The 1,153,433-nt window shown below is 37.1% G+C and overlaps 4 protein-coding genes and 2 pseudogenes across 10 annotated transcripts; 3 read left to right on the top strand and 3 right to left on the bottom strand.

Moving 5' to 3' along the window:
- Positions 1 to 30,979: 30,979 nt before the first annotated feature.
- Positions 30,980 to 40,064, top strand: SMAD5 (SMAD family member 5). Of its 6 annotated transcripts, none has more exons than XM_026686947.2 (8): positions 30,980 to 31,084; positions 31,893 to 32,007; positions 33,268 to 33,790; positions 34,752 to 35,003; positions 35,592 to 35,711; positions 36,701 to 36,922; positions 37,994 to 38,250; positions 38,936 to 40,064. In XM_026686947.2, exons 3-8 carry the CDS (start codon positions 33,388 to 33,390, stop codon positions 39,077 to 39,079), a joined length of 1,398 nt encoding a protein of 465 aa, XP_026542732.1. In that variant the 5' UTR covers positions 30,980 to 31,084; positions 31,893 to 32,007; positions 33,268 to 33,387; the 3' UTR covers positions 39,080 to 40,064. The 6 variants fall into 6 exon arrangements, with proteins under 6 accessions (XP_026542732.1, XP_087811402.1, XP_087811404.1 ...); XM_087955276.1 differs by having other exon boundaries at positions 30,986 to 31,084; positions 31,893 to 32,077; XM_087955278.1 differs by having other exon boundaries at positions 30,992 to 31,088; positions 31,893 to 32,077.
- A 20,838-nt stretch (positions 40,065 to 60,902) lies between these two features.
- SMIM32 (small integral membrane protein 32) lies at positions 60,903 to 62,710 on the bottom strand. Its single transcript, XM_087954080.1, has one exon. It carries the CDS (start codon positions 61,660 to 61,662, stop codon positions 61,270 to 61,272), a length of 393 nt encoding a protein of 130 aa, XP_087810206.1. The 5' UTR covers positions 61,663 to 62,710; the 3' UTR covers positions 60,903 to 61,269.
- Positions 62,711 to 153,018: 90,308 nt separating this feature from the next.
- On the bottom strand, positions 153,019 to 284,136 carry TRPC7 (transient receptor potential cation channel subfamily C member 7). The gene is given in 13 exon segments (XM_087955275.1): positions 153,019 to 153,635; positions 154,395 to 154,470; positions 157,241 to 157,297; positions 162,820 to 162,897; positions 168,446 to 168,667; positions 169,550 to 169,745; positions 182,693 to 182,957; positions 195,621 to 195,809; positions 195,812 to 195,853; positions 199,339 to 199,555; positions 207,879 to 208,043; positions 228,537 to 228,719; positions 283,370 to 284,136. Coding segments are annotated over 13 exon segments (2,586 nt in total). The 5' UTR covers positions 284,123 to 284,136; the 3' UTR covers positions 153,019 to 153,492.
- A 334,840-nt stretch (positions 284,137 to 618,976) lies between these two features.
- On the bottom strand, positions 618,977 to 621,951 carry LOC148132099 (uncharacterized; annotated as a pseudogene).
- Positions 621,464 to 1,149,511, top strand: SPOCK1 (SPARC (osteonectin), cwcv and kazal like domains proteoglycan 1). Of its 2 annotated transcripts, XM_087955273.1 has the most exons (11): positions 621,464 to 621,693; positions 622,203 to 622,379; positions 776,522 to 776,567; positions 894,963 to 895,077; positions 945,513 to 945,645; positions 1,028,727 to 1,028,841; positions 1,109,606 to 1,109,722; positions 1,128,108 to 1,128,329; positions 1,133,448 to 1,133,510; positions 1,143,086 to 1,143,223; positions 1,145,849 to 1,149,511. In XM_087955273.1, exons 2-11 carry the CDS (start codon positions 622,203 to 622,205, stop codon positions 1,146,028 to 1,146,030), a joined length of 1,308 nt encoding a protein of 435 aa, XP_087811399.1. In that variant the 5' UTR covers positions 621,464 to 621,693; the 3' UTR covers positions 1,146,031 to 1,149,511. The 2 variants fall into 2 exon arrangements, with proteins under 2 accessions (XP_087811399.1, XP_087811400.1); XM_087955274.1 differs by lacking the exon at positions 1,109,606 to 1,109,722 and having other exon boundaries at positions 621,590 to 621,693.
- On the top strand, positions 650,902 to 652,275 carry LOC113424967 (keratin, type I cytoskeletal 18 pseudogene; annotated as a pseudogene).
- Positions 1,149,512 to 1,153,433: the final 3,922 nt, after the last annotated feature.

Raw genomic sequence — 1,153,433 nt, 5'->3', positions numbered from 1 at the left:
TCTTCAGGTTCTATAGCTGGTTAATTTAGAATGGAACTATAAAGATTTTTTTTTGTTTGTTTACAAATTACAAGCAGTTCAAAACTGCCTGGAAAGAAAATTTGGAAGAAGTCATTCTTTGTCAAGTCTCTGTGAAGATTAACCTTCTGCCCAGAATATAACATTTCTCTGAGACCAAAATGATGAAGAACCATCAGAAACCAAGAGCCATTCACTGCAATAATATTGCAGTACAATAGAGGTAATCTGTTGATGGAAAAACTATTCAAATTCTTGATTTAAAGGCAACTTTCTTGCCATCATTCAGGCAAGAAATATGCATGGAGGCCAACTGAAAAGAAGGGTCAAATATAATTTACCTTACAATAAACTTGAACACTCGTTTGTTCCATGGCTGGAAGTTTCCATGGCTGCTTCACAAGCAGAATCAATGGCATGAGTACAGCTGAGTCACACTCTTTCCATTGTTGAACAACACCTCAACAGCTCTTTTCCTGAAGGAAGGTCCCTGGAATAAGCATTCGCACAAGATTCTTAACTTGTTGAACAGAATCCCCTGTTGAGATGGCCCAAAGTTACCCTGCTGTTTTTTTATGGCTAAGGCAGGACTAGAATTCACGGTCTCCCAGTTTTTAGCCAGGTGCCTACCTTCGGAAGATATTTATATCTTCAGAAATTTCATTTAAAACTGTTTTAAATAATAGAAGGCAGGTTTTGGTTGAATGCTAGGAAAAATGTCTAACAGTAAGAGATATTCTGCAGTGAAATGAGTTACCCCATAAAAGTTGGTAGGTTCTGCTTGGTTGTATGTTATCAAGCAGAGACTAGACAGACATCTGTCTGAGATGCTGTGATTTCGATTCCTGCACCAAGCAGGGTGCTGGACATGATAGCCTAAATGGTTTCTTCTAACTCTGGTTTTATCAGTGCAATGTGTATAACTACAGGCTGCACTGCAGGCTGTATTTTTTAAAAATACAGTATATAAACAAAAACATTATACAAGGTCTAGAAACTTATTTACCTAAAAAAACATCTGCGGTAATCACAGGGCTAAAAATCCATGCTCCTGCAAAAACAATCAAGCAAAATCAAGTTCATATAAATTGAATGTCTAAATGCAATTACAAGATGTTTCCCACAAGAAACAACAAAAGCAATTGTATCACAAACACAATCTGATTTTAGATATAGTAGCATTTGTTTTAATGAGAAAAATAAGTCCCAATTATAATTTTTAAAATATCAACATTTTAGTCTCTAACTCCTCCAATATATCTTTGTATTAATTACTCTCAATTCTTTTTAATATTCATCTGGAAATACGTTGGGAGCTGGAGCAGTGCTAAGACTCAGTTCTGAATCTAAGCCTGCCATTTGAATAGAATAAATGTCAAAGTTTTAAATCAGAAAGCCACAAGGCTACAGTATTTTTGTGTGGTTTTTGCTGGGCAAAACTTTCACTTACCCTCTTACAACTCATGAAGTTGCCTGGATTGGTTTGAGAAAGCTGCTCTCTCAAACCCCAGAAGTAGCATGCAGACAACACTGAAGTATCCTTTCTGTTTTGCTTCAAGCTTCATAAGGAAAATGTTTAAAAATATGTTAAATATATAGTTTGAACAAATAAACCTCTAAGCATCAACATTATAACTCTGATGCTTTGCCCACAATTAAGACCTATATGGCTAGCATATGCACATGTTCCTTCTTTCTTCATTGACCCAACAACTCTGTCAAATTACGCAGTTAATTGATTCAATCAAAAAATAAAATACAAATTAATAATCAGACAGGCTGAATATAAAAATAAAAACATTTAGGAGTCAATAATCAAATGTAATATTTGATTATATGCCATCAAGACATTCTGCCGCGTGAATCAGCTGAACTAAATAACAAGGAAATATAGGAGAGGTAATGGCAGGGGTGGGCGGGTGGGGCCAGTCAGAGGTGGTATTTGCTGGTTCTCTGAACTGGTCAAAATTTCTGCTACCGGTACGCCAGTACAGGTCCAAACCAGCTGAATACCACCTCTGGTCTTCACACAATGTGTCCGAAGTACGATAATTTGAATCTTGTTATTCGTGTCTCACATGAGAGCTCTGGGTTGATTTATTCAATGATAAATGTGGACACTTAAAAAAAACCTAAATTATAAAATAGCCTGGAATGATAGCCACCCTGAGTAGCCTAAAGGCAAGATAGTGGCAAATAAATTTAACAAATAAGAGAAGAAATTTAGTCCTGTACCTAAAAGACATTAAAGGATGCCATCCTTTTCTCATTAGGCTTCTGCAATTGGGTTAGCCATCTGCATCCCTTTTTTGATTAGTTAAGGGCATAGTGGAGCAGGATTAGTAGAGATGTCATCAGGTTTTACAGATGTTTATTGGGCCAGAAATGAGCTACATATATATCCACATATAAAGGATTTAAGTTCTTCTTTTTAAAAAATGGAGGTTTTTTAAATTATGGAGCATGTTAAACAAACATCAGTTTAAGCTCTGTGAGCAAGATCTCCAACAATTAAATAGTTTTTCTTACCATCTTCAGTGATCAGCCTCTAAGAGTAGCACTTCAATATCAGCTTTACAAGTAGTTCTTGACTTATGAATACCCACTTAGCAACCAGTTGAAGTTATGACCTGCCTGAAAAAGGGGACATGACCCAGATCTGAAGTTCTGATAATCACCCACTCTATGGTCATGTGACTGCCCTTTGGATACTCAGCAATCCAGTGGCCATTTTGAGTGTCCGTCAGTCATGTGACTGCATTTTACATTGGTTTACCAAAAACTGGCACTTACTTCCATATTCAGCTACACTGTACCATAGCGAATGATGAGTTTTCTTAATGACCACAGCTTTCAATTAATATCCACTGCAAAAAAAGGTCATAAAACTGAATTGATCATGTGACCGATAGAGTTTACAACCATTGCAACTTCCGACTATAACTGGCGGTTTCCATTACAGTTGTAACTCGAGATCTACCTATATTCTAATGACATGAATAAGAATAGGACTTAAGAGGGATATCATTTCTATGATACCACTGAAAGCTACTGAAATGGAACATCCTTGACTGCATAAACATCCACATTGAATGTCTAGACTCCGAACATGCAGATGCTAACCATGTGGGTAGTTGGAGTAGGGGATGGAAACTTAAAGGTGTAAATCAGCACTGCTCCCACTGAAGCAAAATGCAATAGGGGCTGAATATCATGAAAGGGCAAAGAAAAGTTATAACATTTCATTTGTTGCTGTTTTTGTGCAAATTTCTACCTTGTGTGCCAAACCTGTTTTTGAGTTCTATACAACTGAATTGGAAAGTGAGGAATCATCTCTGCTTGCTCTCAGGCAGCCAATTTGCGGGGTCCAAACCAGAATCAGAATGCATTTGTTCTTTTTGTTTCAAATGTCTGAAATGAACAGGAAGTTTATCCAAACACAAAGCAAAGGGAACCATCTCTTTCCTTTCTTTTATCGTGAAAACACAGCTATTATGAATATAAATTCAAACTCACAGTGATGTTATTTTCCAAGTTAATATATCCTTTAAGTTTTTCCTGAAGTGTCTCACTACAGAAGCTGAGAAAATGAGAGATGTTTATATCTGCCAAATCATCTATGTTTATAGGTTAATTTTGAGGGTGGGCAGGCTCTTCTCAAGACTATTCCCTTAAATAGATAATTGTTTCCTTCTTTTAAACTAGTAGCTGCATCTTTTCACTTTGGTTTCTACCCTCTCCTTTTGACAGAGTAGCCCCAGGAGGAGATACAAAGGAAGACAAGACTTTAATAATGCCAATAGATGGGTATAAAAAGGGATGCCAACTAGTGTAGCTGATCATGAGAAGATGAAAAGAAATGTAAATTTGGACAGCCATTGCTCTTTTTTTCACGTAACCTTCTGGAACAGGAGGACTTCAGAGATAATACATTACAGGTATTAACCGTAATCAACTTATAGTATGTTCGTAGTTAGGATTGGAGCTTCACTTCTAAGCAATGAAGTCATTAAGTGAATTACTCCCAATTTCACAATCTTTTTGCTGCAGTTCTAAGTGAATCACATGGTCGCTAAGCAAATTAAACTCTTCCCGTTAACTTTGCTTGGATGGGAAAATCATAAATGGTGATCATATAATCCCCAGGATGCTGCAACAATAAATAATAAGTTGGTGGTAAGTCACTTTTTATAACATCATTGTAACGTCAAACAGTCACTAAACGAATGGTTATAAGTTGAGGAAGTTTTTAAGATGGAAGTTTTTAAGGGGAGATTGGATAACCATTTGTCTGAAATGGTAAATGTCGTGTCCGGCGCAGGAAGGAAGCTCGGAGTCAGTGACAAGTTCAGCTCTTTATTGTGCTCCAGCTACAACTTAAAGTGGAAGGGAAAACTGCGGCTATTTATTCCCAAGCCGCGGCGGCTGCGACCAATGGCATCGCTTCGAATCTCCCGCTCTTGGCTTGTCCAATCGCGGGAGGTTCTTAACGGGCCAATCAGTGCGGCTCGCTCGGCCAATCCGGTCGCCGCGCGCTTTAGCCAATCACGGCGCGGGGTTTACGAGTATGTTAATTACTGTACAGAACACCAAACCCCCTGCCTGATCAAGGGGTTTGGACTAAAAGTCCTCTGGGTTCCCTTCCAACTCTGCTATTTGTTCCATTCCATTCCATTCCGTTCCATTCCACTCCACTCCATTCCATTCCATTCCACTCCATTCCATTCCATTCCACTCCATTCCACTATTATCTGTATAAAAAACCCAATTCCTCCAGTGTTGATACACAATCAACAAGGATAAATATAAAGATAACATTAAGGTACAGTTACCTATTTAGTTTAAAAATCTAAATCAGTCTGAACCAGTGGTGGGATTCATTTTTTTTTACTACCGGTTCTGTGGGCGTGACTTGGTGGGTGTGGCAGGGGAAGGATACTGTCAAATCTCCAGTCAGAGGTGGTATTTGCCGGTTCTCCAAACTACTCAAAATTTCCACTACCGGTTCTCCAGAACTGGTCAGAACCTGCTGAATACCACCTCTGGTCTGAACAGTAGATGACTAATAGTCCTGGAGGAACCACACAGTGAAGCAAACAAAAAAATATCTCCATTCCTATCAGTTGTGAAGCCATCTCCACATTCTCTGGCTGCATCTTACTTAGAATACAGAAAGATTGATCTACGCCACCCAGTCTTCATGCAGGCATGCAACTACAGCAAGTACATAATCACATAGAGAAGATTGGAATGGAGAACCGGCCTTGCTTCATGGAGCAGTACTGAAAGAAAGGAATACAATATTTACAGTTGAGCCTCACAGTGGGTAGAGAGCTGTGCTCTTTTGACATGGAAGATCATATTTTTGAATTTAGAACAAAACTAAAAACAACACATCATCTGAATTTGAACTACATTTACATAGTATACATGTTAAGGTGTTACAGTGTTAAAATTCCTAAGCATAGATTTCCTGTTCTTTATGAATGTGGCTAGAAGTTTAGGTTATATTCCACTCTCTTAGATCAAAAGAATAACTTACAGAGTGGGATATGTAACAGCCTACACCAATAATACGAACAACAAAACAAAGAAACATCAAATTCTACTGAGCTACAATGGCTAAAACCATCTTTCAGGATCATGAGTTAGGAAAAAAGAAATTACCATACCTACTACAAGATTAAAATTCGGGTGTAAATTAAAACTATTGTTACATATGCCACTCTGTAAATTTTTCTTATACATTGAACCCAAGTGTGAGGTTTTACTAATATTTGGGCTATTCCCTTGCAAAAACAATATGATGTAAGCACTGAAACTATTTTTTGATCTATAAAAATTGCTTCTTCCATTTCACAGACTCTCCTTTGAATACAATTTCTCACTCTCACACATTACTTTCCACTGTGGCTCATTTGCAACAGCACCTACAATGATTAGATAATTGGTTGAAAAGGTACATAATATATTATGATTCTATTTGGGTCTCATGAAAGCCAAATGACTGAGCATTGTTTTTAAATATGATTCTTAAAACATCTTAGAACAAACATGTTAACCCATTCTTTTTATAATTGGTGAGCACTTTTCAGACCCTTCCCAGCAAAAAAGAAGTGTGCCATTAAAACAGCAGATACAGATACAGATGCTCCCAGATAAAATGAAATTCTTACTACCTTATTTGTATATTGTCTACAGCAAAAACCAAGGAATCCATCTAGTGGCCACTGAAGGAATCACCATTACCTATAGATTAGATTATCAATAGAATAGATTAACCAATGTGAGCTATATCAGAGTGAGAAGTCAGATAAAAGGGGCAAGGTTTTCTTTTGGGGTATTCATATAGCCTGAAGGAAATGTGGGATATACAGGTGAAACTCGAAAAATTAGAATATCGTGCAAAAGTTCATTTATTTCAGTAATGCAAGTTGCATTGAAATAAATGAACTTTTGCATGATATTCTAATTTTTCGAGTTTCACCTGTATATGCACTGTCAGACTTCAAGATTTCTTTCCTTTGCTTTGCATCTTTCTCCTGTCATAAATAACGGTGGGGGGGGAGTGGAGGAGGAGTGAAATATTGTGGGAAGTGAGCTGGAGGTTTTTGAGAATATACTGTATAAATAGGGGGGGGGGGGGTTTCTTGTTTATGCTTCTTTCCTATGCTACATGCAAACGCACCTCTTTATTAAAATAGGCCAAGGCCAACGGACAGAGGCCTACATCACCACCTGAAGATGCCCACATGACATTACATACAACATAATTGGATGGATGTTTGAACTATTGTGGGTGGGAACGTTGCCATCACTTTGTATATGTGATTTCCGCGCTCAGTTCCTCAGATTCAGAATTCCTTTGATGCTTCCACTTGATTTCCAGTAAAAGTATCTTTTCTCTAATTAATGGAGTCTAAGTGTTTCTTTCTTGGATTTTGAATGGAGCACCAGCTGACATGCACAGCTATGACACTACTCTTATATAAAATTATAAATTATTTTAAATTATCCCATTTTTAATATTTTACTATATTAATTAAATTATCCACCAGATGGGCAGTTAAGAAGTTTGATACATAAATGACTTAAATAGACGAGAAAAAAAGAAAAGAAAATATAGCTAAATCTAATTTATATAAATAGCAGTGAGAGAAAAGTATTATAAGTTACTCTTTCATAATAGGATTTGATTGTGAGATATAAGACCTCCAATAAATTTATACTAACAGCAGCCCAGTGGTGGAATTCAATTTTTTTTACTACTGGTTCTGTGGGCGTGGCTTATTTTGTAGGTGTGGCTTAGGGTCCCATGACTGAGTAGGTGTGGCTTGATGGCCATGTGACTAGGATGGCCATGTGACTGGGTGGTCATGTGACTGGGTGGGTGTGGCCAACTCAATGTCACTCATGTCAAGGGGTGCCTCGCCTGGCCCCTCCCCTCCCCTCCCAGCCATTCCTTGTCACACCCAGCCTCAATGTATCTATAGTTCTGTAAAAATATTGTTCACCTTTTTTTGACTTTATTATCTATCTATAGATGTACTTTCATGGACCACTGAAAGGAGGAAATGGCTCACATGCTTTGCCCAAGAGGATGATAGGCAACAGGCTTTTAGGGGGCTGCCAGAAAGAGGGGGGCCAATGTATTTTCCAAAGCACCAGAAGGATGGAAACTGAACAGAGAGAGAAGCAACCTAAAAGTAAGGAGAAACTTCCTGACAGTGAGAACAATTAGCCAGTGGAACTGCTTGTCACCAGAAGTTCTGGGTGCTCCAACACTGGAAGTTTTTAAGAAAAGACTGGACAGCCATTTCTCTGAAATGGTATAGGTCCCTTTCTAAGTGTTATTCTGTTATTCTGACACCTTTCCCAGGACCTCTATTCAGATTTTGGCATCCTCAGAGTTTTCCTGCCTGAGCAGGGGGTTGGACTAGAAGATCTCCATAGTTCCTTTCAATTCTGTTAAACACACCTGTATTTATGCTCTGGACTATTGACATGTAAACCCTAAAAAATACCTGGGCAAAAGAAAGGCAGTAAAATCTCTTTAGCTGTAGGGACAGTGCAAAATATTAATATATGATAAATAATGGAACAATTAAAAATAATACCACAGAGTATTCTCTCTCCCCCCCTTCCTTCTTTTCTTTCTCTCTCTCTTTCTTTCTCCCCCTTCCTTTTTTTCTTGCTTTCTTTCTTTTTCTTTCTTTCTTTCTTTCTTTCTTTCTTTCTTTCTTTCTTTCTTTCTTTCTTTCTTTCTTTCTTTCTTTCTTTCTTTCTTTCTTTCTTTCTTTCTTTCCCTTCCTCCCTTCCTCTTTTTTCTTTCTTTCTTCCTATTTTTCTTTTTTTCTCTTTCTTTTTTCCTCTTTATTTCTTTCTTGCCCTTCCTCTTTCTTTCTTGCTCTTTCTTCCTTTCTTGCTCTTTCCTTCTTGCCCTTCCTCCCTTTCTTCCTTCCCTTCCTTGTCTCTATCTCACACACACACCTCTTTTCTGGGAAGAACTTATGAGCAGCAAGCTGGTGGGGGGGACAATAAAGAAAGCAGCAGCCCCGGAACATCCATCCGCCCTCCCTTTCAAAGCACATGGGCGGTGGCCGGTGGCGGCAGCAGGTGGGCATGCCCCGAAAGGGAGGGGGAAAGCAAAGGCTTTCCCTTTGCTTTTCCTCCACTTTCCCTGCTCTGCTGGGCTGGGAGGGAGGCAGATGCGCCCCAAAAGGGAGGCCAGGAACTCCTGGGGCTGCTTCCCATAGCCGCGCTGCCGCCACCGCTGCCCCTCTGCCCTCTGGACTGGCCCGGTACCCCACTTTGGCCTCCTCCCACCCAGAAAGGTCCCATGCAGTGGGTGAGGGCCTAGCACAACTCGCAGGCTTACCTGTGAGCAGGGCAGGCAGATCACGGCTGCTCAGTTGGAAGCGGGCGGGTGAGCGGCGTGAGCAAGCATCAGGTGGGGTAGGGCAACTGAGCGATCAGCGACCAGAGAACCGGTTCGGGGGCGTGGCCAGCCAGAAGCTACTAACGGTTCTGCGACCCATGCCTAATCACCGCTACAGGTTCTCCAGAACCAGTTGAGTACCACCTCTGCAGCAGCCATACCTTTCTGTCCTTTTTCAACACTTTCATTTACCAATTCAAATACATTGTCTTTTGTTCCTTAAACTTTTCATCTCTTTCGTTTTTAGGATTTCATCTAGTTAACACCTACCCCTCTCCTAGAAAAATGAAATATTTTGAGAAATATTAAAAAGGCAGCATATTATATTTCGCTGGATGAAAAATGGAGAAACATGCTCTTTCAAAGCAGCCCCCACCTTACTTAATAGCCCACAGCAGATGTCAGCACTTAAGAGATAAAGAGATAGATCGCTCTATCCATAAGATCCAACAAAGGTAATATTAGCCCTCAGTGACAATAGGAATTGCCCAACAGCCTTTCAGAACACAAGCCCCTTCATTGCAGCATCCTCAGAAAGCCCAAGAGAAGGTATAAAAAACCCCTCACTCTCAACTCCATGTAGTCAGCTACTCAGAACCACCTATGTGCTTCTGCTTCATCAATAAATTGACCCTCTTTCCAATCAGCCTCCATTTTGTCTCCAGTGTCTTTCTCCCAGATTGGAACTGAACCAGATGGATATTTCTTCCAACATAGTCCTTTCAATCACAATTTTGCACCAAGACAAATTCCATGTGTGTCCAATCACACTTGGCCAATAAAGAATCATAATTCTAACTAATTCTAATTTGTTTTTCAATCTTTCCCTTCCTCTGGATCCTATTCACTTTTCCTTCATATATTATTTTGTTTCCGGATTCAATTCTTTCTATTCTCTCTAAAAGACCAAATCATTTCAACATGCTCCTTTCCTAACTGCAAATCATTCAGATTTTTGGCCAACAGCACAGCATCATCAGGACATGAAAAGACATGGAAATCAGCCTCCCCAAACCAACATTTCTAATTTACCACGTGCATTCCTTATGCATTTAAGAATATATGTAGAAATATGCCCGTACATGTCTGTGCGTGATGTGTGCAACAAATAAACAAGTCTAATGTAACTAGAAGCTGCGACAAACAAATTTTGCATAATTTTTCCTCTGCTTTTTTGAGAGCTAAAGTATGTGTGGATGGGTGTGGATATGTGCATGCACACACAAGGGAAAGAGGAGAAAGCAGTGCTAATACCTTTATGATTTGTTGCACATGTGGTGGTAGTAGCTTTAAACTGAAAGTAGCAAAACAAAATGCAGAAACAAAAAACAGACTAGGTCAAAAGTAGAAACCATGCATTTATTACTTTAAATAGCAACAAAGAGCCCAACACTAACAATTAAGGATCTGAAAAAGAGCAGTGGCCAATATTTTTACACTCTAGGGAGAAGGCAAATAAAATGTTTCCTGAACTCACTACAGAAAACACGAGCTCCTTGCCTTAACCTCCTTGTATGGTTTGTGCTTTCTTCTTGTGCCTCCACCCACAGGCAGCATCTTGGCAACCACAAGTGGGAAAGCCAGCCCTAGGCAGTTGGGTGGGAACATGATACTCCAAGGCAGCGAGAATGCTAGGCTGTCCAAGCATTTGAAGCTGCCAAGGTCAGCTATTGTTCAAGAGGTTATAAATAGTCTTCTGCTGGTAATCACCAGCCCCTATTTTTTTTTCCTCCTTTTTAATGAGCAACAGTTGTCACTCTCCTGAGATAAGGAAAGTGAAACAAAACAAAAAAACAAAACAAAACAAAATGCAAAGGAGAACTTTGCATATATGGCAGCCTACAGTAATCTCTTGTATCCCAAGCAGAACTCCGAGCACACTTCCACTTGGTATCATAACTGACACCGAGTACAAGGTGACAGGGGGAGTTCCTGCAAATGGGGAGAAAATACAAAAATGCCATCCGGCTTGCATCTCATCCTAAGTTTTTTCTCTCTCTCAGGGACCAAGGGACAGCAAATTAAGGTACTCATTGTTCTTGTCTTTTTTTCCAAAGCCTTATTTATCAGGATACTGCTTGGAAAATATTGTTAGGCTTTATAGGACAAAAAGCAAAATATTCATAAATATTGTTGGATTTGTGTCTCTGTTGACCCTGCAACTTCAAATCCTATTTGCAAGCATCTTCTTTGTTGCATATATGCCAAAAGTTGCCAAAAGATAAATCATGAATATTCCTCAGTAAATTTAATACTAATGATTAAATGCAGGGAGATGTCTTTCAACTTATATCTAGCCACTGGCCTATGGCTGTAATAAAATTGGCTTGGTTTATACCTAGGTCTCATATTTAAATGTGAGAGTGATTTCTTATGACTTTTTATGATGCGCTTGATATTGCACATCATAAAATATTGGCAAGCTGATGGGCTGTGGATGCCGAAGAATCAGCATGCAAACTTTAAAATGCTAATGCCCATTAAATGATCACCCAGATTGAAACCTGAAATCTATCATGTGTTGCAAACAGATAGTGAAAACTGGGTGGCATTCTTCCATTGCAGATTCCAAACCTAAGTAAATTGAGATTGGGCAAAGCTGGAATCAGGCACATGGACATTCCATGTTGGTGCTTCCAATTTAAATCTGACATAACCTATATTACAATTCCAGTATGGTGCTGATTAAGCTGTCCCTACCAGGTGTTACCCCCATATTCTCTTATACCACTCCATCAACCACCACCTGGCCTGCCACCTCAACTTCACTGTAGTTCTTGTAGAGAAAAGGAACTCTTTTGAAAGAAGTCCAAAAGCAATACTTTGGTGCCTGCTATGTGTTAGTTTATCTGAAATTCAATCCTTGACAGTGTTGTCAGTCTCTGCATTGATGGAAACTAAAATGGAGAACAGTAGGCATGCTGCCATGCCAAATGCAGTTTGAAAAGCCCCCCCTGCTCATCATCCTGTGGCTGCTATGGATGAATTGTGCAGGAAGATGGATGAAGCCATGTAGCCACCAGTGGTGCCTGGTGAGGCTGATCTGGTTCAAACATTGGAAACTTTACTAATTTTCTACATTTAATTCCAGTATTAAGTAAATAATTTTGCCACCAAATTGCTATGATAAATCAATATTACTGTAAAAAAAATGAAGGAATTTTTGAAAACATTTATATACTTATGCCTTAGTTTAAAAAAGCTGAATCAGAAATATTGCTGAATCTAGACCTCCAAAGTATAAGTTTTTTGTTAAAAAGATAATATTTCTAGTAAGGAAACAAACCATGAAATTCTGAAAAAAACACCTTTTTACCCAAATCTTAATTTATGACAAGGAGGAAAAGAAAATTCAAATAGTTCAAGCAATTCATTTTTCTTAAGGTTGATGGTGATATTAATTCACTTTACACATAGAACTGTATTGCATTCTTAATTTTCTCTATATTTGAAAGAGAATTTTTTTTTATCCACATCACTATAATATCAGTGAACATCAAGAAAATTGGAGCTGAAATGGGCTACTAAGATGAGAGAGCAGCACCATACCTGCAGAAATCGTATTACTAATCCATCCTTTCCCAAAAAGTTCCATAATGATTGAGCAACCTCAATTTAAAAAATGTTGAATTGTAGGGGGAAAAGTGGGTATATTAGGAAAAAAACAGCATTTTGGAGAAAATCAAGCCTGGAACTACAAAAAGGAGGCACAAGTGGAAAGATAATTTGTAAGTCTCCCTTTCCCTTCTTATTGATAGTCACAGTATACACTGCTTTGCTTTTATGTTTTAATAAAAAAAGTAAAATGTATTCTTTAAACATTTTCTTTCTAGACTGTAAAATTTTGCTAGCATATGCCATGCTTCATAAACCTAAGCTTAGTGGAATTCAACTTAAACATTTAATTGCCTAATTCCATTGCTGAGAGCACTGGGGTGAACAGGGCATTTAATGGCTGCTCCCCTCACAAACGCTATAGAAACATCTTTGGGTCCCAGACTCCTAATTGCAATGAAAATGTTTTAAAACCCGTAACTGCATCAATTAGAGCATTAGCTGTTATTACAACTTCAGTATGCCTTTTAGATGGTGGCGTGCCTCTCACCAGCTTGCCAGCTCACTAGGGAGATAATTACAATGCTTCCTTACCTTTTAAGCTTCCTGATGAGATGAGATTCTGCCTGGAATCAATGCCTGCCAAGATGCCTGTTGAAATTTCCTCAGGAAGTAGTTAAAGAGCACTATAAAATGGAACTAATTTAGAAGGCAAAAGAAATCTTGCTCTAATTTCCAGGAACAAATGGCATCAAAGAAGAACAAACAGCTGAATTCCCCCAAATATTCTGCCATCACAACCCTCATGGGAGCAAGCAGGGTGTGGCCCGCTCATATAATCAGAGGCCTGTGCTGTACTCCTAGACACCAGTTTCAAGTAGGGAAAGAGAAAAGGATAAGAAAAACAGGGATCAGAACTAGGGCAGTATGCATTAAATCCTTCCATTGGAGAATTTTATTTAATCACCTTTACATCTCCCAGTGTTTCAGGGCACCGTGCCATAGCAGGGAATATTAAAAACTAAAGATAATGAACCAGCTTGAAATTAAGTAACTCAGCATTCGAAGTGCGTTCACCTTTTAAATGTACTCCATGAGTCCACATGGAATGTGACATATAACTAATTTTTATTTTATTTATTTATGAAGAAAATGTATATGGCCATCCAACTCAGTCATGGTGATTCCAGGCAGCTTACAGAAATAAAAACCCCAAAACATAAATCCCTATAAACCTCTAGCCCTCTGGTGACATCAATCCAACCGAACCCCTTGATGGGTTCCTTGTCACCATGAGGGTCTCCAAGCCTCTTGGCTATTTGAAAGAGGGTCAAACTGGGAAGGTAATCTTATTTTTGCAGGGCTGTTGTTGCAGAGGCCAGGAGCCATCATGGAGAAAGATCTCCTTGAGAGAGGGGACCCTTAACCTACCCTGCCCCACTGCTTTGGTGGGTTGGGTAGATGTAATGGGAAAAGATGGTCCTTCAAATAGCCTGGCATGTGCTTCTCTGGGAAGTCTTCTCTACCAAGCACTCCAAAGCTATGGAATCACTGCAGAGAATGTGGTAAGGTAGATGAATTTCAAAAGTTCACACAATAAATTAATTTTTAGACTAATAACAATAAGATGTGGAGCAAATGCTACTATTGTCACATGGATTAAGAGTAGGTTAAGAATTGTACCCGTGAATTCTGCATCAAACTAACAAGACTTGTTGAGTAGAAATTTATATTCCTGGATCCTATTTTTATATATGTGTAAATGGGTTACTTTTTTATCTGCAGGGGTTAGAAAATAGCACATAGAAGAAAGATGCAAGATTCAAAAAGATCCTCAACAATATGAAACCTGGTCATCTCTGTTATTCAGTTCCAAAAACCAAAGACCTAAGAAGACAACAAAAGAAACTAGGTTTGGGAACAGATTTTTTTTTTTAATTCATTTATTATATTTCTACACTGCCCAGTCTGGAGAGGCTGTAGGTGCTAAATAATCTCATAAAACACCAATAAAAAGGAAAAACAAACAAACAAACACAAGAATATATAACAATTAGTCAAAAGTTAAAAACCTAAAATTAAAAATGTGACAAAAATGTAATGTCTTCATATATTACAAGATGAAGATGAACAGAAAGCAGTCAATAGTTACTTACAGTATGAATGCATTTAGGCTGCATTCACTGACATAAGTAAGTAAAGCAGTCACAGGACACCTGTCTATTTACACTCAACCAGTGGTGGAATTCAATTTTTTTTACTACTGGTTCTGTGGGCGTGGCTTATTTGGTGGGCGTAGCTTGTTGTCATGTGACTGGGTGGGTGTGGCTTAGTGGTCATGTGACTGGGTGGGCGTGGCCAACTCAATGCCACTCACATCAAGGGGTGCTTCACTTGGCCCCTCCCCTCCCAGCCATTCTTTGTCACCCAGCCTCAACTTATCTATAGTTCTGTAAAAATGTTGTTCACCTTTTTTGACTTTATTATCTGCATACTATAGATGTACTTTTATGGACCACTGAAAGGAGGAAATGGCTCACATGCTTTATTCAAGAGTGTGATAGGCAACGGGCTTTTAAGGGGCTGCCACAAAGAAAGGGGGACAATGTATTTTCCAAAGAAGCAGAATGCAAACAAGAAGCAATGGATGGAAACTGAACAGAGAGAAGCAACCTAAAACTAAGGAGAAACTCCCTGACAGTGAGAACAATTAACCAGTGGACCTGCTTGTCTACAGAAGTTCTGGGTGCTCAAACTCACAAGGGGAAAGCAATACTTGCAGCGTCCATGGGGAATCCTTGGAGAAGTTTTTAAAAGACCTGCTTCCAAAATGCATTTCTTTTACGTTGCAAAAGTGCTCCAAGGCTCGATTCACCCCCACCCCCTCTGTCAGACCGCACTCTTTCTCACTCCTGACACTTTAACTCACATGGGGAATGTAGTGTATTTAAATAGAGACTTCTAGGGCGATGTTCCTATTGGTTAACAGAAACAACGATACGATTGGTTAGTAACGTTAGTACCTGATCGGCCACCAATAGCGGCGGGAAGTTTAACTAAATGTCATTGGTTGCGAGCCATGGAGCAGCCGCTATAAAAAGGGCTGCTGCGGTTCGACTAGAGTTGAAGTTACTGTTATTATTAAAGAGCTGAATTCAACCCCGGTCTGCGAGTCTCTTTACTGGCGACAGAACAGGGAAAGTGATACTTGCAGCGTCCATGCCTTTCTTCCTTTTCCCCGGGGAGAAAGAGGATGTGGGGAACGGAAAGCTAGGAGAGCGATCGTAAGTGAGCGACCAGGCGACTGGGTTGGGGGCGTGGCCAGCCAGGGATTGCCACCGGTTCGGCGACCCATGCCAAATAACTGCTACCGGTTCGCCCGAATAGGTGCGAACTGGTTCAATAGCACCTCTGCACTCAACACTAGTGGTCTGTACTAAAGTATTGTTTTCAGTTGTGGGCAGCACATTTTAAGAGAGACACTGCAAAACTGAAACATGATTAAAGAGCAATTTGCAGAATAGAACAGAAATTAAGGACTCTTTTCCACAGTAACTATGAGAGGAATTTACAGTAGGTGTCCTAGTGGACCACTATTTAAGTATGAGCCAGCCGTGTGCTGCAGTTGCCAAAAAAGCCAATGCAATCCTAGGCTGCAACAACAGAAGGATCATCAAGATCATGTGAAGTGGGAGATTGGGAAAGAAAGCTACTTTTAGATTTGCAAAATTCTGTTAATGTAACTTTACAATAAAGTAGAACTCGTACTTCTGGGTGTACTTCTTGTCTGGATTACCTCACAAGACTGACATCAGTCTTGTAAGACTGCAAGTATATTTCTCTGCCATCATCATTACAGCCCAGGAAATGAGGAAGGTCCCTTCTGAGACATTTGCTACACCCCTATTCCTTCTGTGGGCTAAGTTGCCATTTTATCTGACTGTTGCCCTGGCTGTGGCTCTTCCTCCTATCTCCCAAAATCATTCCCACATATTATTACACACACACACACACACACACACACTACAAATATCATACAGATAGTCCTCAATTTACAACAATCCATTTAGTGATCATTCAAAGTTACAAAAGACACTAAAAAAGTAACTTAAGACTATTTTTCACACTTACAATCATTGCAACATCCCCATGGTCGTGTGATCAAAATTCAGATGCTTGGCAACTGACTCATATTTATGACAGTCTCAAGGTCTTGTGATCATATTTTGCGAACTTCTTATAAGCAGTCAAAGGGGAAGCCAGATTTACTTAACAACCGTGTTACTAACTTAACAACTGCAGTGATTCCTTTAACAACTGTGGCAAGAAAGGTCATTAAATGCTGCAAAATTCACTTAAATGTTTCACTTAACAACAGAAATTTTGGACTCAGTTGTGGTCGTAAGTTGAGGACTACTGGAACTGTGCTGATAAGATCACACTTGAAATACTGAGTCCAGTTTTAGTTACCATGATACAACAAAAGATGTTGAGATTCTAGAAAGAGTGCAGAGAAGAGCAATAAAAATGATTAGGGGACTGGAAGCTAAGCCATATGATGAATGTTTGCAGAAACTGGAAATATCTTGTCCAAGGAAAAGAAGTGACATGATAGCAATCTTCCAATATTTGAGGGCTGTCACAGAGAGAAAGAGGTCAACCTATTCTCCAAATCACCTGACAGCAAAACAAGAAGTATTTATTTATTTATTTATTTATTTGATTTGCCAATTGTTTACAAGATAATAAGTATAAGTGTATACATAGTTGTGAATACATGAAATGGGTACATATAAGAAAAATAAAAGAAGAATAAGAGAAACAATAGGACAGGGACGGTAGGCACGTTGGTGCGCTTATGCACGCCCCCTACAGGCCTCTTAGGAAAGGGGTGAGGTCAATAGTAGACAGTCTAAGGTTAAAGTTTTTGGGGTTTGGGGAAGAAACTACAGAAGCTTAACAGATAGAGATCCAATCTAAAATTAAGGAGAAATTTCCTATCAATGTGAACAATTAATCAGTAGACTGGTTTAGGGATGCTACAACACTGGAAGATTTTAAGAAGAGATTGAACAGCCATTTGTCTGGAAAGGTATAGTGTCTCCTGCTTGAGCAGGGCATTAGACTAGAAGACCTCCAAGGTTATTCTGTTACTCTGTATTCCTCCTGTCCCTGAGTTGGCTGAAAAGCACATTGATATAAATTGTTCTTCATTCTAAAGGAAATTCACTGAGGCCTCTGCTTTAACGGGCCTCAGCAATAAGGCTGATAAGTGGTGTTACCTGTACAGATTTAATAGTGTGACGGTTCCAGGCCCGTGATGGCAATGTAAACCAAACCTTGGGAATGGAAAAGGGATGAGTAAATTATTAAGGGGGAGGAGGTTCAGAAAAAAAAAATATTACTCAGGCCTGAGAAAAAAAATTATAGCACTAGAAAGAAACTCAAAGAAACTTGACTTTGTTTGGGTTCAGATGGAAGGGAGAGAAGCTGTCAGCTGCTTCGAAACTGACAGGTTTCCAAGGTTCTATTATTATTGTCATGGCAAGCTCAGACTCAGATGAGGAGATTGACAATGGAGCAGCCTGCTCTAGAGTTACCAGATGAACCGCCGCCTGAGGACCTGGAGGCAGTTGAAGGTGGGGCCAACCAGTAATCAACAGGAGTAGCTACTTTCAGTCTTTCAGATGAGGAGTCTGAGCTGCAGCCTCCACCCAGCAAAAGGGCTCACCAGGCAGAGAAGAGAGAAGATCAAAGGTGCTCTGCAAGGTTCCTCACAAGGAGCCATGCCCTCCTGTAATAAGCAACACCAGCATTGGCTCTAATAGAGCAACAAAAATGTGGAGGAGGAGCTCAGTTGTAGCATCAAAGACATACAGAGCCAGGCACTGCCTGCAGAACAGACCATGAGCTAAAGCTCCAAATTAAGCTAGAGAAGAAAGGGACCCCGTTTCCATGCTATGACTTTGAACATCTACTCCTATTTTCAAGGAGTTCATCGGAAATTGCTTTAAATCCTGACTATCATTGGTAGAGAATCAGTGGAATTATGGAATGAATTTAAAGAAATCATTAAGGATGAATCAATGTGAAAAGAGACTTGTCAAAAAAAAAGAGAAAGAGACTTTTCTATGGGATTTCTCAACGGTCAATATTCTTCCAGCTCCTGTTTAACATTTAGTAACATCAGTGTGCTGATGATACCCAGATACTTTGGTCTGTGCTGACCCAATGAGTCCTCCAAAGGCTATGGAAGTCTGGATGGAGAAGAATAGGCTTCAACCTAACGAGACTGAGTCATTATGTGTGGGTGAGTGGGGCGAACTTCCTAATACTGGGAATTTTCCATCCTTAGTTGTGGATGGGGTTGCACTGCTATGATGAGAAAATCATTGCACAGCCATATTAATTTTATTGATTTCTAGCCTCCCTTTGTTAATTTTACAAGTAACTCAGGGCAGCAGCAGACCTTCTTCCTCCTATTTTCCCCACAACACAAACCCTGTGAGGTGAATTGGACTCAGAGAGAATGGCTGACCCAAAATCACCCAGTTGGCTTTCATGGCTAAGGTGGGACTGTACTCATGATCTCCCTCTTGTCTTATGCTGTTGCCCATTGTACCCCCTCCTGACCAAATGGCACTGGTCATTCATGCTTTGGTCTCATCTTGTCCTGACTAACGCAATTCATTCTACATGGTTTATCTTTGAAGGACATCTGGAAGCTGCACTTGGTTCAGAATGAAGTAGCATAAGCAATCATGTTTATATCTAACTATGCTCATATTATATCCTATCAAATTCTGTACTTGTCAACAGTGGTGTCCCCCAAGGCAGTGCTCTAGGACCAATTCTCTTCATACTCTACATAAATGACCTCTGTGATCATATTAAGAGCAACTGTGTTCTCTTTGCTGATGATGTAAAGCTATTCAACACCACAGAAAATACTGCTAAACTTCAAAAAGACCTCGACTATGTATCAGAATGGTCAAACAAATGGCAACTTCAAATCTCAACAAATAAATGCTCTGTCTTACATATTGGCAAAAATAATAAAAATCAGAAAATAAAATACAACCTGAATAGTCAAGACCTTGTTGATGATCCAAACTCTGTCAAGGACCTTGGAGTACTCATCTCTAATGATCTAAGTGCTAGAGCCCACTGTAACTACACAGCCAAAAAGGCATTAAGAGTTGTTAACCTAATCCTACGTAACTTTTTCTCTGGTAATATCACACTATTAACTAGAGCATACAAAACATTTGCTAGACCAATACTTGAATACAGCTCATCAGTCTGGAACCCGCATTACGTATCTGATATTAATACTGTTGAGAAAGTCCAGAAATATTTCACAAGAAGAGTTCTCCACTCCTCTACTCATTGCAGAATACGTTAAGCCACCAGACTTGAAATTCTAGACCTAGAAAACTTAGAACTACGCCGCCTTCAGTCTGATCTAAGTATAGTATATAAAATCATACAATGCAATATCCTACCTGTCAATGAATACTTCAGCTTCAACCATAACAATACTAGAGCACACAATAGATACAAACTCAAGGTTAACTGCACCAAACTTGATTGCAGGAAATACGACTTCAGCAACAGAGTGGTCAATGTCTGGAATACTCTACTTGACTCTGTGGTTTCTTCCCCAAACCCCAAAAACTTTAACCTTAGACTGTCTACTATTGACCTCACCCCTTTCCTAAGAGGTCTGTAGGGGGCGTGCATAAGCACACTAACATGCCTACCATCCCTGTCCTATTGTTTCTTTTTATTTTTCTTATATGTATCAATTTCATGTATTCATAACTATGTTTATACTTATACCTATTATATTGTAAGCGATTGACAAATCAAATCAAATCAATAAATAAATATTACACCTTTGTTTCACATGCTGCACTGACACCTAGTATACTTTTGGGTACAATTCAAGTAGTTAAGTATCACCCATAAAGCCATTCAGAGCATGGGTCTGGATTATTTGAGGGACCACCTGTTTACAATTGTCTCTGCCCATTCTACTCCCAGATCTGGCAGGAAAAGGTCAGATCCCATTGTTTCAAGTGCCATCTTGTGGGATTATTGTGGCCTTTTCTGCTACAGTGCCTGCTTCCTGATATACCAAGCCATTGATATTAGATTACCTCTATCAGTGTTAGCCTTTAAGAATGGTTATTCAGGCCTGGCTTATTTCCCAGCTATGAAAAGATAGTTCCATTTAGGTGGTTGTTTGCTAATTTCCTTGATTGCTACAGTATGTGGTTGTTTTTCTTTTTATGTCACTGTCCATATAGCTTTTACATTTTGTTAGCTACCCAGAATTGTGTTCGTGAGATGGCCATCTTAGAAATCAATTTAAAACCAGACACCCAGAGTCACCTTGCAAGGGAGATGGGTGGTATTTAATCAATAAAATAAATTGAAATAAATACTTGATTGTATGATGACTGTACCAAATTTTCTCAAGAAACAGGTTCCCAACGATATATGATGGTTATTCTTATTTTTTTAAAATAGGAACTGGATACAAAAACAAATCTAATTGTGAAGTACAAGTAATTTCTCTTGTTATTTTCTGTAAATGGGTATTTTAGTATGGATTGGGGCTACTCTGGGAACCATTTTGCCTAGGCCATAATTGGGCTTCACACTACAGCTTGATAGTAAATCACTGCTCTCCAGACACTTAATCCAGCTGGGCTTGACTTGGCAGAAAATTCAGACATGACCAACCAGACTAGAATCTTTATTGGAAACAAAACTAAAGCCCTACATGCAACAGTTGATTGCCTACTACGAAGTACAAAGACTGAGACAGCATTACATAATGCTTCTTCCTAGCCCTGGAACCTCTGGATGCCAGTTTCAATTTTTAGAGCAATCCCCCACCCGTTCCAATGCTATTGTATCAATTTGTAAGAATTCCCACTACATGTTTCCATAACTTAAAATACAATCACTTGCCCAAACTGCTTGCCGATTCTAGCTTAACTTATGTTCTGTGACATTTGTTTTGATTTTTTTTACCATCTTTCCCTACAATGCACTTCTGGAGGTTGTAATTTTGAAGTGGAAAATGAGTACAAGGATTAGCTTCTTAAATCTTCTCTCTTATAAAGTTTTTCATGAAAAGCTTTCCCCTCTTTTCTGCTTCTTTTTATCATTCCTAGAGGTATTGCATGCAAGCAATAGTTTAACGCTCTTCATCTCCCTTCTCATATGACTCTAAAGAGGCTATCCAGACTAAGCTGGATAACTGTTAATTGTAAATTAAGAGGTGAAGATATAGGGATGTTGTTTATACTTGTTGTGATAAGGGTGGGAAGTTGCTTTCATAGGTTTTTTCCTGTTTTTCTTTTTTGCTTTCTTCAGCTTTTTATTCCATTTTTCTTATTTTTACTTTGCACTTTCTTTTATTTCACTTAAGGCTGTTCATAAACATTTACCGGTATTTTAAAAAGAGCAGAGAATGAAATAAGCTGGGGAATTGGGTTAATAAGCTAGATTCTTCAAGTGAGGCAGACTTGCTTATGAGAGAAATATAAAAAATATGGAGTTTGGCACTAAAACTACAATGTAGTTCATAATGAGATGGTTATTGGCACCCAACCAAAGTTGGGCACATTACATCTGATCATGAAACAAGAGCTATTCAGCTCTTTACCACGCCCTGCACTGATCTCCATGAACATAAACATTAGAAACATTCTTCTGAGGGATATATGCTTTCTGGAAAATGGAATCGTTATTTCTTACTTCCCTTCTTCTGGAAAGAAGGAATACTTACTTCTAGCTCTCTATTCAGAATTTTCAACATCACCCCCACAATTCAGCTATTTGACCACCCTTTGTGTCTGTGTCTTCCATGTGCAATCAATATCTCTGCTGAACTATTGAAGGTTTTTTTGAACCTTGATCAATTTTCTCGGGCTCTGGTTAAGTAATAAACCTTGAAAGTCTGAGGAACTGTTGTTCCAGAGAAAGTTACTTTCTTGAGTGGACACATAGCCAACCTTTGGCAGGTTTGATGGATTTGGCTGCAGGTCTGTGGTTGCAGGTCTATGGCCACCTTAGGGTAGTTGAATACTATCCCGAGATGTCTTCTATGGTTATTCAGCAGCTGCTGATCCTGGAACTGGACCAGCCGATTTTAGAGCGGGTTGGCTGTCATTCCATTAATGCCTGGGTGTGCATGCTGGCAAAGCTTCACCAGGAGGTGTGTATCTGCTTCACTCTAGCTCCATTCCGAAACTGCACGTCTGGAAAACTGCAGCGTGTAGGAAGACGGGTCTGGAGAAGGAAAGAAACGTTTTGGTTTCAAAATGAATGGCAAAATATCTCACAAGAATAATAATTTTAAAAAAAGAAAATGGCAGTTCTAATAATCAAATTGCTCATCTTTTTCAAGTGTGGTCATTCTTCCTGATTCTTTATGCCCCATCTTTGAGCAAAGCACAGGCTAGAGGACACTACTCAAAGGAATTCAGAAAATTTAGCTGTTGTTCAGGTCAAAGCTAATGAGGATTGCATAGCAAGATGTATCAATAAAAAGAATCAAATATCACATTTGTCTGCAAGTATGAACAGCCAAACCCTTACCTGCATTCATTCCAATTTAGAATTGCTGAAGTGGCATGTAGAGTGCTGCTACAATAATTATAGTTTATAACTCTTCTGAATATTAATCTGCTTCCTGGATTTCATCACTTGAAGTTTTGAAAGCTCTATTTTCCACAAGGTGTTTGAAAACAACACAGTTCTCCTAAATGCACTATAGCTTTATCTTTATTCTTTGGGGGAGGAGCTTTGGAAAAGAGATTGGATAGCCACCTTTCATGGATGGTTTAATTACAGGGAGTTAGGCTGGGTGATCCATGTGCCCTCAACTCTCCACTTCTGTGATTTTTATGATTCTTTCTTGGAATGTTGTACTTATCATTTATTAATTTATTATTTATTTATTTTAAGATGTCAGCTTCCCAACTTCTGCATGACATGCCAAATTAGAGGGGAAAAACTCATGAAAACAGCTAAAACATTAAATCAGATGGACAGCTACACTAAAACAATTTAATTTAAAAATATACCCAAAACCAACAGAATAAAGCAGGGACTTTAAAGAGATAATAAACATCACCCCTCAGAGGTCAGGGTTTTCAAAGCTTTCCAGAAAGAGGATGCCATCCTTATCTTGGTGTGTGTGTTTGTGTGTGTGTGTGTGTGCTGTTGTTGTAATTGCTGTAATTGCTGAGGTGTAAATTAGTTGTTTTTCTCATTCAACTGCAATCAGCAAATACAAGGTAGTCCTTGCTTAACAACCATTTGTTCAATGACCATTCAAAGTTACCACAGTATTGAGCAAATAGTATTTATGACTAGTCCTGGAAGTTAGTCATTGCAGTGCCTGCACAGCGACATGATCAAAATGAAATGCTTGGCAGCTTACTCACATTTATGACCTTGGGAAGTGCTTCAACTCCTTCCCCCACTTATTTCCCCTCTATCTCTGTCATTTTGATTGCTTTGTTTTTTGCCATCCCTGCTGCCTGCCCTGTACTGGGCCTGCCACCCTGCTGCTATGTTGCCCCTTGGAGCCCTCAACTGACCTTTGTTATTTTCTTCCTTTTGCGATTTATTTATGTATGACTTGATTGGATTGGATTTCTATAGCTGCCCATCACAGGTGGCTCACAGTTCAAAACGTATGTTCCAAAGGTGTTTTTTCAAACGGCAACTAGACTTTCTTTGTTTTTGCATGAAGACTTTTCGCTTCTCATCCAGGAAGCTTCTCCAGTTCTGAATGAACTGCCTTTTGAAAAAACACCTTTGGGACAACCACGACCTGGATGACTGAGAATCTCCATAGACATTCAAAATATATATTACAATTAAAATAAAAAAAAAACATTTTTAAAACAATAAAAAGCATTAAAACAGTAAAAAAAAACATTAAAATGTCTAATTTGAGTGCATATAAAAGCAAGATAACTGGCCTATTAATGAGAGTGCCAGGAGTCAGAGCCCTTGGTGCATGTAATGCCCCAGGCTTGGGAGCATAGCCATGTTTTTAGAGCTTCACAAAAGGCTAACAGGTTGGGGCCTGGTCAGCTAAGAACGGTGGGAAGTGGCAGGGGCAGCAAAGTGCAGGCCAGCAGGGTTCAAGGCAGAGTGTTGGTTCGAGTAAAGGGTAGTGGGGGATATTTTGAGGAATACTATATTTCATTCCAAAGAGCAAATGTGGCAAATTTAACAAAGTTACCATGTAATAAAACACCCAGAAAGAGAATTAAATTAAAGATGTTACTGAATCATAAAGCTCATTGGATGATTTTGGCCAGCCATTATCTTTCACTTCAAACATTGAACACCATCTGTGTGCCACCTGGAGTTACATTGTGTGAGTTAGGCAACTATATATATTAAATAACAAACACACACACACAAACAAACAAACCATTTTACAGCTTGCTGTTGGGGAGAAATAAAATGACTTCAGAGGAGTCCCTTACACACACTGCCTGAATTTCTGGACAACAGACATAAAGGTGCTGTAAATATATAAGGAGGCCTCTATTTGCAAAACTTATAATGAACAAAAAAATTGTAGGGCCACCGAAACATATAAAATTATACAAATTTGAAGCAGGATCAGCCTAGTACCTCAAAATCCTATTTTTTTTTAAAAAAAAAAATGCAAGTATTTTTGCATTCCAAATTTTCTTGCACAAATTGTAAGTGGACTGAATAATTTTAGACACTCACATTTTTTTCAATTTTTCATTTCATAAGAAAATTTCATCTTTTACATGTATTAAACTCCTGCAATCACACTAAGCAGTATCTTGCTTATTATTTTATTTTGCATGCAAACACATGCACATGGGTCTATACAGAGACACATACAGATATTTTGATTAGAATCAGAGCAACCATTTCTCTTGCCCTGTTTCTAGAGAACTGACTTGCAAAATGTGATCAACATCTAAAAATACTCCAGACTTGTTTCACAAAATGTAGAATTAAATAAATTCTCACTATGAACCAGACTGTTTTTAAAAGTCATGACAAGCTTCCTCTTGGCACAGATTGAGTTGAAGAGAGATGCTTGCTGAAAATTCAAATGCAGAAAGCAGCCTTAAAAAGCCTCTGGACCATAAATCACAAAGCAAATATAAATAAGGCTACTTATTCTCTGGCAAGATAATATAGTACCAGAAGGAAAGGAAGGGAAGGGAAATACTTCTTCAGGAGGGGAATAATTCTTTGAGAAGATAAAGGAGCACCTGGAGTCCTCCCATTAAAATAATACAGGGCTTATGGCTGCCAATACTTGCCTGATTGTAAATCAATACAGAATTAATTAGATTGATTTCTAGCAGAGAAATACTGCAAAGTTAGCCAACATTTTGAATTGTGTTAGGCTAAAACATGTTAACTCTGCGCAATATTCTTTGTTAATATTCTGTTTTTAACTATACAGCAGGAGGGATTTTTATGTATACCTACTTAACTACTTACTTGTTTGTCTGAGTTGTAATTTATCAGTTATAGTAGTCTTTCCCTTGAGGGGTGATTTGATTTTAAAATTTTATTGCAGCTTTGAAATTTTACATACTGCATTTTATTCTTGTTGATCATTCCAGCAAACTATTCTTAGCCTATGCACATTTTATTTATAAATTTGATATTTCAAAATTTTTCATAAGTATTTTTCTTTTTATATTTTTCTTCTTTTTTGTATTTCATTTTTTTAACAATATTTTTAAATTTTTAATTCTAATGTTTTAATCTTTATTTTAAAACTAAAGGCTTTCATGTTACAAGCTATTAAAAAATAAAAGAATTATGATGACAGAGAAAGTTAACTAGTGCCAACAAAGAAAAAATAGGACACAAGAAATCTAAGCCTTTTAATTTCTCACCCAAAAAAGCATCAGGTTCTATTAAGCAATTAACATATTTACCTTTAATGGGGCTGAATATTTCTGATTCAAATAATAACTAGAGCCTAAAATGATGTGTGCCTACAGTCTGGAGGGCAGCCATCAATCCCCATCTTGACTGCAGATGTCCCTGAATGGAACAAAATCGGGCATTTTGCTCTGGAGGATTCCAAACAAAATGCAGATGGAATGAAATTCAACTAGCATCCATTGCTTCCTCGCCAAACATTCTTGGTGGGAATAATAAGGGAGTTGACTCACATTAGCTGTGATCCACAAGCCCTTTTTAAAATACCAGACTCCCCCCTACATTTTCTGGAAACCTATTGGGACAGGTTTGTTACACTAAATCAGGGATGGGAACTATGGCCCTTTTATGACATGGCAACTTAACTTCCAGAATTTCATGCTGGCTCAGGAATTCTGGGAGTTGAAGTCTGCAAGTCATAAAAGGGCCATAGTTCCCCAGCCCTCATTAAATGCAAGTCTGATTTTTCCAGGTTGCTCTGGGACAGTTTATTCAACATATTTATGATTTGCAGTCTTTGGTCCTGATGTCTTTGTTGCCGCTGAAATTTCATATTATTTACTCCAGAAGACATAATGGGGATCCTAAGACAAATTTAATTTTAGAAGGTGAAGAAAATAAATGAAATTGGCACTGCCAATTTCCTTTAGAATGAAGAACTTGAATGCAAATTTCTACAAACCAGTTATTGTTTTAATAAGTATGAACCTAGTCTTTCTCCCCCCTTTTATAATCCACTTAATCCTAAAAAAATAAATCAGGATGTCTTGGAAACATCTGAAGCCCAATTTCTGTTGCAATGGATATTCTCAAAATAGTTTGGGGGAGAAGAAGTATGCAGAAGTTAGTGGGGTGAGGTTTTCCTCATTCTCATGGACAAACCACATCTTGTAGAGAGTTGAGCTGGCTAGGTACCGGTATTATGGGCTGGATTAATGAGTCAAGACTTTAAATCAAAGAATCAGGATGCAACAGGTTCTGACCATGCAACTCAGGAACCAGGAGGCTCTCAGCTAGGTGCTGATAAGAATTAGAAGGAGCAGGATCTATTGGGAAGATGAGCTTACAGTCCTGGAGCAGTCAGGTGATCAGTCACCTGTTACAGAAGCTGATTCAGAGCCAAAGCTGGAAAGATCCTCAGCCCTTGCATCTGTATAAAGATTAAATGAGTAGAACAAAGTGTTCAATGAGGTCCCTCAGAAGAGGCATGGCTTTGGAAAATAGGCATGCCTGAACCAGTGCTATAAAAGATCTTATGAGTCAGACTTCTGTTGGCAAACAACTTTTCAACCTTGCATCTACTTGAATGTATGGGGGGCTTTTTCATACCTGGGTGACCCCTGAATTGGTAAAATTACTCTTAACCACCATTCTTGGATTTGTCTACAAAGAACCTTACCTTTTGAAATAAGCTCGTGTGTTTTCTTTGAACATTTGAACAATGCTTGCATTGTTGTAAGAACCAAGATATTTTATTGAAGTCTAACCTTAACTGTTGGCATTAGATCAAATTGGTTGCTAGCTACCATGAAATAAGTCCCACCTTACATCAGTAGGGAGTACTGTAGTTGCTAGCTGAAATTGAACAAAAAGAACATCTAGTCCAGGGGTGTCAAACTTGATTTCATTGTGGGCCGCATCAGGGTTGTGTTTGACCTCGGGGGGAGGGGGGGCAGCTTGATGTCACTCAAGTCAGGGGCACCTGTGCTGGCCAAATTCCCTCAGACCCGCCCACCCTCCCTCTCTTTATAATCTTCCTTCTGTCCTTCCTTCCCTTTTCATTCTTTTTTCTTCCCCTTTCCTTTTTTCTTCCTTGTTCTCTTCCCAACTTTCCTTCTTTGTCTTTCCTTTCGCCTTTCCTGTCCCTTCTTGGATGCTCAAATGCAAAATGGGAAACATTTCTCCTTTTGTTTTTAAGTTTGTTTTGCTAGCCCTCTGCCAGCGAAAACAGAGCCTGGGAAGGCCGTGCGCGGAGCCCCTTGAACTCTGTTTTCACTGGCAGAGGCATCGCAGGCTAATCCTTCATGGTTTCCAGGGTGGCCCAACGGGACAGATCTAAGCACCCTGTGGGTCGGATTTGGCGCATGGGCCTTGTGTTTGACATGCCTGATCTAGCCAAACTGACAATATAGGCTATGATACCATGTCCTAAATGTCCTGCCTCAATACTGTACTTCAGAAATTTGATTATACTTTTGGCCAGAGTCCTGCTTTTTAAAAAAAAAAAATCAGTGCAATCTATCTATGAGTCTTAACCTTGCAGTCTCCACAGTATGTCCCTGACTTCTCATCAAGAATGGAACTAGCACAGATGGGCTAGTTTCAGGAGGCATGTAGATGGAACTTACTTCTTTCTCTATTTTCCACATTTTTGAACTGCCCATCTCCCTCAAAAGAGGGACTCTGGTTGGTTGTACAATAAAACATTAAAATATAAAAACAGTATATAAAAGTTAAGGTTTTAAAATTAAAATTTTACAAGGAGGCAAGGATATAATTAAATGCTGTTTAAATTAGTTAAAAGTTGAAGGGAGGCCTCTCAGCGCACCAGCCAGCCCCAAGGTTGTGTGTTCCTCTGCGTTCCACAAGCAAGGCCACAGAGCCATGTTTTAATTCTTTTTCAGAAGTCCAGGAGCGTGGGGGCCTGCCTCACCTCACAGGGTGGGGACAATGGCTCTCTTCCTAGACCCCACACCATTGCTAACCAAGATGGTTGTTAAGTGAGTTGCCCCAGATTTTATGTTCTTTTCTGTCATGGTTACTGCAATTATTAAGTGCATCATGCAATCTTTCAGTGAATCTGGCTTCTGCCTTGTCTTTGCTTGTCAGAAGCTGGCTAAGAAAGTCACAAAGGGCTATATAATACATGAAGCTCAACTGGGACATCCGTGTAGTATAGGTTTGAAGCTTCTCCCATCATACAGTCACAATGCTGTTCAGAATCTCGCCCCCTCCCATCTTCTTCTTCTTTCTTGACTGAGGATTGGGGCTTTATGGATGACACTGTTGGATGCAGTGGTCGATCCTTCCTCATCACCATCACTGCTGTACGGTGAGAAGACACTTGAGTCCCTGGACATGCGGTGTTGTGTGGATGAGATGACCTCTGTATTCAATGTTGACTCCAAAGAGTTTTGCTCTACAGGAGCTGGAATGAAGTCCTCAGGCTGCAATGATATAGTTCATGCAAATGATTGTCTGAACAGACATATACATGATTACATACATTATCTTTTAAACACACCAACAAAACTAACATGAAGACCATACAGCACTGTTCACACTAGATTAAGAAAACTTTGGTTTGAGTTTGCCTATGCATGTCTGGGTCAGAACAGAGGTGATTACTGTTGATTCCAAAGCTCCACATGTGGAAGGAGTATGTTGTGGGTCAAACCAACGTGCCCAGTTTTTTACATATATAACAATGGTCTGAAATACAGGTAGTCCTTGACTTTCAAGGGTTCACTTAGTGACTGTTCAAAGTTACAACAGCACTGAAAAAAGTGACTTATGAGTGACCATTTTTCACACTTATGACTGCTGTAGCATCCCCGTGGATACCTGATTGAAATTCGGATGCTTGGCTAGTGACTCACATTTACAATGGGGGCTGTGTCTTGTGATCCCCTTTTGCGACCTTCTGACAAGCAAAAGTCAGTGGGGAAACCTGATTCACTTTACAACCATGCTACTAATTTAACAACTACAGTGATTCACTTAACAAATGTGGCAAGAAAATGTAAATGTAAAATGAGGCAAAACTCACTTAACAAATGTCTCACTTAGCAACATAAATATTGGGTTCAATTGTGGTCGTTGAGGACTACCTGTATAGTTTTCTTACCTCAGGTGAAGCACCGTTGAAGTTGGTTTGGGTTCCCCAATGTTTTATAAATCCTTCCAGCCTGACAGCATTACAGGGCAGGAATTGTCTGTCCTTCTGAACCCAGGGTCCCTGCTCTTTGATTTCATGTTCGTTTTGTTTTGTTTTTAAGCTTGACAAACTTGTCTGGTGGTGGCTTCCACTTTTCTTTACGGCTGTCTGGATCTTCCTCCGAAGCTCTTCTAATTTCTCTCCCCGAATTGGCTTTTACGTCCGAGTTTTCGTAGGTTTTTTAAAGCTCTTACATTGTGAAATTTTGGTATATACCTCCTCACTTCGTTGGCAAGTCTCTTCTCTAGGGAGCAGAAGTATCTGAACCCGAAACATTCCGAGCCGCTAAGCCGCAATGAAATCACGAGGAGGAAGCCGGGTAGCCTCCTCGCCGGGCTAGCAACAAAACGCAAGTTACGCGGCGAACGCAACGCTACATCGGAGCAACCAATACACTCAAGGCCTGCACTCCTCTCCCCCCACCCGCCCCACCATCTCTCAGAAGCCTGGAGAGCACGCTCCCTCCTTCCTTCCTTCTTTCTGCAAATCACAGGCTTCGGACGCTTGATTGACGCATAGGCTCAACCAGCCGCGTTTCGCCCGATGGCCTTGTCACGTGAGCCCTGGGTTCGACTCGGGAGCTCTTGTCGGTTCTCCTGGCCGGGGTTCGCCGCTTCCCTCTTCGGCCGCCAGCCGCGCGTCGGGTGGTAGGTAAACCAGTTGGAAAAGCTGGAGAGGAGGGCGCCCTTTTCGTGGCTTGCTGGGTGAGGAAGTGGCGGCGGGAATCCTTCTCTGCCCGGCCCGCCCGCCTGCCTTTTGCAAGCTGGGGGTGGGTATAGAAGAAGCGTCCGCATCTCGAGCCAGGCGCTTCTTCGCTTTGCAAGCCAGGGTGGAGGCGGCGGGGGGAGGGGACTCTTCGTAGCAACTTCCCCCCGCCTCACCACCAAACTGCGGCGGGGCAGAGTGGCCCGGCGAGACTGGAGCCCGAGGTGCCCCGGTTTGGGCCTGGCCCACGCTTGCGGGCGATCTGATACGGATCGATATTGCATTTAATGCATTTAAAGCATTAGCATTGCCGGGCCGCGCAACTTGCCTGATTGAGGCCGTCCTCAATTAGCAGCTGATGGGATGTGTTTGTGGGATCCTATCCTCCAACTCCGAGCTTGCTCAGCCTCCCGTTCTGCCTGATTTGCCATTAAGCGGAGCGCTTTTAATTCGTTGTTCAGGCATGTTAGGTGTCTGTTTGTATATATACTGTTGTACGTTTTGGACAGAGTATTAACCTGCCTTTTGGAGGAGAACAGCCCTAAATCCTTTATTGCCTCTTGGGCAGAACTAAACTTCTGAATGAGGAAATGCGCTTTGTCAGCTTAACCCTATTATGATAATACAGAGAGTGTACCAAGTCAGCACCTGTGGCATCCTGATAAGTTTCCTAGCAAGAGGACGTAGGAAACATTTGTGATGGCTGTTGTTGGATTGTTCTTTATGTGTTTTTTGTTTTGTTTTGTTTAGTTGTGCAGCCTTTCCTTGCCCCCATCCAGAGAGATGCCGAATGCAGATGGTAAAAAACTGTTGCCTGTCTTTGCTCATGAGGCCTGCCGCTGTCTTCTCTCCATTGAAAAAACAGGTAGCTGGGATTGCTAGGCACATTTTCCTATAAAGTTGTTGAGAAGCAGCGTCTTTTGAGAATTAGCAAGGCGAGCAGGCAGCTTTCTGGCCCTTAATGCCTCATGTTTGATGGGCTGAACATACAACAGGGTGGGCTAGCTGTTTTGACTTGCTGTAGTTTATCAGAAACCCCATAGACAATATTTGGCAGTTTCTGTAGCAGAAACGGAACTGACTTGTTATTGACATCCTTTCTCTTTGTTTAGTGCTGCTTTTTGCCAGCTGCCTATTGTCTATGTCTGTACTTGTTGAGTATTCTTGGGGGATTTTATGAGGTCTTATCAACATGTTGCCACAGCACATTAGTTCCGTTTGTCATCCTTACTCCTTTTTATTTTTTAAAGAGAGTTGCAGATGGACCTTGTTAATAACAAAAAAAGGGGCTGTGTGTAACTCTCAGCATTATATTTTTCTGTTCTTCAGCAAGCCAGATTGACTCTCTTGGGGCCTGAGCAGTGTTCCCCAACAAGGGGCTTCACTGGTTCCTTTGCCAGAGAATGCTCACTTTTGTACTGCTGATTACACCATTGATCATTCACTGCTTCTATTCCTTTAAATGAAATCCACACAGTGGTCTCTTCAAAAGGCATAGATTTTCTTTTTATGACCCTGATCACAACACCAAGTTCAGGATAAGTTAAAAGAAAGGAACAGTAGGAGTAAAACCTCAGAAACTATAGTGGCTTTTCAGAACTGGAACTTTATTACAGAATCTCTTGTGTACAGCGTGCCTAATTGCTGTCAGTTTCTAGTCACCAGAGGATTTGCAGTGCCTAATTGCTATCATTTAAACAGTTCAGAAATCACCAAAGTATTTCCACAGCTGTCTTAATAGATGCCCATCTTCTCGTAAGATATACCATGCATTTCAGTAACAGTTCAAGTTTCAAATTGATTGATGTTTAAAAAAAACATATTTTCATTTATCTTTTTTTTAAAAATCCAAGCTTTTTTCCCTGTTTAACCAAATGATTGGCCCTTGTGAAAGAAAGAAGGAGTTTGGCTCAAAGGACTTCCTTTGTTAATGCCACTGACTGTTTTGTCTTTTAAGTGTTATCCCCATGGCATGAAAATTGGTTCAAATTAAAAGGCTGTTAATAATATGCATCATACGGGATTTAAATATAATGAGGTTTAAAATTATCCAATTATTCTCTGTGTTTGCCTTCATTTCTCTGATAAGCTGGCATCAACTGATGTTCTATAATTTTTCTTATAGGTCTAAGAAAAGTCACTTCCTTGGATTAAAAAGAATTTAACCATTGCTGCAGTTGCGGAGTCATTTTTTTTGTCAGAGAATCAGCAGTTTTGTTCTAAAAATTGCTTTAAAACTTGTCAAATGACCTCAATGGCCAGTCTGTTCTCTTTTACTAGCCCAGCTGTAAAGCGCTTGTTGGGCTGGAAACAAGGCGATGAAGAAGAAAAATGGGCAGAAAAAGCAGTTGATGCTTTGGTAAAAAAACTAAAGAAGAAAAAAGGAGCCATGGAGGAACTGGAAAAGGCACTAAGTACTCCTGGACAACCCAGCAAATGTGTTACAATTCCTCGTTCATTAGATGGGCGACTTCAAGTGTCACACCGCAAAGGCCTTCCCCATGTGATTTACTGCCGTGTGTGGCGTTGGCCTGATTTGCAAAGTCATCATGAGTTGAAGCCATTGGACATTTGTGAATTTCCTTTTGGATCTAAACAGAAAGAAGTTTGTATCAATCCATACCATTACAAAAGGGTGGAGAGCCCAGGTGTGTTTCAATGCCTTTACCCACCCAAAATAGTTGACTTGCTGCAAAACAGCAAATTGAAAATGGGAGGGACAAATTGGTACATGGGAATTGCATCTGGGAACATTGATACTTTGTAGACCAGAATCACACATTATTACATCAACCCTTGGTTTGCTTTTACCATAAATTGTTGAGCATCCTCTTAATAGCCAGGTCCATAGATGATACATAGTCTACAAACCATGCTGATACAGCCATTGCTTTAAACCAAAACAGAACTCCATAGTGGCATAATGAAGTATATGAACCCTGCTTTTGATTGTTTCCTCCCTGAATTTTATGCTATTTGAAACGATTTGTGATAAACAATATCAATTGATTTGATAATTGTATTGTTAAATAAGATAAATTTTCATAGCAATCTTCATCTTTTTTCAATTATAATTGAAAATCTGGAAAATGTTTCCTGAAATATTTTTTTTCACATGTTCTATTATTTAACATCACAGTTGCTCAATCATCTTGTGCAGTTGTCTTAGTTAATGCAGAAAAGCTGTACAATTTTAAATTGCAAATGGATTGGTCACTCATAATCTTCATAGGGTTTGCACATTTTCAAATTCAAGACCTTTAGTGGGGAACTTGGATAGAATTTAAGAAAAATGGGGAGAGCCCAGGGCAAAACCTCTTGATTCAATTTAAATAGTAGTCATAATTCTCATGCTTTTAATGATTTTTACTTTTGTTACATTAAAAGTTATAATTGAGCAACAATTTCAGGAGGAAATTTGGGGGCCTCAAGATTCAGGAGCAACACCTGGCCTTGGCACTCAAGTTGTACATTTCGGTAGTAACTCTTCCAAGTAGAGAATAAGTTTCTGGCATATGCTTCTTTCTTTGTACTTTTACTCCTCAAGAGTTAATTATGACCTGTGTAAATCTTCAACCCTATTTTAATATGTTTTCTTTTCTTTTTCAGTTTTACCTCCAGTCTTGGTGCCAAGGCACAGTGAATTTAACCCACAGCATAGCCTTTTAGTTCAGTTTAGAAACTTAACTCACAATGAACCACATATGCCACACAATGCTACCTTTCCAGATTCATTCCAACAGCCCAATAGCACTCCGTTTCCCATGTCTCCAAATAGTCCATACCCACCATCTCCAGGTGGCAGTACCTATCCAAGTTCTCCAGCTAGTTCTGGACCATCTAGCCCATTTCAACTACCAGGTAAGGACTATTTGTATGACAAATGTTGAAAAGTAGAACTTGTATTATAAAACCAGAGGAAATTAGAATTACATTTAGTTTATGCTATATTTGTACTCAAGTTGATTAAGTAGACATTGATTGAGGGAAAGTAGCAAAGAGAAAGGAGAGGAAGAAAAGGTTGTAGAGGTTCAGAGACTAAATCGAAAGCAGATAATAGTGGCAGCAATAACTAGTAAAATAAGTTTCAAAATGAGAAACCTTTTATAATTAATCCTAAAATCCACTTTGATAAAACTCATTAATATCAAGGAAACAGCTTTTAAGTTAATATATCAGATGGAGAATCTGCTGGTGCAGAAAATGAAATAGATGAAGCAAGATAGATTGTGACATAAATGACTGGCAAAGGAAGCGAATGAGGCCCATAGAAACCTCAACTGAGAATGAAAACGTTTTCATGATAGAAAATTGTTAGATTCCAACAAAAATAGAAAGAGATAGAAAATGACAGAAAATACAAGTTGTGATTATAGTTGAAAAAAACTGGATAGTTCAAGGTAAATGTACTAATACTGCTCAAGTATTCTTTCTTTTTTTCATTTGTAGCCGATACACCACCGCCTGCATATATGCCTCCTGAAGACCAAATGGGTCAAGATACTTCACAGTCTATGGATACAAGCAATAGTATAATTCCTCAGATCATGCCCAATATTTCGAGCCGAGGTGAGTTAAACTTGTGACTTTATAAACTTGTTAACATTTCATAAACATGAAACTTTTTGATAATTTGCCACTTATAATATGAAGAAAGAAGATAAATTATTGTCACGGCTTTTATTTAGTTTGTCTAGTGCAGCATCTCACACTGTCTTGTCTACGTGGGGTGAGATTGTTACATTTAAGAATTTGGTCATTAGAGATACAGAGAATTTGTTGACTAGAAAGAGGAACATAATGTCATCTGATCAGCATTTTATCCTTTCATCTGAATCATGGGTTCAAAAAGAGAGGGAAATACAGACCCGAGAGTTTTTTGTTTTAAAAGCAAGTTGCAGTTAAATAGAATTTAAGGGATAATTTTGAGGGTTTCACACTGTTAATTCCCATATATAAGAAGTTGAAACTGCATTCCAGGCCATTTGTTTCTGTGTTGCAAACTGCTGATAAGAGAAGGTTCAAGGCTATGCCAAGGAGAATAACTACTTGGAATTTGGAAAAGGATAAGATAAAATATTGTTCATTTGCTGTAATAGTAGTAGCATTGGAACTTTCTTTTAGTGGATATCATTTATAGGCCTGTTCTTCAAAAGAGTAGCTAACTTCTGTTGAATGATTCAACATATATTAAGCATGCCAGCTGTGCAAAGTAGCATTAATTCTGTATTATTGTTATTTGTAAGTGAAAATCTTTAGAAAAAATATTTCTTACACAATTTGAATTTTAGCTAAAGAAATAAGTTCTCTTAAAACGTTTCAGAAGATTTGCTGCTGTTCTTTCAATTAATATATTTATACCTCACTAATTAATTCAGAATCCTGGAGTAATATTTACTGTCTATAGTCTGCTGTTAATGGTGCGACCTGTTGGGAAGATTTCTGCAGGAATATAACTGAAGTTCTTTAGCAATAAGAAAAATGCATAAATGCTTAATACTGTAGGCAAGAGACTGTAAATGCTGGAATTATTACAGGTATTTCATGTTTGTTCATAGATGTTCATCCTGTGGCCTATGAAGAACCCAAACACTGGTGTTCCATAGTGTATTACGAACTAAACAATCGTGTTGGGGAGGCTTTTCATGCATCTTCTACCAGTATCTTAGTGGATGGATTTACAGATCCTTCTAACAACAAAAACAGGTTCTGCTTAGGTTTGCTCTCCAATGTTAATCGTAACTCAACAATTGAGAACACTCGGAGACACATTGGAAAAGGTAATCCTGAAGTATGCTTATATAATTGTAAATAGACTGTGTTTGCAGTTTGGATAAATTAAATTTAATTATACAGTTTTGATAATATGCCACATGAAAAAATATTGTAAATCTGAACAATTCAGCTTGAAAACAAAGAAACAAACTTTGTAAATGAAACATTGAATCAAAACATTTCTATTAAGACTTTTATCACTAAAGATTTAGTGGTAAACAAATAGTTAATTATTTTGTAATCTCTTGTACTATTTGTACAGATCTCCTGACTCTCATAACAAGTCATACTGAAAATAAAACAAAAGTTAAGAGCTGAAGGGGACAGTGATAGCTAAACATGACAGGTTATTTTTCTGGTTTGAAAGACATTGCATAGTCCCTAAAATATCCTTGAATATAATTTTGATACAGAGGGTGATTTGGCAGAATGCAGCCCAAATCAAGGTATAGCATCTTCTGAAAAAAATCAGTTTGTAGTCTTTAGATGCTTCTGGATTTAGCTTTGCACGTAGAATTTTAGGAGACAGCATTGTTTAATGTCAGTATCCGTTCCTGATAAGAGCAGATACACAATATGGAGATTAATTTTAGATTGGATTTTATTACTATGTACTTTCCTTGGGACTATCTTGGAAAAGCTTTTCAAAACAGCATTGGGTAGCGGTGAGCAATAATGGATGTTAACTGGCAGTACTCTATAAAGACTTGTTCTACAAGTCATGCAAGTTCTTTCCAGATACAATTCAAAGTGTTGGTGATGACTTAAAATCCTAAAATCCATCTCCCATACCAGCATGCCTGCACACTAAGCCCAATTGATGAGACAAGAAAAAAATACTTTATCATTATTGAATAATTCTATCATATACTGAGTGAAGGGAGATGAGGACATCTAGTGGTTAAGATATTTGGTGTTTGAAATGATATACTTGACATATTTAAACAACTGGAAACAATTGGAATCCTTTCAAATAGAAATTTGGCTAGGGTTCCTAACAGCTGAAAGGAAGAGGCTATAATCATTTTTTTCAAGTTAACTGTGTTAAATATTTGGGATTTTTCTCCTTCCCCTAGGCGTTCATCTGTATTATGTTGGTGGGGAAGTCTATGCAGAATGCCTGAGTGACAGCAGCATATTCGTACAAAGTAGGAATTGTAATTATCATCACGGATTTCACCCTACAACTGTATGCAAGATTCCCAGTGGCTGTAGTCTTAAAATTTTTAACAATCAGGAATTTGCTCAGCTTCTAGCTCAATCAGTCAATCATGGATTTGAGGCAGTATATGAGCTCACCAAAATGTGCACAATTCGAATGAGTTTTGTAAAGGTAAGACATGGTATATTCGTTATTTACAATATTGTATCTGCTTGAAATATATCTGGAATATATTACATATGACTGCAATTTTAACATATAACAGATTTTGGCAATTTTGCTATGTTTAATTAGCAAATCCTCAGAGTTAATTCAGCATTTCAGATTTATTATTCTTTGTTGTTGTGAATAAGTTAGAAGGATGTATAGATAGTAGGATAGATGCCTAAATATATACATAACAATGTATGGATAGTTGGCTAGATGTCTTTCCATTTATTCATTTGCAGGATGAAATAAGGATGAAGATTACCCACTTCTTTCTATTGACCTAATAAATAGCATTATTTCCTCCCTCACAGAAAAATGGGGTGGGAATCTACCTATTTAGGGGATAATTAATCACAATTCCAGTACAATTTATGAGTGGTCAGTGATGATTGCAGTTTCTGCCAAGTTGTAGTTTTTGCATCATATCATGTGCCCATCATAAGTAAAAATATTATAAATTGTGCTCCAACAAAACTAGGAGACATTAGGGATTGGATGGTTTAAATGACATGTTTTGGTTGAATGGGATGGAGATAAGCATTACATTTTTCAAACCAAATCATTTTTTAAAAATGGAAATTGTTGTATTAATCAGTTGTTCCAGTGTCTAATTCTAATCCAGTTAAATTCATATCATTCTTTATAGGGATGGGGAGCAGAATACCACCGACAAGATGTTACAAGCACCCCGTGTTGGATAGAAATCCATCTTCATGGGCCTCTTCAGTGGCTGGATAAAGTACTTACCCAAATGGGCTCCCCACTTAATCCTATTTCTTCTGTTTCATAGTGCCAAAGTATTTCTTCAGCAACCACAATTTTAGTGACCATTTTCTAATTTTCCAGAAGCTTCCAGTGTGGATTCTGTAGGAATACATCATAAGTTAGCTTTCTTCTTCTACAAATGACCAATTCCATTGTTTTAACATCGTTTTCCCTTTCATTTCATATTAAGACTGTTCAATTTGGAGGAAAACTGAAAAATGCAGAAACTGTTTTACCTGAGCTATACATATTTGAACAACTTTTGATTCCACTGGAAGTATTTTAACATGTTTTCTGAGGACACATTCTTGAATGACTTTACACAATGAATAACAAACACTATCTCATTTGCTAAATCTATATAGCTCCAATTTACCATCAGTTTTTAATATTACTATATGGTTGTATGGATGATCTAAACCTACAGAGAGCTAGCTTTATTATACCTAAGATTGCCTTTAGCTTAAATATGACCTCAATGTGTACATATTGACAAGCATCTGTTACAGATAGTGATAACAAAATACACTAGAGCAGGCTCTCCTTTAGTTACTTTCATCACAGTTCAGTGTTGCCTTCATAATTTAGTCCTGTACTCAGATAAAAGTCCAGGGAAATTCAGATGAATGTGTGTAGGATTGGTGCTTAACAGATGTTTTATCCAGGGTATGCACTGTTTGAGGCAGTTAACATTTATTTGAATACAAAATACTAAAGTGCTGTATATTACATTGCAAGAATGTGCATTGTGCTTTATATTTTATTTTGCATTTTGGTAGAAAATAGTCTGGAAGCTTCCTAAAAATTTACATTTGCTAATTTTCAATATTATTTTTTTCTTTAAATATTACTTCTGTTTTGGGGAGATTTAAATTTTATCTAGTAAGTGTTGTAAAACGCTTGCTTTTTTTTTTTGCTGAGGAAGCTCATTTTCATAATGATTTATGAGAATATTGTCATGTGGGTGACTGGAAGTTGTATGATGTACAATAAACTTTTTTTTTATTGGCAAGGGCTACATTCTTTCAGGAGTAATCTCATGGAGGCTATGCACACTGATTGGTGGTTGACATAGCAAATTGTCTCTTGCTATCAACCCCCCCCCTCTTTTAACATCTTTATCTTTCTTGTCTTCTCTACCTTCCCTTTACAAATAGGCTAATGATTCCTGCTAAAGGCATATATTGAAAACATGAAGCACATTTTTAAACTTAGGATGTACAGTATACCTTTGTTATATTGTTCATGAACCTTAATCGTTCATACACAATTTCTTGTATAATGTAATGAGCTGGCAATCTTAACATCTGGATCATATTTAGAATTGTTTTGACTAAGCCAATGGAAAGATGATGAATGGTTTGTCAGAGGGATACAGGTGTATATTAAGCATTATTTGTCTGCATTTAGGAATATTTTGATTCTTTGGACTAAAGAAACAATATATTAGAGTCAACAGCCATTACAAGTTAAAGTAAAGTTTAATTTAAATTGAAATGGAGATGAAATTTCCCTAAATTTGTTTGTCTGATGCTCATCTATGCAATCAGTAATTGGTTGAAACTTTGCCTTTAAATATATAATCTTTCCTTGAAATTTCAGTTTTCAATGGTAAATTGTTTAAGGCTTTCACCCCTCTAAAAATACTTACAGTTTTAATTTCTTTCCTTGGACATGGAAGGCAATATGTGTCAGAAGTAGCTCTTGGATATTTTTTTTAAGTTTTTATTTTGCCCCTTCAATGCTAGGAATTAAAAGGGAACTTCTTACAACAAAGTATGAAATTTTGCATGGATTCCATCCAAGCTATCTGAGCTCAAAAAGAGAATTTTAGTCAGTGTGAGTGTGAGGAGAACCTTCTACACTCTTTATAAGTGGTTGTATCCTTCATTCTTGTGTTAGAATAATCAAGAACATATGCAGATCCATAGTATATGTTGGCACAAGGCAGGTATCTTTTACCCAATTTTGACTTGAGAGTTCTTGCCTTACAACAAGCTTATCTTAATATGATGTTTGGTTAAATTTGGTAATCCTAAAATTCTATATGGAGGAGAATGTCTTACAGAAATAACTTTGTATAAAATTTGGGAGAAGAAGTTAGATTGGGAAGACCCATGCTGGGTCAAATTAAAGGCCTCTTCTGTTTGTGTTTTAAACAACTCAACATTAAAAGGCAAGTTGTCCTTTTGTTTTTACTTAAGATATCTAGTCACCACAATTAGTGCCATTGGTGTCCTTTTAGAATTTGTCTAAACTCTAGCTATTTATAGTTGTGAATCATAATTTTATCTGCCTTCTTTGTTATACTTGATCTTTTCTGATTCAACTTCAGTTCATGACCTCATATTCTACTAAGAAAAGGTTTGGTCCAGTGATCAGAAGTGCTAGACAAAGTGTGGCAATATTAACATGTTGGCAATTTAATTCTGTTCATTTAATAATATACCCAGCATGGAATTTGCTTTTTCAAGGTAGTTGTCTTTTTTTGTTTGACATATCCATTGCAATCCCAAGAAACTAATTATTCCCAACTCACATGATACGCTAATTATTTCAAGGCACTTCTTAAGTTAAATGAGTGTGTGTTTGGAGTCCCTGAATTGAATACAAGTTCTTCAGTTTTTGAGAAATTAATAGTTAATATGGTAAAATAGAAGATATGAGACTAAAGTTGGCTTGTTTGCAACGTAAAAAAAAGTTCAGCCATGTGGCAAGGAGATTAGTGTACTGTTGCCATTTAAATACTTGTAATCTTGGTTGATAATTTTTGCGGTATTTTAAATATCACATCCTTGTATATTCTGTGCCGATGCCCTTGAAGACTAGCTCTAAATTCTAGGAAAATGTTTTAATAATTTTAACGTTACAGTTAACAGTTTTAAACTTGAGATTCCTGAACAGAGAAGGTGCAATTTCTAATGCATGGTGGTATTATCTTAAGAATGTAAGAATAGAGCACTGTAAAGTTTAGGCCTATCTTGACCATCATTCTATAGGAATGAATTAGATGATTGCATTAGTCTGTAAGCAGGATAGAGCAATTGCCCTTTGCCATAATTCTCTATTGTCTTATCATTTAGAGCTGTGCTATATAATTAACATGGTTAGTAACTGTTAATCTTGTATGTGATCATTTTGACTGATCCTTTTTAAAGCCATTTAAATTGCTGGATAAAAGGATGTCAATAGATCATGATAGTGTGTTCTATGATAACTCGGGGTGAAAAAAATGTACCCTTCATATTTGGCCTTTGATTCAGATATGTTGAGAGAGAAGTAGATGGCAAAGTTTCTTCAAGGATAAAGAATAAAATTGTTTACATGTTGTGAGAAAAGATGTTTTGAAAACAAGTTAAAATCTGAAAATTCACCTTATAAAACTCATGATATAACTGTTGCTAGTTTCTGCTGAAGGTCTAAAAAGCAACAGCTTACTCCAGAGTTAGTTACTTTGAACAGGAGAAGTAGAGATACTATTTTGCTGGCTCTTATTTTAAGAAGCTGCTTTTATTAAATATCCAGTTAGTTAAGGTCAGAAATCCCTAGGTGTTCTGAGAAGTTTCTTCCTAGTTAAATGAATGGGGACTATAAAGAGTGCTAGATAGATTATGCCAGTTGCTCAATCTTTCCCAACCTCACAACGAATTTGTAGAAACCCATGCTGGTTGGGAGTTCTGTAATTTAAAAAAAAATAAAAAAAAAATCAGATAGCGGAAGGTTGCAACAGTATATGATTGAGAGACAACAATAGAGACATCCTAAATCAGGGCTGTCAAACTCCTGGCCTGTGGGCTGGATGCGTCGTGTGCTGGCTATGCTCATGCCCGGTTTAGCGAAGGGGGGGGAAGTCCTGATATGTCGTGATGTCGCCGCCACAACGTGAGTTTGACACCCCATCCTAATTTTTTGGGATTGCAATTGATTTTACTGTAAATCTAATCCAGGTAATAATATCTAATAACACCTTCTATAGGGTGATAACTCATTTGCAGTTTTTCTAAAATGTTTAGAATCTGGGTAAGAAGCCAGAATCTGGGTAAGAAGCCCTTTTTTAACTGCTCAAGCCATTTATAAATAGTGTTTATAACACTATAACATTTATAATACTAGGTACCAGGAAAAATGGACTTTTTGATGTATTTTGAATTATGGGCAGCAGAAATTATTATATGGGCAGCAGAAATTATTATATAATTTTGCATGCAATTTCAACAAATTATTGCCATCAGAATATATGTAGTATTCTTGTAGCAAATGTATATTTTTGGACTGTATTACAGCAATAAGTTAATATCTGATTTTTCCTTATTTCTCTGCTGAGACAAATGTATTAAACACTATTTCAGCTCTCTTGTCTTTTCTGTTATATCTTACAGTTCCCTTCTGGCAATTTGGGACATACGATTTTTTTCATTTTTTATTTTTTCGTTGATAGCTTTTGTTTAAACTTTGTGTAGCTATAGTCGGAAGATAATCAGTGCTAAATTTATGCTATAACCAGTAAAAGTAAGTTGCTTTACAATAAATCAGTAATTATTGTCTTTCCATGATTAGAATAGAATAGAATAGAATAGAATAGAATAGAATACTTTGGCTAAGTGTGATTAGATACACAAGGCATTTGTCTCCGGTGCAGAAGCTCTCAGTGTATATGCAAAGCAACAGAGAAATAATAACCATAATAATAATACAAATAAGAAGGTGTAGTAAAGAAGATAAGAGGATAATGTTAATACTGTTAGACACATATAAGGATAAAACTGAATGTATGTTCAGATTTAATCCAAATCACAGTCTTAACTGTTTAAGTTAGTATTTGTTTTGAATAAATGGATATTTTCATTTCTTACTGTGCATTATAGGAATCTCTCTTAGCCATCTTTATAAGAGACTAGCCGATAACCCGGCGTTGCCCGGGTATTAATTTATACCAATCCTGTATTAGACAGGAAAATCCTGTAGTTGGGACTCACGGTGTTGTACTGTCTGTGAAGCTACTGTCTCTCTTAATCTTTAGTCAGGCCTAGTAGCTCTCCCAGCATCGTGTCAGAGGGAACCCCCCTGTGGAGTACTTTGAACCCGTTACCATGGCAATTCCATTGTTTTTAAGGCACCAACACCCACCACCCCACCCCCGAGGGGTGTTAGGGGTGTCTTACCCCCACAGTATTTGTTTCCAAGAGGGTAAGTCATCTGTGTAGCAAATTTTGTTGAAGTTGCTCGAGGCGTTCCAGAATTCTGCTGGAACATTACACGCACACATCCGTTTTTATAGAGAGAGGAAGATGAGGAAATTCTCCATTCGCAATTATTTGTGAATTGCACCTATGCTAAAGAGTTTTTATTTCATGGTTATCAAAAGTGTACTAGGCACTTCCTCTCTAGATATTAGTTTAGTTTCCTGCGAAATTGAATTAACTAAATCGTAGATCAATCTGGTTATTTCAATCGGAGGCAGCAATATTGAATTACAGGCCTGCTTAAAAGATCATAAATAGTTTTATTTCATTTTCCTAACACATTGTAAGTTCCACAATAAGTAAGGCTGAATCAGGAATTGTAATTTAATTACTTTTGTCTCAGAATACTTTTTTTTACTCAATTTACTTTTTTTTAAAGCTCAGTCTAACCATCTGCATAGAATAATGCTGGGCAAAACTATGTAACAAGAATTGTTGCTTGGTTTATTTAACTATGGATGTGTTCCATAGTGTTAGTGATGATTACTTCTTGCCTCTTGTGGGCTTTATAACTGGAAAAATATTTTTTCAAAGTCTTGCTTGCTTAAACTATGTTATGGAATAAGAAAAACTATTTGTTGCCTGAATTGTTGCCTGGTAACAATATATTTAATAAAACATTTCAAACTATTGCATGAATAACTAATGTGACTTATTCCTGTGATTTTTAATACTTTTGAGAAAGTGTAGTCTGGATTCATAAAGTAGTTTATATTCTTTAAATTTCCCTTCCTCTGCTATTTAATACATATATTGTTGCCTGGTAACAATATATTTAATAAAACATTTCAAACTATTGCATGAATAACTAATGTGACTTATTCCTGTGATTTTTGTTAATACTTTTGAGAAAGTGTAGTCTGGATTCATAGAGTAGTTTATATTCTTTAAATTTCTCTTCCTCTGCTATTTAATTCATATTATTCTAATGTATATCAGTGTATATCATGGATGCAACTTCTGTACTGTTTACTTTGTAAGATATGTTATTCCAACAATACATTTTACCTTCATTCTTTGAGCATTTCTGCATTTGATCTTGACTGTGTTAATATGGTTATTATAAATGAAGCAATATCCTTTTAAAAGGTATTTCCAGTTTTGTGTAAATAGAGTTTTGGAGCTGTCTCAGGTATAGACTTAAAAAGTATCTTTCTGAAAGTTATTCTTCATCTTAATGGTTTTTTTTATTTCTGTTTCTTCTACGCTACAAAGAATTCAACTCTTTATCAATATTTGGGTATATTTGAGAGCATATATTAAAGTGCTTGTGCTGAGACTATGAGACAGATAGTAGAAAACAGGCAAAGGTAGGAATTAAGAATCAATTGGTGCTCCAAAGGCTTTAAAGGATTGGTTTTAGTAATAAGCATTAATAGACAGGGAAGAACAAAACGTGATCACTTGCTGGACCTCTTGGCAAACATGTACATAACTTAGGTGTCATATAACCAGATAGAACGAATGCTATTGCCATTATTTCCTGAGCCAAGCTGTTTCAATTGCCCTGGGAAGAATTGTGGGGGAAGAAAAAATTCAAATGTTTGGGAGGAACCTAAACCTTTCTTGCTTTACTCTTAGAAATCCTTTTGGCTGGGAGCCTGGGTTAAATGCTTTACTGAGCGAGTTTCTGGCAGTCTCTACTTGGAGATCCCATTCTGTCATGCTTGTCGAATGTTGCAGCCAGCCTATTTTCCTCTATCCATACCTGTGGGAAGCTTAGTTTGTCATGGAGGTAGTTATGATAATGTTCTGCTCTACTCCCTAAGCTGTTCTAGAAAGAACTGAAAATTTTCTGTCCATCTGTCTCATCAAGGGTGCCTAAAGTAAAAAAGCTTATCACTTAATCCTTTTGAGTTCATTTTAAGAAAAGAATTCTCAATTATTTCAACTAACAGCCATAAAATACTAGGGCCGCTATACCTTGTTGCAAGATTGGTCAGATCACTTCAGTTTGACAGACCAATTCTTTTAAATAAAAGTAGGACAATTGGATACAAAATTGGGTTTCTCTGTACTTAGAACTGAGAATCAGGATACCTGAGACTGTATGGCAATAATATTTTCCCATGTCTGAACTAAATCTACATTCCTTTCACCCTAGGATTCAAAGCTCTTTTTTTCTGTGCAAGAGGGGATGGGGTCAGCATTTTGCAACCACTCAGAAGAGTTTAATGTACTACAAATATACTACAAACCCTGCAATTACTTATCGGCAAATCTGTCATCTACACATAGATTTATGAGTCTTATCGCTTAGGAAGTAAATATCTTGGCATGTCTCAGCCAGTACTCAAGGGGTCAATCTAACTGTAATCTAACTATGTTGACTTCAATGGAGAAATAATGATTACAGCTTTTACCTCTTTTCCTTTAAAATTTGGGGAATCACCTGGAGCTTCTGATAGTGTGTATGATTGGATGGATTGGTTGCTTCCATGTTGATCATACATTTGTGTGTCGTAAATAACTCAATGCCATGTTTTATATGGATATGTAGCTTAAGGTCAACTCTGCATTATACCCAGAATTGTACCTAATGCATGTTATGGGACTACAACAATTTATAGGCTACTGCATTTTGGACCCCATGCAGTCTGTGAGTTGTTTAGCTCTGAAAAGATCTCTAGCCTTCAAAGAGCAACATCTGCCAGAAAGATGTTTTAAAATTTTAACTTCTGTTTTGCAAAGGATGGAGGGTGTTAGGGATCTAAAGCTCTCTATGCCTCTGTAGATTACAGTCTCAAAGAGCAGTACATCAAAATTGACTCTATCTTCTTGCTCTTGTGAGATTCTGAACAAATGATTGGGGGCAATATGTTGACTATGTAAACTGCTTAGAGGGCTGCAAAGCACTGTGAAGTAGTATATAAGTCTAAATGCGATTGCTATTTAAAATCTTATAGGGATACAGGTACAGAGCTAGTGATTTGGCCTGAACATCAATCAGCATTGTGCCCCTTCAGCATACAAAGGGAAAGTAAAATTCAATGCAACTGCTTTCTCCTGTCTCATATATCTTTCAAGTAATATTGTTGGTTCTTCTATCACTTCATTTCTTAACACATTGTGCTACATTTGACAACCAAATCATTTTATAAATGAAGACAGGTCTCTTGAAGGAAATATGTTCATATGATCCTATTTTATGTTAGAACAACTAAAAATTAGTTCAAGAATTTAGAAGAGATTCCAGAAACAAGAGTTCTGTGTTTAAGAAACAAAAAGAAAAAAATTCCTATTTCGATGTGCCAGCTTTAAATAAGACTTAAAACGGGAAGGGAAAGAAAAATAAAAGGTTAGACATTTCACACTTTTACTTGTAAATTAACTCCTACATGTCAGTCATTGTTTCCCATTGCGTTCATCAACATTTTATTTCAAGAAAATATGCTGGTTTCATTTTAGTTCTTGGGAAGCTTCCTTAGCTAATCAGCTTGCTTGAAAATCAGAATATTTTTAGTTTTAAAAATAACATACTTATCTGTAGAACAAAATGTTGGCATATGCTCTTCAGAAACTGCTTGAATGAGTAATGATCAAGCAGTGCTCTACTTATAGCACTGTATTGCTTAAAGAAGAAATAAAAAATAATTCAGTCTCCTATTTTTTTCAATGCTAAATAAGGTGCGATATTTGTTCATTAGCAAAAATAGAATCTTAAAAATCTTCAAACTGTTTAAACTGGAATTCAAGTGCTAATATGAGTGAATGTTATATATTATGTAAGTGCATATTTTGAAATTCACCTACAAAATGAGTAATCAGTCAGATATAAAACAAAAATTTACAATATAATGTGTCATTCCCTTCAGAGCAGATTTTCTTGGGGGTAGAAAAGTTAATTAAATCTTGTCCTTCCCTTTTAAAGAACTCTGGATCCATTGAGGACTGACAGTTGGAGTTCTGAAATGCACATGATTTATGTAATCTAAAGGAGAATTGCCTTGTTTTGAGCAAGTTAGATAAACAGGTGGGACTCAACTTATGACCCTTTGCTTAATGACAGTTCAGGTGCATGCGCCTCTTCTCGGAGGCTTGGATTTTGGCAGGGACAATTTTAAATTCTTTAGCAGGAAGAAACATTCATGCAATCTGCGCTTTGCCGCCCTCACCCTCTGAGGCACCCCTGTGCTCCACTTAACATTGCTTGATAATCACCACTGGGAGTGCTGGGTTTGTGGTCACTGAACAAATCAGTAATGTGGGTATCTTGTTTAATGACCATTTTGCTCAGATTCCAGTCCAATTGTCATAAGTCAAGAACTGCCTGAATTGGTTATGGTATCGTGCTTGAAACTGGGAGACCATGATTTCTAGTCCTGCCTTTGGCACAAAGCCACTTGGGTGATCTTAGGCCAGTCATTTTATCTCAGCTTTAGGAAGGAGCCAACCGCCTACCGTTTCTGAAAAATCTTGCAAGAAAACTGCAGGAACATGTCCAGGCAATCTCCAAAAATTGGACACAATTGAACAAAAGATGAAAAAAGCCTCACTCAATTTTTATTCAGTAATTTCCTTCACAGATTGTGAGTATATTGAAAACATATATTGATTTTGATGAAACACTATGTTGCTCTGATAAGCAATCTGATTAGGTGTGGGTAGAATGGCACGATATAAATGGATGCCTGGCTGGGCTGAAAAATTATACTCAAAGAATGTTCAACAGTGGATCCCCATCAAACCCACAAGATTCAATCTTTTTTTTTTAAGAGGTGGAAAGAATGATTATCACATTTGCAAATCATACAAAATTGGGATGTTTTTTAACCACAAGAGAATTTGACTCTAGAATAAATTACTTATAGAAATGATGATGCTAAGACACTTCCCCCTGGTATTTAAGCAGAAGCTGGATAGAAATTTATTGTTGATTCCTTAATCTGGGTTTCTGCACTGAGTACTGATTGATTATTCACAGGCTCTTTCCAACTCTGATTCCATGCTGAGGAATGTAGGATTGTAATTAAACTAGGGCTACCGTAACTGAATGTCAGGGAAATGATGCATACTGTAAATCTTTTATCTCTTGACGTTTGGAGCCCGAATATGACATCCCTAATTAAAAGTAGAAAATATGTTTTAGTTTGAAGTATTTTAAGGTTTGCATTCAAAGAAATATATTAATGTGGTGTTGAGAAATCAATGAGATAAAGAATGAGGTAATCATGCTTTATCACTAATACTTTTCCTGTGCTGTAACAAGAAAGAGACTATTTTAAGAAAGACTTTTTAAAAAAAAAATTGCATAAAAAATGAATCGAGGGGTGGTCTGGAGTTTTATAGCCTGTATCTGGTAGTCCTATTTAATTAAATCCAAAAAAATTAATTTAAAAGGTTTCTGATAGTGTATTAATGATGAATAGGAGTAAGATAATAAAATGAGATTATTTTAAAAAAAAACCTTTAGTTCTATAGCAGTAAGTGAAAGGCTTGGTCAGCAAATAAATTTAATGATCAAGAAGAATTTAAATAACCGCAAGTTCACAATGAAAATCAGTTTGGTGTAGTGGTTAAAGTATCAGGCTACAAACCAGGAATTCTAGTTCTAGCCCTAGCACAAAGGCAGCTAGGTGATTTGGGCCAGTCAAGTAGGCAATAGCAAGCCACTTCTGAAATCATGCCAAGAAAACTGAAGAGACATGTCCAGGTAGTCAACAGGAATCAACACTGAATTCCTATTATGATAAGAATAATAATATGCCGATACATTATGACATTCTAGCTTCTTGGGAAGAACTTGATGCATGTGAAAACCCACATCAACCAAGGAACTGGGGTCTGTGATTTCACAATGTTGTGAACATAATGATAATTTCATCATGTAACAACAGCAAATGTTACCTTTGTGCAGAGCAAAGGGTGGAAAAAAAATCAACCATTGGATCAATGGCTACAGTAAAATTTCACAAACTGGTTGCAGGAAGTTTTTGACTCAGCAACCATTCAAAATGGCAACATTTTGCTGAATGAAGGGATTTAGGACCCATGCCCAAAATTAGGAGTTGAACATTCTAATTTTACAAGATGGAATTTTATAAAATCCACCTTGCTTTAGAATATTTTGTTTATTTATTTACAGTATTTATTTATTTATGAGCCGTGGTGGTGCAGTGGCTAGAATGCAGTATTGCAGATTGCCAAGGGTTCGATCCTCACCGGCTCAAGGTTGAGTCAGTCTTCTATCCTTCCGAGGTTGGTAAAATGAGGACCCAGATTGTTGGGGTCCATAATATACTGACTCTGTAAACCACTTAGAGAGGGCTGCAAAGCACTGTGAAGAGTGTAAGTCTAAGTGCTACTGTTAAGTGCTGTTCAATTTCTATGGCCGTCCAACTCAACTGAGCTAAGTGACTCTGAATTGCCTGCATACTTTGGCATTATTTTTATAACTCTTAGGTCCTTAGGACTGAATTACGTTTTTACCAGTCTTAGACTGTGAATCTAATTATAAATTATTAATCATAATCATAAATTTGAAATTTACAGAAGTAATTGAGAATTGTAATTGTATTGAAAGTGTAATTTAGCTTATTAAGAATTATTAATTCAGTACATTGTAACTGACCGTATAAATAGCTATTAAATAATACTAAATAGTATTATAGACTCCACTGGAAAGATTGCTTTTTATATTTACATGGATTATACTTGCAGCGGTCCTTAAAAACATAAAGCCCTATGCTGCCTAAGCAGAATTGCTTCTTTTTTTCAGATAACTGTTGTGACAAGACAGCAAAATTATTCCTGTCTGTGAGAGATAAAAATGATACTAAAGAACTGGGTGTAAGTAATCAAAAGGATTTCATTTCTCCTAAATATATTTCCTAACCTTCTGATGATCAGATATGTTGGATCTTCACTTTCTTGATTCCCAACCAATGTAGCTAAAGTCTGACCTGTTCATTCATGGCTTAAAATACCAAGTGAACAGAAAAATAAACATCCAAAATAATAGAGAGCATAAGAAAAATAGGACAGGTATGAACAATAGTTTTAAGTGGGAATGGGAGGAAATTCAAACAGTATGAAGATCACATGCCCCAATCAGATATGGCTGAAGAACACAAAGTTCAGAGAGATAATGAAAAAAGCAATCGGGACTTATTTTCACTCCCCAAACCCTTGAAAATGGTTTGAAGGTGATTTGTGATTGCCTCCACTAATGCCAAGAGCAGGAACCAGAGGTGATTATTTCAAATTTCTGCAGATATTGCAGCAATAAAAGTCCCTCACCCACACACTACTCTGAAGAATAAAGAAAGTATAATGGGATGACATTTTGTACACTGGCAGAATGGACAACCTATTTGTCAATTTACTCCTTTGTGATATATCTAGGCTATTGTAGGATCTAGCATCTGAAGCTCCAGAGCTGGAAACTTATGAGGCAAGTTTTTCTCCACATGAGGACAAGAGGTCCCAGTTGCTTTTCAACTGCGGTATCCTTGTGTGAAAATGCTTCACTCAAGAACCCAGTCTAAAACCATATCCAGATCAGGGTTTATAGGGAACAGGAGACTTGTAACTTCAGTTTCCTTAGTGCTTATAAGCCTTATTTCCAGTCTTGCTATGTTTATTTTAAGCATGCAGAAGCAGTTATCTCTAACAGCAGAAAACTCTTCCTAACCTTGGAGAGGATAATCAAATGGCCCATGGGATGCTGCTTTATAGGCAACAATTAGTTGAGGATAACCAGATAATTATGAGTTCAGTATGTAAAGAAGATAAAGGAGGGTGTTCCTTTTCAATGTTCAGCTCCCATTATTAGCTTTTGACAACCATGCTTCTGAATTAACAGGACACACCTTAGTAAATCATAACTTGCATAGTTTTAACAGATAATCAGAGTTGGAAAGGGCCTTGTAGGTCATCTAGTCCAACCCCCCACCCAGGCAGGAGACCCTACGCTATTTCTGACAAATGGCAGTCCAGTCTCTTCTTGAAAGTCTCAAGTGATGGCGCTTCCACAACTTCCGAGGGCAAAGTGTTCCATTGGTTAATTGTTCTCACTGTTAGAAAGTTTCTCCTTATTTCCAGGTTAAATCTCTCCTTGTTCAGTTTCCTTCCTTGTCTGGCCTACAGGTGCTTTAGAAAATAGCTTGACCCCTTCCTGTCTGTGACAGCTCCTCAAATATTGGAAGACTGCTATCATGTCACCCCTGGTCCTTCTCTTCACTAGACTAGCCATGCCCAGTTCCTGTAACCGGTCTTCGTATGTTTTAGTCTCCAGTCCCCTAATCATCCTGGTTGCTCTTCTCTGCACTTTTTCTAGAGTCTCAACATCTTTTTTTATAGTGTGGATAGTCATGACGATGGTTATAAATTGTCCAATTCAGTGTTTTGGCAATAGTGAAAATGTTTCAGTTGTGTACGATTTTCACATTGATAGAGACTTCAAACTAAAGTTTCTTGTGATATTTTGTGCTTTGGCTTACTGGTAGCTGCTTATCTTTTTATAGTATGGCTTTTGTGTTTTTTAGTTCAGCCCCAATTCAGACCAGAAAAGAGGACTTTTCTGGAGGTTTTCTTTCATTTATAAAAATCAATGATTCACTGTTCTATTGTTATGCTTCTTCCCAAGCATAATGTGAATCAATTGGACTATGAAGTTCTGAAATAGGTATCTGAATCAGTTTTGACTGGATTCTGAATTCAAAACTGAACAGATTTGGAAAGGTTAGAGAAAAGTCCAATTCAAAGTGGGCTTCTTTGAAGTGTACCTCAGTCTAACTTTCTGGCGCTTTGCTATTGGTCTGTTGTTTCAAAGGAGCATATTTATCCACAGAAGTGGATGTATTTTTCCAGAAGTTTCCACAAAAGGAAAATCTCAAGGAAATCAGAGAAAAGGCATTGGGGTGAGTACTTTTCTTTGACTAGTAGGTCCTAGTCTGTTTAAAGCATTGTACTGGACGTTTACTAGTAGTTCTTTCTCTGAGAAGCAAAAATCTTCATAAGAGGTTTTTATAGAGGCTTTGCAGCTTTGAGTATGTAGCCTTGGCTCATTGTTTGTAAAATGTTTATGCAATTACCTGCCTCTGTCGTAGCACACTTCACTGTCCTTACTTGTCCATTTCCTATTGTATTTTCTGTGTCCTTGGTGCCAGTGGATTATCTTTCAGTATTTTTCATTTAATCTTAACTGCCTAATTCTTGCACATAATCTTCTGAATTTTTGAAGGTTTCTTGCCTAAGGACATGTCTATATGTAGTGCAAAATCAATATAATTTGACAAAAAGAAAATATAGAATATGAGAAGTGGGAGAGATCAAGCAAATCCTTCCATCTCTCAAATTTGAATCCTTCCTTCCCCCTTTCATAAGAATAACAGAGTTGGAAGGGACCGTGGAGGGCTTCTAGTCTGACTAGAAAATGATTGAACAAATGATTGTTCAATCTCTCCCTCCCTCTCTTCCTTCCTCCCCTTGCATCAATCCTTCTGCTTATCATTTCTTGCCTTTATGTCAATTTTTCATGTTATCATTTCTTGCCTTTATGTCAATTTTTCACAAAAGCAAAGATAATTTTGATCACTGTTTCTAATTATATATGTGGCTTACATATGCTGCCTTACACAAAAATTCCGACCTTGGCTTCTCAGAGTTGGCCTGCAGATTTCAACCAGCTATATCAAGAAATTTAAAAAGTTATCAGGAAAATCTCTTTTAAAAAGTCAAAATACAATGTCTGTACAGTTACTTGATATTTGGCAAGCTAGTTCTTTTTGAAGGGAACACTAGATTTCTTCCAGTTTTGCCAAATAGAAGAAAAGTAGACCTTTAACTGATTTCCATGAAGATGGCTAGGCCAAACCACAGGTTCTTGAAATCAGTTTCAAACTATCTTCTGAATCCTGAACTTATCAAACTATCTTCTGAATCCTGTGGGCAGAACATGCCCTTATTTGGAATCCTATTTATCTAGGCTTCAGTTATGTCAATCAATCAGAATAGAGCTGGAAGGGACCTTGGAGGCCTACTCTAGCCCACTTCTCAAGCAGGAGACTTTCTGTCTGCTGGACCTTCAGCCTATTTATAGGTATGAGATCTGAAAATAAGCAGGAGTTCATCTTGTCTCTAAGACTGTTCTTTAGAAATACAGTTAGAATTGCCTTGGGATATGTCTTCTACTGGCTGGATACATACATCATAATTAATACTCAAGAATACCAAAGCAACTTATTATTTCTTATGGATTTTCCCCCCTTCTTGCTAAATTTAATGGCAGTTTGTTTAAGGCTGCATGCTGATTTTTGAACATCACTTGTGCTCCTCTTGTCTAAATTATTTATTTATTCTCCAGTGGTCTTTTACATTCATCAGTGCTTCCATCTTGTTCAATTTGCAAGCGTTAACTTCTCAAACTCTCCCTATTTCTTTTCTTTTCTATAACACTATTAGAAATGTGTTAGAAAGATGAACAAACTAACCAAAATATTTTCTCTTTATAAAAATGTTTGGGGATTTTAAAGGATGTAACTTGGACTTTATCCTGATTTTAGAAAAAGCTATTACCCACTCAATTGATGTGCAGTGCCAGTATTTGAATATGCACACTACACTTCTGGAAAACATTCCTTTTGTTTCTCTCTCTGTTCATATATGTGTACAGAGTGAGTGTGTGTGTGTGTGTGCGCGTGCACAAAGTTTATCTTTGTAGGTGAACAGCTTGTGTTGCTGTGAATAATATATCACAAACTTTGAAGAAGCTCACAGTTGGAAGCAAAGTGTGCTTTAGCACTTAGATCATGACATGATACATGGAATTCATCTGAAGTGGAAGATGCAGATTTGGTAGCTTGGAACAGTCAAATTTCAACTTGAATATCACCTGAACAACATGTATTAAGGATTTTGCCTTAGATTTCAATTTCAAAATGACAGAACTTTGCTTCAGCTTCAACAACGAATCTTAAACATGTTACCAATGGGTTTTTTTTTAAATCTCATTAAAGGCTGACGTCTTTGAGATTTCAAAGCACAAATAACTAGGTATCTAAATAGACTCACTTTTAAAAGGATAATTAAAAGGAAGTCCTTCATCAAAAAAATCCCAGCACCCAACTGAGCAATGCTGGGTTCTGTAATGGAGAATATCTAAACTCTCCCCCTACGTTTCACTGGAGCCGCCTACTCCTGTATAAATACCACGTCCCACTGTACAATGTGTCTCTGCAGGAAAGCGGAACTTTGCATCTGGTTCAGTCTCTCCAGCTGTTATTAAGTGAAATTTGCTTCTGAAGAATTTTTGAAGGCTTAGAAATGTCTCCCGTTTGTTTGTGGGTTTTTTGTTTTTTTTTTGACAATTTGTATTTAAACATTCATTGCAATATTTAGAGAATCATTTTTCTAAAACCTTTTTTATCTGGCAGTCGATGAAAAAATAAAATTTATATATCAAAGATATTATGAAGTACCCATGGTTTTCCTTGCATAAGATGGCATTATAGTTCCCAGCATCCAAGAATTCCTGCTTTAGTGACTGAATAAAATGGTTCATTGAATCTGGTGAGAACAACCTTCCCAAATCGATGGCCTCCACATGTGTCCGGATAGCTATTTCTGGACTTCTCAATTAGCATCACCAATGGTGGAGAACTCAATTATAATCCCAAACCAGCTAGAATGCACCAAGTTGGGACATCTAGTATATCTGCTTTAACCAGCACCTCATTCAAAGGAAAGTGTCTTTTCCAGTCTTGCTAGCTGATTAACCGATAAGCCAAAGCAGCAAGGTATGTATCCTGCTATTAGTTTGGAGTCCCAATAATTGCATAGCGGATGACTGAGAAATGAACACATGTGACATACCTACACATCTACAATTGTTTTGTGATTGTATCCCATTCTTTGTGCAATTACAGCATTAAAAAATAAAATAAAATTATATAATTGAATCTAAAAGTAACATAACCACCTCCTGGATTTGAAAAACCTGTAGCTCTGATGGAGACTTGGTGTGGAAGACACATAAATTCTATCTCTTAAATCGGGAAAATTATGTTGCGGGATAATATGCTGCATTCCTGATATTACCATCTACCTTCAACTCCTGTTGTGCCCTGCCCTGCCACACCCTGCCATGTATTACCATGTATTGCCTGCTGGTAATTACTTGGACAAAGCTGCAATTTTGCAGTCTTGGCAAGGTTTCAGAAGTGGTTTGCCATTGCCTGGCAAAATGCAGAACACACAGGCCAACTGTACATTTGAACTTACTCCTTCTGCATTTCTACTGATTCCATCAAACATTACATCTCTGCAGCAACTTGTTCTGATTTATGTTAATTTCAATAGATTCTTGCAATAATTATTTTATAGCATGGTATCTTGATGTAGCTCATCTTCAGTTGGAAAGAGGGCTTTTCAATTCTTTTTTTTTTCTCTCCTTTTGAAGTTTTGTAGAAAAAGAACTATTAAAACAGGTTTTTCACAGATAAATTGGTGATCTCCTTTGGAAAACCAAGGGTTACTATACAGAGGAAAGGATTGATTTATCTCCATTTTTATCTGCAGTCGCTGGCATTTTAAGAGTGTTCTTTTGGATAGCAGGAAATACAGTACTTGCATCAGAAGCAACAGCAAAATTGGTTATGACTTAAGGCTATTGTAAACTTAAGCAAAAGTACGTTTATAAACATAAAAGTATGTTTTCATAAATCAAAGAATCGGGAGGAAAATGAATAAATGATTGGATAATTTAGTCTTAGACTAGTGAATTAACAGTGAGAGAATGTCACCTCCTGATTTACTGTGTGAGTGACATTATACCAGCCGTAGCTGGTGGGGAAAGACATACATATGAAAAGGTTTTGTTAAACAATCATAATTAAGTTACATTAAGATTGCCGAGGGAATTATTCCAGCTTTAGATGGGACTGATTGCAAACTCTGGATTTAGACGTGTAACCAGATGCTGCCAATTTGAGAGAAATTGGATATATATAATTCTATTGTATCTGCAGACCGGTAAAAGGTACTTTTACCATTTCCTTTGCAAGAAACTCTTATTTCTTTTGGATTGTGGAACATTTTGCTGCATTCTCAGCTTGTGTGGATTATTACTATCTTTATTTCATTCAGAGTAGCTTTCCCAGGATGAAAAATGTTAAAACACGTTTTAAAAATAGTAATATTTCTTACACATGATAAGGTGAGAATGTAACAAAAATGGTTTTGGACAATAGCAATGTTGATTTCTACAAATTTTCATCAAGCACATCATCTTTTAAATGGATTTCCATTCCAAAGAGACTTTCTTTTAGGGAGATGGGCAGTTTAGAAATATGAAATAATAAATAAATAATAAATTTCAGCATTAATGTTACGTTGTTTTTTTTTAAACTTCCCACCGTTTTTCTAGCTCAAGGTTGTATATACACAGGAGTTTTCCTAATTTTGTCCCCACAACACTCTGTGAGAGAAACTAGGATAAGAAACTGACTACTGCAAAGTCTCATCACTCAGTGAACTTGAACATTAATTTTCCTAGCTCCAAGTCCAAAATCTCAATCTTTATATTCCATTGGAATGTGATAAACAATTATCAGGATAAGTTCTCAATGAGGGCCATGTGTACATTCTGTTTTGTCTATTTATCACATCCTTCATTTCTTTACACTATATACATTGCATGTGTTTGAATTTGGCTCTCACAAAAATAATACAATATATACAACTTGCCTGTTGAAAAAAAAGGCTATTATTTATGTACTGATTTCCCAGGTTTATTGGAGAGGTCTGTAGGTGAGATATGAAAATGATAATTCTCTCCTTTTACTACCTTCATGGTTTCAAAGGGAAACTTCAAAGATGTTGTCAAAATTCTCTGGAATGGTTCACAGCACAAGAAGGAAGGCGGGGAAGAGCACACAAGGGTAGAGAAAGCTGAACAGGTGGGCAAGGGAACTACGTTCTTTTATAAAGGCATGGTAACAAGCTGTCCAGATCTGAAAATAAAATATTTTTAGCATAGCTGTCTCTAGCAATACAGATTATTAATTTGACTTTAAAACACTACCGAAAAATATTAAACTGAGATTCATAACAGCACCAGTATAAACTAATGTAGAGGTCAGGTGTTATATTGCCTGGTGTGTTTGATCCAGGTTTTAGCAGGATGAGACCGAGGGAACTCTTGATTAATGATTTAATTGACTTTCTCTAGAAACAAATACATTGGGCGGTAAACCTATTTTAATATAGGTTTAATATTGATGAGAATAGTCCTTTCCTCTGTCCCTTTCCAATATTTGGCCAGATTTTGCGACCACCAATATTTATGTAACCCAAACATTAACCTATGCGACTAACATGCATATTTTAATTTTTACCTTTCCTGAATGGAGTCTTCTCCTCACTCCACATATGATTCAGTTGTTGTGTGCAATCAAGTATTTCTTTAATTCATTAATAACAGATCTTCAAGGCTGCTTTCCAGAAAGTTCAACTTATTGATATATCCTAGAGTTTCTGCTTAGGGCAATAGCAGAATGAATCTTTTATAGCTATAAACAGCTCTACAGAACTCTGCCTTCCACTGAACCCTTCCATTTGATCAATACCAAAGCGTGTGACATTTTCAATCAAATGTTACATAGAAATTGAAGTTAATGACCATGGAAGTATGGACTTGGCAAGAAGCTATATTTAACTGATTTCTACCTTATTTTCTAAATTAAGAAACATGGATCATTGTCTATGGGTATCTTAGTATGGCAGTATCAGTTATGCATCTTAATGCACACTTTTGTGGCCTGTTATTTGGGTTAACCCTAGCCTTCACAATTCTGGATGCCACAACATGGGTCAGTTTCCCTCCAATGAATCAACCATGGGTCAGTTTCCCTCCAATGAATCAACCATGCAAAACTATTTTATGTTTGTTATTGCTCAGTGGCACGCATTTCACATTAGTTTTATACACACAGCAATAGCTGAACTGACAACAATGAATACTGTGCTGATGTTCTGAGATAGGCCCCACCATAACTGTGTCTTGCCAAAGAAATGTGACGAGACACTCAAATGCAGAACTGGTCTTAAATTCCTGCAATTGCCATTAGAAACATTGAATATTCAAGCGATTACTTTAAAAGGAAGAATGGACCCTATTAAAGGGAAGGAATAAAAACACATAATTGGCAAGGGCAATTAAACATCATTCTCAGTAATTGCAGGCAAATCACAATTGATTAAAAGTAGAAATAAGATTAATAAACACAGGTTTTAATTTTGAAAGTTTAAAATAGCTGAATAAAACAGCAAGGTTTGTATTTATATATATATATATTTATGGCTCAGCAAGACATTTCTACCTCTCCATATATGCAATGCAATGTATTCTTTAGCTTATTGCAATCTCCCCCAATTAATTCACATTTTGCATTCATTAACCTATGTCCACTTGCTGATGTGTACAACCCACTGAATTCAGGTTATGAATAAATAGATGTGTATACAAGTGCTCAGATTAGAGAGTAGTATATTTTCTTCCAGTGTAAACTCTTTAATACAATTGAGTTACTGGTTTGAGTCATTCTTTATTTCATTTTATAATTAAGTTAGCCTGTTAGCCATCCACTGAAATAGACAATAATTCTGATTAATGGCCTTTCTTCAAGATGCACTTGGACAATACAGTTTTCTGCAGTACTCCATGCATGGTAGCGATAAAAGAGAATATCTGTAGCTCAGGGTTAAATTATGGGGACCTTGGTGCTCTGAGCTTTGTGGCTTTCTTGCAGTCTAGTGCAAGAAACTAATGCACTGGTGATGTTACCCAGTTTAATAATAAAACATCTGCAAGAAAACCGTCAAGTTCAGAGAGCACCAAGGACCCCACAGTCATGCATAATCCCTATTTTGTTTCTATTACTTTGAACTTCTTACTGTATGTAGGTTAGCAGCCTTAAATTATCTTTAGTTATTCTACTATTAAAGTAGAATTTTCCCAATTATTGTGATTACCACCCCAAAGGATGGAAAAAATTAAGAGGCAGGGGAAGGACCCGCAATTAATAGAAACTTTGATGCCAATTAATTTTCTGCTGATTCAAGGAAAGCAGATAGCATTCCAGTTCAGCAGTGGAGAAAGGAATTAAGCTAGAGTATTGTAAAATTGTTTTCAGAGATTAGAGGATGCTTCTGGAGTTTATGAAACTTTATAAGTAGGTTTACAATGCATAAATGTCATTATTTCAGCAGTTCTGGTTCCTGAGCGCAAGCAATCACTTTCAGTATCTTTGGGGATCATAGGCAGACAGCAGTAGTCACAATATAATTTTCTCAAAAGAATCCAATTATAAAACAAGTTTTCATAGTACCTCTTCCAAAGAACTAAAGCAGACACTAAGCCAGACCTTGGATTTTAGAATCTCCCTTTCTTTTTTTTTAGCACCTTCCACTAAATTACAATATGTATATCTTAAGGCAAAAGGCAAAAAATTCAGGAAGGGGGGCAGATCCCAGCTTCATCAGCACAGAGTGCTTCATGGCATTATTTAAATATGTGCAAATAAACCATGCAAAGACTGGCAAGAACGCATCAGAGTTCGACTGCATATATTTTTTTTAATCAACGCAAGCTTTGCTGTATATAGTGAGTTGAACTGCTGAAATGTATACCCGTACTTTTAATACGTAGTCTGAAATCATTTATCATACGCACCCCGATCCACACATGGATGTTGATAATAATTGACTCGTGGAAATCCATACACATTCTTTTTATTTACATCTTTTTGAAATCATCTTGCACATGCAGAAAAAAGTATGCACGTGTATGTGAAATAGGTCTCTTTCAGAGCATGTTTCCTATTGATGTTAGTTGTCGAAGAGAAAATCTTAATTTGTACAGAGCTGGCTTTATATCCCCATGACAAATTGCATAAGAGAGTTCACCAGATCCTCCTGGTCAGAACAGAGCTTAGCTTAGACCTTCCCCCGCACCCTTCTTACTGCCCGAAGATTAGACAGCTTGCGTTTTCCATGGGCTCCTAGCTTCTCGCAGGGATCGATCATAAGGAAGTGTAGCAAAAAAAGAATGTTTCAGCTGGCAGTTAATAAAAAGTACAATGATGGTGACAGCCAAGAGCAGGAGGAAGAACAGGACCACATATGTCACCAAGTCTGGCTTATTGATTTCACCTTCTTTTAACACTCTGGCTGTGGACATGTAAAAACCCGAAGAGCTGATAGGTCTGTGGGTGCTCCCTGGATAGGGAGTGTTGGTCTGAACGATCAGGTGGGGATCGGATGCAGTGGTTGAATTGAGAAGTTCCCCATACATTTTCCTCCTTAAATATTTTCCTTGTGGCTTATCCAGGAACACGGCTTCGGGTTTGTGCATGCATGCATGCATGTAGGTCTGTTATATAGCAAAGGAAAGGTTCTTCTAGGTAAGTGAGAGTTGCATTCAGAATTAAAAAGAAGGTTGGGTCCTTCCCTTAAAAAGTGTTATTCACGAATGGCATCCATGGCATCAGCCATCTAAGGATGTTTTTCAGCCCAGAAGAGCTGAAGAGTTTCTGTCCTGGCCCTTTGCCAATGCCCCTTTGTTTTGATCGGATTTCTGCTTGCATGGAGAAGCAGAGGGGTCCTAAAAGTTGAGAACTTTTGGCCGAGCAATTCGGTTTGCTCTGGAAAAGGAACCCCCGGATCCCCTTCCCCACAAAAAAAAAAAAAAGCAAAGAAAGAGGTTGGCGGCGTGGGGAGGGGGGTGTCACTCACTTGCTTGGAAGAGAAACCACCGCGAGGTGCTTCGAAGGAGAGGCGCCCCTGCCTCCAAGGCTTGGGAAATTCACGTCCACCAAAAGGCACCCCGTCTTCCTGGGCGTTTGGCTGAGTCTCCAGAGGCGAGCCCCAGTTTTCTTCTGAAATGACCGCCTCTGCGTCGCATTAGTGGTCTCCTGCTTTCAAATGGCTCTGCTAGAAGGAAGCCCCGCGCTCAAGAGCTGCTTTCTCCCCCGATGGCTGGAGAAGCCAGAGGAGGTCGAGAGAGAGAGAGAGGAGGAGAGGTTCTTCTCGTGGAAGGAGGGAATCGGGCTCCCCAAGGTTGCAGTGTGACACCCCCTTTTTCTCCCCCTCTCCTCCTCAGCAGAAGCCGAAGCTGCAGCGGCGAGGCTTCACCTTCTTGCGCGGCTCAGCAGAGAAGGGTGGCAGGTGGCAGCGTCGCCTCTTTCTGTCGCTCGTGACATCTTGCAGGACGCGGCGGCGAGAGGCAGCGATGGGCAAGATAAATCCCCGAGGGCTGTGGCTTCCAGAGTGGAGCGGGAAGAAGAAAGCAGCCAGCCCCTGCGTCCCAGACGCAGGCAAACTGCGTCGGAGACTTCGCCTCTCCTCTTGAGACGTGGCTTATGGGCACTGGACCCCCTTGAGGGCAAAGAGGCCAGACCCTCTTTCCCTTCTTTCCCACGGGTCCCAGCGCTCTTTGCAGCCTGGCGGTGAAGGAGCTAAATCTCTCATCAGATCACCTCCCTCTCCCTCGCTCTCTTTCCCTCCCTCCCTCTCATTCTCACCCTCTCAGTGTCGTTAGGTTGTGTTACACACTGCAGCGAAAGTCCAGACAGATGAAAGCAGTGGGTTGGAGGAAGACAGAAGCCTGGGAAAAGATCCCTTTCCTTGGTGGGGTGCGGAGTGGAGAACAAAGCCCTTTACCACCTCTTCTCGTGAGGGTAGCCTTCGGAAAAACCAGATCAAGGAAGTTTCACACTACGGAACTGAGACTCGGTGCTGTGGAGCTGGCTGCACAATTAACTGGTGGACAGTGGGCCAAAAGAAGGAAGTAGTAGCTCCTCTTAGACAGAGGACCATACAAGACTGGTATTGCATCAGATGTGTGTGTTTGGGAAGAGTTTCAAGATTTCAAAGAGAAGAAATGAATCTGTAAACTGGAGAGGATGTTTTTGATTTCCTAAAGCCAGCAACTCCTGTCAAACGCAAATAAAATCGCTCTCTCTCTCCCAACCCACCCCCAATTCTTCTCCCAGCTTCCTCTGAGAGAAGTTGCCTATTTTATATCCCTGTACCAAATAATTTATCTCTAAGAAGAAAAGGGCAGTCAAAGAAAGAGAAGGAAGGAAAAAAAGGAAGGAAGGAAGGAAGGAAGGAAGGAAGGAAGGAAGGAAGGAAGGAAGGAAGGAAGGAAGGAAGGAAGGAAGGAAGGAAGGAAGGATGGGCTTCCTCCCTGACTCACAGCCTGATAAATCTCAAATAACTAATTACTAATTCTTGTGCTTCTTTGTCCACGCTGACCCAGTGATCTTAATGAGAATCCTCCAGGGCAGGACAACATGATTGTTCATGAGAAATTTTCATTGTTCATGAGAACCTTTCTTAAGGCTCTGGAAGGCATCCAGAGCAGAGCTGAGATTTCAGTCATGGTTTTCAGACTCATATTAGAAGAAACATGCATTCAAATAAGGTGGAGAAAATAAAGGAAAGATGAATGGAAAGCTGGCATAGCATAAAGAGGTTAGATAACAATGTAGAAATTCTCAATTTGAATCTTAACTGATTGCTTGACTTGTCAGTGGTGGTAGGGAAGACAGAAGAATCAATGTGCTTTCTTATAGCTTTACATGTGATAGACAAGGTGACCACTGACATCACATTATACACCACATTGCCTTTTTTTCCCTCCTCTGTTCCCCTCTTACTTCTTTGGCACTTTCCTAGCAGAAGTGATGAAGCATAGTTGTATCTTTGCCAAAAACTCACTACGTAGTATCTTTAAACCCATTACAGTCCAAGCTTCAACTCCACTTCATATGATTCAACCACACAGCATCACTTTTAAGAATATAACGTACAAGAGACATACAGTGTTTTGAATATTTCCAAGGGCTTTCTTTGTTGAATAATGCTGGCCTTTATTTATTTAAACTTAATATATCCTGCTCTCCAGCACAAGCTGTTCATGAAGCACAGTTTATAAATGAAGAGGCCCTGTTGTCAGGCTTCCAAATTAAAAGACTTAGCACCAGAGGCATCAAGGTTGAATAGAAGGAAGAAACAAGCAAATTCAGAGCCTTGTGAAGGGGGGAAGCAGGTCAATTTAAGGCAAGTCCAATTTTATTGCTTATAAATTTATATGGCTACCTATCTCACAAGAAGTGATTCAGGGCAGTGTACAACAATCAACTAAAATAACAAATATATAAAAATAATTATAAAAATATACAGATCATTATTAAAAATTAACATTATTAAAATATACAAACCACAAGGTATATGGAGAAAGTGAACTTATCAACTACAATAGCGAAACCATTTAAGAATGTCTGGTTCTCTGTGACTCAGATGTCAGGCGCCAAAAATCAAGAAAGACAGATGCTTCAACACAGTTTTCTTTACTGTTCCTCACTGATAGATAGAAATCTTGCCAAAGATACAGCCTCTCCCTCCTGGGAATCCTGACTATATTCCACCATACCCAAAGCCATTGCCAGATTCAAAAGAATAGGAAATTGCTATGTGTGTTCTGCATGCATACAATGTACAGTATGACCTACTGTACATAGCTTTTAAATTCAATTTATATTTGAGCCTTATTGCCATGAGGGGTGGGTTTTTATTCTTTTTTGCTACTACTGTGCCGGCATCCTCTCCTTAAATGATCTCACAGTACACAATTAGTTTTTACTAGTTGGGATACTATGACCATTTATTTATTAATTTTTCTTTGTTTAATTTGTACCCTGCTTTTTGTACTGGAGGTCATGGTGACATATGTGGTGCTTCCTCCTCCTTCGTTCCCATGCCTCAATGAGCCTGCTGGGTAGATTGGGCTGAGAGAGTGGGATGTCCCAAAATTACCCAGGGACCTTCTGTGGGTGAGACTGGACTAGAACCTGGGTCTTCCTGCTCCTAGTTGACCACAGAACTGCTACATCACTGCCTCCCCATTTACTGATCATTACCTGGGCAGGGGAAATTAATATAAGCTGAATTTCTTCAATGCCTGGAGGGTGAAAGGGAGATAATTTTACAATTGAGGATTTTATTCTCATGATATGAAAAGCAGCCTACAGCAATTCACTTTTAGTTTCCAGGAAGCAGCTGCAGAGAAGTTATTCCAATAAAGATGATTAGATAGATAGATAGATAGATAGATAGATAGATAGATAGATAGATAGATAGATAGGCAGGCAGGCAGGCAGGCAGGCAGGCAGGCAGGCAGGCAGGCATAGGCATATAGATAGATGATAGATAGATAGGTGATAGATAGAAAATAGATTTGAGTAGATATATAAAAATGGATAATACAGGTAAATAGGTAAACAAACAAACATCAACCATACAAACAAGGTAGTTGTGAATTTTTGTACATTTCCCCAAGATTTGCAGATCTCTGACTGAATTAGTATAGGAGGAATGGTTGTACCAGGACCTCCAGTCAGCTGCACTGAATGACAACACCAGGGTTTTAATAGGTGATGAGGTTTTAATGTCTCAACCACCAAAAACTGGATACAGAAAAGGACATAGGACACATTGTTCAAAATGATTTACCATAGTTATTTTAGTTAAAATATTTCATATATCTATATTTATATTTAGATATAGATTATTTCTGTCTCTGTCTGTCTGTCTGTCTCTGTGTGTCTCTCTCTCTCTGTGTCTCTCTGTTTGGATAACTACTACAGATATGGACTTAAAGCAGCATTCGTGGGGGCTATGAGGAGGGGCAGGTGTCAAAAAAATCAAGACAGCAGATGCGAGTATGCAGTTAAAGCCCGTGTGTTGCATATTACAAAGAGGTGAAATGTAGTTGTGTGGCTGGCATTTTCCCTTTTTTGATATCCCTCTATGGATGTCTCTGAACTGTATGATGCCATGCCATGTTGTGGAACTCTTCTGAGTTAAAAGTTTGTGGGTTGTTTCCTAAGAATACGAAGGAGAAAAACCTTGTCCATTGTAGTTCTGTAAGGGAAAAGTTGGTCAGCTGCTTCCCCCTAGCTGTTGGAAGACTTGCTTTCAATGTATCTTCCTCCCCAATAAAATTATGTAATGTTGAAATAATGGTGGGCATGCACAATTCAAGAACGTTTCCTTCCTCATCATAGCAATAAATTGTGTGGATAAAGCATCCATAACCAGCCACTAATTCTGCCATTTGCTGGCCCAGCTTTCTGCTTTTTGTTCCCATGTGCTTCACTTGCCCTGTAGCTATAACAATTTAGACATAATCAGTTTAGAGCAGGAACTGCTAATTGTTGTGCTTTAGCTACTAAATCTTATTTGGGGATAAAAACAGCATTAAATTACAACTATCTTGTCTGTATGCTGCATTATTATAGATGTATTAATCCCTTTCTGGCATATTCTTAGCAGAGACCTATTTGTGCTAATAAAAGAGCTGATAAGAAGTATTCATGTTTGCCAGGCATAATTTGAACCAAAATCAATAAATCCCATCTTAATTTGAGAAATAGTTTTATTTTTGAAAGCCCATCTTTCATTGTCTTTTTATTAATTTAGCAGAAGATTGGATACAAGAGTTAAAAACGTGCTTAAGCTTTCAGAGGCTCATAGGCCCTATTGTTTTAATGGAGTTCATTTCTTAGCTAATATTGGTCCACAGTGTTGTATCTGGTTGTAGACAAAAGACCTATTCTAAAACCTGCAGAATTTTCTTCCATACGATAGAGCATTTCAGGCGGCTTTAGGAGGAGATTCTAACCCTAGCGGCTATTTGAGAAGCAGATTTTGAGTTCTGATGGGAGCACCTCTTCAACCTGAGCCCTTTGGTCTTTTTGTCTGAGTAATTGAAATAGAACAACTTGCATGCACACTTCAGATGAGAAATATATTTTTGAAGTATTCTAGCCTCCAAGCCAGATGTAAGATTCAAGATAAAGCAAAGCAAAAATATATGGTCATCATCTTCTCAGTAGGGACAACCAACTTATATTGGCACTATTATATTTCCAGGAGAACAACAGGCTTCAATTGAACCTTGGCAAGGCTTGGGCTCTGCTGATTGTAGGACTGTGCCATCTTTGGTGCTGGATGGGGTTGCACCGCCTCAAACAAACCCAGCTGTAATCTGACTCACAACTTTTGCTTTAAGAATGGGTGGCAGACATGCCTTGGGAGGGGGCTTCGCATAGCTTCATCTTGTGTGCCAATTATGCCTGCTCCTGATTTGGGAGGCTCTGTTCAGAGTCACTCATGAGATTGGACTTCTGTAATGCACTGTACACAGGGCCACTGTTGACACTTCTGGAAGCTTCAAATGGTACAGAACGCAATGGCATGGACAGTAATGTGTGTTCTCAGAATAGCAGGGGTGGGATTCTACCAGTTTGCACCCATTCTCTAGAACCAGTTCGGAGAACTGGTTGTTAAAAGAAATTACTGGCCTAATCCTGTAAGGAAGGCAGGAAGGAAACATTCTGGTGTTGCTTACAGAAACCGCCTCTTTGTTAACCCTTATTACATTCTTGGCACGACTAGACTTCCTGTCTCAGGAACTTCTCTGGAGTTTTTTTCCCCTCCTTTGCTGGCACTTTGCTTGTGTGGAGTGACCATTCAAAGTTACAATGGCACTGAAAAAAGTGACTTATGACCATTTTCCACACTTACGACTATTGCAGCATCCCCACAGTCATGAGAGGCCAGGGAAGGAGATGTGTGCCTCGATGTGAGTGATATTGAGTTGGCCACACCCAGCCAATAACATGACCACCGAGCCATGTCTACCCAGTCACATGACCACCTAAGCCACGCCCACCACCTAAGCCACGCCCACCACCTAAGCCACACCCACAGAACCAGTTATTAAAAAATTTGAATCCCACCCCTGCAGAATAGCACATATCAACTGTGCTCCATGAGTTGCATTGGCTGCCAGTTTGCTTACCGGTCCATTTCATCATGGTAGTTTTAATCTTCATAGCATGGGTTTCAATTATCTGAGGGACTGCTCTCCCCAATTATATTAGCCTTTCCCATTATAACTGGAAAAGGAAGCAGGTACCATCTGCTAGGGACTTATATTTGATAAGTCTCAGGAGGTGAGCCTCCTGTGCTGTGGTTATTGTAGTCTCCTCCCATGCCTGCAAGTCAGATTAGCTCCACCCCTGCTTAATGTTCTGGTAGTTCCACAAGACCTGGCTAGATCATGAAGTGTCAGCTGGTGCTCCATTCAAAATCCAAGAAAGAAATACTTAGACTCCATTAATTAGAGAAAAGATATCTTTTACTGGAAATCAAGTGGTAGCAACAAAAGAATTCTGAATCTGAGAAAATGGGCGTATAAACCACATATACAAAGTGATGGCAATGTTCCCACCCCCAATAGTTCAATTGGCTCATGCAATTAAAAGTTGTGTATATCATCATGTGGGCATCTCCAGGTGGTGATGAGGCCTCTGTCTGTTGACCTTGACATATTTTGATAAAGAGTTGCAGCTGCTCATAGCATAGGATAGAAGCCTAAGCAAGAACCTTCCCCCCTGCAACTTATACAGTTCTGTTTTGTAACACCTCCAGCTCACTTCCCATAACCATATCCCCCCTCCTCCCCCTGTTACTTATGACAGCTGAAAGATGCAAAGCAAAGGGAGAAAATCTTGAAGGCTGACATGAAGCCTGGGAATCCCAGGGAACCAGTGACATTCTAAGATGGCGCCACTATTGCAGTTAATCGATTCACTGTCTCTATGTGGTTTGTATTTTTTATTTTTAATAACAATTGTTTTATATCATGATTGTTTCTATAGATTTATTGTTTGACTTGATCGTTCTACCTGGCCCAGTGTCACTTCTTGTAAGATGGGCAGCTGTATAAATCTGATAAATAAATAAATCACTTGATACTTTCAAGAAGAGATTGAATTGCCATTTGTCAGAAATGGTGTAGGGTCTCCTGCTTGGGTGGGGGGTTGGACTAGATGACCTACAAGGTCTCTTCCAACTCTGTTAATCTATAATCTAAATAATCTTAAGGATTTACCCAACTGAATGCAGTTTCTGGATCTATCAGATGGAAAAGAATCAAAAATTTCATAAGCACATGGGACCAGCAGAGAATACTCAATTAATCATTTATTCATTTAGACCTCATTCCAACTCACAGCAGTAAATTATGTTGAACACAGTGAGATTCACTTCTGGGCAGAAATGCATAGGCTAGTAGTTAGTAAGTTAGTTAGTTAACCCTGGAAGGCTGCCTGGGTAGAAAGAGGAGCTATAAATAACAGGCTCTTGAAAAGCATTCATGAAATATCTAGTAGATGTTTTCTCTTTATGCTTGCAGCTAAATAACCCAGCCACTCCAGATTTGGAGAGGTATCCAGGGAATTCCAGGTGAAGTGAGGTGTGGTGGTCATTTACTATTGGATGCAGCTTGAACACAATAACATTATAACAGCAATTACCCTGTTGCAGGGATTCCACAAAAGTCTACTGGAATCCAACAAAAAACAAACCAAGATTGAGGCCAATTTTTAATTTAACACCTGGGAACATAGAAACTATGTTTGCACTATTTTAACTCATAAAATAAGAAGGAACGTGCTTACGATGAAACAAAATGCTATATCTCTTCTCTATATAGAGCCCTAGTGCCTTCTTTCCTCATACACATACAAATAATCAGCACAGCTGCTCTAGAATCCCTACTGCTCAGGGAAATAGAAAACACAACATAATATACAGCAGTGGCTGAAAATGTGTTTAATATTTAATTGACTCCAGTTTGCCGAACATTTCACTGTTGTTTTACTGTCCTGATTTTAACCTGGTGCCTGCCTACCTGCCTTTTGCAATTTTAAGACGTTTTGATGTGGGTTTTCGAGCCTTTAATAGTTTTTAATTTTATTTCCTATGCCCCCTTGAGATGGTCAGGATTATAATGGATTTTAATGAAAGGTGGGTAATAGTAAGTGATAATTAATAAAAATGCACTTATTTATCCTTTCCAACATATGCATTCAGTTCAATTGAGATCGCTGGAAAATTGTTTTCAATTCAATGGCACATTATGGTTAAAGGGAGATAAAACCCTTAGTGACACAGCCTTCACCTTAAAACAAAGAAAATTGAGGGTGCTAGTTATCGCTTATTAAAGCCCTTTGTATCATAGGGCCTGGTTATTGGAAGCATTGTGTTCTATAGTTTCTGTCTACCCTATATGAATCAACAAGGTTGCCATATTCCAGGTCCCATCAATTAACAGTGTCACCTGACCCAGGAATGGGCCTTCTTGATCATAGAGAAACCCTAATGGTTTCAAAAAGTTGCTTCCACTCTGACCTTATTAAAAACTCCCTTTTTACAACACTGTAATCCTTTAATTCAGGGTAGAGTCGGGGTGACTGGCTAGAGCTGAACATTTACTGAACAGATGCCCTTCCTGATGCCAACATGGAGTTTGCAGCAGATATTTTTTCTTTGCACCCCTGGAGAGAAACAACTGTCCCTACCTAAGGTTGAACTCTCACCCTTCTGAGTGGGAGGCAAATGTTTTTACCACTAGGCCACCATGCTGCTCATGACCTTGTTCAAATGAGCATTGAAACCTTGCTGTTCATCCAGTCTGGCCAGCGTGGGTGGTGAACTCTTTGTAGGATACTGTATTTGCTCAAGTAGATGCTGCTCTTTTACTCAGGTTGAATTTATGTTTTACCACCACAAAAATAGTTTGTCATGAAAGCGACTGCCTACAAAGGCTTCAGGATTGGGCTGAAAGGGGAAAGCGGAATGCTCCGTCCCATAATTGGACAGACCAGGTTGCCCTGATAAACTGGTCTCACCGGAAAAACACACTCTTTTACTTGTTTATTTTTCTTATTATATATTTTGTATTATTTTATGTTGAGAAGGAATCAGGCAGCCTCTACATTTAACATTCAATCAGTCAGTCAATCAAATAAATTATTGTTTTGTGCTTCACCTTGTAGGGTTAATTTTTGGGTGTAATGTGTATGAAAGTGAGAGAGAAGGCAATGTTGTTGTTAGATATATTTTATTATTTTTTTTGCCTTTGAGAGGAAAATGTGTTTATGCTAAGTTTGGGCAAATTAACAATTTTAACCAGTGAAATAAGCAATGAAAAAGAAATCTTAAATGGATTGCTTTGAGTTTTGATTATTTGAGTTGAAAAAAATTAAAAAGAAAGGGAAACACCCCCCCCCTCTATTTATCACAAGGAATTTGTTATGGTTGTCAATGCAAATAACATCTTTTTTTGGGGGGGGGGGGGGGGGAAGAAGAGGAAGGAGGAAGATTCTGTAAGATTCTTTCCATCTTCTTGCCATTTTATGGACCTATCTCCACCTTGATGATATGGCTAATAAGCTGAGTGGAGGTCTATGTTTTCCTGCAAGTAAAACTGTTGCAAAGACTGGAATGTACCTTTTATTAGAAAACCTTTGCATCTTATTGAATGTGACTGCAAATGGTTTATCCGAAATGGCTTTATCATATACAGCAGGCAGAAGTGGCCATTTGTGTTGCCGCTGTTTCTTAATGGATTGTTATGCCAACCATAAAAAAAAGTTAGAAAACTTATCTATCCATTTATATGTCATCTGCACCCTTCAAGTACAGTCCATTCAGTGTCTTTGGCTGCTAACTTTTGAGAATTGCATTATTAGAGAATTTCTGGATGGATGATAAAAATTGAAACCAAGGTCAAGGAAATTAAGATGAACATTGCTAATATTCTGCACTAGCAGCAGAAGGATATAGATCAGAAATTATCTATTCAGAAGGGAAGAAATGGAGAGAATACTGCTAATCCTTGACTTATCGCCAGTCTGGTCAGCAACTGTTTGAAGTTATGATAGACCTCTTCAGGGTACTTATGACTTAGTTTTGGTTTTTGGCCAAATTGGTTCATAGTAAACATAGTGGCATTTGCTTAACAATTGCAGGAGCAATTTTATGACTGCAATGTTCTCCTAATGACCACTACAGGGAAGATTTAAAAAATGGGTTGGCCTCATGGGTGACCTGATTTATGAATGACATGACTTATGACCATAATGGGCTGACTCCATTATGGTTGTAAGTCATGGACTACATTGAAACTTTTGCCAGATGCTTGTGTTTTTTCAGTTTCAATTCCTTCTAAACTAAGCACATTCTTTTCCTATCCCTATCCATTTCAAGACTAACTGAAGGTGTTGGTGCCAAGGAGTAGTGGAATTCTCAGCAGATCAAGTCTTTTTTAATTTCTGTTTCACTCCAGTCATCTTCTGAAGGATTTAGGACTCTCTCATTCTGCTGATGCTTCAGATGTGTTACATTTAACTGTTATTGTTGCAATAGTATGAGTATGTTGTGATTTTAGGGCTGCTTTAGGAAAGGTAATATGAATGAGAGAAAGGCAGAGAATGATTAGATAACAGCTTGTTTACTTCCATGGTTTTAAAGGACTGCCTTTAAATTGAGGGAGATGTTTTTGATTTGGATCTTTAAATGAGAAGTTGTATAGTTCCCATGAAAAGCAGGATGTACAGCAGGTGTGTCAAACTTGCGGCCCATAGGCAGGATGCGTCACATGCTGGCCCCACCCCTGCCTGGTTTAGTGAAGGGGAAAAAGTCCCAATACGTCATGTGATGCCACCGTGACTATGAGTTTGACACCCCTGATGTACAGCAACAAATAAATAGATTATACAAATAATCCATGTTATGGTTGGAAGTAAAAAAAACAAAACTAAATGTTCTTGATCTTTGATTCCACATGGAGTTTAACCATGTAAAGTATGTGAATTGTTATGAATGATGTTTGTATTCAAATATTTATTTGGATTTATATAGTATTCAGAAAGCTCTGACACAACTTAAGAGATAACCAACACAGTCCTTCTGTGACGTGTTATCTTCTAGACAATTTTCAGTCAATTTTAACCAACGGCATTACTAGCTAGGAATGATTTCAGAATCATCATTCAATGCATCTGGATTTCAAGAGACGATTAAATGTTGATAGCAACATACAAAATGGATGAGTATAACGTGCAGTGTGTTACATGAAAGGAATTTTTTTTTTCTGATTTTAGAGAAAGGCTTCTCCCTTTTGTGACGAGAAAGAGAAAGCCTTTTTTTCTTCTGCAAAGGGAACATTGCCTTGCCAATATTAACATTCTATTGTATATATTATTAAAGAATAAACCAACATTGCTGTGAATTACAACCATGGGGCCTTTTAAATTGAAATTACTGATCAGTGGCTATCTCTTAAACAGTTTGTGCCAATGTTCCTGCTTCATTTTAAATTGCTTTCCCTGGTGGGCTAAATAAAGTGGTCTGCTAACTACGAATGAACATTAATTCTGAAAGATGCAGAAAATGTTTTTAATTGAATGTTCTAGTAATTATTTCTTTGTCCCTTATTTTGGGAAGGATGGGTACAGCAAGATTGAGTAATCTCTTTTCTAAATGGCTATGTGATTGTCTCTGAAGGAAGAATACACAAACACACGCACATATACACACAACCCTACTTAGCCTAGCTTCTTTGAATTGGCAATTCTTGTGTAATAATAATCATATCTGTGAGGTCCTCTGAACATACAAGCCATCCACACAGACAGTATTAGTAGGGCAGTCCAGCATGACACACTGAGAACAAATGATGGCTGAGTAAAACCAAGAAACAGTGGATGGCCTAATATTAGTTAATGATTAGTTAATGATTAGTTAATGATTAGTTAATGATTAGTTAAGATGCAGGTCCAGTTTCCTGGACCTGCATCTTAACTGTAATTAAGAGATCAAGTGACTAAAGCTGTGATAGAGAACTTGCAATTGTTTAGGTATTATTAGACCTCTCCTTACCTCCATGAGCTTTCTTACTTTTAGGATGCTAGGAATTATTTTTGCCCCTTTCCCTGTTCTATCAGGAACTTGATCCAATCTTCCTGATCTTTTCTTCAAAGCACATTGTCCTTTATACTACATTATTTATAGTGGACTAATACAGAAATACACTTGGTCACCCAACCTCCCTTCTGATGTCATGCTTTAAAGGTGTGACTTGAAAAATGCTTAAAGTCTGAATTCAAGAGATAAGAAGAGGCCAAAAGAGAGTCGGGATGCTTCACCAAGAAGAGATCAGAAATAAGAAATTAGTACAACTCACCAAACAGTGTTATATGACCTATTGTGAAATGCTCAAGATTGTCTGAACCACTTAATTCTGTTTTTTAATTTAATGTTTTATTAGAATTTTATAATATAATAAAACATAAAGAATAAATAAAAGGGAAAATAAAGGAAATAAAGAGAAACAAGAGGAGGTAAAAAATATATAATGTTCATTTCCCCCTTTCTTTCTATTGAGTACTGTAATTTCTATCTTGCTCTTTCCCCTCCCTGTTTATCTCTTTATAAATCCAAAATTATCAGTTCAGTTTTTCTTTTGTAAGCAAAAAGTTCAAATAAGGCTTCCAGGCTTTTAAAAAAATATTAATCATTTTTTCCCCTTATACTCACCCTACTTCATTCTGGATAAGCTGAAGTTTCAAGGGAAGACCCATGCAGGACAGTAATCAAATCTAAGAAGGAGTTGACCGAAGCACGAATTACTGTGAATAGGGGCTCCAATAAAAAAAAATGAACACAATGTGACTTGAGATAAACCTTTGCAAAAGCCCACCTAGCCTTGGCTGCTACCTGCTCTTCAAGCATGAGCTGTGAACTCTGAGGCAATTCTGCAGGATTTGTATAGTTAGAATTCAGTTCTAAACAAGCTGAGGGATTGTATCTGACAGATGCATAGAATAGTCTTCATCTTGGGCCTGTAACTATTTCTGTAGTCCCACCTTATTTGGAAGGGGAATGGGAATCTTAGTTCACTGTTCCTTAACTTGGCCCTCTTGAAAATATATGGATTTCAATTCTCAGACTTCTCTCGCTAGTTGTGAGTTGAAGTCCACAAATCTACAAGTTGCCAAAGTTGAGAAACTGTCTAGACAGAGCTGCCATCTGGCTCTCTATAGATAGGAGAAAGGTGGGGAAATAATTATACTTTACTGCCATTATAGCCATGAAGTTATCCCTAAGAAAGGGTGTTCCCCATGCTGAGTTGGGCTCATTTTTTGTTTTACACCTATGGCATGCTAGGGACCACAAATGAAAGGAAGAAGTGAAAGAGATCTATGAGTGTAGTGCAAACTAGAGACCAGAAGAGAGAAAGAGATAAAACTGATTCTGCTCTTAGCAATATTAATATTTCCCCACATAAATTTAATGGGTACTGATATTTAGAGGATGCTAATATTGTGCAGGAGTGCTTAAACTAATGGCCATATCTGCAATCCAGAGGGCCATCAAAATTGTGTTCTTACAAAATGGTTGCCATGGTAGGCATAATGAGTTCTAGAACATTAATTTCCTAGAAGGCAAATTAGAGAGGTTGTCCTTCCAAAGGAATCTCAGCGCATTTCAATATATTTAACGTAAGAGTATAAACAGATAAACAAATACATCAATACAGTCAAGGAATCTAGGTTTATGTTAATGGAGAACAAATGAGTGGAGTTTATAAACATATGGATACCCACAGAAATCAAGTTGATTATTGATGTTCTTGCTTAATATTTCATATCTAGTTTATATAGAGATGTAATTAATAATACATCACAATCACAATATTTTGTGTAGATTGTTTCTTTATTCTGCCCTTATACAGAAAAAACAAGTTACCCATAACAATAAGGAAGGTTCAATCCAAAAAGATATCACTTTGGCGGAAAAACAAATCTGGTCACGTTGCCAACTTCAAAAACAAATACAAAAATTTATGTCACCAGATAAAGACTGAATGCACCAATTATCATATTAAACAAGTGGAAAACCTACGCACCAATTCCACCTGTGCTTTCTACAATTTTGTAAACAACAAAATTAAAGACTCAATGTCCATCCCAACCCTGAAAGGACCTAATGGTAAAGACTGCAATGAAGACACCATTAAAGTCAACCTCTTTAACACATTCTTTGGCTCAGTATTTGTAAACAGCAATGATCATGCCCAGTATTTCCTGTCAAACCACTGACAACTACAATGATCTAATACATATCGATTTTACAGAAGACAATGTTGAAAAAGCACTACACAATCTAAAACCATCTCTATCGATTGGATTGGACGGAATATGTGCCTACTTCTTAAAAAAGCTATCTGCTGCCATAGCCGAACCTCTAAGCATAATCTTTGAAAAATCTTTCAGGACCAGCTCCTTGCAAAAACTATGGACGCTAGCCACAGTCATCCCCATTTTCAAAAAGGGAGACCCCAGCCTATTTGAAAATTACAGACCAATTTCCTTATGCTGCATCACTTAAAGTCATGGAATCAGTTATTAATCAATCCATTATCCTCCACTTAGACACAAACAACCTACTCTCTAACAAAGAATTTGGTTTCAGAAAAAAACTATCATGTAATCTGCAACTCTTACACTGCAAAAACATATGGACTATACAACTCGTTTAGGGCAAAGCAATAAGCTCAATTTACATAGACTTTTGTAAAGGCTTTGATTCAGTGGTACATGACAAACTACTTCTAAAACTAAAATCTTATGGTATCTCTGGACACCTGAATAACTGGATAGAAGCATTCCTGTCAAACAGGCAACAAATGGTGAAAATTGGGAGCGTCCTATCAAATTCTGTACCTGTCAACAGTGGTGTCCCCCAAGGCAGTGTTCTAGGACCAATTCTCTTCATACTCTACATAAATGACCTTAAGAGCAACTGCGTTCTCTTTTCCAATGATGTAAAGCTATTCAACATCACCGACAATACTGCTACCCTTCAAAAAACCCTTGACTATGTATCAGAATGGTCAAACAAATGGCAACTGCAAATCTCAACCAATAAATGCTCTGTCTTACATATTGGCAAAAAAAATCAGAAAATAAAATACAAGCTGAATAGTCAAGACCTTGTTGATGATCCAAACTCTGTCAAGGACCTTGGAATACTCATCTCTAATGATCTAAGTGCTAGAGCCCACTGTAACTCCATAGGCAAAAAGGCATTAAGAGTTGTTAACCTAACCAAATAGCTTTTTCTCTGGAAATATCATACTAGTAACTAGAGCATATAAAACATTTTCTAGACCAATACTTGAATACAGCTCATCAGTCTGGAACCCGCATTACGTATCTGATATTAACACAGTTGAGAAAGTCCAGAAATATTTTACAAGAAGAGTTCTCCACTCCTACTCGTTGCAGAATACCTTTTGCCACCAGACTTGAAATTCTAGACCTAGAAAACCTAGAACTATGCCGCCTTTGGTCCGATCTAAGTATAGTACATAGAATTATATATTGCAATGTCCTACCTGTCAATGAATACTTCAGCTTCAACCATAACAATACAAGAGTACACAATAGATACAAACTCAAGGTAAATTGCACCAAAATTGATTTCAGGAAATACAACTTCAGTAATAGAGTGGTCAATGTCTGGAATACTCTACCTGACTCTGTGGTTTCTTCCCCAAACCCCAAAAACTTTAACCTTAGACTGTCTACTATTGACCACACCCCTTTCCTAAGAGGTCTGTAGGGGGCGTGCATAAGCGCACCAACGTGCCTACGTCCCTGTCCTATTGTTTCTTTTTATTTTTCTTATATATATCCATTTCATGTATTCATAACTATGTTTTTACTTATACCTGTTATCTTATAATTGCTTGACAAAATAAAATAAATAAATAAAAAATAAAAAATGCTGAGTTTTAATCATATTATGGCTATCCTCCATTTAGCTTGCATCTGAAAGTAGGATTTAATCTTACATATGCTTAGAAGCACTTTAAATTTACAATCCTTGTGAAGATTAAATAATAGTTTGATTAAAGTGTGCTTTTTAAAATAAAAAATGCAACTGGTTAATTATTCAAAGGGATAATATTTGAATGAAGTCTGGACATATTCTCAGAGACTGCTTAATGTTTTCTGCAAACAGGCAATAATTTTACAGGCAATTTTTTTTCTTCCTGGGCCATTCTCTATCTCCTGTTCCCATTTGCCTCTAAGCTCTGTTTGCTTTATTGTAGCAATAACTGCCTACCCTGCATTGCCAATTATTTCTGTCAATTAGATTCTGAAGTACATTCTTGCTAAACTCAACTTGCTTCTTGCTTGCGAAGATGATTGCAGCTTTCATTTCTAATAGAAATTGGGAGTTGGATTGTTTCAGACATGTTAATATGCAACTCTTGAAGTGACAGTTGAGCTTTCTCTACCCATGCATGAAGGAAAATCTTGAAAACAACCTATGGGGGGAAATGTATATTAGCCACATCAATGAACTTCCTACATCATCATAAGAGATAAATGGAAAGTGATAGTCCAAGGACATGGATAGCCTAGTGGAGTTCTTGAATTCAGTATTAAGCAACATTTCTTACTTAGAAACTTCTACAAAGCACTTTCACACATCCTTGACTTACGATTACAATTGAGCCTAATTTGCTTCTGTTGCTAAGCAAGATAGTTGTTAAGTGAATTTTTTATCGTCATTTCTTGCCACAGTTATTAAATGAAGAACTGTAGTTGTTAAGTTAGTAATGTGATTGTTAAGTGAATCTGGCTTCCCCATTGACTTTGCTTGCCAAAAAGTCACAAAAGGTGATCACATGATCCCAGGATAGTGCAATAGTCATGAGTCAGTTGCCAAGCTTCTGAATTTTGATCATGTGACCATGGGGATGCTGCAATTATTGTAAAGGTGAAAAATGGTCATACGTCACTTTTTTAAAGTGCCATTGTAAGTTTGAATGGCCACTAAACGAATGGTTATAAGTCAAGAACTATTTCTACGGAATGTTTAATATTTTAGTATCTTTAGTATCTGGTTCAAGACAGATTTTGGTAAAATGCATATCCCCAAATTGTCTTGTCCCATATCTGTACTCTCCTAACAATATCAACAGCAGCAATATTCATATGGATACCAAATTTTCATTTTCATAGTCTAGATCCTAGCTCAGGCTTCCCTAATCTAGACCCATTCCTGATATTTTGATTTCAATTTCTAGGATGTTTAGCTGTTCCTATCATTATTGGGGAATTCTTGGAGTTGAAGCTTACATCACTAGATGGCATTCAAATTGGGAAAATCTTTCTGGATAGCGTCTTGCTGCAGGGCACTATTGGAAATTAAACAGTCATCGGAATCCTTGCCAGTTGGACAAATATTTTCCAGCAGGGGCCAAAACAGCTATTCCAGTGATGATGATAATAGGCTACCCAAAACAGGAATTAGAATATGCATTGCAGGTTGTGCTTTATGGACTAGGAGAGAATCAATAGTGGTTGACCTAAGAAGGAATTCTGCACAAGGTTGCAGCCAATGGGAAGAGAAGCAAAATATGAATTCAGGTGCATCTTGTTGCTGACATAATTTTTAGCAGGCAATGCCTAGAGCAGTGGTGGCTAACCTTTTTGGGCTCCTGTGCCAAAAATTGTGTGCGTGCTTGTGTGCGCTCGCTCACATGCCAGCACCCAGAAGGCAATGTGTGCGCCCCCAGCCCCTGCACATGTGTGCACAATCCCCCCTGCCCCCTTACCCACACTGCACCTACAAGCTGATTTTAGGCCAGTTTGAGACCTATTTCGGCCTCCCAGAGGCTTGAGGACAGCTTCTGCAACTTTTGCAGGCTGAAAAATGGGCCCATTTCATCACTTCTGGTATTTCCAGAAATACAGGAAGTGACAAAATGGGCCTATTTTTTTGGCCTGCAAAGGCTTTCCTCAAGCCTCTGGGAGGCCGAAAAGGGGCTCAAACAGGCCAAAAATCAGCTGTGAGGCATGTGCATGCACAGTGAGGTAAGTTTGCCTGCAGCTCGCGTGCCGGCACAAATGGCTCTGCGTGCCACCTGTGGCACGAGTGCCATAGATTTGCCATCACAGGCTTAGAGTAATCAATCATTTGCTGTCTTACCTTATTCTATTCAGGGAGAAATCTCACAATTCATACCAAAGTACTGCTTTATAATCACACCATCCCACCTGAACAATAAGATGTTTGATCTCTCCTGCCCATTCTAACTCTAAATTGACAGAGCAAATATATCTAACATAAATAACCATACTTCTATTTCAATGAGCTGAATGTTTCAGCTGTTTGCTTTTCTGTTGTTAACTTCTACTGCTTCATCCAACTACTTGCAATGATAACCTTTCTTTAACCTCCACAGATGGGGAGTTTGTGGCCATTCAGATGTTGCTGAACTGAATCTTCCAGCAGCCTCAGTCTTCACAGTGAATGGAGAAAAATGTTAAACATTTTAGTCTAGTTTAACAACTTTTGGAAAACTACAATTGCATCATTGATACAAGTGCATCCATCATTGATTAATCTACACTGATTTTCTTCAACCTGATGCCTTTCATGTATGTCTTTTTACTTGTAACACTAGTGAAGCAATAGATCTTATAGTCTAAAGCATCTGAAAGTTTGGGAAAGATGGTTGACATAGGATTATAGATACCAAAAATATGCTGTCTTGATGTATTTCCATCTTTTAGTGTCTCTTTAGTGTTCTCCCCAAACATAACCCCCCCAGTAATTAAATAATTGCATCTGCTGCCTTTTGTAAGATGTTCTATGGTCCTCTCTTCCCCTCTCATTGATAACTAACTTAAAATAAATTCAGAAGAACTATTCTACGATACCTCTGCAGATGGATTGTTGTTGTTAGTTGCAAAGTCATTTCTGGCCCATCACGACCCCATGAACAATGTTCCTCCAAGCTTTCCTGTCCTCTTCCATCCCCCCTGGAGTCAATTTAAGCTCATGCCAACTGCTTTAGAGACTCTATCCAGCCACCTCCTTCTCTTTCGTCCCCTTCTTCTTTTGCCCTCAATCTTTCCCAGCATTAGGCTCTTCTCCAGTGAGTCCTTGCTTTTCTTTAGGTGCGCAAAGTATTTGAGTTTCATCTTCAGGATCTGGCCTTCTAAAGAACAGTCAGGGTTGATCTCCTCTAGGACTGACCATTTGATTGCCTTGCAGTCCAAGGGACTCACAGGGGTTTTCTCGAGCACCATAGTTCAAAGGCCTCAATTCTTTGGCACTCAGCCTTCCTTATGGTCCAACTTTCACAGCCATACATTGCAACTGGGAAAACCATAGTCTTGACTATATGCACTTTTGTTGGCAGGTGCTGTCTCTGCTTTTTAGTATATTGTCTAGATTTGCCATAGCTTTCCTCTCCAGGAGCAAGCATCTTTTAATTTCCTGGCTGCAGTCCCCATCTGCGGTGATCTTGGAGCCCAGGAAAATAAAAACTGTCACTACCTCCATTTTGTCCCCATCTATTTGCCAGGAATTGAGAGAGCCGGATGCCATGATCTTAGTTCTCTTAAAGTTGAGTTTCAAGCCAACTTTTGCACTGTCTTTCTTCACTCGCATCAAGAGGATGGATAGATAAACACAAAATAAAACAAAACAAAACCCCCAGCACATTATCCCAACATGGGGTTCTTCCTTATGGTTCAGCAAACAGATTTAGCCGGGTGAACCATAGTGTTTGATTTGAATGCTCAAGCTTTTGGAGGATTTATGATGCATGCTCGTGTTACAGTATAAAGGACAAACTACATGTGATTCTAAGTTACATGCAGTCTTTCTTTCTCCCCACCTTTCTTGAGAGCAAAATGTTCACTGCCAATGCTTTCATCTCTGCTGAAATATGTTCCCTAGTGCACATGCTCTTTCCTCATGGGAGAAAAGATAATATGGAAAGATAAATATAAGCAGCTGGAGTTATTTTCACCAGAAAAAAATGTACTGTTGAGGACAAGGTTATTCCTCACTGTATGAGCCTTCAAATTCAGGTCATGTATTCCATGCGTGTGCTTGTGTGCACATCTACATGTATGTGCATGTGTATTCCCCAGAGAATCATAGAAATGGGAGTTCAGAGTTCATTTAGCCCAATCCCCTACTTAGGTACTTATTAGTCAAGTAGGAAATGGATATACACACACATATGCAAATAAAAGATAAATTAAAAAAACAACAAGAAAATGCAAAAAAACAAAAAACAAATTAAAGATAAGAAATATATGTCATTTTTAACCTTCTTTTTAACAGATAATTACATATTGTTCCATTGTCCTCTTAGATGTTATACAAATCTTTCAGCCCATCATTTAAGTCACATCATTCTTAGTCTTCAAATCCATGAATCATTTCATTTCTTCCTTCTTTCAGCAAATGTTTACATAATTTTTCCAATCTTTCAAAAAAAAAAAAAAGTTCTTGTTTTGTCATTTCTGTGAATTCTGATATTTTCACAAGCCATTCCTCCACTGAAGTGATTTCATTATTCTTCCATCATTGTCATTTTCTGCAGTTATATAGCTATAATAGTTTATCCTAGGTCTTTTCTAATTCTTTATTCATAAGTTCCAATAAAAAGAATTCTTGTTTTTTGAAATATTAATCTTTAGAATCCTTTGCATCATTGTGTGAATTTGTATCCAACATTTCTTAGCTTTCTCACAAGTCCACCCTACACACAAACTGTTCCCACATGCTTAACACATTTTCAACACTGGCTTGACATACTTGTAGATTACTGGTGCCATATACCAAAGATACATCATTTTATAAATATTTTCTCTTAAATTATGACCCAGTGTAAATTGAAAACCAATTACCCACATTCTCTCTCAAGGGTCAAACCTCCATGTTATATCCAAAATTAGTAGCCCATTTTGTTATGCAATCTTTCTCTGTCAAATCTTACTACCTTTTATATATTTTTGCTATTGCATGTTCATTCTTTATACATAATTCACATTTGTTTTTATCTATATTAGACTTTTAACTGTACTTATTAGAACCATTGAAAATGATTTCACTTTATCAAACCCTAAAAACCAATGCCAAAAAGAGGAAATGGCTTCTTATTCGGTCTTGCATATAATTGACCCCAAAGACAGCTTTCCCTGACCTGTTGCCCTTGAGTTGTGTGGGTCTGTGACTCTTATAAATCTTGATATTTATTCCAACCAATGAGTGATACTGACTGGACCCAATGAGTGATATAGTCCTACACATCAGGATCAGGATGACAGGCTGGGAAAGATGGCTCTAAGTTTTAAAAACTGCGAAAACTGTCCCAAGGTTATTTATTTGAAACAACTGCCATTTCTTCAGTCTTGTTCTTTTGAAAGATATGGTAGAATTCCTGATAAGTGGTATGGTTTGCATTTCACCTCAGACCACGGTTTATTGGAGGATTTGTAGAACACAGTTCTTATATTTATGCTACAGTGGCTATATTCACACAACAAGCCTATAATATGTTTGTAAGCTCCCTAGAGCTTTAAAAACATTCTAAAGCAGGTGTGTCAAACTCAAGGGATAACATTGTCATCATGTGATGTATCACAACTTTTTCCACATTCGCTATACTGTGGGTGGCGGTGACCAGCGCATGACGCATCTGTCCCGCGGGTCATGAGTTTGACACCCATGTTCTAAAACATAGAGAGAGGTCTGAAATTAATCTCCAAGTGGGCAGAGAGAAGGCCAATATAGAGAGACTGTTTTTATAGGTCATGTTGGCTTCATATGTATGAACAAATAAAAGGCTATATGGATTGACACTATCCAAGACTTCCAGGTTTATTAGGCTAAGTAAAACATTGGGCACTCAAGGTTGCAGTTTGAACTATCTCCATCTAATAACTCCTGTGGAGGCCTGTGGTGTCAGTCTGGGAAGCTTTTGTGGGAGCAGAGTTTAGCCTAGAGATTATTTCAAGTTTATTCACTGATCCCATGCAAACTATTCTAAACTGCAATTCTTTAGAACTCTTTCACAGAAAGACGAGCTTCCTCCATTGATGCAAATGAACTAATTATCAGATTTGTGGCTTGTTACAGTTTTCAGATTGTCACTGGCACTTGAACCACAGGACTAGAAAAACCCTGAATCCCCCAAAAAAAACCTGAAGCTGTGAATCAAAGTGTCTCCTCAAAATCTGTGCAATTGCCACAATTATTTAGAACGCCATTTGGAAATTGCTCGCATTCTTAGAAGTGAGTGTTACCATTGCTGCCTGGGTAAATATTGGAATATATTTATCTGAACAATTTTAGTGCCAAGGAAAACAACACTAGGAAGTTTGCTGCAACAAATTGCCCTTTGATCTGAGCTGCAATCCAGGGATTGGGAGCTTTAGCAGATCATCTCAAGTCTGGTTCTGCAGCTAGTTTGATTTTGTTATTGTTATATTCTGAGCATGGGCGCAAGGAACGGAGATGAGGCAGTGAATGGTGAACTTCAACTCTTTATTAACTATCAGGAACAGAGCCAAAGCCTTGGACAGCAGCAGTTCTTTTATAGAGCTGGCTGCTGTCCCATTAACCAATGGATTGCGTTGGAGCGTTTAAACTGTGCCCAATGGGAGACGACCCGTTATTAGTCAATCAGATTGCCCAGAAAGGACCAATCATGATTCGCTATTTATGGGCCAATCAGAAGTGCAGGATTACGAGCCTGCTTTTCTAGTAAGGTTGTCAAGCTTTATTAAATGCATTTACTTAGTTCATAACAGTTATATGAAGTGTGATTTGGCTGTATCTCATAGAAAGGCTCAAACATCTTGTCATGTGTCTTTATACTAAAAGGCCAGGAGGCTGCATTATAGAAATAGAAATTTCATTCCCCTCCCCCCTCATGCTTTTTTAAATGAACGGTAAAACAGCATACACTTTAAGAAATTTACCTCTTTTATTGCACTTGAAAACCACTTTTGGACTCTGTGTTGAGGTGGGGAAAAAAAATAAACTTTGAATTTGGGTTTTGCTGATTAGATAGGTTTGTTGTTAAAAATGGCTAGTGTGTGTTATGTAAAAGTAAAAGTTGAAGTTGTATGTTATTATCCTATTCTACTGCGCTTCAAAGATTTGCAAGTCAGTCTTTTCTTTCTTGCCCCGCTTTTGCCCTACACATTTTACTTATCCCTTCCCCCCCACTCTACTTTCCCACTATTTTCATTTTTCTTTGTATTTTATATTTTAATAAGCCAATGAAAAGTTTGGGACAAAAAAGAAATTTACCTCTTCCAGAAACTGAGATGCTATGTAAGGCATCACCAGGAAGATAGGTAGTGGCAAGAGAACCTAGAAAGACACTGTACCATAAGAAAGGAGGCCAGAAGTGGAGTGAGAACAGAGCTTTGAGGTCTTTAGCTCTCAAGCCTGTGAGCTCACCTGCTCTTCCTTGTGGAATTGCCTTCTTTATCCTCTCTAATGCTTCACTCTCTTTCTTCTTGATCCTTAGCTGTCACTGGATTTGCAGGTGAGGCCTGTGCAGGGGTGGGATCCAACCGGTGTAACTACCGGTTTGGTGATTTTACTTTTTGCGAGTAGTTAGGCTTTTATGGGTGCTTAGTAAAGGAATCACATGTTGTGATTCCAACTGTTTACTGAGCACCAAGACATTTGAGTAGAACGGCAAGATCTAAACGGGATAGATATTAAACAATTACAAAGCCAACAGTCAAAATGCACATTATATTTTTGAATCCTTGTACCAGATATGCTCAGACTTTTGGCAGTCTGTTTAACATTAATTGCACAACCATGGTGCGTTGGGGGGAGGGGAGAGGGGTAGAAAAAGATGGCAGATGGTGTCCAATGGATTAGCGATTGACAGGGATGGACTCCATAGTCATATCTTCATGTAACTCATCGTCATCTAGAAGGAGCCATTTCTTTTTTAGAATCTACAGTATGGAAAATCAAGACGAGAGAGAATGACACACACACACAGAGAACATTTGATTCATTTGCTTCCTGCAGCTTTTAATTTGAGAATGTTTGCATGTAATGGATCAACTTTATATAGTCTTTATTATAAAACCAGATTTTATAGGGTTTTATTTATGCATTTTTTGTTTTGTTTTTCTCTTAGAGCATGGAACCCCATTTGTGTTTTCTATATAAGAGTGCATTTGTCTATTAAACAAAATGATTCAGTTGAGATCTGCATATGGGAGATTGATTGGGGTAGATTGCAAGGGCGACTCCGAAATATGTTATTATATTTTATCTATATCTTAAATTATTGTACATTATTACAATTTTATTTTGGATTGTATTTTATTACTATTTCATCTTAAATTGTATTTTGTCTAGATCCCATTTTAAATTGTATTTTATCAAGTTCCATTTTAAATAGTATTTTATCAAATTTCATTTTGAATTGCTTTTATTAAATTTTAGTAACAAATTGTTGCTGGAACTTTGCACTTTGATATGGCCCAAGGGCTAATCAATAAAGACTTATTAAATAGATATTAAATAGATTTGTCTATTATTAGCTTTGTCTTTTGTTTTCTTTAAGTTGGATTTGTTGAAATAAGTGCTGCATTAAAAGTAATATGTGCTATCATTAGGAATCAAAGCTCATTATCTTTTGTACTTAGTTTAAGAAAATACTTCGCCTCTCACCAACATGCAGCAACTTTTTGAATACTTAAGAGCACTTTAAAAAAGAAAGAAAATTAACTTGTGGAGATAAACACATCACATTTGCATTTTTCCCATTCCCAACATCCCATTTGAACATCTCCAGGGCACATGGCAGTTTTGTCTGTGCTGGGTGACCCACTCATGCCACGTGTGCTGTCTCACTGTGTGACAGAATGTGCACTGCAAAGCCTTGGGGCCTTTTCTATTAAATTAATAGCTTTTTTCCACTGATTCTCTGGGAGAAAAACAACTGTGCCATGTCATTTATTATTCTTAAAATGGCATTTATACCCTACCTATACTCCAAGGCAATGTTCATGGATCATTTAAACATTTCCTAGCAGTGTGGAAGCAGTTTGTGGATAAACAATTCTGAAATGATGGAGAAATTGATTGAACTAGCTCGGCTGTTACATTCTGTGGCTTGAATAAGAAGGACAATATATATATATATATATATTCATTCTTAAGTTTTCGCGGGTATCTATATGTATGGTATTCAGCTTTGTTTGGGTATTTTCCCACGTCATTATAGTTGTGCTTTTAAAATTGTAGCGACGTTTCGGCAGAATCTCATTGGCCATCATCAGGCTTCTGTATTGTGTTCATCTGTTAGTCAGGCTTTCACAGCCGTTCTGTTTCTGTTAGAAACGGCTGTGAAAGTCTGACTCACAGACAAACACAATACAGAAGCTTGATGATGGCAGATGAGATTCTGCCGAAACGTAGCTGCAACTTTAAAAGCACAACTATAATGATGTGGGAAAATACCCAAACAAAGCTGAATACCATACATACATACATACATACATACATACATACATACATACATATGTTTGTTTTCACAGGTATGCAGGTCTTGGCATGTTCGGGTCTTTTCCCGTGTAAGATTGAGAGTATCTTGGCGACGTTTCGATGAGGTCCCACTTGCCATCTTCAGGCTGGTGCTTTCATCTTCGTGCTTGTGCGAGCAAAGCGTGATCAGAGCTGCCGTCTCTCTGTAAATACTGGTGGGGAGGTGTGGTGTGTTGGCTCTGTTGTAAGCAGGCTGGTTGGCTGTGTTGTTATTTCTTGATTGGTTGATGGTGCTGATGTTTGCAAATTGGTTGGCTTTTTCGTAAGAACCTGTGTGGCTGAGGTGCTGGTTGTATGTCTACCAGCCTCCTGTGTTGTAATGACCTGGGTAATGGGATGTGTGACGACCTTCTGAGTTCTATTGTTGTGACATCCTGGGTCTTGTGCTGTAATCTCCTGTGTTGTAACGACCTGGGTAATGGGATGTGTGACGACCTTCTGAGTTCTATTGTTGTGACTTCCTGGGTCATTGGCTGTGTTGTAACATCCTGAGGTTTTGTGGTGTAACTTCCTGAGTTCTGTGATGTCATATCCTGAGTGGGTGGCTGTGATGTAATGTTCTGGGTTTTGGTTTGGCTCCGAGTTTGAGGCCTGGTTATGTGTTCATGGCGTGTGCCAGTTTGCTTGATTTGGGGGTCGGGGGATGTGGCAGCTGGTGGTGCAGCCATGGTTTGGTTTCTGGACGGTGGTTGCCTTTTGTCTATGGGATGGGTTTGGGTTTGAGTCTGGTGAGGGAGATTGGTGGTGGAGTCATGTGTTGTTTTGGGTGTGGTGTTGGTTTTCATGACTGCGACTCCTTTGTTGATAAGGGCTAGTTTCCAGATGTCTGGTAGGCGGGAGGTATCATCCCGTTTATTCATGTTATGGGGGTGTTTCTCTATTTCGATGGCTTCCCTGATTATTCTCTTGTTGAAGTGTTCAGTATTGGAGATTAATTTGGTACCCTCAAAATTAATTTCATGTCCTGTGGCTTTAAGGTGCTGGAAAAGGGAGGAAGTATTTTCTTCTTTTCTGACTGCATTCTTGTGTTCTGCGATGTGTGCATTTATTCTCCTGTTGGTTTGGAAATTACATTTCTGTTGATGCAGCCAGACATTGATTGCATTGTCTTTATAATAGTCACTTCACACTGCTGGCTCAAATTTAGTTTCCAATCAATTACTACTTCAAATATTTTTCATAAATTCTATTACCAACCTCTATTCTTTAGTTGCGCACCTGTTTTTTTGTTTCCTAGGGAAAGAGTTTTACATTTTATTCACTGATTTGTGCCCCAAAGCAATATCCTGTTGACAAAATTTTGATATTTATATTTTTCATCTTAGGTAATAGATATTTCATTCAATTTTGTGTCATCTGCAAATTTAATAACCATCCCCTCCATTTCTTCTAAATTGTTAATAAAAGCATTAAAGCTAAAAGACTCAGAGTCAAACTTTGTGGATGATACTTCTTTCCATTTATTGAATAACTATTGATGAACATTCTTTAAATGTGAGATGAAGTCAGTAATGCATCCTCTTAATTCTCATGGTATCCTGCTCACATTTTACTAGGTTGCTAGTAAAAAAAGTTATGATGTACTTCAAATGCTATTTTATTTGCTAAAATAAAATTATATTATGTCCATAGCAGCTATGATGTATTAAATTATTTGAAATTTTAAAATAAGATTACATTTATCAGATAAAATTTGTTGTCCATGCTGATTTTTTTAATTATAGGAACTTCTAGATCAAATTTTCATGGTTGACTTGATAATTCCATGAGGCATTCATCTCAAAGGAACTGTCATGCCCCTGTCGGAGTCTGAATCTGAGGAGGAAGTTGAACAGTTGACAGGGAGTGGGAGTGTGGCTTCGTTGGCTGTGGAGGAAACTGTGGAAGGGCAAAGTCCAGCTGGGCAGAGCAGGGAAGAGGTAGAACAAGGGAGAGGGAGTTCAGAGGAAGACCCAGGCCCACCCCCTCTTCTTCCTAGAGCACACAGGGAGGAACAGAGAAGAGAGCAATGTGGGTAGCATGGCTTACGAGGGAGGAAAGGGCCCCTTCATTAGGAACACCTGGGAAGAAAGTTTAAAAGAGATGCAAGCTGAATGCAGCGTCTGCTGAGAACAAACGTGAGTTTATCTTGTGTTGACTGTGCTTATCTGCGTTCCTGGAATCCTCCCAACTGGGTTGATTTACTGTCATTCCTTCACATTTGGAATTCCTTCTCTTGCCCTGCCAGACTAATTACTGCATCTTGCCTTGATTGGACTTATAGTTACAGTTTTTGTTGAAACGTTTTGGACTTGAATCACTGCAGCCAAATGCTGTTCCTGGGAGAGTTTTTCTCCAGCCCAGAAGGTAACCAGGACATTGGGGGCAAAGTTAGAGAAAATAAAGGGACTCCTATTTATTATTTGACTGTTTTGCCTTTGTGCCACACCCCGGATCATCACAGGAACTGGGCATGGCTAGTCTAGTGAAGAGAAGGACCAGGGCAGACATGATACCAGTGTTCTAATATTTGAAGGGCTGTCACAGAAAGGAGGGGGTCAACCTATTTTCCAAAGCACTTGAAGGCCAGACAAGGAATAATGGATGGAAACTGATCAAGGAGAGATTCAATCTAGAAATAAGGAGAAATTCTCTGATAGTAATAATAATCAACCAGTGGAACAGCTTGTCTTCAGAAGTTGTGGGAGATTCATCACTGGAAGCTTTCAAGAAGTGACTGGACTGTCATCTGTCAGAAATGGCATAGAGTCTCCTGCCTGAGCAGAGGGTTGGATTGGATGACCTACAAGTTCCCTTCCAACTCTGTTATTCTATTCTAAATGAACTGACATGAGGGTTTCCTGAAGTTTCCTTGTTCCTCTTTAAAGATATATGCATCATTTGCCCTCCTATAGTCATCTCCCTCTTCCCCACTGATTGCCAAATTCTTTGTGAATTTCTCAATTCTCTTCTCAATATATAGTGTACCTCTCTTGCATTTACCTTTATTTTCCTTCAATCCAATGTAATCCTTTTCAATATCAGCTGAGTTGCAATTTTCTGTACCTTTTCTGGCCCAATAATGCCAATAATTTGAAGCTGGGGTGACTAGAACAACGCACGGTAGTTTTATTCAGGGGTGGGATTCTACCAGTTCGCACCTATTCGCTAGAACCGGTTGTTAACATTCTAAGCAGTTTGGAGAACTGGTTGTTAGAAGAAATTACTGGCCTAATCCTGTAAGGAAGGCAGGAAGGAAACATTCTGGTGTTGCTTACAGAAACTGCCTCTCCGTTAACCCTTATTACATTATTGGCAGGACTAGACTTCCTGTCTCTGGAACTTCTCTGGAGTTTTTTCCCCTCCTTTGCTGGTACTTTGCTTGTGTGGAGTGACCATTCAAAGTTACAGTGGCACTGAAAAAAGTGACTTATGACCATTTTTCACACTTATGACTGTTGCAGCATCCCCACAGTCATGAGAGGCCAGGTGAGGAGATGTGTGCCTTGATGTGAGTGATATTGAATTGGCCACACCCAGCCAATAACATGACCACCAAGCCATGTCCACCCAGTAACATGACCACCAAGCATGACCACTAAGCCACACCCACCACCTAAGCCACGCCCACAGAACTGGTTGTTAAAAATTTTGAATCCCACTCCTGGTTTTATTGTATTGTCAATTTTATTTTCAGTTGCCTTTCTTGTGATTCCAAGCATAAAATTTGCTTTGTTTACAGCAGCTGTGCATGGCATATAGCTGTCATGAACTGGTTTGTGAATAGACCTCAGGCGCTTTATTGCAGAGCTGTTAATGCGTTATCACTGCATCCTTTGTATTTCTGTTCCCTCTTATTTCGCTGGTATTGTCTTACTCTTTCTGCTCCAACGTCTATAGATGTTGGATGCATGAAAAGGATTTATTTACAGTATGTATATATTTCCATGACTTGCCTCCTCTCTCAATCTCACAGTAAGAGTCAGAGGGTGTACAAGTATTAAAACCAAGGCAATGGGAACAATAATCCAAATAAAAAATGTCTGAGATTGCAAAAAAAAACCCAACCCAAACTGTTCCAGTTTACAATAAGAACATTGGACAGCTGAGATTACTTAACTTCCCTGTCCAAATCCCTGGGAAATGGCCAGATTTTTACAAAAAGCTATCAAAAGGTTAATACTTTTGGAGCCATCTGGATCTCCAGAGGGATGCTGTGCCACAAGGCAGGATGAAGCTGTCTGTAATTCACAGAAGTCTAGATTATAACAACTGCATTCACCATTAAGAATTTTTTAAATAGATGCGAGTGAGTAAAGTCTTCGTTTGTTCTCACCTGCTTATTTATTTCATTAATTGCGCCTGTGCAGGCCTGTGTACCCACTTTTATACATTTTATATATGTCAAGTCACTCGGGGAAATTTGTTTACTAATAGCCTTGTTTATGCATGTGATAATTGCAGGGAGATTATTCTGTGCGCAAAGATGGAAAGATTCAGCAACACTTACATTGGTGGAGTGGTTGGTGAAAACGATAGAATTTGCCGAGATGACTAAATTGACAATATCTATGTTTACAGGTGACTGGAAACCCTTTATGGGTTTTTGCGTAAAATAGAAAAAAATGAACTTATGTGGTTTGGATGATTAGGATAGATTATAGAAAGAAGATCATAATATTGTAAACATAGAATAAGAGGTAACTTTATAATTATACTTAACAACAGTGGTTAAGAAGGTTGGAAGTCACTTCTTTATATCTTTTTTCTTTTGCATTTTGCATTTTCCTTTCTTTCTTGCACTTTTAGCTTTTTTTTTATTTCTTTCTCTTTAGTTTTATTACTTTATATTAGCTTGTATTTGTTTTTATGTACCTTTTAATTTTTTTTGAAAAATAAAATTACAGCTGTTAAGGATGCTGATTGACAGCTGGAAAGTTGACAGCCTGAGTTTGAGACCCAAGCACCACACAATGGAGTGAGTTCCTATTACTTGCCTCAGCTCCTGCTAAGCTAGCATTTTGAAAACATGCAAATGTGAATAGATAAATAAATAAAGACACACCCATACATACCGTGCTTCCCCTGAAAATACGACCTACTCAGAAAATAAGTCCTGAGCATGAGTCCTAGTTTGATTTTTACACCTGTGCCCTAAACCCCCAAATAAGTCCTAATTAAGACCCTTCCCACTCCAGGGTGCATGGATAAAAATTAAGCTAGGGTGGACATGGGGGGTGGAACTGCCCTACTACTTACCTTCGGATATTTTCAGCCAGGCCTCACACAACTCAGCCCATTCTTCTGCAGCCAGGAAGGCTTTCCCGCAGGCCTCTGTAGCTGATAACAGAGCTCCTTCAGAGGCCTTCAGGAAAGCCTTGCTGGCTGCAGAAGAAATGGGCCAAGGTGTGCGAGGCCTGACTGCAAATATCTGAAGCCAAAGAAGTTCCTGAAGGCCTCTGACAGTAAAAAAGGAGATTGGGGGTGATGCGCGCAAATAAGGTGAGTCACAACATCCCCCCAAAAATAAAACCTGGAGCCTTTCTTGGTGGAAAAAAAATAAGACAGAGTCTTATTTTGGGGGAAACACACACAGACACACACACACACACAGACACACACCACTTTGGTATGAAGGTAACAGTATTCTGTGCACCTTGGCATATAGTTGTGCTGGCCACATGATCATGAAAGCATCTTTGGACATGCTGGCTCTCTTGGCTAAGAAATGAAGATGAGCACTGCCCCCAAGAGTTGGATATGACTGGAGCGGGGAAAACTTTATTTTTTTTTATTAAAATAAATAAATAAACCCACTTTCTGTTTTATAAAACATATATAGAAACTATTGATGGACAAAAATAAATGTTAGCCTGACAGGAGAACACTCTGGATAATACAATCTCTTCTCTTCTGACTAACAGAATTTAGATGTCCTGCACTTTCTATGCTGACACATTTTAAAAATATTGTAAGAAGAGTTGAAAAGTTTCTCAGTGTTTCACAATTTCCAGATTGGTGAGCCATTTATCATGCAGAGGGATTTATTTCTGTCAATTAAGTCCAGAGCTCTTGTCATCAAGTATGCTTCCAAGTACGTGATCTCATATTTCATCCTCTTGTCATTCAGTATCATTTCAGAGAAGTTCCTCATTTTATTTAAGTCAGCATGTTCTTTTATAAAGTATAATGCCACATTTGTCTCTCTTGGATCATCATAAGCATAGAAACCATAAGAACATCATAGCATCTTATCCAGTGGTGGGATTCAATTTTTTTTACTAGCAGTTCTGTGGGCATGGTTTGGTGGGCATTGTAGGGGAAGGATACTGTAAAATATCCATTCAGAGGTAGTATTTGCCTGTTCTCCGAATTACTCAAAATTTCTATTACTGGTTCTCCAGAACTGGTCAGAATACCACCTCTGATCTTATCCTAAAATGTTGGAATATATGTTAGAATGTAATTTGCATTGCAACAATTACAGAATTATCCAGTCAGTAGATGGCAGCATTTAGTCTGCACCTGTGTTTATAATCTATGGTTCCTTATGTTCTGAGAGTTTCCTGGGACAGTTGAAACCATTAAGCAGCAAGGCTTATGGTGACTGTATACTGTCATGGCCTTGTTTGGTCTGAAGAGAAGGAGGAGATGGGGCTAGGGCTGATGGAGGGGGAAGGCACAGTCTCTATGGCTCATGAGGAATGACCTGGGGATGAGGATGAAGCAGTCTCAGGCCCCTCAGGCTTCAGAAGAATAGGCAGGGAGGAAGAGGGGGAGCAGGCTGACTGAGGAGGGAGAGAGGAAATGGAAAGGGAAGTCAGTGGAGCAGAGGACCGGTGTAGCTCTGGAGATGAGCAAATGTGTCCCCCACCTGATCCCCGAGTGCGGAGAATGGAGACAAGGCAGAATCAGGACAGGGTGACCTGACTATGGAGGAAGGCGCTCCATCCCCTCCTCCTGAAGATCACCTGGAGAGCAGCATTTAAGAAGACACTGTGGGAAGGTTTTTTTTTGTCAGGAACAAGTGTTGTATTTCACGGCAACACGCTCCATGGTTCCAAGAACTTTGCTCCAGAATCCTTGCTGGTGTAGATTGTGGTTTGATCCTTTGCTTTGACATTCATCATGAACTTTGCCAAGTTTCAGAGCCTGTCTTGCCTCTGGAGTGGTGCTGTTTCTGTGGACTGCTGGGAAATTGAACAAAGTGTCTGAAGGCGTGTGTGTTCAAGCCTTGCTCTTGGACCATAGGGGTAACCTGTGAGAAGAGACTTTGGAGAGTTGACCAGGAGTTAACTGCTGGATGGTGGTGGTGGTGGTGGTGGGGTGGTTGAATAAAAGTTGTCATCAAGCTTCCGCCTAGCATGTGTTGCTTGCATGCCAATCCTGATTCATAACAATACACCATTCAATTTATTTTGATCTGTATAACCATATATGTAACCAGCCTCTGCTACCAATCTGTATGACTATATAACAATTCTCTGCTACCATTTCTATATAATAAAACAGAAGTTATAATAGAAAAACATAGAATCATCAGGCTGGAAGGGACCTTAGGGGTCTTTAGTTCAACCTCCTTCCCAAGGCAGGAGTCCTTATGTCATCCTGGACAAGTCATTGACCAATCTTTTCTTGAAAATTTTTTAGTGAAAGAGCTCCCACAACTTCTGGAAGCAAGCTGTTCCATTGACTAATTATCCTCACTGTCAGGAAATCCCTCCTTATTTCCAGGTTGGATATCCCTCTGAGAACTTCTACCCATCACTTCTTGTCCTGCCCTCAGGGGCTTTGGAGAATAAATTGATTTGCTCTTCCCTGTGACAGCCCTTCAAGTGTTGGAAAATGATGATACTATGCTGAGCAGAATCTGGATTTTTGTGGGTGAATGTAAGCTTCTTCATAGCCTTCTGGGATGACACTTGGGTCTCCAATATCCAAGCACATAAGACAAGAACACAAAAGGCAATATTATTATTTTTTTACCAGAGAGAAAGGGGTTGGAGAGGTTCCCTCTTTATTTTAGCAAGCTCAATTTTTCCCTTCCCAGCAAGACCCATGCTCTCTGGAATGTGTCTATTGCTGACTAATATGATATAGAAAATTCATCTGCTCGTCTCCATCTTTCTGTGTGCCAGGGATTAATGAAATATGGCTTGCCATTGCTTAATCTTCTGTCCTATAGGAATGGTGACAGGAATGATTACTTAGCTTTATCTAAAATTGATCTATGCTCAGTAATATTTCCATACTTTTCCTTATTCCTGCTTGGCCAGGATCTGCTCAAAATTTATTGACGTTACCAGAGCGAAGGCAAAAGAAAGGCTCTTTTTGCTAAAGCATGTGCCTTGACTCCAGGATGAAGGGAAGGAAGGATTCCTGACTTGTAAATCTTAGTTGGATTGGCCATATCTTCTCTCCTTTGTCAGGGATGAAGGGCTTCTGAGCCCTTGGATTAGAGATATGGAAAATTGGTTATCACAATGCAATAGGCAATGAAAACCACATGCGTCATGCTACTTTCTTCACTCCTTTGAGGAAAGCAGAAAAAAGAGGAAAAGAGGAGGCCAGCTTTGAAAAGGGGAAAGCAAAAGTTGACTTCTAGACCTAAATACTGAATCAAGGAAGTTGTACCTTAATTGTTAAGCCTATTAAAACTCCTTGCATAATTTTTTGAAAACGTACCAGAAGCTGGCAAAAAAGAGTTTATATTAGGCACATTTTTTTTACTTCCAAACAGCTGACAAGTTGGATTGTATAAAGCAAAAAACATGGCACAGTACTTGAAAATATAAATATTTGCATGTTCATAACTATCCCTTCTCCTTCTGTACTTTTCATAGACCCAGGACACTGAAAATTGAGCATTTTTCATAGTTTTCTATGTTCTTTCTCTTCTCCCTTCTTAAAACATTTCTTTCTTTCTTTCTTTCTTTCTTTCTTTCTTTCTTTCTTTCTTTCTTTCTTTCTTTCTTTCTTTCTTTTTTCCTTCCTTCCTTCCTTCCTTCCTTCCTTCCTTCCTTCCTTCCCTCCCTCCCTCCCTCCCTTCCTTCCTTCCTTTCATCTCCCTTCCCTTCCCTTCCCATCCCATCCCATCCCACCCCATTCTTTCCCTTGATGGTGGCTGGGAAATCTTGAAATTGTATTAATACATTTAAAAGGTACCATTTTGGGACTGCAGATTAAAAAACATCTAATTTTTTACATTAAACATCTCCTTTCTAGTATTTATTATAACTGTATTGTAGGATACATGTTCAGCAATATAAATCTTCAAATCTTTTGATATAATGAAGCTTTGATTGAACCCCTTTCATCAAAGTGGACCTTGAGCTGAACCAGAGGTAATAAAGAGCTTCATAACTTTGGAACAGCTTCATGGATTTGATTACTTTTTTGCTGCTTCTGGGTTGTTACAGACAATATTCTATATTCTTCCATTTAATGGAAAACACTGTGAAACATTGAGAGTTATGGCGAAGTCTAACATGCATACAAGCAGCCAATTAGTTTTAGTATTAATAAAAACTCTCTGCTTTTAGCTTCATTCATCTTCTGAGCTCTTCGCTTCTTTAATGTGGTTAGTTCTAGCCTTAAGTTTGCTCCTGTAATAACAGAATGTAGAGTTCAGACCGGATTCTTCAGGGCAATTGGAAGCTTGACTCAACTCTCTGCATTTGAATATGGACTCGACCAAGGCTAACCACACTGACAGGCTTAATTCTTAACAGCAAATGAATGGATGCCTGCCTAACACAGATGCTGGTGCAAACACCTACTGTTTTGAAGAACAGAAGGGTGGAAAAGTTACAAATTACACTTTCTCTGTGCCAACCTTTTTTTGGGGTGGCATGGGGGATTCTGGCATTGCATGTTATTGCTCTAGTTTACTACTTCTGCCTCTGCTAATTAACTTATATATCTCTACAATATCACAAGCTTAACACAGCTAAGTTCAGTCCAGAAGGAGACTTTCCAATGTGGCCTCAGTCTGGAATTTCAGCGGAGATAGAGCTGAGAAGGGAGTCAGCTTCTCAACCAGCAATGCTATCTTGCTGGCACCCCATGGAATTCAATTATCAGTGTCATCAAAGCTATAGGAACCCATATGAGCAAGTCCACTGTTATTCTTCAGCAACAAGCACATAAGGCTGGAACTTCAGAAAACATGTGTTAAATAAAGTCTTAGCTACTATGGGGTTTTGTTTGTTTTTATTCTTAATTTTGACCTTATACTCTTTGCAAGTTGCTGTGATCTCCTTTCCTTATTCTTACTAATTCAAACTTAAAAGAATTGCAGGGCAAATTTTTCAAAAGGAATTGCAGGATAATATCTGTCTGAAACAGATCCTCCCAACAATCTATTTTCATCTTATGTTGGCTCAAACTGATGCATGTACAGGAACTTCGCTGCTTCTCCATTGTAACATATTGTAACATATATTCCCAAATAGAAACTTGACACCAAATCTCAAATCTCGCTGTACAATCATGATTTGAATCATCCCCATTTTGAACCCCAAATCTCCCATTTCTCCCAGGTGGCTAGTATGTGACCGGATTTATCAAATTGAATTACTTAAGGATATTGTATCTACTGATCATTAAAACTTGCAATATGCAATATAGCTGATATATTCATTTGGGAGGAGGAGGAGGAGGAGGAGGAGGAGGAGGAGGAGGAGGAGGAGGAGGAGGAGGAGGAGGAGGAGGAGGAGGAGGGAGGGGGAGGAGGAGGAGGAGAATATATTTTTATATATTGCCAAAGTTTGAGATATTAGGAATTTTTATAGAATTGTACCACTCCATTCTGGAACCATTTATCTCAATTAGTTGAGATCCCGTCTCCTATTTTGTAACACCAATAAAGCATTTCACATGTTATTTCTTATATTTTGCATCAAGCTTCCCAGTATTAGGATGCTGGAGGGAAGATATAGGAAGCGACATTTAATACAGCCCAAATGTCCTGAGTTAGAAGTATCTGTTTTGGGGGTGAGATGTAGAAAACTACACCCAAAATTTCAGCTATTCTCTTCCCAAAGAGTGGAAGAGTCACTAGATCCTGAATATGCACCTGTGTGTTTGATACAGTGGTTTCTGAGCTAGCTTGCAGGCAAATAAAGACAAAGCCCAGAACAATGTTTTCTTCTCTTTTTCTGAGATACAAATTCCTATCTCCCTTTCCAAAGATCAAATTGCTTTGGTGTCAGTGAAGTGCACCTAGAGGCTCAAAATATGGTCTGACAATTACTGTTCAAATGTTACTGTCATAAATGCTGCCAATTCACTCTTACGGCAAGCATTCTTCCTTTTATTGAGTTCTTTGACATTTGATTTTGCAAAGCCTGTAATTGAAAACTCTACCTTTTTTACTCACTGCCGAAGCCTGAAACTGCACAGATTAATGCTGAATTATTTTTAGTATATATTTAAGTTTATTCATGCTGAAAGGTGGTACTTATCTTTTGTAATTTTAGAGCAGTGCTTTGAATAAAAACCTTAATATTGTTCTACTTCAAACAGCATGTGACAGACCTGTGGGAGAAGCCTTTAGTCTATTTTAGGATGTCCAAATGTATATACATGTGAGAATATGTTGGTTTGAACCATATTTATCAATTTAGATATCCCATTTAGGTTCCAGACCACATTTTCTTCTGCAGATGTAAAGTTCTGCAAACCACAGAGTTCAATTCAGGTTATTTGCCTTTGTATGGTAGCTGTTTGAGCTCTTCAACATTAACCCCACTCAGGTGCAGTACACATCTGTCAGGTTGCTTTCAGAAGACTCAAAGACTTTCTAGCGGTGCAAGAAAATATACAACACTGTTGGGGTTAGCAATCTGTAACTGGTTATTGGAGAAGAGAAGCCTCCTCTGAGTGTTTGTGTACTTGGGTCTATGTGCATGTATGTGAGAGAGACTGGAAAAATTAGGTAAACTATAAATCTCAGTATGGTTCCTATCTGTGCATGGGCAAGAGAGAAAGATGCTGATTATATGAAAAGATATAAGTAATTTTCATTTATACGAATTGGATTATTGCATAATGATAAGTTTCTGTGGAGTTTCTGAGTCATCCAGGTCATAGTTGTCTCAAAAGTGCTTTTATCAAAAGGCAGCTGGACTGTTTTTCCCTTGAGGAGGAAGAAGTATTTTCCCTTTTTATCTAAGAAGTTTCATTGGTTCTGGCCAGATGATGGAAGTCAATGGAAGGATTAGTTCTGACAGGATGGGGGGAGGGGTTGGAAGGATCATATTTCTTCTCAGTCATCTGGTCATTAGCACTCTCCTTGAGAGCTCTTGAAACCACTTGGGGTTTATCTGTGCTCTCAGGGTGCTAATGACCAGAGACTAAAAAGAAATATGATCCTTCCAACACTCCCATCCTGTCAGAACTAGTCCTTTCATCACCCCCAGCATCCTGCCTGAACTGATAAAGCTTCTTGGTTGAGAAGCAAAACTTCTTCCTCCTCAAGCAAAAAACAGTCCAGTTGCCTTTTGAAAAAGCAGCTTTGAGATAATGATAAGTTGTTTTCTTGTTCAAGGATCAGAACTAGAATCAACTTGGGTGTGACTTTTTTTTATTAGTGAGGGTTTCTGATTCCCAGTTAAAAACAAACAAACAAACAAACAGAAATTCTTCCAAACATAGCTGTCATTCAGTAATACCACCAAAAGGTACAGTAATAGAGACTGCATATTGAGTCTTCCAGTAGTTTTCATCAGAAGTGAGATACAGAAAGCAGGAGCGAAAAAAAGCAGGAAATTCCAGAGACCAAAGCAAAGATGAGAAGCTTAGGGCCGGGAGGCTTGCAGACTGAATACATTAGCTGACAGAGCTTACCTTTTCTTAAAAAAATTATTATTATTGCAGTGTAGTTACCTTTTGACAATAGCCTAGAATATAAAAAAAATTAAAAAAGTAGAATGTTTATAGAAGAATAGGAAAATAACCTTGAGGAACATTAAATGCAAGGGTGGCCATGGCAGCCTAGCCCGGAAAGAAAGGAGGGGGTGAGAAAGAATCTCAGGATTGGCCTGCCTTGATTCACTTTGGTGAAGTGGAGGCACAGGGAAGGGAAGTCAGTCTTTCAAGATTCCCTCATTATATGCTGCAGTAATGATAGAACTATGCAGTAGTCTCAAAAGTGTGAAAATGTTCATCTATAAAACATAAAAACTATCTTTTATGTCTGAATTTTGGATCTGGCATAAAATTTGACATTTTCCTTGTCATCAACCACCAAGAATTACTAATAACAGCATGGATGAACAGGTTTCTGTATCAAATAAACAGTCATCTGGAAACAGACACATTAATAGTGATAAGGTTACAGAACAGACAATATGAGCCAGATAGAATTTTAGCTGGCTGTGTTTTCTTTTCTTTGTCCCAAATCAATTTATGCTAGCCTGTTATTGTTTTTTTTTTCACATTTCAACTGTATTTGCTTAAATGACAGAGTTGCTTTGATTCTTATCCTTTACAACTGGCAAAAATTCATCCTGTGTTTTTCTACTGGTTCAATAGCCTTTCAATTTGCTCCACAAAGATAATGAAATGTCTAAATGATAAAAAAAACTCATTTATTCTAGGGCACAGACTGGTGGGAGACGGCATTTCTTGTCTGGCAGAGAAGTCCAGGTAGGAAGGAAAGCAGTGAATTTGCTTTCTCCTGAATTACAAATGAAGATAAGAAAAAGTACATTTTATAAGTCATTTCAGTTCCGGAAAAAAAGTGTTGTGGTTAGTATCAGCAGCATGATACCTCTCTGTCCTTTTCTTTAATGTGCAAAATGATTTGTTTTGAATTGAGACAGAACAACAAAGTGTACCAGCTTCAATAGAATTTAAAGAGGTAGGAAAATAGCACTGGGAATATTCTACCAACCCATGGTATATGCTAGAGTATGTGATATGTACTATAAAGCCAATGTCAAACTCTGTATCCTGGGCAGAAATATATAGAGAAAAGGGATAAAAACATTTGGAGTACAATTCTATGCACGTCTAGTTAATAATGAGGTTTCTTCAAGGAAAGCAGATATTGGATTGCTGCTTTAATTACGGCAGTTCTATTTCTTAAATCACAGCTTTCCCTTTAACTTCTGTCTCCAATTTTTCTTCTGTGCTTTGGGGAGGAATGTAAATTCTGCTGAAGATAAACCATTTCTCCTACACCATGGGGAACAATAAACAAGAAAAAAAAATATTAAACTAGTTACTTGCTATGTTTGCTTCTGGAAGGAACAAAGTTGTAATTCCATTAATTATCTTTAGCCAAGCACGCCAGCCTTAGATGTGCATGAATAACTGGGCTCCCTATTCAAAAGCTCAGCATTGCTCATTGCACATAGCGATTTAAAGACTGTACCCAATGGAAACAGCAGGGGAATGATACTGGGATACTTGGAACCCTGCCAATATGGAAAACCTCTTCTGCACAGTTTCAGCTCCTAAGCTATATTTATAATATAGGTAAGTTGAAAATACACCATATTAGCTGAAGGGCTTTTGCTGAAGGATAATCTTGGTATGAAAAATATCCATGAGATTTGGAGGAACTGAAGGATGTTGATCATCCCTAGAGTGCCAACATGTTGAAGGCTGAAACGTGCAAGTGTGAAAATTCCTAACAGTGAGGATCTGACCTGAGTAAGGATCATGAAACAGGTGTTATAATTATACAAGATAGGAGAGCTATTTATGGAAGATAAGCGATAAAGGCAGGCAACATTCAATGGCTACCTTACTGTAGCTCTATCCTGTCAAGAGAAGAGTCCAAAGAGCATCTGCTTTGTGTCTGGGAAGAAAAGACAAAAGGAAGTAACCTCATATTATTAGCAATGTCTTAGACCTGAGTGGTACCAAGACCTTCTCAGGGGTCCACAAAATGAAAATTATTTGCCAACCTATGTTGAAAAAATAATACAACATTCAAATCCTATCAAACAATCTTGAGAAATAATAGTATAGCAAAAGTCTCAGTGTTAATTTTTTGATATGGTAAATATAACCCACACAAACAAAAGCTCTTTGGAGGTCCTGCATAATTTTTAAAAGTGGGAAGAAATCCTGAGAGGGGGAAAAACATTTACAAACACTGTGTTAGACAAAGAGCAGAATTCTTAATTCTCTACAGTATATACATTCTACTGCCCTTTTCTAGTCAATAGGTGCAGAAGAGTTAGATTTGAACCTCCAACACAAAAGACAAAGGGGGATGCTGCTGCAAATATAATATTTTATTTATTTAATTTATATACTGCCTGACTAATTGTCCTCCCCAGCAACTTTTGTTTATTTATTCGTTTATTTAAAACCAGCTTGTATAATTCTGTATACTCAGCATTTGAGAATGAAAATATTCATAATGATGATTTTAAAAAACAAGAACAGCAAAACAACAATGAAACTGCACAGCAATAAAGAATTATTTCAGAATTGCTGTCTATGAGGTTTCCCAGAAGGCTAATCAAACTTCCAAAGAAAGGCAATTCCATTATAATGGGTCCATCAGACTCTCTTTAATTTATAACAGTTGGAAACCATGACGTTACCTGATTATGGAGAATTCCAGTTGGAGAAGAAAGTTCCAAAGTTCCCTGGAAACCCAGCTATACTGAGGTTTATGGCACTTTGAATTAGCCCTGGAAACAATTGGAAGCTAATGTAACTTCTGTAATATGGTTATCTGATGGCTGTCAACACCAACAAATGGACCAGCAATTTTTGTGCTTAGTACACTTTTCAATGGTTTTCAAAGGCAATTCAGTAGAGGGTAGATTGTAATAATCCAGGTATGTAGGAACAACAGTGTGAGTTACCACTGCCAGGTTCTCCTGCTCCAAACTTAGACTACAACTGGTGCACTAGCTAAAAGTTGATAAAGAGCCCTGGGCATGGACTCTTTTTGTCTATCTAGCAGTGAGTATGAGTCCAACATGACCCTGCAGTCAGGGGTGTGATTTCCAGGGCAGTGCTTTCCATTCCATAATTAGTACTAGTAAGGTGACCAACCATCCTCCTTTTGTAAGTTCTGTCCTCCCTCGAAAAGTGTCCTCCTACATGTCCTCCTTTTTGATATTTGAAGACTAAACTGTAAATATCCGTATTTGATCGATGCTGAGCCAATCCGTTGTGTGTGATGTGACGTATTTGTATTTTGGCATGCCAATTTGTCAAGGCTTGGTCCAGTGTGGCGAGACGTGATTATGAGACGCATACGCTCCACACAGGATAATTGTTTTGAGAGAATATGCCACGTGCAAGAATGCACCATGCGCAAGAGTGCACCTTGCGCAAGTGGCTTTGGTTTTTTTCTTCAATTTATTTGTGTCCCCCTTTTTCATTGTAAAAAAGTTGGTCACTTTAGTACTAGTGTTGACAGACCACCTCTAAGTATTAAGTCTTGCTAGGATTCAGCTTCAACCCATTTTGTCCTATTCAGACCCTCTTTACTGATTTATACATTCAAACAAGTCTCTACTCCATATGCATTCTAGGTCTAAGCAGATTATTTAAAACAAAAACAAAAAGTAAAACTTCTCCCTTATGACAGAAGCACCTCTTTTGATCTACACAGGTGTCAAAAGCCAGCTGTAGCTTACAGACCTCCTGAGTCTATGCCCATTTCCTTGCTTCACCAGCCATCTAGCAGAAGTGTCTTCTGTGCACCAATGAGGACATCCAGAACACTTTGTGAAGGCAAAGCATTGAGACATATGATTCTTGATTTCTCTCTGTGGAAAAACTTCCAGTCTTTCCTGTTGCTCAGAGCTTTAGCTAAATGGGCATGCTTCATCTGAACAAACAAGCTGCCTTGAAAAATCAGCAAAGGTAAAGGCTGAGCAGTAAAAGAAAACTGACGTCCAATTTTTAAATTTATGTAGAGAGGCAGGTGGAGATTGTTTATGTTTTTTAAAAAACAATGTATGTTGGGCAATATATTTTTTTTCTTGGACAAAAATGAACTTTGCAGTACATACTAATGCAACTGCCTTTCTAGACGAAGAAGGATATTCATCTAGGGCCTTTTAAAGATGCTGGAGGTCTGAAGGAAGAATATTCATTGGAACAATTACTGCACTGATTTGCTTTTGTCATATGCTAGAAACCCCACAGATGAATCATATCAAATATTTGCAGCAGCCAAGTTAAAATAACAGTTTCTACATTCAAAACAATGTAAATACTCTAAAATGCGTTAAGCAAAAATATTGAGAATCAGAAGCAAACGTTTTGGAAGCTTTAGGTATGATGATGACGTTAACCTTTCAATCATGTCTGATTCTTGGCAATTCTATGGACCCGCTCTCTCCAAATATTTAGACCTTGCACACCTTTTTTTCAGTACTTTTATGTTCCAGTTGGTGTCAGCTTTGATGGTGTCTAGCCACCTGTCTTTTTTTGTCAGACTTGTTTCCTCTTACTGCTGACCATTCCAAACACGACTGCTTTTTCAGCCATGCTGGATTGCATGGTTGAAATAAGTAAGGTGGAATTTTGTGCTTTTTACCTTCCAGCAATATGTCTGGTTTTATACGCTCCGGTACTTCCTTGTTTGTCACTTTTGCTGTCTAAGGAATACCCAGGAGCCTTCTCCAACACCACAGCCTGAACAAGTCAAGTTTCCTTCTGTCTAGTTTTTTTCATGGTCCAACTTTCACCAGCATAGAAAGCTATGGGAAACACAATAGTGCAGAATTATATGCATTTGATTGCCAGGCTGATGTCCTTACTTTTCCGTACGCCATTCATGCTCATCAAAGTTGTGCAACCACACTTTATTTTGGGACTGTGTTCACAATTTTGATCAATCTGCAATCTGAATTCTTGCATACCTTCAAATTCTTCATCATCAACTGTTATTTTGACATTACCATTCCTTGCAGTGATAACAAACTTGGTCTTTTGATGTTCAGGAAGGGTCAAATTTCCCATTTTCTTCTTTCATCTTTTTGGACAGATATTTCAGGTTTTCTTTGGTTTCTGAAAAGAGAGTTGTGTTGTCAGCATATTGAAGATTGTTAATGTGTCTTCCTCTTACCTTCACTCTGTCTTTTTAATCTACTAAAGTTCCAGCCTCCCCATGATCATTTCAACGTATACATTGAATAAGAAAAGTGAAAGAATGCACCTTGCCACACTCCCTTCTCTGTCTTGAACCAATCAGGGGCTCCATATAGTGTTTATGCAGTAGCTTCCTGATTTGTGTACAGTGACTGTACCAATGTGTTGGCACACCCAGGCCTTCTAGGGGTCTCCATAGCTTGTCATGATCAACACAATCAAGGGCTTTCTTGTAGTCAATAAAGCAGATGTAGATGTTTTTTCAATATTCTTGAGATTTTTCCATGATCGAGCATAAATTTTCAATATGGTGATGAGTCCCACAATCCGTTCTGAAGTCAGCTTGAAAATCTGGCCATCTCCTTTTGATGGTTGGCTTGAGATATTGTTCTATGATCTTTGGGCATATCATTAAAAAAACCTAAACTAAACAATATCTGAAATCCAGACTAATCACTTCATTATTTGTATACTCAGTTTTATGAAAGACTTTTGCAACTGAACAGCAAATTATTAATTTTCAGGATCATATTGACATGGAAGAAATTTTCCAAGAATTATTTTGGGAAAACAAGCAATCAAAAATATTTCTATGGAGATTGATATTATTAATAAATTGAAACACTCTACTTTCTTTAGATACTACAAAAGCAGTTTGATTTGATCCAGTTTGAATTTACAAAATGAGTTTTAAGAAGATAGGATTTCCATTATCTTTTGTTCACTGGATTACAAGTTGACTAGAATTATCATCAATAACTTTACTTCTCAACCCCTGAAATTGTATCATAGCATTAATAAAATCATCTCGGGTCCCCTTTAATTTTTTAATTCGGTTTTCAAACTATTGACTATTGTCTATTACAAACTCAAGTTATTAAAGAGGTAGTTGCAGTTGACTTTAAATATACATTATTCTTATATGATGATGGTATTATGGCTCTCCTTGGCAAGAAATAAGATTGGCTCCAACAGTTTTAGGAGACTGCATAGTTTTGTTTACCCAGAACATTCCAAAGGCAGTAATCAATACTATATTAGCTCCAAATGTTCTTTTTGCTAAACACTAAATCCAGGCATACTGGATGGCTGGATGCTCCCAGGAGGATGCAGGAAGGCCTCCTAGGCCCGAAACAGGACCTAGCAAGCCTCCCTGGAGCCTCTTGGGAACAAAAACGGGGTGGGGGGCAGTGCCCAACCCCCCCACACCCTGTTTTCAGCCTAGCAAGCCTCCCTGGAGCCTCTTGGGAGCAGAAAAGGGGTGGGGAGTGGTGCCAGTCCTCCCCCAACTCTCCATTTTTGCTCCCAGGAGGCTACCCTATACTTACCTGGCAGCCAGATGGGCCTCGTGGGAACTCCTGGCAGGGTTTCTAATGGGAGCCTCTCATTTGGAACATCAATTTGGAAGCTTTCTGCTGTGCAGCAGCAGGTGAGAGAAGCACTGACCTGGCCAGATCCTATACAAGCCTCTCCACGTGTTCCTCGGTGGAAGGCAAGTGGTGGGGGGAAGGCAACCAGTGGCTGCAGCAAAAGGCAAGTGGGGGGAAGGTGACCGGTGGAAGCAGAAAAAGGCATGGGGGAAAAGGTGACCAGGGCTTGCAGAGCCTTACTCACCCAGGAAGATCAGTAAAGGCAGGGCCACAGTGGAAGGCAGGCAGCAATGGCTGGCCTGGTGGGTGCACAAGAGCAGGCAGCAGTGTCACGCATGCATGCAATGTCATGCATGCGTGATAAGGACTGATGGGCAGGCAGCGGAGAAGTGGGTGGAGAGGGGCATGGCCAGCCAATTTACTGGTTCTCCAAACTACCAGGAACGGTAACAACCGGTTCTATAGAACTGGACCAAACCATAAGAATCCCGCCCCTGCTGGAAACCCTTTATGTACTTTTTGTTGAAAATGTGAAAAAATGAACTTGTGATTTATGAGTTTGATGATTAGAAAAGATAGAATATGGAAAGAAGGGATGCAATATCAGACAGAGATAATAAAATATAAATGCATTTATAATTGCTATAAGAAGTCACTTCTTGACTTCCGGTTTGCCAGGCTTCGGCGGCGGCGGGGTTTCGCGATCCTGCGCGATCCCTGTTGTGCTAGCCATCTTGGTGCCTCCGATCCCGATGGGTCTGGAGGATAAGGCTGCCCCGTAGAGGCAGCCGAAGACAGGGGGGATCCAGACAGGGGTTTGGAGGTTTCGCATACCCTCTCCCCACCCGGCATAACCCCCTTTTCTCAAGGCGGTGGAGCGGCGGTCAGCAATGGCCGCCACAAGAAGCCGGCAGCTGGACAAGATCGTGCTGGAGGAAGAAGGAGAAAGTTTTGAAGTGAAAGGTTTTTTGGCTGAACCGGGACCATAAGACGTATTTAACATCCTGAAAACCTTGACTTTTTTGAATGATACTTTGTTTCCAGAAGAGATTTACAAGCGGCGAGTGAAAGTGTTGAAAGAGAAAGTTTACTCTCCTTTCCTATGGAACTAACAAATGGATATTGAAAAGCCTGCTTTTTTATAGAAGGTAAAAATTTAAAGCTCTTTGTTATAAGTGGGAAGGGAGAGGACAAAAGACAAATTTATATTAAGACTTTGTTGGAGGAGAAGCCTGGAAGACTTTGAGACTGGAAGTTAATTGCAATAAGACTTTAAAATACAGATTGGGCTTTTTTTTCTTTTTTCTCCTTTCTAATTGATATTACCCCAGGAAGAAAAAGTGTGAAGGAAAGAACTTTGTGCTCTGTTTGGACTGCTTGATGACTTTGGGATTTTGGGGAATTGTTCTAAGCTTTGAAATATTTTGGTTGTCTTAAGAAGAAGGGGAAAGAAGAAGAGGGGGAAAAATGGCTTTATTTGTTGATGAACTAAGAGAGGAATATGGAAAAATGAAGAAAGAAGGCAAGGACGATTGGAGAGAAAATACAACAATTGAGGGAGGGAGAAGAAGAAGAAGAAGAAGAAGAAGAAGAAGAAGAAGAAGAAGAAGAAGAAGAAGAAGAAGAAGAAGAAGAAGAAGAAGAAGAAGAAGAAGAAGAAGAAGAAGAAGAAGAAGAAGAAGAAGAAGAAGAAGAAGAAGAAGAAGAAGCCATCTTTAACGAATCCAAAAAGCTGATTAAGAAAGGAAGGAGAAAGAGAAGAAGGAAAAAGGACTTAAGACCTAAAAAAACATCTAAGAAAGAGAAAAATAAGATGCAAAATCAATACAATGTTAGAAAACAAAAGAAAAGAGAAATGCAACAGAGAGGGGAAGCTAAAAAGGAGGAGGCTAGGAGAAGGGGGGGTAAAAAGACTGGGTGGGATAAGAAAGGAGGGGGAAAGGGGGGGAAAAGCCACAAAGGTATAAAACAAGATGGGAAAAAGAAATTTTTTTTTAGGGATGAAGGGTAATGTATAACTTTTTTAAAAAAAAGGATTCTGCAAGGTACATAAGATAGTATTGTAGTATTTGTATTAGAAATAGAAAATTAGAATTTTATAAGATTTAAGTAAAGAGTAAAATATTAAAGGTTTAATAATGATAGATTTTAAGATGTAATAAAAGATTAAAAGGAATGTTTAAGTATAGAGTTGAATTGACTATTGTGTGGATGTTAGTATAAACTTATTATTGCAGCATTTGTCTCTGAAATAGATAATTGGAATGTTATAGGATTTAATGATTAATTATGTATTTAACTATTTTATAGATTTACTATTTTCTTTTCTTTTTAAAATTAGTAGGTAGAATATACTAAGCAGAATCAGATGGGGAACTGGGTGTTACCATAAATGTTAATTTAGGGGTGCGATGGAAAGGCATCATACTTCGATTAGTGATTTCAGGATAAATATTTTTTTTTCTTTTACTATAGGGAATGAGATAAATGGATAATTGGAAATGAATGGACAAAAGATACAAGTATAATGATTTAAATTAAGATGAAATAAATAAAATAGAATTAAGAAGAGTGGAAAGCGGGCAGAAGTTATAATGAAGATATAGAATGGTAAATAAGATAGGTAAGGCTATATAAGATGAGCATAAATTTAATTGAAGTCCATATAAAGAGAGGCAACCCGGGGCCAAGCTACTTTCTAAAAAGAAGTTTTATGTTTTTGTGTTTTGTGCGTCTATATTTGTTTGAGATTTAATAAAACTCTGGAGGAAAGCTAGAGGAGAATAACTGTAAATAAGACAGAGGGAAATATGAATATGATGATGATAAAATGGATAAATATAGTAAAGAAATGTAATTCAATAAGAGTAAAGAGAAACAATGAGAAATTTGCTAAAAGATATTTAAGTGGAAATGGGATATACTAGAATTATGTTGTATAAAACAATGTTTTATCTGCCTTGTAAAAATTTACAATGGAAAGAGATTTCATGTGTTTAATGTTTAATGATGTTTTGTTTGTCTTTAAAATTAATAAAATTTGTTTCAAAAAAAAAAAAGTCACTTCTTTACATTTTTCTTTTTCTTTCTGTTTTCTCATTTCTATTTAATTATTACTCTATTTTCTTTTTTTAAAATTTGTATTATTTTTACTTGCAAAAAACTTGTTTTATAAAAAATTAATTAAAGAAAAGAGACTCGGAATCTTTGAAAGTCCGATGACCAGGAAATGGGATTTAAGGCAGGGGGTTGGAATGTTGCAGTTAAAAAACACATTCCATGAAAAATTTCCCACCTCTTGCTCTGCATGACTGTTGCCTACCTAGAAATTCCATTAGTTCATATATAGAACTGAAGTTGGAACACTTTATATCATGACACATGCAACTTTTTCCTTCATGACTCAAAACCACTGCTTTGAATGTCCCCATTTAAACATTCCTGTAGTGTTTAGGTAATGGGTTTGTGTGTCATGAGCCAAAGAAAAGCCATTTTTACCTAATTTTGGATAATTTATCCAGATTTGGGGAGCTCTGCTGTATATTGTCTTGAATCCAAGAAGTGCTTTGAAGTCATCTGATTCAATTCACTGCTCTGAAGCAGGTTGCCCCTTCAGCTTGTAGTCTGCCTAAAAGGCTTGGCTCACATGAAGCTTTGCTGAATCAAAGCATCCCTTTATAGTTTTGCACATTTCTGCATTCTAGGTCAAGTCTAATTATTAACCTGGCTTTTAAAAAAATGACATCTCATAAGAAAGAGCTCTTATAATGTATAATGGTAGGTACAAAACGGTGAGTTGAGCTCTTAAAAAAAAAAAAACTTCTAGGACATTATATGACCTAACCACTTCCACCTACAGTTTTTTTTTCCTGTTGAAGGGCATATTTATCCCCAGATTGTTTCAGACTCTGACAATTAGATCTTCCTGGTCAAGTTAATGGCTGCAAGGAGATCTCAGCTTAGGAGAGAGAGAGAGAGAGAGAGAGAGAGAGGGAGGGAGGGAGGGAGGGAGACAGAGACAGAGACAGAGACAGAGAGATTCATTTCTATCATTTCCTACATTAATGAAATGAATTGTAGAAGGACGTCTAGATCAAGAGTACATTTCCACTCCCAGATCACTATTCAGAGTAGGTGCCAAGAATCACATTAAAATTCCTCCTTTCTTTAAGCAAAACATTGGCGGTGGTAAAGTTCTTTTAATCAGTCTTTGCATTTTCTGTTATAAATGTTCCCTTTCCATAAATCACATGAGAAATGTTGATCTCAAAAGCTTAGTCTTGTCTTAGTCGCATAGTCTTGGACTGGAAAGGTCTTTTTTAAAAAAATAAAAATAAAAATCTTATATCGTTAGAAAATTCCGAATCAGACTACATTGAGATAAATACACAGGAAGTATTCTGGAGAAGCTGCAGTTTTCTTTGTAGGTATTATGACATGGATGCCGTCTTCTCTTATTTATGGAGTAGAGCCAGGTTTCCAATTATTTCAGTTTGACACATTGTTTGTGGAAGGAAGTAACTATAGATCAATGTTATAAACTGAAGATGAAATTTCAGAAATAAAAGAGTCATGTTGCATGAATGGGAACTGAAGTCTTGAAAAAAATTGAACGATATACTGCCAAAAATACAAATGTTGAGTAATTTTAGAAGTCTGGTGGGTCAATGCTACTGCAGATAGCTTTTCTGGCTGAAAATCATGTGAAAGGCACAAGTCTTGTGGCTGGCTGGAGGATTATAAAACATGTAGCTGAATGTCTGATAAACTCTCAACATTCTTCATAGGGATTCTCCAATGTTTGTGGAAAATGTTCAGTTGAATATTCAACTAAACCACAGAAAGATGGCTATTTAAAACTAAGACAAAGAAAGGGTAGAAATAAGTACAAGATTTAGATGAAAAGAACAGTTATTGAATTGGCAAAAACATGTCTTGAAAGTTTGTAGACTTTTGTAACTGCAATATTTCTATGGTGGAAATACATGTAATGCTAAGGATCTCTCTGCACAGAAATGAAATACCACAATATATTTTGCTGGGTTTTTCTTTTATTTGTTACTAGTATTCGATGAAGATACATAAAGACATCCTATGCATTTCATTAATAATACTTTGTAGAAGTGAGCTTTGTGGAGTTTTATGGAATTTTGGTTTCAATACATTTTAGAACTGGAAAAGACCTAATAAGCAGGGGTGGGATTTAAAAATCCCAGCAACTGGTTCACTGCCCAGTTACTGGGTGGGCATGCCCATGGTGGGCGTGGCTTACTGGAACTTCTGAGAGGGCTGTTTTTTGCCTTCCCCAGGGTCCAGAGGCTTCCCTCAGGCCTCTGGGAAGGCAAAAGTGGCCTCCCCCATGGTCCGGATGCCGGAAACAGGCTCATTTCCAGACTCCCAGAACTTCTGGGAGGGCCGATTTTTGCCTTCCCCAGGGTCTGGAGGCTTCCCTCGGGCCTCTGGGAGGGTGAAAATGGCCTCCCTCAGGGCCCAGAGGCCCTCAGGAAGCTGGAAACGAGCCTGTTTCCAGACTTCTAGAAGGCCCATTTTTCACCCTCCCAGAGCTTCCATGCAGATCCTGCACTTACCTGCATCCAAAATGGGCCATGTGGAGACTCCTGAGAGGGGCGGGACAGGCAGGGCCAGCCGGTCAGTTCAACTACCAGTTTGGTGAATCAGATGTACATTTAACATCCAGTTCACCTGAACCAGTCAGAACCGACTGAATCCCACCCCTGCTAATAAGTCTTTTATTCCAATCTGTGTTCAGTACAGTATCTGTTAAAGCATCTGTAACAGATGACCATCCAGGCTCTATTTGAAGACCTCTACTGAAGAAGAACTCACAACTTCTTGCCACAGCTTATTCCATACTTAGAGCTCATTCAGTCAGATAGGTTTTCATGATATCTAGCCTGAACCTTCTTCCTTGTAAATTTAATCCATTGGTTCTAGTTCTGATGTTCAAGTCAACACACCCACTCTGTGTGGCACGTGTGACAATCCTTCATCCATTTTAAGATTGCTGACATATCACTCCTCAGTCATCTTTTCTATAAAGATAAACATACCCAAATTCTTTAATCATAAAAATCTTTCTCATAATATTTGTTTCCAGGCCCCTTAGTAATGTCCAGAAATTGCTCCACTTTATCAGTCTTTTTTTTTTTTTAATTGTGGTACCTGGCAAAATGTGATGACAAACCCAAACTAGCTCCTGTTAATTGTAGCATGTCTCTTCATTTGCTCATAAACATCAAGGACTTTGCCTAGTAGAGATGCCACACTGACAGGCCTGTAATTTCTTGGGTCTTCCTTCTTCCCCTTTTTGGAAGATGCAGATTTACTCCAATCTTCTGAAACCTCACCATTTCTCCATAAGAACTCAGAAATCACTGAGACTGACACAGAGATCACATTCAGTAGTTCCTTCAGTACCCAGAACCCATCTATTGCTTGATTCATTTTGGTTACAGAAGTTCTGTTCTCAGGTTGTCACTTTTTCATTCAGCAAGAGAGCAAAATTGCACTTGCAGTAGGTGTAGTTTGGGTTCTTTTCAGGGACGAAAACAAAGTTCACCCACCCCTCCCAGCTGGTCTCTGATATTTCCCTTACTGTTAGTATTGTTTGGAGCCATCCCTCTCACTTTGCCTTATAAAGCATTCATGTAAATCTTTTCTGATATGGCTTGCTGGAGCCGAGAGTGGGAGAAGAGTGTGTGATCTAAAAAAAAATATGAGGAGAAAAAAAAAAGTAGAAATTAAAAAAGAGAGAAAAAGAATATCACCTCCCCTTGATTGTCTCCCCTTGATGTTTCCTCTCAATGTCTCCTAAAATATGCTACAAACTCCCAGAGATTTGAGAAAACCACTGGCTAGCAATTACCAGGTTTTCCAAAGCTTGATCTCAGTAGGCAAGGGCCTGGCTTGTTCAAGATGAACCAGTAGGTGGCGCTTAAGGCTTCTTTTAAAATAAGGAGAGTTCAGGTCTGCTAAAACTATGAGATAAAAAAAAAGCAGGTTTGTAGCTTTGTAATCAATAGATCAGGGATTATGTTTTTACGAACACCACAAAATGCAAAAGTAATGCCTAGCCATGGAAGTAATATATGGTTTGTATCTCCATGGGTATTCATTTCTATTAGGAAGTTTAGAAACTGTGTGTTAGAAAAGGCTGATTGTATCCGCTATTGAGGATGATTTTTTAAACATGAAATTTAGCATGAAAGGGGAAGCACTTTTCCTAGTAGGTATGTGATATGGGATCATATGAAATATTTGTTTCCTAATCGTATCACTGAGGCTAGAATTCTTCGTACAAAAATAAGACTCAAGGATACTTCATGCATGAAGTTTTAAAACGTTCCTCATAAAAAGATAAAGTTACCTCTCTCTGGACCATCATTCCCTCAGAGATTAGAATGGCCCCTTCTCTGATACACTTCTGGAAGGCACTGAAAACCCGATTCTGCCAGTGGGCCTGAGGAACCCAGAGCGGGATGGAGCCCATTAAATGGCTCGTGTGATCTGCTGTCTCCGGTGGGGGGGGTGTGATTTTATTTTATTATATTAATTTATTTGATTCTTTTTAAATTAGTTTGATTGTTTTAAATGAAGTTTTACATTCTGTAAGTCACCTTGAGTTTCCATGTGCAAATAGGTGGCTAAATAATCTGATGGCTTGGTTCTTCAAACTGATTGGGGACCCTTGTGATACATACAATTTCAACAAGTCTGCAAAGTCCAAAAAGTTGCCCTTCCTGGGGTGCCAAGAGGAGGAGGCAATATTCTGATGGAAGAAATCATTCTGTTTACTCATAGAATATTAAAAGACATCCACATGAAGCCTTTTCACATTGTTTCCTCTGAAATTTTTTTTGTCTTTTTAATAAAAGCTTCAGTTGGCCCAGAATATAATAACTCTACTATTGGAGGGCACATGCTAACACAAGAATGTTACACCGGTGCTCTGGGATCAATACATAAGCTTCTGAGTGGTGTCTTTAGTTCATTTTATTAAATATTTAAAAAGTGCAACTAAAAAATAGAGGGGGAAAAAGAAACCAAAAAGGAATAGAAATGGAGAAGAGATATTGAAACTATGCAAAATTGAATAAGAATGTTCAAAGTAACATTAGATTAGTACTGTCCATAAAGGTGATATCAATAGAACCATTAAAAACCCTTATTAAAATCAAATCAGTGATCAATAATTAGCAGTGGCAGCCAACATGATAGGTATCATCAATCAGAATAAGCAGTTAATGGGAGTGTCTATTTAATCTGAGAAACCCTGTCCTTACAATCAATCAGGCAAGGAGTAAAGTAAAGAGAAGTTTCAACTTTGGATGTGATATGCAGTCCACCTGAATGGTTTTTAAAGTGCAGCTAGGCTTGGTTCCAGAATACTTTTCAACCTGATCCACCTGATCTCTGTGTGTATATCAGTAGAACCTCTTTTTCTGTTACTACATCTACATTTTGGAATAGTGTCCTCCAGGAATTTGGGAACAGTTTTACTATTTCTTCTCTCTTCTCTTCTTTCAACAACATTATTCTATTACATGCACACCATTTTATGTTTTATTAATTTAAAAATAACCAAATATTTTATCGGGTTTATATTTTTTGTTATTTTATTTAATAACAAAATATTTTTATTAAAATATTTTATCAAAACCAGATAGTTTTGATGTTCCAGTTTTTGAAGAAAGTAGCACAAGGGAGTTAAATCTTCCTATCTAGATGGAATCCTTCTTTCCTTCTTATCATCTTCCCATTGACTTTGTGGGAAGCTGGCAGGGAGCATCACAAACCATAATCACATGACTGAAGCTGACCAAAGTTGTGTTGCAGTGGTCACAACTTTGCAAATTCAACTGGTCTGAAAATCTGAGTCTGCACTGAATAATAGAACCTTCAGTCCTAAGGGAGGTTCAGCTCTGTTTTTAATCCAATATTTCCTGCTTTCTAGCTAATCTAAATCTCCCAGAACAGCTGATGGTTGGGGGAAAAAAAAAAAAAGGAAAAATAGCAACTTAGCAGGCAAGTTTGCTGGGTAAGGAATGAGTAGGCGGGGAGGGTTCCCGTGGGCCATGTGGGTGGCGCAGCCTTGTGTTCCTGCACAGCCTGGATTAATTGCTTTGGGTGTGTGTGATGTGGGGGTGACATTTCTCTGCGGACCACCAAAATTTTCTCGCAGACCACCAGTGGGCTGTGGCCCACCAGTTGGCAACCACTGCTCTAAAGAGCCCTTATAAAGACAGAGCTATCATTTTGTGGTTATTTGGATTTACTTCTCCCTACCTGCCAAGCTGACAAAAAAAGTGTTTTTTTAAACATGATCAAACCAGTCCATCAAACCATCAAACCATTCCTGATCACACTACTATGGAATTGTGGCAAAAAGATTATCACTAGAAGCAAAACCTCTCCATACATTGTGAGAGTCTCCTGGAATCCTCCAAGATTGCTAAAACCATGTCCGCTAGTTACTAATCAAGTCATCTGAGATGATGCCCTACTAGGACATGAAGGAATTATATGCATGATGAAACAGGACCTTAGAATCTCTGATATTTATTTGAGGGGGTACTTAATCCAGCAAGAGAAGCAACTCCTTTTTGCATTTGCGTGGCCTTCTTTTTTGAGGGAAGACAAAAACTCTGGAATTTTCTATTCTGGAAATGCTCTAAGAAATCTGCATGAAGAATCCAGGATAGTCGTAATTTTCCCTTCCCTTGTTCTTAAATAATTTGAATTGGCTTTCAGAGATGTTTGTACAAATACATGCATTTTTAACCAGAATAACTCGAAGACAGTTCCTTTTCTTTTCATGCATTCTTCTGTACTTACTGGGTGAAAGTCCCTGAGGGAAAGTCAAAGAAAGATTATAGCTGTCAGATGCAGTGGCCTGTTCAGCCGCAATACTTATTACTTTCCAGATGAGCTGTCATCGGTATTCTTTTTGTGGCAATAATTTGTGTGGATTTTTATTAAGTAGGTAGCCTTTACTGAGGTGATGGCTGTGCCTTGCAGATGTCTGATGTGAACTGTTACATTTGGTTATTGGGAAAGGGGAAAGATTTACAAGTATTTTCCTCATAAATTCTGTCATGTTAAAGCATGGTGCAATGATGTTCTCTTATTTTTCTTTCCTTTTTTAGGGAGGAATTGTGGCAGTCTTGCACCAACTGATTTCAAAAGCACTGACTGGATGCTTGATGACACTGATGAGGTGCAATTGCCATTATGTTAATTATTTTTAATTACTCAGGACTGTGATTGATTAGACACTGGACCACAGTACATTCCAAGCAAGACTTTGTGATGTCTTAAAAGCTATACCCTGATTGTTATCTCTCTTTGTTTTAGTAATATTTGTAAAGCCATTCCTCCCCTCCATGGACTAGGGATGATTTTTTGAAAAAAGACATAGAGTACTACAGTTTTTTTTCTCCCAAACAGCAACTGATATTCAGTGTTTGAATTTAAAAGAATGTAACAGGAAATATCCCATTTCTTAAGACATGACAATCACAACAAACAATGTGCATTTAAAATTCAAAACTTATCTTTGACACAGAAAAAGTACAAGCCAGGAAGAATTGTATCACTTAATAAAAAATTATCAAAGAAGACAGCTAGCATCTACCAGTATGAGATACTGTGTACTGTGGTGATGGTAAATTTGTAGTTTAGAGGTAGAGGCATGATTATCCTAGGGTCAGAATGGAAACAGAAGGAAAGGCCATAGATCTATAACTATAGTTTAAAAACTATAGAAAATAGAATAAACAAGGAAACAACAGACGAAGGAATGTGAATAACCACCAAACTACCTTACAAGTTCATTCATCCCATGGGGTCCCCAACCTTGCTGGCATAACCAGGCCTTAAGAGGAGCTCAGAAGTAAAGATGATGTTAGGTTGAATGAAAGAAACCATTCCATAATGCCTATGATCCAGGAAAGGGCATGTACACCAGATAACTTTTTAAAGTAACGACTGCTTATCCCCTCTACTGAAAAACCCACACATTTAAATTTCTCTTAGTTTAAACACAGGGATAAATGTGACTCAGTACTCATTTACTCAGAAATTGGCCTGCTGAGTTTAATGAATCTTACTGTCATCCACACATCCTTTAGATGACAGCAAAATTGCCATGTAGCTAGATCACAATTCCAGAGTCTTCAGCTTCTCTCTTCAGAATTCATCACTGGGAACAGTAATATGAGAAATTGCTCCTAAAATGCTCCAAAGAAAACTGAGAAAGCTTTAGTGACATTGTAATTCAATTACTGTATTTCACATATGTTTGATGATCTAATGTCTTCTTTAGAGGATAAGAAAGCAGATCTTGATTAGGCAAATTATTATTTAGCTGAAAGCAATTCAATTATTTTAATGCTGACTCCACCCGTTAAAAGAAACTTTTACCTCTAGCTTTTAGGACATCTTCCAAGAAAGAAAAGAATAATATATCAAGAAAACCTGAAAGCAATATAACGATGATGGAGTTAACTGAAGCATTCAAGAAGCAAAATAATGGAAAGGCACCAGCCCAGATGGACTTCCGGCAGAATTTTATAAAACACTACAAGAATCATTGAACCTTCCATTGCTAGAAGTTATGAATGAAGTTATGTTAAAGAAGAGGATACCTAAATCATGGTCAGAAGCTTATATTACACTTGTCCCAAAAGAGGAGGCTGATCCATTACAAATCAAGAACTATAGACCTATTTCCTTACTAAATGCAGATTATAAAATTTTTGCTTCAATATTGGCAGAAAGACTTTAAAAATACTTAAATAATTTTATCCATCCTGATCAAAATGGATTTCTGCCAAAGAGACAAATTAAAGATAATATGAGAGTAATCTTGGACACTTTGGAATACTACGAGGCACACCCTGAAAAACAAATGGCTTTGATATTTCTAGATGCACAGAAAGCATTTGATAATGGGAATTGGCAATTCATGTTATTACAGCTGGAACAGATGGGCTTTGCTAAAAAATTTATTCAAGCAATAGAAGCTATATACTATAAGCAAATGGCAAAGGTAATGATAGAGGGAGAACTGACAGACTCTATTAATATAAGAAAAGGAACAAGACAAGGATGCCCACTATCACCTCTGTTGTTTGTGTTAACCTTGGAAGTGCTAAACAGAAATATTAGAGAAGAAAAGGATATAAAAGGGATGAAAATTAAAAAGGAAGAATTTAAGTTGCAAGCATTCGCAGATGATCTGGTTTTCATTTTAGAAGACCCACTAGAAACAGCATCAAAATTGATAGAAAAGATAGAGGCATATGGAAAGGTGGCTGGTTTGAAAATAAATAAAGGTAAAACAAAGATTTTGACAAAGAATATGCTATCAAGACAAAAGGAAGAACTGACAGATCTATTGAAAATTCAGGTCACGAATAAGATCAAGGGATACATTTGACAGCAAGATGAAGTACATTAAAAGAGAATAATTATATCAAACTTAAGCAGCAGATAGCGCTAGATTTGGCGAAATGGGAAAATTTACAACTGTCATTAATAGGGAGAATATCCACAATCAAGATGACTATATTACTCAGAATTTTATATTTGTTCCAAACAATTCCAGTTAGGCTTGGAAAAGATTACTTTGAAGATTTAAATAAAATTGTGTTGAAATATATATGGCAAGGTAAGAAAGCGAGAATAAAGTTAAAACTTTTGCAAGATGCCAGAATAAGAGGAGGATTTGGTTTGCCTAATTGGGAGTTGTATTACCAAGCTACAAATTTGATGTGGGTTAAGGAATGGATAACATTAAGAAATACTAGATTGTTGACATTAGAAGGACATGATCTGTTGTTGGGGTGGCATGCTTTTCTATGGTATAAAGGAACTAAAACACAGGGGTATTTTAGAAGACATTATATACGGGAGTCTCTGTGGTTAAACTGGGAGAAGACTAAAAGACAATGTTATTTGAAAATTCCAGTCTGGCTATCGACTATTGAAGCATTATTTTATCCTATAATATATAAAAAGGAACAAACAGTTAGATATGGTGAAATTGAATGAAAAGGGTGAACTTAAATCTATGCAAAAATTAGAGGAACATGGTATAAAGATGAATTGGTTTTCATATGTGCAAATACATTCAAGGAATGATAAAGATTCTAAAACTGAAGGTTTCTATGATAAACTGACTGATTTAGGTAAGATTTTGACAGGTACTGATAAAAAGGTGATTAAAAAATTGTATGGACACTTATTAGAAATTAAACTAGAAGAAGAACAAGTTAAAGAAACAATGATTGCTTGGGGGAAGAATTTTGGATATGGGATTGATTTAGAGAAATGGCAAAAATTGTGGTCTCAAAATTATAAAATGACAATGTCAACAGCATATAAAGAAAATTTGTATAAGATGTTTTACAGGTGGCATTTCCCCCCCGACAAGAATAGCAAGAATGTTCAAGAACAAATCTGAAAAATGTTGGAAATGTCATCAGACACCTGGCTCATATTACCATATGTGGTGGACTTGGGCGGATGATAAAAAATATTGGACTAAAATCCACACGTGGTTGGAAAAAATGACAAAAAAAGCATACAGATTTGAAACCAGAGATATTTTTATTGGGAATTCTACCTGAAATATATAGTAAAGAATTGAAATACCTGATTGTAAATGTATTAACAGCGGCTAGGATTGTATTTGCTAAAAACTGGAAAAATGAGAAAATACCATTACTGGAGGAAATTATTAAGAAAATATTGGAATGTGCTGAAATGAGTAGATTGACATTTGAAATTAGAGAACAAGATGATAAACAATTTTATAAAATTTGGGATCTATTCTATCAATGGTTAGACAATAAAACATGGTAATGAAATATGTAGATTCTTAGAAAATAATAAATATATAAAGATGTGTTTTTTTCTTATTATATCTACAAAATGATTGTAGGATAGATTTGAGATGATAATATGAACTGTTATAAAACAAATTAAGTAAAATACGATTATTTCGTGAAACACGAATGAATAAAATTATAGTCAAATGATTGATTAACAATGATATTAATGTATTTAATACTTTATTGAAAATATGAGAATATATACAATGTAATTATAATTGAAGACTACGAAATGGAAGCACAAAACAATTTGTAAACCAACCGGCACACTGTATGTATATATATGGAAGATGGCTTGATGTTTTTATGTTTTGTTTGTCTATATTTGTCTTAAAAACCAATTAAAAAGCAACAACACCTGGCTTTCCCCAAGTCAGCTTATGTGCCATGGCTCAGAGGGTGATGGAGGAAAAGAGAGAAGGAAGGAGCAGGGTTTTAAAACATAAAAAAAATATTACAGATGCAGGAGTAATTATTAGGGCTGTGAAGATCTTTGAAGGAATACTCAAAGGCCTGACTAAAATTTGCATTCAGAGTAAATTCCCAAAGTCACTCTGTCTTGCTAGGATTTGATATTAGCTTGTTTTTCCTTATAAATTGGAAATAAATGTTATAAATATTTGGGTCCAGGAAAAAATGGATAAGAGGAAGCAAGACATTCTGTGAAAAAATGGGAAGCTATAAATATAGAGAGATTGAAGAGATGTTAAAAAATGGAAGGGATTTTCTTCTAATGTGTTTGTATGACTTACTTAAGATGGATGTGAAGATTTAATCTTGTCTTGATGACTAGATAAGGATCAGCACCTCTATATTCTTCTTAGTCTGTGAAACCAATGGCTTACTGTCGTCGTGCTTGACAAGGCAAAGGTGCGAATGATTACAATGTATACAGAAATGGCAAAAAACGAACAAACAAGCCTAGATTCAAAGGTTGAATTAGTATACCCTGAAAGAATGTTTGCTAAAGGTGATAAAGTGGATGGAGAAAATTTAAGATCTACTCATACAAGCAGAAAATATCACAGACATACATGCAACGTGGATGCCAAAATAGTTTAGAGTCTCAAAATATATGGGAGTCTCATATACTTATATGCTATTCTGTTGTATTCTTTCTCTTTAATTTTGTTCTGTCTATATTATCTATTAGCTACTCAGAGGCATTCAGCTGAGATTGGCTAAAAAAAAAAACGATCGAAGGTGTGCTTTCTTTTTGTATCTGGATTGAGATGCTATGTGCAAATACTGCACATAAAGAGCGGAGCTTGTATTGCCACACATGTTTCATCATCTGCATCATCTGGCTCAGAGCCCCGGTGATGCAATATTGCAGGCAAAGTCTGCCCACAGCTTAGAATTAGATTCTGACTGGACTAAGTTAACTCATCCTTCCATCCTTCCAAGGTCACTAAAATGAGGACCCAGATTGTTGGGTCCAATGCTTCCACATTGTAAACCATCCTGAAAGTGTTGTGAAGCACTATGGGGCTAAATGCTATTGCTATTGATTTATTTTGGAGCATTTAAGAGCAATGCTTCTGCCCACTTTGTTACGTGGAAGTGAGAATTGGGTATATAAAGGAAGAGATGAAAGTCAGTTATATACAGCAGCGTTTCTCAACTTTGGCAACTTTAAGAGATGTGGACTTCATCTCCCAGAATTCTGATATACAGTATAAATAATTTGTTTGAAAAGCAAATGTAGTAAAACAAGAAGAGACAGAGTCAAGAATGAATGAGTGCTAAGTGATGGTGGACTGAATATAACTAGTGGTGGGATTCAAATAATTTAACAACTGGTTCACCCAGGGTCAGGTTGGCTGTCATGGGAGACGTGGCCCATTCTCAACCTTCAGCTCCGCTGCACATGTAGGACAAGCCTCTCGCGACAGCCAACCTGGCCCTGGGTGAACCGGTTGTTCAATTTCCACCCTTTGCCAAAAGGCTGTTTCCAAGGGTGCTTTTGCTATGTAATCCGACTGGATTTATTTACTGTATGTACCTGCCAGTCTTGTTATTCAAGGCGGAAACAATGATTTTATTTTTCAAGAAAATAGAACAGGACTTTTTAAAAACTGTTTAGTATGATAGCACTATCACAATAAATACACATCAGAGAAAAGTATGTGTATGCATATGTGCATAGAATGCCAATGCACACAATCATACTGGTATACCTACAAGGACACTACTTCAGACTCATTCAGTCAGAAATGAAAACTCACTCAGAATAAGTCAAGGCAGACATAAATAACAGATAGGTTTTTTTAAAAAAAACAATATTGTCGGAGGCCGAGAAGAATGAAAAGGGGGTTGAAATAGTAACAAACTGATTGCTGGATGCAGAGACTGACAAGGGAAGGGAAGGGAAGGGAAGGAAGGATGGAACACATAGAAAGGATGGAAGGAGAGAGGAAGGAAGGAAGGAAGGAGAAAAGAAAAAAGAAAAGAAAGTAAAGTAAAAGAAAAGAAAAGGTCATGCATCCCTCCCAAAGACACAGTTTTTATCTTTCATGTCCTTGAAGAAACTTCTCATTTAAGTATGCATTTGACATCATGAGTGAATCCTTAACTACACAAAGCTTACCTTTTTGGTCTATTCACTGGACATCTTGACTTTTTCAAGCAATAAGCAAGTAACAGCATGACATAGATATTCCAGTAATGATTTAAGGAGGATGTACTTTTCCATCATTTTATTTTTGCTCCTTACAAGATGTACCTACTTGCATGACAGTGCCTCTTTGTTTTGTTTTTTTAAATCAGTGTCTCTTTTTTTGCCCTTGTAGTTAAATGGAAGGTTGCAGTGTCTTCTTGATGATAGTGACTAGCTTCTGAAAATTTGGGGAAAATTGTTTCTTTTGTGAGAGTCACCCAGCCTCTATTGTGTGTATTTTTCCATTACCACCTTTCTTTGGGATGAAAGACGTTTCTTCAGCTTCACTCAGTTCTGCTGTCTCTTCAAACCACAATTCTGTATCTTGAAAGCATTTTTTTCTTCTCAAAGAATCCACTATAAAACATTTCAATTTGATAGAGGCCTTGTATCTATGTCCATCACTTGCAAGTTAATTTGCTAAGATTCTGCCTTATTTTTTTCAATTTGGTCATACAACAAAATAAAATACTAAGCCCACTTTTCTGACATAGAAAACAATTCTGGGGTCTGTTCTATAATCTTAAAAGCTAAAAATGTTTTGGGAACTTCAGGTTCCACAGATTTAAATGTGTTACATTTTGGTGAAGTTATGCATGATTCCAATCATTTCTTCAATCTTGCTATCCATTCTTCCTTTAGAATATTTTTAGAGGAAAAATCCACCTCACAATTACTACAAACAACTCATGAAAGTTGAACAGCTCAGTTTTTCGATCTCCAATGGTTGTCATTCAAAATATCAGAAAGCAGATAATATGAAAGGTCGTTGTTTGAAACCACAGAGTATTGCTGCCTAGAAGCATAAGAAACAGGAGAGTGACTTTGCTAAATTACAGCAAGACACTTCATTTTTGACGATGACATCAACATTTATGATTCCAAATGTACAAATTAAAAATAAGAAACCGTACAGAGGGACCATCACTATTACCATTTTTGGAATATGTTCTTTTCCTTTTCATTTGCATGCCAAAATATTGGATCAGAACAGATTGAGACTTCAATAGTGTTTTCTTTAGTTTGTCTGTAGAAGAAGGCAGCCAAATGTTAATTAGCTCAAGCTCAAAGTAAAAGCATCATATGTGCATTGTTAAACAGTTTAACAATATCATCTGATTCTCAAAGAAATGCTAAACAGCTCTTCCAGAGGAGAAAGTATAAACCTGAGAACAATTTGCACATTTTATTAACTATTTTAGGGTTGAGATAGTCTTAGGCAGATACCAGGATGAAATTAGCTTCTTGCTGTTTCCATCCTTCATTGTGTAATTCTGTCAAATTGGCACTCCGGGTTGACAAAGAAATCCAGGGAAACCTCAAGGTGATGTATGTTCTTTCTATTTACTTTCATGTTTACATGATACTCAGACCTCAGATACCCTTGGAGAAAATACCAATATTCTTTGTCTTGTGTATTTTTGGAGGAGATGTTGAGAAGACATTAGTTTATCATCATACAGACTTCTATTTCATTGGACTTCTATTAGAACTTAGAACTTCTTGATTGTCCAGACTACTTTTCTTTGTTTTTCTTGAAGAAATCATAATAGCAATAGCACTTAGACTTGGTAAGACTTGGAATATTGCATCCAGTTTTGATTGCCATGACGTAAAAAAGATGTTGAGATTCTAGAAATAGTGCAGAGAAGAGCAACAAAAATGATTAGGGGATTGAAAGAATTGGGAAGAACAGTTGCAAAAACTGGATATGTCTAGTTTAATGAAAAGAAGGACTAGGGGAGACATGATAGCAGTGTTCCAATATTTGAGGGGCTTCCACAAAGAAGAACAGGTCAGCCTATTCCTCAAAGCACCTGAAGGCAGGACAAGTAGCAATGAATGGAAACTAATCAAGGGGAGAACTAATCTAGAATTCAGAAGAAATTTCTTGACATTAGAACAATCAATCAGTGGAATGACTTACCTCCAAAAGTTGTGGGTGCTCCAACACTGGAAGTTTTAAAGAAGATATTGGACAGCCATTTGTATGAAATAGTGTAGGGTTTCTTGTTTGAGCAGGAGTTTGGACTGGAAGACCTGCAAGATCCCTTTCAGCTCTGTTATTCTATCATATGCTGCTCCATAGTGCTTTACAATACTCTCTAAGTCAGGGGTGTCCAATCTTGGCAACTTTAAGACTTGTGGACTTCAACTCCCAGAATTCCTCAGCCAGCAAAGCTCCACAAGTCTTAAAGTTGCCAAGATTGAACACCCCTGCTCTAAGTGGTTTACAATGTCAGCATATTGCCCGCAGCATCCTCATTTTATTGAACTTGGAAGGATGGAAGGCTGAGTCAGCTTCAAGCCCTGTCAGGATCGAACTCCAGGCTTTGGCAGAGTTAGCGTGCAATACGGCATACTAACCAGAGGTCATATTCAGCAGGTTCTGACCAGTTCTGGAGAACCGGTAGTGGAAATTTTGAGTAGTTTGGAGAAACGGCAAATACCACCTCTGACTGGAGATTTTACAGTAACCTTCCCCTGCCACACCCACCAAGCCACGCCCACAGAACTGGTAGTAAAAAATTTTGAATCTCACCACTGATACTAACCACTGTGAGGCCAGGGCTCAGAGGCTCTTACTGCCCAACTTGAAATAGAATAAACATCCTGCAACCTTGAAGGAAAAATCCCATCTTTGCTAATAAAATCCATTGACTGTGGCTGTTGCCTTAACTCTCCTCTTGCCTGGATACCACATCTTCTGTAGTCTTTTATGGAATAGAAGCTAGGAACAGACTCTTTAAAAGCTACTTTTTTTCTTTTTGTATTTCACATTATTTATTTCTTCATTCCATTTGAACACACACACACACATCTTCTAGAAGCAACACAAAGTTTCTGCAACTCTTTCTTTTAAAATGTAACATATCAGAATTATGTAGTGTTTGGATCATTTTTAGAGCAGCTATAGTAGATGGATTTCCACTTCCTAAATTAAAAATATTTCCTTTTTAGCAACTTGATGGAAGCAAAACATCAGTTTTGTTTCCAAAATGAGTTCTGATGGTGGGTGTTTGAGCAATTAATGTATAAGTTTATATTTACTGTGTTTTTTAGATTGCAATTACTATTTCAAATACATATATACAGTTTTATACAAATGGAAATACATTACATTTTTGAGAATTAATTGTCCCAGAATCCATTTGTATTATTGATACCTTCATGGAAATGATAATATTAATGCTGCTAGTAGTCCATCCAAAAATTAAATAATGGTTTTAAAGTGAACACAGAAGGGATTTATTAGTCATTGATTAAACAGTTAAAATCTCAAGTATCTATGGGGTGCAAATTCTACAGAAGTATGGACTTGAAATTAAAATTGGTTTAAAATTATATTTTCAGTCTAGTGGTCTCCTTACAGAATGCATTTAACAGGAAGGATAGCTTATTTTCTTTATTGGAAATGTAAACAATTTGAGAGATCATTAACTCATATAATCTGGTCCTGATGATATTCTATTGAACAAATATGTCAATGCAGATAAGTAGCACTTTACTGATTGAATAGTCTTATGATCTTAGCAATAAAAATACAGTACAGAGGATAATTTTGGATTGAAATAGATAGGAGTAAATAAAATACAGATATGTTAATAGAAAGAGGTAACTGTATAAAATTCACTTTCTATCATTTTTGTCAATATGGAGTAATTGAAACTAACCTTTACACCAACCCAATCTCAGTTCAGACAGTGGCTTTTAGAAGTTTTAACAGCGATGTTTCTATTCTATTATTTTTCTACATCTACATCACACTATAAGGCAATTTCCTTGTTCAACCATCCCAAAGAAACCTAGGATTGTTTTTTCAGCCAGCTCCATCCCAATTTTGACCTATTTGGAACATCAACAAACTCTTTTCAGCCTAAAGACTTGGGAAGCTCTGTGCATTGGCATAGTCACCTTTTCTAAACCAAAAATCTAGCACAAACAGACCATGGTTCTATATCAGACCAAGTTTTGTTACAATTCCACTTTTACAAAAGTGGAATTGTAATAATTCCACTTCAGTCTAAGCAAACTACACCACCCCCTCTCAATATCACATAGCAATAATTTCTGCAAAATGTGGAACAATAATCCTTTGTCCAAATGTTAAAACTTTGCTTGATAAGTGAATTACTCTTAGCCACTTAACTATTCTCAACTCTGCAATTTCCTTGGGAAATATAATTGGATGGTAAAAGAGATCTGGGTTACTTTGAAGGAAAAAGAAAACATCAGGGAGCAGCAAATAATGGTTGTAGCTAAGAAGGCCATTTAGTTCAGTTTGTAGTTAAGTCTTCCCTAGGTTCCTGTATAAGGCTCAGGGGATTCACTGTGTGGAAGAGTGAAGCTAATTTCTGCATCTTCAGCATGGATTATAGATTTATGTGCTGACAGTTGGAATGTGCAATTTAACAGAGTGTGTTTTCTTTCTTTTAGCTGTACTATGGAGAAAAAACAATTTGGACAGATGAGAGAGTCAGCAAATACTTAAACTACCATTAACACTTCTTACAGATTTGTTATTCAGGGTGTGGGTCTCATGATGACAGACGGAGACAGGAAGATAATTTAATTAACCCTTTATTCAGAACATTCTGATAAAGGGGATTCCTCTCATTCAAAGAGAGAACCGTGAGACCCATCTTATATTCCCTTTTATAGATAAGACATCAAAGAAAAGATGATTAGACAAAAGTATATTTCCACTTTGCATGGAAATAAGTTATATGTAGTCATGTTACATATTTGTGTCCCATAATACCACACATTCATTAAAATGAAGCCTGATGACAGGAGGGGCATAAATGTTAAGATGTTGATGAGGAAAAAGGTTGTTTGGAGTTCACAAAGGGACAGACCAGACACCAATTATCTTTCTTTTATCAGAAGATATTGTCCAATATCCAGACATCCCCTCCTATAACTTATCTTTTCAGTTGAGAAATGTTAGAAGCTATCATTCATTCATTCATTCATTCATTCATTCATCAATCAATACAGCAATAAGATAAAAGTTTCCCTACATTCCAACCTATAATGGTTGGATAAGCTTTAATCACCATTTTAAAACAGAGAAAAATAAGTCAAATTAAAATACAAAGTAACTATGTTAGTTAACAAGTATAACAATGTTACAAAGTCCATGTTATGTAGCCCTCAGTATGAAAGTTATAGACAGCCAGTCTTTATTGACTAATGATTTATGTTACATATGTCTACATAAGACACCAATATAATCACATACAAGCTCATATGGCCACTATAATGCCATAATAACTACAGAAGCATAACTGGAAATGGTTTTGGCCAGAAGAAAAGGCAAAAGCTGTGTGTGTGTGTGTGTGTGTGTGTGTGTGTGTGTAATACATGAATACATACATACATAGATATATCTGAAGAATCTCCGTTGCAGTTCATTTATGCTACAATTCACACTGACTTGCCTGAATACATAGTATGTAATAGTCAATAGTAGTAATGCAGAAAGTAATTTGTAGGCATGATCTTGTGTCTACCCAAAAGGGATGTTCACTATATCTTGTAAACGCCAGTGAGCTATACAATTAAAAAAAGTTTTATGATAGGCCAAACAGTAATTATGCTGGTTTCTCTCTTAAGCTGTATTTTTATTAGTGATCATAAAAATATTTAGGAATTAAATGAAATCCCTTATCGCCTTGTACATTAAATGCAAAAATCTAGATTTAGATGAGTCATGGGTTTCAAGATACAGTAATATAAAGGGTCTCTAGGGCTGTGTAAAAGGCAGTCTGTTTACTCTGTCTCTGCTGCTGCTACAGCTTTCTGATATTTCTGTCTGTAATAATGAACACAGGTTTTAAATGCTATGGCAACAGAATAAGACCACCAAGAAAGAAGAATAAATAGATACACTTAGAGGAACACCAGAAAGGATGAAAAGTCTCTAGAGGTAAGAAATAAAGAATCAGGCATATTCAGAACACCTCAGTTAGAAATTAATATAGAGTCTGTGGTCATAAAATACTGATATTTTTTTTCTTGTGGGCTGAGAGAAAAAGTAGGAAAGAAAGAGAGAGAGAAGAGAAAGAAAAGGAAAAAAGAAAGAAAAATAAAGAGTACGTAAGAAAGAAATCAAGAAATAAATCAAGAAAGAAAGAAAGAAAGAAGGAAGGAAGTGAAGGAAATGAAAGGAAGTGGAATACCCTGGAAATGAATGGTTTGCTAGCAAATAAAGCAGGAACAGCACCTGCTGCAGTGTTTTACTGCAGTGCTCCCAATATTATTAAATATAATCAGCATTACCTTATTGTCAATAATATTCCTTGAGAATTAGAATTCTTGCTGATGCTTTCTACATAGCAAGCAGACTGAGGACAGACCATAATTTTATTTTTTATTTTTATTTTTAAATTTATTACTTTATAAAATTTTTAATTTTAATTTTTAATTTTATTTTCGATTTGATTTGATTTGTCAATTGCTTACAAGATAATAGGTATAAGTATAAATATAGTTATGAATACATGGATACATATACAAAAAAGAAAAGAAACAATAGGACAGGGACGGTAGGCACATTGGTGCGCTTATGCACGCCCCCTACAGACCTCTTAGGAAAGGGGTGAGGACAATAGTAGATAGTCTAAGGTTAAAGTTTTTGGGGTTTGGGGAAGAAACCACAGAGTCAGGTAGAGTATTCCAGACATTGACCACTCTGTTGCTGAAGTTGTATTTCCTGCAATCAAGTTTGGTGTGGTTAACCATGAGTTTGTATCTATTGTGTGCTCTTGTGTTGTCATTGACAAGTAGGACATTGCAATGTATGATTTTATATACTATACTTAGATCAGACTGAAGGCGGCATAGATCTAGGTTTTCTAGGTTTAGAATTTCAAGTCTGGTGGCATAAGGTATTCTGCAATGAGAAGAGGAGTGGAGAACTCTTCTTGTGAAATATTTCTGGACTTTCTCAACAGTATTAATATCAGATATGTAATGTGGGTTCCAGACTGATGAGCTGTATTTAAGTATTTGTCTAGCCAATGTTTTATATGTTTTAGTTAGTCGTGTGATATTACCAGAGAAAAAGCTACACAGGATTAGGTTAACAACTCTTAATGCCTTTTTGGCTATGGAGTTACAGTGGGCTCTAGCACTTAGATCATTAGAGATGAGTACTCCAAGATCCTTGACAGAGTTTGAATCATCAACAAGGTCTTGACTATTCAGCTTGTATTTTATGTTCTGATTTTTTTTGCCAATATGTAAGACAGAACATTTATTTGTTGAGATTTGAAGTTGCATTTGATACATAGTCAAGGTCTTTTTGAAGGGTAGCAGAATTATCTGTGGTGTTGAATAGCTTTACATCAGCAGCGAAGAGAACACAATTGCTCTTAATATGATCACAGAGGTCATTTATGTCGAGTATGAAGAGAGTTGGTCCTAGAACACTGCCTTGGGGGACACCACTATTGACAAGTAGAGAATTTGATACGACGTTTCCAATTTTGACCATTTGTTGTCTGTTTGACAGGAATGTTTCTATCCAGTTATGCAGGTGTCCAGAGATACCATAAGACTTTAGTTTTAATAGTATGTTAAATAGTATGTGTACCACTGAATCAAAGGCTTTACAGAAGTCTATGTAGATTACGTCTATTGCTTTGCCCTGATCGAGTTGTGTAGTCCATATGTTTTTGCAGTGTAAGAGTTGCAGATTACATGATAGTTTTTTTCTGAAACCAAATTCTTTGTTAGAGAGTAGGTTGTTTGTGTCTAAGTGGAGGATAATGGATTGGTTAATAACTGATTCCATGACTTTACAGGTGATGCAGCATAAGGAGATTGGTCTGTAATTTTCAACTAGGCTGGGGTCTCCCTTTTTGAAAATGGGGATGACTGTGGCTAGTGTCCATAGGTTAGGCAAGGAGCTGGTCCTGAAAGATTTTTCAAAGATTATGCTTAGAGGTTCGGCTATGGCAGCGGATAGCTTTTTTAAGAAGTAGGCACATATTCCGTCCAGTCTAATCGATAGAGATGGTTTTAGATTGCGTAGTGCTTTTTCAACATTGTCTTCTGTAAAATCGAGTAGTTGTCTGTGGTTTGACTAGGAAATACTGGGCATGATCCATTGCATTGAGCCAAAGAATGTGTTAAAGAGGTTTGCTTTAATGGTGTTGTTGTTACAGTCTTTGCCATTAGGTCCTTTCAGGGGTAGGATGGACCTTGAGTCTTTTAGTTTGTTGTTTACAAAATTGTAGAAAGTGCGGGTGGAATTGGTGTATAGAAGGTTTTTCTCTTGTTTAATGTGATAATTGGTACATTCAGTCTTTGTCTGGTGGCATACATTTTTGTATCGGCTTTTGAAGTTGGCAATGTGACCAGATTTGTTTTTCTACCAAAGTGATCTTTTTTGGGGATTGAAGCTTCCTTATTGTTATGGGTAATCTGTTTTTTCTGGTTTTGGGAGTCGTTATTGGTACATATACCGTATTTGCCGGCGTATAAGGCGACTTTTTGCCCGAAAAACACGCCTCCAAGTGGGGGGTCGTCTTATACGCCGGTATATCCACTGCCGGCTTTCGGATGCTTGTTGGACGCAGCGAAGGCGCCTCTGGCTTCCTGGATCCCCTGCGTCGCTTCCGCTTCATCTTGCTCGCCTCGCTCCGTCCGAGGCTGCAGCCTTCCTGCTCTTCCCACGGCCCCTGGCATTCTGCCCTGCCGCTGCAGCCCCGGGGATTTCTGGAGGGGGGGTCGTCTTATACGCCGGGTCGTCTTATACGCCGGCAAATACGGTAGTTTGATGATTCTTTTGACTTCAAGTAAAAATATGTTGTAATGGTCTTCAACCGTATTGCATCCAGTGAATAGAAATTGCCAGTTAAGGGATGAGTGATCGTTGTGTATAAGATCGTAGTTACCTTTTTTGAAGTTATAATTGGGGATTACGTCACAATAATTTCACAATAATTTCCTATCATTTTTTAAGCTCTTTCCCTGCAGTGAGATGGTCATACAGGAAGCATTTCCCAATAGGAAATCCTGACAGTAAATATAGGTGAAACACATTGCTGAATGGAACTAGGCTGAGGTCTATGGAGAAATGCTCTTCCCATCATTTAGTTGCCAGTTAGTTGCTTTTAGCTTGGCTTCACTTTTTGTTTTAGTTTAAAATCCCAGGATGGATGACTCCTCCTAATAACACAGATTTCCTAACTGAATTATCAATTACTCTAAGGAATGTTACTATATAACAGTTAGTCAAGCAGATTAATCATATTGTTATTCATCGTGCTATTAATTAAAGTAATATTTATTAAATTATTTTCATAAAATAAATGTTTGTGGGGCTAGTGAACAATCCAAAATGTCATGAAGGGGTGGATGAGCAGAAGAGCTTAGGGACCCTTGGTATATGTCTTCTTCCACATATGTGCTTTGAGGTAATACTCAAATTATAAAGGATCAAAATGTTTTTTCTTCACTTTTGTAATGAACTCCTGAGCTATTACTTAGGATCAGCCCAAGGTATGGAAACTAATCAAGGAGAGAAGCAACCTAGAACTAAGGAGAAATATCCATACAATTAGAACAATTAATCAGTGAAAAGGCTTGCCTCCTGAAATTGCCTCCTGAAATGCTCCAACACTGAAGGTTTTTAAGTGGAGATTGGGCAGCCATTTGTCTGAAATGGTAAAGATTTCCTGGCTGAGCAAGGGGTTGGACTAGAAGACCTCTGAAGTCCCTTCCAACTCTGTTACTCTAAAGTGGTGTTCCTATCAAAGTTCAGCATCTACCTCTGATCTTGAAACTGGCAAATAGCCACTAGGATTAAAATTTCCTTCTAAAGCCACCTGAAATGCTGTATCATGCGGGAAAAAATCTGCATGCTTTAGAACGGATCTTTTGTGTACAGCCAAGAGCAACATTGTGGACCAATATTAGCTAAGAAATGAACTCCATTAAAACAATAGGACCTCTGAAAACTTAAGCATTGACTCTTATATCCAACTTTCTGCTAAATTAATAAAAGGCAAAGAAAAATGGGCTTTCAAAAATAAGACTATTTATGATCAAGTAAACTTTCTTAAATTAAAATGGGATTTATTGGTTTTGGTCCAAATTATGCCTTGCAAACATGAACACTTCTTATCAGCTCTTATATTATTCTGTTGTGTTGTGTATTTTGTAAAGAGATGTGATATGGGAAGAAAAGATCCTTTGTTGCTTTTTAAGAGGTGATAGAAAGTTTCTAGAATTGTTTACACTTCTGATAAAGATGGGATAAAACTTTTATATATTTATTTCCTTTTCCTTTACTGTAGTCTTATTTGTTATCTTTTCGCTTTCTTCTTTCCTTGCTGCACTTTTTATTCTTTCCTTTTATTCTATCCTTTTGAGTTTTTATTAGTTTTTTTATTGTATTTATAGTCTTTAATAAAATCACTATATAAAAGGTGTTTCATTTTGACAGAATTATTTGGGGTGAAGAGGAAAAAAAACTCCAGACTGTTGTCTGGCAGGCAACAGATTTGCCAGCTAAAGCAATTGTCTCATTTTGTCACTCGCATGTAGATGTACATGCTTGACTCTCTATAAAAGTCCCTCTGGGTGTGCTTTGTAGAGTTTAAATTTGTTCATCTTTCTTGTGTGATTCATGTATTGCTTTGATGTTTCTTAAGTTCTTAAGTTCTTAACAGCAACTGTCTTCTATCACAGAAAATATCATCTTCAGTGCTTTTATAAATTGCAATTACTGTAAGACTGAAATTCCTTTGATGCAAAGGTGACTAACAAACAAAGTAAAGATTAAGGTAAAGGTTCCCTTCGCACATACGTGCTAGTTTTTTCTGGCTCTAGGGGCAGTGCTCATCACTGTTACAAAGCTGAAGAGCCAGCGCTGTCTGAAGATGTCTCCATGGTCATGTGGCTGGCATAACTAAATGCTGAAAGTGCACAGAACGCTGTTACCTTCCCATCAAAGATGGTCCCTATTTTTCTACTTGCATTTTTACATGCTTTAAAACTGCTAGTTGGCAGAAGCTGGGACAAGTAACGGGAGCTCACTCCGTTACACGGTGCTATGGATTTGAACTGCCAAACTGCCGACCTTTCTGATCGACAAGCTCAGTGTCTTAGCCACTGAGCCACCACATCCCATAATAAACAAAGTACTGGAATGTATAACATCAGACATGTCGCTAGAAGGCAAAATCACAAAACTGCGCCTCACTTTGGCTGTGTCATGAGGGGGAATTCAGAAAACAACCATGTTTGGAAGAGTTAGCAGTAAAAGGAAACCAGGCTGTCAAAGAACAGAATGATTGGACGCCATCAAAGCTGACCCCAGCCAGAGCACAGAAAAACTCAAAGAATCAGTGCAAGACTGGATGATATAAAGAGATCATTATCATGAAGTCTTAAATATTATCCCCTTCCCAACTCTAATAATTTCAGGGGACTTGTCCTATTTTACAAGTGTTAACTGATCAGAAAAAATAGTAGCATCTATAGTGGAATCATTCTTTTGATCCCTTGCTATACTCTATTCTGGTTTGCAGTAGTTTTCCAGGTTTCACACAGAATTTTATCCAAATTTACCAGCGATGCCAAGCATCATACTTGTTATTTTTTGCATGTAAAACATGTTCCTCTGCCACGGAGCTCCAACCTTTCCCATTTCTTTTTCCACCTCAGTGACAAAATACAGCTGAGAGCAAACAAAGGCCACAATGTTTTCTTCTTCACATTCAGGTAAAATAACTATAAATGCAAAAGACCACAATCATACATTCAGTTCAGTGGAGCTTGAAAAGGGCAACTTTCTGATGGATTGTGCTGCAATATCTTAGTCTATTAGGTCATTTATTATGGAGTTGGTACATCATTATTTCTCTCCACTGCAAAAGGAAACAATATAAGAAGCACAGGATCAGAGTTTTGAAAACACAGTGCCAGTAAAAATGTAAAAAGCAAAAGATATATACAGTTCCAGCAATTGCTGATGTCATTAACATCTTTCCTATTTCAAAAATAATCTCATTTACTATGTTGCTGAACAAGAAGTTTTGCCATATTGAAATCGTGTAACATTTCTCTAAAGCTCCTTTTTCAAGAGGTAACTGGACTTTCTGTGTTTTTTTTTAAAAGACGTTTTGCTTCTCATCCAAGAAGCTTCTTCAGCTCTGGCTGGATGGTGGGAAATGGATTGTTCCATTCCCCACCATCTAGCCAGAGCTGAAGAAGCTTCTTAGATGAGAAGCAAAATAGCTTCAAAGAAAAACCAGAAAGTCCAGTTGCCTCTTGAAAAAGCACCTTTGGGACAACCATGACCTGGATTACTGAGCATCTCCATAGACATTTTCTCCAAAGCATTAAGTAACATCAGGGGTAGGCTGCAACTGGTTTCTGTGAGTGTGCACTTTGTAAGGTGAGCAATGCCTACACCTCCTCAAAATGAATACCCAATAATCTGGGTAAAGCTGTTTGCAGTGTCCCAAATTCACACTTATAAACTAGCAAGATGTTAATTAAAAAATAGACTTTAAATTTTTTTATAATGTGATGATGTGATGATTATACTATCATAGAGAATCACCTTTGGTTGATTCAGCCTTCCGAGGTCGGTATAAACTCAGATTGTTGGGAGCAATATGCTGACTCTGTAAACCATTTAGAGTTTAGGGTTGTAAAGCACTGTGAAGTGGCATATAAGTTTAAGTGCTATTGCTACATTATGGTATCCTTTTGTTAGGATAAGTAATTTTGTGCAAAGTTTATGCAAAAGGCAGAAAAAGAAAAATGGGAAGGGAGGAAGTGAAAGGAGGAAGCAAAAGTTCAGAAAACTCATCTGAAATATTATCATTTCATCCACAATACCTTTCCACAGCTTTCTGTCTTTGAAAAACATTTTTACTTTTACTTAATCCATGCATCAAATCCATGCCTTTTATTCTTTCAGCTTCTCAGTTCCCTTCTTTTGAGGATCTCAGCAACATCCAACCATAACTTTCTCAGCTTCCCAGCCTCTCCCCTCTAGTAATTCTTTCAACATTTGTTTCCAATTTTACCTTCATTCTCTCTGTATTTCTAAGACACCAACATCAATATGTTCAGGTTTTCTCTGCACTCATTCATTCTTCTTTGAGTATCCAGCACCTCTTATTGTCCTTGTATCTTTTACTAATTCTTATTATTTCATTGTAATGAATATGTTTTTCTTCATTCTTTTGCTCCTACATTCTTTTGCTCCACTCCTACCCCCTGTGCATATTCCCGATTAAGAGTGCCCAGGTGTTACCCCCCATGCTACGTGCAATGCCCAGTCCACAAAAGCCGAAAACCCCATATCAACATGTGCGTAAGTCTAATCAGCTGACAAGCCACTCCGAAATGCCATTTGAGAGCTGGGAAGCGCTGCGCTGATATGCCGGCCCAACAGTTCATCCAGCTGGCTGTGTCGGGAGGAGGAGGGGTGTGTGAAACATTTTGCCTGGCACCAACTAAGCTTGCTCTCATCCAGAATGGATTCCCTGCCCCAGGTATGTGTTGGGCTTCGCTCTGTCCATTAGTATGGCGTCACCGAGGAAGCCTGACACCTGAGTAGATTTATGTTTAAATCAGCTATTTAAAAAAGACATCTTCTTAGCAGATACTCAAGTATTATTAATTATTTTCATTCATTCCTGTGATTCCACCTATTTATTCATGTCACATAATAAAATAATATTTTAGTAAGACAAAGAAAGAATAGACTTAGTAGGCCACATGCAGCATATTTCTGTATTATAATACTAAAGACCTTTAGTTTTGACAGATTTTGGCCAGAGTGCTACACATACAGCCCAATCTTAGTTTTATTATGAATGTGCTTACGATATTCTACATGACACTAGGCTATCTAACTTAACATACCACTGTCTGCATCCTTTCTGGTAAGAGATACCTACAGGGTACTCAAAGAAACTTAACTTCATTTCTATAAATGGTAAACAATTTAGAGTGTGCATTAGATTTGCAGATAGTGCATTAGCACAGGTTCCTTTTCCATAGTTCTTTAAGCAATTACTATTCAGTTTGTAAAACCGTGTCGAAGGAACTTACCTTATTCAAGTCTCCTTGGGATATTTTGGAGGTCGTGGCATGTCATGTTTAACACTCTTCCACTGCATCCTTGTAAGAATGGTAAACTTTGCATTCATTGTGAATGAAGGCAAATATACGTGTCCGAGAATAATGCTGTAGGATCCAATTTGAGTTGGTCATGGATCAAAGATTTATTCTCCCAAACTTTCAGGCTTATGTTGGAGCCCGTCCTCAGAGAACTTATCTCTCACCACAATGTGTATGGAGATTCTCAGTCATCCAGGTCATGGCTGTCCCAAAGGTGCTTTTTCAAGAGGCAACTGGACTTTCTGGTTTTTCTTTGAAGATGTTTCACTTCTCATCCAATAAACTTCTTCAGCTCTGGCTGGATGGTGGGGAATGGGATCTATTCCCCACCATTGTTGTGGTTAGCCGGCACCAGGTGCGGACGGCTGAGGAGAGCGAGGACTCAGATGAGGAGCCAGGACCATTAGGGAGTGGACTGTTGCCTTCAGAGATTGTGGGGGCTGGCAGCAGCAATGAGGAGGTTCCCGAGCAGCCTGTGCCAAGTGCGTGTGTGTGCAGGGCTGCTCGTAGGAAAGAGCAGCTGCAGCAGCATGGGTGACTCGGGAGTAAGGCTGCAAGGTAATGGCCCCTCCTTCAAGAAGATAAAAGCCAGCTGTGAATCGGTCATTCTTTGTAGGAAGCAAAAACGTTTTGAAACTCCAGCCTCATGGACATTGCAGTATCTTAAGTTGGTGTTAGAAGACTCTTGTGTTGTAAAATATTTCTTATCTGTTATTTTTGGCAGCCTCACACAGTTTTGGTGAGGCTTGTGCTTATCAAAGTTAATTAGTTTTCAGCAGCCTTTTAACTTGGGATTCCTAAGAATCATGAAAAGGTTTCTGTTCCCTTTGGTTCATGTTTGTTTTGTTGGAAAAGGGTTTGGGTCAGAACAACCATCCAGCTAGAGCTGAAGAAGCTTCTTGGATGAGAAGTGAAATGTTTTCAAAGGAAAACTGGCAAGTTCAGTTGCCTCTTGAAAAAGCACCTTTGGTATTCTCACCACAATGTGTGTGCTGGGCTGTTCTATGCATTGTACCTGGTGGTGCCTGGTTGTATGTAGCTTTTAGTTGTTAATTATGGCTGGTTATTAAGTCATTGACTGTTGTTTCCTTGTACTACTGCACCCTTTCTTAGAACAAGCCATGAATATCTCCAAGTTTAATAATTCAGCTGGAGCGAAAAGTTGATGTCTCTTGCTTTATTACTGTCAGTATTCTTCTTAAGGAAGTATCTTATACTTGGTACAAGTTCTTATTTCCCTGTGGCTGAAAGCAAGATTTTGAATGTCAGCTGTTCTGAAGAAGTGTTGCACAGAAAGGATTGTACCACCCACATGCATTTTGCATTCAGGGAAATTGGCTTTTAGCCCAAACAATTTCATGTTGAAGTGTCATTTCTCAAGGATGCACCTTGACTGCTCTGAGAACATTGACATATGCCCATGGCAATACTCTGTGATACATTAATAATAGAAAACTCTGCCAGCTGGAAGGTGCTAGAAGTGGATTCAGGCAGTGGTATTTGAGCAAATATTTGAGATATTCAGCAGAGCTGCCTACTACAAGACATTAGTGTAATGCAGTTTTATTCATAACATTTCCTTTTCTTATTCCTACAAGGTCTTCTGCCATTTGGGAGGACAGGATTAAGATCTAGGTGATAAAAAGCAAACAGTCTTTCTCTTGAAGGTATATATAAGTTAAAAAAAATAAAGTACAGGATATACATGACATTTCCACCGGTATTTAATCAACATGTTGGTTTTTCAAGAGGCGATTTTACACAAATTCAAATGTGATGACATTTTTGTACCGTTTATTTTTCTATCTTCCCTGGGAGAAGTACAAACTCTTAAAATGATTTTTTAATATGATTCTGTAACTTCAGGAGCCAAAATTGTATTACTTTTGGATTATTTGGGATCTTTTGAAAGAGAATGAAGATCACAAACAAAAAAGGCTTGGAATGGAGAGTCAAAGGAGGGGGAAAAGGCATGTTGACTTTCAAAAATAGCTAAACATGCTGGAGTAGGAAACTACAATTTAAAAGTATATTTATTATGATCTTGGGAACATGTTTATAGATTTGGCATGACTAAAGTATATAACATTATGGACATTATGTCAAGAATAGAAAGAGATTTTATTGTGACACATATTGAATTAGAGTTACTAGTCTCTCTCTATGGTGAATGGACAGGTAGTCCTTGACTTACAACAGTTCATTTAGTGACCAATCAAAGTTAAAACAGCACTGAAAAAAGTGAATTATGATAATTTTTCACATGACCATTGCAGTATCCCCTTAGTCGTGTGATCAAAATTCAGATGTTTGGCAACTGGTTCATATTTATGACAGTTGCAGTGTCCCAGGGTCATGTGTAAACATGAAGCAAAGTCTTTTGTGACCTTCTTATGAGCAAAGTCAATGGAGAAGCCAAATTCACACAACAGGCATTATTAACTTAACAACTGCAGTGATTCACTTAATAACTGTGGCACAAAAAGTCATAAAATGGGGCAAAATTCACTTAAAAATGTTTCACTTAGCAACAAAAATATTGGGCTCAATTGTGGTCATGTCAAAGACTACCCATATCTCATAAGGTTCAATATATGTGAACAAAGCTTGAAAATGAGTATAATCATATGGTTTCTTTGATTTATATTATTTGCAAGTGCTTCCTTCCTTCCTTAGGGGACCTTTAAAGAGTATAAATCATAAAAGCACCTTTGAGGGAGGGGGGATCCCTAAAGATTATGGTGATTTGGAAATGACCAATATCTATCCCAAAGCAAGTCAATGACATAAAATATTTTGGAAAACAGGAACATGTTAAATTCTTCCTTAGCCAAGTAATGAATTATAAAAACAAATGCTAATAAAGAGTCACTCAAAAAATGTAGGAGTATCAAAATTTTAAAAAAAAAAATGCAGTTATGGACTGATTGAAACTAACTCTTCTTGCCTTTTAACATCCTTTACGTTATTGCATGAATAGCTTACATCCTGCAACAATATCTTTAACACCACCCAGCAGCATCTCCCTATTCCAGGTCCTTGGGATGGACTCAATAGGTGAATAAAAATGCCAAATCCAGTTCAAACATCTGGCTTACTGTGAGACCAATTACTGTATAATAAACAACATCTGTCTATCCCAAATACTCAATTCAGAAATGCCCTTAGAGATCAGTCTCAAAGGGGTCCCTCTGCCAAGGATCAGTCAAAATTCAAAGACCCATTGATCAGTAGAAGAATTCAAACTTTGAATTCAATTATTATAGAGCACTATACAATTCACTCTAAATAGGGTGGTGTTTTTTTTTTTGGCTAAGTTGGGAGAATTATGTGATGTGATAGCAAGAATCTATATGGCTTTACAAAAGAAATTACCTGCATAAAATTAGACCTGTTTAGGAACCTTTGGATAAAACTTCTTTTACAGATAAATAGGAAGTTGAACATCCCAGATAGCAAAAATAATTTTACTCCTGGACTAAGAATCAGGATGACTATTCTGTGTGTTAGGGTTTGAGGATTAACCCCTAGCAGAGTATTGCAGCAGTAGTCAAGCCAGGCAACCAAAGGAGAGCGGAAGGGCCCCAGAGTGTACACACACTGAACACAAACACTGTTTGTAGTTTAAATAGTTTTTAATCCAGTTAGAGTTTAAGCATTGTCATTCAGTCCATTAAGTCATTCACAGTATTTCCATCCAGTAAGACTCACTAGTATAGTCCAAGTTAAGAGTCCTTGCAATATCTTTATCAGCCGATAAAGATATCTTCTCCTCCTCCGGTTTCACTCTCCAGAGAAACAAAGCGCTGGATATTCAGCAAACAGTAGCAAACAATAACAGTTCAGTCACAGGCACTCACAGTCAGTAATCTCAGTTAGTCGCAGCAGCACACACAGTAAGTCACGCAGCAGCACACAGTTACAGTAACAGACAGTTACAGACAGACAGTCAGCTCACAGTAAGCTTTCCAGCTTCTAATGCTTCCTTATATTGTAACTTCTAACCGCACCCTTAATCGGCTAATTGCCTGCTGCATTGTGCTTAAAGTGATAAGCACTTAAACCATGATATCTAAGTTTTATATATTTATTCACCCAAACCATATTTGGTATCAATGTTATACCTAACATACTCCCCTTTTGGGTGAAATAAATATATAATACCTTTACAATCTTATCCCATATTTTCACAACTCTCCTGGTGCTTACTGGCACCTTGGGCTTTAGTAAAATTATCAGCTAAATTGTCCTCCGACATACAGTACTCTAGCTGAATCATCTTACTTCTTACAGATTGTCTCACGTTTAGGTATCTTAGATCTGTATGCTTGCTCCTTGTTTTTACTCCAATATTTGTGGCCATTTGAATTGCTGCCTGATTATCTTCATGTATAATTATAGGATAATCTACTGTTATACCTATATCAATTAACATTTGTTTATACATTATTAATTCTGTACATAACAATGATAAACAGGAGAATTCTGCCTCCATAGTAGACAAACTTATATGCTGTTGTCTTATTGACTTCCAGCCTATTAATGTATTACCCAGCATTATGGCTGTTCCTGAAGTCGACTTTCTAGTGTCTCTTTCTGATGCAAAGCTAGCATCTGCATAAGCACTCAAAATTAAATCACCCTTTGGTTCTAAATACAATGAATAATTCATTGTCTTTTTAAGATATCTTAATATCCTCTTAGCTGCAATCCAGTGTCTTTCACATGGTGCAGAATTGAATCTAGCCAACTGATTCACGCAGTACGATATATCTGGTCTAGACCAATTACTAATATAACTCAAACTACCAATTAAAGATTGATAAATCACCTTATCAAACTCAGGGCTTTGTACATCAGTGTTGCTAAACTCCTGACTCATTGGAGTCTTAGCTGGCTTACAAAGCTCCATCTTGTAATCTTTTAGCAATTTGCTTATCTTATCTTCCTGAGATATCTTAAAACCTTTCCTTGTTTTCTTTATATTCAAACCGAGATACTTCTTTATCTCCCCTAATTGCTTGATCTTTATTCTCTTTCCTAATGATGCTATTATTTTATTTGCTTCATCATTAGTTTCAGTTATCAAAGCAATATCATCTGTGAATAGTAATAATAATGATACTTTCCCATTTATCTCCCTCTTAAACAGACATGGATCGGCTAAACCAGCTTTAAATCCTATATTGTCTAGTTCCTTTACAATATACTGGTTCCATTCATAGCCTGATTGTTTAAGACCATAGATACTTTTCTTTAACAACCAACAATCATTATTATCCTTATTTTCACTTTTAATACCAACAGGTTTTTCATATAAATAATATGTTTTAATGGGGCGTGCAAGTAAGCAGTTTCCACATCTAAATGGTTAACTATATAGTTTTTACTAGCTGCCCACACTAAAGCTGCCCTCAAGGTTGCTGCCTTAAGACTAGGTGCAAACACCTCATCATAGTCATTAGCATTCTGCCTAAAACCTTGGGCTACTAACCTTGCCTTATGGATTAAATTACCATCCTTATCTGTTTTTACCTTAAATATCCATTTGCAGCTAATGGATTTCTTTCCTACAGGTAATTTGGCATTTTCATACACCTTCATATCTCTTAATGAATTCAGTTCCTTATTCATTGCTGCATACCATTTTTCTTTTTCCTTATTAGGATACTTTTTAATTTCTTCTACAGAATTAGGAACTTGATTAATCTGGCACACTGTGTTAGCCTGGTACCTATCAGGCGGTCTAGATACACGATGTAGTTCTTCTGGGAATTACAGGGCTTACAGGAGGACTTTGTTGAACTACTACCTGTTCATCTTCCTCATCCTGTTCAGCTATTGAATCTGTTTCTTCCTTTATGGGCACTATTTCATCCTGTATTTGTCTCTTTACTTTATTTTTAAAGTTACAGGGATAACTAATGGGATTTCTATAGGATTCAATAATTACATCTTTATTGGCATCCTGTTCTAATTTCTCCCATCCTTCATGTTCTAGAAATTGGGCACTAGCACTACATAACACTTTAGATGTGCCTTTCTCCCAAAATCTATATGCCCTATGGTTTGCCTGATAACCAACGAAGAAAAATCTTTTAGCTCTATGTTGCCCTTTTTTTCTGATTTGTGCAGGAATATGCACCCATGCTGGTGCACCAAATGTGTGCAGGTAACTTAGATCAGGTTTCCTGCCATGCCACCTGGTAAATGGAATTTCACCTGTTGTTGTATTAACAACGTTGTTCAATATGTTATTAGCACACATTGTAGCCTCCCCCCACAAAGAATCAGGTAACTCAGAATCATTTAACATTGTTCTAACCATTGCCTGTAGTGTTTGGCCTCTTCTTTCAATAAAAGCGTTATGTTCTGGCCTGTATGGAGCAGACTTCTTATGCTCTATTCCAGCTACCTTAAGTCTGTTCTGGAATTTGTTATTAATAAATTCCGTGCCATTATCTGTCACCAGGGTTATCAGTTGTCGTTTAGACTTTCTTTCAGCAAACCTAAGCCAATTGAAAAAATGTTGATATGTTTCAGTTTTGCTTTTCATTAAATAGCAAAACCCATATCTAGAAATAATGATCCATAATGCTCAGTATATATCTAGCACCCCCATACTGGGTTTCTTTGGACCTATTATGTCTGCAAATACTACTTCTAAAGGTTCTTTTGTTTTGAAACCATTTAGCCTATTTGCAGGCAATACCTTGCTCTTATCTTCACAGCAAACATTACAACGCAAATATTTATCACAAGATTTTAACCTTATTCCTTCAGATAACTCAACTGTACGTTTTAGCATTTTAAAATTCACATGCCCCAAACGCCTATGCAATAAATGGATACATTCATCATGAGGCTTTATATTATTAAATACAGTTTGAGCCTCCCTTTCTTACTATTATCTAAGACATATAATGTTCCATTTAAAGCTGCAGTTACCCTTTTGTTATCTTTTTCAATTATGCAATTATTATCTTTAAAAGTAATTACATAACCTAATTTATCTAATACCCTTACTGAAAGCAAATTAAACTTTAGTTGCGGTACATACAACATTTTTATATCCTGGTTTATGTACGGACAACGTGCAAAACCTTCACCTTTTGCTTTCAGGTTCCAGCCATTTGCTAGTGATATATGTTGAGAACTTGTAGACATTTTTATAAATTTTGTCTTATCTCTTGTGATGCAGTGGGATGCGCCACTGTCAACCACCCATAAATTATTCTTCACATCAGAGTTGCTAAACGTGGCTAGTTCAAATGCTTTCTTTGGCTTTTTTACATTCTGGCTTTTTCTCTTTTGCAGAATCTTGCCAAATGTCCTCTGCCTCCACAATTAAAACACTTTTTAATTGTGTATGCCGTTGAAGATAAATTCTTTTCTTCCAGGTGCTTTACTTTGCTTTGCTGGTTTCTTTCAAGCTTTGAAGATAATTTCTCTTCTTTCTTATCTTCTCTCAGCTCGTTACGCTCACGCCTTCTTCTGGCTTCTTCTAGTAGCCTGCCTGTAATCTCGGTTAATGAGAGGCTTTCTTTTGGCAATACCTCTAACGAAGTCACATAGTCATCATAGCTTTGATCTAATGAAGATAATATTATGTAGACTTGTTGCAGTTCATTAAATATAAGCTCTTTTTCTTGCAAATCTTGAAAAATGCTCTTCATACAGTTTAAATGAACTAACATATCTCCATTCCTCTGAAGATGCGTTCGAAAAAGCTTCCGTGTAAGATTTATATGTGCTCCTACACTGTCCCGAACATAAATCTTCCTGAGGTTCTCCCAGCAGTTTGCAGCATTTTCTTCTCCACGAATATGGACAAGCTGCTGATCACAGAGAGTCAGTCCTATGATGCATAAAGCCTGCTCATTCTTCAGTTTAAAGTCTTGTAACTTTTCTTTATCATCATCATTAGCAGGATCCCAGCTACTCACATCTGGTGGGTTTGCTATAATGTCCCACAATCCTTCTCTGCGTAGAAGTAAGCTACATTTCATTGACCATGAAACATAGTTTGTTCCATCCAGCCTGGATATCATGGACAGTTGTGACAAATTTACTTGTGCCATTACTCTTCAGATATTTTGACTATTTTAAACTAATTAAAACAGTTTGTATTTACAGTAATGTGCAACTCACACCAACTCTCTCTGCTATATCCTGGTTAGTTAGACTATGCTGCTGGGCCCATAACCAATGTTAGGGTTTGAGGATTAACCCCTAGCAGAGTATTGCAGCAGTAGTCAAGCCAGGCAACCAAAGGAGAGCGGAAGGGCCCCAGAGTGTACACACACTGAACACAAACACTGTTTGTAGTTTAAATAGTTTTTAATCCAGTTAGAGTTTAAGCATTGTCATTCAGTCCATTAAGTCATTCACAGTATTTCCATCCAGTAAGACTCACTAGTATAGTCCAAGTTAAGAGTCCTTGCAATATCTTTATCAGCCGATAAAGATATCTTCTCCTCCTCCGGTTTCACTCTCCAGAGAAACAAACGCTGGATATTCAGCAAACAGTAGCAAACAATAACAGTTCAGTCACAGGCACTCACAGTCAGTAATCTCAGTTAGTCGCAGCAGCACACAGTAAGTCGCAGCAGCACACAGTTACAGTAACAGACAGTTACAGACAGACAGTCAGCTCACAGTAAGCTTTCCAGCTTCTAATGCTTCCTTATATTGTAACTTCTAACCGCACCCTTAATCGGCTAATTGCCTGCTGCATTGTGCTTAAAGTGATAAGCACTTAAACCATGATATCTAAGTTTTATATATTTATTCACCCAAACCATATTTGGTATCAATGTTATACCTAACACTGTGTACAGAATTTTTTGGGACTGGAATTGGACCATGGCTTAAAGCAATTTTCTACTGCAATGTAGTAATTTGAGAAGTAGTAGCAAGACTGTAAAGTGCTGAGTATTGGCCAATCATCAAAAGTGTTGAGCACCCTTTAACATGTCATGGAGATGTACATGCTCTTTGGGTCATTAGGTGTTTCCCTCCTTGTCCTCATCAGCAACAAAAGACCAGCAGCAATGTGTTTTGCATCAATAAGAGAGAATGCAGGAAAAATGCCTACAGAGATATGGCCATATTCTACAAGGAGAATTCCTCATCCAACCACTGCAATGACAAATACCTGTGCAGAGGACCAAAGCAAAGGTTTTAGGATATAATTAACATAGACATAAAAATTATCTAGTTGAACTTGGTTGGTGGTTTGATCATCTGATATGGCATTTGTTGATCTGAAAAGCGAAACCTGTACCTATGGGAAAATGCTAGAAATAAGAAGAAGAAAGATTAATTTCAGGTAATGTTATCTTAGGATATCTGGGGTTCTGTCACTTTGAGAATCTGCTGCCTTAGGCAACTGTAAGTTGCCTTATGGTTGTCCCAATCCTAAGCAACATTTGTTTTGTTTACTAGTTACTATTGTATGTTTTTTGAAATATCAACTTTTCTTACAAATCTGTCAGCTATTTTAAATTCCAATTGCAAATCCTTAAATCTTTACATGATGCCTGCTACTCTCTCTCTCTTCTGGATGATTTTAATAAAGTGGAATTTATTCTTCCAGTAGCAAAGCATGAGGCCCTTTCTTTGTTTTTTAATCAGGACAGCATATCTGGCATACTAAAGGACGTTCATCATGTACACAAATGAAAAACACAGCTACTGTCTTTGAAGTCTAAGTGATGGCCAGCTTTAATCAAGGTATGGTGCATTATTTTTAGATACCATGTTATTCTAGGGTTTCTTTATTTTCACTATGATGCTTTTTACACTACAATGTAATAAAATGTGATTTTATTAAAACTTTAAACCAGCATGTTTAAGGGGCTGATCTACTTCCTTGGCTACTTCTTCCTATAACTGCTTCATAATATGCCTGATTTGAGTTTTCCTTTCTGTGCAATTGGAAAGGGAGGGCCACTTGCCTTCTTCATATTATTGAACATCTAGGGAAACTCCATCAGTGCAGAACCTTGGTGATGTGGAATCCTGCATGATCAGATATGTGTTTCATCCCTAATGCCAATGATAAGCAATCTACATATCTCAGCCTTCTGTTTCTTTCTCTCCAGCCCTGCGAGCTTGACCATTGACATTTTACAGCAAAATGGCAGAATTTTGGAAACATGATTTAGGACCATTTTTTTCACGTTTTGACAATTTGAAGGATGAAAGTGATAGGCTGAAGAAGATTCCCTCTCGTTTTCCCAACATTAATACTCCTGCCATGTAAAATTGTCAAAAGTAACCCCAACATTTCACCCCTGCTCCTTCATGTTTTACCTGATGGTCTCCTACAATCTTCTAGAAGACCTGAAGGCTGAGTTGCTGATTGCTAACACAATTGACCCTTATGAATATAAAAAATAAAATAAAAGAGTTAAGATAGATTTATTCAGTTTGGATTCTTAAAATGCTTGCAGGAATATCATGTGGCTTTTTTATTGATTCCATATTAGTACTGGCTTTATTTAATTTGTTATACACAGTACCACTTAGAACAACAATTCATTAAAATATTGCTGGTCAAGACTGTATTAAAGTTTATGTAAAGTAATTACAATAGTAAAAACAAATTAAGATTGATATGTAATAAAACAAGTCAGATTTCTATCCCTCCAAAGGCTGCAGGCATGGAGCTCAGATCTTTGGGATCTGACTTCCATTTCTGCAGCCTGTCCAGGACATTCCCCTCCCCAGACCAGACAAGCCCTTTCACTCTTGAAGGGCTCCCTTTGTGACTGTCTGTCTGCCTGCGATGGGGGACTCAGATCTACTCAGAGCTCATATTTCCTCCCATTTTAGATTTCCTCCCATTTTAGATTTCCTCCTGGCAGGCATTCAATTCACTCTCAAATTGCTGGCAGTTGGAGGGAATCTCAATCCTAGGTCATAACAGCTTGCATCTTTCCCAGCTGGCTTCCCCATTGACTTTCTGGGAAACCAGCAAAGAAGATTGCAAATGGTAATCCTACGATCAAGGGACACTTGACAACCAGTGGTAAAGATGAACAGGTTGCCAAATACCTAGATTGCAAACATGTGACCACAGGTGTAATGTTTTGCAATGACTGCACACCCATTCTGTGACCATCATAGTTCTGGACCATCGTTACATGAATGTTTGAGGACTACCTTTATACCATCTCATCTTTCTTTCATTCTTTTAAGCTTCATATTGGAAAGCAGGACAGATGGCCAGTACTTCAATTTTTTTTCCACAGTTGTCAATTCCCAACGGGTGTTTTTCCATCTGTTTGCTAAACAAAGTCAGGAAGCAATCTGATCCAGATTGTATTTTTATAAGTCTGATTTTAAGAAGTACTTCTGAGATTGAAAAAGTGTGAATTTTAAGACAGCTTTGCCTTTAGCTTTCGGTCTTCAATACAGACATTATTTATAAACAGGTTACATTCTGAGAGAAAGTTATGTTCAGTGTTCTTGTCTTTGTTCTTAATGATTGTTCTGATTCTAGAAGAATTTATGCTGAAGGACCAGGCCACGTTTGCCATCTTCTTGCCCTCCACTCTCTTCAATATGTCCCCCTTCAACGGTGTTGTGATGGATGGTACTTCATTGCAGATATTTGCAATCGTCAAACACCATACAAAGCTAAGCAGCTTACTATATAGTTTTGTAGCCAAATGGTTCTGAGAGAAGTATGCAAGCCATGAGAAGGTGGGAAGGGAAGTCAGGAGAAAGGGGGATAGTTTCCAGTGCACTGCATATGTATGCTTGGTTCAGACTGGCAAGCGTTCCTGATTCAAAAATTTCCAAGTGGAATGCCACTGATATATCTTTTCCTTTCCATTCCTCATGAAATGGAATGCTGAGGAATTCCATTTCATGAGGAATGAAAAGGAAAAGATATTTGAGAGTTAAGTGACCTCACAGTAGAAAAACTAGAAGTCTCTATTTAGTCTCTGGAGAAAAGGAAAGGGGAAAAAAAAGCATATCTTATCTGTTGCTATGACTCTTTTTGCAATTTAATACAGGGACTGAACTTTGAAATCTGGGAATATCCTCTTTCTCTCTCTCTCTCTGGTAGGTATGAATTATTTTCTTTGTTTCACAAAGTCATTAGAACTCAATAGGGATGTGCCCCAAAGTATGTCTCGTTTGACAAAACTAAGGAATTTCATTCAAAAACAAATATTCTGAGGTAATTTTATTTTTTGTTGTTATTGTTTTAGATAAAAATATTACAATATTCAAGATAAAATTATTAAAGGTAAAAATACATTGTTTGATTTCCCTTCTAAACAATTATACATACAGCACACCATTTTTTTTTAATTTTTCATTTTTTTTAAACAAATATAACTATTAATCTATTAGGCTATCTGTGTTCTCATCTGGCACTTAAGAACAGGTCACGGGGTCATCTTCTTGTTCTGCTGATTATTAAATATTGTTAATAACTGATATATAATGCTGTTGTATAGGTGCATCTTGTAAACAAACAGTACAGCTTTGTGGTATCACAACAGCAGAGTGTGCTTTGATCCACTAAAACCATATTTCTGCCAATTAAAAAAATGCTTTTGACTTTTCAGTTCAATAACATGGTTTGATCCACCTGGAAGAGAGCAGTATGAAGGTGCCATACAACCGAGATCTGTAAACACTTGAGTCAGGACAACAGCAACAAAAATTTCTTAGGTGTGGACAAATTGCAACAAACATTTTGTTACAGAGTTTCACATTTTGTTGGGATGTCCTAAACCAGAGGTCTCCAAACTTGGCAACTTTAAGACTTGTGGACTTCAACTCCCAGAATTCTCTAGCCAGCTATGCTATGCTGGAGAATTCTGGGAGTTGAAGTCCACAAGTCTGCCAAGTTTGGGGACCGCTGTCCTAAATGGTTCAAGATTATAACTGTTCCTGATTCACAATTCTTTCATCAGCATGAATTGATTCTATGGCTTTCTATCTGATAGTGACAATTCAGACTTAAATTGCCTTTTTTTCTGTAAATCATAAGTTTCCAGTTATTTATTCCATATTGTTGGGTCCACCCGAGACCGGTTCCATTTGGAATAGATCCCACAGACTTTACTATCGCTTATCCCCATATCAGTGTTATTTACAGTTACAGCCATTTTTTCCTTTGATTAATGGAGCATTTTAAAGCCATATTTGACACTGTTGGATGAAGTACACAATTTCTTCCGACAGTGATTAAAATTTATATTAATGTTATTGATAAAATAAATTTCAGAATGCTTCTTATGAAAATGGAAGAGAATTCTTGAAAGCCAATGTTGTTTTCTGAAAATATTGATCTGGAATGATTCATAGTTCAACTAATGGGAGTCAGTTTCCACAGCTATTAACAGTACAATCCAGCTGCTCTCACAGAATTCCTACATATATCAGTTTGTCCAATATATTAACTGTGTGCCCAAGATTACCAATCTATGTAGTGGGGATACATTATCTGGAAGGGCTCTGAACTCTTACATATTAGTTATTCACTTTGAAACTGGAATTGTGTAACTTCCAGTTTCACAGTGACAACTAAAAGCCATGACAAGATAGCAAACACTAAAGATACTGCAGAATGCTTTAAGGTTCAAAGGAGTCCTTCTATTGCTAGACATTTTCCTTAAGACAATCAAAGAACTATAGCTTGATTATCAAGTTTGCATCTGACCCAGACCCCTTACATATCAGACCATCTTAATGTTGAGGGTGGTGGACAAAATTAGTAATGGGAACAGGAAGCTTTTGTTTAGTTTCCTGCCCAAAGCAGTGAGGCCAGGAAGGATGAAAGGCAGCTGGGGAGCCCTCTTGCTTCCTTCATTTTGCTACTTGATTTCAGCAGATTCCACTAAACTAACCTGTCAGCTATCAGTAGAAAGGGATTATCTTTTCATTTTGTGATGGCTTCCAGTATTCACAATAAGATGGTGCTGAAAAGAGGAAGAAGTGTGGAGAAAAAAAATAACAAAAAGAAAAAGCTGCAATGTGTCAGCTTAGTTTCCCTATATTGCAAATATATAAGAAAACATTAGTCAGGTAGGATAAGGAGCCTGCCAAGGGAGATATTGAAAGCATAGTGATGCCCACAGCCACTGTGTTAGGGACCCTACTTCTATCACCCTGAGTACACATCAGTTTGTTTTTATTTGCTATATAAAACTTCTTCAGCTAGAAATTAACTCCACAAAACCATAACATTTCATTTGCCAAACATTTGACTCTCTGGCAGGGTATCTCTTTATCTTTTACTTTGTTTTAGAGGAGTAAATGATAATAATCTTTCTACAGATGATGTCCTTTCATTGGAACCTTTGCATTTTGTTCACATGTTTTGAAGGGGATCTCTGTAGGACATTGGTTATTCAAATGTTATTTTTCTGTGTTTCTATGCACTTTTTGTGCTGCTTTTTAGGTTAAAAAGTCTTAAGTTTTTGTAAATGCAGTTGAATTTCATAGGGAAACTTTTGACGTGCAGTGATATAGCACTATCAAATATGTGTAGGCATTTCAAAACCAGTTTTGAAGCTGATTTTTTTTAAATATGCCTTTCTAATCAGGATGACTCAACCCTTTCATAAATAAATACATATTCATTTATTTATATTTTTCATTTTAAATACTTATTCCTCTCAAATTAGCTCTAAATACTTGCTATTATTGCTAAAAAAAAGATTCTGTGCGTGAAACAGTGCCTTTTAATTTTTTTTAAATGATAGGAAACTTGTTTTTCTAACTTCTATAGAGTGACATTACCATATATGGGACTATACAACCATTAGTGTTATGCTTCCAAATAATGCTATTATAACTCTAAAACCTTTAATCAAAATGTAAATTTAACTGAAACTCAACATCATTTTAAAGCAGAAGAGTAATAAGTGGGTAATGTAAAACGCCACAAAATTGGAAGCACCCAGTGTTATGGGACAATGATGCTTAACCTATTTTTTCTCCCTCATCTGCAAATTCAGTTTACAGCTTTAATTCTCATAGACTCAAATTTAATTTGAACTTGCTTTAGACATTTTAAACTAAATCTCACTAACCAGAGAGAATTAGTGGTCAAAAATTGAAGCACCAACTAACCTTTCCAGTCTGTAATCATCTAATCTGAGGAAACAGGATGCCGAGAGAAGACATTTGCCAAGACAAAATATAATTCTGTTTGAAATGGAGACCTTCCATCTCCCTCTGCAGTATCAGTGGTGTATGCATGTATGCATGTAAACAGAATAAAGAAACTGCACGGTTTGAATTAAAGCTTGTGAAATATGTTTCTGCATATATTTTCTTTTTCTCTTTACAACCTCACTTCTTTTTCATAAGTTTTATGCTTCTGATCCTCCCTAACTATACCCTATAGCAGTGCTGGTTCAGTCTTATCTTCAGTTTTCAAAAGTCGTTCTGAGCATAAGAATGGCCAAGGTTACCTTTCTTGAGGTTATGCATCTATTTGTGATATCAAAGAAAGCTTGATTTTAATATGAAAATGTCACCTTACCTTTACATCATAAAGGAATTATTTGATCATTGGCTTCACTCAATATAGCAAACTAATGCACAGTCCCCATAAAAGAATGGCTAATCAGCAAAATGCAGCTTTCAACTATTCTCCTTCCTAAAAATTTTCGCTCTTAAAGAATGCTGGTTAAAAGAATAGCATATTTCTTCTTCTTTGTCCATTCTCAAATGTCCTTATTTAAATTCTTTCCAAACTTATCACTTAGTTGCTGAATTAATCCTGACAATTCTCCTGTTGCTTGGGATTTCTCTTCAAGAAGCTCATAACGGAGACTCGAAATGTCTTGCTTAATCTCCTTAAGTTCTCCTATTGGGGAAAAAATTAAATAAAGTGAGATTTAATTACCTTGAATGTAAATCAGCTCATTTCAGTTACACTTCCAAACTTTATTTCACCTAGTTATGCCTTAGATTTAGTCAGAGGATGGGCTTATGGGATCAATGAACACCATGGTATGAGGGTAGAAATGAATAAAGATCTCAGAGGATAGCCATGCCTTAATGGCTGCTTCAAAAGGGACACATGATCATTTGGCTACATTAAACTATTCTCCAGCTTGTTTAAGCATTTACTAAAATGTTACTTATTGCAATCTATTGCTGTCTCAATGCTTCTGAACTCTGAAACCCAGAAACAATCCTAAATATCATTGACTGACCTTCCTTCTAACTTAAAGCTTATATGTTGGGTTCAAAAAGCATATCTATTAAATTCCTGTATTGTTATTTGCTATCCTATGATGCTGTAGCAAACAATTGATCATGAAACTTACAGCTTCCACTGTAAGTTATAATTTTCACTGAGTGGTTGAGTGGGGAGGGGAGGGAGAAAGATACACTTGAGATACTTACACTTATGATAATTCAGTGATATGTAAATTTTTAAATATTAGCACATTGTACCCCTAAACTTACTACCCTTGTGAATATGTGGCAGTCCTCCCCAACAAAAAGTACCTCATGCTACATTGACCATTTGACTGACAACCAAGTAGAAAAGATTCATTTAAAAATCCATGACTGTAACAAGATTCATTACAGTGGTGTTACATTTAAAAGCACTTGCCTTCATTGACTTCATCATTCTCCCGATCTACTTGAGCTTTCAGAACATATCGCTTAATTAGCCTCTTCATTATTTTCTGAAAATGGAATTATAATGGGTTTATTGGAATTATGTTGCCTGATTACTTCTACAGCATGTTAGAGTCACATTGCAAGACAATTAATTTCTTTGATGTGTTGTAGATTTCAGTGGTCTTACACAAGTTCACTTGTACTGAACTGTGGCCCAATTATGCAATTGCATATTTATTTGATAAAATGTGTCCACATTATTTTATGTAAACTATGAAAAGCATTACATGCAAGTCCTCCCACCCCATGCATAAGTGTCAGTTTCTCCCCAGTTGCTATCATACAATTACTCAAGTAATGTTTGTATTTTTTGTCTGTAGAGCAGGTACTTCCTAGGCAAAAATTACCATGTTCACTCCCTAAAATCTCTAGGAGCTGTTGTTTTAGAAATTTTAAAATTGATTCAGATAATATAATGTAATGAACAACAATAATAGTTTAGCCAGCTCTATGAAATCTTGGAGCATTGTTTAACACTCTTACTAATCACAGTACCGAACTACATATAAAGTAGCTTCTTATTTTGCTATATTTGGAAGCTCCTGGCTACGGATTATTTCAGCATTGCCACCAAGTAGTTTCTCTGTCATTAACTATTAACCACAGGGTTAGAAACATTTGGGAATAATTGGGAATTTCTCTACAGATGTCAGAAAACTATGTATTTCCATGTAACATATATTCAGGATTTTGCTATTGTGCACATGTTTGCTAAACAAATGAACAAATAATCTCATAGCACAATCACTGTACAGAGAAACCTCACAACCACAATTGAGCCCAAAATCTCCATTGCTAAGCTATTAAATGAGTTTTGCCCCATTTTACCACCTTTCTTGCCATAGTTGTTATGTGAATCACTGCAGTTAGTAACAGGCTTGTTCAATGAATCTGGGTTTCCCACTGACTTTTCTTTCAGTAACCACATGACCCTGGGTCACTGCAATCTTGATAAATACATGCCAGTGGCCAAGCATCTGAATTTTGATCATGTGACCATGGTGATGCTACAATGGTTGTGTGAAAAACAGTCATGTCACTTTATTTTAGTGCCATTGTAACTTTGAATAAATGAATCGTTGTTAAGTACGAGAACTACATGTAAATTCATCAGGATAACTGATAGAAAATGATCATGATCTAGAAAATCTGTGATGTTTTCTTGAAGACTTATGTTCATGACTTAAATTTTTTATCACTAATCTGACCTCTCTGACTTGAATAAGACCATGGAGTCTTGGTTCATGCTTTCACTGAGTGGCCTTGGATATGGGTTAAGTGATACAAAGAAGGGGGTGAGATCCTGTATTGGAAATCACAGAAAGTTTATCCTTGGGCTATAGATTTTCAGTATGAGTTTATCAAAACAGGAAGAACGAGAATGTTGGTGTCTCCCAAATGATGACATCCTCTTGAACAATTTAATTCTGACTTTTTAGAGGATTAAAAGTATGAAAAATTGCAAAGGGAAAAAGTAGGAAACAAGTGAAAAGTCTCACATAGATAAAAATGACAGAATAAATTGCAGAGATCTATTTATTTATCCTTTATGTTGTTCTATATATCACTTCAAGAGATTTTGCTTTATATTCAAAGAATAAAAGTTCTGTCTACTATTTTTGGATATAATAGGGTCACTATTCATACATGCTGAATCTTTAAATGGCCAAAGAAAGGGCTATTCTGCACAAGATTCCTGGCTGCTTGTGATACATTTAACATTGTAAAGAGTGACAAAATTAATGCAATTGTAAAAACCGAACACATGATTTAAGAATCTAGTAGACTAAAGCTACCACACAAGGTGAGGAGAAGGAAAGGCCCCTTTTTTTTCCACAGAGAAGGAATCTCCAGTCTATAGGATGCAATTGGTTCCCCAAGTTGTTTCATCCTGGCCTGTAGAAGCTTGAGTAAGAGCCCAAACATTCAACAATTTGCAAACAATTGCCATTGGGTAGAAATAAATGCTAGATTATTGGGAAATGGGTGAAAGTGCCAGATTGCTGTTCCTCCCTCAAGATAGCCATTTGCCAAAAGTGGCCTGGTTGAGAAAATTCCAGAGCAGGAAAAGAGATTGGATTGCTGTCCCCTCCCAAACTCCATAATCTACCATTCTACTAAGTGCTTCAAAGGAAGCATATGAAGATGGTACCTGACACCTCTACTCCAGATGAACACTGTTCTATGGGAACTTAATATTTTTGAGTGGCCCAAACAGTGTCAGGTTAAGCTATTTATTTCCTTTCTAACTAATATTATCAAAGCCTGCTTGTGCACATCAAGATTCTGACATCAGTGAAGGGACATCCATGAAGAAAAGGTTGGGGAAAAATAGTGAATGTAATTTTGGCACAGCTTTCTTCTTTTACCCTCCCACTCCTGCCCAAAGATCAATGGCAGAAATTAAGCAAGGTTTTTCCCATTCCTGCTCATGGACCTTTTCTGCAATATTGTTTTTGCATTATAATATATTACTTTTAATCAGTATTTCCCCCCAGAGGAAGTTAGAATAACAAGGGAATCCATTCTATAAAGAAAACAATCCTAGTTTAGGCAAAGATACATAGATATAACTAACAGCTATGATACCGATAGGAATTAGTAAGAGAAACAAGACTTGGATATATAGTGCAATATACACATTAGCGGTTTCACTATGAGTGTGTGTCTGTGTCTGGGTGTGTATGTATGCATGTGTGTATGTATGCATGTGATTATTTACAAGACATATTTGCATTTAATTCTAGAAGCATTCATGAGGTATAGTGCACATACTATATGCTGAAGATGGCTATGGTGGTGGTATAATCCATTGGGAAGTAGTGTTGCCACCTGAGAAAACATAAGTGGAGGAACATATTTTAGGAAAGCAGGGAAATATAGGATACTAATTATGAAGTGGAAGAAAAAGAAAAGCAAGGAATGAGCATGCCAAAAAGCCAAAATGCCACTACTTAGTGTGCCATATCTGTCAGTCTATCATCTGTCTGTCTGTCTGAATCTATGCAAAACTCTCTGTGCTGTTTTATTTATGTCCGTGTGCATATGTGTGTGTGATAATTATAATTTACACCAATATTTTTCACTATTTACCTCTTCAACTACTTCTACCTTATCCCCAATCCATATTATCTATTGCTTTTTGTGATTTAGGCTTTCACCTCTGTATGCATGTCTTCAATACCCTCCACACAGGATTGTCTGGATCTCCCCTTTCTGCTCCATTCACTTGCATAGTTTTGTTCACATTTTGTGATTTGATCTTCACTTATTTTTTTGTAGATGACTGAATAATTTTAATGTACTTCTTTCAAGGTGGTCATTCTTTTTTATATTCAAACCACATTCATTCAATGATTGTGCCCTTGTCTTGTCTTGTTTAATCTTACATGTTTCTTGAAAACCCCATTCCAACTGCTTTAGAGTAAAAGAAAAATAATGTAGGTATAAAGAAAAAAGTGGTTTGACAGAATGAAGCCAAAGAGAACAAGGAAGAGTTAAGGTTATAAAAGGCAGAGAAAATGCAGATTAATTTTAATAAGAATTAAATTTTGGAAATGAATGCGGAGAGCAGAACAAGAACCTTCCAACGGAGTTAATGGGATAAAAAATAAATGTGACGAGATAAATTTGGGATGAAATGGATAAAATTCTGAAAGGAATTTTCTTAGGAATCCATATGGGGATGCAGTTTGATATAATCCCTGATTATATCAAACAGAAGAACTGAATTGAGCAGTAGAACTGAAAAGAATACTATAAATGTTTCTGTCCAAGAAAAAAAATGATGAAAAGGAAGTCTGAAAATTTGAGAAATAGTAAGGCTCAAATTACAGCTGATGCAGTTTAAGAAATATTAAAATATATGTCAGATGTTTGCTTATGGCATGGCTGTCTGACTTGTTTAATGTTTGTGTAAAGACTGCATATGAAGCTGATGTTTGTTAGAATGCTTTTATTATTCCTTTTAGCAAAGGTGAGGTACCAAGAGGGAGATAAATATAAGGAGATTAATTTAAGTGTTCCAGGAAAAAATATTTGATAGAATTATGATAAAAAGGCATAAGTAGTGACTATGAACAAAATTATCAACTGCAGTTTTCTGAGGGGTAGTAAATGAGAATGCCACATTTTTGCTCTTGACAGTAGGGTTACTGAGAAATGTATAACTATAAGAAAGTGTGTATTATATGCTTGTTTATTTGGAGAAAGATTTGAATTATGAATAATTTGTGAAATATCTTGAGTTGAAGGTTGGTTGTAAATGGAAACCTTAGCTGATGGTTCTACATGAACAAGGAGTGAGACAAATATGTGTGGTGTTCCCCCTTGGCCTACTAATGTATGAAAAGGCAAGGTAGCTGCATTTTACAGGGATGAATGATTGCAAGTTAAATGCCGTTACAATGGAGTATTTAAGTGAATGAATTAAAAAGAAGGGGAAGATTGAGAAAATTAGGGTTGTTGGAGAGGAGATTCTGAAAAAGGGGTTAGAAATTAACAAAGGCAATGTGTGAAATAGTATACAGGGAAAGTGGGAGTTTACAAGGATAGAAGGATATAGAGAGTTCTAACTAACATTGCAGTGTAAATTAAATATTTCCCTCCCCTTATCTTATGCATTTCATTCTTTTTTTCTTATTATGTATTATTTTTTTGAACTTTGTAAAATGTTGTCTAATTGAAAGGGAATAGTAAGATAATGAATGTGAAAGGAATGATTCTGTTATCCATTTGTGGGTGTCATATCTGGGCTGAAAAAAGAAATCCAATGACTATTAATTTGCAAAAAAAGAAAGGCAGAAAACTCTCTTTGCAGTTGACTATTGATTCTGTGGGACCTTGAGCACAAATACGGTGCCTCTAACTTATTTCCTCTTTGGGTTGTTGAGTTATGATGCTGCCCCTAAGTAAAAAATAATATTGGTGTCTCCCACTGTTTTCTGTCATGTGTACTCGGGAGAAGTGCATGGTGGACGAGTGCTTCTGTTATTAACCCTAATAATCCAGAACAGGGCAGAGTTTTTAATTTATCCCTGGATGTAATGAAATCCACTCTATTCTGCGATAGGCTGATGATTCCTGGGAAGGATATTCAACATCCCTTGTGCTAAACAGGAGTCACTTACTGACAAAGAAAAATAGAGAATTTAATATCTGGAGAAAACACACTGAATGCACTTGTCTCTCATGTCTACTTATGTTTTTTTCATATTTCATCTAAAACCAACTATACATCCATGGGAAAAAGAAAGATTACTTTACTATTCACATGAAGCCACTTGAAATATTAAAATAAGAAATACTGAAGTCCCTTTTTGTTTCTTTTATGGCCATATGATTGCTTGCAGATTGTTATTACCTGGAGGTAATTATAGTGCAGCAAAATTGTGGTGTCTTCTTATTGTTCTCACCTGGATTTCAGAGTGCTTATTTTTCAGAATTTTCATTTTCATTAACCCTCACATGGCACAGATGCATCTCTTTGAAATGCTAACTAGATACAGACCTGAATACAGTCCTAATAGTTGGTTTATGCTTTCTCTTTCTGGCTGAAAATAATTATTGGGCAGACCAAAACATCTGTTATATGCTACTTGCTCCCTCTTTTGTCTAATTGTGCCTTCTGTTATTACCACTTTATTATTTTTTTCCTGATGGGAAAAATTTAACAGTTTTAATAATATATGGTTTTGGAACAGAGCTTGGTAAGAACAACAATAAGAAACAGAAAAAAAGGCCTACTCAAATGTTTCTTTGCAAAGTTATTGATTTTTTAAATTATAATTTCTAGCTCTAGCATTGCTTAGGTGGGTTATAATAAATTAAGTAGTATAATTATTCTTATTCACAAAGAATAATTTCTGCATTTTAATGTAGTTTAATATGAATTTATACTGAGGTAATTAGAGGTATTGGTGGGTTTCAGATAGATGTTATTTTAAACTTGGGGGAGTATTTGAAATCTCTCCATGATGGCATTAACATAAGTATATTTTTTTAAATAAGCCACTGAATTCCATGCATGTTTACACACACACAGTGTAGTGTTCAAAATATGTGATGGTTCACATATAGGCTTGCCAAACTGATAGCAGATTCAGTAAAATGAAAGGGACTTAAATTTTATCATATTTCTAGTATTTAAATCCATAGGACATGAAAAGCAACTTTATTTTATCATTAGTATGGATTCTAATATGGGTTATTGGAAATTACTTGATAATTAAAAATTATTTTAAATCAATGAGGGACTCAACAAAGGAACCTTTTGCTGTGATGGATGACAAATTATTGTTGCTGGTTGGGAATTTTAAGAACTGAACACATTTGGAATTACTGGCTGAGACAAGCTTCCTGCAATGTGTCTTTCACTTAGTTGCAAATTACTTCCTTTATTGCAACCAGGTATCCTTTGGACACTTTGATATCCAATCAATTTGATTCCTATCAAATCCAGCAGTTATGGCAGTGGGAGTTGCACGAAACGTCTAGCAGGAGGTGGCTGATGGATTGATGGCAAACTCTACTCCCTCTCCCCATCTTATTCTGCCATCCTTCCATCTTTTTTGGCCTGTATTTTCATTGAGTTCTTTTTCATTATTTAGTTTATTGTTCTATTATCTTATGTCTGTATACACTCTTTTTATTTTTTTCCTTTTTATTGTTGGAAGCCACCTAGGGTAGCCCCATGGCAAGAAAGGCAGAAAAAAAAAAGAACAAATAAACATCTGTGGGAAGTGCAAGATGCTCTTCTACTACATCATGGTGCAACATGTTTGGAGGAATTGAGGTCTCCTAAGTGGCTGCTGATTATTTTTGGAGTTCTTTTTTTCACTGTGATACACAATATATATTGTGTCTAAGAAATATTTCTATAGTTTGAACAAAATCCCACAATCAGGTTTACTGGTAGAGAACCTGAAAGTAACCAATGAATCATTTTTGACAAGGACCCAGGGAAAACTGTGAAAGTAGAAGGTACTGAATTTAAATGTGTTTTCATTAAATGGAAATGTTAATGAAAGAAGGGGGGGAAAAGTATATGGAGACAAGCTTTGATGAGGAAAATAATGAAGGATTCTGTTAAGATAAATCTCATCAACATTTCTTGAGAATGTCAACAGGCACTTGGAAGAAAGTGGCTTTGTTGATATTCCAGCATCCATAGTTCCTCATCAAAGCTTGAATAAGCTTAGTAATAATGAGATAGTATAATTCATATGGATTAAATAAGTGTAAACTGATGCACACCGGGATGGGAGGGAATTCACATATAATTGAATGGATCAGAGACATTTATAACTTAACCAGAAAAAAGAAAATGGAGTCAAAGTGGGTAGCTCAGTGAAAATGCCAACTCAAAATAAAACTGCCACTATTGTAATGTCCACATGTATGTTCACAAAATAAGATCACCTTTATTGTCACTTTTCTGTGTACACAATGGCACACATTAAAATGAATTTCTGATGCCCGCTCTCAAAATATATATACACATATAAGCACATGCACACACATATATATACCTACTATATATGTGTACATACACACACACAATATAAATATATAAACATATATGCATATGTTAATCACAATTAAAATATGTTGTGTATTTCTTGCTATCAAATATTTAAAAAATACAATTGGGAAAAAACCATAGAAGACAGCAAACAAAATGAGTGAAGTTGTACAACAGCTTTTGTAAAAAGGGAGGATGTTTGGAACTGTTTAACATAGAAAAAAAAGATCACTTGAGGGAAAATATGATCAAACTTCATAAAGTCAAATATGGCATGGACAAAAGACACAAGGAGAATTTGTTCTGTTTTTCAAAACACTATGGTTCTGTTGAAACTGTTTGAAAGGAGATTTAGAATAAGCAAAATAAATTATTTAAACATAGGAATGTATAACTGAGGAGTAAATGGACTCTATCTTGAATTTCACTAAAGAGGAATAGCATCAGTTCATAAAGAATGGGTCTATCAAGGGCTAATAATATCGGGGCCTTAGCATATGCTCTATGAGCAGCATGCCTCCAAATCCCAGTTGCAACAGAACAAAGATGGGAGAAGTCGGTGTCACTCTCCTCTGCTTGTGAGCATACCTGAGACATGAAATGAAATGCTGGACTTGGATGTACCTTGGCCTGATCTAGTAGAACTTCATTATATTCTTGTAAACAACTACCTCTCTACTTTTAAAATAATTAGAAAGCAATTCCTCCTACAGTATGATTTTAAACTACATAAACATACACGAACAAATTGTAAATCAAAGGTATGAAGATGGCTACTAATTGATTTCCTCACAATGATTTTTCTGATATCTTTCTCTTCAGTTGCCATTACCTGATATCTGGTGGGGTTGTTGTAGGCATTCTTCAGGATAAAGTCTGACTTTGGAGTACTTGATTCAAAATGAACATTCTGAAATGTACAAATATAGGGCATTTCATCATAATGAAGAATGAAGCATTAGCGATTTAATTCAAAGAAAATATCCACAAATATCAGTTGCCCAATGCCCATGGCAAACCGCACGGTACAGGAAAGAAAATTCGTATATGAATTTGATTAAAACTTTCTGTAATTCCGTTTTGTATTTAAATGGCTAATATTCTCTTCCTAGCTGTCTGGTAATTCACCCTGTGTAAAAGAGAAATTGTGAAGTCCTCTGCAGCCTGGAAAAAAGGACATAAATCCTTTCAATTATTCTGAACATCAAGACAAATAGTGGAAGGATACCTTCATTTTAGGATTTACGATTTATATAACCATTTGATATTTATAATTATGTTCATACTCTTATCTATTTCACTTGTGAATTCCAGTCAAGAATATTGTGCAGATAAAGACATCTTGTTAACCCTGTCTCAGCCTACTTTGGTCCACCATCAATACACCCATTTTGGACATCTGCAATGCTTATGGAAGTAAGTTTTCCGTACAAGCCATAATGGTGATAGTAAAAGTTCAATGCACACGACTCTCAGCAAATGTAGATCAATATCATATGTAACCCACAGCAGGAGCTGAAAAACCATGTGATCAATGGCTGCAAGTTTCTATGCATGCTTCTCTGGATATTTGAAAATCTGTTATGTTGTATCTATATGATAGATATCCATAACTAAGAACTCACCCACGTGACAAAAATGTCTTTCCTAAACAGATAACTGATCAGTTCATTACTTGTATCATATGTATTAAAACAGATAGAGTTGGTAGCTGACCATTAAAAAAAATCGAGTCAAATGAAAACTGTTTTGGTGCCTTTAATAGAATCTTTATCTTTCCAAATCAGTGGGCAAAACTTTTTCTCTTTGCAGATATACATGATCTCTGGTAAGAACTCCTAGTTGAACCACTGCAGAACAAAGGTAAGGTCCTATTCAGAAACTAAGAATTCAATCATGACATACTGGGGTGCTGATAAGGGAAATGACTGTGTCACAGTGTGTGTGATCTAATGCAACTCTCTATATTGTGTTTATTATTTTGCTTTCAAGAACTTGACCATTAGATGGGAAATTGGAAACTGATGGGCACAATGAGGCTAATAGATTTTTTCTTTTGAAGAGAGAAAAAGGCATTAGATAGCTTTATGGATGTACTTTTTGAGATAGTTACTGTATTTAGGCTTTATTTCTTTAGACTTCAAAAACTACCAAGCTTTGTTTTTAACATGCCTAGACAATTTCCTCTGGAAACAACAATACAAGTGTTATTGTGAGTATATATCATAAGGTTTTAATGGGTTTTTCTTCTATTAAAAATGAATGATTGTCCATGATATACAGACTGGAATAGCTGACCTCTTACATAGTATATTTCTAATTACTTTTTGTGCCCTTCTGTCACAAATAATAGGATGAAATGGAAATGGAAAAGAGCAAAACAATGTCTTTGTGACTTTATGGCTTTGTATCTTGTATGTATGTATGTATGTATGTATGTATGTATGTATGTATGTATGTTGAATGATCTGTGCTTTAGAATAAGCTTTTCTGTTTTTAACCATTTTGGAAATAGTCATATACCTGTTATTTATACCACAATTTCTGCTGAATGATGCAAATTATTTTTAGAATTGGGCAATGGAAGTTTGATTATCTCCTCTCATCAATGTATCTCAGAATTATGCAGTGATGCTTCTGGCCACAAGAAATACACACTGAGAACAAATTACGTATTACAATCCAATCATGCTCCCTCCAAAACCTATTGGGTAGCTCTTTAGACAGCTTTTTCTCACATCAAAATTGTCCTGTTAATTAATTTCATGAAGTCTAGGCTTATATGATTATTGAATGAATTGTTTCTACTGGTTTTCACATAAATACAAGGAGATAGTGAAAAGTCAGTAAATATTATTGGAGAAAATATGAATATAATATATATATATATATATATATATATATATATATATATATATATATATATATATATATATATATATATTCAGTATTTTTATATATATATATATATAGTATTCAGCTTTGTTCAAGCTTCTTTGTACAGAAGCTTGATGATGGCAAATGAGATTCTGCAGAAACGTTGCTACAACTTTAAAAGCACAACTACAATGACGTGGAAAAATACCCGAACAAAGCTGAATGCCATACATGTAAGTATGTAAGTACCCACGAAACACATAATATATATGTGTGTGTGTATATATATATGTGTGTGTGTGTGTATATATATTTTCTGATATATATTTATATATGGATCACACGGGTTTTCTCACGCGTAAGATTGGACACACACACACACACACATATATATACATATATACATATATATAGTAATCCATGGTTTTGGTCTTAATCAAGCATTTTCAACTTTTTAAAGATCTATTCAGCTGCTATTGCACCTTCTGGACAGGATAAAATCAGAAGCAAATCTTGTGTACCTTCCCTACTTCAACTGCCCATAAATAGACAAACCTAGTAAACATTGTATGATATTTGCTTATGTTGAATTAATAACAAAGAGCAGCAAAAAGCCTTGAGTTGACATACATTTCCATTTTCAATACAGAATAAAAGAGTTGGAAGGGACCTCAGAGGTATTCTAATCCAACTCCCAGCAAGCATTCCATTCCAGACAAATGGCTATCCAATCTCTTCTTAAAAATTTCCAGTATTGGAGAACCCACAAATTCTGAAGGCAAGTCATTTTACTGATTAATTGCTCTGTCCATAACTGTGTTCACTGTTGTAGTTAACAATAGACCTGTTCCATTACATGTCTGCTGAGCACAGATTTCCAGTTCCTCAAACTTCTTAACTATTTATTTTAGCTACTTTTTTTTAAATCACCAGATTGAATTTAAGGACAAACACAGATTGTATTTGCTCTATAAAACAAGTAAGGTGGCAGAGAGTTGACATTCATTTACATGTCTTTACTTAGAAAGAGAAAAAGCCAACATATATATAGTACTGCCTTTGGCTCTCAGAAAAAAATGTATGTATCCACCATCAGGACTTTCTAGATTGTGATGTCACTCAACAACATTGCATCTCCTAGAAAGTTTAGACAGCATCAAGAGTGAGTCCTTCAAAAGAGCTTGTCATGGCTGCTAATTTGTCATTTTTTTAAAAAGGTTGAAAAAAGAAAAATGGAATTGCTTGGATATGCTTCATATTTAATAAATATACAAAGCCAACCTCTGTTCCATTCATCCAGAAAAAGATTAAAAATAGCCACATTTAATCCCACCATAAAATCTGTTAGGGAAACACCTAGATTTACTTTCAACAAGATCCATAGTTTCTTTTTAAATCTCTGCTGTAGTTCTCTGTTAGAATACACCTTTCCATCACCTCCATTATTAAACTGGGACTGGAAACTATAGCAGCTTCCAGCCTTCTTTGATTTATTTACATATCTTTCTTGCAGTGGTGGAGTTTTGTTGTTGCCTGAAGCAGAATGAATGCAGGCAAATATTTGTAACATTTTAAGCACAGCTGTTTCCTCACAGGTTATAATTTGCTGGTTTTAGTAAAACAATTTCCATAAAAAGCTCTAGGCAGTTTTTCAAAGTCCAGGAATGCAAAAATGAAATGCTGTGTGGGACAAACCTTACTATATGTTGATAGCCAGACAGATAGAAGTTACCTACCAGGGCTGTACAGTTTTTTAAGTCAACCTTTTTCTTTGATAAATTCTCAAGCGATATACCACTTTGAAGCTGACTTGCAAAACAACCCAGCCCCCACACTCCTATGAATGGAATATAATGAACCATGCATTGGTATATCAAAACCAGTATATTGTCACAAGCATATAATGCCAATTAAAGTTTTAGCAGAAACTTTATGTCATGTAATTGTGTAAATGGATTTGTCTGCTGGTCTGCAGGATTTGTAACTGAAGATTCTGGATGGAAGACTCTAGGGATAAATACAAAGCAACATAAAACAATCACCCAGGCCGAATACAACCCCAACAGATGCGTGTCTGAAACTATCATCCATGATTAAAAGCACAGTGGAATAAATGTGGTTTAGTAGTTTTCCAAAATGCCATGAGGGAGGGTGCTGTACAGTCCACAAGGGAGAGGGAGTTCCACAAATGTGTATGAATTGTGGTATGTGAAAGCTCCACTCAGAGCAGACAAAAAAGGAAAAACACAGAAAGGGTTGTTCAGAAAGATTTCAGCTTATGCAGCTTGTGAAGGATAATAACTTCTCATTCAAAAATGTGGATTTATGCACTTGTGCACCTGAAGAAGGAAAGGGCATTTTTCCTTGTGGTAATGTAACAGAAGCCAAGACGGGTCTAGTCAAATTTTGCTGGACTGATCAAGCCTTGTTGGAAGGCATAAAGATGTGTCACATGCTACAAGGTAGCATACAAAGTCAGTGTCCCATATCATTGCTTCAAGAACTCAAACCAAACTTGCTAAATAGACTTTGTGTCAAATAGTGTACACATGGCTTTGTGATTTTGTGAATGGGCAGGTCCTGTATGATAAATGTTGTAAAACTTGTACTTGTTGCTAGGCATCTGACTTTCTGATTGAAAATAGCACTTGAGGAGTTTCAAGTATATAAAGACTGGTTCACTCAGGGGTACTACAGATGCACTCTAAAACCTACACTGTAAAAGAGATTGGATCAACTGACCTCCATGATTCCTTCTGTTTCTGATGCACTGTTTCCTTGATAAAACATTCCTAAGTAATGAATATATTGAAATAATGTGAAAGTTATCATATATGTGCTTCCCCTGAATTTTAGAAGAACACAGACAAAGCATCTTGTGATATTGCACATAGATTCTATAACATCTGTCAGGTAATAGTATGTAAATGCTATTAACTCTCTTGGATTGTTGCACACTTGTCATGATGTTAACTCTAACCCTAACCCTAGCCCTAATTGAAACTCTTTAGGGTTCATTTTTGTCATACTAATTTGGACAACGTGAAGTTTTCAACATCTTTTGCGGGTCTCCAGGCCATGTTTGGAGTAGAAGGATTCAAACATTTTGGTTTTTTGGGAGGAGCTAGGTAACGGTTTAAGGATGAAATGAAAACATTGAGACCTGCATGCATTTCAGGTCTTAAACTTTCAGTGTGGATGCACAAAATTGAACTGATTTTTCTACTTGAGATGTACTTGAGATGTGTGTGTGTGTGTGTGTGTGTGTGTGTGTGTGTGTGTGTGTGTGTGTTGAGGTTTAAGGAGGAAACAGCAGTCCTTAAACATATTAAGTATTCTCTCAACAAAAACCAAAAATATTGTTTTTGCCACACATTCATGTTACCAATCTTGTTTCCTGCAGCTTCTGAGGCCAAAATGTTCTTTTTTACAGTGGAGATCTTAATTGTAAGAACATTTCCCATCCCAGTAACTAGCAACCTGAACTACTACACAGGGTTGAAACTGAAACTGTGCCTTCAACATGGCATTTCAAGAAATAAATACTTATGTTAAAAAATAAATAAAAATGACCGACTTACTCGTAGCTTGGAATTCAGCATTCCCATCTCAAGATCATTTTCACAGTTTTTGGCCTTAGATTTGCAGAGTTTTATGAGGCACATTTTTATTCTCATTATGAGATAATAAAATGACTTAGGGCTTGGCACTAGATTAAAAGGAGCAGGTAGAGTCCTTCCCTCTTCAAAATAAGAAAGCCAGAGTTTAGCACGTGCAAATTTCCACTCCACATCTGCATCTTCCTGCAAAAGGAACAGAACTGATTTAACGTAAAAGGTTGGTTTTTGAGAAGGTTGCAAGCCTCATTGTCTTTGTTACAGATTTCAAGAGCTGCATTTGGTTTTTCAAGCTATTAAAATATTTTGCCCCAAAGTCATCCTTTGTAAAAACATTGATTCTAATTTTCCTTTGAAATAAACCACATAGAAAAACTCAATACTTTTCCTTTTCCTTTATCATGACCTGATCCTGTATAGAAGCATTACTTGTAGTTGCCCTACTTAACTAAGGTCACTGGAAAAAAGATCTAAATTCTCAAAATTTCCTTTATGATTACAATATAACTTTAACAGCTTTGGATCTAACAGTGTACAAACAAATTATTTTCTCAATTAAATATTATTGAAGGAGTCAAAGACTATGCAGTACACTGAATAAGAATATACAAAAATGATTCCTATATTAATTTAAATGTCATGTTTCTTCTGTTTCCCTATTTTCAAATTACTTTTTCCACTAAGTATCCCTGAAATGAGTTGAAGCCAAGTTAATTAACTTCCTAGGTTTCTGATATAAAAAGACCATGAACTGTCCAGAAAAGCTCCATTGTCTGCTGGACTTGGAAAAAATCAGAACTAAAAATTAAGTCTCTGCAAGAGATTCCTAATTGGTGTTCTGTTTTTGAATTAAATTTTTAATTAAATTTTCAGGATGGCAATCATTATTTACATAATAGGTAACCCACCCTTAAACAACTGCATATTCACATTCAAAAGTTAATTGGCATTACTATCAAGCTTTTCAAAACTGGAAGAAGGTTTCAAAGTGTTTCTATCCCTTAATTAATGCTCTTTGTTTTCTTTTACACAATTTATCGATATATTAAAGTGATAGATAATTCTTACCTCAATTTCCTGATAAGAATTGTTGATCATGGCTATTAACATGTTGAGGAGAACAACCACCATGGTGACATTATAAACCCCATAGAGCACATATCCAATATTCTCAATAAATTTGTGATCATATTTCAGCACAACTGATATTACCTCAGACAAGCCAAATATGGACCAGAATAAAGTTTTAAAACTTTCTTCTACCCTAAAGATAAAATGAAATCTTAATTAGCTATTTGGGTCTGAGCTGGGAATACATCAAAACCCAATCGTTTCTAGCTGAGGAGGTCTAATAAACCAACATTAAAAAATATTTAATCTTGAGAATTTAAACAAAAGACACCCCTGAACTTGACATTGCCAGCAAATTTTGATAAAGCCATTTTGTGAGTTTTTTGAACCTGAATAAAGTGCTTTAGTCTTATATAGAAATCCAGTAATCATGTCTTATTTCAGCATCCAGAAAGCAACATTTAGTATAATATGTGAACTCAGGAAAGCTACCATCTTTCATTGAATGGAATGCTGAAGTGAATTTAATCCAAAAAAGATGTAGACCATCCAGAAATGCACTGTGAGGTACAATAGAGAGCTTGCCTTTGTCCTATTTTATGAAGAGCCAAATCATTCCCTAATCTAAGGTGCTGGTTATCATATTGTTATCCCACAGCACTCGGACATATTGGACAACTTCTTCCCAGAATTGAATCTGTCTGCTCAGTGTGGTCATCTAGACAAGAATACTGCTCTCCCATGAAAAAAATACTCAGTGGGGGTAGACTAAGTGCCAGACGGTCTCTGTGGTAATCCTCACTTTTTGGAACATTATTTGTTCAGAAGCAGGTGCAGCCTCATCTCTCTCTCAGCTTTCTATAAACACTAAAATCTGCTTCCAGAGAGCCTTTGCCTCAGCTGAATGAGATATAGGGATGGTTATTAGTGTTATAAACAAGCATAGAAGAAAACAAATACATACTGCTTTCATGCTATTCCATTTTTGAGATTTTGAGTAGCTTACAAATAACAATATAAAGTTAAAGTATAAGCAATCAATAACATAACAAGGTCTTGGAGGTTCATCAATCAGGCAACACAGACTTTAAAGGTCTGTCTTGAAAATTTTGCATGGGGGCAGGGAGGGTTGTATAATCAAGGGAAAGGCTGCTTCAGACATGGAGGGGCATGGCTCAGAAGTCCCTACCATGGAGCCTCTGTAGAGAGCATTGCCTCACATTTGGGACTATCAGCAAAAGCCCTCTCTGCTACATAGCACCAAATAGACAGATTTAATTTAGGAAAGGCAGAGTAACCGAGACTGTAAATCTGGATAAAAAATGTGAATTGTCCATTAGTAAGTATACCTATCTTACTATGTGACTTATACATGAAAACATGCATTGATCAGCCCAATTTGAATATGGGCCTTAAATCCTTCTTAAGATAAATCTTCTTTATCAACACAGGGATTATTTTATTGCAATCTCACCTTTATTATTTTTTAAATAAATAACTCAGGGTGGCAAACATACCTAAAACCCCTTCAACTTTCTCTTACTTTCCCCACAATCACCATCTTATGAGGTGGGTTTTGCTAAGAGACAGTGGTTGGCACAAAATCACCCCAAAATCTATTTAGTGTAACTGATAAGATAACAAGACTTGATTATTTAATACAATTAATTATCTGCAATAATTTTGGAGAGAGGTATATTTTGAACTAGAACTTCCAGCATTTTATGTTACCTAGATGCTTTTTTCAAAGGGGATGTGTTCCCCGATTTATTTTTCAATGTATTTTTTTCTTTCAAAAGGACCTGAAAAACAATAGGGAACCAGCTAGTAATGACTGCAAACAAAGTGATCTCAGATTAGCCACTACATGCCATCTCTTTCCGTTGGCTAAAGGGAAGTAACTGGCAGAAGTAAAGGATGGGCCTTCCAATCTACAGATGCAAAACTGCTACCTGACTAACTGAACCCTATATGACCATGGAAACAATAACTCCCACAGCTGGCATGGGTAAGGCTCAACAATAACCTCTCTCTCGCTTTGGTAATAAGCACATTCCATATTCCCCTCACTAGATTTTAAGAGATGAAATTTAATTTGAAGTATGGGTTGTTTCAGATGCATTGGACTCCATTGTATTTTTCTTGCTTGCCTGATACCTGCCATTCAATCACTTGGCGCACAGTTTTATTTCACTTTTCAGATATAAAATGTACTCTTTTTCATATTGCCTCAGATAAGAAGATGTTAAATACCCCATAGCACTGATTGATCATGAATTTTTAATATCCACTCTTTACATGGCGAAGGTCAAAGAGCTGTGGCATGGATTTTCTCTTTTGTTCTTCATTACACCATCAAGACAAGTAAATATCTTCATAAAAACAAGTGCTTAAATAAAAGAACAAGATCACTTTTTTTCCTATGAAATATTACATTTAACTTTGATTCCAATAGCATGATATTATCTTACTTTGTTTTAATTTGGAAATTTTATTTTATTTTATTATTTTCCTACTTGCAATTTTAACAATTGCATCAATTTGACTACATTTCCTGAATTAGCAGATCTACATTGATGTTGCCTAGCAACCAGGTTGAGCTAAAAGTATTTGAACCTCTTGCTGGCAGCAGTTAGCCCTATTTAGCTAGACCTGCCAGAACTTGGCTGCCAAAATACAGATGGCCTCTGAATGGGACCAGAGATACAGAAAAACCTTTGCTGCCCTCTAGTGGCTCCATTGATTTTCCTAGGCTAAACTTGGTAGCAATAAGTTTAGTATTTGGACAGAGAACCATGTAAGTGTAGCCTAGGCTACACTTGGCGCATAGTAGTTTTTTATATTACTGGAATGGTTCAGCTACACTGCTCTACTGCTGTGGAACAGAGAAGGGCTCCTGGCTTCACAATATTCTTGAACAGGATGTTTCATTCAAAGGTGCATCAACATTGTTGCATATCCTCAGTCCATGTATCAAATATGGCTTTTCTAAAAGCATTTTGTTTGTGTGCAAAGGTTTTATGCACCTAAGGACTTATTAATGTATATATGGAACTCAGAGATTAGGGACAATAATCCTTCTCCCTAATATTTTTCATTCACATCTGTTTTACTATGTGGACATGTCCTCTCCCTGGCCAAGCCCAAATTAACTACTTCTTCCCTGAGAAGTGGCCCTGGAGTGGCTGTTCCTTGATAGTTACTTCTACTTGTTCATCATTCATCTTCAGTCATGCCCACAGGCAAGGATTTTGTTCTTTCTAACTCTGTTCAGGCATGATATTTCTAGAATGAATTAAAAATGGCTGTTTGTAGGAGTTTTGTAGGGAGTGCTGAATCTGGCCACTTCAGTCTCTGACTTTTCCACAGGAAGGAAGCCTCTGTTGACTTTTCAGATCAAAGGATTGCATTAGCTTTCTTTTCAGAAAGTACTGTGTCCAAATATTCATACTTTGAATTTGGAAAGCAATTTTTGAGATGGGCAAAGTAGCTGCTTGTTGATGTATATCAATAAGGATTAGCCTTATTCCCAGCTGGGCAGATCTAAATCTCTCCTGCTTAATGCCCATTTAAAAAAAGAAAATCTTGAGCCAAATTGTTAGGGGAAAAAAGTATTTTAGGCCTGATTCACACACTAAAATATTAAGCAAGGCTTTGGTAGAATATGGAAATTTTAGAATGCTGAATGGACCTAAATGTACAACAAAACATGTCCTTGAGTTAAAATAAACATCTTTTAGTTTAACCCAGCTTCCAACTTCCTCTACGACACGTTCCATTTTTACCAGCTTTTAACCAATATTCAATCCTTATCTCAATTCTTCTGAAAAGGTATATTGCCCAATTTATCAGACATTAAAAGCCATGCATATTTTGGCAAAAGTAATGATGGGTAACAATAAAATAAGATTCCTTCTTTCAGTTATAGAGACTTCTCTTTTTAAGCAAGAAATTAATGCAATCAATTCATCTAGCTGCAAGGAATTCAGTAAAATATTAATTGGGAGTCCCAAGAGCTGCCTTTTGAATTTAATAAAGCTGAACTCACTCCAAAGACAATCAAAATTATAATAACCCAAACTTGCTGGTTAAAAGAGGTCTTCTGTCTTTTAAATTTGCAAACTTATTAACATATGAGTCATTAACATATAACCTTTGCAGGTTCTGTTGGCTAAAACCAAGGTTTTTAAATATTACCAAATTAAACAGAGATAAAGGAAGAAGAATGATTCTTAGGTATCTTTAATGAGATTTTGTACCTTATAGGACTGGGTTGATTACTGCTATTGTAGAGAATGAAAGACCTATGTAACAAGCATTTGACTTGAAAAGCATGACTGTAAAAAGGGTTCAGGGCATCCTTTTCCTAATCTGAGGGTCTCTTGATATGTTTGGATTGAAGCCAAGGTTTTGAAAATGCCTCTTTAAAACCTCCAAAGAATATTATACTAGGCAAGGTTAATTTAGACCAGTGGTTCCCAAACTTTTTCAGTCCACCGCCCCCTTGGTGCTACAAACTCATCCTTGGTGCCCCCCACCCAGGGGTGGGATTCAAATTTCTGTGGGAATAGCCTAATTTGAGGGTGTGACTTGCTGGTCATGTGACTGGATGGGCGTGGCTTGCTGGCTGGGCGTAGCTTGGTGGTCACATGATCGGGTAGGTGTGGTTTAGTGGTCATGTGACTGGGTGGGCATGACCAGGTGACTGGCAAACCAAATACAAGTGGTCCTCACTTAATGGTCAGTTATTTAGCAAGTGTTCTAATTTATGACTGGCCTCCCCAGAGCTACTTGACCTATTTTTGGAGTTTTGACAGCCATGCACTCACATACACACACACACTCCCTTCTAACCCTGCTGGAGCAGGTCATTAGACTAGAATCAGCAAAACATCTCTGATTAGATTCTAGAAGTGAATAGAATCTAATCAGAGATGCTTTGCCGATTCTTGTTGATTTGTTTTATTTGTATTTCTTTATTTGATGTTGCTGAATTGCATTGACATATGTGTCCCTTCTTGCGCACAGCCCAGAAGCTTTTGTGATTCTTTGCAGCAAAAATTACCAACCTCTGGCTTTGCTCTACTTTTCAAATATGCCGCCACTGCCGCGTTCTAGGTGCTGCCCCCGCAGGTCCACCCCATTGAGCCCGCTGCACTGGAGGGACCTGCCCAAGCAAGTCCGAGTGGAACGGTGCACCAAGTCAATTGGGTGAGCCTGAGAGAGGGAAAGAGAGAGGAAAAAAAAGAGAGAGAAAGAGAGAAGGAAGAAAAGGAAGAGAAAAGGGAAAGAAAGAAAAGGGACAAAGAAAGAGAGGGGATGGAAGGAAGGGACAGAAAGAAAAAGAAATAAAGAAGGAGGGAGCGAAGGAAGAGAAAGATAATGAGATATCTATTCTAGTCCAATCATCTGCTCCAGCAGGGTTAGAAGGGAGTGCGTGTGTGTGTGTTCTCCTTGTAATTTACCGATACATTTTGGTTTTGCCTTCTTCAGAATTGGCACTGTAATACATTGGGGAAAAGTAATTTTTAGGGTGGAGGTCTGGTCCAATGGATCCTGTTTAAAGCCTCAGCAAAATGTGAGAGCTTCCTGACAGTCTTGACCATGTTTCATCCACAAAACCTTTAATAGAAGCCAAAGAAGTTTCAATGTACTGGCAAAGATGTTTCAATGTGGAAAAGAGCCTCAGTCTAAACTAGGCCTCATTTCAATCTGATGCATCAGGTCTCTCTCTCTCCCCCTCTCTCTCCCTCCCTCCCTCCCTCCCTCCCAGACTGGCTTTGCTCTACTTTCCCAATGTGCCTGTGGGGCCGGCGCTTCGAACATGGATGGATGGATGGATAGAGAGAGAGACAGGTAGTTAGGTAGTTAGGTAGGTAGGCATGCAGGCAGGAAGACAGACAGACAGACCTTTTGTATGGATGTAAGGATAGGTAGGTAGGTAGGTAGGTAGATAGGTAGATAAGTAGGTAGGTAGGTAGATCTATATTGGTAGATAGGTAGGTAGGTAGGTAGACAGAAAGACAGGCAGGCAGGCAGGCCGGTAGGTAGGAAGGCAGACAGACAGACCTTTTGTATGGATGGATAGAGAGAGAGAGAGAGAAAGACAGACAGACAGAATGTGACAGCAGCGGCACTTTGGGAAAGTAAAGCAAAGCCGCTGACACTGCATTCGAGGCGCCGGCTTTGGAGCAGTGCAACAGTCAATGGGGTGAGCCTGCAGTGCTGGTGCCTCAAATGCCCCCCTGCTGCCTTTTAGCCCCCCCCACTGCCGGCACCCTTGGGGGCGCTAAGAGGCAGCAGGGGGCATTTGAGGTGCCGGCACCGCAGGCTCACTCCATTGATTTTTGCACCAGAATGGTGCAAGGGCTCAATGGGGTGAGCCGGTGCATCGAATTCAGCGGTAGCACATTGCAAAAGTAGAGCCCTGGGCTACCTCAAGCTTGCTCTGCTCCAGGAAGGAGGGAACAGCACTGGCCTCTACGACATGAGTGCCCCAGGAGGGGGGGCAGCTTAGGAGGCTGATCCCTGGCAGGAGGGGCAGCCTATGAACTTGCTGTCAGGCATGGCAACTACAAAGAGTGGAGGGCTTGGCTGAGCAGGATACTGGATATTGGGCATGTGGTCAAACCCCCCCTTCCTCTGCCTCCCCTTAGGTGATCCATGGATGCTATTGACTGTTGCAACGGAGCAGTCCATCTGAGCTGCCGCATTCAAGGCGCCGGCTCCGGAGTGGTGCAATAGTCAGTGGGGTGACCCTGTGGGGCCGGTGCCTCGAACGCCCCCTGCCACCTCTTAGCACCCCCTGCCAGCCCCCTTGCTTCTTAGCGCCCCCAAGGCATCCCACCACCCCCAGGGGTGGTACCGCCCACTTTGGGAACCACTGATTTAGACATTTGGTCTCTAGATGATAGTGGATGGACCTTCAAGTTCTGGAAATGTGGAATTTGATTCTGCAAGTCTTCCCTCCTTTAATATAGGGATATTCAGGAATATCACTGAGACATATTTCTGGGATTAGAAATGTGAATCTGGGGAGCTTTCATTTGTACCTTGAAGACAAGGTCTATTTACAACTTTTGAAATCTTCTGCTGAAACACAAAAAGAGAATGGAAGGGAATTTGGAAAATGGTGTTTTCTAGCTAGGGATAGGAAACAATCTCTATGACTTTGCATGGAAAATAGCTCAGCTCATGTTTTTTTTTTTTTATCTCAGTCCAACCACAGAGATAAACCACAGCCTTACCACAAATCTCTAAGGCTTTTTTCCCTCATTCAGTACAAAACGCCAAATGCCCACAAGTTTCCATTATATCCAGAAAGTGGAAATTGTGCAAAAGACTCTTAACTTAACTACTGTATCATTTGAAAAGCCTTCCATTAAAGATCAACAGCAGTTAGTACATTAGTTGTAGCCTACCTGGTACTTTATTCCCAGATGTCACCGTGGTTGAGTAGTCAATGGCAGTAGCTACCTCAGCTAATTCAATAATATATTTATTATGGGCTGAAGTGGCCTGTGTTTCACAAAAGCATCTGAATTTAGCATGTTGTACTAATATTCAAGCCACTGTCTGTTTTAAATGTTTAATAACTAGTATCTGTCTTTCATCTTTAGACTATTGCAAAATATAGCCTACCCCAACCACAAGGAGACACCTGCAATGGCATCTTCTTTGTGATGGGCAAACTGTTTCTGAACAATGGATCAATCCATTTAGTACTATTTTATTTATATTTCCTTTCAAGCGCATGTCTTTTCATCTTCAAATAGTAAGCAAGATACATTTGATCTTAGCCAAAATGAGAAGGTTAAATATCTCTTAAGAAAGGAGAGAAAGGAAGAATAAGATGAACAAGATAGAGGAATAGAAGAAGAAGAAAAAAGTTTAATTTGGTCAGTTAAATTTTTTTCCAGGAGTAGGAGAAAATGAAACCCATCACAGAGCAGAGACACTAAAATGTACTTTAATAATAGCCATCTCTGGAACAGAATTACTTAAAAGAGATCGCATCAATTAACAATAAGCATTCCAAAGTTATATCAAAGAGGTCAATTAACAATATAATAAAATATCGTGAGAACAAAGCTCAGGGTGCCAGCTAATAAAAAAAAAGATGTAATAATAATGAAATTAAAATGAGCCATTCTGCCATAGCTCAGAGAATAGAGAAGATGAGAAAAGCCCAGAACTTTACAGAGAGGGAACATTAAGTAGGGCTTATTGATTTATCAACACAGTTAAATGACATTTTTAAGAGTCTTCAAATTAATAGATCTGATTTGTCTGACTATTCAAACTGGTTTTTTTTGGGGGGGGCAGGGGGGGCAGGAGGAGAATACGAGGAACAGAGATGCAGAATGATACAATAGAAGACACCTCTCCCCCCTGGGATTTTTTTTAGGTAATTTGGCTTGACAATTATCAAACACAGGGCATGACACGGTAACAGAAAGCTGTAGTAATGAAAACAGGGCTCTGAGGCCCCAACAGAAACAGTAAACAGGACAGAGCCAAAGGACAAGCCTGATGGGAGAGTTATGGCAAGTCTCCAAACAAAAAAGAAGATGCAGAAGAGATCATTCCCTTACATTGCAGAAGAGACTGTAACAAGGAGCCTTACCAGTTGTCCATTACATGAGACAATGGTTTCTCTTGGATAGGGCAAATTCCTATAAATCCACCAATCTCCAAAAAGGTAGAAGAAACCCACTGAACCTCAGTGACTCAATCACTTCTTTGAAATGATTTCCTGGAATATAGCAGGATGCAATTTATAGCACAAAGACCTCAACTTTAGATATAATATAACAAATTTTAGTGTTGTATTCCTACAAGGAGATCTGGTGCAGGAAGAATTAAATTGAGATGCATATTATTCAGTCTCCATGCTAGCATCTCTGAATGTAGAGTAGTTGGGACTTATTTCTACCAAGCTTTGTGTACGTATGTTAAGCTGTACTATCACCAGTCAGAAAGTATGCACTTGCTGTATTAATTAAATTTAATTGATGCAGTTTATTGATAGCTAATGTATATATCTGCTCTCTTTAGTACTAAACTTTAAATTAGCTGCCTACGAGGCACATATCATTCTATTAATGATCCCCCAACTCCCAATTAAGGGCAAGTATTTTCCTTGCTATAGGGTTATTTTGAAGACTTCAGAAGTAATTATAAGGGTCTGAATGTTGCCAAGGCATTCAGTAGCTTAGATCTACTGAATGTGGCTGTAAAAGAATACTATCCAAGGGAATATATAGTACATATTAGGCAGATAGGATTATGAATACTTTAGATTATGTGGCTAGCTTCCGCAACCTATTCTGACTCATCAATAGATTTAAGATGGATAGTTGTTTAGATAATGACAATTTATCGTTGCTTTTTGAGTTAACCCTAATGTGAAAGAATTCCTTGCTTTGATATTTCCCATCAGCAATACTGGAGGGCTCATTTAAGATTATCCTATGTAAGGAAAGATTCTCCCCATGTGGGTACAGGTCTTTAGAAATTGTGATTGCCTGTTTTCTTCTATACTGTTAGCTGCACATATTCATATAAGTTTGCTAACCTCTATGGTGCCAATCCTTCTGAATGCTCCAAATGATCTATATGTGTACTGTCTACTTGAAGATAAGGATACAGAAATGGCCTGGCAAGAAACAAAATTCTGTTCAAACAGCATGCTGAATATGGAGATCTGGATGCTTAAGGAGCTTCAAATTTCACTGAACAGTGTATAATTTTTAATCTGTAAGATTACTAAATTTACGGGGCTGATCTGTAGCCTGAGTAAAGAATTTAATAAAATGCCTTATCAATCAATGGGCTTTAATTTTAAATATATAGGTGTTTCAAGATTTAAAAATGTAGTAGTGTTTTAAAAGTGTATATTGAAATTATACTTTAGTGTTTAGGGATTCTATTAATTAAGGTGATTTATAGGCATATCGAGAGCCGGTTTGGTGTAATGGTTAAGCCATCAGGCTAGAAACTGGAAAACAGTGTGTTCCAGTCTTGTTTTGGGCACAGAGCCAGCTGGGTGACCTTGGGCCAGTCATTTTTTCTCAGTCCTAGGAAGGAGGCAATGGCAAACCACTTCTGAAAAACTTTGCCAAGAAAACTGCTGGTCTGTGGAAATCAGATATAATTGAACAGAAGAAAAAAAAGGTACTTTATTGTATTTGATGACAATCGTATTTTAGCTTCTGTTTTTTTTAGCTATATTCTTTTTTTCTTATAGTATACATTATAATAGTATTTACTGTACTATACTCATTACATATTAGTATATAGTATAGTAGATATAATAGTAATACTATTACCACTTATCTTTATTTATTGTCACTATATAGAAAATATACTTTTATTTGAAGTCTATTATGTAAGTTGTAAAACTATACACAGGTCAATAACCTCAATAAAGGCTATTCAAGCAAGAATGATGTTACTCATACTCCATTATTATTTGGGATAAGCCTCTGCTGGCTAATCTTTATGGTCATTTGGGGGTCGTAAGATAGACCTCTGGATGCCGAGAAGGCACTACAAGGAAATTCCTTTTTCAGAAATATCTCTGAGGTGTGCTATCTTATCCTAAATGCTTGCTGATCATGTTTATTCTTGCTATTCTTTCTTAGCTTAGCATATACTACATTTATATCCATTTCATACAAAATAAGATACACATAAGCCTATTAATTTCCACAGATTTCAGACAGCTTAATCCTGTGTCAGAGATATTTAACATCTTTTTTTTGCCTAACAAGTAATTCCCAAATTTGAATATATAATCATTGGTTCTGTTTTTATTTAGGATTAAATCCTTGTAGACTGTATTAAAATCATGGACTTTTCTGATCCATAATGATGCAACTGTTGTTCATTTGGTCCAAATTTTCTGATGTAATGAAATGGGACACTGGATCACTTCAAATATCAGAAATAGATCGAAATACATTGTTGGAAGGAAAATCCATCTGGTTCAGTTCCAAGTTGGGTGAAAGACACTGAAAATAAAATGGAGGCTGGAGGATGATTGGAAAGAAGGTCCATTTATTGATGAACAGAACCACCAGGGCTTGTGGTTCTGGGACAGCTGACAAAATGGAGTAATAGAGTGGGTGGCTTTTTATGCCTTCTGGATTCCTGGAGAAGATATGAGAGTGACAAACAAACCAAGTGATGAAAAATGAAGTTTTAAAAAGTTCTAGTAAATGGAGCAAAATCTAATCTGATGCCTATCCATCTTCCTCTTTGGAGATTATGTAGTTTATATACAGACCTTTATGTTTCAGAAAACATGTCTCTATGTTATTTATCATCCAGAATATAAAGCTCTGTATGCAAATTCCAGGAACAAAGTTGTTGATACGATACTTCTTGACCATAAAAGAAAGCAAAGAAGTCCTCACATACGGACTACATTTGTTGTTTTATACTTAATTACTTAATGACCAGAAATAAGCTTGCCATACATATAAACTGGAATTCCTCTAACCATTTTCAAAATGATGAACTGCAGCAATAAGAAGCCCCCCCCCCCCATTGACAGTTGTAGCTGCAAATCTGCTCTCGTTTGCATCTTTTTGAGGGAGCAGTCTTTAATTACAGGATTAGATACTATGTTTCCACTTGCAACAGCTGTCAGAAAGAATACGAGAATAAATTAAGGGCTTATTGGCTGCTGACAGTCTGATGCTGCTTTTTGAATGCATGGCACTGTAGTGGAAACCCTTGCTTTATATTTAGGCATACACTGGCAGTTGCATTACTACAATACAAAACATGAGGTGACCTAGTCAAGACATAAATCTTGAGGTCAATTCCAAACAGCTCTCTTCCCTCCCTCTTCCTTTCTTCCCTCCTTCCCTTCAAATGAAATTTTAAGGTTTTTCATGTGCTTATCATCTAGTAAATTCATCACAGCAAAGTCATATACACCTGTGCTGGAGTAGAGGTCATCACATTCCTCAGAGCCAGCTAAGAATTTGTGACTTTTAAAATTTTATAAACGATTTCACCCCCCAAAATATTCCATAATCAGTGCTGAACAATCTAAAGCATAATGCATGCTCACCCTGCGTTTTTGCAAAAACAAAGAGATTTTTGTAAGGTTTCATGGCTTAGTGAGCATTTTCTATTTTTAATCCTTTTAATGACGGGGTTGGGTCTAAGTTCCCACTAAGGGCCATGTTGCTGAAAAAAACACAGCCTGTTAGGAAACTGACCTGTCATATAGATGGACGCTGCAAATTATTCTAGAACAGGTAGAATAATGGTTTGGAGAAAGATATACCCATATCAGTAATGGCATGCAGCTTTTGTTAAGCACCTTCACTGAAACATGACTTAGCTGTGCTATAACTATTACTGTTATGTTATGTTTTATGTTATACATTTGTTTATTATATATTATGTTATGTGATATTATATTATTATTTATAGTATTTTATATTATATTATGTTGTTATGTTATTACATTGCATTGCATTATATATTATTTCTCAAGCCCTGAGGTAAATAATTCTCTTATTCTCAAAATGTTATAGATTTCCTTTAAATGCTTTATAGAATATCTGGTTACAGTAAAACAGTATAATATTTGATATCATAAAATGATATGAATATTAAATATATCATCTCCATCCACCAAATTGTTTCTTTAAAGGTGTAGGAGATATCATCTGGTGCCCTATTTTACATTTCTATGCTATTGTTGCTATCTTCCTTTAGGATTGGCCATTATAATTTCCTATAACAGTGTTTTCTTTGTCTTTTGAGATACACTGTAGATGATAGATAGACAGACAGACAGACAGACAGACAGACAGAATTGTTGGTACTATTTATGTCTCTTTGTTTTTGTGTTCCTTTGATCTCATTTTATCAATTAAACTGTTTTTATGTTTGTTGATGTTTAATATATAAACATTGAGCTATATTTGCTAACTGAATCTCATGTATTGGTCTGATCCGGATAGAGGGATTGACTGAGAATGTGTTGAGTACAAAATAAACTGGATATTTCCCACAATAATTTTTCAACAATGCAGGAATACCTATAGTTCGTAATTCTATAGAATACACATAACAGCAGTCTGGGGAGTCAAAACCCATGCTGTAGATACTCACGTTGTAAACGCTGGGTTATATTTTGCACCTAGGTAGTATGAATAAAGGTTGAACATTCCAATCATGAAGGCGAGAAATACCATGATAAAGATGACCATGAACTTGAAGATGTCTTTCACAGTTCTTCCCAAAGAAATCTGGAGAGGACCAAAGCTTTCATTGGCTGGGAGAATGTAAGCAATCCTTGAGAAACTGAGTACCACCGCTATTGCATATAGTCCTTCTGATATGATCTGAGGATCTGAGGGAAGCCATTTGCTCCTGGCTAAAAGAAAACACAATAGGCAATATATAAAAGTAATAATGAAAATCCAAATCAAAAGTGGGAGGAGGGAGATTCTGAGAGGAAGACTGAAGAAAGAAAGATTCTATGTCTTCTTACTGAGGGAATTCTTAGATGTTATTGGTGAGTCTTGATTTCATCCTTGCCCCTGTTTCTGGATATTTGGGGTTAACACTTTCTCTTCTTTCTTCCCCTCTTACAAAGTCAGAACTGCAAGATTTCCAAGGAACATAAAGGGTTCCATCCAATGTAGATTAAAGAGCAGAAAGCTCTGATCTATCTGCTGTGAAATATCTTGCTGAATTCTTTCCTTATTTATTTAGTGATTGTTACTAATGGCTAGATTCGTTTTAGCCTCATGTTAAAGTTGCATGTGCTGCTTGAAATAAAGTTGCCTGAAACTTTTTATATTTTAAACCAGGGGTCCCCAAACTTGGCAACTTTAAGACTTGTGGACTTCAGCTCCCAGAATTCTCCAGCCAGCTATGCTGAGTTGAAGTCCACAAGTCTTAAAGTTGCCAAGTTTGGAGACCTCTGTTTTAAACAAACAAGCAAACAAAACAAACAAAAACAAGTTAATGCATCTCTATGAATTCAGAATTCTGGCTTATAGGTCACCAATCCATTTGAGGAATAATATCAAACGGGTTTCCAAGATTTTGAATTATAGTCCTTCCTATAATATATTTTCCAAAATGACTGAATAGTTTAAATTAAGTCATTGTTTATTTTATTGTTTTACTCTGTTATTTTATTTCATGGATTGCAACCTATTCCAAGAACCTCTGGAAAGCATGTGAAACTAGAATTATTATTTTAAGTAAATTAATAAGTAATATGATTTGATCATCATTCTGATTGTTTGATTAAAGCACTATTGTCTTCCTAGTTTCAGAAATAACCATCATCTTCCTTTGAGTTCCTAAATACTCAAAGGGTAGTTGGGGTAGTTGTGCTGAATCATCTTAGTCTTGACATTAATCACATCAGACACTTCGTCCTAAGGGTTCTTAATGGTACTGTGTGAAGTTCAGCAAACAAAAACCTGCTCAGGCAAACAGGGCATTTAGAAAATGCTTGGTTCTTGTTCATATGAAACATCTCCATATTCAGCTGTGTAGACAAAGATTCTTTTTTGCAAAATAGATTTCTCTAAATGAATGCCCATGAAAAAAGACCATTGAACCATATCTCAAAGATCGTGGGACATCAGACAACTACAGGGTGACTAGAAAAGGGCTGATGTAAATACTCATCTTCAAAAAAAGGGGGAAAATGGAACCATGAAACTACAGACCCATCAGCCTGGCATCAATACCAGATTTTGGAAAGATAATCAAGTGATGTATCTGTGAACACCTAGGGGCTAATGAAGTCATAACCAGAAGCCAACATTTGTCAAAAACAGATCATATGAGACAAATCTTATTGCATTTTTTGACAACGTGACAAAATTAGCAGACCAGAAAAATGCCGTGGATATAATTTACTTGGATTTCAGCAATTTGATAAAGTAGACCACAACCTACTACTTGATTAGATTAAAAAATGTAGGTTAGATAGCATCACCACCAGATGGATTCATAACTGGTCAACTAACCATACTCAGTGTGTAGTCCTTAATGGAACTGCATCTAAATGGAGGGAAATATGCAACAGAGTACCACAAGCTCTGTCTTTGGCCCACCATTCTTCAATATATTCATAAATGATTTAGATGAGGAGATAGAAGATGAACTCATCAAATTTGCAGATGACACCAAGCTGGCAAGAATAGCCAACACTTTAGAAGAAAGGTTTAAGACATAGAAGGATCTTCACAGGCTTGAACATTAGACCCTATCTAACAAAATGAAATTCAATGGTGAGAAAAGTAAGGTTCTGCATTTAGGCAAGTAAAACCAAATGTACAGGTATAGAATAGATGATACTTGGCTTAATAGTAGTAACTGCGAGAGGAATCTTGAAATTCTAGTGGACAATCATGTAAGCAGTCACTTATCTGAAATAGTATAGGTTCTCCTGCTTGAGTAGAGGGCTAGACTAGAAGACCGCCAAGGTCCCTCACAGCTCATTCATCCATTCTAAAAACATGAGCCAGCTATGTGCTGCAGCTGCCAAAAAGGCAACATAGTCCTAGATTGCATTAACAGAAGGATAGAATCAAGATTACATGAAATGTTAATACCACTCTATAATGCCCTTTTTAGACTACACTTGGAATATTGTATACAGTTTTGGTTGCTACAATATAAAAAAGGTGTTGAGATTCTAGAAAAAGTGCAGAAAAGAGCAACAAAGATAATTAGGGGGCTGAAGAATGGTTGCAGGAATTGGGTTTGTCTAGTTTAATGAAAAGAAGGACTAGGAGTGATATGATAGCAATGTCCAATGTCTAAGGGGATGCCACAAAGAAGGGGGGTGGGGTCAACCTATTCTCCAAAGCACCTGAGGGCAGGACAAGAAGCAATGGATGGAAACTCATCAAGGAGAGAAGCAACCTAGAACTAAGGAGAATTTTCCTGACAGAACAGTTAATTAGTGGAATGACCTGCCTCCAGTGCTCCAATACTGAATATTTTTAAAAAGAGATTGGACAATCATTTATCTAAAATGGTATAGGGCAGTGGTTCTCAGCCTGTGGTACGTAGATCCCTGGGGGAGCTGCAATATCATTACAGGCGGTCAGTGAAAGCTTGAAGAATTGTTATGATTTAAATCTTGAGTTAAGTCTTAGTGGTCTGTGGCCACAAAAGGGGGGTCTGTGGTGAAGAAAAGGTTGAGAACCCCTGGTATAGGATTTCTTGCTTGAGCAGAGGATTGGACTAGAAGACCACCAAGGTCTCTTCCAACTCTGTTATTCTGTAAGGCTAGAAGATGTTGTGAAGACATGTATCCAGAATCCTGTGCAAGCTCTACTAGTATACTCAAAAGTCTTTGGGGACAATTTAATCAACATTTAGGATATGTTGCTAAATCATTGACCATGTGTATGTTCTTCTCTCATGAAATCACCACTCTTTATCAACAAATATATCTGTGCAATTACATGCCAGTCCCCTGAAAAATTGTACAATATTCTTGCATGTCTACGTTCACAAGAAAATTCAATTTCCTCAGCTCTGACCTCTGACCTTTTAATATATGTATGTATAGAATCAGAAGTTAGTATAATTGGCTGGCAGGCACAACGTGCGCTTGCATGAATATTGGTCCGAAAATCCAACATTTTGAGACTCGGGTCATAAAATGGTTGGGGTGGTATTCACAGCAGTTCTATCTAGTGCAAACAGATGGAAGAAAGTGACTTAAGAAATTTAAATTGCTAAAAGCCTGATCGGCTTTCTAATCTGTGTTTGAAGGGCAATTTTCCTACTGAGTTTTCTACTTTCTATTTTTTTTTTTACATAAATGCTACAGAAATGGTGTAACTGCTTATATTTACAACATTTCATAATGTTTGTAAGTCATAGCAGAAATTGCCTGATAACATTTTTTAATCAATGCAAATTACCTATTTCTATTTTTTTTAAAAAATCCTGAAGATTTCTTGGCTGCAAGATTTTCAATACAAATTCTCTGGATACAAGGTTTTAAAAACGCAGCTAGTGCATTTTAGACAGTTTGCAATACTTTGCCATTTTCTTTCCTGTGTTTGAAAAATACATATTCCGAATCAAGGATTTTGAGGCTAATTTTCATGCTGCTATGTTTTCTTTTCTGTGTTTGAAAAATACATATTTTTGAATCAAGGATTTTGAGGCTAATTTTCATGCTGCTATGAAAGCCCATTTTCATTTCGAGAAAATGAAAATTAGTTTTATGGCATGGTGATGGCAATAGTTTCATGCCACAGAGACCAGTCACCATAATGAAGCTTTTAGAATCCTGCCTGATCTAATTGTTTTCCAAATTAGAATTTGGCAGTAGCCATATCCGTGCCTAAAATGCTTAGCATCAAAGGGCTGAAAATAATAGTCTCTGCAATACTACCCACTAAGAGCAGCTGGGGTTCTGCTTGTAAATTCACTAATAGGTTTAGCTCACCTTTGGATGGCTAGGAGTAGGGGCCTCTTGATGGCATCTGTCCTCCCATTCTGCCTATTTCATTATAGACAACTCAAGACCTGCCTATTTACCCAAGCATTTGTAAGATAAAAACTATTCCAGTACCAAACTGCTAAATTTTTTTTAAATGAAGGGTGCTTGGTAGTCTCTGAGCTTGGTTGCTTTCTTGCAAACATTTTATACCCAGATGAAGGTAGCATCATCTGTGCTATTAAAATGAAGTTTGTTTCAATTATTGCAATGTTATTGTCATATTACAGGATTTGTAATTTTAGTGTTGATTGAGCTATTTACTGTTTCTTTAAATATACTTTTAACTGGAAGAGGATTGTTTTATACACAGTCTCTGGCCTTCTTTGGCACTAAGAGTAGCATTAAAATAAAAGGTAAATGCCATTACCTTCATACCTGAAATAACAGGAGCATGAAGGCACAAGGGCCACAGCTTTAAAAATGGACTTGAGGGTACATTATTTAAAAGGAAAGTGTAGCGATAGAGCATCTGTTTTATGAGCAGAACCTCAGGGGTGATTACACATGGCTGATCTTGTCTAGGCTGTGAGCAGAGTCAGCCTGATTAGTACTTGGATAAGAGATACCAGAGATTCTAAGGGCTGTAGGCTAGCTTGAGAAGTTGAGGAAAACATCACAAAGAAAGTGATGGCAAATCACCACATTAAAACTGTCTTGATGGGTCCATCTTATCCACAGGGCTCAAAGTTGACTGAAAATTACCACCTTTTTTTCTTGGGGCAAAGCAGAAATTATAAGTTCTCTACTATCTAGCAACTTAGAAAACAAAGCAGAATAAGGGTCTGACTGAACAGAAAGCAGCCTGCTGTGTTCCCATGAATACTGGTTTTACAGGAAAGCATTGTTTGCCAGAAACTTAGATCTTAGATGAGTCCTTGTTACATAAATAGGAGCCAGTGAATGCAAAATGGACTTTATGTCTAGGTAAAAATAATAATAGCAATAGCACTTAGACTTATATACTATTCCATAGTGATTTACAGGACTTCCCGGGCAGTTTACAAATGTCAGCATATTGCCCACAACAAGCTGGGTCCTCATTTTATCAACTTTAGAAGGATGGAAAGCTGAGTCAACCTTGAGTGGGTCAGGATCAAACCCCTGGAAGTGGTGGAGTCACCTGCTATGCTTCATTTTAACCACTGCGCCACCACAGCTCTTAAAGATGTCACTGACAGTAATTCTTTCCCATATTTTATCCCTTCAAAACCAGCAGTATCTTTTTCTCTAATAAGTGAATTCTTTATTTTGCATGCAACAAGGGGATAGGATCACTGAAGCAAGTTCTTTGTGGGCAGTAAATAATGTTGCTGAACTAAGACTGATCACAGTGCCCAGGACATCTTAATATATCCAAATATATGTGATGGCCATTATGCTGATATCAGAGCATGCTCACATCCATGAAAGTAAATTGAAACTATTTGTCAGGCTTATCGAAAAAACGCTGATACAGGAGATAGCAGTAAGAGATTAATAAGCCAGAAGTAATATAGATGCCATATAGTTTTAGGAAAGATAAATCTAGTTCCTAAATATATGAAAAAGGCAGTGACTGAGGAACATGATAAACAATGGTTTAATACATAGAGCTGTATGGAACATGGCAAAACAAATTGGCAGAAGAGGAAGACAAGATTTTACACTCAATTTTTTTTGCTCAATTTATATGCTAAATACAGGCATACATTGAAGGAGACTGGTTTGAAAGAAAATGAGTGTAAGAGAAGAAAACATCAAAAACCTGCTCCATGTTGATGACACTACCTTGATAGCTGAAAAGGCAAATCATCTGCAAATCTTAGTGACAATAGTTGAGGGCTACATTGAAAAAACAAGAGTAAGACTAAATAAATAAAAAATTAAATAAACGATGAACATTAAGTAATCAGCCTTAGAACTGACAATGAAAAAAATGGAAATGGTGGATATTAAAGAGTTTGCTCCCTAGGACTGACTATCGAGATTTGCTGCAGACTGGCACTTGGTGAAGTAACAATAATACACATATATTCAAATGCGTTATAAGTATTTATACCTATAAAATCAGAATTATATAAGCAATATATTTTGAAGAAGCAAAAAGAACATAAACGTTTTGAATGGTGGTGTCGAAGAAGACTCTTGAGAATTCCATGGATAGATAGAACCATAAAATAAATCAATCTAGAGGTCTCATTGAGACACTTGAAATAAATAGGTCCAAAGTATCCTATTCTGGACACATAATGCAAAAACACAGCTTTCTTCAGAAGTCTATAAAACTAGGGAAATTAAAAGGAAAGAGAACAGCAAGGTGGACGAACACAATTACACTGATGGGTAAACCACTGAAAGTTATAAAGAGCCAGGTTGCAGCCAGAAAATCCTTGAGAAATTCTGTCTGTGTGGTTGCTATGTATCAAGACTGACTTGATAGCACAAAAGCAATCAACTCAATGCCAAATATACAGAGAAATATCCAAGTAATAATTTCATCCCTAAGCATAAATATCTCCAAACAAGACATTATCACTTGAATTTTATATAGTTTGGTTATTCTTTAGGTAAACCATAAACCACACACTGTTGGCCAGTTGAGATATTATTTGATATTAATTGATAGTAAAAAGCAATATAATTGAATAAAATTGCTGGTCTTGAACATGCACATTCCAAACAAGAGGTTTTGTTGAAGAAAGTACAGTAAGTCAACAAGGGATATTATTTAGATTAAAGTTTCAAGAAAATAAACACCTGCTTCTTATTCATCTAACCTTTTTGCTATTTTACAAAAAAATGTGGCTGTTCTGAAGAAAGAAAAATGATGGTTATTGAGATGGATACCATGCTGCTGGCTTTCAGCTTGCTTCCACTTATTAAACTCTATTCTAGTCTTACATTTTCCTGTTCAACACTTTGCCCTATGTCCTTGGTTCCCATGCATAGCAGGTATCTTGTGCTACCTCTTTCTTCCTTTGAAGTCTCTCTCAGCATTCATCTTTTGTGGAAACTTTTTGCCTTAGTCTTCCTTTTCAAGAAAAAGAAAGAAAGAAAGAAAGAAAGAAAGAAAGAAAGAAAGAAAGAAAGAAAGAAAGAAAGAAAGAAAGAAAGAAAGAAAGAAAGAAAGAAAGTGCCAAGGATGCATATTTGAGATTGTAAGTGTGAATACAGAATATTGACTATTATGTGCCTGAAGCTCTTTGCATCTGTCACCTGTATGTTTGTATTTCCCTTTTCTCACTCTCCTTGATTGCCCTAACACAGAGATAATTTTATCGCTGCTGATTCTGACAGGTGAGCAGCCGGAATGATCTCTATAAACAAGCAGCATTTGAAAATGCATTAAGTATTCGTGATAGAGAAGCAGTTCAGATTCAGATTTTCCTGAAAAAGCTTCAAAAATCTTGAAGCTGCTTAACGGAATTGATGACATAATGAAGTTCAATGGAAGCAAAAATGGGAAGGATGCCCAAATTTCAGAGACAGAATCAGAGTGGTGGTATAGTACCCTTGGATTAGAAATGGAAAGGAAATATAAAAAATAATAATGGAAAAAGTAAAAGAAAACATGGAATACCTGTCATATTGGAAGAATATTAACTAAATGTATAGTTTCATGATAAAATATTGTTTAATTTCTTAAATCTTGGAACAAAGTATAAATTCAGTCTTATATTTCTAGCACTCACGAGCTGTAATTACACAATTGTGTCACAAGAGGGAGATGAGTACCACAATACAATTTGGATAAAAAAAATAGTTTCAATCAGTTTTTTTTTTAAAGGAGGCAGGTGTAATGGACTAGCATGTCCTATTTGTTTGATAACTGTTTTCCTAATTACGTTCTTGAAATTTTGCTGAAAAGTCTTATTTAAAAATGCCCACTTCTGAGTAGTATTCTGAGTGACATAAATCAATACTGCTCCAATTGCATTGGATTTTAACAATTATGCTCTCTCCCTGATCTGTATTTTTGCAGCTCACTGTAACAATATTGTCCTAGTTAAGCATTATGCAAAACAGGAAGAGATTTATGTTAACAATCTTTTTTATTATCTTCTCCCAGAGACAGAGAGAAAGGGAGAGGGAGAGGGAGGGAGGAAGAAAGAGAGAGAGAGAGAGAGAGAGAGAGGAAGGGAGAGAGAGAGGGAGGGAGGGAGGAAGAGAGAGAGAGAGAGAGGAAGGGAGAGAGAGAAAGGGAGGGAGGGAGGTACCAGAACATTTTCAGGACAGCTGAGCATTAAATAAATAAATAAAACAAACTGGTGATTTAAATTGTGTATGTGTCTGTCTATGATCAACATCCTATTAACACAGCTTTATTTCAAGCCTTATGTATTTGTAATCACCAGATCATTCATACAGTAATTCTTGACTTATGATCATTCATTAAGGGCCAAAGTTATGACAGTGCTGAACAGAGAATCTTATGATCAGTCGCCCCACTTATAATCATTACAGTGTCCCTGCAGTCACATGATCAAAATCTGGATGCTTGGCAACCATCATGTCTTTACAATAGTTGCAGATCCCATTTACAACTTTCCTAGGGAGTTTCTGACAAGCAAAGTCTATGGAGGAAGCCGGATTTGCTTAAAAAACCATATGATTAGCTGAACAACCACTGCAAAAAATGTCATAAAATCAGGCACGGTTCATTTAACAATCTCGTTACTTAGGGACAGAAGTTCTGTTCTGTTCTGACAGAAGTTGTGGTTTTAAGTTGAGAACCATCTGTATTAGAAAAGAGAAAGTAAAGAAATAAAATATGCAGAGCTGCCAAGAACTTAAAGCATGGCTTCGCTTTCTTTCCTGAAGAAACACAAATCCTTCTCAAATAGGAATTAAGATTTAGTATAAACCAGATACATCCATGCTTGATTTTCAATCCACAGCGAGGGAACCATAACTGCCTTCTCTCATTCCAGCATCCAATTTGCAAAGCCTAAAACGAGGAACGTATTATAAATCTCCCTCAATTTATTTTTTTCCTTCTTCTTTTCTTCCCAGTTCCTATTCTTTGCAGTGGTAATTCTGCATATAAATGTTATGCATTAAGTGGAATAGACTGCTGGGAGGACAAAGCCACACTTACATGCCACATATCCAAATAACCAGCATCCCAAAGTACTGTGTTCCCCTGTATGGTTGAGCCTGCATCATGGTTATGTCAATTGTTGTGGTTGTATAGTTTTTCCTTCCTTAGATGCTATTTATGATTTTATTTTACTGTTTTTAAATCTTGCTTTAAGTATTGTTAGTTGCCCAGAGTTGGTTATTTGAGATGGATGTCCGCATAAATTACCCAAACTAATAAAGTGAGCTAGCTTTGGCTTTAATGTGAGGAATTTATTTATTCAGCTTTCATGGTTTCCTATAGTATAAACCACAAGTTTGGGCAGTCACAAAACATCATGCTTTCTAAGTTCTGCTAGATGACAACATCTGAGGGAAGGAATATGGAGCCTATTCATCCTATCTGATCTAGTGGAACAAGCAGAAATCTTCAGGAAGCAGCAATCCTGACAATAACCTGCCCCTGTGACATTTAGAGCTTTAAAAGTGATAACCAGCATCTTTAATTGCACTCAGATAAAAAGTGGAAGCCAGAAAAGTTTGCACAGCAGTGGTACATGAGGGGAAAACCATGTTTTGTCCAAAAGTTTGTCACCATGTTCTGGATCAACTGTATTTTTATATTGTTTTCATACATACTTATCCTATGTATTGTAAGTAAGCTCCTAACATGAACTTGGGGCTTCATTTGGGATTTGAACATTCACAATCTTATGTTCTTTGTGAAATGTACATAACACCCAACTAGGAATATCCCCAGGTCTTTTTTTATTTTATTTTGAGAAAGCAAGTTAAATACCGTCATCTTTAAGTTACAAATCTCAACACTACACAAGATTAAGAATTTTTTCCCCTCAACTCTCTATTGAGGATCTTCTACTTTAATGCAACTGGATGGAATCTGCATTTGGATTCTTAATATTCCAGAGATGAATAAAACCTGTCCAAAAATGGAATGATACATTCTAATTTGCAAAAGATAATTTGAATTTTTTCTCTATTTGAACAGCCAATTTAAAGATAATGAATCTGAAGCAGAGAAAACTTCAAAGGAACTTTGAAGTTATTCAGGCTTTCCCATAGTGGTGAAACATCTAACTGGTCTTCATCCCTCATTGCCAAGCAGTTTAACAACATATTGGAATTGAAGTGAAATTGAAGATTGGCTAACAAACCTATCTGATAATAAAAGAGCCAGCAAAAGGGGCAGCATCAGACAACTATCTTGCAAAGATCAATGGCACAATGTTAAAGTATACAGCTACTGGCCAGTGGTAATAAATTGGGAGAAGTTAATATCCAAAGAGGAATCTTTCATTGAGATTCATTATCACCCTGACTGTTTACATTACATTGATTTCTCTGTCAATAATACCAAACAAACCAGGCCATAGCTCTCAAACATCAAAAACATCTTCCTGGCTATCTCACCTCCTTTACATGGTCAATCTGGAGCTGTATGGAAAAACACCATCTGAAATAGTATCACTACTCAACATGGCCCATACATAAAGCCAAAATGTTGCAATGAAGTTTGGACTGGACAAATGTGCCACTTGTCAGTGTTCCAGAAAACAAACTCCAACTCCAAAACCCTTGAGACAGGCATTTTCTCAAAGTTCCATTTTATTAGAATTGTATACTGGCACATCTGGGAAACCCCAAATCTGAGAGTTCTGGGTTTTTCCTCAGTAATTGAAAATCAAAGACCCATCTCCTGCATCCCTCAGTCCATCACATGGCCCAATCACCATCTGTCCCAACTTAAGACATTCCTCTAACCACTCCTTGACCAGGTGCAGGATGACATGACCTTGACTGAAAAGAAGAATGCTATGATGTCTAACTACATACACTCTATGAAATCCCCCTCCCAGTTTCCCAGGCACAGGAATGTGGCAGCGTGGAAGCTTCTGATGCTAATATGGCTTCCAACACTGACACCATTCTTACAATCATTAGAGGAAAAAAAACAGTGAAAACTGAAGGAATCCAGATGTCCTATAGAAATAACATCAAGAGTCAGGATGAAGACAATCACTATAAATACCCAGGCATCTTTCAAGCTGACAACATCAAGCACGCTGAAGTCCAGGAGAAGGTTCAAAGTGAATACATCATGAGAGTGAAGAAGATCTTAAATCCAAACTCAGTGGAGGAAATACCATAAAACTGGGCAATTGTAGTCATTGGATACACACTTGGAACGGTGGATTGGATTCGAGCAGATTAGAAGTCCTAGATAGGAAGACTAAAAAAATAATGATAATGAATCATGCCCTTCCTCTATATAACAATGCTGACAACTTATTAAGGAGCATTGTTGGGTGTGGAATGTTGCAAGTACATCACATGGCTGAAAAATGAAAAAGGGCATTAGAAAAATATCTGAAGGACAATGAAGAAGGTACACTGAAGCTGGTACACCCTGAAGGCTTACTGAATACTGATGAGACCAACTAGCCTACAAGAAAGACCAAATGAGGAATAAAAATATGACATGGCAAGGCAAAGTATTATATGGCAAGGACACATACACTCACACACGCACACACGCACACACAAACACACAATGCCTAGCAGGCAAAGCAGATAACAAGAAGACCTGGCAATGGCTCACAGAAGTTGAGTTGAAGAAACAGAGAGAAGGACTAATTCTGGCTGCACAAGAACAAATTTCACAAGAACAAATTTGTCTTAAGAACAAATGCATACAAAGACAGAGTTGAGAAGACGGCATAAGACTGACAATGTACCTGTGCAAAGAAACAGTGAACCATCTTGTTAGCCGCTTGCAAATAGATTGCACAGACAACAGGATGAGAAAGTAGCAACAATGGTGCATTTGAACATCTGCAAAAACTACTGTCTACTTGGAAGCAAGAATTGCTGGAACTACAAAACAGACAAAGTAATAGGAATTGAAAAAGCGAAAGGGCTCTGGGACTTCAGAATTCAAAAAGACAAGCACCTGCCACATAACATTTTGGATTTAACAATTCTCCATAAGAAAGACAAAAAAGTTTGAATATTGAATATGGCACTACCTGGAGACAGCAGAAGAGAAGAGAAAGAACTGGAAGACAAAGAACTGGAGAAAATTGCACAACCTAAAGACCTGCAAATAGAAGTAAAGTGACTATGGCCAAAGAAAGCAAAGATAGTATCAATAGTAGTAAACATCTTGGGTACAATCACAAAGCATCTGGAGCATCATTTGAACATCATTGCCATTGGCAAAATCATCTTCAATCAAATGCAACAGGCAGTTCTAGTTGGAACAGCTTGCCTCTACCTTTAGCACCATCAGACCCACCAGCACCATCAGGCAACATGTGCCTATCTCAGATTCCTTGGGATGAAGGACTCCATAGGTGGATAAAAATACTAAATTCAGTCTAAAGATCTGGCTGGCTGCATGACCAATCATCACCATAATTTTGCCAACCACAGTTTGAAAATAATTAAGAAAGAATGCTTTCTTACCATATGTGAAGTAGGCAACCTGAGGAGGAAGGGTGACATTACTGAGGTCATTGTCTTGGACAAAGAGATCCACATATTGTTGTGCTTCTGTGGCTTTGAGAAAAGCCATGAATCTGGCAGTAAAGGAAGCTACAAAAATAGACAGCATCCCAAAATCCAACAAGTTCCAAAGATGCATGACATATTCACGGGGCCTTCTTCCCAGATTTCTTTGCATTCAGACCATATCATTCCTATAGTGACATACAAACACAATCAGTACACAATCAGTAATAGCTCACATGATTTTATTCTTCAGCTTTTTTACCATACATTATATGCATCAATATTAAATATACACACAAATTTTATTCCATTTGTATTCTCAGTCTTTTTTCCAACAGCAGTTCTTTTTATTTTGACCTAACAAACTTATGCAAAAGTAAGAATTATAGATACTTTAAATCACCAATAAGCTTCAGGCTCGAGTTGGGATTTGAATACCTCTTTGTTCTTCTAATCACTCTATTACACTACAATGTCTTTCTCCTTGCCTTTTTCCCCAGATAACCCAGTATTAAAATAATATTCCTTGGACCCCTCACTTCAACATGGATCTTCTTAGAATGCAAAATATAGCAAAAAGAGAAACTGATGAGTGTCCCAGAACCATACAAAACTCCAGACCATGATTAGTCAGTATAACGAATGGTAATATACTGATATATTGGAGTTGCATTCAAGACTGACAATTTTCATAAGGACCAGGAATATGTATGTTTACCAATAGTTACTATGTAAATAAAGCAGATAATGTTTATTCTCATTGAAGAATAGTATTGCCATCATATTTGGCTACATTACCAACCTCATTATCCTGCCATTATTTGTGATCATCATTTTTTTGTAGTTATATTATCATACATAATCAGTAGTTTCATGTTTAAATAATAGCCATTGTTACTGTTTCTGTATATATCTCCAGCTGCTCCCATGTTATTTATTTCCAAACTCTTGGTCTATTATCTTTTATTACAATGGAGACAAGAAGCCACAGTATCTCCAGTTGAATGCTCTAGGCTCTACTGTGTTTCACAGTTGAAAGAAACTGTAATTTAGAAAGAGAGATATCATTCCAACTTTGGAGGACTTTATTTAATTTATTTTGAAAGTTTTCTCCAAAAATGTATCTATCCTCTCCTGTCAAATTAAGGTCATTGCAGGCAGGCTTTAATTCTTTAGGAAGGGCCGTCACATACACTGTAAAAGAAGTCTGCATTATCAATAAATGAAAATATTAGTAACTCAAGATTGAAATGAGGGATCCTTGGTGCTCTCTCATCTTGGCTGTTTCCTTGCAGATGTTTCATTACCCAAACTAGGCCACATTATCAATGCTAGTAATGTTCAACTAGAACTGATGATGTTACCTAGTTTGGGTAGTGACACACTTGCAAGGAATCAACCAAGCTCACAGAGCATGAAGGACCTTTCAAGTCATCATTATTTCTCATACTGTAGTACATCCTGAGGACTGAGGTTGAGAATCATATTTACTTGATGCAGCCAAGGCAGGGATGAGATGCCACCCAGGGTCTTTTTGATTTGTAGCTCAGTCTCTCTCCACTATGCTACCTTCAAATCATTCCTTGATACTTCCTAGCAGTAGAATTATCTGGAACATACAAGAGGTCCTTTGAAGCTCAGCTGAAGAGCTGCAGTAGATAATTCAGAACATATATTTTGTTCAAGTCTGAATCTTCCCCCATCTGGTACTAATAAGCTTTTTTGTCCCAGAGCCCTGCCAACCATGCCCAAAGAAAAAATAAGAACGGTCATTTTGAAAAAGCCATCACTTCCACCATTTGAAGGATTATGGTAGAGCAACTGTCTGGAGAGTTGTCTGAGAAAGATCTTTGAATTTACTTGAACTCATTATTGACCAGTGTCTTATTCCGAGTAACTGTTTGATATTTTGGGAGGAATATTACTTAGCTAACCTAAACTTTATTAGTTTCTTTTATGGAAAAGAACCAAAAAGTTAATATTTTATATTTCTACCTCAACTAATTTCCTCACAGTTGGGAATAGGCATCCACATGCCTCTTCCTTGCGTACACACATTGCTCAATACAATGTCTCAAATTTGGTATTTATAAGGATCACAGCAAAATCAATTAAACCCAGGTCACAGATTAAAGAATGGCTACTTAAAACTCCCGATACACATTTCCATTCATAGCAATTTAGCGTGCCTATAAATTTTACCAAAATTTACAGCCAATTATGTTTTCGCCCATTGCAAGTTATGGGAGAAATTAAATTCTAAATTTTCTAAATCTTGCTCTGATATAATGGGATTGCATTATATCTGGAATTACCTGGAGGAGTTTTTGAGCCATTTCTAAAGCTTTGGATTAAGCCTCTAATTCAGATTGGACACACTTTCTTGTAGTTATTTACTGTTCACTCATTGCAAACTTTACAGTGTGAAATGTTTTATGATCAAAAGAGAAGCTTACAGACCAAAAATGCATTTCTCATTCAAGTTTATTTCATTCTGTTCAGTTCTGAAAAATTGCTTTAGAAAATCATTTTTAATTCACTTCAGAATGTTAAAAAAAATACAGCAAGAATGTACCACTTATATCTTCTGTACAGAGAAGGAAGACAATTTGACTTAGACACACACACACAAAAAGAATATATTCTGTATATTGTGGTTATAGCCAATAAAAGTTTTTTTTTCTAAATAATAAATTCCCTGAAAACATTTTAATTTGATTTGTTAAAAAAATAAATAATCTGCACTGCTATTCATATTTCATTCTCTAAAAATATAATATCTCACTTCTGTTTAACTGGTAGCTGCATGAATGTATTATTTTCTTTACGTTTCAGTTTGTGTATCTAATAGTTGGAGCTAAGGTTAGTGTCAGTCCTTGAAAAATAATTCTCAGTTTAGAACAGCAGAGGGTAGCATGCGGACTTCCAGATGTTGAATTACATCTCTTTGCAATTGGCTATGCTAGGTGGGGCTGCTGGGAATTGTAATTCCCCACATCTGGAAGCTACTTGTTCCTCCTCCCAGCTGAAATGTATGAGATAATTTCTTAATACTACTTCGTGTGAACAGTTCAGATCAGGAGACTATCACAGTGACATAACCAGTTGGAGCTTATTCCAACCTAGCTAATGGCATTCAATAATACATGGCAGTATTTAAAAAGAAATATCTGGTCTGAATGTTCTCATGATTGCTTTATCACAGATGGTTGCAGTAGGCAAACCCATGTAGGGTATTATTTGTCTTGTGACTCTCTTAGTTTGGAATAATAACATAGCAAAAGTAGCAGCAACCAAAAGGGGATTTCTAAGTCAGTCAGTTCAGGTTCATCAACCCTTCAGCTCAGGTTTGTTATCTGATATTACAATACAGATTTTCACATTTTTACCATAAAATTTGGTAGGATTCGTGCACAGAATGAAGCACTATGGAAATATGAGACATATGATAGCCATAGTAATATAAGCCTTTTTCCTCCAGTCAAGGTAGGTGGGTATTTTTGGCTCCTCCAAAGAGTGACTATGAGAGAGGAAGGGAGAAGAGCCCAGCAAATATTTCTAGAAAAGCTGGATCTACAAGTTATTATAGACCAGTAATAATTTGCAGCTCTCTACTAGATCTGTGGGTAGATAGTATACCATAGTAAAAGAAAATGATTTCAATTCAACTTACCTAAAACCCATTTCATGATTAGCATTTCTGTCCAAGAAAATTGTGTTGTTTTCACTCTAAATATTTGTTTGGGGTGATCCATAGCAGTTTCATTGGGAAGCAGCTTTACACCTTCAAATCTGTCAGAAGCATTGACTACTAGCAGTCCAAGAAAAATTGTAAAAGAAACAGCATGTGCCACAAACTTCATAAAGGGGCTCCGGAGTGTACGTCCCAGCTGAAACCAAAAATAATCATAAGTTCTTTCCCCCTCCCCTGTCCTTTTCCCAAGTTTCTAGCTTTTATTTATTTAAAATTCAAAAGTTTTTTTAAATTGGCTTAGGCATTTCACTTATAAGCCATTTTATAAGACATATATCAGAGGGTTTTAATCAATATGGTTAAGAATTTTAAAGCGTTTCTAACATGGAAAACATGTAAATAGGCTAAAGAATAAGATAACTTTAATGTTCCCAAGAACAAAAGCATTTCTATTATTTTCATCCAATTACACTCCAAGTGAGTAGCTGAGAAATGAAATAAAGGCTTCTCTCATAGCTCTCTTGTGACACTTTTTGATAAAACTACATACAACTCAAACTCTCTCTGAGGGCCAACTCTCTGTATATTTTAACCAAGATATGCCAAATTGATTTGGAAAAATGGAATTTTAGATATAAGAATCTTGCAGATTTTCAGTTCTGATAGTTTATATCCCTGGCATTGTTTTTACATTCCCAAACAAACATCGTAGTAGATGGAAATTGCACTCACATTTTAAAAATATGCAAGTTAATTGAGATAGCTCTTCCAACTTTATTTAGTCTTTCAAGAAAAGGAAGGCATGCAGAACATGGCTTCTGAAATGCTTAATCACTTTCTTATAAGCAGAGGGCGTAGGAGGTTTCTGTATTTTCTGCTGGGTAAGAAAGTATTATTTCAGTGTTCATTTAGGTGTTTCTATTCTTCCTTGATGTTGGGCCTGCCTATATTTACACGTGTATAGCTGCCAATATGGCAACCCAATTCTGTGCAGCTCACAACACAATAAAAACAGCAAAACAAAGTAAAAACTAAAATCAAACACACATCTTGCCGATCTCCAGTTTCATTTCACCCCAATGCTTGTGGGGGGAAGGATCAATATATATGTAGATATGTATGCTGGGAAGCCCAGGACAGGCTACATCTGCTTTATTTAGGCCTAGGAGGAAAAAAAAAATCAAAAGGACTTAGGATGGAGCAGTGACATTTGAAGCCTGGCAGCTGCTTCTTCCATTGGGGAATTTGGGGGCTGGGGGGCAGAATTAAAAATTTCTTCATGCTGAGCCATAAAACTTTTTGAATTCAGCTTTTGCTGGCTTCTCTCTCCTTCCCCATAATACCAATACTTAGACTTATATACATATACCAAGTAGCAATATTTAGACTTATACACTGCTTTACAAAGCTTTACAGCCCTCTCTAAACGGTTTACAGAGTCAGCCTATTGCCCCCAACAATCTGGGTCCTCATTTTACCAACCTCAGAAGGATGGAAGGCTGAGTCAACCTTAAGGCGGTGAGAATTGAATTGCCAAACTGCTGGCAGCCAGTGATCAGCTGAAGTAGCCTGCAATACTGCATTCTAACCACTGTGCCACTGATCGGGTTCTGTTTGTAGAAGGTTTTCCTGATGATGGAAAAATCACCAAGAAGTTTTATCATGATTAAATTTTAGACCAGGACTAGTAAGACCCAGATAGGTTAAAGCCCACATAAAGCCATGAAATCACTAGTTACTGGGCTTATTTCCATCTTTCAGTTCAATCCATTTTATGGAAATAAAACTGGAGAAGAGAACACTTTTAAAGTTAACTTGAGCTCCTGAAGGAAAGAAAGAGTAGAAAACTAACAATTTATTGTGGTTAACGGATTTCTGAAACCTGGGGAACTTACAACAGACTTTTTTTCCCCTTTCCCAGACCTTTTTTTTTTGTAATAACTAGGAAATATTCATCATTGCTTTTTCAGATGTTGTCATTGATATGGGAAAATAAAGTTTTTATATCAAGCGCCCAATGATGTTGCAAGGGTACCAGATTTTCTAAAAGCTCAACAAAGCTGGAAAAATATCTTCGATACCCATTACATTTCTGAAAGACAATCTCTAACCATTCTAATTTTTTTAAGACTCAGTGTCAGTTTGGACTTTGCTTGTAGTTAGATTTGTGAAATATGGATTTGGCTGAAATGAAATCAGCCCTTCCACCCCAAAATCCATTCCTGAAATGGATTTATTGTTAACTTACATCCCAAGTGAAAAGCAAAACATTGAGCAGAAAATTAAGAGTTTTTCCTGCCCATAGCTTTTCTCTCTTAAATCCTTTTTCCAAGGCATTTTCTCTTCAGCCCAACTTAAATACTATATCAGAACTGTGACTACTTGAAGGAAAAAGAAAAAAAATGGGAAAAAGACCTGATAGACAACTAATCACAGAGAATAAGATTAGACACTTTCCTCACATGAGGCTCCTTTTCACTGTTAAATCTGATTGTATTCCTGGTGTTATATATAACAGAGCTCTGTATTGTTCTATTTTGGCTTTACGTTCTTGCCCAATGTTTCACGTCAAGAGAAGGAGAATTGGAAAATGTCTATTGGGGAAAAAAACCTTCTGAATGACACAGTAAGGAACTACTATTGTTTACAAAAAGTTCTTTTAAAAAAAAACCTTGTTAGATCTGGGGAGTTTTCAATAACCTGGATGACATTAAAAGTATAGAATGTTCTTACATTTAAATAACATTTTTATCCTAATTATTTTAATGCCTCTGTACTCACTTTAATCATATATACACATAACAACTTTGAAGTCCTCGGTTCTTTTTAAAGCTAAATAGCGAAATACATTTGTTAAGTCTGAAATTCAATTTGTATAATGCTTGTTTAGCAAGTTCACAAAGTGTCAGAATAACACTTTGCATCTTCATACAACAAGAAAATATATGCTTGGATATGCTCAGACTATTTACAGAAAGAGATGTTAAGAAAAGTTTAGAAAACATGAGCATTATACTCAGATTGTGTCTATTTGATAAAGGAACAATTGCCCATTTCCATTCAAAGAAATATATAACATTTTTCAAATATTCTTCACCATCCTACAATGGGTAAAATCTCACACTTGGTCTCCACTTACCCTGCTAGATGTGTTGGTTTAGCAAAGCTTTTTAAAATAAAAATAAAACTGCTATAATAATAAAAAGAAGAAATTGGGATGTTATTCATAATGATGGTAATCTGAAGTCATACTTTTTCATAACATTCAGGCAGTGTGGGTTTTTTAAAATATTTTTTTTAAAAAGCAAGAATTTGAAATGAATATTTCAATTTTTGTGCATTTAGAATCTAACTGAAACTTAATTGATATTTGTAAGTTTTGTAGGAATTTTCCAAGACCGCTTTGTTTCAAGTGGGCAACTACTCTGGAGTATAAAACTAACATCCAGACGCTTCATAGCTTGTCCTGCAAGATCATGAATTAAGTGATTCCGATTTGTTTTACCTATCAGCATTCAGTGGATTAAAGCATATTGGGGGTAAAGCATCTTCCTAGACTTTTTGATCTCTTAACTGAGCTTTAAATGAGACTCAGCTTGGTTAAATTATCCTCCAATCCATAGGCAGGTTCCCTCAGTATATTTGACAAATTATCCAATTAACCATTCAATAAATATCCGTGTGTTTGTGCTACCTGCCAACTCTTACCAAAAGCTTCGTAAGCCAAACAGTAACATATTCACATCTAACTCAGCAAGGAGTGAGATTCTTTTGTTTTTTTTAAGAATCAAAGGACTCCAGAACCAATACTTTGATAACTAAAAAAATCCTATACAGTTCCAATTGGTTTAGGGAGGTAGGGAGGACAGAAGGTAATCCTGAGATAATCCTGATCCTGAGAAGGAGCAGACAGACATTTTATAAGACCAATTGACTCCATCTTCCCACCGGACATTTGTGGCTATGGTACATAAGAATGCAAAAATGCTTCCCCATCAATTAAAAGTAATGACTTTGTAAAAGAAAAAAATAGCATTCTTTGCTGCAAACAGTGTAGGAATAGAATACAATGTGTTTTTAATATTTTTTTCCTAATATTGATAAAAGTTGCCTAAGTGCCTACCTTAGAAATGAAACATCTATGGATTGGGCTATTAAATTAATAGAAATTCAACCTGCCCTTAGCAGTGAGATTAGAAGTACATTCAATATTATCGGGGGATCTTGAGGAACATAGAAGCAAATGAATTCTTTTTAATAAAATTTCCTTTCTCTGCCAATGTCAACATTTCATATTCAATCAACATTGCATCAATATTTTATTTCCAAGCATTCCTTGGAATGATAGCTTTCAAAGTTTCATTTCAAAATGTCATTGATAGCTATAAATAATGCAGATTCTCAGAATTTTTGAATCAAATTGAGAGAAGAAGAGACTGTGAAAGAGGGATTAACTTGAAGATGTTGATGCTTCAGCTGAAATTTTTTCAACATCCTCTCCCAAAATAGGAAGGTTGCTATTTCCAAGGTCCTGTTTTTTAAACTGTGAGTGGGGTTGGAGATGCATATCATCTGTGTATTTGACTAGCATTGTTGTCAGACAGGGACACTGATTACAGAAATAGCATTGCAGAAAGGCAACATAGCTGGAGTAGACCAAGTTGGGAAAATATACTCTAGAAGTTTATAAACCCACCAACGCTGATCTATTCCTATGTAACTGCTCTCTTAAATATAATGCATGAAGCAACCTTAAAAAGTAGTAAAGGGTTTCCCTGTCCAGTCATGTCCAACTCTAGGAGGCAGGGCTCATCTATGTTTCTTAGACAAGGGAGCCAGTGTTGACTGAAAACACACCCATGGCCGTGTGGCCAACATAACTATATGCCAAGATGCATAGAATGCTGTTACCTTCCCACCAAAATGGTACCTATTCATTCAGTGGTATTTGCAGGCTAAATGGGCAGGCACTGGGGCAAGTAACGGAGCTCACTCTGTCATGCAGCCCTTGGGTCTCAAACCTGGGCTGTCAGCTTGTCACCTTATCTTTAACCATTGAGTCATTATGACCCTTAAAAAGTAATAGAATAGAATAGAGTTGGAAGGGACCTTGGAAGTCCAGGCCCCAAGCAGGAGAACTTATACCATTCAGATGAGTGACTGTGTAGTCTCTTCTTAAAAACCTCCAGTGATGAGGACCCACAATTTCTGAAGGCAATTTGTTCCACTGGTCAATTGTCCTCACTGTTAGGAAGCTTTTTCTTAATTCCAGGTTGCTTTTCTCTTTGATTAGTTTCTAAGCATTGTTTCTTGTCCTGCCCTCTGGTGTTTTGGAGAATAATCTGACCCCCTCTTCTTTGTGGCAGCCCTTCAAATACTGAAAAACTGCTATCATGTCAGTATTCTAGCATGCTTCTTCTTTTCTTTAGACTAACCAAACCCAAAACCTTTATTGAATAGTAAAGAAGTAATCCAGATCTCATCTGATAGCGTGGAAATAATGGTAGTGAACTGAATGTGGCAGAAAGTCTTCTAGTGAAAAATGCTTCAGCATCAAGAAAAGCACAGGTAGCTGTGCTGTGCTTGGTTTATGTGTAGGGGCATTTGGCAAAATTATTACCTTTTAAAAGCAGGATTATTAGATTCCAAAGCCCGAGCTTTTGGAAATATCTCTACTGCTTGAATTAAAGCCTGGTTAAAATTAAAATTTTGTATCATATTGCATGTAGTTTGTTTACTGATAGACCCAGTATTCTACCCTTCCAGTTAGGTTTTAGAAGTTAGGCTTTGGGAAGAAAAAATCTTAATGAATGCTACAAAGAAGAAGATGTTTTTCTGGTGGTAGAATTTCCCTATCCAAAAGAAAGAAAATGAGAGAAACCAACTTCTTTAGTTACTTTCAGAAATACCAGCTGCTTAGAAGCAACGTTCAAAAGAGTTAAATGTCATTCAGTGTCAATTCAAAAGCCTGATGATGTCTGTGAGGATGGCTTTTTAATATGTTCAAAGGTTATTACAGCTTCCTGGAACTAGCCCCAGCTTTGAATGAATGCTACAATTTGATGGACCTTTGGTCAAATCACTCCTTTGAAACAGATTTGGGCTTCAAAGTAAGGAAAGCAAATAATTCTGCAGCCTTTCTAAACATTTTGCAAATTCTTGGGTCAAATCTGATATTTAAGATCGGCATGACTTAATATTTTAGGATTAATCTCTAGACATCCAGGAAATGATGCCAGACTGATACGCACAGAACTAAACATTTACTATTTTTAACAAGGCTATGCGAATGTCATTTTCCTGCCAGCTTCTTTGTTTTTAGTGTGCCTATGCTAACTAACTAATACTATCAGCAAGCTGATGATGGATATGTGTTCATCCTAAGCAGAAACTCGGCTACTGATGAATTACCTCAGCTGGAAGTTGATTCCAAGCTTTCACTACTCTTTCTGTAAAGAAATACTTTTATTTTGAATTTCCTCTTACCACTTTTTGTTACCTATTTTGTTACCTTTGTTACAGTTTATTTTTTTAATTTTTAAATCATTGTAAACATTAATGTAAACCAATTAAGATAATTGTGAATTCATTTCAGACAATCTAGGCCAGGTCTGTCAAACTCCGGCCTGCGGGTCGGATGTGTCAAGCTCTGGCCATGCCCACGCCTGGTTTAACGAAGGGGAAAAAAGTCCCAATATGTCAGATGGTGCTGCTATGATGACATGAGTATGCCACCCCTGATCTAGGCTCTTTAGCAGACAATATGAAGGTTGCTATACCACCCAGATCACATTCCTACTACCTCGGTCTTAAAACAGATGCACCAGGAATATTGTTTTAAAAATTACAGTCAAGCCATTGAAGGTAGCCTGTTGAAATTGGGTAATGCTAAGTCCCTCTAAAGCAGGGCGTCAAATTCAAGACCTGAGGGCCGGATCTGGCATGAGTAGTCCCCCAGACTTCGTTTTTTCTGGCAGAGGGCTACAGGAGTCCATTACAATTGAAAATAAAGTGAGTGACATCAAGCTAGCCACACCCATGCTGGCCAAGCCCACCTGCCCCCCCCCAAGGTCAAACACAACCCTGATACAGCCCTCAGTGAAATTATGTTTGTCACCCCTGCTCTAAAGAGTTCACTATCCTGGTTAATTCCATCCAATAACATCCTCAAATAGAGCAATTATAGATATTTTGTTCCTTCTCCAAAATAGCCTATGGAAGAATATTTTAAAATTGAATCTTGAAGCATCTCATGGTTCTCAGATCTTAGTATGCAAGCCTAAATTGTACCTTGTTCCCTTTGACTCTAAAAATCTCCAGGATCATTAGAATCAGGACCAATATTTTTCTAGGCCTAACAATTATTGCCCTATTATTTTGTATTCTCTCCTGGAAGCAAAGGAGGTACTTGCCTATGGCAATGTAGTGCTCATAGGGAGATTTTTATAGCCTAGAAATGGGATAAAAAAGAGGAAAAGAGTGTGTGCACCAATTTGGTATAGTGATTATCGCACTAGGCTAGAAAATATGAGTTCTAGTTCTGCCACAGGTCACTGCTGGGTGACCTTGGGCCAGTAACTCTCTCTAAGTCCTGAAATCAGGTAATGGCAAACCACTTCTGAAGTCTTGAAAATAGAAGGAAATTGCTAGTCCAGTCACGTGGAATCAACAACTGAAACACACACACACATATATACACCAAAATAGCCTTAATAACATTAAGTTGTCACTCATAGTACATTTAAAATAGGGCTGAGGACTGCATTAGAATGAATCAGAAATATGGGGCAATTAGGATATTTTTTAACCTATACAAGATGGAACACAGTTCAAGGGCCTCTACAAAGCTTTGTCTCAGATTTGCAATGTGCAGTCTGACCATGCAAGATCAGAAAAAATTCACTATTTATGTAAAAAGGAGATTTTTAAAAAATGACTTATGACACATTTTTACTTTCTAAAATACTTTGGTAGGCTAGTGTCACAAAAAGAAAATTGGAGTCAGTGGTTTTACTGGAATACTAGTTGTTTCAGTTAGCTCTTCCCTCTTCACAAAAATTGTTCAAGCTATTTGGCACAGTGAGCTCTGACTGTAAGATTTTTTTCTTTACCAAATTCTATTCCCTCTGACAACAACCAGAAATTAAATGAGAAATTCTCAATGTTCAAATCCTGTCCAAAACTCTGAACTGAATTAAACTGAATTAAAGATGTCCCAGTTAATACCTCTCAACCCTGTAAAGACATTTGCTTATACACATGATGCCTAATAAATAATAAAACGGGCCATTGCAACCACTCTTTTGCTTTTTTTATTTTTGTTTTTCTACCTATCTTTTAAAAACTATTTTGTGGTTGCTTAATTGGTGCCTAATCCTGACTCACCCGCTGAAAAGCTTGGTGCACTCTCTAGTAAGATAATGTTCATTCGTGATTAGACTGAAGACCTTGTCATTTGCATCAAGCCAGGGATATAGATAAATAATGATAAACAAACATGCACCTTAACCAGTCTGTACCTTACTGCAGGGAGCTATCCAGTATGCGATGGCGAGGAATGGAAGGCCTATGGAAACTCCGAAGACAGCCAAGAATTTCACAGCAATTGACTGCTGGCGTAAGCCTGAGAGGTTCTCATACCACATGGTGAGCAATTGTTGCTGACAGTTGGGATGGGCAACAAACTGCAAGAGGAAAATAAAGGTAAGGATTGCTTGAAAAGGAGAGGAATTGTAAAAGTAAGCAGTGCCCGCCCCCTCACAGCCTCTGGAGTACAGATAAGACAAATGGTTGATAGTCAAAATGACAGAGTGAAGAAATAGACTTCATGAAAAACATTAAGTGTCTCCAAAATGAGTGCAAAGAAAACTGATACATAAGCCTTAGCAATCTTTGGGGAGAAGGAAGATAGGAAGGAAGGAAGGAAGGAAGGAAGGAAGGAAGGAAGGAAGGAAGGAAGGAAGGAAGGAAGGAAGGACGGACTACCCAAAAGTGTTTTTTCAAGGGGCAACTGGAATTTCTTGACTTTTCTTTGAAGATATTTTGCTTCTCATCCAAGAAGCTTCTTCAGCTCTGACTGGATGGTGGGGATGAGAAATGAAATGTCTTCAGAGAAAAAGCAAGAAAGTCCAGTTGCCTCCTGAAAAACACCTTTGGGACAACCATAACCTTGATGACTGAGAATCTCCATACATAGGCAGGAAGGAATAATTTTAATCTTTCAATTCAGTCGATGGAGACTTACTTCTTCAACTTCTTCTTCAGCTCTACATATCAATAACTTGAGCATTTTAAATTGCCATCTCTTACCATGTTCCCATCTAAGATATTAAATTGAGTAGCATTTTCTGTAGATTCTGTTCCTGGATGCAGCTTTGTTGCCTACTCCTGACTGAAAATTTCCTAATTATCTTCACTTAAAAGGTCCAGTGTGAAATTCTGAAACCAAATTCAAACCAAATAGTCAGCATGGTTCAGGTCACATCTAACAAGCAATGCCATCTGATATTACTTGCTATTAGAACAGCATCCTCCCAGAAATCTGAACAGCCCTGACTCTTTTTTTATTTTAGATGAACCCTAAAAATCTGGCTTTCTCCCTAGTAGTTGGGTTAAGAGAGGGTATAGGTTCAATGTGCATATGATTTTGAATTTGATTGAACTTTTATGTTTTGAATCTGTATACCACCTGGAATTATTCCAAGTGGATGGCCTACAAATGCGATAAATTAATACTTAAAAACAAATAAATGCTGACAAAGAATAGATGGGAGCTACTTGTTGATTGAATTATCCTCAGGAGATAGAGATAGCAGTGTTTTGGATTTCCTGGTTAATTGTCAAGTGTAAATAGATCACAGGATGTACAGAGAAATCTGATAGCCCACAAAAAAATCATCAGACTGTGAGGGTAAAGCACATAGAAGAGACATTTAGTATTTTAAAAGAAGAATACATATCGTTAGACCTCGACTTACAACCATTCACTCAGTGATCATTCAAAGTTACAACAGCATTGAAAAAAGTGATTTACAACCGGTCTTTGCACTTACAACCATTGCAACATCTTTACAGTCATGTGACCAGGATTTGGGCATTTGGTGACTGCCATGGACTTATGATGTTTGCAGGATCCTGGGGTTATGTGATTGCCATTTGTGACATTCCCAGCTGACTTCTGACAAAGTCAATGATTTCTGGTCTGAATGGTTATATATTGTGTGTAATATCTGTCTGCCAAAAGTAATTTTGGAGAATGGGATTGAGAAGGAATCCCTGTGGATTTTACTCTCCTAGTCATTACTGACTATAGTGGGTGGTGTCATCTCCATTTTGAGGACATGAACCAGCACTGTCCAAAAATATTTCCATTGTCATGAGGCCAGCATGACATTGGAGAGTGCTGTTTCCTCCCCACCATAGTGGTACCTATTTAATCTACTCGCATTTGCGTGTTTTCGAACTGCTAGGTGGGCAGGAACTAAGCAAAGACAAGTTCTCACTTTGTTGCATAATGCTCAGTAATATTTGCCTGCCAATAGTAATTTTGGAGAAAGGGATTCAGAAATGCTATTTAATTTATGTCCTGTATTTGAGCTTCCAATGAGATGAGACATCTGGCTGGCCAATTTGAGAATGGAAGAGAAGGGCTTTTGGTTTGATCTGCTTGTGTTCTCACATGCTTAATTGCTTGATATCAACCTATGGCTTCCTAATGATAAAATTACAGCAGCTTCACAAAAGAATTTTATTCCCTAAGATAAAAGCATCTCTCTTTGCATGATTTCCCATGAAATGACTGCTTCCCAATACAGCATATCATGTTCTCCTGATTGTTAATCATCTTTCAACATGATTAAAGATAAAGATAATGAAAAGCAGAGATAAAGGAAGTGTTATTATCATAGTTTATTATATGTGTGGGAAAGGAAAAGAGATTAAGGCTCTTCAAGAGAAAATAGAAAGAATACTGAAAGAAAAATGTTGAGAGACAAAAGCCCCAGAGATGGCATGACACATCACCATATAAATGATATAAAGGATTCTGAATATTTGGGGAAAAAGCAGTTTGATGCTGTGAATTGATTGCAGTGGTGTTTATAGTAAATCCATTGCTAATAAATAAAACAATAATATTTATGTACTTTTTTCACTGCCATCAAGGGAGTTTTGGATATTGATCTCAAACTCACAATGATAAGTTATTGTAGAAGTAGGCACAATTATAATTGCACAGTGAAAGGGCAGATGATGGCTTTCCCCACAGCTGACTTTGCCTATAACACTAGGCTTAAAACATGAAGAGATGCTTCTGGCTGAGAACACTCATCCTCAGGCAAGGAAGATCATCAAACTATGGCACTATAGGAATCCCAAAGAGCCCTCACCCAAGAAACAATGGAGAGGTAATCAAAGACCACCAATCTTGATCTTAGTCATTGTGACTCAGACCTTAAATTGGAGAATGTCCACCCATTCTGCAAGAAGACCACCATTACCCAGATAGAGAGCCAGACAGTCTGGGATAGGAGTGGGAGCAGAAATGTATTTGCTTCACAGATCAGATTAAATTCAGATCAAATTTTATTACAGTCCTAAGGCCAGAAATAAAATATTGACTAAAAGATGTATTACAGAGAGACAGACAGACAGACAGACAGAATGACTGACAGACAGATGTCTATGAAGATTCTCAGTTATCCAGGTCATGGTTCTTCTTCTTCAGCTTCTTGGATGAGAAGTGAAACATCTTCAAAAGAAAAACCAGAAATTCCAGGTGCCTCTTGAAAAAGCACTTTGGGGACAGACAGACAGACAGACAGACAGACAGACAGACAGACACACACACACACACACACATGTTGGTATCGCCACCTCCACACTCATATATGAGAAATGCCTGGCATAACCAGCTCTATTTAAAGAACAACATTGTGCTGGAAAGTTGGACTGATTGGTGACAATAGTATTTGGCTGAGGTTGACAATTTCCAATATTTATGGCCCCAAGAAATGCAGTTTTGGACAAGGTCAACCTTCCAATATTGCAAGCCTTGGTCTTTGACCTAAAATGTAAGCACTTCATATTAAGTCTTTGCTGTGAAGTTTTCCCCCAAACCTGAGCCCTTGCTAAATTGTTATATCAAACACTGTCCTGCTCTATAAATTACCAGTAAAGAATTTTATTTTATCTGAGCTCAGACTTTATTTACAACAGTGTTTTTGCAGGACAGATTTATGACACTGACTTTAGAGTACAAGGCAATACAGTACTTCAAGAAATATCAAGTCGCTGACAGAATTTACTTTCAATCCTTAGTATTTGATTGTTTTGATAATTCTCTCTCTCAATTTACTACTTAAGGTGGACCATAAAGATTAGCATGTTCCTTCCCATGAAGTTTAGTATCAAATATGCTAAGAAGGTATGTGCAGTTGTAATGGTACATATGGCATAGTGGAAGAGACAGTGCCATGAGGATGTTATATCAGGGATGCTTCGTCCTTCTTGTGCCATGGACATATATTATCCTGTGTTTTGAGGATATCCAAGATGGGTGGTTCTGTGTTGCATCTGATTTTGATGATACTTGTGTAGATGTGCCAGCTTTCTTTGCTATAAAAGGATTGTGACTTGAATAATTCTGATCTATAATGCTGTGCTACTGATCATAGCCCTGTGCCAACACTATTCTTCATATTAAATATTTGTATAAAAGCTTACTTTTAATTGAATATCAAAGTGACTGTGTACTCTCTTGTACACATTAACTCTGAAAGAAGTTTACATTAGAAGCCTGCTTGACACTTCTATATTTGCAATGTGATAATGGCACAGAATATGTTTTTAAAATATATAATTTGTGCTTAAAAACAATGGAAAGGAAAAATGAGCTAGATCTAAAATGAGCTCGGGCCAAGCATTCATCCATGTCATGAAGATGAAGATCAACTTTTGGACATGAACCAGTTCTTCAAGGACTAGTCTTTTTTTACTCTATCCCTTTTAGTAGCTGGTGATTTCTTTCCACTTAACAGGAGGCTGTACTAGAAGGATTGTAAAATCTTCTTTTATGCAATTTTTCTATTGTTATTTATTATTATTAAATTTATTTCCCACCCATGTCATGGTTCAAGGCAACTCTACATTCTACAAGGAGAATCAGTGCTGAGATAAAGAGATAGAGCTTCGGACTGAATATGGGTGCTTGGGTTGTTATTTTTTTTACAACATTGCTATTTGTTCTGCTGTAAAAAGAGCAAATGCAAAGGAACATTCTGTATGTGGTACAGAACTCTGATTGCACACCGAATCTCTGTGCTTGAACAAAATAGGTGATGGGACCTCTTTTTCCACAGGCATCTTCTATTCCATTATCATTACTATTTATGTATGTATATAACAAAGACAATATTCTTGAGTTATATATGCACAATACATTGCCTTTTTTTAAAAGCCCATATTATTACCTGGTCAGTGTTATGGTGCTTCTGCATCATAAATGTGCAGAATGGTGAACTGTATTATTTTAGTATGTGTATCATTTCTTTCACTTTTGAGCTCTCTGCTCCTGTCATTTCTTTCATGAAAATGAGGATGAGCAACTCTATTCTAATAAGTGAGGCAATCTTCAGGGGATTAGGAAGTCAAGGGACAAGGGTGAAAGCTTTCTGGTAGTTCTTACAATTATTATGACTCCATGGCCAATGTAGTGAAATTTCTAATTTAATGGGGCAGACAGCAATCTGTTTGGAATCACTTGCCAAGTTTTAAGAATGGAATTGTGAGAATGGAAGAGGGGGGGAGGGAGGTTTTTTTCTTCCAACTAACTGTGTTCTGAAATACATAGGAAAATTATTATTATTATTTATCTCAAACTCAATTTACACCTTTGCTATTAATTAAACTGAAATATGTGACACAGGGAAGTCTTTGTCTTTTATGATGAATTAAGAACTATGTTGCCAGTTGGAGAAAGCTGGAGTCAGACTCTTGAGAGTGCCAATTAGTTAGCATAGAAAAAGATGCACTTGACATCTATAGTGAAGCTGTGGGTGATGAATGGATGCTGCCATTGGGGATCTACTGACTTCAGACTAAAATGGAGAAAGAAAAATCCATTCCATTTCTAACTCAGTTGCAACTTACATGTAGTACATTTCTCAAAAAAAAAATAAAAATCAAGGACACCATCTAAATATAGTTGAGCATGTTTATGTCTTAATAGTTGCTTTTAGACTTGGAGAAGCAGGTTTGACTCGATCAAGGTGACTGCAGTGATATATACCATTCTATCAATTAGCTATTTTCCTCCTGGACCCAAATCTATCCAAACCTCCAACTCAAGATAAAGTATGAATGGGAAGACAGTGACATTTACTTTCCCACTTTTATTCGCTTGCTGGTGAGCTCCCTTTGGGCCATGGAGGTGGAGCAGGTGAGCAATTAGCAGGGCCAAGAAGAGCACTGGTGACATCAAGTTGTGATGTGCATAATGATCACCAGCAATCATGCTCATCCTGGATTTGAATGAGTGAGAGTTGGCAAACTATGCTCTAGGAGACAATGATGCCCTGCAGCTTCAAGTCATTTTGTTCTATGGCTGTCTTGAGGCATGACATACTTTTTGTGAGGGGAGTTGAATTTGTCAGATTCTCCAGAAGTGCTTGCTTTCTTCAGCAACTTTCTAGTTGTTACATTTATGTTCAATATAGTACTCCACCTGCAATTTTATCCCCATCACAAGCCTGTGAGGTAAATTAAGCTGAGACATAGTGATTGGCCCAAAGTTACCAGTGATATATCTTTAAGGATATCCTTAAACTTAGATTTTCAGAGTCAAACATTTTTGTTACTATCTCATTCTGGTTATCAAAATGTCCTCCTCTTCTCCAAAATGGTTTTTATCTTTATGCTTTATGACAATGGAAAATTAACATAGCCAAACAATATGCTCAGTTTCTGAAAGGACTTTTTTAAACTGCTGGATGTTCCTATCATAACTAATGCATCTTACCAGCAGTTTGGCAGTTCAAATCTCACCGGACACAAGGTTGACACAGCCTTCCATCCTTCCAAGGTCAGTAAAATGAGGAGCCAGATTGTTGGAGGCAATATGCTGGCTCTGTGAACTGCTTAGAAAGGGCTTTAAAATACTGTGAAGTGGTATATAAGTCTAAGTGCTATTGCTAGTGCTACCTAACATTCAGATCATTGACAGAAACTTCAAGCTATTTTAGTTGGGTAAATGATGATGACTACCACCCTAAGCTATTTGAGAAAACATTCATCATGGAATATCAATTATACAACAAGATGTAGGTTGCTGCTTTTAAAGGACCTTACTATTAGAGAATCACCCAGGCTTGCCTGAATCCAGAACACAACAGGTGCCTCTACCTCCCAAACTAAGCAGGTGACTTTGAGCTTTGACACACAGCATAAATTATGTACTGGATCTGGTGCTATCCTTCAAGTTCCCATAAACATTTTAAACTTAAAATATATCTCTTATATATAATTTTAGCTTCATGACAAACTCAGTTGACTTTCACTGATTTCACTGTCGCTATACTTTTATTTTACCTGAAATAGACATCTGTATGAATGAGTTCAAGTAGATGGGAAGATACACCTCTATATCTGTCATAATTTAATAGCAGTTTCCCTTCCCAACTCCTGCCTTAATTCATTCTAGAGCATCATGCTGAGTGATAATGCACTGGCATTTTCTCTGCCCAGTGTGCAGCTTTTGAGTGCAAGTGGTTACAGGGGAACCCTTGAAAATGAAACCTAGCTGCTCCAAATTGAACTGAGTCACAAAGAGGAGAAAATTAAAGAGCATCTTATAATTCTCTTATTAATTGAATAATTACTAGCTAACATTCCCCATGTGCTTAAAGGCCTTTCTTGGTAGGGTTTCCTGTTAAAACCAGCCCTTGTTAAAAACACCCCCCTCCCCCACACACAGCTAGAGTCTTTTTCGGACTAAAGCAAAGTGGAAAATCTTTGATCTGGTGAATCTTATGTGACCAAAAATGATTTGGTAATGGTTGCATCAATTCCCCCATTCCCCAGGCTGCTTGGGATTGTTCTCCAACCTTTTGGAATAGATTTGCAGGGAGCCAAGGGAGGTTGCAGAAAGAAGAGGAAACTCCACTCATTGAAGCTTATGCTGAATTGAAGGGGACACTTTTATTCAATAGGTACCTTTTTTTTTTGGTCAGGCTCCTTAAGGGTTACATTCTGACCATAGAAATCATATGACACTAGATTAGGATGAAAAAAACCAAAGTGTGAAAAGTAAGCAACTACCCAATCACCCTTTCCCAGTCAAAAAGGTCATTGAAAGTTTGAACAATAACTATCTGATTCACCAGGTAGGTTTAGAGCCTTAGGTCAAGAAAAGCTGGCACAAAGTTTGAAGGCAACTGTCTTAGTAAATAATTTGAAGTGGGCCTGCCAAATAAATCACACATTCTTGGAGGAAAGGTCATCTCTCAGGCAGTAGTTTTATATGCACAGGTCCTCAGAGAGAGTAATAAAACAAACTCATTATGCATATGAGAAGCATAATAGCAAAAGGAAATTTAGTATGAGCCATTCAAATTAGAATTCCAAATGTCAGCAGTTATTATAGACACAAATTATTTATTCTGATTGGGAAAGCGAGCTGTACTGAAATCTGGGAAAGAAATGGTTAGCTGCTTACTCAGTCTCTATTATTCTTTTCCCTTAATAGTTTCTGGCAGGAAATGAAATTTAATGTCCACTGAATGAGGTCTACTTCATCTATATGTTCATTCACTAATCTTCCTCTGTGTAAATATCATACTCTTTTTCTCTTACCAGAATCATTAATACAAGGCAAAAACATGAAGCACATGCTTTTTTAAAACAAATTAGAAAATATGGTCAATAACCCACAGATAAACAACGACAAGAATAAAATACCACGAAATATAAGTATAATGCAAAAGGAGGAGGACAAGGAGAAAGAGGAGGAGGAGGAGGAGGAGGAGGAGGAGGAGGAGGAGGAGAGGAGGAGGAGGAGGAGGAGGAGAAGAAGAAGAAGAAGAAGAAAGAAGAAGAAGAAGAAGAAGAAGAAGAAGAAGAAGAAGAAGAAGAAGAAGAAGAAGAAGAAGAAGAAGAAGAAGAAGAAGAAGAAGAAGAAGAAGAAGAAGAAGAAGAAGAAGAAGAAGAAGAAGAAGAAGAAGAAGAAGAAGAAGAAGAAACATAAATGGGGAAAAAGAAGTTAAATCTAGAGAATAACAAAGGACTGGTACCAAGATATCAACAGTATCAAGATGAAAACAGTGTTTTCATTCTGGTTGAGATAGCAACCAACATGAACTTAGGCACACTGTTTGTAACAAATTGCTTGTGATTCTGCAAGAGAAAGCATACAGCTTTACCTTACAGTGATATTGACTTCTACTAATGAGAAACTTTAAAAGATAGACCATATGGTGTTTTGGTAGAGACAATAAAGAACATATGGGCAAGGGGTTCAGGCTTACTGAATCCTAAGGACAGACTCTTTGCAAATGTGATTTTCTGGTATCTACCCTCCAATATCACTGTAGGAAAGATGACAAAATGGACCAAGCAAAAAAAAACTTTGCACAGCATAGCAGAGCTGAGACAGAGATTAGCAGGAACAAATGGCTTATTAAAAGCACCCCTGAGATTCACTAACAACCTCCAGATCTATCTGCTATACCACATCATAATACGCTGGTGGAATTCTGCTCTGGTTTCTCTAAGCCTAAAGACCACATGAACTGGGAGGAGTGGTTTCAAAAATGTCAGTCAGCCAAAATTTTTGTCTTCCATCACAAAGAGGAGTTGTCAGAAAGAATTAAGAAGGCTATTGAAGATAAGTCTTAACCAGTGAGAGAAGCAACAAATGTTGCCTCATTCCTTGGGGACAACCATGTCTTATTCCCTACACAGAGGCCCAACACAGAGGCCTGGAAGGGAGTACACAAAAACCTGGCATGGGCCATCTCTAAGAATTTAAAGTGTTCTAGAAAGCATACCTGTGAATTGTAAAGTACCAATAAAACAGACTTTAAGGAGCTTTATAGAGCAGATTTATTTTAAACTAATAATGACAGGGAAGAACTAAAAATGATATTTGCTCTCTGATCCTTAGCTCATCATGCCCTAGAGATAGATGATAAAGAAGTTAGAAACAGACTTGGTGTTCAAATCCCAGATGTATTAATCATTTCCTCAGGCTTATATGTTGCTTCAGTCATAAAAGTGACTCCAGATAAAAATCCAATTTTCAGTCATCCCCACTGTAAAGCTTTCTGAAAAAGCCAGGTTTTCATGGACTTTCTTATTGCTTGATGCGGACTAGGTCTGTGTGGAAGGGAGGCATGAATACCTTTATGGCCTCAGGTGATAACCATCCTTTCCAGATGGGTGTTTTTGGATGGAGAAGATTCAGTAGTGGACATCACCAGGTAGACATGGGAACATGAGACAGGCAACTTACTCTCTCTCTCTCTCTCTCAATACTGAAAATCAACATGGATGGTGCAGTCTATTGTGTATATCCAACATGGAAGATACATGATGCAGGTCCAATCCAGACTCGCATAATGTTAAAGGGTTGGCTTCAGACAGTGAATGATTAATCTATATTGGATTGAGATTAAATCCATCAAAATAGGCAGATTAAAATAGGTTAATATTACACTTTTAGTATTTTTTTAATTCATATTTTTGATAAACTGAAAAGCTTTTGAAGTCCATAAGAACAATTATCAAAGGAAACCATGAAAAGAATGGGGCAGTACAGGATATGAATCAATATAGACTTGGCTAGAATATTAAACAGGTCTGTTTCCATTGAAATTCAGAATGACAGGTTTCTAACAGCTAGAAAAATGGTTAGGTAGCTTTTAGCTACAATCTGTGAGCATAGTTGCATTTTTGAAAGAAATGAAGTTTTCATCTGACCAGAAAATGCTAACAAGTGATTTGTTATTTTAATACAATGAATCTTCCTTTCACTGAATGGGTTCCCGCATTCTATTATAAAATGGTAAAATTATACAGTAGTTGCATAACTTACAAAACCCAAATGAACAATTAAAAAAAAAAAAGGAGAGGGGAGAACCTTGAAGTCAAAACAACAATTCTGTGAGTGTAAATTGCACAATAGTAAAGTTTAAACAATTAGATCAAACAACTTTTTTAAAAAAAAAACAGTAATAAACAGCAAGCTAGATCCAATTTATCAGCACAGTTGGGCCTGGAATTTTAATTATAAATTGGGGTGGTAATTGAACATATCACCACTTGACCTAACTCTATTTTATGACAATTTTATTATTGTTATAAGGTGAGTCACTACAGCCATTATGAAACCATGTGGTCATTAAGCAAATCCAGCATATCCAGTGGGTATTTTTTGCTGTTTTCTGCTGGAAAAAAAATGACAAAAAATGCAGCAAGTCACAGTGATGAGCCCATGGGATGCTATAACTAGTTGTAAATGTATGTCAGTTGCCAAGCACCCCAAGTATGGTCATGTGATCACAGGGGGGCTGGCATGATATTTTACGATGGTCAGAAGTGCCTTATATATCAAGCTCCCTTTTCGAGGCTGTTGTAACTCTGAACAATCATTAAGTAATCAGTCAATAATGAAGGCTACTTGCAAAACTCAGCCAGAAACTCTTATTGGCAACAGTGGTGGGATTCAATTTTTTTTACTACCGGTTCTGTGGGCATGGCTTGGTGGGCATGGCTAGGGAAGGAGACTGTAAAATCTCCAGTCAGAGCTGGTATTTGCTGGTTCTCCAAACTATTCAAAATTTTCGCTACCGGTTCTCCAGAACTGGTCGGAACTTGCTGAATACCACCTCTGATTGGCAAGTTTGTCATTTACACTAAGATCCTAATAAACTACGACATACATGAAATGCCACTCGTTTTAATAAGATTGCAGATTTAATAGCTTGGAAAAAAATCTTGTCATAAAGTAATCTAGAGAAACATGGGTGGGAGGGGGCAGAGAGAGGGGGGAGGGAGGGAGAGAGGGAGGGAGAAGGAGAAGGAAAGAGAGAGAGGAGAGAGAGAGAGAGAGAGAGAAAGAGAGAAATTGCTGGGTATTGAGTTAGAGATCCATATAAAAATAATAGCAATATAAAGATCCAAATAATTTTATTATTCTGTTTACACAATTAGCATGTTTGAATTAAACATTCTTTTTATTATGTACCATGAAGTCATTGTTGGCTCTTCACACCTAGACCACATGAATTAGGGGTGTCAAACTCAAGGCCTGGGATCAGATACAGCACATGGGGTGCTTAGATCTGGCCCACGGTTGTCCTGGAAACAGCAAAGGACCAGCCCAAAGTGCCTCTGCCAGTGAAAATGGAGCCTGTGCATGACCCTCCCAAGCTCCATTTTTACTGGCAGAGGGTTGCAGGAGGCCGTCCCAGCCAAAAATGGAGCTTGGGAGCCCGTTTTCACTGGCAGAGGGCTGGGGCCACCACAGGGGCCCCCAACACAAGTGATGTCATGCTGGCCATGCCCACCTCACCATGACCCCTCAAGGTCAAAACCCTGATGTGGCCCTCAATGAAATTGAGTTTGACACCCCTGAGATAGATAGATCTTCTCCATGATGATCAGCTCCTAACTTTCAGGTCTTAATCGCATAGGGAGTTATATTGACTGTTTCCTAGTATGATTTGATTGTTGATTGTACCCTATGACTATCATTAAGTGTTGTACCTTATGATTCTTGACTCTTAACGAATGTACCTTTTCTTTATGTATACTGAGAGTATTTACACCAAGACAAATTGCTTGTGTGTCCAATCACACTTGGCCAATAAAGCTATTCTATTCTATTCTATTCTATTCTATTCTATTCTATTCTATTCTATTCTATTCTATTCTATTCTATTCTATTCTATTCTATTCTATTCTAGGAAGTTATTACCAGTCACACAGACCCATTCCAATGCAATGATGGTAGATGAGAAGACTCCATGTGAATAGTTTAGCTATTCAACTGGCTTTTCCCACTTCCAAGCAGATAAAATAACATCATTGATAAAAATGAAAGACCTTGGTTACATCTGGGTTAAACCCTTAGATCATGTGAAAGCTAGCCAGAGATAAATGGTATTACAATTTAAAGCCATGGCATATGGCTCTCAGAAGATGAATGTTATCCTCATGAACTCATCAAGTAAAACATCTATTTCTAAGATTCATTGAGTATTAACAGCTCCTGAAACACAAAACAAATCCAGATGGCAAATTTTCTGAAGTATTGCTTTCACTAGCAACCTGTCTTTAATGACAATCCTGATAAACTCCCATTGAGGCCAATAAACTGCAAGAAGATGAATAAAGTCCGATTCACATTTTTCTCTATATTTAGAGATATCCATAAAGTGCTCCATATTCAAGAAACCACTTCACCACTTTTAAGCAGTGGGTGAAAAAAGCAGGTTGGTTAAATCAATAAAAGCGGCTCCTACTGTTGCAAGCAGCTCATCTGCGGCTCTTGTTCCTTAGTCCATTAAAACCTTCTAAGCATTTGTTTTGTTGCTATAATGGTTATTTCAGCATAGACAGAGGCTTTTTGTCATATATTTCCAAAATTGCATGATTAGGACACATGAATGGATTATGGAAAACTAGCTCGTTGGCATATATCAGCGGGAGGTCTGACAGATACAAGGGACCAATATATGTATAAAAGGAACAAAGCACTGATGTGCTGCCATGACCATCATCTTGTGGTGGTCTTTTAAAAACATCCTCCTCACCCTCTCCGGACATTGGTTCTGTCATTTCTGGTTTCCCCTGACTTCTTTATCATCATCTAAAACTTCTGACTTCTTTATCATCATCTAAAATCATCTGACTTCTTTATCATCATCTAAAGACTCAAGGTCCATCCCTCCCTTGATAGGACCTGATGGTAAAGACTGCTGTGATGACACCATTAAAGCCAACATCTTTAACACATTCTTCGGCTCAGTATTTGTAAGCAGCAATGGATCATGCCCAGTATTTCCTAGCTAAGTACCACAGATAACAACAATGATCTAATACATATCGATTTCTGAAGACAATGTCGAAAAATCACTACGCAATCTAAAACCATCTCTATCTATTGGACCGGATGGAATATGTGCCTACTTCTTAAGAAAGCTATCCACTGCCATAGCCAAACCTCTAAGCATAATCTTTGAAAAATCTTTCAGGACCAGCTCCTTGCCTAACCTATGGTCACAAGCCACAGTCATCCCCATCTTCAAAAAGGGAGACCCAAGCCTAGTTGAAAATTACAGACCAATCTCCTTATGCTGTGTCACCTGTAAAGTCATGGAATCAATTATTAACCAATCCATCATCCTCCACTTGAGACTAACAACCTACTCTCCAATAAACAATTTGGTTTCAGAAAAAAAACTATCCTGTAATCTGCAACTCTTACACTGCAAAAACATATGGACGACACAACTCGACCAGGGCAAAGCAATTGACGCAATCTACATAGACTTCTGTAAAGCCTTTGATTCAGTGGTACACGACAAACTACTCCAAAAATAAAATCCTATGGTATCTCTGGACAACTGAATAACTGGATAGAAGCATTCCTGTCAAACAGACAACAAATGGTCAAAATCGGGAGCGTTCTATCAAATCCAGTACCTGTCAATAGTGGTGTCCCCAGGGCAGTGTTCTAGGACCAACTCTCTTCATACTCTACATAAACGACCTCTGTGATCATATTAAGAGCAATTGCGTTCTCTTCGCTGATGATGTAAAGCTATTCAATACCACAGACAATACTGCTACCCTACAAAAAGATCTTGACTATGTATCTGAATGATCAAACAAATGGCAACAAATCTCAAATAAATCTCAACAAATAAATGCTCTGTCTTACATATTGGCAAAAAAAAATCAGAAAATAAAATACAAGCTGAATAGTCAAGATCTTGTTGATGACCCAAGCTCTGTAAAGGACCTTGGAATACTCACCTCTAATGATCTAAGTGCTAGAGCCCACTGCAACTACATAGCCAAAAGGCATTAAGAGTTGTTAACCTAATCCTACATAGTTTTTCTCTGGTAATATCACACTACTAACCAGAGCATACAAAACATTTGCTAGACCAATACTCGAATACAGTTCATCAGTCTGGAACCCTCATTACAGTATCTGATATTAGCACAATTGAGAAAGTCCAGAAATATTTCACAAGAAGAGTTCTCCACTCTTCTACTCGTTGTAGAATACCTTATGCCACCAGACTTGAAATTCTAAAACTAGAAAACCTTGAATTACGCCGTCTTCGGTCTGACTTAAGCATGGTATATAAAATCATACATTGCAATGTCCTACCTGTCAATGAATACTTCAGCTTCAACCATAACAACACAAGAGCACACAATAGATACAAACTCAAAGTTAACCGCACCAAACTTGATTGCAGGAAATACGACTTCAGCAATAGAGTGGTCAATGTCTGGAATACTCTACCCGACTCTATAGTCTCTTCCCCAAACCCCAAAAACTTTAACCTTAGACTGTCTACTATTGACCTCACCCCTTTCCTAAGAGGTCTGTAGGGGCGTGCATAAGCGCACCATCGTGCCTATCGTCCCTGTCCTATTGTTTCTCTTATTCTTTTATTTTTCTTATATGTACCCATTTCATGTATTCACAACTATGTATACACTTATACTTATTATCTTGTAAACAATTGGCAAATCAAATAAATAAAAATAAAATCAGAATGCTGTAGGATACATTTGACACTAAGCTTTTGGACTTCAACCAATCTGCTCTTCTGGGCTGTACTTAAGCCACAAAAATAAGTTACAGAGAAGAGATTCTTCTTTGCTGATCTTTCTCTCCCTAATTTACAGTCCCTCTCTTCTACAAGATAGAACACAGAACATAGAATAACAGAGTTTGAAGAGATCTTGGAGGTCTTCTAGTCCAATCCCCTGCCTGCGCAGGAGACCCTACACCATTTCAGAAAAAAAAATGGTTGTCCATTGGTTGTCTTTTTGAAAGCCTCCACTGATGGAGTCTCCACAACTTCTGAAGACAAGTCATTCCATTCTGATATTATCATCTGATTTACAGCAAAATATAACTTTTGGAAATGTGCTCAGTGTGCCACTCAACCTAGTGTAAGACATGTGGAAACTCAGCAATTGCTGCTTGTAGACCACAAACTTTGGAATAGTGCAATGTGTGAAACCAAACAATGTTTCATGGGATGGCAAGTAATTTAATCATATTTAGGTTTTTTTTTAAAAAAATGACAACATGGGGCAATGGGCAGAATTGCAGCCTATGTTTTGCTGTTGATCTTACTGTTTTTATTTCTGTTGTCATCCAACGAATCCTTGAGATGTATGATCCCATTCTGCCCATAGATTTTTCCCTTCCATTATATTTCTCACAAGTAATTTCTCACCCCCCATTTTCCAAGTCCTATGCATTTTTAGGGGTGTCAAACTGGCAGCCTGTGGACCAGATATGTCACATGCAGGCCACGCCTACCCTGGCTCTGAAAAGGCAAAAAAACGTCATGATACATCACGTGACATCAAATGAGTCGAGTGAACACCCATGCATTAAAAGGAATAAATGAATTAAGCATGTGGACAGGTAGAAAATGGATAGGATGATGTGTTTAGATATATATTTTTTAATCTTAGTCTTTAAATTACACAGAAGCGAACTTTGACCCATCCCCTACCTGAAACAAATTGATAAGAAACATACAGATTGCCAGAGGCTGGAAATCAATATCCTGCTTCGTTTTTCATCTCTTTGATAAGCTTCCCAAGTAATCCAGAAGCCTACTATTTTCATGCACATGAATTTTAGTAGAAAAAGCACACTACTCCAGGGTGCCCTTATTCATATTGCTCACCACAATGAGCAATATCAATCTCAGAATCTTGGCCTGTTGAGTCCCCATCATTTTTAACCTCCTCTTGCATGTGGAAAAGTATTAGGAGGCAGTTCTAATCTTGTTGTAATGCAGAGGATAGCATGGATAATGTGGGTAGAAGATTATACTTAGTTTGTGTTTTTTCTATGAAAGCCTGTCAATGAGCTTTTAAAGAAGCTAGTTTTGATGTCTAATGAGCAGTGGCAATTCCTGGTGCTTTTAAATGGCAATGCTAACTCAGGCAAAAATATTAGAGAGAGAGTTTTAAAAACAGTAACTCACCCTTCAGCGATATGCAAATAAGACCGTATCACCAATTCAACTCAGTATATTGCATTGTTGTGTTCCAGCTATAACAAGTGGCCTGCATAGCTCATGTTTTCTATTTGAATTTATTTTATTCTGTGCCATGGCTGTCTTAACATTCCTTCGTTATTCTGAATGCACTAGCTTTAGCCCAACCAACAAAGTAGTGGTGTATTAACCCCGTTCCAAACTGTGTGAAAGCTCCATATGCTAACCAAACGATCACCAGAAAAAGTGGTATAATTGTACTGCAAATCCTCGATTTACAACTTGATCAGTTAGCAACCATTCAAAGTTATGACCATCCACCGAAAGCTACTTATGACCCATTTTCAAAGTTAGTACTGCTGCGCATATACTCCCCCACAGTCATGTGGTTACATTTTGGAGGCTTGGCTTGTAGCTCAACTGTATGGTTATTTGCAATGTCCCATAGTCACACAATGGCAATTTGCAACATTTTTTGCTGGTTTGCATTCATTCGTTTTTCAAACAAAAAACACCCATTGGGAAAATTAATTCACTTAATGACTGCAGTGTTTGCTTAATGACTTCTGATACTAATGTTGAAAAATCAGGTCTGGTCATGTGATGCCTTGATTTACAACCACACTGATTTATAACTATAATTCCAGGCTCAATTGCAGTCATAAGTCAAAGGCAACCCGTAATTTTGGTGGCAGATTGGAATAGCATATGAGGACTGAATCTGCATTCAGTATTCTGAAAGGAGCCTGGTGGACGCAACATAAGGATTTATGAGCTGCCAGAAGCTCTGAAACTGCAGGCTACCATACTTCCTTTAAAAAGAAGCTGACCCAGGAGGACCACAAATACTTCACTTCGGTTCCCTGCTCCTTTAATTGGAGATGCTAAAGGAAAGTTTGGTATTTAAAGCAGGGGATTGATTACCAAGCTACAATTTTTTTGCAAAAAAAAAAATTACACTGGGATGTTAGTGAAATAAATACAGTTAGAAATCAGGAATATAATTCTCCTGCCTGGCCTATTTTAAAACATTGCCATTGGATCTATCCAGGGTCTCTAAAGGATAATTAAAATGAAGGAGCTTACAGTGCAAGAGTTGGAATGAATTGCTTTGATAATTGGAAGAGAAAGTCTGGGCACAGCTGCTAAGGCAGCAATAAGCAGGTGGAAAGAGTTAGAAGGAAAGGAGGGAACAGCTGTTAACTATAAAATTGGGAGCACTTTCTGAGTTCACTTCCAGTAAACCAATATCCATAATCATAGTATATTGTACAAATAATTAATCAGAAGAAAGAAAACAAGCTCAGGAAAAGAAGTGATCAATTTGCAAATCATGTATCCATGATTAAACTGTTTAAAATGCTCTGACAAGCTTTTCCTACTTCTAAGCAATCAATTTATTATTTTCTTCTGCTTAGTTATTTCAGTTTGCAGCCTCCCCTTTTTGGATTCAGTGAGCACTGTGGGAGCCCACAGGTCTGCCAGCTGTTGCAGACTCTTGTAGGGTACAGAATAAATTGCAACCATCCCCTCAACTCCACAGTCCACTGAAGATACTTGGTGTAGTGAAAAATGCGGGATTCTATTTATACCAATGAACTAACTGGCTCACCATCAAACTTTAAGAAATATGCCCAGCACCACTTATATACCGTTTCACAGTGCTTTTACATCCCTCCCTAAGCGGTTTACAGAGTCAGCATGTTGCCCCCAACAATCTGGGTTCTCATTTCACTGACCTTGGAAGGATGGAAGGCTGAGTCAACCTTGAACCAGTGAGAATGAAAACAGCCAAACTGCTGGCAATTGGCAGTCAGCAGAAATAGCCTTCAGTACTGCATTCTAACCACTGTGCCACCACAACTTTTATGTACTCTCCCCTGAGCTCTATGCCTAATTCTGACTACGGGGCACCTATTTTTGCTTTTAAAATGACCTGTTAATTGGTCATAGTTTTAAATATCATGCTAAGTCACAATTCTTTTAATCATAACCTGTTAAAAATACCAACAGTACTGTAGACATCAGCCTAAGCCCAAACCATGGTTTATAAGCCCACAAGAGAGTTTACACAATAGGTAATTAAAGCCTCATTACAATGGTCTGTGATATGGAAAACCACATTGAGTTCGACCTAATTATTCAATATAATATTACCGTTCTCATCTCCTGCCCCCTTTTCTATCATTGTTTTCCAGCACAGGAAATTATTTGCCAGCCCTTGACTTAAATTAGAAAAGAACTTGCATTTTCAACAGTTTATGGACTAAAGCAAAGGTTTATGGACTAAATGTTAAGAATTTTGTTCTTGGCTTCTAGTCCATCATTTTGTTACATTAAGAAACCACATTAAAGTTAATGATTAGGACCTATAATAGCTGAGGACACCTAGCTTCCATAAGCTCCACCACCCCATTCATAATCTCCAGCAGTTTTTTTTTAACCCCAATTAGAGACCAAAGTGGCTTTTTCAGCCCAAGGTTAAATCTCTGAATTTCTCTTCTATTTAACCATAAAACCATTTAGGATTATTTCTGCATTCATTTGTTTTCCTTTTAAAGATTTCACTATGAAAATCCCCAATTAATTATACATTTTAAAATATTTTTTCCTCTTAAAATCCACAGTTTAAAAATCATTTAATGTTTTTTTTTTTTGGGGTTGAGTGGAGAAGTGCATCAGAATATTCTGGAAATGAAAAGGCAAATTCTGGTTTAGTTAAATTTGCACATTAATCCAGGAGATATGGATTTGGTCAAAATTTATCAGCAATGAGAAAGACAATGATTGCTAGCTTCCTTGGCCACAGTTAATGAAGTGGGAGAAGGCTCTAGGGCTTTCCTGTGCAACAATTCTAATGAATCTTTTCAATGATGATGTTACAGTTTTCTCTTTGAGTCTCTGAAGCGCTATTTTGAGCCTATCTATTTTAATCAAGATCCACCGCTTTTGTGCTGCACTGGGCCCCAGAGACTGATTTATAATACGAGATAGACAAAGATTGCATCCTTCCTTTATACAGAGGTATATTTGTTGATGTGTGACGGCAGAATATAAAAGAAAGACATATTGCAATATAAAAATACCAAAAACAACCTCTCTCTTCCAGATCCTAATATCATCAAAGAAGAAAGTAGAACATAAACTTCTATAATTAACAAAGTTGGTCTGAAAAAAAAATCCCTCTGGGCAATGTCCACCCACCCTGGCAAATTCCAAATGGGTTTGATTGCAACTCCTATTATCCTCAACAATTATTAGACAAACCTATTTGGAGATTGCAGGCTGTAGGCAGCTGATTAGCATTACTTCCAATTTAAGTAGCTTTTGAATATATGTTATTCTCCTTTAGGTCTTTAACATGCAGACAGGGATAATATTTTTCACAACAAATGTAAAGCTATACTGTATTAGAATACTATCAAGATTTTTTTCCACATGGTAAACAACTCTATTTTATAGCTCAGCACTGTTTTCTTTTCATTCTAAATAGAATGGATTACTGTGTCTTAATAGAAACTCCCAAGAATCACCAGGAGTTAGATAAAAATGCTTCATGGATTTATCTACAGGTTCTTTCCTGCCTTATCCAACTACTCAAATAAGCCTTATTTCAAGAAAAGTTGAGAGAGAGTTTGCAAAAAGCATCTATTCCTAAAATGTCATGCTGATTCAGTCCTTTGGGACTTAGAGTCATTGAACTACTTTCAAAGTAGGTTCCACAGTTAAGTGTCACCATCTTTCACCACAACCCACAATCTCCTCCTATCTTGCTATTGCTACTATCCTTCACCTTTAGTCTCTGCCATTACTTTAAGCTCTACGTGTTTTGTCTACATGCAGTCCTTTGAGCAGGTAATCCATGAAGAAATCCAATTTTTAAATTTTTAAGGAAACAAGCAAGAGAATACTCACCTTTTTTACTTCATATTTAATGGCTAGCTTGATTCTGCTCAAACTTGGACGGGGATGTTCAGGCCACGTTTGTACACTCGCATCACCATTCAGAATAGCCTCTACTTCTTCTGTGTCTCTGCAGAGATCCAGGACGCCCACCACAAAATCCTTGCATTGCATAGATAACTTCCTATAATCATTCTAGTGAAACAGAGACAAACAATGTTTTAACCAATACAGCATGGAACTGGCTTCTTTAAACTGGCTACAAACTTGAAGGCTGTGATAGACTTGTGCGTGAACACAAGTTGTATCGAGTACAATGGGCAAATCCCTCCACTGCAGTCCCTAAGCTTCTACTGCAGACAGAAAGACGTTTGGAGGGGTTCCAGAACTACAGGAAACTGCAGACAAATGTAGCGGGCAATGATAAATCTTTCCTGCATAAGCAGAGAGCATTGGATACAACCTTTGGATGTTTGCAAGCTTTGAAAATGAATGATATCTGTGCTTCTCTATGCTTTCTCTACATGTGTTTTCCCCCTAGCAGATAAAAAAAAAACCTTAATGACAAACAGAATTGTGTTATATACAACTTTTTCCACTCCTGAATCTTCAAGCTGAAAAATATTTCATCTGTTGACTTGTTCCTGATCATGTAGCTGTCAAAGGTGCTTTTGCTCTGCCATGGAAAAAAATATGAAAGCATTCAAAGTTCATTAAAACTTAAATAATAACCAATCTGTACCAATATTTTTTAAATATTCTTGTACAATAACATCTTACATTTTAAATAATGGAATTATGTTTTTGAATCAGAAAGCTCAAACTGCCCAAGGAGTTGCTGATATAGTTCTACAGAGGAATTATTGAGTCTGTCATCTGCATCTCTATAACTGTCTGGTTTGATTCTGCAACCCAAAAGGACAGACACAGACTTCAGAGGATAATTAGGACTGCAGAAAAAGCAAATACTACCAACCTGCCTTCCATTGAGGACCTGTATACTGCATGAGTCAAAAAGAGGGCTGTGAAAATATTTATAGACCCCTCACATCCCGGACATAAACTGTTTCAACTCCACCCTCAAAATGACACTACAGAGCACTGCATACCAGAACAACTAAACACAAGGTCAGTTTTGTCCCGAACTCTGCTAAACAAATAATTCCCTCAATACTGTCCAACTATTTACAAAGTCTGCACTACTATTACTATTAATCTTCTCATCACTCCTCCCACTTTTGACTGTATGATGGTAACTTTGTCGCTTGTATCCTTACGATTTATATTGACTGTTTCCTGGTATAATTTGATTGCTTATTGCCTATGACTATAATTAAATGTTGTATCTTATGATTCTTGACTCTTGACGAAGTATCTTTTCTTTTATGTACACTGAGAGCATTTGCACCAAGACAAATTCCTTGTGTGTCAAAGCAATAAAGAATTCTATTCTATTCTATAAAGAATTCTATTCTATTCTGAATGTTTCTTCATGGAGGAAAGACTTCTGTGAATATTAGGGAAAATACCAACTAAGGCATTATCTTCAGAACATAGCAAATTTAACATTTTCAGTGGAGTTTATTCTCTACTGTACAATAGTGAATATGTTAAGGATTGCTATATTATAATCCAATGATGTGAAAGTGCTAAAGCTTGCTAAGGATGCTTGCCATTTTATCTGCATTTTTGTAAACAATGACTGAAGTTTAAAGTCACTATTCAAAGTGATGTTCAGATTGCCTTCATGAACTTTATCTTTCTTTTCTTTAATATCACCAACAGTTGTATTGGGATTATTAAAGAAAAAATTGTATCCAGTAGACAAACAATTGGATGCTTTTAAGTCAGTGCGTTATTGTAAGAGAAGGTGATGGAAGCAAAACAAAACAGCTCTCCCAGTTATGATGGCTATATTCAGAAGAAGAACACATGGTTCTTATGGGGATTATCCTACAAAGAAGAGTAGAGTCTATAATGGAAATCAAAGAATGGATACATAGAGTTTGGGCAATGCAGTGAGCACTTTGAAGGGAAGAAAAGATCTATCAAAAGAAAAGATGAAACAAAACAAAAAACAGAAAAGCATATTTGTGGAATTTTCATTATCCTAGGAGCAAGGCAGTGTGCAATGAATTTTGAAATCCTTCTAAAATTCTAGGACCAAATCAAATGCAATACCTGAATGTGTTTTTAAAACTAATGGCATGATGTTCTGATGTAGGGAACAGTGAGTTTAACCCTTTCTCATATCTGCTATTTGTACTGTAAAAACTTCCTTTATATCAACCTTTTTTTTCCTCCTTTGAACACAAGCAGATTCATATAGCTAGATTTAGATTCAGGTTTGTAGTGGAGACAAAGGGTTAATGCCACCTTATTGTTATCAGCCCAGGATTAGACTACATCTAAAAGATTTGAGGCTCTGCCTAGCCATTTGCCTGCCTCTCTCCAGGATAATTCTCTGTGAAAAAGATCAGAATACAACCAAATTTAATCTGTTAGGAGAAGCTGACAAACAGGGTGTAATCTGGCCAGGTGCTGCATAGAAAGAAATGCAGAAAAAAATTAAATCTCAAAGTTGCAAGATTTTGTTACTGTAACTTCAAGAAAAACCAAGAGACATGAACATCAGCTGGCAGTCAAATGCCACGAACCCAAATCCTTAATCTCTACTTACACTGACACCAAACAGCACCAGATCAACACAAAAATCATTGATCACACTACCACCCACCACACTCATGAGTTCATCAAAGCCTGGCCTTGCACAAGCAATTCCATCAACAGACACATTGATCTACAACCAGCCTACGAACCCCCAGAATCCAAATCAACTGCACAGCCAACAAGAGACAGCACCAACCCTCGACCAACCTATGCAACAACCCCCCCATCAGCAGTTCACCTCCCAATGACCTGATCTGATGTAATCTCCTAATCACAAAACCCATCACAAGACCCATCACAAGACTCACTGATGACTCAGAACTGACCCATCACAAGACCCTCACTTGACACACACCCAAAACTATAGCCCTTAACAGAAGAACATTGACACGACATTCCCTAAAGTCCGCTGAAGATGTTACATAGCCTGGTAATGAAACACTTGGAAACCAACCCACAAATTCGGAGAATGAACATTCACTCTCATCCTACATCCGAGCTACAGATATTAACCACTGTTGCAAAGGTAGTTTTAGTGTTCTCAACTTTGATGTTTGAGTCTGGTCTACACCAGTGGTGGGGTTCATTTTTTTTTACTACCGGTTCTGTGGGCCTGGCTTGGTGGATGTGGCAGGGGAAGGATACTCTAAAATCTCCAATCAGAGGTGGTATTTGCCGGTTCTCCGAACTACTCAAAATCTCTGCTACTGGTTCTACAGAACTGGTCAGAACCTGCTGAATACCACCTCTGGTCTACACCAAAAGACTGACAATAATAGACAAACATGAGGATGTTATGTGACAAACAGAAGAAACAGAAAGTCCTCTTATAGTCAACTTTGCATTGGTTGTTCAAAAAGTAAATAATCTCTGATATAATTATATTTAATGCCATGTTTTAGTTTAGTTTTAATTTCTTTTTCAAATACTTTTTTCTTCTTTGGGCAAATAAATTATTTTACAAAATAAGACACCAAAAGCAGTCAGATGTGTAAGTGGTCCTCGCATAAATTTGTGACTTGTGCCTACTCAAAAAGCAGGATGGGTGTATTCCTGGCTATTAGCAGCTCTCCTAGGTCTGCTTATTCAGGCAGAAATTAACCATCAGTATTCTTCTTCAATTGCCAGCTGCTAAGAATACAGGCTCCTCTCTATGGACTCCATAAGAATATATTACATACACATGTAATATGAAGTTGATTGATAGAACCAAACCAATAAATACAAATTGTAGTTATAGTATAAGCTTTCCCAGACTCAAGATATCTCTGTAAATTAAACTTTAATGAGTTAATTAAATTCAGAGAGATATAATTAAGCAATCAAACATAACCTAAGACATCTCAAACTATATGTTGATGATGTGAGGTGTCATTTTATTTTGCAGCATTATGAATTCTGTGTAGGCCTTCTATGGATCAGCCCTTTTAAAACTGACTACTCTGCTTTATTTTGAATTTCCCTTGTGCTGAATTGAACCCTAATGTCTATTAAAAAGTATAGTATATCAACATTCACAAGTAAATAAATTGCTTTCTTATGCTTGTTGCACTTAATTAGTATGTTATATGTTAAATGAGGAATGGCAGTTAAAAATTGTCCCTAAAGTATATTAGTTTCAGAATCATACTATTGAGGATTTAGATTGAAATCCTTATCCTGCAGGCATAAAACTGACTCCTTAGAATTGTTTACTTACCTCACAGAAGGATATCACCCTAAAATCCTGTGGAGGGTATAATAAATAATCAATAAATTCTGATAAAGGAAGTGTCTGTTAACTATCTCCTATTAATTATGTTATTAATAGGAGATAGTTAACAGGAATTTCTTTTATTAATAGTTGGTTTGAGGAGCAATAATTATTAACATGAGTAGACACGCAAATATTCTAGTATATAAACTGAACATAATCTTAACACTGAAGTTGGTGAAGAGATGATTAATCTACTGCATGTACTGAAAGAAGACGTTATAAAGTTATGCAAATTGAGCCCCCTAATCTAATAACCTTAGTATTATTCTTGAAATTCTGAACCTATTGACCATACCTGTAAAAATTATTAGGTTCCCAGTTTAAAGACGTGCTGTCTTCAATCATGCTACATCATCTCTTCTGCCAGCTCTGGTGGCCTAGAGATGGAGCTCTCGCCTCACAATCAGGAGGCTGTGAGTTGGATCCTAGGTAGAGGGTAATATTTGGAATAGGCTCTCCTGCTGCAGCAAGGGGTTGGACTAGATGACCTCCAAGGTCCCTTCCAACTCTGCTATTCTATGATCTTCTATGATCTCATCCTAAGATAACACTGACTATCATTACTCAAGCCTTAATAAAACATGACATCCTGTATGATCCTATACAACAGGAACATGTGAGCAAATCTTTCCCAATACTCTTTCTTAAAGGGTCAACAATTTAGAAATCTGACTTATACTGAATCAATACATTATTTTATTTAGCCTAGTATTGTCAACAATAACTGGCAGTAACTCTTCAGGACTTTTTGGCAGGGGCTTTTCTAGCCTTGCTTACAAATCACATGGATTGAACATGGAATCTTCTGCAGGTACAAAGGTGCTTATTTTCACCCCTCACAGCATGGGATTGCACTACTGTATGGGCTGATTGTGATAAAATAGGCCCAAGTGACTCCATAGTAAGGCTGTCGCACAATACCTTTGTACCAAAGAAGAGAATTGATGTGACGAGGAGAGTTGTGGAGTTGGATAAGATATTATTAGAAAAAAGTTTTGGATTAATACAAGTTTCCACTTGAGGATAAAAAGATTGTGACTTCATACATGGTGAATTTTGTATCACATCTAAGGAAAGTAGAAAGAGACATGGGACTGTGCAGTCCAGAGCACACTAACTTATAAAACTTACCGAAACCCCAGGCTTCTTGTAATGTCCTCTCATCCTGGACACTTCCATTTGGCAGCAGAAATAAGGCTGGCTAATCTCTAGCATGATTTATGGTTTAGCCAGCCTAAAAGTGTGAATTATGTATGAAATTTTTGGAGTAAAAAATGATTTATTCTATGTGTGGTATCTGCATTTTTCTCAATGGAAAAGATGGCTTTACCCTGTGGAGGCAGCTGTCCTTGCTGTTGGCTAAGCAGAAGCTATTACCCCTGTAATTGGGAGAACAGCTAAATTCTAGTGCAACAAAGACAATGACAATAACTTTTGAAGGGAAAATATTAATTTTAATAAAACTGGTTGCTATCATGGGATCCCTTGTTGATACATAGCATTTCATTACTGATTGGAAACCACTTAAAGACATTTTGCATGAAATGGAAAAAAAATGCACTTATAACCTGTGGTTTTGATGATTAGGAAAAAAGGATAATAAAAAAATAACTTTTTTGTAATAATAGAATTAGCGATAAATTTATCATCATATTTGCATTTGCTGCAAAGGAAATTGGAAGATTCCTCGTTCTATTTATTTTTTCCTTTTTTCCTGCACTTTCATTTTCTCTTCTTTCTCTCTTTCTTTCTTTGTTCTCTTTATTCTGTATAAGATTGAGCTACATAAATATATGGATAGATGGATGGATGGATGGATAGATGGACAGATGGGTAGCATTCCATCAGCACAATATCCTGAATTGAATGGGGCATTGGTATCAGGCTACGGTTTGTATAGCATAGGAATTGTTATTCCCATTTCTGTGCATTAATTTGGGCAATTGTGAAAAGCAGAGTGTGAAAACTTTGATATATATTAAAGATTTTTCTATACTTCTGATCTCAAAATATCATGTTGAATCACACGCTTGTATCAACTGACAAACAGCAATATGCTGCAGCCCCAAAGCCCCTTATTTTACTACATTTCTTAGGACACTGTGCTCAGTAAATATTGGCAAATACAGTTTATTACATCTGAGAGTTTGCTGCAGAGAATTGAGATAAAGATCATGAAAGGACAAGATGTGGCATCTTGGAGATAAAGAAAACTTCCAAGGAATAAAGCGTTATTTTGTGATCCAAGATCAGCCAAAAGAAGAGGCAGTAGGTGTCATTTAGGCCTTTTGTTTTTTGAGTAATACTGGAAATAAAACTTAGGGAACATCAGAAGAAAGTTTACATAGATACCATCTAGGATTAATTTCAATATAACAATCACTGTGAGAAATACAAAATGAAGGAATATGCTTCCCTGGGGTTTTGGGGGGGAAGGGCAACATAAAAAGAAAAATAATCACTACCATGCTACTATTGGAACTATAAATTACAGCAGAATGTTGAGTTTATCAGTAATTCGGGGGGAAAAGACAACGTATAAAATCATTGTCTTTTCAGATGTGTTTTTCAATTCTGAAGTATATGGAGGTACTGGTTTGGCAATCCAGAAAGATCCCACAATATGAACTAAGTTAACATATTCAGTATGCAGAGTATCCAGAAGGGGTGTACAATTGTATAAACAAGAATTGTCTCACTGTATCAGGGCCATGCACATTTTTTGTTCTTTAAGAGCTTTATGTAAAATCTTCTTCAAGACCATTTCTGGAATTTGAAAAGCTTCATAATGGTCAGGTTTCAAACTCTAATTTGTTGTTGTCTAAAAATATAATATAAAACCTACACATATCAGAGGTGGTATTCAGCAGGTTGTGACCAGTTCTGGAGAACAAATAGCGGAAATTTTGAGTAGTTCAGAGAACCTGCAAATACCACATCTGACTGGAGATTTTACAGTATCCTTCCCCTGCCACACCCACCAAGCCACACCCACAGAACCGGTAGTAAAAAAATTGAATCCCACCACTGACACACATCCCAGTAAAACCCAGGTTTCAGCAAAAGCAAAAGCCAAAACAAATGTATTTCATGTTAATATAATAACTGATAACCCCTTGAAACAGTCTAGGAATGTAAAAACATGAATGAAATAAAAAAAATGCATACTGGGAGAATCTTTGGTAGCTCTGTGTAAGTATTCCCATGGCCTACATATACAAGAAGGGAAAATAGATCTGTGTTTTCACCCCAACATTTTCACCTCTTCAATCTATTCCATTCTGATATTGAACTCCTGTAAAGTGCATTTAATTGTCCAACTACAGCATCGGGATTTATGTTAGAGAATTAGATAACAGACTAAGCATCTTGATGGGACTGGTTTCAGATGCTGCAGTTTTTACCCACATTTTCATTCATTAAAAATCTGTTGGGTTTCTAAATGTGGGAAACTGCGGTGTCAGCCTTCTAATTCAGATCCAATAAAGAGAGAGTGAGAAGCAAGCAAGCAAGCAAAGCATTTGACACAGAGCAAGAGAAAACGGGTCTTAATTCCCGTGCCAGTTTTCAAAGAGCTGCACACTTCAAAAACCACGAGTGCTTATAAATATTTACCAAACAACCCTAAGAAAAATGTGCATAATATGCATTTTGCCAAATTGAATTCTCTTCTACTTATTTATTGTTTCTGCAGGCTCCCATATGTTTGGAAAGCAGTCAAATACTGAGTGCGCCTGGTGGAAAACGCATAAGAGAAGAAACACATCAGCCAAGAAAGTCAAATTAGAATAACATTGATCCTTTTTGTAATATTGATGTACACTCTGTCTTACATGTAATACATCATTTCTTACCTAAGGATCTCTAATTATGGTTTGATTTTGCAATACCGATTCATTTGTTTTATATTTAAAAATTATTAGATGGCTTTTCTGAATGATCCAAAACTGTTTTCATGGTGTTTTGTTATGTTATTTAAATATCATCCATTGAAACAGTGAACAAACAGCTTGCAGGGCATCAGGGAGCAATGCATTTAAGCAGCTTTTTAAGCTGATAGAGGTAAATGTCTAAGACTGGTTAAATGTTCAAAAGGCGTTGTGAAAAGTAAATAAAGATCAGCCCCATGGTAGGTAGAGCGTTAGTAAGCTTAAAAATATAAAACAATAGAAAATCTGCTCCGTGTTGCCATTTAAATTGTTAAGTTATTGTCTGTTTGTTTTCATTTCACAACTTTCTATTCTGGTTTTGAATTCTATCAGCTTCCAAAGAGCAACTAGTAGTAAAACATACGATTGTATACCTTTTCCTTTTCCTTTTCTTTGCCCTCTCTGGGATTTGCCTGTCTTCCATCAAAAAGTCAAGGCAGTTGTATACACCTTTCCAAAGGTAGCAATATCATCTCAGTGTCAGTTTGGGAGTTATTGTAAGGACAAAACTTCTCTTTCCCTTGAAAGAATCAGAGAAGACTATGGGAGAGAGCACAAGGATTGCCAAGGATTGGAACTTGCAGCTGAAACGTAATAGTTATATGCATTTTTCACCTATAGAGATAGCTAGCTAAATAAATAGATAGATGATGATAGATAGATAGATAGATAGATAGATAGATAGATAGATAGATAGATAGAGATCTATCATATACCACCTCTCTCTTTCTATCTGAAAGTTAGCTATAACTGGCTAGCATTAGAGATAGTTGATAGATAGATGATAGATAGATGATAGATAGAAATATAGAAATATGGATATAGATAATATAGATAAAGATAAAATCTTCTTTGGAAGTTCCAGATATCTGATGAAGAAAGATGGGAATCTATAAAGGTTTATGTGAATGTTAGTCTCCAAGGTACTACAAAGCTCTTGAGTTTGTGTTTAAGGTGTTCTACAAATTAACACGGCTACTTCCCTTGGCTGACCCAAAATGCTTTGTTCAAAGGCAACTGGACTTTCTTCGTTTGTCCTTGAAGATGTTTAGCTTCTCATCCAAGCTCTGCCTTTGGAAAAAGCACCTCTGGGGCAACCTTGACCTGGATGACTGAGAATCTCCATAGATATTTAAATAAGCACTTTGGAATGAATTCCCTTGAGTGAGATAGCAATTATGATTTTATCTGAGGCAGAAAATGAAAGGCAATTTCATCCATAAGTTTTTATTTATATATGGCAAATGGTCCATAAGTAATCTAATGTTAGATTTATTGTTTCTTCAGGCTATGGTCAGATTCATCTTGGAGATTCAATTAGAAGCTGGTTTGATACATCTCCACATGAAATTTCTGAATAAAAGATTGCATTAAATCATTCAATCAAGTAGGATGTAACAGAATCAATTGCTGAAGATTTGGGGGACTTTTGTGCATGACAACACTATATTTTCGAAATTAACAGAAAATTGACTCAGCTTACTTTTCCAAATTGTTTTGAATCCTGAAATTAGATTATATCAATGTCCTGAACTGATAAACTGAATTGGATTAGTGCTGATTGCATAACCTTAATATTTCTAATAAGAATAATAGGAATACTTCTTGCATTCAGAATTTGTTCTGAATGTTTTTCCTGTTTCTCAAGGTTTTCAATTGGCCAGAAATTTTCTTTTTCACACATAAATGACTAAGCTTCATTTTAAATATTCCAGAATTCAGTAACCTGAATCTTATGGAACTCTCCCACAATGCTTTGTATTTCATTTTTATAATTATATTGCAAGGAAAAAAAATGTCCCCACTTCTGCCTTTAATCTGATAAACATTGATGCCTAAATAAAGCTTGCATCCCCTCCCAAATTACGCAACTGGAGGCCAGGGTCAGGCATAGGTTACATTATTAATTCTGTAATTTAGACATAGAACAAAACCATTCCTTCACTGTTGCATGGACAGGAACATAATTCACATAAACTGCTATCATTTGTCAGTGCAGAAGAACAAAAACAAAATTTATTTGACTAAAATATGCATTTCCTGTTTATAGCATCCAGATGATGGGATCCTCAGGTCAGATGGCATTCAACATGCCACAGATAAATAAATAAACTCAATAAATAAGCTCAATAAATTTCATGATACAGATGACTACTTTGATAGCTAAAAATCCAAATAATGTACAAGTTCTAATAATGAAAGCCAAACAGCACAATGAAAAAAAAAGTTCAACTATATAAAAAGTCCAAGTAAATATTTATAGGTACAGCAATCAGACGTAGCATTTAGGATGCCATTTGCTTTTTAGGATCAAGTAGCAAATGATAAACTAATTGGCAGTCAATAAATTTGACACTGATTAGCTCTTGTTAGAGTATGAAAACTTTTGGAAAAGATATTCATATATTGTGATGTATCTGTACCTACAAAGAATTGTGCAGGTAGTTATTTTACTCATGATGCTCTGTATTAGTGAGAGTTGCACTTTGAAATAGTAACATAGAAAGAGTATTGATGTCAGCCTTGGAAGCCATATTACTTGGAAGCTTCGAAGCTGCCACATTTAATTCTTGGGAATTTGGGAAGGGGGATTTCACAGAGCGATGGAAGATTAGACTCAACAAAATTCTTTCTTAGAAAGTCAAGGACACCCTGCATCTGGAGAGGAGTGTCTGGAGGATTGTCTCCAGTTGGGACGACATTTGATTGGACCATGTGATGGACTGGTGGGTGCAGGGGTTGGATCTTTGAACTTCTATTGGGAAGGGAAAACCTGGAACTCTCAAATTTGGATTTTCCCTTATGTGCCAATATGAAACTCTAATAAAATGGAACCTTGAGAAAATGCTTGTCTTGGAATTTATTAGTTTGGAATTTGTTAGTTGGAACACTGACAATTTTGATCTTTGGTTTTGGAGAAGATCCCTGGGAGTGCCATGCATAGCCAAGAAACCCATTAATGGATATACGTCAAACCAATATTCTAACTTGAAGCACAAGTGACCAGGCTCATATTATCATATTTTGGATAATTATGGAAACTTATTCCTTGGGAAGTCTTTGTTAACAAAGTAGAAAAAAAAAAGAGAAGATCATGGCCTGCAGAAGGTAGATTATAGGAGTAATGAGTGCACTCCTGGGAGACATGAAGGACCAGTTTGGTCTGAGAAAAGTCTACATGGTTATTATGAGTTGACACTAATTTGATGACACATACATGGTCAATTAGTTGAATATGAGAGTCAGTAAGCATAAGATATAGATTGAATGGGAGAAGGAGGTTTGAGTCCTTTTTCAGCCACATTAGGCTGGATGACTATTTCCCAGCATTTCAATGAATTGTTGTTATAAGGATAAAATTATAAGAACATTATATACTATTTTAAAATTCTGAAAGGAAGATGAGGTATCAATAAAACAAATAATATACATAAGAAACAATTAAGCTTAATATGTTTGTGTGTCCATTTGTGTCAAATAGTCACTTGAATTGAGTAACACGCCTTCTTTGCTTTTATTTTTGAGAAGCAGAGATAGGATAAAAATGTTACAAATAAATGAAAAAAAAAAGCTTTACTTTTATTCTTCAGAAAATGCTAAAATATATAAGCAGATCTTCTAGGTTAAAGACCAGTCACTGAAAAACAAATTTAACACTTTCCCTTTTCCTATTTCCATCCTTCATTTGCATTTTAATAATATTCCTCAATATTGCTGGCAATACGTAAGAACATTTGAAATTCAAAATGCATTTCTTCTCTCTTTTTTTCTCTCTCTCTCTTCCCAAAGATGAACAACACAGAAATATAAAAGTTTAAAAGGAGAATGTCTTTGTTTCTGCATTCGTCAGCAGATCACTTCTAACTGAGGTATATGAATGCAGCTATAGTATTTCTGGCAAAGGAGATTTGCCTGAATAGTGGGTAGTCTATGAACCTTGAATCCCAAGTAGCTTCGGTCCAAATTTTGTATGATCCTTATTCTAACTTCAGAAGTCCTTTGAAAGAATGGAGATCTGAGCACTGGGAAAAAAAATCCACTCTGTTTTCACTGATGGTTATATGTGTTAATAGAAAAGAGAACAGAATATCAGAAGGAGGTGTCTGAATGAAAGAAAATGAAGGAAAATGCTAGAAAAAGAAAGAAAATGTGGAGTTTGAAAAAAGTAAAATGCTGTTTACCTGTTCTGGGCTCAGGTTTCATCCTTCTCTTAACAGGTTATTCCTGCTGGGATGTGGATATTAGCAGTTGAAGTTATTTTAGGTATACTTGTTCATTGGAATTTATAGAGAAAATGAAAGGATGCTTCTATAATTAACAGCTCCAAGATTCTGAATTATCAGAATCTTGGAGCTGTTAAGTACAGAAGCATCCTTGCATATAAACAAGTTCTCAGTACCCAGAGAATGTTTCTTGTGCAGATTTCAGGTAAACAATGTGTTAGATAAAATAAAATAAAGAAGTTTATTTTGTTTTGTTTATTTTAGTATATGCTGGGAGTAATCATATATAAAGTAAAAATAAACACTAAAGCTTATTATTTCTGTGAGAGACCTCCATGTATTAAACTTCCCGTTTTTAAAATATACTAAATGGCCTCCACCTCAATTTAAAGTTTTATGAAGTTTTACCGAGAAAATTTAATTCTTGATGGCTCCGGTATTTCACACCACTCTAATCTCAAATGGCTTTCAACTTCACATCACAACTAATCTACAATGCTTTGATTCTCAGCTTAATTAAAATGTTTTCCTTCCTGACTGATATCTCCAAGCATATTTTACAATAAAGCACCTGTTCCTGATAGATAAATGGATATCTCAATAGAAGAATGCAATACTAGAACTAAACGCAAATCTGATCATTCAATGAAAATTGTCTCATGTATTATCCATCCATATATTTATCTATCAATATACATGTATGTGAGAACCACTTTAGTGGGAGAGGGGGGCGGTATTGGACAACCTGAATTGTACTGAATGGTACAGCCTAATAGCTGGCATTGGGTACAGGACAATCTGCACAGTGCATGGGATGGAACTCCCAAGTCCAGATGGAAGATTTTTCGGTGGGCTGTAGAGAATAACAGGGCTAAAATTCTGTAGGATTTCCAGATTAAAATTGTCTGGCAGGTACTGGCCAATCAACCAGGTATCATGGTAATATACAAGGACCAGTAGAAAGCAGTGATGATAGATGTAGTGGTAACAGCAAAATAGGTGTAGTGGCCAAGTGACAGAAACACCAGGAAGAAGGAGTATGAGAAGCTGTAGAAGTACCAGGGCCTGATGGAGGAGCTATAGAGGATGTGGAAAACACAGGCCAAAATGGTCCAATGGTGGTAGGAACACTCGGGGCTATGACTGTTTAATCTGGGAGAATGGCTCTAACAGATCCCATGAACAAACTTAGAGCACTCTGTCCAGAAAAATGCAGTGCTAGGAAGAGCTAAGTTATTGAGCAGAACTGTCAAACATCCAGGCCTCTGGTAGGGGACCTGAGATTAAGGAAGCTGTGCACCACTCCTAGGCAGAGGTGGTATTCAGCAGGTTCTGACCAGTTCTGGAGAACTGGTAGCGGAAATTTTGAGTAATTTAGAGAACCAGCAAATACCACCTCTGACTAGAGATTTTACAGTATCCTTCCCCTGCCATGCCCACCAAGCCACACCCAAAGAACTGGTAGTAAAAATTTTTGAATCCCATCACTGGGACTCCTAGGGGGTGAGAAGAGAATTATTAGACACTAAAAAAAAGTATAAAATTAAATATTAAAAGAAAGAAAACATTCCCTCAAATTCAGGTGAGGTTTTTTTTTTATAACTACTGTAATAATTTGATGAAGTCTCCCTGGCACCAAAAACAAGTGGTTTGCCATTCAGTTTTCAGGGTGTCTTTCTGTCTTTCTAGTATAGCCTATATCTCTCAAACTTCCTGAGGTCTTTTCATCCAAAATACTAACAAGGTCATTTAATTTTTTCAAAAACAACTTTTCAGCAACTTCATCTCCTTCCATATATACCTGTAGCTGGATAAAATGCTAAAGATTATTCCTAATCCAGGTTTAATATGATTTATGGCTGAACTTCCTACAACCTTATTGTAGTCACTTATTATAGGATTTGTCACTTCAACATTTGGATGAATCCCAGCTAGTACTGATAGTCTGATTTACTGTATATATCCACTGAGTTCATTTTTTACACCATAATGATCTAAAACATATCAATTTTACAGAAGACAATGTTGAAAAAGCACTACACAATCTAAAACCATCTCTATCTATTGGACCGGATGGAATATGTGCCTACTTCTTAAAAAAGCTATCCACTGCCATAGCCGAACCTCTAAGCATAATCTTTGAAAAATCTTTCAGGACCAGCTCCTTGCCAAAACTATGGTCACAAGCCACAGTCATCCCCATCTTCAAAAAGGGAGACCCCAGCCTAGTTGAAAATTACAGACCAATCTCTTTATGCTGCGTCACCTGTAAAGTCATGGAATCAATTATTAACCAATCCATCATCCTCCACTTGGAAACAAACAACCTACTCTCCAATAAACGATTTGGTTTCAGGAAAAAACTATCATGTAATCTGCAACTCTTACACTGCAAAAATATATGGACTACACAACTCGATCAGGGCAAAGCAATAGACGCAATCTACATAGATTTCTGTAAAGCCTTTGATTCAGTGGTACACGACAAACTACTCCTAAAACTAAAATCTTACAGTATCTCTGGACACCTGCATAACTGGATAGAAGCATTTCTGTCAAACAGACAACAAATGGTCAAAATTGGGAGTGTCCTATCAAATTCTGTACCTGTCAACAGTGGTGTCCCTCAGGGCAGTGTTCTAGGACCAACTCTTTTCATACGCTACATAAATAACCTCTGGGATCATATTAAGAGCAACCGTGTTCTCTTTGCTGATGATGTAAAGCTATTCAACATCACAGACAATACTGCTACCCTTCAAAAAGACTTTGACTATGTATCAGAATGGTCAAACAAATGGCAACTTCAAATCTCAACAAATAAATGCTTTGTCTTACATATTGGCAAAAAAAATCTGAAAATAAAATACAAGCTGAATAGTCAAGACTTTGTTAACGATCCAAACTCTGTCAAGGATCTTGGAGTACTCATCTCTAATGACCTAAGTTCTAGAGCCCACTGTAACTACATAGCCAAAAAGGCATTAAGAGTTGTTAACCTAATCATACGTAGCTTTTTCTCTGGTAATATTACACTAATAACTAGAGCATACAAAACATTTGCTAGACCAATACTCAAATACAGCTCATCAGTCTGGAACCCACATTACGTATCAGATATTAACACAGTTGAGAAAGTCCAGAAATATTTCACAAAAAGAGTTCTCCACTCCTCTTCTCATTGCACAATACCTTATGCCACCAGACTTGAAATTCTAGTCCTAGAAAACCTAGAGCTACACTGCTTTTAATTCGATCTAAGTATAGTATATAAAATCATACATTGCAATGTCCTACCTGTCAATGAATACTTCAGCTTCAACCATAACAACACAAGAGCAAACAATAGATACAAACTCAAGGTTAACTGCACCAAACTTGATTGCAGGAAATATGACTTCAGCAACAGAGTGGTCAATGTCTGGAATACTCTACCTGACTCTGTGGTTTCTTCCCCAAACCCCAAAAACTTTCACCTTAGACTGTCTGCTATTGACCTCACCCCTTTCCTAAGAGGTCTGTAGGGGGCGTGCATAAGCGCACCAATGTGCCTACCATCCCTGTCCTATTTTTTTTTATTTTTTTTTATTTTTCTTATATGTATCCATATATTTATAACTATGTTTTTACTTATACCTATTATCTTGTAAACAATTGACAAAAATAAATAATAAATAATAAATAAATAATTTATAAATGATGCTGAGCTGTACTGCTTTGGAAAGAATGTACAGCATATAAATTGCCTCTAGTATCTGAGTTATGATATTCATCCATATATGTGAGCCTTCGTTTGCGGGATTCACAACTTATAGGTTTTATAAATGAGGAACATTCAGCCTGAGAGCATTGTGCCATCTTCCACCAATATCATCTGATGGCATCAGTGTTCAGTCTGGCTGTATACAGGGAAAAAATTGCATTGATGGAGCAGCAGTAAGATTTTACTTCTGCAGCCATTTATGCTTTAACAAATAAACCCTAAAGAAAATCTAGTGCCATTTGAGTGACATTGATGGTGGAGGTGGGAAGGGTTTAGCGGAATTGCTCTAAACAAAATATATTGTGCAATGTGAAAATAGACTGTTATAATGAATATACCACTGAGATAAACGAGCAACCCTTAGTCATAATATATTATGGCAGTCAAGTCACCTCAGACCTCAGAATACAACAAATAATTGATTCTCCCTCATCCATTTGACAGTGTGGTAAGAGCTTCAATTTTTGTCTGCCTGTCCATCACAGGAAAAAGGATGTAGCTTAGTTATTTTGCCAAAAATTTCATATCATACTAGTAGTTTCAAAAACTGAAATATTATTCTCAACATTTGAGTTGGACTCAAAGGTTGAATAACAATTTAGTTTAGCACAAATAATATACATTTATTTGATAGGGTTTTGTTCTTCCTGTAAATGTATATTACCTCAACTACATATTTGCCTTCCTATATATAAATCTGCTTAATGCCCAATAGGTGAAAATTAATTTATACTTTTAGGTCTAAAGGGAGGTAATGGCTATATATGATGGGTGGGGATTTGGTTGGAAATTAAGGAAAGACAAGATGCCTATAGAGTCAAATATTCCACATAAGAGTGGAAAAAACTGAAATAAATTGAACAATTATTTTTTAAAATTCCTTAGCCAAAGTATTTCTTCTAAATTAAATAATATTGAGAATGAATTTGAGTTTTTAAAAGGGATTTTAAACAGGCCAACATGTCAACATGGCTGATTAATGTTTATTATTATTATTTTTTGAAAAGGCATTGAAAGAATTATAGCAATCTGAATTTTGGGTCATACAAAACTCCCAAACAAATGCATGAATTTCTCTGCAGAGGAAGTTGTCCTTAAGGCTCTGGTTCTAAATATTTCATGGGCACATGAGAATTAAATTATCTAAAAGACATATTTAAGGTTTTGGATAAACTGAACCACATCCATGTTTTTCCATTCCAAAAATCTTTGTAAATAATACTACCTGCTTGCAAAATACCCTTGTCAACTGACGCAGCAGCCTCAGTTGTGGGGGGAAAAGGATTGAGATCACCATTGGATTTCTAGATTCAGTCCTTCATCTCTTCCAGAAAGTAAGTATTCTGAAATGAACCATGGCTATAATTATATATTTTTTCTAACTTGGAATAAATCCACCTGTATGGCCTTGCAGTTAGAGTAGATAAAAGTGACATCCCTGGCATTTGGAAGCATTTGTAATATTTTCCTAAATCAGATATGTTTCATTTTTTTTCAGCAGTGTTCAAAACTGCCAATTTGTATTGAAGCACCTGGATTTTATAGTTTCATTGAAAAGCAGGTCATTGGATCATCTATATACATAGAAGTGTACAAGAATATTTAAGTCTGTCATTCAATTGTAGAACCTGTAATATCTCTACAAAAATTCATGACTTAGTAATAATAATACAATTTATAGGAATTTATGGAAATTTCAGCAATAGAAATCTGAGGGTAAAAAATGATCAGTGAGAATCCTAGTAATCTCTATTGCCCTTTACTATATTTCGAAGTAAATATTCCGAGTTAAATGCTATGCCAGTCCAAGCCATGAGCTCAAGCAACAGCTCTCTCTCTTTGACTGAGTCAACACTTTAAAATATTTTGCTGAGTCATACAGACATTGATTTCCCCTCTGTCACTGAGTGAAGGGATCATCCAAAGGGGATCATTTTATGCATCAGTGCTCAATTGAAAGTTCTTGAATGACTACAAATCACTGAGAAGGATTAGTGCACATTTGAAAGTAAAGTTGAAAAGCTGAATAACAGCTGATGGAGAGGCTGATTTTCTCTCACATGCATCAAGTATTTCATGGCAGTCTATGACTGAAGTTCAGTATACAAATATCTTTCATATAGTATCAATATAAGAACTGGTTTGGGGTTAAGTTTTCTTTATAAGGGCTTATATATATATATATATTTGTTTTCTTAAGTTTTCGGGTACTTACATGTATGGTGTTCGGCTTGGTTCAGGGTATTTTCCCACGTCATTGTAGTTCTTTTAAAGTTGTAGCAACGTTTCAGCAGAATCTCATCTGCCATCATCAGGCTTCTGTATAGTGTTCATCTGTGAGTCAGACTTTTACAGTGGTTTCAGATTTAAATTTGGGGCAGCCTATTGCTGTGCCAGAATGGTTTTTCTTCATCCTGATTGGTTGGGAGTCTTGGTCTGTGTTTATTGGTCTCGGAGTTTGCTGTGTTCTGCTTGATTGGTGTCTCTAATATCTTCTGTCTGTTTTTTGGCTCTTTTTGTATCTTGATTGGCTGGCAGCATTGTGTTACTTTAATGGAGGTCTTTAGTGCAGCTTGGCCGGGTAAATGGAGCTATCATTAGTTAGGAAGCTGGGTTTCATCTGGGTGCCTGGTTGGGGTGTGTTTGAGCTGGAGGTATCAGGGGGATCTGTTTGTGCCCAGGTGTTTGCCTGGCTTGTGGTGTGGAGATTTTTTTGTTTGTGAGTGCAGGCTTCCAAATGATTGACAGCCTGGTGGAATCATCTCTTCTGTTCATGCTTTCTGGTCTTTTTTCAATCTCTATGGCTTCTCTGATGACTCTGTGGCTAGGGTTTTCCATAGTGGCCAGGGTTTTGGTGCCATTGAAGTTGATGCTATGACCTGTAGCTTCCATGTGTTGGACTAGTGAGGAAGTGTGTTCCAGCTTTTTGACTGCATTTTTGTGTTCATCCAGGCGGGTACTTATTCTTCTATTGGTCTGTCCAATGTATGTGGCCGGGCATGATGCACAGGGGACTTCAGTATACGCCTTGGTTTTCCAGGTCAATTTTATCTTTGGGGTTGCTAAGGATGGCTGCTATTTTTCTGTCTGTTTTGAAGGCAGTCCTGATGTGATGTCTGTGTAGTACCTTACTAATTTTGTCTGTAGTACCTCTTATGTAGGGCAGGACAGCTGTTCCATAGGTCTGTTCATCTTCTGGGTCTCTATTATGTTTCAGTGTGTTTTTGTGGATCAAGCTGGTGATTTTGCTTTTGTGGAAGCCGTTGGCTGTCAGTACTTTAGTCAGGGTGCATAGTTCAGCCTTAATGTGTGTCTTGTCTGCCAGGCGTTTGGTTCTGGTAATTAGTGTTTTAGCCACGGAGTTTATCTGTGCTGGGTGGTGGTGGGATTGGGCGTTGAGGTAGCGGTTGGTGTGTGTTTTCTTCTGGTATATGGTGTGTCCTAGTGTGCCATCTGTTTTTTGTAGATTAGTACATCTAGGAATGGTAGTTGTTTGTTTGTTTCTGTTTCCATGGTGAACTTGATTTTGGGGTGTGCGCTGTTTAGGTGTGTTAGGAAATTGTTTAGGTTTTCTTGTCCATGGGGCCAAATCACGAATGTGTCATCGATGTATCTTAACCATAGTTTGGGTTTGAGGATGGCATTGGCCAAATTTGGCTGCCCCAAATTTAAATCTGAAACCACTGTAAAAGTCTGACTCACAGATGAACACTATACAGAAGCCTGATGATGGCAGATGAGATTCTGCTGAAACGTTGCTACAACTTTAAAAGAACTACAATGACGTGGGAAAATACCCGAACCAAGCCGAACACCATATATATATATATATATATATATATATATATATATATATATATATATATATATATATATATATATATATATATATATATATATTTCTTACATAAAGGGAAATTTGGAGGAGGAAATGTTGCAGGTGAGATTGGATGGAGACATCTTTGACAAAATTTCTTAAAAGCAATAGTGGGAAGCAGCATATCTGACCAGAACAAGAATAGATATCTGAGTTTCGTCCTAGGCATTTATAATATTTTAGCTGCTTGTTGCCTATGAAGGTAATCCAGCCCTATTCCTTAAGAGCTGACAAAAAGAGTAAGCTTTGCTGTCCTCCAAAGCCAAACCTTGGAGAGCTGTTCCAAAAATGCAATACCAATCAATAGTTCTGTATTTAAACCTATTGACATTATTTAGTGAATAGACTGAACAATTTTCCAAGGGTAAAAAGGCAAGACGGCTTGCAAGAGAAGAGATATCCTTCCTTTTTGACAGAGTAATTGTTTACTGTTGTTTGAGTTGAACATCCTTTTCTGAAAGATACTGTCTCTGAGCCAAAATGCAGTATTTAGTCATTCTGTCTGGAAAGTAGTGTAAGCATTAACTATAATGTACTTCATTCATCATTTGGAACTATAGGCTATCGCAAGCATAATAAAGGCAGGCTAATGAATGAATGGATGAATGAACAACAATACATGCTGGAATGTCTCATATATTTTTTGTTATCTGAGAAAGATAATATAGGAAGGGACAGAGGGGTGGAGAAAATTCAGTACGATATCAGATCGAGTTCTAGAGTTTTTTTAAAGATTTAAATCAATGGCTTTTTATTTTACAAAGAGTTTGGGTCTTCCTGTATTACATAATTCATTTCAAAGAAGTTATAAACTACAGTATGTCAAGTCTAGGAATTAAGATAAATGAGCACTGATTTCCAAAAGGGAGAAGCCAATTTGCATACTGTTTCAACCTTCCATTGGATATATTTACAGTGGGCATTTAGAAGGAATTGCTACTTTAACTAATTTAAACTTTTAACTATTTAATTAGAAATGCAATAAATGTCCCCTTAGCAGGAACATTTGTAGCCTATATTCTTATTAGGCCTATTTTTGCTTTCTGAGGCCTACCTAACAATGAAGAATCACACATCTTAGCAAAATACTTTCATCCATTTAGAATTAAAGTACTGTCTCTCATATTTTCTTTCTTTCTTTCTTTCTTTCTTTCTTTCTTTCTTTCTTTCTTTCTTTCTTTCTTTCTTTCTTTCTTTCTTTCTTTCTTTCTTTCTTTCTTTTCTGGTTGTGATGATATTTGGCAAGAATTGAATAATAATCCATATGCTGTTCATGTGCGAATGCTCAGGAGCCCTTGAACTGAACTTCAGTAGCAGCCTTGTGGACATTTTCTTCCATATACTGTATCATGCATGGATAAATTAGCATAGGGAAACTATCAAGGGAATTGCTTTAATCTGAAATGAAAACAATTTATTGAATGACTACAAATCACTGAGAAGGATTAGGCACAGGGAAGGAGTTTGGAATATCACAATTAAACAGAGATTAAACTTCTGAATTTCCTGTCTTTTTAACAGTGCTGGAATAAAAAAATGTATTTCACTCTTGATTGATGATACTTTCCAAGCAGGAAAGTTTCTTTCCATTATTAAAGCTACTCTTCTAAATCTTTTTTCATTAAACTCTGCACACAGTATAATGGCCTTTCACATAGAATGAAGCTCAAAATTAACCCATTAATTTACAGTTCTTCTGATACCACTCTTAATAAGATGTTTCGCTTTTATTGCTTATTAAGAATGCTTCCATCCCCAACAATGGGGGGGGAAACCCTTTACTTTTATATTCTAAACCTTAGATACTAGGAGTTTGCACTATCCTCATTGGAGGAATGGATGAAGATGATGATGAAACTTGCAAAGATAGCTAAATTAACTTATTTGATCAGAGGGAAAAAAAATCTACATTTATGGGTAACTGGAAACTCCTTATAGACTTTTTACATGAAACAGTAATACGTGAACTTGTGATATGTGGTTTTGATTATCAGGGGGGGGAAAACTGGATACTACGAGAAAGTGAGCCTTATTATTTGTAATCACAGAGTAACAGATAATAGATAATCAGAGTTGGAAGGGACCTTGTAGGTCATCTAGTCCAATCCTCCGCCCAAGCGGAGTAATGAATAATGTTGTAATTACATTTGCTACAAAGGAAATTGGGAACTTCTTTCTATTTTCTTTTTTATTCTTTCTTTCAGTACTTTTTTCCCTTCTTTCTTCTTTGCCCTTTTATTCTGTATTAGTTTATGTAACTTTTTATGTTCTTTGTAAAAGTTTTTTGTACAACCCTCCCCTATCCCACATATGTATTGTTTTGTTTAATCGCATAGTATTTTTTTATTGATGAGAGTTTTGCCTAAGATTGGCCAATATTCAGCAAATGTTAATTGAGAATGATTGAGAATGCCATTCAGGGCTAAACTGTTTAATGCTTTGAAAAATGCTTTGATGGTGCTGTCTCCCTATAATTCATTTTAATCTTGATTAATGTTCAAGGTTCCTTTGTGTTCCAGCTTGATCCCTGGGAACTTCATGGACACATCCAACCCATTTTCTTGGGGACAGTATGAAGTGATTTGCCATTCCCTTCTTCCATATTTTCCCCAGCTTCCTAGTCCAACTTACAGCTATAGTGATACCTAATATTTTTCCATTAAAATACTAACCAGGACTGACCCTGCTTAATGTCTGAGCCCAGACAAGTTAAACTAGATGGTGTTCCAGCTTTGTATTACTTTAAAATGGAGTTGGACAACTTGTAACTCAAGAAGCTTTTCACCTAACTGTACACTGCTCACGGCCAAATTTTGCAAGCCCTGTTGAATACATTGGCTGACACCATTTTTAAACTGTCCACAAAATTTAGTATAAAAATACTAAATGAAAAGCAAGTCCCAGGCTGTATTCGGATATTCATGATGTGGTAAGAGTAGTATAGAGACACCACGGAGTTCACAGGAAGGATATTTCACTGTTAAACTGGTTCCTCACATGTTTTAATTGGCAACTTGTTTTGTACATATGATTAATGAACACTCAGTATGATGGTTATAAAGCTTATAAACCAGCCAATATAGATGCATCATAGCAGAACACAGCATACATACCTGTTATTCAGTGTATGCTCCTATAAACATTTTAAAGAAAGCTTGTACTGATCATAAAAGGTAAAGGTGAAGGTTCCCCTCGCACAAACGTGCTAGTCATTTCTGGCTCTAGGAGGTGGTGCTTATCTCCATTACAAAGCCGAAGAACCAGCGCTGTCCAAAGATGTCTCCGTGGTCATGTGACTGGCATGACTAAACGCTGAAGGCACACAGAACACTATTACCTTCCCATCAAAGTGGTCCCTATTTTTCTACTTGCATTTTTGCATGCTTTCAAACTGCTAGGTTGGCAGAAGCTGGGACAAGTAATGGGAAATCACTCTGTTATGTGGTGCTAGGGATTAAAACCGCCAAACTGCTGACCTTTCTGATCGACAAGCTCAGCGTCTTAGCCACTGAGTCACCGCGTCCCTTTTACTGACCATAGGGCTTTCAATTTCCCTTTCTTGAAATCCCTTCTGGATATATTGCAATTGCTTTATACAAAAGCACCTTCTTGAGGGCTGCTGGGAAAAACACCTGTGCAAGTCCTCATGTCTGTAATATGGGACACCTATCCCTACCCCAGAGGTGCTATTTGAAAATGAGCAAAGAGTTATCAAAAATAGGAAGGGAACAAGAGGAGGGAGGCTATGAGTTTTTTTTTTTAAGTAGGCATTTCAAAGAATTACATGCTTCATTCACTCTTGTGTCTTCCTCTATTCATCCTCTTCTTTATTTCTATCCACATTGATTTCCCCAAGAAATTCTTTAAAAAAATATTTTTCCATTTCTGATTCCTGCCAAGCATTTGATATCTTGATCCAAAGTGAAACCATTATACACTGAAACAACCTTCATATTTTCTCTAAACACTTTTTGTTTGTTTGCAAAATTTGCCCTCTGTCAGCAAATGCAGCTTTTGTCTATTTTTAAAAGAAGAACTTTTTTAATGATTGGGCAATGGTAGAAGACCCTAAATCATATTCAGTCAAAGCCAACTAAGACTTTATCACATATCTAAATCCTCATGGAAGCTATTTTTAAACACTGACATATCATTGCAAATTACATTTAGGAGGGAACGATAAATATACAGATACCAGAGGCTTTATAAATCCCATTGGTAAGATTAAGACAGAACTCATTAATTACAGAATCCCAAATTCCCTACATAACATTCAACTCAATATGAGGCCTTGGCTATATTGAAGTGACCATGTTTGGCAACAATGATGTCTCTATAAGTGGCACCCATATTATACTTAGCTCATCATTTCAGTCTTATCTGAAATCATCTACCTCCATACAATCACTGGCCAATTTTTTTTTTAAAAAATAGATGGGTCAGTGCTGAAACATCATGATCAGAATCAGATAAGGAAGAAGGAGAGCATTCCATGCTGAAACTTCATAATAAAGAAAAAGGTTAGGTAGATCAAAGAAGAATTTTCTGTTTATGCTAACAAGAGTTTTCTGAGCAGAACTTTGCACAGAGACATTCTTCCACTGGAATAAAAACTGAACAAACAAACAAAAAATGTTCATAATGAAAAGATAGCCCTTGAGATTTCAGAGATAGATTTAAGGACAAATAATTAATGTAATCTAAGAGATATGAGCAAATAAAATAGCTGTCACTTAAGGCAAAGATGTCTCCGTGGTCATGTGACTGGCATGACTAAACGCTGAAGGCACACAGAACGCTATTCTTCCCATCAAAGTGGGTCCCTATTTTTCTACTTGCATTTTTGCATACAGACTTTCAAACTGCTAGGTTGGCAGAAGCTGGGACAAGTAATGGGAAATCACTCTGTTATGTGGTGCTAGGGATTAAAACCGCCAAACTGCTGACCTTTCTGATCGACAAGCTCAGCGTCTTAGCCACTGACCATAGGGCTTTCAATTTCCCTTTCTTGGAAATCCCTTCTGGATATATTGCAATTGCTTTATACAAAAGCACCTTCTTGAGGGCTGCTGGGAAAAACACCTGTGCAAGTCCTCATGTCTGTAATATGGGACACCTATCCCTACCCCAGAGGTGCTATTTGAAAATGAGCAAAGAGTTATCAAAAATAGGAAGGGAACGAGAGGAGGGAGGCTATGAGTTTTTTTTTTTTTAAGTAGGCATTTCAAAGAATTACATGCTTCATTCACTCTTGTGTCTTCCTCTATTCATCCTCTTCTTTATTTCTATCCACGTTGATTTCCCCAAGAAATTCTTAAAAAAAATATTTTTCCATTTCTGATTCCTGGCAAGCATTTGATATCTTGATCCAAAGTGAAACCATTATACACTGAAACAACCTTCATATTTTCTCTAAACACTTTTTGTTTGTTTGCAAAATTTGCCCTCTGTCAGCAAATGCAGCTTTTGTCTATTTTTAAAAGAAGAACTTTTTTAATGATTGGGCAATGGTAGAAGACCCTAAATCATATTCAGTCAAAGCCAACTAAGACTTTATCACATATCTAAATCCACATGGAAGCTATTTTTAAACACCGACATATCATTGCAAATTACATTTAGGAGGGAACGATAAATATACAGATACCAGAGGCTTTATAAATCCCATTGGTAAGATTAAGACAGAACTCATTAATTACAGAATCCCAAATTCCCTACATAACATTCAACTCAATATGAGGCCTTGGCTATATTGAAGTGACCATGTTTGGCAACAATGATGTCTCTATAAGTGGCACCCATATTATACTTAGCTCATCATTTCAGTCTTATCTGAAATCATCTACCTCCATACAATCACTGGCCAATTTTTTTTTTAAAAAAATAGATGGGTCAGTGCTGAAACATCATGATCAGAATCAGATAAGGAAGAAGGAGAGCATTCCATGCTGAAACTTCATAATAAAGAAAAAGGTTAGGTAGATCAAAGAAGAATTTTCTGTTTATGCTAACAAGAGTTTTCTGAGCAGAACTTTGCACAGAGACATTCTTCCACTGGAATAAAAACTGAACAAACAAACAAAAAATGTTCATAATGAAAAGATAGCCCTTGAGCATTTCAGAGATAGATTTAAGGACAAATAATTAATGTAGTCTAAGAGATATGAGCAAATAAAATAGATCAACTTAAGTATCACTTAAGGCAAAGCCATCTCCACCTCCCTAGCTGTAGCTCCTTGTTAAGCTTTGATGAAATGGAATCCAAATTGTTCAGTCTTGCCTATGGTGTCCAAAGGCTTGTCCAAATCTAAGTTATTAAGTGCAGAATCCGAGTTAGGGAAAATTGTTTGATGTAAACAAATTTGAACTAGCCCTATCTTTTCTATAAAAAGGTAAAGGTTCCCCTTGCAAATACGTGCTAGTCATTTTTGGCTGTAGGGGGCGGTGTTCATTTCCCTGAAGAGCCAGCGCTGTCCGAATATGTCTCCGTGGTCATGTGACTGGCATGACTAAACACTGAAGGCACACGGAATGCTGTTACCTTCCCACCAAAGTGGTCCCTATTTTTCTACTGCATTTTTACAGGCTTTTGAACTGCTAGGTTGGCAGAAGCTGGGACAAGTAATGGGAGCTCACTCTGTTATGCAGTGCTAGGGATTCGAACTGCTGAACTGCGAAACTTTTTGATTGACAAGCTCAGTGTAGACCTCATGAACCTTCTGGCAAATAATTTCTTCTCTTGCCTGAATCAGCTTCTGAGTGACAGTAGAATCAAAGTCAAATAAACCTCCTCCCCATTCATCCATTCTCAGTCTGTATCTACTAGATAAGGCAGCATCCCAAACTAGTTTAGACTTTCATGGCCCTGAAGCCCAAGACTAATTTCAAACTTTCAGTAAAGCTTTATATCGCAAACGATTACTGGATGATAAGAGCTCAACTCAGAGCTGCAAGGATCCAGAATGAAATGAAATTGAGTCCCATTAAGCTTCAGCATTAAGTTTTATTCAAGCGGAAGTGTAGAAAGAGGTGTTCAAACTTGGTGAACAAATTGAGAGCAAATGGACACCCATCAGCTGCCCAGGAACTCAAAAAGGTAAATGGAAAGCTGCCAGCAATCACTTGCTGGGCCCAGCTAAATCATTTGTGCCAATATTCAGCTCTCTAGCATTCTTTTAAGAGTGCACTATTTCTAACATAAAACCTTCCATTAAAGCCAAACGGTTTTCAATGATAGCATTTTATTTGAGAGTGAGTCTTTGGCATTGTACGGTGGGAAAAAAAGCACATTTTCTTCTCTTTTTCATGTGGGAGAACCTTTAAAGATTTAAACACCTTTCCAATGATTAAGATTTTGAATCAATTTGGAACATGTTTCAGAAACATTTTGAATTTATGAAAACCTTGCCAGTTGAATTAGTTACTTTGAAGGCTGTTATGGTTTTGTTGTTGTTGTTTAAAGCATGTCATAACTTTTATAACTCTCATTATAACTTGCTTATTCTATATACTGCAGTATTATTGAAGGAATTCTTATTCATCTTATATTTAGTTCCTTGAATTCTTTTATAATAAACTTGGACTTTAGGAAAAAAAACACAGTGAAGTGGTTTCTAATGAAAACAACAACAACCTGGGAACTGTTTTTAATTTAATTTGATTTATTTTCAAACCCACCCCCCCTTGTCAATTCCCACACTTTACCTTGTCTTCTGTAAGAGCTAAATTACACCTAGGAAGAAATCTGCTGGATCTGACTAAGCATCTCTACACATTCCCTTGTGGCCAATCAGAAATCAGAAGAGATTCACAGGTAGGAAAGCAAAGAAGGTAAATTGCATTAATTTATGCCTAGAGAAAAACAACACTAAGGATCAAATACAGAACCTGTTTCAGAATGAAACATAATTGAACAACTGCAGCTAAAACTAGACAAAAAAGAGAGAAGATACTGTATATAAAGACAAACCAAAGCAACAGGTAAATAAAATTTTCAAAATCCTGGTCCACAATGCAGTGCCCTGGGCCCCGAAGGGCTGTCCCATTTTATTATGTTTAATATCTTTTAATAGAAAATTAATGAAACAAATACATTGTGAAACAAAATATCAGGCTCAAGAATATTTTTGGAATTTGGAAATGAGAGTGATCAGTTGAACCAGAATAACATACTGTAGTCACTAGGTAGCATCCTTGGCATCACGAGATATTTTTGTCTTTATTTATCTTTCCCTATTTTATTTATTTACTTAAACATACAAATTCATACACACACACACACACACACACACACACACACATGAATGTATCTTTTCTGAGAGCATTTGCACCAAGACAAATTCCTTGTATGTCTAATCACACTTGGCCAATAAAGAATTCATTCATTTATGTGTGTGTGCGCATGCGTGTGTGCCTGTGTGTGTGTGTGTGTGTGTGTGTGTGTGTGTGTGTGAATCCATTTGCAAACATAGTGGACCAGTGAAGTGAACAAGATAGCAGGAAGATAATCATATTTTTTAAATTGTGATTTTTAACCACAATTCCATTGTATTGCCTGCATTAAAGACTATAAGACATAATTGGCAGGTGTTGGGATGGAAATGCATAGTGTATTACTATTCATGTAATAATTTTACATTTTGGTATCATTCCAATTAAAAAAATAATGGTGAATTTTATTTTTGTTTAATTGTGGTGAACTAGGTATTAATATTTTGAAAGAGCTTATCAGCAATCAAGTTTTTGAACCATTTGAGATACTGGAGAAGGAATTTGATTGTGTAAAATTGTGAAATGACTGCACATTCAGTGAAAACATCGATTGATTTATCAGTGTGGTCCTCACATATTAGCAGTTCCTAAAACCCCCACGTTGCAATCAGTATTGGAATGCATTTAGGTTATTCTAAGCTTGCAGTCCTTTTTAAAAATATAAATGGTGAAATCGTCATTAAATTCTTTGAAGGAACTTTGGAATGCAGAGTTGCAGTACCTCATAGCAACATGTATTTAAGATCTTAAAGAATATTAAATATGATTTTTATAATTTGAGACTAATTCAATCAGAGACTCTTTTAAAGTTTACTGGGAATGTTTAAAAAGGATTGATTAACAACCCCATCATGTTGGAAGTGTAAAATGAGTGAGGTGACACTCATATAATATAGGTTGACACTTGTCTGGCATAGGACTTGAATGTCTTTAAGTAGATTTATGGGGAACTCTTTCAATGTTAAAGCTGTTAATCTATTGCTCTGCTTTTGAATTATATACCAAAGCTCTGGAATCTAACTGTCTGTGGGGAATTGTGGCTTAATTGTACATGTGGGCTGGTTAAAATAATAAATATTCAGTAATAATTATTCCAGATATTAGGGATTGCTTTTTAGAAGTGTGTGACTTATCTGTTCTTTTCCACATCTAAGGATGAAGAAATATACTCTTTAGCATACATCTTATAATTTACAATGATGTTTTGTATCTGATTATACATTTTTTGCAAACCAATGACTACTTATAAATATAAAAAGTAAGCTAGCTTTTGTGTTTTATTTTTTATTTTTTAATGTTTTTATTTATTTATTTATTTTGTTATTTCTTTATTTATTTATTTATTTATTTATTTATTTATTTATTTATTTATTTATTTATTTATTTATTTATTTTATTTATTTATTTATTTATTTATTAAATATATATTGCTGCCTATTCACCCAATTTCCCTTTTTCTTTTACTCCTATTTTTTCCCTTTTCTTTTTTTATGGATTGTTTCATTTTGTCATTAATGTGTACCTATATATTGTGCTGTTTTTAAAATAAAGAATACATTTAAAAATATTTTTTTTAAAAAGTAATGATATAGATTGCCCAAATTTTGGCTTAATTTATTTTACGGTATTTATTTTATTAAATTTGTTTGTCATCCTTCTCACCAAGAAGTGACTCAGGGCAGTTTTAACATCCACAAGATCATTGCAGTTTAAATATGTGGATGTGCGTATGAATTATATACTCCACACTTGAAATTTAATCCTATTTGAAGAATTATGGACAGCAGGCATGCTATTCTGAATATAAAAATGCATATGAATCTAATATAAATAAGTAAATAAATATTGGGGGAAAAATGCAACCCCCAATTTACTAACCTGGATCATGTATTTTCTTTCTGTTTAACAACATCATCTCCATTAATATATATTTTTAAAAAACTATTGTGTTTAAAAACTAGGCTAATTGGTAATACTATATATCTATATTGCTGCTTTTTTGGCAGATATTTTTCATTTTCTTTCTTCTTGTATTTGTTATTTTTCTCTGAGGGAGCGAGGCTATATTAAAGAAATGATAATAGTAAAGTGCTTTCTACAGCTGTTGTCATGAGATTTCTGGAACTGTCTGTATATTTCAGAGTTTCTAACATCTCACCAAGCTGATGATAAAACCATACACTATGATACACATGTATTCCCAAACTCTTCTGAAATTGCTGTTCCCTTTCCGCAAATTGTAAATCAGGAGTATAACAGTTGTATAATCCTTTCCAAATTAACAAGGTAAATCAAACACAAGGTTGCAACTATATTTTCCTATTTAATTATTTTTTTACAAGTGCTGTTTATTTACCAGCATAATATTAAAAGTCTTGGAAAATGCTTCATACGGTCATGGACATAGCAAACTGCACATCCCCATGTATATGAATCCAGAAGGAAACAACAACTTTTCTCCTAGCAATGAGTAATATCTTCAGAGAAATGAATAAAAGGCTGTGCCAAGAAATCACTCCAGTTTTGAAATATCACGAATCCATTCTTGTGCCACTTAGTAGGCATTGCCAAAAATCATTTCCAAGCAGTATATTTCATTTGTTCTTATTATTAAGCTCAATAAAGAACGCTGTCTAAAATATAATTTCTCAGTCTCAGCTGTTGGACCATGCCTTCCATCATCACCAGTCGACCAAACCAATGGTCATCAAACCTGGAAGGAGACCCAGTTGGTGGAAAATGTTAGATACAAAGAAGCCACTATATTAGTAACTATACTAGAGTGAGAATTCTTCTTTTTGAATTAGAAATTCAGCAGAAAGTTCTGTTTCCAAGAGGAAACAGAAAATTAATTTCTACAGACACATATAAATAAGAGAACAAGCAGTATCGGAGTTTGAATTAACACTCTAAACAATTTAAGCTTAATATCTCATCATCTCAGCTACGATGGTATGAATGGATCTTCTTATCATAACCTATTAGCTAAGCACATGATTGGATGTGTCCCAGATAATTCTTAGATAACTTCAGTTAAAACAACAGGCAAAAGGACTGGGGGGAAAAAGAGCTCCTAACACTGGAAAGCAACATCCAATCAGCATAGACAGCATGAGACTAGACTAACATTCGCCCTAAATTCTTAAACTGCTCCTGTTATTTGACTCTAAACTATTTTAATAAAATCCTCTTGACCCTGATATTTGGCAACAACTTGTAAGACACTCAGTCTAGACAGCTAGCTACCAATCTATCCCACTGGAGAATTTCCTTGCTGTTGTTCCTTTCCATTTTTTTTTTTTAATCCTAGGAAAGCAATCGTTAATTACTGTCCTTTCTGTCCCAAAGGTGTTTTCCCAAAAGGCAACTAGACTTTCTTGGTGTTTTCCTTCTCTCCAAGAAGCTTCTTCAGTTGAGAAGAACTGAAGAACCAAACTCCTTGACCTGGATAATTAAGAAACTCCATAGACATACTGTCCTTTTCTATGACCAGTCTGTCTGGGGGTAGGTATTTTTATATGTGTGCATGCAGGGGTGGGATTCAATTTTTTCAACAACCTGTTCTGTGGGTGTGGCTTAGGTGGTGAGTGTGGCTGGGTGCTAATATGACTGGCTGGGTGTGGCCAACTCAACATCACTCACATTGAGGCACGCATCTCCTCGTCTGCCCTCCGTGACTGTGGGGATGCTGCGAAGTGTGAAAAATGGTTATAAGTCACTTTTTTCAGTGCCATTGTAACTTTGAATGGTTACTCCACACAAGTAAAGTACCAACAAAAGAGGGGAAAAAAACTCCAGAGAAGTTCCAGAGACAGGAAGTCTAGGCCTGCCAAGAATGTAAAAAGGGTTAATGCAGAAGCAGTTTCTGTAAGCAACACCAGAATGTTTCCTTCCTGCCTTCCTTACAGGATTAGGCCAATAATTTCTTATAACAACCGGTTCTCCGAACTGCTTAGAATATTAACAACTGGTTCTAGCGAATAGGTGTGAACCTGTAGAATCCCACCCCTGTGTGCATGTATTTATATATGTGAAGTTGAAGCATTAAATACACAAACAAAGGCACATCAGCTAACTTTAAAATAAAAATTCCTTTACTACTGCTTTTTGGCCTTAATATTTTTGCAGACAGCTATACTGTGCAATGCTACAATAGTTCAGTGGTTTTAACACTTAGCTTGCAAGTAGAAGGTTAATGGTTTGAAACTCATAGAAACATTTTTAATTATTATGTTTTCTTTCCCAGAGCCACCTACTTTAAAAAAAGTCCATAGTTGCACCATTTGATCTTCTTCCTACAATAAGAGGTCATGTCAGAGGAGAGTTTATTAGTGTCTGGTAGCACTTTTTCAGTTTAGCAACATTTACTAAAGTATTAGCTTTAATAATGCTCATCACATCATCTGATGAACATAAAATGTGTCTCTTATAAAATTGTTAGACTGGAAAAAAACTATTAGGCATCTTATAACTTTAATGGGCATGTATCATTGATTCGGTTGAGGGGCAGCTCCTTCCTTCTGCAAAGATGTCAATGAATTTCTAAGGGTTAACCCATAATGTAATTAACTCCCTAACCAAAACAGATAAACAGATAAACAGATAATCAGAGTTGTAGGTCATCTAGTCCAACCCCCTGCCCAAGCAGGAAGACCCTACACCATTTCTGACAAATGGCAGTCCAACCTCATCTTGAAAGTGTCAAGTGATGGCGCTCCCACAACGTCCGAGGGCAAGCTGTTCCATTGGTTGATTGTCCTCACTGTCAGAAAGTTTCTCCTTTTTTCCAGGTTAAATCTCTCCTTGTTCAGTTTCCATCCATTATTCCTTGTCTGGCCTACAGGTGCTTTAGAAAATAGCTTGACCCCTTCCTCTCTGTGGCAGCCACTCAAATATCAGAACACTGCTATCATGCCTCCGCTGGTCCTTCTCTTCACTAGCCATGCCCAGTTCCTGTAACCATTCTTCATATGTTTTAGTCTCCAGTCCCCTAATCATCCTGGTTGCTGTTCTCTGTACTTTTTCTAGAGTCTCAGCTTCTTTTTTATAATGTGGTGAACAAAACTGGATGCAGTACTCTAGGTGTGGTCTTACTAAGGCTTTGTAGAGTGGTATTAGTACCTCCCTTGATCTTGATTGTATCCCTCTGTTAATACAATTTAGGATTGCATTAGCTTTTTTGGTTGCTGATGCACACTGCTGGCTCATATTTAGCTGGTTGTCCACTAAGACTCCAAGATCCCTCTCACAGTTACTGCTATTGAGCCTGGTTTCACCCAGTCTATATGTGTACTTTTGGTTTTTCTTGCCTAAGTGTAGGACTTTACTTTTCTCTACATTGAATTTCATTTTGTTAGGTATGGCCCAGTGTTCTAGTCTGTCAAGAAAGAAACAGAAGTGCCAGATGACATGAGGGGGAACACTTAAACTACAACTTTATCTTCTCTCTAGGTTCACTCAATGGTACAAGAATAAAAAGTTAATAACAGATTCTGTACATAGTTTGAAACTATTTAATAGCCAACTCAAGAAATTCACTCAAAATGTTTTAAATAAGTTTTTTTGTTTGAAATAAAGCTTTAAGGCCAAGACATAATCTCTACTGCCCTGCTCAAATGTTGTGTTTCTTCTTGTCATAACCAGAACCTGAGAATGTAAAAAGCTAAATGAAAGACAAAACTCATATAAATTGACTGTCTGTGCGCTGGGAACTAAGGTCTTTAATGATTTCAACATTAGAGGATAATTCAAGATCAGGTCTTCCATCTGCCCAAATGGCTTTTAAAACAGGGATCAGGCAAACTCTGAGGCTAACAATCTCCTCTTTCAGTGTTCAAAAGGGATAGAAGACTAGTGCTGGCTTCAATTGATCTCTCTCTCTCTCTCTCTCTCTCTCTCTCTCTCTCTCTCTCTCTCTCTCTCTCTCTCTTTCTTCTTCCATTCAATAGTGTCTCATTCTCAGAGACTGCTTGGACAAGTCTCTATAGTTTTCTTGATAAGGTTTTTTAGAAGTGATTTGCCCTTGCCTCCTTCCTAGGGTGGAGACTGGCCCAAGGTCCTGCAGCTGGGTTCATGCCCAAGGCAGGATAAGAACTCACAGTATTCTGTTGCCTAGCCTGATGCTTTAACCACTTCACACATCTCTCTCTCTCTTCCCTCTATCTCTGTTTTATTATAGTACTATGTTAGTCTACATTACATCAATAAAGCAAAAAGAAACACTGCTCTGCTCCTAATTCTGTTTCTTTTTCATGTTATCAGGTAGGGAGTTGGAAAGGGAGATATGCATCCACAGAGCTTGTGTTCAAGCCAATGCAAATACTCCTGATTTATTTATCACATTTACATTGATTAGATGCCTGGAAATTAGAGGCAGGCAACTCCAGGAATGAATGTACCCCCTTTCTCCTCATTTTGAATATTTCAAGCTTTTGGGTGAATGCTATTTCTAACCAGAGTGCATAAAGAGCTTTTCAGAGAGGCTTTCAAAACCATATCAAGTGCAATTTATCACTCTTATTTGGCAGCCTTCTAGCAAAAAAATGTCAGTTAATCCATTCGATGAACAATCCTTTTCATCATTTCAGTTAAGAATCTGGGGTGCTAGGAGAATTGAGTAATGGTATGACATCGCCCAGGCTAACAAGAAAATTAGAACTGAGATATCATAGGGTGACTTTGAAGTGTCCTGGTTTTTGATTCAATCTATTAATTTTTTTGTTGATATAAGGAATGAATCCGAAAAAAAAGTATCTGGAGGGAAGGGAGAGCATAAAGCCAAATCATACAGTGTTAATAATCTATAGTAATGTAAGGCTTGAAGTCAAGAAGTGTTTTCTAGCTACCAATTTTCCCGCTTCCCAGATTCTGCTATCAAAATTGGTCCAAAAAGACCCATGATTTTAAGTATGTGGGGATCTTCCTGCTTGTTTTTCTTACATGCTTCTCTCTGACACCAACACAATCATCACTAGCCCTCTAGCTACACAGGCTGACCTTTAATAATTACTTTCAGGAGGTCCTGGTGTTCTCATATTGTCAAGTAGCCACAGGCTCCTGAATGCTGCCTGGGCTAGGGAATGCCATAAGCTTTTCAAACCTTCATACCTGAAGTAGCCAGTTGGTACAGAACATTGGTCCATAATGCCATATTCTTTGTGTTCTGTGAATTGATTGTTCTGGAGAGAATGGGGGACTCTCAGTCTGCTCCAATTTGTTACTTGAAATAGCTTCCTTTAGCCTAATAGTAGTCCCACTTTGATCTGTTAATGATCTCCAGCCATCATGTAAATATAATTTTTATGTCCAGAAGCAATTACCATTGACCAACCTTGAAGAAGAAGAGGAAGAACACATACGTGCATAGATAAAGTTTTACTATTAATTTATTCAAGGGAGCTGAAAGTCTGGTTGACAACATTGGAGTTTATCATGTCCTCCTATTCATTGCTTTAGATGGTAAGATTCTGTGCATATTTTCAAGGTAACTCAGCGATAACAGTAGTCAGTTTCAGCAGAAACTTCTCAGACACTTGACATAACAAATCTAGATAAGAATTTTATGGCATATTAAAATTAAGCCATCATAAATAGTCAATTATCAAGAGGAAGAGTGCAGTCACCTGGATTTCTTTTACCAACATTCCTCCCTCCCCACTTCCTCCCTTCCCTTTTGCTTTTTTCAGACCCGGAATTATATTACTATTGGATGTAATTGACATCTCTCTACTGAGAAGCAGCTCTGAACATACATACAACTAATGAAAAGAAAGCTTTTAAAAAATGGAACAAAAATAAAAACAAATGAGGACATAAATTAAAATTGACAAATGGTAATGTCCTTCTGACTTTTCAGTCTAAAAATATTTTTTTTTTAAATGGTTGCTAAGTACCCCAAAGAGAAAGTGGATTGGCAATAATGGTAAAAATCAAAAGCCATTCAAAACAGAACTAAGAATATATATGGAAAATTAACTGGATATGCCATCTGACTAATCTGTTTAGAGTGATTATTTTCTGTCCATCTCTTTATAAAGCCTTTTAAATAATATTTTTAGGAATGTGGTTGCAAAATTGATTCCCCCCACACACAAAAATGAAATAAATTTTATCTTTTTGCTTGTTTACTTTTAGACAGTGACAAACAATAGATTTAGACAGATGTCTTTAGTACACATGCCTATTTTACATCCACTAAACCCCACTGACTTCAGGGAACTTACTTGCAGGTAAAAGTGTACTACTTACAGATTTGTTTGAAAATAATTTCCATTAGCCTATATGTAATCATATTGCTTGTCCTTAGTCTCTGAAAATAGAACTGTTTGAAAATATAAGAAAATGATTACATCACTCTGCCATCAGTGCAATTTGCTCAACTGATTTGCCTTTTTAAATCTGCACTCTTTCACTGAGTTTCTCCTCTGCCAAAAAGCATGGTGAAATTCTTGTAGACAAGGACAGTGTATGTTCCACAAAGAAGTTCGAAATTTTCACACTGGATGTTTAGATAGAAATGATATGGCTGGCCAAATCTGTACAAGTTATTTTATAAGATCAGTCTGCTTAGGGAAAAGAATTGCTTACAAGGTCATGTTAGTATAACTTGAACCTATGTTTTTAAGGACATAAAAATGTGCTAAGGATTTGGGTCAGAACAGATTTGTGACATCTGCTGACGTGGACTCCACCACAGGATAGTCATGAGCACTGAATGAGATCCATCTTTTTCCAATTAAAAACCCCACACAAATACACACATCTATTTGGGGGAAGTACAGCTGACAAAGAAATATATGTTTCTGAAAGTTATATGCTGAAATTGGGAATAAAGGAGTCTCCTGTTTACATTTATGCAATGAACCACAGAATCAGGACCATTTGCATCTATTTATTTATTTATAAAATGAATTGGACACCTATCTTACCTCAGGATAAGTCTGGGTGGCTATTTGCATAAGAGTATAGACCAGTTTCACATCTTAAGAAAAATAAGAGTTTTGTTTTCACAGAAATTTAAACCAAAATGTACAGTAAAACAGACTTGTTTTGCATTGATTCCCTCAGCCCTAGAAATACACAATTGTACCCAGGTGGCTGTGAACTAATTTAAAATAAAAGTGAAACTTTAGAACTTTATAAGCATCAAGAAAATTTGGATTTTAACCAGAGTTGCAAGTGTATGCAATCAGTGTGATTTGAAGGCTTATAGATTTTTCTGACTGATGAAAACAAACCTTGTCCTTCTATGCCATGCTGTGATTTAATTTGCTTAGATTACTTCATGAAATGATATGAGTATTGCTCTCTGTCTCAAGGACTAAAAATGATATTGATATGTGGAAAGTGAATTCCATTTAAAGAATGAGAAAGGTCTTTTGCTGTGTATAAAAATAAGTTTAACTAGGTAATAAACAGAATAGTCTACCTGTGAAATGAAAGCAATGAAGGTCTAACTTTGGCTAACCTTTTCATGGTTTATTTCATTTTTATTTAAGTACAACTTTTAGAGAAGGGTGTGAAGAAGGACACTATCAAATTCTTTACTAAAAGGTGATCGTTTGAAGAAATGAACCATGAGCACCTAACCATTTTTATACTGACTGCTCTTCTTTATTTCACTTCCTAATTTAAGAAATTGGACACCTGCTTCCTTGCAGGTGGTACCTGCAAACTGCTGTTCCTTTCAAAGGCAGGTGGGTTTTTTAAACCTCCTGCATGGAGTTAAATAGTACCTTTTAATCCTCATAGGTGTACTTCCAAGCTATTAGAGAAAAGTAATTGACTTATTCATACGAGAAACATCTTTGGTGGCACTGCCTGATAAATATGAAGACAAGGAGGGTTGCAATTGGGAGATACATTTGTGAGTGGTCCATTTAGGTGAACTTTTTCTGTTTTTAATTAAACAGAGCAGGGCACATTGTGACCTGAATTGGAGAACAAATTTCTGTTTTCTTTACAAGTTCCTATGTAATTCAGATTTATTTTTAACAGCAGCTGCTCTATAATAGTCTACCAAATGATTTTGTGACACGCGGGTCAAAGTAATTAACTATTTCCAAGTGTTATGTCAAGGGTGTTCAGCCCACTCAAAATCAGAACTTAATTAATTTCAGTGCAAGAACAGCCTGTCATGGATCATGTGATCTCCATGTCTTTGAAAACATGTTTAGTTGAATCTGTCAAGCTGCAATTGGAACCTCGTGACATCATAATAAAATAATTTTATTTTATCTTGTAGCAGCTTGCCACTGAGTTTGAAAGAAAGTTTAAATGGAGTTTTATTTACATAAAAAGTCCTCCTTCTAATATCAAATAAATATCAAACCATTATTTTACAGCCTAAAAGAGCATTCAGATCAGATGAAAACTTTATCACATTGTAATCGATCAGGTGTTGTTTCCTCATGCTAAGCTTTACATTAGAAGTGGGCAAGATTTTGGATGCCATGGCCCTTCTCCAGGGCATTCTGAGTGATATTATAAATCTGTGCAATTAATATAAACTATTCGTAGCAGTGCTTATCATGGTCAAACAATAGGACATTTACAGTATTTATATCTTTAATGTATTTTGTAACTATTGCTAAATTATGTGAAACAATGCTTTAATACAATGCTTTCACCAGGAAATGTTCTATGTCACAATTTGTAAACCATGAATTATGTCTGCATAGCAAAGAATGTAACTAACTGAAATACTGAATTTTCAAATCAAATTGTACAACTCCAAGATATTGCATAGTGCAATGTAGCTTCTCCCTATTTTAGAAAAACATTGCAAAACTACCATCAGAGCATCAGATTATCCCAAACTATTGTGGTTGTAAATATCTGGGAATATTTTAGGAATGGCAGCGCAGTTGACCAGGAATGTTTTTTTTTTTAACTAACTTAGGGCATTGATACGAAAAATGGATGCTAACTTTTTTGTCAAAGTCTATAGAACTGTTCTCATAGAATTAGACACTCATTTCCCTTAAACAAAATGTACAGTATGTTGGAGACTCTCATTCTACCGATTTGCTTGTCAAATTTATTTATTTTCTTGTTTTTTTATGCATGAAGTGGAGCAATCTCCAAATTCTTTAAACTTAGCCCTTCTGTCAAAAAACCTTGCAGCAAATCACTGACATTGTTTATTTATGCTCATTCCGACTATAGGTTCTATGAAGAAAAGTTGTAATTATGAATATATAAGAAATTTCCTCTGCATTTATAAGGAAGACACTTATACACCAATGGTTTGGCTGAGCAATTTGTATGACTACCAGACTCCATTTGTATTGGTTATCTGTACAATGCAACTCAAGATTTATGAAGTATATGGCATAGAGTGGATGTTTGCAGGACCATTTGTTTCCAATTATCTCTGCCTGTCTGGGAAGATACAACAGGTTTGGCATGCTTTGGGTCCCATCTATTAAGCAACATCATTTTACTGGATCAAGAGGCATTCTTTCTTTGTTGCTGCATCTGCCTTCTTCAATACATTTCCCCCAAAATTCACCTAGCTTCAACTTCAGCCTGTTTATTTTCAAGAAAACTTTGAAGAGTTGGCTGTTGCCAAGGCATTAGACCAGGATATTAGGTGAGCCCTTAGTTGACTTTGAATTGTTTATGGTTAACTAGTTTTCCCCTACTTCCCACATAGTCATTTGTGCTTCTATTTAACTTGTTTATATTTTTAACCCTTGATAAGCCCATAAGTCTGTATGGGTAGGCAGCTATAGAAGTTGAAATAATACACAGTGTCCGGTCTTTCTTTGAGCAAAAATCTACATAAGACCCTCTTCCCCAACACACACACACTTTTTATGGGAGGTGCAACCATGTATGTTTCTAAAATAATGTACAAAAGGAAATAGTTTCATTTACAAAGATAGCTTATATTAGTTGAATATACATTGAAAAGACTGTATCTGGGAAATTTATCTTTAACATCAATATAGGGAAAATCTTTGAGAAACATTTTTAAAAAAGTAAATAAATGGAAACTGATCTAAGTACTGATAGAGGAATAAATACAATCAGATAGGTTGGCTGTATATTAGTCTACCTATTCTTAATAGTACCATTTTTATCCCCCCCCCCCATTCCACTATTTGTTGATTTATCTTTGGTATTCATACTTCAGTGTATGACCTTATCTCACGGATACAGTTTTAAACTTGCCATGATTATTATTTCAATTTTCTGATGGAAAGTTACCAGCTTTCTAACTGAACATATTGACATGCTTTCATTTAGGATCAGATACTTTTTCCTCAGTTAAATATTGACTAGGATTAACATCTATCTTCAGAAGGATAAAAATGGCTGTTAAATCAATATCACTGAATTTGAGTTGGATTGCTATTACATGATATTTTTCAGAATGATATCCAGCCACCAAGTTCACCCTGCAAAAATTGGCTCTCAACATTCATTATAGCCTTTTTATATTAATTTCTTTGGGGGGAATTCTTTTTAAAGCTAGAGCTAAGTAAAAAAGAAATATAGATGGAATTCCATAGAGGCTATTTTAAAAAATAATGATGCTAACCACACATTTTCTGATTGTATTTCATGGGTAATTATCTCTCATTGCGCTTATAAAGACCTTTATCTCAGATGCCCAAATCAAATGAGGTAGTTCTCTATATAGGGGTAAGGGAAACTCCCTCTTATTCTCCTCAGATATTAAAAACAATGACACTTCACCAATGTTCAATTTGTCAATGAACCAAAATCTTTAGAGACTCAGAATCATTAACCATGATTCTTTAATATGTTTGATGGCCACAAAGGCTATTCCAACTTTCATTGAGAAAAAAAAATCAATAGCTGCATTGGAAGGGGCGAAAATATTAATTTAAAACAGGGCTATCAAACTCCCAACCCACAGCCAGATGGATCATGTACTAGCCATGCCCATGCCCGGTTTAGCGAAGGGGAAAATGTCCCAATGTCATGCCACCATGACAATATGAGTTTGACACCTCTGATCTAAGGAGTTGAAAGCTACAATTAGATACAATCAATTCACTGGTAACTCATGTAGTATAGTAGTTATAGTAGAGGCTTAGATGGGGTGAATCAGATGATTTTCTTGAATAGGGTAATCTTGACCCAGCCAAGAAATTAACCTTGAGCCGATCATCATCCTTTTGTTTATTTTTGGGTTGTTATGAGGGTAAGATAGGGGGTGTACTATATATACATTCTGAGCTCTTGGAGGAACGGTAGAACCTGAATGTAACAAATAAATATAGGAATAAAGATGAATTATTTAAAAAGCAACATATATTTTCCCACGACTACCATGAAAAAAATTCTATGATTTACCAAAAGGATTAAAGTAGTATTTGACCACTACTAAGTTGTGCCAAATACAGATGAACAGACAAGTAGATATGATACCAATTGAAAACCTGTTGGTTTCTATCTCTTCTGTTTCTTTCCTATCTTTTGACTTCATATTTTCTCAACATTTATGCAGCAATTCTCTACAGAGGGCATCATTTCCTTTGCTTGCTACTGCTTGATTTCATTTGATCTCAATGAGCATGGCAACTCTACTGATGGGGAAAAAAAAGAACATTTCCCATATGCACAATAAAGATCCTATTAACAGTCCCCGAGTTCTTTCACAATTTATCAGTTGGTTTGTTCTGTAATCTTCCTTTTACATTCTTAGGAACTCAATTCCTACCTGCTTTCTTTTTCCATGCAATTATTTTGATGAAATAATACACATGGCCTCCTTAGACGTAGCAAAAAGAGAGAAAATAATGCAGTGTGCCAAGCTGAAATGCATCACCAACCTGTATTTTTTTTTCAACCCATCTAGGGAGAGGAGTAAGAACAATACAAAGCAGTCTGAACAGACTCCTCGTTCTTGTTATTTTTTTCACTAAAAAAATCTTTTGCTGCTGTGCTCTTTTTTTAAAATATCTGTTATTCTATATCTTTCATCTTTGTACATCCTGGATGTATTTCAGTTAACTGTATATACCCCCTACACAGACAATAGTTATGCTGGCTTGCAGGATGCCTTTAGAGTACAAAGCCTTCTTTACCTTAAATAATGGGCACTTGCTTGAGATAAAACTGGGGTTTTCACTGACTTTTGACATATTGGCCATGATGTCCATAAACTATGGGCTACTATCCTCACTATTATCAGGTCCTGCTGCATGTGGCATGGATACAAAAACAGTTGGATGCCTAATTTAAATGGTCTAAAATGTTACTAAAAGATGTTATGTGAAAGCCTGGATTGACCAAACTCATAATGGATACCAGTAGTCAATATATATGGGGCCATCTAGTGATGATTGCAGTATATGAAAAATTATGAAATTATGGGGAGTAAATGGTAAAGAGAATGAATTAACAAATGGAAAGGAAAAAAAAGTAGGTCTGTGCAACAGAAAAAAGAAAGATGTTATACAAAGATGTTAGATTTTCAGGATTATATTCTAATGATTAAATACAAAAATGTCAACTTATAAGTCTTGTTGAGGTAATTCCCTGTTAGGAGAATGAGCATACATAGGGAGACGTAGTGAGAGGAGTGAAGAAGAACACACACACAGCACACAGCCACACTGTATAGTAAAATGTAGGTTTTTACTTCCAGTAAAACGGTTAAGCAAAGTTCAACAAAACAGTCCAAGTCATTCAGGGTTAAAGCAGTCAGTTTTCAGTCCAGGGATAATCCAATAACAAAGTCCAGTATCAAAAACAGTTCAGTAACAGACTTACATCAAACCCAAGAAGAACTATGATCAGTCAATAGGGAAAAATGTAGGAACTGCAACACTCTCAGCAACAGGAGAACAGGACTAAACAACCCAGGTTTCTGGCTCCATCTTATGGCCATTTGAGGAACCACACCCAATTACAATTTTAGCATTCCCTTAAAGAGACAGTATTAAAATGTCTATCCTGGTTTATATATTTTCCAATCCAACTGTCAGGTGACTTACATTCCGAACAAGTCTAATTTCAAATAAAGAGCTAAAATTTAAAAGTATAAACATCATACCAGGGGTCTTCAAACTTGACAGCTTTATGACTTGTGGACTTCAACTCCTAGAATTCCTCCTCCAGTCATGTTAGCTCAGGAATTCTGGGAGTTGAAGTCCACAAGTCTTAAACTTGCCAAGTTTGAAGACCCTTGTCATATACATTGATATTATATAAGTTGTTGTCAATGCGTATAAAAGTAGCAACTCATAGGTTGATGTTAATTACATGTTATTCTCCAGTACAGCAAAGATGACAAACAAGCAAGTAGTGGAGTGTATAAAACCAGATATATTACTGGAATGCAAAATCACAACAGAAGAGAAGAGAAGAGAAGAGAAGAGAAGAGAAGAGAAGAGAAGAGAAGAGAAGAGAAGAGAAGAGAAAACTTGGAAGAGACCTTGGAGGTCTTCTAGTCCAACCAACTGCTCAGGAAAGAAACCTTATACCATTTCAGACAAATGGTTATCCAATCTCTTCTTTAAAACTTCCAGTGTTTGAGCATTCACAACTTCTGGAGGCAAGTTGTTCCACTGATTAATTGCTCTAACTGTTAGGAAATTTCTCCTTAGTTCTAGGTTGCTTCTCTCCTTTATTAGTTTCCATCCATTTGTCGTCCTGCCCTCAGGTGCTTTGGATAATAGCTTCACGTGATCTTGATTCTATCCTTCTTAATGCAGCCTAGAACTATGTTGGCTTTTTTGGCAGCTGAAGCACACTGCTGACTCGTATTTAAGTGATTGTCCACTAGGGCTCCAATATCAGTCTCACAGTTCCTACTATTAAGTGAGGCACAATCTATACTGTATCTGTGTATTTTGTTTTTCTTGCCTAAATGTAGAACCTTACTTTTTTCACCATTGAATTTCATTTTGCTAGATAGCGCCCAATGTTCAAGTCTGTCAAGATCCTTCTGTATCTTAAGCCTATCTTCTGGAATGTTGGTTATTCCTGCTAGCTTGGTGTCATCTGCAAATGTGATGAGTTCCCCATCTATCCCCTCATCCAAATAATTAATGATTGATTCTACCTTATTTATTTCAACCATGTCATGAAATCAAACCCACTGGAAAAGGTAATTCTGCTTGGAATGATCAGTGGTAAAAGGAAATGAGGCCACCAAATACACAATGGCCAGACACCATCCAACCCGACACCATCCGAAGCATAAAGCAACTGAAAGAAGCTGTGCAAGATTGAAAAATGTGGAGAGAGATACTCCATAGAATCAATCAGACATGATTAAACAGATAGTGTCGTCATCATCAAGCTGCAGTGAATGATGATAATGGCAAAAAGTAGAGATGGGCTTTGAGAAAAATTGTGTAATATTTTAATTGAATGCAATCCAGAATCAGTCTATTCACATGCATATATGGAAAAGGAATTAATATCTATCTAAATGCACCATTGATTGGTGGCTTATGATAAAAGGTTGACAGAATTAATGAAGAAAACTTTTTTTCTAGTGATGAGAGAGGATCATAGAAAAAGGTAGGCAAGAAGAGGAACAAAGGGGAAGAAATGAGAAGAAAAATAGAATATCTGCAGGAAAAGAAAGCATGCTTTGTAAATTAAAAAAAGTATTAGAAGGTAAATTATCTCCCACAGAATGAATAGGAAAGAGGATGTAGAAGCTGCTTGGAACAGAATGAAAATAATTATGTTACAGAGTGCCAGAGAAATATCTGGAGTTATGCTAATGAGAAATACAAAAAAGAATGCTCAGCAGAATGATGGAGTGAATGAGGTTGTGGAATGAATGAAGTCAAAATAATATCAGAATTGAGTACTGCCAAAAATGAGAATGAGAGAAACATATAATGGGTATATAAAAATATATAAAGAAGGGTTGCTGGAACTGGATATGTCTAGACTGATGAAAAAAGGACTAGGGATGATATGATGGCAGTGTTCTAGTATCTCAGGGGCTGCCACAAAGAAGAGGGAATCAAGCTATTCTCCAAAGCAGCCAAGGGCAGGACAAATAGCAATGGGTGGAAACTAATTAAGGAGAGAAGCAACTTAGAACTAAGGAGAAATTTCATGACAGAACAATTAATCAGTGGAACAACTTGCCTCCAGAAGTTGTGAATGCTTCAACACTGGAAGTTTTTAAGAAGAGATTGGATGATAGTTTGTCTGAAATGGTACAGGGTTTCCTGCCTAAGTAGGGGGCTGGACTAGAAGACCTCCAAGGTCCCTTCCACCTCTGTTATTCTATTCTATATAGTGAAAAATGTAGTTGCAAAGAATGCAATCAAAGAGATCACAGAACAATTTAAATTAAGCAAGACAGAAACTGCAGAAGTATTTTGATATTATATATTTAAAAAAATATTTTCAGAATGGGTGAAAAGGGCTAACTAAATAACCATCAGGAGAATGGATGAAATTTAAAGGAAAAAGGATGAAATTGTTTGGGATGGAACTGACATCACAAAATACTGGAAGGTTTTTTTTTTTTTTTACAGATTTATCTCAGTATTATGTTGAAGAGTAACATGGAAATGGATGCTATCAATGCTGGTGCCAGATCCATTGTCTAAGAGCTTTCTTCTGCCCTCTTTGTTACAAAGAAATGAGAGTTGAATAAGTCAAGAGAAACATAAAAGCACATTAAATATAGCGTCAAGGGGTTACTTAAGAGGTAGGTATTGTAAAGCAAGAAGATATGAGTTTGAGAAGTGCTGAATGAACATGAATTAAATACAAATGTGAATAAATGCTTTGGCCATATTAAGACAATGTATGGTGACTGGATGAAAATATAAATTTATAATGGAAAAATGAAAGTCAAGAGAAGAAGGAGAGGCCAATAAAGCAGAGGTGGGCTGCACTTTCATTGACAAGGGGTTCGCTGATCATGAGCGCGCACGAAGCTTTCAAGAAGAGACAGGACTGCCATCTGTCAGAAATGGTGTAAGGTCTCCTGCTTTGCAGGGGTTTGGACTAGATGACCTACTAGGTCCCTTTATTTATTTATTTTATTTATTTGATTTGCCAATTGTTTACAAGATAATAAGTATAAATGTATACATAGTTGTGAATACATGAAATTTCCTGCAATCAAGTTTGGTGCGGTTAACTTTGACCTTTTTTTTTAACCTTCTAACTCTGTTAATCTGTTAAAAATAACATCTAGTTATGGCAAAGCCCAGACATAAAATGTTTGCCAGGACTTGCAAGCCTTTGCTTATATTACCCTGAAAAAGATGAATCCTGATGGTGTAATATAAAGCAGCATCATTACATTTATCAATAACATCATTTACCTTATCTCCTTAAAGTCAGTTCTCTTCTTAATTCTGAATATTTAAAAAGATACTATACAGATAGTCCTTGACCTATGACTACAAGTGAGCCCCAAATTTACTAAATGAGACAGTTGTTAAGTGAGTTTTGCCCCATTTTGTGACATTTCTTGCCATAGTTGTTAAGTGAAGCCCTGCAGTTGTTAAGTTGGTAACATGGTTGTTAAGTGAACCTGGCTTCTCCATTGACTTTGCTCGTCAGTTGGCTGGTGGGGATGCGAGGCATCACAACACTGGCAGCTCTGCAGAAAAAGCAACTGACATTCAGGAGGCGAGAGAGAGCTGACGATGACGCAGGGTTGCATTGTGGCTCCACATCATAATGGGTTCCAGAAGGAATGGACCCCATCTCCCTCATAGTGAAGCAGACTAAATTTCATTGTGTTACGCAAGGCGCTGTGAGAGCAGTGGGCAGGCCATGGAGGCAGCAACAGCAAATGTACTGCGATGAAGGCGAAATACTGTTTCGCGCAAAGGCAAGTGCCTGTGCGCTTCGCCCCTGCACTAAGGTGAGAAACGTGATGGAGAAACATGATTGAGCTGGGCTGGGGTAATGGCGCAAAAGGTGATTAATGACCCCAGGACACTGCTACCATCATAAATATGAACCATTTGCTAAGCATCTGAATTTTGATCATGTGATCATGGGGACATTGCAACGGTCTTAAGTGTGAAAAACAGTCAGCTCACTTTTTTCAGTGACGTAACTTTTTTTTAATATAAATTTTATTTGGGTTTTCACAAAAACATAATACAAATACATCTTTTTTTGAGAATAACATGATCCCGGGTTATCACTTCTTCATACAGACACAAACTCAATTTCATATTCATCTTTGTGTTCTATTCCATATCTTATTACTATTTTAACATTTTCTCCATTTTTTTTAATTTTCCCCCTCCCTTGGTTTTCTCAACTTTATTTTTAATTATCTCGTATCTAAATTCAATTATATATCTTTTTCTAAGTTTCAATGTCTTTCCAATCATCATATTTATACTTTTGTCTGTCCTGTTTCAATTTCATATTATCTTTTCTCATTAAACAAATTTTCCCCTGTAGTTACTAATTGGAGTATGATGCCTTTATATCTTTTAATTTTATCAATTCAACTCTCTCTCTCTCCCTCTCCCTCTCCCTCCCCCCCCCTCTCTCTTTATTTATTTATTTTTTCTTAAGTTTTCATGGGTATCTACATGTATGGTATTCAGCTTTGTTCGGGTATTTTCCCACGTCATTACAGTTGTGCTTTTAAAGTTGTAGCAACGTTTCGGCAGAATCTCATCTACTATCATCAGGCTTGTGTATTGTGTTCGTCTGTGACTCAGGCTTTCACAGCCGTTTCTGTTTTAAATTTGGTGCTAGCCTACTGCTGTGTTAGATGAAGAAAAAAACCATTCTAACACAGCATTTCCCCACATAAAATTACTTGATCATTAAAGATGGCTTCTTCTTTGTACCAACCTTCTTGTTCTACAAGCATTTCTTGTTGTTTCTTATAGTTCCAGATCTCCATTTCTAAAAATTGAAATACGAAGCCAAAAGAACCTCTTCCTTCTTGTGCATCTTCTTTCTGTTTTTTAAGTTCCATTTTCAGTTCTTCTAAAAGTGATGCCATTTTAAACACTTTTAAGCAACCACCCAATTGATTTTAGTCATTTAAATCCAATAGCCAACAATCCAAAAATCACCAAGTAATCCAAATAATCAAAATCTGTTTCTTCTTGCTTCTTTTTTCCACTTTCTCTTCCTGGGGTTCTATTATTTTGTTACCAAGTTTCAGTTAGAATGTATCTTTTAGGAATCTTGTTAAGGTTTCACTATAAGTTCCTTTTAGTTCCAGGCAGTCTCCTCCATTTTTCCAGATCCCGCCCTTTTATTCTTTCCTTTTCTCTCCTTTCCTGCCTTTAAAGTTTTTTGAGTATCCAAAAGTCTTTATTATCCCTTTGACATTTTATTTTCAGCTTAAATGCCTATTGATGTCAAAGTGGATTTTTGTCAATTTCCTATTTAAATCTCTTAGCTGTCAGTATAAGGAAGGGAAGAAAAAAAAGCCAAATCCTTTCCCTTCCCTCTCTCCTTCACTGCTTCAAAGTCTTCTTTGGGAACAATGTTATTTTTTATAGTTCAAATTCCAGGGTACCTTACGTTGTTGCTTTTTCAGTTTAACCTGGCCAACCAAAACTTTCTCTTCTTACCTTCTTCCTGCACATTCTTTTCTGGTTGAGTTCTTCTTTGAGGTGGCCATTTCTGACCACTTCTGCAACCACCTTCGAGAAAGGGAGTAATGGCCAGCTGAGGAGGAGAGATGCGGTTCTCCTCGACCCTGCTGGCAGTCTCCCCCCTCTTCACCACCTCTATGGGATAGCTTAGCCCTGAATCCAGCCATCTCGAGGTGCTCCGGCAGCAAGCACAGATCAAAACTGCGCATGATCGCGGATTTTGGTCTGTCACTGAAGAAGCTCAAACCGGAAGTCAGTGACATTGTAACTTTGAACATTCACTAAAAGAATGGTTGCAAGTCAATGGCCAGCTGTACTTAGTATAATTTGATCAGGTTTGCAAAGTCCACTAACTTGTTCAGAACCAATTTTGCAACTGGAACATTCCAGGCTACTGTTCTTAAATGTGAGGATATGAAACAGAGAGAGCAAGTTTGGTCTAATGACTAAGGTACCAGACTAGTAAGTGGGAGACCATGATTTCAAGTCCTGCCTTAACCTTGAAAGCCAGGGTGAGTTTGGCCTAGTCATTCTCTCTCACCCAATCCACTTCACAAGATTGTTGTTGTGGGAAAAATAGGAGGAAGAAAGCGAGTTGGATATGTTCACCACCTTGAGTTATTTGTAAAAATAATAAAGGCAGGTTTCAAATTAATTAAATAAATACATGTAACTGCAGGTAGTCCTCATTTATTGACTACAGTTGGGACCAGGAACTTGGTTGTAAAGTGAAGCAGTTGCTAAATGAAACTTTTTTTACATTCTTAACACTGTCTTTGCTTTGCTTTATTGCAAAGCGCATCAATGTGAGGATTGGTCACAGAGTTACTTCTTCATCATTACTGTAATGAACAGTCGCTATATGGGCAGTCGGTAAACAAGGACTACCTGCACACCTTGACTTCATGCTTTAATTCCAATATTTGCATGTAATCTTTCAAGTACAATTGGCAATATACTGTTATCAATGTCTTTCTCATAACAGTCCTGCCTGAAGTCATTTCTATTGCACGAAACTGACTTTACTTTCTCTTTAAGCTAACAGAAATCAGACCTCTTGATTACTTTGTGGCCACAGCCATGACTTGCTCATGTCAGTGATTTCTCCATCAAAGGTAAAATAGGCAAAATATTCCAGTATTTGTGTCCTATCACTCAATTCTGAGTCTCCCATTTCATTTTTAATGTGATTTACATCCCTTCTCATTTCTATTTTAGGGTTTTGTCTGAGGTAATTAAACCTTAGGAAAGCATGAGTTTAAGCCCATCTGAACACATTTAAACTATCTGGGTACTGATGAAAGGCATTCATCGTGGACTTCCGGTTTGAAGGGCTTCAGCAACAGACAGAAATCTGTGATCGTGCGCGGTTTCTGTCTGGGCTCGCCGCTTGAGTGCCCCGAGCCGGCTGGTTTCGGGGCTAAGCCACCCTGTAGAGGTGGTGAAGAGGGGGGAGACCACCAGCAGGGCCGAGGAGAGCCACATCTCTCCTCCTCAGCTGGCCATTACTCCCTTTCCCGAAGGCGGTTGCAGTGGTGGTCAGAAATGGCCACCACAAAGAAGAACTCGACCGGAAAAGAATGTGCAGGAGGAAGATAAGAAGTGAAAGTTTTGGCTGACCGGGTTAAATTGTAAAAGCAACAACCAAGGTACCCTGGAATTTAAACTTACAAAGAATAATATCACTCCCAAAGAAGAGTCGGAAGCAGCAAAGGAAAGTGAAAAGGGAAAGGTTTGGCTTTTTCCCCCTTCTCTCTCCTTCCCTATACTGACAACTAAGAGACTTAAATAAGAAATCAGAAAAATTCGCTTTGACATCAACAGGCAATTAAGCTGAAAATAAAACAAAATGCCAAAGGGATAACAAAGATTTCTGGACATTAAAATTTTTCTTTTTCATAAGCAGGAAGGGAGAGAAAAAGAATAAGGGCAGGATCTGGAAGAGGGAGGAGACTGCCTGGAATTAAAAAGAATTTAAAATAAAACTTCAACAAGACTTCTAAAAGATACATTTTAACTGAAACTTTGCAACTAAATAGTAACCCCAGGAAGAGAAAGTGAAAAAAAGAGCAAAAAAGAAACAGCTTGAGTGTATTTGGACTATTTGGTGATCTTTGGATTTTTGGTTATTATATTTGAATGACTAAAATCAATCGGGTGGTTGTTTAAAAATTTATACAATGGCACCACTTCTGGATGAATTGAAAATGGAACTTAAAAAGTACAAAGAAGATGCACAAGAAGGGAAGGGTTCTTTTGGCTTCTTTTTTCAATTCTTAGAAATGGAGATTTGGAACTATGAGAAACAACAAGAAAAGACTGCAAAACAAGAAGACTGGGACAAAGAAGAAGCCATCTTTAATGAACAAGTAATTCTATGTGGGGAAGAAAAGGGAAAGGGGGGAAAAGAAAATGGAGAATTTAAGACTTAAAAAAACAACCAAAGAAAAGAAAAATAATTCGAAAAATAAGTATAATACTGGAAAGCAACAGAAAAGGGGAATATGGAAGAGAGAAATAGAGGTAGAGAGACAAGGGGGTAAAAAGGGGAGAGAGAAGAAGAGAGGGAAGAAGGAAAGGAGAAGAAGTTACAAAGGATCAGGGCAAGATATAATGGGTGAAAATCTAACTGAAAAAGGGATTCTGTAAAGGTACATAAGATTGTATTGTTATATTAGTAATAGAAATAACTTTAGAAAATTGGAAACAACGTATGATTAAAATGAGGGTTAAAATAGTTAGTGTAATTTAGTGAAATGTTTGTGAATAAAATAAGTGAAATAAAATAAATGAGAAAATTGAATTAGGAAGGAACGGGAACATTTTAATTAGTTAATGTTTTATAAAATATAAGTGAAGGGGGGGGGAATTAACTATGGAAAGCTTATAATTGTTCCCATAGAAGTATGATATTTAATTGAAAAGTAATGTTAAAGATGTTAAGACTTTAATGAATATTAATATTAATGATAGAATTGAATTGGAATGGAATGTTGTTTTAATTATATATATTTATATTTTTTTTCTTTTTTTAAGAATACAGTGTGTATTTTAAGAATGTACCAAGCAGAATCCGAATGGAAGTTATGTATTACATTGAATGTTACAACTTTAGGGAAAAGATATAAAGGCGTCATACTCCAATCAGTAACTACAGGAGAAATTTTGTTTAATGAGAAAAGATAATAGATAATTGAAACAGGACAGACAAAAAATATAAATACAATGATTTGAATTGAGATGAGATAATTAAAATAAAATTGAGAAAATTAAAAGAGGGGAGAAGCTATGTAAAAAATGTAAAATAGTAATAAGATATGGAATAGAATATAAAAATGAGCATGAACCTGAATTTGTGTCTGTACGAAGAAATGTAACCCAGGATTACGCTGCTTTCAAAAAAGATGTTTTATTTGTATTTTTTTCTCTTTGTGAAAACTCAAATAAAATTTACAAAAAAAAAAAGGCATTTATCGTTATAAGCTGAGGTTGTAGTCTGAACAAATGCATCTCAAGGCAGCACCAACAAAATCTCCTTGTCTTGCTAAGGTATCCTCTCCATCCAACCACCAAGCTAAAAGCATGTAAGTTGTACTTAGACATTAAGTAAGCCTGACATATCTAGATTCTAGGTTTTATGAATCACATTTCACTAGAATCAGAAAGGTACCTGGCTCCAAATAGCACAAAGATAAACAGAAGCAATGGGCAAGATGCACTTCTCACAGTCCAAAAGCAAAAACCAACAGTATCAAAGAATACCCAGAACTAAGGAAACAGTCATGTAAATAGGAGTGTTCATGCTTTAATTTCAACACTTGCAATCTTTCAAGAAAAATTAGTAATATTCTGTTATCATTGTCTTTCTCCTAACAGTCCTGCCTTAAATCATTTTAAGGCTGAATAATAAACTGATAGTGACTAAACATTAAACTAAGGCTTTAAAAACAGTTTTAAAGAATGAACCTTTCAGTCTCTCTTTCACTCTTTACTTTTTAATAAAATACAGACAGCCACTGTGATTTTTCACAGCAAGTTTTTTTTTAAACAGCCTGTAAAATATGTATCTTTTTACAACTGGAAAATCTCAAAATGTTATGTTCTGTCAACCTGTCAAGTGGAAATTCCTTTCTCAGCAATAAAGTTGTAGAAGAAAACAAGGTTGACATCAGATTTCCTGTTACTGACTTATTTTATACATACATTTTTTCCTTTAAAGGAAGAATATATTGCATATATATTTCAGATGGCTGGCTCAAGTCAAGGTCACAACTAAAGAACGCATGTGTGTGTGTGTGTGTGTGTGTGTGCAGTTAAAATATATATATATATATATATATATATATATATATATATATATATATATATATATATATATATATATATATATATATATATATATATACCGTAGATTTTCACGGTACTGGGTCTTATATAGGTCAAAAATGGTGTGTTCGGGTCTTTTCCCCTGCCTGTAAGATTAGAGTATCTTGGTGATGTCAGGGCAGCACATCCAGGTCCCTCCTAAGCGCCATCCTCAGGCTGGTGCTTAATTTGGGAGGGCATTTGTGCCTTGCACTGGCATTGAAGCGATGTGGAGAAACAAGGTCTAGGTGTGTGGTCTTTTCCAAGATTTATCTTGTGATGTTTGATTCGGCGTCGGGTGTTCTGATTGGGTGGGGGTGTTCTCATTGGGTGGGGGTGTCTCTGGTTGGGGGTTTGGCTGTGCTCTGATTGGCTGCTGGGTTGACTGTGTTCTGATTGGCTGGGGGTGTGTTCTGTTCAGGTGGGGGCTTGGTTGTGCTCAGGTTAGTCTTAGTTGCTGGGGGATTTGAGCTGGTGAGCTGTGATCCTGTTGTTTGGCTTTGCATTCGTGGTCGTGCTGCATCTACATGGTGGGCGTCAGTTTGCTTCATGTATGGATCGGAGGGGTTTGAAGCAGGTAGTGATGCAGCTGCGGTGCGGCTTCTGGTCCGTGGTCGTGTCTCATCTTCTGTGTGGGTGTGAGTCTGCTTTTTATGTGGAAGTGTGGTGGTGGCATCTTGTGTGGCCCTCAAATCCCCCAGCAACTAAGACTAACGTGAGCACAACAAAGCCCCCACCTGAACAGAACACACCCCCAGCCAATCAGAACACAGCCAACCCAGCAGCCAATCAGAGCACAGCCAAACCCCCAACCAATGAGAACACACCCCACCCAATGAGAACACAGCCAAGCCCCCACCCAATCAAGTCACACCCCCACTAGCAGTTAAAAGGAAGAAGCAGCTGCAAGCTCACATTACTCTGAGAAGCACAAAGCTGAAGACACAAGCCTGAAGATGATGAATGAGACTTCATCGAAACGTCGCCTAGATACCTCCAATTTTACGTGGGAGAAAACCCGAATAACCAAAGATCCACATACAAATACCCGCGAGAACCTCAGAATGAATACACACACACACACACACATGCTGCAGGCCAATAGACTTCCCTTCCAAGACTTCTGTTGTTTTCAGGAAAGTGTGAAGTCCATTGTCATGAACAGTAGCTTCCTCCTCTGAAGCTTAATGGAAACTTTGTACATCAATTCCAGAAGAGTTGCAGCATGTCAAAAAATAGGTATATTTTCCTCCCAATCATCCTGGTCTCAGTCCTAATAGTCTTTTCCCCATGGCTGCCATTTGAAAAAATGAAACCTAGATATAACCTTTGCATGCCTATACTAAACATATAGTCTAGTCTAGACCAAGGGTTTTTTGTGAGTGCACAAAAGCAATTAGACAAAATAAAGGTATAAGTATAGAAGTTTTCTACATTACCTTGAATTCTGTCTCAATGTTGGCTAGTCTTGCCAGCTCATTGCTTAACTCTAAAGCAGTAAGGACAGGGTCTTCACTAGATAGAGACAAATAAGCCGCACTTGCTAATCCTTTGTAGGCATTCATTCTTGATCGAGAATGACTGAATGAGTCTTTTCTTTGCTTCTCATTGCATTCATTGCATTTACAGAAGTAGTCATGAGGTCTTTCTATCCGTGCCCCTTTCAGTAACAAGATATGAACAATTTCATATTCTTGGCAATGAGCAGCAAGTATAATAGGGGTAATATCATGGGAAAAGCGTGTTCCATCTTCATCATAAGCATAAAAATCGTCGTCTCGTAATTCTTGCTCAAGTGGGCTTAGAGTGAGACGCTGCCCTTGTGCAAAGGCTGGATGGTTCAATATTGCTTCCACAATCCGTACATATCCTTTACTGATGGCTAACAAGAGGGCATCTCCAACCCTTGCTAAATTGTCTTTCTTTAGAAGAAGTTCGGTGACCTCCAGATGTTCATTGCCAACTGCCAGTTGCAGAGCATTTTGTCCCATGTAATCAACACAATTGAAATTCAATGTTTTGGATTCCTCTAGCATTTTCCGTACCACTGGGATGTTGCCATATTCTGCTGAGTCCAAGAAACGTTCTTCCTCAGATGTCAATTTGGTGCCTTTCTCATTGAACATGTAGGCAGGGCCTCGGATGGCCTGCCTCCTCCCTTTCTCCCGGAGGGTGGTGTGTCGCCGATGCATGTTTGTGGGATGAGGTGTTCAAGCCTGGGTGGAAATAATGGAACATAGTAAGACATAAATTGTTTATAATAATTTGATCTGCTGATCCACAGATTTTTCCATATTAAGTATCAAAGAGTGTTTGAAGGAATTAACTGTTCAATTGAAATGGATAGGTGCATGATTAGCTTAGCCCTCTTACACAGCAACATTCAAATAGAGCATGTTTTACAGAAATCTGCTTGATTCCAGTATACCTGTTATAATTTTCAACTAGAATCAATGCTAGCTAAAGTTGAGAATAAATGGAGTGTTGTCAATTAATATAAGCATAAATAAAACCACTAAATATAAAAATAAAGCTAGTAAGTCATCAAGCCCAGCCACCTGTATTTTTTTATGAGCTCCACATTTGTATGTTTTGTTCCAAACCAAGTAGTTTCAAAGTCAGTAATTATTCTCTGAATGTGTAAAGGTCTCTCATTTCTAAGTCCATGGTTCTATAAGTAACCTTCTTTAAAGGAATAAAATCCAAGGAGATGACACACCTTCAAGCCCTCACATGATCTTCCTCAGGAGAAAATGGTTTAGCATATTTCCAAACTGCAAAAAGCAGGATGACAAGACACAATAACCCAAAATCATACATTAAAGCTGAATGGAATGTAAAAAGTCAAATGTGCCTATATTGTACTGGACTGTACATCTGAGCTTAGGATGAAGGGGCCAATGGAACAATGGTGATAACAGTCATGCCAAAGGCTACAAGTGAATGGTTCTAGCTGATACCATAATTTGAATGATATTTGTTCCACTAGAGTTTGTTTTCATTTTATAACATCCTCAAAAATATATATACTTTATTGTTTATGTTTAGTATTGTATAACTCCTAATACACAGAGTTATCAAATTGGGTTTGAATTTTGAGTGAAGTCTTGAAAACTACACACAATGTTCAGCTCTTACAAGAAATTGAGTGGTTTTAGTAAGCACACTTCTACTACTTTGAATAACCCCAGCAGAAATTAATGCTGATGAAAAAAACACAAGACATACCATTATTTTATACATGACATTATTTTTCAGATCCTTAGCAAGCTTACAAAACATTGCTGGAAACCTGAAAATGTAAAATAATTTATAAGCCACGCTGTCTCTTTGAAGTCATTAATCTGAGTTATGGATTCCTAAATTTGATCATATTTTCCCTGCAGAAATGTCATGCTTCCTTTTAAAAACAAAGATGACAAAATGACATACACACAAACATATATAAAAATGCAAATGTAAATATAAATATTTGATGAACAATTCAGAAGAACTCCAAAATTTCATATCAGTTTACCAATGTACATTCTTTTCCTGTTGCTGCCATTGAATGATCAAATTATTATCTAATCAATAGAAATACTTGTTTAGCAACTGAACACACAAATGCTCATCCACATGCATGACAGTGTGACATTTTCTTCAGTGTGTTTCCAATTCTCAATCTAATGGAAGAAAAATTGCTTTCCATTTCTTGACCAAAGGAAGAATAAGTTACTAAACTATGTTGGACAAAGGGTAGATCAAAGTACAACATCCAGAGTAAATAATTTCTTCAGTGGCCTCTGGTATCTCATGCCTTATTTAAACCCTAAGGGAAGATCTAAGTTAATTCCACGAAAGAACCTTTTAACTTTGAAAAGCACGGACAATCAGAGCAGTACAAAGTGACAGGAAGATGTAAAAATGAAAAAAAAAATCAGCATTAACTAGAGCAGCCAGCAGTATTTTGCAAATATAAAATACTCATTAGGAGTTTGGCAGGATATTAAGTTGAGATGATAGATAGAGAAACAAACAAATAAATAGATGGTGATGGTGATGGTGATGGTGATGGTGATGGTGATGGTGATGGTGATGGTGAAGAAGAAGAAGAAGAAGAAGAAGAAGAAGAAGAAGAAGAAGAAGAAGAAGAAGAAGAAGAAGAAGAAGAAGAAGAAGAAGAAGAAGAAAGACAGACAGACCCCGATGGGTATTTGGTTTTATAGTTACGTGAAGGGTTCTTTTTCTATTATTTCTATATTTTTAATACATCTTTTGGACTTTGTTCTACTCTACCCAGAGTTTATGAAGACTGCAGAGAGCTATTACTGTTGTAAAATGAAAGTAATAAAATCATAAATAATGTAACTTAAAACAAATCCGCAGACAAACAAACGAACAATCAAAAGCTAAATCACCTGAGAATAAAACAGAACAGCGGAAACTCTTTTTCTGTAGATGAAGAAAACCTTTGAAAAATGGAAGCTCAGGTTTTACCACTTTAATGATATTAATAGAGATCTCTGCATGCTTCTTCATGTATGTGAGCAATTAAAATATTTTCAAATATATACTGTATATTTTTTTATTTTGTCTAATGTTATTTTTAAAATACAAATTTCTAGACACACATAACATTAATGAAAAGCATGAAAATGTTGTAGAATACTATAAAATACCATGGATATTTTCCAAAATCGAAGCTTCTCAAAAGCTGATAGAGTCATTTCTTGGCAGTATCAGAATAACAAGCATAATAATTGAATCTGAGAGGTTGCTTCACAAACAATTGTTTTCTTTTGCCAATTCTACATGTCCCTCACTTCTGAGAAACAAACCTATTGTTTCTTTTGATATTCTGGGGTCAAAAAAGGAACAAACAAAAGCATTGGCTAGTTGTCCAATTGTCCAAAATTATCAACAGTTTTGCAATCTCTTATCATGTATGATTTGACAGTATATTTCATAGAATTCAGAATTGATTCCAATCATATCCTTTGATTATATTTAATTCCATCCCCTTATCTTTTAACAATGTTTTAACGAACAAGGTTTACTAAACACACACATGAAAAATCCAAATATGTATTCATGTTATACATATATCATAATAAAGATATACTGCAAGTCAGCAGATGCAGGGAAACGTATTAGTGATCTATTTACATTTGGATGACCTGGAATGGGACAGATATAATGGTACTTTTCAGTTCAGTGAAAAATGAATACAAAAAGAGCTTTGATATAAGTAATCACAGCAAAAGTTTGAAACCTCTTGTAAAAAAAAAAAACCATCATAGGCTTGGAAGAGTGTCTAAAGTAAATTAGCTCAGTTTTCTATTCAGTGCACCATCTACAACACAGGATGCTTCTAATAGATAATGTAGTATAGCAGCTAAGATGGACCAGTTAATATCTTCAATATTAATGTCTTGGATATTGGTTCAAAATTCCTCTCAACCACTGGAACTAACTGTATAACTTTAAATCAATTAATCTTTCAGAGGGACATTCTTAACAATGTAAAATTAACATTAGCTGGTTTTTATGTATGTGTAATATTTAAAAGCGGCAGAGTTTTCAACACTAGGCAGGACACCATTTTGAAATCAGTGACTGTTTCTGTAGACATCCCTTTTCACTCAGTCCAATCTATTTGACTCAGTCCAATCTATTTGAGAGGTGGTTCTGTGAATGAAATTATGAATGAATGGTGCCTTGAGGTTTCAAATAAAATGTGAGATCTGTATTCTCTTAATTAATTAAATCACCAATGCACTTGAATGAGATAGAATTTCAGAAAAAATATATTTTGCACCATGGCACAGAATATAATTCCATAATTATAATTGCTATGCAGATGTTCTTTTGTATTTTTCATGTGATAATTACCATTCCAGGCCACCTTAAAACTTGTGACTGTTCATTTCTAATACACTTTTCTTATGGCAATTTGTAATGGTATAGAGGGGGAAAAAGGTCCAATTCCTATGATAAAACAGCTTAATACTTGTACATGCCCACTTTATGCAGAAGTCTACACGGCAGCTTTATTATGTACCACTTTTTACAGATTAAGTTCTCTACTGTGTTTCTTTAGATTTCTAACATTTAAGCAGATAATCCAAAAAGAAATGATTTTCTCTGAATTTACAAATTTGGGGATGCCAAAGTCCAGGCTTTCCTGGGCATCCATAGCTTTGGGAGATTGAAATTATTAAAAGGGCAAATACTAAGGAAAATTAATTCTTAGAGGTTAACATACCCAAAGTGCTTATACTTCTGTAGTAAAACAACAAACAAAAAAAGTATCATTGAAAATGAAATCACAGGTTTAATTATTAAATTCAATATTTTGATATTGAATTTAATATTTGAATATTAAATTACATCAAAGAGAAAAATGTCCAGAAAATTAAGTGCAAGGGTCATAGAAATGAAATATTTAGACATTAATTTCAGCTAAATGGCCTTACCCTAACTTGACCAAAAATGCTACAATAATAAATCTTCAGTAGAAAATGTTTTTCTCAACTTATTTCCAAGAATAATATTTAGCTATCACTGCAGAGATAGTAAAACTTACTACCAGTCAGTAACACCACATCTTTATGTTGCAATTCTTCTTCTCTTCTGTTTTGGGAATTAATCCCATGTACAGACAGTGAAAATGATGCATTCTTTTTAAAGTCTAATTATGAGCCTTGATTGCACCCATCTTAACATTTTTGTTTAATGATGCTTTGCATTTAAATTATTCTGTATTTGCATATTTTATGAAGACTGCTAGTGATCAATCTCGTTAGGCAAGCATTTAAGTAAGTGCTTTTCTGGGAATAACGTGTTGACATTCGGTGGCATTGGAGAACAATATTTTGATTAAGAATTAGCTTGTCAGTCCTGCTTTTTGTTGTGTTTTCTTGTTAAAGGAACCAGATGATATAGATATATTTGGCAGGATTCCTCCTGAAAATCAACATATGTGTTCATATAGTACATATCAATCACGATTGTCCCTTATTGTGGACATAAAACCATTAATCAAGTTTTGACTTTGGTGTGAACTTTCTTTAAACCAAACCCAAAGAACTTCAATATCTACCAAGAGAATAAGAAGCCTAGAACATTTCCCATTTTGATCTAAGACAGCACCACAAAAGCTGTAAATAAAATGAAAATTTATATTTTATGTGACATAAGGATGTAAAAAAAAATTCCAGTAGAATGTTTTTTGCAGAACTCAAATATCCTTTTAGTACAAATCTAGTTAAAAACCATGAATCTCCTTGGCCTGGACATTTTGTAATTATATGATATTTTTTCTCATTGAATGCATATCACTTTACCCAATTTCATTTCTCTGGTATATCTAAACATGCATGCATGCTTATATTTCCAGAAATTAAATACAAGCATACCATATGTTTATCTGTGTATACACACAATATACTGTATGTGTGTGAGAGAGACAGACTATGTAAGGATGGATGGATGGATGGATGAGATTTTGTATATGTTCCATAAGGATTGGTTAGATGCCATCTTGGTTATTTATACTGTACAACCATTTTAATTGTATTGGTTTAACATTGTGAATTACCCAAAATTGTTTTGGAATCAGTCTGTCTGTCTTTGCTTTCTCTCGGTCTGACTTCTGTCTGTCTGTCTATCATCTATTACCTATCAATCTGTCTGTCTGTCCATCCAGGATGGTTGATGTTAATGTTATTATAATTTTTAACTTTATTAGGTAAAGTAGTATTTATTCAATTATTTTCATATAATAAATATTTGGAGTCAGTGAAAGAGGTAAATGAGCAGGAGAATTTGAGGGCCCATGTTATATTGGAATGAAGAAAAACTGTTTCCAGTTTAGCACTTTTAACATTGAACAGAAAATAAAATAATAAATATATATCCAAAATGAGACCATATATTTCCATTAACAAAAATGGGAGGGGGGGGGGAGATTGGGTTAAAAAAAAGTAAAATGAAAAGGTTGTACCCATAGTCACATTTTTACTTTATTACCTCAGCGATATGATTAAGAAGAAATATCAAAATATGTGTATCAGATTATCTTGTGATAGTTCCATCCCATTCTAGATTTAATATACCATGCTTTAAAATATGATTAAGTTGAATACATTATTTTTTCTAGATTTAATGCTGGCACTTGGCTATACATCACCCAGTATCCCTCTCTTTTTAAAAATGTGAAAAATACATAAATACAAATAAATAATATAAACATTGAACTGAACGCTATTCAGTTCTGCACATGATTTATCCACATGTATTTTTGAGAAATTGAAGCCTTATTTAAAAAACAAAAAGAATTACATTAGAAGGAATCAAATTATGTTTCAATCACAACCATTAGGCAGCATATCAATTTCAGGATTGCAGCTGGCCAAACATTTTTTAAATTTTCTTTCCCCCAAAATTTACAGTAACTATGAAGAGTGCAATTAAGTTCAATGCATACATATGAGGATTAAAGGGAAAGAGAAGTAATTCGTGAAATCACATATTACTAATTCTTTAATAATCCTCCCACACATTAATATATTCATCAGCATGAAACAATTCAGTTTTTTATACTTGCCAATGGCTGGACTGTCTTTTACACAGTACTAAAATATTGTGAAAGACTCATTTCATATTAAAACTACTTTTGATGGGAGCAGTGTAAAATGTTGAATGCTATATTAAAAACAATAATTACAGTAAGAATTTATGAAATACATGTGCCATTTGATTCCCAGTGATTCTGGGGAGCTTACTGTGATGAAAACTGTCATAAACAAAGAACAACATAGGAAAAAAATCATAAAAGGAGCTCAAAAAGACTAAAGAACAGCAATGGCTAAGAAAATAAACCCAGAAAGGAACAGAAGGGAAGAAAGTGTCATCAGTCATTCTCTCCAAAGGCCTGGACAAAGAGCCAGATCTTTAAGGGGCTTCAGAATACTAAGTAGACCATTCAAATTTCATGAGGGAATCTTGTTCCAGAGGCTACTACAGGAAAGGCAAACTTCCAGGAACCAATAGGTTTAATCAATAGAACATGGAACACACCAATTTGCCATTTCAAATTGAGCAGATACTATAAGATGGGTGGGCAGATATTATGGGAAACAGGCAGTCTCTCAAGTAACCAGGCCCTATGCCTGGTTGATTCCAAACATTATTTTAAAAGTATTGATAGTTCAGTATTATTGAGATATTTAGCTTCAAAAACGTACACCATAAATCCTCTATCATTCCTTCCAATGTGCAATTTGCACATTATGTTAAATGTATTCATGGTTTAGACCAAGGTTTTCCAAGGAGTCAGACTAAACATGAAAGTGTCCCTTTACTTCCAAGTATATGCAGAAAAAAAAAGAAAGAAAGAAAGAAAGAAAGAAAGAAAGAAAGAAAGAAAGAAAGAAAGAAAGAAGGAAGGAAGGAAGGAAGGAAGGAAGGAAGGAAGGAAGGAAGGAAGGAAGGAAGGAAGGAAGGAAGGAAGGAAGGAAAGGTTCCTGAATGAGTAGCAGTCTAGACACTTAGGATGAGTCAACTTATAGTTTTATGAACCCTTTGCTTCTTTCTTTCATCCTCTTTTTTCTTTTCCAACTCTAATATTGCATGATGTATGTCTTCCAAAGAAGACATAATGTTCACAAATCATATGAGGATTCATATGAACTTTAAATCTACTGATTAATCTGTCAACTACTATTTAGTCAGTACTTTAATGTTCCACTTCTATCTGATTTATGTCAATATAATTTATAACTTAATCCTTCTAATATTTAAAGCTTATTCAGATATAAGGTCCATTGAATTTGGAGTAACTTGCTCTAGACAAATGAGGATAGGATTGCAATCTGACTGTACTAAGTACTTAATATACTAGTAATAAGTGATTACAGTCATGGTATTACCAGGAATCAATTGTCTTTTCTTAAACTTTTATAATTATGGAGAATCTTCATCAATTTTCAAGAATATCCTTCATATCCTTCTGAAATAAATAGAAGCATCAGGTCTTAATTCCATATTAACACACTCATTCAGAAGCAGTAAGTAAATGATGCTTAAATAATTACTTAAAACTAATCCTATATACATTGTCATAAATCTTTCAAACTGCTATTTGTTTTATTTAAAGTCAACTGGAACCCGTCTCCAATTTTTGTTTTAATAAACAATCACATTTTATTTGAAAAGAAGACTTTATAAAGGATTTTCAGGAAGAATTTATTTTAATTACATTGTCATTCTGAATTTCATTCATTCCACATTTTCTCACTGTTATGTGAAACACAGAATTTTAAAAAAATCTAAATACATAATTTTCTAAACATAGCATAAATAAATATCCTACTTGTTACATTACTACTTGTTGAAAATTTAGAGAGTTGTGCAGTTATTTGTGTTTTAGGTGGGATATAACAGGAAAGTTAATGCAAAAACAAAATCTCCTTTCCTCTTCAAACTAAGTAAGTTTTAAACTATAATGTTAATACAAGTAAAGCTGAAATTGAGATCAACATAAATATTGTCCTTAAAATCAATGTCTTGGATTAATATCTGTTATTTAGATGGTATATTATAGATATTTCACATGCATATACTACACACACGCACACAAAACATATGCACAACATATGCACAACACATACACATACACAGAAATGCTAAGCAACTTCTCCAGTAGATGGCAGCATAATTTTGACATTGCACCATGCTCTCTACATACTCAAAATAAAGATTAGATAGTTCTATAAATCATTTTCTTTCTTTCTTTCTTTTAACCAGGTATGCTAATGTAACTAGTTAACAATGATTTTTCTATATTTGAGAAGAAAAGCCAGTACTGTATAAGAAGAATGCTGGCAAAATATGGCTATGGATATAACTATACTTCCTCTCTTTAGCCAACGTACCTCACATCATTTTATTTTAAAAGTAAAAAGCCATATAGAAGAAACATAGAAACCTCCAGACATAAAAAAAAAAAAGTCAAATTACTTTTGGCTTTTCCCCCCTGCATATAGATCACACACAATTCTGTTTCATCCCATCCACACAAAGTTAGCATGGCTTCTTTCATTTAAGACAAAGAGAGCACCAGTTTCCTAGTGAAATAAAACGTGCTCTTTTGGGAGGCTTCTAGATGAAGGAAAATGTGCCTTTTCCCCTTGGCACAATTATGAACGAGGTTTAAAACAAAAACAGAAGTCCCAACTCAAATACAACAATACATTTAGAGGCAACAAAACACAAAACACTCCCAGCTCTTTATGAAGCATGCCTGGCTATCAAAGAATCGCTTACTTTTATCATAAAAAATGTAGAATCCCTTCCTTTCTAGATGCCTGGAATCCAAGGTTTAACTGCAGGATCTGCGAGCTCCATTCTTGTCACTCAGGTTGGTGAATTGCTGTCCGTGGTGCTGAAAACGTGATTGCATCTGGACAGTTTTCATTTTCAGCGGCAGAAAGGATAAGGTTGAGCGCTTTTATCCCTCATGCTGCAATAGTATACTGAGCTATGGATAAACATCAACATTGTTCTCACCTTCACTGATTAAAGAAAAATTCTTCGGGAATCTAAAGGATTAAATCATGCATGACTCTTGTGTGATTTCCTTCATGCCTTGCTCTTTTGCTTGCTGCTTTGGTAATGAGGTATTTCATCCTCCCTCCCACCCTGGGCTCCTGACTTATATTTCCTCTATGTGTGCTTGGGAATTAGGTGTAATATCCCTCTACTTTTTTCTTGTTTTCAATTATAATATATTAGGAGGAGGAGGAGGAAAGGGAGGAGGAGATCCCTTCATTTCCTTTATCTGATTCAGTAAGATCCTATTCAGTGATTTATTTTTCCTGGCAGGGCTGAAATATACACATGATTTCTGGGAACATATCTATTAAGAGTAAAAAACAAAGGATAACTTCATTGTTTATCTCTCACATAGGTTGCATGGTACAAATATCCCTCATTAATTATCTTTAGTGATATTTCTTCTTTGACCAGAGCGACAATTCATGGTACAGTAATAAAAGTATCAGTGAGACAAAACATTTCATGTCATTCATCGTGAAGTATCTAAATCAAAACAGTCTTAAAAGAGGTGCCCAGAATAAAATGTTTTGTGCAAAGTCCCAGTCTGGAGTCACATTGCTGCTTGCTGGTTATGATGTGCAACAGTTTATGTCCAATTGTCAAAAAGTGTGAAATATATATAATTATAATTGACTGTGTGTCCCTTTCTTTCTTAGTAAACTAGCCAACTAGAAATTCCTAATCTCTCTTTTTAGTTCACTTGCAAAATAAAGCTGCAAGCCTATTATTCATTAAAATTGATTTATTCCCCAATATTGCACACTATGTATTTAGGCATAAAAACTACTTAGAATTTAAAGGGTTCTTGATTCTCTATGCTGGGGTCTCAAACTTGTGGCCCGCAGGCCAATTGAGGCCCGCAGGACGATATCCTGTGGCCCCCACCTTGATATGAAAGTATAATATTAGTGCGGCCCGCAGGGGGAATGGACCTCTGAAGGAAGTCCCACCCGCCGTTCCTCGGTCGTGGCTTCTTCTCCACCCTGAACTTTAACAAGTCCAAGTACAGGTCCAGACTTACTGATGATCATCTTCAAGCCATACTGAGGGTCTCAAGTGCCTCCTCTCTCAAGCCAAATGTGGCTCAGATGTGAGAGGAAGCGTTGTCAAGTCTCTGGCAGCAAGGAGTAAGCTGGAGAAGCCATGATCAGAGGAACTGGTCATGATCTTCATTCAATGTTCCATTCATGTGTTCAGGACAGTTCATGTAATGGAGAAATCATTAACTGTTGATGACATTTGAGGATATTTTTTTAACAACATTTTTTGTGGAATCCCTTATGCGGCCCAGCCTCACCCAGACTCTGCCTCCAGCGGCCCCCAGGTAAATTGAGTTTGAGACCCCTGCTCTATGCTCAAGGCATGGGGTGGCTTTGCATAATGCCTTTTTTTTTTAAAGTATTTGTTCCTTCCAACTGATCAGCTATAATACTAGTCAGTATATATGTAAACATTATAATTTTAACTTTTTATGCTTTTTTGAAGTTAATACTTTTCTTTTTTTAAAAAAATAATGAACTAATTTATAGACAGCAATTAATTATTATTATTAATATTCTTAAAAAGCATTCCTTTACAAACTTACAAGCTATTTTTGCTTACTACATAGAAGAAACCATGTGAGTTTTCTAGCAACAACAATACAGTGGTTTGCCATACTTTCCAGATGTTTTAGGCATTGAGGATAACACACACAGTGATGGTATTATGTGATTGCTTCCTGTCCAAATGTTAACCAAACATGGTCATGTGTAGCTTCCAAATCTAGAGGTTGGCCAGGCACTTTGGCTCATTAGACATAACAATAGGCAAGATAGCTGAAATCCAGCCAAAGATTCTTTCTAATAAAGTCACTTTATTATAATCAAATTGATTCCAAAATTGCCTCAATTTGCTAACATTGATGTTTGCAACTATTACATTTATATGGCACCTCTTACCAAATGTTTTATTATTTATAAGTAATCTTTATTAATTGACTAATTAATAAAAAGGCAAATGAATGAAAATTAACTGGGATATGCTTTTATGCAATGATGTTCATTTTGAGGAAGGAAATCAGTCTCCAAGACTTTCTCCATTCTTTATACAGTACATTTCCAAGATATTTCTGTAAAATTCCTCCAAAGATATCTGGAAGGAAGGGGAGAAATTGGTTCATTTAACATTGAATCTTGTATCTCCCAGTAGTGTTTTTACTGTCTGGAAACTTTGGAGTAATGTAAGATGTAAAATGAGTTTGAAATCTTACTGGAACTATATGTCAAAATATTAAAAGCAAAATCAATAATTCTAACTGCTGGTTTATGATTAATAACTTTTTGGTCTTGCTACAATTCTCCAGAACAACCAGAGTAAATGAAGCAGTACTACATATGAAAAAAATTCTTCCATATTTAATGGCCATTGTAACAGTTTTTTATTCAATGCAGCAGGATTGGATAGAAAGACTTTGGGTAGAAAATAGCATTTTTCAAATGTAAGGAGCCAGTTTTCTTTTCCACAATTTATATTTATTTATTTATTTTAGGTAGTCATTGTATTAGTTCTAAGAAAATCTCCTAATTAAAACACATACAATACAAATGAAAACCAGCACTTTCTCAAATAGCATCTAAGGGGCATAAGAAATTATTTGAAGATTCAACAGACAAACAAAAGTTTGTTAGCAACATTTATATGGCATCCATTCAAAAGTTCTCAGAGCAATTTACACTTAAAATTAACTGATGTTTAACAGACAAAATCAGAAATCCTTAAAATCTAATTGCAGCATTGAAGTAGCTGCAAGAATATAAAACAAATATAATGCAACAATAGAGAGTGGGTGGGAGAAAGAGAGAAAATTAAATCTTCTTAGAAAACAGAAGCATCACAGAGGCTATGAGATAATCTCAAATAAAACCTTTCTGTAACTAAGGAATCAACAGTGAAAGGTTTATTCAGAGAATCAGATTCAAATTCGCTCTGCAAATGGTAAAATATCTCTAAAATTGAGACTTTAAAAATGAAAGCTACACCTACACTTTCACATGTTTCAAGAAACAGACTGGAAGCTAACATAAGACAGGGCTGTCAAACTCCCAGCCTGCAGGCCAGATGCATCATTTGCTGGCCATGCCCATGCCTGGTTTAGCGAAGGGGGGGGAAAGCCTCGATACTTCACGTAATGACACCATGATGACATGAGTTTGACTCCCCTGACATAGAAAGACATCAGTTATTTATTATTCAGCTTGGTATGTCACTGAATTCAAAAGTTATAATATGATCATGCTGTCCTATTCCAGTTACCACTCATCAGACTTTCCTGTGTAGTGTAGTATTTGGTCACTATGTCAAAGACTAGATTGTAGGCTATTACTCTACAAACTCTATATTACCTAAGAGAGATCATATGAATGTAACATGACTCACTCAGCAATTGCATCTGTGTGTCACTTGTGCATTTATGTGACCCAGTATTATAATTAGGACCAAAGTTTGATGTCCTTTTACCATACATTCCCCCTACCCCCTCCTTGTATTGTTATTGTGAACACTGATAATTTAAAATGAGCTCATAGTTTGAACTCATAAAAATGGCAAATCTCTTCCAAATATTTGACTAAGATCAGATTACAGTCTGTTTACTTTTATTTGCTCTCATAGCCATTTGTTGGCTTTTCATTTCTATGTAAATATTCATTCCCTCTTTTTTCTTCATGAACCAAGAATATTTTCCTTGTTCTATTCATGTCCTACCTAGAAGAAAAGAATAGATATATTGCATACATCACCACCTGCCTTCTTGTTCTTATACTTATGTTAATTAAACATTGAATATTTTTTTATTACCTTTCTGAGTCCTTTCCTCCAATGCTTTTTGATCATTAGATTTTATGTAATACAGGTAATCTTCTACTTATAATCATTTATTTAGTGACTGTTCAAAGTTACAAGGGCACTCAAAAAAGTGACTTAAGACCAATTTTCACACTTATAACCGTTGCAACATCCCCATGGTCATGTAATCAAAATTCAGCTTTTTAGCAACTGGCTCATATTTATGACCAGTTTTTGGGATCATGTGATCACCTTTTGCAACTTTCTGACAAGCAAAGTAAATGGGGAAGTCACTTAACAATCCTTAACAACTGTAGTAATTCATTTAACAACCATGGCAAGAAAGGTCATAAAATGGGCCAAAATTCACTTAATAATTATCTCTCTTAGCAACAGAAATTTTGGGCTCACTTGTGGTTATAAGTCCAAGACTACCTATATTTCCAACTTCTAACTACTTCCAAGTATGTTAACTTCACTCCCCCCACATCTTTCCTTTTAAAACAATATATTGCATATTAAGCACAAATTTAGATCATCTTACTTAACTGCAATAGTGGAATTCCGGCTTTACATAAATTTGCATATCATGATGAGTTTTGAAGATATGGTTTGTGTTGACACATTCATCTCTGCTGGGTTAGTAAAACCAGTTGAAAACATTTATTAAAATACTCATTATATGATATGTTTCCATTTGCTTCAGTCATAACACCACACTGCCTGACTTAATGCAGAATTGTTCACTTGGTTGAAACAGTTTGGTTTAGCATCTCTTGCAGTAAGCATTTGCCATCTTGTACACGTATAAAACAAAGAACAATAACTGGGAGATGTTCTTCTTCAAGTAAAGTTCATCTCAAATGTTATGGTAATAACCAGAGGTGGTATTCAGCAGGTTCTGACCAGTTCTGGAGAACTGATAGCGGTTTTGAGTAGTTTGGAGAATCAGCAAATACCACCTCTGACTGGAGATTTTACAGTATCCTTCCCCTACCACGCCCACCAAGCCACATCCACAGAACCAGTAGTAAAAAAAGTTGATTCCCACCATTGGTAATAACCCAGTAAGGCACTCACATCAGAACAAGCAGGTGTTTCATACTTTTATACATGAAAAATTCATCCTCTGAAGTTTTTTCTGCCTGGTTTAGCCAACATCAAGGCCCTCACCCACCTTTGCACAGTCAGAGGATGTTTGCTGAATTAAACCTGATTAATCAATAGAGACAATAACTCTAATGATCCCAGCACAAGACAATAATAATGCTGCCAAGACCTAATGGTAAAGACTGCAATGATGACACCATTAAAGCCAACCTCTTTAACACATTCTTCGGCTCAGTATTTGTAAACAGCAATGGATCATGCCCAGTATTTCCTAGTCGAACCACAGACAACTACAATGAGCTAATACATATTGATTTTACAGAAGACAATGATGAAAAAGCACTATGAAATCTAAAACCATCTCTATCTATTGGACTGGATGGAATATGTGCCTACTTCTTAAAAAAGCTATCCGCTGCCATAGCCGAACTTCTAAGCATAATCTTTGAAAAATCTTTCAGGACCAGCTCCTTGCCAAAACTATGGTCACAAACCACGGTCATCCCCATCTTCAAAAAGGGAGACCCCAGCCAAGTTGAAAATTACAGACCAATCTCTTTATGCTGCATCACCTGTAAAGTCATGGAATCAATTATTAACCTCCATTATCCTCCACTTAGAGACAAACAACCTACTCTCTAATAAACAATTTGGTTTCAGAAAAAAACTATCATGTAATCTGCAACTCTTACACTGCAAAAACATATGGACTACACAACTCGATCAGGGCAAAGCAATAGACGCAATCTACATAGACTTCTGTAAAGCCTTTGATTCAGAGGTACACGACAAACTACTCCTAAAATTAAAATCTTATGGTATCTTTGGACACCTGCATAACTGCATAGAAGCATACCTGTTGAACAGACAACAAATGGTCAAAATTGGGAGTGTCCTATCAAATTCTGTACCCGTCAACAATGGTTTCCCCCAAGGCAGTGTTCTAGGACCAACTCTCTTCATACTCTACATAAATGACCTCTGTGGTCATATTAAGAGCAACTGCATTCTCTTCGCTGACAATGTAAAGCTATTCAACACCACAGATAATACTGCTACCCTTCAAAAAGACCTCGACTATGTATCACAATGGTCAAACAAATGGCAACTTCAAATCTCAACAAATAAATGCTTTGTCTTACATATTGGCAAAAAAAATCAGAAAATAAAATACAGTCTGAATAGTAAAGACCTTGTTGATGATCCAACTCTGTCAAGGATCTTGGAGTACTTATCTCTAATTATCTAAGTGCTAGAGCCCACTGTAACTACATAGCCAAAAAGGCATTAAGAGTTGTTATCCTAATCTTACGTAGCTTTTTCTCTGGTAATATTACACTACTAACTAGAGCATACAAAACATTTGCTAGACCAATACTCAAATACAGCTCATCAGTCTGGAACCCACATTATGTATCTGATATTAGTTGAGAAAGTCCAGAAATATTTCACAAGAAGAGTTCTCCACTCCTCTACTCGTTGCAGAATACCTTATGCCACCAGACTTGAAATTCTAGACCTAGAAAACTTAGAACTACACCGCCTTCGGTCTGATCTTAGTGTATAAAATCATACATTGCAATGTCCTACCTGTCAATGAATACTTCAGCTTCAACTATAACAATACAAGAGCAAACAATAGATACAAGCTTAAGGTTAATCGCACCAAACTTGATTGCAGGAAATACTACTTCAGCAATAGAGTGGTCAATGTCTGGAATACTCTACCTGACTCTGTGGTTTCTTCCCCAAACCCCAAAAACTTTAACCTTAGACTTTCTACTATTGACCTCACCCCTTTCCTAAGAGGTCTGTAGGGGTCGTGCATAAGCGCACCAACGTGCCTACTGTCCCTGTTCTATTGTTTCTTTTATTTTTCTTATATGTATCTATGTATTCATAACTATGTTTTTACTTATACCTATTATCTTGTAAGCAATTGACAAACCAAATTAAAAAAAAATAAAACCTTAGGGTGACCAAAGGTTTAAACTTAGCTTGAAGGCATCTTGACCTTTAAGAAATAGAATTCCTGGTTACCCCCTTGACAGAAGTGCTGTTCTTCTCCACTTTACTCCTTTTACTGATCTCTCTCTGCTGTTTTATCTTTCCTGCATTGACTTGGTCCTTTGTTTAGGTGGCCTGAAGCACATTCACTACAGTTTAAAGGAAGTGAGTCGGTTCCAGTCACTCTTCATTCAGGCCTTCCGAAAAAAAAAAACCTCATACACAGATTTATTTGCTGTTAAGTAGAAGACATAATTACTTAAAAGAAAGATGTTCTCTGACATAGAATACAGGTGAATAGTTGCTCTTGCACTAGAACTGTGAAAAACTGTCCATCCCCCCCATTTTCAATTTGTGCTTACTTTTAAATGTATTCACTGCAGCTGATTTTGAGGGTTAGGGTTAGTTTAGATGTTTAATTAATGCTAATAATAGTAGCAAGGAAACATCTAGGAAGCAAGGAAATGGGCTCAAATTTTAATTGTTATTTCACACATTGGTAGATATATATACAGAATAGTCAAAAGTGATTGATTTGGACATGTGCATGCTTAGAATACACATACTAAATTTAAGGGACAAGTTAACTATGACTACAGAGCAACTGTAAGCCTGAGCAATGCAAGATTCGATTCAGAATTGCTACCAGGTATATACCAAATGCTAGAATGGATCCCATACATATTCTCACATTTTGACTGTTGAATTTAGCCATAAAATTCACTGTGTCTTTTTGGTTTGGTTAGTCACTCTTTGAGACCCATGGACACCATTTGCTTGGAGCGTCTGCCAGCAACTACTTTCTGAGTTACTGTAAGCTCATGCTTGAGTCAGAATGACAGTATTTAGTCATTGTTTGCAGTTCTTTTCCAAGTATTAGAATGCAGCTGACCCTTGTTTTCATGTTACATGTCCAAAGTATTTCAACTTTAGCTGCTTTGCTAGTATTTTCTATGATAAATCTTTTTAATTCCTTAAATATTGAAAGTTCTTTTTGAAGCCCAAACTATTGTCAGCAATTTATTACGAAACCCACAATTCAGAAGAAGCCATTTTTCTTCATTTAGGCTTTCTGATGATTCAGCTTTCACAGCCATATTTTCTGGGGGAAAAAAACATGTTTTCCTCTGAATTGTGGGTTGGTAATAAGTTGCTGACAATAGGTTATATATACCAGTATTCACACAAAAACACATACATACCTTTGTTCTCAATGTGATATCTCTGCACTTTAATATTTTGTCTAGATCTGTCGTATTCTCTTTAGTAACTAGGAAGTGTCCGCTTATTTTATGGCTACAATCATCAACCTTGTGAATTTTCAAGTCCATTTCATCTTTGTATCTACTTACAAAGATGCATAGGACAATGTTTTGCCCTCCTAGTTTATTTATTTATTTGATTTGTCAATTGTTTACAAGATAATAAGTACAAGTGTATACATAGTTGTGAATATATGAAATGGGTACATATAAGAAAAATAAAAGAATAAGAGAAACAATAGGACAGGGACGGTAGGCACGTTGGTGCGCTTTATGCACGCCCCCTACAGACCTCTTAGGAAAGGGGTGAGGTCAATAGTAGACAGTCTAAGGTTAAAGTTTTTGGGGTTTGGGGAAGAGACTACAGAGTCGGGTAGAGTATTCCAGACATTGACCACTCTATTGCTGAAGTCGTATTTCCTGCAATCAAGTTTGGTGCGGTTTACTTTGAGTTTGTATCTGTTGTGTGCTCTTGTGTTGTTATGGTTAAAGCTGAAGTATTCATTGACAGGTAGGACATTGCAATTATCTTTCACTGCAGTTACCTTAGTTTGTAGTATGATCTTTTGCATTAGCTATTCTGCTTTGCTTTTATTTTTATTTGCACCTTTGACTCACTTTTTGACTCCTGACAACTATCTAGACAGGTCCCTGCAGTTTTCTTGGCAAGATTTTGGAAATGGTTTGCCATTGTCTGCTTCCCAAAGCTTAGGGAGATAGACTGGCCCAAGATCACCCAGTGGCTTTGTGTCTAAGGCAAGACTAGAATTCATAGTTTCCCAATTTTTAGCCTGATAACTGGACCATTATACCAAACTTGGCTGCTTGCTTTCTCAACTCGTTATTCTGTGGTTGTCCTAGGGAGTCCCGATTTGCTGAAATAAATGCATCAGATTTCATTGTGAGATTTTGCACTTTGACTAGGATATCTCCCATAGAAATCAAATACAAGTCCACCAGCTTCCAATAAAATTTCCTGTGAGCAGTTAAGAGTCTCTCCATTCTAGCTTTCTTTGCATAACTCTTCTGGATTAGAAATATTCTTAGATCTCCTTGCATGCTTTGCATTAGTGTGATCTCCCCACAGATAATATTCAAGTTAGAATATGAATGTGAATTTCATTGTAGAATTCAATAAAGCGAGAGCCATTCCAAACTCTTTATCTTTCTTTCCTATAAGTACTTTTTTGAATTGGAGATATGTTTCATAACATTTTCTTGCTCAAATAACAACCTCTTCCCAGTTTCAGTCAGAAGATGTTATCTTCTGGATATATTATTTAATTAAATGTAGTTTTCCTGCCATTTATCCAATATTCTAAGACTATTAGCTGTCATACAACCTCAGGTTATAATAGAATCTTTTCTCTGATGAAGATTTGTCAAGATATTCTACTGATCAAATAATTCACCCTTTTTCTTGAAGAGTTTTTTGTGCAGTTGAGATCAATTTGTGTTTCAACAGTCCAAAACACTTTGCTAGTTCAAGGTTAGCAAAGTTTTATTTTGTCTTACTTTAAATACTGATCCCTCTCTCTCTGTCTTTCCCCCCTCCCCCTAGAAACCTACCCATCCCCCCCTCCCTTCTTCCATCTACCCATCATTTATTTATGAATGTGATCAAAGAAATGGTTTCCATTTCTTTGGATACAATTACTTTATAAGCAACTTTAGACCTATTCACAGCCATATTTTTAGAAGATTGTTAGTAGATCTGTGGGTTCTGTTTTGAACATTTGACATTTTTTTAGGGAGTTCTAGCAGAGATTTATCATGGACCTCCAGATTTTGCCTGGCTTTTCCTTCAACTGTTCTACATAACTACAATTTCTTAATAATGTTTCTCACAGCTGAAACCATGAAATTGCTACTTGAAAGTGATTAGAGATCTCTTTATAGCCTTCTCCTGCTTTGTTGGAGTGGATTAGCTTCATTTTCAAATGCTTAGACAACGACTTAGAGGAGGTCAGGGTTGTTGAAAGTAGATTGAACAACAATAAGATCTGAGAGTTGGAATGACCAAAGTATTGGTTGGAACAGTAGAATTTTCATCTCCTGGCTAGTTTTAGACCTGATGAGTCTGTCAACCTTATGGAGTCTTATTAACAAGTTTACTGTATTTAAAAAAAAGTAGCCCTGAGGACAGTGGAAAAGTTCTGAACCTCTGCACTGACTACATTCATTATTTTCTGATCTTCAATTTGTAAATAAGTGTATTAAAAAATTGAATGAATCCACAAGAAACTATAGTAACAAGATGTAAAGACTGCATCACAGTGTCAATGACATCATTGGCTGCCTTGAATGATGATGTCCAGAGGCTCTCTAGAGGTTGCGCTATCTGTATTGATTTTATTCAGCTGGATCATAATTTGTTGTGTACATTGGTAAATCATAATGAAAAGAAAGAAAATAAATTTGACTTTAATCAAACTTGAGCTCCAGAGATAAATGAGAATTCTGAAACTGGAAGCTTCCCATTGATTAGCCTGTCAAATCCTAATCCTGTTTTATTTTATTTTTTAGCAGAATGGCCTGATATTCGGAAAGATTATAGGGCTACAGAAATGATCTCCAATCAGAAACAAGTGATGAAGCTGCTGAAAAGACAAATTCTATATTGGGAGTGTGTTAACAGAAACGTAAGTCCAGGATATTGGAATTAATTTTGGATAATCTCTCCTTTGGTCACATCCCATCTGAAACCCTCTGTCCAGTTCAAAGCATCACAACTCAAAATAACAGGTTTTTTTTTTTAACAATTGGAGCAATTTCAGAGGAAAAGGTGACATGTCTGGTTACAAGCCCTATGAGGAAAGGTAAAAGGATATGGGTAAGATTGGCCTACAGAAAAATAATAATAATTAAGAATTTCCTTAGCCAGCTTGTTCTGTAATTAAGATGCCAGGCTAGAAACCAGGAGCTTGATTTCTTGTCCTGCCTAAAGCATGAAAGGGTAACTTTGGGCCAGTCACTTTCTCTCCACCCAATTAACCTCACAGGTTTGTTGTGAGGAAAGTAGGAGGATGACTATATGTTGGATATGTTTTGCCACCTTGAGTTTTTATAAAAAGAAATACATAGCCTTTAAAGTTTTTTTTTAAAAAAAGTTTTATTGAGTTTTAACAAAACGAATAAAACATCTTATTTGAGTATAGCATCATTCCGGGTTATCATATTTCCATACAGACACAATTTCATATGCATATTCATTTTATGTATTCAACGTCATATCTTATTGCTCTTTTTCCAACTTCTCACTATTTCTCCCTTTACTTCTCTTAATTTTCTTTTATGGTTATCTCATTTTCTTCTTATACAATTGTATTTCTTTTACCTAAATTTCTATATCATTTTATTCATTGTACTTATTCTTTCGTCTGTCTTGTTTACAATTTCATATGTTCTCTTCCAACATTCTTAAGAAGCAAAATTCCCCCTATGATTGCCAATCGAAGTGCAACACCTTTAAATCTTATTGTTATTATCATATGAAATCTCATTAAACATTGAATTTGTGCATTCTAAAATTATAACATTCCAATTTCTAATATCTATTTTATATCATGTAGATCTCATCATTCAGACTCTGCTTGGTGCTTCCCTTTGAAAACATAAAAAGAAAAATTCTAAAAACATAGCAAAAACAATATATATATATATATATAAACATTAGTTAACAAAATAGTTATTCAAAATCATTCTAGTACTGGTATGAACCTTGTAAATCTTTCACGTTTCTTTTCAATATCTATCAATCTTTGAGAACAATTGAAATGTTTCCTCCCTTCTTCATTATTACGTTAATGGTTAATAAGCATACCATTGGATAGTCATACAGTTTTATCTTATAAATTATTCACTATTAATAAGCAAAATAATTATTCAAATTCATTCTAGTAACTGGTATAAATTTCCTTATAAATCTTTCACATTTCTTTTCAATATTTTATCAATCTTTAGAAACAATTACAATGTTTCCCTCCTTCTTTATTATTGCATTAATTATAAATAAACATACCATTACACAACAATACAGTTTTATCTCATGGATTATTTACTTATTTCATTTCTAACTCATTACAGTATTCTACTGTCACAACACTATCTTTTGTACCTTTGCAGAATCCTCACTTTTAACTTAATTTAGCCATTGTCTCTGTGTTTTCTAGCTGAGCAAATACCTTTAATCCTAGTACGTTTTCCCTTTTTCATTATGTCCTGCTTTGTCCCTCATAAGTTCTTTCCTTTTCTATCTTCCCCCTTTTTCTCATCCCTTTTTTTGTACCCTTCTCTCTCTAATTTTCCCTTCTGTAGTTTTCTTTTCTGCTTCTCCTTGCTGTTATACTTCTTTTTCAGACTATTTTTCTTTTTGGCTGTTCCCTTTGATCTCAAACTTTTAACTCCTTTCCCCCTTTTCCTCCTTTTTGCCACACTATGCATTATTTGATCATTGAAAATGGCTTCTTCTTTGTCCCACCCTTCTTCTTGCTCTTGAAGCTTTTCCTTCTGTTTTTCATAGTTCAGGATCTCCATTTCAAAAAATTCAAATACGAAGCCAAAGGATCTTCCTCCCCTTTCTGCATCTTCTTTCTGTTTTTTAAGACTCATCTTCAATTCCTCCAGGAGTGATGGCATTTTAAACACTTTTGAACAACCACCTGATTGACTTTAGTAAAAACAGAAAAAGAAAGAAAAAAACAATGCCAAATGATTTTTTTAAAATCACCAAATGATCCCAGACTGTTCCTTCTTGTTTCTTTCCTTTACTTTTCCTTTCCGTGGGTTATTGTATCTTTTAATAAGATTTCAGTTACAATGTATCCTCGGAGTCTTTTCAAAGTTTCACTGTTAATCCTCTTTATTTTTCCAGGTGGCACTCCATTTTTACATTATTCCAAGTCCCACCCTTTTGCCTCCACTCTTCTCCTTTTTAGGGCTTTAAAATGACCAAGAAAAAAATCTTTATTCTCCCTTTGACACTTAGATTTCAGCTTAAGGTTGCCTATTAGTGTCAAAATAGATTAACATAAATTTCTTTCCATACCATTTGTAATTGTCAATATAAAGGTAAAAAAAGGGTTTTTAACCTCCTTTTCTCTCTCCTTCGCTGCTTAAAGATCTTCTTTCAGAAGTATCCCTCTAGGTACTTTCAGATTCAGGGTACCTTGCTTAGATGTTCTCTGTTGTTTAGCCCAGTCTGTCCTGCTTGTCTTCCTCCTGCACAATCTTATCCAGTCGGGTTCTTCTTTGAGGTGGCCATTTCTGACCACCGCTGCAACTGCCTTCAGGGAAGGGAGTTTAGACCAGCCAAGGAGAAGAGATACGGCTCCCCCTCCACTCAGCTAGCAATCTCCCCCTCTTCACCACCTCTACAGGGTGGCTTCAGCCCTGAATCCAAAGTTGGGGCTCTCCAGTGGCCAGCACAGATCGAAAATGTGCACGATCACAGATTTCGGTCTGTTGCTGAAGAAACCCAAACTGAAAGCCCAACCTTTAAAGTTTTCTTCACAAATCTGAAGGGTTGTCAGCACAAAGATGGAATAGGTTTACTTTCTATTTCTACAGAGGGCAGACTGCTGCCAATGAGGTTCAGACTAGATGCACAGAAGATCTTCCTGACTATACAAGCTGCCAGCAACAGTGGAACAGCAATGGAACACAACAATGTTCTTTGCAGCAATCCTCAAACAGAGGCTGGATGGTCATCTGTCAGGGATGCTGAGTGTGCATTGAGCAGGGTGTTGGCTAGATCAGTGGTCCCCAACCTTTTTTATGCCGCGGCCCGGTACGGCATCAGCTGGAGTGCCGCCATCTTGTTTTGATGAAAAAGTGCTTCCAGTGAGCTCACGGAAGCACTTTTTCATCAAAACAAGATGGCGGTGCCCAGCGCTCGTGAGCTTTCCGGGTAGAAATGGCTTTCTACCCGGAAAAGCTCACCAAGCGCATGGCGCCGCCATCTTGTTTTGATGAAAAGTGCTTCCGGTGAGCTTCTACCCGGAAAAGCTCACCGGAAGCACTTTTTCATCAAAACAAGATGGCGGCGCCCAGCTAACCAGCGGCCCGGTAGGATTTGTACCGGTCCGTGGACCGGTGGTTGGGGACCCCTGGGCTAGATGACCTCCAATGTCTTTTCCAATTGTATAGTTCTAGTGATGCTTTATATTTCATTTTTTAAATTCTCTATTTTTGGAAAGAAAAGATACCATTATAGCTGTTTACATTCTACTTTCTAGTCTGGACACTAGATATGATCTAGGCTAATTCTTGTTCAATTTACCAATTGCTCTCCAGCACTGGTGTCTATATGTACTTGTCAGGGAGGGCTATCATATCTGAGATTGCAAATCTCAGGTTCACAGCTAGATGGCAGCAAAGGATTAGATTTGTCTATTTTGCTTTATTGCCATCTAGTGATCATATAGAATTTTGCAGCCCAGATTATGGTAGCTCTAATCTGAGAAGACAGAGCCGCTATTTAGTCTGAAAGAAACCTTATAGGCAGAATGGCTAGATTCATATAACATGATAATTGCAATTCAAAATAACATGATAATTGCAATTCAAATAAGCATATCCTAGCTTTGTGCAGTGCCTGAACTTCTTCTTTGTTGAGTGTCATTTCTCACCAGTTCATAGCCTGTCTGTTACTGACCAACTAGTTAACACTGCAAGTTTTTTTGCATGATGTAGAAATATCAGCAAAAAATGTTAGGACATAACAGCCTGAACAGAAGAGCAAACAACACAAGAGTCAAGAACCCCCCCAAGGATAGACAGAAAAAAAAGGAAAGGAGCAGCAAAGAAAAGAGAATTCCTTAACATAGCTATACCATCTGGAATACAGCTGACTGTATTAGATATTAAAAATAATATAGGTTGTATAAATACTAAATTAGGTTATAATTAATTAGTTCCAGAATTAATAATACTGATGTTAATATATTCCATATTTCATTAATGAAGAATTTAATTAAACTAATTTAGAGTATAATCTTACACACACATCTGTGAATATCCATTGGCACCTTTGTTTGAGTAGATATAGCTAATAGTAACCTGTTTGGGTCCAAATCCACATTACGTTACATCCATATTATATTTATTATGTGTATTAAAATTATAAAAGTAATTTTAAATATTTTTGCCATTTCTCCTACTTTATGAATTAGTGAATTGACATGTTTTAAAAACCTACCACATTCACTGAGATTTAAGGAGGGATGAAAAGACAGCTCTCCCTCAACCTTCTTTTTGAAAGGCAATTTCTTTTAACCCGCCCCTGCTAAAATGGAGAGATGCAGCTTTAGTTCAATTCTGAAAATATTTTTACAAGGATACACACAGCTTCTAGGGTTGGGAGTTCACTTCTGGCACCACCCGTGTGAAAGCTGCAGGACAGGTAGAAAATGTTTATCATGAAGGGAAATTCTGTTATGGTTATTGTCGTTGTCATTGTTGTCGTTATTATTATTATTATTATTATTATTATTATTATTATTATTATTATTATTATTATTATTATTATTATTCTACAAAAATGACAGTGTATACAACAAACAAGCTGGGTTTCGTATCACAAATCACTAGTCAAACACTTCCCAAGTGTTTAGGACTGTGTGATGTATCGGCGGATTATGCGAACAGATCCCAGTAAGGTGGCCTTCTGCAGCTGACCAATGGTGATCTTGTCAGCACCAATTGTTTTTAAGTGCTTGCCTAGGTCTTTAGGTATGGCACCCGGTGTGCTGAGTACCACTGGAACCACCTGCACTGGTTTATGCCAGAGTCTCTGCAGTTCGATTCTCAAGTCCTGATATCTGGAGATTTTTTCAAATTGTTTCTCATCAATTCTGCTGTCACCAGGTATGGCAATGTCGACGATCCAGTATTGTGGATTTTTTCTTCTCCACAATTGTGATATCTGGGGTGTTGTTGTGTTCCAAAACTTTGTCAGTCTGTATTCGGAAGTCCCACAGTAGTTTTGCATGCTCATTTTAGACCACTTTTTCAGGCTTATGATCCCACCAGTTCTTTGCTACAGGCAGATGGTAGTTGTGACACAAATTCCAGTGGACCATCTGAATGACTGTGTTATGACGTTGTTTGTAGTCAGTCTGAGCGATTGTCTCACAACAGCTCAGTATGTGATCGATGGTTTTATCCACTTCTTTGCAGAGTCTGCATTTGGGGTCATCAGCAGATTTTTCTATTCTGGCTTTGATTGCATTCATTCTGATGGCTTGTTCTTGGGCTGCAAGATTCATGCCTTCTGTGATGGGCTCTAAAGATTTGTTGTGGCCACAGCAGAATTTACTGTAAAAGGCTTCAACAAGAATCAATTTATTAGAAGTATTTTCATGTATGCATTCCCAGGGTGGTGCCAGTATTATCAATTAAATGAGATGGCATGAAAGGTGAACTTCTTTTACATAATGAATAACCCTGCAATGTTAAAAACAGATACATCTACTTTAGATGCTGCAGAAGTAAAACAGCAAACAATCCCAGTGGTTATATTTTATAACCTGCTATGTCACCGAGTCAGCTACAATTCCACCTGTATTGCTCTGACACTAATTTGCTTTCACAGGGAACAAGATCAGGCTGGAAAGAAGCATCTTTCTTCTGTTAATACAATATGTCATAAGCTGATTAGAACCATAGAATTGGATGCAGCTATTGACTTGAATCTCCTGATCCATGCAGGAGCCCTGATTAAAGAATCCATTATTCTCTAGCCTCCTCTTGAAAATTAAGGAAAACCTCTAACTCTCCCTGTAACTGTTCCACTGACAAACTGTGTTCTGGGTGTGGTTCAAGATATTAGTCATCACCTTTAAAGCCATACATGTCAGAAAGTTTGTTTATTTGAGAAGCCTTCTGCATCCCAAAGTATCAGCCTGGCTGGTTCAATCTTGCAGAGTTGGCACACTCTGAGTTCTTTTGATTAAAACTATGAGGAGATTTACCTTCTCTGTAGCAGCACCTGCTGTATGGCATAAGATTCCCAATAAAAACCAGATGTCCCCCACCATCAAGCACAGGAAATCGGGAATCCAGGCAGTTCAATTGAATATAGTTTTATTGTATGCTAATGCTCTCTACAAGAATCTGAACTACTAATGGTCAAAGCAAATTGGCTGTACGTATGGATGAAAGTTCCAAGCCTCTAATAAAAGTTGTGTCGTCACAGTGTCATCACGTGATGTATCGGGACTTTCCCCCTCTTCGCTAAACTGGGTGTAGGCATGATTCATGTGGCTAGTGGGCTGGGAGTTTGACAGCCCTGTTCTAAGACAAACAATTGGAGGGGACAGAACTTCAATGACTATCCACCGTAATAACTAAGACCCAGTTATGCACACCCTTTTGAGTAAATTCCAACATTTAATGTGCCAACGTAGTCTGAGGAAATTTCTTCTTTAAGGAAAGAATATAAACCATTGATTGTAAAATAATGAGTAAAATCTAGTAATTGGAGTTTCCCTTTGTGAAGGGGAGATGGATTTTCTGAACTCTTCTTCTTTCGAATAACACGAGAAGTGCTTCTGGAGGTTGCCACATATTCTGAAAGCTGTTAAAAGCGTGTTTTCTCTCACATTAATGAAGTGAATGACATTGAAATAATATTCATAAGTGTGGGATAATATTTAAACAGTTCTCAGTGGCTGAAAATTATGACTGCTGTAGTCCCATAACAGTTTGGGGAAGGTTCTGGTAAGCATCAGTATTATAAAATCAATTGTATCTCATTTTGTGACTCTTATATATTGTTTGTTCAAATATGTCAGTTATATACTTTGAACCTTCCATTTCTGAGCAGCCAAAACTCACTCACAGAGGGGAAAAAATCCCTTTGATTGTTGAAAGAAAACCACTCTTTTAGATGACCACTAAACTTTATGCTTAAAAGTTTATTTAGCAAGAAAGACAGGGCCCAAATAACATGATAGTTTAACTCACAGTAAAAGCAGTTACTAAGCACAATGAAAGAAGGAAAGAAGGAAAGGAAAGGAAGGGAAAGGAAAGGAGAAAGGAAAGAACTAGATTATTGTCAAAAACAATTTATATTCTCCTATCTTTAATGATAAGGATAGGAAACAAGTCAGAGACATAATGAAGATTATATAAAATGTACAGGCCATTAAGGGGAGAAAAGGATTTTTTTTTCTTCTTTTATGTTTTTGGCACACTGTGACTAGTATTTTTAACCCAATTCTTTGTCGATTCTTTTATCCACATTTGACAGATAACAAAACTGAGCAGAAGTCAATATCTACAGAGTCCAGGGGAAAATAATGTGTTGATGGAAAATAACAATACTTTTTTCTCTTCTAGCTTGCAAAAGCTTGCCATATAACACTTTTTAATAAAATGAACATGACAAAAGGAAGCCTTATTCAAAGATAACAAAGATGGGCAATTCCTTTTCACCCTTGATTTTCATTTTTTCCCCACTATAATTTATCTATTGACACCCTCCATTCATCACAATCTTCCTGGAAAAGGTAAATACATTTATGGCCATCATTGAGAGCTAGGAATACAGTTGGAGATCGGAAAGATAATTATTTACATTATTGATTTATATGTTTGGTTCATGAAATTATCCCAACTCCAAACTATATTTGGGGTTTTTATTTGGTATTTATTTTTCTATTAAAGTATGATTCCTTTTTTCAGGTGACAGCATCTGTTCAATTTTGCTTGGGCTTGTGGATTATGCTAGGTTAGGCTTCATTAGTACTTGGATTGGAATATTAGAAGTAAAGAAAGCATACTGAAGGAATGGTATTAGCATGTGTGAATAAATAAAATAAAACTAAAGGATCTAGAGGGAGATTAGTAAATAGAACATTGTAAAATTTATGGAGCAAAACTGAGTTGTCATTCTTCTACTAGTCACAATGTGCAAAAGTTACTGAAATTGTCCTTATTAGCAGTAGGAATGCAGTACGTAGCATAGATGCAACTAAAATTAACAACTTAGAATATAGGTTATCTATCAGCTGAGATAAACACCATTATGGGTAGTAGAAGTCAGTATCTATGGGTCTTTCTAGTCGTTGTGTATAGAGGATTATGAAGTTGAAAACAAGAAGAGTACATGATAAATATTTTTGAACGACTGAAATAAAAGACAGAAAAATAGACATTGTGTGACTGTGAAGCCCAGAGAAATAGGAGAAGTGTAAAAAACCTGAGTGAAGGTAATCTGATTTTGTGGAGTAGAATACATGCAGAGAAGGCTTGGTGCAGATTTAATAATAGATGAAAAGGCTAAAATTTATGTCAGAAAATATGATGATGAGCCATGGTAGTGCAGTGGTTAAAGTGCAGTAGTGCAGGTTAGTTCTACTGCCTGAGACTGCCTGCAATTTGGCAGTTCAAATCTCACCAGGCTCAAGGTTGACTCAGCCTTCCATCCTTCTGAGGTGGGTAAAATGGGGACCCAGATGAGTCTTGATTAAAAAATGTGCAATATTCTGAATAAATCCAGTCCAAAGGAAAATAATTATTCTACTGTGTAACATGAATGAGTGGATGGAAACAAGATTTTTAAAAAAGGCAGGAAAAGTGACTGGGCCATTTGGAGAATCAAGAAAGAAAGCATGAAGATAGATTAGTACTTGCTTAGAAAAAAGGTTAATTTGTACAAACAAATTGTTTCAATGTATCAAAAATATTCACCACTTATAAGAATCTTAATATTAGAAGAAAAAGTGAGATCATTGCTCGAGTCATTACCAAGTCAGACAACTACAGGAATTGATGAACTATCTACAGAAATATGGCAAGAAACAGAAGTTCACTCCAGAGATTGTAGGAGGTCCAACACAGGAGGATTTTAAGAAGAGATTGGACAGTCTGAAACAATATAGGGTCTCCTGCTTGAGAAGGGGGTTGGACTAGAAGACCTCTAAGATCCCTTCCAACTCTGTTATTTTGTTATTATTTTCTTATTAAGAAGAGGGATAGGTAAAGGTTCCAAGCAACCTATTATAACAAAATAAGACATCAGTCAACAAATTGGAAGAAGTCAGAATACATATTAATATAAAAGGAAGAAAACTTAAGAGGGTATGCAAACCATAACAACTGCAACCTTACATGCTAATAAAATAATACTACCATCCTCCAACGCTACATGGAATGGGGAACATGACACAGGCTAGCACTTGATGAAGTAGCAATAAAAGCCATGGCAAACATATTAATTCACTGCTCACTCCAGGAGTTCCATTCTGAGCAGCTCAAGTTTGACTCAGCCTTCCGTTCTTCTGAGGTTGGTAAAATGAGGACCCAGATTGTTGGGGGCAATAGGCTGACACTGTAAATTGCTTAGAGAGGGCTGTAAAGCACTGTGAAGTGGTATATAAATCTAAGTGCTATTGCTAATGCCTTGACATGACTGTACTTGCAAAAATTAGAATCATGTTTGGAATAGTTTTCTCTGTGATACTCTATGGAATCAAAAGTTCCATAGAAAGAATGCTGATACTTTTGAACTTTCACATTAAAGAAGGCTCCTGAGAATACCATGGATAGCCAAGAAAACACATTTCTTTCATAGAACAAAATCAAACTAAAACTCTCATTAAAAGCAGAAATAATCAGGCTTAGATTATCATTTTTTTTCAATACTTTATGCAAAGACCTAGAGATCTCTGGAGACTATAATACTGGGAAAAGTGAAAGGGAAGAGAAAAAGGGGATGGCCACAGCAAGGTGGATGTATTCAATCATAGTTGTGGTGAGTGCACTGCTGGAAGACCCGAAGGACCAGTTATAGACAGATCATCCTGGAGAACATCTATCTATGTGGTTGCTAAGCAACAACACTGACTTGATGGCACATTATCATCATAATCATCATCTATTCATGCATACACATGGCAGTGGAAGGAATACAAATCTAAAAGCATAATTGATTTGACACAAGATTAAACTCTTAGACTATTGGTGACAGAAACAAAAGCAAGAGGTTTGGAATGTATGTATTTATTTGAACCATTTATATAATCACCTATTTTCCTATTGGATCTTTGGAAGCAGTGGCTAGGAAAGAAAATGTAATGTTATAAGGAAATGACTTTGAAAGACAAGAGAATGAGATTTTGCCAAGGATGATCAGAGAAAGAAAGGCGGATTCCTGATTTATTTATTTAAGGAAATGTATATGGCCACCCAACTCACTCTCAATGACTCTTGGCAGCTTACAAAGATAAAAACCTAATATAAAAAACAATACAAAACAATAATTCCAGGGATGGCCTGCTGAGGGTTCGCAGGGATTCGGGAGAACCTCTAGCTAAGATTCTGTTCAGTTCGGAGAACCCCCAAATTCCACTGGCTGGCCCCACCCCTCCCCTCCCCTCACAGGAGTCCCCACACAGCCTGTTTTGGATGCAGGTAAGTGCAGGGTGCATGGGGAGACTTTAGGCAGGTGAAAAACAGGCCTCCCAGAAGTTCAGGGAAATGGGCCTGTTTCGGGCTTCCAGAGAGCCTCCGGAGCCTGTGGAGGGCAAAAATGCCCCTCTGCCATGGTGCAGAAGGCTGACTAGGCCACATCCACCATGGCCACGCCCACCCAGCAACCGAGCAGGGAACCTTTTGCTAAAATTCCCCTTACTTTCCTGGTGACAAAAATCAGGCTATCAAATAAGCCACATTATGGGCTCCATCACATTCTGGGTTTCACAGCCCCTTTGCCAAAATGTCAGGTCCTTGTATCTCTTTGGAAGAGGGGACCCATAATATTGTCTGCCTCCCTACTCTGGTGGGTCAGAGTGGCTTATATTGGTCAGGGAAAGAAATTTAAGAAGGACCCACCCAAACTGATAAGGTGGTTGAAAGAGACCATGGGAACTTGTACCTTGAGACTTGCAAGATTCTGTTACTATAGCCTTACCATAAAGTAGAATTAGCTCTCTGGTCATGTTTCATGTCTGGTTTAACTGGGAAAGGTGACCAAAAAAAGATAAACTATGATAGGAACTGCAGTCCAAGTAGAATGATTTTAGGAAGTAAAAATGCATGGCCTGTATGAAAAAAGAACTAGAATAAATGGAAAGCAGACATAAACAAAGAGAATACAGAAGCTGCTTGGGACAGAGAACTATGGAAGTATGAGGAGTTATACTAATGGAAAGTGTGGTAGAATGATGAAGTGAATATGGCTGTGGATGAAGAAAATATATACATGAAAATGGCTGCCACAAAAAAATAGAAGAAAAATATTGTGCAGTGTGTGTGTGTGTGTGTGTGTACGTATATATATGCATATAGATATATAGGATCTGATCAGACAGGAAGAAACCATTAAAAGTATCAGTAAGTGCAGAACAATTTTGATGGGCTTTTTAAAGGCTTCCAGAATGATTGAAGAAGGGAAAGTAAGACCTTCTAGCAGAGCTAATTCAATTAAAACTAGAAATTAATAAATGATTTGGGTTGAAATTGAAATGGATGAATGACTGGATGCTGGAAAGGTTATTTAGAATTTTGTATAGGACTATAGATAAATGCCAGTATGGGATTGAAATGAATTCTTTAAAGTTAGTGTCTTCAAAAGTAATAAGATAGAATTCATAAATATGAATGTTAAATGTTGAAAAATGGTAGGACTGCATCTGCAGATGGTGCAATTGCAGAAATGTTGAAATGTGGATGTAGCTTGATTATGCAGAGGCTGGGTCTTATTTGATTTGTGAGTGAAAACTTCATCTGTGCATGACAATTAGAAGAATAATAGAATAATAGAATGCCATTATTCTCTAATACAAAAAGAATAGCAAGAATGAATGCAAAATCTACAGAGGGATTAACATAATCCCAATTGAAAGAGTTTAATGCTATACAAGAGATGCTATTAAATGAGGTATCAGAAAAATGTTAAAAAAGAAATTGTATGGTGTGTTTGACAATTTAGAAGAAGCTTACGATGAAATTAATATTCTTGAATTATGGAATGGTTTGCACAGATATTGAAAAGTTGAAAATTGGTTACTAGATATGATAAGGGTGAAAACAAAATGAATGAATGGAATGATTCAATATTGAGTAGGGAACAACACAATGATAAATTATGTCCCATTGGTTTCTCAACATATTGATGGTTAAATGTATAAAGAATGCTTATGAAGACAGTTGGGAATAGAAAAGTTTCTGTAATTTTGTATGTAGGTTATGTTTGTAGATGGCTAAGGATCTGAATGATTTGCAACAAAAATTTTACTATGCGGCAAGAAAAATAAGTCTCATTATGAAAATATCAAAAACCAACATAATTATTTTGAAAAAGAAAATATAGTGAACAAGTAATGTATAAATGGTTAAAAACTAGAATCTTATAAGAATATTGGAGAGCCACGTTGGTTTAGTAGTTAAAACATCAGGCTAGAAACCAGGTAAACCATGAGTTCTGGTTCTGCCTTAGGCACTAGACCAACTGAGTGATAACAGAATAACAGAGTTGGAAGGGACCTTGTAGGTCATCTAGTTCAACCCCCTGCTCAAGCAGGAGACCCTATATCATTTCTGACAAGGGGCTGTCTAGTTTCTTCTTGAAAGCTTCCAGTGATGAAACACCTACAAAACATCTGAAGGAAGCCGTTCTATTGCTTGATTGTTCTCACAATTTCTCCTTACTTCTAGGCTGAATCTCTCCTTGATCAGTTTCCATCCATTGTTCCTTGTCTGTCCTTTGGGTGCTTTGGAAAATAGGTTGGACCCCACCCTTCAAATATTGGAACACTGCTATCATGTCACTCTTAATACTTCTCTTTAGTAGACTAGCCATGCCCAGTTCCTGCAACCATTCTTTACCCTTTTTAGCCTCCAGGCCCCTAATCATCTTTATTGCTCTTCTCTGCACTCTTTCTACAGTCTCAACGTCTTTTTTATAAGTGTAGTGACCAAAACTGGATGCAGTATTCCAGGTGTGGCCTTACTAAGGCTATATAGCAGTGGTTCCCAAACTTTTTCAGTCCACCGCCCCCTTGGTGCTACAAACTCATCCTCGGTGCCCCCACCTAGGGGTGGGATTCAAATTTCTGTGGACGTGGCCTAATTTGAGCGTGTGGCTTACTGGTCACATGACTGGGTATACGTGGCTTGCTGGGAGGGCGTGACTTGCTGGTCACGTGATTGGCTAGCATGGCTTGCTGGCTGGGCATGGCTTGCTGGTCACATGACCGGGTAGGTGTGGTTTGGTGGTCATGTGACTGGGTGGGCATGGCCAGGTGACTGGCAAACAAGTGGTCCTCACTTAATGGCCAGTTGTTTAGCAAGTCATGACTGGCCTCCCCAGAGATACTTGACCTGTTTTTGGAGTTTTGACAGCCATGCACACACATACACACACTCCCTTCTAACCCTTCCAACCCTGCTGGAGCAGGTCATTGGAGTAGAATCGGCAAAGCATCTCTGATTAGATTCTGAATAAAGAATCTAATCAGTGAATAAAATCTAATCAGAGATGCTTTGCCGATTCTTGTTGATTTGTTTTATTTGTATCTCTTTATTTTATGTTGGTGAATTGCATTGACATCTGTGTCCCTTCTTGTGCACAACCCAGAAGCTTTTGTGATTCTTTGCAGCAAAAATTACCAACCTCTGGCTTTGCTCTGCTTTTCAACATGCTGCCACTGCTGCGTTCTAGGTGCCAGCCCCGCAGATCCACCCCATTGAGCCTGCTGTACTAAAGGGATCTGCCCAAGCAAGTCAAGTCAATGGGGTGAGCCTGAGAGAGGGAAAGAGAGAGAGGAAAAAGAGAGAGAGAGAGAGAGAGAGAAAGAGAGAAGGAAGAAAAGAAAGAGATAAGGGAAAGAAAAAGGGACAAAGAAAGAGGGGGGAAGGAAGGAAGGGACAGAAAGAAAAAGAAATAAAGAAGGAGGGAGGGAGGAGAAAGATAATGAAATATCTATTCTAGTCCAATCACCTGCTCCAGCAGGGTTAGAAGGGTGTGTGTGTGTGTGTGTGTGTGTGTGTGTGTGTTCTCCTTGTAATTTACCAGTACAGTTTGGTTTTGCCTTCTTCAGAATTGGCACTGTAATACATTGGGGAAAAGTAATTTTTTAGGGTGGAGATCTGGTCCAATGGATCCTGTTTAAAGCCTCAACAAAATGTGAGAGCTTCCTGATAGTCTTGGCCATGTTTCGTCCACAAAACCTTTAATAGAAGCCAAAGAGGTTTCAATGTGCTGGCAAAGACGTTTCAATGTGGAAAAAGGCCTCAGTCTAAACTATGCCTCATTTCAATCTGATGCATCAGGTCTCTCTCTCTGTCTCTCTCTCTCTCTCTCTCTCTCCCCCACCTCCCTCCCTCCCTCCCAGATTGGCTTTGCTCTACTTTCCCAATGTGCCTGAGGGGCTGGCACTTTGAACATGGATGGATGGATGGAGAGAGAGAGAGAGAGAGGTAGGTAGGTAGGTAGGTAGACAGAAAGAAAGGTAGGTAGGCAGGAAGGCAGGCAGACAGACAGACCTTTTGGATGGATGGATGGATGGATGGATAGATAGACAGACAGACAGACAGAATGCGACAGCAGCGGCACTTTGGGAAAGTAGAGCAAAGCCAGAGTGGGAATTGAAGTCCACACAAGCTGCCAACATTGAGAAACATGGGCTGAATATATCAACCCAGCCATTCTGGTTAGAGTTTAGCATGCTGTTTGATTCCGGCTTAGTCAATAAACCATAGCTAAGATCTTCTTGCTCCTTAATGCAGCTGTCCTTCTACTCCTTCTCCTTCTCCAGCCCCATGCCCCAGTTCTTTCTTTGGCATCCAATTTTGCAATGCTCCACCCAGGAGGAGGAAGGCATGCGGAAGCAGCCCAGACCGGCGGAGGTGGAGGAAACGATCTCTTGGAAAGTAAGCAAGCAAGCGCAGGGCTCGGTTGGAAGAACCGGGTTGAAGAGGGAGGCTAGGTTCTAGGTCCGGGTCAGCCACATAGAGCCAAACCGAACAGAGCCACACACCTTGGAGAGACGCAGCTACACCCACCCGCATCCTGCGTGCAAGCCCGACTGGCTGGAGAGGTGGAGGCTGGGTGGGCGCTGCACGCTCCCTTGTTCTCCTCTGGGGAAGGGGACCCTAACGCCGGACCACCCGCCCCTTCCACTGTGTGCCTTGGGAGGATTTTATTTCAGGCCTTCTGGCATCCTCCGCCGCTTTCACCAGAGAGGGCAGCCTGCAAGCTAAGATGCCCCCTTTCCAACACCTCCCACCTCTCCCCCCCACCCAGGCTTGGCAAGGCTCGCCCGCACGGATTCCGCATTTGAGGCACTGGCTACGGATAGATGAAACAGTCAATGGGCTGCGTGGCCAGCAGTCAGTGAGCCTGTGGGGCCAGCGCCTCAAATGCCCCCCTGCCACCTCTTAGCACCCCCCTGCTAGCCCCCTTACCTCTTAGCGCCCCCCTAAGGCATCCCACCGCCCCCCAGGGGACGGTACTGCCCACTTTGGGAACCACTGCTCTATAGAGTGTACTACTAGTAACTTATACGACCTTGATTCTATTCCTCTGTTATTGCAACCTCAATTGCATTAGCTTTTTTTGGCTGCTGCCACATATTGCTGACTCATGTTTAATTGATTGTCCACTAGGACTCTGTTGACTCTCTCTCTCAGTCCTAGGAAACAGGCAATGTTTCCTTCTGAAATCATGCCACGAAAACTATGGGAATTTGTTCAGGGGGTCACCAGGAGTCAGATCTGACTTAAAGGTACAAACAAAAAGAGAACAAACCAAATGAGTAAAATAAAATGTCAAGTATATTTGAGAATATAATTGAAGAATTTTAAGATATACAAAAACAAACAGAACAATAACAGGACACATGTTGTTCAATTTGTTATAGCAGGTAATAGCTATAATAGCAATAGCAGGGAAGAATTAATAGCAGGGAAAGTATAAAAGTTGAACTGAATGCATTGGGAATGTGGTTCTTGAGAAGTGTATGAATACTGAGAAAATTGTGGCTGGATGGATCTTTCAAACTGGGAAAGTGTTTTTTTTCATGGCAATGTGTAAAATGGTCTATAGATATGATAGAAGGATAGATGCAGGTGTGGAGATGGATGGAGGGCCTCTGAACTAACTAACCTAAAGATTCTATTCCAAAGACCAATCCAAAGATGAAGCAAATATTCATTTAAACATAAATGTCAATGTGTTCATAAGCAAAGTATGCCAAATTATAACTAAAATATGTATCTCATTATTTCAGTCTTAGCAAATATTTTTCCCAAGTGAATGTAAAGTTGGACTGATTACATTGAGGTGAATGTGAAAGGTGAGTCTGGTAATGCTGTTATGCAAGGATAGGCAGCACACTGAATAAAGGCTGTCTCCCTTGATGTCCGCCAGTCTTTTTCTGATTTGGGTTTTTGTTCTGAAGGAACCTTCTAAATAATAATTCATAGAAAATGGGAAGTTCAATGCTGTAGAGCAGTGGTTGCCAACCAGTGGGCTGGGGACCACTGGTGGTCTGCGAGAAAATTTTGGTGGTCTGCAGAGAAATGTCACCCACAAAGCATCCCCCAAAGCAATTGATCCAGGCTGCACAGGAACACAAGGCTGCATCGTCCACATGACCCATGGGAACACAAGGCTTGCAACGCTTGTATTGCGAACAACATGAGGTAGTGAGGGAAGAGGGTGGGAACTTGCCCCACCCCATGCGCCTGGCCTGGCCACCGGGCTGCTGCTTTCTGCTTCTTTCTTCTTCTGCTTTTGGCTGCACTCAAGGAAATCAGCAAAAGTCTTTCTTTCTCTCCCCCAAACTCTGCCAGAAATGAGTCTTTGGGACCCTGCAAGGCATCCTGCTCCCAGAGGCTGCACCAGCAAAGGCTCATTTCTGGTGGAGTTTGGGGGAGAGAAAGAAAGGCTTCTGCTGCTTTCCTTGCATGAAGCCAAAAGTCTCTCTCTCTCTTTTTCTCTCCCCCCTCCCCGGGAATGGAGCTGGAGACGGTAACCTGTGATCCCAAAGAATGATCAATCTATAGGAAAACGGGTGGGAAATTTTCCTGCAGACTTTTTTGGGGATTTTCCCAGGGTCTCTGCTGCTTTCTGCAGAGACCCTGGGAAAATGTCAGCATGCCACCATCTGTCAAAATTCATATTAGTGGTCTGCGGGATTTAAAATTATGAGTTTGATGGTCCCTGAGATCCAAAAGGTTTAGAGAAATGCCAGCTCCAAGCAGTATTTTTATTTACAACAATATCTCTAGACCCCAATGTTGGATGGCTGCAGTTCAGTGCTTGCAGTAGAAGTGTTCCTGTCTGCTGAGGGGCAGGGGGGAATAGAACAAAGGTAAATTGGAATTTGTAGAGAATATGCAGGGACTCTTGAGCAGATTCATCAGTCAGCCTTTTGAGACAATGATCTTTTATGATTGTGACTGAGTGAAGAAGCTCCCCCATGGCAGCCTTTTGTGAAAGTATCCACAATGTGCTTTCAAAAGTCCGACTGTTTCCAATTGTTCCCAAAACACTGGGGGGAAATCCTTAAAACAACATTTTTATTCTATGCACTAGGGATTTTTTTTTAAAAAAATCACCCTATACTAAAGAACTATTACAGCATATATATTTCTGTTGGAATGATGTCTTACTGAATGCAATGGCTCTTATTGCTCATATTGCCACTGTATTAGCAAGGCCACCAAACTGAAGTCCGTGTGCTAATAGTGCTATTAATCATTCCTCATTGCATTTATTGCTTTTTCCCCCCAATGTTTCTATTTCAAATCATTTTCTGTGAATGCACTAAGAAAAGAATCATTCTGGGGAAGCTGGAGTCCACAGGTCACCAGATCACCATAAACTGCTTAAACATGATTAGTTTATATTCTAATGTTGAAGGTATATGAAGGAGATGAGCCATTGTCATACACGGGGAATGGTTTTATTCAGCTAAAGCAACTTGTAATACTAATGCAGTTTATCAACTGAAGAAAGCAACTGGGTCATATTCTGTCGATTTTCAAATTGTGTCCCAGGGTTTTTGTGAATCGCTATGTCTCTTGATATTATATTGCAGGGCAATGCTTGCAGATATCTCAGCTAAGTAGCACGTTGATCTTAATTGTATCACTTCAGCTGCAAGTGCACAGAGAATTTCCTGCACATAGAAAACTAGCTTGGTCTGGAGAAAAAGAATCTAAATTGGCTCAGACCAAGGTCTACAACCCAGCTTTTTCTTTCTCATAATGGCTAACAAGATATCATACCTCTGAACGTGCACAGCAGTAGATGGATATGTGGCCTTCTCCTAAAGATATTCTCCTCCATTGTGAGAGACCTGTGTCCCCAACAATAAGGCAATATCTGAACCACAAGACCAAAATTTCTTGATACTCTTGTTTTCCATTTAAGTATCTGCCCATTACCGTACCTTATTATAAAGAATTCCACACTTAAAGATGGGCTATGCCTACACTTTTCCTAGATGTTATTTCCTTGGATGGACAAACATTCACTCTTATGAATTTCTGCATATTATTCCAAAGTAGTGCAACAAGTGAAATTTCCAGGTTGTGATGATAATAGATAATATACCGTGAAAATGAGTGCAAACAGAAAGCAACAAATAACACTGATTATTTTACGTTATACAAGGGCCAGGTTTTCTAACAAAAAGAACTGGAAAGGTTTGGAATAAATATTATTCCAAAGTCTATTTGATACTTTACTTGCCAACTATTTTATACATAATGTGCAGGTTATTTTTAAACATATCTTTTAGTACAAGCCATTACTTTGGCTTTTTTTAAAGACCCCCACTAATACAATCCCACTTAACCTTATTTACAACAAACATAGCTTATAAACATATGTAGCACAAATACAATAGTGCCAAAATTTAAGCTCTTGTTTCACAAGTCTATCTGAATACAAATTACTTTGTATGTTGCCATAAAAACTCCAATACAGTTATTAAGGTAAACCTGAGCACTTGCGTCTAATTATTCATTTATTATAGCATTTGTACTTCAGAAAAAAATCCCAAAGTGGCTTACACAATAATAAAAAGTAGTTTTTCCTTACCTTTTGATGTTCAACTTGAGCAAAGGAGAAAAGTAGAGAAAAAGGAAAGGAAGAAACTCAGAATCTCTTCCTTAATGCTACACAGGTTTTATAGCGCCAATCTGTAATGTAGCTTCACCTTGACTGGAAATTACTGCTTTCTTCTCACAATTAGTTGAAATGAGAACTCAAAAGGAGGACAAGTGAAAAACTCCCAATTTTCCAGCTGAGCTCATGTTTCTACTATAGCTTGATGGGATGAGTGTTGGGAGGAATAGAAAAGCTTCTTTACTGTTCAGAAGTAGAGTTGGTCGAAAACCATGTCTCCCCTGGAAGACATACACGTATTGTTTGATGAGTTCCAGAGACTCACTGGAAAATGAAAGGTTCTGGGTAGCTCATCTTGCTATATTCCAGCATACCATGTGATCCAGAAATATGAGGCAGCTGGCATTATTAGAGCAATGAAAGCTTTATGGGTTGTTTGCCACAAGATGAAATAGCTAGGAGGAAATTAGGTGCCCAAAGGCCATATCAGACTTTTATCACAAGACCAAATGATATTGTGTTTACAAAGGGAAATATGATTCTACCTTCTGAGATTTGCTTCATGTTGAGTATAATACACATTTATACAGTAGAAAATGCCTTGTTTACTGACACAAGTTTGGACTATGCTAGATGGAGGAGACCTTGCGTACTATAAACATAGTTGCTCAGATGTATTTAATTACAGTTTCTTATGATTATTATATTGTTTATCCAAATAACACTGAATTCTTGCAGCATTTTCAGGCTTGAGTTGAGACAGCTTTGCTCATATTTCAGTACTACCTTAGGAATATTTCACTGAATATTCTGAATGAATAAGGTCCCTTGTTAATTTGGTTCCTGTCATCAGGCAGTGAAACTGCTTTATTCAAAGCCATGACAAGGATCTTTAGTTCAGCTGCCAACATTTCCAGACAGGAAAGAGAAACTCCTAGAGCACCACTGTAATAGTATTAATAACACTAGATGGATCAAGGGACTAATTCAATATAGGTTGGTTAACTATGTTCCCATGCACATCTGCTAACTTTCTTTCAAATCATCTTTCAAATTATCTAGTTGGATATTAAAACAATATTTCCAGTTCAACTTCTGTGACAACATTAAACAAGAGTTTAAAAGATGCAGCTATCACCTTCAACTGATACTGTTTAATTGTCTTGTGTAAATTAGATTGTCATATGCTACTTGGTGAATTGGAAGTACTCATTCTATAATTTTAAAGTCCATTGTATCCTTTTGCCATTGATATTCTAAGCACAATTGACCAGAGGTTAAACACTGGAAAAAATTGTCGTGGTCCTTAGCACTGTCTTGTAAACTTAAATTAAAACAGTTAGGAAGTCTAGTCGATTTGAATAAAACAGATCAAAAACTGTTGAGTCAGAATCCATAAAGAGTATTGAAAAGAGCAAAATTACATGTAGAATACAAAATCCATGAGCATGATCTTTGAAAGTTAATGTATAAGCTATTGGAATAATCTTCCCCTCACCAAGAATTAAGCACATTACTTTAAGGAACAAGGATTTTATTGCTGAAATTCTCCAATTCCTAATTTGCTTCTTATCCTCTAAAACAAAAAGTACTTAACAGTATTATAGAAATAGGCTTATAAGAAAAAATAATGCATTTGAGTGGTTAATGTTCTGCCTTAGGATTCACACGCACTGGTTGTGTGTTGCATGTTTTATTCAGAAGCAGGCCTAATAGATTTCACATGCAGACATAATCACAAAGTTTCAAAATCGAAATAACATGCACACAATTGGTCCAAATCCAAAGGAGCAGGCAAAAAAAGGATCATCATATCATAATCCAATAGTCCAAATACAGTTTATCAGACAGCTCCTAGCAGCAAAGTTTACTTAGGAAACAGGTTTATAAAGGTGATTTTTCCTAAAGTAGAACCACAGGGCAAGGTACACCTTTTAAATGGAGCCCTTTCTGAGTGCAATCAATCAATTGTTGGAACACCTCTGCTGTATGAGAAACCATCTCCTCTGTACTCTAAGGCTGAGAAAAGGTCCTGGAACCTGCTCTTTATCTTTTGCTCCCTCCAGCTCTTCTAAATATTCATTGGCCATCTCAGTTGACTGATTGCTAGACTCCTTAGAAGCCAGTGTTTGTCAGGGGCACCTTGAGTAATTTGCTCCATCTCAAACTCTCTGAGTCTGAACCTGGTCATCAGAACGAGGAAAAACAAAATTATGAACTAAATCTAATTTCTAGGATCTTAATGGAAATATTACAAATTTCTTATGTTCTTGTGAAATCCATATTTAGAAGCTGATTAGCAAACATCAGGGAACCATGAAATCAAGGGGGAAATGGAGGAAAGATGAAATACTGATGGACTGGGGGAAGACATTCTCCGAGAAGTCTCTTAGTGTAGGAATATTTTACTGAAGGTTTTCTTTTATCAAATTCATCATTTTATTTATTTTTTATTTATTTATTTGATTTGCCAATTGTTTACAAGATAATAAGTATAAGTGTATACATAGTTGTGAATACATGAAATGGGTACATATAAGAAAAATAAAAGAAGAATAAGAGAAACAATAGGACAGGGACGGTAGGCACGTTGGTGCGCTTATGCACGCCCCCTACAGACCTCTTAGGAAAGGGGTGAGGTCAATAGTAGACAGTCTAAGGTTAAAGTTTTTGGGGTTTGGGGAAGAAACTACAGAGTCGGGTAGAGTATTCCAGACATTGACCACTCTATTGCTGAAGTCGTATTTCCTGCAATCAAGTTTGGTGCGGTTAACTTTGAGTTTGTATCTATTGTGTGCTCTTGTGTTGTTATGGTTGAAGCTGAAGTATTCATTGACAGGTAGGACATTGCAATGTATGATTTTATATACCATGCTTAAATCAGACCGAAGACGGCGTAATTCAAGGTTTTCTAGTTCTAGAATTTCAAGTCTGGTGGCATAAGGTATTCTACAACGAGTAGAGGAGTGGAGAACTCTTCTTGTGAAATATTTCTGGACTTTCTCAATTGTGCTAATATCAGATACGTAATGTGGGTTCCAGACTGATGAACTGTATTCGAGTATTGGTCTAGCAAATGTTTTGTATGCTCTGGTTAGTAGTGTGATATTACCAGAGAAAAAGCTATGTAGGATTAGGTTAACAACTCTTAATGCCTTTTTGGCTATGTAGTTGCAGTGGGCTCTAGCACTTAGATCATTAGAGGTGAGTATTCCAAGGTCCTTTACAGAGCTTGGGTCATCAACAAGATCTTGACTATTCAGCTTGTATTTTATTTTCTGATTTTTTTGCCAATATGTAAGACAGAGCATTTATTTGTTGAGATTTGAAGTTGCCATTTGTTTGACCATTCTGATACATAGTCAAGATCTTTTTGTAGGGTAGCAGTATTGTCTGTGGTATTGAACAGCTTTACATCATCAGCTAAAAGAACGCAATTGCTCTTAATATGATCACAGAGGTCATTTATGTAGAGTATGAAGAGAGTTGGTCCTAGAACACTGCCTTGGGGGACACCACTATTGACAGGTACAGAATTTGATAGGACGCTCCCAATTTTGACCATTTGTTGTCTGTTTGCCAGGAATGCTTCTATCCAGTTATTCAGTTGTCCAGAGATACCATAGGATTTTATTTTTAGGAGTAGTTTGTCGTGTACCACTGAATCAAAGGCTTTACAGAAGTCTATGTAGATTGCATCTATTGCTTTGCCCTGGTCGAGTTGTGTCGTCCATATGTTTTTGCAGTGTAAGAGTTGCAGATTACAGGATAGTTTTTTTCTGAAACCAAATTGTTTATTGGAGAGTAGGTTGTTTGTCTCTAAAAGGTTGTTCATCTATAAAATACAGAAACAATTTGAAGTTGAACAACTTGATTGTAAAACACTGGGTACCAGGTGGCTAAAGGAGTGACCTATTGGCTGGTGAAACCATATATCTGATTGTTCTTTGTTTTATTTGTTGCTGGACAGTCAGTTGTGGAATTCTGCCTTTTTATATCGGTATTGACCAAAATAGAAATGTACTATGCCTGGCCTATTATTGAGAACCTTCATTGCTTGTAATAAAGGATATAGCTCCAGCATTTTCCAAAATGCAGCAGCTTTGAAGTGCAGGATACATACAGTAATTTCTGATGTTATCTCAGTATAACAGTGGTAACAAAACTCCCATTGACTTTCATATAGCCAAGTTGAATCCACTGTACTTCCAACAGGGTTGACATGAGAGAAGGAAGGACATTAATTCTTCACTTTTCTTTTTTGCCAAAATATGTATGCCTGTGCTGACACAAATCACAGCTACTGTGACTCAACTCTGTGTTCCACAAGAAAAAAAATGGTGTGAGTTCAAAGTGTGCAGTGAGAAATCTGCACGACCGAAATAAAGTCAAAGGCCTAAAATAGAGGGGTATTTTTTCCCCTGAGCAATGCCTTGTGATGACATTTACTTTGAAATATCAAATTTACAATTAAGAATGGAGTATAACTGCAGTGCACATAGAAAGCTCAAGTTACTTGTCGATTAAAATCTATCTCTAGCAAAGATTTATTTCAACCAAAGTCAAACAACTGAACCTACTTCAAAACCATAGATAAAAATAAGACTGTCCTTGAACTTAGAAAGGGAATCTTCCCTGGCTTGGACTGATGAAGTTGTCATTATACATCTGCATTTACCTGATTCCTGTCAGAATAAATTGTCATCAGAGATTATTTAACAGAGAAGGAACTTCCTCTCTCCATTGTGTTTCTCTTTCATCAAGAAGAAGCTTTGAGACTTTCTAACCCTATGCAGTCTAAGTTTTACTTTAAATGCAGGAAATGTCTAGTAACATAGCAAATAGTTGAATTGCAAATATTGGAACATAACAATGTTCCAATATCTAAGCGGTTGCCATTAAGAATTTTCCAAAGAACCTGAAGCAACCTAGAACTAAGTAGAATTTTCCTGACAGTGAGCAAAATGAATAGTGGAACAGGTTGCCTTCAAAAATTGGAAGTGATCTATCACTGGAGTTTTTTTAAGAAGAAACTGGAGGGCCATTTGTCCAGATTGGTACAGTGGGTTGGAATAGAAGATCTCCCAGGTCCCTTCCAATTCTCTTATTCTGTTATTCATTGATTGGTAGCTGGGCTAAGCTCTTATTCTGCATCAAAGGCAAATATGTTGCCCATATTTTACTTTTATGAAAAAATGAGGTCTGCTACTTAATTACTATGAAGGGCTCCCACTGATTTTGCTAAAGCAACACAACTGCATGGGGCCCTTTAGATGCCTTTTTGCTTTAATAAGCTGGGGGACTTTATGTTGCTTGAAGTTGCTTTATCTATATATTTTTTTAAAGTTTTTTTAAGATATCTGAGAAAGAGACATTTACATGCCTATACTAAATCTTTGATTTCTAACAACAATTCTGGAATTAATGTGCCTGAATCTTGTGTGTGTGTGTGTTTTAATCCCACCAGCTGTGTCTCCTGCTTATGTACAAAGAACTCTGGATGTAGTTCTTGGCCAAATATAGAAGACTCAGCTTCCCAAAAATCTAACATCCAATCTCCCTGGAGAAGAACCTGAACCAATATCCTTCTTTTCAGAATATTGTTAAGACGACACCTGATTAGCTGTAACAAATATCACAGGATCTCAATAACAAGCCCAGAGAACAAAAAGAAATAATAATGTCCCTCATGTACAATTTACAGCTTGAATCGAAGGTCATTTCCACTAACCCCTTTTATTGTCTTCTAGTCAAATCATCACTGTGCTAAAATAAGAGTAACGAGGACAGGTTTTAGGTTGGGGGGATGCTATGATGTTGTTGTAAATCACTAGTATGGAAATGGTTTGGACAAGAGTCTTTTTTTTTTGCACCATAATAAAGGGGTTGCAGTCTAGACTAAAGGGTCCATTGAGCTCCAAATTCAGAAAAGTGTAGTGATTCAGGCTCTATGAATCATTTGCATTTTCATACCAGTCTTCAAAAATTGTTTTTATGTATATACTGTTACGGCATATATAATGGACATGCAGTGTAACTAACAAGGAGATGTTAAAGTGCATAAAACCAGGCACATCATTGGAAGCTAAAATCATAAGAGTACTTCTGATTTATTTTGGCCATGTTATGCATGCAAATTCATCGGATAAGCCAATGGTGCTGGGAATGATTAATGGATCATGAAGAAGGGTAAGCAAAAGAATTTGTTGGCTTGATAACATCAAACATCAAAGTTGAACATACAACAATTAAAAGAAGCTGTGCTTGACAGGATAGCATGGAGAGAGAGCTCTTGCCTTTAAAATCACCAAGAGTTAATTAATAAAAAAATCAATAAAAAAAAAATCACCATTAGTTGGACATGACTAAACGGTTAAAAACAAGCAAACAAGCACATACTGTCAGACAGTGCATGTTAGTACAGTATTTCAGTGCTCAGGGTAAGTTTGGAAAGCTCTCCTTGACAATTTTCCATAGTTTTATCAATTGTACTGAGAAATACTTTCAGAGAATTTCATTTTAATGGGGACTACTGTGTAAATCAGTATAAAGTTACACCTTATTTACTTGATACATAAAAGCAGGATTTGTGCAGAATTTATTTACGCCACAGAATAAATAGAAGATTAAATGTTGTTTCAACTGTCTTAGGTACATTGGCATTATAAACCAACCATAAAAAATCTTATTGGACCGAGTAAATAAATTTGACAATGAAGGTTGGGATCTAGAGACAGACCCGACATAAGGGGAATTTTATTACCATAAAAAAACAATTAACCCACTCCTTCTTCTGCTACCAAAAAGGGACAATACTATGCAAAATAGCAGCTTTGGGAATAACATTTCAGTTTTTAATGGTGGCAGAGTCAATGTATGATGTCCAAGAAGGATAGGGAGACTGAAAATAAACTGAACAAATTCTTTAAATCTGTCTTTATTTGCAGAAGGTTAAAGATAGATACCCGAACCTAGTTTTCATAGGCAGGGAACCAGAAAAACAGAAGCAAATCTGGACAACTGGAGAAAATAATATGGGATGCTTGAGAAACTACATTGTAATAAGTGACCTAGTCCTGATGGTATCTACCCAAACCCTTTAGAGGTCATCCAGAAGTGTGATCAATGTTACCTCAATAATATAGCCCAGCCTGAAGATTTTCTTTTAATCTTATCTGTCCAATGCACTTTTTGATAATGCTCTCTGCAACAAACTTTCCTACCATGCCTATTATACAGTCTTTCATCCTTATTTTTTCAGCAAGCATTCATTATTTTTCATCCAACTTTATCATTCACAAATCCTTCTTTCTCACAGTAAAACAAATAAACTGATGTCCCAGTGTGACCCAGAACTGGGTGTGATAAAGTATCATGTACAGGCAGATCCTCAATCAAGCATACCTACCATACTATTACAAACTTAATCCATGGCTTCCTGTATTATAGGGGGTCCTACAAAGTTATAAGAACTGAAGTAGTAGCTACAGAAAAGCAGAAATTTAGCTTCCTGTCTGTTCAAAGCGAATAGATTCATCAAGTGCTCTCTAATCACAGAGTTTTGGAAAAGTTCTAAAAGTTACATTTTGAAAAAAAATTACTTTTGGTGTTATTGATGGAGAGTTGATATACTATAACTAGGTAGGATTGGCTGATCTAGAAAGCTAATCAGGGTTAGCTCTTGTCAGTAGTTGAATAAAGGACATTCAAGTTTTTAGCCAAGATTGGAAAGCTGAAAAAAAAATTGGCCAGGATTAATCAAGGCATATCGCCATATATTTCACAATTGCAACGCTGAGCAGTGCACGTAGCATTAAAATCATATCAAGAAGACAGAGAAAAAAGTGGTGTAGGATGAAGACCACCTCAATTCCAATAATAAAAGAGACAAAGCCACAGTGGCTGGTTTACCTAAACTCCAGATCCAAATCTTCAAGCAGGATCTAACATGCTAGCAGGATCAGGATTTTATGAATTTCGGAAGCACAACAGCTTCCTGTAAGTCATCAGGACTGAGGTTTGACTCAAAGATGATTTCACATTCATGTAGCTAGTATGCAAATGATCCATCCTGATTTATTTTATTTTTATTTATTTTATTTATTTGATTTGCCAATTGTTTACAAGATAATAAGTATAAGTGTATACATAGTTGTGAATACATGAAATGGGTACATATAAGAAAAATAAAAGAAGAATAAGAGAAACAATAGGACAGGGACGGTAGGCACGTTGGTGCGCTTATGCACGCCCCCTACAGACCTCTTAGGAAAGGGGTGAGGTCAATAGTAGACAGTCTAAGGTTAAAGTTTTTGGGGTTTGGGGAAGAAACTACAGAGTCGGGTAGAGTATTCCAGACATTGACCACTCTATTGCTGAAGTCGTATTTCCTGCAATCAAGTTTGGTGCGGTTAACTTTGAGTTTTTTATCTATTGTGTGCTCTTGTGTTGTTATGGTTGAAGCTGAAGTATTCATTGACAGGTAGGACATTGCAATGTATGATTTTATATACCATGCTTAAATCAGACCGAAGACGGCGTAATTCAAGGTTTTCTAGTTCTAGAATTTCAAGTCTGGTGGCATAAGGTATTCTACAACGAGTAGAGGAGTGGAGAACTCTTCTTGTGAAATATTTATGGACTTTCTCAATTGTGCTAATATCAGATACGTAAAGTGGGTTCCAGACTGATGAACTGTATTCGAGTATTGGTCTAGCAAATGTTTTGTATGCTCTGGTTAGTAGTGTGATATTACCAGAGAAAAAGCTACGTAGGATTAGGTTAACAACTCTTAATGCCTTTTTGGCTATGTAGTTGCAGTGGGCTCTAGCACTTAGATCATTAGAGGTGAGTATTCCAAGGTCCTTTACAGAGCTTGGGTCATCAACAAGATCTTGACTATTCAGCTTGTATTTTATTTTCTGATTTTTTTGCCAATATGTAAGACAGAGCATTTATTTGTTGAGATTTGAAGTTGCCATTTGTTTGACCATTCTGATACATAGTCAAGATCTTTTTGTAGGGTAGCAGTATTGTCTGTGGTATTGAACAGCTTTACATCATCAGCGAAAAGAACGCAATTGCTCTTAATATGATCACAGAGGTCATTTATGTAGAGTATGAAGAGAGTTGGTCCTAGAACACTGCCTTGGGGACACCACTATTGACAGGTACAGAATTTGATAGGAGGCTCCCAATTTTGACCATTTGTTGTCTGTTTGCCAGGAATGCTTCTATCCAGTTATTCAGTTGTCCAGAGATACCATAGGATTTTATTTTTAGGAGTAGTTTGTCATGTACCACTGAATCAAAGGCTTTACAGAAGTCTATGTAGATTGCGTCTATTGCTTTGCCCTGGTCGAGTTGTGTCGTCCATATGTTTTTGCAGTGTAAGAGTTGCAGATTACAGGATAGTTTTTTTCTGAAACCAAATTGTATATTGGAGAGTAGGTTGTTTGTCTCTAAGTGGAGGATGATGGATTGGTTAATAATTGATTCTATGACTTTACAGGTGACGCAGCATAAGGAGATTGGCCTGTAATTTTCAACTAGGCTTGGGTCTCCCTTTTTGAAGATGGGGATGACTGTGGCTTGTGACCATAGGTTAGGCAAGGAGCTGGTCCTGAAAGATTTTTCAAAGATTATGCTTAGAGGTTTGGCTATGGCAGTGGACAAGACATTTCTTGTCTTTCTTCTTACCAATGTTTTAAACCAACATTTTCTACTTATTTTGCCTCCTCAGTAACTCATTCTCACGTTGATCCTCCTTTCAGATCAGTGTTCCTCAACCTCAGCAACTTTAACCTGTGTGGACTTCAGCTGCCTGAATTGTGGGAGCTGAAGTCCACCTATCTTAAAGTTGCCATTATTGGGAAACACTGCTTCAAACGGAGGGTTTATTATTGTTGTTGCTTTTGCTCTTGTACCTTGATAAAACCTATATATCATTTCCTTTTCTCTTTTTCAAATAGTATTTAATGCTGTCTCAAAAAAGAGAATCCTTTTCTTTTAAATGTACCAGGTAACTTACTGCAAAACTTTATAATTTTCTATTACATTGCAACCCTATTAAGATGCACCTCTACAATGTGCTAAGGATTTAGGGATGTTGAACAATTAATGAAACAATGGGCTAACAAAGTCTACTTCATCCCTTAAATCAACTGAACAAATTCCTGGAATCTCCCAGCCTTCTCCTAGAATAGGAAATGGGAATTTCATATAGGAAATTTCATATAATTTTATCCAAAACATAAAGAATTATAACTTCCTACTGTACCTATCTCTCTAGTACCCTTATTATAGTGCTTACACATTTCATTCAATTTCTTCAAAAAGAATGATTAAAATGATATATATTTTCCATTTTTCCCTACTGGTCAGTGGAACACATAAAGCTTCAGGTTTCTGAATCTGTCTTCAGAGATGCATACAGGTTGAACCAGAGAGTTACCAGTTTGGTATAAATTAAACCTGTATGTTTTGTGAACATCTGAACCAATATCCAAACCAAATCTTGTAATTGGTGCATAGTTTATTTCATTCTTTCAAGAGTTTATGTGATGCTATCTTCATCTGATACACAAAGGCACTTGTCAATGAAGACATCTTAGGATGACTTAAGATTTGGCTATTTTGTGACCTATTTTGTGATCTTAGAATATTTTAATATCTTTCATTAGGTCAGTATTTAGCTTTCAGATGAAATGCTGTGATCAACACTTTTCTCTGCTCACAACAAGCTGAGACAATGTAGTACATGATGGTATAATTATCCTTTTGCTAACTTGTTACAAATGTAGTGTTCTGTCTTGCAGGTCTGGTCATGTCTAGCAGAGATTTTTTTTTAAAAAAGTCATCATTAAAAACGCAACATCATAAGGAGCCAACTGTATTAGTAAATCAGAGAAGAAAAGAATCTAAAGCTTTTTTTTTTTTTGAGATATTAACACCAATCTGCAATCTAGAACTATTTCCAAAATAGTGAAAATTAAATCAGCAAGTTTATTCATATCCTCATCTTTGATACAGCAAAGTTTGTCCATATTGCGTTTGAAAGTAGTTGACATACATTGCTCCTGTTCTATTCTCAATAATTCAATTCTGACATGAGGTTTGCATATTCCAAATTAAATTCTGCAAGGACAAAAAGGATGATTTATATTGTTTTTTTTTATTCCAGTTTTCAAGGCAGCCTGCAGCAAAAAAACCAGTAACACATAATATAGCCCATAAGAATAATAAGTGCTGCCCAATATGTAACCAGGAAAGTGGCATCTGCCAATTTACTAGCAGCTGAAGAATTCAATCAGAAAATAAGGCTTCTAAGGAAAAATTAATGGTATCTAAAACCTGGGTGCATTTCCATTACCTTCCTGTAGCATTCCACTAGGTAGCTGATGGGGAGGATCTCAGTAAAAGATCACAGCTGTCATTTACAATGACAGATTTATGTAAATATACCTATTGCTTTATTGTAAGACAGGCTCAAGAAATAAAATTGTTAGGCTTGTATATATAGCAGTGATTATTCAAGAGGCATGGGAAATTATTTACTGTTATCAATCAATGGATTTATTCTTTGATTGGGCTGGCATTCCAATAGAACATCTCCCTGCTATTTTATGTATGGGTTAGTTTTTATATTAGGGTGGTTTTTTGTGTGTGATACTAGTTCAAAAACCAAACTGCTTACCTATTGGCAAGCAAATATTTCTTCTAGCTTTCAAGCTTTAAGATCTATACTTAATATATTTGGGTCCTAAAACTTGTCATGCCTTCAGAGAGGATGCACAGCTGTTTTCCAAAGAGAAGAATATTCAAAAACTCCTTGTTCCAGAAACACATATTTGTTAAAATGATAATTCATATGGTATAGGTTGAACATCAAGCTATTTTCAAAAAATTTAGTATGGACCAGAATATTTAATTTAATTAAATCTTATTTAATTTATATGATCATCCATCTCATCTACACCATTTTAGGAGGTTCACAACATTAAAAACAAATCGAAAAATATATATTACATGAAAAAGAAATAAAATATGCAGCTTTCGGGGAAGCATAAAAAGCCCACCACACAAATAAGAAATGGATTCCCTTCCCAGATACAGGCTCAGATGCAGAATTCGGTTTTCACATCCTTACAAAACTTTAAAGGTCCAACCTAATATCAGGAGGGATAATTTTTCAAAGGGCAGAGAAAGCTCTTTTTCAGCTGTGGCACTCTTTGGCTGACACTGTCTGCACCGGACCTTTCCTGCCGGATCAGATAGAATGGATAGAGACAATCAGGAACAGACGATCCTGTACATATAAGCCAGCTTTAAGCCATGTAGGACTTAAAAATGACAACCGGCACCATGAATTGGACGCAGTGAATTGGACGCGATGGCACCATGAATTGGACGCAGCAGCAAACTGGTAGCCAATGCTCATGTTGAATTGGTTTCATATGCCCAATAATCAGCACCATGAATTGTCTATACTTCTGCACCAGCTGAAGTGAATTCTCTTCAAGGGCAGCTTCATGTGCAGTAAGTTGGAGTAGACCAAATAGGAGGTCACAATGGATTAAGCAAATTAAATACTGGATGGAAAGCATATAGAGTAGTTTGGTCCAGTGATGCCCCCTTGAGGAGAGACTACAGCACCATTTCCTTAAGAAGTACTTCCTTTCTCACAGGAATTGACCCCTACCTGGACCCTAAACATGTTCTTCAAGGTGGCCTAAATCAGCCAAAAAGACATAGATCTAATGCAGAGATATGAACAGCCACAAGACATTAATTTGTCTACACTACTGCACCAGCTCTGGAAAGTGTCTAATGGAAATTTATGTTGGATTCCAACTTAAAATATACAGTAACCTCTGTATAATACAGTATTCATTTTAATTATATGAATCTTGCCCAAAGCTTTAATAGATGTTATTGTCATTGAATTATATCTGTTGAAATTATACATATGCAGACATATTTAATTCAGAATATAGTGATATTTTCAAAAAGACAATATGAAATCTGAAGGCTCTGTAAATCTAATTTCTTATTAAAGTGTATAGGTATTATGCAATCCAAATTAGATTTTTTTTCCAATCAATATTACAGATTATACACTGTGTTGCTATACAATTTTAATAAGCTTTGGTAATGAAATTATGTACTGTAATTATCCAAAATGTCATATCCATATCTTTGGCATATAAAAACCAGGTATTTTAAATATTAAGTGCCACCTTAATATTTTGAGATTATGTATCAGCAACCACAATTCCAAATTAATGATTAGAGAAGACAAGGAGTATCCTTGATATTGCACAGTGTAACTTCATGTATTCAGGATAAAGTCCATTTGTAATTAATTTAGCCACAAGATGAACATAATTGTAATTATAATTGTAATACAAAGAGCAAAGAAGGTGTCTTCTTAGAACACAGTTCATAATTCAGTTTGAACCATATGAAAGGTCTTTCATGGTCTTTTATTGTTGTTCAACTTCAACTTCTAACTGACCTGCCTCAATGTCCAATTTATTAATCACCAAGGATATGTTCTTGGTAATTTTTATGAATACACTCTAAAATGGATGAATTATCAGTGGTGATGTAGGACATGACCATGCTGAGTCTGAGGGAGGGGGTCAAACACATCATCAGTCATGAGTCCCTGCTTGCCCACAAAAGCTCTAAGTCCAGCCCACCTTGAATGCCTTTCTTATCTCCTGATAATTTCCTTTGACCGTTAGTAGTTCAGATTCTTGTAGAGAGTTTAAGCTTGCAATAAATATTTATATCTGAATCACCTAATTCTTCTGGTTTCCCCAGTGCTTGACTGGTACTACTTTCTATAGCCTCCTAGTTAGTATTGGTGTTAATATTTTAGCATCCATGTTAAACAAAAGATGTTGGACACTGAAGGAGATGGGCAGTTTATAAAATATGAGATATAAATTGGTCTACATCTTGAAATCTGATAGAATTTTTCTCAGGCTTTTGTATGTGGGCTTCATAAAATAGAGAGAATATAGAAATATGAAAAGATAAGAATGTAAACAAATCATCTACATAGTTGTCACTTTTACAATATTGGTGCCAATACAGCTATAAAAAAGCTCTATCCCGTTCCAGTGGAAATCCATCAGATGCAGGGGTACACCCCAGTTTCAAACAATAATTGTCTCTTTAGTTTCTTGTCAATGGTTATGCCAGCTTTTCTTTAATCTTTATGAAATATTTCTTCCATTTCAATATGATAGTTTTCAGTCATTGATATCTTCAATTGGAAATTTTAAAACTGGTAATTGGTAGATTATTCTTCAGTACATAACTGGCCCAAATTCTATAAGATATAATATTTAATGGGGGTTTTAGCCTAAGACAAAAGTGCGTCTTTAACCATCTTTTCCAAGATGGTATAAGATTAATATTTCTAAGTATCTTTTTTTTTCTGAGACAATAGTAATAATGAATCCATTAATAAATGTCTTAAACATATTGTCAGCATTCCAACCAAACTCTCCCAATTCAGCACTCAGAGACAAAGTCCATCCAAGTAAGCATTTATTAGAGAAGTCATATATTGGCACATCTGGGAAACCTGAATCTGCAATCCTTCATTTTCCACTGCTATATTAAACTCACATCCAACCCCCTTTCTGATGACCATCTCCAATCCACCTCCATTCTGGACCCCCACCAAATCCAGTCACTCCCCTCCAAATTCCAGCAACTCGGCCTTGAGCTCTGGCTAAGGAATATTGTTGTGGCTATCCTCCCTTCTCACTTTACTTTCATTCCCACGGTTACCCATCCTCCATTGTGGCAGCCCCAAATCTGATTCAAGATAGATCCAGGGCTGACACATATCTGGTTGCCTGTGCTTTTTACACATTTGCTTTTTAAAAAACAAAACAAATATTAGTCTGTTTATATCCCAATTGATTACCATAAGTGCTATGCCTCTATATGGACCAAATATTTCTTCAGGACTATTTCCCAACATTACAAACATCTGACCAGTTCTGGAAAACCAGTAGTGGAAATTTTGAGCAGTTCGGAGAACCGGCAAATACCACCTCGGATGGGAGATTTTACAGAATCCTTCCCCTACCACGCCCACCAAGCCACATCCACAGAACCGGTAGTAAAAATTTTTGAATCCGACCACTGCATCTCACCCTATAAAAAGCTTAACAAGTGGCAGAAATATAAAGAGAAACCATTTAAACAATAAGCCTGAAATAAAAATAATCCAATACAAAGATGTGTGATAAACAGAAAAGAGCCACCTGAGCCTTACTAATATTTTTTTAAAAAAGAAGAAAAAAATTAATTCTACTTTAAATCTTGCTCCTCCACTCCCCACTCCAACCCTGATAATACTACCTACCAAAGTAGGTAACCATACTCATATAATACCAACCCCAGTTAAACAAAAGAGAGGAGGAGGAAGCAAAGGATCAAAGCTCTTACACCTCAGATAAGGATAAAATTGGTAAGCATTCCACAGTAGCGGCTCAGGTCTTAAACCTTTTGATCTCTTCTCTAAGAAAAAAGATAAAAGGTTTCTGCATACAAAAAAAAGTATTTAACTATCTTGTGCCAATGTACATATTGAATCAAAGTCTTTTCTTAACACTTGAAATAGTATATCTGAATAATTCATTTCCAGTTCCACAATATTTCCTTTAATTCAACAGAAACAGAAGTGGCCATCCTTACACACATACCTTCCACCCTGTCAATAGTTGGGATATATTTCTCCAGTTTCCTTCACTTCCTATTATTTGGAATTGAGCCCTTGGCTCTAGGTGACTGAGGGGAAGATGTCTTCTTCATTTTATAAGACGTTTTGTTGAAATAAGGTTATATCCAGATGGTTAAACTGTGAGAGTTGGGCATAAATCATGCAACATTCAGCAATCTATATCAGTCATTATGTCCACAGATTCGAAGCAAGGAGAGGTAACTGTCCAATCAGACTTCAAAAATTGAAGGTAATGTTTTCTGAGCCTTGGTTTGATGAAGAATCTGTTCTAGCCAAGGCTAAGATAGTTGATGTGTTTAGGGCCATCAGGCATCACAGTAAATATCACCTATGCTGAAGTTTAATGCATAAGCCAATGGAGGCCTTTCTCTAAATCAAACATGGGTATATCCTCAGTCATTTTTTTTATTTAACTTTTATATTAATTCCTTAGTTTAGATTCTCTCAAACAGTAATTCCACCTTTTTGTTACTAGATCCTAAATCAATTTCCATTCTTTTTATACTGTCAATGCCATCCCCTTTTTTCCTGAATGTTGGCCTTCTGCAGAGAATCCAGGTCTAACACCATCTACTATTATAAAAATGAGAAATCAACTATTCTAAAATGAAGGTAATAATATTCATCAGGAGATGTACCAAATGAAAACTGGAAAACCAATGGCATCCAAAGCGAGCAAATTAAGGTTTCAGATATTTAGGATTTTCCTTTTCACCTCAGAAACAAGTGACTTGAGAAATTATAGCATGAGTCCAGAAAGGCCTTTAGTGCTATTATCAGATTTACTAATAATAACTTTGACCCTGCAGCAGTTATTATTTAGAGCTAATATGTTAAGCTCTAATCTGTAGAAGGCAGAAAACACGTATAACAATACAATGGTCTTAGAAACGAAGCAATCAATTAAAAAAAAACTTTTTGCAAAGGCTCTTTTTGGTTCTCATATTGGCCAAAACACACACACACACACACACACACACACACACACACACACACACACCCCTCTGCTGGAACTAGATTAAGCCTCTATGGAGACCTGCATAGAAACCTGTTATTTGAAACATTTTTGGGGAGAGCAGGGGGGAGCCAGAATTCTTGCTGCAAATCAACTTTTTTTTAAAGCAGGTTTATTGGACTCTTCAGAGAATAGCCAGTGAAAGTTGGCTGAAATCTCTTTCATGGTAACAGCTTAAGATGGAAGATAGACTATATATCACAACTTCGGCTTGAAGAACAGGTGGCAATGGTGGTTAGAAGGATCTTTAAATAGCTTCTAACTGTGCATTGGTTGTGCACATCTTTCTGGATCAGGAAACTCTGTTCACATCACTCATGCCTTAGTTACTTCCAGATTGGACTACTATAATGTGCTCTACATGAGGCTGCCCTTGAAGAGTATCTGGCAGTTTCAACGAGTGCAGAATGCAATAACATGGGCATTATGTGTTGTTCTCTTATGTGCAAAACATTGAGAACCATAGCATTGAGATGCTTAGCTGAAAATGTGCATGGGCTTGTGGTGTGAGAGAGATCATGTATATTCTGTAAGGATCTTAAAATTCAAAGTGGTCTTGGAGATGCAATCAATGAAAAAGTATCATTTCCAAGCATGCATGGCTGTTCCGTAATTGTATACAGTTTCTAAAGGTATTCACTGAAAGGAGGATCATGGAGATCAGTCTGCCAATGTCAGTGTGGCATATATTAAGGTGGTTATTGTTTTTCTTAGCATTTATAGAGTCTGCTTGCTTTGTCCCGTGCTTGCCTGGTTCTAACAGCAAAGCAATCAATACATGATGTGGCAAGGGATTTAATTTATTGGCTGCTTTGTCCCAAAGCCTGATGTTGATTTGGGCTAAGTGGGAGTGACAGCCTCAAGGTCATTCAGCTGTCTGTTCCTGTTCTTAAGGGAGGGCTAGAACCCAGTTCTCTTTGTTCCTAGTTTAGTAACTTAACTGCTCCATCACCCTGCTCTCTATGGCATGCATTCAGAAATGGAAGCTAGTAGTTAAGGGGCTGGGCTAGAACTAGAAAGACAGCTTCAAGTCTAACCTCAGCGATAAGATTTTACTGGATGGCTTTAGTCCAGTCAGTCTCTCTTGTTGCCTGTCTTGTTGAGATGTTAATAAATGGACAGGCAGACAATTAGAAAAGCCCATTATGTAGATTGCCTGGGGTGACTGAAAGAAAGATATAACTTAAATAAATACATAAAGCCTGCTGCAATTATTAACTGTAGTAATTGTTTATAAATTTCCTAATTATATTTTCTTAATGGATGCATATTTGTAGACAACTTCCCTTAATGATTTTTGTACTTAATTGTCCTTTTCTGAACAGCATCTGTAAATATGCCTTTTAAAAAATTCATCATTCTTCATCTTTTTGGTGTATTTTCAATTTACATAATGCTTAAACCAACAAATATTTCAAGCAGGAGGCATGTGGTCTCTGTGGAATGCCAGCTTTGTCTGGAAAGGAATCTATGATTGAATTCTTTTACATCAGGATTAAAAGACGAGAGAGGGTGCTTTTAAAATGAGAAAAATCACCTAAAGTAAGCTGGATGACAAGTTTTACTAAGCAAGCAAACAAACAAACCCTGATTTGTTTTTGCCTCAGGTCATGTCACCACTTTAAAGTCAGGCTGATTTAGGGAATTCCTGAGATTGACAGTAGAATCGATTGTCAAAGATAGCTTATTTGTGGCATGCAGGACATGAAATCTCAAAGGTGGGCGGAAGGAAGGGAAGAAATCCTTATCTCCAATGAACACATGCAGGTAACTCTGTCAATAAATGCTGATTCATTCTAAGCATTTGTCCTACAAATGGATCAGGAAGGTCAGGAAGGTATCATTTATAAAGATTTATAGAAGACATAATGAGAAAGAACTACTCTAAGCACTTTGAATGCACACTAAACAGCATAGCTTTTCTCCGGGTGTTTACAAGTGTTAAATCGCAAGTGGTAATTATTAAATTTAGTAATTTAATTAGAAGATATAAGGAGCAAGCCCAGACCATTTTTTGTAATCTCAAATTATAGCGGCCATTTCATATATACACAAAAACAAATCCTCCTCCTCTTCCTCTCACCCTTTCGACCACCCTTTATGCCTTTTTGATGATCCTGGTGGGAACAGATTTCTAATAGTTTGTATAATATATGAATATGGAATATCTTAACCAGCTTGGATACCACCTTGCAGTTTATAATATGTAGTTACAATGCACGCATTTTCAATTAATGTCAAAGAGAACATTTACCATATCACCTTTTCTCACTTCCCATCCAGGTAGGACAAGTATTTATCAGAGAGTTACTTCTGTCAATAGAAGTTCTTCACATGATTCAGATGCATGATTTAATTTCCTTTATGCCATCGCGAATGTCCCTGATTATACAAGCTTGTCCCCTTAGGTTTCACACCATATTATTTTATGAATCACCAGTACCTACATGTATATTATACCATAACCTAATCATTTTGATAAATAACAAATGAGTCATTTTTATGCCAGCTATCTTGCAGTGTTTTATTTATTTATTAATCCAAGGCTTATGTAACACAGCCAAAAATGAAATCAGGAAGAAATCTATGCTAATCATCTGTTTTCTTTAGAAGGACACATCTAATGAATTTTGGTTTTCATGTTTATTCAAGGTTTATATTTTATCACAGTTATATCAAAAGCTAATTGCTGCTTTTACATTCACAGCTGAAGAAGCTCCTTGGATGAGAAGAGAAACGTCTTCAAAGAAAAACCAGAAAGTCCAGTTGCCTCTTATGGAAATAATGTACTCTATCTGCTATTGAATGTTTGCAAACTGGAGGGGTTTTTTATATATATATATAAAAAGAAAGAAAAACTGAACAACTTCCTCACACACCTCAACAGCCTACACCCCAAAATACAATTCACCATGGAAACAGAAGCTAACAATCAACTTCCCTTCCTAGATGTCTTGGTATACAAAAACCCAATGGCTCCCTAGGACACACCATCTACCAAAAGAAAACACATACAAACCGCTATCTACACGCACTCTCACACCACCACCCAGCACAGATCAATTCCGTAGCTGAGACACTCATCTCCAGAACAAAATGCTTAGCTGATGAACAACACCTAAAAACCGAACTAAACACTCTCACCAACGTACTAACAGCCAATGGATTTCAAAGAAAGAAGATCACCCACCTAATCCAAAAAGAAACCCCAACCAAAATCCAAGACAGAGAACAAGAGAACGACAAAGCCCTCCTCCCATATATAAAAGGCACTACAGACAAAATCAGCAAGATCCTCCAAAAACACAACATTAAAACAGCATTCTGCACAAACAGAAAAATATCCACCATCCTAAGAAACCCTAAAGACAAAATCGAGTTAGAAAACCAAGGAGTATATGAAATCCCCTGCACTGCCTGCCTCACCACATACATTGGACAAACTAACAGAAGAATAAGTGCACGCGTTGAAGAACATAAGAACTCAATCAAAAAGAAGAACCAACCTCTTCCCTAGTCCAACACCTCAAAGCCACAGGACATGAGATTGACCTTAAAAATACCAGAACTATCGCCAAAACTGAACACCACAGCAGCAGAATAATCAGAGAAGCCATAGAGATAGAAAAACGCCCACACAGCATGAATAAAAGAGATGACACCTCCGCTTACCAGCCATTTGGAAACCCGCCCTCATGAACAGGCAGTACCCAACATGATAAATGACACCAGACCCACACCCATGAGGGCCACACAAGATGCCACCACCACACTTCCACGTAAAAATCAGACTCACACCCACACAGAAGATGAGACACGACCACAGACCAGAAGCCGCACTGCAGCTGCATCACTACCCACTTCAAACTCCTCTGAACCATACATGAAGCGAACTGACCCCCACCATGAAGATGTGGCACGACCACGAACTCGAAGCCAACGAACACAGACCCAGACCCCAAACTCAAAGCCATATTAAAACCCAAAATGCTACATCACAGCCACCCGCTCAGGACATCACATCAGAAAACTCAAGAAATTACACCTCAAGAACTCAAGAAGTCACAACACAGCAAATGACCCAGGATATCACAGCACAAGACCAAGGATACCACAGCAATAAATCTCACAAGGTCATCACACAACCCATTACCCAAGCTGTTACTACACAGGAGGCTAATCGAAAAGAGATCAAAACACAAACGACCCAGGAGATTACAACGCAAGACCCAGGATACCACAACAAAAGAACTCACAAGCCCATCACACAACCCATTACCCAAGCCGTTAAAACACAAGAGGCTAACGACCCAGGAGATGACAGCACAAGATCCAGGATATCTCTACAACAAAAGGCCATTACACAGCCCATTATACCAACATCAACTCCATCAACCAATCAAGAGGCTGCAGCACAGCCAACCAGCCCAGCACACCATCCCCACCACTTGTATATAAGAGAGATGGCAGCTCCGGTCACACACTGCTTGCACTGGCACTAAGCCGAAGCACCAGCCTGAAGATGGCGAGTGGGACCTTGCGAACGTTGCCTAGATACTTTGAATCTTACGCGGAGAGAACCGAATAACCAAAGATCCATATATATATATATATATATATATATATATATATATATATATATATATATATATATATATATGTCAATTGCTTACAAGATAATAGGTATAAAACATAGTTATGAATACATGGATACATATAAGAAAAATAAAAATAAAAAAATAAAAGAAATATATATAAAAAATAAAGTTATTTCCTGTCAGTGGTCACCATACCTCTACAAAGTAGAACTGGAAGTCTGATTTTGTATCTGAACTCAATCTAGTGAGAGGTGCATTAGACTCAGTGTTTGTATTGCCTCAGAGATAGGGCCGATTCAGCCCAGTTCTGGTGAACCAGTAGCTCCGAGGATCAGCTGTGTTCACTCCAAGGATCAGCTATTGGGCCTGCCCACCCACCCAGGCTCTAGTCTGTGCTTTATATCCTGGTTTTCAAGCTCAGCTGATTCATGCAATACAGCAGATTGCCATGTGTCAGCTGTTTAACACACAAAGATTGCCGAGAAGGACAGTAGCAAATGTTCTGTGCACACGCAAAGCACATGTTTGGTGCGCTCACCAAACTGGTTGTTACACCAGTTGAATTGTACCCCTGGCTCAAGCTATTTAAATGTGGGTTGTGCACTGTACTACCCAGGAGCATTATGTTTCCATACTTATTTATTTTGGTGCTCACCAAACTTTCTGGTTCATATGTTTTTATAACTTCCTTTTAAATTTTTTTAGAAGAACAAGTAGGAAGGACTAGTGCTCAGCAATATTTTATTTCTAAGAAATGGACCCCTTAACTAAGATCCTGACCAGTACTTTATTTGAAAGAATTGCCAACCTAAACTAGAACAGAAAATTAAGTTGAAGTTATAGGGACCATCTTATGCAGCAGGCATGAGTGTAGAAAGTAGCTTTTTTGGTTTGTCTTCAGACAAATAAGTTTTTCTGACTGTCCACATGTATTATGGTAGCCCTTTTGTGGGCAAAAGTTGTAAAGCATGTACCATGACATTAGAATGCAAGCTTCACAATTATATACTTGCATCAAAACATAAGTACATAAAGATGAGGTTTACATCATCATATTGCATCACATATGTAATTGTTTTTCCAACACCATGTCCAGCTGCCATATCTAGTACCTTTCCTAGCATGTATTTCTAGAAAAAGTTACTAATCTGCTATCCAATTTCTAAATATGTATTAATTATAACCATGGTGGCGCAGTGGTTAGAATGCAGTACTTCAGGCTACTTCTGCTGACTGCCAGTTGCAAACACTTTGGCAGTTCAAATCTCATCAGGCTCAAGGTTTACTCAACCTTCCATCCTTCTGAGGTCAGTAAAATGAGGACCCAGATTGTTGGGAGCAATATGCTGACTTTGTAAAACTGCTTTAAAAGGGCTGTAAAACATTGTGAAGAGGTATATAAGTGTAAGTGCTATTGCTATATAAGCTTTGGTCTAATACTGCTAATATTTGCCAAGCAGGTAACTTTTGCTAATTCACAAGATTGAGTGCTTTATTGGATAGATGATAGGCAGTGAATCTAAAAGTAACTCTATTATCAAAAACTGAGCAATTAGATCTTTGCCAAAGATGTCAAGGAAAATCAAGAGTAGACAGCAAGTTCTTATGAAGCTTATTCCTTGTGTCACTGTAACTTAAATCTTTTCATAGAACATATCCTGATCAATTATCCCAGATTGCAAGTTACATACAAATTCAGTATAAGTTTGTTTTCTTCAGCATTTCAGGATATGTTTTCTTCAACATTTCAGGATATTTTTTCAAATTTCAAATAGTTATTATTCTTTCTATGATTTTAGTCTTTTGTTGGTCAGGAAAAAACAACCCTTAACTGAGAAATTATTTACAAAAATCTAAAAGCAAGAAATAAGATTCCTAAAATGCTTCTAAAGCATTTTTCCTTCCATCATCAATGGGTATTCCATTCAATGAAATTTAGACCAAATCTGCTGCTGGTGTCTCTCCTTCAAATCCTAGTTTTAAACGATAAACTTAACTAAAACTCAAGTGTTGAGTATCATATAATCAAACTTTTTTATCACTGGGATAGAATCTTTCCCTATTACATATTGGTGTCAATATTATGCACTATTTGAATCAGATTTGTTCAGCTCTACAAATACAACAACACCCAGAATTCAATATGTTTCACTGAATTGCTGGAATATGAATTCACAATCCAGCCTGCACGAAGCATATTCTTACTCTGTAATAAAGAAATTAAATATTGACTTAGCATTGTTGTAGAAAGTACTTCATGTTGTATGGTGCTTCCTTAATTTTTTTTTTCCAATTCAATATTTCAGTCTAAAAGGTTTGCATACTTTCTTTATTTAGCTCTTTACTGATTATTTCATAACTTTTCAGAATATGGTAGGCAATAAATCTTCCATAACTTTGCCAGAATGGGGTAAGTAATAAGTAGCCTTTGGAGTAAGGGGATGTAGCTACCCATCTGCAACTTCCCAGAACATTGAGGCAGCACTGTGATGCTTCACAGTGAAAAGGAAAAATTACTTGATGCTTGAGGACTGATTTTGTTTTTGTTTTTTCCACAACAAAAAATAGAATTAGAACTGGAAGGCCACCAAGAGGCAAACAATTTCAATTTTCATCATTAACTTGTCTCTCTCTCCCCACATAACATATAGAAACTTTCCAAAACTTCTTGAAATTGCTCAATGTAATTTGGGGCTTTTGCCATTGGATTTTATACCAGTTGAAAGCTTTTAAGAATAGAAATGGGATCACAGGTATTTCATATTCCTATTTTTGTTTTAAGACTGTCCAAACAAAAAAGAAAGAAAAGAAAAAAGAAAAAAAGAAAATCTAATCAGGCCTATACTTTCCTATGTCACCACTTCCCTGGTGATATTATCAGCATCCTCCAACTTTATTATAGGGAAATTGGCTATTCCTGAAGTAAGAGATTGACAATGAACTGGAGGTTCATTTAAAATTCATAGCATAAATCCTTTGATGCTGCTTGGCCCAAAGTCATTCAATGAACAACAAAAGCAGGTTGGTTTTCTTAGCTGCAGGGAACATTATTCACTCTAGCACTTACTTTATATGCATATTATGTTAAAGAAAATTGCTTGGAAACACATATTAAGAAAACGTGCCAACTCTACATAGTTTAGTAAAGATGTTTTTTTTAAAATAAAATTAAAAAAATAAATTCTTTGCAACAAATACTAATGCACCCATGCATAGACATGAACCCAGTTCATTGCTAATCACATCCCACAAACTTCAATCCCTTGGTAATACCAGTGGAGCTAAATATTGCAGTCTAAACATATTGGGATATAGCATAATCAACATGTGGCAGAGAGCTGGATGCAAATCTCAAAATAGAAATCTCTTTTGAAACTCAGTCTTATGTTGAAGTTGAAGTTATATTGAAGTTGTGCCATACAAAATCCCCATTCAGGTTGATTTTTCTATATCTATTAAGCATATCACATAGTGAGATAAAAATTCAAAACATATACAATCAATTATTTTTTCTTTTCTTTACAGTTAGTGTCTTTTAATTTCAACATTATGGATCTTGGTAGATTTTGTTACTCCCTTACCAGTCTCCAAAGCCTTAAGTAATAATGTGATCCAGTATTCAGAAAATCATATTTCAATATGGATTAGGGGAAAAGGGAATTTGATATTGGCTCTTTACATAAATGTCTTTATAAAAATCAAGAATGTCCTACAAATGGTCTCCACGCAATGCCTAAGTAATAAGATCCTGATGGACATTAAGGGACTGGAGGCTAAAACATATGAAGAATAGTTGAAGGAACTGAGCATGGCTAGTCTAATGAAGACAAGGACCAGGCAAGACATGATAGCTGTTAAGTTTGGAGAATAATGGAGACCAGACATCTGACCAGTGACTTCAACTCTTTAATAACAGTAGATAGAACAGAACAGAGCAAGGCTATGGGCAGCAGTAACCCTTTTATAGGGTTGGCTGCTACCCTATTAACCAATAATAAGTGCAACAAGTTCAACTAATAACCAATAAGAAGTGTCCTAATATTGGCCAATCCGGGGTTTGTTATGGACCAATCCTTGTTCGTTGTTTAAGGACCAATCAAGTGTGCAGGCTTTCAAAACCTGCTTTGCATTGGGCTTAGTTACTTTTATTGATTCACAACACCCCTCCCCCTTGGGTTCCGTTTGAAGGGAGCTGTAACAAAATCTTCAAGATAGACAGGCCATTTGGTCTGTCTGGATGATTTCCGTGGCTCCACCGGGTTTGGCCTAAAGTCGGGTTCCGGTGGAGCATTTGGATGATCTCTATTAAGTTCCGTTTCACTGCACGGTGATTCCGTGCTACTTTCGTTGTGGTTGTCTTCGCCAATCAGTGTTTCTTCAGGGTTTTGCAGTTCAGTTTCCCCCGTGTTCAAGTCCCATGGAAAAGTCAACTCCCTCCCCGCTTCAATTCCCGGTACTTCGCTGGGCCATAGGGTTTCCGTTGGCCTGCTATCTGTCATATCGAAGTCAATTTCCTCGATATTTCCTCCCCCCTCAGTTGGTGAACCCGGGGAGCCATGGGCGCTGGGTGGTAATCTCGAACGGAGTTGGTCTATGTGGCGTTTCCACACCCTCCCATCGTCTGTTAGCAGGCGGTAAGATCTAGGCCTTGTGAGGTGGGTGACGGTTGCGGGTATCCATAAAGGGTCGCCGGAGAAGTTTTTGGCAAAGATTAAATTGCCTACCTTAAATTCCCGGCATTTGCTGCTGGAGCCGAAAGGCTTTTCGGGTGCGTATGTGGGGTGGAGCCGGTCGAGGTGCGATCGTAGTCTCCGCCCCATAAGAAGTTCGGGGGGCGTTTTGTTGGTAACGCTGTGGGGCGTGATGTGCTGCAACAATAAAATTCGATTGATTTTCTCATCGATGTTTCCGAATTCCATTTTGTGGAGGGTCTTTTTTACAAACTGTACCATGCGCTCTGCACGTCCATTCGCCGCAGGGTGCGCGGGCGAGGTTAGCGCATGGCGGATGCCCCGGTCAGCAAGATATTGTTCAAATGGTAATGCTGTGAACTGTGGGCCGTTATCCGAGACCAGAACGTCCGGAAAACCATGTGTGGCAAATAGCCTGTTTAATTTGTTGATAACTGAGTCCGTTGTAGTTGTGTTCATTCGATGGATCTCGAGCCAATTTGAATAGGCGTCGACTGTAATAAGGAAAGTGTGCCCTTTTGTAGGCCCCGCAAAGTCAATATGAATACGGGACCATGGTCCCCTTGGAGTTTCCCATTCGGTTGGGCTTGCTTTAGGTGGGCGTTGCTGACGTCCTGGCAACGTTGACAAGTAGCGACCCAGGCCTCGATTCTTTTGTCGATTCCCGGCCACCAGGCGTAGCTCCGTGCGAGTGCTTTCATCCACACGATGCCCGGATGTCCGTCGTGCAATACCGTTAAAACAGTTCGTTGCAGATTGCCCGGGATTATGACTCTATCGCCCCACAAGATGCAGCCCTTTTGGGAAAACAGTTCGGTTTGGCGGGCTTTGAAAGGCGCCCATTCAGGTGATAGTTGTTCTGTTGGCCAACCACGTTCAACCCAGCGTAGGATGTGTTGGAGGACCGGATCTCGTTTTGTTTCGAGGGCAATGTCTCTCGCCGTCAATGGCGGTGCGTGTAGAGTCTCAATTTGTAGCGTTGTGATGGTTGGGGCTGGATCTTCAACCGATTCTGGGAGCGGTGTTCTGCTCAATGCATCAGCGTGGAGAATTGATTTCCCCGGGCGGTGTTGCAAGGTGTAGTTGTACGCCGCCAAGAATTCAGACCAGCGGGTCATTCTGGGGGACAATATATACGGGGTTGGCTTATTACCCGCAATAATCCCCAGTAGTGGTTTATGATCAGTAATTATTGTAAACGCACGCCCATACACATATTCATGAAATCGTTTAACTGCAGCCACAATAGCTAAAGCTTCTTTATCCAGCTGACTATAATTTCTTTCAGCTTTAGCTAAAGTTCGTGAAAAAAACGCGACGGGAGCTTCTGCTCCGTTCGGTAATACATGGGCCAGGATTGCTCCAACCCCAAAAGGTGAGGCGTCACAAGTAATAGTTAACGGCAGAGTCTCGTTGTACTGCATGAGTACAGAATCAGAAGTTAGCAATTTCTTTACTTGCTGGAAAGCGTATTGTTCACGTTGTCACCAAACCCACGTTGCTTTTTTGTCTAAGAGTCTATGTAATGGTTCAGCTACTGTTGCTTTATTGGGTAAAAAGACGTTATAAAAATTGATAAGTCCAAGGAACGCCTGTAGATCTGCCTTGTTCCTTGGAGTGGGGGCCTTCTTAATTGCCTTTAATTTGTCCTCAGTGGGATGGATTCCTTGACTGTCCAGGAGGTATCCCAAAAACTCCACCTTTCGGTACATAACTGGCATTTTTTTTTTAACTTTGAGGCCTGCGTCTTGGAACCTTTGTAAGACCACTCGGAGTCGTTTTTCTAGAATGTCTCTGTTAGGGGCGGCGATGAGTACATCGTCGAAATATGGTACGACCCCTCTTATTCCTTGTAACAGCCTTTCCATTAAGCTCTGAAAGATTCCTGGAGCGACGCTCACCCCGAACTGGAGCCGGTTGCATTTAAATGCGCCCCTATGCGTGATGATAGTTTGCGCCTCCGCGGTGGCCGGATCTACAGGCAATTGTTGATACGCCTGCGCTAGGTCTAATTTAGCGAAAACTTTCCCGCCGCCCAGGGAATGAAGCAGGTGTTGCACTACCGGCACTGGATACGCACTTTGCTGAAGTGCGTGGTTTAGGTGCCCGGTAGTCTCCGCAAATTCTTAGTGACCCATCAGGCTTGATAGGCGTCACTATTGGGGTTTCCCACCGGGCGTGGTCGGTGGGTTCCAGCACGCCCTGTTCTATTAGCTTATCGAGTTGTTCGTCGATTTTAGGTTTCAGGGCGAACGGCACCCGACGCGGCTTAAGGCGGATGGGTGCTACCTCAGGGTTCAAGTTAAATGAGATCGGGGTCCCCTTGTACTTGCCTAGTCCGTTCACGAAAACGTCTTGGAATTCTTGCACGAGGGCTTCCTCCCAATCGTTGCTCTCGGCACGGTGGACTCCGGCTACAGTGATTCCAAGCGGCCTGAACCATTGCAGGCCTAAAAGACTAGGCCGGTCACGGTCCACGACAGTCAGTGGCAGTGCGACGGTGTGGTCCTTGAAAGAGACCTGGAATCGGCGGGACCCGACAACGGGAATTCAGTTACCCTGGTAATCTTTGAGTATAACCCTTTGAGGGTTGAGGTCTTGGCGGCGAATCGTCGGAATGAGCTGTTGGAGTGTCTTCCAGGACACCATCGAGAGGGATGATCCTGAGTCCACCTCCATTACACAAGGTTTGTTTTCGATAGCGACTTTCACTCTGATTTTCCCGGCATCAAGGGATGTAGCGTGGCCTATGGTAATTGTCTGGTGGGTCTCTTCCCGCCTGGTTTCTTCCCGCCTGGTGGAAGTGGTGGACAGTTTGTTTCTGTAGGAGTGGCTTCCCCATTGGTGATTCAGTTTGTTTCGGGGTGTGCCGAAGAATTCTGAAGACTGGCATTCGGCCTGTCGGGGTTTGGAGTTGGAGTTTTGTTTGCTTCTGCAAACCTTTGCGATGTGACCTCTTTTCCCGCAAACGCGGCAGAGTGCGTCGAGGAATTTGCAGCTGGATCGTGGGTGATTCGCTCCACATCCTGCACAAGGTCGAGATGAGTGTTGTGTGAACTGGTCTCGTTCCGTTCGGAGTCGGTTGACCTCTTCCTCATCACTTTCCGACGGGGATTCTAGGTCTTCGTGGTGAGTCAATACCGGGTGTCTCTCTGAGCGAGGTGAGGTATCATTGGCGAGTTGACGTAGCGGTGCGCTGGTGCGGCGCATTCGGGCTGCCGACTTTTTGGTTGCCTCCGCTGCAGTGGCTTCTTTAAGGGCATCGGTGAGGCTGATGTCCCCCTTAGCCATGATTTTACTCTGGATCGTGCCGTCTTCTAGGCCCAGAACTAGGCGGTCTCGGAGGGCTTCTTCTAAGTTAGAGAATCCGCAGAGGCCTCCAAGGTTGCGGAGGTCTGCGACGTAGTTGGCAAGGCTTTCGCCTTTCCGCTGGTCCCTCTGGTAATATTCGTGTCTTCTGACTAAGGTTGGCACGGTGGGTGCGTAGTGGGCCCGTAGCAAAGGCTCGAGGACGTCCCAGTCCATCGCTTTTACTTCGGCTGGCTTGGCAAGTGACTTTGCCATTTTAAACATGGTAGGCCCGCAGTGGGTTAGAAATATAGCTCTTTTTTTGCTGGTTGTTGCATCTTTCAAATTGTTGGTCTCCAGAAACATCTGGAACCTATCCATGTACGACTCCCAGTCTTCGGTTTCTGGGTCGAATGGAGCGGGTGGTACGGCACCGCTGGCCATGTTGCCGTTGATAGTGCGTGTTCGACCACGTGCTCTGTTGGTTGCTCTGTAGATCAGTCAGCTCTTCGGTCTCCGCATCCCACCTTCGTCGCCAATGTTAAGTTTGGAGAATAATGGAGACCAGACATCTGACCAGTGACTTCAACTCTTTAATAACAGTAGATAGAACAGAACAGAGCAAGGCTATGGGCAGCAGTAACCCTTTTATAGGGTTGGCTGCTACCCTATTAACCAATAATAAGTGCAACAAGTTCAACTAATAACCAATAAGAAGTGTCCTAATATTGGCCAATCCGGGGTTTGTTATGGACCAATCCTTGTTCGTTGTTTAAGGACCAATCAAGTGTGCAGGCTTTCAAAACCTGCTTTGCATTGGGCTTAGTTACTTTTATTGATTCACAACAATAGCAGTGTTCAAATATCTGAAGAGCTATCACAGAGAGGAAGGGGTCAAGCTATTTTCCAGAGCAGACAAGGCCAGACAAGGAATGATGGATGGAAACTGATCAAGGAGAGATTCAACCTAGAAATAAGGAGATTTTTTTTTTGACAGTGAGAACAATCAACCAATGGAACAGCTTATCTTCAGAAGTTGTGAGAGCTTCATCACTGGAAGTTTTCAAGAAGAGACTGGATGACTATCTGTCAGAAATGGTCTAGGGTCTCCTGCTTGGTTGAATTAGATGACTACAAGGTCCCTTCCAATTCTGTTATTCTGATTGTTGTTTGGGGAAATCATGATGCAGCAGCCTTTACATCAAAAGTTGTGCATATAATTGCCTATATGGACCATTCCTGGGATCTCTCTTACAAGAAGAGGCCCAGCCAGAGGTCATATAGCTTACTGTACACATCCTTTGAAACATAAGACAGAGAAAAGAGATAGCAACCCTCCACTTCTGTTCAATGAGAGAGCATGGTTGAAGAGACATATTACTAAAAATACTGATACTGTTTATATTGAATGAATACTGAAAATTAACCTGACAAGAACCCTGCACTGCATGGACATTTCAGGAATGTTGCCCAGTATTTGGAAAACCAGTGGGTGAGAGCAAGAAACCTTGCCGTGTTACTGAGAAAACATTCTCTCTGGACTCATGACTGAACTCACACACTGAGTCTCTGTAGGACACTGATACTTCCTGTCTGGCACTGCTTTGATGACATTTACGAGCGAGTGTTGCTTTTTAAGACTAAGTAAATATAGCATCCCAGATATATATGAATCAGACTTAATGTTATGTTAGGAAAGACACTCTAAGTGGCTTTGGATGTTGGCTCCCCTGGGTCTGCTAAGAAGAAAATAAAATGGCAAATCTAAAAGTGGTTTCAAAATGATCTTGACAAAAACCAATGCCTTTCTGCACCTTTTTTTTTTTAATATAAATTTTATTTGAGTTTTCACAAAAACATAATACAAACATCTTTTTTTGAGAATAGCATGACCCCGGGTTATCACTTCTCCATACAGACACAAACTCAATTTCATATTCATCTTTGTGTTCTATTCCATATCTTATTACTATTTTAACATTTTCTCAATAATTTTTCCCCTCCCACACAAAGCCCCTCACTTGCCCCCGCGCTTGGCCCTGCACCTCACCCCGCCTCACTGCTTCACTCCCACTAACCATTTCCTTGGTTTCCCAATTGTCTTTCCACACAGACTTCCCCCACATGACCCCACCAGCAAACTCCCTAATTGGCCCACTGCTCAAGCAGTGGTAGTTGTCAATTTCTAGTGTTATCTCTGTTTGGGTGTTTAGTTACAGCCTCTTTGGACAATGAGGAGTATCAAGGATACCTGGAAAGGTGGAAACACTCACCCTTTCCCCTAGCACTCACCCACGCCTGTAAGCTGCTGGGGCTCAACTGTTGGGAGGCGTGGGGGGGAGGGGTGACCAGGAAGCATGAGGCTATGCCACCTGCATCACCCAGGGCAGCCACCCCTCCAGCGCCAGGCCGAGCGTTTTGGCAGAGTGCAGGACGCCACTATGACATTGGTGCGAGCTCCATGGGCTGGAAGGTACAGCTGATGGTGGGGAAGGAAGATCTGCTCTGGTGAGGCTTGACTGCCTTTTGGGCCCTGCCCTGGACTGCCATCTGCTTGACCTCCACCCTTGGGTCCCGCATAAGCCCACAACAAGCGGATATGCTGCTTCCAGGCCAGCCTGGCCGACAGATGGGCGAGTAGATGACCCTCGGGAGAGGCATTTTCTCTCAGGCCTCTCACATGGAAGGTCCCACGGAAGCCGAAGCTGGGCCCGAAAGGCAGCCGAGCCTTGCCATGCCCCCTCCAGGCAGCCCTTTGACTGATCACAGCAAACCTGGTGTGGATCTTCCTTCCCTCCCATCAGCATTAGGGCTCATTCACAGCATTCTCAGTGGCTGACTGCACTCGCCCAAAGCACACAGGTCAGTGGGTGGGAGAGGGAAGGGACAGCAGGCAAAGGGGTGATGTAGGTAGCATAGTGTCATGCTTCCTGGTTGCCCACCTCCCCCACCTGCCCTTATTGATCAAGGCCCAGCAGCTGTGGTGAATCAAGGCAGGGGGCGAGATCCAGGCTGGTGGGGACCCAAATGATGATGGATCAACCCTAGCTCACCTTCCTTTCTGCCACCAGCAAGCCAAGCCAGCTGGAGGCTGGGGGAAGTGGGGCGAAGCTTGCTAGGCTGTGAGTGTCACCTGGGATGGGGCCATGCTGGTGGGGAAGCCATCCAGCTGAGCCTGGGAACAATGAGGGGCCACCAAGATCTGGGAACAGGGGTGCTAGCGCGACTTGCAGGCTAATCTGTGAGCAGCGGGCAGATCAGGGCTGCTCAGTTGAGGCACAGGCACCATATGGGAAGGCTAGAATGGCAAGCCATGAGGACCCAGAATGCCTCATAGGAGGGGAGGAGTGACTGGGCGGGGCAAGCCATGTGAGCGAGCATCAGGTGAGTGAGGCAAGCGAGTGAGCAGTGATCAGGTGACTGGGTTGGGGGCATGGCCAGCCAGAGGTTACTACCGGTTTGGTGACCCAACCCAAATCCTTCCCACGGGTTCGCCCGATCTGGTGCGAACCAGCTGAATACCACCACTGGATCAGTCTTCCAAAGCTTGATGCCCTTCAGAATCAGCTAGTAAAATGCTCAGTATTGCTGGGAGTTAAATATACATAATTTTGTAGAATGTGGAGGTTTAATACACTGGATGAGATTCTGAACTGTTCATTAAAATTCAGGGCTGCTTACACAGACTATTCAAGCATATCTTATTCAAAATTATGTCTCAGTGATCTGTATAGGTTTAGAAAAATACAGTCTCCAATTAGCAAAACCATGTTGGCTATTATATAAAGCCATATTAATTCCAGTTCCAATTTGAGGCCACGACTATGGCTTTTATTGTATTTTAATGTTCACCAAGTCTCTTTTTTGCCATTGCTTTGGATTGTTTCTTCCAAATTATCTCTGCTACAGATCAGATGACATGATGCAATGTTTCACAGCTGCAATAGGTGCTATGAGATTTTTCTATTATACCATTTAGTGTTTTGGCGATGAACCCATCTCCATAAAGCAAGAAGGTTCATTGTTATCAAATAGCCTGCTGATTTTATATTTTATACTAGCTATTTTTATTGTCCTAAGTCACCACTCTATACTTTTACCTAAACGTTATTAATATTTTACTATGCACACTCCTGTGTTTAAAATCTTAAATTTGTAATTTTAATGGCATTGCCATTTTGATTTTAGTTTGTGTTCATGATTTACAAATTATAGTTCATTTTTATAGTATAGAGCTTACACTATTATGTGACTATAGCACCTGTAGTGTTATCTTATTTTTAAACCTATGTTTTGTTGGGTAATGACTAATAGACACTTGACTGGATTGATCAAATAGTGAATTAATGGTGAAACACTGATGGACCATACTTAATGATTTTTCCTGTAAATAATTCCTGTAAATACCACAGAGTGAAAAAGTTGACACTATAAATTAATTTTATATTTTCGGGTAACACAATTAACAGTTGAAATCAAAAGAAGCACTATGATTTTACAGAGAGTTTAACAAGATAATTTGTACAAGATGTGACTAATTATATATTTTTAATTACCGAATTAGTCACTCTTTGTTCTTTATCCATTACTTGTATTTTTATAATTGTCACTTGCCTGATACATATATAAAGTGTCAGGCACAATCTCTGCATTGTTCCACATGAAAATCAGCTCTGGCTTTCAAGAAAAATGCCCCTATGGGAATCAAGTCTTTCAGATATCATAGTGCAAATGAAAAATATGCTAACACAATTCATAAAATAATAGGTTCTCAGAAAAAATACGCACATTAAAATAATTTCTCGAAGGTAAACATGAAAATGCACATTTTTCTACCAAGCGTAGAGAAAAAGATGATCAAGCTGTAATACAACACAAAGTTCCTGAACTTCAGAATTCATAATTATGTAACTCATTATATTAGTGATTATGTGCCATTGATGAATACATGCCATTATTTCATGTATTTCATATTTATTGTAATAGAAAGAATCCTATAATTTCCTTTGAGCTGGTGTTTCTATATTACATCTTAAATTACGAGATGATGGAAGAGATACAGGTTTTCAAAAGTAGTCAAATTTGCTACAAGCCATTATCTAGTGATTGATCATCCAGATTATAGGACAATTTATGAGCAAATAGGAAAGCAAAGCTGAAAATGAGATTCCTTTATACCTGATAGGGAAGAATGTATGATTAAATCTGTCCAGAAATGAACTATATATTGAAAAACAATGATTTAAAACTCAAAGCAAAGAATTAATCAATGCTTTCCATATGGCAGAAGAAAAATGCATTATACAGAAACACTATCAAAGGGAAATGAAAGCAAATAATGTATGAGTTAACTTAAAAAGGGGATTGTTAAATAATATTAAATGCCTTCAAACAAAAACAATTGTAGATAGGCAACTACAATTTAACTTTAACCTTAACTAAACCACTGTGAAATGTATGCTCAAGTGGAATGTAACGTGCAAAAATTCCAACAAAGGGAATTAGCAGCTTTTGAAATTTGTAATTATGATGTCAGTTTAGATTTATTTAAACTTCCACCACGCCAACTAATTAAATGTAACTCCTTAGAGGTTTCAGCCATATATCCTGGAGTTGTGCCATACTTATTTATCTTCAAAGCATCCCCCAAGCAGTTTAAATCCTCTGTTCCTTGGGGTGGTATGTGGCAATATTTTATTCTCACTATTCATGGTTTTCAGATGTGCTTCAAATGGTGTCTATTTTGCAGGATCTTTTCTTCTGCTTTTTCCATGGCAGTTCCTGCCCAATTTCCCCCTGGAGTTTGTCAGGCCTTTACCTTCCTGGTTTTCTGTAAAGCTTTGAAAACCTGGCTTTATCCCAAAGCACTGGGATAAGATGGATGACTGCACATTAGATGTTGGAAAGGGTGCCAGGTTTTTGTTCTTTTCAATGTTTTAATGGGTTTAATTTTATAGTTTTAATATGTTTTTATATATGTTGATTTAACTTTTGTTGGGTACTGCCCCAGAGCTGTTAAAAGCTGGGAAGCTTTATAAATGCTATAAATAAGTAGGTAAATAAATAAATAAATAAACAAAAAATATTAAACAATAAATATTGAAATTGTTTAGCCAATTTGTTAAGCTAATTAATTTTTACACCCTCCCCTCTCCAAAAATCAACCAAACCTGATGAAGAAAAATCGATTTATTCTACCCTGGCAACGATCTTGAAAACCTGATAAATTGGGTTGGTTTGTAGTCCTGGAAAATCTAAAAGATAATGACCCCCATACAGACAAGATGGCTTTTCTGGAGTAGCATCATGAAAGTTATAGGAACAGTTCGGAAAGCAAGATGTCCTCACTTTTATTTATGAACAGAAAGGGAAAAAAGTTGGTTGTATCTGGAAAGTTTCTAAACTTTTGTCAATAGGCATCTCTTGGCAGTTTGTGCTAGGTAAGATTGTGGGCAGCTCCAGAGGAAGATTAAAGTGTTTATGGACAAAGGCTTACTGTGTGTAAATATTATGTAAGCTATAAAAATGGTGTAGTAAGTATATTCAAAAATCTGAAGGGCAGGCTCTTAAAATTATGGAGAAAAGAAGCTTACAACAAGAAGAAACTTTAGAAAACTGAAAAACATCAATCAATTCCAATCTGTTAAGAAATTAAGGATTCCATTTTGAAGACTAATTCCAAAGAGTTTAAGACTAGCTTGAAAACTCAAAATGGATATGATTAAAATAATATTTGCAATTTAAAATAGATGCAACAAATTGTTTCAAACTTTTCCAACATGAATAGTTTATAAATATTGTCCCTCAATAGAATATATTTGTATTCATTATTTTGACCAACATCTTTTTTCTCTCTAAATGTCTCTTTTCAATTGTATTCCTATTACTAAAATTGAAGAATAAGAATGTTCCAGGTTGTAAACAGATTGTAAATAGGAAATACAATAGAAACAAATTTCTGTCATCCCTGATTTCCATTGCTTATGTTTCACAAATGCTATCATGCATATTTGACTGTATACAAATTCTTTGAAAATCTAGCAATATTTATTACCTTTTGGGGATAATGAGTGATATGGATCTGAGCCCATACTTTAAAGCAGGAGCCCCTAATCCCCAGTCCATGGACTGGTACCAGTCCATGGCATGCAAGAAACTGGTCCGCGCAAACAAGCAAAGTCCCATCTGCAAGATGCAGGCAGCACAAAAAATCATACCCCTCCAGTCCATGGAAAAACCTCTCTCTGTGGTTTGGGTCTCTGGTGCCAAAAGGTTGGTGGCCACTGCTTTAAAGTATCTAAAGTCATTAAGGAATTCCAGCAAGGAAAGTAAAAAAGATCATGAAAAACTGTCAATATGAACCATGGTGGCACAGTGGTTAGAGTGCAGTACTGCAGGCTATTTCTGCTGACTGCTGACTGACTGCAATTTGGCAGTTCAAATCTCACCAGGCTCAAGGTTGACTCAGCCTTCCATCCTACTGAGGTGGGTAAAATGAGAACCCAGATTGTTGGAGGCAATATGCTGACTTTGTAAACCACTTAGAGTGGGTTGTAAAGCACTATAAAGTGGTATATAAATCTAAGTGCTATTGCTAAGTACTAATATCAGTATATTGGACAATTAATTATAAGGCTATAACAGGATACAGCATATCTCAAGTGGTTTACTTGTAAGTTTCATCAATCTACACATTTTAAAAAAATCTGCAAGAAATAGTTGATTCTAATTTTAAAACATCTGGGAAGGTTTTTTTCAAAGAAGATAAAGCCAAAGTTCTGTCAATCTTTTGTGGTATAATTTCTTTGTATTAGCTTTTTGTGCCATGCAAGATTGCTCAATGATTGGTAGTTCTTTTTCTTTCTATTAGTTTTTTTACATGCAACTCATTTGCTTTCCAGTTTGATAGAAAGAGAGAGAAAAGGCTGGATAAATTAATTGAGCTGTTTATTAGACAGATGCCTTTGCCATTTGATGGCAAGATTTTTTGAGAAAACGTTAATGATTTTTCCCAAGTAAATGCTTTGTATGTAGAAATGTATTATTCTTCCAGAAATAGTCTTTGCTAATATAATTTTTTTAAAATTCCCTTTTGTATGTAATAGATATTTCAAAATGAGAGTGACAATAAAATTCTTTTTTTTCCATTACAATAAGGAAATTTGGCAATACTACAGGGGAAAAATGGGCTAAAGCTTTTGTCTCCAAATTGTTGGTTGGGAAAAGCAATACTGGAATGAATAAATAATCATGGACACAAATTACTAAGCACAATGTTTACTATTTTAAGTTGTTTTTGAAAACACGAGCCAGATAATCACACCTACATTTTGAATGTCCATGAAATTATTATTGACAAAATTATTATTGACAATGTTAGCTCATATAAAATGAAGTTTGATCCATCTGTTGCATTATCTAGTACAATTCCTTATTATTATCATTTTTTCTGATTTTAAAGATTGGACAGAAGAAACATTTTTTATTTAAAATTAAATGACTTTTTAATTGAAGCTTACTATGATTAAGTTAATATTGGAAAGTTAGAAATTGCAGTCAAAATTGGTTTCATTGGAACTTTAAGTTGGTTCCTGTCAATGAATTCTTTTCAAGATCTTTCCACAGAACCACCAGCTTTGCTCCTTCCTCCTCCTCCCCTGCTCTAAATGACATTTAGACAGCCCAAAAAGAGTTTCCTGACCAACAAGGAACTACTAAACAGCAAGTCACCCAAACTGATCATTCACTCTAGTTCTTGGGGGCAGGGTGTCTTTTTATGCCTTTTATTCTACTATTATTTTGATTTTAATATCTCCCATGCTGAATCTAGGCATTTTCATTTTTACTTGTTAGGAACTCTAAAACAGTTCACATTAAATCTCTTTTTCTCCATTTCAGCCATTTCTGGTGTATCTAAATAAGCTGAAGCAATTTCTGTTGTATTGATCTGAACCAGTTTAAAAGTCAGAAAACTGTGTCCTGGACACAGATCCTTTTTTATTTCTTTTTTTATATATATATAAAAAATTTGTTTGGGTTTTCACAAAACATAATACAAGTAAAATTTCTTTTTTTGAGAATAGCATGGTCCCAGGTTATCACTTCTTCATAAAGACACAAATTTAATTTCATATTCATCTTTGTGTTCTATTCCATGTCTTATTACTATTTTAACATTTTCTCAATAATTTTTCCCTTCCCTTAGTTTTCTCAATCTTACTTTTAATTATCTCATTCCTTTCTAAATTCAATTATATATATCTTTTTCTAAGTTTCAATATCTTTCTAGTCATTATATTTATACTTTTGTCTGTCCTGTTTCAATTTCATATTTTCTTTTCTCATTAAACAAAATTTTTCCCTGTAATTAATAATTGGAGTATGACACCTTTGTATCTTTTAATTTTTATCCATTCAACTCTTCTTTAAACTTCAATTTATGTCTTTACAATTATAACATTCAATATAACACATAACTTCCAGTCGAATTCTGCTTGGTACATTCTTAAAAAACACACTAAGTTCTTAAAGATAAAAAATATATATAACAATAATAAATAAAATACTTATTCTATTCCAATTCAACTCTATCATTAATGTTAGTTATAATCTTTGACATCTTTAACATTTCAATAGGGTATCATACTTCTAGGAACACTTATAATATTTCCATATTTTTTTCATGTTTCTTTTTTTATTCCTCTTCACTTAAATTTTTATAACACATTTATAATAATTAAAATGTTCCCCTCCTTTCCTAATTTCATTCTCTCATTCTCTTTATTTCATTTATTTATTAAACATTCCATTCCATTACAATGAGTATATCTATCATTTTAATCACACCTGTTTCATATTTTCAAAGTTCATTTCTATTTCTAAAATAACAATACTATCTTATGTACCCTTGCAGAATCCCCCTTTCAATTAAGTTTTCACCCATTATCTCTTTTTTTATTTCTTGTTGGATTCCCTGTAAAAGTTTAAAGAGAAGGTTTGCAACTCACAATATACTCATGTGTAGAAGGGGAAATGAATGGATCAAACCCCCTTTTCATTAAAGAAGAAAAAGAAAAGATCAAGCCTCTCTATTGTGGCAATATACTATATGGGCGCACAGTTTTTTCTTCAAAAACTGTTCTGAAGATTCTTGATTCCTGAAGCAGATGAGATAGCATTACACAATTCCAAGAAACTGAGGAAATATTCATGTATTTGATTACATTCTATGTCTCCCTTCAAAACGATACTCAGGGTAGCTAGCATGTCCTTGATCTGCCTTTGACCAATCAAAAGCCGACAAATCCTGCTTAAACTAAACCTTCGGATGTTTGCTCCATTATGCTAGGAGTTTGAATAGCCCTCTCCATATCTAGTTACACTGGAGATGTAAGTGAAGAGAAGATTGCTATGTTTGTGGCATAATATATCCAAAATGATCAAAACTTCACCCAAATTGGAGGTGATCCCATAGCTAATGGTTGAAAACTCCTAGAGCTGCAATCTCAGTTAATATGTAGGTTGCTAGAACAGGGAAAATCATAATATACCAAATTTTAAAGGTTGGCATAAAGACCAAGTGATTCAAAAGTTGTATTTGATTAATTAATGAAAAATAATTGGTAAATTAAAAATGATACCAAGCCAAGTTTATTCATTTTTCTCTTCCCCAGTGTCAAAGTCTATCTATGCTGATTCCATTGTTAATCTCTATGAAGTGTACTCCACGATTTGTAAATGAAGGTAAAATCCAAGTACAGCAGGATATAGAAGGTTATGGGTTCATTCCAGTTTTCTCTATATAGATTCCACTTAAAAAGCTGTCAAAAATCAAAATAAACAATAGTGAGCTAGACATGGTAGTGATCTGATTCTGTGTAAGACCATTTTCCACGTTTCTGTTCTAGAACATAGGGCCCTGTTCTGATGTTTGGAAATTTAGGAAAACAATAGTAGGAGTAAAAATATACCCAATATCTAATACATACTTAAGACATCTCAGTTTAGGTAAACTAAGGTCTAGAGTCTCCAGGTCCACAATCCTTTGATCCCACATTCCTTTGGTCTAGGAAAATATCCCCAACCCCAAATGCTGCTCTCATCAATCATAAAGGAACACCTTTGAGTCAAAAAGAGGGTCTTGGATTATACATTTGACATTTCTGTTTTCAGTAGCAGTCAAAACTTATGTCCTTTTATGAGGAAAGACTCCTTGGAGGCTAGTAGCTTAAATTAGTTCCAGATAAAGTAATATGTCAGAAGATATGAAGTTCTTCTATAGGTATAGGCTTGATTTTATAGATCTTTGCTGAATCCCTGAGCACATTCTTTCAGTGTACAGAATAGTTCATCTGGGAGTTAAGGAGAAGAATATCAGTTCCAGGGACCAAACTCATAACTGGCTTGTGGGAATTTGGTCCATATAGACTTTTATTGATATAACCAATAAAGTGGGAAATATCTAATATTTTTTTCAGCTGAGTAATACAATACTGGTACCTATCAGGACATTCTAAATATTTCAATCATGCCCAAATGTTTCCTGTAGGCAATAAAAACTTACAGCATCCAGTGCTTTTGAGGTTGTTGTATGCTTGAATAGTGAGGCAGGATATAGTGGACTAAAGACAGCAGACTAGAAAGGTAAAAAATTAAAGAAATAGGATGCTGAACAAGTTATAATGGTTGCAGAAGAAATTCATTCATTCATTCATTCAATTTGTATGACTGCCCATTTCAACAAGTGCCTGTGGGTGGCAAACAATCTTAAAACAAATTAGGAACAACTCCAAACACAGATACAAAAATTAAAATATAGAGCAGTTGAAATGGTATGTGGGAAACACCTTGGGAGACAAGGCAAAGAGATGCTGCCTAGGGAATGCTCAGATAAGAAACAGCATAGCCTACAGCTGCAGAGTAGATGGGACAAAAGGCTTAGAAGATACCTTTCCTAGTTTCTCTGATTCTATTCATGTACCTGTACATTAAATATAATTAACCCATCTAGTTGTGTCTTCTGTCTTGTTGTATCAATTTTGCAAGTCTGAAAGTACAATTCCACTTCTGTCTCTTATACAACCCAAGAAACTAGGGAGGAACTCTTCTGAGCCTTTTGGCCCATCCACTATCCAGCTGTAAGCTATGATGTCTTTTATCTGACTGTTTCCTAGGCAGTGTCTCTTGGCCGAATCTCCCAAGGTCTTTCCCATATACCATTACAGCAGCTGAGAAAGATATTACAATTGAGAGTTGTTAGCACAACCAAAGACAGGATCCAAGGCAGAGGTGGTATTCAGCAGGTTCTGACCTGGAGAACTGGTAGTGGAAATTTTGAGTAGTTTGGAGAACCAGTAGTAGAAATGTTGAGTAGTTTGGAGTATCATCTCTGACTGGCCTCACCCCCATCTCTTCTTTACCTCCTCCTGAGTCCCAGCAGATTGGCTGGGTCTTCTTTGGTTGCCCTGCACAGGAGAATGGAGCTGGAAAGCAGGTTAGTGGGGCCCACCAAGCCACACCCACCAAACCATGCCACGCCCACCAAGCCATGCCAACAGAACCGGTAGTAAAAAATTTTGAATCCCACCACTGATCCAAGGCACAAAACCTTATGAAAGGCTAGCAGGTTTGGGGTGATCCAAATCTCCAAGGGAGAATGTTCCATAAAGTGGGAATATGGAAGAAAGAGTACATTTTCTAAGCTTCACCAATCAGCATTCCTTAGCCAATGGGATCTTTTTTTCCAGAATTCTAAATTTCTCATTTTTGGCTTGTATAGCTTTGCTCTTATTTTGTGCATGCTTATGGTACCAGACCAGTTCAGAGAGGTAGAAACAACCAGGGAACGGCAACTCCTAACTTAACCAGTCCTGAGCCATGAAGGGCTTTAAAAGTGAGAAGTGCTCCTTGAATTCTACCCATTAGCCCACCAGCACCCAAAGGAGCTCACAAAGTAGTGGTGCTATATGTGCCAATAAACCAGCACTATTTACTATTCATGTAGCTGCATTTTGAGTCTTTTTAATGCTCATCAAGGATAGCTTCACATGCAGCACATTGCAAGAGTACCTTAATTGTGCCATGAATACATCTACTAGTCCTCATCTGTTAATTACATTATTTCAACTTTTTTTTCCAGAATTCTAAATTTCTCATTTTTGGCTTGTATAGCTTTGCTCTTATTTTGTGCATGTAAGAACTACTGGCATAATCATGCACACCTAGATAACTGTGCTACTGTATTATTATCTTAGATAGCCCTTATGCCCATTGCAATAAGACATATCACATAAACAACAGAATTCTATAATGGTAACACAATTTCCTGGATCAATTTCCAACAGACAGCAATTCTTACTACGATAACATTGACATAATAATATATTCCTTCCAATAGCCTTTTGCCACTGTGAGTGACAGATTATTGTCTTTAAATTGTTTTGTTTTGTTTTTCTTATCCTTCTTCTGGAGATGGATAACTTCAGTCATACAAAAGAGATTCATCAAGGTTGCCCTTAAAGAGATTAAGGATAACATAAAAAAAACTTGGATAAAGATAGGTAAGACATAATGATTAGAAACAATAACTGGAAGGGGAGAATAGGGAAGGAAATAACATCAGTAGTTCAAGATATTAAAGACCACTGAAGTTAGCAATAGGAAATCATTGAAGGCAATCCTGAGATCATACTGTCAGTTCTCACTTTAAAATATTAAAAATTACAATAAGTTCATATTACTTTTCTTTCAGTGTGATAATAAGACAGGAACTTTTATTACTTCAACTATGACATTCTATCACCATTTCCTTATTTTATTTTATTTTTTATTTTATTTTATTTTAACGATGGCATTTCAGTAAAATCTTAAACTTGGCCCATCAGCTCAAAATGGTTGTTGTAGATGCAACTCCAGGGAGCATTGACACTGAATTTTTTATCCCATTGATCACTAGGGGCAGTAAAAATAGAACTCAAAAATAGCAAAAAAAGAGGACTTCATTGATCCTTTCTTTGTTTTGTTATTGCTTTATCCTGATTGCAAGACCAATTCTCTTATGATCTCCCTTTCTGTCTGTTTCATACCGGAAGATTAAAATACTGAACAGAAATATGAACAGTTGGAACCTGAGGTTGAAAGACCTGAATCAATACACACTCAAAATAAATCTTCTGATTTAAAAAACAAAAACAAAGCAGGATTTATTTTTTTAAACAGATAACAAGCACTGTCAAAATATATAAGCAGCAAACTAACATATTTTAAAAAAGGAACCTTGTTAGAAATCTTTGCCTTTAGTCCCTAGCAGAAGAATTTCTCGAGCCTGGATCTTCCATTCATTGGTCCTTACTAATCCCTAACTCCCACAGATTTGTAAACTTCTTCAAAGCCCCTGCTCACCTCCTAAAATTTTGTCATCTTATCTTTCTTTCAGTTCAAAAATATTTAGTATTTCCCATAGGCCCAAGATAGTCCCTTTGCTTAGTCAGAATTCCTATCTTCTCCCTTCCAAAGCAGCTTGGTAAATTAAAATAGAGTAGCTTCAAAGAAATTGTTGAATTGGATCAGTGGTGGGATTCAAATTTTTTTTTTACTACTGGTTCTGTGAGTGTGGCTTGGTGGGTGTGGCAGGGGAAGGATACTGCAAAATCCCATTCCCTCCCCACCCCACTAACCTGCTTTCCAGTTCCGTTTTCCTGTGCAGGGCAACCAAAGAAGACCCAAAATTTCCACTACCAGTTCTCTAGAACTGATCAGCACCTGCTGAATACCACCTCTGAATTAGATGCTTCCAAAGTATATGTAACAAATTCCTTGTGTGTCCAATCATACTTGGCCAATAAAGAATTCTATTCTATCTTATTTCATGCTGTTTTATTCAAAGGTATCTTCTAACAATCAGACAATAGCCACAACCAAATACTTTAATACTGCCATATGAGATACAATATATTGTCCATAACTAGTATTAATTCACTGTAAACAAATCACAAAAACCTGTGTTTCAAGATATAAATAAAAGGGACTTCATTGTTTTTGATCTAAAGATATTATATCTGGTCCTACAGAAAAAGGGCTAAGATTCAATGAAATATAGGGAAAGGCCATAAAAATAAGCAAACAAAAAGTTTATTTCATTAGCTATATATTGCTTAGTAATTCCTTGTCTAGACATGTTTAGGATTCAGTCATCTAATATAGCCAGATACTCTGAAATCTCTAAAGTATTTCAAGACATTATGTTTGACTTTTCTAGATATAAATCAAAATATTAACTATGGATTTGTCTTCTTTCCATGAGTAGGGGATATCATTTGCAATTTCCACTGCACATCTGTTATTTTTCTAAAATGTAAAAATTGTAAAACCAAGAATAATAAAAAAATACAACACCAACAAAACAATTATGAGACTGTATTTTTATAGTAGCATGTTTGTTTAGAGTGTATCTAAGATATACAACATAAGTAAGGCTATGTATCTGTTTCTCCCACAGACAAATTTCCTTAATAAATACCGGTCTGGCTTATTAGCTGCAATAAAAATCAAAGTTAATCATAGATACAGAAAGCTAAACAGATAGGAAAGCACCATATACTCCGATGTAGTGCTTCAGTATATAGTTTGTATTTTGTCTGAAAGGAATACAAGTGGGAAAAATAAGCTGAACTCTGCCCTTCCTGATATTCCTGAAGGAAGAAATGATCTCAGTTAATTTTTAAAATGTTTATTTCCATAAATAGCACCCAGGCCAGAGAACCTTCTGCTATTTCAACAATCAGTTCTGTTGGACTGCCATTTCTTCTCAAAATGGATACATTTTTTTATGGCCATCCTGGGTAGAAACCATGCTCCTGACTATGTAGTTTTAACCAGGGGTGGGATTCGATTTTTTAAACAACTGGTTCTGTGGGTGTGGCTTAGTTGGTGGGTGTAGTTTGATGGACATGTGACTGGGTGGGCGTGGCCAACTCAACATCACTCATGTCAAGGGGCGCTTCTCCTCGCCTGACCTCTCATGACAGTGGGGATGCTGCAATGGTCATAAGTGTGAAAAATGCTCATGTCACTTTTTTCAGGGCCATTGTAACTTTGAATGGTCACTAAATGAATTGTTGTAAGTCAAGGATTACCTGTACAAAAATATAAAAAGCTTCTTTGCTTGCAAAAAGCTGACCTAAATACCAATCATTAGATTAAAAATACCTGCAAGCTGGAGTTACAAACCAGGCAAGGTGCCAGAGCACCTTGAGGAATGAAAATAGTTAAAATGCAATGATAATTATCAGCAGCCAACTCTTGCTTATAAAGTGAAACCCTTTAGCAGACAGGTTATTTAAGCTCTTCAGAAAGAGCACACCCAGGAGAAGTAATCCTTAGATCCATTTGCACCACTTAAAGATACCAGCTGGTCTCACTCACCTCACAAGATATCCTAAGGAAATCATCCAGATTAAAGGAAAGGTCACATGCCCCCCAGAAAGACAGTAAAAAAAATCAGTGCCAAGCTTGCATCCTGCCTCTTGGAAGTACACCACAAAAGTACAGTGCTGGATACCACTAAAGCAGTGAAGGAAGACCCCCTCCCCAGAAAAAAAAAAAGAAACCATGAGGCAGGAAAAAATTCAAACACAATACAAATAATTAAATCACAACAGTAGCTGTTGCTTGTTGAAGCTGAATAGAGAAAATTATCCCATCAATAAACACAGGATTAAACGTCACCATGCACAGAATTAACCTTCACCAAAAACCAGTTTTAGACCAAAATTTGGAAAGGGTATGTAAACTCACATTTGAATGTCAATCTTTCTACTAGCCAAGAAGCCTTGCCGAATGTCACTCATCTTGGTTCCCTGTCATTAAAAGCTTCTTTCTGACAACTCTGCTTCATTATTCAATTATTTCTTCAAAGTGCTGGTTGTCCAGGGAAGTATTTCTTCCCAACAGCAGTGTAAAAATCTTAAAACAAACCTTTAAAACCTTTAAGAAAGTCAAGCTCCAGAAGCTCCGGAGACAGGAAGTCTAGGTGTACTGGCAAGAATGTAATAAGGCTGGAAAAAACAAACAAAAGGAGATTACTTCTAACTACCGGTTCTCCGATCTGCTTAGAAAGTTAACAAGGGGTTCTATAGAATGGGTCAGAACCGGTAGAATCTCACCCCTGGTTTTAATCCTGGGTAAATAAGTCTGGGCAGGGTGATTCAACCACAATATTTGGATTAGTCTTCACCTCAGAAAACAATCCAGTTTACTACATGCAACCTTCTACAATGCTGTAACAAATCTGGGACTGCAACAACTAGTAACCAACAATACTAGACTTAACAATTGCCTCGATCTCATCTTCTGCAATAGTTTGAATTCAATTTACAGAATACAACTTAAAGAACTCTTTTCCAACAGTGACTATAACATGATTGACTTTTGTCTCAACATATGTCCACACAAAAATCATCACGACTAAATCCCCAATTATAACTTCAAAAAAGGCAACTATGATCTTATAAACAATGATCTCTCATATCTTGATTGGCAACTTCTATTCACTGGATGCAATACTGTTGAAGACCATTACAACATATTTTTACTTGAAGTCAAAAGAGTCATCAAACTATATGTACCAATAACAACTCCCAAAACAAACAAACAAAAAACAAATTACCCATAACAATAAGGAAATTTCAATCCAAAAAGAAATCACTTTGGCAGAAAAACAAATCTGGTCACGTTGTCAACTTCAAAAGCCGATGCAAAAATCTATGCCACCAGATAAAGACTGAATGCACCAATTATCACATTAAACAAGAAGAAAACCTTGTACGCACCAATTCCACCAGCGCTTTTTACAATTTTGTAAACAACAAACTAAAAGACTCAAGGTCCATCCCAACCCTGAAAGGACCTAATGGTAAAGACTGCAACGACGACACTATTAAAGCCATCCACTTTAACACATTCTTTGGTTCAGTATTTGCAAACAGCAATGGATCATGCCCAGTATTTCCTAGTCGAACCACAGACAACTACAATGATCTAATACATATCGATTTTACAGAAGACAATGTTGAAAAAGCACTATGCAATCTAAAACCATCTCTATCTATTGGACCGGATGGAATATGTGCCTACTTCTTTAAAAAGCTATCCACTGTCATAGCCGAACCTCTAAGCATAACCTTTGAAAAATCTTTCAGGACCAGCTCCTTGCCAAAACTATAGTCACAAGCCACGGTCATCCCCATCTTTAAAAAGGGAGACCCTAGCCTAGTTGAAAATTACAGACCAATCTCTTTATGCTGCATCACCTGTAAAGTCATGGAATCAATTATAAAGCAATCCATTATCATCCACTTAGAAACAAACAACCTACTCTCTAACAAACAATTTGGTTTCAGAAAAAAACTATCCTGTAATCTGCAACTCTTACACTGCAAAAACATATGGACTACGCAACTCAATCAGGGCAAAGCAATAGATGCAATCTACATAGACTTCTGTAAAGCCTTTGATTCAGTGGTACACAACAAACTACTCCTAAAACTAAAATCTTATGGTATCTCTGGACACCTGCATAACTGGATAGAAGCATTCCTGTCAAACAGACAACAAATGGTCAGAACTGGGAGTGTCCTATCAAATTCTGTACCTGTCAGCAATGGTGTCCCCCAAGGCAGTGTTCTTGGACCAACTTCATATTCTAAATAAATGACCTCTATGATCATATTAAGAGCAATTTCGTTCTCTTCGCTGATGATGTAAAGCTCTTCAACACCACAGACAATACCCTTCAAAAAGACTTCAACTATGTATCAGAATGGTCAAACAAATGGCAACTTCAAATCTCAACAAATAAATGCTCTGTCTTACATATTGGCAAAAAAAATCAGAAAATAAAATATAAACTGAACAGACAAGACCTTGTTGAAGATCCAGATTCTGTCAAGAACCTTGGAGTACTCATCTCTAATGATCTAAGTGCTAGAGCCCACTGTAACTACATAGCCAAAAAGGCGTTAAGAGTTGTTAACCTAATCCTACATAACTTTTTTTCTGGTAATATCACACTACTAACTAGAGCATACAAAACATTTGCTAGACCAATACTTGAATACAGCTCATCAGTCTGGAACCCACGTTACGTATCTGATATTAGTACTGTTGAAAAAGTCAAGAAATATTTCACAAGAAGAGTTCTCCACTCCTCTACTCATTGCAGAATACCTTATGTCACCAGACTTGAAATTCTAGACCTAGAAAACTTAGAACTACCCCACCTTCAGTCCAATGTAAGTATAGTATATAAAATTATACTTTGCAATGTCCTACCTGTCAATCAATACTTCATCTTCAACCATAACAACACAAGAGCACACAATAGATACAAACTCAAGGTTAACTGCACCAAACTTGATTGCAGGAAATACGACTTCAGCAACATAGTGGTCAATGTCTGGAATACTCGACCTGACTCTGTGGTTTCTTCCCCAAACCCCAAAAACTTTAACCTTAGACTGTCTACTATTGACCTCACCCCTTTTCTAAGAGGTCTGTAGGGGGCGTGCATAAGCACACCAATGTGCCTACCATCCCTGTTCTATTGTTTCTTTTTATTTTTCTTATATGTATCCATTTCATGTATTCATAACTATGTTTATACTTATACCTGTTATCTTATAATCGCTTGACAAAATAAATACATAAATAAATAAATTTGTATCAACTGCATTTTTTCTTCATTCCTCCCTCCCTCCCTCTCTCTCTTTGTTTCTCTAATTGTTTAAGAGAATGAGATGAAATTTTCAGGCACTGCTGAACTTTCTGATGCTTTGAAGTAGGATCATGCGCATTTTGGAAATTCTGTCATGCAAATGGACCTTGAATGATGTCTTGTCACCAGGGATTACTTGCTTATGTGGGGAGGCTAAGGGACTGATACTTATGTCCACTTTTGAGCTATGACTCAGTAAGAGGATAAAAATATTATTGATTGTTCAGAAAATTGTCTTCTCAACTTCCCAGCATTATAAAAAGTCTCAGATGACCTGCTTTCTTTCTCACTTCCCTCAAATGACTCAGGATTGATGGCTAATGTCAGTACATTGATTATTATCAGTTGGCAGTGGTGTTGGAAAATTATTTTTTTTCCCTTTCTCTGTTTTACTATGCTATCAGTGTAAATCTGTTTCCTCAGTGAGATTTGAGGTTATAGAGGGAGGGCCAAACTATGCTATTTCAAAGATTTAACGTCTTTTCCTCCTCACTTTTTTTATTATACGCCTTTTAACTTTTTCTCTTATACAAAAGGAATCCGAAAATGGGAGGAAATGAATTGCTGAAAGAAATATCCTGTGTCGATGCCCCTTCATTCAGTTTTAAGACAGCCTTAAGACAGCTGCTATTATAGTTGGTAACAGCTTAAAGGGAACTTTAATCTATCCTTTGCTGAAACAATAGTTTTTTTTTTAAAAAAAAATCATGCTTAGATGCGTAAGAATAAGATAGAGATTCTTTATTGTTCACTCTGTATTATGTTGAAATGGCATAGAAATAATAGAATTGGCAATAATGGTAGACCAACATATTTACAAATGAAACTGAAGCCCGAGTTATGTGAACAACATAGGGGTTGCTCCAGATACTATTTATATGTTATCAGCCTATCAGAACCCTCAGCTCATGCAGTAGCTGTCTGGCTGCTATCTGGCATCTGTTTATGGGCAACATCTCCCAAATACCAGGAAAAATATTTCATATACTGCATGTAGCTATAATAGCTCTGTAACAGTCCATCTATATGGACATGATTTCCACTGAGCAAAATGGAGCTATACAGACCTTGCTTTTTTAACCTGGGAGGCTCATGCCTATTCCAAATATTTCCTTCAAATATAAATTTTAGGAGTTTTAATAAGTTAAGAACATACTGATGATATAAGATCAGTGGTGGGGTTCAATTCTTTTACTACCGGTTCTGTGGGCATGGCTTGGAGGGGTGGCAGGGGAAGCATACTATAAAACTCCAGTCAGAGGTGGTATTTGTTGGTTCTCTGAACTACTCAAAATTTCGCTACCGGTTCTCCAGAACTGGTCAGAACCTGCTGAATACCACCTCTGTATAAGATATATTTTTTCCAGATCAAAGCTACAATTAAAATAAACTTGAAATAAAATTACCAATGCTTATATAATATTATTATTAATAGATACTACTGGATTAAGGGCAACATCAATATATCATGATTATTCATTTCATTGTTAGAAAGATATTGATCCTTATGAAAAAGAAATACTTATCATAATTGGCAGAAATATTTATTGTACAGATGAGATTATTTCCAGGACAAAATGTATTGCTGTATTAGTATCAGATCTATATTTTATTAACAAACATTTCTTTTTCATATAGAAGGATGAACTTTTATTTATGAGGAAGCTAACTTGAAGATAATGGAACATTCCTATTATATTAAGTGACACAAATAAGTGATGTCCGACTAGAATCTATTTTAGAATGACATATCAGACAACTAAGTCAGGAGAAAGACTGTAGAACCCAACTGAAAATTAATGGCTATGTGCTGAAACTTATATTAAAATAATCTTCCAACTGAAGATAATTTTCTGAAAATTGTCCTCCAATTTCTCCAAATGTTCTTTTTATGTGAAACTGTTATCTTTTGCCCACATCAATTTCTCCCCTCACTATATGAACAGTAATCTAAGATTACTTCTCGATCAAGGATAGCAGGTTTTTTTTTTCAAAAACATAACAGGTTTGCCGCTCCTTGCCTTTATATCTCAAATTCTGAGAGGAAAATCATAGAGTTCTGATGTAATGAATTAATATCACTTAATACACCTGTAATCATGAGCACTGTAAAATGGCTGTGGGAGGGCCATAAGATTGATTGGTTGATTGATTGATTTAGCAATAGCAATAGCACTTAGACTTATATAATGCTTCATAGTGCTTTATAGCTCTCTCTGAGTGGTTTACAACGTTAGAATATTGCTCCCAACAATCTGGGTACTCATTTTACCAAGCTTAGAAGGATGGAAGGCTGAGTCAACCTTGAGCCGGTCAGAATCAAATTCCTGCTATGGGCAAAGTTAGCCTGCAATATTGTATTCTAATTGCTGCACCACTATAGCTTCTTTTAAGAAAGATGAGGTTCCTTGCTTAAAAAATGAATGCTTCTTTTAATCAACTGCCTTTTAAAAACAATATAGGATCAACCATCCTTCTATTCCACTGACAGTACAGCTTCAGCCATCAACTGTGGCCACCAAGAATCACCTTTTACTGGGAAATCTCTAGAATTCTGGACCATTGTTACACTTTCAGCATGGAAGGAAATACATTTTTTGTGGTTCTGGGGTTGAAACCTTGTCTAATTGTCTTAAATGTTATGAACAAAATACATATACATTTAACCATGTCATGGCGATTATCTCCTCTAAGGTAGATACATCAATTTATAGAAGTCTATGACAGACTATATCACCTGTGCAAATAAAAATAGATGTGCACAGCCAATACAAATATTCATGTGCTGCTATTTGTATGCAGAATTATTTGTAGGTGTATTGTCTTTCACCTGACCTTGTGGCTTATATTTTCCATCAACAGCTGAGAGGTGATACAAATTGCAAAGGGAGAAAAAGTGTAATAAATAAATAAATGTCCTAAAACCCTGAGAATCCTATTTGTTCCACAATAAATTTGTTCCACAACAAACAGCAAAGCCAGATATTTTGGCTGTAGGAAGGAACAAGAACAATTCTCCAGGAGATGCTGCAATAGATATTATATAAATGTATATATTAATAAATTTAAAGATATTTATGTGTGTTTCCTTTATGGATTAAAGGAAATCTCTCCTAGTCTATGCAGGACAAAACTGTCCCATCTCTGAGGCAAACCAGTTAGTTAAATTATTATCTGGGCAACCTCGTGATGTAGCATGCTTTGAATACCAGTATATAATTGTATCATAGGATATAATTTATTTGAATGTTCTATGAGGAAATTCACTGTTTCTTTCTTTTTCATCATATCATATTGGTAATAATGCCTTGCCTCATTATGACATTAGCCCTTCAAGAGAGATTAGGTCAGGAAACAGACACCAGAAGAACTGGATTTCTCTCTTTGACTCTTACCTCAAGAAAAGTCAAAGCAAGCCAACCTTGAGTTTCTTCATCATCCTCTCCTGTCTTTCTGGATTAAGCCGATGTTTTGCAATGGCTTCCAGGCTAACTCTGTACTCCCCTGTGGATTTATTTATCTTTCTCTCTCTGATATTACTATGACTTATATACTGAACTAACTAACAGAGGATGGATCTAAAGCATTGAGATTATTTTTATATTTCATAGAGAAAAGCTATGTTAAATGTAATGTCTATAGCTTTAGACTTAATGAATTAGTATTAATTATTTCATTTCATTTTCCATACAATCATACCTTGGTACTTAACTGCTTCAAAATTCATTAAATTTGCCATTCAGTGTGTTTTGAAGTAGAAATGGTATCCTGGCCTTCAGCTTTCTCCCGGTACTCAACACGCAAGGAAAAACCTGCTGACATCAGCTGCCTCATGACTCACTATTTCTTCCAGTCAAAATAGCAGGTAAAAGAATTCCTGACACCCAAACCAAATCAAAAGTGCTATTTAAAGAACAAACACAAGAAGTACATCTGTTCAACTGAGTGCCATTCAGTTGGGCCAGATGTATTTCAGAACACAATTTTCTCCCCTATGGAGAGAACAACTCCACATCTTACTATTTACACTAATGACAAATATGTGCCTTGTTTTCACATTGGAAATGTGATTTTGATAGTTCCAAAAATGAACATCATACTAGCGAAAAAATAGTAATTCAGTGAAAGTAAAATTAATTTATCTAGTCTAAATTTAATTAACCATGATGCTGAGAGTCAAATAGCATTTGTAACACTGGTTTGATTTTCTCCTCTATTGGTAGCTCTACTTTGCAAATGTCTAGGTGTAATACCTTATTTCAAAATCAATGTGTTTTAAAAATACTGATATTTTTCTTCTTCTGATTTATGTTGATTCTTATCTTCTAGTTATATTCCATTTTCCTCTAACTGACCAAAGTAATATATAAAGCACTGTTTCTCCAGTGTTATCCCTGCAACTTTGAGTGAGAAATGTGATGAGTCCAAGGGCATTCAAAGAGCTTCTGTCACTGAATTACATATGAGATTCTTCTTGTTCTCTGAGCTTGTTTCTCTTCCTGCAGACATTTCATGACCAGGCTAGGTCACATCATCACTGTCACATATGGACTTATATACAGGGAGTAGCTCACCCACCCTGTGTTTTCCACAACAAAGGAGAATAAGGCAATGGTTCAATCACTTTACAAATAGGACCAAGGCCAGATCAAATTGGACCAGAGAGGAAAAGCGGAACATGACTGTTTGGAGCATCTATATCTACCTGTTTACTTTAACCTACTAATAATCAGAAACCTAATTATTCAAAGAGGCTAAGCTATTACAATGTCAGTAGATAAGCAGGAATTTTTCACCATCTCCTTAGAAAATAGGACCAGGCTGTCTCAAGCCTATACCTTTTGAAAAAAATCAATAAAATCCTTCCTGTTTATAAATGAAGATGGATGAGAAACTTTTTGAATCCTTCTCTCTGGAAAAGGAGCTGATGCTATCACAACTATGCACAGTAGAAAAATAATTAGAACTTTGACCCAGGAAGGATGTTCAACCAAACCCTGCAATATGAAGCCTCCCTTTCTGAGGAATAAATGGGGTTTACTTCCATGTAACTATTAACATAACTAGACTGTAAAAATTACAATGCTATGCATGTTGATAAAGAGCCGAGGGCATAGAAGTCTTCTCAACATGCTGCTTATTACCATACGTACAAAATCTGTGTATACGGAATAAAACATAAACAATTGTCCACAGGCCTCAATGATTAAACAATAAAAAAATTAGCTCACTTGATTGTTACAAACATCATATGAACCTTGATGCACAATCATGACAAGCTGTTATCAGTGGTGGGATTCAAATTTTTTTTACTACCAGTTCTGTGGGCATGGCTTGGTGGGCATGGCAGGGGAAGGATACTGTAAAATCTCCAGTCAGAAGTGGTATTTGCCGGTTCTCCGACATACTCAAAATTTCCACTATCGATTCTCCAGAACTGGTCAGAACCTGCTGAATACCACCTCTGGGTGTTATAGCTTACTGAAATCAAGGCCAAGACCATTCTGAGAAAAGTTTTGCTAGTTCTTTGTCCAGAGTAAAGACCTGAACACACCAAAGGTGGGGTTGGAATAGAATTGCCCCAAAATATGCAATCTCAAACAATGCTACTTAGGGTGGCATATGACAGTTTCATTTTTCAAATGCAAGATCCAAAACTGAACAGAATGAGATGTGGCACTGGAAGAAATGCCTCTGTCTTGTATCAATAGGGCTGGAAGGATCTGCCTTGTTTCAAATGTGCTGCTGGATATGCATACTATTAAGCATATTGTGCAAGACTTGTGTTCTCTGGTTCCTTAGAAGATCTGCATGAAGCAATGCCAGAAGCTATTGCCTGGATAATTGAACTTGACATCCATTTATGAGACTATTGCCATATCCCTGTAGAAGTTTTGTATATAATTACATGGATTGTGTATATACTTAATTCCAGGGGTGGGATTCTACCGGTTCTATCCAGTTCTATAGAACCCCTTGTTAACTTTCTAAGCAGTTTGGAGAACAGGTAGTTAGAAGCAATCTCCTTTTGTTGGTTGTTTTTCTTTGAAGAAATAATTGAATAATGAAGCAAAGCTTTTAGTGACAGGGAACCAAAATGAGTGACACCCAGCAAGGCTTCTTGGCTAGCTAGAAAGATTAACATTCAAACATGACTTTACATACTCTTTCTGAGTTTTCGTCTAAAACTGGTTTTTGGTGAAGGTTAACTCTGTGCTTGGTGACGTTTAATCCTGTGTTTATTGATGGGATAATTTCCCCTACTCAGCTTCAACAAGCAACAGCTACTGTTGTGATTTAATTATTCGTATTGTGTTTGAATTTTTTCCTGCCTCATGGTTTCTTTTTTTTTCTGGGGAGGGGGTTTTCCTTCACTGCTTTAGTGGTATCTGGCACTGTACTTTTGTGGTACTTCCAAGAGGCAGGATGCAAGCTTGGCACTGATTTTTTTACTGTCTTTCTGGGGGGGGGGGGCATGTGACCTTTCCTTTAATCTGGATGATTTCCTTGGGATATCTTGTGAGGTGAGTGAGACCAGCTGGTATCTTTAAGTGGTGCAAATTGATCTAAGGATTGCTTTTCCTGGGTGTGCTCTTTCTGAAGAGCTTAAATGACCTCTCTGCTAAAGGGCTTCACTTTATGAGCAAGAGTTGGCTGCTTGATGGTTATCACTGCATTTTAACTATTTTCATTCCTCAAGGTGCTCTGGCACCCTGCCTGATTTGTAACTCTGGCTTGCAGGTATTTTTAATCTAATGATTGGTATTTAGGTCAGCTTTTTGCAAGCAGAGAAGCTTTTTGTATTTTGTACAGATAATCCTTGACTTACAACAGTTCATTTAGTGACCATTCAAAGTTGCAATGGCCCTGAAAAAAGTGACATGAGCATTTTTCACACTTATGACTATTGCAGCATCCCACTGTCATGAGAAGCCAGGCGAGGAGAAGCACCCCTTGACATGAGTGATGTCGAGTTGGCCATGCCCACCCAGTCACATGACCACCAAGCCACACCCACCAACTAAGCCACGCCCACAAAACCAGTTGTTAAAAAACCTGAATCTCACCCCTGCTTAGTTCTCTTTGTCATGTTCTCATCATATGCTAAATAAATAATACTGCAAGATTACAGGAAATTTACCAGGAGAAACATAGTTTTACGTCATTCACTATTAATTGTTGGAAGTTGAAACTGAAATAAGTGCATCATAGGGTTGTGCCACCCTAACTCATTCCAAAAAGAGGCCTAAGGGCATAGGAGAGTGCAAATATAGAATATGTTATGCAAATCTTAAGCAGAGAAGTTATTTCCCAGCCCACTACTTTAAAGAGATGCAAACAGGTATTTGTACACTCTGAAACTCCTTTTGGAGATGAATCTCAAGAACTGCCCTATTCCTACTACTGTATAATAGGTAGACACCTAAGTCACTACTCATATTTTTATTTTTTTAAAAACAGAAATAAGTTGTACATAAGATTATAACCGACTCTGGTTAAACTATGCAACATCTTATTGCATAGTTACAGAATTAGAGAAATTACAAATATGAAAGTGTCTTATTGCATATGATGGTTTTTAGCAATAGCATTTAGACTTATATATCACCCCAGAGTGCTTTATAGCACTCTCTGAATGGATGACAATGTCAGCATATTGCACCCCATAGTCTAGGTCCTCATTTTATCAACCTCGGAAGAATGGAAGGTTGAGTCAACCTTAAGACTCATCAGGACTGAACTGCAATATTGAACTTTAACCACTTTGCCACTAAGATTTATGCATGGTACATGAATTTTTTATTATTAAATTTATATTCCACCCATCTTGCAGTTAGAAATTATCTAATCGTTTTTAAGAGTGTACTAGTAGAATTCACTTCTATCACTGGGATGTCATTGTAGCAATGAATTCCCATTGCTTTTATATGGATTTTGATTTCTGACAATGATCCATGATCTTACAGTGTTATTCTCATTCATATAATTACCATGAAAAACTTTTTTATATTTAAGTTTTCATGACTTCACTTCTTACTGTGTATATGTAATTGGTCTTTTTATAGCATACAGTCTGAGTCCAGTGGTAGGGTAGATTAGTCCATTTCTGGAACAAGATGATAACTCAGAGAATCACAAGGTTTGCTGTTCAAAAAGTTTATATCACAGTATTGGCCAGTTATGCAGTTATGCCAACTAGCAGCTATGAACTATAGAGCTGTGGTGTGAAACACAAATTCTGGATGATCCAGATAATCTCTCAGGATACTAGGAAAAGTCTGGCCTCTTATTCATTAAGCCCTCATCTGAAATCACATCTAAACTAAGGGAGAGGTGGACATAACTCACAAATTTTTGTGAAATACAATCTTCTATCTTTGCTCACATCTGACTTTCCTACTCCTTTCTTTTCTTATACATATCTACTGATTTCTTTGAAGGACTTAAAGTAGCTCATTAAAAAAACAAAGCAGGTGCAAAATATAATACATACAAAATTCCGTGGGCTGAGTAAGAAATGATTCCATTCTGATGTGAAAACTAATTAAAACGTAAAGGTTCTGGTAACTTCATGGTAATATCCAGGCAATTTTCATGTCTACAGGCAGATGTTATATTTCTGCTGCCTTCAGGGTGATTTTTTTGAACTGCTCTACGGTGGTGCATATGCTATGGTTGGATCAACTTAGCAGTTATACTCCAGCTGATTGGTACTGGCTAGCAACCAAGTTCATCTCCAAGCTATTGCTAAATGTTATAGACTGAAAACTGATGAAGCCATGAAAGCTATAATATTTAGGTTGTCTGTGTTCCAGTCAAAAGGAGAGAAATAATGTATGCAGCAGTGGTTGGTTTGTCACTGAGATGGCCATTGGAAGATTGGCTTTGGTTGGTACCCAAGCAGAGGTGGTATTCAGCAGGCTCTGACCAGTTCTGGAGAACTGGTAGCAGAAATTTTGAGGAGTTTGAAGAACTGGCAGTAACTTTCCCCAAGAGTGGGGAGGGAATGGAGATTTTGCAGTATCCTTCCCCTGCCATGCCCAGAAAGCCACACCCACCAAGCCACACCACGCCCACCAAGCCACGCCCACAGAACCGGTAGTAAAAAATTTTGAATCCCATCACTGTACCCAAGTCTAGGATTTTAGCAGATACATTCCTATCAGTTAAGAAAACTATATAAAGGCAAACTAAATAGCATTTGCACATTGTTCTGGTAATTGTTATTGTCTTTATTAGATGAGAACTAGCTTTTATGAGCAAGGCTCTGTATTTTCCATCTCATGAGATTGCCTATCAGCTTTACAAGGTAGTCTAGACAAGAAGCAGGACTACTAACCTTAGCTTTATTGTAAGGTTACATTAACAGTATCTTGAACATTTGAAAGCAGATCTTTCCTCCCTCACCTATACAGTCCCTTCTCGGATGTCCCCATTCTTTCTATGGAATCAGTAGCATAATTGCTCCATTGCAGTTGTTCTTCCTATCTCCTAAGGGCATTTCCACATACTATTATACTGCACAATATCTTGAATACTGCTTAAGGGGAAGACTAGCATCCAGAATAATGATGTGCACTTTTCAAATTTAGAGCAAAGCTTATTACATTGGAATATATTTTTTTAAAAATCTCTGATATTGGTTGTAGCAGTGGTATGCAGGTACTGAGGTAGATTCACAATGAGGCATGACAGGCAAACTCAGAAACAGAGCGAGTGCCCTTTGACTAGCAAACCAGGGGTCTTCAAACTTGGCAAGTTTAAGACTTGTGGACTTCAACTCCCAGAATTCTTCCTCCAGTCAGGAATTCTGGGAGTTGAAGTCCACAAGTCTTAAACTTGCCAAGTTTGAAGACCCTTGAGCTAAACAATGGACAGAATTATCTTTTACTTTAAAAAACCTACCCTTCCTATAGTGAGTAGTGTAGCATATAAAAATTGAAATGCATACCAAAAGTGAAGTTCCTAAGTGTAATTGGCATGATATCTTAAAATGATGGGTATGATCTTGCTTACTGCAAAATAAGAAAAAGACAGAACAAATCCCCTTTTTTTTCAACAGGAGCATAATGCTATTAAGAAAATAGGTTCACAGGAAGCAACAGTAAGCTCGCTTGCTGTAATACTAATTTCCTTCTGTGATTACATTAACTATGACAGCAGCAGTTGGAGTCACAAATAGGTGATGTGTCTGCAAAGCAAATTAGGGAGCAGAGTGCAGAAGAACAGTTCATTGGGCTCCCAAACACATCATTTTTACTGTCCATAAAACAGAAAAAAAGGCATTAGGGCAAAAGATTTGGAATATGATTTTTCCAAGTGAGCTCCTGGAAATCTTTTAATACAACATTTGGTAACTATTCTCTTCAGTTTTCAAACTAGTAAAATGGTACAGAAAAGGCAATAAGACCTGGCCAATTTCCAGGTTTGGAGAGAGGACTATGTAAATTGACCAAACTTAATATCATTACTATATTACCAATTCTATGCTGAAAAATTATCCATCACTCAACTTGATGACAGAGAATTTGCTTTTGAAATGTTTAGTCATGTTAATTTTGCATATACTTTTACTAAATATATGGCTAAGGGATTTTATTTATTTACAGATGTATAAATGCCCTGTCTTTATTTGCTCAACAAACTCATCAAAGGTCTACAAATGTATTTCCTGGCTTGCCCTGTTGCAATTAAATTCTTAGGGATTTTGTTGAGGAAATTCCTTCGACTGGATTTCTGATTGTGAAAAATGGAAAAATATTTCACAGAAGATTACACCCCCAGCAAAACCATTTCTGCTACTTTCCAGAAGAGATTGCTTTCACAGAGTGAAATAACTGAAGCATTCTAAACAAAGAAAGAAACAAACAAAGAAACAAACATGTAGGAATAGAACAACACAGAGATAAAATATTCTGAGAGGGCTTAGCTGTACTGTGTGTTATAATTTAAATCAGTTCTCGAGTGAGGGTGGACGAAAGAGGAAATTTTTTGCTTGCTGGCTCTACTTTGCTCACTAGAATGCAAAGCACAGCATCTGGGGTTGTAAATTCACCAATTAGGTTGTATGTTCACATGTTCCTATTTGTCAGATCATAATCAGGAAGTGGAGATGATATTTTGCCGTGTTGATTCTGACTTTATAACTTTGCTTTCTAAATTTCTACATTAACTTTAATGAATGGATTATTTAAAATGTTGATCTTTTGCCGAAGCCTTCATAAAGGTTAAGGTGGTTTAATGAATACAGGAGTGATGATGTCTGAAGGAAGGGTGGGATTCTACCAGTTCGGACCGGATCAGGTGATCAGGTGAACCCCTTGTTCCCATGTTCAGCTTGCTCCAAACTGGTTTGCCGCAATGAGGAAGTGGGCCCACCAGTGGTGGGATTCATAGATTTTTATCACTGGTTCGGTGGGCATGGCTTGGTGGGTGTGCTTTGTGGGTGTGCACATACTTTGCGTGTGCGCATGTGCCAAACGCGTACTTTGCGCAGGCGCAGAGGCGTTCCAACTCACCTCCTGCAAGCCTACACTCTCTCTGTCGCTTCAGCGGCTGCTGCGCAGCACTCTGCTGTACTGCACAAAGCAGCTGCGCTTCAAAAGCAGGGAATAAAGGTGAGTATGGGAGCCCGGGCAGATGGGTGGGCCCAACAGCAGAGCGGTGGAGAAAACCGGTTCAGTCTCTGCTGCTCATTGGTGCTACCGGCTTGGCAGAACCAGGCAGAACCAGTAGAATACCACCACTGGGGCCTGCCCACCCACCCCTGCTTTTTTCTGTGCTTTATGACTTTGTTTAGAGCACAGATGATTCATGCAGCAGAGTAGTTTGCCACGCCTCAGCTGTTTTCTTCACAGAGGCTGCAATTGAAAGTAAGTATGGGCTTGCCTTTTTTAACATGCGGAGCATGTGCGCAATCACTGAACCGGTTATTATACAGTGGAATCCTACCCTTGGTCTGAAGCCCTTCTCCCAAATGATCCTTGAAGCAGGCATAACCCCGCTATGCAACGACAGCAAACAACCAACTTTCAGGTACCTTTTTTTTGCATAATGAAGCTGCGTTCTGTATAATTCATGAAAGCAGAACTTTTTTTTCTTTTGCCCTGAAGACTGTGCATAAAGTCCCAATCAATCGATCAAAAACAAGGAAGACAAAAACAAAATAAAAAAAGAACCCCCCAAAGCAGGTAGATCTAATTTTATACACATTGACGCTGAATTAAAATTAGATCAAATTAAACTCTGCCAATATGAGATAAAAATTATTTAATAAGTTTCTTACGTGTTCTAACGGTTTTGAAAGCCCAAGTTAGAATAGACGTGCAAGCATTTTTCAGAAAATATCTTAGAACAAAATCCACTGTCTTGTATTCCATTTTGAATATGTATCATTATTCACTGATTTCAAAACTCCAGGAAGGGAAGATTCGGAAGCAATTTCATCTCTCTGTTTTCTCTTTCATTGCCTCATCTATTAATCAGTACAAATGCAGAGGAAATGTTGTACAACAAATGTTTCAAAGAATTATTATTCTTTCCTTCAGCATAGACTCAAAGAAGGTATTAATTTTAATTAATTTCGAGGGATGATAATGATAGTGCAAAATGCACCCAAGAGAGTCCTATTGGGAAATAAGATGTAACAAAATAACAGGTTAATAAAGAGTTGGCAAAATGTGTAGAGGGATTTATGCAGAATGATAGTATTTTGCACAGTCCAAAATCATGGTGGAATGTTGCAAGTTTTCTTCTAGAATGTAGCACTTTAATGTAATTTTATTCCTTATCTTTTTTGCAACTTTATATATATATAGTTTCATGTACTGCAACTGACAAAGGAGTGCAAACAGTTTGCAATGGGGATTCTAACGGAGGTATGGTTCTGCCCTAGACATGAAAATGTTTTCTTTTATGTTTTCCAATCAACTTTTGTGGATTGGTGGAGGTGGGGGGGTGGAAGATAGGAGATAATTCCATGTGAGTGGTGGGCAAACATCCATGCACAAGCAGCTCCATTTGCATGAGAGGTAGGCATGTGCTCTCCTGCCACTCATATGAGTGGGGATGTGCGTATGCTCACCTGCGACTTCTGCAGCCCCGTTCCAAATGACTCAAGGCCTGATAGTGGGTTGCAGGGAGCCCTGTTTTACAGCAAGAATTGCCAGAGTTCTTTTCCTAGATCTAAGAAACCAATGAACTGGGTACTTTCTAGAATACCCATGGCAGTGCTGATATTGTACCAGTCTGGCCCAGTTCTCTCCACCACTCTGCTGTTGGGCCCACCTGCCTACCTGGGCTCCCATTTATCCTCTGACTTTGAAGCACAGCTGCTTTGCATGGCAGCTGCTGAAGTGACCAGGAGAATGCAGGCTTGCAGGAGGTGAGTTGGAATGCCTCTGAGCCTGTGCAAATGCCTCTGTGCTTGCGCAAAGTGCACGCGTGCACACAAAGAGTGTGCGCATGCATATAAAGTGTACCCACCAAGTCACGCCCACCGAACCGGTGGTAAAACTTTTTGAATCCCACCAGTGATCCATGGTGAATGAAGATAGATGACAAATGAAAACTCTGGTTTTGTATAAATTTTCAGAAGTGTTGCTATGTGAAGCACAAGGGACATGCTGATACAAAATCAAGCAACTCTTATGTGCAGAGGTGTCCATAGATAGTGTGTGTGTGTGTGGGGGGGGAATGATTAAAGCAGCATTGCAGTGTCATGATGCAGGCTCTGCCACTTCTGAACACATATCTTGACCATGGGCATATGAAAAAGGCAATGCTTGCATTACTAGGTGTGTTCCTGCTTTCATCCTGTAGATGGTGACATGATGGCTACCTCTGCTTACATGCTACCCTAATGCAATAAAGTTTTCAATTTTGGAAAGCAGAGGCATCAATCAAATGGTGACGGATGAGGATACTCCCATGGCAGAGTCAAAACAGTGCAGTCAATCAGGATTGTTGCGGGGGAGTAGATAGGAAGTGAAATTGGAGGTCCAAATTCCATGAATAGAGATGTCCAATGTGAGATCTTGGTTATGTACATTTCTGATAACAATATAATGCACATTATATTTAACAAGGTACTAAAAGGCCAAAAAAGAAAGAATAGTACCCAGTATTGATTGCTGGAAATAATGTTCTGAAAAGTTTGTGCAAACCTCTACTCAGCATAGTTGCCTACTACCAGCTATTAAATAGATTAAATGCTGGGTATGATAGAACTACCTACATGGTTACATATGGGATCTGTTATCTAATTAACATAAATGACAACAAATGACCAATTCTACTTCTTAGTACTTTTATATCTTCTTCCTTTGTGTCATTTCCTTTCAATTCCTATGCTCTCCAAATTTGCCATATGCACTGAATGCCTTAGTTATAAGCATTTCCATCACAAAACTGATTGGGTAAATGGGTTATTTGCTTTTGGTACTTACCACAATAGAATAATCTGAAATAGCCAAATGTTTTAGAACAGAGAATGAGGTTAAAGATGCTTATTCAAATAACTTTTTAATTAATGCTAAGTTTCAGCTGATATTAACTGTTGCTAATCATTTATTGATTTGTTTTGTTCTTTGTACTAGGAAAAAAAATCTGCCTGAAGATGATTTTTTAAAAGATAACATTACTTATAGGTCTATGCAGTTTCAACAGTTTCCATTCAACAAACTCTCAACCGAAGCTCCCCACTGAAACAAATTCATAAATCAAACCGGGAATGTTCATGAAAGAAGTCATAGCATAGCCTTTTGGAGAACTTCACAGGTCTGATAGCTTTTCTATTGCTTTTGGAGTTCAGGCAATATCAGCACTGCAACGTCTACATACAGGGAAGGCAGACTTGCATGGTGCAATGGGCTCAGACATAAGAGTAATGCCTCATTTAACTGTCTGCCTACTGGAGTTCCTTCAGGGTGGGAGGTTTGACATTATTTATGTCTTCATTCATTTTTTTTCATCTTCTTTAATTGAATACCAACCTTCATTTTGCTTGCTCTTTTGTTAATGAAATGTTTCACTTCTATAGTAGTTCCTCCAAGGTAGGAACTGAGGTAACTGGTTCTTAACAATCTGCAAGGGTGATCTTTTAAATTCTACAAGTATTTTAAAGCTAACATTTATAATGTTGGCCTAGCTTGTTACCGTTTTAAAAAGGAACATGGGGTGGCTAGAGTTAAGAATGCAATTTTCTCCATGCCATCCTTTTTTTTCTCTGCTTGCTATCTTTGTGACACTAGTTTCTCTACTTTCTGTTGTCCTGTTAACTAACCTAGCCAGTACAGAGTACTGCTGGCAAGCTACAACTCTGTCAGACCCAAATTCTATCCTGTTTCTTTCTAGAAATGTCCAATCTTATCACCATCCCATAATAGCAAGAGAGCGCTCATTATTTTGAGTCATGCCCCAGAGAGGACATGTTTTGCCATAAGCATCTCGTTAAAGCCAGAGATGAAAGTTCCTTATCAACCAGCTGTGTCAATTTTCCTGTTGTGTCAGGGAACCCTTGATGATATCGAGTTGAACCATGGATGGAAGGGTTAATGTGCTCTAAAAAATCTACTATCCCTTTATTTCCCACCCTATTCTGCAAAAAATCAACACAACTTTTAACATTTTGAAATTCTCACATTAAAGTCCCCTCTCCCCCTCATAATCAAATCTTAAAGCAACTTGCATTGAATCAAGATTGCTCTTGAACTGTAAACTTCAATCACATCTTGCTTTCTTTAAGTTTTAAATTTCCAATTCAAATCAAATCAGTGCTGATTTACTCAGATGTATTTTTTTCAAATGACTTGTTTCACCTGAAATTAAGAGCTTCAGGTGTTTGATACCCATCATGCTTTATCCTGTAACCCACAGTTGTAAAAAATGCAGATATTAACACAGATTGTTGTCAAATTATCTTCTGATAATTCCATTATATGTTTCTGAATTAGTATTTTCCTAACAGTAAGCTTCTGTTTCAGTTACTATAATTATCCACCCAAAACCTTCCTCTAAAATATTTATTAATAAGGTGATGCCACATTATCAATATTGTTTCAAATTATTTTTCTATCTGGAATTGCAGTATTGACTCTACCACCATTGGGACTAGGATGTCTGTTGCTAAGTGAGATGATCATTAAGTGAGTTGCACACAATTTTATGATTTATTTATTTTTTGCTTTGAATTGTGTGATCATTAAGTGAATAAGCAAATTCAGCTTTCCTCACTGACTGCTTGCTGGAAGCCAGAGGGGAAGGTAGCAAATGGCAATTATATGATGGAGCCATATGTGACAAGATAGTTGCAAGTGGAAGAATTAGTTGTGTGAGGACTGGTCCGTAACTGCAAGAACTGAACTTTTATCAGCACTGTCAAAATTTTGAACAGTTACTAAATGTATGGATGTATGTTAAAGACTACCTTGCTTTGTATCTCTAATTTCTTCTCCTTTGAACTTCTCATTTCAGCCTCTGTAGGCAGGGGTGAGATGCTACCGGTTCTGCCCGGCTCTATAGAACCGGTAGCTCTGAAGAGCAGCATACACCGAACCGGTTCTGTGTTCACTGCTATTTGCCCCACCTGCCCTCCCGGGCTCTTACCTGACCTTTATTTCCTCCTTTTTCAACCTCAGCTGCTTTGCGTGGCACAGCTGAGGTTGAAAAAGCAGAAAAAAAGAGTCTTCAAACACTACGCACCCGCGTGCAGCACTTATCAGCTGTCCGGGTGGCACAGCTTTAGTTGTATTATGCATGCACGCAGTGCGCAAAACATAACCACCGAACCGGTATAACACCGGTTGAATCCCACCCCTGTCTCTAGAGTTGTCCATACTTCACCAGCATTTGAGGATCTCCTACTCTGTGAGTTTCTAATATTCTCTTACCATTCCCATTACACCTCTTTCTTAGGTGATTGACTTCCCTTTCTCTCTTTCCCTCCCCCCGCTGTTTGGGGTGTTCTAATTTTGTACTAGTGGGATCATTGTAATAAACAAGCTTTCTCTTCTATGGTGTATTTGTTCTAAATGCATAAATAAGAATGTGAAGTAACAAAGTCTTGGGCTTCCAAGTGCCATCTCTCTCTTTACAGATCCAAAGGAAAAATAAATGTTTCTGATATCTAGATAAACTCTTAGCTGTGTCCCAATGCTTGAAAGTATTTTGGGTTATAGAAATAATCCATTTTGCCAAAAGAGGGTTTTTATCTGGGATTAAAATAAAATGGCTTATTGGAAAAGGAAAAAAAAACACTGATAAGCTTTAAATGAACTGTCACTGTGGTAGTGAGCCTCAAAAAGACAGAGAGAATTTCCAGTCCACAATCTGTTTCTAAACTGACAATTTCCCTTTATCATGAGAAAAAAAACAATAATAGTTGGTCCTATCTAATTTGTCTAATCTGTATAAGGAAAGAAACCAAAGCCAAGCAATCAATATAGATTCATTTATTTTTTCAGAGAAATATAGTCCTTTAAAAAGGTTTGCAAAGAAACAAGGAAGAAAAATGAGAGATGGTAATGAACCCCAATCAATTGAAAGTCAGAAATAATTGTACATGCATGGGTAAGCAGAAGTGTCTCCCACAAGAAAGCAAGAAATCAGTTCAACAATACTTAGCTTATATTCTGTTGATGGTTATTGGTTTCATCAGAGGAAATGGCTGGGTTTGGAGCCACAATCATTAACCTCAGGTACTAGCCAGACCATAATGATACATTAGACTATTAAATATAGGCTGAAAGACTTGTTGTTACTGTTGTGGTTTGATTGTTCTTTTTGAATAAAAATATTCAGTCAGTATATCAGTTAAGCCATAATATCAGCAAAGAAAGAGCTAGAAATTCAGATGAAAAGCAAGTATTCACAAAGGAAAACAAAGGTCCACTTATGGATCATATCATTAGCTGATGCCATCTATCATCTATCATCCTTCATTATCATCATCTAATATATATCTATATAATATCTACATCATCTGTTGGCCTATCATCTCCAAAATATCTGGATTATCCACAGAGTTCCCTCACAAGTATTCATGGTGACCCATATTTAAATTGGAAATTAAATTTCCAAATCAGCCAAGACTGGTTATGCTATGATTTATCAGGAAATGCTAAACACATACCATAATAGGCATCTCTTCCTGTATGTTGAAATGTTGAAATGTGTGTTCTGATCTCACAAAGCAAGCTCTGACCATTAGTTCATGCTGATATCATGTGAAGGTATGTAAGGGACAGAGTTTGTGTAACAAAATTGCAACATCTATTTCATCAGTTGTCCTCCTTTCCCCAGTGCAGATGCTTATGATACAAACAAAAGAAAAAACAAGATATATTTTGCCCAACTTTTCAGGATAATGGCAAATGACTGTAAAAGGGAATAAGTTTCATAACTTCCATTATTTTTCCACCTGTTCTCTAATTAATAAAGAATTAAATTAATAAGTTATGCATTTGTGAAATATGAATTGTAATTATAAGCTGTATTTTAACCTTTACTTTTTATTGTGGACAATATTCAGGCAAAGGTTATTTAATATATGAATTAGATTAATTTGTTCCATTAATTTCAGCAGGATTAGTTATGTCAGGAATACAGCTTCAGAGTCACTCTGAATGAGATGGGCAGTCTCTAAATTTGATAAATAAATACAGTAGTCTTAATGATAAGGGTATATGTTTGCAAGAGAGTAAATAAATATATCACACTCTCCTGCAGTAAAATAACTTCATGAAAGTGATTAGCAAATTTCATTAATGGCTATTATTCCAGTACTATTATATCATTTTATTAAAATCCTACAGTATTTATTTTAAATGCTTAAGGTATCAAGTCAGTTGTATCCATAGAAAAGATTTATTCTCGAACTACCAACCTAATATATTTGTGCTTTGCTTCATGTTAAAGCATGAGATGGGCTATAGTTAAATACGTCTCTATCATAAACTTAAAGCAAAGGGGAAAATTAACAGGGTTGGAATTCTGAAGTTATCACAAGTGTAAGAAAGACTTAGAGTAGACAAACATGATACATGTTTTCATTTACTCCACAAAATGATTTCACAGCAGCAAAAATAGCAGAAATAGAAAAGATCAGTTGTAATGTAGCACAGTGAGAGGTTACTGAATCTCTTTGGAGCCTAAGTTTGCATGAAAAAAGTGGTGGCCTTCTAGCCAAGGTTTTTATTTAAGTCTTTGAAGAACCTTTGCAGCTGACAGCACTGACAGTAGCAAATATAAACCTGCTGATTACTTTGGAAATATGAAACCAACAGATACCAACCATTCTAATCAGTGTTGTGACCTATACCTTTTATCTGTGTTTTCCTCCTTACCCTTGGAACACTTTTATTATTGATATCTCGGTGAACATGACATTTCCCCTTTGCTCTCCATAATTCCCACTGCATATTTCATGAACTTAAACTGAAACATGCACATGAGACTCCTCCAAGCTGTTTGAATGACCTTCCACACAGGACTGACTCATCAAACAAACTACAGGCTTTCTTGACATTTGTAGCAATGCATTATCTGGTTGGGAGATACAATAAATAGGATCTATTCTTTTGCAGAGAACTCATCAAAGAGATAGGTGATCATTTGCATTCTTCTGTATATATTTATATCCTCCAGGTATTGTAATTTCTGCCAACAAAGTATGTGGCTTTTTCTGCAGATGTGGGGTCAAGCTAGTGCACACCTGGGGAGACTGAAATCAAAACCTGATTTGGAAACACATATGAAGCAATCTGGGAGGGAGAAAGGAAGGGATGAGAAGCCTTAATGGTGGGGAGCAAGATGTGAAGAAGCAAAAGTTTTTCGAGATAATGGATAAATCTTATTGAAATTGGGATTCTAGAAAGGTACATAAGATTGCATTTTTATGTTTGTATTTAGAAATAACCATAGAAAATTGAAATAATATGTAATTTAAAATGTGATAAAATATTTAATATAAACTAGTGAAATTTTTGTTAAGAAAAAGGAGAACTGTAATGAAATATGATTTAAGATATGTGATGTGGGGGGGGTTAATAATTTTTGGAAAGCATAAGTGTTCCCTCAAAGGCATGATATTTAATTGAAATGGATAAAATGTTTAAGATATAAATGATTGTTAATATTAATGATTAGATTATGGTATATTAGCGAAATTTTTTTGTGAAATGAGAGATTTGAAGTAGAAGAAGAAGGAAGAACATCGTAATGAAAAATAATAGGCTATAATATGTGAGGTGGGGAGGAATAACTATGGAAAATAGGTGCTCCCATAAAAGTATGTGATTTAACTGAAAAGTAATGTGTTAGATGTTTAAGATATATAAATGAATATCAATATTAATGAATAGATTTGTATTATTTTTGATAATATAGTAAAATTTTAGAATGTACCAGACAGAATCCCAATGTAAGTTATGTGTTTTATATTAAGTATTATAAATATAGGGGAAGAGATAAAGGCATCATACTCCATTTAGTGTAATAGGAGAAGTTTTCTTCTTTTTAAAGAAGAAAAATAAATGGATGGTTGGAAATAGAACAGACAAAAGAATAATAAATATTATGATTCGAATTGAGAGTATGAGGTCAATAAAATAAAATTGAGAAAATTTAAAAGTGAGGAGAAGTTATATAGAAAATTGAAAATGTTAATAAGATATGAAATGGTATGTAAAATGAATATGAATTTGAATTTGTGTCTGTACCAATGTCTGCACTTCTTAATTTTTATTCAAACATATCCAATAATTTATAGTATCCCTTTATCTTCTATTTAATTCTTAATCCTGAATAATGGTTCTGCATTATAGAAATCTCTTTTTCTAAAGAAGAATGCCATAGTCACCAAGAAAACCCAGGTAGCTCCATCCTTACCATTGGATAAGATTTTTGTTTGTAAACTTGCCAATAAGTGCATACAACCTTGGGATAGGTTACTACTAATCTCATCCTATTTTAATGCAACATCTTATATTTTTACTAACTAAACTGTATTCATTATCTGATTAGGATTTGACTAGTTGCCAGTGATCTGTTAAGACCTGAAAGAGAAGGATCCCTACTTTTATGGAATGACACCTGGGTGTCCCAAGGGATCCCTTTTCAGTCACTGTCTCCTTCTCTGGAAAAGCTTTTCCCCATAATTCGGCAGGACCTGAATCTCTTTGCATTTGTTTGTTTGTGAATCTGATAAATTATTCTTCTCTTTCTTGCTTGCTTATGTATTGTATGTGAGTTATGGTTCCTGGTCAGCACAGGGAATCTTTACAGTTATATTGCATTCCTTTATATTTTAAATTTATTATATTCTGGAGGTCTGTAAATTGCTCATTGTCAGAAATGACTGGAGCAAAGCATAAAGCATAAATAAATAAATAAATCATGTTGCAGAAGAAGGGAAAAGGAAGACAACAGAATTATTAAAACAAATCTGGAAAGCATTTACTCTAGTATCAATATTAGAATATATGAATGAACATTTTCAATGTTCTTCTTCCTCTTCTGGTCTAAACCAGTGGTTGCCAACCAGTGGGCTGGGGACCACTGGTGGTCCGCGAGAAAATTTTGGTTGTCCGCAGAGAAATTTTACCCCCAAAGCAGCCCCCCCAAAGCAATTAATCCAAGCTGCGCGAGAACACAAGGCTGCACTGCCCACATGTCCCATGGGAACACAAGGCTTGTGTTGCTTGCATTGCGAACAACATGAAGTAGTGAGGGGAGGGGGGAAAGGGCGGAGGGGGAAAACTTGCCCCATTCCCCATGTGCCTGGCCTGGCCACCAGGCTGCTTCTTTCAGCTTCTTCTACTTTTGGCTGCATGCAAGGAAAGCAGCAAAAAAATTCTTTCTTTCTCTCCCCCAAACTCTGCCAGAAAGGAGTCTTTGGGACCCTGCAAGGCATCCTGCTCCAAGAGGCTGCACCGGCATGACAAGTCTCACAAAGACTCAGTTCTGGTGGAGTTTGGGGGAGACAAAGAAAGACTTCTGCTGCTTCTGCTGCTTTCCTTTCATGAAGCCAAAAGTCTCTCTCTCTTTCTCTCTCCCCTGAAAACAGATCTGGAGACAGTATCCTGCGATCCCAAATAAAGAATGATTGATCAGTAGGAAAACTGGGTGGGGATTTTTTTTTTTTATTTTCCCAGGTCTCTGGTCCACAGGATTTAAAATTATGAATTTGGTGGTCCCTGAGGTCCAAAAGGTTGGCGACCACTGGTCTAAACTACTCTTTCTCCCCCACCTCCCCCAGTGAGCTCCTCTGATCTGTGCCATCCACCCATGCACCCTCCCTGAACTATGTGGCAACTCTGGCACACTTGCACATCCTTTGCAACTCTTGTGGCACCTCTTACACACTCCCACTTACATCCCTGACCAGCAAACCCGTGCATCTCCCCCACCTGGTAGCATCTAATTAACTGCATGCTGGCCTTGGACTTCTAACTTCCTGTTGACTTCCCCACTAACTTTCTTTCTGCAAGCTTCCCACAAGCAAAATAAATGGGGAAACCAGCAAGAATTCAAGGGAGGGAGGGAGGGAGGGAGGGAGGGAGGGAGGGAGGGAGGAAGGAAGGAAGGAAGGAAGGAAGGAAGGAAGGAAGGGAAGGAAGGAAGGAAGAGTTCTGATGGTCCTGTCAGTTTCCCTGACAAACTCATTGGGGAAACTGGCAAGAAATTCGAAGTCATTCCTGCTTGCACTGCTTTTTTGCGCATCTGTGGTCATTCTGTTTCTCTGTTTAAGTAAGAAAATATATATGAAATGATGACCCAGCAGGGAACAAGTTGTCTAGTACACCTCTAAAAGCCTTGTATTTCTACCATTTAAGTGGGTGAAACATTACATCACATAGAGTGATAATTTTGAAACCAAGGTACCAGTGCTAACTTACAGAATGCATCCAAAATTCAGCATCTGTGATTTCCATGGCATTAATATGCTCCTGCTTTCACTTCTTTTTTTGCCTTTGGTCAATCTGTCTTTCTGTTTTGGTAAAGAAATATCTCTGAAAAAAATGGCCCACTGGATATGGTTTTTCTTGTGTTGTGACTGTCTGTCTGTCTGCCTGTTTATTAAAAGAATAAGGAAGAAAAAAAGAAAAAAAATCAAAGACAAAGTTAAAAGTGCAAGAAAAAAGAGTATATAAAAATAAATAAAAAAAATAAAAAGTATAAAAAATGTAGTGTAAATTTCAGTCCTTTCAACCCTATATTTTTCCCATTGTTCGATCTGTTTATTATAACCAAAAGTTTTGACCTACTTTATCATACATTGTTTTCTGTTTCACATTTGAATAAAAATGTATGCGTATGTTGTAGCAATCACATGCTCATTATTTGTATGCAATTCTATTATACAGCCTTATAGTGTTCAAAACCATAAACTCTGCACTAACCTAAACAATCTTTTACCGATGAGGATTAGATCTCTGCTCTCAAAGAATATTCTGATACAGTGTCAACATAATGGAGGATTTTCCCAAGGGAGATCTGTTTAATTCCACCTCTTATCAACTTTCAGTGACATAATTATTACAGGGAACTTTCTAATACATTTAAATTAATTGAATTGTCTTTCAATAATGATGCATTGTGGTGACATTTTAATTCTTTTATTTTATACATTTTATGAAGTATGTTTAATGTTTTTAAATGGAAAAGTGGGATTAAAAACAGCTACAAACAGATAAAGGGGGATGTTGTTAAAACTCATACACTCAGGGCTCATATAACACTGTCAGATTTCATTAGCTCAGCTAAGCATGGGATGCTGTAATAAAGAGAAATGTTTTGCTTCAAGGCTGGAATAATATGTTGACAAGGAATATCAACAAAATACATTGTGATCTCTTCCCAAATCCCCTGGGGATATACTGAATATTTCTGAAAACTATTTATTCTGAAGATGTTGAGCTCCAAGAAAACAGTTTAACCCCAAGTCACAGCTAATGACTGTCTAATGCAGACTGTTTTATGTATAGAACTGGCAGAACTTTGAGCAAAATCTTCTCTGATGAGAGTATAGTTTTTAATCTATTAATTTAGGAATAATCTTAATTCTATAGAAAAATTAGCCCCAGAGAAAGAGAAAGTACTATATTCAACTGACATATTCGTATGTTTGATATTTTAACATATAGAAAAAAATATTCTAGTACTGGCCTTCACTGTGCTTTGACTCTTCAAGAAATCCAGAAGTCAGGAAAAATCACTACAAACAGAAACTGAAGAATCAGCCGCTTATAACCAATGCATGTGTATTTTCTATATGTAAATCCTTCATCTTTTCTGTTTCTGAATATTTATTTTGAACAGGTTTTCAAAAAGCAAAATATGCCTTTTAAACACAGCTTTGAAAAGCATATCCCTGCTTATTAGCATAATTATGTCTAAATTTCATTTTACAGTATACTGTTTTTAAAAGTGTTTTTATATGGTTTTGAGTAATTAAATCCAATATAAAGTTAATTCATTACCAAGTTGGGTGATGAGTTGTAGCCTTATTTACATAGGCTTTAGTTGGAATCAGGCCAGCTTGCAGTTAAAATCTCAAATTCTTAGTCTTCAGGTTTTCCTTATCATTAGTTTTCCATTGCTTTGTAAGCCTAGATATCTAAATGCTGTTGCAGAAGATAGAACTGGAACAATTTTTATCTGATTCAGAAGTCATTTTTATGTTCTCTTCTCATTGTTTAGATTCAGCCTAGAATAGCACAATATGTATTATCTAATGAAAGATCATTGTTTACCATTTTACCTTATAAATGCTATTTAATGTTCCAAAAAGTAATGTGTACTGCAGATATTTATAAGAAATGCTTTATCTGTTGTTTTGAACAGCTAAGATTTTATATCATTACTTTTTACTTTTATTTTTGTTTTCTAGAATAATGAAACCCTATGACAGTTGTCACAGTTCATTCCATGAATCTGAAAATTTATACTACAAATTGAAAAACCTAATGTCATAGTTTCTTTAAGAATTTATCCCACTATTTCTTGCTAGTAATATCTGCATTTCTACTTCTGTTTTCTTTGAAAACCTGTTTTAAAAGAAACAGTTCAAAATAGAGATTGCACAACCTCATGGTGAACATTAAAAATTGGCTGACTAAAGGCACTCTACAGCCATAACTAATGCCAGATTCACCACCAAGGTCAAAGGATTAAGATTTCATCAGAAGCCCCTATTACTACCTGAGGTAATTCTGCCATCTTCTGCCTTGAATGTCACATTCTAGCCTGCACTTACAGAGTCACCAGTTTTTGGAGATGGTAAAACCAAAGCTTTTTGCACAGAAAAGGGGAAAGTTCTCAATTTCAGAGATGCTCTATATGTCAATACATTCCAGGAGGAATTGCACAGAGAATTCCTCAAGATACTATCCAGAATTTGAATTTAATTTAATTTGGTTTTGCTTTATTAGAACCAGAAGTTGTTGTTGCCATTTTTAAAATCTTAAGTTTCCTGCAAAGTTGCCTTTTGTCCTTATTGAAAGATGACTTGCTTAGCAAAGAATAAACATAAACCTTACTGTGTTTGTTTCTGGTGCATAGAAAATAGCAAAAATGCCATCAAGTACTAGACATGAAGCATTCATGTGCAAATATATCAGAAGTATATTTTCCTTGGTATTTGATGCTCTTGGCATAAAGATAATTGATAAAGGAACATTTGTAACCCTATTCATAGGGGATTGTTTCTTCAGGTGATAAATTCATGACACAATATTTTTATGTACCATTTACTGTACTATTTACAATCAGACTGTCAACCCTGAAGCCATTTTGGAGCTTCTTCAGGGCTGCCACAACAAGGCTGGTTGGAGCTGTGGGAATGGGAGGAGGCAATAGAGATAGCTGGGAATCTGTAGCCAAAATAAAATTCTTTCTCCTGGGAACCATGGACATTCTCACCAGGTGCTGGGGAAGCATGGACGGAAACCAACTGGAGTTGGGACTGTGACCTGGTTAAACCATGTGATGGACATATGGATGGGGGGAAGAACTTTGATTTTTAATTTGGATGGGGAAAATCTTGGGATCTTCAGAGTTGGGTTTTTACCAGATGTGCCAATATGACATGCCTAATAAATCTGGTTTTTGAGGAGCAAAATGTTTTTTTTAATTTTTATTAAACAAAAAGAAAACACTTAAAAACAATGAACGTGGTATAATCATCCTGACACATCTAATTGTCATACATAACTATTTCGGATGACATATAACACATATTTACATAGTATATACATTTATATCAACAATTCTCTATATTCCTAATCTATTATCTTAACATCCTTATCTCATTTTAGTTTGGATTTTAAGTCCTTCCTTTTCCCCAACCAGTGGTAAAATTTATCCCATACTTTATAACATTCAGTCTTGTCTTTGTTTTTTAATTTCAACATTAGTTTATCCATTTCTGTGCATGTCCATATCTTTTTAATTATCTCCACTTCATCTGGGATTTCCTTAAATTTCCAGTTTTGAGCATAGACTAGTCTTGCAGCTGTAATCACATGTATTATTAGGTACGTCATTTCTCTGTTGTACCTTTCTATGTTAATTCCCAATAGAAAGAGTTCCGGTTTATATTCAAGTTTGATTTCACCCATTTCCTCTAACCAACTCTGAATTTTGTGCCAGAAATCTTGGGCTTTCTTACAAGTCCACCATATATGTTAGTATGGCCTCGGAGTTTTGATTGCATTGGGTCTGTTACTTGGAACCCTGACACTGAAAAAATATTTATGTTCTGAAATGTCATCTGCCTAGGATCACAAATTGAACCAACAAACGGCCAACAAAAATAAAATCCCAGTTTTTATTACATTTTCAATATATATTCTCTGCCAAATATACTATCTGATATACAATTTATGTTTATATATAGAATACCAGAATACCAATGAGCCTATCTGCCAGCCTGATAAACATTTGAATGGGAGTGAAATGATGTGCATAGTACAATCCATGCAAACAGACTCAGGTCAATGGGATAGAGGAACTACACCAAACACCTGTTATTTTCCATTCAAAAGTTTGGATAATGAACATAAATTTGGGAAAGAAATAATTTTAAAATATATCATATAAGCTTCTAGCATTTTTTTTAATCTGCAAAAAGAAAAAGAAAAAACTAAAGTGAAAGAGTAAATACATTATATGCAAAGCTCACACAGGTAAGCATGTATCAACTTTGAATATTAATATTGGTTTGTTTGTCTTTCTAGATTCTGTGCAATCAATTTTCCATCACCATTTTTTAGTAATACTATAACAAATGCTATAATATTTAAAAACAGTCAATTAGTAACTTATTATCTTTAATTAAAAGAAACAAAAAAAATGAAAATGCAAGAGATGGGTGGATGGATAGATGGATGGATAGATGGATACTTTCCCATTAACTTTTTAAATTAAATTATTAATTTTTAAAAGCTTACTTTGTATACTAGAAATAGGAAACCTAAACACCCAAGAATTTTAGATTAATATTATTTCACTGTACTTCAACCATCAGATTTTAAAATTTCTATCATGGTCCTGAATGTATTTCAGAATCACAAGTACATTGAAAACACATAAAAGCCAGCTGCTGCTTGCTTGCCTGAGAGAAATTCAGAATATTGGAAGTCTTTCTTAGTAGTCAAAGTATGTCCTCACTGGATTAAATCGTCAGCCTGGTTAACACAAGGGGAAAACCATTGGAAACAGAAATTGTGATTTGTGCCTTAAGGCTTTTTGGTATTTCCAACCCAGCCAGTGACTGCAGAAGACAGAATAATGACCCTATGTTACCATATAAATGTTAAGATTGAAATTTTCTGTGGCCCTAAGATTTTGTAGAGTTGTATGCAAAAATGAGTCCAGCAAACACATATTCATTCATATAATAAACGCCATTGCAAAAACCAATCCCAACCACAAAAAACTTTGCTCAAGACCAGACTTACCCATACTGCAAAGAATCCGTTCCCGTGAACTCCGCACAGAACTCAAAAACCATCTAGACAATGGTGAAAAGGACCTATACATCAACTACCAAGCTGATTGCATCAAAAGAAAGTCACACAACCCACAACTCTGCATCCAACCCCACCCCATCCAATCCAACATCACTCAAAACTAGGCACGCATGCCCCTAACTACCTCTATTCCAACCACAACTGGCCTTAAACGCAACCTACTCAATGCAAGAAGCCTTGTAAATGAAATAAAATAGAATTTCTCCTCTTACTAAATACGGCTAAATTTGACATTATATTTATCTGTGAAACATGGCTCAATGCATCTCTCCCTGACTCCATTACCACAGTAAGAGACTATCATGTTTACCGATCAGATCATGAAATCCGTAGAGGAGGTGGTGTTGCTATTCTTCTATAAAAAGTCCCTGCATCTAAAAAGCATCCAGGTTACCTAGGAGCTTGCTATTCCTGAGACCATCATCTGTGAACTGTCCTTAAATATCACATTTTGTTCTTACTATGTTACAGAGCTACTGATTATGACATCGAACATGAAAACAAGCTAAATACACTACTAACATGGGCAGCATCCTGCCCACACGCTTTTATCTTTCTTGGTAACTTCAATCTATCTCATATTAACTGGACCCTTAACGAATGTACAACTGTACCCGCACATGCAACCATCTACAATGCAGTAACAAATCTGGGACTAGAACAACTAGTAACCAACAACACTAGACTTAACAACTACCTCAGTCTCATCTTCTGCAATAGTTTGAATTCAATTTACAACACAAATTAAAGAACCCTTTTCCAACAGTGACCACAACATGATTGACTTTTGTCTCAACATACGTCCACACAAAAATCATCACAACGACTAAATCCCCAATTATAACTTCAAAAAAGGCAACTATGATCTTATAAACAACAATCTCTCATCTGTTGATTGGCAATTTCTATTCACTGGATGCAATACTGTAGAAGACAATTACAACGTATTTTTACTTGAAGTCAAAAGAATCATCAAACTATATGTACCATTAACAACTCCCAAAACCAGAAAAAAACAAATTACCCTTAACAATAAGGAAGCTTCAATCCAAAAAGAAATCACTTTGGCAGAAAAACAAATCTGGTCATGTTGCCAACTTCAAAAGCCGATACAAAAATTTATGCCACCAGATAAAGACTGAATGCACCAATTATCACATTAAACAAGGAGAAAACCTTCTACGCACCAATTCCACCTGCGCTTTCTACAATTTTGTAAACAACAAACTAAAAGACTCAAGGTCCATCCCACCCCTGAAAGGACCTAATGGTAAAGACTGCAACGATGACACTATTAAAGCCAACCTCTTTAACACATTCTTTGGCTCAGTATTTGTAAGCAGCAATGGATCATGCCCAGTATTTCCTAGCCGAACCACAGACAACTACAGTGATCTAATACATATCGATTTTACAGAAGACAATGTTGAAAAAGCACTACACAATCTAAAACCATCTCTATCTATTGGACCGGACCGAATATGTGCCTACTTCTTTAAAAACCTATCCACTGTCATAGCTGAACTTAAAGCATAATCTTTGAAAAATCTTTTAGGACCAGCTCCTTGCCAAAACTATGGTCACAAGCCACAGTCATCCCATCTTCAAAAAGGGAGACCCTAGCCTAGTTGAAAATTACAGACCAATTTCTTTATGCTGCATCACCTGTAAAGTCATGGAATCAATTATTAACCAATCCATTATCCTTCACTTAGAAACAAACAACCTACTCGCTAACAAACAACTTGGTTTTAGAAAAAAAACTATCCTGTAATCCGCAACTCCTACACTGCAAAAACATATGGACTACAGAACTCGATCAGGGCAAATCAATAGACACAATCTACATAGACTTCTGTAAAGCCTTTGATTCAGTGGTACACGACAAACTACTCCTACTCGCAGAATGACCTCTGTGATCATATCAAGAGCAACTGCGTTCTCTTTGCTGATGATGTAAAGCTATTCAACACCACAGACAATACTGCTACCCTTCAAAAAGACCTTGACTATGTATCAGAATGGTCAAACAAATGGCAACTTCAAATCTCAATGAATAAATGCTCTGTCCTACATATTGGCAAAAAAAATCTGAAAATAAAATACAGCTGAATAGTCAAGACCTAGTTTATGATCCAAACTCTGCCAAGCATCTTGGAGTACTCATCTCTAATGACCTAAGTGCTAGAGCCCACTGTAACTACATAGCCAAAAAGGGGTTAAGAGTTGTTAACCTAATCTTACGTAGCTTTTTCTCTGGTAATATTACACTACTAATATTACACTAATAACTAGAGCATAGTTATTTGCTAGACCAATACTCGAATATAGCTCATCAGTCTGGAACCCACATTACGTATCTGATATTAACACACTTGAGAAAGTCCAGAAATATTTCACAAGAAGAGTTCTCCACTTCTCTACTCGTTGCAGAATACCTTATGCCACCAGACGCAAAATTCTAGACCTAGAAAACCTAGAACTACTCCGCCTTCATTCCGATCTAAGTATAGCATATAAAATCATACATTACAATGTCCTACCTGTCAACCATAACAACACAAGAGCAAACAGTAGATACAAACTCAAGGTTAATCACAACAAACTTGATTGCAGGAAATATGACTTCAGCAACAGAGTGGTCAATGTCTGCAATACTCTACCTGACTCTGTGGTTTCTTCCCCAAACCCCAAAAACTTTAACCTTTGACTTTCTACTATTGACGTCACCCCTTTCCAAAGAGGTCTGTATGGGGCGTGCATAAGCACACCAATGTGCCTACCATACCTGTCCTATTGTTTCATTTATTTTTTTATTTTTCTTATATGTATCCATGTATTCATAACTATGTTTTTACTTATACCTATTATCTTGTAAGCAATTGACAAAAACAAATAAATAAATAAATAAATAGCTGTAGCACATCTTTAGACATTTTATACAAATCTGATGGTATATATGCATTGAAATGATTTTGCTCCATGCTGAAAATTGACAGGATATCAATTTTTTTCCTGATAAAATTCAGCAACAATCCTGGAGTTTCTGACTAACTTTTAAAAAAAGAATGATGGATTATGTGTCCACAATAGCCAGAAATTTTATGCTGTAGCAATTTTAAGCAATTCCATAACTTGACCCCAAGAGTCCTCTTTAACTTTCCCCTGAAAATTAGCAACCCAACAGCCATTGTGTATCTCTCCCAAACCTTTAGTGCCATATATTCTGCCCAACATAATTCAAAAGTTAGAACAAAAGACAAACCATCCAAAGATATTTTTTTAAAAAAAAGGTGGTGGGGAATCCCATCTTGTTTCGATATCCTAATTATTATGCATTATGCTCACTGAGGTCCCCTCTAAAAACTTGAGCTGCTGACCCACTCACACAAAGGCTGCCTACCACAGGAACAGGCCTCAGCAAGGAAGGGAAAACTCAAATTCAAATATGTAAAAATGCAAAGTTTAGAGAGCTTTTAAGTGTAAAGAATTGGGTAAAATATTCTTCAGAGATTGCATAACTAATTCTGAGCATCTGCTTTGATAGCTGTGTATTTTCAATTATTCAGAATTCAAAATGATTGTTTCATGATCTCTCCATGGTGCCTTGTACTACAAAAGAGATACTAACCACTTTGCTGAATTGCTTTCTGTCGTGCGGGTGGTATCTCTTGTTGAGATATAATGATGATATGAGTCATTTCCTTAATCGCATGTGGCTATTAGTAATGGCAAAGGAGGTGCAAGAAGCAAGAAGACAGGTCTGTACTGTAAAAGAAGGGAGTCACATTACTCTGTAACATCATTTTTAAGAGAAGGTTTGCTTGAAACTTCAAATCAAAACTTTTATTATAAGCCAGAAAACACAACAATAAAAATGCATAAACCTAAGTTATTAATGAAACTAAAAGTGGACATAAATGAAATTAATTTATTAATATAGTAACAACAATACAGATAACAGTGGCAATCACCCAAATCTGTACTAAACTTGAATTATAGATAGGACTAAGAGAACAAATATTGGCACAGAATGAGGAAATATATCAAATCAAATCAAAACTAAGCAAATTCAGTCTTTGCACAGACCTACTAAATAATAGTCTGGGATGTGTAAATTGTGCATTGCACAAAGGTGTCATGTCATGAAGGATGCCAAACAATGGAAGTGAAAGTAGCTCAGTACTACATAGTTTGATGTAAGAAGTCCATTCAGTTACTATTTTGTGTGTCTATGCAAAGATTTTGGAAGAAAAGGGAGAAAGAAGAACTGGTAAACTAAAGCTATCTCAGTTGATACTCTAGTGGCAAAAATATTTTTGTAAAATGGTGCCTCATAGGTCAATAGTAGCCTTCAATAAAGTGTATCACTATGTTTAATTATTATTCATCATCGTTGCTTGTAACAGTGTATCCTGGGAAACCTTTGTAGAGGTGAGCACACTAAAGAAATACATTCAAGGTTACTGAAAAACTGAAAAAAATCATAAAAGTCAAATGCATTTCCAGGAGATTTCATGGACACATCCATCTTGCTTTGCAACAGTAAAAACATTATTTCTCATTTTCTTCTTCCAGGAGGGGGGGAGAGAGGGGGAGGGGAGAGAGAGAGAGAGAGAGAGAAGGAGAGGTGGATGCAAGGAGGCAAGAAAAACCAAAAGTACACATATAGACTGGGTGTAACCAGGCTCAAAAGCAGTAACTGGAGTCTTAGTGGACAACCAGCAGTATGCAGCAGCAGCCAGAAAAGCTAATGCAATCCTAAATTGTATTAACAGAGGGATACAATCAAGATCAAGGGAAGTACTAATACCACTCTATAAAGCCTTAGTAAGACCACACCTAGAGTACTGCATCCAGTTTTGGCCACCACATTATAAAAAAGATGTTGAGATTCTAGAAAAAGTACAGAGAAGAGCAACCAGGATGATTAGGGGACTGGAGGCTAAAACATACAACGAACAGTTGCAGGAACTGGGCTTGGCTAGTCTAGTAAAGAGAAAGACCAGGGGAGACATGATAGCGGTCTTCCAAGAGGGGCTGCCACAGGGAGGAAGGGGTCAAGCTATTTTCTAAAGTACCTATAGGCCAGACAAGGAATAATGGATGGAAACTGAACAAGGAGAGATTTAACCTGGAAATAAGGAGAAACTTTTTGACAGTGAGAACAATCAACCAATGGAACAGCTTGCCCTTGGATGTTGTGGGAGCGCCATCACTTGAGACTTTCAAAAAAGATTGGACTGCCATTTGTCAGAAATGGTGTAGAGAGTCTTCCGGTTTGAGCTTCTTCGGCGACAGACCAAACCTCGTCTCTGCAAGAGTTCGATCCGTGCTCGCCACTGGAGCGCCCCGAGCTGGCTGGTTTCGGGGCTAAGCCACCCTGTAGAGGTGGTGAAGAAGGGGGAGACTGCCTGCAAGGTTGAGGAGAGCCACATCTGTCCTCCCCAGCTGGCCATTGCTCCCTTTCCTGAAGGCAGTTGTAGCGGTGGTCAGAAATGGCCACCACAAAGAAGAACTTGACCAGAAAAGAATGTGCAGGAGGAAGATAAGAAGAGAAAGTTTTGGTTGACCAGGTCAAACAGCAAAAGCAACAAATAAGGTACCGTGGAATTAAAAAAAAAACAATAACATTGTTCCCTAGGAAGATTTTTAAGCTGCGAAGGAGAGAGAAAAGGGAAAAGATTTGTTTTTTTTCCTCCTTTTCTTATACTGACAGGTGAGAGACTTAAGCAAGAAATTGGAAAAAAATCCACTTTGACATTAATAGGCATTTAATGCTGAAAATAAAAAGTCAAAGGGATAATAAAGATTTCTGGATAATCAAAAGCTTTTGAAAACAGGAAAGGAGAGAAAAAGAATAAAAGGGCAGGATCTGGAAGGGAGGAGACTGCCTGGAATTAAAAAGAACTTACAGCAAAATCTTAACAAGACTTCCAAAAGATACATTTTAACTGAAATATCGCAACAAAAACCCCAGGAAGACAAAGTGGAAAAAGAAATAAGAAGAAATAACTTGGGACTATTTGGATTACTTGATGATTTCTGGATTTTTGGTTACTGTATTTGAATGACTAAAATCAATTGGGTGGTTGTTTAAAACTGTTTAAAATGGCTCCACTTTTAGAAGAACTGAAAATGGAACTTAAAAAGTACAAAGAAGATGCACAAGAAGGGAGAGGTTCTTTTGGCTTCGTATTTCAGTTTTTAGAAATGGAGATTTGGAATTATGAGAAACAACAAGAAATGCCTGCAGAACAAGAAGATTGCAACAAAGAAGAAGCCATCTTTAATGAACAAGTAATCTTAGATGGGGAAAAAAAGGAAAGGGGGGAAAGAGAATGGAAAGTTTAAGATTGGGAAAAACAACTCCAAAAAAAAAAAAAATAGAGTGAAAAATAAGTATAAAATCAGAAAGCAACAGAAGAGAGAATGCAAAAGAGAGAATTAGAAGTAGAGAGACAAGGGGGTAAAAAGGGGAGGGAGAAGATGAGAGGGAAGAAAGAAAGGAAAAGAAGTCATAAAGGACAGAAACAAAATATAGAGAAACAGGGCTTATTTAGAGATAATGGGTGAAAAGAAGTCATAAAGGACAGAAACAAAATACAGAGAAACAGGGCTTATTTAGAGATAATGGGTGAAAATTTAATGGAAAAAGGGATTCTGCAAAGGTACATACCATAGTATTGTTATATTAGAAACAGAAATAATTTTATAAAATATGAAACAATGTATGATTAAAATGTTTGATAAAATAGCTATTGTAATTCAGTAGAATGCTTGTAAATAAATAAATGTAATAAAATGAATATTTAATGATTTACAAAACATATGTGAAGAGAAATAAGGGAAAAATTAATTATGGAGATTATATGTGTCTTTAAGGAAGTATGATATTTAATTGAAAAGAAGTGTTAAAGATGTTAAGATTTTAATGATTATTAATGATAGAACTGAATTGGAATGGAATGAGGGTTTATAATTACATATATTTATAATCTTTTTTTTTTTAAAGAATATAGTGTGTATTATAAGAATGTACCAAGCAGAATTTGATTGGAAGTTATGTATTATGTATCATATTGAAGGTCATAACCTTAAGGTATATATTGAAGTTTAAATAAGAGTTGAATGGATGTAATTAAAAGATATAAAGGTGTCATACTCCAATTAGTAACTACAGGAGAAAATTTGTTTAATGAGAAAAGATAATATGAAATTGAAACAGAACAGACAAAAGTATAAATATAATGATTTGAATTGAGATGAGATAATCAAAATAAAATTGAGAAAATTAAAAGAGGGGAAAAACTATATAGAAAATGTAGAATAGTATAATATATGGAAAAAACACAAAAAGGAGCATGAAATTGAGTTTTGTGTCTGTATAAAAAAGTTCAACCTGGGACCATGCTATTTTCAAAAAAGATGTTTTACTTGTATTTTGTATGTGTGAAAACTCAAATAAAACTTTATTAAAAAAGAAAAGAAATGGTGTAGAGTCTCCTGCTTGGGCGGGGGTTAGACTAGATAACCTACAAGGTCCCTTCCAACTCTGACTATCTGTTATCTGTTATGTTGCTTGTCCTTCGCATTTTCATCTAATCATTAACAGGACAACATTCAAAATTAAATTGAAAAAGCAGAATAGAAATCAGCCCTAATCTCAAAACTGATTCTTTTGCAAATATATAAAAATACCTAGATTAATATGCTAAATGAGATCTGTAAAAGGACAATATTATTGAAATGCCCCAGGACCTTCTCCCAGTTTTCCTAAACTTTCAAATGTCTCAGAATCTGTAGTAATCCAGACTCAGTTTTTTTTCCTTAGAACTTTTTCTCTCTCCATTTTTATAGTCAAATGAATCCAAGTATGAATCTTGTCAGGGGTGGGATTCAAATAATTTAACAACTGGTTCTCAGCTCTAATGATCAGCTGGGTAGGTGTGGCTTGGGTAGTCATGTGACTGGATGGGTATGGCCAACTCAATGTCACTCACATCAAGGGGCACTTCTCCTTGCCTGGCCTCTCATGACCTTGAGGATGCTGCAATGGTTGTGTGAAAGTCATTTTTTCAATAACTTTGAATGGCCACTAAGTGAACTATTGTAATTCAAGGATTACTTATACAAAAATACAAAAAGCTTCTTTGCTTGCAAAAATCGGACCTAAATACCAATCATTAGATTAAAAAGACTTGCAAGACAGAGTTACAAATCAGGCAAGGTGCCAGAGCACCTTGAGGAATTAAAATAGTTTAAAATGCAATGATAACAATCAGTAGCCAACTCTTGCTCATAAAGTGCAACCCTTTAGCAGATAGGTCATTTAAGCTCTCCAGAAAGAACACAGCCAGGAGAAGCAATCCTTAGATCCATTTGCACCACTTAGATACCAGCTGGTCTCACTCACCTCACAATATATCCTAAGGAAATCATCCAGATTTAAGGAAAGATCACAGCCCCCCTAAAAAATCAGTGCCAAGCTTGCATCCTGCCTCTTGGAAGCACACCCCAACAGTACCAGGAATCACTAAAGCAGTGAAGGAAGACCCTCTCCCAGATAGAAAAAGAAAAAGAAAAAAATTCAAACATAATACAAATAATTAAATCACATTAGTAGCTGTTGCTTGTTAAACCAATTACCAGAAAAAATAGACCCGGGAACTAACCAGATTGCTCAACCCAGTTTCTTTTCAGGAACAAAGATTAACCTTTGTCCTTTGAAACAAAGCTGAATAGGGAAAATTATCCCATCAATAAACACAGGATTAAACATCACCAGGCACAGAATTAAACTTTACCAAAACTTTACCAAAAACCAGTTTTAGACTAAAGGGTGTGTAAACTCACGTTTGAATGTCAATCTTTCTAGCTACCCAAAAAGACTTGCTGAATGTCACTCATCTTGGTTCTTTGTCACTAAAAGCTTCTTTCTGGCAGCTCTGCTTTGCTATTCAATTATTTCTTCAAAGTGCTGATCGTTGCATCTCAGCTGGAGGAACTCTAACAGGGGAGTATTTCCTCCCAACAGCAGTCTAAAAAGCTTAAAACAACCCTTCCCCTTTAAGAAAGACAAGTGGCAAGCCCCAGCAAAGTACCAGCAAAGGGGAAAAAACTCCATAGAAGCTCAGGTGACAGGAAGTCTAGGTGTACTGTCAATAATGTAATAAGGGTTAACAGAGAAATGGAGAGGCAGTTTCTGTAAGCAGGGCAATAAAGTTTAGGCTAGAAACAACACCAGAATGTTTCCTGCCTTCCTTAGAGGATTAGCCCTGTAAAGTGGGAAAAAAACAAAAGGAGATTTCTTCCAACAACCAATTCTTCCAAACTGCTTAGAAAGTTTACAACCGGTTCTAATGAATAGGTGAAAACTGGTAGAATCCCACCCCTGTATCTTGTCCAAATTGTTATAATAAAATCCTAATTTGTGAAATCTCTACATTTTCCTGTATATTTTATTATTGTATTTTGTTCATGTTATTACTGAGGATCCCAGAAATAATAAAATCATTATTGTGTATTCTTATTGTTTGGCTAAGATAATATAAAGTTGCTTATGTGACCAAGTAGCCTCGGACATTCACGTTTATGCATGTATGTATTATAGGTAAGCTTCAGATTTTACTGATATTCTTGATTCTGAAAAAGCATGAATTCTTGATGTTCATTGTTCTTTTATTTAAAAAAAAATGGTTTATACAAGAGTTAGGCAAACCAGCATTATTGAAAGCTTGAAAGGCATTCATTTGGAATATCCATTTGTGGAGTTCACAGTGTGAATGTGATGATTAAGTACCTCTTTCTTGATGGGAAGTCTATTGAACAGCATTATTACCACAATGCATTTCCTAAGGTGATCATGCTGTGCTGTTTTAATAGACTTGAATAACTATCATTTTGGTCCTTTATGCTAGGTTTGCTTATTTATTGTGCATGCTAAACCCTAAATTTATAGCTTCTCAAGACATACATTATGAGGGAAAACAATTTCCACAAAAGGTTTAAAAATTAAATAAAAGTATGACATATAAATTTTGGTAATTCAAATCAAGCTAAAATATTTCACCCAATGGAAAAAATATCCTGGTATTATCCATTTTTCACGGAGTCATCACAGGATCTGCATATCAGCTTACTGATTTGAAAAATAAACCATTTATTTCCTTCCAATGGTGTGAGTGGATTCCCACAGAAATGGAAGGCAGCTATAGAAGCCTTTAGATTTGGAGATGGATAACTTGAGATCAAGTTATCATTAGGGAGACAGGAAACAGGCATTATGAAAGAGCGACAAGAGGTTATTTACCTAATTGTTAAGGTAATTCAATGTTTTTTATAATGATAGATAAATAATGAAAGCTTATGTGCCTGAGGACTATTCCACTGACAAAGAAAAATTTCAGCCACTGGAAAGGTAAGTTCACAGAAATCCTCTGTAGGTTCTATACTTAGTGGTATACTTAAATTTATATCTCCTTTCAGCAGTGTTTATGAGTGTGTGTGGGGTCAAACTGATGACAGCAGTGTCATGGTAGTGGAGTTCCCACTCATTTTTAGATAGATCACAACATTGTATGCAGAGCTCAAATAAGTGAATCTTAAGATACAATATTGTAGACATTGCTGTCATCCTGTTCCCAATCCAAACCTTAATGACTACAATCTTACTAGTTTTAATAATTTAGTGAACAAATGGGATAAAACCAGTATGAACTTAATATGAAGATACATGGGATTAAGCATATTAGGAAAATAATGACTGTTTATACAACATCAACATTACTTTGCAGAATTCAGTTCGTATTTCATATATTCTATCATAGTCTACCCAGCATCTGTTGCCCACAGACAGTTTTAACCATACTTATTCCCAGCCTGGCTGGGGGTTCATGTCAGAATCCCAGAATTCAGTTACGCTATTCTGGAATGTCTGGAAGGGATCAAATTGTGGATTGCTAATTTAGCAATTGGATCTTGATACACAGATGACTCATTCATTATAGACATTAAACAATAGCCATATAGTTCATAGAGAAGAGTAAGGTTTGGTAAGGTTGTATTATGTTTAAAGGGCAAATGTACCTTGACATAATCTTAAAATATTACACTTAAAAGTCACTATTTAAATATAAATTCAATTGTACGTAAGTCAACACTTCTCACTATTTATGCTGTGACTATAGAGTATTAAAAAGTACATTCTGCTCCTAAGTTCATATTTTCTGAACTTCAAAAAGCAAAGTAATTACAAAAGGCAATACCAAGAACAGTTGCTTTAGACATTAATAATATTTGTAGAGGGTACTTCATAGTACTTTGATTTTATGCTTTTTTTCCCCTTTGGGGATGTTCTTAATTTTCTTTTCACCCATTCCATTTAAATATTGACATGTTTTAGCAGATGTGGAAGCCCTTTATTTATGATTTGTGGAGGAATGTCACCTCGCTGGTGAATACACCGTAGTTCTGAAAGTAGTTGTAATAATAGGGAAAAATAATGTAGAAGTTCTTCAAGTGAATCATTTGAGTGGTTTCAAAAATAAAAGGCCCTGCAAATTAAAAAAACATATATTTTTAATTAAGAATTTTTATTATATTAGTAAAATCTAATACAAGCAAAACTTTAAAAAAGAAAAGTAAAAGAAAGAGTAAAATGCAGGCAAAAGGCAAAGAGAGAAGAAAAAGTAAGTACTTAATAAAAATGGAAATATAAAAAGAAGTGACTTTCAACTTTCAACACAAGTATAAATAAATCTAAAGATTCTTCATTCCATTTAAAGTTGCAAGCAATTATCTCTACATTCCATATTCCATTCCTTATTTATAGTCAGATACACAAAACATCATGTTTTCAGACCTGTATATAAGAGTGGTTAGAATGCAGTACTGAAGGCTACTTCTGCTGACTGCAATTTGGCAGTTCGAAACTCACCAGAGCAAACTTTCAGAAGACTGCTGTCTTGGGGTATCCCAACAAGGAGCAGCCATCTGGAGCTCATTGGTTGATCTTCCATCCCCTCCTTCACTGGAGATGCTCAGAAGATCTTGTTTACTCATCAGTTCATTCTTCACCATAGTCATTGCTTTCATATTCATGGTGACAACATCAGTCTGCCATTCTTTTCTAGCGAATTTTGCCACCATAAACTTTGTAAAAAGCAGTCCTTCTCATGCGTGGATTGGTTTTGATATTTCCCAAAAATATGTTACTGCATCTTATGATAACAATAATCCCATAACAATAAGGAAGCTTCAATCCAAAAAGTAATCGCTTTGGCAGAAAAACAAATCTGGTCACGTTGCCAACTTCAAAAGCCGATACAAAAATTTATGCCACCAGATAAAGACTGAATGCACCAATTATCACATTAAACAAGAAGAAAACCTTCTACGCACCAATTCCACCAGCGCTTTCTACAATTTTGTAAACAAACAAACTAAAAGACTCAAGGTCCATCCCACCCCTGAAAGGACCTAATGGTAAAGACTGCAACGATGACACTATTAAAGCCAACCTCTTTAACACATGCTTTGGCTCAGTATTTGTAAACAGCAATGGATCATGCCCAGTATTTCCTAGTCGAACCACAGACAACTACAATGATCTAATACATATTGATTTTACAGAAGACAAGGTTGAAAAAACACTACGTAATCTAAAACCATCTCTATCTATTGGACCAGACGGAATATGTGCCTCCTTCTTAAAAAACCTATCCACTGCCATAGCTGAACCTCTACGCATAACCTTTGAAAAATCTTTCAGGACCAGCTCCTTGCCAAAACTATGGTCACAAGCCACGGTCATCCCCATCTTCAAAAAGGGAGACTCTAGCCTAGTTGAAAATTACAGACCAATCTCTTTATGCTGCGCCACCTGCAAAGTCATGGAATCAATTATTAACCAATCCATCATCCTCCACTTAGAAACAAACAACCTACTCTCTAATAAACAATTTGGTTTCAGGAAAAAACTATCCTGTAATCTGCAACTCTTACACTGCAAAAACATATGGACTACAGAACTCGATCAGGGCAAAGCAATAGACACAATCTATATAGACTTCTGTAAAGCCTTTGATTCAGTGGTACACGACAAACTACTCCTAAAACTAAAATCTTATGGTATCTCTGGCACCTGCATAACTGGATAGAAGCATTCCTGTCAGACAGACAACAAATGGTCAAAATTGGGAGCATCCTATCAAATTCTGTACCTGTCAACAATGGTGTTCCCTAAGGCAGTGTTCTAGGACCAACTCTTTTCATACTCTACATAAATGACCTCTGTGATCATATCAAGAGCAACTGTGCTCTCTTCACTGATGATGTAAAGCTATTCAACACCACAGACAATACTGCTACCCTTCAAAAAGACCTTGACTATGTATCAGAATGGTCAAACAAATGGCAACTTCAAATCTCAATGAATAAATGCTCTGTCCTACATATTGGCAAAAAAAATCTGAAAATAAAATACAGCTGAATAGTCAAAACCTAGTTTATGATCCAAACTCTGTCAAGGATCTTGGAGTACTCATCTCTAATGACCTAAGTTCTAGAGCCCACTGTAACTACATAGCCAAAAAGGCATTAAGAGTTGTTAACCTAATCTTACGTAGCTTTTTCTCTGGTAATATTACACTAATAACTAGAGCATACAAAACATTTGCTAGACCAATACTCAAATACTTCTCATCAGTCTGGAACCCACATTACGTATCTAATATTAACACACTTGAGAAAGTCCAGAAATATTTCACAAGAAGAGTTCTCCACTCCTCTACTCGTTGCAGAATACCTTATGCCTCCAGACTCAAAATTCTAGACCTAGAAAACCTTGAACTACATCGCCTTTAGTCCGATCTAAGTATAGTATGTAAAATCATACATTGCAATGTCCTACCTGTCAACCATAACAACACAAGAGCAAACAATAGATACAAACTCAAGGTTAATCGCAACAAACTTGATTGCAGGAAATACGACTTTAGCAACAGAGTGGTCAATGTCTGCAATCCTCTACCTGACTCTGTGGTTTCTTCCCCAAACCCCAAGAACTTTAACCTCAGACTGTCTTTAACCTCACCCCTTTTCTAAGAGGTCTGTAGAGGGTGTGCATAATCACACCAACGTGCCTACCATTCCTGTCCTATTATTTCTTTTTTTTCTTTTTTTTCTTATATGTATCCATATATTCATAACTATGTTTTTACTTATACCTATTATCTTGTAAGCAATTGACAAAAATAAATAAAATAAATAAATAAATGAAGTTCTTTTGGTTGAATTATATACTCTATAACATGAAGTCCCTTAGGACTCCACAACTATTGCAGAGACTGCAGAGCTGCTTGTTCCAATACCTGTGTTACTCCAATAAACGGGCTAGGATAGATTGAAAAAATAATTTCTCTGATGTCATATATATTTCAGAGCATAGTGGAATAATACATAAGGGGAATGCACTACAGCTGTTGTTGCTAAGATAAAGAGGTTCTCTTATTACCTCCTTCAATACATATATTTAATGATCTATCTTTTTATAGTCCTGTCAATATATCAGTAAATCAAAGCTCTGTTATCAACAATCTTTCAATACAAATCTTTCAAAACTTCAACTGCATCTGAATTTAAATATGGCCTGGCTTAGCAACAATTTTAATAAGAACTAAATGACCATGAAATCTGACTCTCCACCTCAATCAACCTCTGTGAAATCATTTGAAACAAACTAATCAAATTTCCAAAGTGCAACACATTATAAAACCAATTTTAAGCTATGCATAATTAAAAGTTGTATAGCAATTCTACTTCTGCAACCGAGCTGTGCCGATTTGTCTCTTATAGTTCCCATTGGCCCTTTCTGTTCCCTAGGGGCAGAGATTCACAAGTAGCAGGAGGCAGGGCAAGAAGCAAATCATGCTGCTGACAGAACCCATTGTGTTTCCAGATTATGCTTGGATGCAACCCATGGTCTTAGCTTTGAGTCAATAGTAATAGCAAGAGCAGTTAGATTTATATACCACTTCATAATGCTTTATAGCCTTCTCTAAGTGATTTACAGAGTCAACATATTGCCCCCAACAATCTAGATCCTCATATTTCCAACCTTGGAAGGATGGAAGGCTGAGCCAACCTTGAGCTGCTCAGGGCTGGAGTCCTGGCAGTCAACAGAATTAACTTGAAATACTGTACCTTAACGTCTGTGCCACCACAGCATTGGGTTTTATGTGCACAATAGTACACTGTGGTTTCATACTTTTTCATAATGGAGTACAACATCTAAAGCAAGAGAAAGAGGCCACAAAAACTTCAGTTTTCATACTGTAAAGGAAACCACTGTAATGGTATTGAAATAATTGTCCCTGAGAAAGAATTTCATATATCCAATGTCTAATAGTTTGTTTATTAATATTACTAAATTGTTCATCTTTCCTTCATGGTCTCAGTGTTTTTATTCTTAGTAATATTAATAAACAAACTATTCTTAAATAAAAACATCCTAATAAATCATTTAAGGTTAGACATGTTTTAAGTCCTAACCATTGAGTTTTCAGTGACAGTTTAATAATACAAATGTAATGTTCCATCCCAAAGTTTATTTATAGTTTATTCTTCAGTATAAATATGACCCAAATCTGCTTTTTTGTTGATTTTTTTCTTTGTATTGCTCAATTAAATATTTCTGAATCATTAAATTTTTAGAACCGAAAAAAGATTCTAAATATGAATGAATGTTTCAGATTTAAATATAATGATAAAACATTATTTATGATCATTTCTTTTACTGGCAACCTTTTGAAGAATTCTCCCCAAACTGTAAAATGTACATAAACTTCTCCAAATTTTGTGAATAAATGTTGTCAGGTAGTACTGTAGTCTTCATATTGCATATTAACTTTAAAAGACATCTACTTTAATATTTTAATATTTAATATTTTCTATATTTTTATTATGTCAGCCTCATCTAACAGTTTAGTGCTGAACAGTAAATAGACAAAAGTATATAAAGATTAAATGCTAAAGAAGTTGAGGTTGCAGCTCATCAAGTCACATCAAGGTATGTCAATTCAAATAGCCTGAAAATATCTGTACCTTTGCTATAGATCAGAGGTCTCATTCTCACAGCCCGCAGGCCAATTGCGGCCCGCAGGACGATATCCTGTGGCCCCCACCATGATATGAAAATATAATATTAGTGCGTTCTCCATGCGTTGCTAGTTGGCTAAACACTTCTATGTGCGGCCCAGCCTCACCCAGACTCTGCCTCCAGCGGCCCCAGGTAAATTGTGTTTGAGACCCCTGCTATAGATTGTTTAAAGACTGTCAGATAAAAAAAATGGAAGGTATATGGATCTCAATATTCAACACATTTAGGAAACCATGTCATGTCACAGAATATCTCTTCATATTACTCTTGTGAGACTTGTGACAAGTCAGGTTTCATTCTACAAACCCTAATTAACCCTATGATTTGTCAACAAACTAAGTGCGATCAAAGGCAATTGTGCAAAAAATATGTACCACCAAGCACCAGCACATAAGTCATGATAGTGTATATCAGTAGTAGTTAATTTCATGAAATGTGAGTTTCTTCAGACCATTAGTCAGTTAATTGCTAACAGCAATCGAAGTAAAGCCATGGTGGTGCAATGGTTAGAATGCAGTACTGCAAGCTACTTCTGCTGACTGCTGGCTGCCTGCAATTTGGCAGTTCAAATCTCACCAGGCTCAAGGTTGACGCAGCCTTCCATCCTTGGTGGGTAAAATGAGAACCCAAATTGTTGGGAGCAATAGGCTGACTCTGTAAACTGATTACAGGTGGCTGTAAAGCACTGTAAAATGATATATAAGTCTAAGTGCTATTGCTATCACTAAAAATAATAGCATAAAAAATCCACTTCTATCAGAGAAAAAGTTCATGTGGCTCTCCAGCATCTGTTCCTAAAAGAGGCCAGGAAATCCATGAACATGGCAGATATGTACCAGATCTTTCCCTTTTCTACTCCTAGTAGGTTCTATTAGTAGGTAATAACAGGACTGTTCAGGCAAGTAACTACTGACTTGCCAGCAAGGCTCAATAGGAAATGCTACCAGCTCCAATTTGTTTAGGCTGCTGCAGGTTCAGACCAGTTCTAGCAAACCTTTACGAATGACAATCAGTTGGCCCCAGCCACCCACCCCTGCATTATCCTGTTTTACATTTCCTTCTTCTGCAGTTCAGCTGATTCACGCAGATTACCATGCCTCAGCTGTTTTACTTACAGGGGAAGATTAGAAGGTGAGCTGGAGATGATCAAATTGGTGTTTATTGAAAGCTGTGTGCACTCACCAGTTGTTAAACTGGTTGCAGCCCAGCCCCGAATTAATATCTATATAAACAGCTGTGGATTTACATAGCACTGAATGTGTCAGTCACCTTGTTACTTTGGAAGATTAAATGATGAGTGTCTGGGTTAACTTCTTAATTCATTACTGACCTAGAGATACCTTTAGTATTTTTAGATCACAGCTCCTTGAGGAATATGATAAAAATCCTTCATCTAAATTTGCTAGTTAGTTTTCATTCTTGTTATATTTTAAATTTCCAATAAGCAGAAAGATGTGAAATGTGAAAGTGATATAATAATCTAATCCCTTTCTGGAAAATTATCAAAGTCCATCAGTGACATTGACTGCCTTTTCCTAAATTTCAGTTTTTTTACACTGACTCTCATTTCTCCAATGATTCTGTACAATGTATGGATTTTCATCATCCAGAATCATTAGTGTCAGGTAACTTGACTAGGTCTTTCTTCATCTCAACCCTTTCAGCTCCACAGAAATGTCTGCACTCAAAAACACACTCAACATAAATGAAATTTAAAGGAATGTTTGGTATTCAAGAGTTACCAGTTACATGTCTGAATATCATGTGCACAAGCATTTTCAGCATTTTGTATGCATTACAAATAAAACAAATATTTTATACTGCTCATCTGGGAAGACTTGTCATAACTTTTTTTTTCAAAAAGCACAAAACTTTGAAAAAAAGTGTTACAGTTGTGCTGATGACAAATTCCTGCTTTTTATTTGACAATCATAGTAAAAATAGGAAAAGGCGGTTCTAGTAAATGCAACATTAGAGCATAAAATCAAATGGTCCACAACAACAGGAATTTTTCATAGATCCTCTTCTTCTCTATCCATGAAATTAACTGCCTTAATTTAGAAAAAGATGGGAGTGAAACAAAAGCAAGTCCTGGGCAAAGTGCCATACATTTGACAAATTGTAATGACCTTTCCTCATTTGTCAGCTCAGCTGCTCTTGCACCTGGGAAAACTCATACCAACCTTTGCACAGTTCTACTAAATTGGCTATTTTCAGATAATCAAGTCAAGCTTTCCTAGAAAGGAGGAATGGGATGGGAGAAGGACTTTGCTTCCTAAAAGCAACACACTTGAGCATTGACCAAAGGCTACTGCAAATGCAAAAATCCATGGCATTGTGTATAGTTGTACATAACCAGCTTGCTTGAGATTAACCTTGAGCTATGGGTAAAATTGCTTCTGCCCCTGATATCTTGCCAGCCTGCTGCAAAAGGACATATAGGAGAATTCAGATTTATTTGATTCTGATTGAAGAGAACCTATTAAAATTCTCTTTTCTCCACTATTAGATTGGATGAGACTTGGGAGAAAATCAAATGGCATTCATTTTGCTCTTAAATACTAAAATTTGAATCACTTCCAGTGAAAATTCTTCCTTCCTTCCTTCCTTCCTTCCTTCCTTCCTTCCTTCCTTCCTTCCTTCCTTCTTTCCCTCCTTTCCTCCCTCCCTCCCTCCCTCCCTCCCTCTCTTCCAATTTCTACATGCCAAGCAAGAATATCATTATCCCAGAGGTGGTATTCAGCAGATTCTGACCAGTTCTGGAGAAACAGTAGCGGAAATCTTGAGTAGTTTGGAGAACCGGCAAATACCACCTCCAAAGTTCTACATCCTACTCCTTCATTTTTATCTTGTTACTGTGAACTGTAGTATAAACCAGAAGAGAGCTATTCCCCAGTTTTTAATGCCCACTAAATTACTGTATATCTTTTAACAATCCATACTGCAGCAACCAAAGCTTCCTAATTAATAGCACTATACTAACCGCATGATAGCTGAACCATGAAATACTATTAAATTAGTATAGAAATAGTATTAGAAATTACTATTAAATTAGTCAATTGACTATTAAATTATTAATGCTTCCTAGTTTGATAGTGTGAAATATGAATCAAAAAGCTGTTGTTTTAAATAAACTCCCAATGTTTTACTGAGTCTATACTATATGATTTTACAATCATGCTGGGAGAAGCATTGGAATTAATATATCTCTACCCTTACCTTAATATAAATAAATCGTGTCAAGTGTCTGTCTATAAACTAAAGGGTCTTTAGTTAATTGACTGAAACCCTGAAACTTTTAATATAATTCTTTGGCTTACATTCCTTGTTCTTTTGTAAGAATAGATTCTTATACCAAAAATCAAATTCTGCAGAGAAAAAAATTATTAATGTAGGCAAAACCACATTGATAATGTATGAATAGTTTAATCATGTTCCACAGAGTTCCACAGACAATACTCATATTTAAAAATAAAATAAAAACAAAATTACAAAAGTTTCCCCAAATATGCAATGTATGACTCTTTTAATTTTATTTTTTATTTGAGAAGTCCCTGCAATTTTCTTGTAGAGACTGCACATTTTGCCTTTGACTTCTTCTTAGGTCTGAGAGAGTGATTAACTCAAGGTTATTCAGCATCTTGGTTTTGGCACCTTGAATGGGACTAAAACGCCTGGTTTCTCAGCTGATGCCTTAACCACCACATTAAACTTAACTGTCTTGTTGAATCTATTCTCTTGATGAGGGCCTGTCAGGATATTTCACCCAACAGGAATACTTTCTGAAGAAGAGCTTGGTGTGAAAAATCCTTCATGGACTCCACAGGGCACACAGTACTTTGACACTTCAATTAAATTAACAGCTTGTCTTTCTCTGGATCTCTTTACCGATTATAAAAATGCACTACAGCTGCATATGTTTTTGAAATACACCATTTAAAACTATTAGAATACTGGCACTAATCTAGGGATAAATTTAGAAGTGAAACTGATCAAATTAAACAGTTTTGATTAAACTTGCTATCAATAAGTCAGGACAACATTGCCAAATCATCTGAGTATTTCCAACTTTAGACAAAGCCTAATTTCATTTTCTCTATAATTACATCCCCAGAAAGCCTCTCTCTGCCCTTTCTCTAGTTTGATTATCAATGCTATAAAGCACAGAAACCTTTCAGTATGTTTTTTTTCACGTCAATCAATTATTTTTTCCAGCATCAATAGCAACAAGCACTCCTTGGTTTACCAAAAAATGGTCTCTACATTGAAACACTGAATCATCAAAGAAGATATTTACTTTTTCCTTTTGGCAACCTTCATTCTGAAACAAGCAAAATGGTGGGCAGCTTCTTATCAAAATGCTGGTGTACATCTTTTGCGCTGTGGCATATTGTTTGCATGGACATTTCAGGCTGTGAAGTATGCTTAACACTTATCGATTATGGTTCTTGGATACATCATTTCTTTTTTTTCTTTTTTTTTTAGGAAAAACTTTATTAATTTTACCATTAAAAACAACACATCTACAAATTATATACAGAAAAAAAAAGCAAACAGGCCTTGGCCTACATCATTTCTATCCATCACTTTGTTCCCTTTATGGTTCAAAACAGAACAGGCATCACTTTTCCTATTTTCCATCTCTATTGTGCTGCTATTATGTACATAAAAGAGTTAATGACCAAGAGCTTCTCTCTTTGAGCCTCTAATTTGGGGGTGTCAAACTCGCATCATCATGTGGCGTATCACGGTCCCCCCTGTTCACTAAACCAGGCATGGCCGTGGCCAGCACATGACACATCTGGCCCATGCGCTGTGAGTTTGACAGCCCTGTTCTAATTAGTCACAATATTGTTTCTGGTGCCTCTGGAAAATTCTTCTGATATATAGATATGAGAATGTAGATTTTTATTATTAAGTACCTCATGACTTTTTCCTTGTTTTTATATCTAATAAATAAACAAACATCAAGCTATATTTTTATATGTGAACTCAGTAGTGTGAGTGCATGAATACTGTGTTTGCTTAGTAGAGTGTTTGATCTGGAGATAGGGATTGACAGGGAGTTAGCTGGTTAGAAACTAAATTTCCCAACAGGCAATGTACCTTTTGTTCTTCTTTCACATTACTTGAAAAAGTATATGATGGATTGACAAGCAGATGGGAGAAATCTCAGAGATGAACTCCACTTATCTTAAAGTTGCCAATTGATTTATGTCAAGGAACGTAAGAAACACTTGGCTAATTGGAATGGATTTCGGAGATCTTTCCCAGAGCTGAAATCCTTATGCCATCCCAGTCAAATGGTTAATCTCCCTTTGCTTGAAAATGTCCTGGATGGATCCCTCACAGCTATAGAAGGCAGGCAGTTTCACTGCTTAAGGCAATGTTTCCAAACCATACCAAATTTAAGATATGTAGACTTCAATTTCCAGAATTCTGGGTGTTTAAATCCCCACATCTTAAAGTTGGCAAGGTTGGGAAACGTTGGCTTGATGGCTTGCAGATTCAAGAAATTCCTTATTATAGATAGTCCTCAACTTATGACCATAATTGAGCCCAAAATTTATGTTGCTAAGTGAGAAATTTGCCCCATTTTACAAACTTTTCTTGCCACATTTGTTAAGGGAATCACTGCATCCTTAAATTAGTAACACGATGAATCTTGTGAATCTGGTTTCTCCATTGATTCTGCTGGTCAGAAGGTTGCAAAAGAGGAATCATAAGATACTGAGACATTGCAACCATCAAAAAAAACTGAGTCAGTTGTTAGGCATCCAAATATAAATCACATGACCATGGGGATACTGCAATGGGCATAAGTGTGAAAAATGGTCATAAGTCACTTTTTTCAATGCTGTTGTAACTTTGAATGATCACTAAATGAACTCTTGTAAATTGAGACCTACCTGTATTTTTGACGTTGGTTATAATCAGGAACTTTCTTCTTCTTCTAGGTTTCAAGAATTACTATTCTGGATCACCCAACCAGCAATTCCCATTTTCCTTTGTGCAAACAGGCTTCCTATCATCAGAGCTGGTCAATTCTCTTTGGCCGAATTATATTCTCAGTTCCAGCTAGAGAGTGCATGTTGCATTAGCAGGCTTCTTGCTTGACAAAAGAATCTCTCCCGAAAAACACTTGGATGCTCTACATTAAGTGGGGCGGGGGAAGGATACCAGCCTGCAATTTACACATTTTTGTGTATTATGTAAAATGGTTTGAACATAAAACCTTATCTATAGAAAACCAGCACCATAGTCAAAGTGCAAAGAGCTAAAATATGTAAGATGTGAATTGACAAATGAGTACATATTACACAGACTAGAAGAATCATAACAGAAAAATTTAAGTGCTCCAAAAAGGTGGAACTGATGAAATCTCACTGAATTATCTCCTGGGGAACTGGGAATCAACCCAAGCTTTTCTTTGAACCAGTAATTCATAAAAGCATTTCATTATGATGATTTTCAGAATAAACTGTGAATCATACTATGTTAAGAATGAACACAGAGACAGTTGCCTCTATGATAACCTGAAGTTATCCTTCGTTATTTATTACGTAATGCAAATACCTAACCTAGTGCAAAAAAGGACATATTCTTGATTGTTTACTTTAAGGCTGAATCTTACAAGCATTGAAGCACAATTTACAAATCATTTCAATGTTTCATTTGCCCTTAAGAAGTCATCATCAAGTCTTGTTACAATTGGTCCCTAATAGCTTAACATGAGAGATTAGCAACATATAGTTAATAAGAAACATTATATGTTATTTGAGAAAGGGAAACTCAGATAACTATTATAGTAGGTTTACAAAAAGGACCAACTTAGAAAGTTTTTTTCAAGATGCTCTGGGCATCTTGAAAAACATCTTGTGGCTTTTGGAATAGGCTGAGGATTTACATTGTTAATCCATTCTTACTGTGCCATCTTGTTACTGTGCTTTGTTAAGTGACGTCTTATTATCTCTTTGATTTATGTCAAAGAAAATAATCAAATTTAAGCAATTAAGTAAATGACAAAGTATGATAAATGACAAAGTATGATAAATGGTTCTAAATTAAGAACAATCAAGTTTCGATTAAAGTAGTATTATTCAAGTTTGAAAACTGTAATCCTTAGGCAATTGTGACTTGCCTCCAGTATCACTAACTATGACATCCCTGGTAGGGAAGGGCCAAACATAAATTCAGAAGGACTCCTTTAAAAAAACAGGAAGACAGCAATTCTTACTATGCCAAACTATTCAGAGATAATATTCAAATAAATCTGTCAGCCATCCAAAGCTGTCCCATGCCATACCTTGTTAGCTCTTCCTTCCAGTTCCAATCAGTAAGAGAACATAAACTGAACTGTTTTTAAAACTGAGCTTGACTTTTATTGACTTTATGAAAAATCTCTGTAATTTTCTTGGCAGCGTTGCAGAAATGATTTGTCATTGCCTTCTTAAGGATTCAATTTTCCTTTCACTATCTAGTCTAGCTCACAACCCAGGTATGACTTGAAGGGTAAATCAAGACCTTACAGGTTCTAACAGTTAAATTTGGAGCCCAGACAAGGGTGATGCAATTGCACCTGCCGAGAGAGCATCACACACAAGGTAGATCAGATGCTGAAGCAACCACTCATTTACTTCATTTTTTTTATTCAATTGGTACCTTCCTCTTGGTGCCCAAGGTAGCTAACAGTAAGAGAGAGAAAAAGCACAATGTTGTAATAGAAAATCATGCATATGGGGGACAGGGGGGAACAGATTACACTTTGAATCAGAGAAGCTTTTATTTTGGTCCCTGACCAATGTAACATACAATTTTACAACTAAATTCCAAGTATACAGAACTAATTTGTAGTAAATTAGGGTAAATAAAAGTGTTGCTATGGCTGTGGAACATAAAGTATAAATAGTTTATAATACAGACTGAGAAAGAAATAATATTCAGATTTTCCATCTTCTGAAAAGTTTTAATGAAATAGAAACACGTGGATAGATGACAATTTTCGGTGTGAAGGGCACATTTCATATTCCAGTGGTGGAATCATCATTTTACTTTTATTTAGTATTAGGAACTAGATATAATTTGACCCAAACTAACTTTTATAAATATTACCTGATGACTACAATGTAAACAATTCAAATAATCATAGTTGCAATGTATTTCTTTTCATACATAAGAATGGGCTATTGATCTATTATGTGTATCATTAAATTAAAGATCACTGAAAATCAGAATCACATCATTTCAATTTGTATTAATACAAAGTTTCTTGCCTGTTATAATTAAAATAAATATATGTTATAAAACAGGCACCACAAATTTTTTTATGCAATACTTAATTAGATGAAGTTATGAGACAGTAAAATCCTAAAAAGAAAGAAAAGTCTTTGTTTTCCAGGAACTTGTATTCCAGATTGAAGCAAAATAATTTGTTCAAAAACTGTGCATCATTAATATGGCAAAATGTTTCTTGTTAATTTGTGTAATTTAGAACCTCTATTCAGGCAAAATTCAAATCTTCATCCCTACAGAATGGATCCAGGGTCAAGTACCAATGGTGATGGAAATGAAGAGCTTCTAAAGAACACCTATTCAACATTACAAGTGAAAAACAGCTAAGCAATTTCCTACTGGAATGAGAGAATTTCAGAATATTAATTAGTTTGAGCTGATAAGAAAGGAAGGAACAGGTAGATTTTTTAAAAAGCATTTCAGGTGTCCTCTTCTAAACAGTGTTTGAAAAAAAAAACCAAATATGAATTAAAAGCTCATATTATTTATTTATTTATTTGATTTGCCAATTGTTTGCAAGATAATAAGTATAAGTGTATACATAGTTGTGAATACATGAAATGGGTACATATAAGAAAAATAAAAGAATAAGAGAAACAATAGGACAGGGACGGTAGGCACATTGGTGCGCTTTATGCATGCCCCCTACAGACCTCTTAGGAAGGGGTGAGGTCAATAGTAGACAGTCTAAGGTTAAAGTTTTTGGGGTTTGGGGAAGAGACTACAGAGTCGGGTAGAGTATTCCAGATGTTGACCACTCTGTTGCTGAAGTCGTATTTCCTGCAATCAAGTTTGGTGCGATTTACTTTAGTTTGTATCTATTGTGTGCTCTTGTGTTGTTATGGTTGAAGCTGAAGTATTCATTGACAGGTAGGACATTGCAATGTATGATTTTATATACCATGCTTAAGTCAGACCGAAGACGGCGTAATTCAAGGTTTTCTAGTTCTAGAATTTCAAGTCTGGTGGCATAAGGTATTCTACAACGAGTAGAAGAGTGGAGAATTCTCCTTGTGAAATATTTCTGGACTTTCTCAATTGTGCTAATATCAGATACGTAATGAGGGTTCCAGACTGATGAACTGTATTCGAGTATTGGTCTAGCAAATGTTTTGTATGCTCTGGTTAGTAGTGTGATATTACCAGAGAAAAAGCTACGTAGGATTAGGTTAACAACTCTTAATGCCTTTTTGGCTATGTAGTTGCAGTGGGCTCTAGCACTTAGATCATTAGAGGTGAGTATTCCAAGGTCCTTTACAGAGCTTGGGTCATCAACAAGTTCTTGACTATTCAGCTTGTATTTTATTTTCTGATTTTTTTTGCCAATATGTAAGACAGAGCATATATTCTGTGGTGCTTTTCAAGGAGATAAAAGTTCTCCCCCCCCTTTCCCCCCCTTTTTTGGTCTAGTCACAGTTGGAATGCAACATGTTGATATAAAGTTGTGTTTTTAATCTTGGGAATCCTTTTGTTCCAGATTCAAAGCAGCCCTGAGTAAGAGAGTCTGTTTTCATTGTTCTGGCATGGAATTGCTATGAATAATAAGCAGCCAAAGGAAAATAATTAATGGTTTTAAAGAGAATGAGAGGAAGCTGAATTGTAGGGAAGGCAGATGCATGGACTATTTATTAATGAGGTGTACACAAGGCAGAAAGAGTGAGAAAAAGGATTAAGGTGTAAAAATGAGATGCCATATAAGGAATAGAAAACAGCACCAGACTAAAGGATAAGTGGTAATACAAAAAGAAACAAAGCAAGATGAATGAACAATCCATACAGAAAATAAAATAGGTAGGGAGAGATTATACAGAATGTTAAGGATTTTTGAACATTTTCCTAATTGGGGGGTGGGGGGAAACAGCAAGGATTAAAAAGTGATCAGTGGGGAGGTTTTGTGTTTAAATGATAAAGGTCTATCCAGATTCAGTTATTAATCATTTTAATCATTTTAATTTTTAAAGTCTTGATAATGTTGATTAATTTTTTTTTCTTTTCAAGAAGATAAAAGTCCTCTTTGGAAAACCCTTTCTTTAGTCCAGTCGCAATACTTTGAAATTGTAGAAGATAAACTTCAGCAAACTGACCAGAAGACAAAGCAAATTCATAACATTTTAAGTCTGGAGTAAAAATTCAATTTGTGAGACTATTTTCAGTGAAAAAGAAGGATCAGAATAATTACTACACATTTGTTGAGGCAAGAAAAGTGGTGAGACCAAAGAGAAGATTTCAAAGTAACATATTCAAAATAACTCTTGTTTGTTTGTTATGTAGGTTCCAGGTCTATTATTAGCTTATAAAGTACCAGTGTTAGCATCTGAAGCATGTGCTAAAACCTAGCTCTCTGTGGAACGTGTATTTGAAAGCCAATCTATACATAGTTTTAATGGGTGATTAGATTGATTAATTATGATTCAGCTGTTTCAACCCAAAAGTTCTACAGAAAAGTATGGGTGCAGCTGCTTCTAAGAATGCTTGACTTTGCATGACTTCACAGCCTTGATCTGCCACTTCCATTTGCCCAAAAAATTTTCCATGATAACTTCATGAATATGTCTTATATATCCTTTTTATTAGTTTATAATATAAAATACAAAAGCAAATAATAGGGAAAATAGGGAAGGGAAGGGGAAGAGAAAAGTGTAGAAAAGGGAAAAAGAAAGAAAAGGCATTGACTTCTGACTCCCTTTGCTACAGTAGAACAAGAAAGTAACATCAAACCTCAACTTTTTACTTTTACAAAATAGTGTAAACTAGACATTTCTACAGTATAACAACAGATTTATCTAATCCATGAGTGTCAAACCTGTGGCATCAACGTTGCCATCATGTGATGTTTCATGAGGTTTTCCCCCTTTATGGAGCTGGGCCTGCGCATGACACATCCGGCCAGTTTGATACCTCTGATCAAAACAGTAAAACCCAAAATCAAAGTTTTATAATAAATTCATGAATTTGTTCATGGCTACATTATGAATACATAATGGGGAATATCAAGCCAATCTCATTGTATGCAATTCAAAGCAAATTCAAAATAAGTTCTTCTTGATATGTTCATAACCTTAACAAGCACATTTTCATTTGGATGAAAAGAAAAGTTTTATATGTGATGATTTACTTTTGTTTTTTTCTAGGGTCACCCAGTTATGGGATATTATGAAAATGGAAGAATTCTTATCTCTTTCTTTCACACGTAGTCCAAATTTTATTAAAAGCTTTCACTGTGCTTTTTCTTTTTTCATATTATTTTCTTAAGACAAAAGAGCACTGAACACATTTCACCTTTTGCCAGATTGCAAACATTTTGCTTTTCTCTGATAATGAAAATTAATAGTGATTGAAAGGAGGCAAGTAAATGCCATGTTTCATCCAACAACGAATGAAAGATACAAAACAATTAACTTGAAAGGAGGATAATATTTGTTCCATTCCTCTGCTTGAGTATTCTAAGTAATGGATCCTCACTTCTGGAGATCTTATCTCAGATGTTAGGACCATCCTTACTATATTTTCAAAGACCTATCAAATCATGTTCAGAGAAGCATTTAAGGATGCCTGAAGATTTTGTAGCTGAGGTTCTTTGTATTGTCTACGCTATATTATATTACTAATTTTCTGTTTTAATTTATGTTGTTCGGAGAAACTGCAGAGACTATTAGGGATGGAGTGGCATACAAGACAAAATATGACCATTTTAGCACACTATTTTAAAATATGCACATGCTAAGATCCTGTATTCTGAACAAGTCTTTTTCTCTCTTTTTCTGCTGGCAAAAAGCTTTTGTAGGCCTCATTTCCATAACTAGAACTAAATGTCATAGTGGTCCATTCTGCTTTGAGTTAGGTAGAAAAACAGATTGGTTATAACGAGGTAAAATAAAAATCTACCACACATTCCAGGGACATTGCCTTTGGAAATATTTTATTATGCAACTGCTACCAGCCTGAAATGATGTTTCTCCGTCCTAAACCTTATTTAAGATAAAAGGAGCTTGGGTCACAACATGGTTTGTTTCTGTTCTGCAGCAATGACTGATGATTGAGAATGTGATTTATTTAAACAATGGCAGCCCTCATCATCATATGTATTTGAGTGATCCAGATGGCTCATCTTTTGAATGAGTTAAAATTCACCTCTCTAACAGCTGTTCTAAAGTGGAAGATTTGACTGAGCTGAGAAGCTTTTTTTCTGGAAATTTCATCTGCAGAAGAATGTGAGTTCTACAGGAGCTCATGGTGTGGAGAGCCATTTATAAATCTCTTTGTGTGGAGAGCCATTTATAAATCAAGTGGGAAGTATCAGGTGCTACCTAGGGACAGAGCAAGGGTGAAAGGCAGCATTCAAAACAGGAATTGTTGGGTCCAAAGCAAACCTTTGTAACGATACCATAAACATTTTTGTATGCTTTAAATCTTTCTGATAACTGTAAATAAGAAAATGATTGCCAACTATATCCTTGTTTATGGGCACAACCTGGATTTGTATCTATCCCATATTCTCCATATGGTTGATTTTAAAAATCCACATCAACTTTGACTTTCTTGCACCATAAATATCCATGCCGTCCAAACCTCTGGTAATGTCCTAGCTTCAAAAAATCTATTTCTCAGCAATATCCACATTTTCATCCAAACTAAACAGTAAACTGAAAATACAATTTCAAATCAAGTAAACCCTATCTTCCTCTTTCCTTTGCATCTTGTAACACCTTATATTTAACTCATTATTTTTCCTTGCTACACAAACTTGGAAATAACCTTTTGCCACTGTTTAAATGGTGTATCAGTTATCAAAATGTCTGAAACCAAAATATCATTCACAGCAAAACATTCATTTTTATCACAGAAATTCTTCTCAGCAATGACAATTGTAGTTTTTCTGGTCTTAACATGTCTGTTTTAACTTCATTCCATGTCCTAACATAGTTATTTTGCAATAACTTACAATTCATATTTGTCATGGTAATATCCAGATATTTTACTTTCTTCTCAACCTTAGTTGTATTCATCAATTCTGCTTATTCCTCTGTTTTCGTAGTTTTATATTGACATATTCATCTTCAGTTTCTTAATCTTAAAACCTGCTATTGTACCAAAATCTTTTAGTTTTCTCATTAACTTTTCAATTCAATTTAAAGGATTTTCCAAAATCAACACCAAGTCATCTGCCATAGCCCTTAACTTAGAAGTTTATTTTAAATCTTTACTCCCACAATCTTGTCATTTTGTTTTATATATTTATTCAATATTTCCAGGACTAAAATAAACAGGTGAGGAGATAATGGGCCTCCTTGTCTTGTTCCTTTTTGGATCTCACAAGGCTTTGTTAGATCCCTCTTAACAATTATTTCTGCTGCTTGTGAAGTATAAATTGATCTTGCTCATTTTATGAAGTTATCTCCAAAGAACGTTTTAATAATCTTAAATATTTGGTATAACCATGGATTGTAGTAAATGAGCTTTAGTAATTGCACTCCAAGTTTGCTTAAAAAATCAAATCTCAGATCAAGCAACAAGAGAATTTCATTACTTGAAAGTGAATAGAGACCTATGTGATTAGGAACCTGGATAAATTAAGGCCTGGTTTATGTAAAGGGAACTACTTGTGTTGAAATGAACAGAATTGGAAACTTATGAGGACCTTCCCAAAGGTGCTTTTTCAAGAGGTAACTGGACTTTCTAGTTTTTCTTTGAAGACATTTCACTTCTCATCCAAAAAGCTTCTTCAGCTCTGACTAGATGGTGGGGAATGGAAAGATTTATACTCCTTGTGGACAACCATGACCTGGATGACTTAGAATCTCCATAGACATTTATGAGGACTTTCATGTTCAATCTAGCAAAACTCATAATACGTATGTAAAATGGGCCATACATTTTATATGTATATAAAATTGAGAAAATTGAGAGTAGGAACCAGTTATAGCCCTATTTCTCTTGCATATATACTTATATTCTGATCTTTAGACACACTTCTGGAAATTTAGTTTTGGTGGGCAATTTCAAAGCTGATCTACCTAATCTGTTCATACTTAAAGAATAGCAAAATAATTCATATCTAAATGAAGAACACAATGAAACAAGGTACCTGTTTCCATTTTCTAGTTGTGTGACCACTCCATTCCAAAATTGTAAAAAATTACTTTTCCAATGGGCTATTAATGCATCCAGTTGTCCCAGGTTTTGTGTATAATTTTTAATTGTTTGATATTTATGTCAGCATTCCAAGTAACAATCTCCAAAGAAAAAGATTCCGAGAATATCATCTTCCTAAAGATCCATTTTATTAGAGATGTCATATTGACACATATGGAGAAAATCCAAATCTGAGAGTTCCAGGTTTTCCCTAGCCCAAAGAAAACCCAAATCCAACCTCTGCGCCCAATTGTCCATCACATGGTCCAATTGTTACTTTGTTCCAACTGGAGAGTACCCCCATCACTCCCCTCCAGGTGCAGGGTAACATGTCCTTGAAAGGAATGTTGTGGCTAATCTTACACCACTCCTTGAAATCCCCCTCCCAAAATTTCCAGGCACTGAATGTGGCAGCCCAGAAGCCTTAAAGAAAAATGGTTTCCAAGCTGACAATTTATTTCATGTAAACCACACTGAGTCACAAGAAATCAAGGTTAGAGATATTTAACTTTACCTATTTTCTGGGTAAGCTTGTTTATAACCCCCAAAATACTAAGGGTAATAGGGGACCATGGCTGTGATGGTAATGTCAGAGATGCGTAATTGAAGCATAATTTCTCCATTAGCTGGTTATTCAAATATCAGTTCAGAAACAAAAATTTAATGAATCACAAGTTCAATATAATGAAACACAATTTTATTCTATGGTACCTTATCTAACAATGGCATCTAGTCAGTCTTCTACGGATTCATCTCCAATTACTTGGATGCCACTCAAAATTTGGTTAGGATCATTAACAAAATAATTAACCTGCCAGGACTTCAACTTCCATTTTCCATACTCAGACAACATTTAAAGTAGGTTTCAGTGTATATTTGGAGTTGTTAAGATAAATGTTATATGATTATCTTATGTCATGTCATGCCACCTATTACATGTTTAAATTGTGTGAGCATGGATTTTTTTTTTATATGAAATGTGTTTGAATATTAGTAGCTCGGGTTGGTACTTAGGCTGTTGGTTTGAGCTCAGAGCTTGCAATTTGGTTGCCAATATTTTATCACTATTTGAGGAGACGTTGTCAGTGCATTTTGAATTGAGTTCTTTTTATATACTTATGAGTCCCCATATCTAAAATCTTCCCAAATGCTGAACTGTTAAACATATTATCTGGACTCTTAGTTTATGCAGATGATATTCACCTTAAATATTTATGCTCTGCAACTGCACTAAAACCATCAGAGAGAAGACACAGATAAAAAAGTTAAACATTTAATTTCAAGTTTAAAGTGACATATAACATTATATAACAGTCTAACATATATGCTTTTCTATAAAAATACATTGACTTACAATAATGAAATACATAATAAAAGCAAAATACAGAAAAGCATGAAGGGAGCCCATAATACTAAGTGGTGGTAATACTCAAATCTCTCCCATGGCCAATATTTCCACAAAAGAAGAATAAATGAAGTGCTAATTCATCTTTTCCACATTTATTTCAGTTCCAGTCCCCTTATAATTAGCTCTATTTTCAGGAAGGAAGAAATTATTCTGACCACCACCGATCATTTTGCATCATCCCTCCTCAATCTAGGTCTGAAATGTATTACTAATATTCCTTCCACTGGATTCTTGCTGAAAAAGTCATCACAATAAGTTAAGTCATCTACATCACAATAAGTTAATGGCACATTCTTAGATATTACTTCATTATGTAAAGAATAATCATATTCAAAATGGTTACATGTAATGATAATTTAGTGTAACTTTAAGTAAATTAAATCTTTTAAATTTTTTTCTCAGGCTTATATACTTATTTTTATCTGGGAAACTAGGGGAAAATATGTACATGTTTGGAAATATCAATATTGCAAAAATGCACATGATAGTGCATACAACAATTCACATTAAGCATGCAAACATATCAAGAGAAAATTTCAAGACTGCTACATGACCCTTGCTGAGAATACACCAGCTCTAAGAATTTGAGGAGCCATGCTTTTGTTATCACAATAAGCTTTGCAATGCATCTCTTTCCATTTGTACAGCCACTCCAAACAGTCAGCAGTTGACTTTAGTGGAATGTAGATGCTAAAACAGTTTGCCCCATTATTTAGCTTTCTGATAGGGATATTTATCATAGAAAATTTGAATGAATTTGGATGATTTAGAATGCTCTGAAGCATTTAAATAGATGCATTCTACCAGACAAATGAATCAGGAGGAGCATTTCTATCTCAAATATATGTGTTAAAAAACATTAAAAAATAAATAATATTTTCATTTATCAGAGAAATGGAAATGACTGCACAACAGAATCATAATGTATTTCAATTCTGGAAGCCTGACATAGAAAATGCATTGTATGAAACAGATAAAGTCACATTGTGATTTTAAATATTTAATCAAGGTTGAAATTTACATAAATATGATTGGTTATATATTTCCATGTTGTCATTTCTAAGAGACCAAAGCTTATGGCAAGGGGTAAACATGTTCTGCACAAAATTTATCAGATTAAAATATTTAGATTATGAATATAATAACTAGCCAATTTTTCACCAGAATTTTAGATGTAACAGCTTCTTTCTTAAGTAAACATAGAATCAATTTATATTATTTAATAACCAACAATACTAGACATATAGTTAAACTTTAAATAAACTAAATGATGTACAATTTTCTCTATGATTTGTTGTTTAAAACCAATATTTTAGGTGTGGGTTTTTTAAAAAAATTAATAATGCTTTGTTAGTTTGTATCTCAATATTTTAATATAATATCAACATCAATCAGCTAGTTAGCATGAGATGTTCCTCAAGCAAGTGTTATGAAATCAGCTATGAAAACAACAGGTTTGATTTAAGCCAATATTTTTCAATTGGATTACTCTAATGCCTTCTTGCTATATATTAACAAAAGTATTCCCCATCTGAGGAGACTGTTCTCTATTAAAGTTCCCTGGGAATCATTTAAGCTCAGTGCTATTCTGGAACAAGACCAGGCTGAGAATAGATCACTCTATTCTCTGATTGAGGAGAATGATTCCTGAAGAGAGAGGGAGAAGGGCAGGTGAAGGGCAGCTCAGATGTCTGTTTAACTGAAGCCTCTACATTATGCATTATCACCAGTTGTTCTGCTGGAAATCTTCCTGAAGACAGAGCCCAGAGAACAATTATTATCCTAGAAGTCTTTATGGAGAAGACTCATTCCTCCACAGCCCACATGATCATCAATATCCAGTGCCCTTTTGTGTGATTCTTTTTTAAAATAATGTTGATTTGTTTTATTTATCCATGCATATATTATATTCTACTTAGCGGAATCTTCTCTTTCTACTAGCAGATGAAGTGTGAGCCTAAGACAAACAATTCCCTTGCTCAGTAGAAAAATTTCCTTGACTCTAGCAGAAATAATTCACACTTCATGATAAACATTTGCAGAACAGAAGGATATAAGAATGATAGTGGGAAAGCTTACCGCCCTTGAAAGATGGGATTCTGGGGAAAAATAGATATAGGCAGTGTTTCTTCTGAGACTAAACAATAACCACCAGGCAATGCAAAGAGATTAGAAGAAGAAGCTAGCTGCGAATCAGTATGGTATAAATCTAGCATAACTATTGATATAGTCCAGTTGCTTTTACAAAAGCTGTGAACAGAAACACCCTGCCTTCCTACCTACCTAATTATAGCAATGGGACTTCCTCACCAAGGGAAGGATTGTAATCCTTTGCACCACAACACAAAGGGTGAAACCTGCATTCTTCTCAAAATATCTGATAAGCCTTGTAACAAATCAAGGATTTACCCTACTGCAACCCAGAAGAGGTCAGTTTGCAGTGATTGCAGATAATTTTTGATTGTATTTAAGGGTTAAATACTAATTAAACAACAAAGCTGGAAAATATCAATTAATACCCTGGTTAAATATTACTGATCCTATTACTTCTCCCAAATAAATAAGATGTAATGTTTTGGGGGATGGGTGGGATGAAGGAGAGGAAGAAAACAATGCTTTAAAGTTGACAGGAGCTTATTGACCAGTAGCGATTATAAAAGGAAAATATCTCTTTTTCTTCCCTCTAACCACCCAGTCTATCAAAAATAGTCTTAAGCCAAAACAGAAAAGCAGCAGACTTGAACTTAATTTGCTCAACTTAATGGTGGTAAGTGAGGATTGCTTCAGAGGCACTCAGTGAAACCTTTTCAGATAAGCTTCATTATGATTGTAATTCAAGGGCCAGCAGTTTTAATTTTTAAACCTATTAATCACCAGGTCAACTATTACTCTGTTTTGGGTGTCCAAAAAGTATTAAGTCCTGGCCATTAAACCATGTCTTGCTGCTATATTAGATCTACCCAGAGCAGATGTATTTATTTAATAAAATCAATATTCTGCATTTCATTACTAAAACACAGAAATATGCTTCATTTCATTTTATTTCACAAAGATAAATCATATAACTACAAACTACTCCACCCAGTTAAATTAGAGTCAGATTAACACAAAAGTAGTCTTTTAGATGAGCCTGACAGGCTTTGTAATCAGTTGTATTAATCCTCATAAGAGTTGAGGATGGTGTGGTGGAAACCAGTGGTTCTCAGGCTGGAGAAGGCTGTTATATAAATATGGTTTTTGACTTCAAGGCCACAAGTACAGGTAGTCCTCAAGTTCCAACAATAATTAAACTTTTTTCAAGAGACGACTGAACTTTCTGGATTTTTCTTTGAAGACATTTCGCTTCTCATCCAAAAAACTTCTTCAGCTCTGATTGGATGGTAGGAAATGGAAGGATTTATACCCCTTGCGGCCAGCTGATCATTTGCATTCTTTTAGCAAGTCATCTTAGCAGTACTTTTGAACACTATCCAGGCTCCTGGTTTCTTGCATCTGACAATTTCTTTTCAATACAACAGTAGAGTGTTTCTCTCAACTCACTTGCTGACTGACAAAGCGGAAATATCATGATGGACCTGAGAAGGGACTTAAAAACAGAGAGACAAAATGCCTTTCCTATTATTCTAAGCTTTGAAATAGACTTCATAACTGTGAATACTATATGGATGAGGACTGAAGTCTTTTTGCCATAGTAATCCTGTTTGGCTGCCAATAGATCAAGACTGTTCTGTGTTGTATTGGTAGATCGGTCCCAAGGAGAGACGTGAGGCGAGTGACTTTTAAAAGCTCTTTATTAGTTAGGTAGATCTGCTTGCTTGGCTCGGATCGGCAGCGGCTTATATTGGTCTCGCCCAGGTTGCTGCGGCCAATGGCAGCCATTCGAATCTCCCGCGATCGGCTCGGCCAATCGCGGTTGCTCCATAACGGCCAATCAGTGCCGCACACTCGACCAATCAGGTTGCTGTGCGTCTCAGCCAATCCGAACGCAGGTTTACAAGAATGCAAATACAGAATACCCCTCCCCTCTTGGTTCAGTCCTACGTAACGTAGTCCCGTAAGTAGACGGGGCTCCGTACTTGTCTACTGGACCTGCACAGGTTAGTTGTTCCTTGGTCTCTGGCCGGTTCGGTCGGGTTCTGTGTTGCTCTCCACTTCGTCGATGGAACCGCCTGGAAGGGTGAGTCGGGCCTTTCGCCGCAGCTCCCTCCCGGTCTACCTGGGCTGGTTGAGCTGCTGGCTTCGTTGTTCCCGCCTGGTCTTTCCGGGCTGGTGGAACTGGCTTGGCTGTTCCTTCCAGGTGAGGCTTCGGGCTGGTCGTCTGTCTCTGGTGAGTATTGCTGGTTTCTTTCTTGTTGGGTTTGTTTGTTTTGCATTGCGGGGTTTTCTTCTCTTTCCTGGGTGCTGTTTGGGTTTCCCCTTCCCCCTCTGGTTTCCGTGTTGGTTGTATTTCCCGTGTTGGTTCTCGATCTTAGCTGATCGATGTGTCTTTTCCATGTTCGTCCATCGGTTGTTTGCAGCCGGTACGAGCGGGGACCTGTTACTTGGGTTATGGTTGCTGGTACCCAGAGTGGGTCCCCTGTGAAGTTCTTGGCGTATACTGTGTCGCCCGGTGCGAATGTTCGGTGCTTGCTGGATGAGTCAGGGGGTTTCTCGGGGTTGTATGTGGGGTGCAGCCTGTCTAGTGGGGACCTTAATTTCCTCCCCATTAATAGTTCTGCCGGGCTTTTGTTGGTTGTCGTGTTTGGAGTTATATGTTGTATAAATAGCATTTTATTAATCTTTTCTTGTATTTCCCCGGTTTCGATTTTTTGGATTGTTTTTTTTGGTAAATTGTACCATTCATTCCGCCCTCCCATTTGCCGCCGGATGTGCTGGTGCTGTCAGTGCATGCCATATTCCCCGTTCCGCTAGGAATTTTTCGAACGGTAGCGCAGTAAATTGGGGCCCGTTGTCAGATACAATTACATCTGGGAGGCCGTGGGTTGAGAATAGTTTGTTGAGTTCTCTGATAACGGCCTCTGTGGTAGTCGTTTTCATGTTGCTTACCTCCAACCAATTGGAGTAAGCGTCTACCGTTATCAGGAACGTGTGTCCCTTTGTGGGCCCGGCGAAGTCTATGTGAATCCTGGACCATGGCCCTCTGGGGTTTCCCATTCCAGGATTGGGGCGGCGGGAGGGCTTGACCTGGATTCTTGGCATTGCCTACAAGATGCCACCCAGGCTTCGATTTCCTTGTCCATCCCTGGCCACCAAGCGTAACTTCTGGCCAGGGCTTTTGTTCTAATGATGCCCGGGTGCCCTTCGTGTAACATGTCCAAGACCCTTTTCGGTAGTTTTTCTGGGATAACCACCCTGTCCCCCGAAAGTAAACAACCTTTTTGTGTAAAGAGTTCTGTTTGCCGGCTTCGGAAGGTCCTGACTTGTTCATCGTTGTCTTTTTCCGGCCACCCTTTCTCCACCCAGTTTAAAACCCGCGCCAGACGTTTGTCTTTATTGGTTTCCCGGGAAATGTCTGACGCGGTTAGGGGGAGATTGGGTAATGTCTCTATGCTCAGGGTGGACGTGGCGGGTGCTGGGTCAGCGTCCATGTCAGGCAATGGAGTGCGGCTCAAAGCGTCTGCGTGTGAGATTGTCTTACCGGGCCGATGGGTGAGCCTGTAATTGTAGGCGGCAAGGAATTCGGACCACCTTGTCATTCTTGGGGATAGAATGTTCGGGGTGGCCCTGTCCCCCGCCAGAATCCCGAGCAGCAGCTTGTGATCAGTGATGATGGTGAAGGTTCTGCCGTAAAGGTACTCGTGGAACTTCTTTACGGCGGCGATGATTGCCAGGGCCTCCTTATCCAGCTGGCTGTAATTCCTTTCCGGTTTTGAGAGGGTCCTTGAGAAGAAGGCGATGGGCGCCTCTTTTCCGTCAAGGAGCGTGTGGCTGAGGATGGCCCCGACGCCGAAAGGGGATGCATCGCAAGTGACTGCTAGTGTTAGGGTCTCGCTTTATTAGATGAGAACAGCGGCCAATGTGAGTAGGTCTTTAGTCCAGTTGAATGCGTTTTCCTCTCACCTTCCCCAGTTCCAGGTGGCTGTCTTGTCCAACAGCCTATGCAACGGTTCCGCCGCGGTCTCCTTTTGGGCAGGAAAACATTATAGAAATTAATCAGTCCCAGAAACGCCTGTAGTTCGGTTTTATTTCTCGGTCTGGGGGCTTCCTTGATGGCCCTGATTTTTTTTTTCCGTTGGGTGGATCCCGTGCTGGTCTAGGAGGTACCCTAGGAATTGACTCTCTCGGTGCACAGCTGGCATTTCTCTTTCTTGACTTTTAACCCGAGTCTTTGAATTTTTGAAGCACCTCCCTCAAACGGCTCTCCAATTGTTTTTGGTTGGCCGCTGACATCAGCACGTCGTCAAAATAGGGCACTACCCCCTCGATGCCTTGGAGCAGCCTCTCCATCAGGCTCTGGAAGAGCCCCGGGGCTACGCTGACTCCGAATTGGAGCCTCTTGCAGTGGAAGGCTCCCCGGTGGGTGACTATGGTTTGCGCCTCTGCGGTTTCCGCGTCGACCGGCAATTGTTGGTAGGCTTGCGCCAGGTCGAGTTTTGCGAAAACCTTGCCTCCCCCCAGTGAGTGCAGAAGGTGCTGTACTACTGGGACGGGATAGGTGCTCTGTTGCAGGGCGCGGTTGAGGATGGCCTTGTAGTCACCACAAATTCTCACCAACCCATCTGGCTTTACCGGGGTGACTATGGGGGTCTCCCACCTGGCATGGTCTGTTGGTTCGAGTACCCCTTGTTCGATGAGCTTGTTTAACTGCTCGTCAATCTTAGGTTTGAGTGCGAAGGGTACTCGCCGGGGTTTAAGGCGGATTGGGGCAATGTTAGGGTCTAGGTTGAAGGATATCGGGGCCCCTCGGTACTTGCCTAGGCTGCCGTCGAAGACCTCTTGGAAATCTCTTGCGAGCTGCTCTTCCCAGTCCGCCTCGGCGATGTGGTTGGTGCCCGTCACCTCTATTCCTAATGGTGCAAACCATTGTAGTCCCAAAAGGCTAGGCCGGTCCTTGTCCACAATGGTGAGGGGAAGTATTTCGGTGCGCCCCTTGAATGTAATTTTAAAGTGTCCAATTCTGACTACGAGGATGCGGTTCCCTTGGTAGTCCTTGAGGATGAGCTTCTGGCTTTCCAGTTCATGTCTGTGGATGGTGGGCACCAGGCGCTTGATTTCCCGCCAAGCGACCATGGAGAGGTAGGATCCGGAATCCACCTCCATTTTGCAGGGTCGGTCTTTGATGCCCACCTCCACGTGTACCTTTCGGGCGTCCCAGTTTGAAGAGTGGCCGATAACAACCGTTTGGTGGGTCTCTTCTCATTGTCGAGCCTCATTGAGCCGCCTGTTTCTTCCTTCCTGGCTCCATCAGCTCTCGGCGTGCCAATCTTTGTTTCTGGGGGGCGTGCCGTCTCGTCTCCGGGGGCTGCTGTTTCAATGCTGGGGACTCTGGTTCCGCTTGAACCGGCACACTCTGGCGATGTGACCTCGCTTATCGCAGTGCCGGAAGATTGCATCGAGGAACCGGCATTCCGCCCGTGGATGGTCACCCCCGCACCCGGCGCACTGGAATCCCGACATATGACCTCGTCGCTCGCGCCGGTCCCATTCCGCCTGGAGCCGGTGGATGTCCTCCTCGTCGTCCTCAGTGTCGGTGAGGGAGTCGAGGTCGCCATGATGTGTGGTGGTGGTTGCTTGGCGACTGGCTTCAGCGTGCTTCTCGGGGGCTGGGGCTGCTTCGGTTGTCACGGGCCGGTCCGTTGTGCTTGCTTGCTGCATCCGGGCCACCAATTTCCTGGTCGCCTCCGCTGCCGTTGCCTCGGCGAGGGCATCAGTGAGGGATATGTCACCCCTCGCCATTAGTCGGCTTTGCAGGATAGGGTCTTTGAGTCCTAGGACGACACGGTCTCGCAGGGCTTCATCCATGTCGGTGAACCCGCACATGCCCCCGAGGTCTCGTAGATCAGCCATGAAGTCGCTGATACTCTCACCCTCCTTCTGATCCCTCCGGTAGAAGTTGTGCCGGCGGATGAGGGTGGGCACAGTGGGCGCATAGTGGCTTCGCAACAGTGGCTCGAGGTCGGCCCAGTCCATCGCTTTCACATCGAGGAGCTTGGCGAGGGCTTTCGCCATCTTAAACACTGCGCCCCACAGTGAGTCAGGAACACGGCTCTTTTTTTCTGTCCATTTGCATCCTTTAGGTTGCTGCTTTCTAGGAACATGAGGAATCTATCGATGTAAGATTCCCAGTCCTCTGCAGCCTGGTTGAAAGGTGCGGGTGGCGCGGTGCTGCTGGCCATGGTGCCAGTCGCCGGGCCGCGGTGCCACGTGCAGGGTGGGTCTTTGTTCAGAATCCCACCTTCATCGCCAGTGTTGTGTTGGTAGATCGGTCCCAAGGAGAGACGCGAGGCGAGTGACTTTTAAAAGCTCTTTATTAGTTAGGTAGATCTGCTTGCTTGGCTTGGATCGGCAGCGGCTTATATTGGTCTTGCCCAGGGTGCTGCGGCCAATGGCAGCCGTTCAAATCTCCCGCGATCGGCTCGGCCAATCGCGGTTGCTTCATAATGGCCAATCAGTGCCGCACACTCGACCAATCAGGTTGCTGTGCGTCTCAGCCAATCCGAACGCAGGTTTACAAGAATGCAAATACAGAACATTCTGAATGGCCCCTGCAGAAAGGGCAACTCCACCCTGTTAGGACTGCCAGAAAGGAGAAAGCTAAAGACTTTCTATTGTCTTCTACTACCCAATTGATTGATGGGCAAAAATGAGTATGACTCCTGAGAGTCTAGTGGTCTATCATTCCTGTTTAATGTTCTTTCACTTGCTAAAGTTAAATTGGTTGTGTTAAAATGTGTAAAGAATGATCTGGAGAATTTTCTGCTATATAACTGATTTCCCAGATTCTTTTTCTTTCAGTAAATGGCCCCTACAATGTGTATTTCACAGGGATGCCTTGAACTAATCAGGTATGCAAAGATAATTACATCAGGGTTTTTGAAAAAATGTTCTCTGAAGTCACTTGGAGCAGTTTCAAATGTGAATTGCTCTTTGTATCACATATGCCTGCTTAGCAAGAGAGCATTATAACTAACTGAAGCATAAGTATTTAAGGAAATTGTGATTCAGCTCTAAGCATCCCTGCCTAAAAATATAAAAAAGATACTTGAAGATGAAACAAATAGAGGCTGAAACAGCTTGTTTTCAAAGTTGTTGTAGGGTTTTTAAAAAAATAAAGATAGTGAGAAGAATATAAAATTCAGAGATAAAACTGCAAGTCTGGTTTGTGTAGATAAATAACTTTAATCTATTCAATGAAGCAATGTGTTGATATGTAGTAATACAAAAATGGCACTGAAATGATGTTTCTTTCACTAAGATGAGGTCCAAAAAAACCCAACTAATTGTCTATAAAAGAGATGCATTTTCTTAAGAGATGAATTTTCATTGCATTTTAAACCAATATGATTAATGATATCAGCAGCACAAATAATAATACAAATGCTTTACAAGTAGGTACAAATAAGAGCAAAAGTAATACATTTCCTTTCCTTTCAGCTATTACTATTATATATTTTAAAAATGCAGTACAAATTACAAAGGAAAAAAACAATTAAACAATTAAAAAGAAATGAGAAAGATAAAAAACATTAAAAATCATAAAACAAATCAATTACAAATGTTTGCAAGAAATCCATAACAAAACCATTTTAAGAAATTAAACCTGGACTAGACAATATCATAATGTCCAAATTTTCCTGTCCCTTATTTGTTGTTTGCTGACCAATCGCAATCCCATTGACAATGTTCCTCCAGGCCTTCCTGACCTCTACCATCCTCCAGAGTCCATTTAAGCTCACGCTGACTACTTCAGTGACTCCATCCAGCCACCTCATTCTCTGCCGTCCCCTTCTTTTGCTCTCAATTGTTCCCAGCATTAGGTTCTTCTCCAGTGAGTCCTTCCTTCTCATTAGGTGGCCAAAGTCTTTGAGTGTCATATTCAGGATCTGGCCTTCTAAAGAGCAGTCAGGGTTGATCTTCTCTAGGACTGACCGGTTTGATCGCCTTGCAGTCCAAGAGAGTCGCAGGAGTCTTCTCCAGCATCATAGTTCAAAGGCCTCAATTCTTTGGTGCTCAGCTTTCTTTATGGTCCAACTTTCACAGCCATACATTGCAACTGGGAAAACCATAGTCTTGAGTATACACACTTTTGCTGGCAGGATGATGTCTCTGCTTTTTAGTATGTTGTCTAGATTTGCCATAGATTTCCTACCAATCTTGGTAGTTCAAAACAAATGGCTTTAATGTTAAAAAGTTCTGAGCTAAATTTATTAAATTGATTTGTAATTACTGACTCTTTGTTTTGTACTACACCTTGTAATTATAACAACTATCATTATACATTAGGTTGGCTAAGATGAACTCTGATGAAGTAGAGGTTCAATTTGAATCAAATTCTCAGGACAAATCCAATATTCACTATATTACATCACGTAACTTAATCAGCCATATGCTTTTTGAATTACACTTACTGTGCTCTTAAATCAATGTAGATTAAAATATAAAAAATAAATATGGCCTCTATTTCTCTCTCGTGATTTCTGTTTGAAAGTGTGCTAAAGATTATTAAAGAAGCCCTAGAAAGCCAAATGGAGATGCAGAAGAGTAAGAAAAAGGATAGATGGAACGAGCAGCAATATCAGCAAAAATTTCTAGTATATAATTGTACAATAATGTATAATAAACAACAAATTTATCTTTTTGCATACCTTTTTTAGGAGTCCCACACTCTGACTAATTTGGCTAACATATGTAATGTGAGAAATTCTGTATAATTCATGTAATACTTTTACACAGTTTATTTCCCTTGAAAATAATCTGTTAATTGATATTGTTTTCATAACAAAGGGGAGTGCAAATCAAAATGTTTCCTTTTTATTTAGCATTTTTTCCCCTACAGATCTATTTTTTATACCCTGCTTTCATAACCTTAAACACAGGAGTTTAAATGAATCAAAATAATGAGCAGTTATGATGAAAGAGGAAGTGTTAAAATAACTAAACTGAGAAGAAAGTTGTTTATGTATTTTAATACTCGGAGGCATTTATTTACAATCAATGAAAATTCATTCTAACCCTTGCATTTTTCTGAGAAGTGAAATGGATCTCTTGCTCAAGAATCTGAGAACAACTATCTATGCAAGAATATTGCAACACCAGTTTAGAACATTGCTTCATTTTTAAAAAAACAATTGTCCAGAAACAAATCAACAAGCCCTGTAGCTCTCAATACAGGTAAGACTTGATTAGTGCTGATAATCACTGATCCCACAAAATGACACATTACAGTCATTACACATTACATTAGCCTTATGTGGTAGACCAGATAGGAATAACATTCAAATGAACTAATTCTGTTTTACTGTAAGGTTACATTAATAAAACCTTGTAAGTCTGAAAGTACATTTATTAGGGAGAAAGTAGGCAAAGTCCCTTCTGACAGCCTGCCATGAAACAGTCCTTTTGAGGGCTAATCTGCCTCTTGTGAAATCATACCCCTTGCTGTGTCTCTTCCGCTTGTCTCCCAAGGTCTATCTCACACACCATTGTGTTGGATACATTATTCAAATTCACACTATTTAATGAGATTTTTTAAAATAGGGTAAATTGATGGAAATGGACAATGAAAATGTTAAACAGAAATTTTTGAATGTTTTATTAATGAAGTATAACAGTAAAAGATTAAAAGAATATCTTATAACTTAACAAAATCACAGAATAATTATAGAAAGCAAAACAAACACATTCGAAATATCATTCCTAAAGGTAAGCTTACACTGAGAAAAACATCTTTATTGTCTTTGAAAATATTTGAAAGTGTTTTTATTTATTTCTAATGGATTGTAACCTGCCATGCAATCTTCTAAATAGGGGTGTGTGTATGTGTGTGTAAAATCAAGTGAACAAAGGACAAGCTAGAGGATAAATTCATATCAAAAGCAGATCTGCCATTTCCTATATTCTGTTATAGGTCTTCAAAATGACTCTCTGTTTTTATCTTTTCTCAAATGGAATTTTCTTTTTTCCTTTTTGACCAGCTGCCCCCACACCAGCCTCACCTACAGACATGTTAGCCTTTCATTAACTGAATTTGGGTTTGCATTAAATATGACCTAGTATCAATTTATAATTCTCACTAAACCAAGCATCACACTATTTGAACTTGCATTAATCATGACCAAAGTGTATCAACCAATAGACCTTAGTTATTGGTAAAAAAAAATTCCAATTTAGTTGCTCTACCAATCATCAGCTGGGTATTTCCTGGTCAAAGGTGATCAAAAAGGCAGAGGTTGACTTTGTTTCAGCTTCAGAGTAATATAAATTGCTGGTTCACTAAAAATTTACATGATCCCACCAATTGAAGTCAGATACTAATGGCAAATGCATAAATTGTAGAATATGTTGAACTTATTCGTTTTAGTATAGAATTAGGTTCCTTTTTTTATACAATCCCAAATTTTCTTCATTTCAGCAACATAATTTAAGAGAAGGCTGTTGTTTTCTTAAATTCTTTTATTATTAAATCAGTAAAGAAAGAGAGCCAGTTTGGTCTAGTGGTTAAGGCATCATGCTAGAATCTAGAAGACTATGACTTCCAGTCTTGCTTTATGTTGAAAGCCAGCTGGGTGAGTTTGGACAACTCTTAGCCCAACTCATCTCATAAGGTTGTTAGGAGAAAATAAGGGGAGGAAGGAGTATTAGATACGTTTGCCACCTTGACTTATTTATAAAAAATATAAAAGGCGAGATAAAACTTAAAAAATAATCAGATGAAAACTTTAGAGATGTCTTGAAAATTATTTAAATGTTGAAAAGATATAGGTACACATTGTACCAACATCTTTTTTGAGGAAATAAGAATGGAAGATTGCCCAGCCAAGTCTCTGTAACTTTAGGACAGAGACTTACAGATTAAAAATTTAGGTCTCCAACAAGGAAATTGGACAAAAAGTACTAAGGTAAGGTCTGGGCTTATCTCAGTAATTCATAATTCACAGTAATTCATAATTACTGTGCTATCTTTATGTCTGGTAAATTGTCAGAACTGGCTGCTAACCATTTCTGAAAAACATAAACAGAAGATGTCACCCACGCTCAATCTTCCACTCACGGTCAAGGAAATATCCAAGTGTATTTTTCTCTATCATTTCCAAAGTATACTTTTCTACCCTATGTTGCCTCAAGTTTCTTGTCTCATTTGGCTAGGATGCTTCAGTTTAGTTGCTGCAAACTAACCTTAATACTTTATTGGCTAATGTAAAAAGGATAGTCCCTTCAACTGAACCAAGGTTTCAGATGACTCCACTGGAATAGGTTCTGTATCTTCTCTTATAAGCACTAAAGAAATATTAGAATGGCTAAGATCTTTGCTTAGCATAAAGAAAGGTTACTGGTTTGAAATGCGACAACATATGGATTATGTGGCAACTGGGAGCAAAACTGTTCTAATTCAGGTGACTGAAAAGATGGCAAACTCAATCTATTTATTCAAAAAAGAAAGAAAGAAAGAAAGAAAGAAAGAAAGAAAGAAAGAAAGAAAGAAAGAAAGAAAGAAAGAAAGAAAGAAAGAAAGAAAGAAAGAAAGAAAGAAATTCAGTTAAGGTTTCTGCCGAAAAAGAAATTACAGTTAATAACAGCAGCCTTCCTGTGATGGGAAAAATTCATAATTACTGTGCTATCTTTATGTCTGGTAAAAGGGAGGTATATACAGACATTGAAGTGCATGCTGGAAAAAAGGGGAGAGTCATTCTTTTCTAAAAAGCTACTTGCTTGTGTCTATTTTTAATGCATTAACCTGATAAATTTAACTGTGGAGAGAGAAACATATAGCGCAGACAGGCCCCTTTTTTATATGTACGACAGGCAAACATACACATAGACAGATCTTTTAAACAATTACAAACATAGATAAATGCATAAACAGCAAAGGAAATGGCCACATCTTCAGGGAACAGAAAGATGGAAAAGCACAGCATCAGGGGAACTGTTCAAGGAAAAGCCATGCAAACTATTGCTAAAATGTCTTAGGCCAGACAGGTTTTTGTCAATTCATTTTAGGATCAGGCTGGCAAGTGTGCAGGGCTTGCAGCAGTTTAAATGGAAAAATGGGATATGCCAAATATGTTCTTTTGTGTTTTTTCAACCATTAAAATATTGAAACTGAAACACCTGATACAGGTCCTCCCAAGATTAGACAATTAATTTGCAAGTCTATAATTTATTACATTTTTATACTGGAAGAAAATCACCAGTAAAAAAAAAGAACACCTAGTTTTTAAATAACTGCCTTAAACCTCCTAGCCAAATATGTACCGCTACTATCTTTTTTTTTTTTACAAAGCTGCAATTCTTTATTTTTTTAAACAATAACAACATAAAAGATGCTGCTCATGTACTTAGAACATGAAAAGATTGATGCAATTATTGATGCTTTCTTTGGGACTTAATTAAATTCCAGTTACTGCTATGTTTACAGAGGTTTGACAGATGATGATTTAGCTTGACATCTTTGGCTGTTTAATTTTTTATTTTAGCAAAATCACTGAATTTAATGAAGGAAATAACATTTTCCTTACATGGTTAAGAAACCTATTTTAAATTTTAAGTTGGGTATCAGGCCCAAACTTAGGGACAACACAACAAAATCTAATTGAGTTTTATTCCTTATCTGCTTACACCTAGTAGAAAGAATCTTGCCAAACTAAAGCTATAACTTTCTAACCTACTAGATATATCCTGAGAGATACTAGGGTGTGGTTCCCCTGAACGTCTTCTCCTCTCCCCCATCCAATTCAGTACCCTGCAGTCTCTAAATCCAGGCCTCTCTCTGGGAAAGCTGTGTGTTGCCCAAATTCTCCCTCACTGGCCCTGCAGGTGCAAATTCCATCACAACTGGGAGAAAATAAAATAGATAGCACATAAAATGGCAGAAAAGATTGGAGGCTTACATTGATGATACAGTAAGTAAAGTTTCCCCTTTCTCCTACTGCATAAGATTTCATTACTCGTGCCAGCATTTTTTTTAATTTTGTAAATTAGAAGAGGTAATACAAAACATACAAACACTGACATGCAAACACTGAAAACTGTTTTAAATGATAAAGCTTAAAAACATTTTGAAAGGGAAGAATGGAAAGACAAACAAGAAAGTAATAGATTTATTTCTTCAGGAACAACAATTTTCTTAACATTTTTAAAATAACAAGACTGTCCCCAGACTTTACAATATAATTTCGGATGCTAAATTTAGTCATTAAATTTATACATTCACATGTACAAGAGGAAATGTTTACCATACAGTATTCATTATTAATTCTACATTAAATATCCACCTCCACAATCTGTGAAATATTCTGAAAAGCTGTAACGTATTAACTAGATAATGTCATTCAATTGGAGAAAATAATAATCAGTGGAAATTGTGCCTTGGGGAAAACAGCTAATAGAGCAATACTAAGGGATGGCTGATTAGATTTTGAAAATGGGAGAAACAATCAGGTTCCCTAAATTTTCACACTTATTTAGTAAAAAATGAGACATGAACATCTGCTCAACTCCAGAATGAGTTTAGGATGAATCTGAATTGAACTGTTTCAGTTTTCAGCCTTCCTTCATATAGGCAAACATCTATGGCTATTACATTTGACAACTTTTAAAACCATAATAGGACAGTGAATGAACTTGGAATTCAGATGAGACACTGATAAAGAATACAGAAAGGTGTGCCATTCATTTCAGTTCCTGGTGCTGCCCTTCTGGTCTATGCATTTTGGAACATGTGATTATTTTGCAATTATTTAAATAATCATTTGATTATAATTCACATTTCTATGCACTCAGTTCAATTGTGCGATCAAAGTTGATTAGTTGGTTATTTATACTTGTGTTTAAATAGCCATTTCATAGGTTAAGGCTTTTTCCCATCAGTCCCACTTTCCAGAATCAATTTATTCTCAAATTTAATTTGTAGTCCAGTTCCTAGAAATTTAAGATTTTAAAATACTTCTTTTCAGAGAACCTTTCTGAAGCTGGAACCACCCTCAATGGTTTTTTATTGTGCTAATATTAGGAAATATCCCATATTGATTGGTCTATTGTTCTATTGTTAATATTCAACTAAGTTGATATATTATTTTAATAGTTTTATTTATTTAAAAATATTTATATAGCCATGCATCTTATATCAATCTCTGGACATCTATATATTATATTATTTTTTTTCATTTGCATGTGTTATAAAAATACACCAAATATAATGGCTTCTCCTTCTACTACTACTTTGCAGATATTGAGAGATTATTACTAAAACTTGAGGACTGGGGCTAACATGCACAACAGTATCTAGAGTGCAAGGAGGTTGGGACTGAGCTTTTTTCAACAAATCTGGCTGTTGCTGTGCTAGAATTCTTCCAAAACATCTGGAGGCTGCAGCATATGTTCATAATATGCAGGCTCCTTGTGGCACAGGAATTTCTTCTACCCTTCATCTCTCATTCATCACTATTGTTACCAAAGAAAGCATGATATGTTTGAGGAAAAAGTACAGCAGTCCATAGCTTGAAATACTACAGTGGTTATTTTTGGTAATTAGAGAGGCCAGGGTATAGTTTAGATCAAATCCAGGAATGTAGGTCCAGGGCTTTGCAATCAAAAGGAGACCCAAATGACCATGTAGGGGTTGAGGCAGCAGTAAATAGGGGTCAATAGCTGCATTGAAAGGGTTATCCTGGGCCATTAACACAGCATCCTGTCTGTCTGATTTTCTTTAATAAACTAAATTAGAGAGCAGCCAACTGAACATAACACTGCTAAAAAAAGTCCATAGTGAAAAATTATCTGGTGTGCTGTTATAGCAATGAAAGGTAATTGAATCCTCTAGTGAGGTTGCCTGATCTGTGTTCTGCTTGTATCAGCTGGCAAGTGGCATCGACAATTTCCAATGAGTTTAAATGCTATTAAGCAAATTGATTTAAAAACTGTCCAGTGAACATTTCTCAAATGAGTCCCATGTAAACTACCTTACCTTTGGATTGATCTTGGTTGAAACTGGCTTGATATAGAAAATGATTCCCTATGAGAAAGAAGCAATAAAAAAAAATCTAAAGGACAATCCCAGAAATGCCAAGAAGAATGGATCTTTATTTACTTGCAAATTGTGTTTAAGACAACTGCAGCATACATGAGTAGATTCTAAATGCTAACAATAGTACAAAGACTTCTATGTACATGGTTTAAAGTGAAAAAGATCATTTTGTAAGGAAGTTTCTTATTGGCTGAGTCTTTCTGAAACCATCCAAGCTAGATGACTTATATGAATTTTGGTTTAATTTAACAGTTCTATCCTAACAAATGTTGATTAATATACATAATGTTTTATTGTGTTACTGTGGTTATTTTAGCTAGTTCTGGTTCTAGTTTTATAAGGCATCCACCTAAAGTCTCTAATGTAAAGTGGCTAATAAATTATATAGACTTTTAGAGCATGTAGTAAATTGGGCTATACAAAAGAAGGTGAATGTGAATTATTTCCAGGAAAATACTCATCAGGAGATGCCATAAACATTTTTTAGGTTTGATTGTAGCTTGAAGACTCTACTAATGAGTTTCCTTGATGTTATTCCAACCCCTGCCAATGTAGCTGTTCTCATGGCAGAGGTTTTGTGAACATGGCATTCAAAGATTTAGTGAGAATGCTCATGTTTTGACTATTCCATTTGTAATAAAGCCAGAAGTTTTGTTTCATAGTTTTGTTTAAGACAAAAAAAATGTATCTATTGAAATACATAAAACGATGTGTTCCATCTTCTCCTTATTATATATATTATTATTGTGGCATAGGGCCTGGTTCCTTGAGAAGATGTTTCCTGTCTCCCATAACATCTGCCTGACCAATTTGATCTTATGGGATTGGCATGCTCTGAGTTCCTTCAATTAGACCATGTCATCTATAGAGTTCAGAAAAGGGCATCTTCTCTGTAGCAATACCCGCCCTCTGGAATGAGGTTCTCCGCTACCTCCCAAGAGTTGGATGACTCCCACTCTGTTGTTGTTGTTGTTGTTGTTGTTGTTGTTTAGAAATGTTGTGAAGACTCGGCTCTTCACCCAGGTTTTTGTCGAGGGAGAGTTAGACCTCTCACTTCATTGCACTTGCCCTTTTAATTTTTTTAAAAAATGATTGTTGTGATGAAGAGTTATTAAGAGTGGGTGGCATGCAAGTTTAATAAATTATCATGATCATTGATTCATTTCCAGAATTGAAAATGCTAATAAAGTGAGTGAATAAACAAATAATCCTTCGTTAGATGATAATAATGCCACCCTGTATTTGGAATATCTTGTTTTTTCTTGATTGGGGTTTGGATTTGTTTTTTTAAAATATGTTTTCATAAAAGACTTTTCTGACTTTTTCCTATTCAGTATTTCTGTATTTATTTCTATGGGCTGGTTAAAATCAACACTAAATAGCATTCTCTTTCAAAGTGCTTTGGTGTAATTTGTTCTTTATTGGAGAACATTCCTTGTAAATAGAAATTTTGCAAGAGTGAGAAGATGCTGCTAAGACATTGTATTTAATTGTTGATTTTAATATATTTAAATTGCAAGAAAATTTGAATATAATTTTATTTTATTTTATATATATATATTATTATATATATATTATATATTATATATATATATATATATATATATATATATATATATATATATATATATATATATATATATATATATATATATATATATATATATATATATATATATATATTTTAAAGCAGTGGTCTCCAACCAGTGGGCCGGGGACCACTGGTGGTCCACGAGAAATTTTTGGTGGTTCGCAGAGAAATGTCAAAGCACCCTCCAAAGCAATTAATCCAGGCTATGCGGGAACACAAGGCTGCACCGCCCACATGGCCCGTGGGAACTCAAGGCTTGCGTCACTTGCATTGTGAACAACACGAGGTAGTGAGGGGATGGGGGAAAGGGCAGAGTGGGGAACTTGCCCCACTCGCCCCACATGCCTGGCCTGGCCACCGGGCTCCTTCTTTCCACTTCTTTCTTCTGCTTTTGGTTGCATGCAAGGAAAGCAGCAAAAGTCTTTCTTTCTCTCCCCCCAATTCTGCCAGAAATGAGTCTTTGGGACCTTGCAAGACACCCTGCTCCAAGAAGCTGTGCTGGTGTGACAAGTCTCACAAAAACTCAGTTTTGGTGGAGTTTGTGGGAGAGAGAGAGAAACTTCTGCTGCTTCTGCTACTTTCCTTGCATGAAAGGAAGAGAACGGAGCTGGAGACAGTATCCTGCAATCCCAAATAAAGAATGATCGATCGGTAGGAAAACAGGGTGGGGAATTTTCCTGCATACTTTTTTTTGAGATTTTCCCAGGGTCTCTGCTGATTTCTGCAGAGACCCTGGGAAAATATCAGCAAGCCATCCTCAGTCAAAATTCATATTAGTGGTCCACGGGATTTAAAATTATGAGTTTGGTGGTCCCTGAGGTCCAAAAGTTTGGCGACCCCTTTTTTTAAAGCTTAAATAATAAAATTAAAATTGTAATATTCAGTTAGTATAGGATTGGAAATAGATCTGCTAATAGTCATTTTTCTACTTTCTCTCTTCTTTCTGTTTTCCATTATTTTGGATTGTGCTGTTTTTAACATTGTTTTTAATGCGATTGGTTTTTTTTAAAAAAAATATTTATATTGATTCGTTATCTTTATTTTAATTTATTTTGAGGCACACCATAAATAGTTGATACAGGTGGTAAATCAAATGAATGAATTAATGTGATGTGAACAAGCAGCAGCACTTTATAACATAGATCTCCTGTCCCTGTTCACTACATATTCTTTTGCAACATATCACTACCAGCCTCCTTGAAATGAACAAGGAAAGAAATCTACTATATTTCAGTGATCTCTGGAAAAAGTGGCTTGTTAAATTTGACTGTCACTAGCTTCTTTAATAAGCTGTGTAAGTCACTTTACACTTCAAAGATGAATATTTGAATTTGTCATGCCTGTGTAATATCCATTCTGCTGTTGATATGACAGCATAATGAAATAAGAAAATTTATTTGGAATTCTATCCTTATTGATAAGCTTTTACAAGCAGTGATCACAGAACATTTGTTTGGAAAGAAAGAAAGAAAGAAAGAAAGAAAGAAAGAAAGAAAGAAAGAAAGAAAGAAAGAAAGAAAGAAAGAAAGAAAGAAAGAAAGAAAGAAAGAAAGAAAGAAAGAATCTTTTTTCCCTGAGAAGTTGGAAGGTCTGATTGAATTTTTTTAAAAACTGGTAGTCTCATGGTCTTCTTTTGTTGCCCTGCACACAGGAGAATATGGAAAGAAACATTATTTATCTGCTTATCTATCTATGTAATTTATTTCAGACAATTCTTTTTATAAGTTCAAGCATTCATGCAAACCATGATTTCTTACTTATTGGTATAATATCATTTCTTCTGCTCAAACTTTAAGCACATTTAAAATTAACAGATAAAAAATGGAATTAATAGGAGTTTGAGATGTAGCAGTAAATAATTAGATTAGAAATGGGGGAAACCAATTCAACTTTTGTACAACTTATGAGTCATCCATTCTCAACTCAATTTACTGAGAATGAGTATAGAGAACCAGATGTACTCTCTTGGCCTCCAATTCAGTTTGATAGTCCTGACACAAATTAATCGAAGAAAATTGGGCACAATGATTCATTGCTGTTAATGGATTAGTCTGATGTGGTATGTCTTGCAACTAATGTTTAATACTTAATCAAGTATTATACAGTATACCATTTATATTTAACATGCTCTCTCTCTCTCTCTCTCTCTCTCTGTGTGTGTGTGTGTGTGTGTGTGTTTTTTTTTATATATATATATATATATATATATATATATATATATATAAAACACACACACAAACATAAGTATTATACAGTATACCATTTATTATTTAACATGTTCTCTCTCTCTCTCTCTCTCTCTCTCTCTCTCTGTGTGTGTGTGTGTGTGTGTGTGTGTGTGTGTGTTATATATATATATATATATATATATATATATATATATATATATATATATACACACACACACACACAAACATAAGATAAATGTATGTATGTATGTATGTATGTATGTATATATATATAATAGTTATTAGAAATGAACTTTAATAACAGAATATTTGGGATAATTTATAACACTACTGAGTAATTACAAACAAGAGCCAGCATATTGTTTGTTTAGGAGAAATTCCCATTTTATTTGATTCCATTTTTAAAATCCAAATTCCAAACTGTTCAAGTTTCAAACATTTTATTTGTTTGCTTGGATTTCTATGACCTCATATAAGTGACTTTAGGTTGCAAGCATTATTAAAAATCAATATGATAGTACAAAATAAAAATGTAAAAAATGAGGTGTTTCTTTTTAAATTTCACATTCATTAAAATATTATTTTCTGACAGAGATTTCTTCCACTATAGTTTTGAAGGTCAGTGCTGGTCTTGCATCTCAAAAGGCCAATTTTGTTCCTTTATTTTCAGCCAGATACTGCCAGCCGATTAAACCAATCTCTGGTTGAATAGCATAAAATGATTTTCAACAGCTATGGACGTGAGGCTAACCTACCCTGAGAAGCCTGCTGTGTCTCATTTCCCATTTTCTTGAATTTCACCACCAAAAAAAAATGTGCTGGTTTTCTTAAGTGCCATAATTGCTTCCTAGTTCAGCATGCTCATTTTTTTATCATGTATTTGCGATTGAAAGCTTGATTAAAAGGAATGAATATAAAAGGGAGAGGAGATTAATATGAACAGTTCCATTATTCATGAGAAATATTGAGATTGATGAAACAGCCAAAGTTATTGTGTGCTGACTGTGTTGCCAAAAGCATTGAGAATGCAAATGGATTATATATGGCTGGACTCTATATGGCATTCTAGTCTCTCTATATATTAGAAAATAGCAATAGCACTTAAACTTATATACAGCTTCATAGTGCTTTACCTTTACAGCACTCTCTAAGCAGTTTACTGAGTCAGCATATTGCCCTCAACAATTTTACTGGCCTTGAAAGGATGGAAGGATAAGTTGGTCAGGATCGAACTGCTGGCAGAATTAGCCTACAATATTGCATTGCAGAATTAGCATGCAATACTGCATTCTAACCACTGCGCCACCACACTTCTTTTGCAAAGTATGCAAAAAATGAATGATTCAGTGTGATGTCTCCGTCCTCCCATTCAGTGCCAACTCTTAAGGACCTTCCTACCTTTTAAAGCATTTTTAAAATATCCATTTGATAAAGAGATGGGGAAGTTGGGCCTCACACTTCCATTTGGTTTCTAAATTCCTGTTACGCAAATCGTAACTTGTCCTCCAATTGTTTAAATTTAATTTTTAAATTAAATTTGAATGTATTTATTTTTTGCTGGAAAACAATTAAAACCTGAAATGTGATCACCACGATAAAAAAGAAAGAACCCCACTCACTTTGCCTAAGGAAAATTCACGTTTGCTTTTAACAAAGTACAAAAAGCATGTGACAAGGTAGTTTAGGGTGGGTGTTGATACAATGTACCTTAATTTGTACATGTATTTTTCTGGTCTTGTATATGACTACCATATAAGCCAGTGGTGGGATTCAATTTTTTTTACTACCAGTTCTGTGGGCGTGGCTTAGTGGGCATGGCTTGGTGGGGGTGGCAGGGGAAGGATACTGCAAAATCTCCATTCCCCTCCCCACCCCACTAATCTGCTTCCCAGCTCTGTTCTCCTGTGCAGGGCAACAAAAGAAAACCCAGCCAATTAGCTGGGATCCGGACGGCAGAGAATAGATGGGGGTGGGGGCAGTCACAGGTGGTTTTCCAAACTACTCAAAATTTCCGCTACTGGTTCTCCAGAACTGGTCAGAACCCGCTGAATACCACCTCTGATATAAGCCCAATAAAAGATGCCAGTACAATGTGCTTGCTCATACCCACTCCTGAGCCCCCTTTTCAATTTCAAACCCAAAGCACAGCATAGCAATACTAATAGCATCTAGTTGCACAAATTACAAAGTATGCAAAGACTTTGCAGACATGCAAATGGATAACCTTTTCTCCCCAAGATGGTTAAAATTGTTATTTCTTGACATTACTTATTGTGCCTTAACAGCTTGTTCATATTATTAAGCAGCAGGTTCTCTGAGGAGCCCCAGTTTAAAACATTTTAAAACATTCAAAACTCCACAGTATCCTTGTGGTGCTTTCACAGCAACACTGAATTATCACCACAGCTCCTAGCACTCAATATGCTAGATGACATGCACTCTGCTTATTTTTGCAGTATTCTTAAAAACTGAGAAATGTCAATGAGCATAATCTTGCCATTTATATGATCAAATTCTCCAATAACGAACCTAAACTAAAATGTTGGGTTTTTGTTTTGTTTTTTACTAATGCATGGAGTTGCAGTTTACTAATCCAAAGCTTTTATCAGCTTTTTTTTAAAAAAAAACTTTTCAAAACTGTATGCCTAAAAAAAAATCTTATCATCAAAATCCCATTGGTGAAAAGCATTTTTTGTTGTTGTTGAGCTTTAGGCTGTCTAGTCTTACAATAAAGAAAGTAGTTGAAATATTTCAGCTGAATGCAGTTTGTGGGTCATGAGCTTTGGAGTAAAGCCTTTCCCACGTGAATTGATCACTGCTGTCAAAGCACATGTTGTGCATATAAATGTCAGTAGGATCCATTAGCAGCTGCTGCTGTCTTTCCTGGTACTTTTCCAAGGACATCAGTGGCATGCTGATGGAGTGACAGACAGTAGCAATATGTTTGGAGGGGGGGGAAATGTGAAGTTTCCAATTATTTGAATGAAAGTGCCCAAACTGCTTGGCCAGGTATTAAAAATAACATCATTGTTGAAGTAACCAAAGCACCTAATAGAAAGAGTTAGGCAGAAATTCAACTATCTATTTTGGATTTCACCCACAATCCAGACAAATAAATGCTTAGTCAAAGGGCAGTCAAAAATATGGTCTATTACAAGTTATATGATACTTTAACTTTGTTGCAGCTATATAGCATCAATTCAGGATATTGTATAGCAATTGTGAGTAGTAATTGATTTATGACCAGTCAGTTACTGTTCAAAGTTACAACAGACACCCCCACCATAAAAAAAAACCCTACTTATGAACCGGTTTCAAAGTTACAGCTGCTACATTTGCTCTTATGACCAACTGCAGAGATGCTGCAGTGTCCTCTGGCTATCTCCCTTCCATCTTGTCGTCCCCCGTCCCCCCCAGTTTCCCACAACCCTTGGGCTTGCTTTCCCTTCATTGGTAAAGAATAGTAAAGTTGATAAACAGCATAGTTGTACATAGCTGTAACACATTAGGCCTCTGAAGTCAAAGGCTGATCCAAGCCTGACTAAGGTGATGTACATTTGCATTGTCACAATGCACAGAACATCTTGTGAAGGGACTGACCTTGTGGCCATGGTAGAAAAGGAAAGGCTGGGAAGAGATGTGGAAGCTAATATCTGAAGAGGCATTCAGCTCCTCAGTAAGAAGAAAGTAGATATCATACATTGCAATCATACATTGCAATCATACATTGCAATGTCCTACCTGTCAATGAATACTTCAGCTTCAACCATAACAACACAAGAGCACACAATAGATACAAACTCAAAGTTAACCGCACCAAACTTGATTGCAGGAAATACGACTTCAGCAATAGAGTGGTCAATGTCTGGAATACTCTACCCGACTCTGTAGTTTCTTCCCCAAACCCCAAAAACTTTAACCTTAGACTGTCTACTATTGACCTCACCCCTTTCCTAAGAGGTCTGTAGGGGGCGTGCATAAGCGCACCAACGTGCCTACCGTCCCTGTCCTATTGTTTCTCTTATTCTTCTTTTATTTTTCTTATATGTACCCATTTCATGTATTCACAACTATGTATACACTTATACTTATTATCTTGTAAACAATTGGCAAATCAAATAAATAAAATAAATAAATAAATAGATACAAATTAGCTAGTAGCCCCAGTTCAGACACAGATCATGAAAACATCAATTTCTCTGAAGAGTAAGTTGTGAGAAGGTATAGCTCCTACTGCCTTTGTCCACACTCTATCATTATTCTCAATGAGAAACACAAGAAGGTGGGAGAATCAGAAGTAGTTATAAAACGTTTAGGAAAAGTTAACAATCTCACACAAAGTCGTATAAACTGGGTGAATTTAGTTGACCAGATTAAGTGTATGGGTCAGAGGTAGCCTCCTCTTCTTTCAATAGGTGGATGACAGGTGTTTTTAAATATAAATTTATTTATTTATCAAATTATTGAGCATATTGCATGTGAAAGATTTCTAGATAGTCAGGATTTATTTCATGTGTTGCTTTGGTATTTTGTATGCTGCCTTTCTTGTTTCTTGCATTTCCTTGATGTTATTTCTCTCTTTGAAAAGCATCTTTTCTGTCCTTAATTTATTCATTCCTTGGTTTGGAAAATCATTTATGTTTTTGGCTATGCATAAGTGGTCCTATTAGGTTTGTGAAAAATTGAGGCTCATTCAATTTAACTCAGGGAGACAAGTTTCAAAGAACACACAGTTTAATTCTAGTTTTTATGATTAAGATGTGAGAGTAAAATGACTTGAGCATTTTCAAGACTGAGATTAGATTTGTTAAAAAAGATTTCATCCAAAAGGTATAATGGGGAAGCATCAAAATGAATACAGCAACTTTTTTTCTTTGAAATGAATAAAAATGTAGGAATGGTAGATACTTCAGAGGATTTAACTTGGATTAGTTTCCTTAGGTTGGGTTTCACCATAAAAATGACAGCAGAACAGCCTCCAAATTCTCTAGCAAATGGCCACGCTTGCACTGATCCTATGCAAAAAATATATCCTATCTCAACTGTAATTCATTCAGATACTATTTGAAAGCAGAGGTGCTATTCTGCCGGTTCGCACCTACTTGGGCGAACTGGTTGCAAGAATTTGGCATGGGTCGCTGAACCTGTAACAACATCTAGCTGGCCACACCCCCAACCTGGTCGCCTGGTTTTTGCTCACTCGCTTGCCCCGCCCACCCAATGCGCGCTGCCCCAGTTTAAAGGAGGACTGCTCCCCTGTCCTAGCCATGCATTTTCAAGCAGCCACTTGAAAACACAAGACTGTGGATGGAGCAGCAGTCTGTTAATCTGCAAAACTGTTCCAAGGCTGGATTCTTCATGGACACTAGAAATATCGCTTTCCCTTGTGAGTCAAGTGCTTGGAGTGAGAGGGAAAGAACACTGGGGGATGGGGGGAAATCCAGCCATGGGGAAGTTTGCAGGAGCTGCAAATGCAAGTCCGTTTACCTGCAGAACTTCTCTAATGCTGGATTCACTTCCCCCTGTGAGTAAGGTGCCTGCAGTGAGAGGGAATGAAGGCTGACAGGTGTGTGTGTGTGTGTGAGAGAGAGAGAGAGAAAAAGAGAGAGAGAGAGAAGAAAGAAAGAAAGAAAGAAAGAAAGAAAGAAAGAAAGAAAGAAAGAAAGAAAGAAAGAAAGAAAGAAAGAAAGAGGGAGAGAAAGAAAGAGGAAGAAAGAGAAAGAAAGAAAGAAAGAAAGAAAGAAAGAAAGAAAGAAAGAAAGAAAGAAAGAAAGAAAGAAAGAAAGAAAGAAAGAAAGAAAAAGAAATAGGGAGAGAGAGTGTGTGTGGTGTGTGTGAGAGAGAGAGAGAGAAAGAAAGGAAGGGAGAGAAAGACAGAAAGAGACAAAGAAAGAGAAAGAAAGAAAAAGAAACAGGAAGGAAGGGAGAGAGAGAGAGAAACAAAAACTGTGCTATTATTTTTAATTGTTCCATTATTTATCATGTGTTAATATTTTACACTGTCCCTACACCTAGAGTGATTCTACTGCCTTTCTTTTGCCCAGGGCTATCACATATTTTTCAGGGTTTACATGCATTCAATGTCTATAGTCCAGAGCATAAATACATGCGTGTTTAACAGAGTTGAAAGGGAGTTTGGGGGTCTTCTAGTCCAAGCCCCTGCTCAGGCAGGAAAACTGAGGATGCCAAACTCTGAGTAGAAGTCCTAGGAAAGGTGTCAGAATAACACTTAGAGGGGACCCTATACCATTTCAGAGAAATGGCTGTCCAGTCTTTTAAAAATTTCCAGTGATTGATCACCCAGAACTTCTGGGGGCAAGCAGGTCCACTGGTTAATTGTTCTCACTGTCAGAAAGTTTCTCCTTAGTTTTAGGTTGCTTCTCTCTTTGTTCAGTTTCTATCCATTGCTTCTTGTTTGCCTCCCGGTGCTTTGGAAAATACACTCCCCACCCTTTCTTTGTGGCAGCCTCTTAAAAGCCTGTTGCCTATATCACACTCTTGAGTAAAGCATGTGAGCCATTTCCTCCTTTCAGTGGTCCATGAAAGTACATCTATAGTATGCAGATAATAAAGTCAAAAAAGGTGAACAACATTTTTACAGAACTATAGATAAGTTGAGGCTGGGTGACAAGGAATGGCTGGGAGGGGAGGGGCCAGGTGAGGCACCCCTTGATGTGAGTGACATTGAGTTGACCACGCCCACCCAGTCACATGACCACCAAGCCATGCCCACCCAGTCATATGACCACCAAGCACGCCCACCCAGTCACATGACCACTAAGCCACACCCACCCAGTCACATGACCACCAAGCCATGCCCATCAAATAAGCCACGCCCACAGAACCAGTAGTAAAAAAAATTGAATTCCACCACTGTTTGAAAGTAATCCAATCACTCAGCTTTCTAGTTCAAGCTTTTTCCCCTCATTTTTCTCTGCTTCTTTCAGTTAATACAAACAATATCTTGTTAGAGATATCACAGCAGTATAAATGCAAATTACAGTTTCTGGAACAATTACATGCAGATTTAATGTGCAGGTTTATTGTCATCAGAAGACCATAACTAAATTCATATGGCTTCCAGATGAGATTGAAAATGGCTACAATGAAACATGCCAAATTTTATACCTTTCATGTTGTTGTCATTTTTCCCTGATGCAGACTGGAGAAATGTCATGAGGAAACACTGCTGAATATTGGTAATATAATTTCCCTAATTTTGGTCATGCAAATTCAAGAAATTTACAGTTGTTGGTCCCTAAATGATTCTATTAATAGAATAATTTACCCAAGAAACTCAGGGACAAATTTTGAAAAGTTGAACAACTTGGTTCAAGATCTGATTTGTAAAAAGTTTCAGATAGCATTAATTTTTGTAAAAAAGAAACTTTCGCAGTATCATTAGCAGTGGTTGTATGCTACCAGTTCGGACTGGTTTGGCCAAACTGGTAGAAAAAAAAAGCTAACAATCAGCTGAGAGGAGGAAAAAAATCCTCCCACAATCAGCCAAGAGGAAAAAGAAGAGAAAAGTGCCCTCCCGCCCACCTCTGCACTTTTCTTTATCCTCTCGGCTGATTGGCGCTGCTGGTCTCAGTTGCTATGGGGAAAGCTGTTAGGCCAAGCACGCCCACCAAGCCACGCCCACCAAGCCACGCCCACTGAACTGGTGGTAAAACAATTTGAATCCCACCACTGAGCATATGTATCTTTCAAAGAACAAAGAGATTATATGTTGAAGTATAGTTAAATTGCTATCTGAAGTGACCCCAAAAATAAATGTTCCTAGATCACCCTCTTTTCAGAAGAAGCAACAAAAGACATTTCTATTCGGTTACTTCTGCCATCAGAAGTTTATTGTATGAATTAAAAATAGTGGAAGACAGGAAATAGTGATTTTTTAAAAATAAATTTATATAATAAATAATGAATTTAATAAATAATCAAAAATTTTATAATGAATATTAAAATTAACACAAACTAATAAAAAGAAAAAAAGAAATGAGAAAAAAGAAAATAAAAGATGAGGGTACAGAAAGAAAGAACGATAGAAGAATCATCTGATTTCCTTTGCATTAAATATAAATACAAGTACAAAATTATCTCTTACTTTATGGTTACAAAAGAAAAGCTTTTATTCTATTATCTGGGGTTTTTTCCCCCTATCATCAAAACTAAAAATTGTAAGTGCATTTTTATTCCATTTTATACAAAAAAAAAAAAAATCTATGAAGTGTTTCCAGTCAGCCATAAATGTAGGTGTTGTTTTCTTTCTAAGTAACTTTAATTTAGCCATCTCTTCATGTCCCATTATCTTCACCAAACATTCCTCCATTGTGGGTATTAATTAGACTTTTCTACTCTTGTTGCAGAATATTGTGATTTTAAAAAGCAATGGAAATATTGTTACATGGGAAAGTAGATTTGTAATGGCTTTGTTGGGCAAGAAGTTAGAATATATTAGCTATAAAATCTAATTTTGTATTTAACATAATAGTTTTGTAAGATTTCATATGGGGACAAAGTTTAAAGATAAAAGCATAAAGGGAAATAATAAAAAAATTGCCAATTCTATATACCTTGCTTCTTAAAAGGGGGGGTTATGTTTTACCAACATGCATCATCAGACAAACTTCATAATGCCTGACAGAATGGAAATACATGATCATATTTAACTACAGTATTGTATATCCAGATAAGATGCAGTTCCATATACATTTATTTTAGAATAAGCCTAATTGATCTCCGTAAATTCCTTCCTCCCTTCCTCCCTCTCTCTCTCCCTCCCTCCTTCCCTCCCTCTTTCCTTCCAGAAGGCTAATAGGAAGGGTGCTGGGCATAGATGACTGTCCCTAAGATACCTCGAAACCATGGAGATTTTTTTTTATTTTCCCAAACAGTACTCTGAATAGGACTCAGAAGCCTGAGGAAGATATTATTGAAGTGAATGTTCATTTCCCTTTTGACTGCAAAATTGGGATTGCATCTTCCTTTGCCCCCTGGAAGAGTTGGAAAGTAATTTCAAAATATTTCATATTCCTATATGGAGCATTCTAGGAATCCTCAAATGTTCTCTTCCTTTTCCAAATCACTCTGATTTGGCCATACTTGCAGTGGTCTGATAGTAGTTCACTGTCAAACTATTTTCACATACTACTTTGTTTTCTGAGTTTATTTTCAGAAAAGTGTCAAATTGTTGTGGTCCTGGGGAAGAGAGGAATAATCTGAAGTTGGCTAGAAAGTTCCATCTCTAGAGACAGAATGGTTAACTAGATAGCAATTGTCTCACTGAGGGATTAATAGCATCCTATATAGTAACATAGAGGAAAGATCCTCAAAACAAGTTATCTTCAGCTCCTTCCTTTGGTATAAATTGAGTTCCTTGCTATGAATCAGGATTTATGATATCCAGTGGTGTCACCCTGGAATGCAAAGGATCTAAATCACAGATTATTTCTTAGTAGCAAATGATAGCATTACTAGCCAGACAGCAATGTACTGATAACTCCAGATTTCCAGATAATTGCCCAAGACCATTGTACCCTTTTATAACAGAGAACATTGGATTCAAAGGTGTATAGCTTTCCCTGGACCAAACTATTGCTTCTTGAAATAAAACATTTTTGTTGTTCTCTAGAGAAACGTAAAGAAGAATAAAGTAGCCCAAGTATAGGATAAATCAAGTCATTCCATCCATTTTTTACTTTCTATAAAACAAACAAACAAACAAAAATGCCTAGGGATTCTAATGGTGTTCATCCTTTGCTATAACTGCTACAAAGTAATTTAAGAAATGGAGGTTCTGGGTTATTTTGGAGGGGACAAGTTTCCAACTCAACTTCACACAGTGGAACCCTTAATCTAGACTGATATTTCTCAATCTCAGCAACTTTCAGATGTGTGGATCTCAATTTGTGGACTTCAGCATCCTGGCTGGGGAATTCTAGAAGTTGAAGTCCATGCATCTTAAAGTTTCTGAAGTTGAGAAACATTGATCTAGTAATTTATTGCAGCATTTATTCAAAGATTTATTCAAAGATATGAGCTGTGGTGGAACATTAGTTAGAGTGCAGTACTGCAGGCAGTTCAAATCCCGCCATGTTCAAGGTTGACTCAGACTTCCATCCTTCCGAGGTGGGTAAAATGAGGACCCAAGTTGTTGGGGGAAATATGCTGACTCGTAAACCACTTAGAGAGGGCTGTAAAGCACTATAAAGCAGTATATAAGTCTAAGTGGTATTGCTATTCAAATTTTGATTATTACTAAATAGAATAGAATAACAGAGTTGGAAGGGACCTTGGAGGTCTTCTATTTCAACCCTCTGCTTAGGCAGGAAAGCACATACCTTTTCAGACAAATGGTTGTCTAACCTCTTTTTTAAATCTTCCAGTGTTGGAACATTTACAACTTCTGGAGGTAAATTATTCCATTGATTAATTGTTCTAACTGTCAGGAAATTTCTCTTTAGTTCTAAGTTGCTTCTCTGCTTGATTAGTTTCCATCAATTGCTTCTTGTCCTGCCTTCAGGTGCTTTGGGGAATAGCTTGACTGTTTCTTCTTTGTGGCAACAACTGAGATATCAGAACACTGCTAGTCCTTATATCATGGTCTTTTTTCCTAACAAGAAACTGATCTACTGTAATTTTATACTAATTTTATGTAAACTTATATAATATGCACCTTCCTAAATGTTGGGAATCTTTCTAGCACATTGTTCCTCTGAGAAGTGTTATGGACCAGAACAGCAAAGGCAGCTAGAAACCAGTATAATGATGATACTAAAGTAACATTATCTTTGAGGATTATTTTTCATTTGGAAATGAATCTAAAAGTAATTTTATTTTTTAAAAAACCTACCCCTTAAAAAAACTTTACTCTTAAAATGTATTACAGGTTATAGCTACACTTCTCATTTTCATTTCACAGTTACACACATGATAAGGAATTATTTTTCATCAAGAACTCATTGGATATCACATGCTACTAACCACAAGTGACATACCATTTGATATTTTTCCAGCCTTAGTATTTTGTCAACAGTACTTCCCTAATCACAACTCTGGTCATCTTTTAAATTTAAAACAAATTAAGTTTTTTTTTTTTTAAAAAAAAGAAACAAATCAATCTACAATTTATCCATAGGAGAGAGAGAATTAAACGTTAAATGTTTTTTTCCAATGTATTTTATATGCAACTTTTAAAAAGAATATAGAACTGGACTACAGATCCTGAAACATGTATATAAGGAGGAATCACTGTTTTTCAAGTTTTGTGTTAATTTGGAAAATGAACATGTTATAAGTTCATAGAAAATTATCATTATGTTTAATGTTCAGAAACGGGGTACACATTTTTTTATTTCGTTTGTATTTCAACTCCAATTAATAAGGAAAATAAATAAATGAAATTTGATTAGCTAATATTTCCAAAGCCTTTCTTTGTAAAAAAAACCAATTTAAAATTCCTGCATGTCTACTCAGCTGTGATGTTTTCCCATCTTACACTGATACAGGATTTTTATTATTTATTTAAACATTATTTTAAAACCAACTCAGTTATGACATTCTGAACAGTGTACAACAAGAAAAAAGAACCATAAATAACAAGAATAAGATAAAAATTTAAAAAAATTACATACTAAAATGAACAATGGCAAAGAGATTGGGTTAAAAAAAATGGGATCAAAGTTATCTTAACAGCCTTGCAGAAAGTAACAAGAGATGGGACTCTATAATCTAAAAGAATCCTGAATCCTGAAAGCCTACCAAAATAATTTTCCTATGCAACATATTCTTAGCATAATGAATGTAGACTTACTTTGAGTAAGCATGTTGGCTAAGCTAAATTCAAAAATGCTAGGGAATTCCTGGAAGCTTTCATTGTCAGGCTTAAAGACCAAGAAAGACGCACAGAGCTTCTTCTGAGCAGTTTCCTTTATAGTTCCTCACCTATAAAAAGAAATCTTGCTAAACTAAAGCAAAGCACTTGTGTCATTAAAGATATAGTCTGAGAACTTCTAGAGAACCTCTTGACTCTCTTCCTCCCAACCAAACTATCTAGGTTTTGATGTTTCTTATTGCTCTGGAATGCACTGCCTCCCTTCTGGGAATCTGAACTACATTCCACCACAGGCATACAAAAAAAAAAAACCCAGTTGTCAACAGACATAGAGTGGTACACCATATTTCCACACCACTCAAAAGAGGCAATAAAATTCATGGCAATAGCAATATGGTTAGATGTTTAATTTGAATTAGGTTTCTGAACTGAATTGGCAATTAAAATTATCAGTTTAAGACAGATACCACCCAAAAAAAGCATGTGATTCAGACATCTGTGCTTAAAAGCGAAAAATAAATAAATTCTTTTCAAATCAGACTGCAAATATGAGTCAGAAAGATCCAGGGTGAATAAGACTTGATTTGTACATTTCTGATATCTTTTAATTACCATGAAAGTTTGCATAATTATTGAAGGTAAGATTAGTAAATATGCATATTCTGTGTATTTTTTCCAGTGATACATGCAATTACTTAAGTTTCAGCCAGCCTAATATTATGTAAAGTAGCATAGGTCTAGGCAGCTTATTTGAGCTCTCAAAAAAGGATTGTAAATAACATTTCTAAAAATTTATTATGATTGCATTTTTATGCCTAACAGAGAAAAATACACCTGTGGGTGCATACCTAGCTATTTATTGCTTTGTCTTTGTGTGTTTAGGAACTCTGAATCTTTTATATGTGACCATGCAATATATAATCAGAAAGATTTTACTGCTGGAAACTATGGATTCTTTTTTGCTCTTTTAGTTTTATCTGAAAAATGTCAAATTACATCTATTTTCCATGACCCACTGCTTTCCAATTGTGCCAGAAGTATAGCTCCCCAGAGCCCTCAGCCAATAAGTCCAAAGCTCAGTATATATTCTGGTGCCTGGTTCAAACTCAGAAGAGTCTGAGACAAATGAAGCTGCCCTAGATGAATACCATTCTTAAGGGAACCTTACAACTAGTTACATGCAGTTGACTTGTCCAATCAAATATGAGACAGGTGAAGGCAGCAAAAGATGAGGAACTTCATCTGGGACCTCCTCCCAGCTCTGCACCATAGAGACCTGAACACAGGACAGCTGTATAGTTTCTTGCTTGACAAGGATGTTCCGAACCTTAATTGCTTGTATCTGACCCATTGTTCAATTAAGAGCCATCACTGTCTAGTAGTTCTCAATTAGGAACATCTACTCTGTGTCCATTTCATTTCTGAATCTGTTGTCTGAGAAAAGCCCACTGCTTGGAACACAGATTGTCTGATTAGCCATATTTGGATTATTGGTTTCTTTGGTTCGTGATCAATTAATCTTCTTCTTGTACTGGAACTCATTGCAGGCAAGCTTTCTAGAGACTTTGCTTCTCTGTGTGTATTTGTACACATGTCCTTCCTGCTGCTATTTTATTTAATGCATTTTATTCGTCAGTTCTATTTGGCTGCCCATTTCACATGAAGTTATTCTGGGGAATGTACAGTGGTAGTATTCTACCGGTTTGGCCTGGTTCTGGCATAACGTTAGTGCTAAACATCAGTGGAGACCGAACCGGTTCTCTCTGAGAAGCTGCTGGAGCTGCTGCTGAGCCCGCCCACCTGCCCAGGCTCCCATACTGACCTTTATTCCCTGCTTTTGAAGCATGGTTGCTTTGCGCGGCACAGCAGATTGCTGCACGTCAGCTGCTGAAGTGACAGGGAGAGTTCAGGATTACAGGCAGTGAGTCAGAAAGCCTCTGCGCCTGTGAAAAGTGTGTGTTTGGCATGCGCGTGCGCAAAGTGTGCCCACCAAGCCACACCAACTGAGCTGGTGGTAAACTATTTTGAAATGCACCACTGGGGATGTACAATAAAATCTACTATTAAATGTATGCTGTTATGCTATTAGTACTTCTAAAGCATAATTCTTGTGAATTAGGGGTGGTGCATGTCTGGCCTCAGACAGACCTATTCCTCCACAGGATGGAGAAAGGGTGATATGAAGGAAATTAAATGGCCGTTAACCATCTGTATCTATATTTAGAGTACTAGATACATCAATAGGCACATAGTTGTATATGTGTGTGTTACATATACAAGACATTATTATTTATTAGATTTTTTTTATTCTACCTTTTATCACTTTTATAAGTCATTCAATATGGCAAACATACTTAATATTCCTTTCTCCTCCTATTTTCCTTAGAACAACAACCCTGTGAGAGAGAATTGAGCTGAGAGAGTGTGAGATTAGAACTCCAGCCTCCTTGTTTCTAGCCAAGTACCTTAATTATTAGGCCAATATGGCTCTCTCTCTCTATATAATTAGAATTGTAAGTCAAGGACTACCTGTACTTTACAGGAAGAATTTTAAAATCATACGAATTCTACTTTTTCCCTATTTTACAACCTTTCTTGCCACAGTTATTAAATGAATCACTGCAATTGTTAAGTTAGTAACATGGTTGTTAAGTGAATCTGCCTTCCTCATTGACTTTGCTTGTCAGAAGGTCGCAAAAGGTGACCATATGACCTGGGACACTGCAACCATCATAAATATGAATCTGTTGCCAAGTTTCTGGATTTTAATCATGTGACCATGGGATGCTGCAATGGTCATATGTGTGAAAAACGGTCATGTCACTTTTTTTCAGTGCCATTGTAACTGAACGGCCACTAAATGAACTCTTGTAAATCAAGGATTACTCATATTCTCAATCATTATTGTTAGTGAAGATCCTGAAAATCTCCGACTTCTCCCCAAACTAATCCTCCTTAGCACTTTTTAAATTAAATAGTGAACATAATGTGCACCAGAATTTTAGAGTCTCTTCTGTAATAAGATAATTGGTGAGAGAAGGAAATTGGAAGGAAAATGAATGGCTTAGCCTTTAGGGTATTTCTCCACCTCCCCAGGCAGGTTTAAGTTTAAATAACAAACCAAAACAACAAAGCAACATGTTTGCCAGCTGCCTTTTACACAAGAGAGGAAAATTGGTTGTTTTCTCGTGAGGAAAAATGAAGGTTTTGTTTTTTATGCCTCAAGTTAGAATCAGATTATAATAAAATTATGAAGTGCATATCGTAATCTGCATATTATAACAATCTTCCAAACAATTGCAGGTCATTTTGTGGTATAATTGTATAGACAAAACATAAAACTACTAAAAAGAGGAACAAATTATTTGCAGTAGAATTATGCCAGAATATTACTGAGAATGACATAGGTAATTTAGTTAGATCGTAGATTTATAAGATTATAAAAAAAAAGATATGTGAGAAAAATACTGACAAGGAAAGCCTGCCTCTTAATCTTAATATCGAACTAAAATTTGACAATAGTTGGAATTTCCTTCTTTCTTTTTTATACTCCCAGTACCATAAAGTTGAGAATCATCCCTTTTTTAAAAAATTATTAAACATAACAAACAAATGTAAGTTCAATTAATATTTTAAAATATTAATAATTATAGTATACTTTATATTCTTTAAAAATGAACTTTTAATCTGTTAATGTGAGATATTTCATTATGTTTATTCTGAAGCTCTTCAAAATAACTAATGTTGTTTAACCTATTCTATGTCCTACTTCATGAAAGTCTTATCAAAAGTTTTGTTTTTCAAAAATACAGAAAATAGATTACTCAGAACACATTCCACTATTGATGATAACTCAAACACTTGTGTTTTTGCTATTTGCTGCTAATATATTTTGCCCAAATTGTGGAATTAGGAGAACCCATTTTATGCAGTCCAAATTCTTGCAATAAAGCAGATGATTTAAAAAATTGATGTGAAGTATTAATAACTTACCTGGCTCTGAGTTCTGCAACAACAGGGGTTGTTCTAAAGGTTCACCATGTGCATAAACATTGAATTATATTCCTGCTCCATCTTCCAAATATGTCTTCCAACTTTCAAGGCAGGAAGTACAACAGAACTATTAGTAAAAGTAAAATCCAATCTTCTTTCATAATATCAGAGGAACCGTATAATAACATTCCAAATGTGCTATACTGTTTTCTTTTTTAAAAAAAAACCACAAGTTTTATTAATTCTTCAAAACAAACAATACATACATACACAAAAACACAAAACATAAAAACATAAAAAATCTCTTTTCTGAAAGTTGCTTAGTCCCGGCTTATAACTCTTGGTACAGACACAAATTCAAATTCATATTCCTTTTATATACCATTTCATATCTTATTAACATTTTCAATTTTCTATATAACTTCTCTCTTTTAAATTTTCTCAATTTTATTTTATTTATCTCCTCTCAATTCAGATCATAATATTTATTATTCTTTGTCTGTTCTATTTCCAGCCATCCATTTATTTTTCTTCTTTAAAAAAGAAGAAAAACTTCTCCTGTACACTATATGGAGTATGATGCCTTTATCTCTCTCCCCTATATTTATAATACTTAATATAAAACACATAACTTACATTGGGATTCTGTCTGGTACATTCTAAAATTATACTATATTATCAAAAATGATACAAATCTAATCATTAGTATTGATATTCATTTATATCTTGAACGTTTAATACATTACTTTTCAATTAAATCACATACTTTTATGGGAGCCCTATTTTCCATAATTATTCCCCCCCACATCACATATTATAGCTCATTATTTCATTACAATGTTCCTCCTTCTTCTACTTCAAATCTATCATTTCACGAAAAATTTCGCTAATATACCATAGTCTGATCATTAATATTAACAATCATTTATATCTTAAATACTTTCTCCATTTCAATTAAATATCATGCCTTTGTGGGAACAATTATGCTTTCCAAAAATTATTACCCCCCCCCCAAATCACAATCTTAAATCATATTTCATTGCAGTACTCCTTTTTTCTTAACAAAAATTTCACTAGTTTATGTTAAATATTTTATCACATTTTAAATTACATATTATTTCCAATTTTCTATGGTTATTTCTAAATACAAATATAAAAATACAGCCTTATGTACCTTTCTAGAATCCCTTTATCAATAAAGTTTATCCATTATCTCTAAAAAACTTTTGCTTCTTAACATCTTGCTCCCCACCATTAGGGCTTCTCATCCCTTCCTTTCTCCCTTGCTTCTTTTTCTCCTTGTCCTCTTTAACCCCTTGTTTCTCCACCTCCTTTTTATTCTGTTTTCCCCCTTTCTGTTGTTTCCTAACATAATGTCCCTTTTTCACCTTATTCTTCTCTTTTTGAGTTGTTTTTCCAGATCTTAGAGTCCTCTTTTCCTTTTTCTCTTTCTTTTTCCCTTCTCCAACCAAAGTCATTTGTTCATCAAAGATGGCTTCTTCTTTGTCCCCTTCATCCTGTTGTTCATTCTGCTTCACATAAGTATAAACCGCCATTTCCAAAAATTGAAAAATAGTGCCAAGACCATCTTTCCCTTCTTGCTTTTCTTTTTCATATTTTTGATATACAAGTTTCAATCCATCCACAAGTGATGCCATTGTGCAGAGAAAAAGTTTTTCCAGACAACCACCCAGATGTTTTGATCAGAAATAATTCTCAAAAGTTCCAAAATCACCAAACAATCCAAACAGGCTGTTTCTTTTAAATACCTTCTTCTTCTTCACTTTCTCTTTCTGGAGTTAAAGTTTGATCACAAAGTTCCCTTTCAAATATATTTTTTGGAAGTCTTATTGATGTTTAGTAACTCTTTAAAATTCTAGGCAATCTTCTCCTTATTTTCAAATTTTGCTCCAGTTTTTTCCCTCTCCCTTCCCACTCACAGCCAAAAGGATTTTTTCCCTCCACTGTCACTTTAGGAAGGAGAGTGGAACAAAGAAAAAAACTTTCCCTTGTAAAGTATTCGCAGCTTGTAACTCTCACGAGGGACAATACATACTTAGCAGTCTTCAAGTTTCCAGGTCACTTTCTCTTGTCTTGTCCCAGTTAGAAGCAACTTTCACTATTCTTCCAACTCTCTCCCTCCTGCACCTGCTTGTCCGGCTGCAGATTTCTTAGTGGCGGCCATTGCTGACCGCCGTTCCTCCGCCTCGGGAAAAGGGGGTTTAGCCGGCTGGGGAGGGGGTCTGCAATACCCCCAAACCCCTTTCCGGATCCCCCCTGTCTTCAGCTGCCTTTACGGGGCAGCTATATCCCCCAAATCCAAACGGATCGGAGGAACCTTGGCGGCGAACGCAGCAGGGATCACGCGGTGTCGCGAATCCCTGCTGCCGCCAAAAACTTGAAAACTTACTGTTTTCATTGTCATTTTCATCTGTTGAGAAATTGAAGTCAATATATATTCCGAATGAAAGAAAATTAAAAGTCAAGAAAGTTAATCCCTCTATCATTGTATAATAACCATAATTTAAATAAAGAAAAAATAGGAGGTAAACACTTTCCATAGGATATTTTTAATGACTTATCTATCTGTTAAAAATAAAGTTACTAGCATAGGAATATCTGTCAAATGAATATAGCAAACTTGAAGTAATACTAATTTTAAAGCATTTGTCCTGTCTCATCAACTCAGTGAGATTTTAACGATATTTTTAAATGATATATTTACATCCATAAATAAAGATTTCCTTAGAAGTATTATTCTCTTAAATTTCAAAGAATTCAAGAAATCTTCCAGAAATTCAGCATTTTTTTTTTCTAAATTTCCATGGGAAAGTTAACATATATAGAAAAATATATGGGACATTCAATTTAATTTAAAAAAATCAATAAATTACCAAAATATTGTCTCATGGTTGTCTCAAAGATGTTTTTTAAAAGGCAAGAACTGAAGAAGCTTCTTGGATAAGAAGCGAAACGTCTTCAAGGAAAAAACCAAGAAAGTCCAGTTGCCATTTGAAAAGCACCTTTGAATCCTTCTCTTATGAAAGGATATTGGGGTAATTAAAAGAAAACCAACTAAAAGCTCCTTCAGGTTTCAGATTGACCAATCTGATCAATATATTACTTCTAAACATGGAGATGTCATATTAAATATCACAATGGACTAAAACCTATATTATTCATCCAGAGATATGTTTAGTTGGGTGGCCATAGCAGTTTAAATTCAAAGTAAAAGAAATACATTTCAAAAATTATATGAATCAACACAAATGCACCCACCCACATGCAATAAGTACATTCATAGAACAAAACTTCCATTAAATCAAAAAGAAAGAAAATTTTGATTTTTTTAAAATAAGAAACAACCAAAAGTCATAACATAGTCATAAGACTAAAACCAAAACAAGAAACTTAAAAACAATTGTCTAGGTTTCCAATTGGATGTTCTTAAATCACATTAAAGGAATTTGCTGCTGAACTATCAGCCTATATCCCAGGGAAAAAAGTGAAAGGAAAAAAAAGAATTAAATTTGTAACCATAATGTCTCAATACAAAGCTGAAAAAGTGCTTGAACAAATATCAAGGGATAAGTATTTTTCTACTTCTAAACCACCTGTACAGAAAGGTCTGAGAAAATCATTAACTTCTTTCTTTTTCATGTAGAAGTTTACGATGAAAGTTTTACAGAGAAAATATGAAAAAATGTATTGCTTTGTAGATAGTTATAGTTATTAAACAGAAAAATATGAGTTTTTATCCAATATTATTATATTTGCATGCAAATATTTATTCAGTTTTAAAATAAAGTATCAAAGGACCTTTTGCAATAACAATATGTAAGTTCTGCATAACTCAATTTACAACTGACTTTAGAAAATCCATCCATCTCTAAATTATCTAAAGAAATTTCTAGCCCTGCTTACACCCTAACTGTTCTAACTGTATGAAAGCAGAAATGATAAGTGGCTCCTGTTTATTTCTCTTTGCCTCTACATTTTGTAAGCCTTTTAAAGAATGCTGATGGTCAAAAAAGAAGGCATAGATCTATTCTTGTCTTTATAATGCTGCTGAGCAACAGATATTCTAAAGACCCAAGTAGTGTAAGAAAAATGTATAAAACAACTGCTAATGGGTTGGCACACCTTCCTGTGGTATGGAAAAGATACACCGCACAAATATTTCCAGAGACACTATCTAAGACAGGCATTATTAACAGTATGGAACAAAATTAAACACCTAAATTATATGGAAAATCCTCTTTGGCTCTCCCCACTAAAAGCACTAATCCACCCTAATTTGATAAATATGGAGAAAATTGTCACATATAGAGATATACTGAACAGGCAAGGAGAACTGAAAAGTAGAACAGAACTGACTGCACAGGGGGTAAATTTAGAGTGGTGGTCCTACCTACAAATTCAGATGAGATACACATAGGATAGGAAAATATGGAGCATCAGTACAGGATCAACAATTCTAGACAAATTGCTGATAGGGACCAATGAAAAACTTATTAAGATGTTGTACAGATACTTATTAGAATATAAATTAGAGGAAGCTCATGTCAAGGAGACAATGGTGGCCTGGGCAAAAAACTTTGGTTATAATATCAAACTGGCAAAATGGCAGAAACTCTGGACTAACAAAAGGACTATGGCAACGGCCTATAAGGAACATTTTATTAAGATGTTCTACAGGTGGCAACTTCCTCCAGCAAAGATCGCTAAAATGTGCAAAAACTTATCACCAAAATGCTGGAAGTGCAAGGATCTACCAGGTACATTTTACCACATGTGGTGGACATGTAACCACGCAAGACAATATTGGAGATTGATACAGGCATGGGTAGAGAAAATGGTGGGGTAACAAATTCAATTTAAGCCAGAATTATTCCTGTTGGGAATAATGACAGAAGGCCACAGCAAAGGTACAACATATTTAATAATACACATATTGACCATGGCAGGAATGGTTTACACACAGTATTGGAAAAATCAAAATATACCACTGAAAGGAGAGATAATAAGGAAAATAATGGCATGTGCAGAATCTGATGGACTAATTTTAAAAATGAAAAATAAGGGGATTCAGAATATTACGATACTTGGAACAGTTTTATCTGTGGCTGCAAAAAAAAGGGGAAGGTCAGAACAAAAACAGCTAGGAGGATTGGAAACAAAATGTAAATATTATACCAATAATAGAAATGTTAATGGGTTTGACTACACTTTTGGTATGTATGGCAAAGTAATGCCAAAACAGCTGTGCTGTGTTTTGTTTTTATAGTTGTAAACAATAAAAATATATATTTTTAAAAATGTATTCCCCAGGATCTCTAATTTCTAAGAGACTACTACAGCAACATCTAAAACAGAGAAGGAAGTAAGCAGACATATTTGATTGAGCCAAATTTGAAGTAGATTGTGGGGAGAGAATTTCTAGTTGTTGTTATCTTCTAGGCAAGGAAGTGCCAATCTGCAACTGACATGAGTAATTCTGAGACTTGGGATAGACAAACCATCTTTTTTTAACCTGGTGTAATGGCAACAGTGTGGGTACAGATCTATTGTCTACCTACCACTCAGAAGTTACTGACACCAAGGAGAAGGCATATAAGTATCCCAGGTCCGAGTTTAACATAGTTTAACCGTATGTCTGGACCTGTTCCAAGCAAAAAGTGGTTGTCATGCCCCTGGTGGAGACAGACTCTGAGGGAAAGGAGAAACAGCCGACAGGGAGTGGAAGTGTGGCTCCGGAGGTTGTGGAGAAGGCTGGGGAAGGGCAGAGGCCGGCTGGGCAGTCAGAGGAGGACCCAGGCCCATCCCCTCTCCATCCTAGGGCATACAGGGAAGAGGGGATAAGGGAGAGACGTGGTCTACTGGGGAGGAGAGAGCCTTGATCCTTTTCATGGGCTGCAGCTGTGACAACTGGATAAGAGGACGGACATGCGTACGGGCGAGTGATGGAAACAAAGCATGGAAATATCTCTAGTTTATTGTTCCTCTCTGAGTTTGGAGTCCTTCTCAGTGTGTGTTCTGATATCTGTGGACATCTTCAAGCCCTTATCTTGCCTGGTTTGTGTTGTTTTTTACTTTTTATCATTTAAACAGTATTTCCTCCTTCTTGTAACTGCTTGTGTGGGAGTTTTTTTTGTCTCCATCAAGGATATTTGAAGCTTGGAAGCAAAGTGAAAGAATAAAAGGGGCTTCACCTGTCTTTTGTGACTGTGTTTATTTTGTATCCCACCCTGGGTCATCACAGTGGTTCTTAAACATCAAGATGTCCTTAAACATCCTTAATCGGTGTTTAGTCAGGCCAGCCATATGACCATGGAGACTGTTGTAGAGCGGCGGTTACAGAAGGAGACAAAGCCAGGGCTAGGCTAACAATACTTTATTCAGTGAATAAAGGGTCGCCGCGCTTCAGAGGCAATCTGACAGCCAGCTGGCGGTGACAGCTGATGCCGTTTGACAGCTCCCCTTTATAGCGGCTGTCAAACGGCATCAGCCAATGGGAGCGATCGGCGCTCCCGCTCGGATGGCGGACCAGAAGGGGAACTTCAGGCAGGTTCTTAATACACAACACTCCTTCCCTGGCCGCGCGCATGCGTAGTCCCATAGCCACAATGGCGGTCTTCGTTCGCGGCTTGTCCTCCGTGGTTCTGGAGGCTTGGGGCTGCAACACAGTCTCTGTCTTCTCCGGCGGTGCCAGGCGTCTGCGGAGGGTCGACGGCCGATCCGGACCTGCTCTCTGGAGGTGGCTCTGGTGAGTCTTCCTCGTCGGTCGGCTGGCTGGGAAGTCGGGCCTCTGGTAGACCGGGTAGTTCTGCGGGACGGCTGCGGCAGGCGGCGAGTAGACCGTGTGGCTCGGCGGCGGGTTGTCCAGGCTTCGGCGGCAGGCGAGGTCCAGCGTCTCCTGAGCTGGTCGATATGCCTTCTCCAGGTTCTCCCATCTTCCAGGAGGACTCTGTAAGATCTGGGCCCTGTAATAGAAACTATCCGCCCTGGCAGCCATAACGGGTGCCCTGCATAGTTCCTGGCATAGACCAGGTCTTGCAGGGCAAAGCCCCTGGCATGGCTGTCAGATGCCAGGGGTGTGCTGGGTGAGTAGTGGGGTGCAGCCTGTCCAGGGTGGTTCGGAGTCGCCTGCCCATTAAAAGTTCAGCAGGTGACTTGTTGGTTGTAGGGCATGGTGTGGCGTGTTGCGTGAGTAGGTAAGTGGACAGCTTGGAGTGCCAGTCTGCCTGCCTCAGTTTGGCCAAAACTTCCTTGGCTGACCTAACAGCCCTCTCTGCCATCCCATTACTGGCGGGGTGAAAAGGGGCTGTAAGGGCATGCCTGATGCCCAGGTTGGCAGCGAAGATGGCAAATTGTTTGAGCTGAATTGAGGCCCGTTATCTGACACCAAGGTGTCTGGCAGTCCATGAGTAGCAAACAGTCTGGTCAAAACCCTAGTGATGGCTTGAGTTGTGGTGGAAGACAGCACGGCTACTTCAGTCCATTTTGAAAACGAGTCCACTACCACCAAGAATGTTTTCCCCATCATAGGGCCAGCTAGGTCAATATGTAGCCTGGCCCAGGGTGCCCTGCATCTTCCCACCTGGTGGGTGTAGCTATGGGTGGAGCTGCTCTTGTCGCCTGGCAGGCCTGGCATGCGTTGACCCAACTGGCAATTTGGGCATCTAGTCCAGGCCACCAAACGAGCTGCGGGCCAAGGCCTTCATCCGTACCATGCCCGGATGACCCTCGTGCAGTGTTTTTAGAACTGGCTCTTGCAAGGAGGCAGGAATGACCACCCTTGTCCCCCATAACAGACAGCCCTGTATTGCAGACAACTCCTGCTTGCGAATCTTAAAGGGAATTAAATCAGGGCAAAATGTATATCTGGCCACCCCTCCCCACCCAGTCCAGGACCTGGGAAATCAATGGGTCTTTTTTTGAGTGCGCAGCAACATCCCGGCTGAAAGTGGGAGGTCCAGTCCCGTGCACTCGAAGATTGAGTGGATGGGAGCTGGGTCCTCGACTGGTGTAGGCAGGGGCACCTGCTGAGGGCATCTGCGTGGCTCAGGTTACTTCCAGGACGATGAATCAAGGTGTATGAATAAGCGGCCAAAAAAGTGTCCACCTGGTCATTCTTGGGGACAGTACCTGTGGGGTTTGTTTGTCTCCAGCTAACAGCCCTAACAAAGGTTTGTGGTCAGTTACCAGTTCAAAAAAATGGCCATAGAGAAACTCATGGAACTTTTTACAGCAGCTACAGCTGCCAAAGCCTCCTTATCGATCTGGCTGTAATTTCTCTCAGCAGCAGAGAATGTTCTTGAAAAATAGGCAATGGGTGCCTCAGATCCATTTGAAAGCCTGTGGCTTAAAACTGCTCCTATCCCAAAAGGTGAGGCATCAGCGGCGAGTACTAGGGCAAGTCCTTGTTAAATTGAACTAACACTGCGTTTGAGGTTAACAGCGACTTCACTGCCTGGAAAGCATTGGCTTCTTTATGTCCCCAGTGCCAGGAGACCTCCTTGTCCAGGAGCCTATGTAGGGGCTCAGCTACAGAGGCTTTGTGGGGTAGGAAGGATGCATAGAAATTTAGGAGCCCTAAAAAAGCCTGTAATTCAGTTTTGTTAGAGGGAGTGGGTGCCTCGTGAATGGCCCTGACTTTACGTTCTATGGGGTGAATCCCTGAGGCATCAATTCGATAACCCAGGAAGTCTACTTGGTTGGTAGCTATGGTGCATTTATCTTTTTTAATTTGAGCCCATTTAGTCTAAATCTGTCAAGAACAGACCTTGACAGATGCCTTGGTAGGGGAACAGACCTTGTGCCTTGGTAGGGGCTGAAACTAAAATGTCATCAAAGTATGGAACCACCCGGGTAGGCCCTGGAGGATTCTTTCCATGAGTGATTGAAAAATGCCTGGGGCTACGCTGACCCCAAACTGTAAACGCGTTTACATCTGAAGGCGCCCCTGTGTGTTACTATGGTTTGGAGATCAGCAGTGTGCTGGTCCACAGGGAATTGTTGGTATGCCTGGGACATATCCAATTTTGCAAAAACTACGCCTGGCTCAAATGTGTGAAGCAGGTGCTGAATAACAGGTACTGGGTATGTGCTAACTTGAAGGAAACGGTTGATGGACGTCTTATAGTCCGCGCAAATTCTCACGCTACCATCCTTTTTAAAGGGGTGACTATGGGCGTTTCCCACTTGGCAAAATCTACCTGTTCCAAAACTCCTTGACTAATGAGTTTGTCTAGCTCAGCGTCTAATTTGGGCCTAATGGCGAAGGAACCCTTCGAGGTTTCAACGGATAGGGGTGGCTTGTGGACCCACATTGAAGGATATGGGGGTGCCCGTATAACAGCCCAGGTCATTGCTGAAGACATCAGCGTAGTCATTAAAAGGGCATCAACATCAGAGTTTTTGACAGAGTGAATCCTGTGATGTTTAGACCTAGGGCAGGAACCAATCCATTCCTAGCAAGCTAGGTAGGGTACCATCAACAACTACCAGTGGCAAGTAACCTCTAAAGTTTTGGAATTGAATAAGGAATTTTCCCTTACCCAGGACCGGAATGGTCTTTCCCTGGTAGTCCCGAAGGTTCAGGTGGCAGTCAGTCAGCTTCCTCCTTGGGAGCGAAGGTAGAATCTTCCTCAGCGTGGACCAAGCGATGATGGAGAGGGTTGACCCGGTGTCCACCTCCATGTGGCAGGGCTTATCTTCTAAGAGAAGAGAAAACGCTTATTTTGTTAGGGTTCGTGGAGAAACTGCCCGCATGATGGCAGGTATAGCAGCTTTTACTTGCCTTTGGGATGAGGCAGAGACTCGAGATCTTTGAAAGGGGGCCTGCTCAGCTTGACAAACTCTGGCTATATGCCCTTTTTCTGGCAGTTTAGGCAAATAGCAGTCCTGAATCTGCAATTGGATCTAAGGTGGTTACCTCCACAGCCTGCACAAGGGGCTGTTGTTTGGTGAACTGGTTGTTGTTTCTTCTTGGTGGAGCTAAAGGAGTTCTGGGGTGTGTGGGCGATTTACTTCTAATGATTCCTCTATTTCCTCCTGGGATACCTCATCATAATGGACTGTGGCCTGTCCTTGTTTTGGGGTAGCTCCCTGAATCTCAGCTGCAGATATTTCAGATAGTTCAAGCAGCTTGAGCTTCTTCAATGGCTATGGATAAAGTTAGATCTTTCTTTGCTAACAGTCTTTTCTGGAGTTTTAAATCCCTAATACCACCCACTATCTGGTCCAATAGCATGTCCTCCAGGTAATCCCTGAAACCGCAGTGTATGGCAGCAGATCTTAGGGCTGCCATATATTGGCTCACGGTTTCTCCCTCAGCTTGAACCCTTCTCCTAAAAGCTAGCCTCCTAGCTATCTGAGAGGGTTTGGGGAATAGTGGTTGGCTAAAATCTCTTTAAGCTCTTCCCAGGAATAGACTTAATGGGTGGTGGTGACACTAATGCTGAGGCAGTGTCGAAAACTTAGCCCCACAGAAGCTTAAAAATATGACCTTTTCCTCAGGTCTGTAGCCCTGAGACAAGTCTATAGCGTTTAAAAAACATTCAAATCTGTTAATGTAGGATTCCCAAGTCTCTGTTCCGGGCTGGAAATGTGGGAAGGTCGGCATAGATGCCATTTGAGCGACAACAGTGGGTCTGCTAGGTGAGGAAAAAGTTAAGCGGTCGCTTTTAGAAAAGCATTTCAGTAGCGCCTGTCAGCGGCGTTTGGCTCCTCAGCTGCAGAGCTTTGAAGTTCGCGCTCTTTTGGAGAGTGCCGGCGGCGGTGACTTCACTTGGCACTTAGCGGCTTCAGCTCTTTCTCTGTGTGACTTCAGCTCAATTGTTTCGCCTGGATGTCTTTACTGCGTCCCGCCCTCATTGCCAGTGTTGTAGAGCGGCGGTTACAGAAGGAGACAAAGCCAGGGCTAGGCTAACAATACTTTATTCAGTGAATAAAGGGTCGCCGCGGCTTCAGAGGCAATCTGACAGCCAGCTGGCGGCGACAGCTGATGCCGTTTGACAGCTGCTATAAAGGGAGCTGTCAAACGGCATCAGCTGTCGCCGCCAGCTGGCTGTCAGCAACTCCCTTTATAGCAGCTGTCAAACGGCATCAGCCAATGGGAGCGATCGGCGCTCCCGCTCGGATGGCGGACCAGAAGGGGAACTTCAGGCAGGTTCTTAATACACAACAGAGACGTTTTTGGACAGCGCTGGCTCTTCAGCTTTGTAACAGAGATGAGCACCCACCCCCTAGAGCTGGAAACGGCACATATGTGCAAGGGGAACCTTTATCTTTACCTTAAACATCAAGACATCCTCATTAAATGCTTTCCTCAAATGTTTTCCTCAGATTCTTTGTTTTCAGTCTCCCCACCCAGAGCCGCCAATGGGCAGAACATGACATGATGGCCCTGGATGACTTTCTTCTGATGTAAGAGAAAGGTTCACAACATCCATCAGCATATGATCACACTTCCCTGGAGCACAGGATTTTCCCTTACATGTACCAATAATTATGGCTTTGGTTCTGTGTTAAAGGCAAGACAGAAAAAAATATTTTCCCCTGTTTTTATTAAAAGAAGAAGATAGACAACAACTCGGTGGATTGATCTCAAACTTGATACTCAAGAATAAATAGATCTGAGGAAATCTGTGGTAATTTTGATGTAGAAAGGAGAGGAAAGGCTTACTGATGAAAGCTTAAATTTGACAACTGACTTCAGCATCTTGACATTAATTGTCAGCTCTTTCTCCCCCCACAGACTAGTAGATTGAATTTTGTCAGTTGATTTCTACATTTGTACTACATCAATTTGTGTCTGTATGTCTCTCTCTGTGTGTTAGATCTATACTGTGTTTTCTCTTAATATGAATAGCAAGCAACTTTTTTGAAACATACTTCTTTCAGTGGGCAAAAAATATTAACACCAAATCCAGACTAGTAGATATGAGGGCCCTGATCCAGAACCTTGACACCTAGTAAGATAAATTTGGATTCAACCTGTTGTTTAACATGTGCCTAGAGTCTCCACTTTAAATAACATAGGCTGCTAAAATTATATAAGTTCTTTCAAAAACAGGACTTAAGAAATATATAGTTGTGTTATCTTAGTCCTAAAAATCAAACACTCCCTGTTGTCTCCCAAAATGTTATTGTTGTAAAAAGTTTTCCTGCTTACACCTACACACACATGCTGAATGTGATAGGCAACTTATGCAGCCTTTTAATCAAATACATGGATTGTACCAGCTCACTGAGTGATACTATATTAGTTATTGCCAACCCTCAGAGGGTTGTTTCTGTGGGCTAAGATAGTAACAGGATGTGCTATACATGCTATTTTGAACTTATGAATGCATAGGCAGGATATAAATCTAACCAGCCAATAAATAAATCAACTAATTAAGAGCCATGGTGGCGCAGTGATTAGAATGTGGTACTGCAGGCTAACTCACTGCTCACTTCAGGAGTTCAATTCTGAGCAGCTAAAGGTTGACTCAGCCTTCCATCCTTCTGAGGTCAGTAAAATGAGAGCCCACATTGTTGGGGGCAATATGCTAACATTATAAACTGCTTGGAGAGGGCTGTAAAGCACTATTGAAGCCATATATAAGTCTAAGTGCTATTGCTAATTGATGTGAAAGACACATTCTTAAACCATCATTCATAACATCTATAAACTATCACGTGAGAAAGTGAGGAAGCTGATAAAAAGAAACATTGAGTTTTTTCACTGCAATTGCTTATCAAATTGGACTCTTCTTTCTGATTATCAGCTGCCCTGTAGTAGACATTCTTGCACTGAGTGAATGGATCATCATTTCTACAGCTCATGGTATCATTTGAGCATCATGATCCATCACCTTTATTATAAAAAAAAACTATGCAGTATCTGAGTTCCTTTGCAGTCCTTTTCCCTGCACCAAACCTCTGCTTCTTTTGTTTGGCATGTTTTTAAGACCATAAATATCTTTTTTTTTTTTTAAAGAAAAAGAAAGGAAAGAAAAAGAAAGAGTGTTATTTGAGGGTCTTTTAAGCTAAAGCATGGTAGAATAATATGAAAATCAGTTTTTATTTGCTTTTATTCCAGTATTACCTAAAGGGTAACACTTTATTCATCTTCTCTCCTCTGTCATGAATTGTTAAAGTTACTGGAAGAGTCCCTACTGACAAACTTCACACCAGGAATGTGCAATAAATCACATATTTCCAGACACTCAATACTTAGCTCAGAGTTTGACTAGACTTGTTAGAAGACACTCAGTCGGGTTTAGCTACTTTAGAATTTTTGTTGCAGACATAACAAAGGTGGAACAAAGGTCGAGCATTTGATTGCCCACAACAGTCCATAGAAGTCAGAACTTCCACATATTTATAGTCTAGCATTTCAAATCTTTAAGCACACAAATATTTTTTTTGAATTAATGAATACTTGATGGTTCATGATAGTTTCAGGTAGCAGAGATATGTTTACCTAAGTATTCATTCAAGCAGTTCTATCTACTTATAATCAGGTCAGAACTGGTTTAAGATTAATTGAGATCTAGTGGATCTGAATTATTATTTTTTAATAAAGTTTTATTGAGTTTTAACAAAACAAATAAAACATCTTGTTTGAGTACAGCATGGTTCCGGGTTATCACATTTCCATACAGACACAATTTCATATGCATATTCATCTTATGTATTCAACTTCATAACTTATTACTTTTTTTCCAGCTTCTATTTCTCCCTTTACTTCTCTTAATTTTCTTTTATGGTTATCTCATTTTGTTCTTAGTCAATTGTATTTCTTTTACCTAAATTTCTATATCTTTTTATTCATTATACTTATATTTTCGTCTGTCTTGTTTACAATTTCATATGTTCTCTTCCAACGTTCTTAAAAGCAAAATTCCCCCTCTGATTGCCAATCAGAGTGCAACACCTTTAAGTCTTATTCTTATTATCATATGAAAGCTCATTAAACATTAAATTTGTGCATTCTAAAATTATAACTTTCAAATTTCTAATATCTATTTTATATCATGTAAATCTCATCATTCAGACTGGGTACTTCCCCTTGAAAATGTAAAAGAAAAATTCTAAAAACATAGCAAAAACTACATATATATATATATATATATATATATATATATATATATATATATATATATAGTGATGTTTCGACGAAATCTCATTCGTCATCTTCAGGCTTGTGCCTTCGGCTTTGTGCTTCTTGGAGTAATGTGAGCTTGCAGCTGCTTCTTCCATTTAACTGCTAGTGGGGTTGACAGGTGACTTGACTGGGTGGGGGCTTGGCTGTGTTCTGATTGGGTGGGGGTGTTCTCACCAATAAACACAGACCAAGACTCCCAACCAATCAGGATGAAGAAAAAACCATTCTGGCACAGCAATAGGCTGCCCCAAATTTAAATCTGAAACCACTATAAAAGTCTGACTCACAGATGAACACTATACAGAAGCCTGATGATGGCAGATGAGATTCTGCTGAAACGTTGCTACAACTTTAAAAGAACTACAATGACGTGGGAAAATACCGAACCAAGCCGAACACCATACATGTAAGTACCGCAAAAACTTAAGAAAACATATATATATATATATATATATATATATATATATATATATATATATATATATATATATATATATATATATATGTGTGTGTGTGTGTGTGTGTGTGTGTGTGTGTGTGTGTGTGTGTGTGTGTATACACATTAATAAACAAAGTAGTTATTCAAATTCATTCTAGTCCTGGAATGAGCCTTGTAAATCTTTCACATTTCTTTTCAATATCTATCAATCTTTGAGAACAATTGAAATGTTTCCCTCCCTTCTTCATTTTTACATTAATTGTTAATAAGCATACCATTGGATAGTCATACAGTTTTATCTTATAAATTATTTACTATTAATAAGCAAAATAATTATTCAAATTCATTCTAGTAACTGGTATAAATTTCCTTACAAATCTTTCACATTTTTTTGTAATATTTTATCAATTTTTAGAAACAATTACAATGTTTCCCTCCCTTCTTTACTATTGCATTAATTAATATACCATTACATAACAATACAGTTTTATCTCATAGATTATTTACTTATTTCATTTCTAACTCATTACAGTATTCTACTGTCACAACACTATCTTTTGTACCTTTGCAGAATCCTCACTTTTAACTTAATTTAGCCATTGTCTCTGTGTTTTCTAGCTGAGCAAATATCTTTAATCCTAGTACATTTTCCCTTTTTATTTATGTCCTGCTTTTGTCCCTCATAAGTTCTTTCCTTTTCTATCTTTCCCCCCTTTTTCTCATGCCTTTTTTTATACCCTTCTCTCTCTAATTTTCCCTTCTGTAGTTTTCTTTTCTGCTTCTCCTTGCTGTTATACTTCTTTTCAGACTATTTTTCTTTTTGGCTGTTCCCTTTGATCTCAAACTTTTATCTCCTTTCCCACTTTTTCCCCTTTTTACCACACTCTGCATTATTTGATCATTGAAAATGGCTTCTTCTTTGTCCCGCCCTTCTTCTTGCTCTTGAAGCTTTTCCTTCTGTTTTTCATAGTTCAGGATCTCCATTTCAAAATATTCAAATATGAAGCCAAAGGATCTTCCTCCCCTTTCTCCATCTTCTTTCTGTTTTTTAAGACTCATCTTCAATTCCTCCAGGAGTGATGGCATTTTAAACACTTTTGAACAACCATCCGATTGACTTTAAGTAAAAACAGAAAAAGAAAAAAAAACCAATGCCAAAAACTTTTTTTTAAAATCACCAAATGATCCCAGACTGTTCCTTCTTGTTTCTTTCCTTTACTTTTCCTTTCCGTGGGTTACTGTATCTTTTAAGAAGATTTCAGTTACAATGTATCCTCGGGAGTCTTTTCAATGTTTCACTGTTAATCCTCTTTATTTTTCCAGGTGGCACTCCATTTTTTCATTATTCCAAGTCCCACCCTTTTGCCTCCACTCTTCTCCTTTTTAGGGATTTAAAATGACCAAGAAAAAAATCTTTATTCTCCTTTTGACACTTAGATTTCAGCTTAAAGTTGCCTATTAATGTCAAAATAGATTAACATAAATTTCTTTCCATAACCATTTGCAATTATCAATATAAAGATAAAAAGGGGGGTTTTAACCTCCTTTTCTCTCTTCCTCACCGCTTAAAAATCTTCTTTCAGAAGTATCCCTCTAAGTACTTTTAGATTCAGGGTACCTTGCTTAGATGTTCTCTGTTGTTTAGCCCAGTCTGTCCTGCTTTCCTCTTTGTCTTCCTCCTGCACAATCTTATCCAGTCAGGTTCTTCTTTGAGGTGACCACCGCTGCAACCGCCTTCAGGAAAGGGAGTTTAGATCAGCCAAGGAGGAGAGATGCGACTCCCCTCCACTCGGCTAGCAATCTGGATCTGAATTAATTGATTTCCAGATCAAGAGGAAATTCAAAGCAGACAGATAAGTTAACGTCTGGTTGCCAGAGGTTTCCCCATCAACCTCATCTCTTGCTGAGCTCTACTGTGCTCAGGTATAATCTTGGAGAAATGTTCATTCTTAATATATTCCTTGTGGTAACCAAATAAACTAATCAGGTGCCAACAAGCAGTTTCTTCTCTAAGAAGCAATAAAACATATGAATAATCTTTGGGATAAGAATTTTCTCCAATCCACCCAAATCAGTTTATATTCTAATATAATGAAAAACGTAGAACAATGTTATATATTAGTGAAATTATTAACATAATGCAAGGAAGGATGTTCTAATCAGTTTGGGTATTTTGTTTTTCAGAAAAGCAGTTCAGAAGAAGATATACCATAATAAAAATAAAAATAGATTAACTATACACTTGAACCTGTGAGTTCTCCTTTTAAAATTCAATGAATACAAAAGAGTTTCATAATAGCATATGCATACAATACCCTCCAGTCAGAACAATTTATTTTAAAAGTCATTAATATAAGAATGAAAATGTCAACAAAGTTATAGAGTTGAAAGAGCTTCAGAACCCATTCCAGTCTCAGATACAAACTGAAATTCAAGGGAGCTGTCATTATCATTGTCCTGTGGCAATGATAAAAGTAGAATAGTGTTAGATTAACACCTTCACACATTTTGCGGGGAAGACTTTGACAAGAAGATGGAGTTGAGAATAATTGTCTTTTGGCTATTTTCTCTAGCTTTTCTTTCCTACTGCTACTTATCTGCTGTTTACAATATCTGACCTTATTATCCAGAACAACTGAATTGTATCCATCAAATTTTAAAGGGAGAGCTTCAGTGGTGGGATTCAATTTTTTTTACTACCAGTTCTGTGGGCGTGGCTTGGTGGGCATGGCAGGGGAAGGATATTGTAAAATCTCCAGTCAGAGGTGGTATTTGCTGGTTCTCTGAACTACTCAAAATTTCCACTACCGGTTCTCCAGAACTGGTCAGAATGTCAGCATTCCAGCAAAACTCCATTCCTCCCAATAACTCTGAGACACACATCTCTCAAGGGTTCTTTTTATTTGGATAGTAACTGGCAAAACTGTGGAATCCCGAATCTGAAAGTTCTGGGCTTCCTTACAATAAATAAAAACTACGAATCCATCCCCTGCGCCCATCATCACCTCACATGGCCCAATCGCCATCCATCCCAATTTAAGACTTCCATTCACTATGAGCAACACGACCTGACCTTGAATCAGAAAAAGAATGTTATTATGTCTAACTAGATATATTCCAATAAATTCCCCCCTCCCACTTTTCCAGGCTCAATTGTGGCAGCGTGGAAGCATCGGATCTCAATATGGCTTCCAAAGCTGACACAGAACCTGCTGAATGCCACTTCTGGAGAGCTTACAGATACAAATATATTGTTAATCTATTTATATTTTTATTCATTTTCCTTTATTCAATAAATTTTACAGGATCAGGTATTTTTTTCCGATTCTTAAGAAAAACGCTTTTAAATATAAATTTGACTTTTTAAAAATAAAGAACAAAAAGGTGACTAGAACTTTGAAAAGTTACAAATGACCTAAGGGTGCAGATGGATTTGAAAAAAGATTTGGTAACTAATTATAAGAATTCTTCCTGTGAGGAAATGCTTTTGTTTGGAATTTTGTTTTAAAAAATGATAGGGTGAATCATTGAAAGTTGGACATTAAAAGGAACCAGAAAAAAAAATCTAGGACATTATTGGACAAGATTAATGATAAAGATTTTTTAAGTAAAAGGAAGGAATATAACATTGGTTTATTTGATCAAGATTAAAATAAGTTATGTTATCTGAGGTAACTCTTAATGGACTTTTGCTAATCAGAATGAGGCTTTATTTATAGGTGAGATGGGATATGAGAAAAAGAGATCATTTGTTGCATTTCGAGAGAAAGTAAGTTCCAACAATTATTTATATTTGTTGCAATGAGGGGCAAGCCTTTACTTTCTATATTTCTTCTTTTTCTTTATTATATTTTTTCTTTTTTTCTATTTTTTATTTTTTTATTTTCTGCACATTTTATTTTTTCTTTTCATTATTTTATTTTTTATTAGTTTGCATTATTTTTATTTTGTAATATAATTTTTAATGAAATCACTTTTTTTTAAAGGAATGTTTTTATATGTTATCTAAGTGTGCACGTGTATTTTTAAGTTATCTCTGCTTTAAATACTATTTAAAATAATTCTTTTGAGATTTTAAAATAATTTATTTCAGACAATGAAACTATTTCACTGATTTTGCTTGGATACCAATTTTGATTACTTTAGTGCAGATAGTCTGGAAATGTTAGCCTAAGGTGCTGTGTACATCATTACATTACCTATTGCTCATAAACACATTACTCTTCTTTACTTTTGGCTTGCTATCCAAAGAGACAATTATTGCTTTTGATTGTAAGAGGTTGTATATCTGCTGTAGGAGATATTGGATTAATAACAAGGAGGAATCCCTAAGGCATGACATATGGCAAATATATCCCATAAAAAGAAATTTACTCCAGGAAAAATATAATATATATGAACTAGCTCTTGGCCTAACAAATAGGATTATGATAGTATTTGTGTTAAGAAAAATAAAAATAACTCTATATGAGTAGTTCAACCTAGCAAAAAAGCCATCCAACAACTCTAGGGAAAAAATGAACCCTTTGATTCACTTGAATAGGTATCTAATCAGATTCAGCCCTGGCAAGACATTGCAAGTATAAATCTGAAAGTTAAATTATATCATAAAGAATGAGGACCCACGAGATATGAAAATTTAAATACAAGAATAAGATTTCATGAAAAAAAAAATACTTTAGAATAATCACATCTCCCCAAAAATTGGTGAGATAAATGAAATGCTTTGAAAAAGTGGAAAAATTACCTGGAGTCCTTTTTATATATTGGGACTAGAATTCCAAAATTTTCTATCCATCAAAACATCAGGGAATTGACACTTCAGCATGCACAGGCTGACAATAATTGGCAAATTTTCCCAGTTTTCAAAGCAATATATGCATCTTTGATTGTCTTTTTAATATTAGCCTACTGAAACAAAACACTTTTTATGGCATTTGCAAGCAAAGGGTAACCAACTTCTTCTAAAAATAAAGCTTCTTTCATCTGTGCTTGACACATTGGCTACAAGGATTTGCCTGTGTTGGTCTCTTGGTGACTGTGGAAACGATTTATCGTTGCCTTTTTTGAGAATTTATTTTTTAAACTGGTCTGTACTTTAACCTCAAGGTCCATGGTGATGAGATAGTCGAATACCCGAGTACTAACAAGGTCTGACCTTGCTTAATGTGTGTGTCCTTTAAAAAAAATATTTTCTGAGGTTAGCTTTAGGCTAAGACCTGATATTTTCTGGCAGAAAACTTTTTTTTGGTTCATGATTGTTTTACTATATTGCTTTACACTAGCATTAAATCTATAATAGAAAATTCTCCAAGACCAATTTTATGGGTCTAAACAACACAGTGTTTCTATTAATGTCATGTAGCTTACATGTTAAGGTAGTGATTTAATAGCTGACCAGCTGTTGTAAGGCTGCTGTAAGGCTGATGCAATGAGGATGAATCGGCATGGTTATTGCAGCTTTAAGACTGAGAATGGGTCTTACAGGGTTTAGCACTTTAAGAAGTTGTCTATATAAAGGCGGCTATGAGAGGGCATATCTCTTTCTCCTTGTGTTCTGTCTCCATTGTCATTCTCCATGCAGAGAAATGAAGACTGATTGTTTGCCAGGTATTTGTCTACCAGGTATATTTATGTATATAGCAGTGTTGAATATAAACCACTGTTAAAATACAAATCTTCTATGTGCTGTGTTGTGCTCCTGGGTTGTCTCACAATAGTAGTCATGCTGCAAATGCTCTGACAATACATTTGTTTGGAAGTTTGCACCGGATGCCCATGTTGGCCCCTCACCAAAAGCTTATTTGTTCCAACATTGGAGAATTGAAGAAATAAAACTTAGCTTGTGTCAGCTGTGGAAGATTGAGCAAAAGGAATTAGAATTAGGCAACTAGAGACAGTAGAAATGATCTATTTCTCTCATGTCCTAAGAAATTCAAGAAATGGGGGAAAACGTGGGCAGATAGCCACAGCTCTAAGACTAAGATAGGATGCATTTCCTCTTCCTTGAACAGAAATATATGGGATTGCATGGCACATCATTTCCAACTTTTCCTTTAACAATATGCTATAAGACATATTCCATACTTTGCGAAACTTTTACAGAGTTTTCCTTTGATGCAATAGAGCAATATTGCTTCTAGCAATTCTCTTCCTGATACGTTTATTAAAAAAAAACCACCTTGCTGTCTAAGGCTGGACAGGAAAGCAAATTAGATGCTAGAGGTATTTCATCCTTCCATCGTGGGCAGGCTTGGAGAGTGAAGCTTGATTCCTTTGCCAACACCTTCCTTTCTTCAATAGAGCAGGACATACTGTATGTCTACCTCCATCCAATATACTTCCATCTCATCGGTCCTTTTTCTGATCTTTTCTGACCTTTCAGTGCTCTGGGAGGGAGGAAGGGAGGAAGCAAGGAGGGAAATCGTGCTGAGAGTAGCAGAAGGCTTCCTTTAGTGCATGGTAACATCATCTCTGAGAGTAGGTTTTAGTTGGCTTGCTTGGGAAAAAAAATCAAACTTTAAGCAGAACAATCTTCAGTCAGAAATACAAATATGCAAAACAATAAAATCAAAAACACAAACACACATAGCATACTAATAGTTCCTCTTGGACCATAGCCAAATATGCATTTCTCAAGTGCTTGCAAAAATTGTAGTCAGAGAATCCAGTTCTTCTTTTCATTAAATTTTGAATTACTGTTCTGAAACCCCAACCCCCAAATCAAACTCTAGTTCCAGAAACTAGACAGCAATTGTGACTGCCAGTTATTAGGACAGAGGTTGAAGTCCAGAAGCCTAATAATAGCTGCAAATATAATAACAAGGATGTAGAAATTGGCCCCAGTCCTGCCAATTTCAGCTGTATTTATGTACTAATTCAGATTTTCATACACCAGGTGATAAGAGCACTTAATTGTTACTTGTTCATTGAGCATTCATATTTAGCACTCTGGTGATTTTCTAAAGTTTTCCCTGAATAATGATACTGTATTTTTGGGTCCAACCAAGCAGTTGAAAAAGTTTTGCAGAAGTACCAGGAAGAGCTCCTCTTTATAGGTGGATTACCTTGCACAGGGCAACAAAATGGGATTGGCCACAAGGGCATAATATTGAACCTGCTGCTGGATATAAATATGCAATTTTATCTCTCTGACCTTGCCATATAATTTCTCAAACCTGGAGCTAAGCTTTTAGTTGATTACTTCTGTAATATATTCCAATCTCTATAATGGCAGCACTTCCTTTTTCCTGTGGATACTTTCAAGAGATTAATTGACTCTAATTTATATGATCTTTTAATCTCAATCCAACCAATACAGGCTGTGTGTGTGTGTGTGTATGGGTGTGTATAATACATATATACATACATACACACACACACACACACACACACACACACATTTCTCCTCATTAATGAGATAGACACATGAGGAACTAATTCTGCAGGAGTGTCTTAAAGGACATGTTATTATCATTATTACAATCGCAATACCTTTTAGCACAAGCTTTAAGGAGTTTCAATTAAACAGTTGGGTAAATCAAAGCAGTATTTTCAGTCACTTGGCAGCATGAACACTTGGGGAATTATAGATCCCAGTTGGCATTTGAGGAAGCTGCATTCAGAAATAGCTCCCTCCTTGATATTCAGGGCAGCAGAGATTTTGAGATATTGAACATCAATTCCACTCTGCTGAACTGCAAGCATTCTGCTTCGGTGACCTACAGCTTTACATCTAATTTTCTAGTGTTCCTAGGAATACAGAAAGAGTACTTCTGTATAACACGCAAAAATACAGTTTTATATTTATTATAAATTTATATACCTCCCTATTGATCCACATCTGCTCATGTATTCTTTCTCTGCCTACCATAATTCTAACTTTACACATAACACATTGCATTACAGTGCAAACGGGAAATTATGGTTTTCAAAATGAGAGAAGTTGAGTAGGCTATACAACTGAAGTGATCTCCAGAAATGAGGCAGAGCATACCAATTATGTTTAGAGAAAGACTCCTCCTGAAACAAGGGTGATCCCAAAGTAGGTTAAAAGTAAAAAAAAAAAAATCCAAGATGGCAGTTGATACCTTTGATCAAAGCCCTAGCCCTATTGTAAGCACTTGTGAACCATTGGGAAAACTTTTCCAAATATTCTTGCAAATGGGGAATGATTTGGGGATAGAAACCTTAAGGTCCCCCCAACTTCTATTTAATGGGACTTCCAGTTCTCTGCATCTCAAACCAGTTTGTTATGCAAATTTCCTTTCTCCCTTAGTACTATTTTGTGCAATGAGGTCAACTTGCTGTGCATTGTATATAAGAAAATGTATGTACCCAGCATAGGAAGTAGCTGCAAGTAGTAATGATAATGGTTATATTGTTGACTCCTACTTTTGGCTTTAACCATTTCCTCATGCAGTCCCTTGAAGATGTAGCATTGGATAGACAACCTAGAGCTGAAAGATCGCATGTGGGCTTCAACTCTTGATTGTAATCACCCCATCCCAAGATCATGAAGCCGAAATGCCTCATGAAAATTGCTTAATTGTTATTTTTGGCTTTTGTTGTTGTTGTTGTTCTGGGGGGGGGGGGTTAAAAGGAGTGATGATGCTGAGGGTTTCCTAATCTTCCTATCCACAATAAAAGAGACCAGAAAGTTCAGCCCCACTCCTCAACTGGAGTAAAATTAGTGATAAGCAAACTTTCTGAATTCATACATTACAGCTAAATCTGGCTAAATCTTATTCTGCTTGGGTAGTTGAATGAGCCATGATGGGGCAAAGTGCAGTGCTGCAGGCTACTTCAGTACAGCTACTTCTGCTGGCTGCCTGCAATTTGGCAGTTCAAATCTCACCAGTTAGACCAGTGTGTCAAACTACTCTATTTGCATGGACACAAAAGAAGTTCTCTCCTACATAGTCATCTTTAATTACTTGAAATTCCATGTGTTAATAAAGAGAGGCATGAACTAATTTTGCCAATAATGTTTACTTTTTATGTTTTAAATAAGATTTTGAACTTCTGATGCTACATTGTGCCAACTAATAGCCAATATGGATTAGTTACAAGAAAAGTAGCCAAACTACAAAAAAGCAAAACAACAACAACAAAAAGGAATATAGCAGCAAAATGTGACAAAAGCTTTTAGCTGTGCAATCCCTATAGAAAGTGAAGCAATATCTTCAAAAATTGTAAATAGAAAGAGGGGTTTATTTGTCCTATGAGACAGGTTTCTAAAGCATTTTATCACTGTACAGTAAGTCCTTTGAGAAGCACAGACAAGTCATAAATGTCCTGCAAAATTTAAAACTTAAAAAGTAGGAACTTTGCTTCAAGTTAATACTAGAGAAAAAGATTCTACATTCATTTTTACATCTTGACTCATTGGTCACTACTAATTCTGGGGGGAAAACTATTTTGGAAAATATGTCAAGCTGTAAGAATCAGTATTGAATCAAATGGACAATGGACTAACTCAGTGGCAGCCCAGAAGCCTCAAAGAAAAACGGCTCAGTCCAGAAAGTTCTATGCACAGTATAAAGCCAGAACAGGATGTATTTTCTTAGTTAAGAGCTATGAGAAATGCTAAACCAGGGTTTCTCAACCTTGGCAACTTCAAGATGTGTGGGCTTCCACTCCCAAAATTCCCAGCTGTACAAATCTTAAAGTTGCCAAGGGTGAGAGAGGTTGTAATGTTGGGAAACTGGCCACCTACCATTAATGTCCATATTCCTAACAATCATATCCCAGGCAGCAAACCAGAGTAGCCTAACCTGCTCTGACAGTGTTCAAATGAAGAAATGAAAATGAAAAATTAATAGTCTAAGCAAAAGTTAAAGATAGGTTTTTTTTAACATTAGAAAGAAAATCACCGACATAAAAAAAAAAAAAAAATCACTAGTCTAGAAGTAGACAATGTGATCTTTGCTTTCTAACCATGCCTTAGGAAGACCTTGAGAGTATCAAGTCACTTTTTTACCACTAATCATTTTTTATAAAAATGATATTTTCCAATAATATATAAGATGAGCACGAATTTAATTGAAGTCCATACAAAGAGAGGTAATCTGGGGCCAAACTACTTTCTTAAAAGAAGTTTTATTTTTTTGTGTTTTGTGTGTTTATGTTTTGTTTGAGAATTAATAAAACCTCAGAGGAATGTTGGATGAGAATAATGGTAATCAAGTCAGAGAGAAATGTAGATGATGATTATAAACTGGATAAATATAGAAAATAATAATAATAATAATAATAATGAAATTGAATACGAAAAGAGAAATAATGAGAAATTTGTTAAGAGATATCTATATGTCCATATTGAAATGGTGTAAAACAGAATTATGTTGTATAAAATAATATTTTACTTGACTTGTAAAATTAATAATGGAAAGAGGTTTTATGTATTTAATGGTTAATGTTTGTCTTTAAAATCAATAAAATTTGTTTCAAAAAAAAAATAAAAATCCAGACAATATGTACTTTAGATAGCCAATGAAACAGGTTAGTTGCTTTAAATATTGCAGCTTTTTTTTTTTCAAACCTCTTGAAAGCAGCACAAAGTCAAATCTTTGGAGAGCCCGGCATAGAAACATTGCAACTAAGCTCAGAGAAATAGCAATAGCACTTAGACTTATATACCACTTCATAGAGCTCTTACAGCACTCTCTAAGTTGTTTGCAGAGTCAGCATATTGCCCCCAAAAGTCTGGGTCCTCATTTTACTGACCTCAAAAGGCTGGAAGGCTGGGTCAACCTTCAGCAGCTCAGAACTGAACTCCTGGAATGAGCAGTGAGTTAGACCTGCAGTCCTGGTGTCATGCCCCAGTTGGAGTCTGAATCTGCCGGGGGGAGATGAGCTGGATCAAGAGCTGTCAGAGATCGAGAGGGCTGCTCGGTTGGCCTTGGAGGAAACTGGGGAAGGGCAGAGTCAGTCCAGGCAAGGCTTTTCAGGATTAGAAAGGCTTGCAGAGCAGGAGAGACAGAGCTCAGGCAAAGAGCAAGGACCACCCCCTCCTGATCCAAGAGCACAAAGAGAAGAAAGAAGGCAAGAACAAAGCAGACTGAGCTGGCTACAAAGGAGGAAAGTGCCCCCCCTTCACAAGGTACCACTGGGGACTGAGATGTAAGGACGTGCTGGTGGGAGGGGCATTTGTCATGAACAGGTATTGAATCTGTGGAGCCTTGTGTGCACTTGCTGACTCCTGGAGATTATTGTCATGCCCTTGGTGGAGTCTGACTCTGAGGAAGAGGAGGAACAGCCAACAGGGAGTGGGAGTGTGGCTCCAGAGGTGGTGGAGGAGGCTGGGGAAGGGCAGAGGCCGGCTGAGCAGTCAGAGGAGGATCCAGGCCCATCCCCTATCCATCCTAGGTCACGCAGGGAAGAGAGGATCAGGGAAAAGTGAGGTCTACTCAAGAGGAGATTCCCATGATCCTCCTCGTGGCTTGCAGGTGGGAGCTATGTATATAAGTTTGCAACTGCACAGTTAGAATTTGCAGGAGTCAATTTAGTGTTCACCTTGAAAGAGGTTTATCTTTGCTGGCGTTCTTCCTGTGGACTTTTCTCGGTTATTTTCCTGGAGTTTATGATTAGTTATCTTGGCTTGCTTCGGAACTTTCATCAATGTGGTTTGTTTTGGTTTTCTGTTTGCCTCATTATTTACTTTTGTGACTTTAAACTGTGCCTAATAAAACAGTGAAGTTAAGTTGAAGGCCTTACCGGACTTTAATATATGTTTTGGGTTTTGGGTTATTTTGAGAGACTACGGGTCATCACATTTATTGTGCTCTGCCTTGTGGGGCTTGCCCAGTTTGCCTGCTTCACTGAACTTCTTGTTCTGGTTACTGTTTGGCTAACCTTGCTTACTGGACTGCTTGCAGCCAGAGGCTGCTGAAGGTGCATGTGAGAGCTTTGCTCCAGGACTTATAGGGGGACTTTTGGCGGAAAAGTTGGAACAATAAAGGGGACCTGTTCTCTGGCTGTGTTGCTTTTATGCCATACCCTGGGTCATCATAACAGCATTCTAACTACTGCACCACTACAGCTCAAAATAGGTTGGCCAGTCTATAAATTTTTATAGGCCTAGGGTTGGTGTTATCCAGTATACCTGAAGCTGTTATCTTATTAGTTGCAAAATCAGCAGCACAGCTTCTCTATATGTAATTAATTTCAGCATAAAATTATAACCATATGAAAGAATGCAATCCTACTTTCTGAGAATCATATTCTCTCCACCTAGAAGTGCTTCCAGTGGTATACTGAAAATACAGCCTGAGCTGGTTAGCATTAAAAAAAAAACACTTTGGCAACTAATCACATATTCCAGTCTCTCATCTGGCTTCTGTCTCTCTTAGTATGCAGTAACTTGAAATCTAGATGGGATATAGCAATGGTGGCTAACCTTTTTGGGCTCCCATGCCAAAAATTGCATGCGCACCAGCACTCAGAAGGCAATGCACATGGGGGGCATGCCCCCTGCACATGCGCGTATGACCCTCTGCATGTGTCATGCATCTCTGCACATGTCATGTGATCCCCCCACATGCCCTGCATGTCTCTGTACATGCGCATGCATCTCCTGCACACCCCCACACCCCCGCACATGTGCACTAGGTACCCGACAATCAGCTGTTGGGTGGGCGCCACGTGCACACATGTGCAGTGGGGCTCTTCTGGGTGACCTCTTGCATGCCAGCAGAAGTGGCTCTGCGTGCCACTTCCGGCATGCATGCATAGGTTCACCATCATGGGTATATCATAGCAATAAACAACAAACTGTTTCACCTGAACATGGCCCGACTCTCTTCTAAATAATGGTTCCAATAAAGCTATGGAGTTTATTAAGGAGCTTATTATGGAGCCTGGAAGACATGAACCTCAGCATAACATAGCAATAAATTCTATCACCTCCCCAGGAACTCAAGGAAACCTGTACATTATTTATTTAAATTATTTTACACCCCTCATTGATGGGCTCTTGCCAAAGCACATTTTAACGCCCTCTTTTCTCCAATTGTGGATGGCAGCTATTAGGGAATGAATGCTCTTTTGCCTCCAGTGAACTAGAAATTCTAAAACATGTTTTTAAAGGTGTAAATTCTATGAGAAATTGCACTCTCAACTAATTCACCCTCTAATGGAAAGATTGCATGTCTGCCCTAATCAATGTTATCTAAAAAATTCTTTAAATGACAGGTGTCCTGAAATGGCTTTTTAATTGCTAAGTTTCATGCTTTAGCCATAAGGCTACATCATATCCATACTTGTTAATAGAAGTACATGCTATTATATTTTTGGACTGTACTAGAATTGTATTATATTGTATTGATCTTGCAACATAATAAATTATGAGGATGAAGATGGTGCTTTCTAGCCACAACATACTAATAAAAATATTCTGAACCATTCACAATGGTTCATAGTACAAATGTGACTTCCATGTTCCAACTACATTACATCTTTATTGCTGGATTTCTCATTATTCTCAAACTTAAAACATTATCCTTTTATTTCTCACTTGTTTTTCAGACACTATTTGTCTGATTTCTGAACTGAATTTTGTGCATTCATTTTCTGTCTTTACTGACTTATTATTTGCCCTTGGCTCAGTTTCATGAAGAATATTTGCATGGTAGACAGTTCTTGACAAAAGAAATGGGTTTTCCAGCAAAGAATCTATGAAAGAAACTTAAAAGTGTCCAACTTATTTATCTCTCCCTTCTATCACACAAAGAAAAGGAAATGATAATATAGAGTGATTTGAAAGAGTGATCAGTAGATTGCATTTAAACATGCATTCACAAATGCTACTTCTTAGGCATCAAGGATGAATAATTGTTATTCTACAAACCTGATTTCAATTAGATCCAGTTGTCTATAACAAGTACCCCCAAGCATTTTTTTTAAAGTTTGTTTTGTTAAGCCATGGTTTGTGACTGGTTTAGCATAGTTATCTTATGTGTGCTCTAGCTAGGAAGCATCATTCTCATCCACATTATTCTTTATTATGTTCCAAGATCAGTTCACTATAATTTAATACAATTCTAGTACAGTCCAAAAATATAATGGCACTATAAAAGTTCAGTGTGGGTCTATATATCTAATCTATAGATAGATAGATGATAGGTAAATAGATAGATAGATAGATAGATAGATAGATAGATAGATAGATAGATAGATAGATAGATAGATAGATAGATAGATAGATAGATAGATAGATAGATAGTCAGGCAGGTAGATAGATAGATAGATATAGATTAAATATAGATATAGATATATTATATATGCATCTACATATCTCTCTCTGTGTGTATGTGTTACAAGAGACAGTATGATGTAAAAACATGGCAGCAGAAGCAGAAGTGCTTAAATGCTGCTGCAATACCAATCCAAATGACCAGAAAATACTTTTTCTTAATTTTATTCCCCTTTCTGTTCCAAAGTCTTTCAAGAAATATACCTAATCCCTAATCCCATGTTAACCCCTAGAATTTCATGAAGAACCTTCAACTGCAGCTAGGAAGACAAAAATCAAACCTGCCTCTTAAAGAGTCTGTGTGTATTCATGTTATTCAGGTTATTTCTCTTAAATGGCATCTTAAAATACAATGAACAATTTTCCTATTCTCTATCTTTAGCAATAGGGAAGGCCAGCTGCAATATATTCATGTTCCTAACAAAAGCTGAGTAAAATGCAGGTGTACCAATCATTCCTTTCAGCTTTCTTGCTAGCTTTTTACTTTGGCTGTCTGCCCTACTCTATGCATTTTGTTTCTGATGATAGCCCCTCTGATTTTCAATTGCTGGCTCCTATTTTTCAAATCACTCATAGGTTTAAAAATACCATCAACTTATTGATATGTGTATTGCCCTGTTGGATTCAAGCTCAACAGTCATTGCTTGAATTAACAATAAAGAAGTGTTTTGGTTTGGTTTGTTTAAACCCAAATAGAGAAAATGGTGGGGCATGCTATCAACTGGCAATTTAAAGCCAGTTACCTTCTCTTCTTTCTGTATTTTAAATCCCATTTTCTTTATGGGATGACAGATCCACATTGTAAAAAAGCAAATAAAAGGTTTTTTTTTTAAAAAAAAAAACAATTATTTGAGAATTATGCTAATACATTGTGTTGCAATCAGTGTCAATGAATGCTGAACATTGTTGAGCATTGTAAACATTGTGTAAATTCAATATTTATATCCATGTTCAAAAGTCTTCCATGTTTAAATGGAACTGCAGTTTATGACAGGCGATGTTAAGAATTTAAGTGGAATTCTAGTTTTCTGGTTTCTGTTCTAAATTCTCTCATTTTCATTTTGCAAAATAAGGGGCATTGTTTTAATCATTTTAATTATTGTTAAAAGTAAAAGTAAAAATAAAAAGGGAAGCACTTTCTATTGCTTTCCACTTATTACTTAAATTATATCTAAAAAAGGGACAGCATGTGGTAAGGTATATAAATATTCTTTACTCATTTCTTTTCTCTGATTCTTTGTTATCCAAGGGTACATAAAAGGGACATAATTTTTCATGCTACACTGGATGGCAATTTACATAGGATAGGTGAGTGGGATAGGTTGAATCTCAAAATGCAAGTACAAAAAATGTTAACTGAAAAATGTCAATGACACGTTTGTCCTTTTATTTCACTCTAGCTATTATGTGTTCTTATTAATATAATAATGGTGGTTAATATGAGATTAGACTACAATGTTTTATTACATAAAAAACTAAAGATGAACTCTGGATTATAATTACACATGATGCATAGAGTATTATCACTTTGCCTGGGCTTTCATAAAGTTTACAGAGTGGTACAAGAATGAGAATATGCAATAGATAAAAAAGTGAGGGCAATGGGACTATAAATTTCATTCAAAGGTCTATTGAAATATTATGCAGCATAGCTCTGATCAACATTTTAAATATTTCAAAAAATGTCCCTGATGTTCCAGGTTGGTATTTGCATCATTTTATAGTAAGAATAAGTATTAGTAAAAAGAAAATAGAAGTTCAGGACAGTAGAATGAAGTACTAAAGAGGTGGTAGTCTTTTAAAGAAGTAGAATACTGGTGTCCCCTGAAAATGGTATGCTTAAGTGATGGGGCAACCTTTTCCTCCTGTCAACAAACAGCTGATTTGCCACCAAAGCTGGTTCTTTGGTGGCATGCTCCCTTGATTGAACTAGGGCAACTAGGAATGATCCAAAATGACCCTCAGATGACTGTGTACCTATCTGGAAAGAGGAATCTCAACAGTTGCAATTTTTGGTAGGAGCACCTGAAAGATTGGGTCTCTATCTTTTCCTTTCAACTGTTTGTTTGTTTTAAACATGCCTTGCACATTTAAAGTTTCTTTTACTGCATATTTTGAAGTTTCTTTTTCTTTTTTAATCTTTAATTGTTAATTGAGTGGTTGCATGCTGATTTATTCTAGCCCCCTTGCTGGATTTTAATGTGAATTTTTGGCATCATTTTACTGTTTTATTTTGGAGCTGCAAAATAATCACTTTTGCTTTCTGGGTATGGAAGTTGTCGATACATAATGAAAGGGATCTGATGTGATTTACCTCAGATTTTTTACTATAGTGATTTTATATTTTATTTATTTTTAAAAGTTCCAGTTAAATTTCTTAGGTAAACAGAGTTGTAGAAGCTCACAGATATGGGCCTGTTTTGCATGGGGGAAGGACATTGTTATCCTTGAAATATATTTATCAGTATTCAACTGCCAACTGGTGGACCGTGGCCCACTAGTGGACCAGGGAAAAATTTTGGTGGGCCGCAGAAGAAGTGGTCCCCAAAAGCAATTAATCTGGGCCGTGCAGTTCTTGCGCCTCCTGGCTCTTTGAGGGACCCCGGAGTCAGGTCCCTGAGATGAACATGCCAACCAGCTACCACACAGGGTGGGCAGCGGCAACAACAGTCCCCTCCCCCAGCACCCACTGTTAGCTCTCCCCATTAGTTCTCTAGCTTTGAATTACTCCCACCTCTCTCTCTTTCCTTCCCCCTCTTCCCCGTGCCCACATGCAGGCAGGCAAGGAAAGGGAGACAGAGCCATGCGCAGCTCTCAGTTCCTCCAGTCCTCGCTGCCTCTCCCAGCATTGAAGCCTCAGAGATGCAGGCAAAGCCACCGTAGCAGTAGCGCCCAAAGTTGCTTGCTTCTCCACTACTGCCTCCTCCTCCAGCACCTCCTTTTCTGGGTAGGGCAATTCTGAACTAACCAAGCATACTAAGGCAACTTGGGCACTACTGCTGCGGTGGCTTTGCCTGCATCTCCAAGGCTACAATGTCCCTTGAAGAGCCGGGACATTGAAGCCTCGAAGAGCTGGGAGGTGCTGTGAGTGGAAGCATTTGGTGATCTCAAAGAACTCCTAGAATGCAGTAGGTTGGCATTTTGTAGGTCTCAGTGAAAGAGTGAGCTTTGTTTCACCTCCTTTCCTCCCCTGATAATGCGAGAGATGCTTTCTCTCTCTCTCTCTCTCCCCCCTCCTCCTCCCCCAAATAATCACTGGCTGTGGGTTTGGCAGCAGCACTAAAGCGAGCAAAGTGCCCTCAGGGACACCTTTCCTAGACTGACTCCAGGTGAGGCTGCAGATCTGAGCTCTCTCAATCCTCCACCCGGGATCTGAAAGGAGCTCCCACTTTCTCTCCCTCCCCTCCCTCCAATTAATCATCGAAGGTGGCAGTCCTTCTGTAGGCAGATGCCTGATGAGAAGCCCCTGGAGTGGCAGCCAAGGGGCGCTGCTCCCCAAGGAGAGCAAAGCCCCCTTTCTGCCTCTGCTTCTCCCAGTGGCAGTTGCCCTGAGGCCCCTCAGCTCAGACACACACACACATCCCGCCCGCTCTTCTGTCTCTTTGGAAGGTGCAGGTGGGGGGAGGCTTCCAGCCCGGAACATTTTATTTTGTTATCATTAAGCATTTATGTTTTTGTTATAATTAAATAAGTGTGTGTGTGTGTGTGTGTGTATGTGTGTGTAAATATTAAATTTATATTTAATATAATTTTTTAATATTAAATATATTAGCTTTTTAAAAAATCGTATTAGTGGTCCTCGGAATTTAAAAGTATGAGTTTGGTGGTCCCTGAGGTCCAAAAGGTTGACAAGCCCTGAACTAGGGGACAATCTATTTTTTCTTTATACACATTTTATTTCTATGTCTTGTTTAGTTTTGCTCTGTTCTTGTATTGTTTTTTCCCTTTTTGGAGTTTGTATTTTAATGTGAATAAAATAAAAAATGTACTAGGGAAAAAACGAGGTACCAATAAGGTTTTAGATGACAATTTACTTTTTCTGCTTGAAACATCAATTTTGTAATGATCATTAAAAAATACCCCAATTCTCAAGGTCCCCTTTTGTTTTCTTTTAGAAAACCCACACTCAGATTGGCCTGGCAACATTTTTCTACACATGCTAAGTCTTGTGTCATTTGCAGATAGGTTTTATGATTGCTATTTTCTTATTCTTGTTCAGGATTGTCATCCCACTTCATGCAATTAAAATGATGCATCTCGTTCTCCATAGCAGGAGAACAAACCTCTCTATGACCCCTTAGAGACCTCCTTGACTAAATGTAATGAGACTTATTTCTATGTAAATGAGTACAAGAGAAAGATTAGAGCACCTGTTTCTTCTCCATCTGTAGTAGGAAGAACTGTTATTTCAGGGGTGTTTCAGGACTTCATCCAATATTTCTTCCTATTGTCAGAACCAAAATGAACTTCCTTTTAAAACTTGCATTCATTCTATCTACATGACCAAGCCACCTCTCTCTCTCTGGGATATGCATGCGGTATATAGAGCACTAGATTCTTAGACTCTTGGAAGGTGATTTTCATAGATAGTAGATGGTTCAGATTTTTTTTAACACATGATTTTTAAAAAATGTATCTTAGGTGATGAATTGCATATAGTTCTCTGTAGTGAAAAGGTCCATGAGTTAATTTCTTAGTAGAAATGTCTAAAATTGGTAATCTAATTTATCATTTCAGTTCGGCTGTTCAATTCTCACCGGCTCAAGTTTGAGCCTTCCATTCTTCCAACGCTGGTAAAATGTGGACCCAAACTGACTCTATAAAATGTTTAGAGAGGGCTGTAAAGCACTGTGGTATATAAGTCTAAATGCTATTGCTATTGCTATTTTCCTGAAAACATGATATGAAACTTTAAATTGTCCAATTCCACGATGAGTGATATCAATAGGCCATCTAACAATAACTGCAGCATACAGAAAATTGTGACTTGAAATGTAAGAGGAACAAGTGAGAAAAAGTATGAATTACTGTATATACTCGAGTATAAGCCTAGTTTTTCAGCCCATTTTTGTGCTGAAAAATCCCCCTCGCTTATACTCGAGTCAGATTCCCTCTGAAAAAAAAATGGTGTGGAGTCGCGGCCTCCGGCGGCAGCGACTCCCAACAAGCCCCAGCCGGGAAGGAAGGCAAAAAGCGCTTTGCCTTTCCCTTCCCGAGGCGCGGGACTGGGGCCGCGCCGGCGGTAGTGACTCCTGACTCAGGGGCCTCCGAGGGAGGGGAAAAGAGTGACTCCTGCCTCCCGCTGTCATCATCATCTTCTTCTTTTGGGTTAGTGAATCAATTAAACCTTTCATGATAGTGAGATCGTTTCCCAAATTAATTATTTTTATTTTTGAAATTTACCAGTAGCTGCTGCATTTCCCACCCTCGGCTTATACTCGAGTCAATAAGTTTTCCCAGTTTTTTTTTGTAAAATTAGGTGCCTCGGCTTATATTCGGGTCGACTTATACTCGAGTATATACGGTAATAAATGAAATGGATGTGATAGAGTTAGAGTTAGGCTTTCTTGACATCAGGGCTGGAAACTGACATTAAGGTTAGTTTTTTGTTTGGCTTTACAGCAGGAGCCCCCAATCCCTGTTCCCTGGACTGTCAACAGGCCACAGCATGCCAGAAACTAGGCCACCCAATCCATAGGATGCAGGCAGCGTGAAAAACCACACACCTACTGGTCCACGGAAAAATCTCTCTCCACACACAGAACTGCTCTCTGGTGCCCAAAAGGTTGGGGGCTGCTGCTTTACAGCACAGGGCTGTAAAGAATTATGAAACAGTATATAAATTTTGATTGAGCACAATAAAATTCATGTTAAAATTCCATTGGCAATGAAAATTAAATTAGGGTTAGGTTTTTTGCTAGTGTTAGTCTAAAGTTTGTATTGGGGTTAGCATTAGTATTAGCATCAGGGTTAAGGTTATTTTAGGGTTACACTTCCTTGGTGTAAGTTCAGAAAACTTATTTCAGAGTTATAATTGCGTATGTTCTCTAAGGGCAGTGTGTGTGAGATGCTTTCCTTCGGGAGTATTTTCAAACCAATGTAGCATTCATGGGAAAATCACATTCCCATTGAAATTTAATTAGCTTGGGGTGTATTCTATTTAATAATAACATTTTTTCTTGCCTGGGCATAATGTCTCTTCTAATGATTTGAGAATATACAGAATGATATTCTCCAGTTTGATGCCTACCATATGCTTTGGACTAAGTTTTTATAGTGTATTAATGCATTTGTAGATAGTCCTTAGTTTATGATAGCAATTGGGACTAGAATTTCCATAATTAAAAAAATGCAGTCATAAAATGTGACAACACATGATCACATCACTTAGGAATGGCATTCTCAGAAGTCCCTGTTGCCCTTGTTAAACAAAAAACATGTGGGCTGTTTGAAAGGAACTCATGTGACCTCAATGTGGGAAAAGGCATTGAAACTGTACCCTAGGCAAGCAGGCTAGGCCTATGAAGTAAAATTGGGTGAATAGCTGCCCCAGCAGACACTACAGAGTGCACATGGATGGAGAGATGCTATGGATGGGTATTATGGAATGCAGGTGGATGTATTCCATAGGTGCACATTGCTGAATGCAGACTGGTGGCATTATAGAGATATTTCTATGCTGTCTAGAGGCTCCTTGGGAGGAAAAAAAATGGCAAGAACAGGAATGACTTGCAGGAGCAACTTACAACCTCCTGCTGGCTTCCCCATTGACTTTGCTCCTGGGAAAAGTCACAGATGGCAATTGTGTGACCACAAGATGCTACAGCCCTTGTAACTGCTAACCAGTTGCGAAGCACCCAAATTGCAATCATGGGACTGATGGCTGCAACCTTGAGTGTGGTCATAAATCCCCCTAGTTCAGTGCTGTCATAATTTTGAATGACTGCTAAACAAATAGTCATAACCCGAGTACTTCCTGTGCTACTATAGAAAATGCTTAATTGTGGGTAACGTGAAATATAAACCAAATAGCTTTGGCTTTGGATCCCCAGGACAGAACATTTCCCACTTTAGTTCCGAATGGAGTTGTACTCTCCATAACCCCAATTCTCCCACTCAGACCTAGTAGTCAGTCTGGGAGTCCTCCTGGACTCACAGCTCCTGCTTAAAGAATAAATGGCAGCTGAGGTTAGGAGGGTCTTTGTATATTTTTTTCTTGTCCACCAGCTATGCCCATTAGTGCAGAGGTTCCCAATCCCTGGGATACATCCCAGTACAAGGCCATAGCCTATTCAGAACTGGGCCATTCAAACAGCGGGAAAGCACATGCAGCTCCATTTGTACAAGCAGTGGGCAAAACCTATGCCACTTGTATAAATAGAGCTGCACGCATAAGTGCGTGCCTCTGCTGCTTGCACAAAACAATCCCCTCCCCCACACTGGTCCACAAAGCTGGAAAGGCTGGAGACCCTTGAATTAGCAGATTGTGAAGCTCAATCATATTGTCATCTCTTAGTCACAACCTGACAGGCCTCCTGCAACACACACTCTACATAATTTGCCTTTGAAGACCAACTGGAAGGCACAATTGGTCCAGAATGCTGTACATGTATGGCCACCTCATGGTAACACCATTATTTCATGAACTTCACTGAGTTATTTCAGTTTCTGGATGCAATTAAGGGTGCTGGTTATCACCCATGAAACCCTGATATCCCAGGACCAGATTATCTGTAGTATTATATTTCCCAAACAATAGCTATTCATTCCTCATTCTCCAATAACAGCCCTGAGTAAACTGGGCAAGTCACACAAGCAGATGAACCAATTCTACTTTATTGTAAGAGTACACAAACAGAATGCAAGTCTAAAAGCACAACCTTCCCACTACTTTTAACTGCTTGATTCATTCGGGTGGATAATTCCTAAATCCCCCACCCCTGACTGTTAAACTGCTGGGGACATCTGCCTCTCTTGCCTGATTATTTCCTGGGCAACATCTCTTTTCCTAAGGACATCCACATATGATCCACCAAGGACTTATTCTTTGCTTTCTGTAACTTTTCTATTGTGATGTATGCCCATTGGAATGTTCTCTGTTCCCATCCCCCATGATATGACCCCGAAAAAAAGCAGCAAAATCTTGGCTTTGTCCTAAGGTTTTAAGGCCAGGATAAATAGAGTCTCCAACTAGAGAAGGGTATGACTGAATTCCAGGTCACCTATTAATGCTTTAGATTCTGGATTTTTTAAAAAATAAATAAATTATTTTAAGTTCCGTGTCCATTGTACACCAACCAGAGTCTCAATGTTCAAACTGGCAGACATATTTTGTGTTCATTCTTATTATTTGCTTTCTGTTCTTTAAACTTTCCATACAAAGATCTTGCCTTTTAAACTAAGAATAGGCAGTCTGTTTGCAGTTCAACAGTTGCTGAATTCATGTTGCTGAATCCCAGGTCCTTATTCATTTTGGCAAATAGTAGAGGACTTTGGAAGTTACATCTAAGGAATATCTGGAAGTCCAGAAACTGCTTATGTCTCTATCATGACTGATAACTGCTAAATTTGTTCAGGAGGTATAGGCAAGGACTTAATCTTACTGCATCTGCAATGTTTGATCAGTTTATTATTGCTTTGATCCAATTTCTCTCTATTTATCATTGATGATGTTTTGTACCAGTTTATCTATAAAAGTCATTAAATGATTTAAATGATAATTTCTTGGCTCTCTTTCTCTTTTTTTTAAATAAAATGGGATTATACCAGCTTCTTTCTAATCTCCTATGCAAATTTTATTATAAAAATAAAATAATTTTATTATGTAATTAATAGTTTCATAGCTGAATTCTTCAAAAATTCTTGGTTGGGTAACTATTTGTGCCTAGTGAGTAATTTGCTTTCAATTTGTCAGTAAAGTATCAAATTTTATTTCTTATCCATATAAATTGCCTCAGATTCTAATAGGTATACCTGAAAATATCACTTCACAGATACCTGTAAAGTTAGAAGTTCAGTTCCCTTTGATTTACAAATACTTCTTTTAAAGCAAATAGCCTCTCTTTCTTTGATTTTGCAATTTTGATGTATTTAAATACTTTATTAGCATTATGGATAAGAGTTTTTAAATATTTTATTTTTATTTTAAGTTTGTATATCACGTAAGGTTATTGTTTACTTAACCATAGTTTTTTTACATAAAACCACAAACTTTTCATAGTAATCTAAGCCATAAACAATAAATTTCAAACCATAACAACTGGTTTCACAAAACACAACAAAAATCAACCTCATTATGGCTTAACAAAATATTGGAATCTAGTAGGCAGTTTTAGTCATATGTCAGAACTAGCACATGTCTAGAAATAATGTAATGTGATGTAATGTATTGTATAACACACACATACATAAATAAATACATATATGCTATTGCTCAAGTTGGTATTAAGTTATCTGAAACTAATGCAAAGCAACAGTGCTAGCTAGCTGAACAATTTTAAAAGGAGAAACAAAACAAGGACTTCCAGCACCTCCAAATGGCATATAGCAACATCTGCACAATGAACTAGGTTCCCAACAGCAATTTTATTTGCATCAGCATGTAAGAATTAATTATTCTTTCCTGTAATATATACCCTATGCAAATTGCCTGTATTAGGAAACCAGCATATTTTTAAAAACCTTTTAGAGACAAAGCTTATACATATATCCTCTTTGATTTCCATATATTTTTGTCCTGTTTTTACTCAGTTTTACCCCTATTACTCAGTTTTATCACCTTAGATAAAACCAGTATTTAATATTGCCTGGTGCACAAAAGTGTATGCCTGCTAATTTCAACACTTCAGGATTCAAAGTATACAAGGGGGACCTATGAAAAAATGAAGCAGGATATCTTCAGCCTATTTGAAGGATCATAATGCAAGCTATCCAGGAGTGCTCCAGAAGTCTCGATATGTTCGGAAGGTACATCTGAAATTGCTCAATATAACATCAAGCTGGTTGGTCAATAAAATACAGTAGTAAAATTGACAACATCTGTAATTAAATGAAACCTATCTTTTTTGCATGATTGTCTCTGATTCCAGTGTTAAGGCTAATTCATTGATTATGCAGCCAAAATGGTGTTATTTATTTCCAAGACTTGGGGAGTTCAATGTTCAAAAATGAAGGGAGGAGGGAGGGAAGGATGGAGGGAAGAGAGGGGGGGGAGGAAAGGGAGGAGGGAGGGAGCAGTCATTCACGTGGACAACTGGACATTTTGGGGATAATCCTCTTTTTTTAAAAAAAAAATCACTGTAGCAGTATTTAATTAGCTGTCCTCTGGTCCCTTCTCTTCTCCTCTTATCTTTTTAAGAAATAGTGTGGAAATCACCTATAGTGACAATAAGAAATAAGGTAATAGATATTTACTAGTGGTACTAGACAAGGTATATAAAAATGAATAGGACTAGCCAAAGTATTCTGTTAAGCTGGAGAAAACTCTTGAGGGAAAGAAGGGCAATGCATATTAGTTTTGATTTTCACAAACCTGATTATAATTGAATTGACAGAATCACTATTTTATGAATTTTAAGTGGCCAGTATTTTATGCATTTCAATTTTCAATTTGCAGCATTAAAAGAGTAACTTTGAAAAGCATTTTGATTGGAGTTTGTGACTTTCATTTTCCTGATTGGAGTTTGTGACTTTCATTTTCCTGCAATAAGTGAAAAGATTTTTTTTTCTTATAAGGCTTCCAAAAGGATCACATGTGTATTTGCTGCCCTCTAATGTTAACAACAGTTCTGATGACAATTCAGACTAAATATATTTTTTCTGTAGGCATTTGTTGAAAATACTTGAAGCTCTCCATTTGCCACTGTTCTATGGTACTGCACTATTTGCATATTTACAGCATTCTATTACTTTGGGAAAATAACTTCAAAGAATTAAATGAATTTACGGCTGTGGCAACTGCTTTTCTCTTTCCTTTACCTTCTTTTATGCAGAGGAAATTGCTTGCCAAACTGCAGAAGGAAGAAAGCAGAATCTTGAAAGTCTGATTATGCTTTACTACCTCCATTTCTTATCGTCCTATAAATTATGGAGGTGTATCTCTGAGATGTTTACACACTTCTTCTTCTTCCTTTGGATTCAAGCCATATTTAGTGCCTCGCTGCTTTGTTAATACAGGTAGTCTTTGACTTACAACCACAACTGAGCCCAAAATTTCTGTTGCTAAGTGAGATATCGTTAAATGAGTTTTGTCCCATTTTATAACCTTCCTTGCCACAGTTGTTAAGTGAATCACTGCAGTTGTTAAGTTAGTTGTAAAGTGAATCTGGCATCCCCATTGATTTTGCTTGACAGAAGGTTGCAAAATCTGATCACATGACTCTGGGACCTTGCAACAGTCATAAATAGGGACCAGTTGCCAAGTGTCTGGATTTGAATCACATAACCATGGGGATGCTGCAGTGGTCGTAAGTATGAAAACGGCCATAAATCACTTTTTTTCAATGCAGTTGTAACTTTGAATGGTCACTAAATGAACTGTTGTAGTGACATTTGTTCCAGTTGCACTCTTTTTAGCAATCGGAATAGTTGGAACAAGCATAAGCACCACTTCTGCCTGACTTGTATAGAAACAAGAATTCCTGTAGTTTTAAAACTATTTTGCTTCAGCTGTCAAAATGACTATATATTACTGCAAGAAAGGAAGCTTTCAAGGCTATATTGTGCAAAAAGAACAAACAAGATAGAAAACGAAAAATCAGAAAAATAAACATAGTTTATAAGTTTAAATTGAAGCAGAATACAATTATTCAGTTCAAAGTATTAGTACTGGTAGTGCAGGATGGTTAATATATATATTTTATTAGGCATATTTGGAACATGCAAAGCAGTCTCAAAGACAAAGACCCAAGGGCAATTCCAAAATAATCATCATGATGGAAGAAAAATTATTAGAGGAATGGGAGGAATCCTGTTAGCTATATAATTAAGTTGTTTCTCCTAAAAGAAGTATACAATTGAATTTAAACTATGTCAATAAGCCACTCTAAAAGCCCTTCCCCACACTCTTTCTCTAAATTATATGGACTGAAAATAGGTGGTTTTTTTTAATTGAATCAGATTAGATAGTATTACCACTTATAAAAACTAATAAATTACTAAATTTTAAAAAGTGCTCATAAAATTTAAAGAAAACCATTACACAATTGTATTACTGCTCAATATAGTCCAGAGGTTTGTATGATATGGAAAATGTATTTTCACCTAGACATAGACTAAATACATTATGGCTTGGAATTCAGCCAACACTTAGATCATAGATCAGTAAATCTGAACACTGGATTATTGTAATTATTGGATATTATAGAGGAGTCTTACAGGTTGAATACAGCAAGATTGTTGGTCCTGTCTCCTGTCTTCATCTGTGTGGCTGCCTTAATGAATCCAAGTGCAAAGTACTCACCTGGCTCACCTGGTTCTCCCTCCTTACACCTTTCCAGAGCTTCATCTTTCTTTAGCTACCAGTATTGATGTGTTCTGTCAATGGTGTTCTGTTTCTCCAATCTTGGAACATCTGTATCCAAAAGCATGTGTTTGGGTCTGTGTCCAGATCAAATATATAAGCTTAATCAAAATTAACTAGATGTCATGTATATTGTAACTGTGCTCCTTAAAACATAAGAAGCCACTTACATATGAAGGAGAACACTTAACTATTTCACAATAATGCCAGAGATGCACACATATTTACCTCCCTATATCTGCATGTTTAGCAGATACATATCATAGATATTCTTCAATATATTGGAGAAGAAAATGACTGTGTGATAGACCATTAACTCTCCCCTCCCCATACACATATCATCCAGTTAGACTATTATCTTTGCCTTATCACTGAAATAGAGTAGTGTAACTCTTCTAATTAATCATTCTCAGGTAGTGAAAATGCCAGCCAGTAGAGATATCAGGCCAACAATTAAAATATCTCTTCCTTTAAACAACACAAGGTCACTTACATTAATAGAAGTATTAACACATCCTTGAACCATTCCTGTTGATGTATTCCCGGTTAGGAGAATGAGTGCACTCAAGGAAACATAGTGAGAGTGGTGATGAATAATACACAACCAGCACACAGATACACTGAATAGTAAAATGTAAGTTTTACTTCCTGTAAATGGGTAAACAAAGTCCAACAAACAGTCCAAATCATACGCAGTTAAAGCAGTTAGTATCCAAATTAATTAGTCCAGGGATAATCCAAAAACTTTCTTTTTGGAAACGTCCTTTTCTTTACCAGTATCATAAACAAAGTTCAGTAAATGGAGTTTGCAAATAGTTGCAAGATTCACAACAATTCAAGCAGAATGATGATCAGGCAAAAGGCAAAAGGAAAAGCAAAGGAAATGCAAAAAAAGAACAAACCAGGTTTCTGGCTCCATCTTATGGCCGTTGGAGGAACCTCAGCCAATTACAATTACAACATTCTCTTAAAGATACAACAGTATTAAATGACTATCCTGGTTTATATATTGCCAACCCAACTGTTAGGTGACTATCATTCCTAACATTCTCCCCTTTGGGTAGGACAATATATAAAACCTTACAGTTTAAGTTCATATTCCTCACAGCAAGCCTTATGTTTTACCGTGCCTTGGGCTTTTGTAAAATGATCTGCAATGTTATTCTCTGACATGCCGCACTCTACTTTGAACACATTGTCTCACATTCAGATATCGTAGATCAGATATGCGTTTTGATCTTGTCTTTACGGCGAGATTGGAAGCCATCTGAATTGCTGATTGGTTGTCTTCATATACAACAATAGGTTCCTTTTCATTACTTCCCATGTCTATCATTAGTTGTTTATAACATACTAAGTCCACACATAATAGAGACAAACATGAGAATTCAGCCTCCATTGTTGATAAGCTTAGATGTTTTTGTCAAATAGACCACCATCCAATTAACACCTTTCCTAATAACACTACAGTACCTGATGTTGATTTACGTCTAGATACATCTGTAGCGAAACTTGCATCGGCATATGCAGTTAAACTTAGTTCATCCTTAGGCTCCAAATATAATGCATAATGCATCGTTTGTTTGAGATATCTCAACACACGCTTATGTGGTGGTCTCTCATGAATGAAGACACTGAGGCAGTCGTCTTGAAGCCAAATCGGGATGAGAGCACAGGGCAAGCTCTGACACCTTTTTTATTAGAAGCAATCTTTGTTAACGTTTGCAATTTTTGTTAGTGTGTTGTTACAAACTCATTACATCACACAAAATACCATATGAGAATACAAAGCTGTAAAGTTTAAGTTTGCTACAATCCTGGGTAAGAAGTGGCAACATTTCGACCTTGTCCCTCGCCTCGTGTTACAAACAACTACCAGAAGGCCCATTGTCCTTGCACGCGCGTGAGGAAACAGATAGCAATTCCCACATCTCCTCTGTTTTTCTTTTTTTAAAAGACAGGGAGTGTTTTAGTTCCAACAGCAGCCTTTGTCAGGCACGTAGGCAAGAGTGCTGTGTATGCTGATGTTATCCATGGCGTTCGTGACTTCTTCGACCATCACAAACATCTTGTCCTCGTCTGGGTCATCACAGGTTGGCTCTCCCATTTCGTCTTCTGATGGCAGTGGTTCATATGTGTTAGTTATTTGTTGATTCCAGAGAGCCATTACCTGTGCAGTGGCTTTTTTCTCAGCCAAAAGGGATAAACTGTTAGAAATAGTGCGTACAAAGATAGGTAATACACAAGGCAATATAATACACCCTGCAGCAATCATACCAATAAGCGCTACAATAGCTTGCAAACCAGGTAATTTTGGGAACCAGGATCCAAACATGTCTCTAAAATCAAGACCATTCCATGTTTGTACAGGTACATGTGCAATCTTGATCATTCTATCAGTAATTTGTTGAATAACTTTTCCACTATCATCTATTTCAATATAGCAATTACTAAGGTTAAATTTTCCACACACTCTTCCTTCTTTGGCAAGAAGATAATCTAACGCCAAACGATTTTGCATGATATATGTTCTAGACAATGCACTTTCTTTAGCTAATGTTTTCAAAGCAAGAGCAGTTTCATTAGTTATAATTTCTAATACAGCTTGCAACCTTATAATTCTATTGAGCATATATATGTGGGTATGGTACCCCAAGTCCCGTCCTGGGCCTCTTACTTGAGCAGAGTCAATAGGTGGGGTGTACCAGTAGTTGTAAACAGTGGTGGCCCCCACGTTAGTCCCGGACACCTTTTGAAAGAGATATTTCTTTTCCTGTAGATAAGATCTTTGCCAGCTGTGTGAGCCGCAGGTGACTTCTGCAGCGTCGTTAGGACCTTGGCCTTTGTTGATGGCAAAACAAGCATCAAAACACACAGAAGTGTTGGTATCCCCGAGTGACATTATGGGTAATGTACCCTTTTTTGCTTGACTGGTTGAGAACATTGAGGCAAGGCCAGAGCTGGATCCTCCTTTGTAGGCATAGACATACAGTGAGGCGGTGATGGGCCCCACAGCCTTTGGTTCGTAGCATTGGATACCTTGTTTGGTGTAGCATCGTGCATATTGAGTGTTGTTATGCAGACAAGGGGAGACCGTCGTGGAGTTGCACTCAGGTTTCAAAGTATGATAGATCAGGGTGGACTGGGTCTTCGTTCTGCTGTGAGTAGTTTTGATGCAGGCGTCACAGGAGGATGGGGTGGCTGTCATATCGGCAGGAACGATGTGGAAGCCCAGGAAGCAAATGATGAATGAAGTGGGCAGCTTCATGATGCTAATGTAGGCAAGGCTGGTTTGGGTAGAAAAGGCCTTACTTGTCGTCCAGGGACCCAGATGGCGTTGTTGTTGTCAGCGTACCCTTGTCCCCAGGTTATAAGTTCAGCAGGACCTTTCCACTGAGGATCTGGAAGCTGATACCATTGGTCTGGGTTCAGGATGAGGCGAGGAAGCGAAATGACGTGATGCTGCTGTGCATGGGGGATCCGGACTCATTGAGGAAGTTAAGAGTAAACAAGCAAACATTCAATGCATTCTGGAGTCCTGGCAACCCTGTGACATTTTTAAATTTGAATTTTTCCAAATTATTTTTAAGGGTTTGATGAGCTCGTTCAACAATGGCTTGTCCCTGGGAATTGAATGGAATGAGTAATTTGCCATTGGGAGCAAAATTGTGCAAAAGCAGTACTGGTGTATGCAGGGCCGTTGTCTGTGTTTATTTCTCCTTGGGTTTTCCCATGGAGGCGAATGTTTTAATGCAATGGTTGATAACATCCATTTGCCAAAGTTCTAAGGCGTTTATGCCTCGAGGGTTTACCCCATGGGTAAAGAAACACCTTGGCGAGAGCAAGCGGGGCATTGCTGGATTATTGCTGCTGCTTCACTCTGAGTTATTTTTAAACTGTCTGGCCAAGGCTTTTTTATTTTGATGAAAATAACTATGACTGTCCCAGGGTGTTTGTTGTGAAAGAATCATGCAAGAGATGGCGCTGTCTGCGGTTGCAGCTGCAGCTGCCGCATCAGCCATATCATTGCCTTCCTGGAGAATTCCTGGGAAGGGTTGGTGGCTGCGAATGTGTGCTACAAAGAGCGGGTGCTGGTGCTGTGCAACAAGGTGTTGCAATGTAACAAAAAGAGAGAGAAGATTTTTTAGAGACAGAGACTGAAGTGAAGGATAGGCAGTAGTTGAAAGCATTTTATGCGTATGGAGTTAGTACTTGATGAAATCAATCTGTGTTCTCTGGAAAGGCCAGCCCATCAGGGGTCGCCCTCCCATTTCTTTTTCCTTGCTACTTTCTTGTTTACTTTCAAACATACTTTGCATTCACAGAAACCACCTTTACCCCTTCTCAGTTTCCCAACTCATCTTTCTCTTTTTCCTCAGGTTTCCAATCCTAACAACTCACATTTCTGCGCAGACCATGAAGGAAGGGAGGGAGCTCTTTTATGACCTCCCTGCTCCTATCATGACTGCAAATCCTGATTTCCTCTTTCCTTCCTCAACCCTGCTTGACCCATCCACCTACTTGCAACAAACAATCATGGTCCTCAGTTCCCACGATTCTGCAAGCCTTTAGATAGTCCGAGAGGGAAGCCCCCCCTCGGGCAGATAGAGGCTGCAGAATCCTCTTTCAATCCTCATTTGCATTTTTAACAACCAGTTTTAACAGATTAAGAGATTTTTTAGGAGTGTTGAGGAAGATGTATCCATTCTAAGATAAGGAGGTTGCTAGTGTGCTGAGACTTTTGGGTTAATACAGCAGTAGGTAAGGAGGGGTGTATTGAGCAAGATTAAGGAAATAGGAGCATTGTTGTGACATCGGTTGACCCACCTTTTCTGCATAATGTGCTGTATGTCCTGGGTGATTTTTAATTGATGATCTGTAAGGGTAATTTTATCCCTGGAGTGGTTCCTCCCTTTAACACCTCAAACAGGGGGTTGAGCATGTGTGTAGTGATGCCAAAATAGGGACGGGTCCAATTAATAGCCCCTAAATATTGTTGTAATTGTACGAGGGATGTCTACACAATGGCATCACGTGTGGATGGACTGAAACTTAAAAAAAGAAAAGCAAGAAGGGAAAGGTGTCCTAGGCACTCTTTTCCAATATTTTTACAAGAAGAAGCAAGGGAGAAAGGAAGAGATGAGAGGCCTTAAGCAAAAGTTCTCCAGAGACAATAGACAAATTCCACTGAAAAAGGGATTTCAGAAAGGCACACAAGACCGCACTTCTACACCTGCATCCAGAAATAACCATAGAAAACTGGAAACAACATGCAATTCAAAATGTGACAAAACACTCAGTATAATCTAGTGAAACCTTTGCCAAGAAAAGGAGTACTGTAATGAAACAATGATTTAAGACATGGGATGTGGGGGGGACAATCCCGGAAAGCATAAGTGTTCCCACAAAGGCATGATATCTAACCAAAAGGGGTAAAATGTTCAAGACATAAATGATTGTCAACATCAATGATTAGACTATGTTATTCCAGCGAAACCTTTTGTGAAATGAGAGACCTGAAGTAGGAGAAGGGGGAACACTGCAATGAAATAATGATCAATAATATGTGATGTGGTTTAACTGAAAAGCAATGTACCAAATGTTCAAGACACAAATGAACATCAACACTAATGAATAACAATACTGCACAATTTCAGAATGCACCAGATAGAATCCCAGTGCAAATTATGTGTTCTATATTAAGTATTACAAATATAGGGGAAAGAGTTAAAGGCATCACACTCCATTCAGTGCACAGGAGAAGTTTTTCTTCAAAGAAGAAACTGGAAATAGAACAAAGAATAACAAACTATGATTCGAATTGAGAGGAGATTAACAAAATAAAACCGAGAAAATTCAAAAGAGAGGAGAAGCTATGTAGAAAATTGAAAATGCCAATAAGATGCCAATGGTATGCAAAATGCCAATGGTATGCAAAATGCCAATGGTATGCAAAATGCCAATGGTATGCAAAATGAACACGAATCTGAATCTGTGTCTGTACCAAGAGTTTTGACCTGGGACTAAGCAACTTTCAGAAAAGAGATTTTTTATGCTTTTATGTTTTGTGTTTCTGTGTATCCATGTTCTGCATGTCTTTAAAAATTAACAAAGTTTGTTTAAAAAAGAGAGAGGCTGAGAGTTTTGAGGAAGGATAGAGCAGATCGGGAACCACAGAGATTCCTTTGAGAAGGGCATGAGGGTGAGATTGTAAGAGCAGTTTTATCGGAGAAGAAGGAGGCAGAAGGAGGAAGCTGTGTGCTGACAGAGATGGGGAAAGGATATGAACACATCTTCTGCCATTGATAATTCATACACAGTGGATGGTATATGGGCAGCCTTGGGAGAGGGGCTAGCTGCCGGCCCTCTACTGTCGAGCATCTCTGCTGGCGGAGGGCTTTGCTGCCCCCCTGCCGGAGCTTGACATTGTGATTTAAAATGACCAGGCTTCCCACAATTGTAACAATTACCAGATGGTTTATTACCTCTGGTGATAGCTGCAGCCATCATTTTGGAAGTGTCTAAAGAGGCTTTACTGAGGGGTTTTTCAAGAGAGCCCCCTCTTTTAAAAAGGAAAAAATTTCGTTTGGTTGATTCTCTTAGTTCCTCAATGTGCAATTTCTGGTCCCGAGAGAATCCTCCACCCATACTCACGAGGGATCCACGGCGATCACCTGCAATCGAATCAGGGATGAGGTATACCAAGGTTATGCCAGCCGATGAGTATGGATGGTCCAAAGACGTACCACCTCGCAGATGATCACGTCGGGGTCACCAGTTGTGGTGGTCTCTCATGAATGAAGACACTGAGGCAGTCGTCTTGAAGCCAAATCGGGATGAGAGCACAGGGCAAGCTCTGACACCCTTTTTTATTAGAAGCAATCTTTGTTAACGTTTGCAATTTTTTGTTAGTGTGTTGTTACAAACTCATTACATCACACAAAATACCATATGAGAATACAAAGCTGTAAAGTTTAAGTTTGCTACAATCCTGGGTAAGAAGTGGCAACATTTCGACCTTGTCCTCGCCTCGTGTTACAAACAACTACCAGAAGGCCCGTTGTCCTTGCACGCGCGCTGAGGAAACAGATAGCAATTCCCACACGCTTAGAAGCTTGCCAGTGCCTTTCAGTAGGCTCAACGTTAAACCTGGCTAATTGGTTGACACTATATGCTATGTCTGGCCTAGACCAATTACTAAGATAAGATAAACTATCAATTAATGATTGATAAATGTCTTTATCAAAAACAGGACTTTGCACATCACTGTGGCTAAACTCCTGGTTCATTGGTGTCTTAGCCGGTTTACTAAGTTGCATTTTAAAGTTCTTCAGTAACTGGTTAATTTTATCTGCCTGTGAGATTTTGTAGCCTCCCTTAGTTTTTTCTATTTTCAAACCAAGATACTGTTTAATCTCACCTAAATGTTTGATTTAAAATTCTTCTCTAACAGTGAAATAATCCTGTTGCAGCAGATCGTGCTTTCAAATCAGGACACAAGACCATGAAGGGTAAGAGAATACAGGTTTCTTTGCGCAAAAGGTTCAGAACATTAGCATGGCAAATTCTGAACCCCCGGCTATTCCTGAGGGGTTGCTTTTATGAAGCTCACAATCTAAGCTTTTCCCAGGATGTTTTTTCTTATCAGGCTATACCATAACATATGTACTACAAAAGGGGGAAGTAAGTCTAATTAGTCATTTTACACAATTCAGCATATATGTGCTTATCTTACACCATCTGTTATTTTCCATACCCACCCTTGCCACCCTTGCTATTTAGCTGTTTACAGAAAATATCTAGTTCATAGGTCATAATACTTAGACTTAGATTCAGCAGATTTCTTGATTTTCACAATATCATATTAAGCAACGTCTATAACGTCTGCGATATAAGCTAAGGAACTTCTGCTAATGATAAGAATACTTTTCTGGTAATTTTCCACCCTGATTCATTTCCCCCTTTGAAACTTCACTTAAATCCTTAGATTATTGTGGAGTTTCATAGATGTGAGAGATATCTTCTATTGAGTTCAATTTCTCATATTCCCACAAAAACATGGCCTTATCTGCAGCCTTTTTTTCTACCAGCATAGAAAGACTGTTGGAAATTACTCGCACAAAGATGGGGAAAATACATGGTAGAATAACACATCCTGCTGCTATCATTCCAATGAGTGCGACAATGGCTTGGAGGCTGGGTAATTTAGGGAACCAAGATCCAAATATCTCACCAAATTCAAACCCATTCCATTTGTGTACAGGTACATGCTCAATGTTTTCTATACATCTAGCACTTTGTTCAATGGTTTCACCAATATCATCGAATTCCAGACAGCAATTTGTAAAGTTTAATTTTGTACACACTCCCCCTTCAGTGGCAAATAAGTGTTGACTGCTCTCATGTATAGGTATTGTAAAGAAAGCATCCTTTAAGTCTATGACTGAGAACCACCTGGCAGTCTGGGGGATCAAGCCTAAAATGACATATGGATTTGGGACCACCGGATGGATGGACGGATGGTTACAGTGGCCAAATTAATGACCCTGAAGTCCTGAACTGGCCTAAACCCACCTTCCCCCTTTGGAATGGGCAATATTGGGGTATTCCATTTGGATTCGGTGGGCACCAGAATATGGTATCTCAAGTATAGATCAATAACCTCTTGAATTTCTTGGACAATATGCCTGGGGTATGCCCATTGTTGGATTCTGACATTGGTAGCTCTTCCACTATGATGGGAGGGTGGTGACTGGCAAAGCCTGGGGGGTTATCCTCAGCCCACAAATGTGGAACATTGAATTGCTTCCATTCATCCTCATCTCCCCGTCCCTTGTCCCAGGCCACCATGAGCCACCACTCTTCTTCTCTGGGTATTGTTACATTTATCTTCCCATATCCCAGTGTCATTGTTCCATCCTCTTCAAAGGAGATCTGAGCTTGAAGTTTGCACAACAAATCCCTCCCCAGGAGTGGGATAGGACAGTCTGGCATATACACAAATTGATGTGTTATGGTTTGTCCTTTAGTTGTGCAAATGAGGGGCTCCAAAAAGGGGTGCTATAAAATACTTCCTGTTGCCCCCTAGATGTTAATAGTGTGGGGGGAGGCCTGTGTTAGGGGCTGGGTTAGGACTGACCTTGTGGCTCCAGTATCTACTAGGAAGGTAATAGGTTTGCCTCCTACATTTAGCCGGACCATAGGTTCTGGGGGGCGATCTGAACCCAGTCAGTTTCAGTCCCATTCTTCCACCTCTGCCAAGCCTATGAGAGGGGTTCTTTCAAATCCTTTCCTGTAACCTTGCCCTCCCCGGCTTCCTCTCGGAGGTCCTCAGAGACCTCCTTGGAAATTCCCTCTTCTTCCATCTAGCCTCTCTTCTTTATTCCTTTCTGGACACTCACCCTTCCAGTGTCCCTCCTTCTTACAAATAGCACACTGGTTACGTCCTAACCCAGATCTGTTGCTCCTTGCTCGGCTGCCTCCTCTATCTTTTGGGGTCCACAGCATAGCTGCTGCCATTAATTCAGCTTTTCTTTGCATCTTTTGATCTTTCTTCCACTCTTCCTCTTTTTCCCTGTTTACAAAAACCTTCCGTGCCACCTCCATTAGCTCGCTCATGGGCTTACCTAGTGCTCCCTCAAGCCTTTGTAATTTACGGCATATGTCTGTGGCACTTTGTGAGATAAATGCCATTGTTAACATTGGGCATTCGCCTGATCAGTAGGATCTATGGGAGTGTACATGCGGTAAGCGTCAATAAGGTGGGCATAAAATGCTTCAGGGCTTTCTGTGGGCTCCTGCAACACAAGGGAAGGTTTTGACATATTCACTGAAGGCTTCCCTGCCACTTGGATGGCTCGCACAACCACTGACTGGTAATCTCGTAGATGGTCCATATCCTGGTAAGGACTCCATTTAGGATCTTGGGATGGGAAGTGAGCCTCAACATGTGCTGCTAGATTTCCATCTGCCCTGACATCAGGTTTTAATATCTCAGTTACTGCATTCCTAATCTTTTCCCTTTCTTCTGGATTAAACAGAGTCCCCATAAGTTGTTGGAGATCCATCCAAGTAGGATTGTGTGTGTCCACTATAGTTTTCACTAAATCTGCTACTTCTGTAGGTTTTTCACTAAAGGGACCATAGTGTAGTTTCCAGTTAAGTAGATCTGATGTAGTGAACGGTACATGTTGGAACAATGGTAAGGTGACCGATGCTGTGGGGTCCTCATGATCTGTTACAAGCTGGTCAACCTGCCTAAGCGGTGCAGTCAGGGATGTTTGTTCTGTTTTGGCTCTTGTCCTTGCTGCCACTGGTTCAGCCTCTTGTTTAGGGTCTACCTGGCAGTCTACCTGGGCAGAGGTCCCCGGGGGTGAAAGGTCGGCTTGGGCTGATCGATCTATCGTATCTGGTGGATCCCCAGGGCTTCTCATGAGGGGGGATATCCGGTCTAGTCGGGCTATTAATCCTGATGCCCCAGAGGATTCTCCCTCATCTGACATCCTTCTTAAGCCAAGAGGGGGTACGTATGGGGGTGGGGGTGGTAGTTCTTCTGGGCAGCTAGGCATGACTGGGGTGGACTTCTTTAGTTTGGTCAGTGGTAAAGTTCATGACACTAGGAGCCTGCACCGTTGTATTTTGAATTTTCTTAGCCATGGTGGAGGGTGGTTTAATAGGTCAAGCCAAACATCTATGTAAGGAGCTTGGTCTGGGTGTCCTAACATAGGATGGAATATTAACTGATGAACCTGTACTACTATAGAGGTGTCTAAAGTACCTATGGCTGGTCACCCCACTCCAAATGTTGGCCATTCTCCCTCATAAAACACCCGCAGTTTATGTCTACTCCACTTAAGACCATAGTCCTGAAATTCATATGCTTCCTTAAAATGTTTTAGCATATACTCCAATGGGGTTAGGGGCACACTTTCTCCACCTTCCATGAGCCACCCAGGTCACCAGACAAAACAATTGGGAAGAGGGGTTAGAGAAGAAGGTATAAAGTCTTTCCTCTCTTGGTAACACCAGGGGGTTCCATACACTCACGTCCGACCCAGGGAGCCGACTGCACATGGTCTCTGATGGGAACTGCGGACGCCACTCGCCTCCTACTGGCCCACGTTGCTGGACACTCACAGTCACCAATGGGAACTGCAGTAGCCGCTCACCTCAACCATTCCTGACAAGTCCTCCCACCTTTGCTTAAGAGAGGGTGATCAGTCCTCCCCTCCGTCCCTGCTTACAGGGTTCTTGGAGGTGTCAACCGCCGTTGCCAGAACACAGCAGTATCGGGAAGTCCCTCGGATTCAAAGGACCGATGGCGCCTGGGATGTTCCCTTCAACTCACCGAAGCATTGGCACCCGGGGTGGACCCTCCAGCGGGCCTCAGGGCCCCTGGTGTCCTGCCATAGTCGCCATAATTGTTGCAGCAGATCTTGCTTTCAAATCAGGATACAAGACCACGAAGGGTAAGAGAATACAGGTTTATTTGCGCAAAAGGTTCAGAGCATTAGCATGGCAAATTCTGAACCCCCGTCTATTCCTGAGGGGTTGCTTTTATGAAGCTCACGATCTCAGCTTTTCCCAGGATGTTTTTTCTTATCAGGCTATACCATAACATATGTACTACAAAAGGGGGAAGTAAGTCTAATTAGTCATTTTGCACAATTCAGCATATATGTGCTTATCTTACACCATCTGTTATTTTCCATACCCACCCTTGCCACCCTGTTTACAGAAAATATCTAGTTCATAGGTCATAATACTTAGACTTAGATTCAGCAGATTTCCTGATTTTCACAATATCATATTAAGCAACGTCTATAACATCTGCGATATAAGCTAAGGAACTTCTGCTAATGATAAGAATACTTTTCTGGTAATTTTCCACCCTGCTTCATTCCCAGTAGCTTCTTGCTCCGTTTTAGTGATTAATGCTATGTCATCAGTGAACAATAGCAACAATGAAACTACGCCATCACTTTCCTTTTTGAATAAATATGGATCAGCCATGCCAGCTACAAAACCTATCTTTGTTAATTCCTTCACTATGCACTGGTTCCATTCATATCCTGATTGCTTTAAGCCATAAAAACTCTTTTTTAATCTCCAGCAATCAGTTTTTATCCCCAAAGCCTTCTTTAAATATATAGTGTGTTGCAACGGTGCATGTAGACATGCCGTCTCAACATCTAAATGGTTTATTGTGTATTTCTTCTTAGCTGCCCACACTAATGCTGCTCATAATGTGGTAGCCTTCAGACGAGGTGCAAACACCTCATCATAGTCATTGACTGACTGATTGAACCCTGTGCTACTAACCTGGCTTTATGGGTAACAGTCCCATCCATACCTGTCTTAATTTTATAAATCCACTTACACCCTATGGCATGCTTACCTGGAGGTAACCTGACATTTTCATATACCTCCAACCTTAGTAAGGATTTCAGTTCCTTATCCATTGCTTCCTGCCAAGCAGCCTGAACCTTAGCAGGATACAGTTTCAGTTCATTATAGTTAGTAGGGACTATATTTACTTGGCATGCTATACTAGCCTGATTTCTATCAGGTGGTCATGTTACTCAGGTTGAACGTCTCGGTAATACGGGGCTTACTGGTGGACTCTCCTGTTCCACCTGCTCCTGTTCTTCTACTTCTTCCTGTGCCTGTTCTTCTACCTCCTCCTGTGCCTGTTCTTCCTTTTTAATGGCTATTGATGGTTTAACTATCTCATCGTTAAGGACTACTTGGGTGTTGATAATAACATCATTGTTGGATTCCTGTTCTAGTTTATGCCACCCAACGTGCTCAAGAAATTTAGCACTAGCAGTACAATAAACATTAGTTGTGCCTGGAGCCCAGAATCTAAACGATCTATGGTTGGCCTCGTAACCTACGAAAAATAATTTCCTAGCTCTATGTTGCCCTTTCAGTCTTACTTGTGAGGGAATATGCACCCATGCTGGAGTTCCAAATGTGTGTAGATAACTTTAAATTTGGTTTTCTGCCATGCCAAAGAGTGAATGGCAATTCACCAGTTGTTGTGTTCACCACATTATTTAAAACATGGTTGGTACACATTATGGCTTCACCCCACAGTGTTTCAGGCAAATCTGTATCTGATAACATAGTGCGAACCATGGCTTGTAACGTTTGCCCCCTTTGTTCTATAAACAAGTTATGTTGTGGCCTGTAAGGGGCAGAATGCTTATGCTTGACACCAGCCAATTTCAACATTGTTTGGAATCTAATGTTAATAAATTCAGTCCCATTATCTGTAACTAAGGTAATTACCCTATGTCTCATTTTCCTTTCAGCAAATCTTAGCCAGTTAAAGAAGTGTTGGAACATTTCTGTTTCATTTTTCATTAAATAGCAGAAACCGTACCATGAGTAATGAATGGTCCATTATATTGAAAACATAGCAGGCACCTCCCAAACAGGGTGTCTTAGGACCAATTATGTCAGCAAAAACAACCTCTAAAGGTTCTTTGGTCTTAAACCCATTCAGTCTGTTTGCTGGTGTAATGTTTACATTCATCATGTGGCTTAACATTGTTATAAACCAAGTTAGCCATCTGCAATTGGTAATCATGTGTCACATATAAATCATTCTCTAAAGTAGCAGTAACACTTTTACCCTCTTTCTCTATTATACAGTTATCTCCTCTAAAGGTTACTACATAACCAATATTAACTAAAGACCTTACTGATAACAAATTAAATTTCAGTTTAGGTACATATAACATAGGTAAATGCTCATTTACACATGAACAATACGCAGTACCTTCACCAGATGCTTTCATCTTCCATCCATTTGCCAATGATACATTTTGCTTACTCGTGGACATCTTTACAAACCTCTCTCTATTTCTAGTAATGCACTGCGATGCTCCACTATCAACTACCGACAAATCATGGTTTACAGTTGAATTGCTAGACATAGCTAAATTAACATTCTTCTTAGCCTTCTGGTGATTACCAGTATTCTGTTGTTTTCCCTTCATACAGAATCTAGCTGTATGTCCCCTAGCCCCACAAGAAAAACATTTCCTAACAGTATAGGCAGTTGAAGACAAATCCTTTTCTTGTGGTTGTTCCTTCCTCAGTTGGTCCCTATCTAGCCGTCTTCTCACCTCTTCTAACAACCTTCCAGTTATGTCAGTCAATTATCAGCTCATTTCTGGTCAGGACTTCCAGTGAAGATACGAAATCATCATAACTTTCATCAAATGAGGAATGTATGATGTAAACCTGATGCAGCTCTGAAAAAATCAGTTACTTTTCGTGTAGCTTTTCCTAAAGTTCAAATGAGCTAACATATCTTCACCTTTCAGAAGATGTGCTCCAAACAGTTTACGTGTAAGATGTATGTGTGCACCTACACTGTCATGAACATAAATCCTCTTCAAATTCTCCCAACACCTAGCAGCAGACTCTTCTCCATGAATATGGACTAGCTGCTGGTCACTCAGAGTTAGTCCAATTATACAAAGAGCTAATTCGTTGTTCCGTTTAAAGTCAGCTAACTTTTTGGCATCATCCTCATCATCTGGATCCCAAGCATTTACATCTGGTGGATCTTGAACTGCAGCCCATAACCCTTTCCTATGCAGAAGTAGACTGCACTTCATAGACCAGGAAACATAGTTTGTTCCATCCAACCGGGTTATCATTGATAGACTTGTTGACGGGTCTTGTGCCATCTTTACCAGGACAGTAACTCATGATTAATCAATAGACAGCTGTCTATATATGGTACTGTGTATTCACACTAACTCTCAGCTATCTGAGTCTGGGCCCATTATCAGTGTTGATGTATTCCCCATTAGGAGAATGAGTGCACTTAGGGAAACATAGTGAGAGTGGTGATGAATAACACACAACCGGCACACAGATACACTGAATAGTAAAATGTAAGTTTTACTTCCTGTAAATAGGTAAACAAAGTCCAACAAATGGTCCAAATCATACACGGTTAAAGCAGTTAGTATTCAAAATAATCAGTCCAGGGATAATCCAAAAATGAAGTCCTGTTCTTTACCAGTATCATAAACAAAGTTCAGTAAATGGAGTTTGCGAATAGTTGCAAGACTCACAGTAATTCAAGCAGAATGACGATCAGGTAAAAGGCAAAAGGAAAAGCAAAGGAAATGCAAAAAAAGAACAAACCAAGTTTCTGGCTCCATCTTATGGCCGTTGGAGGAACCTCAGCCAATCACAATTACAATATTCTCTTAAAGATACAACAGTATTAAATGACTATCCTGGTTTATATATTGCCAACCCAACTGTTAGGTGACTATCATTTCTAACAATTCCTTTTTCTCAATCACTGTTAAAGACAATTCTGTCACAACCATTAAATGAGTGAGCTGATCTTCTTGGCTTCCAAGAAGTTAGCACTTAAGATAAATTAAAAGTATTGGTAATTAAATACTTCCACAATGGGCTGGTCAGACAAATTAAACTTTAATATTTTACTGTTTAAGCCGCAGAACAATTGCTGTTCTTCTCTTGCACTCTTCATACAATTTCATTGTCTTCAAATTAAAGTTTAATCCTTCACAGGGATAGAGTAAAATCAAGCATCTTCAATCACTTCAAATGTGAAGAAATTCTTGATTTGAAAATGCCAATCTATTCCAGCATTATTGGGAAAAATAAATCCCTTAGTGAGAAATATGAAGCTGTGATACATATTTGAAAAGCTTGGATTCAAACATGATCCCAATTATACATTCACTATAAAGCCTTGAGACAGTCACATGGTACTATGTGAGATGCAAATTATGCTCATACAAAATTGTGATATGCTTTGCCCATTGACATAATAGCATTATTTATTTAGCTAGAGTTAAAATAAGCTGGAATGAAAGTGAATTTAATGAAAACTAATTCTAACTTTGAACATAGAATTACAAGTGAAACTTCACTTTGGAGGATGTTTCTATGCAGTATATGAAATTCTGCTGCATTTACCTTGGTTTACATAATGGGATAAATGGTACAGAATGATGCAAATGACATGATTTGCATCATTGGTATAACAACATTTCTACAGTTGGCATACATTCCAGTTTAAGGGACATTGGTGATAATAGGGTCCACTCTCAATCCACTTACCCTTTTAGATGGAAGATTTATGTAACTCCCATTGTCATGCACTAACCATTGTCTCTCATGTATACAAGTAACTTTCCCACACAGAAACACACATAGACATGCATGCATGCATGCACTCACACATGTGTGCACGCACATACACACAGAGAGAGTTTTTCTTCTTTCCTCAATAAATAGCAAAAAAGAACTAAAAATAGAATGAAAATAGTGTAAGTGATAAGAGGTAAGGAGAGGGATAGGAAGGAGGGCAGAGGGGGAGGAGAAGAAAAAGGGGATGATAGAGGGAAGAGGAAGAGAAGAGGAAAGGAAAGAGGAACGGAGAGGAGAGGAGAGGAGAGGGAATGAGATGATCAGATAAGAAGGAAAAACCCACTGAGTCATTGCAAAAAGAGTTAAATTTAGAAGTCCCAAAGGCATCTAACCTTCAAAAGCATCCATTAAAAAACATCACTCTTCTCATTAGCTGGTTACATTGAAGGAGAGGCCAGTCACTTTATTTCTTTTAGTTGATCCTCAACTCACTTTAACACAGATGTATTATTAAGTTCACTCATTTGGTAAGTCTACTGCTTCTGTTCCTTTGGAACACATTCTATTTCAGTCATAGGAATCATTATAACAAGTCTCATTTATACTTATTTAATTATATTTTTCTTTCTGTGTTCAAGCTAATTTTGTTTATTTGTCAATGGTCTGAGCATTAGCATGTAAACAATAAATATCATGAACTTTATGAGCCAATGTTCTTTCTAAGTTTTCATTAAATTACATTTTCATCAGTGTACACATCTTGATACATCAGCCACATTTGCCATTTCATCAGGTATCAATTGAATGGCGTCTCTTTGACCTTTGACCTTTGAACACATATAAAGTGCCTCCATACAGTCATTCAAGAAATTGTCTGCTGCTGACACAGGAGTTCCTTGTAGTAGGAATTGATTTACCATAGTATTGAATTGTGGTACTTCTCATTGTCTATAGAGGAGTTACAACATGTTTGTCCTTTAAGGGTCTCATTGACTGTTTTACAGTGTCTCTTTTTCTCCCTCTAAACCAAGGGTCTTCAAACTTGGCAAGTTTAAGACCTGTGGACTTTAACTACCAGAATTCCTGAGCTAACATAACTGGAGGAGGAATTCTGGGAGTTGAAGTTCACAAGTCTTAAAACTGTCAAGTTTGAAGACCCCTGCTCCAAATGCTCATCTGCAGGGCCTTCAAAGCTTAAATTCTAGCAGCAGAGAATAAAATCTTAATAACTTGCTTCTGATTGTTACTCTCATCTATTGGGTTTGCCCTTTTGAATATCTTTTTTGCACAGAATTGTTTCCACTATCACTTTTACTATACAAGCTCATTTCTTTGTGTTGATAACTCATCCTTTCCCATCAGGTGAAATGTGGGTCTTTGTTGTTCCAATCCTTTGCCATTTTCATCTAGGACTACTGCAAATGCATCCCACAACTATTGTTGACTACAACGATTCAGATAGTCAACCCTGCATTTTTTCCTTCAGGAAAGAAAATTGAATACCTGTATTATTTCAGGCAAGGAAACGAATCAAAATGGCATTTTTTTTGTTTTTGTTTTATTTCTCCTTTCCTTTTCCCCTATTTTTATTTACTTATTGTTGTTGTAAACCTGGAATAATGCATATATTAGAACAATGTCTTTAGCTGCACTAGAACCTTAGGGAGTATCCAAGAGTTTTCACTGACTTTGGTGCTTTTGACTATCTGTAGATTTTGTAAATAACAATGATACTATTGCATTATAAGTTAATGTTATGTATGCATACTTTTTATTCTCAATACTCAGTGTATCCTACTAAGTGAATGGATGCAATTCTTGAATACTGCCAAGAGGATCTTCTATGATGAAGTATTTGGAAACTTCAGGAGGGGAGACAAATGGGTCAGATTGATTCTTCCTCTCCTTATCCAACAAAATTGGCCATACAAACCAGACAAGTAATTTAATCAATAGTACCTGAGGGCTAGTTGGAAGCTCAACCAAAAAGATAATGTCAAGGTACAAGAATAGATTTTACATATAATCAAAGTATGACTCACCATTCTATGTAATAAAATGTTCCTTCAGTTGCTTATTATAGGAGTAATAAAGTAATAAATCAGTATCAATGTCAACATGGTACCCCTTGATATGTATTTATTAGGGTTATCAGGTCTGAACTTCAGGAATCCTGATGACCAATAGATGGCAGAAAAGAATTAACATTTTCTATATCGCTTATATATCATCTACTGATCATCCATAATTTTGCAGTTCAGATCTGTTTAGCCTTAAACAGTATTTTTTTTTCCTCTTCCTTTCCACACATTTTCTGTTGTAGGAGACATGTTATTTGGTTTGCTGAAAGATTTTAATGGTGTGACCACAAATTTTTAAATTGTTTCAACCTACTGGTCACATTGTTTCAATTGTTTTTAGAATTTACTATACAGGCAGCCATTATCTCCAATGTGTTATCTGAATTTGAGAAGCACTTTGATGCCTCAAACAAATGTTGGAAAAACAAATAGGAACATGGGAAGGAAGAACTTTTTCTAAGTAATCCATGCCAAGTTATCTTTTTAACAAATGAAGTTGAATATGACAACTTCAATTATGCCTAGGCAAGTTATTGTTTAGTTATGAAAATACCTTGCCTGAAGATGTCATTTCCCTTTCATTTTATTTAAATCGGTCAGGGTTGATTGCAAGAATGTTAATTAACTTAATTCCATGAATAAATACCTGTTCAGTTAAAGGTTTTTTTAGTGCCTATCCTAGAAAACCCTGCAAGTTTAAAGTTTGTTGCGCTTTCATTTCAATTCCCTACATTTAATATTTTTAATTTAACTGTGACAATGTTCACATTCCAATGTTACCCTGTTTTGATTTATAAATATATATGAATTGCGAATTGATACATAATTACCTTATGTGACGTGAAAGGCAACTTAACAATTTCATAGTGACCACCTTTTAAAGAGCAAAATCTAAGGGAGCAAACCAGCAGAGGGCACTCTTCCTGTTTGGCTGGGAATCAGTTCTGTTAAATGATATTTGGGGAGATTTGTCACTAGTATTGGAATCACATTTTTCTCTGTTAAATTCATATTGCTTTTACAGGTAAAACTGAATGATTTTCTTTGTGTGTTCATTGATAGTGAGAAAACAATGGCTGGCTTTCTATGGATTTTCCAGTGGTTTATGTAGGTAAAGCAGACTTCATATAAAAATTCTCATGACCATTTATTGAGAAGACAGGGAAATGACAACAAGCAGCTTTATGTAAATTCTGTCAATTAAGTATTTGAGTGAGATATTCTGATTCAAGTCTGAAATTGTGATGTTGGTGTGATTAGGTCAACGTATGCCTGTCATTCTTTTGACCTTCTCCTGGTTTGCCATGATGGCTATTGAAAAACTCTGCAATGCAGCCATCTGTTTTGACCTTCCAAATCTGTCTGAGAATTCATGATATCACATTCCTAAGGGACACATTAAAGAAGCTGGAGTGACAGCTTAAATGCTGGAATCGTTTGGATTATAAAACAACCTTAAAGAATTTACATTTTTATATCAAAATGTACGTGTCAGATTAAAGTATAATTATGCAGCAGGCAAAAAAATGACTGCAGTCTTCATTAGATTATTTATTTATTTGCATATCACTTCCTTTCAAAAGAAGAAACAAAGTAACTTCATTGCTAAAGCTAATGTGTAAATCAAGAACCTTAGGAAATATTAAGGATTCTGGAAGTGGAAGTACTTTCTGATAAGATATAAGGCAGCAAATAGAAGCCACTGGAGCTTTTCAATTTCTTGATTGGATTTGTATCTGTACTTGATTTAGAGCACTGAAAGAAAGGCTGTTACTGGGCTGGGGGGAAATTGATATGGAAATCTCAAATATTTTTAGTCTTCCTTCCTATTTCAGAAGTATAAGAAAAGGGTGAAAGAGTGTGAGAAGACAACTAAGAAACACCACTACAGATTCTGGAGCATGATGGCTTGATATGAGGCATAATACTATGACAATTTACCAATGGAACTTTGAATTTCAAAAATAATAAGAGGTGAACAAAAGAAATACATTAGGTGTTGCATGTTTGTCTGACATGTATACCTTTGAATATGGAGAATCATTCTGTCTGATGGATAATGGCAGTAGAAGCTAATCACACCTGATTGGCATCGGTTGCAGAGGTGGTATCCAGCAGATTCTGACCAGTTCTAGAGAACTGGTAGCAGAAATTTTGAGTAGTTTGGAGAACCGGCAAATACCACCTCTGACTGGCCCCGCCCCCATCTATTCTCTGCCTCCCGAATCCCAGCTGATAGGCGGGGTCTTCTTTTGTTGCCCTGCACAGGAGAATGGAGCTGGAAAGCAGGTTTGTGGAGTGGGGTGGGGAGGAATGCCCATCAAGCCACACCCACAGAACCAGTAGTAAAAAAAAATTAATCCCACCACTGATCGGTTTGTATAGATACAGTCGCTATTGGGTCACCAATACTGTACTGATGGTGTTGTTAGGGAATGGAAATGGTATGTATGAAGTCATCTCTTGTGCATACTTTTTCCTCCTTATATAACTATCTGATAGACAACTGACAAAAAGTCTTGTGTCATCAAGATTTCCTGCTGATAAGAACAAAATTACAAGTGTTGATTAATGTTGAAATGACATTTGTTTGTCTTTTGATTTGGCGATATTTTGTCCTTGGGAAGTGTAAGTACTACTTCAACATTCCTGTAGTCCAACCTGTTCCAACAACGTTAATAACTCAACTTCTATTTTGTTTAACTATGTACAGTATGCATTACATTAAGTGCATTTTTTCATTTGTCTTTGCTTGCTCTTTTTCAAAGTAACTGGCAATAAATTCTGGGTTTGGTTTTGAGTAATGTTACAGGAGAAGGTAGTTAATCCCTTCTTCACTGTTGCAAGTTGAAAGAAAATCAAATTCACATCCCTGAAGCTACATTTTGTTTTGCAAGAGAAAATTGTTTTAGTGTCAATAATACTTCCTAAAGATTGTACTCTAGGTATAAAGGAACCTCAAATCAAGCATAGGCAAAATTTGGTCCAGGATAGGTTCTTCACAAAACTCTGGTCCTAATTTGTGTTGCTAAAGATTTGGGCATCATAGAAGATTTATTATGAGGGAGAAAAGGGAATGAAGAGAGTATAGGACTTTAGTGTCCATAATGTGTCTCTACAAACAAAAATAAACTGTACTTAGCAATCAGATGGACAGGATCAACTGATCCAGTCAACGGGATCAAGAGGTTGCTTATGGAATTTTATTTGCTCCACAGGATTCTGCTCATTTTCAGTCAGTTTACTTTAAAGATTGTCTACCGCTGTCAAAGGCTGGCTGTTAGTATTTTGACTTGCTACATTAATCAATAGTTCATGCTCAACTGAGTATGTGTAATACCACTTCTACCTACAATTTTTACCCACTTTTTGCCTCTGATATGCTAGGATTCATTTGCACCGTGAAAGAGCTGAAAGTGAAATTTTTCTACCTTAGGTGACTGGTAAAATGGTAAACTTCTGAACTTACTTTTTAAAAAAACAAAAGCCAGAGGGGAATGACATAATAAGGAAAAGAAAAATTGTAATAAAAAGGATAAAAACTATTCTGACCTTTCAGCATAACTCAATACGTGAAATATAAATTAAGTCTATAAGTGGGAAAATGGATTGTTGTAGTTACTAGGCACAAGTGGAAAAAAAATGACTTATGACCACAATTGAGCCCAACATTCTTGTTCAGTGAGTTCTGCCTCATTTTATGACTTTTCTTGCAACAGTTGTTAAGTGAATCTCTACAGTTGTTACGTTGGTAACATGTCTGTTAAGTGAAACTGACTTCACCATTGACTTTGCTTGTCCGAATTTTGCAAAAGGTGATCACATAACACTGCAACCCAGAGGTGGTATTCAGCAGGTTCTGACCAGTTCTGGAGAACTGCTAGCAGAAATTTTGAGTAGTTCGGAGAACCGGCAAATATCATTTCTGACTGGAGATTTTACCCTGCCACGCCCACCAAGCCATGCCCACAGAACCGGTAGTAAAAAAAATTTGAATCCCACCACTACTGCAACCATCATATGTATTAACCAGTTGCCAAGCATCTAAATTTTTATCACATGACCACAGAGATGCTGCAATAGTCATAAGTGCTAAAGGTTATAAGTCACTTTTTCCATTTCCATTGTAACTTAGAACAGTCACTAAATGAATGGCTGTAAATTGAGGACTACCTGCAGCAGCCCCTTCTACAGAAAAGAATGTTATTGTCAACAGCTTTATGAGTAGAGAAAGGTGGAGGGGCGGAATAGTAGAGGAAGCATCCAATGGGAGGAGATGTTAGCTAGCAGTCCATGCAAACTGTTGCTAGTGCTTCATTTTGCCCAGGCTTTTCTTAAATCACCTTGGACCAGTGATGGGATTCAAAGATGTTTACCACCTGTTCGGTGGGAATGGCTTGGTGGGCACATTTTTTGTGTGTGCACCTACATTGTGTGCGCGCACACGCCAAATGCGCACTTTGTGCAGACGCAGAGGTATTCGAACTCTCCTTCTGCAAGCCTGCACTCTCTGGTTGCTTCAACAGCTGCTGTGCAGCACTCTGCTGTGCCGCGCAAAGCAGCTGCGCTTCAAATTCAGAGGATAAAGGTGAGTATGGGGGCCCAGGCGGGCAGGTGAGCCGAATAGCAGAGCAGTGGAGAGAACCGATTTGGTCGCTGCTGCTCATCACTGCTACCAGCTCTGCAGAACCGGGCCGAACCGATAGAATACCACCACTGCCTTAGACTCAGATTGAATGACCAGAGGACAGGAGCATCTTAAAAGATTAGTGTCCTGAGATAAGATAAGGCCCCTGTTTGAGATTTTGTTTCAATGTATAAGGCTTTAGTTTAAAATTATTAAGGAGATTTCTTTTGATCACTAGAGAGCAGCAGAGTTTAAAAGAAGAAGGAGTTAAAAGATTTTAATCTTTTGGGGGTGGGGGGAAACCAGGAGATTGGAGACAGTGCAACAGCAAGCCAATTTCCTACTTTCAGTAACAAAAAGGAACCTAATATGCATGAAACACAGTGGATTTTGAAATTACCATGCTGTCAGAGGATTATATTTTTTTCAGGGACCAGACTGCAAGTGCAATCCTTTAAATAAAGGGTATTTAAATATGCTAGAGTGTATATGGACTTCAAAATTGATATGATATGCTTCAGAGAAAATGGGTGGATTACATATGCTTCAGAGAAAATGGGTGGATTACAGTGAGACACTTATTCATGTGTCAATAGGAAATGGAAATGGAAAGCAACAATCACAGAACTGCATGTATGGAAAAGCATTTAAACAATAGTGAGCTAGTAGAGATAAACAGTCCCTGCAAGCTCATGATGGAATAGCATGTACAGACCAGTATTTTTAAAAGAGAGGAGATCCATTGTATTCTCTAAAAATCCTGGATAAATTAAGGAAGGGCAGTTAACCAACTATTTTACTCTTGAGGAATCAGGAACTTAATGTAAGGGAGAAAGGAAAGGAAAGGGAGATCAAAACTGTATGTTTTCAACAAATAAATGAGGCAGGCAGGGAGGCCAGAAAATATGCACAGGTAATAGGAAGATGGGAAGAGGAAAAAGAATTGAAGAAAAACTGAAGTGCTTTGGTCCTACATTTTGAGGACTGCTAGTAAACAGCCTCATGGAGGGGAAGTAAAAAAACAAAAAAACTTGTGGGAGTTTCTGCTCTATCTTGTTTGACTGTATCAGTTTGACACTGAACTCATCTCAGTTTCTCAAGGTACAGCTCTCCTGGAGTTGGGCATACTGAATACTTCAGAAATCAGTAGTATATAACTTCTTTCTCTGATTTTAACTGGCCTGATCAAGTAAAGCTGGTTAGTTTTTCCAGGCTATGAAATCCAACTCAGCATGGGCTGTTTAAGAGAAAACAGTTTTTCTGAGATTTAATAAGGCAGTAGATTGAAAGGATTAAGTCAAGAAATGTATCAGAATGTCTAATAGCCTCCTAGGGCCCTGTATTGGTATGTCCAATTCAGGAGAGATGTTCAGCAGATTTCTAGCACATTGTGCTCAGTGGTGAGATTAAAATTTTTTTTTACTGCCTGTTCTGTGGACATGGCTTGGTGGGTATGGCGTGGCTTGGTGGGCATGGCAGGGGAAGGATACTGTAAAATCTCCATTCCCACCCCACTCCAGGGGAAGGATACTATAAAATCTCTATTCTCTCCCTACTCCTGGGGAAGGTTACTGAAAATCCCATTCCTTCCCCACCCCACTAACCTGCTTTCCAACTCCGTTTTCCTGTGCAGGGCAATAAAAGAAGACCCAGCCAATCAGCTGGGACTCGGGAGGCAGAGAATAGATGGGGGTGGGGCCAGTCAGAGGTGATATTTGCCAGTTCTACTCAAAATTTCCACTACCAGTTGTCCAAAATTTGTCAGAACCTGCTGAATACCACCTCTGATTGTGTTCAATTACAGTCCAGTAAAGAGATCTGACTTCTGGTGGTCCAAAAGAAATTTCTTTTGAGGATAGGCAATCAATCAAAAGAAAAGGGATAGTTTAGAACTGACTGTCCAGTTCTTCCCTTGAAAGAGCTTCCGCTGAAAATGGAATGAAAACTCAAAATGGTGTCTTTTCTTCTCTCTCTTTCTCTGGTTGGCTAAAATGTCAGAACTTTGATGGCAAATCTAGTCAAAGGGAGGCAATTCACGAAGGGCTTTCCAGTTCTGGTTGTTTTTTCAGATGTGCTATGCCTTTCTTCCTCTAAGGTGGTCAGCACGTATGAGATCTGTCGGTCAATCCACTTTTCAACACTATATCTATCTTTGTTCCATGTCCTAAAATGGAAATTTAACCCCTGCAAACCAGACTGGACTTAAATGTAAGCAGAAGTTAGTTGGATGGGAATCAGTAAATCCATATGGCATAAAATAGATGGAAAGTTGAAGAAGCATCGTAGAAGAAGGGAGTGGCAAGCCACTTCCATGTGTGTTTATAAAAATTATATGTCTATGTTCTACTAACATATGTTAAAAGCATATAAATGATGGCAACATATGAAAAACACATTTTTTATCAGATATGCAACAAGAACCTTGCCATAAGTTTATAGCAAGAGAGTTAGTCAATATAACCAGTTGGACAGTTGGACAGATCCTCCTACATTCACACTGCCTTTAAATTATTTAAGTATTAGGTCTTACCCCAGGTTATTTTAAAGTGTGCAGAAGAAATGGAGAAGCTGCAGGTTGTCTTTCCTTAAAAGAACAGAGAAAAAGTGAAACGTGAATTTCGTCCATCAGCTGTTCTCTATTATTGCAGTGCACAGAAAATAAACTGGAGCTTTCCATATTGTGTTCTTTCACATATCCTCATTTCCCAGTGGAACCATTCAAATTTTGAGTATTATTCAATATTTTTTCTATTTCTATTTTGTATTCATATAAAAACAGTGGATACAGACTGGCATTAGTATTATTCCAGGAACTCTTGAGGCATAAAGCAATTAGCAAGATGCTATTAGGTCTGGATTACCTTCATCACAAGGAAGAATATGGCTTGCATTTTGTAATGCACACTATGATATTTCCTAGGGAGCTTATTTTGCCACACACAAATCATTATCATTACCATCCCTCTTCTTATAAGCCTTTTTGGTTATGCATGTGATTATGTTTCGTGTAGCAGCTGGGCTAGAGCTTGTTATTGAGACTAGCATAAGAAAGAAAACTGGGATCAAAGATGGTTGTAGCTATTGTTCCATTAGCAATACTTGTAAGATCAAAAAATGAAGAACAGTGTTGAAGCAGCTGGTTGCATTACTATAGCCTGCAGCAACAAAAAATTTCCTATTCCATTCTCAGCATCAAGAGAGGTGAGAGTAGTCACGATGCTGAACTGAAAACACAACATACTAATCCATCATATTTATGCCATTATCACTGACATGCAAAAAAAGTCTGGGATAACTTTGATGGGCTTTGATGGAGGATGGGAAAGTGGAAGTCCTAAAGCATCTGTCAAATCTGTTCAAAGTTTGTTCCAGATATTTGATTTAAAATATTTGATTCAGTCAAATTGCTATTTTGAAATGAATCATCAAATCGATTGTTGTATTAATTTTATGCCTCAAATGGGCTGTCCTATGAATCAATTTTGCAATTGTATGAATTTGCATAGGTGCATATATACTTTTATTAACAGGATATAGAATGTGCATATTTCCTTTTCCCCTTTTTATATTTTTTCATTAGTTCAGCTTGCCCCACTTTCTATTCTGTATGACTGCTAATTTTCTGTGATAATTACTTCATTACATTGATATACACAGGGAAAAGAGAACTAATATAGGTTAAATGTAGATTTAATCATGCTTAGAATAATTCTATTAACATCAGCATGAATTAGATTAATCACAATTAACTTGTAATGAAAATGATAGAATCCATAGATATGACACAATCATATAAGTATTATGTACATTATATCGTTTTTATATATGATTACTCAAAACATCCTAGAAAAAAGTGCTTCTAACCAAACCACTTTCTTTTGAAATGAGTCAATCTGAGTTTCTTCCAAACAGGAAATCCTTCCCTTCTCATCAAATGTTATGTATTGCACACTGCTGTCCAAATGTATCATCACAACAATATTTTATAGCTGACTCTAATTCACTCTGCTAGGTAAAGATGAACATGAGAGCTGGAGATACATCCTAGGTATAAATATGGAAATATACTAAATCCTACATTGTAAAGCATTTACATTCAAACTGAAATGTCTGCCAGTTTTTCAAACTCCATTGATAATGTATGTCCTTTAGAACTGATTTTTCATCTCTCTGTGTATGTTTAAAATAAAGATTGATGGCATATTTATTTATTTACTACATGCTTACTTGTTATTCTTTTTTCCTCCAAGGAACTTAAACAGCATATCCACCCCCTTACTGAATTCTCAAAAGAATCCATTAACAGAAGTATGGGAAAAATCTTTGGATCAATACAAGAAGACAGCAACCGTTAAACAATCTATAACCTTGCTTATTGATTCCAACAGAAAAGATATTATACCAAATCTCTGCTACCATTCTAACCTAAGCTGATAATGATTAAAGAAGGCAATCACAACCAAGAGTGTTTTATGGCTAAGTGGGGATTACAACCTAACTCTATTTTTAAATCAGATGCTGTAACTTTGCATCACTGGCAACATTAATTGAGAATCATGACATTTTTCTGAAATTCTTCATCTCATACTATGCTCAAACAGAAATTTACCCATTTTCCTTACTTGATGAATTCATGGCAATTTTAAAACATAAGGACATAATTTTATTCAGGTTACCAATTTTCCCTTGAGGTAACTCATATGCTTACCTCAGTAGTACAAAGGATGGCCTATTGAATATAAAGTTTCAACTATAATCAATGTATTGATCATTATATTGTACAATCAACTCATGATATTTTTTTAAATGCTGAGAGGCATTAAGACCATTCAACTCTGAATTCCTGTGTTGCAGAAGGAGAACTCAGATAATTAAAGAAATCATAACTCTGAATTCTTTAATTTTCAATTCCCATTATTTAAACCACAAGTCCTTTGATTTCAATATATACATGTCTGTGGTTTGTTGAAATCTGCTGAATTGTGTAACTTAAGCACTAGAATGTTTTTTTTCCTCCCCTTTCCCTTTTTTGGGATGTGTGTCACCTCTCATGTCATCAACATTAGATTTATTTCACACGATTTATTTCGGAACCCTTAAATGTTAAATTATAGTGCAAAATAAATAAATAATAGCAATAGCAATAGCACTTAGACTTATATATTGCTTTATAGTGCTTTATAGCCCTCTCTGCATGGTTTATTGAGTCAGTATATTGCCCCCCAACAATCTGGATCTTCATTTTACCCACCTCAGAAGGATGGAAGGCTGAGTCAACCTTGAGCCTGGTGAGATTTGAATTGCCAAAATGCAGTCAGCAGTCAGTCAGCAGAAGTACCCTGCAGTGCTGCATTCTTACCAGTGCACCACCATGACTCATATATAATAATAATATAAAGCATATATAATCACTCCCATATATTTCTTGTGTCATATATGTATGGCAAAAACATGATATAATTACTATTTTACTAATCAAGTAAACAAAGTTGGTTCTACAAAGTACAGAATTCAAATTTATTTTCAATATAAAACCAAATGTTAAGTTTGAAGGTTAAATGACACTTCACAGCTTTCCTTAACATATTTTACTTTTCTCTTAGTGAGAACAATGAAGAATCAGATGATCAATGATTCGGAATGATAAAAGAACACATAATCATCTTATTAAAACCTTTTTAAAAGAAACTAAATCTTAATTAAAGAAAATAGTAGCACAATTATTCATTCTCTTTTTTAAAAATAATAATAATAAGCATGACATTTACTTCTGTCTGTTGCATTTTGGAAGGGTTTCAGGGGGAGCTGGTTATCCATTAATAGCCTTCTGGACCCATAAATAAGCCATCATCTATCAAAATTGTAGAGAAGTGTCACTCTGCTAATAAACTTCTGGCTTGCCCTAGCACAGAAATATCTGTTTCCTTATTGATCATTCAGAAAAATGAAGATCAATTATTTTTGCTTTAATTAGTTAAGGGAACTGAACATAACACTTCTAAATCTATACATACTTTTTCACATGGATGTAAAATGGAATGGCTTGAAACTGACTGAGGGCTGTACTCTCACCATAATTACATCATCGTAATTAAAAGCAAAATCTTATAATACAAATGGGCATATTAACTCGCTTTCCAAAACTCCCAAGAATTGGTAGTGGCCATCTCCTAGCATATATTAATCAAACATTCTGTGTTTCTGCTTTAATTGTCCCTCTAAGGGCAAAAAAGAAAAACATGGCAACAATAGAATAATTTCCTGATACAAATGTCTAAGAGCATTTATATTTTCATTCCAGCTACTACTTTTACTTTGGCTTCAAGAAATTGTGTTTTACTTTGCAAATTAAATACAGAATGGAACCTAACATTGAACCACACAACTTATAAAATCTACTACTAGCATGAAGTTTTATTTACTTTATGAATATGGCAATAGAGCAACCTGAGGCTACACATAATTCTTGAGCCCCAATTTTGTAGGTACCTCTGATTACAGCTATTGAGAGTTGGTAACATCTTTTTATTTTGAGATGGAAAACACTAAACAATTGTAATAAAAACCCTAAGACAGCCTTATGATTTTTTAAAAGATATTCCCCTACCCCATGTTGGGATACACATATATGGGTTCAAGGATCTGATTGAAACCAATAGGGTTAGGGTTCACCATTTCCAAACATTTTCTCCTTCTTTTAATTCAGTTTATAGAGAGAAGAAGAAGCAGTTTGAGCCTTATTAGTGCAGACAAGCACTTTCACTTTCCAGCTTCTGCACTGCTAATGGGGTTTGTATTCCTTTAGGTGAGCAGTTTGTTCTTCCTCTCTAACCAAGTACAGCATAGCAAAATACTTTACACTTTATCCATTTTTTTAACATTTTGTTTCTGACTAACATTTTAAATGCACCTTAATATGTTGTGACAAAACTTAACATACATGCATTCCTAGCACGTAAGCATTGTTTTCTGCTAATTACTTCTCTTTATCCATCTAAGTGTAAGGAAAGGGCTTCTGAAATTAGCATTTTACCATCCATTTTCAAACTGAAGAGTTGACATGTGCTTGATTGATGATCTTCTGGCTGGTAAATAATTGCTTTTATATGTCCGCTTGCTCACTTACCTCTACAACAGTCTCATGGCCCCAAGGTACTTATCCTAAAAGCAACTGGACTTTGCTTTTCCTTGAAGACATTTTGCTTCTCATTCAAGAAACTACTTTAGTTCTTACTGAATGGTGGAGGATGGAAGGATTTCTATTTCTTGTAATCATTTGGTCATTGACACTCCTTCTTGAGAGTCGATCACCTGAATAGTGCAAATGGGTGAGGATCCTTCTTGGAACTGCTGAAAGTACTGTGTTGTAAACAGAAGACTGGTGATGTCAAATCCCTTCCCTTCTGTTGAGAAATGGCTATTCAGTCTTAATGTAGATAGTCTCTTTGACCCCTCTTTAAAACCAGCAATCCTCTCTATCCAGAATGTGGACTTTGTTGTCTTCAAAAGAATGATCTTTGTCTTTCAAATGTGGATGGACTGCTGAAACTTGTCCTGATGGGTTTGTTCTCCTATGTTGTGCCATGCATTTGTAAAGCGGTTGTTTTGTTTCTCCTATGCACAGTTCTGTACTGCATTGTACTACATATATCACACTGCTCTGTTTGTATCTGGATTTTTATCCTTGGGGTGGACAAGCTTCTGACATAGTGTATTTTGGGGTTTAAAGTGTGTATATATAGTGTGTTGGTTGAAAATCTTTCTGAGCTTTTCAAATATTCCTGCAACATATTGAATGCTTTCCAGCACTCTTTTTCTCAAGATCATGCCATCATTCCTTTGGCAAGTCTTCTGCTGGTGTTGTCTAACATCCAAAAATCCTTATTAGTGTAAACTGCTGAGTCCATTTTGGATTTGCAAACTTCACCTTATTCTGGATAGACACAAATAGGCCAGCAGTCTAGCTTCAACAGCTGCTGAAAATGCCTATGTTGGCAATTATATCTGCTAATCCAAATTTTCATTATTCAGCTTTTTATCATCAGAATTGTCTCTGATCTTAATATACCAGCTTGGATGCTTTTTAAAACACACCCTCACCCTTTCCCAATCCTGTATCTGCTGCTCCTTCTACTATGTGAAATGTTTATTGTTTTCTATATCCAGGACATTATTATCAAACAAAAAATGTACAGAATTAGAATAAAGAATTCATTTGGGCTACTCTCCCTTCTGCCCTGTCAAGCGTTTACAGATGTGCAAATAAGTCATGAAAACACCAAGCTTTAGCTACCTCTTAATTTACCAATTGAAAGTACCCAGAGTTTTTTGGAGTGGGCAGTTATAATAGATTGAAATCATCATCATCATTATCATCATCAATGAAAAAAGGAAGAAAAATAAACAAATAAATTAAAGAGCCCTTAAATAAGAAATCCTAACAATACAATGAAGTTGATTTTATTACATTATCAACATAAAATATATTTATATGAGTAGTTACAATGCCATTTTTAAGTAAGTAATCCATAGACTATATGGAGTCATGTTGTCCAATCTTGCCTCTTTATTGGTTCAAAAGCAGTTCAGAAGCAGAGATTTGGTGTATTTCATTGAGCCAAACTTTAGAGCTTTCGTACAGGTAGATCCATCCTAGAATATAAAATCACCTTTTAGGCAGTACTCTGCTCGCCTGTCCAACAAATGTGGTGCTTTGTTTTGATTTTTTAAAAGTAAGAACTAGATCAAACTAGATGCTCAATCATCAAGGGGCTCCAATTCAAAGAGGAATGATTCATTAAGAACTTCACTGTATCAGATCTTATGATTCTGATACATTCACAAAATGACATTGTAGATGTCACTGCAAATTCATCCCATATGAATTCATCCCATATGGCAAGGTTTGCTGCCAAAGGCAGCTACACATTTCACAATTCATCAGATTATAGTTGAATATACTACAGCATGTGATTATGAAAACTCATGGCAACCATCCCTCTTGATGCAATCTTAGAACAGCCTTCCGGCAAAGGATGCAAATATCTTTAGACAGAAAACTAGATTGTTTGACAGTTGATTTGCATATATAGAAATAAAAACTGCAGGACAACACCCATTGCTCAGCTTTGGCAGCTCTGTTTCATGATGTCAAATGCTTTACTGGATTCTAGGACAAGCCCATTAATTTTTTTCTGTTTAATTTAGTTCATCCCTAACTGAGCAGCCAATTTTTCATTATGATACTAGGCTACAAACTGATTTGGTAAAATGTCCCACTGAGCAGGCAATTGAGTGAAGAAATAATTTAAGAAATGGAAAAATATACAGCATGCACTTGAATATGCTGATGCGACTCAGCAGAGAATAGTTCTGATCACTTAAACCCATGTTATGGCTATGTTGATAAATCACGTTTTTCCCTGATATATTGTGGTATCATAGTAAAAAAAATCTACTTAAGTGTAAAAAATACTGGCCTTGCAGAAAATGTATTTCCAGTTTTATGTGCATTGGTCTGAAACTTATGGTCACATTTTACAACGTGGAAATATTCACAAAAATCATTCACATTCATAAAATATTCTAAAATTATTTTGACATGATGTACAGATAATCAATAGCATTCCAGCAGATGCTAAGGTTGGTAATAGGTTTTCTCAACAAAACTTGCATAAAGGGCTTTAATTGAAGTTGTATTTTACTAGGACATATACACTGAACGATTAAAAATTGATATCCTTTTAAGTAAATTTTCAATACTGTGCTCAGAAGCACACCAAGCCTTGCAGAGGATGCAGTAAAATCAATTTCAACTACAGTATGAGATATGTTTAGAATATGAACAGTGAATTAAATGAGTAGTCTAGAGAGTTGGATTTTAAAGTTTAACAGGAAGGAAAATTTGTATCCAGCTTTGCTTCGCAAAATATAATGCAGCAGTTGCCCTAAGAAAGAATCAGTTCCTATACTGCATGTGCAAAAACAAGTGTGTCGTTCAAGAATCTCACTCACCATTATTACATAAAAGCCAAAATAGCAATACAGCAGCATAAAACTGAATTGGTTAGTCATTTCTAGAAGAATCAAACATGGAATTTTACAAGGTAACTATCACTTTTATACCATTAATGGCCCCAATGACAACAATTTTGAACAGTGCAAAAACTATGAATATCAATTGAACTAGTTGCTAGTAAGTTCTTGAATACCAACTAGCAGTCAGAAGACATGATGAAAATTCTTTAATTTCACAACATATAGACAGATTTAATCATAGTTTCAATTGGGAAACAGTGACAATCATAGATCCAGTCAAGCTAAAAAAAAACACCTGGGAATTTCTAGAACACTGGAACACTGACAAATTAGCCATCAATAGACACATGGACATGAATAACACCTATAGATTATGCAAAAGAGACAATCAACCAGCCCAAAAAGGAACAAAATGACCCAAGCACCACTTCGCCAGCAATTAGCACCCTGATCAGCATAGGTTAACTCCAAGGTTAACATTAAACCAACAATCAAGCAAGTCATACGTTGAGGTAATTCCCCATTAGGAGAATGAGTGCACACAGGGAGACGTAGTGACAGCGGTGAGGAATAATATACAACCAGCACACAGATACACTGTATAGTAAAATGTAGGTTTTTACTTCCAGTAAACAGTTAAGCAAAGTCCAACAAGCAGTCCAAGTCATACACGGTTAAAGTAGTCAGTTCTTTAGTCCAGAGATAATCCAAATATCAAAGTCCAGTATCATAAACAGTTCAGTAACAGACTTACAGCAATCCAAGGACGATCAGCAACAATAAATAGGGAAAAATTCAGGAACCAAAAATTCAGGAAATTCAGGAACCAAAAACAGTGAATATCAGAACATCGACCAACTAGCAACTAGCAACAACAGGACAAAACCCATGTTTCTGGCTCCATCTTTTGGCCGTTTGAGGAACTACACCCAATTACAATTTTAACATTCCCTTAAAGAGACAGTATAAAATGTATATCCTGGTCTTATCAATTCCTAACATTCTCCCCTTTGGGTAGGACAATATATAACACCTTACAGTTTAAGTCCATAATCCTCACAGCAAGCCTTATGCTTTATAGAGCCTTGGGCTTTTGTAAAATGATCTGCAATGTTATTCTCTGACATGCAGTATTCCAGTATGATCATTTTACTTTGCACACATTGTCTCACATTTAAATATCTTAAATCTGTGTGTTTTGATCTTGTCTTTACAGCAAGATTGGAAGCCATATGTATTGCTGATTGGTTGTCTTCATAAACAACAATAGAATCTGTTACATCAATTTCCATGTCAATCAATAGTTGCTTATAACAAACTAAATCTGTACATAATAGAGACAAACATGAGAATTCAGCCTCCATTGTTGACAAACTTAGATATTTCTGCCGAATAGACCTCCATCCACTCAACACCTTTCCTAATAATACTACAGTACCTGACGTAGATTTACATGTATTTATGTCTGTAGCAAAACTTGCATCAGCATAAACTTAGTTCATCCTTAGGCTCCAAATATAATGCATAATGCATTGTTTCAGATATATTAACACATGTTTAGCAGCTTGCCAGTGCCTTTCAGTTGGCTCAGCATTATCTCGCTAATTGGTTAACGCAGTATGCTATCTCTGGCCTTGACCAATTACTGAGATAAGATAAACTACCAATCAAGGACTGATAAATATATTTATCAAAAACAGGACTTTGTACATCACTATGGCTAAACTCCTGGCTCATCAGTGTTTTAGCCAGTTTACAAAGTTCCATTTTAAAATTCTTTAGTAATTGGTTAATTTTATCTGCCTGTGAGATTTTGTATCCTCCCCTAGTTTTATCTATCTTTAAATCAAGATATTGTTTAATTTCACCTAACTGTTTTGTTTTAAATTTCTTTTCTAATAGTGAAATTATTTCAGTTATTTCTTGCTCAGTTTTGGTGATTAATGCTATGTTATCAGTAAACAATAGAAACAATGAAATTACACCATCATTTTCCCTTTTGAACAAACATGGATCAGCCATGCCAGCTACAAAACCTATCTTAGCTAATTCCTTAACTATACACTGGCTCCACTCATATCCTGATTGCTTTAAGCCATAAAGACTCTTTTTCAATCTCCAGCAATCAGTTGTATTATCATTTTTGATACCTAAAGGTTTCTTTAAATATATAGTGTGTTGCAACGGTGCATGCAGATATGCTGTCTCTACATCTAAATGATTTATAATGTATTTCTCCTTAGCTGCCCACACTAATGCTGCTCGTAATATAGTAGCTTTCAGACTAGGCGCAAAAACCTCATTGTAGTCGTTTGCTGTCTGACTGAACCCTTGTGCTACTAACCTGGCTTTATAGTTAATAGTTCCATCCACACCTGTTTTAAGTTTATAAATCCATTTACACCCTATGGCATGTTTACCTGGTGGTAACCTAACATTTTTGTATACCACCAGTCTTTGTAAGGATTTCAGTTCCTTATCCATTAATTCCTGCCAAGCAGCCTGATCCTTAGCAGGATACAGTTTCAGTTCATTATAGTTATCAGGAACTGTATTCACTTGGCATACAACACTAGCCTGATTTCTATCAGGTGGTTGTGTTACTCAGGTAATACAGGACTTACTGGTGGACTCTCCTGTTCCACCTGTTTCTGTTCTTCTACTTCTTCCTGTGCCTGTTCTTCCTCTTTAATGGCTATCGATGGTTTAATTATTTCATCTTTAGGGACTTCTTGGGTGTCAATAATAACATCATTGTTGGATTCCTGTTCCAGTTTATGCCACCCAATGTGCTCAAGAAATTTAAAACTAGTGCGGCAGTAAATATTAGCTGTGCCTTGATCCCAAAATCTAAATTATCTATGGTTGGCCTCATAACCTACAAAAAATAACTTTCTAGCTCTATGTTCCCCTTTCAGTCTTACTTGTAAGGGAATATGCACCCATGCTGGAACTCCAAATGTATGTAGATAACTTAAATTTGGTTTTCTGCCATACCAAAGAGTGAATGGCAATTCTCCAGTTGTTGTGTTAACCACATTGTTTAACACATGGTTGCTACTCATTATGGCTTCACCCCACAGTGTTTCAGGCAAACCTGAATCAGATAACATAGTGCGAGCCATGGCTTGTAATGTTTGCCCTCTTTGTTTGATAAACAAGTTATATTGTGGCCTGTAAGGTGCAGGACGTTTATGCTTGACACCAGCCAATTTTAACATCATTTGGAATCCATTGTTAATAAACTCAGTCCTGTTATCAGTAACTAAAGTCATTACCCCTATGTTTCATTTTTTTCTCTGCAAACCTTAGTCAATTAAAGAAATTTTTGAATGTTTCTGTTTTGTTTTTCATTAAATAGCAGAAACCATATCATGAGTGATGGTCCATTATATTCAAAACATAGCAGGCACCTCCCAAACTGGGTTTCTTAGGACCAATTATGTCAGCAAACACAACCTCTAACACAACCTTTGGTCTTAAACCCATTCAGTCTGTTTGCTGGAGTAAACTTGCTTTTCTCCTGGTTACAGGCATTACAGTTTAAATACTTGCTACAGGGTTTTAATTTTACTCCCTCTGACAATTCAACTGTTTGTTTGAGCATTTTGAAATTAATGTGCCCCAGGCGTCTATGCAGTAAATGTATACATTCAATATGTGGCTTATCATTGTTATAAACCGAGTTAGCCATCTGCAACTGGTCATCATGTATCACATATAAATCATTCTCTAAAGTAGCAGTAACACTTTTATCCTCTTTCTCTATTATACAGTTATCTCCTCTAAAGGTTACTACATAACCAATATTAACCAAAGCCTTTGCTGATAACAAATCAAATTTCAGTTTAGGTACATATAACATAGGTAAATGCTCACTTACACATGAACAATATGCAGTACCTTCACCAGATGCTTTCATCTTCCATCCATTTGCCAATGATACATCTTGCTTACTTGTGGACATCTTTACAAACCTCTCTCTATTTCTAGTAACGCACTGCGATGCTCCACTATCAACTACCCACAAATCATGGTTCACAGTTGAATTCCTAGACATAGCTAAATTCACATTCTTTTGGTGATTACCAGTATTCTGTTGTTTTCCCTTCGTACAGAATCTAGCTATATGTCCCTAGCCCAGGGGTCCCCAACCACCGGTCCGCGGACGGTACCGGTCCGCAGAACAAGTCCTACCGGGCCACTGGCTTGCTGGCGCCGCCATCTTTTTGATGAAAAAGTGCTTCCGGTGAGTTTTTCCGGGTAGAAAGCTCACCGGAAGCACATTTTCATCAAAAAAGATGGCGGCGCCAGCGCTTCCAGTGAGCTTTTCCGGGTAGAAAGCTCACCGGAAGCACATTTTCATCAAAAAGATGGTGGCGCCAGCGCTTCCAGTGAGCTTTTCCGGGTAGAAAGCCATTTCTACCCGGAAAACTCACCGAAGCGCTGCCACATCTTTGATGAAAAAGTGCCCCGGTGAGGTCACCGGAAGCACTTTTTCATCAAAAAGATGGCGGTGCCCAGCTGATGCCGGTACCGGGCCGCGGCACCCAGCTGATGCCGGTACCGGGCCGCAGCGTAAAAAAGGTTGGGGATCACTGCCCTAGCCCCACAAGAAAAACATTTCCTAACAGTATAGGCAGTTGAACACAAATCCTCTTCTTGTGGTTGTTTCTTCCTCAGTTGGTCCCTGTCCAGCCATCTTCTCACCTCTTCTAACAACCTTCCGGTTATGTCAGTCAATGTCAGTTTATCTCTGGGCAGGACTTCCAGTGAAGATACATAATCATCATAACTTTCGTCCAATGATGAAAGAATGATGTAAACTTGATGCAGCTCTGAAAATATCAGTTCCTTTTCATGTAGCTCCTGAAAAGTTCTTTTCATGAAGTTTAAATGAGCTAACATATCTCCACCATGCTCTAAACAGTTTACGTGTAAGATGTATGTGTGCACCTACACTGTCATGAACATAAATCCTCTTCAAATTCTCCCAACACTTTGCAGCAGACTCTTCTCCACGAATATGGACTAGCTGCTGGTCACTCAGTGTTAGTCCAATTATACAAAGAGCTTGTTCGTTGTTCTGTTTAAAGTCAGCTAACTTCTTGGCATCATCCTCATTATCTGGATCCCAAGCATTTACATCCAGTGGATCTTGAACTGTATTCCATAACCCTTCACTACGCAGAAGTAGACTGCACTTCATAGACCAGGAAACATACTTTGTTCCATCCAACTGGGTTATCAGTGATAGACTTGTTGACGGGTCTTGTGCCATCTTTACCAGGACAGTATCCCACAATTATAGAGTAAACAGCTGTCTGTATACAGTACTGTGAATTCACACCAACTCTCAGTTATCTGAGCCTGGTATGGCCTGGGCCCATAATCAGTGTTGAAGTAATTCCCCGTTAGGAGAATGAGTGCACACAGGGAGACGTAGTGACAGCAGTGAGGAATAACACATAACCGGCACACAGATACATTATATAGTAAAATGTAGGTTTTTACTTCCAGTAAACAGTTAAGCAAAGTCCAATAAGCAGTCCAAGTCATACACGGTTAAAGCAGTCAGTTTTTCAGTCCAGGGATAATCCAAATATCAAAGTCCAGTATCGTAAACAGTTCAGTAACAGACTTACAGCAATCCAAGAAGAACAACGATCAGCAACAGTAAATAGGGAAAAATTCAGGAACCAAAAATTCAGGAAATTCAGGAACCAAAAACAGTGAACATCAGAACATCGACCAACTAGCAACTAGCAACAACAGGACAAAACCCATGTTTCTGGCTCCATCTTATGGCCGTTTGAGGAACCACACCCAATTACAATTTTAGCATTCTCTTAAAGAGACAGTATTAAATGTCTACCCTGGTTTATATATTTCCAACCCAACTGTGAGGTGACTTTCAATTCCTAACAATACCTTAATCAAGAAACTGTCAAAGAGCCGACAGTAAGCAGCACAACTAAAGAATCTCTAAGACCACCCACACTGGCAGGGCAAACCACAAGAATATAAACTGACAGCAAACTGCACTCCTTATTACCATTGATGATGTTATGTAATTTGGGTAATGAAACATCTGCAAAAAAAACAAGCAAGCTCAAGACCCCTCATTTCAACCCTGAGCTACAAATATTCTCCTTTATTGATAGGTGACTGGACCCAGCTGGAATTCGATAACTTGGAATGGAAAGCAAGAAACTAATGACAACACTGCACCCAAAACATGATATTGATTGGCTGTGTTGGTGAAGGGAATAGAGGTCTGCTACAGGTGAAACAAACTGTAAGGGAAGAAAAGCATGGATTGAATGACTACAATTAAGAAAAGCCAAGAATCCTTGTGAAGGAAGTCAATCAAGGAAAGTTCTTAAAAACAATAAAGACAAAGGCTTGATATAGAAAAGAAAAGAAAAGAAAAGAAAAGAAAAGAAAAGAAAAGAAAAGAAAAGAAAAGAAAAGAAAAGAAACAATTGAAAACCGATTTGTTAATTGGAGGAATAAGCCAGTGCATGGTCTTGAGTTTCTTTCTTCCTATTTTATCTCTTTCAAAGCTTAGCTGACATTTATGCATTTGCGTTTCTTCTTTGAGTTTATCTCCTTATTTTTCAATAATTACAACTTCTAGCATAAATATGGAACAAAAATCTTGTGGGTTTTCTTTCTATATGGATGTCATTCCTTTTTCTGGGATTATTTTAGGGATTATTATTCTACATTCATTTTTTGTCTAAAGTATAGGGCTGGTATTTCCTAATGTTCGTCTATCCAATTGCTAACCAGAGACAAATATGGAAATATGGAAAAGATTAGCTATCCACCTTGATGGGCAGGAAAATTAGAACTTATTAGAGATGCCTTCTTTAGTATTATAATATTTTTTTTCATGAGAGATTTGCATTTATTTTGTTGCCCAAACAGGCAGATTCCTAATGGTGTTAGTTGGTACTAACCATTCCTTAAAATGAGACTTATTATATGGGATTGCTCACAGTTTCATTTTGTCTTTAATGCTCTTCAAAAGCATTATTAAAACACTGGAGTGGGTGGAGGGGGAGAATCATTAGATTTGTTGCTGCTATTATTATATCGATAAAATTCAAGTCTACTTATTTTCAAGTAATGGTGAGCTTCCCTGAAAATATTAACAGTCTAAATAAGATAAAATCACTGCGAAACTACATCTATGCCAATGTTCACTATGAATTATAATTTTGAAAAAAACCTCTTTGTTCTGGATATAGTAACACTCTTCCAGAAGAACAAGCATGCAGCTTGAGAGCTTTATTGGATGTGGATGTCTTCCAGATTTCCAAAAATACACCAAGCTTCAGGTTTCATTCAACTTATGCCAATTATGTCTTCATGGGAAAACTGCATAGAATGGCCTTTGGGCCTAGACCGAACACTTCAATTACTTACAGCCAAGTTGATCTCTTAAAGGATGAAAAGAGATGATCTCATACCTGTGCTGGCTGCCAATTTGCTTCTGAGCAAGATGTAAAATACTTTTTATTAGCCCAATGTGCCACTCAGGTCCAGATTAATTGAGATCGGGCCTTTTTCTACATAATTTCTCCTGCTCATTGAGGTCATTTGAGGAAATTGACCTAATATTGCCACAACTCCATTTGCAGTAGCTCGAGGTCATAGTTTTTTTTTTTCTCCTGGAATCTGTTCTTTTGAATTTGCTCTCTCTTTCAAAGAACTCAAAACTTCTTTGCCAGCTTTTTCAAAGGCCTTAAAAGAGGTCTCCTTGAACAGGCTTTGAATTGTTAATTATTTTAAATTTTAATATGCTGTCAGATTTAACTCTGTGTTTGTCAAAAGAAAAATGTGCAAGTATCTTTGTAAGGCAACGGAAACTGCCATCTCCCCAAAAGAAATCCAACTATGTACCTCAGTAATATAATTAATTTAACTTATCAGATCAGTTTTGTTGGTTATGGAAAATGGTACACAGCTGCTTCTTTTAAAATAAGGTTTCCCTCCCCCCAAATACAACAAGATATCTTGAAAGTTACTGGTATGCAAAAAAGATTGAGATCTGAGTCAATTTATCACTTTGAACTCTCCTTTATATAAATTTCCCTTACTAAAATTTATTGACCATTCTGGGAAACATTCTATTTATAAGACTTTTTTTTTAGTAGAAAGGAAAATGATTTTTTTTTAAATTAGGAATTTGTGATCTTCAAGCATTGAAGTTTAGAGGGATACAGATGCCTTCTAAAGTTTGCAGATCAAATATTTATATATTCCATTAAATTAGGAGAGATCTACATGCTGTGCAACAGATAGAAATATGAAGAGGTTCCCACTTCTAGTGGGGGAAATGATGGTTTAATGATCTCCAAAAAGTGTTGCACTTTGTTTTGGCCCAAGCAATCTAGGGGCACTTGTTTCTTCTTCTGGGTTCAAAGAGAAAGCTTAAAATCAATCCATTTCCTCTCTGTACTGTCATTGATCACAAGTAGGTTGTAGAAACAGAGATTTCCCCAATCAGCTTACAAATTGAGAGATAGGGAGGTGAGATCATCCATGTAGATTGCAGATGTGGTACAGCTAATTTTGTGGACATTATAACCAACTTTCTTCATTTCTAACACACTTTATAGATTACAAATACTTTTTCACGTAAAGAGATATTTTCTTAGGATATAGATACTGTAAGTGCTTCTCTTTGGTAATTATAACATTTAGAAACATCTAAAAACTTTACTGATTTCTACTTACCTCACAAAAAAATAAGTTTAAAGGGCTCAAGATATTTAAATGAAAAAAACATTTTTGTTTTAAAGTAATTTTTGATGAATGAAAATTATTTTTAAACAAATCTGTATTGTAATACCACAGTTTGAAGTTTAGGACTGTAAATTTTTATGGGAATATTTTTCTTTTAATCTAGTGATTGGATGGATTTATAAAATAAAGGATTGCCTTTTGAATCACTGCTTCTAATTATATCTTCTACCAGAAAAGTGTGCTTTAAACCATGGCTGCACATAAAGGTCTAGAGTTGACCTGTCCCTCTAATCATGTTCAAAATAATGTTTGATGACTTGGTTAAAAATTGGCACAATCTTTAGAAGTTAAATTTGCAACTTTGGAGGAATGGTTAGATGAAAAATTGGATGAGATTTCAGATGAAATCAAGCAAGTTGGTAATAGGATGGACTTTTTAATAAAATAAATCAGAAACTACAGATTTGGATTTATATTGCGAGCTGGACAATTTTGCTATGTTGGAGCTTTGGGAGAAATAATTTTGTCTGTGCTTTAAGGCTATTCCTGAAAGTTCTCATGCAGACGTAAGGAAGACACTTGTTGAGGTATTGGCTGGTTTATTGAGATGGGAGAAAGATAAAATGGGTCAGGAATTAGAAAAGGTATACTGGATAGCATTCTATACAGAACAGTGTTCAGTTATAGAACGCTATCACTGAACACTGAACAATGTTCCATGCACCTTCAGTGTTCAGTCATGCCGGCCACATGACCACAGAAATGTCTTTAGACAGCGCTGGCTCTTCGGCTTTGTAATGGAGATAAGCACCGCCCCCTAGAGCTGGAAATGACTAGCACATATGTGGGAGGGGAATCTTTACCTTTATAGTGGATAAACTCATATTATGCTTCAATACAACATTCATTTTTTGAGAAGAGAATGAGGGACCAAGTATTGCAGTGTCACTTCAGATCAAGATTTAAGATAGACAATGTTGGTTTAAAAGAGATTCTGACAAGATTTTGTGTAAAAGAAAAGCTTATATCTTTAACAGAAATTTTGAAGCAGAAATGGATTCCATTTCATTTGGATGAGAAACTGACAGAAATGAATTTTTGATTTGGAGATTTCATGATTAGAATGATATGGGATTACAAATGAATGTAGACTTATTAACTTTACAGTAAGAATTGGATGTGTTTTTTAATCTATACCTGGACCAAATAAAGCTGGAAGACATTCTTTTTTTCCCCTTTCTTTATTTTTCTTTTCTATTTTTCTTCGCATATTTATCTTGCTTTTGTCTGATTCTTTCTTTTTTACTTTCTTTTCTTTTCTTGCTTGTTTTCTTTTTATCCATGTTTTTAAAATTTAAATCATTTTTTTTTTAAAAAAAAGAAGTATGAAGAGAGCCTTCTGGAGGAACCATGTTTTCCTTCTCATTTAATGAACTATTGTATAGTGTTTAAATTACACATTGTTTAATTTGCTACCATCCACAATTAGTTATGAATTAAAGGTCAATAGTTATACATTTTAGATCACCATTTTCTCATCAAAATGTCTCGAATAATTCAGTACATATTCTTCTTCTGCTTGTCCCTGCTTCAGCACTTTTATTTGTTCACAACTTGAATTTTTCCCTTTCACTAAGGACCTCAGAGCAAGTGATCATATAGGAATGTTATTTTTAATACATTAGACTGGGAGTTTATCACTGTGTGAAAAACAAAAATGAAAAACGAGAATGAAAAGGAAAAAGAATGATTAATGTGCCAATATTAGATAGTCAACAGCTAATAAGTGATGTCATATAGGTCATAGGCCAGTGGTGGCTAACCTTTTTGGGTTCCCGTGCCAAAAATTGTGCGTGCGCTTGCACTCTCGCACTCATGTGCCAGCACCCGGAAGGCAATGCACACCACCCCCCATGCCCCCTACCCATGCATGCATAATCCCCACCCATCCGCTGCCCCTTACCTGCACTGCACCTTACAGCTGATTTTTTGGCCTGTTTGAGGCCTTTTTCGGCCTCCCAAAGGCTTGAGGAAGGCTTCTGCAGGCTTCTGCAGGCGAAAACTAGCCCCGTTTTGTCACTTCCAATATTTTTGGAAAAACAGGAAGTGATGAAACGGGGCTAGTTTTTGGCCTGCAAAGCCTTCCTCAAGCCTTTGGGAGGCCGAAAAAGGCCTCAAACCAGCCGAAAATCAGCTGTGAGGCATGCGCATGCCCAGTGAAGTAAGTTTGTCTGCAGCTCATGTGCCAGCACAAATGACTCTGCATGCCACCTGTGGCACGCATGCCATAGGTTTGCCATCACGGTCATAGGCTATACCAGGGGTGTCAAACTTGCATCGTCAAGGTGACGTCACGTGACATATTGCAACTTTTTCCCCCCTTCGCTAAACCGGGCATGGGTGTGGCCAGCGTGTGGCGCATCTGGGCCATGGGTTTGACAGCCCTGGGCTATACACAATACAAAAGATGCATTATTAAAGGAGCCCTTTCTTATAAAAAATAAAATGTTGGAAGATCCAAAAAAACCTGGCTTTTCCTAGAATAAAAATCACTTTAAAACTCCAAAAAGTGAAGATTTAGGAAAATTCCATTATTGTTGTAAACACTATGAGAGTGTGAAAGAGTGAGACCTGGAACACTATGAAAGCTGCCATGTGCAACTTTCATCTGATAGGCAAACAATGCAAAGAATCATAATCAACTTGTCAGAAGATGTATTGTGGCGGGTGACAAGTTGACTATAACAAAGCAGGCTTAACATTTCATGCTATTCATGTCTTAATATTAACCCCTAAAGACTTCATCAATGTGAAGGACTTTTGCTGAATAGAAGCAATGATTTGATAGAAATGTGTCTCATTACTTTATGGGTTTCTCTCTTTGTACTGATCAGAAGGAAAGCAACATATTTTTGCCTCAAATCATGTCCCAAGGTGATGGATTCATCCATGCACCACATGCTCACTATTAATTTGCAAATGACTCTGTTAATTATGTGAAGGGCTAGCAGATACACTGTAACTTACTGAACTTACTGAATTTTCTTATTTATTCTTATTTATTCTTTTTTAACTTCCACATAGCATTAAACTTTTCTGTTGAGGTAGGCCATGAGGTGGCACTTAGTGTTCACTTCACAAATAACGCCAGAATCTAGACTTTTCAATTTCAATTCCACCATTTTAACCACTATGTCATTTTTCAGACACATATTGTATCCCTTCTCTTCTTCTATCCTGCCTCCTTTCTTCCTTCCCTCCCTCCTCTCTTAGCAAAATGTTTACAAAACTTTTAACATTTCTTGATCTTTACAGCTTACCATTGTCATCATTTATTGTGACCTTTTCTTAGTTTAAAACAACAATAAAGTCATTTAAGAGTGCAAACTACTAAACAGAGTTTTGAATTCTTTCAGGAATCTATTCTATAATTGCCTCAAATCAACCTTTTCCAATGACATATGCTCTGATTAACTCTGGTTGGCATGAGAATTGTAGTGAGGTGTATCTGGAAAGCACCAGGTTGTAAAAGATTGGCTTAAATCTTAACTGTCTTCCCATGAATAGAATTATATATAGATCTGAAAGATGTTTGCATGCTTAAAATGTGTGTTTTTAAGAAAATTCTGCCAGCTAGTCCTTTTCTTATGGTGGAAAAAGTCACCAGGGGGAAACTAATTGAGTCTAATCAATAAATCTGCCACTTAAAGCAAATTCTGTATATGGTATACTTTTTTTGTGAAAATAGAAAAAAAACATTAGGTTGAACAATGGTGGTATCAGATCTTCTAGTTTCCTTCCCTTGTAACATTGCCTATGTCCAGGGGCAGGATGCTACCGGTTCAGCCTGGTTCTATAGAATCTGTAGCTGCAAAGAACAGCTAATACCAAACTGGTTCGGTGTTTGGCCCACCCACCTGCCCGGGCTCTAGGCTGTTCTTTATTCTCTGCTTTTCCTTCCTCAGCTGCTTTGCGCAACACAGCTGAGGTTGAAAAAGCAGGAAACAAGAGGATTTTTAAACGCTTGAGCACCAGAGTACAGTACTTGTCAGCTGTCCAGGCAGCACAGCTGATGATTTCTTGCAAACGCTGCACACACTATTGTCCCCAGTTCAGAGAACCAGCAAATCGCTCCACTGGCTGGCCCCTCCCCTCCCCTCCCCACCCACTCACTCCTTACCTGGCATGCCAGCCATCCAACTTGCCTGGTTTGGTAAGTTGCTATTTTTCCTTTTTTCCCCCTGATCATTAGCTGTTCTGCTCTGCCAGGAGATTTAGATTAGCTAGAAAGCAGGAAATCCTTGGATTTCTTGCTTTCTAACTAATCTAAAAGCAGAGCCGAATTTTCCTTAGGACTAAAGCTTTTCAGTGCAGACTCAGATAGCCAATTGCAGATAGATAGATCTCTAACTTAATCTGTGATTCTGTGAGCAATTCAATCTACCTGCCTGCTTTGGGGTAAAAGTTGCTCTTTTTTTAAATAAAAAAATCAATATTTACATAAATATTTATAATATTTACATACAAGCTATACTTGCCACCCAGTCACTTGGTGGTCACCAAGCCATGCCCAATCAGCAAGCCACGCCCACCCAGTCACATGATCATCAAGATACACCCACAAATCAGGCCACACCCACAGAACCGGTTGTTAAGAAATTTGAATCCCACCCCTGCCTATGTCTTCTCCATTTTGTAACCAGTACTACGTATAAAATATAAAGGTGAAATGACCGCAATATGTTGTTAATTTCTTATTATAATGTCCTTATACTTGGTAAAGAAAACTTGTCCTTACATAAACTGATATTTAGACTGACAATGTCATAAAACAGATGTCCATAACAGAAGAGATTTTGTTGCAGACTTCCTATTATGAAAACCATATGAAAAGAAAATTATTCATCTGTGTGATCAGCAGGAGAGGTATCTTATACAATAAATTGCTCTTATGTTTAGGAGATCACACAGTTTGGGGGCCAGTATAATCCAAGAATATATCATAATTGTTCGATTTACGGTTTATTTTAATCATAGCTTAATATTTATTTTGAAATGGTTCATGTTCCTCTAGTGATTTTCTCTATTTAATTATTTCCAAATTGCAGGAAGGTAAATTGCATGCTGTTCTGAAATTAGTACTGTAACTCTTTTAATTGTGATTTTCTATGGATTACAGCAGATAGAAAATAATTAAAGTTTACTGTGCCTAAATAGTACAATTTTCTGTTCCTGTTGGTGTTGATGTTAACAAGTGGGCTTACTGTGTATATTTGGCAGTCTTGTGTGAGCTCTGAAAAACAAAATAAAACAGGCAGAATATCGACTAATGCCTCCTTGGTATCCATATATTTCTGCAGAGCACTGGCATCAGTTCCTTGCACCTGACATGCTCTTTCTACCTCCAAGATATATAATTTTCTGATAAACTTTATAACAATATGGAAACAACACACCAAAACTTTTGAAACTGTAATAGTGCAGTTCATCCATAATGCGATTTGAAAAATATTTTGAGTTTCAAATGTTTCTTTGGTTGTTTCAAACAGCTTTCCATCAAGTTCTGAACCCTGTGACTAGCCTGTTTCATGGTTTATGTCTCTCCCCTACACACACTTTTCCCCCAGTGTAAAAGTAGGAACATTCCAGCTACTATTGGCTTACGCTGGCTGAGTTGAGAAATGGGTACTGGAGAAAGCAGCAGTTATTTAAGGACGTGTCTTAGGTTCTGAATAACCATTTTAGTTTCTGCTACTGGAGAGAAAGGACCAAAACTGAATGAAATTGACTGTGACTGAACTGTTACTTCATCTAGTTGGTAGCTTGCTTCAGGAAATTCCCTCATTCCCTAAGGTCATTTTAGAAGGGTGGTTATATGTGTGTGCTTTAGTTTTAGTGTTAACACAGTGCAATGACTGGTACTCAATTAGAAAGCACACACAAACAGTCCTCCTTCTCTATGTTGTTTCATTTTATCATTTTTAAAACGAACAGAACATTTTTTCCTTTTTACTAAACAAAATCACCCCGAACCCAGAAATAGGCTTTCTTGCTTATCTGGGAAGATTAATTCTTCCCAACATCTGTTTGTACTCCTTCTAAAAGGCTGCACATATACATATTAATTGAACCCGTTTGTTTTAAATCAGAGTTTGTCTTTATGAATCCTTTTCTAGTGAGACAGCAAGCTAGGGAAAGTATGTAGCATGCTGTGATTGAAAGGGTTGTGCAGCAGTTTTAAGATATTGCTGACAGATGTTCTGTTTGTGTTCCTCTGGCCCTGAAGCATCATTGAGAGATCAACTCTGAAGCACCCCACTGACCTATGGATTGTCATTCTTAGTAAGACAGACCTTGGTGCAGGCCAAGTACAAGAAAAAGATGTCATAGTGCTTATCATGGATGCAGGCCAGGAGTCTTCAAACTTGCCAACTTAAGACTTGTGGACTTCAACTCCCAGAATTCCTCTTCCAGTCATGTTAGCTCAGGAATTCTGAGAATTGAAATCCACAAGTCTTAAACTTGCCAAGTTTGAAGACCCTTGGTCCAGGCAGTCCATTTCTTTCTGTTAATAATCTGGAGCTGAAAATCAAGAATGGGGGAGTTATCTCTACCTAAATGTAACTCCATAATTGATGCTTTTAGCTGCCAAACACAGAAGCCCAGAGGCAATGTAATGTGACATCATTTCAACTTTGGAAATTTATGCTATGTTATTCACTCCTATTTTAACAAAGGCAAGGATCATCACAGAAGTCTTTTGACATTAGGAATGTTTAAATATTACATATGCATTTCCAATCATTCTTGCCATAGTAGATAAACAAATTTCTGCAACTTTCTGCAGAAAAATGATATGCCCTCTGTATGATGCAGGGAGCAATTACTAGAAATGCTTTGAAAAATGCAAATGTGCACTTCACCTCAAAATGTGGTTAAGTTCGAGATGGTGTTTGTGCAGCTTTTAGAATTGACAGTGAAAATATCAGGTGGTAAATAGCTTTTGACTTTTAGGATCAACAGTAAAAAAACAAGCGATCAAGAAATAAGCTGCAGACTAGAACTTGGTAGAGCAGCCATGAAGTGTTGGAAAAGATGTATACTGTAATGTGTCTATATAAAGATGGGAAAAATGCAAACAATGTATTATTCTCAACTTCCATATGAGGCTCTATGGAAGTAAAAGGTGTATTGCAAAAAAGCAGGATTGAAAGAGTATTCTGATCCTTCTAGTATTGGAGAAGACTCATGAAAATATCACGGACAGTGAAAAATACAAACAAATTAATCCAGAGCTCTCAGTCAAGGCAGAAATTATCAGACTCAAATTATACGAAGACCAAGCTCTCTGGAAAATATTCTAATCCTGGGATAAATAAAATTAAAGAGAAGAGAACAATCAGCAGCAAGGTGGATGGATTCACAGTGGCAATTGGTGCACCACTGAAAGGAAAGACAAGATCAGAGATAGATTGTCATAGAGAAAATCTCCAAGAACTATACTGTAGTTTACTAAGAGTCAATGCCAATTTGATGGCACATAATCAATCTAATTATGAGGAGTGTTAGATATTTACATATGCACCTCTGATTGTTGGTCCGTGGCGGTGGGAATTTGTAGCCGGGAGCAGCTCTGCTGTAAAAGGAGCTGCCGTGGCTGCCGCGTGTTTTTCTGAACAATGCAATAAAGAAGCTAAGCAGTCAGAGCCTCCCATGTTATCTCTCGTCCACAATTTAACACTGGCAACAAGGATGGGATTCTGAGAGAAGCAGGATCACGAGCACGTGGCTAATAACTGGACAAAGAACTCAACATGGCTGGAAACAATACGCCACCTGCACTGTTTGACCCAACGACCAAGGACTGGGAATCCTATGTCAACCAATTCCATATGTTCCTGGAAAGCAGCGACCTGATGGACATTACGGAACAGAGGAAATGAGCCGTTTTCCTCATGCATTGTGGCCCCGCCATTTTCAAAATGTCTAAAGCTCTCACGGCACCAAGAGATGTAAAAATGATGGCCTGGGCCAATTTAGAAAACATTCTGAGGGCCCATTATACCCCACCGGTATCCAGCCTAATTAAGAAGCACAAATTCTACCAGAGAGACCAGAAGGAAGGAGAGAGCATCAATGACTTTGTTGCGAGTCTGAAGGACATTGCCGGAGCATGCGAGTTCCTGAACATGGACGAGGCAATGAGAGATTGCATGAGAGATTGCATAGTCCTGGGACTCAGGGACCTGACACTACAGAGCCACCTCCTTACAAAGCCTAAAATAACACTAAAGGAGGCCATCAAAGAAGCATCAGACATAGAAGCGTCCCAAAAATCCGCCGCTGCCATGAGGAAGATGAATAAGACACTGCAACTTCATCAAAAAGATGACACCATTCACCACGAGGACCTCGAGTCGGATTTGGAGTCGGGATCGGGTGATGACGAGGAAGTGAACCAACTAAATTTGGAAAGACGCCAAAAAAGATGAAAGGGAAAGTGGAAGGAATTTTGGTTTGCAGGTTGTGAGGGAAATCACCTCCGATCGGAATGCCATTTCCGTGATGCAGTCTGCCAACGATGCGAACGGAGAGGACACATTGTGAGGGCATGCTGAGCATTCAAGCCAAGCAGCAGAACGCCAAGGCAAGGCACACCTCCAAGGAACCAAGGAAATCAACCCAAAAATCACCAGAACAAATTCAGCCAGAACCAACAGAGCAACGGGTTGACCACAGCAAGGAACGAAACACACCAGACTGTGACAGTGGGCCACTCCAGCACGGCAAACGCCAGAAAAGTCCACGTTCAAGTCACAATAGAAGGTAAACAATGTCGGATGGAAGTGGATTCCGGATCTCTTCTGTCGTTGGTGTCACGGGACACTATCAAAACTCTAATTCCCAACCTGACAAAAGGCCAGCTGAGCAAACAAAGACTAATCCTAAAGGACTATCAAGAGAACAAGATTCCTGTCATTGGCATAGGTGAATTTCGAGTGACCTTCTGAAACTACTCTGGAATCCTGCCTTTAACCGTGGTTGACCGGGACGAGCCAAGTCTGCTGGAACTCAAGTGGTTCAAGCCGTTGGGGATCGATTTCACCGGAATCCACAGAATCACAGAAAGCGATTGGAAAGACAACCTGACGGAAGAATTCCAGGACGTGTTCAATGGAAAATTGGGCAAGTACTTGGGGTTCCTTATTTCTTTTAACCTAGACCCAAACATAGCCCCAATCAGATTAAAAGCAAGGCAAGTTCCATTCGCGCTTAAATCAAAAATAGACGAGCAATTAGACAAGCTCATTTCCCAAGGAATCCTAGAACCCATAGATCATGCAAAATGGGAAACCCCCATCGTCACACCTATAAAGCCAGATGGATCTCTGCGCATCTATGCTGACTATCAGGACACCCTTAACCGTGCCCCCATCCCAGTGGTGCAACACCTTTTACACTCCCTGGGGCGGGGGAAGATCTTCACAAAGCTTGATCTCACACAAGCCTACCAGCAATTGCCGGTAGACACTGAGACGGCAGAAGCACGGACAATCATACCACAGAGAGGAGCTGTCAAATGTAACTGCCTACAATTTGGGGTCAGCATTGTCCTGGGGCTATTCCAGAGCCTCATGGAATGATTATTGCATGGAATAAAGGGGATGGTACCTTACTTCGACGATGTCCTCATATCAGCCGAGGACAAAGAACAATTACAAGAACATTTAAGGGAAGTCCTAAGCTGGTTCAAAGAGGTGTGGCTAAAAGTAAAAAAGGAAAAATGCCAGCTAGCAGCTGACAAGGTAGAATTCCTGGGCTATCTAATAGAAAGGGAAGGGATCCACCCCACAGACAACAAAATTAAAGCAATTAAAGAAGCCCCCATGCCAACAAGCAAACAGACTTGCAAGCCTTCCTTGGTCTCATTAACTTTTAGCATACATTCTTACCACAGAAGGCAACAGTGGTGGAGCCACTCCACAGACTGCTTGACAAGAAAGCAGCCTGGGTTTGGGGGCAAAAAGAGGAAGCAGTGTTCCAAGAGATGAAGAGCATAATTACATCAGACCGCATACTAATCCAGTACAACGAAACTTTACCATTAATATTAACTTGTGACACATCACCCTTTGGGGTAGGCGTGATCATCAGCCACATATTACCGAATGGAAAAGAAGCCCCAGTAGCCTTCTATCACAAAGACATTATCCAAGCTGGAATGGAATTATAGCCAAATAGACAAAGAAGTGTTAGCTGCAGTCACCGGAATCAAGCGATTCCATGAATACATATATGGAAGAAAGTTTACACTAGTCACACACCACAAACCACTTTTGGGCATCATTGTAGGGGACAGAGCCACACCGAACATCTTGTCCCGCAGAATAACACGTTGGATAGAATTCCTGGCTGCCTATGACTACAAATTAATTCACAGGCCAGGAAGAGACATTGACCATGCCGACACACTGAGTCGATGCCCCCTACCCATCCAGGACGATGATCCAGCACTAGTGACAACCATACTCCTGATAGAGACATTTCAACAAACACCAGTAATAGCAACTGATATCACAAGAGCAGCAGCTAAAGACAGAACTCTGGCGCATGTTTTGAACTGGGTAGGGAGAGGATGGCCCGAAAAGGAAAAAGCAAACAAAACTAAACCATTCAGGAACAGACAAACGGAACTATCAATACTGAAAGGGTGCATACTGTGGGGGGATCGGGTAATAATTCCCGAAGGTTTAAGGGACGATATAATGGAAATGTTGCATGCAGAGCATCCGGGGATAATTAAAATGAAATCCCTAGCAAGGAGCTATGTGTGGTGGCCAGGGATGGATAAAGAAATAGAGGCAGCAGCCCCTATGGCACCCACCCATGAGTGGGAAACACCAAGGGGACCATGGTCAAGGATTCATATTGATTTCACAGGGCCAGTAAAGGGACACATATTTTTTATCATACTGGACGCATATTCCAAATGGCTGGAAGTCAGCATCATGCAGTCCACAACAACAGAAGCAGTCATAAGGAATCTAAGGAAACTATTTGCCACACAAGGCCTTCCGGACATAATAGTATCCGACAATGGGCCTCAGTTCACTGCCACACAGTTTGAGGAATTCCTAGCACAGAACAGGATAAGGCATGCCCTATCAGCACCCAGACATCCATTGACGAATAGACAAGTAGAACACATGAACCGGTACATGAAAGAAACCCTCCAGAAACTAGGGCCAGAGGATATGCAAGCAAAAATAGATAAGATACAGCACATAACACCCAGCGCAACAACAAATAAAAGCCCTGCCGAATTACTCATAGGAAGAAAGCTGAGATCACCCCTAGATAGATTACACCCTAATTACAATCCAGACAGACCACTAGATTCATCCAGCAAATGCCGGACGTTCCAAACGGGTGACCCAGTTTGTGCAAAAAACCTAAGAGGGGAACCACTACAGGTACTGGCGACAGTGGCCCAGGTAACAGGGCTCCGTTCTTACAGGGTCGACACAACTGATGATAGAAGCTGGAGAAAGAACATTGATCAACTAAGAACCCGTGGGACAAGGAGACACACAGACATAAGCAGAGACAAGCCATGGAAGAAATTGAAAGGGCGGCATCTAGTGGAGGTAAAATGGCTGCCATCACGAGAAGGTTCCAGGAGGTTCCAACGGAGGGAGCAGGAGAAGCGATATGTCCATCCGAACAGCTCAAAGACCAGCCCATGACTGAGCTGCGCAGGTCCGGTCGCACCCATAAGAGCCCCGCCTACCTACGTGATTATGTGCATTAGGCGGGACAGGATTGGGTGAACTGGACCAGGTGGGGAGGGGTGTTAGATATTTACATATGCACCTCTGGTTGGTCTGTGATGGAGGGAATTTAAAGAGTCGTCACTGGTTGTAGCCTGGAGCAGCTCCACTGTAAAAGGAGCTGCTGTGGCTGCGGTTGTTCTGAATAATGCAATAAAGAAGCTAAGCAGGCAGAGTCTCTCACATTATCTCTCTCCCACAATTTAACAAGGCTTACATTGCCTTCATCACACAATGATCAGAATGGGGCAAGACTGAGAAATATGTGCTGCTGTAGCTGCTTGGATACACTGTGCTATACAGCCCAGGACAAGTGATTGTGGCTTCAAATTAAGGTGATGAAAAAATTAAGGTGATTTTTTTACAGTAGCTGAATGGCACGTTAGCATGTCAATTTTGAGCACGGCTGAAAGCTGCTTTTTGGGACATTCAACTTCCATCTTTGGTTATTGGTTGTGGTTTGCCAATATCAGTGCATTGTTTTGAATTTGAGCTAAGAATGCCTGAGGATGGAAAAGAGTGTAAAATTTTATCTCAATATGTACGATAGTCCCACCAGCATTGTTACATACAAAAGTGTCATTAAGCTTACTGGATATTTGCACCGGAATGTGAAGAGGAGATGTCTTAATTGTTTCTATTTTTTTAATTTTATTTTTAAAATAAAATGTTCAGTTTTTCTATATTCTGGGTAGTAGGTAGAAGTCAGCAAAGGCTATAGTGTCACCCCATCTAATTTATCACCATTGGATCAGGGAGTACTAGTGGGAAGAAGATTAGTATAATTTACCTTTCACTAAAAGTTATAATTGAAGTTACAGAGAACCCATCTTATATCCTGAAAGCCACTGATTCAGTCTCTGGCAATTTCAGATAGATCTGAAAAAGAACTTTGCCTAAAAACCTGGAAATCTACTACCATTGTAGATAGTGAAAATGAGTTAGATTGTCCACAGCTTTGACTTGGTATAAATTTCCTCCATTTCTATACGAGGTAAACTACCTTAATTATTGCTGCATATACTCCTCAATTAGTCTCTGACAAGTGTGTGTGTGTGTGTGTGTGTGTACACAATACAATACACGTGCACAAACACACATTTCTAATTGAAATAACTATTTTGCAATAATTGTCAGAACAGTAGCTGCTTATATTGATTCCTTGAAGCCAAAGCCACAAAGAAAGATTTAATGAGGCAAGACAAGAGGCACAGAGTGATTCTGATTTGTATCCCATCATGCAGCCCATGGGAATTCAAAGCAGTTAACAACCATACAGACCATTAAAATCAAAGGAGCACAAATTGAAAATATCTGACCAAAAAGAACGGCCTTTCCTAAAAGCGCAGGGGGGGGGGGAGTGGGAAACAGCAGGACTCCTGAGAAAAATGTATTTCATGGTTTGGTCTGACACCCCCTCCCCATCATGCATTATATAGTTTCTGAGGTACCATGAAATTGTAGGAAAACTTTCATGCAGATCAGAGAAATCATCCTTATTAACAAACGATACAGGGGAGAGAATTCCAAGGATTAATGTATCTGGAGGGTCTTAATTATGAAGCCATGGAGTTCTGTGAAGAATAAAAAAGACTGCTGCCTCCTGGAAACTGGTATTCACATTTAAATGAAAATTGTACATGAAAGATGTTTAACTGGTAAAGGAAGAATCAATTTAATAGATTAGATGTATGTAGCTGTATCATTCTGTCCAAATTTCATAGAGCAGCCACAGAAATCAAGTTTTTTTTTTCAGGTGGTATTATAGCAATAGCAATAGCATTTAGACTTCTATACCATTTTGCAATGCTTTTTCAGCCCTCTCTAAGTGGTTTACAGAATCAGCCTATTGCCCCCAACAATCTGGGTCCTCATTTTATCCACCTCGGAAGGATGGAAGGTTGGGTCAACCTTGAGCCTGGTGAGATTTGAACTGCCAAATTGCAAGCAGCTGGCAGTCAGCAGAAGTAGTCTGTAGCACTGCACTCTTACCACTGTGCCACCATGGCTCTGGGCCACCGTGGTTATTATGGTAATGTGCATATATTATGCGTGACAAAACTTCCTATGAGTAAAACGCACTAGCCAAAGAGCATCTATGTCCATGGCACAATTAGGAAAAGATTTACGCTTCTGTGAAACATGCTTCTTTTGGGATTTCCTGGTTTATTTATTTATTTGCATATTAGTGTATACTTAGCAGAGCTTCAGGGAATTCTAATAATATATAAAGGGACTCAGTGAAGAAACAGTATGTAAATTTGTTGCATGTTTTTTTTATTTCATAAATGAAAACATCTAACCTGTGCTGCACCAATGGCAAAACACAAAACACACACACACACACACACAAACACACACACAAAATTGCCTATTTCAATTCAGGAATCAATTGCACCAACTTTTAGCTGCAGGGGATTTTTGACTCATTCCTCAATAGCAAACCTCTTCAGCCTCTTACATTTAAGGATTTTTCAGCATGGACTGTTGAGTTAGGTTCTAGCACAACATTGCTATGAACTTTGCTATGATCTGGATTTGACTTGACCGTTCAAAAACACCAAATTTGCTCTTTTTCATTACCTTGAGGACTTGCTTCTATACTTGGAAGCACAGTCTTGCTGCATGACACACTTACTCTTCAGCTTCAGAATCACAACAAGGAGCCTAATATTTTTCTGTAAAATTTGATACAAAACAAAATTCACATTTCTTTCAATAATGGCAGATTATCTGGCAGCAAAGCATTCCCAAGTGATGACACTAAGTAGCAAGTTATTAAACAAGAAAATACAGTTGTTTTTCACAAGAGCAACATCCATAAAGCTTGCACATTTCTTTTTTTAACTCATCAGCATATATAATTTTTATTTATTTATTCTTGTATTTAAAAAGAAAGAAAAAGAAGACAAGAAACAAAACAAAGGTCATTATAATGCAAATAACATGAAAATTAAAATGAATAGTTCATAAGCTGCAGGTGGATCATTTATAGCACCAGAGTTTAGAGGTAAGCTAATTGGACTGCACAAGAAATGCTCTATGTTATGAACAAGAATGACAATAAGGCTAGGAGAAGCTCATGCTTCCTCTATTGCACCAATTCTATTGGCGATAGTAACAGATTTAACAGATTAATAAAGTTGGAAGGGACCTTGTAGTTCACCCCCCCCCCAAAGCAGGAGACCCCATACCATTTCTGACAAATGGCACTCTAGTGATGAAGCTCTAACAACTTCTGAAGGCAAAGTAATCTTTGTTACATCCACTTCTTCTGCTATTATCTATTAAGGGAAGTATTGTTTATCATGTATACTGCAGTATTAATGAATGCCAATGAGTTTAGTATAAAACTGTTCACTGATAGGTAGAGATTCTGGAATTTAAATGAGGGTTGGTAGTACAAAAATTTTTCAACTGGGCTACTTTCTACGACATTGAAAGCCATACAAAATCTTATATTATGCCAGTCACACGCCTTAAAATGATGCATGATTTCTTTTTTTGGCAGATGTTCCAACCCTTCAAAGTTATCAGGAATGTTTTACAGCTAAAACATGTTTGCCCACTGTTTTTGGAGCCTACTTTTTAAAATCACCAGCTTAGAACTATCATAGTCTTTTACTGAGAATGACTCACTTTATCTGCTTATATAATGACAAATTGTATAACCTATTTGATTAGATATATATAATTACAAGTAATAAGCCAGCTTTTTCTTTTAATTATCCGTGCCTGTGCCTTAGAATTTTGTTCTTTATTCTGTGATGAATGACCTGGACAGCTGGGTTGCTAGAAAGTTGTAAAAAAACAACAACCCTCCAATGGAATTAACAAGACAAAATTGTCAGGGTAGAACAAAAAGTGCTATTATGGAAATTGTCTGCAGCATGGTTCTACTTACTACAAATCATTAGTACATCTTAGTATGTCCTAATCTTCTAGGAAAGCACTCATTGGATTATTGTGGCTCATCACATAGCCATCAAGATGTTTAGACTGGATTTGACATTTTTGTCCACTTATCAAGTCCTTATCAAGGCCCGGGGTAGGCAGATGTTGATGTTTTATGGTGTTAGAAGTATTGTTGCAGAATGTAAGCTGTTCTGAGTAAAGCTGCCTTTTTGCAATTGACTGATGGTGAATTTGTCAATGTTAATTATATTCAAGTGGTGCTCCAGTTGTTTTGGGATTGCACTCAAGGCATCTATTACTATTGGTACTACCTTTGCTTTCTTTTGCCACATTATTATTCCATTGTGCTTTGGCTTAGTCGTTGTACACAAAGAGAAAAGGATGGTGAAGGAAGAAAGTTGGCATTGGAGCAATTGCATTTTCACTTTCATCTTGGAAGCAGAAAATGAAACTTCCAACATCCTTGGGGCCCTAACATTAAGATATAATTAATCTAGAACTTCCTACCCTTGTAGAATATTTATTAATCATGAGCCATTTTGAAAAATGTTTTATTAAGATCCTACCTAACATTTTATTTAAAACCAGTATGAAGGCATTATACTAGAAAACTATCTGCCTAGTCATAGGCAGCTGCATAATGCATAGGTCACTAATATGTCACCGTTTAGTATGCTCATATATATTAATGGAGTGGCAAATTTCTGTGAATTTATTCATTTTATTTATTTATCATATTTATGTGTTGCTTACATTATGTGACTCATAATTTTATTATGGTACCAAATATAATACCAATTAACCTCGTAAACCTTTATTAAGTATAATTTAATAGTCAGATATACTACAATTTAATAGTCAGATACACTATATTTTTTAAATTAACACCTGACAATGTGATAAAATTTAATAAAATAATTAAAATAGTGATAATGCAGCATTTTACATGTCTTAGCTTGCTTTTCTTTTTCTTTTTTGGCCTTTTCTTGGCTGCTGCATTGCTTTTCTGGTTCTTTCTGCTTGAAATACAATCTATGAAACTTTCTGCCAGGCTGCAGGTATTTGTATGTTCAGTCACGTCTGTGGAGAGCAATTATTCCTAAATATGGTAATAGACTCTGTGTAAAAAGCTTGAAATTGAGGAACTTTTTTTTTTATTTAACTGGTCTCTCACAAAAATGGGTTAGGAAAGGGAAAAAATTACATTTCATACTCTGTAATTTTGGAAATGTTGCTAAAAGCAATAGGTCTTTAGCAGTGTAGAATTAAACCCAAATTAACCTCATTTATGACAGTTGCAAACCAAGGGAATTTATGGACTAAGGTGAAAGTCCATAATTTACAATTTAAACCTTCTTCTTATTCTTTTTTGGAGGGGAATGTTATTGAATCCAATACGATACTCAAGGATGTGAATGAAATATTTATTTAAACACTTCTATATATCGACTAAAATAAAACTTCTTTCTATTCCTCTTTTTCTTCCCCTTCTTAATTACTGCCTTCTTAGCATTCTTTATATTCTAATTACTATATTTTTCTCTTAGAATAGTCAAGTGGATGAGTTGGGACTTGTGAAATAAATGATGATTGCCACACTCTGGTCTATATGGTACATAGTAATAATTTACAAAGCTCTACACTTCATAGCACCTGGTTATAAGAGGTACCACTTGCAAAACTTGTTTGTGCTTGTCAAATCTGAATATGTCAGCTGCACTCACTTCCAGTTTCTTTCCAGGTACAATTCAAGGTGCTGGTCATTATATTTAAAGCCCTGCATGGCACAGGGAAAGGTTATCTGTGGGAGCACCTTTCCCTAAGGACATCTACCCATCCTACCAGGTCAGATAAAGTAGGCACACTACAAATCTCTTCCCTTAAATATTGCTATCTTACAGGACCTAGGAAGCATGTTTTTTCCAGGATGGCACCTGCCCTATGGAATATTTTGCATCCTAAAATTTGACAGACCTCTCTCCTTCTAGCCTTCCATAAAAGCTTTTACCCCAAGCATTGAAATAAGATGAGGTGACTGCACATTGGAAGCTTGACTTGGCACCCAATTTTTGTTTTTAATTTATTTGTTTTTTTATAGTTTTAATATGGTTTTGATCATGTTTTGATTTTTTTAAAAAAAAATTAGACGCCTTCCAAGAGTTTGTTTATAAGATGGTGGCTACATAAATATTTTTAAAAAATAAATAAACCTAAAAAATAAATAAAAGTTTATTTTTAATATTTAAAAATAAATATTAACCATGATTTCTAAAATATCAGTGTTGATAAGCGTAACACCAATAAGCAAGTAGGTATTTATTGTGCTATGTACTGTCCATGTTGTAAGGCTCCAAACTGCTCCTTTTGCTTCTTTTTGCAGTATTGTACATCATCTGCTGTCTCATAACTTGGACAGTCTAGAAATACTGTAAATAAAATAAATAATGTCTCTGAAGAATGTGAAAGGTGATTGTGATGCTTTTTGATCACATCGATAATTCCCACCAGTTTGGATTTACATCACAAGCAAGATCAGTGGTGGGATTCAAAAAAATTTTACTACCAGTTTTGGTGGGTGTGGCAGGGGAAGGTTACTGTAAAATCTCCATTCCCTCTCCACCCCACTAACCTGCTATCCAGCTCCATTCTCCTGTGCAGGGCAACAAAAGAAGACTCAGTCACTCAGCTGGGACTCAGGAGGTAGAGAATAGATGGGGGTGGGGCCAGTCAGAGGGGGGATTTGCTGGTTCTCTGGACTATTCAAAATTTCTGCTACCGATTCTCCAGAACTGGTCAGAACCTGTTAAATACCTCCTCTGAGCAAGATGCTTTATAGCCAGTGTGGCATAATACTTAAGTTAGTAGACTACGTTTACAAATTCCTCCTTTACCATGAAAGCTCATAGACTGACTTGGGGACTGTCACTTTCTTTTGGAATTGTGTGGAAAGAATAAAATAAAAAGATATCCCCACCACCATCAACCATAGCCTGCCATAGGCTTCTGGAAAGGATGTGGTAACCAAAATTGAATAGCCTCTGATCTGATTAAGCTACAGTAATGGTACTACTGATTCTTGTATGTCTTTATTTTTATCATACTGTTCAAGTAACATTTTTCTTCCCATTTTCCATGCCTGCACTCCTGAATTAAATACACCCTTTTAAAATCCCATTGCAGTGCTTCAGTGACACAAGTGAGAATGAAAGTTTTCTATTATATAGGGGGGAAAAGCACCTTGGGTTACTAGGCACAACTGTACATTTACATAACTTGCAGAACCAAATGAGGAAGGAAGTTCTAGCTGCGGTTGGACAAAGCAGCAGTTGAATTCCTTGGTAAATGATCCCTCTGCTTCTCTTGCTACAGTTGATAAATCTGAAGTAGAATTTTAAAAATAGATTTGGCTCAAATCACAGAACAAGCCAATGATAAATCTATAACTAGAACACTTTAATAAGAAAACAACAAAACTCAGAGCAGCTTTCTTGGAAAAATCAAAAGGCAAAAACATACTGTGCATTTGTGTATGTCTAGAGATATCTATATGTATTTATACACACATACACACACTTATATTTTAAAAATAAGGAATGTATGAACATATCTCCAGGAATTGATTTCCAGCTATTATTTTAACCTACTTTTTAATTTCTAAATGTAGTCGCTACCCAAAGAGAAGCTTGATGTTGATATCAGGCAAGAGTCTTGGGAGTAGCATTAAGCATCAGTTTGCAAGCATTTATGAAACAACCCATTTCTTGGGGGGGAAAACCAACATGTGTTTATCAACAAATCATATCAAACCAACTTGATCTTCTTAATAGAATGATCAGTTTAGTTGATCATGGGAATATGGTAGCCATGGTAAATTCTGTGATTTCCCTCCCATTTTCCTAATTCTAACTCATGTATCACATATAACAAAATACAATTCTTTAGAAAATAAGACATAATTATCCTAAAGCTTCTGTTCAATTGTTAATACAGAGTGATCACAGCAGCAAGGATTACTTTAGAAGCAGGTTATCAGAAGAGTTCGAGATCAACCAGCCCCCATCTTCTGAGATAAGAAATGATTAGAGATTGGAAGCAAAAGAAAATATTGTTGGAAAAAGTTGAGGAAAAAGATACATTAGAAGATTCTTCTCTTTGAGCTTTTTATTTTCCCCAAAGTCTTGGCTGCATTCCAGAGATCTCTCCTTCCAATGTCCAGTTGGTTACATACCTGTACTGTGACTTCTTTTGTAGGAATGGACCATCTGAATAGCCTATCGGACTTTTCAACCATTGTAAAAAAAACAAAAACCCTGTTTGCTATCTGATGATGACATTTTGTCAAAGCAGGAACGTTTACCATCCCTTCCTAGTTTAACTTGTTAACAGTCTCCATGCCCTAACATTATCTCTTCCCTCCATCTAACTGAATCAAGATTTCTGTCACAAGCAGTAAAATGTAGAATGAGCATTAAGTCTAACTCTCCTGGCAAATGTATACAAAATTTCAATAGGAAGTTTTAACTAGGAATTTATTCTTAGACTTAGGAATTGGAAAAAAATGATCTTTCTATTTAAACATGTATACTTATATCAGACGTTCAAATGCCTGTATACAGACACCACTTTAGCAACAAATACACAATCCTAAATTTCAATTGGAAAAATAAAAGATGTGAGTATAAAATAGAGTGAATTATAGTGGGCCATAAACACACTGTTTCATTTCTGATCCTCCAAATTACCCAATTCTTTCCACATGTACTAGATCAGGAGTCTGCAACCTTAAACACTCAAAGAGCCATTTTGACTTGTTTCCCACAAGCCTACCCAGGTTTTGTGGGTCCCGGTGTTTTCTGTGGGAAATGGGTCAGGGATAGTACAGAGAAAACACTATTGGTGCTTCAGCTGCACAGCTCTGAGGGGAGACTCATGCCTTCTCGGGGCGGAGAACAGGTTGTCAGGGAGCCACAAGAGAAGGGTCAAAGAGCTGCAAGGGGCTCTGGAGCCACAGGTTGCCGACACCCATACTAGATGTTAAAGATGCTGGAAAAGGAATAAACAGGATCAGTTGTAGGTAGGAGAAATATATTGGCGACTTCTTGTTATATTTTTCTTCCCTACATTTTGTTGAATGAAACGGACCATTTTTATGAATATCTAATTTGGTTTTTGAATGCATGTTTTTAATAGGCCATCCCAGCACTGACACTCTGGGGGCCCATTTGCTATTCAAATGAAATCCCCTTTTCAGTCAAGACACCCCAGAGACTTACGGTCCTTGACTGACTTTGGATATTTATTTGCTTCTGCTGGGATTTCAGCTCTGTAATTTTCTCCTGTCTAGAAGTCATATTAACATCTGTATAATCTTTATTACAAGGACAGGCAGATGTGTCTGAGTACAGTGAGCCTGATTGATTATTCTGAGAATCCAGTTCTACTGTCTACTCCAGCGAAGTAAATATCAATTGTGTTCTCCAGTTTGGTTTGGTGTATATATTGTTTTGTAACATCCACTTCAAAAATTCTCTTTATTTCAAATAATTCCTCTGGAAAATATGTCAGTAAAGACTCAATCATCTGGGCCAAAAGTATCTAAAAAGAGTAATCATGGCAACTGGACCAAAGTTTGTTAATCTAAGATATTTCATTACTCATCCAGTAACTTCATCAGTTAAAATAAAAAAAATTAGTTAGGCAGAGAGTCAGAGAGTCATTGGAATGTACTACAGTAGAACCTCTGGTCATGAATGCTTCTGACCACAACCAAATTGGGTTCTGACCAAAAAAATCATATATTTTTTTTGTGACTGATTTCCCCATCCACAGCATTTTTTTTTTTTTTTTTGTAAGCACCAAATTTCCAAAATTAGGTTTGGGCAATGACCAAATTGGGTTGCGACCAAAGTTATGGAATGAAATATGGTCATGATCAGAGGTTCTACTGTATCTCTTGCCACACCAATTGCAGGGATATCTCCTCAAAATGCATTTCAATATGTCAATGAAGATTCAATTATCCATGCCAAAAGTATCTAAGAAGGTTAAATCATGGCAACTGGGCCAAAGTTTGTTAATCTGGAAATTATTTAAAAACAATAAGTCATTCAAAGTTGACTCAGCCTTCCATCCTTCCAAGGTCAGTAAAATGAGGACCAAGATTGTTGGGGGCAATATGCTGACTTTATAAACTGCTTAGAGAAAGTATTGTGAAGCAGTATATAAGTCTAAATGCTATTGCTATTGTTAAAAATCACAGTGTTGTAATAGTATCCCAGTACTACCTGGGATATACACAGTAGGGAAGTAGTCATAACTGAACAAGTATCTCTGGGATCACAATCCACTGGCTGCAAAATAGGCAGCATTTGATTCTTCCCTCCTTTCTCAGGGACACATATTGGATTTATTGATCAGAGTATAGCAAGTCCATGACATTATTTGCATCATACTTGAATGAAAGGAAATATAGGTAGTCCTCAACTAATTACTTAGAAACTGTTTGGAGTTACAATTAACCAAAAGGATTTGAAGTTCTGATAACTGTCCCTTCCTACACGGTCACACAGTTGCATTTTGGGCAGTCAAAAATTCATCTGAATTTGAAGTGTTTGTTGCATCCTGCTATCAAGTGACTACAATTCACAACTTTTTAGGCAGAAACCAGTGTTCACTTTTATTTTCCTGCAAAAAATAAACACTCATTGTACACTATAGGTTTGCTTAACAATCACATTGTTTGCACTTGCTTAATGATCACCAAAAATGTACTTGCTTAATGATCACCAAAAATTGTGATCACATGAGTGGATCAACATGAAATGCAACAGAAATTCCACCTTCTATTATGGTTGTAAGTTGAGGACTACTAGTAACAAAAATGTTCCTCTTTCTTCTGTCTTCTTCCATTTCAACCTTCCTTTATCCTTGAAAATAACACACAGAACTTCAATGATCTTCATACCAGATTGTGTGCTAATTGTCTTGTTTTATAGATACTTTATTAGAGTTCCAGATTACAAACTATTAGCCTCTCTGTTGTTTCAACCTACTGAGTATTTTACAGCCTTCTATACCCAGCATTGGTTGACTGGCAGCCCCTTCATAAATCTAATATCATTTCCTAAAACAACACTTCTAAAAAACATGATTGTAAATTAAACTTTATATTCTCAAATTGTATTTTTTCCAGGTGTGTAAAACTTAAAATTCAGCCATATTTTATATTCAGAGCCCCCATGTAATGTAAAGCCTTAAACTGCAGTTCCTTTAGCCTGTATACAATTTAACATTTATTGATATATACAGTTTATGATAGCATTGTCTGCTGGGAATTGTAATTTGATTAATGCCTGCCCTACATCAGTCCTTATGGAAGGCTCTTTATATGTACAGTCACATTTATTCTTGCTCCTTCAGCATGCAAGTGTTGGACTGACTCATGAGCTGTGTCATTTGTGCCTCCTATCAGTGGTGGGATTCAAAAATTTTTACTACCTGTTCTGTGGGCATGGCTTATTTGGTGGGTGTGGCTTGGTGGTCATGTGACTGGGTGGCGTGGCTTGGTGGCCATGCGATTGGGTGGACGTGGCCAACTCGACATCAGTCATGTCAAGGGGCATTTCGCCCAGTTCCTCCCCTTCCAGCCACTCCTTGTTACCCTCAGCCTCAATGTATCTATAGTTCTGTAAAAAAGTTCACCTTTTTTTTATTTTATTATCTGCATCCACATACTATAGATGTACTTTTATGGACCACTGAAAGGAGGAAATGGCTCATATGCTTTGCCCAAGAGTGTGATAGGCAGGTCACAAAACAGGGTTTTAAGGGGTTGCCACAAAGAAGTGGGGGGGGCAATGTATTTTCCAAAGCAGCAGAAGGCAAAACAAGAAGCAATGGATCAAAATTGAACAAAGAAGAAGCAAATGAGAAATTTCCTGACAGTGAGAACAATTAACCAGTGGAACTGCTTGTCTTCAGAAATTCTGGATACTCCAACACTGGAGGTTTTCAAGAAGAGACTGGACAGCTATTTCTCTGTAAGGCAACCTTGGCAACTTTAAGACTTGTGGACTTCAACTCCCAAAATTCTGGGAGGAATTCTGTGAGTTGAAGTCCAGAAGTCTTAAAGTTGCTAAGGTTGGAGACCCCTGGTATAGGGTCCCCTCCAAAGATTATTCTGACACCTTTGCCTGGCCCTCCACTCAGACTTGGCATCCTCAGTTTTCCTGCCTGAGCAGAGTATTGGACTAGAAGACGTCCAAAGTCCCTTTCAACTCTGTTATTCCATTATTCCTAAGTTAAATAGCTAAGACCCTCTCTCTTTTGCTCCCTCTGGTCTAATGGGTTAATAAGATTTTTAGAAACCTGCAGTTGAAAGTTCTTTATGTCTCCTTACCCTGAAGACCCAATTTCATTTGGAATTTAATCCCAAACTGATTGCCCTTTTAGCATTTCTCTTGACACTTCTCCAAAATGCACCCCCAAGAAGCCACATCTCTCTCCTCCCCCCTCCCCCCACTGTCTCTCTCTCACACACACCAGAGGTTGGATTGGATATCTCTCCCTCCCTCTCTGCTTTAGGCTTAGAAAGTTTGCCAGTGCTGCTCCTCATTTGGCAATGCTTAAGGAGAATTAGGGGCTAGAGATAGTTGATATTCTCATCTCTGCTACAGGTGAGGCAGTCAGAAAGACTTTTTGGCAGGCACACAATGCCTTCTCCTCGGCCTCTCAGCACTAATGAGAGATGTGCCTCTACTGGCAAAGCCTCTCATTTTGTACAAACCGTCTGCTGCCAACAGATACACACTTATGGGTGGCATGGGCGGGTCCATTCAGGGCACAGAGGTTCTGCTGCTTAGCCCAGCAGTCCGGTTCGAGCCACAGGTTTTGTTTTTGTTTTTTTAAATTATTTTCCCTACGGGAACCTACCAAAATGGGAAGTGTGCCTCTTCCTGCATAACTAGAGGGAGACTCTCCACCCCGCAAAAGCCAATGGCTTGAAAACACCTCCTCTGCTAACCCCCCACCCAATTCCCCCACTGCCTTCCCCATGGGGGGGGGATTGCAAATGCAGCATGCCATTTGGGTAGGAAATGCCTGGAACACAATAAAGCCCACCCACCCACCTCCTGCTGGCAGGCTGGCTAATGGGGTGAGAAAGAGAGGCGGAGAAAGGGAGCCGATCGGAGCCCTCCAAAAGAAGAGGGATGAAAGAAAGTGCAGTTTGCTGCGGATGCCCTCCCTTGCCCCTTTGCCTGGATTCTCTCCTGCGGTCTCCTCAGTGCTCCCCCTCCCCAGTCTATCTTGATTGCAGGCAGAACCACATTGCCTTTTGCAAGCTTGCTGTCAGAGAAGCTGGGTGCCGGTGAGGGCTGGCTTTTTGCATAGCTTTGTCCAGCTATTGGGGTGGGGGAGAGAATGGCTTCCTCCCCAAGCCCCCGTCCATTTCCCTCCCGACTGGGGAGGGAGAGAGTGTGAGCAAGCCAAGGACTTTCCCTCCAGCCTTTGCCCAAAGCCCCTTGCCACACCAGGAAGTTTTAATTTCTTCACCCCCTCCGACCAGCATGTACTTTGGCAATGGGAGTTTCTCTCCATCCCCTTTTCCAGCTACTAGATCAGGGGACGAACCTAGCTTTGCTGCCCATTGCATTGCAAATAGGAATCTAAAAGCTGAGAAAGAAAGGTAAGTTCCTGCACAGTAAGGCCATCGCTACCGCCTGCAGGCTCTGGGGGCCTCGTGTAAGCAGCTGCAGCGGCACTTTGCACAAATGCCCCCCCCGACCTCTTTTTTTTCTTTCTCTTTTCTCTTTCTTTTCTTTCTTGTCCTTCTCCCTTCCTCTCTCATTCCCTCTTTTTCTCTCTTTCCCTCTTTCTCTCTCTCTCTCTCTTTCTCAAAGCCACGGTTGGCCAAGCGTTCTTTGCTACTTTAATTTCTTCTTTTTGGAATCAAGACTGGCTTAACAAGGATCACCAGCCACACTGAAGGCATCTCTTCGGGTGACCCTTCTCTTCCTCCTCCTCCTCCTCCTCCTCCTCAGGTGTGCATGCCATCCTTCCGGCCCTGCCATGGCTGCTGGTTGCGAGAGGAGGGGGAGCAGGAGGGGAAGATGGGTCATTTCCAGCGTGGCTGGCTTGTTCAACCAGTCTGGATTCCAAAAAGAAGAAATGAAAGTAGCAAAAAATACCAAGGAAAGCCTAGCCATGGCTTTGAGGGAGACACACACACACACACGCATACAGAGTGGGTAAGAGAGAGGGGAAGATAGGAACCCGGCCCCTTTGCTATCCCCTGCCATCACCCTTACCTTCTCAGGCAAGCAAGGGAGGGGAGGGTGAGGGGCAGGAGGACCAGCCGCTTCAGGCAAGGTGAAGAGGCGTCGACCAAGCATGGGAGAGTAGAAGCCTGGGAATGGCGGCTCCCAGCTCAGCCGGCCCGAGGGGCTGCTGCAGGCATATCGGGACAAAGGCAGTGAGAAGCCCCGGGACATCCGCCCACCCACCTGCTGGCTGGCTGCTGGGCTGGGCTGGGCTGGAAGAGACACATCAGCCAGGAGAAGGAAGAAAATGTGCTCTGGGAGGATGGGCAGGCAGGCAGTTGTCCTGAGGCTGTTGCACATGCGTACTGCATGTGTAGCAGCTGCACATGCAGTGCGCATGTGCAGCAGCCCTGGGACATCCACCCAAGCTGAGCCATGACCACCACATGGTAGGGAAAGCTAGGAGAACAACCGGGACAAGCGGGCAACCAGGCGACTGGGCGACCCGGTTCAGGGGAGTGGCCAGCCAGGGGTCACCACCAGTTCTACGACCCACACCAAATCACCGCTACCAGTTCTCTCAAATAGGTGCGAACCAGTTGAATACCACCTCTGCCTCCTATGATCCTATAGGACTTTTGGAGGATTTTGCAATCTGAACAAATTAACTTTTGGCTCAAAAGCTTCTCAGAAGAAAATCCAATAGGTTTGCAGCATTTGCTCTAATGCTACAGTGTAATTATTTCTCGTTAGCAGGAATGTACGCATTAAGGAAACAGGGAAGATGCAGGAAGGGAGGGAGCATTGATTTTTCCACTTCTTCACTAGCCAGGTGGATGTGGATGGTCTTTCTATCCTTCCCCTTCTTCATCCTTTGTGGCCTCAGGGAGCAACAGTGAGGAGACTTGTGTGATGGCATCAACATGCTGCAGAGAAGAGAGACAAGATCACTGCATGGGTGGAAATAACCACTTAACCTGGAAATAAAAGGTGGATTTGTAGATATAAATGAGTTTGTGTAATAATTAACCAAGTTAAATAGCTGGCTCAGTTAGAAAAAGAAATTATCATTAAAATGTGTCTTCATCTTATTCACAACAATCCATAAAAAATTAATATGGATATCATCCTGCAATGATGTCAGGAACTGGTAAGATCAAATTTCAATATGTCAGAATTATTCCCTTATCTATGGGCCATTCCCTGACCTATACCAGGCACACAGATATTAAGCAGGAGAGAAAGAGATTACAGGGTGTCCCATGCCCTAATATTCAGTTCACCTTGTTCATTCTAAGGGTTGTTCAGATTTCCCCAAAAGCTATCTGCAAAGGGTACATTTTGGTTGTTAGTGATCTCCTTTATTTTTCAGTGGATCTTGTCCTGGGCTTTCCAAGCTGCTTGTGAAAGTGTTATCCTTTCCTGGAAATAATAATCCTTCCACACTGAATATTTTCTATATCCATTACACTTTCATCTGTCCTCCCTTCTTCCCAGATTTCTTTTTATGTTACATTTCTACCTATCTCCCTGCCAGCTGTACTCCCACCATCCTATGTTGATGGGACAATGTGTCTCTTGCTGTTGGAATTCTTATTTATCAGCTTAAAAAATAATACATCTGCTAGGATGTTTATATCACAGAAGGCGAGAGAGAGTCATGGAGAGCCATGTCACGTTATTTATGTTTTGCATACGTTTTGATGATAAACATTCTCAACAAATCTAGCTGTTTCTAAATTAAATATTTTCAATATATTTAGACTATATTTAGAATATTTAATATTTAAATATTTTCAATATATTGCAATAAATTGCAATACAGTATTAGTATCTTCTCACAACTAGTTCTTATTATAACTAGAAATCTCGAGTTTTTAAACATGCTGATTAGTGGATGATATAATTCTCCTACCATTATGTGGAATGGGAAGGTGTCGTAATGTTAGCAATTTAGTGTAGTTGTAATAGATACAGTTGGAGCAGGCAAAACAGAAGTGGATAGGTACAGGGAAAACAGACATAAATAGATGTCTGCTAGTGTAAAACACTGGTCTCAAGTATTGTATATGCTAAGCCATTTTTATTTCAGATTTACTATTTTCTCCCATTTCAAAGCAAAATGAATGTTTAAGTCTCTGAGAGCACTTTTATTGTTACGGACTAAGCAAACACGCTGTTTTAAAATCCTAATAGTTTTACTTCTACGGCAGGTTCGTAATCCTGCACTTCTGATTGGCCCGCGAGCAGCGGATCCTGATTGGTCAATTCTGGCCGATCTGATTGGCTGTTAACGGGCGCCGCTGATTGGCCGTTCCCAGCGTGGCAAACTCAAAAGCATTGGCTGTTGTGACAGCAGCCAGCCCTATAAAAGGGCTGCTGCTGCCCTAGTATTTTGTTCTGTTATGAAGTCACTATTAAAGAGTTGAGTCACTACCCGATGCCTCGTCTCCGTTCCTTGCGCCCACGCTCCAGACATAACATTTATTGTAGTTATTTATTAAACCAATTTACATAGCTACCCCTCTCCCAAACAAGTGACTCCAGATAGTATACAACAGAACTAAAAACAAAACTAATAAAGGCATTAAAAATTATAAAAACCAATCTAAAACAAATAATAATAGATGGATATGAATGGTTGGGGAGCCACTTCAGTACTTCAACCATCCCCTTCGCTTAATACTTATATCTACTTCTTATATTACATAAAATAGCCAGGCATCCAGTCACTTAAGGATGAAGGATCACAAATAATAGGCAGAATTAAACTATACTGAATTTTGTGGAATATAAATGTAAATCTATTGTCTGTATATTACCTAAACTAACACATGTTACTAAGGTGATATAGATCTGTAATTAAAGTGTTGTAGAAGATTCATAAAAATATAGGCATGGTATTATGAGGAAACAGGTTGGAATTGTTTTCATGCTAATTAAGCTGGTAGGGCAAACCTATAATAGGTTTTTGCAAGATGATCGCCTAAGAGCATAATACAAATATTGGAGCCAGGGCCTTTTTTTTACAAAAAGTACTGAAGCATTCTTATTATGTCCCAATACATCATGTTTACATGAATACAGTTACTGTTCTATATTATCTTAATTGCTTCAGGGTGAATCAAATGTTGCTACTAAGTCACAAGAATGACATATTTTGAGAGTCTCCTATTCACTGAAAAAGAATAATATTATTAATAAAAAATAGTTAAAATGCTATTAAATGAGAAGTTCTTCATTAGTGGAACAGTTCTCTCTGTGTGTAAGCATGTGTCAGTATAGACACAATTCTTTTCTAATAACAGGGGATGTGTTGGTTCATTTTCATATGTTACTGCTTTTAGAATAACAAGCCCGCACAAAGTGTATCAGTCTAATTAATATTTTTCAAGGACAGATTAATAACAATTAAATGTTTGCTCATTCCAAAAACATAAAGCAAATTGTTTGGTGTTGCTTTATATCATAAACATTATGTCTGAAGCCATTATCTTAATGATAAGGTAAAAGAGTGGTAGCCAGCATTTGGCATAAAATTGTCTGAGATGAATAAAATTTTCTTAGTTAAGTGAATTTTCCTACAATAAGATGCAACCAGCAATGCCTTGCCTATTGTTCAGTCAGACATGATTAACTATGAAATCTCATGGTGCTTGGACTAACACACACACACACACACACACCAACAAAAATTAATACAGAATAAAGAAAACTAAGAGAGAGAGAAAGAAATAATTCAGAAAGAAAGGATAGAAATAAATAAAAAGAAGACGCTCTGATCTTCTTTGCAGAAAATACCAGGATGATTACAAAGGGTTTTATTTTTCTATTATTGTTTCTAAACATTAATACCATAAATACATTTATTTCTGTTTCATGCAAAAAGTCTACAAAGAATTTGTAGTCCGCATGTAGTCATGCAGATATTACCTTTAATCAAAGTTAATTTAACCATCTCTGCAATTTCAATAATCTTCACCAACCATTCCCCCATTTTGGGTAGTGTCAAACCTTTCCACCTTTCCTATTGCTGTATTTTTCATATATAAAAATAAACCTCCATGATGTCCATTAGTCCCTCTGCAAAAACCCCAAGTTTGAATTGTATTTTAATATTTAAAATATTCTGAATTAATGTGTGTGTGTGTGTGTGTGTGTGTGTGTGTGTGTGGTATTCAGCTTTGTTCTGGTATTTTCCCACGTCATTATAGTTATATACCTGAACAAAGCTGAATACCATACATATAAATACCCACGAAAACTTAAGAAAACACACACATATATATATGTATGTGTCTCAATTTTCAAAAACTTTTTTACACATCTACCAAACATATTAAAATCACCCTTGAAATTTATTTTTCCAGCAAATATTCAAAGTAGAATATTGTCTACATATTCTAGATAATTTCTCCAGCAACAAATCCAACATCTATATATTTTAACCAAAATTTTAGCCTGTTTTATCATATATCCTTTCGTTTCATTTTCTTCTATGTAATATTTCAACAAAAGTTTATAAATTTTAGCAATAACATATTCAGCAGTAGTACATAGTTCTGGTACAAACACAGTCTTAAATTGTTCAACACCTTACAATGTTTTATCACTTTAAACATTGCTGATAACTATACATAAGAAAACCATTGACAAGAATATCCTTCTGTTGTCAAATCTTTTTATTTTACAAACACCTTAAAAAAATTCTAGTACATCACAGTAAGTTAACTATTTATGTTTATTTATTATTTCTCATCTACAAAATGTTTCTTATTCTGAAAGCCAGAAAGGTGTTTTCAAGCACAACCTAAATTTGTATTTATTACAGAATATATTTATTATTTATTAAGAATGACCCATCTGCTATAATGATTTTTGAAATCTACATTAGCTTTATCATACCATACCTACCACCAAATCTCAGATATGTTCTTCTAATCCAATCACTTTCTATCTCTTAACAACACACCCACTCTTTTATCTTCTAAACTATAGGCAGCCAAACCCAGTTCCAAATCAGGTAGGCTAATCCATTTATTTATTTATTTGTTTAGATGGTTGGTTGGTGGATTAGTTGGTGGGTTGGTTAGCAATAGTGCTTACACTTATATACCGCTTTACAGTGCTTTACAGCCCTCTCTAAGCAGTTGATAGGAACAGCGTATTGTCCTTATTTTATCCACCTCGGAAGGATGAGTCAACCTTGAGCCTGGTGAGATTCAAACTGCCAAATTGCAGGCCGCTAACAGTCTGCAGTACTGCATTCTAACCACTGCGCCACCACATCTCTTGTTAGTTGGTTAGCTTTATTTCCCACCTCACAGTTCATCAAGCTTTTTCCCTTGTATCTTGTAGTAGTTTAAATTTAACTCAAGTTTTTTTTTTACCCTTCCACACAAATTTAGATATATCCTTCTCCCACTGTTGGAATGGTACGTCAGTCGCAAAAACAAAAATAACATGCAGGTGGGACTAATGCTAAAGCATCTTTCTCTGACAGTTGAACATTAAATTACTAAAATAAATAAAAAGTTTAAAAGAGAACTTCATCTACTGATCTTGAGACTGAGAATTTGAAACATGTTTGCTTGCTCGTGATCAGTCACAACCACAGTTGCAAAAGATCATTCTGCTTATACTTGAAATGACATTATGGAAATGCAGCTTAATATTTAAAATTATATTTGGCCTTAAAATATATATTCAATACCCTAAAAGGACTAATTTAATTCCCCTCTGCTAATGTCTCAACAAGAAAAAAAAATCACAGTCTTAATACTGGAATTAGCTAGTCAGGTAGATATAACTTCCATGAAATATTAAAGAGAATTGCTATTGAAATATATATTCTGAGCATGCACTTGTTAATATCAGATTTTTCTGGTTAGGATGCAGAAATTACTAAGTGAATGTGTTAGGCCTCTATTAGAAATGAGGTCAAACAGAATGATGGCTTTTTTCCAGCATTAAGATCCATGAATATATTTATCTAAGGATCCTGGTAATTTATATTCATGATGATTTTTTTCTCAGAGCCCAATCTAGACTCCAAAGGCTATTTTCAGTTACAGCTTGATTTAAAATATAAGAGCTTCTTAGATTTCACACAGGAGGTTATTTCAGGTAAGGAACACCTCATATATACTACAGAATCCTGTATTAGATTATTTGGAAGTATGTTTATTTCTACTGTAGGGAATTGCCACTTTCCAGGAATTAATAGATTTCAACTTTCATAATTCCTAACCATTGTGTACAATGCTTATGTATAATAACACATAGTATTGGTCCTATATGGGGGAAGGGAGAAGGCATATTATGTTGGCTGACTTGATTTTAAATTCTTAGCTCCCCCTTAAAGGCTGCAGCATTTTCAAGAAAGCTTACAATATAAAACATAATGTATATCCATAAAACAGTTGCAAAAAATCACAATGAATTAGAATTTGCTGTCTAGAAAGATACATATTTCCATATTTTGTCAGATAAATAATGTGCTCTATGGGATCTAATGTGCTCTATGGGTTATGCTAATTGAAAATTTATTTATTTATTATCTGATTGGCCATTGTAGCCTACTAAAAATGGTTAACAATAAATAAAGCTCTCAGACTTCTGGAAAAGTAATAGTGAACTAAAGACAATTCCACTGTTGCAAAGCAAAGACTGGTGGACAGGCAAGCTGGTGAAAGAATTAAGCCCCCTGAATTACTTTCTGGAGAAAGAATAGGACTTGGGATCATCCATAGGGCTCTACATAGATTCTCCTCATGATGAGTTCATAAAAATATGGTCCCTGTTGAGTTTCAGAGCTCTGGCAGCCAAGAGAGTCAGCTTTGCTGAAACCATGGTTCAGAATAGTGGTGGGATTCAAATATTTTTACTACCGGTTCTGTGGGCGTGGCTTGGTGGGCATGGCATGGCTTGGTGGGTGTGGCTTGGTAAGTGCAGCAGGGGAAGGATACTATAAAATCACCATTCCCATCCCACTCCTGGGGGAAGGTTACTGCAAGATCCCATTCCCTCCTCACCCCACTAACCTGCTTTCCGGCCCTGTTCTCCCAGGCAGGTCAACAAAAGAAGACCCAGCTGATCAACTGGGACTTGGGAGGCAGAGAATAGATAGTGGTGGGGCCAGTCAGAGGTGGTATTCCAAACTACTCAAAATTTCTGCTACCAGTTCTCCGAACTACTCAACATTTCCGCTATCAGTTCTCCAGAACTGGTCAGAATCTGCTGAATACCACCTCTGGTTCAGAACCTTCAAATGGACCCTAGTCTGTTCCACTTCCTTTCTTGATTACACACCAGAAATGCATTGTAAATTGCTTTTTGGATATTAAGAACCTTCAGAAGAACAAGCTTTATTACACTGGGTGATTTTCCTTCAACTCACAATGAAAGAAGTTAATGTAAGTTTAAAACATAAAGAAAAACTTTTTGTTCCTTTGGAAAAAAGCAGCAAAAAAATAGTTAACAGGTTGATTTTGGAAAGATTTTAAATGGAGTAAAAAGGCAGATTGACTAGGAATATGGTTTTGAAATAATTATAAAAATACATCTGATAGTTTACTTAAAATCTTATTAAACTATATGAAGATTTTGAATGTAAGCATTTTTCCTTTCTTTGGGAAAATGTTGTGGATTAGAGAAACACATGATAAGAGGAGACCTTGAAGGCTGGTTACAGAGGCTACCAGAAAGTATTAAATGTTATAAGTAAAAGAGAACGCATGCTAATAAAGAATGGAGAAAAGTATTTTAACTCTGGAAGAATTAAAGAATATTTAGCAACAATATATTCAGAACTTTCTCTTTAGAATACTATAAAAATGAGTTTAAAAGAAGAGATAGAGGATACCACTGAGAGTCAAGCTGTTTTAGATATGGATTTAAAATTGAAAGGATATAAAAATTATACTGACAAAGATATTATACAGAGCCTACAAGTAAAACTGGCTGAGGACTTAATAGCTAAAAGGGACAAACAAATAATAAAGCAAAGAGTGACTTGGATATGTGGCTTTCGATTCAGAAAAGTTGACTTTGTACAATTTTCTTACTTTGAAATAGAAAAGAGATATGTTATACTTATTCCTGAGAAAAGATAAAGCGAGAGAGAGAGAAATCAACTTTGGGGACTTTTCTTAAAATGTATAAATATAAAAACCATTAAAAGTAAAAAAGTTTACAAAGTTGGCTTATTTGATCAAGGTTAAGATGTGTGGGGGTTTTTTTAGCAGTTTTAAATGGATTTTTCTTGACTTGGACTGGATAATGATACTTTAAAGATTTGTCTATAGGTAAGATAAAAGAAGAAGAGAGTTTACATTGCATTTTTAGAAAAAATTATAAGCTGTGGTATTAAAATTGAGAGGAGATGAAGAGAAAGTAAGAAATAAATTTGTGGGACATTATTTGAAAGAATTAAAGATTAAAAATTTTAATATGTTACTATCTTCATTAGCTTCTAATCAACTTTTTTTGTTAAGTTTATATGAAAAAGTTTTAAAAATTTGTTTATAGATCTGAAACAAGACATGATAATATTTTTTCTTTGTATTTTTGGAGAAAATAAAGTACTGTGTAAAGTAAGAAAAACACAAATTTGATTTCTTAGAAGTTATATATTATGTTCATTGTGATAGCACATAATGGACTTTTGCTAATTCAGATTGAAGAATGATGCTTTAGTATTTGCTAGTAGATAAAATATGAGATCTGGGATAAAGACATTAATAAAATGTTGGAATGTTAGAGGACTTACATTACTGATATTGTACTTGCCTTGATGAAGAGGTAATTATTTTTTTCTATTGTTTTTGTTTTTTATTTTATGTATATATTTCTTCCTTTTTTCACTTCCCCTTTTTTCTCCTTGCATTTTTTATTTTATTTATTTATTTATTTATTTGATTTGCCAATTGTTTACAAGATAATAAGTATAAGTGTATACATAGTTGTGAATACATGAAATGGGTACATATAAGAAAAATAAAAGAAGAATAAGAGAAACAATAGGACAGGGACGGTAGCCACGTTGGTGCGCTTATGCATGCCCCCTACAGACCTCTTAGGAAAGGGGTGAGGTCAATAGTAGACAGTCTAAGGTTAAAGTTTTTGGGGTTTGGGGAAGAAACTACAGAGTCGGGTAGAGTATTCCAGACATTGACCACTCTATTGCTGAAGTCGTATTTCCTGCAATCAAGTTTGGTGCGGTTAACTTTGAGTTTGTATCTATTGTGTGCTCTTGTGTTGTTATGGTTGAAGCTGAAGTATTCATTGACAGGTAGGACATTGCAATGTATGATTTTATATACCATGCTTAAATCAGACCGAAGACGGCGTAATTCAAGGTTCTAGTTCTAGAATTTCAAGTCTAGTGGCATAAGGTATTCTACAACGAGTAGAGGAGTGGAGAACGCTTCTTGTGAAATATTTCTGGACTTTCTCAATTGTGCTAATATCAGATACGTAATGTGGGTTCCAGACTGATGAACTGTATTCGAGTATTGGTCTAGCAAATGTTTTGTATGCTCTGGTTAGTAGTGTGATATTACCAGAGAAAAAGCTACGTAGGATTAGGTTAACAACTCTTAATGCCTTTTTGGCTATGTAGTTGCAGTGGGCTCTAGCACTTAGATCATTAGAGGTGAGTATTCCAAGGTCCTTTACAGAGCTTGGGTCATCAACAAGATCTTGACTATTCAGCTTGTATTTTATTTTCTGATTTTTTTTGCCAATATGTAAGACAGAGCATTTATTTGTTGAGATTTGAAGTTGCCATTTGTTTGACCATTCTGATACATAGTCAAGATCTTTTTGTAGGGTAGCAGTATTGTCTGTGGTATTGAACAGCTTTACATCATCAGCGAAAAGAACGCAATTGCTCTTAATATGATCACAGAGGTCATTTATGTAGAGTATGAAGAGAGTTGGTCCTAGAACACTGCCTTGGGGGACACCACTATTGACAGGTACAGAATTTGATAGGACGCTCCCAATTTTGACCATTTGTTGTCTGTTTGCCAGGAATGCTTCTATCCAGTTATTCAGTTGTCCAGAGATACCATAGGATTTTATTTTTAGGAGTAGTTTGTCGTGTACCACTGAATCAAAGGCTTTACAGAAGTCTATGTAGATTGCGTCTATTGCTTTGCCCTGGTCGAGTTGTGTCGTCCATATGTTTTTTGCAGTGTAAGAGTTGCAGATTACAGGATAGTTTTTTTCTGAAACCAAATTGTTTATTGGAGAGTAGGTTGTTTGTCTCTAAGTGGAGGATGATGGATTGGTTAATAATTGATTCCATGACTTTACAGGTGACACAGCATAAGGAGATTGGTCTGTAATTTTCAACTAGGCTTGGGTCTCCCTTTTTGAAGATGGGGATGACTGTGGCTTGTGACCATAGGTTAGGCAAGGAGCTGGTCCTGAAAGATTTTTTCAAAGATTATGCTTAGAGGTTTGGCTATGGCAGTGGATAGCTTTTTTAAGAAGTAGGCACATATTCTATCCGGTCCAATAGATAGAGATGGTTTTAGATTGCGTAGTGCTTTTTCAACATTGTCTTCTGTAAAATCGATATGTATTAGATCATTGTTGTTATCTGTGGTACGGCTAGGAAATACTGGGCATATCCATTGCTGTTTACAAATACTGAGCTGAAGAATGTGTTAAAGATGTTGGCTTTAGTGGTGTCGTCGTTGCAGTCTTTACCATCAGGTCCTATCAAGGGTGGGATAGACCTTGAGTCTTTTAGTTTGTTGTTTACAAAATTGTAAAAAGCACAGGTGGAATTGGTGTTTAGAAGGTTTTCCTCTTGTTTAATGTGATAATTGATGCATTCGGTCTTTATCTGGTGGCATAAATTTTTGTATCGGCTTTTGAAATTGGCAACGTGACCAGATTTGTTTTTCCGCCAGAGTGATCTCTTTTGGATTGAAGTTTCCTTATTGTTATGGGTAATCTGCTTTTTTGTTTTGTTTTGGGAGTTGTTGTTGGTACATATAGTTTGATGACTCTTTTGACTTCAAGTAAAAATATGTTGTAATGGTCTTCAACAGTATTGCATCCAGTGAATAGAGATTGCCAATCAAGGGATGAGAGATCGTTGTCTATAAGATCATAGTTGCCTTTTTTGAAGTTACAATTGGGGATTACATCATTGTGGTGATTTTTGTGTGGTCGTATGTTGAGACAAAAGTCAATCATATTGTGGTCACTGCTGGAAAAGGGTTCTTTAGTTTGTATTCCGTAAATTAAATTCAAACTATTGCAGAAGATGAGATCGAGGCAGTTGTTTAGTCTAGTGTTGTTGGTTACTAGTTGTTCCAGTCCCAGATTTGTAATAGCATTGTAGAAGGTTGTGTGTATGATTTCAGTTGTACATTCATTTAGGGTCCAGTCAATATGAGGTAGATTGAAATCACCAAGAAAGATAAAAGGGTATGGGCAGGATGCAGCCCATGTTAGTAATGTATTTAGCTTGTTTACATATTCGATGTCATAATCAGGTGCTCTGTAACATAGTAAGAATCGAATTGTGATATTTAAGGATAGTTCACAGATGATGGTCTCAGGAAGAGCAAGCTCCTGGGTAACTTGGATATTTTTTAGATGTAAGGACTTTTTATAGAAGATAGCAACACCACCTCCTCTACGAATTTCACGATCTGATCGGTAAACATGATAGTCCCTTACTGTGGTAATGGAGTCAGGGAGAGATGCATTGAGCCATGTTTCACAGACAAATATAATGTCGAATTTAGCCATATTTAGTAGGAGGAAAAATTCAGGTATTTTATTCATGAGGCTTCTTGCATTGAGTAGTTTGCATTTAAGGCCAGTAGTAGTTGGAATTGAGGTAGTTAGGGGCGTGTATGCCTAGTCTTGGGTGATGGTGGATCGGTTGAGGTAGGGTTGTGGTTGAGGGTTAAAGCTGAGTTGCGAGTTGTGTGGCTTACTTTTGATTACTTTTTCTTTTTTAGTTTGTATTAATTGTGCACTTTTAAACTTCAGTAAAATTATTATAAAAACAACATATAAAGCTCTCAATAAAACTTACCTTTGAGTAAGTTTGTTTATTATCTGGTTATACGTAGAAAAGTCTCAATGGGAAGCTTTAGCTGAGGTGATTGTTGAAGAGCTACAATGTTTTGACAGTATCACTGGGCAAACCAGCTGTTGTCCATACAGCAACTAATAAAGACCACTGCAGAGGATGTGGCAATAATTTTGATGAATACATGCAGGGGCTGTTGGAGGACAAATAACAATATCTTCAACAACAGTAACTTTCAACCACTCCGCGCAAGCGAGTCCTGGAAAAGTAAACAGAAACTCGAAATAATTCTTTCAAGATTCAATTATTGAATTCTACAAAAATAAATAGTGGCATTTAATCTGTTTGGTACCTATTAACCTGATCTGGTCTACTTTCAAAAGCTACTATTTCTTAAATGATAGAAACAATTTATGAACTTTCTGGCTTGCTTGTAGAATCAATAAATGATTAAAAAAAAACTTGTGAAAAAAATAAAGCAAAGCAAACAAAAAAATCTAGAAAAAAATGAAATTCAAAAACTTGCAAGTTGAGATCTTCCAAATTCTGTTGGGTAGTATTTTTCAGATGTGCTAGTAAGTTTGGAGATGTAGATCAATGTCTGGAAGAACATTTTTGTCCATCCTTGTTTCTTTTGCTAATTCCTGTGCAATTTATTATTATTATACTTGTTAGATGAAAGCAAATATTTCTATGGAACTTAATAGCAAATAATTTTATACAATAATTGTTGACTTGTATCGAGTTATAATTAGCAGACATAATGATGTGGTAATAAAACCATTCAATAAACCATTCATGTTTCTTGGTGTTCATAACACCTAAATTGAGTTGGATAAAGAATCTAAATTCAGCTACCTAAAAGAAGAAAGGGAGAAAAATTCCTGTATTTCTATTATTTATTGAGAGTAAAATCATAGGACCTCCTGAAAAGTGCAGAGCATACTGTCCCCAATTTTATTCCAAACTGTCTTCCATTCAGCTTATCCTAAGACACTTTCACCCATGAAATCCTTGTACTGCATCATTTTAGGTTTATATAGAAGGAGCACCTTTCAAAACATGGTGTCAGGATTCCAAGTAACAACCTCAAAGCAATCAAAATTCCGAAGCCTAGAGTTTCCTCAAAGTGTTTGGGATGTCATATTGGCACAGCTGGTGAAAACCTGACTATGAAGGACCCAGGGTGCCCCCACCCAAATCAAACCCCAAAGTTCTTGCTCTCCAGGTCACATGTCCATCACATGATCCAATCAGGTCATAGTCCCAACTCTGGTTGGCTTTGGTCCACGCTCTTCCAATACCTGGTAGAGAGTCCTTGGCTTTCATGAGAAAGAATGTTATTTTGGCTACACATCCTCAGCTATCTCTATCTCCCCCCTTACATTCCCACAGCTCCACCCAGCCTCACTGTGGCAGCCCTGTAGATGCTCCCAAAATGGCTTCAGGGCTGACACATGGCAGATATTGGAAGATTCTAGATTACTAAAAACAATGCTTATGAGGAATCCTTCTTCCCTTACTCTATGACCCATCTTACAAATAGACACTTTACTCAGTTTCAGTGCCGTTTAACTTTATTGTGGGCAAATAGAACAAATAGGTACTGTGTTCTGTTGAAAGATAGATTGGATCAAAGAACCTATCAATCCTGACCACTATGAATTCAACAAGATGATGGCAACATGTTTTAATGATAAATCAGAATAAGATAACTTATAGTGAATTTACCTCTGGCCAAGGAATGACACAGAAGTTCCTCTGAACAATTCATATTAGGCAGACACATTTTAAAACTCCTGAGGTTTTGCACAAATAGAGAAAAAAATATTCCCTTCTGGGTTTATCTCTCCATATCCTCCTGAAGAAACTTAAAGAAATAGCATAGTTGGGAGGCCAAAAAGAGATGGGAGTGCCGAACTCTCCTCTTCCTTGTGAAACTTTAAGTACCCCAGAAGCTTTTGGGAGCCATCTGACACCAGATCTCCTTCGTGGACTATACTCAGGGGTGGGATATGACAGGGTTAACTACCAGTTCGGGATTTACAAGCTTCCCTGCAGGCTGCGAGCCACGCGCCTGTAAATCATCAGCAGCAGCTGCCTGCAGAGAAGCAGCCTTTGAAACAGCACTCTTTTCTTGCTTTTCTAACTGCAGCTGTGCCTTGTTCGGCAGCTGAAGTTGAAAAATCAGGAAATAAAGATCAGGTGGGTAGGTGGGCAGACATAGAACATCAGCACAGACATCAGCAGACATAGAACCAGTTGCTCTTCAGAGCTACCGGTTCTACAGAAGTGGACAGAACCAGTAGAAACCTACCCCTGACTATACTGTATACAAAGTCATTGCAAAGCAAGAAGTCTATTGAAGTCTTCCACTGTATTTGACATGCAAATACAGTCTAGAGAGCTGGTTGAATAGTCCTTAGCTAAGTATTGTCCTTAGCCCTTATAAGCATCTCTTTGTTATAGACATAATGATATGTGCCTTATTCTTTACATTTTTTCTAAAATATTTTAGTTCACTGAGACTAATCTTTGTACCTTTCTTTCCTTCCTTGATAGAATTTCCATATTTCAGGAGTCAGCTGAATAATGGATATATTAGGGATATATGATTGTTATGGGTCAGGAGCATCCAAAGTTGAGGAAAGCATGTGAATAAAAGCTAGGTGCATATATGATTCAATATGAAATGTTAGTCCATATGTGTCATTTTTATTGGATCTCAATTCTACATCTTCATTTTAAAAAGCTGTGGAGAAAGGCTAAATAATATTTAGCTTTAAAGATATTGTTGGTCTACTGTTTGTAACTACTGACAGTGTTAATTTGGTCTAGTTATTTGGAGTCCAACAACATCTGAAGGGTATTTTTTTTCCATTCCACTCTATCAACTAACCTATGCAAGTCTATGATTTCAGTACTCCCAAGGAAGTATAAATAGGAATGTAATTTTACAGGCGGCATCTGGTCATTCTTAAATAAATTCTCCCACTCCTCCCATTGAATGTTCAATAAAAAGCCATTTGAATGTAGTTATTCCAAGGACACCACATCTGAGGTGACCAAAGAGTAATAAGAAAGTATATTGCCTATAACCAGTCTATAACTGAAGATACTTTGAAGTACAATAGCTTTTATAATCAGTGAGCTTTGCTACTGAAGTTGAATTATATAATTTCAAATGAAGTTTAATATCATCTTGAGCATTATCTTGAAGATGAGGCATGTGAAAGTTGAAAAACTTCATTTCCTAATTACAATAGACATGTTTTTCTAAAAAGGGGAGCAGTGGTCAGACTTGATGAAAGATAGCATTGTGCGATATGAAACCATCTTAAAGTATCTGAAGGATTGCAGATAATGTATTGTGACTTGTAGAAACCTAACAAATGTAAGTAAACTTATTCTAATTATAGATATGTGTATAATATATCAAATCAGAATAGAAAGCTTATAAATTTATTGAGAACTAGTTGTACCAGGCCAACAGAAGAGGCTGTCCTGTTTGGATGTAATTTTCTTAAAAATCATTTTTTTCCTCCAATTCTCTCTCTGTCTCTCTGTCTCTCTGTCTCTCTGTCTCTCTCTCTCCCTCCCTCCCTCCCTCCTTCCCTCCCTCCCTCCCTCCCTCCATCCATCCATCTGTCATCTGTCTGTCTGTCTATATAAAATGAAACTAGTATGTTTAATACATCATTAGAAATTTATGAGATAATTCATAATATACTTTCTAGAACAAAATCTAATCATCTTCTATTGAACTTTAAACCAAAAAAATGTGATTAACTTAGTAAAAAGCATTAAGAGAAATTGCAAGCAGCAATGTTACAGAATATTAAAATATGAATTTGAGAAACCAAACTTTGGGTGCAGCACAATTTTATGCATGAGATTATAATCCAAGAAGTGTTTCAGCTTGGATTATAGCCTCTTTCAGATTTCACTTTTAAAATAAAGTTATTTTATTTTAGACAGTGAGCATCCACCCACAGTTTGTTAAACTATTCTTCCAAAGAAGCAATCAACAATCTTTTTGCAGAAAAAGACATACAGATACTGTGTCAATTCAATGTATCTTCAAGGACTGCATAGTTTCATAAAATATAACCTTATTACATTTTATTTTAGTAACATTTTATTATTAGGTAAAATTTATGTCATGGAACAAAATGAAATTCAATGTAGATAAAGGTTTTACACAGGCAAGAACAACTAATTGTATAGGTACAGACTAGATAAAACTTGATTCAATACCAGTTACTGTGAGAGAGATCTTGGAATCCTAGCGGACATTTACTTAAATATGAGCCTATTGCAGTATTTAGGTGACCTTGGATGAGAAGCGAAACATCTTCAAGGAAAAACAAGAAAGTCCAGTTGCCCCTTGAAAAAACACCTTTGGGACAACCATGACCTGGATGATTGAGAATCTCCATAGTCATTTATCTATGCACTTTGGGATGAACACCCTTCAATTGATATGGAAATATGAACGAATTTCAGGAACCATTTGTACTTCAGTTTGAGATGCAAACAACACAGACTCATCCCCACAGTCTGCACCTGCATTCAACAGTGAAGGGATACAGGCAGAAAACATCCTTCAGAAAGCACAGCTCCACAACACAGTCCTTTCAGCGGTTCCAAGAATGCTCCATACCCATTTGCACTATTCAGGTGACCCTGAGGACATAGATAAACCCCCAAGTAGCCTCTAAAACAATGCAAATGGCCAGCTTTCTGCAAGGAGTATAACTCCTTCCATTCCCGACCATCCAGTCAGATCTGAAGAAACTTCTGGGATGAAAGGCAAAACATCTTCAAAGAAAAACAAGAAAGTCCAGTTGCCTCTTGAAAAAGCACCTTTGGGATTTCCAAAGCAATATCACATTTATTTTATTAATTATATATACCATCTTAACTGAAAATTAAACAATTTTTAATTTATCAAACACGCTCCTTTGCATCCTCATTACAGCAATATAATTTAGCACTGGGGACAACATGCAATTATAGGGTAACATATGATCCTCAAGTACTTTATCAGATTATTGTTGTTATATAATTATTTGAAGTTTTGTTTTGAGGACTTATTTTTACTGTTAATATTGTCAAGGGTTTCATATAAGTGCTATTCTACAGAAGAAAGGCAGAAAACAACAAAAATAATAATCACAAGAGCACTTCAGTCTCCATAAAATAAATGAAGACCATCTTCTTAAGCCCTCACCAATGCACTGGCTTTCTGTACATAATGTTACAATTCCTAGCAGCATGTCTATGAGTCCTATTCACTAGAGATTCATTCCTAGAATGGGAATATAGTATACATGTGCATTTCCCCCCATTTTTCTGAAACTGTCATTTTATGGTGAATTTGGATTGGTTTGATTAATTTCATGTTCTTTACAATCTAAGGCCAAAATGTATGAGACACATACAGGGGTGGGATTTAAAAATCCCAGCAACTGGTTCACTGCCCGGTTGCTGGGTGAGCATGGCCATGGTGGGCGTGGCCTACCAGAACTTCCTGTTTCCAGCGACTAGTGAGCCTCCAGAGCCCAGGGGAGGCCATTTTTGCCCTCCCAAGGGTCCATAGACCTCACCTGGGCCTCTGGGATGGCAAAAAACAGCCTCCCCCACCTTCTGGAGGCACACCGGAAACCAGAAATAGGCCCATTTTGTGACTTCCGGTTTTTCCAGGAAGGCCATTTGTCCAGAGGCATCCTCCGGGCCTCTGGGAGGTCAAAAACAGCCTCCCTGGCCACTGGAAGCCCACCAGAAGCCAGAAACAGGCCTGTTTCCAGACTTCCAGAAGGCCAGTTTTCCCCCTCCAAGAGCCTCTGCTGGAAACAGGACCCTACATTTACCTCCATCGAAAATGGGCCACGTGGAGACTCCTGGGAGGAGAGAGATGGGAAGGGAGGGGCCCAGTGGTGGGATTCAAAAACTTTTACTACCAGTTCTGTGGGCATGGCTTAGTGGGCATGGCCATGTGACTGGGTGGGCGTGATTTTTTTTACAGCCCCCACCCGTTTTTGTGAGCTTCCTAGCCTCAGAGAAGCCTCGGGGGGGGGGTGTTTTTGCTCCCCCAAGGCTCCTCTGGGGCTCAGGAAGAAAAGGAACAGAACATGGGAGGGGCATGCAGCACCCCTCCAAGCTCCACTTTGGGAGCTTCCTAGCCTCAGAGAAGCCTCTGGGGGGCGTTTTGCTCCCCCAAGGCTCCTCTGGGGCTCAGAAAGAAAAGGAACAGAGCATGGGAGGGGCATGCAGCACCCCTCCAAGCTTCGTTTTGGGAGCTTCCTAGCTTCAGAAAAGCCTCTGGGGGCGTTTTGCTCCCCCAAGACTCCTCTGGGGCTCAGGAAGAAAAGGAACAGAACATGGGAGGGGCATGCAGCACCCCTCCAAGCTCTGTTTTGGAAACTTCCTAGCTTCAGAGAAGCCTCTGGGGGGCATTTTTGCTCCCCCAAGGGTCCTCTGGGGCTCTGGAAGGCAAAAAATGGAGGGGGGGGGCTGAGCTCCTCCCTCCATTTTTTGCCTGCCTGGGCCTCAGCAAGGGGAATCCAGGCACAACTGATCTTATCTACAGCTGATTATCAGGAGGGGGGGGAAGAAAGAAATACCTTAGGTGAATGTCAGGCAGGCGGGCAGGGTGAGCGAGCATCAGGCGGGAGGGCGACCGGTTGGCCAGCCAGAACGTACTACCGGTTCAGCGACCCATGCCAAATTCTTGCTACCGGTTCGCCCGATCCGTTGCAAACCAGCTGAATACCACCACTGGAGGGGCCATCAATGTCCATAAAATGGTAGGCAAAACAGCATTGCAGTTTAAGCTGCCACACAAAATAAACTGGGTTCTGATGTTGATTTTAATGTTGTATATTTTAGAAGTAGGATTTAATGAAAATAGAACTGATCTGTCATAGTGTATCATTGAACAAAATATTCAGGTTGTATAAGCTAATACAATCTTGGGTTGTATAAACAGAGGCATAGAATCAAGATCACATAAAATATTAGTGCCACTTTACAAAACCCTAGTAAGACCATGCAAGCTTCCTGCTGGTAGATGATGAACTAGGCAGATTTTTAACTACACCTGGAATACTGCAACCAATTTTGGTCATCAGACTACAAAAAAGATGTTGAAACTTTGGAAAAAGTTCAGAGAAGAGCAACTAAGATGATCAAAGGCCTGGAGACTAAAACATATGAAGAACAGCTGCAGGATTTGGGTTTGATTAGTCTAAAGAAAAGAAGAATTAAGGTTGACATGATAGCAGTATTCCAGTATTTGAGGGTCTGCCACAAAGAAGAGGGTTTTTTTAAGAAGAGACTAGACAATCACTTATCTGAAATGTCATAGATTCTCCTGCTTGATGTCCAAACTTGGATAGCAAAATTACAGAAAGAATGGCTATAATGTTTCAGCTCTTTTCCCCCTACCATTCTCCTCTTTCTTTAAAGGAGTTGATGGAAATTGATTTAGTTCTAATTACTTTATAAGATACATTTAAGTGCATTTGTAGATAACTATTTCCCATGATGAATGGAATAATTCATTGTTTTTATTTTGAAATCAAGGATTAATTTTTATTAGCCCATATAGGGAACTGTAGAGACTTTTCCTTTTAGTGGTATACAAAAGCTACATTTTCCTTTGAATGTATATTCAGGATTGAAATAGTCTACTCTTTCAGTCTACTTTTTTAAAAATTATGGGACAGAAATGACTTCAAAAATAGAAATCAGGCCCATGGGCTTGCATTCTTTTTGACTAAGCAAATGAATTAAAAGGTGTCTTTTAAAGAATGCAATTCTGATAATGCATTTCTTCTTTAATACATCTTTTTACAAAAAAAAACCCTTTTCAGTCTTGTGAGTCATGCAGCAAAACAGACGATTCTACTCTTAAAAGCAAATTTGTAACTGTAGGATAAAGGGTACAGTAGGTGTCTTTTTGAGTTATAGCTTTTTTTTTTTAGAGATATTTTTATGAAATCAGATTTAAAGGTGCAAGATGTGAGGTAGAACATCAACCTAGCTAACAAAGATAGATAACAGAAATCATTTACTGCTACCTGAATCAATTATTGTGTATCCATAATTATAACAAATAGCATTCCTATTTATTACTGAACAAACCAAGATCAGATTCATTCATTCAGAATGATGAAAAACATTTTACTAATGTTGCTTTAAGTAGGAGCTAAAAAAATCCTCAGTCATTTTGACATTCATGTAAACCCACCATGTAATTCATATTTATATTTCTCAATGAATGATTTGGTGAAGAACAAAAATCTAACCGTCACATCATCTGCCCAACATGAAAGCACAATTGCTGTACTATCTAAATTTTGCTCATGTACTTTTTCTTGTATTTCCTATACAAATACCTCTTTTTCAATAAAAAAAATTCTACCAAACTTCTTCCCAGGCATATTAATAAACTGATCTTGCTTCACTTTTTGCATTTTACTATTGAAATCTCTGGTTGGTATGCAGAAACAGTAAAGGAATTATTCCAGTTGTCCGGCACTGATCCAGTCTTCACACACAGATGTTTAACAAAATATTGAGCCATATTACAAGCAAAATATTTCCATATTTTAACATTCCTTTGGTTACCTTACTGACCATTCAGGCAATGTTAATTACTTCCTTTCATGCATCTTTTTGGACTTTAATATTTATAGCACATGTGTGAATTCCACTACCATTCCCTGATGGATCTGTAAAATATTTCTTCTCACATCAGTTTCATCTCAATTCATGTACTGCTTTCATTTTGAATTCCATTCACTGTGCTGGATGCTCCCTTTTCACTCACTTCCAAACAATGCATTTTCAGTTCCTTCCAAATTGCTTTGCATTTTCTCTACATCTTTTAACTTTAACCATCTCTTTCTTTCTTTGACTGCATTCTTTTTCCCCTTTGTGTACCCTAGATATTTGTCTGTCCGTCATACTTGGCAGCAATAATGTTCTTGTATATGTCTTTCATTTCATCTTTCCACCAGATAGCACATTAGTTTCAAATGATCCAAAGACATGTTTCTTTTCTTCCTATTCCATTTTAAATTCACCTAAACAATTTACAGTTTACTCTTGAAGTCCATCTTTCATTTTATTTATATATTAAATTTTAATTAATCTCTTCAGGAAATTGTTTCCTTTGCATGCATCTATAAAATCTACTGTCTTGTACATCCAGGTAGTATAATTCCCCTTGTGAAATATTTCCCTTTCCTTCTACTTCTTGAACATAGCTCAAACAGGCAGTGAATTCAAATAATTTGCCTGAGAACACTGGAGAACATCCCAATCTTGACATACAAGTGTTGTTTGGGGGCTCCCGAGTTTCCACAAAGGCCTCTTATAACCTCAGAGAACCCTGCTCTGCAAATCCATTGCCAAATGCCTAAGAGATTAGCATTCATTAGCATGTAGAAACAAATTTTACCCTCAGGAATAGAAAAAGTACCCTTAGTTCTTAGGACAAGTACTGTTTCAGATTAAAAAAGGGATTCGTGAATCTTTAGCAGTTCAAGTTTTTATTTTTCAGTTGTTGTTTCCCCAGCCTTCCATTTATTTAACTTTTTAAATGCCTGCTTGTCTAAATATTACCTGGATTTAGTAAAAATGCCTTCTAATCATGTCTTTCTGCAATGTAACAAATGATATACACTTAATTTACCATGCTGTCAGTAAATTAAGTGCTCTAGCCTTGGTGTTCTTCAGATTTGTTTATGAGATTTTGATTGGCTCATCTGTATTCTTTGGCTTTCTTTCAATTGTCTTTGTTTTTGTGTAGTCCTCCATGGTTAAAGCTTAAGAGGCAAAACTGCAGTTGGAAGTGGCTTTAGTAATCATAATGCTGTTGCTTTCTGATCTTGATTGTGCCTGCAGGGAGGACTTCACGATATCAGCATTGCTGAGTATAAAAATAACAAAAGCTTCAGATGAAAGGAACTTAAACTTGCAATAATTCTTTGTTTTTGCAAATGTGTTTTGAATGCCTACAGTGAAGGTGGCTTGGTGTGGCATCTGTATAGTATTAAGATTTATTTATTTATTCATTCATTCATTCATTCATTCATTCATTCATTCATTCATTCATTCATACATATAGCATTTATTCATCACCTTTCTTAATGTTGATCTCAAAGCAGACCATAGAATAAAAGAGTAAGATTAGACAGACCCAATTTCAAGTCCAACCTCATCCATGGAAGATCACCAGATGACATTTTTAACTCAATCTTTACCATAGGGTTAAAAAAAAAAGTGGAGAGGAGAGGGTGCTATAACTGTTGCCCTGAATTCCATTAAATAATAGAATAGAGTAGGAAGACCCATGGCTATTCAAATGATTTCAAACAGCTCTCTGAAAATGAAAATAAATCACTACAAGATCTTTAAAAAGATCCTTTAAAAAAAAGAGAAGTGGTGGAAGATCTTTAAAGAAAGAAGGGCTTGCTTTGGGAAAATTCTGAAGTCTCACTTTGCCTTAGTTGAGGCAAATTGAGACTTCAGTCTTAGTTTTCTCAAACTTGGCAATCTTAAGATGCGTGGCTTCAATTTCTAAATTATTCAAAGGATGCAGCAGGAGGAGATAAAAGGCAAGGTAGAAGGAACAATTAACCTGTGCAAAAATGCTAGAAAGACATATAGGATTCCAAAAGAGAAACATAAAAGAATCACATTGATAATTGGTTTTATTGGTGTTTATAGAAAATTGAGATATTAAAAATGTGGTGGAATACTGAGTGATACTTATAATATTAAAATATTAGTGATTTAATAGTGGTTAATAAATATACAATATGAAGAAATGTTATTGATGTTTATGTATATTTTTGGAGGAAGCAATACAAAATCATAAAGAGAGAAAAGTATTATCTAAAGATAATGAGGTAAATATAGAAGAACCTCAACAAATGGGAAAAATAAAGAAATAAGTATAAATAGGGAAAATAGTAGAATATATATCCATATATAAAATAATATATATTGTAATTATAATGAGCACATTAAGGCCAGAAGTTGGAAGATAAAAATTTTGTATGTAAATGTATTATGTGAGCACTGTGTGAAAAATATGTTAACCCAATCATTGCACTGTCCACAAAAAATGCTGGTTGTTAAAGATAGATAGTGTTAAGTTTGGAGAATAAGGAGACCAGACATCTGACCAGTGACTTCAACTCTTTAATAATAACAGGAATCAGAATGGAACAGAGCAATGCTATGGGCAGCAGTAACCCTTTTATAGGGTTAGCTGCTGCCTTATTAACCAATGAAAATGCGCAACAGGTTCCAACTACTGACCAATAAGGACAGTCCCAAAAGTGGCCAATCAGGGACTGGTTCTGGCCCAATCCCAAGTTGTTGTATAAGGACCAATCAAGTGTGCAGGTTTTCAACCCCTAATTTGCATTTAGGTTATTCACTTTTATTGATTCACAACACCCCTCCCCCTTGGGTTCCGTTTGAGGGGAGCTGTGATAAAATCCTCAAGATAGGCAGGCCGTTTGGTCTGCCTGGATGATTTCGAGCTCCACGGGTTTTGTCCAATGTCCGGTTCGTGGAGCGTTTGGATGACCATTGTTAAGTTCTATTTCGCTGCACGGCGATTCCGTGCTGCATTCACTGTGGTTGTCTCTGCTGCTGCGTGTTTCTTCGGGGTTTTGCAGTTCGTTTTCCCCCGTATTAAAGTTCCCTGAAGACATCAACTCCCTCCCCGCTTCACGTTCTGGTGCTTCGCTGGGCTGTAGGGCTCCCGTTGACCTGCTATTAGTTGTATCAAAGTCAATTCCCTCGATACTCCCTCCCCCTTGAGTTGTTGAACCGGGGAAGTCATGGCCGCTGGGTGGTAATCTCGATCGGAGTTGGTCTATGTGGCGTTTCCACACCCTCCCATCGTCTGTTAGCAGGCGGTAAGATCTAGGCCCGGTGAGGTGGGTAATGGTTGCGGGTATCCATAACGGGTCGCCGGAAAAGTTTTTGGCAAAGATTAAATCGCCTACCTTAAATTCCCGGCATTTGCTGCTGGAGCCGAAAGGTTTTTCTGGTGCGAAAGCGGGGTGGAGCCGGTCAAGGTGCGATCGTATTTTCCGCCCCATAAGAAGTTCAGCGGGTGTTTTGTTGGTCACGCTGTGGGGCGTGATGTGCTGCAATAAGAGGATTTGATTGATTTTCTCGTCGATGTTGCCAAATTCCATTTTATGCAGGGTCTTTTTCACAAATTGTACCATGCGTTCTGCACGTCCATTCGCCGCAGGGTGCGCGGGCGAGGTCAGCGCATGGCGGATGCCCCGATCAGCCAGATATTGTTCAAAGGGCAATGCAGTGAACTGCGGGCCGTTGTCCGAGACCAACACGTCCGGAAACCCGTGCGTGGCAAATAGTCTGTTTAATTTATTAATAACTGAGTCGGTTGTAGTTGTGTGCATTCGATGAATCTCGAGCCAGTTAGAATAGGCGTCGACAGTAATCAGGAAAGTGTGACCTTTGGTAGGCCCCGCAAAGTCAATATGAATACGGGACCACGGTCCCCTCGGTGTTTCCCATTCGGTTGGGCTTGCTTTCGGTGGGGCGTTGCTGGCGTCCTGGCAAGCGTTGGCACGTAGCGACCCAGGCCTCGATTCTTTTGTCGATTCCCAGCCACCAAGCGTAGCTGCGTGCGAGTGATTTCATCCGCACAATGCCCGGATGTCCCTCATGCAATACCGCCAACACAGTCTGTTGCAATTTGCCAGGGATTACGACTCGATCGCCCCACAAGATACAGCCTTTTTGGGAAAACAGCTCGGTTTGGCGGGCTTTGAAGGGCGCCCATTCAGGTGCAATTTGGTCCGTCGGCCACCCCCGTTCAACCCAGCGTAGTATGTGTTGCAGAACTGGGTCACGTTTCGTTTCAAAAGCAATGTCTCTAGCCGTCAAGGGTGGTGCCTGTAGAGTTTCAATCTGTAGTGTTGAGAGGGTTGGGGCTGGATCCACAACAGCGTCTGGGAGCGGTGTTCTGCTCAATGCATCGGCGTGGAGAATCGATTTCCCCGGGCGGTGCTGCAAGGTGTAGTTGTAGGCCGCCAGGAATTCAGACCAACGGGTCATTCTGGGGGACAATATATACGGGGTTGGTTTATTACCCGCAATGATCCCCAGTAGCGGTTTATGATCAGTGATTATTGTAAGCATGGCCATAAACATATTCGTGAAATCTTTTAACTGCAGCAACAATAGCTAAAGCTTCTTTGTCCAGCTGACTATAATTTCTTTCAGCTTTAGCTAAGGTTCGCGAAAAAAACGCGATGGGGGCTTCCGCTCCGTTTGGTAACACGTGGGCCAGAATTGCCCCAACCCCAAAAGGTGATGCATCACACGTGATAGTGAGCGGCAGAGTCTCGTTGTACTGCATAAGTACTGAATCAGAAGTTAGCAATTTCTTTACTTGTTGGAAAGCATGTTGTTCCCGTTGTCCCCAAACCCACGTTGCTTTTTGTCTAATAGTCTATGCAATGGTTCAGCTACTGTTGCTTTGTGGGGTAAAAACACATTATAGAAATTGATAAGTCCAAGGAACGCCTGTAGGTCTGCCTTGTTCCTAGGAGTGGGTGCCTTTTTAATTGCTCGTAATTTGTCTTCGGTGGGATGAATTCCTTGGCTGTCCAGGAGGTATCCCAAAAATTCTACTTTTTCGGTACATAAGTGGCATTTATCTTTTTTTACTCTGAGGCCTGCATTTTGGAATCTTCGTAAAACCTCTCTGAGTCGTTTTTCTAGGATGTCTTTGTTAGGTGCGGCGATGTAGTACATCGTCGAAATATGGGACAATGCCTTTTATCCCTTGTAACAACCTTTCCATTAAACTCTGGAAGATTCCAGGGCGACGCTTACTCGAATTGGAGCCGGTTGCATTTAAATGCGCCCCTATGTGTTACGATCATCTGCGCCTCGGCTGTGGTTGGGTCTACAGGCAATTGTTGATACGCCTGGGCTAAATCTAGTTTGGCGAAAACTTTCCCGCCGCCCAGAGAATGGAGTAAGTGTTGCACTACCGGTACTGGATAAGCACTTTGCTGCAGTGCGTGGTTTAGTGTGGCCCGGTAGTCTCCGCAAATTCTTAGGGACCCATCAGGCTTGATAGGCATTACTATCGGGGTTTCCCAACGGGCGTGGTTGGTGGGTTCCAGTACGCCCTGCGCTATCAGCTTATCGAGTTGTTCGTCGATTTTAGGCTTTAAGGCGAACGGCACCCGACGCGGCTTAAGGCGGATGGGTGCTATTTCAGGGTTCAAGTTAAACGAGATTGGGGTCCCCTTATACTTGCCTAGTCCGTTCGCGAAAACGTCTTGGAATTCTTGCACGAGTGCTTCCTCCCAATCGACGCTTTCGGCCTTGTGGACTCCGGCTACAGTGATTCCGAGCAGCCTGAACCATTGCAGGCCTAGAAGACTAGGCCTGTCTCGATCCACGACAGTCAGTGGTAGTGCGACGGTGCAGTCCTTGAATGAGACCTGGAATCTGCGGGACCCGACGACGGGAATTCGGTTGCCCTGATAGTCTTTGAGTATAACCCTCTGAGGGTTAAGGTCTTGGCGGCGAATCGTTGGAAGGAGCTGTTGGAGCGTTTTCCACGACACCATCGAGAGGGAAGATCCCGAGTCTACCTCCATCACGCAAGGTTTGTTTTCGATGGCGACCTTTACTCGGATTTTCCCAGCATCAAGGGATGTAGCGTGGCCTATGGTGATTGTTTGGTGGGTCTCTTCCCGCCTGGTTTCTTCACGCCTGGTGGAAGTGGTGGACGGCTTGTTTCTGTAGGAGTGGTTCAATTTTTCTCGGTGAGTGCCGAAGAATCCTGAAGACTGGAATTCGGCCTGTCGGGGTTTGGAGTTCTGTTTGCTCCTGCAAACCTTTGCGATGTGACCGCGTCTCCCGCAATGGCGGCAAAGTGCGTCAAGGAATTTGCAGCCGGATCGTGGGTGATTTGCTCCACAGCCGGCACACGGTCGAAATGAGTGTTGTGAGGACTGGTCTCTCTCCGTTCGAAGTCGGTTGACCTCTTCCTCATCGCTGTCGGACGGGGACTCTAGGTCTTCGTGGTGAGTTGATACCGGGTGTCTCTCTGAGCGAGGCGAGGTATCAGTGGCGAGTTTACGTAGCGGTGCGTTGGTGTGGCGCATTTGGGCTGCTGACTTCTTTGTCGCCTCTGCTGCCGAGGCTTCTTTAAGGGCATCGGTGAGGCTGATGTCCCCCTTAGCCATAATTTTGCTCTGGATAGCGCCGTCTTCTAGGCCCAGAACCAGGCGGTCCCGGAGGGCTTCTTCCAAGTCGGCGAACCCGCAGAGGCCTCCTAGGTTCCGGAGGTCCGTGATGTAATTGGCAAGGCTTTCACCCTTCCGTTGATCCCTCTGGTAATATTCATGTCTTCTTACTAGGGTTGGCACGGAGGGCGCGTAGTGAGCCCGTAGTAACGGCTCGAGGACGTCCCAGTCCATTTCTTTTACCTCTGCTGGCTTGGCAAGCGACTTTGCCATTTTAAACACGGTTGGTCCACAATGCGTTAGAAAGATAGCTCTTTTTTTTGCCGGTTGTTGCATCTTTCAAATTGTTAGTTTCCAGAAACATCTGGAACCGATCCATGTAGGCCTCCCAGTCTTCGGTCTCTGGATTGAATGGAGCGGGTGGTACGGCACCGCTGGCCATGTTGCCATTGATGGTGTGTGTTCGACCACATGCTCTGTTAGTTGCTCTGTAGATTAGTCAGCTCTTCGGTCTCCGAATCCCATCCTCGTCACCAGTGTTAAGTTTGGAGAATAAGGAGACCAGACATCTGACCAGTGACTTCAACTCTTTAATAATAACAGGAATCAGAATGGAACAGAACAATGCTATGGGCAGCAGTAACCCTTTTATAGGGTTAGCTGCTGCCTTATTAACCAATGAAAATGCGCAACAGGTTCCAACTACTGACCAATAAGGACAGTCCCAAAAGTGGCCAATCAGGGACTGGTTCTGGCCCAATCCCAAGTTGTTGTATAAGGACCAATCAAGTGTGCAGGTTTTCAACCCCTAATTTGCATTTAGGTTATTCACTTTTATTGATTCACAACAGATAGATAGATAGATAGATAGATAGATAGATAGATAGATAGACAGACAGATAGGCAGACAGACAGATAGAGACAGATAGATAGATAGATGTAGATGTAAAACACTTATGTATCCAAGCCCTAAGCATAAATAGAATATATTTATGTATAAATCTGTAGCAACTGTGGGAAATTTGGGATTGTATATGCCTCTCCTAAGCATGTATTAATAATCTTCATTTAAAAATGGAAAGCTATTTTGAAATTCAGATTATCTCTGATCATGGCAAGAAAGTGAAGCAATAATTCTAAAACAGTAAAAAAAGAAGAAGAAGAAGTGATTGTGCTGTTGGTTAGGAGACAATGAATAAAAATAGACAGGACCTTAAGAAAGAAATACTGAAAAAATTAAAACATTTTATTTATGTTTTTCATAAGCGTTGCACCTTCTAAGAGAACAATCTTAATTCATTCTCTCTGACATACTGAAAGAACACTGGGAAATAGTAAGTGATAGCTGAAAATAATAGAAATAATTTGATAGGCTATCTCAGATGGAAGTGGAGAAGGAAAAGCAATTCAGGCCACATTTATTGCCTATGTGTCACAAAGTGACTTCTAAAATCAGCTATATTTCTTTTCTAAACATTATATTTTTATATATTCCCTCCAAGGTCCTGTAGTATTTTTAGAACTTTAATTACTTTGGAATGTCTCCATACAGATAAGATCTGCATATTTCTATGTATGCCTCAGGACCACGAAATGGAGAAAAAGGCTCCAAATATAGATTGACTGCTTACACTTTATTTATTTTAATGAGATTAAACTAATTTCAAACTCCACACAGAAATCTCTAATCATGTTTTAGAAGAAATTATGGTATTGGCTTGTTCCAAAATAAAGGAATTTAATTCTAGAAATAGTCAGATATATTTATTCTTATAATCGAAAAATTCAAATCAAATGGAGCTAAGATGGACAGTGAATAACTAAGTAAACAGGACTCAACCTGTAATATTTAATTGTAATAAAGCATGATGATCAGCCTCTAGGATTTACATTTTCCTCAACATCTGATATGTATGAAAGCTCACAGCCCTATAGAACAAATCTACAATTTATTTTTAACTTTTGTATTTATACACTATATCAAATTTAGAAATTGCCCATCTCACTTAGAGTGACTCTGGGAAGCATATAATTAAAAAATACAAACTGTTTATAAATATTGTCTTTGGAGGCAATTATTCTTATTAAGATAAGAATAGAATAATTGAAATTAAAGATTTAAAAAGGCAGGGGTTAGCTTTCACGGCACTAACCACACCTGCATACTTCTCTAGGAGCCCCAAGCAAGTCTGTAGATCGAGATCTTCAAAAGTTTCTGAAAGGACAGGCGATTGGAGGTCTACCTCACCTCTAGGGAGAGAATGTTCCAAAGGGTAGGGCCAACAGCAGAAAAGGCTCTCTTTCTGGACCCTGCCAGCCAAATTTTTTTGACTGATGAGGTTCACAACATACCTCCCTGCTGACTGGGTGGGACAGGCTGATGTAATGGGGTGAAGACTGTTCTGCAGCAAACCTGGCCCCATGCCATGTAGGGCTTTAAAGTTATAACTAATATCTTGAATTGGATGTTGAAGTAAACTGGTCACCAATGCAGCTTGCACATCCAAGACTGTTTACATGGTTGCAGTCTGTATCAGCTGAAGCTTCTGTATACTTTTCAAGGGTAGAACTGTTTAAAGTGCATTGCTACAGTTGAAATGGGAGGTGACCAGGACATGAAGGACCGTGTTAGCCCCGTGTTAGATCCATTTTGAGACAGATTCTGGTCTGCAACAATGGGGGTGGGGGGTGGGGGGCAAGCTGTGGGAATGGGAAAGTAGCGAAGGGAGTATAGCCTCAACAACATTCTTTCACCAGTGATCAAGAATAAGCTGCTGGCACCTGGAGGGCAGTGACTGGAATTTGGCAGCAGTTGAGACAGGAGATTGATTGGCCAATGTGATCTGTGGGTCACTAAATGGGGAAGGGTGTGAGTTTTAGTGGGGAGGGGGAAAACATGAAAATTCAGATTGGGGTTTTCCCCAGATGTGCCAACATGACTACTCTAATAAATTCTTACTTTGATGGACTTTTTCTCGGAGTACTGAATCATTTGGAAAGTTTACTTGGAACTCTGACAGACCGAATGAAGAACCTTCCTATTCAGGAACACAACACAAAGTTGATCAAAGGCCCTCCAAGTAACTAATACCACCTGCTCTTCACACAGGAACCATGAATCCAGGAGGACTCCCAGATTATGCACCAGGTCTGTTTGGGGTAGTGTGACCTTCATCCAAAATGAAAGATAATAAATTCAAAGGATGTAGCTAACATTGCCTGACTGATAAACCAGTATAAAATCAGTCGTCCCCCCCTATAGTCGACAGTGGAACAGAATCTGTGTCTATGCATATTGTTTTAATTATTCATGGTTCTGAATGATTTACAATTGATTCCATTTAGCAATATCCAAAATCTCTGCAAGAGATGTCTTTAAAACAAATGTGGAGAGGATGCTATTGACTTATCTTCTCTTTAATGACTTCATCTGGAGGGGAAGAAATGCATGGATGATCTGGATCATGGGGAACTGTAGTCTGGGCAAAAGTCTTTACATAATAATCCAGTATAATAAGCACTGCAACATAATTATTATCCTTTATCTTGGTATATTAATATCTTCTGGCACTGAGAATAGCTTTAGGACAATTACTTCGATAAACAAGAAATTATGTGTAATATATACACACAGAATGAACAATGAAACTATCATGGTTAACTCCATGCCTTAAATATATTGGATAACAGTTAATGAACATTATTTTGATAAAACTATAGCTAATAACTGTCTTACATATATTTCCCATAATTATAATTGGAAATCAGAAAATGGCAAAAAAAAAAAAAGATTGTCCCTATGTAATGATGATTAAGAAACATCTGTTTGCATATATAACAGACCGAATATTATCCAAATCAAATTTTTACAATAGTGTAAAAATCTGTTTGCATATATAATAGACTGAATATTATCCAAATCACATTTACAATAGTGTAAAATAAAAAAGCAATTTAGTTTATCCGAAGGTAGTTTAAATATTATATTTTACATGAGAAAATTAAAATGTATAGCAATTAAGAATAGGCTTATCAGTTTAGTATGTAAGAAACTAGTTCAAGTATTATAATTTTTAAATCAGAAAATAAAAATCTACATTTTGTGTGTTAGGAACAGGTTAATGAATGTATTATTCAAATAGTTGAATATTTGAAATATGAGATCAGATTTATTAAATATCAACAGACAGCACCAGCCTGAGAGTATGTCAGTATACTGCATATTGCCTTGCAAGGTTGGTGTTTTACAAAGTAGAGATCTTATCTTGAATAAAATAGCATGAGAAAACCAATCTTTCTTTGCATTGGTAGCTACTGATCACAATGAGCCCAAACTGATTAGCAGCAATCTTATACTTAATGTGGGATGCTGCAGATGGGACATATACAATTAAGAGTAGTAACATGGCCTCTTTTTTGGTGTCCCTGAAAGTTTCTTGGCTGTTGTTTTAGAAGTGGTTTGCCGTTGTTTCTTCCTAGACCAGGGGTGTCAAACTCGTGGGATCACACTGTCATCATGTGACATATTGCGACTTTCCCCCTTCGCTAAACCGGAGGGGGGGCATGGTCAGTCCTTGATGCATCTGGGCCACGGACTGCAAGTTTGACATCCCTTTCCTAGACTAAAGGGATATGACTGACCCAAGGTCACTCAGCTGACTTTGTGTCTAAGGAAGTTCTAGAACTCAGGATCTCCCTTTTTCTATCTGTTACCTTAACTAATATATTGAAATGGCTCTCTAACAAAGGCTATACCTTTTTATCTAATCCAAAAAAGGAGTGCACTTGTCAACTGAAGGATTGAAAATTGAAGGATTGAAAACCATGGAAAGCAGTATCTATGAACCATATTTGATAACCATGAAGACTAGGACATATAGGTGCCCTATTGATATGATATGAAAAGGAAAAAAAATAGCTAGCATGTGACTGTGAAACTAAGGGAAAAAGAAAGCCGATAATAGATGTGGGTGAAAGTGAACTGGACTTCTGGAGTGGAATTAATGAATTTTTATTTTATTGATTTATCATATTTTAAAACTACCCATCTCTCTCACAGAAGGACTCTGGGTAGTGTACAAATAAAATATTAAAATACAAAAACAGTATATAAAATTTAAAATTTACAAAGCCGAGGATGAATTAAAAATCAGTGTTAAAAGGCAAGGGGAAAGCTTTCAGGGTACTAACCAGCCCAATGGCTGCATGTTCCTCTAAGAGGCCCGAGCAAGATCACAAAGCTATGTTTTCACACTTTTCCAAAAAGCCAAGAAAGTGGGGCCTGCCTTACCTCTGGGTTCAATAGGGTGGGGGCAGCAGCAACAAAGTTTCTCTTCCTGGACCTTACCATTCAGAATTCTTTAACCAATGGGATCCACAATATAATTTCCCTACCTGAGCTCTGTGGAATGGGCAAATGGGTTGGGGTGAAAATGGTTCCATACTGGCCCCGTGCATATAGGGTTATAAAATCTTATCCAACACTTTGAATTGGACCTGGAATATATGCAGAAAAAAAGGAAAGTTTAGTTTTAATAAAGAGAAAAATATTCAGTGTAGTTTAAAAAGTATGAATTTGTATTTCCTAGAGCTGAAGAAGCTTCTTGGATGAAAAGCGAAACACCTTCAAAGGAAAAAAACAACAGAAAGTTGAGTTGCCTCTTGGAAAAGCACATTTAGATATTATCTAGATCAGGGGTCCCCAAACTTGGCAACTTTAAGACTTGTGGACTTCAACTCACAGAATTCTCCAGCCAGCTATGCTGGAGAATATGCTGGAGCATAGCTGGCTGGAGGATTTTGGGAGTTGAAGTCCACAAGTCTTAAAGTTGCCAAGTTTGGGAACCTCTGACCTAGATTGATGCAGCTATATACAGTATGAAACTAGCTATCCATAGTTTGGTGAAAATCGCATACTAAAATGAGTTTTGGAAAAGAATATTGAATATTTTATTTTATTTATTTATTACATTGTTATGCCGTCTATCTCACCGTCAAGCAACTCTGGATGACAACATTCTGAATGAAAGAGATCAGAGAAACAATATTGCTATGTACTTAAAAGGATAGTTAGGAATGTAGTGAGAGAATACAAACAAAATATTGAATGACAATGCAATGCCTGTTTAAAACAAGGTTCCCAAACTTTTCAACCACTTGACTCCCAAACATTTATTATATGGGAATAATTAAGTACTACTTTAATACTACTATGAATAATAATAGCAGCAACAACAGTATTAGATAGTCCCATTGATCCTTGTGGGTTGAAATTGTCCACTTTTAGGTTTAGACTGAAGTCTCTTTCTTTTGAATATATGATCTAGACTTCAGATTCTGGAATGCAGATCGCAACAATCCCTTCTGTCTCATTACTTGTGCCTGCTGCCATAGACAGATATCTTGTTCTAATGCGCATCAGTGTTGTCTTCAATAAGATATCTATGCCAGCTAAATTGCATCTGAGTAAACTAATTTTAGAATACTGGTTTGAAGTGCTTTCATATAATAATGTCAGACAAAAGCACGACAGTACTTTAGTCATTAGAAAACAATGCCCACTTGAAATTGCTGTCTGTAAAAAAAGTAGAGATGGTTAAATTGATTGCTTTAGTCAAAGAAAAGAACATATCTAATTTTGTTTCTATTTGGAAACCACTTCTGGATTTTATGTTTGTGATGGAAAAAAGATAAAATTTTGATTTTGATTTTGCTGATTAGATAGGTTTGTTGATATAGAAATGACTAGCATATGTTAGTCATAAGTAAAAGTAAAAAAGATTGAAGCTATGATATTATTTTCTACTGTGCTAAAAAGAATCAGGAGTCAATGCCTTTTTTCTCTTTTTCCCCTTCTATCACATACTTTCTCCTTTTCCCTTTTTCTATCCCTAGTTTCCCATTATTTTTATTTTCTTTGTATTTTATATTCTGACAAGCTAATAAACTTTTAAAAATTTTAAAAATGTTTCCTTCCTTCCAGTCACTGATTAGTATTAAAAAAACAGGATAAATACTATTGTAATTCTATAATAACTAGTGGGATTTAGGTCTGCATCACATTTCAACATTTTGGGAACAATATGAATATTGTGAGCATAGCAAAGCAAAAGAATCCTGAGAAGGAGAAGAAATTACATGAATATATAAGACTTTGAATTTGATTTTTCAATTCTAGCACCCCCTCCCAAAGTAATTTATCTACCCTGCACCTGTGTTAACTTTAAGCTTGACAGCTGTAATAAAATCTTAAATTGACTTTTTAAAAACACTCAGATTATAATTCATTAAGACTAATGAACTGCTTGCAGAATCTGCTAATTTTGTTGAGTCCTATTTTGCTGCTCCTTTTAAAGTCAATAGGATTTTTCCCACCTGGCATTGGGATTATGCAATTTCAGTAACTGCTCAGTAAGAAGAAAATCTGAAACATATGAAATACAGTTTGTGCTGCTCTGTTTTACCTGTACATTAATTCCTTGTGGTGAGTACCCATTTTTATTTAATTTTGTTTTGTTTTAGTTATGTAAAATAGAGCAGGTGGGGACAGCGTTCATCAAGACTTTTGGTTGTAAAATATCCTTGCACAGCTCTGTGGAGTTGGAAGAAGGCTGGCCTTAATAACATGGAAACTGTGAATTAAGAGTTCAGGTCATACTCACTGTCTGTTTCTTTGCTTAACATGCTCTTCTTGCCTCAGAGCAAAAGAAAGATAAGGAAAGAATTGCCATTCAGTGAAATGTGGAAGACTGGCTAAAGAATGTTTTTCTAAGCAGAAAATCATTTCCAGTGGATAAATGAAGTGTTCCTCATTATTCTATGGCAGAGCTAAGAATGCCACAGCAACAGCCTTAGAAATCTAAGGAATGCCGAAAAAGAACAGGCTATAGTCAGTTTGTTAAATATGATCTTGTGAGTATTCTGAATGGGAACATACATGTTCCAGTATCCAGCGAGCCAGATCTTCATTTACGTTTATTTCTGAAGCCCTTCTACTAGTGAAGGAAAAAAAACCCTGCTTTTAAATAGAAATCTGTATCCACTTATTCTCTGAAATGGAAAAGATACAAAAGGAGCAGTAGATGAAACTGCAGCTGAGTATTTGAATGCCTTCTCTACAGTACTTTTACAATCTCCTTTCAATTAAATTTGTTCCTTTTTTTCTTTCCTTCAGTAATAGAACCCCTCAAATTAATACAGAATGTCCTACCTGAGACAAATATATACCAGTCCATTCAGTATCCAGAAGAGCTCAACAGAACAGCTTGGTGAATTACACTTGGGGTTTTTGGAGTTCAATTACATCCTCATTTCAAGGATTCTTGCTGAATGAATGGTGATGCTTTAGAAATTCTTTTATTTCCTGTTTTTATTCCTACTATTTTCTTTTACAATAACTGTTCCATGTAAATTGCTTTTAGCTAAAATTTAGATTTCAAGCAGGTTGCTGAAATTGTGGGAGATTAGAGTTTTGTTAAGCAGATTTCTCTTTCCTGGTTCCTTCAAAATGCTGTGCAAAAGTCAATTAGAAATAAACTAAACATTCAGGGAAGACTTTTTGAAAAATGCCTCCTAACCAGCCTTGGGAAATGGCCAACAGAGGAGGTAAAGGAAATGTGTGAGTTGAATTGTCTTTCTGGTAACCATCCTATCCACTTCTTTTATATTTAAAAAAACAACAACACACCAGATATTCTATCTGAAGAAACATAGATAAAAAATGGGCTTATTTGACCTATTGTGTGGCTTTCTTGGTTTGGCTGAGTGACACAACATGCCAGGTCTGTTATCCCAGCTAGTAGTAATCTTTGTTCTTCTTACTAATGAAGAAAAAGTGTTAGGATAATCTCTGAACTAATTGGTTTTTGAAATACTTTGCATTCTGTTTTAATGAAGAAAGAAAGACATAAAAAGAAAGAAAGAAAGAAAGAAAGAAAGAAAGAAAGAAAAAGAAAGAAAGAAAGAAAGAAAGAAAGAAAGAAAGAAAGAAAGAAAGAAAAAGAAAGAAAGAAAGAAAGAAAGAAAGAAAGAAAGAAAGAAAGAAAGAAAGAAAGAAAGAAAGAAAGAAGGAAAGAAATGGAAAGAAAGAAAGACAGCTTCTTGCTTCTTTGCACAAAATTGTTTTTCAGAAATGAGTGCTTTAGGATAGAGGCACCAGTTCTGCTACATAATTTTATATCTTGGGACTTAATTATAGTTTTTTTTTAGCTGGGAGGGAAGATACAGTCTTCAGTTATGTACCTAATAACTTTTCCCTCTCTGTCTGCACCAATCCATGACATATGTATATTTTCATATTATTATTTTTGGAGGGGGGATGGGGAGCAAGCATGCTGTTTGCCAGTTCTGATGCTGTTACAAAGCTTCTAGAAATCTTTTTTTGAGTATCTGAGAACAGACAGCAGAAGTTCCCAAACAAGCCATGAGCACAATCAATCCTTTCATAACCACTTCATTAAAACCTATTCTGCAAGCTTGGACACATCCACATTCCCATATAGAATGCACATGCCCAAAATGTAGAAAAGAAGACAGAAAGAGATAAAGAGAAAATGCCCTCCTTCTCTACTGGTCAAATGGATGAAAGAGAATCGGAAGATTTCAAATAATTCTTTGTGGGAGAAAACTCAAGTTTTTCCAGCACCAGGCTTGCATCTTTTATAGCCTACACAGGTCATGGTATCTATGCTGATTTTCACAATAGGATTTCACATTTGTTTGGGCTTCAGACCTTCCTTTTTTTTATGTGCCCATTTTCTTCTCCAGGAAATAAAGCCCTTGTTTACTCATATCTGTCATTAAATCATGAAATAGAGAGGTTGAGTTTGTTTGCATATATCAGTTCTTAATGGTTCCAGTTGATGCTTTAATCTGTATTCTTCAGCTTTCTTTCCCCTTGTTCACCTTCCCCACTCTTTCCCCCATTTTTTGCTAATCAGCAAGTAATGGGAGAATACACTTAGAGCAGGGTAGGATTCAGATAAAATATAACAGAAGGATACATGTAGAATATGCATTACTCTAGAGACTATTGAACACACACACACATACTCTAGAGACTTTATTGAACACACACACACACACACAGAGAGAGAGAGAGAGAGAGAGAGAGAGAGAGAGAGAGAGAATACAAATCATGCACAGTATTGCATGCCAATGTGGTGTGGTATATTACTCTTGAACCTATACAATTTAACATTTTAAACTCAGTTAAATCACAGCACCATAAAGATCATAAAGCTAAAACAAAATTTTGCTTTTCGCCTGATGCTTTATGCCCATTTACTTGGGGGAAAAAGCCCCCTTTAAAGTAATAATGATTAGATAGGAATATGCAATCACATTTACAAACAAAACATGTATCAAAATAGGAAAATGTGGTATTGAAAAGTCGTGCCAACTTTGTTCAGGGTCAACTCACATGTAAACATCTGACTTGTTCACACTGTCATCACATAATTTAAATCAGGGTTTTCCAAAGTGGTGACCCTCAAGAGACAATGAGCCTATTCAAATAGTCAATTACTATTTGTACTATATCTTTTAAATTATTTGTATATACAAATATTTAGGGCTCATTCTGAAACACCATGAAGAAGCTAATGAATTGAAGAGCATGAAGATCCCTGCTTTAAAACCTTGGGGTTTTATAAATAAGCTTGATTGTGCTTCTTTCTTTAGTAGCCGATCTTTGTTACTATTATTTTATTGGTTTGGCAATAAAAGCAACTTATTTAGGCCAAGCGCTTAACTCTGCTGCTACTACTGAATACAGGTTTCAGTTTCTAGAGGAAGATTTATCACTGGGCCCTGGATGATACTCTGACAATTCTGGGCTCCTGCAAATTGGACTTCAGTCCAAGACTCAACCCCTGGCTACACCATTGTACAAAGGAGACAAGAGAATGTTTTTGATCTTACCAAATTTAAGATTCAGATATCATCTTCAGCAATGCTGGTCAGAAGAAAAAATGGGAACATTTGTAAAAGCCAGGTGCCTAGTGGATAAAGGTGATGGATAAAGTTGCTTTCAACAGGGAAAGATGTTTGGTGTCCATGACTGACAATCTGTGACTTTGTGGTCATATGTAGTATTATAACTGAGTATATTATTTAACTTTTTCATCAATAGATTAACAAATTCAAATCATACTACATAAACTGTTAATACATATAACTAATGAGAAAGCATGAACTTTTGACTCCATAAAATCAGTGATCATTTTTTGTTGTCTTTAATGTATGTAAATTTTGCTGTTCTATTTTTCCTCCCCTTATAAACAGTTATCAGAAAAATGTCAACTGCCTAGGGAAGCTTCACCTGTAAATATGAATGTTGTTAATCTAAAACCAAGCAAGTGAATATCTTGAATCTACCAAGAAGCAACTTTGGTCATTACCATACTGCAGTCTTAAAATTTGCCACTTGTTGAAGCAATCCCATATTTTTTGCCCCTCAAAAAGATTCTCAATAATACCGAGATCTTTGCTGGGCCATTCATTCTGCTGACAATATATTCAACAGAATCCACAGGGACAGAGGAAGCCAAACATTTCTAGGAGCTCTATTGGTTTAATAATGAAACTTTCTTACACAGTACATCAGATGATCTTACTCTGCTCAAATCTTAGCACTGGAGTTAGACACAGTTGTTGGAAATAAATCCATTCTTTTTACAGGCAAAAATGTTTTAGTACTACTGTGAATGATAAATAGCTGTGATGTTCTGCAGCTGCTGAAGTATGTGAATCTCTGTCAAAGATTACATTTAGATCTGAGGCTGAGTAGGATCAAAAGGGATTAGTAGTATTTGAAATATGGAATTATGTCATAATTGGGTAAACAAAAATACGCAAAAAACCTGCCTTCTGCAAACATTATCCCCATTACAATATCTGGAGTAAACAACTGAAAAGTTTTTTTGGACAATACAGATGTAACAGCAGCATAATCTTATAGTTATCACTACACTGAAGATGTACTAGAGTACCTTTTAAAAAGTTTTAATTTTTTTTTTATCTCTGAATGAAATAGACCTTTGGCATTTACACTAAAAGTAAAGAAAGAAATTTTGGACTAATATAGTTCTGTGTGTACAATAACATTAAGTAAAAGGACCAAAATACTAAAGTGAAGCTACCTTTCAATCAATTTTTTATAATTTTTTGACATGCATTCAGCATGGAAAATACTATAAAGTGCACAGAACGCTCAGCACTGCAAATAATCAAATAATGAATCACGCAGGCAACAATCTTGATTCTGAAATTAAAGTTCTTGTAGAGAAGTTGCTACTCAATCTTAGAATTATGCTATACTCATATTATTTAGAACTGGAGGATATTTCAGAGGATACCTTGCGTTGAGTTATTCTCAACATAAGATATAACTACACCAACCTTTAAAACAGTCATCTTCAGTATGAAAAAGGTGTATGGGAGCAGAAACAAAGAACTTTTCTGCAGCTCTTTAAAGCACTAATTTCTTTGAAGTACGTTTTTGAATCAAATCCAAAATGTTACACAATCAATATATTTAAATACTTACAGTTCATGACACAGTGTAAGGTATTACTATTATTATGGTTGGTCATACAGTATTATATCACAGGCATGGCCCAGATATTGATGGTTTTGATGTTTCCACTATTCAAATTTCTCTTCAGCTATTTTCTAATTCTTTGGTTATTACCCAAAGTTGGATTAAACACATTTTAACTTGTTCATGCTTTATTATTATTATTATTATTATTATTATTATTATTATTATTATTATTATTAATTATTCACAAAAAACAACAGAGCGCAAATCATAGTGATAGTCAACACTTCCCAGGTGTTTAGCACTGCGTGATGTATCGGCGGATTATGAGAGCAGATCCCAGTAAGGTGGCCTTCTGCAGCTGACCAATGATGATTTTGTCAGTGGCAATTGTTTTTAAGTGCATGCCTAGGTCTTTAGGCACAGCACCTAGTGTGCCGAGTACCACTGGAACCACCTGTACTGGTTTATGCCAGAGTCTCTGCAGTTCAATTCTCAAGTCCTGATATCTGGTGATTTTTTCAAGTTGTTTCTCGTTGATTCTGCTGTCACCAGGTATGGTAATGTTGACGATCCACACATTTTTCTTCTCCACAATCGTGATATCCAGGGTGTTGTGTTCCAAAACTTTATCAGTCTGTATTCAGAAGTTCCACAGTAATTTTGCATGCTCATTTTCAACCACTTTTTCAGGCTTATGATCCCACAAGTTCTTTGTTACAGGCAGTTGGTAGTTGTGACACAAATTCCAGTGGACTATCTGAGTGACTTGTTGTGACGTTATTTGTAGTCAGTCTGAGCGATTGTCTTACAACAGCTCAGTATGTGATCGATGGTTTCATCCGCTTCTTTGCAGAGTCTGCATTTGGGGTCATCAGCAGATTTTTCTATTCTGGCTTTGATTACATTTGTTCTGATGGCTTGTTCTTGGGCCGCAAGAATCAGGTCTTCTGTCTCTTTCTTCAGTGTTCTGTTAGTCAGCCATAACCACTAAGGTGACCTTCTGCAGCTGACCAATGGTGGTGGTGATGATGATGATGATGATGATGATGATTCACATAATCAGCCAGATATTTAGACTGAATTTTTGCCCACCTTTTCAGGGACCTGGAATAGGCAATTTTCATTCATTCATTCATTCATTCAATTTCTATAGTCATCCAACTCAACCAAGTAACTCTGAGGTACAAATCTAAAATGATAAAACAATTATTTTAAATTAAAACAATTTAAAAAACATTTAAAAGATTCACAAAATAAATAAGTACAAAGAGCAGCTGTCATGATTAATTAGCTAATAATAAAGCCAAGTAACAGGGTCCTTATAATGTCACATTTTTAATGTCAGTCATGGCAGTTGTGACTTATGAAAGTTGAACTCCAACATTTCTGAAGATCATCAAATTGGGGACATCTGCTATAGAGAAATCACATCTGCATATAAGTAACTGCTGAACTCAGTGGACTGGGTGGTAATATAAACACATGTAAACAAATGTAAATACAGCAAGGTGATTCATTATTTTTTTATTAAAGAATTTTGCCAGATGTGTTTTTTATCCCCAGTTTTGACAGTTAACTCTCAGTTAAAGGCTATAGTCACAAAATAAATCACATGGTGCTTTATTGCAATCAGAAGTATTCCAAATAGGACTTTATATTGGCTGAATTCATATACTCTAAGCCAATAAGTTTTATTGTGTTTTGTGGAACAAGCTCTGTGGAGCAAGCTTTGCTTCATTTGCAAGTCCGAGCCATAATAGATTGTAGAGCTCAAACACTGCACAAAATCAAAATTGAATTAGTCACGTTACGGAATATGTGAATCCATCCTGAAACATAATTGTGGTTCAGTGGCCTAGAGGCAGAGCTCTCGCCTCACAATCAGGAGGCTGTGAGTTCGATCCTAGATAGAGGATCTATCTATATATCTGCTATTTAGGGGGCGTGCATAAGCGCACCAACGTGCCTACCGTCCCTGTCCTATTGTTTCTCTTATTCTTTTATTTTTCTTATATGTAACCATTTCATGTATTCACAACTATGTATACATTTATACTTATTATCTTGTAAACAATTGGCAAATCAAATAAAATAAATAAATAAATAAATAAATAAAATAATTGGTAGCATGAGCATCCATGGAGGAGTGGGAAAATAGCCCAGATGCCATAATCAAGCAAATGATGTATACAGTATAGATAGTATATCATCTAAGTAGTTACTACATACTACTTATCCACTTATATAGTAAGTATAGTATCTACTTCTGTTAGATGCTATGAATCATGCAAATGCCTAATTGTATCACTGTATCATTTTATGACATCATAAGGGCTTCTAACAGATACCTAAAATTGATATATAGATTCCATTTAAGCAATACTATAGTATGACCTGAATGTTATACACTTTGCTCAAACATTTATTTTTGTGTACAAAACCAGCTATTGCGCTTTGCAAAGGATGGTTTATAACGCAGCACAGGAACGCAGTGAACTGCAACCTATTCAATAAAGCAACAGTATAATCAAGCCAGGGCTTCGGGAATCCTTGAATCCGACCGGAGGATCCTTGAACCCGACCGGAGGATGAAAAGCACATCATTCCAGGCCAAACGCTCCCAGGAGCTCCAAAAAGGACTGCCCTCCAAAGGGAGAGCCAGCCAGTCCCAGAAAGAGCCGGGCAAAGAGCCAGCTCCAGCACCTGCAGTGCCGTAACTCGGTCACTAAGTGGCGCCAGATTTCGTCGCTTAGTGCCGAGCTCGTCGGAAACTCGCGCTCGCACACACACACACACACACACATAACCCAAGCCCAACACTTCGGCAAGCACGCACAAAGCAGCTGGACGAAGCTTCTGAGCGGGCTTCCCGGTGTTTTATTTTATTTTATTTTTTTTACTCCGAGCCGAGCCGGAGAGGAAAGGGGGAGGAGGGGTAAGGGGTGACTCTGTTATCCCGAAGCGGCCGGAAAGAGCGACGCAGCCCCGGACGGCGAAGCATTTCGACTGAAGGTGAGTAGAACTAGAGCATCCCGGCTGGAAAACTTGCAGGTGGCTTCGGCCGGCGGATGGGGCATGGCGCGCCCGCCCGCTTTGGTCACGTTCTCACACTTGGCGGAGGGGCGACTGCTCCGAGCTTTTGGCCCGGAGGGGGCGGACAGGGCGGGATCGGGAGGAGGAATTCCCACCTGGTCGCCTCAAACTTTGCCGAGAACCCAACCGCCGGTGGCCTCTCGGCGACTGCCGCTTGCTTGTCAGCTTGGTTCCCATCGCTCGGTGGCCCTCGGCGCTCTGCGCAACGGCGTGGGCTGCTGTGAGAGAGACAGCTCCGTTGCCCAACATACTTGAGGAGCCCACGTTGTCCCTCCTATGGTTGCTCTCCCCGCTGCGTGTTTGAACACTTGTTTGTTTGGTTTTGCTTTTTAAGGGGCTGACCGAGCCCGGGGTGGTGGTGGGGTGAGATAGTCGCCTTCCCTTCTCCGCATCCTTCCACTCAGCCTGCTTTCTTCCTCTTTTGCCAGATGTACAGGATATTAGCCGTAGCGCTTTGGTGTTTTCTGCAAGCAGAGGGCAGGCATCCAGAGATCACCCTTCGTAGGAGCAGCAGCAGCAACAATGGCAATTTTTTGGACAATGACAAATGGCTGAGCACCGTTTCCCAATATGACAAAGATAAATACTGGAACAAATTCAGAGATGTAAGTTATATTCCTGTACCTATAGGTACAGTGTGTGCTTTGGCCAAAACGTATCCTGGGATTTATTTTTTTTGCTGCAAGGGACTCTTTGTGGGAGAGGACATGGCTACATCTGTTGTGGCTGTCACTGTAGGGTTGGAAGGAGGCCGACTGTCCTTTAAAAATCCCCTGGGTTTTATTTATTTATTTACTTTGTGTGTGTGTGTGTGTGTGTGTGTGTTTGTGTGTGCATTCACACACAGAGAAGTGTGCACGCTATGGTATGCTTTCGGATAAGTGATTAGTTTTCTTGGTCTTCCATTTTTGTTTAAGACTTCGAGGAACTTTGCTGGTTTGCAAAATTAATCACTGTGAAATCCTGCCAGCCACATACAGAACTATTTACTAACAGAACCCCCATCTTGGTGAAGCTTTCTATTGCTGTAGGTGGTGGTAGGGAGACAGAAGCATGCTGTTCCAGGCAGTTGTGAAAGGGTTCAAATTTTCTCTCTCTCACACACACACACACATTTGAAATATATTTATTTCAAAATAAGTATGATCATAATTCACGAACATTTTAAAATATATCTGTGTCACACATATAGATTATGTGTGACACAGCATATCATTTTGTGGCAGGGCAGCAAAAGATATTCTAAGTGGAACTTTAGGGAAAATGAGAGACCTGTGTTATTCATCAGACTGGGAAGAGAATGAAATAGGACATTTTTTGTTTGTATTGACTATCCGTTAACAACAGTTTGATCTTAACCACTTATAATTCCCTAGAAGAGTCAAGTCTGTATTGCTATGTATCTATTATAGGTGAGATGGTTTGTCAGATGAACCACAGAATAGTAGTTGAACTAACTTGTTCACCACAGAGTGTTCTGATAAGGATTGGGTAGGATTGCAATAGTTAGGTTCTACTTCTCTGTATCATACAAGATTTTATACGGAGGCCCAGTCAAAATATTAAAATGGAGTCAACTTTTCTAGTTCTACTTTTAAATTTCTGTAAATTGCCATATTATTTTCCAATTGAATTCAGCTATAATTCAATTTCCCTTGGTCATATTTTTTCAGTTTGGGTATATATTAAATGTATGATAAATTTCAGAGCGTATTAGGGATAAAAGTATCAAGTGCAGTCCATAAAGTCAGACATGAATATTCTTTTTGTAAAGTACATGAAGTATAAATTGCAGCTTTAATCTTTGGGCAAAATTGAATTTAGAGATACTGTAGAAAGTGATTATATGCTTTGAATAACTGTATTAAGTTGAAACATATAATCAAATGTCTACTATGTGACAAAGTGATGACATTGAAAGAAGTTTTAAAACAATATAGAGATATATTTTTGCCAGAAACATTATTTTTGAAAGTTACAAAGGAGTCATTGATCAAATCTCATATAGAAGTTTTCAATGATACAATTATATTTAGCCCACGATTACTTAGTCATAAATAAATAAAATAACCTGAAAAACAAATATAGACAAAAGATAAATTCAGGGGTTGGTTCAACGTATTTCAATCTTTTTAACCTTTTATCAGGATCTAGACATGTAAAAGTATGTTGAGGTAAATGTGGGGAAGGAGTAAATCAAACTTGCCACTACTATATTATTTTTCAGTAATCAATTCATAATGTATCGGTTCATGAATGCTTATCTGTATCCAGAATAACACTAAGAAACAGTTTCAGTTTTCTTCTAGTTTGCAAATCCTTCTGTATCTTTCCAGTTCCAAACCAAAAAGTAAACCTGCATGAGGTTGTAAAATAAAGATTCTGAGATTGTTTCATAAGCCTGCTTTGCCATCTGTGTAAACCAACCAGACACTATAAATTTGGGAGAGAGGCTTCCAGATTGCAGTGGTATAGATTGCCTGTCTGAAATGGTACCAAGGAAAGATGCTTTTTCAAAGCATATTTAAAAACGGGTGTAGTATAAGCCACTCTATTTCTTTCAGTAAAATGGTGTACACAGTTTATGAGAAATAATCCACTATTATGTATATGAAGAATACGCTAATATTCTGAACAGTGCTTACTGTTAACCATAATCTCAACTGATTCTTCTATAATGGTACAGCACACTGGCAAAGCTGGGTATATTTTTCTTGTGGTTGCAGAAGCAATTTTTCTTTTGGGATTGGAAAGAATAGCAGATACATTATCTCCTGAAAAAAGTAATGACTTCTGGCCAGTTAAAATGAACAATAGTTTGAGCAACCCCATTTCACTGGGGTTTATGTACCAAATATTCTTACAACATTGATCCCATTGTTATAAAGGTCATTTTATCTCAACAATAGAATGACATGGAAAATTTGAGCTTGCACATGTTCTTATGAATACAAGTGTTCTTGACTTACAATGATTCATTTGGTGACTGTTACAATGGCACTACAAAAAGTGACTTACAAGTGGTTATTACACATATGACTGTTCTATCATCCTCACAGTCACATATGTGATCAAAATGTGGCCATTTGGCAAGTGACATACAGCATCTTGGGGTCATGTGATCGTCATTTGCAACCTTCCTAGCTGGCTTCTGACAAGCAAAGTCAGTGGAGGAAGCTGGATTCATTTAATGACCATTTGATTCACTTAACTACAGGGTTTTATTTAACAATCATGGCAAAAATGATGTAAAATTGCACATGACTCACTTAACAATCACTTTGCTTAGTAGCAGAAATTCAGGTCCAATTGTGTGCATAAGTTGAGGACTACCGATATTTTTATTTTAACATGAAATTTATCAAGGATACAAGGCAAACCAAGATGGGAACAGTCCCATTTGTTTTAGGATTAACAGAACTTTTGGCTAAGCTGCAGTCAGCCCTTTGAGGCAAAAGATACAGGACCTGTAAGTGTCTTGGAAAATACTTGAGTATGGTTGGGGTGCTGTAACAGAATCTTGAAAGCTTGTCAAAGCTACTCCCTATTTCAATTTGCACCTAATCCAATAGATAGAATTGTTTAGAGTTTTTTTTCTCATGCTTCCTTCTTTCCCAAGTCTGAGGTATCTTTTTTTATTAGCTCCACATTCTCCTGATATTCCATCACACTTGTGTGTTTTCATTTAATCATGTCAATCATCATTGATATTAAAACTTAAAGTCTCATTAAGTGAAAGTCACTCCTGATGAACAAGTGTAGTTTTTCATTGCTTTCATAATATTTTTTGAGATTAGTTTTTCTTCCTTGGATTTCACAATGTTCTGCTCTCCAATTGTAAAGTAGATCTGATTTTACTTAACTTTTTGAAATAAGGTAGTGCCACATGACAAGGAAACAACCATTCTCCTGGTCTCAGTGGAATATGACTTCCTATTGGAAGTCACCATTACACAGCTATTCCAATACTTGTAAAAAGCTGTAGCCTTTTGCTGTGACTTTCCTGTGTCTTAATGGAAATAGTTTAAGAGTTTAGACCTCTGGAGTGAGTTCCAATAATCCAGCTTTTTTATAAGTTGAAATATGTATAATGTTGAACAAAAAAGAAATACTTTGGCTTTTGGTGAATTTTACAAATAAAATCTGCAAGCTCACCCTTTACATAGAAGAGATAAGCCTTTAAAGATGGATAGAGGTAAATGGAAAATTGCCTCTTGACATTGAAATCCTGATCCAGGGGTCAGACTATTCTTTTTGAAAAATTATAAAGCAAAATGAGACCATGTTGCTAAAAGCATATGTTTCATCCAGAGCCATCCACTATTGAACAAAAAGGGGGCTGCAGTATCCAACCCATATACAAAGGGCTTTGATTCATTGTAGTGTCTTCCATTCACCACTATATCCTATTGCAGATGTTGTTGCTTTTGGTATGTGGAAGTCCATGACCATGGGCCATCCTCAGGGGTGGGATTCTACCAGTTTGGACCAGTTCAGGCGAACCCCTTGCTCTGAAGATCAGCTGGCAGAGAACCAGTTCACTGCAACGAGCATATGGGCCCACCCACCCGCCCGCGCCTGCTTTTTCCTGTGCTTTATTTCCTTTTGTTAGAGCACAGCTCATTTGTGCCACAGAGTGGTTTGTCGTGCCTCAGCTGTTTTATTCATAGGGACTGCAGCAGAAGGTAAGTGTTAGAGCTTTTTAAAATGTGGAACGTGCACACAAAGCGTGCAATCACCGAACTGGTTGTTATACTGGTGGAATCCCACTTCTAGCCATCCTGGATCTCACCTCTCATGTGTGTCAGTTACTTGTATGAAGGAAGTTGGAGCTTTATTTAGTATCTTACTTTAGCAACAGGCTGCCTCAACACAGCCATTGTTTCTATCCCATCAAACCTCAGAAGTACCCTGCCAGGGTCCTTATTGTTGCCATTTTTGCAGTTAACAGTGCTCCCCATGAATTGATCAATGTTCTCTCATAAACAAAAGGAAACTAAAAAGCTAGTTTCCAGCCAATCCTCAACATTGCCTTGCTTTGTGTTCATAGTGCGGGTGGGGGGAATCTCTGATCGATCCATTTTAAACAAACATGGAGAAATAGGGAAATAGTTTGCAAAGGGAAAAGTGTACTGCTCAAAAGAAAAATGACTGGAACATAGTGGCAGAGCCCTCTTTATTTAATAAAGTTATCCCATCTATTTCCCAATTACCTTGACTTTAGCTGAATCTTTAGAATTTCCCAATTACCTTGACTTTAGCTGAATCTTTAGAATTTAGCTGAATCTTTAGAAGAATCGAGTAGAATGAAGACAAAAGTTTTACACTATGAGAATCTGTATCCTACTCAGACCAGCCACAGTCTTTGAGGGAGATGGGTACAGTGGTGGGATTTAAATTTTTTACTACCGCTTCTGTGGGCGTGGCTTGGTGGGCGTGGCAGGGGAAGGATACTGTAAAATCTCCAGTCAGAGGTGGTATTTGCCTGTTCTCTGAACTTCTCAAAATTTCCACTACAGGTTCTCCAGAACTGGTCAGAACCCACTGAATACCACCTTTGGATGGGTGATTTAGAAATACAAAATATAAATAAGTTTTTGTAGGGTTATATTTATGTCCAACTTTCTTCTAAGAGGTCAATATACTGTTCATAGGATTCCCCCCTTTCTTTTCTTTTTCTTAAAAAGAGTGAGTGATTGGGCTGAGAGTAAGTAGCTGACCCAAAGACACTCAGTGAGTTTCATAATCGAGAATTGATTTGAACTGAGTCTTTAATGCCACAAACACCCTTCCACACTCTGTACTTGAAGTCTATTTTCTATGTCACAACAGAGTCAAAAGGTAATCAGTAGAACTGGAAAGCTCCAAGCACTGTAGAAAAATAGCTGCACAAGTGTTTTCCACTAAAAGAAGGAGCTGATGAAACCATCATATCAATCTCTAAAAACAAAGAGAATAGTGCTTTTATTCAACGCATAAGAATTTGATGATATGTTTTGTAAAAACAGAAAGGCTCCTTCCATCTGTGTAGCTTGGGTGATCCAGCAGAGAGCATTTGCACTATGGATCAAAGAGAAGAGGAGCTTTGATCTCCTTCTGCAAGTCCTCTTCCTCCCCCCCTCCTGCTTTAAAAAAAACCTACTCTGGAAAGTTGGTATATCCACAAGAAGATGCGATGTAGTATAGTAAAAGAAGAGAGAATTGGGTAAGATTGTTTTGCATCCCCTATAATCCAAAATATGCCAAGCAGAATTATATTCAGGGAATACTTCAATTAGTAGAAAATTGCTGGAATCAAGCTTGTTACAAATAGAAAAAAATATACATTATTATGCAATGGAATACCATAATTTCAGAAATTTCAGTGAAGATGCTATTTTATACAGAAGATACATTTGGTGACCAGATTCAAATTGTATGTGCTACATCAATACCAATCATTTTTCATGGCTACCCTTCAACTCTCTGTCACTCTTTCAAACTGTCTGCTTCCTTTTTATCCCAATGGACGATTCAACCAGTAATGCAAAAGTGCACCAATCCTTTAATTGTCATTTAGCTGGTCTCCCATAAGGTTATATTGCAGTGAGAAATTTACAAACAATTATCAGTCAAGTTCATAACTTCAGCATATTAATGGTCATCTTCTGATAGTCCGTGAGTTTATTAAACTTGGAGTTCCCACATTTCAGTCCAGTCACATATGCATGTTCAAGAGTGTGAGAAAACATTTTACAGTATTGAAAGTCCTGTAGAATCCAACAGGGTTTATATGCTAGTAGAGAGACTGATAATCTGTATATTTAAAATGTCATTTTCTCTAAGCAAGAAGCTGTTTTATTTATCCCAATAGCTACTATTATCCCCCTTTTCATTTAAAAAAAGTAATAATATCTAGATGTTTTGTAATGTTAGTGACTTCTTAGGTTTTTTTTTTTTTTTGCTGATTTTCCTCATGTCCTTTGTGACAGTACTGAATTTTGTGCAATCCTGCCTTTCCCTTCTGCCTCTGAGTGTGCTCAATATTTAATAAAATAATAATTTATATTTAGATAACTTTAGTAGAATGTTATTTTGCAGATACTTGGGAATTGTATCTATATACACATCTTGATTAGCTTGCTGTCTGAATATAGTGAGCATCGCAGATGAACCATCTTTTATGTTCTGTATAGTATAGAGATTAAGGCTTGGATCAGGGAGAGTCTGGCCATTGAAAATGCAGTGGGGTTTTTAGGCCTGTCACTCTCACAGTCCAGCCTACCTGACAAGATTGCTGTTGGGCAGACATAATGAGAGAAAAAAAAGCCTGTCCTGTATGCTTGCGCACTTGGTGGAAAAGTGAAATAAAAATCTAACAAATAAATACTCTTACAAAAAGAAAACAAGCTGCAGTGGCATTTCCCCCAGTGGTAGCACACAAATAATCCCTGTTCAAATCGGAGTGATAATTTGTCTGTGCATAGTGATAACTCACATTTCTAAGCTTGTTATGCTGTGAACAGCCATGACTTGCAGAAGAATTCTATTATTTTGTAGTGCTGTCATATGCATGGATTATTTGATTTTGATGAAGCTTTGCAAAGCTGATTCACTGTTCTAGGAAACATTTTCATGTGCAACTGGTATTAATCATAAAACCCAGGGGAAAAAATATGTTTTGTACATACAAGGGAAAACAGGGTTCTGATGACATTTAACGTAACATTTTCAGTATAAAATACTGAGTGATCTCTCTCTCTTTCTTTCCCCCTTCTTTTCAGAAATAATTATTTTAGATTTCAATTTTTTTTTATTTTTGCTTCCCTATGCTTAAGCATGGAATGGTGATAAGAGCAAATCAGTGCAGACACAGTTGAGTACTGGGCTTGAAAAGGCAGCAGAGAGTAATAAAGCTAGATGTCAGTGGCATATACACAGTATAAAAGAGATCTTGGAGAAGCGAGTGGAAAAAAGAGTACCTCAAAACATAGTTTAACAATCAGGAGATGAACATTTTCTAGTCATATCTAGAAAAAGGATTGGGTCTTGTCCTTGGTCTTGCATTCTGGGAAAAAGGATCAAACTGCTTTCAAGACTCCATATTAACCAATTCACTTGTCCATAGCTGCCAGAATGTTGGTGTGTTCAGTTTCTAGGATACTGTGAATTAATAGCACTTAGACTTATATACCACTTTACGGTGCTTTATAGAGCTCTCTAAGCGGTTTACAGAGTTAGCATTTTACCCCCAACAATCTGGGTCCTCATTTTACCCACCTCGGAAGGATGGAAGGCTGAGTCAAACCTTGAGCCTAATGAGATTTGAACTGCCAAATTAACTTACTCTGTGGTTCTGTTTGAATGGACAAATGACATTGTACACCAAATTCTGGTTAGCCTTCTAGCAGTTCCATGTAGATGCTAAATGCTGTGGAGGATTAGATGCAGACATGTAGCATATGTGAAAGGATTGTACTTTGTAGTCCTGAAGCATTTTATTATTTTATTCTATGGAGGCAGCAGGCTTCATCTTGATGAGGCAGTTTGCATGATTCCATGGCTTGATATATGTTAATAGTAGCAACCAATAGGAAGAGCTCTGTTTATGTTTATTTATTTATTTATTTATTTATTTATTTATTTTATTTATTTGATTTGTCAATTGTTTCCAAGATAATAAGTATAAGTGTATACATAGTTGTGAATACATGAAATGGGTATATATAAGAAAAAAATAAAAGAATAGAGAAACAATAGGACAGGGACGGTAGGCACGTTGGTGCGCTTATGCACGCCCCCTACAGACCTCTTAGGAAAGGGGTGAGGTCAATGGTAGACAGTCTAAGGTTAAAGTTTTTGGGGTTTGGGGAAGAGACTACAGAGTCGGGTAGAGTATTCCAGACATTGACCACTCTATTGCTGAAGTCGTATTTCCTGCAATCAAGTTTGGTGCGGTTTACTTTGAGTTTGTATCTATTGTGTGCTCTTGTGTTGTTATGGTTGAAGCTGAAGTATTCATTGACAGGTAGGACATTGCAATGTATGATTTTATATACCATGCTTAAGTCAGACCGAAGACGGCGTAATTCAAGGTTTTCTAGTTCTAGAATTTCAAGTCTGGTGGCATAAGGTATTCTACAACGAGTAGAAGAGTGGAGAACTCTTCTTGTGAAATATTTCTGGACTTTCTCAATTGTGCTAATATCAGATACGTAATGAGGGTTCCAGACTGATGAACTGTATTCGAGTATTGGTCTAGCAAATGTTTTGTATGCTCTGGTTAGTAGTGTGATATTACCAGAGAAAAAGCTACGTAGGATTAGGTTAACAACTCTTAATGCCTTTTTGGCTATGTAGTTGCAGTGGGCTCTAGCACTCAGATCATTAGAGGTGAGTATTCCAAGGTCCTTTACAGAGCTTGGGTCATCAACAAGGTCTTGACTATTCAGCTTGTATTTTATTTTCTGATTTTTTTACCAATATGTAAGACAGAGCATTTATTTGTTGAGATTTGAAGTTGCCATTTGTTTGACCATTCGGATACATAGTCAAGATCTTTTTGTAGGGTAACAGTATTGTCTGTGGTATTGAACAGCTTTACATCATCAGCGAAGAGAACGCAATTGCTCTTAATAAGATCACAGAGGTCGTTTATGTAGAGTATGAAGAGAGTTGGTCCTAGAACTGGATTTGATAGGACGCTCCCGATTTTGACCATTTGTTGTCTGTTTGACAGGAATGCTTCTATCCATTTTATTCAGTTGTCCAGATATACCATAGGATTTTATTTTTAGGAGTAGTTTGTCGTGTACCACTGAATCAAAGGCTTTACAGAAGTCTATGTAGATTGCGTCTATTGCTTTGCCCTGGTCGAGTTGTGTCGTCCATATGTTTTTGCAGTGTAAGAGTTGCAGATTACAGGATAGTTTTTTCTGAAACCAAATTGTTTATTGGAGAGTAGGTTGTTTGTCTCTAAGTGGAGGATGATGGATTGGTTAATAATTGATTCCATGACTTTGCAGGTGACGCAGCATAAGGAGATTGGCCTGTAATTTTCGACTAGGCTTGGGTCTCCTTTTTGAAGATGGGGATGACTGTGGCTTGTGACCATAGGTTAGGCAAGGAGCTGGTCCTGAAAGATTTTTCAAAGATTATGCTTAGAGGTTTGGCTATGGCAGTGGATAGCTTTCTTAAGAAGTAGGCACATATTCCATCCGGTCCAATAGATAGAGATGGTTTTAGATTGTGTAGTGATTTTTCAACATTGACTTCTGTGAAATCGATATGTATTAGGTCATTGTTGTTATCTGTGGTACGGCTAGGAAATACTGGGCATGATCCATTGCTCAGACTCCGGGGTCTTCAAACTTGGCAAGTTTAAGACTTGTGGACTTTAACTCCCAGAATTCCTGAGCTAACATGGCTGGAAGAGGAATTCTGGGAGTTGAAGTCCACAAGTCTTAAAGCTGTCAAGTTTGAAGACCCCTGGAGAGGTCTCCAGTTTTGGCCCCTTTAAGACTTCTGGACTTCAATTCCCAGAATCCCCTGGGGAAGCATGAACCCCCCCCCAACTCATTAAAATGCAGCAACCTTAAATCAGGGGTGTCCAACCTTGGCAACTTTTAAAATTTGGGGACCTCAAACTCCCAGAATTCCCCCTGTACCTTTGGAGCAGGGTTTCTCCAACCCTGGGCAACTTTAAGAGCAGTGGACTTCAACTCCCAGAATTCCCTGGCCAGCAGAGCTACTGGGTCATTGTCAGAACAATGATCTAGAATTCAGCATGATGTGGAATTAAACCATTGAACCATGTGGCTACCATATTTGTAAAAGAGCTTCAAATAGTTGTTTTATCTAAGTCTTAAAAAAAAACTTCACCTAACTCTAATCTATGTATATTAATAGTTAGCTAAATGTTATATCATTGCTTAGCTGTGTGGTATTGGTAGATATGAGTCTTTTTTGATTTGGCCAAAGCAAGGATGCCACAGATATTATCGATAAAAAATGTTATAAGAGCCTTGAAAGCTGTGGTTTTTATAGCATACCATAAATAATTGCCAAGATCACTGCAGCATCATTAGTTTCCTTACAACTGTTAGGGATCCCATTGGCTTCTAAAAAAACAAGGATGCAGTTCTGTAGGAATGGAATGTTAAATATGAAATAATTGCAGTTCAGGCCAATTATTAATGATCTGAAACATCTCCTTAAAGTTGTCATGGGGCTTTGTTAACTGAACTGAACTGGAAATCTGTTTGGAAAAAAATCGTATGGATGAGTTCAGAGGCAGCCTTCTTGAATGCAAAGAATATACTCTACCTCAGGGTTGTAGAATTCCCAGAAATGAGCTAGAAAATGAGCCTCCTATTTTCTTATTTTCTTATATTATTTGCAATACATCCACCATCTTCCCATTTTTAATTTTTCTGACTCATTATTGTATGTATTAGTATGTCTTGCTGATTTTTCTCCTTTACTTAAAGGACTGTGTTTTTCTCAGGTAGTTGCTGTAAAAGATGTCAAATGACATATTGCCATTCACAGTTCTTTGCTGCCTTTAAACAAAATTTATAGTTTTGTGCAGGCATTAAAAGAAGGAAAGTTGCTGCTTCTTTCGAATGACCTCTCATGTTCTTTTTCAAAAAGAAAAAGAACTGGGTGTAAGCTGTTTCCATGCATAAGAACTTTCTGTTTGTCATCCCTTAATAAGAGTCCTGGTGGCACAATGGTTAAGTGCAGTATTGCAGGCTAATTCTGCCCACAGCCAGGAGTTTGATTTTGACCAGTTCAATGTTGATTCAGCCTTCCATCCTTCAGAGATTGGTAAAATGGTCCAGATGGCTGAGGGCAATCTTAATGACATTGTAAACTGCCCAGTGAATGCTGTAAAGCACGATGGAGAGGAATATAAGTCTTTGTGCTATTGCTATCTTTTTCAAGCATGAACTGGTGATGATGATGATACAGATTTGCCATTTGACAAATAATGTTGGAATATATTAGAGTGGTCCACTTCCTTCCTCACATGTATAGCTTCATTCTTGGTAAAGACACTTATTGATTCTTCCCAAAATTTCATTTGGATTTTATTTTAACTTATAAAGAGTAAACCAGTGTGCATTTATTATTAGTATTTTCTGGAAATGATTTCCTCTTTTTATCACCAGGGACAATTATGTTAAGATATAATACTTAATTATGTCTAGCGTATTTCCTGGCTTCTACAATCCCATCCCCGTCACTGCAGCTGTAATAAGGAAACGGAAAGCTTTTATTTCTATATTAAATGAACACTTGTTTGCTGTGCTGTCCCTATTTAGACAGATTGTGGTAAATCTTAAACATGATTCAAGAAGAAAGACATTTTCAAATAGTTTTAGATTTTGATCCACATAGCACACTCTAAAATATTCAAAATGTGTCCACAGCTTACAGACTTCAAATAGTTCTTTTCTTGTTACCTTTACATGAATAGCAGCAGAGATACACTGTTGGGAGTAGCTTTAGACATCATTCAACATGTCTACTTCAAGAAGCAGTGCACTAGAGTTTCAGCTATAAGTTTTTCCTAATACTACTGTTGCTCCTTTGACAATTGGTATCCAAAGTATCAGTTAAAACTGATTTCACTTTTAGTACAAAGCACCATTGTCTTGATGTGGAAAATCATATTTCTTAGCTGAGATCAGGTATTCTACCTCACATATTTTATTTCAGGTCAGGTTTCCCTCCCAGTTATTTTGGACACCTAATAATTACAAATGTAATTATCTTACTCTTTCTTATTTTTCTGCACTTTTAATTTAATTGGACACATGGGACTTTGGTTTACCTTTTTTGCCCTTTCACATTTCTCGAGCTCTTATTTAGTGACTTTCCAGGTAGGTCTTGTTTTTTTTCTTCCTATCAATGGAAAACAGTTCATAAAGTGTTTAGTTTGATATCTGCCTGAAAACAACAAAAACAATATGTTTATCAAGCTCTTGGTAGGGCATAATGAGTTAATTTTGGCTGATAAGTCACCAAAGTTTATACATGGAGGGCTATTTCAGCTGAAAAAAATAGATCAATTGGCATTTTACTCTAAAGGAAAAAGATCTGGAAAATCCAACTATGGCATATTAAACAGCTGGAAATGAAGTATGTTAAAAGTCTTAATATTAGTCTTACCGTATTTACTGGACTATAAGCCACTACTTTTTTCCCACGCTTTGAACCCTGCGGCTTGTACAACAATGCGGCTTATCTATAGATTTTTCTTCACTAACTGCCATCAGGGGTGCAAAAACGTGACAGACGCAAGAGGTCAATGCAAAGAAGAAGACGCTACCGGTAGTTTTTGGCACGTTCGACGCAAGCAGCACAACATGCACGAACGCAAAATATTTTTCACACCCTCATCATGGAAAGTACACGAAGAAAAACATATGATGCAGCTCTTAAGTTGAAAGCAATCGATCTGTCTATCCAGGAAGGAAATAGAGTTGCTGCACGTAAGCTTGGCGTTAATGAATCAATGGTGAGACGTTGGAGATGGCAGTGTGAAGAACTGATTCAGTGCCAAAGGACAACAAAGGCTTTCAGAGGTCATAAAAGCAGATGGCCTAAACTTGAAAATGTTCTTAAGGACTGGGTGAACACACAGAGAGCAGACGGCCGAGGTGTATCCACCGTGCAGATCCGACTGAAAGCTAAAACAATCGCCAGGGAAATGGGTATTGAAGATTTTAAAGGTGGACCGTCATGGTGTTGTAGATTTATGAGATGAAAAGATCTGTCCATCAGGGTGCGGGCGACTGTCTGTCAGCAACTCCCTTCCGACTACGAGGAAAAAGTTGCAAACTTCCACAAATTTATTGAAACAAAACTAGCCGAGAATTCCATCAGACCAGACGACATCATAAATATGGATGAAGTACCTTTAACGTTTGACCTGCCTCTAACTAGAACTGTTAAGAAGACAGGAGCGTCATCCATTATGGTGAAAACAACTGGCCATGAGAGAACGCATTTCACGTGTATTTTGAGCTGCACCGCATCCGGACAGAAGCTTCCATTGATGGTGATTTTTAAGCGGATGACTATGCCAAAAGAAAAACTCCCGAAAGGCATAGTGGTTAAAATTAACAAAAAAGGTGGATGATAGAAAGCCTAATGACTGAATGGCTGACGGAGTGCTACAGTAAGTGCCCGGGAGGATTTTTTCACCAGAAAAAATCATTGCTTGTTTTGGACAGTATGAGGACCCATATAACAGATTCTGTGAAAGCAGCCATCAAGAAAACAAACTCAATTCCAGCTGTGATTCCTGGAGGTACAACTAAGTTTTTGCAGCCACTCGACATCAGTGTGAATCATGCATTTAAAGTGGCACTCCGAGGTGAGTGGGAGGCTTGGATGACCAGCAGTAAGAAATCATTCACAAAAACTGGCCGCATGGGAAGACCATTCTTTTCTGAGGTCTGCCAGTGCATCCTAACAGTGTGGGGCAGTGTGAAAGAATCCATGATCACCAAGGGGTTTTGAAAGGCTGGACTGCTGTGTGGAGAGAACAGCGCAACTTTATCAGTAACTGTGCCTCGAGATGAAAGTGACATTGAGAGCGACACCAACAGAGAGACTGAAAAGGTGTGTGACGGAGATGTTCTGAGGCTCTTCAACTCCGACACTGAAGAAGATAACTTCAGTGGTTTCAGTGCACAGGAGGAGGATGAATAAAAACATTAATGAGTTTTCTGTTTTGTTCGATTAGCTGTTTTACTGCTGTGTTACAGGCACCGTTTGGAAACAATTAAGGTATGTAAATAAACATTTACAAAGTATTTCTGTGTAAATATCTCATTTCACAATGTAAGTCACCCTGGACGAAAGTCCAGCCGAAAGTCACCCTGGACGGCTGGTAAAGGCAGAGGAATACTTCGGTGGTTGTGAGGAGAGGAGAGTCTCCTCAACTGACCCGAAGAATACCCCTCCATCCGAACTAAAAAGAGAACTGCCAGCATGGCTAAATCGAAGCCAGGAAGGCAGCTGAAACAGAAGTGAAAAAGAAAGGAAAGATCTTGTAACAGCGTGCTTAGTCTTGGTAAGAATCACTCCAATTTCTGCAATGGAATTTTCCTTGGAAAGTGGAACTCAAAGGAGGAAAATAGCTGCGATTAATGATCTGGAGTGACTGTCAGATTTACTTTTTTAAAAAAGATATTGCAACTAGAAGTAACTTTAAAAGTAAAGGACAGATTGGATTGGTTAACCCAAATTTCTGGACTGTATTTTTACTACTACTCAACTTGAAGAACTTTAGGAAACTATTGGAAAACAATCTTATTCAGAGACATATTGATTGTAGTTAAAGTGTTTTAATTCAGCGAGTTTTGCTCTCTTTCAAAAATTGAGCGTGCTTTGAACATCTTGTTACAGCCTATTGTTTACAGAGTAATAGCAGCAGCAATCAGAGCAATAAATTCCTCCCACCCAGTAAATCACAGCTGCTAGTAAAACAATTAACCCTTTCCTTGCAGACTCTCAATACTACCTCATTACTTTAATCAAACACTGATTAATTCATTACCTCAAAACTTACAACTTTTCTACCTCATCACCTATATCAATGATTAGATAATCAATTTCTATAAAATATTTCATTAATGGTTTAATTGATTTATTGTTTTAATTGATTAGTGTGATTAGAGTGTTTAGTGGAAATAGTGTGATTACTGATTAGTTTAAAAGATCAAGATTCATGTAATTTAATTGATTAGTAAAATCAGTGATTTAGTGAATTTAATTGAACAGTGTGATTAATGATTAGTGTAATTAATTGATTAGCGATTAGTGTAATTAATTGATTAGGCTGATTGTTGCTTAGGAAAAAATTTTGACTAGAGAGATTACTGCAATTGATTGATTGGTGTGATATTGGCTATATCGATTACCCAAAATTGTTCCATTAATTAATTTAATCAACGTACCATCTTAACAAACCTACCATGCCAAAAAAAATCCAATGCCAAACCACAACCTAAAGAGAAAGTAATCCCCACCAATGAACCACAAGACTCCTGCACATGCCTTAAATGCTACAAAACTCTAAAGGATAATGAAAACTCCATCAAATGTTCTCTATATAACAAATACACTCATCATGACTGCTTGGGATTGCCCGAGCAAATGATTCAATACCTAGAATCATCCAATGAGTTTCCATATCTCTACAAATCATGCAGACCCAAACTGGATCTGTTGGAAAGAGTTGATACCATTGAAACACGAATAACATCCCTTGGCACCATAGTAGCATCCCTGGACTCCTTAAAAGAAAGATTATCCAACCTTGAAAAAAAAGACACAACACAAAAACCTGAACATCCAATAGCTACAAACCACATCTCTACCCAACAACCACAACCCAATCCACAAAAAAAAAAATAAGCCAGACAAATAATGATATCCCAATCCTCATCAGAGAAGCTGTTGAGCATGAATGGAAATGTCCAAACGCCATCTTATTTGGTGTAGAGGACATCAATGATAATGATGACATCACAACTGTCCAAAACATCATCAGTGATTATCAAGCATCAACCATCTCCCCTGATGAAATACTTGACATTTCCTGCATTGGCCGAGAGCTCAAAAACAGAGATGGCTCTGTGGCCCCACGCTTCTGCAGGGTCATTTGCAAAAATGAATCAAGCAAACGTAAATTCATTTACACTATAAATTCACTCGCCAAAACCAACACCAACCATAAGAACCTCCGTTGTTGCCCTGACCTAACCATACAGCAACATGCCTGCTCCCGTGTACTCCGCACTGAACTCAAAAAACTAGACAATGGAGAGAAGGACTTCTACATTGACTACCATGCTGACTGTATCAAAAGTAAGTCACACAACCCACAATTCAGCTTTAACCTTCAACCACAACCCTACCTCAACCAATCCACCATCACCCAAGACTAGGCACACATGCCCCTAACTACCTCAGTTCCAACTACTGCTGGCCTTAAACGCAAACTACTCAATGCAAGAAGCCTTGCGAATAAAATACCTGAATTTTTCCTCTTACTAAATATGGCTAAATTCGACATCATATTTGTCTGTGAAACATGGCTCAATGCATCTCTCCCTGACTCCATTACCACAGGAAGAGACTATCATGTTTACCGATCAGATTGTGAAATTCATAGAGGAGGTGGTGTTGCTATCTTCTATAAAAAGTCCTTACATCTAAAAAACATCCAAGTTACCTAGGAGCTTGCTCTTCCTGAGACCATCATCTGTGAACTATCCTTAAATATCACATTTCGATTCTTACTATGTTACAGAGCACCTGATTATGACATCGAACATGTAAACAAGCTAAATACACTACTAACATGGGCAGCATCCTGCCCATACGCTTTTATCTTTCTTGGTGACTTCAATCTACCTCATATTGACTGGACCCTAAATGAATGTACAACTGAACCCATACACGCAACCTCCTACAATGCTGTTACAAATCTGGGACTGGAACAACTAGTAACCAACAACACTAGACTAAACAACTGCCTCGATCTCATCTTCTGCAATTGTTTGAATTTAATTTACGGAATACAAACTAAAGAACCCTTTTCCAGCAGTGACCACAATATGATTGACTTTTGTCTCAACATACGCCCACACAAAAATCATCAAAATGACATAATCCCCAATTATAACTTCAAAAAAGGCAACTATGATCTTATAGACAATGATCTCTCATCCCTTGATTGGCAATCTCTATTCACTGGATGCAATACTGTTGAAGACCATTACAACATATTTTTACTTGAAGTCAAAAGAGTCATCAAACTATATGTACCAACAACAACTCCCAAAACAAAAAAAAACCAGATTACCCATAACAATAAGGAAAGTTCAATCCAAAAAGAGATCACTCTAGTGGAAAAACAAATCTGGTCACGTTGCCAATTTCAAAAGCCGATACAAAAATTTATGCCACCAGATAAAGACTGAATGCACCAATTATCACATTAAACAAGAGGAAAACCTTCTAAGCACCAATTCCACCCGTGCTTTTTACAATTTTGTAAACAACAAACTAAAAGACTCAAGGTCCATCCCACCCCTGACAGGACCTAATGGTAAAAACTGCAACGACGACACCATTAAAGCCAACATCTTTAACACATTCTTCGGTTCAGTATTTATAAACAGCAATGAATCATGCCCAGTATTTCCTAGCCGAACCACAGACAACTACAATGATTTTACAGAAGACAATGTTGAAAAAGCACTACACAATCTAAAACCATCTCTATCTATTGGACCGGATGGAATATGTGCCTACTTCTTAAAAAAGCTATCCACTGCCATAGCTAAACCTCTGAGCATAATCTTTGAAAAATCTTTCAGGACCAGCTCCTTGCCTAACCTATGGTCACAAGCCACGGTCATCCCCATCTTCAAAAAGGGAGACCCCAGCCTAGTTGAAAATTACAGACCAATTTCCTTATGCTGCGTCACCTGTAAAGTCATGGAATCAATTATTAACCAATCCATTATCCTCCACTTAGAGACAAACAACCTACTCTCCAATAAACAATTTGGTTTAAAAAAAACAAACTATCCTGTAATCTGCAACTCTTACACTGCAAAAACATATGGACTACACAACTCGATCAGGGCAAAGCAATAGCAATCTACATAGACTTCTGTAAAGCCTTTGATTCAGTGGTACATGACAAACTACCCCTAAAACTAAAATCTTATGGTATCTCTGGACAACTGCATAACTGGATAGAAGCATTCCTGTCAAACAGAGAACAAATGGTCAAAATTGGAAGTCCTATCAAATTCTGTACCTGTCAATAGTGGTGTCCCCCAAGACAGTGTTCTAGGACCAACTCTCTTCATACTCTACATAAATGACCTCTGGGATCATATTAAGAGCAACTGCGTTCTCTTCACTGATGATGTAAAGCTATTCAATACCACAGACAATACTGCTACCCTTCAAAAAGACCTCGACTATGTGTCAGAATGGTCAAACAAATGGCAACTTCAAATCTCAACAAATAAATGCTCTGTCTTACATATTGGCAAAAAAAATCAGAAAATAAAATACAAGCTGAATAGTCAAGATCTTGTTGATGATCCAAGCTCTGTAAAGGACCTTGGAATACTCATCTCTAATGGAGATAGAGCCCACTGTAACTACATAGCCAAAAAGGCATTAAGAGTTGTTAACCTAATCCTACATAGCTTTTTCTCTGGTAATATCACACTACTAACTAGAGCATACAAAACATTTGCTAGACCAATACTCGAATACAGCTCATCAATCTGGAACCCACATTACGTATCTGATATTAGCACAGTTGAGACAATCCAGAAATATTTCACAAGAAGAGTTCTCCACTCCTCTACTCGTTGTAGAATACCTTATGTCAACAGACTTGAAATTCTAGACCTAGAAAACCTTGAATTATGCTGTCTTCGGTCTGATCTAAGTATGGTATATAAAATCATACATTGCAATGTCCTACCTGTCAATGAATACTTCAGCTTCAACCATAACAACACAAGAGCACACAATAGATACAAACTCAAGGTTAACCGCACCAAACTTGATTGCAGGAAATACAACTTCAGCAACAGAGTGGTCAATGTCTGGAATACTCTACCTGACTCAGTAGTTTCTTCCCCAAACCCCAAAAACTTTCACCTTAGACTGTTTACTTTTGACCTCACCCCTTTCCTAGGGGGCGTGCATAAGTGCACCAATGTGCCTACCCTCCCTGTCCTATTGTTTCTTTTATTTTTCTTATATGTACCCTTTTCATGTATTCATATCTATGTATATACTTATACCTATTATCTTGTAAACAATTGACAAATCAAATAAATAAATAAAATATATATTTGCGGCTTATAGTCTGGTGCGCTAATATATGTAAAAATATTTCTTTCTTTTAAAATTTAGTGGGTGCAGCTTATATTCCGATGCACTCTATAGTCTGGTAAATACAGTAGTTGTAAATGCTCCATTTCTCCAATCTACTGAAGAATGTCTTTATCAGGGTGCAGGAACATCTGAAGATCTGAGTGCTGTTTCTCTACCCCGTCAAAGAAGTTCAGTTCTCCTTAGCAGGTAGCTTTTTCAGCCACTGCCCAGAGATGAGAGGGAATCCTCTCAGCAGTTTGCACTCTTCCTTGCTGTCTCCCCATTGATTCAGTGGGAAAGACAGCAGAGAATATTGCAAATGGTGATTGCATGAACATGTGTGCTTGGCAACTGGTCCTAAGTAAAACAGCATATCAAACACAGAGATAGTCATCTCATGACCATGAAATGGAGGGATGCCATGATGTTTACTATGTGCTTTATGGGCTGTAACACACCCTTTCCAAAGCCATTGCAATTTTGAATGGTCATTAAAAGACTACCTGTATCTATGCAATCTTAACCTGATACCTTTCCATTGAAAAGTTGCTATATATTTTTATGTATGCAGATATCATTATAAATGATAAAGACTTCTGTGCTGACAGTAGTGCTAAAGATCACTAACACTGTTACAAAATTAAAGTTAATAATTTAGGAGAGAGACAAGCATACATTTCTTAAAAGCACTTACTTGAATAGCTTCACTTTTTTAGCAAATTTTGTCTAATAAAGCACAATTTTATTAGACAAAGGACAATTTTAATTTTGATATTTATATTTTTGCATTGTGTCTTGAATATCAATTTCATTTGAAAGCATTATATGTCAGTTTGCTGAAAAAGTATTTGTAACTAATGTAATTTCCAGTTTTGCTGAGCTAATATAAAATGTTTGTTGCATTCATAATCACAGATGGAACATATGGCACAGACCTAATTTTAAAACATTACAAGTAACACTTAACTGTATTTAGTTTCCTTTATTAGGTTTATATTGAATAATTTTTTAAATCTAATTGTCCAGCAAAATACAGTAGAAGAAACTGAAAAATGTTTGGACATTTACTTTTTGAAAAGCACTGTGAGAGATGGGAAGAAATTGAGAATTAAAAGGATATTAGTTTATTTTATTTGCATAGATTTAGGATGGGAAATGAAATATCTTTGGACAAATCGGCCAGTGTTTGGGATTTTTGTGTTTAAACAGTTTCAGAGATACAAATTATTCTGCAGGTGTAGAAGTGTTGGAGAAATTGTATTGATAGAGTATGGCATTATTTCACTTGTTTAGTTAAAAGTAGTTAAAAGGTATGCATGAGTGTCCCATTTAAATTTACTCTAAACACCCATAGCATAATAACATTCAGTGCTGTTTTTAAAAGTGAAAAAATAATGAAGTACCTGAGTATAGAAAAAAGCTTTTGGCTCTACCTCTTTGGTTTTAAAATGGTTTAAAATATTTGTACATTCCTCTTTGACAAAAGAGAAGTATATTCTTTTCTTCTTTTTCCAGTTTCACATTAACTTTTGAAAGAGAGGAAGTGCAAGAAGATTTTGTCTGCATTTCACCATGACACAAATTGTACATAGGAAGCTAGAGGGCAAAACAAAATAGTTTCTTTGGTCTGTGTAATCTACCTAGGAAAGCAGTTTGTTGCCCTGGAGGCACTGTTGCTAAGGTCTGTGTGAGCTCTTCAGCACTCTTAAGATTTTAGATACAAAACCTGACTGGTAATTAGTTATGAAGTGATCTTTTCCACAATTCTAAATGGAAAAAAAAAATGGAACTTTTGTCTTTTTCCTCAAGTGCCTGAAAATACTCTAGAGCACTTTATTCCTTTAATCTAACAGATATATTATTTTTGTATCCCAAAGAGACTGGAATGGATTATTGCATCTAGTCTTATATTGTCTGGATCAGTTGGTTTCAGTTTTCCAATTTCTTCTTGGTTTAGGTTCAGCTGGCTTAAGAAAAGAACATACATAATACATTGGATGCTTCTCTATGTGAGGTGGCTTATATTTAATCTTAATACCACAATGAATACTATGCCATGTTAGATAATTCAACCATTTTTTATATTTTTATATTGTATTTTCATTTCTTGGACTTTTAAAGTACATATAGTGGGGGGAAAGTTCTAATAAAATAGATGACATTTCTAACTGTATACAACTGTATTGTTATAACATCTAAGAGTATTCTTTTTGCTTAGCATGGCATCAGTAACCTCCAATTATTTAATCTTTTATAGCATATCCCTCTTTTCTACATGTCAAACTGTGCACCTCTATGGTATTTGCAAACTGTATCTGCTGCATGCTATCTGGAATGTTATATATTTTCCTAATAAGAGTTGTAGGAAACAGAACAAAAGAACTGCAAAAATGAAGAGTAATAGAATAGTAATAGTAATATTCTGCCATGAGCGGATTCTGTTGTATACCTAATATCATAGAATTAAGAAGTGGGGAGGGACAATTAGGAGGGACAATCTTTGGAAGAATTTAACTTAGAGATGGCTGTCCAGCCTTTTCCTGAACCAACAACTAAGAGGGATTCGGCTATGTTTCCATGTAATAGGTTCCATTTTCCAATTCCTTTGATTGTTAGAAATTTCTCTTTCTCTCTGTATTTTATTTCTTTCTTGCTCTCTATCCCATATACAATGCAGAGGAACACTATTCATATAGTTGTGTCTTTGTATGAATGTTGTAACCATCAGTGGGTGTTCTTTCATCACACTGATACTCTCAAAGAAGGACCACTAGGTTTGCTAATTAGCTGCCAGAGTCATTCTGGAATCATATGGTTAAGAAAATTGATGAATAATAAACAAGCAAACAAGAGTTTCTCAATTGATTTCAGTATGACACCACTATACATTAAAAGATAGCACAGGTAAATATTAAAAGGTAGCAATCAAATAGAGAGGCTGAAATGAGGATGCAACATTTAAGTTAACAGCTATTGAAACATTTATAACAATCTGGTTGAGCTTTGTGTCAATATTAATAACAATAAAAAAGTCAAGGAAACAGTAGGTCCACTAAAGAAAGAAGATGGCAAGAAAGTAACAGACAGTAGGGAGAAAGCAGAGCTGCTTAGCTCATTCTTTGCATCAGTCTTAATACAAAAAGAAATTACAGCCCAACGTCCCAAAAAAACTATTGTAAAAAAACTATAAATAAAAATTAAAATAAGCAAGAAAATGGTAAGATAACGCCTATCTGACCTCGACAAATACGGCAGATTACATCCCAAGGTTCTGAAGGAGCTGGCAGATGTTCTCTCAGAACCATTGTACCACATCTTGCAAAAATCCTGGAGTACTGGGCAAGTACCTGAGGATTGGAAAAGGACTGATGTGATTCCCAAAGAAAAAAAAACAGACCCAGGAAACTACAGACCAATCAATCTAACATCAATACCTGGAAGATCCTGGAAAAGTTAATCAAAAAACAGATCTGTGAATAACTAGAAGCAAATAAAGTTATAACTAGTAGCCAGCACAGGTTTGTTAAAAACAGATCATGCCAAACCAATCTTATTTCATTCTTTGATAAAGTCACTGAATTAGTAGACCAGCAAAATGCTGTGGACATAGTATACTTAGATTTCAGTAAGGCATTTGACAAAGTAGACTATGACTTACTTCTTGGTGAGCTAGAAGAATGTGGAATGTTGTAGCAACTTTAAAAGCACAACTACAATGACGTGGGAAAATACCCGAACAAAGCTGAATGCCATACATGTAAGTACCCGCAAAAAACTTAAGAAAATAACAACACACACACACACACACACACACACATATACATATATATGTATATGTATAGGTATAGGTATAGGTATAGGTATAGGTATAGGTATATGTATATATGTATATATGTATATATGTATATATGTATATATGTATATATGTATATATGTATATATGTATATTCGGCTTGGTTCGGGTATTTTCCCATGTCATTGTAGTTGTTCTTTTAAAGTTGTAGCAACGTTTCAGCAGAATCTCATCTGCCATCATCAGGCTTCTGTATTGTGTCCGTCTGTGGGTCAGACTTTTACAGTGGTTTCAGATTTAAATTTGGGGCAGCCTATTGCTGTGCCAGAATGGTTTGGAAGCCTGCACTCACAAACAAAAAAATCTCCACACCACAAGCCAGGCAAACACCTGGGCACAAACAGATCCCCCCTGATACCTCCAGCTCAAACACACCCCAACCAGGCACCCAGATGAAACCCAGCTTCCTAACTAATGATAGCCATCCATTTACCCGAAGCCAAGCTGCACTAAAGGCCTCCAATAAAGTAACACAATGCTGCCAGCCAATCAAGATACAAAAAGAGCCAAAAAACAGACAGAAGATATTAGAGACACCAATCAAGCAGAACACAGCAAACTCCGAGACCAATAAACACAGACCAAGACTCCCAACCAATCAGGATGAAGATAAAACCATTCTGGCACAGCAATAGGCTGCCCCAAATTTAAATCTGAAACCACTGTAAAAGTCTGACCCACAGACGGACACAATACAGAAGCCTGATGATGGCAGATGAGATTCTGCTGAAACGTTGCTACAACTTTAAAAGAACAACTACAATGACGTGGGAAAATACCCGAACCAAGCCGAATACCACATGTAAGTACCAAACTTAAGAAAACATATATGTTTATATGTATATATATGTAAGTACCACGCAAAACTTAAGAAAACATATATGTATATATGTATATATGTATATATATACACACACATACATACACATATATGTGTGTGTGTGTGTGTGTGTGTGTGTGTGTACCACTTTATAAAACCCTAGTAAGACCACATCTGGAATACAACAACCAATTTTGGTCACCATACCACAAAAAAGATGTTGAAACTTTGGAAAAAGTTCAAAGAAGAGCAACTAAGATGATCAAAGACCTGGAGACTAAAATATATGGAGAATGGCTACAGGATTTGGGTTTGGCTAGTCTAAAGAAAAGAAGAATTAGGGTTGACATGATAGAAGTATTCCAGTATTGGAGGGGCTGCCACAAAGAAGAGGGGGTCAAATTATTCTCCAAAGCACCAGAGAAGAATCCATGGTTGGAAACTAACCAAAGAGAGAAGCAATCTGGAATCAAGGAGAAACTTCTTAACAGTGATATCAGTTAACCAGTGAAACAGCTTGCCTGCAGAAATCAAAGGTGCTCCAACACTCTATGTTTTTAAGAAGAGTCTAGACAGTCACTTGTCTAAAATGGTATCTAAAATGGTATAGGTTCTCCTGATCAAGCAGGGGGGCTGACTAGTAGACCGCCAAGGTCCCTTCTACTTCATTCTATTCTATTCTAATATGAGAATGCAGTTGATAATTGGGCATTAGAATTGTCAATCAGAGGATGCAGGGTATTCTTCCTTCTTTATATTCTGACAGTTGGTAGCATGGGTGGGAGGATGAGCCTGAGGAAAGCCCAGAGGCTTAGCTCTCGGAAAATCTCCATCTATTAGAGATATGAGATCTGGCTGCATATTTCATGTTTAAAAGATGGCAAAAAATTATAGCCTGTAGATTCTCTTGTACTAGATGTCTTGTAATATTAAGGAAATATTTAAAAAATCTATTTGTAGCCCATTTTAAATTATTTACTAAAACTTGATTTGATTCCTGCTAACAGAGTGGGAGTGATGTTCCCTATGTTTCCTACTGTTTATTCCATTTAGTCATCCTACCTTATATGTAGAAATGAAGTAGACAGAGTAAAATAAAAACAAATAACAAATAATGACCATACCAGGAAAATATTTGAGGACGGTAGCAAAACCAATAAATATTTTGGAAATATTCTTGGTTTAATGGAATTTTGGTTTTAATTTTGAAAAAAAGAAAGAGAAATAAGTATGGATAAGTTAGTGACCACTAATGCAGTAACTGTTTAAAGTTATGACAATGCAAAATGAGGAGAGTTAGGGATGGTCCTCAAAATTGTAGCCATTGCATCCCCAAGGTGATATAAACATGGTTTGGGCACTTGGTAACCAGCCCAATTTTATGAGTCACAGCATTCTAAGTCACCTGATTGCCATTGGTGACCTTCATTTCCATCTTCTGATAAACAAAGTCAGTGGGGAAGCAGACAGAAAGTTGCAAGCTGCTGTTGCATGGCATCACACTTAACAACTACAACCAGTATTCCCAGAACTGCTGTTGTAAGGCAGCAGAGTCAGGTTATTATTATTATTTTTGTCTTAGTGACGTACTTACTGGTCCCAGTTACACTTGTAATTATTTGTAAAGGAACCTTAGAATAGAATGGATATGACTAAAAAATACCAGGCTATAGTATGGCATTCCTATAAGCTAAATTTCTCAGTCTAATAATAAATGCCTCATACTATTTGAAAACAAGAACTGTTTTAGAATTCTCAGTCTGGAATACTTAAGCAGTTGAGCCTTTGGTAGTATTGACTACAATATTTTCTTTCCTTACTGCATAAAATAAGCCAAGCACAATATTTTGCTTCTGTAGAAACACATCCAGAATGTAAAAAAATAAATAAATTGGGAAGTAACTTTTACCATATGAATACCTGATCCCAAGTTTCTTGTAAAATATATTATATTTAATATTTAAAATGCCAGGGTTCACATCAAAACTAGCAGTAAACCTTGCTCTCTGCACACTTAACCTCTTATGTGGCACTTGACAGATAAGGTACATCTCAGGTACATCTCAGCCATATTAGGCTCTGTTGCACCTAAGAATGAAGCTTGAGATACATACAAATGATTTGCTCAGTGCAGTGCAAGAAATCAATGCATTTATATCTGTGCAACAGAATTTAAATTCTAGGCTTTTTCCTGCCACCATATTTGGCCAATGTCTTGGTGGCAGTGAGAGACAGCTGGTAAATGTTTACAATAACATCTCTCTTTAGCCTGGGAACCTCTGGTTCCTACTTCACCAACATTATACTTTACAGTCAGCAACAATATGAGGATTTGTCATTGTCATGACCTTTATATTGATCTTAGTGTGCTTATTACTTCAGCATGTTTGTGAACAAAATAACTTTTTGATAAAGGCAACATATCTGACTATTAAGAACATCATTTTTTAGAACATGTCTTTCCTCTTCAATTTTTCTTCTTTCAGTATTCTTTCAATTTAGTTTCTCCCTCCTTAATATGTGTCAAGACAAGCTGAGCTCATGTATGGCTGCAGCAAGTTATAAAACTACCTAGGAGACAAGTTAGGGGACGTGGTGGCTCAGTGGCTAAGACGCTGAGCTTGTCGATCAGAAAGGTCAGCAGTTTGGCGGTTCAAATCTCTAGCGTCGCGTAAAGGAGTAAACTCCCATTACTTGTCCCAGCTTCTGCCAACCTAGCAACTCAAAAGCATGTAAAAATGCAAGTAGGAAAATAGGAACCACTTTGGTGGGAAGGTAACAGTGTTCTGTGCGCCATCAGGATTTAATCTTGCCAGCCACATGACCATGGAGACATCTTTGGACAGCACTGGCTCTTTGGCTTTGAAACGGAAATGAGCACCAGTCCCTAGAGTCAGGAACAACTAGCATGTATCAGAGGTGGTATTCAGCAGGTTCTGACCAGTTCTGGAAAACTGGTAGCAGAAATTTTGGGTACTTTGGAAAACTGGCATATACCACCTCTAACTGGAGATTTTACAGTATCCTTCCCCTGTCACATCCACCAAGCCATGCCCACAGAACCGGTGGTAAAAAAAAACTTTGAATCCCACCACTGGCACGTATGTATGAGGGGAACCTTTACCTTTACCTTAGGAGACAAGTACTTTTAATACAATTGTAGTTTCAACATTTTTTTTGAGACAGTATAGCATTAGTCTTTTTGATTTTTTTTTGTTCTATAGTGGCCTTTAATGTAAAAGAGAAACTTTATTCTAATTATTTCTTTGCAATTTCCTTTTAAACCTCAGGCAGTTAAAAATTTAATGTTTGTATTTAAAAAATTGGTTTCTTATCCTGTTGTGGTGATTCTTTTGAAAATATACTGATATTATTTGAATTTTAAATTTTTAATAGCTATTTTGAAGCACTAGTTTATAAAACTAGTGCTTTTTTAAGCGTTAGTTATTAATAATATAACTCAGTGCAATATAATTCTGATAAAAATATTATTATCAATCCTATTAAATAGTATAATGGAAATCTGGGAATGAAATCAATATATGTGCATTGTGTGTGTGTCTGTGTGTCTGAGCCTGTGTGTCTGTGTAGGCATATAAGGTAAATCAGTTAATGGCAGTAGCAAACCTTTGGATCCTTCTAGAATGAAAGATGCTGGCAATTGAGGCACTGCTCATTTGCCACAAATTTTTTTCCCTTTGTCTAAGACCTCTGATTTAATAAAATACCCAAAGTGGTCTTGAATCAGTTTCGTTCACTTTAATTTCTGCTATACATCTGCTTTGCTATTTTGAAAATGTAGATTATTAGACAATTCCTAAAGATATCTACCCATCCTATCATATTAAATTGGGTAGGCATGCTCCTAATCTCTTCTCTTAAACATTGCTATCCTATGGGAGTTAGGAAGCATGCATTTTCCATGACAGCTACTTTGCTGAAATAATATATTGCTGCAGTTGAAAAGGACAAGCAGAAATATACACCTGCACCATTTATTTGCGTTTACTGTAAATGGAGAAAGGATTTCTAAAATAGGAAAAGCTTTACATAAGATATGTTTCATCTTTGTTGAAATGTTTGAAATTTAGCTCAAAATTCTGTGTAGTATAGTATCAGAATGGGATTTATTTAAAAGGATGGATGGATGGATGGATGGATGGATGGATGGATGGATGGATGGATGGATGGGTGGGTGGGTGGATGGAGATAGCAGCTGATGGTGATTTCTCTCTCTCTTTTTTTAGCACGTTTTTAACCAGTAACAAATTATATGTTGATTATTCCACAGAAAACAGATCTTGTTTTAATTGACAAGGCAGTTAGCAAAGGAATATTTTAAAAATCATGCTTAAAGTATAGGAAGTTTATGAGTGGAATATTTATTATTTAAAGGGATGACTTCCCAGTTGTGTAATCAAATATGAGCTTTGGTTATCCTCTAGGTCCAGCTAAATCAGCAAGATCCAGGGCCTTTTCAGGGAGGACAATAAAATTTGTGGAATACTCAAACTTCTCACTCCCCCCACTTTGTCTTTGCTGCTCCTTGTCTTCGCAGGTATTATGAGTTTCTCCAAGTTCACCATTTACTCCCACCTCCCTTAGGCCGCTCAAGTTTGGCACCGGGAGCAGCACGGCCAGCGTTTACGCTAGAGCCGGTGGCTCCGGCTTGAGAATTTCTGTCTCCAGAGTCTCCAGCCTGAGCTCGAGTTACGGAGGGGGCTACGGAGCAAGCTCAAGCTACGGAGGGGGCTACAGAGGGATGAGCAGCAGCCTCCACCTCTCCAGTTCTGGGGTGATCCAGAATGAGAAAGAAACCATGCAAGACCTGAACGACCATCTGGCCAGTTACCTGGACAAGCCTGGAAACCGATAATCGGAAGCTGGAGATCCAGATCAGAGAATACACTGAAAAGAAAGGGCCCAGTACCCAAAACTGGGGGCATTATTTTGATATCATCGACAATTTGAAGAACCATATCTATGATCAGTCTGTGGAAAAATGCTAGCATTGTCCTGCAGATTGATAATGCTCATTTGGCTGCTGATGACTTCTGTGTCAAGTTTGAGGCTGACCTGGCTATTCTCCAATCAGTGAAGAGTGACATCATTGGCCTCCGCAAAGTCATTGATGACACCAACATGAGCCGCCTGCAGTTGGAGGGTGAGATCGAGGCCCTCAAGAAAGAGCTGATCTTCATGAAGAAGAACTATGAAGATGAAGTCACCAGCTTGCAGACCCAGATTGCCAACTCTGGTCGGACTGTGGAGGTTGATGCTCCCAAAACACAGGATCTGGCCAAGATAATGGTTGAGATTTGTGCACAGTATGATACCTTGGCTCAGAAGAATCTTGAGGATTTGGACAAATACTGGAGGGAGCAGATCACAGAGAGTACCATCATCATCAACCAAAATACCCAGAAACTGAAACGGCTCGTACCACCATTATGGATTTGCGACGCACAGTCCAAACATTGGAAGTTGAACTAGAATCTATGTGCAATGTGAGAGCCAGTCTGGAGGCCAACCTGCACGAAGTGGAGTCTCGCTATGCAATGCAAATAGAACATCTGAATGGAATCCTGCTGCGGACAGAAGCTGAACTGGCACAGCTAAGGAATGACGTCCAGCGCCAGGCAGATGACTATCAGGCTCTGTTGAACATCAAAGACAAGCTGGAAGCAGAGATTGCTATCTACAGGCATCTGCTGGAGGGCGCAGAAGAATTGAACCTGAAAGATGCTTTACTGGAAAGCACCATGCAAGCGTCCCAGAAGATTTACTCCACCAAAATTGTGGACGGCAAAGTGGTGTCGTAGACCAGTGAAACTAAAACATTGAAGTGTTGATGATCTCCTGGTGTGGCAGACCTCCTGGTGCAGCTTTAGTGGCATCATTTTATTTTGAAGTGGGAGGTGGGCTGATTCATTGTACAATTCAATAAAGCAGTGTTGCCTGAAAGCAATATATATACATATTTAAAAAAAATAAATTTGTGGAATTTTCTATCCCTGGTGGAGTTGATGTCCTCACTGGATGATTTTAATACAAATGTAAACACTTACCTATCTATATAAGCAAGCATTACCTAATCTTACAGAGTCTTATTTTTATCTATACAGAGTCTTATTTTTATATATTCTCATACTATTTACATATTTTATTGATGCTGTTTCAACTGAAGTGACTTGCTGTTTAATGCTATTTAGTTTTATGCAAACCTTCATGGGCTAGCTTGCCAGGAATGGATAAACACAAATTTGGCTATCTCTCTTTGCAAGATACCACAAACAGAAACAAGAAAGTCAGAGATTATGTCATGCTATATTTGTAATTAGTTTTGGATTGTTAAGCACTGCAACTTAATACATTTTTTTCCGAGTGCATGGATTTCACAAGGCAATTGAGACAGCAAGGAAAGGGGGAGGGGAGAACTGCTTTGTGGGAGAAATGTACAGCTAGAATTGTGCGAGATGGCTTTGGAGATCAAGCAGAGTCTGGATCAAATGCATGGATTGTGCTGAGTAGCTAGACAGAGAGAGTACAGTAGCTAGTGCCAGTCTCAAAGGAAATTGTAGATCTTAAATCATCAAATATAATGACTTTAGAGCTTTTGAAGCTATATTGTGAATGGACCAGGGCAAAGTTCTTGGTATTTCATCTTTAGAAATCAAAAGAAACTTCAAGGTGGTTTTTAGATATTAGATTCATTTAGAGTTTTTACTGTTTCTGGGTAAGCTAATAAGCTAGAGTTCCACATCCACAGCTGGATTGCTGTCAGAACTTCCTTTCAGAGGTAAGATGCTCTTCTGATGGCCTTAGTGCTTGCCACAATGTTTGCTAATACAGCCTGTTCCTCAAGGGTGGGATTCAAAATTTTTAACAACCGGTCGCATGGTCATGGCTTAGGTGGTGGGCGTGACTTGGTGGTCATGTGATTGGGTGGACATGGCTTGGTGGTCATGTTATTGGCTGGGCGTGGCCAACTCAATATCACTCACATCGAGGCATGCATCTCCTCGCCTGGCCTCTCATGACTGTGGGGATGCTGCAACAGTCATAAGTGTGAAAAATGGTCATAAGTCTCTTTTTTCAGTGCCATTGTAACTTTAAATGGTCACTCCGCACAAGCAAAGTACCAGCAAAGGAGGGGGAAAAAACTCCAGAGAAGTTCCTGAGACAGGAAGTCTAGTCCTGCCAAGAATGTAATAAGGGTTAACGGAGAGGCAGTTTCTGTAAGCAACACCAGAATGTTTCCTTCCTGCCTTCCTTACAGGATTAGGCCAGTAATTTCTTCTAACAACCAGTTCTCCGAACTGCTTAGAATGTTAACAACCGTTTCTGTCGAATTGGTGCGAACTGGTAGAATCCCACCCCTGCTGTTCCTGAGTGCTGTCCAAGATAGTCTGACCTGACTTCCCAGTCACAGCTCCCTCTTCCCAAGTTTCTTCTTAAGGGGACCATATTGCTGCTTCAGGCAGCCCAAGTTCTATGCATCTACTATTTCTTGAAGAGGATATTGAAGCTGTCTTATGGGACACATTGATGCAAATAGAAAGGCTCTGTAAGGACATCTCCAGGTCCTAGATTAATGATGGTGAAACTTTTCAGCACTAAGTGCCAAAAAGGTAGTGCAAAAATGTCATACGTGCATGTGCTTGTTGAGGCCACGCTCTGGAAAAGCCAAACTTCTGGGTTCTAGCACGCATGCACATCTTATGATCAGCTGGCTGGTGCGCATGCGCACACTGGTTTTCGGCACTGGCACACACGCGAAGGACAGCTGATCATCGTGTGCACATGTGCGCCAGAGACCTGAAAGACAAACAGGCAAGGCCATGCGTGCCAGGCAACATGGCTTTGCATGCCACTTTGGGCACGCGTGTCATAGGTTCGCCATCACCGGCCTAGATCTTTACATTGGCACTGCAATAAAGGTCAGCTACATCCAAGCAGAATGGAACCTAGTCTGTTTGCCTTCACATTTGTTCATGAACCCCAGGAAATACCGCTTCATAGTGCTTTACAGCCTTCTCTAAGTGAATCTTTAGTTTATATCCTGAAGCTGCTGATACCTCACTGTAGCAAAATCTGGAAAGAAAAGTTGTGCTTATCTAATTTACACGATGAAAGAAAATCTATTGCTGATTCTATGCTCACAAAATAATGAAGCTGAACGACAGTTTCACCGTTTACCCAGTTACATTACAAATGCACCACAATTTCTGTCTGTATCTCACTACAATAGTAAATTTTCAGAGAATCATTGCGTGGGAAAATTTATATAGTATAATACAAGACCAGCAAAATCCTATTGAAAATAGGGGAGATATTTCATAATTGGCCAAAAAAAAAAAAAAAAAATCTGCCAGCTTTGTGCAATTAAAGGTATATGAACATTCTGAGATACTTTCTGGCACTGCTTCTATTTGATCCAGAAGTTCTATTTGAAGTTCTATTTCATCCGTTGAAAGGTTGCTGGGAAATAACAGGATCACCTGTAAGTGCCAAGATTTGACTCTGAAATTGTACTTCTTTGTTGTAGCTCTGCTCTATTTAATTGCATGATTTTCACATTTAGTTGGAAATAAAAAGATGAGAGACAGAAAAAAGAAAATAAGGATATGGGTTTTTCTAACCATCTCATTCAATATTTTCATTTAGAATCATCTGAATGTTTTGAAAGCTGTATTGTGTGACCTTGTTTTGGTTTGGTTTTTTTTTCCCTCAGTGAAACCCTAAGGATTTTGTTATTATTTTTGTTATTTCTGAAATGTGCAAAGGAGCACATTTAAAATGATGAAAGCCGTGGTTGTAATTTACCCGTTCTTTTTCTTTTGGGGAGTGGGATTGCAAAGTTTGTTTATATGGGTTACCCAAAAACATATTTCAGTTTTTGTTCTTATAGAAAATATGATCAAACAATGAAAGACCTTCCAGCAAGCTTCATTTCTGTGTTTCCAGTTTTTCTCCAAGGAATCTCTATAATTAGTTCCTTTTCTATGTACAGAGAAAGTCTTTCCCTGGAGCTTTAAATGTACTGCATGTTACATTATCCTATGCAACAAGATTAGGCTGCATAACACAAATGTAGCAGCTTATTAAAACAGTAAAATATAATTTTATCTCTTAAGAAGCACAAGTTAATTGATGGTTATCTTGATGGTTATCATTGGCCTAATTGCAGACAAGACAGCGTGGAGCTTTTATGGGCTCCACAGGAGAGCTTAAAAAGTAGAAGGAAAATGCAGTCTGCTCTCAGTTTTACATTTAATTGGTTTGCTTACGTGATAAGTCTACACTGGGTTCAGAGCTGAGACAGTATCGAAGGTTATTTGACCACTAATCATACGAAACTTCCCTGGAGTTTTTTTTCTAAGTGCACCTCTTTACCCTTTCTGTTTCTGCTTGCAAATAGACAATTATGCAGTTATGCAAGTTGTGAATTGACTGTTCCCTGTTATTATACAAAGTAATATTCTTAAAGGCATGATAGTTATACCCTGATCTATACTGATCAAGGGCCTTGATGTTATGTCTAGCTAGCAAAGTAGCCATCATCATCTGAATGACTTCTTGAGCCCCAAACTAGCATGAGATTATTCAACTGAAGCAGAAACAATGCTTCCACTTGCAGAAGTGTTTGTTCTGTCATCATACATAAACAGTTGAAGTTGATGTGCCCTGCAATTGAAAAAACAGATCTGATATATAGAAGGCAGATTCTACTGGTCTCGTATTTGTCTGCTCTCAATCTTATCTTTCAATTCTGAAAAAAGAGGAAGAGATTATGATTAGATTATCTTCCTGCATCCCGTCACAAAATGCAAAGGTATCTGTGATTGCAGAAACATGGGAAGAGAATGTACCACCAAGGCACTAGATGAAGCAAAAACAACCAGTTTGCTACTTTGAACACAATTCAACCTGAATATTATGAGTCTGATAAATAACAATCAGAACTAATGACACACTTCAAAGAGCTGATGCCCTGCTGAATGCAGGCTCCAGACTTCAGAGATAAGGAACAGAAGTAAAGAGACTTGCCTCTATGTATTTATGATTGAATTATAGTACAATAATGAAAAATGGGTGCGACTGTTTTGCCAAGTGTTAGCAGCAAGAGTGGCCTTAACTAAGCACAGTTTTTTCAAGATGTACTTCCATTTCTTGTTTCACATAGCAATGCATTTTTTTTTGTTCTTGTTGGTGGCTGATTTGATATACAGCCATCCTTGGTCATTCAAGTGTGTGGTGAGCTTGTTTCTTGGTGTAAACAGATAACAGCGAAAGATGAGGTGACATGAGTGACATTTTCCATTACACAGTTCTGCAGTATCATTTACAAGAGAACATTTGGCTTCATTTGAAGAACTCCTATGGATTTTTCTTTAGATACGAAGGATACTATGTGGCATTTGCTGATGAATTATCCTTCATGACAGTGAAAATAACTTGCTGTCGGGTGTGATTAATAATGTGCTGTTATACCTTGTACAATTATATGGTGCTTTGTAATGAAAGATGGTTAAAAATGTAAAGCAAAACATCCAAAAGCTTTTCTATAATGTTTGGTTAAGTGCTCTTGGTTAAGTGTTACAGAGAACAATGCTTAAGAAAGCGTTTTGTATTTGCTTTGCCATGTATAATTCATATTTTACTTTTTAAGATACTGTGCTGGCTTTATATCAATGTCTAATTAAAAAAAAGGTACAGTGTGCACTGAGGCTGAGACTCATAATAGTTGTGGCAGCTGGGAGTAGTATTAAGTTTTGAAGAGAAACATTTTCCTAGCCAATGAGCAGCAGAGTGAGTTCATCTAATTTGCCCCTGACCTTGCATACAGGGTTAGCTTTTGTTAAAGGTGAATATTATTTTAGTGCCTTGGGAATAGCTGGTTTTCCCAACTGAAGGGAATAATCCTTTCCCTATTTTCAGTGGTCCCATAGGTACATAGCAATTACAGCGGATGGTCACAATTTAAGGTTTAATTTCCAGTTAAATGGAGAGTATATCATTTGGATGGATGGATTGGATAGATCTCTTCACGTGCAAAATTTTCTTCTTTTATGCAATAATTGTATTCTATGTTACAATTATAAAGATAAAAACTAATACAAAGTAAAAAAAAATGGAAGAAAAAAAGAAAAACAGAAAGTGCAAAAAAGAAGAAAAATAGAAAAACAAAAAAGAAATAGAAATATAGTGAAGAAATGAGATTTCTCTCTTCATCACAAGAAGAATAAACAATTGTAGTAACTTATCACATTCCCTTAAAACACAACAAATTATCCCCTTCCCCTATTCCATCTCTTATCTGCAAACAAATCCTTAAAACCTTGTTATTCAATCCTGCTCAGCATAAGTCTGTTAAGAAAAATTGTTTCAGCAAAGGATAAAATACAAAAAGGCAAAACAAGAGGGGTTAGGGGAAAGAGAGGTTTAAGAGAACAAAATCAGGAGTGTAAAAGGAAAGAAAAAGTTGGAAAAAATGGCAAGGGAAACAATAACTTCTAATTTTCCTCAGTACAGATATAAAATACATTAATCTTTTTACTCTAAAATCAACAATAAGACACAGTATTTCTACAGCAGTTCTAATAGCCAATCCCACAATAAAATCTTTATTTCCTTCAGTTTCTTGCAAGAAGTCCACTTCTTGGTTACAAAGTAAAAACAAATTTAGCCAGTCTTGTCTTTAATCAGAGTCAGTGTTGACATCTTAGTCAATTCCACTTGCTTCACTACCCATTCTTTCATTGTAGAAATTTGTACATCATTCCATCTCTGTGCATACAAGAGTCTCACTATGATGTAGATAAACTAAACTTCATATTTCCTTTCAATCTAACTATCCATCAAACCTAGAGGAAAACCTCTGGTTTCAGTTGTATATTTATCTTAAGAATTATCTGGATCAAGATACATATCTGTCTCAATATTTCTTAGCTTAACTACACATCCACCTAAGATGGTAAAAAAAAATACTTCCATGTTGATTGCATTTCCAACATATATTTGACACTCCTTTAGACATCTTTGACAAGTTTTCAGTTCTTATATACCAATGGTCCCTTATCTTATAGAAATTCTCTTTCAAATTATAATTCAATGTAAATTTCAATCCTTTCCATCAGTGGTGGGATTCAATTTTTTTTACTACCGATTCTGTGGGCGTGGCTTGGTGGGCGTGGCTTGGTGGTCATGACAGGGGAAGGTAACTGCAAAATCCCCATTTGCTGCCCATCCCACTAACCTGCATTCCAGCTCCATTTTTCTGTGCAGGGCAACAAAAGAAGACCCAGCCGATTTACATCTTAGCGATAACATATTCATCTTTAGTACACAAATCTAGTTCAAAGTCACTTTTCTAATAATAGATATGCCAAGGTTAATCTTAATCTTAACAATATACTATTTTAACCTTTATCAAAAAAAGCAACTTCACATTCCTTCTTTTTACTTTACATCTTGTTCTTTAACCTCTTAAAATAATGTATTATAATTTGATTCCTTTTCATGTTTTCTTTGTCCCTTCTCAGAAAATCCTTCAAAAGTTTTAAAAGTTTCTTTTGTAAATCCAATATAGCGAAGTTATCCAGACCACATTTTTGGTTGTTGTTTGTGTAACCCTTTTAATTATTAAGACACCAGCCCATTTCATACATATATGATCAGTGTAGCATCTTTTTTCATATCATTATTGTAGCCTGTAATTGTAAACATATTTTCAAATCAATCTTGTTTTGGTCCAGTATGACTTGTTCCCCTTCCATAGCATCTTTTAAAGATGATCTATAATGGCAGACACTCCCAAAGTTAACTTCTGGGTCTATTGTTCACAAATATCCGACTTGCAGTACAAGTGAGTGATCTCTACTTTTTCTGGAGACGCTTTGATGGCTAGAATCTGCTGTCTAGCTACTAAGCTCCACTACAGTGTCATCTCCACTTTAACAGAAATGGCTGGTTTACTATGAACCCTCACCAGAAGTCCAGGAAAATACTTTTTCTAATTAAATTCCCCTCTTGGGGGCAGGGGGAATTCTTAGCTGTTATGATATATTGAGAATCTCTCTTTCCCTCCCTCCCTCCCTCTCTCTCATTTGTCTATATAATGTATAGATCTGTATGTTTATTATTGCTTTATATACACATAGATCAAAGGGAAAAATATTTTAAGACAAAAACTGCCAGTGCCAATTTTACCATTCCTATTTATTTTGCTTGAAGTGCAAAGGTACATATTAGCCCTTCTTTCCACTTGTGTAAGTTAATAGAGAGCCTTGTCTCTTTGCTTGGTAAGATCTTGAAAAGACATGGTTATCATCTTAAAAGACTTAAGGCTTGACCTTAGGTTTTAACAGTTCTATTGAAAACTGAAGGTAGATTGCCTACTGGCCTCCGCCATTTGATACAAAGCCTACAAAATTGATTTCCAATAGTGCCTCCAATGCTTGGAGTTGCACAGATTTTAAAGCTCTAGACCTTAGCGCATGATTGCAATATTAAACATTTCAGAAAAAATACCTTCTGTGTTTTTTTACCAGTCATCATAGGAGAAAATTGACTCTTAAAACCACATAGATTAACAACAATTATGGCCTGTAATTTTTCCCATCAACATGTAATTTAGCATGCAGACATACTGTATGCAGTCTGTATAGGACTGATTTCACATTTTTATTTTGCTGCCATGTAATAAAATTTCATTTCAATAATTTTTGTAGCAATCAAAATAGTTGGCAGAAAACTAAGTTAAAGAAGGCAGTTTATGAGATGAAACACATTATTGATGCAGTATTGTAGTAGTCAGAAGTGAGCAGAATTCTACCATGGTTTGCAATATCCAGCAAAACTACCAAGTCTTACAGTGAGACAGTGTAATGCTTCCACAGTCCTATAAAGAAATCCAAAAGTCTTGATCAGAGCTCTGGATCATTTTTTTACCAGTGAAATCTTATTTTCTCAAATATCTCTGAACTTGAGAGGATCTTGGTTCAGGATTATAAACATATCTAAAAATAGTGCAGTTTGGTAGTAATAATAATTTAGAATTTTTCTATTTTGGAATCTGTAACTGTAATAAATTCATTATGTTCTTTCACAATAAATTCTTGAAAGCATAACTGCCATGCTTCCAAGAAAAACTGAATAGTGAATTACAACCATAAGAAGACAACCTGATGTTTTGTTTATTTATAATTATCTTTAGTAATTTTTAAAAATGTATTGTAACTTTTAAATCAAATGCAGAGAATAGGCATCTGAAAATCTTAGGAACACACTTAAAGTCAGATTCAAACTTTATTAATTTTACAATTAAAAAAAACAAACAACTCATAAACAAATGTAGAAAAGAAGAAAAGAAATAGAGTTGAGAAGTAAAAGAGGAAAGAGAGAAAAAGAAAAGAGAGGTAAGAGTAGAAAAAAAAATCAAAAAGTCAGATTCATTTTTAATGGAGTTTGGTTAACCTATAGCACCTTTTGTGCTATCAGAACAAGTTAGGGAATGAATATTCATTATAACATTTATTTAGTTATAATTGTATTCAAGTGGAATTTGAAATTAGGCAATTGTACTTTTTTTTATCAACTAATGGCTAAAGCTGTCAGCCTCAGGAATATAGAGGTGATGCCTCTATCCCTGATCATGCTGTGACTGAATATCAACATCTGTAGCAGGGTTCCCATTTTAAAAGGTGTTGATGATTCAAAATGTACAAACTTGTATTGAAATCATGTTCTAAATGAGTATATTTTTAACTAGCTTTTAAGCAGTAATGCATAAAATTTAGGCAGTGGTATATAAAAGCAAATCCTGGATCACCTGAACATAAAAACTAGGATTATGCTGATCATTTGATGAGATGTGAGCAAAATGTCCTTTTGGGTCCATGTCAAAAAAAATCTGCAACGGCACCCTTGGGGAAAAGGCAAAGTAATTCAGAACTGTTTACGTTATGTTAGAAACCAAGCCAAAATTCATAAGGAATTCTGTTATCCAGTCCCAATGTTACAATCTGGTTAAGATTTGACTGGTAAAATAAATGTAATTCACTCAGTATTTTTCAGAACAGAAAAAGAAATGGATTGAAAGACGCTGTGATGCTCATTGAACATCGCAGTAAGAATTAAAAAATCAGTTTAAGCTGCTGTTAATATTTAACTAACTAACAATGAAAGTAGAGGGACACTGATAAGTTTATGGAGAGTACAATATCCAAACAAGTAAAAGGATTTTTATGTTGGGCCTCTTAAATTTGAGACTTCACTTTTTCCCCCCATTCAGACTGGTGATTTTGGATAAAGTGGCTTCTTCTTTGTTTCTGATGTCATCAAAAATTGGTATTTAAGCCAACACATGGATCAGCAAATTTCCCATTTAAAGTCTTCTCTCTGGAAGTACTATCAGATCTATTTAATTAGATTTCAGTAAAGCATCTGTAGCACAAGTAAATTCCAATAATTAAGGTTCATGATTTCTCTATATTAAAAATGTCACTAAAATAGCTGTTGCAGAACAGATAATTTCTTTTTATAATTGGAATTTGTCACAAATTGTTTCCTCACTTACAGCTATTAGAAATTACAAACAATTCTATATAATTACATTGGCTTTTATTTTATTTTACTTTATTTTTTTTTCAGTTTCCATTTGTATTATTCTTTGCTATTTTATCCTGTTTTAAAGCAGTTACTGCTGTATTCCTGTTTCAGGTTCTAGTTATATGGTTGCTCTCACTTCGTGGTTATTCCTGTGCTACTTAACAGAAACTTAACCAACTGCCTTAACAGGAATGTAATTAAGATCTTGGCTTTCAAGTAATTTATGTAATTAAAATGGTCCATTTACTGTTGTGGGGAAAAGAGTTCAGTGTTCGTTTTACTTGCATAACTGGAATTAAAGTCCTATGCATAACTGGAGTTAACAATACCATGTGTTAAGAATAGTCCCCTACATTGTTTGATGAGAAAGTGCTTCCGGGTGAGCTTTTCCGTTTGGAAAGCGGCGTTTGGGTCCTGAAGGAATCCTCGCACCTTAGTTTCATCGAGGGGGGGGGGCTTCAAACAAAACTAAGGCACGGTAGGAAATGTTCCACGGACCGGTACCGGTCCGCGGCCTGGTGGTTGGGGACCCCTGCTTTAAAGTAAACATAGGGCAGATCTGGTTAGTACATGGATGGGAAACCACTATGAAAACTTAAGGACTGTGGTTCTTATTGAGTTGTCCATCCTCCTATCTCAACCTTCCCCCCAAATAGCAAGCCATATCTGTAGTGTTGACAAGGAAACTCAGTATAGTCACTCTAAATTAAGATTTTTGCAAATCAATCTTTACCTTAAAACCATTTATTCATGCTAGTTTGAAAAGTATCAAAAAGTATACTGTTGACCCATAAGAAAATAAAATTGATGTTCTATTTTACAGTGATTGTGCATATTTATAATACAGAATGTGGCATTTATGGTTATTTTTTTTCTCATTTACTATAGATGTCATTTTTGCATACAGGTGCAATACAGATTAGCATTCACCGAGTCAGTCTATCAGAAAATGGATTTTTTTCTTTTTGTAGTCTTACAACTCTGCTAAGGGATTGAGAGACTCTGAAATGGATCAGAGAATTTTGTTGTAGAAGAAAAGGGTTTACTTACATATCTGATACAGCTATAAGTTTTGATTTTTTAAAGAATATTTGTGCTGCTTACCTGTATTAACAGAATAACAAAGTTAGAATGGACCTTGCTCTGGCAGGAAACCTGATACCATTAATTAATTAATAATCATACCATTAATTGGGGGACAGGGTGATTATCACCATCATCATGATATATTTTAGTCATTCTTTGAAAGACATTACAGGAATAGCCTTGCAATTATAGATATAGGAATCAGTGAATCACCAATAACTGATAATACATTGTCATATGTTAATAGATTCCCTGGTCTACTCTTCAGAAATGAAAGTATTCTTCAAACCCTGATCCATGAAATGCATCACACTTTAGTCAAAACACATTACAAAACATCATCATTTTTGATAGAATAATGGTTTTAATAGATAGATTTAAAAGTTTAGTAAAATAGGTATGTGCATGCTAAAATGTTCAGTTCAAGCTAGCACTCTCTTTAAAGAAATTATTTAAATAATATAATATTTTAGAATGATTGTGCCTCTGCTAAGAAAAGTAACTGTGTGATAAACCAATGTATAAGGTTACTTGTATACAAAAATTTAAGAATAATTGCCTGAGATAATTAAAAAACCCACAACTATTGAAAAGTTGGATTTAATGGTTGGATTACTTTTAATTTTAGGGTTGCTGTTCCTGAAAACCACTGATAAAAGCATTTGAGACACTAAGTTATCTAGCAACATAGGGAAAACAAAACCTTTTACCTGAACATATTACTGTTTTATTTAGATTTTTGATATTTAAATATTATATGCAAAGTTTTGGTAATTGCGATTTATTGTCTAGATATTTTTAATAATATAACGATGTGGATCAATATGTGGGATGTATCAACAATAACAAGTGTTAAATGTTATATTAATCCCTGGAATATGTTTATTTCCTGCAAATAACTTTTATGATAAGCAGTATATTACAATGTATCAAGTCATGAAATCATAGTATTGACACACACAGTAAGGCAGTCTGTCTCCAGGTTGGCAATGGAATGTGTTCTGACCCAAACCTGGTTCCAAGAGAGTAAACACAAGACAAAGGTAACAGAACAACCTTTTACTGTTTCATTAACAAATCCTGTTTCTTCACAGATAAAAGGCTGCTTCCAATTAAGTAGCTCTGACAAGAAAGAGCCTTGCCAAGTTTTTGCAAGGCTGCCAAGAACAACAGATAAAGTTCCTAAACAATAAATCAAAGAGTCTCCAAACACCAACTCAGATATTCCAGATATCCACCAGGCTCAAGTATCAAACTTCTTTGCCTTCTGCAAAGAACTGCAGTTTCTCAGCTGGCTTTTATCTTCTCAGGGAGGGGCCATTACCTTCCAGCCTTACTTCCGAGTCACCCATGCTGCTACAGCTGTTCTTTCCTTTGAGCAGCCCTGTGTGCATGTGCACTGAGCATGGGCTCCTTGGCGGCCTCTTCATCACTGCTGCCAGCCTCCACAATCTCCAAAGGCAGCATTCTACTCCCTGATGGTCCGGGCCCCATCCCTGCATCACACACAGGCCCCTCATCTGAGTTCTCGCTCTCAGAGACCTCAGCCATCTATATCTGCTGCTGATGAACCACAACAGAGTGAGCCGAAGTTATATACTATGCCCTTATTCATTGAAACTATATTCTGATTAATGTATATATTTAGGGAAGCTTGATTACAAGTATGCTTTCTAAATTGGAAGATAAAACATCAATAATGTGGTATGATGATGTCACTATTTTAATACCTGAAAATGAAAAGGATCTACCAGTTCTAGATTTTAAAAAATCAAGGAACACAATGAAAAAATTGGACTAAAATTAAATAAACTAGTGTTATAGTCATTGTATTATTGAGAAATTTAAAAATAATGTAATGGGTGGCACAGAAATTTAATAAATAAATAGAAAGTTAACAGGTGGTACAACCAGCTTTAGAATTTGATAGTGAAGATATCAAAGTGGTAGATAGCTTCTGCCTTTTAGAATGAACAGTAAAGAAACAAATCAAACAAATTTACTATGAACAGTAAAGAAACAAATCAAGAAATACATTGCGGACTACCACTGGTCGGGCAACCATGAAGGCCTGGGAAAAGATATTCAGATGCTGTGATATGTCTGTACCTGTGAAGATCAGAGTAGTGCACAGTGGTGTTCCCTGTGACATTCTATGAAAGAGAAAATTGGATTTTGAAGAGGCAAAAAAGAAAGAGTATTGATGTTTTTGAATATTGATGTTGGAGAAGTCTACTGGGAATACCAACCGTAGGCAAGAAAGCCTACAAATGGTTCACTGAACAAATCAACCCAGAGTTGTCATTTGAGAGTCATACTTTGGGTACATGTTTCAAACACCTAACTTTCTGGAGAAAAGTGTAATCCTGGGAAAGGTGAAGGAAAGAGATGGAAGGAAAGAAAAGAAGTAGCAAGGAGGAGAGACTTAGTTATACAGGTGATGGGTACAAAACCTAAAGGACTGTATTAAGGACAAAATGATTGAGAAACTATATCTATGTGACCACTACGAGTCATATTGACTTGATGGCACATAATCAAATAACATGTACAGTGAATTAAAAACTTCCCATGGTAGAAGATTGTTTTTGTTTCATTTCATTTGTATAAGCTAATGAATTTGCATTTGTGGAGATACAAACATTGTACTGTAATCCATCTTATCTCTTATCAGGTAATTATATGTCTGTTTTGACTGAAATGAGCAATAATTGTGATTTTACATATTGTTTTTTTAACTGTTGCATATTTTTGTAAACTAGAATCTAATGCAGGGGTGGGCAATTAATTTCTGTCGGGGGCCACATGGAAAATCAGATCTGCGTTCGAGGGCTGAACCAATTTTATAAAAGGCCATTATAAAGGGCCCATTATAAAATGCAGCAAATTATATATAAGAATATATATATATATATATATATATATATGGATCTTTGTTATTGGTTTTCCTCACGAAGATTCAAAGTATCTAGGCAACGTTGGCGAGTCCACTCGCCATCTTCAGGCTGGTGCTTCGGCTTAGTGCCAGTGCAAGCAGTGCACTGCACTGGCACTAAGCGAAAGCACCAGCCTGAAGATGGCGAGTGGGACCCTCCAAACGCTGCCTAGATACTTTGAATCTTACGCGGGAGAAAACCCGAATAACCAAAGATCCACATACAAATACCATGAGAACCTCAGAAAAACAATATATATATATATATATATATATATATATATATATATATATATATATATATATATATATATATATATATATATATATATATATATATATATATATATATATGTTTTATAATAACCAAAGATCCATATATATATATTATATTTATTATATTATATTATATTATATTATATTATATTATATTATATTATATTATATTATATTATATTATATTATATTATATTATTATATTATATTATATTATATTATATTATATATATTATATATATTATATATATTATATATATTATATATTTATATATTTATATTATATATATATATATATATATATATATATATATATATATATATATATATATATATATATATATATATATATATGTTTTCTGAGGTTCTCATGGGTATTTGTATGTGGATCTTTGGTTATTCGGTTTTCTCCGCGTAAGATTCAAAGTATCTAGGCAACGTTTCGGCGAGGTCCCACTCGCCATCTTCAGGCTGGTGCTTTCGGCTTAGTGCCAGTGCAAGCAGTGTGTGACCGGAGCTGCCATCTCTCTATATACAAGTGGTGGGGGATGGTGTGCTGGGCTGGTTGGCTGTGCTGCAGCCTCTTGATTGGTTGATGGAGTTGATGTTGGTATAATGGGCTGTGTAATGGCCTTTTGTTGTAGAGATATCCTGGATCTTGTGCTGTCATCTCCTGGGTCGTTAGCCTCTTGTGTTTTAACGGCTTGGGTAATGGGTTGTGTGATGGGCTTGTGAGTTCTTTTGTTGTGGTATCCTGGGTCTTGCATTGTAATCTCCTGGGTCGTTTGTGTTTTGATCTCTTTTCGATTAGCCTCCCGTTAAAACACAAGAGGCTAACGACCCAGGAGATGACAGCACAAGATCCAGGATATCTCTACAACAAAAGGCCATTACACAGCCCATTATACCAACATCAACTCCATCAACCAATCAAGAGGCTGCAGCACAGCCAACCAGCCCAGCACACCATCCCCCACCACTTGAATATATAGAGAGATGGCAGCTCCGGTCACACACTGCTTGCACTGGCACTAAGCTGAAAGCACCAGTCTGAAGATGGCGAGTGGGACCTCGCCAAACGCTGCCTAGATACTTTGAATCTTACGCGGGAGAAAACCCGAATAACCAAAGATCCATATATATATATATATATATATATATATATATATATGAAAAAGTAACACCGCGGCTGCTCCTGCTACTACTTTCCACGCTTTCCAAACGTGAGTCCCAGGAGAGAACAAACAGCAAACCGCGCTCAGGGGCATCCAAGCCCACCTAAAGCTAGGCCGCTGCTGGTGGAGCCTTGCCCTACCTTGGTGCCCCGTTTCCCGACTCGGCGGTCCTGCTCGGGCGCTCGCGCCTGGCCCCGAGCCGCGCGATGGAGGGGAAACCCGGAACGCCACCGGGTCGCCTCCTCCAAGCAGCCCGCCCGCCCACTGGGCAGAACCCTTCCCGCTCATCCCTTGGGTGTCTGCCTCGTTCCTCTCTCAGTCACTCTCTCGCTCCTCCACCAGCCCAGGAAGAAACTGCTTCAAAGAAGCCGGCAGGGTGGCTTCCTGTCGGCGCAGCTCCTCCAGCGCCCGTTCACCCCCCACACAGCCGCCCGCGGTTCAATCCACTGCTCCGTTCTGCCTGCCTGCCTTCGTTTCTGGTTGTTTCGGAGCAGCTTCAGCTGAGAAAAAGAGGCGAATAGTTATTATTCTCAGCCAAAGCTGCTCCGAAACAACCAGAAACGAAGGCAGGCAGGCAGGCAGGCAGGCAGAACGGAGCACCGGATTAAACCACGGGTGGCTGGGTGGGGGTGAACGGGCGCTTCGGAGGAGCTGCGCCGACAGGAAGCCACCCTGCCGGCTTCTTTGAAGCAGTTTCTTCCTGGGCTGGTGGAGGAGCGAGAGAGCAACTGAGAGAGGAACGAGGCGGGAGGAAACGGAAGCCGCTGAGCCGGAGAGCAGGACAGGCTTTGGTTGCTTCCTCCCTCCCCTTCTCTCCCTTTGTGTTCTTGATCCCTGATCCCAGCAGCATTCACCGAAGGCGAAGAAAGCCGCCATTTTTATTTTATTTTTTATTTTTATTTCTTTGCGGCCCGGTACAAAGTGATCCACGGACCGGTACCGGTCTGGGGCCCGTGGTTGGGGACCCCTGCTCTATGCACTCGAAGGTGATTTCAAACTGGAAGGGGTTGTAGAAAGGCGAAGGGTTGTCCAGCACCACGACGTTGTTCACCTGAACCTTTGCCATATTGGGCGGGGGGAGGGAGGGGTGGGGAAGGAAGGCGGGGAGAGGACCCGCAAATAATAGTCGGAGCGTGTTCCTCCTGGTGCCCGGGAAAATGCCTCGCGCGGGAGACACGGCGGCCAGGGATGGAGAGGCGAGTTAGGAAACTTTGCCGCTGGCTCTCCCGTCTGCTGCTCCCGCCGGGCGGGCGCTGGCGTTGTGTGCCTCTCTTCTTTTCTTTCCTACCCCGAGAGCACTCTGCGCTGTTTTGCAGCTTTGGGGGCCATGCGGCGCAGGGCAATATGCCACGCCCAGCGATTTTTTTCAGAGGCGGGCCAGATTAGACAGACCAACGGGCCGGATGTGGCCCGTGGGCCGTAGTTTGCCCACCCCTGATCTAATGAGTAGGTGGCATACACAATTTTATAAATAGAATAAATTGTCACTCTGATTCTTTTATTTTGAAGAGCAAACCTTCTATGATGATGTGTTGTTCTAGTTATTAGGAATCAAAAACAGTATATATGCAGCAGCACAGAGTGATCCACAAAAGGCAAAACGGATTGGTATTTAACACCTCTTGCCGATGGAGTGTGTCCCAGGTGGTAGCATGAACATAATATTTTGTAGAAGCCTAGCATGTTTCAGCTACAATAATTGACTTCTAGCATCAACCACCTTCTTGTTCCACTTAGAAAATGTTTCTTGCATGGTCTCCACCATCATAAAATTATTATTAATAAATTATTATTAATTATTATGTTTGTCACTTGAAGATTCCCACAGAGGAAGCTTTCAGATATAAAAGAAGAACGTGTCTGAAAAGGGAAAAAATGATATATTGTAAACTAAAAGAATAAAGGAGTGTCAAATTCAAGGACTGGGGGGCAGATCCAGCCTGCGATGTGGTTAGATCTGGCCCATGAGGCTGCCCTGGAAACAGTGAAGGACCAGCTCCCAGCGCCACAGCCCTTAACCAGGTCGGCCAGGCACTGATCTAAAACTTGGTGGCAGCCATCTGGGCCGGAACATGGCCAAGTGTAGATCTGCAGGGCCACCCTGGAGTCAGCAGGGGGGACATGCCACTCCCTGGGCAAGTGCTGGAGACAATGGATCCCCTAACCCCATCCAGGCCACCAGATGCAAGCAAAGTCGAGCTGGCCATGACCACCCTGGCCATGACCATCCAGTCAGCTGCAGCCACCTGGGCATGACCACCCCAGGCAGGCCCCCCCATGCCTCCCAAGGTCAACCACAATCCTTATGTGACCCTCAATGAAATTGAGTTTGACATCCCTGAGCTAGAATATAGTCTATTTTGTTTCTCTGAATAGGATTGATGTAAAACTTTGAAGTAAGATTGGGACAGACAGAAAGATATGTGCAGAGAAAGGGATGAGCAAAGTAAACACTTTTTCTTAATGATTCTGACATGTGAACACAGGTCAATAAATATTCCAACATATTAATGGACGGTTTATAGGATCTGACTAATTTTATTCCAAACTATATTGGATAAATTATGCTTAACTATGCTTTTAGAGAATTCTTACAGTAATTTCCACTATATCTTATGCCAGTGGAAGTTAGGGGGATCTGACTTCAAATGTGGGGAAAATGAATTGGATTTTTTCACTTGTGAGTAGTATTATTTTGTATATTTGGGTAAAAGGAGAAATTATAAAAACAAGTTTTGATAGGGGTAGAATCATTGAAAATCAATATGAATCTCATGTTCTTCCAATCATAAAACAAGTTTACTTTTAAGAGCAACTATTTATGCAAATTTTGGCATTGGTATTAGTTTAATGTACAGGTAGTCCTTGACTTACAAATGTAATAGAGCCTGCCCATTCCATTCATGATCCGAGGATTCATGGAAGTGAATCTCGAACCTTGAATTGGATTATTCTCTCCTTTTGCCCATGCATTCGCTAATCAAATACGAGGCTCGTTAAGTGCACACAAGATATTTCAGGGTGGGGAAGGCCATGGGAGGCCTAGTGGTGGAACAGGCCACCTGCCTAAAACCACCCAAGGCCTCTCCAACCCACTGAAATACTTCATGCTCCCCACAATTGCTCCCACCCAATCCAACCTGTCACACTGGGTCACCGTGTGAAGATCTAGCAAGCAGTCTCCTCTCCAGCCTCTCAACTGTGTGTGCCCCTCTGCAGTTCCATTTGGGTATGTGCAGGCCTCATCCGGCATGTTGCAGGCCAAAACAGCTTCAGAGGGGTGGATTTGACACTCCATTTAGGCCTGTGCAGCAGAGGTGGTATTCAGCAGGTTCTGACCAGTTCTGGAGAACCGGTAGTGGAAATTTTGAGTAGTTTGGAGAACCGGCAAATACCTCTGACTGGTCCCGCCCCCATCTATTCTCTGCCTCCCGAGTCCCAGCTGATCGGCTGGGTTTTCTTTTGTTGTCCTGCACAGGAGAATGAAGCTGGAAAGCAGGTTAGTGGGGTGGGGAGGGAATGGAGATTTTGCAGTATCCTTCCCCTGCTACGCCCACCAAGCCACGCCCACAGAACCGGTAGTAAAAAAATTTGAATCCCACCTCTGCTGTGCAGGCTTCCCTTCGAACCTCCATTTTGGCTGGTAAAGTGCAGGACGAATGTTGCAGAGCCTCTGCAGTTGTTTGTAAGGGCGAACAACTGCCAAGGTGCTACAAGATTTGTAGTTTTGGGACTTGTTCGTACACTCTAGGGAGTACTTATTGCATACCTATTCACTAAGGGAATGCTGGTAACCCGAGGATTACCTGTATGAGCCTTTTTTCACACAAGCTAAAAACAAATTATTAAAGCGGTTATCGAAAATGAACAAAATATCTGAAACTTAAATTATGCTCTCTTTCTTGGTGATTCATATTAAAAGGCAAAATTGATTTGATCATTTGATAAGATATGCTATGTGAAGGTTTATGTTGGATTTTTCTTCTGGCACATTCATGTTGATCAATTTTGCTATGGTGAGACCTTACATAGGATTGCAACAAATAACAAAATCCAGATCAATAAAAACATTAGTAATAAATGAAAGTCTCCTGGGTGAACAAATCCAGGAGATTTTTGCAGTACACCAAAATGAAATGTTGACTAGAATGTTATCAGTCAGAGAAAAGCAATATAGACCAATCAATACAGAAGTTCTATGGATGCATAAGCTTGACATTAAGCATTAATATTGGGCTTAATAAAATATGATATCCCCCTGTACATAATTTGTAATTTCCAGTGCTTCACTGAGAAGGACTTTAACATCCCTTCACTGGCAGACCACACCACCTCCCCCAAAGGGAAATATTGCAAAATCCCTGTCAAACAACATCTCTGTTTTGAGGTGGTCAAGTGGATGACATAATTCATCATGTCCTCCACCTCCCCATTTACAATGAGATTAGGGCTAAATTATTGATGGTACGGGAACTCAAGGGCTTGGATGTCAAAAAGAACCCAGAACTGTTTTGTAGACACATTCTCATCTGTCAGCAACCAAGTTGCTACTTTTGCTCTCCTGTCACTTAAATATAGAAAAATATACTTAAGTTCATAGTTGTATCTTTGACTTTCTCTTGCTGTCACATTTTTGCATCTAATCCTATTTTTATTACTTTATTTTATAATCTTATTATTTAACAGTTAACTTGTTGCATTTTATAATACATTATATGCTATGACCTGGGTACAGCAATAAACCTATAGCCATAATGTTACACTTCTGTAACATGGTAAAAAATAATAAAACATTAAAATACTTTTATTTTATTTATGTAATTTGTAAGCCTGTTGAACAAATTTATTCTGTGCATTTTATGAGTAGTATTTAAGCGTCAATTCAATGCTTAACTATTTTTTTTTAACAATTGCAGGCTGTTACTTGGAAACAATAATTATTTCCCAGCAAAGAGTTGCTAATGTAACAAATGCAGTACCTTGCAATATCTAATGCCGTACAATCATTTCTTCCCTCTCCTTCATTAATTTTATCTCTCTTCAAAGCTTTGAAAGAATTAAGATAACTGTTTAGGGTATAATGTTTCCAAGCTTCTGTATCATTTAAGATACCAACTATTGCATTCTTCTCAGTGGCATTAATTTCTAAATTGTATCTGAGAAACTTTCTCAGTAGACTCAGGCTATTTTGCTAAGAGATTGTAGTGTTGCTGTGAAGTTTACAACAATAAAGTTGTGCTGATAGGAAGCAGAAATCTGCAGACTAGCATGTGACTGTAATGTTCATGCATAGCACCTGCTACCATAGTTTACTGTTCTGTTTTTCCTTGTTATGAAATGGTTTTCATCAGTATTTTCATAAATTTGAGAGCTTCACTTGATTGGTCAGGGAAAAGCATCATATTCTATAATAGAAATGTGAAAAAGTCTTTTAATTGCTTCTGTTAGTTCTATCATTGTAATTCTTTCATCTAGCATTGTTTTAATTTCTTTTGGTACTTTGGGTAGTTCTGCTTTTTAAACATGTTCTTTGATTTCTCCTCCTCCAATCATAGCTAGCTTTGTAGGTTGTCTGTGTGCTAAGTTTGGTTGATGCAATCTTCCCAGGTGCTATGTGATGAAATGGGTAGAGGGCTAATCCTATCATGTACTGATTCCATCACCCTGGTGTTGAAAGTGGGGCAGGGAGCTGCAGCAAGCTGTTTTGTCTTTAAAAACATGTTTCTCCTTTTCTCACCCAGGGATAATATTATATATTAATATTCTGCCTTTTTAATATTCCCTAAAATATTTCATTCTTCTAGGAGAGGGGTGGGTGCTAACTTTCTACAATACCTTCCACAAAGAACAATACAGGCAAAAGTATGCCAGGAAGAGAGATTTTGACAGTGAGAACACTTTCAACCCCAGCTCTATTTTTCATATTTCATCTGGTTATTCATAATTTGAAAGGCAGTTTGGGCCCTTAGGCAATGGTGATTTCATTAATTGTTCTTGGTAAACAATTGATTAAACAGTGCAGGCTTTTTAATACTGATTAAAATTCCAGTACTTGATACTATTTAGCAGCCTAATTTAGCTATCAGCAATTGAAGTGATAAAATATTTTTCCAAGATTGTCCATAGAGAACATGCTGCAGTAGCCAAGTTAGAACATAACCAAGTCATCTTGGCTATGTGCACCAGGCCTAACTGAAGAAAAGCATTCCTTGCCACAGCTAAGGACCAAGGAAATCTCAGATTATAGTCTGCAGTAGAATACAACGTCAGGAGAATATAGAACAGTACAGAATGAGATGAATCAATCCCTGAGTCCTATTGTTAGTCTACCTACAACAATGATCTTATTTGGATCTAATTTTAGGTTATTCTTCCTCCTCTGGGCCATTTTTTTTAAAAATTTAGGTGCTACTTATCACTTCCCTGAAAGTGAAGGAGCATGGTTTCATGCAAATGTTGAATAGGGAGATCAGATAAAAACACTATAGTGCATCATAGGTCTATCCCTAGGTACTGTCTTCTATGATATGAAGGATAGGGCAAAAATTTTGTTCCCAAGGCTTAATTTTAATAAAGAGTCCTGAAGGGTAACATGATTAATGGTACTGAAACCTATGGAGACTTACAGAATACAGCAAAGCTATGCCCACCACATCTCATTTCTGGTGTAGGTTATCTACAAAGCCGATCAAAGCAAATTCAATACCATAAGCTTAGCTGAAAGCCTGAAAGAAATTACAGTACTACTTCTAAATTCTAGAGCTAGGAAGCTGGTAGTTGGGCTTTCCTCTGTTTCCCATGCTTTTGTAACTTCTAGAATCTTGAAGCATCTCCCTTCAGGCACAGTTATGATTACACTGTGTCCATGCAAGCTGTCTTCAGGTTAGTTGCCCAGGAACTATTTATTTGCATCAATAGGCCTGGTTTTGCATAACATTTCTCTTACATTATTCAGATTACTTTGTCTGCAGAGCTTTCTTTAAATGTATCCCTTTGTTCTTATCACTCGGCACATGTCCTTGCTAAAATGTTCATGTCAACATTTCTGTAGTTCTTTAATACTATGAAAAATCAAATACTGATTAATTTTTAGGTATTATTATAGGCAGTTACAAATTAATAACCCTAGAGCAGTGATCCCCAACCTTTTTGACGCCGCGGCCCGGTACCGGCATCAGCTGGGTGCTGCGGCCCGGTACCGGCATCAACTGGGCGTCGCCATCTTTTTTTGACGAAAAAGTGCTTCCGGTGAGCTTTCTACCCGGAAAAGCTCACCGGAAGCACTTTTTTACCAAAAAAAGATGGCGGCGCCCAGCAACCAGCGGCCCGGTAAGACTTGTTCCGGGGACCGGTACCGGTCCGCGGACCGGCGGTTGGGGACCCCTGCCCTAGAGTACTGTTACATTTTGCCCTGTGTGATGTGACAAATTTGCTTGTGAAGTGATCTGTGTTCTGAAGATCCCTTTTTCCCTTCAGTGAAATAAAGAGGTCACATGATTCAACTCAATGAAACAATATTAAATGTCTCAAGTAATTTTGGCCCAGTACTCTAGGGAAGAGGGATGTGGTGCTCAGTGGATAAGACACTGAGTTTGTTGATCAGAAAGGTCAGCAGTTCAGCGGTTCAAATCCCTAGCACCACGTAACGGAGTGAGCGCCTGTTACTTGTCCCAGCTTCTGCCAGTTCAAAAGCATGTAAAAATGCAAGTAGAAAAATGGAGACCATTTTGGTGGAAAGGTAACAGTGTTCTGTGCACCTTTGGTATTTAGCCATGCTGGCCACATGACCATGGAGATGTCTTCAGACAGTGTTGGCTCTTTGGCTTTGTAACGGAGATGAGCACCGCCCCCCTACAGCTGGAAATAACTAGCATGTATGTGCCAGAGGAACCTATTCTATTCTGTTCTGTTCTGTTCTGTTCTGTTCTACTCTACTCTACTCTACTCTACTTTACTCTACTCTACTCTATTGGAAGGCTATCTCAGCCTTGCCAAGAACACACAAAAATTTCTAGGTTGGGCATTGCCTGTGATGTTTACCAAAGCTGCATCGTTACAAAACTTTCAGAAGATACCAAGACTGTCAGAAGCTGCATGCTTTGAATTGTGGCTAATCTCTTTTCTCACTTCCTCCCATAGTGCTGTGTGGATACATTCTTTTCATTGTTTTGTGCCATTTGCTTTCCAACAGTCAATAGAAGAGCAATTCCAAGGAAAAATGTTTCAATTCCTTCCACAGGATGTCCTGGCCAGTAGTTGCAGGATGCCAATCAGCATGAACGATTTCTATTCCGCTTTTGCCAAAGAAAAAATGAGTGGTGCAAAATGATGCCCTTCACTATCACTGTGTAACTGCTTAATTTGAAGTACCATTCTGTATGTTGGGCTATTCTGCTACATACGCTGGAGAGCTTGAAGCATCTTTATTTCATGGAGGAGCTGGTTAAGATGGAGACCCCTTCAAATTTTAGGCTGAATGAATCTATAAACCAATATCTTTGAAATTATATACTTTCTTCTGTAGGCTTAGTCCCACATGATGACTCTTTAATTACAAAATAGAAAAAAGGGACTTGAGAACTGCATTACTATGACTTTTCCCATCATAGTTTGACCATATTGGGAGAACAAGGAAGAACAAATGTGTTTTGGTACAAAGCAACAAGTTAAAAGCAGCTTAATCTCTACTGATGTCTATTTAGGTGCTCAAATCACCAGACATAAGATCGATATCTTAATCAAATTGCTATGCCAACATTTCAGATAGTTCTAATACCTGCATGCTTAGACATTCTGAAGGGAGATTCCAGAAAATCTCATATAATGAACATGTTTGTCACTCCAGATGAAGAGCAATTGAAACAATGGCCCATGGATTTACTCTATTGTCAATCTTCCACAAATTGTGACACAAAGTTATTAGATCTTTATTACCTCAAATTCTCAGAGTGCATTGACTCCTTTTTACTTTAATTACCAATTAGCTGTGATGCAAATTCTTATAATATCACCAGATTCTGCTTAATAGATTCCAATATCTTGCTGGGAATAATTCAATTTGATAATATTTTATTTAAGTTGTAATTTTGGTTGTATTTGCCTTAATATAAGCAAAATTCAGTAGTTTTGAGAGCTTTGGAAGGTACATGTTTGACAATTTCAAGATGTTGAAATTCTTTAAAACAAAGGCTATATGTGACAAACTAACCAATGTATCAATTTAATAAAGCAACATTTTTCTTTAATTTCTTTCATCAAGGAAGAGTAAACAGATAATGTGGGAAAATATAACTGTTATGAACTAAAATACAGTAGTAAAGGATTAGATTATAAGTTTTTAGTAAATAGATAAAGAATATTTCTAGAAGGTATTCATTGAAACCTAGCAAAAAGATGCTCGTTCCATAATCAGAAATTTTATTTAAAAATGGTCATTGGATAGAACATAAGAGGTTACAACTGTAAATCTTCTTGCAAGGAATACATAATTAGTCCATAAATTGAATTTCTTCTTATTTAAAGCACCATATTCCCCCCCCAAATGCCATCACTCTGCTAAACAAACAATTCTCTCAACATTGCCAAACTATTTACTAAGTCTGCATTACCATACTATTAACCTTCTCATCATTCCTTATCACCCATCCCCTCACACTTGTGACTGTATGACTGTAACTTTGTTGCTTGTATTCTAATGATTTTTATGACTGTTTCCTAGTATGATTTGATTGCTTATTGTAACCTATGACTATTATTAAGTGTTGTACCTGATGATTCTTGATGAATGTATCTTTTCTTTTATATACACTGAGAGCATATGCACCAAGACAAATTCCTTGTGTGTCCAATTACATTTGGCCAATAAAGAATTCTATTCTATTCTATTAGATTTTATACATACATACATACATACATACATACATACATACGTGTGTGTGTGTGTGTGTTTTTCTTAAGTTTTCGCGGGTACTAAGTTTTCGCGGGTACTACAGAAGCCTGATGATGGCAGATGAGATTCTGCGGAAACGTTGCTACAACTTTGAAACACAACTACAATGACGTGGGAAAATACCCGAACAAAGCTGAATGCCATACATACATACTTACATACATACATACATACATACATACATACATATATTCTTAAGTTTTCGCGGGTACTTACATGTATGGTATTCAGCTTTGAGGTATTTTCCCACGTCATTGTAGTTGTGCTTTTAGTTGTAGCAACGCTTCATAGAATCTCATCTGCCATCATCAGGCTTCTGTATTGTGTTCATCTGTAAAAGTCTGACTCACAGATGAACACAATACAGAAGCCTGATGATGGCAGATGAGATTCTGCCGAAACGTTGCTACAACTTTAAAAGCACAACTACAATGACGTGGGAAAATACCCGAGCAAAGCTGAATACTATATATATATAGTCAAATTTCTCAAGTAAATGCATTGTATTGTGATACTGCATGATTAGTAGACCAAAATCCTATTATTTCCAATAATTTATGTTCATGAGATGCTACTATAACATTATCTTAGGTTGTAGCCAGTTAATAAATACATTAAACATAAGATATGTTTGTCAGGTGCCTGATCTGAATGCTGAATGTTTATTGAAATTTTGAAAACATAATATCTTTGATCCAAATGGTATGTTGGGATTATATCTAATTTTATTTCTCTCAGTTAGGGAGAAACCATCTGTCTACAGTGTTTTGTTCACAGTGTGAATAGGTATAGTCTTATGCTGTTTTCAGTGATGTTCTTGCACTAATACAGCAGCATCAGACAGTAAAAGACAACTTTTTTTCTGGGTTTTACACCTCTCAAATGTTTCAGTAAAAAAATCTATTAAGAGTACCACAGCAGATTGGAGAGAAAGGCTAATGTGCACAAGTCCTCTTATGTCAGAAGTTTTGAAATTAGACAATGGAATCCTGGAGACCTGTCTCCAATCAGTGTCCCTAATAATCTGAAATAATGAAAGCTCCCCTCTGTTAACAGTTAGTTTTTTCCCCCTCAGTTGCAAATGTACAGATTTGTTTTAGAAAGATTAAATAGTCTTGTTTCCATTTCTCCACAATAAACATCCAGACTCTCTTCTCTATTTAAAGTCAATGTAATCAATTCCTGTTACTTAATTTGCATAGCAGCCTAGAATAGTTGCATTACATTTATCTGGGTTTTTTTTTGGTCTGATGCATCAAGCTTTCACTAGAATCTGTTCCAGGAACAATTCTATTCCTTATATCCTGTTCCTTATTTTTAGATATCTGATAAATGTATGGCGGTTGTGGTGAAAAGAGCTGCAACATAGGCCCAAGAATCCAAGAATCGAATGGTTCAGCCATTCGATTGATGATATGGAAAGGTTAAACTGACTGGAAAACTGGCTCTTTTCATTATTTCAGTGATTTCTAGGCTTTGAGAAAGCTGCATTAGTTTCAATGGAAGTGTACAACTCAGAAAGCACAAATCTGCTGCCTCTTTTACAACTGGAATAGTTAGGGAGGGTTTCTTTCTAAGCCTCTTTCTCCAACCATTCTGCAGCTGCGGGTTAGGCACTCTCTTATCAAGGCAGCATCTGTTCTCCCCATTTCTCAAGGTGTCTCTCACATACCATCACATTAGATGGATGTTCTCCTACAATCTTGTTTTTATCTTATTTATTATTTTGTTTTTATTTATTTATTTTTATTAGGGTTTTGGATCATGTAGAGCAGCAGTCCCCAACTGTCTAACTTGGTGGCCTAGTGGAAGAGAGAGAGAATAGTTCCCTGCAAGTGGCAGGTGGGTGCCCTGCGAGCAATCCGTATCTCCTTTGTGTGAGTGGTGGGAGGAGAGCTTCATGCACTTGCACATGCTTGCCTGTCACTTGTGCGGCCCAATTCCAAAAAGGCCATTATAAAAAAGATGTTGACATTATAAAAAAGATGTTGAGACTCTAGAAAAAGTACAGAGAAGAGCAACCAGGATGATTAGGGGACTGGAGGCTAAAACATGAAGAACGGTTACAGGAACTGGGCATGACTGGTCTAGTGACGAGAAGGACCAGAGGAGAAATGATAGCAGTCTTCCAATATTTGAGGAGCTGCCACAGGGAGGAAGGGGTCAAGCTATTTTCTAAAGCACCCAAAGGCCAGACAAGGAATAATGGATGGAAATTGAACAAAGAGAGATTTAACCTGGAAATAAGGAGAAACTTTCTGACAGTGAGACCTACAAGGTCCCTTTCAATTCTGATTATCTGTTAACACAGGCCACCTCCTGGTACTGGGCAGGAGCCCCAGGGTTGGGAACCCCGGGTGCTGAACTCATATTAAACAAATTTAATTACATTTTCTTTTAAGTCCTCCAGCTGAATGCAAGATTGTTAGGAAGAATAAGGGGAAATCTGCACATGCACCAAGTCTTCTATCAAATTTGATTTCATGGATTAACTTGAGTAGCAACAGTTGTTTTGTATCCTTTACTCTACATGGAGGCTAACCTCTTGTTTTAATAGTTTTGATGCAGTGGAAAAACAATCATCTATACTGTTGTTTCTGTACCATTTGTATAAAATACCATTCGCCATTTTATGTAAATAAAATATATGTATGCAAAACTCTGTTCAGATTAAGTAGACATTCTGATTTACCTGATGTCTTTTTTAATTAAAGGTTTATTATAAAAATTAAGGTCTGGACATCATGTAGTTAGTTGTAATTACTTTTTAAATTATGGTACCTCTGCTGTATGCATAGTTTGGGATAGTATCAAGATCTGTAAAGCAAAAGCAATCAGAATGCGCCAGTAGAGTAATTAAGTAATTGTAGTGGTTCTGTTATACCTAAAACTCTGGATAAAAAAATACCAAACAATTTTATGCTGTAGTTTTGACAGTCTAATTGTAACTGATATTTTTTCTTCTCTACTCTCATTATTCTAAGCCAGTGTTTTTCAAGTTCAGGATGTATGGATTTCAACTCCCAGAATTTCTGCTGTCAGCTACCTAAATAATAGAAAGATAATAATTTTCAATCATATTACAGATAGCCCATGATATATGACCACAATTGAGCCCAACATTTCTGTTGCTAGCAAGACAGTTGCTAGGTGCATTTTGTCCCATTTTATTACCTTTCTTTCCACAGTTCTTAACTGAGTCACTGCAGTTCTCACTGCAGGTTACTGAGATGGTTGTTAACTGAATTCGGCTTCCTCATTGACTTTGCTTGTCAGAAAGTCACAAATAGCAATAGCACTTAGACTTATATACCACTTCACAGTGCTTTACAGCCCTCTTGAAGTGGTTTACAGAGTCAGCATATTGCCTTCAACAATCTGGCTCCTCATTTTACCGACCTCAACCCTGAGCCGCTGAGATTCAAACTGCCAAACTTCAGCTGGCAGTCATCAGAAGTAGCCTGCAGTACTGCATTGTGACCACTGTGCCACCACGGCTTAGTTGACCCTAGGACATTGAAACCATCATATGAGCCAGTTGCCAAGTGTCCAAATTTTGGTCATGTGGCCCTGCGATGCTACAATGGTCATAAGTGTGAAAAATGATCAAAAGTCACTTTTTTCAGAGTGTTGTAACTTGGTCCACTAAACAAATGGCTTTAAGTTGAAGACTACATGTGTCATGCCCCTGTTGGAATCTGATTCCAAGGAGGAGGTTGACCAGATGACAGGAAGTGGAAGTGTGGCTCTGGTGCCAAAACTATGGTCACAAGCCACGGTCATCCCCATCTTCAAAAAGGGGGACCCCAGACTAGTTGAAAATTACAGACCAATCTCTTTATGCTGAGTCACCTGTAAAGTCATGGAATAAATTATTAACCAATCCATTATCCTCCACTTAGAGACAAACAACCTACTCTCAAATAAACAATTTGGTTTCAGAAAAAAAAACTATCCTGTAATCTGCAACTCGTACACTGCAAAAACATGAACTACACAACTCGATCAGAGCAAAGCAATAGACGCAATCTACACAGACTTCTGTAAAGCCTTTGATTCAGTGGTACACGACAAACTACTCCTAAAACTAAAATCTTATGGTATCTCTGGACACCTGCATAACTGGATAGAAGCATTCCTGTCACACAGACAACAAATGGTCAAAATTTGGAGCATCCTATCAAATTCTGTACCTGTCAACAGTGGTGTCCCCTAAGGCAGTGTTAAATGACCTCTGGGATCATATTAAGAGCAACTGTGTTCTCTTCACTGATGATGTAAAGCTATTCAATACCACAGACAATACTGCTACCCTTCAAAAAGACCTCGACTATGTATCAGAATGGTCAAACAAATGGCAACTTCAAATCTCAACAAATAAATGCTCTGTCTTACATATTGGCAAAAAAATCAGAAAATAAAATACAAGCTGAATAGTCAAGACCTTGTTGATGATCCAAACTCTGTCAAGGACCTTGGAGTACTCATCTCTAATGATCTAAGTGCTAGAGCCCACTGTAACTACATAGCCAAAAAGGCATTTAGAGTTGTTAACCTAATCCTACGTAGCTTTTTCTCTGGTAATATCACACTACTAACTAGAGCATACAAAACATTTGCTAGACCAATACTCGAATACAGCTCATCAGTCTGGAACCCACATTACGTATCTGATATTAACACAGTTGAGAAAGTCCAGAAATATTTCACTAGAAGAGTTCTCCACTCCTCTACGTATTGCAGAATACCTTATGCCACCAAACTTGAAATTCTAGACCTAGAAAACCTAGAACTACACCGCCTTTGGTCCGATCTTAGTATATAAAATCATACATTGCAATGTCCTACCTGTGAATGAATACTTCAGCTTCAACCATAACAACACAAGAGCACACAATAGATACAAACTCAAGGTTAACCGCACCAAACTTGATTGCAGGAAATACGACTTCAGCAACAGAGTGCTCAATGTCTGGAATACTCTACCTGACTCTGGTTTCTTCCCCAAATCCCCAAAACTTCAACCTTAGACTGTCTACTATTGACCTCACCCCTTTCCTAAAAGGTCTGTAGGGGGCGTGCATAAGCGCACCAACATGCCTACCGTCCCTGTCCTATTGATTATTTTTATTTTTCTTATATGTATCCATTTCATGTATTCATAACTATGTTTATACTTATACCTATTATCTTGTAAGCGATTGACAAATCTAATAAATAAACAAATAAAACAGTCCAGCTGGGCATTCAGAGAAAGACCCAGGGCCACCTCCTCTTCATCCTAGGTCACCCAGGGAGGAACGGAGAAGGGAGCAATGTGAGTTATGGGGGTTATGGGGGAGAAGAGAGCCCTGATTCCCTTCATTAGCTGCAGCTGGGAAAACAGGATTTTAAAAAGGGTGTTTGCGCACAGCACGTTGCTGGAAGCAAAGCATGAATTATCTTTGTTTGTCAAGTCTTATCTGGGTTCTGGCATCCTCCCAACTGTGTGTGTTTCATTATCTTTTGAAGTCTGCAATTCCTTATCCTGCAGCATGGTGTGTGTTGGTTTTTATTTATAATCTATATGTGCTTTGGGTTCGGACTGAATTTCTTCCCTTTAAAAACTGTTCTTGTGAGAGTTTTTTCTCCAGCCAATGATAACTGGACATTGGGGGCCAAGTTGGAGGTATTAAAGGGACTTTATCTACTCTTGTTATTTTGTTGCTTTTGTGCAACATGTATATAAACATCAGTGTATCATCACAACATGTATATAAACATCAGTGTATGAAGAATTATAACAGGAAAGGGAAGTAAAATTAAAAAAGAAGGAACCTGTAGTGTAGTCTAGAGTCTTTCATTGCATACTTGATAAGCACTTGGAGAATTACTGAATGAGGTGATTTAGTTTATATAGAGGTCTGGCACAGATACCTTCCTGTGTGAAATATAAAGAAGTGTAAGTGTTTCATAGAGCAGTGGCCAGGGACACAGTGATGGCAATGGGAAAGGTTCAGACAAACAGGTATGTATCTTAAGCTGTGAACTTCTCCAAGCATGGGTAAAGACCCTCAGACTTGTCTTTTTCCAGTGTATCAGCAACGAGAGCAACAATATTTGATTGGGGAATTCAAGTTTGTTTTGTCTGCATTTAAAATCAATCTATTCTTTGAGGACTTCTATGGGGATTGAAATATTTATCCTTCAGATTATGTACTGCTTTGGATTTTATTATTGGGTTTTTTCATTGAAAACCTATGTACAAAATGAAGATATTTGAAAAATGTGGATGTGAGAGTAAAAGGAATTATTGCAATTATATATATTTTTTTAAAAAATGGAGAACAGTAGCAAAGTGAAAGGAATGAAAAACTGAAACCGAACAGATGTAGATTGATATATGTATATCTCATTTATTTATTCAGAAAATTTATATTGTCGCCTACTCTCACATGACAACTCAAGGCGGTTTACGAAGAGGCATCCTTACATATGCACATCTTTGTACTCAATGCAGAGTCTCTCTTAGGATAATCTCTGCCCATTAGAGTGTGAAAATGCCAGGAATCAGTTTAAGCAGCAAATGTGGAACATTAATTTCTAATCCAGTCCAAGCCTAGTACAGGTAGCTTCTCTTAAGAATGGCAGTTGGGAATTGAGTTTCCTTCACTAAGCAACACAGTTGTGTGACTGTGATACTTAAAGATACAAATTCCAGCACTTCTGGTCTGGTTGGTATTGTTAAGTGAATCACCACGAATTCTTAAAGAAGGACATTATGTGACTGCTGTTTGTGATGTCTTGCTGGCTTCCTCCTTGAACTTTGCTCCTAGGAAGTCTGTGAAGAAGATTGTAAACAGCTCTCAGATGACCATGGGATGTTGCATTGTTACAATTGCGAGCCATGACTGTGGATATGCTGCGAGTGACATAAGTACAAAGATGCAAGTGTAACTATCACTTCTTCAATACCATTGCAAGTTTGGTATTATCATTTGTGGCGGACATGTCCAAAGATAAAAAAATATTGGACCAAAATACATACATGGTTAAAAAAAATGATAAAGCAACACATTGATTTTAAATCAGAAATATTTTTGTTGGGTATTTTACCAGAACAATATAATAAAGGGAATACATATCCAATTTTACATGGATTAACAGCAGCAAGAATTGTCTTTGTATAACAGTGGAAAAATCAAGAGACACTGTTAGATGAAAGTGTTATTTTTTAAAAAAAATATTAGAATGCGCTGAGATGTACGGATTAACACTAAAAATAAAGGAGAAGGAAGAAACAGAATACTTTTTAACATGGGGCCAGTTCTACCAATGACTAACAGAGGTTAAAGAGTAAAAAGGTTAAGAGAATGATTAATTATATAATGAAAGCTTTCCAGTATGGATAAGCCAATGATACTATTATTATGTGATTATTATCAATGATGTGTATATTATGATTACCATTATGCTTATTGTCTTTGTGTTGTTTAAAACTAACTGTACTCATACAACATGCTGTTCATATAGATATTGAGTTTTTATGTTTATTAAAGAACAATGTATCAATAAAATATATATTTAAAATACCATTGCAAATTTGGGCAATCACTTAACAAGTGGTTGTTAAATCCACAATTCCACAGTCCGTGGATTTATTTATTTTTTTTACCAAATGGGCATGTGCTTCATTCTGCCTTTCCTCCATTCCATTTCTGAAATTTCACTGGACCCTTGCCTTGGCCAGGTTGGATTCACTGCCCTCCTTGGTGCTGTGGGACCATTACAAAGATATATTTCTACATCAGTGCATATGCCCATGTGGAGATGGCTTTGGGAATTCCTGAACCAAATGCTCCTCCCCAGTTAACTTTTTTCTATATATTTTTGAAGAAAATTGTGTGTGTGTGTGGGGGGGGGAGTTATCCAGTGAGAGGAATTCTGTACTTAAGAGTTCGTCCTTCTTTTCTTTCTCCTCCTCCTCCTCTTTTCATCGAAACTCTATTAATCCCCAGGCTGGGATCAATACGAAACAATGAAATCATAGGAAAAGGATGCTTTTCATAGGAAGGCTCAAGACAATTGAAAAGTTTTAATCTTATTTTGTCCTTCCTAAATAAGCCAGAGCCCTGTCACAGATCAGATGGAATTTTTTTTAAAGGAAAGCAAGCAAAATAGCAAGTAAACGAATTAAAATTTTTTTTTTTCCAAAAATACACAAGCTTTGACCATCTGTAAACATGAATGGTAATTTCAGGACATAAAATAGTTTAATAAAGAACATTTAGGAAGTGATCTTTCCACTTCAAAAGAGAATGGCATAATCAAAAATGGCAATAATAACCTAGCAGAGTTCCATAAATTGTTTAATTCGGTGCCATTTGAGATTCACTTCATTGATCAGTTGTATGCTATATTGTTGGAAGTCATTAGCGGCTAATGGCTGCCAGATGCAGAAACTTTTGCTGTGAAAAATTATTTTTGCCTTAGGGATGTTGCATTGGTGAATGGAAACTTACATGTTTTGAGTTTACTTTGGCTTGTTGATAAGACTTTTCTTTCTCCTGAATACTCTGGTTTACATAACTTCAATCTTCTGAGCATTTTCTTTCCTTGTGGATGGAGAGATACAGATCTGTTTAATTTAAGTGGGAAAGATTTGGTGTTTTCCTCCATGGCCAAATAATTAATATTAAGTAAGGCTGAGAAAAAGGAGACTACTTTCAGACACCGTCTGGCCACTGGAAGGCTAACTAACTTTCAGACCAGTGGAGATTTTACACCAAACTGAACATAACTTTTCCATTATTTATTTTCTTGAAAAAATTTCACAATAGAGAATCACTTTTATTGATAATTGTTTGTTTTATTTCTTTGAAGTTGTTTGAAAGGCTGTTTTAATATAAGGCAGGGGTGTCAAATTCACGTCGTCATGTTGTCATCATGTGATGTATCAGAACTCTCTCCCTTTGCTAAACCGGGGGTGGGCATGGCCAGCACGTGACACATCCGGCCCGCGGGCCGTGAGTTTGACCCCCTGGTATAAAGGAAGAGTGTAACCTATAATTCTCCTGTTTCCAAAATGCACTGGCTAAATGAAAAGCAATGGCTAAATTTATTTTCCAAAACTCTGCTTGTTTTATAAACAATATTATATAACTTACGTATTCTTCATTTATATGCTAATACTTTAAAATTGTGAATATATGGAATTTCTTATTGATTCCTAATGATAAAAAGCACTTCAGTAGATGAAATACTATACAAAAGACTTGGGTTCACAACTATATAAAATGAACTAACATCTAAGGTTTATGTTTACAAACAGACTTTTACTAATATTTCATTTGTTGCATCAGGAGTCAGGAGAACAGTTTCCCCTAAGAATTGGCATAAAGTAGCTACAGAATTCAATGCATCTCTGATAAGAATCCATATTTTCAGTATATTTTCTTATATACTTTTTTTTATAGGAATAGATTATCACTTGAAAATAGAAAGGAAAAACAAAAAAGTTTTGTTTCTTTCCCCAAGATGCATATTTTGATTTAGAGATAGTCCTCAATTTATGACCACAATTGAGACCAGAATTTCCATTGCTAAGCAAGCTAATTAAGTGATTTTTTTTGCCATGGTTGTTAAGTGGATCATTGCTCTGTTAAGTCAATCATGCAGTCATTAAGCAAATCCAGCTTCCCCAATTGACTTTGCTTGTCAGAAGCTCCCTGGGAAGGTCACAAATGATATTGCAACCATCATGAATACATGGCATTTCTGAATTGAGATTGAAGAAGTCAAATGAGGAAGAAATGAGGAAGCGCCCCATCGAACTTCAATAGTTGTATGAACAAAATAAGTTGTCCACTGTATTCAGAAAACTCTTGTGATTAGACATACATAGGATTTAATTGTTAATTTAAGGCATGACATTGCACGAGTATTTTCTGATAGCAATCTCCAAATTTAAATTTGCTTATAGAGGAAAAATATTTGACTTCATGACAAATATTGTAGAAAGAACAATAGAAAGTTTAGAACAGGGGTGTCAAACTGGCCCATCTGGCCCATGGGGTGCTTACAACTGGCCCACAGGGCTGCCCTGGAAACACCAAAGGACTGGCCCATGGTGCCTCTGCCAGCAAATGCACGTGGCCCTCCCAAGCTCTGTTTTCGCTGGCAGAGGATTGCAGGAGGCCGTTGCAGCTGAAAAGAGCGCCTGGGCCACCACAGACGCTGCTGATACAATTGACATTGAGCTGACTACACCTGCCCTGGCCACACCCACTCCATCCCCTAAAGTCAAACTGAACCTTGATGTGGCCCTCAATGAACTCAAGTTTGACACCCCTGGTTTAGAATAACAATAAGATTAAATGTACACATAAATGTACCTGTAGTAAAATATTTCTCCTATCCTTTTGGAAAAAAATAAAATAATAAAAACAAAAAACAATTTATTCTCTACTTAGAGGCATATTGAATTAAAACGGATAAATGTTATTTAAAAGAACAACTTGCTTGTTTTCTGCAAGCATATTCAGCAGTTTTGGAAAGTATGCTTTCCAATGTTTGCACAAATGTTGAATCATACTTTCCTTCTCTAAATTCCATTAGGCACTTAATTAGGTTAGTGTGCTCTCTTACTGTAATTTTATCTAGTTGTCTCTAGATTCTTTATTAGACCAGAAAGGCAGGAAAAGAATAGATGAGGAGGTGAGTTTTGGGTTTTTTTGTTGAATATTTGCCAGCGTTCCTTGAAAAGTTTTAAGTTAATGCAGTTTTCAGGCATTTTCAGACTAAACAAGGGATAGATTTAATTTTGAACTGAAAGAAAATGTAGGAAAAGTAGTATTGAATTTTCTGTCAATGTAGGAAAGTAAAGAAAGTTACAGTTTCTGGATGAGCCTAAAATTCCAAGTAATCATTTTTACAATGATTGCTTAATTCTTAATCTATAAAATTGAACTTAAACAAAATTCTATTTTATAGTTTTAATGTAGAAAGAGTATTTGAGTAATGACATGCAACTTTTAATCCATCCTGTGTATTGTGAATTTCTATTTCAAATACATAATTATGGACCTTAAGAACATCTCAAGCATTTCTTTTAGTTATAACGTATTGACTTCTGCTTGATGTGGTACATAAAGCAATGTCAATTGTACTGATCAATACACAGTTGAAAAGCTGGATGTTATTATATTACAACATTGAATAGGACTGTGTAAATATGAGGACATGTAGTAATACTTAAAATCCTGTACGGTATAGTTTATAAGCAGTTTTTAAAATACTTTTGCTCATTAACTATTTTTTTTTCATATTCTCCTCTGTCAGATGCAAACTGCATTTAGTTTTCATGAAAAAATATTGTGCTTTTGAATTTATTGCTTTCTATTTGTAGACTCTTGGATGTAACACCTTTACTTAAAAAGATATTTGTTTTTGGAGGCTATTTCAACAATTTGTCTTCCGGCTTCATACTTTTCCCTACCTTTTAAAACTCAGTCATGCTTCATTGTTTTTTCCCCCCTTTTTGGTGAGCATATAATAATGAAGTCATTCGTAAAATCAGTGGTTTTTGTTTTTTTAATGACTTGAATTTGACTTCCGGGAAGGAATGGCAAACTAAGATGGCTTCACTTTACTGTTGCTAATGATTGTGATAGAATGTGAAGTAGTGAAGGAAGGGGCTACTTGAATTACTCTGAAGAGAAGTAGCAGACTTGGGATCACCCAGAGAGTAAATGTATGTTCTCTTTGTCAGGATTGTAAAGTAGCAGTCTCCAATGGGTTTTAGAACTCCAGGAGTTGGGAGAAACAGCACTGCCCAAACAATGATTGGAATCTTTCATAAGGAGACTGGGCTTGCCCACCTTCCTTTTTAATCACTTATTTTGGAAATAGCTTATCAATTGCTTTCTGGACATTAAGAACCTTCACAAAGTCAAGCTTTATTACACTGGGTGTACTGCACTGAAAGAAGCTTTTTGTAAGTTTAAAACTTAAAGAAAAACATTTTTAATTTGGAAATAAGCAGAAAAAGTGAAAAGAAAATCAACTCTTGGGACATTACCTAAAAGGAACAATCAAGACTCCTAAAACTAAGGAAAAAAATCCCTAAAAATGGTTTGGATAGTGGATCTAGTGGATAGTGGATCAAGGTTATATAACCTTCTTTTCTAATAGCTTTAATGAATTTTTTTTTACTAGAACTAAATGATAGAGTAGAGTAGAGTAGAGTAAAGTAGGGTAGAATAGAATGGAATTGAATGGAATTCTTTATTGGTCAAGTGATTGGACCCACAAGGAATTTGTCTTGGTGCATATGCTCTCAGTGTACATAAAGGAAAAGATACATTCGTCAAGAGTCAGGAATCGTAAGGTACAACACTTAATAATAGTTGTAGGGTACAGTAAGCAATCAAATCACACTAGGAAACAATCAATAAAAATTGTAAGGATACAAGGATACAATTGTAAGGATACAAGCAACAATGATAAAGCTTTAAAGGAAGAAGTGAGTTTGGTTACATTTTTAGACAAAGTGATAAGCTACGATATAACAGAGGAGGTGAAAATAAGATGATAAGAAATTAATTTATGGATCAGCATTTGATGTAATATTTTTGATTTGTTATTTCTAGTATCTTGATTATAGTTGAAAGGTGAGGATATAAAGATATGTTTATAGACATGAATAAGACACAGGAAAAAGAGTTTTAGAGAAAATGACAAAATATTTTGTAAAGTATAAAAAAGAATTATGAAAATTACTTATTTAAAGTTTATTTAAAATTAATACATATATTATGTATTAACTTTATAATACATAAATATGTGTATAATTAATTAATTTATTTCTATATTAATTTCTTAATAGAGTTTTGCTGTTAAAGACTGCAAAAATGAGGTTGGTTATTTGCCAGTAGATAAAAGATGAGATATGGGATGAAGAGAGTTTTATTGAAAAGGTGTTAAGCTAATGAAAATGTTTATACTGGTCTTGATGAAGGGGAAACTTACTTTTTCCTTCTTTTACACACACATACACATACATATACACACACATCCTATATTGGTACATACACACACACTCTTCTCCATCAGTCTTTTGTCCCCTTGAATGTTCTTTATTTCTTGCTTATATTCTCATTAATTTGTATTAATTTTTTATCTTTTTAATTTTAAACTTTAATAAAAGTTATTATTAAAAAAATGAGTTGAGCTTAATTCCTGGATAAGCACATAATCATTACCTATGTGGTTTCCTTGGCAATAAGAAATTTGTCATTGCTTTTCCATACTATACTCCAAAATCTAGTTCTGAATTGAAGGAGCTGCTCATGTAGAAAGAGGGAAGACAGCTTTGGTAGAAATCCTATGAGTTTTGCAAATGGCCCAGCTAGGGCCCATTGTTCAAGTCTGTCAGGATATAAAAACAATGGGCCCTATCCAACAACATGAAATTTAATGTGGAGAAAAGCAAGGTTTTACACCTAGGCAGGAAAAACCAAAGATACAAGTACAAATTGAGCAAAATCTGGCTCAAAAACTGTGATAGGGACCTTGGAGCCCTAGTGGATGATCACTTAAACATGAGCCAATAGTGTGCAGCAGTAGCCAAAAAAGATTATACAATCCTTGGTTTATAAACAGAAGCATAGAATCAAAAACATGTGAAATATTAATACTGCTCTGTAAATCCTTAGTAAGACCACACCTGGTTTTAGTCCAGTTTTGGTTACCATATTACAGAAAGAGATTTTGGAAAAAGTTCAAAGAAGAGCAACTAAGATGACTAAGGGCCCAGATACAAAAAGACATGAAGAATGGTTGCAGGAATTGGGTATGTCCAGTTTAGAGAAAAGGGCGTGACATGATAGCAGTATTCTAGTATTTGAGGGACTGCCACAAAGAAGAGGTGGGTCAACTTACTTTCCAAAACAGCAGAGGGCAGGACAAGAAACAATGGATGGAAACTAATCAAGGAGAGAAGCAACCTGGAATTAAGGAGAAACTTTCTTATAGTGAGGACAATTAACCAATGAAACAGCTTGCTTTCAGAAGTTATGGGTGCTTCATCACTAAAGATTTTTAAGAAAAGATTGGACAGTCACCTATCTGAAATGGTATAGGGTCTCCTACTTGAGTAGGGGTTGAACTAGAAGACCTCTAAGATACCTTCCAGCTCTCTTCTGATTGATTGATTTTAATAATTTGAAAAGTGGTCATTTGTATGTGTGCACACATTTGAAGCAAAAGTACAATGTGTTGGTGTTGCCTCCAGCCTTAGGTTTTACACAAAAGGCCTATCTGATCCCAGGATTATTTCCTACCTTGTCAGCTTGAACTCTCACCAATTGTTTAGTTTTCCTTTTGCTTTGGATTTTAGAAAATTTTGTCTAGGAATCAGATAAAAGGCAAAATCACAATAAATGACAATAATATAAAAAGGCAAAATCACAATAAAATGTTCTATGGAAAACATGAATATATAAAATGGTGCTATTTGTATACAATCCGCTTTCTATAATGGATTATTTTATTTTGCATTACATTTCAATGTTCAATTTTAGGATAACAGCTGTAGCTATTGTGGTCTATGTTCCAATGTTGGCCTTGGCAAACAGATCAGAGAAACTGGTGCTGGCAGATCCTTGTGCCAAAGTCAGACTAATACTGTGGTCCTACTTAAAATATTGCATGCTTTACATATAGAACAATGTTTCAGTAATACATTTGGCATCAAATGTTGCTATAAATTAGCTATACTTATTTAGACTTTATGGTCTAGGTATACTGTTTTGGCCTTTCTGCTCTTTAACTGTAAATATATGAATGAATGCATGAATGAATGGGAAAATATATTTATATAATATATATACTTTTCCTTGTTTATTTTCTCATTAATTTGTATTTTTTATCTTTAATAAAAGTTATTATTAAAAAACCTTAATTCCTGGATTAGCACATAGCCATGTCCATGTGACTTCCTTGTCAATAAGAGGTTTGTCATTGCTTTTCCATAGTATACTTCGAAAAGTAGCCCTCAGTTGAAGGAGCTGCTCATGTATGAAGAGGGAATATCAGTTGCAGATTGCTTTTGTAGAAATCCTATGACAAGGGTCCCCAACCACCGGTCCATGGACCAGATGCACCGGTCCGTGGAACAAGTCCTACCGGGCCGCTGGTTTGCTGGGCGCCACCATCTTTTTGATGAAAAAGTGCTTCCGGTGAGCTTTTCCGGGTAGAAAGCTCACCGGAAGCACTTTTTCATCAAAAAGATGGCGCCAGCGCTCCGGTGAGCTTTTCCAGGTAGAAAGCTCACCGGAACCACTTTTTCATCAAAAAGATGGCGCCAGCGCTTCGGTGAGCTTTTCTGGGCAGAAAGCCATTTCTACCCAGAAAAGCTCATCGAAGCGCTACATCGCCATCTTTTTGATGAAAAAGTGCTTCCGTGAGGTCACGGAAGCACTTTTCATCAAAAAAGATGGCGGCGCCCAGCTAATGCCGGTACCGGGCTGCGCCATAAAAAAGATTGGGGATACCGGGCCGCGGCATAAGAAAGGTTGGGGATCACTGTCCTATGAGTTCTGCATATGGCCAGCTAGGGCCCATTATCTGTCAGGAGATAAATAGGATGGGGACACACACACACACACACACACACACACACATACACACACAAATTTTAAAAAACGAAAAAGCTATATCTTTTTTAAAAAAAACTTTAAAAGAAAAAAATAAGTACAAAAAAATAAAGAAAGGGAAGGAAAGGGAAGGAAGCAGTTTCTAATTTTTTAACAGCAGCTACAAGTACATTTATATTTTATCTTCTCTGTAATGTTATAACATAATTTCATCCTTTCCATGGTTTCTTTTATCTTGTTTGTTCAATCACTTTCTAATCATCAAAACTGTAAATCATAAGTTCATTTTTTTCCTTTTTTCAGCGAAAAGCCCATAAGAGGTTTCCAGTAAATGTAGTTATTGTCCTTTCTCCAATCAGATAAATCAATTTTGGTATCTCTGCTACTTCTGTTATCTTTCCTATCCATTACTCTGTTGTGGATATTTCACAGTCATTCCATTTTTATGCATATAATAATTACACAATTATCATACATAAAATATACTTCCATAACTTCTTACTGTCAAACCATTATTCCAAACAAGAAGAGTATAATTATATAACATTTTTTAAATTATTGATGCAGTAGCTAAATACTGGTGCACATATTAAAAACAAATTAAGCATTTTCTAATTCTTGGATTACAGTCAGTGTTATGTGTTCATCCAGTGGAACTTCTAACTTCTAGGTCTACATCTTTTTTATGATTCAGGCTCAAGGGAAACAAATGGTAGCAAATATGTACCGTATTGATTAGAGACTAGGCGACACAATGCAAATTAGGGCATGGTCATAATAAGCAAGGCAGGTACTATCAGGGTTGGGAAAGTGGAAGCAAATGACCTGAGACCATTACCAGAACATAATCATCTGTTGATTAATAACTGATAAATATATAAGCATACGTTAGTTTGACAATGTGAAATTTATATAAACTGTGAGTAATGACTATGAAAGGATAGCACAAAAGATTCGTAACCAACTGACACACTGTATGTATATAAAATGGAAGATGGTTTTTTGTTTTTATGTTTTGTTTGTATATGTTTGTCTTAAAAAATATTTTTTTTAATAAAAAAAGAACATAATCATCTGCCATTCCCACCTCCCCCGTCCAATATGTGTAACAAGTTGCAAGAAGTTTGCTGTCTTGTAATGGTAGGAGAAAGAGATGTAAGCATTAAACACTAGAGCTGATAAATGGCTTGATTGCTTGATATTGCAGTTCATTATCTGCAATCGTTATCAGGGATTCCTCTAAGAGCAGTAGAAGCACCCAATCCATCACCTTATTTAACTCTTACAATACAAACTAATTCAGAAGGCAAACCTTGAGGAACAATAATAATGTTTGGTGTTTTTCTGCTCCCATACTTAAGTTTTAGGGTTAGTTAAATTTATAAGCATCTCTTAGCATAAATCTGGGGTCCCCAACCTTTTGGGCACCAGGGACTGGTTTTGTGGAAGACATTTTTTCCATGGACCGAGGGTGGGGTGGAAAGGAGCGTGCAGCCTAGATTCCTTGTATGCACAGTTTACAGTAGGGTTCATGCTCCTATGAAAATCTAATGCCTGATGATCTGAGGTGGAGCTGAGGCACTGGTGCTAGTGCTAGGGAGTGGCTGCTGGACCAGTATGGACTGGCCTGAGGGTTGGGGACCCCTGGCATAAATGATAAAGGATGGATAAATTGGTAGCATCATTAAATAACAATCAAGTACATGCTGAAACAATTTCTTATTTTCAATTGGTACTGGCTAAAAGTATCTTTTTAAAATCTTACAGCTCTTGCATACTAATGTATTTTGCCCCTTGAGACATTCTTTACAAAAATGTCCTTATAAAGCTATTTTAATTGATGTTTTAGGTTTCAATATTGAAGCCTTTAACAGAACACTCAAAGAATCCAGAGAATTCTTTGAGATGATGAATCTCTGTTCTGCTTTATCTTTTAACAATTGTTTAACATAATTAAAATCTCTCAATGTTTGTTGCATTCTTACTCTGATGAACAGCTGATACTACCAAGCTATTTATGACTGGTGCATGGTTGAAGTGTTCTGTATATACATGTGAATTTTCTTGAGAATGGAAATCTCATTTCAGCAATGAATATTGAAGCAAGTTTTATGCTTACAAAAAGCAAATTTATTTACAGAAGTGCAGTTTAGGGATAAGCAAAGACCTAGCTAACTACATCTTACTAGGAGAAAAGTCAAATAGCATGTCCTGTATGAGTTTATGATTGGAAGGATGGCAAAAAGATCCCAGATAAGGTTAGACAGAGCAAAAGACAAAGGGAAGTCACAAAATAAATCCTTAATTTTCTACTTTTAGAGGTGAAACCTGGCTCAAAAACAGTAACTCTGAGAAGGACCTTGGAGTCTTAGTGAATGATAACTTAAATATGAGCCAAAAGTGTGCAACAGCAGCCAAAAAAAGCTAATACAATCCTTGGTTGTATAAAACAGAGGCATAGACTGAAAATCACATGAAGTACTGCTTACTCCTTAGTAAGGTCACACCTGGAATACTGCATCCGGTTTTACAAAAAAAGATGTTGAGACTCTGGAAAAAGTGCAAAGAAGAGCAACTAAGGTTGCAGAACACTTCAACCATGCACAGAACACTTCAACCATGCACCAGTCATAAATAGCTTGGTAGTATCAGCTGTTCATCAGAGTAAGAATGCAACAAACATTGAGAGATTTTAATTATGTTAAACAAGGGCCTAGAGGCAAAAACATATGAAGAACAGTTGCAGAAATTGGATATGACCAGTCTAGAGAAAAGAAGGATTAGGGGTGACATGATAGCAGTACTCCAGTATTTGAGGGACTGCCACCAGAGGGCAGGACCAGAAATAATGGATGGAAACTAATCAAGGAGAGAACCAACTTAGAACTGGGGAGAAACTTCCTAACAATCAGAACAATTAACCAGTGGAACAGCTTGCCTTCAAAAGTTATTCATTGCTTCATCACTAGATGTTTGTTGTATCTTCTGTCTTTGCAGAAAAGACTGAATATGCACTTGTCTGAAATGGTATAAGGTCTCTTGCTTGAGCAGGGAGTTGGACTAGAAGACCTCCAAGGTCCCTTCCAGCTCTGTTCTATTCTACCTATATTCTGTTGGCTTTCTACAGTATGTCAATAGTTTATGAGATGCTGAAGAGACAGTAGCCTTGGCTCTGCAGCTCCAATTGTGCCTATGCATTGTATCATTCAAAAAGTAAATATTACAATGTCTTTAAGACTCTTTTAAAGGTACCAAATGTCAGAGATATAAAGCTGCTTTTTTTTTTTTAACCAGAAACAGATGTGTTTCTCCCATGGGTTAACTAGTCTTATACTAGAAAACAAATATGCCTGAGAGTCAAAGTCTTTAGTTTGGTGCAGTGGTTAAGGCAGGGATTCCCAACCTCTGGTTTGTGGACAAGCACTGATCTCACCGAAACTGGGCTGCATAAGCAAGTGAAGCTCCATCTGTGGGACGCAGGCAGTACATGAAATCAAGCCCCTTCTGGTCCGTGGAAAAATCTTTCTCCATAGAACCTACCCCTGTTGCCCAAAAGGTTGGGGGCCACTGAGTTAAGGCAGACTAGAATAGAGACAATGAATTCTAGTTCTAACTTAGACACAGACTAGTTAGGAGATGTTGGGCTACTCACTTTTTCTCAGCCCTGGGAAGGAGGTAATGGCAAACCACTTCTGTAAAAATGTTCTCAAGGAAACTGCGGGGACTTTTTCAGGCATTTTCCAAGAATTGGACACTATTCATGGGGTGGGGTGGGAATTCATATGTGCTGGGAATACAGGAATTCATTTGTTGCTATGATAGATGAAATAACTTTTAATAGAAGAACATCCACAAAATGCATTTTCAGTCATATTAAAGTCAAAATTTCCTCTTCAGAAATCATCATAATTGATTAGAGAGGAATTTGATGATCTTATTGTTCCAGACTGTCATTTTGCATTTCCATTTTTGTTGAGATTCTTATTCTACTTGACATGATTTATTATTATTTTATCCAATCCATCAGCTATTCATGTATGTATCAAATGCAATATCCAGTTCAATTTGTGATCTTAGCAGCCATTTACAACCAAAAAGCAAATTTCTCACCATCTTCTTTAACCATATTTATTGAATGGAATGATAAAATAAGGTTACAGAAATTGGATATATTTGCTTTAGCACTCAATTTATCTCTAAGGTACTTAAGGCAAACATTTCTTAAGCCCTTTGCTATTATTAGCAGTAAACACACTGAAGAGTTGGCTGCCCATTTTCCTGATAAGGGAAGAATTTGCAGATTTATTGTATGCCTCTGATATTTGGCTAGTGCCATCCTATATCCAGGTTCTGAGAAGCTCATTACATTAACTTCCCTTTCTATTACTTCTGTACTTTTTTCAACAAATTGTATCTTTCAACTATTATACCATAAGTGGGAATTCACTGCCTAAGCTTTATTATACCTAAAGTTATATTTTGCTTCCTATACTAGACATTCAAACTTACGTTACTTATTTTCCATATTCAAAATATTAAGAAAAATACAGTATTTTTCTTTTTCAAGTAATTTTATTAAAGATTATAATTAGAGTAGTAAAAAATTAATAAAACTAAAAGAGAGAAATAGAAAGGAGTAAAATCTGTAGAGGGAAAGAATAGAACAGAAATAAAGAATAGAAACAAAAAGAAAAGAAGAATATAGTAAAAATAAAGAAAAACTATATACAGAAGTGATCACAAGCATAAACAATTTTTATAACTTTTCACCTTCTCTTAAATTACAGCAAATTATATTTTTTTCCTTTATCCCATCTCTTTATCTATAAACAAATCCATAAAGCGTCATCATTTAGGTCCTGTTGTCAGCAAAATCCGTTAAGGGTTATCTAAAATAACATACCTATTTGAACTTTGATGAAATAAACCTTTATATTCCTTCCTTCTACTTCTAACAATCTTAGTATGTAATCAATTCAAAAAATTGTTTGATTATTTTGTTTACTTAATTACGTGAATTTTTTTTTTTTTGTTTCCTCTTTGTCCTTTCTCATGAGCTTCTTATAAACTTTAACATTGTTTGTTTGTAAATCCAATATAAAAAATATATATATCCAGGTCACTCTTGGTCTATTGCTTATACAGTATGTCTCTTTTAATTACAATTGCTAATTTTTTGTATGTCTCATATAATATCTTTTTGCATGCCATTTGTGAGTCAACTTTTAACTCAATCTCTGCCTTATCAGGCAAAAAGTGTTCCGTAACATTGTTAAACACTGTCTATACATAGAGGCAGATATTTTTGTTTACATTGTTAATATTAATTTCTTATTCATTTTTTTAAAAGTATACCTCAATATTTCAAAAATTGAAATATTTTGCACCATTCTATAACTATTAGTCAAGTTCATCAAGTTCTTTAATTGAAATCTTTAGTTCCCTCTAGTGTTCAGTTTTTAAATTCTTTTCTTTTTTTAAAAATCAAAACAAAAGCATTTTCCCTTGGGAAGGATTCTTTAAAATTAATTCCAAAATCTTATTCAAAATGTATATGGATCCTTAGTCTGTTTGTAGCTTTCAAAAATCAAAGTTTCAACCAACCTTTTGCTGTTGAAAACAGATTCAACCTTTAGATCGACAACTAGTGTTTCATAGTTGTAATTTAAAAATGTGATTATAAAAGAAAGTATACTAACTTAATTTCCTTTCAAATGCACCAACTGTGGTTGGAGCAAGATGACAAGAGAAAGATCTCCCAGTGTTTACAACTTCTGGAGATAGCTGTTTTATGGCCCCCTTGCAAGAAGCAACTGTCTGGAGCACTTGTAGGTAATCCGTGTTCCTCTCCTTTATCTGGAGAAGTTTGAAATGCCAGCATATTCTTGGCTCTTTGTTCTTCATTGCAGTTGTCAACTTCAGTTTTTGGGATGTGTCTTCAGTCCACCATTTTGTCCTCCAGAAGTCAAGAAAAAGGCAGTGTTTTTCTGATGTCACACAAACCATTTAATAGCCATGTTCCTTTATAGTTTTATAATGTGGATATCACCGGAGTTCTTTGCTTTAATATTTTGATTCCACCACATAAGTCAGTTTAAAGCTTTCCTTCTAATGTCATCAAGAGACCAACAAATGTCTGTTACTTCAAAAGTGTGGTGGGGGTGAGGGGGAAATCTTAGAATTTAAATAGATATTTCTTCTATTGAGTTCTTACACTACCAGAGGTAATCAGGCTTCAGTTTTGTGTACTATAAATACTCAATCAAATTGTGCCTAATTATTTTCTGTGAAGAGAAATCAATCAATTGCTGAATTAATTGTCTAGAGCAGGGGTCCCCAACCACCGGGCCGCGGACCGGTACCGGTCCGTGGATCACTCTGTACTGGGCCGCAAAGAAAAAAATAAAAAATGGCGGCTTTCGCCGGTGAATGCTGCTGGGATCGGGATCAAGGACACAAATGAAAGAAGGGGAGGGAGGAAGCAACCAAAGCCTGTCCTGCTCTCCGGCTCAGCGGCTTCGGTTTCCTCCCGCCTCATTCCTCTCTCAGTCGCTCTCTCGCTCCTCCACCAGCCCAGGAAGAAACTGCTTCAAAGGAGCCGGCAGGGTGGCTTTTTCTGTCGGCGCAGCTTCCCGAAGCGCCGTTCACCCCCACCCGCCGCCAATCAATCCAGGTTCAATCCAGTGCTCTGTTCTGCCTGCCTGCCTGCCTTGGTTTCTGGTAGTTTCGGAGCAGCTTCGCTGAGAATAATAACTATTCGCCTCTTTTACTCAGCCGAAGCTGCTCCAAACTACCAGAAACCAAGGCAGGCAGGCAGGCAGGCAGGCAGGCAGAACGGAGCACTGGATTGAACTGCGGGCGGCGGGCGGGCGGGGTGAACGGGCGCTTGGAGGAGCTGCGTCGAAACCACCAGAAATGAAGGCAGGCAGGCAGAACGGAGCACTGGATTGAACTGCGGGCGGCGGGTGGGGGTGAACGGGCGCGGGGAAGCTGCGCTCCGAAACCACCAGAAACGAAGGCAGGCAGGCAGAACGAAGCACTGGATTGAACCGTGGGCGGTGGGGTGGGGTGAACGGGCGCCGGAAGAGCTGCGCCGACAGGAAAAGCCACCCTGCAGGCTTCTTTGAAGCAGTTTCTTCCTGGGCTGGTGGAGGAGCGAGAGAGCGACTGAGAGAGGAACGAGGCAGACACCTGAGGGATGAGGCTGAGGGAGGGAGGGAAACACCTGAGGGATGGGGCTGATGAAGGCAAGGCCGAGAGGCGAGGCTTCTCAGCTGTCCTGCAGGGACTATCTGTCGCTCAGGGTTGCAATGAGGAGGCATTGGCGTTCCCTGAACTTGGTGGTTTGCTGGCAGACATTTTATTACCCAACTAGGTAACAACATCAGATGTTACCTAGTCAGATAATGAAACATCTGCAAGCAAACCACCAAACTCGGACTCCCGGTCCTTGAAAAAGTGTTTCTGCGTGAAACTGGTCCCTGGCACAAAAGAGGTTGGGGACCACTGGTCTAGAGGATTATATAATACTTAAAATGTCAGACATGGGCCATTCCAATAAGAGGTTAGATGTTTCAATGGAACTGTGAAGAGCAGAAGAGTCAGGATTGAAACTTGATATTGATAGAAACATTTCCTTTGAATGAATTTACATTTCCATTTTAGGATACCATAGGAACATAACTATGGCCTTACTGAACCATCCGTCTCTTTCTTTTTCTCTCTGGCTGTCTGTTTCTCTTTCTCATATAATTTGTGCCACTTTAATCATAGTGGTTTTAAATGCCTTACCATATATATGTACAATTTTCAAAAACTCCTCAAGAACTAAGAAAATGTCAGTGGACTAGGGAAAGAAAAATAATTCTATCTTCAAAAGGAAGATTCAGAGTACTACAGACCACACAGTGTGACATAAATACTTGGGAAGATTCTAAGGCGCATCATAAAGAGATCATTCTGAAAGCATTTTGAAAACAGTGTGATTCCTTCCAAAAGTCAGCATGGATTTGTGAAGAGACAGTCTTACCAGAATGTTTATCTCCTTTTTTAATTGAGTAATTTCTTTTGCAGATTATGCAATGCCGTAGAGCACTTCAGCAAGGAATTTGATAGAATACCCCATGACATTCAGATTAGCAAACTACTTAAGTATTGGCTGGATGGCATTATAAGTACTGTACATGGATACATAGATTGCTTGAAAATCATATTCAGAGAGTGCTAATGAATTATGTTACTCATCAAACTGGAGTGAGATACCACGTGAAATGGCAAAAGTGAATCCTGTGTCTCGTATTCTGCAACATTTTCATTAATTACTTAGACAAGGGATGAAAGAAATGCCTTTTATATTTTCAGATAATAGAAAATTGAGTGGTATACCTCATATTCTATAAGAACTAAAATTGAAAATTATCTCTTTATATTAGCAAGATGAGATAATATGACTTCAAAGTAACAGAGAGACAAACACACACACACACATTTGTGTGTGTGAGAGAGAGAGGAGCAGGAAGGGAGGGAGAGAGGGAGGGAGGGAAGGAGGGAGGAGAAAGAGAGAGAGAGATTCTCAATATATCCTCAATATCTCCCCCCCCCCCCATTGCAATGGGGAATTTAACTAGAAAAAGTATTTTCTTGGTCTTCTGGTGAGGATTCATGGTAAATGTTTTTTGAACTATACTTCTGTGGATCTGGTGCTTAGTGTCTATTCTTGTGTTGCCATGATCAGTGCCGCAGTCCTTTCCAACCATTGGTAGGATTTCCCAATATCTGCCAGCTCAGCTATCTGCTGATGGTACATCCCATGTAAGATATTGTCTTGCCATGGCATTTCCTCTGCTTCATCTAGCCTGTATGTTTGGTCTGTATGTTTGCTATATTTCCCCATGGTAGTTCCACCCCATCAGTCTTGACTACCATCTGGCCACATGTTTCTAGTTCAAATGACATCCCAGTGTCCTCACAGTATATCTGTGTCAGGTGGATCAGCAAGTTCATTCTTGCCATATAGTCTGATGTTATGTAGGGATCGGAGCCTGTTGTTGCTGAAGGTGCATGCACTGTGGGTAGTTGGCTGTTTTTTTTTTTAAGCCAGCAGGTGTGGATAATGTCTGGGCCATGTTCTTTCACCATGTTTTTGACCAGCTGCTGGATATCTGCTACTGTGATAGTGACTGATACTTGTTCTGAGAGATTGCTTTGGCTTGCTTTCAGATCCTACAACCACCTTGCACTGGTATTAGGTGTCTTCTTTTTTTCTCACATGTGGTCTTCCATGAGTATTCAGTTTCTGCTATTACTGGCTCTACTGTTACTTTGTTGTTGCACTGCAGTTGGGAATACATGTTGGATGGTTCTTTGGAGGACAAGGTATTTGTCTTTTTGGCCTCTACTCTTCTATCTCCTTACTCGAGTTGCCAGTGTTGTGAGTTTTGTTTAGCAGTTTCTTCAGTTTAGCTTCAGATGGAGTTGGGCCCTTGGTTTTTGTTTTTTTCAGTAGTTGAATCTTATTCCTAATTTTCATATCCTTCTGAAATTCCACCAGTAGCCTAAAGTCTCTCAAATAGCTTTGATGCTAGCTTCTAACCTCATTTTCCAGTAGTATGTACTGCTATTCTTGATCGTATAGCCAAGCATTTCCAGGATTACAGTCCCTGTAGCATGTACCAGTTCCTTGGTTTGCGTTATAGTGGTAGTAGAGATTGTAATTAGGGCTCTATTGGTATGTTCTAGCATACTATCTGATTGTACTCCTCCAAAGAGCCTGGGGAATTAACTGTAGCTAGTTTATCCATGTTCTTACACCTTATATGAATAGCTGTGTTTTGTAATGGAGAGGATGGTAGTGTTGTTCTAGTTTCAAGCGTTGCTGCATATCTAGTTGTTTTTCCAAGTCTTCTTGGGATGTAATGTGCAGTTGGTCTATCTTAAGTTATGAGAGCAGTTCTCCTTCACTGTGTTGAAGCATTGGGTAACTGTTTCTAACTAGTGTCAATGCAGGTCATCTGTCTACCCATAGTTCCATCATATGTTTCATATATTGCTTCTCCTTAGGTTGCTGTTGTAGTCACATTCCATCAATTCTATGCTCTTTTGCCCTATCCATGTATGGTTTGTTCCAGTAGCCTACTTATCATTAAATTGTCCTAGTTCCCCAACATCTGATGTAGTCCTTGTTAATTCAGGTGATGTTTGAGCTGGCATGACTCTCTTAGGGAAACAGTCCATCTGTTGATATTATATTTTTAGAAGAAAAGAATGATAATGGAAGGCATTTCATTACTGCAAAATAGAACATAATGGGTTTATCCATAATGGAAAAATGCAGTATCTTAATGCTTAAGTGAGTTTACCATACCAGTTACATGTAAAAACGATGCATGCTGTGAACTTGTATCTATATTCTGCTGCACATATTTCAGATATACTTTTTGCTGAAAAAGCTTCAGAGTGAAATTGTTTAATTGTTTACAAGCTTTTTTTTCTGGTTACCCCCTCACTCTAGCTTATTTTTATTGTTTCATGGCCTTTTTTTACTTTGATCCCTGTTCCAACATAACATTGAACACTATTTCAGTTTATATATTTATTCAGCTAGGAAAAGCCCTTCTTGCCTCAGAGATACCTTCCTATGAAGTTTCTTAATTGGTTGCTCAGATTTTTCACACTCTTAAATAAACACTTCTTATCTGAAGTTATTTGCATAGTTGATACAGGAATGGCCTTCTATTACATTTACTGTACAAGTCTGGTGGATATCTGCATGGACTTGACTACATAGTTAGCAGGATTCAAGACTGATTTGAAGGTGTGTGCTAGTAAGCAGTTCAAGATAATAAATTCAAGTGGTTAGAATGGCTATTAACCACCACAAATTTTAAGCAACCCTGGATGAATTTTAAACTTTGGAGAAAATAAAACCTACTCAAAGAAACACCAAACTGCAAAAATCAATCACTTACAGAAAAATCAGCATGTAATAAGGAATTAATGAAAAGAAAAATGAAAATATTAAATATTTAAATTCTCCTCCATGCTGCAGCAAGAGCCCAGGATGGGTAGACTCCTTCTTATGATGTCATTAAGCTGAGTCTGTACTTGTATATAAAAAGCGAGCTGGAGAATCCCCAGCTTTGACTCAGCTTCTTTAAGTCACAAGCTGTGTCTCTGAAAGCATTAGCGTTTTATTCAGTGATTTTCTACAGAAGCTACCCTTGCTTCAATCAGCTCCCAGGGATCTGGGCAGCTGCAACTTCAGGAGAGCGGGGCTCCATTCTCCTGCAACGTTGGGATAAACTTTTTCCCAAGCGCTGCTAGGCAAGCAGGGAAGCGTCTGAGATCTTCCCCATAGCCACAGTTTGTCCAATCATAAAATTGATTGGCAAACTGAAACAGAGGCAGCCAGCTGATCGCATGGGAGGAGATCTCTTTCTTCTCTGGCTGATCTGATCTCTCGGGGCTTGCAATAGCCTAAGGAGCGAAATTCACTTCTCGGAGCCATCGACGAGCAGCGGACATCTTGAGTGCAGTCTCTTCAGACACGAGGTGAGCAGCCATTTTAAGTGGCCTGGTGGCCATTTTCAGGGCTCCAAAGACCCAATTCCATCCTCTGTCATCCTTAAGCACTTTTGAGAGCCATTCTCTCAAGGCTTGAGCCTTGCTTATTTTAAAATGGATCAGGACAGTGCTCATGCAGAGCTTTCTCTCCCCCCAGTGGAACAGGCCCTCCAACCCACTAAAAGGAAAAGATGCAGACAACGTACTGCTCGGAGGGAAATGGCTGCAAAAATCAGAGCTAAGGCTCTAGCCCCTAAGAAGACAATTCAGGTTGAGTTGAAGGCAGAGAAATGCAGACATGCTGCTCTAGAGAGACAATTTAACAAGACTACTCAACAAATGAGAGGGCAACTGCAACAGGCTTCCTAGCCAGCTGAACATCAGGGTTTCCAGAGAAGCCCCCCCGGGGAGGGGAAGTTGTTCATGGAGCCTTTGGAACCCCCCCCCCCGGTCTGGTCTCCTGAGGCATTTGAGGAACAACTAGATCCTCAGGATTTCACCAGGTCTGGGCCATATTTCCAGCAAACTTCTGGGCCCTATGCCCCCTCTCTTTCCTCCAGAATTCAGGCCTCCCAGATCAGGCCGGAAGCCATCTTCACGCCCACTGCAGCTGACCTTCGGCCCTCCACTACCTTTGATAACAGGCCCAGGGAAATCCAAGATGTTGTTTCCCTAGCCATTAGGCAGGGATTAGGTGAAGGTTTTCAACAGATTCTTCTGCCACTGGAAAGGGTTCAGGCCCTTTTTCCTTCTCAGTCTATGGTTTCCTTACCTCTGCAATGAGATTTCCACAGACCCCAAGACCTCAGGGTCCATTCTTCACAGGCAGAATGGGAGGGGTATGAAGGAGAAGAGGGTGCCTCCGCATCTGAACACAGTTGTTCCTCTCGTTCAGAGCGCGAAGAGAGCAAAATCTGTGATCGCAACCTTTCAGAGGAAGAAGACTCTCGTCCTGATCAGCCCTCCTCTGCATTAGTCTTTAAACCAGCCCTCTTTTAAACCCCTACTTAGCAAGGCCCTTGTCACTGCCAAGCTGTCACCTGAAGAAGCAGCACCTGAACCACAAGGGGAACCTTCTGGGCAAGGAGACTCGCACTTCTTCAAGCCAGTAGTATACACGGAGGTTTTGCCTTCTCCCCTTTTGTTTCTTGACATGATCAAGGAACAGTGCACTTCCCCTTCAGCAGGTCCTTGTCCATCATCTTTGGACAAGCAGTTCTACAATGTCAGCACATCCCTAGCCAAAGCCCTTGCAGTGCCCTCAGTAGACACTCCGGTTGTGGCATCATTCTCCTCTTCTGGCATTCCCACCGAGCCAGAGGATGTCCTTAAACCAGAGGACAAGTGTTCCGAACAGACCCTCAAGTGCAACCACCAAGCAGCTGCGTGGGCTGTTCGGGCTTTGACTGCTGCATCATTTTTCATGAGGGCATTTCTATGATGGCTGCACCAACTGCAGGACCGATTGCCTGCCTCTGACCTCAGGTCTCATCAGGACCTTAACAAAATTATAGCAGCGGCGGAATTCACTGCGGATGCCACCCTCAATTCTGCCAAATTTGCATCAAGGGCCATGGCATCTTCGGTGGTGGCAAGAAGGCTTCTGTGGCTCTGAAATTGGCAGGCAGAGTCACGCCACAAATGGAAGCTTGCCTCTGCCCCCTGTGCAGGAGACAAGCTTTTCGACGAGGCTCTAGAGCTGTACCTCATCGAGACCAGAGATAAATATAAAATTCTTTCCTCTTCAGGGAAAAAAGCTGACTATCACCCAGCTCCTTATCACTCACCTGCCTTTCGGGTGGAGTCCACCTTCCGCTTTCCTCAGCCACAGAGGGTGTATTCTCAACGCCAAGACCAATGTCAAGAACCACCTGGCAAACAACAACCTTCTGCTGGTAAATGGCCCTTTCGGGGGGCAAGGGGTCATGTCTTCCGTCGCTCTAAGTAATACCTCATTCTCCCCACCCATCGGAGGTTACTTAGCCTTCTTTGCCTCCAAATGGGAGGCCTGGGTGCTCAACACTATTAGGTCAGGGCTACAATTGGAATTTCTATCTTCACCCCCAAAATTTTTTTTGATTTGTCCCATTTCACGGGACACTTCAAAGAGAGCCCTTATGAATTCAACACCTACTCGACATAAGAACTGTTCAACTAGGTCCCACCTTACAACGGGGATGTGGATTTTACTCTCGTCTTTTCGTTGTTCCCAAAGCCTCAGGGGGATGGCGAGCCATCCTTGACCTAAAATTTCTCAATCAATTTGTCAAATACAGGTAATTTAAAATGCAGACACTGCATTCTATCTCAGAGAGCATTCGGGAGGGCGACCTCCTCTCTTCCATTGATCTCACAGAGGCTTACCTCCACATCTCTATCTGGCCTTATCATTGCCAGTTTCTCCATTTCTGTTACCAGAATGCCCAGTATCGAGCCCTTCCCTCGGCCTCTCATTGGCTGCAAGGGTCTTCACAAAGATTCTAGCAGTATTGGTGGCTTCACTCAGTTCTGTTCCAGTGAGGATCCAATGCTACTTGGATGACATATTGATACTGTCCTCCTCCATCCATTCGGCCCATCGGGACTTACAAATTACCCTGTCTTGCCTCCAAAGCCATGGGTTTTCCATCAACATCGAGAAGAGCCATCTCTCACCCACGACCAAACTGCTACACTTGGGAGCAGTCATCGACATGACTTTGTGTCAGGTTTTCCTGTCTCCAGATCATGGAAAAAGCCTTGCAGAGATCATCAGCCAGATTCAACAACAACAGACTGTTCCACTGTCACTGCTTTCCCAACTACTGGGGAAGATGGTCTCCTGTATTGACATCATCCCGTGGGCACGGCTTTACTCCTGATCGCTCCAATGGTTCCTGCTCCCCTTTCAATGAGCAGGAACCAGCCACTCATCAATCAAGGTCCTGCTCTCTCAACAGGCCCGGTGTTCCCTCAATCGGTGGCTCTCCCCATCCCTCTGGAAGGGGCTCCAATTCAAGGAACCAGACAGGCTAGTAATCACCACAGATGCCAGCCTTCTGGATTGGGGCTCCCATATGGAGGATAAGATAGCTCAAGGGGTTTGGTCCAGATCAGACAGAACCCATCCCATAAATTGGTTAGAGCTCAGAGCTATCTCTCTGGCTCTCAAGCATTTCAGAGCCTCAGTGACTGGCTCCCATGTTCTCGTGTTGACTAACAATATGGCCGCAAAGGCATATGTCAACAGACAGGGGGGAACAAGATCCAAGGCACATTTGAGGGAGGCAGAATGTTTGGGGTTATGGGCAGAGAAACACCTGCTGTTGATCTCAGCGGATCACATTTCTGGAGTCAACAATTCCCAAGCCAACTGGCTGAGCAGGAGTTTAGTCGACCAGGCAGAATGGTCCATTCCTCTGTCCCTATTCAGGGATCTTTCCCTCAGATTTGGAACTCCGGAGGTGGATCTCTTGTCCACTCCTCAAAATGCCCAAGTCAACAGATTCTTCACCAGATTTCCTTGCCAGGGAGCGGAGGGGACCAATGCTCTTCGGTGCAGATGGCCCAAGCATCTCCTCTATGCCTTTCCCCCTCTTCCCATCATTCCACCAACGGAAGCTGTTGGTGGAATGAGCAGAGCTAATTCTCCTGGCACTCTATTGGCCAAGGAGGCCCTGGTTTGCAGACTTGGTCAACCTGTCTGTGGCTTCCCCTTTGAGGATCCCGGCCCATCTCATCTCCCTGCACCAAGGGCCCTTGATCCATCTGGAGCCCCAGTGGCTCAAGCTGACTGTGTGGCACTTGAGCAGCAGCGGCTAATCTCCCAGAGGGGGTTATCCTCACCATCCAGGTGTCTCGCAAAGCTTCTACGAGACGCCTCTATGATGCCACCTGGAGGGTTTTCTCCCAATAGTGCCTCAAGGAGGGTCTATCTCCTTCCTCAGCCCAGTTGGCAGAGGTTCTTAGATTCCTTCAGGATGGCTTGGAGAAAGTTTAGCCCCCAATACCTTATATCGCCAGGTAGCGGCTCTTTCCTCAGTTCTTTCATGGGGTTCGCTTCCTTCCTTGTCCCATCACCCCTCGGGCAGGAGATTTTTGAAAGGGGCTTCCAACCTACACCCTCCTGTGGTGCACAGGTATCCTTCATGGGACCTTCACTTGGTTCTTAATGCCCTTTCAAAGTCCCCCTTTGAACCCCTTAGAACAGTCTCTCCAATTCCCAACTCTAAAGGTAGTTTTCCTCGTTTCTATCACTTCGGCCAGAAGGGTGTCAGAACTGGCCGCCCTTTCTATCAGGCAGGATCTTTGCATCTTTCACAATGATAGGGTTGTTCTCCATCAGGACCCCTCCTTTATCCCAAAGATTAACACTTGGTTCCACCGGTCCCAAGACATTGTGTTACCTGACTTCTGTCCCCTTCCACACTATGACTTAGAGCGCAAGTGGCATACTCTAGATGTCAGAAGGGCTCTAAGAATTTACATCAAGCGCACTTCTCCTTTTAGAAAGACAGAAGCCATGTTTGTTTCCTTTTCACCTTCTCACTTGTGGAGCAAGGCTTCTTCCCCTACTATTAGCAGGTGGGTCAGGATGTGCATCGCACAAGCCTACAAAGTGGTGGCTCTTACGGTACCCCGTGGTCTAACAGTGCATTCTACCAGAAGTGCGGCCACTTTAGCCACCTGGGTCACCCAGGCATCATTGGAAGAAATTTGCAGAGTGGTCATGTGGACATCCCTGTCTCCCTTCATCAGACACTACCGTCTGGATTCCTTTGCCTCGGCAATGGCAGCCTTCGGCAGACGGGTTCTTCAGTGAGTGGTTCCACCATCGGAGTGATTGGCTGGACGAGGACCCACCCATGGACATGCAAGCTTTGGTATGTCCCATCCTGGGCTCTCGCTGCAGCATGGAGAATGGGCATTGCTAAATTTACCTGTGAACACCCTTTCTATCGATGCTGCGAGAGAGCCCAGCCCCTCCCTTGGTTCGTCCGGAGATGGTAAGGCATGTTAATGTATAGGATTGGTTTCTTTCAGAGACACTTCTTCAGTCTGTCAAGTATCTTCGCCTAAGCTGGGGATTCTCCCGGGGACTGGCTTTTTATATACAAGTACAGACTCAGCTTAATGACATCATAAGAAGGAGTCTACTCATCCTGGGCTCTCTCACAGCATAGATAGAAAGGGCATTCACAGGTAAATTTACCAATGCCCATTTTCAGTTATGTCTTCATTCTGTAGTCTAAGAAACCAAAATAAACCACCTGGACAATTTTGATAAATTGTTGTGTTCTTACATTTGCCTCTAATTAGTAATGATAGGGACACCAAAACGAGATAGGTTATTATCCCCCCAGGTTTAGAGTTAACTCAGTTAATTTCTGAATCAAGGTGAATTTACTAGTTATTCTTTCAAAGCAGCAGTCTCTGATGCAAAATGGCAAAAAAATGCCACCTAGATGTACTTCTTGTCCAAAAATGCTATTTTTTTTTCTGTTATGATTAAAAGCTTTTATTAAATATTGACATTTTAAACCACTAGAATTAGTGTGTCTATTTTATTCTTGTAAGAATTCATTAAAGAGCATGAAACACACAGATTATTAGTTGGATCCAGCCAACAACCCAAATTTTATTGGCCACGAATCCGACATTGGCCATGAATCCTAACTAAATAGCAGAGGATGTTTACTCTGACACAATCCCCTCAGCTGTCCTTGACGGCCAGTATATGAAAATTCCTTACCAGGAGAGATAATGTACCTGTGACTCTAGAACAGGGGTGGGCAAACTTTTTGGCTCGGGGGCCTCATTGACTTTTAAAATTTGACAGACGGGCCACCACCTGGTGTCGAAATGCCTGTCATTACAAGTCAAAATCAAATGAATGCAATCATTCAATCATTCACATCAAACCTTAATTGTGTACCAATCTTCGGCGGGCCGGATTAAAAACACCAACGGGCCGGATGTGGCCCGTGGGCCGTAGTTTGCCCACCCCTGCTCTAGAAACACAGAAATAACAGAGTATTCAGTGCCTTTTCTACAGAGACATCCACACTAGCCCCATGTTACCATTACTGCATAAATACCCAGGGCACACAAGAAAATACATCTCTCTCTTCTGTTTTCAGAACCCACCCTTGTTACAACATACAGTATTGACAGGTTAAATGCAGCAACACTCAAAATTCATCATATGGATCACCTGTGTCATAAACAAGGTTTAATGAGCACCTAGTTTGCCATATTAGAATACTCGGTAATTATGATGCAATCTCCCAGATATTAATGTTTTATATTCCCCTATCCCTAATGTTTCTACCCCTTGTTTTATATTCTTATAAACTTTTAAAGTATATTTTCTGTTTTAATATCTTCTGGTTTGTTTTTTTTCATATTTTTTGTTAGATTCTGATGTTTCAGAGTTGTGGTGGCACAGTGGTTAGAATGCAGTATTACAGGCTAATTCTGCCAACTGCCAGAGGTTCAATTCTCACTGCCTCAAGGTTGACTTAGCCTTCCATCTTTCCAAGATTGGTAAAATGTGGACCCATATTGTTGGGGGCAATATTATGCTGACTGTAAACTGCTTAGAGAGGGCTGTAGAGCACTGTGAAGTGGTATATAAGTCTAAATGCTATTGCTATCTTCAGTGCTTTTTAATTGATTGAGCCACATACTCCTTATGCTGGTCTGGGATCTTAATAGGGATTTTATTTGATATATGCATATGAATAAGCTCTTGCCCATTTGATATCATTTGTTCAGTTAGGTGGTGCTAGATATAGATTATTCTCAGTGGTGGTCCCCATTGATTGGATTCCATGCTGAGGAAGAAACAGCTGATCGCACAGGCAACATAAGGAATTTTTTAAATAGTTGAGGGTTTTTCTCACTTGGAAAAAATATGACAGCTGTATTAAAATTGATGCCACTTTAAAAGTAGAAACCAAGGAGACCAGCTTAGTTTCCAGATACTACTATTATGTAGATTGCTATTTTCATAGCCTAGTTTGAATTCACCATATTACTTACATTTTAGTAGTGGTGGGTTTTTTGGTGTTTTTTTTTTCATTTTGGGAGATACGATGATCTGTATTTTATCCATTTTGGGTAGATAGGAAAGAGCTATTGCTTTTCTTCATGGTGATTTCCTTTTCCAGTTCCTGCTTTTAACAATTGTTTGAGTGACTAACTTACATCACAGGGAGACCTGTACAGATGTTCACTGGAGAACTTTGCCCATGTTGTGACATTTTCATCTGCCAAATGTGAAGCAATTAGTACTGATTCATGCTTTCCAAGCACTGTTTGAAAGTTTAGCTTATGGGAATATAGTTTGGAATGAACGTATAGAAGTGCCGCATCATATTTAATCAACACAGCTCTAGTGTTGTTTAGAAAGCTACATGAATTGATACAGAAAAAATATATTTAAATTGCCTGAACGACAATATATATGCTTAGTTATATTACTAATCTAAAATTAATTATATAACTATGGCTGGATTGTAAATTAAACAGCCGATGTAATACAAAAAAGAAAATAATGATTCAGCATCAATGGAGAAACGTTTTCTCTTTTTTTAGTGTACTTTCAGATGGAGAGCTCCTATTGCTAGCAATAAAAATTCTTAGAGTACTTGTGCTATCTCTTTGTCTACTTCACAACTTTTTTTGTGAAAAGAGAAAGCAGAAAGAAAACATGAGAATGTTATAAATATAGATAGTGAATGTAGTGACTGAAAGCATGATGATTGCACAATAAAAGTATGGCTAGTGGCTTCCCAACTCTTCTTTTTCTTCTAGCTAACCTGTTTGTGGACTTCAATTTTTATATTTGTGCAATTTGATGTGCCAAAGGATGTATCAGAATAAAGTCTAAAATAACATGTAAACATGATCTGGTGTGATTTATGAAGAAGAGGAAATTGTCTTCCTCTGTTTAAGCAAGAAGATTGATACCTCAGAGAAGGGGAAAGAGAAAGGAGAAAGAGAGATTTCTGTGGCTGCTCAACTTAAATATGAAAAAGGAAACAGGGTGACCATCTTCAAATCTTTAAGAGTATGCTGTTCTGAAGGGCAAGTGGAACAGATTTTAATCCAGCACAGAGGACTGCTTGGATTATACAACAAAGGAACCATTGATGTAATAAGATGCAACCTCATGCAATCCTTCTGATCACATTGACAAATTCTCCGTTGAGCTGCTGCGAGCATCCAGATAGTGGGAGGTGCTCCAGTCTTCGCTCTGACTGGCTGAGCTATAATTGAAGGAACGCTCCTCCTCCTCCACGTGACTCCTCCATGCGTTCCCCCAGTTTTTAGCTCAGCCTCGCAGAGACAGGCAGCTTTAGCTTTTCACTCCTTGGCCGAATTGGGATTTCTCTCTAATTTTGTTCAGGTTTGAATTTCTCCTTGTTTTCCTCCGGTCCCTGCGCAGTTGAATTGTCTGGATATAGAAGGGGTCATTTGTTCTCGCCCCTCAGGGGGAGATTGGGCGGTTTAAGGCCATTTCGCCTCCTCCACCCCCCTCACTCTGGTGCCTGCCATTTCTAGCCGCATCGCAGCGGCTTGTGTTAGCACGCTGCATAGCGGGTCGTTGCATCTTTCCCCCCACGAACGCAGGAGAGAGGGCGAGCTCTGCTCTCTCAGGCCCCTTGTTCTGCCGCGTTTTTTCGGCAGTTTTCTTTACTGTTTAGAGGGGCTTTCCTCCTCTCTGAGTGAGTGCTGGTTCCGGTGGCCATTTTGGGTGCGCCTCGTGGCCGGCCGCCATTTTTGTTGTTGTGCTTTTCACTTTCGTTTTTGGCTGCGACGATTTGAGAGGCTTAGAACAGGACCGGCAGGCCTGTTTGCAGTTTGTTTTTTATTTAAAAGGGGTCTGTGGTTCTGTGCCCTGCTGCCCTGCTTTTCGTTCTTCTGGTTGGCTACCACAGCGACTCAGAGGTGGAGGAGAGACACCTACTTCCCATTGGTGTTGGGAGGCTGTCTCAGGAGGCCATTGTTTTCCTTCCATAGACATTTATATATATATTTTTCTTAAAAATTTTCACTCTTCTTTGGCTCATTTTTGCCTGGCCCCAGCATTCATTTGATCTATTGGTTCTTTTACAGTTTAATTTGGCCTACTTTTGATCCTTTTTTGTTCGAAAATAAACAATTAAAAATAAAAAATAAAAATAAAAATAATAATAAAAATAAAAATAAACAAATACAAATACAAATAACACAAATTTTTTTTTTACCAAAAGGGGGACGCGGCCCAACATTAAGGTAGCCGGCCCACAACTAGGCCGAACTCCTAGGCATGCCAACCGCCTTTGTATTAATATTATCTTATTCAGGATTTATTATGGCAGAAGGAAATTCCAGAGGTCCTTCTTTGAAGGCTAAGGCAAAGACACACCATCTGCGCAAGCGGACCGAGGAATCTTCCAAAGCCTCTCAAAGGGACGCCCTTAGGTGTCACAAGGCTTTGGAGAAGGAGTTTGATAGGCACTCTAGGGAATCTCAATCTGTACCACCAGCTCCCCCTACCCCCTCTACTTCTACTCACCCTCTTCCTTTGCCAGAACAACCTTCTGTTTCTAGGCGCAGTTCTCCCGCTCGAAGCCTCCAGACCACCCGGCCTGAAGCGACCTTCACACCAACCGCTGCAGGCTTGCGTCCAGAAAACCTGTCCTCATCCATTATCCCGGACAGCATTAGAGAGTGGATGCAGCTGGCTATCAAACAAGGAATAGCAGAGGGCATGCAACAGTTGTCCAGAACTGGATCCCAAACGATGGCACCTGAGGTTGAGTCAATGTCCGGAAGATCTCTCTCCAGGCCGCCGTCACATCACGGTCAGGTACCTTCCCATGTGGAAGCCCCCTTCCTGGAAGGGAGGGTGAGCCAGGAAGAGGAAGAAATGGGGTTTGAACCCTTCAGGGAAGAGGAAGGTTCACACAGGGGGTCGATCCAGTATTCAGAGCCATTTTTCGAGGTAGACCCCATGGAAGGGGAAATGTCCGAGGACGAGGGCATTTCCCCTGACCAGCCAGTATTCGTAGGCTTATTTAAGCCGCACTTGTTTAAGTCCTTGTTATTCAAGGCAAAGAATGTTTCAGGCCTGATTCCCCAGGCTCCTTCTGAACCATCACCGGCGATCCCGGGGGGACCAGAAGACTTAATTTTCAGTCAGCCGGTCATCGAAACCGAGGTCGTTCCAACTCCCCCAATTTTTTCCGATTTGGTCGCTAGACAATGGGCCTCTGCTGGCCCCCCTCCCGCTCCCTCCAGTCAAGACAAGAGGTTGTTCAATCTCGACTCAGAGTTTTCCAACATGCTAAACACCCCGGAGGTAGATGATCCAATAGTGCGGCTAGCGTCCTCATCCAACCCCACTGACGCCCTAGAAGCGCTTAAGCCGGAGGATAAGCGGGCTGAGATGGCTTTACGGCGAGCGCACCAGTCGGATGCTTGGGCCATCCGGTCAGCCACAGCCGCATCATTCTTCACCCGGGCTTCTATCAGGTGGCTCAGGCAGTTAAGACAGCATGTCCCCCCTTCAAACACTAGGGCACATCAGGACATTGCGAAACTAACAGCCGCAGCAGAGTTCGCGGCCGATGCCACTTTTCATTCTGTAAAATTTTCCACTAGGGTCATCTCCTCACACGTCTCTGCACGTAGATTACTATGGCTTCGGCACTGGCAGGCCGATGTCAAGAACAAAGCCAAATTAGCCTCAGCTCCTTTGTCAGGGGGGGAATTGTTTGGCCCTGCACTTGATCTGTTGCTGATGGAGAGCCGAAATAAGAAGAAATTCCTTCCATCTCTTTTTCGGAGGCAAGAGTCTAGAGGATCTCAGTCCTTTCGGAGGGGCTCCTTTCGATCTTCCTTTCCACCAGCCTTCACCCCCAGGTATCAGGGCTCCCCGATGTTCCGGTCGACCTATCAGGACCGGAGCGACTCTGGGGATAGAAATAGAAGGGGAGGCTCCTACAGGAGGCCCTTCCGGGGCGCTGGGAATAAAGCTCCCCGCCGTCCCAGGTAGTCCTTCAACTTCTTATCCCATTGGCGGCCGCCTTAAATACTTTGCCGACCAGTGGGACTTATCCACGTCTGATTCCTGGGTTAGGGATACTGTTAGGTTTGGTCTCCCTCTTCAGTTTCAATCACCTCCCCCGGAGCACTTTATGGTTTCTCCCCTTTCCAGGGACCCGACTAAGCGGGCTCTCATGGCGACCACTGTCACTCATCTTTTAAACATCAAGGCCATCCAGCCAGTACCCTTGTCACAGCGGGGAGGAGGGTTTTATTCCCTCCTCTTTCTGGTCCCGAAGCATTCTGGGGGTTGGAGACCCATTTTAGATCTAAAGAGGCTCAATCGCTATGTTGTTCATCACAAATTCAAAATGCACACACTTCAGTCTATCTTACAGGGTACTAGGAAGGGAGACTGGCTCACTTCCATCGATCTCTCTGAGGCTTATCTGCATATACCTATTCATCCATCGTATTCCAAGTATCTGAGATTTTGCTATAACAATCAACACTTCCAGTATGTAGCCCTTCCTTTCGGTCTTGCCTCGGCCCCGAGGACCTTTACCAAGGTGTTGGCGGCCCTGGCAGCGCACCTGAGACATTTCCCTATTCGCATTCACTGCTACCTCGACGACATCCTTATTCTGTCTCCTACCCGACAGCAGGCTGAGAGTGACACTAAGATTACCCTCTCAGTGCTTCAGGCCCATGGATTTCTCGTTAACTGGGAAAAGAGCCAGCTTAATCCTTCCACCCGTATAAAGCGCATCTAGGGGCTGTTATTGATTCGGTTCAAGAGAGGGTATTTCTTTCACAAGAAAGATTCACCAGTATACAAAAAGCTATCAAGACAATCAGGCAAAATAAAAGGGCTTCGTTACTAAACCTATCCAAGCTGCTTGGAAAGTTGGTCTCCTGTATATCAATTATTCCCTGGGCACGTTTACATTCCAGATCTCTGCAGTGGTTCCTTCTGCCTTACCAACGTTCCGGAAGGAGCAACTCAAGTCTCGTGGTGAAGGTCCCCCCAAGGGTTCTCGCCTTGCTTCTCTGGTGGACAAGACCGTCTACCAATTGAGGTCATCTCTTCAAGGAGCCCCAGAGGGCCACTCTCACAACAGACGCCAGCCTTTACGGATGGGGAGCTCACATGCAGTCGTTTTCAACCCAGGGAACTTGGTCAGTAGCCGAGCGATGCTGCAGCATCAACTGGCTGGAGCTGCATGCAGTGTATCTGGCTTTACGTGCCTTCCTCCCTCAGGTACGAGGCCGTCACATTCTGGTTTTAACAGACAACACTACCACCAAGGCCCACATCAACCATCAAGGGGGCACTCATTCCATTCGTCTCATGAGAGAGGCCAAGCACATTTGTCGATGGGCAGAAAGACATCTCTTATCCATCAGGGCAGAGCACATCTCGGGGGGTCTCGAACGTCCAAGCAGACTGGCTGAGCAGGGCCAAGCTGGACCAATCAGAATGGCGCCTACACCCCTCCTTATTCAGGGAGGCGGCAGCAAGGTTCGGTCAGCCTGTGGTGGACCTGTTCGCATCTCCCCTCAACGCCCAAGGGGAGAACACCGAGGTTCTTCTCTAGTTATCCTGCCGACGGCGCAGAGAATCACGATGCCCTGCGTTGCCCTTGGCCCACCGGGCTTCTATACGCCTTCCCACCGCTCCCGCTGATACCCAGGGTGATTCAGAAATTGATCCTCGAACAGGCGAAGGTCCTCCTGATAGCCCCGTTTTGGCCCAGGAGACCGTGGTTTGCGGATCTTCGCAATCTATCAGTGGCCCCACCGTGGAGGATTCCCCTCGACAGGATCTCTCTGTCCCAGGGTCCTCTTCAGCATCCGGACCCGCAGTGGCTTCAGCTAGCCGTCTGGAGGTTGAGCGGGAAAGATTAAAGGATGAGGGTTTGTCGGCCCAGGTCATCACTACCATCTTGGCAGCAAGGCGGCCTTCGACTACTCGCATTTATGACGCCACCTGGAATATTTTTTGTCAGTGGTGCCGTAAGTCATACATGAATCCGCTCTCACCTTCAATCGCCCAACTCCTAGCCTTCCTACAGGCCGGGCTAGATAGGGGTCTCTCCCCCAACACTCTGAGAAGGCAGGTCGCACCCCTGGCAATGGTGATTTCTAGCAGTTCTTCTGGTTCACTCTCGCACCACCCTCGCATAAGGTCTTTCCTTAGAGGGGCTTCCAATCTACGCCCTCCAGTGATTCACAGGTACCCTACCTGGGATCTTAATAAAGTTCTTATGGCATTAACTAAACCTCCTTTCGAACCTCTCAGGGAGGCGTCACTTCAGTTCCTCACACTCAAAGTAGTGTTCCTGGTGGCAATAACATCAGCAAGAAGGATATCTGAAATAGCAGCTCTATCCGTGAGAAAAGATTTATGCGTCTTCCACGCTGATCGGGTGGTTCTGAGGCCAGACCCCGCCTTTATGCCTAAAATCAACTCGGCCTTTCACAGATCCCAGGAATTGATCCTACCTAATTTTTGCCCCAAGCCTTCTCGAGAAAGGGAAAGGCAGTGGCACACTCTTGATGTGCGAAGGGCTCTTCGTATTTACATCTACTGTACTCAATCAAACAGAAAATCTGAATCCTTATTCCTGTCTTTTCAGCCAAAGACGCTGGGTTGCAAGGTTTCCCCGTCTACTGTTGGTCGTTGGATTAGGGCCACTATATCCAAGACCTATATAGCACAGGCTCTTCCTGTCCCTAGTGGCATTACCGCTCACTCTACAAGGAGTGCGGCCACCTCGGCTGCCTGGGCTACTCAGGCGTCAATTCAGGATATATGTCGAGCAGCTACCTGGGCTTCTCCATCTCCATTCATACGCCACTATAAAATCGATGTTTTCGCCTCAGCTGAGGCTTCCTTTGGCAGGCGAGTCCTTCAACAGGTGGCAAAGGATCCAGAGGTGATTCCGGACCAGACGGAGTCCCTCCCGTAGGACAAGCCAGGCTTTGGTATGTCCCACTATCTGGATGCTCACAGCAGCTCAACGGAGAATAGGCGTTGGTACCTACCTGATACGCCCGTTCTCGTCGAGCTGCGTAGAGCATCCAGCCCCACCCTATTTGGTTCATCTGGGGGAATCCCGTTTCGGCCAATGAAGTTTATAGTTCAGAGTTGAGTTTTGTAATATAGTTGACATGAGAGGATAGCTGTTGTCTTCTCGTCTTCGTAAAACTGGGGGAACGCGTGGAGGAGTCATGTGGAGGAGGAGGAGCATTTCTTCAATTATAGCTCAGCCTGTCAGAGCGAAGACTGGAGCACCTCCCACTATCTGGATGCTCTACGCAGCTCGACGAGAACGGGCGTATCAGGTAGGTACCAACACCCATTTTGACTGCATGGTTGTTGGAGAAAAATACAGAAAGTATTGTGTAATCCTTAAGAAAATATTTCATAATGTTTAAAAACAAAATCACACCCACAAAACTACCCAAATAAATAAATGGAAAAAAAATGTCCCTGGCCACATGTATGATGCAGTCCCATCCACTTTGCCCATGGTGTCCCTCACCTCCACCAAAATCAAATAAAACTCCAGGTTACAAAAAGATTAGCTATTCTTTATCTAAAGCCAGGTGTTGAGAAGTCTTTAAAAGGCACAAGCAACAACACTTGTGTTTAGTTATTCTGAAGTCAGTGTGGTTTCATTGACATTTTAAAAAATGACAATATTGGAGTCTTTTATTCTTTATACCACTAAAGATTTGTGCCCGTTCACCAAATGGCATTCATATTTTATTTTTGCTGATCCAGAATATTTTCTGGGCTACATTGACATTTCTTCAGATTTACTGCATCATGCTAGTGAGGTCTATCCAGTATTGATTAGGCGTGTATCCCAGTACTCATAAACAAATTAAAATCCATTTGCAACTCAGCAGCCAAACCTAGAAAGCTATTATGCAGCCTTGAAGACAAAGGGTTATTCTGTCTTGCTGTGACATGAACATTCTTCAAAGAGTTGAGTTTAAAAACCTCTGTTTTTTGTCCTACACCCGAGCCTTTAGACAACTACATCAGTGAAAGGATAAATGGATACCACTTCACTAGAGGATCCTAGTATGTAGCAGATAACTTCCAGTGATTTAGGGACTGTAAAGTTATAATTGTGGAAAGTACTAAGAGTCCTTTGTACTCTGGACTCTCTGAGTCTCTGAGATGAAACTTGAAATGTCAATAATCTGATAAATCTAGTTAAAATGCTTTGGGAAAGAAGAACCATATTCCAAATAAGTGTAATCAGTTCCATTTGCTTTTGACCTTCTTTCCTTTTCCTCTACCAACAGTTTTTAGTATAATTTAGAATGTCATTGCACCTGAAAGATATTATAATCCTTAACTGACATTCATAAATTGAGAAAAAAACAATATGTTAAGTTAAACCTAGGGTTGTCAAACTTGCGGCCCATGGGCCGGATTTGTTATGCACTGGCCACGCCCATGCCTGGTTTAGCAAAGGACGGAAAAGTCCCAATATATCACCTGACAATGCCCTGAGGATGCGAGTTTGACATCCCTGAGTTAAACCTATTCTGTACTATTTTTGTTTATTTATTTTACATCCTACTCCATTATTTTTTATAAATAACTCAAGGTGGCAAACATAACCAACATGTCTTCCTCTTTTCCCTACTACTACAACAGTCCTTGTGAGGAGGATTTGGGCTAAGAAAGAGTGTCTGGCCTGAAATCACCCAACTGGCTTTCATGGCTAAGATGGGAGTTGAACTCGTGGTCTCCTGCATTCTACCCTACTATCTTAACCACAAGATTAAACTGCATTTTTGAAATGAGATATTTATAAAGCAGTTCCAGATTTTACTTTTTCCTAAATTTATCTACTGCATGACATTATTCTGCCCTTTTTATTGCACAATGTTCTAAATTTAGAGCTGCTGTTCTTCCTTCTTTCAGTATTTTTTCCTGTACTGTATTCTCAGCTATAATTATAAGCATTATTTTTGCCCTTACCTCAAACCTTTTGACTTGTCAGGAGAGAAGTAAAATGCTAGTTCAGATTCTGTGTCTTTTTCATTTCTGAATTTTTGAGTTTATCTTTCAATCAAACATATTCTGATACTGAATATTTAACCATCAAGTTCTCAACATGGTATCCAGGGCAATTATATGCAGCCTGAGCTTCTAGGTTGAAAATACTTTAATTTAAAAAGTGAGGAAGCTGATAGGCAGCAAAGCTATCCTCTAACCTCCAGTATTATTTTTTATTCTTAAGAATAACACTGAGCTTGGAAAGGGTCTAATAAGTTTTCTTCCCAAACCAAATTGACAGGGTTTTAGTTCTTAGTTTTAAAATGGGCTCACCTGACCTGACAGAGGATAAAAGAAAATAGAGGTGGGATTTATTTATTTATTTTTGGGTGGGGAGAGAAGGATAGATGAGGTGGTGGATAGCATTCTGTTCTTAACATTCCAAATGTGTGCCCTAGGGAAGTGGAAAGAAATACTATTCCTTTTGTGTGCATAGTCATGTTATAGATGAATAATTCCAATTAATCCCAACTAATCAACTTGGCTGTAACTCTAATACAACGAGCACATAAATCTTTTTGTGCATAATTTCATAAGTTCCAGAAGAACAGAATATGATCATCTTTTTAACTATGGCATGTTAAGAGGAATTGCAAATGGAGTTTGCATGTTTTATTATGACCCTTCCCTATTTTCCATTAATAAATTGAGCATTACAGCCAGGCCTTTGCCTTTACCTATGCTGTGTTCCCCACTCCCAATTTTTACTTAAGATGCCTCACTTTCCCAAACATGTCGATATGTACTTTACATGGGTTTGTTCAAAGAGAAACTTTATATGATCTGCATTGCTTACTTTCAATTTTTTTAAAAAATTTCACATTAGAAGACCTAGCAGCACTGTAGGTTACCGTTTGTGGATTACTACCAAATTGGATTGGCTTGTTGAGAAATGTAAATGTCTATTTTGACAGAGATTAATAAAATGAAAAATTTTAGTGAATAAGTTTTCTAATGATAGCTAATTTTCTCACTCAAATTCAAAGGCAAAAAATATTACAGGAGATATGTAACTTATTGTTTTACCATATAAAAATGTGCTTAGAATTAAAATTAGAATAACAAGAGTTGGAAGGGACCTTGGAGGTCTTGTAGTCTATCCTCCTACCTCAGGCAGGAAACCCCATACCATTTCAGACAAATGGTTGTTTTCCAATCTTTTATTTAAAACTTTCAGTGTTGGAGCACCCACAATTTCTGGAAGCAAGTTATTCCACTGTTCTGTCAGAAGATTTCTTCTTAGTTCTAGGTTGCTCCCCTCCTTGATTAGTTTCTATCCATTGCTTCTTGTCCTGCACTCAAGTGCTTTGAAGAATAGTTTGACTCCCTCTTCTCTGTGGCAACCCGTGAGATATTGGAAAACTCCTATCATGCCACCACTAGTGCTTCTTTTCATCAAACTAGACATACCCATTTCCAGCAATCGTTCTTTATAGCTCTTTGTGCTTAAGATAGTGAGACCACGTATGATTCTTTGTTGGATAACATAATACATTATTCTTAGTAAGAATAGATTTTATAGGACATTATGTTAAAAATACATAATTTATATTGAATAATTTTATGATAAAGATATAGTTTATACCAGAGGTGGTATTCAGCAGGTTCTGACCAGTTCTGGAGAACCGGTAGTGGAAATTTTGAGTAGTTTGGAGAACTAGCAAATACCACTTCTGACTGGAGATTTTACAGTATCCTTCCCCTGCCATGCCTACCAACTCACGCCCACAAAACCAGTAGTAAAATTTTTTGAATCCCACCACTGGTTTATACTGATCTAAAAATTGCTAACTTCTAAAAATGTTTTGGCCGATTGATTTAAATCTGAATTATTGTTATATTCTAAATGAAGATAGGATATCTAACTAGAGTTCACACATTAACCATATATTTGTAAAAGGATACAATTGCCTTTAATTATGTTGCTGGATTTCTCGGGGGCGGGGGGAGTGTTTTTTAGTATTCTGTACTGCAGCTTAATGCTACTTGCTGATAAAAATTGCTGAGAAAAGATGGACAGCAGTGAATTTGTGGATTTTGGAGTGGAGAACAACTAGGACAGCTGACAAAAGTACAGAACAACAGCCATCTGTTCGTGAATGAATGCTTCTGCCTGCGAGAGACATTATACATTTCTGAAAAATTGAGTGTTTGAGAATACCTGTGAATAGTGTGGAAAATCCTTTTAACATTTAAATAAACTTCTGACTTTAATTTACATTTGACATCACAAAGAAGATAAAAATGAAAGAACTGTCAAAGATTTTAGAAAATAGTAGAACATCAAGACAAATGTAGAACATAATGCAACTGTTGAACAATTTAGGTACATATACTAAGAAATTGTACCTGGCTAATGCTGTCATTGATAGCCAGGTTTCCTATGGTAACAAGCTATTCATATGGAAACAAGTTAAGAATTATCTGATCAAAGAATCTGGTGAATACATATTAAAGTTCTTTATGACTTAAAAAATATAAGTTATCTAAGTTTTAAGAAGAACATGACAAAGACTTTCACTTAAAGAGGAGACAATTTAATTTCATTTAATCAAGAAGACCTATTTCACTATATGGTATTTATGGCAATGAAGGAGCACTCTCCAATTATTTTTCACACTTGCTTCAGTTTACAGGTGATTAGGTAGAAGAAGCATAAGCATCTTCTCATATAGCCCAAACTCTAACTTAAGAAAGAAGATTATGGCAGAGGTAACTGCGCTCATGTAAATTATAGCCTCAATTTACAGTGTTTTCAGTACAAAAATTGCACACATGGTTGTGAAGGAAGAGGAAAATTTCAAACTAGTTATTGGAGAGAAACAGGAAAAAAATTTGTGTCCATTTCACAAAGGCTTGCCAATGAACTCTCAACTTTTGAATTGGTACTGTACATAGCTTGGGCATATTAGCAGGCAAGAGCTCAACAGGAACAAAATGAAGGTCATAAAGCCAAATGTAAGAAGCCAGATGGCTGCCAATGAGCTAAAATGGAAAGCTTCAAAACAAAGTATTTGGCAGGTACTCACTCATGAACAGTGCAGCTGTAGAATGCTTTGTGGATTCAGAAGTAACCATATTTTTCCTAAAACAGGTTGAAACGATCAGTTGAAATTGATATATGGCTGAAACTCACAACTGCCAATGGAATCCCTAGAGTGGAGTGTATAGAAGCTGAGACAGATGTTCTTGAACATCAATTATAATATGTCTTAATCATTAAAACACAAACATAGGCCTTAAAGTCAAACCTATACCTGGAATATTGGATAATATAACCAAGACATGCAAATGTTTATTCTTCCTTCTGCTGAAATTTTCACCAACAGTAATGGCTCTGATCTGAGAAGATTGTCTTCAAACTACCATCAATAGCTGCAGTCCCAATCAGGATGGGTTTACATGTTGTTGCATTGATTGTTGGCTCATACTTCCCTTTGCTACTATCAATAGTGATAAGGGCAGTGGTGCGATTCAACCGGTGTAACAACCGGTTCGGTGATTGTGTGCTTTGCATGCATGCCCACCCTTTTAAAAAGCCCATTTTCAGCTATAATACTTACCTTCTACTGCAGCCCTGGTGAGTAAAACAGTTGGGGCACAGCAAAACCACTCTGCCACGCGAATCAGCTGTGCTCCAAAACAAGGAAATAAAGAACAGGAAAGAGCCATGGGGCCAAATGATCACCGGAACTACTGTTTCATCTGAACCGGTCCAAACTAGTAGAATCCCACCCCTGGATAAGGGGCTATTTTGGGGGAAATGCTACTATACATAAAAATGTAGACTGGATTTGCAAAGAGTCCCAAAATCATATTGTTCTATATGCTGGAATCTAGACCTAAAAAAAGGAAGATTGTTATAATGGTACAGATATGATCTTTGAAATAGAAGATATGATGTGCCTAGTTTATTGCCAACTCAGTACCTCGCTCAAGGAGATGACTTGTTTTGTAGTTGTTAGTAACATAAAGGTTCCATTGGGAGAAGCTCAGCAATTTACTCTTTTTTCATTCCTTAGACAGGAGCAATTGCAGAAAAGAAACAAAACAAAATCGTAAGAGATATGAAACAAAAAAAAAATATAGAGAAAGGAGGGGAAAAAACAATTTCTCCTTTATATCTACATGTTGCAGCAACTTACAGGAAGGACAATTCTTTGAGGGAAAATTAAAGTTGCATTTTAGCTCTATTTGTATTATTTCTTAAAGTTAGAATGTGAGACTACTTATGCCAATGAATCACATCTGTGCTTTCTATAACCTATTATATGACACTTATTAATTGCTTTATACTATTGAAACTGAATTAAAGCAGTTTCTTTTAAGATAGGAAGTTCTTCATGCCTGTTTTGGAAATGACAGATAACAGATAACAAAAATATCAAGAAGTAATTTACATGAAGGTCAGTAGAAGTTTCTTTAAGGTAAGAACCCACAAAATTTTAACTGCCAAATGCCTTGAAATTGCTTGTTCCATTTAATATAACCTTTTAACATCCATTTCTCCCCAAGGACTGCTTCTAATATAGATTTCATGCCATCATTTTTCTAATTAATGAACTTTAAATAGTATTCATAAGAATATAACTATAATAGAATAGAATAGAATAGAATTTTTTAACTATCCCCAGTTCCCACATTATATCTCCAAAAGCACTTCTCTGTTTTCTATATTGTCTATGTTTTACAAAAAAAATAATCCCATTTAATATGACATTATGGAATATCTCAAGAGTGCCTATTAGATTGAAGTTCAAGGTGGAAAGATACTTTATTTGATCCTGTAATTCTTCAAAAAGACCAGGGACATAGAGATACATCTTCTCCATTCTTAATTATTAGTCTATTTTGGCATAGTTTTCTGAAAACAGTTGCAAAAATGATTTAAGTTTTATATGTAAGAACATAAAAAAATTACAAATATTGTACCTGCAGTGACTTAACTTTTTCATTCTATAATTTTCAATATTGAACAGATTACTATAGTGTCATAAAATGTAATTAAAACAAGAATTCTACCCAAAAGGATGCACAATTCATTGTACAAAATAAACTTGAATACCTTTTCATTACTTTCAGATTTATATATTGTACTCATATATAAAATTAAATTTTATTATGGAAGTTACCCTTAAGATTAGAATATATGGTTACTGGTATCAACTAATGTGAAACAAGTTATTCCATAGTGTTACTTTGATATCCAAAACATTTGACATAGTTTTATTCTATATGAATAAAAAAATTCTGATTTTTCAGTAATGATTAAAAATTAAAGAAAAGGATTGTTTCAGTTACCAAAAATGGCTTTAAACCAACATATTTTTGAGATGAAAAGCAAATATATGGAGAAACTGAAGATGTATTTTATAATTAGTCTGCCAACTGGAGTTCTCTTTTTGCTGTTAGATGTTTCATGATCAAAAATATTCCTAATGCAGCACTCTTATTTGTTAACTTGAAGTTTGGTTTATGATATGTAAAAGGACAAACTGGGCATGAATATGAACTCTGGCAGGAATACATTTCTTATGTTCTTTGAGATGAAAAGTAATCTAGGACATCTGACTGAACTGACTTTTCTATAAGCAAGGAGAGTGTTTTTTGTATGTGTGTGTGTGTCTATCTAAATATTTATATTCTGATTTAATTATGCTCATAGGCAGAATTATTATTAAAGCTAGGTTCATTGGTTGGACTAGGTAGCATTTGTCTTATTTAAATTTATTTCTGAGTAAATTTGTTTGGAGATTTGTATAATAAATGATTAAACTTGAAGTAGTATATATGAAAGATGAAGTGTGGAAGTGAAGTGGCCAACTGAAAAAGGAAAAAGAATGAACCCACCAATTACTGGTTATCAAATAGAGCTAAAACTGTGGACAGAATAAGAGTAATTAATTATTTTTATTTGCTTGTTTTAAGAGTGGAGGATCCTCTGAGTTATTATCTTTCCAGACCTAATTTGAGCTACTGTCACTTCTGTAGACTCTTCTTGTGAAATATTTTGTGATGGGTTAATGCCACCAAATGTTAATCATTACTTAATCTATTTGATCTTACAGATGTTTAGCAAATAGGGTGATAATAAAGAATGTTTTGTTCAAATATGAATTAAAATTTCAAGAGGGCTATTGTTACTCAAAATTTATTAAATAATCCTTCCAGAAGACCAAACGAAAGTTTATTCCTTCTGAATATGAAATTTGACAGCTTCACTCAAATAAGATAAATGCAAATTACTCTTTGAAAGGGTTGATATGTATATAATAGTGCAATGTCTGATTAATTTGGGAGATGAGTGGATGGAGAGATAATAGATAGATGAGAAAGAGAAAGGAGGAGAAGAAGGATGTGATGATGATGGTGGTGGTGGAATTTAGAAATGAAGGTTACATGTATTAATGGCAGCAAGAATTGTGTTTGCACAACAATGGTAAAATGTAGAGATCCCTACACATGAAAGTGTTATTAAAAATATTAGAATGTGCTGAGATGGATAGATTAATACTTAAAAGAAAAGGAAGAAACAAAATACTTTTTAACATGGGACTTGTTCTACCAATGGTTAACTAACAGAAACAGAGGTTAGAATCTAAAAAGACCAAAAAGATAATAAAATTTTGTAAGATGCATAAACTAATTGTATTAGTATTTTGCGATTAATATTGATATGTCTATTATGATTACTATTATGATTAATGTTGTATATCCACTTAAAACTAACTGTGCCCAGACAACTCGCTGTTCAGATAGATATGGAACTTTTTATGTATTTTATGTATTTTAAAAATTGTATCAATAAAACATATATAAAAGAAAAAAAAGAAATGAAGGTTCTCAGCTAGAATTTAGAAGATGCTGTTCATATACATGAGTATACATGGCTATGCCAGGCTTTGTGTTTAGAATTTAGAAGATACTGGTCCTATATCTATGTATACCTGAATTCGTTGGACTTTGTGTCAAATGCAAATTTTGCATTTGTCCCTCAAACCCCTCATCCAAGTCATTGATAATATAGAGCTAAGCAGACAACCCTATGATAATCCATTCAATGCTACTCCATGCTGAAGTAGAGCCATTAATGAGCATTCTTTGGGTGTCATCATTCAGCCATCTGAAAGTCCATTTTTATTTGATTATTTAATTTTGAATTATATAATGCTAACTTATAGAACCATAGGATTGGAGAAAAACTCAGACATCATTTAGTCTGGTCACAGAGAATCTGCCTGGTGACGAAAGAAAAAGACAAAAGAAATTTCAGTGGACACATTGTGAAGTCTGGATTTCACACTGAAATTGTCGTCCATCTATACTAGCAACAGACTCATGAGTTCCTAACATTGCAGACAGGTCTTCTGTCTTTTGATCCTTTTCTCTATTTCTAGTCAAGTGGACACAATTCATCCAGGCAAAGTCCTCTCTCATACTCAATTATCTTACCATCATCCTCATAATGTCTGTTTAAGAGTATTTCACCAATGCTGGAATGGTGAATCTTTAGCAACCGATTTTTCCTAAATCCAGTTTAGTTTTCAGCCACAAATAATCTAGTTTGCTCTACTACTTAAGATCCCACAGGATCTCTTCTGCCAATTCATTTCCCAGAGTGGGAAACTATATAGAAAAAAACCCTTTATCTGTTTAAGACCACTATCTTTTTCCATACTAAATTCATCAGCTGCATCATGAAAAATTAGAGGCAAAATTTATCTGTACCACTTGGTCACATCTTTCCTAGAACTTATACTATAAGAAACTTGATAAAAGTCTTAGCCAAAGGAATGGATAATAGACTGCTGATTATAGATATATAGATTATGCACATGCCACACTGTATTCCTTTTTGAGGAATATTATGCAAAATACAGAAATTGAGTAAGAAATAGCAATCAAGAGAAATCAAGGTACATGATAACAAAAAGAAAAGGAAATATAACTGATTTAGTTTATGCCAAATTAATCTCATATAGAAGAAATTCACAAAATTGGAAGAATTATTATCAATATCTTCTCCAAAATCTATTGAATGTAAAGCAATTCATCATTCCAAAATGTTAATAGAAACTACATATTTAAAACAACAAATACTATTGCCAAGCTGGCCTTTTAATCATCTTCGACGGCACAAAGATTTTGTTCAAAGCCCTGATGTTTGTACTTTGCAAGGGAATTATGATATGAGGGAAGGTGGGTGAGGACCATAATTGTTATCTCAGGGCAGCTAAATTTAGGGGGGAGAAGTCACACGAACGGCACTGTTTTGCAAAATAGTTTAAGCAAGCTGATACAAAGCAAATTTCTGTTTTGCACATACAGTACATCATCTGGTGTCAAGAATTGTTACAAATCCTGATAGTATGAATTTTTTAACCATACTAGGTTAATTATTTAAAAGAAGTGACAGGTCACCGGATTGTTCTCTTCCAGGGTCTTTGCATAGAAGGGAAGGTGCCGAATATTCTTCAAGTGCAAAGTGGACTTTAGGATAAACATATCTGATATTACACAGAGTGCAATACTGAGCTTCCAAAAGCTGCATTTGTAGTATGAGCAGTTGTCTGCCTTTCTCATTCCAGGAATAGTCTTGGAAACAATGATTGAATTATGGGAGGGAACAGTTCCTACAAGATATATTCACTTTCTTAGTCACAATAAGCTCACTCTCAATCACGGAAACTCATGGGATGATTTGGGTTTGGCCACTATTTTTAACTTGACTTATTATGATTTAATGTTGTAGGAATGCATGAAGAGAGAACCATATGTAAAAAGTGTGTTGAACTCCTGGAGGAAAGGCAGGATATTAAAATGAAATATGAAACCATTTGTAATGTAGTAGAGGAATGCTACAATTTAAGCATTTCACAGAACAGATCACATTTGCTTCTATCAGCAGACTATAATTTCAAAGAGGGTGGGGGGAAATCTAGCAATCATGTTTAAGCTTGTCACTTGATCTATACAGCTGAAAAGAAGAGTAGATCAGTAGCAATGCTTCTTGATGAAGCAGGTCATTCTCAAGATGCAACATCTGCATTAACAACCTATTGAGGGTGGGCATTAGTTGCTCACCTTTCTTAACAAAAGGGTTTTTGATGTGATGTGATATGCGCACTGTTGTTTTGTTAGGCTGCCAGAAATAACATTTCTTCCTCCAACAGAGAGTACATTGTAGCTTGGTCTCAGTGAGACACTTTGAGGAATGTTGATTTGTTTTAAGCTTTAGGAATGGAAATGCTTTCCCTAAAGATCATTGCATAGCCGTAAGCTATACTTAAGCTTAGTTGAAGTCATTTTAAATTGGGGCTAGCCCTCAGCATCTTATGCTCAGTAAATAGCTCAGGCTAAAGTATTGATGTTATTTTTGTGGGCATATAAGTATACAAATCATAAAACTTGAATCCAAGGTCCAGAGTAACACAGCAAGTTGTTATTCAAAATAACTTTGCAGTTTTGCTTGTTTTCTTACTATAAGATGTTAGGATCAGATGTTTTCCCCTGCTGGACACATAATTCAGACAGTCCTACTACACAGCTTTGCAAGATTTTGTCTTAATAGGCCAATATCTATCTTTTCCTGCCTCAGCAATATTTACTTCACATACTGATGTTCTATTTAAGGGTTGTCCTGGCTCAGAAGCACCAGCTCATTCAGTCAACAGCAAGCTTTAGGTCAGATGACTAAAAACAAGCATACTCAGTTATAAGTAGTCAGAAGTTGGGTGAAGGATGTTGTGTCAAGAATGAACAAGATGAAAAAGGACTTCCTACAAAGAGAAATGAGGATAGGGTCCAGTGCCATTACAGAACCATTTTTCTAGTTCTGGCTGTTAGAAACAGACATTTATGAAAATAAAACTCTTTGGATTTTTTCCCAAGTCTCATTGACAGTCACCTAGAAGGCTTTTTCCTTTGTTGAGCACTATGTTTTTCAGTTTTGACTCTTTTTTATCTGTTCTTCCTGAGGGTAGGTGATGCTGTTCCATGCAGTTCTCAGCCATTCAATCAAATCTTTATTTCAGTCACAAACCAGTGTAAAATATTTTCAAGAAAAATTACACCCATTTCAATAATGGTGAAACTTAAGATAAAAGATAATCAAAACTAAGATTACTAACAGAGTACTGTAGCATTTAAACACTAAAATCTCTATAAGATTCTTATTATAGATTAAAGGTGGATAGACTCTGAAGGCCCCAAAAAGATTGTAAATTTTAATTGTTCCCAGGCAATCTAACAACACTTTGTGCAAAAATGAGAAAATCAAGAAAAAGTTTAATTATGATCTATAATATGTTAAAAAAGGGAGAGTGAAATTTTGTCGACTTTATTGATAAGGCCAGTGCAAAAGCCCGTGTGATGGCGTCAATAGTGTTTATGCTACATAGACAGGTTCTCCTACAAAATTTACATATATCCATAAACTAGATTAATCGTATTGATGTCTCTCTCCTCTTCTTCAGAACAATTATGCATCTATAATTGCAGTCATATTCTCATTCTGATTCTAGAAATCTATATGTATCAGTGTTTAGCGGATGTTCTGGTTCTATCCTGAACTGTCCCTAAACCCACGCAAGCATACTTTTTCCTTTCTTAGTAGAAAAATAGGCAACATTGTGTATAGGAACCGCTACCCATAATGATATGAGACTATCCTTGCTGTATCTTGTTTTGTTAATTTCAAAAGCAGTGAGAGCTATTATATTAATATAGCTAAAAGCTTGATTGAAATTAGTTTAAACGATCCTTACTTTCAGATGGGCTGGTTAGACCACTTTCTTAGTGATCACCTTAATTCAAGCCCCTTAATTTGACTGGCTGGATTGAGAAAAGTCTCACCATTTCTTCTTTTTAGTAACATGGAGTACATCATTGCCACAAGAAAACATCAGTTTAACCACATATAGGATTAGTGTGGTCTTGACTTAGTGAGATTAGTAAGAGAGAGAAAGGGTCAAGTAAACAGGCTTTTTTATCTTCAGGTCCTTCTCATCTTCATGATTTTCAAGCTAAAAAGAATCAAAACTAACAAAAGTTCAGTTGCACCAATATTGCTGGTTAAATCAAGGTGTAGCTGAAAATTTATCCAAGCAGAACTCTGAGTCTTCTTTTCCAACATTCTGGGAACAAGGGTCTAGAGAATAAACAGACTCTTCAGTGGATCTCCAGTAGAATATAGATTAGGTATGTTTCTGGTCTAAAAATGTCAACTTTTCTACACTGACTTGTAAGTCTTTATACTATCTGCTTCATTGCATTCTGCTGGCTATTTAAATTGTGCTGTTGACTTTGTTCTGCCAGAGAAAGTACTTTTAAGAATAGGGCATTTGGGTTCTAAATTTCTTTCTCCTTTCTTAGGGCAAGTCAAAAAATAGTTTTTGACTTGCCTAACCTCAGAATGTATGTGATGATAGCCCAAGTATTGTAATATAATAATAGAGATTAGATATGCAAAGGCAAATATATAACAATTATGAAATGCTTATAAATGCAATAAAAACCTCTCTGGTATTGACTAGACTACAGGATAATCAATGTTAATCATGAAACAAAAATCTGAAGAGAATTTGACATATATGTTGTTAAAACAAGCCAAGGTCTTGATAAACAATTCTATGACTCTATGTGCTTCATAGATAAAATTTACTGATGCCAGATCTATGTTAGAAAAAGTGAGTCATTAGATTATTGTCTCAGTAAATCTTGCTAATAATATTGCCTCAGTAACATTCTAAAGCCAACTGAAGGCTTCTTATAAATAGCCAATAACTGTACTGTGATCAGTTTGATCCTATTTGTATAACTATCTGGAAAATGTTTGGACTATACAATTCTATACATTTTACTTTTTCATGAAAGCATCCTTAATAATACAAAAAAAGTTTATTTTATTCTTTTGTAATTGCAGTCATTTATATATTTATAACTGGTTTTATATCTGTATGTTTTATTATATTGTCGACCACTCAGAGTCACCTCGAACTACAAGATGCATGGCATATAAATAAAATATGATAAAATAAAATCTTTAATGATATCTGTGAATGTTGAAGAGAAACTCGGAGAAACTCTCAAAAAGTAATTATGGTTCAGGATAAATTTATGTTCAGACACATACAGCTCCCCTCTTCCAAGTTAATAGAGCTTGATACAAAAGTTGTATTATATCACAATTTGGAAAGGTCAATAACTGTGTTTGTGTGATATTTCACATAGTTGTAATAATCCTCCTACAGTAGAGATATTGTAAGCATTTTTCTGATATGACTTTTGTCAGTTGTGAACTAGTTCAAAATAGAATGTTGTTATTGAATCAATTAATAGAATTAGATAATTGGGGAGAGTGTTTTTGAGTTGCTACATAAGTATCATTTACTGAAATGTGCAAGGTGTTGGTATGTACTGTTTGTCATCTAGATATTTATTTATTTTATTTTATTTATCAAATTTATATGCTGTTCATCTTGCAGTTTGAAGTGACATTGAGCAGTGATAGGCTACTAGCCTTATTTATTTCAAAGCCTCTTCTCGTAATATAAGATTCACCTGTTACTTACAAAAAAATAATCCTATAATAATATATAAATTGTTAAAAGATATTAAATTGGATGTTTGAAAAGTGTGGAATAAGAAATTGACCATCCAATATGTAAATATAAAGGGAAGATTATTTTGGCATCAGTGTCTTATAATTTAAATAAATACAAATTTATATTTGAATAAATTCAACCTCAGTTTAATACAAGATGTTATCTATTTACCCTTCTTTCTGCGAAGAGATCTATGGGTTTAACTGATTCTTTAGATTTAATACTCAACATGCAACTTTGATCTATATGAAGAGTTTTCATACTCTTGAAACTTTCTTTTGGTTAAAAGTTGTTTCTCATATTAATTTTCTTCTGAACTACTCAGATCTTTATAGATGTATGGGTTATTTTGAAAATTAGCAGGAGGACAATGGAAATAAATATTGCATGATACAACATGAGAAGAATATCCATATTGTCTCAATTATGCAATGCTCCTATTTTTATATTTAAACAATATTGTGGGGAATTCTGGTTGAAGGACTTTTGAGGAATTAGGTCCATATACATACCGTAGCTTTATTAATTTTCCATTTTTTCCAGTTTATTAACTAAAACTAATTTAAATGTAACGTGATTGAATACATCAGCAGCTTTAATTAGTATATGAACTTGTAATTTCTTCCCTCTTTTTGCAAATAAAATACTTCAAAAGGTTTGAGTTCTCTGTCTTGTGAGCAGCCCAGCTCCTTTCATCTCCACTCAGAAAACTGCTTATATTTCAGCCAAACTCTGATATGGGAATTGACAAAGGAGTGATATAGTGTTTGCATGTAAAGCACACCTGCATAGGGCAACTTTATAGTCTTCTATCAGACAGGAATTTAAAAAGTACAATAAATTATTTGGATTAAACGTCTTTTGAGTTTTTAGTTGTTTTGTAAAGATGACACTGATATTTACCAAAAGACACACAATATTTAGTCATATGCTGACAGTTATACATATGCAAATACGCAGTTACAATATCCAGCTGTCTGTTCCCTAGAAAAGTATTGATTCTGACTGGGTTTGAAGAGTTTTATAAAGATACTCCAGCAACTTTTCTTTTTTCATTCTGTAAATGATCTGTGCAAAGGAACAAACATGCAGAGCTGAGCAGTGCAATGCTTTCAGTTTTATTGATGTGCTTGTAAAACCTCAGGCCTGGGAGGCTAGTTTAAAAGAAATATTGATTTTGTTTTCCTGGAAGGTTATTGAAGTCTTAAATGCTTAACTACATTCTTTCCATTCAATTATATTGAAATCACCAGTCTTAACAATTAGCCGGGTTGGTATTATTAACTGTTGAGAAAGATTTGTTCTGAATCCATTAGCCTGCCCATCACAAAATATCAATAATATATTTTGTTGCAAATGTTAATGATACGGCCTCCTAAAATCTGACCCTTTAACTAACAGACTTTGAAAGTATCCACATCAGCACTCCTAAGTACTCTTCAAAGCAATGTGATCAGATGTTTTTGAGTCTCCATTTATTTCATAAGGAGAACCTATCAATTTGTAAAGTTTATTTCTGAATAAATATGCTTAATGGTTCTCATGTGACTTGAATGAGAATTAACCTGTTCATAAGCAATATTTCAGATAGTTGTGATCATATACAAATAGAAAAGAGATATATTCAATATTGGATTACAGAATAGAATAGCATAGGAATAGAATAGAATATAAAATAGAATATAGAATAGAATAGAATAGAATAGAATAGAATAGAATAGAATAGAATAGAATAGAATAGAATAGAATAGAATAGAATAGCTTTATTGGCCAAGTGTGATTGGACACACAAGGAATTTGTCTTGGTGTAAATACTCTCAGTATACATAAAAGAAAAGATACATTTGTTAAGAATCAAGAATCATAACGTACAACACTTAATGATAGTCATAGGGTACAATCAGCAATCAAATCATACTAGAAAACAGTAGATATAAATCATAAGGATACAAGCGACAAAGTTTACAGGTACAGGAATGTGGACCTTGGGTTTTATTAAATCAATTAAGTGAAAAACAGGTATTAATTTCAATAGAGTTTGGGTTGACTCCTCTCAAATGTATCAATAAAATCGCCACTTTGTAGCAGTGAGGATAATTAACAACTTGAAACTTTTGCCAGGATAACTTTTAATATGGGCCATTGAATATTAAATCAACATTCAAAATAACTCGGATATTAGATTTGTAAACATCTTATTTCTTGGCAAGACTGAAATGTTGTGTGTCTAAGCAAACTATTCTTTTAAGTAGCAGATGATCAAGAGATCATGCATTAAGACAACCAAGGTAGCGAAGTAATTGTTTGATCTCTGCACTGCACAATAATGTATTATTTCATAGTAAGTGTGGCGAGTAGCTACTGTATGGTACTCCCCTCCTTTTGGGGGGTGGGGGTGGAAACTCCACAGCCAGCAATGAAGTATTATTGTGTTTCTACATGAAAATTCTAGAATATTCATCTTGATGCAAGAAACTGCAGTGTAAAAGCAATGTCTTTAAAAAGGTATCCAGTTTATACTTAGGTAAAAGTAGACCAAAATTTATTTTCTGAAGGAAAACAAAAGAATAAATCTTTACCTTTTTGTGTTTGATAACTCCCACATATTAAAAAATAGCATTGTGACTGCTTTCAGTATTTCCTTTGGGGGAGGCTAAATATATCCATTTCAAGGGGTTTGATTTTTATAGAGCTTTTTTCATATACCTGTTAGTTGTTTTCCATAAAAATAAACCCATTTTAATTTCATCCTTTTGTCAAGGATGCTGCTTAGAACTAGGTACAGTTCTCAACTCACGCAGCTTAAATGACTCACACAGAATAAAATAGGAGCATTCATCAACTTGTGAGGGCTGTTTGCCTCAGCGCTCCTTGCTTCTGCTTTCTACTCACAACATTGCATTCCAATTACTTTCATATCCACATTCTGCTTAAATGTTCAGCTGAACATTTAAGATTCAGATAAGGGAGAAATAGGGCAGTGCATACAGGTGTCCATCTGCTTCTTTTCCTGAGCTTCACTTGTTCAGCCAAGGTCTGAAGGAGAGTTGTAATCATAGTAACATGAACAACCATTTGCGGAGTTGGGGTTTATTTTATTAAGGGGTCTAGTTAAACCAAAGAAGTGGACTTGAATTCAAATAAACACCAGGACAAGTGTCCTCCAGAGCACCCAGGATTCAGAAGAGCAGGGGAGAAGACCTGAATACACAACTCATTTTCCAAGCCAGCTTTTGTTCATTTTCTGTTCATGTTTCAAATGAATACGTGGTTCAATGCTATGTTAGTCAGGACAAGATGTCCACAAAATTCAGTCTTGATCGGTGATTTTTCTCCCAGTCCAATATGTTTTTTATTTTTGTCAGCTTCCTGCACATCATCAGTGAATATTAGTCGTTTGTGTTGTGACAAATAATGTTCATTTTTCATTGCAGAGTGATTTTGCATAGGATTTTTTGGGGCTAAGAGAAGTCCCTGATGATAGTTAGGGACTTGTGGAGGTGGGGAGTAGTAGTGAATTTGGATTGCTGACTATTCATATCAAACTCCGGGTTGAGGCTTTTTGAGAAAATAGAGTGAAGTTTCAAAGCCTTAACTGTTTTCTGGAAGGATCAGAAAGGCTGGGATTTAGTTCAGTTTTAGCAGTATATTTTTTTATGAATTCTGGTGCTAAAGTAATAGAATTGCTTTGTAAGATAAATCTTCTTTCCCATTTGATTTGCAAAGGTATATTGTTTAATCTCAAAGTGCTGCAAGAAACATTAAAAAATAACCTGATGTAATCATAACTTGCTTTGGTGAGATCCAGATACAAATTATTTGAACTGTGCATTTCCAGGTTACCCTGATAAGGACGGTTGCCTTCTATTAAGGGAGGATAAATCATTCAGGAGAAATCTGAAGTTAGTTTAGAGTAAGTCATGAAGACAGTAGATTTGCTGTCAGAGAGAGAAGGGCTTATCACTAAAAGTGAGTTATGAGTTGCAAAATAAAGCAACAGCTCTTCTTGGAAAAAATTGGAAAGAGAAAAAAATATTTTTTTTAAAGCATTCCCTCAGTCTTTGAGTTTGAACTGAAGCATGCTTTGTTTCCTAATAAGATATTCACTAGAGGACACTTATTTCCTTGGGGAACATGCCAAATACATAAACAGAATTTACACTTTGAAGAGTAATCATTTCATTCTGCATTTTCTCCTCAATAATAGATGAAGAATGTATACTAGTAAGTTCATTCAGTATTGTATATTTCTGTTTTATTCTCATTTATTGCTAGTAATGCCGTATGCTCAAACAAATTTTTGCTTCTGGAGTCTTTTTTCTTGTTAAACAATCTTAATGACATCTTGTCATTGGAATAGAAGTTCGAACTAGAAGTGCTTGAAAATGCTGTATATAAACCATCATATTTTTGTGGCTTGTTGCTGCTATTGCAGAATGCAAACCACATCTTCTATTTCAATGTTCTCCCACCATTTTCAGCTAAAATGCAACTAATGGTATTATATTAATTATACAGTATATAATGGTGAATATTTAGCTGTTTTAGTCTATTGAAAAATAAAAAGAATAATGGTGTTTATGCTGCTACTAAAACAACCACAATAACAGTCCTTGGCTTTAAAAATGAGATAAAGTCAAGCAGAGATCAGAGACAAATTTGTGTTTCTGAGTAGAAAGTTTAATTATTGGTAGTAAAATAGTAAAAATCCTATAGTATTGTTAAAAATTTGTGACCCGACCGTCCTTTGATTTTTATTTCATTTCATTCTGAAACATCTGAGGGAAGATAAAAACTAAAACAACATACTGTAAAAACAGTATAATAAGATAGACTAGAGCAAAAAAGAGAGAAAGAAAGAAAGAAAGAAAGAAAGAAAGAAAGAAAGAAAGAAAGAAAGAAAGAAAGAAAGAAAGAAAGAAAGAAAGAAGAACATATGGCAAACCACAAAACATCCCACCAGCAATTGGCATTCCATAAAGGGGCATCTACCACCCCAGCCAAGACCTGGGAGAACAGCCAGGTCTGCAGCTCTTCAGAACACCAACAGAGTGGAAGCCATCTGGATTGTAAGCAAAACTTCATCCCAGAGGGCAGGCACTACAACAGAGAAGGCAGAGAAGCCAACCTGATGGATGACATTGTTTAATCAAAGGAACCGCAGTGCACCAACCCTGTCAGCTCAACTTGGCTGGCCAGACACTATGGGAGGAAGATTCTAGGCTATGATAGAAAATGTAGTGCATGACTCCACATGTTTTTATATTTTTATTTAAAAATGTAATAAACCGAACAGCAGAAACAGTTCCATTTTTCCTCCTCTCGCTTGACAAACATAACTAATTGCACCGCGTTCTGTTGCAGATTGCTTCCTCCTTCGAAGCCTTGATAACGGCAATGAGGCCATTTGTCTTTTGAATTACAAAGCAAGAACTTTTTTTCCTGTACTCAAGACTTCAACCAAAAGCAATTCTAAGTGTGTGTGTATATACATACATACATACATACATTGGGTAGACCATTTTTCAACCATGCCCTTCAATATCAGGGAATCGGGTACTTGGGGTAGCTTATTATACCATTATGCTGCTTCCTCTTTGGCTCTTCAGCATTCTTCTCCACATTATGTCCAGTAACCCTCTTCAGCACATTTCTCTGAATTTGTCCTTGAACTAACAAACTTTGAGTCAGGTAAACACTGTCCAGTTCAACTCTGGCTCCAATTAAAACTAAAGATCTTCAAGAGCCAGTCTAATAATTGTCAGCCCATCCCTCTGTTCCAGTTCTTCACCCATCCCTGATAAGATGAGAGGGGAGGAGAGGAGAGGGGAGAAGAGAACCTGTGAGCACACTTCTGTTGCCTTTTCTCAAAAGTATACACATACATAACACACATATAGATATGCTACATACATATGTATATACCTACACCCTAACATATCAATATTAACCATTGTCCATCTTGAATACATAATGGAAACAGGAAGCTTTAGATAAGTTCACAAGGTTGATATATACTGTATGGAACAAAACTGTGACTGAATCTGGAGGACTTCCAGTTTGAAGGGCTTCAGTGACAAACAAAAATCTGCGATCGTGCGTGGTTTCTGTCTGGGCTCGCCGCTGGAGTGCCCCGAGCCGGCTGGTTTTGGGGCTAAGCCACCCCATAGAGGTGGTGAAGAGGGGGGAGACCACCAGCAGGGTCGAGGAGAGCCGCATCTCTCCTCCTCAGCTGGCCATTACTCCCTTTCCCGAAGGCGGTTGCAGCGGTGGTCAGAAATGGCTACCACAAAGGAGAACTCGACTGGAAAAGAATGTGCAGGAGGAAGATAAGAAGTGAAAGTTTTGGCTGACTGGGTTAAATTGTAAAAGCAACAACTAAGGTACCCTGGAATTTAAACTTACAAAAAATAACATCGCTCCCAAAGAAGAGTCGGAAGCAGCGAAGGAAAGTGAAAAGGGAAAGGTTTGGCTTTTTTTCCCTTCTCTCTCCTTCCCTATACTGACAACTAAGAGACTTAAATAAGAAATCGGAAAAATCCACTTTGACATCAGTAGGCAATTAAGCTGAAAATAAAACAAAATGCCAAGGGGATAATAAAGATTTCTGGACATTAAAAATTTTCTTTTTCATAAGCAGGAAGGGAGAGAAAAAGAATAAGGGCAGGATCTGGAAGAGGGAGGAGACTGCCTGGAATTAAAAAGAATCTACAGTAAAACTTCAACAAGACTTCTAAAAGATACATTTTAACTGAAACTTTGCAACTAAATAGTAACCCCAGGAAGAGAAAGTGAAAAAAAAGAGCAAAAAAGAAACAGCTTGTGTGTATTTGGATTATTTGGTAATCTTTGGATTCTTGGTTATTATATTTGAATGACTAAAATCAATCGGGTGGTTGTTTAAAAATTTATACAATGGCACCACTTCTGGATGAATTGAAAATGGAACTTAAAAAGTACAAAGAAGATGCACAAGAAGGGAAGGGTTCTTTTGGCTTCGTTTTTCCATTCTTAGAAATGGAGATTTGGAACTATGAGAAACAACAAGAAACTACTGCAAAACAAGAAGACTGGGACAAAGAAGAAGCCTTCTTTAATGAACAAGTAATTCTATGTGGGGAAGAAAAGGGAAAGGGGGGGGAAAAGAAAATGGAGAATTTAAGACTTTAAAAAACAACCAAAGAAAAGAAAAATAATTCGAAAAATAAGTATAATACTGGAAAGCAACAGAAAAGGGGAATACAGAAGAGAGAAATAGAGGTAGAGAGACAAGGGAGTAAAAAGGGGAGAGAGAAGAAGAGAGGGAAGAAGGAAAGGAAAAGAAGTTACAAAGGACCGGAGCAAGATATAAAGAAACAGGACCTATTTAGAGATAATGGGTGAAAATCTAACTGAAAAAGGGATTCTGTAAAGGTACATAAGATTGTATTGTTATATTAGTGAAATAACTTTAGAAAATTGGAAACAGCATATGATTAAAATGAGGGATAAATTAGTGTAATTTAGTGAAATGTTTGTGAATAAAATAAGTGAAATAAAATAAATGAGAAAATTGAATTAGGAAGGAACGGGGACATTTTAATTAGTTAATGTTTTATAAAATTATGAAGGGGGAGAATTAACTATGGGAAGCTTATAATTGTTCCCATAGAAGTATGATATTTAATTGAAAAGTAATGTTAAAGATGTTAAGACTTTAATGAATATTAATATTAATGATAGAATTGAATTGGAATGGAATGTTGTTTTAATTATATACATTTATAATTTTTTTAAAAGAATACAGTGTGTATTTTAAGAATGTACCAAGCAGAATCCGAATGGAAATTATGTATTATATTGAATGTTACAACTTTAGGGAAAAGATATAAAGGCGTCATACTCCAATCAGTAACTACAGGAGAAATTTTGTTTAATGAGAAAAGATAATAGATAATTGAAACAGGACAGACAAAAAATATAAATACAATGATTTGAATTGAGATGAGATAATTAAAATAAAATTGAGAAAATTAAAAGAGGGGAGAAGCTATGCAGAAAATGTAAAATAGTAATAAGATATGGAATAGAATATAAAAATGAGTATGAACCTGAATTTGTGTCTGTACGAAGAAATGTAACCCGGGATTACGCTACTTTCAAAAAAGATGTTTTATTTGTATTTTTTTGCTTTTTGTGAAAACTCAAATAAAATTTACAAAAAAAAACCCTGTGGCTGAATCTGGATGTTCTGCTTTGGATAACACAGAGCCTCCTCCCCAAAGGTAACAAGGAAAAAAGGAAGAGGATTTGTAGCATCCCAAACAATCTGGCAGACCCCACTCAAGCAATGCTGATTTACCATGTCCTGGATAGAAAGGAGTGAACTGTCAATAATCTTTTCTGCCATTGTCACCTCTCTCTGCACTGCCGTCCTGTCCAAAGCAGTAATACTTCCAAACTAGACAGTAATGCAATATGACAGGATGCTCTCGATCATCCCACTATAGAAAGTGGTAAGGACAGGGGGAAAAAGATGTACTTTTCTCAAGAATGGAGAAAATGCAGGTGAAATCATTTTCACTTTCCTTTCATTTTCACAGATTAGAGATTCTAGATAGGTAATCTGTCCATGCAGACTGGTAATTTTTTTTTACAAAGAGTATCCAACAGTATCCAAATTTGAAAAGAGGACTGTGAAAGGCAGCTGTAAAACAAGTATTACACTGAATTAAGCCGGTCATTTTAAAATAAAATAAAAATCACAATCTCAAGCGCACTAACCCTGAATGTATTATTGGTATTTTTTTTGTTTATTATTGTATGATTCGCATGCCATTGGGCACGCAAGCCACTATCTTTCTCCTTTGTACTCACTCTCTGCCTCCCTCACAAGCAGCCAGCAGCTCCTCCCACCAACCTCTGGGAATTTGAAATACAGTGAAAGAAATTCAAACTGCCTTTCTCCTTTGTACTCACTCTTTGCCTCCCTCATAAGCAGCCAGCAGCTCCTCCCACCAATTTCTGGGGAATTTGAAATGCAATGGAAGAAATTCAAACTGCCTTTCTCCTTTGTACTCACTCTCTGCCTCCTCACAAGCAGCCAGCAGCTCCTCCCACCAATTTCTGGGGAATTTGAAATGCAATGGAAGAAATTCAAACTGCCTTTCTCTTTTGTACTCACTCTCTGCCTCCTCACAAGCAGCCAGCAGCTCCTCCCACCAACTTCTGGGAAATTGAAAATGATGCTATAGAGCACTGCACATCAGAACAACTAGACACAAGGATGTTTTTTTCCCAATTGCCATCACTGCTAAACAAATAATTCCCTCAACACTGTCAAATTAAGTCTGCATTATTATTACTATTAATCCTCCCATCCTTCCTTTCACCCATCTCCTCTCACTTATGACGATATGACTGTAACTTTGTTGTTTGTATCCTAATGATTTTTATTGACTGTTTCCTAGTATGATTTGATTGCTTATTGTACCCTATGACTATTATTAAGTTTTGTACCTTATGATTCTTAACTCTTGATGAATGTATCTTTTCTTTTATGTACACTGAGAGCATATGCACCAAGACAAATTCCTTGTGTGTCCAATCACACTTGGCCAATAAAGAATTCTGTTCTGTTCTGTTCTGTTCTGTTCTACCTACTCTACTCTACTCTATTGACATTTCTACTGTTCTACAGCTATTATATTGGGATTTTTTCTTTATATTTAAAGAAAATCTAAATAACTGTTACTTGAATCCCTTATTTCTGGTTCTAGTTTCTGTGGTAGTAGAAACTGGTTCCTGGCTAACTTCTTTATGGCATCCTTTTAAGAACCTGAATACTGATATTAATATTCCTTCTTTTATCTAGATTGAATATCACATTTTTATCTAGACTTATAAATTGTCAGATCTCCTCTGCAAATGTACACAGGTGTAGTCTCATCTGTGCAGAACAGAGTACAACAAGGACTTCACACATCTTTGATAACATTACTTTTTCAAATGGAGCCCAGAGTTGCATTTGTCCTTCTAGCAGCTATTTTATATTATTGGCTCATGAAAAGATTGTTGTCCTTCATTTCAGTATTTTTCACTTTTTAAAAGATTTTATGTTAAAAAAAAATGTTATTAGGAAACATGGTAATCTCCCTATACACATTTTAGTGATGTTTTTCATCGATTTATTCAGTACATTTGTTTCTGGTGCTCCCACACGTGCACACCAGAGAGCTGCTCTTCTGGTTTCTGGCGCTCCCGCATGTGCGTGCCAGGGAGCTGCTCTTCTGGGTTTTGGCATTCCCCCACGAGCATGCATGCAATTCCATTTCAGCACTCAGTGCTAAAAAGGTTCACCAACACTGCACCAGGCCTTCCTTTTCCTTAACAATGGCAACTTTACAACCTGTGGACTTCTGGCCAAGGAATTTTGGAAGTTGAAGTCCACAAGTCATAAGCTACCCATAGTTACTCAGTCCTGCCTTAGCACTACACATTCAAGACTACTGTAAATATGTATTGGTTACATCATTGGGGGGGGGAATCACATTTTCCCTATCCCGCACATCTGGTATAAATAACAAATATAGTGTCTTTTTAAAAAAAATGTTTTTAATTGCACTTTTTTCTCTTTAAACAAATATAGTGTCTTAAAAGGGATAATATATTTACCTCTGATTGGGGCAACAAAGTGTACAAAGAAGAAGAAGAAATATATAATGACTCTTTTGTTTTGATGTTGCTGCTTTAAGCATTACTTCTAACTGTGCAACCATATAATTTAAGGTTGTTCAAGCAATATTTACCCTCTGTCATTCTGATGTCATTTTTCATCTGCTTTTTGATCCTTTGTTTCATAGTGACTCAATGGAAGAAGCTGAAAGAAAGCTGTATATTATAAGATGCAGTTTATCTGGAAATGATTATAAATTGCCAAAGAGAAATCAAATTTAAACATATGCTCTCTCTCTCTCTCTCTTTTTTTTTTTTTTACAAAAATGTCTGGTTTTACTGTGTATTCTTTTCTTGGAATGTACAGTTTGACAGTAATTTTTCAGACAAAGAAACTATGTTTTATAATGAAGTTGAAGGTGATATTAACTTTTATATTATATTTGGCAGGAAAGATCAATTGTGCACTATGCACTCTTTTTTGTATATAAATCTTACCTTGTCTATAGGATTGAATTGCTTTGGCTTTTAAAAGTTGCTTTTACAAAATAATAGTACTTTCAAAAATTATAGCAGCATTAACTTTTTCAAGTTCTTCAGAATGAAACATTCTTCACTGTTATTTTATGATATTCCAAAGACTAAGAATGTTATGATCATACTAGTAGGTAACAGACTACTGTATCATTACAGGAAGTCAGTTCTTTATAAATTCATTTATCAATTCTCTGCATCCTCAGAGCTTTCCTTTTCTTATTTTTCTGGGAATTAAATTTAGTTATAGTGGTTATGTGGTAATATTGCTTTCTTCCATACATCATTTTCTCATGGTGGGGGAAGATTTTATTTAGCAAATAAAAAAGTGATTTTTCTGGCAATGCAGTCAAAATGCAATCTCCAAATAACTGTATGATTGATGTGAATTCCATTTCTAATATCTAGTGAAGATGTATGCAAAACTTTTTTAAAAAATCTGACTTAACAGTGAGTTCCAGCAAGCATATGCTTTTTCTACTTTATATGTTGCCCCCATATGAGATAGACATCCTTTAAATCTTTTTTTTCAAAATGCCAAATATGATTTTTATATTTTAAGTACATTTTCTATAAAATGTATATACAGTATTTTATACTTTTCTACAAAAACCAAGGCAACAGAAGATATGATACAATCATTTTATATACTTGTTTTTATTTTGGAACGATCAAAGCAGTCCTGATTTTCTTTAAAATCAGTGCCAATAGTAAACCAGCAGAGTAAAAAAAAATCCACATTTTACATTCAAAAATGTTCTTTTTCCAATTTCTGGTGGGAAATACTTGAGAGCTGTGGCCTATTTGCTGTATTTTCCTTAAAGTTTTGAAAAGGGCACAATCCTGGACTAAATTATATTCATTTTTATATTATGGTCAATATGCAAAGTAATATAGAATCAGGTTGGAGATAAAGAAAAAACCTCTAATGTAATTGATTCATAGACTAAATATTAGTGCAATACAGTTTTTGAACATGAATTTTCAATTTCAGGTCTTATAATAAATATTTATTCTCTCTCCACACACACACACACACACACACACACACACACACACACACCAACAAAATGTAGCAGTGTCTTTTTACCATCTAATAGGAATGCTTTCATTCAGACTTCAAGCAAGACAACCAGCTCTTATCCAGGATACTCTCATCTTTTCCTTCATTGCTTACAGTTCTATTCTTACAGTAGCCATTATTGGCTACTAAATATATTTAATTATCAATATTCTATTGAAAAGAGGATTGCTCTGTTTCTATTGTCTCTGTGGTACTGTGCTCTCAGATTCTGCTAGTATCATAATGCTTTCCTGTCAACATGTATCATTTGTTATTAGAAATGATATTGAACTATAAGAGGAAGAGCCAGGTGTTGGCTCTACCATAAACTCAGTAGACTGCCTTAGGCAAGCAAGCCACTCTTTCTTGCCATACCTCATCTGCAAGATGCAGAATGTCACATTCATTATAAGGATATTATAGGTACTAAGTCAATAAACTGCAATGAAACGATAAAGGCAGAATATTTGTAAACATTTAAATATTTAGTTATTTTATTTTTATTATTTTTATTTATAATTATTAGTATTAGTATCATCATTATCATTATTGAAAGGTTAGGGATACAGCATGTGGCTATTAGGATTGCCACAATGTCTCCTCTCCTATCTTCTCTTTTTCTTTGTCCAGTTTACTATCTCTTTTTTAGTGTTATATTGGTAAAATGCCTGTACTTGATAAGTAGAATAACTAAAATGCTTCCAGGGGCTCAAAACCAGTGGAAGTTCATGTCATGTCTACTGATATGAAACAGCATGATAGCTATTTTCTTAGAACAGTCTGGTGAAACCTAGGACATACCACAATGTTTTTAGTGACATGCCGGTGTTCACCAACATTCAACAATTAATCTTTGGTTAGACAATAAAAACAGAAGTTAGAAAGTTAGGAACATTGAAAGGATAAATATTAAAACAGAAATCTGTTAAAATGGATAAACTAAATATTATTGTTATTACAGTATTAATGTTATTGTGATGAATGTTATTGTAAACACTTTGATTACTATCACCTAAAAACAATTGTACCCAGACAAGACACGGTCTGATTGAAATGGAATTTTTACATATTATATAAATAAAGCAAATGAAATTTTAAAAAACAATCTTGAAAACATGATCTGTGCTCATGTGATTTTGAACTCTGAGGAGGAATGGGGTGAGCTCTTGTGCAGCTTCTGCAGCCTGTGGAAGTCGCAAGAAAGGACTATGCTTTTACATAGCTTCCAAAAACCATACAAGAACAGGATTTGTTTCGTGTAGTCTTTGGAAGTGGCAGTGGCTATAAAAGATCATTCTCGAAAGCCACTTCAAAAACAAAGGCCTCATGTGACCAGCAGCCTCAAGTAGGCTGCAGGTCAATAGAAAGAGAACAGCTAAAATTAAGTGGCATATGGCAGCTCCTGAGGAGGACTGGGCCATGAGAGCAATGGCGCAATTCCCCAAGGCTCATACACCTTGGGAAATGGCACAAGGACTGAAGTCAAGGGCTCAGGCTCGTGCTTCAGGTCCAGCCTTTGTGCTGGACTGAATGCTGTTGTTCAGGATGGCCTAGATAGGGATTCCCAAACTTGGCAACTTTAAGACTTGTGGGCTTCAACTCCTAGAATTCTCCAGTCAGCTATCCCAGAATTCTGGAAGTTGAAGTCTACAAGTCTTAAAGTTGCCATGTTTGCAGACCTCTGGCCTAGATGGTGGGGCGGGGGAGGGAGATAGATAATTTTTTACAGGTAGTCCTTGACTTACAACAGTTCATTTAGTGCCTGTGTTTGAAGTTATAATGGCACTGAAAAAAGTGACTTGTGACCATTTTTCACACGTATGACCATTGCATCATTCCCATGGTCACGTGATTGAAATTCAGATGCTTCGCAACTGACTCACATTTATGACAGTTGCAGTGTCCCAGGGTCATATGATACCTTTTGCAACCTGCTGACAAGCAAAGTCAAAGCAGAAACTAGATTCATTTAACAACTGTGTTATTAATTTAACTACTGCAGTGATTCACTTAACAAATGTGACCAGAAAGTTCATAAAAATGAGGCAAAACCCCCTTAACAAATTTCTCAGTTAGCAACATAAACTTGTGGCTCAATTGTGGTCGTAAGTTGAGCACCATCTGTACTTTTTTGTTCAAAGAGTGACAGCACATCCACAGCCAAGTTAAGCATTTTCCAAATTTTTGACACATCAAACCCAAACCGTTCACCATCGCTGTCCTAGAGGGAAGTTTTCCACTTGTGTATATTTTTCCGAATGTGGATTGGCAGTCAGCCAATGATACTACTTTAATCAGCCAGGATCTGCCAGGGATCTTTTCCTGTCTTTCATGACTCAAATCTCATCAATTTTGGGTATTGTGCATAAAAAACATCTTTCAATTCATACGCTGCATGGGAGATTGTTGGCTTAACTTGCATTCAGCAATTTCTTTACCCAACGTCTATAATCAGAATGTGATTCAAAGAATGACATTAAGAATGTTAACGTATCTATTATTATAATTATGGATTTACTAGCATATGTTAGCATATGAAAGCTTATTTAAAACATATGTGTTTTGTATTTGTTTTCATTAGGCATAGTAAATAAAAGGAAGAAAATGTGCAGAACAATTTAATTGGTAATTACATTTGATCAGAAATTACAGTGACTTAATTAAGTGAAATATGGCTGATATGCAATGCTGGCATATCTCCCAAAATGAAATGAAGTGAAATGGAATAAATTATGAACGTCCTTGCTTGTGAGGTATCAGAAGCGTGTATGTGTATTTCTTGATTCCAAATACGAAGTAAAATAATGTGAAATGTTGACATTTTATTAATACACTAATTCAGTGGTCTATATAATATGAAAAGAAATTTATAAGAAAGTAGACACAATGCATATAAAAATAATTAATAATCTCTGCATTTTGTATAAACCATTGTCCTTCTCAGAAGTAATGAACTGTTTTACGATAACAGCTTATTTAAATTTCTGGAAACAATGTAGAAATATGACCTTTAAAATCATATCACATGTTTATTTGCTTAAAACGGTATCTTTATTCTGCTCTGTTTAACAAATATCAAATTGCTACATTCTTTTACCATTCCAGCATTTGAAACACATAAAAGCCAAGTTAAAAAAAATATTTGTAGGAATAATTGTACATTTAAAAAAGGTATAAATAATATATATTAATTGGCAAATTTTATACTTCTATGTTAAAATTAAACAAATATAGAAAGGATCTTTTAATATTTTATGGAACCAGTGTTTAAAATTGGGATCTTTTAAAATTGAATTTTATTTATGCTACAACCACTCTGCTTTCATGTCTTTTTATTCTTAATAGCTCCCCGGCAAATATGTATGAGTAGGATTGCAGCTTTTGTGACCTTTTTAAAATTCCACTTTTAATATGACTGACTAGGATGTTTAAAGTTGTTGCCACATTATAAAGATCTTGAAGCTACAGCACTAAATCATAATACCAGTTAATGAAAAGTATTGGAATTATGGGGTGGCAGGGAAGGTATATACTCAAACTGCGTGAATTTGCCTGTACTTAAAGTTGTCCTTGTCACATGTATTATTTAATACAGCTTTATATTAGTAAATAAAACCTATTTTACTATTACCAGGTTACATTTTCACTTTTGTGATTCATGATAGAATAGCAATAATTTCATTCATCCATATCTGTAGTTAAAATGAGTACTATTATAAGTAAAGGTTATGTTGCGTGCATTAAAATAAGTGAACAGGGTCTTTAATATGGATACTTGAATGCACTCAGAGATACATAACTTTTTTTTAAACCACATTGTTACTAAAATGTGGTGTGTGCCATTATAGTGAATGACTTCATTGATGTAACATTGATGTAACAATATTTATGGGCAAATGATACTCTTAAACAAGTAAATTAAAACAAGTTAAATTAGTGGGATCCTGTTATCAAGAACATTGGATTTTATTGTTACTCGTTTTACCTGAAGATAAAATGTATTAACAAATGAGTTGGTATAACAAATTTAAAAGATATAGGGAGTTCTAATTGTACATATTATTATTTAGCAGTTCTCTTACCATTGGTACAAATGTAGAGGAAGATGTCTGTCACTGAATTATGATAGTAATTTTAATTTTTTTAATCCTTCAGCAAAAGCCCTTTATCAACAATTTGCAAACTGAATAAAATATTTTGATTTGAATGTGGCATGAAGGAATTATATGAGAATGGGGGAAAGGAAATAGTTTATCCTCTGATTAACTTTCAAGCATTCACATAGGATTATTCTGGGAACTGTCTATGAATGTAAAGCCTTGGAGAAACAAGACAATGTAAATACCCTGTTTGAATTGTCATTAAAATTAATTTAGAAAAAGTTTGTACTTGTATGAAAAATGCAAGGACTTAACATAGAAACAAAATAGTTTATGAATGCCCCTACTATTCACTTTCTGAATATAACAAATATAACAGAAAACTTCATTTCCTAGGTCCTCAAAGCTCTTACATTTTTTGAAAGTGAAAGAAAAGTCTGGGAACTAAGTCATAACAGGCTTAATTTTGTTCCTTTGATTGGTCGCTAGATGCCTAGATTGATTTTTTTGATGTAGTTGTATGTTTGCATACAAATTACCATTTGATAGCCTTTCTGGCAGTTTCTCATCAGAAATTATTTTTTTAAGGGCATAGGGTAAAGAAAAATTACCAGATCCATAGTTTAAGTGGTTCCTCAACAAACCTTTTGAGTAATTGAAAGCAGTCTCATGGGGCTTCTAATTTATGTGTAAGAAACCTAAAAATATATATTCTTCTATTTTGTGAATAATAATGATAATCCTGCTGAAGTTGCTATGCTTTACAGGCATTTTACATTGTATAACTGAAGCATACACAGAGACACACAGAGACACACTGACACACAGATATGCTAATAATTATTTACAATCCCTTACAGAGACTTACAAATTAGCCCAATACACTTTGATTTTAATTCATCAATGATTTAGAGTTTTTTCCAGTCAATTTTAAAAAGTAAGGTCGGGAGACACACACACACACACACACACACACAGAGAGAGAGAGAGAGAGAGAGAGAGAGAGAGAGAGAGAGAACCTTAATAATGGTCATTAATAAAAATGTTGAATAATTTTGGCTCAAGGCACATCCCTACAAGACAACAGTGATTATTACTCTCTATTACCAGTAGAGCTATCAAAGCTGACTCCCAGAACACAATTAATCTTACTGTACTGCCATTCAAATGAATTCTTAGTATCTTCTCAATGGAAATTTCACATGGAAACTTTTGAAATTGTGCTAGGCTATATCTTCGCTCTCTGAATAATGTCTAGAATGTCCTTGTTCACTGAAGTCATTATCTTGTCAAAGAAGGAAATAGGATTTTTTTTAATCTGACCTATTATTGACAAAGCCATTGAAAAAATGGGTATAGAGTATAGAACTAGGATATTTCTCCACATAAAGCATTATGTTAGCTTTCAAATTTGATTTTTAGGACAATTGAATTCTTTAAGTTAAATCTGAGCTATAATCTATGGCAATTGTTTATATTTGATTCCAAACACCAAGCTCATTCCTCTCTCAGATGTCTTGGAATTGTTTTTCACTCAGTAATTTACAAAGTTGGGAGATACGCAATATTTACACAATGTTGAATTCAGAAACAGAAGGGCTGAATAACTTTAAACAGTGAATCAGAGCATTTTAACAAGCCTAGAGTTCTGCGAGCATCCAGATTTGAATCTACAGGTTGTTTGGAAAAAATCCTGCTAATTTTCACCCTTGTTCGCTCTCTGAATAATGTCTAGAATGTCCTTTCAATAATCAATAATACAGTTTTCAAACTCAAGGAAAGCTTACACTGAAATTTGACAGACACATTGGTGGATCTTCCTTCCCCTGTCCTTACCACTTTCTATAGAGGGACAATTAAGAGCATCCTGTCATATAACATTACTATTTGGTTTGGAAGCATTGCTGCTCTAGACAGGAAGGTGGTGCAGAGTATGGTGAGGATGACAGAAAAGATAATTGGAAGTTCACTTCCTTCTATCCAGGACATAGCACATAAGCATTGCTTGAGCAGAGTCTGCAGGATTGTCTTGGATGCTATACATCCTCTTGATGACCTGTTTTCCATGTGACCTTCTGGGAGGAGCTTCATGGTATCCGAAGCAGAACATCTAGATTCACTCACAGTTTTGTTCCATATAGCATGTATGGTGCAGAAATATATTTATGTATGTATATGGCATGTGTATATGTGCCTTATGTGTTGGGTACACTTCCTCTTCATAGCAGGCAACAGAATTTCATTTTTAATGTGGACCAGTGTGCTTACAGTAAAAAAAATGACAATAGCAGTTATCTTGTCTTGTCTTTCTGATCTTACCTTACTTACCTTATCTTAAAAATTGGGTTTTTCTTTGTGAGCCTGCAATTGATTGCATAGGGAAATTCAGTAATTGTCCCATAGTCTATAAGATAAGATATTGTAACAAAGCATATCAATCTGATCATTTAATAACTTAGTTAAATCTTTTCTTCCCATTTCATTTCACATGCATTTCTTTCATGGCAGACTGGCTTTCAGTTGCTCTTATTACTCAGAAAGTTCTGAGATGAATTAAAAATCTATCCATCACTTTAGGTAAAAAGAAGCAAAAATAATAATAATGCTCAGGCTTTTTTCTGTAATTCATATTATTATTTTTGAATTTGCATAGTGTATAATTTGATTGACAAATGCTACTTTTCAGTGAATCTGAGTTTCTCATTTAATTGATTTTATAACATTAATTTGGCATTTTGTTTAATAGAGAATTTTATTTTTCTTGTCTCTCTGTAAATGCTATCATCTCAGTCAAAAGAAATTTTCTCTGGGTTTAGATACATTGGATCTATATTAGACACATTTAAACCCTATCAATGAATTGTACAAAAGACTGAAGGAATAAAAAAGCTAATGCCAAACCAATACATTTGATTTGAGATTGTGAAGTACTAACATGTTAAAGATGTCCTAACTACCCTTTATTTCTGTAAGACATACATCAATCCTACAATTGTAACTTTGTTAATGAAAAAAACACAGGATTGTATCAAGGAAAATTTGTACTATAGGAAAAAGTGACCTCATATACAATCTGAATTATTTTCTATATAGAACTATGGATAAGACTGCAATCATATTTTCCTAAAACTTCATTACATACATTTATTATCAATCCTTTCCTTGAACTTTAGTCCCTTCAAATCATGTCTTAAAAAATGATTTATTTGTATTTTTTACCTTCTCACAAAAGTTTTCAAAGCTTTAACAAACTTCTTTTTTAAATCCAAGATAACAAGATTGATCAGGCTACTTTCTTGGTTGTTATTTGTATATATCTTTTAATTATTATTTTTTTTTTATTACAAGTTTTATTAATTTTTAAAACACACAAATTATCATTATTCATTACATGTTTAAACCTTTTTCCCTTATAAATTTAACAAGTCAGATAAATTATGATTCTGTTTTAAACCATTTCCATATAATATACCAAAACCTCTTATTCAATTTCTCTTTACTTCTCTTTACTCTTATTCAATATCATTATTATTATTTCATCTGTTTCTTTCTGACTTAGTTACCATTATTCTCATTCTATATTTCTACAAGTTTTTACCAATTCTCCCCCCAAAAAAGACATATACACACAACACACAAAACATAAAAAAATATCTTTTTGGAAAGTAACTTGGACCCAGGTGTCTCTCTCTTCATGGACTTCAATTATATTCATGCTCATCTTACATATCATTACTTATTTTATTTACCATTCTAAGCCTTCTATATTAACTTCTCCACATATTTCACACTTCTTAATTCTACCTTAATTAATCATCTTAGTTTAAATCATTATATTTGTATCTTTTGTCCATTTTTTATCATCCCTTTGTCTCATCCCTTATGAAAAAAAAAGAAAATCAGTTTCTCCTGAAATCATTAATCAGAGTATGATGCCTTTCTATCTCCCCCCTAAGTTAATCAAATTAATCTTTAAAATAATATCTAATACCCAATCAGATTTTGCTTGGTACATTCTATCTAACTAATACATCCAACACAATTAAATGCATAATTAGAGAATAAATCCAAATATTAAAAAGAAATACTATAATAAAAATTTTATAATAACATCAATACCATAATTTTATTAAACTCTTTAATTAAAACAATATTCTAAACCTCTCCTATTATTAAGTTTTAAAACCAATCATTTTTAAACATTTTAACATTTTAATCTCTTATCAACTCTTAAACCATTGCAATACTACCATCTCATCTTATGTACCTTGCAAAATCTTTTTTTAAAAAAAATTATACTTTATCCATTATCCATAAAAATTCCTTTTTCCATTTAATTTCAAAACGTTGTAGCTTTTCTCCACCTTTTCCCTTTCTTTCTTTTCCCAACAAACCTTTCTACCCCCTTCTTCTAGCCTCTGCCTTACCGGCTTCCCTTCTCTGTCGTATTTCTTTTCCCCTTTGTTTACAATCATCATATTGGTTTTGCACTTTATTTTTCCCTTTCTTAAATGTTTTTTAGATCTTAAGTCCTTAAATCCTTTAGTTTTCTTCTTTTCTCTTCTTTTCTTTTCTTTCTCTCTTCCTTTTTTCTGGATCAAATTCTGAGATTCATTAAAGATGGCTCCTTCCTTTCTTTCTTGTTCCTCTGCTGTCTTCATCTGTTGTAATTTTTGTTGATAATTAGTAAGCGCCATTTCTAAGAAAAGAAAAGCTTCTTCCACACCATTTCTCAGTTCCTCAACAGAAAGAGCCATTATAAATCTTTTCTTTTCTTTTCTCCTTCTTTCTTCTTACAACAACCAGAATATTCAAAAGAAAATAAAAAGATAAAACAGTCCCAAAGTTATCAATCAGTCCAAACCAAGGCAGAGTTCTCACTTTCTCCTTCTGGGGTGATATCAATCAAAGAGAAAGAAAGTCCAAATCTGTTTAAAGTCTTGTTACAATATATTCTAGTCTTCAAATCCTTAAGGCATCTGCTCCAACAAATCTTAGCATACAAATATTTTCTTTTTAATCCTCTCTCTTCCCACTCATCGCTTAAATCCAATTTCCACCTAAAAAAATAGGTTTCTTAATATCCAGTTATTTATTCCGTAGGAAAAGAGGGAAAGCTATCCTTTCAGCACCTTCAAGCAGCCGCTTTTTTCCTCTTCTGGCAGGTATTATTCAGAAAGTCATACTTTTCAGGAATTTTATTAAATATGTCTTAGAGTCCTAGGAGCCAAGAAAAACTTTCTCCTCTCAATCACTTTCTCCACTTCCTCCTGCGCATTCTTACCCGGCTGCCAGCTTCTTTGTGGCGGCCATTACGGACCGCCGCTGCACCGTCCTGGGAAAAGGGGGTTCTGCCGGCCAGGGAGGGGGTCTGCAGCACCCCCAAACCCTTCTCCGGATCCCCTACCTTCAGCTGCCCCTAAACCGGAAGTCTCCTATATATCTTTTAATTATTAATACATCATCTGGTTTCTTTGTCTATTGTAGCATCTTTTCCTTCTGTAGCTTGTCATTTTTAAATCTACTTTCAGATCAGTCTTGGCTGGTAAATCCTGTTCCTCTTTTATAACATCTTTGACACAGTCTATATGAAGAAGTAGGCACTCTGAAAATTAACTACTGGATCCCCTGCTCAAAATTATCCTTCAATGCATTGAATGTTAAAGTGATGAGAAAATGAAGTATGTGAAGTGTCCTTAAAGGCATCAAAGCAAGATAGCTATCCCCTTGTTTCACAGAGCTCTAAACTTGCTGGAGGCTGCTAAATTTTGACTCCTCATGAGAAGCAACTGTCTGGAACACTTGTGGGTGATCTCAACTTTTCTCCGAAGAGGAATTATAAAGATCCAGTCTTGTCACTGACTCTTTGTTCAGGCTATCTGTAATTTTAGGGGAGCTGTGTTCAGTTTGCCATTTCATCCCCAGAAGTTTCTAAATGTTACCAGATTCTATGTAGGATTGTGGAAAAGTTCCTGCTATATTTTGCTCTACAAATACTAGTATTGTGCAACTGTAACTCACAGGATCTCCTTGGTTGACATCAGCATATATGTCTTTGACTCTTTACAGCTTTAAACTTGTTAAGTCTGAACTGAAGCACATTTTTACCATTGAACATTCTGTAGGTTCCTGAAATTTTAGCTGTAAAATTATGACCTTAAAGACTGGGATAGAATGACAAAATGTGCAGGTGACTGACATAAATAGTGATTTCTACATAATAATTTGAAATGGGACTGCTTCAGTTATTCTATATGCTCCAAGCTCATATACAAGTAAAACATGGAGAATAGAAAGCTACCCTACATTGATTCCAAATATCTTCCATAAGAGGGTCTTATATCTGTTATGATCTGTGGCTTCTTCTACAATAGAAGAAAACATTAAAAAATAAAATTAAAAAATATTGACATTATTTATTAATTTTTATTTGAAAAGTGGGTGAAATACAGTTGTGTTATTTGCTTCACTTTTTTGGAAGGAAGTCTTGGGAGAGGGATATGTTAAAATAATATATACAGATGCATTTCCAGATTTTCACTTTATTATGACCAAATCAAATTCCTCCCATCAGTTAATCCTTATGTAGTTGCTAATGGGAGGAAATTGTTCATGATGATAGAATTGCAGACTAGAAATTTGCATATGCATTGGTTATACAACAGAACTTTGAAGTTTCTATCAAATATCTGTAACTATTCATACAAATTTAAATATTTATGAATATTAAGCCTGCAATAAATCAGAAAAATTTGTTTGTGAATTCATCATTTTTTAAATACTATGCCTAAAATATAATTTTAATGCAAATTTCTTGCTATAAAATGATTTATCTGTGTATGTTTTAAATTTACAGTATTATGAACTCAGACAGCATGACAATTTCCCATCATTGCATGTAGACCTTATATAAAATAGTAAAAAGAAAAGAGATCAAAATATTTGAAGCTCCTAAACAGATCAAAATTCTAGTCCTTTGCTCTGTAATCCATCATTTTAATAAGTATTGCATTCTCTCATTTAGATGACTCTAATCTGTTTTATTTTTGCTTCTGCAACTTTTCATAATTTTCTGCCAATAAAAGGTAGTAACAATAATTCTCAAAACCAGGAAGATACTTTTGTTTATTTTCACCTAGCTGAAAATTGTTTCTGGAAGATTGGAAAGCTTTATAATCTCTCGAGCCATAGCTAAAGAACACCAAACAGTATGAAATAATGTTTTGTTTAATCCAGTTTCCTTGTGTCATTGGTCTTCCTGTCCCAAATACTGACCGGGGGTGGGTTTCTACCGGTTCTATTCACCTCTGTAGAACTGGTAGCTCTGAAGAGCAGCAGACATAGAACCGGTAGAACCCACCTGCCCACCCGGGCTCTTACCTGACCTTTATTTCCTGATTTTTCAACTTCAGCTGCCGTGCGAGGAACAACTGCAGTTAAAAAAGCAGGAAAAGAGGGCTGTTTCAAAGGCTGCTTCTCTGCATGCAGCGTGCTGATGACGATTTACAGGCGCGCCCACATGCAGCGTGCAGGGAAGCACATCATAAATCACCAAATCTTATAAATCACCTCATAAATCACTGAACCGGTAGTTAACCCTGTCCTATCCCACCCCGATACTGACCTTTTATCACTGAAACATACAGTGATGTGTTCTGGCAAGTTGAACTATTACATCTTTTGCCTTACTTCACATGTTATTGCTTGCTTTTCCTTGATTCAAGAAAAGTACTATTTTGAGGCCCTTAGTTTACTTACTTTAATCATTTTTGGAAAATAGGATTTCTAATAATATTGAAATTTTTAAACACAGGAATAAGACTAGTACAAACTGAAATAGATCAAAAAAGAAAAGGGGAAGGGGGAAATGAAAGAAAAGTTAAATATGCAAAAAAAGAAAAAGAGTAGCAGAAAAATAGAAAAAAAAAGAAAAAGATTTAGTGACTTCCAGTCTTCTTTACAGTAGTAATAATTACAATCATAAAATTACCTCATTCTCTACATTTCTTCCTATAATCTATCCTACCTAATCATTAAATCCATAAATCATACATTTTCTTTTTTACAAAAAAAGTCACATATACAGAAAGTCCCAATAAACATAGATACTGTCTTTTCTCTAATCAAACAAGTCAGTTGGGACATCTCAGTGAGTTCTGTCATCTTTCACAACCATTTGTCTGTCATAGATATTGCCAAATCTTTGTTGATACAATAATCTCACTAGAGTTTTCATATATAAAAGCAACGTCCCATGACTTTTTTTCAACCGCTTATCCATCAGTTTCAAGAAAAAAAGTTCTGATTGCAGTTGAATATTAATGTTTCAAATCCTCTGAATCACTATATGGATTTGAACCTCAAATTTTCTAGCTATTTTTGCACAATACAAAACATAATAAAATTACCATTCTTGGGTATAATTCTACATAATATTTCTTGTATCATGTACCAATGATATATTATTTTATTTATTTATTTATTTATTCATACTATAATAGTGTTAATTGCAGTCCTTTCAACCACATATTTTTGCATTGTTTCATCTCTATATTGTAACCAAAATTTTAGTCCACTTAAGTATATGTACTGCTTCTTTTCTTCTTTTTCAAATTTCAGTAAAAGTTTATACATTTTAACAATCACATTTGTATACAGTTCTGTTTCAAAGTCAATCTTAACAGTATTCCATACTATACATTCATTTCTCTAGTTTGAATCTTTCTGATAACTGTAAAAAGGAAAACAATTAACAACTGTGTTTCTTTCCCATCAGTTATTTTGATTTTATTCTGTATTCCTCTTGAAAGAGTTCTAGTATTTCACATTATGGTAACCATTTGCGTTTGCCTATTATTTCTCATCTATAAAATGATTCTTGTGCTAAGAGCCACAAGGTTTGGGTACAATCTGGATATTCTCAATGTGGCATGCCAAGCATGCTGATTTTTGAAATCCACTTAACTTTGATTATCTTGTACCAAGGTGTAATTTTCATCCCACCCACATTTCAGGTCATATCTTTCTAATTTTAAAAGTCTTCTATTTCTAAGCAGCATCCACTCTTTCATCCAAATTAAACAAACTGCAAAATACAATTTCAAATAAGGTAAACTCTCTTTCATTTGCATCTTGTAATACCTTATACATGACTTGTGGCTTGTTCCCTTGTCAAACAAACTTAGATATACATTATTGCCACTGTTTAAATGCTGCATGAGTTGCCAAAGGTATTGTCTAAAACAGAATATCATTCTAGGCCAGACAAAATATTCATCTTTATCACGTAAATTCTCCCCAAAAATGACAATTGTAGCTTCTACCATCCTACAATATCTTTTTAACATCATTCATAACATTGTTATAATTACATAATTGTTAAAAAAACAATATGTTTTGTTTTTTCCTCAATTTTAAAATCCATTTTAATAAATTCTGTTTAATCCTCTGTTTGGCTCCATATCAATTTAGCAAATAAATATTAATTAATGGGAAAAGGCATAATTTGCTCTAACTTTCTATGCTATGCTGTATTAAAACACCTTTTGGATAATTTAGATATTCAGATTAGGTTGAAATGTTTCATTTCTTAATGCATTACCCTTCCTATTCATGCATCAACAACTATATCATTCGTTATTTATGGAATGTGAAACATCCTATTGTCTTTGCATGGTATTTGGTGTCTTTAAATCAGTTTTTGACTCTTGCACACGTCCCTGAAATTTTCTTGGAAGTGGTTTGCCATTGTCTACTCTCTAGGTCTGAGAGAGAGAAACTGACTCGAGCGTAACCTGCAGGATTGCCGCTAAAGTGGGACTAGAACTCATGATTCTCCAAATCTCTGCCTTCATCAGTTCACCAAAATGGCTCAATGAATACATTTCTATTTTGTAATCTTACCATTATTGTAAAAGGTGAGAATTGTTGTCATTGCTGATAATCATCATACTCTACTAATAAACTGACTATATCCTTATTGTATTATTGTGTTCAACATGACAAATTTCAAGAAGTTTGTTCATATATCTTAACAAAAAAGAAAATGCAATGGCCCTTATTTGAAGACTTAGCAAATCTCTGTCAACAGCATCAATAGGACAGTTAGACAGCTTCTTCACATTGAACTCAAATTGGATTGTCATTTTATAAACACTATTAAAAAGATTGAAAGTATATTTACAGAGTAGCAAAGAGTACTTATGAGGAATAGCCTGTAGTAAAAATAGTAATATTTTACTTTCTGCTCTTCCCCCTCTCCTCCCCCAGTTATGACAAAATTGAATCCTCTCCTTATGAATATTCTCTGTAGATATTAACTGACTTTGCAGTCCTTGACTCATTGCATCTATTATTGTTGATTAGTAGTGCCTCCACTGAAATAGTATATTGTGTTTTTATCACACTTATCCTATTTATATTTTTATTTTTTACTGACTGCTCTAGCAAGCTCTTTCAAATTCAAATGCTATACAGGCTTACAGAAAGTTTATCTCGGAAACATTATCACCTCAAGCAGGTGACAGCATGCAATTTTATGGCTTATAACATTTTCTCATTCATTGATAATCTTCTCACATATTGCACCAACAGTTGCTGCTAATGTATGTTAGTTATTTCCTCTTTTACTTTAATACCTAGATATGTATCTGACATGTCTAAAGATATTCTTAAATATTTGAAGACTACTTCACTTAATTCACATATCTCAAGTTAGATCCTATAAGCTATATGGATTTTTGCCATGCTTCTTGGAGTAATCAATTGCAACAAAGGATGGTAATTTGTAATACAGTTCACTTTGGAAGGAATAAGATAGTGGCAAGTTAAACATAAATCATAAGGCCAATATTATTAAGGTTTTAAGTGGAACTGCATTCTAGGATTAGAACATCATTATTGTTTCAAATCCTTCAAATATCTTGTTTCTGTTGGGACCTTATAATATATATAATACGATCTGTGAACCCAGAAGCATTTGAATTTGCTCATACTTCATATCTCCAAGGGATCAAGAGAGGGATTTCTACAGGGAAGGAAAGGAGTTTTTAAGAAATTGATAGGAAATAATACATGATTGCAGTATATGAAATGAAATGGAACTAAATTTTTATTCTATCTTCACCCTTCGTACCCCACTGAATTTTCAAACCCAGGGTGAACTTGACACTAACATGAATCAAGAAAAAGTTTCCCCTATTTTAAATACTTGGAGTTTACTATAAGGAAAAGTGCTAAAAAGGAAGAAATATACTTTTTTCCATGAGTTGATCCATGACTGAAATCGTTGTTTCAGTGTTGGTACAAGATGAAAGTGCCAAATAATGGCAAGCATTAAGAATGCAACAACAAAGCACACTTTCATATCTTGTTTATCCAGAATAAAGGATACATTTGCTTTCATGTTTGCATTAGAAACTATATTTGGCTGACCTATAATACATTTATAGCTTTAATGTATTTATATGTCTTTCTGCACATACTGTACCAAAGAGGGAAAACATGTTTGCCAAATCTCTTAAATGAAGAGCTATTTCTGATGTGGGAAATTAATTATGATGATGTTTCTGATTAAAAATTTATCAAGCTAATTTCTTGCATCTACATACCATATGTACAAGATGAAAATGGGCATTTATTTCCAAATGTATCTAAACTCATATTGAAATTGAAATAGAGGCTGTAAGTATAGAAATGCACACTCATGGGATTAATGCCTTATATATCTATGACTTCTGAAACTGCTACCAACCCTCTGCTCTAAGAGCATTGTTAAAGTGACTTTCTCTCTTTTGACCCACCCAATCACATGACCACATAGCCACACCCACCCAGTCACATGACCACATGCCACACCCATCCAGTCACATGACCACAGCCATGCCCACCCAGTCACGTGGTCACCTAGCCATGCCTGCCCAGTCACATGACCATCAAGCCACACCCACCAAGCCATGCCCACAGAATCAGTTGTTAAAAAAATTGAATTCCAACCCTGGCTATTTCCATTTCAAAGAAGGTGGACTTGACTGAGGCTATAATACAAAATGGCACTCAGCCTTTTGAAACAGCATCATTTAGGTATTACAGGAATGCTCTTTATTGTTGTAGGAAAGTATAACAAGATCATGAAAATCTTTCTCTTAATCCTCCCTTTTAACAAACAAAATCAAGAGGAGTTTCTTTTGAGTTTCTTTCTCATGCTTTGCATTTTCCTAGACTAAGGAAAATCTTTTATCCTATGATAATGGATTAATTACCTTCTTCCTCCTTCCCAAAGCTAGATCAACATGCTTTCAAAAATAAAACTCCTCTCACATCTGGAGGAAACCTTCATATTGCATAGCATTTCCTGGGGCTGCTCTTTGCGCAACCGATCATGACTACCTTGGTACAATGAATGTCATGCCTGATTTGTCCAAGAAAAAAGTAAGCAGGCTTCTGGAAGCCAAGGAGCCCTTAGCAATGCTAAGGTGAATTTGATATTGTTTAGTTAATAAAGGAGCTAAGCAGTGAGGTATACAGCTAACTCTGAAGATTTCTATTGATCAGGACTTCATGTAATCTTGCCCTTTTATTATAGTCAAATAGATGTATAGCCAAGGTTGATGGAAACAAAGTGAAAACCATTTCTGCTGCTATTTTAACCATCTGCTTAATTTATTATCTTTTTGCTGGGGAATATTCAGACAAATTGAGAATCAGTTTTTCTCAGGAAAAAAAATGCTTCCATCTTGCCAGAAAGAATGACATTCCATTCCATTCCATCTCTCTGAATTTGAAGTTGTAAATCAAATGAGAATGGCACACGAACAATATCGAAATTTAATTTATGGATGGAAATAGACAGACTCACTAGAGAAATTACTGGCATCATTACCAAATATTAGAAAAGAGGTACACATCTTGAAGTCCCAGAACCTCTTGTACTCCCTGAAAACTCCAGGAGAGGGGAAACTCACAAAAATGTTTATTTTGTATGTTGCAAAGATTCTTATTAACAGGCTTTTATTTTTTTTCAAGGTGTGCCACAAAATAGAATATTTTATAAAATGGCAGTCAATCAACCCTTCTGACTTTTAATTCTGTTATTCAAAGACATTTCCAGCTAGGAATGAATAGCAATATTGTCAGATGTTACAAAAATGTAATGCCTGCCAGCTCTAAAAGTCTTGATACTGTCTTTGGAGAATTCCAAAATGAATATTTACATGTAATTGTATGTATTATATCAATTTATATGGCTTCCCATGTGAGGCTCATCAATCTAGGTAGCTAATAAAATTAAAAACACCATAGCAACACATAACAATAAAACAAACACACATACAGTAGCCAAAGTAACAAAAAAAACATGAACAACAAATCAACACAATCATGCCATAGCCTCTGCCACACATCCAGATCTCCAAACCCAGCAACAAAATCTTGTCTTTAATCCCTTGTGAAAGGCCAACAGGGTCAGGACCTGAGGATACTATCCATTCAATTATGACAGCCTTGTTTCCTTTTACTGATGACTATTCCAAACACAACTGTCTTTTCCAGTGGCTTTGATGATTGCATAATATGATCAAAATAAGCAAGGTGGAATTTTGTGATTTTGCTTTCCAGTGATAATATTTATGATTAATAATGTAACAATCATATTTACAGTATAAATTTGATTCCAGTTAGAGATTTAACAATTACTAATTTAAGAATTAAGACAATAAAAATAATTGTTTGTTTTTATGATACAAAATAAAAGCTATAATTGTTTTTGTTTGATTACTAGTAATTATTTCCCTTGATATTTGTTTGGGATATTTTAATACAGATTTCTCATTATATTTCTTCATGTTTTGAGGTAAAATCTAGACATGGCATGAAGTTAGAGATCTGTAGGCTGAAGGTTATTGTTTTGTTTGTTCATTTATTCATTTGGTTTCTGTTATATCTATATGTTCAACAAGAAATTCCAGGCAATGTGATAAAAGGCATTAAGAAAAATTACCATACAGTAGAAAAAAATACTGCTGAGACAAAATCTGAAGAAGTAGCCTCCCAGTGGAAATCATGCCATATACCCACATCTGGCAACTTTTGAAAATTGATCTATTCAGGAGGACCTATGAGAAATGACAGGAGGTTTATTACAATTGGGCACCAGGCAACTCAGTCTGACTATAGGTGGCTTGCATTGCAAGCAAGACAGATAAAAAATAGAAAATAATAGGGGTGTTACAACAAATTGGCAAACCCAGATGACAACACCACAATACATAAAAGATTCAAAAATGGGATCCAACCTCCTTAATCTGAAAGAATAGTCAGATGTTTTAATGGACTTCTAGAACATGATCAGGATGGGAGCCAGCTATACCTCATTCCAGAGAGCAGCCGCCATGACATAACTGCCTATGTCCCAGAAGATAACACTCTGTTGATTCATATCAGCTGGACAGACAGCACATGAAATGAATTAATTTATTATTTTATCTCATTGTTTCTTAAATGTTTTAATTTGGATGCCCCAATTCAAGTAGCTATTAACTACTATAGACTGCTGAAAGTTTGCTTTGATTGTGATGAATTTAAAGTTGATAAATGGTGCCAAATTTATTTTGTTTACTCTCCTTTTCAGTTTTCAATTACCAATTCCCTCATTCTTCAAATGTTTTTTTAAACCTAAGTTAAACACAAATGGTTGGAATCTTTCCTATTTTTCAACTTAAATATTTATCCACTTCTCTCTTGATACTGGATATTTTGAACAACTAGACATATGACCTCCCATTTTGAGACTATTCTCTAGAGTGCAGTTGTTACAAGATTTGTAGAAAACCCTGCCCATTTATATAATTCTATGAGAGGGTAATTCAATCTATCCATTACTAAAGCCCTATTTTATTTAGACACTTATTTGATTTTTAATTGAAGAGCACCCATTAAAGATCTGATACTACTTCCCAATTCCTGTGGATAGTTCTTATTTAGTACATACAGTAGTATGACATTCCCAATAAATTTTTTCATGTCTTTTTTTATAGAATTTGTACTTAGATATGCCATTATGCAGTATATTCCATACAGTCTAGCAAATTTCCATTTATATTAGGTGTTTTCATTCAAAATCAAGCACTGAAGCCCTGGCTCTGAGGCATTTAGGCACTCAAACTACAGAGTTTTTTTTTTTTTAAAAAAAAAAAACCACACTAAAGGGATGTGTTTTCCCTCCGGGTTGTGGGCATTTATAAGTGGCTTTTTGACCTGCCAAATTCATTGGGCTTGGAAGCTATGCAGACTCATACCTGACTAATGCCTCAATGAGATACCTCCAGATAATATTAGTACTATAAGATAGACTGGGATATTTAAAAATTCCAGAAGAAAACAACAGCAGACCACTTCTCTATTGTTTAATGGATGTATTTATAAACCCCTAGATCAGGGGTGTCAAAATCAAGGCCTGCGGGCTGGATCCGGCTTATAGGGTGCTTAGATCATGGCACGCAGGGCAACCCTGGAAACAGTGAAGGACTTGTCTGCGGTGCCTCTGCAACTGAAAACGGAGCTTGCGAGGCTGCATGTGGCCCTCCCGAGCTCTGTTTTCACTGGCAGAGGGTTGCAGCAGGCCTTCACAGCTGAAACGGAGCTCAGGAGTCCATTTTCTCTGGCAGAGCGCTCAGGCCACTGACATAAGTGACGTTGAGCTGGCCACACCCACCCCAGCCCTCCGAGGTCAAACACAAGATGCAGCCCTCAATGAAATCAAGTGTAACACCGCTGCCCTATATGTTGAGCTCAATTTGGGGAAGATTTCATATTATATTCTGTATTCTTCTGTGCTATCGGATACAGATATCCAAATGTAGCAATGAAAAAAAAAAAAACCACCAGTGAGCTAGGCAATCTAGTTTTGTGACTGTGCAAAGACATTTGCACTTATTGAAAGTTACTACTTATGTGAGTTTAGTTTGACAGACTTAGCATTTTAGTACAATCCACCATTTTATCTTTGCAAGCAAAGTAGTCTCTGTCAGTTTTGTCATGAATAAAGTGAGGGAAGTTTTCATTCTATGAGAAATAAAAAAACCTCTAAAATTTAAACAAATGTGGAAAAACTGAGTTAAAAGAGAGAAAGTTTAATATGACTGAAAAAGAAAAAAAAACTTCCTGTCATACTTTGTAGGAATAGATGAGTTTATATGCTTTGTTTACCAAGCAAACTATTTTTTTCCAAACCAGAGTACCTTATTTAATTTCATTAGCAGTGACTTGTAGTGACTTAGAAATCTCCTAATTCCCATAAGTCTACCTGCCACTCCAACCCTGCTGATATTTAAAATATTCCTTTTTTTTGTATTCTACCTATTTGTCTTGTCATGTGCAAAAGTAATATCTCCTGAATTCTATCCATCTTGGGAAATATGTCATGATGTCTTCAAGGGTTCCTTCTGCCATCAGAAAAAAAGAAAGAAAGGAATATTCCCTTGCTACCTACTATCCATTCATTGTGGAAGCCAGACTAATTGAATGAATATTCCACATTTCCCAAGAAACCAAATAAAAAAAGATTGCTAAAAAGATTGCATTGTTCATAGAAGGTTGAAAAACTATGCTTTTAAACTAAAGCAGGTCTGTAGTTGCAACTGGGAAATCTATATTTGCATTAAAAAATGTATAATTTGCTGACATTACAATTTATTTCACTAGGCATTTAGCCTTGGGGGAATGTTATATTATGGTCTGGATCAGTATTAGCAAATATTACAAACAACAGTTGCTGCTCTTATATTGCTCTGATATTGGATTAAACTTCAATATTACAAGGTATAGGAAATGAAAGTGGAAAGCTAATCCTTCCTATGAATTATTTATTCATTCATTCATTCATCAAATTTATTTGACCACCCATTTCACAGAGGTGTAATATGTGCTGTTGTAAAAACATACATAATTGCCTACATGGCTGCATTTTGCACCAGCAAATTTAATTTCAAAAACTGTACTGTTGGCAGTGGAGTTTTCTGACAGTACTTTGCCAATTATGACAGCTTAGATCTATCTTGGTAATTTAAAAAAAAATAGATTACTTAAGAGGTGGTCATAACTAAGTAATAAGTCAAATATTTTTCAATGGAGCTGAATCCAAATCTTATTCTTGTCATCTTCAGATAGGATCTTATAAAACTCTGAAGAATTGCTTCCAGACAGTGTTAGAGACATGCAGTAGATGGAAGAATGTTTCAGTTATTTATATGAATGTGCTTCATTGGTCATTAGACATTTCCCTCCCTGACCATGTCAAGCAAAGACACAGTTTGGAAGAAAATGTGCACCGCACCAATATCAGAGAAAATGCGGGAACAAAATCTACAGTGATATGGCCATATTCTATGAGCAACATGCCACACCATTCCCTACATCGCTTTCCACTTTAACACAGATGGCAAAGCACCCATGTGGAAGGCCAGAACAAAGATGGCAGGATACAATAAATGTGGGCATTAAAAATGTCCAGTTGGATTCAGATAACTGTGTTTTAATCATACAAGATAGCGTTTGTTGACTTGAAAAACGGACCCTGCATCTGCTGGGAAAATGCTAGGAGAATGATTATCTATCATCTATCTACTCACTCACTTACTTACTTATTTACCTTCTTACTTACTTATTAAATTTATTTGCTGCACATCTCATAATGAAACAACCCTGAGTGCTTAACTTCATTTAGCTTCAAGAAACTCCCTCAGTTCCATCCATGGATGTTTAGCTACTCAAGAATTAAATCCCACGTTTTTCTGGAAAACGTTTCCGTCTCATAACTGACTGTACTTGCATTATCTTTTAGCTTTACTTCCAGGAACCACATATTTTTATTCACATCTAGATCTGTTTAGATAGTTCTTTCCTTTCATGTAGGACTCCCTTCTTCCTGTGATAGCAAGATAGTGAGATATCTACTTACTATTCAGAATTCCAGTATGAAATTTTCAGCTACCAGCACTCTACATCAAATATAAAGAGATGATAATTATCTGAGGTAATGATAATATATTCCACCCAAAATATACTACTTGCACATATAATTACAACAGATTCTATTAGTTCCTTATCTAATTGAGGCTTTAAGCAATTAATATTATTTCCTCTTTAACTTTCTTTCTTTCTGGTTTTTTTTGACTCAACAATTTGATTTCCTGCTTATTCTATGTCTTTCCCCATTTTGTTTCATTCCATGATTAATCAGATTCTTTCTAACCTCTAAGCTAAACATATTTTCTCCAATTCTCCTTTTCTATTAATTCTTATGTCTGACTTTTTAAAATTCCACAATTGCTTGATTGCTTGTCAAACCTTTTCTTCTTTGCACTGACATGAAGAAGTTCAGTGCTTATACTATCAAACTATGTGACACCAAACTCTCTTTGGGGCTCCAATGTAATATGGTGGTATCTCATATTTTACATTAGTTATTAATTAATTAATTGACAGCACTTATAATCTATCTCAGTCCCATAGGACTCTCATGTCAGTATGACATAAGAAAAGATACAAAATTTTTGATCCTAATAGTACTACAGGGAGCAATAAACAGCTATGAGACAGTGTTCAAGTCATGGTCTGTTCAATCTTGTGAAGTCTGCTCAGTATCATTTAATGAGATTTTATTTGATGCTGCTAAGGATGTAGCTGGGAAATATTAGCTATGTATTATATTTTTGGTTACATTTCTAGAAACAGCAACAAAAGAAAAAATATTTCTTACATTATCTTAAAAGAAAGCTGAAATTATCAATAGGCCTATGCAAATCATTGGAAAGTGTTGTGGTTCGCCGGCATTCGGACAAGGTGCCTGCATGTGATGCAGAGATGGAGCCAGGACTATTGGAGAGTGGGGTGCTGCCTTCAGAGCTTGTGGAGTCTGGCAACAGTGATGCAGAGGACCCTGGGGAGTCTGTGCCCAGTGCGCATACGCATAGGGCTGCCAGAAGGAAAGAGCAGCTGAAGCAGTAAGGGCGACTCGGGAGTAAGGCTGGAAGGTGATGGCTAAAAAGCCCTCGGGGATATGTTATTTGCAGGAAGCAAAGAAGTGAGTCCTCATTGAAGCCCTACTTACTCCAGTTTTTGAAACTTCTGTCAGTGGATATTTAATCAGTAATTAGTCTTCTGTTCTTGGCAGCCTTTTGCAACCTTGAAAGGGTATGCTTTTGATATCAGACAATTAGGTTTAAATGTCTTTTGGCTGGGAATACACTGAATTCCCAGTGCCGCATTAAAAAAGGTTTGCTTTTATACACAGTTTGTGTTTGTTTAATTTGAACAAGGCTTGGGTCAGAACAGAAAGAGTCATTTGCAAGCAAATATGATTTTTTTTTTACCAGCCAAAGGCCTATGAAAACAATGAGGAACAGGTTCTTAAGAGCTGTACAGGTTCATTTGATATCTTGATGACAGCTTAAGACTATAAAATGTTGAATAGAAAATATAAAATGGCATCCTTCATATAGGTCCCCTTAAAATCCTAGAAGAAGCAATTGTAAAAGTGATACTTTCTATAAGAAAAGTTCTTGAATAACATTTTCAACATCATATCATCCAGAAAAATTATGTAGAAACAAGTCAAATGTTAGTACTGATTAAATTACCCATCAGATTGTTTAAGTTCTCCCTCTCTCTGCCAGCATCCTTGCAAAACTGACAAACTACAGACATGTAGCAGGAAACTCCTGACAACGATAGGATTAGGAAGGTTTGCTATCATGTACTAGTTCAAGACACAAGTTTCATGTGGCTGGGTGAGCTCCCTTTCCTGCCTCAGCTCCTGCCAACTTAACAGTTCAACAGCATACAAATGCAAGTAGATAAATAGGTAACTGTATTCTGTGCACTTCAGTGTATAGTCATGCTGGCCACACAGCCACAGAAACATCTTTGGACACGCTAGCTCCATTGGCTAAGAAACTGAGATGAGCACCATCTCCTAGAGTCAGACACAACTGGACAGGGAAAATCTTTATCTTTTACCCAAGCATGAAGCTTTCTATTTCTGCAGAAATAAACAGCTGAAAGTTGCCTTCCTCTTCCAGTGTGACTTAGTCTTCACTCATGCCAGGAAGACAGAATCCAGATGAGGCTCCGTCTAACACATTTACAACCAGAAGACAACTACTTTATATGCTGAAAGGAAAGAGAAGAGGAAGATGAGTGGCACAGTGGTTTGATTCTATTTCAGTAGCAATAAAATAGAATAGAACTTTGGAAGCCAGGACAACATTTTAGGGATAGATCATCCTGGAGAAATCTATAGCCTAATCAACTGTTGGTTGATTTCCTCCCAATTTTTTAAAACCCAATTTTTTAAAAAACTTAAACTTAAGGAATCTTATTCCATGGATCTCTGAGAGAATGAAATTATAAACATTTAGAAAAATAATTCAGAAAATTGTGATTAAGCTCCTTTATATTCTGATATTATTTGCAGGACAACTGCCTTAAATATCATTTTAATATTTTATAATATTCAAACACATGATTCCTCCTCCTGCAAGGATAACTATGAGGGTAACTCATGTATCAGCTTTAAGAAAGATGAGTTGAGACGGGTTATACAAAAACTGATTTAATGATTGGCATTTATAAAGACAAAATAAATGATGTATTAATTCCCTTCATGGTCAAATTAGATAAACTGCCTTAGCTTCCCATTGTTTCCAACTATCACTTTAGAAGTTGACAGATTCCTTAATCAGAAGCCAGAGATTGGCAAACAGGATTATCAGAAGTGGGTAAATTATGTGAAGGAATCCAAGCATTGTAATAACCATTAATCTATGTTCATTTTAATATTTGCATTTAGCATCCTCCTCCCAAGCAACTTGATTGAAAACCCCAGGTAGGATTAGACCTGGATAAAGTTAAACTCTAAAAGATTGCAGATTATGGAGAGATTCCAACCCTTTAGTAAGGAATTACTCATAAGAATTTTAGCATCAGAGATGATATAGTCCCACAACCAAAACAACCCCAAACCCAAAGCCACTGAGTTTTTCCAGGGTTCAGCTGAAACCTGTTCCTTATCCAGAGCCTCAGAGCCTCCAGATCCTCAGAGAGGATGTCCAAGTATCACTTAATTTACCAGAAACAAAGATGATAAACATACAGACAGTTGAGTCACTCATTAAGGTGATATAGTATATTAATTACAGAATACTTTACAGTACTATCAACACAGGGCCAATAAAATAATGGACAAGAGATTACAGTTCCAGAATGGGTACTGAGAAAAAGATAAGATTAAAAGGCCAATCTGTCAGTTACTTTTCTCCATATTTTCTCTCTCCCTCCTAGCATTTTAAAGAGACGCAAAAGCAAAATTACATACAAAATTTGCCACTTCAGGTTTGGTTGTTTTATGGAGACTTGGCTTCACCTTGCATAATGTTTATTTCAACCCAGATTAGTCACTTTGATTCATAATTCAAAGTTTAGCAAAATCCAGTCACACTCCTAGTATAAGCTTATGCAGTATCAAGCACACAGCTTCTTTTCACAGTCATTGATGTTCATAATAGACATGCTCCTGAAATTCATCCTATCCCATAAATTATTAATGAATTGATTCATTTGTATAAAACAAGATAAAAGGTAAACATATATTCCAAATTGACTCAAGGCACTGTTTGAATATTATGTCCCACCCACCACCAAATGAGACCAAAGTTAGGGGCATTTTTTAGTAAATAGTTTTTTTTTAAACATACAGTACAGCTAAACTGGAAAAGTATGGTCAACTGTATCATGTCATTATATCATGTATTGGTGTTTGTCTATCTGTCTGTCTGCCTGCCTACCTATCTACCTATCATTAACCTAGTGGATAGATCTTAAAGAGCTTAATTTGAAATGTAGGAGAGGAAAGACTCTATTAAGAACACTGTTGAATTGTTAACTTAAACATATGTGCTTTCAGTTCCAGGAAACCTTATTATTTACTTACGGGAGTATTGATTTTTATCAGTTGATTTTGTCTTATTATGATGGTGGTGAAAATGACCAGAGTTCCTCTGAAATAATGAAAACGGCAGGCGGGGTATTTTTGATTTTTAATCTTCTATTTATTACTTTTTATTTATTTCCTGCTCTTTTCCTCTTAATGTAAAAGTTTTAATCTGGCCCTAGTTCTACAGTTGCAGTCTCCAGCGGTGCAAGATCATTTCACTGACCTTAGGAGCAGTCCTTTTTTCCCCTTTTCCCCTAAGTTAAGCATGGGAATGGGGGTAAGATATTTCTGGAAGGCAGAGTGTTTCTGCCCCAGCTCCTGCCTACTTAGCAGTCTGAAAATATGCAAATATGAGTACATAAATAGGTAAAATTCAGTTGGAAGATAACAGCGTGCTGTTCATGCTGGTCACATGACCATGGAAATGCTTTTGGACAACTCTGGATCCCTCTACTGAGAAACGGAGAGGCTATTTATGTCTTCCTAATGATGTTAGTATAGTCTCTTCCAGTTTAGCAGAAGTCAAAAGGTTGTTTTGGCTCCCTAAATCAGCCCTACTATAGGTGACTAAAAGGAATATGTGCCCTGAAGAAGAAATTCCATAGGGACCAATGCATTTTCTTTACTGTAATCCAGAAAAGATGGCAGTGGAAAATTCATTGGCTTTCCTTTATTCCATAATGGACTCTGTACAAATGCATAGAGTGATTATTTCAGGCTGTCTAGCAAGGTCAGGTTGATAACAAAAACAGCAATCCACATTCAAGAATAATGAACTAGTTGAATGGGGCGGGGGAGGGTTGTATCTATTCTTGCCCTACTTCACCTCTCTGCAGCTTTTGATACCATTAGCCAATTTGCAGGTGGGTGCATTATGTTGTGTTGTTTTGCCACCTCCTTTGGGGTCAATTTCAATCAATGATGCCTGGGGAGAAGAGGTCTTACCCTTGGTTCCTACTTTGCAGTTTTCTACAGTGTTCTGGCTTGCAGCAGAATTTACAAGAATTAGGATATGACCAGGTTGAGTCCAAGGGAGGGACCAAGCATGTAAACAGTTTGAAATCTCTTCGCACCCACAGAAGATCTAATTCCAACCCTCCTGGAATTCCATTGATTCTTATCTACTGCCAATTTGCCTTGATTCAGAATTTTATATAGAGGTAGAATAGAATAAACTTCTACTTATTTTGGACCTAAACTTGACTCCAGATTTCTTGCGCCTGATGCAATATTTGCCATGAATTTGGAAGCTAGCATATATTTTCAATTGGTGTAGCAGGTTTATTGAAGAATATCTAAACACATTGCATGTCTAAACACATTTACATCTTCAGATTTTAAATTATCCATTGCATGGAATATATCTGCTTATGTATTATTACTAGACAAAAAGTTTTATATAATTCTTTTGTTTTTTCTTATTTATTATGCTTACGTGATCAGGAGGTTGAGGTATGTTTTCTTATATATATATTCTTTTGTTTTTTCTTATTTATTATGCTTACGTGATCAGGAGGTTGAGGTATGTTTTCTTCATTATTTATTTATATAAATAATGAAGTTTTTTAATGTACCTACATTGTATTGAATTTTACATTCTATTTGACTTTTTGGTGTCCTAAAATATTTAATTTGTTATCTCCCACCTGTCTGCATCTTTTATGAAATGATCAGGGCATATGTGATATTAAACTGTTATTTAGTTAAATTTGCATTCTTGTTTTTGATAAAGATATATACTTACTATATATTTTTAAAAGACAAATTAATGTTTTCAATGCTTCCATAGAAATAAATGAGATTGCATGTAATTAATCATGTATCACTTATTATGTCAATCATGTTTAATACAGTAGCTCAACCCAACATTCAGTAACTCAGCAACCAAGCTCAAGTGCCCTGAAAAATCTCATCTAATTAAGATCTGCTACATTTAATTCATACTTTTAGAAACTGTAGCATGTCTATATGCTTTGGATTACTTTAAATTGTGTGTGTGTGTGTGTGTGTGTGTGTGTGTGTTATTAAACTCTGCATTCTAGATGTAAAGTTCATGTTGCTAGATGATGCTAACTTTATTTTAGAGAGAGGTCAGAGTTTTTGTGAACCTTTGGGCATTGCATGGTTCAGAAAAATGCCAGAATTTAGCCTAGGTAAATTTTCAGGAAATTCAAACCAGTAGCTGGACATATAATGCCAAGTGATTTAATGAGCAATCTTGTTATCTTTACCAGCAGTCCTTTGACCTTTCTCAGTGACACTTGTTATGCATTAGTTATCTATGCTTATTTCTTTTTTGCAAGGCAAGTTTCTCACATCCAGAAACATGCTTGTCTGAGATACATTTAAGTTAAGGATGTGTCATCAGCTATGATTTGATTGAAATAAGTAGTTAAGTAGTTGTGAGATTTTCATGGTTTCAGTCTGAAGAAGTGTTCTGATTTTAAAAAATCATAATTGGGTGTGGACTAATAATTCAAGGTAGAATAAACCATTTTTATTATTGTTACAATTTATTATTACATTGGTTCACAGCCCATCTAACTTCAAAAACAAATATATTTTGGAATTGTAAAAAAATCAATCAAATAATCAGATTCAGTGTTTTGAATCAAACTTCCAATTTGATTTGCAAAGATGATTGAGTTCACAATTTAAGTAAACATCTTTACAACTGAATCTTTATAGAATTCTCCACTGTAATTTTGGATGCTGATTTAGCTATATTAATTTAGTCATGTTTAGTATAGGAATATTCAGTTGAACAAGGTTCATTCAAGTTCCATTTTCATAGATAGGAGATTGTGATGGAAAGAAGGAATTCATTTGTAGCATTCATGTCTTCCTAATCTGAAACATTTGGACACAGCCCATCTGTGAATAAGCATTTTCTATCATAATAGTATTCAAATACATATATAATCAATTCACTGATCATACTGAGAACTGAGCTTATAAATGATGCTGTACTAAATCATTTTGGAGGAATATATAATACTGTATAATATAACAATAGTTAAATGCTATATATTTGATATGATTTTAACTGAGATACTTTATTGTATTTTCTATGTTTCCTATTACTATGATTTTATTCTCATCTATAATTTCTCTCATTGTCAGTACATATAATATTTGTGTTTTGGAAAATAAATATTTCAATAATGGATATTCCTGTGCCAATTATTTCTGTGTTATGACGTTCTTTTCAAATATGACATGAAGTGATACTTTTCTGAAATGATCTTTATGTTATAGTTATTATGCATGAGTATTTCTTCAGAAACAAAAGTACAGTTCTTTGGCTGGTGAAATATTCATTGTTTCTGTGTTTCTAAAGTGTATAAGCATCCATATGCTCCGAAACCATAAAAAAAAGCTTTTTGATTCCTTTACAATTCTCAATTTAGATGATTTAAGAAATGGGTAGTTTACACAATAAAAGATGTAACAAATATGTATACTTTTAATTCATGGAGGAGAAATTAAAACTTATTAGAGTTATTCTTGAGAATATTTTTGATATGTTCATGCAAGTAATTTATTATCTTGCATTGTAAAACTTTATGAGGACTAACCTTCTTAAGATCATTCTTTCATTTTGTCCTTTAATTAGAAAATGGCAAGATGAATTCAAGGCTCGGTAGCTTTTCCGCTCAGTGTAAGTAAACTACTTGCATGAGCTGCATATTCTTCACTGTAATTGCCCCTAGTCAATTAAAACTATTTCACACCTATCTATCATAGTAGATTCTGTATTTCTTCTCTAATATTTAAGTTGCCAAATACATTAGTTAATGCATACTATATTTCTTCATTCCTAGGGATGAAAATGTTTTCTGGGCAATACTCAAGTTCTGCAGTTTTCTATATAGAACTTCCAACTTTAACTTCGACTTAAGACTGACTTGGAAAATTTTCCACAATAAATGTTTGTGTGTATGCATATCTAGATCATATATCTAACACTCTACCCCTGAATAATGGCAAGGCAAAAACCAAGAACAAAAATTTAAAAATAATGAAATTGATTAATACATTTAATTAAAATTCATTGCTAATAAAATAAGGTGAACTTTTTATAAAGTGAATTGACCTATATAAAACAAGCATTCTTTCTCCCATAGACAGAAATGCATAGACATAAATGCACTGTTATACAAGTACAGGCTTCCCATACAGTTTTTAAAGTAGACTCGACAAAAAACAGAAGGAATGCTCCAGGCTAGGAAGGAAAAATGAAAGTAAGAAAATAACCAAGATGGATTCAAGGGAAAGGAAGGATTCGCATGAAAAGCAGAAACAAGAATGAATAAAATCTTATTTAGGAATTACAAAAATTAAATTTAATGAAACAAACAGCAAGGTTAAAAACCCTGTTGTTCCAAAATTAGCTCATGTTATCTAATTTTATATCCAATGTACCTATTGTAGTGTTGGCAGCCATTTTCTCCTTTTAATTGTCTTCTAGTCTTAAGAAATGTAAGATGGCATACATCGATTCCTATTTCCCCAAATAATTATGGCAGAGAAAATCAAACATTATCACATCTGATAAATATAGTAATAACCAAGAATCATAAAAAGTTAATAATACCCGTAATGGAAATTGCTAATGCCTATATTGGTTCAAATGAAACCAGATTCATCCCTTCATAGGATAGTACCATTGTTCATAACTCAATACATGACTTTAAATCATTTAAAGTTTGTAATGGAATAATGTAAAATAACTTCATTCAGGTGCTGCTCATTAGAAGGGTGATAAAATCTGGTATAGTTTTTTGCCAGGAAGATATGTTTGTATATATACACATTAGATCATGCATATGACTGAAAGAGTGCTTAAAATATAATTTAATTATGTCCATCTTTTTTCATTTAGGATGATTATTTCAGAAACTGGAATCCAAACAAGCCTTTTGATCAAGGTAAAAGAAATATTGGACTGAAATTGTTTCATGTTGTGTACATTAAGCTATTTTTTCCTATCTGAGAAATACTTAGCATATTAATTTTTTAATCTGTTAATTTAGATGTTTTAGACATTTTTCATATAACAAGAGTTACTCTTTTTATGTTTTTAAATTTTATCGTCAACATGCATTTTAATATACTGTTTTGAAATATAACATAGAATTCATTATTCAGGACCTGGAAATGATCTTCCTGAAATAAATAAATAAATATGATTTGACCCTTTAACATTCAGCTCCAGTTTCTTTGAAGAAAGAACAAGCCTATATTAGGACATACTAGTACTATTCTCTAAGTTTAATGTGATAAAAATGTGCTGTATGGCTGCAGATGTCCAAATTTAGAACTGAAATAGTTTACTCCAGCACTATATAGATGTGATGGAATTAGGATTAATCTTCATTTCTCAGGCTAAATACCAAAGGTCAATAATGGCAGCAATGAAAGGTAATATTGATAAATGTGTTTTTTTGTTTCATTGTGAGTTTGAGAATCTCCCAGGATGGTACACCTCTCAGTGGACCTAAACAACAATGTGCTAGAATAGTTTGTCTCTTGTACAGTAATATAAAACAGTGAGTTATATTATTGACAGTTATATTGACAGTCAAATGCTGAAAACGCTAATGAGAAATACAACTTAGCTCTAGGAAATCTTTTGGCAAAAAGAAATAAAATAGAAAAAAGGTGCATAGGTTAACATGATAATACATATTCTATTGGCCTTAATAATTGTTCACTACAGTTACAGCTTCAATTCAGAACTGGTAGTCCTTAAAACATAGGATCCATAATTTTTACAGGAAAGTAGTTTCACAAGTCCTGCAATATTGCTCTGGCTAATATAGTGCTCACAGCTATAACTTTGTATGGTCTCTTTGGTAACAACTGATATTTCCATAGAAACTATAGAAGCTTGTTCAAATCATTTTGAACTCTTTTAAACTCTCTTTTGTTTATTTGTTCGTGCCAAATCTATTGCTAAAGGATTTTTTTTTCCGTAAGTGAACATGCAGAGACTATTTCTCACAGTAATGTAAGTGCTGGTTATTAATTGCTTCAATCAAGGAACTGATTTGACAAATCTGATCCTGAAATCTTAAGGATGATGGGAGAAAAAAGAAATTGGATGCTGTACTTCTGTGAAAAGTTATGCAGTTCATCTAAATACATCTGTCTTCCCAGAAGAAGTGATATATTCTTGGACAGAATGATCAGCAGAATTATTTCAAAATCATAGTAATTATAACCAGGCATGTTATCAGCTTTGTTTTAGTTATGTACATGATCCTACAGCAGTGGTTCCCAACCTTTTTTTCGCCCCGCACCCCTAAAGAAATTTTACTCGAACCTCGCACCCCCTGAAATTTAGATTTTAGGAACTACTGAACGTGTTAAATATATGGTAGGATTGAATCTTTTCAGCTATGTATGTGACGGCCACTAAATAACGATACTTAACTCTAAAATGAAAACAAAGTTAATCCATTGCATAATAAATAAAAATGCCAACATATAGCCAATATCCTATTATTTAGCTGGACTTTTCTCGCACCCCCTGGATAATCGTCTCGCACCCCCAGGGGGTGCGAGCACCCCAGGTTGGGAACCCCTGTCCTACAGGTTTAATACTTTTTGCTTATTCATTAAAAAGTCGAGAGAGACTACATCAATTAGAAAACCTGCAAGTCTGATTTAAATTTATGGCACACATCATACTGAAAGTTGTATTTTCTTCCACTGAAACATAAAAATGTAGAAAATTGGTGTCAGAAAAAAAAACCAGTGGTCCATCGAGTCTGGTCTTTGAGTTTTTTGTTTGTTTCTTTTTGTTTTATTTTAATGTATTTATTACTTATGCTTGTTATTTTAAAAAAATGCTAGGTTTGAGAGCCAGGATGGTGGTGTAATTAATGCTCTGGGCTAGGATGAAGGAGACCTAGGTTGTAGTTTTCCATAGATACTGTAGCTTTCCATAGATACAATTGAGAAGGTGAGGCATAGTCACTCCTTTTCAGCCCGACTCAACATCAGGCTTTAGAACAAACTGACTGAAAATCAAAAATCCATTGTCATATTATGCTTTGACGAGCTTCAGTATAAGAACTTGGCAAGCCCAATACGTGGACCCTATACCTAAGCAAGCCATACACTAACAAAAAGAGTAAGAAAAAAATGCTAGGCTCCTGTGTTCTCTGAAAAATGTCTGTCTTTGATAGATCTAAACTCCTATTTCACACAGTCAGCAATATCAGATTCAGATTTTGTACTGGAATATAATTAAATATATCTCTGTTCATATTAGAAGCTCAAAACAATTTTTTTTGTGTACAGTTTCAAGCCATCTTTTCAGTACTTCACAATCATTCCCATCCCCACAATTTATATGCTGGCTATAATTTGTAATTTGGCAGAGGGGATTTGGTATTTTTAATACATAATAGTTAGGACGCAATATCATGTTCAGGTGCAGAGTTAGATATCATTGCAATTAACAATTTTCTGTTCAGTACTTAATCTCAAACTTTTCATCCTGAAAGAATGTATTAACAATTGATTCAATTCTTTATGTAACTGTGATTTTTTTTATTATTATTAAGGGGAACTATTGACTCTAATTTTGTGTTAGCTGCTTATTTTTATTACTTGCATTTGTGGGGTTGCTAATGTGCTATTTGCATTCTAATGATGCCAATTCTCTTTCTCTGTTTTTCATGTTAGAATTGCCTTAATTTCACGATGCTAATCACTCTGCTCTTATAATCAGCCTGCATTCCGTGTGTGTGTGTTTGTGTGTGTAGGTCTTCAGAAGTCACTCAGCACATATATTGAATACGTACTGGTATATAAAAAGTGACTTGTTTAAAATTATTGATTAGACTGTACATAAAAGGAATCTCAGAGTTATCTGGGAAGTTATCATAAGATAATTGACTTAAGTCAGTATACTCATTTTGTAACTAGAAAAATGATGGGGTTATTGATACAGTGCAGCATGAAGTTATCTTTTTTTTCACTCTTACTGTTAGGAAAATAATTTCAGTATAAAACTCTCAGCCTAACGGTGTATGTTAGGAATTTACATGGAATAAGGCTGCTCTAAAGAAGTAAATTACAGACTCGAGTAGATGCGAGTAGATAAATATGAATTACATAGGTGGGAAGGTAGCAGTGATCCATGACATCATGCTGTCCATATGACTGCAGAAATGTCTTTGGACAGCACTAGCTCAATGGCCTTGAAATGGAGATGAGCACTGCCACTGTAGTTGGCAACGACTAGTAAAATCCACCTTTTTAAATCTCAGCTTTCATGTTAGGAGGTTTTGTCCTCTAGACGTGGATGTCAAACTTGATTGCATCACATGGCATCACATCATGTATTGCAACATTTTTTACCTTTGCGGAGCTGGGATAGACGTGGCCTGCAGGTGATGCATCCAGCCCATGGGCAGGCAGTTTGACACTTCTGTCCTAGACCTAAGGCTTGGAATAAACAAACAAGGAGAGAGGTGAAAGAAAGAAGAATGAAAAGGTATTGTTCTTCCTCTCTTAGTTTTATAGATTTACAAACGCATTTAGGAGGGAGAAGAAAGGAAAAAATTTGGAAGTTGATGAACCAAAACATTGTATGGTATTTTGTTCCTGAACATGACATTTGTAGAATTGAACATGGCCTTGGTTTTAATTTTTGTACTTGTCTGAAGTAATTACCAATGGGTTTTTCTGCTGTGAATAAAGATACTTTCTAATAATTAGTAATAGGGAACATGGGAAAAGCAATCTCCCTATGCTCCTTGTTTTGTTATATTTCTTCATTAAATCTGAAGTTTTTACATTTTCTCTGTAAGAATATGAATATTTTGCATGACACAGGAAATATAAGGCACTCTGGATTTCTCTTGTATGAAAGGAAATTATGATGTAAAAAGACCAATTTAATCTGTTCTGTACAACCTCCAGCAGTACATCACAAAAGGTTACATGCAGAATTTGGGATTGTCTGATGAACCTTGTCTTTTAATAAAGTAGATGAGATGTTATTAAAGTGCCATAATTCATGGAAAAGGAAAGACAGTCCTGTTGTTAAGATTAGCCCATGCCCTGCAGAAGTAAGCAGAGGTTAAAATTCATCTTTGTTAGTTCAATATACTCACTGAATCCAAGTTGAACTTTTCATATGAAAGATAATTATGTCAGGGAAATTAGTCTTAATTTCAGATAAATACAGTAAAGAAAATATGTTTATACTTACTACTTGTCACTTTGTTAATTTTCTTCCCTTAGTACAGATTTTAAGGAGGTATTAACTTCATTCTATTCCAGGGCGGGGGGGAAATTGTCTCCTACCCTTGAGTTAATGGTTAATTTTTATTGTTTATTACAGATTTTTTGAGATCAGTTGTGCAAATTAAGAGGCTATACTGAATGGCTATTTTAAATGAAATAATAATACTAATAAAGTCAGTTTGGTCTACTACAGGAGATGGTGAGTTATACTTCTATCCTAGGCATTAAAACCAGCTGGGTGATTTTGGCCCCCTCTCAGCCAACTGACCTCACAGGGTTGTTGTTGTTGTGGGAAAAATAGGAGAATAAAGGAATGTTAGGTATGTTTGCCTAATAGATAATAACTGTAGTATATACATACATAAAAATAATAGTCATCACATATACATATACGTGACAATGCATTTGAGTAAAATCATGAACAATAAGAAATTGAAATGGCAGCCCATCAAAAGTCATCAGGATAAAGCCTACAAACATCTGGACATTTTCTAGTTGGAGAATCCAAGTGTCGATAGTTTAAAAATGTGATTAATAAAGAATACATCAAAGGAGTGAGGAGTGCTAATGACAAAATTGAAAGGTAGAAGCACCATCAAAGCCAACAACATCTGGGCTGTACATGTGATACTGCACAAAAAATTGCACACTTTGAACCAAAAAAACAAGTAAACTGTACTTGGTATTGATACCAAGTACAGTGGTATTGATACCAGCCCTTCAGAAATGAAGGCAGAAGTTTGCTTCAGATCAAAGAAATTGATGAAGTAGAAAAGCATGCATTGAATGATTATGTAAAGGATAGCTAAGAACAGAGTGGTGCAAGTTAAATATTGGACTTTACTAATGTACAGAAAACAAAACTATGATTATTGAAATGAAACAATAAAAATACAAACAGAATGCTGTCAAGGAAAAGCATTACATAGTTAGTTTTACAAAAGGGCAAGGGGAAAGTGGATAAAGGCAAAAGTGGCAATGACTTATAATTGGAATAATAATAAAAAAAATGTTTGATTTTGGTTATGCAAGAGTAAGCTATTCAAACTAATGCAAAAAAGGCCAGAACTGAAAAATCATCCAATGTTTCACAATGCAGATTGTGTAAAGAACCAGAGGAAAGTGGTGTACTCCGCTCATACAAAAAAAACCCACACAAATTTATAAGAAGGTAATAACAATTTTAACTGGCTTCTAGAATTGTTATTTATTTATTTATTTATTTATTTATTTGCCAATTGTCTACAAGATAATAAGTATAAGTGTATACATAGTTGTGAATACATGAAATGGGTACATATAAGAAAAATAAAAGAATAAGAGAAACAATAGGACAGGGACGGTAGGCACGTTGGTGCGCTTATGCACGCCCCTACAGACCTCTTAGGAAAGGGGTGAGGTCAATAGTAGACAGTCTAAGGTTAAAGTTTTTGGGGTTTGGGGAAGAGACTACAGAGTCGGGTAGAGTATTCCAGACATTGACCACTCTATTGCTGAAGTCATATTTCCTGCAATCAAGTTTGGTGCGGTTTACTTTGAGTTTGTATCTATTGTGTGCTCTTGTGTTGTTATGGTTGAAGCTGAAGTATTCATTGACAGGTAGGACATTGCAATGTATGATTTTATATACCATGCTTAAGTCAGACCGAAGACGGCGTAATTCAAGGTTTTCTAGTTCTAGAATTTCAAGTCTGGTGGCATAAGGTATTCTACAACAGTAGAAGAGTGGAGAACTCTTCTTGTGAAATATTTCTGGACTTTCTCAATTGTGCTAATATCAGATACGTAATGAGGGTTCCAGACTGATGAACTGTATTCGAGTATTGGTCTAGCAAATGTTTTGTATGCTCTGGTTAGTAGTGTGATATTACCAGAGAAAAAGCTACGTAGGATTAGGTTAACAACTCTTAATGCCTTTTTGGCTATGTAGTTGCAGTGGGCTCTAGCACTTAGATCATTAGAGGTGAGTATTCCAAGGTCCTTTACAGACCTCTAAGTGGAGGATAATGGATTGGTTAATAATTGATTCCATGACTTTACAGGTGACGCAGCATAAGGAGATTGGCCTGTAATTTTCAACTAGGCTTGGGTCTCCCTTTTTGAAGATGGGGATGACTGTGGCTTGTGACCATAGGTTAGGCAAGGAGCTGGTCCTGAAAGATTTTTCAAAGATTATGCTTAGAGGTTTGGCTATGGCAGTGGATAGCTTTCTTAAGAAGTAGGCACATATTCCATCCGGTCCAATAGATAGAGATGGTTTTAGATTGCGTAGTGATTTTTCAACATTGTCTTCTGTGAAATCGATATGTATTAGATCATTGTTGTTATCTGTGGTACGGCTAGGAAATACTGGGCATGATCCATTGCTGTTTACAAATACTGAGCCGAAGAATGTGTTAAAGATGTTGGCTTTAATGGTGTCGTCGTTGCAGTCTTTACCATCAGGTCCTATCAAGGGAGGGATGGACCTTGAGTCTTTTAGTTTGTTGTTTACAAAATTGTAAAAGCACGGGTGGAATTGGTGCTTAGAAGGTTTTCCTCTTGTTTAATGTGATAATTGGTGCATTCGGTCTTTATCTGGTGGCATAAATTTTTGTATCGGTTTTTGAAATTGGCAACGTGACCAGATTTGTTTTTCCGCCAGAGTGATCTCTTTTTGGATTGAAGTTTCCTTATTGTTATGGGTAATCTAAATGACACCTGGACTCCAGTTTTTGGTTGCATACTATTATAATATATTATTTACGAATTAAAAACTGCATATCTCGAGAGTACCAAATTGTAACATATTCTGCCCAATTCTCTCCTGTAATATTACAATTCAGAATACTGTAGATATGTTGTCTACTTAATCATGAAAATGTGTATGTGTGTTTTCCAATTACTTCAGTTGACAGAAAGCACATGCATTCCTTATTTTCTATTTATTTGCAAGGGTTCTTATAGAGTAGATGGAAAGAGAAAACACAACGAATTATTTTAACGTAACAGCTAATTATTCTTTGTATATTTTGATTTTTGTAGAACCCTAGAATAGTCTAAACACACTGCAGGTAGTTCTAGACTTACAACCATTCATTTAGTGACCTTTCAAGGTTACAATGGCACTGAAAAGAAAAAAAAGACCTATGATAGTTTTTCACATTTATTACCATTGCAGCATCCCCATGGTCATATGACCAAAATTCAGTTGCTTAGCAACTGGCATGTATTTATGACAGTGGTAGTGTCCCTGGGTCATGTGATCATCTTTTTGCAACCTTCTGACAAGCCAGGTCAATGAGGAAGCCAGATTCACTTAACAACCATGTTACTAATTTAACAACTGCAATGATTCACTTAACAACTGTGGCAAGAAAGGTCATAAAATGGGAAAAGAAGAACAACTCTTGCTTAGCAATAGAAATTTTGGGCTCAATTGCAGCCATAAGTCGAGGAGTACTTGTATATTTTAGGATTCTGCGATCCAAGCTTAGCTTTTTGTAAATAGCATTTTTATTCCTTTTATTATCCAGAGGTTACATTACCTCTCATTCAGTGGTGTTGCAAAAATATTCTCTCGTGTGGGAAATAACTGCCATTCATTCCAGCAGAAAAAAAACCAATGTGGCTCACCAGAGGGCATCTCACATTCAAATGCTGTTCTGAGATTGCCCTGTGAATGTGACACTGACCAACCAGAGAGGCCAGGCATACTGGGAACGGAATGTAGAACAGCGAAGGGAAGAATATTGAGGGAAGGATGGCAGCTGCATTTATGCTTTTGGTGCTCAGCATGACAGTGAAATCTCAACACAGTTCACCTGGGAAAAATCAGCTCCATCTCAGCAGGGCTGTGGAGACACATAAAGAGCACTGCTGCTTTCTACAATAGCATGCAAATGCTACCTGGGTAACCCACCAACAAAAACCACTAGATTAATTATTGATAAGAACGTAATAAATTTAAAATTGGAACTGATAAGTTAAATGAACTTACCTAATCAAGCTGAAGAAATCTCATGCGCAATTGCAAAGAAGACCCGTCGTCATTCCTAACAGATTTGCAAATTTTTCAATACAAAGCAGATGTTGTTAAACTTTATGTTAATATGCCCCGATAAAGAATAAACATTGGTAGTTTTTAAATTCAGTGAACCAGTTTAGAAGAGTTTATAATTTGTTTGCCATCTGGCACTTTTAAAAGCATCACTACCCAAAAGACAGAAACGTGGAAAGTAATGAGATGCTTTTTGACTGTAGAAATATATGTTTTGAATTAAAAAATATTGGCCCCACTGAACATCTATTATTATTTCTAATAAGCAAGCAGATGGATCTAGTATTAAAAGAAAATGTGGCCAGTATATGATTATCTGTAATTTCCTTAGTGTCTCTAAGGTGGGGATTATAAAATTGCAAAATATAGTATAACCAGGGGTGCAATGGTTTGCTTTTTTTTGCCAGGGAAAGTTAAAATCCATTTCTTGATGGGAAATGGATACAGTAATAGAATCTTAAAAGATAGAGAGTGTCATTTAGCTTATCAAGTCTAACCCTTTGTCCAGTACAAACGAAAGCTTCTATTCAGAGTTTTGCAGCATTAATTCAGTGCCAGAAAAATAAACACAGATGGCTGATACTTCATTTAACATCTTTATAAACATAATAAATAAATTTTACAAACCAGTTGTAGATTTCTCCAATATGGAGCAAACTCAAACAGAAGCAGTTACAAGTAACTTCAGTAGCTCAGAAACAGACACCAGTTTCACTTCAGTTCAGCAAGGAAGCAGAGGAGAGAAACAGTTCCATTTCAATTAGACAGACTCAGAGCTCAACATAGCTTCAGAGCTGCAGAGCTTAATATAGAGCCACTCCTAAGCTACTTCTAGTTTCAGTTTCCAATCAGTCCTCATTGGCTGACTTAATTGCTATGCCTATTCATTGGCTGACCTTGTTACCAAGCTCTATTCCAGTTCATGAATATACTCTGACAGCCTCCTGTATGTATAGGTAGTCCTTGACTTACAACTAATCATTTCATGACCGTTTAAAATTACAACGGAACTGAAAAAGTGACATGACCATTTTTCAACTTTATGACTGTTGCAGCATCTTTATGATCATGTGATCAAAATTCGGACGCTTGGCAGCTGGTTCATATTTATGATAGTAGCACTGTCCCGGGTCACATGATCACCTTTTACAACCTTCAGAAAATCAAAGTCAATAGGGAAACCAGATTCACTTAACAACCATGTTACTAACTTAACAACTGCAGTGATTTACCTAACACCTGTGGCAAGAAAGGTCGTAACATGGGGCAAAACTCTCTTAAAACTCTCTTGATTAGCAATGAAATTCTGGACTCAGTTGGGGTCATAAGTCGAGGATTACCTGTATAGTTGTCAAGTCTTCGCTTGAAGAATGCTCAACTCCTAATTGGATATTTTTGGTTTCATGATCCAAATGCTTCTATTATTAGGAATCTTATAAAATTCATTTAGGCTGAGCCTTTATGTAACTAAAATTCATTATTCTATGCCTTGCATTCTGGACATATGACAGCATTTGACTTTTTTCTATAATCTATTATAGAATAGTTATAATCTGTTCAGGTATTTGCTACTATATCCCCCTTAGGGGATATAATTTACCCAAAGTGAAACATAAGGCCCACAGGTTGGGTGAGCCTGTTATTATAGTTTTCTTTCTCTTCTTACAGTTTAGTTTCTTTATTATTTTGATCATTTTTCCTCTGATTCTTTCTTAATAAACAATACCCTACTACTGTATGTTGTATAACACAGGCACTCCTCAATTAATGATCACAATTGAGCCCAAAATTTCTATTGCTAAATGAAACAATTGTTAAGTGAGTTTTACCTCACTTTATGACCTTTTTGCCACACTGCAGTTGTTAAGTTACTGACATGGTTGTTAAATGAATCTGTCTTCTCCATTGACTTTGCTTGTCAGAAGATTGAAAAAGGTTGAACTCAGAATACTGCAACCATCATAAATATGAGCCAGTTGCCAAGTCCAAATTTTTACCATGCAATCAAGATAAAAGGTCATAAATGTGAAAAACAGTCATGTTTTAAGTGCCATTGTAACTTTGAACAGTCACTAAATGAAAGGTTGTAAGCAAGGACTAGAGTTGTAAGCAAGAAAAGAGTTGAACAAATTTCTTTTTGTGATTTAGAAATTATACTTTTGATGTACCTTAAAAACTGCCTTTCTTTTCATTAATGTTATACTACTGACCAATGTTTATTTTGAAATCAACTACCATTCCAACATATTTTTTCCTATTAGTATTGCTAATTTAGAAATCTACATTTTATTTTTGTTTTGTAAATTTACAACTGTACTTAATTTTGCACTTGAACTCTGTAAAATTTCATTCTGATACTTTCTGCCCACTATTATCTTCTAAGCATTTCACCAGTAGCAGGTTTGTTTGTTTTTGTCAAGTGATTATTAGATAACAGGTATAAGTATAAACATGGTTATGAATACATGAAATGGATACGAATAAGAAAAAAAAAAAAGAAACAATAGGACAGGGACGGTAGGCAGGTTGGTGCACTTATGCACGCCCCCTACAGACCTCTTAGGAAAGGGGTGAGATCAATAGTAGACAGTCTAAGGTTAAAGTTTTGGGGGTTTGGCGAAGAAACCACAGAGTCAGGTAGAGTATTCCAGACATTGACCGCTCTGTTGCTGAAGTTGTAATTCCTGCAATCAAGTTTGGTGCGGTTAACCTTGAGTTTGTATCTATTGTGTGCTCTTGTATTATTATGGCTGAAGCTGAAGTATTCATTGACAGGTAGGATATTGCAATATATAATTTTATGCACTATACTTAGATTGGACCGAAGGCAGTGTAGTTCTAGGTTGTCTAGGTCTTGAATTTCAAGACTGGTGGCATAAGGTATTCTGCTATGAGTAGAGGAGTGGAGAACTTGTGAAATATTTCTGGACTTTCTCAACTGTATTAATATCAGATAAGTGATGCGGGTTCCAGACAGATGAGCTGTATTCAAGTATTGGTCTAGCAAATATTTTGTATGCTCTAGTTATTAGTGTGATATTACCAGAAAAAAAGCTACATAGGATTAGGTTAACAACTCTTAATGCCTTTTTGGCTATGTAGTTACAGTGGGCTCTAGCACTTAGATCATTAGAGATGAGTACTCCAAGGTCCTTGACAAAGTTTGTGTCATCAACAAGGTCTTGACTATTCAGCTTGTATTTTATTTTCTGATTATTATTTTTTTTGCCAATATGTAAGACAGAACATTTATTTGTTGAGATTTGAAGTTGCCATTTGTTTGACCATTCTGACACATAGTCGAGGTCTTTTTGAAGGGTAGCAGTATTGTCAGTATTGTTGAATTGCTTTACATCATCGGCAAAAAGAAAACAGTTGCTCTTAATATGATCACAGAGGTCATTTATATAGCGTATGAAGAGAGTTGGTCCTAGAACACTGCCTTGGGGGACACCACTGTTGACAGGTACAGAATTTGATAGGATGCTCCCAATTTTGACCATTTGTTGCCTGTTTGACAGGAATGCTTCTATCCAATTATGCAGGTGTCCAGAGATACCATAAGATTTTAATTTTAGGAGTAGTTTGTTGTGTACCACTGAATCAAAGGCTTTACAGAAGTCTATGTAAATAGCGTCAATTGCTTTGCCCTGATCAAGTTGTGTAGTCCATATGTTTTTGCAGTGTAAGAGTTGCAGATTATAGGATAATTTTTTTTCTGAAACCAAATTGTTTATTAGAGAGTTGTTTGTTTGTCTCTATTTGGAGGATAATGGATTGGGTAATAATTGATTCCATGACTTTACAGGTGACGCAGCATAAAGAGATTGGTCTGTAATTTTCAACTAGGCTGGGGTCTCCCTTTTTGAAGATGGGGATGACAATGGCTAGTGACCATAGGTTTGGCAAGGAGCTGGTCCTGAAAGATTTTTCAAAGATTATGCTTATGGCAGTGGATAGCTTTTTTCAGAAGTAGGAACATATTCCTTCCGGTCCAATAGATTTCCCCAAAATAAGTAGCTAGTTACTAGTTGAATTTGAGGTTAAGGTAGAAAGTCATAGAATTAATCAGGGAGGGTTAATAATAACTATAGAGCAGGGGTGAGATGTTATGTTTTATGTTTTTTGTGCTTTTGTTTGTCGTTAAAATCAATAAAAACTTTTATTAAAAAAAATAACTATAGAGCAGGGGTGTCAAACTCGCATTGTCATAGTGTCATCACATGACGTATTGGGATTTTTTTCCTTTTCACTAAACCAGGCAGGGGTTGGGCCAGCATGTGACGAATCTAGCCTGAGGGCCATGAGTTTGACACCCCTGCTTTAGAGCAAGAGCTGCAGTGGTGCAGTGGTTAAAGTGCAGTACTGCAGGCTACTTCTGCTGACTGCAATTTGGCAGTTCAAATCTCACCAGGCTCAAGGTTGATTCAATCTTCCATCCTTCTGCAGTCGGTAAAATGAGGAGCCAGATTGTTGGGAGTAATATGCTGATTCTGTAAACTGCTTATTGGGAAGTCTATTTTGCAAATATAGAAATACCTTCAGTTTGTACATATCTTTAGGGCCAAGCTTTATATTTCTATTGTCGTGATGTCCACTAAAATAAATAAGAGTAAATAATCAATAAGAGAAAAAACTTTTAGTTTTTAAATTGTATTATATATGAATATGACAACAATTAGTTAATAATCTATATCAGCTTTTTTAACTGGCCTCTCTTTAGATTACTTGGATCACTATTCATTTAATTATGAAGGCAGTTTGTCATTAGCTAAATCCCATGATTAATTTATTGGTAAATGTCAAGATTTATTGGTAAATGTCAAACTTAAAAAAAAATGTTAGCTGTTAGAATTAATTGAAGACTTATATCATAGCATATATCTTTATCTCATATATAATTTTTATGAGTATTAATATAATCAATTGTATTTTAGAAATTCATTAGATTCTTCAATTGCCAAAGCAACTCTAGTGCCAGAATGTGGTAGTGTAAAGTAGCAGATATGTTTATTGAGAATTAAATCCTTTTTATAGGTTTTATTTCCAGGTAAATGGGTGAACAATGAACAATAAACACAATAGTGATATCAATTACCTATTATTTTGTAAAAAAAATAGGTAATTGATATCACTATTGTGTTTATAACAAGGCTTAAACTAGGGTTTAGAATAAAAATTCATTTTATTTATCATTTAAATTGTAGCAAGAAAAATAATTACTTGTGTTTTGCTTAAATAACATTTTATTAGAGAAATAAATAAATAAATCTGCTTTTCTTTTATTTCTATTTCTCAGAGATAAATTCAGCAAGGGTACAATATAACAGACTGCAAAGACCAATATGTGTGTTATCATCAGGATATAAATTGTACTTCCAATCACATTTAGTCATTTTTAGTCATTGTCCTACCATTTTAGTTCTTTTCTGTTGCCACCCATCTACCTTTCGGTCAAAAGTAGACAAAGGTAAAATAAAATTCTGAGGATAAAATGGAATTACATGACCTTTGTGATGATCTAGAATGGACTTGAAGAAGCTGATATGCGTTTAGGGGGGATTTATGATTGAATACAATGAACAGATGACAGAATAGATTTATGTTTCAGGATCAGAGGTCAGCTTTTATAACTGCAGTTTCAATGTCCTTGTTTGGTTTTCTGTATTGCTATATAGCTCTTCTCTCTCTACATTTTCTCTGACTCAATATTCACCGCTCAAGAGTTTTTAAACAGTAAGAAATATAAGGAATCTTCTTTAAAAAATCACTGTTTTTTATTGTTTAATTCACAATTAGTATGACAGGTATAAGGTGCTATCATTAGGACTTTCAGTGTTTTATCTATTCCAAGAAGAAATTGACTGTTGTTTTCTTTTTACTTCAATCAGTGTCACTAGTATATACTTCTTTTTTTAAAAAAAAATCCTGGAATACATAATAACAATGTTAAATGATCAGTAATGAAATATTAGTAAAATGTCATTAAATTTTATTCTTTCATTGACAAAAAGGCAAAGCATGTATCCCAATATTCATTACAATAGTTCAATATAATTACTAAACACCCCCAAAATAGCCAGTTGGTTTAATGTCAATACATTTAGTGTCATACTTTGGCCATTTCCTATTTAGAAAGAAATCTTATTTCAAATCATGTTCTTTTTCTATCGATGGGTCCTAAGCCATGTTAAGCCCCAAGTAGTAAAACCTTCAAATTTATCCTGAAATGATAAACTACTCTTATTTTTGTTAATTGCAACCCAGCTAGCAGCATTAGCCAAAATTTGATGTTTTTAGATATCTTTTAATGACAGTTTCATATCATATTGGCTTTGAATGTGATCAATGATTAGACTATTAGAAGATTAGACTACAGATAGTCCTCAACTTAGAATGGTTTATTTACTGACTGTTCAAGTTACAACAGCACTGAAAAAAGTGACTTATGTCCTTTTTTTCACACATATGGGTGTCAGGTTTCCAAGTGATGAAATCCATTTAAAAAGAAAAGTACAAAGTCCATCTTTCAAAAAGATTTCTTTTATTTATGAAAGCATCTAATTGGCAAAGTCCGTGGTAATTCTAGATCTGACAAAACCCAGAATTACCCCACAATATTACAAGTTAGAAACAACCCCCATAAGTCATGTTCTCCAATAGAAGTAATTTAACGTTGCTTGATGTCATAAATGTCCACCAAGGGGCCCCAGCAAGGACAATGCCAATTTCGGGTTTGACAATGGGTCTTGCAGCATCCCTATGGTCATGGTCATCAGACACTTGGCAACTGACTCATATTTATGATGGTTATAGGTGATCACCTCTTTTGACCTTCTTACAAGCAAAGTCAACGGGGAAGCCAGATTCATATTACTAACTTAACAGCTCCAGTGATTCACTTAACTGTGGCAAGACAGGTTGTAAAATGGGGCAAAGTTCACTAAACAACTGTCTCATTTAGTGAGAGAAATTTGGGGCTCAATTGTGGTCATAGGTCGAAGACTACTTGTACAGCTATAAGTAAATAATCAAGTTGAAAACTCGAATATGAATGGCCATGGCAAAGATTTTCTGTAAAGGATGCAACTGATAAACCAGGCAGTGCTAATAGAAAGCAACAAAAGTGTAAGATCAAATATATTTTATATTTAATAGTGTCAGGCTTTACTGATCGTGCCCGACACATTGCCAGCCACCTAACAGGGAGTAGGAGATAAGTCTCCAAATCTGCGCCTTCTATCGACTAGCTGTTCCCCTCGCTGAAACAACATGGGACTGTTGGCTGTTCCAGTTACACAGCATAACGATGTGGATCCATTGCAAGTTCCTGCTGAACTATCTTTAATTGCAGGGCATAAGGATTGTATTACGTTCCAGCGATGAGAGGGGGAACTCATCTTATTGTGGTTTCCTTTTCTTTGGCTTATGAGTTAGCATTTCGGGGTTAGGTGTGTTCTGGGCGTCGGATATAGATGCGATTAGGATTGTGGGGCGGCGGCGCGTGGGGTTAATTAGTTAGGCGGATGCTAGTTTGGGAATGGGAAGGGGATGGAGCATAAAAGGCGCTGGGAGGCGTTCACTCTCAGCGCTGGCTTTGCTCGGGATTGCCATTGTTTACCCACTGGAAGGAAACAATCTACAATAAACTACTTTTCAACAAACCTGTGAGTAAATGTGTTTGTTGACTGAGTTTCCAGATTTCCGAAATAGGGCTGACAAATAGATGTATAGGTCACTATGAGAAGAAATAGGGCAATTATAAGAGAGTGCAAACTATGAGATACATTTTTATGACATTCAGATAGCCCCCTTTCTTATGCCAAGTAGTTGATTTAATCTGAGATCTGGAGTTACAAATCTGGAAGTCTGGGGATTACATAATTTAGAATGCAACCTAAATAGAAGACCAACCTATTGGAGACAGTTGGCTTAGGCAGTTACCTCTAGTATGAGCATAACTATCTGCAATATCATTCACACCCATTAATATAATCCAAGTAAAATAGGGAAAACTGTATTTTGATGTGCGTATTTCTGCCATCTCTCTAGACATTGATTTATTCTTTACAAATAAGAACTTGCATCTAGAATGCATTTAAACTTGCTAAAAGTTTTTTCTAGGCTGAATTCTCTAAAAGTCACGCTTGATATATGAAACCGTTACCAAAAATGTATGGCCTGCCTAGATTGCATAGTTGAAAAATTGCACCAGAGATTAACTTTTGATAGATACCGCTCTTTTATTTCACATGAAAATTGACTTTTGATCACTTAGGCAAAGGTGGGGAGATACATTAAGCAATGCGTCCAGTGGGAACAAAAGATTAAAAGGGAGATTCATTCATACTGAATAAATTTATGTCTTTCCATATCATTATGGAAATTCTTTTGAAAAAAAGGTTTACCTGTAATTATGTAGATGTTTTTTTCATTAGAGATAACAGATTGCATCAAGTGCATAAGATAGATGACCACAATAAGAATTGATACAAGAAATGTTCTTCTTTTCCAGCCAGCCTGATTCTTATATTGTGAACTAATATTCCTCTATCAGCAAAATATATGTAATGTTTGATACTTCAGCAGGGTTTTGAATTAAAAGAAAAGACAGTTCTCACTGTGGATTAAACTAAAGCTTCAATGCAGTTAAAATTGTGGGAATCCGTTAATCAAAATTCATTAACTTGGACCTGTCTAGTTTTAATATATGCTGAATAACACAATACATTACATTGTGTTGCTAATAACTCAATTACACGAGGGTTTGTTGTTGCTGTTTTTTTAAACAGTACTGTTAATGGTTGCCTAAAATTCATATGTATTGTCTTTTAACAGTTCTTCTGAATTTTGTTTCACTGTTTTTAGGGAGGATTTGTCTTCCCCAAAACTATCTGCAGCTGCCATATCATCTAAACAGGGATAGGAAAACTTTTAAAGCTTTGGGGCATTTGGGAAAATGTGGTGAATACATTCATAAATATATTCTTATGTGAGACTTGCTTATTTACAAAATAGTTCCTATGATGGGCGTAGCCTCTCACCAAACACCCATTTTCCAAAATCAGAACTAGAGATACTTTCAGGTTGCTCCCTGCTATAGGCACCACCCTGCCAATCTCAATCTAAGATTTTAATAAATAATAGCTGGTTGGAAATGCCTTGTTTCATTACACTGTTTTTAACAAATAGTCCAGTTCTATTGGTTATTCTATTGCAGGGATGTCAAACTCAATTTCAATGAGGGCCACATCAGGGTTTTGTTTGACCTTAGGCAGTCGGGGATGGGCATGGCCAGCTCAATGTTACTCATTAAGGTTCCATTTTTGGTTGTTATGGCCTCCTGTAGCCCTCTGCCAACAAAAATAGAGCTTGGGGTCCTTGTGAGGCTGGCCCAGGTTCTGTTTTTGCTGGCACTGGGCTGAGGAGACTGTTGTGGCTGAAAATGGAGCCCAGGAGGGCTGTATACAGCTTCCCCAAGCTCCATTTCTGTTGGCAGAGAGCTGCAGGAGGCCATCATGGCTGAAAACAGAGCCCAGGCGGGCCACACATGGCCCTCCCAAATGCTGTTTTCACTGGCAGAAGCACCACAGGCTGGTTCTTTGTTGTTTCTAGGGCGGGCCTGCAGGTCAGGTCCAAGCTGGATTCAGCCCCCGAGTCTTGAGGTTGTAAAGAATACTCACTCTTAGACCTGTGGTGTCACAGTGGTTAGAATGCAGAATTGCAGCAGAATTGACTCAACCTTCCATCCTTTCCAGGTTGATAAAATGAGGACCTAGATTGTTGGGGGCAATATGCTAACATTGTAAAACACTTAGAGAGGGCTGTAAAGTCTTACAGAGTGGTATATAAGTCTAAGTGCTATTGATATTAAAACATGGGCAGAACACTTCATGCCTGAGTGCATTGGGGAGCTAGCAATGTAAAATAACAAATCTTACACTGATATTTGTTCTTGTACAATTGCCAAGGCAAGTAAATAACATATACCACTTAAAAGCAGGATGTGATTTACACAAATAACTTAATGGAGTCCTAACACTTCAGATTCTTCACTACCTCAGAGATTATAGTCTCCTCCTAACATGATATTTTGAAAAAATACACCCTCCTTTTCCTAAACGGTAATAGCATGCAGTACAACTTAACCAAATTTTATTTGTTTTTATTTGGTTATGTGACTCCATTTCATTTGCCAAGTAAACAGGATTATGTCTGTTCCCATTGAAATGCATCACAATTAAGTGGGTATTATAAGATTAACCTCCTTGGGGATTCAAGAATTCGTATCTGCCCATGAACTATTTCTCCAAACAGCTATGATTCATGCAAAATAGGAGCCAACTTTGCAAGATTTTAAAGTACTAGATTCAGAGTAATGCACATTATCTGGCTGATGGATATAGGAGTCTTTGTAAAACACTCACTGGAGAATTGTTTGGCTGCTAAAATAACCTTCCTTTTCTTTTTGCAAAACTAAAGATTTCTCTCTGTGCGGCCCTCTGTTCCCACTGGCAAAGACACCACAGGACTGTCCTTTGCTATTTCCAGGGCAGCCCCGCAGGCTAGATCTAAGCACTCCATGGGCTGGATCTGGCCCCCAGGCCTCGAGTTTGACACCAATTATATAGAGAGTATAGTAAGATTGAAAGGGACAATATTAAAAGGATACGTGTTGTATAAACAATTGAAATATTCTAGATATTTCCTGTGGCATAAACTGAGTCCTGTGCTCAATTGGAGTAAATATTCTTTCTCTAAGTATTGTTCCCAAATTAAATTGGCAATCAGAAGAACTAAGTAGGGGTACACACACCACATGGCTTCTCCATGCTGCTTTTATTACTGCTACTGCTTAACAAACCACTCTATGCACAATAGCCAACCTGACCTCCTTTTACCAGGATCAGATGGCTAAGCAGCGAGCTCTCATTTTAATTTCCATAGTGTCCACTGACATTTCACTGCATAGGAGGAGGATACAATCATACTGGGCGTCTCATCAACACTTGAGCTACAACTGCTTATTTTATCTTAGAAATGTGTATACCGTACCTCCCTACCAAAAAGTTCTCACAAAAAATAAAAATCAGTGGAACTTTAAAAATTACATATAAATCTAAGACTAATCATTTTTAAGTTACTAAAGTTCTTAGAATATGAGCTGCTTCACCAATAGGAAAGGTCATCGCTTAACTACTGTACAGTCAAAAGACTGAGTTAATTGAAGCATTACTTTCTTTGCCTCCACATCTACAGTATGCAGTTCATTAGTGAATGACTCCTTGACAAAAATTTAATGTTGGATAAGTCTGTCCACGTTCTCTGTTCCATCAGGGTGCTTAACTAGCTTCACATATTAGTGTATTATTTCCTCTGAGGAAAAGGTGGGAAAGAGAGAATATCTCTCTCTCCCACCACTCTTCACCACAGTTAAGAAATATAACTTCATTATATAACTTCATATAAGCTAGCTTTTGCTTCATATTCAGATGGATGAGTACAGTAATTTAATAACACCTGTGAAATTAAAGCAGCTCTTTTCTAAATGGATAATTATTATTGTGAACATTTAAAATCAAATCTGTGTATGTATTCTATGTATAATTGTCATAGACTGAAAGTGATGTACTTCATTTAACATGAATAAAATTATTCTGTTTCTCATTAGGAAAAAGAATAAGATGGGAGACTGGACTAAAATTGCATTTTCCTTGCAAATCTATTAATGTTAACATATTATTTATTAAATATTTCCCTGCAGAATTGTATATCTGTTATCTGTTTCATTTCATATATCACGGTTGAGTTTCTTTAGTTCCTCAAGATTGCATTTTATTTTCAACTTTGGTATTCCATAGTCACCAATGATGAGTCTGATTTTTGTTGTGTGTTTTATCAGCAGTTTTGTGACTTGACATAGAATTCTTCACTATAAGTTTCCTCTGACTCTGTAGTCAAAGCATACATTTGGACCACTGTAAGACTGAAAGGCTTATTTTTTATTTCAACCGAGATTTTTTTATTATTATTTGGAAGGCTCCATCCAAGCACTGACTTTATTACTCATTTGTTAATAATGATGTCTATTCTGTTTCTTACATATATTTTTTGTCCACAGTAAATGATTTAGTATGTGAAGTGGCCCCTTCCAAGCTATGGTGTGCTCATTCTTAGAGCTGTGATGGTGCAGTGGTTAGAATGCAGTATTGCAGGCTAATTCTGCCCACTGCCAGGAGTTTGATCCTGACCGGCTCAAGGTTGACTTCCATCCTTCTGAGGTCAGTAAAATGAGGACCCAGATTGTCACCAGATAAAGGTAATTTTGTAAACTGCTTTGAGAAGGCTGTACAGCACTGTGAAGCTGTATATAAGTTTAAGTGTGGTTGCTATTCTTGGTAGTCTGGCAACATCAAGTTTGGTTCCTGATTCTGACATTGCATGTATTTAAAGTTTTATAGCATCACATTCTTTTCTTTTGCCACTGATCGCATCAGCTTCTTGCATAGTCTTTAGATTTTAAACCAGCCACATTATGAACACCAGTGCTGCTCCCATTTGTCCTTTGCTCTTGTCCAGTTTCTCACTGGATATATTCTACCTTGAGTCATTCACCTTCCAGACCTTTCAAGATTAGGGATTTTTAACCCGAGGTCCAGAGATTCTGGGAATCTATAAATTTGGGTGGGGAAAAAATATAATATGTAATGAAAATTTCACTTTTCCTCCCATAATATATACAGGCAGTCCTTGACTTATGACCACAAAATTTCTGTTTCTCAGCAGGACAGTACTTAAGCGAGTTGTGGTCCATTTTATTGATCTTTCTTGCCTCAATTGTTAAGTGAGTCACTGAAGTTGCTAAGTTAGTAACATGGATGTTGAGTGAATTGACTTTGCTTGTCAGAAGATTTATTTATTTTATTTATTTATTCATTCATTCATTCATTCATTTAATTGTTTATTTGTTTATTTGTTTATTTGTCAAGCAATTATAAGATAACAGGTATAAGTATAAACATGGTTATGAATACATGAAATGGATACATATAAGAAAAATAAAAAGAATCAATAGGACAGGGACGGTAGGCATGTTGGTGTGCTTATGCATGCCCCCTACAGACCTCTTAGGAAAGGGGTGAGGTCAATAGTAGACAATCTAAGGTTAAAGTTTTGGGGGTTGTTGATCACATGAAGTGGATCACATGACCCCAGGATGCAGTTGCAATGTCATAAATATGGGCAACATGTATCTGGATTTTGACAATGGGAATGCTGAAATGGTCATAAGTATGAAAAACAGTCATAAGTCACTTTTTCCACTGCTATTATAACTTTGAACAGTTACTAAACAAATGGTTGTAAATTGAAGACTTCCTGTATAGGCAGTAAAGTAATTTATGTACTTTATAGTATAGACACCAATAGTGTTTCTTAGCTTCAGTAAACCTCACTATGTAAAATTACTGTTAGCAATATGAGTCGCCTAACAGCTATTTGGGTTAGAAATATATAAACCAGGATAAACATTTTAAAACTGTATCTTTAAGAAAATGCAAAACTGTAATTATGTGTGGTTTCTCAAACGGCCATAAGATGGAGCCAGAAACCTGGTTTGTCTTAGTCTGAGTCTCAGAAGAGAGTGTATCTCTGTTTCCTTCTGTTGGAAGATATCGCCATTCCTCCATTTCTTCTAATTGACTGATATTACTGGATTTAATGTAAGTCTGTTACTGAACTGTTTTTTGACACTGGACTTTGATATTTGGATTATCCCTGGATTGAAAAAAAAACTGACTGATTTAACTGTGAATGACTTTGGACTGCCTATTCTGAACTTTGCTTAAATGTTTCTGGAAGTAAAAAACCTACATTTACTGTACAGTGTATCTGTGTGCTATGTGTATATTATTCCAACACTTCTCTCAAATATGTCTCCCTGTATGCGCTCATTCTCCTAACGGGGAATTACCTCAACAATTACTATACCCTAGAACAGGGGTCCTCAACCACCGGGCCGCGGACCGGTACCGGCCCGTGGAGCACTCTTTACCGGGCCGCAAATAAAAAAAAAATAAAAAAAAATGGTGGCTTTCTTCGCCTTCGGTGAATGCTGCTGGGATCGGGGATCAAGGACACAAATGAAAGAAGGGGAGGGAGGAAGCAACCGAAGCCTGTCCTGATCTCTGGCTCAGCTCTCTCAGACGCTCTCTCGCTCCTCCACAAGCCCAGGAAGAAACTGCTTCAAAGAAGCCGGCCGCAGCTTCCCCGAAGCGCCCATTTCACCCCCACCCTGCCCACCCGCTCGCTCGCGGTTCAATCCACAGTGCTCCATTCTGCCTGCCTGCCTGTCTGGTTGTTTGGGAGCAGCTTCGGCTGAGAATAATAACTATTCGCCTCTTTTTATCAGCCGAAGCTGCTCCGAAACGAAGAAGGCAGGCAGGCAGGCAGAACGGAGCACTGTGGATTGAACCGCACGTGGGCGGGCGGGCGGGGTGGGGGTGAAACGGGTGCTTCGGGGAAGCTGCGACGACAGGAAAAGCCACCCCACCCCCCCGGCTTCTTTGAAGCAGTTTCTTCCTGGGCTGCTGGAGGAGCGATAGAGTGACTGAGAGAGGAACAAGGCAGACACCTGAGGGAGGGAGACACCTGAGGGATGGGGCTGAGGGAGGCAGGGCCGAGGCGCTCCCTGAACTTGGTGGTTTGCTGGCAGACGTTTTATTACCCGACTAGGTAACAACATCAGATGTTACCTAGTCAGGTAATGAAACGTCTGCAAGCAAACCACCAAACTCGGATTCTCTCTCCTCTCTCCCCCGGTCCTTGAAAAAATGTTTCTGCTTGAAACCGGTCCCTGGTACAAAAAGGTTGGGGACCACTGCCCTAGAACACCTTTTAGGTCTTTTTAATTTAGACTCTCTCTCTGTAGTGTCTCATTAAACCTATAAACCTTTAACCACTTGCTACAAGAGAAACTGTGTGTGCATGTGTTACATGAGATTCTTATGTCCAAAGGTTTCCTAAAGGGTCAATGACACTAACAATGTTAAAAATCTTTGACACAGAAATTGTCCTGTTTGTAGAGGTCTATTTATTTATTTATTTTTCTTGGAAAAATACAGGAGTTGCTTGTCATTATCTTTTCTTGTGGATGATATTTAGTCTGATACCTCATCTAAACCTGCCTATCATAAGTGGCCCATCTGGGGATGTATATTCCCAGTGTTATAGCTCACAACATCATTGGAGTGCTGCACAAGTCCTTTCGCTAGTACAAGAATTAAAGTAAGGATGTGTAACCTTCATCTTTCAGTAAGCAATTCTCAGATCATTTCAAATAATGTCAGGCTCAAGACTCCTGTCTGGTAAAATAATCCTTTAAGCCTGTACTGCTAAAAGAACTTATCTTATTAAATGATTTTTATTAACTGATGCATATACAATGGGATACTATAATACATGATATCTGATTGACCTCTTTATCAATATTATTCATTGTTATCAATCATTGCTTTCTTTTGCTGTTGTAAGGATTTTAAAAATATTTACGCAGACTGAAAATTGAAATGACATCACTATCAGTGCCTTAAATCATAATATTTTTAAATAAGTGAACTTTTGTCTTAAAAACACGACCATCGCTATGAAAAGAGAATAATAGTCTATAAAATATAATTTAAAATTATATTTCCTTTTACTTTGAAAATAATAGGTTGGAAAATAATGCCGTTCCTTTAAATTAGCATATATTGAAACACTTTTTTAATTTAAAAGCACTGCTCTGCTGCAATCTATATTCTCCTAACACCACAAATCCTCTATTTGATGTAGCTCTGATCTAGAATATTTGAATACCAAAGGTAAGGATGCATTTCCTTCATAAATGAGTAGGGGATAAATTGCCTCAAATTTCTGAAGAAAACTATATTATTTCAAAAAAGAGGAGTAAGAGAAGGAGCATTATTTTGAAATCCAGTGGCTCAAAACTTTAAAATACTACAATATTTATTTATCTATTAGGATTGCTTTACATTGGACAAATTAAGAGCTTTGAAGTAGATAAATGTACTGCCTTACATTTTGTCTGACTATTCAGTTTTGAATACCTTGGGAGTGAGATGCTTCAATAGATTTTCAAATATATTTCAAACAGCCAGGGTGGTATGTAGAAATTGAGTTGGGCAAACAGTCTCCTGCAGCCAGTTTCAATAGCATGCCATATTAGCACTGTTTAAATATTTTGTGTTACAGTCTGAGACCCTTACAGTAAGTAGGCAAAGGAATAATGCTTATAGTACACATGTATATTTTGTATATGAGTTGGCTCACTTTAATTGTCTTTTGCATGTCTTTTGAGTTTTCTCCATGGGTTTACTTCATCTGAATGCTGCAGCTTAAATTGCTTTTTTTAAAAATGACCTTACATTGTTTTCAATATTAATAGTTGATGGTATAATACCAGTTTAGTTGCATTACTTTGTGATAAGAGATTAATAAGCACAGAGGTTCTTGTGTTTACCATCTGAACTCAACATTTTCAATGAGCTTACATTTTACAGGTTAATCCCGCCATACCAGTGGCAATGTCAATAATGAACATTGTTGTAAGTGGGATTGTTGTAAATAAAGTATCTTTTCCTGAGACTCAGACATCCACAGTACACATTCCTATGAATGAGAGATCCATGCTCTGGATCGTGTATGGCTCTGAGAGGAAAAGTTTGAGACTTCTAATCTTCCATCTTATGGGTATAGCTGTCTTCTACATTGTGTTAACAATGGGATAAGTAGAGGGCAACCTTTTTTTTTCTTTTCGAGTTTTCTGTCTATTTACAGAAATAATTGTTTGTGTGTAGTCAGCCATAAGTAGACAGACCATTCACACACATGGACCCTCTGTTTTCTTCTTTTTCCCCCCTAAATTTTTTTTTGGCATAAAATACAAAAATTAGGTTTCTTTCCAGTTTCCAGGTTTGATAGAATAAGTAGATTGGTGTTAGAAGCAATGTTCTCCTTTATACCATTGAGGCAGGAGGAGCCATTAGAAGATGTCTTTAGTAATTCTGGACTCCAATAAGACAGTCATATCCAAAAGTGAAACTGAGAAGACTATCACCCAAATGGTCAAATCAATGCTTGAACTCAAGAAATTAGAAAGGGGCTTGATATGATTACTTCGTGAACAATGCTGTAAAGACTTCTGATGGCTACAGGATAGGGGGAAGGGAGGGAATCAGCTCAGTCTGAGCAATTTTAGCTGGCTCTCTTCTCTCAATAGCCTATGAAGTGTTTCAGACAGTATAGACAACTATGTACTATTCAAGATCATGGTGATGTTAAATCATATTGGAACTTGTCAAGCTGGTATAGCTGGCAATATAAAAAAGCCCCAGTAATTAACATAGTTAGAAAACAATTTTATCTAGTGCAGTAGTACATTAGCCTTTTGTTATTTGGCGTTGGATATTACACATAACTTTGCAAGCTGGGGTGGAACAGACTCCCCTTGAAACTAATAAAACAAAGTGAAATAGCTTGAATATTATCACACAGTTATGCTCCACTAGATACCTAGAAAAGCAATTAAAAGGATGCCATCAATGAGAGGACACATTGGAATGAAAATGAAACCCAATATTACAATTGTTTACCTTAAGCATCTCTGAACTGAAATTACTTTTTGTTGCTTCTATATTCAAACACAATGACAAGAACAATTTTATCTAATTTATGCCTTTTCAGAGCTTCCCGAAGGGAATGTTCATGCTCCCAATCAGCCTTATATTTATTCATCCATAATAATGAATAGGACTGTGGTAAAAATGCCTAAGTTTTAATATGTTATTTCATTTCTAAAATGAGACACTTAGAAAATTTCCACTAAGATTTTCTTTCTTTCTTTCTTTCTTTCTTTCTTTCTTTCTTTCTTTCTTTCTTTCTTTCTTTCTTTCTTTCTTTCTTTCTTTCTTTCTTTCTTTCTTTCTTTCTTTCTTTCTTTCTTTCTTTCTTTCTTTTTTTCTTTCTTTTTATGAAGCAAAATTTGATACAAAGAAATCTATTTTTTTAATATTTTTATAATTATCCAGCATAATAGATTTATAAACAAAATTGTAACTGCTTCTTGCAAAGTTTCATCTTCAGTTATTTTCACTCCAGCATCAACAAGCCTAGACCAACCAATACTTTGTGAACTTTACTATAAAACTAAATGGCCATTATATAATCAATACATCATATAGAAAACTCACTGATCATTATATATATTTCATGCCTCCAACTTCCATTCAGAATGGTTTTCAGGATATGCTATTCATTTAATTCTATGGAAATAAATCCCATAAAAACAAACATATCTGTTTTGATCCTATCAATAGAAGTAGAAAGCTTAGAGATTTAGTTAGGCACTGCAGTTTGAGAACTGATTTTCAAATTATAAATAAGATCAGTGGAATAATCTACCATCTAAAAGCTCTGGAAGAGAAAACCAGAAAATATAATTGTTATCTTTAGGCCAATATTATATGCCCCCAAAATGCAGTTAGTGTTAGTCACCCCAGTCTTTCACCTTGAGATTGCAGATGACCTAGTATTATTTTTCATGGATTAATTTTAAGTTTAGGTTTAGGTTTTACCCATTATAAAATTTATAATTGTATCTATTTTGTGCCAGAAGGTCTACGTCTAGTTCCTGTTTATACATGGAATGCCCCTATGCCATTTTTCTCCTTCTCTGCCAGTAATATAGAATTGTTTTTCTCTCAATAAGCTCACATGACAACATATCTCATCTTATCTTGTCCCTGTTTTCATACCATTATACCTTTTGCTTTCTCTTCTTTTCCACAAAAAAGCCTATATCCAGATATAGGTTAAGAGGATAGGCCTGCCAAGGTTCATGAGAAGAAGTGTTCCATGGGGCACAGAAAAAGCATGTGTCCCGGTTCCCATATGATGGCAATATTTAAAGGAAGGGAACATATCTAATATTCCTTCCTCCTCCTGTTTTCCCCACAACAGCAACCATGTGAAGTGGGTTGGACTGAGGGAAAGTGATTGGCCCAAAGTCATCCAGCTGGCGTTCATGCCAAAGGCAGGACTAGAACTCACAGTGTCCTGGTTTCTAAACTGCAAGTAATTTGTACTGACTAAAAAAAATAAATTGAAATTCAGACTGTTATTTGCTGTCTGATCAGCATGGATAGATTTGGTTGCTCATTTAATGGCTCCTTTTGTTTGCTTTCATGAGTATTTTGTTCCATTTGGGAATGTGGAGGCTTTAGCTACTGCTTTCCTTCTATTTTTGGAGCATATTGTATATTTTTGTAGAAGAAAATTGAAAGAAAATTGGTTTTAAATGATCTTGAGCAATTACATGGACTGTCTTGTAAAATTTAATGCAACATTTATGAAGCGACTTATTCAAAGCTTTGTATTTGTGTTCATTATAGAGAGCAGTTTTTGCTTTGTTTTGAATAATGAAGATTATGAATAACATGCTTATTTATTTCCTTGTATTAAACGCTACTGATAGAATTAGTCTGTTTTCCCCAAACTTTCATTTACAACCCATGCATATGATTTTATAACGTTCTGGGCATGTTAATTTGAATGCTAAATAACAAATATTGTCCATAATCCCACCTGCTTCCAGTCCTCTTGTGTAAAATTTAACATATTGATATAGCTATGCACCGAGATATTTCTTTCAACTTAACCTTTACCTCATGTTTTAGCTTCTTGTCATCTGACAATGAAACTGAGATATATCCCCCCCCAAATATAGCATCTTCAACATTCAGTATTGGCATGCATTTTATTATACCTGATGAATAAGTTCTGTGTGTTATCAATGTAGCTCAAATGATAGAAGTGTAGAGGCCCTATTATATGTCTGTATGTGTACATCAAACATTTTAATTTACTCTGCAACATTGTGATGGTCTGAAATGTGCAGTTGTTTATTTGCCTGATTCTTTCTCTTCATTTTGTTTTCTTGATGTAGAACGCAAAGGCTTACTAACATTAGGAAGAATTAGCATGAAGCATGTCCATCAGTCACAGTGAATAAGCTTTTTTGCAGAATTATATTAGATCTGAAGTGTAAGTGGCATAATAGAACAGAAATGTGTGCGATCAATGATAGCCTTGGAATGATAAATTATTTTCAGTCCTACATTTGTTCAGTCCAGAATTTAATTAATTCTCCTCTTGCATTTTTTCTTGTATTTGTATACATTGTCAGTCATTTTTACAATGAATTGTACAGTTTCCAAAAATAGACTACTCTGACCAGGTATTATCAAATATTTTGAAGGTGTTTTAAATCAAGTTTTGATTAACTATTATTAGAATAGGATAAAGCCTTTTCTCATATCATTTAGTAAAGTTACTACACATAATTTCAAAATAGCATTAGTTATATTATAGAATATAATTATTCTAAAATGACTGAGCTAGTAAATGTACTCATTAGTGTACTTCTTTAAATCTTTTGTGAAAATAATTGAAAATATTCAGCTTCTTAATGCTAAAGTCTGGAATATATCCAAATTCTACTGGATATATTCTGAACGTCACATGATCTTACATCTATTTTCTCTCCAGGAAGTGATGATGATAGGAAATGGAATCCAAGCCAGATGGAGAGCACGTGATTACAAAATGTTGCTCTAAAGTAGCTTATTATGTATTGAGTCAAATTTTAACTATTATTAAACTTTTCCAATGGCGGTATTTGCAGTGAGTTTTTCTATTGTTTCACATGAAACTGTTGGAGTATCTGTTCCTTATCAAGTTTGTTTTTGAGCTGTGACAAAAAAAATCAGGCAGTTGCATTATCTATTCTTCACCTAAGAGAGATGACAACAAGCTGTTAGGTGGACAGCCACAAAGACGCCTTCCACATTATATACATTACAAACCTGTTTCCCTGGACTTCCAGTTTGCAAGGTTTCGGCGACGGCAGGGATTCGCGATACTGCGCGATCCCTGCTGCGTTCGCTGCCAAGGTTCCCCCGATCCGTTTGGATCTGGGGGATATAGCTGCCCCGTAGAGGCAGCTGAAGACAGGGGGGATCCGGACAGGGGCTTGGGGGTGTCGCAGACCCGCTCCCCAGCCGGCAAAACCCCCTTTTCCCAAGGCGGAGGAACGGCGGTCAGCAATGGCCGCCACGAAGAAATCTGCAGCCGGACAAGCAGGTGCAGGAGGGAGAAAGTTGGAAGAATTATGAAAGCTGCTTTCAACTGGGACAAGGCAAGAGAAAGTGACCTGGAATCTTGAAGGCTGCTAAGTATACATTGTTTTTAGTGAGAGTTACAAGCTGCGAATATCCTGCCTCATGGTTTCTTTTTCTATCTGGGGAGGGGTCTTCCTTCACTGTCATAGTACTATCTGTCACTGTCCTTTTGGGGTATACTTCCAAGAGGCAGGCAAGCTTGGCACTGATTTTTTTTATTGCCTTTCTGGGGGGCATGTGACCTTTCCTTAAATCTGGATTATTTCCTTAGGATATCTTGTGAGGTGAGTGAGACCAGCTTTAAGTGGTGCAAATGGATCTAAGGATTGCTTTTCCTGGGTATGCTTTTTCTGGAGAGCTTAAATGACCTCTCTGCTAAAGGGTTTCACTTTATGAGCAAGAGTTGGCTGCTTGATAGTTATCACTGCATTTTAACTATTTTCATTCTTCAAGGTGCTCTGGCACCCTGCCTGATTTGTAACTCTGGCTTGCAGGTATTTTTAATCTAATGATTGGTATTTAGGGCAGCTTTTTGCAAGCAAAGAAGCTTTTTGTATTTTTCTACAGGTAATCCTTGACTTACAACAGTTCATTTAGTGACCATTCAAAGTTACAATGGCACTGAAAAAAGTGACATATGACCATTTTTCACACTTATGACTGCTGCAGCATCCCCACTGTCATGAGTGATGTCGAGCACCCCTTGACATGAGTGATGTCGAGTTGGCCATGACCACCCAGTCACATGACCACCAAGCCACACCCACCAACTAAGCCATGCCCACAGAACCGGTTATTTAAAAAACTGAATCCCACCCCTGTTCATAAATGACTTAGAGGAGGGAATAGAAGGGGAACTCATCAAATTTGCAGATGACACTAAGCTGGCAAGAATAGTCAACATCTTAGAAGACAAGCTCAGGATCCTAAAAGGTCTTAACAGACTTGAACTATGGGCACTATCCAATAAAATGAAATTCATTGTGGAGAAAAGCAAAGTTGTACACTTAGGCAGGAAAAAACAAAGGTACAAGTACAGATTAGATGAAACCTGGTGCAAAAACAGTAACTGTGAGAGGGACCTTTGAGTCCTAGTGGACGATCACTTAAACAAGAGCCAACAGTATCTGGCAGCAGCCAAAAGAGCAAATAAAATACTTGATTGTATAAACAGAGACATAGAATCAAAATTATGTGAAGTATTAGTACCAGAGGTGGTATTCAGCAGGTTCTGACCAGTTCTGGAGAACCAGTAATGGAAAATTTGAGTAGTTTGGAGAACCGGCAAATACCACCTCTGACTGGCCCTGCCCCCATCTATTTTCTGCCTTCTGAGTCCCGAGCTGATCGTCTGGGTCTTCTTTTGTTGCCCTGCACAGGAGAACGGAGCTGGAAAGCAGGCTAGTGGAGTGGGGAGGGAATGGGATTTTGCAGTATCCTTCCCCTGGAGTGGGATGGGAATGAAGATTTTACAGTATCCTTCCCTTACCATGCCCACCAAGCCATGCCCACAGAACTGGTAGTGAATTTTTTTGAATCCCACCACTGATTGGTATTGCTTTATAAAGCCTTAGTAAGGACATACCTGAAATACTGCATCCAGTTTCGGTCACGCCCTTACAAAACAAATGTTGAGACTTTGGAAAAAGTACAAAGAAGAGCAACTAAGATGATTAAAGGCCTGGAGATTAAAAAAATATGTAGAACAGTTGCAGGATTTGGGCTTAGCTAGTCTAGAGAAAAGAAGGACTAGTGATGACATGATAGTATTTGAGAGATTGCCACAAAGAAGAAGCATCAACTTATTTTCTAAAGTGCCAGAGGGCAGGACGAGAAACAATGGATGGAAACTAATCAAGGAGAGAAGCAACCTGGAATTAAGGCCTGATAATGAGGATAATTGACCAGTGGAACAGCTTGCAGTCAGAAGTTGTGGGTGCTTCATCACTGGAAGTTTTTAAGAAAAGACTGGACAGTCACTTGTCTGAAATTGTATTGGGCCTCCTGCTTAAGTGGAGGTTTAGAGTAAATGGAAAGTCCCTTCCATTTCTGTTCTGATTTTCATGTCTCTCTAGTAGAATTAATCCACTTACATTATCTTTCTCTCCCCTTATCATGATTTATATTTCTCTCTTTCTCTATTCTTCTCTTCCCACTGCAGCTACCCCTTCTCCTTAACCCATCACTGTTTTACCTGCAGACAGAGAAGGGCATATAAGTGGATGATTATATGTACCTATGTGAGAGAAGAGTTTGCAAACCACGGCTTGGGTCATTGTGAGAAACTTGAAACAATAATTCATTTGACACAAAGGACCATAGACAAATATAAATGATAGCGGGTTTTTATGATGTGTTGTGCCCCCGTTTACTTTGATGTCTTTAGGTTGCTGCTGCTTTTTTAAAAGAATATGAGATATACAATATATTCAGTGTTTTTAGTTTCAAAAGATACTATTCAACTCTATATAGATTAGTTTCAAAGGATGCTTGTTAAGTACTTGCAGATGCAATTCTCCAAAACATTTTAGATAGCAGGAGTAGGTTTTGGCAGTTGGATTTTTGCCAGCCTGCAGAATAGAACACTGTGTATACATTGAATCTATAACTGTAGAGAAGGATCTCATTTTGTATTCTGATCTATATGTACATTCTAAGTGACAATCCTCTTAGGAGCTTTTTTATTTTGTACGTTATGTACTGTAAAGCTTTTTTAAAAAATTAGATTAAGTCAGGATATATTATTTATTTCACAAGGTGGGAATACAGTTGCTTGATATGGTAATTTTAAAAACTGTTATAAAATTATTATTTTTCACTGCCTAAAAGAATGTTCTTCATCTTCTTGCCATTTTCAAGACTTGTGACCTATTTAAGAAGATGTAGTAGAGATGACATTTCTTTACATTCAAATATATTACAGTACGTTGAACATGCTGCCTTAAATATTTTTATTTGTGTAAGTTGGGAGGAAGATTAAACATTCACTATATGAAGTAAACACTGTCCGTCAGCAATTCTTCTTATATTGCTGAAAATATGATTCAATAAATGTAATCAGAAAGTGTTTGCCTTTCCCTTCAGCCTGCGGTAGATAAAATGTAAATAGAGTGATCTATGAAAACATGCATGTCAATAACAATGATCTACTTAATTATGATCTACTTACTAATGATTAAGTAGATCATCTTGTGGAAAGAAAGCTTATTACAATAACTTCCTTAGTTTTCTTTTATATTAGTTTTTTTTATATACAGGTGAATATCGTGCAAAAGTTCATTTATTTCAGTAATGAAACTTAAAAGGTGAAACTAATATATGAGATGGACTCATTACATTCAAAGGAAGATAGTTCAAGCTGTGATTTGTCATAATTGAGATGATTATGGCTTACAGCTCATGAAAACCTCAAATCCACAATCTCAGAAAATTAGCATATTGTGAAAAGGTTCAATATTCTAGGCTCAAAGTGTCCCACTCTAATCAGCTAATTAAGGCATAACATCTGCAAAAGATTCCTGAGCCTTTAAATGGTCTCTCAGTCTGGTTCAGTAGGAATCACAATCATGGGAAAGACCGCTGACCTGACAGTTGTGCAGAAAACCATCATTGACACCCTCCATAAGGAGGGTAAGCCTCAAAAGGTAATTGCAAAAGAAGTTGGATGTTCTCAAAGTGCTGTATCAAAGCACATTAATAGAAAGTTATGTGGAAGAAAAAGGTACACAAGCAGCTTGGATGACCAACAGCCTGGAGAGGATTGTCAGGAAAAGGCCATTCAAAAGTGTTGGGGACTTTCACAAGGAGTGGACTGAGGCTGGAGTCAGTGCATCAAGAGCCACCACACATGGACGGATCCTGGACATGGGCTTCAAATGTCGTCTTCCTCTTGTCAAGCTGCTCCTGAAAGACAATGTCAGAAGCATCTTACTTGGGCTAAAGAAAAACAGAACTGGTCTGTTGCTCAGTGGTCCAAAGTCCTCTTTTCTGATGAGAGCAACTTTTGCATCTCATTTGGAAAGCAAGGACCCATAGTCTGGAGGAAGAATGGAAAGGCACACACTGCAAGATGCTTGAAGTCCAGTGTGAAGTTTCACAGTCTGTGTTGATTTGGGGAGCCATGTCATCTGCTGGTGTTGGTCCACTGTGCTTCATTAAGTCCAGGGTCAATGCAGCCATCTACCAGGAGATTTTGGAGCACTTCATGCTTTTTTCCGCAGACAAGCTTTATGGGGATGCTGACTTCATTTTCCAGCAGGACTTGGCACTTGCCCACACTGCCAAAAGCACCAAAACCTGGTTCCATGACCGTGGGATTACTGTGGTTGATTGGCCAGCAAACTCGTCTGATCTGAACCCCATAGAGAATCTATGGTGCATTGCCAAGAGAAAGATGAGAGACATGACACCGAACAATGCAGAAGAGCTGAAGGCCACGATTGAAGCATCCTGGTCTTCCATAACACCTCAGCAGTGCCACAGGCTGATAGCTTCCATGCCATGCTGCATTGAGGCAGTAATTGCTGCAAAAGGGGCCCAAACCAAGTACTAAGTACATATGCATGCTTATACTTTTCAGAGGTCCAATATTGTTCTATGTTCAATCCTTGTTTTATTGATTGCATGTAATATTCTAATTTTCTGAGATTGTGGATTTGGGGTTTTCATGACCTGCAAGCCATAATTATCTCAATTATGACAAATCACAGCTTGAACTATCTTGCTTTGCATGTAAGGAGTCTATCTCATATATTAGGTTCACCTTTTAAGTTGCATTACTGAAATACATGAACTTTTGCACGATATTCTAATTTTTCGAGTTTCACCTATAAAGCCATTGCATGTTAGAGTAATAAGTTTTGTATAGCTGCTATAGCAGATAAAACTCATACTTAGAGAAGATTTATTAATGTTTAAAAATGGAACCTATTATGACTAGTTTAAGACCCATTGAATTTCACTGAATCTGTTCTAAATTTAGATTTCATCTAAAGTCAGTGTTTCAGGAACTGCCTTACATACGCTTTCAAATGGCCAGAATGATATCTGAGGAAATTTCCTTAATCATGTTTGTGGTGGTTAGAGAAACAACTAGTCCCATATATTTATCTTTGGAGCAATGAAACGAGGAAAATATGATTTGCATATAATTTGACAATTTAAAAACCAAGTTTTTCAAAACAAGTTTCAGCTGAATTCCCAAGAACTAATCTAAGTCTAGAATGTTGGAGATATAGAATGTTGGCGAAATTCCATCTTGCAACCTCTGCAGAACAAGTTATACTTTTTCTAACCTCTATGCATTGCCTCTGCTGTTGCCTTTGCCCTTTGGAATATCCTTCCCCTCAGAGTTGAGGTGGGCCCCCCATCTCCTGGCCTTTTGGAAGAGTTTGAAGGTTCTGTCAAATCACTTTGGGCTGGCAGAGAAGCATGCAACTTTGAGGTTGTTTAGACTCTGAAGGCCCTTCCCCCAATTTTTAATTGTTCTAAGCTGGTTTTAACTGCCTCCTTTTATTAAAGTATAGTGTTTTAATATGATTTTTGTGTATTTAATTGTACACCGCCCAGACTCATCCTATGAGTAAGGTTGATAATCTTTAAATTTGACAAACAAATTTGACAAACAAACAAAAAACATTTTAAGCAGCCCAGAGGTCCTAAATGATGTGTTCCTGCAGAATATAATTTTTCAAGTTTTTAACTACTGCTGGACCAGTCCTCCATGTGTGATATCTGTAATAGAAGTCCATTTTGTCAAGACTATAAGGATTCTGAATCACTAGATATACTGAAGTGACTTTCAAGCAAAAGTGGGCCTTACCCCTATGAGATTGACATTTTCACAAAATGGAATGAATATTATATGTGTACGTCTTCTCTGCAAACATCTGAACAAAAATCTTGTGCCAAGTTTTGTTTAAAAGAAAAATCAGACACAAAAAAATATAAAATGTAACATTTCACTATCATAAAAATGGCTAAAAGAGAAAAGTAGTTCATTGTTTAACTGGAAATAAAACAAAGTGAGTTGATTTGATATAGCCTAATCTATTGAAGGGATGGATTGGTGCATGGAATATTAGGAAGGCTTTTTGAGAAAATAATATGAAACAGGAACAAGCCAAAATTTATTTTTATATAGTCTTATCTATTCCCAATTAGTTTTCTTCCCCATGTTCATTTAATGGCTCACAGGTTTTCTTGTTTTATTCTGCTTTTGTTTTTAAAGAAGAAATGGGTAGTTTAATAATATAATGTAAACCCATTTGTAAGAGATGCCTGAAAAATATAAGCACTGTTTTTATTATTTATTTAGTTGTTTTCAGATACTTCCATATCAATTTTAGAAAGCTGAAAAGTTCAAAATTTAACAATATGAATAATATATTCTTTAGTCCTTAGTGCCATATGCACAAGCACACATGCACACCATCTTATTAACAAATCACATTAAGTAATAAACTTATTCATTGCTCCAGTAGAATTTGTCAATGTTGCATTTATATGTATTTAAAATATATATATTAATGATTGATTTTATTTAATCTTTTTAATTTATCAAGTCCAATCTTTGATATGCTAATTAAGCTTTTTCAATTGTGTTTTTCAAAAGGCAACTGGACTTGCTTTGTTTTTTCCTTGAAGACATTTCACTTCTATCGCAGAACCTTCTTCAGTTCTGACTAAATGGTGGGGAATGGAAGGATTTATATTGTTTGCAGTCATCTGGTCATTAGCATTCTGAAGATCAGTTTTGTGCGAAAGCCACTTAGAGATCTTCTTCCCATTAATGGATAAAATTCTTAAGGAATGTTTTAATTGTTGGTTTTATTGTATGCCACCCAGAGTCACATTTGTGAGATAGGTGGCCACTTAATTTTGATAAGGAAATAGGAAAAAATAATGAAGTGTCTGTGATAGCAATATTTTTAGGTAGTTGGGAGCAGGATAGGAAAGAAGTCATTGCAATGAAACAACAAACCTTGGAATTGTATACAATCATACAAAGGAAATTAATTGCTCCAGGGAAGCTGCAAATTTCTTGGATGTGTACTTTTTATTAGATATGGGAGAGCCATTACAATATGAGAGTGCTTTGGTGTTTACTCAACCTTTTGCTGTAAATGTACTTTTACAGGTATTAATACTATTATTTTTATTGCAGATGGAATTTGTATTCCATTCAAGAGCTCTATTCAGTGAATCATTACGCTCATCATATATTTTTATTTCATTCCTGTAAAATATGGGTATAAAAATCTTGTAAGAACTGGAAAGACTTTTCAGCTTTTTATTTCATACATTAAATTTGGATAAACACTTGGCTACACGAGGAACAAAAATTAAGCGTTGCTCAGATGGAAATAATAGATAACTATATAAACTTGTGACAATGAGTTGTCCATATACCTTGTGCATTATGTACCACTTTGGATTAGATGAAGGATTCACATTTTCTACATATCTTTAATGGATCATTTGTATTACACTTCAAAATTCCAAGACTAACCTTTGTATAACCTTGATTAGTTCACAAATAAAGGCCACAACAATTGTGGTATTGTACTGGTTCAGCCCAGTTCCACAGAGCCGGTAGCAGCGATGAGCAGTGGAGACCGAACCAGTTCTCTCCACTGCTCTGCTGTTGGGCCTACCTGCCCGCCCGGGCTCCCTTACTCACCTTTATCCTCTGAATTTGAAGTGCAGCTGCTTTGCGCGGCACAGAAGAGTGTCATGCGGCAGCTGCTGAAGCAACCGGGATCGTGCAGGCTTGCAGGAAGTGAGTTAGAACACCTCTGCCCCTGCGCAAACGCATCTGCGCCTGCGCAAAGTACGTGACTGACATGCGCACACCCACAAAGTGTGTGCAAAATGTGCCCACCAAGCCACACCCACCAAACCGGTGGTAGAAATATTTGAATTCCATCACTAATTTCTCCATGTACAAGTAATTCTCAGCCTATGACCACAATTGAGCCTAAAATTTCTGTTGTTAAGTGAAACAGTTAATTGATTCCCACACCATTTTACAACCTTTCTTGCCTCAGTTGTTAAGCGAATCGCTGCAGTTGATAACTTAGTAACCCTATAGTTAAGTGAATCTGGCTTTCACATTGACTTCACTTGTCAGAAGGTTGCAAAAGTAGATCATATGACCTTGGGCCACAGCAATGGTCATAAGTATAAGCCAGTTGCCAAGTATCTGAATTTTGATCACATGATCGTAGGGATGATGGAAAGATCGTAATTGTGAAAAACAGTCAAAAGTCACTTTTTCCAATTTCGTCGTAACTTTGAATGGTCACTAAATGAACAGTTGTGAATTGAGGACCACCTGTAATTCTTTCCTCAGTTTAGAATAAATCAGACAGCATAATGTAACTTGTACTAGTTAATAAGCATTTCTGCAATTCACAATTTTGTTTGGCTCAGTGATCATGTAACTGACAGGGGGCATTATAGATTTGATTCATTTTAACATTGTCTGTTGTTCTCTATACATAAGTAGTGAGCCTACAAAATTGTGGTGAGGATTTCTGAGAACATGTGAAAGATCTAGCAACACCTGGAATGTTACAGCTTCCCCATCCTTGCCACAACCTGGTTTGGAGACCTAGCTTCAACATATATTTATTTCTGCTGCCAAGAAGGAACTTTTTTCCTATTTAAAAAAGAGCTTCAAAGGATGCCTTGGAACAGCATAGCAATCCAGGGCTGGAAGGGACTTCGGAAGTCATTTAGTCGAATCCCTGCTCCAAGAGCATTGTTAAAGTGAGTTTCTCTCTTTTGACCCACCCAGTCACATGATCACATAGCCCCACCCACCCAGTCACATGACCACCAAGTCCCACCCACCAAGCCAGGCCCACAGAACCGGTTGTTAAAAAATTTGAATCCCACCCCTGCTTGTACGGCTTCTTTCAGTTTGATACTCTGCTTTGTGTCATTTTTGATGGGTGTCTAGCCACTGTGTTTTTGGCCACTTGTTCCTGTTACCACTGACCATTTCAAGCATAATTGAATTTTCTAGTGAGTTTGAAATCCACCTTTTGATAGAGCTGTTAGAGCTGAAGAAGATTCTTGGATGAGAAGCAAAATGTCTTTGAAGAAAAACCAGAAAGTCCAGTTGCCTCTTGAAAAAAGCACCTTTTGAAAGGTTTCCAATTAATGGAAACATTCTATAATTGAATAATTTTCTTCCTTTGATCAAATCCTTTGTTTTCTATTTCTTTCCAGTAGCCTGTCAGCTCCATGCCCTGGTTTCCTAACAGAGGGAACTGAGCCCTATAGCACATTCTTGGTAAATGCCCAGGAGCCATAACATCTAGAGTGACTCCTGTTTTCTTGAGCTACAATTGATCAATTGATACAATTGATTAAAATATGTATTTACACTATATTCACTATTTTTGGAATGGGTTTAGTCTGATAAAATAATAATAAATATAAATAAATAATTGGCAGTATCTTGGCTGTATATTCAGGCACTATTGAGCAGCAAGTCTATTTCAGATGGTCTATTTCAGAAGGCTTCAGATTGTCTATTTAACCCTGCCAACAAAAGTGTGTATAGTCAAGGCTATGGTTTTCCCAGTTGCAATATATGGCTATGTAAGTTGGACCATAAGGAAGACTGAGAGCCAAAGAATTGAGGCCTTTGAACTATGGTGCTGGAGAAGACTCCTGCGAGTCCCTTGGAGTCGATCAAACCAGTCAGTCCTAGAGGAGATCAACCCTGACCTCTCTTTAGAAGGCCAGATCCTGAAGATGAAACTCAAATACTTCGGCCACCTAATGAGAAGGAAGGACTCACTGGAGAAGAGCCTAATGCTGGGAAAGATTGAGGGCAATAGAAGAAGGGGATGACAGAGAATGAGGTGACTGAATGGAGTCACCAAAGCAGTCAGCGTAAGCTTAAATGGACTCCGGGGAATGGTAGAAGATAGGAAGGCCTGGAGAAACATTATCCACGGGGTCATGATGGGTCAGACATGACTTTGCAACTAACAACAACAACAGTTCAGCCTAGCATATGTATCATAGCCAGGGTCTGACTTGTTCAGTATTGTTGTCAGAGGATCAGTGCACTGACAAAAAATAACGGTGATACTAAATCTCCTTGAAAGATTCCTCTTTTGATATTAACCTTTCCCAGTTTATCACCATTGACGAGAAACTGTGTCTTCCATTGTGCCATCGATCTTTACACAAAGCTTCTGATGTTTCTACTGACACCTCTTATTTCTAGGCATTTGATTATCCAATCATGTGGCAGGAGTTAAATACCTTCTTGTAATCAATCCAAGCTACATTCAAGTTGGTCTTCCAGACTGACTATAACCACTACAGTTTATTGTTGTTATTGACATTAGACGTCAACCTGAAATCACAGCTACCAGTTTTTTAGCTTGTGTTGGCTTTCATTCATATCAGGTTCTTCCCAAGAACCTAGTATACTGTGAAGTATCAATGTAGTATATGTGTTGATCCAAGCAGTGTGGCTTTTTGACAATGTGCAGTTTTTCTAAATGCATTAAATATTTTAATTACTTTTTCAGTTCTGTGTTCCTACTCATTTTTCACTACTGGCACATGGTAATTTTTATAAGATACTCTTGTGAGTCATTTTGGTGAGTGTATTATGTTGTTTAATTGTGTTCTTTGGATGGTTTGATTATTTTTTTCAGTTTTGACCTTAACTACATTAGTTTGCTCAGTCAAGTTTCTTTTTTTAATGTTCCTATTATAAGCCATTGCCAGTATTTATCTTTATCCACTTTCACCTCAATCTTTTTTTAGAAATTGACCATCCACACTAATGCTTTTCCTTGCCAGCATTCTGTTGGTGTTTTTATTACTTTATTTATATATTCATGTTTTTGTACATTAGTAAGTTCATATTTTGGTCCAAATTTCAGGACTGTATGGTATAGAGGTATACCAGGCATCAATGTCTTTGATGGGATTTTAACCATTCAATTTTATCTTTAATAGTTTTCTTACCCTTTGAATGTATTCTTTACTAATCACATTTTTGTCCATGTTATTCAACTTTAAAATGCCCAGATACTTGTAGGATTCATCCTGATGGCTTCTAATGGTGAAATGGAGAAATTGCAATAAAGTTAAAAGATGGCAAGTTTGACAAACATATGGAATGAATCAAAGGCTTTCACTTTCCTTTCTTCTAAACAATAGCAAAACGGGAGCCATCTGGATGTCAGGGAAAACCTGGTTCAAAGCTACAGAGCAGGTGCATTTCCAGGGTCCTGACAGATGACATTGTTTAATGAAAGGAACCTGAACCATGCCAAATCAACTGAATCAAAATGGTCAGGCAAATAGTACAGGAGACAGACAGTCCCCCAAGAACCCAAATCTTATGCCATGTGTTGCCTGTTGCTCCCAACTGTTGTGTAGGAAGTCATTCAAGCTGATTCCCTTAAGCCCTGATTTGTAGTCCTTCAAACAATAGGCACAGTCAAAATGTCTCTGCAATCCAGTAGGTGAGCCAGTGATTGTTGCCAGTGTATTTTGGGTTAAAAACAAGGGGGAATACAATGGATGTTAGAATCCTCCACAAGGCTTAAAGCACCTCTTTCCATTTTGAATTCACCAAACAATGAGAGAAAAATGATCTTGCCCATGCCAATAGTTGCACTCTTGCTTCGAGTTTGAAATAAAATAAAGGTTTTCGACTGCAAAACAATTGATTGCTTCAGTCTTCCTATCCCCTGACCATCACAGTAAAGAGGAGAACAAGCTATCATTCTATACAGTTTGAAGGAAAGTAGAGGTTTTCAATAGATCATAAAATAATATGACCCTCTATGCTATAGCAGTTTCATATAAACTCTATGCTTTGTTTCAGGAATAAAGCTCTGAAAGAGTAGAAATATCAGAGAAACATTCAAAGATTCAGTTACCTGAAACCTATAAACAGTCCTATTTCCTGGAAGCAGGTCAATTGGACCAAACATTTAAAATTTCTTTTACCCTCCTGGGTAAAAGTTTTTCAAGTAACCAAACAGAGTCATGATTTCTGAACTTTTAAAACATTAATATCGTGGGGGTGGGTGGCAGGGGTGGGATTCAATTTTTTTAACAACCGGTTCTGTGGGCGTGGCTTAGTTGGTGGGCATGGCTTGTTGGTCATGTGACTGGGTGGACGTGGCCAACTCAATATCACTCATATCGAGGCACCATCTCCTCGCCTGGCCTCTCATGACTGTGGGGATGTTGCAATAGTCATAAGTGTGAAAAAAGGTCATAAGTCACTTTTTTCAGTGCCATTGTAATTTTCAATGGTCACTCCACACAAGCAAAGTACTAGCAAAGGAGGAGAAAAAAACTCCAGAGAAGTTCCAGAGACAGGAAGTCTAGTCCTGCCAAGAATGTAATAAGGGTTAATGGAAAGGCAGTTTCTGTAAGCAACACCAGAATGTTTCCTTCCTGCCTTCCTTACAGGATTTGGCCAGTAATTTCTTCTAACAACCGGTTCTCCAAACTGCTTAAAATGTTAACAACCGGTTCTAGCGAATAAGTGTGAACTGGTAGAATCCCATCCCTGGTGGGTGGGTTGTGGAGGTTAATTGATGAACCAAGAACACGTGAGAACAATATTTTCAGGAGGTTAATCTTTTACTACAAGAAAAGGATATTAGTTATTTGGCAATCATCTTTAGCCAGGGTTGAAGAGCTGGCTTTCCCCTCAATGCATTAGATAATCAACATTCAATTACTTAAGAGCTTTGATTAGCTGATTAAACATCTCCTTACTGCATATGGATGAAGCTCCTAAAACAAACATATCCGGATTAGTGGGTTTATTTCTTTTAAACTACTTGTCCAGCAAGTTTTAAAGGTTTACAATTCATCAATATTCATAGATTCTTTATTTTGAGCTTACATCAAATTGTCTTATTCTTAGCCCTGATTGTGTATGCCTTAGTGAAGCATACTTGATATTTCTTTACACTTTTCCATTATTCAGCCTGCAAACATTGTATTTTTCTGCATATTTGTCCCAAAGTAATAAGTAAGCCGCTGCCAAAATTCTTCTCTAAGATTTCACTTCAGATGGATGTCATCTCTTTGTTTGTTAATCTTTGAATTAAGTTCAGAGACCCTGTTCAAATGTAGTAGCAAACCATGATTTGCATATAAATGAACCATGAGTTTGACCTTCCTCTCTTCTATGCTTAGCATGATTCCCAATCTACAGAATTGTGGTTTAAGGGCTCCCTTCCTCAAAACAGCATATGTTTCATGTAAGGTCTGTCTCCTTTCTCTGAACCACCTCCCTAACTATAACGCTTACTTATGCCATTATTAATAATGCATTGTGGGAAATGGTATCTTTGTACTATTTTGTATTTCACTGTATCTTTTATATATATAGGACAATGTTTTTATTTTACCCACTGAGAATTACAATGTTTAAAAGAGCTCTTTCATAATAATTTACGACTGATATGGAAGTTCACCACCCACTGGCTATGCACTTAGAGTTTTCTTTTCTTTTTTTAAATAGATTTTATTAAGTTTCCAAATTTTAAAAACATAAAATAAAACTTTATACATTATTATCAACATCAAGACATGTTTTGCATCTCCTCACATTTTTCAGTATATGTATTTACTTATTCCTTTAGCATTACATCTTACTTCTTACTATAAATCAATATCTTTTATCCTTACATCTCAATCTTCTCCATGGTTTATTTACATATTTACATATTCCCTCATTATTTTCCTAATTGCCATTTTATTTTATTTTTATTTTTAAACCACTCATACCAGGCATCCCAGGCCCTATAGTAAATTGAATCTTCTCTGTCTTTTATTTTCATTGTTAGCCTGTCCATCTCTATACAATGTATTATTTTTTTTATAACCCTGCCTTCCGGTGGAACCCTTTTTTCCTTCCAGAGTTGTGTGCACGAAATCCTTGCAGCTGTTAATATATGTAGCATAATATATCTATCTGTTTTATTGCATTTTTGTGTTATTATACCTAATAAAAAAGTTTCCGGATTAAATTCAATTTTCTGATTCGTGATTTCTTCTATCCATTGTCTAATTGTATTCCAATATTTTTTCACTTCTTGGCATGCACTAAGAGTTTTCAATGAGCTTTTACCATATCTTTAAACTCACCCTTTAGAGATGAGAGTCTCCCCCTGACTTTTGATATTTGAAATTTTGAAAAATTGAAAATTATTTGGATGTTACACATTATATAAAATTGGATTAAACTTCCTTCAACTTCTATACAAGAAGACAAAATTCCTTTTGCCCTAAACATTCAAAGAAGTTCTTACTAGTTGGCTGACTTTCTAAAGCTTTGTTTGCTGTCCCACTTCAGCAATCTAACTCTGCAAAGGTACAATCAGCCAAAAATACAAAAGCCCCGTCAAGAACACCAGCTAAACACACTTTTCTCTGACTCCTTACTATGCCTTAGATTAATTCTAAAACAATCATAGTGATTCCAAGGGGGGGAATGGACAAATTTAATTGAAATTCTCATTTAAGAAAATGGTTTTCAGGAAGGAGAGACACAACTCTCTAGCACAGCACTGATCACCTGCTGGGACCAAAGGTGCATCTGATGGGAATGAATGAGGCTGATCCCTGAGATACAAAATACCACTTTTTCACATCTCCCTCTGCATTGCACGAGCATTTAAGAGGAGAAAGCCAGCAATTTTTCTTCAGCTTTTTTACTGATACTGTCAGAGGAAAACATAACAGTTTCAAAAACTCACCTCTCATCTGAGATGGAATTTTATGAGCCCTGGTGCCTGTTGTGCTGAGAAAATATAAATACAGGGGTGGGATTCTACCAGTTCGCACCTATTCGCTAGAACTGGTTGTTAACATTCTACAGACATGATATTCTTCCGATTAAAATCGGAATTCCGATTTTTTTGGGAATTGCCGCGAGCGGAGCCCGGGCGGGCGGTGCGAGCGGCGGGCGGTGTGAGCGGCGGGTGGTGCGAGCGGAGCCCGGGCAGGCGGGCGGTGCGAGCGGAGCCCGGGCAGGCGGGCGGTGCGAGCGGAGCCCGGGCGGGCGGCGGGCGGTGCGAGCGGAGCCCAGGCGGGCGGGCGGTGCGAGCAGCGGGTGGTGCGAGCGGAGGCCGCTGAGCGGCAGGAAAAGGGAGCTGGGCAGCGATTTCTTGGCGCGTGGTGGGGGGTCTCTTTTGGCCGGCCCCGATTTTTTTTTCCGAGGGGAATATCATGCCTGATTCTAAGCAGTTTGGAGAACCGGTTGTTAGAAGAAATTACTGGCCTAATCCTGTAAGGAAGGCAGGAAGGAAACATTCTGGTGTTGCTTTACAGAAACTGCCTCTCCATTAACCCTCATTACATTCTTGGCAGGACTAGACTTTCTGTCCCAGGAACTTCTCTGGAGTTTTTTTTCCCCTCTGCTGGTACTTTGCTTGTGTGGAGTGACCATTCAAGGTTACAATGGTACTGAAAAAAGTGACTTATGACCTTTTTTCACACTTATGACTGTTGCAGCATCCCCATAGTCTTGAGAGGCCAGGTGAGGAAATGCGTGCCTCCATGTGAGTGATATTGAGTTGGCCACATCCAGCCAATAACATGACCACCAAGTCATGTCCACCCAGTCACATGACCACCAAGCCATGCCCACCACCTAAGCCATGCCCACTGTTAGTGTTTGGGGATTAACCCCTAGCAGAGTATTGCAGCAGTAGTCAAGCCAGGAAGGGCCCCAGAGTATACACACACTGAACACAAACACTGTTTATAGTTTAAATAGTTTTTAATCCATTTAGAGTTTAAAGCATTGTCATTCAGTCCATTAAGTCATTCACAGTATTTCCATCCAGTAAGACTCACTAGTATAGTCCAAGTTAAGAGTCCTTGCAATATCTTTATCAGCCGATAAAGATATCTTCTCCTCCTCCGGTGCCTCTCTCCAGAGGAACAAACGCTGGATATTCAGCAAGAAGTTCAAACAGTAGAACAGTAGAATTACGCAGTAAATCAGCAAACAGTAGTAGACAGGAACATCTCAGTCACAGGCACAGTCACAGTAATACACAGTTAGTCGCAGTAACACACAGTAAGCTTTCCAGCTTCTAATGCTTCCTTATATTGTAACTTCTAACCGCACCCTTAATCGGCTAATTGCCTGCAGCATTGTGCTTAAAGTGATAAGCACTTAAACCATGATATCTAAGTTTTATATATTTATTCACCCAAACCATATTTGGTATCAATGTTATACCTAACATACTCCCTTTTGGGTGAAATAAATATATAATACCTTTACAATCTAACCCCATATTTTTCACAACTCTCCTGGTGCTTACTGGCACCTTGGGCTTTAGTAAAATTATCGGCTAAATTGTCCTCCGACATACAGTACTCTAGCTGAATCATCTTACTTCTTACAGATTGTCTCACGTTTAGGTATCTTAGATCTGTATGTTTGCTCCTTGTTTTTACTCCAATATTTGTGGCCATTTGAATTGCTGCCTGATTATCTTCATGTATAATTATAGGATAATCTACAGTTATACCTATATCAATTAACATTTGTTTATACATTATTAATTCTGTACATAACAGAGATAAACAGGAGAATTCTGCCTCCATAGTAGACAAACTTATATGCTGTTGTCTTATTGACTTCCAGCCTATTAATGTCTTACCCAGCATTATGGCTGTTCCTGAAGTCGACTTTCTAGTGTCTCTTTCTGATGCAAAGCTAGCATCTGTATAAGCACACAGAATTAAATCACCCTTTGGTTCTAAATACAATGAATAATTCATTGTCTTTTTAAGATATCTTAATATCCTCTTAGCTGCATTCCAGTGTCTTTCACATGGTGCAGAATTGAATCTAGCCAACTGATTCACACAGTACGAAATATCTAGTCTAGACCAATTACTAATATAACTCAAACTACCAATTAAAGATTGATAAATCACCTTATCAAACTCCGGGCTTTGTTCATCAGTGTTGCTAAACTCCTGACTCATTGGAGTCTTAGCTGGCTTACAACGCTCCATCTTGTAATCTTTTAGCAATTTGCTTATCTTATCTTCCTGAGATATCTTAAAACCTTTCCGTGTTTTCTTTATATTCAAACCGAGATACTTCTTTATCTCCCCTAATTGCTTGATTTTTATTCTCTTTCCTAATGATGCTATTATTTTATTTGCTTCATCATTAGTTTCAGTAATCAATGCAATGTCATCTGTGAATAGTAATAATAATGATACTTTCCCATTTGTCTCCCTCTTAAACAGACATGGATTGGCTAAACCAGCTTTAAATCCTATATTGTCTAGTTCCTTTACAATATACTGGTTCCATTCATAGCCTGATTGTTTTAGACCATAGAGGCTTTTCTTTAACAACCAACAATCATTATTATTCTTATTTTCACTTTTAATACCAACAGGTTTTTTCATATAAATAGTATGTTTTAATGGGCGTGCAAGTAAGCAGTTTCACATCTAGATGGTTAACTATATAGTTTTTACTAGCTGCCCACACTAAAGCTGCCCTCAAGGTTGCTGCCTTAAGACTAGGTGCAAACACCTCATCGTAGTCATTGGCATTCTGCCTAAAACCTTGGGCTACTAACCTTGCCTTATGGATTAAATTACCATCTTTATCTGTTTTTACCTTAAAAATCCATTTGCAGCCAATGGACTTCTTTCCTACAGGTAATTTGGCATTTTCATACACTTTCATATCTCTTAATGAATTCAGTTCCTTATTCATTGCTGCATACCAACTTTCTTTTTCCTTATTAGGATACTTTTAATTTCTTCAACAGAATTAGGAACTTGATTAATCTGGCACACTGTGTTAGCCTGGTACCTATCAGGCGGTCTAGATACACGTGTAGTTCTTCTGGGAATTACAGGGCTTACAGGAGGACTTTGTTGAACTACTACCTGTTCATCTTCCTCATCCTGTTCAGCTATTGAATCTGTTTCTTCCTTTATGGGCACTATTTCATCCTGTATTTGTCTCTTTACTTTATTTTTAAAGTTACAGGGATAACTAATGGGATTTCTATAGGATTCAATAATTACATCTTTATTGGCATCCTGTTCTAATTTCTCCCATCCTTCATGTTCTAGAAATTGGGCACTAGCACTACATAACACTTTAGATGTGCCTTTCTCCCAAAATCTATATGCCCTATGGTTTGCCTGATAACCAACGAAGAAAAATCTTTTAGCTCTATGTTGCCCTTTTTTCTGAGTTGTGCAGGAATATGCACCCATGCTGGTGCACCAAATGTGTGCAGGTAACTTAGGTCAGGTTTCCTGCCATGCCACCTGGTAAATGGTATTTCACCTGTTGTTGTATTAACAACGTTGTTCAATATGTTATTAGCACACATTGTAGCCTCCCCACAAAGAATCAGGTAACCCAGAATCATTTAACATTGTTCTAACCATTGCCTGTAGTGTTTGGCCTCTTCTTTCAATAAAAGCGTTATGTTCTGGCCTGTATGGAGCAGACTTCTTATGCTCTATTCCAGCTACTTTAAGTCTGTTCTGGAATTTGTTATTAATAAATTCGTACCATTATCTGTCGCCAGGGTTATCAGTTGCCGTTTTGACTTTCTTTCAGCAAACTTAAGCCAATTGAAAAATGTTGATATGTTTCAGTTTTGCTTTTCATTAAATAGCAAAACCCATATCTAGAATAATGGTCCATAATGCTCAGTATATATCTAGCACCCCCATACTGGGTTTCTTTGGACCTATGATGTCTGCAAATACCACTTCTAAGGGTTCTTTTGTTTTGAAACCATTTAGCCTATTTGCAGGCAATACTTTGCTCTTATCTTCACAGCAAACATTACAACGCAAATATTTATCACAAGGTTTTAACCTTATTCCTTCAGATAACTCAACTGTACGTTTTAGCATTTTAAAATTTACATGCCCCAAACGCCTATGCAATAAATGGATACATTCATTATGAGGTTTTATATTATTAAATACAGTATGTGCCTCCCCTTTCTTACTATTATCTAAGACATATAATGTTCCATTTAAAGCTGCAGTTACCCTTTTGTTATCTTTTTTCAATTATGCAATTATTATCTTTAAAAGTAATTACATAACCTAATTTATCTAATACCCTTACTGAAAGCAAATTAAACTTTAGTTGCGGTACATACAACATTTTTATATCCTGGTTTATGCACGGACAATGTGCAAAACCTTCTCCTTTCGCTTTAAGATTCCAACCGCTTGCAAGAGATATATGTTGAGAGCTTTTAGACATTTTTATAAATTTTGTCTTATCTCTTGTGATGCAGTGGGATGCGCCACTGTCAACCACCCATAGATCATTCTTCACATCAGATTTGCTAAACGTGGCTAGTTCAAATGCTTTCTTTGGCTTTTTACATTCTGGCTTTTTTCTTTTTGCAGAATCTTGCCAAATGTCTCTGCCTCCACAATTAAAACACTTTTTAATTGTGTATGCCGTCAAGATAAATTCTCTTCTTCCAGGTGCTGTAATTTGCTTTGCTGGTTTCTTTCAAGCTTTGAAGATAATTTCTCTTCTTTCTTTCTTCTCTCAGCTCGTCACGCCACGCCTTCTTCTGGCTTCTTCTAATAGCCTGCCTGTAATCTCGGTTAATGAGAGGCTTTCTTTTGGCAATACCTCTAACGAAGTCACATAGTCATCATAGCTTTGATCTAATGAAGATAATATTATGTAGACTTGTTGCAGTTCATTAAATATAAGTTCTTTTTCTTGCAAATCTTGAAAAATGCTCTTCATACAGTTTAAATGAACTAATATATCTCCATTCCTCTGAAGATGCGTTCGAAAAAGCTTCCGTGTAAGATTTATATGTGCTCCTACACTGTCCCGAACATAAATCTTCCTGAGGTTCTCCCAGCAGTTTGCAGCATTTTCTTCTCCACGAATATGGACAAGCTGCTGATCACAGAGAGTCAGTCCTATGATGCATAAAGCCTGCTCATTCTTCAGTTTAAAGTCTTGTAACTTTTCGTTATCATCATCATCAGCAGGATCCCAGCTACTCACATCTGGTGGGTTTGCTATAATGTCCCACAAACCTTCTTTACGTAGAAGTAAACTACATTTCATTGACCATGAAACATAGTTTGTTCCATCCAGCCTGGATATCATGGACAGTTGTGACAAATTTACTTGTGCCATTACTCTTCAGATATTTTGACTATTTTAAACTAATTAAAACAGTTTGTTTTTTACAGTAATGTGCAACTCACACCAACTCTCTCTGCTATATCCTGGTTAGTTAGACTATGCTGCTGGGCCCATAACCAATGTTAGTGTTTGGGGATTAACCCCTAGCAGAGTATTGCAGCAGTAGTCAAGCCAGGAAGGGCCCCAGAGTATACACACACTGAACACAAACACTGTTTATAGTTTAAATAGTTTTTAATCCATTTAGAGTTTAAAGCATTGTCATTCAGTCCATTAAGTCATTCACAGTATTTCCATCCAGTAAGACTCACTAGTATAGTCCAAGTTAAGAGTCCTTGCAATATCTTTATCAGCCGATAAAGATATCTTCTCCTCCTCCGGTGCCTCTCTCCAGAGGAACAAACGCTGGATATTCAGCAAGAAGTTCAAACAGTAGAACAGTAGAATTACGCAGTAAATCAGCAAACAGTAGTAGACAGGAACATCTCAGTCACAGGCACAGTCACAGTAATACACAGTTAGTCGCAGTAACACACAGTAAGCTTTCCAGCTTCTAATGCTTCCTTATATTGTAACTTCTAACCGCACCCTTAATCGGCTAATTGCCTGCAGCATTGTGCTTAAAGTGATAAGCACTTAAACCATGATATCTAAGTTTTATATATTTATTCACCCAAACCATATTTGGTATCAATGTTATACCTAACACCCACAGAACTCGTTGTTAAAAAAAATGAATCCCACCCCTGTATAAATAGATAGAGATACAGCCTAATAATGCATTGTCAACATGATTTTTGCAATTGTCAGATGATAAATTATAATTCTGTACAGCATGATAATGTTGAAGCCATGAAACAATTTGTCAGTAAACTTCGTATATTGACAAGGGAAATACTGTATTAACATTCCTATTGGAAGAGATTGAAATGTTGTGTTCTAGCAAGAAAATATCTTGATTCAGAAAGGGTTCCATACAACAAGGATACTTCAAAATTTTGGGTTGGTGGAGTGTGTACAATTTATCTTCTTGTGAACACAATGTTTATATGCACAGTCAAGAAAACCTTAATGCTCTTTAGAGTAACAAATATTTGCTCTTAATCTTTATTGCTCAATAATTGTTAAAAGTCTGTACTTTTGTTGCTGTCTAGGGAAACTGATGACTCACCCTTCATATTGTATAATGGTTTTGCATGCACATATATGTGGGAAAGGCCCGGCACAATTTATGAAGCAGCACATAGGAGCTAGAATAAGATTTGGAGAGATTGGTTCAAAGAGAAGAGACTGAATAATTCAAAGAGTGGAAATTTATATGCACTCCTAAGCATTTGGAAGCATCAGCCCTTATGATTAATAGCATAATAAAGTATGCTAATTAAATTTCCTTAAAGGACGTTAAAGACCTAGTAATGCAGTAGTACAAAAATGTGGTCTTTAGGCTATGTGAAATAGGGTAAGAAGTGATCTTTCCTTGCTTCCCCACAGTCTTCTCCATCTACTTGCTGCTTTATCGGATCCACTGCTTGTCTTCTCTCTTTTCTATCTTTGTAACTTTTAACCTAATTTGTTTCATCACTAGACTTGTGATTTCTGTTTCCCCCCCTCTGTTTTCTATGTAATGCATTCTTAACAGAATAACAGAGTTGGAAGGGACCTTAGAGGTTTTCTAGTCCAACCCCCAGTGTTGAAGCACCCACAACTTCTGGAGGTAAGTCATTCCATCGATTCATTGTTCTAATTGACAGAATTTTTTTTCTCAATTCTAGGTTGCTTCTTTCTTTAGTTTCTGTCCATTGCTTCTTGTCTTGCCTTCAGGTGCTTTAGAGAATAGATTGACTCCCTTCTTCTTTGTGGCCGTCCTGCTATTATGTCATACCTAGTCATTTTTTCATTAAACTAGCCTTGCCCAGTTCCTGCAACCGTTCTTCATATGTTTTAGCCTCCAGTCTCCTAATCATTTTTGTTGCTCTTCTCTGCACTCTTTCTAGCATCTTGACATCTTTTTTATATCATGGCAACCAAAACTTCCCAAAGCTCAACTGATTCTTCTTGTATACTTCTCTAATCTTTCTAACACGTCCTCCTCTTCTTTGTCTGCCTTCTGCAGTTGTGTCTGTTTTCTGCAGTTGTATCTCTGTGCCTTTTTTGTGCTACCCATCTACTCCAGGGGTGTCAAACTTGCGTTGTCACAGCAGTGTCATGTGATGCATCACAACTTTTTTCCCCTTCACTAAATCAGGCATGGGCGTGACCACCGTGTGACGCATCTGTCCTGCAGGCTGTGAATTGACAGCCCTGATCTACTCCATGCTTTTCTAACTATGTTTCTCCCTCATTCCTCCCAATGCCTTCCAAACAACTATTTTGCAATGTTTCTAAGTCATAGCACTTCCATTCATTTCAGCCCCTGTTTAAAATTATTCTCAGCATTACCTGCCAACACTTTTCATAGCACCTCATTATTGGCTGTCTCTTGGCATTTCAGGTTCCCACAAATTGCAGGTTACAATCAAATGAAGGTCAGTAAAAAGTGCCTCCATGACTCTTACTTCTTATTAATAGCCTGAAATTGGGAATAAGTTGGTATAAAAGGGGTGATCATTAAGATTCATGTTAAGGGAGCAACCTTGTTTCATCATAATCATTAAAGTGATTCTCATGAAGAATGATCACATGCTTTTCTCTATTTGTATTAAAACTTTTCAGTAAATAAAAATGTTTTTTCTGCATGGTATATTTTTAATTTAGAATTTTTTTTACAACCTCTTCTAATTTGGGGGACAGTTTCCACTTTTTGGAATCTTTGGTAAGCTGCATTAAATTAGATGTAGCCTTCAAGAATACTGTCTCTCTTAAAGAGAGAAGATAAGAGACCAGACCTGAATGAACGTATTTTCTGTGTCAGTCTCTCCTCTCTGGAATACACTCTGTTTTGAGATCTATCAGCCTCCAATCTTTTAACCTTCTAGAAAGCTGTGAAATGCTGAGCCCACCCCCAAACATTGTGATAGGGTAAAGCTGGAGTTGGAAGCCAGTGTTTAGAATTGCATCAAGGGAGTCTAGGCATAGTGGCAGGTTTTTCCTTTTTCTGTTTTCATTGGGATTTTTTGCTTTTAATTTGTTTAAAATTAAACAAATTTAATTTTTGTTTAATTTTTTTTTGGGGGGGGGGGGATTATATTGCTTTTATTTTATGGTTGTGAGCTTCCCAGAGTTCTACTTTTAATTAAGGTGGGTGACATACACATATTTTAAATGATAAGTATTTAGAAATTAAGGTAAGAAAGTTCTTTGTTCCTAATAAGAAACATACACTATCACATGTTATTTACCCATCACCCAATTGTTTACCTAGGGGTTTTACAAGGAATCTGGTAGGAAATGGTAGGATTTTTTTTTCTAAAAGCTTATGCCATAGATGAAATATATATTCTGCCAGTATGTTATTTACTGCATGCATGTATGATTAAATATACAACAATAAAGCAAACACTTGTTACTAAATAAAAATGTTTTGCTGAAAGGATAACAAAACATAACAAAGTTCAACAGAAGTGTATTTAATCATCCCAAGAGTTCTAAATGAAGTATTTCATTAAAACTAATTGTATATGAATAAGATTAAGGGGGGTGGAAATTATATAAAATCACTAAAGGAGTTACTTTCTAGATACTGCTGTTACTATTCCTCTTGCTCTGGGAACATATAGTCTTCACCAAAATCAAGGGCAAAGCTTATTTATTTATTTATTATTTGTTTCTCACTTTTATTTATAATTGTGACCGGTATCTGAGCTACATCTATAGCTGCAGTGTGGAATTGTCTTGAGTAAAATATATGGCAGCCATTGTGAAAACAGTGGCTGCCATATATTTAGTCTAAGAAAAATAGGAAGGGTTGCAGAAACATACCCTTCCTAAGTTTTTTTGGAAAGACCATATTAATAGAATAATAGGGTTGGAAACTCTGTTATACTACTAAATGTTTGAGAACTGGCTTTGTCAACGTCATTACTGCTGCTGCACCACTCTACTAGCTATGTAACGGAAACTTCTCCTTTCAATATGGATAATCATTCAAGGACATGTTAGATTGAACTACCAATCAATGGGAAATTATCTATAGATTGTGCACTACACTCCCTCTTTTTTTTTCTCTACTCTTCCCTACCTTTGCTTAGACGACTGTCTTGAATTTTAAGTTGCTCCTGGTTAGGTATGCTGAAAAATAACCAAGGTCAAAGGTGGCTTGATGTAGAAAACTTAACTTGATTAAGGTTTAATTCTCTCCTAGGAAGACTTTTGTCTTCTTAGTAATGAAGATCACATTAAGGTGATTGAGCAACAATGTGGTTAATTTTATCTTATTATACTTTGTGAACAGTCATTGTGTTTAGTGACCAAAGCTTATGACTTAACGCAGGCCTGTCAAACTGGTGGCCCATGGTCCAGATGCGTCTCACACACAGGCCACGGCAACCCCAGCCCCAAAAAGGCAAAAAATGGTCGGGTTTGACACTTGTGACTTAATGCAACTTTGGAACTCAAGTAGTTTGGTTTACTAATCAAATCATAACAGAATAAAATGTGGTTGAATATGAACTTTAAACCAAGTATGTGGCTCCAAGTATGTTAAAAATAATAATAAAAAAGAGGACAAAAACAGAGAGGCAAGACATCATTGTTTTTCTTAGAAAAAAGGAAAAAAATGTTGAAAATTAAAAAGAACCAGTTTGAGGAAAGTGTTATTACTTACAGTTCTAAGATCTATCCTATGACAATTCCACTACACATTTCTTCTTCCAGATTTTATTTGGATGATAGGAAAGCATTACTATTACATTTGACTAAGTGCCCCAGTGTTTTGCTATGAGATTTAATTCAGTGATTATAATCTCTTGATCTGCCATCAGAACTAGCCATCAGAAATGGATAGTTCTCCCTTTTGTGAATATTTGTCTCCCAGATTTATGTAGGTAAGCAAGGGATAAAAACACATTTTAAGCTAATAATTCTTAATACTAGATTATAAGACTGTGTTTAAATCAACACCTCTCATTTATATTTAATGCCAAATCAGCAGCTGCTTTAGCAGCAACCTCCCTAAATGAAGAGAGGAAAGGGTGGGGGGAAAAGTTTATTAATTAAATTCAGATATTTAATGTGTCCCTCTTCCAATTTACTGTGTCTAAAATTACTGGCATACAGCATGGTCTGCAGATGGGTTGATTGGTGCACATATGGCTCTGAATTTCTAGCACATACCATTAAAGTTAATTTTGAGCTTGTTGAGTGAGCACATTCTAGGAATAAAATGACTCACATTTATTTAATAGTAATACAAAAAGAACATACTTTGCATAAAGTTCAATAATCCACTTCAAAAAACCACATACAGATCAATAATTCAGTAATAATGCATTATGCATCGATAAAAATAATAACATCATAATTGGAAACCTTCATACAGGTAAGTCAAAACCTCCATTACTTTTAAAATTATAGCTCTGACGCATTTATATTTCATGAACTATGATGAACACCTTTCTACTGATTGTTCTGGGGGAAATGAAAAGGCATAGCTCCCTGAGCAATTGCCTTTAAAAATGGTTTTAAATAAGTCTTAAAATTTCTTAAAACAAGTCTAAGCTTCTTTGCAGAATTTTGTGATGATTTTCTTTTTTTGCCGTGGTTGAAAATAAACTGGTACCTTTAAACTGTATAATCATAGGTACCCAATGGAAAAAAACCAGTATAGACATCAGATGGTTACTGAAACATGTGCTATGTTTAAAAAAAAAAAAAGCATTTTCTTCCAGGGAGTATGAGAGATGAATGAATACGGTGTTCATAGCTTTTGTGTTTATGGACAAGCTTGATGGATCGATGTCCATCAATTTGTAAGCCAGTACTTTTATCCTAATGCAAAGTTTATTCCGGATATCCCAGTGCATTTTAATTCATGTCAGTTTCAATCCCACTTCCTAATAAATAATTGTACATAGCTAAAGCCACCAGACAGCAAAGCTTTAAAAGCATAGGATGCCAACTGCCAGAAAGCAGTTGTGGCAAAGAAGGGGAGGGAATATCTAAGTGGGTTTGCAGATTTTCTGATTAAGTGGCATGGTAGATTTTTGATTGTGTGTGATGTGTGTATGGGAAGGGAGGTGAATAGATATTTTGGGCTGGGAGGAACATAGAAGGGGTAAGAAAGTAACCCTCTCCCATTGTCATCTTGCAGGATCCAGGGGCACCTTCTTGGTGATGGCTCCTGTCCTACATAATATTTCCCCAGAGATTCATACTGCTTCCCTCTTTCTGACTTTCTGCAAACTAGTTAAAATCTGTTTGTACTCTTAGGCCATATACTAAAATGGGGGGGAGGGGTGTTGTGTCCCTTTAGCCAGTTTTTTTTTTATGTTTGGCCTTATGGGTTTTGATCTCCAGACAGTTGCCTTCATCTTTTCTTGATCTATATGAAATATATGTATATGTATATATGTATAAATATGTAATGTATTTGTAGCAAACAAATTCTGTTTTCTTTTCATTTGTATCCGTAAAGTGCCCAGAATCACTATAGAGTCAGATAGTCTCAGTGTTCAAAAAATAAGTAAGTAATAACTACTGTGCAGCTGAAATTTGCAATCCCAAAACATTTGAGGATACTAAACTATAAAGGTTAAAGGTAAAGGTTTCCAGTCAAGTCCAACTTTAGGGGACAGTGCTCATCTCCATTTCTTAGCTGAGGGAGCCAACATTGTCCAAAGATATTTCTGTGGTTGGGGCTTCCAGCTGGGCGCTGCATTGATGCGGAGCTGAGGAGCGGATTGCTGTTCTGAAAGGCTCCGATTTTTGCTGTTTGGTGGCTTCCAGGAGCGTGTTGGACCTCGGAGGGGTAGACAGACGAAAGGGGAAGACCTGGAGATCTCGGGGAGGTGCTGCGATCCTGGAGATTACAAGAGAATTCCCCGAAAACCAGCAGCAGAAGAGGGAGATCGTACAGATTGGAATCATAGATGTGGCAGCCCAGCAGCTTAAAGAAGAAGGAAGGAAGCAAAGAGTGGAAAACAGCAAATTGAGTAGTGTAAAGGTGGACTTAAAGAAGATTTCCAGAATACTGATTTATACTACAAAGGGAAATTGAAAATTGAAACTCCAAACCGAACAGTGCAGCGAAGTGGCAGAAATATCAGAAGGAGTACAAACTAAAGAAATGGCAGTAATTTGTGCTGATTAATGGAGTGCTGAAAACTGAAGAGCTGAAGGGTGAGACAACACCGTTTACTTTTACTTTGGGAGTTGAAAAGGGGGTTGTATAACTATATTTTCTAGCGATTGATGTTTGAGAACTGTGGGAAGAAAGAGAAAGTGACAGTGACATGTCCAAGTGAGACAGAGAGATCGGAAGAACAGCTGAGAGTAAAAACTTGAAAAGAGAACAATTGACACTTTAAAAGATTTAAGGAAAGGATTGAGGAAAGAAACCTTATAATTGCAATATTTGTCTGATAACTGTGATAAAGGAAAAAGGAAGAAATAAGATAACTAAGATTTATAAGTGGAAGTAGGACTGTGTGGAGAAAAAGAATAAAGGAGCAAGAAGAAGAAGAAGCCAAAATAGAAAGGAGAAACGAAATGGTGGAAGTGACTGTTCAAATTTAAAGAGGACATTTTAAACTCGAACTAAGAACTGTAATAAGGTATTTATCAAAAAAGAAGAAGAAGAAGAAGAAGAAGGAGGAGGAGGAGGAGGAGGAGGAGGAGGAGGAGGAGGAGGAGGAGGAGGAGGAGGAGGAGGAGGACATGGACATCATTCAATTGGTCAATCATAGATATAACTAAATAATATTGGTAAACATAATCTTAATAGATATATATGTGTTAGAATATTGAGTTAAGAATACTGGTTAATAATTTTTGAATAACTGGACAGTTGAAAGTGTGTTGTATAAATATAGAACTCAGACCTTCAAATAATAATCATATAGTAAGAAATTGAGGTATTTTTATTCTGAGGTAAGCATATAATTAAGAACTCTAAAGAAATAGATTAATTGATATTTATATAGAGATAAGAATTTAATTACTTTAATGAATTAGCTGCTTTAAATTAATTAATTAAGCATATAAGACTGTTGATTTTGTGAGTAAATATATCTGTATTTAATATTGAATTCTCTTAAGTATTGTAATAGTTGAATAAGTTCAATAAGAAAAAAATAGAAAAAAGAGCTGATTGTGATTTTCCATAATAGAATTTTGGTAATTAATAATATAATAATATATGTACTAATATTACTATTGAACTGAAAAGGAGAGGAAAATAGTGCTCTACTAGGGATAGTTGATGGTAGATTGGAAAGAGCTGCTATAGATAGTTAAAATGGCGACAACATCAATTACAAATGTAAAATCAGGAAAGAAAACTACAACAACAATGTCTTCACCTATGGGGCAGAGATCTATAGATGCAATGCTATTGGCAGAAAAAACTAGTTCAGCTCAAAGCCTGCAGACAGTACAGGCAGCACTCACTATGATGCAGGAAATGATGGCAAAAACTGAAATAGGACAAGTGAAAAATGAAATACAAAATTTGAATAGTAAGATTAGAAAGATTCAGGAAAACGTGATAAAAAATGAACAGAAATTAAATTTAATAGAGGCAAGAACGGAGATGGTGGAGAAGAAATTAGAGGATTCAGAACAAAATTGGAAAGTGCTCTACTGCAAACTCCAGGATTCGAAGGTACACATTGAATTAGAGAAGGCATCATTTCATCTTAGGTTCCAAAATGTGGTGGAAGACAAAAAGGAAGATTTACGTGCAATTATGACGAATCTGATAGCGGCGGCTTTACAGAAACCCAAACTGGAAATTGAAAATGATGTAGACGAGGTCTACAGAGTATATACACGCTATGCAAGACATAGACTACCCCAAGAGGTTCATATTCGATTTGCGAGGAAGATAACACGAGACCTGCTCTATAGTAAGACCAGAGATGAACCACTTGTATTCAAAGATCATGAAGTGGTTACACTGAAACAAATACCTAGGAGAGTCAGAGAGCAGAGAAGGGCTACCAATTTTTATCAACTCAGCTTATTAGAAATGGTATTCCATTTAGGTGGCTCACCCCAGAGGGGCTTTTAGTTTCTTGGCAGGACAAAAAATACAAAATTGATACAACTGAAAAAGCACAGGAATTTTGTGAACGACACCTAGGACCTGAGGAAGAACAAGAAAGTAGAGATGACCTAAATACAAGAAGCCAAGAGGAACAACTCTCTGGAGAAAAAGAATCTGATTCATACTCGGAACCCCAAAATATTAGAGAAGAAAGGGAAGGCAACAGGCTAAGAAAAAGAGAGCCTAGAACAAGAAATGAAACAAGAAATGCCTCACACAGTCAGTGACACTGAGAGAGAAATCATTTTATTTTCAGTCAATATCAGTGGTTTAAATCTATCATCAAAAAGAAAACAGATATTTGAGAAACTTAAAAAACAAAATGCTGACATAACTTGTATCCAAGAAGTGCATATTCCAGACAATCAAGCAGACCTCTTAAAGAATATAAATTTGGGTAAAATGTACTTGGCACTTGCAAACAAAAAAAAGAGGGGTATTGTAGTATACGTAAAGGATTGGTTGCAACATAAACAAATATACAAAGATCAAGAAGGGAGAGTACTCTTTATAGAAATAAATGTAAATCAGAAAAAGATGTTATTATACAATATATGCCCCAAATGCAAACCAAAAAGACTTTTATAATAGGCTTCACCAAAAGATAATAGAATTTGAGTATGCTAATGTATGCATTTTAGGAGACTATAATGCAGTCCCAGACAAAGATAAAGATTATAGAACTTCCAAAAAAAAAAAAAAGGAAAGGAGAATACTCCCTTCATCTTTTAATAATATGGTAAGAGAACTTAATTTGAAAAATGTGTGGAGAGAATTAAATCCAAATAAAAAACAATATACTTTTTTTTCAAACCCCCACCACTCTTGGTCCAAAATAGATCAGATATGGATGGACCCTGGGTTAATGGAGAATATTGAAAGGATCGAGATTTTGCCAAATCTATGGGCTGACCATAATCCCATTCAAATTAAATGGAAAGGAAAGAGAAAAATTGGAAGATGGACATTTAACAATACCATATTAAGAGATAAAGAATATGTTGAAATGATAAAGAAAGAATTGAACGTAGTTTTTGAAATAAACAAAAGAGAACATACCTCTCTACAGAATCTTTGGGATACAGCCAAAGCCTATGTGAGAGGTCTAACTATTGCTTATAGTATTAAAAAGAATAAAGAAAAAAGACAGCAACAAAACATATGGAGGGAGAAACTGAAAGATTTGGAAATAAGTAGACAAAAGGACCCAAACAATTCAAACATTAAGAAAGAAATTGATCTGGTAAAACATAAAATAAATTTAAATGTACAGGAAGATTTGGCCCGAAAAATTAAATTAGCAAAACAAAATTATTTTGAAAACGCAAATAAGCCGGGGAGGTGGTTAGCCCATAAAATTAAAAAAGAACAAGAAAAGAGAAGACTCCAAGCTCTCCAAGATCAGGAAGGGAAATTATGCACGCAGACCCAGAAAGAAAAGAAAGAAATTGCTAAGGAGTTTTTTATGAAATTGTATAAACAGGAAGAAATACCAGAAGAATCTATTGATCAATATTTGAATGAAAAGAACTTGGCCAAAATTACTGATGAAGAGAAACAAAATTTGAATAATAAAATATCTTTAGAAGAAATTAGGAAGGCAATTGGAACACAAAAAGCAAATAAGACCCCTGGCCCAGATGGAATTCCTTCGGAATTCTACAAGGAATTCCAAGAAACAATAGAGAAGATATTGGTGGACTTGTACAATGAAGCCCTGGAGAATGCTAACATGCCTAAATCATGGTTGGAAGCACATATTACCCTTATTTATAAAGAACAATCAGACCCACAAAAAATTCAAAACTATAGACCAATATCACTTTTAAATGTAGATTACAAAATAATGGCTACCATATTGGCGGAAAGATTAAAGAGAGTATTAAGTAGAATTATCCACACTGAACAGAATGGCTTCCTCTCCCATAGGCAAATAAAAACAAATACAAGAACCATAATGGATATATTAGAATATTATGAAGTACACTCAACCAAGACAATGGCATTGATATTTTTAGACGCCCAGAAGGCTTTTGACAACCTGAATTGGAACTTTCTTATTAAACAACTGATAGGCATGAAATTTGGTGAAAATTTTATAGGATTTATTAAGACAATTTATAACATGCAAACCGCAAAAATATTAATAAATGGGGAAAATACAGATACCATAAAGATAAATAAGGGAGTAAGACAAAGCTGCCCCCTAGCTCCTCTACTGTATATATTGGCAGAAGAGACTCTCTTAGTACAAATTAGGCAAAATCAAGAGATTAGAGGACTAAAAATTAAAAAACAGGAATATAAACACCAGGCATTCACCAATGATATGGCATTTATACTAGAAGAACCCTTAGAAACGAGCCCTATACTACTAAGAGAAATAGAAGAATATGGAAAGGTGGCAGGGTTAAAAATTAACAAAGAAAAACAAAAGTGTTAACAAAAAACTGTACAAAGGAGCAGAAGGAAGAACTAGCAAATAAATTAGGTATGCAGGTGGTAAATAAAGTAAAATACTTAGGGATCTGGTTGAATGCTAGATGTTCGTCGATTAAAAAAGATAACTATGATAAGTTAATAACGCAAATAGTTAAATATTTAGATAATTGGGCCAAATTGAACTTATCGCTATTGGGACATATTTCGATAGTAAAAATGAATATTTTGCCAAAATTATTGTTCTTGTTTCAGACAGTGCTAGTTAAGTTGGAAAAGAATTTTTTTTGTAGAATTAAACAAATGTATATCTAAATTTATATGGCAGAGGAAAAAACCCAGAGTGAAATATAAATTATTACAGGATGCCAAGAAAAAAGGAGGATTTGGCCTTCCAGATTTTGAATTATATTATGATGCTGCTATAGTAAACTGGCTTAACGATTGGGTTAAATTAGAAAATAGAAGGTTATTAATATTAGAACGTTTTGATCTCCAACTTGGCTGGCACGTCTTCATGTGGGATGGAAAATCTAAACAATGTTCATATTTCCAAAGGCACCATGTAAGAAATATGTTGTTCAATATCTGGGGAAAGAATAAAAAAAACAAAAAAAAAACACTACCCAAAGGTTCCACTGTGGCTATCTACATTGGAAGCAGTCACATATCCAAATCTATTGAATTATGAAAATATTGTCAGGTATAAAGATTCACTATATGATACTGGAGAGCTTAAAAATAGGAACCAAATACAAATTCAAGGAAAGGAGATAACATGGTGGCCCTTTGCACAAATACAAACCCATTATAAAAAAGATAGAGAACAATTTGGCTTTAATATGACCCCACAAGAATTAGATAAAATATGGCTAGGAGAGGAAAAGAAAACAATTAGTAAAACATATAAATATCTTTTGGATTACAAATTAAAAGAAGAAATAGTCACAGAATCTATGATAATTTGGGCTAAAAACATGGGTCATAGTATTGAATTAGATATGTGGAAACACATCTGCCAAACAAATTACAAATTAACCATGCCAATCCCATATAAAGAAAACTTATACAAAATGGTTCATCGCTGGCACCTACCTCCTGCGAGACTGTCTAAGATGTTCCCCAACCTACCAGCCAACTGTTGGAAATGTAACTTCGCACAAGGAACATATTTTCACATGTGGTGGACTTGCCCATGTGCTCAGAAGTTTTGGAGGAATATTAGAAATTGGATTTTAAATATAACAAAACAAAATTTAAAACTTGAACCTGAAACCTTTCTGCTAAGTATGATAGATTTAAGCATGGATAAAAAATATCAATATTTAATTTTGCACATTATAACTGCGGCCAGAATAACCTACGTACAAAACTGGAAACTGTCTTTCATTCCTTCAGAGGATATGGTAATTAAAAAAATACATTAATGTACTGAGATGGATAGCCTAACCAAATTGTTAAAAAATAAACAAGATAGTGACTATTATGAAATATGGAACATTGGTTCCATGATTGGAAAATGATTGGTTAAAAAAAAGGGAATATTTGATATTTGGATAAGTTATGGAAATGACAGAAGACGTGCATTTAATTATAAACTATATAGAGAAATTAAAACATTAAAAGAATGAAGGAGTTATTGTAACAAGGCAGATCACGTCAATGATAAAGATAAAGAAAAAAAAATTAACCATTGCTCAATATATGCTGTAAAATGTATATATGTGTGGATAGATAGATAGATAGATAGATAGATAGATAGATAGATAGATAGATAGATAGATAGATAGATAGATAGATAGATAGATTTGTCTGTTTTAAATGTATGTCAAATAAATGTTTTTTTCTAGAATAATTTTTTTTAAAAAAAGCATGACTATATGCCAAAGTGCATGGAATGCTGTTAACTTCCCACCAAAGTGGTACCTATTTATGTACTTCCATTTTCATGCTTTCAAATTGCTAGCTGGATAGGTGCTAGGGCAAATAATGGGAGCTCACCCCATTGTGTAGTACTTGAGATCAAACCTGTTCTGTTAGTTTTCCAGTTGACAAGTTCAGCATCTTTAACCACTGAGCCATCATGCCCTCCACTAAGCTAAAGTACACTGCTCAAAAAAATAAAGGGAACACTTAAAAAACACAATGTAACTCCAAGTCAATCACACTTCTGTGAAATCAAACTGTCCACTTAGGTAGCAACACTGATTGACAATCAATTTCACATGCTGTTGTGCAAATGGACAACAGGTGGAAAGCATAGGCAGTTACCAAGACATCCCCAATAAAGGAGTGGTTCTGCAGGTGGTAACCACAGACCACTTCTCAGTTCCTATGCTTTCTGGCTGATGGTTTAGTCACTTCTGAATGCTGGCAGTGCTTGCACTCTAGTGGTAGCATGAGACGGAGTCTACAACCCACACAAGTGGCTCAGGTAGTGCAGCTCATTCATGATGGCATATCAATGTGAGCTGTGGCAAGAAGGTTTACTGTGTCAGTGTAGTGTCCAGAGCATGGAGGCGCTACCAGGAAACAGGCCAGTACATCAGAAGACGTGGAGGAGGCCATAGGAGGGCAACAACCCAGCATCAGGACCGCTACCTCCGCCTTAGTGCAAGGAGGGACAGAAGGAGGACTGCCAGAGCCCTGCAAAATGACCTCCAGCAGGCCATAAATGTGCATGTGGCTGCTCAAACAGTCAGAAACAGACTCCATGAGGGTGGTATGAGGGCCCAATGTCCACAGGTGGGGGTTGTGCTTACAGCCCAACACCGTGCAGGACGTTTGGCATTTGCCAGAGAACACCAAGATTGGCAAATTCGCCACTGGCGCCCTGTGCTCTTCACAGATGAAAGCAGGTTCATACTGAGCACATGACAGATGTGACAGGGTCTGGAGATGCTGTGGAGAATGTTCTGCTGCCTGCAACATCCTCCAGCATGGCCGGTTTGGCAGTGGGTCAGTAATGGTGTGGGGTGGCATTTCTTTAGGGGGCCGCACAGCCCTCCATGTGCTCGTCAGAGGTAGCCTGACTGCCATTAGGTACCGAGATGAGTTCCTCAGACCCCTTGTGAGACCATATGCTGGTGTGGTTGGCCCTGGGTTCCTCCTAATGCAAGACACTGCTAGATCTCATGTGGTTGGAGTGTGTCAGCAGTTCCTGCAAGATGAAGGCATTGATGCTATGGACTGACCCACCTGTTCCCCAGACCTGAATCCAATTGAGCACATCTGGGACATCATGTCTCGCTCCATCCACCAATGCCACGTTACACCACAGAATGTCAAGGAGTTGGGGAATGCTTTAGTCCAAGTGTGGGAGGAGATCCCTCAGGAGACCATTCGCCACCTCATCAGGAGCATGGCCAGGCGTTGCAGGGAGGTCATACAGGCATGTGGAGGCCCCACACACACTACTGAGCCTCATTTTGACTTCTTTTAAGGACATTACATCAAAGTTGGATCAGCCTGTAGTGTTTTTTTCCACTTTAATTTTGAGTGTAACTCCAAATCCAGACCTCCATGGCTTCCTAAATTTGATTTCCATTGATAATTTTTGTGTGATTTTGTTGTCAGCACATTCAACTATGTAGTGAACAAAGTATTTAATAAGCATATTTCATTCATTCAGATCTAAGATGTCTTATTTTTGTGTTCCCTTTATTTTTTTGAACAGTGTATACGTTTAACACTTAATTCATAAAATATAATTCATAAAATGACAGCATCATCATAGATGTTACAACCCTACATTCCAATCAATATACACAAAGATCAGGGAAAATAACTTAAAATTAATTCATGCCAACAACTAATTTAACTGGAAAAGTCCCATATAAATGTTGGAAATGTAATGAAACAAAGGATGGCTATATGCATGTAAGATGGTGTTGTGATGTTGTACAAAGATTGAGGTCAAAAATTATTAAAGAATAGGAGTATCAGAAAATTTAGTTAAAATCCTGAGATATGTTTTCTGTCATTATTTAATAAGGCAACTCGAAGAATTAATAATAACTATTCAGTTCAGAGGTGGTATTCAGCAGGTTCTGATCAGTTCTGGGGAACCGGTAACGGAAATTTTGAGTAGTTCGGAGAACCGGCAAATACTACCTCTGTCTGGAGATTTTACAGTATCCTTCCCCTGCCACGGCCACAGAACCAGTAGTAAAAAAAATTGAATCCCACCACTGATTTAATTCATAATGGTTGTGGTGAGGCTGGCTACAGCACATACTGGAAACAACCAGAGGCTACATCACTACATCTCTGTTATCAAACATCAAGGGGAATTGTTGCAATGGAAAAATTAACTTGTGGTGGGTTGGGAGTAGAGTATATATGGAAAAAAAATTTTTTTTTGAGGAAAAGTAATCCTTTCTGCAAAGCATAATGGGCCAAATTTCTCTTTTGTTTTCCCAATACAAACAAAAGTTGTTACTGGAATCTTGACTACAGTAGTTTCCAGATCTTTTTATTAGAGCTGATGGCAATATGAACAAAGTTTTTTTTTTAAAAAAAAAAGATGGCATAATAAGGTATAAAATACCTGATATCCTACCTTGCAATGTTTATGTATATACTAGAGCTCAGTTTTCTTTTTTAAATATATAAAATATTTCAAACTTGATGTTGAAGACCTACTTTAGGCATAGAAGTTTACTAAGTCATTGTTTGTCCGCCTATCTTTTTTCTAGTTGTTGTTGATATGAGGGTAATTGGGAGGTGTGTTATATAATTACTCTTGGGGGAAAGGCAAGATATTAATAAATCCAATAAAACTATAGTCTGTGAGATTACTGTCAGTTCTAAAACTTCTATTCCTGCCCTCCCTTTCTGCTGCATATGTCCGCAACCTCTTCAAATTGCTTAGACCCCAATCAGTCAGCTAACTCTATAGCAAACACAGAGGTTGATATTGTTTATAGTTCTCAACTTTAGTTACTCCTTTCCTTTGTTAGTGAGAGATGAATGGCTTGAGACCTTGTTTACAGGGCATTCAGAACTGGCATTCTGTTTTTGCTCTCGGGATTGACCTTCTCCTGAACAGCTTGTTTAGCAGTGATAATAGGGAGGGTACTTACCAAACTGTCAAGAGATGGCAACATGTCAGTTTTGCTTGATGTTACAAATGCTGGTGATTAAAGGAGCTTCAGAATGCTGCTGAGCTGCCTATGCTGTTTTCGGTAGTGACTCTTGTCTCAAAGTTCAGAATCAAAACTGATGCCTGAGAGATTTCTGCTGGGCTATGGTTAACACTTAACACTGTGTTGCAATTCCAGTTGTGAAATTGTCTCTGACGATGCAGAATTATATATATCATAGAATTTTGTTTCTGTATAACCTGACTGACAAAAATGTTATTTTACCCAATAGTGAGTACTCCTCAGTTTTAAAGGGAAAATGTTTTCTAGCCCTTCAGAAGTTATGTCTGGTGAAATATCATGAGCATGGTATAGACTTGGGGCATGGGTTTCAAACTTGCAGTGTCACATTGCTGTAATGTGACATTTTGCGATGTTTTTTCCCTTTGTGGAGCTGGGGTGGGCATGGCCTCCCTGTGGTACATATGGCCTGCGGGCCACCAGTTTGATACCCCTGACTTAGGGTGTTTATTGTATCATAAGACTTCAGCAATATAAGTCAGGAGTTCCACTCGTAGAATTTAAGAAATCATTATGAAAATCCTTATGAAGAGCTTGTCCCAAATAATTGGCATAAATTTATCTCAACCTGATCCTTCATAGGACAGTTGTTAAAAAGTGGAAGGGAACAATCTGTCAAGCAATGCTGTTATGTAACTTAATCTAAGCCAAATTAATAAAAATTCTGAGACAACTGGTTGGGAAATTAGGTTTTTTTTAACTCAATAATTTTTATCTCAGCAAGTTCAGGAATCTTTCTTGAGACTCCAAATTTTCTCCTATCAAAAGCCAATTGGGTTATCTTTATTAAATTTCAGATTATAAATTCTTTGTGGTCTGGAATGCTTTTTCCCTTTCATTGCTTTGTAAAGTGCTACATACATTGATAATAGTATAATAACAAATCAGCATGACTTCAGTTTTTTCCCATTAATTTTTTCAAGGTTAACATGTCCTAATCTAAAATAAAGAGAGCCTTTAAAGGCCGTGTTTCAAAACATATACATATGAGTACTTACTTGAAGCAGACTCTTTACTTTTAACAAACAGTAACCAAGGAACTGTGTATATTAATTCTAACACAGATATTATCCTTTATCTCTTCTTTTCTTTCCATTTGTTTGAATAAAGGCGTTTGAAATAACTATTCATTTTAGAATAAAACCCCAGCTTTCTTCCCTGTTCTACTTTTGAATTTATAGACTAATCAAATTGTTCAGTTCATCAGATCATATCACATGTGTTGCACCTTTTTGTTATACAGTACTGAACAAGAGGACAGGAATTTATTTTTAAACTGCTTGCTTTAGAACACGTCTCAAAGATCTAACCTCATGGGAGTATACTAGAATCACAACATACACAGGCAGCCCAAGACTATTGAGCAACAATACATGATTACTAGCATGTGTAATCAAAGAAACAACAATAATAAATATTCTATTCCTCCCCCCAATCGCCATCAAGATAAAAACCTATGTTATATTTGCAAATCATGATGGCTTGTTTCCTCACAAGTAGGACCATGCTGGTTACCGTAAACAGGAACACTTAGCACATCCAATGATATTGGCCACTGTGGAGGCACCACTCTTTGTACATCTGGTTCAAGGGTAGATATTCCTTGGGGTAACTTAAACAATTAGAGTTGGTGCTTCAACCACACCATTCTCTACTTCAGTAGTGGTCCATTTCTGCTGCCTCTATGGTATCTTGGTACTACAGAACTCTCTCTTCCATGGAGAAGTGCCATGTTTTAGTGTGAGGAGGTTGCTTAACTTACTTTAGCTATTTCTCCTGAACTCTTGAGTTTGAAAAACTCTAATTTCGAATATACTACTAACCAGAGCATACAAAACATTTGCTAGACCAATACTCGAATACAGTTCATCAGTCTGGAACCCACATTACGTATCTGATATTAGCACAATTGAGAAAGTCCAGAAATATTTCACAAGAAGAGTTCTACACTCCTCTACTCGTTGTAGAATACCTTATGCCACCAGACTTGAAATTCTAGAACTAGAAAACCTTGAATTACGCCGTCTTCGGTCTGACTTAAGCATGGTATATAAAATCATACATTGCAATGTCCTACCTGTCAATGAATACTTCAGCTTCAACCATAACAACACAAGAGCACACAATAGATACAAACTCAAAGTAAACCGCACCAAACTTGATTGCAGGAAATACGACTTCAGCAATAGAGTGGTCAATGTCTGGAATACTCTACCCGACTCTGTAGTTTCTTCCCCAAACCCCAAAAACTTTAACCTTAGACTGTCTACTATTGACCTCACCCCTTTCCTAAGAGGCCTGTAGGGGGCGTGCATAAGCGCACCAACGTGCCTACCGTCCCCTGTCCTATTGTTTCTCTTATTCTTTTATTTTTCTTATATGTACCCATTTCATGTATTCACAACTATGTATATATTTATACTTATTATCTTGTAAACAATTGGCAAATCAAATAAATAAATAAATAAATAAACTTAAGAAGAACAATTTTGGGATTTGACTTGTTATTGCATGTGCAGCCTTGCATTATTTAAATAGAATATTTGTAATCCTTGATTCACTGTGATAATTTCCCCAGGCATGACTTAAAAAATATTCTTGAGATTTTTCTCCTTGTATGCAGCAACAACAAAAGCCAAGTATAGAAATAGGCTACTATAGAAAAAATTTGCTATTATACTATTCATATAGTATTAATTGCTCCAGATATAGAACTTTTAGCCAAGAAAATGCAATCACTTCCCAGTTGTTGAACACTGATTTGGATGGATAGAACATGAACTGAAAAAACAATATATGCTGTGGATACAGGAAGTCTCACTCTGATTAGAGCATATAAGACTGAACAGTCTTTTCCCAGTTTCTCTTGCACAAGATGAATATGACAGCTTGCTTCCAATTTTCTAGCTTTTTGAAGCATGAGTGCTCACACCTCAGACTGAAAGCTTTTTTTTACTGAACTCACATTCTTTCACAATAGCAGTAGATATGCAGAATTTGTTGAGAACTTGTTTTTTCAGTTAAATTGTGTCCTATATATCCATAACACTTAATAGGAATTTTAACTTAACAGTGAACATAATCCACAGTCATAGTTATTGGGTTTTACTCAATAAATGAAATTGTAAAATCATACCTTAGATTTATTTATATATCTACCAGATTCTTTGCCTAATATACTGCCCATATGTCTAGCTTGTCCATAAAAACTGTTGTTGTTGTTTTTTTGTTATCTATTGTTGACCAGAGATACTGGACTTTAATTCTAAGAATCTGTAGTCTGCCTAGCTAGATAACCTGAGGTAAAATATAATATAGAAAATGAAAACCTTGAATTATTTTATAACAGTCTATATTTTTCTTCTTCATTTATGTTGCATATCCACTCTTATAATACCATTTTACTATACTTAATAACCCATTTTTATAACAGAAAAAAATCCATGCTTGCCATATTGTCACTCTTCTTACGTTCCCATGCACATCCCAAGTCCACTCACATCTAGTTTGCTCACTTACATTTCTATTCCTAATTTTCTGTGTCACACAAAACATTTGGATGCATTCTGCCCTGCCAGTCTATGGTATCATCTGCAAACAGAAACTGTTAATAGAAACAATAGACTAGAGTAAACTGGGGTTTTTTGTTATAGCTCAAATCTGCACTTTCTATTAAATGAATATTAATGAATTTGAACACATGGATCAAAATGGGAATGAGTATTAAAAGTGCTCCTCTCCTTTTCAGTTAGTATGGCTTGAGCAGAAAAAGCTGAGTGCTATCAAGACTCCTTTCAATTTCTGATTCAGGTGGCAGGCTTGATAAGACCATGGTATATTTGATAGTATCAATCATGATTTCCTTCTCAGTCATGATGGTTGTACCTCCCCCATTCCAGTTCTACCAGAGCTCACCAACAAACACAATCAATGCTTTTAGTACTGTGTTTCATTCAGTTTCAAATCTAAATATTTCTTATAAGACTTAGCAGGCTACAAATTCAGCCACCTTCTCAACTAGATAAAGCTGTTCCAGGGATATAGGATCTAACAATGGGTTCTTGAAGAGGAGGCACATTACCACATCTTTCAAAAGATGTGTAATTTGCTTCCCTCAAAAAAACTGACACTACTGCAAAGACAATCTACCTAAAAGTTCTGTAATTTCCAGTTGTTTTCCTGCCCTTTTACTACACATCAGTCCCATCTTGTTTAGCTTCTCAGATCAGCTAATCTTAGATCTGCTGACAGTTACATGACTTAATTTAAGTAGGTTATCCTATTAGCTACAATTTTGGCATGGTCTTGACTGGTAACCCCATCTTAGAAAACAAGTGTGGGAATGATATAAAGGTATCAAATGACTCTGTACACCTATATATAGGCTTTGATTTCTTCTATGTAATGTAATAGGCAGGTCTTAAGTTTCTAGTGGCTTTATTTTTGTATTTAATAAAAAGTATAGTCTTGCCAAAATTTGTCTATGAATCGTCTGGCAAATAAATCAAAGCCAGAATATAGGAGAATCAAGATTTACAATTGTGCTGATGTGAAGCCTGACAGCCCTTTTCAGTGATGTTACCTCCTCATTAAAAAGGCTCCTGCATCAGCTGAATTCAAAGGAAGTAGCCCAACACATTGTAGAATCATTCCTGGTACTGCATATGAAGTGTACATTCAGATTTCCAGATACAGTTTCCAGCATATCCAGGTAGGATTGTGAAAACCTTATCTAAAACTCTGGACAGTTGCTGCAGTCAGTGTAAGTGGTACTGATGCAGATTGATAGATATCTAACTTGATGCTACTAGTTTTGGTTCTGGTGCCTTCAATATTTTGTAAGCCACAAAATATAGGCATTTCACAGATAACTAATTTTAAATATCTCTTGAATTCTGTGTCAAAAGCCAAATTTGAAGGTTTTAAATAGAATTCTGAGTTTTGGATTGTAAGCTTGCAAGTTTTTATTGGTTAAATTTAAATTATCTTAAAAGGGAAAAAAGAACAAATTACCTGTCAGATATTTCATTTGCAAACTATTATCTTTCCCAGCCTCTGGAGACACACACAGATACACACATTTGTTCTATGTGCAATTGTAAATCAAACCACACAAATCCTCTGTGTATGTGAGAAAATAAGATCACCTACTGATAGCAAAAGCTGGTAACAGAAAGTTAATGTAGTGCCCTTTATTTATGAGAGAAAAGACTTTTTATAAGTGAAAATATGTGAAATATAAACAGAAAATTAGGAATTATTTGCTTTCATTTGCACAAAATAATGACAAGTGATTCTTTCTTCTTAATAACTTTATTTGAGGCTCTGTTGTAGAAAATTAGTATAACAGTTCAACCCATTGCTTACAAAAAATAAAGTTCTTTTTACAAAGTTCTTATTTATTGACTGGATATCTCTACATTTCAGTGTTACACAGTGCATTTTTGAACATATTGATAGATGTTGTGGTTAACGTTAAGATGTATTGAGCCAGTAGGTAAATAATTTTTCATCATAGTTATTTTCACTATTATGCAATGCTGCAAGAATTCTATACAGTATGGACTGAAAAACAGGATAGAAATCATAATTGCAATGGTTAAATATTGAAAGTGACTGATAAATTCACATTAGCATTATTTAGAAAAGCATTTCTCTACACACACACACACACACATAATTGTAGCAAATATGTTTTTTAGATCTCTTTCATGGATGCTTTTTATCAAGTGGGATCCATTCTATAACTGCCTTGGTCCACCTGCCATTAGTTCTTCTTGCTATATGACTAGCCTATTTTCATTTCAATTGTTTTATTCTCTTGGTGATATTGTATTCTTTCATTTGTTGTCTAATCCATGTGCAGTCTTTCTATCCTGTCTTCTAATGCCAAGCATATATCTTTCTATCGCTCTTCGCACCACTCATAACTTTTGTATCTATTATGAGGTTAGTGTCCATGTTTCACCAGCATATGTTAGAACAGGTAGCACACTACTCATCAAAATCTTTTCTCTTCAAGCATAGAGGGAAGTTGTTCTTGAAAATTATGCTTAGCTTGCCAAATGCATGCCAGCTACATTTAACACACCGTGCAATTTCCTTTATTGTATCACCTTCCATTGAGATCTGTTGGCCAATGTATATGTAGTAGTATTCTACTACATCTAGTATTTCTCCAGATATAATTATTATCATTATTTCTTCTTCTTCTTCTTCTTCTTCTTCTTTTCTTCTTCTTCTTCTTCTTCTTCTTCTTCTTCTTCTTCTTCTTCTTCTTCTTCTTCTTCTTCTTTCTTCTTCTCTCTTCTTCTTCTTCCTCTCCTCTTCTTCTCCTCCTCCTCTCCTCTCTTCTCTCTCTCTATCTCTCACACACACACACACTTTCAATTGTCCAGTTATTCAAAATTATTCTTCTTCTTCATATATCATTAAGATTATGTTTCAATATTATTTAGTTATTCTATGATTCAATTGAATGATGTCCATTCCTCCTCCTCCCTCCTCCTCCTCCTCCTCCTCCTTCCCCTCCTTCCCCTCCTCCTCCCCTCCTCCTCCTCCTCTTTCCTTCTTCCTTCTTCTTCTTCTTCTTCCTCCTCCTCCTCCTCCTCCTCCTCCTCCTCCTCCTCCTCCTCCTCCTCCTCCTCCTCCTCCTCCTCCTCTCTCTCTCTCTCTCTCTCTCTCACACACACACACACAACTTGTTGCAAATACGTTTCTTACTTTATGATCAAAAGGGAAAGCAACTTGAAGTCAAGTTACCCTTTCCTATTCCATTTCCAATTGGGCAGTTCTAAAAATACAGCTGCAGACTCAGGGTGGCTAATGTGAATAAACCATTCCCAGGCTTGATTTGGCAGCACTGTATTTAGTATCACAGAATTAAAAGCCTTTCATAAGTTTAAGGATCTGGCAACATTGGTAAAAATGCAAAATTTGAGGAAATACTGAGGAAAGTATGAAAACACTGAGACATGAAAAGTATACTATATATTGAAAGAGAGGTGCTGAAAAGTATGAACAAGCTCTAATACATGGTCTGATAAAGGCTATCTGCAGTTAATATGTTTAGGAGAGTAATATTTTCAGTGGAGAAAAGATTTCCCAGTAGAAATCCAGAAGCTGAAAATTATGAGGAACTAACATAAGAAGTCTACATACTTCAGCTTTTAATTACCCCACTGAGATGAAGGAAAGGGAGGTCAGTCAGCTTCAGTGGATCATTCTGGCAGAATTAGGAAACCGTGTTATGTGGTTAAAGTTTGCAACATGTTAATTCAGCAGTTTGGAAACAGCTGACACAATGCAAGAATAGCAAGAAAAGGGGATGAGGGACTCTTTCCATTCCTTGCAGCAGGGGCAAAGAACGTTGCGGAAGAGCCATTCACAAATAGGGATAAAGGAAGGCAGACAATTAATTTGAATATAGAATTTGTATTTATTTGTTGAAATGTATCCAAAGATAGAGAAGAAAATCAGAAGATAAGGTGTGCCATACATATATCCTACCTAGACTTTGAAGGGAATTTGTTTTTATGGTTTTGGGAAGCAGTATGGAAATATTTAAAGTCGCTGACTGCTAAGCAGCAGCAAAAAGGAAAAAAGAAAGGCTTTTGCTGGCTATAAAAAATATGAGAAGAAACATACTGAGAGAGCTAAATATTTTTTTCTACAGGAAAAAATAGCTCTTGTTATAAAAGGAACAGCCCTTGTTTCACACAGTGAAATTAAATATCTTAGAAAATTTGTCAAGGGTGTGCTGTTGCTGCTTACCTATTTCATAGTCGTGTTGGTTAGTGTCAAAATAGAGATTATTTGCTAGTCAGCAAAAAATGCTGTTTCCTGTGGCTATCATATGCTCATGTTGTTTGCTTCTCAGAAGGGATAACAGATTTCCACTTTTTTTTTCTTCATGCTTCCAAAAGAATTGGAAAAAGAAAATTGAAAGGACTGCATTCCTTGCAATTATCATTATAAAAGTGATGGTGACTATATTAAAAATAGCATAGACATCAAGAACCTTTGCCTTTTTTTGCACTTGTATCCATCTCATTTATCTTTCGATTGAATTTTAATGCTTGTGGAATTTTGGAGGCAAAGAAATCCTAACTCTAGTAAGAAAATGCATACAGTGGTGCAGGATCACAGGTATAGCATTCTTCAATAACATTTCCTGTCTAAAATGATACAAATGTATTGATGGGAAAGACATGTAATATTTAAATAATCAATAATTAAATTTTATGTTCTTAATATATAACATTTTGTATTTCATCTATGTGATATTATTTTTTTCTGTATTTAAATTAGTCAATTGCAGTTGCAAACACAACTCATTTAAATAATCTAGGTTTGACTTCAGAACTCTCTCACAAAGGGAGAATAATGTTCCAAGGGAGGTAGTCTTAGTCATATGAAAGTGTTTGTTTTGTCTGGCATGTTTAATTCACTTTTGCCAAAAATTTAACCAAAAGAGAGAAACCCACCTGTAAACAAAATGTTACAGGGGACCCTGAATGAGCAATTTAATTATAAGAGTGGGTTCTCAAATGCAGAATAAATGAGCATGCAGGTACGAAGTAAAATAATAAAATGGTACTCTGAATTCAAAGATGAACTTCTAGAATAGTGGTACGTTTTATGACTTAGAGGTCCTTGCAATCTCTAGAAATGCATGACTTCTCAATCAGGTCTTTAATGAAGTAGTAAAGCACACACTTTACATGAAAAAAAGTTCAGTTTTGATCACAACGTCTACTGGTAGATTTAAAATATGTCAAAGTGGCAATTATATCCAAGGTACTTTGAAAACAATTGACCTGATTTGCAGTTCTCTGATCAAGATGTAGGTAGAAATATAATTATATTTCTTAGAACATTGCAATACAGTTTTCACTAAAACAGATATGTAACATGGCTGAAGGAAGAATATTTTAGGATATAACATATCTGATAATTATGATTTTGTTTTTGTAAAAGCATGTATGCATCATGTACGGTAGGTAAGGCTTTTAATAATTTATTTAATAAGTGTCTTTAATTTACTGTATAAATGCAGCAATCTTTCCTGCTACCCATATTACCAAACATATGGTACCAATAGCAATAGCATTTAGACTTATATACTGCTCCATCCGGCTTTATAGCACTCTCTAAGTGGTTTACAATGTCAGCATATTGCTCTCTGGGTTCTCATTTTACTGACCTTGGAAGGATGGGAGGCTGAGTCAACCATGAAGTGGTCAAGATCAAACTCCAGGGGTGCAATACTGCATTTTAACCACTGTGCCACCAGACTTGGCTATCTCCTGTTCCTTCTTTTTATCTTGATATACCTTGGTTTTTATGATCATGCCAGTTTCTATTTAGTTTGTTTTTATTTAAACACTTGTCCTAGAAGTATCTTATCAAATGTAAGATAATTAATGAGAATTTTTTGGCTTGCATTGAAATATAAATTAAATAAGTAAAAATATGCAAAAATGAACGGTAACATGTCTCATATTACTATACAGCTTTCTTGTGATTTTAATATGCTGGTGTTGTGATCTACTGCATCAATTTAAAAGTTAATATATCTCAAATGCAAAATAAGCATTCTTTTTAAAGGAATTACTCATTTCTTTGGATGGGGGAGGATACAGAGTAAATTCAGAAACTTGGCAATGTTATTATTTTATTACAGCTTTTTATTGTACTACAATTTTATAAGGATTCTTTTAACGTAGTTTATGTGCATTTGTTTTCTTTTAATCCAAGTCTGGCTGAGTTATATTGTAACATTTGCAGCTTGACTGGCAGAGCCAGACATACTTTGAAATTGCCTTACAGTACATCTTTATAATTGATCAGTAGGGTGCTTTCATCTCAGGCATCCAGTCAGCACCTCCTTTACCATTTAGTGTGTCACAATTGCAACATTATTCATCACTCTTTGTAATGTACAAAGGTTCCTTCCCCCTTCTTAGGTTCAGCTCAGTATGAAGCAACGAATAAATTAATCTGCATTTTTTATTTTTACTGTTGGAAGGTTTCAGCCTTTTTGAGAACTCTGGATTCTGTCTCAGGAGTTGTGAATTAGCTTTGGGACACATGTGGAATTCCTGATCATGAGAGACGGGAAATGCCTTCCACACATATAGATTAATTTCCTGGAAAATGGGGCATGGTTGAGAAATGGCACCAGTAGTAAAAGCAGTTCTGAAACTAACCTTGATTTATGGTGCAGTGGTTAGAGTGGAGTATTGCAGGCTAATTCTGCTGACTACCAACAGTTCGATTTTCACCGGGCTCAAGGTTTCCATTCTTCTGAGGTGGCTAAAATGAGGACCCAAATTGTTGGGGACAATACGCTATTGCTATTGCTAACTCTATGTCACGGTTCCAAGTAATAATCCCATAGCAAACAAAACTCCAGAGTCAGTAGATTCCTCAAAGAATAGTTTTATTGGACATATCATATTGGCACAGCTCTGGTGAAAACTGACTGAAATTTCCAGAGGTTTTCACCAAATTAAAAGTAAAAGTTTTTCCCCTTTCCTAAACAATCAGTCACACGGTCCAATCAGGGTGCTGTCCGGTTGCCTGGTAATGTCACTTCTCCTCTCTCTCTCACCAGGTGTGAGATTGCCCTTGGTTCCCAGGAGAAAGTATTTTCTTTTGGCTACAAAACCCAAGCTATCTCTATTCCTCCCTTCCTATTCCTCAGCTCCAGGATAGCAGTGCTGAAGTTGCAAAATGGCTCCGGTCAGGTCAGCTTCAGAGTTGACACTCTATTCTTTTGTCTGCCTGATAAAATTATGCAGGGACCCTGGGCATTAGCAGTTTTAGCCAGTCTCTGTCCTTTAGATGTCTTGATGCAAAAATAAACCCATAATATTTAAAGTAAAGGGTGGTACCAAAACAAAGAAATTATTGAGTCAGTTAATTGCAAAAGAAAAACTGAATAACATAATATATATTAAGATTAAATTGAAATAAAAGATAATTAGCTAGTGAATGCTGGGTAGAGCTATACGTTATTTCTGTCTGGATGGGAGACAACTTGGAGAATTCAACATTTTGCATTTTCATTATGGAAAAAGAAAGGTGGATAGAGAAGTAAGACATAAACTATTAATAAGCAAGTTTTGAAACTACATTAATTAAGGTCTTTATTTGCATGCATACTTTCAGCTATTCTGCTATAATTTTAGATAGAGAATTATAGTGCAGTGGTCAAGCATATACAGGTGAAACTCAAAAAATTAGAATATCAAGCAAAAGTTCATGTATTTCAGTAATGCAACTTAAAAGGTTAAACTAATATATGAGATACATGCAAAGCAAGATAGTTCAAGCTGTGATTTGTCATAATTGTGATGATGATGGCTTACAGCTCATGAAAACCCCAAATCCACAATCTCAGAAAATTAGAATATTACATGCAATCAATAAAACAAGGAGTGTACAAAGAAAAATATCGGAACTCTGAAAAGTATAAGCATGCATATGTACTCAGTACTTGGTTTGGGCCCCTTTTGCAGCAATTACTGCCTCAATGCGGCGTGGCATGGAAGTTATCAGCCTGTGGCACTGCTGAGGTGTTATGGAAGACCAGGATGCTTCAATCGCGGCCTTCAGCTCTTCTGCATTGTTCGGTCTCATGTCTCTCATCTTTCTGTTGGCAACGCCCCATAGATTCTCTATGGGGTTCAGGTCAGGCGAGTTTGCTGGCCAATCAAGCACAGTAATCCCACGGTCATTCATTCAGATTTTGGTGCTTTTGGCAGTGTGGGCAGGTGCCAAGTTCTGCTGGAAAATGAAGTCAGAATCCCCATAAAGCTCATCTGTGGAAGGAAGCATGAAGTGCTCCAAAATCTCCTGGTAGATGGCTGCATTGACCCTGGACTTAATGAAGCACAGTGGACCAACACCAGCAGATGACATGGCTCCCCAAATCAACACAGACTGTGGAAACTTCACACTGGACCTCAAGCATCTTGCAGTGTGTGCCTCTCCATTCTTCCTCCAGACTCTGGGTCCTTGGTTTCCAAATGAGATGCAAAAATTGCTCTCATCAGAAAAGAGGGCTTTGGACCACTGAGCAACAGACCAGTTCTGTTTTTCTTTAGCCCAGGTAAGACGCTTCTGACGTTGTTTGTTCAGGAGCGGCTTGACAAGAGGAATACGACATTTAAAGCCCATGTTCAGGATCCGTCCATGTGTGGTGGCTCTTGATGCACTGACTCCAGCCTCAGTCCACTCCTTGTGAAAGTCCCCAACACTTTTGAATGGCCTTTTCCTGACAATCCTCTCCAGGCTGTGTTCATCCCTGCTGCTTGTGCACCTTTTTCTTCCACCTTTTCTCCTTCCTCATAACTTTCTATTTATGTGCTTTGATACAGCACTTTGGGAACATCCAACTTCTTTTGCAATTACCTTTTGAGGCTTTTCCTCCTTAGGGAGGGTGTCAATGATGGTTTTCTGCACAACTGTAAGTCAGCAGTCTTTCCCATGACTGTGATTCCTACTGAACCAGACTTTTGAGACCATTTAAAGGCTCAGGAACCCTTTGCAGGTGTTATGGCTTAATTAGCTGATTAGAGTGGGACACTTTGAGCTTGGAATATTGAACCTTTTCACAATATTCTAATTTTCTGAGATTGTGGATTTGGGGTTTTCATGAGCTGTAAGCCATAATCATCACAATTATGACAAATCACAGCTTGAACTGTCTTGCTGTGCATGTAATGAGTCCATCTCATATATTAGGTTCACCTTTTAAGTTGCATTACAGAAATAAATGAACTTTTGCACGATATTCTAATTTTTTGAGTTTCACCTGTATCTCTTGTATATTTATTTATTTAATATATGTCTATAATATACCTCTCAAGTTGGGCAATACAAGCAAACAAATTTTAGTATTAAATTATAAAATCGCCTAATTCAAACTATATTAAAATTCAGTTAAAGTTTCAAGCATGTAACATGAGATGAATATCAAGCTTCTTCAATTAGAAGATGAAAAGTTTTGAAAAGCAGACACATTTCAAAGCAACTGATAATAGGCCAATCTTCCTGTTATCTAATAACTTCCAGGCTCAGCTCAAAAATATACTGTATTAGTGTTATTATCTGAACATTAAAATTATTTATATAAGCCATGAAAGATGCTGGCACCAGTTCAGGGAATACAGTATTGCATACATTAAGATGGCCAAAGGCTCAAGAAAGGCATATATTGAACATGTATTGTTCAATAGATGAATTTTCTGACTTGCTTCAATAAAAATAATGTATTATTTTATACATTATTTTTAATCCAGGAATGCTTGCATAATTCAATTCATTCTGATTTCTCTAGTAGGGTCACAGCTGCATACCAATTACAGTAAAAAAAACAACATATTAATTAACTCTATATCAATGATTCCAGAATCAGTGTTAACTCCAGAAAAAAAAACTTGGAAGGTAACTCTTCCAATAGCATTTGGATTCTCCTTATCAAAATGTTTATCCATAGCACTTCTCTTTTATAAAAAGAAATGCTATGAGTAAACTTCTCTTTAAAATTAAACTTCTCTTTAAAATTCCTAAAGAAAAGAACAAGGCCCATGCAAAAATCCCATAAGTCCATGCAAAAAAATATCTTAGATTTGTTTTCTAATATCTGCAAGCAGAAAGAACATGTAGCAAAACAGTAGTGTCATGTAGCAAATAATAGAATGATACCATACTAGAATCCTTTTAATTAGCATACTTGTAATTTATTATTTAAACTTATTTTTCCCTGTCTAACAATGGGACTCAATGCTGGTAGATATAAGACAGATGGCAAGATTCAATCTTAGGCAGTTTTCTATGTTCATACAGTTCAAGTTGACCTTAGTTATTAATTTTGTATGCATTTTTTAAAAAATCACAGCTAATAACAGGAACCTGAATCACAAGAAAAAACATCTTACTGTTGTTATCTAGACTACAAGGCATATAGAATTCCAATTCATTTCTCACCCCTATTGTAAAAGTAATGCTGCTAACCGCTCTGTAATTGGATTCACTTCATGGTAGCAAAGATAGCATGGAAATGTTGTTAATATTTACTGTTGACTTATCAACTAATGCATATTAATATGAAACCTGGTTAAACTTATCCTGATTTTCCTCTCTTCCTCCAGGCTTTATTTTATTATCAGTAAGTTTCATGGGAATTGCTTTAACAGATAACAGAAAACCAGAGTTGGAAGGGACCTTGTAGGTCATCTAGTCCAACCCCCCCACCCAAGCAGGAGACCCTATACCATTTCTGACTGATGGCAGTCCAGTCTCTTCTTGAAAGCCTCCAGTGATGAAGCTCTCACAATTTCCGAAGGCAAGCTGTTCCATTGGTTGATTGTTCTCACTATCTGAAAGTTTCTCCTTATTCCCAGGTTAAATCTCTCCTTGTTCAGTTTTCATCCATTATTCCTTGTCTGGCCTTCAGGTGCTTTAGAAAATAGCTTGACCTCTTCCTCTCTGTGGCAGCCCCTCAAATATTGGAAGACTGCTATCATGTCTCCCCTGGTTTTTCTTTTCACTAGACTAGCCAGGCCCAGTTCCTGTAACCGTTCTTCATATGTTTTAGTCTCCAGTCCCCTAATCATCCTGGTTAACAGATAACAGATAATCAGAGTTGGAAGGGACCTTGCAGGTCATCTAGTCCAATCCTCCACCCAAGCGGGAGACCCTACACCATTTCTGACTGATGGCAATCCAATCTCTTTTTGAAAGTCTCAAGTGATGGCGCTCCCACAACTTCCGAGGGCAAGCTGTTCCATTGGTTAATTGTTCTCACTGTCAGAAAGTTTCTCCATATTTCCAGGTTAAATCTCTCCTTGTTCAGTTTCCATCCATTATTCCTTGTCTGGCCTACAGGAGCTTTAGAAAATAGCTTGACCCTTCCTCTCTGTGGCAGCCCCTCAAATATTGGAAGACCGCTGTCATGTCTCCCCTGGTCCTTCTCTTCACTAGACTAGCCATGCCCAGTTCCTGAAACTGTTCTTCATATGTTTTAGTCTCCAGTCCCCTAATCATCCTGATTGCTCTTCTCTGTACTTTTTCTAGAGTCTCAACATCCTTTTTATAATGTGGTGAACAAAACTGGATGCAGTACTCTAGGTGTGGTCTTACTAAGGCTTTATAGAATGGTATTAGTACTTCCCTTGATCTTGATTGTATCCCTCTGTTAATACAATTTAGGATTGCATTAGCTTTTTTGGCTGCTGCTGCACACTGCTGGCTCATATTTAGCTGGTTGTCCACTAGAACTCCAAGATCCCTCTCACAGTTACTGCTATTGAGCCTGGTTTCGCCCAGTCTATATGTGTACTTTTGGTTTTCTTGCCTAAGTGTAGGACTTTACTTTTCTCTACATTGAATTTCATTTTGTTAGATAGGCCCAGTGTTTTAGTCTGTCAAAATCCATCTGGATCTTGAACCTATCTTCATGGGTGTTAGCTATTCCTGCCAGCTTAGTATCATCTGCAAATTTGGTAAGTTCCCCTTCTATTCCCTCATCTAAGTCATTAATGAAGATATTGAAGAGTACTGGGCCTAAGACAGAACCTTGTGGCACCCCACTGCTTACTACCCTCCATGTAGACTTAGACCCATTAAGGACTACTCCTTGAGTACGGTTTGCCAGCCAGTTGCAAGTCCATCTAGTGGTGGTGCTATCTATTCCACCTTTTTCTAGCTTACTAAGAAGTAGGTTGTGGTCTGCTTTGTCAAATGCCTTGCTGAAATCTAAATATATTATGTCCACAGTATTTTGCTGGTCTACTAATTTAGTCACTGTGTTGAAGAATGAAATAAGATTGGTTTGGCATGATCTGTTCTTAACAAACCCGTGCTGACAGCTAGTTATTACTTTACTTGTTTCTAGATGTTGGCATATCTGTTTTTTTATTATCTTTTCCAGTATCTTCCTGAGTATTGATGTTAGGCTGATTGGTCTATAGTTTCCTGGGTCTGTTTTTTTCCCCTTTTTTGAAGATGGGAACCACATCAGCTCTTTTCCAGTCCTCTGGTAGTTCCCCGGTGCTCCAGAATTTTTGAAAGATATGGTGCAGTGGTTCTGAGATGACCTCTGCCAGCTCATTTAAAACTCTGGGATGTAATCCATCAGGCCCTGGTGATTTGTTTTCATCAAGATCAAACAGGTGTTCTCTTGCTGGGTTTTTTTTGCTTATTTTAATTTTTATTTCTGGTCTGTCTTTTAAAGTTATGTTTTTGGTGGGTTAAGCTATAGTTTCTTTTTGCGTGAAGACAGATGCAAAGAATGAGTTAAGCAGTTCTGCTTTCTCTCTGTTGCCTGTTACTTCCTTGCCATCTTCTCTCTTTAGTGGACCGACTGTTTCCTTGATTTTTTTTCTTGTTATTTATATGTTGGAAGAAACTTTTTTTATTATCTTTGACTTTTGTTGCAAGTCTTTGTTCGTTCTGAGCCTTTGCTATCCTGACTTCGTCTTTGCAGATTCTGGCTATCTGCTGATATTCTGCATTACTTGTATATCCTTCTTTCCATTTTTTGTACTTGTCCTTTTTTTTTCTTTCAATTTGCCAGAGAGATCTTTGTGCAGCCATGCTGGTTTCTTCTTGGATTTCTTGTTTTTTTTCCTCAGTGGTATTGTGCTGGTCTGGGCTTCTATGATCATATTTTTAGAGTTTCCCAAGATTCTTGAGTTGTTTTCTCCTTTAGGATTTTCATGGAATCTTTCCCAAGTTCTCTCTGAGTTTATTGAAATCAGATCTTTTAAAATCTAAGACTCTGGTGTTATTATGTTCTGTTGCTTGTGTTTGTGTTATGCTGAATTCTAGTATGACATGGTCATTCTCACCCAAGGTTCCTGCAGTTTCAACTCGCTGTATCACTTTTTCTCTGTTTGTAAGAATTAAGTCCAGTCCCTCTAGTTTCACCCTCTACCTTTTGGACAACAAAGTTGTCAGCTAGGTTGGTTAGGAACTTATTTGATTTCTCACTTGGTGCAGAATTAGTTTTCCAATTGATAACAGGATAATTGAAGTCTCCCATTACTATTGTTGTGTGTTTCCTGCATATGTTTGTTAGTTGGCTGGCAAAAAGGACATCTATATTTTCTGCTTGATTGGTTGGCCTATAATATACACCTGTGGCCATGTCATTTTTTTTCTTTTATATTGACCCATATGCATTCTAGGAGGTTTTCATCTTTGGTTTCATGCATTTTTGTAGCAATATAGTGGTCCTTTACATACAGTGCAACTCCACCTCCTCTTTTATGGGTCTGTTTTTTTATAATAGTTTGTATCCTTCTACTAGTATGTTCAAGTCATGGGTTTCATCCCACCAAGTTTCTGTTATTCCAACTACAGTATATCATATTTACCTTCATGTATTCGTAGTTCAAGTTCACCCTGTTTGTTCCCCAGACTTTGTGCATTTGTATATAGGCACTTGAGATCTTTATGTCTGACACTGTGTTTACTGTCTCCATAACCTGTGTTGTGCCTGCCTGCCCCTACTTTCTTGCCACCTGTTTGATTAATGCACTTGGTATGGCACTCACTACAGCATTTGCTTGGTTTTGGTTGGCATCAAGGTTGATAATCTTACTTGCACAAACATCTATTTTGCATGCACTGGTATCCTTATTAATTTTAGGTTGCTGGGGACAGAAATATTAGTAAATATTAGTAAATATTTTCCCAGTGACACCTCATATTTTCAATTTCCATTCTATCAATAATAGTTTCAGAATTTGTTAAACTGAGAATGCCAGTTTCTAATAGGATTACTTCCTTTTCTATTATTCATGGACAACTGCTAGATACAGCAAGAAAACATTGACTACTGTTAATGTGATCAAATTAAGATAACTTCATGTTATACACTATCAAAAATCAGTATTTATCTGTAGCTAAAGATATTAAAGACCCACCTTCCCTGATAAAATATTGTTTAAAATAAGATTTATGATCCATCTCCTTTTCTTCAGCCAAAGAGCCAGCGTTATCTGGAGATATTTCCATGGTCATGTGGCCAGCATAAAATCATGTCACAGTACAAACTATACAGCAAGACAGGGAACTCTATTACCTTCCTGCAGGCTTATATGTCCTATCTATTCTTCTACTTGCATTTGCATGTTTTCAAACTGCTAGGTTCGGATAAGTGATGGGAGCTCACTCAATCTCATGGCATTGAACTGCCACTTTTAGACCTTTAACGGTCTAAGAGTTCTAACCACTGAGCCACCATATCCCTTCATTTTAAAAGTCTAAGATAATGTCATCTAAGTATGTCACAAATTCCATTACCAGCAGCAATCTGCTTTTAAAAAACTGAAAAAGGTGTTTTTTTTTTTACCATGTAATTGCACAGGTGTTTTAGCTTCTTAAATTTGCCTTTTAGATTTCATTAAATTGGAAAGCATCCAATCTTTAACTGCTATAGGTTATATAACAGGGTTTTTTTTGTATGTAATTTCTGAAATAGATTTTATAAATTTAATAACATTATCAATATTTAAAGCTGCATAGCTTTGCTGTACTACTAAGTGAAAGGATAATTGGCATCAGAGAATAAGAATCATTCTTATTCTTTATAATGCAACACATTGCTGTAAAGGATTATATAAATCCTAACCTAAATACCCCTATGAGAGAGGCAGATGGGCAGCAGGGTTGTCAAACTCCTGGCTTGTAGGCCAGATGCGTTCGTGCTGGCCACACCCACACCTGGTATAGTGAAGTGGGGGAAACTCCCGATACGTCACATGATGCCGCCATGATGATGTGGATTTGACACTCCTGATCTAGAGAAATACTATTATTAAGGGATTGGTGGGGAAAATCTTAAAGCCATCCTTTATATAGTTTTCCAGACTTGTTAAATAAAACATATCACTTTTATTCTGCTACAGAAAAGGCTTGTTGGAATTTTAAAAAGTAAATTGAGAAATCTGATGTATGTCCTTCCATTTTCTAAGAAGTAGTGACTTTTCTTTAGTTGCCATCTGGTTAGGTATCTGATGATACCTGACCAGCTGTTAGATACCTGATGATATCTGATCACATGGCACTGGTCAGACTTTCTATGTTTTCCAGCTTAAATAATGGTCATTTTGCTGCCTTCCATCGCACCTTGTAGTAGAAGAAGACTTGCATCCTTGTTCATCCAGATGAGTGGGCAGAATCTACTTGGGAAAGGTGATCTCTTAAGTACACAAGTCCCAAACAAGTTGGAATTTACATGGTGACCAGCATCTTGATTTAACTTAGAAATATATCAGTAACCTATGCAGCTCCCATAGCAATAGGAGAAGAGGATAGTACTAAGGCTGAGTGACTGAATTTCGAACAAATTGCATTTCCTGTGCAGTCGTCTATTGAGAATAGAATAGAATACTTTATTGGCCAAGTGTGATTGGACACACAAGGAATTTGTCTTGGTGTAAATACTCTCAGTATACATAAAAAAGGTACATTTATTAAGAATCAAGAATCATAACGTACAACACTTAATGATCAAATCATACTAGGAAACAGTCAAGTAGGAGAGGATGGGTGATAAGGAATGGTGAGAAGATTAACAGTAATAGTAGTGTACACTTTGTAAATAGTTGAACAGTGTTGAGGGAATTATTTGTTTAGCAGAGTGATGGCTTTCGGGAAAAAAACTGTTCTTGTGTCTAGTTGTTCTGGTGTGCAGTGCTCTATAGTGTCGTTTTGAGGGAAGGAGTTGAAACAATTTATGTTCGGGATGTGAGGGGTCTGTAAATATTTTCACAGCCCTCTTTTTGACTCAGGCAGTATACAGGTCCTCGATTGAAGGCAGGTTGGTAGTAATTGTTTTTTCAGCAGTCCTAATTATCCTCTGAAGTCTGTGTCTGTCCTGTTGGGTTGCAGAACCAAACCAGACAGTTATAGAGGTGCAGATGATAGACTCAATAATTCCTCTGTAGAACTGTATCAGCAGCTCCTTGGGCAGTTTGAGCTTTCTGAGTTGGCGCAGAAAGAACATTCTTTGTTGTGCTTTTCTGATGATGTTTTTGATGTTAGATGTCCATTTTAGGTCATCTGATATAGTAGAACCTAGAAATTTGAAGGTCTCTACTGTTGATACTGTGTTGTCTAGTAGTGTAAGAGGTGATAGTATAGGAGGGTTTCTTCTAAAGTCTACCACCATTTCTACGGTTTTGAGTGTGTTCAGTTCCAGATTGTTTCGGTTACACCATGAGGCAAGTTGTATAACCTCCTGTCTGTATGCAGATTCATCGTTGTCTCAAATGAGACCAATCACTGTTGTGTCCTCAGCAAACTTCAGTATTTTAACAGATCGATCGTTTGAGATGCAGTCATTGGTATATAGGGAGAAGAGAAGCGGAGATAGAACACAGCCTTGGGGGGGGGGCTGTGCTGATTGTACAGGTATCGGATGTGATTCCGCTTAGCTTCACCTGCTGCTTCCTGTCTGTTAGGAAGCTTATGATCCACTTACAAGTGTGTTCAGGTACCGCTAGTTGGTTTAATTTACTTAGAAGAGTGTCTGGAATGATGGTATTGAATGCTGAACTGAAGTCTACAAAGAGGTAGGTATTTGGAGATTCAAGGTGTTGTAGGATGTAATGCAGAGCCATGTTAACAGCATCATCTGTCGATCTATTTGCTCGGTATGCAAACTGCATGGGATCTAACAGCGGATCCATGATGGTTTTTAGATGGTTTTCAGGTGGTAAAGTACAACAATCTATAAATAATTGTACAATTTCACACTGCACATTTTTTGTTGCTGTTTATAAAGATATAAAGCACAGGTCCTCAACTCCCAGGCCATGGCCCACTACCGGAACTGGGCTGCGCAAGCGGAAGATGAGCACACATGCTGATCCACTTACCCAAGCAGCGGATGCTCTCACACAAAGCTCCATTTGTATACCTGTTCTTGCACGAAACCATCCCCTCTCCCCCTCCCCACTGGTCTGCCAAGCAGGAAATATTGGGGACTGCTGATATAAAGGAATTCCATTCTTCAAATGTTGCTACATTTCTGGGAGAAAAATAGTAAACAATTTCTTAGGAAGGCTGTATTTAATTCTACCAATGTCATCTAGGTGAGTAATTATAACAACAATGATATAGAACTAATTCACAACATTAAGTTGTGCTAGAATGTGCAATAGCTTATTAGGAAAAACATAGATTTTTCTCTTGTTCAATCTATTTTTACTAATATTGATGATCTTCACATTTCTTCAAAGGGAAAGAAAATCTCCTGAGAAACAGCCATTAATATAGAGTATTTAAAGCTTTAATGCTTTAAAGTGGTTTCAAGAATCTGTTCAATACATGCCATTTTCAGTGATAGTTTTTGACTCTGGCAGGACATTTATCTGGTACAAGGGAATAAAATTATTGAAGCAAGCAAATGTGTTCTATGACAAAGAAATAAGAAAAAATATTGAGCATTTGTGAAAAGGCAATTATTTAACTATAAAATAGTATACTTGAAGCTTTGCATGGCATTTTAAAAAATTAAAATGTTAAAAAGTACATGATAGCCCTGGTTCCAAACTATGTCAAGCATCGCAGCTTAATTATATATAAGGATGCTTCAGATATAAGTGTATGTAAGATATAAGATATATTTTAAGATATAGCATTGGATTAGCAATGTTTTGGTGTAAATATTTAAAAACTTAAATAGTTAATTTCAAGAACAGCATATGGTTGTCATAAAATCATGTCATTTGTCCACATAGAGCTATTTGCACATTGAATATTATTTAATTAGGAAGTGGGAGATCCAGCCCTCAGCTACTGTTTTGTGGTCTGTCACAGGCCTCTGACCTTTCTCCACTCCTTTTCAACATCCATCAAATAAAATAGATTCTGTTTCTGTTGTATCATAATTCAGATTTATATTTTTTAATTTTAAAATTATCGTAAGTATACCTAAATGCGAAGCTTTCTATCTTCAAATGTTTTTAACCAAAATTCAGGCTTTATATCACTCAAATGCAAAAACTATTGGTTGAAACTATTCTGTTAATTTTGTTTTTACATTAGTTTTATAAACGTTTGTGAAAGTTCCTTGGTGGCTATGGTTGACATTCTAAATGATAAGGAATCTGCTGAATTAATCAAGAATTACTGCAATTCATCAAGGAGTGGTAAAGGTTTAGGCTTTTGTATAAGCCTGTAGGAAGCCAGGATTCATTCATTAATAACAGAGCACAAGGTCTGAAACATTTCTGAATAATCTTTAAAGTATGATATAGCAGTTTGAATCTACTTCCTTGAAAGTTATTCCTACAGTTTTAGAAAATGTATGTTTATGTGAACTAAGTCGCCTCAAATTTAAGATTCCCAATAAGTTTAAGGAACTGAATCTGAATCTATCAATTTTTAGCTAGCAAAAGGATTTTTTTAAAAAACTACATTCCTAAACTTTCCACTCTGATTTCTAATAAATGTATTGTATTTATATTTATTTTAGAATATATTTATATGGTTACCTATCTTAATTAGATAAATCTGAGTAGCTTACAATCAATACAGAAGTGAAAAACAGTGGGATAAAACCCCTAAATATAAACAAAACAAAAGCTTTAAATAATTTAATACAATTGAAGGAACTGTATAACAAACTCATAATATACTATCCCACATATTGGGCTCCATTAATATTCTGGACCTAATGATTGAGTGAAAAGGCAGATCTTCATGGCCTTCTGGAAGACCAAGAGCGTTGGTCTTCTGGAAGACCAAGAGCCCAGATCTCAATAAGAAAGTGGTTTCATAGGGCAGTTCAGAGGTGGTATTCATCAGGTTCTGACCAGTTCTGGAGAACCGGTAGTGGAAATTTTGAGTAGTTCAGAGAATGGCAAATACTGCCTCTGACTGGACCCGCCCCCATCTATTCTCTGCCTCCCAAGTCCCAGCTAATTGGCTGGGTCTTCTTTTGTTGCCCTGCACAGGAGAACAGAGCTGGAAAGCAGGTTAATGAGGTGGGGAGGGAATGGGGACTTTTCAGTAACCTTCCCCAGGAGTGGGGAGGGAATGGGGATTTTGCCTTCCCCTGGAGTGGGGTGAGAGTGGAGATTTTACAGTATTCTTCCCCTGCCATACCCACCAAGCCATACCGACCCCACCAAGCCACACCCACAGAACCAGTATTAAAATTTTTGAATCCCACCACTGACGCAGGTACAGAAATATGGAAGGCATGTTTTGTAGATGACACTATTTCGTAAAAGGGATCTGGAGCATGTTTACCCTGGTGGAGGCTGAAACCCTCAGAGGCAATCCCAGGACTAACCCTATAGGGCTTCAAAAGTGATAACCAAAGCCTTGAACTGTACCCAGAAAACGACAGGTGAAAGTCTGAGTTGATTTGCCAAATTTTGGGAAGTGTTCTTATCCATGTGCCAGAATAGTGATTCTCAAAGGATAAAAATGCATTGAGGGACAGCAGCAGACCTTAGAAATAGGCCTGAAAGAGAATGGGATGGGAAGTGTAGTTATGTGCTCCCTGATGTTGCTATATCTTTCTTTTATGCACACCACAGTGGATTCATGTATTCTAATTTTTGTGTACGTCTGGTACATTTTTCTTTTAATTGCTGATTTCTAATAATCTCTGTCATCCCACTTTGAAATAATGACTCAGTGAGGTTGGCAAAGAAATGTCTTTGAGGCTCTAAATCCTTTCAAATAACTTGGCACATGTTGGTGCTGTTTAATTAGTCTATTTCTGTGTTTCTTATTGGAAATTTGCCTTAGGAATTTTCAGTTATTTCTGTGAAATGATCTGATATTTTACCCTTGCCTGAGGCCTGCATCAGCTGTCATATTGTTTCCTGTTGTCATTTTGCATTGTATTATGTGCCCTTCTCTATAAAGTTCACTCTTACCAAAAATGCAAATTCTATCCCTATTATTCATATCTCGTTAAGGGTGTAGTAAAGCCCTTTTGAAACTGGCTACCTGTAGACGTGTTCTAAGACTGTTAATCATCGAAGTATCTTTTCTACAATTTTATGCCCTAGGGCAGGGGTGGGCAAACTTTTTGGCTCGGGGGCCGCATTGACTTTTAAAATTTGACAGACGGGCCGGGTCAGCACAAGATTTTTGGGAATCGCCCCCACCCTTTCCCCCACCCTCTTCTCCTCCTTCCCCTCCCCTCGGAGGCCCCGAGTCAGGAGTTGCTACCGCCGGTGCGGCTCCACGCGGCTCCAGTCCCGCGTTGCCTCGGGAAGGAAAGGCAAAAGGAAGAGCCGCAGCGGTGCTTTGCAACGGCAGCAGCGGCACCGGAGGCTCAGGCTCAGCGGCTCCTGGTTTTGCCTTTCCTTCCCAAGGCAACGCAGGACTGGAGCCGCGGAGCTGCGCCGGTGTAGCAACTCCTGACAGCCCCAGCCGGACACCTGAGCGGAGCCCGGGTGGAACTGCCTGTTGCTGCTGCCGGAGCACCGCCGGGTCGCCTCCTCCAAGCAGCCCACCCGCCGGGCTTCCCTCCGCCGCGCGGCTCGGGGCCAGGCACGAGCGCCCGCAAGTTAAAAGGAAGCCGAAAGTTGCTGGGAAGTTGCTCGGGTTTCCGGGGCTTCCAGGCTTAAACTTTGCACAGGCAAAGTTTGCAGGTGGGAGCGTCTTCCCGCCGAGGAGCGGGAAGGGTTCCGCCCACTGGGCGGGCGGGCTGCTTGGAGGAGGCGACCCGGGCGGTGCTCTGGGTTCCCCTCCGCCGCGCGGCTCGGGGCCCACGAGGAAAAAGGAAGCCGCAAGTTGCTGGGAAGTTGCTTGGGTGCTGGGAGCAGGCTTTAAAGTGCCGCCCGAGCAGGACCGCCGAGCCGGGAAACGGGGCACCAAGGCAGGGCAAGGCTCCACCAGCAGCGGCCTAGCTTTAGGTGGCTCCAAGCAGCCCGCTCCAAGCAGCCTGCCCGCCCGCCGGGCGGAACCCTTCCGCTCCTCGGCCGGAAGACGCTCCCGCCTGCAAACTTTGCCTTTGCAAAGTTTAAGCCTGGAAGCCCCGGAAAAAAGGGGGATCGGCGGGGACTCACCTTCGGAGAGGTCACATTCGAAGGTGATTTTGAACTCCCAGCTGAGGCCTTTGCAAAGTTCTTCTTTTCTTTCCTACCCCGAAAGCGCTCCGCACTGTTTTGCAGCTTTGGGGCCACGCGGCGCAGGGCAATAGCGCAGCGATTTTTTTTCAGGGGCGGGCCGGATTGGACAGACCAACGGGCCGGATGTGGCCCGCGGGCCCTAGTTTGCCCACCCCTGCCCTAGGGCCTATTAAAATGTGTAAATAAACAGTCCTTTGTTTAGAAAGAGAATGTTGGCATTGTTTTATGATAGAAATAGAAATCATAGCAATCAGCACTTGTTTGATCTGATAGGGATAGTGTCAGGGCACCAAAGTAGGTATAATAGATGTGGAAGACAGGCTGCTTGGTAAAATTGTAGATACCTGTGTTGTCTTCTTTCCATTCATTTGAGCCTTTCCCCTGAGCCGCAGTACTACAGAGTTGCCAATAAAGCAGCAACTTGATACAGGTATGGGAGAAAGATAGCTGTTTTGGAGCTCTGTAGCCACCAGCAAAAGAGGCATGCTGTCTATGGAATAGTTGGCTTCAAGAGGTCAGGAGAGTCAAAACGGCCATGATCTTCCCGAGATTGGAGATGTTATTATTGTTTTAATAGATTTCTTGTTGTATATTTACTTCTGTATGAAATCTGCAACACTGAAAGGTCATTAATGTGTTATTAATCAATCAATTTATGATTAATTCTTTCTCCAAGAATGGTCCATTTGGTAGAATAAACTGCATTTGGAACTGAAACAAGCCTTCTCTTTGTCACAGTTTAAAGTTTTCATTTGCTTTGGCTTTTATAACATATTTAAAAAATGTTTCAGGGTTTCTAATTGTATTTGTGTGGTTTTCATTATATAAGCTGTTCCAAATTGTTAAGGGCCAAGTAGCAGACAAATGATTAAATGCTCTATTTTATTTGTTTCCTGAGATTTAATAATATAAACTATTGCTCGGATAGGTGTAATGTTTTAATTGTTAAATATTTAATTTTATCGTTTTAAAAAATGAAGGCCAGCTTATCCTTTTATGAACAAATACAGTAAAATATTCATACTTATTCAATTATTGTTTTTGCATAGATATTTTATTTAATATGAGCTATATTGGGAGTTCTTTCATGGAAATATAAATTATGTTTATAAAATATAAATCTGTCTCTCTTTAAAATAAAATCTTAATAGAGTGTAGAGAATGACCTTGATGACTAAAAGGAAGATCTGTTTCCAAGGCAATAATCAAATAAACATGTGAGAGAGAATGTATTGGGTGGACAGAGGAAGTTGTGATTGCAGAGAATTAATATTCTGAGCAGGATATGTGAGAATGTAAAGATTAAGTGGCAACATATGAGTATGTGGCATATGCATGTAGTGGAAGTGTGGATAGTTTGCAACACCAGAAAGATCTAGAGAGGTATAGTCAATTGTGTTATATAAATTAGTTTTAGCCATGGTTTTTTTTCCCCTTCCATATTTCATCCCTTTAATTTATTGGCTTACTATTTCTTACATCTTTCACCCAGAGTCATAATGAAGCTTACTGTGAAATGGCATGGTATGATGGATATATAGAATCTATTAAAATTGAATTGAATACTTTATTTGGTCATATAGGAATTTGTCTCCGGAATAGAAGCTTTCTGTGTACATGCATAATGATATAATGATAACCACCATAATAACAAAACCAATAAGAGGGGAGAGTAAAGAAGGTAATAAGGATAAATAATACTACTACAGCCATACAGCAAGGATAAATACACATAGAGGTTAGACAGCACTGTGAGAATTAGGTGTTCAGCCGAGTGATGACATGAGGGGGGAAAAAACTGTCTTTGTGTCTACTTGTTTTGGCCTGCAATATCCTATAGTGCCATCCCAAAGGGAGGGGTTGAATAATGACAGATTGATGGCTATTTGATTGTTTTGCATTCCATGTTTTAAAACAAGTAGTGAAAATGCCTAAATTTTTAAAAAATCATTATATCCCATTTTCCATATTTTGGCAGTTCATACATTAAAGTTTAATCTGAAATCCACCAAACTGAAGCATGGACAAAATCAAACTTGCACTCAAATATTAATATACTACTTCACAAAAGGAAAGAGGAGATTTTTCTGCTCTAGAAAATAACTTTGGCATGTCCTGAAAAGATAATTTGGATCTCTACACAGTTTCAGTCTCATCCGTTGAAATAAATGGTCATTGGTTTTCTGGAAAGGATTTATAAGTACTCAGAAACAGGAAGGGAGAGAAAGAGACATTGAGCTATACGAATGATTTATTTAGTCATTTAGATTTTGAAACTGTGCTCTGTTGCTATATAAATGGAAGCATGATTAGTCTTTGAAATTCCCTACATCAGTTTTTCATGTAGTGTTTTCTGTGAAGACTAGCATTACCATAATACAGAAACAAGTTTGTAATTGTTGATAGAGGAATAAAATGCCTCCACACATTTCCTTGGAAATGTGAATATTATCTCAGCTTTGAGCTCTGTGGGTGTTTCGGCTGCACTGTATAATTTCTTTATCTGATTTTAGTAACTCAGAATTTAGATGGAGATGTGCAACGCATGGTACCCTATAAGAAAAAATAAGCTAGAAGTAATTATTAGTAATTATTATTATTCCTGTTTTCAAAGTTGAAAGGAACAGAAAAAAGATACGCTAAAATTGAAACTGAAAAGTAGAATATTTACATAGCCTCCAAGTACAGATGGCATATCTTCCTTGCAGGTTCAATCAATATCAGATTGAACTTGGTCATAAAAATTGCCAACCATCTCTTTTTCTGCATCATGTGTTAAATAAACTTGGATAACATCACATTACAGAGTTGTCCACGATATCTAATAGAGATTATGCAATCACTGATTGTACTGTATCGGAATACTGTCCTTTCTGTATCTTTTCTGACTATGAAAGCAATAGCAGTTGTTTCATTACTTTTCATTCCTGACTAGCAAACAGTATAATTTTATGAGTTACAGGGAGCGTGCATAAGAGCACCAACGTGCCTACCGTCCCTGTCCTATTCTTTTATTTTTCTTATATGTACCCATTTCATGTATTCATAACTATGTATATACTTATACCTATTATCTTGTAAGCGATTGACAAATCAAAATAAATAAAAAATAAATAAAAATAAAAATGTTCAGTTCCAGTTCATATCAATTCACTGATGCCTAAGATGACAATGTCTATTTGATTGATTTTATCTTTCCCTGTGTTGAGCTTTTCCATGTTCATGCTTGTTGTATTCTATATTTCAACAACAATTGTCTTTGCATATTTACATTTTCTTCTCCTGCATGGCAGAACCAACAAGTAAATGTCCCGAAGGCTTTAATCTAGCCATATCATAAAGCCCTTTAGAACTTCAAAATATCCTAATTTCTTCTTCAGCAGCATGTTGAGTACCATTTCACCCAGGGGACTATTCATCCTGCACTATACTGTCATTCATTTTATGTTTTCTAACCATGTGGTTTTCTTGGTAAAATACAGGAATGATTACCATTATCTTCTCCAGTGTAATAGGAAATTATCACTATTTTCTATAGTGATATCTGGCCCTAGCATCTTCATACATTATTGATATATGTTTCTAGTATATGGTTTTTGTTTTAATTATCTCAATTTCTACTTTAAATACCTGATTTTTATATTTTAAAATGCTTGTTTTTCTATATCTACTGTTTTTAATTGAATATTGTATGCCACCCAGGGTCACCAGGGTCACCCTATCAGTTGGCCAGATATATAAGTTTGATTAGCAAATAAAATAAACAAAATAAATAAGTATATTTTAGTACATTTTAGCTGGAGAGCTGGGTGACTTTTCTTGAAGTATATATTCTTGGTATACACACCCATAATTCGTTGCTCATTGTTCCCAGGAAAAAAAACCACACACACACACACACACACACACACACACACACACACACACACACACATCATTTGATATCCATAGAAGATTTTGCATGGATTTATCATATTAATTACTACTACAGACCAATTTTAATTCATTATTTACAAGTAAGTAAATTCCTCCTGTTAATATGCATGTAGCTAAGAAGATAATGCAACTTATCATCATATCTAATTACTTTTTGCAAAATTCAGTGCATTCTTGCATATGACTGATTTTTTTCAACATAAAGTACAGCCGCAACAACCTCTATACCTGTTGATACACCATGCATTTTCATTCTATATGTGTGACTGAGCATTTTGCAAGATCAATTTTAAACGCTTGTAGCTACTGCCTAGGGTAGGATAATATTCATCAGGTAACAGTTTTCATTATTTTTGCTGAAGTTTAGATTCTTAAACCTGATAAATCTGCTGTTTAATTTTCAGTAAATGATAATGGACTCAGAGTTATTATTAAGGACTTTTTTTTAAGAGTCACCAGTTGCTTGTAAGACTGGAAATTAAATATTCAAATTGTTCATATATTTTCAAGAGATATAACAATGTAAATAAAGACTGCCAAGTGGCATATAATAGCCTTCTGCAAAAGCTGTGCAGTCCTGGAGACAGATGTGGCTGGTTTAATCAGCTGATGTCAACTACTGTTTGACATATGTATGTTCAAAAACAAAGCAGATCTTCTAAATCAAACTCAAAGCATTTTATACACTGCTAGATATTATCTAACCATAGCAGTTTATTCCAATTGTAGTGGCTGCAATGATACTGTGCTAAGCTATTTTTATCAGTATATTTCGATTCACATACAGCATAAGCCATAAAATATCTGAATTCACAGATACTGCATTATGGCTTTGTATGGTATAGGATCCCAAGAATAGTAAAGCACTCATATGTAGTATTCTGATATAAATTTTCTGTTTTATTAAGTTGATACAAGATGAGAATCATAGGGAATATGTTTTCTCAGAATAGTCTTTATGAAGAATAGAGTCTAGAGCAAAGGTGGTATTCAGCAGGTTCTGATCAGTTCTGGAGAACCAGTAGCGGAAATTTTGAGTAGGTCGGAGAACCGGCAAATACAGCCTCTGCCTCCCGAATCCCAGCAGATTGGCTGGATCTTCTTTTGTTGCCCTGAACAGGAGAACGGAGCTGGAAAGCAGGTTAGTGGGGTGGGAATGGGATTTTGCAATAACCTTCCCCCAGGAGTGGGGAGGGAATGGTGATTTTATAGTATCCTTCCCCTGGACTGGGGTGGGGATGGAGATTTTACAGTATCCTTCCCCTGCCATGCCCACCAAGCCACGCCCACAGAATCAGTAGTAAAAATTTTTGAATCCCACCACTGGTCTAGAGGCAACTTCCACCCAAAGTGGCTGCATTTAACTACTGGTGATTTCCAAAAATATTTAGTTTTAAACAAATTGTGATATATGTTTCATATACAATAAAGAAACAGAAATATTTAAAGTCCCAGAAGTATACTCATCAGTGGTAAACAGAAATATGAATCATGCTAAGCTCTTTTCCTCACTGGATTTTTAAAAGATTCTTTTGACTTAAAAAAAAAAAGAATCATGAAAGCTGATAACAGAGCAGAAATGAGGTATGAACTTCTGGTATCGCCTCTGTTTGGCCCACTTAAAAACCATAGGCATTCTTAGAAAATAAGACTGGTATTTGTTTTGGAAAGGCAATAAGAAGTTGTGACTTTGATGCAATCCCTTCTGTTGTCTTTATGGTAAACAATTGGTTTTGTAATTGGCTATGTATGGCAAATGGAAAAATAGATATACATTTTGAGAAGACACATATGGGTAGCATAAACATTGTTCTCATGAGAAGCAGAGTCAAAATCCAACAGTTTAAGTCATTTCTCATTTGTATTCTCTATTTTTCCTAGAGTTAAGAATTGAGTAAACAGCCTACCACTGTCCTTGATTCAAAGCTATTTAGTTTCAAACAGAGTTTGGCCTTGAGCTTATCAGAATATGTGGAATAACTACCAGAGAGAGAGAGAGAGAGATGCATCCAAGAATAAATTATCTTTCACAGAGAGCAACTGGGATTTAAGGGACCAAATGCTACAGATGTCAAATTATAGATTATTACTAAAAAGAATAATCTTTGCATCCATTAGTTAAATATTTTCATTTAGTACTTGGGGTTGGCTACAGAAACAGTACCTCATTTTAGGATATTATATTAAAAATTCTACAAAGTTTTTTTTGTCAGCTACCATGATATTAATTGGGGTTATTATATAATGTAATAGTAAAATTAAGGTATCAACCTAATAAATGCTGTAATACCTCATAAGATTTTCCAGGATGCAATGAATGGGTTTTAGGCTACCTGTTCTATCCCAATTTCTAGAAAACACTCTTCATATAAGAGAAGATTAAAAATTTCTCTTTTTGATACATAATTATAGATAGCCCTCTACTTATGACCACAGTCAGGCTCTGAATATCTGTTACTTAACAAGTCAGTTATTAAATGAGTTGTGCTCAATTTTAGGATTTTTTTTTTTTTTTTTTTTTGCAGTGGTTATTTTGTGAATCTCTGCAATTGTTCAGTGAATCTAGTTTTCCCCATTGACTTTCTTTCTTGGAAGCTGACTAGGAAGGTTGCAAATAGCTATCGCGTGACCTTGGGATGCTGCAACTATTATAAATACATTGCCAAACGCTAACATTTTGATCATGTGAATGTGGGAATGCTATGATGTTACAACTATGAGGGGTCATTGTAAGTCACTCTTTTCAGTGCCATTGCAACTTCAAATGATTGCTAAACAAATGATTGTAAATCAAGGATTACCTGTTTGATGTATCTAAATCTGCAGACATTTATTCCCAAGAAGAAAGAAGCTCTGCTGAACAATTTAATTTTTTTTAATTTGTAAATTAGCTTTATATACTGTTCACTCAAATGTCCAGTAGTTTAAAATAGTAATATAACATTTCCATAACCAACACCATTAATTCCCCACAAAAATTAACCCAGTTGCTCCAAATATAAAAATAACAGCAAAACATAGTCACTATGTATTATGAATTAATTTCTTACGAGCCTGGTTTTTCTTCTCTCACATTATTTATTTTAACTAGGAACCTTTGTCAAAGAAGCTGCCATTATTCAATTTGTTATCATTATTATAATATACACTTGAAGGGCAGTTATTTTACAGTATCTTGAGGCTGGATATCTTCTGGTCCCATTGTATTTCAGCTTCGAATGTTGACTTTGAAAAGTGCCAATGTGAATGGTAATAAGTACATTTTCCTTGGTATAATTCTTCTGTGTTACTATCATATGCTGTAGTTTATGTAAAGACAAGTACCGTAACAAGCAGATATTGTTTGAAAAATTCTGAAAGGAATAGAAAGCAGTCAGTGTACTTATTAGCTTCCACATATAGAAGGTGCATTAGCAAACAAAGTAGTAAGAAATGTGGTGGAATATCAACTTTTAGTTTAGAGTCTTGAATTTAAGGGAAACTAAAATGTGTTTACAATATGTACCTGGGCTTCTTAAAAAAAACCTGATCTTAATCTCAGGATAATAATGCAGAAGGCTAGATTTTGTGGCAGGAAAAACTCATGGTAGAAAGAACTCTGGACCACTGGGATTTTCTAAAAAATACATGATACTGAAATTGTAAACACAAACAGCTCTGTCAAGCAAAAAAATAAAAAGGAAAAAGGAAAAATGAGTGAAAGTGCACAAATGGTACAAGGTATTAAAGAAAATTGCTTATACTCCATGAAAAATCCTGAAGTTTGAATGGTGTATCAGATGTCTAGAAGAGAGAAAATGTTCCCTTAATCTGCAAAATAGGGAGAAGTAGTATCTGGAGAACTACATGGAAAGATTGTAGAGTAAATAATAAATCAGTCTATAAGCACCTTAAAAATAATGCAATGACTCTAGAAGTCACCATGAGTAAGGTTTTTTTTTTCAATATGCATTTTATTGTGCACCAACAGAAGTGCAATTTCCAAACCATAGAAAGTAATAATTCCAGTATGTTTTGAATTAGTAAAATCCATCTCAGGTGGGTGCCAGATATTAAGAAAGATTAAGCAGATACAAACAGAAGCATACAATCAAAATGAGATGGCTCAGATATTTGGAAAGTAACTTGCTCAAGGGATTTAGGAAGAGGAAACTGGATGCGTTTAGCCTTGAGAAAAGATGACTGAAAGAGTGTGTGATTGTTCTTTTCAAATATAGAAATATCTCAATGGGAACTTCACTGAATAAGGTCATGAGCCGTATTAAAGTATAGGACATACTATCCATTACAGAAAGGAAAGTTGTACTTTGAATGTTAGGAAAAGCTTCCTAATGACAGTAATAGTTATCAATGTGACCAGTTACTGAGAAATATAAGAGATTTATTGGATTTATTGGAAATATTGAAGTGGAAACTGAACAACCATTTGTGCCTAGAACAGCTTAATCCAGATTCTTGCACCAAACACTGGTTTGAACTTGATGGCCTAAAACATCAATCTTCCAAGGATTCTAAGATTGCCAATATTTTAAGAAACTTATTTTCTCCTAAGTAGGTTTATGTCAACATTTTCTATGCAGAGTTTTCTCATAGGATCCATTCATATAAAAGCAAGTTGTTGAAAAGGATTATCTTTTATGTAATGGGATACATTGATGTATATGTCTATGCTATGTTAGGAGCAGATTAATATAATATATAATATAAGCAGATTTATGCATGTATTTTGACTTATACAGTATTCTAGGATCATGATATATCAGACAAATGACAATTTTACTATGAAGAAATTTAAAGCCACATTGACTGAAGGGTTGATCTGCATGGATCATAAATATATTATTGAATCATATATCATAAGAGAATAATAAATGGAGCTGAATCCTGTTAAATTCAACTTTTATGACTTTTTTTCCTCACTAGCCATAATTTTCATTTTTATTATGATTCTTCATCTATTACACATTTATTTGGATCAGTTACATACTTGGGTAATATGATAAAACACAGGATAGACATACATATACAAAATTCAGGCCATCCTTAAAAGCCACCCAGAATGTAAAATAGAATGCAGTGGTGCATGCAGTCATGGGTGCCTATCCATGTAACATCTCAGTTGTGCAAACTGCATTAGTTTCTAGTTTCCTTCTGGGTGAAATTAAAGTGCTGCTTATTACTTTTAAAGCCCTATATGGCACAGTGCCAAGTTATCTGCAAGACTGTCTTTCCCTAATGACATCAACAAGTCCCATCAAATTAGGTAGAGTGGCCACACTCAGGGGTGGGATTCTACCAGTTCGCACCTATTCGCTAGAACCAGTTATTAACAATCTAAGCAGTTTGGAGAACCGGTTTTTAGAAGAAATTACTGGCCGAATCCTGTATGAAAGGCAGGAAGGAAACATTCTGGTGTTGTTGCTTACAGAAACTGCCTCTCCATTAACCCTTATTATATTATTGACAGGACTAGACTTCCTGTCTCAGGAATATCTCTGGAGTTTTTTTCCCCTCCTTTGCTGGTACTTTGCTTGTGTGGAGTGACCATTCAAAGTTACAATGGCATTGAAAAAAGTGACCTATGACCCTTTTTCACACTTACGACTGTTGCAGCATCCCCACAGTCACGAGAGGCCAGGTGCCGCGATGTGAGTGATGTTGAGTTGTCCACGCCCACCCAATCACATGACCACCAAGCCATGCCCACCCAGCCACATGACAATTAAGCCACACCCACCACCTAAGCCACGTCCACAGAACCGGTTGTTAAAAGATTTAAATCCCACCCCTGGCCACACTCCTAGTTGCTTCCTTTAAACATTTCCATTTTATGGGAGCTAGGAAGTGTCTCTTTTCTTTGGCATCTCCTGCCGTATGGAATATCCTTTCCCCTGAAGTTTGGCAGGTCTCTCCCCTCCTAACCTTCCAAAAATTACTGGGATAGGATAAGATAACTGCATGTTGGAAGCTTATCTTGGTGCCAGGGTTTTGTTTTAATGTGTAGGGTATAATTATGGTTGTTATGTTGTTTCATTATTGATACTGTTGTAATTCTTGATTAGGTGGCGCCCATAGTTTGATATGAGTAGCTATATAAATGTTTTAAATAAACAATCTAATTTTGGTGTTTTGGACTACAGTTGACAAACTGACTTAGGATTGGAAAGCAAAAATATTTAGTGAGCATATAGCATGTTTTTGCTATAAAGTCCATATAAGGTTGAGCAAATTATAAACTTGGAGGTAGAAATTGCAAGGGAATAATAGGATAAACCTTAGAACAGAGTTCACAAAGTAAAGATAACACCCAATTCCCACAAAAAAAAAAAAACCTTGGGAAAACAAATAGAAGATTATACCATGTATGTGATGTGGCAATAATCCTTATGTGATTTCCATGCCTGTTCTAATTTTCATTCACCATGAGAAATAGAATAGCAAATTGTCAGAAACAGTTATCTATCCTACTTGACATAAGGGACAATTATATCTCCATACTGCTTTTTACTACTATTTTTTGGCTTATATATGAATCTCTCTGTTTCTGACAAGAATGCTGAGCAAATTTTACCTTTTGTTGGGAAGAAGGCCAATTGCTCAGATGGTTCCTCAAGAGGAACTTAATGTTTAGCAACTTATTCAAATATGATGCTTAAAATGCAACAGCCATTTGGAAAGAATGAATTGTCATTTACCATCACTTTTCCTGATAAAAGAGGCTTATTAAGGGCTATTAAAGTTTTGGGAAAGTGTTTCCAGACAGAAGGAGCAGAGACACAGTATTTTAGTGTGCAAGTATTTTTTTCTGAGTATATACAGACTTATGACAATTCAGCAACCTTTCAAAATTATGACTACCCAGCTTCTTCGCTTTCCATCCTGCCCGCCTAGGTTCCTTGGGTGTATTTCTCATCCAACAAGGGTTCCCACAGCCCTTTGGCCTGCTTCCTATCGCACTGTGTCCCATTCCTTTGGTTCCCACACCCCATTTATGTCTTCCAAAGATCACCTTTTCCAAAGGTGAAGCAGCCCTCCTATACAGAAGCTGCTTTGTGTCATTCTAGAAGCAGGGATATTTTGGGAATGGCCACAAGTTTTGGATCGCAAGAATCATAACCATTTCCAGGATGGCACCACAAAGCTACTATGTAGAGAGGCTGCATGACACATCAGCTGCTTCTCCTTGAGAAGGGAAATTTTTGGAAAAGTTAAGTGGAACAAGGCATGACAGGCAAAGGAGGCTTAAGAATGTGGGGCACAGGACTGGAAGCTGTGCAAGTGGTGCCTTGCGGTGAGGAAGGCCCTGAGAGTTGGGGAGATGCTAATGGTCTGAGTCTGTGCCAGGCCTCCCAAGGCTTTTCTTAGCCCCTAAAGACCCCCGCCTACTTTGCTTAATGACTTGCATAATCAATTAACTACTTAATAGGGAGAACTGGGATAGTGGTTGTTAAGCAAGATGATCATGTGGGTACAACTTATGATCATAATTCTGGGCTCAATCATTTCATAAAGCAAGGACTATATGCAATATCTGGTAGCCGGCAATTGCTAGAATTAAATATGCTATGTGTTGCTACAATCACATGTTTGTAAATAACTGGAATGTGTCCGTGTAATTTCTAGTCTCTAAAAACCAACTGGCCTCCTGTAAGAGAACATTAATTCTGCAGGGAGGTCAATTTTATTAGACTCTTATACTACATGAAAATATGTTTGGTTTTGAATATTCATGGTACGTACTAAGCTCAGTACTGAAAATGAAGTGTGTTCACATAATGTTGTATTGTCTTTAACAGTCCTTTTAAGTAGCAGCTTTACTGAACGTTTGTGAGGTTGCACTGATTTAAAATAAATAAATAAAATGGTGGCTGTGAAGCCAAAGCAAGTAAATAAATCACCTTGAAAATACATTATAAAGTTCTGCTGACATCTATTCTAGAAAGCCTTTGGGAGTATTTATTTATTATCACCCTCACATGAATGAAGAATAAATTTTGCAATGTTATTCATTTAACACATGACCTACAGCTACGGTATAGACTAATGTTCCGAGTCTCCAATGGATTTCTACCATTTGAATTTGAGAGTTTTTCTTTCAGTTCATATGTCTTATTTCATAGTCCTGATCCATAAATATGAAATATAATAGAAAAATGTCTCAACCACTATGATTAGTTCTTTCTCACAGAGTTCAGTTCAGTTATAGCATTTTGTGATGTCCAAGGAAGAATGGACACAGGAATTTGGATTAACCATAGCAAAATGGTCTGTTGTCTCTTCATAGGAAAATAATTCATAAGACAGTTCTGTAATGTAATGGTGTATATTGTGTATGCAGATACATATACACATACATACATATTTCCATGTACTGCTGCTGTGGATAATATGTACTTGTTGGTCTTTATTTCCCAGTTAATTCAAGAGCTCTGGGAAGAACTTCAGAGGATTTATGGGTTTAATAAAAGGCTTAGGAAGTTATGAATAATAAAAGGTCAGCTAGAAAACAATGAAGAAGAAACACTCAAGTAATGGGTGAATTTTACGTTTTAATGTTAAAGTAAAAAATTTCGAATAAATTGACTTTAGGGAGAAATTTGACACATGCAAGATAGCTGACCTTTTCTTGGCTTTGAGCCAATGGTAACACTCAGTAGGTTTGGGTAGACAGAAAAACTGTTTTTGGTGAGTTGTTGATCTTGCTTCCATCCTTGACATATTTGTGATTTTTTTCTGATGGCTGCCATCTGTTACAACATTTTAGATATTTATCTGGTTGTATTCAGTGAGATTTCCTTGACATGGCAGCTGTATATTTGAGATGAAGGGTGAGACAAGTTGACTCTTTGAAAGACATGGGTGGTATGTCTTTCATGATGTGGCTCTATTTCCTACCCACCTCCTTATGACTTTCTGGTAGGATTTATATAGCAGAAATTTTGACATCCCAGCAAAATGGAGTTGCTTTGGAGGCCTTGCACCATCATACGCAGCTGGTTCTTTGCACAGTGTAGCTTTGCTGGGAAAAAATACCTGCCTTATGTTTGAATTAGAAAAGAAAATCAAAGAACTTGCCAAGCTGAGAGAAATGAAAGGTTTTATTGTGAACTTTTCTGGATACTCCTCTACAGCTGCTGAATGGAAGTGGGGTTGTAAGGAGCCTATTTGTTGTGACAGGAGGGAATTGGTTGAAAGATAGATGAAATGATGGGTGTATAGCCAACAACAGAAGTTCTCCTTGTATAAGATATATAAAACAGCTATGAAGTGTTTCTTATATCCCTGTGATTTGTTTAAGTGGTCAGACAAGGAAATCCAAATTGTTTAGAAAACTGAAACAGTTTTCCCATGAGGAAATACCACAAAATGTTGGGCCTTCTTACCTTTTTTGGGGGGGGGAAGATGAGGAAGAATGTTAATATAATTATGGAAACTTACCATCATATTATTATTATTATTATTATTATTATTATTATTATTATTATTATTATTATTATTATTATTATTATTATTATTATCTCCATAAGACACACTTATTTCCCCCCCAAAAAGTGGATGGAAATGTCTGTGCGTCAGTGCCGGTTTTTTGGTAAATAGCAACCGGGCCGCGATGGCAGAGTTCTTTTACAGTGCTGAACCCCACCTCTTCTATCTTTGTCACTGCCCTCCTCTTCTGTCTCTTTTCTGCAGTGCAGGAGTCAATAGACAGAGCTGGCACATGAGAGGACACCTACTTGTGGTCCTCTCAGGCTCCGCCTGATTTTTTATGTGTGTAGAAAGTACCAGAAAAATAGATTCTTTACAAGTAGTTGGAATAACAAAACACGCAGTTCTACATACTTAAATTGTGCCATGTGCTACTTCAAGATGTTGGCAATGGGTACTAATTTTAAAATTTATGAAAATTTATGAAAATAAGGCTACTGTTGGTGAGCACTTAGCATGATGGGTATAACTACGGTGATGTTTCTCACAAATCAGTTGCTTGGAGCAGGGCAGGATGTTGTTGTGCTTCGTTGTTGTATGTTCGCCTGATCCAAAACATTGATTTCATATCCCTAAAGTCTTCTGTACCTTACATGTACAGTTGTCTTTGGGCCCTTAGCAGGGGTGAAATTCAACCACCTCGCACTACCTTGGGAGAGGTGGTAGGGACTATTTGAATTGGTTGGCCCCACCCACACCCACCCACCTTCTTCCTTTTAGAGACTGAGTCCCACCAAGCCACAACCACCAAGTCACGCCCACAGAGCTGGTAGGGAAAGTTTCTGAATTTCACTCCTGGTCGTTAGGGTACTGAAATGAGAAAACTAAATGGAAAGAAGCCAGACATAAATTAAGATCTGATACTGGAATAGAAAACACAACATAGCTAAAGATTTTTGTCTAAGGCTCTGCCATATTGAGTCATTAAGTGCTCTGACTTCTTGCTTATTTGAAACTGAAATTAAAATTGGCACGAAAATTAGTATGGATTGGCCTACTTGCAACAGGCTGTATTTAATTAGGTGGAGGGTTGGATGTCCCATGTCCTGGACACACTTCTCCAATGCACACTAAGAATATGCTGGGACTGAAACTTGCAATATTTCTAAGCCACCTTGTCTTGTGCTTGTCTACAGATATAAAAAAAAAACCTGTTCTATTCTGACAGCATCTGACTAATCATGTATCTAATGGTGACATATACAATTTCCTTATAGAGGATGATGGTCTCCGCAAAGGCAATATGCATATCAATGGGGGGAACCTTCTACGGATGTGGGGAGGATAATTAATGAAATCCCAGTCAATGTTAAAGGGCATTTCTTTTGTGTGAGATAGCAAAATTTGTTCCTTTTTTTGGTAAGAGTAAAGATAGTAAAGAAATTGTAGCAAACTATGTATCATAGCCAGGATAGGTTGCCATGCCATCTCATAATGGCACTTACCTGCATTGCTGAGCAAGACCTGCATGAACAATTGTTTCAGCTCTTTTTTCCCCACTTCGTACTCTGCATATAAATTTTCAAATGTTCATGTCAGAACTTTCACACTCAGTGTTTTCAGTTAAAGAACTGGGATAGCAAAATTCAGGATTTCTTTCTCTTTCATCTTATTCCCATCATCTTTCCCAACAGATGATGAACATCGGCTCCTAGTAAATGATTAATGGAGAGTAATTTATCATTACCATATTTCAAAAAAATATATCTTAGGTTCCGTCATAGATGAGGAAGATGATGTGTTACTGTTTTCTATATCTGTACCCTAGCATAGTCCTTCAAGGTGTAAACTACCAGTTACTATTAATCCTATGAAAAGTAGACCATTATTATTTGCTTCTGTCAAAGCATATCCCAGGCTAAGGAGATATAATTTAAGTTTATGTTCGTTGCTATGCTTATGCTTACTTTTTTTTAAAATAAAGTTTTATTTGGGTTTTCACACAAAATACAAACATCTTTTTTGAAAATAGCATGGTCCCGGGTTGAACTTCTTTATATGGACACAAAATTCAATTTCACGCTCCTTTTTGTATTCTATTCCATATCTTATACTATTTTACATTTTCTATATAGTTTTTCCCCTCTTTTAATTTTCTCAATTTTATTTTGATTATCTCATCTCAATTCAAATCATTATATTTATACTTTTGTCTGTTCTGTTTCAATTTCATATTATCTTTTCTCATTAAACACATTTTCTCCTGTAGTTACTAATTGGAGTGTGACCCCTTTATATATTTTAACTACATCCATTCAACTCTTATTTAAACTTCAATATATACCTTAAGTTTATGACCTTCAATATAATACATAATACATAACTTCCAATCGAATTCTGCTTGGTGCATTCTTACAATACACACTATATTCTTTTTTTTTTTTTAAAGATTGTAAATATATGTAATTATAAACCCTCATTCCATTCCAGTTCAGTTCTTTCGTTAATAATCATTAAAATCTTAACATCTTTAACACTTCTTTTCAATTAAATATCATACTTCCTTAAAAACACATATAATCTCCATAATTAATTTTTCCCTTATTTCTCTTCACATATGTTTTATAAATCATTAAATATACCTTTTTATTACATTTATTTATTGACAAGCATTCCACTGAATTACGATAGCTTTTTTATCAGACATTTTAATCATACACTGTTTCATATTTTCTAAAATTATTTCTGTTTCTAATATAACCATACTATCTTATGTACCTTTGCAGAATCCCTTTTTCCATTAAATTTTCACCCATTATCTCTAAATAGGCCCTGTTTCTCTATATTTTGTTTCTGTTCTTTATGACTTCTTTTCCTTTCTTTCTTCCCTCTCATCTTCTCCTTCCCCTTTTTACCCCCTTGTCTCTCTACTTCTAATTCTCTCTTCTGCATTTCCCTCTTCTGTTGCTTTCTGATCTTATACTTATTTTTCACTCTATTTTTTTTTTTTTTGGAGTTGTTTTTCCCAATCTTAAACTTTCCATTCTCTTTCCCCCCTTTCCTTTTTTTCCCCCATCTAAGATTACTTGTTCATTAAAGATGGCTTCTTCTTTGTCGCAATCTTCTTGTTCTGCAGGCATTCCTTGTTGTTTCTCATAATTCCAAATCTCTATTTCTAAAAACTGAAATATGAAGCCAAAAGAACCTCTCCCTTCTTGTGCATCTTCTTTGCACTTGTTAAGTTCCATTTTCAGTTCTTCTAAAAGTGGAGCCATTTTAAACAGTTTTAAACAACCACCTGATTGATTTTAGTCATTCAAAACAATAACCAAGAATCCAGAAATCATCAAGTAATCCAGATAGTCCCGAGTTATATCTTCTTATTTCTTTTTTGACTTTCTCTTCCTGGGGTTTTTGTTGCAATATTTCAGTTAGAATGTATCTTTTGGAAGTCTTGTTGAGATTTTGCTGTAAGTTTTTTTTTAATTCCAGGCAGTCTCCTCCCTTCCAGATCCTGCCCTTTTATTCTTTTTCTCTCCTTTCCTGTTTTCAAAAGCTTTTAATTATCCAGAAATCTTTATTATCTCTTTGACTTTTTATTTTCAGCATTAAATGCCTATTGATGTCAAAGTGGATTTTTTTCCAATTTCTTACTTAAGTCTCTTAGCTGTCAGTATAGGAAAAGGAGAAAAAAAAAACCAAATCTTTTCCCTTTTCTCTCCCCTTCGCAGCTTAAAAATCTTCTTAGGGAACAATGTTATTGTTTTTTAATAGTTTCAATTCCAGGGGACCTTATTTGTTGCTTTTGCTGTTTGATCCAGTCAACCAAAACTTTATCCTCTTATCTTCCTCCTGCACATTCTTTTTCAGTCGAGTTCTTTGTGGTGGCCATTTCTGACCACCGCTGCAACCGCCTTCAGGAAAGGGAGTAATGGCCAGCTGGGGATGAGAGATGCAGCTCTCCTCAACCCTGCAGGCAGTCTCCCCCCTCTTCACCACCTCTACGGGGTGGCTTAGCCCCGAAACCAGCCGGCTCGGGGCGCTCCAGCGGCAAGCACAGATTGAAGCCTCGCAGGGACGAGGTTTCAGTTTGTCGCTGAAGAAACTCAAACCGGAAGTCCCTCTATGCTTATACTTACTTATGCAATAGAACATGTAGCAACCAGCATGCAATTGACATAAATGTTTAATGCCTTCAAAGTCTATGGAGATATGATTGTGTTACTTATTAGTTAAACAGCTGAATGGAAACTATTTACCAATAATATATTTTGATACTTGACATGGCAGCTGTATAGTTAAGCTGAAGGGTGAGAAAAGTTGACTCTTTGGAAGACATGGGTATGAACGTTAAGGCGTTATTTCCTACCCATCTCCTTATGACTTTCTGATAGGCGTTATACAGCAGAAATTTTTGACATCCCAGAAAAATGGAGTTGCTTTGGAGGCCCTGCACCACCATATGCAGCTAGTTCTTTTATACAGTGTAGCTCTGCTATGGTAAATGCCTGTTTGATATAGTGCTTTTGAATTTGAATTTGTATACTTATGATTTATATTGACTATTTCACAGTATGATTGATTGCTTATTGTACCCTATGATTATCATTAAGTGTCGTACCTTATGATTCTCGACTCCTGATGAATGTATCTTTACTTTTATGTATACTGAGAGTATTTACACCAAGACAAATTCCTTGTGTGTCCAATCACACTTGGCCAATAAAGTATTCTATTCTATTCTATTCTATTCTATTCTATTCTATTCTATTCTATTCTATTCAATAGAACATGTACCAACATTATGCAATTGACAAATATGTTCAACGATTCCAAAGTCTATGAAGACATTGTAATTTATTAGTTAAACAACTGAATAGCCATAGCAATAGCACTTAGACTTATATACCACTTCATAGTGTTTTACAGCCCTCTCTAAGCGGTTTACAGAGTCAGCATATTTCTCCTAACAATCTGGGTTCTCATTTTACTCACCTTGGAAGAATGGAAGGCTGAGTTAACCTTGAGCCTGGTGGTATTTGAATTGCCAAATTGCAGGCAGCTGGCCATCAACAGAAGTACCCTGCAGTACTGTACTCTGACCACTGCGCCACCACAGCTCATATAGAAACTATTTACCAACAATATACTCTTGACACTAAATACTGGAGAGTCCAGATACTAGAGATAAATGACAAGAAGGGCTTATGCATTTATCAAAGTTATATGGATACATGTTAATTGAAACAGAGTGCTGAAGAAGATATGTAGTCTTTTCAGTCCTAGAAGTCACTAATTATGCAACCAGGCATTCAAGGACCCTTAACTTCATTGTTATTACATATGCCAATAATGGTAGATTTAAGACTATGGCGATTTTACAATTATTTATATTCTGTTGTCAGTTATATAAATCTAATCAAAAAATTTTACAAGCAATATCAACAATCATAAATAAGAACAGCAATGGCAACATTGTTCCATACATCCCACAGGAAGCTGAGCGAATGGTCCTGTGGAGTTATATTATGAAAGGCAGAGTTTCTCAGGGCAGGCTTTTATATCAACAACCAATAACTGCCTAGCTTCAGGGCTCAAAGCTGCAAGAAAAACCCCATTAAGTCATGGGAAGTGCAAGAGGAGAAAAAATGCCAGTATTAAACTGCAGTGGGTATAAGAAATGGCTATATTTTCATGCTGACCAACAACTGCCTGAAGTGGCTTCATCCTAGCATGGAGTGAAATTTGTTGTTTTCCTGTGCTGTGTTGCATGTCTGAAGTCCTTAACTCACTGATAGAAGAGAATATTTGTAGCACAGAGTTGTATCTCAGAGTTGAATTGTGGGTCCCTCGTACTCTCCAAGCTTGGTTGTTTTCTTGCAGACATTTCATGACCAAACCATGATGTTACCTAGTTTGATAATGAAATGTCTGCAAGATCACAACCAAGCTCAGAGAGCACTGTGGACCCCACCATCTTTAACTCAAGTATAATCCTACAATCTATTTAATCCAGTGTCTATGAAACATTGCACAATTCTTACCAGTAGACCTAACTGTTCTGACCCAAATCTTGTTCCAAGAAAACAAACACGAAACAGAAGTAAAAGCAAAACCTTTTAATGCTTCTTTATGAATTCAATTCCTTCACAGTTAAAAGGCTGTTTCAAACTAATTGTCTCTGATAAGAACAAGCCTTGCCAAGGTTGTGCAAGGCTGCTAAGAATACTAGATAAAGTTACTAAGAAGTATTTCAAACACAAAGAGTCTCCAAACACCAACCAAGATACTCTGAATGTCCACAAGGCTTGAGTGCAAAAACTTATTTGCTTCCTGCAAAGAACTCTGGTTTCTCAGCTGGCTTTTACCTCTTAAGGGAGGGGCCATTACCTTGTAGCCTTACTCCCGAGTCTCCCGTGCTGCTGCAGCTGCTCTTTCCTTCGAGCAGCCCTGCGCGCACGCACACTGGGCACAGGCTCCTTGGGGACCTCTTCATCACTGCTGCCAGCCTCCACAATCTCCAAAGGCAGCATTCCACTCCCTGATGATCCTGGCCCCATCCCTGCATCACACACAAGCCCCTCATCTGAGTCCTCGCTCTCTGAGACTCCAACTGTCTGCACCTGCTGCCAGCAAACCACAACACTAACAGGCGTAGGGTCCAGCTGAAAAAGGCTTCTGGGATAGTCTTCACTGGCCTGCCTTCCTCTTGTTTTGTTGTTGTGTCTTCATTCAAAATGTAGTTTTACAAGCATAGAAGAGCTAACAATATTTGACTGGCTTTCATATGCATTTTTTATTATTACTTCCTACACTAAAGATCAGAACACAGTAATGCATCAATTTTAACAATTCCCCAAGTTTTGTGATTTATAATAGTGAAAAATGCATATATTAAAAACTTGCAGATGAATTGAAAAGTGGAATAGAATGCAACTCTGCTTAAATAATGCAAATGTTTTAGAGTATAAAATTGCCAAACTTGGCAATGTGTACAACTTAATAGTGAATCCCAATTGTAGATTAATGGGTTAAATGAATCTGTTATTCAGTTAGGTTAACTCAAGTTTCCCCAATCTGTTATCTTCCATATGTGTTGGGACTACAACTCCCAGATTTCCGAACCAAGAAAACTAACAAATCTGGAATACAGCTGATTCTTAAGAAATTTAATCTTACAATTTCAGTGGTATTATGCTGCACATGAGAGCAGCTTACCCTCTAAATGCTGCTTTTGCTGCTGCTAAGGGGTATGGAAGTAGTATAGAACTTATTTATGATTAAATACATAAATTAAAGTTCCCTTGTTTATTCTTGTTTATTAGACCTCTGAATTAACTTCCAATATTAGTAAACAGGAATTTAGTCTAAATGATAATTTGAACATTTGTATATTGCAGATTTTAGGACCTTTGTTAGTATGTGGATCCAGCAGGTATTAAGCTACATGTAATTCCTGATTTGAAAGACCTGAATATTTTTATGTAAATAAAATGGTGCAGTTTAATCTATCCACTCTGGATTAGTTGTTTGCATTACAATTTGGATGGTCACCAGGTTATCCTTTTTATTAGTTCATCCTACTAGAATCCATTTAACTCATCATGAGGAAAATAGTGCTACCTGCTGGCTGACATCCGTACATGCTTCACCAATGGCTGAAAATTGAATATTTAGCTGAAAGGAACCTCTGTATATCCAAGTCTTCCAGATCCCTGATGTCACTTGATATGTGCAGTATTTGGATTAGAACAAAAGTTGCTTTGGAATACACAGAGACATTCATGGCACCAACATATAACTTCTTAAAGCAATTGCATCTTTTCCTGGGATTGTATCACTGCCCTTTGCAGATGCAGCAAGATTCTGGGAAAGCTGTTTGGTTTATGTACTTGCAGATAAGTGCAACCTTCCCCGCCACACTCTGTTCTAGAGTCCAGTTTTCCCTTCTTGAAGGAAAGGAAGGCAGTCCTACTGAAAGTTCAGTTTCGATGTCTAAACAGCAAAGTTAGACTAAGCTCAAATCTCTATTCAATACAGATAGTCTGTCAGTCGGATCTCCAGCATGGGATTTTCTTCTCATGCATGCTTGCTATCACCTGCCATAGTAACTGGTGTGGGGCATAGCATTTGGGTTTGGGAAGAATGCTGGTGAGGTGAAGGCCCATGTGAACTAAAAGGGAGGTTTGCTCTCAAGAATTACTGCACTGCTGAGTGGAGTTGTTTACACCCAGTCAAGGCCAACTGTCCTAGAACTCCAGGTGGGCAAAATACCTGAAGATGAGCTTCACATGACATTATGTGGGACATGGATTGGACATTCAGCATAGGATCCTGGGGCGAGGGATTTGGGAAAATTTTCACTCTGTAGCTTTCGTACTTTTTGAATCAGATCTTGCCTTGCTTTCGCTGCTATCATTTCAAACTCAGTAAAAGTACCTCTTCTTTACTTCAATGGAGTCGGGGATTTTCTATCTTGGGTTTTGAACAGAGGCAGGCCTGACGCAGTCTGTCAACATCCAAGATGGCAACATCAAGGCCACGCCCCTGCGTGCCTTTTCAAAGTTGTCACAAGGAAGGCGGGGGGAGGGAGTCACACGGGCTACATGGATGGGTGAGGGATATTGGGCATTGCAAAGGACTCACAGAGGGGTGGGACAGAAGAGTGAGGAAAGAAGCAGCAGCATTTGAGGCTGGCATGGAACTAAGGAGTCCAAGGCCCATAATTCTTTGCTGGAACAAGCCTTCTTAGAGGGCAGGGCATGCCAAGCCCTCATAATCAACTGGAAGGTGGAAGAATGTAATGCTGACTAAACCTGTGTCACGACATGACAAGTTGAGAAAAGGTAAAGGAGAGTTTCTCTACCAACAGCATGGTCTCTTCCTTACTGGCTAGGCTTGGAACCATGATACAGGAACTTACGACCACAATTTGGATAAGAATTTCTATTCCTAAGCAATAGAGTTAAGTCAGTCGTGACCAATTTCACAACCCTTGTTGCCACAATTGTTTAGCGAACCACTATAGTTGTTAAGAGAATCACATGGTCAATATGGCTTCTCCCACTGACTTTTCTTGTTGGAAGCTGGCTTGGAAGGTCACAAATGGCAAGCATATGACTCTGGGATGCTGCAATTGTTGTAAATACTCTGTGAGGGAGATAGGAAGTTAATAAGTTTGGTATATAAGTAAATCAAATAATGTGCTGATTGTGAAATGTCTTGAACTTGATCATGTGACATTGAGGATACTGCAATGGTCTCATGTGCAAGGACTGGTCATCAGTCTCTTTTTTTCAGAGCCATTGTAGCTTCAAAGGGTTGCAAATTGAGGATTACCTGAGAATATGCAAGGAACTTTCATAATATCTAGATGGGTAGTAAATGATTGTTTGATTATGTATCATCAAGTCATTGTCAACTCTTAGCAACCACACAGATAGCTTTTCTCTATCATAATTTGTCTCTAACTTAGTCCTTCAGCTCTTCCAATTGTTTCTTTTCTTTAAAAAATCTGTATTGGTAGGGAGGTTGGGTTTTGTGAAATGGATGATTAGAATGCAGTATTGCAAACTAATTCTGCTGACTGACTGCAGTTTGATTCTGACCAGTTCAAGATTCACTAAACTTTCCATCCTTCCAAGGTCAGTAAAATGAGGAACCAGGTTGTTGGGCTTAAATACTGACTCTGTAAACTGCTTAGAGAGGACTGTAAAGCACTTTGAAGTGGTATATAAGTCTATTGTTTTTGCCATTTTTTGACATTAACCCATTTAAAAAATAAATACATATTTCAAGAAGGTGCTAATGTATCTTTTCATTTCAGCCCCTTTCCTAATGACATGTTTCTATTGTTGTTTGTGTTTGAACTCTGTACCCTAAAGGTGTAGCATAAGCTAAATGAACCATTTTATATTAAACCTGCTATTACAATACCAGCAAAACATCAGTAAGTTGCTATATCTGTCAGATGTGACAATATTTTAATTACCATGTATTGGGGAAAATCCAAATCAGTGGCTATTTTTCTTTCTCTAAAATTAAAACAGTAGGCCAAACTAAATACAATACTATTAATTACACAAGCCCAATAACAATGTAGTGCTACAGTTACCATAAAAATAGTATTGTAACACAAAAGTAATTAATTGTATTTTATCAATAAATACAGTATTCATGAGTTTGTGCGTATGTGTATGTATGTATGTATGTATGTATGTATGTATGTATGTATGTATGTATGTATGTATATGGTATTCAGCTTTGTTCGGGTATTTTCCCATGTCATTATAGTTGTGCTTTTAAAGTTGTAGCAACGTTTCGGCAGAATCTCATCTGCCATCATCAGGCTTTTGTATTGTGTTCGTCTGTGAGTCAGGCTTCACAGCCGTTTCTATTTTAAATTTGGTGCTAGCCTACTGCTGTGTTAGAATGGTTTTTTTCTTCATCCTGATTGGTTGGGAGTCTTGGTCTGTGTTTATTGGTCTTGGAGTTTGCTGTGCTCTGCTTGATTGGTGTTTCTAATATCTTCTGTCTGTTTTGTAGCATTTTTTGATTGGCTGGCAACATTGTGTTTCCTATATTGGAGGCTTTTAGTGCGGCTTGGCTTCAGGTAAAAGGACGGCTATCATTTATTAGGAAGCTAGGTTTCATCTGGGTGCCTGGTTGGGGTGTGTTTGAGCTGGAGGTATCAAGGGGGTGTCTGTTTATGCCCAGGTGTTTGCTTGGCTTGTGGTGTGGAGATTTTTTTGTTTGTGAGTGCAGGCTTCCAGATAATTGACAGTCTGGTGGAGTCATCTCTTCTATTCATGCTTTTAGGTCTTTTTTCAATCTCTATGGCTTCTCTGATAATTCTGTAGCTGGGGTTTTCTATAGTGGTTAGGGTTTTGTTGCCATTGAAGTCGATGCTATGACCTGTGGCTTCCATGTGTTGGACTAGTGATGAAGTGTGTTCCAGCTTTTTTACTGCATTTTTGTGTTCATCCAGGCGGGTACTTATTCTTCAATTGGTCTGTCCAATGTATGTGGCAGGGCATGATACACAGGGGACTTCATATATGCCTTGGTTTCCAGGTCAATCTTACCTTTGGGGTTTCTTAGGATGGCTGCTATTTTTCTGTCTGTTTTGAAGACAGTCTTGATGTGATGCCTGTGTAGTATCTTACTGATTTTGTCTGTAGTGCCTCTTATGTAGGGCAGGACAGCTATTCCATAGGTCTGTTCATCTTCTAGGTCTCCATTATGTCTCAGTGTGTTTTTGTGGATCGGGCCTGTGATTTTGCTTTTGTGGAAGCTGTTGGCTGTCAGTACTTTAGTCAGGGTGCATAGTTCATTATGTGTGTCTTGTCTGCCAGGCATTTGGTTCTGGCAATTAATGTTTTGGCCATGGAGTTTATCTGTGCTGGGTGGTGGTGGGATTGGGCATTGAGGTAGTGGTTGGTCTGCATTTTCTTCTGGTATATGGTGTGTCCTAGTGTACCATCTGTTTTTTTGTAGATTAGTACATATAGGAATGGTAGTTGTTTGTTTGTTTCCATTTCCATGGTGAATTTGATTTTTGGGTGTGTGCTGTTTAGGTGTGTTAGGAAATTTGTTATTAGGTTTTCTTTTCTATGGGGTCGAATAACAAATGTGTCATCAATGTATCTTAGCCATAGTTTGGGTTTGTGGGTGGTATTGGCTAGGGCTCTGGATTCGAATTCTTCCATGAACAGGTTTGCAATGACAGGTGACAGTGGTGATCTCATAGGGGCTCCTTCAATTTGCTTGTATCTTTGTCCTTTGTATATGAAATATGTGTTGGTTAAGCAGTGTTCTGCTAGTTCCATGAGGTGTTTGGGTGGTTGGTATTTATTTTTGATGATTTCTAGGGTTTCTTTTATCGGGACTTGAGTGAATAGTGAAACCATGTCAAAACTTACAAGCAGATCTTTTTGTTCCACGTGTAGATCTTTGATCATTTCCAAGAGGTGGTATGAGTTTTGTATATGTGAAGCTGCTGCTTTAGCATGGGGCTGTAGCTGCTTTGCTAGGTATTTGGCTAGGTTTTGTAGTGGTGCTCCTCTAGAGCTGTCTATGGGTCTGAGAGGTATGCCTTCTAGTGTATTTTGGGAAGACCATATAGTTTGGGGCATCTGGAAGATTTTTCTCTTGGGATGATCATCTGTTGGATCTCTTTGCTCATGTGGCTGGTTATAATTTTCTTCTTGGTTATTTTTTCCAGATATGTGGTTGGGTCCGTGTTTATGGGTTTGTATGTGGAGTCTTGGAGTAGGTCTGTCAATTTTGTTTCGTAGTCTTTTCTATCCATTACTACTGTGGCATTACCTTTATCTGCTGGAAGTATGATTATGCTGCTGTCATCCCTTAGGGCTTGCAGGGCTTTTAGTATGTATGTGTATACACACACACACACACACACACACAAATTTCAAATATTATTCGCTAATGAAGGTAATTTTTAAGTGTATTTTCAATAAGGATAGTATGTCCACTCCTTACTAAGGTTTGTGTGTCGTTCTAGCACTAGATGAAAGTGGAATGTTATGCTTTGGTTCATTTGAGAGTTATGTCAATAGAAGAAAAGCATATATTTTAATAACACAAAATTGCTAAACATTCACGATCAGGAATTGCTATATATTTAATTACACAATAGTAATTATTTAATACCTTGGCATGTAATTGTTATTTCAACAGATATAGAAAAAAATTACGCAGGCCAGTATTCTATGCATGACAGGCTTGAGGAATTCCATGTAACATTCTTCTTTATTAACATTAGTTAAAAGCAATTCTAGGATGCCAAAGCTTAGAAAATTGAACAGTGGAACTGATAAAATATTCCCTGTAATTTTGGTTTAGGATGATGATAAAATTAGATAATTTTTTCTTCAGGCCAGATCTATCTTATTTTTTAAAAAAATGTAACATATTTCATTGTCTAGCCATAGGAAGAAGGCAGTGGTAAATGTCTTTTGAACATTTTTGCCAAAAAAAACCCAAAGCCCACAACTTCTCTGAAAAAGTAAAATCTGACTTGAAGCATAGGGCTAGCTTAAAGCCCAAATTAATTAGTTTAAAAGTTCATTGAATGACCTTGACCAGATGACAATAGCTGAAGAATATTCATCACACAGAATTGGGAGGTCAAATGGGTTAAGTACTTACAGCATTTCAAAAATAGCTGAGAAGTGGTTTTGATTTTTAACTCCGTATTTTGAATGAATGAAAGGGGTAATCTTCTAAACAACTTCTTTGTGTCTTATTTTTAATAGCCCTTGACCCATCGAAAGATCCGTGTTTGAAGGTAAAGTGCAGCCCTCACAAAGTGTGTGTCACTCATGACTACGAGACAGCCACTTGTGTAAGCCGCAAACAGTTGGTACACAGGTAAGAAGCTGTGATTTATGGTTTCAATTAAGTATCTTTGTTCAGAACAATATCACATTTCTAGGTGATAATATTAAGTGAGGAAGAGAGAGAAGAAAGGAATGTTCCCCAGTCACTATAAACTGATTTACCTTGTGAAAAGTGCTACAGTGCTAAGCACTGCTGAAGTTTTCTATATTGGGCTTGTAGCTAATTGCCTCCCTGGTACTGTTATTTTGAAACACAGAGAAACCGTATGGCAATGATCATTTTTGGAGGGTGAAAAATATTTTCCTAGGACTGGAGCTACAGTTGGGTATTGAGTAGAGCTGTGCGTTGAGAACTTTTCTGCCCTCAACAAATGATTTCCAATGAAATGTGCTATTCGCAAGCAGAGGAGTCGATGAAATGTCATCGCTTCTGGCTCAGTTCTGTTTTAAAGCACACTTTCTCAATGAAAGAGGTTTCCAGGCATAATACAGGAGATTTGCCAGAGGTTGCAAGAACTGAACTTCCCTTGTAGTTCCTATTCCCTATACTGATGCAAAACAACTGAAGCTTTCTCGGAGACCAAAAGGCAAATTCACTGAAGATATGTTCTGTGTGTTTATTCACGTTGTACACACAGGCATATTAAAAGGTTTGGCTAAGTTCCCAGGTAAAATATCTGTCTCTCTCTAAAGTAGAGATCAGAGCTTTCAGTTTACATATAGATAGGTGTTTGTTAGAAACTTCAACAAAGGGGGAAAAAAGGCAAAATGTTTGTGGCAACATCACAACACAAATCCAGCTTTTTGTACTTGTATCCTGATGTACTTGTATGTGTGCCAAAAACAAATTCTTTGTGTGTCTAATCACACTTGGCCAAATTAGTTGTGTGTCTAATCACATTTGGCCAAAATAGTATTCTATTCTGTTCTGTGTCAGAGGCAAGCACATAAGACTTGGGATTTGTGCACATGCCATCATTTCCCTCTCTTTGTGGCATCTATGACAGCAACACTGACAGTTACATTTATCTAGAGAAGTGGAATATTTTTTTTTCTCATTCTACTTGTTACTTTCCTATGGCAAACAAAATTGGTGAACATGCAAAATATTTCCATCACTCCCAATCTTCGGGCTATCTGATATCCACTCTGTCTTTAAAAAAATCAACAGGGTACAATGTTGAGTTCATTTTTAGTCCTTGTCTGCTTTTAAAAACAGAGAGTTTGTGTATTACAAAGCCATATCTATATATTCTTTCTAGATCAGATTTTAAATGTATGTTTTCACTTAGCATTTCCATACATTCAGTTTTCCGGTTAGAAGGTCTAACTCTTTTTTCCTCTCTCTAAATAGTATGTGTAGCATGCCAGTAATACTTGAAATATGACAATAACCTATATTCTTTTCTTGATGCTGTAATATTTGAGAATGGTAATTATTGTGTTAGATGATGAAAATGGGAGGGGGAGAGTGGAAAATGATGAAAAGCAAAAAGTGTTTGATTTTATGAAAGCCCAAGAACTGGAAATTCCTTTGTCAAGGACATAGCTAAAGACTTTTGGCATGAATCTCTGTTTGATTAAGGTCAATTTGATTTAATATTCATTATCTAAAAGCAGACAACCAGAGGCTTACAGAAGCCCACTAATATATTTCTCTAGCAGCATCCTTCTTGTCACTTTTTTCAACTCCTAACAATAGTTTCCCAGTGATATAATGCTGTGAAACCAAAGATTCTATGGAAACATAATTATTTTTTAGCAATTATAATCCCATAAATTTTCTAATCATTATTTGAAGGCATTCAATTCAAATGCTTTCTTTAATATTTCAAATTCTCATTCCATACAATTTCATTATTTCTGGTTTTTAATACATGTCAGAGAGGCAGGGGATTTTCACCACACCATGCATAATGCTATACTTAATTTAATGTATTATACAGACATTAATGAATATATTTAATTATCATTCATGATCATGTGAATAGAAGTTAACATCAGGAAGGGAATTAGGTACAAGTAAAAAAAATATAAGAACACCATGACTATTAATCGTTGAAAGCGTTGTTCAGCAATGAAATTTGGACACTTATAAAATTTTGGAAAAAAAATAATTTAATTTCGTTAAGTGCTTTCTCTAAACCCTAATAACCTGGATAATGGTTTTTATGGCATGAACTTACCAATTCCAGACCTTTTCTGAATTTTCAGGTTTTATGTGCATTTAAGGTATACATCATGGTAACAAAAGATACGTCTATTTAATTTCCTACTATCATCCCTCTAAAACACACAGCAATGTATATCTCTGCCATTTGGTTTAACATTTAATGCAACTAATATAATAGTCAATGAAAGTTTACACTTGGAGTTAATATTAGAATATAAATACAATATTATACAATATGTTGTATTACTCATTATTAGTAAAGCAATGAAGCCTAATATATTCTATATCAGGGGTTCCCAACTCTCAATCTGTGGACTGGCACTGCTCCGCGACATGCCGGGAACTGGTCCATGCAAACAAGTGAAGCTCCATCTGCAGGATGCAGGCAGCCTGCAAAACCACACCCCCACTGGTCCATGGAAAAAAACCCTTCTCTGCAGAACCAGTCCCTGCTGCCCCGAACATTGGGGGCTGCTGTTCTATGTGATCATGAGAAATTTGTTTTGGAGTCAAGAGTGGGGAAAAGGCATTGGCAGTTCTATAAAAATAAATAGATCAAGGCAACAAAGTCAAAAAAATTTAGAGATCACAAATGTGTTAGAGTAAAATATATTTATTTTACAAGACAACCAAGTGATTTATTACAATCACTTTAGTTTCAGATTTTATGAGAAATAGTCACCTGGTAGCATATACTACTAGTAAGAATCTATGTACATTTGTAAGAGGGGGAATGTTCTGTCAAATGAAACATGATGAACTTATCTTCGGACAGATGGTGATGGAATCTGATCTGGATTCCCAGGAGGGAGGAAGTGCATTTCAGAGGAGCAAGAGACAACTCAGTTCAGATCGTTTGTTTAAGAGAAAAGGGTGAAAACAATGGAAAGTACACAACAATGTTGGATTATGTAGTGTTCTTTTAGCATATTTTTGCTTATTGATCTGGACAAGTTTTTTATTTCAAAATTACTCAATAGCTTGTTTTTTAATCATACCTAGGATATGACCAAGAAATAAAAGTATGTATGTATGTTTTTATAAATCTTTTATAAATCTTCCATTTATTTATTTAGCAACTTAAATGGCTTCCCAACTTGAAAACACATTCTAATCAACTAAGTCTAAATGTCTGTAAATGTATTCTATAATTCTGGTGTTCCTAGTTCTTTTCTGCCTTATTCACTTCATGTTTTGGTAGTAAGAAAAACCCATGTAAGTCCCTTTCAGGTGAAACACGCATTAGTGTCTCTTTTCAGACGAAGTGTGAGCCTTCCAAAAAAACCCACAATAAAAGTGTTCGTTTATTTTTTTGCTTAAATGTACACTAAAATTCTTTTGCAGATTCATTGTGTTTTAGAAAAGGTATAAAGAAGACAACTGCTGCTAAAACACAGAAATTTTATTGAGTTATAAAATCTTGAACAAACTTCATATTTCCTTATTGTATGGTTTGAAAATATTGCTATTATCATCCTCAAATTAACATCACACATCAGTACCCAGGATAAATATAAAGACCATCATAATACAATCTTGAAGCTTCAAATCAAATCAAATCAAAAGTTTATCCTGAAATATAGCATCCTACGTTTTATTTATTCCCAGTATACCTATATATGTACTACCTTGTTTAAAAAACGTATCAGAATAGCAATGTTGGACAGCACTTTTGAGGTCTTCTAGTCCAGCCACCTGCTCGGGTATTCCAGGCAAATGGCTGTCCAATCTTGAAAAACTCCAGAGATGGAGCACCCACAACTTCTGAAGGCAAGCTGTTCCACTGGTTTATTGTTCTCACTGCCAGGAAATTTCTCCCTAGATCTAGGTTGCTTCTCTCCTTGATTAGTTTCCATCCATTGCTTCTCACCCTGCCTTCAGGTGCTTTGGAGAATAGGTTGACCCCCTCTTCTTTGTGGCAGCCTCTTAGATATAGAAACACTGCTATCATGTCACCTCTAGACCTTCTTTTTATTAAACTAGACATACCCAATTCCATTTCTTCATATATTTTAGCCTCTGGTCACCGAATCATCTTTTTTTCATCTTCTCTGCATTCTTTCTAGAGTCTCAACATCTTTTTATATCGGGGTGACCAAAACTGGATGCACTATTCCAAGTATTGTCTTACCAAGGCATTGTAAAGCAGTACTAATACGTCTAACCCTCTGTTAATGTAGCCTAGGACTGTGTTGGCTTTTTTTGGCAACTGCTGCACACTGATGGCTCATTTTTAAGTGATTGTCCACTAGGAGTCCAAGATCTCTCTTGCACTTATTACTATTGAGCCAAGTACCTGTGCATTTCCATACCTGTGCATTTGGTTTTTCTTGCCAAAATTTAAAGCCTTACTTTTTTCCCATTGAATTTAATTTTATTAGAAAGGACCCAGTGTTCAAGTCTGTAAAGATCCTTCTATATCTGAAGCCTACCTTCTGGAGTGTTAGCTATTATCTACACTGGACAGGCATGACTCATTGATAATCTTAGAAATACAAACTAATATAAAATGGATTATGATGCATGTTGAGGAGTTTTTATTGGAAATGGTTTGGTGGAGATTTAATATCATAACCTGCTTAGTATATCTTTATGAATATAAGCACTACTTATAGTGGGATAGTAATGTATGCAAAATAGTCATCAAGAGTCTAGCAGTATATAAATGTAATAAGTAATCATAATAAAGTGTGGATAATTAATGTGGCAATTCTAGGAGACAGTAGGATAGAAGTAAATGAATTGAAGAAGATCACAGAGTATCAAGGTTTGAAAAATGCAGTTTGAAAGATTATGACATAAAATGCCTGGGTGCCATATCAAAAATCATAGATGTCACTTAGAAAAATTGTGCATTAATAAAATTTCTATCTATCAATTACAAAAAGTCACAACACTTAGATCCATATATGTACTATGTTGATACAGTACAACGTCCTAGGTTCTTGGGAAGGACTTGATGTGTAAGAAACCAACATCAGCTAAAGAATTAGCAGTATAATTTTTCATTATTGGTTATGTAATTTGTTTCTTATCCTAGGATATGTATATTCACCTTAATTAGTGCATTTGTTTCTTACCTAATTATTATAAATATGGAACAGGGGCAAGTACTATTAAATTCCCACAATAATTCCTTATTTTTTCTGTTTACTAGCATCTTCAATTAACTGAGCAATCTATTCAAACAGAAATTGTTATTTAATATGAACAACTCATCAATAATATTGTTTAATTATTTTTATATGTATACGAGTTCAATGCTGGAGACACTAAAAATCATGCCCTATTTGGAATAAAAGCTATAGGAGATAAATGTGGAATAGGAAAATGTCCTTAGTACTAATAACAGTTCAAGCTTTCATAACACTAGAATTTGTTTATTGGGGAAAGGTTTTATTAAACCCTTTCTTCAGTTTCTAGTATCCCTATTTCACTTGGGGAAAGTGTTAAATATGCAGCCTTGGAAAAAAAGCAATTTTAAACGGGGTAGGATGAATTCCAATCACAGAGTATATTATAAACTTGAAAGAGTTTATATCATGTTTTCAGATTATCTTTTTAAAAGGGTTGAAGCTAATTTGGAAATGATTAGTATATTAAATTCTTTCTGCAATCCTGCAACCATTATTAATTAAATACCCTAGTGACTAATATTTAGAAGACATTTGTGCCTCTCATTGTTAATATAATCAAATGGAAGCAAAACTTGATTTTACCAAGCTGCTCTGAAGCAAAAAAAAAAAAAAAGGGAAGATACTCTAAACAAAATAATATGGCTGGGATCTTTACAATGGCAATTTAATATTGCAATGGCACATTTTAGGCAGCTTATTTCAGCTTAACTGGAAAAGACTTAAATATTTTATACCTTGCTTCTCTAATTTGCAGAAAATTAATCAATAGCAAGTAAATCCCAAGGACTGGGCTATCTACATAGACTGCCACTTATTCATGGTACCTGTCTCTCCAATAAGTGCTATCTATCTTCTTCTGTCTTTATTCCTGGAGGGTGTTGCCATATGGGAATATGAGGCACTGTCTGTATGCAGACTTTCCTATCACTGCTCCATTCTTAGACCCAATAGTGCTTTTTCAGGAGGCAACTGGACTTTCTTGTTTTTTTCTTTGAAGACATTTCGCTTCTCATTCAAGAAACTTCTTCAGCTTTGACAGGATAGTGGGGATTGGAAGGATTTATATTCCTTGTAGGCAGCTGGTCATTTGCATACCTTTAGAGGGCTGTTGAAGCAGTCGGAGGTTTATCTGTGTCCTCAGGGTCACCTGAGTACTGCTCCTGGTTCCTGTAGTATGCAATTTTTCTCTGGAAATTCATTCCTACTCTCACACCATTCAAAGGGTGTTCATCCCAAATTGTATAGCTAAAACCTGCAGAGATTTTCAGTCATGCAGGTCATAGTTATCTCAATGGGGTTTTTTCAAGAGGAAACTGGACTTTCTTTTTCTTTGTTCCATTCTTTGGTTTCCCCCAAGATCAAATCAGTTGCAGTTCTATTAGAGTCCAGGAAATAGACTAAACCTTGTATATCAGGGATCCCCAACCTTTTCGACGCCGCGGCCCGGTTCCGGCATCAGCTGGGCGCCGCGGCCCGGTACCGGCGTCAACTGGGCGCCGCCATCTTTTTTGACGAAAAAGGTGGCGGCGCTAGCGCTTCCAGTGAGCTTTTTCGGGTAGAAATGGCTTTCTACCCGGAAAAGCTCACGAGCGCTGGCGCCGCCATCTTTTTGACGAAAAGCGCTTCCGGTGCACTTTTACCAAAAAGATGGCGGCGCCCAGCAACCAGCGGCCCGGTAAGGCTTGTTCCATGCGCCGGTACCGGTCCGCGGAACGGCAGTTGGGGACCCCTGTTGTATATTACAGAAGTCCTTGAAGCTACACTCTACTTTGGGTGATTTCAATTTTTTAGTGTCTTCATTTTGTTTTGTTTACTATAATTGGGAGGGTGAGCCACTGACACTCACACATAATTGAAGCATTATATAAATCAAAGAAATAACTAATAAATATGTTCATAAAAGGAAAAGGCAGTTACATATTTTCAAAAAGAAGTATGCCCAAGTTTCCTTTAAATAAAACTTATCAACAAGATGAAAACAAAGTCTGAATTCATTGGAAGGCAAAACAAGCATACAACCGAGCAAAAAACCTTGCTGCATCTTGGGATTAAACTGAGCATCTAGGAGGCAGAAGGTTGAAGGTGACCCTAGTCTCAAGTGACACAGTATCGTTTCAATCTCATATGATGCTGTCCAAGTGAAAAATTGTTATTAGACCCTTAGGACATATGCTCTCATTCATTTGAATTCATTACCTGATTATATTATTATACATTAACCCTATTAATATTCATTATTTCTCATTTGACTTAAGGAGGTGCTTAAGTCACAGGAATTTCATTAAAATTACCATGGTCTATCATTTGTAGATAATTTCTGGGTGGGTTTTTTTGTTTGTTTGCTTATTCTAGAGCTCACATCATAATTGTTAGGAATATAAGTCACCTAACAGCTATTTGGGTTGGACAATATATAAACCAGGATAGACATTTTAAAACTGTATCTTTAAGAGAATGCAAAAACTGCAATTGGCTGTGGTTCTGCAAATGGCCATAAGATGGAGCCAGAAACCTGGGTTGTCTTAGCCTTAGTCTCAGAAGAGAGTGTGAGTGAGTCTCTGTTTCCTTCTGTTGGAAAGTATTGCCGTTCCTCCATTTCTTCTAATTGACTGATATTACTGGATTTGATGTAAGTCTGATACTGAACTGTTTTTGACACTGCACTTTGTTACTGGATTATCCCTGAATTGAAAACTGACTGATTTAACATGTGAATGACTTTGGATTGCCTATTTTGAACTTTGCTTAAATGTTTCTGGAAGTAAAAAACCTACATTTACTGTACGGTGTATCTGTGTGCTGTGTGTGTATTATTCCAACACTACTCTCAAATACGTCTCCCTGTATGCGCTCATTCTCCTAACGGGGAATTAACTCAATTAACTCTTTCTCTCTCTCTCACTCTCTCTCTCTCTCTCTCTCTCCCTCTCCCTCTCCCTCTCTCCCTCTTTCTCTCTCTCTTTTCTCTCTTTTCTCTCTTCTCTCTCTCTCTCTCTCTCTCTCTCTCTCTCTCTCTCTCTCTCTCTCTCTCTCTCTCACACACACACACACACACACACACACATGTTTACAGGGTGAAAAAGACTACCATACCTATATTGGTTAAGGTGTATACAATAATCTCTAATTTTGTCCTTATTCTAGAGCAAGAATTCAAATGTACACAAAGCAGAAAGGAAATTTGTCAACAGTACTTACAAGGAGGGACAAATCAAATTCGGTACATGTGGTCTTCAAGTGGTAGGAGTGACATAAAATGTTGGGGTAGTTTAAACCCAGGAATCATACAAAGGAGAGGTGGTGTTTCTCATTTCATGCTTTCTGCAATGTGCACATTATAGTAAAGCAAGATAAGGAAGTCTTAATTTTTGTGTGACTGCCGTCTCAGAAGGCTTCATCAGCAAAAATTGGGTTAGTGTCAGAGCAGGCTTATGGTTTGGGATTATGGGGGCTCAGCAATAAATGTTTTTCCAAAAGCTCAAATGCCTATTCCAGAACTCGCAGGGAAAAGTCAAGGACGTGTTTCATACAGATAAAGTTGTTTTCATTCCAGATACAAGAAGCCTGATAGCAGCCTCAGGGTTTAAATCTTCTTTGTTTTTTCTCCTGCACTGATGCAGTAACAATCTTCTTGACACTTGTTTGTCAGCCTTGAAAACAAAATCTTCCTTGTCTTTTGAGAAAGGTCCTGTCTGATCTCATGGTCTTTGTTTCATCCTCCCCAAATTCAGCCCCCGGAAATTGCTTAAGGTCTTTTCCAACAGTTTGTTATTTTTTCAAGAGAATGTTCCAAGGCAATGTTCATAATGTAATGGGATTCCTAGAAAATTCCTAGAAAAATAATGCTTGGCAGGGGCCAAATATTACAAAGCTGATGCTGGAATGTTGAGTTGTCTATGTTAAAATCAAATCGTGTGATATAATAAATATTTCCTTTTTTAATGCAAGTGATCTTATTTCATTATTTCTTAATCTGTCACTTCCTGGTGCTTTCATTTTTCAGAATCTATTGTTCCCCTTTTCCATTAATAAGTCTACAATTGCCTGCTTAGCATTCTGCCAAAACTAATCAAGAGTTCAACCCACAGATTTTCAATTTAGTCATTTTCTATCAGCTTAATTTGACCAATGAACCACGAATGACATTATTTATGGGCACCAGCCAAATAAGTACAGTCTGTTTCAGGCTCACTAATGCTTGTCTAAATTTAACCTAAAGATTCATTAGAGTGCTTTAAAAATGAATTAATACAGCATTATCTGGTTAAATGTGTTTTTTTTTTAAAGACAAATAATCCACTCTGAATCCTAGGCAATCAAAGACAGAGAAAAGGGAAAATAAAGATGAATAAAAATTGTGTAAAATAAATCAAAATTACATACTCTTTCAACAACTTGCCCTCTGAAGTAGTGGGCATTAGAATTCTGTCTTCTGACCATTTGTAGCTATGACCCTGAGGACACCATAGACAAATCACAAACTCCTATTTGTTATGAGATGTAGGAGCAGAAGGCAGAATGCCAGAAACCCAAGTTTAGGGCTGTCTATAAGTTAAAATCCAATTTTCATAATGAATTAATTGCAGTCTGAGAAAGGAACTTTATGAAGGATCCTTTCTCAGAGAAATGCAACTGATGAAGTATTCTTGAAGGCTTTGTATGCTGTTGCAGCCTACGCAATATCCAAGCCAACTTATCCACAATGTTCTGTTCTGAGGAATGAATCTTAGGAATGAGGTTTTGGCCTTAGTGAGACCGTAGGCAGCAGGGGCACTGTGGAAAGAAGAATCACAAAAGTTAAGATGGAATACTGTGCAGTTGAAGCTCAACCCCTTTTTTGAGCAGATATGGGCAGGGCCCTGATTTTAACTTAAGATTTAAAAATCATATATTTAGAACCAGAAATGAATATTTTTATCAGATACAAGGATGCAAACAATGAGGTACAGCCTTTTTAAAGAATCTGACAAAGAGTCCCCTGGAAAACTCAGTAAAGAAATGGACAAGATGCTAACATTAGACAGATAGAGAGCTAGTCTGGATAACACAAAGATGGAGGAATAGAAAAGGCATTAAGAGGGCTTTTGGGGAAGATGGCATATTGAAGAATATGTCATTTGTGAAAAAACAGAGGCAAAAATGTTCATCCCTTTAATAAGTATCTGATCTATCAATCTACTTAAGAGATGATGCAAGGTCAACCAAGCTGTTCTATTTATGGTTGTTCCTCACAAAGAGACTGCATGACAGCAGTTTCTGGAGATGAGGGAAATCAAGAGATGAGGAAATTTGCTATAATTGCTCCAGCCACAAAAAAAGCCTTTTCAAAGGACATTAAGTTTGCACACTTCCCTTGCTAATCATCTTCAGAAATTCCCTATTAACTGCAGCAAAGAAGTTAGACACCGACAAAGAGACAAAATTGCAAACACTGGATGAATGCCTTGGTATAAAAAATGTAAATCTATTTCTACAATTTTTCAGAAATTAAAATAAACAGCAAAAATCAAGACAAGAATTTGGTTACAGAAAAGTTTAAATTGATGAAGAGATCAGAAAACATTGGAATATTAGATTTTGAATATTAAGACTTTGAAATTATTTTAAAATAATAAATTCATGTTTGAAAATTGAAAAAGGAAAAATGTTTTTGATATTGGAGACATAATAAGATAAGTAAGATATAATGGCACCTAAAGTTATATTTGAGGAACTACACCAAAGTTTTGAATCAATTATGTCAACTACCTTGTGTCTTCTTGGGAACAGCCTGTGTTCAGAACAAAGATATGCAACAAATTCCACTTGAGAATAACAGAAATGAGACTCTGTAACAGAATTGACAATCCTAGAGAGCAATTTGAACGATTTCTTTCTGCTTGATCCACAGTTGCTTTTTGCTTGATTTACAAAAGAGGCTGCTTAAAGTATTGCAGAAATTTGCAACAAGTTTCGACAACTATTTATGTGGATCATAGAGAAAGATTGCTCTGTATAAAAAGGAATACAAAGTTGGTCTATTTTACCAAGTTTAAAATGGGATATGTTATTATGCTGGTTGATTCCATTTGGATTTGCTGATATATTATCTTGAAAAATGTGTTATATACTGGATCTGTTAGTATTTAATATGAGTTTAAACTTTTTATTCTATAACTAATCTATGTATCCTAATTTATGCAATTGTTTTTTAAGTTCAGTGATTAATCTTTTTATTTTTATCTTTTTTAAAGGAGAAACTATCTCTCTGTTATGTTAATATATTAGGATGCTGGTATTACTTTGTGTTTGTGATATGTGGATTTGTTTATAGTTTAGGACTGACATACAGAATATTGAAACAAACAAGGAAACAGAAAACAACATCCTAATCAAGGAATTACACCCAGAAGAAAACATAATTCCCACTTACACTGACAGGGCAAGCCATTGTATTTAAACATAGACCACTCCCTTTTACCACTGAAGATGCTATCTAGTTAGGTAATGAAATGTCTGCAAGAAAACAACCAAGCTCAGAAAGCACTAAGGATCCAGAGTTGAACACTCAGCTACAAATATTCTCTTCTTGGGACTATACAGAAACATGATTGCTATCTTCAAATATCCGAAGGGCTGTCATATAGGGACAAAATAGATAAAGGATAAAAATAAAATAAAAGATAAAGATAAAAAATTATGTGAAGTGTTAATGCCTTGGTAAGACCACACTTGAAATATTGCATTCAGTTTTGGTTGCCACACTATAAAAAAGATGTTGAGACTAGAAAAAGTGCAGAGAAGAGCAACAGAGATGATTAGGGGACGAGAGGCTAAAACATACGAAGAACAGTTCCAGGAATTGGGTATGTGTACTTTAATGAAAAGAAGGACTAGGGGTGATATGATACCTAAGGGGATGCCACGAAGAAGAGTGTCAGCTGGTGCTCCATTCAAAATCCAAGAAAGAAATACTTAGACTCCTTTAATCAGAGAAAAGATATCTTTTACTGGAAATCAAGTGGTAGCAACAAAAGAATTCTGAATCTGAGAAAATGGGCACGTAAATCACATATACAAAGTAATGGCAACGTTCCCACCTCCAATAGTTCAATTGGCTCATCCAATTAAAGGTTGTGTATATCATCATGTGGGCATCTCCAGGTGGTGATGAGGCTTCTGTCCATTGACCTTGACATAAAGAGTTGCAGCTGCGCATAGCATAGGATAGAAACCTAAGCAAGAATGTACCCCCCCCCAGCTTATACAGTTCTGGTTTGTAACACCTCCAGCTCACTTCCCATAACCATTCCCCTCTCCTCCTCTCCCATTACTTATGACACCCGAAGATGCAAAGCGAAGGGAGAAAATCTTGAAGGCTGACAAAAAGGGTGTTAACCTATTCTCCAAAGCAGGGGTCTCCAACCTTGGCCACTTTAAGCCTGGAGGACTTCAACTCCCAGAATTCCCCAGCCAGCAAAGTTGGCTGGGGAATTCTGGGAGTTGAAGTCCCCCAGGTTTAAAGTGGCCAAAGTTGGAGACCCCTGCTCCAAAGCACCTGAAGGCAGGACAAGAAGCATTGGATGGGAACTACTTAATTAATTCTATTCTAATAGAATTACTTAATTCTATTCTACTGAAGAAAAAAAGCAACTTAGAACTAAGGAGAAATTTCTTGAACAATTTAGAACAATTAATCAGTGGAACGACTTGCCCCCCAGAAGTTGTGGGTGCTCCTACATTGGAGATTTTCAAGAAGAGACTGGATAACTATTTGTCTGAAATAGCATAAGGTTTCCTGCTTCAGCAAGGGATTGAACTAGAAGACCTTCAAGATCCCTTCCAATTCTGTTATTCTGTTATAAAACAAGAAACAGGGTTGTTTCTTAAAATGAGAAAGGTTTCGATTGGACAAGAAGAATTTTCTAATATTAGAAATTGTTCAATATTGAAATAATCTGCCTTGAAAAGTGATGGGCTGTCCTTTATGACAAACATTTAAAGCAAATTTGTCTGTCCATCCATCCATCCAGAGTGCATCTTCTCTTCCTTTCAGTTCATTTACTTGTTGGCTCAGGAAACAAAATACCAATCACTGTGTTGGCTCCATACATCATATAGGGCAGTAAAGAAGACTACGAGCTAGTCCTAATCACTGCAAACCAGACACATTCTATTATATGTTGCCAGTGTATGACCTCTCTTGTGGATGAATTATGCTGTGCATGAACTTTGTAATGCATAGCCTACAAATGCAAGCCATATTGTAGCCCAGAAAAGAACAATAGAATACACCTTTGTATTCCTGAAGACATTTCTAACAAGGATTGCAATTTTCTTTAAAAAGGGGACATATATTAATTAGTCATGATAGTTTTGTTCTTGTAAGCCTGTCATAACTTTATTACTATAATGGTCAGATGTAAAACCTATTAAATACATTATGCAGCTAGGATGACAGTTTGGAGTGTTGTCCTGCTAATTTATTTGACCTCTATCTCCCATCTTTTGATTACCATGGAACCTAACTGAGGTTGCCTGAATAATTACTAGTAACCATTAAAGTCAACTATCAAGGATTAATTAACTTCAAAAGCAAATGAGGATATTAAATTTATTGTGAAATTCCATTTTTGACAAATGAGTTGAATGTCAAATGGATTACTTAAGAAGTAATGTATATTTTCCCATTGGTAAAATAATAACTCTTTAGGATTCTTCAGTATTTTAAAGATACAAAAGAAAAATGCTAGAAATGTTGAACTTTTGAATGATTTTCCATTTCCATTCTTTCTGCTTTCCTAATTCATTTTGTTAGAACTACAAGAAGTCTGAACTATGCCTTTTGTGTGCTTTCAATCACTTTCATTTCCAAACTATGAAAAGATTGAAAACAACTTAGCAACTGGGTGATTTTCATATTTCATATTAGTTTTATTGTATACATTTCATATATTGTTATGTATATTTTTACTGTAAATTATGAAATCATGGTAAAGTTAGATATTACAAAGTGGAACAATGCACCTAGACTAGAATATTTTTGGTCTGATAATACACAATGTTCCTAGACTATTGTGAAAAGTCAATTGCCATTCTATTTACAGCGTTTAATAGAAAAAACTGTGGCAATGGTTTATTGACTGTAGGGACTGTTTATCTAGAAGTGCCCCTGGAATTTTAAGCAGCAAAATCCAGTGAAGTTTCAATTGTCATAACCTGTTGTGTTACATTTTGAGGCTCAGGAATCTTAAAAGATTTGAAGTAGGGCCCTCCCTGATGACCCAACATAAGGGGAGATTTAGAAGGGATTAGTAATGTCCTTGAGGTGTCTAAGACCCAACTATTTAAAATTGTAACAAAAAATAAAATAAAATTATACATTGGGTTGAAACCAAAAACTAACTCTGAATTGAGAAAGGCTATTGACAATAGCAAAAATGGAAATGAAACTAAACACTTGGTCAAAAAGTACTGATGCCTGAAGCATATGAAATGTTCGTAGTGTGTAAAAGCTACACTTCATCACTGTTGAGATGACTAAAATACATGGCAAAGGGAATCTACAGATATGAGGAGTTATAAAACAGCATATTCGGGAAGACCGTTGAAGAAACAGGAGTCAGAAACACAAAGGACAAAAATATACTACATAAATCCAGTGAAAGATAAAATTCTTAGAGAATATTGAACATAACAATATTCTTTATCATATGTGTCCATTCCCAATGCCTACAGTTTCTCATAATGTTGAAGGCTATTAATTTAGATTAACTATAAGCACACAGATTTATCAGTTATCTGTGAAGAAGTATAAGCAGCTACTATATCAGAAGTTAGAGCTGCAGTGGGGAAATCTAGATACACAGAAGATATTCTGATAATATAAAGCTTTCCCTGAAGTGTATTCCAGGCATTTTTGATATTATTATTTCAGATAATCCCATTATTCACTAATAAGATTGGGACTATCTGTGCTTCAGGAAGACAGTTTTCATAGAAGTGCCACCATTGTATAAAAGGGAATATGATATTTTCCCCAATGGGTGGAGAGAAAAGAGTAGTTAGTGTATAGGTAGGTATATCCTTGAGGGTTATCCTTGCAAGTAGACAAAAAAAAAAACAAGAACTAGAATAGCAGTGAACCTGGTAAAAATAATATATTTGGGGCTTTTGAATGTATAGTCACTCTTTTCCTTTAACTTGAGAGTGACCAACTATTTTTATGATGCCTTCCAAAGATCTCCAGCCAATAATATGACCAAACCATTACTTTGGGATGGAGGCACTTGCATTACATTCTGTCTTCTTAAACATATTTTTAAATTCTCAAGATTATTGTTTTAATTTTCAAAAAAAAAAAATCTGTTTGCCTTTGTTTGGATTTTTTGAATAACATTGGTAAATGAAATTTCTTACTGGTGCTTCTGAAGTAAATGAAAAGTTAGAATAATTTATGGGATGCTGGGATTACTTCCTTCTGATACCATGGACTTTTCCAAAAGAGTTTCCTTGTGATTGATTTAGCATGGACACGATGTCTCAGTGTCACCCAGTGTTTTATCATGGTTGGTGGGTGCATAAGAAAACAAGAAAATTCTGGATTCTGAAAAGCACCTCATTATTGAGAGACATGCATTACAGATGAGGACTGGCTCATTCCTAAGTATGCAGGACCAGTCAATAGCATGTGCCATTTATTATCATTATGGTGCCTTATTAGTACTCATTAAAATAGCGATCTTTGGAAATAAGTGGTACCGAATACTAGAAAACTCTATCTAAATATATCACCAATTCATAGCTTCTTTTGGTACAACACAGTATGCCTATGTGAAAGCTGTTAGAAAGAGCAACATGTTGAGTGCATAAATATGGTAATATAATATTTTGACAGGATACAATATTTGTAACATTATAGTGACATCTGTAGCCACATATAATAAAATGGTTATGATACTACATTAAGACATGGTGTGCCTAACTTCAAAGTCAAAGTCTGTTTAATAGTTTGACAATGTTTCACTTTGTGAATAGAAATTTTGTGTTATTGGGGAATATTCTCATTAAAATTTTCATCGTCTATTCTCAAGTAGTGAAGGTGTAACCTTTCCCCAAAGTTATAGTAATTTATACTCAGGATTCATACGTAGGTTTTCTAGAAACATGATACCCTAAAGCAAAATAAAATAGGACCTTTGGGATTAATGTTAGCTCAACTTTCTTTGAAATGTAAATCAAACCTATTGCATATCATTTTTGTGGGAAATCCATACTGTAGCTGTATTTTAGAAAATATTTCAGTATACTTTCAAATATATTGTCACCTATTGTGAACTAGTAGGATGCAGTAAAAAAAAATTGCAGAAAATTGCAAAAAGCAGTTTTCTAATGACTAACTATGCCAATTTTCTGCCAAAGCCTTTGATAATTTAACAACTAAAAAGGTTATCAAAAATTAGCAAATTATTATTTTGTATTTTTCACATTTTACAAAAAAACAGATTCCTTTCAATGTAACAGGATTAGTTTATATGATGTTGATAAATGTTCAAAATAATAGGCTACAGAATTATGGCAGACATAATTATAATTGAAACTGATGTAAATTTAAATAGTTTCTGCAATGATATTTTGTAATTACTTTATTATTTCTAAACCAGTGGCATTCCGGTTCTGTTTAATTAAAAAAAAAGAAGAAGAATTACGGAAAAGGATATAATCGGATGAATTTTATACTTGTGCCATCTATCTAAACTCAATCTTTGTTTGAATGGAAACGTCTTCATTGAATGAAATCTCATTCTTAAATGGCTGGATTTTTAATTTAATCATCTGAACCACTGATGGAGAATCATGTGCAGGGCCTGTAATCTAGCATTTGGCATGTCTTGATTTTTTTTGCTTCTCAAATGAGCTGTGCCTCTAAACCAGTATTTCTCAACCTTAGCAACTTTAAGATATATGAACTTCAACTACCTGAAATCTGACTGGGGAATTCTGGAAGTTGAAGTCCATATATCTTGAAGTTGCTGAGTTTGAAAAACCTGCTTTAGAGTTTGCAACACAGGGGCAAGCAACCTGCAGACTGCAGAGTTGTGAATTCCTGTTGGTTGCGTTTTATTTTACAAGAAGTGTGTTTGTGCATGTACAATTTTCTTTATAAACACCCCCCGCTTTTTAAGTGTAAGGTACCCAGTCATGTTGGAGTTAGGTGGCCTTTAAAATTTATACATAAATGAATAAATATGACCCACCCACCATCCAAATTGCATGAGAAACTCATACATGTTTATTCCAAATTTTAAAAGTATATCTGCAGTCCTGAGAACTAAGCAGTGTTGTGGACATCCTATCCCAGTATTTGGAAATTCTGAATGGGGAACAACAGGCTTCAGCTGTAGTCTGAAAGCTACAGTGGCTTTGGATTTTGAAGCCCTCTGATTCTACGATTGTACCATTTCTGGTTCTGGGTGGGATTACACTGCCCCAGTGTACGATCTGGGGGTCCTCCTGGATTCCTAATTCCTGCTTGATGATTCCAGCTACTATGGATTCCTGCTATCCACAGTAGCTATGGATAGGAAGGCCATACTGTGCATCAATCATACCTGTTCTTATATCAAGGGGCCTACTCAGGTTACTCATGTCCTGATCACCTCCTGGTTGGACTACTGCAATGTGTTCTACATGGGGCTGCCCTTGAAAAATATCTGTGAACTTCAGATGGAGGAAAATGCAGCAACGTAAGCATCTGATAGAACACACATTACATCTCTGCTTCGCAAACTGCATTGTTACCAGTTTGTTTCCAGGTCCAATTCAAGGTACTGGTGTTGACCTTAAAGCCCATCATAATATAGGAATTGGGTTACCTAAGGGATCAGTTTTCCCTAATTTCATTTGCCCATCCCACCCATCTAGCATAGAGGGTATATTATGAGTTCTATAACCCAGGGAGCTACATTTGGCAGGTCTTGTGTGATGGGTCTTTTCTGTTAGGGCACTGTGGAATTTTCTTCCTCCTGAGGTGAGGCTGGATCCATGACTTCTGAACACCATTATTATTAACATCCTTTCATCTGCTATTTCTTCATTGTTTCTATTCTCTGTTTCTATACTCTTTTTATTATTTTAATGCTTTTAAATAATTAATAATGGTAATATTTTCAGGTATTTACTGACTGTTTTCACTTTGTTGTATGCTACACAGAGTTGCTTATTTGGTGAGATGAAAAGCTATATAAATTGAACTAATCAATAACAAAAAAAATTCATTTCCTAAATTGAACTAGGCAACAAAACCTATCTATTTAAAGGAGGGGGATAGAAGAAGCAGTTGATGGCAATCAATGTTAGCATTTGCAATCATATTGATAGTATTCATTTTATAGCACATTATATATATAATTATATACAGTATGTCTTGGCATGATGGCCTAGAGGTGGATCTCTCATCTCACAATTAGAAGGTAGCAGCAGATGTTTCTTTCTTTGGGTGCAAAGAAAAAATATCTGGCCAGTAAATACTAATCTCCCTTCAGTCACACCCAACTCCACCCCGATGCAAGGGATTAAAGGGTTGTTAAAAGGAAAAAAAATATGTCTTGGATAGCAATAATTAATAGCAAATACATAGCTTTTCTTAAATCTTTGTTCATAATTCACAGTGCTTTGTTGATAATCTCAGTCTTTTGCTACCTTCACACAAAAAATAAAGTTCCTGGGAAATGGACTCTATTTAAACAAGAAATGTTTGGACAAAGTTTAGACTGTTGTCAGTGTATTCTAGTAGCAACCACATTAACCTCATTAACAGACATAACTGCCATAGGGACAGATGCTAACATTTCCTAAACAGTACAAAACAAATACACATCTTTGCCAATATCCTTAGGAGAGGTATACAGTACATTAGATTCAACCAGACCCCACATTCCCTAGTCTGAACCTACTTATTCAATGTTTGTACCTGCACAGAACTTCAGTCCTGATCTCTTGATATGCTGTTTTGTATGACACAAAGGGTGAAGAGGAAAAAGCAGCAAAGTTAAATAAATCATTTTTGTTGTCAAGGCCACAATGGTGTGAGGAAGGAAAGAAAGGGGAGTTCTGGATTCAATTACTGCCCTGAAATGCAGCATCTAGGAAAGTGATTCAGCCTCTGACAATCAGCTCCATAGCACTAAACTTGAATTTGGCCATAAGGTTGAGAATTAGTTCTACTGCTTTCAGGAAGGTCATTATAATTTCTTTTAAGTACCACTTTTCTCAGTACAAAAGCTATTAAATTGGCCTATTTGAAATTTCATCCTCTTCTGTTCCCAAACAATGAAATTAAAGCTCTTAAGAACAAGAGTTTTAAAAGAATATAGCTCAAAAACATCTGTACCATTTTCGGTGGAATGTGCCCTGCTTGTGAATGTCTATTCTGTTGATTTCAGTCAATGAAAAATCATTACAAGTGTCCTTTGTTTTCCCCATATTGCAATATCACAGAATGGAGTCCTGTTCTTCTAAGTCCCTTGTGAAATCTGGTGATTAAATTGAATCAGATAACATCTAAAGCAGGGGTCTCCAACCTTGGCAACTTTAAGACTTGTGGGCTTCAACTCCCAAAGCTGGCTGAGGAATTCTGGGAGTTGAAGTCCACAAGTCTTAAAGTTGCCAAGGTTGGAGACCCCTGATCTAAAGGAATGACATGAGCTTGATTTAGCTACTTGCAAAGCTCTGGGTTAGAAGATCACACACCCTTGTTCTGGATCAGTTCAGATACTTAAATAAAGATCTGAATAATAGTTCTGGTGCATTCATTCTTAGAAGCCAGATTATATGAATTCAGAAAGTGTGATAAAACTATTCATTTTGTTATTGACCATCTAACTGATAATTCCTTAATACTGAGATCAGTATGCATCTTGATCAAAATACTTAAAACATTGGTGATAAACACTATGATAAACATTAGAACATCTCTACATGGCAATTGCCCAATTGATTTCCAATACAAATAATTTCTTACATGATTTCCAAAGATTTCAGCATTATTATATAAAATTGCAGGACACGCATAAGGAAGTCAAAAGTTAGTGTTCTTACATGGATTCTGATGTTATATTGCCAATTCATCATGAAATTTGGCATATAATGAAAGGGACAATCATTATTCTACACTATAATATTTAACTTGGTAGTCATTCCAGACAAGGAGATAAGAATTTAAGAGGACCCAGATTGTTGGGGGCAATATGCTGACTCTGTAAACCGCTTAGAGAGGGCCGTAAAGCACCATAAAGTGGTATTTAAGTCTAGGTGTGATTGCTATTGCTATCTATGAAGAGTAGCCAAGAATTAGAATGGAAATGTATTCATTTTCTGATTGCCAAGGGAAAAAAATTGATAACATTTCATTCTTAGAAATGAAATATAGCGATTCCTGCAGGATCCAATCTGGGTCAGTCACTGGGTACCGGAGGTTTTGGATTCTGACCTTTCAGATTCACGCAGGAGTCCATCTTCAGGGAATTTCTCTCTACCCAGGCTGCAACATTATCCTGGGACACATATATTCACTTTCATTCCATAGCGATACCTATGCAGCCAGTTATCTGCTGGCACTTCTTATCTACTCAGCCACGCTTTATCATGAAAGTTGAAAAATATAGGTTCATATCCTTGCATGCATCCATGGATATAACATCCAGCCTCACTATTATGGAATGGTCTTTTGAATTTATTGTAAAAAGGGAGTTAAAACAGATTTCAGCATTAATTATTAATATTTCTCCGATCCTTCAATTTCCTTTGAAATTGTAACTCTGTGTGGTATTTTTCAATAGTTTTGTATTTGAAATTCTCTTTTATGTTACTGTAAAAGTTACGATAAAAAGAAAACACATATATGAGCTCCAAAAAGTTATGAATTCATGCTGGATATTTAATGGACCACAGTCATATGAAAAGGCAAGATTTGGTGTGGGCAAAGAAAGTAATTAACCTCTTTTTAAGGTTTTGAGTTTCTGAGCATAAATTGATCCTTTAAAAGTTACAGATCAATAAACCACAAAAATGCTTGAGATTTTAATTGAACAAAGTAAAAGTCCTTTTAATAAAAAAATATATATATGTTTTGTTAGACCAGAAGACAGAACTATAACTAGACTAACAGAAGTAGCCATGAAAACCAATTATAATAGACAAATTAATCCAGAACTATGGTGTATAAGAAAATGACAGTAGTCATTTGTTAAGTAGCCATCTGTTACATCTATGTTAATTATATTAAAATTTTGTGGAAATTAACAGTTGCAGTTATGATTCACATTGACAGATATCTTGAACTGACTATGGGAAGAGATGGGCTGATTTTTTAAAATCGCTTCAGAAATACCAATATGCCAATTTTTTCTATACTAATAAGAGAGGCTTTTTGTTTGCTTAATCTCTTTGGAAAATTTGTGGTTCCTTGGGTAATGTTCCTGAATTCCTAATATAACTTGTATTCTTCCTTTGAAATCTGCTGTGCTCTCAGAAAAGCTCACACTGTAGTTATTTGAGGAAATATCTGCATTCTAGACTGCCTCAGAGCTCCACTTTGGGTAAAGGACAAAATGGGATTTAGGCTTGGGATGGGGGAGGCTTTGAATCTGAAAATCCTTTCTTTTAAAATGTTCTTGACTGATGGAAAACATAAGATGAGATATTGGGATAATCAGTGGGAGGGCATTTAAAACAATCTGAACAGAGGAAGAAAAAGCACAAATATACCTTTTCCTTCACTATTGAGAGGGTGGTGGACAACCTCTGCCTCTGGAATTTTATACAGTAGAATTGTCCAAAGCAGTGAGCACTTACACACCACTTTTTTTTAACCTGTGGAATCCTACACTTTCTCAGTTTTGAAAAACAGATGTAGATGGAAGTTGTTCTTCAAAATTTTAACTTCCTTAAGGTGTCTTCCTTTGAATCTTGAGTAGGGCAAAAGAATCTCTTTAACAATTCAGTGACCCATAGTCAGCCCATAATCAGAAAATATAACTTACCTACCTACCTACCTACTTACTTATCAATTTACTTATTATATGAATGTATGTAACTGCCCAACTTAATCAAATGTCTCTGGGGGCCTAACTGACTGTTGATTTTGTTCACTGCAGATCTAACCAATTGGTGCAATTAAGTATGGATTAATTAAGTGAAGATAGATGATAGATAGATGGATGGATGGGGGCAAAGAGCTGTGGTGGCACAGTGGTTAGAATTCTTTACTGCAGGCTACTTCTGCTGACTGCCAGAGGTTCGATTCTCAAGGTTGACTCAGCCTTCCAGCCTTCCAAGGTCTGTAAAATGAGGACCCAGATTGTTGGGGCAATATGCTGACTCTGTAAACTGCTTGGAGAGGGCTATAAAGCACTGTGAAGCAGTATATAAGTCTAAGTGATATTGCTATGCAGCGATACGGATCTAAAACACAAATGGAGAACTCACAGCCCCAAAGATTCTGTCCACTTCCTCAGTGCAGAGGTTCAAACTCTTCCCAGATAATCAAGATCTCAGACTTTGGATTACTGAGCTGGAATCCAATTCCAAGCAAATGTAAGCAACTTTATCTGACATAAGCTAAGAATAAAACTCATAAAAACCCTGTAGAGATTCTACCACATTCTGATGTGGGGTTTATGTATTTGTTTACACGGCTGGGAGAAGTGCCTGGATACAATAGCCTGCTACACACATCTCACAGTGCAGAAAGAGTAAAAAAGAAAGAAAGCTGGACGTGCATGCCATATAACTTACTTTGAATCATTACATTATGTGATATGGCCACTGACAGGTGCATAGTTCCATCTTTAGTTTGAACCTTAACATTTTAAGCTGCCTCCTCAATGCTTCATATAACTTTGATCTTATGGTTGAACAGAGGGAAAATCTCACAGTTGGAGAGTGAGTGATAGGGAAGGCTACCCTACTCATCTCTTTCCATGTTCTCATTTGGATTAAAAAAAACCCCTTCTTAAATATATTCTTCTTTCCTTCAGGCTATTATCTGAGCTTGACTTTCTCTTACCCTTATCTGTTAAGCTGAATAAATATGCTTGAGAAACATCTGAATAATCCTCTTCATGTTAGACTAGCATGTCATTTCAATCCCATTTATAAGCTTTAAGCAGAGGTGCATTTGGTCTGTATGCCACGTCTTAGAAAGAGCAACCACAGTGCTAATCAATGATTTACTCTGGTTAAAGCCATTCTAAGTTATTGGAAGTAATTCATGTATCCACTAATATGCATGCTGTTCATTATGCTAGACATGGTTAGGAGAAAATACAAGTTGAGTATTCACTTGCCTGAAAGCATTCTACATTTGCAAAATCATTTGTCCCAAATAATCATGGAAATTGTCTAGAATGATGTGGAAAACCAAACTAAATCCTCCCAGTCTTTTTTTATAAATGCTAAAGTTTTTTTTAATTTTAAAAACAATTTTATTTACAAAATTAAAAACATACAAATTCAAAAATACAGAAATATTAGTATGTGAATAACACATGATTCTTTACATTTGTTATTGAATTTGATGAGTCCTAATGATCAATATTGACTAGTACTAGCCACATCTTCATTCATTATCACATCCTAAACACTAAATAGCTCACAATATACTCTATTTATTTTCACGTTGGTTTATAACTACTCTTCAATTACAAATACATTCATATTATTTAACTATTAAACAAATAATAATAATAATAATAATAATAATAATAATAATAATAATAATAATAATAATAACAACAACAGAGAAAAGAAGGTTTAAACCTTTAGTTGTTTTTATACATTTGGTATGAACAGCTGAATATAAAATATTTCTTGGGTTCATTTACATGTTTTCCCTTTTATTATCTACCCACTTATACCATTTATCCCATATCTGGTAGTAATCTGTATCCTCCTTCCCATTGATTTTAAGCGTGAGCTCTCCAGTTGGGCGCACTTATAAGTTTTCTGAATAGCAACATGTAACGGTGGTACATTTGGGTTTTTCCAATATTGTGCTAGTGAAATATGTGCCGCAGTTAATAAATGGATGGTCAGATATTTTACTTTAGAGGGGTAATCCCCTTTGATCATTCCCAACAAAAACAGTTCCGGTTTCCACTCCAGCCCACGCTCTATGATTTCTTCTATCCACACTTTTATTTTTAACCAATATTTCTTTATCTCAGGACAAGTCCACCATAGATGAAAATATGTACCAAATTTCCCTTTACATTTCCAGCAGCAAGGGTTTGCTGTCAGAAATATTTTGGCCAATCTAGAGGGTGCCAGATGCCATCTATACATCATTTTATATAGATTCTCCTTGTGTGCTATTGATTTGGTTAATGTCAGGTTTTTCTGCCAGATTTCTTCCCAGGCATCCAGATCGATACTATAGCCAAAGTTTTTTTCCAAGCTAACATAGGACCTTTCACAATTTTCTCGGCCATTTCATGCTCTAGTAAATAATTATATAATGTAGAAATCAAACTTTTCTCAGGTTTTGAAGTATTTTATCTAAATATGATTCTTTTACCTCTGTTCCATATTCCTTTACGTCTTTATTATATCTCAGTTTAACTTGAAAATATGACCAATTGTCGATGACTATCTCTTGTGTTTCTAGTTCCTGTTTCATTTTAATTCTTCCCTCACTATCTAATATTTAGTGATACTTAAGTTTTTTACTAATGTCCATCGTATTTAATTGAAACATCGCCTCCATCGTTGAAAACCACCTCAGGATTTTAGTATAATAATTCCTCCTTATATCAGTCCAAATTTTAATTAAAGATTTTCGGAATACATGTCTAGTAAAGTATAGATTGTTTTTACTCTTTGGGTTCCATAAAAATGCATGCCAACCTAACTGTAGGTCATGACCCTCCAATTGTAAAATCCTGTTATTCCTCAAATCAATCCAATCTTTAATCCACACTAATGCCACTGCTCTATAATATATCTCCCAGACAGACAGTTCGAATCCACCTCTGCTTTTATTATCTTGTAAATAAGTTTTTTTATCCTTATTTTTTTCTTTGCCCAAATAAATTTCATCACAATTTTATCTAATTCTTTAAAAAAAAATTGTCCAGTAATATCAGAATTGTTTGAAACAAATATAGTATTTTAGGTAGAACATTCATTTTGATTGTTGCTATTCTACCTAATAATGAAATTTGTATCTTATTCCAATTTTCCAAGTCCTTTTCAATCAGTAACTTAGTATAATTATCCTCTCACAGATTTAATGTTCTAGCTCTTAACCAGATTCCTAAATATTTAATTTTATTTACAATTTGTAATCCCATCTTTTCTTCCATTTTTTTTTTTGTTTACTATTTGTTAAATTTTTAACTAACATTTTGGTTTTTTCCTTATTAATTTTTAATCCTGCTAATTTACCTAATTTACCTATTTCATTTAGTAAAGCTGGTCCTGAGTCTATTGGATCTTCTATAGCAAAAACCATATCATCTGCAAAGGCTTGTAATTTATATTCTTGACTTTTAATTTTAATTCCTTTAATTTCTTTATTTGATCTAATTCTGTACAGCAACGTTTCCAAAATTGTTATAAAAAGCAGAGGTGAAAGCGGGCATCTCTGTCTAACCCCCTTCCTTATCTTTAAAGATTTGGTAATTTCTCCATTTAATAATACATTGGCCTTTTGTGTGGCATAAATTGCATTTAACAGTTTTACAAAATTATCTCCAAAATCCATCAGATTAATCTGCTTTTTCATAAAGTCCCAGTTTAGATTGTTGAAAGCCTTTTGTGCATCCAGGAAGACCAAGGCCACTTGGATTCCTGGATGTTTTTCATAATATTCCAATATGTCTATTATTGTTCTTGTGTTATATCTGATCTGCCTCGTGGGAAGAAATCCATTTTGGTCCAAATGAATTTTATTACTAAGTACTTTCTTTAATCTTTCCACCATTACCGCCATAAAAATTTTGTAATCTGAATTTAAAAGGGATATTGGTCTGTAATTCCTTGTTTGGTTGGCATCTGCACCCTCTTTCGGAATCAATGTTATGTATGCTTCCTTCCATGATTCTGGAATTTTGGCTTCCAGTAATACCCAATTGCAAACCTCTAATAGCATTATCTCTAGTATATCACCTATCTCTTTATATAGCTCATTTGGTAGCCAATCTGGACTTGGTGTTTTGTTTCTTTTTTGAATCGCCACCTTTAGCTCGTCTAAAGTTATTTCTTTATTAAGCATCTCTTTTTTGTCATCGATACTTTATAGAGAGTTCCTTCTTTCAAATAATCTACTTTATTTAAATCAACTACTTCTTGTTTATAAAGGTCTTCAAAATACACTCTTACGATTTCCTTTTTTTTCTCCTCTTGATCTGTCTCTGTTATTCCATTTTTGTCCTGTAATTGATATATCATTCTTTTCTGATTTTCTTTTCTTAATTTGTATGCCAGCCACCTTCTGGATTTATTTGCATGTTTGAAATAATTTTGTCTTGTGTATAGTAATTTTTTAATTAGTTCCTCTTGATCTAAGATATTCATCTCGTGTTTAACTAATGCTAGTTCATTTCTAGTTTGCTCATCTTCCGGGGTTTCCATTTGCTTATTTTCCAATTTCTCTATTCTTTTTGTTAGGGCTTTCCGCTTCCTCTCTCTTTCTTTATTTCTATTTGCTATAAAAGCTATCGATATTCCCCTTAAGTATGCCTTCATTGTATCCCATAGATTCTGCAATGAAGCATTTTGTTTTTTATTGAATTTAAAAAAACTAGTCAATTCTTCCCTAACTTTTTGAATATATTCTTCCTCTTTCAGTAATTGCGAATTAAGTGTCCATCTACCTTTTTTATAGTAACTATTTTTCCAGACTATCTGTATTGGGTTGTGGTCTGTCCACGTGTTCGGCAGAATTTTATGTCCTGGATCTCTTTACATAGCTCACTATTTACCCAGGCCATATCTAACCTGGACCATGATTTGTGTGGGCTGGAGTAGAAAGTAAACTGTGATATTCCTAGGTTCCTTTTTCTCCACGCATCCACTAATTCTAGTTCTTCGACCATCTCTATAAATTTCTTGGGCAATGTATTCCGTTTCTTATATTTTCTTTGTTCACAAGCATAATCTTGTCTATTGTCTGCTATTGCATTATAGTCTCCTATAATACAAATTCTTGGGTTGCCAAATTCTATTAGTTTTTCATATAGGATTTTGTAAAATCACTCTGGTTTTTATTAGGGACATATATCCCCACTAATAATGTCTTTTTATTTTGCATTACCACCTCTACCATTACTATTCTTCCCAGTTCATCTTTATAAATCAATTCTGAGGCTATATCTTCTTTTATATATATTACCCCTCTTTTTTTCTCTTCCGCCAATGATGAATACATTTTCCCCAACTTTTTATTTAATAAGTACTTTCTATCTCTTTTCCTTATATGCACCTCTTGAATACATATTATATCCGCTTTTTGTTTTTCTAACTTGAGAAATATTCTTTTTCTCTTAACTGGATTATTTAACCTATTAATATTTATGGATATCAAATTCACTCCTTTATCCATTTCCTTTCTTACTTCTATCCCTCAATGTTTTTACTCATTGTTTGACTTCTCGTCCTCACTCCTATTTCTTCTCTTCCCAATGTCTCCTCATCTCCTTCCCTCTCTTTCTCCTTATCCCTCCCCCTGCTTCTAGGTTGTAGCTCTTCTTGACTTGAGATTTCATGGTCATCTCTGCTACTCAGTTCTTCCTCTATTCCTCCTATTTGGTCAAAAAATTCTTGAGCTTTGGTTAGGCTATCTAGTTTCACCCTTTTCTCCTTCCATATTACTAGTATACCCTCTGGAGTAATCCATCTAAAAGATTGTATTTATTTATTTCAATAATTCATGAGAAATTGATAGTCTTTGTTCATTAATTCTCCTCGGCACCTGTTTTAAAACAATCACTTCTCTATCTTTATATTTTATTCCTTCATCTCTCATAGCTCTATAAATTATATCCTTCACTCGCCTCCTTGCAAATCTAATATGCACTTCTCAGGGGAGTCTATGCCATCTCACGTAACTCATATACACTCTGTATACATCATCCAGCTCATTCACCATCTCATCCCTCTTTCTGTTCAAAAGCTCTGCCAGCATCTCCGCCATCACCAACGATAAGTTCTCTCCCCTCTCTTCCTCCACGTTCTGGAATCTAAGATAATAGGAAGCCTTGTCCCTCTCAAGATGAGTCAGGGTCTCATTGGTCTCTTTATTCTGCTCCTTAATTATTTGTTCCATGCCTTCCAACTTCTTTTCTGTTTGATTAGCTTGTTTTACAATTGCTTTAATCTTCTCTTCATTTATTTTAATCAATTCTTGGATCTGGCCTATCTTTCCATCCAAATTTTTAACTTCACTTCTCATTTCCCCTAACTCATTTTTTAATTCTTCTTTCATTGTTTCTCTTTCTACTTTACTTTTCGTATGGTTTTTAGACATCGCTTCCTGCATTGTTGACATCATGCTTTGGATAGTTAATAATGTGGTTTGAACCAATTGCATGCTGGTTTGGGCTGTAGATTTTTCTGGCGCCAACATCCCTTCAATCGTTTTTTGAATCAATGTTGCTGTGAGGGTGGATGGTGTTACTGTTGGTGCCGGTTGTCTTCCTACTTTTGTAATGGTGGAAGATGTGCTGGTCATAGCTTTAATAATTCTTTGTTGTTTCTCCACTATCCTAGCTATATTCTCCCAAGTCGTATTGCCTACTACTATCAACCTTATCTGTATTTTACAATTCAATTTTCTCAATTCTCTAAGCTTTTATATTACTGTTTGTCTGCTTGATCTAATTTCTTAGCACCGTTAGGCAAGGATATTATTAACAGTTAATTAACTATATATTCAAACTTTCCAGCCCACCTTATTCAATATTACTCTAATTGTTCACCTCAAGTTATCCTAATATTGCAACTAATCTTAATAGATTCAATAAATCATCAATTCTTAAATCATCTAACAAGTCAAAAAATCATTCAACTATGTTTAAGTATATAACAATGTTATAACCCCAGTTACTTCCTTAAATTAAATACTATATTTCGGTTAATATTTCCTTAGATATATAATAAAAATTTAAATTCCTAATTAATATTTTATATATTTCAATAATTCATGATATCTAATATAAGGAGGGTATGGGAAAGAGAGGGAAGGATTGGTTAATTATCCTATCATTATATTAGTCAGTATATTAAATTCATTAATCTATAGTCAATCAGATATATGTAGAGAGGGGCAGAAAAGAAAGATATAAAATATAATCCAAAGGGGTTAAATATCACTTACTCAAATTAAATCTTATATCAAAATAACCAATCAATCTTGTTTTCTTATTATTTAAATATATACCATACATAAATAAAAAATGAAACTATACCGTTCCAATCAGTTTAAGGGAGAAAGAGAAACAAAACTAATGCTAAACAAGGAAAGAATTTACAATCTCCTTCTTTCCTAATATTTCCTTGGTAATCCTGTTATATCCAGTAGTTAATTCAAGTCTCACTTCTCCTTCTCAGTTCTCAATTCAGTCTGGCACTTCGGCCGCTTTACTCCACTCTCCCAGTCACAATGTCTGCCTCCACGAATTGCACTATCCCTCCTCTACTCACTTTCAAAGATTTCAAGGTTTTACGGTTCTTCTCCGCCTATAAAATACTCTTCGCAGTTTGTTCATATGACTGGAAATACAGAACTTTCATCACCAATAATTCCTCTTCTTTCCTTTCCACGTTCCTTTTTAAGAGCAAATTTCCACTTTATCCAGAGCTATGGGTAAACAGCCCAGTCTTGCCGCTACAATCCGCTTTCCCCTTTCCGCTCTGGAGTTTCAAACATGTACCAATTACCTTTGAAATTTATCCGTTAGTTATAATCCAACACCAATTTCCCTTCTGTATCTTTCCCGGACTCCAAATTTGATCACGTCTCTCCGCTTCCTTCTCAAAGTTGTTCCATCACGTCTTCGGGCCAGCCTAACCGGCTGACTTCTTTTGCCCTGTGCTTCGGGCTCCCTTCTTTACCTCCAGGATTGCAATTTCCGTTTCAGCTCCAAGATTTCTTCCTCATTTACGTGATCCCACCAGGATCTAACTTCAACTCAAACGGCTGCCCATGAGCAAAAACCCCGATGTAAAAGAGCAGATCAAAGTTTTCCTACCTCACCATGCCACAACGTCACCAAAAGTCATAAATGCTAATACGAGGACTATCCACAAAATAGATTACGTTTTCGTCTGTAGCAAGAAGGGGCGGAGCTAACGCGGCCATCTTTGGTCTGTGCGTCCGCTGCTCAGTCTGCATCTAGTCGTGTTAGTGGGAGGTTTGTATCATTGCCCGTTATTTCACAGCAAACGTTTGAAATGTGTGCTGCAATTGAAAATCCCTTGAGTTGTGAGATGTGATCAGTGACCTGGCTTGGAACACAGCGCTTTAACGATGACGCGGAACTGCGGGCGGGTGTGACTGACTGGCTCAAATCTCAGGCATCAAAGCGCTGTGTTCCAAGCAAGGTCTTCATCCTCGGAAACAAGTGGTAGTCACTTGGTGCAAGATCGGGGCTGTAGGGCGGATGAGGAAAAATCTCCCACTTGAAAGCATACAGGACTTCTCAAGTGCCGTAGTTCGGCCATTTTTAAACTTAATGCACCATTGGCGCACTCCACCTTCAGTGATGATGTTGTCCCCATACACTTCACACAGTTGCCGAAAAATTTCAATCGGTTTATGGTTTTTTGCCAACAAAAACCTTATCACTGATCGAACCTCCCACTAGCACGACTAGATGCAGACTGAGCGGCGGACGTACAGACCAAAGATGGCCATGCTAGCTGCGCCCCTTCTTGCTACAGACGAAAATGTAATCTATTTTGTGGATAGCCCTCGTATTTAATCCAAGTAATGACTGATTTGTACCCTTCACGTTGTAAGATTCATTTTAGATGAAGGCTTTGTGTCATTTAATAAAAAGCTTTATTTCTCAAAATATTGCTCTAAATCCTTTTTTTCCTCTCATAAAATAAAATTTCAGCGGAAAGCCTATGCTGCTTGTGCTAAAAATAGGGAAGAATGTAAAATATATTTGCACCAGTAAATGTTCTTAATGCAGTAAATTTGTGATGTATATAGCAACAGAATACTGCTTTGACATTTATTTTAGCAAGTTCAAAATCAATCATTTCCTTTTTAAATGATTATAGGAAACCTTATATACAAGGTAGAAATAGTCCAGGCTGCTGGTTCTGTTCTTAGAGAAGTGTCTGTGGAGATTCTCAGTCATCCAAGTCATGGTTGTCCCAAAGGTGCTTTTCCAAGAGGCAACAGGACTTTCTGGTTTTTCTTTGAAGATGCTTCACTTCTCATCTAAGAAGCTTCTTCAGCTCTGACTGGGTGGTGGGGAATGGAAGGATTTATACCACTTTTTAGAGAAGTATATTTCCTTGCAGGAATATACAAGCAATAGAGATATGATTTAAAACTTTGCTGCTTGTATAACATTAAACCTCTTTGCTGATAGTGTTTCAAGTTTCAAACATTTGGATAGTTTCAATAAAGAAATACTTGACAACTACAATAACTTCCTTCCACTTTAAAAGTTTGTGCTTTATTTATAAATATTGAGATTACATGCATTTTTGCTTATTAACATTTAAGTGTTCTTTTATAAGGTAGATTCAATTTATTCTTTTTTTAAAAAGCTAATGTAATTGCATTTTTACAACCCTGCATTTACAGGTTTGTTGTTATTTTGGCTATTTTGAAGTCAGGAAGTGGAAAGGAATAATGGAAATATTTTTTATATTATTTGCTATTTCTGTTTTCTGATTGATCAGAAGCATTGTATTGAGGATGAAATTATTTACCTTTTAAAATATAATAAACTCATGTTATATGGTAAGCATTTCCCCCCCAAATTGAACACTTATTGCTGGTATAACGTATCTCTAGGAGATGGAGCTGAAGCAGCAACCTTTCCCAATGCCTTGTCAACTTGCAGTTCTTCCCTTTTTAATTTGCAGTTTTATTTCCTTCCTCCCTTTGATTTCATTGGAAATTAATGGAGTATATCTTCACAAGACTGATACAGTCCTTCATTTATTCTAGGTATATGTCAAAGCTTTTATTTATGGAGGAAAAGTTCAAAAGATATAAACGGAAAATTAAAACTTAAAAGAAGATCGGGAATAACAGATACACTCAGATATATTTCAGCCGCCTTGAAGTGCTACACAGCAACGTGCTATGAGTGTACTTTGCCTATTTGTCTCTTTCTAGTTTTAATGGAACATTTGAAAAGAATTCATTTTTCACTCAGATGCTGTTCACTTTCATCCTTAAGTTTGGGAGCTAACTGACAGGGGAGAGGTGGCAGATGGATGCCTTTAGTTTTTCCCTAATTTTCCCTGCAACATACTATTCACAGCAGCATATATGTGTAGAATCTGAGGGAAAGAGCATTTGTCCTATGGGGTCATATTTCTACTTAACATGGTGAGATCCACAGCATATGTATACAACTCCTCTTCTCTGTCTCCTTTTTCTAGCCTTTTTCTTTACATTTCCATTTTGACAAAGAATGCTCTGTGGCTTTGGTAACAAGGTAGTTACTTACTCCAACAAGACCAACTTCCTTCAAGGAGGCTCTCCTGGATGATGTTATTGGTATTGCCACATTTTTGTGCAGTGAGGTCTAGAATATATCTATTCTTCAAACATCCCACCTCTAGAAGTTAGACTTTTCCCTTTGGGAATAGCCTTTTAGAAGGTAGCAAAGCCGAACCTTACCCAGAGACAGTGGGGAGGCAATGCTTCATCATCACTATTTGTTTTTCATGGTTACCATTATGGGTTCATTGCACAAACAGTCAGGTGTTTTAGACTGGATTTGACATTTTTATCCAACTATCGATTCCTTCCCAAGGACCTGGGACAGACAGAAGAATAATTGTGTTAAAAGTGTCATCACAGGATATAAGCTGTTCCAAGTAAACTTACCTTTTGCAGTTGACCAATAGTGATTTTGTCAATGCCAGTGGTGTTCAAGTGATGTGCCATATGTTTTGGATCACACCCAAGGGGCCTGTTGTTATTGGTACAACCTTTGCTTTCTTTTGCCACAATACTATTTGTATAGGTTTTTATATTTTGTGATATTTTTCCTGTTCTTTCTATTCTGTTCTGCTATATTGCAATGTTCACTATCTAGACTTTTTGTCTTTCTAATCAACAGTTGTTAAGTCTGGGGTGTTATGTGCCTCAGAGCACTTTAGCTTCTTCATTTTCTATTACTTTTTCTGTTTTGTGGTCCCACCAGATCTTACTTCCAGGCATATTTCTGCAGATATTCCAATGCACCATTGTTGCTTCTTTCTCATACTGTAGATTATCATTAGTTTATGCAATCTTTTTGCAGCAGCTAACTAGGTGATATTCATTCAGCTTCTTTGCAAAGGCAGCATCTGCTGTCAGTTGGCACCATATCTTCTCAATTCTGCTTTACATGTATTTGTTATTAAGCTTGGTCTTGTGCAGCCAGAATTAGCCCCTATCTCTCTTTCTTCAACTTTGTTTCTCTTAGCCATTGTCAGATCTTATAATTATCTGTTTTGCTTGCTATTTGTGTGTGTGGGTATGGGTGGGTGGGTGAGTGTTCTGGCCGTATAATATTTTTGCCTTGCCATGTCAATTTTCTATTCTTCATTTGGCATTATTATTATTATTATTATTATTATTATTATTATTATTATTATTATTATTATTATTATTTTGTTTCTTACCATTATGATGATCATTGGTTTCTGTTGTTTTGGATTTGAGTATTATGATGACTATGGATTATTATTAATATTATTATTTTTTCTTATGGTTTCATTATGTTTTTGGTTTTCTTATGGTGGATGTTTTAATTGCATTTGATTTTATGATAAGCTACCAAGAATCAGAATAATTCAGCATCACACAATAAATACACAATTTAATTAAATGGAAGATTCTGGTGGAAGACAATTATGAGAGATGAGCGATGGGAGATTCTGCTGGATAGAGTCTGTTGTTATTTTGCTTGTTATTATTATTACTATGTATAGCAATGTGAAATCAGAGCAGCCAGTTTTTTAATTGATGTTGGCCTTCCTATGCATCAAGTTCTTATTATTTAGTTATTATTTAATTAAATGTTATGCTATCCAACTTCTAGCAATTCTGGGTGCTTCACAGGTAAACAACATTAAAAATAATTTTAAAAACCCAACATAATAAAAAAGAAATAAAAGACAGCAAACATGACAGGAGCAAAAACAACCTAAAAAGACATTCAGCTGCCCTTGCCAACCATGATGACTGACTGTTCTTGGGACAATGTTGTGTCATTACAATTCTCACTTCCACAGTTTAAAAAAATACATCATAATCCTTTATTTATCTTTTTTTTCCTGTATGCTTTAATAGATATTTAAAAGATAGCACTAAGAGGATATGTGGACAAGAAGAAGGAAACAACTAGAAAAGAGACAGAGAAGTTGTATAAAATTAAATTAACTTTGTAAGATGACATTAGTGATTTGAGAATCATTATTAAGACTGAGACAATCCTCAATAATTAAATATAGTGGCCAGTAGAATGTGAGTCAGAATGAGCCATCAGCAAAACTTTCTGTCTAATCTAAAAATGCTATGGCTTTTTAATGATTCAAGCAGAAGCTAATGTACTACGCTCCCATCGCATTTCATGTGGCAGGAAAGCAGTAAGAATACAATGGTCTTGGTTTTCTTTTTAACTCATGAAATTTTTCATACTGAATAGTGGGTAATACATTTTTCCAATATTGATAAAATTGAAAATAGATTGACTAAAGATAAATGTACAGAAGTTATTAGTTGCTATTGAAAGAATTTTTCCGCTCATCCACCTGCTTATTTGCAAGCATTTCCTGCTGAAGATTAATCTGATCTGATACCTTGATCTGTTTGCTAGTCAACATTGTGCTTCCTAATGAATGACAGTAGGCCCTTCAGCTTGTGGATTTTGAAGTAAAGATTACAGGCTGTTACATTTACAGCAAAATAAAGCTTCATTTCCCATGCCCTGTGACGTTCCTGTACATTTGCTTATATGCAGCATGAGTGGCATACATTAGTAGATTCACAGCATGTGTTTGCCCTTCCATTGAGAAGAGATTTGCAGTCCCAGATTATTGCAGCTGGCATTTCAGATTAGATCTTAATTTGTTTGTTTGGAATTTTGAATTGCTGTAAGAGACTGGATACTCAAAAGGCATCCCCCCAAAAAAAAATTCAAGACATCTGTTCTTCTCTAAAGAGAATGTAATATGAGACACTGTTTTTTCCTTCTTCTCCAGAAATTTCTGCCTAGATCACAGGAACATAAAAGAAGTTTGTCTTCCCTGCTATATTTCATTTCTATATTAATGACATCATATTGGCCCTCACTAAAGTAGATTTTCATCCTCCATCTCTGATTCATAATCCAGTCTCCATGTTAATGTATGCTGGCAATGTGGCTACCCCATTTAAATACCAAGCACAGCCAAAATAAAGACTATTCTACCAGGCCAGCAAACTCCAAAAGGAGAGTGCACTATTCATTGTCATACCTGCAAAATTAACAGCTACCAAACTGTACCAATGAAAGACTTCCAGTATATAGGCATTTATTGCCAATTATCTTTGATTGATTGATTATGCATTGTCAAGTCAATGTCATATTTTAGTGGTAAAATTAATAGACCTTTCAGTGACTCAGTTATGTATCTCTTGGAAACTCCGAGCTTCTAACATATCCTGAAATCATAAAAAGCTTCTGTTTTATTTTTTAATGGTAAGGGAATAATTATGTGCCTGGAGAAATCACATTATTTAAATCTCAAGGTGTTTTCTCTTTGTAATGCATACAGTACATATGAGTGTGCAAAACTACCCCTGTATTAGAAGCAACTCAATCAAAATTCCTGAGATCTACAGATCTGTAAGAATTATTTGCAAAACCCACCTGCATATATTAACCCATTGTAAACATTCTTTCTAACATACATACAGAACTAATACCTTTCTTTTAAAAACTCTGCTTGTGGAAGCCTAAGAGATAATTGAGGCAGTAACAATAATTTAGAAGATTCTTCACCCTGTAACAGTATCGCACCTTGTCTATTGCAGTCCTGGAGAGAAAATTCAAAACTGTCTCTTACAATGATCAATTATGTCTTTGTAGAAATAGTGGAGCCCTTAAGTGGTGTTTTATTACATTGCCTCATATATAGAGATATTAGTAAAAGGTATATTGCACCTGTTTTGGCAAAATTCCAATGGTCATATATTTATTCATATGATTCTACAACCTTCACAGTGGCCAAATTCTATTATGCTGCTTTCAAGACTAGAGTCAGATTCTGACCCAGCAGCATAAATAGTCAGTTCCTGTATAAGAATTTGAGTTTCTCTTTTTGTCTGACTTTTCCACTATCCTCCCACCTGTGAGGCATATTGGTTTTTTCACTTTTGCATTATTCAGTCTGTGATGATAAATTGAATAAACTCATAGAGACCATTCACACATACAGATACACAAACACACGCACACACACATACACACACACATTCTCTTCTCCCTTTCCAGCAGAAATAGAAGAAGAAGAAGAAGAAGAAGAAGAAGAAGAAGAAGAAGAAGAAGAAGAAGAAGAAGAAGAAGAAGAAGAAGAAGAAGAAGAAGAAGAAGAAGAAGAAGAAGAAGAAGAAGAAGAAGAAGAAGAAGAAGAAAGAGAAAGAGAAAGAGAAAGAAGGGATGGAGATGAAGGAAGGATAAAGAGTAGCTGCACTGAGGAAAGAAAGAAGGAAGGAGACAGCAGGGAACATATACTGCATGTATAAAAGTGAAAGATATGTGGGACAGAAAAGGAGTTACAGTGGTTTTTAGGCATTATAAAGAAGCTAAATTTATCATAAACAGGCTCTCCAGTTCTTCAGATTAATCTTTAAAACCATTCTTATGTTTCATCAGTAGGTTCTGCACTTATTTGCACCTCTTGCTTATTCCTTGTTTTTAACAGATGCTTTTATCATCATATTTGAGTAACCTCCATTCTTATTTGGAAGGGAGTCACACACTCCATGAAACGTGGTATCTGGGAAGTCAGTTTCCCCTTCACGAAAAATTCAGTAACCAGGAGCTCAATGGATTTGCTGCCACCCAGTAACCATTTGGCTGTGCTGTATAGACTTGCTGACAAAAAGTCAAAGCTGTATCTTTGGTAATAACAGTTAATAATGTATTCCAAATTATATGTTGTATTCCTTAAATCAGTTTGCAGGGTCAACAGGTTGACGTCTAATGCGAGAAAGAGCAGGCTTTTAAAAACATGTCTTTGATCTGACTAAAATAAGCTTGTCCTATCTGGGCTAAAGAAATCTGGGCAACCAATAGGTGGTAGCAGATAGAGCTTCCTTTGCTTCTTGCTACCTTTAAGCAATGTTTGGGGTGGGCAGGTGTTTTTCTTTCTTTGTTTTGCTGTATATTTCAGTCCAGATCTGATAGATCCCAACCTAAAACCACAATAATTTGAAAAAGTTGCACTTTTCTAAAATAATATAATTAATAAAGGCTGTTCTAGAATCAGAAATTTAGAAAAAAAAATCAGGTAATACTCAAGGTTTTCCAAAGTCTACCCTTACTTCAGAAACTCAGGGAAAACCTAATTATTTCTTACAAATACATCTGATGAATTTCTGCCTGATGCACTGTGACATTAGAAATAACATAAAAAAGTAATTGAATGGGCCCGTAATTGATACCTAATGGCATACACCTGAAGTCTCTCTCCATAATTCACTACAAGTTGACATCCCAGCACTGTAGAATGGAACATACAATACGTAATGTTCATTGAGAATGTCAAGAAATGAAACAGTATCATTTACTAGTTTTATAGTGAACTGTTCAAAATCATAATTAAAATTTTACTTTCCTAAGTACTGTATGAATTATGGAGAGATCAGATATTGCCTTCTCAGAATTTGTCCTAAGTTTGCCCTATAAACTATATTAAACCTTAATGACAAATATGAAGCAACAACATTGCCCATTGATATACTGTGCAACTACTCCCAATTCCCCTAAAGAACTTTAGCTAATTACATATAATAATATATAGAAATGTATTATGGTTCTGGTTTAATAGATTAAATTCTAATAAACTATTATTCATTTCAGTATTCTCACCTTAAGTATGCATCAATGAGTTATGTTTTCCAATATGAATGAAGTCAAGATTATTGTAGTCCAATTCTAATGAATCTCAAAAAAACCCCTAAAATAAATATTAGCCTTTTTTATGTGACTAAAATACTCTAGATGATAAGCAACTGAACTCTATATGACTTCAGTTGAAATAAATTAGTTAAGATGAGAAACAATTTCCCCTGCATGCTGAAGCAGACTTTTGTCAGTAACAACTTCCTTCAGAGACTTTCTAAATTAATTTTATTCTATTGATGATATTTTCGGCTTTTCAGTGGGATAATGTGAAAAAATGTCAGTAGTATGCATCAATGGAAATCAGAAATAGAGATAGATGGATGGATGGATGGATGGTAGATAGATAGATAGATTTTGTGTGTGAGAGAGAGAGAGAGAGGGAGAGAGCGGGGAGGGAGGGAGAGAAGAAGTGATTATAGATGGAATACTAGTTTGCTGTTATTATATTTAATGAGTTTATATTTATGCTTTTTAATGTTCCTAATTATATTAACCACCAGCATTCCCTGTTTACAACAAGATGCAAAAAAGAAATAAATCAATTACATACAGTAACTTCCTTATAGACAGTTTCTAGCAAAAAGGTGAACAAAAATAATTTCTGGTGATGTAGGTGTTAAACATGTACTATAATTATGGAAGCACTGCCTTTTCTTTGTTCCTTCTGCTCAGAGTGATGCCTCCTTTCCCTGTCTAGAGGTGATGGATCAGCTTGTAAGTGCAAATGTTCTTACAAAGCCATACAAAGAGGAATAACATTGAAAATGGCTTTTTATTTGATCCTGTCCTTTAAGGTCAACACTCAAGGTTTGGGGTAACTTTTTAGTGTTCTCCAGTATAAGCAGAGAATCAAAGAAGAATAAGAAGAAAAGGGGGAGAATAGATTCTTTAGTTTAGAAAAATTCTACAGCTCCCTTTTAGAAAACAAACTTAATTTTATGATTCCAACTAGGAAGCTTTATGACTTAAGGAGAGCTTGGCAGATTCTTCACGAGCAATCTGGGAGAGGTTTTACCAGCAAAATCAGGCAGACTAGAATTTCTCTACTCTGAATCTAATAGCAGTATCTGCCTTGTCACATCCAGTCTAGAGAAGTTCTTCCTGCAGCAATATCTAGCTTCCTTCCTTCCTCTAGCTCTACAGAGAACTCATTTCCCCTTCCTTTTGTTCCTCAATAGCCTTGTTAGCAGCTGTCAGCAAATTAGTGGCTTTCTGTTAAAGGTCTTCTTGCAAGTGGCTAAAGAGAATAAAGCATTCTCATGAGTAAGCTAGTGTTTGACCTCTTCACAGATGATTGGTTTCAAATTGCCATCATTCCTCTCCTCTTGGCTATGTCTTCATAAGGTGTCTGTGTATTTGAGAGGGTTTGTTTCCTGTGTTTTCCTGTCCCTCTTTTTCCAGCCAGCATTCCAGCTGACTATTCCACAGGAACCGAATGATGAAGATGGCCAAGATTAACTACATATGTACTTGGAATTCAATCTGATGAATGCAGACCACATATGTCCACCAAAACTGGATTTACAACTGAGCTTACCATGGGAATGAAATTCACATTTTTATGACTCTGCTTCTCTATCAGGGGTGTCAAACTGGCAGCCCATGGGTGGGATGCATCACACACAGGCCACACCCACCCCAGCTCCGTGAATGGGAAAAACGTCATGAAACATCATGTGATAGCAATGTGATGCCTGAGTTTGACACCCATGCTCTAAATGCTCTTCTGTGAAATAACATCGCCTTCAACAAGCATTGCATACAAAATCCAAGATACACTAATATAAGATGGTTCATATGCAGCCCCCAATTCTCTACCTGGCCCTCCTTAGAACCCTGAAATTTGTTGTAAAAAATAATTTTTTTATAAAATAAAATATTTTTATAAATAAAAGCACAGCTTGTATTTTATAGTTTCTCCACTCAAAAAAAAATGTAAATGAGAGGCAACACTCCCTTCCATGGCCTCAAATCATATCAGGAAATTTCAGTGATAAGTCCTATGACTTTCCAGTTGTCTTCTTTCAGCTCCAAGAAAGTTGCCACCTTGTAAGTTCATAGCCAACTTCAAGATACAGTGAATTAATTTATATATTGTAAACAGATATGCTTGCCTCTGTATCTTTCTTTCTCTCATATACATATTCACTATAGAAAAATTGAAGGAAGTTTAACATTTTCCTCTTCTTCATGCACTTACACTTTCTGTCTTAAAAGGAAGATGGCTTACATAATGTGTTATGGAGAATAATTATTTAATGCTGTGTGCAGATTACTTTCATAGACATGATCTGAACATGTGCACCTACATCTGGCCAATATTATTTATTCCTGTTAAAATGGATATTTTCTAAATCAACTGCCATTATGCTTTTGAGAAGCTTCTTTTATTATTCCCTAGGACAATGTCTCAGGGCTATTTTATCTACCTTTTGTGAACCACTCAGTGTTTCTACATAAAAGAATAATAATACACTATTAATAATAAACTATAAATACATAAATTTTAAATAAATATATACATGAGAAGACCACAAAGAATCAAGATCTGAAAATTGAAGTTGAAAGATTATGGTATAAACTTGCCATGATGGTCCCAATGGTTATCTGCACACTGGACGCCATACCAAAAAATATTGGACAGCACTTTAAAAAACTATGTATTGACAAAATGTCCATTTTTTTATTACAAAAGGCCACATTACTTGTATTCACACATACAATATACTATGCTGATATGTATGACATATATCTATGACATTATAAAATTCTAGGTTCTTGAGAAAAATTCAAACCAAATGAAGAGCAATAGCAGCCAAAGAACTGGAAGCTGTAGTTTTGTATTATTTATATAATAATAAATAAAATTTATAAGAACTTTCATTAACTGAAAAGCAAAATAAACATTCAAATTCTTTCAAAATTCATGTGTATTAAACCTCATGAAGCTAAAATAAATATGCTTATGACTAATAAAAAATGAGAAAATGTGTGGCATGCTATTGAAATCCAGAATTCAAAGAAAGAAGTAGGACCATGGACAGTTCTAAACTGAACTGATGAGATTCAGTCTGCAATTCAGCAAAATCTGGAAGAAAAACAGCTTCATAAGTCAGGAGTTCAAACAGAAAATAAACAAAGCAGAAAAAGAAATGACTTTAGGTTTTTCTATCTAACAAAGGTTTTTCTGGCTTGTTCTGGTCAAATAAGTGCTTAAAGAGCTCTGTGTCACTTTTGTTTCCACTTCTGTCTGAAAAAAAGTGCTGTTGCTTAAAGAGACAATATACTTCAAGCCCCTTTATAAGAGAAGAGTAAGTCTGATCTCTTTAGGCTAAAGAGGTAGTGTTAAGACTGGATCAATTGTACACAATCTGCCTCGCAAAATATTTGACTTTCTGCAAACATTCATCCTTAAGAAAGTCTCTAACAACACTTTCTACCTCTGTCTCATGGCAGCCTCTTCCTTTGGGACATTTCCTTGCAATTTAGAGCAAGATTCTTAGTCTCTGTTAGCGAGTCCCTACTAATCTTCTTTAATTAAAATTTTTGTGACCTAACCCATCCTACAAGATGGGCTATTCACTGTTGTTAACATCGGTGCTTCTATATTCTTAAACATTCTTTCCAACAGCTTTAGAAAGGCAGTTCAACCTCCACTTTTATTCTTTATTCTTCTTTATTCACTCTTACTTTTTGAGAAAGATCTTCAAATTTAGTGAACTGTTCAAATGGTTCCAGATGACTCCTACAACTGTATTTCAAAATGACAAGAAAGCCAGGGGAGAGAAAATGTTATTAGATTAAAGTTCATCTATTAACAGTAATTTCTGAAATATAAACGGGATGGAGCATAAATTATAAATTAGGGTGTATGGGGGAGGCTGTGTAGGATTAATTAAATCACCAGTAGAAATAATCAAAATCATTTCAGTTAGGTTCAAATAGTGTTTTGTTCATTTGTTAAAAGACTTTTATGAGATGTAATAGAATGTTGAAGCTATGTACAGTAAATTACATAGATTGTGGCTGAATTAATATATCACTCTAAACCACTGTTAATCATGATCCGTTATATCAGCTACTCTTGCTTGGATTCATACATAAACAATAATTTTTAAACCACACTGTCTGGGTTCATACAATGTACTAAATCTAATCTAAAGACTAGATTTATAACAAAGCAATTTAATTGGCATATAAATAAAAGAAAACCAAGTGAAAGTATCTATGCACAGTATAAATACAACAGTCTTAAGCAAACGTAAGTCATGAAAAGTAAGCTAGTGAGTCATCAGGAATAGAGATTTGGAAATTAGAAGAATTTGGGAGAAGTACTTTTTACTGGTGCTATTATGATTACTGATAAGCATCAATTTAATGTTAGAGATACTTAATAATGTCAGTCAACATATTTCTAAATAAGGAATATTTCATGATTTAAAGTGGAAGTCTCATTGATTGTTCAAATTCAAAATTTCTTAAAGATGGGAAAGCCTTGTTCTCTCTGGTCTGACTTGGGTAATGTTGATAACCTTAGACTGGCTGCAAATTTATGTAGTCTTTTTATTAGGTCTGTTACAACCTTCTAATTTTCAGTAGAAGTATGTGGAACATTATTAATATGAAACAGTTGATCAGAGTTTGAAACAGCTTATTCTGACCTACTTGAAATGTTTTGAGCTCAGAACAAGGCTTCTTATTGTGATGTTCAGCATTTAAAGCTTTTTTTGCTTCTTAATGTTGTTGGTATTGTTAGATTCTTGAGCCATTTCCCCCCATTTAGTTGAATATAATTAGAAAGACTGTACTCATAGTGGCAAATACTAGGAAAATGGAAACATAGTTGAAGAAGACATCACTGCAGAGTTTCTGGTTTCATTAAAAAACTGAAGATAAAAAAACAAGTTCCGTTTTGTAGTCCAATGATTCTTGTGTAGCTTATTTCAGTGCTACACAATAACTCATTCTCTACTTTCTTGGAGCTACAGTATTGCAGATGTGAACATTTCAAGGCGTCAAGTTGGTCATATGTTTTCCTAATAATACTCCCATTTACTTTAAAAAGAAACTATAAGTTGAATGCTAACTTTTTGTTAAAACATGCAGTAGGAACCTGCAATGGGTATCTAAAAATCTAGTCTAAAATTTAAAGCAGGAAGATAAGGTGAACACCCCAAAGGCGATAAAATTCAGAGACAGACAGAAGTAAGATAATAAGAACAAAAATATATTTTCTCTCCCTGGGTTTCAGATTTTGACAGGTCATACTTTGACTCAAAGCACTTACATTACTATCAGTATGCAAGCCAGAAAGATAAAGGCAAAATGAGCACACATTTTTGTCAAGCTGAAAAGACAAAACATTTATAATACGAGCAGCATTAAATCAGCTGTTACAGTTCTGAAAGTTTTGTTGGAAAGGATATTAATGCCATTTTTAATTAAAAGACTTGCAATTTTTTTTCCTTGATAAAAGTCTCTCGTTAGTGAACTGAAATGGCTTCTCAAGAAAATGTTTAACAGCGGGAAAAAGTACAATACTGAGGAAAGCTCTATGAAAAGTTTAAGCTGAGTCGATGCTTTATGGGTTATTATTTTAAGCCTGAAGTGGGAGTCAAGAGCTGATCTTCTGCCACAAGCACTGCAGGGTTGGTTGCATTGAAACATAAAAATCCTTAATCTAAATATTTAATTTCAGATTAGATGGATTTCTACTAGAAGGCTGTGAAACATTTCTGATGAAGAGACTCAGAGGACACACTAGTAGGCAACTGTAGCTGGATTTTGCTATATTTCTGCATCTGATTTCTCTCTGGATTAAAATGCCAACAGCATGGGGGATGTAGTCCACGATGCTAGAACATTTGCTTTACTTCATTTTTTTTTAAAAACAAACAAACTTGTTTTTAATAAAACAGAAATTTTGATTTTCCAGTCAAGCACACACAGAATAATTAGCAAATGCTATGCAAATTGTCCCCCAGCAGGGTGTCACTCATCTTGTTTCCCTTTTCCTGCATCCAGACTGCAACTTGGCTGCATTTTCTTATAGGTTCAGCTAGGATATGCTATGACAATATCCATCTTTGATTATCCTTGGGTGTTCAGAAAGCCACATTAACATAAAAAAATGATAGATTAAAGGAAAGACCAGAGAATAAGCAGCAGACAATATAAGTAATGGCAACCATTGTGATGCTGAGAAAGAGATGGATGGTGCATAGTAAGAGTCAATCAATCCTCACATTGACAATATAGGTAGAGGGCCAGGATCCTTCACAGCTGGATTTCAAGAGATAGAAGCATTCAATTTTAATCTCTTTAATATAAGACTACCCATTGCATTTTTTTCCAGTTTTAAATCATGTTGGAAACAAATGCTTTCCCTACACGTGGTCATATTCTGATGAACATCTATGCACACATGCAACTAGTTTATCAAAGATCTACCTATAAAAGTCTTCTTCTTTCCAGGTTGCCACATGAGAAAACCAATCAGAGATTACAAACATCTTGCCAGGCTACAAGGTACATTTGACTGTTTGCCTTCCCAGCCCCTCCTCCCCCCCACTTGAAAGAAACTAGATTACTCCACCATAAAACTAGACTGCTCTGCTAGTATTTGGAAAGTACAACTTTTTAACTACCCAATTATATTTTGTGAATGTTATTCATTCCATCCCTGCAATCAAAGGAGCTAATATTTAATGTAAAGAAAAAAAGGTTTTGTGGTTTGAATAAAAACCAAATGTTCAGGTTAGATTTGGGAACTGTGTGTGAGCTACAAAAATGGGTTGTAAATACTTTTTTTTCCCCAGCAGAAAAGCTAATTACGCTCTTGCAATAATAGAATAGAATATGGGTTTTATTTTTTTTATTTGTAAAAACATCCCTTACCGGTATTTCCAGGGAGAAAATATATTCTAAATAAAATGTTTTAAAATAACTCACCCTAAACTCCTTGATTTTAGATCTATAGAAGAAGGGGCAGAACCTGGGGAGGTAGAATCAAGACAGGAATCAGCCTGGAATCATTAACGTTCCCACAAGCTATCCAAGTCCAGCACCCCCTTGAATTCTATTAACTCTTAAATAGCATCAATTTAGTGCTGTTAGTTGACCTAGATTCTTCTTTATGGCTTGAACAATAAATCAGTTTCACTGTAATTTAAGACATGATCTTGATTTTTCATTCTGACAAGATCTACCTGACAAAGTCACATCTTCATTAATAATAGCTTATGAAGAAAAAAAAATCCTGCTGTCGTCTACTGAGAGAGTAAAGGGTGAATGGCTATTTGCAGGCATTCAGTTTATGATATTGTGAGATGGTTTCATATGTGGACGCAAGCTTCTAATGGTGCTATTTATCACTATGACAAAGGCTGGAATAGAGGAAAGCTTGAACTGAAGTGAAGTAAAAAAGTAGAATTTTGATTATTTCAGCCACTGAGTATGATATTATCTTATAAAGGCAGATTGTATAGGTATGATTTGCACCTTACCAATCAAGTTGATCTTGCTTTAGAAAACATCCCTCTGGGTGTATTCTAAAGTATTTTAGTTTATTGCTACCTTAAAATAAAGTTTTTGTCTATCCTAGATTACTCTGATGAGCTATTAGGGCTATTGCTGAGATTTTTCCCCGTCCAAATGCTTGTTATGACATTTATATTAACCATTGTTATATGCTGCCTTCCAATATCATAAGGAACATGTTTGTGAGTGTGTACATATGTACGTACATAAATACATACATATATGGCAGGAGCTGGGGCAAGTAACTGGGAGTTTACCCTGTCACACAGCACTCAGGTCTTGAATTAGCCTGCCAACTGAAAAGGTCAATGTGGATCCATTGTGCCCCTATATATTACTTAATCTTCCACCATCAGAAACAGAAACTGTAATTCAAGGTAAAAACATAATATCCCAAAAGCAGATCAAATGTGCTGATGTAGATGAGTGGAAATTGGAACAGTAGACTATGCACTCTGTATAAGGCTTTGCAGTTATAGAATACAAACATTTATTATTATATATTCAAGTAGGCCAGAACACTTTTTATGGCTTTATGAGTGATATCAATTTTTTCATATGTGTCAAAGGAATTTGCAATATTTTTCTCTTTTGCCCTAACATATGTGGAAAATCCAAATCCTATATGATGTATTTTTAACCCATTATTTTTCATTTAAATGTTTTATAAAAGTTGATTTTTCATTATAAAATAGTGGCTTATTTTACTGTCTGATTAATTGATTTTTTTTTTACCAGTAACCGGGGTTACTGCATTTAAATGTAACTGTTGATTAACTGCCTTTTAAGGATTGACAATCAGTTCATTATTCATGTCATCACAAGTATTTTTTAGTAGCTGGATGGAGAGCTACCTAGAGCTCTAAACTTATAGGCAAGACTGGGAAGGTAAAAGGTTATTCCAGGAGGAGACAATGACCAAACACTCCCATATGGCTGTCCAGAAAACTACTTGATTTATGGAGTTACGATAAACTGAAGGAGTATTTATTTTCAAGACCTGAAAAAAGGAGAAAATTAATTGCACAAGATTGAGTTTTATGGTGGAATTTAATACATTTAATACATAATCTATGATACAGATTTATGAAAATTTTATGTATAAATTATATAAATTATCAATACTAAGAGTTTAAAGGAATTCCTTAGCCGCACAGTTCTTTTACATTTATGAAACCTTAAGAATAAGAACAGAACATTCTGGAAAAGTCTAGAATCTTCAATTTCTGCTCCTATACTTTGTGTCATTATGAGTTCAATTGAGCAGTTTCTGAAAGTAAATTGCTGATAAATATCAAACATGCCATTCCAATTCCAAGCAGGCCCTAGGAACACTTCAAATAGTGTCCTGTTTAGAAAATGTTTACCTACATGAACTGCTTTTCCTGATCACATCATTAGAAAATCTGGAGTAGGAACTTCCGGTTTGAGCTTCTTCAGTGACAGACCAAAACCTCGTCTCTGCGAGACTTCAATCCGTGCTTGCCGCTGGAGCACCCCGAGCTGGCTGGTTTCGGGGCTAAGCCACCCCGTAGAGGTGGTGAAGAGGGGGGAGACTGCCAGCAGGGTTGAGGAGAGCCGCATCTCTCCTCCCCAGCTGGCCATTACTCCCTTTCCCGAAGGCGGTTGCAGTGGTGGTCAGAAATGGCCACAACAAAGAAGAACTCGACCGGAAAAGAATGTGCAGGAGGAAGATAAGAAGAGAAAGTTTTCGTTGACTGGGTCAAACAGCAAAAGCAACAAATAAGGTACCCTAGAATTGAAATTGTTAAAAAACAATAACATTGTTCCCTAAGAAGATCTTTAAGCTATGAAGGAGAGAGAAAAGGGAAAAGATTTGGTTTTCTCCTTTTCCTATACTGACAGCTAAGAGACTTAAGCAAGAAATTGGAAAAAAATCCACTTTGACATCAATAGGCATTTAATGCTGAAAATAAAAAGTCAAAGGGATAATAAAGATTTCTGGATAATTAAAAGCTTTTGAAAACAGGAAAGGAGAGAAAAAGAATAAAAGGGTAGGATCTGGAAGGGAGGAGACTGCCTGGAATTAAAAAAGAACTTACAGCAAAATCTCAACAAGACTTCCAAAAATACATTCTAACTGAAATATTGCAACAAAAACCCCAGGAAGAGAAAGTCGAAAAAGAAATAAGAAGATATAACTCGGGACTATCTGGATTACTTGATGATTTCTGGATTCTTGGTTATTGTTTTGAATGACTAAAATCAATCGGGTGGTTGTTTAAAACTTTTTAACATGGCTCCACTTTTAGAAGAACTGAAAATGGAACTTAACAAGTGCAAAGAAGATGCACAAGAAGGGAGAGGTTCTTTTGGCTTCGTATTTCAGTTTTTAGATATGGAGATTTGGAATTATGAGAAACAACAAGAAATGCCTGCGGAACAAGAAGATTGCGGCAAAGAAGAAGCCATCTTTAATGAATAAGTAATCTTAGATGGGGAAAAAACGGAAAGGGGGAAAAGAGAATGGAAAGTTTAAGATTGGGAAAAACAACCCCCCCCCCCCCAAAAAAAAAATAGAGTGAAAAATAAGTATAAAATCAGAAAGCAACAGAAGAGGGAAATGCAGAAGAGAGAATTAGAACTAGAGAAACAAGGGGGTAAAAAGGGGAGGGAAAAGATGAGAGGGAAGAAAGAAAGGAAAAGAAGTTATAAAGGACAGAAGCAAAATATAGAGACACAGGGCCTATTTAGAGATAATGGGTGAAAACTTAATGGAAAAAGGGAATCTGCAAAGGTACATAAGATAGTATGGTTATATTAGAAGCAGAAATAATTTTAGAAAATATGAAACAAGTATGATTAAAATGTCTGATAAAATAGCTATCGTAATTCAGTGGAATGCTTGTCAATAAATAAATGTAACAAAGGGTATATTTAATTATTTATATAACATATGTGAAGAGAAATAAGGGAAAAATTAATTATGGAGATTATATGTGTTTTTAAGGAAGTATGATATTTAATTGAAAAGAAGTGTTAAAGATGTTAAGATTTTAATGATTATTAATGATAGAACTGAACTGGAATGGAATGAGGGTTTATAATTACATATATTTACAATCTTTCTTTTTTTAAACGAATATAGTGTGTATTATAAGAATGTACTAAGCAGAATTCGATTGGAAGTTATGTATTATGTATTATATTGAAGGTCATAAACTTAAGGTATATATTGAAGTTTAAATAAGAGTTGAATGGATGTAATTAAAAGATATAAAGGTGTCATACTCCAATTAGTAACTACAGGAGAAAATTTTTTAATGAGAAAAGATAATATGAAATTGAAACAGAACCGACAAAAGTATAAATATAATGATTTGAATTGAGATGAGATAATCAAAATAAAATTGAGAAAATTAAAAGAGGGGAAAAATTATATAGAAAATGTAAAATAGTATAAGATATGGAATAGAATACAAAAAGGAGCATGAAATTGAGTTTTGTGTCTGTATAAAGAAGTTCAACCTGGAACCATGCTATTTTCAAAAAAGATGTTTTACTTGTATTTTGTATGTGTAAAAACCTAAATAAAACTTTATTTTAAAAAAAAAAGAAAATCTGGAGTACAAATGAAATGTTCTGTGCATTTCTGCTGAAGAAGGAGTAAATAAACAAGTTAGACAACTAAACTTCTCTTCTGTTTGCAGCAAGGTAGTTCTAAACATGCCAACCTTTGGGAGACCTGTAGACCTTTCCTTATGGATGGGCAGTATGCTGTGTGAACCTCTGATAATGTATATTTAGAACGTATTTCTCCCTGTCATAGTATTACTTTATTTAAATAAGACATTTTTTATTTTCTTTTTTATAATGATAGCTGTTTTTAAACATTTAAGTCAAAGTTGCTTGGTGAATGGACAACCATAGAAATCAAATAAATAAATAACAGAGAAATTATGTATATATTATGCTAAATACTCCCATGCCCCTTTTCATCTTATCAGGATATAAAAACAAATGTACTGTATAACTTTACCTCTTCTACTTGCACCACCAATATTTTCTAATTCCCTCTTTTCTTGAAAAGGTAATAAGCTGTGTCTGGCTCGGTCATCTTGTCACATTCAAGAACATCATTAATAACATGGGGGTGGCTACATTAACAATAGCTACCAGGTTACTCTTTAATTCTTTTTCAAATGTACTTGAAGAAGTCAGGATTTGAAATGGATATTACTTTACACAAAATGCGGATTGTTTTCAGTTATGTAAAGAGTCATTTTCAGTCTCTAATCTCTCTTCTGCATATCTTTCACAGCCTTCGGCAAAAGAAAGGAAATTTGCCCCAGAGGCATTGGGCTGGATCATCTAATTTAGTAAAATGCAAGCCATGTCCTCTAACACATGCCAGCTCTGTTTGTGGTTCTGATGGACACACTTACACCACCAAGGTAACATCATTTAATAATGAAAACGTACATGATAGTTCATGCATGAAAGTGCCATGAGAAATTTAAATTTACAGTATATGTATGTAGCTTTTTCTCTTGAACTACTTGAAAAATTTGTTTTTTGAAGGATTGGAGATAAGGAAAACCTTACCTTGCCACTGCTCCTATACCAGGCTACTGAGTGAAGTCAGTGTTTCACACTATTTTTCATGTTTCTAGTGGAAACATTAAATTTTTGGGGGAGGAGAGGGGAGAGTTTGCAAAACTACCAGATTTGATGCCACAAGAATAATATTGATGCAAAGAAAGAAGAGTTCACTGAATGTCCAAGTTATTTGAATCTTTAACTTAGTCTTGTGCTACATTTCATTATCTTTCTGATGCAGCTGAATGTATTTATAGGTATGATACTGTACTGCATTCATATTGACCATATGCATTGCTGTTGGAGATTAAAAATCTTGAAAATATAAATATAATCTGGGAGTGGAGAACATAGCCAACAGTCCTTTGCCATTGCTCCGTCAATCTCTGATAAGTGTACTGCTTTACTGGCATTCCCCCTATCCATTCAGTGGGTTAGAACCTATTAGATCCCAGGCAACAAATGAACTTTAATGTGTTCCATAAGAAAGTTGAGATTTCTTATGTATCTGGTAGGCAGATCAACCTAGGTCTTAGTTGTCACTTGGACTGGGTATTTTGCAAAGAGTTGGCTTGAATTTTCTAGACATCTGGTAGATAAAATTCATATTCACTTAGAATTGGACTGTGATTAAGCCAATACATTTGAGGTGATGGATGTTTTATGTGGTTGCCTGGTAACTGTTTGAATGTGAAACTCCTAGGAAGTAGACATGATCCTCAGGACTGTTAACCTGACTGCCTGTTTGTTTGGTCATTACCCTCTTGATTTATGAAGTTCTTTCAGGTGGTGTGTAATTGATTCACAATTACGGAGTTGGAAGGCATGATGGAGTCTTCTCATCCATCACTCTACTCAAGCAGGAAAATGTATACCGTTTCAGACAAATATCTTCTTTTTAAACCCCCAGTGTTAGAGCACCCTCAACTTCTGGAGGCAGGTCATCCCACTGATTAATTGTTCTGTCAGGATATTTCTCCTTAATTCTAGGTTCTCTCTTTGATTAGTTTTCATCTATTGCTTCTTGTCCTGCCTTCAGATTCCATTCAAAAATACCAGTTTTTCAGAAGGATGGCCTAGTTCACTCGTGATATGCTTCTCCTGTTATGTACTTGTTTTGCTCATAATACTGCATTCCTATTGGACAGATACTGCCGCCTAGCAATTGGTAGATAACAACAGTTCTAATTGGCCGCCTAAGTGGCGGGAGTTTTAAATAAATGTCATTGGTTGCGAGCCGCAAGCAGCCGCTATAAAAAGGGCTGCCGCAGCTCGACTTTAGTTGAAGTTGACAGTTTAATAAAGAGCTGAACTCAACTCCGGTCTCGAGTCTACTTTGTTCTGGCGATAGAACATCTCCTTTAAGAGGTTGTTGCTGGATCCAAGAGTTCTGCACAATTTTTACCCACTCTAACCTTCCTTTTCTTAGGAGGTTTGCTAAGAAGACAGTTTTAGAGGGCTCTGAAGGAAGCAGATTATTCAGGACTGTTTCAGTCTTATTTCAGGTTAGGATATAGTACACAGATAGCATCATGGTTGATAGTTTATGGATGGCCTCTTGCAAAGCCAGGATAGCATGTTACTGTTCTGATAATCCCTGTTCTTTCAGTGGATTTTAATACTATCAGTCATGGAAGCAGGAAAAAGATTGACACGAGGCCCTAATGGGTGATGTGATACAGGGCTTCCTTTTCCTGTTTAATATCTACATGGTCTACATTATTTTTTTACTGTGGTTGTAAATTTGTTTTTAATATTGTGCACCAGCCAGAGTTGCTGTGGAGTTGAGCAGCTTTACAAATATGATACATAAATAAAAATGAACTTTATAGTGAGTGTAAAATTCAATACTAGTATACACTGTGTATCTGTTTGGAGTTACATTAGGGTTGCAGTTAGGCATACAACAAATAGGTAATCAACTAAGGAATTTCATAACTACAAACAGATTGTCCAGTAGATTATTTAAAAACAACAAAATTATTCATGCCTTAGGTATTGATTGAGCAAAAGAAAATCATTTTCTTAGTAATATTTAATTAATGCACTGGTATGTTATTTACAAAGGGAATTTTGGATTCTCTGCTGTATCTAACATTGGGTTAATTATTCAATAGGTAATATGTATGATTGTCCTGTTTACAAAGTTTTTCGTTGTATACAGTTCCTTGCGATAATAATTTGGATTCCATAAAAATACAGATTTAAAAGTAAAATGTGTAAGCTCAAGCAACACAGAATGCCTCCATAAACTACTTTCTCCCTATATTTGAGTATCAGCGGTTGTCTAAAAGATTAATTCCATAACATATATCACACTGTAGGTCTCTGTGTGAACTCCAGGTTGAGAAATGAGCCATAACTAAGAGATAAAACTTTTGGCTTGGCAAGCAAAAGTTTAATTCCCTGCTGTTTTTACTCCCACTCTGAAAACATCTAATACATGCCCCCCCAAAAAACAAATTCGCCCAGAGGTATCTGCAGAAGAGAATCAAAACAGCAAAGTTGGTGATTGGAGCACATGTACACATGTGTGACACAGAAACATGTGCAAATGTATTTATTTTTTTGTATTGGGATACCACAATTAGCTTGCTACCTGCTTTGAGTCCCCACCTCCTCATCCCTTGTAAATATTACCAAATCTACTCCTTTCACTGAAATAATAATATTACACTCATTGCCTTCTGTAGCTCTCCAGAAGGTTGGGAGGCTGAGTTGCAACATCAGACTCCTCTGCCTTTAAGGCTGTCACAGAACAGGAGTGGAGCAATTTTTGGTTGTTTAGAAACAAAAAATAAAGACCTGAATGAAAAAGTAATCTGTACAATAATCATTTTAAAATTTGCTAAGCTATCTGAGCAGAGAATCAAATAAACCTTAATTTGGAGAACTAATTAACACATTTGGTGACTATGCTCATGACAAAAATGTTGTTATCTCATGTTAAATTGGCCCATCAGTTTAGAATTTCTTGGTCCTATTTACCAACCTCCTACCCTTCTTCTGTTACATTTCTTTAGGATAATACTTAATATGTTAAGGAATTAAGTTTCCGAGCCAGTAAATTATTTTCTGCCTCAGTAATCCTTATTGTAAGATTATTTAAAGTATTTATTTCAGTCATTTGTCAACAGCTTTCTTACCCCAAACTTTATTCTTTTATCTGCATTATTGGGCAATACAGTATCAATTTCAGGTTCAAAAAGCTCCATTTTAAAAAAAATAACAGCTACTCTACTATGAAAGGCATATCAGTTTTGATTACTGCAATATAAATCATAATCGCCAAAGAAATTGCAGGTGTTTTTGCAATCCCACCAGCAAACCACAAAGAAAATAGAATGAAAGATAGATTTCTATTCTTCCTTAACTATCTCTGTTATCTTCAGAGTCACTTAGTCCATAATCATATAAACAAGTTGAGACCAGCTTGATAAATTCAGAGCTTTTGTTAGGCACTCAGGCAATATGTTTCCCAGACTGAGTAGATCTTTACTTGAACAGGTTGGATGCCAGATATTTTAGAAAGCTTTTTGATTATTTACTTATAGGATTTAATTTCTTTGTTAAATACAGAATCAATGATATTGTTTCTCCAGCTTAGTTTTGAATCCATAATCATTATAAAGCATATATTAATTCATGTTCTTCTCCTGTTTTGTATTTATCATGTTAGTAACTGAAGTAGGGAATATTATCTGGCAAGGTGAAAATGTTGCTAGAATAATTGTGGAAACAGAAGGTTAGCATTACACCTATTGGCTACATAAGTCTATAGATTCTTTCTGCACAGTCTTTGTAATATCTCTGTCTTCAAAATTAGTTAGACCAGCAAATGCAAAACCCAGTCTGTGCATGCTGTTTCTATCACAATACAAGGCTGGGGCTTCATGAATTGGTATGTAATAACAGAGCTGAGTTTTCAGTATCTGTATACAATTCAGTTAATTTCATTTCAGTGATTTGTGATACCATGAAAATTGTAAAGGAACTCTTGGTGAAACATTTGTTTTATTACCAGTGTTTGCAAAATGAAGCAAGGATAAATCTCCTTATTCTCTTTATTATTACCCTATATTACTTCCCATCTGTTAGCCAATTGTACTTTTTATTGCTTTCAGTGTAATCAGACACAGAATTCTTACGTTGTTACTTGTTCTTTCTTCTGTGTCACATCTGCAGTAATTTCCCTTAGAATTTGGTTTTAATTTTTCTCCTCATTGTAACGAGTATGTAATGAGTAATAATCTCCTGATGAATATCTCAACTGCAGCTATCAACTGTTAACATTTTAAAAAACGCATCAAAAAAGATTGCATGGTAAACTGGATTTCTGTTTAGATTGTCCTCAATTTATAACTGTTCATTTAAAGACAATCTGAAGATACAACAGCATTGAAAAAAATGAATTATGACCATTTTTCACACTTAGGACTCTTGTCGCATCCCTATGAACATGTGATCAAAATGTGGCTGCTTGGCTACTGGCATTTATGATAATTGCACTCTCTCAAGGTCATGTCCTGACCCTTTGTAACCTTCCCAACTTCTGACAAGCAGAGTCAATGGGGAAAGCCAAATTCACTTACTGACTTCATGATTCAATTAACAATTAACTGCAGTGGCAACAAATGGGGCAAGATTCAGTGAACAACTGTCTTGCTTAGCAACAGAATTTTTTGGCTCCATCGTGATCATAAATCGAAGACTACTTCTAACAACATTGGTTATAGATCAGGGGTGTCAGACTCGATTTTATCGAGGGCTGCATCAGGGTTGTGTTTGACCTCGGGAGCCAGGATGGCCTTGATGTTACTTATATCAGAGATGTCTATGGTGGTCGAGCACTCTGCCAGAGAAAATGGGCTCCCAAACTCTATTTTCAGCTGAAACAGCCTCCTGAGGCCTTCTGTCAGAGAAAACGGAGCTCGGGGGCTATGCATGCCCCCCCAAATGGCAGGAGGCCATCGTGACAGAAAACAGAGCCTGGGAGGGCTGCACACGGCCCTCTCAAGCTCCATTTTTGCTGGTAGAGGCACCACAGGCCGGTACTTTACTGTTTCCAGGATGGTCCTTTTGGCCAGATCTAAGCACCCCACAGGCCGGATTCGGCCTGCGGGCCTTGAGTTACCCCTGTTATAAATGATACCACTGTTATAGATGATGCAAACTGGACCTTAATGGTGAACAGTAGTCTTAATTTTCAAAGTTACAGAGTACTCAAAAAAACTTACCTATGACTCATCCTCAAAGTTATGACTCCTGTTCTATCTCTGTGGCCATGGGATTGCATTTCAGGCACTTGGAAACTGACTTTCATTTTTGCCCAGTTATGGTGCTCGCAGTCACATGATCATGTTTTGCAATTGCTTTTTGTCTCTTTTTGGGGAAAAAAACCCACCCATCAGATAACCTGGATTCTGACTTACAACCATGCGATTCATTTAACAACTGTCGTAAAAAAAGTTGTAAAATTGAATCCAGTCATGTGGTAACTCAGTTTATGACTGCAAGAACTTGTGACCAAAATTCCTGGCTCAATTGTAACCTACATTGAGGCATGCATTTGAGTGTGCATTGTCAATAACACTGTAATGTCAATATCTGCAAAAGCCCATGCATCTTGCAGGCATCTGCAAAAAGAAAACCTTAATTCATGTAAGATGTACATACATTGATTCAAGACAGGTTTTCTCTCTGTGTGCATCCTCACTGAACACACTTGATGTCTCCAGGAGCTCAATGTCTTTTCAGTAAATGGACAAGAGTGCAGTGCTCCAGGGAATTGCAAAAAATCTGCAAGTGCAGTTTGCCAAGGAGAAATTGCAGAGCTTGATTCTGTGTTGGATTTAGAGGTATTATCCCAGGAGTTCTGGATTGAAAACACTCTATAGACTTTGGAAATGGATTGTGACATCTTGGCAGTTTGAAAATGTGTGGACCTCAGCTTCCAAAATTTCCATCCTGGCTGGGGAATTTTGGGGAGTTAAAGTCCACACATCTATAAACTACTAAAGTTAAGAAACACTGCAGTAGACTGAAGCATATACAGTACAAATCTTCCCTGTTCCTCAGTTCCACACTCAAGAGGAGACCTGTGTGTAACATCATAATTCCAGTGTTTTCCAAATGCAACCCAAGAGCAGGTAGTTTCCTGACCATCTCCACTTCCAGAAGGATTATTATGATTCTCCCATATTCTGCTATACCTTTGAGTCATTATTATATTCTAGTACTTTTTCCTAGATCATAAGTACAGGTGAAAACAGTAGATTGTTCCTGATTTCACACAGATTATCAATGATCCAGTGCACAGGAACAGGAACTTTAAAAAGTGGCATCAGGTTCTCTCAAAACATCAAATTTGTGCTTGGTTACTAAGGATTTGTGCATACATTGACATGACTGTTCCATTTTCTGGGTGAGCAAATTCTATTAAGTCTCAGAAACTGTCACCTGCCATTTGAAGATTGCAATGAGTCCATTAGTAAATGGACTCAAGTCCGTATTTAAGGCAACTTTCGTCAACCTAATTCCCACTGGATTACAACTCACAGAATTTCCAATCAACATGTCCTGTAGCTGGGGTAATTAGGATTCTAGGATTATAAACCTCACATAGTTGAAGAGAAACAATTTTGGAAAAGCTGCACCAGGAGAAATGAAAAGCTGATGAGGGAAATAGAGCCTCCCCCACCCCCCAAGTTACGCATGTGAGCCTCAGAATTGCTAACTTTTATGAAGTTGGCATTTATTTCAGCTGTTTGACTTCACACAAGGTTTTATTTTCCTGCAATCTAAATTGTTTCAAACAACTGCTGTGAAACTAAAGGTCAAGATTTAATGTCCTAAGCAAATAAAATGTTGATGATTGTAAGTAATTATCAGGTAATTCTAGTGCCTGCCCAAAATTTCAGGGAATGTTTTAAGCTTCAATGAACGAAGACCTTAATGAGCCTGAGAAAATTCACAGCAGTAGAAGTGGCATTTATGGATTATTACTGTTTTGAATTCTAACCCAGAAAAGGCAGTGCATCTGACCTGGTGAAGATAACACTGTAGTATCAACAATGAATGTAGTGTCCATGTAAATTCTGGTGTGTTGAAAATTAGTTGCCCCATAGAACCTAATCTTATCAGAAGATTTTTTTAAAAAATCATAGTCACATTTTTAATACAAACTCTAGTGCAGATCTTATTTATGAAGAGGTCCCACAGGTTTAATATGACTTTGGTTTTCTTTAAAATTTCTAGTATCCACCTTAAGAAGAAGGAATAGTCTTATTGTCTTTTAACCCTATTAACTCTCAAGTCACAATGAAATTCTTCTACAATGTCATAAAATACAATTTTCACTCCATCTTTTCTGATATAAAGTATTAGATAAAGTTCTCCCGATTCCATATCTAGAAACAAAAATTAATCTGGCCCATCCACTTTCATGTAGTTTCTGATATCATGGTTGTACCCTATGACTATCATTAAGTGTTGTACGTTATGATTCTTGATTCTTAACGAATGTATCTTTTCTTTATGTATACTGAGAGTATTTACACCAAGACAAATTCCTTGTGTGTCCAATCACTTGGCCAATAAAGTGTTCTATTCTATTCTATTCTATTCTATTCTATTCTATTCTATTCTATTCTATTCTATTCTATTCTATTCTATTCTATTCTATTCTATTCACATAACAGTTTATCTGTTTCCTTATTATAAAAAAAAGGAATTCCACATGTACTTAATGTGTGAGCCAGTGTGATATAGTAATCAAGCATTTGATTACAACAAAATGATCCAGGATCAGGTCCACCCACAGCTATGGAAACCTGTTGAAGACTTTTAACCAGCTTATTTCTCTCAGCCCCTAATAACAGATAACCGATAATCAGAGTTGGAACCTTATAGATCATCTAGTCCAATCCCCCGCCCAAGCGGGAGATCCTACACCATTTCTGACAAATGGCAGTCAAATCTCTTCTTGAAGGTCTCAAGTGCTCCCACAACTTCCGATGGCACTCCCACAACTTCCGAGGGCAAGCTGTTCTATTGGTTGATTGTTCTCACTGTCAGAAAGTTTCTCCTTATTTCCAGGTTAAATCTCTCCTTGTTCAGTTTCCATCCCTTATTCCTTGTGTGGCCTACAGGTGCTTTAGAAAATAGATTGACCCCTTCCTCTCTGTGGCAGCCACTCAAATATTGGAAGACTGCTATCATGTCAGATTGGTCAATGCTGGCGAAACACTGGTCATCATGAAAGAAAATGGAGAGTTTTTGACAATCCAGGGCCTACAGAGTTACTGGCTGTCTAATAATAATTTCTCTGCTCATTAGCATTTTGTGCCTGAATATTTAAAAAGAAAAGGTTAAGAATTCCAGCTTAGACATGGCTTCACTGATGGATTCCTTTGGAATGGCTTTCAGGAAAACATCAGCTCTTGTAAGTAAAAACATCAGCTCCTGTATCTATAATTATGACTAATGAGGTTCTAGCAAATGAGCTGAATAAGCATGTAAATGTAAAGCTTTCCTCACTTTTTTTAGTTCTCTACTTAGTGACCATTCAAAGTTACAAAAGCACTGGAAAAGGTGACTTGCTGTTTCACACACATCTCCATGGTCATGTAATTGTAATCAAAACAGTTGGCAGCTGGCATGTATTTATGGTGGTTACAGTGTCCTGGGGTCATGTGATCACCTTTTGCAACTTTCTGACTAGCAAAGTCAATGGGGAAGGCAGATTCACTTCACGCTTAACCATATTACCAATTCAATAAGTGCAGTGATTCACTTAACTGTGGAAAGAAAGATCATAGAATGAGGGAAAACTCACTAAATAACTGTCTAGCGATGGAAATTGTGGGCTTAATTTAGTTGTAAGTCAAGAACTACCTGTATTGTCTTAACTTTTCAGATTGTCAAAACTTTGTGCAACCTGCAACTGATAAAACTGGTAACTTGAAGGAAATGGTTGTTGTTCATGTAGACTCCTCCCAAGGAATTAAAAACAAAGAGTAAAACACTTTAAGCAAATTCCCATGCCAGAAGGTAGTCAGAAAATAACAAAGGCAATGCTGCTGCAAGCCTATTTTTCCCTGACTTATCAACACAATTAACTACAGGTAATGCTTATTTAGTAACTGCTCACAGTTATAGTGATAATGGAGAAGTAACTTGCAATCAGTTCTATATATTGTCTACTGTCCAGAGTAATTTTCTGTGAGATGGATGTCCATCCAAATTTTATTAATAAACAAAATATTCACATTTACAACCTTTGCAGGTCTGTAAAACCAAAAAATAAGTTGAAGTAAGATCATAAGCAAAATTGTGGTTTCACTTAGCAACCACTTTGCTTAATGACCAAGTTGCCAGTCCCCATTGTGACTGCTAAAATGAGGACTAACTGTAGTTATAGCTGTTTTTAATAACATTTAAAAAGCAGGAATATAGGCTACTAGAGACTTCATTTGTTTTTCTGTAAGCCAATTACTCCACTGCCAGCTTTATTTTGTTGATGTTATGAACATATTAATTTGTATATTAATTTGCTCCCCAATATGGTGGGAAAAATGATTATTTTTAGCAAGTTATTAATATAATCAATGGAATATTTTGGAGTTTCCCCTATTTATCTGTTCATTGCCTTAATTGTGAGACCTCTTAAAAATATTGTAACATCTCAACTCAAACTACTGTACCTAGTTTGAACAGCTACCACACTTTTTTCTATCTTAACTCTGTCCTTGGCTGCAAAGGGTACATTCAAATGCTCAACCAACATTAAGAAAACATTGCTTGTCCCATGTGAAAATGACCCAATTCTTATATTACAAAGGCCAAAGAAGAAAGTCAGAGATTCTATCTAAAACTGGAAGATTTGCACAAGCAATGAAATTGATTCAATTGACAGCAAAGCTTCTTCCTGCTTCAGAGAATTTAAGCATAGTTATTAATCCTGTCCACAATAGAAAACAACAACTAAAAACATCAGAGAAAAGCTCACCAACCAATGACTTTGGGTTTTCTTTACAACAGTTACAAGCAAATGTATTTTCCCTCCTCCCCCTTTAAGGTTATATTACATAATTACCACCTTCTTCACAATCCATTGTTCTATTGTGGGTATTTCAGTATTAAGAATAATTATGTTTTTCTCATATATATCAAGAATCTAGTGGAAGATACCCAAATAGTCACATCACTAAAATCTGCACGGAAGATGCTTACCCTTCCCCTACTGACATCTTTAGAATTCAAGCATGCCTTCCCCGCTTTTGAGCATGTCAATAACATATGCCACAGTCAAGCATGAAAGATAACTTCATATATGAGGCATACTCAATAGCAAATTACAAATCTAGACAAATTGATATTCACCTCAGCCTACAACCTGACCTTATTAAGGGTCCTTTGAGTAATATTCACCAGCTGATCTACACTAACATTTCCATCTCAGTCTGGCCTCTCAGCTGATATATTATGTTTTGGGTTTTTCTACTTCTTTTTCTCAGACAGATCCAGGCAGGTTTCCAACCCAATGCTCCCCATCAGTAAAGAATATTTGTGAAAGTCCCTTTCCTCACCAAATATCACATTATTCAATAAATTCTGTCTTCTTCAGATAGATAGTTCTTCAGTAGAATAGTTTAATAATCAATCGGCAGACGGAGTAAAAGCTAAAAGGGTTCTTTTGGAACAGAAAGATTCCATATTTTTTAGATTTGATTTATAAATATAATTCAATTTTGTTGCAAGAGACCTGGACTCTACAGCTTCCATTACAAGGTTATATAATGCAGTATATTCCCTTAATGGTGTTCCTGGTCCTGAAAGGGCTGATCTCAAGAATCTTAATATCTTAAAATGCAGGTAACCTGTAGTCTCCAGTTTCTCAGTTGGGACACATGTGAGCAAATGGCATTAGCCTCTAGGGCCAACTTAACGAAACATGCTTTCCTAATTATACACATTTATTGACCTCCTTGCAGGTTGGTTTTCCCAACAAATGTCACCTGGGACAAATCTGAGAATTACTTGACACAGTTTGCCTAGGCTGACACAATTCCTGGTGTTCTATTTCTGGGTGACCTAAATGTCAGATTTGGTACCAATGACAAAGCCTTTCCTGCCAAACTAATAACCATAATTGCCTCTTGCACCCTCAGAATCACAGAGGCCAACTATATCACTCTGGGGATCAGAATGACACCTACAAGGTATTACAAGAAAATTCAGGCTTTGCATCCGTGGTGGGATTCAAATATTGTTGCCACCTGTTCTGTGGGTGTGGCTTGGTGGGCGCGCTTTGTGCACGTGCACATACTTTGCATGCACACGCGCGCCAAATGCGCACTTTGCATAGATGCAGAGGCGTTTTGCACAGGCGCAGAGGCATTCTAACTCACCTCCTGCAAGCCTGCACGATCCCGTTCACTTCAGCAGCTGCCACGCAGCACTATTCTGTGCCGTCCAAAGCAGCTGTGCTTCAAATTAGAGGATAAAGGTGAGTATGGGAGCCTGGGTGGGCAGGTGGGCCCAACAGCAGAGCGGCAGAGAGAACCGGTTCGGTCTCCGCTGCTCATCGCGCCTACCGGCTCGCCAGAACTGGGCAAAACCGGTCGAATACTGCCACTGCTTTGCATACTAAATGGCAGAATAGGCAATGACTTTACTGGGAGTATGCCTATAGGGGAGTAGGTCCAATAAATTCAATTTTACATTTAATATTCTGATTTCTAACTATTTTGTTTCATTTGGTATATTCTTTACAGTTGAACTATGGCTGAAGAACATTCTCCACTACTATTTCATTTGGGCTTTGGGCATAAACTCAACTTTTCAGAACATTAAAATTATGACATGGGCCCAGCCACTCCAAGGACTGGATTGTCTGACAAGATGGTGAGATCAGCTTAACATCTTGCCCAAGATCAGACCTTGGAGCTCTATAGCTCCTGACTGAGAGCTCAAATTCTGCAGAAGCTGTTACTACATATAACCTATTGACAGACAAATTTCAAAGGTCATTATTAATATGTCAGCATCCTATGAACCATAACCCCTTAAATCAGGACTATACATAAGCCAGGGCAAATTTAGTAGCAACCTTCAAATTGTATAAATTCAGTAATTGCAATGTTACTAAGAATCAACTTCTAGATCATAAAAGAAGTTATAAAAAGAAAAAAGCAGATGTACATATAAAATAAATGAGAATGATTTTTTCTTGCAACAAGAAACAAAAAACCTGCTGTCTTCTGGAAGATAATTGCAAGCACTTCATCCCATAAGTCAGAAACTAAGGTTCCTCTAGAAAAATGGGTATGAGTTTTACAATCAGTTTTATCAACCCTTCAACCTATCTGTGTTTCATTCCAACCTACCTCATTAAACAGTCTCCCTCCTTGGCCTTCATATTCTTGGTCACAAATTGTCACATTTATTGATCAGCTAAAAAGCCTTTGGTACTGATTTGATACCTATCAAATTGTTAAAAAATAATAGCAATGGAAAAGATATCCAGATTCCCTCTGACACACTATGGAAGCAAAAGGTGGATCTTGAAGAAGAAGTAGGATAGGAAGAGTATCAGTGCTTTTGAATTTAGGCACAAAAACTAGGTGGAAATTGTCCTACTTTATACATTATGCAAAGTCTTAATGCAAAGAAGGCTCTAATGTAGGGAAGGTGGAAGGAAAGAAAAGAAGACAACCATCAGTAAAATGGATGAGTAAGTCACAGTAATTGGAAGTCCTTAAAGACCTTATTAGGGACAGATTATTAGAGAAAAATTAGGTTGTTATGTAAGAATCAACACCAACTTGATAGCATATAATCAAATTTCGATTAGTGGGTTAATATTTTGTGTCATTTATCCAAATTAATAACTTCTTTCATATGCCCAAGAACTAGAATTATTCAACCATATTTTCACTCTTCCAGAAGCCCACTAGCACTAATCCTTTCAATTATAACTCAGTTATTTTCTTCTATTCCCAATAAATCACATACACTATTTTTTTGACGTAAATACTTCATCGGGCAGAACAAGAGAAATTTCTTACCAATTTAGCCATCTTTTTCTTACATATGATTTTGGTTGGCTTACAAGATTAAACACACAAGCAAACTCATAATCAAAAATAAATAAATATAACAATACTATTAAAACATTAACACTAACAACTATTTAAAAAAACCCAAAACTATGGGAGAGTACAGTCAATTACACTAACAGTACAACCATTTTTCATGCACCATAACACCACTATTAGATCTTCAGGCCAGATGACAAAGCCATATCTTCTGGCCCTTCCAGAAGGCCAGTAAGATCAGATTAACAGAGTTGGAAGGGACCTTGTAGGTCTTCTAGATCAGGGCCTGCATGACCGCAAGGGGAATGATGTTCCATTGGGGAGATGTCACAACAAAAAAGGTTATCCTCCCAGGTCCTGTCAAATGACATTTCTTAATGGAGATGACTCACAACATGCCCTTTTTGCTGGACCTAATAGGATAGGTAGATGTGATTGGAGACAGGCATTCTGTCAAATAACACAGCTCTATGCCACAAACAAGCAGCCTTTAGGGAGGTGAGATCAACTATGAATCATTGTTTTATTCTGAAGTTTGGGACTTAGAAAATACATATGCACATTCCCATTCCTTTTCTCCCACCTTTATTGATTTAATATCAACAGAGAAGGATCTAGCAAAAGCTGTCACAATAAGTGATAGACTGGAGGCCAGTCTGCTTAATTAGGATGCTGCAGGAGAATACTGTCACACAAGTTCGAAATGATAGCAATGGTCTACAGATATTCCTATCTAAAAAAGAATAAAACAGGACAGTATGCTGAACTATTTTTCTCTTCCCCACCCCCCATTCTAACAGTTACTTCTTTAACTAAAGCAGAATTCCATTACCACTCAAATTTAACAACAGTGTTGGTTGTGTGTTTCTTTATGCCATCAAAGAAGCCCTTCTTTCTCACATACCATGAGGTCCTTGTGCACAGGTTTTTCCTCCCATGCCATGGCTTCTTGTACTCTATTTTTTTATTTTAACAAATCAACCATTTAATTTGCTATTCAGTCACTGTAAAAAAAAAAAAAAAAGATTATCCCTTATCACTCTTTCCACAATGACTCCTTCCAGTCTTCACAGAGCCTGTTAAAAGATGTTGGCCAGAATCAGGGGGAGGATCAACTTCATCTGCAGTTCTTGTACTATTTCTGATTTAAAATGTTAATAGCTGGGTGAAAGAAACTCTGGTGATAACGATAACACTAATAATCAACTACCATCCAATATATCTTCATGTCACTAACTTTCTTGGCATCGACAGATTGTATGCTTTGCACTCACTTTTATTGTTGCAAAATGATGTCAACAATAACAGAAGAACAGAATAAAGTAATAGAGTTGGAGGGGAGCTTGGAGGTTTTCTAGTCCAATCCCCTGTTCAAGCCGGAACCCGTATCCCACTTCAGACAAATGGTTATCCAACATCTTTTTAAAAACTTCTAGTGTTGGAGCATTCACAGTTTCTGGAGGCAAGCTGTTCCACTGATTAATTGTTCTAACTGTCAGGAAATTTGTCCTTAGTTCTAGGTTGGTTCTCTCCTTGATTATTTTCCGTCCATTACTTCTTATCCTGCCTTCAGGTGGTCTGGAGAACATTTTAATTTGCTAGGCACTTGTAATCAGGCTTTAGCTTTTGATGACTTATGAAAAATAAAGCATTTTCCAAAACAAAATGTAGTAACAAAAATAAGGTTTGTATTCCAGAGATTAAACTTGTTTTACACAGTTACTATTTAGGAATATTTATGAAAATATTATAAAATGCACAAAAGAACAAAATACCCCAAATTTATCTTTTGTTGTGTTTTTGTATAGTCCATCACATTTGTACCTATAGATATATTAGGCTATTATGACCAAGATGGCCATCTGCTTATTTTTCAGAATGACATTTTTTTATGGAAGCAAAGTGTGTGCAAATATCATGAAAGTGAGCGGTAACATAAGAAGTAGTAAAATTGGAGGTTACCGGTTGTAAATACAGATAGACAGGTATTAGTGATGGTGCTGTTATGCAGGGGCTGAAAATGGGAGAATAGGTATCCAAGTGCTCTTCTGATTGCTTGAAAACTGTTCTCCTGTCCTCATCTTTGTTCTGTTGATATTTGTCATTTTCATTGCTCTCATGTTTTTGTTACATGAGACAAGCATGTGACAAAACATTGTATTGTTTGCATGACTGCAAGGAACATTCAAATGCAGACGTTCACAGGCAGTACTATTAAGTTAACAGATTTAACAGATAATCAGAGTTTTAGTCTCCAGTCCCCTAATCATCCTTGTTAAGTTTGAGGCATGGGTTTAATGAACGGAGACCAGACTGTAAACCGTGAACTTCAGCTCTTTATTCACAAGCATAACAGAGACAAAAAACCCCGGCTAGCAGTCACTCTTTTATAGCGTAAGCTGCTATCCGGATAACCAATGGATAGAGTTATAGCGTTTGAATCTTGGCGCGGCCCGCCAACAGCCAGTCAGATTGCTCGGAATGGACCAATCACAACTTGCCATTATATAGGCCAATAGAACGTGCAGGATTACGATCCTGCTAGGCAAATGAATCTTTATTAATTACATTTCTTTCATTCACAACAATCCTGGTTGCTCTTCTCTGTATTTTTTCTACAGTCTCAACATCTTTTTTATAATGTGGTGAACAAAACTGGATGCAGTACTTTAGGTGTGGTCTTACGAAGGCTTTATAGAGTGCTATTAGTACTTCCCTTGATCTTGATTGTATCCCTCTGTTAATACAATTTAGGATTGCATTAGCTTTTTTGGCTGCTGCTGCACACTGCTGGCTCATATTTAGCTGGTTATCCACTAAGACTCAAGATCCAATTTTAGGGAGATAAACTGAACTGATACAGACTGCTATAATTGTATACAAATTTTGGTAAAATCTAAAGAACATGGTTGTAAATAAATGTATTTAACTAAAGTTACACGTCTGTGGAGATTCCCAGTCATGGTTGTCCCAAAGGTGCTTTATTCAAGAGGCAACTGGACTTCCTGGTTTTTCTTTGAAGATGTTTTGCTTCTCATCCAAGAAGAGCTGAAGAAGCTTCTTGGACGAGAAGTGAAACGTCTTCAAAGAAAAATCAGGAAGTCCAGTTGCATCTTGAAAAAAAGCACCTTTGGATTAAATAAAGTTAGTTCCACATAATCCTGTAATAATTAATTGTGTCAGATAAATCACATGCATACCTTATGCATGTGATTTAACTTATCTCACATCCTGATCTAAAGCATGTGACATACTTTATCTCTCCCTTTGCTTTATAAAATCATTGCAGCACAACAAGGCCTCGCACCTGGCAAGCAATTCTTCTGTATAAATATTTCTAGTAATCTGTATCCAAGAAGTGCCCCTCCTGATACCTTCCAGATATGTTAAATTTTAAACACCAAAACCCCCAGTCTGGTCTTTTGCCCTCTGCTTCAAGATTGGAACCTGTTTGTTTACTTGTTTGTTTTTATGATATGGCTGTCAAATTAATAAATAAATAAATATATCTATTCAGTGGAATCCATTTTTTATATGCATGCAGCATCTTGATGCATAGACAAAGGGCAGGGCTTGCATTACAATGCTGCTTTTGGTATTTTGACCTCCCATGTAGACCTCCTGCCATCTCTGGGTCCATGGCCAGAGGCAGCATATGGCCGCCATGGTAGCTACAGACCTGAACCAACTTATTCAGAGATCTACTCACATGGGGGGAGGGGTCACACATTAGACTTGGTGCTTGCCTCTAGGAAGTGGTATCATGATCTGGATTTGGGGGATATTAACATTTCCTTCCATGAATGGACCACTTTTCTTGACCCAAGAATTCTCCATAGCCATTCCCCACCACAGGGAAATGGAGCCTATTCAGTTGGGCCACCCCAGGTTCTAATGGACCCAATGCAGTTTCAGAAGGCACTTGGGGTTTTTCCCAAAACTCTGGGAAACCCCCAAGTGATGGGGACAGTGGACCAGTGGTGACAGGGATAGGTGACGGGGTAGGTGATAGGGACAGTGGACCAGTGGTGGGCTACAACTGGTTCAACAACTGGCGCATGCAGCGTTCAAAAACCACCCACTTGAAGCTTAAAAACTTACCTTCTATGTCAGTGCTGGTGAGTAAAACAGCTGAGGCACGGCAATCTGCTGTGCTGCATGAATCAGCTGAGCTAGAAAACAGGGAAATATAGGACAGGAAAGGGCAGGGGCGGGTGGGCACAGCCAACTGCTCTAAGGAACTACTGGTTTGCTAGCAGCCCACCACTGCAGTGGACCAAATCATACCTATGCAGAGTCTGTCTTCTTATGGCAGCTAGGAAGGATGCCTATGGCAGCTCCTGATCTGTGAAACACTCGGCTGCCTGAATTTCAGTCTGCCTCTAAGTTCCTGTCTTCAAGACCTGGCTTTTCACCCAAGTGCTGGGATAAGATTACATGATCAAACATTATAAGTTTCACTTGGCACCAGGTTTTTGTTGTTTTTAATGCTTTATTGTTTTTTTAAAAAATTTTTAATTTTAAGATGGCTTTGTATCTTGTTTTAACTTTTGATTTGGAACTGCCCAGATCTGGTCATAAGATGGACAGCTATTTAAATAAATACCAATGTGTCTGTTTGATAGGGCACAATCTTATTCTCTGTAATTAAAAATACAAAGCATTTCTTTGAAAACAATTAAAGCAATAAGTCCTCTACCCTTATAAAAACTTTGCAAGCAATTATTTAACACTTTTTCTTTAGCTGCACATTGAACAGAGTAACTGCATAGCTGCCAGTTTTACAGGATGTGTAATTAAGGTAGTTAATAAAGCAATTACCTGAACATGACAATGACTGTTCTTCACTAATCAGAAAATGAAAATAGGGGTAATCTTAAATTGCCAAATACTTCCTTAGTGACTAACAGCCCTTCCAGTGATTGGAAGGTACATATAATTATTGTGTAAGCTTGCAAGTATGTACATTGTTTAGCAAATTTAATTAAATCATTATAAACAAATTAATCCAATTATCAACTTTCTGGTTTGAAAATAGGGACCAAAAAAGTGTCAGTAGCTATAGCAGTCATTAATTGGACAAGGAAAAAACAAACAAGAAAAAGAGGATTTTCAAAAAATTAGGCAGTATGGAAAAGAAGTTGAAGCCTTAAATGGAAATGTTTTGTTTTCTTCTGAATAACACCTAGTGACCTTGCTTTGTCTATGATCGCAGTTTGTGAATACACAGACATACCTCAAAATAACACAGGCAACTCAATGTGTCCTTGATCACAATTATTGATTGCTTTGATTTAAAAAGCAAAGGTGAATGGGATGTCAGGGTTTTAACGGTATATAGAGGGAATTTCAGCTGGAATAGCTCTCCCCTACCCCGGTGAGAGGTAGCCCGTTTAATCCTCCCAAATAGGGAAAAGCTAGAAGCTATTTCTTCTCAAGCAACAGCAATTGAAGCTCCAACTGCTGCTAGATAAACCTATACCTTCTATATTTCTCTTATTCACCACACAGCTTTCATTTCTAATTCCAAGGGATTCAAGACGCCAAGCATAAGGCTTTCCCAGAGCATCTTCTCAATTACATATATTTCTGCCTCCATTACATATATTTCATAACCTAAAAACTAGTACTAGACTGCTCTGAGTTTGCATCCATTGTAGGAATCCACGGGAAGGAGAAGAGGTGCAAATGATGACATATATATGATGGCATCATCACATGTGGTTAGTCTGCATTTTGTTACAGATCTTGTTGGATTCAATCATTTAAAAGGAAAAAAAAATAAACCTACAGTACAGTAGCTGGTTTGGTTTAGTGTGCTACATGAACCTAGATATGTGGTTTATAAATCCTTACTTTTAACCGAGTTCAGAAATAACAACCTGGGGTTTCATCCCATTTTTCAAATATCATGTTTCAGTATCTTACTGCATTTATGCAATGTCATATTTGGTGATAAATGACAAAACTGATAACGGAAAAAAGTTTCTCACAGATAACTCAGCACGTTAGTTGAACCCTGACAATTTACATATAGAATAAAATATGTGCTGCAAATTAGAACTGTGGTTTCTATTATTTTCTCATTTTTTTTTTAGCATAACTCAATGGATGTGAGGGAATTTCAGAAAGGGAGAATAAAACCATCTAATCGTTTTTAGTTTTAGCCACAACACAGCATATCTTTCAATATATATCCATTCTATTCAAATTAATACCAGAAATTATACCAACTCCAGTTTTTGAAATCTTGGTTTGCATATGAAAACAAAATTTAACTGGACTGGCAAATATGAGATGCCTCCAAATGGCCTCATTATAGCAAATGTTATTAGCACAAAATAGGATGGGATATTGTGTTCATGTGGTAAATGTGATATGCAATACTTGGAAATAGGAGAAGCGGAAATTAAAAGCTAATCCATTTCAAGCACTGTATATACAGTGGTATAAAATTTCAAGTTTATTGCCCAACAAAACATTCATTTTAACAGAATAAGAGAATAACAGAATTGGAAGGGATCTTCTAGTCCAATCCCCTGTTCAAAGAGGAAACCCTATACCATTTCAGACAATCTCTTCTTAAAAAACTCCAGTGTTGGAGCATCCACAACTTCTGGAGGCAAATTGTTCCCATAATTAATTGTTCTGTCAGGAAATTTCTGCTTAGTTGTAGGTTACTTCTCTCCTTGGTTCTATTGCTTCTCCATCTATTGCTTCTTGTCCTGCCTTCAGGTGCTTTGGAAAATAGGTTGACCCTGTCTTCTTTGGTGCAGCCCCTTAGATATTGGAACACTACTATCATGTCACCATAGGAAACTAATCAAGGAGAGAAGCAACCTAGGACTAAGCAGAAATTTCCTGACAGTTAGAACAATTAATTGATGGAAAAACTTGCCTCCAGATGTTGTGAATGGTCCAACCCTGGAAGTTTCTAAGAAGAGATTGAATAATATAGGGCTTCCTGCCTGAGCAGTTGAACTAGAACAGTGGTTCCCAAAGTGAGCGGTACCACCCCCTGAGTGGGGATGCCTTAGGCAGGCGCTAAGAGGCAAGGGGGCTGGCAGGGGGATGCTAAGAGGTGGCAGGGGGGTGCTAGAGGAGTCCAGCCACACCAAAAAAAAAGTGGCGGCTGGAGATTTTTTGCAAGCACAGGGGATCAGCGCAGCGCTGCAAGCGGGATTCACCCTTCCCATCCTGGAAGCACTGCCTGCACTGAGCCGTGACAGGTCCCCACATGGGCCGGGTCAAGCCGGCTGCAAGGAAGGTCTCCCCAAGGAAGCGAGGTAAAAGCGCATGTGCCGCCTCGTAGTTGTGTCGCAGGAATTATGTAGGGCGGGTCTTTCAGCATGTTGAGCGTTCTTGGTGGAGTCGAATGTCGGGAGGCTTTGCTTGGTGGGCCAACGCTGAGAAGTCAGTGCGAAGCGATGTCGGGGATTATGGGAGGAGGGATGGGCTCTGCTCGGAAGCAGCTGCTGAAGGGGGGTGCTAAGAGGCGGTAGGGGGGCATTCGAGGCGCCAGTACTGCAGGCTCATCCCATTGACTGTTGTACCGGAGCGGTGCAAGGGGCTGAATGGCATCAAACGCAGCGGCGGCAGCACATTGGGAAAGTCACTCTGGCTTTGCTCTACTTTCCCAAAGTGCCACCACTGTTGCATTCTGTCTGTCCATCCATCCATCCACCCAAAAGGTCTGTCTGCCTGCCTGCCTGCCTTCCTACCTAGTTTAGACTGCGGCTCTTTTCCACATTGAAACCTCTTTGGCTTCTATTAAAGGTTTTGTGGATGAAACATGGTGAAGACTATGAGGAAGCTCTCACATTTTGTTGAGGCTTTAAACAGGATCCATTGGACCAGATCTCCACCCTAAAAAATTACTTTTCCCCAATGTATTACAGTGCCAATTCTGAAGAAGGCAAAACCAAAATGTACTGGTAAATTACAAGAAAACACACACACACACACTCCCTTCTAACCCTGCTGGAGCAGGTGATTGGACTAGAATAGATATCTCATTATATTTCTCCTCCCTCCCTCCTTTATTTCTTTTTCTTTCTGTCCCTTCCTTCCATCCCCACCTTTTTCTTTGTCCCTTTTTCTTTATTTCTTTTTCTTTCTGTCCCTTCCTTCCATCCCCCCTCTTTCTTTGTCCCTTTTTCTTTCTTTCCCTTTTCTCTTTCTCTTCTTCCTTCTCTCTCTCTCTTTCCTCTTTCTTTTTCCCTCTCTCAGGCTCACCCCGTTGACTTGGTGCACCGCTCCATTTGGACTTGCTTGGGCAAGTCCCTCCAGTGCAGTAGGCTCAATGGGATGGACCTGCGGGACCAGCACCTAGAACGCAGCAGTGGCGGCACGTTTGAAAAGTAGAGCAAAGCCAGAGGTCAGTAATTTTTGCTGCAAAGAATCACAAAAGCTGGGCTGTGCACAAGAAGGGACACACATGTCAATGCAATTCAATAACATAAAATAAAGAAATACAAATAAAACAAATCAACAAGAATCATCAAAGCATCTCTGATTAGATTCTATTCACTACTAGAATCTAATCAGAGATGCTTTGCCAATTCTAGTGCAATGCTCCAGCAGGGTTGGAAGGGAGTGTGTGTGTGTGTGTGTGTGTGTGTGTGTGTGTGCATGGCTGTCAAAACTCTAAAAACAGGTCAAGTAGCTCTGGAGAGGCCAGTCATAAATTAGAACACTTGCTAAACAACCAGTCATTAAGTGAGGACCACTTGTATTTGGTTTGCCAGTTACCTGGCCATGCTCACCCAGTCACATAACCACCAAACCACACCTACCCAGTCATGTGACCAGCAAGCCATGCCCAGCCAGCAAGCCACACTAGCCAGTCACGTGACCAGCAAGCCACGTCCACCCAATCACGTGACCAGTAAGCTACGCCCTCAAATTAGGTCACGCCCACAGAAATTTGAATCCCACCCCTGGGTGGGGGCACCGAGGATGAGTTTGTAGCACCAAGGGGGTAGTGGACTGAAAAAGTTTGGGAACCAGAAGATCTCCAATGTCCCTTCCAACTCTATTATTCTGTACTTTGTAGTTCTTCTTTTCATTAAACTAGACATACACAATCCCTACAAATGTTCTTCATATGTTTTAACCTCCAGTCCACTAATCATCTTTGTTGCTCTTTTCCACACTCTTTCTAGAGTCTCAACATCTTTCTTTATATTGTGATGACCAAAACTGAATGCAAATTCCAAATCTGGTCTTACCAAGGCATTATTAAAATGGTGTTAACACTTCACATGATCTTGATTCTATTCCTCTCTTAATGCAGTCTAAGACTGCATTTTGTCTTTAACAACTGGGTTGATATAGTTCTTTTACATCCAAATGGCTACAGAAGTAGGTGCAACTATATTATCATGTACTACACACATGGACATCAGTAGCTTGGGCGGGAGCAGAGGTGGTATTCAGCAGTTCTGACCAGTTCTGGAGAACTGGTAGCGGAAATTTTGAGTAGTTCAGAGAACCAACAAGTACCACCTGTGACTGGAGATTTTACAGTATCCTTCCCCTGCCACGACCACCAAGCCACACCCACAGAACCGGTAGTAAAAAAAATTGAATCCCACCACTGGGCAGGGGGTTGCCATTACCCTATTAATTTCTTTCTTTAAGTGTCCCATATTAATGTTTGAAGATAGCACCAGTCCCTGGATAAGTTGCTGAGGCACAATATTGATCTGCGATGAAGGCAAAGCAAAGTAAGCCACCATTCTTCTACACTGGTCAAGGTTGAAAAGAAATCATATGAGTCCATCAGGAACAATCCAAATCAGAACAGAAGTTTAAAAAAGGAATAAAGGAAAAATAATGTTGTCCTGGAAAGGGATTTCTTAAAACAAAATTGTTCCTGGGTTCAGAGAAAAATTGAACATTCAGAGAATCAATATAAAAAGACAAATTGATTTCTAACTCTGTATGATTTATTGAAACAGGAACAAAATAACCCTTGGAATTAATTCTGAAACTATCTCTTTAGCTATTCTTTAACTTGTGCTAGTATATGAAAAGGCAAAGAGAACACACTCCAAGGGTATGGCCTTAGAAAAATCATTTTTTAGCAGAGAGTTATTATCTAGATTATATGAATTATTTCTGGCTTAATATGCCATTTCTGTAGCTTGATAGTAAAGATGAAATAGCAATTATCTTAAGAAAAACTAAGTTTTGGAACACCAACATTAATCTATTTAGCAGAGAATTTTGACCAATCCATCACCCAGAAGAAATCTGTACTTTTTCTTTTCTATTATTCATATTATGTTATCCAGCAAGCACTGATAATCATGTTAATATGGCCACATCACAGACTGAAGAATGGCTCTGTATCTTTGAAAATAACACTTCTTGGTATAGTTTTCCTTTCAAAGCCAGAAAACATTAAAAAAATAAATCAAACTGTGTGCTTTGTTATATGACTTGTACAGCTGTCTACCAACAATGCATATGTGTGTGCGCATGCGTGCGTGTAGAAATGCCAGCAGGGAACACTAACAATTTATATGAACTGTACTATATGATTTACTAAATCTGTCAAGTAAACAAACATAAAGAAGAATTTAAACAAATGTCCATGAATTTTTAAACAACAATATATAAGAATAATAGTTGATTAAATTTCAGGATATAGGATTAAAAGTTTTAAGCAGGAGAGCAGCTCAAGTCTATCCCAATTACCTTGCTACTTAAATTTTCCTTTATAAATGTAGCAGTTCATGCACACAGAGACATTAATCATATTCAGTTGATAAATCTATTAGCCTATTAGTAAAATATTCCACCAATATAGTGGTACCTCAGTGCTGGTCATTAATTGGTTCCAGGAGGTGCAACAAGTACCAAAAATGACAAGTACCAAACAAAATTTTCCCATAAGGAATAATGTATTAGTAGTGAGGCAATCAACACCAACAAGTTCTAGCTTGCATGTACTAAGTACCAAACAAACTTGGAGTATTGGATCAAAATTTTCATGTTAAAATGCATTGAGTACCAAATTCGACGAATTTCAAAGCAGTTGAGAACCATGGTACCATTATAATTTATTTTATATGCTGCAAAACTTCAGGCTAAGTGAAAATGCTGGTTTTCTCAGCTTGTATAGCAAGAATGCTTTTGGTGGGATTCTAATACATTTATCACTAGAAATTCTTTAGATTGCACATTGACTTAATGTTTCTTTAAAACTGAAAACACAGGTGAGTTTTCAAATAGATGATGGCTGTTTTCAGGAGATCATTCCCTAAAAATCCCCAGGCTGGTTGCAGTTCAGATGTTACATTTTTCACATGGTTAGTTTTGGCCACAGGAGTCTGTGTTAAAGAATGTAAGAGCAATGCTTGTTGGTTTTATAAATTTGCAATAAATCTAAATCTATTCGGCAAGGCTCTGGGTTTTTTTTCTACTCTATTTGATGTTACACGCTTGCTTAACATAGTGGTATTATTTTTCATTACTTCCACTATTTCACCAGATTAGTTTGATACATGTGTGAGTAAATGTGTATGAGTGCATCCAGCATTGCCCATCAGCATTGCCATTCAGAATACAGAATTATTGAGCAATAAAGCTTGGAAATGTGGACATGGTTTGCCACAAATTCTACCTGGAAACTTTATCTAGACATATAGGTTAAATTCTAATGAAGCAAATAAAGCATCAGTATAGGAAAATACGTATCTTCTTCCAACTCTTAACACAATTGTTCTCATTTTCTTCTATTTTCTTCTTTTAGGTTTTTACTATTAGCAGTACATTATCAAAATCCAAACTGTAGATTTTTATTTCTAGATTCATTTTAAAATACTTTCTCAATTTACCGATGCTTACTTTGTCAAAAAGTTTTACTTTAAAAGTAAGCACTTACTCATAATTATCTACATTTAATTATAAATGTAAGACCACAGTATTTCAATCAAATATTTTGCAACAAATGGTAACTTACTGTTAAGTTACAGATGGCAGCTTGAACAAAACAAATGGACTCTAAAAATATTGTTAGCTAATAAGGTCCCCTGCCTGCCATCCTCATACACTTTTTGGCAAATGGTTTTGGGATTACTGTCATTTTTCGGATGTATCTGTTTGCCCAAAATGTATACTGTATTTGCCGGCGTATAAGATGACTGGGCGTATAAGACGACCCCCCCACTTGGAGGCATGTTTTTCAGGGCAAAAAAGTCATCTTATACGCCGGCAAATACGGTAACTAATCATCCAATATTTACACAGTGTGTATGTTATTCTGTGTTGGGAGTGAAGGATGTTTGAACTCTCTTAGATGGACTGTCTAAAGGAGCGTGTCTCGGAGTAGGCAGGCGTTACTCCAGAACCCTGGCCCTTCCCGGCGGAGTCCCTCGGGCTTTCCCGCAACAGAGTCCTCTTGCAACGCGTCCGCTAGGTCAGCCAAATGATCCCGGCGGGGTCACCGGAAACGCCCTCCAGAAATCCCCGGGGCTGCAGCGGCAGGGCAGAGTGCCAGGGGCCGTGGGAGGAGCAAGAAGGCGGGCAGCCTTCACATGGCCCTGCCTGGGGCAAAGGAGCGACCCACGCTCTCGCTCCCCCCAGTCGCTGCAGCCTCAGGCGGAGCGAGGTGAGCGGGATTCGAACCTGATTCAGAGACGCGGGGAGGCTCTTGGCGGAAGCGACGTGGGGGATCCGGGAAGCCAGAGGCGCCTTCGCTGCGTCCCACAAGCATCCGAAAGCCGGCAGTGGATATACCATATTTGCCGGCGTATAAGACGACCCCCCCACTTGGAGGCATGTTTTTCAGGGCAAAAAAGTCATCTTATACGCCGGCAAATACGGTACTTGGTTTAAGGAGATTTACATGCTCCAAAGCATTTTTCTTCAGATCTGAAGTGCTGCATGCAGCCTTATTGCATTCTAATTTTAATTTTAAGATTATTGGTCATGTTTATCTCCGGCTATAAGAGTGTTTGTTCATTCCTATACATGGTATTGAATCATAGGCACTCTGGAAGTATCTCCTTCTCACTGAAGGACAAAAATAAAACATATACACACAAACATACATACTTATTCACTGCTATTGTAGCAATGGATATGTAAGTAAGAGGTGACATAGTGTTAATACCACTTTATAATGCCTTGGTAAGACCACACTTGGAATATTGCATCCAGTTTGGTCACCATGATATAAAAAAATATGTTGAGACTCTAGAAAGAGAGCAGAGAAGAGCAACAAATGAAGGGAATGGAAGCTAAAACATATGAAGAATGGTTGCAGGAATTGGGTATATCCAGCTTAATGAAAAGAAGAACTAATGGTGACATGAGATCAGTGTTTCAATATCTAAAAGTCTGCCACAAAGAAGATGGAGTCCACCTATTTTCCAAAGCATCTGAAGGCAGGAAAAGAAGCTATGGGTGTAAACTAATCAAGGAAAGAAGCAACCTAGAATTAAGGAGAAATTTCTTCACAGTTAAAACAATTAATCAGTGAAACAAGTTGCCTCCAGAAATTGTGAGCGCTCCTACATTGGTGATTTTTAGAAGAGATTGGATATCAATTTGTCAGAAATGGTATAAAGTTTCCTCCTTGAGCAAGGAGTTGGATTAGAAGACCTCCAAGATCCCTTCCAACTCTGTTATTCTATTAAGGCGGTGGGGAAATTTTGCAGAAGAAAGGAACTGGAAGAAGGGCATATAGCTGCAAACAAAGGGAGAAATAAGGTCATCTGGAAAGCTGAAAATCAGAATGAACTTGGGAAGAGGTAAAACAAAGTACATCAGCATGCTTCTCAGAATGTAATATGGATCTCTTAGCAGTAGTGGGATCCTACCGCAGTTGCTACCGGTTTGGTGGGTGATCGTGTGTGTTAGGGGTCCATCCCTAATGTATGCACCGCTAACGCACCAATCAGCTAAGAGGATGAAGAAATGAAAAGCTAGGAGCAACCCTCCTACCCTCCCATGCACTTTTTGGTCTTTTATCCTCTCAGCTGATTGTCAGCTTTTTTTCCATCTCTCAGCTGATCGGAGGCTTTTTTTTTTACTACTGGTTCAGCCCAACTGGTAGTAATTTTTACCACTGGTTCGCTCGAACCGGGCCGAACCGATAGCATACCACCACTGCCTCTTAGTATTATTATATTAGCATTTTATTGTTAATAATTGTCACAATACTATTACAGTGCTTTTAAAAAGGATTCTGGATTGGATCAAAGACCTATTCGAGTTTGTTCACTCTAATGAAGGCATGAATGCAGTTAACCTGCTACTGTTCATTAAATAACGTTCAATGTTCATTAAATAAGGCGCATAAAGACTCTGATCCTCATACTAGCATGTGATATATAAACCTCTATGAGTTTTATATTTTCTGTCATACTTTCCTCTCTGTCTCTCCCACCTACCCCTCAACTCCTCTATACAGGTAGTCCTCAACTTACGACCACAATCAAGCTCAACATTTCTGTTGTTAAGCAAGACATTTGTTAAATGAACTTTGCCCCAATTTACGGCCTTTCTTGCCACAATTGTTAAGTGAATAATTGCAGTTGTTAAGTTAGTAACATGGGTGTTAAGTGAATCTGGCTTTCCCATGGGCAAATATTAATAATAATAATAATAATAATAATAATAATAATAATAATAATAATAATAATAATAATAATAATAAATAAAATAGCAAAACATGATCACCTGACCCCAGGACACTGCAATCGTCATAAATATGAGTCAGTTGCCAAGTGTCTGAATCTTGATCACCTGACTATGGGGATGCTGCAATGATCATAAGTGTGAAAAAAAGTCATAAGTCACTTTTTTCAGTGTCGTCGTAACTTTGAATGGTCACTAAATGAACTGTTGTAAGTTAAGGACTATCTGTACTCTACATTATTACTGGTTGCTTCCCGTGACAGTGATTGGTGATAGCCTCTGAATTATTTGTCTGATAGTTGTAAGGAATATTAAATATATCATAAGAGGGAAAGCATAATTATAGAGTCTGGAAAGGCATGGAAGAGGTATACCTCTAAATGACAGCAGGCAAATGTGTTTCCTAATAGCCCTCTGCATTAAAATTACAGTGGTTGCATAGGGAGAAGTGGCAGCAAATAGTCTGTGCCATACATACTTTGAATTAGTATGTCAGTAATGATGGATGGAGTAAACAATAAAATTTGACCTGTCATGTTATGATTATGAGTTGGCTGCAACCAGCAGTTTAACAAAGAGGAAGTGGAAAATGAGATTATTGGAGTGGTATAATATTAACATTTTTATCATGCAAAAAGAAAAAGCTACATACTTTTTTCTTTCAAAATTTCAGTGCGCTCCCTTGAAACCCTGGAAATAGAGCAATGAAAAATTCATAAGTTATTTGTTGCTATGAAGTTGGGTTTTATTCTGAAACTGTATAGAAAGTTAGATATAAAGCTTCATTTTTTGCCAAGACTGAGGCTAATGTTATGTCTTTTGAACTATATTATCCATAATTCTCCTAAGTATCTTCATGGGTTTCAGTGTCAGTTGAAATGGCTGTTTTACTCTGAATTTGTAACATGCAAAAAAGAAACCAAATGGGCAATGCATATATGATTTTCTGTTAAAAATAAATAAAAATTGTTGAATGATCATCACCACTACTATTAACTTCTAAAAGTCTGCTTATCACCTTTAGTAGTGAAGATGTATTAATACAGAGACAGAAGAGGCTAGGGAAAAAAAAGGAAACTCAAATAGTACTGCATATATTTCAAAGTAAGTGTAAATTATACATTTCAGTCTTAATTCATAACCCTTCACTGTCATCTAGAATAGAGTTTTTGTCTTACGATGCAATCAGTTTTGCATTATGTACAGAAAATATTATAAATAGCCATTCTGAAAGAGACCTGTGGAGTTTAGAATTTGATCCCACCCAATGTTATCTGTAATCATGTGAATGATGAAGCAAAGTTTTCCTTACGATTTCCCAGACTTCCATAAAGTTTGGGGGGTAGAAGAGTAATCTTCACACAGATTTGCTGCATAGTGAATTGTTGGTAAATTGCCTGATAATCTCATATAGAATATAAAAACTGTTCGCTGAATTGTCCAGCTGTAATAGTCTATGTTGACAGATATAAGGCAATTCAAAAGGACAAAGAGCACCTGCAGCTATTAAATGAAATTATAATCATTTTTGTTATGCTGCTAGTGTATTTCCTATCTTGCTAAATTGGTTTATCCTCATTGTAACATTAATTAAGATGAGCATATAGGGGAAGGTATCCTTAAAGCATATAAGATTTATTAGGGAAATATAAGAAGATTTATTTTTCTTACCACAGTAAACTACAGCTTGTTCTTTAATGTTCCCCAATACTCTCTGACACTGTAGTGTCCTGTTCAAGGCTGGAGAAATACATCAGCCACAAATTGCAATTCAATTAATGAGAAATTGTAGTTCAGAGACAATAAGGGGCTCTAAGCTGGCTGAGCAGATGTACACATCCTGCGGGAAATTATTCAAGAAAGGGAGTTCTTGCCTGTTAGCCTGGCACTGTGTGGGTGGCACAGAGTCCAAACCAGAGACAGAACTGATGGTGATGACCTAGAAGATGGGCAGCCAAGGTGGCGTTGGTTCAGGAAAATGGAGTAAAGCAGCAGCAGCAGCAGCAGGCAATTCTAATTTGTGTTCCTCTCTCTTGCCACAGTTGATACAATTGATACACTGTGAACTTGAGGAATCACAACAGTGGTGGGATTCCAATTGTTTTACTACCTGTTCTGTGGGCGTGGCTTGGTGGGCGTGGCAGGGGAAGGATATTGTAAAATCTCCAGTCAGAGGTGGTATTTGCTGGTTCTCCGAAGTACTCAAAATTTCTGCTACCGGTTCTCCAGAACTGGTCAGAACCTGCTGAATACCACCTTCAAATCACAATATTACTCTATGAAAACAACCATATAAATATAAACCTCTATTTTCTAGACATTTGTGGTTCCATTTGAAATGGAAGTTGTCCATCCTATATTGCTATTTGTATTTTAATAAGGAAAATCATGAGTGGGACTGACCTTTGCATGGATTTAGCCATGTGTTCATTATGAGGTCAACATCAATTTTATGTAAACCAGTGCTTTATTAAATTTAGACTAAGTGATTAGGATTGGAGCAGGAGGCCCAGATTCAAGTCTAGATTTTGTCATAGAAGCTTATTGAGTGACTTGGGGCCAATCTCTGGATATTATGGGGAGAAAATTTAAGGAGGCAGCAACATATTGGTCATTTTGAGCTCATGGAGGAAGAGTGAGATACAGTGTTTTAAAAATATTTGCAAGATTCATCAATCCACATTAATTTACAAAAAAATATTTATGTAGATTTATGAAAGTAAATTGTCATAGCAAGTTTTCTTTGGATCTTTTTTTCAGGGATTAATCCAGGGAAAATGACATGAAGACAATAGCATATACCTTCTGTTTTAAATATAGCATTATAAATCATGCATAGATATACTCAGAAAAGTTCTCTGGCTTGATTAAGCTAGAGAAAAATAAATCATCTATTTATGAGGATGCCAGGCCTACATTTTCCTATCAAGATCTCATTTCCACAGTAGGCTGTCCCTTTGTAAATCTTGGAATTATATTGGAAAACTCTTACCATCCCAGATAAATATGGTAACATTACAAACAAATTCTGAAATGAATTCTTTGGTTGCAGTTCATAAGTATTAGAATGAAAAGACTAATAAGTTTCCCTAGGTCACCAAAAGAATAACCTGACAGTTATCATAGTTAAAATAAACCTAATTTTTCTAAACACTGAAATGAATGTTCCATCAATTTTACTTCACATTCTTAATGTAATCCTTTTACAGGTTTTATTTAAATAAATATATATCTTTACAAAGCCAGAATCAGGAATCAAAATATGATTTTTCATCTTCTATCTCAGGGATAGCTGCTATTGAAATTTTGTCTGCTCTGTTGTTATTCAGGCCAGTAACTGGTTGAAGTATTCATGGGCAGTTGTTTTGTGCTGCTTTATATTTGTAAATATAAATCACATTAATTTTAATTGTTATTTGCAAGATGTAATCTCAATCAATGTTATAATTTATTGTTAGTAAGAAATATCATAAAACATGCATAGAAAAAAAATCTGAAATACTAAATACTACTGAAATACATACTTAGTATGTTTAGAGACAATTACAGTTTGTGAAGGAAACAATACCCCAAATATAACCTCCACTGAATATATTGTATGTGATTCTACAGTATATGTAAACACCACTAACAGACATTTGTTGTGTTGACGGTTATCTGTCTTGTCTTGTGTTACTTCATACATATATTGTGTGTTGATTTGATTGAATTATGTTATACCTTTTCTTCAGAGCTCAAGCCATATTGCTTAGAATTCCCTCCTTTCATTTTTCCCTACATCAACAATCGTGTGAGAAAGTGATTTCACAACTGAAGTTCTGCTCATTCCACATGCATTATGTGGAATGAACAATACAGTTGGGGCTTCAGTCATCCAGCTACCATCTTGACTCCCTCTTCCCACAGACCCTTCTGGATCAGAGAAGTGACTACAATTCCTTTACAGGAAAAACAAATACTTTTTTTTTTGCAAAGAAAAATGTGTTCCCTACCATAAAAATCTGTTGTAATATGGGGGATTTCTTTACTGTTTTCAGCCTAATTTTCAGTAATATCCCTGGTACTGCAGGCTACTTCTGCCAACTGCCTCCAATTTGGCAGTTTAAATCTCACCAGGATCAAGGTTGACTCAGCCTTTCATCCTTCCAAGATAAAATGAGGAGCCAAACTGTTGGGGGCAATATGCTGACTTTGTAAACCACTTAGAGAGAGCTGGAAAGCACTGTGAAGCGGTATATAAATCTAAGTGCTATATTGCTATTGCTATTAATCAAAACTTTTGAGCTAAATCTAATAAATTTCAAGCAATTCTGCCTTTCATTCTAAACACTTTGGGGTATCATGGTTTTTGTAAATTAGATGAAGAAAAAAAAATACATTTTCTGCTGATTATTCAATCAACAGCGCAAAGAGAGCCCCATATGTTTTACAGATAGATACTAGATAGCTACTAAAATTGGGCTGCAAAAATCAGGTTAATTACTAGATGATAGCAAAGAGTTGGAATTGTTTATGCTTTTTTGTTCTTTATCTAGTTGTTTTTCATTTTTTTATAAGTCAGATTTGATAGCCCTACTAGTAACTCATCAGAAGAAGGTAGGACTTCAGTTTTATTTTTCATTATCTGGGTAATAGAATGCAATTTGGCACAGCTGGCAGTTTCTGCTAAAAAAAATGATTCATATTAAGTAAGAATTATGTGAAAAGGCCAGGAAGAATGTCAATGCTGTAATAGCTCTCTGTAGAAAAGCTTGCATATTGTCTTTTTCATGCATTAATATTTATTACTGATTCAAACTTAAAGAAATACCCAAATATTTAAGAGGGGAAAATCAGGAATAGCTTATTCCTCCTTCATTTTCCCTGGAGCACAGATTGGAGTGTAAAAGCAATAGCCAGAATAATTAAGGCCTAGAGAGATTAAGGCCTGCTCTCTGTTCAGAATACATATCTATGTGTAGTCCATTTACTCTACCCACTGAATGAGTTTTTGGTTTAAACAATCAATTATTCCTCAGTATCAAGTAGGTCAAAGGCAGAAATCCACCAGTAGATTAATTAGTTATTAAGCTAATTAATAAAGCCCCATCAAGATTTTTTTTTTTCAAATGACTACACACTGAGAAACCTCTGGATTCTGCTCATGGTTGCCCTATCTTACCAGATTCTATCCATCTCTGATTCTGCTCTGTCCTGACTTTTCCCTCCACAGGCCTTCATGCCTGCAGTAAAATGCTGACAAGTACTGAAAACTAGATTGTAATAAATAGAGTCAATCACTGGCAGCTGAATCTTTTGGTGCTTCATAGAGAGAAACAAATGTTGGAGAGAGAATAAGACTTAAAAAGTGCTGTTGGAGAAAGGCACAATCTTAGGGAAGTTATTAAGTTAGAGCTGCGTAGCAATTTTACTTTGATGGAAACAAACACAAATGTCATTGTATTATATTATTCCAGTTTGTAGGGATCTGATTTCTTTTTGACTGAGACAAAAGTACTGTGTTATTCCAAGTGCGATTTGAATTTCGTCTTACTAAAATGAAATTTAATGAAATGCAACCAAAGAGTTCTCACTAATACGTTTGAATTATCACCATGTATTCTTAATACAATTTAGCAGCAAAACTTGTCAGTGGTATTGCTGCAATTGTCCTTTACTTAAAAGTTACTGATGCTGAGAAATATAATAACAGAGCACATGTAAATATATGGAAGACCTTGAAAAAAATAGGCTTTTAATTTTTATCTTAGTGAGACCCAGATTCTTTGAGTGATTAAGACATGAAAAGCCGAGAACCGTTGTTGAGAACCATGATTTCCTAAGAGGACAAAAGAGAAGATTGAATTAAATATTATTCACTGGAAGTTTTCGGGAAGACACTACCCAATCATTTGTCAGGGATGCTTTAACTTGGATACTGGCACAGAGTAGGAAGTTGAGTATTTGACAAAGTAGCCACTTTCAACTTTATCATTCTTTGAGTTTTCAAAGACAAATTCCTTGTGTGTCCAATCACACTTGGCCAATAAAGAATTCTATTCTATTCCACTCAAAGTAAGCATTATTCCAGAGAACTGATGTATAATTGGTAGGCATGACTTCCATTCTGCTTGCTGATATAACTGCCATTTATGTCCTATGAAAATAATGCATGAAAGTTAGGTGTATATTTTAAAGATACTAAAAGAACTAGTATGTACAGGAGTACTCACCTTATGGCCATAATGAAGCTTGCCCATTACGCTTTCAAGGTGCTTGAACTGAAACAGCTTTGTTTGATGACCTCAAGCCCCTTGCTCCTCCTGATGTGATTATTAAGCAGAGCAGGGTTGGGAAAGGCTCTGGGAGGCCTAGTGAAGGCTCAGGCACACCTACCTCAGGCCTCCCTCTCCCTCTAGTGCTCTCTGAGACAGCACATGCTGTGATTCCTACTCCTTGGGGTCCCTATAACCCTTGGGCCTGTTTTCCTGCTCCCTCCCTCCCCATTTCCCACAGGCCTTTTTCCCAATCCACCAGATCCCATCAGGACTTGACCTTACACTCCATTGCATATTGTACCTTTTGAAGATGTTTGGAGCTTTCTGCCGGACTGCACAGGGAAGCAGAATGGAGCAATCTGTCCCTGGGCTACATGGGAGCCTCCCATGGCATGCTAAAAATGGTGACTGCTTCTGTGCTGCACGATTCTGTTCTGCTTAACACAGCCTGTTGTCACTGAAGAAAACTCTAAATAAATTGTTTTCCTTTTGGAGTTTTTTGTTTGTTTGTTTGTTTGTTTGTTTAGTACTGTATCATTTTCTAGAAAAATCAGGATTGGCTAATAAAACAATTATATCGATATACTTTGTGGTCAAAATCTTGCTCCTTTGATGTGTTATTTTCTTTATCAACCCTGCTGAATTGTGCAGCATAGAAATTCTATTAAATAATGTAACAATTTAAAATAAGCAAAAATATTTTCTATGTACAAAGGAACATTATCAAAGGAGAAAAATGGAATCCCTGAACAAAAAGTACTTGGAATTTATTCTTATGTTCAAAAATGGATGACTAACCCTTTAATGGAACTCTCTGAAACAGTTCTTATTTTGTTCTCTTCTATGAAACTAATTTTCTTTTTTTTTATTTTCTTTACACAAACCAGAATCTTTCTGGAGAGAATTATTCAGCTCACATTACTTCCTACTTCACAAGCTATAAAAGCAAATGCCTTCTGTCAACATTTGCTTCTGTGTATTTGAATACATAGATTTTTATGTAAACGAGTTAGTTTAAAGGCAATATTGTAACTTCATCATGCATTTTGCCTATCTCTTCTTTTCATTGCTTTGCTAAAAAAAAACAAAGCATAATGCAAAATAATTAAAATAAAGTTTTTAAATATCATCATGGTAATGTAGCTTGGCAGCCATTGCCTTTTCTGCAAATGACAGAGCTGGCTGCAGAAAGCACAGACATTGTTGTATGCAGCAGACAGGATTATTACCAAGACAAAATGGTTATACAGAAAAATGTTGCTCATTTTCATTTCTCTGAAATGTCGCAGAGCTATACTTGTGCTTAGTCTTCAATTTAAACACAGGTTTACTAAGGGGTGGAGCGGGGAAGCTGTATCTCCCCTGTAGAATTTATTTCTACATTGACCTGCACTATTGACCTTGTCAAACAAATTTCAAAAATCCACTTTTAACATTTTTCTTTTCATACTACTGTGTGCTGGTTAGTGGATTGGGAAACATGCTGAAGTATTTTTATACACAGGTGCTATAACAGTTTTTAAAAAGAAGTTTAAAAAGAATGGTTATGGTTATATAAAACAACCCTGTGTTGTTTTAAGTGTCCTCATAATGGTTATTGTGGTGGTAATAATAGAAATTGATCAAATTGATCATAAGCAGTTACACTGTGGTCTTATATATCAGTATTCCCCAACTGGCTACAATACTGGTTAGGAATAACATTAGTTGAAATTCAGCATAACTGGCAGTCTCAAATTTGGAAAGTGCAAGTCAGTTTGATTGGGCATTGTGGAATTTATTTTGGAAGATATATGTAAAATCGTATTGTTAGTCTCTTATCCCCATGCTAAATATGCATAGGACTGTAGTCATATATAAATGAGTTGTTTACATGGCATTCTTGAATATTCAGAATGCTACACAACTTCCTGTTCATGATTATTACACTAGCTCTCTTGCATGTGGGTAGTTTACAACTCTAATAATTTCTAATAATAATCTTAATAAGGGTTGAGTTCCTGGCATAGTCTCCTAACTACAAATAGTCCTCCAGATATGACAGTTTACTCAATGAATTTTCAAAGTTACAACATATGTCCCCACATTATATAATGACCCTGTTTCAAAGATATGACTGCTGCAGTGCCCCTGCAGTCATTCACCATTACAACTCACTATAAGGATGCTAAAGTACCCCCTCTCCTCTTTTTGCCCATCCCATCCTGACAGGACCCTGTAATGCTTTGGATCTGCTCCCCACAGGCCCATCACCCATTGTGCTTACTTTTTAAAATTAGGTGAGATACGATCACAACATGTGACCGTAATATGCAGACTCCATTATAGTCGTATCTTGAGGTGTAATAAAATCTATATTGCAAACTTTTTAAAGGGCAGATCAGGACAGATGTATATTACAGAGCTGACCTCACCAGCTATATGAGGTAGAACAGCTGAAAATGTGGCCTCAATAGCTATAGAATTTCAAAATACTTTTGCTAACTGAGAAAAAAAAAAGGCATGGATTGAGATGTAAGGAGAAAAAAATAACATTTTTATCTCACTAGGTGGTTGTTGAAGATTTTTAAAGAGCAGAAGAGCTGATGGAAGCTTAATATTGATAGAGGTTCACTCTTTAGGTAATCCTTAACTGATCACCATTCATTTAGTGACTGTTCAAAATTACCTGGACTTCGACTCCTGCCTGAAGTTCTGAGCAGCACTTCCACTGTTACGTGATCAAAATGTGGGTGTGTGGTAACATATGCGCCCTTACCAGCAGAAGCGCTGCAATTCCATCAAAAGCAGCTGTGGGTCAGGAGCCACCTGCTTCCTCCTCTACCACTCCCAAGAGGCCTGGTCCTTCTCCCTGCCCCCTGACACTTGTGTCCATTCACTTTTCCCTTTCCCCTGCAGCTGTTGACGCCCAGCCAATGTAAGGTAGAGCTAGAAAGCTAGCAAAGGCAATGTTCCTCAAGGGTAGAGAGGCAAATCTTTCTCAAGGCTGGCCCGGAACAGGAAGTTCCTATTCCTGGATGGTCTTGGGAAAGATTGCCTCTTTAGCCTTGAGGAAAATTGCCTTTGCTAGGTTTTTAGCTGTGGCTCCCATCACCTGGGCATATCTGTCAACAGCTGCACTCAAGATCCCAGTCAGGATTATCTGAAGCTTCCTTATATGAAATTAATTGGCAATGTCACTTTGTAGCAAATTTCACATTTGGAACAGAACGTCAATATTTCACAGCAAAGATTCACAGAAAAGCTTAAAATGCTGCTTCTGATCAGAGTTAAGCTTCAAAAATCACTGTATAATATAAACACTTGTGATTATCAAATGTTCTATTTTCTATTCTTTCTGACCCAATAGAAAGAATAATGGGAATTATATAAAAAGGCTTGGGACTTTGTTTATTTGTCTTTCTAGTGGTAACTGGACATCTTAAACCCAACCTGTGGGCTTGCGCTGCATGCATACACACAGATGTCATATAAAGGTAAAGTAGAAATACACAGAAATATATCACTATATAGAAATATAAGGCACTATATAGTACTTTAATACATAGAGAGAAATGTGGTTACCTTCTACAATCACTGTCTCCAAATAAGCGTTTATGACTATTTGAGGAATATTATTGAAAGATCTTGTTTTTCCTCTTTTTTACTCAAATAGCTGATAAAAGTTCCTTTACAACTTCCTAATTGGTTTGCATACCAGTGTGAACAGTTTTGCCTTACCTGTGGCCGAGACAATATGTCAAAATTACAAGTGCAAGCATTTTCCTGAACTTCAATTTTCACCACTGATCAAACCTTAGCACATGTATTCATGGGGACTATAGTCTCAGCATAATATATTCTATTTTAAATTCTACCTCGGCTATTAATCTTAACTCCAAGGTTTAGAAAATGCTTGTGTGTATTGGTGGTAAGATTTCTTCTTTCTTTAGTTCAGTCAAACTGTTAGCTGACCTTGATCTGGTTAAAAATCCTTTCACAATTAAAATCTTTCAGACATGGAACTATTCACATATAACGCAATGGAAAAATGGATGGTGACATGAATGGGATTGGCAGAGATAGTGAAATTGACTGATTTGATTTTTTTTTTAAAAAAAAAAGCTTTATATAGCTTCTTTTCTACTTTCTTGGATTTATTTATTTATTTTTTGGTTCAAAACTGAAAGAAATGAATTTTTAACCTTGGATTTTGTTGATTAGATTTATTTATGAAAATAGACGTGCTGTTTGCTATGATTTATTCTAGTTCAAAGGGTCATTGAGATTTAGATTATTTTTTTCCGATCAAAGTCAGAAATCATTTTTTTTCTGTAGCTTTTCCACCCTTTTATTTCCCTTCTCCGATATTCCTTTTCCCTAGGCCTTTCTCTTTCTTTGAAACTTTTTCCTTTTTCTTTTTATATTTTATATTGTTTGACATTTAATAAAACTTTCACTTTTTTTTCTTCTGGCATCTTAACATGCCTTCTGCTTTGTATGATAATTTCTTACCACCCAGATAAATAACTGCCTCACCTGGAAATCTTCACACTACTTCAGGTAAATGACTGCCTAAACCGTACTTGAAAACCTCTACTAATGGACTCCCCATGACTCCAGGCTGTTTCATAGATTTATAGTTTTCACTCAGAAAATTCATCCAAATTTCAGTTTGGGATCTCTCACTATTTCCAATAATCAATTTGTGTCCTATTCTCAAGTACTACAGACAATAATGTCAATTATCTGAAGATTAGCAGTACTGCAGAGATGAGAAGCCTGAAATTACCACATTTGAAAATTACAGTTCCCATCATTTTTTGCCATTAGAGTCCAATTCTGGAAGGCTACAGATTCTTGACCATTATATAATATGAAGTTAAGCAGGTGTGTCCAATAACTGATTAGACAGTAACTCAAATCAGTAGCTCTAATATGATATAAATTTGGTACCTTCAAACTGCATTTAATCACACATGGACAAAACAAAACTGGGCTATCATGTACCATCTGAATCTGTTTGGAACATAACTCATATGATGAGAAGTAATCCTTCTTTCTGCACTGAATATACATCTATACAATAGTGATATATGAATCATAAAACATAAAGTTAGAGATATGAGCTTAGCCATTGTTTTTTCCTTTATAAGTAGTAGAATTTGGGACATCCAACCATATTACAAGAGGTGTTTATTTTACTAAAAGGACAATAAATAAAATTCATATCTCACAATAGCACTGTAAATAAGTGGGAATGAGTTATCCTTCTGTTTTATTTGCTTCTCTTTAATTGGGACTTCTGACTCTCATACTTGTTGAGACACATGAACCCCAGATGGCATCAGAAGTCCTCCAAGAATGAGAGCTATGTGATACCATGCAGTTCCCTGCTGTTCTCACCAGTATTTCTTCCTTTCCACCTGGAATGAATAGATGACTGTCTCTAATAATTTGCTTCCCTGCCCTTGTCATTGCACAAGAAAGAGACTGAGTCAGGCTGAGGACCTCATGTGGTTTTAATTAATGAGGCCAGAGGACTTGACTGCTGGAAGAGCTTTGGGAGCTTTGATTTTTGTATCATAAAGAGGCCTCCCCAACTGTGATAGCTTCTTCTTCTTCTTTTTTTTTTACTGATAACTGTATATTTACCCTTTCATTTCTTTCAAGATGCCACAAAGGTTCTGTATAGATCTTTAGTATTTATTAAGAAGATTAATTCAGACATGCCGGGCTGAACATAGTGCTTTCAAGAATGAGTACTGTTCCAATTGGGGACAACAGATCATTCAAGATGCTCCATGAAAAATCATAGTCAAGGTCACCAACTAAAGACTGATGTGTTGATTTAGAAATAGTGATTTTCCATCAGAAAATGGTCAGTTTTTGAATGTCAGTGGGAAATCCATTTTAAGCACCTGTGGCTAGAGGGACCATATGTGGCCCAAAGCATTCCTCAACCTGATTTTGAGGCTTTTGCAAGTGAACAGTTCATACCTCTGTCAAATGTATCTACCATATCCCAGACAGAGTCCTGGACAAGGGATAAGAGAAACAGAAGAATGTCAGCAAAAGAAACAAATGATTTTGTATGCATTGTGTTCTGGTTCTACTTACCATAACTATTCCTACCTGGTCCCGTTTATATTTTGTCCTTCTACTCCTCTGCCCTCTTTGCAATGGTTCTGTGGATATATTCTGAGATCATGGTCAGATGATATGATGCAGCCCAAATTAAGCACTTTTGAGTCCCATTATTTCAAGCCAACATATTTTTGCATATGCTTGTTTGAATCTTCCCCATTAAAATCAATAGGTTTTAAATTACTTCATTATGACCGTGTGATAGACAAACTGTAGTATCTAAATCAGTCTTGTAAATGAATGCATGTTTTCTTGCATGTATAACGCTACACATTATTTAGACGTGCTAATCTTTAACATTGAAATGCTATTTTTTTCCCTTGAGGTGGATCTTTACATTTCTGCTCTCTTGTATTTTCTGTGTGTGTGTGTGTGTGTGTGTGTGTGTGTGTGTGTGTGTGTGTGTGTTTGCAATATTTGTTTTCTTTGATTTTGACCACATTTCTTATCAACTAGAGACTATGCAAATGTGTTTTGCACATTCTTGTTATGGGGCTTTCTAGCTAGTAAATATTTTTAAAAGAGGTTTGTTTGCCTTTTTATTCACATTTGGTAATATAGTGTTTTAACTAAACTAGAAGAACTGCTCTTTTCCACTCCAAAGCATCTATTAATATGTATGAGGTCACTAAACAACTTATTGCGATGAAAACTTTCAAACTTCTAAGTCTTGGAATTTCTCAAGGGATTTCATCTCATTACTTTTTACTAATTATTGACTGTTTTTCAAAAAAAATAGAAAAAAGATATGTACACTAAATTCAGTGTGCACACTGATATTTTACAGTTTAAAGAAATTGCAAATCTCTGTCACTGCTGATACATACACAATATTGACTCTCAGTTAATACATAGACCCTACTGTATATTAAAGCAATATAATCCACTTAACAATGGCTTATTGCATCAGATGAAGGCAATATTTTAAATTAAAATGTCCAGAAAACACTTTATTTCAGTTTGTATGCAAATTCTAAATGCATTACCCCTTCAGTTTTGTTTTGTTTTTTCTTACTGTATTCATTACATTCATCTCCATGGCCTCTGTCTTGCTCTTTTTGGATTCAATTCTCTTATTTTTCTCAATCGGTTGATTAACCCAGTCTGTTACTGACACAATTTCAATCCAATCCAATCAGGTTGCTGACTCTACAAATTTAAAAATTCAAGTCAACTATTTTGAGAAATCAGCAGAAAATGGTTCTAATTGAGGTAGGAACCGATAAACAGCTGACCATAGTGGGAATAAGAGTAATTTTCTTTCCCTTATGTGGTAATTTTATTTGGAGACCCTTTTTCTAAAATAATATATATCCTGCATGACTATTTTGTTATGATGATCTTTCTACCAGCCTTGTCCAACTCACTGCCACTCAGATTATTATACAGGAACTCCCAGAATCCCCAGTACTCATAATACACACTGTCTGAAAATTCTGGACTTTGTAGTCCAATATACCTGGAGAACATTAGATTGTGTAAAGCAACTTTGCTATTCTGCTGCCCAAAATCAATCAGATTGAGATGGGTGACTTTAGAAATTGCATAAATAAAATAAATACAGAAGCACTGTAGGGCTGTCTGTGGAGGCATGATATTTTCAAAACAAGCAAGAGTGAGAAGGTGTGTGTGTGTGTGTGTGTGTGTGTGTGTGTGTGTGTATGTTACATATAAATAGACCTGTTGATTAATGTGCATCTTTTAATATGGAAAAAATAGCATGAATTGTTTTTAGAATATATACAATTCTACAAAGCTGATTAAAGTACATTTGATAACTGTCATTCACACAGTTATTTTATGCTATACCATAAGTATGATTGTTTTTCATTAAAAATGATATTAAATATTGAATCTCTTAATAGATTTATCCTTGACCCACAGTTAGAGGAAAGGCAGAAAAAAATGAATTGCAAAAGGGCTTTAATTTAGAAATATGCCATCTACAGTACACACTAGTATTGATATTGTCAAACATCTTTGCCGAGGTAGTTTTATTTTCAAATTCCTCAAAGACTGCAGTTTTTCCAATATCTTGGCTGTTCAAATCCATGTACCCTTGTTGGGGAGTAGAAGATATTGTATGTTTCACAAAGAAATAAAAAAAAAAGCCTGAACTCTCTAAGTAACAAAATATCACTTTTATTGAAATCAAATCAAATCAAATATTTATTACAGTCCTAAGGCCACCATACAGATAGAAGAAACACAAGTTACAATGACGTTATATAAAACTAAAAAAAAAAATCCAGACCCAAAGAGAGAATGGGTCTAAATATAAACATGCAAAATTGGGCAGCCTGAAAAGATTTGAGCAATTCAAATAGGAATTCAATCGGAAAATAAGGCAATGCATCCAGCTTGGCCAAACTAATATTTCAATCACATGTCTAGGACCAAAACCAAGTTTCAAGAACATTCTGGAACCCTGGGATAAAGGATGTAATTCTGGGTGAATGATTTTCCAGAAAGTGGGGACTATGACATAGAAAAGATGCTTTCCAAGGCCTGGAAGATGATGAAATTTAAATAGAAGGGACCTGGAGTGCACTCACTCTGCCAGAATATGTATGAGGAAGACGAGGCAGCTTGGCAAAATTACCGGCACCAGTACTGCCTTCTTTCCTTCCCAATTGAGCCTGTTTCAGTACAGCAGAGTTGCCAATAAAGCAATAAACTTGATACAGTTATGGAAGAACACAATTGTTTTGGAGTTCTGAAGCCACCAACAAACAGAGATGTGCAACAGTCAAAAGAAAGAAGGTGTTTTTTTCTGCAGAGCAAGTAGACAATCCTAAGAGGGGAAAAAAAGAAGTATAGGGGTCCGACAAAGCAAAACCACAAGAAAAAGGTGCAAGAATGCTACATACTGGTCATTAACAGAGGGGGGAGGAAAGCAGAAGTAGTCCCAGAGAGAGGAATTAATTAATTAATGTCTTTATTCTTTTTTACAAATAACTCAAGGTAGCAAATGTATCCAACACCTTCCTCTTCTTATTTCCACCACCACAACCCTGTGAGTTCAGTTTGGACTGAGAGAGAGTGATTGGCCCAAAGTCATCCAACTGACTTTCATAGCCAAAGCAGGACTTGAATGCATGGTCTTCTGCTTTCGAGCCTGCTTTCTAACCACCAAACTGGCTCTAAATTCTGTCTTAATTAAAATCTGAACAGGGTCTGTAAAAAGGAAATATTGCTATATATAGTAGTAATAATATAAATCCAGGTATAAAAAAATGCTCTCTTTAGAAAAGTGAGGTATAAGTGCATATCTACTCAATATTACATTCCCATTATGAGATGAATGATAACAGAGAGGATGTCAATGATTGAATTAATAACTACGTTAAAAAGTAGAGTAGCACAGTAAGAGTGTAGTTAACTTACCCTTGTCTCTGGGTAGTGATAGTTCCAGGGAGATATACCATGGGGAGCATTTGACTCTCAAAACTGGTATTAGGATGGAGGGCTTGCAGGAGAAGAATCAACTTTTTTATAACTGAGAATCCCTTAGGGCTGTCACTTGGAATTAAATCACAAGAAGATTTAAAATTAAGAAGGCTGAAGTTATTGAAAAATAAACAAAATACTCCTGGCATTTAGCCCATTGAACATTGTTCAGTTGTCATTTCTCTATCAAATTGCTCAGGGAACGCTGACACATACAGTAAACTAGCATCATGTCTTGGACAACCTTGAGAAAAGGAGGTTAATGAGAAGTCTAAAAATATAATGTAAAAAATAATGTGCAATAATCCAGATGGCATCTATAGGGAACTAAAATAAGCCATAGTTCAACTTGCTTACAACTCATATCTCCTTTTGGGAAATATACTTCCAATGCTATCATACATCTTTTTAGATATGTATTTGGAAATAGTCACACTGGGATTCTTGTAAGAAACAATAGCACTAAAAATAAAATCCTAGATTTGGAGGCATTTGTGAGAACTCCAATATCTGTATGCAGTAAGCCCTGTCACCACATAGGATTATAATAAGAAAACAAAGTCCTATGTCCAAGGTTAACATAAATGTGTAGAATTATCAGGGGTGGGGAGCTGAGGCATTGAGGCTCTCTGCCCAGTTTTTCAGGTCATTTGCAGGGCTTGGCCACATTAGAGAGGAGAGTACTTAAGATTTAGATAGGGGCCTTTCATGGTGACTGATCAGAGGTAAAAGAGGTAAAAGAAAAGAATGGATGTAGAAAAAAAAATCAAGAGCAAAAATAAGTTGGATGAAAAACCATTTGTAGTAGAGTATCTACAAAGCCCATGAAATTATTCCTGAGTAATCTTGGGATTATCCCCAGATATTGAATTGTGAAAGGTAGTTCTATAACAAGTAGAACTGCTGTGGAGGAACAAGAAGCTTAGCAGTGACAGGCTGCATGAGAGAGTATGCAGAGAGTATGAAATAAGCAGAGAAAAGGGTAGGGTTTTTTCCTTTCCTTATTCTCCACCATCAAAGTGCAGCTGGCATCTTTCCAATTGTATTTACAGATGGGGTCAGAGTTCAGAGAGCAGTGCCAGTTAAAGAAGAAGAGCACTAATGAGTTCAAAACATACTTTGAAGGTTACCAAAACAATCACTATTAGCCAGCTGAGAGAGAGAGAGAGAAAATAACTTCAAGAAAGACCAGTAGAATAGGCCTGGTGGCATTATAGAATATATAAATAATAAGAGAATAAGGATGGAGGGGCATAAAATAATTGCAATAGCACTTAGACTTATATACCATTCCATAATGCTTTACAGCACTCTCTGGACGGTTTACAATATCAACATATTGCCCCCAACAATCTGGGTCCTCATTTTACCATCCTCAGAAGGATGAAGGGCTGAATCAATCTTGAGCCCTGTTAGGATTGAATTCCTAGAGTTAGTCTGCAATACTGCATTCTAACCACTGTGCCAGCAATAAATTAAGATAAATGCACATGTAAAACACAGAATGAATTGTTAGGCTAAGGAATTTAAGCTAAAGTTAGGCAGGAATGATAAAAAGATAAAGATTAGCTGGGAGTTGGTATATTACTATATAGAATCTGCTGAACATGCATATAAGATATGTAAAGAAAATGACTCAGAATTAAGTGCAAATATAACAATAAGCTCTAGGATAGATAGCAAATAAGTGAGAATAAACATATAGAAGAAATAGTGAATAAACATATAGAAGAAATAGTGAATAAACATATAGAAGAGAATAGACATATAGAAGATAGAGAATAAACATATAGAAGAAATACTGTAAATAACTATGTACCTAACTGTTCAATTTACAAAGTTTATTTTTATAGTGCAATTGCTAATAAACACAATTATTCACCAAAGACATTATTTGTGTCCTGCCTGGGGTATTTCTATCCCAGAACAAATGCATTATATGGGAAGCATACTAATTATTTGAAAAGTCTTGAAATTAACACATGTTCTCCAGTCAGGGTACACAACCTGTGAATAGTCCAGACTAATCCAGTAACACACATGCACACGCACACACAGACACACACCAATACCAGTATAAATTTACACACACACACTAATATAAATCCTCCACTGAATAGAGCTACTAATGCATTAACTTAACCTTATCATTTAGCTTCACAATATTTTCATGACCAGTGATATGCTTGCTCTTAGCAAGGGGGAGGGAATAAATATATTCCTACAATTCTTTCCTTCTAAAGAAAGCTTTTATCTTTTTTTGAACAAAGTGTCTAATATGGAACAAGGTACTTAGTTGTGGTCCCAGAAGTAATGAATATATGTTATTTCTAGATAATGGGATTATGATCTTGTATTTAATCAACAATAAAACTATAGGTCAAAATTTGAAAACCTGAAATCTATTTACTACTAAAACTCTCTGCCTTTTGTTGCCCAAATAGTACATCATAGTGTAAAACTAAGTTATCCCAAATAGTACATCATAGTGTAAAACTTTTTGAATCAAAATACTTCAAACCATTATCATTATCAGAGCCAAGATGGCACAATGGTTAGAGTGCAGTACTGCCTCTGACTGCCAGCTGACTTCAGTTCGAGTCTCACCGGCTCAAGCCTTCCATCCCTCCAAGGTTGGTAAAATGAGGACCTAGATTGTTGGGGGCAATATGCTGACTCTGTAAGCCACTTAGAGAGGGCTGTAAAGTATTGTGAAATGGTATATAAGTTTAAGTGCTATTGCTATTGCTATCATAAGGAATGCATACAAAATCCAGAACCCATTACTCCTGTGTAATTGAAATTTAGTAATTTAGAGAGCTTTAGTTTTTTTGTAGGAGAATCAGTGTGGAAATGTTTTATGAAGATAGTATAGATAATTAGAAAGAAAAAATGCAAAACATAGCACCTTTACAATGCCCATAAAAGGTCCAAGTATGCGTATGTGTTAATTTATTTTCTCCTATAAAACAGCAAAGTGTTTGGTTTGAAACGAATATGAGAGATAATTATTTAACTACTAGTTAAAGGTTAGCCTCTTCTCAAAATGTAAAAAGGTCTTTAGTGGCCCTTGAGATTTACTCCATAAAACAAGTGCTTCAAACGCAGTCATTATACAAATTACAAAATGTATACAATATTATGAGAGCATCAGAACTATATAACCTTCTTTCTAAAATATAAGCAGAAATTAAAAGAATCGGAATTCATTTCTATTTTAGCAGTGCTCAGAATTAGACCAACATATTTTCACAGCAGAATAACACTGAGCGCTTCAAGACTCTTTCATTCTTTATGCTCTCTCCCTTTGATGTATTTTATAAAATAGTTGCTTTCACATTTCAGTTCTACATTTCTTTCTGACAAATTTGTAGACTATTTGCTATCACTGTGTTATCTCTGTGAAAAATACTTTGGAACAGTGATTAACAGACAATCCTACCTGCAGGAAAAATACTTTAAATCTTTCTTCCAAGAGGTAGCCTTTAGAAATCTTTAGAAAATCATTATCTTCCGATATCACACCAGGAACATGAAGACAGTCATCTAAAGAAAACATATTATGGACCAAGCATGTTGAATCTCAATAGAATTGGCTGCAATCTACTATATGGGATCCACTATGACTTTTATTGATGTCTTGCCCTTTTTACAGTCTTAGTTCAAGCTGAGTTGAGGACAGAATTAGACTTGATCACCCAATACCTTCTGCCATTTGTTATTCTGATAGACAGGATAATAGTTGACTAACAAATGATCCCAGAAAAATATGTGGCTTCTTTCAGGATCTACAGACAGGAAGACAGTTTGGAGGAGAAAAGTGTGTTATTTATTTATTTATTTGTTTGTTTGTTTGTTTGTTTGTTTGTTTGTTTGTTTTTTAATTTACTTATTTACTTATTTACTTACTTACTTACTTACTTACTTACTTATTTTATTTTGTCAATTGCTTACAAGATAATAGGTATAAGTAAAAAACATAGTTATGAATACATGGATACATATAAGAAAAATAAAAAAATAAATGTTCACCACCTTGAATTATTTATAAAAATAATTAAAATATGATTAAAAACAAATAAATAAACTAGAACTTTCAGTTTCCTAGTTTGTAAACCAGCATTTTTTTCCACTACACCAAACTGGATCTCATCTAATAGGATGATTCTTATGACAGGAATACAGCAATGGAAAGATACCATTTGCTCAAAAGAACCAAAACAAAGAAAGAGATGAGGAGTTTCTCTGTATGATATAAATGTCCACTCCTTCACAGAAATCCAAAATAATTAATTTGGTGATACCACTGAGAGGAAGAGGAAGAAGAAGAAGAAGAAGAAGAAGAAGAAGAAGAAGAAGAAGAAGAAGAAGAAGAAGAAGAAGAAGAAGAAGAAGAAGAAGAAGAAGAAGAAGAAGAAGAAGAAGAAGAAGAAGAAGAAGAAGAAGAAGAAGAAGAAGAAGAAGAAGAAGAAGAAGAAGAAGAAGAAGAAGAAATTTATTGTCATTGTACAAGTACAACGAAACTGTGGATGCACCCCAGCAACTGTTCACAATACAATAAAACCAGAGCACTTAAAGATGAGGATAAAAAAAAACAGAGTACCCGCATCTCCATTTGCAATTAGAGAGTACAATATTTGCAAATATACACAAAATATACATCCAACACTGACTGTGATGCTTTGTCGAGTGTAATACACAAGAGATGGATTGTACTGTAATATGTTATTATACATCTGAATGAGGTATTGCGATTTCACATCTTTTCACATCTTAATAAGGTAGTGACTTTGTATTTATTTGTGGTTCGGATGGCCCAGGGAAAGAAACTATTTGTTAGTCTAGTGGTGTGGGATTTTATTGACCTAAAGCACCGTCCAGACGGCAGCAGGTCAAAAAGATAATTGCCAGGGTGTGAGGGGTCTTCTATGATGGCCTTGATTCTGCTTTGGCAGCGGGACCTGGCTAAGTCTTCCAGGGAGGGCAGAGAACAACCAATGATCTTTTGAGCCGTGTTTATCACCCTCTGTACAGGGTGGATGGAAGATTAAATAAATATAGTATTGTTCCAGATGCTTATTACGGCCACCTATTAAGAAGATGTGGATGGTGTTTTCCAAAAGTTTTTAGCAGCTCTATCAAAAAGTCCTGAAATAGTATTTTGGGAGAAATTCATTTTTCTGACATCCATTGGGGAATATCTCTCCCAGACATTGGTCCTTTTAGGAAATATCTGATTTGTATGGTTGATAACTTTCTCCTTCAGAAGACAGAGGAAGACAAGAGAGGATGGGTTGAAATCACTAGCCCCCAAGAAATAAGAAAAATAATAGACCAAGAGCAAGTAGTGGGAACTTCTGGGAAAATAAGCATATAATTCTGGAATTCTTATTGTTACAAGAACCTAATTATAGTCAGAGTCATCCCTTGTACTTCAAGAAAGCAGAAAATAATATATTTAGGACTACAATATATAAAGAATGTTCCCTTAAAAGGAGAAAACCTAGTGCAAAAAAGATAGGAATTCCATAACAAGCATATATTAAAAGCACAACTGCAAACAATTCTTTTTTAAAAAAATAAATTTTATTGATTTTACAATTAAAACAAACCAACAACACATACACAAATGAAAGAGAGAAAAAGAAGAAAGGGAGAAGAAAATAGAAAGAAAGAAAAAGAAAACAATTAAAAACATTCTCATCTTCAACAGTTTTATGCCATATACACACACCTAATCCTTACATATATCTGTGTATCACTACTTTGGATTTATCCTATCCTCGTTTGCCTTTTAGTGTAAAGTCTATCTTTGGTCTATCCTTTTGTACCAGCAGTTCCAGCTGTTGTAGTATATTGAAGTGTCTTTATTTTTTAATGCCAAAGTTAATTTGTCCATTTCTGCACAACTTGAAATTTTTTGAATGATCATCTCCTCTGATGGAACATGAGGCTGCTTCCAACATTGTGCAAAAGCCAATCTGGCCGCTGTCAAAATGTGTATTATTATATATTTCACTTTTTTTTATATTTGTTTATCAAAGATCCCGAACAGAAAGGACTCTGGTTTGAATTCGATCTGTTCTCTTGTCATTTCTTCCAGCCAATTTCTAATTTTCTGCCAATATTTTTGAGCTTCTGTACAGGACCACCACATATGGAAAAAAGTTCCCTCTTTTTTTTTTTTTTGCATTTCCAACAATTCGGCCTCATATTGGGGTGCATCTTCGCTAATCTCGAAGGAGGAAGGTGCCATCTATAAAACATTTTGTAGGCGTTTTCTTTGTATGCTACCGATTTTATAATTTTATTATTTCTACCCCAGACCTTTTCCCATTCTGTTATGGTGATGCTACGTCCTATATTCCTACTCCAGGCTATCATGTTCCCTTTTACAATTTCTTCTTCTAATTCTACTTCTAATAAATAATTATAAAATTTTGTTATATATATTTTTTGCCTAATAAAATTTTATCTAATTGCTGGAGTTTATTGTTAATTCTGAATTCTTTCTTGTCCTGTTTATATTTACTTTGAATTTGAAGATATGCCCACTGATCAATTTTTAGTCCCCGCTCTTGAAGTTCTTGCCACGATTTCAAATTTCCTTGTGTATCCAATAGGTCCTTATATTTAATCATTTTAGTGATATCCAGATTATTTGGGTGAATCGTCGCCTCCATTGTTGAAATCCAAATTGGTATTTTTAAATAGTGTTTTTTCCGTATTTTCTTCCAATTAGTTAATAATGAGTCTCTGATTAGGTGTCTGTGGAAATATTTCTGGCTAGTTTTCCCTACATCCCATAAAAAAGCATGCCACCCCATCTGCAAGTCATGGCCTTCTAAGAATAATATTCTCTTATTGGTTAAATTCACCCATTCCTTCAAACATACTAAAGAGGCTGCACTATAATACAACTCCCAATTTGGAAGTGCCAGCCCTCCCCTGCTCTTCATATCCTGCATTGCCTTTAAATTTATTCTAGGTTTTTTCCCTTGCCAGATAAATTTTACAGTTATTTTATTAAGTTCTTCAAAAAAAATTTGTGTACTTTGATTGGGATTGTCTGAAATATATATAGGAATTTTGGAAGAATATTCATTTTAATAGCAGTAATCCTGCCTAATAATGAAAGTTGCAGCTTACCCCATGTTTCTAAATCCTTCTTTACCTGTTGCATCAATTTATCATAATTATTTTCCTTAAGTGTCTTACAATGTGCTGTCAACCATATTCCTAAGTATTTAACTTTCTTTATCACTTGTATTCCCATAACTTCTTCTAATTCTATTTTCTGTTTTTCTGTTAAATTTTTAGTCATTAATTTTGTTTTCTTCCTATTAATTTTAAGTCCTGCTACTGCTCCAAATTGTTCTAATTCATTCATCAATTTTTGTCCTCTTTCTATTGCTTCCTCAATGAAAAAAATCATATCATCCGCAAACGTTTGAAACTTATATTCTTCTTTCTTAACCTTTAATCCTTTTATGTCTGGGTTCTGTCTAATTCGCATTAGTAATGTTTCTAATGATAATATGAAGAGCAGGGGTGAGAGTGGGCAGCCCTGTCTGACTCCTTTTTCTATTTTTATTGGGCAGGTATATTCCCCATTTATTATAATATTAGCCTGTTGTGTATCATAAATGGTTGTTATAATATTTTCAAATTTGGTGTCTAAATTCATATTATAAATTTTTTGGATTAAAAATTGCCAATTTAAATTATCAAAGGCCTTCTCTGCATCTAAAAACATAAGTGCAATTTGTTTTTCGGGGTGGGCTTTGTAAAATTCTAAGACATCTAGTACTATTCTTAAGTTGTTCCTGATTTGTCTGGTCAGGAGAAATCCATTTTGATCTTCATATATATGCTCATTTAGCATTCTTTTTAGTCTACTTGCTATAATAGAAGTGAATATTTTGTAATCAGTATTTAACAGTGAAATCGGCCTATAATTATATATATATATCGGGGATCCGAATCATCCTTCGGGATCAGTGAAATCAATGCCCCCCTCCATGAGTCCGGCATCCTGGCTGGCAATAAGACGTTGTTAAAAACTTCCACCATAAGAGGTCCTATTTGTTCTGCTATTGCCTTGTACAACTCCCCTTGAATCCCATCTGGTCCCGGGGATTTATTGTTTTTCTGGTTCTCTATTGCTGATTTCAATTCAAACCAAGTAATGTCTTTGTTTAATAATTCTGCCGTTTCTTCCCCAATTGCTTTATCCTTCACTTCATCTAAAGAGTTTCTTATTCTATCTTCGTTAAGTTCTTCCTTTTTATATAACTCTTCAAAATACTTATGGGCAATTTCTTTTTTCTGTTCTATCTCCTGTTGTATATCCCCCTTTCCATCTATTAGCTGGTATATCAATCTCTTTTCTTTCCTTTTTTTAGTCTATATGATAGCCTTCATTGTATCCCAAATGTTTTGTTTCATAGTTGCTCCATTATCATTTTCCTTTAAGAAATAATTTAATTCCTCCTTGAGTTTGTTGGTGTATTCTTTTTCTCTTATTAACTGAGTATTTAACTTCCATCTTTTCTTGGGTTTTTCCCTACCCATCCATATTATCTGAATTGGATTGTGATCTGCCCATTCATTAGGTAAAATTTCAATCCCTTTTATCTCATTTGCTATTTCCCCATTCATCCATGCCATATCAATTCGTGTCCATATTTGATGAGGATTTGAATAGAATGTAAATTGTTTTTTCTCAGGGTGTAATCTTCTCCATATATCAATCAAGTTTAACTCCTTCATCATTTCCATACATATCTTGGGAAGCTCTTTTTCCCCCCCTTTGTTCTTCCCCCCATTACTGTGGTCTTTTTGATGATCGGCAATAGAATTAAAGTCTCCCATGATACAAATATTTCTTTTTTCCAATCCTACTATTTTTCCATAAAGATGCTTAAAAAACTCTTTTTGATCTCCGTTCGGGGCGTAGATTACCACTAAGAAAATTGAGATGACATTAATCCAGATCTGCAAAACCAGAGTTCTTCCCTCAGAATCTGACCATATTAAATCTGCTTTCAAATCCTCTTTAACATATACTGCAATCCCTTTCTTTTTCCCCATGTCTGCTGGTGTGGTAAATAGCTTCCCTAATTTCAGACATTCTAGGTATTTTTCATCTGTTTTCTTTATATGAGTTTCTTGTAGGCATATTATATCAGCATTTTGTTTGATTAGTTTAGCTATTATCCTTTTCCTTTTTATCGTCGAGTTTAAACCATTTATATTAATTGATAGTAGTTTCTTTTCTTCTTCCATTTAATTAATTCTGTTTTGCTCCTTGTCTTGTAATGGCTCCGGTCTCTCCTTATGCCTGAAGATGTGTCCTACTTTCTTCTCTCTCCTGATGTAGATGAGTATTTCCTTGATTTCCTAAAGTTCCATCTCTGTTCTTATGATAGCCTTGATCTTCCTGGGAGTTTGTTTCCAGTTCCTCCTTACTGCTCTGGTCTTCGGGACCTACCAATTGCTCATAAAATTCCTGGGTTTTTCCATGGAGTCTATTTTAATTTTCCTTTCATTCCAAAAAACTAACATCCCCTTTGGGATTACCCATTTAAATACGATTCTTTTCTGATTTAGGTAAGCTGCTAAGAACTTGTAATCTCGTCTTTGTTCTCTTACTCTTCTTGGTATTTGTTTGAGAATCAAGACTTCTTTACCTTTATACGTGATTGTTTCATCTCTTGACATCCTATATATGATATCCCAGACACTCCTTCTCACAAATCGTATATGGACTTCTCTTGGGCATTTGTGGTGTCTCGCATAATTAGTGCTAATCCTGTAAACTTCATCAAACTCCCTTAAGATGTCATCTTTATCCTTTTCCAATAATCTAGCCAGTATTCCCGCCATTAGTTGTTCCAGGTCTTCTTCTTTGGATTCCACTACATTTTGGAATCTCAAATGTAGCAGCCTTGTCCATCTCTAGGTAGACCAGTGAGTCCTCCATTTCTTTACACACATTATTTAATTCTTCATCTACCCTTTCTAATTTCCTTTCAGTTTGTTCAGTCCTTTTCTCTACCTCTTTTATTGTTGCTTCATTTTTCTCCAAGGCCTGCTGTAATAATCCAACTTTGTCCTCTACTTTGGAGATGTCCGCTTTCATTTCTGCTTTTAATTTGCCCATCTCCTCTTTTAGTTCATTGATATCTGCTCTCGTCTCGTTATGGTTTTTCATCATTGTTTCTTGCAGCTTCGTCATTGATTCCTGTAAAGTCAGCAAAATTGATTGGATGTTGGCATTCGAGATGTTAGCTTGTTTCTCCACTGGTAATGTTTCTGCTATGGTTTTTTGTACCATGGGCGAAGCTGTTGCCAACATAGTTGTTAATGTCGGGGTGACCTTTCTTCCAGTTTTCAGAGCTGTAGTAGTTGTGGAAGTCATTTCTTTTAAGATTTGTTTCTGTTATTGTACTATATTAATTATATTGTCCCAAATTAACATTCAGTGATAGAATCTCTGTATTAGGATTGACCGGCATCTAATTACTTAATCTATCTATCTGCTGGATAGCTGTGCTCTTAACTGGTTATTGGAATATAATTACTTATATATAAAAATATTATCACTGTATTATTTTAAATCCAAATTCTAAATCACATATATAATTTTGTAAGGTCTATGCTCAGCCTCTATACATAACTTCATGTAATATTTATATATATATATGTGTGTGTGTGTGTGTATGTGTGTGTGTGTGTGTGTGTGTGTTTTCTGAGGTTCTCGCGGGTATTTGTATGTGTATCTTTGGTTATTTGGGTTTTCTCCGGTAAGATTGGAAGTATCTGAAGCAGCGTTTCGATGAAGTCTCATTCATCATCTTCAGGCTTGTGTCTTCAGCTCTGTGCTTCTCAGAGTAAATCTGAGTAAATCTTACTCTGAGAAGCATAGAGCCGAAGACACAAGCCTGAAGATGATGAATGAGACTTCATCGAAACGTTGCCTAGATACTTCCAATCTTACGCGGGAGAAAACCCGAATAACCAAAGATACACACACACACACACACACACACACACACACACACACAATATCCAAATCCAACTATATTTAAATATTATAAATAAATATGTGTATTTATCTAACCTTATTTTAAATATTCTTAAACACAAACAGTATTACATTCGTCCCCAAGTAGATTAATTGTGGTCACACAATAAATTATAATATTAATACATAAAATCCTATACTTATTAATTAAATAATACTTAATGTTCTTACTATTTTCCCTATATATCTAATCAAAGTATAACTATCACTATTATTAATAAATCAATTAAATCAATTAATTCAATTATTTAACAATCAGATACAACAATCAATTTTCCTTTCCCAGTATGCATATTTATAATCATTATAAAGAGAGAATAAAGAAGGAGATATAGTTCATCATAGCACCAGATGCTGAGGGAAAAAGAAGAAAAAAACATTGAGCAAATGTATACAAAAAAAGGGGAGTAAAAAAGGGGGGGAAGGAATTTTGAAGTAAGTTTTTAGCTTTCCCTCTCTAAGTTTAAGAGCTTTCACTCCAAATGCACCGGAAGTGGGGAGGTAAAAAATGCTGAGTAGTGACTGCAATTACATGGTATCTCCACACATTCAGAAGCTTCCACTTTTACTTTTTGTCTTAGCATTCCTAAGTTCAATTTTCCTGATTTTCTTCAGATGGAACCACCTCCTCAATTAGATCAGTATGCTCCCTAAGAGCTGTTAAGTGGTTTATATCAGTTATATTGTTACGATAACTTCAGGGTTTCTAAGTATTGCCTGTGGCACCACACTGTCTCTGTTCTGTCAGCTTCGATCTTCTTCCTGTCTCCGCTTCAATAAAGTCTATCAGAATAAAAATCAAATGAGATAGTCCAAATCCTCCACAACTTCCAGGCACCTTACAGACGCTAGTCTCCCAACCTCATAAACTTCCCTTTTTATTCGTTATTGTCTTCTCTCTCTCTTCTGTCTGCCAAGCCCTTTCACTTTCACTTGCCTCGCATCTGCTTTTTGGGCGCTTTCTTTTAGGGCTCCAGACAGACACTTGTAACAGCCTTATAAAAGTCTATGGCATTCCAATCCTCCTCTCTGCCGCTAATTATCTCTGCCACACTCTTCCCCAATGATCTCACAAACTGTCACTCACTCACTTCTTTACATCGGTGGCAGTCCGGACTTCGGAGCCGCCATTGATAGGGGACTGTTTCTTGCTCATTGGGCTCTGGAGGGCTCCTCTTCTCTGCAGGGGGTTTGCCTTCCCCACACTGCAACCCAAGTCTCCCCCACGCCGGCACGAATCTCTCCGGGACTCATGCACCCTCAAAGGATCGCGGCAACCGTAAAAAGAGATTAACTGAAACCACAGACGGGCTTCTGCACCTCTGTCCATCCTTGCCTTGCCACCGGAAGTTCCCAGGACCAACTACAAACAATTCTTATGAGGGGAAAAAAGAGGTCAGCATAGCAAAAGATGCCAATATTGTTTCACAAAGAGCCTGGAGTCAATTTCAAAAACAAAAAGGATACTTATATGAGATGGAAAAAGGTAATGTACATTTGTAAAGATGGTTCATTTAAGTAGACCAGGGGTGTAGCAAAAGCATTATGAAAGCTAAAGCTCAGCATATACAGAAGTTAGTGAAGGATGCTGAGAACCAAAGACACACACAGATTATATTGATATATAAGCTGGTCAGTTAAGATGAAGCAAGTGGGAAGAGGCAGGTAACAAGGAAAAAATAGGGTTCAGCCTCCCCTGAGAAAAGAATAGGTCTTGACTGGGCAACTGTAAAGAATGGGTATAAGGAGCTTGATAGGCTCATATTCAAGGAATACATTGTCACTTGAGTGAATTCAAATCTGCAGAGACAGATTGATTGTATCATAGATTGATAGACTTACTGAAACTATTCATAACTTTTAGAACTCCTAGAGAACAACCACAAAAACGGAGGAGGGCAAGTATTCCTATATTCAACGCGGACATCGAATCCAGTGAATTACAAATCAGTCAGTCTGACATCAATACCTGGAGAGATTCTAAAGTACATTATACATTTATTGATCTGTAAGCACCTTGAAAGTAGTGTACTGATTACCAGAGTCAGCATGGATTTTTCAAGAACAAAGTACCTGATATCGTTCTGATTGCAAGCTAGTTAGATGTCAGTTGAATGGATTTGTTGAATGCATATATATTCAATGGATCTACAGCTCCCACAGAAAGCTCCCTCCATATTCTGAAAGCCCTCACTGGGCTCCTAATTAAACCAGAACAAGTTCTCAAGGGATGTGCTGTAGGGTTGAGTCCTGACCTTTATTAATTTCGTGAGTGATATAGATAAAATGTGAACTTTACAGATAAGCTATCCCTTTAGGTAGGTAATATATGGAAAGATAGAAGCACAATTGAAAATGAAATAAGCTGAAAATAGCAGAATAATATGTAATAGAGACAATTGCAAAGTTCTTCACTTAAGAAAAAGTAGGTAATATTTGGGAAGGCAGAAATATAATCTAAAATGAATCAATAAAATATAATGAACTTCTTCGCTTAGGAAAAAAAATGAAATGCCTTGGTATATGGATACCTGGCTTGGTAACAGCTTGTATTATAAATGTAAATTAGAATTCTTTATTGGCCAAGAGTGATTGGACACACAAGGAATTTGTCTTGTTGCAAATGCTCCCAGTATACATAAAAGAAAAGATACATTCGTCAAGAGTCAAGAATCATAAGGTACAACACTTAATGATAGTCATAGAGTACAAATAGGGTACAATATAGATCAGTGTTCCTCAAACTTGGCATCTTTAAAATGTGTGGACTTCAATTCCCAGATTCCCACAGTGAGCCGTGCTGACTGGAAAATTCCAGAAGTTGAAATCCACACATCTTAAAATGGCCAAGGTTCAGAAACAGTAATCTAGGTTAAGAGGTATCCTGTGTGGTAACATACAATATATTAACTAACGTAATACACCATGGGAAGCTATCTTATGTAAATTAAGCTATGAGGGGCAACTTCAAGAACTGAAGGAAGATAAAAAGCATTTTTTTCAGGAAGACCCTAGTAATTCATTATTTCATAGTTTTTTTTATTGAGAGAATATCTTCTTTTGTGACTTCACTTGTATTAAGTTCTTTCAGTTCTTTCCCTTAGGTAACTCTCCTATATACTTTGTAGTAAAGATAGATGAAACTAATATATGAGATAGACTCATTACATGCAAAGCAAGATAGTTCAAGCCATGATTTGTCATAATTGAGATGATGATGGCTTACAGCTCATGAAAACCCCAAATCCACAATCTCAGAAAATTAGAATATTACATGCAATCAATAAAACAAGGATTGTACATAGAACAATATCGGACCTCTGAAAAGTATAAGCATGCATATGTACTCAGCACTTGGTTTGGGCCCCTTTTGCAGCAATTACTGCCTCAATGCGGCGTGGCATGGAAGCTATCAGCCTGTGGCACTGAGATGTTATGGAAGACCAGGATGCTTCATTGTGGCCTTCAGCTCTTCTGCATTGTTTGGTCTCATGTCTCTCATCTTTCTCTTGGCAATGCCCTATAGATTCTCTATGGGGTTCAGGTCAGGAGAGTTTGCTGGCCAATCAAGCTTAGTAATCCCATGGTCATTGAACCAGATTTCAGTGCTTTTGGCAGTTTGGGCAGGTGCCAAGTCCTGCTGGAAAATGAAGTCAGCATCCCCATAAAGCTCATCTGCGGAAGGAAGCATGAAGTGCTACAAAATCTCCTGGTAGATGACTCTGTTGACCCTGGACTTAATGAAGCACAGTGGACCAACACCAGCAGGTGACATGGCTCCCCAAATCAACACAGACTGTGGAAACTTCACACTGGACTTCAAGCATCTTGCAGTGTGTGCCTCTCCATTCTTCCTCCAGACTCTGGGTCCTTGGTTTCCAAATGAGATGCAAAAGTTGCTCTCATCAGAAAAGAGGACTTTGGACCACTGAGCAACAGACCAGTTCTGTTTTTCTTTAGCCCAGGTAAGACGCTTCTGACATTGTTTGTTGTTCAAGAGCTGCTTGGCAAGAGGAATGCAACATTTGAAGTCCATGTCCAGGATCTGTCTGTGTGTGGTGGCTCTTAATGCACTGACTCCAGCCTCAGTCCACTCCTTGTGAAAATCCCCAACACTTTTGATTGGCCTTTTCCTGACAATCCTCTCCAGGCTGCGGTCGTCCCTGCTGCTTGTGCAGCTTTTTCTTCCACACTTTTCCCTTCCACATAACTTTCTATTAATGTGCTTTTATATAGCACTTTGGGAACATCCAATGTCTTTTCCAATTACCTTTTGAAGCTTTCCCTTCTTAGGGAGGGTGTCAATGATGGTTTTGTGCACAACTGTCAGGTCAGCAGTCTTTCCCATGATTGTGATTCCTACTGAACCAGACTGAGAGACCATTTAAAGACTCAGGAACCCTTTGCAGGTATTATGGCTTAATTAGCTGATTAGAGTGGGACACTTTCAACCTAGAATATTGAACCTTTTCACAATATTCTAATTTTCTGAGATTGTGGATTTGGGGTTTTCATGATCTTTGATCCATTTATCTTTGTTTAGTTACATCATCTCAATTATGACAAATCATGGCTTGAACTATCTTGCTTTGCATGTAATGAGTATCTCATATATTAGTTTCACCTTTTAAGTTGCATTACTGAAATAAATGAACTTTTGCACAATATTCTAATTTTTCGAGTTTCACCTGTAAGTTTGGGATTGCATCAAAGGCACCTATCACTATTGGTACTATCTTTACTTTCTTTTGCCACAGTTGTTCTACTTGTATTTGCAGGTCTTTCAATTAATCATTTTGGTCATTGCACAGTCAGCCAGGTGCTTAGATTGAATTTGGTATTTTTATCCTTCCACTGAATCCTTCCCAATGCACAGCAATTTGAAGTATCAGCTGCTAGTTCTTTAGATGGTATTTGACTTTCATCCACATTGAGCTCTTCTCAACAACCTAGGGTGTTGTAAACTATTGGTGAAGTAAATACATGGATTAGAGCACTGTGGTCTTTTATAATTTACAGATGGAAATTATTGACCCTGGTCATTTGTGCCTCAAGTGATAATCCTGGGTAGCTTGGTTCAATTATCTATTTACTTGACTATTGTTGAGTCTCTTCTCCAACACGAAAGTTCGAAAATGTCAGTACTCCATCATGCTTCTTTTAATTTAAATTTTGTGTCTATGGACGAGGGGTGTCAAACTGGTGGCCCACAGACCAGATGTGTCATGCACAGGACATGCCCTCCCCCCAGCTCCATGAAGGGGAAAAATGTCACAATATGCAATGTGATGATAATGTGATGTCATCATTGCCACATGATGGCAATGTGACGGCAACATGACACTACTAGTTTTACACCCGTGCTATAGACTGTCATGGAAAAACCGTTGTTTCCATGATTTTGATATCTTTTCCAAAACTTTCCTGTTACTTTACTAAGTGCAATTTTCAGACTGGTGATTTCTTTATTGTTGATAATTGATCCCAAAGGCAAAAGCTATTCACCAATTCATTATCTTCATTGTCAATTCTAAAGCTGTTTACCTGTGTCATTAGTTTGGGTCATCTTTATATTTAGTCCTAGTATCATTTTTTTTGCTGTGCTCCTTGAATTTCATTACTACAGCTTGCGGGTTATTTCCATTTGGGGCTATTGGATTAGTGTCATCAGCATGTTGAATCACTAAGGTGAGAGTCCGCAGCCTTATTATTTAAAAATAGGCTGCTGACAATATTGTAGTAAATTATACTGTAGGTGCTATTGCACTTAGATAATTATCAAGACCAGAAGCTTATTGTATTTTCTTTTTTAAGACATAATTTTATTGAAAGTTATAAGTGAAAATTGATACAAATCTAAATAGAATAAGAAAGGAAATAATGAAAAAATGGAGAAAGTTAAAGTGCAAATAGAAAAAAAAGAAATGAAAAAAGATAGAAGAAAAATAGAAAAGAAAAGAAAGAAATAGAATAGAAATAGAAAATACAGAATAAAATAGCAAAAAAAGAAAAAAGATGGCTTCTGGTCTTCTACAGAGCAGTTATAAGTGCAATTATAGATTTACCTTTCTCTAAAGTTATATTGCAACTTTCTTCTTTTTATAATCTATCATATATAATCATAAAAAGCATAGATCATAAATTCATTTTATACAAAAGATCCATAAGGAGTTTCCTGTCAGCTTTTCCTATTTTCGAACATTTAATGGTTTCTATAGTTCTTACAAAGATAAAAATTCAACTAAATAGGCAACCTGAGCATTTATAATTTTAGGACTTTAGTTTTATTGAGAATAACAATTTAAAACATTTCCCTTATGGACTCAGAATTATTATATATACTTATCCTGTCTGTCCTTAATAGTATTGATAATTTTGCATAACACTGTTTTATTGTAACCATTTCAGCTTAGAGGCTAATAAATTTCCAGGTCTTTCACCTCATTCTCAATACCTTCCCTTTACACAATTCAATGAATACTCTGTTTCAAGCATGTAGAGGGAATTAAGTTCCAGTTTAGTAATGTAAATATTTTGGCATAGGTCATCTTGTAAACGTACAGTAATTAGAAATTCCTTAAGTTCCTCCCCCCCCCCCAAAAAAATTATATATTTAAAATTTCTATGAAGCATCAGTAACAATGAGTATGCACACATTCCTTGTAATTGTCTGAAACAACCATTAAACTCACAGAACATCCACTACACTGTGCAAATTAAAACCTGTTGGTTTAATAAAAACTCATACCATAAGAGAAATATCAGCCTAGCTCTAGACTAATCGTATTGGACAAAGTTTAAAAAATTCTGGGATTTGATAATTTTTATTGATAATTACTTAAAACTTGTGTTGGAGCATAAAGTAAGTAAATCTAAATGGTACATTTAATTACTCGTTGTGTTAATAAGCATGGCATTATTTTAATAAACATGGTACACCCACACATGCACATACACATACATACTTTTTAAAAAGTCTAAGTGTCAACGAGATAAAATTTTAATCAGGTTTTGGATCTCTCATTTGGTGATGATGCCAGCTTATTTAATTCTTACACATGGAAAACATTGCAGAGTTATACATCAATTTAATCTGGTAGACATATCATAACTTTTAAAACCTGCACATGAAAGATAGTTTTCTTTTTTTAAAAAAACCCATGAGACCTTTTTCCTGAACTAATTGTGTGGTGGTTTTGTTTGTTTTTAATTTTAACTTTCAGTTAAATTGCTAGGTAAGTGTAATAGAGCTTCAATTCCAAAACCTGGTCATATTCCATTAACATTATCAACTAGTACATAAAAGAGCTATCCCATTTTTTAAAAAAATTCACCATGATATTTAACTATTTTATCAGTAAAAGATCTATTTTTTTATAAAGAGGATACATGAAAAATTTTAATTCCCTCCCCCCTATTAGTATTAGACTCCACTTGGAAGGATATTAATATTCCACAAAACTAATAAAGATGTAATATTGAACTTAAACTTTGAAAAAAAGATCTTCAGGTATAAAGACTGGTATTTCTATAGGTTAAAAAAAAATTAAAACATAGAAAAAGCAGCACATCATATGGTAAATATTTTTTTTAAAAAATGGGGGAGTGGTATGACTAAAATTAGAGATGGAGAAAATCAAGACTCTCACTCTAGAAAACAGAATAGAAAACTAAAACTAAAAAAAACCTCTATCCATTCCAAAGCCAAGACTATCTTCCCCTAAAACATGGAGAAAAAATATATAATGATATTTTAAAAGATCTATCATTTTTCTGATTTCTTTCAGGAATGATAGTCTTCCACTAAGTCTCTATTTCTGCTGTGCTTTCAGTGTTTATGTTCTTGCTTACAAACACTCTAATTCTTCTACCTTGGTTTCAAAACTTCTTTCACTGGTAAAGAAACATTAGTACACCATGCCCTTTTCCAAGTGTTGTTGGCGTGAACTATTTATTTATTTATTTGTTTGTTTGTTTGTTTGTTTGTTTGTTTGTTTTATTTGTCAAGCAAGTATTAGATAACAGGTATAAATATAAGCATGGTTATGAATACATGAAATGGATATGAATAAAAAAGAAACAATAGGAAACAATAGGACAGGGATGGTAGGCACGTTGGTGCACTTATGCCCTTACAAAACTCTTAGGAAAGGGGTGAGGTCAATAGTAGATAGTTTTAAGGTTAAAGTTTTTGGGGTTTGGGGAAGAAACCACAGAGTCAGGTAGAGTATTCCAGACATTGACCACTCTGTTGCTAAAGTCGTATTTCCTGCAGTATATAGTTAGTTTGGGAATGAGAGCTGTCCCCTTAAGGGAATGCCTCTTAGAAAATGTAGTTAATGCCTCATGAGAGATGTAGTTCATGTCATTTGGTCACATCTGTAATCCTGATTGGTCACTGAATTGACCTCTGATTGGGCTGGGGGAAGTTTTGGTCATTCTTACCTAGACCCCAGCAATGTGCTGGAGTCTTCCTTTGATGTATCGTTATGGGATGAAGATAACTATCTTTTCACACTATGAAGACAACAATGCAAAGATTGGACATTAGATGAATCTCAGCATAACTGTGATTTATACCTTGAGGTGCCTGATATAATTGATCTCCTTTTCATCTGCCATTATTCAATAATCCACTTCCAACATTACCCTTGATCTTTACAGTATTATGTAAAAAATATCTATCAGGTTCGAACAACCTGTCCCATGCTTGAAGAGTTTAAACCAGCTTCTTTTCTTTATTGTTCTTTTGCCTATGTCACAGGAATCTTCTCAGACTCACAGTTTTCCCCTAGGAAAAACTAGATGAGGTTCAACTGCATTCACGAGGGAGGAAAGGTTAGACCTTGCCCTCTTGTGTCTACATAACAATTCCAGCCTAATCCTCACTTGATCCCTCCTCCCGACTGAGACAGTATATTTCTGACAATATCTGCACACATATATCCAGCCTGTATGCCTTCTGGCTTTATTAATTTTCTTGTTAATATAATGGTGTGTAGATTGACCATGCCAATCTTCTCAGGGATCACTGTAAAATTGCTATGATTTTACTCAAATCTGAAGTTCAGGATAGTTCAGGATTTTACTCAAATCTGAAGTTCAGATCTGTATATCCCTGTCTCAAGGGTGAATCTCCACAGACATCTGTATATTCTCTTTCTTTTCCACACTCTTTGTGACTTGTCAATTACCCATTACATAAAAAATTCTCATTCACAGAATTTTCCTTCACAACTTTAAAAGATAAACATTTTATCATATTTATTGAAAGATCTAAACAATTAATCACTACAAATTTGAGTATAACCGACAATCCTCCACCACAATCATCTAACCATTTGCCTGGTCTGATGGGAATTGAAGTCCATAAATGAGGGCATTAAGTTGCCTACCCTCTTAGTGGTAATAGTGATTGGACTAGAAATAGATAAGCCATAGTTTACATCATCATTCATCCATGAAATGCACGGTTGGATCTGAAATTCACACTCACTGTCATAATTCAAACAATTGTTTGAGGCTAAAATGGGGAAACTAAGTATATCACCCTGATCTCATACAGCAACAGCAAGAAATAAATATAATATAAGCAGGTAATATCATTTGACCTTAGAGTAAATGCTATAGTAAATGCTATATATTTCACTGACATAAAATAAATGCTTATATTTTATGGGAAGCTTCCTAGTAGCTAGTTTATCTGAACAAAATCATATACATATATGATTCATATACATATAACAAAATCATATATATATATATATATATATATATATATATATATATATATATATATATATATATATATATATATATATATATATATAAATATATGTTTTCTTAAGTTTTGGGTACTTACATGTATGGTGTTCGGCTTGGTTGGGTATTTTCCCACATCATTGTAGTTGTTCTTTTAAAGTTGAACTTTTAAACTGAAACCACTGTAAAAGTCTGACTCACAGACGGACACAATACAGAAGCCTGATGATGGCAGATGAGATTCTGCTGAAACGTTGCTACAACTTTAAAAGAACAACTACAATGACGTGGGAAAATACCCGAACCAAGCCGAATACCATACATGTAAGTACCCGAAAACTTAAGAAAACATATATATATATATATATATATATATATATATATATATATATATATATATATATATATATATATATATATATATATATATATTTGTTTTCTGAGGTTCTCGGGTATTTGTATGTGGATCTTTGGTTATTCGGGTTTTCTCCGCGTAAGATTCAAAGTATCTAGGCAACGTTTGGCGAGGTCCCACTCGCCATCTTCAGGCTGGTGCTTTCGGCTTAGTGCCAGTGCAAGCAGTGTGTGACCGGAGCTGCCATCTCTCTATATATACAAGTGGTGGGGATGGTGTGCTGGGCTGGTTGGCTGTGCTGCAGCCTCTTGATTGGTTGATGGAGTTGATGTTGGTATAATGGGCTGTGTAATGGCCTTTTGTTGTAGAGATATCCTGGATCTTGTGCTGTCATCTCCTGGGTCGTTAGCCTCTTGTGTTTTAATGGCTTGGGTAATGGGTTGTGTGATGGGCTTGTGAGTTCTTTTGTTGTGGTATCCTGGGTCTTGCGTTGTAATCTCCTGGGTCGTTTGTGTTTTGATCTCTTTTCGATTAGCCTCCTGTGTAGTAACAGCTTGGGTAATGGGTTGTGTGATGACCTTGTGAGATTTATTGCTGTGGTATCCTTGGTCTTGTGCTGTGATATCCTGGGTCATTTGCTGTGTTGTGACTTCTTGAGTTCTTGAGGTGTAATTTCTTGAGTTTTCTGATGTGATGTCCTGAGCGGGTGGCTGTGATGTAGCATTTTGGGTTTTTAATATGGCTTTGAGTTTGGGGTCTGGGTCTGTGTTCGTTTGGCTTCGAGTTCGTGGTCGTGCCACATCTTCATGGTGGGGGTCAGTTCGCTTCATGTATGGTTCAGAGGAGTTTGAAGTGGGTAGTGATGCAGCTGCAGTGTGGCTTCTGGTCTGTGGTCGTGTCTCATCTTCTGTGTGGGTGTGAGTCTGATTTTTACGTGGAAGTGTGGTGGTGGCATCTTGTGTGGCCCTCATGGGTGTGGGTCTGGTGTCATTTATCATGTTGGGTACTCGTCTGTTCATGAGGGCGGGTTTCCAAATGCTTAGCTGATGAACAACACCTAAAAACCGAACTAAACACTCTCACCAACGTACTAACAGCCAATGGATTTCAAAGAAAGAAGATCACCCACCTAATCCAAAAAGAAACCCCAACCAAAATCCAAGACAGAGAACAAGAGAACGGCAAAGCCCTCCTCCCATATATAAAAGGCACTACAGACAAAATCAGCAAGATCCTCCAAAAACACAACATTAAAACAGCATTCTGCACAAACAGAAAAATATCCACCATCCTAAGAAACCCTAAAGACAAAATCGAGTTAGAAAACCAAGGAGTATATGAAATCCCCTGCACTGCTTGCCTCACCACATACATTGGACAAACTAACAGAAGAATAAGTGCACGCGTTGAAGAACATAAGAACTCAATCAAAAAAGAAGAACCAACCTCTTCCCTGGTCCAACACCTCAAAGCCACAGGACATGAGATTGACTTTAAAAATACCAGAACTATCGCCAAAACTGAACACCACAGCAGCAGAATAATCAGAGAAGCCATAGAGATAGAAAAACGCCCACACAGCATGAATAAAAGAGATGACACCTCCCGCTTACCAGCCATTTGGAAACCCGCCCTCATGAACAGACGAAGTACCCAACATGATAAATGACACCAGACCCACACCCATGAGGGCCACACAAGATGCCACCACCACACTTCCATGTAAAAATCAGACTCACACCCACACAGAAGATGAGACACGACCACAGACCAGAAGCCGCACTGCAGCTGCATCACTACCCACTTCAAACTCCTCTGAACCATACATGAAGCGAACTGACCCCCACCATGAAGATGTGGCACGACCACGAACTCGAAGCCAAACGAACACAGACCCAGACCCCAAACTCAAAGCCATATTAAAAACCCAAAATGCTACATCACAGCCACCCGCTCAGGACATCACATCAGAAAACTCAAGAAATTACACCTCAAGAACTCAAGAAGTCACAACACAGCAAATGACCCAGGATATCACAGCACAAGACCAAGGATACCACAGCAATAAATCTCACAAGGTCATCACACAACCCATTACCCAAGCTGTTACTACACAGGAGGCTAATCGAAAAGAGATCAAAACACAAACGACCCAGGAGATTACAACGCAAGACCCAGGATACCACAACAAAAGAACTCACAAGCCCATCACACAACCCATTACCCAAGCCGTTAAAACACAAGAGGCTAACGACCCAGGAGATGACAGCACAAGATCCAGGATATCTCTACAACAAAAGGCCATTACACAGCCCATTATACCAACATCAACTCCATCAACCAATCAAGAGGCTGCAGCACAGCCAACCAGCCCAGCACACCATCCCCCACCACTTGTATATATAGAGAGATGGCAGCTCCGGTCACACACTGCTTGCACTGGCACTAAGCCGAAAGCACCAGCCTGAAAGATGGCTTAGTGGGACCTCGATCCAAAAACGTTGCCTAGATACTTTGAATCTTATCGCGGGAGAAAACCCGAATAACCAAAGATCCACTGCACACAAGATACTTATATATATATATAAACTACTATATATATATAAACTACTGTAAAAGTCTGACTCAGGCTCCAGACGGACACAATACAGAAGCCTGATGATGGCAGATGAGATTCTGCTGAAACGTTGCTACAACTTTAAAAGAACTACAATCAGAACCGTGTGGGAAAATACTAGAACCAAGCCGAACACCATACATATATATATATATATATATATATATATATATATATATATATATATATATATATATATATATATATATATATATATATATATATATATATGTGGATCTTTGGTTATTCGGGTTTCTCCGCGTAAGATTCAAAGTATCTAGGCAACGTTTCGATGAAGTCTCATTCATCATCTTCAGGCTTGCTTCTTCGGCTGAAGATGATGAATGAGACTTCATCGAAACGTTGCCTAGATACTTTGAATCTTACGCAGGAGAAAACCCGAATAACCAAAGATCCACATACAAATACCCCGAGAACCTCAGAAAACAAATATATACACATATACATACACATATACATATACATATACATATACATATACATATACATATACATATACATATACATATACATATACATATATACATGTATGGCATTCAGCTTTGTTCGGGTATTTTCCCACGTCATTATAGTTGTGCTTTTAAAGTTGTAGCAACATTTCGGCAGAATCTCATCTGCCATCATCAGGCTTCTGTATTGTGTTCATCTGTGAATCAGACTTTTAAAAGGCAGATGAGATTCTGCCGAAACGTTGCTACAACTTTAAAAGCACAACTATAATGACGTGGGAAAATACCTGAACAAAGCTGAATAACATACATGTAAGTACCCACGAAAACTTAAGAAAAAAAATACATACATACATTATACATTATATTATCGAAGCCAAACAGCAAGATCACAGCTCACCAGCTCAAATCCCCCAGCAACTAGGACTAACCTGAGCACAACCAAGCCCCCACCTGAACAGAACACACCTCCAGCCAATCAGAACACGGCCAACCCCCCAACCAATCAGAACACAGCCAAACCCCCAACCACTGAGAACACACCCCCACCCAATCAGAACACAGCCAAGCCCCCACCCAATCAAGTCACACCCCCACTAGCTGTTAAAAGGAAGAAGCAGCTGCAAGCTCACATCACTCTGAGAAGCACAGAGCTGAAGACACAAGCCTGAAGATGATGAATGAAACTTCATCGAAACGTTGCCTAGATACTTCCAATCTTACGCGGGAGAAAACCCGAATAACCAAAGATAGATAGATAGATAGATAGATAGATAGATAGATAGATAGATAGATAGATACATACACACACACACACACACACACACACACACACACACACACACACACAAATAAATAAATATGGTAGTCAGCTTTGTTCGGATATTTTCCCACGTCATTATAGTTATGCTTTTAAAGTTGTAGCAATGTTTCGGCAGAATCTCATCTGCCATCATCATATGTGTGTGTGTGTGTGTGTGTCTGTGTGTGTGTGTAATGCCTCAAGCAATTACAACCAAATGTGGTAGACAGATGACTTACCCCCTGTAAAAAAATACTGTGGGGGGTAAGATACCCCTAACACCCCTTGGGGTGGGAGGTGTGCCTTAAAATGGCTTCTACTGTACAGCACAGTGGAGTTGCCATTATAATGGATTCACAGTATTCCACAAGGGGGCTCCCTCTGGTAAGGGGGATTGGTTCTTACAAAAAACAAGGGGCTCCCTCTGGTAAGGGGTCCTCAGCCCTCCAAGGAAACATCAGGCGATTGGCCAAGTGCAATCAAATGCTACAATAATGAAACACCTGCGTAGACAAGAAACTCCCGAGGAGAGGAATAGAAGACTTGCGACACTGTGTGAGAGAGCTACTACATCTAGAAGTTCAGAGACAGTGCAACAGCATGAGTCCTGACTGTACAATTTTCCTATCTAATACAGGATTGGGATAAATAAATACCTGGGCAATACCAGGCTATCAGCTAGTACTATAATTGTTTTTTGGTGTTTTTATGACAGATGCTGGAGAAAAACATGGATAAGTTAAGGATATTTAATTTCATTTTCAGTGTAATTAATATTCAAATAAGTGAGATCAAATACTTAACATATGTTAACAGTGAAGTCATTGGGATGAGGATGAGAAAATACATTTGGATCTTTTCATACTGTTCCAAATACCATAGAATCAAAGGGTTTTTATGCAACTGACACGTCTACAGCTCCTGTCATCAAACCCCAGCATTTTATGGAATTTTTAAAACTCACCTGCTTATGGATCATTTTTCTTTTTTCTTTTACTCATGATGCCATGACAATATAATTCTATGGAAGGTAGACAGTAGCCTTAACTACTAATCTGATTATTTTAGAAGGACATTACTGACATCCATGACAATTAACAGTAAGAGCAGAAGATGGAATTTCTGTTAGCCTTCTGTAACCTAAATTTAAAAAAAAAAATTTCCTGTGCTCTTTAATACTCAGATTTTGCAGCAAGCTTGCTCTGAAAAACAAATTATTTACATTAATTAAATGATGACTAAAGTTATATCCTGTAACAGATTTATTAAAGGCATAAGCAGGAAAATATGGCAAAGAGAATTAGGTCCTGACATTTTTGTGTATGTTACAATATATCATTTATCTAAATGATGTATCAGCCTCAGATATGTTTAAAAGATATTTTGTTAAAAAGAAAGTTTTAATAGGTTAATGAACTATACATTATATCTTAGTTTTATTGCAGTGTATGTTGTTTCAATAGCTGCCAGTAGATCTGCAGCATAGTGGTGTTCTGAGAATAAAATATTTGCTTATTTATGTAAACCAGACATAAATTTGATTGACAAATACAAATAGACATATTGAATAATCTCTGTGCTTTTAAAGATACGGTGAAAGAAATACAGTCACTTTTCATGAATACTTTAAAGATCTTCAAATATAGGCAAGACTTTTTCATTTTTACATGTTTGGAAAAATCCAACCTCACCCTTTGAAGCTTGACATACTATGTGACAACTATCATTATTTTTCTTTGCAATTCTTTTTATTCACAGAGATGGTTCCACTGGTTTAATTGGGCCAAAGAAATGCAGATCTGTAACCTGAAAATCTGTAACTTGAAAAATCTCCTAAATTGTGCCCCCTACCTAAAGTTTATCCTGTTTAGTTGAGTTAAGGATTTAACTGGCACTTTTCCCCCTTATTGCTTGGTAAAGGGAGAGTAATTTGCTCAAATTTCCTCTTATGTATCTCTTATCTATCCCGTATAAAACAGGGAAGTTGCATTATTCTTTTTCAGACAATCATACCACTGTGAGGAAGGATGGGGTGCTAATTGACTAATAAAACTTCACTTGTGAGCTCCACCCACACGGCCACTTGGATGCTATTTAAAGATTGTTAGTTCCCATATATTTTTATTTATTTTGATTTATTTTGATTTGTCAATCGCTTACAAGATAATAGGTATAAGTATATACATAGTTATGAATACATGAAATGGGTACATATAAGAAAAATAAAAGAAACAATAGGACAGGGATGGTAGGCATGTTGGTGCGCTTATGCACGCCCCCTACAGACCTCTTAGGAAAGGGGTGAGGTCAATAGTAGACAGTTTAAGGTTAAAGTTTTTGGGGTTTGGGGAAGAAACCACAGAGTCAGGTAGAGTATTCCAGACATTGACCACTCTGTTGCTGAAGTCGTATTTCCTGCAATCAAGTTTGGTGCGGTTAACCTTGAGTTTGTATCTATTGTGTGCTCTTGTGTTGTTATGGTTGAAGCTGAAGTATTCATTGACAGGTAAGTCACTGCAATGTATGATTTTATATACTATACTTAGATCAGATCGAAGGTTTCAAGGTTTTCTAGGTCTAGAATTTCAAGTCTGGTGGCATAAGGTATTCTACAACGAGTAGAGGAGTGGAGAACTCTCCTTGTGAAATATTTCTGGACTTTCTCAATTGTGCTAATATCAGATATGTAATGTGGGTTCCAGACTGATGAGTTGCATTCGAGTATTGGTCTAGCAAATGTTTTGTATGCTCTAGTTAGTAGTGTGATATTACCAGAGAAAAAGCTACGTAGGATTAGGTTAACAACTCTTAATGCTTTTTTGGCTATGTAGTTACAGTGGGCTCTAGCACTTAGATTATTAGAGATGAGTATTCCAAGGTCCTTTACAGAGCTTGGATCATCAACAAGGTCTTGACTATTCAGCTTGTATTTTATTTTCTGATTTTTTTTGCCAATATGTAAGACAGAGCATTTATTTGTTGTGATTTGAAGTTGCCATTTGTTTGACCATTCTGATACATAGTCAAGATCTTTTTGAAGGGTAGCAGTATTGTCTGTGGTATTGAACAGCTTTACATCACCAGCGAAGAGAACGCAGTTGCTCTTAAGATGATCACAGAGGTCATTTATGTAGAGTATGAAGAGAGTTGGTCCTAGAACACTGCCTTTGAGGATACCACTGTTGACAGGTACAGAATTTGATAGGATGCTCCCAATTTTGATCATTTGTTGTCTGTTTGGCAGGAATGCTTCTATCCAGTTATGCAGTTGTTCAGAGATACCATAAGATTTTAGTTTTAGGAGTAGTTTGTCATGTACCCCTGAATCAAAGGCTTTACAGAAGTCTATGTAGATTGTGTCTATTGTTTTGCCCTGATCGAGTTGTGTAGTCCATATATTTTTGCAGTGTAAGAGTTGCAGATTACAGGATAGTTTTTTTCTGAAACCAAATTGTTTATTGGAAAGTAGGTTGTTTGTCTCTAAGTGGAGGATAATGGATTGGTTAATAATTGATTCCATGACTTCAAAATACAGCTTTATGGACCAAGGAGATAGCTAGGGATTAAACCATTGATTTTACTGTTCTGATTCTTCTCATCTTAAGAGCAGTTAAACATAGAGTTAAATCATCAATAGACCACATACTGCTTTGGATTTCAATTAGTGTCCTGTCTTTCACTTAACCCAGACTATATCTCCATTGAGATATTTTTAAAATCTAAGGATGATTGGGATTTCTTTCTATATAGTATAGCAATGTATTGCTACCATCAAAGAACATAACCAATATAGGATCCTCTTTTAATTTAGAGCAGAACAGAGTCTGGTAATAACAAATGAGTTGAAAGAATTAAAAATGCATTCCTCATGCATTATGTCCTAATGAGTAGGATAGAAGAAAGTTCAAGTATTCAAATGAGCAATTTAGAATACAGATTAGTAGTCAATTATGCTATTCAGCCCCCAAGTAATAAATAAAAAGCAAATTCCACCTCCATTTTCATTCTTAGAACTTGCTTTCCACCCTTTCATGCTGGCAGAGACATTTGAATCAGCATCTTCTCAGGCATGATCTTTGGGATGTATGCAACTTCTCCCCCTTGCCTCTCCAAATTCTTTCAATCCCTGCTTTAGGCTAGTGATTGGGAAATTATTTGAAAAAACAGAACTTTGTGAGAAAAGGAGCACACTGGGAGTAAATTGAACTCTATACCATTGGGCTGAAGGCTTGCTTACCAGCAAAGAGGGGCACATCAAGGAATCCCTCAGAACTTGTAAATATCCTAACTGGGCCTTCATCAAATCCACAAAAAGATCCAGCAGGATCACCTTCATAACAGACAAAGAAAGGGACAACAAATCAAGCAACATTGTCATTCCATATGTTGCAGGAATATGGGAAAAGCTCAGGAGGGTTTTCAGCTAGCATAACATATGTTCATACTTTAAATGCAGGAATACATTAAGACAGAAGCATGTTTATCTCAAGGACAGAACACCCAGGCACAAATAGCAATGTGGTATATGCAGTGCAATGCAGTGAAACACGTGCGGACCTGTACATTGGGGAAACGTAACAACCACTTCACAAAGGCATGGCACAATACAGGAGTACAAACCCAATAGGACAAGATTCAGCAGTCCATCTTCATTCAAAATGTCAGAGTGTTTGCAGCGTGGCTGCTATTATGAGATAACCCAGGAGCAAAACACAGCACACAGAGACTTAGACTTTTAACAGTGGTTTATATACAACAGTTATATACAGAAATATATGTGGTAGGGAAATACCTTACAAGTAAGCAAACTTCTTCTTAACATGGAGAACTCTGCTATCAGACTTACAGTATCTGACAGCTATTACTACTGCTGGTCAGCTCTAAAATCTTAATACCTCAACACAAAAGACAATGATAATTCTTTTGAAGACAGAAAGGTCACATTCTGAACAAAGATGACTACTGGTTTGAAAGAGAGGTAAAAGAGATCATCTATGTTAAAACTAACAGACTTCTCTCAACAGAAGGGGAGGGATACGATACTACCTATCTCTTGTCTACAACACGGTCCTTTCAGCAGTCCCTAGAAGGTTCAACACCCATTTGCACTCCAATCCAGGTGATTCTGAAGATAAAAATAAAACCCCAAATGGCCTCGAGGATTCTGAGAGAGTTAATGAGCTACCCTCAGAGTGCTAAGAATCAGATTACTGCAAAGGTATAAATCCTTCCATTCCCCACCAGTCAGTTAGAACTGAAGAAGCTTCTTGGATTTTCAAAGGGAAAATAAAACAAGAAAGCCCAGTTGCCTTTTCGAAAAAGTACCTTTGGGTCAGCCATGATCTGGATAATTGAAAATCTCTATAGATAATGAGCAAGAAGCTACATGCCAAAACGGGGACAGGAAAAAGAGAGTTAATATTTTCCTATAAACCAACTGACCAACCTACTATCTCAGTTGAGATAGGCCTAAATCAATATGATTCTGAATGGCTCAAAATTTAAAAACTGTATAAAACAATAATATAGCCTAAACAGGGGGGAAAGGTTAGGAAAAAAGCAAAAACATCCATTCAACTAATTGTCCCACAAGGATCCACTCTACAATCTAGTCAAGGGCTAGAAGAACAATCTGGTTTTAAGGGCTTATTTAAGTAAGGTCGGATTGGGGGCCTGCTGTTTTGAGGAAGGAAATGCAAGAATTGTAATATATGCATTATTATCATTATCAACTTCCACCAATAAAATACATACAATCTTTGTCTGATATAGCCTCATTTTTTAAATAATTAATCTTTGTGGAATGGTGTTCCTTCCTTAAAAAAAAAAAAAGTTGCAGTCTTGCCTGTAAAAGGTGGCCCATGTCAGGTTTTGCATATGTGAACCCACCTATTTGTTAATTAATTATTGTAAAGTAAAACATGGCTTAACAAGAATTATAAACCTGATTTAGGTTTGCACTTTACATTAGGTCATAATGTTTTGATAACGTGTCTGGATGGAACCCACTGGTTATAGTTTTAAATGGCAAATACCTGTGACAATACCTTTAAAATTATTGAATACATCTGCCTATGTTCTTGGAAAGGACATAGTAGGTGAACAAAAATGCCAAATCCAGTCTAAACTTCTGGCTATGTGACCAACCATGAATGGCAGGTTATTATTATAACATTTTTATCCTGCCTTTTAATATATATTTCAAGGCAACAAACATACTCCTGCCTCCTATTTCCCCACAACAACTCTATGACGTGGATTAAGTTGAGAGAGAGTGACTGGCCCAGACTCCCCCAGCCAGATTTCATATATAAGGGAGGCTTAGAACGCACAATTCTCCTGGTTTCTAGGCCAGCATTTTAGCCACTGCATCACACTGGTGCAGCATGTTTACCATGCTGTATTAAATCATGATTAATCAAACCATGGTTTGTGCAGTATGTTAAACCAGTTTATAAGCACCACAGTAGTTTCAGTATCATTGAAGACTGCATGAATATGAAGAAAACTGGGAAGATTGCTATAGCAAATGTATGTATCATTACTTTAAAATTATTATTTTTGTCCAGGAAGAGAGTGACAAAAACATATATTCTTCCACAATCCAATTTTGAATGCTTCTGCCAACCAACCACATTTATGAAAGTATAGCTTGGGAAAAATCAATAAAATAGACAAGCAGGAGAAAGATTAGTTTGAGAAGAACAGCAATGCAAAAGCATGCCTTTTTCTGATTAATCTCATGTTCTGTCTTCAACTACAAGAACAGTATCTGTGAAGATTCTGACATGAAAAGAAGATACAGTAGGGTAAATAGAAACTCTGCGGCTGGAAAAAATATTTTAGAATCAAAATTAGCTTTTTAAACTTCATGTCAAAAGTTCAGTTGCAGCAACAAAAAATTTAAAAACAGTAACCCAACAATAATCCAACTTTTCCATGAAAAGATTGACCTCTTTCCCCCATCTTGATATGAAACAGACAGACAGACAGACAGACAGACAGACAGACAGACAGACAGACAGACAGTCTGATGCGAGTTGTATTAAATTAGACATTCTTTGGGAACACAAATTCTGCTAATCGGAATATATAAGCATAAAGTATATTTATGCAATTGCGTATGAAGAGGAACTCCATTTGTATCTTGCCATTCAATAATTATTCAATGTTTAAAAAAACCCAAATAAATAAAATATAATTTCAAAATATCTAACAAGCATCAACATCCCAGAAGAACAGTAAAAGCTTTCTCAGTTTGGCATTCATACACGATAAAATACATAATTTTGGTATTCTTATTTGAGATAATGTGAGACCTCAAAGGAGGGATCAATCAAATCTTGTAGAATTTGGTACTCCCAAAGTATACCAACCATTGAGCTTTAGAGTATTGCATAGGAGACCAATGTTAGCTTTCCCATCTTCTTTGTGCAAATTTTTCTATAGCTTGTAAGTGCTCCTTTGTGCAAGTTCCTCTTGCTAATTAGGCTGCTTTGTTTACATCACTCCTGTGTTGACAAAAACATGAAGGATCTGATTAGTTGCGGTACAGATGTACTTCACAATAGGCTGGTACAGAAATAAATCCATAAATTGATTTTAAATATGTTGTCTGCCTTTGCTTAAAATGAACTTTGAAATAATAAAAAAAATGAATTATAATGAAGCACTGAAAAGTTTAAGCTCTTCATTTTCTCACACAGAATAATTGCCTAAGCTGCAAACATTCCACTGATTTGTTATATTTTAGTTTGTTTAGACAAAACAAAACAAACCATTTTCATATAATGCACTGGTGGGCTCAAGGGTTAATCTACTGATATAATCCTGATTTTCATTAAAATGAAGATGGAAGACATTTTTGTAATGTAATTACTTGTTTATAAAATAATGGTGAGCAATGAAAATTAGTAGGTAACCTGTATGGATCTGTGGTTTGTGTACATCCTTCTAAATAATTTTAGCCAGTGCTCCTTTGTTGTTGCTGTTTGCCAGGGACTTCCAGGTTCTCCATAAACATAGTTGTAAAACTCACCTTCTAGACAAGTCAGAAAATTAGCTTGCATAGCAAAAGAATCAGAGACATGACTCAACAAAGTTAATCTCCTTATGGCAGACAAGAATGAAGGATTTTTTTCCCTCTCACCCACAGAATCAGACATATACTCAGGTATTTCTTCACCGGGAGAATCACTATTTTCCACTCCGTTGCAGTATTTCTACTTAATGGTCTAAAGGTGATGAGATGTCACTCTTTTAATCTAGGCAGAAGGGTGAGGAGGTGCCCCCCTTCCCTGTTTTAGAAAGTGAACCAACTTTCTTTAGCTTGGTCTGGAAATGGTTATTAGTTAATTTGTTTGTTTGTTTTTATCAATATGAGAGCCTGAGTTCACAAAGAATGCACCTGAACAGAAATGTCTAAAGCAGGGGTGTCAAACTGGATTTCTTTGAGAGCCAGATCAGCGTTGTAGTTCTCCATGGGCCAGCTGGGGTGGCGAAGACGGGGAGGGAGATGGGACAGATGCATGCTGCAGCATCCTGCTGGCCAAAGTGGGGCACAGGGGTCCTCGCACACCCCTCCCCACAGCCCATTTTTGGCCTCCACAGCCTCCTGCAGCACTCTGCTGGCTGAAAACGGGTTGCTCATGTGCTCCCCCATACCCCTTTTTGGCTGGCAGAGCCACCACTGGCCAGTCCTTTGATATTTCCAAGCCAGCCCCGTGGGCCAGATCTAAGCACCCCATGGGCCAGGGCCAGCCCACCGGCCTTGAGTTTGACACCTTTGGTCTAGAGCAGGGGTCTTCAAACTTGACAGCTTTAAGACTTGTGGACTTCAACTCCCAGAATTCCTCCTCCAGTCATGTTAGCTCAGGAGTTCTGGGAGTTGAAGTCCACAAGTCTTAAACTTGCCAAGTTTGAAGACCCTTGGTCTAGAGGACAAAATTGTCTTCCAAGTGTGAAGTGGAATATACAGCTTCCAAGGCTAATTAAAAAGTATTAGCTTTTTCTCTATGGGCTGAAAGTGGACTGCTTGCTGGGCATCAGACTCCTATTTAAAAGGTACGTTCTTCATGGTAAAATAGAGTCAGTGGGATGGTCATGGCAGCTCTCTTCAACAATAAATCCATATAAGATTTCCAGTGTTTTGTAAAAGTAATTCTTATTCCCACCGTAATCAAGCAAATCAGTTTTGCCATTTCTGCAAGTTTTGCTATCTTCATCCTCCATTCCTTCATTGTGGGTTCCTTGAGTACATTTCTGTATCATGTAGTTGGGCAATGGACTGTTTCACATGACTAATAAGAGTTGTTAGGAGATTTCTTTAAAACTATATTGTAGAATTTCAGTTTTAAATTTATTTAGCTAAGAGGCATAACAAAAAGATACGTCACAAGGATACCAAACATACTTCATTTTTTTAATACAGTAATAACCAACTTTTGAAAAATATCTCATATTCAGAATTTTGCTCTGAATACATAATTTATTTCAGTGGATATACTTCTGCTTTCTATAGTTGTCATCTCTTAAAAAGTAATGATGCTTTCCTCTTATCTGATCAATAAAAATATATATTTTGAAATAAGGGATATGTTTTTCTCTAAACCTTTTTCTCCTAATCATTGAGAGATTCAGGCATTCCTTAGAGAAGAAGATTTTGTTGATTTGTATTGAAGCATTGTCTGCCAACATCCTATGGGCTTATCATTATAAATCTTCCTGTTATGGTGTTTGTACTTTCAGTGTGGTTTGGTGGTTTTTATAGAATACAGCACTGTAGGAAACAAGACAGCTAGCTTTTTAATAAACTGTAAAATTAAAGAAAAACAAGTGTTTTTAAAATATGCTCACAAAAATCAACATTTTTTAAAAAAACTAGTGCTGTTTCACTTATGTGTTACCTGCTATTTCAAAACAAAAAGATTTAGAAATGAACTTAACATGAGTTATTTGAGTAGCAAACAACCTTAAATGTATAGGTTTGATGCTTCTCTTATTTAATTTTTTGATCCTAGGCTTTCAGTTGATACCATTCTACTTTATTGCTGTAATGGTTTCATTAATTTTAACTGTCTTGTGTCCAGATTTCTTAATTATTTTTGTGGAATATTGACTGGCAAATAGGGTGAATAAACTGGTCTCAGCAATTTATTTGCTCTTGGTTCCTCATTGTTATTGATGAAGCTGAATTTTACCTTTTTTGCAAAGGAAAGAAACATTTAGCCAATCAACTTCATGTCATTTCATTAAAGGAGAAACCCATATAACTGGAATTATCCACTTAATAACTGATCTAATGAACAGAATTCTCTGGCTGAATATGAATTACTGTTATTAATATTAATTGATATTAAAGCTAAGTAGTGGTGGCCAAGACCACCTAAATGACATTCAGTGTTTACTGTATAATATGTGTTTAGCCATATGGGAAATGTGTGTATTACATTTGTTTTCTAGAGTGTGTATTATTTGCCTTTCTGAATTTTAATGCTGATTAGGCTAGAAATACCAACTTTATAAGTAACTAAATGTTGGTTGACACATTATTGACTTGTGTAAATTAATACACATTAAAAACTCCCTGTTCAGTTCATATTTATGCTTCAGGCTAGCAGCATTTAACCATCTAGGAAAACAATACACATTAGGAAAACTGCCATAATAAAGGAAATTTACCACATCTTTACAAAAGACATTGAGTACATTTATTAGGTCAGAGAATTTTTCGTTACCTCTAAGAGCCACTGAAAAGGCTGCAAAAATGAACTCCTTGTAAGGCTGACAATATGGGCAAGTAGCTGGGATGACTTGCTATATGGTTCCAATGCTGACTCTAGGAAAATAACTCTGGAACTTGATTTCAATAAGACACTGTAAGCCTCAAAATGGTTTGTTTCTGGATTCAGAACTCTGGTGGTTGGTGTTCAAAACTATTAAAATCTAATCTACAGTATTTGCTTACAGTATTTGCTTGTTCAAGTGGATATATCCATGGAGAATTAAAACAATGAGATCATACTGATGCCCGCACAGCCACCTTCCACACAATTATCTGACTTTGTTACAGTACTTTAAAATTAGTTGAGAAAATTAGTACTCTGAAAATAGACACAAAACAAGCCAGGAGCCTGACCTTTTCTTTCATGTTTATAATGGCTAAACAACAGAATAAGTGCTGGAAACATTTGCCTTGTGGCTGAATTCTCACTTCTGGTGACAAAGCTGGGAGTAGCATGGGCAGGCAGTTTGTTTGGAACTGCAACTTGTGAAGATGTGATCTCCTTTGAAAACTTGTCCTTCCTCCAGCAATTATTTTTATAAAGTGCCACTAGCCATTCCATACAAAAAAGAACATTTAGAATTAACTCTGTACATTTTACTATCTGAAGTCATGACTGTAGAATAAGCAAATCTAGACCATTTTAAAAATACAGAGCCAGTGGTTTACTGGCACATCAAAGAGACTGTAATTCAAGATACTATATGATGTCTACTCTGGAATTAGTCTACTTCAGTTAAAAACACTTCAACTGATATCTTAATAAAATAATATATACAGTTTTAATAGCAACAAGAGGAAAAGATCACGCCAAATCAAAAAGATAAATCATAGCATTATCAGAATATCTGAAGTGTCTAATTTGTTTTCAACAAAGAGATTTTTTTTCAGATCAAACTATTTCTTTTACCATATTCATAGACATAAAGTTGTAAGTCATACCTTCAAAGATTTCTAAGAAAATATACTTCAATAATGTATCATTATAATTAATGATGAATAATTTAAACTCTATTTCTCATGCAGCTACAACTATTATTATTTCTCCAAAACCTAGAGGTCATTCTCAAGTAGCTACCCAAATATCATTTCTGAACTGAAAAACTCTGGGCTACCTCAAGCTGGCAGAAGAGTTTTGTGTTTACTTTTGCTACTATTTCATGGAATAGAAAGACTACATTTGGTAGCAGTTATCAAAATAAATACCCAAATGAATATGTACCAAAAGACCATGCTGCAATTCATAAATTCATTCAATATTGGATCCTCAAATGTTTTAATTCAATAAAACTTGTAGCTGATAACCTTCCTAAATTTCTAACAATATTTACCCATGTAGGAGGACTGTACCATGCCTCTCTCTCTCTTTTTTTTACTACCTTCTATTTGTATCCTATGATTATATTACTTTGTTTTTTATATGTACACTAAGCACTTATTCACAAGAGACAAATTCCTTGTGTGTCCAATTATACTTGGCCAATAAAGAATTTATTCCATTCCATTCTTTGCATGGAATTGAAATGAATGTATGACTGATGCTTTGATCCAACAAAATTTGCTTTAAAAGAAACTGATGATCTTGAAACTGAAACTGACTATCTGAAAAGAGGTGAGGTGGGAAGGAATCTTCATTTTCTTCTTTTAAAATAGAATAGAATAGCATTCTTTATTGGCCAAGTGTGATTGGACACACAAGGAATTTGTCTTGGTGCAAATGCTTTCAGTGTACATAAAAGAAAAGATACATTTTATTATTCTTCAGGCATTTTATCTCAATCTTTCTGTTTTTAATTTATATTTGGATCTGAGATTTTCTGTCCACTCTTTACCTTGTCAGCCACTGTCATTTTATAATTTGAATTATCATCCTCTTTTGACTGGAATCCAAATACCCACAATGCCACATTCACACGTGGGATTTACATGTGGTTCTTACATGTATATTGAAAAAGAAAATAGCATCAAAGGCATTCTGAATTTATTCACAAGCAGATAGCAGGCTGTATCCATAAATATTCTAAAACTGAAGAGCAGAATAGCATATGGAGTTTGCAGTCCTCAGAGTCCTCTGAAGTCCAGAAAGCACCTAGGAGATAATATCATTGGGACAGAATGTTGTCAAAGAATAAATGGTCTCCTGCTACTAGATTAAAGCCTGGGGAGGTGAACTCACTTATAAAAATACACACAAGAAGCAGAAAGCTATTTCTGGCGTTTTCAAAGTAGGAGGCATGAATCTTAACAGCAACATTCTGCTTCATTCACTCTGCTTTTTTATTGTAGTAGAATAGAAAGCAAAAAACATAATTTTGCAAAACACACAATGCTTCACCAGTTTAGTGATTGATTTATCTCATGTACTTACCTTGCTTTGGTTCACACAATAACAGTTGTATGCATGGCTCTAACACTATCAATAAGATTTACCAGTAGAATCTTGTTTATAATTCAAATAGACATGCTTTAAGTTTACTAAATTACTCACTTTCACAGATAGTTTTCTAACCTATGCTTTTTCTCTAAAAGTGACTAATTTGGGTCATTTGTCATGGGGGAATCATAATAGATAGCTTGTAAGAAGTTTTTAATCTAGGGAAAAAGAGTAAAACCAATGACTGGGAGGTTCTGGCAGTCATCCAAGGTGAGCAAGTCCTTAAGAGTCCTTTCAAAATCTGTCGATGGACTGTGATTTCTAAATATTTAAGAAGAGACTAATTAAATCTAGCTAATTGTAATTAATTCAATTCAGATTTATTTAAATTTTTACTAAATAAGTATGTGTATCCTTGCCTACATTTTGGATTCTGAATCTGAATGATCTCTTAAAGCCAAACTTACTGACTTACATAGTCATTCACTAACTTAAAATATTTAAGTAGCCCTCCAACTCAATCAAGGTCATGAACCCTAATGAAAAAAAATATTAAGTTACAATGGACATGCTTACAAACAATAATGACAAAAGTAGATGGTGATTCAAACAGCAGTACCACCATCATCTAATCAGGACACCAAAGCATCATTTCCTAGGGAAAGAGCCAGGTCTTAACAGTCTTTATATGTCAAGAGGAAGGTTGCTCCATAAGATAGAAGACATGCATCCTGGGTTGCACAATATGAAATGTTTCAATGAAGGGACCTGGAGTAAACTTTCTCTATCAGGGCTTGTGGGGAGAGTAGATACTCTGGGAAGAAGGGAGTCTTTCAAGTAAATGAACTCTATGCCATGCAGGCAGGGCTTAGAGACAATAACTAGGCACCTTAAACTGTACTCAGATGCAATTGGGAGCCAATGGCACTTTCAAAGTGGGCATAGCAAGAAGCACCAATGAGGACTGCAAGGTTACTTGGAAGTCAGACCACAAAAACTTATCTCAAGATTCTATTCTGATGACAATGTTTATTTTCACATCTGTGTCCCATTCCAATTTTACATCAAATAAATTGTATTTGTTTTCTTGTTTCTACAGTGCAAGTTGGAATTTCATGCCTGCACATCTGGCAAAAACATTATAGCTCGATGTGAAGGGCCTTGCCCATGTCTTCCAGGACAAGAGAGTCCAAAACACAAGACTGAGAAAACTGGTGAGTCTATCTGTTCAATTAAGTATCAGATTTCTTAGTAAATTTTATTATCCTAGTATTCTAGCAGGCCAATCCTATGCATATTTGACAAAAAGTGAGATCCCCTAAGCCCACTATTATTTCCCAGAAAATAATAGGATTGCCATTTATGAATTGGGTTGATAATACAATGAATATTTGGTTTACAAAAGTTGTTAATTATATTGTTCTTTTTGTTGGAATTAAGGAAAGTGGAATTAAAGAAAGATTGTTAACCAAGGCAGCATTCCAGACTCAGCAACAAATACAGACCAACTCTTGGAGCCTTGCAGCTGACTTACTAAATGTTAATGCAAGTTCATGTTAAGAGCAGTACAGAACAAGTACTTGACACTACTTTGTACGTTATCTTGTTAAGTGAGAAACTGAGAAGTGGTCAATAGAGAACAAAAACTACAACTGCTTGTTTCTGGATTTTTTAATGAACTATTTGAAGATTTTTGGTCAAAAGCCCCATCTTGGATTTCTGGTTAGCATGTCAAATAGGTTTTATCTGCCAGTGATTACTTCTGAACTGATAGACAATGATCAAAACAAAATGCTCCTGGATGGGCTAATTCACCCCTAGTTATTACCTCCCTTCCTACCTCTAGATTTCTGCCTGCAATTATATATATTATATGTATATGGAGAACTTATTCAGAATTGCCCTGTCCTATATTTCAGACCAGCCATTCATTACAAAGGAAAGATAATCCTTAAAAACCTAAGACACACAGAGCTGCAATGCATAGTTTTTTAGATGCCTCTTTCATGGTGGAACTAAGAAAGTGCTTTTTGAAGATAACTCAGTAGATGGATAAAAATGCCATTCTCACTGACTGTGTGATAAAACATAATAATCTGATGAGGTTGAGAACTATGCTGGCACTTTGTATCCTACTAGAAAGGTTACCTAATACCAAACAGGTCTTAGCACGATATGTGTCCACCCGTTTAACATGGGGGAAAAACAGAAAAAACAAAAATTATACTGGATTGGTCATCACTCAGGTCAACAAGAACTACAGCAGATGTTGTTGTGGCCCATTGGCTGCCAGCAGAGCTAGCTGCAGAGTCAGATGAGGAGGAGGTTGAGGGAGAGCCTGGGCAACTTTGGACCCTTTGGAAGGCTCTGATAAGGAAACAGCATCAGAGACAGAGGAAGATCCGGGCCCTTCCCTCCCACCCCCCCAGGTGGAGAGGTATCTGTCTTCAGGGCCTTAACTGAGTGAGGGGGAGAGGAATAGATGGGGCCGGACCCAAATGTGTATATGCACAGGGTGGAAAAGAGAGTTGAGCAAAGGAAAACAATAAGCCGGCTCTCAAGGAAAAGTTGACATGAATGCTAGCCAGCCCCTCCCTGCCTGGGAAATAAATAGTAGAAGTTTAGGAGTGGCAGACAACCTTTCTCTTTTATGATACAGCAAGTAATTCAGATTTCTTGGCCAGGTCTGTTGGAACTAATTATGTTTGATTTTTGTTTATCCACGTGAATAAAAAACTGTTCCTACCCTGTTTGAAAAGGGATTTGTTTGTACTCATGAGTAAGTGGCTTATCATTACTTACAGAGATTTATTACCAGAAATAAAGTATTCAAGGATGCAGAACTAGAAGAGATTCAGAAAAATTGTGAAAATTAAATTAAACACCTAAAAAGGATGTTCAACAACCAAGGCCTCATGGTTCTTATAAACAACAACAGAATGGAGGGCCTCTACAATGTGGGGGGGGGGGGAGTCATTCCAAAGGGCAGGTAGATGAGATTGAGAGCTATGGTGATGCAGTGGTTAGAATGCAATACTGCAGTCTACTTCTGCTGCCTGCCAGCTGCCTGCAGTTTGGCAGTTCGAATCTCACCAGGTTCAAAGTTGACTCAGCCTTCCATCTTTCTGAGATGGGTAAAATTAGGACCCAGATTGTTGGAGGTAGTATGTTGACTCTGTAAACCATTTAGAGAGAGCTGTAAAGCACTGTGAAGTGGTATATAAGTCTAAGTGCTATTGCTATTGTTTAATTAAAGGAATTCAGAACATGCCAACTCTTGCAGGATTGAATTAGCTGGGTAGATGTTATGGGAGACAGGTCAAATAACTGGGTCCTATGCTATGTAGGGCTTTACAGGCAACAATCAACACCTTGAATCTTACCAGGAAGCAAACTGGCACTTGATGTAGCTTGTGAAGCAGATGTGTTACATGGACATGCCCATTACTGCTTCCACCACCACATTCTGAACCAAGTGCTCTTCAAGGGAAAACCCATATATGTAGAGGTTGTTACAATAGTCAAATAGTCCAGTAGTCAAGCCATGAATTGAGTAAGGCATGCATGACTGACAAACCCAGCAAGACACCAAAATCACATTAAGAAAATTAAATGAGGAATGCTACTCTGTTCCAAAATCAAGATGGAATATCCTCAGATCTGAGTGGCCCAAACACCCACAGCTAGATAGCCTTGGAAGAATTGACTTAAAGACTCAAAATTAACATTGCTTAAAAAACTATGTACATAAAACAGATTTGAGAGGCCTTTTTATTGAAATACTTATTTTGTTCACTTCATTCATTTTGTCAGGTCAAATAAAATTGCATTCTTCAGCTGCAGATATAAAAATCAACATGTAATTGGGATGCACCATTCACAGAGTTCATCAGAATACTCACAAACATGCATGTATGCACACATACACACTTCTTAAGAAGCCATTTAGGTAATATGATCATATATATTTCATAAATGATAAAGAATGCATGTCGAGTGATGTACACACTTAGTCTCTGATAATATATTTTTTCTATAACCTTTAATATGCCCTTATCAGAAGTAGTACCATATTAATAAATTCCCAGTGACATTTTAAGCTCAGACAACAGAATAAATTGTAATAACTGTGAGGCTGATAAACTAAATTTGACAGCATGTAGGCATTCAGCAGGACAATCTTTTGTTTTGGCTGGATCTCTGATTCAGCTAATGCTGCAGACTAGAATTCTTTGTGATTTGATTGCTACATGACCACAGTAGACTATTATAAGAACACTTCTTGGTCTTTGGATGTTTGAGGCAATGGTTGTTTTGAAATGGAATTTCTAGTACTTATGTCACTGTACCCCAAATGCGTAAATGTTTAAAATTGATTTGCTATTTGTGTGAGTGCTACTTGTCTTCCCTTTTCAAGGAGAATGTCAAGTTTTCATCATGTCACAATCGAGGACAACAGCACTTTTTCTCATTCTTCCTTATTTTTGACATAGAAATCTTCAACAAATTTCTTCTCCTGACTAGAAAGAAGCAAAAATAGGACAGCAACACCCAGGATGAGCATTAATACTATATACCTCCTACTGGTTATTCTTCTCTCCCATAATTACAGGGATCAATCTTACTAGTTGTTACATAATTCTTGCTTTCCAAACTACCATTCTATTACTGTAATTCAAGCTATGCAAAATTCCCTGTTCCGACCTTTTTGCTCAATAAATGGGAATACGGACAAAAATAGTTCAAGAGAATAATGACAGAGAAGGTAGTTATGCATTATTCACTCCTCTACAGCTGCATACCAATGTCTTAACATACAAGTATGGTATATTAACTTAATGATACATACATAGTTTTAGACATGATATTTGATAAGGTTTTATTCAGAACGTAATACTACATAACCAGTGATTCGGTATCACAACTATTGAATATACTGTATTTTATTGCTATCTGCTGGTGCTGTGCTAATAATAGAAAAAAATTCTTAAACTTATCTCAATAAGTTTGTCAGATGCACATTTAGATTAGAATAGAATAGAATAAAATAGAATAGGATAGAATAGAATAGAACAGAATAGAATTCTTTATTGGCCAAGTGTGATTGGACACATAGGGAATTTGTCTTGGTGCAAATGCTTTCAGTGTACATAAAAGAAAAGATACATTCATCAAGAATCAAGAAGCATAAGGTACAACACTTAATAATAGTCATAGGGTACAATAAGCAATCAAATCATACTTGGAAATGGTCAATAAAAATTATTAGGATACAAGTAACAAGGTTACAGTCATAAGTGGGAGGAGATGGGTGAAGGGAAGGATGAGAGGATTAATAGTAATAGTAATGCAGACTTACTAAATAGTTTGACAGTATTGAGGGAATTATTTGTTTAGCAAAGTAATGGCGTTCGGGGGAAAGCTGTTCTTGTGTCTAGTTGTTCTGGTGTGTAGTGCTCTATAGCGTCATTTTGAAGGTAGGAGTTGAAACAGTTTATATCCAGGATGTGATGGGTCTGTAAATATTTTTGACAGTATACACATGCAGTATACAGGTCCACAATGGAAGGCAGGTTGGTAGCAATTGTTTTTTCTGCAGTCCTAATTATTCTCTGAAGTTTGTGTCTGTCTTTTTGGGTTGCAGAACCAAATCAGACAGTTATAGAGGTGCAGATGATAGACTCAATAATTCCTCTGTAGAACTGTATCAGCAGCTCCTTGGGCAGTTTGAGCTTTCTGGGTTGGCACAGAAAGAACATTCTTTGTTGTGCTTTTTGATGACATTTTTGATGTTAGGTGTCCATTGTAATATGATAGAACCTAGAATGTGAAGGTCTCTACTGTTGATACTGTATTGTCTAGTATTGTAAGAGATGGTAGTATGGGAGGGTTTCTCCTAAAGTCTACCACCATTTCTACAGTTTTGAGTATGTTCAGTTCCAAATTGTTCCAGTTACACCATGAGGCTAGTTGTACAACCTCCCGTCTGTATGCGGATTCATCGTTGTCTCGAATGAGACCAATCACTGTTGTATCATCTGCAAACTTCAATATTTTAACAGATGGATCGTTTGAGATGCAGTCATTGATATATAGAGAGAAGAGAAGTGAAAAAAGCACACAACCTTGGGGGGGGAGGGCTATGCTAATTGTACATGTATCAGATGTGATTCTGCCTAGCTTCACCTGCTACTTCCTGTCTGTTAGGAAGTTATAATATTTCTTTTGTAATGTATCGTTCTTATTATGGAGTTAGATTGGATTTGGCATTTTTAATCACCTATTGAGACCTTCTCAATTACCTGTGATAGGCAGATGTTCTTGCTTTATGGGGTTAAAGGGATGATGGTGGTGATTGTGATAATGATGATGATTTGTCACACAATCAACCAGATGTTTATACTGGATTTGTAATTTGAATCCATATATTAAGTTCTTCCCAAGGACCTAAGATAGGCAGATGTTGATGCTTGATAGTGTTAAAGATATTGTGGCAGGATATAAGATATTCCAAGTAAAGTTGCCCTTTGCAATTGAGTTAGTGTTCAGATGGTGTTCCAGATGTATTGACATTGCAACCTAGGCATCTATTACTATTAATACTGTCTTCATTTTCTTTTGCCACAATTGTTCCACTTCTGTTTGCAGGTTTTTGTATTTTGTGATTTTTTTTCTAGTTCTTTCTCTTCTACTCTGTTATTATTATTATTAATATCTGTTTACAACAAAGTCACATCTTCTAGTTTTTTTTATCTGGAGTAGGCCTTCATGTGCATCAAGTTCTTAGGAAGTCGTAATGTACCGGCATAGTTTATTTGCAGATCTAAGCAGTGTGGCCTTTGCAATGGACAGGCGGAGATTTTGTCAATGTGTAGTTTTTTTAAGTGCCAATAACCACTGGGACCACCATGGTTGGTTAATGCCATTATCTTTCATCTTTGCTTTTCAGAACTTGTTACTTGATGTCTTCTCTTCTACTAGTTCCTGGTATTGTCACATCCATTATCCATACTTTCTTCTTTTCAACCACGGTTATTATTATTATTTCCATTATTTAGAAGAAAGTAAATATTTTTGAATTATTATTATTTTTAAAAAAATCCCCAATGCAGAAGGAAGAAGGAAAGGTGGTTTGGTACAATCACATCCCACATAACAGCATTTAATAAATTTGCTGTCATTTTACCCACCAAAAAAATCAAAGCTTTTCCCTTAATGTCTTCACATAAGTATTGTTTTATTTAATTGGCTATATAATGACTATAATTAATGAAAGACCAGTCAGTGTACTGCTCCTGGTACTGTTTGTCATTCCACAGGAAACTCTTTTTAATGAGAGAATTTTCTTTTTGTGCCTGTGTTCTTAAACTTCATAAAAAATATTCTTCTTTATTCACAACAATGGGTCCAACTGTCTATTCGGTAATGTTGCCAAACAAATGTTGAATGATAAATGCCCATTTGATAAATGCCCAGCACTGAAACATGTTATCCTTTCAGCCAGCAGACTCCTGTTTTCTAAAATCAATCCAATACATTAAGTATTTCAGCAATGAGAAGAAGAAAATCCCAAAGACTGAAGCAAGAAACTATTATTATTTTAGAGTTAGGCAATACTTGCCCAAGGGGATCAGTCACAGTTTGCTTGATTATCAATTCCCAAGCCAGTGCCACAACATCTTTCTACATAATTATGGCAATACAGCAAAAAATTGTTTCAAGTACTCATATGAGAATAAGTGTTTTGGAGCTGCTTTAATGTGGAGGCCCCCAAGTCCTTCATCCTCACAGCTCTTTTCAACGATGTAGTAGTCCCTAAAGCATTTACTCTTCAGCCAAAAAAATCGAATTTTGTTCAAGTGTACAATATATGAATTACTGGAAAGAGAGAGGCAGTGTAAAATAAACATTGTGCTAATATTTATTAACTTCTACTTAAATAGTCATAATAACATACACACCAAAATAACTTCAATTAGTAGTAATAGATGTTTGTCTTTTAGGATCATAAAATAAATGCTAAGGTGAAATACCGTGAAGTAATAAGCGGCACAATTGCAGTCTGTTGTTCTTCCATTACCTGTTTTATTGATTTTTTTTCAGAACCAAAAAAAAAATGTTATCAGAAATTTTTATTGTAAAGATTAGTAAGTTAGACTCTAGAAACCTAGCTCTGACTTAGCCACAAAGCCAGCTGGGTGTCCTTGGGCCAGTTTCTCTTTTGCAGCCCTAGAAAAAAGGCAATTACAATCCACTTCTGAAAATGTTACCAAGGAAACAATATTGACTTGCCCAGACGGTCCCTGGGGAATCAGAAGGGATCCAAAGGTATTTTTTTTAAAAAATATTATATGTAACACTATATATTATATTCATGCAAAGTGCCAGTTTTGAAAGAGAATGCCTTTGAATGACATTTGCTCTAGTTCTGTAAAGTTTGTTTTATTATATTTTATTTACATTTCATACTTATTAACCATCCGCCTTCCCTCAGAGGGTTATTTTTAATTCCATAAACAATTATTCTTAAAAATACAAAAGCTAATATTCTCAAGGAAAGACTCCTTGACAAGTGTTCAATGGTTAAATGACAGAGTATTCAACAATCTACCTTTATGCACTTTGATCACTGCTGTGACAAGAATAATGTGACTGAATCTGTCTTTCTGATTTTGCTTTCTATGTAGCAGTAATTCCACATACTGTATTATTCTCTTTATAATTCACTGGGTTTTTAGTTTCATGATACATGAAATAATTCAATCACAGAAATCTAAATATGAGAACCCCAGCATAATAATGCTTATTCATCAGTATCGTTATACTACCACCACCTGTTCTTCCTTCTTCTAAATTGTGTATCTGTGAAAACGACAACAAAATAAAAGTATAAAGAGGGAACTTTTCAGCAAAAGCCTAGATTTGCTTCTATAGAGAGCAATGTTGAGATTTCTGGAAATATATGAAAAATGTATGATCCTCTGATGCTGTTTTTTCACAATTCCCAACATTCTTGGCTATTTGTCATACTAACTGGGGTGGATGGGATTTCACATAGAAAGCATGTAGTGAGTTATGGGCTTTCCATCCCATGCAGTCATTCCCTTTGAAGCAATGCTAATATGGCTTCATCTCTCCAAATCAAACAAAAGCTCTTTTACATTTATTCAAGAAATATTATTTGGAGAATGAGCACATACAAGTTGCCCTTGACTTAAAACCGCTTGTTTAGTGATGGTTCAAAGTTACAAAGGCCCTAAAAAAAAGTGATTTATGACCATTATATTACACTTACGGCCATTGCAGCATCTCCATGGTCATGTGATCAAAATTCAGAGGCTTGACAACTGATTCATATTTATGATGGTTGCAGTGTCCCAGGGTCCTGTGATCACCTTCTGCAACCTTCTGACAAGCAAAGTCAATGGGGAATCCAAATTACTTAACAGCTGTGTTGCGTTGCAATGCTGGGAACTCACTTTGACTCAGCACTATGAAGGGCTTTGATGCCTGGTGGTAGGGACATGTCACCTTGAACTGTGACTGGGGTTTCAGGTCCCCAGGAAGAGCTGGCACACAATGTGCAGGTTCTCCTGGACTTGCAGCTACTGCTTGATGAGAAGGTTGCAGCCATTGCTACAGGAACCGTTGTACAAAATTCTCTTATGCAGCAATTGCATCCTTCCTGGATTGAGAGGCCTTGCTCATTTTGAACACTTCCCATTTGGATTACAACATGGAGCTGCCCTTGAAAAAAATCTAAAAGTTACAATGGATCCAGACTGCACCAGTGTAAATCCCTAGATTTATACCCACATCATACTCCTGTTGCATGAGCTGCACTAGCTCCAGGGAGAATTTAAGGTGCAGGTTGTTCCCTTTAAAAGCCTTACATAGCGTGGGACTGGGTTTCCTGCAAGACCACTTTCCCCTTGGGCTATCTACCCATTCCACAGAGGACATCTGCCATCTTGTGCATCCTTGGAAAGTGCCTTTTCTACCGCAACCGCCACCCTATGGAATATGAGGTGTGACAGAGCACACTTAAAACTTGGCTCTTATTCCAGGTGTTAAGATAGGGCAAGGTCAATGTGGGATGAGAACGTGGGCTGCATCAAGGAAAGAGGTTGTAGCATCAGATTTTCTCTTTTTAGTTTTATCAATGTTGCATTTTCTATTTTATTGGTGTAAGCCACCCATTATTGTTTCAAGATAGGTGGCTATACAAATGTTTTAAAATAAGTAAATTAAATAAATAAGTTTTTAGGAGTTGCTGGCAGGTGCTGTATGATCATCCACCTAAGCCTCCAAATCATCTTTCCCCTTCCAATCTGTATTACAGTACAATCCATCTGTCTTTAACATCATTTGGGTATTGCTGTTTTAGAAACAGCAGGAAACATAATTAAGGAAGTTGTACAGAAACATGTAACGGATCGTACAGAATGTAGAGAGAGGCTAGATATTTAGTACATATTTTGTGTCAAATTGGGTTTAAAATATTTTAGTGATACTTAACCTTGAAGGGAATGCCAATCATATAGGAATTCATAAAAACTGAATTCCTCAACCATCTCTACAAACCTCATTGGCATGTGCATTAACCTTGTGAATTTCCTCAGGTCTACTTGTTCTTATCAGTATATTGAATTTTGATGGCACCCATTTATATGCACTCTTAGGGCACCAAAATATTCTATATACTGTGAAAAATGTAAGCTCCATTAAGTGTTGGAAAGAGACAGACAGGTGTTGGTGCCAGTATAATAAATAAGCTAAGTAATAGTTTATTTGGACACCACCCTTTTCCCCATGTAGGTTGTGTTTAAGATGGTTTGTGCAATTTAAATATAAGAAATTTGGATTTAGCAATTTGCATTAGTTTCAGTGTTATGATATGAAGCATACCAACATTCAAATAAGACTATGATTAGTCAGTTAACAATTATTCAGCAATATAGTATTAATTGTATCAGTAATATAAAATCATTATGAAACAGAAAACATATTCAATTAACAGTATTGAATCCAGGGTCCATGCCCATACTCCCACCCCACTTGCAAAGAATTGCATAAACTTTAAGAGCACTCACTTTCCGACAATTTCCCCAAACCCCAAAAACTTTAACCTTAGACTGTCTACTATTGACCTCACTCCTTTCCTAAGAGGTCTGCACCAACGTGCCTACCATCCCTGTCCTATTGTTTCTTTTCTTTCTTATTTGTATCCATTTCATGTGTTCATAACCATGCTTATACTTATACCTGTAATCTAATAATTGCTTGACAAATAAACAAACAAACAAATAAATAAATAAATAAAACAATAGAAGCAGGTCTTCCTTTTTGCCCAGGTCCTAAGCCATAAAGTAGGCTTGTTCTCAAACCAGCTCATTTCCTGATGCCCTTAGGCACCTAGCCATGGCTTGTATTAACTCAGGTTGTAAAAGCAAGCAAGAAAAGAAAAAGCTTGTAATTGCTGGAGTCAGAGATAACACTTACAGTTTGCAGATCACAGTGGTTAGGCTCACATCATATATGAAGCCAAAATCTCCAGAAAAAGTTCCCCTAAAATGGCTTAGGGTAACAAATCTGTGAACCCAACCAGAGATTTGTCTTCCCTTGTGCTTTTCAAAGGCAGCTGCCTTTATAAAGAATTCTGGGCTGAAAATGTCTCAAGGTGGGTAGAAGCTGCCAAACAAGCAAAGGCTACCCCACCTACTGATAGTTTTGTATTGGAGGCTTTTAGTGCAGCTTGGCTCTGAGTAAATGGACGGCTATCATTTGTTAGGAAGCTAGGTTTCATCTGGGTGCCTGGTTGGGGTGTGTTTGAGCTGGAGGTATCAGGGGGGATCTGTTTGTGCCCAGGTGTTTGCCTGGCTAGTGGTGTGAAGATTTTTTTGTTTGTGAGTGCAGGCTTCCAAATGATTGACAGTCTGGTGGAATCATCTCTTCTATTCATGCTTTCAGGTCTTTTTTCAATCTCTATGGCTTCTCTGATAATTCTGTGGCTGGGGTTTTCTATAGAGGCTAGGGTTTTGGTGCCATTGAAGTCGATGCTATGACCTGTGGCTTTCATGTGTTGGACTAGTGAGGAAGTGTGTTACAGCTTTTTTACTGCATTTTTGTGTTCATCCAGGTGGGTACTTATTCTTCTATTGGTCTGTCCAATGTATGTGGCTGGGCATGATGCACAGGGGACTTCATATATGCCTTGGTTTTCCAGGTCAATTTTATCTTTGGGGTTTCTAAGGATGGCTGCTATTTTTCTGTCTGTTTTTAAGGCAGTCTTGATGTGATGCCTGTGTAGTATCTTACTGATTTTGTCTATAGTACCTCTTATGTAGGGCAGGACAGCTGTTCCATAGGTCTGTTCATCTTCTAGGTCTCCATTATGTCTCAGTGTGTTTTTGTGGATCAAGCCGGTGATTTTGCTTTTGTGGAAGCCGTTGGCTGTCAGTACTTTAGTCAGAGTGCATAGTTCAGTCTTTATGTGTGTCTTGTCTGCCAGGCGTTTGGTTCTAGCAGTTAGTGTTTTGGCCATGGAGTTTATCTGTGCTGGGTGGTGGTGGGATTGGGCGTTGAGGTAGCGGTTGGTGTGTGTTTTCTTCTGGTATACGGTGTGTCCTAGTGTGCCATCTGTTTTTTTGTAGATTAGTGTGTGTGTGTGTGTGTGTGTGTGTGTGTATACGTTGCTACAACTTTAAAAGAACTACAATGACGTGGGAAAATACCCGAACCAAGCCGAATACCATACATGTAAGTACCCGCGAAAACTTAAGAAAACAGGAAGATGCTTAAGAAAAACTTAAGAAAAAAGGAAGATGCTTCTTCCTTTTAACTGCTAGTGGGGGTGACTTGATTGGGTGGGGGCTTGGCTGTGTTCTGATTGGGTGGGGGGTTTCAATGAGACTTCATCGAAACGTCACCTAGACACTTCCAATTTTGCGTGGGAGAAAACCCGAATAACCAAAGATCCATATATATATATATATATATATATATATATATATATATATATATATATATATATATATATATATATATATATTTGTTTTCTTAAGTTTTTGGTACTTACATGTATGGTCTGTGAGTCTGACTCACAGACGGTACAGAAGCCTGATGATGGCAGATGAGATTCTGCTGAAACGTTGCTACAACTTTAAAAGAACAACTACAATACGTGGAAAATACCGAACCAAGCCGAACACCATATATATATATATATATATATATATATATATATATATATATATATATATATATATATATATATATATATATATATATATATATATATATATATATATATATATATATATATATATATATGGATCTTTGGTTATTCGGGTTTTCTCCGCGTAAGATTGGAAGTGTCTAGGCGACGTTTGGCGATGAAGTCCCACTGCCATCTTCAGGCTGGTGTCTTGCTTTGGCCGAGCACCAGCCTGAAGATGCAGTGACCTCCTAACTGCTGCCTTGAGATCTCTTGAATCTACGCTGGGAGAAAACCAATAACCAAAGATCCACATACAAATACCAGCGAGAACCTCAGAAAATATATATATATATATATATATATATATATATATATATATATATATATATATATATATATATATATATATATATATATATATATATATTCTGTCTCGCCTTTCACACACACACAAACACAGGCAGGCAAGCTGGCTCGGACTTCACAGAGTTAATTCTTTGGAACTGATAATATTCTTGGCATTCCACCACATCCTGCCTGCCAAGTCCGAACTGATAGCAAATAAAATTTTACTCACAGAAAATCACAAGGCAGTCCACAAAGAAAATCTGAAGTAAGGTTAAACTTTGTCCCGTACAAAGTTTCAGGAGAAAACGATGAAGGTATTCTTGAGGGCCTCAAAAGCCTGTTGCTGCGGGGGGGGCACTGGAACGGGACCTTCTTTCGAAGGAGCTGGGTTATTGGACTTGTCAGCTTGGCAAAACCCGGGATGAAGGTCCGGTAATAATTAGCGAACCCCAATAGGCGTTGAACGTCCTTCACGCCATGAGGGGGTTCCCAACTACATAAGGCCTCCACCTTGCATGGGTCCATGGCGATGCCTTCGGGAGAGATGATGTGCCCAAGGAACTCTATGGAAGTCTGAAAGAAGAGACATTTCTCCAGCTTCGCATAAAGTTGGTGCTCCAGAAGGCATTGCAAGACCAGAGGAATGTGCTGAAGGTGCCTGTCCCTGGACCCAGAATAGATTAGAATATCGTACACCACCACGAACTGATCTAACATATCCCGAAACACATCATTCATCAGGTGCTGGAAGACTGCGGGGGCATTGGTCAACCCAAACGGCATCACAGTGTACTCAAAATGGCCACATCGGGTGCCAAATGCCATCTTCCATTCGTCCCCCTCTCGCATCTGCACCAGGTTGTAGGCCCCTCGAAGATCGAGCTTGGTGAAGATAGTGGCCTCTCTCAACCTCTCCAACAACTCCGGAATGAGCTGCAAGGGGTAGCTATTCCGCACCGTGATGCCGTTTAGTCGACGGTAATCACAGCACAAACGTAAGTCTTCCGTCTTCTTCTTGACAAAGAGGACTGGGGCTGAGAGAGGGGACGACGAAGGCCAGATGAACCCTCGGGCCATGTTTGTGTCCAAAAAGTCTTGTAGTGCGGCCAGCTCGGGCTCGGACATGGAGTACAAACGTCCCTTTGGCAGTGGTACATTGGGCAGAAGGTCCACTGGGCAATCATAGGGCCGATGCTGAGGTAACCAGTCCTCCTCCTTCTCACTGAACACATCCGTGAAGTCCGTCAGTTCAGGAGGTATGGAGGCAGAAGTGGTGATGTCCTGGCCAGCACAGGTGTGGCGGAAGTGGTCCACACACTGCAGACTCGGAAAAGAAATGGCGTTCCACGACCATGCCACCTGAGGATCATGAATCCTAAGCCAAGCCATGCCAAGGACTAATGGGAAATGGAGGTCCGCAGTGACATAAAAGTGGATCACCTCCTCATGTACTCCAATGACTAGGCATAAAGGCTGGGTGGCGAATTTAATTGGTCCTGCAATAAGTTCCCGCCCATCAATCGGAGGTTCCACCGGAACCAAGGGGACATCAAAATGGGCTGCAAAGGCCTAATCCATAAAGTTAGTCGTGGCCCCTGAGTCAACCAGCGCATTAACTGGAATCCCTTCCGACTGGTTAGCCAAGAAAATCTGAGTGTCGAAAATCAGATGCCGAGGGGGCCCAGAGTCAACCTCCGCTAATTCAGGCGGGTGTTTGATATGTGCCCAGCCTAGGGTTTCCCCCAGGTCAGACCTGCCCCATTTTCCGACTGATCACACCGAGATTCAGGCACAGGTTTGAGCGCCCCACTTCGCTTTAGAGGACAAGAAACAGCGAAATATCCTGCCCCCCTCACAATACAAGCACAAGCCCCCTTGGTGTCTCTGCGTTCGCTCCTGGGCCATCAGGTGAGGTCTGACCACTCCTAACTCTATTGGCTCCTTGGCCATTGCCACGACACATTGGGTGACCCGGGGCACTGTTAGCACAGGGCGCTGTGGTACAGATGTAGATGGCTGCTCCTGGACGGTGCGACAATTCTTTCGCCATTGGAGACGTGCGTTGATGCGCAAGCATTGCACCACCAGAGCGTCGAGGGTCGGGGCCGCTTCCACTCGAACTAACTCATCCTGCAGCTCATCTGACAGGCCCTCCTGGAAGGCGTCCATTAATGCTGCGTCATTCCAGTTGGAGTCCAGGCACAAAAGCAGAAATTCAGAAATAAACCCTTGGCGAAGGTCCTTAAGACGCCTGGCCGCTGTCTGCACTCGTATGGGGTCTTCATACATGTGGCGCATGTGTTGCCCCAAACCCTGGTAATTAGTTAATAACGGGCTGTTCTTGAGCAACAAAGGTGTGGCCCATCCAGCGGCCGAGCCAGAAAGGAGACTTATCACAAACCCCACCCGAGCCCGGTCATCTGGGAAATCCTCTGGCCTCATAGCCATAAATAACTGGCACTGTCCTATGAAAGCCGGGAACATCTCAGGCTGCCCAGAAAACTTATCTGGCACAGCCACTGGGCATTTCCAATGGGGAGGGGGAGGAGGAGCTGCATGAGCCTGCAGCAAAGCAAGTTGGGCTGTTAATTGAGCCACTTGCTGTTGTAGAGTTTGATTTTCATCTTGCAACTGTTGTTGAAACTGCTGCTGCTGGTCCATCTTAGGTAAAAGATGGTTTAAGTCAGGTACGGGACAAAAATGTTCTGTCTTACCTTTCCTCTTTCCGAAGAAATGAAAGAATACACACACACACAAATACAGGCAGGCAAGCTGGCTCGGACTTCACAGAGTTAATTCTTTGGAACTGATAATATTCTTGGCATTCTACCACATCCTGCCTGCCAAGTCCGAACTGATAGCAAATAAAATTTTACTCACAGAAAATCACAAGGCAGTCCACAAAGAAAATCTGAAGTAAGGTTAAACTTTGTCCCGTAGAAAGTTTCAGGAGAAAACACACCCACTTTTATCCCCTGTGGGGTGTGGCTCAATGACTCAGCTCACTCTCTGACCCTCCCATGCCTCCTACGTTGCTGCTCCCGTTTTTCCCTACGACGCTGCTTAGGATCGAGCCAACACTCTTCCTCTTTACTCCCTGTCAGGGGCTGCTCCGATATGCCTTCCTCCTGATTAATCTCAGGCTGTTCCTCTCGGTTGTCTGATGGAACCTGAGGCATTACCAGGGAGGAAGGTCCTGGGCAGGAAGGCATTGCCAGAGAGGAAGGCATTCCCAGTTCCTCCTCCTCATCTTCCAGGTCCTCTTCCTCTGACAGCATAGGCTCGGGAATCAGGGCCACAACATACATACAACATACATACATGCATATATACATGCATATATACATGCATATATACATATACATATACATATACATATACATATACATATACATATACATATACATATACATATACATATACATATACATATACATATACATATACATATACATATACATATACATATACATATACATATACATATATACATATATATATATATATATATATATATATATATATATATATATATTCTAAGATGTCTGGAATTTGAAAATGTTTCTTTCAAAAGATTGCTTCATATGTGCGATTGCTCCACTTCCAAGACAAGTTAAGGATTTCTTTTGTATAGTGTATAAAATGGTCTTTATCGTATACAGAGAATTGCTTCACAATTAACTTATTCATATTAAGCATTTAAATGATTTGGAAAAGCACATAAAAATGGTCAAATGGGGTTTATCTTAGTTTTCAAAAATGTATGGTAATCAATGTATGCAGGATTATCTAATGGTAACAAATCTCCTGAGTCAAGTAAAATACTGGTCCTTAACTGTACCAGCAAACTACCTTCTTATATTAGACTCTTATGATATAACCTCCCATGTCTACAATTAATTGTGTATCTCATTAAGACAATAATTTCCCTGAGAAAAGCTCTTGATCTTCTTGAAGGCATAATAAAAACAAGATTATAAACGGACTATTTCTTAACAAGTTACCATTTAGGTTTCATAACAATATACATAATTATTAAGAAACCACTTCATAACGGCAGCTAGCACAGGGGAGGAATATAAATAAATTATAATGTCATACCACAGTTTCACAGGAAACAAATTAAGACAAGTGAAACTAAATAAATCCAGGAAAAATAAACCTCAGCGTGTATTCATGCAAAGTTTTTAATCTATTAATAGCTTTGAAACCATTCTTTTTATTTCAAATAATTCAAAATGTTCATAATGCTGACAAATGAGTTGCGTGGGATTCTAGAGAAGTTGCTCTATGAAGCCTCTTTCCAGTTATTGATCCTTTGTGACTTCCTGGTTTTCAGAACAGCTGAAGATAGTGAAACTAGTGAAAAGATAGCTAAAGCTACTTTGCCCTCCTCCCTCAACCCCTCTCCCCCCCTCAAGAACTGATCATGATCAAATAATGGTACACGCCCACATTTGGGCCTATATTGTAAAAATAAGGGGAAGGAAACATCTGTATTTCTCCATTTTATTGTGAATGGAGTTTCATTCCTTTAGAGAAGGTTGGGGAAGATAAGATCCCTTTACAGATGGGATCTATACAGTTAGTGCTAGATTCTTTGTCATAAAATTGCTCATAGTCATTCAGGATTGGTCCACCAACTGGGAGATTCAAGCAAGGTGGGATTCCTTTGAGAGTAGAGCTTGAGATAGGGCTTCTCATAGCTCAGCCACCTGGGGGCTGGACTCCTGTGGCATTAATGTCTGAGACAGTATGAGATGCCAGCTTTGAAGAGGAGGGGTGTATCTCTAGATCCAGCCATATTTGACTATTCTCACCTAATTTTCAATCTTCTCTTTGGGGAAAAGATTGATGAGAGTGTGGTTGAGGATCAGCTACTATTCTCCTAGAGGTCATAGATTATCTAGATCCCTTTCATTCAGAGAGAGAGAGAGAAAGAGCAGGCCTTGCCCTTGAGCTTCCTGTTTCTGTGTCAGAAATGTATTCTATTGGTTGTTGTCAGAGTCCCAGGAGGCTATGCAGGGGTCATAGCTAACTTAGTAGGCTGTCTGTGCCCCAGGCTTGGTCAAAGCTTCCTGGGTGATGAAATGGAGAGGCTTGTGTTCTGAAAGAGTATTGGGCAATCGTACCATTCTGCCTAATTCTGCCTTTGTTCAAAATATCCTGTCTTGAATGAATTAGCAATCTGCATTTCTAAAAGCTGGCCTCAGCTTAGTGTCTGCTTGGGGACAGGGAACTGTAGCTCTGAGTTTCTGTCTTTAGAAACATGTCTCTCCTTTAGGAAAATATAGTATTCTGCCTTTTTTAATATTTCTCAAAATACTTCATTCTTCTAAGAGGGGTGGATGCTAACTTTCTACAATCCTATCTTTTTCATATCATGGAAGTCAAAGTTACTTAAATAGCATTTCTGGGAAGTTTGCTACTCAGCAGATGATTACACCTAAACCAGCTATGTGACAGTTTTATGTATTTGCAAACCGTGAGGATTAAGTATTAATAATCATTAATTAGTCACCTCAGACTGGCAGCATGAATTGCTTTACTCTGTGAATAGAGAGTGCTTGAGCTGTCAAGGAGGTATGAGTGACAGCACCAAAACCCACAACAAAAAGCAGCAGGGAAGAAACAAATTACAGGCTGGTGCCTGACAGCACTAATTATTATGCAAAGGCCATGTGGCACCTAAGGTCTCCTATCTCTTCTTCTGATATAACTTACTAAACAATATACTTTCAAACACTATGCATTTTCAGCTCCATGTTTATTAAATAATGAATTTGCCCAATGAAACATATATAAATTACTTTTGGAACATTGATTAATGGATTCATGTACAAAATTCTGTGGGATTTGCAGGATTCAAGACTTAAACTAGGAGCAGTTCAGCCAGTTTGTCTGAGGAAAGTAATTGGGGTTTTTCAAATGCAGCTTTATTACAGTATTGTATGTAGTTTTTTTGCCTCCATTATGGAATTTTACATGTAATTCAGATGCTATATTTTCACATAATCTTAACATGTTTTCTCATAATTTCTTCCATACTTTCTCTTTCAATAGAAAATTGATTAAGAAAGTATGAAAGGAATGGATGCAAGATTCAGACTTTAAGCCATTTAAGGTTGATCATTTTTTCACAATAACAAAGCTAGTCAGGATCAGCTGTAATGAAAAGTGGATAAATAATGTGGACCTAAAATGTGAGTGGCTATCTGATCTACTCATATAATTTCTGTCACCACTAAACAGAACAACAATACATCAATCCATTTCAGTTTCCAGGCAGCTTCCCATATATATATATATATGGGAAGCTGCACCTTCAGTCTTGGCTGTTTGGAACCATTAGTCTTTGACTTGCTAAGATTATTTTTCTAGCAGATAATACTCAACATGCTGTGAGAACTGAATTATTATGAATGCAGATAAATCATAACCAATTTAAATTTATTGCATTTTAATGTCATGTTTTTGTGATGTTTTTCAAAGTCCTATTGCTTCTTCAACTTTTTCTCTCTGAATAAATTATTTAACTCAATTTTAGTTTTGAAAAAAAAAAACCTATTATTTTTCACATATGCCTGGAGAAGAGAAGACATCTGCATCATGATGGCCTTTACGCTTTTCAGATCATTCACAATATTTCACTAAATTTTGTGTCTTCTGTGCTTTTGGAAGATAAATCCAGAACTTGGTGTGGTTGACTATTTGATGAGCCAAGTTTATGACAGCTAGAAGCTTCAAAACTATTTGAGCTAGAATCAGTATATGAAGGCAGTCTATGATTTGCAGATTAGAAATAGCAAGCAGTAGCATTTAGGCTATTATACCACTACATAGCACTTTACCTCTAAACCTCTAGGGCGGTTTACAATGTAGAAGCATTATTTGCATAATGGTCACAACATTTTGGGTCCTCATTTTACCAATCTCAGAAGGATGGAAGGCCGAGTCAACCTTGAGCCTCTTCAGGATCGAACTCCAGGCATGTGGAGTTTGCCTACATTACTGCACTTTAACTACTGCACTACCAGATGAGCAGAAGTCTGATTAATAATTCTACCGGGAAGGCAAGTTTTTATCTCCCAATTCCATGACATCTGGAACGAGGAGAACTTAAGTTTCCTTATTTATTAGTAGTCAATTGGTAGATCAATTGATCTTATGTCCTAATACAACTTCATAGAACTTCATTGAGATGCTTATTTCAATCATGATGTTTTAACAAGTGAAGCAGTACTGAAGCAATTGGATCTATTCCCCAGGCCTTGAAAGATTTTGTGCATCATCTCGACAGCCTCAGGCTCAGAGAATATGTGTTGAATAGAAATAAAATTTAAGAAGCTTAATAGAGGCAAATGATGTGTCTTGCCATACAGTATCTGACAATTTTCTAGGCAACAACAATTTTCTTTTTTAGAAGAGCTTGAAGACAAAACAATTATATGCGCGAGATAGACAAAAGTGCAATAAGTTGAAGAACAGTACAGACAACAAAGCAATGTGTATAATCTTGAATTATCCATAGAGCTTTGCCTTAATGAATTATTACTGTAGATATTCAGAACAATATTTCATTAATTTCAAAGAACCATGCTTAGGTCAGAATCTTTGTTCAGGAATTTTTTTAATTCTAACCCCAGTGGGTATATGTTTATGAAGATACCTAGTGACAGAAAACTGTAGGAATGGCTGTTCCATTTTTTTGTCTGAGAAACAACCTTATCTATAGGCTTTCTTTAATCTTAATTTTGAAATGTCAGAAAGTAGGGCTTTTACTGACACATAATAGTTTTATGAAATAGTTGCTCCCTTGTTTGCTGGACACTGATACACATATAAGAGGTCGGCATATAATTAACAGGGCCATTAAGTCCAGGATAAGTATGTGTAGAATTTAAACTATAGAGACATCTTTTTTCTAATAAAATATAAGAAATGCAGTTGTTTAACTTCTTGTTCAATGCAATTGTAGGTAAAAGGAAAATTGCTTTTAGTTTAAAACTTCAAAGTACAGTTAATGCCATTTTTATAAAAAATGTAAATAACCAAGGGACTGACAAAGTTATGAAAAGAACTCATTTGGCTCCCTCTTTTTAATGTGAAAGTAAGAAGCATAATGAATGTAATAGTTTATATAAACTAAAGGAAATTGCTTTGAGAGATATAAGTAGGCTTAAAAAACCATTGCGAGAGAACTATTCGAGTAAAATATTTGAATATTAGATAGCAGTTGGAAAATTATTCTTCATGAGCCTCATTAACACATATGTTCATTATAGTAATTGATGGGACCATATTCCTGTATTAGGACCCAAAATATTATGCTCTCATTTGGAAACCATGTAGAGTTACCCAATAAGACAACATATAAATTATGATAAATGAATAACTAAATGCTCAAATTATTATTTACTGACAACGCTCACTGAATCAGCACTGTTTGAAATTATTCTAGCTTCTGGACTGAGGATTTTGTCAGCCTTCAAGATTTTCTCCCTTTGCTTTGCATCTTTCAGCTGTCATAAGTAACGGGAGGAGGAGGGGGGATATGGTTATGGGAAGTGAGCTGGAGGTGTTACAAACCAGAACTGTATAAGCTGGGGGGGGGGGGTACAGCCTTGCTTAGGTTTCTATCCTATGCTATGCGCAGCTGCAACTCTTTATCAAAATATGTCAAGGTCAACAGACAGAGGCCTCATCACCACCTGGAGATGCCCACATGATGATATACACAACGTTTAATTGGATGAGCCAATTGAACTATTGCCATCACTTTGTATGTGTGATTTATGCACCCATTTTCTCAGATTCAGAATTCTTTTGTTGCTACCACTTGATTTCCAGTAAAAGATATCTTTTCTCTAATTAATGGAGTCTAAGTATTTCTTTCTTGGATTTTGAATGGAATACCAGCTGACAGATTTGGTCTTGCAAGACACTGAGATTTAGTGCATGAGATTTCTGTCCATTACTTCAACTAAACTCAAATATCTGCACCTCTTAAACTGAGTTTTTTAGAAGATTTGTCACGGATTTGCAGGATAGCGCCAAATTTTGAATGGCATGAACTGCAGTACTGGCCTTTAACACCTCTGTTAATGTTTTGATATTTAAGAGAAGGGAATTGTGAACTGTGATCTCTGCTATGGACCAGAAGATTGGCAAAAGGCTTTCAGGAGGAGCAGTCATACTTTCATTTTTCTATTGCTGTTGTTGCTGATAGTGCTGTTACTGGCAAAGTCATAATCCACTCAAAGGACACAAGGGAAATAAGGATAAACTAAAGGAAGTTGTTGTCATTGGAGTTATTGTCACTATAATATTTTGGATAAAATCTCCATGTACTGCTTTATTAAATATTTCTATTGTAATTTGGAAGGAGAATGTCAGGAAAGCAAATATCAGAATAGCACTTCAAAGAAAGTGAAATGTATATAATAATGTGTTATAGTAAACCTTCAATCATTTTCAATTCAAAATCTAGTAAAGTTATCAAAAATAATGCAAATTGCATCCATCGGTATAGATTTCAGGATTTTAATGTTTAACGCTGTAATTTTTGAAGTTGTGAAAATAAATGGCTCTATTCATGCGTAAGTTCTTAGCATTATATTTGAAATATGTTGTGTTCATATACAGTATATAAGCACATTTATTGGCTACAAAGAAGACCAGGTAAAAGGAGATTTAGGTTTCTGGGCTTTACAAAACAAACAAACAAAGAAAATTGCCATTATGTGGCAATATATTGCCATTATGCAGCAATATATTGCCATTATGCAGCAATACTACCATGATTTTCCCCCCAAAACACACTCTTCATTTGATATACAGTCTTTTCATGTATCAGATAAGCAATTTATTGTTGAGAGTCCCAAGATGTGCATATCAGTATAGACTACATGCATTCATGCATATGCTTAGTTTCTGTTCGTTTCCTATTAAGTACACAGATTTTATATGTTAATAATCTAATTGTATAACAAGACTTGAATATTAACTGTAAGTTCAATGTAGCAGTAGGACCAATTGTCCAAGGAGGGTTGACCTTAAGCTGAGCAGCCTTCTCTTGTATTTTAAGGTGGATTCCTGGTTTGAGCAGAGATTTGGGCTTAATTATGTGAAGAAATTCTGTCAAAAATGTTCCTAGGCATAAGAATATAGGAAATTAAGAGATATATTCTTTTTCCTTAATGCTTCTCTTTCTTTTTGTGCATGTTTAATAAAACAATAAAAATATGCAAAGCCCATGTAGTAAAATCAACACATTACAGAATAACAGAGTAGGAAGGGACCTTGGAGGTCTTCTAGTCAAACTCACTGCTCGAGCAAGAAGCCTTATACAATTTCAGACAAATGGTTGTCCAATCTCTTCTTAAAACCTTCCATTGATGGAGCATCCATAACTTCTGAAAGCAAGCTGTTCCACTGATTGATTATACTGTCAGGAAATTTCTCCTTATTTCTAGGTTGGATCTCTCCTTGATTAGTTTCCATCCATTGTGTCTTGTCCTGTCTTCATGTGCTTTAGTTGAAGAACAGGTTGACCGGTTCCTCTTTATGGTATACCGCCCCTTAGATGTTGGAAGATTGCTATCATGTCAATAGTCCCTCAGTCTTTCCTTTCATTAGACCCAGTTCCTGCAACCATTCTTCAAAAAATATGTTACAGTAACTAACAAGGACAAAATCAAACACATGAGAAATACTTAAGCCAAAAAATTGTCCAGGAGCTAATTCACCCCACATCACAGGATTATGGCAATAATTTCAATCCGGTACCAGATTGCCAAAAAGAAGAACCAGATTATTTTTTGATCTGTTATGTAAATGGACAGAGTAATCAATATATCATTAAGATAAAAGGCACTGTCACTTTTGCTCAACACAAGCCTGTCTTCTGACCAAACAGCTGGACTATGAATTTGTGGATGTTGTAGTGCAATGTCATAAAATAGTAAGAATCCTCATTCTTTTCAAATCCTTTTCTCAAAATTATCACTTCATTTCAGTTAAGGCAGAAGAGAGGAGGAGTGACCATTGCTAATCTCCAAGACAGCAACACAAAAGGCACAAAAAGACTTTCCAAAGGTTTGTTAAGCTCTCCTTCAAGTTGAAGAAGTTTCAGCTAATACAACTAGATATGGTGCAGTTCTATTGTTTGACATATTGACAAATTGCTGTTTGTCAGAACTTCACGGCTGGGGCAATGTTTGTCTTGTGCCATTGAAGAGATTCAGATTCAGACTTCTAACCAGTCATTTACGGACCCTAGATTTTGGCTGTAGTAATGTTAATAGAAGAATCTATCCTGAGAATCAGAGAGATTGCCGGATTCTCAGTTACAGTGCTGGGATTCAAATTTTTTTACTACCAGTTCTGTAGGCGTGGCTTGGTGGGCATGGCAGGGAAAGGATACTGTAAAATCTCCAACCAGAGGTGGTATTTGCTGGTTCTCCAAACTACTCAAAATTTCCGGTTTCCCAGAACTAGTCAGAACCTGCTGAATACTACCTCTGCTCAGATACCATTATTATGAACTTCTGGACATAAATTGAAGAGAGAATCAGTCATGTTTATGCATGCTATGCCTCAATAATTCAGTGCAGACTAATAAAAGAGCTTTTCCTGCCATTAGGGCTCTATTCTTCAGGAGAGAAAAATGAAAATGATAGAACCAAAATGAAACATTAATTCTGGAAGCTAGGTTGATAATAAAGAGAATGGAAGAGAACATAGTCTCGTCACCTGGGAAATGATGTGAAAAGTCTCATAGCCTGAGACAATCTGCTACCTCAGGTAGATGCAATTGAAGCATTCCTAATAAATAAGTGCCTCAGCTCTGTTTGAAAACTTTCTTTCACCCTGTTAGAGAACTTTCTTTTCACTCTGCATCTACATCTATTGTCAAACTGATCAAATTTTTAGAAATTCTTTCTAAACATTCAGTTAGAATTTGTTTTCCTGTAACTTAAAAATGTTACTTTGCAATAAGGGATGACATTCCTTCAGGTGGCCCCAAAGACTCTCTAAAAGAATGCAAATGATCAGCCATCTGCAAGGAGTATAAATCTTTCCATTCCCCACCATCCCATCACAGCTAAAGAAGCTTCTTGGATGAGAAGTGAAACATCCTCAAAGAAATAAACAAGAAAGTCCAGTTGCCTCATGAAAAAGCACCTTTGGGACAACCATGACCTGGATGACTGAGAATCTTCACTGACTTTTAGCTATGTACTTTGGGATAAACACTCTTTGAATGGTGTGGCAGTATGAACAGATTTCCCAAAAACAAAAAAGCTTCTTGCATGAGGGGAAAAAAAGTCATCAACGAAAAAACAAGACATTCCAGTTGCCTCCTGAAAAAGCACCTTTGGGATTCCTTCAAAAACTGTGCTTTCTTCTTAGACTTTTTTCTAAAGCTTGAGAAAGTTAAACATATCCAGTTCCTACAAACTTTCCTCCTAGAATTTATTTTCCTATGCTCTGATCAATCATGCTGTCCCTTTTCTGATTTGTATGAACCCTTCTTATAAAGCCATGTTCATCCTTGAGCACTTTAAGGCTAGGTGCTCAAGGCTGAACACGGGCTACATATGAAGTGGGCTTGATCAGTACAGAAAAAAAAAAGGAATTATCCCTTCCCTTAATTTTCACACAACACTTCTATAGATGCAACCTGAAATAATATTTTTCTTTTTTATAACCATGTCAGATTGCCAATTAGTACTCAGCTGCATTCTAGTTATCTAAAATAACAGTTTAAGGTTGCTTCTTACAGTATTTTTAATGTTGATCGTGTTACTTTTTGAGGGGCAGGGTCCCGTGTTGGATATTTTATAGGACCTAAAAGATTGTTAAAGCATTTAAAAATAAAACAAAACAAAAACCCTGTCAATTTAGTACCCTCTATGCAGTTGTGTCATGTCTATTGAACTTCATATCTTTTCTCCAAATTTGCATTTTGAGCAAATATTGGTATCCAGCTTCATTGCATAATTGGCATTGGCTTTCTGTCTCACTATTTCTGTGGCTGACTTTCCACTGAGGGAAAGTGTGATTCTAGCAATGAAAGCTAAAGTGACACTACGGCTGCCAATTCGATCTTTGGGTTTGTCAAGTTATTGCTATTGGAAAGGAAAATTGACTTTCTGGAGAATATGGGGATGGTAAAGAGAGAGACCCCCCCACACACAAATGACCATATAGAAAAGTACATGCTTTTCTTCTCTTTTATTAGTCATTTTTATTGTAGTAATCTTCGTGGGCAGCAAAAAAAATGGAATGACTCACTAGTAACCAAGCCTTTTGTATTTGTTTAAGTCATTCTACAAATCCAGACATTTTTTAAAAATGCTTATTTCCCCGAGGAAGTAAGCAGAGGGTTCTAGCTTGTCAGCCTAGAGTGCCAACTTCTAACAGGATTAAAAGAGGCTTTACCGTGGGCCTGAAGTATAAAAAAATGCCCTTAGCAGTAGGTCAAGATACAAAGAAATACTCAGGAGAAATCAAGCAGACCCGGGGCTGCAATATTGAACATTGCCGGAAGACCTGTGTTTGAGCTTTCCAAGATGCTTAAAGAAGCTACATATTCCTCGGAAACTGGGTCACGTTTTGCTTTGAAAATCTTAGCCTTAATGAATTAGCTTGTAGTATAGTATTAGGAAGTTAGAACCCCCAACACAAATGTGTGAGTGTGTGTGAGTGTGTGTGTGTGTGTGTATTTTCAATCCATCTCGACTTTGTCTGAGGGCGAGCTTTCTTTGTCAATTAGTGATCCTACATAACTCTGTCTATGTATTTAATGATTCGAGTATTGTGAAACATTGAGAGTCTGTGCTTCTGCCCTGATCTATTACTAGCCTTTTGCCTTCACATAGGCAGACAGAAAGATAATAGACACACAAAGATACTACCCCCCTGCCCCATAGTAATGATCCTGAGGCTGTAATCATGTGGGAAAAGTAGATAAGAGGATGAGCAGAGGAAAATTACAGGAAACAGGACTGAGGATTTTCCTCTCTTATTTAGGGTTGTGAAACTTTGAAATGTCATATGCTCAGAAAACAGAATGTGATGCTACTTAGCCAGATTCAAGTGGCCATGACCATAATAATGCCTGCTGCTTCACCGGGCAGGCCACTGAAATATACTATCTTGAATGGTTTTGATGTAGATACTGATAATATAAAGTATGTTTGGGATCCAAAATGTAAACTAAACCAGATGTGATAGAGAAAGAGCTGGATGTCATAGAGATTCAGTTAGTTGTTGTATGGATGCCTCTTTTGTGGCCACTGTGGAGATTGAAGTAACTAACAGTAGATGAATAGTGGGGTTGTTATCATTCTGTACTTTAACAATCTGGGCTTGCAATAGAAGAGGAGATCGCACAATTCCACCAACATTGACAGGGCAAGTTACTGTGTATAAGCAAGGAACATAACTAGAGGTGGTATTCAGCAGGTTATTACCAGTTCTGGAGAACTGGTAGCAGAAATTTTGAGTAGTTCAGATAACTGGCAAATACCACCTCTGACTGGAGATTTTACAGTATCCTTCCCCTGGCACGCCCACCAAACCACACCCAGTGATTACATTACCTAGTCTATGAAACATCCACAAGCTCAGAGAACACTTCACAATTTTGAGCTTGTTTGCGGCAATTCATGGAACCTTTTGAGGCTAGTAGGATAGAGAGCAAAGCCAGATTGATTGATTATGTGCCATCAAGTTGCTGTCTGCCCTTAGTAACCAGATAGATAGATTTTTCTCCATAACAATTTGTCCCTAACCTGTGATTTTAAATATTTCAATGGTACACCTATTACTTCTATAACTGATTCCTTCCACTTTGCTGTTAGTCATCATCATCTTCTCATTCTTTCCACCTTTCCCAGCATTAAAGGCATCTCTATGAAGCTAGCTCTTTGCATAATGTGTCTGAAGTAGGAAAATTGTGCTTTTTTGTGATGATCCATCCCTGTCCATGTTGTTCTCAGTAGAAGTTTCCAACAGCAAACTTTAATACTCTTTTTATCCTGCTTCTTCAAATTCAACTTTCACTTCCATAGAGTATCACAGGAAATACCATGACTGTTATTCTGATCTTTGTTGGTTTTGACACATTATGACATTTTAATATTTTTTCCAAACCCTACATGGCTACTCTACCAACTACTAGTTTGGGACATTTCTTAATTGTTTGTTCCTTTGCTATTGATGGTTGATCCTAAAAGGCCACCACTTTGGTATCTTCATTATGAATTATATCTGTTGGTTGTTCTATCTGTTATTTTCAGTTTGGTTTTCAGCAGGATATATCAGCATACGGCAGGTTATACTCCAATTTTAAAACCATATTGATCTTCTTTCAATACAGCTTCTTCTAATATATGTTGAGCATATAGTCAAATAAACATAGAAAGAGTAGCCTTGTCACTCTTCTTTGCTGTTATTTTTTTCACAGTGTTCTGATCCATGCTTTTATCCTCAGGCTCCCATTTAAGATGAGATAGAGCAGACTTACAGATGGAGTGCTATCTTACATCCATTCTGAAAAGATGTCATATATAAGCACAGAAAGGATGTGTCTCTGAGCTTATTGACTTCTCTAGAATTTCCACATGAAATTTAAACTGTCAACTGAAATTTTGAAAGGAAGTAAGAAGAATAAATTTGAGTCTTTGGTATATTTTCACAACACTATCAAAAAATTCTGTAGTGTTAATCTTTAAAAAGAAAAAAAGAAAAAGAAAAAATTGTGTGGGATTAAAATTCTCCAAGATTTCTGAAAATATTGCACTGTATAAAGTGCTTCCTAGAGCACTTGGTAGAACAGAAATACAGAAATGAACTAAAATTGAGGATGATTAACCTTAGACTGTCTTCTGTTGACCTCATCTCATTCCTAAGAGGTCTGTAAGGGGCAGGCATAAACGCACCAACGTGCCTATTGTCCCTGTCCTAAGGTTCCCTTTTATTTGTATCCATTTCATGTATTAATAATCATGTTTATACTTATAGTTGTTACCTAATACAAACAAATAAATAAAATAATAATAATAAATAAATGATAAGGAGTCTGGAAATCAAGTCCCAGTAATCAATTAAAATCTTCAGCATATTTAGCTTTCAGAAGGGAATATTTTCACAATCTACAAATAACAAAAAGATTGTCATAAACAAGAGAGGGCAAAAGTGATATCTTTTTTTTAACCAAGATCAAGACAAGGACCAATGGATTAAAAGTAGAAAAAAAGATTTGGGTTGACTATTCTGAGGAATTTCCTGATGATAAAAGCAGTGGAAGTGTCTTTTATCAGTGATAGATTCATTTTCATGAAGATTTTCAGATGAGGGCCGGATGTACATCTATCAGGAAGGTTTAGTAAATTCCTATATCAAACAAATGAATGGCCAAAAGTCTGTTCACTTATTTTAAGAGTCACCGATTAATGGATTAACAATACTTAATCACATTCATTGGATATACTATATATTACTCTACTTATTTAGTGAATTAACCTTTATATACTACACACACAATTAGTAAAGATAAAGACAAGTGGGGAAAAAGTTATTTTCTCATCTATTTTGTTCATTAGATGATTTCTAGTGATTGAGATTATTATTTTTCTTGTGTTTCTGGCTTCCACCAAACTATTGATCCCAACCCTTTGACCCCTTGCATTTACCTGGAATTTAGGAGAAGCATTCCTAATTATTCTTGAAAGAGACTAAGGGTAATTTGAAAATTCTTTCAAAACCTTGAGACTTGCAATGGCTCTAATGTGTACCCATAATTCAGTAGAGCTACCCTTGCAAATTAGAATGACATACAATACCCTTACTTCCTCAGCCCCAAAAGCTACCAGCCCGTCTTATTAATTTTCCTCTCATTAAGGTAGATTTTGAGCCATTTTAAACTGCTACAAGTTTTTAAAAGAGCACGTATTTTAATGACAAATTGCAAAGGTCCATATGAATGTACAACTTTATCGTTGTAGTCCTCATATTATCTCACATATGATTGACAACTTCCCAAAATGCTGGATGACAGACTTATCTGCTCAAAAGCTAAAATGAACAGGTGGAGGAGGGAAAGTGAACATGAGAGAAAGGACAGCCTTCTCTTTCTTTCATATAAAACAGAGCTTGTGAAGCTTGGTATTTTAAGAGTTCTGAGTCAAGTGTAACTTCAGATATGCAAGATATCTGATGACACACAAATGAACTTCCATTTGAGTGTCTTCCCTTCCTCTCTTCCAAAAACTTTGTCTCTACAGAATCTGCATAGGTAGTTAGTTACAGGAGAGAGGAGAATGTCCTTTTGACTGCACTGTGCAAGCTGACCAAGGGGAAAAAAATATAGATTCCTACCAGTCTCCTCATTTTTACAAAATGTCTGCTTCTAGCAAAAAAGGGGGGAAAAGCATTGAAGTTGTTGCATTTCTGCATTTGCTTGTTTACAAAGATAGGAGCAACAGCAGTCAAATTGCCTTTAGTTCTAAAAATATGTTCCTGAGAAAATAAGGGAAGCTTGAAAAAGCAACCAATAGCTATTGAATCAGTATACAGTAACATAAAGGATATGTTTTATTTCAGTAGTAATCTCCACAATTACTGTGTACAGTAATACTATCTCTATCAAGCTTTCCATCTTTTCCTACAAACAAGGTATAGTAATTTTTGGCAAATTGTTGATGTGAGGAGTTTCATCTGTTTCGGAGGAATGAAGTAAAAAAAAAAAAGAGAAAGAAACCACTGCTGTTACTACCAATGACTTGTACCAACAGTATCTGCACCTTGTCAATAACTGCTTCCAACAACCCTTCCCCACGCCTAATTTTAGATGTCTTTAATTGTCCCCCATTTCAAAAAGGTTTTGAGTGTTTATCTTAACATATACAGTAGACTGACTTAAAGAACTGTGATCCTCAGTGCAATCCACTTCTCCATTATCAAAAGCTTTAGTGGATTACTCTAAGAACATCTGCAAAACCGTGGAATTAAATAATAATTGAAAAACAAAATTGAGTGAATCTGATATAAACCAGCTGGAATAACCAGGTTTCAGTGATTATTAGCACATTGGGTGCCATACCCCCCCCCAAAAAAAAAAAAATCTTTGGTAGCACTCAGAAAATACGCACATTAACAAAATTTCTTTCTATCAATTGCAAAAGATCACACTGCTGGGATCCACACATATAGTACACCAATACATTTTGATGTCCTAGATTCTTGGGAAGAACTCAATGCCAATCAAGGCCAACACCAATTCAAGAACTGGCAGCTGTGGTTTCACATTTTTATACATAATAACAACTACTATTATCTGTCCACAATAATGTTACAGGTGTCAGTTCTTTAGCTGGTATTGACTTTTATAAACATTTTCTCATTATTATTATTCTACAACTATTATTATAGTTCATTGCACAGTCAGCCAGATGTTTAGACTGGATTTGGCATTTTTATCCATCTATCAAGTCTTTCCCAAGGACTTGGGATAGAGAGATGTTGTTTGATAGTATTAAATGTATCATTGAATAAGGTACGGTCTTCCAAGTAAAACTACTATTTGATTGACAGTGATTTTTGTCAATGCCAATGATATTCAAGTGGTGTTACTAATATTTTAGGATTGTACTCATGGTGCCTATTATTATTGGCTCTAATTATTTTGGTTCATCTCAATCAGCAAAATGTTCAGATTGGATTTGACATTTTTGCCTTTCAAGTCTTTCCCCAAGGACCTAGGATAGGCAGATGTGGATATTTGATGGTGTTAGAGAAGCTTTCTTTGGAACAGCTTACCTCCTGTGATGATAACATTTAATATTATTAAACTGTAACATCTGTCTATCTCAGGTCCTTGGGAAAGGACTCCATAGGGGAAGAAAGATCTAAATCTAGTCTAAATATTTAGCTGACTATGATGATGATGATGATGATGATGATGATGATGATGATGATGATGATAATAATAATAATAATAATAATAATAATAATAATAATAATAATAATAATAGTAATAGTAATAGTAAAAATAAAAATAAAATAAATCACACAACTTGTGTCACAACTACCATCTGCTTGTAGCAAAGAACTGGTGGGATCATAAGCCTGAAAAAGTGGTTGAAAATGAGCATGAAAAACTACTGTGGGACTTCCAAATACAGACTGACAAAGTTTTGAAACACAATACTCTGGATATCATGATTGTGGAGAAGAAAAAAGTGTGAATCGTCAACATTGCCATACCTGGTGACAGCAGAATCGACGAGAAACAACTTGAAAAAGTCACCAGATATCAGGACTTGAGAATCAAACTGCAGAGACTCTGGCATAAACTAGTGCAGGTGGTTCTAGTGGTACTCGGCACACTGGGTGCTGTGCCTAAAGACCTAGGCAAGCACTTAAAAACAATTCTCGCTGACAAAATTACCATTGGTCAGCTACAGAAGTCCACCTTACTGGGAGCTGCTCGCATAATCCGCTGATAAATCACGCAGTCCTAAACGCTTGGGAAGTGTTCGACTAGTGATTTGTGATACTAAACCCAGCATAGTTATCTAATTTGCTGTGTATACTGTCATTTTTGTGTAGAATAATAATAATAATAATAATAGTAACAACAACAACAACAACAACAACAACAACATTTAATTGAATATAGGATGTAAGATTTTGGACATTTGAAAATGTATTAGGTTCATATGTATCAGGGATTATCTGCTATGTCCTCATGAACCACAGACTGGGAATCGTTGGTATAAAACAAGTACAGCTATAATGGTAATTTCATAATGAGCTAGTGTATTATGCATTGTTTTCCTCAGATTGCCAGGGGTGTTTAAAGAAAAAGAAAAAAAACTGGAGTGACTAACCAGTCAAACTCTAGAACTGTGAAAAGGTCAAATGTATAATGCATTTAATCTGTATTATGCATCTGTCTTCTCCAGAATTTATGCTAAGAATAAAAACCCCTCATGACAAAGATCATTATGGGAATGAAAATATCACAACATGAATTGATTTTCATGACAAGTATGGAGAAAACAGTGTAAATGTTACCTTTTTCAGATAAAAATCCTCTTGAAACATTATTTAAATCCACTTATATAAGTTAGTTCTTATCAGTGTCACAGCAAGCTCATAACTGATGTTCATACAGCTGAACATGTAAGGTTTATGCATGCACATGAGCAAAGAGAGAAAAAATGAGAAAGATATTATAACTTATGTCACCATTTGGAACAAATCACTAATGCTAAGCATTTCATTCCTCCTGAGTTCATGGTGCAGATGTATAATGTCTTGATACTTATTTCTCACTCTCTCATAAGATGGAACACTATAAAAGAGGAATGCAAAAGCAAGTGTTTTCTATTAACTGGAGGCCAAAGTGATATCCTGAATCAAAGAGAAAGGAAGGAAACGGATTTCTTCCAGGAGCACAAAACTTTTGGCACAGGTGCCAGAGTCCTCCACATTTCAGAGACAAACTTTGGGATTGCTGGGAAACAATCACTAGAAAAGAAAAAGAAGATAACTTCATTCTAGATTTTGGGAGTTGTAGTTTAAGACATGTTCAAAAGAAAACTGAAACAAGGGGGGCTCATGCCACAACAGAGACAAAGGGAGGACAAAGCAGGGAGCAAAGCCTCACATATTTTGATAGATGACTAAACTTGTAGCTATTATTTTGGGGTTTTCCTTTCCCATCACATACCATTTATGATTTGTGGATCTCATACTTGAGATGGTCAATCAACCTAGAACCAAGGAATATATTCTGAGTTTCCCAAATGTAGAAGCGTGGACCTTAAGAGCCTTAATGTCACCTCTATAAATCCTAAAGACATCACTATCAAAATTGACCTGGGGATTTTGGAGAGGTCTAGGAATTCCTCCGAGGAAACTAATTTCAAGGCACATGTGTTTGTTTTGGATAACTCTACCACATATGTTCCCAATCCATCATAAGTTTCATTGCTTCTCAGGCCAGGCTACAGTATTCAAAGGACACCCCCTTTAAATTTCTTTACATTAACTATCTCTGTGAGGCTTAAGAATTAGACCAGATTTAGATTTTTTGTTATTCCTTTATTTAGCTGAATAAAAGAACAGAAAATTGAACACCTGATATTTAATAAATAATTATAAAGCTCTATGTCTTAACAGAAGGGAAGGGAAGGGAAGGGAAGGGAAGGAAAGGAAAGGAAAGGAAAGGAAAGGAAAGGAAAGGAAAGGAAAGGAAAGGAAAGGAAAGGAAAGGAAAGGAAAGGAAAGGAAAGGAAAGGAAAGGAAAGGAAAGGAAAGGAAAGGAAAAATCATGTGAGATATCTCTGAAATGTTTTCTTAAGGCCAAGTAGAACACCATCCATAGTAAACTCACCTTAATCTTTGAAAGACAATATAAAGTGTGGAAAGCAATCTGGGGAAATGGGAACCAGTAGACTTGTTGCCTTATGAGCAGAAAAGGTACTGTCTATTTATTTATGTATTTATTTATTTATTCAAACAATTATTGGATAACAGGTATAAGTATAAACATGGTTATAAATACATGAAATTGATACGAATAAGAAAAAAAAAGAAACAATAGGACAGGGACAGTAGGCACATTTTGGTGCGCTTATGCAAGCCCCCTACAGACCTCTTAGGAAAGGGGTGAGGTCAATAGTAGACAGTCTAATGTTGAAGATTTTAGGGTTTGGGGAAGAAACCACAGAGTCAGGTAGAGTATTCCAGACATTGACTACTCTGCTGGTGAAATCGTATTTCCTGCAATCAAGTTTGGTGCAGTTTATCCTTAGTTTGTGTCTATTGTGTGCTCTTGTATTGTTTTGGTTGAAGCTGAAGTATTCATTGATAGGTAGGACATTGCAATATATAATTTTATATACTATACTTAGATCGAACCGAAGGCGGCGTAGTTCTAGGTTATCTAGATCTAAAATTTCAAGTCTGGTGCCATAAGATATTCTGCTACGAGTAGAGGAGTGGAGGATTCTTCATGTAAAATATTTCTGGACTTTCTCAATTGTGTTAATATCAGATATGTAATGCGGGTTCCAGACTGATGAGCTGTATTCAAGTATTGGTCTAGCAAATGTTTTGTATGCTGTAGTTAGTAGTGTGATATTACCAGAGAAAAAGCTACATAGGATTAGGTTGACAACTCTTAATGTCTTTTTGGCTATGCAGTTACAGTGGGCTCTAGGACTGAGATCATTTGAGATGAGTACTCCAAGGTCCTTGACAAAGTTTTTGTCATCAACAAGGTCTTGACTATTCAGCTTGTATTTTATTTTCTGATTTTTTTTGCCAATATGTAAGACAGAGCATTTATTTGTTGAGATTTGAAGTTGCCATTTGTTTGACCATTCTGATACATAGTCAAGATCTTTTTGAAGGGTAGCAGTATGTCTGTGGTATTGAACAGCTTTACATCATCAGCGAAGAGAACGCAGTTGCTCTTAATATGATCACAGAGGTCATTTATGTAGAGTATGAAGAGAGTTGGTCCTAGAACACTGCCTTGGGGGACACCACTATTGACAGGTACAGAATATGATAGGACACTCCCAATTTTGACCATTTGTTGTCTGTTTGACAGAAATGCTTCTATCCAGTTATGCAGTTGTTCAGAGATACCATAAGATTTTAGTTTTAGGAGTAGTTTGTCATGTACCACTGAATCAAAGGCTTTACAGAAGTCTGTGTAGATTGTGTCTATTGTTTTGCCCTGATCGAGTTGTGTAGTCCATATGTTTTTACAGTGCAGGAGTTTCCTTCTGAAACCAAACTATTTGTTAGAGAGTAGGTTGTTTGTCTCTAAGTGGATGATAATGGATTGGTTAATAATTGATTCCATGACTTTACAGGTGACACAGCATAAAGAGATTGGTCTGTAATTTTCAACTAGGCTGGGGTCTCCCTTTTTGAAGATGGGGATGACCGTGGCTTGTGACCATAGGTTAGGCAAGGAGCTGGTCCTGAAAGATTTTTCAAAGATTATGCTTAGAGGTTCAGCTATGGCAGTGGATAGCTTTTTTAAGAAGTAGGCACAAACTCTGTCCAGTCCAATAAATAAAGATGGTTTTAGATTGCGTAGTGCTTTTTCAACATTGTCTTCTGTAAAATCTATATGTATTAGATCATTGTATTTGTCTGTGGTTCGACTAGGAAATATTGGGCATGATCCATTGCTGTTTACAAATACTGAGCCAAAGAATATGTTAAAGAGGTTGGCTTTAATAGTGTCATCATTGCAGTCTTTACCATTTGGTTCTTTTAGGGGTGGGATGGACCTTGAGTCTTTTAGGTTTTTTGTTTACAAAATTGTAGAAAGCCCGGGTGGAATTGGTGCATAGAAGGTTTTCCTCTTGTTTAGTGTGATAACTGGTACATTCAGTCTTTATCTGGTGGCATAAATTTTTGTATTGGCTTTTAAAGTTGGCAACATGACCAGATTTGTTTTTCCAACAAAGGGATTTCTTTTTGGATTGGAGCTTCCTTAGTGTTATGGGTAATCTGTTTTTTCTGGTTTTGAGAGTTGTTATTGGTACGTATAGTTTGATGACTCCTTTAACTTCAAGTAAAAATATGTTGTAGTGGTCTTCAACAGTATTGCATCCAGTGAATAGAATTTGCCAATCAAGAGATGAGAGATCGTTGTCTATAAGATCATAGTTGCCTTTTTTGAGGTTATAATTGGGGATCCTGTCATTATAGTGATTTTTGTGAGGACATATGTTGAGACAAAAGTCAATCATGCTGTGGTCACTGTTGGAAAAGGGTTCATTAATTTGTATTCCATAAATTGAATTCAAACTATTGCAGAAGATGAGATCGAGGCAGTTGTTAAGTCTAGTATTGTTGGTTACTATTTGTTTCAGTCCTAGTGTGGTAACGGCATTGTACAGGGTTGTATGAATGGGTTCAGATGTACATTCATTTAGTGTCCAATTTATAAGAGGTAAGTTGAGGTCACCAAGAAAAATGAGAGGGTGTGGGCAGGAGGCAGCCCATGTCAGTAGTGAAGTTAGCTTATTTGCATGAATTATATCATAGTCAGGGGCACGATAGCAAAGTAAGAAGCGGATTGAGATGTTTAAGGACAGTTCACAGATGATGGTCTCGGGAAGAGCAAGCTCTTGTATAATTTGGATCGTTTTTAGATTTAGAGACTTTTTATAGCTTATAGCAACTCTACCACCTCTACGGATTTCATGATCTGACCAAAAAACTTGATATTCTCTTGTAGTGGTAATGGAGTCTGGGAAAGATGCATTTAACCATGTCTCACAGACAAATATAATGTCAAATGTGGTTGAGCTTAGAAGGATGAGGAATTCATGCATTTTATTTGCGAGGCTTCTTGCATTAAGTGGTTTGCATTTAAGATATGAAGTAGTGGGTGTGGAGGAAGTAAGGGGCATGCATCCCTAACGTTGGATGTTTGGGTGCTGTATATTGTGACATGGGTTGAGGCTCTTGCTTTTGACACAGTCAGCACGGTAATCAATGTATAGATTTGTATTACCTAATTCATGTAATCTTTTGAGCTAAGAACATAGCTCCTGGGATCGTACACATTGCTGTAAGGTTAGATCAGGGTGAGAACGAAGGTTCTTATGGTTGTTGTTGTTCTTTGTGAGTGAATTTATTGAGAAAATGAATTTGCATTTGCTTGTTTCGTTTTTGCAAACAACCCTACAGAGGTGTGGGATCATCAAGCCGTCTTTGTTTTTAAGCTTAGGACCAACACGGGAAATATCAAATATTTCTTCAGGGGAGATGGTTGATGCTTGATTTTCTCTGATGATGTTTCGAACATTAGAGATGTCATCATTGTCATTGACCTCTAGACCAAATAAGATGGCATTTGGTCACTTCCGTTCACACTCAACAGCTTCTTTGATGAGGATGGGGATATCAATATTTGTAGGATTTGTTGTTTTTGTGGATTGGGTTTTGGTTGTGGTTGTTGAGTAGAGATATGATCTGTAGATGTTTGATGTTCATTTTTTAGTGCTGTCTCTTTTTTTTTCAAGCTTTGCCAATCTAGTTTGTATAGTGTCCAGGGATGCTACAGTGGTGTCAAGGGATGTTATACATGTTTCAATGGTATTGACTCTTTCAAACAGGGTAATGTATTTTTCTAGTTTGGGTCTGCATGGCAGACAGAAATATGGAAAAGCATTGGAAGATGTTTTTAGGAATAGAGCCATTTGCTTAGGTAATCCTAAGCAATTATGGTGAGCGTAGTTGTTACAAAGAGAACATTTGATGTAATCTTCATTCTCCTTTAAAGATTCCTTACAAATAAGGCAAGAGCAAGAGTCATGTGGTTCTTTAGTGGGGATTTCTTTCTTTTTAGGTTGAGGTTTGACATTGGATTGTTTTCCTGGCATGGTGGGTTTGTTGAGATGGTTTGTTGATTAGGTTGTTCAATCAAACAAGGTATTGTGGTAATCAATACAGTAATATCGTGCCAAACAGTCTATTATACTAATCACACTAGTCAGTTAATTTAACTAATCAATAATCACCCTAATAATTAATTACACTAATCAATAAACACACTAGTCAATTAATTGTCCTAATCTTTAATTTGCACTAAACATACTAATCATACTAATATTCAAAATAGTTAACCAAACTAATCAATAACCACTAGTCTATGATAATCTATAATAATATATTACTCACTAATGATAAATAATTGTAAAAATTAATTAATCATTTAGTAAGATCAGTTAATCAATTAAACAGAGTTATATTGGGAAAATTAGCACAGGAAGAGAATAATGGGAGGAAGAGGAGAAGATTTAGTTTGGATGGTCCTACAGGGTATAGGAAGAGGGCATATATTAAGTTGGAAGTACAGATTAAAGTCTTTTGGCAGAAGGTTACTCTTTACTCGTTTCTTTAGATCTTCAATTAGTGATTTTTGGGAACCAGATCTGTCTTCACATGGATCTTCTTGTCTTCGGGCATATATTAGGCTGAAGGTAACTATGAAAGTCTTTTGGCAGAAGGTCAATCTTCACTCGTTACTTCAGATCATCAGCTAGCAATCTTATGGATTAGGTCTGTCTTCTGATGGATCCCCTTGTCTTTGGTCAGTGATCTTAGAAATTAGGCTTGAATTAGCAGGGCTGCGCTCTGAGATCAGGACCTCCGATGTGGGATTTGACGATCGCAGATGATCAATGATGTAGGCAGCAGTTTGAGCAGCAGTTTTACTGGAAGGTTAGAGCTCTGGGATCAGGCTCTCAGCCGTTGGAAGTTCGGCGGTTGGAGCTCTGCATTGATTGAGGCTCCAACGGGTTTAGGGCTACAGCGCTGCTTTAGAGATTAGGAGCTTCGGCTCCTCAGGATCTCTGGTGCAGGTGATGGTTTTATAGCTTTTTATAGGTGGAGGACATCATCAGCAACAGCAAAACTCAATATCTTCCAAATGGGATAGGTGTAGGTTGGGGGGGAAGAGAGAAAGGGATTCTTGCTCCAGGCTTAAAGCCCCGCAGCTCCTGCAGCATATCTTTGGCCTCATCAGAGGCTAGAGGCTGGGAGGGGAAGGGGCGGGGCAAGCCAGGGGCATGATTTGCCGGTTCTCCAAACTGGGCAGAATCATAATATCCGGTTCTATAGAACCAGTGGGAACCGGTAGAATCCCACCCCTGTATAAAACCTTGTATGGCATAGGGTCTAAATATCTGTCCACATACTATATCTATTGTCTCCAAACATTTCTGCTTGCCTAGTAAGTTCCAGCAGACTTGATACACTCCAGGTCCCATTTATTAAACGTAGCCATTTTGTGGGACCTAGAAAGCGTATCTCCTCTGTTGCAACTGCCATACTCTGGAACAGCCATCATTAGGACACCACCACCCCTTCCAGAACTTGTAGGGTTCTGGAAACCATTGAAAACCTGCTCTTGTGGTTTGATATTTATGATTTCTTTAAGATCATGTTTTGTTGATGTTTATCAGATCACTGTAGACTAGGCTGTCTATTTCATTTTTTTTAGCTGTTATGTTTTTCTTTTAGTTTTGTACATAATAGACAGACAGACAAATAGAATAATTGAACAATAGGCCAGAGGGGGGTAGAAGAAATAAAGATACTATATGAAAACGCTTTCTTTTAGCCATCTACCTCTTACCGCTTGCCCTAGTGGTTAAAACATCTCATAAGGAAGAGATGTTCCAATCTGAAAATTGCAACTTTAATAGAAATCCATATTTCATCATAATGAGAAACCAGGTGCCCTAGACACAGTTTGTTTTACAGTTGCTGCTGCTGGGGAGAGAAGGGTTTTTTGAATTTGCTTGCTTACTAAGTTCAGTTTGCATGGAAATCTAAGAGCACCACCTCAAGAGCTATTAGTTGGCTTACCTTTTCTCACATAATTATTGTTACATTTACATTCTTCTTTTCCTCCCAGATCTCAATAGAGCCTACATGGAAGATTTCCCTTCCTATTATCAGCAGATACCTCCCCCACCCCCATCACAAGCAATTCGGTCTGGAGCCTGCATTAAGTATAGACAGTTCAGGTGCAAATTGGCCCCAAGCTACATGGATTTCTATGGAGTTTGTTAACACAAACTGACTAGCATGCTGGGCTATTGCAAATCTGCCAAAGGCCAAATAAAAGCCCTTGATTCAGACTCTGGTGGTACTTTTACACAGCCATATCAGCAACGACTAGAGTGCAGAAAAATTGCTGTAGATTAGTCCTTCCCTAAGGATGCTGCATTTCATCCAAAGGCAGAACTCCTGGAATATATCAACAATGGAGAGGTTGAAGGGAATAAATCTATTACAATAGAATGACAGTTGTTGTTAATTGTAATAATAAGTCATCCCACGGTACTTTTGGATTCAGCTGGTGCATATGAATTACTCATAATACTTACATCAACCCCATAAAATAATTTGGAATTATAGATGTGCAAAATAGAAGCTACATAATATTATTGGCTTGCCTCTCTTCCAACTCTGCTATTCTGTTCTGCCTAAGACTACTAAATAAGTTTGGGACCAAAACAAAATTTAATTGTGGCATTTCCTCAATCTCTGGGCAGAAATGCTGCAAATGTGGGACCAGAGAAAATGATTTCTCTTTGTGATGATTATCATGATTACAGCAACATTACACAAGAAGGATGCATTTTGCGATAATGCCAGTCAGTGTTCATTTCTATGAACACAGAAGATATGAAAGCATATTAATATACTATCCTATCAATCATCATTCAGTGGCTCGCTAAAACAAAACAAAAACTTTCAGTAAAATATTTTTACTGAAATAAAGGAGCAGGAAAAATAATTGATGATTTACTAAATCATTGTTCCTTAGGAAAACAAAAGAACCTGAGTACATATAAAAAAGGTATTTTGCATAAATAATCCAAAATATTTCAACATTTGTTCTTGTTTTCTGTTTTCAGTTGAATGACATTCAGATTTCCCATTCTCAAGATTAAACAATTCTAAATTAATAAAGTTTATTAAAAAAAGATTAAACAATTCTTACTCATGCAGTTTCAGTTTATTATTTTAATCCATTCTTTTCAACACTGGGGCTCAGCCATTGCTTTTGTTTTTTCAAGTTATCATTATAATCCAGTCACTAATTGGTCATGCTTATGAAAGATGAGGTGCTAACATTTCATTCCACAAGAATGTAGCAGTTTATTTCTTATTTTGATTTTCATAGACTGATGCATAAGATAAAGGGTAACTTTCTCATGAAATGCCAGCATGTTTGACACTGGAGACAAGTTTGACAAATAAACAGGACTACTGATTTATAGCATGCCATGTGGAACTGCTGTGATTAGATTTTTTAATGATGATAAAATGTTTGTGACTAAGGCAAAAGGAGGATAGTCAGGTGTTTTATAATAAACAAGAGCAAGTAGAAGACTGACCACACCATGAAATTCAAGGCAAGACTTACTTTCAATTAAATTTATTCATCCAAGAAATGACACATTTAACAAAGGCACATTTATTGAAATGTCCATATCTTTTTCCTAGAAGAGATCACAGTTCTTTATATCTGGCAATATAAACTGAATAAAATGGAAAATTTTCTGTGAATTGATCTTGAGTCAGAGTGGTTTCCAGTACTTCTGGGATTTGGTGCTATTCTTTGTTTTTTAAGTCAGTGGTCGTCAACCAGTGGGACAGGGACCACTGATGATCCACGAGAAAATGTTGGTGGTCTGCAGAGAAATGTCACCCCCAAAACAATTAATCCAGGCTGTGCGGGAACACAAGGCTGCACCACCCAAATGGCCCATGGCTTGCATCACTTGCATTGCAAACAACATGAGGTAGAGAGGAGAGGGGGGAAAGTGCAGAGGTGGGGGAAATGGCCTGGCCACTGGGCTGCTTCTTTCCACTTCTTTCTTCTGCTTTTGGCTGCATGCAAGGAAAACATCAAAAGTCTTTCTTTCTCTCCCCAAAACTCCACCAGAAATGAGTCTTTGGGACCCTGCAAGGCATCCTGCTCCAAGAGGCTGCACTGGTGCGACAAGTCTCACAAAGACTCATTTCTGGCAGAGTTTGGGGAGAGAAAGAAAGACTTCTGCTGCTATCCTTGCATGAAGCCAAAAGTCTCTCTCTCCCCCCCTCCCCCCGAGAATGGAGTTGGATATGGTATCCTGCAATCCCAAATAAAGATCAATCGATCGATAGGAAAACGAGGTGGGGGAATTTTCCTGCAGACTTTTGGGGGGATTTTACCAGGGTCTCTGCTGCTTCTGGTTTTCCTGTAGAAGCTTTGGATGACCAAAGGACCAGTCTTGTGACTACTGCAGCTCTGGAATATGGGACCGACTTTCCCACCAACGTCAGCAAGCCACCATCAGTCAAAATTTACATTAGTGGTCCGCGGGATTTAAAATTATGAGTTTGGTGGTCCCTGAGGTTCAAAAGGTTGGCGTACAAGGATATGATTTTAGTCTGCTTTGTGCAGGAGAACAGATTCTTCTGGTAGTTGAAAGTATTAGATGCATCAAAATTAAGAGTATGAGGTCGTTTTTAAAAATACTTCCTTGCAGAAGAAAAATGTAGCAGAGAAAATCTTAATTGTTAATTAGACAAACTGTTCCAATTTCAAAATCTTTATCCTAGCTTTCAATTTGTTGGGAAAAGTGTGTTTTAAGTGCAGGTGGGTGCATGGGTTTGTGTTTTTGTGATTGTAGATATGTGGAGACTGCCATATATTACTTAACATAGAGCAAGGGTCTCTAACCCATGGTCCGTGGACTGACACTGGTCTGTGCCATGCCAGAAACCCAGCCGTGCAAACAAGCAAAGTCTCATCTGCAGGATGCAGGCAGCACGTGAAACCACAGCCCCTCTGGTCCACAGAAAAACCTCTGTCCATGGAACTCGTCCCTGATGCAAAAAAGGTTGGCACTCACTGAGGTAGAGGGTTTTTTTTCTTATTCTGAAGAAAGCTCCTTCTTTCTTAAACTTTGTTCCATTATTCACACACATACTTGGCATCTTCCACAGCAACCCTGCAAGGTGTGAGTATATTTTTCATGTGCATTATATGTTGATCCATTTAAATATTTGATAAATACTTCTGGCCATTTTAGAATGGGGTGACAGGGGCAAAGGCATCCTTTAAAGTGTAATAAAATACCACAAAAGAACAATTTATTATTAGATATAGCTACTACTTGTTAGTTCTTCTGTATAAAAGATTCAGTACAGTACAGTAGAGCTCTGCTTTAACAAATTTTGAACAACTGTAGTTAATTTTAAGGTTAAGTTCTCTAACTTTAATCCAGGGAAGTGAACTTCGAAAGACAAAAAGTTTTACATTTTTTACAAAAATATGTGATGGAATTTTAAGCTTGTAGAATTAATCTGCTTAATAAATCAGCCACTAATGGCACTCACCTTTCTTCTCTGCCTTTTTCATTCTGAAAGGGTGAATTATGTAAAAATAAAGGTCTGTGAGGGAAGGGATTTTCCCTCAGTGCTTCTTTAAATAATTAACTTACAGAACTCATACTTTTAATTTGAGGAAAAATGAGATTTTCTGAACTGCTCTTAATAAACTCTTAATGTGTTTATATGATGGTTGAGCAGTTACTGGCAGAATGTTTTGTGACAAACAGTGAACAAAGAAGTGCAACTGCTAAAGAAGGCCAAGAGCATGTTATGAAAGATAATTATTTCCTGTTTGTTCATTATGTATCATGCTATGGTTAAGTGATTTTTATTGCCTTTATTTGCATTGTAATTAGAATTTATGTTATAGCTTTCCTGTCTTTGCCATATCTTTGCCATATCCAAATATAAATCTATGATGGCTACCTTTAACTGTTCAGCTAAAAATAACTCCCATAGGAAACAAAATGAAAGCAAATAACTTAAGATAACAGGACTGACAAGTTGTTCTACACACATCATTTGCCAGGTAAAATGCTGAAGTGGCTGTGAGAGGCCTGGCTTAAATGCAAGTACCTCATGAGTAGGCCATTTTATAAGATCCTTTCATGTTCAACAAAATCACAGTGGGCTTGATTGAAAAGATGTTTTTTTTATGGGAGAAAGCATCACTAAATTTGGTGAAATTCTTTTGAACGAACTTTTCTATAACTTAGTTTTAAAAGAGAGACAGATAACACAAACCCAAGGAGGTTACTCAAAAGTAAAGGATACTGCTGAGCTACTATATTGGAGCCATAAATCCAGATCATGCTAATAGCAGAACCACAGAAAACCCTCTGCAGGTTGTTCAGATGTTTTCAATCACAAAGTCTTACTTGAAGAAAGTGTATATAGTTACAGAGAGATTTTTAACTATTTTTGGTAAGAAAGCAAAGCATGCATAGACATATACAAAGAGAGGCAATTTCAGGCAATTTGTAGAAGAGAGATGGATTTTAAAAGTAAGATGGAGAAATGGTGAAACGAGACTAAAGCAATGTTTCTTAACTTTGGCAATGATGAAATATTGAGAAACTAAAATACTGCAACTTTATGCAGTATAACAAGAAAATGCCAAAAGGCATTAATGTACTAAGTTAAAGTTAAGTTAAAGCATTGGAAAATTAAGCCAGGTTTAAGAGGCGTGTCCAGCAGGGAAATATTGTTATGCTAGAATTTTCTTGCCCCAAAATAACGCAATAGGAACAGAGTGCATTTTGACTGCATATGCCTCTTCACTCCTATAGTCTCTCCAAGGTCAGAGATAACAACATCTGATTATCGTGTCTGTCCAGCTAATTTGTGTTATCCTGCCCTCATACTAGAGGTCTTGCCCAGAATTTGCTGTCTTTCATCTGTATCATCTCCTGTCAAGGGATAGGATAAACTGGCAGAAGCACTGATTATGCCAATGGGCTGCTCTAGAGTTTCGCAGAAGTATGAAGTCATCTGTTTGTAACAGATTTGCGGCTTACTTAACCTATGGCATTTCACAAATGGCCCAGATAGAATTATTGCCTAAAACCTTGGATGGGCAGTAGTACTTAGTGGATAACATTCAAATTGGAAGACAGGATGGTCTGAGCAATGCATTTAGCAGAAAAAGAAACAGAAGCCAAGGCAAACCAATAAAAATGAACAACAACGCCAGAAAAATATGTCTTTCAAAATAAAGGCCTGACCAGCTTTGCTTGATGTAGCCTTTATTGGCAAAGGCCGAGTTCAACTTTAGAACCACTACAGACATTTTTTGTTTGGATTTAAATCACAAAGCATATGCTGGGATGCATTTCTAAGTAAGAATGCTTCAACTGCAGCCATAATTAATCAGATTTGTCTTTTAGGCTTCTATTGTTTGCTTTTGCTACTAAATTCCTCCTCCTCATGAATGTGCCAGTTATGTTTGTTGAGGCACACCATCTGGGGATCAATACTGAAACTTGATGCAGCTTTTTTGCTACTTAAAGGAGTCAGGAAACTAATCTATAGGAACAGTTAAAGATAACCTGATCGCAGGAGGAATTGACAAATTCCGTAAAGGTTGCGTTTCTGGGTGTCTCTGCAAATCTCTCTGCATGTCTCACGCTTCATTTTTGTATTATTTCTTATTTGTTGTAGACAGCCTTTTTGAACACAGGGCCTTGTACTTCATTACATTACATCGTTTCCCATGATCCCACAAAGCCATAGCTTAATTAGACTAAGATGTTACTTTATGGCATCTGTTACAGAGACAAAAGTAAAGATGAAACATAGTAGAAGTGATTTTGGCTCAGTCACCATTGAGCAAATGAAAAAAAATGGAATGCCTTGTGAATCATGATATATTTGTAATTTTATAACAACACATCCTGCGGTCATATAAAAGCACTTTCTTTTATTAATTATGCCTACCTATTATATATGTTTTATATGATTTGTACCTATTGTATTGCAATCAACCAGAATCTCAGCATTTCTGAAGAAACATATAAGTACAACGCATTAAAACAGCCAAAGTAAAAAAACCCACATAAAATACTGTAGATAATAAATGATACACCGATATAAAATGAACCATCTAGTGTATATCAGTGTCATCTCTATCACCTTTTGAAACAATTCAATTTGTAACATTTTTCAGAGGAACAACAATGTGCTGACAATCGGATGTCATTCCATGAGACATGCCCAGCCTCCTTCATATTGTCATAGTGAGAGACCCATAAGCAGCTCCCTGGGACATACAGATTAGGTAAATCAATTCCAGCTGGAGAAAGGGGTCATCGGGTTTCCCAGCACCAAGCTATAGGGGTTTATGGGTTAAAACCAGAACCATGAGCTAATAAGAAGCCAATGCAGGAATTGAAGCACAATGTCATGAGCTTGAGGTTATTCAACAAACAATAACCAGACTATAGATATTCTGTGAGCTAGCTGAAGTTTCTAAGGGGTCCTCAGAGGCAGCACTGTCTACCCTGCTTTGTAATGCATAGTAATCCAAATGCATAGCAATAATAGCATCAAGTAATATTGTAAAGTCCCATTATTCCAGTAGGGCTGTAGCTACTAGCTGTGATTCCAGGTGTACCATCAAGTTGAAAATCTGCTCTCTCAATAGAAGTGTCACACCATTGAGAAACAGCAAAGCTATAAGAGAATCTCAGTGTACAAACAGCAATTCCATCCTGCTGGGATTCTATTTATTTATTTGCTTGCTTGCTTAGGCTTATAGACTATTCTAGTTATTAACGGCTCTAAGTAGTTTACATTCCCAATTTATAAATTGGGTTAAAAATTGAAACGATAAATATAGTAGAACATAAAATTTTTTCCCATCATAGCATGCTGAACATGCAACAAAGCAAATTTCCATGAAGCCATATACTTTCCAGAAAGATTTCAATCTTATTTGCTCCCAAACCCTTCTGGAAGAACCATGTCTTAATCTCTTTCCTAACCTCCAGCAGTGTCAATGTCAGTTTACTCTGATGAGAAATATTGTGGGATCCTTGGTACTCTCTGAGCTTGCTTATTTTCTTACATCATCAGTTAACAAGTTAGGGTAATGAAACGTCTACAAGAAAACAAGCAAGCTCAGAGAGTACCAAAGATCTTTCATTTCAACCCTGAGCTACAAATATTCTCCTTAATTAGAAAAATACTGTTCCAATAAAAAAAGGGCAATGATAGAGAAGTCCCACTCCTGTAACCCTGAATGGCAAAACTCCTTCAGAATAAGGACCTAAAGTGAACCCTTCCTTCTACATCTTGTGGAAGAGGCAGATACAACAGAAATAGGCAAGATACTGAGGTCTTGAAGCATGTAGGGTTTTAAAGGTGACGACCAGTACCTTGAATTACACCCAGAAGCAAATTGGTAGTTAGTTACAGCTCTTGTACCAGCCAGAGGAAGTGTGCATGAAACTACTCAAACTGCTGTGTTCTGGAGCAGCTGGAGCTTCCAGGCACTCTTTGTGGGTAGCTGATAGAGAGTGTGATGCAATAATCCTACTGAGAAGAAACAAATTCCATCCATTTTTTTTATCTCTTTCAGACCCTAACAGCCTCCAAACACTGGGTCAAGATGTTAATAGCTTGTCTCAGGTGGCCAGGGATAATGATGTATAATTGAATTTCATAAGCATAGTGGTGATACCAACAGTGCACATTACTGGAAGACCTCTCCCAGCAGCTTCATGTCACACAAAGACCTGCCCAGAATATCTTTTCTTTTGTCCTTTAAGTGCAGAATAACAAACAAGTGTTTAGATATAATATCTGTTCATAACAGCACTGTTTGTCAGTGGTAAAAGTAGTAATAGGTAATGCTTCCAAAATTACTTCTGTCCATTAGATTTCAGTTTGTCTTGGTGTTCAGTGCCAAATACTTTCAAAGGAAGGTAAAAAGTAATATAGCAAGAAGATTAGAAAGTTTTATAGACTGGAAAAAGTGCTATTTGCTCAGAAAAATCTGGCCTGTTAGCCTGAATTAAAAGGTGTGGGTGCTTGCAAACAAGGCAGAAATCTTAGTAATGGGATAGTATGAGATAGAAACTCAGGCCCTCGTTTTCACTTAGACAGACAAATCTAATTCTAAGGTGAAGAGGCTGCTCCCTTTTACTGCTTCCCTGATAGCAAAAGGCACTGAGATTCAATTATCCAATGCTGTCATTCCAGAGTAATTGGGTTTCTCCTCCCCTTGGTTTTTATGGACAATACTCCTTAAAAGTCCAGCAGCTTTGGCTTGCTTCCTGTTGCCATCTCTCCAGTGTTCAGATTTCAGAGATTCACTTTTTTTTTTTAGAAATGTTGGGAGTGATGTCTTGCCACCACATAAACCTTTTGATGCAAATGATTCAAAAATGTAATCTTTGGGGCTGTGATAATTCCACTTTACGCTGAAATTGAAATTGCTTAAACAGCTGAGCAAAGCTCCCCATACAATGATGTGCTAATTGGTGTTTGAAAGCAAGATAAAAAAGGAGGAATTTAGATAGTGATTTAAATAAAGTCTTGGTTCACAGAGTATAATCTTGAGAAATTCAGGGTGCATTTGTAAATGAATGCAAGCAAAGGGTTGAAGGGAGGAATAACAAATTGAACTGCATCTCATCCCAACAAAGTAAATCTATTTTGGGGTATATTTACTTTAAAATTTTTCAATATACTTTGTTAGGGTGTATAAATATAACTGTTGCTAAACTATTCATCCCCTGAACTTTTCTTTGAAGATGTTTCACTTCTCATTCAAGAATCTTCTTCAACTCTAAAGCTTCTTTGGATGAGAAGTGAAGCATCTTCAAAGAAAAATCAGAAACTCCAGTTGCTTCTTGAAAAAGCACCTTTGGGACTATTGGGTTGTGAGTTTTTGGAATGTCCTGGATAACTGAGAACCTCCATAGTCACAACCCAGTAATGAGCATCAGTGTCATTTTACATTCTGATCATTTTTCAATTCAGACTATAATAAGAAACATTTCACTAGAAAAATATTGAAAAGGATTTAAAAATCTATCCTACAAGCGATACCTTGTAACAGATGTTGAAGAAATTTCACAAGGGGAAAATAAAGGTGATTACAATGGCTAAATGATATGTTCTGATATTATTGACACTAATAGATTTGTAATCCATATCTGGGTATTGAGTTGCATTTTAGAAACTTGAATTTATTTAATCCATATTTAAATATTAATCCATGTCACAATCTTGTACAGATAATCCTTAATTTATGATTGTAAAAGAGTTCAGAATTTCCATCATAAGTCATAACGGTTGTAAATTGAAGCACCTATGTGACTGGGTTCAGTTTTAGAGCTTTTGTGGTGATAGTCATTAAGTGAATGCTGCAGTCATTAAGTGAATCAATGTATTCTTATGGGTATTTTGTTGGAAACCAGCCAAAAAGACCAAAAACTGGCAAAAACCATAGTAAATTGTGGCTGCAGAATTCTACAATTGGCCATAAACTTTCTTCCAGTTTTCCTATTGACTTTGCTTGTGGAAAGCTGGCAGGAAATGTCTGAAATCATGATCACATGACTTCAGTGATCATGGTGTTGCTGTAGCAGTCATATCTTTGTGAATACAACTGGTATGAAGATCCTTGATATTTCAATTATATGGGAGCAGGTAAACCCAGATTCTGTACACATTCTTTAAGTTATTGGATTTGAGGTACTTTGATTCAATACTTGTTTGCACTATGAGACTAATTGAAGAGAATTTTAGTAGTACAGTATATAGATAGATCAATGTATTCAATGTAATCAATGTATTCTTATGGGTATTTTGTTGGAAACCAGCCAAAAAGACCAAAAACTGGCAAAAACCATAGTAAATTGTGGCTGCAGAATTCTACAATTGGCCTACAATGTTTGTAAGACAATTTACGAGGGCTATCCACAAAATAGATTACGTTTTCGTCTGTAGCAAGAAGGGGCGGAACTAGCGCGGCCATCTTTGGTCTGTGCGTGTGCCGCTCAGTCTGCATATAATTGTGCTAGTGGGAGGTTTGTATCGTTGCCCGTTATTTCACAGCAAACGTTTGAAATGTGTGCTGCAATTGAAAATCCCGCGAGTTGTGAGGTGCGATCAGTGATAAGGTTTTTGTTGGCAAAAAACCATAAACCGATTGAAATTTCCATCCTCGTAAGAAAAGCAATTCAGAACAAGCGTAGAGGAAAGTTAAGCTCAAAAATTTTGTTTTTGCATGACAATGCCCGACCACACACAGCAAATCGCACTCGAGAAGTCCTGAATGCTTTCAAGTGGGAGATTTTTCCTCATCTGCCCTACAGCCCCGATCTTGCACCAGGGGGCTGAATTTTATGACAATGGAATTACAAAGCTTGTTCACCGCTATGATAAGTGCCTCAATTTGTTCGGTGAATATGTTGAAAAGTAGTATTTAAGTGTCACTTTCAAGTGTATATAATAAATTTTTTTTCCTACACTTTGTTTTTTTTCTATCGCAAAATGTAATCTATTTTGTGGATAGCCCTCGTAAATTGTCCTACAAACATATACTTATTTGTCTTCTGCAAACCTGGAAAAATGTAATGCTGAAATGATCTTTTAGACACTTGTAGTGTCTGTGAGTGAAATGTTTCTCAGATGTGGGTGCCCTAAATTCCTATTCAATCCACTTTTACTCAATTGGGCACCCAAGGTTCCTATTACAGATCCAGGAAGCTCAGCCTGTCAACTACGATACAATCTTATTTAACTTTCTCTGTTTCTATGTTCAGAACCAATACACCAGATACTGGGGGGGGGGGGCCCACCACCATTCCCAGCACAATTGTTGCTGCACACATATAATTTTCATAGATTTATGTGCATCTCTGCGCACAGAGATAACACACATAATATACCCCATATCTCTTTTTCTCTTACGCTCCACTAACAATTGATTGTGCTAATTAAGTTATCATATGATTACCAGCTTTACTTTCCTGCCATCATGGCAACAGGAAAACAGAAATTGATTTCTGCCAGTCAAATTGTTATTGCTGGATTATATTATACGGTTGTTTTATTCCCTAGAACAATTCTGTGATATGGATTGAGCAGAGAGAAAACCTGGCCCCACTTCATCAAGTGACCTCTCTGATTGTATACTTATATATGGAACTTATATATGGTAGTCCCCAATCACAATATAACCCCTAACTATTGCAATGGATTGGCTGAGGGCTGCCTGTTAACCCAGGTTCTAGAATGGGGAGCTACCCTATATCTTAAGTATGGTTTAGTTGTTCGTCCTTTTGATATTATTATTGTCCCTTAAGGTTGAGAGGTAGAGAAAAAGTAAGCAGCAGTAAACAACAGGTAAAGTCAGAAGTGGCGGTTGCTCATACAAAACAGATTTGCAAAACACAAGCAAAATCAGAAGGGGCAGTGTTTCAATGGGGAAATAGTAAATTGCCCCAAGAGAGAGATTACCTAGTGAGAGACACGGAGAAGGCTCAGAGGGAGACATAGATGCCTGGCTTCTTACGCGCACCAAAGCCAGAGCTTTTTGAACCTTTTGCATTCAAATCAGTTGCCTACTACTAGTGTGTGTACATCCCACATGAAGGAGCACATGCTTTCCACATATTTAGCAAAGAAAGGCCAATTGATCAGCCCCAGCTCCACTTGACAGCAATGCTTGGTGTGCACCCTGCCCTCCTGCACCTGATTGCTGCCCTAGGCAATCATTTGCTGATGTTTTCTCTGCTGGTTAGCAATGGGTATTTCTTTCATTTGGGGGGGGGGGTTAATGGCCCTGTGATTGATCCAAGGATGGCCCATTAAGTCCAATCTTTATATCTCCCAGTGGAACACTTTCTGTTTCTCTCCATGCTCCTCCTGCTTCCCCCATCCATGTACCCACAGCCCTACAAAGCTTCTCTTCCATTTATTATTATTACTGTTTTAATATATTTAAGTTGCAACATAGGAATCCTGCCATTTTGTTCCTTTGAAGCTGAACTCTTTCTTGCTACAGAGTTTTCATGGATCCAAAGAGGAAGATAGGAGTCAAAGAATGACTGTTCCTCTTTGTTTTGATACAATACCGTGTTTCTCCAACAATACGGCCTCCACCAATAGGAAGACCCAGCATGATTTCTAGGCATGAGGTGAAATTAAGCCCCGCCCCCAAAATTTAGGCCTATGAAATGCATGCGTTTCCCCGCCATTTCTCACATCGTTTGTTAGAACTACACGAGGTGAAGAGAAATGGGGGGGAAGGGCGGGGTGGGGTGGGGAGAAAACTTGCCTTTAGGAGTGCCCTGTAGGTAGCCTAGCTAGAATACCCTGAAAACTTATAGAAGCTCCCCAAAGGCAGAGTCCCCAGCCGCTTCAGGGCATGGCATGGCTACCTGTGTCCCCTCGCCTTTAGGCAGTCTCTTTCAGGTGATGGAAGCTCCCCAAGTGCAGTCACCAGCCACTTTGATCAGCTGGTAGAAGCGGCCTTGGGGCGAGCACATACACACACTCTCTCGCCACGAGGCCGCTTCTATCAGCCAACGAAAGCTCCCTTGAAGGCAGAGTCCCCAGCCACTTCAGGGCATGGCATGGCTGCCCGTGTCCCCTCGCCATTAGGCAGTCTCTTTCGGACGATGGAAGCTCCCCAAGTGTAGTCACCAACCATTTCGATCGGCTGGTAGAAGCGGCCTCAGGGCGAGCGCACACACACACTTCCCTCACCCCGAGGCCGCTTCTACTGAAAGAGACTGCCTAATGGCGAGGGGACACGGGCAGCCATGCCACACCCCGAAGCAGCTGGCGACTCTGCCTTCGGGGAGCTTTCGTTGGCCGATAGAAGCGGCCTCGCGGCGAGGTATGTGCGTATGGGCTGCTTGAGGTGGGGAGGAAATTAAGTCACCCCTGAAAAGATGGCCTAGCCATTTTTTCAGGGGTCAAAAAAAATAAGGCCCGGCCTTATTTTGTGAGAAACACGGTGATATCATAAGCAGAAACATGGAAGGTGACAGGTGGGAAGAAATATGAAGGTATTCATATGTGCAAACACTTTGGAAAGCAAAAGAAAGATGGAGGACTATTGAGGAAGGAATAACCCCTAAATGTAAAGGGCAAGCATGGTAGACTGGCCATGTAGTAATTTTTGCATTAATTTTTATAATTTTAAACAATAATTTTTACATTCCCTTTATGGAAGAGCAAGAATCAGGGGAACAACCAACCAAATCTTGCAGTCGGCGCAGTCCAATGTAAGTAGCAGCCTGATCCCATTGCCAATCTATTGCAATGTCCAAGAGCAGCATGATGGACAAGGAGCTTAGGCTGCAGTGCAAAATTGCCCTTTGTGTTATTCAGACTAATTTACCTATCCACGTTCTGTGTGGTGGTGGACTGACACCATCCATTTATGATCTTCTGACCTGGCTATTACTACTTTAACATCCCCACCCCCAATAATGTAACACACACATAGAGTAATCATTTATGACAGTTTGCTCTCCATGAAGGAACAGATCCCATTATATTTAGTTGAAAGGGAGGACTGACAAAAATTGTATTGACAGGCCATGATAAAGTATTGTTGCAGAAGAGCAAGTAGCTGTCTTGAATTAATTCAAGATAATGGTGTTAATTTGAAATATGTAGTTTTTCTATTTGGAAATGCAGACCCATTTTTGCTTGACAGTGATTGACTTATTCTCAATGAGATTTTTTCCCCACTACTAATTAAGTAGGAGATGCTGATACTTAAGGAAGTGGTGTGTGTTGCAGCATCAGCACAATCAGAATCTGAGTTCAATATAGAAGCAATGAGGGATTTCCACATTGGCCATCAGGTATATCTGTTCTGAGGGCCTTTACTCTTTATAAGATTGTACATCTGTGCATTTTTGCTCCTCTAATGCCCATTACACTCAGTAAAGCATAGCAGTCAAAGTGATGGGATTGCTAGGATTAGGAAAAAAGCTTGCAGTGTATACTGTAGCAAAAAAAATATGCACATAGGTGATCCATTTGCTTCTGAAGAAAACTTGAAATTATCTGTGGAATGATAGACAAATAAAATGTATTAAAATATCTAATCTCTGTATTGTTCCTTTCTGCTGTAAGTTGATAGGTATTCTAAAGTGCTTTCATCAGGCATTCTACGGGTTGTGGTAAAAAAGTCAAAACATCACTATGAGCTGTCATTTTTTTTAATAGAATGCTCATGTCAAATAATAAGCAATGCTGAGGGAGGGGAAGGTGGACTGGATATGAACATGCTTTCAGGAAAACTCCCTAGAAATTACTTTATTTTTCCACAAATAGATCCACGTTATCTGATATGATTTTCATTAAGAAAGTCATTTATGTTCCCTTAATTACAGCAAATGATGGGCCAACTCAAATCTGAGTTTCAGGTTAATTATTTGAAATTTCAGTTTGATTTGGCACTTTAGTGCAAAGCACTGAATCAGGTTAGTTCAATCCAATGTTGTAATTCAATTTTCAGATTCAGTTTGAAAGACAATTAGATAAAGAGATTTGCGTGGGCTTGGACTTCTTACTAATTATGTAGTAAGTCAGATTTGGGTAGCAATTGACAGTGTGACAATAATGACTTCCATTAAGGCTTTACAACTAGAATGTCATTTGGCTGCCCACCTATTTGGAAAAGGCACTCAATCATGAGAAATAACATTTTTAAAAGGAAACGTATGAAGATTCTGGATGAATCCACCCATAAGCACAATGACAAGACTATTCTTAAAATATGCTATTAAGTTTCACGGTTCTATAAGCATATGTAATAGACAGCACACACAAAGGCTTGCAATACTATTGCTGCAGACACACAAAAATACTAAGAATGTTTTCCAAAATAATCTAACTTTTCCTAAGATTAATTTATAATATTTCCAACTGATCACTAAATGTTTTTTGTTCTTTCCAACACAGCAGAATGTTGATGAAAATGTAAGAGGCTCAGGGCTCTGGCCATCAAGAGGACAATCTTCCCAAACCATGTTCTAAAGGTGCTTTTTCAGAAGGCAACTGGACTTTCTTGGGTTTTTATTTTTTTGAAGACGTTTCACTTCTCATCCAAGAAGCTTCTTTAGCTCTGACAGGATAGTGGGGAATGGAAGGATCCCTACTATCCAATCTGAGCTGAAGAAGCTTTTTGGATGAGAAGCGAAATGTCTTCAAAAGATAAAAACAAGAAAGTCCAGTTGCCTCCTGAAAAAGCATATCTGGGACAACCATGACCTGGATGACTGAAAATCTCTACTTCCCAAACCATGTTAGAACAAGGCCAGATCTGGTACTTGGTGGTGAGGGAAGCCAAGCAAAGAAAGATCAGAAACAAAACTGGGTTGAATGTGGGATGGGGTTGCAAAAGAATTGAGAAAGACACTTGATCAGCAGCTTGGAATGTTCTCAACTGCTCATTCTTAATCCCACATCTCATCTTGTCACGTGAACCTGAATGGAGCATATATGGCCCTCTTGTTGCAAACATATCCACAAATACATACACAACATGAGGGAATAGCCCATAAAGAGACATAACATGTTGCTTTATTACATAGAAAACAAGAGAGAAGCCTTTCATGGCCACTGCTGGCAAAGGATTTGCAAAGAATTCCATTTAGGAAATTTCCATTTTCTAAAGTTAGAGGTGGTATTCAGCAGGTTCTGACCAGTTCTGAAGAACGGTAGTGAAAATTTTGAGTAGTTCAGAGAACTGGCAAATACCACCTCTGACTGGAGATTTTACACTAATCTTCTCATGCCACGCCCACCAAGCCACACCCATAGAACCGTAGTAAAAAAAAATGAATTCCACCACTGTCTAAAGTGTTACATTCTTTAGTCTCATTTTGTATCTTCCCTCCCCTCACATTATGCATGAACGCATGCATATAAGTAGCAAGTCGCAAGAAAAAACACAATCTGTAGATTCACATTCACATGCACACACACACCTACACATACTTAAATTATGACTGGCAAAATGTTACAAATAACATGTTGATGTTTTTATATACAATTGCATGAAGGTTATTTTTGTAGTGATTTTACTGATATGCTTAAGCTTAAAGCAAATTTGATTACAATATACATACCAGAGGTGGTATTCAGCAGGTTCTGACCAGTTCTGGAGAACTGGTAGGGGAAATTTTGAGTAGTTCGGAGAACTGGCAAATATCACCTCTGACTGGAGATTTTACAGTAACTTCCCCTGCCACACCCACCAAGCCACGCCCACAGAACCCATAGTAAAAAAAAATGAATCCCACCACTGAAACATACATACACAGAGAATATAAATACACACACATCTAAAAAGCTTTTATCCTAGTATTAAGTTTATGTTTTACTGACAAAGAAATAAAGGGAGACTAGTATAGGTCTTATTCAAGCTATTTAGCTCTCATCGACTAACCATACCCTTCTGGGATTCAAACCTGAACTACTTACAGGCTTTCCTCACTTTGTTGGCTATATCAGGGGAGAGATTAAGTTGTTTTTTTTTTTCTGGTGAGACTGTGTATCAGGGCAACCTGGTCTAGCCAATTATGGGATGGAGCACACTGCTTCCACCTTTCAGCCCTAATCCAGGAGCCTTCACAGGCAGTCACTTTCACGATTAACTATTTTTGTGTTAAATTTATGGGTTTTTTAATGTTTTACATACATTTAAAACGTAAATCTAACACAAAAATAGTTTGTTGCGAAAGTGTCTGCCTGTGAAGGCTCCTGGATTGGGGCTGAAAGGTAAAAGCAGAAGCAGTATGCTCCGTTCCATAATTGAGTAGAGCAGGTTGCCCTGAGAGATTGGTCTCACCAGAGAGAAAAAACACTTTTATCCTAGTATTTCACCGGAATGGAAAAACTCATACAAACAATCATGATAAATAGGAACCCTTTATGTAACATAGATAATGTACAAATGAGCAGAAACAACTAATATTTGCAAATACAGCAGTAAACAACACATGATCCAATTTGGAAATTAATTATATCAAAATACTAATTTAATCATAATTCATAATTCAAAGCTAAATGACTAATGACACAGAAAGATCTCTGTTAATCCCTAATAAATAGTCCCAAGCTTTATCCCCGCTCTTGTTTCCTCAGCAATACTCACTTCGTTCCAGTTAGTGTTTGCTTGAATTCCTAATGGAGTAAGACTAATTAGTTCTAACTGGTAAAATGGAACAAATATTCTTTACTTTCCATTATGAACACAACAGAAGCAGAAAAATAGAAAGAAGAGAAATCAGGATCAATCACATATTTCCTCTTAAAACCACAGCATGTGGTTTTGTTATCATAGTGGGCCTAATTCTACTGGGTACAGTAATTCAATAGGCATGTCGATCACAGTGACTGATGAGCAAGGCAATCTTTATCATTAAGGGTAATAAATGTACTGTTTTACTTAGACATTAAAGAAAAATCAAATGGATAATTTAGTGTCCCATTTTAGCAAGTCAAAAAATTATAGATTATTGTTCTAGAAAATGCTATTCAGCTAATATGTAATACAAATGCTGTGCAATTTCTGAAAAAAAAAAACCTTTTGCTTTGGCTGAAGTAATACTATTTTAATCAAAGAAACATTAAAGGCTGCTAGAATTTCATAATCTGGAATAGGTTTAACTGTCTTGATAGATCAGTACAAGTTATACAGTAATAGCACTTAGACTTATATACCGCTTTAGAGCCCACTGTAAAAGGTTAACAAGAGTCATCCCCCAACAAGCTGAGTTCTAATTTTATTGACCTTGAAAGGATGGAAGTCTGAGTCAATCTTGAACCAGTCAGGATCGAACTCCTGGCAGTGAGCAGAGTCAGCCTGCAATACTGCATTCTAAACACTGCACTGCTATGACTATATAAGCAAGTAAATTGTTTATTTTAGAATTACTTTTAAGCAAAAAAAAAAAAATCCTTTTTCAAACAGTGAAAAGATATTAAATTTAACCCAGACTTTTATCTATTTAGTGAAATGTTCATTGCTCATAATAGCTTTTGATAATTTTTTGATTTTTTTTTAACCAGTGCAATGAGTTAAATGAATGCAAATTAAATCATTATTTCATACATCAACTGACAGAATCCCTCTTCAAGCTTTCACCTGAATGTGCATAAGGGCTTCAGGGTGGGTGAAGAAATAGCACGCCTGCTGGACCTGCATCTTCTCTTCACAAATTTGCCCGTTTTGTCTGAAGGAAAGATGTACCGGAGTGCTTCTTTCTGTATGATCCTTTGAATGCCTGAAGTCTTCCATAAAGTGTAACTAGCAATGAGTTCCAAGATGTTGAATGGTTCTTTAATTTCATATGTGAAATGTTAGCAGCTGACATGATTATTATGATTGCCAGTTGGTGTCGTAGTCAAGGCGCTAACCTAGAAACCAGGGCATGGTTATTTCTAGGCTTCCCTTAGGCGTGAAAAGTGGCTGAGGGACAGCTTTAGGTCAGTCACTTTCTCTCAGTCCAACCTACCTCACAGGGTTGTCATTGGGAGGGAAATATTAGGTGCCTTTGCTGCCTTACCTTGATCAAAATGTATAAAGAAAGGCAGAACAAAAATCTAATAATAATGATAAGGATGCCTGTTTCTTTCCACTCCAGGAAATTAGCTCAGTTTCGTTGATTTCATCGCTTGCAGGCTTCAAGCTGCCTTGCAGTAAATCTCAGCTCTCCAGAGACTTCTTTCCTCTGCTTATGTGACAGAAGACTCACAGGCGCATGGCTCAGCAAAATTAGTATCTGTTACAGGCAAGAACCAAGTATAAACACAAAGCATTGGTCCACTGCAACATACAGGAATCAGCATCCATAGATTAGATCTGTGATCCTGGATTTAAACTATAGCCTTTTTTTCCTCCGCTTTAATGAGCCATTAAAGCTTGGCTGTCCTTCTGAAAGGCACGTGACCAATGTTGACATAACAATTTTTTTCTGGTGTGATAACTGCTAGTTCCTATCTCACCCAGCTTCATTCCTTAACCATCTCTTTCCTTATATTTTTCCTTCCTCTCTGGGTCTGGAAATGTAAAAGAATACAAATGTAAAAAGTAAAGAGGAAAAAATAGAAAATACAGAAAAGGGAAAAATAGAAAGAAAAATCAAAAGAAAGAGAAATAAGAGTATAGCAAACAAAAAGTATAATATCTTAAAAACATGACTCCCCCCCACCAAAAAAAATAATTTTAACAACATTACTTTCTCTTAAAATGCAACAAATGATCTCATCTTCCCATAACTCATGTCCTATCTATAAACAAATCCTTACAATCTCATTGTCCAACCCTGATCAGAAAATCCATTGAAAGTTACTAGATATAACAAAGTGTCTGTTTTAACCTTGATCAAATAAACCAACTTTCTATTCCTTCACTGAATTTTTAACAGTCTTGATCTTTGATCCCTTCAAATAATATCTTAGAACTTGTTTTCTTTGCATTTTTAAAAAATCTCTTCACACAAAACTTTAACAAGACTTTTTTGTAAACCCAATATAGAAGACTTATTCAGATAACATTTTGGTTTCTTCTTTGTATATCTCTTTCAATTATTAAGACATCAAATGGTTTCATTTGTATATGCAATATAGCATCTTTTTCACATTACTCTTATAGCTGTCAATTTTAAATCTACTTTCAAATCAGACTCAATCTTGTAAAACTTGTTCCTGTTCATAACTTCTTCTAAACATAGTCTATATAATGACAGATGACTCTTAAAATTAATGTTTGGATCCATTGTTCACATCTATCATCCAGTGTATTTTGCTCCATAAGTCTGTAAGTCCATGACAGACTTACAGTGCCAGTGTAACGGACAATATGTCTATTGTAAATGTGCACCTAATTCTATTACCTACTTGGGTTTAGGGATTTTCTTTTATTATTGAGATGTATTCTGTGTTTTGGGCTGCACCAATGGAGGCTCATTCAGTTTCATTGTACACAGGCTGTGCGTTGACAATAAAGATTTGAACTTGAATTCTGACTTTGTAAATCAAATGTAAGAAAAATTTAATTCTTTACTTGTAATCTTTAGTTTGTTCAAATTTCCACTAGTATCCAATATTCAAAGATCCATTTTTTTTTAAGAATTCAAAATAGCACCCTTTTACCATAGGAAGCATTCTTATAATTAATTTCAAAATCTCATTTCAAATCCATCTGGGCCTTAGTCCATTTGTAATTTCCAAAATCAACTTATTAATCACCCTTCATCCTTTTGAAAGGCATCAACTACAGTTCGGGCTAAGATGATATATTCTCTCACATTCCAGAGCTTTACATTCATGGAGATGGCTGTCTTATGGTCTCTTGTGAGGAGCAATTGTTTGAAGCACTTGTGAGTGATCCCAAGTCTGTTCCTTGTCTGGAGAGGAATCAAAAAGAGACAGATCACTCACTCTTCCTTCTGTTGGGGTTGTCAACTCTGCTCTCAGCTTCATTATTTCTTCCTCAAAAGTTCCCAGACCACCTGCATTTCCAATTGGCTAGTTAGTTGACCTGACCAGGGAAATAGTAAACTGATTTCCTGATGCCATTCAAGTCACTTATCAATGCTATCTTAGAATAACAGAGTTGGAAGGGACCTTGGAGGACTTCTAGTCCAACCCCTTGCTCAAGCAGGAAGCCCTATACCATTTCAGATAAATGTTTGTCAATTTCTTCTTAAAACCTCAGTGTTGGAGCAGGGGTGAAATTCAACCACCTTGGCCCACCTTGGAAGAGATGTTAGGGACGATTTGAATCTGTAAAAAAATCACCCTAAATCACCCCTGGTTTCAATAATTATTATACCAAGCCATGCCCACAGCCACGCCCACAGAGCCGGTAGAAAAAAAAATTGAATTCCACCCTGTGTTGGAGCATCCACAATTTCTGGAAGCAAATCGTTCCACTGATTAATTGCTGCAAATGTCAGGAAATTTCTTCTAAGTTTTAGGTTGTGATTAGTTTCCATCCATTCCTTCTTGTCCTGCCTTCACATGCTTTGGAGAATAGGTTGACCCCCTCTTCTTTAAGGCAGCCCCTTAGCTATTGGAACACTGTGACAAGACAGTCACTGCAAGGGGATCTTGCTGACTTTCCCTTCATTTTAGGATGTTTCCAGTTACTGTTATTTTTATTTGAAGAAGTGAGGGTTTGTATGCATTGCTACAAAGCTACATCTCACTTCCATTCTAGCTAAATATAGCCTGGATTCTTTGTGCGGCTGTTATGAGCCTGTCTGATGAGTCAGACATTGAATGGAAGAGCAGGACTTAATAGGTTTTGACCTCATAACTCAGGAGGTGATGAGCTTTTAGATATTTATATATGACATCCAGAAAAAGCAGGAACTGTTAAAGAATGACTCTGCAGTCCCAAAGCAATCAAGTAATCAGCCACTTGTTGGAGATGCATAGCAGTAGGTTGAGTCACCTGATTAGGAGCTTGAGCAGGAATAGGTGAACACGTACCTGCAAAATGATTGTGAGTAGAACAAAGACATTCAATTATGTTCCACAAAAGAAGAAGACATGACTAGGAAAATCAGCATCCCTGACTTAGACCTTTAAAAAAGTGATCAGAAATCAGACTTCTATTGGCAGGTAATTTTTGCATCCTGGACTTGATTTTCTAATTGACCTTTGTCAACGTGAAAACAATATTTTTCTCAGTTTTTATTCCTGGATCTGGGATTTGCCTGCATGGAATATGGATTCTGAAGTAAGCTTATTTATTTTCCTGAGCTCTTGCACTGTTGTACCATAAATATCATTTTAAGTCTAACCTCTTGCAGTTGCTGGCAAAGAGAATGGCATTCAAAAGTTGATTGCAAGGTTGTCCGAAATTTATGTTATGAAACCTAAGTGTCACATCTTAATACAGAGAGTTCTTCTATCCCTGAAATCTACATATCTGTGCCCATTTTGCTTTTTATTAGAGCAGCAGTAGGGCCCCATTTTCCATTAATTCTGTGTAATATCCCTTCCTGCTGAGGGTGTTATAAAATCAGAGTTTACATAGAGAAAATTATGTAAAACTGAAACCTAATCAGGTCTTGAATCAATTTAATAACTGGAACTGTTCAGGCATAGCATCAATTTAGACATACAATGAATTTATCAAAGTCCATTCATGTTATAAAAGAAACCTGTTAAGTACATATAGTATATATCAGTAAGCTGTCTCTGCTGTAATGCTGATAATGTATGCCTAATATAGATGTTTTATCTAGAGTTCAGATCCTTGGTTGCAAAGAATGCCTGGCAGGACCTTTTACAAGACTTTTTTTAATTGCCAACATTTTGAATGCATTCATCCATAGTCATTGTGATGAAATAATTATTTAGAACAGTACTGTGAAGACAGATATGAGCCTGGTTTGAATGAACCACATAAGATCTAAATATAAATGAAGGCAGTTGTCATCTTCCAGATTATTGCTCCCTATTTGCATTTCTTTTTGGTAACTTTAGTTTTCTCCAGAATTGGTAAAAATTTAAATTGGATTGGTTTTCTCCCATTTTCACATAATCTATTTTGGATCTGAGGAGATTTAATTCATTCATTCTGTTTGTTTATTGGCAACTGTAGAGGTCCATTAGAGAACTGGAGCAGGGGAAACCATTATTTTACTGTATAAATAGAAGGGGCATGAGAGACTAGAGACATGGTGAAGCTTTCTATACTGGATGCTAATCCAGTTGGTTAAGTGTTGGATTCAATATTATTTTTTATTCCTCAGCATAATTCCCTTCCTTTTCAGTTTCTGTTTGCTGCAGTAGAGTGGCATGTTGATCCTGAGGCAATAACTTTATTATTTGAGCAAATTTCAGCAGAGATTTTCCTTCAGATAGATCAATACATATGTTGGCCTGTGAGTCTTCAAAGAAGTCAGTCAATTACATGCACTGTTTTCATCAATAACATTGGTGTAGCCAAAAATGTATATTGATTATTTTAACCTTATAAAATCATCCTATGACACACAATCTGATGAGCAGAAAATAGATATCTTTTTCTAATTTCTGGACCCTAATTAAATAGCTGGAGTGACATTTCATATTTCACTTCTGGGAGAGGAACACAATAATAAGTGTTCATTTTTCTTAATATAAATTGCATAACAATATTATTGAAGGAAAGCAGAAACAGATATGCAGTTGTTTTCCTTATGAGGAAAAGCAGGATCTTTCACATTAAAGAGTTCTATGGTCTTTACAGATGTCTTGGCAGGAATCTAGAGATCAATGATACATGGATATTCCATACAGATGCATTTAGAAATGTATTTCAAAATGTGAACCTGCAAAGATCAGGCTTCTCCTCTTTGCAGTGTCTCAATACATGGGATTTTTGTGTATTAAGATTCTCAGTCATTCAGGTCATTGTTGCCCCAAAAATGCTTTTTCCAGAAGCAAATGGACTTTCTTGTTTTTTCTTTGAAAACATTTTGCTTCTCATCCAAGAAGCTTCTTCAGCTCTGACTAGATGGTTGGGGGAATGGAAGGATTTGTATTCCTTGTAGATAGCTGGTCATTTGCATTCTTTTAGAGAGCCGTTGAGGCCACTTGGAGGTTTGTCTGGGTCCTCAGGATCACCTGAGCAGTGCAAATGGGTGTGGATCCTTCTTGGAACTGCTGGAAGGACTGTGTTGTGGAGCTGTGTTTTTTACAGGATGTTTTTCTCTGCCTTTTGTCCCTTCACTGTTGAACATAGATGCAGGCTGATTGCATCTCAAACTGAAGCACAAATGGTTCCTACAGTCTGATTTTTTTTGGTGGAAATCCGTTCATATTCCCACACCATTCAAAGGGTGTTTATCCCAAATTATATAACTAAATGTCTATGGAGATTCTCCATCATCCAGGCTGAGGTAGTCCCAAAGGTGTTTTTTAATATGGGATTTTATTTGTTTGTTTGTTTGTCTTGATATGTTGCATATGAAGTGACTGTAAATAGCTTATACTGTGCCTGTAGTTCCTCCCTATAGCCTCAACTCAACAGTGGTACAAAGAAATAATGGAGAATTGTGGATCAAACACAGCACATACTGTGGGGGAACGGGTAGTAGATTTCAAAGGAACTAAAAGTTTGCAAACAATTAATAACAGTAAAATTTCAGTAAAATTACAGAAATCAAGGGAAACTTATGCAAAGACGTGTATGATAAAATAAAAAGAAGGAAAGATCAACTAGAGGAAAAGTGGTTAAAGAAGAGATTGTATAAATGTACAGAAGAACTGTACAGTATTTAAAAAATACTAGAGCTCACAATACTTACAAAGCTGCAAGATTGATGAAATCTCAGTAAAGCACTATAAAGCTTGCAAGATGTTAACATTAATTGCTGCTAATGGTTTGTAAATAGGAATGAAAAAGATTGGGGTGGCCAGTGAATGGGAAAAGATCCATTTGTGTTCCACTATTAAAGAGGCAGTGTTAAAGAATGCTCAAACTGCTGGATATATGTACTTATTTCATGTGCTACTAAAATAATGCTCAAGATTTTGCAATCCAGACTTTTTCTTGCCACAAAAAGAAAGTAGAGCAAAGAAAGGGTAAGAGTTCAGGCTGGCTATTGGCAGCAAAGTCCCCTTGCTTTCAGATGAGGAAATACTAACTAGTGACATGGAAATGAAACAACAATGTGGGAACATTCCCTTGATGCCAGAAAACTGTTGCAAAGAGTAAGAATGAGGAATCTGATAGCTGGTTGGACAGATGTTTTGCGTCTTTTAGTAATAAGGGCATCTATTTTGTTTCTCTGTACTTTTGGTTAAAAAGCTTAAAAGGTTTTTTTTTACATTGTTTGAGTTGGAAGATTGTGTTGATTGGTTTGTTTCTTTTGAATAAGAAGCACCAAAACTTGTTTATCAGATATATAAAAATAAAGAGTGTGTACGTCATAAAAATGCCTTCAAATTAATGTTACCTTAAATGCTAGATGTACATGCTGGCTTACTGAGTCATCCTCAATTATATTTTTATATTTTTTAAATAAAATGTATTATTTTTTGTCTCATTGAATATTAATTATTAAAATTATATATTTTATACTTCTTTTAATGCTATAAATCTATTTAATAGAACCAGAAGTGATTCTTGTTTCTTTGCTTTTCCAGAGTTTTTTTTAACCAAGGAGAGTTATATTTCATTGAAAATAGAATGTACTTTCATTGCTTTTTTACAGTATGATACATAAATATAAAGTAAAAGCCTGGAGTTAATGTATGTTAAGGCCACAATTTCATTCAATTTGTGTTGCTTTTTAGATTATTTTTGTCCAGGTTTTGTGGTATTATATTCAGTTATTTTTTTACAGATTTTAAGAATCTTTTGGATTTGAGTGACTATCACAAATTCAAATCAGTAAATAAATAAACAAGACTTCTTTCTTTAGAGAACTAGTTCAGAGTTCTAGAGATATATTGGGACTTTCACTGGCAATTAAATTGCTTACATGATACATTGTATATCTATCTAAACACATCTCTGAAAATACATATAGAAAGATTGTCCGTTTGACAGCATTTCCTTTGTCTCCAAAAATGCAAGAAAAATTCAGCCATGAAATACACAAAGTTTCACTCCAAAAATAGTTGTATTTGATTTTGTCAATAATATGTAAGAGGGCATCTCACTGTATGAATTAATTCTATGCGTTAACAGTTGACAGCCAGAACCAGCAGTACTTCTATCTTGTTTGAATGCACCTTGATTTGAATGCAAACTTCTTAGCATAGTTTGCCGTTCTGCCTTGATTATTAAATCAAAACTTCACTTACTTAAAAATTATTCTTTAAAATACCTAGCCAGCATGTTTCGTTCATTTCAATTAAGCCAACACAGCAGGATAGATAGACACTTTGTTCTTTCCATGAAGTTTTTTCCACTGCCATGCACTGGGGAACTGGGTTTTTCCATATTTGCACAGTCATTACCTTTCTTTTAAGTTTTCTGAAAGTTGTAGGAATGATCTTCTGGGACATCTCTGAATACAAGCAATCCTTGGTGCTGCAGGATACCTAATTTTCCTTTTGAAGCCACTCTGTTTTTCACAGTTGAGACTAATTCCCTGCATGACAGCATTCTACTTTAATGAAGCCCTCATGGTAGAAGACATGATAATGTTCAGTGAGAAACATAGAGATAAGGCCCAGAGGACACACATTATTTAAAACCAAAATCAGCTGGGCATACAAAAACATATATTAATGGAGGAGAAAAATGAAATTCGTAGGCATGTAATGCTGACTTGCAGGTGACATATTCATCTTGCTGAAACCAGAATGAATTAGATTTATGTCAGTTCTGCAAAGAGTCTTTTTGAAAAGTTGGGGAAATTCCATACAGTTCAAATGAATCACCTCAGTTTTTCAATCATCTCAGATCTTAGTGCAAAGCCTTTAGTGGACAGGCTGTGGAAGATCATGCAATGAGGCAAAATGTAAGTTTTACATGGTGAAATAATTTAAATGACATTTTTGGGTTTTTTATTTTATTTTAAATTCCCCAAACCCTGACCAGTAAAATCCCATTTTTCCCTTTAAATTATCTTATTCTTTTCACATTTCAAAGAATTTTGTTTATATATCATTTAATCTGTAAATTATTTTACCACTGTTATTTTACTACCATTTAAACCGGTTTAAATGTTCTGCTATTAGTTCTGTCCATCTACTGGAATCCTTTCCTTTTTTCCACCTTTAACCCTTACCATATGTCAGATCATGGGTTGCCAACCTTTTGGACCTTAGGGACCACCAAATTCATAATTTTAAATCCCGGGGACCACTAATATGAATTTTGGCTTGCTGACGTTGGTGGGGGAGAGAGAGAGAGAGAGAGAGAGAGAGAGAGAGAGAGAGAGAGAGAGAGAGAGATGATCTAACCTCTCTCCCTCCCTCCCTCTCTCCCTCCCTCCCTCTCTCTCTCACACACACACAGAGGCAGGGGTGGGATTCATATTTCTTAACAACCAGTTCTGTGGGCATGGCCTAATTTGTGGGGGTGGCTTGGTGGTCATGTTACTGGCTGGGCATGGGTTGTATGTAAATATTATAAATATTTATATAAATATTGAATTTTTTATAAAAAAAAGAGCAACTTTTATCCAAAATCAGGCAAAGCAGGCAGGCAGATTGAGTTGCTCACAGAATCACAGATTCACTTAGAGATCTGTGTTTCTGCCATTGGCTAGCTGAGTCTGCACTGCTTCAGTCCTAAGGAAGGTTCGGCTCTGCTTAAAAGATCTAAAGATTAGCTAGAAAGCAAGAAATGCAATGATTTCCTGCTTTCTAGCTAATCTAAATCTCCCGGCACAGCAGAATAGCTGATGGTCGGAAAAAGGAAAAATAGCAACTTAGCAGACAAGTTTGCCAGGTAAGGAGTGAGTGGGTGGGGAGGGTTCCCACGGGCCATGTGGGCATTGCAGCCTTGTGTTTCTGCGCAGCCTGGATTAATTGCTTTGAGGGGTGCTCTGCGGACCACCAAAATTTTCTAATGGACCACCAGTGGGCCGTGGCCCACCAGTTGGTGACCACTTTGTCAGATGTCCGTGCTTGGTGGAGCAATTCAAATATAAAATAGTTTCCAAAGTTAGATATATTTGCATATTTCTCTGAATCACAATAAAAATACTTCAGCAGGTAACAGCTTCTACATCAGTTAGTTAATATTTTTTAAAAAGGCTGTTTGAATTTGCATGGAAGGTTAGCAACAATTCCCAGGGTTGCAATCTAAACTCAGAAATTGGAATGTTGGTCTGTCTGTCGGTCTTTCGGTTGGTCGGTCTGTCTATATATCTCCTAGCATCTATTCCTTCTCTCTTTTTCCCTCCCTGCCTCCTAGAAGGATGCAGTGGCAAACCCTACTTGGATGTGTCTACATAGTAAACAGAAATAAAACTCAATTTTTATTTTATCAAGCTTAGGCAATTTGAAAAGCCTTAGCTGTGAGATGTTTAGGATCAAGTTCCACACAATAATTTTGAATGTGAGCCATAGGTGGAAATATAAAAAAATGTATGCAAGTCTTTCCATTCATTATACATCTTTTGAGCAATAACAATCTATGCCTCTTTGCTAATTACTATCTGTATTAAGACTATGTCAGATTGTGATCAATTTTTAATCAAATAAGAGGGCAGGAAATATACAAGAATTGCAATACTTCAGTTTAACTAATCGTAGAAACCTGAGATAATCACTAATGAGCTTAAGAAAAAAGAAGGAACATATCTGAAAGGCAAGATAATAAGATTCCTTTCCTTTAATGAGATTATTTTTTTTAATAAAGTTTTATTTGGGTTTTCACACATACAAAATACAAGTAAAACATCTTTTTTGAAAATAGCATGGTCCCGGGTTGAACTTCTTTATACAGACACAAAACTCAATTTCATGCTCCTTTTTGTATTCTATTCCATATCTTATACTATTTTACATTTTTCTATATAGTTTTTCCCCTCTTTTAATTTTCTCAATTTTATTTTGATTATCTCATCTCAATTCAAATCATTATATTTATACTTTTGTCTGTTCTGTTTCAATTTCATATTATCTTTTCTCATTAAACAAATTTTCTCCTGTAGTTACTAATTGGAGTATGACCCCTTTATATCTTTTAATTACATCCATTCAACTCTTATTTAAACTTCGATATATACCTTAAGTTTATGACCTTCAATATAATACATAATACATAACTTCCAATCAAATTCTGCTTGGTACATTCTTATAATACACACTATATTCTTTAAAAAAAAAGATTGTAAATATATGTAATTATAAACCCTCATTCCATTCCAGTTCAGTTCTATCATTAATAATCATTAAAATCTTAACATCTTTAACACTTCTTTTCAATTAAATATCATACTTCCTTAAAACACATATAATCTATTAATTTTTCCCTTATTTCTCCTCACATATGTTTTATAAATCATTAAATATATCTTTTGTTACATTTATTTATTGACAAGCATTCCACTGAATTACGATAGCTATTTTATCAGACATTTTAATCATACATTGTTTCATATTTTCTAAAATTATTTATGTTTCTAATATAATCTTATGTACCTTTGCAGAATCCCTTTTTCCATTAAGTTTTCACCCATTATCTCTAAATAGGCCCTGTTTCTCTATATTTTGCTTCTGTCCTTTATAACTTCTTTTCCTTCCTTTCTTCCCTCTCATTTTCTCCCTCCCCTTTTTACCCCCTTGTCTCTCTAGTTCTAATTCTCTCTTCTGCATTTCCCTCTTCTGTTGCTTTCTGATTTTATACTTATTTTTCACTCTATTATTATTTTTTTGGAGTTGTTTTTCCCAATCTTAAACTTTCCATTCTCTTTCCCCCTTTTCCTTTTTTCCCCCCATCTAAGATTACTTGTTCATTAAAGATGGCTTCTTCTTTGTCTCAATCTTCTTGTTCTGCAGGCATTTCTTGTTGTTTCTCATAATTCCAAATCTCCATTTCTAAAAACTGAAATATGAAGCCAAAAGAACCTCTCCCTTCTTGTGCATCTTCTTTGTACTTGTTAAGTTCCATTTTCAGTTCTTCTAAAAGTGGAGCCATTTTAAACAATTTTAAACAACCATCCGATTGATTTTAGTCATTCAAAACAATAACCAAGAATCCAGAAATCATCAAGAAATCCAGATAGTCCCAAGTTATATCTTCTTATTTCTTTTTTGACTTTCTCTTCCTGGGGTTTTTGTTGTGATATTTCAGTTAGAATGTATCTTTTGGAAGTCTTGTTGAGATTTTGCTGTAAGTTCTTTTTTAATTCCAGGTAGTCTCCTCCCTTCCAGATCCTGCCCTTTTATTCTTTTTCTCTCCTTTCCTGTTTTCAAAAGCTTTTAATTATCCAGAAATCTTTATTATCCCTTTGACTTTTTATTTTCAGCATTAAATGCCTATTGATGTCAAAGTGGATTTTTTTCCAATTTCTTGCTTAAGTCTCTTAGCTGTCAGTATAGGAAAAGGAGAAAACCAAATATTTTCCCTTTTCTCTCTCCTTCGCAGCTTAAAAATCTTCTTAGGGAACAATGTTATTGTTTTTTAATAGTTTCAATTCCAGGGTACCTTATTTGTTGCTTTTGCTGTTTGACCCAGTCAACCAAAACTTTCTTTTCTTATCTTCCTCCTGCACATTCTTTTCCGGTCGAGTTCTTCTTTGTGGTGGCCATTTCTGACCACTAATGCAACCGCCTTCGGGAAAGGGAGTGATGGCCAGCTGGGGAGGAGAGATGCGGCTCTCCTCAACACTGCAGGCAGTCTCCACCTCTATGGGGTGGCTTAGCCCCGAAACCAGCCAGCTCGGGGCGCTCCAGCGGCAAGCACGGATTGAAGCCTCGCAGAGATGAGGTTTCGGTCTGTCACTGAAGAAGCTCAAACCGGAAGCCTACTTTCAATGAGATTATTGAAGATGGGTATGTTATACTTTATGCCACATCACAACTGAAGAACCATCAACTTCCACTCCATTACAGCTATAAATAAATGTATGATTTGTATGTTGAAAGATACCATTGTGAGGCAATGCTGGTTCCTAGTCTTTGATTTGTGAAATAATTATGTCTATCAACTTAAACCTTCATGTCTATAGGTTTCAAACTTAAGCTTCAGTATTGGATTCCATACTATTTAACAAGATCTAACAGAAATCTAACCACATTATCCTGGATAAGCTCTCTGACATCTTCCAGTATAATTCGGAAAATATGAGTGTGTTTAGAAAAGTCACAGGTATAAAAGCATGTACATTTCTGATATCTTTATATCCCCCCTTAAAGTGGCATATTTAAGCAGTCCTTTTTTTGGCCATTTCTTCTGAATATTATGGAATACAATTGAATTCTTGTTTGCTTTAATTACAGGGTAGGAAGCAAGTTATCAAATGAGTAAACTGTCCATGTTAAAAGGGATGCTCTATTAATTTGTTTTCTGGGAAAAAGTCAACTTGTGTATTGTTTATTGCACTTAAGATGACAAGCTGAAGTAAAAGACATTAGACAAACATTACAACAACAAAAATATACAACACATTTTCAAACAACTCTTGCAGACTACTTAAGCTAAAATATGTCACCTGATTAAGATCTAAAATGAAATAAAATTAGTGATAGCATTGTTGCCCAAAAAAAGAATGTTGGTTAGTTTGAAATTATTCCATTTATCAGATAGATTATTTGGCTTTCTCTTAAACTCATGATATAATCCAACATTTTGTACCATCCCAGTGTTAGATTCACCGAGAAGAATTTTAATACATGGTATAGTCAAAGTGTAATAAGAATCTCATTATTCAGGGTATGACAGTATATGCTGACAATATCTACAGTATGCTGTATTTTCATACAGTGGCTAATACTCAGTTCGGAAAAGTCTACCTATGTGAAAACATAAAGTTTCCTCTGGCATTTGATCTGAACTTTCCTGTTCGAGTAAGAGCTGACTGTTCTCCATCTATAAAATTCACATTGATGTCACTGATGGACAGGGTGAAAGACCTTAATAGGAATAACATGCAGATGCTGTTTCTCATGGGTAGATCATTTCACCGCACATTCTACCTGTTCTGACAGTCTTTCACAATGGGTTACATAGAGCTTTTCCTAACTGATGCTCATATGGCAATTGGGGCATTTCCTACAGTCAAAGACTTTGGATAGTCTTCAGTCTGGAGTACTACAGTGAGAAACGCCTGATGGTTTAAAAAGATGAGCAATTAGGAACATTTCCAACAGCAATCAGGAAACCTAATTGCTTTATATGGAGGGCCCAGGGGGAAAATATTCACTAAAAGTCCCACTTTATAGACTGAGGGTACTGATTATAGGAGACCTGAGTTGAATTTTGTACCAGCTTTTAAAAGTAGCGTTAGTCATCTTCTAACATCAGAGAATATATGTATGTCAGGATTGGACCATAGAGTCCTTGATGCTGTCTGACTTGGTTGTTGGGTTACAGATGTATCATTACCAGACTAGTAATATCATCAGTGGATTACTAGTGGCAGGCAATGATGATGTTATCTAGTTGAATAATGAAACGTCTGCAAGTCAACAACCAAGTCAGACAGCATCAAGGTCTCTACTGTCATCTTCCAGTTAATCAAATTTTTCTCATCATTTCCTACAATAGGTCCTGAATAAAAGCCATTTTTTCAGCCAAATTAAGCATATCAATCTTTTCACTCTGGCCAAAGAGACAGGGTAGTTTTTCAGTGTCTGATTCAGGTATTGTCTTGCAATTTCTCCCTTTTAAATATTGTCTGCACAGCAGAAAGACTTCTTTCAAAACAAACACATTACATGCACCTTATAATAGTGAGATATCCTGAAACCCAACCTAGGTAGCTCATGAGTAAAGCTTCATAATGCCTTGCACAGGATTACATTTAGTAAATAGCTCAGTTTAAAATAAATAATTTCAATCTGTGCAAGTAGTTAATAATTTCTTATTTGTGTGCTTTCATACCAAGTAAATAAAACAATTTTCACAAGGGGCCTTCTATTTCCCCAGGGTATGTAATAAAGGGAAGAAATTATGAAAACATATCATTTAAAAAAAAAAAAAACCAATAACCAGCAGGGATGTAATTAATTTCAGAAGTCAAATGCATTTGAGTGGAGCTGCCTGTGTTATGTTCCTCAATTTCATCCTTCTTAAACAGCACCAGAATACTTCATTAACTGCATTCAATGAAAAACAGCACAAAATGATTTTCTGCACTCCTGCACTGAAGCTGCAGTCCTATGCAAATGTATTTGAAAGTCGTGTCCTTAACTTTAGTGAGTTTACTTCCAAATGGGTATGCATAGGGGTGCTCTTATAAAAAAAAAGAAGAAGAAGAAGAAGTCTGATGACTATACCAAGAAGTCCCTGTTGTAGTTATGGATTTTTTATCATTTTGACAATTTTGAAATAGTAACTTTAAAAAGAGGGGATTAAGAATTTCTGCCATTGTCAACAATTTTTTCCATTTCAGAGATGAATGAATTGAGGATGAAAGCATCTCATCAATGGGAACCAAATTCTGTGATACCCCTCCCCTTATGCAGAAAGGGGATGATTTGTCTACTGTACTCTATTTGTGTTAACCACTGCTTAGTATAATGATATAATAACAATAACAACAACTGTGTACCAGCATTTGTAAATGTAATTTATATTTGTAACAATGATACCCATTGTCATTGGGGCACTTGGTACCATGTCCAAGAATTTTATAAAATACATCAAGAAATTGCAGCTTCCTACAATAACATCAGCAGAACTGCAAAAAAAACTGTGCTACTCAGAACATTGTACATCTTCAGAAAATACTTGGTTGATACCTAGGATGCTGGCAGCAACCTTATCAACCATTAGCACCAGTCAATTATATCTGTGATACATTTTTAAAGGTTCAGTTGACTGAGTTTCATGTTTAATGAATAAAAGAGATAATAACAATAAAAGAAGAAAGCTTTATCCAGTTATGTTTTTGTTTTTGAGCATTGGGTTTATACAAAATGTTTTCTCAATCATAATGTGTCTATTTCGTGTAAAATAAAATGTAGACTCTTAATCAGTTTCTGCACGCTGACCACCATTTTGCAATTTGTTGCAAGGAAAGGGAGGGAGGAAGCCTTGAACTCTAACTTCCTTCTAACTTCTGCACTGAGTTTCTCTGTGCAAGCTCCCTAAAAGCAAAATAAATAAGGAAACAGCAGAAATTAAGGGGAGTGCACAGGAGTTGAGAAGTAATCTACTTTTTTACTGGAGGTTATTTTTTAATTCAGATATAGCAGGATTTCTTGCTGTTATCTTGCTTTTTTTCTAATTACCTTGGCTTTATATTTTAACATAGAGCAAATTCATAGGAATATTCTACCTCTAATTTGTTTAGAGGTGAATGGAATAGACAGTCTGACCTCAGGTACCCTTCATATTTTACATGTCTATTCACAGATATGTACAATATTTGTGGGGAAAATGAAGAACCCTAAGACCACTCCCTAAATTACTAAAGACATAGGAGTCCTGCCCAAATAACAGGCAGAACAGCCCTTTGCAACAATCCTACATTTCCCCACAGCAGCACATTTTCCACTTTTCTTAAAATTGTAGGCAGAAAATTCCCACAAATACATTGCACACTAACATAAGCAACACTAATGGTAGAACTGCAGCTGTAGAAAGTAAGACTGTCTCAAGAGAAAAGAACATCTGGCACACCTTTGCAGGTAGCATAATATAAAGAAATAAATCTGCCTGCCCAGTATGTTACAGTAGTTGATGTAAGCCTGGGATTAGCATTCAGATTTTGGGATATTTGAGTAAACTAAATTGCTATATCTTTTCAAAGTTCTCACAGCATTAATTAACTGGACGTTTCTGGTATAAATTATGTAAAAAGACTGAACTGCTGTTCTTTCTAACTATGCAGCTCTGAAAGCTGAGCCCTCAGTATTCATGTTGTTTCATTTAGGCTTTGCTTCTTTAAAAGTTCAGCTTTTATATAGATCTGTGTATTTGGTCTGAGACAGTGTTTCTCAAAGTATGGTCTGAAGACCCTTTCAGTACTCTGCAAAATAAAAATTAGTTGTCACATATTGACAATATTTGCAAACATTTAAAACAATGTCAGTCTTCTCATTATCATTATTTTTATTGATTCAAAAGTGCAATTTTTTTTCATGAATAATGTTTTATTTATGTTAAACTCTAAAAAAATGCATTTTAATTTTTACTATGGTAAATATTGATAAACATAGCCCATACAAACAAAAGAGTTTCCCTAACATAAGCAACATTTCCCCAATTTTTAAATGTGGGAAGGGGTCCCGAGAACAAAATATTCATTTAATTTAACTTAATTTAATTTTTAATTTAGGATACTCTTCTCTAAGAAACCATTATTCATCTCACAGCTACTAGTATAGAGTCTTATTCTCTTTGACTTTGTTTATAGGATCAGATATGAGGGAAGGATTGAAAGCAATTACCTAGACAAAGCCTTTGCTCTTTGAAGGTTGATCAGTGACATTGTGCAGACATGGACAGTTCTTGGGAACTCCTGCAAATATGAATTGCCCATATCTAAAAAATATACAGGTTCCTAAGAACTGCATATTCTCACCCATTTCAGGGGAGAAAACCCTTTCCTATTTATTTACTGACTGAAGGCCTCTCAATTCCTAATCTTAAAATTAAAAGAGAAATATTCTTCTATAGCTGGAAGACAGGCATATATATACAAAAAAAAAAAATCCTTTCTACTGGGGCTCTGCCATCAACCTGCTCAGAGTCCTGGGAGAGCCTCCATATCTTCATTAATGTCCTGAATGTTATCAGAGTTGAAGCCATCAGGGTCTCTCAGAAGAAGCCATTATGAAAAAAAGTTCCTCTGTTTTAAAGAACAACCTCATTAATCTATAATATAGCAAAAATACACTGTCTCTGAATTAGGTACACATTACAGCATTGATTTGCAGTCCTTTTCTTATACATGTGGAATATATCATTTAAAGTCATCTGAATTTCATCTGGATCTCAGAATCAGATTGCTCAAATATTGCTCATGATTATAATTAAAATGCATGCTGAGATAGCTTGGATTATCATACTTTCTCCTTTAGACTAATTAATAGTTCAGTGTGGAGAAAAACAATCTGAATTTTCCAAACTTTCAACTTTTCATTATAATATTTAATATGTGTGCCAAAGGGCTTTGAGCTTTCCAAAAGAAAACTGACTATGCAGGTAAAGGAGACAAGCATACAGAACCTGGCAGGCAGTTTTAACAGATTGGATACTGCTCATTTGTCCTTCTAAGCTATTTTCAAGAACCAGAAACATACCGTGCCTAAGGATACAAGTCATGCTTTTAATTTCACTAAATGAATAATGGTAGTTTCTGCTGAGAGCAGATCTACCAATAAATATTTAAACAATTACATAAACATTACTCAAAAAAAGATGGACAATTTATTGGCATCTGTACAGCCTTAGCTTAGTCCTGACTATATACTGAAGCTTCATTTGTCATCAGACTCAAATTTTGGCATAAAATTAAAGCAGTAGAATTTCTTGCCTTTTGCCTGATGTTCCATTAATTGTTCTGTAGTCGTAAATTCTCAGTGAAAGCAGAAATTATAATTTCAATTTCTTTTAAGCACCAAAAGATAATATAGGTATTTTGATGACTAAGGCTAGGCACCACTTTAGATTCAGGTTTTTTTTTAAAGTGCTTTGCAGAAGTACATTTGTAGTACTTTCAGCATCATCTGAAAACAGCTACTACTTTTTCTCTAGAATTATGCAGTTACCAACTGGGTACCCCAATGTTCTGCCTGAGGCCCAGTATTCTTAGATGAGTGAATAGAAGAGATTAATCCCTTGGTAAGACCACACTTGTGTAGAGAAAAGCAACAAAGTTTATTAGAGGGCTGGAGGCTAAAATATATGAAGAATGGTTGCAGGAATTGGGTATTTCTAGCCTAGTGAAAAGAAGGACAGGAGTGACACGATAGCAGTGTTCCAATATTTGAGAGGCTGATACAAAAAAGAGGGGGCAACCTATTTTACAAAGCACCAGAAGGCAGGACAAGAAACAATGGATGGAAACTAATCAAGGAGAGAAGTAACCTAGAACTAAGGAGAATTTTCCTGATGGTGAGAACAATTAACCAGTGAGAACCACTTGCCTTCAGAAATTGTGGGTGCTCCATCATTGAAGGCTTTTAAGAAGAAACTGGACAGCATTTGTCCAAAATTGGTATAGGATCCCCTGTTTGAGCAGGGGGTTGGACTAGAAGACTCCTAAGGTCCTCTCTCTCTCTCTCTCTCTCTCTCTCTCTCTCTCTCTGTGTGTGTGTGTGTGTGTGTGTGTGTGTGTGTGGAGAGAGAGAGAGAGAGAGAGATTATATATATTCTGATTTGTGTAATATGGTTCCAGCATCTTAATATCAACTGTCTGAACATGAAATAATAGCACAGGGTTGTTGCTAAAAAGCAAATGCAAGTGGTTGATGACTTATGCCCACATTAATTCAAAAATGATTGCAATGGTCCTCCACAATTGGCATCGTAAATCATTGCAATCATTTTTGAATTAATGTGTCTTAAAATTAAGAGAGATATAGTTCTTATAAATAATCTGAAGGGCACAACGTGACCGATGAAACAAACTAAATTATACTTATTGAAAATATCAGAATCATTTGCTGAAAATTGCTTTTTTGGTTAAGAATTAGACAGAAATATTCCTGAAACAATAGGACTTAGTGCCTTAGATGCATTCACTAGAAATCAGAGGCCCAAACATAACTTGTTAATGCTGACAATCACTTATCCTGTGGTTGCAGTCCAGACCATGCACTGAGCAAAGAGTAAATTACAAATCTTGTAGCTGATTACAAGTCTTGTAAGGATATTTTGCAAACTGAATGCAGAACAGAATTATTGTAGACACAAGCTGATTGGGATTCTGTTAGGGATATACACCCTAGCAGAACGTGCAACGGCAGTCCAGCAGACAGGCAGATATGTGTGAGATAAAAACGTTGTTGTAGCTTACACTCAGTAAGACAGATACACTGTGCAAGTTAAATAGTTTTTATTCCAGCAAGAGTTATAGCATAGTCAAAACAGTCCATATATCATACACTAAGTTCAGTCCATCCGGGGGTTATTCAGTTTGCAAAGTCCAGTGTCGAAAAAGAGGTCAGTAAACTTACAATCAATCAGTCCTGTGATATATCTCTTTTGCAGTCAGAGATATGAAGAAAATCAAACCTCCTTTCTTCTTCTCAGCAAACACGCAGTTTATCACCATCAATCCTTCATTGTCAGCATTCCAGTAAAAGCCGAGCAAACAGTGAGCTCTCTTGCTCCCTCTTATGGTGATTTTACAACCGCACCCAAAATACATGGTTTACAGTTTAAAGTGATACATACACTTAAACTCACTAACATAGTTTATATATTATTTTACCCAAACTAAGTTAGGTAACCAATGTTATCCCTAACAGATTCCATCAGATGCATGTATGTCTCTCTCTCTTTGTAGATGTAGGTATGTGTGTGTGTGTGTGTATCACACACACACACTATGTGGCTGCTGTGATTGCTCTTTGGCGGCTAAGACTGTTCTTTGGCTTCCTACATAAAAGTCCATTTTTCTGGATGTTCTGATACAATCTTTTAATTATATTGGCTCATGCAATTAAATTTGATTTTGATTTTGATATATAATCCTTGTGACTACCACTTCTGTCCTTTGCTGTACTCTCTCTCCTTCCTGCTCAGTTTTTAAACTATTTTTAAAAGTATCTTGCACTAAATAAAAATCCAATTTCCTAGCTTTGTACAACACAATGACATTCGTTGGGCTGTATAGAGATAGTTCAGGGACTATATTAGAATATGCAGTGAACGGAGATATTACATTGTAGGTTATTATGTGAAGCATGTCCATTAATTCATGGATTACTGTGTGAAGCATGGAGGAAAATCTTCTTTTGTATTTGAATAATGTTACTTAATTTTTTGAATGAACTCATGTGAAGAATAATAAAATGGCTTGAATATGTGAATTCTATCATTAAAGATAATGAAAAGCTGGAACATCTTTTCTGTCCTTTCTCATAAATAATGGATTCTGCTGGCCACTAATCGCTTAGCAGAAATTTAGAACAAAAATTTATATATTCTCCAATAAACATGCATCACAGAAACGAATAGTAGATACATTTATCTAGATGTCATGAAAAAATAGTAAAACCATTAAGAGATTGCAAAGGGATAATCATTATAAAGGACTGTCACCAAATAAAAAAATGTAATTGTGATCCTATTCTGAAAAATCCAAGAATTTAACATGACAGCATTTCCTTTATTATTGCTTGGCACAATACCTGCAATTAATATAATTATTGAATCTACAATTTTAATTCCTGTTCAAGACACTTACATTTGTCCTATAACTTCATGCTGTATGTAGCTAAGAATTAGCTACTTGAGTATACATACATACAGTATGTGTTCAAGAAATGGGAACATGGGGAACATACAGGATTAGACACACTTGACTCCGATTGGAAATTCAGTGTTTACTATTTCTGTGCTATTTCAATGTCTATTATTTCTGTGAAATATATTTGAAAGAAAAATCAACCAGAAATTCAAATTATGCAAATTCAGGTTTTTTAAAATAATAATAATAATAATATGAGTTTAAGAACTTAGTTTTCAGTTTTTGTCTTAAACTAATTACACCTGAAATTAACACTGTTTGAAGAGTAGTTTATATCCTAGAGCAAGGGTCTTCAAACTTGGCAAGTTTAAGGCTTGTGGACTTCAACTCCCAGAATTCCTGAGCTAACAGGACTGGAGGAGGAATTCTGGGAGTTGAAGTCCACAAGTCTTAAAGCTGTCAAGTTTGAAGACCCCTGTCCTAGAGTCCTATTCAGTATTATGTAAATCTAGAATAAAATGGTAAACTGTTGAGGTAAATTCCATATATTTTTCTTGGAAACAATATAGAAATAGTTTGACTTTTAGGATTCCCCCTCCCCAATTCTATCTTGGCTACAGTTTACAATTTCCAGGTAGATCTCCCACCCAACCTCTTAGTTTTTCAAGGGCAGGTTGGTACTGTCATCTAGCTGGTTGCTATATCAATTACAACAAATATTTTAATCGTATGAAAAGACAACTTGGATGCATTGGGTTTCGATGTAAGGAAACAACAGGGAAATCTTTATGCTGTAAAAATCCTTTTAAATTTCTTTAATTTTGGAAATCATTAAGAAATGACTATAAAAATAATTATAAATGGTGGAATGCCTCCTTAGAATTGTTTTATATGAATGTGTTGATTGCATTGCAGGGATTGTGCTCAGATCAGTACATGTTCTATAACTACTGGTAGTAACCAAGTGGTTCTTAATGTTGACTGATAGATCTTAAGGACACTGGAAGGATTAAGAAATAATATTTAATAATTGATGTTAGTATAAGCTTATTGTTTATTTTCCCCAAGACATATAAAACGGTGCAACATAAGAAATTAATTTAATTTCTGTTGTAAGTTGCTATTTTTGCTATAACAATGCTGGCTGGAAAACTAAAGTTTAGCTTCTCAGCACTGGATGAAAAATTAACATCACATGAAGAATGATTTAATTTAAGGTTGCTTTGTTCATGCTTGTTCTCTTTCTTTAATTACACCAACAACACACTTTCTAATGAATTACTTCCATCTATATATATTTTATTCTGGACAGAATTATTTAATGTTTCAGTATTAAAGATTACAAATGCATGCAAACACTTACATACAACAGTGTGTGTATGCTTTTGTGTACTTTTCTACCTCTTTATTTATAATGTCTTATATTTGAAATGCTTTAGTGCCTGCTACATGTTTAAATAAACTTTAACAATAGAGAAGGGATTTAAAAATGCCATCGAACTGGAAAACATGAAACCTTACATTAAAAGATTTCCTACTGGCATAGCAATAACTTTAAACTAAACCAAACAAGGTTATAAATTATATCCAGGGTCTTGTTCTAATAGCAGTGCTATTTTTCCCTGCTGCTGTTTGATTGATGCCCTTTCTTGGGAGATCTAAAAGGTGATACCTATTACCAAAAAATAGAAAAATCCCACATAAAACTGAGAAGCAACAGAAGATGGATTTGTGTCCAGATTGTACATCATAAATTATGTCTCCCATTTAGCCAAAATTCAAACATAATAATAAATCTTGTGTTGCTGCTTTGTGTGTTCTTGATGCACTTTCACCCTTTGATCTGCTGTATAATTTCTGTTTGAAATTCAGTGATCTTGGAATCAAAGTTTATTCTTGAGGCAGTAAACAAAAATAATCTTTGATAAGGCTATGTTTATGATGTTATCTGTCATGTAATTGCTGTCATTCTTTTTGCAGCTTGCACAGACAAGGAACTGCGAAATCTTGCATCCCGTCTAAAAGACTGGTTTGGCAGTCTTCATGAAGATGCGAATCGTGTCATCAAGCCAACAAGCTCAGATTCAGCACAAGGCAGTAAGATGACAAATCTGAGAATAAAATTTGAGATATATTCACAAGTTCAACAAGAATAGCAATGACAGCTATGTTTTTAAGTGACACAATAATACCTTAGCACATATTTCCATTCCTTTCATTGCTGCTTCTTTTCATTATGTAGGGAAGAAGGGTTCATGTAGCCAGGACTGCCATTTTAAATACATTTTGAAAATAAAATAGTTTCCTGTATAATGGTATTGTATTCTCTTTCAGCCCCTAGGGATTCCAGGTTCTTAGCCTCTAGGCTTAAATGAGAAAGCTGAATTAAACTTGGAAATTTACAGAAATTAAACTATAACAAATAATGAGGAAGGATTCTAAAACAGAAGGACAATCAATTCATGGTATAATGTTTAGTAACTTGTCTTGCTACTTGTTACTTTCAACCTTCTAAGCATGAATTAATCTTAAATTCTACTTCAAATTCACATAGTTTTGGGGACGGAGGATTTAGGGAAGATGCATAAGTATATTTCATAAATACTTTTATGTGTTGGTATGGATCAATGTCTGGAATTCCCCCAGTCTTCTCTCTTAATCTGTTATGGGGAGTTATTTGGTAGGGCAGGGACAGAAAACAGAAAATAACTTTGTTTACAATATCAAGACCTGAAAGTTAAATACTGGAGGATATCAGACTCAGAATCTTAGGTGTTGATGCTTCTGATAAGAATTTACAGGCTGTTACTGGACTCTTTTTCATAAAAGCATTAGAAGGGACTTAATGTAATTAAATGTAGCTAACGAAATGCATATAGAAAGACTACAAAATGGACATAAGTAATTGTTTATCCATGCTTTATTAATTACTTTGTTATATTTATTATCTTTCCTGAATGGAGATTTTCCTTTCTTTTCATTTTATTCTCACAATTTATTTATTTAGCATATGGCATATCATACATGGACTAGCAATATATATTAACATTTCATCTAGATTAATAGAGCGTAATAAAATATAATTATTAAAAAGATCTATCTTCAAATACCGATGTCTAGATCATCTAACCATTGAAGTGCAGCATCATTTCTATTTTTTTTAAATCAGATTACAAGCTTTTGAGGTTGACTGGATTAAGAGAGAGTGAAAGTGAAATTCAAATTACCATTGAGTTTTCATGGTTGGGGACAGATTTCAGTTGAGTTTTCCCAAGCCATATTCCATCACCTTAATTGCTGCATCACTCCAACTCTTGTATTCAGAATTCAATAATTTGTGTTCAAATGGTATTATGGTATTATGTAGTCAATGTCTCACTTAATATACTCACCTACACATACCATGTGTAGAGTTTACCAAATGACAAATAGAAAAACATTCCATAGAAATGAAAAAAATCTGTCCACCAACATATTTGGTGGAGAGGAATGTATAGATTTTGTAAAATATGTTGGAAAATGTAGAAAGGAAAAGGACAAAAAAATGAAATTTAGTATTTAGTATTTATTTGATTTGTCAATCGCTTACAAGATACAGGTATAAGAATAAATATAGTTTTGAATACATGAGATAGATACTTATAAGAAAAATAAAAAACAATAGGACAGAGATGGTAGGCACGATTGGTGCGCTTATGCACGCCCCCCTACAGGCCTCTTAGGAAGGGGGTGAGGTCAATAGTAGACAGTCTAAGGTTAAAGTTTTGGGGTTTGGAGAAGAAACCACAGAGTCAGGTAGAGTATTCCAAACATTGACCACTCTGTTGCTGAAGTTGTATTTTCTGCAGTCAAGTTTGGTGCGGTTAACCTTGAGTTTGTATCTATTGTGTGCTCTTGTATTGTTATGATTGAAGCTGAAATATTCATTGACAGGTAGGACATTGCAATGTATGATTTTATATACTATATTTAGATCGGACCGGAGGCGGTGTAGTTCTAGGTTTTCTAGGTCTAGAGTTTCAAGTCTCGTGGCATAAGGTATTCTGCAATGAGTAGAGGAGCAGAGAACTCTTCTTGTGAAATATTTCTGGACTTTTTCAATTGTGTTAATATCAGATACATGATATGGGTTCCAGAATGATGAGCTGTATTCAAGTATAGGTCTAGCAAATGTTTTGTATGCTCTAGTTAGTAGTGTGATATTACCAGAGAAGAAGCTATGTAGAATTAGATTAACAACTCTTAATGCCTTTTTGGCTGTGTACTTACAGTGAGCTCTAGCACTTAGATCATTTGAGATGAGTACTCCAAGGTCCTTGACAAAGTTTGGATCCTCAACAAGGTCTTGACTATTTAGCTTGTATTTTATTTTCTGATTTTTTCTGCCAGTATGTAAGACAGAGAATTTATTTGTTGATTTGAAGTTGCCATTTGTTTGACCATTCTGATACATAGTCAAGGTCTTTTTGGAGGGTAGTAGTATTGTCTATGGTGTTGAATAGCTTTACATCATCAGTGAAGAGTACGCAGTTGCTCTTAATATGATCACAGAGGTCATTTATGTAGAGTATGAAGAGAGTTGGCCCTAAAACACTGCCTTGGGGGACACCACTGTTGACAGGTACAGAATTTGATAGGACACTCCCAATTTTGACCATTTGTTGTCTGTTTGACAGGAATGCTTCTAACCAGTTATGTAGGTGTCCAGAGATACCATAAGATTTTAGTTTTAGGAGTAGTTTGTCGTGTACCACTGAATCAAAGGCTTTACAGAAGTCTATGTAGATTACGTCTATTGCTTTGCCCTGATTGAGTTGTGTAGTCCATATGTTTTTGCAGTGTAAGAGTTGCAGATTACGGGATAGGTTTTTTTTTTAAACCAAATTTTTTATTAGAGAGTAGGTTGTTTGTCTCTAAGTGGAGGTTAATGGATTGGTTAATAATTGATTCCATGACTTTATATGTGAAATATATATGAAATAGAGGATATATATGAATATATATATATGTTTTCTTAAGTTTTTGCGGGTACTTACATGTATGGCATTCAGCTTTGTTCGGGTATTTTCCCACGTCATTGTAGTTGTGCTTTTAAAGTTGTAGCAACGTTTCGGCAGAATCTCATCTGCCATCATCAGGCTTCTGTATAGTATTCATCTGTGAGTCAGACTTTTATAGTGGTTTCAGATTTAAATTTGGGGCAGCCTATTGCTGTGCCAGAATGGTTTTTTCTTCATCCTGATTGGTTGGGAGTCTTGGTCTGTGCTTATTGGTCTTGGAGTTTGCTGTGTTCTGCTTGATTGGTGTTTCTAATATCTTTTGTCTGTTTTGTGGCTCTTTTTGTATCTTGATTGCCTGGCAACATTGTGTCCCTTTATTGGAGGCCTTTAGTGCAGCTTGGCTCCAGGTAAATGGATGGCTATCATTTATTAGGAAGCTAGGTTTCATCTGAGTGCCTGGTTGGGGTATGTTTGAGCTGGAGGTATCAGGGGGATCTGTTTGTGCCCAGGTGTTTGCCTGGCTTGTGGTGTGGAGATTTTTTTTGTTTGTGAGTGCAGGCTTCCAAATAATTGACAGTCTGGTGGAATCATCTCTTCTATTCATGCTTTCAGGTTTTTTTTCAATCTCTGTGGCTTCTCTGATAATTCTGTGGCTGGGGTTTTCTATAGTGGCTAGGGTTTTGGTGCCATTGAAGTTGATGCTATGACCTGTTGCTTTCATGTGTTGGACTAATGAGGAAGTGTGTTCCAGCTTTTTTACTGCATTTTTGTGTTCATCCAGGCAGGTACTTATTCTTCTATTGATCTGTCCAATGTATGTGGCAGGACATGATGCACAGGGGACTTCATATATGCCTTGGTTTTCCAGGTCAATTTTATCTTTGGGGTTTCTTAGGATGGCTGCTATTTTTCTGTCTGTTTTGAAGGCAGTCTTGATGTGATGCCTGTGTAGTATCTTACTGATTTTGTCTGTAGTACCTCTTATGTAGGGCAGGACAGTTGTTCAAGACATACTATTTATCCCAAGAGAATAGAAAATGGAAACAGAAAGTTCACTCGCCCAGGATTTGGACTCAACAGGCATGTTATCAGTGGGAATCAGAGCAAATAGCTCTCCAGGCAAATGAGGCACCAAGATAGCTCAAGAAAAGCAAAAGTTGTGGCCCTAAAAACATGGGATAGAGTATAGCTAATGCAAAGAATGGGTATGAAGAATAATACTGAAGTCCAGCCCAATCAAACACAAAGGCAAACTTTGGCATAGAAGGGGAAAAAACAAGCCTGAAACAATTGTAGAAGAATATATAATCTTGTTTCTGTGAGCCATGACTATTGTTAGAAACAGGTGAATGAGAGAGATTCACCTTCAAAGGATTTGTTTCAGCCAAAATCTGAGAGAGCAAAGTCTGATATGGGCTCCAAAAGAAAACAGTCAAATTCTAGCTCAGTGAGCAGGTTGAGGAAAGGACATGGATTATTGTCTGAAAATGGAGTCATGACAACTGGAGATATTTTCTTGTTGGTTTGAGATGTTTTGCTGCTCATTCAAGCAGCTTCTTCAATCTGAACAAGATGGTTAGGGGGAATCTAAGTAGGCAGAGATTTGTTGGAATGTGCCTCCTCCTATAACTAAAACATATTGAGACTGAAGAAGCTGCTTGGATGAGCAGTGAAATATCTCAAACCAACAAGAAAATAAGTCCAATTGCCATGATTTGATTTCCAGACATTTCTTCCTGGATGACTGAGAATTTTCATCGATGACATGGAATATTATTTTTCAGGAACTTTAAAACTTTGAACAGCTTATAAGGGCATCCTTATAAAAACAAATATGTACACTACATAACGAACCCAAGTTTCATACCACAGAGTGTCTCAATGTTTTATTTATTAATCATATTAAACTTCTGAGCCACCCAACTCACAAGAAGCAACTCTGGGTGGCATATAGCAATCAGTAAAACAGCAAATGTCATTGCAAAAATATAAAGCATAACTACAAGTAAACAAAGAGCATTGAACAAAAGGCAGGTAAGGCTATAATTATAATCACCTGCCAGAAGACCCACAAAACAGGGGTGGTATTCAGCAGGTTCTAACCAGCTCTGGAGAACCGGTAGCAGAAATTTTGAGTAGTTCGGAGAACCAGGAAATAGCACCTCTGACTGGAGATTTTACAGTATCCTTCCCCTGCCATGCCCACCAAGCCACACCCACAGAACCGGTAGTAAAAAAATTAGAATGCCACCACTGCCACAAAACCCTGATTATGAACCAAAGCACAGGGTAATATAAAAAAGCCTTTGGCAGCCCTGCTGCTTCTTGCACCAGCCTGGTAGATGTCAGCGAGAACAGAAATATATCAGCCACTCTGATATTCCCTTCTTTCTGCAGTAGGAAGCAGATTTTGCTGAACCTGTCAGCAACATCCCAGCTACTCATGATAGACTTTATCAAACTTGGTCTTTTTTTCAGTCTGAAGGTTTTTAAAAATTCACAAAAACCTATATGTTCCTGACACATTCTCAATTGGAAACATAACCTTAGCCAACATGCATTTATTATGAAGCATGCAAGCCCATCTCTGTGAGCAAATTACCTTTGAAATCTCTGTACAAATGGGAAAAAAGGCAGGATAAAAATTTTAAAAAATTCAAGGATTGATGGGCACTGGAGAAAAGTTGGTTTCTCCCTTGAATCAGTGACCCAATCTAGATCCTATGTATATGTGTACCATAAGACCTTGCTATGCTTTTGGACACCTGTAATCGTTCAGATGAAAAGAATTGCATTTGTAATTATTATTGAAATTCAAACATTCATACAGCTATATCAAGCCTTTTACTGAGTATAATTCCATACAATTTTTGTATTTTTTCAGTTGAGGTTATAAGGAGCAGAGTCACATTATTCAGTGTACACATTAAAGGTGTTCTTGTCTAAAATAGTAATTTTTTTTCACAAGTTTTGGTATCTGTGCCACAGTGCAAAATTTGTACAACTATAAAACCTGCATTCCATTCCATTCCATGCAATAATGCATGAATTGCAGGTAAGGACAACTTGATTCAGATGTAGATCAAAGGGCTTCTATATCCACTCTGAACATACAGACCAAGGATAATCTTTTTATTTAGAATTTCAACTTATTCTGCTGGATGTATACAGATTCTTCATATATACACAGGAAGAACTGATTTGCAGTCACTTGTGATGCAAATTAGGAGTACATTTATCATCTCAGTGATGTCTTCATGAACTAGGCATAAGGCACTTTCTTCTTATTGATTGATTGATTGAATTTATATTGTCCCCTATTTGCCCATGGCAACTCAAGGCAGCTTACAGAATATAAAACCACATTTAAAACAATAAAAACTAACAAAAAGAATCAAATAAATTAATAAAGCACAATACAACAAAATCACCCCACAACTCCCACCCACCCCGCCCCAATGACAGCAGATCACACAAGCCATTTAATGGGCTCCATCCTGCTCTGGGTTCGCTAGGCCTGCTGGCAGAACCAGGTCTTCAGTGCATTCCAGAAGAGTATTAGAGTGGGAGCCATTCTAATCTCTGTGGGAATGATGTTCCAGAGAGAGGGAGCCACCACGGAGAAGGCCCTTCTTCTGGATCCCACCAGGTGTATGTCCCTCGGGAATTGGGCCCACAACATTCCCTGCCTCCCCGTTCTGATGGGTCGGGTAGATGTGACCGGCAAGAGACAGTCCATCAGATAACCTGGTCCCAAGCCATGAATGGCTTTAAAGGTGACAACCAGCACCTTGAATTGCACCTGGAAGCAAATTGGCAACCAATGCAGCTCCCACAGGAGAGTGATACATGTGTATACCAAGGTCTGCACAAAGCCATGTGGGCTGCTGCATTTGCACCAACTGGAGCTTATGGATGCTCTTCAAGGGCAGCCCCATGTAGAGCACATTGCAATAGTCAAGACAGGAAATGACTAGGGCATGAGTGACTGTGAGTAGGGACTATTGGTCCGGGAAAGGGTGTAACTGGTGCACAACCCGCAGTTGCGCAAAGGCCCTCCTAGCCATGACTGCCACCTGCTCTTTGAACAGGAGTCATGAGTCCAAGAAAACCCCTAGATTATGCACAGGGTCTGTTTGGGGTAGTGCCACCCCATCCAAGACCAAAGGTGGCAATTCTCCCTGAGCCACCCAACCCCAAACCCAGAGCCATGTTTAGCATTGGCTTGTACTTTCTTTTACAATCCTCCCTGACATGAGTTATCAGGATATGCTTATGAAGCTGTAGTAAGCATATAATTCTCCCCCCGCCCCACTGTAAAGTGTTGTTTATATAGATTTATGGTTTTCAAGCAAGGTTCAAACATTTACAATGTTGGGAGTATGTCATGGATATTATCATTAAATAGCTGGAATGCCTTGCTGAGCATGACAAGTTATCAAGATGCTATTATAAAATAAAATATTGGTGAGGATGTGCTCCCAAATCTTCTAAATTCCTAGAATGCTTTCTCTTACCACGTTTGTATTTTTCTATATAAATGTGTCACATATCCAAGCAAAATACTGCAGTCACCCATCAGTTCTATTTTCTAAAAATGTCTGTGGGACTCATGTGATACCTGGAAACATTACTGGAAATAAAGATGGAAATTAATATTTTGTTTTATTTTTTAAAAAGGAATTGAATTGAATTGAATTGAGCTTAATTGAACTGAGCTGAATTGAATTGAATTGAAATTTCACACAATTAAAATTAGACACACAAGGAGTTTGTCTCTGATGCAGTAGTTCTCAGTATACATGCAAAGCAACAGAGTAATGATAATCATCATCTTCATCATAATGTCAGTAAAACACACCTTTTTTTGTTTTTAACAACATGAAAGAGAAGGAAGCATCATGAGTACCACATTGAGGATTAATGTTTTAAAGTGACTTAAAGATAATGAGAAATGATGGGTTAAATCTTCCTTGGGTGCATCACATGAGATATTAAAATGTTGCTATGCAAATGTTAAAATCAGTCAAAAAGTAAACATATTCTAACTTGAAATGGGAATATTGATAAAGATTTAAGTACTAGCCTTCGTCTATACAGACAAAGCTCCTTTCTTTCTTGGCAACCAAAAGAATATGTCAATTTTGGACACCCAGAGAGAAATAGCACAATCTGACAACTACTTGGCAGAATCAAAATCATGTCTTAATCTACTGTTCCTAGATTTAGTTATGAGATCAATTCAGATTCCTTTTGTCTCTGTTTTGCTGTTACTGTAGCATATTTACTAATATTTGCTTTCTTTAGCTTTGTTCTGTTTTGTGAGGCATATGTCCAGAGTCTAAAATTCCACAGTCAAAGTTTTCTATTCTATTTTATTCATCATTGTATTACCATTTTATTTTTAGTTTGTTCCCTCCCTGTTGTTCTCTAGTGATTTTACCCTGTGGTGAAGATTGTAATGAACACACTGAGCTTCATTGCCTGCAGTTCAATGTGCTAATTGTTCTCTACAGATTTAGAAATCAGGTGTTTCTCTACCCACTTTTGTCTCCATAAGTCATAGGACAAGAAATATGAGAATTAACATCTGTTTCTTGTAAATGCAGTAGAAGATCCTATCCTGTACAAAATTTGTCTCCTCTAAAATGATTTTCTCCAGAATTATCTTATTGCCCTTGAATAGCCTTCAGTAGTGAGTGAGAATTGAGATCAGGTTTGAGCTTCTTTGGTGACAGACCGAAATCTGCGATTGTGCGCAGTTTCAATTTGTGCTCGCTACTGGAGCACCCCGAGCCAGCTGGTTTCGGGGCTAAGCCACCCTGTAGAGGTGGTGAAGAGGGGGGAGACTGCCAGCAGGGTCGAGAAGAGCTGCATCTCTCCTCCCCAGCTGGCCATTAGTCCCTTTCCCAAAGGCAGTTGCAGAGATGGTCAGAAATGGCCACCTCAAAGAAGAACTCAACCAGAAAAGAATGTGCAGGAGGAAGATAAGAAGAGAAAGTTTTTGTGATTGGGTCGAACTGGAAAAACAACAATATAAGGTACCCTGGAATTTGAATTATAAAGAACAACATTGTTCCCAAAGAAGACTTTGAAGTGGCGAATGAGAGAGGAAGGGAAAGGGTTTGGTTTGTTTTTTCTTCCCTATATGACAACTAAGAGATTTAAGCAAGGAATTCGGCAAAAATCCACTTTGAATTAACAGCTGGGGAGGAGAGCTGCATCTCTCCTCCCCAGCTGGCCATTAGTCCCTTTCCCAAAGGCAGTTGCAGAGATGGTCAGAAATGGCCACCTCAAAGAAGAACTCAACCAGAAAAGAATGTGCAGGAGGAAGATAAGAAGAGAAAGTTTTTGGCTGATTGGGTCGAACTGGAAAAACAACAATATAAGGTACCCTGGAATTTGAATTATAAAGAACAACATTGTTCCCAAAGAAGACTTTGAAGTGGCGAATGAGAGAGGGAAGGGAAAGGGTTTGGTTTGTTTTTTTTTCTTCCCTATATTGACAACTAAGAGATTTAAGCAAGGAATTCGGCAAAAATCCACTTTGACATTAACAGGTATTTAAGCTGAAAATAAAATGTCAAAGGGATAATAAAGTTTTCTGGAATCTCAAAAACTTTTAAAAGAAGGAAAAAAACAAAAGGGTGGGATCTGGAAAAAGGGAGGAGACCACCTGGAAGTGAAAGGAATTAACAGTGAAATTTTAACCAGATTCCTAAAAGATACATTTTACATTCAGGAGAAAGTGGAAAAAAGAAGCAAGAAGAAACAGCTTTGGATTATTTGGATTACTTGGTGATTTTTGGATTTTTGGCTATTGGATCTAAAGGACTAAAATCAATCGGGTGGTTGTTAAAAAATTTTTTTAAATGGTATTACTCTTGGAAGATTTGAGAATGGAACTTAAAAAACAGAAAGAAGATCCACAAGAAGGAAGAGGTTCTTTTGGTTTTGTATTTCAATTTTTAGAAATGGAGATCCTGAACTATGAGAAACAACAAGAAATGCCTGTAGAACAAGAAGGGCGGGACAAAGAAGATGCCATTTTCAATGACCATTTCTATGCCATTTCTATGTGGGGAAAAGAAAGGGAAAGGGGGGAAAGAGAGTGAAAAATTTAAGATCTGAAAAAACAACTCAAAAAAAGAATAGTTTGAAAAGTAATTATAACATTACAAAGAAACAGAAGAGAGGATTACAGAAGAGAGAATCAGAATTAGAGAAAGAAGGGGTCAGAAAGGGAAGGGAGAAGAAGAGGGAGAAGAGGGAAAGGAAAAGAAATTATAAAGCACAGAATCAGGACATAGAGAAACAGGGAAAACCTACAAGACACAGAGATAATGGGTGAAAACTTAATTGAAAGGGGGATTCTGAAAGGGCACATAAGATAGTATTGTTATATTAGAAATAGAAATGAACCTTGAAAATATGAAACAAGTGTGATTAAAATGATAGATAAAGTACTCATTGTAATGTAATGGAATGTTTAATAACTAAATGAAATAAAGAGAATGAGAGAATGAAATTAGGAAAGGAGGGGAACATTTTAATTATTATTAATGTGTTATAAAAATTTAAGTGAAGAGGAATATGAAAGAAACATGAAAAAAATATGGAAATATTATAAGTGTTCCTAGAAGTATGATATCCTATTGTAAAGAAATGTTAAAGATGTCAAAGATTATAACTAACATTAATGATAGAGCTGAATTGGAATAGAATAGGTATTTTATTTATCATTGTTATATATATATTTTCTCTTTAAGAACTTAGTGCATATTTTAAGAATGTACCAATCAGATTTAGACTGGAAGTTATGTGTTATATTGAATGTTATAATTGTAAAGGCATAAATTGAACTCTTTAAATAAGAGTTGAATGGATAAAAATTAAAAGATACAAAAGTGTCATACTCCAATTAGTAACTACAGGGGAAAATTTTGTTTAATGAGAAAATAAAATATGAAATTGAAACAGGACAGACAAAAGTATAAATATGATGACTAGAAAGGTATTGAAACTTAGAAAAAGATATATATAATTGAATTTAGAAAGGAATGAGATAATTAAAAGTAAGATTGAGAAAATTAAGGGAAGGGAAAATTATTGCGAAAATGTTGAAATAGTAATAAGATATGGAATAGAACACAAAGATGAATATGAAATTGAATTTGTGTCTGTATGGAGAAGTGATAACCCGGGACCGTACTATTCTCAAAAAAAAAAAAAAAGAAATTTTACTTGTATTATGTTTTGTGAAAACCCAAATAATTTTTTTATTAAAAAAAAATAGTGAGTGAGAATCTCGAGGTGGGCCTCATTCCAGATAATGGTTCAATTCATTTATGATGAGCCAATTCACAAGAATCCCTTTTGGGGCTCAGAAAGAAACAAAACTTTTCCAGTTGCAAACCAATAATTCACGGAATTACAATAAGGTTTATTGTTCAACTCAATAATTTTCTACTCAATAATTTGTGTTTATCTCTTATGTATTCAGTAGATGTAATTTAATAACCTATGCATACATTTCTACATAAATTTTACAGTTTCATTGATTCTTTATTCTTTCCCTAATTCACACAGGGAAAGCTACAGCATACATTTCAAAATTGCAACTTTGATATGCTCACTCTCTTAGGCAGGTTTGGTATTTCTTGGGCTTGTTTTAGCCTGGAGACGAGGAGGAAAAGAGAGGAGAATAACTCTTTCCTAAGTCTTTTGCACTACTAAGTCCCAGCGGTCTTTTCCATCAGCCCGACTGCTCTGGAGATAGCTCCTGAAAGGTCCTCAGTTGCAGATTTCCTGGATTCATACATCACCTCCAGTCCACACAGCACATATAAAACACCAACAATGCCCAACTATCTCCTCTATTGCTTAATATATCTGTCCTATTTATATACTCTCCTTAGGAGACAGGTGGGCCTAGTCCCAGGTATATTCTAATTAAACAAGGCATGTTACATGGATTTGGTAAAAAGACCCCTCCAAAAAAAGCCTTTTAACTTTGCAGCCAATTTAAAGCTCTATCCCAATCAGAATAGCTCACCCTGCTTACCTATCTCATCAGAAGTTCTCTTATTTCTCCAATGGGGATGGAGGAGAAGATTAAGAGTATATATTGGTTATGATACAAAACCAGGAGACTGTGAGTTCTAGTCCAGTCTTAGGCATGAAAACCAGCTGGATGACCTTGGCCCCAGTCATTTTTTCTCAGCCCAATTCATTTCACAGGTTGTTGCTTACAGGAAAATAGGAAGAGGAAGGAGTGTTAGGTATGTTCACTGTTTATTTATAAAAATAATAAGGGCAGGATACTAATAAAATAATTTTGTGTTCTAGCCACAATTTTCTTCTCCATGCTTTTCTTATAATTCCTAGACTGAGCCAATACTGGCATTGCATGGAATTCTGTCATGGTGGCTCCTGGTATAACTTTTATATTGCCTAGCACCATACATCTAGGCAATTTTTTGACATCTCATCTTCATCAAATCTTGCTTGTTTAGATTTATTATAATCTGAATCAATGATGACAAAACAGGAATTATTAGCAATAAGTTTGTATTTAAGAAAAAAAAACCTCCCCAAATACTTGTTTTTAATTTTGTTTCATTTTTCCTGAGAACTGAAAAAATGGAAAATTCAATTTTGTTATCTAATTCTTTCTTCAAGAAAAGGAATGATGCTATGTAACAGGAAGATTTTCTACAGAGGGTCATAGTAAATCTTATTAGTCTATAATTCCTAGTAAGTGATGCTTGCCAGGGGAAAAAATGCATTTCTGCTTTCAGGATGCTGTCAATCACTTCCTTGTTTTAGTGCTCTACTGGGACAGTTTTGGATAAGTTGGAGGATCTTTTCCTGTCCTCGGCTACCCTAACTAGGAATCAAAGAATTAGAAAGGCAGCAGAGCAGGCAGTATTTATTTATTTCTAAATTAGAAACCAGGAACTAGCTATTGTGCTTGCGCAAAAGAATATGGCAAGTCTTTAAAGTTTGAGATCGAAAAGGCTCTTCTGTCCCTCCCTGTGAGCTGAACTTGACATTTAGAACAATGAAACAACACAGAGAATCTATAATAATCCTTTTCTGCACATTATGTTCCATTTCATGTTATTGGTATATTTCCATAATCTGTGTCAATAATTGAAGTTTTACTAACTTACATCACTTGTCCAAACAGTTTACAATTTTTACACTATACATTATGATCTTATGAGCCTGTCAAGTTATAGTACTATACCCCAAATTCAGAAAGTAATAGTATATTTTAGGAGTATTTTTTAAAAATATTGGCTATTTTTAAAAAAATTCCAAGCTTCAACTTTCCACAAATCCTACAACTCTAAAGTGTGGGGTTTTTTTTAATTGTATCTTTGGCTGGAGTATTCCACTGTTCTATTAATATATATACTGTTAGATTATGCAAAAAAGAGCAAAAGCTATGTTATTAGTCTGTAGGATTAAGAAGTACAATCAGTTAAGTTACTATTTCCATTATAAGATCTATGAAATGAGGCACAATTCTTGTTAGACTTTATTTATCTAAAATTACCTGGCAACATTTTTAGTGCAAAAAAAAAAACAACCCGGTCTCTACATTAGTCTTAGTTTCTGAACTAGGAAGCAATGTCTAGCAATTGAGGTAGTTTCTCAAAGTCCATAAGTTCTAGAGCAGTATTTCTCTTTATCAAAGGAAAGTAAGTAATTTATAGAATCCTCTCCTACAGTATATAGAACTTACATTAAGTGAGTTATTCTTTGGGTGCATCATATTCCTGCTATTGCTGACATTCAGATAAATAGGCAGAATGCATTGCTTACTTAAAATTCAGGTTGTTTAGAAAGAAACAAGAAAATATATTTAACATTTTTGTTCTTGATGATTTAGAAATGTACAGGAAATTGTACCTTGCCTAATGTTGACATTAAGATCCACTTTAATACATTTGCAATTTTAAATATCACAGTAGATTATAGTCCTGGAAACATTTCCTAGCATTAACATTTTCAACAGCAATGTGTATTTATCTATTTTCTTTTCTTAATTCTTTTCAAAGTGTCTATGAATAAAAATAAAGTAAATTTTCTAGAAAGCATGAAAAACTTTATACATAAAATTATACATAATGGGCATTGTATTAAAACTAGTATTTCCAAAAATACAGTTAACATCTGTGTTCCATATCTGAACTTTGCAGTGCATCATAAGAGAATTATAGGTAGTCCTCAATTTACAAGAGTTTGTTTAATGACTGTTCGAAGTTACAACAGAAAAAAGTGACTTATGATCAGTTTTCACATGACTCATTCCCATGGTCATGTGATCAGCATTTCCATGGTCATGTGATCAAAATTCAGACACTTGACAACTAACTCATATTTATGATGGTCGCAGTGTCTCAGGGTCATATGATTACCTTTTGCAACCTTCTGAGAAGCCAGATTCACTTAACAACCATGTTACTAATTTAACAAGTGCAGTGATTCACTTAATGGTGGCAAGAAATATTGTAAACCGAGGCAAAATTCACTTAACAACTGTCTTGCTTAGCAACATAAATGTTGGGCTCAAGTGTTGTAAGCCGATGGCTATCTGTACGATGCCCATTTTTACCTCAATATTTCCACTCTATGCTTTAAAATGTATATTGCAACATCGTAGATGAGGATGGTGCTCTATTCAATGGAATGTACTGTCTCTTGTACAGAAATAGCTAATTTCTGCTCCTTTCTTTATCGTCTTGCTTCTTATCCCATATTGTAATAAGAAAATCCCTTTCATTTCAGTCCCTTTAAAAAAAAATATGGTAGCAAAGGCAACTACCCACTTCAACTTAAAGGAGACATAAACAGTACAGATTTTTTTAATGGTTTGATTTGCTGATACATATTTCAATGGATTAGACCAGTCAGCCAAAATTCTAGGAATTGAAGTCTGCACATCTTAAAGTTGCTGAGGTTAAGAAACACTGGATTAGACTATAAAATTGGCTTTGGCTGCATTGAAAGGATATGCTGTTATGTCTTACCATTACTCAATTTTCATAGATTTCTGATTTCTCTCATAGCTTAACCACACCATACAATAATTGTATTAAATCTCTTGCATACTAGAAAACCAGTAAACTGTGTACAGAATTCAGAATTGAAAATTATTTTTATGGTAGCCATCTATTTTATTATCCAATAAACCAGATGATTAATTTAATAGCAATCAAAGAGATTTTATTCGTGAACTAATTCTCTTAGTGTGTATTTATGGGAAAAATGAGCAGGAAAAGACATCACTTCGTACACTGTGGAATTTTTTATAGAGAGAGATGGGAGGCTAATATTGAACCTGGAATATGTAATAACCTTTTTTTTAATATGTAAAATATCTTCTTCGGCAGAGTAAGCTAGAGAGAGGACATGTGAACACATTCATTTTAGGTAAATTAAAAACATAAATTAATAGAGTATTATTAGTGAAGTTTAAAATGTTAGTTATAGAAATTAGCTTACCCATTTTGGAACGCTTCATTTTAGATTACTTGAAATTATGCCCATTTAGAAATACTATATTTCAGCTAACATCAGTGGATGTAAAGTTCTACAGACAAATTCTAGGGTGATTCTATAATATGCATATATAGAGAGAAGTGAAGATGTTGACCTCTTACTTGGAAGGCTGACAGTTCAATCCTAGGCAGCAATAGATGCTTCTCTATCACGGTTCAAAGAGAAAATATCTGCTGCGAACTTCATGTAGGCATTAGGAAAGGCATCTGGCCAGTAAACGCTCAGCTCCATTCAGTCACCCCAACTCCACCCCGAAACAAAGGGATAAAAGGGTCATAAAAAGAAAAAAAAGGAAATCTCATAAGCTTTTTATTGAAATCAAATGCTCTTATGAGATCACCATAAGAAAGGACTTCTCTGTTTTATGGAATAAATTGTATTAATCAGTAATGGTTGACCCATGCCCATGAGTATCCTCGGGAGGAGTGAGAAGGGACAAACGATATCTGCACTGTGATCATTACATAAATGAAATAAAGTCCTGTATATAATGTGCATCATATGTATGAAGTTGTTGTTAGTCACGAAGTCATGTCTGACCCATCACAACCCCATAGACCATGTTCCTTGAGACCTTCCTGTCCTCTGCCATCTCCCAGTCTCCCAGAGTCCATTTAAGCTCACGCCGACTGCTTCGGTGACTCCATCCAGCCACCTCATTCTCTGCCGTCCCCTTCTTCTTTTACCCTCAATCGTTCCCAGCATTAGGCTCTTCTCCAGTGAGTCCTTCCTTCATGTATGAAGTTGCATTGATGCATAAAACATCACCAAAGGCTGAAACAGGTTGTAAATTATTCCTTTAAGAATAAGCACAACAAAAACCCTGTTGGATTCACCCAGAAAAACTAGCTAGCTCAGCATCTTTTTTCCCCACCACTTCTGCTATTTGTATTCCATGCTATTATAAAGCATACTTATCAATAAACAAATAGAGCTTTGGATATATTTAACAGATAACAATCTAAAATTAATACATAAGTTTATAAACAATTTCTTGAGTCACTTATATCCGATTCAAGAAATGTTCAATGTTCAATAGTGAGTCAGACTTTTCTCCAAAGTTACTGAAGTTCACTTAGCTAATAATGAACAAGACTTTGCACTATTTGATAGATTTTTGTTCAACAACACTACATGCAGCCCCAAAAAAGGAGGATCCTGGAACTGTTGCACAGACCTCATCCATCACATCTCTAGCTTATCTGTTAAGTGCAACCTGTTATAAAATAGCATTAGTGTCTGCCAAAGTATCTCACCAAAGTCTCTTTTGATGATTCTTCTACAATATCGGTGATGATCCTCATCTGGATTTGCCACAAATTCTTCTAGCAAGATGCCTTTTTTCCCCTAAAAAATTAACATTTAGAATAGCGAGTACATTATAGTGTCTTTTAATTTTCAGGTCAGTCCAGGTGATAAGAATGACCTTTACAACTGAAACATCGTATTGAAAATTCTGATACTGTATATAATATTTACAAATGGGAATGCAACTCTTTCTTTTATATAGTATGAGAAAATGCACTACTTGCATCTGCTGATTGGACTTTCTGAGAAGTGATCTACTACCTGGTTACCATGAGTTCAAAAAGTCCTACCCACCTAGATATTGATTGCAGGAAGTACGATTTCAGCAACAGAGTGGTCAATGTCTGGAACTCACTACCTGTCTCTGTTGTCACATGTTCAAACACTCACTCCTTTACCCTCAAACTAACCTCTATTGACCTCACCCCATTCCTAAGACGTCTTTAAGGGGCGCACAAGTGCCTACCATCCCTGTCCTACTGTTCCCATTTATTCGTACCTATTTCATGTATATATACTTATGCTTATTCTTATTTCTATTATATTGTAAGTGTTTGACAAATCAAATAAATAAAATAAATATGTAACTATTGCAGAAAATAGTTTGATAAATTGTGTGTCATTCTTATCAGTAACCCTGAAAGAAGAAAAAGCAAAGAGATTCAGGAGAAAGTGGAATTTTAGCACACTAGGTCTTGAAAGGAAGATGGGAAAGTTGTCATAATTGGAGGTTGTAACCTGAGATCTTAAGAAATTTGAAAGAGAGAAAATGTAATTGTATACTTTTCCTAGATATGCAGGCTCATTTTATCACAGTTAATTCTCATCCATGTACCCCATAGGTTTTAAAACGATTCTGCCTCAAAATATATAAACGCCACTTATCTTTTCCTTTTAAAAAGAAAGCAGCGTTAACTTGCAGGTAGAATACTGATTTTTGCTTCCAAAGCAAAAGTTTTCAGATATCAAATGTTTTTAAGGAATGAGAAATTATGGATATTAATGAATGCAATGCAGAAAACTAAGGTGTCCTTGATGGTAGCTCTTGCTGTCAACTTATAGATAATTTGAAGGTATTAGTGCTGCTTCTGTTAAAATTGTGAGGGTGGAGAATGCATATGACTCCTGTTTCAATTATAAATGCCAATTCTAGCAGCATTCTACACTATAATTTAATGATTTCTTTGAATCACTGTAGGAAAATATGGTTCTTTGAAAATCAACATTCCTTGGGTGTAATAAAATCACTTTATTTATGGAAGAGTGTTCCATTTATAGATGAACAATTAAACTGAATGCTGATTGAAAAAGTCTTTATTTAACTGGGGTCCTCATGCATCTTTATAAAAAAAATCATAATGCTATAATGCAGACTCTGAAGATTGTATCGACCCTAGCTTCAACCCATGCATTTGATTTCCATTTAGTTCTGAATTAAGATCATGTTCTATTTTCTAGCAATTCAGGAAGGAAAAGACAATGTGAAATCCAATTTTACAACCATTATTTGCAAAACATGAGAATACAATAAATTAGAGTGAGATTCTTAAATTTTTCTATGTTTTCTTCTCAGCTGGAATTGTTTGTTCCTTCCTCTACAGGATTCGATACTAGCATATTACCTATCTGTAAGGATTCATTGGGCTGGATGTTCAACAAACTGGATATGAACTATGACCTTCTCCTTGATCACTCTGAGATCAATGCTATTTACCTTGATAAGTATGAACCATGCATTAAGCCTCTCTTCAACTCCTGTGACTCCTTCAAAGATGGAAAGCTTTCCAACAATGAGTGGTGTTACTGCTTTCAGAAGCCTGGAGGTAATTGACCAAATTCAACCTCAGAGAAAATGGATTACAAATCAGTATGCTATACTTTACTTCCAATAAAATTAAGAAGAAAAGAGGTTGTGATGCTTTGTATCACATTTATAACCATACTTCCACAATACAACTGATGTGGTATTTAATGGGAGGAACTATCATCTATCTCATCTATCTATTCATCTCAAGAGTAGCATTCACATGTTAAGTGCCTAAGGATGCCAAAATCCAAATATCCAATATTTGAGTCTAGTGAATAGCAGCTGAGTTCCTGAATAGTACAAGGAGCACCGTTATGTCCTTTCCATGTGCACCACAATGTACAGAGCCCTCTCATTTCTTTAATTTTGTTTTTATTTATTTTTATAATATTTATTGTTACATCTTAATAAACTCAAATAAACTCTGGGTGATTTTATAGGTTAAAACTCTTCAAGATATGCTGTCTTTCACCACATTAGACAATCCTAGTAAGTACTTTTCGGCTTTCTACTTCATGTTCTGTCAGCCTTTTCTTGATCTTCCGTTCTCTTATTGAATATTATTTTCTTTTCCATAGATGTATCTGCCTTCATGATGCACCCAAAGTTTTACAGCTTTTGTCTTGGGATTTGATTTCCAGTGAATACTTGGGCTTGTACTAAGTACTAAGAAGTTGGCTCGGTTGGCTCTCAAAGGAATGCATATCAGTTCTTCCCCCACCATAGATCAGAGGAATTAATCTTTTTCCTCTCACATGATAAGCCATCCCTCACATTTGTACTTCATACAGAAGAAGACCAGTGAGTGGACCATTCTAGCTTTTGATTTAATTGAAAAGTCCTGATTTTTCATGAGAGTTATAGGATTCCAAACCTTTTTTCTCATCTTTAGTATTATCCGATTCTCTTTTATATACTCCTCATTTTATCCATTCTGGAGCCTAGAACTTTCAAGCCTAAACTTATATCTTACATTCTTCTAGCCTTGATCCTTACTTTTTTGATATTCAAAGAAAACCCTACATTCTCACTCACTTGCTTTAGTAATAGCAACAGCACTTAGACTTATATGCTGCTCCATAATGCTTGACAGGACTCTTTGAGCAGTTTACAATGTCAGCATATTGCCCCCAAACAAGATGGGTCCTCATTTTATCAATTTTGGAAGAATGGAAAGCTGACTCAACCTTTAGACAGTCAGGAGCGAACTCCTAGCAGTGAGCAGAGTTAGCCTGCAGTACTACATTCTAATCACAGTGCCACCAAGGCTTTACTTTTAGAATGATCAGTCTTATGTCTTTTTCAGTTTCTGCCTCAGAATTATCTCAGGTCATTTATTTATTTTTTCTATTGATTTTGATACCATTTGTTGAAATTAAATTCCATTCTCATTGTGACATTCTGATTATTATAGAGACTCCTTATCAGAAGAATCAGATAGTTGATTCTGACATCTGCTTATTCAATAGCCATTTATCTCTACATAAAGTGCTTTCCAGAAGGATTTTCAGCTATATCTTGTTGGGATGTAGTATTAAAGCTATTCTGTAATTCTTTTAAATCTCCTGCTTTATGGATTGGGATTGCCCTTTTCCAGTCTTTCAGCCATGTTTTTTATATTTTAGTTAATAGAGAGCTATCATGATCCTTACTGTTTTCATACCAGTTTCATTTAAGCACTCTATGGCAATTTTATACACAATGGGTTTTCTAATTAATAATTATTTTATAATAATCTGACTTTCTCCTCAGGTACGACCAATTTATCATAAACTTCTTTTTTCTTGAATACAATCTTATCTAAGTTGATTGTCTCGTACAATTTGTTCATTTATTCCTTCCACCATTTTAAACAGTACTAGACAATCCATGATTCCTTGGGTTATTGTTTCAGATATATTTTCTTACCTAAATGAGAAACAGAATGACAACCGGGGAGGGGGGGAAGCAGTGGGAACAGGAGCAACTTCCAACTCCTTGCTGTCTTCCCCGTTGACTTGAAAGTGACACAGAGCATTGGAAATAGCAATCATGTGTCCGTAGTTGACCCAGCAATGTGGAAGCATGGCAGCACTGAAGCAATCACAACTTTGCCAAATTTAAATGCTACAGGAGTAATGGGTCCTGCAATTCATCTCTAATGATCTAAGTGCTAGAGCCCACTGTAACTACATAGCCAAAAAGGCATTAAGAGTTGTTAACCTAATCCTACGTAGCTTTTTCTCTGGTAATATCACACTACTAACTAGAGCATACAAAACATTTGCTAGACCAATACTCGAATACAGCTCATCAGTCTGGAACCCACATTACGTATCTGATATTAGCACAGTTGAAAAAGTCCAGAAATATTTCACAAGAAGAGTTCTCCACTCCTCTACTCATTGTAGAATACCTTATGCCACCAGACTTGAAATTCTAGACCTAGAAAACCTTGAATTACGCCGTCTTCGGTCTGATCTAAGTATGGTATATAAAATCATACATTGCAATGTCCTACCTGTCAATGAATACTTCAGCTTCAACCATAACAACACAAGAGCACACAATAGATACAAACTCAAGGTTAACCGCACCAAACTTGATTGCAGGAAATACGACTTCAGCAACAGAGTGGTCAATGTCTGGAATACTCTACCTGACTCTGTAGTTTCTTCCCCAAACCCCAAAAACTTTCATTTTAGACTGTCTACTATTGACCTCACCCTTTTCCTAGGGGGTGTGCATAAGTGCACCAATGTGCCTACCGTCCCTGTCCTATTGTTTCTTTTATTTTTCTTATATGTACCCATTTCATGTATTCATAACTCTGTATATACTTATACCTATTATTTTGTAAGCAATTGACAAATCAAATAAATAAAATAAAAATAAATAAATAAATAAATAAATCAGCCCATTTGAGATACATTGATTCAAAAAAAAATTTCCCGCATAGTGTACCATTTCACTCAATTAAAGCTTATAAACAGGAGAATTTTAGTGGCAATTTTCTATCATTAAATCCTTTTCATTCATGTTCCTTAAAACATTAACATGATATTGGATTATTTCTGCAATTTCTTTTAATTCTCCTAATCCCTTGTTCTTTGTTTTTGTTTTTTCTTCTCCTCCATGTTTTTATGAGCTTTTCAGCTTTCTCTTTTAATTTCTTTCCACAAAGGTTCAGGGTATTTGCCCCTGACCTCAAACTTACATGCCTCAGGAATAGGTTACATCTGATTGGGATTTGATTCTTTTTAGTCTTGTTCGGTCTAAAGCATGTTTCTGTGATTTTCAGTTGATAGTCTGATCCACATTCAGCACTTTACAGTGTTTTACAAATCAACAGAGAATTTTCCCATATGTTGCTTGCATAAGATGTAATCTATTCCATTACTGTGTTGTTCATTTGGATATATTCAGATATATAGCTGTCATTTGGATTGGGAAAATGCATTATCAACAAAATGATTTTTGTCATCAGCCATTGGCCTGTAGGTTCCTAGTTCATATTTTCAAATAGTTTTCAATGGAGATTCCTTTCAGACTTTTTCATCAAGTCAATATTTATAGCTTGGCCCAATTCATAAATGGAATATAGCGTAAACATTCCTTTAGTCCTTTTCTGCACCTTTTGGCATAGCAATTAGTCCCATAACTGGTATACTTTCATTAACTTGACTTATAACATTGTCTGCTCCTCCAAAGTAAATTGGATTAATAGAAGATTTCCCATACCCATATCTGTTTATTGCCACCTGTATCCCTTTGAGAGGGAGAACAAAAACATTTATTTATATGCAGAGCTTATTTGAGATCAAGGAACAGCTTTTTCCCAGATGAAAGAAAGGTTTTCTGTAGTATAGTAAATTAAGATTATTTTTCTGTGAGAGCAATGATGTCTGTTTTGGAGCTGTTTTTCCTATCCAAAAACATAATTTCAGATATTGAAATATTTTGCTCTTTTCCTTTGGTTGTTTCATTTACATTCTTCATTTAAAGAGAACAAGGGAAGATTGAATGGCGGCTTCGGAAAGACACCAGCCAGCCAGTCTCTAATACATTCAAGGAAAAATTTATCAAATTTAATATATTCTTTTGCATCTTTCTTTTTTTCCCCATTTCATGATGTATTAGTCTTTTTCATGCCATTCTCCCCTCTTTATTATGCTTTATATGTTTTGAATCCTAATATTTCATTTTGAACAAAATACTCACTTTTCATCCACATTTTTCCAATTTACTATTCTTTACTTTCTCCAGATTTTTCTTGCTAAACTGCAATTTTGTATAAACATAAACAAAGCTATTATTACATAAGCAAAAGACATCCACGCAGGACATGGAATTAGAAATCTACAGAGTATTCTGCAAAGGTTGGGAGTCTGTTTCCATGTCCTCAGAAGCAGCTCTATATCAACATGACACCTTCTCCATCCCATCTGTTTCAATAATAGCCTAAGCAGGAATAACAGATGATTTGGGGCTGCTTCCAAGAGAAGTGGAGAACAATTCCCATCTGCGATATCCCATAAAGAGTTTTGCAAACAATCTTCAGTCTTCGTAGACATTCAGCTTATAAGTAGGGAAGGAAGACCCAGGAACACACCAAAAAGGACTGCCCTTCTCCATGGTAGGAACAAACATGTAAATCATGCATGGTCTTCTACTCAACTACTACAAAACACGCCATGTTCTATCACATGAGGACTTTGTTCCATTGATTAAGCAGCAGGGTGCTCCATAAATACCCTGAGAAATATAGATCCTGGTCATCAGTTGCAATTAAATCTTAAGAACTGCTTCAGTTGCTATTAGTGTATAGCTTAGAAAATTGCATAAAATGTGGAAATTAATTGACAAGCCAGTGGTAAATTAGCATCCTGTTTATATCAGGCTGATGAAGAGAAAGGGGGGGAAAGTATTTAACAATAAAATGGCCCCCAAACATTATTTTTAAGCATAACGGGTTGTGCTTTTTTTAATTGGTAAAGCTAATGTCATGCATTTGTTTTGCTATATTGTACAAGCATATGTAGTTCATTAATTCCCAGGTGATCATTAGGCTACACTGCCTGTCAATTGTGAAGCTAATCATTAGAGGGTCTGTCCCTCACCATCTGGAAACTCATTCTCATGAATTATGTTTTAGGCCTCCCGTGCCAGAATGAGATGAACAGAATTCAAAAGATGGGCAAAGGGAAGAACTTGATGGGTAAGTTTAGTGATTTGCTTCCCACTCACTCAATCCATTAATTATTTAATAAATTATTATTATTAAAAGTTCATAAATGTATTTATTTATTTTTATATGATTGTCTTTCTCATCTGAGCAGCAAACAAGTTACAATAGAACAATGTAAAACATAAAACGTACAAATACTACACGTTTAATTCGAAAGGAAAACATCAGACAGAATAAGAAATACAACATACAATATCAACCCACTTGGGCTTAACTATCTACATAATTCTAATGCCTGGGCAAACAACCAGGTTTTCAGAAGGCAAGGAGGGTTGGATTCAATCTGATCTCAACATCAGAAATAGCCCAAGAACAATGTAAAGAAATCTAGCCAGAGTTCAGCTCTTTATTTCCTGAAACCATACAGACAGGATCTTGCCAGACTAAACCTATAAGGTGCTAACCCAACTGATATATCATGGAGATTCTACAGGGCATCAATCCTACATATCTTCCTCTTCCCACAATCCAACTCTGTACTGTGCTGCCTTTTGTCTCACCCCTATCCTTGGAACATGCTCTCTCTTTCCTGGGAACCTGCTGCATTACTCTCCGTCACATGGCAAGGTGTACTATAGGGCAGGTCTGTGCCAGAAAAGGCACAGTTCCTAGGTTCCACAGGTTGGCATTCTTTAATTGATGGGATCCAGATCTAATGTATTATATGATGTAATCAGTTCCTATTGAAATAGCAATGGTTCTTGTTTTTTCCACTTTATAAAATCACAAACAGAACTGAAGAATAATATATGTGATTCTTGACTTGACATCTTTATAGCAAAAGGACATTGCCTTCTTGCCAAAATCTCAAATCAGTCCATTAAATTAATTTTACATTGGATACAGTTAGATATATATTTGTCTTATTGGTTTAGAAATCTAAAGCATAAGAAAAGAACTAAAGCTACATTCACAATCATACTAACTTTAAAATAAGGTCTACTAAATTCAGTTGACCTTCCTGAGTCAACATGCATAAACGGTACTTATTTATTCTTTTGCTTCCTTAAAGACTAAATTGTACTTTTTAACAATATTATAATGCTAGAAATATCAAGACACTAATAGATGGAACGTCTTTGGAAGCTGAAGAATCCATCTGTTAAATTGCAGGATACTAATAATGGAGATTTAAAATCTATAATTGCATTATCTTCTGTATTTAATCATCCATGATTAAAATAAAGTAATATATTAGGAAAATAATTTGAAACGAATTGATTCAGATGAAGGTGGCATGAAATCCTTCCTTTCTTTGTTGCATTGTTTCAGCCTATTGATTAATCTCACTGATTATTTTGCATGCTATCTTGGGACCAAGCCCTATTTAAGCCAATGTAATTTATTTTTAAATAGGATGGCATGGTTAATAGGACTGTGGCCACCTTGTAAATAATTGAGAAGAAATACTTTCACAACCATATTATCTCTCTGGTATATATCTTTAAAGCTACCTAGTTTGTTTTTAAAAACAGCAACCTTAAGAATTTGAGAAAAAAAAGGACTTCTTTAGTGAATGAAAGAGAGATGCTGTGTTTATGTGTGATTGAAATAATTTTTTACACACAGCCTCCCTAGCTAATTTCTGATTAACCCACTCTCTATAACTGGAACTGTTGAAGCAGAATAACAGAGTTGGAAGTGTTCTAGTCCAATCTTTTCAAGCTTTGGTCTTGCTTATTTATTTGATTTGATCTTGGTACCAACCAACTCCAAATTGACTTTGGACAACTCACATATGACAAAATAAGATTTTTTTAGAGGCAATAATCAATAAATGATGAACAACCAAATAACCTAGATAAATACATACAAAATGCACAGCACAAGGCCTGATAAAACAGTCAGCTCTTGAAGTTCTTCTCGAGTATCATCAGAGTGGAAATCATCTGATTATGAGCCACAGTGGTGCAGTGATTAGAGTGCAGTACTGCAGACTACTTCTGCTGACTGCCAGCTGACTGCAATTTGGCAGTTCAAATCTCACCAGGCTCAAGGGTGACTCAGCCTTCCATCCTTCTGAGGTGGGTAAAATGAGGACCCAGATTGTTGGGGGGCAATATGCTGACTCTGTAAACTGCTTAGAGAGTACTGTAAAGCACTGTGAAGTGGTATATAAGTCTAAGTGCTATTGTTATCTCAGGGGGACCTCATTCCAAAGGGAACATAATAGTCATCCCAACAGGTGACAATGTCTAATTGAAGGGACTTGGTTGGCTCATTAGGATGGCTAGGCAGAAACCTCTGGAGATAAGTGGTCCTTTGATAAAACTCTGTTAGAACTCTTGGAAATTGGATAAACACTGAATCAACAGGATTCATTGAGATGAATGAAACTGCTTTAAAATGTGTGCTATCATTTCCAGCCAGCTCTAGATTAGCAATAGCACTTAGACTTATATACTGTTCCATGGTGCTTTAGAGCACTCTCTGAGAAGTTTATAAATGTCAGCATATTGCCCTCAACAATCTGAGTCCTCGTTTTACTGACTTCAGAAGGATGAAAAGGTTGAGCCAACTTTGAATCCCATCAGGATTGAATCCCAGGCTGTGGGCAGAGTTTGCCTGCAATGCTGAACTTAATCACTGTGCCATCAAGTTGCAATTCCCTTTTGTACACTTTTCTTTCTGTATTTTCCTACAATTGCTCTTCCCCATTTGTATCTGTGAAGCACAGTTATTGACATCTGTTAGCTAACTGGAATCTAATACATTCTTTAGGATTCAAAAGCAATACACTGGAAACGGGGGAAATGCCAAAGAGTATATTTATGGAATAAAAATTGAAAAAAAATCAGAGAAATTCCAATCCATATCCCTTCAGCAGGATCCAAATCCCAAGAATGGTGACAGATGGATTCCCCTGGAACTAAGAATCCCATAACAGCCTTCAGGACTTTGGGTCTACACTCAGGTTTAAATTGTGTGGGAGCTTTTGGCACCTTCCCAGTCAGGCCATAAAACTGAAAGCATCTTGTGGAAACCTTATTGGACACTTGATCATAATTTTTAGACAGTGGAACCCTTGCCACGAATATTGTTTATTGAAGACAAGGTCTTCAGCAGACAGTACCTGGGGATGGTCTAATGTTATGCCTTATCAGGACCTTGGGAACCCAGATAAGTGACCCTTTGTTAATGAGAACATTGCTCTTAGGTAGCTATTGTTCCTCTTCCCTTGGCAGCTATTAGAATGAAGAGCTGGTGTTGTCCTCTATCTAAATGGTTACAAGCAGGAATACAGATAAGGAGCAGGCGAGAGTGATTAACAACATGCAATCCACACAACCTAAGCTCCTTTGTGAAGGAATTTGCAATGCAAAGCAAGCCAAGTTACATATAACGTGTCTAAATAATCCTTTCTGCACGGGTACTTCCTGTATATGTAAAGAGTCAAGGGGAGTCTATACCACTAGTCCTCACAGTTTTCTGGGAGAACCAAAGCAGGACCATTAAAAGAACATAACTGCATCCCTTCTAAAACTGCAATTTTGCAAAGTGAGATTACCTAGCTATGAAGTTTGCCATGAAAAGCAGTTGAACCCATAGAGGCAGAATTAATGGCCAGAATAACTTTGCGTACATTTGGAAACAAAATATAATCCAGTTAGCATCATATGTTCTGGGTAAAATAATAACCCAAAGTCTACTCCTGTGGCCATTGTCACAATCAGTGGGAATTTCTTTCCTTTTAAGGGTGTGGAGTCACAATATGACCCCTAAAGGTAATTTTCCCCTATTAAATGTCTTGCTGCCCCAACCTCCCAATAAAAACAACAACATCCACCTGGTTTAGGATAATAAATGAGAATTAGCCTGGAGAGCTTTGAGCACAAAAAGTTAAACATTCCATGTCTGTTGAATCCTAGACTTTAATTTCATAATCTCATATACTTAGCTTCCACTAATGCTACTAGTTTGCTTCATGGAATTAAGATTTCTTTAATGTGCTTGAAAAGGAAAAATATATATTATTTTCACCACAGTTGCTTAAAATTAGGCAAGACAAAAAGGTAAAGACTAAATTAACTGTGACTCCTGGTGACTAATTTGAGGCATCCGTGTTATTTTCATGGCATCATGACAGAGATGTTTTTTCATTGGCTTCTTCTCAGATGATTTCTCAACTTACCATTCTAGCCTACAAAGCTTTGGCCTTTCCTGGTGGTCTTCCATCCACAGACTACTTAGATCCAACCCTGCTTAGCAATTAAAAAAACAAAACAGCCTCCAAAAGTTGGCTTGGTACTATTATCAAATCTGAGCTAGACTGTACAGCTATTTATAAACTATGTTTGTAACTTTTAAAAATTGGACAGTCACTTTAATATCTGCAATAGCCGAGATAGAAAATGCATTTATTTATAATGTATGAAATATTAGAGCGATTTCTCATTTCTCTGTCTCTTAGGCAAGTAATAGCATGGCATTTCAAGTAATGCATTTTCTTCGTTTTTTCCTTCCATGGGAAATGGAGTGAAAAGAGCCCTTTTGACATATACGCACACTTTGCAGAGACTATAGAATTGGTGAAAGAAGCTCCTTTTTCATTATTACTACCAGTAAATCAAGGAGCATCTATCTGACAAAAGAGTGAGGGTTCCTCTAACTGCCATCATCCAGTATCATAATAAAGGCTGCCTCTGTGCATGAAAGTGAAGCAGAGGATGGAAATTACCACAGAGGCACCCGTGAGGAATGAATCTAACTGATCTCCAGGGAAAAGTAACTGGGGTTGTAGAGATGCCTTCAAGTGCATTACCGCTGTAACTGCTGAAGCTGATAACAGAAATAAGCCAATTTTCTTAAGGCAGTGTTGGAAGAAATGTCCATCTTAGTTCAGTTCCAAGTGAGGGAAAAGGCACTGGGAACATGGAGACTGTTTGGAAATATGATTTAATGGTGGATGGGATCACATGCCTGGGAACTCCTAGGTGAAAAAGGGCAATCACTTGCTTCAAGATGTTGGGTGAAGAAAACAGAAGACCGAGATGCTGAGAGTGCCTGAGTTTTATACCCTCCATTGGGCCCCACCTTAGTGTTTCCTGTTTCTGTATAAGAAATGTATCCCATTGGCTGTCAGACTCCCAGGGGCTGGGGGTCTTAACTAACTTTCTAGGCTTTGTCTGTGTCCCAGGCTTGTTTGAGTGCTGGCTGAAGGTGCCATGTGGTGAGATGGGTAGAGGGTTAGCTTTGTTATGTAGCATAGACTGGCTCGGGCCTTAATGGCCCATTGACAAAAATGTGAGTTTGTACTTCTCTTTTAGGGGGAATATTCTGCCTTTTTTTTTTTAGTATATCCTAAAATATTTCATTTTTTCTAGGAGAGGGGTAGGTTATAACTTCCAACAGCAGGACCAATTAATTGAACAGCTTCAGTTATTTATTTATTGGATTTATTTATTTATTTATTGGATTTATTTATTTATTTGTTTGTTTGTTGTTTATTTATCTATCTATCTGCTGCCCATCTCTTAGTGAACAACTCTAGCCAGTCTCTAGCATTGTCTATTCAGTTGTACATAAAACGAGCTTGTATCATGGAGTTTATTATAAACAAATCATCCCCCAATTATTCAGCTCATTGACCCCTTCATCGAGTTTCAGATGGTTCGTCAACCCCCAATATACAGTATATTGTGTAAAAAGTAATTTAATAAATGCTACTTTAACTAATAGCACTATGAACAATAACAACAATAATAGAAACAGCTCAAGGCCTTGCTGAGGGTTGATCATCCAAACCTGGGGAACACTGTCTCACTGCTGGCCACCTCAACTTCAGGACGAGGGATTAGTATGGATCTCAACACCAACCAGATTAATTGACCTCAACTGATCTTCCATCATTCCATCATTTATCAGCTTCCTACTGACCACCATACATTTACTGATCCCCTTTTGACCCTTAGCCACTTATCGATCCTTTGGATAACCCTATCAACCCTTGGGGGGTCAATATTGACCACTTTTGGCAACCCTGTTATAAAATGAAAGCATGCCTAGAAAATTCTTTTCTTTTCTTTCACAGAAGAGCTCATGTAGCAAACTGTCTCCCCATTAGATACACCTGAGTTTCACTTCATCTTCAACCATCTCAAGACACAGAATATGTACCTTCACTGATATAACCTGGATCACATACGAAGTCAGATTAACTACTCCTTGTAGAAGACATATTATCTTTTAGATACAATGACAGATTTGGGGGAGGGGGAAATTAGGGCATCTCCCACACCTTTCCAGCAGATTTTTTTTCTGCTTTTTTTTTCCTATTTTTTTTCTGTTTCAGGAAAAAAAATGATATTATAGATTTTTAAAAATGCTAAAATAGAAATATTGACTTAGATTACTGTTAATTTGACTGTGGGTATTTGGATGTAATTTATTGTCTCATTCCTTTTGTGCCTTATACAAGTAAGCACCCTTCTCTGTCAGAGTTGTTTCTATATTGTAGTATCATGTAATTTGCACAGAGCCTTGAATTAGCTTGTCTCAGAGGTTCTTTTCAGATGCTGTCTGTCATTAAAATAGCACTATTTTTATCTCCTTAGCCACTGAATGTTTTATCCACTGGATGCTTTAAAGCTAAAAGGGACTTTATGTACTCCCCCCTCCCTTTTAATAACATGTTTATTCTCTCTGTGTTTTGTGAATTTGGTCTATCTTCCACAAAGAAGCAAAGAAAGGGGGGCTGAATTTCACTAGTTAGGTTTTTCCATACTGTTAGGCAGGAATTATGGCAGCCTAGTCTTACTCATGTCCCAGGGCTAGGGAGAGAGTATATGTGAGGTGTTTCCTGATACTTAGATGGAGACAGCAAGAACCACCAAGTGCAGTATCCAGGCAGGAAATGGAGCTAGAGTATGTAGACCCAAAGGACCTCTGGGAACAGTTCTTCCACTCTGCTACTATAGTAGGTTAAAAAATGGACATTAAGAACCAACCTCATGTCTCAAGTAATTATTTCCTCTCCTTATTCTTTCAAGATTTTTTGTGGGGGCATGATTGTTTTGTGCCTGATACAGAAGAAGGAGTCTAACTGAGCCAGGTAGATGGAGGAAAAATATTTTCTTCTTTTTCACAGTTTTTTCAACAGAGATATAAAGTAACAAAAACATAACACAAAGGTTATTCTTATTCTGAGTTTCCAGGGTTTGACAGGATAGCTAGATTAGTGTTAAGGAACAGAAGCCTCTCAAATACTACGGAGAAGTGAGTTGACGTCTTTGCCCAGCTAGTCAAAGACATCTTGAAGTTCCAGATTCCAAGAGTCTCATGCCTGAAGAGAGTGCAGATGGCTCAGCTGCACAACTGGACACAATGAACTCAGCACTGTGATGGGACCTATTGACCCACTTGAGTTAAATTAAGAAATTGTAATTAAGAAAAATGGCATTCCAGAGGGAGGAACATTAAACATTGGAAATGGAGCAAGTGGAAAGATTAAAGAGAGCAGTGTTGGAATAAGAGATTTCTCAATTAAAAATGAGAGGCTAAAGAATGGATTATTATTACTGCAACCAATCCACACTTCCAGAAGTTCCTGTGGAAAGTCCAGAATACAGGCAAAGAGAGGGTCCTACCCACTAAACTGGACATTGGAGAAAAGGCTTGCCAGCATGGAGGAAAGTCAGTTTATGTATGTGTTAAGTTAACTGAACTCTTTGTTAAGGCCTATGAAATGACTTGAGATAAATGGACAACTATGCACTATTTTTTTTAAAAATGGTGAAATCCCTGCAAGAATTGAAGCCTGAAAGTCCTAGAAGAAATGTCAAGGCTCTATGGTAAAAGATGTCTGATTTATTTAAGGCCTTCACTCAAAGAGTGGACATGACATATACCTGATGTAAACAGACAGCAGCCAATACAATTAGGAAAATCAAAACCATGATGAAACTGAAACAGTTCATGGCTAACTACTCAACGTATTTAAGATCAAGCATTTCTAATGGTACTAAGAAACTTGAAAGACACTAAGACCAATAGTAGTGTACCAAAGCAACCATCCCAAGATACTCACAAGACTTAAGAAGAATTCTGGTTAAAGTCAGTCTAAGATTTATACCATGTCAAGCACTAAAAATACTACAGTACATTAAACTACATCATCCAATATACCACTATGAGCAAGGTTCCTGACAAGACCCAGCATCCACATGTTTCAGGTATAGAGAAGTGGGACATGCCAAGAAAAACTCAAGTTTAAACCAGATTGAGTCAAAAAGTTTAAGGCAAGAATAATCTTAGTAATAGCAATAGCACTTAGACTTATATACCACTTCACAGTGCTTTTTACAGCCCTCTCTAAGCAGTTTACAGAGTCAGCATATTGCCCCCAACAACCTGGGTCCTCATTTTACCAATCGTGGAAGGGTGGAAGGCTGAATCAACCTTGAGCATGGTGAGATTCGAACTGCCAAATTGCAGTCAGTCGGCAGTCAGCATAAGTAGCCTGCAGTACTGCACTCTAACCACTACATCACCACGACTCATCTTGCAGTACATTGTTTTCTAAATGCACTGAGAATACTATTCCACCCATGAGGTGTCAATTTAATACTATATGGAGATCCAAAAATCATCTGGAAAGATACTAGAGCCAGGATTTTCCCAGGCACCACAAATGCAAATAAACTATTCTTGGGAAGCCAACCTTCAGTGGAAGTGGTTGGAGAATAAAGTGGGATTTTGTAAGGATGAAGGATCATCCCTATGTTGTGCCATTCTGGGATAATTTACCGTGATGGGTCTAATATGGTAGACCCTTCCACTAAGAGAAAACTTGTATATTCTAAACATTCTTGTGAATATTTCCAGCAGTATTTCTAAAGACTTAGTAATTTTCTGATTCTTTCCAAGGTAGCATTCATTGCATACATCTATGGTTGAAAAAAGATTGCATTGATTTGTGCTGTGGTTAATAATAAAATGGAATGTATGGCACTTGTGTGTGTGTGTGTGTGTGCGTGTGTGTGCATAAGTTCATTTTAGTGATTGCTTTGGAGTAACTAGCTAGCACTACATGGCACAGATTCCTTCACATAATATTTCCTTAAGTACATATCCAGCAAAATGAATGTGAGATGCATATCTGCAGTATCCAGTACACTGTTCTTAGACAATTATTGGGAGAGAACTGGCAACAACTGGGCTGGATATTTAAAGTAGCAAACTTTACTTCTTCATAAACTAAAATAATCCCAGGTAACAGTGGTGGATTAAGGCTCACTGGTGCTCTAAGCACTGACAAATCTTGGTGCCCCTCTCCTTCGTACATACTGTACGAACAAAGCCATATTCTCAACTTTGTGGTGCCCCCTGTGGGCCTGGTGCCCTAAGCATGTGCTTAGTCTGCTTAATGATTAATACACCACAGCCAGGTAAGCTTTGGCCTCCATTCATATTGAATATCTGCCTTGTATCAAAGTATCTAATTTACCTAAGAGGCATTGATTCAGGAATAAATAAGAGGCATAGTAATTTTGATCTAGCTATATGGAATCCAAAATCTGGAAAAATAGTGTTTTGCTTGCCTCCAGGTACCTTCATCCCCCGCTGCAATGAAGAAGGCTATTACAAAGCAACTCAGTGTCATGGAAGTACTGGCCAGTGTTGGTGTGTGGATAAGTATGGAAATGAGATTGCTGGCTCTAGGAAGCAAGGGATAGTAAGCTGTGGTGAGTAACAACAGACTTCCTGCAAGAAAATATGAATTAACTCTAATGCTGGCTAGGAAAGCACAGCATGACATAGAAGAAATGTATTAGGACAACCATCTTCATGTTTTTGCATTTATTAAACAGATGTGCTCATACAAAAAACATCTCTTTCTAAGCATGAAAGACAATATATGATTGGTAACAGTATCCAGTCTGCTTTTCCTGTCAGCTTAACAAACAACAGTGGTTTATATTTATGTAAAATATTCTGGTGGAGTGATGATTGGGGATATATATATATATAGAATGTTTTGTTTGAGGTTTAAAATAATATGAGGTACTCCATACGCAGGGGAGTGGGAGACCCACATACAAATAAGGCATTTATCAGAGTTGCTTTAGGATTAGGCAATGCTTCAGAAATCATTCAGAAAAGATGTTTTGAAGGAACTACATCTTTTCCTGGGGTACCCCTATTCAAAGCACATTTTTGGAATTGCAACTGAAGCATTGCACAAGCATCATTGTCACAGAAGTTTAATAGCAAAGGTTCCTGCTAATACTGCAACCACGCATATTCTTAGCTGCATGTTGCAAATGTGACATCTCAAACTAGCGAATCCCAATAAAGGCTCACTGGACCTTAAGCAGAATCCAGAATCCATTGCCCACCATTGGTGGCCATGTCCTCTCCACTCCTTTGCCTCAATCATTGTCTGTCAAATGGGATGCAAACACCACCAAAAAAGAATTCTTATTGCCAAGTGCCAGGACAGTGATCAGGTGCCCAGGAAATTTGTTCTTTTCCAAAAAGAGGCAATAAGCACACCAGGTATGAAAGGATTTCAAGCTATATTATTAACTCAAGCAGACAAAATTAAGAGCGTAATATAAAAAGTATACCTATCAAGCAACAGAATACCTAAATCTCTTATAAACTCCTAGGGCTCCTTAATAACTATAGCAGAGATACTCAAAGAGCAGCCAGATTCCACATTACCCAGTGTTAGGTTCTGCACAGAAACTCCCAACAAGCAACAATAGCACTTAGACTTATATACTGCTTTACAGTGCTTTACAACCTTCTCTAAGCAGTTTACAGAGTCAGCATATTGCCCCCAACAATCTGGGTCCTATATTTTACCCACCTCGGAAGGATGGAAGGCTGAATCAACCTTGAACCTGGTGAGATTTGAACTGCCAAATTGCAGACAGACAGCAATCAGCAGAATTAGCCTGCAGTACTGCACTCTAATCACTGCAGCACCATGGCTCAATAACCAATTTTTTTTTTTTATCGAAACCTGGCATCATGTCTTCATAGCTCTGCTGTGGTGATGAGACTGCAGGACCTGATCTTGGCTGGCTGGCTGGCACATGACTCTCAAATAGAAACAGAAGATTCTCTTGCTTTCTCCTTTTTTCAGCAAGCAAGATTTAAAAACCAGCAGTTTAGTGCTCAATGAGCTTTAAACTTCTGGACTTTTCTTAAGATGGAGGAAAAAATCATAATACCTTACTAAACTCTCAAAATAATAATGATCTTCTACATTGCCACTACAAACTCCTCTAGGAGCGCCACCTGGAGGACAGGTAGAAGGCAGGCCAAGTGCAGTTTCTACAACTCCATCCTCAACTGAGGAAAATTAAAAGGGCACATTTTGGCTTTTGAGAAATGCAGTCCTGAAACTTTTTTAAAGCAATATTTATTCAGAGGCATCAATGCCTATAAATGGAAAGTCCGAGTCTGGAATTTCTTCTTTAAAATCAAAGCATGAGCAGTCATAGAGTTGGAGTTTATTTATTTGTAAGGTGACTAAATATAAGGAAATTGTTGGCGTTTAGACTTCAAGGATCCTTTCCCATTTTTTTCTAGCTGCAAAGACATTCTTTGCATCCTGTACATTTGCAATGGAAACATTCTGCATCACAGAGACTTCTGGATTTTTTTTTTTATTAAGGCACACTTTCAATTAAGAAAAGTGAAACCGGCCAGGAATAGTAGACAGGCTGACTGTCAGGAAGGTTTGTCTGCTATTATTGATCTTTGCAGGAAACATCTACTCAGCTCTCAAGGCACATACACTTTGAAAGCCAACTAAGCAATAAACAAACCACATAATTATTTTAATGCAGAACCACACTACGTTTCTTACTTTTAATCTTCTTATTGGACTTGGTAGATAGGCTCACAAATGGAATATTTCTTCTTCCATTTCCATTACATTATTTCTTGAGATGTCAAATCATGACCGACAGTAGTGTTTAATGATGCTTGTGGGGAGGTGTTTTGAGGCTTGCAATTTATTGAGACCACCAACTCATTTCAGATACCTTCGAATACTTATGAGCTGGTGGTGTCTTTCAGTCACCATTGACCTGAAATGGATTTGAACCAACTATTTAGAAATGTAAGGTTCTGTTTTCAGCTTCTGAAAACGCATGGTTTAGGGGGGTTCTGCCAGGACTGTATGCACTTTTGAGTTCCCATTGTGATATGGTCCATTGGGCAGCGGGGGGGGGGGAATGTCTAAAAATAAAACTGACAGGAAGAATGAGTATAACTTAATGAATGAAACGGTTGACGTGCCAAGGCAGAAAACTGGGCTTAAATCATAGCTGTGAATTCTTCTCCTTTTGCAGAAGAAGAGCAAGAAACCTCAGGGGATTTTGGTAGCGGTGGATCAGTGTTGTTGTTGGATGACCTGGAAGAAACACACGAAGCAGCAAAAAAGGACAAACAGAAGATACATGTAAGAGCAACTAATGAGGACGATGAAGATGAAGATGATGATAAGGATGATGAAATTGGGTATATATGGTAGTTCCCATACCTCTGAGGACTCATGTTTTGCACAATGTCACCAATCATTTTGTATCTCCGCAGAGATAATGGAAACATCAGGCATCACATGCGAAGTTCAGTCAATAACTGTATGGGCCTCCCAGTATGCACACTGATCTCCTTCCCAATTGGGCTTTCCTTTCACTTTACTGGTAGCCTCACCTCCACAGGAACAATGGAGATCAGCATGCATAGCTGAATCTGTCACTAAAGTGAACTGGGAAGACCTTTTGTATGTGGTGCACTTTGTACACTGGGGATAACTTTATACACACCTGTGCATTTGGGCTCCTGTGGCCATCATACTGCCAGTAAGGACAACTCTCTCGCCCCTTGATTTAATTTTATATACTCTGTATTAATTTGGAAAAAGGCTTTCACTCTCAAATTTTTCTGCTCTTCAGCATAACCGTATGCATTATTCTCATTTGTTTTTCACTTTTCCCATAATTAAATCCATGCACCCAGCATATCATTTTGAATGAAACAGAGACCATGGAGGAGGGGAGGGGGAGATAGTCCATAGTAAACTTCTTTCACACTACAGCTTCTGAGGTTTTCATATGGTGCATCCTTTTGCATTGTGCAATTTGCTGTCAGCTACCCACACTGCTTTCTTTTCAGCAGCTAAAGCAGGCGATCTTTTTGTCTTGCTGTGCAGAACCCGCTCGAAAAGATCAAATTGCTTTCCCGTTCTGGCTTGACTAAATTATTTCATTTTATCTCCTTCTTACTTTGCCTGATGTTGTTTAGCAAAAGGAAAGCCGAATGCCAATAGTAGCCAGTTAATAGTTAATAGTAGTCAGTTCTCCCCACTGACTATGGGTGTAGAGGACAAGATCTCAGTTGACCTTTTAGCCCATTAATCAATTTCAGTTCAGTTTAAGTTAATGAAAGTGATGCTGACTTTAAAAATAAACTGTTGATTTGCATGCTTACACACAATGCTCACCTTTCGACTTCTAACAAGAGGAACCTCCTTTTCAACACAGACGAGGAAGTCATACTCCACAAAGGCATTTCTTTGTTTCTTGTTCATCTTTTTGCAGGCTTGCAAGTCTCGAATTTGTTTTAATTGAGTTTGCGCTGATGCTATGCAAGCTTCTCCCTGCTTCCGGAATTGGACTGCTAAAAATGCTGCTTCTTTTTTTCATTTACTCTAATGATTCCTCATAGGGAAGCACTGAAACTGTCAGAGGCACTAACCATCAAAAGGAATAAGCTGTCTTTCCTTTATTTAAAATTGTTAGTATTTATTTGCTCCAGTTTAGAAGAAAAAATATCCTTAGGCAGTTGTTTCTATGGTTAATATCACTCCTAGTTAACATCACAAGAGAAACTTATACACATGAACTGGAAGAGTGTGGAATAGAATTATTCCATAAACGGTCCTGAATTATTCTATCTCCATAGCAGCATCTTGTGCTCAATTGCCATTAATTATGAGAAAATAAATGTGCTACAGCAGACATTATAACAAGTGCCCATTTTTTCTTATTAAATACAATAAAGTCAACTGCTACGTAAGTCTTTTAAATTCTGCAAAAAGCTAAGGGCCATTTAGTACAATACAAAAATATTTTTATTCTAATACAAATTAAAAAAGAAAGAAAGGGGTATATTAAAGATGCTAATTCTTTGGTATGAATTTCTATTATTCTTTCTTAATAATTACAAATGGCATCTACCCACAGATCATTGCTTATTCTATTACAGCTTGTCTTATTTATGCCTTTTGTTTCTGGCACAATGTAGTTCAAGTTGCTTTTAAACAAAAGTTATACAAGAAGACCTGAAAATGAATCCATCAAAATAATGCCAAATATGAGAGCTTAATACTGCATTTTCACTTTGTTCAACTCCTCCTAAAAAAGAGCAATCCAAATTAATTGGCCAGAAGAAAAGGTGCTTCCCAGAGAGAACCTTTTCTGAATTTTTCTCCCACAAAGATTTCTATTATTTTAATGCACAGTTTAGGCTTTGATATTTGATTCCTAAGGATATTTGATATTTGACTCCTAAGTAATCAAATTTCTATCTATCATCTACTGCGGAGCCCCAATAAAAGAAATTCATATAGTAGCTTTAATTTTTTTTTAAGCAACACTTTATCTATAGCAAGCCAAACTGTGATGTGTGTGTAGCATTTACTATGACATACAATGAAGCCATTGGGTTCTGCCCTAATTGCCATTTGGCCTCTACTTATAGCCAATAATGTCCATTGGAGGTTTGTACAGATCTCCCTAGCAAACGAATATAAACTGTTACCTGATTTTCTTACCTAGCCCTAACCGTCTTTAAAAAAAAAAAAGCCATGAAACTAATTTTGTTTAGAAGAGCTGCAACAGAAACGAGTAGCAGTTGATGCTAGAAGTTGTACTGTTGGCTATATCAGCAACGGGTCCTGGGTCAAACCTTGGAGCATTGCAAAGCTGTTACATGTTGATATCACCTTCTCACCCCAAGAGTTGTAACATATCACACTTGTAAGATACTTCAGAAAACCATGAGATGTTTTTCCCAGACTCATGCTTAAAGTTCTGTAAAATTAATGAAGTTTACTCCCGAAGACAAGTTGATGTTAAGTGCAATGTACAATACAAATTGCACTGACCACGGTCTTTAAATTTGGCTGCAGAGCTATTAAAGAAAAGTCAAAAGCCAACTGGAAGCTGTAGTATAATGCCCACTTTTCATTCTACTGATTAAAGGTGAAGTTTCTGTTTAATAAAGCTCCTAGAAATCACCTTTCCTTTAGTTGCAATGAAATGCTGTCTGTCGCACAATGCAAAGTAATTTACATTTAGCTTCATTTTCAACACAAACAGTAACATGGGAGAAGCTTTTTGAGGGGGTTTGCATATGTGTATGTGCATGTTTGTTTGGTGTCCCCTTATTGCTGAATATTAAATCAGTGATTTCTCCTACTTGACTAGCATCCACCTCTGCAACTCACAGGAAATTCTATATGAATCCGATAATAAAGTTCCCACTGATTTAAAATGGATGTAGTAGACATGATTACTTCCATAAATAAAACAGCCCTGATCTGAAACTTGGGGGGAGGAATCCAAATTGGGAGAATTGTTGGGCTTAAATGTAATATTAACAGTACATTTCATCTGATTGTAGACTTGTACAAAAACATAGTTTGTTTATCTTCTTGTTTCTTCAAAATCTGTAATCCATCTGTTGATCCCACAGTCTTATGGTAATACAGTTTTCATTTGTATGTGGTACCTCTGTGCATTCAAAGTTGCCAACACATGGTGGTGTACAATTTGTTGAAGAGGTGTTTGAAATGTTTTCCCTGAAATATAATATCCTACAGTAAACCATGGCAAAAGATGTCAACATTATAAAGGAGAAAGTCATTTCATATATGCTGAGTAGAAATGAAGTGTAACTGATAACCTCCTTAGTTTTAAGAACACATATAAAATAAACTCTTAAGGATTTGCCCTGGTCCTTCTTCATTTTGTCTGTACCTGCAAACATTGTTCTGTTTGTGATTTCCTTTCATCTAATTTTCTGTTTCTCTAGAGCAGGGGTGTCCAACCTTGGCAACTTTTAAGACTAGTGGACTTCAAGACTCATGGAATGGCTGGCTGAGGAATTCTGGGAGTTGAAGTTCATGAATCTTAAAGTTGCAAAACCCCTGGTTAGAGAAAACATTTTAAGCTTGGAAAGGGGGCAAGGTTTCAAGAATGTGCTATAAACCACCATGGATTTATGTAATTTTAGGTAGGAAACTTACAGGAACAACTATAATTATATCAATTGAACAGCAGCCTGTAAAAGAAAGGCCAAGCCTTGGTAGCCCCATGAGAGCAGAGCCAAAGAAACAGAATAGAACTGTGCCTTTGGAGGAACTGAAAACTGGCAGCTTAATTTCCCAGTCATTGTCATGAGGAATACTTTGCTTCATTAGAAAATAGTAAACATAAGCTTTGGGGAAAGGGACAAAAGGGCAAAACTACACAGGATAATCTAAGCAAGCCTTATAAACTATTATTCCTCTGAAAAACTGTGCAAAACTAGAACAAGTCCAAACACAAAGCCATGGCAGCATCTCTGAGTTTCCTATCAAGCCAGAGAATGCAGCAATTCATTTCTCATTAAACTGCTGAGGGAAAAATAATAATAATGTAACTACTATTTTGTCTTACCAAGCCAATAATAGACCTCCTGTCCTAGCTTCTCTAAAAACAAAAACAAAAATACTTTATAGCTTTTCATGGATTGAACTGCTACCGGACTAAAAATAACAATGGTGTTTGGCTATGCATATAACCAGAACACAAATTGGGTTATTTTGTACTACATTATATTCAATTTTGATACAGTGATATGAACTAGCAGCTGGTTCAAAGAGATTATAATCAATAGCAATCTATGTCGAAGACCAAGCCATATTGTGGACTTGTCTCTGAACATGCAGCTTCCATTCCACTGTTTTATTAATCATCTTTTTAGAAGATCTATATACTTCCTTTTAATTTTCTCATTGTTTCTCATCCATGCTAAACCTATTGTTGACACTATCAGTTTTTCCTGTAATTAGCTATTGGAGTTTCCACTACTACCTCATATATCTCTTCCCACCCACCCCACCCAACCAATTACAAGTTGATGCCCAAGTACTATCGTGTTACCAGGAAGATCCTCATCTGCAAAAGTTCTACCTCTTCCATGTTGCTACCTATCAGGATTTCTGCATCAGGACCCCTATTTGTGTTTGGCCAAATAATTCATATATGTTCTGCCTTCTATCTAGGAAATTCTAACCTCAGCAAATAACCATTTCCTCCAGTGTGTATGTGCATAGAGGGACAGTACTGAAAATCAACTAACTTTAGACCTATTTGAAGAGTCACAGTCTTCTATCCTAACCTTTAATAACCTCAATGGTCCTGAACTTGGTTGCAACCGAAGATAGGCAAAGCGTACCTAATAATAGGTAATGTGAGCTTGGGAGGGAGCTAAAAAGTGGCATTCCTTACTCTAAAGACTATAGCATCTAAGAACAAGGGGAAGAACAGTTTTAACTACTAGATCTCAGAGATTAAAATGTTGCTTACTTTCATCTGAAGCCTTCTTCTATTCTCTCCTTCAGTGGCATCACCTGCTGAACCATCATTAAATAAAAGAAGTTCCAATATCACATTGATATTATTGGGGAGCCTGCTTCTTAGATAGAAGTGTAGTGACTTTAGGCCTTCCCTATTTCCAACCAACACTTAAAACACAATGATATTCCAAAGATTTTTTTTCACTAATCATATTGGATTCTTTGCCCTGTGATAAGATTTTCCTTCTAAACGGTGCAGTTTTAATTGCTATTTAACAGTGATTATTATCAGAATTTAAACAAAAAAACCATGATGTAACATAATCTGAATATTATATAGTGGAGAACTGATGCATATATAGAAACCTTGCCTAAATAGTGACATTTAAGATTTACAATGAAATCTAAACTATGGCCACAGTCAATTAATGCTATATATTGGTGCATGATGTTTATATTCATGTAAACTCTTAACCACATAAGAAAACAAATGGTTCTTTTACAAATATATATTTCAAACAGCATCTGCATTATTAAGGTTATAGTTGGATTATTATAACCATTTTGGTACTCTAAAGCCAATAATACGATTTTTGATCCAAGTTATTTGCCATCTACTGAACTGGTTTTACGAATGGGTTCATAAGCACCCAGAATGGAATTCAGTATAATAATTTAGACACATGTTAATAAAGATTATGCCTGCTATTTTAGTGTGTACAGAAGCAATATTTAGAAATCATCTTCATTTTAAAAAGCTTGTAATAGCAAAAAAAATATTTAAGTCTGGTGATTTTCTGGCAAAATTAACAGAGTGAAAAAAATATTTCTAGAAAGCAAATCACATAATCTAATTGAATGATTTTATGAGGTATAAAATATACCATCAACATTGGTTATTAGAATTATTATTATTATATTTGTTCATAATTAACACCTACTTTTTAAATGATTAATGCAAGCTCCATTAAAGTCATGATATAAGAACTCTTTTGTCCTCTTGTTTAAAACTATGCTTCAAAAAAGGATTTTAGTTCATTAAAATAATAAATAAATGAGTTCTTTAATTCTGTGTAAGGTAGAGCCATCAATATTATACCCTACAGCGAATTAAGTATTCTGTTTCTCCCATTGGGAGACAAAAAGCTTTTAACTTTCCCCCAGTTTCATTTAATTTCTATTTCCCTTAAAGTGTTCCATTTTTCTTCGAATCATTGACCTTCCCAATATTAGAAAGCTGACAACTCCCATATTAAAAAAAAGAACCAAGGCAGTCCAGAAATACTCCAACCTATTAGTCTGTGTAAATGGAGCTGTTTTGAAATATGGAAGCTTTTAGGGCTGTTGCCTAATTTTCTTACATTATTCTTACTAAAAGAATAATTATGGTTTCACATTGTATTTCACATGCTGTTCCCACAAAATAGAGATTTGGTTCATTGGTTCACAGCCTCCTCTGAAATTCTGCAATAGGTTGTATCCAAGATGAAAAACTTCAGATGCCAATATTGGCATTCTCATTTAGCAACTGCCACATTTTAGTGACTGTTTGAATTATGATGAAAAAAATAACTTTATGACCAAGTGCCACATTTTACAATCTCCAGAAGTCTGTAAAGCAAAGGAAAGCGGAAGTAAGGTAATAAACACAGTCACAGTTTCACTTAGTGACTGAATTGCTTAACAGCAGGTTGTCACTAAATGAGGATTGCCTTTGAAATGATAGGCATGGATATTTTGACAGTTGCTTTCTTCCCCTGTTACTACAGGTTGAGGGATTCCTCTGGGATTGGAGGAATAAGCTGGAAATTGCAGAGGGAAAGGCAGATTGCAAACTCTGCTCAGGATAACTCTTGAGGGTGAGAGAAAATTTGGAAGGGAAGCTGGTATTGCCACCATGACACAAAATTCAGTATGAAGATGCATAAGAGATGTAAGCCTGTGCATGATGAAACTTGTCACATTGTGAGCTTCTTAAGTAAGCATGTGCAGGAGCAAACTGCTCCTCTTTGCCCAACTATCTTTTTCATATTTATTCTTATAGTTTATATTTCCCACACAGGAATCATCTGTAGAATAATACATTCTTTAGTTTCACTTTTGTTCCCGAGATTTGAATGCTAATGATTTCATATTCTTTAAGCAGCAAATGACATGGGGCAGAATCCAACAATAAGAAATAAATAACTCACACCTGTTAGCACATGGCAAAGTTAAGTGGATGGTGTTTTTTTTCTTTTACCTCCTACAGGTAATAGGCTTACCCTTAGCTTGATGATACATAATGAATCCTGGATTCTCACTGCCAT

This window comes from Notechis scutatus, chromosome 2 (assembly GCF_049901735.1).
Source record: "Notechis scutatus isolate UNSWTSFEM ecotype Mainland chromosome 2, rNotScu1.2, whole genome shotgun sequence".
In the NCBI taxonomy this organism is placed as follows: Eukaryota; Metazoa; Chordata; class Lepidosauria; order Squamata; family Elapidae; genus Notechis; species Notechis scutatus.
This window is presented reverse-complemented; position numbering and strand designations above follow the sequence as displayed.

Excerpts from the sequence above, each read along its gene's own strand:
- SMIM32 (XM_087954080.1), bottom strand. The coding sequence starts at position 61,662 with ATGCATGCATGCATGCACAAACCCGAAGCCGTGTTCCTGGATAAGCCA.
- SPOCK1 (XM_087955273.1), top strand. The coding sequence starts at position 622,203 with ATGTACAGGATATTAGCCGTAGCGCTTTGGTGTTTTCTGCAAGCAGAG. Across the intron at positions 1,128,330-1,133,447 it reads CTGCTTTCAGAAGCCTGGAG|GCCTCCCGTGCCAGAATGAG; the intron begins GTAATTGACCAA and ends ATTATGTTTTAG. Across the intron at positions 1,133,511-1,143,085 it reads CAAAGGGAAGAACTTGATGG|GTACCTTCATCCCCCGCTGC; the intron begins GTAAGTTTAGTG and ends GCTTGCCTCCAG.
- SMAD5 (XM_026686947.2), top strand. The coding sequence starts at position 33,388 with ATGACCTCAATGGCCAGTCTGTTCTCTTTTACTAGCCCAGCTGTAAAG. Across the intron at positions 33,791-34,751 it reads CAAAAGGGTGGAGAGCCCAG|TTTTACCTCCAGTCTTGGTG; the intron begins GTGTGTTTCAAT and ends TTTCTTTTTCAG. Across the intron at positions 35,712-36,700 it reads GCCCAATATTTCGAGCCGAG|ATGTTCATCCTGTGGCCTAT; the intron begins GTGAGTTAAACT and ends GTTTGTTCATAG.